At 45.2% G+C, this 1,153,433-nt stretch overlaps 3 protein-coding genes across 17 annotated transcripts in view; 1 reads left to right on the forward strand and 2 right to left on the reverse strand.

Moving 5' to 3' along the window:
• Positions 1-136,344, forward strand: part of CNOT7 (CCR4-NOT transcription complex subunit 7) — a 200,407-nt gene extending 64,063 nt beyond the window's left edge. Inside the window, exons 3-7 of one of the 2 annotated variants that reach the window (XM_086962589.1) lie at positions 18,506-18,699; positions 44,420-44,581; positions 111,971-112,115; positions 119,504-119,614; positions 134,555-136,344. In XM_086962589.1, the coding sequence (XP_086818715.1) occupies positions 18,506-18,699; positions 44,420-44,581; positions 111,971-112,115; positions 119,504-119,614; positions 134,555-134,686 (744 nt within the window). In that variant the 3' untranslated portion in view covers positions 134,687-136,344. The remainder of the gene's footprint in view (positions 1-18,505; positions 18,700-44,419; positions 44,582-111,970; positions 112,116-119,503; positions 119,615-134,554) is intronic. The other variant, XM_086962590.1, reaches the window with a different exon arrangement.
• A 102,769-nt stretch (positions 136,345-239,113) lies between these two features.
• Positions 239,114-818,337, reverse strand: ZDHHC2 (zDHHC palmitoyltransferase 2). Of its 9 annotated transcripts, none has more exons than XM_086962591.1 (15): positions 818,021-818,337; positions 698,002-698,028; positions 642,939-643,033; positions 548,831-548,951; positions 544,641-544,710; positions 532,366-532,398; positions 500,343-500,463; positions 468,510-468,642; positions 445,486-445,602; positions 398,296-398,422; positions 394,696-394,788; positions 350,728-350,826; positions 300,259-300,371; positions 280,596-280,675; positions 241,785-241,924 (listed from the first exon to the last, which is right to left on the reverse strand). In XM_086962591.1, exons 1-14 carry the CDS (start codon positions 818,148-818,150, stop codon positions 280,635-280,637), a joined length of 1,320 nt encoding a protein of 439 aa, XP_086818717.1. In that variant the 5' UTR covers positions 818,151-818,337; the 3' UTR covers positions 241,785-241,924; positions 280,596-280,634. The 9 variants fall into 9 exon arrangements, with proteins under 9 accessions (XP_086818722.1, XP_086818724.1, XP_086818723.1 ...); XM_086962592.1 differs by having other exon boundaries at positions 241,792-241,924; positions 280,600-280,675; XM_086962596.1 differs by lacking the exon at positions 445,486-445,602 and having other exon boundaries at positions 239,114-241,924; positions 280,600-280,675.
• A 170,417-nt stretch (positions 818,338-988,754) lies between these two features.
• The window catches only part of MICU3 (mitochondrial calcium uptake 3), a 482,285-nt gene continuing 317,606 nt past the window's right edge, over positions 988,755-1,153,433 (reverse strand). Inside the window, exons 8-15 of one of the 6 annotated variants that reach the window (XM_086962602.1) lie at positions 1,143,691-1,143,729; positions 1,141,556-1,141,651; positions 1,141,105-1,141,205; positions 1,115,627-1,115,798; positions 1,055,181-1,055,289; positions 1,041,964-1,042,121; positions 1,005,290-1,005,355; positions 988,755-991,637 (exon numbers count right to left, since the gene is read on the reverse strand). In XM_086962602.1, the coding sequence (XP_086818728.1) occupies positions 1,005,290-1,005,355; positions 1,041,964-1,042,121; positions 1,055,181-1,055,289; positions 1,115,627-1,115,798; positions 1,141,105-1,141,205; positions 1,141,556-1,141,651; positions 1,143,691-1,143,729 (741 nt within the window). In that variant the 3' untranslated portion in view covers positions 988,755-991,637. The remainder of the gene's footprint in view (positions 991,638-1,005,289; positions 1,005,356-1,041,963; positions 1,042,122-1,055,180; positions 1,055,290-1,115,626; positions 1,115,799-1,141,104; positions 1,141,206-1,141,555; positions 1,141,652-1,143,690; positions 1,143,730-1,153,433) is intronic. The other 5 variants (XM_086962600.1, XM_086962606.1, XM_086962604.1 and 2 more) reach the window with 5 other exon arrangements.

A 1,153,433-nucleotide genomic window follows, 5' to 3' on the forward strand; every position in this document is an offset into this window, starting at 1 on the left:
GCACTTCCAAAATATAGAAGAGCACACTTCCCAACTGGTTAAAAGAAAATCATCTTAAGGGGATTCTCATATCAAAATGGTAGAAACTGCAACAATAAGGGGCACTGCTTAACAGCAGTGCTGAGATGTATTGTCTGGGATGTACGTCATTACCACGCACACTTTTACAACGCGTTCCATTACAACTCGGTTGTAACAACGCAAGTCGTTACAACGACTTGCGTTGGGGGGGCGCAAATTAAAAAAATTTAATTTACTATTCCAACACCAGTCCCCGTGGATAGTAGGGAAGGTGTTGGGATAGTAAATTAAATGATTTACTATCCTTGAGCGCCCCCCAGCGCAATTCGTTGTAACAACTTTCATTGTTATGACCGCGTCGTAATGGAACGGCGTTGTAACGGTTGCGTTGTAAACGTCGCATACCATTGTCTGACCTACCCAAGAGAGAGCAAACTTAAAGGAGTGTACATATCCTTGTAAAGTATTCACTGATTGGGAGCCAAAGAGGGCTCACCTTACAAATCTTGTTATTTGAAGAAAGGAATATACTGAAGGCTCCAATACACTCTTGCACATCCTCAAGCTAAATTACAAACGTGAGGGAAACCATCCTTAGTAGAGGGTAGTGGAAATAGCGAGGCTTCTAGAAGATAGAAGTCAGGAGGCTTGGGGTCCCCTGGTTTGAATGTAACTAGTTAAGGATGTATCTAGCTAAACACAGAAGATGCACTTCTTGCCTCCACACCACATATTTTTACTTTCCCTCTGTTAGACCCTGTTCAGAGGGGCCATAGGCAAGCAGGGACTATTGACCCTCAAAAATAGGGGTTGACTCATTTGCCTCTGACTAGTGTCCATCATTCTATGACTCTAACTGAACCAAGTATAAACCTTTCTGAGTTTGATTGTGACTGCTCCCCATTGCTACCACTGACAGGTTTCTCAGGGAGGTAGTGTGGGGTGCTAAAGACTCAAAGATCCCAGTAGTGCACTAATTGATTGTCCAACCCAGTGATTTACTTTAAAGAAGAAAAGTATTTTTATGCATGCTAACTAAATGCTACACCCACAATAGTGAGAAGATGTAATTTAGTGGTCTGAGTGCTGGGTTTGGTTGTGCCTATGACTGCTACTTGCCGCCTCCCTACACCCTGCCCCCTCTTTCTGATCCAGGCAGTTCCCACCCCCAGAAATATAGCAATAATGTGATTCGGCTGAGGTGCAGATTACCCCTCTGTGGTCTAAATGTGCTCATACTCTCAAAGTTCCAGGTTGTTCTCACCAAGAGAGGCTTGACTATGGTCAGTTGCCCGATTTTTGCCTCTGTGTGGCTCCTCTTGTACAATCTGTTAAGGCGGCAACACTCCTCGTGGGCTCATAATCCTGCAGTCACGTCTTCGGAAAAGTTGTTGCTGGCAGGCAGTCACCTCACTTGCAGGACCATTGGTTTCTGTCAGACTCAATCTCATTCTCGGATCAAGTGGGAAAGTGTTGTTTGTTCATGGCTGCCGCACACAGGACAGTGACGATGTAATTACGCACTGGCCAACTTCAGGGATAGCAAGGCCATCCAAAAGCTCTGCTTCTCTTTGCAAGGCTGCTCAAGTAGGGCCACCTTTTATCTTGGCATAGGGATGCAGGCCAGGCTGCTTTTTTTTCATGATGGCCACAGTGGTGCAGGCCAAGTTGTGCTGCCACGGTTCCTGTCTGGAACTGTGAATTGGGAAGTCGGATACCTGCTGACACCTCGGGTACATTTATCAATAATCTGTCATCCTCCTCCTCTGGCAGACCTCACCAGCACTGGGGTCATACTGCACTTGGCTCTTTGTGGATAATCCCTTCTTGTGAAGAGTTTATAGACTTCTTTCCCCCTCTCAGAAAGCAGTCTGGCTTCTTGACACACTCTGGTCCGGTGAGCAGGGGTAGAGCAGTCCTCCTAGCACTCTGCAGAGCACTCCCTTCTTTGGTCATAGAGATTTTGGAGCGGGAGCACCGAATGGGTCAGTTTTCCCACGTTTATACAGCCAAATCACTCAGGAGATGTGGATCCATTGTCTGCATTTTTAGAATCCTTTGGGGTAATTATCTTTGTAAGTGTCTTCTCCATGTAACCCACCCGCAGTCATACTTACCCTGGAGTCTCAAATGGGATTCACTTGCACTTGCAGTGGTTCTCCTTCTACCTTTCTGACCGGCACCATTCGGGTCACACTACATTCCCATCTCTTGTTAGTCCTCTTCAGCATTTACAAGGATCTGTTTGGTGCTCTAGTCACAGCATTAGATGTTTCCAGTTTGCCGATGATACACAACTCTGCTTTAAAGTCTCCTCTGCTTAAGACATCACACACTTCAAACACTGCTCACACATCATCCAGACCGGAGTGTCCTCACCCATCTGAAGTTCAACCCAACCAACACCGAATTCTTATTAGCCAAGAGCAACACATAATATACAGCCCAAACCTGGCTCAATTACATTAACCTTGATTGCTTCAAACCCAGCTTTTGCCAAATGTCATTGACTTGGTTTCACGGTGGACCCCAACCTCACTGTCGGGAAACACATTACATAAAACAGACGACCTGAACAAGCTCTCTTTTTTAAAGAAAGTCAAACTGTTTCTTTCAGAAAGCGACTTCAGAATTGCTCTTTTAGCCCTCGTACGTTTGCTCAGAATTGTGGAAATGCTCTAATACGTGGCATCCCATACTACACGTTGGCACCCCTTCGGAGCATCGTACATGCCACATCACGTATAATCCACAGGCTGAAAAAATATGATCCTATTATCCCCCATCCTGATTGGAATCCATTGTCTCCCCTTGCAGATCCACACCATCATAAAAACCAGCTGCATCAGTTCCCACAACCTCTTAAAACCTTGGTGCGTAGTTCTTTCTAGTGCAAAATTAAAAGCATCATAAAATTGTTAGTTATTTGTTGCAGAAATTGGAAACCGTTCAATACTAGTCAGTTTAAAAAAGATAAATAAAATGCAGCTCTATCTCTGAATGTGTAGAAACGTGGAAAGATTCTAACTTTCTTCTATCTATGGCTTGCAAAAAAATAAACATGTTCTCTATGCTTGTCATTGTAAGATAAAATAAAAAGAGCAGAAGAGACTTCACATTCGATTTTCGTTGCTTTAAAACAACTGCTTCAGTTAGGCTCCGTGACCTGACCTGCCTTTCACCTGGGCTGCTGGCTCTAGCTGCAGTCATTGTGATGTCAGAACTCGACGGTAATACCTTATAATAGTTGAGTTATGACGTCTATTCATTTTTAATCAGCGACTAGGTGGGGTACAAGTCTCCAATTTATAAAGAAATTAGAAGCAGGTGTTTTTTTTTCAGGGATTACATAATCCCATGATTATATCCTTCCTTCCATCCTAAGGCTGTTTGACCACACTGCCCCCTAGAAGAGCACCTTGGGATTGCTAGAGCAAGCCCTTGCCCACTCATAAGGGAATTGCTGGACTCTTTGTACAGTATACCTCTTTTTGGTATTCTATATAAAGAGCCAGCTTCTTATATGCCCACCCCTACAAGGTCCCACCAATCTTGTCCCTGGTGTCACAGACACTGTAAGGCCATCTTTAGGGCCAAGGACGCCTCGAGTCTACTGCATTTAGTAAGTTTACAAGCAAAAGGTGTGACTGAATCATTCCCTTCATTGTGTGCTGCCTGCAGTGCTGCAAACAATACAAGATTGTTCTTTCTCTCAGGTTATGGCAGGTCCTATGGGAGATAAAAGCAGTTTACAATTTTGCCCGGCCCATCTGCAGCCACATTCCCATTTTGTCTTTATGGATTTAATGTATTTTTGGACTACCTCTTGATTTATAGGTAGGCTTAGTTTTTCTGTTATGCCTGCTTGTACTTTACCTAGGTTGAGCCTCCTTACCCCTGGTATGTCTCATTGACTTCTTCCTAGTTCACACCTCCATTTCCCATGGTGTTTTTTTATTGACCTTTTTAAATTATTTTCTTTGCCAGTTCATTATTCCCTATTACTCCAGTTTTGGAACTTTCATAGATTCACATGCTCGAATCATTCCCCTTCATTGAGATGGGAGTCCCCGGTATCTAAAAATAGCAATGCAAAGCTATCACAAACTAGAAACCAGATCTAGGACCATTCCAGTTTTGTAACATATCCACCTCTTTTTGTAAAAGAGACCAAATAAAATCAGCAAACAATCTGATCAGCCTCACCTCTTGGAACCATCCTGAGAGAACCTCAGACCTTCAAATTTTCTACCTCACATTGTGCTAGGGCGTCTCCACTGAGCTCAGCTCAGTTATTACTTATTTTATTACTTTTGAGTGAATTCTTCAGCTACTTTTTTCACAAATTACTCAACAATGTTGGTCTGTTCCCTTTTCATGATGACAAACCAGGAGAAGAAAAGCCTTGTTAGATCTTGTGCCACCTGCTCTAATGAGAGGCTTTATGTAGATGACCCACATAAAGATTGCATATATTGCCTGTATTCAGACCACAAGGCCAAGGATTGCAAGGTATGTTGTCCCGTTTCTACCAAAACCTTAAGGAATGTCTCCTTACCTGGCTTCAGAAGCTAAAATCCAGAAGGGATCCAGTCTTTAGTGATGCCATTAATGAGGCCTCATCTGCTGCGTCTTCTAGAAGGTCTGAAAAGAAGAGATGATCTTACCCTGGTATTTCTGAGGAGCGCCCTCAAAAAACTCTAAAAAGACCTCCCATGGGTCCGAAAGGCTCAGTCCAACTGAATCTCCCCACTGAGGTGTAAAGGAGAGGAAGAGACTTACAACAGGAGAACATGGTGTGAGGAAGTCTGTTAGACCTGTCTGGCTTTTTGGCGAAGTCCCTCCTAATTTTTATTTATTTTGTCCCCTTTTTGCCCCTCATACCCTTGTTAATTTTTGTGTCTACTGACTTTTTGTAGGTGTTGGTCAGGGGGATAGGTGTTTTCTTCCCCCCTCATAATCTTTTACCTTAGGCCCAGAGGCCTGTTCTGACAGGAAAGTTGGCACCACCTAAAATGGTGGCTACCAACTGCCCCAACTGTCACCAACAGAACCTGGCCATAGCCTAACATAGGGCATTCCAGAACCTTCTGGTCCATTCTGGACCACTGAAGGGCAGCCTATATAAGGCGGAATGCTGGACAGCCATTTTGTCTGTCAGTGAGGAGCAGCTAGAGTGAAGGCTGAGGTCTAGTGGGGGTAGGATTCTGAAGGGTGGTTCCCTCTACAAGAGTAGCCCTCTGTCAAGGTTTTCCCCCTCCTTGGTCCTGTTGTCCTAGCCAAGTTAGCTCATCCTGCTGATCCTGGGCAGATAGATTAAGGGGTTAACTTAGTAGTCCTGGGAGCTGAGCTGAGAGTTCCCCCGTGCCCCTAGTCTGCCCAGTAAGGAGGAATAGGGGGTTGGTGCTGAGAGAGTACAACCTGGCTTTATTCTGAAGGAGCCCCCCCCCCCCCCCTTTCCCCTCCTCTTCGTTTTGGTGAAGGAAGGGAATTCATTCATTAAACAACTGATAGCATCCCCTACCAGTGACTGGTCCTGTGGTGTGTGGCCATCCTCTCTGCCAGCTGAGAAGAAGGTGTGAGGTGAACTGTGACCGGGTTTTCATCGATCGCGCTATGGAATAGCGCCCCCCCCCCCGGGATCCACTGAGCCTGGGAAGACTGGCAAGGCTTCCCTTTTGCGAGCGGGACCCCAGGGGCGCCTTCCGCGCTTCGGTCGCGCTGTGGAGGAGTGTCCCGGTATCAGGGGAAAAGCCAGGGCGAGCCGCTACCCAAGGGCGCCTTCGCGCATGTGCAATCCGCGCTGTTCGATCTCCCAGGAGGGGCCTAGGACCGAGCAGGCCCAGTGCGGGGACACTATACCCTCGCGCATGCGCGGAAGCCTCGCGTGTGGAGAAAGACGAGGGCGTCATTGCTGAGGGGAAGTGTCTCCATTGTGCGTCGAGGGACAGATCCCTCTAGATGAGGAGCCGCCGCTCAAGTGACTGAGCCTTCACCGCAGCGACCCGGGTTGCACCTGGGAGGACCGCTACTCTGGTGAGAGAGGGGGCGGGGAGGCCAGCCATCGAGGAAGGAGCGTTTTCAGGGCCCGGCAGGAGAGCGGAGGACTTGCCTGCTGACTGTGCAACCAAGTAAGCTGGGGAGAGTGAGGGGTGGCGCAGGAGAACTGACTAGGCCTCCTGTTCGTCTGCTTTCTTCCCCCACAGGGCAGCAATAACTTCAAGGGCTCTTGACAGTGCAAGACAGTTTGCCCCTCCTTGAGTGGAATAGAAGCTCTGAGGAGCGAAAGAGAAGTACAACAGATATTTAACTGGCCTGAATAGGCCCAAAGGTTACCTGTCAGATATTGTTAGTGCTTACTTAGAGGTAATCAACTACCGGAGCTGGTGACAATTTGTAATACAGGTCAAAGGTGTTATTGCAAGTACAGAGTTTAGTTATAGAGTACAAGCCTTGTTGAAACCTGTTTAAAAACTATGCCTAGTTACATGATAGAACCTCTAGTGATGTAAAAGCTGGTGACTTAAGTAGCACCTTAGTGGGGACTACAGTAATTTTCCCAATTAATAGGTTTTCTTCTCCAACAGGGAATCTGCATAAAATGTCAATTTAGTACTGGTGAAAAACTAGCATATTTACAAGTCACATGTATTGAATTGTGATCCTTTTTCCACAGACAACCAGTGTTATAATTTCTCCTGAACTAAATGTACATTTTTCCTGTGTGAATATTAAGAGTCAAACCAAAGAGTATATTATTTTTATAAAACAGCTCATATTTTCCTAACATTTTTGGAGTAGCGTTTTCTTTTGAGTGCTATTGCGTGGAATTACTTTTGGGTGGTCTGCAACCTTTACACTGTGCCTCTGTTATGCTAGTCTTGCCCTAGGCCAGGCTACCTAATTCCAACAAAGTCGAGCTCTGTTCCTCCTCCATCCCCTCCGGAGGAAAGAAAGGTGTTCAAAAACCCCTCCTCTGTTCCTCTGGAAGAGCGAAAAGACAAAAAGTCACCGCTGTCGACGACATCGTCGACAACATTGTCGACGAAGAAACAGTCATCTACATCGTCGACACAGCGTGACAAGGACCAGTCTCTTAAACTTTCTTCAGCTCCGACGATGGGATCATCGCCGAGAGCTTTAGCGGTGTCTACAAAGGCAGTTCCAACTCCACCGACGGCAAAAACGACTACAGCATCAACGACTGCATTGTCAACGATGACTGTAACATAGACGGTATCAACGGCAGTGCTGTCCATGACCATATCTACTTTGTGGGCGACAGTCGACAACCTTGTCAACAGGAATACATTTTTTTACTGGAAGATAGAGAAAGCACCATGAGACTCCTGAAGTCCCTTCTCCCAGCAAAGGGACTCCTCTATTACCCTCTAACCTACTAGAAGAGGAGGACTCTGAGGACTGTCCTTTCGGATAGGCCCATAGCCCTTCGGAACTACACGTAAGGGATATGAAGAGGAACAGGATTATGATCCTCCCCAGGACTGCCATAGAGGATATCAAGAGGAGGTGGTCTATATGCCAACCTTGTTTATTTTGGACTTGCAGTTTATACTATCAGACTATAAACTGAGGTTTTCAACACTAGCTGCAGCTCCGAAACTAGGTTCAGTTCTCATCGAACTAACCTCTGTGCCTTCCACTCCCCGGGTGCAACCACCCCCGCTGCAAATAATAGACGATCCTCCACCTACAACTCCTATTATCCCTCAAGATACTTCGGCTGCTGAGCAAGGGGATGCGGTTCTTCCAGACCCGCACAGGGAGTGAGATAATTATATTATCCCTACACCTTCTCCTGATTCACCGGTTCCGGTGGATTCTCCTCAGGGGGATATTGGTGGTTTCCATAATTTGCTGGAAAGGGCGGCCAAGAGGTTTGACCTACCTATGCCTTTCGTGCAGACTGTTTCCTATATGATTTTAAGGAACCCTATAAAAAGACTGTAAGAACCATTCCTATTGTCAAGTCAAGTCAAAAGATTTATATAGCGCGCTACATACCCAGAGGGTCTCAAGGCGCTTGAAGAAGGGTGGGGAATTACTTATCGAATATCCAAGTTTTAAGTTGCTTTCTGAATGCTAGGTGGTTCTGAGTGAGGCGAAGGTGAGTGGGGAGTGAGTTCCAGGTTTTAGCAGCCAGGTAGGAGAAGGATCTACCCCCCATGGTGGTTTTGTTGATGCGAGGTACAGTAGCAAGGGCTTGGTTGGAGGATCGTAGCTGGCGGGAGGGGGTGTAGAAGGAAAGTCGTGTGTTGAGGCATTCGGGTCCAAGTTTGTAGAGTGCTTTGTGTGCGTGGGTTAGGAGGCGGAAAGTAATTCTCTTATTAACAGGGAGCCAGTGGAGGTTTTTCAAATGACCAGAGATGTGTTCTTTACGCGGGATGTCTAGTATGAGTCTGGCTGACGCGTTCTGGATGCGTTGGAGTTTTTTCTGGAGTTTAGCGGTGGTACCGGCGTAGAGGGTGTTTCCGTAGTCCAGGCGGCTCGTGACCAGTGCGTGGGTGACCGTTTTTCTAGTTTCGGTGGGGATCCAGCGAAATGTTTTTTTGAGCATGCGAAGAATATTGAAGCAGGATGATGAAACGGCGTTGACTTGTCTGTTCATAGAGAGTGAGGAGTCCAGGATGACGCCTAGGTTCCGTGCGTGGTCCTTCGGGATGGGTGCTTTTCCAAGGGCCTCTGGCCACCAAGAGTCATCCCAGGCGGAGGGGGAGGTACCTAGGATAAGGACTTCTGTTTTGTCAGAGTTCAGTTTTAGACAGCTGTGCTTCATCCACTCGGCTACTTCTTTCATTCCTTCATGTAGGTTGGTTTTGGCGGTGTTAGGGTCTTTGGTGAGTGATAGGATCAGTTGAGTGTCATCAGCGTAGGAGATGATGTTGAGGTTGTGTTGGCGTGCTATGGCCGCGAGGGGGCTCATGTATACGTTGAAGAGGGTGGGGCTGAGTGATGATCCTTGTGGCACGCCACAGATGACTTCAGTGGCTTCTGACTTGAATTGTGGGAGGCGGACTCTTTGGGTTCTTCCGGTGAGGAACGAGGTGATCCATTCCAGTGCCTTTCCTTGGATTCGGATGTTTCTGAGGCGCTGTAATAGGGTGCTATGACAGACTGTGTCGAAGGCTGCAGAGAGGTCGAGGAGGATGAGGGCGACTGTGTCTCCATTGTCCAGTAGGGTTCGAATGTCGTCTGTTGCTGCGATGAGGGCGGTTTCAGTGCTGTGTTTGGCTCGGAAGCCGGACTGTGAGGAGTCGAGGGATTTGTTGGTTTCGAGGAAGGCGGCGAGCTGGTTGTTGACAGCTTTCTCGATGACTTTGGCCGGGAATGGAAGGAGCGAGATGGGGCGGTAGTTTTTGAGTTCGGTGGGGTCAGCTGTGGGTTTTTTCAGAAGGGCGCTGAGTTCGGCGTGTTTCCAGCTTTCCGGGAAGGTGGCGGAGTTGAGGGAGCAGTTGATGACGTCTCGGAGGTGTGGTGCAATGATGGAGTCTGCTTTGTTGAAGATGTGGTGAGGGCAAGGGTCTGTGGGGGATCCTGAGTGGATGGAGTTCATTAAGCGGATGGTGTCTTCAGTGGAGATTGGGTTCCAGTCGTTAAGGATGTTCGAGGGGGGGTGAAGGTCCTGCAGAGGGTTGGGTGGGTTGGTCTTCGGGTCGGTTGTCGAAGCTGTTGTGGATGTCTGCGATTTTGTTGTGGAAGAATGAAGCTAGGGAGTCGCAAAGGGTTTGAGAGGGAGTGAAGTCGTTGGAGTTGGCAGTGGGGTTGGTAAACTCTTTGACGATGTTGAATAATTCCTTGCTGTTGTGGGCGTTGTTGTCTAGTCGATCTTTGAATGCCGCTTTCTTTGCAGTCCGGATCAGTTGGTGGTGTATGCGGGTGGCGTTTTTGAAGGCGTCCCTGGTGCTGGTGTTTGGGTCTTTTTTCCAGGCCTTCTCGAGGGAGCGACAGAGTTTCTTAGATTTCTTAAGATCATCGTTGAACCAGGAGGCGTTTTTGCTGCCTAGTTTAATTTGACGTTTTTTCAACGGTGCTAGTAGGTCGGCGCTGTTGGAAAGCCATTGGGTGAGGTTAATGGCTGCTTGGTCGGGGTTTGAGGAGTGGGCAGGGGGGTTTTGAAGAAGCGATGAGGAGATCTGGTCGATGGTGATTTTGTTCCAGTTTCTACGCAGAGTAGGTTGAGGATGGTTGTGGGTTGTGGTCTTATTGTAGATAAAGTGAACGCAGCTGTGGTCCGTCCAAAGGAGAGCTGTGGTGTGACTGAAGGAGACATGTTTGCTGGAGGTGAAGATAGGGTCGAGTGTGTGACCTGCAATGTGGGTGGGGGTAGTGACAAGTTGTTTGAGTCCAAGGTTGGCGAGATTGTCCAGAAGGGTGGTGGCGTTGTTGTCATGGTTCTTTTTCCAGGTGAAAGTTGAGGTCTCCCAAAAGAATGTATTCCTCGGAGGGGAGGGCGTGTGGGGTGATAAAGTCAGTGATGTCGTCACTGAATTGTGCACGGGGTCCTGGAGGCCGGTAGAGGAGGGTGCCTCTAAGTGTGGTCGTGGGGTCGGTGAGGATCTGGAAGTGAAGGTGCTCGGCGCTAGCGAGGTTGACGTCTGAGCTGGTTGAGATGCGGATGGAATTCTTATGGACGATAGCGATGCCTCCTCCTGTTTGGTCGATGCGGTCCTTACGGATGATCTTGTAACCTTCCGGGATGGCAATGGTGATGTCTGGGGCTGATGAGGCGTTCATCCGTGTTTCTGTTAGGAAGGCGACGTCCGGAGAGATGGTGTCTAGTAGATTCCAGAGGTCGATGGCGTGCCTGTGGACCGAGCGGGTGTTGAGCAGGATGCATTTTAGGTGGTTGGTGTCAGATAGCTGTTTTGTGTTCGTGGATGAGGAGTTGTTCTTGTTGCCGTCGAACTTGCAGGAGTTGCAAGAGAAGGGTCCATGGGTGTGTCCAGGAGCGGCTTGGACGCAGTTGGAGAGACGGCTGGTGTTTAGGGCTAAGAGGGTGGAGGCATCGTATGTAATGCGGGTGGGGTGGGTGGTGCGAGGGCCAGGGGGTCTGGCGCTGGGCGCGGTCCAGGCGCGGACGGGCGTAGACGGGGCTTACCTTTGGCGCACCTTCGGCGCAGCCGTAGCGCGTGGACGCTGCGCGTTTGTTCATCTGCTTTAAATGGAGAGTGGAGGGGGGCGGAGCGTGGGAGGGGCAGCTGGGAGGCGTGAGCGAGGTGGAGGGAGGGCTCTGGTCAACAAGGAAAATGGCCGCAACAACAACAAACAAGGAGCAATGGGGCGCTATGAGGGCAAATAAAGTTACAGGAACTGTCGCAGTGGGAGCGGGTTCAAGCGCGGAGACAAAGCGCTATGCTAATAGTGATACAATCTCGGGTAATGCACAGCCAAAACAATTACAGGTAATGCACAGCAAGTACACACAATCAAAGCGCTGTGGAAATGAACAAGCAAAGGTGCGCGCTAGCGGGATTGCAGAGGCAGAGATCAGCGCTACGATACCACAAGTTATGGGTGAAGGAGGGAGCGAGGACCCCAGCTACGGTGATCCCGGTGCTTCCTCAATTGGAGAAGATATATAAAGCACCAAAGGATAGCCCGGCCTGCCTAGTGAGTCAGCCGAAACCAGACTAGAGTCTTATCGCAGGCAGCGCAGCGGAAGTCTAAAAATCCGGCAGCTCCTCTGACTACACCTCCGGACAAGGAAGCTAGACGTCTGGACAATGCGGGCAAGAGATTCTCCTCTGTGTGGCCTCCTAGTCAAAGCAGCTAACGCTTTAGCGATTCTGGGCCGCTACGACCGCCAGATGTGGTGTTATCTTTCTCATTACTTGATCAACTACCTGAGGACCGTAAAACGGAAGCTAAAAAGATTCTCCTGGAAGGAGAGAGGGCCTCCTCTGAGGATATTGATTTTGCAGTGGATATTGCCACAACCGCTTTTCGTTTCTTGGCAGGAGCAGCGGTCCTACGTCACTAGGGTTGCCTTCGGGCTACCTTCTTTAGACCAGAGGTCCAGAACAAGATCTTATACCTTCCATTCGATGGAGAAGCGCTCTTCGGAAAACATGTGGCTGACTCTCCAAGACATAAAGGATACAGACACGGCAAAGTCGCTGTGGGCGCTTCAATATCGCCAGGTTCCTTTTCGCGGAGCGAGGGGTAGAGGGCTTACTTCATATAGAAGAGGGTACCAACCAGCAATATGGGTACTCATCTGCTTCATAGTCCTACCATTCGCAGTATAATCCGCCACAAGGTCAGTCAGCGACCTATTAAAAATCAACCCCTAGAGGCAGAGCAGTACGTCAGGGGAAGGATTCTTTGAGAAGTCCATAGCGGATTGCAGGCTCTGACTACTGTTCCTACCCCTCATCAAACACTTTTAGGGGGCAGGATTTCTCTTTACTTCCAAAATTGACAACAAATACCCTCAGATCATTGGGTGCTCAGCATTGTTCAATTTGGCCATACGTTTGAGTTTGTTCATCCTCCTTCAAACACCCCTCCTCGTGCCCACTTAACAAAACATCTTCATCTCCTGCGCCTAGAAGACCATCAGATGTTGCTAAAAGATACAATAGAACCAGTCCCTTCATCCCAAAGAAAAAATGGATTCTACTCTCTGTTCTTTCTGGTTCGAAAGACTGTCGAAAAATAGTGCCCGATTCTGGATCTCTGGGAGCTCAATACCCATCTCATAAAGTAACCTTTCCGAATGATCTCCTTATAGGACACTCTTCCAAATTCAGGAGATTTCATGGCCACGTTGGACCTAGAGGACTCATACTATCAAGTCCCCATTCATCCATCGCACAGGAAGTTCCTTTGCTTTACAGTAGCCAAGGTTCACTTTCAATTCAAGGTCCTCCCTTTCGGCCTCAGATCGGCCCCAAGAATCTTTACGAAAATTCTGGCTCTGATAGCGGCTTTCCTCAGACGACAAAAGCACCAGGTGTTCCCTTACCTGGATGACTGGCTGCTAAATAACCACTCCAAAGCCTAAGCCAGTCTTACCCTCAACAGGGAGAATTCAAACTTGTCTGTCCAAGAATATCAATTTCCTAGGAGCCATGTTGGACACATCCCTGAACAGGGCATTTCCGTCACTGGAAAGGCAAACCAAACTGGTCTCTATGGCCTGCTTACTCATAAAAAGGAAACTTTCAGTTCACCTCTATAAGTCCCTTCTGAGATCCATTTCGTCCTGCATTCCTCTAATACCCCACTGCAGGCTACGAATGTGTCCTCTCCAGGATCAACTGGACTTTAAGTGGCATCAGTCGCAAGGATCTTTTCGAGGACATAATCATGGTCACTACACCTCTGAAAGAAGCCGCTTCATGGTTGATTCGCAGGGAGAACATTTTCCAAGATCTATCCTTCTTGGTTACCCCAGCTCCTCGGATAATCACGACAGATGCATCCCTGGAGGGTTGGGGAGCGGTCTTACAGGACCTCCAGATAAGTGGTCGATGGCAACAGCATAGTCTTCTTCTCCACATCAGTCTGCTAGAACTCAGAGCCATTCGCCTAGCCCTGCAGGCATTTCTTGAGAGAATAAAAGCTTCATCGGTTCTGATAAGAACAGACAATACCACAGCCATGCATTATGTCAACAAACAGGGCGACACAAGATCCTGTCTGTGGAAGCTCAGGGTATATGGGAATGGGCGATCCTTCATGGCGTCTCTCTGAAAGTGGAGCAAATTCCAGGGAATCTCAACAAGACGGCAGATACGCTAAGCAGGCTGAAGTCAGTCTGCCACGAGTGAGAGCTGGAGCAGAGGACACTGAACGACGTCTTTCGACTGTGGGGCAAACCGTCCATGGATCTGTTTGCGACACCGGAAAACAAGATATGCTGGTACTTCGCAGGCTGGCATCACCATCCGGGACCATGGGGCAGTGCGTTTTCGATGGCATGGTCAGGCGCATTTGTATACTTTTTTATTTATTTCCACCGCCCCCCCTTCCCCCCCCCCCCCCCATTCCTCTTCTCCCGAAGCTTCTCTGGAAATTAGAGGCTGAACCCTGCAAAATGATTTTCATAGCGCCCTCCTGGCCTCGCCAGTTCTGGTAAACAAAGCTTCTTCTGTCAGTACAGCGTCCGATTCCTTTGGATCCTGTCCCGTTAATACTGACAATGTCCCAAGGCCAGATACTACATCCGGATCCCAAATCCCTGCAATTATCAGCATGGCTCCTGAGCACAGAGTTTCTCAACCTAACGCTGTTGGCAGAATGTAGAGAAATCCTTTCCCAAGCTCGCGCTCAGAGTACAAACAAGACTTACTGCATGAAGTGGGAAAGATTTTGTCACTGGTGCCGAGAATCGGGAGTTGATGCATTCTCTTCTTCTGCCCATGAAATCCTGCCTTACATCCTGTCTTTGGCTAAAGTAGGCCTGGCTCATGCTTCCATTAAGATTCACCTCTCGGCCATCTCGCGTTACAGGAGAACAACTTTGGGCCCTTCTCTTTGGTCAGCAAGAATAATTAAACAATTTATGAAGGGGTTTTTTCAAGTCTTCCCTCCGGTTAAGCCTCCTCCACCATTGTGGCAAATTAACGTGGTCTTGGCTCATCTCATGAAACATTCCTTCGAGACGATTCATAAGGCGGACTTGACATTCCTGTCATGGAAGATGGATCTTCTGCTGGCTCTTACATCGGCTAGAAGGGTTAGCGAATTGCAAGCACTCGCTATCCAGGAGCCTTTTCTGCTGTTCAAAAATGGCACGGTAGTGCTCTGCACTAACCCGAAGTTCATCCCCCAAGGTGCCTTTGGATTTTCACTCATACGAACCAGTGGTTCTTAAGACTTTTTCCCTAGACCTACAACCCCAGCGGAGAGGTCACTTAATTTATTAGACATTCAGTGTTGCTTAAAATTCTATCTCCAAAGGATTAAACACTTTAGGAAGTCACCTCAACTCTTTGTGGCTTACAGTGCTCCACGTAAGGGTTTTCCCCTTTCTAAACAAGGAATTGCACCTTGGATTGCCAGATCTATCCAGTATTGTCATCAATTCGCTGGGAAACACATTCAGGATAGCTCGTGCTCACTCCACGAGGATGCAGTCTCTTCTTCCACAGCCCTCTTTGCGGGGGTACCTATCCGGCACATCTGAAGAGCAGCTACCTAGAAGAGTATCCATACCTTTACCAGACATTACTGCTTGGATTCTTCATTGCATAGTGACACTGTAGTGGGAAAAGCAGTCCTGGAGAACCTGTTTCAGTAGCAGTGATCTTTCCCAATCGTCCCTCCTTCCCTTCTCTTTCCTAAGATTTTTGCACATTATTTGATACATGTGCTGTTTCTGTATATTTTCTGTGGGCTTGTAAACTGTGATGATGCCTCTTGTTGTTTCTCTACTTCTTAAAATTTTCCGTTGGGTTACACTTAATGTAGTCTTGATATCTTATGAAATTTGAATTGAGGAAATGTTTAATTTCTCTAATTTTCTGTACATGATTTATGGTTGCTCAAAATAATGACAAAAATGTGCTCATTACTGCTAGCTACTCTGATTCAAGCATGTGCATCTATGAAAGTTCCAATACTGGAGTAAGAAAACAAGTTATTTCCCTGTAACTTTAGTTCTCCAGTATTGGAAACGTTCATAGATTCACATGCGACCCACCCTCCTCCACTGGGAAAGCTCGACCTTCTGCAAGTATTTGGTTACCCTATGGCACTACGGCAACAAAAATCTGAAGGTTGAGATTCTCTCAGAAGGGTTCCAAGGGGTAAGGCTGATCTGATTGGTTGCTGATTTTATTTGGTCTCTTTTATAAAAAGAGGTGGATATGTTACAAAACTGGAATGGGCCTAGGCCTGGTTTCTAGCTTGTGATAGATTTGCATTGCTATTTTTAGATACCGGGGACTCCCATCTCGACGACCGGGAATGATTCAAGCATGTGAATCTATGAAACTTTCCAATACTGGAGAACTAAAGTTACAGGTAAGTAACTTGTTTTCCTTCTCATCAAAGTGTGCTTGATACATAAAGTGTCTTTATTGCCTACTGTGGGCACACTGTGTAGGAATAGTGTACTCTCCATTCGGATGAAAAGTCTGCCTTATCTCTCATTCCCACCTCTAACCTGGTTTTGAGTATTTTGGAAGCCTGCTGTGGTGGATTGCTCTCCTATTTAATGTTCTATACTTCTCAAGATTTTGTATCGAGTTAAAGCCTGTGGTTAATATAGTGTCCTCTTCTACTAATGTTTCTGCAGTATATGAAATATTCATCAAGAATACCTACCATGTCATGAGTGTTGGGTTTCATAAAGGTATATTTTGTATCTTTGTCGAGACAGTGCCCTTCAACTCTGACGTGGGTTTTTGTCGGTGACAGTGCAGGTTTTGCGTCCAGATAAATCCTGATAAATGTATGGAAAGGCCTTGTGTTGAAATGTCTCTTAATCTTTAAAGTTGGGTCTTCAGCAAGCATGTCACAGCAGTCCCTCCTCCAGTATCTGCTCCAGTACATGATTTCTTTTGACCATAGAATGTACCTCCTTCACACTGATGATCAGGATTGTAAGAGGAACGTCCTTTAGAAAGAAGCCGGACTCATGCTGTGTCTTTGCAGCACGATCAATAGAACGAACGCATTGTTACTGCACATTTGTTCATCAGACAAGTCGTTGCAGCGACTTGCGTGAGGGGGCGCATTGGTGAAATGGTGTTGGATGTTAAGTCCAACACCATCCCTACTGTTACACAGACTGGAGTTGGAATAGTAAATGTTACTATTCCAAAGTTCAGCGTGCTAAAGTCATGCGGGAGTCTGTCATACATTCGCATTGTAAACCTTATCAGTGTGGGTTCTTTTTTGTTCAACCACATGACTTTGTCGGCGGAATTTCTTTCATGATTGTACTTGGACTTTCAATAGGCACCTAATTGTGTCCTCTATATCCTCAGTATTTCTACTTTTATCCTTTACTATTAGATTTTTACGCCATGGTTTTTTCCAGCTTCACCCTGACTGGTACTTGCTAACACATTTATTTTGAGCCCGATTTCAATCTGAGTGATGTCCATAATTGTAGTTATTAGTACCTTCTGTTTTCATAGGATGGCACGTTATATATTTGCATCCCCCTAATAATCTGCTGCAAGGAAATGGTGTGAGTTAAGCTTGATATTTTTTCATCTCATTCATCCCTACTCACAATGAATTACCAACATTTATTTGTTTATTTAAATTTGTATTTTTACCAATTTTTCGGAGCATTACTCAAAGTAATCATTCCTACATTTTCTGGGCTATGCTTTACTGGAATACAATTGCCCACCTCACATTCATTACCTTAAATGAGTTGCTGATACATGAAAGTATTCGAAAGCCTTTACAGTTTTAGATCTTGAACTGTCCTCCTTCATGTACCCTTATTCATTTCTAAGAATAAACAAGTTGCAGAGAGGGCTCAAAATTTAGTGCAAGAGTATACCCAGAATATCTAAAATGAGGAACAACACAATCAAACAAATGTTCATCTCTAATGTCTTCTGATCCCTGTTACACTCACATTGTGCATAGGAAGGCCACGTTACAAACTGCACTAGCACCTCAGTCCCTTATAGACTGCATTCTTTTTATGAAATTAATGAAAATAGATGAGTGTCTGAGTTAATGGAAATTCAGACATAGATGATAACCCGCCAAAAAACACATTCCCTGCCCTTTAGGTTCAAGTAGGCCCTTGTAGAAATGTCTGATATTGGCCAGACTTTCTCAAGCTGGCATCCAATCCCACCTCACACTGCACTAGGGCTCAAGCCAGGCAGAAAGATATAAGTTTACATAGTCTGTAGTCAGTCAGTAAAACTGCTTTGAGGTGCCCAAAAAGGTTTTGTCTGTATGCCTTGTGACTTAACTTCCCAACGTCATGTCTTGCCCACAATCTCAATCAAATCCTATATTATCCATATCGTCCCAACACCTGCAAGTATCTCCATTCACCTTCGCTGAAGTAGCATAACACAAGAACATTTCCTCGTCCTCTGTTGCCAGGGGAACCAGTGGCAAAGCACATGCCCCAGCCATCATCTCCAGAACGTCCCATGTTCAAGGGGAAATTAATGCGCATAATGTGGACATTGTACTTTGTGGTAAATATTTATACTAGTGTAATCTATTCAAAAAGTATGATAGCTGCAGTTCCTGAATCTTCAGTTCAATGAGTGCCCTATACTGTTTCTCTTATTGTTCCATTGTAAAGGGATCTTTCAATTCTTAAGCATTGTTGCCTCATCAAAATGCATTCAGGGTGCAAGCGTCTGTCTTCTTAGCTTGCCATGTGTTGATAGGTTGATACAGGAGTGACTGTGCTTGCTATAATTCCGTTTTTCTACTGGGCATTTTTAAGAGTAGAAAATCTGAGCTACACGGTCTTTGTGAATCGTATAGCTAATTGAGAAAAAAAACTTTTTATATTTTCCAGGATACAGAGTTCCCAGGTGTTGTTGCCCGACCAATTGGAGAATTCCGAAGCAATGCCGATTATCAATATCAGCTTCTGCGCTGTAACGTGGACTTACTGAAAATAATACAGCTAGGGCTTACATTCATGAATGAGCAAGAGGAATATCCCCCAGGAACCTCAACGTGGCAGTTTAATTTTAAATTTAATTTAACGTAAGTGGCATTGTATAACTAAAGTGATTTATTTTTGAAGATCTAATTTGGGACATTCAGGTCCGCCATTGTGAATACATAAACTGTTAATTATGTTATTTTAAAAGGATGATCTATTTGGTTTCTTAGTTTTTTAAATCATGCAAGACTACAGGCATTTTCTGTTGAGTTTTGAGACGGGCTGAGAGAAAGGGGCAATAAAAAAGGGGCCACTGTACACTTGAGCATCATTTCACCTTTATTGCTGTATATTGACACACATGCGTTAATATTCTGTAAAGTGCTTTACAGAACACCCTGAATATGTGAACCATATCACTGGCATTACCGGATCACATCTACTATTAAATATTGATTTTCGTCTATGGGTCTGTGGTGTTCGGTTGGTTTTAAGGTTATTTAGGCCCTTTAAGTCCATATCTACTCTACTACCTTTTATCTGCTGTATAAACTTATTTTATGCTTCAAGATCTTTTTGAATAGAGTATACTTGTGTGTTGATGCGCTCCTATGTTAAAGACTCAGATTGTTCTGCAAGAAAGATGTAGTATAATATTCCAGACCAGGTTTGTTAGTTGTTCCGATGGAAATAAACTTGGGGTAATACAATTCACCTGTAGTACTGTGCACAGTAATATTTTGCAGGTATACCTCAAGGCTTGAAAAATCCACTCGCCAGCTCGCTATGGCGAGCCACATTTAATCAGGATGAACTATGTTTAGGGCCTACTAGCCCTTTCTGGCAGCTGAAAATCCTCTAACTTCAGTCACAATAAGAAAAGTAAATGTAGGAAGACAAACTGACTTTTGACCTCTGTCTCTGAAAGCGGAGCAAATGTGACAAGATAGCTAGATTTAATGGCATCTTTATTGCTCACAAATTGCATGAGTAATAAGGATGCCTTTAAATCTTGTTATCTTGTCACATTTGCTCGCTTTCAGATTGTTTTCCAACATTTACTTTTCTTTCTATGACTCAAGTTAGAAGATTTTGTAAAGTTAACTGTGTGAAAATTTCATTGATACCAGTTCACAGGTCAAGTACTTTACAGTTGGGTCAAGTAAGTTTTTCAAGTTACTAGACCTGCAGGTCTAGTAAAATTTTAATGATTTTTCGAGCCCTGTACCTTGACTAAATGGAGTACTAAGAATTGACAATATACCACCTAATTTTGTTTTTGCCTTGATGGGCTTCAGTTTGAGACATCTAAAAACATCTTCCAGGATCAACTGTTTTTAGGGCTCGCGCCCTGCTTCGCAGCGCATTTTGTAATCTAAAAACGGGGTTTGTAGGCTGCCCTAGGAATCACACATGCTTCTGCGTGTGCTTTTCCTTCTGTTGGCAGCTATTGGCCTTTGTGTGCGTCTTTTAATGAAAGACTGCACGCAGTAGGCCACAGGCGGGCGCATTGCTCCACCCATGGCCTATTGGTGTCTATTACGCGCTTGGTGTGCGTAATAGACACCAATAGGTTGTCGCGTGTGTCGCAGTGGCGTGCGCGCACCGTTCGCGGGCTTGTTTTTTTTTGTTTTTTTTACAATAGCGATGCTGAAAGCGATCTCCAGATTTAAGGTGCTAGCACAATCTGTGCAAAGAGGTAGCTACAATCTGTGCATGGGAGCAGCCAGCTTCACAATTGATCGGCAGGTTTAATTCGTGTGCTTGGGTTACACTTCCGTTTCCTAATCCACCTACCTCCTCAGCCTGCTTGAATGCAGGATTTACTTTTGCTACTGCATCTGCTTGCACACACTTCATACACACGGCGAGGGTTCTCGCATGACCGTCATCAGCGGCGCGTGCAGCCTGACCAAACGAGAGCTCGTTCCCTGCTCCGGGTGTGCCGTCTGAGGCAGGCGTGTGCAGCAACTGAGTGTACCCCCGGGTGCAGCAAGAGCAGTGGCACCGGGCCCGATTATTGCTCTATTTTACAATTCAACTACAGCAGCTGGGGGGAGGGGACATTCCCTTCCGTGCACTAGTGTTTATGACACACGGGTCACGCCACTGCCGGGTATAGCTCTGCCGTCTTAAAGCAACACCATATACAATCTATGTACGGGACAGTGCTGCTGCCTCGGGTGTCAGTGAGCGAAATCGGTGGTGTTGATGGGGGTGTAGGTGGGCTAGGGTCGCTCTGCTATCTAAGACACCCGCCTGCTCGATCAAGCACGTTTCACTTTAAGGGCATAGCTTATAGCTTTCTTGTTAAATATTTAAAAAGCGTGGACGCCATCTGGGTGAATTTTAGCGCTAACTTTCCTCCAGAAGGAGAAGGCGGGCAGAATCTATGTACGTGCGAGGGACTGCTTAGCTGTATGGGGCCATCTGTGGGAATTTTAAGGGCTCTCGGATGAACGGATCTTCAGCCTGCACCATCTATGTGCTGCCAGGGAACGCCCTCCTGCTATACGCTTCTGTGTTTTACCATTAGGCGCTCTCCACACACCGTCTGTGGCATGTGGACAGTGAGAGACAGCTCTGCTGTCCTGTGTATATGTAACCAATATCACCTGTATGGTGCAGCTGGTGGTCTTGAGAGGCTGTTTTAAACTCCCCAAAGTAGACGAGCAAAGCTCTTCACTATAGCACACTAAAGCGCGTAAGCGTGCAATCTTCCCGTAAGGCGCACTGATGCCCTGCTCTCGGTGATTCGATTTTTATTTGTATTATGCTTCTAAACTTTAAGACGGTTTTAAGATAAGCGAAGTCTTAAAAGCCTTGTCAGGGTATCGGAAGCGCTATATAAATACAATTGACAATTACAATAGTGATTATTTACACAACAACGAATTGAAAAAAAAAGTTACACCCAGGACATTTTAAAGAAGAAAGAAAAGCTTCAAAGGCGGATATACCAAAACAGAGACTCCACCTTATCATAGCATCTGTGTGCGTCAAGGACACTTCTTTGCCTCCCAGACAGTTCTTACATCCGCTGTCATATACTACGTCCATCAGGTAGATTTGTGATTCAGATGTCATAACCTGTCCTTACAGAGCCTGCTTTAAAGCGCCTCTTGCCGCTATGCCGATGCGGAACGTCACTTTATCTTCAATGTTTCCATTCGAGGCGTGACAAACTCCCCCGCTTCTAGGCGCTGCAGCAAAGAACGCAACACTCTATCCTAGCAATATTTCACTTGCCATCTTCTCAACACTAGTTTTTTTAACAATGAACCCTTAAATCACAACTTGCTGTAACTTCTGCTCCAGATTTTCAGAACATTGCCACTTTGCCACGTTAGAAATTTCATTCTCCCTCTGGCTGCCTCTTAGTATGCTCTGGTGTAAATGCTGTGTTTCTTACCTGCTCTGTGGTGCCCTGGGTGTCCTGATGCCGCTAGCAGCCTCGCTGTGTCCAGGGCGCAGCAGCAGCTGAGACACCGGGCTCAGACAGCACCACCTGGACTGGTGCGGAGTGCAGAACTGTGCTGCCAGCCTCAAGCGCCCGCACAAGCTGCACTGCACCGCTTCTCCCCTAGGGGGAGACGAAGGCCACTTAACGCGTGCACTGCCAGGCGCCTGCAGACGGAGATATTTCAGTGTTTGCCACCAAAGCCCCCGGGGCCACTATGCACCAATTTACAGAGGAAATGTTCACACCTTTGTGTGTCCCAGCGTTCGCAAAACATCTGCTGCCCTGAGGGTGCAACTAAGTCAAGAAACTCAAGGCAGTGATAAGGACCCGTGTTTTAACCCCGGCACTCGGGAACAAGACTACAGGATAAACTCTTGACCCTGCCCACAGGAGACTTGGCCTTTCATCCCGGCACTTGATCGACACATTGTGTGAACCTGGGCACACCACTTTTCCTCCTGCAAATGCAACTATAAACATGTGCAATTGTAAGCTTCTAAAAATAACTGTACAGTGACCAGTCCCAATCACCTCCTTACAACTCACCGCAAAATCCCGTTCCTGTAAGAGCAAAAGCCACAGACCACCCGAACTCCGAGTTACTTAGAAGAGTGCGCGAAGGGTGGTCGTGACCTATTGCGCCTTGCCAAGGCATGTGCCCCCTCGAAGCGCTGCTAACGGCAGACCTGAGGGGTTGCTGTACAGGGTCGGATTGGGATCACAATTCGGCCCGGGCACTGACGAAAAAAGTGGCCCATATTTAAGGGGCGTGGCCCACATTCAAGGGGCGTGCCCTTTCATGAAACACCATTTGCACAGACAAGGAATGAAAGTGGGAGGATACTGTTCTTGCACAGGACACAGGGCCAAGGTGACAATGGCCTACATGCTGAGCAACTAAAAAAAATAGCAAGGCCCCTTTTTGTCACAAAATTATTCCAGCCCTCCAGCACAGGAGCACCTGAAAAGCAGCAAAGCCCCTGCTATTACTAACCTACTTAGCCCTCCCCAGACCTTCAGCTCAGGAGCACTTGAACAGAGGTAAGGCCCCTGCAATTAGTACATTAATCAACCCTCCAGGCCTTGGGAAAATGTCCTGGCAGGGGAGCACAAAACACAGCTTTCTGGGTCATCCAAGGTAGCCAGGTAGCCAGGGGGGAGGCTGAGGTGAAGCTGGTGCATGGGAAGTGCCTTCCCAGTGTGTTCTGGCAGTTTGAGTATTTACCATTTACTGTAGTATTACCCTTGTACCTGTGTATGGTACCCTTTTGTAACTTGCACACGTCACTTTTCTCTTGTAACACACTGTTTGCTACCTCTCATTTTTGTTTGCTTTAGATACTTGCACAAGTGCCACCATTGCCTACATAACGTTTGTTCTTGTGCTGGAGTTTCTGCCATTAATTGCAGTATTATACCTCTACTTGTATTTTGTACGCTTTTGTAACCTGCACACATATCACTTTTTCCTCCTGTAATGTATCGTTTGCTCCTCTTGTATTTTGGTTGCTCACTATTGTCACTTTTGATTCATGTAACTTAACGTTTGCTTTTGTAATTTGTCCACTTATAATTTTCTCCTCATGTATTATTGCTGTTCCTAGTGTGAAGCGCTCTGACACCTTCGGGTAAAGTCCGCGCTATATAAAATCACATAAATAAATAAATAAAACAAAAAAATTCCAAACATCACCTGGCCCCCACAGCAAGACCCATTCTTCCTCGCCCACTATGCCCTGAATGTGAAGGGCTATGGGCGAGGTGCTAAGACTAACAACGTTTCTGGGCTGCATGGGCGCCAGGGGGCCGAGGTGCAAATGGCTCAAAGGTCTGAGAAACACCTGGCCCCCAGGGAGGCCGATTATTGCAAACAATCACCCCTGCCCAGCCTCAGCCTGATTGCTTGGCAGGGCAGGGGTGAAGGAGAGGCCACAGCTGACAATCGCTGTCTGGCCGCACAGCGAGGCTGCTTTCATTTTCTGTGTCTCTGTCTCCGTGCACTCTGTGGGCCGGTTTTTTTTCTCCCCTTTCCTAGTCCACTCTCTGTGGACTGGGACAGGGGAGAAAAAAAACGGCCCACAGAGGGCACTGAGGCACCGGCCCTTCGGCCCATTCCCGAATGCCCGCCTTGCCAATCCGCCCCTGTTGCTGTACTATCCAGTGTCTCATGTCCGTGACGCTTCTGCTACAATAGCATTGCAATCGTTGCTATACGGGACTCAAATAACCGATCTATTAAAACAGAGGCAGACTTGTCCAGAATAACTGTTTTCTCACTCATCTAGAATGTGTAATCGTATGATAAGCGCTGTTTACGGCTATGCTCACAAAAGGTGATGCTGTGGCCACACTACTGAGCCGCACCAAGTTGCAACAAGCATTTACAATGCAATAGGTCTCGCATTATTAACGTTTGAGCTATTGGCATTGCTAAAGAATGCAACACCAATAGCCCAAACTTAAATAATGCGAGACCTATTGCATTGTAAATGCTTGTTTTTTGAAGTATTTTGCTTCCTGTTGCACAAAACCATTATTTATCCCCAGCAGCTTTACAATGTTAACATGCAGTGCCATGATAAAGAGTGCTTGCACAAGACGGATAATAAGGTAGGTGTGGGACCTGTTGCTGTCTGCAGGGTTAACCCCAAACGTTTTGCCTTCACTCCTTCAGTTTTGCTGAATTGTTTTTTTGGGGGCTTTAGGGCTCTATGCACTTTCCCTCTGCTAGCCAGTGCTAAAGTGCTTGTGTTCTCTCCTTACACATGGTAAAATTGGCTTACTCCCAATTAGCACATTTATGTTGCTTGGAAGCCTCTAATAAAGTGGTACTGCATGTATCCAGGGCCTGAAAATGTAATGCTACTAGTGGGCCTGCAGCTCTTCTTGTTCCACCCCCTTAAGTAGCCTGTTTAAACATGTCTCATGTCTGCCATTGCAGCCTGTGTATGCAGTTTTAAACTGACACTTCGACCTGACAAAATAAATTCTTTGCCAGACCTAACCCCTTTTTAATACACGTCTTCCCTGTGGTAGGCCCTAAGCTTCCCATGGGGCAGGATGCAATGTATTTAAAAAGTTGGAGATGTACTTTTAAGTTTTACATGTCCTGGTAGTGAAAAACTCCTAAATTTGCTCTTCACTAATGTGTGGCTTACTTGTCCCCTAGGAGTACATGAGGGTTACCTATTACATTTAACGAGCGATAACCTTTGTTTGTGAGTAGGTAAGAATGTTGTCTGAGGAATTGTAGTTTAAAGACTTATGTAATGGTAAAGTTGGTATTCGGAAAAATCCACTTTTAGAAAATTGGTGGTTTTTTTTGTCCTAATGATTTGTTCCTGCAGGTTGTATCCTGAGGCACATGACTGGGTATAGTTGGCTTGTTTGTATTCTTTCCAGACAGAATTCCATTAGAGGGTCTGGGTGCTGGCAGAATGGGCCATCTTGACTTGAATGAAGGAAGGGGAGAGGGACGGAGCTATTACCTACCATACTTGCACTTCAAAGGCACTGGCCCAGGACACTCACAAAATCGTCACACTAACCTATTGTGCTTCCAGACAGACTGGGACCAGGATAGGGAGATGGGTAATTCCAGACACGTCTGAAAGGAGAAAACTCCAGAAGCTTCTCCCACTTCGAAGAGGGAACCAGGAATAAAAAAAGGGCCCTCAGACCCACTCTGGTGTACACTCCTGGCCCTGTACACACTACAGAAGAACTGCCCTGCTGACTGGGAAGGAAGATTGGACTTGTTCGCTCATTACAGGCTACCTGAGTGACTACAAGGGCTAGTTAGCTGATCTCTTGTTCTGAGCTACAGGACACAACAAGCTCCAGAGATCTCCGTGCAGATCTCGGTGTTCGCCCTACGTTTGCGGAATATGCCCAAACGTGGGTCCCTTCCTTACTTTGCCACTGGATTCAAGCTAGCCTGGGTGGTAAGGGGTGTTACCCCGAAACTGGTTCCAGGATGCTTGTTTCCGGTTCAGGGAAGACCTGTCTTCAGTTTGTCTGGACTAGTCCTATGAGGCACAGGGTCAAGACTGATATTTGCATATAGCTTGGCCTGAACTGAGGTGGGGCAGTGAGCTAAATGATATGGTGGATTCAACCCACATCCGTCCATCATCTCCTTGTGTTTGCTATCTACCTGCAACTACCCATCTGACCTGCTGCACTGGAACTGTCTAAGCCCTGCAGGCCTTTGCTGGAGTGAGTTTCTGATCCCCAACAGGTGCCGTACAGGTCTGGGATAAATGGAGAAATCTTGAAATTTTGGACTCTTTGCGACCGCGAATGGGCTAGTTCGCACCAAGGGCTTGCTGCCTGCGCCAACCGCTAATGCAAATCTCCGGCTAGCCAAACTCTTATGCACTCTGTTCTACAGCATTAACAGCCTGCGGGGACCGCCAATGCGACACTCCAGCCATGCTGTACGAGACACATGACGGGATCAATGCGCTACAGCCAGAGCAGCTCTTCATCTTACGGCTACAGCCATCCATGATGCTTTCCATGCTCCTCACGGCCTTCACAGTGAACAAAACTTTTCACAGAGGATTTTAGAAGGTAACCTTTTTAGCAAGACTAATTGGTCCCTGTATCTTTCCCGCGCTCCATTGCAGTTGACCTGAGTTTGTGACTTTTAACTGGTCTTGCACAACCAGTTAACAGAGAGTGGTGCTTTGAGGACGTAAGTGCTATGTTTAGCTTAAATCTATGGAACTGCATCTTTCCAGTTCTACTATTGAGATTTTTATAGTTTTGGTGTGAGATAATTTATTATGCTTTACTCTAATTTTCTAAATTACTGTGGGATTTTTCTTGTGTTGGGTCTTAACTTTATTACTATTTGAGTGCTACATAAATACTTGCATATTGTCTGACTGCTTTTGTGCCAAGCTACCAGAGGGTTAGTCGCAAGTTAATTTAGTGACTTTTGTAGTTCAACCTGATTGTGACTGCTAGAAATGGGGGTCTCTAGTTGACAAAGGTTTGCACCTTTGTCCACATATGGACCCTACCTTCTAGTCAGGGTAAGGGAGTTACACTCCTAAAATAACCCTTGCTCACCCCGTTGGTAGTTTGGCATGAGCAGTCAGGCTTATCTTAGAGGCAGTGTGTAAAGCATTAGCACATAACCAACAGTAACACAATGGGAGCACTTAAAAGGACCCCACACCAGTTTAGGCAAATATCCAATATTTCTATATACTCAAAACAAGACCAAAATGATTTTAAAAATCCACAATACAGTACTAAGGAATCTTCTGTAATCAAAATAGACTTGAAACATAGTTCCTTGAAGTAGATAGGTCAGTCTGGGGCTATCACGGCTTCGTAAACAACAAATCCAGACCGTTCTGGCTGACACTGGCTTTGTGAGCCAGTTACGGTGTCTGGAAGACCTGCAAAACAGTACCTTTAGAAATGCAGGGCTTTTGCACTGGCTTGGTATCATCCAGACACAAGGACACCTTTCCTGCCTCCCGAATCAGACTTTGTCCTACCGGACACCCTGACTTCGGTCCTGCCTTGGGTGTTCCCAGAGACACCACAGATATTCAGCCGGTCTCCACGACTAGCTGGGCCTGGATAAAACTAAAGTTGCATGCTAAGTTTCATCACTGTATTCCTCTGCCTTACTGCTCCCCAATTCCAGGTGGTTACCGATTGCGGGCGAGAAGCTAGTTCAAAAGACCTGTACTAAATTAACATTTTTAAGATAGGGGACCTTTACCCTGGTGGCCATATTTTCAACCCTGACGATGAGGATCGGTTCCCGGACATCACATTTATGGACAAATTTATTCTAATGAGACTGCGTTCCGCCAGGAGGGCCAGGTTCCCGGAGTATCCTTTAGAGCCTGCTTCCTTCCCCTGCTCACTGTTGTGATTGACAGCAGCAGGGGAGTCCATCTTATGTCGCAGCTTTACAGAGCATGCGTTGACATCCTACCAGTTTCAGGTGACAAGATACGCTAGGCATGGGAAGTAGATATAGGAAACCGGATATCAGATGAGCAATGGGCAGCCTGTTGTGCAGTTACCAAATCTGTCTCCCTTAACAGTCAACACTAACTGATCCTTTATAAATTGTTATGCAGAATGTACATTACCCCGGCCAAAATGCATACAATAGATTCTACCAGGCCGTATTCTTGCTAGAGATGCAATTCCTTGTATGCGGATTTTTCGCATCTCGCCTGGACATGCCCCAACATTCATAATTTCTGGACTGGTGTACACAGTACGCTTAGTGGGATGGTGGGGATACAGGTGGAACCACTGCCGGAGATTACCTTACTGAGCTATGTGGTGCAGTTTCCGCAGAAAATTCGCAGATTCATCGCGATCTGTTTTCTTTTTGCTAAAAGAGAAGTAGCTATTCGCTGGGGCAGTAGGCAGGCGCCTACAGAACAAAACTGGATCCAAAGCTTAGCTCCTGCTCCATGAAAAGCAAACTTTTTGCCAGTAGAATCCCCTCACCATCCAGACCCAACGATATATGGGACCCCTTCCGGGCCTACCTGACGGCGCAGCAGCAAGACCCTCCCACCCAGCAGGAGCAGGGCTTAGTACCCACGGGTGTAGAATAGAATGGCGGAACGAGGTTTCTCCCAAAATACACTCACATTATATGATGGTTTGCATCTAGATAATAACTATTGGCATGGTTTGAGAGAGGGTGGAAGATAAAGCAGGGTTGGGGATGGAAGACATGGGCAGATGCTTGATGAAGGCGGATAAGAAATGTTTATATTGTAAATCTCCTAGATGTGCCTGTTTGAACAATGTATGATGTGATGGATCTGATACACCTGAATACTTGTACTGTCTACCGTACATACTTAATGCAACACTGATGTTCATATGAAAATGCTAAATAAAGTTTAAAAAAAAGAAAGAAATGCAGGGCTCTTGGTGACCTCTCTGAGCCCCGAAAGGCCGGCGTCCGCAAGCACCGGTTCTGGAGGTTGGTGCATGAGTCGTCGGGCCCTTGAAGTCGCATGCCTTGCAGATTGAACTCCTCGTAGTTGAAGTTGGGAGTGCCAGCGTCAGCCGGTGTCTGTGCTGGGGTGCGAAGTGCAGCGGTGCCCCATGTGGTGTCATCAGGTCGTGGTGCAGGCAGCGGCTTGGTGATCATCATCCCGCGGCGCGAAGTGATGCAGTGCTCGTCATGGTGCTAGCAGGTCACGGTGCAAGCAGTGGCGTCATTGTGGCTGAAGCACTGTCATCGGCTGACAAACTGGAGTCAATAGTGCCCGCATCGGTAGGCCAAGGCTGCAGTGCTGGATGAGGATGCTGCGTCGTGTAACTTAAGAGCGTTGCCCTCGAACCACGGTGCAAGCGGCGTCGTTGGCGTGGAGTGGTTTCCAGGGCAACGGAGTGAAGTGAGGCAGTGCGGAGTGCAGAGCCCACAGTTTGCAGTGCGAGCAGCGGCTCGGTGGTGTAGTCTGTGAGACAAGGGTTGCGATGCAGCGGTGCCCTCTGCGGTGCCTTCAGGATACGGAGTTGGCAGCTGCATCGTAGACTGCGTCTGGTTGCTTTTTCTTCTCTTGCAGCACAAAATACACAGTCCCCAGTGCTGATGGCAGAAGAACTTGACATTTCTGCTGTTCCTGAGACTTCTTGAACAGGGGGCAAGCTCTATCTCAAGCCCTTGGAAAAACTCAATAAAGAAGCTGCAGAAAGATCATTCTAGTCCATTCACTGCGCAAGACAGAAGCAGCCACTGCAGGCCAACACCGCAAAGCACTCTGCAAAGTGGTAGTTCCTCCAACAGGAGGCAAGCTCTACTTGAAGCCCTTGGAGAAACTCAATAAAGAAGTTGCAAAAGGTACAATCCAGTTCTTTCCCTGCCCAAGACAGAAGCAGCAGCCCAACACGGCAGAGCACGCAGCAAAGTGGCAGTTCCTCCTGACAGCTTTTCCAGCCCTTCTTCCTGGCATATTCCTTAGTTCAGCAGTAATCTAAAATACTGGGCTCTGGGCCCCAATATTTATACACCAAAATCCTTTGTTCTCTAGAGGCAGAGGGTGTCTGTGCTCAGCCAAAACTAGTTCTGTCCTCTCTGGCCCACCTTCCCGGCAGGAGGTGCAGACAGCAGTGTCCAAGGCAGACAGGGCATATTCAGGTGCAAAGGAAATCTCCCACCACTTTAAAACAGACCGGGCCTATTCAGGTGCTAGTGAAAACTCCTCCCACTACTATGAATGCAGCCCAGGTCTATTCAGCCAAGCCCTGACTCAATCAGGAAAGGCAGGACACACAATAACCCACCCCTACCCACCCCTTCCCACCCCTCCCGGTGGCTGTCCTAGAGAATGCACCTCTCCAGCCCCTGTCACTTCAAAGCCAGACAGTCAATACACAAACCAGCAGAGGCACATAGAACGGCTAAACAAGAAAATAACTATGTTCTAAAAGTGGTATTTTCAAACACAGAATTTAAAAATCATCTTTACTAAAAGATGCATCTTTAGGTTCAGAGTACAGGCATATTAAACTTTACTTTCCTATCTCGTTCACTGGTAAGTTATATTTATAAGATGTTATAAATAAATCCCCACCCTATGAGACAGAGATAGACTTTCCATAGTGAAAAACGAAATTCACTGTAATTCACTACCAGGACATGTCACACACCAGTACATGTCCTCCCTTTTACATTCACAGCACTCTGCCCACAGGGGTACCTTGTGCCTACCTTATGGATAACTAATATGTAAGAAAAGGAAGATTAGGGAATGCAAAGTGGGTGAACTTGCCAGGTCAAAATGGCAGTTACAAACTGTGCGCAGGCTCTGCAGTGGCAGGTCTGAGTTACCTTTTCAGAGCTACTCATCTGGGTGGCACTATCGGTGCTCCTGGCCCACTAGTAGCATTTGATTTACAGGCTCTGGCACACTCAGTGCACTTTACAAGGGGCTTACCTGTAAATCAAATATGCCAATCATGAAAACACCAATCCATAATACAAATTTCACAGAGAGCATATTCACTTTAGCACTGAATATTTATTTATTCGCAGAGTTTTATATAGAGCTGTTCTAGACGCGGAGGTATCGGAGCGCTTCACATGAGGATCAGCGAGTTACAAGTTAACAAAATTACCAACAGTTACAGGAGCCAAGTATAACATAGGGAAAACAGTCAGTGTTACACAATAACATGAGTTATTAGTGCAAAGCATAACCAAGACACACGTCCTAAGGGGCAAAGAAGGAAGAGGGGGGGGGGGGTTAAAAGAGGTAGGGAAAGCAGATAGTCAGGCTGACCGGAAGGGGGGGGTAAGTATTTCAGGGGATGGATTCGGCGGGGAAGGAAATAGCAGTGCTAAAGTGCCCAGAGTCCTAAAACCAACAGAGGTTAGGAGAAAAGTAGGAGGAAGAAGCAAACCGTTTGGGGATAACCCTGCAAAAAGGGCCATTTTCAACAGTGACTGTTGTTTGAGAAGGGCTTCTGCAGAGGTCGTCCGATGTCTGACATCTACCTCAGTTATGATAACTATAGCCCAATGTTACGGCTCAATTTTGCTTCACCCTCAAAGCTGGAGATTGTGAGGCTCGGACCTGTCGTGTCTTGGCCAGGGTGAACTTGGTCTCCTAACTATTGAGGGGAAAACCTAGGGCTATGAGCAGTAACATTCGCCTGTTGTGGATACCTGACATCTGATTTCTTGACTTGTGGACTCTACAGAGGAAATACTGTTCTGCTGCCAGAGTGATGTAAGGACTAGTCCCTAAAGTCCAACTCATTCGTGTCAAGCCCTCAACTCTATCTTGGGCCACACTCATACAGAATTCTATCAACTCATTTTCATATTTGTTATAAACATTAATAACATGAATGTTGTCCACCGATATCATTCGTTGAACTGAGAGAGTTCAAGTTTCGATATTGCTCTAAATATAACACCTGATGAGACACCCAGTCTGGAACAAGTCTTACCTTATCAATATGTCAGAGCCATCAAGAAACATTCTTCGATAATTCATAAAATAGGTGCATTTCAAAGGTCTCCTATCCTCTTAAAAATCTGTCTAGGACCCTTTCTCTGGTACCTGTAATCTATGTACCACATTCCTGAAATTCTGTCAAAGGTTTAGTTCAATAGTATTTAGGGCCCGATTCTGTTGTGGTTTGGAAAGCTTCCCAACCAAATGGGTTTGGGAATGGTTTCCAACCGAATCGGGAGAGTCCAACTGACTGAGTACGATGCATCCGGATGCTTTCAGATACAATTTGGTTGGACTCCCATTGACTTCAATGGGAGCCTCTGTTCCGACAATGCATATTCTCCGATTGAAGAAAGTGGTGGCTGGGGAAAATCGGACACCCTGTGGCGGGCACCCCCTGGTGCCTGCCACATTGTGAATGATGGTAAGACCCATGGGTACCCCACGGGCCCGATTGGGTAAGCTAAAGGCGCTGGGGGCCCACAACGGGCCCCCAAAGTCTGATTCCAACTGCTGATTCTAGTCGGATGGCACAATTCGGAAAGGCTGTCCAAATCCAGCATTGTACTCCGTTGTTTGGAAACACAGCCATAGAGATGTACAATTCTGCTCCGTATGGCTTGGTCATTCCAAATGCCATCAGGTTTGGATTGGGAGATTTCTAACGCCTAACTTGCATCATACTCTGTCGGTTGGAAACCTTTCCAAGATGGTTGGAAAGATACGTTCTCGATCCGATGTGGACGTAGCAAATGCCATTAGGAGGCCTTTCTAACCGCATCTGAATCAGGCCCATAGTGATTTAAGGACCACCACGCAACCCCATAAGTGAAAAGGTCCTCCGCCCCAGATTATCCTGCAAGATACCATCCAAAATTATCTTGGTTGTTGCCGGCACTGATAAGAGAGCAGAGTGTTGGGCTCTGAGTTGAGAAATATAGTGGGCGGATGGGTGGAGGATGATAGAATGTTCAGGGGGCATTGTGATGTAAGCATGTAGTGTCGATGTTTGAAAGGAATTGGGCTGTTGCTGCTATTCTGCCAGTCCTGAACGAAGATACTCCTTTAAAGGAATCCTAAATTCCTTATCTGCGTGATATGTATCTTTTCACCAAGTACCAGAGGGAGGGCGCTACCACATCGCATTTGCCTTTGGCAGGGAACGCTTCCTCCACGGCTCTGTAATAACGACAACCTGAGCTCGCAACAAGGTATGCAGTGCGCTGCTTCCCCCAAAGTAACTCTACTATGTGCTCTTCTAGGTTAGCACATAGAAGTAGGTGTTTACGGTGTTAGACTTTTAGATTACTTTTTAACCATGTTAGAAATGTTAATTTTATTTTTGTTTCAAACATGCCCTCTTGCTGTCTTTAAAATATCCTGTGTGATCATTTTAGATGTACTAGGAAGCAGGTTCACCCTGTTGTAAAGAGTTTTAGTTAAGTATCTGTTCTTAGTTCTTTGTGTGTAATATTGTGAGGAGCAAAATAGGTTTACTGTTACCATTGTGCCCCTGACCTTTTTCCAGGGATTGTTAATAACCCAGAAGCAATGACTTCACTTCAGCTATGCTTTGAGTGGGGTCCTGCTGGTACTACAATAACCTGTCTTTCACATTCAGCACTAATGCATTGAACTAAGTTCACTTGTCTCCCATGGGTGGGAAAGCAAACCTTTTGGAACTATGCCAGAGTCTTAGTTTACACAATTAGGGGAACTGCCCTGCTTCCTGAGAAGGAAGACTGGACCTGTTTGGTGTGGCATCTGTTGAGCTCCTTTTTGAAGAAAAGAAGGAATCCTAAAGTTTTGGGCTATTTGTGACTGCAAATGGACCCGTCTGTTCCAAGATCTTGCCGACTGCCAACACGAAGCTCCGGTGAACAAGACTTCACAAGACCACAACCGCCAGCGACCACCGACATGTCAAGATCTGCACTTCGTCCTAACGCATCAACAGACCGTGGTGACTGCCATCATGAAACAATGACTTTCCTGTGTCCCCAGACAGAATCTTTATTCTACAGCGATGCCCGGCCTGCTCTTCGCGCTACAGCAACAACCATCCTCAAAACTCTTCCTTGCAGCATCCTAAACCATGAATAAAACTCTTTACGCTGGACTACAGAAGGTAACTTTTTAAGTGGGACTAACCTAGTCCCTTTATTCAGCCGCCACTACATTGTGCTCGGCCTGAACTTGTAAGTAAAAAACGGTCTTGCATAACCAGATGACCAATTGTGAGTGGCACCTTGAGCTTTTAGGCGCTATACTTACCTTATATCTTTGAAATGGCATATCTCTATTTCTAATGATTGGATTTTTGTTTGGTGTCAAATTGATTACATTTAACTCTATTTTCTAACTTAGAGTAGGATTTCTTTGTGTTGTGCTTTCACTTTTACTGTTTGTGTGCTGCATAAGTACTTTACACATTGCCTTAAGTTAAACCTGACTAATTTTGTGCCAAGTTACCAGAGGTTTAGACGCATGATAATTCTGTGACTTTTGTGGTTCATCCTGACCAGGATTGTGGCTGTTGCTTGAGAAGGGCTAACTTCCCCCTCACCCATTAACCCAATTTCTCACAGTAAGACATCAGTAAATCAATTGTATTTGGGGCTCCTGTGGGGATTTCCTTCACGTCCAAAGGACAATTTGTTTCCAAAATAGTGTATTTGCTATGATTTGACTGCTCAAAAGAGTAGCCCTAAAATTCATATTTTGTTCTAAGACTGTTCAAAAGTATTCATTTAGCCTACATGATATTTTTTGTCATTTTGTGTTTGACTTGTGCACACTCTAAATTGTAGTGATGTTTATGTTAAAAATGCATTGCATGAAAAAATCTAAAATAATAGGAATGCCCTTTTGAATCCTAGTCTCCATCATAACTCATGACTAAGCAAATGTGCTGTTTAGATCGAGCCAAGGCAGTGCGCATCTGCTGTCTTGGAGACATAGTGTATTCGTTCTATGGGCTTTGAACACGCCCAGTTCTACTGCATTTCTAAATTCCTTTGGTTATATTGGGGAATAGTTAACATTTTGTAGTGTATGGTTATTGTTTGAAATGACGCGCGTGAACGCACGTGCGTCATTCACAAACAATAAATACTGTGTAATGGTTTGAATGTGTGTATGTCGCGTGTCGTGTTCGCGTGCGGTGTGTATGTAGATTTGTGCCGCGTGTCTGTATGTTGTTCTTTGAATGTTGCGGCGTGCATGCAGGTTTGAGTCGCGTGTCTGTGTTGTGGTTTGAACGTAATGCTTTCCTTAAATAGTGTTGCCGTGCGGTTAAACGGCATTCAGTTTGTACGCTGATGTTTCTTGGCTGCACATTACAGGATCTCCTTACCGATTTAACTTGGATTCCTTTTTTCTTTGTTACCTGGAGAGTTTCCTCTACTTTTATTACACATTTGACCAGCCTTTTGGCTGTTTGGTTCCACCTTAGAGACTGCCAATGCTACAGCTAACTTTTTTCTATGGCTATATGTTTATTTTCAGTGCACTACTTTTTAATTTATTTAGCTTTGGTTGCAACTTTACTTTTCTTCCCACCACCAATGCTGTTTACTGTGAGCCTCTTGTCGCCCAGTTAGTGGTGTGAAGTGAATTGCTCCAGCGCCATTAATTGCTGTGGGACAGAAAACAGCAGAATGCTGTAAAAATAACACCTTGTACGCCTCTGTATGTTCAATCTAATTGTTTAAATGCTTAGAGAAGACAAACGGGTAACATATGCAAATGCACTTTCAAGTGCAGGGTGGCATAACTTTATCTGCAGGACAGGGAGTGTTTTTGTTTATTATTATAAAGATGGGCTTCAGACGCAGAAATGGTTTGTGTAGAGTATATTTTAATTCATATACCACAAAACCCACAGGAACAGCTAGACCAACATCCCAACTCCTCCAGATCCAACCGTCTTCTCCCCAGCAACCAAACCCCCACAATTCTAAGTTACATCAAACAATTCTAGGTATGACAAAAGCATGTTCTACAGATGATCTCACAATATACAGGTTGGCAAGACAGAAAATCATGGAAATAAAAGAAATAGATGTGGCCTACTACCACATGTATCTTTTTACAAACAAAAGAAAAACAAAATAAATTAAACATCCAAAACATAATCATCAAACTTCTTAGGAATTTTAGAAATCCTTTTATGAGAGGAGGAATCCAATAGAGAGGAGGACCCAGAGGACTCCTGCATGTTAGGGACAGGAACCGAGACAGGAACAGAAGAGGTTCCTGGACCCTCTCCTGAAACAACAATTTCAGGAGAAACAGCAACATCAGAGCAAGCATCATGGGCAGAACCATCAGTAGAAACATCTGCAGCACGAGACACCTTACTTTGCAAAAGATCATTCCACACACAACCACCATCCTCATCTACAGCAAAAAAACGTTCTTGCCCAGGTTTGAGAAGAATAACTGAACCCTTGCTCCACCAACCCTTCTCAGAAAGAAAAACAGCAGAATCAGTAACCTTCTCCACCTGAAACGGATTGGAAAATTTAGAAGAACCTTTACTAGATAAAGAAGGTTTCACCACACGAACCCAGTCACCAACCTTGATAATCTTATCTTTAGACTTGAGAGAGGTATCATGATAGATTTTGCCAGCCATACGCGACTCACAAATGTTCTGTTTGGCCTCACCAATGATGCTCCGCATGTTGACATCAGCCCTGACACCCTTGACAAAGTTAGGTCTTAAAACAGATTTAGCATGTCTACCTCTCATAAGTAAATAAGGGGAAAACCCCGTAGAAGAATTAGGAGTAACATGGTAACTCCACAGCTTCTCCTCAAAAATGGTAGAACATCCAAATTGCTCTCTAGAGCAGCCTGAATGCCCTCTTTAACAAACCTATTGGCCCTTTCAACTTGACCATTGGCCCTGGGACAATACAAAGGAGTGGTTTCAGATTTAACACCAAACTTTTCCAAGAAATCTTTCATTTTCTTGGAAACAAATTGCACCCCATTATCAGACAAGATGAGATTGGGAGCTCCTTCCGAACTGAAAATAAAACTCAAAAAGTCAATGACAGCATCAGTATTGGGATGTTCCACAAAAGTGAGATAAATCCACTTTGAAAAATTATCTACGACCACAATAGAAAACCTTTTCTCCCTACCTAAACATTCAAAGGGACCGGAAAAGTCAATGGAAATTTTATCCCAAGGACCAACAGCACCCTCTCTGAGGGATAATTGTTGAGTCGAAACTTTCCAATGTTTATCAGCTCTAACGCAAACAGAACAATCATCAATAACCTTCTCAATACCAGAATCCATGCCAGGCCACCAGTAAAAGTTCTTGAGGATCCTCTTGGTGCCAGAAATTCCGGGATGACCAGCATGAGCAAGCTTGATGAGCTTGTTTCTCAAACCTTCCGGAGGAATAAACAAATCTTGACGCAACAAAATATTACCCTCAATGCTTAGCTCATCGGCAATCTGAGCAAAACTCCTCAACTTATCCTCCAAATTCCTAATGGGTGGCCAACCCTCACCAACAAATTTCTTGACTTTACTAAGCAGCACATCCCTGTCCATAGCTTCAAGCCAATCCTTCTCAGAAACACTAGATTCAAAGGAACTCACAGCATCAACTAGAGCTACAACACATTCATGCTGATCTAAAATGTCATTATTGTCTTCTTCAAAAGGAGGAAGTCTAGACAGACAATCAGCAGTAAAATTTTTACCACCAGGAATATGTTGTGTCTCGAAGTTGTACTCCTGTAGTCTGGCAATCAGTCTGACGAGTCTGGATGACGCCTTACCACTCCTGACACCATCCATCATGAAAACAAGAGGTTTGTGATCGGTGACAAGGATGAAAGGCCTGCCCCACAAAAAACTCTTGAACTTTTCGACAGCCCAAACACAAGCTAAGACCTCCTTTTCAATAGTGCTATAGTGCTTCTCAGCACCACGAATAGCCCTTGAAATATAAGAAATCACTCTTTCTCTACCATCCACTACTTGAGTAAACACAGCACCAAGGCCAACTGTGCTAGCATCCACAGTGACGAAAGATTTGCCCTGGGGATCAAAAGTCTTAAGACCAGGTGCTTTGGAAATGAGTTTTTTGACACTGGCAAAAGCCTCATCATGAACTTTGCTCCAAGTAAATTGAACACCTTTTCTAAGTAGCTGTCTGAGGGGTTCTACCACTAGCGCATAACCTTTAACGAACCTAGAATAGTACTCTCCCAAACCTAAGAAAGAACGTAAGGAATCTTTGTCTTTGGGAGTACTAATTTTATCCAAGGTATTGACTAAATCTTCTTTGGGAAAAATGCCATCAGCCGTGATACGATGTCCTAAGTAAATTAGCTCTTCAACCAAAAATTTGCACTTCTCTTTGCTGACAGTCATACCTTTAGAGCCAAGAATTCCAAGAACCTTATTAAGAATAACATTGTGCTGATCACCTGTTTCTGCAAAAATCAAAATATCATCCTGGAATGATTGAACACCAGAAATGCCATGAAATAAATTCTCAATAAGCTTCTGGAACACGCTAGCGGCGGATGCCAAACCAAATGGCATCCTTAAAAATCTGTACAAACCAAAGGGTGTAGTAAAAGTAGTAAGATCCTTGGAAGAATCATCAAGGAGAACCTGATGATAGGCAGATTTGAGGTCTATAATAGAAAAAAATTTGGCACCATTCACAGCTGACAACATGTCCTGAATGCGGGGTAAAGGATGTGTGTCAACAACGATATTCTTATTGAGAGACCTCAAATCAACACACAGCCTCAAATCTTGGTTCTTTTTAAGTGCCAAAACAATAGCTGACACCCACTCAGAACTATCAGTTGACTCAATAATGCCTTCAGAACATAAGGTATCAAGGTGAACCTTCAATTTCTCACGCATGCCGAGCGGAACTATGCGAACTTTATGTTGAACAGGAACTGCATTTTTCTTTAACTTAATTTTATGCATGTAGCCTTTGACTTGGCCAACAACATTTTTAAAAACATTAGAATGTCTTTTGAGAATCATATCAAGACTATACTTGTCCATGTAGACATTGTTAACATCAAAATCTCTGAGTTGCAGAGGACGTTCAGAACCAGGACACAAAATTACACCTAGTCTGCCTAAATCAAACCACCCAACTATGTTCTTACCATCAATGGCAACGTAAATCTTAGTAAAAATTTTCCTGGATTCAAATTCTAGTGAACTTTCAAAGTAACCTAACATGGTAATATCAAAGTTGCCGAAAGCTTTGGGATTGATGTCAGACTTATGGAGGTTCACATTTTTCCAATTCTCCTTGAAAAACACATCAGACAAAATGGTAATCGGTGAACCCGAATCAGCCATAGCTTGAAACGAAATGTCACCAACTAACACAATGCCTAAAGGTGCCTTAAATGGTAGATTGAAGTTGTTCACAGAATACTCAAAGATATTGTCATAGATAGCTAATAACATGTTCTGCAAATCCTCTTCAACCACATCAACATTACTAACCACTGAATTAGAAGAATTTGAAAGTTTTTTTTGTGCATGGCAAACAGAAGAAAAATGGCCAACTTTACCACAAGTAACACATTTCTTTTTGATAGCAGGACAGTTGGCATTATTGGCTAAATGTGTTTTGGAACCACACCTATAGCGAGAAAGTTTATTATTAGAACTTTGTTTCAAACCCATCTTCCCTTTGTTGGAAAATTGCACAGTACAAACAGATGAAGCAGTTTTAGAAGTTTCAGCAGAAATAACTTTAGAGGATAAAATGGATCTCTCAACTCCCTTGGCTAAATCAATAGCTTCACTCAGTGTCGGATTGCGACACGCCAAGAGTCTTTCCTGAACTTTTTTAGATTCACATTAAAAAATTAACTGATCTCTTATACAGTAATCAACAGTAGCTCCATATGCGCAATTAGCAGCAAGAACTCTTAAGGCAGCGACATATTCTTCAATGGTTTCATCAGGAAATTGCTTCCTTTTGTGAAAAGCATGTCTTTCAATAAGGACATTAGGCTCATCTTGAAATTGTTTCTCCAGTCTGGCTACGGCTTCTTTATAAGGGTTCCATCCTTCACCACCGCCAGTAGGTGGTGGAATGGGAATTAAGTTTTTAAAAATTTCAATGGCAGCAGAACCCAAATAACTGAATAAGATGGCTTTAAGTCTCTCTGGAGAAAATTTTGAACCATCAATAGCTACAATGTAGTTCTCAAAGCTTTCAAACCACTTCTTCCATTCCAATTTAGGCTTACCTGGAATTTGTAGAAAAATTGTGGGTTGATTACAGATTTGCGCATTAGCCATATTCTGAATGAATGGAGAAAAGAAAGAAAGTCAGAGGAAATATTGACAAATTAAGAATATAACTTCAAATGCGCAAATTAAAAATTGCAAATTATTCAAGAGCAAGGTGAATGAATAGAAAAGCTCAAAATATCTGATGAGAAAATGCCTTTCCGAACAGAGGATTAGGTATGAGCTTTCAATGTGGAAAAAGAAAAGTACTTCATGAAGAAAAAAAAAGTCTTAGATGCAGCAAAAGTAAAGTGTGCGCACCACTGAAAATGCGCTAGAGCAGAAGTGCTTTCTAAAACGTGTATCACAGAACTGCAGTAGGATAATTGTCTTTGAAGAGACAATAAGGTATGCCTTCCACGAAATTGTTAGAGTATGCGCACCACAGAAAATGCACAAGCCGGGAATGTCATCAAAGAGATTATGAAAGTGTGCGCATCACTGACAATAAGTTTGCGCTAAACGGCTTTGAAGAAATAATGACACCAGCAAGTGTGCGCATCACTGATGTAGCGCTGTAGTTGTACACATATAAAAAAGAAAAGTGATCTCACCACAGTTCCAGTTAGCGAAGAGCAAGCACGCAGAAAGACAGTACCGCAATGGCAGCTGAAGCGTAGATGCGTGCGTGGTGAAATCACTGGAGCGCAGCGCTGACACGCATGAAAGTGATGGAGATAAGATGGCCGCCAAACGTGGGTGCGTGATGATGTCACTGGAGCGCAGAGTTGAAGCGCACGATGACGAAGAACAGGCTTGGCAGAGCGCGCTGGAACTCAGAGGCACGATTGAATTAACGGAATGATGAAGGGTGCCAGAAAACTTAAAACAGGTAAAAATATGGCAAAAATACCTTGAGTACAGTAGAAATTTCGTTCGAAGGCAATAAATAATGAAATAAAATCGAGGAAGAGTCTTTGGGCTTGATTTCTGGATCGTGAAGAAAACGAGGTCCAAAAAATTTCAATTAGCCGGCATGTTCGGTGGGTCTTGTTCAAGTTTCCCTCGTCGCCAATATAAAGATGGGCTTCAGACGCAGAAATGGTTTGTGTAGAGTATATTTTAATTCATATACCACAAAACCCACAGGAACAGCTAGACCAACATCCCAACTCCTCCAGATCCAACCGTCTTCTCCCCAGCAACCAAACCCCCATAATTCTAAGTTACATCAAACAATTCTAGGTCTGACAAAAGCATGTTCTACAGATGATCTCACAATATACAGGTTGGCAAGACAGAAAATCATGGAAATAAAAGAAATAGATGTGGCCTACTACCACAATTATGTATTTCATCCTTTCTCATGTCAGGTGATGCGTTGTGCGAAGCCAGTGTAGTGTGCCGGGGACAGGGCAGCAATCACAGCATCTTGATCCACTGTCAGAGGCTCGGCCGTTTTTCCGGTGTTAGTGAGTTCGAGTCCCGGCTTAGCCATTTAGCATACTGTGGGTTCATGGGCAAGTTATGAATTCCGATAAAGATGCTATCTTCATCTTAACACGTACACGCAGCATATTGCTGATACTACAGGTTCCTGGTTGCACCAGTCCCCTCCCACCTAGGCCAGTGTTTGTGAGTTTATTAAAGTCTGCCTGTCGGGGTTATAGCTGGGGCTCTGTGAAGCGCGAGGGCCTGGGAATGGCAGCGGCCCTCACAGGTCCAGGCAGCAAGTTGAGGCAGTGTTTAAATAAAGCACACTGCTATCACCTTCAGCAAACCTTTTGCTCACCCATGCCAACACCCGCTTGCCAGGACACCTCGTTCATGCGAAGTCCCTCGATGTATACCGAGGCTCCTCGCCATAGTTATGCCCTGCACCCTCTCCAAAACACTTGCATGCTCCCCCTCCAAAACACACACATGCACCCCCTCCAAAACACACACATGCACCCCCTCCAAAACACACACACGCACCCCCTTCAAAACACACATACAAGCCACCTCCAGGTTTTTCGTTTTTTTTTTTTTTTTAGAGCGAACTGGACCCGAGACATCGGGTATCAGAGCCCTTTACATGAGCACCAGATTTGTTACAGAAGAACACATTCATTTTTGTAAAGTACGTGAGATTAAGTTATTTTCCCAGAATCACAGGATGTTGAGCGTTGTTGCCCAGACTCTAATCCAGTTCCCCAGTTTCGAGGTTGACTTTAATCAAAGGTGAGATTATTTGCAAACGCCTTAGGAAATAGCACACATAACAGTATTTATTTACATACTCCAGGTGGGCACACAAGATTTTACTTCTTACATTGTAGAGCTGACCATTGTGCTCTTGATTTGGAAAAGTGTGATAGCTACTAAAACCGGGAAATGGCCTGCCTGCCAATTTTGAAAGCTGTGGTTATTGTGTTGCAGAACTGTTTTTGAACCATACTTTCCATACCTCCTAATTTCTTACTTCACTTGCGTGAATATACAGCGATTTGCACTACACTTGCATAAAGACAAAATAATGCAATCCTACCTGTAATACACATATCAGTAAGTGGATCTAAAGTTGCAGGATGGCAGGCAGATAACCTAGTTAGGTCAAAGTTGCTTAAGACATTTCGGGAACATTCAGAAAACTTCCCTGGGAATGCATTCTGCCTGTTGCTTACCATTAGCTTTGAGGTTTGTAAATAATATTTTCTGGTATTCTATTTACTGGCTTAATTTGTTTAGGCTGTCCAGGTTTAGTTTGTTCCTCCCAAGGAGTTAAGCTTTTTCATAGTACCTCTCCTTGTATTGTTCCGCGAGTGCTCCTGTCTGTAAATAGCCCTGTAAATCTTGTTCTTATCTTGTCACATTTGCTGTGCATTAAAAGGTCAAATGACAGGCCCTGTCTTCCAAGGGAGCTTGATGTTTACTTTTCTTTCTCTGACTTCAGAGTGAGAGGATTTATGTGGCAATTTTGCTGGATACTGGGGACAGGCTTGGTTTTTCTCAAGCACACAACAAAATTTAAATGAACTTACAACATTTAAATGAACTGTGGAAGTACGTCGGAATTAGCAAAGCACAAATAAAGTGCTTTTTTTGTTAATTTAGAAGTGTGCTGGAAGCAAATACTTTAATATGATCAAAACAGTCAAACAAGGTGATGCCATTTCCACACATTGTGCGCTGTATAGTTTTATTAGTAAAAGTGCACAACTCTTATGTGCACCACTGCACACTTTGACACTCTACTCTGCAACCCTGCATTCTATGCCTCTGAACTCTATGCCACTCTACTCTGTATACTGAATTATGTGCCACAGCACTCTACTCTGTATCACTCCACTCTGCACTACTGACCTTTGCAGCACTCGACTGCACCATACTCTACACTGCACCACTTGATGCAACTGCACTCTATACCACCCTATTCTGTACCTCTACTGTGCGCCACTCAACAACGCTGTTTTGTACGCCGCTGAATTCTATGCCGCTGTACTCTAAGCCACTATACTCTGCAACAATTTACACCATTCCACTCTAAACAACGCCACTCTACGCAACGCGAGTACACAATACTCTGTGCCATTCCACTTTTGTTGGTACACGACATGGCTAAAGCACATTGCCAAAGTGAATAGCTCTTGCATAGGGGAGACCTATTGGCTTTGCCAGTGCTATTTTTATGCTGTGACTCGTTCTCATCACTATCTGCCACTGGACAAATGGATCAGTGACAGGTATATTTCATCGAGAATGTGACTTCAGTGTATATAGACTTGTATTTGGCAAGACAATACATCCAATTGCCCGGACACAGATTCTTAATATTGATTAAAGAGTGAGTGTGTGAGTGTGTGTGGTGCTATATATCTACATATATGCCACTTTTATAGGACGTCAAATGGAAATGCTACTTTAAGCACTGGGCTTCACCTATTGTCTGAAGTTAATATTGCATATTTCTGAGATTAGTAAGGTGATGTATTTTCATTGTGTATAGTATTTTCAGTGTAACCTTTAGTATCTTCCACCATTAGTTGAATTTAAAAAACATTTTTTATGGGTTTATGCAGAATGGGAAAACGACAATGAATTGTTAAAAAAGGAAATCTGGATGATATGTAATATCTGTTTTTGTTTCTGCAATAGGGAGGACATGTATGCACAGGATTCTATAGAGTTGCTAACATCATCGGGAATACAATTTAAGAAACATGAAGATGAAGGAATTGAAGCTCTGCATTTTGCTGAGGTGCTAATGACATCAGGAGTGATATTATGTGAAGGGGTGAAGTGGCTTTCGTTTCATAGGTAAATACTTTTTAATTTTTTTTAAAAGATCTTTTTTTTAATTTGGACCACTGATTATGTTTTTTCCGTGTTCTAGTTTGCTTTCTGTCTTGGTGGTGTGCTATTTCCTTTTCAATTGCCCTCAAGTTATTTAACCCAGACGTGTTTCCAAAGAGTTGAAGTAGAGCTGAACTTGTCCCTTTGCTTTATGCGGAAAGCAAGTTGACCGCATATAATAGATCTCTTCAGCTAGTTTGAAATAACGTGAATAAGCATTTCCCTCACTAATGTTTTTCTTTGCATCTCTTGCATCCAGCCCCTGCTTTCCCAGTTTGGAATATTGCTATTGCAGCACAAACCATATTTAACATTGTTGTTTTGGGCATAATTTCTACATGATTGGGTTCGCATTGAGGAAGTTTTTTTCCCTAGTTTAAATTGGCAATATGTATGCCTTTAATGCTACACTGTAATGTTGAACCAAATTCCTCAATTTCCCACTCCTCAATGCAAAATTCAGACAGTTTTTTTTCTGTCCAGGTTAGAAGCATGCTTGTCCACCACAGAGTTTCTAATGGTTGTTTAGACTGGTGTTGTAGTGAATGCTTTTTTTCTAGGCTTGTTGTGAGTACTACTCACCCCAGTCTAGCTGCATCGTGGCAGTGTGCGGCATCTTCTGTATTGTAGAAAGGTATACAACCCTGAGTTCTCTGAGAAACCTGATCTCTTGAGGTCCCTCTGTCTGATGGAATCTTGCAGTTCTACCCTTTGTTTCCTCAAATGTTAAAACGGGTAACACAAAGTAACTTGTAAAACATATTGGTTATAATTATCTTAGGAAAGAATACCAGGTTGGTAGCAAAGCAGTTGGTTGTGGTCTAATCCTCTGAGATTGTTGATGCACAAGTCATTATTTCACTGGGCATAAACAATAATGGAATGTTGATCTGTTGTGGGATTAGCTGGCTTTCAAGACTACCCTTGGTTACACTTAAGCGAATGAAGATTGTGGTTTGTTAGTTGCTGAGTAACTGCAAATGCCTGCTCCCAACCTCCACTCTTACACACAAAACAAACTTGGTGAATGCAGATTTCATTATAAATGATATACTAGAATCTTTCTAGTTACTGGGCTCCCAACTGAACCGAGCGGAATGAAGCTTAGTCCCGTAATGATTAATGCGGTTATGGACAAGCGTCCCCAGGATAAGGATTATATTACTTTCTGGCTTGCCGAGAAATTTGACCAGCTGGAAGCAGTTTTTCCTAATTCGAGTCCTGTAGAAAAACTCAGGATTCTTACAATTAGTTTGCCCAAGGACTTGGTACCGGAAGCCGGTGACTGCGAGTCATGGGGTAGAATCTTTGCGGCAGTGCACACAAGGTGCTTCGGCACTCCGTCAATGGCTGTCCTTCCGACGGTCATTAAGTGTGTTCAAGATGAACACGGACTTGAGGCTGTGGTTGAATTGGGAATGAGACTCGTTTGCTCATTTGACGTAGTTTCCGATCTCGTCCTTTCTAATGTAAAGGGAGATGCAGTGAACTTCCAAGTGTCTAATGCTTTGCGCCAAGTCCCTGATGCCGATAAACCCCGACAGTTACCGAGAATTATCACGGCAGCTTATAAGACCATAGGCTGAAATAGTTTAGCTATCAAGCCCTTTTCTGCTAAAGATACAAAATAAACTCAGGGGTCGAAGTCTGAGAGACTATCAACCCAAAGCTCCAAAGCAAAATTGAAACAAAAACAATAAACAGGGAAAACAAAAACAGAAACAGGAGTCCCGTCCCTCGTCACCTGTACCTGCGTCTACTGAGCTCTCTTATGACTTGCGCGCCCGCGCCACGATTAAGTCATCTGATCGTTTTCAGGTTCCTGATCAACATTCTCCTCGTTCTTTACAGTACACATCGGCCTCATTGTCCGGTGGTGGAGGTGGCAAAGGACTGGGTGGCCAGCAGAGTCGCGACCAACCCCACCCGAAAGACGGAAAAGGCAAGCAGGACGATTCTTCACAGAAAAGACCCCAGTTTGAGTAAAAGAAGTTGCCGCTTTAACACCGAGATATCCCACAGATAGTGAGAACGCAGCTTCGGAATCAGACGTGGGCGCTGACGCTGTTGGACAGCGCGGCGGAGATTACCATAGTTCGAGAGGCCCTGCGTCCACTACTGAAGGAGACAGCGACTGACACATTTGTTGTTGTTGAGACAGCTGATACTAGAATAGATCCCCCTGATAGGCTTTTTGAAATTGACCTTTTAATTGAAGGTGACCTACAACGTACCATAAAAGGGGTATTTTGGGAAAATCTTGCAACTACGTATGACATTTTGTTAGCGGAGGCTGACTGGCCCCCACCTTTTGTTCTCGCTGCTCCGAGAGGGGAGGAGGTAATCCTCCCTAGTTTCCCGCACCGTGTGAAAGGAGCATGCGCTGAATTTTGCGGAAGAGTGGGCTAAGGCCCTTGCGCCTGCTTTGTACCGTACTCACTGTGGTTGGGATAATTTCTCCCCCTTTGCAGTCTATACCACAGCCTCAACCTTAATATCCCATGCGGCGTGAAGCGAAAGCTTCGGTCGCAGAAATCCTTCAACAATTGGAATATCAAGGTGTGATTGAAACTTGTGTGTCCCTGATGAATAACCCTCTTTTTACAGTGACCAAGCCTGATGGTTCTTACTGTTTGGTATTGGATTACCGGCATCTAAACTGGCATTGCGGTTCTTGTGCAGTACAGAATACCCATGGCTCTGCCCTGGTGGATGGTCTTGTGCATAAAAGGTTTAAAACCACACTTGAGATATCGAATGTTTTTTTTGCCCACAATCTTTCTGGTTTAAGTAGTCAATGGATCGCTTTTATCAGCAGTGGCACACAGCGACAATTTAAACGTTTAGCTATGAGCTATATGAATAGTCCAGGTGTGTATGCTGCCCGTATAGTTTCTCTTCTAGAGAGAATTGACCCAGATGCTTGTTCATATGTGGATGACCTTTATCTCACAGACTACGAGATATGGGCGCATCTGTGCCACGTTGACCGCATAATTAGTAATTTTGCGGACTTTGATTGCAAATTAAGTTTGCAAAGTCTCACATTGCAGAGTACACAGTGTTGTTCCGGGGCTATGAGCTCAATAATGAAGGTTGTGGATTCACTCCTCACTTCTTGGAGAAATGCACACAACTGCTCGCTCCTACAACACTGAAAAAATTCCAATCCTTGCACAGGTTTTTGAATTTCGGGCGTACTTACATTCCTGAATATGCCCAGCGTATCTAGCCATTATATGCTCTGATACAACTAACTTTCACCAAATCGTACTGGCTGCCTGAACATTCAGCCATTTTGCAATCCCTGTAGGCTGATCTTCTAGAATCTAAATTCGTACTGACTAGTGATAACCACACCAACCTGGGGATAAGAATCGTCCCTGGGGCGGTGGGTTTCACATACCTTACTTTTAACGAAGGTGACACAGTACCTATCGCTTACAAGTCACACTTGTACACTTCAGCTGAAATGCGTTTTTTCCACTGTGGAAAAAGTTTTTTGACAGGAGTGCAAATGCCGATTCTGAATGTTCATGCTGTTGGCAATAGTCTGGACGATGAGGCCGCGAAGACTGCAGTTTCGACATATTTGGTTGCAGCAGTTACACGTTCCAAAAGTAAGATCGATGATGACATCTTGGCAGCAATTGCCGCTACTGAGAAGGGAAGTAAATATCGTACTGGATTTCCTCCAAAGTATTCTTATCATTTAAGTCCTGATAAAGTTCCTTACGTGAAAATACCAGACGTTGTTGACAGATTGATTCCCAACGCAGACTGCAGGTCAGCGCTGATTACAGCTGCCCACGAGGGTGTTGCGTCTGTGCACGCAGGCGTTTCGGCTACTGTATCTCAGCTACAACATCGTTTTTGGTGGTGGGGACTGTATAAACAGACGCGTGATTATGTGACATTTGTCAGCATATAAAAGCCTTCGACTGCTATGCATCCGCCCGAGACAGTTGTACATTTCCAATAAACCACTTGGTTGTGTTTATTTGGATCACTGCGATTCTTTTTCTTCAGATACTGCGTATAAGTACATCTTAGTTGCAGTTGATTCTTGCACACGCTTTGTATGGGTGTGGCCCCACCGAAGTGCTGATTCACAAACTGTCATAAGGGATTTGCGTGTCTTTGTGGGAATTTTTGCGTGTGGCACCTTCCATTCGGACCAGGGTCCAGCGTTCGCCTTTAAGGCATACAAGGATGCCATGAGTTCATTGGGGGTCCAGGTCAAAATTTCGTCTCCATAACGGCCTGAGGGTAATAGTGTTGTGGAGCGGATGAACCGTGACTTAAAGCAATCCTTGCAGGCTAGAGTTATAGGTACCAGCCGGAACTGGCTAGCCCATCTCAATGGTGTACAGCGTGCACTTAATAATCTCTCTAGAAGGTCTCTGGTTGGAGCGGACCCCATACGAGATGCTCTTTGGTATCAAAATGTTTGTCCCGGACCTTGCAGGTCTAGACCAGGCGGCGGCAGCTTCCCCCTTTGACGTAGATGAACATTGTAATGTTTTACAGACTCTACAAGAGACGAGAGACAGTCTTGCAAAAGAACACAAGCCCTCCACATCTGATGCTGCGTTGCAGATCCCGGTAGTTGGCTGGCTACCCCGAGTCGGTGAACTGGTCTGAGAGAAGGTCGAGAACAAGAAAGAGTTTGTCCCCTCATATCTAGCTCCAGTTCCTGTACTTGGCGTGCAGGGCACAAGAACAGTTGTTTTACCTCCACTTCCAGGTCGTGAGGAAAAAAGGTATATCTTTAATGACCATGTCAAATTACACAGAGTGGCCGATTCTTCTTAGTATGACACCTGCGGTCTCTTGTCCATCGATACTGAGAAATTCTGTTTTGGCTCCGACTCCTAATAGCAGGCCTGACTTTGCCTTCGAGATGCCTGCTGTTTCAAGTCCTTTATTGAATACCCCACCTGATGCTCATCTTGATGATACTGAGTATACTTACCCCCACAGACTTCTCGATGCCCAATTTACAAACCTGTTTGGCAACTGAGTCCAAATTTTCATTTGACACTAACTTTACCACATCGAAGTCCCCTTTAAAGCTTTCTGTTTTTGCAACATGTTTTAAAAAAAACATTTTTTGATTCCTCCTTGGACCTACATTTGGTTGGTGCTTTTTTCAATTGTTTTGTTTGTCAATTGGCTTTGTGGTGTATTTTTTCCATCTTGTGAATGGACGCTACGTTGAAGGGAGAACTTCAATTCGACTAATTTATGGAACATTGGCATCCCATTCATCATCACACAGAATGAAGAGGGACCTGACTTTTGTAAACATTACTGCTTGGTCCGTCTTAGATGGGATTGTATGGGATGCTGGTAAATTTCAGATTCACGGTCCCAGAGAGGTTATAAATGTCCCGAACGTACTAAGAGTTTATGATTGGGATGTTCAAGCCGTAGAGGCTTTGTTTTCAGATTTGAAATATTATGCTGCTTTTGATGCTGAGGATTTATATTTGATTCAGCTAATTATGGTGATTTGTTCTGTTATCAACACTATGGCAACCACTACCTGCATAAAGCTAACACAAGGAGGAATATAGTTAATTATACGATATGGGAACGCTGCCCCGCTCCTGTTGAAGGGAGCTTAAGTTCTTTTTTCAAGAGATTCACTTATTTTACTGATTTTAAACAGTCAAATCCAAATGCATTTTATTTTAAGATGTCCGAAAAGTCCTCTTCCAAAGTTAGACTTACCCACTCAAAATTGTTATATGTTACGTCCTTTCTTGACCAATTGGCCATTGGGGGCTATAAACTGTGGAAAGATACTATTGATCTTAAATCTGTTTGGGGTTCTAAAAGTTTGCAAGTGCAAGGCACAAAGGCTTTGCGTCGTGCAAGTCTCATCCCGAACCATATGTTTTTGAATTTGACTATTTCACAAACCACCTGCTTTGGATTAGCTACTACTAAAAAAATAAATGTTGCTGCTTTTCCAGAATTGGACGGGTAGCCCGGTTGGGATAATAATACCAATATTTCTATCAGGGAATTACAGACGCTGTTGCTGAATTCTACTTTTAACATATCCAGTTTGGATCCTAAGGGTTGGTTGTTATGGCACAGAAGTGCAGATTCTTGCCAACATCATTTTCTGGGTTTAGCCACTGGCTACATACAGGTTAGGGTGGATCCCTGTTTTGAGAGTGACCATTCTGTAACTACCTATTCCGTAGGCAAGCTGTGTCAGAATTGGCTCAAACACTCCACTTTAGCGTCAGTTAAGCTTCATTTGGCTAAAGTGACTGACGATGTTGATCTGAATTAATTTGTCAAGGGCCCTGCTTCCGGCAGATCCAAAAGGTGGATATATGCTATTTACAAAGAAGTTTGGGAACTGTCCCAGATTGAGGCTGCTTACCGCATAAGAGCTGTAGATCAAGCGAATTTAGAAAAAGTGCTCGCAGTTGTAGATAACGGTATTAACACACTTTCTTCCCGCATTTACAAATTAGATAATATTGTTTCCTCTGTTGTTGATATTGTGCAGGAAGAAGTCTCTGTTTTGTACCTTGGCCAAAATCAATTGCGTTCAATTATGCAGTTTGCATGGACTTTACAAACGTTAAATGCAGGGAAGGTGCCTTGGGACTACATTAACACGTCCTCTTTGTTTGCACCTTTTAATTTGACTGACAAACAGCAATTTATGTCTATGAAAGATGCCACTTTTTCTATGTTACATATTGAAAAGTTAGAACCTCTGCCGTTTTCTATGGCCGAGACAAATTCTGCTTTGTGGCTGGTCCATGGGTTAATAGCATTACCTTTTCCTTTGTTCAAATTCGAAGTATGCATGAAGTATTATGCAATTGGCAGGTATGAACCTCTGGGCACCGCTTATCTCCATGAAGCTTGGTCACTACCATTTACGTATAGGTGCCTGAGGGAGGGTAAAGAGGTTTATTTAAATGGAGAGGATTGCACAACAAAACCTGATTACTCGATAGTGTGTAGGAATATCCAATTGCATGGCTCGTGTAATCAAAATGCACCTAATTTGGCCTGTGTCTTAAAAGGTACACCAATTTTAAGACACAGGCCACATTCACTTTACTAGCAAACTGTAGTTATTTACTTTTAAATAATGAAGATTGTTGTGGGATGCTGGCAGGAATTCCTTACATTGTTACGGTCTTCCAACGTGTAGTTTGTTGTAAAAACTTAATGTTTCCTCCTCCACATGGGAAGCTGGATGTTTCCATCTGGCCGTCGATTCCGACCTTGAAAGCAGAGTTCAACAAGATGAGTCGAATAAGAGCTCTTTTGTCCCAGAAAGAAGTCACCCTTACATCAGCCTGTGAAACATTTGTCCTTCACGTGGCAAACACCTACACAGAAGTGCATGCCTTATTAAATACGGATCTTTCCCTGCATTTTCGGGGAGTTAATTCACACTATCTTTAATGCTTCCTCGACCACAGGGCTGGCACACTTTTTAAAAGTTGTTAGTAGTGGCCTTGTGACTGCCTTCCAAACTACATTCGGTGTATTCCCGGCATTTATTTCATTCGATTATTTTTTTTCTTATTTTTTTCCACCCTCTTTGGTGAATTTCCCTTGAAAGCTCGCTCTGGTTGCCAGAGTGCTTCTACTAATTTGTTTATTTAAGAATGGATGCAAATCCTGTGCCACAAGACAATTTGTCCCTGCTGTTGCTGCTCCGCAACCGAATGCTTGATTACTTTGGAGCGCAGCCTCTGGCTACATTGAGTGCAGCTTATGGTTTATCGTTTCGATTTTCCTTTTTCACATGTGTCCAGCCTGTCTTTCAGTGCCTGAGCTGCGATTTCGAATGGGCTCTGGATTTGTGTCTCTGCAGTACGGTGTCTCCCAACGCAGATTATGATCAATGATGACCTCCTTAGTTGCTCATAAATTGCTTTGTTCTGGTGGCGGGATTATGGCCTTTGCAGCGAATCATGGAGTCCTCGGACATTGGAATATTTTTGCAGTGGTGCATGAATTCTTGGCACGCAGTCATATTGAAGTAAACTCGAGTTGTCCTCTGATGGTAATAGAGGCTCTGGTTATTGAGGAACATGTATGTTCATTCCTGTTGCTCAATTGTATGGCTGAAATTTTTTCAGACGAAAACAAATACTTCCTGTTAGAGGCTGTTGCAACATACTGTGCATATACACTGTTGGAGTGAGGTGCATTTCCTTCTCTCTCTCTCATTCACAACCGACGTCATATGCTGAACATCTGATTATTTTTTTGCTGGCCTATTTGCTTTACTGTGCCCAAATGTGATTACTAAATTGGAGTATTTTCAAAATTCGGAGTTTCCTCCCTTTTTTCCATTATGGCAAATTTGACCTTGATTCTATCTCTCGAACTTGAACTCTGTGTTCCAGCTATGCACCCATTACTTGTCCGTTGTCCGATCAAGGGAGGGTGTAGTGGGGCTTAGCCTTGCATTCATACAGTGTTAAGTTAGCATGAGATTATTAGAAGTTTAAACACCATTTTACCTTTTGCTTTCTTTTGCACACGACTCACACGTTAGCTACTGTTTAGAGTTAGGTTAGTGTTTTGCTTCACATGAGAATTACTTGTTTTTCTACATTGCTAGATTTGCTTCGTAAGCTTGCTTCGTAAGCTTAGCCTGAACAGTGAGTGCCGAGTCCTCCAAGGTTATATTAACACTGTAGCTGTTGTACGAACTGATCAGCGCACGTTCTAGCCATAACATATACAGCTGTGGCCAACTCAGATACTGGCGCTTTTAATAATGCAATGTGTAGGCATGATTGAACATACTTGGAGAACAATTGTATGCTGAGAGCTTGTGCAGAACTCGATGTGATTCACACCTGCTAATCTTTGTTGTTTGGGGTCGCCTATGCAAGCCTAAGAGATCTTCTTTAGTTATAAAATAACCTACTAGCAAGGGAGGGTGAAATATAGGTATATATTTAACCTGTTTCCATTTAGCATTATAACATGCTTTCTCCCTTTGTATTTTATGTTATAGTAACTATGCTGACCGTTTTATTTCTCATATGTCTGCTTGTATTAGCTTAGAAGCTGCACCTGAGATCACTGCGTTAAAATAAACATTTTAAACTTGCTCATGTCTCCCTTTACTCCCTGTTCTGGACTGGTACGAGGGTATAGCAAAAGAGTGCTCATGTTTCCCACCTTACCGGAGGTATCCTAAGTCACATGTTCTGGGTTGTCTAATCATTGGTTGCTTTGCTATAGTGAGACACTGATGCTAGTCTGGTAGGGGATTTTGGGTACTAAGGTGAGTTTTTGGCACACCCTAATTCACTGAGGTCCTGAGTCTCTGTGCACAGTTCTGTGTCTGAGCATAATCCCTGCAACATTAGGTTAACAAAACTTATCAATATAAAGACTAAGTCTACTCAAATCATCAGTAAATGTTGATTCAGCTAACTCACAGTACCTCATCTAAAGTCCTAAACCGCCAGAGTTCTAGAGGCTTTGGGTAACCTCGAACATGGTCACTCTTATTTCACAAGAAATTTGTAGAAACAGTTCTAACCCTTTTGTTTTGTCACTTTTGCATGCCCCACATTTTACAAAGTAAAGGGGCAATAATACATTTTCAAATGTTTATTGAAAGCTCCAATCTTTCTAAGTAAATCATGAACTGTGATTACTAGACAGATGAGACCCATCATTGTTATAAGCATTATTAGAATGATGAAAAACACAAACCATTCAACCATCCTAATTGTTCTAATGTTACACCTATCAATAATATTGCTACTCTCACGAAAGCATGATGGGAGTACTGTTCTCCCAATCCCTGTTGAAATGCCCGAGTGCCATTCCTGGTCTCAGTAAGCCGGCCTCAGTACATTAACGAATACACCTCATCTCAGTGTGCAAGCCTGCACAATCTCTGCTTTTGCTGCTATCTTCCTTCTTAGGATGAATGACTAGGCGCACAGGGCTGTTTGGCATTTGAAGTTATCTGCAGCATCCATGATAATTGTAGTGCGCAGTGCCTCTCACAGACATCAGCACGGGTACCATTTAAATAATAAAACATCAGTCTTACCACATTCGGCTAGAGACTCAGAATAACAACTTAAAATAGTGTAGAGGAAAAGAGTACTCTTGTCCGACCACATAATAAAGCAAGGACATTGTGTTCTAGTGTGTTTCCCTGGAACCAACAATTGTAGACTACAATGTTGGCCCAAACTAAATGTGTGCTTGGCATTTTCTTGTATTGGAGACTCAATTGAATCCCTATACCACCCTCCCTGTGGTCATGGAGATATGAGTATATATGAATAATGGATGTATGACGTTACAGCGCATACTTTTACTCCGCATACCATTACAACGCGGTATTTACAACGCATACCGTTACAACGCATAGCGCTTTGGGGTGCTGGATAGTGGTAAGTATAATTTACTATTCTAACTCCAGTCCCCGTGGACCCTAGGGAAGGTGTTGGATAGTAAATTAAACTTACCTCTTATCCTAGAGCGCCCCCCAGCGCAATGCGTTGTAATGGTATGCGTTGTAATGCCTGCGTTGTAGTGGTAGTGCGGAGTAAAAATTGCGTTGTAACAGGTGCATACCATGAATAATAGCAGTAGCACTCCGCTTGGGTAACCCTTTTAATGCGCCCGTAGGCCAACAGCCGTTCCGAGCACTACCTACGTAGTGCTGCGCACGTCAGTTGGCCGACGCACCCGCACCCACTCAATCAAACCACTGCAGCACAGCGGAATTACCGCAGCGGTTAAGCGGTTACAAAGCCTTGCGTTACATGAGTACACTTTCACAGTAGAAGCAGAGTCAAAGCCTATAAAAACTCCCAATTAAAAAAACATAAAATGGGACATTTCCAAAAAAGCAGTGCAAAATGTTGTGGCATCCGAAGAAGAGGATATTTCCAAAATGTCCACAACTTCCAATACCAGAGTGTCAGTAGGGTCCAGAAATTAACTCTCATCTGCCGACATAAAGTTGAAAGTGGCTTGAAAACCAAGATCCAAATTACTAATATAGTAATCACACGCACATTCAGCAGATTCAGAATGCAACAGAGCCAGCATCAAAAGAGTGCACAGAGGCCAAAAAACCTGAAGTTAAGGGCGCATCGGCCATTGGCAAAAGTAGCTCATAATAGACTTCTTGTAGCAAAGGAAACAGCATCACTTGACAGCGCAGTTGATGCTACCGCATGGGTGCACAAGCAAATATAAATCTGGAGATTGCAACAATTGTGTAGCAAGGCATGTCGAGCTCACACTCAAATGAGCACCATAGACCGCAAAGCACAGCCTGCACTTTGCAAAACCATATGGGCTGGAAGGACAAAGACCAGTTCTCGTTCAGTTCCAGTAACATTGATTTTCCAAAGTATTTAATAGTGTTCCTGACACAGAAGGATGTGTATTAGGTCCATGCAAGGGATGGCCTTATGGGACATCCCTGGCATAGCAACAAAAATATAACTAAAACAGTATCAATAATAACATCTGAATGCCTCCAAAACAAGGAATGTAAAGAGGATGGAATATTTCCAAGAACAGTCTGGAACAATTCAGACCCAAGCACTTTACTAAAAGGGTGCCACTCCAACTGTATTACAAACATTGAAAATACGGTGTATAAGGTCACCGAAAATGCTGTGGCAATTGAATGCGCAATAGAGATTGCACCTTGGAACATGCAACTTGGAGATCAGAAGTTTCGCAGGCAGATGTAAGAGTTTGAAATAGTAAGGCTTTGAGTCTGCTCAATTTATCAACGTTTATTTCAGTTACTGGAACCTTGGGCCACAAAGTAGCTTCTCCGACACTATATTTGTGAGGATACAGAGCGTGCATGCAGCAAGTGACCAATTTGGAAATAGTGACCACATACAGGACACCTGGTTGCATCCTGCAGCAATCTTGATCATTTAAAGTTGGATAGCTTTCATTAGAAAGCAACACAAATTAATTTATGATCAATTGTAAGGGGAATCCCCTTCAAATAACACGCTAAGTTAGACACAAGAAGCATTACATACTCCCTGAAATGTAATCTCCCTGCAGTCCAGCGAGTGACCTAAGGTAGTTCTACAATCGGTTAGACTAACAAATACGTCTTTGTTCTTGTGCATGCATCTGTATTGAAAAGGGAGGAACCAAGTTTCATGTAAAAAAAAAAAAGTGTATCCATCCTTTTACTTACTTGAACATGCCGAAGAAAATACGTGAAATTAAACTTGGAAATCGGAAGAGAAATTAAACTATGGATCAGCCAAATTGCAGAGGGAGTTTCAGCAGCCTAAAAGGGTCCTTTTTCCAACGGTTTGACATTAAGCATAGTGTAGGTGTTTTTCTGATCCATTTTTTGCATTCATGTCAAATGAAAAGGCAAAAATAACTTTGTTGCATTCAAATAATTACATGGCACTCTATTTGATTTCAAAATTAGCAGAGTTCAGCTCAATTGCAAAACCGATCTCCTCTGACTGGCCATGTTGAAGCATAGATCTGTATCTGTATTTTGTATAATCATGAATGCAGATTAAACCATATTATTCAATGAATAAATAAGAGTGGACCATGTCTTTTTTTAAACCGATTTTATTGTCATTTTACTTATACACCTTTTCATTATCACAGTGTCAGGATACAAATGCACACTCCTAGCTTACAGTTTTAGCTTTTCTTCTCTGTTGTAACAAGAAATCAACAACAGCCAAAGCTTTTTCCACATGAATTTGTCTCAAAAGCATTTAGCTGTTTCTTGCTGAGAAGTATAACTGGCATATATAAAACATTTAGAACAAGGAGACCTCTTACCAAATTAAAGATATTGTAAATCCCTATTATCTGTAAAGAGAGATGTGAGTTTTTACCGCTGATAATGTTGTGTTCTACCCATTCCTGGCATAGTTCACCCACACTGCATGCAGTTACAACCATTGCGTGAAATTACTGAATATACCGGGGGTCTGGCCTGCTTGTCTTAAAGCAAACACAAGGAGATGATGGACGGAGAGCTGAAACTTTTCAGACACGGATCTGGGTTGAATCCATTATCTTGCTTTAGCTCACTTCACCACCTCAGTTCCGTACTAACTATATGCAAATCAGTCTTGACCCTGTGCCTCATGAGAACAGCCAAGCTCAAACTGCTGAGTTAAAAAACAAGTATTTCCAATAGTCATAACCTTATAGGTGCCGTTCTGCAATAAAGGAGATGCAAATACATCTGCTTTGTTGTCATGAGCATGTTCTTTGTCAGTGGAGAAGGTCTAAGGCGATAATATCAAATTGGGTCTGTTGGATCATGACCAGAAAAATAAGGTAACTTCCTCAAATATGCATTCAAACTCCCTACAGGTGGTCTTAAGCAGTGTTCCCACTGCATATAATTAAAAAACGCACATGGTGTACTAGGTCTGTTTAAAAATGATGTGCATAATGATAACAAATACAAATCTTCATTTTCAAATACTGTGTATGATTCTAATTCAGATGGCATATTGGTAACGGTCAAAACATCCCATTTATCAGAAATGGAACCTGGGGTAACCAGGTAATCTGTAGCAACTTTAAATATTGAATTTGCAATGTTTCTGTGGAACCAAAAATCTTAAGGAACTTTATTCTATACAGCACCATCATGAATAGGGAATGCAGTAATGTTTTCAAACGAGATGTCACTTCGGCCCTTATGTGATGATTAATCGGGAATAAGGACCTTCACAACATGTTCTGAAGAAGTACTATCATTTAACGGTAAAAAGAAAACCATAACAAACCCAATCCAAAGGATAAGAAAAATAAGGAAAGAAAAATCACAACAATAGGACCAAGGATGACTCGGGTAAGGTGGTTTCAGCTAAAGGAATAGTGTGCCCGCACTATACAAGGAGGTATGTGAAGATTCGAAAGAAAAATTAACAATGTGTACAAAATAACCAGAGACGGTCTGAGAAAAAGCAGACACCTCAGCATGTGAAATAGATCTGGCAGACACCTCCTAAGTCTGTTGGTAATATATAACTTCATTGCAAAGAGCAGCTGTAGAAAACAACAAACTTGCATCAGAAATGCACCCCATATTTGCATCATCAGTCTGAAGAACCAAATGTTCAGCATCAGAAAAATCCATCTGGTGAGCACCAAGTTAGGAGCTACCTAGACATCCTCGTGACCTACTATGGAGGACTGGCCATATGATGTAGCTTGGTCAAATCAATTGAAACCGGTTGTTTGTTTACAGCCAGCAAGTGAGGCCAAATCACATTCCTAGTAACATGCACAGCAAAGTCCGCCAGCTGCGCATAATAGGACAGGCCAAACTGTTTTTAAAATTCTTTTTTTATTTTTTTTTAATCTGCAGTCTTCTCACACACTAGATTTCCCCCTCCCCCTCCACCCCCCGAACTTTAGGAATCCAGCCAGAAACCTCTGGTTGCACCTTCACTTCTTCACTGCAGATTGTTTATAACGTTAATTCTAGTGCTCATCTCAGGGGTCCTATAATTCCTATAGGACAGTGAAACGTTCATTGATGTCATAGGGAGCATCTTCTGCCACTGCGCCAGAGCCATCAAGATCTGGAACAATCAGTGGACCCCAAATAGTATTTCATATGGAGCCCAACTTTTGCCTAGGCAATTATTATAAGATTTCTGTACACTATAAGGAGTGATGGATCCACTACGACCTGAACCTAATACTCTAGCTGTAAAGTACTGCTTTGATTCATGGTTCTTCCATTCCACTGTCTAATTTCACTCTGGAGCGGAATAATGCACAGCAACACCCACAGAGTCCTGGTATGCCTTAGAGCGAAAGCTAGACCCTGGCTCAAGTGGAATGCTCCCACTGCATATGTACAAATAAAGACTTTTTAATAACAGTTTGAGCCTCAGCCAATTGCTGTGGCCACACCCATAGAAATCGAGAGCATGAATCAACTGCTACTAAGATATTTGAAGCATTGAGTGCTTCACAATGTTTTAAATACACATTGTAATGGCTTATTTGAACCTAAAAGTGGTGTCTGCGGTTGGTGAGCAATGGTGGGACCTTTGATGACAAATGTCAAATCAAATTGATTTTTTAAATCTTTTTATATAAAGTCTGCCACCGGAATTGTTTCTGTAATAAATAAAGAAACCTTAGCCACCACACCTGCATGGGCAGATGCCAAACCCTCATGAGCAGCTGTTATTAACTCTATACTACAGTCCTGGTTCCGTATCACTTGTTCACCTGCCCCAGGAATGCAGGCAAAGGGAACATTTTGAGGACACAAAATATAGGAGTTCTCAACTGAATAGCCTTTAAGTTAGGGTTCAACACTAGCTGAAGTAGTGACCGCAGCCATTATGTCGTCATCTATCCTCTTATGTGAATGACTAATCTTAGCTCCACATACAGTCTGAGCAGCCACCATCGCAGCTTCGTCAGTAAATTAATTCCCTGCAACGTTTGTACCAACGCGTTGATGGCTTAATGTATGAATCACATGAGCATGTGCCAAAACATCTTTTAGAGCTGCCACATTTCCCCCAAAGAAGCTTATGCTTTAAAGAATTTCCTTCAGAATCTCTGAATCTATTCCTGCGCCAATAAGGTAAATTACTATTCATGGCATGTGTGCTATAGATACACATGCTTTGCATACTCCTACCATCTAGTGTTGGGTCTGGATGTTTGCAAGTTGTTTTTCTTCAAAGAAGACTTTCCTAGTAACAAGCTAAGGTGACTCCTCCTTTCTGTTATCGTGCGAATGGTCATCAACTCCATTGTTAGATTGTTTTTTTCTGCCATGGGGTTCGGATGTGTATTGCTGCGCTCCATTTCAAAACTGTTATCTCAGGGTCCCCTCAACTCTCAATCCTCTCTACCTTAACGGTATTGTTTCTGTATACTTTCCCACTTTTCCTCATATTTTTTTTTCGACATCGGAAGGACCTTTGATAAGGAAGCTTTGTGGATGGCCTTCGAGGCCTACTCACGCTCGGTAGCTCTTTCCCGATAGATCGGACTCCGTTTAAATTCTGCACTCGGTGCCACATGAATTATCTGCACACCGACTCAAACGAAGTGTGCAACTTGTGCTTATCACCTGAGCACAAAGAAGAAAATTGTGACGCTTGCAGATCATTTTGATTAAAGAAGACTGTTAGCGATCGTCTGGCTTGATGTCAGTAGCTGCAGCGTCAAAGCATCAAAGACACGCGGACATCTTCAGTGAAGATCCGGCCAGGAAGTTATTGAGGCATCGTCAGCAGAGGAAGAAGAAGCCTTCTCCGAACAAGACTCTGGCTCGGAACTCCAGATCGACTTCGAAGCCGAGGAACCGCCGCAGGGTCAAGGTGACGTAAGTACCGAAGACCCCTTGCCCCCACAAACTATCTCCAAAAAACATAAGGCTTCGGCATGACCTCTGCTTTCTGGCCAAGTTTGGCCCCAAGACCACGTTTCAGATTCCCCGCCCTCAGGCCTGGCACTGAAACCACAGGTCAAGCCTTCAGGTTCGGTACCGAGTCGCCAAAAACCCTCCTCGGAGCCGAAAGCCTCCATTTCCAAGCACAAGTCCGGCTCAGAGCTGAACTCCACTGTGCCCAAGTTCAAGCAGCCTTCGGAACCAAAACCTTCCACGCCCAAAGGTCAGTCTTCTTTGACACCGAAAACACTGGCACCGACAACTTCTGCACCGAAACAGAACGATACCCCTTCGGATACAAAAATTAACATTATTCCATTAACACCCGATCCATAGCAAAAAAGACTGCATATCAACCCTGATACTTGTCATATCCACATAAAACCACCTCAGAAACGCAAGCTTCAAGAGGAGGAGGGCACTTCTTACAAGATCCCTTTGAAAAGAAAGACTGTGGCTACAAGTCCTTTTCATTTTCCATCACCCCACCTCCAGCACCCCTGTCACCTCCTGAGAATCCTTTACAGATTACAACTCCAGATTCTCCTCAATCTCATCATGACCATGATGATGCAGATGATGGTGCAATGCCTATGGCAATAGATCCATGGATAGATTACACACTAGATCCCTCAGTGACTCTGATCCAGACTTGTACCCAACCAAACCATCTCCCCCAGACTCGACAATGCATCCCATCATGAGCTCATTGCCAGAGCTGCACTTTACCATGGGGTAGAGCTCCATAAGGAATCATTGGAAGAGGATTTCTTATTTGAGACACTAGCATCCACTCATAGGTCATCCCAATCACTACCAATGCTTAAAGGCATGATGCAGTATGCTGAAGAAATATTTAAAGACTCATTCAGAGCCTGCATCCTAATTACTAGAGTGGACAGAAAATATAAAGCCTCTCCTACAGACCCTATCTTTATCAGAGAACCATTGCTCTTTGCATCCCTAAGAGGGCGAATTCTCAATCATCGTGCGATGCTCCTGCACGGATAAGGAGACTAAACTAATTGATGCCTCTGGCAAGCGCATAGTTGCTCAGACAGCGAATCATTGCAAATACCCAAGGCCTTTTAGCTAGGTATGACCGGGCACACAGGGACGAAATAGAGCAACTTCTCCAATACCTCCCAGATGAGCATAACACTAAAGCTCAAGACTTAGTAAATGAGGGTAAGCTCATTCCTAATTCCTCTATTTGTTATGCTGTAGATGCTGCATACACCTTAGCTTGAGAGATTAACACCAGCATCATACTAAGGCGGCACGCCTGGTCAAGGATCTCTGGTTTCAAACCGGAGGTCCAACAAACCTTACTTAACACACCATATGAAAAGGAACAATTATTTGACCCTAAAGTTAACCAGGCGTTAAAAAAGATGATAAAGGACACTGACGTCGCGAAACTATGGGAGCACTTCAGACTGCATCCAATAGAGGTTCTTTTTGTCGCTCATTCTACAGAGGGGCGTCAAGAACAACATGCCTAGATCAGAATACCTCCACTTACAAGGGTAATAACAAGTCCTCTCCCTCCAGCGGATTTATTCAAGGGGGTTATAGAGGAAACAACTTTAAGGGTAGAGGTAAGGGCAACACACCTAGGAACTCTCATTCCCCTAACAAACAGTGACTTGCCTACACTTCACCCCGATTATACCACACCTTTCGGGGAAAGACTTTACCAATTTCTCCCCGTTTGGCATTCTATAACATCAGACAAATGGGTTCTTGGAATTATCCAACATGGTAATTGCCTGGAGCTTAACACAAATCCCCCCAAACATTTAGCCATGATCTCACAAGTTCTCTCCGGAACATGTCCACTTGCTAAAACAAGAGGTCCAGTCTCTTTTACTAAAAGGAGCAATAGAGCCAGTTCAATATAGTACCACGGCACAGGGTTTTACTCTCTCTACTTTCTCATCGCCAAAAAGGACAGTTCCGTAAGACCTATTTTAGATATGAGACCGCTAAACCATTATATACTGTCAGAACATTTTCATATGGTGACACTTCAACAAGTACTCCCACTTTTACAAACCGCAGACTTTGTCTACTCTAGATTTAAAAGACACATATTCTCATGTTCCGATTTATCCAGCTCAGCTCATCGCACATACCTCAAATTTGTGATAGCAGGCAAGCACTACCAGTTGAAGGTGTTCCCCTTCTGAGTGACTACAGCGCCCAGAGTTTTTACCAAATGCCTGGCAGTAGTCACTGCTCCTCTCCGAAGACGACATATTCATGTCTTCCCCTACCTAGAAGACTGGCTCTTCAAAGCAAACACTCACCAAAACTGTCTGCATCACACACACATCACAATAGATCTACTCCATCGACTGGGCTTTACCATCAATGCACAAAGGTCCCACCTGCATCCCTGACAGATGCAGTTTTACCTAGGAGCCACTCTAGACACAATCAAAGCTCTAGCCTCTCCCAATGTAGCCAGAATATACAATATTCAAGCTACTATTCAACCGTTTCAGCCCAACTGAGCATTACCAGACAAAGTGTTCATGCAACTACTCTGAATGATGGCGTCTTGCATAGCAATTGTACCCCATGCAAGGCTTCACATGTGCTCCCTACAAGAGTGCTTAGCACATCAGTGGAATCAATCACAGGGTCTATTAATTTATTTATTTATTTAAAGAGTTTTATATAGCGCTGGCTAGACCCATGGGTATCAGAGCGCTTTACATTAGGAATCCCATTATTACACGGTTAAAAACTGTTGCAGTTTGCATTGGTTATACGAAATACATTTAAGGAGTATGGAGGAAGGATAAATAGGGTGGATAGGGGGAAGGATGTAGGGGGAAGGAGGGAGATAACGGCAGGATAGATGAAGGAAGGTCTGCCCAATGTCTGGCTGGGTAGGTGACGGCCAAGGAGGGTATCCACAGCCCATCTCCCCTATAGCTATCGGTGTAGCTCCACCGGGCATCGGTCAGGTAGCAAGGTCTCTGAGGTCGAAAGGAAAGTTCACAGGATCAATGTCCTTGTAATAAGAGGATTAGTAGCCGAGTAGTATTGATTGATGATGGTTTATTGATGGATTTCAGGTTAAATCATGTAATCATTCAAGTATCATCTAAGGATCATATAAGTATACTCAAGTCTCTCCTAAGCCCCACCAGGAGCAGCTCTCCTGCTACTCAGCCCTCTCTTCCAACTGCCATCCATCCACCAGGCACACCACACATTCCACATTACCTCACACACTCAACATTCCACCAGTCACCCAGATAGGCTGAGTAGCAAGACAGGTTAATGGGAAAGGCACATGGTATCCAAACCAGGATGCCGCAGCCCTGAAGGGTGTGTAGGATCCAGGTTGGATGAGGGATAAGATCAATGTCTGGTCGATGACCAGTTGTACGATTGTCTAGGAGTCGAAGTACATCGTGGTGAGGTCAACAGTGGCGGCCATCTTGTGGTCAGGCAAAGTTCTTCTCGCTTAATCCTCAGGCTGATCGGGTTCATCCCAGTAGTCTGAAACGGCTGTACACATCGCTCTCTGCAGTGGTCGTACCTACAAAACTTATCAGCAGGCTGGCCTTTCATTGACCCTGTTCCATAAATCGTACTCTCAGCACACCCCTCTCTAACAGTTTGGGGAGCTCATCTCAAAGATTACACAATACAAGGCTTGTGGAGCAACAAGCACAGGACTCTCCACATCAACTATCTGGAGCTTTTAGCTGTCTTCCTAGCACTAAAAGCTTTTCAGACTCATCTCGTAGCCAAAACTGCTGTCATGTTGTCTGTCCAGACAAGGACAATGTATTATGTGCAGAAGCAAGATTGGGGCACACTCTCTCCAACTGTCAACACTAGCTCAAGCTATTTGTAATTGGGTGATCCATCGCAACATTTATCTCCTGGCAGAACATCTCCTTCAAAGCAGAAGACGGCAACAAATTCACGGGTGGGAACTTCACCCCAAAGTTCTCCTTTCGTACTTCCAACAGTGGGGATTTCCACAAATAGACCTATTCACCACAGCCAAAAACGCAAAATGCCTAAACTTCGGTTCCAGGTTCTCCCACAATCAGAGGGCAATGCCCTATGGATGAACTAGTGAGAAATATTTGCCTACGCTTTTACACCTCTCCCACTCATTCCATAGGTGGTTCGGAAGCTCAGGCAAACATCCCTCACACTAATTTGAGTAGCTCCCACATGGGCTCGTCAACCATGGTACACCACTCAGTTGGAGTTGTCCCTAGTTCAACATCAAAAACTACGCCTGAACTCCAGTCTTTTTACACAGAACCATGGAGAAATCAGACGTCCAAATCCCAAATAACTGAATTTAGCGATCTGGCTCCTGAAGCCATAGGGTTTGGGTACTTAAATTTACCACCAGACTGTATGAATATTCTAAAATGGAAAAGATTTGCGGTGTATTGCAGCAACAAAATCAATCTTTTAGACGCTTCTATACAAAAAATGATCTGTTATTTCTTACATTTACAACTAACAGGACTGACCTGCACATCTATTCGTTTGCATCTTGCAGCTGTAGCTGCGTACTTACAAAATAGGCAACATCTGTCACTATTCAGACTTCCAGCAATCCAGGCCTTCTCGGAAGAGTTAAAAAGGGGAATACCACCTAGGATTTCTCCATCCCCAGTCTGGATCTCAACATTGTCCTGACAAGGCTCATGGGCCCACCTTTTGAACCATTACACAAATGCCCTTTACAGTTCCTCTCATGGAAAGTTGCTTTCCTCATTGCTATCACATCACTGAGGAGAGCTGGTGAGCTACAGGCATTAACGTTAGAAGAACCTTTCTTTCAGCTGCACAAGGACAGGATAGTTCTCCGAACCAATCCCAAATTCCTTCCCAAAGTAGATTCTGCTTTTCCTATAAATCAATCGGTTGAGTTAACCGTTTTCTTTCCTCAATCTCATTCTGTAGCAGAACGCGCTCTTCACGCACTTGACGTTAAAAGAGCTTTATTGTACTACATAGATAGAACAAAGGACTTTTGCAAAAAATCTTTTTTGTAGCATTTGCCCCACCTCATGAAGTCAATCCTACCTCTAAATCTGGTATTACGACATGGATTGTTAAATGCATTCGAACATGCTATGCTACAGCCAAAAGGACTTTAACTATACCCCCCCAGAGTGCTTTCCACTCGCAAAATACGGGCTTCTGTAGCCTTTTTAGGTAACATCCCTCTAGCTGGCATGTGTAAAGCAGCTTGCAAGGTTCAACACTCCATCCATCATCCCCTTTGGTTTTACTTTGTTCGCCCTAAGTTGGCAGGGTATACCCAGATGTGAGTCCCTTGCTCACTTTGCCACTGGATTCAAGCTATCCTGGATGATGACGGCTGATTAGCCAGAAACCGGTCCCAGGATGCTTGTTTCCGGTCCAGGGAAGACAGGGCTTGGCAGTTTGGGCTGGACTGTTCCCATGCAGCACAGGGTCAGATTGATTTGCATCTGGCCATGTCTGAACTGGGGTGGCGGAGTGAGCTAAAGAATGATCGATCAATCAGAGTACTTGTAGAGCGTGCTACTTACCCGTGAGGGTCTCCAGGCGCTGAGGGGAGGGGGTGCTGCTACTGCTCGAAGAGCCAGGTCTTGAGGAGTCTTCTGAAGGCGAGTAGGTCTTGGGTCTGCCGTATATGGGAAGGAAGGGTGTTCCAGGTCTTGGCGGCAAGGTAGGAGAAGGATCTGCAGCCGGAGGTCGTTCGTTGTATGCGGCGAGGGCGAGGCTGGCGGAGCGGAGCTGGCGGGTGGGGGTGTGGAAGCGGAGCCTGCTGTTAAGGTAGGGTGGTCCGGCATTGTGGAGTGCCGTGTGTGCGTGGGTGAGGAGTTTGAAGGAGATCCTCTTGTCTACGGGGAGCCAGTGTAGGTCTCAGTTGGGGGGTGATGTGGCTGTGGCGGGAAACGTTGATGATTAGTCGGACGGAGCCGTTTTGGATGCGTTGTAGTAGTCATAGGTGTTTGGCTGGGTTTCCTGCGTAGAGTGCGTTGCCGTAGTCCAGTCTGCTGCTAATGAGGGCCTGTGTCACTGTTCTTCTTGTTTAGGTCGGGGTCCACCTATAGATCCTGCGGAGCATGCGGAGGGTGTTGTAGCAGGAGGAGAAGACGGCGCTGACTAGCTTAGCCATAGAGAGGGAGGAGTCGAGGCTGAATCCTAGGTTGCGTGCATGGTCAGTGGGTGTTGGTGCTGTTCCCAGTGTGGTCTGCCACCAGGAGTCGTCCCAGGCTGTGTGGGTGGGTCCGAAGAGGAGTACCTCAGTCTTGTCCGAGTTCAGCTTCAGACGGCTGCTCCTCATCCAGTCGGTGACGGCCTTCATTCCCTCGTGGAGATTGGTTTTGGCGGTGTGAGGGTCCTTGGTTAGGGAGAGAATGAGCTGGGTGTCGTCGGCGTAGGAGATGATGTTCAGGTCGTGCTGGCGGGCCACTTGTGCGAGGGGGCCATGTAGATGTTGAACAGCATCGGTCCGAGGGATGAGCCCTGGGGGACGCCGCAGATGTCTGTGGCTTCGGTTCGGAAGGGTGGGAGGCGGACTCTCTGGGTTCTGCCAGTGAGGAAGGACATGGTCAAGTCAAGGGCCTTCTCTTGGATTCCTGCTTCTAGGAGGCGTGTCTTTAGAGTGCGATGGCAGACTGTGTCGAAGGCGGCCGACAGGTCCAGGAGAATGATCGCTGATGTTTTGCCGTTGTCTAGTTGGCACCTGATGTCGTTTGTGGCGGCGATGAGGGCTGTCTCTTTGCTGTCGTGCTGTGATGATGAATTAAAGCCAGATCAATTGACTGGGGGTGAGTGCTTGCAATGTTCAACACTCCGTCCATCATCCCCTTTGGATGTGTAAAGCAACTACATGGTCTAGACCGCACACATTTACCAAACACTTTTGTGTAGTTGTGTTAGCTCGACAACAAGCGAATGTAGACCAAACAGTACTTAAACCACTGTTCCAAAGAACTGCAACATCTATAGGTTAGCCACCGCTTTGGGATATTACTACTTTATAGTCTATGTAAAGCATGTGTATCTGCAGCACACATGCCTCGAAAGGATAATGTTACTTACCCGGCATGTAGAGCTGTAGATTCACATGCGCACACCCACCTCCCGAGGACCTGTAGTTGTTGCAGTTCTTCATTATACATTATATGCATGGACATCTCTATGCTACACTTACTTACTCCATTCTGACCTTCTTTCGGGAAAACAATCTAACAATGGAGTCAATGACCATACGCACTGTCATAGAAAGGAGGAGAGTCACCTTACCTTGTAACTAGGAAAGACTTCTTCGAAGAAAAACAACTTGCAAACATCTGGCCCCAACACTAGATGGCAGGAGAATGCAAAGCGTGTGAATCTACATATCTACAAGCCAAGAACAGATGCTTACTGGGTAAGTAACATTATCCTTTAAAGTCTTGAATGCAGTAATAGGAATCACACCCTATAAGTGTGGGAAAAATGCCAGAACCAAAGACTTTAATTCAGCCAGCTGAGCGGTACAGTCACCTAAAGATTCTGTATAGTTTTTATTGTGCCAGAAAAACTCCATCTTTCATGACACCGTTAATTGCAGCACATGCCGCTGAGTGCTCGCGCTTAATAAGAACAGCATACTGGGCTGAACCAGTAGTATAGATTATGAAAGCATACTGATCTAGAGGCAAAATTTCAGTAGAAATAGAGAATTCTTATTTATACTGGAGATGTTCCTGTGTCCTCAAATTAGGGTAAGAAAATGTAAAATACATCAGTAGCTGTCCAGGAAGAGGCCCAGTGTATCCATCTAGGATGCAAGGCGTTCACATTTGGGACACTGGCCTTGGTGAAGGCCTTGAAGGCCAGAACAGGAGATACCACAATTGAACATCTCCTTTGTGCCACTAGGTGTTCTTTCAGTACAGCCGTTTGAACTGCAGTCAAAAAATTTTGTCGATACAAAATGCATTGCCTGATTGAAATATAAATGTGATTAAAAAGCAATCAGCACAGTTTCTCCTTCAATAACTAAAACATAAATTTAAACACTGCAACCTGTAATTATGCAGATCTCTAACTTGGTAGTGTTAACATGAGTATTTAAAGTGTTTAGATTCAAGCATGTCTGCCTGTGAATTCTGAAGAATATCAGTATGTTCACAAGTCCAATGTTAATTGGAGAAATCTGGGTGAATTAAATCGTACAACGGTCTAACACATTGAGCATAATTTGGTATAAATGTACTACCAAAATGTAGAAATCCTTAAAGCGATTGAAGCTTTTTAAGCTATTTTGTGGTTGTAACTGAGCACATTTCTCTATGAAATTTGGTGCCAGACGTTTACCGTAACTTGATAATCCAGATCTTAAAAATAGGACACAGAGGCAATTGTAGACTTTAGAAAAGTACATATATAGCCATGGTCATCCCAGAGTAATACGATGCACTCTGGTCAAATGTACATTTAAATCATTGTCTGGGATGTAAATATCAGCGTAAGATGATGCTTCTGAGTCAATGTCTTGTAAAATTGGCATAATTCAGGCTCCAAACAGACCTGGACTGTTCTGCTGTTGCTGCTCTGGAGACACCTGTAAGCCTACGTAACCACTAACAATGGGGAGAGTCTCTAGAAAGAAGGGATTCGCTGTGTTGCAAGTGGAGGACACAGGACCGCACACAGATGAAGAGGACGAGGGGGCAGTGAGGAGTACGGATGCTGTCCCGCAGGGCCCGACTCTGGTAGACATCATGCAGGCCGTCACTTCTTCGAGAGAAGCTCTGGAGTCAAAGATGGATTATATAGGGGCGGACCTCAATCTGTTGAAGGATGACCATCGTAAGCTTAAGGAGCGTGTGTAGCTTAACAAGGCCCTGGAGGTCCCAGAGGCAGTTAGGCACTACAACATTAGCTGTAAATAGTGGAAGCCAAGGTCAAAGTGCTGGAAGTGAGAGCAGAGGACAGCGAAGGGAGCTCCTGCTGGAACAATCTGCGTATTGTGGGGATCCTGGAACGAGAAGAAGGGGATGATGCAGTGCATTTTATGGAGAACTGGATTAAAGCGGAAGTGGCCCCGTAGGGACCCTCCTCCTTCTATGCACTCCGAGCGAGCCCACCGGGTCCTAACTAGACCACCCAAACCTGGTGCCTCTCCTCGGCCGATGGTGGTGTGGCTGCTTCATTACCAGGATAGGGATTACATCTTACAGCAAGCCCGGGAGAAGTGAAATTTGCAGATTGAGAATGCCAGGGTGGTGATCTTTCTGGATTCCACCAGGGAGGTACAGAGACAAGGTACTTCCTTCCGCCAGACCCCCTGGCCCCGCAAACTGCACTCATCCCGCATATCGTACGACACTGCCACCCTCCTAGCCCTTAACCCCGGACGTACTTCACAATGCTACGAGGCTGCCCCAGGACGCACCCACGGCCCTTTCGCCTGCTACTCCTGCAAGTTCGCCTGCATCAAAACCCTCACCAATTCCTCTAACTCCAAACACAGCTCCGACCCTAACCACCTGAAGTGCATCCTGCTGAACACCCGCTCGATCCACAGACACGCCACAGAACTCTGGGACCTACTCGACTCTGCTTCACCGGACATCGCCTTCCTTACAGAAACCTGGATGAACGCCTCTTCAGCGCCCGACATCGCCATAGCCATCCCGGACGCTTTCAAGATCATCCGAAAAGACCGCACCAACCAAACAGGAGGAGGCATCACCATCGTCCATAAAAACACCATCAGAATCACAACCAGCTTTGACAATAACCTTACAACCGCCAAACACCTCCACTTTCAGATCCACACCGACCCCAGGACCACACTTAGAGGCACCCTCATCTACAGACCACCAGGAACCCGTAAACAATTCAGCGAAGACATCACTGACTTCATCAGCCCACATGCCCTCGCGTCCGAGAACTACATGCTACTGGGAGACCTCAACTTCCACCTGGAGAAGAAAAACGACAGCAACACCACCACCCTTCTGGAAAACCTGGCCAATCTGGGCCTCAAACAACTTGTTGACACCCCCACCCATATAGCCGGACATACGCTCGACCCAATCTTCACCTCCAGTAAGCACATCTCCTTCGATCACACCACAGCTCTCCACTGGACGGACCACAGCTGTGTTCACTTCAACTACAAAACCACCTCGACCCACAACCCCCCACAACCTATTCCACGAAGAAACTGGAACAAAATCACCACCGACCAACTCCTCACATCGCTCAATCAAAACCCTCCCGCCCTCCCAGCGGACCCAAACCAAGCGGCCACCAAATTCAAACAATGGATCACTCTCAGCGCTGATGAACTAGCACCCCTGAAAAACCACCAAACCAAACAGGGCAGCAAAAAAGCCCCCTGGTTCAACGAGGACCTCAAGAAATCCAAGAAACTATGCCGTTCTCTCGAGAAAACCTGGAGAAAAAACCCAACCGCTGAGAACTTGACCACCTTCAAGACAGCCACCCGCAAACACCACCAACTGATCCGATCCACCAAGAAGTCAGCATTCAAGGATCGACTCGACAACAACGCCCAAAACAGCAAGGAACTATTCAACATCGTCAAAGAATTTACAAACCCCACCACAGCCTCAAACGACATGACTCCCTCCCAAGATCTCTGCGACTCCTTATCCTCTTTCTTCTATAACAAAATAGCCGACATACATAACAGCTTTGAGAACAATTTCCATAGAACAGTCCACTTCACCCACCTCCAAACCTAAACCGCCCTCTAACATCCTTAACGCCTGGAACCCGATCACCACTGAAGACACCACCCGCCTAATGAACTCCATCCACTCAGGCTCGCCAACAGACCCCTGTCCCCACTACATCTTCAACAAAGCAGATTCCATCATCGCACCCCATCTCCGTGATGTCATCAACTGCTCCTTCAACTCCGCTACCTTCCCAGAAAACTGGAAACACGCCGAACTCAACGCCCTCTTGAAGAAACCCACAGCGGACCCCTCTGAACTCAAGAACTTCCGCCCCATCTCCCTCCTCCCATTCCCTGCCAAAGTCATTGAGAAAGCCGTCAATAGACAGCTCGCCGCCTTCCTTGAATCCAACAACTCCCTCGACCCCTCACAGTCCGGCTTTCGAGCCAAACACAGCACCGAAACCGCCCTTATTGCAGCGACAGACGACATCCGAACACTACTGGACAACGGAGAAACAGTTGCCCTCATCCTACTCGACCTCTCCGCCGCCTTCGACACGGTCTGTCATAGCACCCTCATACAACGCCTCAGTAACATCGGAATACAAGGAAAAGCCTTAGACTGGATCATCTCGTTCCTCGCCGGGAGAACCCAGAGGGTCCGACTCCCCCCATTCAAATCTGAGGCCACAAAAGTCATCTGCGGAGTACCACAAGGATCATCACTCAGTCCCACCCTCTTCAACGTGTACATGAGCCCCCTCGCATCCATCGCGCGACAACACAACCTCAACATCATCTCTTACGCTGACGACACCCAGCTGATCCTCTCCCTTACCAAAGACCCTAACACCGCCAAAACCAATCTTCGCGAAGGCATGAAAGAAGTACCCGAATGGATGAAAAGCAGCCGCCTAAAACTCAACTCCGACAAAACGGAAGTCCTCATCCTAGGATCATCCCCCTCTGCCTGGGACGACTCAGGGTGGCCATCGGCCCTGGGCACGGCACCCATACCCAAAGACCACGCACGTAACCTAGGCTTCATCTTAGACTCCTCCCTCTGGATGACCAGACAAGTCTACGCCGTCTCATCCTCTTGCTTTAGCGTACTTCGTATGCTCAAAAAAAATCTTTTGTTGGATCCCCACCGAAACAAGAAACTGTCACCCACGCTCTGGTCACTAGCCGACTGGACTATGGAAACACCCTCTACGCCAGAACCACTTCCAAACTACAGAAAAAACTCCAACGCATCCAAAACGCATCAGCCAGACTCATATTAGACATCCCGCGTCAAGCTCACATTACCGGTCATCTGAAAGACCTCCACTGGCTTCCTGTCAACAAGAGAATAACGTTCCGTCTCCTCACCCACGCACACAAGGCCGTCTACAAACTAGGACCCGAATGCCTCAACTCACGACTGTCCTTCTACACACCGACCCGCCAACTAAGATCCTCCAATCAAGCCCTCGCTGCAGTTCCACACATCCAAAGATCCACCATGGGAGGAAGATCCTTCTCCTACTTGGCTGCCAAGACCTAGAATTCTCTCCCCACTCAACTCCGCATTACCCAGAACCACATTACCTTTAGGAAGGAACTTAAAACCTGGCTATTCGATAAATAATGCACCCCCTTCCCCCCAAGCGCCTTGAGACCCTCTGGGTGAGTAGCGCACTATACAAATTCATGAACTTGAACTCTCAAGCGGAAGCTGCGCCAGTTGCAAATCCCCTATGCCATGTTATTCCTGGCAGGTTTCCGGGTGATCAACGGCACATACTCACTTCTTTACTGCCCCACAGGAAGCTTGGCACTGGCTGGAGACGCGACAGACGCATGTGGCAAGTGCTTCAGCACTGCGCGGTGCAAGGTGGGCATTGGTTACTCCCCCACGATCTCTGAGAGCTCCTATGCCAACTGGAGAGACACCGGGCCATGCCATGGGGAGGCTAGTTCAAACTCAAATACCAACGAACACGCCATGGACAGATCTGAAAGCTCCCGTCCCAGTAGCACAAACGGAGACTCAGAGATTGAACTGCCAGATGTCACACCACAAACAGCGGATTGCATAGTCTGAAGATTACACGCCTAGCTGCAGGGGGGATGGTCATCGTGACGATTGGAGCTGTCTGATGGAGAGGCTACCACTGGCACCAGAGCCACTGATGGGGCTACCACTTATTCTACGGGGTCAGTGGATTAGCCGGGGAGATACTGGTTCCTGCAGGGCCAGCCTACGCTACTCCCACTTTTTTTGTGACTTGTAGGACACCACACTGGTTTGGATGGGGACTTGTTGGTTCGTAACTGTCCTTGGGAAGGGGAGTGGGGGGTTTTGGTTGTGAGGGCGTTTTTGTTTGGGGCTAGACATGTCTCTTTGAGGAGGTTCAATGACGGACAAAAACGTTTCTAGCAATGGGATCCCCTGTAGGAATCAAATGCATCTCCTGGAATGTTAAGGGTATGCACACAATGTTAATTCGTCATAAAATACAAGCGTACCTAGTGAGGAGAGGGGTACAGATTGCCCTGTTACAGGAAACTCATTTGATGCAGCAGGAAGAGATCACTTTGTAGAAAAGATGAGGGGGCAGGTATTTTACACTACGTATTCGGCCTGTGCCAGAGGCGCATTGCTTTGGGTGCGGGCGGGAGTTCCTTTTCATCGTATCAGCCAGCTGGTGGACCGGATGGTAGATATGTGGTGGTATCAGGGTGGTTAGACGGCAGAGATATAGTGATAGGGAGCCTTTATGCCCCCAATGTGGACCAATCTACATTCTTTGCACATCTCTCGAGGACGCTGGTGACCATGCTGACACGGTTGGTACTGTTGGGGGAGGGGGGGCGGGGGGGGAAATTTAACAGTATTACTCAGACGTGACTGGCAGTGCCACTGGGGAATGACTGACTCCTGTAGGGCTCATCACCCGGACAAAAGGGATTATTGCACGAACTACATGTTCGGTTGGACTCGATCCTATGTTCCCCAGACGTGCAGGGTGGGGTCACACTCCGTGAATATTTGGCTAGAACGAGCTCTGATCATAACCTGTTAAACTGGCTGTGTTGCTCAGACCTACTATACCTAGTTGGCGCTTGCGCCCTGAGACACTGGAAGACTCAGTGTTTCAGGCCACAATAAGTTCAGTTATTGATGACTGTTTTTTAGATAATGCCCGAACTGCGATAAGTCCATTTACTGAATGGGACGTCTTTAAAACAGTCATTAGAGGACGCTGCGTTGGAGACGTGGTTGTGGAGTGCGGAGGGTGCTGCTAAGGGAAGTGCAAACTGCAGAGTGCAGGCTCCGGGAGCTGGAGCAGGAGAGACCGGAGCGAATAGATAGGCAGGCTAATCTTCTTGCAGCCCGAGAGGTCCTAGCTACGCAATTAGAAAAACTGTGCTTTACCCAGGCCCATAAGGAACAGGATAAATCTGGGGCACTGTTGGCTTGGCTGGCCAATCCAGTTGTAGAGGAAGGGGGATCTTAAAATTGAGGGGACAGGGGAACAAGGCATTCTACAGTCAACAAGATATCAATGCTCAGTTTTTGGAGTATTACGCTTCCTCTACCAGAGTAGACTTGACCCAGGGGCTGAAGACTAGACTGATTTTTTGGCTGGTGCGGAGCTTCCTAAGGGTAATGCTGAGGCGGCGGAGGATCTAGTCAGAGCGGTGGGGAGAAGTTCGTAGTGCCATCAAACATATGGCTAGGAATAAAACCCCGGGGAGGGATGGGCTCCCGGTGGAGTTTTACTCTGCATATATAGATGTGTTGGCCCGCGGCTAGTGGCACTGTATAACAAGGCAAAACAGGAAGGTTATCCTGCTTCAACCAGGGAAGCGGTAATTGTCCCACTCTTAAATCCCGGTAAACCACCTGAGGAATGAACGGCGTATCAACCCCTCGGCATGCTTAACTTAGACTATAAAATATTAAGCTGTATATTGGTAAGCCGGCTCTTGGCCCATATGCCGACGCTTATCCATGTGGATTAAGCATGTTTTATCCCATCCAGAAATACGGCGATAAATGTCTGCATAATGGGGGCAGACACCTATTGCAAGGAAGAAGCATGTATTTTTACGGTCGAAATCGAGAATGCTTTTGACAGCCTAGAGTGGCCGAATCTCTTTTCGGTTCTGAGAGCATTTGGGCTGAGGGACCGCTTTGTGAAATGGATGGTGCACTTGTACAAAAATTCCACTGCCAGAGTTCGGACGAGGGGTTGATTTCGGAGGCCTGTGTGGTGGACAGAGGTACGAGGCAGGTCTGTCCGTTGTCACCCTTATTGTTCATGCTGGCGATGGAACCCATGGCTGCGCACGCCAGGTCAGGCCGTTATTATCAGGGAATCGGAAGTAGAGGGACAGTTACAGCATATTGCCTTATATGCGGATGACGCCCTACTGTTTCTGGCCAACTCGGGGGAGGCTCTACGAGGAGCCAAGAAGCTGCTGGGTGTCCTGGGGAAAATTGCGGGGCTTAGGGTGAACTGGGCCAAGTAGTGTCTTTTTCCCACATGGTCGGGTAGGGACGGATTGACGGAAGCAGAGGGAGTACCTTGGAAACTAGATGTCTCCCTTACCTGGGCACTCTGATATATCATGACCCTCTAGATCTCCTCGAGGGTAACATAGGGCGCGCGGTTCGTAGCACAAAAGGCAACTTAGCGGGAGGGTCCTCCAGAACTCAATCTGTGGCGGGAAGGGTGGCAGTGGTGAAAATGGTTACGTTGCCCAGGCTTCTCTATCTCTTCGGGCGCTTCCAATCTGGATCCCACCTAAGTTCTTTGCTCAACTCAACACAATGCTCACAGGTTTCCTTTGGAGCACTGGGAGGCAGAGTGTGGCTTTCGCCACTATGATGAGGCCGAGGGTGGAGGGGGGGGGGGGGGGGGGGGGGGGGGGTTCGCGCGGCCGGATTTTGAGGCCTATTACAATGCAGCACAGCTACAGTGGTACACAAAATGGATGGCCGAATGCCTAAAAAGTACAGTAGACCTTGGTGGTCCGGACCCAAGCCTGAACCTCCTATCCCGGGTGCTGCTGTATCTGCCCTTGGGGATGGGGTGGTTCCCCCAGACTTTCAAAAGGAGCGCCAGTGTTGGAACCTACTAGCAAGGAGAGCACAGGTGCAAACCCCGTATATGCCTGAGATTCCGTTGGTTTTTTGTGAGGCTTTGCCCCATGGAGGGGACAGGTGCAGGTTGCGATCATGGAGTGAGGCCGGGATCTCCACTGTAGGGGATTTATTCGAAGACAATACCTTGCTCCCTTTTAATGATCTACTGGAGCTACATGAACTCCCCAGAGGTGATTTCCTTCTCCATGCTGCTCTGACGACAGCTATCCGGAAACACTGGCGGGAGGGGATGGTGGAACCCCGGACCTCATGGCCTGCCAATATGTGGTGATGGCGACTGGTACTATCAAGGCAGTCACTTGCCTCTACAGGCGTATCACACATGGAACGCGTCAGCCCCTAACGGCACTGCGCCTCAAATGGGAGGAGGAGCTAGGTGAGTCTATCGATGAGAAACCATGGGGGAAACTTGTGGAAAGGGCCTGGAAGAGCTCTAGAAACACACACGTCCAGTTGATTCACTTCTATGTCCTGCACAGGGCATACCTCACTCTGGCCAAGATTAATGAATACTTCGGGCCTGGGCTGTGTGCACAAGATGTAATTTAAAGGGTGTGGGGTTCCTCTATATATTCTGGGATTGTCCAGATCTGGGTGAGTTGTGGAGGGGGGTGACCACTGGACTGACGGCCGTAACGGAGAGAGACATAACATTAACACCAGGTTGTTGCTTGCTGCATTGGTTCCCCCACAATACTAGAAATAAAGTTACCAGTAAGGTTATAGACCTGGGGTTGGTGTTGGCTAAAAGGGAGCTCACTAGTCAATGGAAAACGAAAAACGGCCCAAGTGTGACACGCTGGTCTAGGGAGATGGTGAAGTGGGCCGACTGAGAGGGAACCTTTCGACTGCAGATGGCCAACCGCACTGGGAATGAAAAAACGCTGAGATGGCATGGGTGGCATTGGTGGACCTGCTGAAAAACCCGATTGACAACGCTGCCGACGATCCAGGGGGGTGGGCCATTTAGTGGGGGAATGATCCCGAGATTACCATGTTGTCCTGCAGACATCTCTGGGTTTGGCTGGCGTGGAGCCACTCACCAGAGGCGTGGGACGTAGCGCCCCTAATACATGGCTGCATTGATCACTGCCTGAGTACAGATGCTTTGAAGTATCAGCGACATGCCTGGGGGTGGGGGGGTGGGGGAGTGGGGGGGGTTGTTGGAGGGAGTTTTGAGGAAGTTGGGAGGAGGGGGGTATACAGGATGTTATTTGCATAGAAACACTAAGTGGAATTTAGGGTGCATAGAGTGCACTAACAAGCACTACAGGATCCCGAGCTGAGGGAGGGCATTGGCCTGAGACTTGCATTCCTATATTTTCTCTACACGTGGACTGGCACTTGACACTGAAGGATTCTCTTGCACTTTTGTTTCCCAACATGTTGAATATTGAGATGGTCATCATGCCTTCCGCAACGCCCTGCGGACTGTTTTCACTGTTTTATTGCAAATTAATAACATTTGTTTACAAATATTCTTCTCACTGCCTGGCCTTCATGATCAGTCCTCTCTTTGCCTCACAATCAATCAGTGTTTATAAAGTGCGCTACTCACCCGCTAGGGTCTCAAGGCACGGGGGGCAGCTCCATTGGTGTAATTTGAAGAGCCATGTCTTGAGGTCTTTCCTGAATTGGTCCAGTGTCTGGCTTTGCCGGAGGTGATAGGGAAGCGTGGGATGGTGGCTAGAGAGAGGTCGGCTGATCGTAGGTTTCTCTTCGTTGGTTTGGTTTGATTTGTTACTTGTAAAGCGCTCAAATGCCGTTGCGTCATGGCGCTGGTGGAAGGAGAGGCAGTTGTTGAGGTTTTGAGGTCCGATGTTATGGAGGGCCTTGTATGCTCGCATGAGCAACTTGAAAGTTCTCCATCTTTCGACAGGGAGCCAGTGGAGGTCGCGGAGGTGTTGGGTGATGTCCTTGTGCCTTGGGAAATCCAGGATTTGTCTGGGTGTGACGTCTGGACAGTCTTGAGTTTGTGGAGGAGTTTGTTGATTCTGGCGTTAAGGGAGTTGCCGTAGTCCAAGCTGCTAGTGATGAGGGTGTGAATAACCGTTTTCCTGGAGTCTGCCGGTATCTATTTGAATGTTTTCCGTAGTATGCAAAGGATTTTGAAGCATGCGGACAAGACTGCTTTGATCTGGCGATTCATTGTTAGCGAGGAGACTAGTATGAGAACAAGGTTGTGTGCATTGTCTGTCAGTGTGGTTGGGTTTCCGAGGGCGGGGGGCCACCAGGTGTCCTCCCATGCTGAGAGGGAGGGGCCAAGGATGAGGACTTCCGTTTTCTCTGAGTTGAGTGTCAGGCAGCTGTTCTACATCCAGGTTCCAACAGCTTTCATTCCTTCTTCAAAGTTGTACCTTGGTGAGAGAGAGAATGAGTTTGGTATCATCGGCGTAGGAGACTATATAGAGCCCATGGTTTCTGATGATGGTTGCGAGGGGGCCCATGTAGACTGTGGTATATGGTTATTGTTAGGAATGACGCGCGTGAACGCACGCGCGTCATTCACAACAATAAAACATCGTGTTGTGATTTGAATGTGGAATCGCTGTGTGTAGTGTTCGCGTGAGGTGTGTTAGTGGGTTGGTACCGCGTGTCTGTATGTTGTTCTTTGAATGTTGATGCGTGCATGCAGGTCTGAGTCGCGTGTGTGTGTCACGTGTGTGTGTTGTTACTCAAATCAGGATGTCTTCGTTAAATAGGTTTGCCGTACGGTTAAACGGCACTTTAGACTGTACGCTGCGACGGCAGGATGTTATTAAAGGCTTCCCTTACCGGATCTGTATAAATCTACTTTCTGGAGTGTTCATTCCTCTTCTCAACACTGGCGACGATCGGAAACACGTTCCCATACGTGCAACGAGTACATTTTCCAAGGATTTAGCTATTTTCTTCAACAAATCGTGCTGATTGGCTGTTACACAAGGAAGTTTTACACTAGTACTTTCTATTGGATGTTCTTCAACGTTTCTCATTGGATTATACCAAATGGACTAGTAAGAGAGCTCTTTTCATTGGTTATTTTCTTGGCTTCATATAAAAAAAAAAAAACTTTATTTATTCAGTTCACTTTGGATTTGGATTGCCAACTACTGAACATTTCTTGCCTTGAAGAGTATTTACCAAGAAGAAATTAACCGTAAGTGACATCTGTGATTCACACACACTGTTGTGAGTCATACATATTTATTTTCTTTGTTGAATAATTAATTTTCTTCACTGTTAAATCTTTCATTCTTATTAACTATGACTGGGATTCAACCCCCTCCTTCATTTTTAACTAGTAAAGGTGATCCTCCTATTGAGTGGGACATTTGGGAACCCATGTTTTTGGCATATGTTGAAGTCTTAGAGGAAGAAGAATGTGGAGCAGAAAGGAAACTAGCCTTATTAAAGCACTGTCTTGGTGGAATAGCACTTAAAGAGTTCAAGAGTCTTCCTCCGTTAAGTGACACGTCTAATTTAGATGTATATCAAATTGCCACTAGGCAATTAGCTATTAGATATGGAAAAAAAATCAACATGGTTATGGAAAGATTTACATTTTATTCGAGGAAACAACAAGCAGATGAGTCTATTGACAATTACGTATCCTCATTGAGAGCATTAGCAGTCACTTGTGATTTTGAGCACATTAACTATGACCAAGTTTTAAGGGATCAGATTCTTATGTGTACTAATAACAAGAAAATACAACAAAGACTATGGACAACTTCAGATATGACTTTAAATGCAGCCATTGAAATTGCAAAATCAATAGAACACTCAGAAAAATTTGTAGATGAAATACGTTCACAAAATAACAGTAAATCTGATATTTCAACTATAAATAAAGAAAATGAGAAATTTAAAGATCCAGGGAAATATGGGAAATATACTAATACAAGAAATGACAACCAGTATAAGAATGAAAACAGAAATAGATGGCAAAAACCTGATCAGAGAATAAATACATGGCAAAGACCTGATCAAAGGATGAATATGTGGCAAAAACCTGACTCTAGAACTTATAATATGTACTGTTTCAGATGTGGTAGTAGTTACCATTTGGGAAACTCAAGATTGTGTCCAGCTCTGGACAGTGTTTGCTCAAGATGTGAAAAAAGGGGCATTTTTCAAAAGTTTGCAGATCTGCACCAAGAAAAGTCAGTTTAATTCAAGATCAGGAACAAGGAAATTCAAGTGATTGTGAATTTGATGTGAATACTATAATGTGCATAACTAGAGAACCAAAAGTAAGAAAGTTTCCTTCATGTTTCATTACTATTAATGGAGTTTCTACCAAGGTATTTGTTGACTCTTGCTCATGGTACACAATTTTACCTGATGGTCTCTTTAAATCCAAGTGGCCGGATATTAAATTGACACTACCAGATATTACACCAAGTGGTTATACAGGGCATAAATTGCAACTTGTTGGATATTTCATTGCTGAACTTAAATGTAAAACCTACTCCACATATGGGAAAGTGTATATAACAGAATCTGGTGATTCATTATTGGGTTGGCCACATGCAGAACAATTAGGAATGAAACTTGATCCTAATGCTGATCCTCCTGTTTATTGTATTGATTCTGAATCTAGCAAATCTGCACAAAGTAAAACTGGAGAAGACTTAATTTCAAAGATTAAAGAAGAATTTCCTAAATTATTTTGTGATGTTCTAGGCAAATATAAAGGATTCGAACATCGAATAAAAGTACATGCAAATGCTTTACCTGTCCGCCATAAAGTGAGGAATGTTCCTCTTTCCTACAGAGAAAAATTAAAAGAAATTCTTGATGATATGTGCAAAAAGAATATTATTGAACCCATCGAATCATCTCCATGGGTTTCTCCCATCGTAATTTCGATCAAATCTGGGGGAGATCTTCGTGTATGCATAGATTTACGCAGTTTGAATAATGCAATTTGTGTGTATTCACATCCCTTGCCCAATCTACATGAAATGGTTTCCACATTGAACAATGCCAAGGTTTTCTCATGTTTAGACCTAGCAAGTGCGTATCATCAAGTTGTTTTGCATGAGGATTCAAAAGATTTGACTGCTTTTATTACACCTGAAGGGCTATATAGATTTTGCAGGATGCCTTTTGGATTAGCAAATGCAGCCGCCGTTTTTCAGAGGCTAATGAAAGAGACACTGGATGGATTAACCGGAGCAATTGCATTCCAGGATGATATTTTAGTATTTGGAAAAGACATAATTGAACATGACAAGCATTTATTTAAAGTATTGAATGCCTTATCGGAGAAGGGTTTAACTCTACGTGCGTCCAAGTGCAAATTCAGGAAGGAAGAGGTAGAATATCTTGGACATTGCATTAGTGCTAATGGCATTAGACCTAAAAACTCACATTTGGAAAACATCAGCAAAGCTCCTATTCCTCAAAACAAAGAACAGTTGATTGCTTTTTGGGCCTTGTGGAATTCTATGCAAAATTTATCCAAAACTATGCAAGTGTGATTGAACCTTTCAGGATGCTATTGAAGAAGAATGCAAAATTTGTATGGACAGAAACCATGACTAAAACTTTCGATGCTGTGAAGTCAATGATTACTAAGGCGCCCTGTCTTAAACCATTTGTAATTGGAAAAAAATGTATTGTAACAGTAGATGCAAGTAGTTGTGGTTTGGGTGCTGTATTGATTCAAGAGGAATGGGGTAAAGAATGGATTGTATCTTATGCCTCAAGAACATTGAGAGAGTCTGAACGTCATTATTCAGTGATTGAAAGAGAACTTCTGGCGTGTGTTTGGGGTGCTGAACATTTCCGACCCTTCTTATGGGGAACGAAATTCACCATCAAAACTGATCACAAACCCTTGGTACATATACTATCACCAGGGGGAGGACGTACTCTCTCTTCAAGATTGGCTAGATTATCTTCAAGATTACAGAATTTTCAGTATTCCTTGGAATATATCCCTGGGAAGTCGAATGTTCATGCAGATTGCATGTCAAGACTTCCATTAGCTTGTAGAGATTCAGATGTGGTTGACAAAGATGAATGTGAAGTAGCACATGTTTATAATGATGTTAATTTAGTGTTTGGGGAACACTCTGTAGTAGATGAGGAAACATGGAATGAAGAAATGAACAAAGACTTAGAACTCATGAAAGTTAAGGAATTTGTGTTGGAAGGTTGGCCTGAAGGAAAGAACTTCATTGGTGGTTTAATGAGTTATCACAAAATTAAGGATGAATTGGCCATAGAAAACGGGATATTACTAAGGAATGATAAATTTATTCCGCCTTTCGGTCTCAGGAAAAGGTTTTTGGATTTAGCTCATGTTGGGCATTTTGGAATATCAGTTACTAGAAGACGTTTAAAGAATAATTTCTGGTGGCCAGGTATTGATTATTTTGTTGAGCAACAGGTGAAATTGTGTGAATTATGTGCCAATAGTGACAAAACAGCTAAGGCTTTGCCCAGTGTACCACAACCTGTTGGTTTACCAGCATCACCATGGAATAAAATTGGGATTGATATCATTGGATCTTTCGGTGTTCTACCACAACAACATTCTTTCGGTATTGTGCTCATAGATTATTTCTCAAAATGGCCTGAGATAAAGACAGTCAAGGAAGTCACTAGTGATGCTATTATACAATTCATGGATGAAGTTTTCTGCAGGGAAGGTATTCCCCAAGAGGTAGTGACAGATAATGGACCGCAGTTTGTCAGTAAGCAAATGGAAAGGTATTTTAGCAGATGTGGTATTTTTCACAGAAGAATAGCAGTATTCCATCCTGAGGCCAATGGTCAAATAGAAAGATTCAATAGAGTTGTCAAGGAAGCTATCCAACTAGCTGTTAAAGGTGGATTGTGTTGGAACAAAGCTCTACAGTCCATGTTATTATCTTATAGAACTGCTCCCAATGCAATTACTTCACTATCTCCTTTTGAGATGTTAAGAGGGTGTAAACCTAGTACTAATTTAGTGCCTTGGTGGTTAAAGAATAAAGACAGTAATCGTGTTGACTTTGCAGAAGTGGATTTTGAAGAAATTCGCAGGAAAGTTGATATCTATAAAGAAAAGATGAAGAAAGATTTGTCAAGAGATAGAACAGGGAGTTGCGTGCCTGTTCATGTTGGTGATTTGGTGAGGTTGAAAAAAGGCAGCTATGTACATAAGGGATTGGCAAAGTGGTCTGACCCTGTTAAAGTGATTGAAGTGTTTAAGAATGCTGTAAGAGTGACTGATGGAAGTGTGTGGCATTTCAGCAGAGTTTCAAAATATAATACTGGCAAGGGAATCCCTGAAATTCCTTTATCAAATGCTGTTTTGAATGAAGATGACTCATCCAATGTATTTTTGGACGTTGACGCTAATGATTCCAAGTTATCTGTGCTACCCACTGTTTCCTTTGACAGTGAATCATCTTCTGCCCCCATTGATTGTGACTCACAAGAGTTGTTGAGGAGCTCGAGATGTCGCAAGATTCCTTCAAGGTTCAATGACTTTGTTCTTTCTTAAAAAAAAAAAAAGAGGGAGGTGTGTGGTATATGGTTATTGTTAGGAATGACGCGCGTGAACGCACGCGCGTCATTCACAACAATAAAACATCGTGTTGTGATTTGAATGTGGAATCGCTGTGTGTAGTGTTCGCCTGAGGTGTGTTAGTGGGTTGGTACCGCGTGTCTGTATGTTGTTCTTTGAATGTTGATGCGTGCATGCAGGTCTGAGTCGCGTGTGTGTGTCGCGTGTGTGTGTTGTTACTCAAATCAGGATGTCTTCGTTAAATAGGTTTGCCGTACGGTTAAACGGCACTTTAGACTGTACGCTGCGACGGCAGGATGTTATTAAAGGCTTCCCTTACCGGATCTGTATAAATCTACTTTCTGGAGTGTTCATTCCTCTTCTCAACATAGACGTTAAAAAGGGTGGGGCTGAGGGAAGATATACTTGGGGAACTCTGCATCTGGTCTTTGTTGGTTCATAGGGGAAGGACAGGGGTCTTATTCTCTGTGTTCTGCTAGTGAGAAACAAGCTTGTCCAGTCTAGGGCCTTTCCTTGGATGCCGGTGCTTTGAAGTCTGGTGGCTATTGTGCGGTGGGAGACCGTGTCAAAGGCTGCTGAAAGTAGGATGAGGGCTGCTGTTTGGCCTTGGTCAAGGAGATCTCGGATGTCGTCTGTGGCGGCGAGGAGGGCGATCTCTGAGCTGTGGTTGTTGCAGAATCCGGATTGGGAGGTGTCCAGGATGTTGTGCTCCCTGGGTGTTGGTCGCCTTTTCGATGACCTTGGCTGAGAAAGAAAGCAGCGAGATGGCCTGAAGTTCTTGAGGTCAGTTGGGTCTGCAGAGTTTCTTCAAGAGGAGGTTTATTTCGGCATGCTTCCAGTCATCTGGGAAAGTGGCGGTCACAAGGGAGTAGTTGATTGTCCGGCGTAGCTCCGGAGCAATGGCTGTGGCAGCCCATTTAAAGATGTGAGGCGGGCAGGGGTCTGAAGGTGCACCAGAGTGGATGCTCTACATGGTCTTTACCGTGTCTTCTGTCCTGAGTGGAGTACACGGAAGTAGGGTCTGTTGGGTGGCGTCGCTGGGGGTGGAGGTTGGGGTGGTGCAGAGATCTTGGTCGCCGAAGTTATCGTAGAGTGTCTTGATCTTGACGTGAAAGAAGGAGCCGTGTCTGTTGCAGTGGTCTTGAGAGGGAGGGACGGATGTCTGTTGTTACGCTGTTGGGTTTGGTAAATTCCTGTATGATGGAGAAGAGTTCCTTGGTCTTGTGGGTGTTGGATAGGATTTGGTCTTGGAGGAAATTATTCTTTGTGGCTTTGAGTTGGTGGTGTGCTGTGGTGGCGGTTTTGTAGGCGGTCCGTGATTCTAGAGTTTTCCTGTTTCTCCATGTCCTTTCCAACTGCCGACTGGAGCGCTTGGATTCATGGAGAGCTGTTGTGAACCAGTTTGCTTTCTTGTGTCATCTTGTTGTCTTCTGGAGGGGAACAAGTGTGTTGGTACAGTTGGCTATCCATCAGTGGAGGTTGCTTGCCGTGGTGTTGGCGTCTGTCGTAGTGGGGGTTGGGGTGCAGGTGAGGGCAGAAGTGAGGTCTTCCTCAAAGACTTCGTTCCATAGTCTGCGTAGGGGGCTGTGCACATACTTGTGAGCAGTGGGGTTTCTAAAAGAGAAATGGATGCCGTGGTGGTCTGTCCAAACTGTTCTGTGGTGTGGCAGAAGGAGATGCAGTTTCCTCCTGCGAAGACTGGGTTGAGTGTGTGTCCAGTTGTGTGAATGGGGGTGGAGACAAGTTGCTTCAATCCTATGTTGGTGAGGTTCTCTAGGAGGGCGGTGGTGTAGGGAGCGTAAGTTAAGTAAACATTTCGCTGGGTTGTGCGCTGGTGTCCGGTTGGCTAGGAGTTTCTGCAGGGGTCCGGAGGTGGGTGAAGGTGTGGCGGCAATGTCAGCAGGAGATCGGGCTTTGGGTGTTGCTCGGCGTCAAGAGCAGGAAGTTGTTGTTGCCCCCGGGGTTGAGAGCATGAAGAGTGCTGGGATAGTTGTGGTGGGGGCTCGGAGGACCAGGTTCCCTAGCGCTGGTTGCGGTCAGGTCTTGGATGGGCTCAGATGGGCTTGCTTTTGCCTTGCCTTCCACACGCCTGCTGCCTCGCAGCAGCCGCCATTAAGGAGGGGTTGGGGTTAGGTCGATCATCTGGGAGGTGGGAGAAACACGCTGGGGGGGAGAGACCATGGGGTCAGCAGCACCAGGGAGCGCAGGAAGAGGGAGCGTGGCTCGCAAGAGAGGAAAGGAGGTAAACTTAGAAAAGGGGGCAAAGAAAAAGGAGGCCAACAGGAAAAGTGGCAAGAGAGAAGAGTCAAAAATGGGGCAAAGAGAAAAGAGGCAAACGACGATTAAAAAGTGGGGAAAAGAAGAAAGGCAAAAACGAGAGGGAGAGAGGCAACCTAGAGAGAGGGGCAAACTAGAGAGAGATGGGCAAAGGGGGCACAGAAAGGAGCGGATTAGCAGACCACTAGACCACCAGGGGTAAGTTTTAGGCATATTTCTCATGCTGGCTCTTTTTGTAGGATTTGAAAACGGTTTGAGTAAGGACATCTTCCTATTTGGTCCAGAAGCCCATTTTCCAATTGAATTGGAGATCTCATGTTTACAGGGACGGAAAGGTAAATCCATATTTGCCGCCCCTTAACATTGCTGCTTTGATGTTCACCATCTAGTAGTCCTGGTCACCAACTTGGTAAAAGGTGAATTTGACATTTAGTTTAATCCTGACAGTGATGTATGCATTAAAATTCAGGATGAGCTCCACAGTAACGTTGATAAAGCTACTGTAAAAACGTTGTCATCTGGGTTGGTGATAGTAGTCAAGATGCTTTTGAACCTGTCATGTGGGCCACACTCAGGTCCAAGGTGAAGGCATTTCGCCATGACCCCTTTTCTCTATTACGAACAAAGGTTGGAGGGCTTATAGCCGTGTCAGAAAAGAGTTGCCTCTTCAGTCTCTGGGATGTCAGAAGAGAAGTCTTAAAATATGTTCATAATACCAAGACATTTTCCCTGACCAACAGGGATATTTTTATCAAAAAGATTTGGCAAAGGTACACAGCATAGGGGCACTGGTGAAATGTATATAAATAAATGAATCCACTTTACTGCATCCAAATAAAACGTGGGATAGCTAGTAAGCACAACATTATATCCTTCTGCAGTGGCTGGTGTTTCCAAGGTGCTGTAGGCAATTGGCAGAATGGTAGAACATAGCAAGCTATTTAACCTTCTGTACATCTGTCTGATGAAAAATGGTACATTTATGTGTGAGTTGAAATTCAAATTGGAGCAGAGGTTTGAATATACATACTTGCAGAAACTGCCTAAATGATCTAGTGGACCCATCTTAAGAGTCTTAAAGCAGTACATTTTAAAACTAAAGCACACGTTTGTAGCCTGTATATCTGTAGATCACATGCATTGTACACTCCTGCCATTTAAAACTGATTTTACCTTTGTTGAGTGTATTTTTGTGACATAATACAATCCTACCTCGATCCCCTGGGCCACGTGATACTCCTGGTGTAGACGCCCTCCCCTGGGACACGCAGGCCACGCCCACCACCTGTCAGGCCACACCCCTTCCTCCACCTCTACTTATCATGTGTTGCCACCGGAAGCGCAGCGGACGAGCCCAGCGGGAGCGCCGTTTGCGCGCCAAAGGCGCGCATAAGGCAACCCCGTCTGCGCCCGTCCGCGACCAGACCGCGGCCGGGGCCAGACATGCTGCCGGCAGTGAAACACAAGGTGGAAGGATAGCGTGGTCAGGTGAGGACTTAAAGGCTCTCGATCCCCCATCTAAATGCTGCTCTCACTCTACAGATCCCCTGACCTTCGACCCCCCTCAGATCTGCAGCAACTGCGGGATAGCTTTTGGCAGTGTAGATTCTGTGAAACCCCCTAATCCCAAATCCCCACCTCAAATATGCCTTAGAGCTGGCTTACTGAACTGCAGATCCCTAGCCAAACATTCAGATGATGTCTGGCTCTTACTAGAAGAGCAGGAATGGGATATCCTGTTTTTAACAGAAACTTGGATCAAGGAGGACAACCTGACCTCCATTGCACTTGCAGTCCCCCTGGGATTTAAAATATGCCTCGCCAACCGCCCTGGGACAAAAAGAGGCGGTGGTGTAGCCATTATTTTTAAAGAGCATTTAGTATTAACATCTTCAGCCCCCACTACTATTCAATTAATCGAAGGCCTCCACTTTTGCTTTCAAGTGAGCCCTCGGCTATCACTAGCATGATTAGTGATATATCGCCCCCCGGTCAGCGTAGACCCCAACCTAATCACCCTACTAGATACGATTGTCCAGAGCTCGCTCCTCCACCCCCATTTTATGGTGGTACGTGACTTCAACATCCACATGGATAAACCCGACTGTGCCATGGCAGAGCTGCTCAGAGCCACATTAAATACGGCCAATCTTAGACTGATCAATGAGGGCCCTACACACACAGGGGGCCATACTATTGATCTCATCTTCTCTAACATCAAGAATGTGCTGCCTGAGACACCTCTCCCGCTGACATGGTCAGACCACTCACTTGTCCCATTTACACTGTACATGGTGCATGACATCCCTGCTTCTAGCAAATGCTACTTCCTGAAGAGGCAATGGAAAAAACTGACCCCCGATACTATGTGCCCTGTCTTGGCGCAAACCACCCCATCCTTGACAAACAATGCCAATATAGACTAAACAACAGTGCTCTCGCAACTACATCAAGGTATAGCAAAGTTACAAAACATGTGACGCTCAACTCCTCAATGAGTGGGTCGGAAAGATGGTCTCCTCCATTGCTCCAGCCTCCCGGGCTCTATCAAAAAGAGACTCTCCCTCAGCTCCCTGGTTCTCACAGGAACTAAGGAATGAGAAAGCGGCCTGTAAAAAGCTGGAGAGACTCTGGAGAGCTAACTACGGCCTGGAAGAAAAAAACAGGTATAAGGAAGCTTCCAAAAAACTACGGAAAGCTATCAGAAAAAGTAAAAAACGTTTCTATGCGGATTCGATTCTACAGGCAGAACAGTCTAGCAAACAGATCTTCAAAGTGGTACAATCGTTTTTTAAACCAAAATGCATTGAACGAGAGGTTGTACCCACAGTTACACTATGCGAGCAAATTTCCGAGTTCTTTGACCAAAAAATCAAAAAGGTGTACGACTCGTTTGGTCCAGTAATAAAAACAGTAAAGCAAGACCTCGCGAGCAATGGCGAGCCAGGTGTGACCTGCACCCAGTTCATGGACATCCCCCTGAGTGAGGTAAGGCAAGAACTTATCCGATGCAAATCTGGTTCCCCTGACGACCCTTGCCCAGCTAAATTATGGAGCTCTATAGCGGACTCTGTAGCTCCCACACTTCAACATATCTGGAACTCTTCCATCGCTTCGGGCATATTCCCAGACGTCTGGAAGCATGCCACGCTCCTACCCCTAAAGAAAAAAACAAATGGGGATCCAGAAGACCTCACTAATCTCCGCCCAATATCTCTATTAGCTGCCCCGGAAAAAATGTTGGAAAAAGTCATACAGCGCCAACTGAGCAAATTTGTAGAAATAAACAATATCCTACATGAAACACAGTCTGGCTTCCGACCCGGCTTTAGCACAGAAACAGCGCTTATTGAGGTGGCCGAGTCAGTAAGGTGGTCAATGGATGCAGGTAACTCAGCAATGCTGGTACTCCTGGATCTGTCGGCCGCCTTCGATACGGTGGACCACGCCAGACTACTCAGCCGGCTGGCTGAGATAGGTATTCAGGATAGGGCGCTGGGTTGGATACAATCCTACCTATCCCAGAGAACTCAGAAGGTGGCACTCGGGACGATCTCCTCTACACCCAAGACCCTCAGCTGTGGAGTTCCACAAGGGTCGGCCCTCAGCCCCCTTTTGTTCAACATCTACCTGGCTCCTCTCTTTACGTTAATTGCCAACTGGGGTGTCAAGGCAATCTCGTATGCCGACGACACCCAGTTGGTATTTCCGTACTCTGAGATGACGCGGTAGTCCTTTTCAAATTTCAAAGGCTGTCTCCAAGATATAGCACACTGGATGAACACAAATAAATTAAAACTAAATGCCAATAAGACCGAAGTCATCTTCTTTGGCAAGGGTCCCTCCCCCGCCTCAGAACTCTGGTGGCCGACGGAGATGGGCCCAGCCCCCTCACCCAGTCACACGGCAAAAAATCTTGGAGTGAGATGGGATGATAGCATGTCCTTTACATCCCATATCCAACAAGTCGCCGGATGCTGCCTGAGCAAACTGAGAAATCTCCGAAAAATCCTCAGACTCCTTCCGGAGAGCTGCCGGAAAACGGTTATCCATGCGACTGTCACCTCACGGCTGGATTATGCCAACGGTCTCTACCTAGGCCTCCCAAAATACCTGACTCACAAGCTTCAGGTAGTTCAAAATGCGGCTGCAAGACTGTTACTGCGAATCCCTTTCAAGCTTTCAGTCTCTCCGCATCTTCGAGCCCTGCACTGGCTGCCAGTTGCCAGCAGAGTAAAATTTCAAGCTCTGACGCTCGCGTTCCGATCTCTGCATGGCTCCTGTCCACAATACCTGAAAAGCCGCCTCCCGAGATACTCCCAAACCCGCGCACTACGGTCCAACTGCCGTGTTCAATTGGCCGTCCCGCGCACGAAAAAGGCCCGACTAGGCGGTCGGACTTTTTCGGCAAACGTCTCCGCTCTGTGGAACTCCCTACAACAAGAAATCCAACAGGCCCCTTCTGAACCCTGCTTCAAGAAACTGCTAAAAACTTGGCTTTTCACCCAGCCACGCTAGTTTTTCCTATCTTTAGCCCCAGGTCATCTGTGTTCTACTAGGGCCGGGACACCTCCTAGCGAGGTAGCTGTTCACGCTGTATAAAATCCAGTATTATTATTATTATTTGACGTTAAGCACAGACATTGCTAGTTATTCGTATAAGTGATGGTTTCAAGGTGACTAGTGACTCTTCCCAGAAACCCACAATGCACCAGGACAAGACCTCCATCTAGGAATTGTTTTTGTCATTAGGTTAGAGCTGCTTTTGAAGCCATCCCTTTACAAAGAATAATCATTCGACTCCAGATACTGGAATCTCCTACAGTAACTATGGAAGAGCACCTTCAGCTGCAGACAACTCAAATGTAACCTGACTAAGGGGGTTTTCTCAGTGCGACATCATATTAAAATGATACGTGGGGTGTGGAAGAAGTGGTTATGAAGAACCTGCCCTTCCAGTTTTGCCAAAATGTAACCGTAAGTTCCTAAGGTTGTACAGTTGGTTTGCAATCTTTGCTTACCCAGAGACTAGGAGGGGAATGCAGCTCTTGGGCTTGCTAGGCCTTTATGTGGTTATTCAAGTGGCAGCTGATCATAACAAGTTGAAGCTTCATATCCTCGAATAAGATGACGTTTTGGTAGAGAGTCTGTTGAAAAAAGAGTGGTCTGGTCAATTCCAGTGCATGCCTAAGAGCATGGCGGAGTGTGTGGCTGAGAACTTTAAGTATCTGATCAAGGTCGGGCGTCACCCTCAGAATAGAAATGAAATACTAACACGCACCTCATGACTTCTTCTTCATCCGGGATCATTGTACTCCTTCGGTATCATGGTACTCCTTCGTCCCTAGTGGTGCACATTGCTAGGAAGAGAGCATTGCCCTGAAAATCAGTGATGCACCCTACTCCAGACCCGGATTGCCACAATGTCAGTGCAGCAGGAAAATTGGTTGCAATAGGGGGCAGAAATGCAGTTGCTCATAGCGAACTATGTAGGCCTCCCCTTAAGGTTTGACAAGTACCATTGGGTGGGGGTGAACCAGCTGGTCAAACACCTGCCCAAGTCATACCTCAAAGATCGTAGAGAGTTGTTGCAGGAGGATAAGGTTGAATCTAATGCAAACACCTGCTGCACATTAGATGCTGCAGACCCATGCTCTGAAGAAATCCATATTGAATGTAGAGGCCTTCACAGAGGCAGCGTTAGAGGCAATAGCAGAGGAAAGTGTTTGTGAGCAAGGAAATGGCACCTCTGCCTCAGAGCATTGACTTGGCTACTATCGTCCACGATCACACAACACCTTTCAGGGGATCGATCGTGTTATTTCCTTCCACAGTCAAAGAACATAACCTTGAACAAGTGGGTCCTGTCAATCATCCAACAAGGATACAGCCAGTAGTTTCAAATCTACCACCAACTATCCGTCCTCGCCATCACTCAATCAGTCAAGAACATCCAAGACTTCAGTAAGAAGTGCACGCACTACTCTGCAGCGGTTTGGTCCCTAGATTTCCTCATCCCAAAGAACAATGTTACACTGCAACGATTTGATATCCTCGGGCCCCTAAACTGTTGCATGCTGTTGGAGCATTTAGAATGTCTGCCCTAGTAAAAACTTCATTAAGCTGCTGTGTACAGGATATCATAAGGCATCCATTAATCTTCCATACATCCAGTGCATCATTGTTACCTTTGATTCATAGTAAATGGGCAGCACTGCCACTTCAATTGTTGCCCTTTAGTGTCACACAGCACCGTAGGTATTCACCAAATGTCTAGCGGTTGTCGCAGCATATCGATGCCACAATGCCATTCTTTTCTTTCTATAGCTGGCCTCTAGATGATGAAGAGTAATTGCCATCAGCAACGCCTGAAACACACTCGGACAGTTGTTTCTCTTGTTCACAGGTTAGGTCTTTGATCTTTCTTCTTCTTCTCACTCCCTATCTTTCTTTCACTCCACCATGGTCTTTATTTCTGGGTGGATGAGCGCCAATCACCTCAAGCTCAATCCAGATAAGACTGAGCTTGTTCTGACTGGCGGCTCATCCAGCCCTTGGTCCTCTGCCTTCTGGCCCCCTATTCTTGGCCCCCCTCCCACCCCAGTTCCCTCCGTTAAAACATTGGGCATTAAGGTCAGTCAGGACCTGTCCATGCACGGCCAGGTCAGTGCCGTGGTGTCCTCCTGCTTCCTCTCCCTTCGGATGATCCGAAAAATCTCCCGCTTCTTTTCTCTTGACTCCCTTAAAATCATCATTTCTGCCCTCATCACTTCCCGCCTTGATTATGGTAATAGCTTGTTCGCAGGCATTCCTGCCTACGAAACCCGCCGCTTTCAAGCAATCCAAAATCAGGCTGCTGTCTCATCTTTCATTTGCCCAAAACCCATCACATCACTCCTGTCCTCAAATCCCTCCACTGGTTACCCATCCTGCAGAGATCTTTGTTCAAACTAGGTTGCCTTGTTTATCGGGCCCTTGATCACTCTGCACCGGCTTTTATCAATTCTCTGATTTCCTTTCACACCCCTGCCCGCACTCTCCGTTCATCTTCCTCTGCCCTCCTCACTGTTCCCCGTTTCCACAAAACTCGCACTGGTGGAACTAGATTCTCTGTTCTTGAACCCCGGTTCTGGAACTCCCTTCCTCTCTCCATGCGCTCTATCCGCTCTATCCCTATCTTCTCACACTTCCGTAAAGCACTCAAAACTTTTCTGTTTGCCCTGGCCTACCCCCGCTAAACCTCCTGGCCCTGTCTGTTCTGTTCCTTAGAGCTCTCAGCGCCAGGAAGCCGTTTTGGCCATTGTGCGCTCTACAAATATTTTCATTCATTCATTCATTCATTCATTCATTCAGGTTTCTCAGTTGGTGCCAAAAAGTCGTATCTCTTCCTACAGGAGGTACAATCCTTTTTAGTGAGACAGGAGTTCAACTGAAACTCTGTGTTTAACACACTAATCACAATAACACTGTATGCAGCCAATGTGCCAGCCATTACTACACTGAAAAGCAAGGAGGTGTTTACTGGCCTCAGCTGTGGGCATTGCCACTGTCGATTTGACACTGGGCCATGCAACTCCAACCTTGCTGAGCACATGCTGTATGTGGACAGGGTCTTTGTGACCTGCTAAGCAGGGTGCATCAACAAGTACCCGACCAGGAAAGCAGTGCTTTTAGAGATGAGTAATGTTCACAGTCGAGGTGTTTGCTACCATAGAAAACTCAAAACACTTAGTCTTCACCTCCAAGCACTCAGAACCACAATCCATGGACTACAGATTAATTGGTCATGCATATTTTTCTGCTCTTTTCCTCCACTGTGCCTGATCACTTATGTAGTGGGGAAGTAGAGACATATGTCCAAGGCGCTCATTTTTCTTGCTCTGATATTGAATAGCACTTCCATGGTACTCCATGCTACTGAAAATGTCTGGCCACCTACACGAAGTTGGCCCTTAAATCAGGACTCCTACCACATTCCTAGTAACAAGCCCTTCCATGGTAGAGTTAGTGAATTGCAGGTCTTAGCAATGGTGGCACCTTTTATCCATGTTTATAAGCATCTGGTAATCCTGAGAACTAATCTGTTTTCCTGTTGATGGTTTTCTCCTCATTCCACATCAGTCAGACAATTGACCTTGCTATTTTCTTTCCACTCCCTCAAATAGTGGCAGAGCATTACACACAGTAGATGTAAAGAGTGCTGTAATGCAGAGCATACAAAATCAGTTCGTTAGACAAAGCAAATACTCACTTGGTAGCTTGTAGCACTGTAGATTCATATGTGCCCTCCTGTCTCCCCAGATGCTAGCTTATGCTTCAGATACTGTACATTACACACATGTTGATTTCTTCCAAACTAGATCTATACCGTTTCTATCCACTTTCCCTTACTTACCGTTCGGGGGAAACACAATCTGAGATGCATTCTTTGTCCTGACGCATAGTGGATTTCAGGGAGGCCTCAAAAGTCAAATCGAAACCAAAACCTATACTCCCAAAACCAAATAACTTACATTGTCCACACACAATACTTGATGGCTGGAGTGTGCCAAACATGTAAATCTACAGCCATTAAAGCTATAGTTACAGAGCAGGGAGCATTTTCTTTTATTGACTTGGGCTTTAGAGTCTCAAGAACGTGCTTTAGGCACCGATCTTGTATGTCTGAAACTAAATTTGTCCTCCCTTGCAAAACTCTCATTGAAAATAATTTAATTGTGCTATATCCTTCACTTCTGTGGAGAAGGATTTTTGAGTGGAACACATGAGTGGAGGATGTTGGCTCTTTATATACTATACGAAAAAGAGGTATGCTGGGTAAAGAGTCCAGGATCCCTTACGAGTGGACAGGGCCTTACTCCAACAATCCCAAGGTGCTGTATCTAGGGTAGTGTGGTCAAGCAGCCTTCGGCTTATCAGAGAGGAGAGTTAGAAATCTGTAATACACACAGAGTCAATAAATGATGCACAAAACTCAATGAGATCCACACCAATTTATAAACATAAAACTTATCTTTATATAACTAGCCACCAAGATCATCAAATCCAGGAAGTGCATTTCGAGTTATGAATTGTTATAGACTTTAAAAATGGACACTTGGTGCAATTTATGATACAGTGATGTTATACATACACTGCATACAGGTACTTCACATTAACTTGCAGGCAAACGCTCCCGCATCTCTCCTGACCTTATCTTCCCCCTCTCCCTTCCCCCAACCCTCTCTCTCCGCGCCTACTCTTTCCAGCTTCTGTCCTCTGCCCTCACCTGCCCCTGCCCTTTGTCCCCTCCCTGTTTTTCTGTGAACCTCTTCCCTCGACACTTGAGACCGAACTATTTTGTCTGATGCCCGATGGAGCTACCTGGTTTAGCGATAGGGGAGATGGGCTGTAGATTCACTCCTTGGTCGTCACCTACCCAGTCTGTCTTTAGACAGACTTCCTTTCGTCTCTACGGTTGTCTCTTCCCTTATCCTCCCTTTCTCATCTCCCCTACCCCCCACAACCTTTCTCTCTCCTTTCTCTCCTCTCCTAATGTATTGCTGATTGTTTAATGTAATGTGTAATTGTTGATCTTTTTCTGTTATATTATTATGATCACTCATATCACTAAAAAGCACAAGCCCATATATAAGAATGTATTTGTTCTTGTTAAATGCACTGGACAGGTAGGTGCCTATGCATCCATGGCGTAATATGAGATATGAAACAGATGTTTTTTTTGTTTGTTTTAAAAAAATATATTTTTGCTTTGCAAGACTAACAATTTTCTGTAATCCCACCAGGGTCCGTTTTGAAGAGGAATATTTTCAAATGAGCAGTAACAGCCAACATTTTTGAAACAATTAGATATGCATGAAGTTGTAAGAAGCAGTTAGGTAGTTTTTTTTCTCCAGAAGGAAGATCGAGCACTAACAAGCATTCTCAGGAAATACAGCAATTAACATGGTGAATTGCCTATAATCACCACTCCCTTAACCAAGTGTTACAAACCAATTTAGGTGTTACACACCTTATTGAAGTTGATGTAGAGCCAGTGGCTCAATTTGGTTTATCACTTACTCAATGACTAGTTTCTGAAAGAAAAAATCTATTACAGGCATAATTTATTTTAGGCAACCTTCAAAAACCTTCCGAATATCTGACTACATATATACAATAGTCAATATCCACCCTGCTGTAGAGGATATAGTAACCTGAAAGGTGCTGAACCTAACGATCGCAAAATCTATTCTTAAGGGCACATATTGAGAAATACCATTCAGATGTTCAACCTACTGCCAGGAAAATCATTTATTTACTAGCATTAATGACTTCCTTCATTTATGTTCCTCAAGTATGGCTACACATTAAGGGGAATGATTCAAAGATGGAACAACTGGGAATTAAAACTGACGCTAACCGACACTTCTCTCTGTTGTCTCCCTAATCTTAAAACACAACAGGGATGCTAAGGGTCTAAAGAGAAAGCTACAAAGAACCAGTACATTAATAAGTAGTTTGTATAAGGAGAGCAGGAAGAGTGTGAAATAATACCCATCAGCCCACCCAATGGCGGAGTCTCGTCATCTGGGTTTTGTTAAGAACTGGTATCTGCTAAGTACCTCCTTGATTGTATGTAGAGGAAAACTAGCGACAGATCCACCAGTGATAGAGATCCAGTAGAAAAGTATAGGTGGGTTGAAGATGGAGTATTGTTGCAGTGCTAAAAAGAAATTTTGTGGAGTGGTGAAAAGGTGTATGTGTGTTAAGATTGCCTAGTGTGATGGCAAGAAACGACTTTATTAAGGGGGTCATCATACTGGCAAGATTAAAAGCAGAGTGAAGATAGTGTGTTAAACAAATATCACTACCAGTTGTGAAAATAGAATGGTCAACATGTTTCAGCCATACAAGGCTTTCGTCAGGACCTGTTGGATTTACACTACTGCAACTGTAAAAAGTGAGAAAAGAAAAATAAATGACCTACCAGATATAAATTATTTATTTATGTGGTGGTCTCAACATCATGAACAAAGAACTCTCCTATAACAGAAACACATGTAACTACATTATTGTAGAAAACAGAAGCCGTGAAATGAGTGTGTGAATAGTCCACATTTCAGGTTCAAAGTTGAATAAACTCACCCATAAATTTATATGGAGATGGCCTCACCTCGCCTGGCACTCGCTCGGGTCCAAAAAGAGGCCCCGCTCTAAAGAGATGAGAGGGAGAAAACATATAATTCATTATATTTTTGAATTAGTAGGCTTCAGAGAGATGACTCGGAGTAGAAAAGGCAAACCAATGAGGAAGCGGCAAACCCCTCCGCCGATTGGTCCGTTTTTGTTCCCAATCACAATACAGAAGCGCATGCTTCCTTTCTGGTCCGCAGTGTGTCTTTAACTCCTAACACACCGGTATGCCTGCTACCTTCCCCTCGGCTCAGAAGGCAGCAGGAGGTACCGACGGACAGGTGGGTCTCTGTCGTTTGACACGTCTCTTGTGAGGGATTGGCCCTAGAGCGTTTCCTTAGAGGACGCTCCTTTGACAATTCGTTTTGGAGTACCAGCTCCAATCACTATTTAAGATCAACTTAGCATCACTCCAGAGTGTGGAGCAAAGCATTTTTTTGACAAACAAGTCCACCTTTTTACAACTACGATATGGGGAGTTTTTTCATTATATTCTTTCGAGCTTATTCTTCGTCATTTCCTGCTGGTCTTTGGAGGTTCCTCTTTGTGTTTGCCTTTTCTACTCAGTCATCTCTCTGAAGCTTACTAATTCAAAAATATAATGAATTATGTTTTCTCCCTCTCATCTCTTTAGAGCGGGCCTCTTTTTTGACCTGAGCGAGTGCCAGGCGAGGTGACTCCATCTCCATATAAATCCAACAGGTCCTTACGAAAGCCTTGTATGGCTGAAACATGTTGACCATTCTATTTTCACAACTGGTAGTGATATTTGTTTAACACACTATCTTCACTCTGCTTTTAATCTTGCCAGTATGATGACCCCCCTTAATAAAGTCGTTTTTTGGCATCATACTAGGCAATCTTAACACACATATACCTTTTCGCCACTCCACAAAATTTCTTTTTAGCACTGCAACAATACTCCATCTTCAACCCACCTATACTTTTCTACTGGCTCTCTATCACTGGTGGATCTGTCACTAGTATTCCTCTACATACAATCAAGGAGGTACTTAGCAGATACCAGTTTTTAACAAAACCCAGATGACGAGACTCCGCCATTAGGTGGGCTGATGGGTATTATTTCACACTCTTCCTGCTCTCCTTATACAAACTACTTATGAATGTACTGGTTCTTTGTAGCTTTCTCTTAAGACCCTTAGCATCCCTGTTGTGTTTTTTGTTAGCTAGATTGGGGGATAGGATGCAGGCTGGTCTTTAAATACTCCCCTTAGACCCCTCTCACGGTGTGTTTTTTGACTGTCTCCCTAATCTTCCCAAATTAAAGAAATGTTGGGCGTTATTTTCCAGCAATGGCATCTCCTTCATTGTAGGATGTGATCATTTCTTGGAAAGCTGTATTTTGGTGTCTGTGACATCGCTCAGCAGGAGGTAAAAAACATGTCTCCCTGCAGTGTATTCCATAATAAGGTTTCCCTCCGTCCTCATGCCATTTGAGATTTTAACCTAAACCGAACAATATTTAATTTACCTCTTCCACAAGCCTTGCTCGCGACTGGGAGTGGTTTCATACCCTAGATGCAAAAATTATATCTTTGGTTCTTTGACGGTGTAGATTAAGAATTTATAGAGTGAAAACTGTGCGTCGTGGCAAACACATGGCCAGAAAGAGATTTCAGAATGCTGACTATTAACTACATAGGAAGGATAAAGGTATAAGTTTTAGGCTGCCTATGAAACCTAAAGAAACTCGACTGAGAATGGAGGGGGGAATATGGCAAAGAGTATTTAGATTCCAAATAGGAAGAGGATCCACCACCAGGTTGTGCACAATAGATTTTAGGTTGTATAAATGGTTTGTGAGTAGATGAAAGCAGTTCAAACAATGAAGCTGGGTATTGGTTTTAAACTTGGCTTGGAAGAAAACCTGTTCCAAAAAACAGAAGTTGCCTGAAATATCAACTCGGCGGATTTCTATAAGAATTCTTTAGCAACGGGATGACAGTGAAATATAAGCTGATGTACGGAAATTCAGTACAACAGTTAACAGCTAAAACCTCACAGGGAGCAGGATTTTTAATGATCTAAAGAGGAGCTAAAAGAAAAAAACAAAGTGGCCATAATAAAGACTGGAATTACTGTTTGGTAGCAATCACAGTTTTTAAAGTGCTCAAAGTAGAGAAATGGGTAGATGCATCTTTGCTAACCGGGCCTGGGAGGAGCCAAATGATTATGCTTATGAGACTAAGAGGGTATGCTATCCAGACAACTTTTTGAGTTCTTCACACAGGCTAACCTCTGCTGTACAGTCCACAGTCAGGTGAATGATAATATGCATTAGTTAATGATATCAGAAAGCCAGTGGACTCCTCTAAGTAGTCTTACAGCCAATGTCACAGGAGCTATGGGAACCACTACTGGTATGCTTAGTAACATTATGGTCATTGAAATTTGCAAAGTGTTGACTTGAAGGTAAGTTCATATTTTGTTTGGCTTCGCTCTATAGCAGACAAATACATGGGCCAAGCCTCTGTGCATACCCTTTTTAGGTTGAGGACCGAAGGCTGCATTTGCGCAGTCTCCGGTGGGAGATTTAATGTTTTTAGGTATGGGGGCTTGAACCCGCCTCTCTCCTCCATTGGCTGGCTTCCAAAACGGAGGCCAGCCATTGGAGGAGAGGGGCGTCACTCCATTCAAGCTTCGTCTCTTTCGGATTCGGCGGCATGTTTTTTGCGTTCTTTGTACCTGTGACGTCATCCGTCACTCGCAACGCAAAAAACACGCCCCGATTCCGAAATTTTCGGAGTTACGGCCGCCATTTTGCTGCTCGGTAAAACCAGGAGAGCAGCGTCAGACATGAGGTTACTATCCCTTGTCTTATGTTACTTTGCTGCTGTATTCAGTAGATAAAAAAAGAGAAGTACGATCCGATGCCTCCGGTCAGGCTGTAGAATAATCGCCCAAACTACTGTGTGGGGTCGCTTGCTTACCCGTTCGCTCAGAGATATTCGTGACATGATCAAGTAGAGTTACAGGTGGGTACCCTTCTGGCAACTCCCTTACGTGAAAAGAGATCATGGAATCCATAAATGTTTGCAAAAAGCTGAGGTTAGCCATCTTTCGTTTACTTTTTTTATTTAAAAAAATATTGATGTCTATTATAATTTCATGGCAGCGGTCGTATGCCGTCCCTTTTCTACCTTCATTACTGAAATCTACCCTCCTTTACCCCTACGTCACATTTCGGAAACACGTCACCCCCTTTCTCAGCGGCAAACAGAACACAATGACAGACTAATAATGTATGTGGTCTAATATGAGATGTGAGGCGACAACGGCTAATGAAACTACTGAGACCTGGCCGATGAATGTTGTCCAAAAGATTTTCCATTTTAAGATGACATTATTTTATTACTTAAAACAGGTTTGTGGTATCCTTCAACATTAACAATTTTCTACTGTTGATATTAAACAACAATGAATATTTGTTCAACAAAAATATGAATGACAATATGAACTGTGAAGAATGTAAAAAGTAATCTGCTGTAATACAACAAATGTATAATATGCTACTGCTTCTCAGAAGTACAAGCCCGTTCCTACAAGGACATTCCAACATGGTAGCGAGGCAAGCCATAATCTGAAACAAGTCTTACGATCGTTTGCGCCGTACGAAACGGAAGCGGAAGTTGTTCTGTAAGCACCACAGTTGAGAAGACGTGAAGCTGTGGTGTGCTTGAGAACGGAGATTGCCAGTGAAAAGAGCAATCATGTAAGAACGGGAGAGGGATCTGGGAATGGGGGACGTGTGGTAAAGGGACGCATCGCACCTTTAATGTTCTGTTTCACCGAGGCATAGAAGTCGGAAGTTTTGGCGATGTCGGGACAAAGGAGCGGTGAGCAATGCTCTGCGCCTCACAGATCACCAAAAGGCACCGTGTGTTCGCAGCTTTGGAAAAATCTATTCGTTAACTCACGCTCCTGTCCGGGGACCTTTTCTGTCTTTCGCATCAATGTATGCCTCTGTGCCGTGAGAGAGGATAGGAAATATGTATATGAGCGCAACAGAGAGGGTATGCGTTTTGTTTCCCTGCCTATTAAACCCACATTTGAGTGCCAAGGTTCCAGGATAAGCCAGATGTTCATTGTAACATTGAATGGGTTATTAATGGCCGCCTCTACCAGAAATTGGATATTCCAGCAGCTTGTAGTATTTAGGGAAACATTTGGTAATTCTTTGAAAAACCTGACGTGTTGGACCTTCTTTACAAAACCCGAACGTTGTCTCCGTTTTGTTGCTAACTTTACCCTTCTATCAGTATAATAGTCATAGCATGTTATCAGATGGTATTTAGGTAAGCCTCAATTAGCAGCCGCTTTACAAACTAACAGTCAAGTGCTAATTGGTCCTCACATTCGAATATATGTTAGTCACCATACCATACGCCACTTGCTTATTCCTGTTCTATTCACCACATTAATGGTTCTTTAAATGCATTCAGCTAGTATCTTTGAAGGAATCGCCAAATAGTTTGCAACGGCTGAGTTCATTCTGCTGTTCTTTCCCCTGTGAATCACTACAATTGTTCGAAGTTATTTAAACAAATGATTGGTAAATGAGGACAACTAATTAATTTGGGGATACAGAATCTTGGTCTGTCTTGCATGGTATGCAGCATTTTTGTGCTAGGTAGTTGAAAACAACCAAGGTGAAAGTATCGTCAACCGTTCTCGAATGTAAAATCTGTTAAAAGCTTCTCTGACCGGGAACATTAGAGGTTCAACCATATACACTTGTGAAGTAAGTTCTGCATAACGCCTGTTAAGTTCGGCATTATTTTAGCATAAACATAGATTTATTATTATTCTTATTATTATTGAAACCACTGAAAATCAATGAATATTTCTCCAGTTGGGCTTTAAATACTATGGGAGAATAAGTTAAAATACAGTTTACTCAAAAAGTCTCCAGCTTTAATAGATGGTCTAATGCAGTTGTCTTAAATGGATTGAAAGGTCTTTTGATGACTTCAGCCCTGGGGTTTGCTCTTTGTAACCTGAATCAGTACTCTGCTGCTGTTTTGGCAGCTACCAAACTTCAGGATGTGTTCCCCAATTCTGATCTCAAGAATGTTTATGTTTATTGGTTTATATAGCGCTGAATCACCCAGGAGGGTATCTCGGCGGTTGGAACTTTGACAGCATAACAGGACCATGAGTTAGAAGAGATACGTTTTTAAAGTCTTTCTAAATTGGGTCAAACTGGAACAAGCCCGTAAATGTAACGGCAAGTGATTCCAAAACACCGGAGCCAAGTAGGAGAATGCTTTGCCTCCACTGCGCGCCTTTTTTATCCTAGGGATGATGATCAGAAGCTCCGAACTGGAGCTGAGTGAGCGCGTAGGGGAATAGGGGGTCAATTTACAAGTCGGATACATAGGCCCTTGCCCTCTGAGAGCTTTATGAATCATACAGCCTATTTTGAATTTTATTCTTTTTAGTATGGGGAGCCAGTGCAGTTGATTCAGTAGAGGTTCTGAGGGTGTTCTGGCAGGGGTGTCGACTGTGAGGTGGGCGGCAGTGTTCTGTACTACCTGTAGTCTCTCTATGGAGACACTGTTGGCTGAAAACATGAGGGCATTACAGTAGTCTAGTCTACTAAGAACTAAGGCCTGCATTAGCGTTTTCTTGGTGGAGATGGGAAGGAGGGGGAAGATCTTGCGCAGAAAGCCAAGTATGTAAAAGCAAGATCCCGCCGTGATGTTAGCATGCGTCCCAAGAGTCAATTTACGGTCGATTCTGGCACCAAGATTTTTGACAGCTTCTTTAGGGGTGGGGACAGTGCCTAGTTCGTCCGGCCAGCATGTGGGTGTCCAACAGATTTCAGCTCCTCCAAACAGCATGATTTCTGATTTGCCCGCGTTAAGTTGCAGGAAGTTGACCTGCATCCAGGTGGCAATAGATTTCATGCCTTCAGAGAATCTGAGTTTGTTGTCGGGATTGCTTGGGAATGATTGAGAGGTCCTTTTTACAATAGATTTAACACGTCTCAGTACATTTTACCCGTAATGTAATTCCTCGTCAGCTGTACCCGAGAATGCAGTCACTTCAAAAAGCAAGAAAAAGGACATACAACCCGAGTAGACATCCCTCTCCACCCCAGCCACTTTATTGATTCAGCATGTGCAGACCAGAGTAATTACACATTTTGTGTCACATAAAGAAATTACTTCTCCCTACAATGATTTATGGGTATTTGTATCCCCTAAGCTATAACAACTAAAAACTTGAAGGTCTAGAAGGCTGAGCAAGAGAAGTAACCAAAAAATGAGTCACACACTAGTCATAACTAACGGTGAAGGACCATCAGATGTAAATAAGTCCTATCAGCCCACCCATATGGCGGAACATCGTCATCTAGGACCTTTCGAACAGGTTCTGTTTGACCAAGCCCAAGGGTAGTGGCTTAGTACCAGTAGATCCTGATTCAAAGGAGAGATGTATCCTCACCGCAAGTGGTGCTGATAAAGTGCAGTGCTAAAAATAAATGTATGGTGGTGATTAAAATGACGGTCAAGGTAAAAAAATGTTTATTAGTATCTACCTTAACGTCAGGTTTAAAAACAGTGTGATGACAGTGTGAAAATATCACTGTACAGTAAGCTTTTGAAATTTAGGCCAACATGTTTCTGCCGTCTTGGTATCAGTTTACCGGCATTCTTCAGGGCCAGGCTGGAAATTTAGCTACTGCAAAATACACCATAATCAGTGTGAAAAAAATAAAGACAATGGTTTGATCAAAAAAGCATGATTATTACAGAAATAGAATGGTGTGGCCAAATGGACCACCCTACCGTGTCCTCGTAAATAACTGTATAACGAGGAGTCCTTTCCTGTAAACATCAGAAGAAATTATGTCAACAACGTATTAATAGCGTTGGTTTAATAACAGTGATGTGAACTCAAATCACGGCGTATACAATCACTCAGCAGGTCAGTCAACATTTATGACGGCCAAATTGTAACCTGTGCACTTTAAGTGGTCACATACAGCTAATCTGTTTAAATAAGGAAAATAAAACTGACATACACTTTCCCAGCTTTGTGTTGGGAGAAAGCCTCACCCCACCCGGCAACGGCTCGGACACAGAGGCCCCGCTCTATTGGACATATGAAGAGGGACAATTTCAGGAAATAATAACTATCACTCTCTCAGCATGTTCTATATTGTATAACACGAAAACTTGGTTGTTCAAGTAAGCCCATAAGGTCAAGAAACACGATGTGCAACATCAAGAAGGCTGCATCCAATTTAAAGAGTTTATTACATCGGAATTCTTATCTAAAGGATCAAAGGATTCAAATTACAGGAAAGCATAGGTGCCTGTAAGTTGGCGTCAATACCTATATTTTAAGTATGGTAAGTGGGATCAATATCAGGTTTGAGCCTTCCAAACGGGACAAACACGCAAGTCTATGAGCCGGCTAGTTTATAGAAATAAACCCTATCTGAAATGGCAAGCACAACCCTGGCGTAGCATAAAAGAAAGCCTCTGGGAGCCAGCGGATAACAATCACGAGCGGGTACTGGCGTCCTTACCTGTCCGTCGGTACCTCCAGGAGTGTTCCTGAGCCGAAGGGGAGGTGCCGATGGGCGGAAGGAGACGCATATTTATTCCGCCGTTGATTGGTGTCTTCATCATTGATTGTGAACACCTGTGGAGGACGCCCGTCATCTCTGCGAGACGTCCGGTCAATCCAGGTGAAAATCACTCGCATCTGAGCATGCGCACCTATCCATACCACTATCTTGCACAGAGGTCGGCTGTCTCTACATCGCGCATGCGCAACTAATGCGACGCTGATATGGAACGCTACTTCCGTGTGTAGTTTTAAATAAACAGTATTGGTGCGATCATTTGGTAGGTATAGTCACATATTGTGTATATTGCATATATCACAGAGGGGATCTGTACTCCAGGAAAGAGACCTAGTGACTCACAGTAACAGAAGATCAATCCAGTCGTTATAGGGCTGAAAAACTTCAAGACACGCTAATGTAACATTACCTCTTTGCGTGCCAGAAGTAAAAAAGTAGGGGAATTGTGTCGTGAAAGGTGTTAAACTGAACATAAATTGTATAGGTGCTTATCATACGTGGAACGCCAACACAATTGGGAGTGCCCTTAATGGTGCCTGTTAATCATGAGATAAGAGCCCCACACTGTTAGATGGTAGTTTAGGTTCTGATTAAATTCGACCCTTTGAATGAAGTATGATGAAACAAGTGTCCTACACTGGTAGATGCTAGTAGGTGTTAACTATAACTGACCCTCTTGGTAAGGTATAATTTCTCAGATCGACACCCATGGTATATTATCGTTCAGACCCCTAACATCCGTCTTGAGTTTGAATATCCACTGTTGTTCTCTGATGAACAAGAAACGTGACACATCAGTTACGTGAGGGGGAATGAATGGTTGTTCCAACACTACCCACTTCAATTCGTCTGCTGTATGTTTGAATTCCAAGAAGTGATTCGTTAGGCGAGTCGATTGCTTATTGCACCGGATGGTGCTTTTATGCTCGCTTATGCGGTACTTGATCTTTCTGGTAGTATGACCGATATATGTAAGCATACACGGGCACGTAATCATATAGATCAACCTCTCTGAGTTGCAGTTCGTGTGGGTATTCAGGCGCCATGGTCTATTGGTACCTATATCTATTGTCAAGGTTTTGCATGTCTGGGGACAGACGGCGCATCCTCCACATGGATAATAACCCCGTACCGGGTCTGTGTTCCATAGAGTGTTAGTGATTTCTCTTCCATGGTATCTGGGTCTGGTGTGTACAAGGTTATCTCTGATACTGGGGCCTCTTTTAAAGGCAAACAAGGGATGAGGAACATCTCCCGACACTGTGTTCAATATTTTCCAGTGTTTCAGGACTACTTTCTTGACCCCATTGGTGAGGGTGCTGAAAGTATGTACCATAGTCATACGATCTGCAGGTGTTTTTGTTCTCTTGTGTTCAATGAGCGCTTCTCGATTGTTATTCGACGCTCTTTTACATGCACGTCGCACAAGGTGGTTCGGATAATGTCGTTCGCTTAACTGCATTGATAATTCTTTTGCATGTTGTTGGAATAGAGTGTTAGAAGAACAGTTTCTTCTGACTCTTAAAAACTGTCCAACCGGTAAATTGTCCCGGAGTGCCTGGGGGTGGAAACTATGATAAGACAACAACGAATTACGCGACATTGGTTTCCGGTATAATTCACTTTGTAGGCCTCCTGCTCCTGGAAATATCAGGATATCTAGGAATGGAAGTTTCTCCTTGCTGGATTCCATGGTGAAATTTAGGTATTGATTTTGTGAGTTGAGCCATTTATGAAACGATTCAACATCATTAGTGGAACCTCTCCAGATCACTATCACGTCGTCAATATATCTCCTCCACAGCAACACCTGATGGAGAAAGGGGTTGCTGTGGTGGAGGGCGTGGTCTTGCTCAAATTGGTGCATGTATAAATTAGCAAGACTCAGGGCAAATGCGCTCCCCATCGAGGTACCAGAGATCTGTAAAAATAATTCATCCTCGTATTGAAAAAAGTTTTCCATCATGGCCAACCTGGCACATTCCATGATGAACCCTACCGGGGTGATGGTATTCAATTGTCTCGATTCCAGGAGACTTCTGATGCAGCCCAGTGTTTCTTGCTGTGGGATACATGTGTATAAAGACTCAACGTCAAAACTAACCAGAAGGTCAGTCATGACGTCGAACTCCACTTCCGCCAGCAATCTCAAGACATCACCTGTGTCTTGTAAGTATGTAGGTGTTTCTAACACAATTGATTTCAGGAAGAAATCCACAAACGTGGACAATGGCTCCAATAGTGAACCTATTCCCGAAATAATGGGACAGGACAGTCCTGGTGGTGGTCTTTTTTCTTTATGAACCTTGGGTAGGCAGTAAAAGTAAGGTGTTATAGGGTGGGCAGTAGTCAAATATCTCGCCTCTTGGGGCGTGATCCAGCCTTCTACTGATGCCTCCTCGATCAGAGTCTTAATTTCATTTTTTATCCTTATGGTAGGGTCCTCAGTGAGGCGGCGATAAGCTCTTGTATCATTCAACTGCCTCCTACACTCAGCTTGATAATGTCAGTATCCTGGAGCACTATGGCTCCACCCTTGTCAGCAGGTTTGATAGTCAAGGAAGTGTCTTTAGCCAGATCTGCAAGGGCAGCTTTTTCAGTTCTCGTGATGTTATGGTAAGGTCGTGACTTAATTTGACTCAGATTCATAATGTCGTGGGTCACTGCTTGTTCAAAGCGATGACCCGCGCTGGGACTTGATTGCTCAAAGGCATATAAGTGGATTTGGGTCTTAAGCCTGTGTTGCAATCATTCAGTTCCTCAATACCGGTCGTCTCTCTGTTTGTGTTAAAGAAGAAATGGAAACGTATCTTTTTCTGTAGAAGTTCTCAATCTCACGTCTCAGGTTAAACGGATCACATACATTAGTTGGAACGAAACCCAATCCTTTGTTCAGAACAGATTTCTCATCGGCTGTGAGTGTCCGAGTACTAAGATTCACAACTAAGTCGCTGTCCCTGTCCTTGACATGCTCGTCTGTTGTTGGCCTCCTCGGTTGTCTGTGTTTGAGGGAGTGGTTTCTGGTGCCCAATGCACCGTCTGCTGTCCCCTCCTTCTCCCCCGATTTCTGCCCGGGCCCTGCCATAAAAAAGACTGATCATAATAGAATTGTGGATGAGGTGGAAAATTTGGTGTCTGGTGGCCCATTGGGGGTGGCCCAATTGGCGGTTGTTGGTAGCCCCAAGGTGCTGGAGGCCACCATTGACCAGGGTTTGGATAGTAATTCACCATCCCTCGCCCTCTATTAGACCTTCTTTGGGAACCTCTCCCTCTACTTGAGACCCCTGTGTTGGAGTTACTTGAGTCACTAGAACCAGAGTCTGAACCGGAAGAGGAATAGTTAGACCCATATTTCTTCCCCTTAGAATTGGAATCTGGAGCTACATATGAGTCACTGGTTCCATCGAAAACCGAGCTAGGTCTTTTTTGAATTTGTCAATTTTGTTCATTAAGATGTTGTCTCTATAGTCTTTGTTTGTTTTATTAGTCTCATCCATGTTCTTTTTAAAAATCACGGGTCTAATCGCAGCGTTGATTTGACCCTCCAAAATTTGGATCTCAATGAGCACGGCGTCTGCTGCTTTCTTAGCTGTTTTGATTATTAAGATCAGCCAATCACGCGTACAACGCCATGCTATTAGAGCCCAATCACGTAAGAATTCTTTGTCTGTAAGAAAAAGCCTGGGTACATTAGACACAATCAAGCCAGACGGTGCACATTTACCATGCAGGTATTCATTCATTATTACTCCATGTAGAGAAATTCGAGAATGGTTCTTTTTTAGATTTAGCAGAGTTACCCAATCATCCTGAGTAGTAGTGGATGTTGTGGGTAAATCATCGAGAATGCTGGGATTATTACTGAGGATGTTATTAAGATCTTCATCATCGAATGCTAACCCACCAAAGTCAGCCATCGCGAAAAGACCTATAGGGCTAAGGAATCAACCAAGTGAGCGGCTAGTGAAGCTGACCTTTAACATAAGAAGCTTCAAAATTGGGACCCGCAGCCGAGGCTGCTCAGAACTGGAAAAACAACTGTCAAAATGAGGGTCTAGGGGACTATGTTTACCGACCTATCAAGCTCAAACCCCTTACGAACTATGCTATAACAACAAAAAACTTGAAGGTCTAGAAGGCTGAGCAAGAGAAGTAACCAAAAAATGAGTCACACACTACAGTCATAACTAACGGTGAAGGACCATCAGATGTAAATAAGTCCTATCAGCCCACCCATATGGCGGAACATCGTCCTCTAGGACCTTTCGAACAGGTTCTGTTTGACCAAGCCCTAGGGTAGTGGCTTAGTACCAGTAGATCCTGATTCAAAGGAGAGATGTATCCTCACCGCAAGTGGTGCTGATAAAGTGCGGTGCTCAAAAAAAAAATTTATGGTGGTGATTAAAATGACGGTCAAGGTAAAAAAGATATGTTTATTAGTATCTACCTTAACGTCAGGTTTAAAAACAGTGTGATGACAGTGTGAAAATATCACTGTACAGTAAGCTTTTGAAATTTAGGCCAACATGTTTCTGCCGTCTTGGTATCAGTTTACCGGCATTCTTCAGGGCCAGGCTGTAAATTTAGCTACTGTAAAATACACCATAATCGGTGTGAAAAAAATAAAGACAATGGTTTGATCAAAAAAGCATGATTATTACAGAAATAGAATGGTGTGGCCAAATGGACCACCCTACCGTGTCCTCTTAAATAACTGTATAACGAGGAGTCCTTTCCTGTAAACATCAGAAGAAATTATGTCAACAACGTATTAATAGCTTTGGTTTAATAACAGTGATGTGAACTCAAAACACGGCGTATACAATCACTCAGCAGGCCAGTCAACATTTATGACGGCCAAATTATAACCTGTGCACTTTAAATGGTCACATACAGCTAATCTGTTTAAATAAGGAAAATAAAACTGACATACACTTACCCAGCTTTGTGGGGTTGTATCCCCCCCCCTAAGTGTACCGTTTGTGGCTCTGTCTGTGTGTGTGTGTGGCTCTGTCTGTGTGTGTGTGGCTCTGTCTGTGTGTGTGTGTGGCTCTGTCTGTGTGTGGCTCTGTCTGTGTGTGGCTCTGTCTGTGTGTGTGTGTGTGTGTGTGTGTGTGTGTGTGTGTGTGTGTGGCTCTGTCTGTGTGTGTGGCTCTATCTGTGTGTGTGGCTCTATCTGTGTGTGTGGCTCTGTCTGTGTGTGTGGCTCTGTCTGTGTGTGTGGCTCTGTCTGTGTGTGTGGCTCTGTCTGTGTGTGTGGCTCTGTCTGTGTGTGTGGCTCTGTCTGTGTGTGTGGCTCTGTCTGTGTGTGTGGCTCTGTCTGTGTGTCTGGCTCTGTCTGTGTGTCTGGCTCTGTCTGTGTGTCTGGCTCTGTCTGTGTGTCTGGCTCTGTCTGTGTGTCTGGCTCTGTCTGTGTGGCTCTGTCTGTGTGTCTGGCTCTGTCTGTGTGTGTGGCTCTGTCTGTGTGCGTGGCTCTGTCTGTGTGCGTGGCTCTGTCTGTGTGCGTGGCTCTCTCTGTGTGCGTGGCTCTGTGTGTGTGTGTGTGTGGCTGGCTGTGTGTGTGTGGCTGGCTGTGTGTGTGTGTGTGTGTGTGTGTGTGTGTGTGTGTGTGTGTGGCTGGCTGTGTATGTATGTGTGTGTGTGTGTGTGGCTGGCTGTGTGTGTGGCTGGCTGTGTGTGGGTCTGTGTGTGTGTGTGTGTGTGTGTGTGTGTGGCTGGGTGTGTGTGTGTGTGTGTGTGTGTGTGGCTGGCTGTGTGTGTGTGTGTGTGTGTGGCTGGCTCTGTGTGTGTGTGTGTGTGTGTGTGGCTGGCTGTGTGTGTGTGTGGCTGGCTGTGTGTTTGTGTGGCTGGCTGTGTGTTTGTGGCTGTGTGCCTGTGACTGGCTTTGTGAGTGTGGCTGGCTGTGTGCGTGTGGCTGGCAATACCATTTATTTATGGTTTTTTTAAAAGAAAAAAAATGTCATGAGCACTGCCAATAGCTCTACCTTTAATAATGCCGAGACCATTGCAATGTAAATGCTTGTTCTTCTTTGTCAGTAATTTTCTCCATTGTAGTGGCTTTAGCAGAGGATATTACTGAAAATGAGCATGCTGTTCTTTTCAATTCTTTTGTACTCTAGAAAAAAATCCATAATGGAGAATTGAACGTTACCCGCATGGAATCAGAGTTCAACAATTCTGCTCAGTCACTTGTTTAAGCTGTTTTTAATTTGATTGGAGCTTCTTAAAAAACAAATATAGCAATTGCAGCCCTTACGTAGACAGTACTCAACAAAATGTTTTTAGACAGTGACATTTATATTTGGGGGAAGACCATGTGTTCTGGCTTACTTTGTTTTACAGGTTTAATGAAGTATCCATGACTAAGAACTAGAATTTGAAATAAAGTATTTTCCCATCTTCCTTCATAACTTTACTCAAAATGAAATCCTGTGATGAAAGCTAATACTTGATTTCCTTTTAATGATTTTTGCAGTGGGTATGATTTTGGCTACCTAATCAAAATCCTGACTAATTCCAATTTGCCAGAAGAAGAATTAGACTTCTTTGAAATCCTTCGACTGTTTTTCCCTATAATCTATGATGTGAAGTACCTCATGAAGAGCTGCAAAAACCTGAAGGTAGACATTTTGAAAAAATTACATTTTGAGTTTGTTGAAATGGGGATATTACCACTGGCATTAAACTAGTATGGATGTGTTCACTTAACTGTATACTACAGATCACTTGTAGTTGCTTGTGCTTTCTGACTACAATGGCCAACCCTCAGATTATTTTATTGGGTATTTAACACCAACTCAGTCTTGTTTAGTGCTTTTTCATTTTTTGCGTTAACTCTTTAATTTCACATCTCTCTTATACCAAAACATTTAGTTATAGTCATTAGAATGCCTTCATTAATATTTAGTAAAACAGATTGATTGAACTAATTTGTATTACTGATTAAGTGAGGTTTGTTACTAGGTAGCCATAAATTTTGCTCCAAAAATATCTTCTATACCTCCTATTTTGGGAATGCCATGCTTCCCAATTATTGTATATCAGTAAATCTTTGTTACTGGCTACTATTCTGCACCCGTCTAATGAATGTGACATAGTAGCTAATACAGTTGTAAGTAAATTACTTTTGATTTAAAAATAAATACATAAATTACTAGTCATTCAGGTGGCTAAAATGACTAAATAAAATTGCTTAACTTCAAGAGTCCACACTTTTCTTTATAGAGTTTTTATTTTGTAAATAAAATATGTTGACCCTCTTTCTATATAGCATAGGTGGACTGATTTTGCGGTCTTTGCTTCGATACAAAGTTTAACACTGCTCTAGAAGCTTAGTTCTAACATGACGCAATACAAAGAGAACAGAGTCCTTTTTTTTTTTTTTTTAGCTTTTACCTTAACGTCAAAGTATTACTTCTGGCAGAATGTTGCTTAGATTTATTCTGGCATAGTTTCCTCATAAAGCAATATTACATATTCAGATTTTTGCCCAAGTAGCAAAGCAAAAGTAAGTGTTGATTACCTAAGCACTAGCATGATAATGTTATGAACTGGAGTCTGTGTGCTGTAATAGATGTTGTTCAGCAGTATGGCTCACACTAGAATTTAGCCACTCCACCAATATCTGAATTTTAACAAGACCGACAATTTTGGCAGATTTCACTGTTATGTATGATTAATCTTTCCCATATATCTAAGTGCTTCATGAGCCTTTTGGGATTTTTCTCTTAACATTTTGAAGCGTTTTCAATGCCTTTTGCTTAGCAAATGTTTGAGTAGTAGAATATTTTCTTCAGTGAATTCCCATCACCTGTCTAGTCAGTCACCATACCCACTTCCTTTGCAGATGGGTCAAGTGGCAAACACCAGCATGCAATCATTTTTTTAATTATTGTTTCAGGGACCTGTGTGGCAGGTAATCAAAACGCCTGTCGGCATGGCTGCCCCTCCTGAATAATTATTCAGTAATTAACCTGAAGTAGGGACCACACCTAGCAAGAGAGCTAGGAGTATGTTTCTGCCTTTAAACTTGTTGGGACTCACTCTCTAGCGGTCCCTTAGAGCATGGTAATTGTTTCAGTCAATGTCGGAGGCATTATAGTAGACTTCTTAAACATACAAGTATTTTTTGCTGTTGAGCCACTGTTTAACATCATTCACCCAATTTCTCAGTCTATAGCCACAGGAAAAAATCAGGAGCTAAATATGTAATCCAACCTTGCATCAGAGTTCCTAGAGCTTCTACTAATAGAACTCCTGATCAAGATCCTTCCGTGTGCAAGGCCATGATACCCCAATCTGGTCCATATGTGACAATGTCATTGATCGGGCATAAAAAAACAAGCAGCTGAAAGTCCTGATCCTTCTATATACGGCATTTCCAGAGGAAGATAAAACTTGCGAAGGGGGAATCTGATTCCTCGAGAGGCATTACACTCGCCATAGCAGCTGGCAGATAATTGCCTCCAAGGAGAGCAGTTAGCACCCAACTGAAGTAGGCAGTATCCACAGACCATTCCTTTAAGGATCACGCTTATGTTGTTAGCTGAATTTGTGAAGCGCTGCTTATAACCCTATAAGATATCCAGTGCCTGATGTGCAGATGGAGGTTGTTCCATGTTTTTGGCATGATGAGAGAGAACGCTAGGCCTCCTATTCTGCTTTTGTGGGCACAAGAGAAAAGGTGATTGCAGGTGTCTGGTGGGTTGGTGGAAGTGAAGGCACCTGTTGAGGTATTCCGGCCCTATGTTGTGCAGTGTTAGGAGTTTGAACTGACAGTTTTTGTGAATCGGAAACCGGTGGAGTTCCCCGAGGTGTAGCGTGATGTGGGTACGATGTGGGAGGTCTAGTATGAGTCTTGCTGATGTGGGAGGTCTAGGATGAGTCTTGCTGCTGCATTCTGGACTTTCTGAAGTCTGTGGGGGAGGTGGGTAGAGATTCCAGCATAGAGAGCTTCGCCGTAATCTAGTCTGCTTGTGACAAGTGCTTGTGTGACTCTATACCTGGTGTTCCTGGGTATCCATTTGAAGATTTTTCTGAGGATGCGTAGTACTTGAAAGCAATAGAAGATGGCTGCATTTACCTGGGCTCATGTTAAGTTCTCCTCTAAGATGATTGCCATGTTTCTTGCGTTGGAAGAGGCAGTCGGTGTTGGACTGAGCTCTGACAGCCACCACGTGGAATGCCAAGGGGCGTATCTGTTTCCAAAGATCCATCTTGTTGGATTTGAGTTGGAGTTGGTTGTTGTCCTTTCTGCTGCGCCAATCATTCAATCAGTGAAGCTGGTCCTGGTGGTGGTGGACTTGTCGGACATTGATTGCATGAATTTGGTGTCATCAGCATAGGAGATGGTTGCTATGCCATGTGCTCTGATGATGATGAGAGGTGTCACGTAAATATTGAACAGGGTTAGGCTGTGAGATGAACCTTGGGGGACTCTGCAGATAAGGCCTTGTGCCTCTGATGTGTATGGTGGGAGTCTGACTCATTGCGTTCTTCTTATGATGAAAGAGCATATCCATTTGAGGGAGGGCTGGTCCTTTGATGCCTTTTTCGTGAAATCTCTTGATGAGGCTAGAGTCTGACCTGGTGTCGAACATAGCGGCGAGGCCCACAAGCATGAGGACAGCTGCATCACCTCGGTCTAGTAGGGTTTAGATCTGGTCTGTGGTGGCGATGAGTGCTATCTCGGTGTTGTGGTTGCTTCAAAAACCAGACTAGGAGTGGTCGAGAAGGTTGTTCAGTTTCAGGTGGTTGGTGAGTTGTTGGTTGATTGTCTTCTCTCACTTTGGCTGGGAATGGGAGCACAGAGATTGGGCAGAAGTTGGCCATTTCAGTAGGGCTGGCTAAAGGTTTCTAGAGTAGGGCCATGACTGCTGCATCTTTCCAGTCTTCGGGTAAGGTGGCGGATTCAATGGAGGAGTTGATGGTGTAGGTGAGGAATTTGCCAATCAGAGGACTTCCTAAGTGGTAGATATGATGTGGGCAGGGTTTTATTTTAGCCCCAGAGTAGACTGTTTTCATGACTGCAGTGGTGTCTTCCATGGTGGGTGTCTAGGTAGGCGGCAGGCAGGTTGGTAATTATGTCCTTGGGGTTAGGTTGCTTTCCAAAGTTGTAGATCCTTTCAATTTTGCTGTGAAAGACATTTGAGAAGTTGACTCAGAGTTCCTGGAATGGTGTGCTGGACTTGGCTGTGATGTTTGGGGTGCTGAACTCCTTGATGATGGAAAAGATCTCTTTGTGGTTTTAGGAGATAGAAAACCCCTCGCTGATCGGACTGAAGCTATCCGATAGTCAAATAGGACAGTTCAGAAGTTGGACAATGCCATCTTTTGTTCCTTCAATGTAAAGTTTAAGAATTGTCAAGATGCTTCACCTAAAAGCACTTACAGGCCTCTCTCTGGCTCTTGATTCCTCTGTGCTTACTTGTAGTTTCCTGTGTCTCAAACCCTAATATTTAATTTATGAAAAAAAATTTTAAAAAGTACTCCGTCTTGCGACTGGTTAACTTCTTTACATTCTGCCCTGAATTTCAATTTTTGTCAATTTTATTGATGCCGGTCATAGCAGAGTTTGAGGTATGTGTAGCTGTAGATACACATGCTTGCATAATCCTCCCATCTAGTGTTAGGCTCAGATGTGTGCAAGTTGTTTTTATTGGAACAAAGTCTTTTGAGTCACGAGGTACAGTGACTCCTCCTCTTGCTGGAAATGTGCATGGCAGGTTCTCTGAAAGCCAAGGTGGCGGCTGAGTAAAGACCTCAGGAGCCTACCTCCACATCACTCCAACCCTAAAACGAGTGCCAATGTCGGTGGTGACCGAGAATTCTCCCCGTTCCTGAAGGCTGGTCTCGCTGGCGTGAAGGAGAGCGGGTGACGACTGGTGATCGAGTCTATCGAAAAGCAGAGCGAAAGAACTGTTGTTCCCGCTGGGAAGGGCTAGCCTGGCTGTTGCTGACAACAGTCTCCAGCTGGGGGAGCTCAGACAAGAGCTGGCTGGAATTGCCTAGCAACCAAGACGCCGGATTTGCAGGAGTGAATTGCGAGAAGGCGATGGCTACGGCAGCACGAGGAGCTAGAAGCAAGGCGCGCGCAACATCACAGGCGAGTTCTACCTCAGTACGGCGTGAACCCGACCCAAAATCGGACATTGAAGTGAAGAAGTCCGACCAAGGCACGGGTAAGAAGAGCAAAATTAATAATGGGAAAAATGTTAAGTCCTTTGGCCCAAGCAGTTTAACTGCAGGAGACGTGAGGAAAAAACAGACTGTCATTACGAGTCTGTTTTCTAAAAAGGATTTGAACAGTAAGGAGGGGGGTAAGATGAAAAAACAGACAAATGGCTTGACTAACAGCGAGAATACTAATGAAAGTCAGACGATTCAGGAGAACCTGACTAATATCATGCGAATGTCCTGGTGGTCAAGCAGTGAGAACACTGTACTGAACATAGAGGATACTCCCGCAAATACTCAACAAGAGAGGGAGGAAAGCAAAGAACGCAACTTGTTACAGCCTACCCCTCCCAGCAATGACAAGACTGAGACGGATAAAAAGGAGAAAGAGCTAAGCGACCTCAGTGCAAGTCAGGAAGTAAGACAGTTGTCGCTCGTGGTCGAGTAATACACGAAGGTCTTTTAAATAACTCCGAGATGGGCTACCTGTCCCCCGATCTTATGGAAAACTTGTTCTCGCTGAATGAAGAATCCTGTGATGCGGATGTCATGGAATCGCATAGTGGTAGCAGCGATGATGGCCTTTGTCGTTTTGTACTATTTGGATGCTCTTGTATGGAGTAATTGTGCTATTCTCTTTTTTTTGCAGTGGGGTTATGTAGGTAAGCCGGGTAAGGGAAAACATTTAAGGGGAGGAATGTGTATATTTGAGGGAAAGGAGGGTGTGGAGAGCGGGTGAGGTTGATTTAGACGCTATCACACAGGCTCAGGATTGAGCCCGGCGGCTTAGATAATGGCGGGGTGGGAAGGAGGGAGGGCAACACTGTGGGGATTTTTAGACACAAGGTGTACTTGATAGGTGCAGGGTGAGGGGGTCAAAGCGAGAATTGAAATACCAAAGAAGAGCAAGTATGGTTTAAATTGAGGGACACAACTATAGTTAAGTTTGGATGGGGTGAACAAGCACTACCATGGCTGGGTTGAAAATTTTGACTGCCACTATATGTGGTCTTAATGACGCAAAGAAAAGACAGAAAGTAGCTGTTGGATTACAGATGACCGGGGCTAATATCATATGTCTACAAGAGACTCATATCGAGGGTCCGCAACAATACTTGCTTAATACACTAGGGTATCGGCTTATTACTGTCTCAACACAGGGGGTGCGAGCCAGGGGGGTGGCTATCTTGTCAAAAGGGGGTGGTCCACAATTTACACGATCACTAGCTGATAAATTTGGACGCTGGGCGATCACAGAATGTCACTATGACAATGGGGAAAGTAAAATGACATTATGTACTATCTATGGTAATGTTAGCGATGACCCCGATGTGCTGTCTAGCGTGGCTAATGAACTGGCTCACTGGCATCTCCCTGATTGGCCCTGCAATAGAGATGCAAGTAATACTGAATGCTCACACTCTTGCTGTATCCAACAGTCTTCTGCGACATCACTGTTTCTGTATTGGGCAAAGAGGAATATTATTACCAGACGCGTACAAGAAATCAGAGGTATTAAACACTCACTGTTAGATCATGGAGATCAGGATATGTGTTTGTTCGCTGGAAAACGTGCCAGTTAATGGTATTCCTCCTCAGAACCAATGACCAGCTGCCTCCCATGATTGTCATTCCACAACAGTGTGCTTGGATAGGACCATGAAGGGGTGTTACAAAAGGCGAAAACAATGTCAGATTTAGCCATCCAGCATGAGCAACTATAATCGGTCCATCTTAAACGTCTTACCTTGTTATTGTGCCATGTCTTTCCTGGAATGGAATCAAGCATCCTAGGACCGATTTCTGGCTATCAGCCGTCTTCAGCCAGGATAGCTTGACTCCAGTGGTGTGGAGAGCATGGGACTCGCGTCTGAGCATGCCCATCCCACTCGGGGTGACAAATGCAAAAACCACAGTTGATGGACAGAATGCAGAACAATGTCATACATTCACCCCAGTACAGAGATCTGGGCCTAAATCCATCGTTGTTTTGCACTCCACGCCACCCTAGTTCAGACATGGCCAAACAATGGATTTAGGCCCAGATCTCTGTAATGGGGTGAATGTATGACATTGTTCTGCATTCCGTCCATCAACTATTGTTTTTGCTCGAATCTTGTCTGATCAGCATAACGCTGAGTTCTGCATTCTGTCCATCAACTGTTGTTTTTGCATTTGTCACCCCGAGTGGAACGGTATGCTCAGACGTGAGTCCCGTGCTCTCCACGCCACTGGAGTCAAGCTATCCTGGCTGATGACGGCTGATAGCCAGAAACCGGTCCTAGGATGCTTGATTCCGATCCAGGGAAGACATGGCTTGGCAGTTCGGGCTGGACTGTTCCCATGAGGCACAGGGTCAAGGCTAATTTGCATATGGCCATGTCTGAACTGAGGTGGTGTGGTGAGCAAAAAAACGATGGATTTAGGCCCAGATCTCTGTACTGGGGTGAATATATGACATTGTTCTGCATTCCGTCCATCAACTATTGTTTTTGCTCGAATCTTGTCTGATCAGCATAACGCTGAGATACAACTCCGGGAGTGAGTCGTGTGCTATATCAAGTTTTAACAACCATTGTTGTGTGGTATGATGAATCTTAATTACAAATGATATAATTACATATCCTAAATATCATATAATTTCATATGATGATCCTTTCTTTAGTAGCAATATAATGGTTTGTCATTTATTAATTGTTTTCTGTATGTAATCGGAAGCAAACATGCAGATTCGAATTAGCAAAGTTCTTTGAGGTTGCACATTTGAGATGCACCCTAAATGACCAATCTTTTCTTGATTGCCTGATCTGTCTTTTTGGTTTAATTTCTCTAGGGTGGATTGCAAGAAGTTGCAGAGCAGCTGGAACTCGAACGGATAGGACCGCAACATCAAGCAGGATCAGATTCGCTACTGACTGGGATGGCTTTTTTCAAAATGAGAGAAGTATATGCATTTTATTTCCCTACTATATTTAAGAATGGATATACACCGTGTATATTAAACCATACTTGTAAATGTTTTTAAAAGTTTGTCCACAACAAGTTTGGGAATTTGCTTTGCTTTCTATCACGTAGGACTCAACTTGTGTTTTAAGGAAGCCTTTTCCCCAATCTGGAATCGATCACATCACATTCTAGGCATTTCAAATAATTCAATTATCATGGCACTTATGTAGGATTGGGCTGTGCAATAAATGTAACGCCTGAATTGTCTTACATACATGGCGGAGCTTTCATCCAGGTGTCAGGGACTACACATACTACTCTATCGCCCATAAGACATACGCGCGACTAGACTACCTGTTAGTTTCTACTTCACTTATGGCGCTGGCGTCACAGGTATAAATAGGAGCAGCGCGCTCTCACACCATGCACCGCTCTCTGTAGTGTTTTCCTCCCCCCCCCCCCCCCCCCCCCGCGCAGCGCGCTGTCTGAGATTGCGAGATACACTACTTCACAAGAAGGACGTGGTAGACAAAATCAAGGGGGCCATTACAGACTACCTTGCACATAACCGGCCTGCGGACGTATCCTTGGCGACACATTGGGCGGCTCTAAAGGCGGTATTGCGGGGTAAGTTTATAGCCCTTTTGGCGGTGGAAAACATAGAACGGGCGCGCAAGAGAGACGAGCTAACAGCCCAAACCCGCGAATTGGAACGGATACACCAGCGGACAGGGGAGCCCGGGTCTGGAGACAGCTGCGCCAGGCACGGCAGCAATTAGCGACTTTAGAACAAGACCGGGCTAAATATGCGGCACATGTATTATACGGGGGAGACAGGTGCGGGCGTCTGCTAGGGCGAGCGCTCAGAGAATTACAACAGCGGCACACGGTGCAGGAAATACTCACGAAAGAGAGGAGCAGAGTGACCGAGGATGGGGACATAGCGAAAGCTTTCAGCGATTTTTACTCCTCATTATGTGCCGGAGTACGGCTTGACCCCGCGGATAGTGAGATATTTTTAGAGTCAGTGGCACTGCCAACTGTGTCGCAAAGCCAGTCGGAGTCGCTGGACGGTGCGATCCGTCCTGAAGAAGTGATATCTGCGATCTTGCGCCTCAAATTGGCTAAAGCACTGGGCCCAGATGGTTTCACCTCCCTCTTCTACAAAACGTTTTGCCCACAGATAGCCCTGCTGTTGACCACGCTTTCTAACTCTTTTTCCGACCCCGGAGCCATCTCGAGAGATCTAATGGCCACCACGATCTCGGTCATCCCCAAACCTGGGAAGGACCGAACGCAATGCGGAGCTTACCGGCCTATATCCCTCCTTAACGTAGATCTCAAACTCTACACCAGTATCCTCGCGGCACGGCTGGCACCGCTTATGCAGGGACTGGTCGACCCGGACCAGGCAGGATTTATTCCTGAGCGGCAAACGGCCGACAATACTAAAAGGGCGCTACACCTGGTCGAGCGGGCCACGAGAGTGCCCGGGGAGTACATGATGCTGGCGATTGACACCGAGAAGGCGTTTGACCGGGTCCACTGGCCATACCTGGAACAAGTGTTGATAAAAGCGGGATTGGGAGTTAAATTTCACATGTGGGTTTTAAACTATTACACCTTCCCCACGGCCACGGTGCGTGTCAACGGCTGTATGTCACCCAGCTTTTCCATTGAGCGCGGGACCCGGCAGGAGTGCCCACTTTCCTCTCTGCTCTTCGCGCTGTATATGGAACCACTGGCGCAGGCTCTGCGGTCGACCCCGAGAGTGCAGGGGATCAAATTCGGGGAGTACATCCATACAATCAGCCTGTATGCGGACAACGTCCTCCTTTCCTTGGCGGATTCTCGACGCGTTCGCTAAGGCTTCGGGCTTTAAAGTTAACATGGCAAAATCATTGGCTCTTGATCCTTCCCTGGAGGTGAAGACTCGCGCCTACATGGAGGAGCGAGTTCCCTTCCGCTGGTCGGCTGAGGCGGTCCCATATCTGGGGATTCTGCTGGCGGCAACTTTGCAGGATACGGTGCGAATAAACGATGCCAAACTCCGTCAAACCCCAAGTACAGAACTGGGGCGCTGGCGTCCTCTCTCTCTTTCTTGGCTGGGACGGGTGGCTGCGGTGAAGATGACCGTTCTCCCCCAGATCCTGTATATCTTCCGGGCTATTCTGCTTCGTCCTCCTGAGGGCTGGATCCGCCAAACACAGTCGGAACTTGCGCAATTTATTTGGAATGGGAAGCGACCCATGATGAAGCTGCGGCTGGCAATGCTCCCTCCGGAGAAGGGTTGGCTGGGGTTGCCAGACTTGTTGCTTTACTATCAGGCGACTCAACTTAGGACCCTGGTGGAATGGAGCAAGTGGGAATCGGAACGCCACTGGCTTTTCCATGAATAGGCGGTGGAGGGCCGCCCGCTGCAGGAGGTCCCCTTCCTTCGTAAACAACACCGGCCCCCCAATTTATATGCTTTCTACATTACAAGAGTCCCGCTGGAGGTATGGGATCAGACTAGTGTCCTTCCCCACTCACGCCTCTGCTGGAAAATCCGGACTTTGGACCGGGTAAAGATGTCCAGGCTTTCGCACGTTGGCGTCCTGCGGGCTGCAGGGTTCTATTCCACCTTTACTCTGGCGAGGGGGTGACACCCTTCGAGGGTTTACGTCAGGACTATGGTTTGCAGGAAATGGAGCGACTCCGCTACTTACAAGTGCGTCACTGGGCACTCAATCCCCAGGTTCGGGAGGGGGCAGATCGAAAGCTCAGTCGGTACAAATACTGGCTCATTACACGGACAACGGACAGACGGCTCATATCGGACCTCTACCGAATGTTGCTAGGTCGATACACCCACCCCTATAATGCGGGAAGGTCGCGATGGGAGAGGGAGCTTGGACGGGGTCTGAGCAAAAAGGAGTGGGAAGACATTGCTATCGCGCCCGACACTGCCTATCACATGCGGTTGACAGACACCTTCACTAAGCTGGTGACGTACTGGTATTACACGCCTGAACGGTTGCATGAGATGGATCACACCAGGGACGCATCCTGCTGGCGGGGCTGCGGGGAGAGGGGAACGTTGACACATCTTCTGTGGGATTGCACACATGTTCAGGGTTACTGGAAGACTATACTCTACGAGATAGCTGTACATTTTGACACTGGCATTCCGAGATTCCCGGCCTATGTGCTTCTAGGGCTCCCCAATGCTATCACCTTTCCGTTGAGGACACGCAGGGGCAATAGCACTGGGCTCCGCCATTCAGAACATACTGGCTTTGTGGCTCACTGCACATGTCCATACTTTTCAGGGATGGTTGTGTCGTCTTTGGTCGGTCCTGGGCATGGAGAAACTGTCCTTGGTTAAAGCGGGGGACGGGGCTAAGTACGCGGAGTTGTGGTAGCCCTTCTTGTCCCTGTTGGCCACTGAATTCAGGGAGGTAACATGCCCCCGTTACTTGCGGTTGCTTTGCTTATCACACACAGATGCCTAATTTAGAATGGTGTGGCTGGATGTATGGATGGAGTGGGAATTGGGTGCTGGAACTGGGATGGGGGGTGGGTAGGCAAGAGGGTGCTTGGGGTAGGGGGGGTGGCGGTTGGGGTTGTTTCATGTTCTGGCTCTTTGGATAGTGGGCCTGGTCCAGCAGGTAAATCGAGTATGCCGGGAGCTTAATTGGCCAAGTGGCCAACCTGTATGGTTGAGTTCTGCTAACCCCATTACAGACTTTGGCGGCACTGTTTATGCTTGATACAATGGGATATCTCTGCTTTGTAAAAGAGCCAATTTTTCAATAAAAAGATTTAATAGTAAACAACCGTACAGAGTCCGAATTAGCAATTCCAAGCCAAGCTCTCGCTTTTGGTACCTCTTGGCTTTGTCAAAGCTTTTTGGTGATGCTGCACAGCTCTGACAAAATGCATGCTCCTAATACACTACATGAATGTAACTATGATGCAGGAAAAAGCTTTGCAACACCTTGTGAAGAAACCTGTCCCAAAGGTAATAGAGAAATGCTGGACAGAAGATGAAGTGGTAAGAAAATACTTTTTGGGCGAGGTATAGTGAGGTTTGGGAAACTTAGGAGATTATTGCAAGAATGATGATGACATTATTGAAAATAGAGAGTACTATTTACTAAAAGCTAGAAGTCCTGCCTCTGTCTTACAGATCAATTTTTATTTTTTTCAGGGCCTATTGTCATTGTGACTTTGCCAGTTATTTATTACTTGGCTGCAGCAAGTGTAGTAGGCACCATAACAATGTTCCTTCTAACTTTGCAGCACTGGCACGTAGTAACCCCTTGCTTTACCAATACCTCATGTTCAGCAGTGAAGCCATATCAGCCTTTACCTTTTAAATGGTCTACCAACCAGTTTCAACATTGAGTCTACATCTTCCCAGTGCCTGTGGTTTCTTTACCACCAAGCGCAGGAGGGTTTCTGTGTCCCCTCAGAAGCTCCCTAGCTCCCAGAAAGTGGTAAAGGTCCTTTACTGCCTTTCGGTACCATACTTCTGCACCTCCATGAGGCCTGAAGGGAGCGTCACAACCTGGATCATCTGCAGATTGGCAATTTTCAAACATACCCTTTTACCAGAGGAAGAATCACTTGCTTAGTTTAATATTTGTGTAGCATTGGAGCGTCCTCAGTATTTATGAACACTGTATAGCTAAGTACCTCTGTGCGTGGGCACCTCTTTTGGCAGAGATGAACAGCTTTAATTTTTAAAAGATATTTTGTGTGTAAATAGGTTATAGAGTGAGCATTAAATAAGCATTGGCCAAACCAGTAGATCTAGCCTTGGAAAGTGTGCTAATTTTTTTTAGACCTATTTTGTATGCAAAAATATATTCTTTTTAAAAGTAGCCCAGCATGCAGCCACAACAGCCACGGCACTGATGGGCACTACTTTTCTGATGGATACTTGGAACTACAGATTCCTCACCTTTAGAGTGATTTTCCAATAAAGCTCTAGTCACTAACAAAGTGGTCCCATGTGGCTCCACAGTCACTCCGTATTTGCCTCAAATTTTTCTGACCAAATAAGCGTCACCCCTGCATGCGGAGCAAGTTCCTTTCTTTCTTTGCCCTTCGATGCGGATCGTGAGCTCCACTCCCAACTTAGCTGAGAAAATTTGAAGTTTTCAGAAGATCGACTGGGTGCTAGAGACTTGATCTCCCCCCCCCCCAAAAACGGCAGAGTTCAAGCTGTGCTGCGACTGCAGGAAGCAGATGTCTTTTATGGACTCACACAACATTTTCTTTTGTGCTTGTGGTTTGGCTCTAGCTCTCTGGCCATAACTCAAACTTGTGTTCTAAGTATCCCCAAAAAGGCGATCTGAGAAGAGGAAGCAAAACTGTTGCAGAAAATTAAGAGGTTGTGGTCGAAACATAAGTCCCTCTCCTAGTCTTTGGCAAGCTTTAAGCCTGTTCATGGAACCAGTCACATGTGAAGTCCTGTTCCAGCTCGGAAGTCTTACAGTAAAGCGAAGAGGCACCATAAATGTGTCAACCAAAAGATAATTTCACACAAGCAGTTTCTGACTAGGACTTGGTCGTATGTCTGATCCCAGCACACCCTGAATTACCTGGGCTGCTGTTGTCGACCCTGCATCAAATAGTGGAATTCAAGAAAGCTTTTCTGCACCAACAGTCATCAGGGGCACCATTTGAGCGACATTTAAGGGAGGGACTGTCGGAGCCACGAACATCCATGACATGTCAACACATAGTGATGGCAGCGGAGACTTTTAGGACAGTTGCTTGTTTATACAGGCGCATGGTGGGTGAGGGAATGAAACCTATGAGGGAATTGCAAAAGAAATGGGAGGTGGATTAGGCAAGGAGATCCCAGCGAAAACTTGGGCCCAAATAGTTAGAGCCTGGAAGAGTGCCAGAAATGCTAGATTTCAGCTAGTTCACTTTTACATATTACATATGGCATATCTTACTCCTGCAAGGATTAAAACGTGTTTTAAAGTAGATACCGCTCAATGTCCCCGTTGCACATTGGAAGGGGCGGAATTCGGCCACGCGATGTGGAGATGTCCGCAACAGGGTACATATTGGGAGGAGGTGGTGGACCTGCTCTGTGAAGTCACGGAGCGGCGAATCGATGCTGATAGGGGGACTTGTCTGGTGCATTGGTTCCCGCGCACCCCAAACACGAAGGTAACAAGTGCGTTTTTGGATTTGGGGTTGTTGTTGGCCAAGCGGGATATTACGGCGCACTGGAAGTCAAGGGGGGGACCTAGTTTCAAAAGGTGGAAAGTAAAATTAATTAAATGGGTGGTGAGTGAGAGTACAGCTCGGCTTCAACATGCAAAGCGAACTGATAATGATAAAGCGTTGGAATCCGCAAGGGCATGGGAGGCATCGGTTATATCGCTGCAAGCTCCTGAGGCGAGAACAGACACGGAGTCAGACATGACTGAACAGATAGTATCGCCCTGAAATGTGAGTATGGAAGGCGTTCCCCTCGTGCAGCCATGTGGTTCAGTCAGGATACAGATTTGATTGGAGGTTCAGATGTCCAATACTAATGACACTATGATATGCTCTGTTGGAGGACTTAGTTGACTAGGCTGGATAGACGGTTAGTAGAGGGAACACACCGGTGGCAGAGGGTGGGAAGGGTGGGGAAAGGGCGGGGTGACAGCATGTTGGGTTATTGAGACAGTTAACATGGAACTGATACTCCTGATAGTGGATAAGAGAGAGACTAATGCTCCAAGTGGCTCTAGAACCTTGATGAGGAGTGTTCTATGTAATGTTAGATACAGGTTGTTGTTGTATGGCAAAAATTAATTAAAACATTTTTAAAGAAATCTGGGGCACTATTTGAACATCAGCTTGTAGTCCCCCTCTACCCCCCCCCCCTACCACCCTCCCAACCTTGGCACCAACTGACCCCACAGGACCTGTTCCTGGACCCTTTACGGTGCTTGTGTACATTTCCAAGCTGGCCTTTGAGTCCATGCTATTATCTTCCATGCCAACAACGACACCACTGGCCCGAACCAGATTCCCATGCCAGTCTCCTACCCCGAGCTGTTGTCATCCTGCGCCAAGCCTATGTCGCGCTATGAGATTACAAAAGTGCTGCTAGTCCTGTTGCAGCCAGACTCTAATCCTTTCCCTCTACTCTGACACCAGTGCAATCGGAGGCTAGAGACTTAGTTTGGATCCAAAGCTGACGTAGTTCAGGGAATGAACGATTTGATTTTTAGAGGGGGTGAAAGAGGCTGTTGGGGACTGGGGAAGGGAGCAGAAGTGCCCCTTCAGGCCGTTCTCTGCATTAAGCCTGCCCCTCCAAGGCATCACCCTCTACTCACACAACTAATTTTATTATTGAAGTTCCCAGGTCTAGCCCAGCCACCTTTCAGTCATCGCCAACACTCCCAACCTGTGCAGCAATGGTAGGCCCAGTCCTTTAGGAGCAGAGGCCATGGTGGCGTCCGAGGCAGACCGCTCGAGCATGGGCAGCTCTCCTCTAACACTTACTCGCCTGCACACCAGCTATCAAGCCACTTGAACTTGCCTTCACAAGCCCATTGTCAGTAGGAGGCGGGATACAACATTTCCTCCCTGGCTGGAGATCCATCACTTTAGACGGGTGTGTCTTGCAAATTATTCAAAGGGGCTACACCGTTGATTTAATTTCTTCACTGACCCATTTTTCCACCTGATTGACTCAGAAAACTGTTCTGCCTTCTTGTTGCAAGAAGTTCATCTTCTGCTGGTCAGGTGGCACTGAGTGGGTGCCAGCTTCAAAGAGGGAAGAGCGCTGCTATTTGGACTGCTTACTCCTATTGAATTTTGATGAATGCTTATATTGGAACTCTGCCCACTGAATGTCTTTCTGAGGAAAGATACATTCAGATTGCTCACCCTGTCTCAGATTCGTTGTGCTCCGGACACACGCCACTTCACGGTGTCCCTGGACTTGCAGGACACATTTTCTATCCTGCAGGCCCGAATGAATTATCTGCAGATTAGGTGTTCACGAAAGTGATGCCAGAGGTGGGTGCCCACCTTCAGAGGTGTGGTATAAGTGTATTCCTGCACCTCAATGGCTGGCTTCTCAAGCTAGACTGCCCTCTATCAGTCATAGACCACTTCTGAATGACATCTAAACTTCTGACACATTTGAGTTTTCCATCAGAGTTGAAGATCCCCCTTTATTGAAGCAGTCCTTCCACTGCCACTGCGATTTCAGGATTTTCAGGGTATGATCTCAATGTTTGGGCCCAATCCTGTCTCTGTGAGGATGATTGGACTCCAAGCCTTGTGCATCCTGCTCGTTCTGATTGCAAGATGCTATACACAAGTTCTACAATGGAACCTCAGCTTTCAATGGTCCCAGCATCTGGGCTTTCTCTCCACTTCCATCCTGGTTTCAGAGGAGACTACTCACAATTTGCTGTGGTATCAGATATGCTCCAACCTAAAGTTCAGCAGGATCCACTCTTCCTTCCCCACCCAGACTTTTCCCAGTTGTGACCGATGCTATACTAATGGGTTTGGGGCAGGGATCAGGGCCTTCTGGGCTCTTGCGAAAAGCCAGCTATTAACCTTTTGAAGCTTCAGACAATCACTCTGGCCCTCAAATTCTTGGTGTCCTTAATGAGGAGGCTAGTACTGGTCCTCACGAACAAAACCAACTGCCAGATGTTACTCCAACAAGTATGCAGAAGTGCAGTCCTAGATCCTGTTTCAGCAGACCCTACATCTCTTGAGGTGGCTGGACCAGCAGAACGTCTTTCTGCTAGCCAACCATCTATCTCTGAGTACCAGAGTTGATAAGCTTGGCAGATGTTGGCTGACTGATCACGAGTGGCGTCACCACATTGAGGTCGCAAGAGGCATCTTCGGTCAGTGAGGGATGCCCTTGTTAGGTCTTTTTGCAACGGTTAAGGTAGCAGTATCATAAATACTCACTGGTGTTTCCTCCAGAAAACTCAATAGGAGACCCAATCCAAAAGAGATGGGATATGGACCCCTAGTATGTGTTCCCGCAGCATTTCTTTTCCTGCCTAGAGGACTGAGAAAAGTCATGATAGACCGGGCCCAAGTTATCCAAATAGTACCAGATTAGGACAGGATAGTATAGTCCACACATGAGCTCCTGAGTATTATCATTTGTCCTCCGATCCAGCTACCCGTCTGAGAGAACATGGGTGCAGCCTTGTGGCACACGCAGTAATTGTGAGTTTGGTCTTTGATCGTTGTGCTTGATCTTGAGCGTTGTGGTTGGCGTTGTTCCAGGGCAGCTCTGTTCCGGTTTGGCCAGCATATGCTTTGTTGTGGTTGCTACTACTTTGGGGCTGGATGTCTGTGCCGGCGGCATGGTGTGAGAGGGGATGCCCACCCTATATGGCATATCACCGAAGCTACAGGAGACTTTCTGTGTTTAATTTTGGAATTTTTCTTTGGAATTCGAACTGGATGTTTTTGGGGAAGTGAGCTGACACTGACCTGTATCTGGGATACTTGTCTCAAACTATATGGTACGGTTGAAATTCGACCTGAGATATTACCAGATTTTAAAATCCATTCGGGTGAACGTAGTGACAAAGCGATATTGTACCAGACTATATGTAAAGATTTAGGTAGGCAGTTGATACGCCAGTGGGACGGGGTGTCTTTCGTATTGCATCGCCTGTGCAGGTGTCTGGCCCTGCTGGGGTTGTGGTTGTTGTGATGCCCGTGTTGGCTGAGTTGGAGCAAAGGCTGCTTTGGATTAAGGCTGTTTTGGAGTGGGGCAGATCGTGGTGCTCTGGATCGGATGCAGCGTTTGGGGAATGGATTCCTGGTAGTTGCGTATGCCATTGAGCTATGATCATATTTACCTAGAACCTTTTTTCTGTTTGTGGATGTAGGGTGGGCATCCCTCCTTGTATGTGCACCACATTACTTAGCTGCGTATATCAAATAGTGTGTTTACTTCTAGGTGAGTGCCAGGGAACCCAAAGGCACCCTCTCTAGTTAATACCAATTAGGGAGGGCCCTCTATCTCAACAACTAGGTAGCATTCTTTACACAAGTCAGTCATCTAGACCTCTATGCACGGATACTGAGCAGCAACAGTTAAATGCTTTGAAAAGTTCATCTACGCTGGGAAAAAATCTTGTCCTGCTGTAGGGAACCACATACTAACCCTCTGCAGGTCAAACCTTTGGATGTATTGGGTGTATTATTGTTCTGATAGAATAGCTAGGCCTTACAGTGGACACTGTTAAGGGTTATCTGTCTGCCTTTGGCATTTTTGTGTTTGCCTGATCAACCCCCTATATTTAACCACATCCGTGCGGTCCTAATTTGCCGCCGGTGCTGAGCCCTAATGAAAACGGGCGTGGTCATGACGGAATGGTTCCGTCATGAGCACAGCTCAACCGATGCTCATGACGGAACCATTCCGTCATGAGCATCGAAGGGGTTAAACCTCATGTTGTGATGCATTTTAAAGAAAATGTATCTTGCCTGTTCCTCTAAGCCTTTCGCTATGCCACAGTTGGATTTAAACCGATTGTTGACATTTTCTATGTGCACACCTTTAGAGATGATGCACAACTGCTCATTGCAACTACCTAGACAGCCTTCTAATCCTATGTATTTGTGCCAACTCACCTTTCAAGGGAAGAGGCTATTCTTTCTAAACACAGATTCCTCACTGCCCTCCTATATCTGCAATCTGTGGAATGAACTCCTGACTATTCTAAAAAGATGCCGAGATGGATTTTGGCCCACAGTCTCCTGCAATTTGTTTGAAGTTCTTTGCATCTGAAAGTGTGGAAGGGAATTATTGAGAAACAGATGCCTACTTGCTGGGGTTGTACTTGTATACAGCTCTGGTGTCTTTTCTGGGGCGTTAGTTATTGGGGAGCCACAATGCATCATCTGCTGACATGTAGGAACATAGCTGTGGAATTCTTTGGATCTAGTTTGGCGTCTGGGGGTATTCTTGAAGGTAAGGAATACACAGTAACATACAATACCCACCAGAAAGAGTATTACTGAAAGTAAGTTGCTTATTCTTCGGGCAGCTGTGAACATCCAATCAGTCAAAATTATGTTGTTTTCAATACTAGATAGCCACTAAGCTGACGTTGTGTGACCCAGTGCCCGTACTTGATGCTGTGGTGGGTGGAAGCAAAATGTGAATGCCACTAAAATAGAACCATGAATGAAGAGGTCTTAGTGAAAACCTCTTTATCTAAGGATATATGTATGTATTTTTTATAAAGAATTTCTTCCCTTCTAAAAGAGACAAATTAAACTGTTTTCATAGGACTACATAACCTTCCATAGTATAGTGAAAACCGTACATTGTCGGTACATGACCCCTTGGGAGATCCACAGCCCTAAAACGCAGCACCACCGCTTTTGGTCTATTTTTCTCTGCTATTAATATTCATCTGATAGAGACTTCTAGCTGCAAAGATCAAGCTCTTTTCATGGAGTTTCCAGTGCTATTCTTGGTGCAAAGATAGGTATCAGATTGGTAGATGGCAGGGCAAAAGTAGGGATGTTTAGATTAATTGTCCCAAATCCCAGGAGCTACCCCAAGGAGCTCCAGCTCGACAACCATCTTGTCCATATACGTATATATTTCATTTGTGATGTCCAGGAGTGTTTGATGTTTTTATGCATCATCTCCTTCTTGCATCATCTCGTACCTCTTTCAATATTCAGATCTCACAAACAAGCCTTTCTAAACCGTTCACTCTGACTCCCTACTTCAAAGTGCTCTTAAAAGAAAAGAATGTTCTAGACCGTTCCCTCGTCTATCCCTCCACTATCCTTTTCAATTGAACTAACAGACTGACGTCTCCATCGCCAAATTAATTTCATATTTCCCTATACTAATTCCCCACTAATCCTGTTTAATTTTCTTAAAAGCATGCTACCCGCTGAAAAGCACTTCGACACCTCACCAGGGGTAGCAAGCGCTATATAGATGCAAACTTTTCCCTCTTCTATCCCTTTTCAATCCAAATAACAAACTTGCATGTCCACTACTGAAATTAATTTAATATCTCCCTATACTTATTCACCACTAAACCTTTTTGGGTTCTGGAATAGCATACTACTTGCCGAAAAAGCTCTTCGATGCTTCATCGGGGATAGTAAGAGCTATATAAATACAAAGACAATTTTATGATGATGCAGTACAGCATTGGCCAGAAGAAAAAAGCCACAATGGTGCACCTGCATCTTGTGGCTGTGTCATCTCCTTGGGTGCATGCATGTGTGATGACACCTGTGTACTTGCATCACCACACTTCTGTATGCCTATGAAATGATGCAGCTCCATTTCTTATCCCCTTCGATGCTCATGACGGAACGGTTCCGTCATGAGACACAGTGGAGCTGTGCTGATGACGGAACCGTTCTGTCATGACCACACCCATTATAATTGATCCTCAGCACCGGATTGTCGAGTAGGTAATCAAGGAGTGGAAGGGGGAACAATAAAGTTGGGGATTAGAGGGAGATGAAGTGTATGAGGGAGAGAGCAACACAGGGGTGGGTGGAGAAGTATAGGAAGGAGAGAATAATGTGGAGCGCAGGGAGATCCATAGTAGGGCGAGAGCTGGAAAACACATGCATTCATGGAGGGGTTAACAAAAAAGAAAGAAATTGCTCCTTAAAAGTGAGCAGTGGAAGGATACAAGCCAGTCAATCAAAAGGATGATAGAGAGGTTGTGGTCCAGGGGAGGGACAAACACAAGAGGAGGAAGCCCAACCAAATGAATAAGAAGGCAAATAGCAAAAATAAAGCCAACTAATGGTAAGCACTGGAATGTTTGTAAGCCCATTTTAAACTTTTGTTAAGCTTACAATAGGTAGGCAAGACCTAAAAATCTCCAGTTCCTCAAGTGTATGACTGTAGTGGCAGCATGGATGTCAAACAGTACTCTGTAGCTGAACTAGGATAAAACCTATGTTCTGTGCGGATGAACAATCTTGTACTTGGTCCTCTATCCGTACCCCAAAAAGAACTCTGAGGACTTTGGTAGCCATGATGAGTTCTTTTTGATCAACTACTTACATTTGTTTCCCAGTCTAACATGATTGCAGCCATCTGCTCTCAGTTTTTCAAAACCATCAAACCACTCTGTTATTTCCCACTGAAGGCAAAAGTATGTTTGGCCGCTTTGCTATTTCAGCTCGCCTGGCCTATGGTAATGACATCCGTCTGGGCCTTCCAAAGTCTTCAGATACATGGCACAAAATGTATTTTCTTTGTGCAACTCCTTCCTGCCAACCTCTTGACAAGTAGGAAACATTAAAGACCCAAGACTGAACTTCTGGTTCACTCAGCAGTGCTAAGGAGTTTTATGTTTTTATGCACACTGGTGGTGGGGCACGACCTCTCCTTCCCCAAACTCTGCCCTGCCTTCGGCAGTCCAGATGAGTGTGGTTATAGGTCCTATTATCATTGGACATTTTCACTGACCCGAAACCTGGGATGTATATTTATCTATTTAATTGAGCAGGCCAAAAATACCTTGTGCTTAAAAATGCAGGCTCTACTTTAACACAATGTGGCTTTTTTTCCTTTCCTCTGTGCTAAAACATTCTACAACTTTCATTTCTTGCAAAACTATTATGGGTACAGTGTTTTTCATTGATTTTTGGGGTGTTAACCGGCTTTCATTTGTGAACAGATTAATGTTGATGATCAAGTGCGAGAGGAACTCTTTGAGAAATTCTTGCCAGTTGTATTAAGTGATGTGCGTGACAACATGAAAATTTCAACTAGTCAGAACAGTTTTTGTGTGTTTTTTGCATTGTTTCTGATGTTTGCAGACAGAACAGAAGTACATATGACCAGCTCATCCCAAACTGCCACGTTTTAACATGCAACTTTAAAATTGCTAAACGAAAATACAAATCAATGAAATGCATCCAGGTGAACCACACATTACATGGCTGTCAATGTTTTTTCGAGTAAATGTTATTGATATATATAAAAAAAAAAAAGTTAACAATTCCTTAGCCACCAAAAAGAATACAAATAAAAACTAGTTGTAACACCTAAAAATCAGGATGTGTTTCTGTACTTCATCTCTGCCCAACGGTCTCACCTTAATATCGACATCTAGGATGTCACACATCTCATGCCCCCCGGATCCCACAGCTCAAAGAGTGTACTCTGACACAGTATAATGTAGGAATGGAATCATTTAAGCACACTTTCCACTTCAGGGTAGTCTGCCCTTCCTGGAATTAATCACTTTAGTAAGCATTGCGACCCATCCTGCCAGATCCTCTGTCAAAGGATCGACCCTCCTCGGATTACGGTGCTCATTATCTGCCTCCTCGTATACAAGATGATCCTTATTCCAAGCCTCGTGCCTGGGGTCCGCTGACAGAGGCCCAATGAATCGCTGTCCTGTCCTTAACCGACACAGTGCCAAGGCCGCCATGCATATTCCCCTCTTTCAGGAGAACGTGGCAGGGAAGACACCGAACCAGCATAGTCTCATTAAGTGGACTCGCAAACCATTGGTCACAGATTGTAAACTTTATAGGCTCATGAGTCCCAGATGTGGCATGGTTGCCAGAATTGGCTTACTTTCTTTCTCTTGTCTTTCCAATTTTGTTTGTTAAAGTTGTCTTTTCGAATGTCATTGTTGAGTGGTGAAACACTTGTTTTGAGGGTCGACGCTTTGTAAAAGACATATAAATGGAGCAGAGGATGCATGGCAAACCAGAGGGACTCAGTAAAGTCAGTGGTGTTTCAGCAAGTGGGTGAATGGGTAGGTTATAGAGCCCACACAAAGTTTTAATATACTAAACCCCAATCACATTATCATGCTGAAACCTACCTCCCAAAATGTCTTTTGTTTAACTTTAACTTCGCCAAATGATATTTTTATTGCAGGTTTATTTTAAGTGACATCTTTTTCTCTTTCAATTTTTTTAGATGTTTTTTGAAGATCATATTGATGATGCCAAATATTGCGGCCATTTGTATGGTTTGGGCTCTGGATCTTCATATGTACAAAATGGCACAGGAAATGCATACGAAGAAGAAGCCAACAAGCAGCAGTCATGACATGAAAGGGAGAAGGGATTTTCCTGACTTACACTAGCTTGTACATATGTTTTATCTCTGGTTGAATCACTTGAACAATGATGCTTGTTTTGCTTTTTCAGCACATTTTATTTTCTGCCTTTCTGTGTTCTGTGGTACGAGCATTCCGAACCCAGATTTCCACATGGAGGCAGAAGACGTTCTGGGTAACATACAGCCTGAACCTCAGCCCATCTGTAAAGTAACAGCCGTGGGACTAGTGTGGCAGAAGAAAGGGGAGAGTTGAATTGTGAGTGCTCTGAGAAATGTACCCAGTAGGTCTCAGTCCTCATCCAAAGCTAACTTGAACCAACTGCCTTTCCAGTTTCCTTTATTTCTTTCAGTATGCAAGAGTTTTAGGTATTCAACATAATGGACCATCAATTTTTGCACTTTAGAGAGTGACTCAGATCCTCCTCTGTTTTATCTGAAGTTTTGGTTTTCGCAGCTAGGAAAAATGTCTGCCAGCTTAAGCAAAGTCAGACCATATTTGTGTTGTGGAACGAGTGGAGCATAATCCATCCCTTTATGAAAACATTTTGTGTTTATGAGAATCACTACTACACAATAAACAGTGCACCTGAAGTCACGTACCTGCCATCAACTAGTCTTCCACACACTCAGCAAGCGCAGGAGAGCTTCATCTGCTATGATGCTCTGTAACTGAAGCACTTAAGAGGATTTCATTTTTCATCTTATCCAAGATTTTGTTGCTGTACCATGCTGTTACGAGCTTCAAGGTCTTAGGACCATGTCACTTTACTGCTCGAACAGCTACTTTGGTTTCATCCTGTCATTAGCTTTTATTCCAGTAGTGCTAACCCTAATTATATTTTTTTTATTTGAAAACATCCTATTTATTATGTGCTTGATTTGGGGACTTCACAAGTCCATGATGTTATGATGAGAGCCCCAATAATGATTTATACTGTGTACTAAATAAATTTAGAAGATAAATTCCTGTTGCTACAAAGACTTGTTACAAAATTTGCTGTCAAACATAAGCAATATAATTTGTAGCCAATGAAAATGTCTAAGGATTGTAATGGCAGTTTTGTTTTTCTGACTGAGTTGCTGGCAAAAAGGCATTACACAAATGTATGGTATGTATGAGTGTGTATGTGTGCAAGTCTGTATATATTATACACACAATAATACACACACACACACACACCTATACATATTGATTTGCCAGATACTGTGGTAAAGTACATTTATTTGATCATGCACTGTATTCGCACAGAGCAATTTTGAAGAAATATATCTTTGTCCTGAATAGTTAGGTAATACTTGCCTACAAAGATGGATTCCACATTATAGGCCCTCCATTTGTTTGTCTCATTGTACCACCTAAACTGTCATGTTAGTTAGGGGTGTTGAATGCTTCATTGAGAAAGTACAAGTATAGCATGCTGTGTTGGTCCCCTGGGTCTTAGATACTGTTTTTTTGGCAAGTCTCCCTGGTTGTTTACCAAACTGATCAATGGCTTAGTACTTTATCTTCTTTTGTGTTTCATTAAGTTACAGCATTTGTAACTGAGTAACCCTTTTAAATACATAAAGAAAACCTTTTGCAGAATGGAGGATATTTGTTTTTAAAGCTTTTGTAAATAAAGGCTTAAAAATGTTTTCTTACATAACTACTGTCCAGTAAATTTATTTTAGGATGCCTATTTTATCCAATGTGTTTTATTCCATATTTTACTTTAAATATCGTTTTTGTTACATGGTGACAATGTTTTTTTTTGTATGTTTTCTTTTCCTTTTGTTACCAAGGAGCTGTGGACTAGGGTCTTGCCGTTATTCTCCCCATGGCATGAGGTTTGATAAATTAATTTTCGTAGCTCAGTGCTACATGCAAGGTGTGTGGAATTGTCCTTCACCTAAGGTCTATTGGGGGAACGGCCGGAGAACAAAATCCCTACTGCCAATTTGATGTTTTTGATGTCTTCGGATTGACCCTCGGAATCAGATCCTTAATAATAGGCCTGCGGTGCTCCTAGTTTTTGAATATTGTGCAAGATGAGGTATGTCATCATGGTTCATGAATCTTCCATAGAAACCAGGTGATATACCAACATTGTAAATGTAGCAGGCATGTTTTCTAGGAGCAATTTAGAGGGAACTGTGTAACATCCCATTATACCAGCCGATCTGAGTGATGAGTCCTATTATAAAATAGCAAAAGAGGTTCCTCTGATTGATGTACTGACAGCATTCACAGATTTTATGTTTTGCATGTGCAGAGGAATTATTTCTTTGAACAATAGTTTAAACCCATATTCATGTATTTCCACATTATCAACCAGTATCAAATAGAGTTGCAGAGAGGACTAGAGGATCCAACTACAGAAAAGTAAGGTAAGTGATGGGAAGGACAAAAAACCTAGTGGATATAGAGAAATGTATTCTAAATGTTCTATGTGAATATTATGGTTACTGGTAGGGGATATTGGAACTCAACGTGGAAGGCTTCCTCAGAATGAATAAAGGAAGTAACTGTATCTGCAACTGTCACTGGCCAATTTTGGGAGACCTTTGTCCAAAGTTCCTCGTTTTATTTACTAAATTGCCTTGGAAGAGTAAAGCCGATATATGTAGTAAAAGATTCATGGCTCTCTTCTTTCCCAGTGCTACATTTAAACGGCATTGCCAAGTCTAAGCACTGTGAGTAAATGCACAGAATGGCACTGCTGTGATCAAGTGAGAAGTAGCAATAGTAGATTTTATATAGGACATGACTGATGCAGAGTTGTCTCCTTGTTTATACCATATCTTTTTAGGTTTTTAAGGTGTTTGCTACTCAATCACATACTATGTTTCGGCCATTTCCGAAAGCTTTTGTTTGTGATTACATAATCTTTACAGAGTATTGAAAGAGTAGGTTTTAGAAAACCTAGGAAAAGGGTCAGGTCTTAATGTGATAACCGTTTATGTTGTTTTCTTAGCTATGTTCAATTTGGTTGCTTAAATAAAGTAGTAAGTTAAATACGCCCTTGATCTGATAGAAACTTCTAGCCTCAGATTCCTTACTCTAGAAATACCCCAGGCGTCCGACCAAATCAAATTAATTTTTTTCTGCGGAGCATTCCTACGGCAATTATTAAGGCGCCGCCTCGGCGCATTGACATTAGTTATTTTCTTTCCGTGCTAGCCGGCGCTGATGTGAGAGAATAGATACCCCTCATTTTTTCGCTGGATTTTTTCGACTTTTTCCAGAGTTTTTCCTTCTGGTGTGGTAAGATGTCATTCAAGAAGATAGGTTTGTTTTAAAAAAAATAAATAAATTCTTAAACAAGTCCATTCCAGCCAGATACACATCAAAACATCAGACAATCATATATTGTAAAAACTCCGTTGTGCGGGAAGTATTGGTGTATCCATATAATATGAGACCTATATCCCGAGCAATTGTATACATTACGCATGGTTTCCCTTGAGCTCCCAGAGCCATGTTGCCATGACACCTCCCCCTTCTTTAGGATCTAGGATCTGTATTTCTCCCAGGGGCTCTGTATATTTTCCCATTTCTTGGGCAGCGTCTTCTCTTATACACTACTTTCTCTGCTAGGTGACACCAATCCATATCTGTAATCCAGCTGGATAATTTTGGAGGATCCCGGGAAGTAGATAGGTTTTAAACCCTGTCACTGACAGATGTCTGTGAGTGACCTGCATCTCGTCTGCCTGTGGTACCTGAAGCGCAACCAGCCCGAACTACCAAGCCAGGTCTTCCCTGGACCGGAAAGAAGCATCCTGCGACCAATTTCAGGGTAACACCCCTCATCAGCCAGGCTAGCTTAAATCCAGTGGCAAAGTGAGCAAGGGACCCCTGTCTGGGCATACCCTGCCAACTTAGGGCGAACAATCGGAATTTGCCTAGCTTACGTAACGGTAAGTTTCAATTCTATCAAGGACACGGAGGCGAGGATTATGCTATATCTTCCTTCGCTTTATTAACATAAAGTCTCCACAGCAGCTTAGGAAAAGATATAAAAAGAACAAAAATGCTTTAAACATAAAGCATTGACGTAATGTTCGACAAATCAAACAACAACTCCCAAGAGTCTCTTTGCATAACAATAGTCCATGGTCCTTTCACACTGTCCATCATGACTATATAACCGGACTTCTCATCATCTTCCTCCTCTTTCTTCGCGCAGATCACGCTTGAGCCTCATTGGTCCTGTTTAGCACCGTCGTTGCCTGTCAAAAAAGGAACAGCATCAGCGAGGTGGCCCAGGAATGCGACAACAAGGCGAGGAGCAGTCAGTGATTAACACATTATTGACCATGTAAAGGAAAACGCTTTACTTACTGCCATACGGGTGGGTAGAGACACCACTGTGACCTGGGTGGGATAATCCTCGCCTCCGTGCCCTTAATAGAATTGAAACTTACCGTTACGTAAGCTAGGCAAATTTCGATTCTATGTCAGGACCGGAGGCTTCAGATTATGCTAGTTTAAAGCTTACTTACCACCAACTGAGCCAAATCCACCACCGGCTTAAAGTAAAACCTCTTGAAGGTGGAATCCGAGGACCAATCCGCTGCTCCCATTAGGTCCTCCAGACGAGCACCCACCGAGAATGCCTTAGAGGCCATGGCCCCCCTGGCGGAGTGCGCTCCAAAGAGAGAAGTATTGATGCCCGCTTCTTGCATGACCCATCGCACCCACCGAGCAATAGTGGGGGAGGAGACAGCTTTGTGTGGCTTCCGCAGGGCAATCAACAACTGACGCTCGCCCGGAGGGCGCAGATCCAAGGTCAGGTCCTCATATGCTTTGAGGCATTGCACGACACACAACTTAGGAGTGTCAATAAAGGCTGGATAAGAAATGGAACGCGACGACGTCTTAGTACGTCGGCCCACGGTAAAAGTAACCCCATCCGGGGAAAAAATGCGTGCAGAGACATCCAGCGCGCGCACGTCAGAGACGCGTCTACAAGAAACCAAACATAACAACATGGCTAACTTCGCCGACAGCTCTTTAAGAGACAGATAGGAATTGGCCGGCCACGACAGGAACAAATTCAGAACCAAATTGACGTCCCAAAGGGCGGAGTACCTGGGTTCTGGCGGCAGCGCGAGGCGAACAGCTCGCAGAAGCCGGCACACAAAAGGATGTTCCCCTACCGGATGGCCATCGATGTTATCATGGCCAGCAGAAATCGCCGATCGAATAGCATTGATCGTCCTATACGCTAGACCCTTGGCCAAATGCGCTAGGAAATTCAGCACGGGAACGAGGCCTGCGACCACGGGATCCAGATCCCTTCGTAAACACCAACGCATCCACTTAAGCCAAGCGGATCTGTAACGCTTCGTCGTACTATCGGCCCATGCTTTTGGAGAGCAAGTGCTCAGCCGACCCCGAAAGGCCCGGGAGCGCCCAGCGTCTCCTGAGAGCCTCCACGCCACGAGGCGGAGAGAGTTCTGCATGACGAGAGGGTGAGGTTCCCGATCCGGGTTCGTCAAGAGCAGAGGAAACAGGGGGAGTAGTATTGGAAAATCCCAAGAAAGTTCCAGAAGAACCGGAAACCATACTTGAGACCTCCACAGCGGTGTAACCAACACCAGTTCCGCACCCTGGCGGCGTATTTGAGCCGCCGCTCGCATGATCATGGAGAACGGGGGAAACGCAAACGGCTGTTCCCGACTCCAATCCTGCAAGAACGCGTCCGTGGCCTCCGCTAGAGGGTCCGGCCTCCAGCTGTAAAACCGCGGCAGCTGGTGGTCGAGACGGGACGCAAAGAGGTCCACCGAGAAGGGGCCCCAGAGGGAGTGTAGCCACCGGAAGACTTCCGGATCCAGTTTCCACTGGCTGGCGTCCCTGAGATGTCGGGAGTGCCAATCCGCTACCTGATTGCACTGGCCTGGCAGATACTCCGCTGTCACCGCAATGTGACGAGACAGGCAATAATCCCAGAAGTCCTTCGCCAAGTCCGCCAAGGCGCGGGAACGAGGACCTCCTAGATGGTTCACATATCGAACCGCCGAAATATTGTCCAACCGTAGCAGGACACAAGCCTTGACCGAATCTTTGGTCCAACAGCGAGCTGCGAAGGAGCCCGCAAGGAGCTCCAAACAGTTGATATGCAATTGTTGTTCTTCTGACGACCAGGCGCCGCCGGTGGAAAAATCCCCGCACCGGGCGCCCCAGCCCGACCTGCTGGCGTCGGACTCTATGATCAGGTCCGGAGCCGAACCGAAGATCGCTCGACCATTCCATGCCTCCATGTGAGACAGCCACCATGACATCTCCTCCTTCACCTCGTCCGTGAGGGGAACCCACTGATCGTAACTCATTCCACGGCGCAGATGTTGCGCCTTCAAGCGCTGAAGAGCCCTGTAGTGCAGCGGGCCCGGGAAAATCGCCTGGATGGAGGACGAGAGAAGGCCCACCACCTTGGCGACATGACGCAGTGACGTACGATCCTTTGCGATCATCTGCCGAAGCAGGTGTCGTATCTTCGCGACCTTCCGACCTGGCAGGCTCAAGACCGCCTGTACCGAGTCCACCACGAAGCCCAAAAAGGTGATCTGCTGAGTGGGAACCAAAACCGACTTGGAGTCGTTGATGACGAACCCTAGTCTCTGAAGCAGGCCGACAGCTTGACGCAGCTGGCCTGCCAGCACCTCCGGGCACTGCCCCATGAGGAGGACGTCGTCCAAGTATACTAGCATCCGGACCCCCTGACTTCTGAGAAACTCCACCACCGGGTGGAGGACCTTCGTGAAGCACCACGGGGCCGAAGAAAGGCCGAACGGCAGGGCGGTGAATTCGAACACCTTGCCGTCCCACAGGAATTGTAGGAAGCGACGATGAGGGGGGTGGATGGGAACGACCAAGTAGGCGTCCTTGAGATCCAGTCTCACCATCCAATCCCGAGGGAGGAGCACGTCTCGAAGGAGGTGGATCCCCTCCATCTTGAAGTGACGGTAGACCAACCACCCATTGAACTCTTTGAGATTGATCACAGGTCTCTTGCCCCCATCCGTCTTGTCTACTAAGAAGACGTTGCTGAGGAACCCATGTGGGTGGCGTGTTGTTAGACGGATGGCTCCCTTGCGCAGCAAGTCTGAGACCTCTCCGTCTATCAAGCGCGCGTCGGATTCTGAAAAAACCATCGGGCGCGGGGGCCTCGCCTGAGTTGGCTGGTCGTAAAACTCGATATGGAAACCTCTTACAGTTTGCAAAACCCAAGCATCAGCAGTGAGCAATTCCCACTCCCCGTAAAAGCTTGCCAGCCGCCCCCCAATCGGAACCTGATCCAAGCAAAGTACACTTACCGGGGGCATTTCCCTGTCCGGAGTTCTTCTTGAACCCTCTGCCACCGAAACGTTGTCCCCTGGTGGGGTAGAAGTTGGTGTAGTTGGCCGAGGTCTGGTATTGACCTCTTCCGGAGCCTTGTCCCTTGTTGTTGGTCTGCTGACCACGGCCGATCGCGCGGCCCCTACCGCGACCGGCCCCTCCAGAGAAACGCTGGTGGAACACCCTCTTGATGCTAGACTGGGCCTTGTCCAGCGACGTGAACGTATTCACAAACTTGCCCAGCTCGCGGATGAAGGGCTCGCCGAAGAGGCCACCCTGGGCCACAGCACCCGCCTCCGACGAGGCCAGGTCCCCCAGCTTCGGATCCAGCTTGATCAGGAGCGAACGCCGCCTCTCAGTGGACAGGGCACAGTTGGCGTTGCCCAGGAACACGATCACCCTCTGGGCCCAATTCGAGAGCACCTCCGGTGATATGGCGGTGCCATTCGCTCGAGCCTCCTCCGCCATGTCGAGGATCTTCGTGGCGGGCCCGACCGCATCCAACAATTAGTCCTGGCAGGCCCGCCAGGACCGGTCAATCCCCTTCCTGGGGTCCTTCATAAACTTCGCCAAGAAGGTGGCCATCTTGGGGTCCAATTCCGGCGTCATGGCCACTTTCCCTTCCAGAGTTGGCCGTGGGCACTCCCCACGTAGGCAACCCCTCGCCTCCTTTTCTAGGGGCTTGCGCAGCCTGCCCGCAACAAACTTCGCCAACGTCTCCCCCGGAGCCCAGGCCGCGGATCGGGGGTGGACGATCTCGTCCGGGTCCAGCATGCCCGACTCATCCCGGGGCATCTCCTTGGCCGAAGGCGCCGGGAGCCAAGAGCGGGTAGACTCCCCGTCGTCATCCGTGTCCGGAGAGTCGTAGATCGGGGAGGCGGGCGCCGTAGTCACGTCGCCCGAAGTACTAGGGTCCACCAAGGGTGCAGGGGGCACCGCCGTCGCTTTAGCCAGGAAGGCGTCACGAAGACGCTCGAAAGCGCCCCTGTCCACGCCTTGAGCCTCCGATGAGAGCCCCTCCTTACAAGGCCTCTTCGGGGCGGGCGGCAACCCGCCGGACGTCCCCGGGAGTTCGGGGGACGGAGGCACATGCGCCGCTGCCAGCTTCGCGCACTCTTCCACGATGCGGGCGGAAAGGCGGTCTTCCATGGGCCCTACCACCTCCGTCACGCAGCGATAGATGGAATTGTCCACCGCCTGATAAAACTCGTCATCCTGCAGATAGGGGCAGGGTTCTTCCTCGTATTCCCCTTCCATCTCGGAACCAAGGGCAAATGCGGGGCACCCAAGAGGGCGGCAACCGAGAAGGTTCTCGAATGTGGGCAGGCCAAGAGGCTGCGATCACGTTTTGGGCCAACTGACGTGGCAGGTGGGCTGCACCAACCCCCAAGCGTGCAGACCCTCCTCGCCGGGACCGGGTCCACGTACCCCTCAAGCGCGCTAGGCCACACTCGGGTAAAGGTGCACAAGGGCCACCCGAAGGTGATTCACGCGGTCAGAGCCGCCATACAGACCCCAGCGGGCGTCAAAGTGGGTAAAGTACAGACCCGGGTCACCAGGCGTCAGAGGGGTACGCGAGGGCTGGCCCCTGCGCAAGCAGACTCCACGGCGCGGCTCCTGGCACTGCGGAGGCGCGCCGAAGGGTCGGCGAGACGACAGGCCGCCCCCTTGCGGTCTATGTACACAACGCACACAAGTGGGAATAAAGTCGCGTAGGAACGAAGAACGTTCCCGCAACTGGGGACTCTGTAAGGGAATAAACCATGCAATGAGTCCCCCAAATGATCGTACACAAGACAATCAATCACAATGAAAAAGGGAAAAATATAGGAAAGCACTTATCTGGCTGCGGGAGCAGCGAAGAAAGAGGAGGAAGATGATGAGAAGTCCGGTTATATAGTGATGATGGACAGTGTGAAAGGACTATGGACTATTGTTATGCAAAGAGACTCTTGGGAGTTGTTGTTTGATTTGTCGAACATTACGTCAATGCTTTATGTTTAAAGCATTTTTGTTCTTTTTATATCTTTTCCTAAGCTGCTGTGGAGACTTTATGTTAATAAAGCGAAGGAAGATATAGCATAATCTGAAGCCTCCGGTCCTGACATAGAATTGAAACACAGGGAGATTACGGAGCACTGAAACTTTCAGGCACTCGCCCCCAGTCATAGATCTGGGTTGGATTTGCTCTGCATTCCGTCCATCATCTGTGTCTCTTTTGCTTTCTCATCCTAAGTGCGCCGGGTTTGACCAGACGTGGGTCCCTGGATCACTGTGCAACTGTATTGGTGGTGGTGCCCTAAAATCGGTCCCAAGATGCATGTTTCGGGTCCAGGGAGGACCTGGCTTGGCACTTCGGGCTGGACTGTTACCCTGAGGCACAATGTTGAGACTGATTTGCATATGGGTGAGTCTAAACTGGGTTGGCATGGTGAGCAAAAGAACAATGGATTTAACCCCTATCTCTTGCCTGTGGGTGATTGTTTGATGTGTCTGCACTCAGTCCATCATCTATCTTTTCCTTTTCTATTATAGCCATCTTGTTGGTGGCAGGATACACTATCAGTTACCTCAGTGATAGTCCATAACATCGGGCAGGTTAGTCTTGCAGATCTCCTGAAGGGGCTACTCTTTTCCTTTCTAAACAACCACTCCCTCATGCCACTATTTTACGACCGGCTGAAGGAGGATGTTATAAAGAGGGTTCCGGTGCCAGAAGTAGGCCATGGTTGCGGTTTCCACTACTTTCTGGTCCCCAAAAAAGAACAAGGACATTCGTCCTATTCTTGACCTATGGGCCCCCAACATCTTTCTCAAAAAGGAGTAATTCAGTATGCTCACTGTAGTTCAGGTCTTCTCTGCCCTGCACCCAGGAGCCTGGATGGTAGTGTTAGACTTGCAGGACAGCTATTTCCACATTACCATCCTGCCTGCCCACTGGCTTGATCTGCAGTTTACAGGAGGCCACATGCATTTTCAATTCACCATGCTACCCTTTGACCTTACCAGTGCCCCTCGGGTGTTGACCAAGGTGATGGTGGTGGTCGCAGCTAATCAGCTGAGAGCTGTGGTGCCAGTCTTCCTCTATCTCGATGACTGGATGTTGAAGGTGGGCGTATCCCAGATTGTAGTCTCTCACCTCCAGACTATGGGGAACCTCCTGCACTCGCTGGAGTTCACTTTCAACGTCACACCTGACTTCCTCTCAGCTACTCCCTTTCATCAGAGCTGTTCTGGACACCGTGTCGGGCAGTGTTGGGCTGTTCCTCCTGAGCTGGCAGTCCAGAATATTTAGGCTATGATACTGTTGGTTCAGCTTTTATCCTGGATTTCCGTGAATCAACCCGGAGGCTGTTGGGATTCATGCCCTTCTGCATCCTGTTTGTTTGTGACCCATGCCCAATGGCATATGTGGGCTCTGCAGTGGGATTTGAAGTTTCATTGGGCTAAGCATCAGTGGAGCCTCTCCGACAAGGTCCAGATCTCGGCCGGAGCTGTGAAGGACCTGCAGTGGTCGCTTACGAACCGCGATTGGGTCAGCGGCAGACCCCTCTTCCCCATCCAGAGCTGACAGTAATGACGCATGTGTCACTCCTGGGAAAGGTGGGAATGAGAGGGTTCTGGTCTCTGAAACAATCCGGACTCTGCATTAACCTGCTGGAACTTTTTGTGATTCGACTGGCATTGAAATGCCTTACTTCCCTCCATAAAGGGAAGGCTAGTGCAAGTGTTCATGGATAACACCACTGTCATTAGCTACTGCAATAAACAGGGTTGGGGTGGGGTCGTGGACCCTTAGTCAGGAGGCCCTGTGCATCAAGACATAGCTGGAATAGCAGGGCATGTCTCTGGTGGCTCACCACTTGGCGGGTTCCTTGAACGCCAGAGTTGGCAAACTCGGCTATCGATGTCTGATGGATCACAAATGGTGTTTCCACCTGTATGTGGCGCATGGTCTCTATCAACAGTGGGGAGAGCCATGGTTCGATCTTTTCGCCTCTGTCGAGAACATGCAATGTCAGCGGTTTTGCACGGATGAGTTTCCAAGGTGGCTCTTGCTCTGTGACACCTTTTGTCTCAAGTGGTGCTCTGGTCTCCTGTACTCCTTTCTACCTATACCACTCCTGCCCAGAGTTCCCAAAAAGTTCAGAAACAACTGGGCCCAAATCATCCTTGTTGCTCCAGACTAGGCTCAGAGAGTCTGGTATCATAAGCTTCTGAGCATGGCCATCCATCCTCCGATCAGGTTGCCACTTCGTGAGGATCTTCTGTCGCATCAGCAGTGGAGGGTCCTCAACCTGTCCACTCCGTCTGCTTGCGTGACGATTTAGCAGCTGCTGCTGTTAGCGTTCGACCTTCCTCCAGAAGTCTGTAATGTCTTTTTGGCAGCCAGGCGTTTTTCCACCAAGGTGGTATATGCCTGCCATTGGAGAAAAATGGTATCCTGGTGTGCAGAAAAATCTGTTGATTTCTCAGATTCCCCCAACCCCGTTCTGCTGCCCTTTCTAAAGTCTTGCTCTTTATTCTTTCCCTTGCCCAGCAGGGCTCTGCTCTGGGCATTCTTAAGGGATAGCTCTTTGCTTTGTCTGCCTTTTTGCGACTGCCTGTCCTACCCTCTTTTTGAAGGTTCTCGTCCACCTCTCTTCCCCCCTTTCTCCCTCTTTCCCTCACCATTAATTTTCTCTCAGTGGGACCTCAATTTAGCTCTCACTTTATGTGCTCCTTTCAAGCATCTCCACAAATGTCCCATCAGGCGTCTCACACTAAAAACAGGCTTTATTGGTCACAAATACATCTGTCCTTTGAGTGAGTGGGATGCAGGCTTGGTCATCTGAGCTACTTTTATCTGTCTATCCTAACAAAGTGGTGCTTTGCAAAAGGGTGTCCTTTGAGCCGAAGGTGGTCTCCCATTCCATGTAGGCCAATTGGTCTAGCTTCTACGCTCCTCCACATCCCTCTAAAGAAGGGGAGCGTCTTCCTCACCTGGACCCAAAAGGAGCGGCGGCGTTCTACCTTGACTGCACACAAGTGTTTCGGGTGAATGATCAACTCTTCGTGGGGTGCGAAGAAAGGTCAGGCAGTGCAGAAGCGAACCATCTCTCACTGGGTCGTGCTCTGCATCAAAATCTGCTGTGCACTGGCTAAGAAACCACCTCCTGTAGGCTTTCGAGCTCAAGCCGCCAGAGCTAAAGCTGCGACCAACGCGTTAACACAGAGTTTTGGTCCTGGGCATCTGTCATGCCAAAATGTGGGCTTCTCTGCTCATGTTCACTGAACACTACTGTCTGGACAGTCGGGTCCTTAAAGATAGGCACTTCACCCCTGCAGAACTTCCTAGTGTGAAGTTTGTCCTCAGACCCACCACTGCGATGGTATTGTCTAGGTATCTATTCTAAGGTAAGGAACCTGCAGTTAGAAGTCTATATCCATCCATATCATCGTGTTCGCAGCGGGGGGGTTGGCGGTTGGGTGGGGCGCTACACCGCCGGTCAGGCGCATTAATTGGCAATAAAAGCCGGTATGGGGATTTAAAAGTAATCGCTTTTCATTGAAATGAGCGTCGGAATGGCTGGTCCGTAGTTTGCAACGGACGGGAGACCAGTGGAACATCGCGGAAACGGCCAAAACGGCGACGTCAGGCTGGCGATGCGGCGGAGGTAAGGGTGTGCAAAATGGCGGCGCCTTAATTCACAGAGCCCAATGTGAGCGAGGTACGGCTGTACAGGGCATCGGGGAGGACACTTCATGGCTGCGCCCAGTCCACAGCAGCGGAGAGTAGCGGATTATACTCCTGATGCGCCTCAGTAATATCGGACCACTTCAGACACGCGGGCATGTTTTGAATTCGCAATCTCCCTCACAAGATGGCGGGCGGTCATGACTGCGGTCACGTAGCTGGAGCATATCGCTCCTCAACGGCACTGTCCGGTACTGTGTCAGCGCATCTGAGCGGTACATGTGGACTGTAATATTGATCGGATGACTGCCTCATTAAAAATCCGGACCTACTGCGAAATTGCTGTTTGGTGGTTTCCATGCTGTGAAGTGCGGAGACGCTGTGCAGTGCTTGTTTCTGGTGCCATGTGGGGACCCGCGGCCTGATTTCAGTGGGATTGCGAGCTGACACCACATTGGGATTGATAGGAGGGTCCAGAAGGTGGTAAAGAGCTGCGTGGATCTGATTATGCTGCTGCACTGAAGTGACCAAGATGGCAGCACAGCAGTGGAGGTAACCGACGGGGGATGCCTTGCGCAACTGAGCTCCTTCGGAGTGTTGACCGAGTGGGCTCCAGGGGTTCCCAGCGGCCGCTGAGAGCAAGAAGAGATGAGAGGCCTGCAGCGGTGATACCCTGCTGGGGAACGGCCCAAGTGGAGAGGTGCTGTGGAAAGGGGACAGAGACAGCTGAGAGCTCTGAAGCGGCGCAAGCAGCATACCAGCAAGGCTGCAAAGAGAGCAGCGCCTCATTGGATTAGCGGTACAGACGTTCTGCCTGAACAGGGTGGCAGGGACTGAGCTGCAGGCACCAGATGAAGAGCATATCAGGGAGGACCACCGGAGAGGAGCGACAGCAGAGCTGTGGGAGCTCTGGGCCTCCGGGGGTTGTGGCAGGGAGTGGCCTGCAAGAACCACGGTGGGGGAGCCCAGGAAACCTGATCACCGACGCTGAAATGAGAGGAGGCTCCTGGGGAACCAGTGAGGCAGACAAAAGGCAGCGGGTGATGGGCAGCAAGGCGGGGCAAAGACCTCTGAGTCCACTTCAGTGCCCCACAGCTATGATGCATGGGAGACCAGCAATATTAGATGTGGACACGGCTCGCCCATAAAGACACCACTTTTCATAATGGAGCGGAGGATGCAGCAGTCACAATAAGTGTGTGTACAACTAGCCTTCTTTCATTAGTCTGTCCAAACTTGCCATTGTTTGCCATCAATGCTGCGGCAGTCCTGGTGAAATGTGTCATGGAAGTCCTTTTGTGTGTGGTGTATGAGGGTGTGTGTGCGGACGCACCTGTGTGTGCGCGCCTGTGCATGTATGAAAGACTATGTTCACATTTGTGTGTGATTGTGCTGGTCTGTGCATGTGATGGTGTGGACATGTATTTGGGTTTTTTTGTATTAGAGCATGTGATTCTATGTGTGCTTGTGCGTGCAGATGTTTCTGAACCTGCAGAACTTACCTCAGACTGTGGAGACCTAGCGATTTGGCTGATGCCCGGTGGAGCTACCATATAGCTAAAAAGGAGGTGTGTTGTGTTGTGGTCTCCCCCCACCCCAATCCTTGCCATCACCTACCCAGCCGGACCTTGGGAAGATTTTTCCCCTGTCTCTATGTCCTATCTTCTTCCTACCCCTTTACCCATCCCCTTATCCTTCCTTGCTCCATTCACCTTGTCCCCTATGTTCTTCAAATGCTTTTATTGATATTTATGTATCTCCTCCTCCTGGCCGTAGCTTCACGCACTGCGCAGCTCCAACTGCTAGGCGCCTGTGCTCCCAGCCAGCTCCTGCCAGGGTTCGAATCCCCCTAGGCTCTGCCCATCGTTGGTCCTTCTTTTTGATTCTTTTTTGGTTTCTCTCCTCACTGTAATTGTTCGCTGTGTTTATTTGTGCCACTCTCTATCTGTAGTATTGTTTCTGTCCCCCTGTCCTCTGCTCTCCCTCGCCACCCCCTCATCCCTGGTTCCCGCCCCTGCGGCCCCGCCCCCTCATCCCTCATTGGCCACCCCGCTCCCGCCTCCAAGCTGCGCCTCTTCCCACCTCTCCATTTATGGCGGGCGAGCCGAAGTCGTGCCTAAGGCAAGCCCGTGTGCGACCGACCGTGCCCAGCCCCAGAACCTCTGGCCCCCGCAAACGCCACGACTCCCAACTCCGCTACGATGCCAGCACCCTCCACGCACTCGACCCCGGAAGAAAACACACCTGCTTCAGGGCCACCCCGAAGCGCACCCACTGACCCTTCTCCTGCCGGAACTGCAGCTTCACCAGCATACGGCCAGCCAAACCTCCAACAAAAGAACCCAACTACCTCAGATGCATCCTCCTCAACACCTGCTTCGCCCACAAACACGCCATCGAACTCTGGGACCTTCTCAACTCTCCCTCCCCAGACGTCGCCTTCCTGACGGAGACCTAGCTGAACCCCACCTCCGCCCCCGACATCGCCATAGCTATCCCGGAAGACTACAAGATCACCCGCAGGGACCGTACCAACAGCATCGGAGGAGGAATCGCCATAGTCCCACAGAAACACCCTCAGAGCCTCGATCAGCACTGTGGAACACATGCACTTCCAAATCCATACCGACCCCAATACCACCCTCAGAGGAACCCTCGTCTACAGACCCTCCAGACCCCGACCACAGTTCAGCGACTCCATCGCAGACTTCATCAGCATACACGCCCTCACCTCCACAGACAACCCTGGACTTAGACAGCTCGTGACAACACCAACCCACACCGCCTGCCACACGCTGGACCCCATCTTCACCGCAAGCCTCCCACGTCTCCTTCAGCCACACCACCGAACCCCACTGGACTGACCACCACTGCATCCACTTCGCCTTCAGGAAACCCACAACACCCAACAAATGCCCCGACGCTGCTGGAGCAAGATCACAGAAGATTAGCTAACCAACACCCTCGCCCAGAACCCACCTGCTGACTCTACCAACCCCAACACCGCCGCCTGTAACCTTAGACAGTGGATCAACGACTGCGCCAACACCCTTGCCCCGCTCAAGACACCCTCCAACAACCACACCATCAAGAAAGCCACCTGGTTCACCGAAAACCTCCAGGCCTCCAAATGAACCTGACAAAAACTGGAGAAGAACTGGCTCCGCGAACAAACACTGGACAACTACGCAGCCCACAAGGATGCCACCCGCAGACACCAACAACTCATCAGAACCGCCAAGAGGGCCTCCTTCAAAAACCGCCTGGATAAAAACGCACACAACAGCAAAGAGCTCTTCAACATCGTGAAGGAACTCTCCAACACCAACGACATTCCGCCTTCGCAAGACCTGTGCAATTCACTGGCCACCTTCTTCCACCGCAAGTTCTCCGACATCCACGACAGCTTCAACGCCACGATCACCCCACAACCACCGCCCCCATGACCACCACCTGCACCAACCGCCTGCTCTCCTGGACCAACGTCAATGACGAGGAAACCAGAGAGACCATGAACACCATCCACTCCGGATCATCACTGGACCGATGCCCCCACCACATCTTCAACAAAGCCAGCACAGCCATCGCACCCCATCTTCAGAAAACAACTCATAGCGTCCGCTTCCCCCCCTCCGCTCCACGGCCACCAAAATCATTTGCGGCGTACCCCAGGGCTCCGCCCTCAGCCCGACGCTGTTTAACATCTACATGGCACCCCTCGCCTACGTCTTCCGACAGCATGACCTCAACATCATCTCCTACGCTGACGACACCCAGCTGATCATATCCCTCACCAAAGACCCTCTAACCTCTAAGACCAACCTCCACGATGGAATGAAGGCTGTCGCCGCATGGATGAGGAACAGCAGACTGAAGCTGAACTTGGACAAGACGGAGGTCCTCATCCTCGGCTCTATCCCCTCAGCCTGGGATGACTCCTGGTGGCCTGCAACCCTAGGAACAGCCCCGACAACCACCGACCACACACACAACCTAGCGGTCATCCTCTACTTCACCCTCTCCATGACCAAACAGGTCAACGCTGTCTCATCCTCCTGCTTCAACACCCTCTGAATGCTCTGCAGGATCTTCAAGTGGATCCCCACCAAGACAAGAAGATCAGTCACCCAGGCCCTCTTCACCAGCAGGCTGGACTACGGAAACGCCCTCTACGCAGGAACGTTGGCCAAGCTTCTGAGGCGATAGCAAAGCATCCAGAACGCGTCAGCGCATCTGATCCTCGACATCCCCCGCCGCAGCCACATCACACCACAACTGAGAGACCTGCACTGGCTCCCCGTCAACAAGAGGATAACCTTCAAGCTCCTCATTCACGCACACAAAGCTCTCCACAAGGCTGGCCCAGCATACCTCCACTCTCAACTCTCGACTCAACTTCTACACCCCCACCCGCCCGCCCTTCTCCGCCAGCCTCGCCCTCGCCACAGTCCCCTACATCTGAAGAGCGACCACCGGCAGCAGATCCTTCGCCCACCTCGCCGCCACGACCTGGAACACCCTCCCCACCAACCTACGACAAACCAGGACCTATTGGCATTCAGGAGACTCCTTAAGACCTGGCTCTTCGATCACTAGCAGGACCCCCCACACCCCCAGCGCCTTGAGACCCTCACATGTGTGTAATGTGCTTTACAAGTGTTATGATTGATTGATGTAAATTGCAACTTTATTCAGGGGGGGCCTTTGGGTGGCCACCTGTCCTGACAGGTAACACAGGAGCTCACAAACTCCTTCACCTTTTGGTGCATCTGAGGCCAGTAGAAGTGACTGACTAGCCTTTCCCAAGTTTTGTTTTGCCCCAGATGTCCAGCTAGGGGGATGTCATGAGCCAAAGTTAGGAGGAACTCCCTGTACTTCTGTGGCACTACCACTCTCCTGGTGGCTCCAGGAGTGGGGTTTCTTGCCTTTGCATACAGTAATCCCTCTTCCCAATAAGCTCTGTGGGTACAACTGACATCTTCCTGTGCTTCTGAAACAGCTTGCTGCCTCAGGCTTTCAAGAGTGGGACAGTCTCGCTGACCCTGGCACAGCTCTTCCCTTGTGAGTCCCCCTGGGCCTATGAGTCCAGCCTGGTAAAGCTCAAGTTCCATGGGCTCAGTTCCCTCTAGGGTTTCCAAGTTCTCTCCCTGAGGAGAGGGGTCCTGAGAGGCTTGCTGTGTAGAAGCTGGTCCCCCAGTCTTCTTGCTTTCTCTTGGTTGGTTGGGCCATACTTTCAGGCTCCAAACCTACTTGTTCATACTTCCTTTTGCTGTGTGCTCTGGTTTGCACACACACCAGACGAGGAATACCCAGCATGGCTGCATGGGTTATTTAGTCAACTTCAGCGTTTCCAGGTCATTTCCAAGCAGTCAGCTTGTAACTGTGGGGAGGCCACCACTAGTTTCAGGGCAGTAACCTCCCCCAACCTAGTGTCACCATGGCCATAGGGCGGTTAGTGGTAACACTGTCCGCATTGGTGACTGGGTAAGTTTTCCCAATCCAGTATTGCTCTGGGGAAACAAGTATATCCTTCACCGTAGTGACACTGGCACCTGTATCCCTCAGGGCTTCTACTCTAGTTCCATTAATAGAGGGGTATTGCACATACGTCTTCAAGTTGGTTGGTAACCCAGCTACATTGGCAAACTCCATTTCCCCCAAGGAGACTAGACTAGATTGAGTGTATTCCTAGATTTGCTCTGGACACTCCTCTGATCCCATCTGTAGACTTGCTGTCCCTGGAGTAACTGTACTGGGTGCCTTGGGGCTTTGCTGTAGGGGCAGTTTTTGTCTACAGTTAGATGTCCCAACTTCTTACAGTTGTTACAATAGGCCTTGTTAGGATCAAAGTTCTTCCCCCTATAGGGCTGAGGCACGTAGGGAGTAGTTTGGGACCCACCCCCCTGTCTAGGTTTTTGGGGCCCTTTGGAAGACTCAGACTTTTTATCTTGAGGGTTCTCAACACCTTTCCCCTGGGGAGCTTTTGTAACCACCTTCTTTTGGTCACCCCCAGTGGCTGTCATTGTCACGTTAGTCTTGACCCAATGGTCTGCCTTTTTTCCCAGTTCTTGGGGAGAAATTAGACCTCGGTCTATCAAATGCTGATGCAACTTTTCATTTGTGCAATTACTCAAAATGTGTTCCTTCATAAACAAATTGTAAAGTCCAGAAAAATCATGCACATTATGTCCAGTTAACCAACCATCCAGTGGCTTTACTGAGTAGTCTACAAAATCTATCCAGGATTGGGTCTGGGATTTGTGAGCCCCCCTGAACCTGATTCTATACTCCTCAGTAGTGAGCCCAAATCCCTCAATCAGAGTTTTCTTCATGAGGTCATCGGACCTTGCATCTGGCCCAGACAGGGTCAGAATCCTGTCTCTGCAGTTACCTGAGAACAGTTCCCACAGGAGTGCACCCCAGAGAGGTTTCTTTAATCTTCTGATATCACAAGCCCTCTCAAAGGCTTTGAACCACTTGGTGATATCATCACCTTCCTCAAATTTAGGGACAATCCCTTTGGGGATTTTAGGATCCTAAGATTGCTCTCTATCCTTATTATTGGTATTGCTGCCACCAGAAATGGGGGCTAATCCCATCTCTTTCCTTTCTTTCTCCAGAGCCAGGAGTCTGGACTCTAGATCTAATCTCTTGGCCAACTTTGCTAAGAAGCTGTCCTCTTCATTGTGTTCTCTGGGGCCCAGCCCACCTGTATGGTTCTCAGGCTCCCAGAAGCTGACTTTTTGAGTTAAGGGTGTAGGGATCCTTACTTCCCTAGAGATGGGGGGGGGGGGATTATTATCCTCCTCCTCTTCCTCTGACTGGGTGTCACCCTGTTCAGAGAGGTGGCCATTTGCATACTCAGCCAGTAGCTCCCGGAGCCCTTGTTTGGTTGGATGCAGCTCCATGTCTATGTTCTTAATTTTGCATAAGGACCTCAATTCCTTGAAATTCAAGTGTAAGTAAGGTGTGAGGTCGAGCTCCTCAACCACCAGGTCCATGGTGTCATCTTCACTAATAGCAGGGTTCTTTTGAGACATTCTAACCTGACAGTTCTAACACCCTACCCTAGCTGTAGTGACTTTTATTTTTCTAACATTCTAATGGGACTTAAGCAAGGCCCTACCAGATTTTTAGTATTTTTGGAAAAAAACTTTCAGAATTCTAAAGGCAATTTATGAGTTCTGTCGTGTGATCAGATGGTAACCAAGTAGTCCAACAAATGCAAGTTTGTATCCCACCGCTGATCCACCAATATGAGAAAGTGGCTCTATATATACTGAAACAAAGTAAGGTACTTCTCAGTCTTCAGTGGGGCCGTCATGGTGCTGTGGAGTTTGTAATGTCGACCTCCCAGCACCATATACTCTTAATGGCAGCAATGTACTAACAGTGCCCAGGAATGGCACTGGGTACTGTATGGGCACAAGGCTCATGCACCTGTGCCCACACCACTGGTATAGGGCACCCAGCTAGAGGGGTGACTAAGGTATGCCAGGGCAATAGGTCTTGTGGGCATGGCACACAGGGATGTGTTCCATGTTGACTCTTTGTTTAAGTCTGTACTTAGACACTCAGCCTTCAAATGCAGTGTGTGGGTGTCCGGTACAGGGCCCCTAAGGGTGGCACAATAAGTGCTGCAGCCCTTGGGGGTCTGCTCTGGTCACCATGCCCTGGGTACCTAGGGTTCCATTTACCAGGGGCTGACAGGTGGCCAGAGATGCCAATTGGGTTTAGGTTCAGAAGTTTTTGGGAAGGAACACAGGCCCTGGGTACCTGGTTGGCAGGAGCCCAGGGCCCACTCAGTCAAAGCACATCAGCAGTTCAGCAAAAAGCTGGGGCATACCAATGCAAGAAAGATGGCGCTTTTTCACACATGGAAAAGTAAGAGTAGATAGATTGAACCTTCTCCTGGAAAAAGGTTGATGGATCTTTGCATAAGGCAGCCGAGGGCATAATAGTACTCATCGTAGCTTGAGGTTTCATAAAGCCTTGCACAATCTTTAAAACTTCCTTTGAGTAGTTGTCTGAAGCATTAATTTGGTTAGCTACATAGTTCCTGATAGCCAGGCGTTTGAGGACATGGAATTATTTTAGTGCTGTTTTATAAACGCACTTAGCCTCCAAGTTATAAGTTGTTTGCCAGACACGCTCAAGCTTTTGGTAGGCGCTTTTCTCTAAGCAAAGTTCTAAAGAGAACCAGGGAGCTGAAGGTTTCATCGTGGCGATTTTTGCAGTCTTGACAGGAGCAATAGTATCAAGAGATGTAATAACCCACTCATTAAAGGTGGTTTCATCAGTGCTTGGATCGCCTGTCAGCAAAGGTGGGGTATTCTGAAGAGAAGAACCCATAGACTCGGGAGAGACCTTCCTCCAGTTTCTCCTCTTGACATACGCTGGCCTAAGACCATGTTTCCAGAAACTTCTGGACAAACTGAACGGAACTAACCAGTGATCCAATCAAGTAAGTGGCAGGGGAACATCAACCTTGAGTGTGGAATCATTTGAGAAAAGTAGATCCAACATGTGACTTGCATGATGTGTGGGGGCCAAGACCAGTTGAGTCAGATTTAGCCCCCCAAGATATCAGCCACTTGAAGTGCCAGGGTGCAATCAACATTGTCCATGTGGATATTAAAATTGCCAAGAATCGTAAAATGTGCATGTCTCAAAGAGAGATCGACTGTAATGCCACCCAGCTTCGAAAAGGTGGGCAGATGCCGAGTCCGAGGGTCGATAGACCTGAATGCCTGCAAAGGTGAGCCCTGGGGAAATCAGATGAACAAGACACTTACCTTCGGTAACGCCTTATCTGGTAGAGACTATAACTAGCTGCAGGATCCTTACCGACCCGCTTATCCTCTCCGCACTGAGACCAAATTTCTAGGGGCAGGGCTAATCCGTTTCAGGGCGCTAGTTAATCCATTCCAGTGTCCGTGTTCTTCATGGCTCCTCGGTTCTGGTGTGGAAAGTCGTGAAAAGTAACTGACATCAGCAAGGTGACGTCTATGTATGTGCTGTGGACTTCACTTACGGTGCAAATGGTGCACGCAGAGGTGATTGACACCACTTACTGGTGCGCAAGGGTACTGCTCATGAAAAATCTTCCAGATTCATTCCGACACCTGGGGAAATTGAAAGTAAGGAATCTGCCGCTAGATATAGTCTCTACCAGTTAAGGTGTTATCGAAGACAAGTAACTTGTTCGTTTGTAGCTTTTGTGATATGTTCGCATACTCCTACCATCTAGTGCTGTGCTTAGATATGTAACAATACTTGGTGTGACTCCTCCATTAATCCACAATGCACTAGCGCTACAGCTCCATCTCCTGTTGTCTTCTCCCCTCTGGTTCGGACGTTCAAATGTAAGCTCAGAATTGGCCCATTCTCCGCTGGATTATTAGGGACCACCGTTCAAGCACACCGACTTTTAAAATATTTCTCATCCTGTGCTCAGTGAGAATTTTCCTCACAAATTGCCAAGCACCTTCTTTCGAGACACTATATAGTACAGTGATGACACCCTCCCCCACACAAGTTCCTACCATCATTGACTGGACTTCAACACTTTCAGGTTGAGTTGTAGAGAATGATGGTGTGGGAGTGCTGGAAATGACCATCTTTTGATTTGTATTGCCCTATATTTTTGCCTGCATTTGCCAAACCCATTTTTGTTGACATTAGGACTTTATCTGAAAGAAACAGGTTAGTATTAGATTCCTTACCTTAGAATATCCCCAGGCGTCAGACTGGATCCGGAAATTTTTGCGTAGCAATACCCCTGCGCGTCGTTAGGCGTCGTCTCTGGCTCCGCGTCCGCCGTCTGCGCCGGAATGACGTTGTCGGAGTACTTAGACGCCGCCAATGCGCGCTGAAGTCAGTTCTTCTTTTTTCCGCGTCAGCTAACGCAAATCCGGAGAAGCTCTACCCCTTAGTCACTTTTAGACTAAAACTTTTTTGATCATTTTTGATCTTCAAGTCGTTCTCAACTCTTCAGGTGCCGGTAGGGATGCCCGGGTTCAAACCCTGCTCGAAGTGTAGTCGACTGATGTCGAATACCGACCCCCATCGCCGGTGTCTGCAATGCCTAGGCCTCGACCACGACGACCGTTCCTGTTCCGACTGTCAAGCCCTGATGTCGAAGGCTTGGCGGGAGCGGTCCCTCAAGCGGCTCGAGCTCCGGCACTCGGCCCCGCGCCATTCGAGGTCCCGATCCCATGGGAGGTCGAGGAATCGGTCGCAGGGACGGAGCCCTCGCAGCTCCGGAAGTCGGCATCGGTCTTCTGGTTCTTCCTCAGGTAAGAGGCATGAGAGGTCGGAGCGGCGTCATCGCTCCTCCGACCGCCCCCAACGCTCGCCCGACGTGGCCGGGGTTTTGGGTGGCACCACCCATGCGGCTCCGTCGAAGTCGCTAGCGCCGCATCCTGCCCCACACCTTCGGGTCCCTGAGCAAGATGCAACGCGGGAGGAGATCGAGCAGTACCTCATGGCCATGAGGTCGCTCTCTTCTCCACCGGGCCCCACGGCGCCTTCGGGCCCAGTGGGTCCGGCTCCGGGGCCTAGCGGGTCGAGTGCTTCAGCACCGACGCCGGCTTCGGCCGCCGGCGACTTCGGTCCCGGCGCCGCAGGCCCCGACCGGATCCGAGTCGACGCCGGTCGACCTTACGACCTCGCCGGCGCCGTCCCCAAGGGTGTCACCACCGCGCCGACTTCGGTCGACGCCGGCCCCAGTCCTTCTATCAATCCCGTTCAGCCGTCAAAACGGCCCCGATGGGTACGAGACTGCTATGGGTACATTCTACTTTACCGAACGGGCCCCGATTGTTGATCCTGGCTACCAGGCATTGGGTGACGAAGAGGGCTGGGAGGGGTCTGAGGACCCTCTGACACGGGAGTGTCAGGACCAAGCGGACTAGACAGAGGAGCTTGGGGAGGCCAACGGCCTGGATCTCTCTCCAGACACTGGTTTTGTCTCCCCTCCTACCGTGGCTGAGGAGAGGGCAGCCTATAGCGTAGTACTGATGCGGGCGGCTAAGGCCTTAAACCTTACGCTCCCCTCAGTGGCCATGAGGACTAATCTCCTCACAGAGGTCCTCAGACCGCAGTCAAGCTCGGTCGAGCCTCTGCTGCCGTTCAATGAGGCCTTATCTGACGTTCTGTTGGGCACCTGGTCCAAACCCGCCTTAGGACAGCCTGTGGACAGGAACGTGGCCAGACGCTACCGCCCGGCTCCGGGTGACCCAAGCTTCCGTCGACCCATCCAACCCCCGAGAGCCTGGTTATCCAGGCCTCTAACTCCCAGACCGCGTTCCCGTCGGCCCCTCCCGACAGGGGATCCAAGAGGTTTGAACAATTTGGCAAGAAAGTGTTCTCGTCCCTTAGTCTGGGACTGCGGTCAGTCAACACCGCATGCCTCTTAGGCCGCTACACCCACACCCTGTGGGACACTGTTGCGGACGTGCTGCCACAATGCCCTGAGGAGGTCAGGACTAAACTCGCCCAAGCCCTAGTGGAGGGTCGAGATGCGGCATGGTACTCTATCCGGTGCGGACTGGATACCACCGATACACTAGGCAGAGCGATGGCCACGACAGTGGCGGTCCGACGCCACGCCTGGTTACGGTGCGCCAATTTTTCGGCCGATGTCCAGGCTACACTTCTGGACATGCCGTTTGATGGCCGTCGCCTGTTTGGCGACCAGGCAGACCACGCGCTTGAGCACTTTAAGGACTCCAGGGCTACGGCCAAGTCCTTGGGCCTCTCGGCCCCGTACCAGCAAATGGGTGCCTTTCGCTCCTTTCAAGGCCAAGGAAGGGGCGTCCCCACATGGACCACCAGCCACACGCCGCAACAGAATATTCAGCGCGGTGGCGGCTGTGGAAACCGCCGGGGAGGCGGTCGGGGTCAAAGGCGAGGCCAGTCCGCACCCGCTCCCGCAGCATCCGCTTCAAAACCTTCCTAGTCTGAGTTTTCAGGCCCATGTGACGCCAGTGGGGGGCAGGGTCCGCCATCACCTCTTCCACTGGCGCACAGTCACATCGGACAGGTGGGTGCTGCAAATCGTCCGAAGGGGCTACTCCCTCCCCTTCGAGGCGACCCCTCCAGCCATGCCACCGCAGTACCACCGCGTGTCGGGGGTCCACTTGCGACTTCTGCAGAAGGAAGTTACGGCCCTCTTGGCCAAGGGGGCCATCGAGCGCGTTCCTGGGCCAGAAGTATGTTGTGGTTGCTACTCCCACTACTTTCTGGTACCCAAGAAGGGCAAAGGGGGCCTACGCCCTATCTTGGACCTACTGAACGTCAACGGCTTCCTCCGGAAGGAGAAGTTCAAGATGTTAACTTTGGCTCAGTTCTTGGCTGCCCTAGACCCGCAAGACTGGATGGTGGCGTTGGACTTGCAGGATGCCTACTTTCACATCCCCGTCCTGCCGGCCCACCGGCGTTACCTGCGGTTCACGGTAGGCCTCGAGCACTTTCAGTTCACCGTGCTCCCCTTTGGCCTTACCAGCGCCCCACGGGTGTTCACGAAAGTGATGGCGGTGGTCGCAGCTCATCTGCGCAGGTTAAGGGTTTCAGTCTTCCCCTACCTCGACGACTGATTGTTAAAGGTGGGCTCGCCCCAAACAGTCGTCAATCACCTCCAGATTACGGCGGATCTCCTGCACCTGCTGGGCTTTTCCATCAACGTGCCGAAATCACACCTGTGCCCCTCCCAAAAGCTCCTCTTAATCTGAGCTGTTCTGGACTCTGCGCAGTTTCGGGTTTATCCTCCTGAGCAGCGAGTCCGGGATGTTCAGGCTCTGATTCCGATCTTTCAGCCTTTATCCCGGGTTTCGGTCAGGTTGACTCTGCGGCTCCTGGGGCTGATGGCTTCCTGCATCCTTCTGGTGCATCACGCCCGGTGGCGGATGCGGGCTCTGCAGTGGGACCTGAAGTTTCAGTGGGCCCAGCATCAGAGCAACCTGTCCGACCATGTCCTGATCTCGGAGGTCATTGCGAGACAGCTGCAGTGGTGGCTCACGGACCGCGATTGAGTCAGCGGCAGATCCCTCTCCCTTCTCCAACCGGAGCACGTGGTTGTGACGGACGCGTCCCTCCAGGGCTGGGGAGGCCACATGGGAGAGGCGGAGATCAGAGGCCTCTGGTCTCCGGCGGAGTCCCAGCTCCATATCAACCTTCTGGAGCTGCGGGCGATTCGTCTATTACTGAAGGCATTCTTCCCCTCTGTCCAGGGGAGAGTAGTGTAAGTGTTAACGGGCAACACCACCGCCATGTGGTACTGCAACAAACAGGGCGGGTTGGGGTTGTGCACCCTATGCCAGGAGGCTCTGCGCCTCTGGCAGTGGCTGGAACGTCAGGGCGTGACCCTGGTGGTTCAACACCTGGCAGGTTCTCTGAATGCCAGGTCCTACGAGCTCAGCCGAAGGTGCATGATGGATCACGAATGGCTGCTGAACTCGGACGTGGCGCAAGGCCTCTTTCTGCAGTGGGGAGAGCCTTGGTTAGATCTATTCGCCACCGAAGAGAACGCGCAATGTCATCAGTTCTGCACGTTGGAATTTCCAAAGCGGTACAAAAGGGGGTGGTAATGGACGGAGCATCTGATCCAATCAAACACTCACACCCAGTCAAAGGATCTGGGTTTAATCCATCACCGTTCTTTAGCCCACTCTGCCACCCCAGTTCAGACATGGCTATATGCAAATCAGTCTGAGCCTGTGCCTCATGGGAACAGTCCAGCCCGAACTGCCAAGCCATGCCTTCCCTGGACCGGAAACAAGCTTCCGAGGACCGGTTAATGGCATTCCAGCCGTCTTCAGCCCGGCTTGCTTGAATCCAGTGGCAAAGTGAGCAAGGGACTCACGTCTGAGCATACCCTGACACACTTATGGCGGCCAAAAGCGGTACAAAAGGGGGTGGTAATGGACGGAGCATCTGAACCAATCAAACACTCACACCCAGTCAAAAGATCTGGGTTTAATCCATCACCGTTCTTTAGCCCACTCTGCCACCCCAGGTCAGAAATGGCTATATGCAAATCAGTCTGACCCTGTGCCTCATGGGAACAGTCCAGCCCGAACTGCCAAGCCATGCCTTCCCTGGACGGGAAACAAGCTTCCGAGGACCGGTTTCTGGCATTCCAGCCTTCTTCAGCCTGGCTTGCTTTAATCCAGTGGAAAAGTGAGCAAGGGACTCACGTCTGAGCATACCCTGCCATACTTATGGCGACCAAAGGCGGTACAAAATGGGGTGGCAATGGACGGAGCATCTGAACCAATCAAACACTCGCACCCAGTCAAAAGATCTGGGTTTAATCCATCACCGTTCTTTAGCCCACTCTGCCACCCCAGTTCAGACATGGCTATATGCAAATCAGTCTGACCCTCTGCCTCATGGGAACAGTCCAGCCCGAACTGCCAAGCCATGCCAATCCCTGTACCGGAAACAAGCTTCCGAGGACCGGTTAGTGGCATTCCAGCCGTCTTCAGCCCGGCTTGCTTGAATCTAGTGGCAAAGTGAGCAAGGGACTCACGTCTGAGCATACCCTGCCACACTTATGGCGGCCAAAAGCGGTACAAAAGGGGGTGGTAATGGACGGAGCATCTGAACCAATCAAACACTCACACCCAGTCAAAAGATCTGGGTTTAATCCATCACCATTCTTTAGCCCACTCTGCCACCCCAGTTCAGACATGGCTATATGCAAATCAGTCTGACCCTGTGCCTCATGGGAACAGTCTAGCCTGAACTGCCAAGCCATGCCTTCCCTGGACCGGAAACAAGCTTCCGTGGACCGGTTTCTGGCATTCCAGCCGTCTTCAGCCCGGCTTGCTTGAATCCAGTGGCAAAGTAAGCAAAGGGACTCACGTCTGAGCATACCCTGCCATACTTATGGCGGGCAAAAGCGGTATAAAAGGGGGTGGTAATGGACGGAGCATCTGAACCAATCAAACACTCACACCCAGTCAAAAGATCTGGGTTTAATCCATCACCGTTCTTTAGCCCACTTTGCCACCCCAGTTCAGACATGGCTATATGCAAATCAGTCTGACCCTGTGCCTCACGGGAACAGTCCAGCCCGAACTGCCAAGCCATGCCTTCCCTGGACCGGAAACAAGCTTCCGAATAACCGGTTTCTGCAATTCCAGCCGTCTTCAGCCCGGCTTGCTTGAATCCAGTGGCAAAGTGAGCAAGGGAATCACGTCTGAGCATACCCTGCCACACTTATGGCGGCCCAAAAGCGGTACAAAAGGGCGTGGTAATGGACGGAGCATCTGAACCAATCAAACACTCACACCCAGTCAAAAGATCTTGGTTTAATCCATCGCCGTTCTTTAGCCCACTCTGCCACCCCAGTTCAGACATCGCTAGATGGAAATCAGTCTGACCTTGTGCCTCCATCACCACCCCCTTTTGTACCGGAATTTACAAAGCAGCACTCGCTCGGGGACTATTTTCATTGCGAGTGGAGTTGTGGTCTGTTGTACGCATTTCCGCCTATACCACTTCTGCCCAGAGTGATGAAGAAAATCAAGCGCGACCGGGCCCAAGTCATCCTTGTGGATTTGGACTGGGCGCGAAGGTACTGGTATCCCAAGATACTCAGTATGTCAGTAGATCCCCCGGTTTGTCTGCCTCTTCAGAAGGACCTTCTATCGCAGCAGCAGGGGACGGTCCTCCACCCGAACCTGTCCAGTCTCCACCTCCATGCTTGGAGTTTGAGCGGCGACAGTTGAGGCCATTTAAATTGCCTCCGGAAGTCTGTAATGTCATTCTGGCAGCCAGGCGTCCCTCCACAAAGTCGGTATACGCCTGCAGGTGGAACAGATTTGTGGCATGGTGCACAGCAAAGGCTGTGGATCCTCCCAATGCCCCTCTTTCTGAGGTTCTCCTCTTCGTTCTTTCTCTTGCCCAGCAGGGCTCTGCTCTGGGCACTATCAAGGGCTACCTTTCTGCCCTTTCAGCCTTCTTGAGGCTTCCTGATCAGCCTTCCTTATTCAAGTCCCCCATTGTAAACAGATTCTTAAAGGGCATCACTCATATGTTCCCTTCTGTTCCTTTCGTGATGCCCCAGTGAGACTTGAACCTTGTTCTAACTTACTTGATGTGCGCTCCCTTTGAGCCGCTTCATAACTATCCTCTACGTCTTCTTACACTTAAGACTGCTTTCCTGGTTGCCATCACCTCTGCCAGGAGAATGAGTGAGCTCCAGGCTCTTTCCTCTAAACCTCCCTTCCTTTCTGTCCATCTGGACAAGGTTGTGTTGCGTACAAAACCCTCTTTCCTGCCCAAGGTAGTCACAGCCTTCCACATCGGGCAGTCCATCACCTTGCCCACCTTCTTTCCGCCTCCGCATCCCTCGAAAGAGGAAGAGAGGCTCCACCGTCTGGACCCAAAACATGCGCTCTCTTACTATCTGGATCGCACACGCCAGTTCCAGGTGGATGACCAACTCTTTGTTGGCTACGTGGGCGCTAAGAAAGGACGGGCGGTGCACAAGCGGACCATCCAAGCGTGTTACTCCTTGGCTAAGAATTAACCTCCTGTTTGGCTGAGGGGCCACTCCACTCAGGTCACGGCGACTACTACTGCCCTGGGCCGGGGAGTCCCCTTGCAGAACATTTGTCGGGCAGCTACGTGGGCCTCGCTGCACACGTTCGCGAGACACTACTGCCTGGACAGCCAAGTCCGGAGGGATGGATTCTTTGGCCGTTCCGTCCTCCAGGACTTTCTGGTGTGATTATTGGTACGCAGACCCACCACCGGGGTTGGTATTTCTGGGGTATCTATTCTAAGGTAAAGAATCTATCACTAACGTGTCTCTTTCAGATGCACAAGTTACTACTTGTGTAACAATATATCTGTAAGAGACATTAGTTAGTGATGGATTCCTTACAGACCCACCCATCCTCCCTGTTCTGCGGACCGATATCTAGGGTTAAGGTCATCCCCTTTCAGGGCCCTAGTTTCATGGCACCAGTGTTGGTTCTATCATGGCTCTGCATATCTGGTGCGGAAAAGCAGTGTATCACCATGGAAGCAAGTGATAGTATTTCCTCTACAGAAAAAACCTTCAGCGGATCCAATGCTGCTAGAAAACTTACTTCTTTGCTACCATTTTCCACCAAAATGGCAGACTTTTGAATAACTAACTTGTAAATCATATCAATTTGAATGATCTATTTTATCCTTCGCAATCTGGTTTTAGAACTTCCCACTCCACAGAGTCAGTCCTACTTCTTGCAACTGAAACTCTAAGGAAATATGCTGACATAGGACAAACTGCTGCGCCGGTGCTATTGGAGCTTAGCGCAGCGTTTAACACCATATTGCACAACTTCTTCAAAGACTAAACCGCAGCGGGGTTAGGGGCTCAGCTCTACGCTGGTTGACCTCTTACCTTATATCACGTAGCTTCCAAGTTACTCAGCACCCACACATGTCTGAGAACATCCCCCTTATGCAACGGGTCCCACAGGGCTTTATATTGAGTCCCACCTTATTCCATCTTTATATTGATCCCCTTGCAAAAATAGTGGAAAAATATAAGACAATAATTGTGTTATAGCCTGATGATATGCCCCTTATTGTTACGCTATCTCAGGACTAGGCACGGGCTGAAGCCCAGTTCTCTTTATGTCAAGGGGAGCTTGCTTCATGGATGTCTAATCATTACCTAAAACTAAATGGCAATAAATGCAAACTAATGATGGTCTGGTAAGCACCCTCTACCTGGTCATCGGTCATCGGTCATCGGCGTGGTGGTAGTTTTTTCTATTAACTTTCCAGCGCAAAACTTGCTATTTGCTGGAAATTCACTTGAAAGTAGCGCATTACTTAGCACCAAGGAGACGTTTCATAAGTGGTACACAGGTACTCTCATGCAATCACCCAAGATTTTTGATGTAAAACACTATCTTCAAGAAAGAAAAAAATTAGAATGGGTTATGCATAAAAAAAACTACACTTTTGAAATAGGCTCTATCGGGCAAAAAAGCTTTTATTTCTCCTTTTTCTCCCACTGCATTTTTGCACTGCACAGCACACTACAAAGTATGAAATATTTTAAAGTTATTGTTATTATAGTATTTAGCACCTGAAGGATCCCCTTCCAGTGCAAAACCTATGTTAGACTTGAGCAGACAATCAAAAAATATACATGTGCCTGCTTCAAAAATATTCAAAATATGTTTTCACAACTTCAAACAATCTGTCAGGACTTGGTGATCTACTTAAGTAATCAAAACCTCCTGACAACCATGTCTTAACCCCTTCACTGCGGCGGCAATTCCGCCGCAGTACTAGGGGGTGGGGGGTGGGGCCGCACGGCTCACCTGCGCTTGTGACGGAACCGCTCCGTCACGCGCCTCGGGTGGGCTGTGCTAGTGACGGAACGGTTCCGTCACGAACGCGCCCGCTCAATAGAACGCGCCGTGCAGGGGCGAAATCAGCACCGCACGGGCCGTGACGGAACCGTTCCGTCACTAGCACAGCTCACCCGGGCGCGTGACTGAACGGTTCTGTCATGAGCGCCGAACGGGTTAAACCTCTGTTACGAACCAGGTTCTTATTGTTCCCAAGTGAATGAAGTTATTTTTTTCTAAAACATATGTGTACCACTGCTGGTCATTTAGTATTGAATTTGATTAATATCGCCTACAAGCCTTAAGCATTCTGTGAGAAGTTGGCCTGATATGCAGTGCTCACTATTCTAGTGATCACTATGTATCATACCAAACGACCCTTATTGATGATTGGTTGTAAGTCAACCTTATAGACCAGCTATCCTAGTAGCATGGACAAGAGCAGTCTTTAGGCTAAACTCTAGAGGGCGTGTTAAGCCAGCTGTTATACCATCACATATACCCCTTGAACACCAAGTGAAAGGACACCACACAAGTTGTTATGAAAATAAAAGGATATTTATTTATAACACAACAACCCTGGACTCTTTATGAGGACGGGGTGCTAAGCACAATACAAAACTCTTAAAGAAATACTGAAAGTCGCACAATTTACACAAATGCCCGAGGGGCACGAAAAACCATATACTACAAAAGTGGAATGCGAATTACTAGCAGGTAAGTAACTATTCTCAGAGGCTTTAGAACCGCTGGGCCTACAATGCTGAACCCTTAGATTAGAAGCAGGAGGCCTAGGGACGTCGTGTGCAGAGTGGAAACTCTCACGCGCAATGCGGGACAAAGTCTATGGAGGCTAGTAAATGCAAAGTTAGTGTTCTCGGGCGAACCCGACTAGGTAGGTCAAAAATGAAAGTGGATCTAGACACTTAGAGAGTGGATCTACGCTGGAGCACCGTGGTACTCGGTTTACCTAGCCCAGGGGCTGCGGCTGCATAGGGTTCAAGTGTCGTCGGGAATCCTCGTTGACTAACCAGGAGCCTGAAGTGGAAGTTGCTGGCAGGCGACCAGTGAAGATGTTCCGGGCTGATCCAGGGATCGATCAGTGAAGAAGGATACCTGTAAGCAGAGGGGACCGAGTTCTGAATCACTAGCCAGTGATTAGGTGGGCACCAGGATGGCACCGGACAAGGTCACTCAGGCAGGCAAAGAGGTGACACTGGATTCTGCTGCTGCACGGACCAGGGCGCTGATGTCAACCAGGCTGGAGGTCTGCGAGCTGTCCCACGTCGGATGTCTGCTGCTGGCGATACTGGATCCGGTGAAGGAGGCAACAAGCCTTGGCTAAGGCAAGCCCACGTGGCGAATTAAAATGGCGTCTGGAGTGGACCAGGAGGGTCCGAGGAAGGTCCCCTTCAGGAGGAGACTAGGGCTAGTCTAGAGGAGCTAGACCAGCGGTGAAACAAACGTAGGACGTCGTCTGGAGGGTCACTAGCCAACGGGCAAGTGACCGGACAACGTAGCAGCAACCCAGGAGCAAAAGGGCCCCACGCAGATCTGGTGGATGCTGGGGGGCTGGACCTCGGTGCTCGTGCTGCTTGGGGTTGGGGCTTCTCTTACCCCAGTGCACTCACTCGAGGGTCCCTCGGTGGTCGTGCTGGATCAGTGTTGTGCTGGTTCTGATGATAGCCGGTTCCTCTGGTCTCGTCGCACCCACGGTTCTCAGCTGTGCTGTAGAGGCAGGCTGAGGTCAGAGAGAGCAGGGAGTCCGGGTCTCGTCGTGCTGGTCGGTCTGGTTCCGGAGGAAGGATGTTTCAGCAAACCGCAAGATACTTAGTTGGTGCCTGATGCTGCAGGATGACTACTCCTTAGTCACAAGGGAGAAATCTTGAGAAGAACTCGAGAGTTCCTTTCGTAGAAAGTAGTTTCAGGATTCAAAGATGATCTAATTTGGAAGGGTCCCCACTCCTACCTTTATTCTAAAGAAAGGGGCTGGCACGCGACTAGGTCCTGCCCATGGGTGGGACCAGGAAGGGGGGTGGTTACACCCCTCTCCCCTGTCGGGACTTTCCCCAGCTCAGGGGCTGGTGTGCCCCTGGAACTGGTTCAAGCCGGCATATGCACAGTGAGCACCGGGGTGCCACTTGCAGTCACCTTTCTCTCAGCCCTGCCTACCTGGGATACACAAAACCCTGTCTGGGATGGTGCGAGCACCGCCCCGGACAGGAAACCCTTTGTCCAAGCTCTCCTCACTGGAAGGACTCCCAGCAGCAGGAGGTCACACTTGTGTCTGTGGTGGCAGCATCCATTTTGTGATGCTGAGGCTCGAGTTAACTTTAACCGGGGTTCACAGTTACATACATGTCGTGTCCCTCTAGAAGGGTGGAATGCTAACCCCGTCGCCAGAATTGGCGAGGGGTTAGTTTTCCAATTCGTATGACACCTTACTCGACATGTTTTGATAAAGCGATACCAAAGTTGGCAAATAACCGCGAGGATCATAATGCACTTAAGAGTATATGGTACGCGTTATCATGGAACAGCTATTAGGACTTGGTTCCGCAAGCTGCAGACGGGCTCAGCTCATGCCAGAGCACCATCTCACATAATTCCAAGCACTCTGCCTTCAGGATTGTCAAGGCCTGCCATAGGAGTGACTGATAGGAATATATGTGTCCATTTTAGGGTTAGATATAGGTATACTATATCTAAAGCAAAGGCTGATTACACCATCTTGCCCCAGCTGTCGTGCAGCCAGTTGTGTCAGATTTAGATGGCCAGCCAGGGGTGGAATAATACATGCTGCAGCCCCTGGTAGGCCCTGGGTACACCTATGCCCTGTGTACAGGGACTGATAAGGTGGCCCAGTACCAATTGGTAAATGCACCTAAGGTACACGTGTCAATTTAGTGAGAGAACAGCTAGGCTGTGGGTCTGATTAGCAGGCCCACAGCCAGGGAAGTCGTAAACCAGTGAAGCAAAAAGCAAAAATCTGGGGTGATCATAGGATTGCAGACCCTACTCTCCTACATGACCCCCCCCCAAAACTTTGGGACAATAAACTAACCTTGACCAGGTGAGTCTTCTTGCTCTAAGTGGAAATACCTGGAGAGCCCATCTGCATTGCCATAACCAGTGCCAGGTCTATGCTCCACTGTAAAATCCATCCCCTGTAGGGAAATGGACCACCTAAGCAGTTTGGGGTTTTCACCCTTCATCCGATTTAGCCACAAGAGGGGCTTATGGTCGGTCTGAATCTTGAAATGAGTGCCAAACAAGTATGGCCTCAGTTTCCTCAGGGCCCAAACCACAGCAAAGGCCTCCCTCTCAATAGCTGACCAATTTTTCTCTCTGGGGGTCAGCCTTCTGCTAATAAAAGCAACGGGCTGGTCATGACCATCAAAATTCAGCTGAGATAGAACAGCTCCCACACCCAACTCAGAAGCATCTGTTTGGACAATGAATGGTTTGGAGTAGTCTGGACTCTTTAGGATAGGTGCTGTGCACATGGCCTGCTTTAGGTCATCGAATGCTTTTTGACAGCCTGCTGTCCACTGAACTTTCTTTGGCATCTTTTTACTTGTCAGGTCATTAAGTGGAGTCACAATTGATCCATAATTTCTGACAAATTTCCTGTAATGACCAGTCAGGCCCAAGAAAGCTCGAACCTGAGTCTGGGTGGTTGGAGGAGCCCAGTCCTTGGTGGATTGTATCTTGCTCTCCAGTGGCTGAACCTGGCCTCCACCTACAAAGTGGCCCAGGTATACAACCTGTGTCCACCCTATCTGGCACTTTGTGGCCTTGATAGTGAGACCTGCTGCTTGCAGTGCCTCTAACACTTTCCTCAGGTGGACCAGGTGATCCTCCCAGGTGGAACTAAAGACAGCTAAGTCATCAAGATATGCTGCACAGAAGTCATCCAGCCCAGTGAGAACTTGATTCACCAGCCTTTGGAAGGTGGCAGGTGCATTTTTCAGACCAAAGGGCATTACCACAAATTGATAATGCCCACAAGGGGTAGAAAATGCTGTCTTGGGCTTGGCTTCCTCAGCTAACCTGATTTGCCAATACCCAGCTGTCAGGTCAAATGTGCTTAAGTAGTTGGCAGAAGCCAATCTATCTATAAGTTCATCTGCCCTTGGTATTGGGTGGGCATCAGTCTTCGTGACTGCATTGAGGCTTCTGTAGTCTACGCAAAACCTCATCTCTTTCTTACCACCCTGGGTGTGAGGCTTTGGCACTAGAACTACTGGACTAGCCCAAGGGCTATCTGAGGGCTCAATGACTCCCAGCTCCAACATTTTCTGCACTTCTGTTTTAATGCAGTCTCTGACATGATCAGCCTGTCTGTAGATTTTACTCTTAACTGGCAGACTGTCACCAGTGCCAACCTCATGGGTACACCAACTGGGTTGACTGGGTGTCAGAGAGAACATATGTCTAAAGGATTAAAGAACTTGTTTACAATCCTTTTGCTGATGTTCAGAGAGGCTGCCACAAAAGACAACACCATCTACTGACCCATCATCAGGGTTCTGAGTGAGCAGGTCTGGGAGAGGGTCACTCTCCTCCTCCTGTCCCTCATCTGTGGCCATGAGCAAGCTCATGTCCTTCCTGTTGACATATGCCTTGAGCCTATTCACATGGAGCACCCTGAGGGGGGCTCCTGGGAGTTCCAAGGTCCACCAGGTAGGTGACCTCTCCCTTTTGCTCAATGATTGTGTGGGGCCCAGACCATTTGTCTTTGAGTGCTGCTGGGGCCACTGGCTCCAACACCCACACCTTCTGTCCAGGCTTGTACACAGTCAGGACAGCCTTTTGGTCATGCCAAGCTTTTTGGAGTTCTTGGCTTGCCTCAAGGTTTTTAGATGCCTTTTCCATATAGTCAGCCATCCTGGAGCGGAGACCAAGTACATAGTCCACTATGTTGGTTGCAGGCTTTTTGAGAGGTCTCTCCCATCCTTCCTTCACCAAACACAGGGGTCCTCTCACAGGATGCCCATACAGAAGTTCAAAAGGGCTGTAGCCAACCCCCTTCTGTGGGACCTCTCTGTAAGCAAACAAAAGGCAGGGTATCAGGACATCCCATCTACGCCTGAGCTTTTCAGGTAGTCCATGAATCATCCCTTTTATGGTCCTGTTGAACCTTTCAACAAGCCCATTGCACTGTGGATGATAGGGTGTGGTGAACTTGTAGTTGACACCACATTCCTTCCACATTGCAGTCAGATATCCTGACATGAAGTTTGCACCTCTGTCAGAGACAACCTCCTTAGGGAAGCCCACTCTGGAGAACACTCCAACTAGGGCTCTTGCCACAACAGGTGCTGTAGTGGTCCTAAGGGGAATAGCTTCAGGATACCTGGTGGCATGGTCCACCAAAACCAGTATAAACTTGTGCCCTGATGCTGTCTGGGGTTCTATTGGACCAACAATGTCAATCCCCACTCTTTCAAAGGGTACCCCCACCACAGGTAGTGGTATAAGGGGGGCCTTTGTTGTGCCACCTGACTTACCACTGGCTTGGCAAGTGGCACAGGAGCGAAAAAACTCCCTGGTATCTTCATTCATGTGAGGCCAGTGAAAGTGTGAGACAAGTCTGTCCCAAGTCTTATTCTGGCCTAAACGTCCTGCAAGGGGAATCTCATGGGCCAAAGTAAGAAGGAAACCTCTCTGTGACAAGGGGATGACCAGCCTCCTGGTTGCACCAGGTTTGGGGTCTATTGCTTCAGAGTATAGGAGTCCATCATCCCAGTATACCAATCCAATCCAAAAATTCTTTATTTCGGCCTTATAGACCATAAAAGATACATTACAAAACGCAGTACCATACATTTTAAAATACATTTTAAAAATACAGTGTATAAAAAGTTCCCTTCTTGTCCAGCGAGGAAATGAAAAGAGTATCATAACAGAGTCCACAGTTTATGGGGCTTTTTCTTTCTGATTATCCATACTGCCATTAGAAATTTGGATATGGCGAACACAATGTAGCCCAGAGTGCTGGTTTTCATTACTCTATATGCCTGTGAGTAGTTTCTGAACCCCAAGTTTCTGCAGAGCGGCGCTATCCAGTATTTTCTAGGTCTGTGATAGGCAGGGCAAACAAACATAATGTGGAGGTCGTCTTCCTCGTGGGTGTTGCAACAAGGACACATTTTATCACCCCCCTTGGTCCATTTGTAGGTAATTTTTTTGATGGGGAGTGTACCAAACCTCCATTGTACGAACAATTTCCTCGCAAGGATGGGGAAAATAAAATCCATAAAGGGTTCAAATACATAAGAATTTTTGGAATCCAGAAATCGGACAGTAAGGGTGCCGCTATTTTGAGCATTCATCAGAAGTGAGAGACTCTTGTCTTTGTAGATTTGGGCCAGGCCTTTGCGCGAGACCCTTTGGCAACCTTGCACGGGATCCTCCCATAGCTCGGATAAGTTCAAAGTGAGCAGTTCATTTTTTACGAAAGCAAGCCAGGGGATTTTATTACTTCGGTTCAGTCTCATGACGTGGATAAGGTCCTGCCTATAGTGATGTAATTCGTCTGTGGACCAAAGCCTGAGCCAATACTTCACTGGCTTTGACACAAGCTCCTCAGCAATAGGGGGAAGACCCATGTCTAATCTCAGTGGCAGGAGTGGTGTGCCTCGTGGAAGAGCGAATAGGCATCTAAGAAAATTATTTTCCACTCTCGCCAAATCTTGGCCTGCTTTGTACCCCCATAACTCACTCCCATACATAGCCGCTGCTTTGGCTTGAGTTCGGTTTCGAGAGCCGGGCTTATAGGCCATACCTCCTAAGATGGCATTAAAAAGAATAAGAAGGTACGGGCCCAAAATTTCAGGGTGATGTCTAAAGAGGTCCCCCGGTAATTTATCCAACCCCGGAGCCTTCCCCAGCGCTAAGCGTTCCATTGCAATCACCACCTCCCCTAGAAAAAATTCCAGGCCCACTTCCGGGGTGACGGGGGGCTCAACCGCCACTCCATCGGGTAATAGGATAATATCTTGGTAAAGTGTCCCAAAATGGGTCTCCCAGACAGAGGAGGCGATGTTAGGCTCCACTGCGGATTTGGGTTCCCCGTCCCAGTATTTACCAGGGCCCAAAATTTCCTAGAGTCTTTAGCATTTAAGGCTTCAGACAAATCATGCCAATGGTTCCAATCCCACTCCGCCCTTGCGTTAGCCATTGCTACTCTATACTCCCTCCTGAGATCTGCGACCTTGGTCTTGTTAGAGCCCTCTTTAATGGCAGCAATTAACTCAGACTTAATTTTCCTACAGGAAGAGTTGTACCAGGTTGAGGTGCGAGTCTTTTTCCTACGTGACGGTGCCACCGGATAGAAAACCTCGGCAAGAGCCCTCACTAGTTCCTCATGAATATTAGCTAGTCTCTCATTGTAATCAGTGGGTCTCGGTTGGTTTATGGGATCATCCACTTCCTTGAGCCTGGGGAATGCTAAACCGTATAGCTTATTTAAAGCATTTTCTGTGTTGAGCAACTTTCCCCATTTAATGCGGCGCCTGTTTGTGGAGAGAAGCAAGTCCCCCTGGTCGTCGCCGCAAGGAGTAGTGGGCGACCCTTCTGGAGGTACAGGATGCTGAATCTCCAGTTGAAGGGCATTGTGGTCACTATCTATCCTTGGTAGCACCCTGAAGTCGTGAACTTTAGGCCACATGGTAATATCTAATAATATATAATCCAGCCTTGACTCGTGGTCCTTTCTATTGAAAGTGCACATTGAGGGGGTATCGGACGGAGTACGCCCATTACAAGCCCTCATTGCGAAGTTCAGGGTAAGGGCCATAAGCTGTACTGCCAGCGGGGACCAGGCTTTAGGGTGGGGTGAGGACGAGGGTAGGACTCCCCAATAGTCGTCCTCAGCAGTAAGAGCACCCTCCTTTAATCCTTCTAGGGGTTCGAAATGACAGTTGAAGTTCCCTCCCATCACTATCTTGTGGTCGCCTGGCAGTTGACCTAGGAAGGATGACAATTCATCTAGGGTGGGGGATTCATTGGGCGCAGCGACTGGGCGCGAGTAGAGGTTGACAATGGCCCATGGTGTTCTACCATGCCATCTAAGGAACACACACTGGATATCCTGCGAAAGTGTGTCCATCTTTTCCGCCTGGCACCCAATGTGACTCGCTACCCAAATCGCCAAGCCACCCGAGGGCCTCCCCTTCCCGTTCCATTTTGCTGGGATTTCAAAAATTTCGAACCCCCTTCTACTCTGGGGTTCCCTCGCCCATGTCTCCTGGAAAAGGAAGATATCACTGCCATTTATCAGGAGATCCCAGTCTGATGTGTCTACCTTATTTTTGATCCCCGCCACATTCCAGGAGAGAATTCTCAACCGTGGACCTTGTGGAGGTAGTCCTGCCCCGCCAGGGGGAGTTGGTGCAGTGGCAGAGGGAGGGTCAGGATCTCCCGGGACAGTTGTGGTAGCCAAAATGGAAGACGGTGCAGGCACATCAGCTGGTGTCGAATTGCTGACAATCGGGGTATTAAGTGGTAACTGTGCATGGCCCCTGATGCTTCTAGGGGAAGCCCTTCCCTCTTTGGCGAAATCCTGCGCCCTATTATTAGTCACATGAACATCTCTCACTTCCCCCCTGCCTGCCGCCCCGATAACACATCTTTCTGGGGGCTGTTGGATATCACCGCTAATTCCAACCATAGCTGCCAGTGTCCTTGTTTCTGGTGCCTTTTCCAGGGATACTTTTCCCACCGCATTACAAATGTGGAAACCCTCAAGTTGCTCAACTAAAGACCCTTCTGATCTAATCAAATCATCCTGGGAAGGCAACAGATCGTTTGGGTGAGTAACACTTTCAATTGACGTATAACTTTCCCCAATTGTTACTACAGCCATGGGTAGAGATCCTGTATTCACCATAGATTCAATTTCATTAGTGATACCATCCACTCTCAGTAAACTAAATTCTTTACCCAAAACCCGCCCCCCGCCCGAGTTAGCATTTTCGATTACGTTTCCCCCACTCCCCAAGGACATATGGCATCAATCAGTCATCTAGTCCACTAAATATATCGAATCTATTAGTGGTTTCTAGGGGTGTGAAAGGCTTTAGGTGGTCCATTCTTCTATTGTTGGATTTCAGTGGTCTATAAGGAACACAATTCCAACCAAGGGAATCAGGTACAGGCACGGGGTTTGGCGGGTAATAGAAGTCCCTAGGAGGTTGCAGTATATGTTGAGTATTACCAGCCCTCTGTATAAATGGTGGATAGCAACTGGACTGGGTTTGGGGTGCTATGTGCGGGGGTGGTTGATGTTGGGGAGGGAATACCACTGACCTAGGATAAAAATATGTCAGTGGTCTAGGGATTATGCAATTGCTGGCAGTACCTGGCGGCCAATTTAATATAAATTGTACAGCATTGGGGTCCCTAAAATTCACAACCACCACGTCGCCCTCAATGTTTTTGGGTCTACCCCCCAGCCATTGAAGACGACGAACATGCACAATTTCGCCATTTACATGGTTTGCTATTGGCCTGTGGAGACTTAACCAGTGCATGATCTTATTTTTTAATTGTGCAAAACCCTCCCGTTTATTGGTTTGTAACACAGGAACCCCTGTTAGAACTACCACAAAGGGCACTGCCTCTGGTGGTAGTTCTGGAGTGGGGGCCTGTTTGGGTCTCCCCCAGCTGGACTTCGGGCCCCCCACCTCTGCCCTAGTTCTTTCCTGGGGAGTGTTAGGCGTACCATTTGGCGGCTTCCTTGCTAAGGTAACCGGCATGGGATCAGGATTTTTTTGTGGGTTTTTAGATGGTGGAATTGACTGAACAGTAATTTTGTTCCCTTTGGACATAGAAGTGGAAGGATTTGCCAACGAAGTAGAATTAGCTATAGGAGCTGACGCAACTGGGATAGATACAGCTTGAGTAGCGGTCTTATGCATTGCTATATTGGGAGTTATGATGTCGTCAGCACCCTTTTTCCCCAGTGCCCGCTCAATTGTACTTAGTCTGAGTTCCACTTCAATCAGACTCTCTAGAATTGAGGCAGAGTAGGTTTTGATTAAACTTTCAAGAGTGTCTAAGGTAACAAGGTCACGATTTGCTTGGGGCGCTTTGTCCATCATGGAAGCTTCCATGTCGCCCTCTATATCTATGAGTATGTTGGGTGGTAACGGTGGTGTAGTAGTAACCCCTACTATAGCTACTAATGGGTTATCAGTGTTAGTAACAGAATTCTTCGCCTTTTTCCCAAAGTCAGCATGACTTAACTTAGGTTGTTGTACATTTCCCCCTTTGCGCCTCTTCTTACAAGGAGGGGGTCCAAGTATCCTTGGGGGTGGCATGGATTTCTTTCCCCTATTACGTGTTATTTTAGTTGGTATAAGGGCCGATGGCTTTGTAACATTAGGGGTGCTCATGTGGCTATTTGGAGGGGTGCCATGTATATCCAGTTCGGGGGAAGTATTTAGAGACGGTGTAGTACTAATTGCTTCTAGTGACTGACTGTCCGATATATGTACAATTATGTTAGCTAACTGGGAATTTCCATTAGTGCAGGAAGGGGCTAAAAATAATGGTGACAGTGGGCGGTTTTTCATGCTTTCCACAGAGCGACGGCGTTCAGCTCGGCGCTCTGATAAGGCAATTTCCAAAGGGATGTCTGGGGAAGCCTTAGTAAAGTAGTTGTCAAGTGTTTTGTTTAACAACCCTCCCTGCTTATCCGACATGATGACTGTCCAAATCTAGATGAACAAAACAAGAATTAGAGAAGGCCCACAGTTTTTAACCGATAATTATACTATGGAAATAAAATACCAGGGGGTAATGTCCAGTCCGGTCTCCTCGGTTCTCGGAGGGTCTCAGAGGGTCCGCCCTTAGTCCGGGCTTTGTCCCGGGATATGTCCCACTCACGCGTCCTGCTCACGCGCAGCAGCACCACTTGTTATGCAGGAAGTTAGCCAAAGGGGAGTGGTTACGGGAAGAGGCGGCAGGTGTGCCTGGTGATGCTCGCACAGCCTGGTGGGCCTCGCAGTCCCGTCCTCAGGCAGATCCCTTGGCGCAGCGTCTCCTCTGAGAGGGCGGCTTCCCAACAACACAGTCCGTAGGCAGGACTCCCAAGAGCAAAGGGAGCTTACAAGCGGCAAAGTCAGTTTTCTCCAAACTCCTCGGCGAGCGGCTCCCGCAAAGCGGGGGCCGCGAGGCGTTTTGAAGGTGGACGCAGAGGGGAGGGGTCATGGGAAGAGGCTGCAGGTGTGCCTGGTGATGCTCGCACAGCCTGGTGGGCCTCGCAGTCCCGTCCTCAGGCAGATCCCTTGGCGCAGCGTCTCCTCTGAGAGGGCGGCTTCCCAACAACACAGTCCGTAGGCAGGACTCCCAAGAGCAAAGGGAGCTTACAAGCGGCAAAGTCCGTTTTCTCCAAACTCCTCGGCGATCAATAGAAGCTCTTGCCTGGAGTGTACATTCCTTCCTTTGCTAGAACCATATATCTGAAGGTATCTAGAATTTACAAGCAAGTTACCTCACCTCACCTGGCAACAGCGCAGGAAAAAAGGAGGCACCACTGAATTCTGCACACTTGCACTCTGGTAAAACTCTTTGCTTCCGCATCACAGTAACTGTGCCTTCCCCAGGTCTTCTCTGGAGGGTCCCCCTGAACCCAGAAACTCAACCTGATCAGGTTTAAGTTCTTTAGACTCAGTTTGCCTCAGTTCTTTGAGGTCAGCCTCCTCTGAGACTTGATCCACAACCTGGGGCAAGGGGGAAGGCAATGCCTTTACCCTACTGCTCTTCTTCTTGGAAGGTGTCTGGTCCATTGTTCCAGGATCCAGCACCTGTTCAGTGGAGCATCTTCTGGCCTGTGACCTAGTCACAGCAAGCACATGTGCTGGCAAGCCTAACATTTCCATGTTAGTCCTCTGCTCCACTTCTGACCATAGTGATGTTTCCAAATCATTGCCCAACAAACATCTAACTGGGAGGTCTGAACTAACCACAACTTTCTTTTGGCCACTTACCCCTCCCCAGGAGAAATCAACAATTGCCATACTATGGTGGGTAGTGACATTGCTGCCATTGGTCACTAGGTAGTCTGTACCTAGTATGATCTGTCCAGGGTCCACAAAGTTAGGTGTCACCATTGTGACACTGGCACAAGTGTCCCTGTAGGCCTGAGCGATTTTTCCATTTATAAAAGGCGTCTGCCTGTATTTGCCCAAAGTATTGGGACTTGCATCAGGGGATATATCCACATCCCCTGTACAGACAAGGACAGCCTGAGTGAGTGTGCCAACTAGGTTGTTATACCCTTCAGATCCCAACGTTAACCCAACTAATCCCTTGGGAGGTGCACTACCACTACTGACTGTACTAGGGGGTGCAGGTGGCTTAGGGGCTGTAGTGGTAGGAGTTTGCCCTCCTTTCTTGGTGCACTCACTAAACCAGTGAGTTTTACTTTTACAGTATTGGCACCAACTTTTAGACTGGCCTTCTTGAGTCTTCTTTTTCTGCTGTGAAGCCTGACACCCACCCTCTTTGGTTTGTTGGGGACCTGTCGAAGACTTCTGGTCATTTTGTTCACTCTTATTACTACCCTTTTGGTCTGCTTTCTTCTGACCACCCTGGTTCTGAGCCTGGTTCTGCTTGACCCTTGTTCTGACCCATCTGTCTGCCTTCTTTCCCAATTCTTGGGGAGAGGTCAGATCCGAGTCATCCAGGTGCTGATGCAACAACTGGTTCTGACAGTTATTTAAAATCTGTTCCCTCATGATCAGATTATACAACCCTGTATAATCAGTAACCTTACTGCCCAGCAACCAGCCTTCCAAAGCCTTAGTGGCACAATCCACAAAGTCAGACCAATCCTGAGACTGAATTTTCTGGGTGTCCCTGAACAGCACCCTGTACTGCTCAGTTGTTAAGCCAAACCCATCAGTCAGTGTATTTTTCAGGACTTGGTAATTGTTAGCATCCTCAGCTCTAGTAGTGAGGAGCTTATCTCTACCTTTGCCTTCAAAGGAGAGCCACAAGATAGCTGCCCACTGACTCTTGGGGACGCACTGGACAGTGCAGGCCCTCTCCAAAGCAGTCATCCATTTGTGGATGTCATCCCCTTGTTTAAAGGGGGGCACTATCTTACTCAGGTGTCTAGTGTCTAAACTCCTGTCCTTTTCTCTAGGTAAAATGCTGCCACCAGTGGGGTCTGCCCCACTCAATTTCTGCTCTCTAGCAAAGGCAAGTCTCTCTTTGGCCAGGGCAAGTTCTTCCCTTTCAGTCCTCAGATTGACTTCCCTCATCTTGGCCTCATGCTCTCTCCTCTGAGGGGATGTCATCCCTCTGTGAGAAGAGGTCTAAGAGCCATTGGTTCGAATGGATCTGTTAGAGCCTCTGGATAGAGACCTAACTCGTCCACTCTCAATGTTAAGCCTGCCTGAGAGTGGGCCTGGAGGTCCCCCAAGTCCATTTTCTTGCCTGCTTAAGTTGGTCCTGGTGAGTCTACTGACTTCTACCTGACCCTTGTCTGCCTCATCCCCTGACAACTCCTGTTCCTCCTCCTCTCCTTCACTAACTGTTCCATTGAGGTGGAGGTCAGGGTCCCAAAGGGTTCCCTCTAAGGGAGGCATGCTCCCATCTGGATTAGAAGGGCCTGTATTAGAAGCCCTCATGGCATCATAAGTCTCTAAGAGACCAATCAGGAATGGGATGGTAGGGTTAGAACCCTGTTTTAGCTTCCTGGAGGTACACACTTGTCTCATCTCCTGGAAGCTAAGAGCTGCATATCTTGATATGACCTGTGGAGGGTCAACTGACACAAGAGGGGCCTCCGAGTTCCCTCCTTTGTCTGACATGCTTTTCTAGTGAGGTGTAAGTGGTGCACTTACCTATACTATTTGTTTGCCTACTGAGCCCTTGCTAAGAGTTGTAGTCAGGGTGTGCTAGGCCCTCTTAAACTACAACAGCTGGTTCAGTAGAACTCAGAGTATTCTAAGCTAAGTTATATGTACCTTGGTACTTATGTGATCTTTCAAATGATATTCTTAGGATACGTGTGGTAAAACAGCAAGCTCAAATCCCAACCGTTGCTCACCAATGTGAGAAGTTGGCCTGATATGCAGTGCTCACTATTCTAGTGATCACTATGTATCATACCAAACGACCCTTATTGATGATTGGTTGTAAGTCAACCTTCTAGACCAGCTATCCTAGTAGCATGGACAAGAGCAGTCTTTAGGCTAAACTCTAGAGGGCGTGTTAAGCCAGCTGTTATACCATCACATATACCCCTTGAACACCAAGTGAAAGGACACCACACAAGTTGTTATGAAAATAAAAGGATATTTATTTATAACACAACAACCCTGGACTCTTTATGAGGACAGGGTGCTAAGCACAATACAAAACTCTTAAAGAAATACTGAAAGTCGCACAATTTACACAAATACCCAAGGGGCACGAAAAACCATATACTACAAAAGTGGAATGCGAATTACTAGCAGGTAAGTAACTATTCTCAGAGGCTTTAGAACCGCTGGGCCTACAATGCTGAACCCTTAGATTAGAAGTAGGAGGCCTAGGGACGTCGTGTGCTGAGTGGAAACTCTCACGCGCAATGCGGGACAAAGTCTATGGAGGCTAGTAAATGCAAAGTTAGTGTTCTCGGGCGAACCCGACTAGGTAGGTCAAAAATGAAAGTGGATCTAGACACTTAGAGAGTGGATCTACGCTGGAGCACCGTGGTACTCAGTTTACCTAGCCCAGGGGCTGCGGCTGCATAGGGTTCAAGTGTCGTCGGGAATCCTCGTTGACTAACCAGGAGCCTGAAGTGGAAGTTGCTGGCAGGCGACCAGTGAAGATGTTCCGGGCTGATCCAGGGATCGATCAGTGAAGAAGGATACCTGTAAGCAGAGGGGACCGAGTTCTGAATCACTAGCCAGTGATTAGGTGGGCACCAGGATGGCACCGGACAAGGTCACTCAGCCAGGCGAAGAGGTCGACCAGGCTGGAGGTCTGCGAGCTGTCCCATGTCGGATGTCTGCTGCTGGCGATGCTGGATCCAGTGAAGGAGGCAACAAGCCTCGGCTAAGGCAAGCCAACGTGGCGACACAAAATGGCATCTGGAGAAGACCAGGAGGGTCCGAGGAAGGTCCCCTTCAGGAGGAGACTAGGGCTAGTCTAGAGGAGCTAGACCAGCGTGAAACAAGCGTAGGACATCGTCTGCAGGGTCACTAGCCAACGGGCAAGTGACCGGACAACGTAGCAGCAACCCAGGAGCAAAAGGGCCCCACGCAGATCTGGTGGATGCTGGGGGGCTGGACTTCGGTGCTCGTGCTGCTTGGGGTTGGGGCTTCTCTTACCCCAGTTCACCCACTCGAGGGTCCCTCTGTGGTCGTGCTGGATCAGTGTCGTGCTGGTTCTGATGATAGCCGGTTCCTCTGGTCTCATCGCACCCACGGTTCTCAGCTGTGCTGTAGAGGCAGGTTGAGGTCAGAGAGGGCAGGGAGTCCGGGTCTCGTCGTGCTGGTCGGTCTGGTTCCGGAGGAAGGACGTTTCAGCAAACCGCAAGATACTTCGTTGGTGCCTGCTGCTGCAGGGTGACTACTCCTTAGTCACAAGGGAGAAATCTTGAGAAGAAGTCGAGAGTTCCTTTCGTAGAAAGTAGTTTCAGGATTCAAAGATGATATAATTTGGAAGGGTCCCCGCTCCTACCTTTATTCTAAAGAAAGGGGCTGGCACGCGACTAGGTCCTGCCCATGGGTGGGACCAGGAAGGGGGGTGGTTACACCCCTCTCCCCTGTCCGGACTTTCCCCAGCTCAGGGGCTGGTGTGCCCCTGGAACTGGTTCAAGCTGGCATATGCACAGTGAGCACCGGTGTGCCACTTGCAGTCACCTTCCTCTCAGCCCTGCCTACCTGGGATACACAAAACCCTGTCTGGGATGGTGCTAGCACCGCCCTGGACAGAAAACCCTTTGTCCAAGCTCTCCTCGCTGGAAGGACTCCCAGCAGCAGGAGGTCAGACTTGTGTCTGTGGTGGCAGCATCCATTTTGTGATGCTGAGGCTCGAGTTAACTTTAACCGGGGTTCACAGTTACATACATGTCGTGTCCCTCTAGAAGGGTGGAATGCTAACCCCGTCACCAGAATTGGCGAGGGGTTAGTATTTCAATTCGTATGACACCTTACTCGACATGTTTTGATAAAGCGATACCAAAGTTGGCAAATAACCGCAAGGATTATAATGCACTTAAGAGTATATGGTACGCGTTATCATGGAACAGCTATTAGGACTTGGTTCCGCAAGCTGCAGACGGGCTCAGCTCATGCCAGAGCACCATCTCACATAATTCCAAGCACTCTGCCTTCAGGATTGTCAAGGCCTGCCATAGGAGTGACTGATAGGAATATATGTGTCCATTTTTGGGTTAGATATAGGTATACTATATCTAAAGCAAAGGCTGATTACACCATCTTGCCCCAGCTGTCGTGCAGCCAGTTGTGTCAGATTTAGATGGCCAGCCAGTGGTGGCATAATAGATGCTGCAGCCCCTGGTAGGCCCTGGGTACACCTATGCCCTGTGTACAGGGACTGATAAGGTGGCCCAGTACCAATTGGTAAATGCACCTAAGGTACACGTGTCAATTTAGTGAGAGAACAGCTAGGCTGTGGGTCTGATTAGCAGGCCCACAGCCAGGGAAGTCGTAAACCAGTGAAGCAAAAAGCAAAAATCTGGGGTGATCGTTGGATTGCAGACCCTACTCTCCTACACATAGCTTGCTAAATAAATGCCATTTTGATTCCTACCAAGTGACCCCCATCGGGTCCTTTTGTGTTGCCAAGTCTATAAGCTATACAACCTTTTTCCTCACACTACTTAGGATACTGTCTTTAGTCATTAAGTTAAGTAGATCAAGAAATGATTTCTCCCACAAAGCAGCCTCCCCTAATACATGACCTGGCAAACCTTCCCTTCTGCCAGGTTGAATGAAAGTGCAACGCAAACAAATGGACGGAATGCTGAATAAATCATATATTCACCCCTCAGTCAATAGATCTGGGTAAAATCCATCAGTCTTGACAGTGTGCCTCATGGGAACAGTCCAGACTGAACTGCCAAGCCAGGTCCTCCCTGGACCGAAAACAAGCATCCTGGGACCGGTTTCTGGGTATTACCCTTCATCAGCCAGGCTAGCTTGAATCCAGTGACACAGTGAGCAAGGGACCCACGTCTGAGCATACCCATACCACTTAGGGTGAAAAGTGCTACGCAAACAAACTTTGGATGGAATGCTGAATAAATCATGCATTCACCCGCCAATCAATAGATCTGGGTTAAATCCATCTTTTTTTTTGCTCACCAAGCCACCCCAGTTACAGATCTCTGTACTGGGGTGAATGTATGAAATTGTTCTGCATTCTGTCCATCAATTGTTCTTTTTTCATTTGTCAACCCGAGTGGACGGGTATGCCCAGATGTGAGTCACATGCTCTCCATTTCACAGGAATCAAGCTTTCCTGGCGGATGCGGGCTGAAAGCTCGAAACCGGTCCTAGGATGCCTGTTTCCAGTCCAAGGAAAACCAGCCTGGTAGGTCGGGCTGGACTGTTCCCATTGGGCACTGGGTCAAGACTGATTTGTATATGGCTGGGTCCAAACTGGAATGGCTTGGTGAGCAAATAAAAGATGGACTTAGGCCCAGATCTCTGTACTTGGGTGAATGTATGACATTGTTCTGCATTCTGGCCCACAATTGTTCCTTTTGCAGGTTGGATGTAAGTAGCTGACTGTTTTTCTAAAAAGATACATTTTCTCTACCTTCCATTTCTAAAGATTTTATTTACTAATGTTAGTCAATGCAATAATCTCATTAGAAAACCTAGCACTCTCAAAGTCTCTTTAAGACATTTTTTATTGTGACGGAAACATACGATGGAACAGAGAGATCAGCCTCTAAGCTGCTATTTTACTTCACTTTTTGTTCTTCCCCTAAATAAGAATAACGACCAGGGACATCAAGAAACAGTCGAAGTTGGTCTCAGCACATTGTCTAATGTGACACTAGGCCATGAAGTGTTTCTTCCCCCTAATGTGCCAAAACAAGACTGTTCCTTCATCTGCCACTTTGGTTACAGCTTCCATACTTCTTTGTAAGGTACCTTGAGTGCCCTCCATCTACCACCACTCCCATTTGTTTCGTACAGAGGCCCCTGGTTGGTACCACTTTTGGTGCTGTTTGTGTCAGTTTTATGCAATTCTGTGCCCAATGATGCATCCACACCAAGAGAGGAATACACGCCTTACGGGCCACTGTATTTGGCACTGAGTAGTCCTCACTTTGAGGGGCAGCACTGAAGGAGATTTAAAGAACTCAGTAGAACTGTGCAGTTGGCTTGCTATGGACATTGAGAGACACCCAAGGAAGCTGGCCCTTTCAGACCTCCAAGGATGTTTGGGGGAAGCTTACAAAGACAATGAGAAGTGGGGTCGGAGAGATTGGGTATGCCCAACCAACTGGTAATACTGGAGACCGCGGGCAGCTCGCCCATAGGGGCTTTGGGGTTTTGGTCTCTTTGTGTTTGCCCCCTTTTTAAAAATGATATCTCTAGTGATAATAGCCTATTACTTACTATTAGTATAATAGCAAAAATACAGACCCACGCTGTTGACTGAGGCACTAAATCTGTCTGATAGCTGGTGAAGGTGCCCACTTCAGCCATTGTCCAGGGCTGCCAAACTCCCAGCCCTGGCCTCAAGGACCTGTGATGCCTCAAGGCCTTCCCATTAGTGTTGCACTTCAGCATCACTGGTACAGGTACCTTGGGCGCTTTAGGCATACACCGTGTACTGGCTATGTCGGCCAGTCATTCAAGCTGTAACGTCACCCATCTCATCACAGGGTAGGTGGGGGAATGGAAGGTCAGGAATCTCAGTGACCCATACCACCCTGTGACAAGATTGTAGAGTGTGAGGAAAAAAAGCAAGAAATTACAAACTGAATCCTGTGCAACGTTCTGCAGCTTTCAGCTATGAGCTTCAGTGCTTGAGGGGGAAGAAGTTGTGTTCGTGCCTTTAGGGTCTACCCAGCAATGCTTGCTAAAGCAGACCAGTGCAGGCAGCTAAAGATATGTAAAGGAAAAAACTGTGTGTGTATCAGTGACTGTGTGTCTGTCAGTGACTGTGTGTGTGTCAGTGACCAGAGAAATCGGTGTCCAGGGAGTGAGGTTATAATAAGCTAATGTGAGTGAAAATAAATGGAACTAAGAATGAGAGTAAGAGTGAGTGACAGAGAATGGGTGAGGGAGTGTGAGTGAATGTGCAGGTGAAAATTTGTGAATGTAACAGATGAGTGAAATTAAGTGGCAGTTAATAAGAATGATTGCAAAACACTGTGAGTGATTCAATGTAAGAGCATAAATGAGTGAGAGTTTGTGAGTGTGTTATGCTTGTGAGTCTGTCACTAGACTTGGCACACTGGTGGTAATTCCCGGCTTACGGAGGCACCCATAGCCAATTGCTGGGATATTGTAGGGTATTCTTTGCATCAGGGGTACCCAGGCAAATACTGGCACAGATCTTTTTCTTAGTAAATGGGAAATCTCTGGAAAAATGTTGATGCTGCCATACTGCATTTAATTCTTGGCATAATTGGAGTCCATGGTAAAATGGTTGCACTGGCATATTGGACATAATTCTTGAGATATGGAGCACCTGTGGCAAAATACTGGTACTATCGTACTGGACATAATTATAAACCCATGCGTGAAGTCGCCGAATTATACATCACCCTGTTGTTCGTTGTATGGATAACTTTATTGGAAGTATCCAAATAATCACAAGTAGTGAGTATGGGGAGCCCTGAACGACCACTGCTACAACCGTCTTTGAGTTGTTTTTCACGCTGCACAATTTCTCAACACTGGAACTTCCATATGTCATTCACAGCGCGCTACACATACCAGACATCTGCCCCTTCACAAATAAAGGAGAAGGGAGAGTACAAAACCCAATAAAACGACTAGCATAAACCCCCCAAGATAAGCCCAAATCAAACAACACACACCCCAACAAAAAACACAACAATTAGTCACAAAATCTTCTGGGTATTTTCATAGCACGAGAACTCTTTCTGGGTGACACAACCAGATCCTCACTAGACTTGGCCACAGATTTGGTAAACTTTTGACCAATTGATTTCTCACCACCTACCTCCACACATTCCTAACAACCCTCATTACACGAGACAAGTTACACAATTGTCCATTTGCTACCAGTACAGAATTTCCACTAATCATTTTTACCTGGATGGGTTCTCTAAACTTCAACAAACCTTTCCTCAGAAGGTCTTTAACCTGAACCCAATCACCAACTTGTACCTCCACAGCATTTTTACATTAAGTCTTACTTTGCATTTCACTCACCCTGAACCTGCTAGCCCCATCACTATTCGCTTTGGCTTTCTGACCCAATATTTTTACCTTCACCTACTTGTTGATAATGCGAGAGGTCCACTCCAGGCAAAGACATGAGCTGACACACCTTCCTCACATCAGCTCAAAAAGTACCTGACCCGTGACTGAGTGCGGAGTAGTGTGATAAGCCCAAATGCTGTTTTTAATAGCATCAGCATAATCCACTCCAACATTCAGTGCACTCTGCACGCATTCAACTAATACTTTGTTGAATCTTTCACCTTTTCTATTGAATTGAGGATAATACAGGGGTGTGCGAAAATATTTAATGCCATTCTTGTCAAAATATTCTTGCATGGATGTAGAAGTAAATTGTACTCCATTGACCAATAAAATTTCAGCTGGCATACCTTCCCTATAAAATACCTCCTTGAAGAACTTGGGTACAATGTCAGTATAGGGCTCAGCCACACCTTTAATCTCCACCCATCTAGATAACTGGTTCATCAATGCATTGAAATACCTCATCTGCGCAGGAAGGACATGAAAAGGACTCAGAAAATCCACTGATACTTTCTTCCACACACTATCTGGGCTCCCTACAACCCTAGGCTCGGGAACTGAGGTCATCAAGTGTTTGTCGCTAATACAACATTGAACACACGCTCTGACCACTTCATCCACTTCTTTGCCCATGGATGGACACCAGTACTTTGTTCTAATGCGCCGTTTGGGAGTCGTCAACCCCAAATGACCAGCATGGGCTGTTTCAATTATTCTAATTCTGAAACTTCCAGGAGGAATCAATTTCTCTCCTCTAACCAGTATACCATTCTCAATAGATAACTCATCAGCAGCCTTCCAATACAGTGTAAAGTAGGCTTAATTTTTCTCTCTCTCAGACTTCCGTCCAACACATATGTCATGACAATCATAAGATCCACATCTTTAGTGACCATGTCACACTATTCTTGCAGACTACCACACGATCCTCAATCACTGCTATTATGCACTCTTTAATCTCTTCTTCATTGTATTCCACCGGGACAACAACAGGTATCTTAGATAAACAGTTAGGTTCCAAATGCTGCCCCCAGTAATATATGCCACTTCAAAATTATATTCTAGTAACTTCACTGATAATCTAGCAAGTCTGGCGATAGATTTCTTAATATTGGGCCCATTCAAAATGTCCACCAAAAGGCAATGATCCATTTGTAGACAAAATGGTCTTCCCCACAAATATGGCTTACATTTTTCAAAGCGCCATGTACAAGCCAGCATCTCTTTCTCGATTACAGAATATCTAGTTTCCACCTCAGATAATCTTCTTGATGCAAATTCAATGTTAGTCTGTTGTTCCATCTCTCTGTGAAAGCACTGCTTCAATTCCATACGCTCTTGCATTCACAGTAACAAAGGTTTTGCGGCCAGCTACACATGTTTGGAGCACTGGTGCAGGGATCATTTTTTCTTTAATTAGCTCAAAATGTCTCTGACATATACTTGACCAAATGAAATCTGTACTCTTTTTCAACAAATTTCAAACACTCAGTAAGATCAGAATAATTCCTTACAAACTTAGAATAGAACTCACACATCCCTAGGAAAGATCCAAGTTGATCTTTGTCCTGGGGATGTGGAGCCTTTAGAATTGCCTCCACCAAACCTGGTTTAGTTTTCACCCCTTCAGAATATTGAATATACCGTTAATACTCTATTGTTTAAAAATCTTTAATTTGGCCCACCTCATCTATAAACACTTTAAAATATTCAGAAATTTAATTAACAGTTTCCATTGAAAATACTCCCCTTCCCACCCCCCCCCCCCCCCTTCTTTCTCTAGAATGTTCAAGTACAACTGGTGGTTCCCTGTCTGGTCTTATGAAGATGCCAAAGTCAGCTTGATGCCACCACCCCAAAACATTTATACTTTTTGTTACGTTCACCTTTCCTTTGATTGTCTTATTGGAAAACATGACAGATGCCCAAAAAAACCCTTGTAGATGAATTCTACTTCCCTCAAAAGCATTGGAGACAAATTCTGGAGGTAATATCACCTGGTTAGACCATCTTAAATTAAACTTAGAGATATCAATAATGGTTATTCTGCCCCCTGAATCCACTAAAAGAGAAATTGGAGTTCCATTTATGGAAAGTAAAAGAAATTGGAGTTCCATTTATGGAAATTTAAACTAAGGGGTCACTATAGCTTTTCGTATGTTACTCCCATTTTGCTTCCAGTACATTTACAACTTAAACCAATTCTTATAATTTGTTCTCTATGACAAGAAGGTCATTGTCTGAGTCAGGATTCTGTACAGCCCGAATCTGCACACCCTTCATGTTGCCTTTGTTATTGGTGAAATGTCTTCCACCTCTATGTACTATACCCAAATGTCCTAGTTTGTTAAATTTTCAACAGTCTTGTGTTGCTGCCGGACAATTTTTAAAAGAGGAAACGTGGTTAAGTGAACCATCCCTGTAACACTGAGTTTCAAAACCTTGTGCTTTGGAAGAGGTTGCTCCTCCCATTTGTGCATTACTAAATTGCTGAATTTTATTGCTGAAACCTCTACTGGTATTGTGTTTAATACTGGCAACTTGCTGGATGTTAGTGTCAAGGCGTTTTGAATTCTCACAAGAAGTCTCAATGCTTTTGGCTAAGTCAACTGCCTCATCTAATGAGGGATTTTTACATGCTAGGAACCTCTCTTATTTCTTTTTAGAGTTTCACCTAGCCACTAGTTGGACTCTAATGAGTTGTGAAGTAAAGTTGGCAAAATCAAAATACAAAGCTAACATCTTTAAGGTAGAAATATATGTGTCAATTGATACAGAAGGAGCTTGTACCCCGTTGAAAAAAACTGGTGCCTACGTGCCACCAAATCCACTTAACCCCCAAACTGAATTTCTAACTGTTTCACAGCATACTGAAACTCATCTAACTCATCATTTTCTTCAGGTTTCAATTCTGGTAAATGATCAAATACATTTTGTCCTTCCACCCCCAGGTAATAGTACAGCAAATTCCTTTTCCTATCTGGACAAAATTACTGACCATCAATGGCTCCAAGATATGCATTAAACAACCTTAACCGTAACCACCATTTCAATGGTCGATCTCCAGGTTCTTGTAGGAAATGCACAGGTGGAGTAACTGCTTGCATCATGGTTGCACCAAGTATTCTCTTTTTTATTCAAAAGTAAATACCAAGGAAAATTCACCAATTTAGATCGGCATCAGAATTAGCATGGCAATCGTAAGAAAAAAAAATACAGAGGACCAGGAAATCTAAAAGAAAAAAAAATGTGGTGTTCCAGCTGTTGTAAACTTTATGAAAAATTGAAGATTAAATTAAGTTGAGAGTGCTAAACTCTGTTAGCCTTCAGTAAAATATAAGTAGGCTGTCCGGTTTTAGGTTTAAACCTATAATAACTGATAATACCCCACTGAAAGAGAAATAGCCCTCACCAGTGAAAACATATAAACACAAAAAACCCCTGCACAACCACAAACTAAATGGCACTCAAAGAAAGGAAAAGGAGAGTGAAAGAGAATTTTTTTTCTTCCTCAAGGGGCCAATACAATACAACTTTGTTATACAAGCTAGCAGGAAGAAAGACTGGGCTAACATTATTCTGCTTGAGTTTTGTTGTTTAGGGATGCCACTAAAATATTATTTCTTCTTCCTTTTGCTTTTTTAGTTTTGTGGTCTTTGGTCTAAAGATGCAGGGTTTAGAAGCATGTTTTAGGTCTTGTTTAATTATTTTATGAACTGTAGAGAATTAGGAAATATCAAAATCATATTTGATATTTTGGCTGCGTTTGATTATTTCACTGATAGGTAGAATGGCTGGTTTCATATGAATCTTACCTAATACGTGTCATCCCATTTACCTACTGAGAAAGGGTAAAACCCTTAATACATCAACCCCCAGTTTCTAGTGCATCAGTATTGATAGTAGGTGGGTTGCCAACACCTCAGGCTTTAAACATTCAATGCAAGGTATGGTGACAAGTATACGTGAAAAGAGATCCATCACCAAGCATCTTGGAAAGTGGTGAAAACATGACACCAGACTTTTGGAAAACATGTAACGCAGTGTCACTTGGAATGCTTTGCAAAAAAAAGTTCTTTCCAGTTTCAACAAAGATTGGAGTGATATTGTTCGTATTCGCAGTGATTCAACTGTAAGAGATCCTTGCCACTTGTTAGATGGTAAGCTGAAAGCATATTTACAATCTACATAGTTAATGAGGAATGTGATTGACTTTTTAGTCAATTTTGGTGCACTGTTTTCTTATGCAAAGGAACTAAAACGCAAATATTTATCAGTTTGTGCTTTGTGTGGAATAAAAGAAAGTGTCATCCCAACTGTGTCCCTTAGCTGATGGTTCTCAGTTCAAGGGGCTATGAATGCTATATTATCCATGTGGCAACCATTTACAGAATTTTTGCTGAGGCAAGAAATGTGAGGATCTTTGGTCGCAGATTGAGAGTGATGTGAAACACTCTACTGCATTCTTAGATTTTTACAGGAAAACATAACTTCTGTAGTGAACATAATAAAAAAAACTAGAATCTGAAAACACCCTTGTCTGCCAAGTGTTCAGCATAATTGGTGTAGATGTGAAACATCTCCTAGACAGCAGGTTGGGCGACATCTTTAGTGACTTTGGCACTGCAACATGTTCCATGTTAGAGTGCTTACACTTGGTAGGCAAAGCAATGTTGAAGAGCAATTCAGGAACTTTTATTTTACAATGTATGAGAAACAGCTTGCAATGATGCATAGAAATGTCCCTTCACCACCAATGGCATTTGAAGTCAATGAAACCTCACTGTGGTACTCTGTACAAGTTCTAGATCCCTTCCGTAAAGGGGAATTTTCTCCATAGTTTCAAAAGTGCGGCTTCATTTTTGACCGCTTCTATAACGCTGAAGGCATTTGCTCCCAGCTCAATGCAATTGTTGAAGAGCCTGCCCTGAGAATCGCAATCTTCAAGTGCACCAGTATTGACATGGAAAGCTATGTCAGTGGCCAGAGTTAAGAAATTGTGTACTGGCTGTTTTGTTGTAGCCCGTCTCAAGTGCCAATGTTGAGAGGGCCATGTCACAAAAGTTTACCTGGGAAGGAAAGAGCGAGTGCACATAACCAACGACTCAATAAAGAAGTATTGTATGGTGTACTACAATAAGTTTAATTTGCAAAAATCTATTTGGGCCTTATACACACTATACGTACACTGTCTCGATCAGTGCAGAAAGCAAGCAATAATAAAAGCAAAACGTTCCTTAAACACTGGAAAAAAACGGATTCTGTTGTTTTTAATGACGCGGAAATGTGTAACCACTGATAAACATTGTTTTTTTAAGGTATTGAAATCTCTTGAAAACACGGGGAAAAAAACACCAAAATAGAAACTGAAAACAAGAAAGCCTAAATATGAGGATTTGATGTATTTCAACATGCTAAACGCTGTTAGCACCTCCAACTACTAGGTGGCAGTCCGGTAGTGGTTACCGATGAGAAGATTGTCGAGTGTGCTGATCAATATCAGCACAGGAAGACGTGATTAAGGGGTACACCCTCTGCTCCCGAAATGAAGTGCAGAACATGCCGACATCAAGACGTGAGTGGAATTGAATACGTTCTGCTACTTCTGTGCGCATGTGAATATCAATAAATTGCACAAATACGGAGCGATCCTGCTCCAACAAATGAGTAGAGTGGAGCTGACCTCGTAAGTGCGAGAGAAGCGGTCTCGAGTTCTTGAATGCACGTGCTGAGGAACTCCCGAAGCGGCACGGCGAAGTCTCTAGATACGGGGGCTTATTTACAAGCCCCTTGCGCCGCCTGTGCGTCACTTTTTCCAATGTTAAAAGTGACGCAGTAGCAGCACAAGAGGCTTGTAAATAAGCCCCACGGTCTTCAGCTAAAAATGCTCGCACTGGCACAGTTAATGACGGCAAAATTAAGTTAGTAATAAAAGTGACAAAACAAAACATTTCCAGGAATGGAGCTTCTTAGAAAATTGCAATTGTAATGGTCAGCGCTTCTGTGTTTCAGGGGCTGAGCCGGAAATACACCGCTCGCTGGGGGGTAGGGGGGGTTCATTCCGACACCAACACCAAGTGTGTTGCCTTATCACTGCTTGGTGTGTGTGTCTCTATGCCCGAGACGGGCCTCTTATCTGCGGTGCGCCAAGCACGACAGCAATTAGTCTCTCGGGCTCGCTCGTAGTTGTAGTGTCCTAATTCTAGTGTCCCGCAGGAAGTTGTAATGCCAGCCACTCCCTCGAGGGCTGGGCACACTGCACCCCCACACCCATCCATCACGGGTGCCACGAGTGATGTGGCCCCGTCAATAAAAGGGCCCGAGTGCACGTGCTCGAGGCCAGTTACTACACTACGAACCCCTGGTGTCTGTGTCGCTCCTCCTTGTTCCTCGTGGGTGAGAAAATAGGCCCGGCAAGCGGCACCCACTGCGAGCAGTCTCCAGCCACCTGTGACTGCAGAGGAAACTGAGCCCCTCATGCCTTCTGGTCACCGCCTCCTAGGGCCGGGAGGATCAGTGTTGGCTGCACAGTGGTTTAATCATATTACGTGCCAGTACGAAGATCGAGGCCGTGCCGAAGGAAAATAAGGCCACCCAGCATCTGCACCGGCATCACAGGAGTAGCCCCGGCAGCGCCCACAAACGGCCGCTGCTGCAGCCGTGATGCCAACCCGACAGCGGAAGGTCAGTGGCCCAAGGGGCATGACAGAGACTTGCCACCACTAGCGCTGCGCTGGAACCGCCCGAAGCCCTGACCCTTGACATACCCCTCATGCCTTGAGGTGCCCATCGGAGGACGTGGAGAAGCTGTACTTCCCCGCTCTCAACTCCCGCATCCCAGCCGCCGGGGTCCTGCAACCAAAGGCACCAACCGGCACTCACCTTTACACCCTCCCCAGCAGCTGGTCAGAGACGACAGGGTGCCACAGTCTGGGGAGGTGAGATCGTGCCGACTCACAACCTCCCTGTAACTGCACAGAAGAGTGAGTGTGGCGCCCCGAGCGGACACCTGCAGCGTGGTAGCCTAAGGAAGAGAGGAGCCTGTGCCCAGCCGCACTGGCCGAGCGAGATCGTTGCCTCCACGCCATGCCCGTCAACTTCAGTAAAACGGCCAAAGTATGGGCAACGCCACCCGGCCGTCAGGGGTGACTGCGCATCTGCTCCTGAGGACTAACGAGCACCGGAAAGGAGCGGATTGACCCCCCACACGCACACACCCCAGAGACATACTGCTCCAGAAGCGCTGCTCCAATCAATGTTTCCCCATGTAGTGTAGTTCCTATATTCCCAATAGGCTCTGCGCATTGGAATAACATATACCATAGTTTAGACGTAGGAATGAGGTCGACTAGGTCTCTATCGAATATGTTAGACTTAATTGTGAGTGCCAGCTAGATCAGAGGTCACTAGAAACTTTCTCGAATTCACAAGAATGGATTAGTTTCTGACAACCGCATAAACATGACAACTTTGTTTCCCCAGGATAAGAAATGTATCTCTAGAGTTGCGGAAACAATAGACAACTATTTCACTCAGTCAATCGTGCATGCTTCGTTTCACCAGAGGTGCAGAGAAATAGAGAGACAAGCGTTTTCAATAAAAAGTATTTATTGAACAGTCTTTCTTCTCAGGCAGAGGATATGAACTGCTACAATCGTAATACTGGTTGCAAAGTACAATGCGTACAGTACGAAGAGTATGATAAAATACTGTAAAAGCATGGTATGGTTTCTAAGCCATATAAAATAACATAGAATTCATAAATTAATAAATAATGACTAAAAGTACTCAACTGGTGCTTCTAAAATACGCCTACCCCGGTGTACCTAACCCAGGTCTAGTACGAGGGAAGAAGTCACTGAGGTGTAGCTTAAGTTTAGTATTCTTTTGCCAAGAATCTATTTCAAGAATTCTCTAAGGGTCTAATCAACCCCGTACCTTGGTTCAGAATGACGGAGGTCTTTTATCTCTCTCTCAGGACTCGATTTCCCAGCAACCCGCAAGGGTAGCCTGGAAACACTGGAGCTGGATTTCTCTGCAGGAGAAAAGACAGCGTCTCTCTCAGTGCGTCAGCTGGAGGGTCGGCTTCCTTCGGCACTTGCTGTAGCAGGGCGTCGGGCAAGTAGATAGTCGAACTGCTGAAACCACTGTGTGTTTGCCTGGGCAAATGTGGGCATATTTATACCTTGAAGGTGCCGAGTTTGACGTAAGGTTGGACATAATAATGTCATCAAAGTCTCAATTCTTTGAAAACTCCTTGAGTTCTTGGATAAATCAATATTCAAGCAAGGGGAAGTCCGTGACTGCTGAAGGCGGGTTTTTCCAAGAAATCGTTGTGGATTCTCGGAACTAGTGGAAGTAGCCATGCCGTATTTGGGCTGCATAGGCTAAGTCTAAATATGGTTATGATTTTTATGCCTATATAAGGATAGGGTGATTTATACCTATATATGGGCATAAATCGGGAAAATTACACTAGGGTCCTAGATTCATATACAACACCCACTCCACTTTAATATGTTTAACATTACTAAATTATAAGCATCTAAACATAGCTAAAGCATGTGTTCACAATCCCAACCAAAATACATGAAAAGCATTTGAAATGGCTGTGCATGAAAAATTAGTATGTCTATAGTACGCATTTAAAGGAAATTATGTCATTCTAAGCATAAAGTATGATGTTGGTAATCCAAACTGAATGAATCATGAAATTACATTTATGAAAATGGCTCTTGAATACAGAAGAAAAAGTCAAGACCATTCCATAGTACCATATATAAAACTGTTTCGGTGTTCGAGGACAAGGCCAAATATTGTCTAGAAGTGTTTCAAAAAGAAATTCTTGTTCACTAAGAATAGTTCTACTTTAAGCAGATTACTTTGTGCCAAAAAAGTTCAATGTTTTGGCAAAAAGTTCAAATTAAATCGTAGAAAAATAGAGTTCCCAATTTAGAATTTTTTTTTTGAAAAAAAGAAGGTCTGATTTCAGAGTTCATGAAACGCTGTGTTCAAGATTCAAAAGTTATTCTCGGTGTCAGGAGAAAACATCAGATTGTCTAGGCTGGCAAGTAAACCGTCTGCCATAGCAGGTGAAAGTGGAACTACTACTTCAAGTAGATCAAATGTGCACAGACGAGAAGCATTGCCATCAGCGCCAGGTGCCACGTTAGCAATGTTCATATCAGATGGTACCTGTGTGCCTGTTGATCCTCGTATCTCACCCTCAGTTAGACTTACTGGTGAGACCTCAATGAATCATCAGGATTGATAGCCGTTGGGGGCAACACGATGCGTGAGTCGTTACCGGACCTAGCAAGACGTCAACATCCAATGGCAGTACTGATGGAAGTGTAAGACAGATATCCAACACGCATTCTTCTCCGCAAAGCAGGCATCTTAGAACAGGTAAGATGCAATCTTGCCAGATTGGTCTGAATGAAAGGAACCAAGTGGTATTCAGATCTCTTAAAGGAGCCAAGCCAAGAATCTGTGTAATCCTTTCAGGATACTGCATGGCTAGGAGGGCTTGATCCATGGTAGTCTGGGTATCTTGTTGGTGACTGGACTTCCCATATCGGAGCAGAAGAAACAAAAATAGAATTCCTGCTACGAGTCCCAAAATGAGAGGCAGGCCGCCGAACACAAAGTGCACGAAATTTGGAAAAATGCTGAGGACTGCTTCAAATGATGATAACAGTCCCAAAAAATAGTCTTAAATACATGTGCGATGCAGCTGGTATCAGACATGTTTAAGATTTGACTTAACATTTCTGCAAAATGTACTGGGCAGTTTGTGTATAATAATGCATGTATCTCTGCAGAAGTCCTTGCAACTTGTAGATCATACGTTTCTCTAGACGTGGTCAGTGGCGCAGTTTTTTGCAAAAGAATGGCTTTCATTCTGCTTAAAGTATCAATTTGTATAGTAGAGATATTCAGTGAAGGCCATAACACCGACTCCCTGTCTGTCTTGCTTTTTGGATACAATATTTGTATACAATAAGTGACCCTGGCTAACACACTAACTAGATATGCTTTCCTGGCAACATGCCACAACAGCTGTGATCATTGAGCATAACGTAGCTGCCATTGGATAGCTGCCTGAAAATTGGTTCTATCATTGCTGCTGGTGAACCGTGCAGGTGGCAAGAAAGGTTATTTGAAGAACCTTTTCAGGCTCTGTGTAAATTAATACCTTGACACAAACGTGTACTGCTTGGTGAGTTCTTACAATTTTTACCACTAAGTAATACCTCCTTTCACCCACTCCAACATTTGTGTGTGTATGGTAAATTCCAGGTAGACTTGATGTATTATTCACCCAACCTTTCATACAGGTCCGCTGGTATGTGTCTTAAGCAATACTGAAACTGGAAAATCGTCACTGGTATTGTGATGGTGCCATGTATTATCCATTCTACGACTGGTTTCTCAGACACAGTTAATGGTAATCTTTCCAGTTTTTCAATGCTCAGCACCGTATAGTCTGCTCCTCTTTGTGCCAAAGAGATTTGTAAGGTTAAATACAGACAACAATGACGTGGTGTTGATTAGACGCCATGGCACGTAGCCTGAAAAAAGGTTTTGTAGAGTCCAGCCTAACAGCATTATAGAACGTAATTGGGACTGGCCATGTTGTAAAATTAGCAAGTCTTGCTCTATTATGTCAATGGCAGATGATATACTGCTGTCCAAAGAATAAATTCTGGAGGACAGAGTCGTTAACCCATTGTCCACTACAGAGAGAGCTTACTCCAAATGAATACGATCGATTTCTCATATTTTTTCAGCAGTTTCCATTTGCGTGATTTTCCATGCTTCATTGTAAGCAGAGTATATACCGGCGTAAATGAAACGTTTTGACGCGGCTTACGAGGTCCAAGTAAGAAGTCTCGTAAATCAACGCCTTCTTTAAGTAAAATTAAGTGTTTAATTTCCGGAAGTATGGATTTCTGTAGCCACTCAAAGGCATAGCTTTCCTACACTATAAGTTGTTACTATCCCTGGATGTTGTCTCTGGGAATATCTTGGATCTGGCTTATTCACTGTGAACCCTTGTGTTTTGTTCAGAAATCTATCTTGACAGTTATTCGTGTCTGTGGGCCAAATTAACCATTTTCTCCACTCAGGATTATTTCTGTTGTGTTGTAAAATCTGTTTTACGTCTACCTCCTCGTCTGCAGTGCTATTACTGTCAGGCGTGGGCTCAGGTATGGACGGTTTGTTTAAATCCTTAATCTTAGCTAAGCCAATACAAGATGTTTGTTGAATTGTATCATTTAAAAACATTATTTGTTCTGGGAGAATGCAGGCTCTGAACAAGGCTTCTGAACTCTGTACCTGCCAGTCTTTTGTGCCCCAGATAGTTTTTGTCTCAATGTTGTTTTTCCAAAAGTGAAAACCTTATGTAGACAGCTGAGCATAAAAGTTCACAGAATAAATTTGTTTAGTATTCGTCAACATGTTTTTATTCCTGTCTTATTCACATTTTTGAAATAAAACGTTTCTGGATTTGTGATGTTAAACCCTGAGAAGTATGGAAACTTTTCATAAAATGTTTTTGAGCTACACTTTGGTGGCGTTGGACAATGGTCCCATAGATTATACGTAAATATATTTCTAGGGTTTGCAGATTTATGCAAATAATGGTGACCATAATGATTAAAACAATACATTTGTTAATAATCTGATGAACCTTGTAAGTATTCATGTTTTGTAAATTTAGCTGACATTTCTAAATCTGTCATCATAATATTACCAGTTTCAAAGTCCCAACCATCAGAAAATGTGCTGGATGAGACAAAGTCACTCAAAGAAACCTTAAACTGGTGTGGAATCTTCAACAACTCCACCGGGCCATAAATGTCATAATCAGTTGTGTCCCATGCTATACCACCAGGTATAGGAACCGCTGTGATGTTCACTGATAACAGGTCTATTTGCTCACGATGAGATGATTTGTGTGGTTTGAAGAGCAAGTTGATGTTCTTACTTGCTGTGTCTATTGTACTATATTTTCCATCTATCATTTTTCCCAAACTTAAAACAACAATGAGCCAAAGCAGGAGGAAAAGTACACCCAACACAATCCAAAATTCAACTCGTAGTGAAACCAGAAATGTTTTTTCAAGTTGATGAAAGAGTTCTGTTATTTTTTCTTTGAAAGTTTTATTTGCTGGCGTTGTTGCAGGTTCACTGGGATCCACCGAAAATGTATCAAAGTTGATGAAATAACCAGAGGCAGTTCTGTCAATTGTTGGAATTGTATCAGGATTGTTTGTAATCGTTGGAGCTGCTTCTTCCTTTGTCATATATGTATAGTCAGAGGGTATATCATTGTAGACAGGTGTTTCTTGACAAACTGGTATTTGGGTTTCAAGAGGTACGAGTTCCATGGTTTTGTTGCATAGTCCTTCTTTTCTCACTTCAGGCTTATCAAAGGTGATGAGTCGTTCAGTTTGAACCTCTTGGATTGTAGCAAGATTTGGTCGTCTGCTACATCTTGGGAGTCCACTGGGCCTACTACTTATTATCGGCCACATGATGTGGTTTGACCAGGTCGATGGACACAACTCGGTTCTCCTTTTTACCAGCAAGGGGCGGTAGTACCATTGATCTTATTCCGTGGATTGCTAAGACAGGTAATGATTTTATATAAGCAGGCCCAAATTCCTTCTTTACTGCGATCTTTTCCCTGACTAGATCCCCAATCTTTGGACTCCAGACAGGTCTTGCTGGGACAGGTGGTTTTTCTTCAGTGGTTGTTGACTTTTGCGTTGTGTTACTCAGACTTCTTCTTGTTTCATTTAAGTCCTGTAAAACAGCCAAACGATCTTTGATATCAAAGGGTTTTTGTTCTACCACTGAAGTTTGACAATCGAGGCCTTCAATAATCATTCTAGTACCAAACAGTAAATCATATGGAGTGATTCCACCCAGAGAATTTCTTGGCAGATTGTTAAGACTACGTTGGACACTTATTAGATGTTTGGCTCACCCATCACCCGACCCTAATACCCTTGCTGTTATAGATTGCTTTATGTCACGTTTTTTTCTTTCTACTACCGCATTTCTCTCAGGATGGAATGGACTTGAGTACCTCAATGCAACGCCCAAGCTGGCCATGGCCTCCTTGTAAGCTCGAGAGCTAAACGCAGGACCCTAATCAGAATGTAGTGTGCCGATTGCGTATGTGCCGATAAAGACTCGCAAATCTTTTCTAACAGTTTGAGCGTCAGCCTGGCTCTGGGGCCACATCCAAATGAATCTTGTGCAGGAATCCACAGCGACCATGATATATTTATAGTTGCCATCCCTTTGTAAGGGACCACAGTGGTCCAGGTAAACACACGCTAATGGTTTATCTGAAATCAGAAGGGGAATCTGTGCAGGTCTTTTCACTGTTGAAACTTTTATTTTTTTGGCAGATTTCACATTCTAGAACATAGTTTCTAGTTTGTTTCCTCGTGCGTGGCCACCAATATCTCTGTTTTAATAATGATGCTGTGGCGGAAACTCCTGCGTGTGCAGAGGCTAGCCTTGCATGTGCTGCTAAGATTAGTCCTAACCTTTGTTCCATGTTTGGAATTGCCCTATCCCCCACTCGAGGGATTCAAGCAAAAGGAACATTATTTGCATCAGTTATATATGAGTACTTTACTGGAAAGCCTTTTGGGAGTGTTTTACTACTGTCTTTTACTGAAGCGGTGACAGCCTGCATTATTTTGCTGTCTATTTTTGTTTTGGAACGAGTAGTTTCAGCTACCGAAGCCGTTTGCACAGCTGCCTTTGCGGCTTCACCAGCCAATGACTTCCCTTCAACGTGAACGTGTATGAATCACGTGAGTCTTTTGTAGTTCTTTTTGTAATAGAACTACTTGTTCCCAAATCATCTTTTGCTTATTTGTGCCGCCTTTTGCGTATTTGAAACCGTTTTGAACCCAGTTCTGCAGATATTCATTGAATTCCTGAAGCAGTTTGACAAATCGCACACTATGAGTGTGGGGAATTTGTGATCTGTATAGTCAAGCACCATCTTGAAAGCCTGTAGTTCAGCTCCCTGAGCTGTACAGTCTCCGAGTGATTGAGTTTTAGTGACCATAGGTCTGAATTTACCTCCGTGCCAGTGACCTTTAACATTGACGCACGCAGCACTATAGGCTTGTTTACCCCCAATTGGGGGCTGTGCTGATCCGTCTGTATAAATTATACAGCCGTAATGTTCTAGGGGCAGAATCTGGGTCGGCAGAGCACATTCGTGTTTATATTGCATAAATTCTTGTGTTTTCAAGTAGGGGTCAAAAATGTATTCAACGTCTGTTGCAGCAAGAGAATTAACCCATTGTTTCCATCTTGGATGTAAAACCTTAGGATTTGGAATGCTTGCTTTCGTTACTGCCTCTAAGGCAGGTACAGGTGTAACAATCATTATGCGCTTCCCCTGTGCCCGGGCTCTCTCTTTTGCTACTGCAGTTTGAACCGCTGTCAGAATCTTTTCTGTAGAAGTGAATTCCATTTCAGCTTGTGTGTACCAGTGTGATTTGTAAGCTATTGGTACCTTTTCATCTTCATTAAAGGTGAGGTATGTGAATCTGTATCTCCCTGGGATGAATCGGATCACAAGGTTGCGCATGTTGTCGCGTGTCTGTAATTGTGTTTTTGCTAACATGTCTGTTTGCACTGAACGCAAAACTTCTGTGTGATTTTTAGTCCAATTAGTTGGTTTGAAATCAGGCTTGATCAGTTCGTAGAGAGGTTTACCCCTTTTGTGCGTGGTTTAGAACAGAAGTTCCTCCAAAATTCAGGAAACCTAGAATTGACTACGTTTTTCAGCATTTTTGGAGGTTGCAGCAGTGCACATTTCTCTAGGAAAGCTTGCTGCCAGGCTTTTTCCTTCACTTGATAACTCGTATCCTAAGAATAGGACGTTAAGGTGGGCAATTCGTGATTTCTTAAAATTGAATTTGTACCCTTCAGAAGCGAACCCCAATATTATTGTGTTCACTCATTTCAAGTGCACGTCCAAGTCGTCGTCCGTAAGATAGATATCAGAAAGAAACAGGTTAGTATTAGATTCCTTACCTTAGAATATCCCCAGGCGTCAGACTGGATCCGGAAACTTTTGCGTAGCAATACCCCTGCGCGTCAGAAGCAAACCCAAGTATTATGGTGTATCGACATAAGATAATCCCTCACCATCGTATGTTTGTAGTAACTCTGTTACTCTTGCTGAAAATAACCCTGGATTATTATTGAATCCCTGGGGAGACGGCAAAATTGTCGCTGTGTCCCCATAATTGAGAAAGCGGTCAAGTACCTGCTTTCTGGTGCAATGTTTTGACAGAAAAACCATTTGAAATATCTAATGTGGTTTTATATTTTTTACACACTATGTTATTCATCAGTGCTGCACTGTGTACATTTTGTACTGCAAAAGTTTTGCAACAAGAGTTTAAGTGTCTGTAGTCCAAAACTAGACGATATGTATTGTCTGGTTTGGAGACCGGAAACAAAGGATTGTTCATGGACGAGGTGCATGTTTCAATCACCCCTTGGTATTCAAGTTGATTTAAAATCTCCCTGATCTGTTTTTTAGCTTCCTGTTCAACAGGATATTGCCTTTGTATTGTAGGTTGAGTTTTTAACTGGATTTTATGGTGAGGAGAGTCCTCATCCCATCCTACATGATTTTTGTATCATGCTGTAGCCTGGGCTACTGCCCATTTTTTGGCATATGTGTATTTTGTATGAATTGGAATGTGATTTGAGAAAGCTGGCATAATTATCTCTTTATTACACAGCTCCCTCCAGTTGGGGGAAGACTCTCCGGTGCTCTTTGCTTTATAATTATCTCTTCCCCATGTGGGCACTCCCTGACAAATTCAGGTGGCCAGTCTTGTTCAGCTAGAAGAATGTCATAACCCTTAGAAAGCTTCTCCCAAAAGAGTGCTTTTATTTTTCTAGGTATGTCCCCTTCCATCCGGAGTGTTACTTCATATAACTTATGGGGTACACTAACCCTGGTGTCTGCAGTTTCAACTTGAATGCATTCATTCAAGTCCACTGTCTCCAGATGATCCTTCAGGATCTTGCGAGCTATAGTGACTTCTGCTGCGCTGTCTAGCATTGTCTGGGCCCACTCCTCGTTCCTGAGTTGTGTCCTCAAGATCCTCGGCATGTCTGATCTTTATGCTTGCTACCTTCTTCTTGGTAAATTGAGTTTTCTTATTTTTTGGAACGTGATGTTCTTCTTTGAACTTCACGTGTTCTTTTTGTTCTGGTCATCCTCTTCTTTCGGATTTCTGCGAGGAAGTCTGAAAAGTACGAGAAGAATGACTATCAGTATCTTGATATCTATCAGGTTTTCTCATATTATCCCTTTTTCTGAGGCTATACCTTTTTTCAGAGGGCTCCTGTTGAGGAGACTTCCCTCTAGAGAATGCTTCTCTTTAGAAGTGTCTGTTTGGTATTTTCCCACTTCTTTTTATGAGTAGTGAGAGTATTTTTAATAAAAACTTTTTCAGGATTTTCAGTTAGTTGGGGTTTTACTGATTTCCCACCCAAACTATCTCTACCTAGTTCTTCATATGATTTTTCAATAATTCTAGCAAGTTCATATGGCTACTCTGTTATATCTGTTTCTTTTAGTTTTTGACGGATTGCCACCAATGCTGCTTCACCTTTAATGTTGGCTAATAGTATAGCCGAGACCTGTTTGAAATCTTTTAGTAACTTCAGAACAAGATTTAAGGCAGGTTCTGGTCCATATTCATTTTGAACCTGTCTTTGGACGCCATAGACGGAACACCATGTGTTTTTGTGTAGATTGAAGCAAAGACTGTACCCCAAGTGTCACAGTCCTCCAAATGTGGTGCTATCCCCATTGGTAAACAGATTGTCAGAATTCTGTGTTTCTTATGAGGTGTACTATCAGGAAATACTGCCTCTATTTTAGTAATTTTTTGGGCTAATCAAAACGGAATGTGTTCCCTTTTTGCGGGCAACTTACCGATTACTGACTGTATAGTCTGTGGTGTGATTTTATTTGTGTTCCCCTGATGAGGGGTGTGCTGTGGAATTCTTACAGCTGGTTGGATTGTTAAAGTCCGCATGACATATTGTACTAATTACCTGTTTTAGCTGACAGTTCTGGACCGGTCATGTTTTCTATGTCAGGATGTGGTGTATAGCTGGCTAGTACCGGCCATGTTGCTCCTGGTCTACCTAGTGGACCAAGCCTGGTAATGTGATTTTGATGTTTTAGGACGCCTTTAAACCAGAGCGCATGCTCTTGGTAAATTAGTGGAATTTCAAAGTCCTCGAAAGGAATGTATTCCGCTGGAGGTTCCTCTACTTTGTAGTAGTGGAACTCGTGTGTTACTGGATTTGCTTGTGGAAAAGTAATCCATGAATAGAATACCTCTGTCTGCCGATATTCATGTGCCTCTATCACAAATATAACTACCACCTCTGGGTGATAGGCCATTTTCTATAGGTTTTATAGTTATAGTTTTTCTTATATTTACCGGGATGATTATAGCATCCGGGTCATTTTATTGGAGATTTGTGTCGTCCAAAACTACCCGAGCTGCTGCTGCAGCTCTCTCCCTTTTGTCATCACTATCCGTCATTTTGTTGACCGAAAGTTTGCAGAGCTAGTTTCAAGGAAACAAAGATTAGGTGCCCAATATTTTAGGAACACTGTATCCTTCAACGTTGAACAAACCAAAAACTAATACATAGGATTTTTCGTCCTACTCAGTTTTGGTGGATTTTAAACTTTTACCCACTACAGATGTCTATTTGAGTTTTTAATGGGAAAAAGGGGTCTGTGTGAAAAGCACGACTGAGTTACTCTAGTATGTACTGTTAAATTATCGCCTTACCAAATGTTGGGCGCCATGTAGTGTAGTTCCTATATTCCCAATAAGCTCTGCTCATTGGAATAACATATACTATAGTTTAGACGTAGGACTGAGGTCGACTAGGTCTCTATCGAATATGTTATACTTAGTTGTCAGTGCCAGCTAGCTCAGAGGTCACTAGAAACTTTCTTGAATTCACAAGAAGGGATTAGTTTCTGACAACCGTATAAACATGACAACTTTGTTTACCCAGGATAAGAAACATATCTCTAGAGTCGCGGAAACAATAGACAACAATTTCACTCAGTCATTCGTGCATGCTTCGTTTCACCAGAGGTGCAGAGAAATAAAGAGACAGACGTTTTCAATAAAAAGTATTTATTGAACAGTCTTCTTTCTCAGGCAGAGGAAATGAACTGCTACAATCGTAATACTGGTTGCAAAGTACAATGCGTGCAGTACGAAGAGTATTATAAAATAATACTGTAAAAGCATGGTATGGTTTCTAAGCCATATGAAATAACATAGAATACATACATTAATAAATAATGACTAAAAGTACTCAACTGGTGCTTCTAAAATATGCCCACCCCGGTGTAATAATCTAGGTCTAGTACGAGGGAAGAAGTAAGTGAGGTGTAGCTTAAGTTTAGTATTCTTTTGCCAAGAATCTATTTCAAGAAACCTCTAGGGGTCCAATCAACTCCGTACCTTGCTTCAGAATGAAGGAGGTCTTGTATCTCTCTCAGGACGCAATTTCCCAGCAACCCACAAGGATAGCCTGGAAACACTGGAGCTGGATTTCTCGGCAGGAGAAAAGACAGTGTCTCTCTCAGTGCGTCAGCTGGAGGGTCGGCTTCCTTCGGCACTTGCTGTAGCAGGGCGTCGGGCAAGTAGATAGTCGAACTGCTCCAAACCACCGTGTGTTTGCCTGGGCAAATGTGGGCATATTTATACCTTGAAGGTGCCGAGTTTCACGTAAGGTTGGACATAATAACGTCATCAAAGACTCAATTCTTTGAAAACTCCTTGAGTTCTTGGATAAATCTATATTCAAGCAAGGGGAAGTCCCTGACTGCTGAAGGCGGGTTTTTTCCAAGAAATCGTTGTGGATTCTCAGAACTAGTGGAAGTAGCCATGCCGTATTTGGGCTGCATAGGCTAAGTCTAAATATGGTTATGATTTCTATGCCTATATAAGGATAGGGTGATTTATACCTATATATAGGCATGAATCGGGAAAATTACACTAGGGTCCTAGATTCATATACAACACCCCCGCAAGAGCCCACAATTCTAGGGGAGAAAATAACACTGTCCTAACTTCCCTGTGCTACTCACGCCGTAGACAAGCTCGCAGGCGCCTGCCGATAGCCCCGAGCCAGCATGGCCGGCAGCAAATGAAACGCCGTCAAGCTGAACACTGCAGTGCTACACTGCCACCCAGTGGCAGTACAGCCACATCGCCTCCACACCAGAAATCGGTGTATGGCAGCACAGTACAGGACTGGGTTTCAAAAGAGAAACCAGCAGCAACTAACCAAACAGAGAAGGACACACAGCCCCATCAAACAATAGTGCCTGAGGCAGCCATAAAGGTTCACAGCGCCAAATAGCACCTGCCCACTGCACAGCATGTCAGCCATGGCCCAGGAGATAAACAATTGCTTTGCCTCAAACGAGCCTAAGGAAATGCATCCACCACCCTATTAATCAAGGTACCTGCAGGATCAGCGACCTCCTCCCAGGCAACAAGCACTGAAAATGGCAGAGTGACCCGCCTGGTACTGGGACTACACTACTGAACCAGGATGGTAGCAGAGAATATCCTGAGCCCCCAATGGCCCCCGCTGCTACAGCAGCACCAAAGAAGTAGTAAGCACATCACACAAGCCAGCATTTCGCCAGAAGCCGTCGGTGTCAAGTAGGCTGTTGTGGCCTCTCGTAAATCACCCTACAACACCACCCAACGGTCACAGGGCCACACCGCCTCTTGAGAGACCAGGCGGAAACAGAAAAAAACGCAGGAAGGCCCATCCGAACTGACACCAGTAGCACACATGCGAAGGCCCGTGCGCCCACAATCCTGCTACACCATTGCTCCTCTGACGAGGCATCCACTTGCACAAGACCGCCGCAGCACGAATACATGGTTCACAAATAAACCTTCAGTACGTAGGAACTTTTTCGAGTCACTTGCTCACTGTCTTTTCAGCGCCGGGAAACCCATTGGGTAGCTGTTGCGCTCTATAAATTCCGTAATAAAATAAGGTGCCTCCATAGTCCTTACACTACAGCGGCCGTTCCAACTATGACTGGTAACCTGCACAGACAGAAAAGGAACTCTCAGGCACGGCCCTATCACACCACAGCACGTGTCTCCATGCCCAAAGAGTCACGCATGGCCTGTGTGACCCACCCAGGAACGAAGAATGCTCAGCAAGACAATGTACTCACATAGGAGCAGTCTCAGAACTTCTAGGCCTCAGGATCCTGGCAGTAGAAGAAGAGGCACTGCCTGCCACTCCTTTCAAAACACGGGGGGGGAGTGTGTGAAACTCCACAGAGAGCCCCCGGAAACCCAGACCGAATGCAAGCAGCACCAGGCAAGATAGCCACCACCAGCGAACGTGAAAGACCAGCAAGATGGCAACGTCACGAGGTAGCTATCCCCAACTAAAGCACTAGAAAGACTGGTGCAGAGCACGTGCCACACATGGCTGTCAAACGCCACCACCAGTGAAGAAGTCGCATCACCCGCTCCCCAAAGGTGAACGGGCACAACCGGCAACCACCCCACAGGCACCCCAAGTGCCAGATGAGAGCGTCCAGGAAGAAGAAAGCACGCAAGGTCAGAGGCGCGCAGAAGACCGCGCCAGTGAACCTGACTGTACAGACAGCAGCCAGGAGATATCTCCACAAAGAAGTACTGCTGAACGCAGCATAGAGAATGCCTGCATCTCTACTTCAACAGCAAAGCCCTGCAGTAGGCCCAAGACCACACACCTCCCTCACACTGCCTCAAGACGGAGTCAGCCGCGACCCAAGATCGGCAAGAGAGGAGTCGCACACCCACGTGGCAGGCCGCCACAGCACCATTCGCTCCAACAGACAGCGACACAAGACTGGACGTCACGTCGCCCAGCAGGCAAGGAGCACGTCACAAAGTGCCAAGTCCAGACAAGCACGCCGGAGCGAAGGCAGAAGCCAGCACCATGACAGCGCCACCTCGAGGTCCAAGCGCAATGCGCTCGAAGAAAAGAAGAAGAGTGACAGCCCTATTAGACCGAAGACCGGAGGAGCACAGGTGGGCTGAACAAACCAACAAAGGGAGAAGACAGAGGACTCACATCAAGCCAAGAGCACACCCTGACACACCAGACAGCCACCAAGGCGGACCGACGTCCCTGGATACAGCCTCATGGGTAAACCGAACGTAAGCCGCAGCAAGCGACAACCGCGTCGCATCCTAACGCTTCCCCAGGCGACTGTCCTTCACGAACGTCTGCAGTCTAAGTCAAGTCGCATCCCTGCTCCTGTCTGCAGATGCCGCGGGTGAAGATCAGCACAGAGTGTCCGTCCTCACACCGCCTCAAGATGGAGTCGGCAGTGGCCCCAAGCTGTGCCAAGCCGCAACAGACATTCCAGCTCAGAAAGGCGGAGGCACATGGCTGCCAAGTCCCTCCGGACATCCAACACTCCCAGCAAGTCACCACCATCTTCTTCCCATTGGCTGGAATGTAAAATTCCAGCCAATGGGAAGAGGAGAGAAAGAACATGAAAAAACACGCCCCCGAATCCCACATAGACAGGGCTTAAACGGACAGACGCCCCTCTCCTCCAATGGCTGGCCTCCGTTTAGGAAGCCAGCCAATGGAGAAGAGGGGAGGGTTCAAGCCCCACAATCTAAAACATAAGATCTCGCCGGCGAGACTGCGCAAGCGCAGCCTACGCAGTCCGAGACCTAAAAATCACAAGCCATCAGTGTCTCGAAATGGAGGTTATGAGATGTGTTTGCTGGCTTAACATCATATATTGCCCTCCTTAATTCATCCTAAAAATCCTCTGGCAAACTGTAGGCGTAGACAACTTGCCAACTCAAACCAGTAAATCTGGTGGATGTAACCTACAAACCTCCCACGCATTACTTGAGTATGATGTATATAGAGCAATGATCAGTCCTGTGAAACTGCAGGATTATTTGTATTAATAGGTAGATACAAACGTGTCCCCGTGGATAGAAAAACACAAGAAATCATTCAAATATATTTTAAAGGCTTTAATAAAAATGAATGCTCTAACCTACTGCAGAATATATGAATATATAAAAAGAAACCTAATAGTTGCAATTAAATAGGTTATGCAACAATATATTTTAATACAATTGCAACATATTTGATGGGGTTTAAATGCCATGAACATTAAATGATGAAACCCGTCATTGGTAACAAACTCCTCTCTTCTAGCTAATCCATCAAAGTACCCACCTGCATTTCTGATAATATAGTTGTTTCTAATCAGCCACTGTGCTTTGCTTTGAGAAGGTTGTACTTTGTCTCCATTGTGGTGTTTCTGAGATGATAAATGCAGGTTCTGAGAGCCCACGACTTTCACTGGAGATGTTTGAAGTACAGAGCTCGAACGAAGCTCCCATGGAAAGGTAAATGAACATTTCTCTCCCTGCATATGTGCCTGTACTAGACTTGTACACTCTTCTGATTATTATGAAAAGGCAAGATCTCATGATGAATGATACAATTAAAGAATTAGCACATTAATGCGGTTGCATATCCACTAACATCTTCTACGTAGCATAATTTGATACTAATATGTGAATAATTCCAACCAACATAGTTTGAAGAATATAAAAATCTTCGAGAGTCAACATTGTGGCTCCTCTGTATTCATGGGCTCAGTGAAGAATCATCTATTCAGACGGACTGCCTTGCACTGCTTGGATTCATGTCACAATCAACTACTAATTGTTTATGTGATATTTTGCAGCGCTCCCTGTGTTGGTTGGAATTTCTTTACAAATGGTCAGGGTTCATGAGCAGTAGGATTCTCTGAAGGGAAGAGCTACCCTTTCTAATTGTTCAACTACTACCGCCTGTGCGGTTCTGTGAGGCTGTTACTGCTCTTTCTGAACTTTTGTTATATGAACAATTAATGCGCTTATAAAAAGGCAACATGTTATAAGTGTACACGTGAAATTGATGCAAAATAAATTGTGTTTATAAATGCAAAATATGCACATCAATTAATGAAATGCAATAGGGGCATATAAGCAGGAAAGTCAGAGCATATTCCTTCATGGTTTGTTTTGGCAACAATTCTAGTAAATAATATGGGGCAGATTTATGTTGGACTTGCGCCACGTTTGCGTCACGCAACGGCGGTGTAAACGTGGCGCATCCCTGCGACCCATTTACAACGTGACCCATCTAGGCAGATGGGTTCACGTTGTAAAGCCCTGCGCCACATGTGGGCGTTCTGGGACAGGTGCGCCTCGCAAAAGTGGCTGAGTGAAATCTACAAGATTTCACTCAGTCACTTTTAGGCCAATGCTGCATCAAAACCCTGCGCCTGCTTGAAGCAGGCGTAAGGCTTGACGCAGCATTGGACAGATAGGGCACCCCCGAGCCTTGCTGGAGCTGCGTCGTGCTTGCGACGCAACGCGCCACCTTTACGGCACAGATGCGTCACGCATCTGTGCCGTTTTTGCCCCATGGTGCGCCGCATTGTAAATGCGGCGCACCATGGGTGGCGGAGCTGCGGCGCACAATAACTGGCGCATCCCTGGGGATGCGCCAGTTATTGTACATATGCCCCTGTGTGTATACAATCTATGTGCATTCATAAATTAAAAAGCTGCGCAACGCCTTTAAGCTTAATTTGACCATGCAGCATGGGACAGAAATCAAAAATGTTATTCAAAAGAATTAAGAAAGCAAAAACGCGTGTTTAAGGTAGGTATACAAACTAGAACAGCTGCAGGTCGTCACTCTCGATTTACTGAGCTCATTTAATTCTGAAACAGAAAGAAACTTTCAAATCTGCAGCTGTGAAGAGAGATTCTGTGGGTGGAGACGATAACGTGCTACAAACTGTTGAAAAGCTGAAGATGTTGGAACTAGTTGCAGTGATACTAGTATTCACAACATGTCGACGAATGTGTTTGAAGAACGAAGCTGTAAAAGCAGCAGCTGGAGACAAAGATGAAACAAGCTACAGGTATATCACTGAATGGTGAGATTGGCAGTCCTACATATCGGTGTGGCATGTGTGAGCATAAGTGAAAATTCAAAGCACACATCTTGGACAGTGGCGTGATGTTTTTGATCAGCTGGAATCAACAGGAAGCACACTTGCTGCTCCAATGAAATCATCAAGATGACAGTCTGAAAACAGTACAAGCATTGGAACATGAGTCTCACATGCATAGGTTGAAGTGTGCAAAAGCACAGGGCCAGTGTGCACTTAGATTAGAAAAAACATCACCTGCCGTACAGAAAGCAATAAATAGCTTTGCGGATAAGGTGGGTGACTGCTTGGGGGCGTGGCCTGCCAAGATGGTCGAGTAGACATGTCTACTGGTGCTCCCATTGATGGCCGTGCTATCCGGCCACATCCTTTACAATTCTGCATGCTCCGACCCCATGCTCTACAGTTAAAGTCTTGCTGCTCTCTCCCTACAGCGTGTGACAGCAGGAGCGACTGCCTGGAGGATATACCGAGCTCCAGAGAGGTGGCGGGTCCAGGGTGCCATCCAACATTGGTCTGAATGGGGAGGGCTCCAACTCAAGGAGTGAGATCCTGAGATTGTCCAACAAGGCGAGATTGATGGCGGGGCTGCACTCGGCTTCAGAGGCAAGCCGCAGAGGAGAGCAGAATACAGACAGCAGTGTGTCTCATGGTGGGATGCACTTCATTGAGTCTCCGTATAGGGGATCCTCTGCGGTGCCTGAACGGCTGAGCGGTGCTGTCGGGTCGGCGGCATCGTGGAGACCTGGGCGCCTGCGGGAGGTGACATGATGGCCTTGTGTATTTCGCCAGACAGAAGGTGGCTGGTGTCAGTGCCACAGTGAATCTGCTGCTTTTGGCCCCGCCAGCCATCCAACACTGCTTCTTGGACTCCAGCCATGTTGTGTCTAAAAATTGCCAATATCCTCTCTGCTTTGTAGGTTTGAAGGTTTATTAAATTAGCACAGTTAATTAAAACCATTGCTATAGAGTATCAACATTAGCGCAATTATCACGTTAAAAAGCAAAACTAAGAAACACATCAAGGTTTGAGTTCCTATAGATATAACTAAAAAGGCAATCATGTAATTACCATTGTAATCACATACAGAATTCAAAAGCCTAAAATAAAATGAATTAATACGGGAATACTAGACCAGGAGATGAAAAAAGTCTGTCATGAGTTTTTGGGTGGGAGGAACTGGAAGAGCAGGGGCCAAGGAGGGTAAATAAAGATTGTCCAGGAGTCTCACGTATTTTCCAGTCCTTACAAGCACTTGAGTGTCTAAGGAAGTAAAGCACAGGGCCGAGGCCTCCCAACATGACCTGATGCACCATTTTAAATATAAGGGTTTTAAAAGAAGTCTTCTGGGAGGGTCAAGGGCGGGACAGCAGCACAGAAGATGCAACCATGATTCGGATCTGTAGTTGCACAGTCTGCAGGCCCCATCCTCACTTGTTGGAGCCCATCGGTTGAAGGCAGTGGAGAGCATACCTAGGAGACGCATGAACATTATATTCTTCCTAGCCACTTCGTTCAGATTTTCCAGGAGGTAAGATTGAGGTACCCCAGGGAGGTATGAGTTATTCAGGAGGAGCAAGACAGTGGATGTTTTTAAAGCCTGGGAGTCCATCCAATGGGAAATTTGTCTAACCTGGGGGCGCTAGAGGGCGCACGAGCTGAATGGCCGCACCTCAGTGAGGCTCCAGCAGCCTGGCATTTTCATCCTGCTGTAATCCTTTCAAATCTGCGCCCACCCGCCTGAAAAGCCCCTTGGAGAAGCGAGAAGTGACGCTGCCCACTCTGTCCAAGTTTGGGGACCATATGACCTGCGGTTGCTGAGATAGAGCGAGCCGAAAAAGCAGCGGTGGTGCGACCTGATTGAGAACTCGCCGGCGGCGGCTACGGAATTCACGCGACGCCCCGGATCGCCACGTGGCGCACAGGCCGTTAAACGGTGGAAGCGCTGGAACTAGCAGCGGCGTCGGACTCTGGCTGTTATCGGAAGGACCACCAGTGCGGCACACAGTGCGGGCACGGGAGGGTAACCTGTGGCGACACTTGAGCTCCAACTGTACCAGAACCGGTGGCGATTCACTCGGCCTGCCGCTGCCCCCTGGAGAGGCTTGCAAGCCCGGGCCGACCCGTGCTGCTCATCTACACAGAACACTCCGCACATTACATTTATTTCGGTGGGAGTACCGTTGGACCGTGCCTCATCTCCGTGCCACCATGGGGAAACCAGATAACAAACAGCCCAAGCTACAATTTGAGCCTGCAGCACAGAAGAAAGTAACTAGGCAGACGGGAGATGTTGGTCAGCCTAGGAGCCCGGCAGCGGAGGTTTCCCACACGGCCCCGGACATTGCCACGATGCTGCAGGAGATGCGCCAGGGCTTTGCCACGGTGGTGGACAAGGTGGATAGGTTGTCCGCCAGAATGGATAGCATCGTCCAAAAAATGGACATTCATGAGGAGCGCCTGACAGAGATAGAGCGCCGAGTATCCGAAAATGATGATACCACGGCGGCTCATGCTACACGGCTTTCCCGTATGGACAATGTGCTGAGGGTGATTGCCACCAAAAACGAGGAGTTGGAAGCGAGGAGTAGACGGAACAACATACGGGTCACGGGCATTCCGGAATCGACCAATACAGGGAAGATGGAACTCTACATTGAAAAACTTCTCACAGCGACAGTGGGAGCGGAGGCCCTCTCGAAACAGTTTATTGTGGAGCGGGCCCATCGCTCCCTTGGGCCCCAGCCCCAGCCTGGCGCCCCACCGCGGCCCATCATTGCGCGCCTGCTCAACTATCGAGACCGAGATTCGGCGCTGCGAGCGGCCAGGGCGAACCAAAACCTCGCCTACGAGGGAGTGCCATTCTCTATCTACCCTGACTTTCCCCCGGTGGTTCAAGAGCAACTGCGGAAATTTCTGGCTGTGAAGAGGAAACTGCGAGACCTGAATATTGATTATGCGCTCTTGTACCCGGCCAAGCTGCGAGTGACTCATCAAGGCACGCAACATTTCTTTCTGAACCCACAACAAGTTGAAGACTATATTAAAACTTTGCCTAAACGTGGTCGGAGATCTGCGAATGCGGAAGGCCTGCATGACTCTGGTTCGGAATGAATGACACTTGCATTTGAGCTGCCCTGCATTCTCTCACTAAGGGACGACTGATGAAATGGTGTGCGGCGATTGCGACTGGCTCCGGTGGGGCCAAGGTCGGGTGCGGGTCTGCAGGTGGTAATGTATGCCGGGCCCCCACCCCCATACTCCCTCTCCCGTCTGGACGGAGACGTTAAGGGAGGACTTGCACGGAGTGGGAGGACTGGGGGTGGAAGGAAGTGCACCTCTGATGACCCCAATTGGGTGTACCCCAAAGACCTTGACTTTTGCTTTTTTGATGTTCTATTGTTGTGGTTTTTCTAAGGGTGGGGGGTGGGAGTGGGATGCTGGCAAGTTGGGGATGCTTCAGTGGGAGGTGGGCAGGGGGCGTGGGACCCTACGTGAAGGGACTGCATCTGATGTAGACTGGTTTACAGATGCAGCACTGAGTGGTGGGGAACTACGGAATGGGCTGTTAAAGGTGTTTGGAAATGTTGTCTACCTAGTCCTACTGCTGGGATGTGGTGGGGGGGGGGGAGGGAAGGGGTGCTTTCTGGATGCCCTGTCTATGCTTGGCTCATGTTGGGTGAGTTGAATACTGGAGAATCGTATCTATGCCTAAGCAGATGGGGAAGTTGGGCCCGCTCTGGGACACTAGTTTGGTTTTGGTTTTTAGCATGTGCACTAATACCTATGGGATCGCCTAATTGTTACACGGTGAGATGGCTCGCTGGCGATCGAGAGGGGGGTGGATCTGTTGGCCGATGTGAGCGGTTTGAGTGGTTGACACATAGTGTGACTGATGGGGGAAGTACAGATTGTCATTTTGGCTTGAGGGATGTCTTGCTTTTTGAACTATGTCATAGACTGCACTTATGGGAGACACATACCTGAACGTACTCACGTGGAACGTGAGAGGGTTGGGGGACCATAGAAAGAGTAGGCAGATCTTGGCGTATCTAGATCGACATAAAATACACATCGCCTTCCTACAGGAAACACACTTTGCATCCAATCGGCCACACGCATTTGGCAGCAGGTGGGCCTCATATACTGCATTCTCTTCATACTCCTCTTATGCACGAGGTACAGCTATTCTGGTCAAGAGGACTATGCCCTTTTACATGGCTGGCTCGAAGACTGATCCACAGGGGAGGTATTGCTTGATGTGGGGCAGGCTAGGGCGTATGACAGTGACCCTCGTCTGCTGTTATGGGCCTAACGTGGATGATCCGCACTACTTTATGGCTTTATGGGCCGCCATAGTGGATACGGGGTCGCAATACGTCATATGGGGGGGGATTTTAATGTGGCCATCAACCCGACTCTGGACCGATCACACCCGGCCCCGCATCACTACACTAATGGGCGGGAGATCCTGCGTGCAATTGTGGAAGACAACCACCTCATAGATGCATGGCGCTCGCATTGTGGGCCGAAGGGGGAGGGTACTCACTTCACTGCGCAGGCGAAATCTTGGGCTAGGCTTGACTATGTCTTTTTAACATCTCCCCTTTATACCTCCCTGACACATGCAGCGCACCTCCCCAGGACGTATTCTGATCATTCCCCGGTTCATGTTACATTGAAAGGGACTGAATTAGGCCCCCCTGTCACGGCGTGGCGTATGCAACCTTCGATGCTCCTAGATATGGAGTTTCAGGAGGAGCTCAGAGAAGAATGTTTGGATTCCTTTAAACGCAATAAGGACTCGGTGCGGGATGTTGAAACCATATGGGATGCATTTAAAGTCGCGCTTCGAGGCTTCTGCATAGCTAAGGGCTCCGGGGTCCTCAAGAGCTTCCTGAATAGGTTAAGGGCCCTTGAAACTAATCTGGGACGGGCAGAAGAGTCCCTCCGTGTACACCCGGATGGCAACAAGCTGGCTGAGATACGGGAAATGATATCGGAATATTCAGATGAGGCTGCCCGAGAGGTGAAGTTCAGGCACAAGTATTGGGTGGCACGAAGGTATGGGGAGGGCGAGAGACCTGGGAAGGCCCTGGCTACTACAGTAAAGCTTATGCGCACGCCCACTGTTATCCTAGAATTGGAAACTGCTGAAGGGCTGCTACTTAGAGACACCACGCAGATATTAAATGAATTTGTTCAACATTATAGTACACTTTACACCTCGGTCAGAGCAGAGAGACTTTCCCTAGATGATTACCTTGCTGATGTGTCGTTGGGGTGGTTGAGCGATTCCCAGAGGGAGTTCTTAAGCGCCCCGTTTGAGCTAGACGAGGTCAGAGAGGCCATTATGCACATGCAATCAGGTAAAGCCACGGGGTTGGATGGCATCCCCATTGAATTTTATAAAACATATATCGACTTCATGGCGCCAGTCCTGCGGGAGGTGTACGAAGATGCATTGGAGGTTGGTCACCTCCCCGCATCCATGAGGACCGCTCTCATTATCTCCCTGCTTAAGCCTGGGAAACCTGCTTCGCACTGCGATTCCTATAGGCCTTTATCGTTGTTGACATGTGATGTGAAGATCCTTGCTAAGCTCATCGCTACACGCATTAGTCTCCTGTTACCAAACCTTATCCTTCCTGACCAGGCTGGCTTTGTCCCAGGCAGGGCGACGTCACACAACCTTCGTACCTTCTTCTCAGTATATGACTCTGTTCACGAAGACTTGCCTATGGCAGCCATCTTCCTAGACGCCACCAAAGCGTTTGACTCTCTGGAGTGGGATTATGTCTTTAGTGTGCTAGGGCGCATGGGTTTTCCTGTTATTTTCATCTCATGGATCAGGCTGTTGTATACACGTCCTACGGCCAGGGTACTCATTAATGGGCAGCTTTCCCCAGAATTCCCTGTTTCCAGGGGGACTAGGCAGGGTTGCCCCCTTTCCCCCCTTCTATTTGCCATAGCCACAGAACCCCTCGCTGCTAAATTGCGTCAACACCATAGAGATAGTGCGTTGCGGTGCTTTCAAAGACAGATCCTCATTTCCATGTATGCAGATGACATCACGCTCTATGTTCGGCACCCGGGCGACAATCTACACCCCATTCTCAGGGAATTTATTAGGTTTGGGGCCCTCTCTGGAGTACAGATTAATTGGACTAAGTCTTGTATTTTTCCCCTCACTGCCTCTACGCGCAAATTCCCACTTGACTCTCCGCTTACATGGTGCGAAGGGGATTTCAAATACCTGGGTATACACATTGAGAAAGATAGGGAGGCGCTCCTGCGGGCCAATTATGGCACGGCAATGGATAAGATTAGTGGCAATGTCTCTCGGTGGATAACTCTTCCCCTCTCTATGGCAGGGAGAGCCTCACTTGTTAAGATGGTTGTGCTCCCTAAACTGCTGTATTTATTCCTCAATATACCCTTTCATCCAGGTGCATATTTTTTTAAGCTGCTTCGATCAGAAATGCTCAAACTGGTATGGGGGGGAAAGACGCCCAGGCTCAAGTGGGAGGTGCTAACCAGGCCTTATTCACAGGGTTGGTTTGGAGTGCCAGACTTCGAACTATATTACCGTGCAGCCCAGGCGCACTTTGCTTATTTCTGGGTGCGACAACCTAGGTATATGCCTCAGCTGGCGGCTGAACACTGGCTAGTGCACCCCACACCGATAGAAGGAGCGATTTACTCACTAGTGGAGGGCAGAGATAAAACCCCAAACACGGTATCCAGCACGGTCACGGCTTGGACACGGATTAGCGCGATGCTGGACCTGCGGCTGATATATGCCCCCCTCTTGCCCCTGACTTACCACCCACAATTGCCACTGTTGCAGGAAGCTGGCTTTCAGAAATTATTGACGAAAATCCATGTGTACACTTGGGGTGATCTATATAGAAATGGCACTTTCCGCACCAAAGATCACCTCTATGAGGGGATACATCCGACACCACTAGAGGTCTTTTACTATATGAGACTTCGACATGGGCTGCAGGCAATTACGCCGGATTTCCCACACGAGCCTCCTGTACTGCTCCCCTTACAGCACATACTCCAGTTTGAGAACCCCAACAAACTTGTGTCCACACTGTACAAGTCGGTCCGCGTCAATGTGGAATACACTGAGTTGCCTGCTAGGGAGAGGTGGAATCAGGAACTGACCGTGCCCCTTACTGATAAACAATGGACATTTTGCATGCAGCAGACTGAACGCATTTCCTCCAGCAGTAGGTACAGGGTCATTCATTACAAATTCATACATAGATTATATTATACACCGGCTCGTCTGCACAGATTCAAGCTGCGGGATAATGACACATGTGACAGATGTGGGGCTCCGGGGGCTGATTTTCTGCACCTTGCGTGGGGCTGTGCACGGGTATACCAATACTGGGAGCAGGTGTTTCAGGCGCTCTCCAAAATGATAAACATAACGGTGGAGCCATCCCCAATCTTGGCTCTGTTGGGTTATGTCGAACCGCTCCAGGTGGCCCACCGCAAATATGTGGCGATGGCTCTGTTGTTGGCCAAGCAAAGAGTGGCTTGCAGGTGGGGGAGGGGAAGGGCGCCCAAATTTAAGGAGTGGATGAGAGACATGGTATACTGCCAGGAACAACTGAATACATATTCCGAACTGTTGCCACCCTCCTCGAGGCCTACGGATATATGGGCCCGATTACAATGCTACTTGATAACAGACACTCCGCTGGTTGATGTTGAGTGAAATGGCGTTGCTGAAGTGTTAATTTGATGGAACCGTCCGGAGGGAGATGTGGAACTGTCACGAAGGCCTGAGATGATTCATGTGACCTGATTGTGCACTTTACTCCATATATCACATGAACTTATTGCTTCCCCCTTTCTGTCCCCGTCCTCATGTGAAATGCGAATGTCCGTCTGCCACTCAACTGCCGTATATGGTTCACCCCTTCTGTGACTGGGTTATTGCACATGCTTAGGTTTTTTCTTACAACAAAATGTCAAAAGTGAGACAAATTGATTTGCTTCTAATATCTATGTACTGTTAATGAATTGATGCGCCAGCTCTACAGAACTGCTTACATCGCCTCTTGATTGACTCTTTTATTTCTTTGCTGATTTGCACAATAGCGGCCGGCCTCCGGGTTGTGGCAGAGCGCTGTGTACCCTTGACAGTACTCAATAAACGTCTTGCACCAAAAAAAAAAAAAAAAAAAATGTCTAACCTGCTTATTGATAACCTTTTTCCAGACTGTGTATGGAATAGTGTCTGGGGTTAGTAATGAGTTATCAATGTCTAGCAATCTTATGGCCTTTGTGATTTGACGATTCCATGGATTTTCCAGGGCTGGCAAGAGTTTATTTTAGCCAGGCTTTCAGGGTGTTGTCTGCGGCTTTTATAAAGTATTTCAGGGTATCAGCCTCACAAGAAATAGATTCACTTTGAAGGCCCAGCTCCAGTCGTAGTCTTGCCCTGTGGATGAAGTTCGGAAGATGAAAGATTTTTTTATAAATGGAAACTTGGGCGTGGTCGAGACTGACAGAGCATGCGCCGGGGAAGGCCTGATGCCCATAATTTAAGGCGGGGAGAAGAGTGGCTTTAATCACCTTCAGAATAGGTTCGCAGAAGGACTACTCGGGGACTGGTTAAGTCGGATCAGAGAGTATGTTATTGCTCCTGCTCTCTTTTTCAAGGCAGCTAGATGAGCTGATGGTCTAGAGGACTCACTAAACCAGACCCCCAGGTAATTATATTATAATATGTTGTTTTAATCTTTGCTGGCCCCATGTTCCACCTTAAATTTTTCTTGTTCTTGCAACAGCCGAATATCAGAACCTTTGTCTTTTCCTGGTTGATTTTTAAAGTATTAGCAGTATTATAATTGTGGAGTGTGCTTAAAGCTCGTTGAAGGCCAGATTTTGCCTGGTCCATTATAACAATATCATCGGCATATTGCAAGATGTGCAGGTTTGTTTTTGCAAGGCCCAATTTTGGCGGAAGGAGATTGCTTTTCTCCAGGAAGGTTCCCAGGTCAGCGGTGTAAAGGTTGAACGAGAGGGGGGCGAGAACGCAACCTTGCTTTAGGCCGTCTGAGGTTGGAATTTTTGCAGAGACTGTGTTTGGGCCAGTTCTAACTCGCACCCATGTGTTCTTATGCAAGGAGGTAAGGGCTCCTAACAGACTCTGAGGGATCCTCCACTTGTCTAGTTTCCTCCATAAGGTGTTAAGAGACACTTTATCAAAGGCAGCGCTGTAGTCTATAAAGCAGCAGTAAAGAGGTAGACGATTTTTATGTGCTGCTTGTCGACTCAGGATAGATAGAGTGGCATAACCCCCGTGTAGGGAATAGAGGTGGTGGCATAGGTTTCATTTTCAGGGACACACTGGACCTTTCTCTGTTGGAGATTAAGGAAGTCCTGGGTTTTAAACTGATGGGCTTTTCCTTAAAAGGTCAAGGAGGAGTCTTGCACTCAGGGCTGTTGTGTTACAGACCTCCTGGCAACGCTTTGTCAGCCTTACCTGAGCTGGTTGATCTCATTTATGATCTCTCCAATACTCATGCCAGGCTACTAATTCTGGGGGACTTCAACTTGTGGCCTAATGGGCCCTCGGATTCAGCTTATAGAGACCTGTGCCAGGCCTGCTGTAATATACACCTACAGCAGCTGGTGCTCTCCCAGACTCATTTAAAGGGTCATGTTCTAGATTTAGTTTTTGCGGATGCTAATCAGGTTATGATTAGGGACATAATTCCCCAATGTTGGACGGACCATGCTCCTATTCTTTTCACCCTATTCCTCCCTGCTGACACTTTGAGGAGTGGCAACACGGGAGCTACTACCAAACTTAGTAGGCAATGGTCCAGGCTTTTGCAACATTCTAGCCTACCAATCCTGCTATCAGGGGGATTTACCTTGGGAGGAAATGTGGAAGAGAGTTATGCGAGCCTCTGCCAACAAATCACAGAATCTCTGGATAAAGTGGCCCCCTTGTGCACAGCAAGGGGCAGGCCCAAACCTGCCACGCCTTGGTATTCTAAAGACCTCCTCCAGTTGAAACTACGGTGTAAGCAGGCGGAAAGAGCCTCGAGGAAACAGTATCTCGAGCCTGACAAAGCCTTTTTCAAACAGGCACTTCTGGAATACAAAGCGCAAATCAAAGCCAAGTTTCTTGAGGAGACGTTGACGCAGGTAGTGAATAAGTCTCAGACCCTGTTTAAAATTGTTAAGGACTTCTCTCATCCTGCCTGTGCCACTAATAACATCCCGGTCTCTCAGTCCTTATGTGACTCCTTGGCAATGGCCTTTGAGGATAAGTTTGCCACTATTTTGAGCAGTCTTTGTGATCCAGTAACTCCTCGCTCTCAGCGTCTGTCTGACTTGGCACCTTTATCTATTTCTGGGGCCTACGAGGTAGCCGGGAGGCAGGTACGGCTGGATAGTTTTCCTCCCCATTCCTATGAGGATTTCTGCATCTTGGCTAAAGGCGTGTCCTCGGGATCTCTCATGGACCCGTTGCCTCATAGACTTTGGAAGGAGTTCCATGAGGAACTTTTTCCCCCTCTCTATGCTATCTGCTGCCAGTCCCTCAGTACCGCCACGGTTCCCGACTGCTGGAAATTGGCTGTGGTCTCTCCTCTTTTGAAGAAGGCAATGCTGGACCCTACATGTTCAGCAAATTATCGGCCAATTTCGCTGCTTCCCTTTCCCATTAAGATCCTGGAGAAATTGGTTACCAAACATCTGTCCAGCTTCCTGGAAACCAATATCTGTTTGGACGTGGCACAGTTTGGCTTCAGGCCAGCTCATGGCACTGAGTCCGCACTAGTGGTCGTCCTGGATGATCTTCGCTCGCGAGTCGACTCTGGTCGGGCAGCCTTCTTAGTGCTGCTCGATATGTCGGCCGCGTTTGATACGGTCAGTCACGCTATCCTTGTTAGTAGACTGGGGGAAATTGGGGTGGTCGGCCTGGATCGGGACTGGCTGGTTTCCTATCTTTATGATAGACACCAGGTAGTGGCCTTGCCGCCTTACAGATCCGGCATCAAAAAAGTGGGGCAAGGGGTGCCTCAGGGGTCGGCTATTAGCCCTATTTTATTTCATCTTTATCTCCGCCCTCTGGTCAGGCTGATCAAATCTTTTGGTATCTCGGTTATCAACTATGCTGACGACACGCAGCTCATTTTCTCCTTTAAAGGTAGTGATGCCGTGTCTCAGGAGACTTTCCATCGCTGCATGACAGCCACTGCGGACTGGATGCGTCGAAACTCTCTTCAGTTTAACCGAGGTGCTGCATTGTTCCATGGATCGTACCCCCGACACTCTGCCGGCGGACTTTTGGCCCACTTCCTCCAAGGGTACAGTTCCGGCGGCAGAGTCTGCCCGTAACCTGGGTGTTATGTTCGGACCAAATTTACAGCTGGACGCGTTCGTAAATTAAACAGTTGCCACATGCATGATGCTGCTTCGCACGCTGCGCAAGATCCTTCCCATGCTTCCGGTCCAAGCCAGACCAGAGGTAGTGCACAGTATCATTTTAAGCAGGCTTGATTACTGCAACGCACTACTTCTGGGCGCTCCTGGCACCTTGATTGCTAAGCTGCAGCGAATACAGAATATGGCAGCCAAGTTGGCCCTCTCTCGGTTATGCTCTGCTTCCTCCTCTTTAGCGCTAATAGATCTCCACTGGTTGCCTATCCACCAGCGCATCTGTTTTAAAGCTTCGTGCATAGTTTTCAGGGCCCTTCATGGTCAGGGGCCTGTTCCGCTGCAAGAGCTTTTTTCTTGGTACACGCCAGCTAGACCTTTGCGATCTTCGTTGGCATGTTTGGCGGCAGTCCCTAAAATTCAGAGGATTCGGATGGGAGGCCGTTCCTTTGGATTTACTGCGGCCAAACTTTGGAACTCCTTACCTTTGCTCTTAAGGAGCGCTGGGGAACTTATCTCCTTTAAAAAGGGATTGAAATCCCACCATTTTCCTAGGGCAGTGTAACATCGTGACAGTGTAACATCGTGTATGGTCTAGAAGAGTCAAAGCGCCAGGATACCCTTTGGGTGACAGTCAGCGCTATATAAATATGCGATACATACATACATACATACATACATACATCTATTGTAGAGGCCGAGGATCGGAACCCAGTTTGAAAATATGGTAGGATGTTGTTTTCTGCTACCCATTTTTCTAGCGACCTGAGAAGACACCGGGCGTATACCTCAGCCTCAAGATCTAATAGGGCAATGAGTCGATAATTAGCTGGAAGAGAGGGATCTCCTTTCTTAAATATTGGGCATAGGATCGAGCCTAACCATGAGTCTGGTAGCCGACAGGTAGTAAAAACGTTGTTGTATTAGGGGACCAAAAGCTTGGCCCACTCTTCCAGAGCACATTTGAATACCGCAGATGAAAGGCCTTTGGGCCCGGGAGCGCTATCATTTTTCATGGCTTTCAAGGTACTTAGAGACTTCGGCTGGAGTAGTCAGCTCATGGATTTCTATCTGCGTAGTATCGACACAGTCTCTAAGTTTGGTCTCCGCAGGTTCCACGGTGTCACAGCAGTATTGTTGAATCACATGCTGGGCCCAATCTTCTTCACGAACCGCGTTCCCTCTGTTCTTGTTGGAGGAACGAAGCTTGTTCATGTGGTTCCAGAACTGGGACAGGTTTTTTTCCCTTTAGCAAGGCAAATATTTTTAGCCACTCATTCTTTTTGTCTCTTGGCTTCCCATGATGATTTTTTAAAGGCTTTGCGCAGTGAGGCCATATTGTTAGCAGAGTGCACAGTGCCTTTCGATTTGTGCAAGCGCACAGCCCTCCTTAGAGCTCTTCTTTGGCTGGCTAACACCGGGTCAGAAGTCTGCTTTGGGCGAGGCCCGTGGGATCTGTGGTGAGCTTCAGGGCCAGTTAAGAGGTCTCGTAGTTTGACAATGGCGTTGTTCCACCAGTGATGAAAGTCTGTGGGGGCATTGTGCGTGGTGTTTGGAGTTTCTCCCATAAGCCAGGAGCCCACCTTATCAGAACCCGAGGCGTCCCATTTAATTCGTCTGACTAGGGTGTGGAGTTCGACCTGCGTTGAGTACCCCACTTCAGTTATTTCGGCAGCGGCAGGCACTTGCAGGCCCATTGTTACAGTTAAAGGGTTATGGTCGCTCTCGGTACGAGTGGGGATTTCCATCATGATTAATTTATTGGCCAGAGATGGTGATTTGCTTTGCAGAACGTAACTTGTAGTTGGTTAAAAAAGTAGTCATGGCTTCTTGCTCTTTAGTTTTGGTGAATGAAAGAGCGTTGGTAGCCAGGTCTCTGATGTTGAAATCCCCTAGTAACAGTACTTCTGCAGAGGCGAATTCCAATAAAAGTTCTTCTAGATGTTTGACCAATAAAGCTGTTGCCATTTATTTTGAAGTTTTGGCTATGTTGTGGTAACAGTTAATTAAGAGCAAGCCCATGCCTAAGGTTGAAAGACCGGTAATTAATACCGTCTGCCCTGCCGTTAAGTTCCGATGGGAGTGACTGCCATCTTGCACCTGTGGTTGATGAAAATGGAGAGGCCCCCAGAGGGTCTTCCATAGGAATTAGGCTATTTTGTAGCTCTTAGGTGAAATATTTACACCCAATTTGAATCTAAAATCAAAACCGTCAACTGCGGGGTCCCTCAGGGTTTCTTCTTTAGTCCGAAACAGTGCATATGTAACATCCTAGGCCGTTTGATCAGGGCCTGTGGCTTAGATTTCTATTCATGCAGACAACACCCTGGTTCATCTGCATGGCCTCCGGACCAATTCACCGGACACTGATCGGTTTTCGTGAGATCAGTCGTCGATTGGGTGGCAGACAATACCCTAAAACTCAATTCAGAAACAAAACAGGTTGTGATCCTTGGTGGAATAATTTCTATCTGAACATGGTCTTGGTGGCCTTCATTTTTAGGCCTCGCCTACGCAGCGCACATTCACTGCATTGGAGAGGACCTCATGTAATTGATCAGCTTTTCCCCCCAAAACGTGCACGTATTGCATTACTTTCTATTGCAACACATGCACGTCTGGCGATCTCCTGGCGGGAGCCAGCGCCACCATATGTTGCGCTCGCTCCCGCAAGGTAAACACTAGAGAGCTAGCAGGATGCGCAGGGCCATCTGTCTGGTGTCAGGTGTCCTTCAGCTGCCGAACAATCGCCGCCTCTGCTGAGCCATATCCATCTTGAGACGTGAGCAGCCTGGGCTCAAGGACTGCAGGACAGGAAGGGGTCAGTATCCGGGTATTTTAATGACCGTGGCCTCCTCTGAGCCAAAGCTGCTGCCATGCACTCCTCGTCTCAGAGAACATTCACAAGGCAATGGCACAAGAACACAAAGGCTCATTGTGTTTGAAAAAAAGGATCGCTGTCCACAGTGTTCAGTGACCACAGTGATGGGTTTTCTCATTTATTTATGTTTCTGTACGGCTTTTTCCAGTATTTATGAAGGACACTGGCTTGCATATTTTTATCTTATACATGCTGCACTTTGAACGTGAAGCTATGGGAGCATCCACTGGAGTGTAGTGAGTTCTTTCCATGTGGTGCAGCTTCCTCTGTCAGTATCAGGTAATCCCATCAGTGACGTGAGCTTTCTAATGCAGGAAGCAAGTGCGACACTCCACCCAATACCACTCAGTGCCACATAATTATATGCTGCATAATTACACTGCATGCAACGCAACATACACACCAAATACCACTCAGTGCCACATAATTATATGCTACATAATTACACTGCAAGCAACGCAACATACACTCCAAATACCACTCCGTGCCACATAATTGCATGCTACATAATTACACTGCACACAGCGCAACATACACTCCAAATACCACTCAGTGTCACATAATTACATGCTACATAATTACACTCCAAATACCACTCAGTGCCACATAATTACATGCTACATAATTACACTGCACGCAAAGCAACATACACTCCAAATACCACTCAGTGTCACATAATTACATGCTACATAATTACACTCCAAATACCACTCAGTGTCACATAATTACATGCTACAAAATTACATTGCACTCAGCGCAACATACATTCCAAATACCACTCAGTGCCACATAATTACACGCCACATAATTACACTGCACTCATCGCAACATACACTGCACTCATCGCAACATACACTAAAAATACCACTCAGTGCCACATAATTACACGCCACATAATTACACTGCACGCAACACAACATACACTCCAAATACCACTCAGTGCCATATAATTACACGCCACATCATTACACTGCACGCAGGGCAACATACACTCCAAATACCAGTCAGTGCCACATAATTACACGCCACATAATTTACTAAATGCAACGCAACATACACTCCAAATACCACTCAGTGCCACACAATTATACTGCATGCAATGCAACATACCATCTAAATACCACTCAGTGCCACATAATTACATGCCACATAATTACACTGCACGCAACGCAACAAACACTCCAAATACCACTCAGTGCCACATAATTACATGCCATATAATTACACTGCACGCAACGCAACATACAGTCCAAATACCACTCAGTGCAACATAATTACACACCACATAATTGCACTGCACGCAATGCAACATACACTCCAAATACCACTCAGTGCCATATAATTACATGCCACATAATTACACTGCACGCAACGCAACATACACTCCAACTACCACTCAGTGCTACATAATTACATGCCACATAATTACACTGCACACAACATACACTCCAAATACCACTGAGTGCCACATAATTACTCGCCACATAATTACACTGCACGCAATGCAACATACACTCCAACTACCACTCAGTGCCACTTAATTACACACCATCTAATTACACTGCACGCAACGCAACATACACTCCAAATACCACTCAGTGCCACATAATTACACGCCACCTAATTACACTGCACTCAACGCAACATACACTCCAAATACCACTCTGTGCCACATAATTACACGCCAGATAATTACAATACTGAATACAACATGCACTACTCATATTTCCACTCAGTGCCACATAATTACACGCCACATAATTACACTGCACTCAACCCAACATACACTCGAAATACCACTCATTGCCACATAATGATATAATACATAATTACACTGCACTCAACGCAACATACACTCCACACAATACCACTCAGTGCCACGTAATTATATGTTACGTAATTACACTGCACTCAATGCAAAATACACTCCAAATACCACTCAGTGCCACATAATTACACACCACATAATGTCACTCTACTGAAAGCAACATACACTCAACACAATACCACTCAGTGCCACATAATTATATGGTACATAATTACACTGCACTCAAAGCAACATACACTCCAAATACCACGTAGTGCCCCATAATTACACTCTACTGAATGAAACATACACTTCACAGAATACCACTCATTGCCACAGAATTATATACTGCATAATTACACTGCACTTAATGCAAAACACACTCCACACCATGACACAATTTTACTAAGCATAATTTCACAGAACACCACAGTTCCAGGTCACACAATTCAACTCCTCAGATTTCCAACACACACCGCATAATTACACACCAAACAACATATTTCAACTCCAAAACTCCACAATCCACAACATACCTCCAATCCACACCATATAGTGTTACCACCTAAGCACCAAATCATTCATCACCACCTTTTTGCCTCAGTGCACCACCTAAGCATCACGTCAGTCTGCCCTTGGAATCTGGCATCTGTTGCTTCTCCCCTAGTGTCTGTCCGCTGCTCGTGTTCTGATGAAATTACTGTTTTCAAACATCCACTCCCCCGTTTTCTATGTCCCGATCCCCCATAACAAAAAAATTATAACAAACAAGCATGAGAACAGGCAAGAAGAAGTTGCGTTAAAATCTTTTTTAAATCAGGTTTTTCAGTTGTATATAATGTTGCCTTTGTTTGTATAAAGGTAAGAAAAATGCTTAACACTTTTTATTATAAGTTTTCAAGATAATGCATAGCAGCCACAATGCTCTACAACATAGCCAAAAGTTCTGGCTAAACACATAAGGTCCCAAAGGCGAGACCTATTGGCTATGCCAATGCTTGTTCATCTTACACACACTCTGGGTAATGAAGAACCAAAGCCATACACTTTGATACATCATATTTACACCTCAAGTGAGGCTTTGGGCGCAGATGCACTCGGTTGAAAACAAAGGGGCATACCAACAAGTTGCAGCGATAATTATCGCTGGCTGCCCTTAGCGTGAGGAATTTTATCACCTGCTATCTCAGATAATTATCGCCATGCTAGCGCCGTATTACCAACACATAGTGCAATGGTGATAAATATTCCTGAGATAGCGATGTTTTCCATGGAACATCGCTGGTTTTCCAGCGATGTTCCATGGAAAATGGCGATATCCTTTTTGATAGGGCTGGGTGGTCTCAGCCCTATAATCCACTACCCATTGACTAAAATTGTTTAGTCAAAGGAAAAGCAGGCGTAAGGAAAGTAGTGATAACCAAGGTTAGCGCTACTTTTCTTATGGCTATGCTTGTTAGCGTGCCCATTGATAATTGAAGAAATGTCGGTTAGCGACATTTCTCCCGTTATTTTGAGGTAGAATGCCCACTTTGCATCTCATTAGAGATGCAAAGGTGGGCCTTACAGGAAAGGGCGCTAAAGAAGGATTCACACGTAGCGTGACCGTGCTAATATTGTAATAAAATTATCGCTGCTTTTCGGCCAAAAATGGCCACAAAAGCTGCGATAAGTTATTATCGCGCCTTGTTAATCTTAAAACTTGGCTCTTTTAGTAGCAAATGGTTCTTGACTGCTCCTTTTCTAGCAATTTGTGTGCTAGGCGCCGGGAAACCCTTTTTGGGTAGCTGCGCGCATTACAAAACGAATTTAATAATAATATTAATAATAATAATAATTGTTGATATGCCCCAAAGTTCTACCCTTGAGACTCTCTCCACTGCGGAGAGTTCTTGGATTGGGGTTAGAAGGTTGTTGACCCAGATAGCTAAACGTAGAATGAAGTACCTTGTGATCCAGAGGAGTGTTGCCCCGATACTTTGGTTAATAATAACTCTGGTGATTGTTTCAACAAATGGGAGGGTCTTGGTCTCCAGATGGCAAGGTGCATCAGGAGGGGGTCTTGTGCTGGTGTATCCGCTGCTGGGTAAACAGAGTTGCTAGCTGCTGCTAGGGGCCCACCGAATGCTTTAAATCTGAACACTTCAGAAAAGGGGGTGGTGATGGACAGAGTATCTGAATTAAGCAGAACACTCCTACCCAGTCCTAAGATCAGGGCTTGATCCATCACCGTTTTTTAGCTCACTGCACCATCCCAGCTCAGAACTTGGCTACATGCAAATTAGTCTGTCCCTGGCCCAGTCCATCATGGGAACAGGGTAGACCAAACTACCAAGCCAATTCTTATACTGGGAAGGAAACAAGCTTCCGGGGACCGGTTTCTGGCATTTCAGCCGTCTTCGGCCCGGCTTGCTTGAATCCTGATGGTGCAGTGAGCAAGGGACTCACATCTGAGTATACCCTTCCACGCTTATGGTGGACAAAACGATTCAGAAAAGGGGGTGGTGATGGACAGAGTATCTGAATTAAGCAGAACACTCCTACCCAGTCCAAAGATCAGGGCTTGATCCATCACCGTTTTTTAACTCACTGCACCATCCCAGCTCAGAACCTGGCTACATGCAAATTAGTCTGTCCCTGGCCCAGTCCATCATGGGAACAGGGTAGACCAAACTACCAAGCCAATTCTTATACTGGGAAGGAAACAAGCTTCCGGGGACCGGTTTCTGGCATTTCAGCCGTCTTCGGCCCGGCTTGCTTGAATCCTGATTGTGCAGTGAGCAAGGGACTCACATCTGAGTATACCCTTCCACGCTTATGGTGGAAAAAACGATTCAGAAAAGGGGGTGGTGATGGACAGAGTATCTGAATTAAGCAGAACACTCCTACCCAGTCCAAAGATCAGGGCTTGATCCATCACCGTTTTTTAGCTCACTGCACCATCTCAGCTCAGAACTTGGCTACATGCAAATTAGTCTGTCCCTGGCCCAGTCCATCATGGGAATAGGGTAGACCAAACTACCAAGCTCCCATCCCTGCAGGGCCTTTCCACCCTTTCCCAGGTTGAGGCCATAGATCAGTGGCTCTCCTCTGGCTGCGACTCTGTTGCCCCGCTCAAACGTATTACCTCCAAGCGTGATAAGGATGCCAACCGGTGGTTCAACGCAGAACTTAAGGCCACCAAACTAACTGTACGTCGCGCGGAGCGGGCTTGGAGGAGAAACTATTGCCCCATTCTAAGACTGGAGTACACCAACATCCTTAGCCAGTATAAAAAAGACATCTTGGTGGCCAAAACCACCTACTTCTCCTCCAAAATCCTTGCTGCAGAAAACCAGTCTAAGGAGATATTTACGATTGTCCACAACCTGGCGTTCTCGGACAGAACAACCCTTAAGCCCGCCCCGTCCGAAGAACTCTGCCACTCCCTCAATAACTACTTTATTCACAAAATTGCTACCATTAAAGCCAACATCCCTCCCCCTTCTCCCTCCTTTGTTGACCCCCAATGTCCCCCTCCCAAGGGAGAACTCACCACCCTCCCCCCTATTTCTAAGGAAGCTCTGACTGCCTTAGTACCCTTGGTCAAATCTGGCTCTCCACTTGACCCCTGTCCTGCTCACATTCTCCGCCATATTTTTGTCACCTGCCCAGACCTCCCCCCCCTTCATCTCCTCAACAGCTCTCTGGCTCAAGGTGTAGTACCGAACCCCTTGAAGGCCGCGGTTATTGTGCCGATTCTCAAAAAACCCGGGGCAGACCCTTCTGTCCCTGCCAATTTCCGCCCCATCTCTCTCGTGCCATTTCTGGCAAAGGTGCTCGAGCGCCATGTCACCTGCGCTCTGAGCTCCTTTGTGGAGACGCAAGGAGCTCTTGCTCCCCGCCAGGCCGGCTTTCGCCCCGCACACTCCACGGAGTCCGTTGTCATCTCGGTCTTGGACAACCTCAGGGAGGGTATGGATACCAACCAGCGCCAGGCCTTAGTGCTCCTCGATCTCTCAGCCGCCTTTGACACGGTGGATCATACCATCTTACTTTCCCGTGTCAGGGCGGCGGGGATCGGGGGGACTGCTCTGGTCTGGCTATCCTCCTTCCTGAGTGACCGCACCCAGGCCGTTCGCCTGGGTGACTTCACAGCGGACGTCCGGAAAGTCCAGTGCGGGGTTCCCCAAGGCTCCTCCCTTTCCCCCCTCCTGTTTAATCTCTATGTTGCCCCTCTTATCTTCTCTCTTCAACAAATGGAGGTCGCCGTATTCAATTATGCGGATGACCTCCAGCTTGTCTTCAACCTGTCCTCTTCCCCTTCTTCTGTTCTAAACTTCCAATCTGTCATGCTCCATATCCGGGACTGGATGAACCACAATCACTTGAAACTCAACCCCGATAAGACCCACCTGGTGTTGACGGGTGGTTCATCCAGCCCCTGGTCCTCTCTTTTCTGGCCCCCTTCTCTTGGCCCCTCTCCTGAACCCACTTCCTCTGTCAAAACCCTAGGCATAAAACTCAATTCTCAACTCACCCTTCACTCCCAGGTTAGCTCTGTGGTATCTTCTTCTTTCCTCTCACTGCGCACAATACGCAGGGTGTCCCGTTTTTTTACTTTCTCTGCCCTCAAACTCATCATCTTGGCCATGGTGGTGTCCCGCCTGGATTACGGCAACGCCCTATATGCAGGTATTCCTGCATATAGCCTACGGCGTTTGCAGCAGATACAAAACCAGGCGGTCTTCAATCTTCCGAAATTGGATCAAGCTCTGATCTGTTGACTGGGTACGAGTGTTCTGCTTAATTCAGATACTCTGTCCATCACCACCCCCTTTTCTGAATCATTTTGTCCACCATAAGCATGGAAGGGTATGCTCAGACATGAGTCCCTTGCTCACTGTACCATCAGGATTCAAGCAAGCCGGGCCGAAGACGGCTGTAATGCCAGAAACCGGTCTCCGGAAGCTGGATTCCTTTCCAGTAAAAGAATTGGCTTGGTAGTTTGGTCTGCCCTGTTCCCATGATGCACTGAACCAGGGACAGACTAATTTGCATGTAGCCAGGTTCTGAGCTGGGATGGTGCAGTGAGCTAAAAACGGTGATGGATCAAGCTCTGATCTGTTGACTGGGTACGAGTGTTCTGCTTAATTCAGATACTCTGTCCATCACCACCCCCTTTTCTGAATCATTAAATCTGAACACAGCAGGAATAGATTGCTGCAGCCTTACTTTTATCCCAGAAAGCAACACAACTAATGGAGACACCACTGTTAGCCCCCTCACGATAGCGCCCTGTAACATGGGAGGCATAGAGAGTAAAAGAAATTACCCTGATTGGTTGCCATTTCTCAGTTCAGTCGCTATAGTATGCCTACAGGAGACGTGGGAGTTAGAAGGTTCCTTTTTTCTGGAGGGTCATTAATCATATTTTAATCCTGTTGTACCTTCAACAAGGGGACACCCAAATGGGGGTTTGTTGACCTTGGTCTCTCTTTTCCTAAACTGTAGGATCAAGCCCATGGCATTTAGCTCAGACAGTTTGCAAGTAATCTTGTTAACCGCCCTTGTGGTTGTTTATTTTGTTTTGTTAAACTTTCAGATTGTAACCACTGGTTCTAACTTTTGTGACACACTCTCCACTCTCAAGGGTCAATTGGTGAACATTGATTTAAGAAGAAATGTAAAAGCGGGATTTATTTTACTGGAAGACTTTAATACTCAACCCTGCCTGCACTTCTTCGCCACATATAACAAAGTGCATAGTGAAGAATTGTTGTACCTGGAACACAGTAAGGCGGGTGTCTGTTTGAATAAATTACTTTCTGAATTTAATCTAGAATGCATTATGACCAAAATTTTCCAAAGCGCAGATGGTAATTGCCTTACTTTTAGTGGGTGTGGTTTGTATTCCATATTAGATTTTATTTTGGCTTCTGTATCTTTGTTAGATTCCTTAGATCATTTTGCTATCATAGTCTCTGGTTTAAGTGCTCATTATTGTATCTCTGTTAGTGTCACTAATTTGTTTGTTCGAGCCCCGGATCAGGGTGTATCTAACCATTTGGAGGGCGTAGCGACTGATCAGGGAAGAAGACTGGGGTGGTCGAATATTATTCCAGAGGATTTCTTTAAATGCCTTTTGAATGCTAAGCATAGATAATTTGATCAACCCCGGGAGACTTGGAGACTGCCAACAGGCCTCGCCAAACACAACCCACGGCCAGTTCTTCTGCCTCCACTGCTGCCAGACCTTCAGCGCCACCCCGGCTTCCAACACCCCCGATGACAGCACCAACGACACCCTAAGATGCATCCTCCTCAATGCACGCTCCGTACACAAACACGCCATGGAGATCTGGAACCTACTCGACTCCCTCTCGCCCGACATCGCCTTCTTCGCGGAGACCTGGAGCAAAGCCTCCTCCACCCCCGACATCAACACCGCCATCCCGAGGAATACAAGAACCAGAGGAAGGACCGCCCCAACCAACCGGGATGGGGCCTCGCCATCGCCCATAAGAGCAGCCTCTGTCTCACCACCACCACCAGCGAAACCTTCCCCTCTGCCGAACACCTGCAGTTACAGATCCAGACCAGGCCTAACGCCACACTCCGAGGGACCCTTGTCTACAGACCCCCCCCGGCCGCCAGACCCCCTCCGCCCTTCACCCTCACTGACTTCATCGCACCCCACACCATTGCCTCAATGAACTACATATTTGTTGGAGACCTGAACTTCCACCTCCACAACGCCAGCGACCCCAACTCCATTATCCTTCATGACAACCTTGCCGACATCGGACTTAAACAACTCGTCACCACACTAACCCTCAGGGCAGGGCACACTCTCGATCCCATCTTTGCATCAGGAAACAGCATCTATTTCAGCCAGACAATGCAACCGCCATGGACCGACCACCACTGCTTACATTGCGCCGTCGACAAACCCAAGGCACCCAAACCAGCCCCATGTCCATCACGAAGGAACTGGAGCAAGGTTATTGACGAGCAATTTAACTCCACCCTCACCCGAGACAACCACACCTGGACATCCGATGCAAACACCACAGCCAAAGGACTCCACATTTGGATCTCCAACTGCACAGGCGAGCTTGCCCCGCTACGCAACCCTGACAAACGGCGCCCCAGGAATGCTGCCTCTTTCAACACCAATCTCCAAGAAGCCAAGCACACCTGCAGAAGCCTGGAGAAGAACTGGGGAAACACCAAGACAACCGAAAACTACTCCACCTACAAGGACGCCATGACAGACTACCACAACCAAATCAGAACCACCAAGAGAAACTCCATCCATAACAAAATTCTCACCAACTCCAAGGAACTCTTCAGTGTCAATTAGGAATTCACCAACCCATGCAGCTAAGTCACAGACATCAGCCCGTCCAGAGACCTCTGCGACAAGCTTGGAACATACTTCCATTTCAAGAACAAAAACCTCTACGACAACTTCATAGATAACCCACCAGACGCCACAGCCAGCTCCCCGCCCCCATATACAACAGCCAGCCCATTATCTACAACTGGACACCGATCATGATCAAGACACTGCCCCAACCATGTAAGGCATCTACTCGGGGGCCCCCATGAACCATGCCCCCCTCACATCTACCACAGAGCTGCGGCCACCATCGCACCCGTACTACAAGGCACCATCAACACCACCTTCAAAACAGGCACTTCCCAGACGACTGGAAGCACGTAGAAGTCAGGCCCCTACTCAAGAAGCCCACAGCTGAATCCACAGACCTCAAGAACTACCGGCCCATCTCGCTCCTCCCCTTTGCAGCCAAAGCTGCAGAGAAAATAGTCAACAGGGACTGACACAATTCATCGAAGAGAACGCCGTCCTCGACCCATCCCAATCCATATTCCGAAGCAACCACAGCACAGAGACCGCCCTACTCGCTGCCACAGATGACATCCGCACCCTCCTGGACCAAGGCCACTCCTCAGCTTTCATCCTACTCAACCTATCAGTGGCCTTCGACACCGTGTCCCACCGCACGCTAGTCACCAGACTACACAACACCGGCATACAAGGAACAGCCCTTGACTGGACTGGATCCAATCATTCCTCACTGGAAGAAGCCAAAGGATCAGACTGCCATCCTTCCTCTCCGATCCCATGAAAAGCACCTGCGGAGTCCCACAGGGGTCATCACTGAGCCGGACTCCGTTCAACAGGGCCCACCTTGCTGCCATCGTCCGAAAACATGGCCTTAACATTGTATCCTATGCTGACGACACCCAGCTATTCCTCTCCCTCACCAAAGAACTCACCAATGCCAAACTAAACTTTCAGAAAGGAATGCAAGACGTCCTAGTCTGGATGACCAGCAGCTGCCTGAAGCTCCACGCTGAGAAAACAGAAGTCCTCGTCCTTGGAACCACCCATTCAGCATGGGACAACACCTGGTGGCCGACCGCCCTCGGAAGCCCGACCACCCCCTTGGACCACGCCATAAACCTCGGCATCGTACTCGACTCATCACTCACCATGAACGGACAGGTCAACGCTATCACCTCCAGCTGCTTCAACACCCTCAGCATCCTCCGCAAGATCCCCCCTGAGTCAAGGAAGACAGTCACCCATGCACTCATCACCAGCAGACTAGATTATAGAAACGCACTCTAACCCGACATCAAGTCCCTGCTCTGCAAACTACAGACAATACAGAACACTGCTGCCAGACTCGTCCTCGGCATTCTTTGGCACGAACACATCAGCCAACACCTACGAAATCTCCACTGGCTCCCCGTGGAGAAAAGAGTCACCTTCAAAATCCTCACTCACGCCTACAAATGCCTACACAACAATGGATCCAAATACCTCAACAATAGAATCAACTTCCACGTACCCAAAAGAAACCTCCCATCTACCAACCTCGCACTGGGCCCAAACCCCATGCATTCACAGAGCCAGAGCAGGCGGAAGATCCTTCTCTCACATCGCAGCCAAGACCTGAAACAAACTACTGGCAGTAATCAGATGTGCCTCCTCCCTGAACACCTTCAAGAAGACCCTCAAGACCTGGCTCTTTTGGCTGAACAGATCTACAGACTCCCACCCCCCTCAGTGCCTTGAGACCCTCACGGGTGAGTAGCGCACTTACAATTCCCCTGATTGATTGATCTGTGTCTGGGGGACTTATGTGAAGATAGTGCCTTACTTACTCAGTGATTGGGGCAGAAGTTAAAACCACTGTATCACTTCCCTATAAACCGGTAGTAAATAGTAATCCCCGCTGGTTTGACAAAGATTGCTCGAAAGTTTATAAATTATTAATTTCTGCACTTAAAGCTCAGCTCAAAGACGGGTGTAAATTAGCTAGTAGACACATTGCCTACAAGAGGGTACTGGACTCATGGAAGAGACAATTGAAGAGGAAGCCTGGGCCTATTTCATGGCGGCCTCTCTTAAGGCTGATAGCAGTAAATTCTGGAAAGCTGTTAAAAGCCTTCTTAATAACTGGATTGAGAAATTTGAGGGTATCTATGACTCTCTGGATAGTTTTGTTCATCATGAGCCATCCTTGTTAACTAGCCATCAATGTAATCTAACATTTAATGTTGATGAGGTCATAAGAGCCACAGGATGCATGATTGTTCAGATGCCTCCCGTCCGGACGGGATCTCTCTCAACTTTTTTAAGATGTCACCTGAACTCTGGGCCCCGATCCTAACCTGTATGTTCAACTTTGCAGTATGTACAGGTCTCCCATACTCTTGCTCCCAGTCCGTTATTATCCTAGTATACAAATGGGTTCCAGGGCCACCTATCTGATAGATTTGGTAGTCAAGGTGATAGGCAGGGTTATTTTCTAGAGGGTGCTGTCATGAGCAGAAGGACTGTTCCAGTCTTACAGATCTACAGTTTGGGTTTAGCCCGGGTTTAGGGACATGCGACCAATACCTACATTTTTTCTATTAATTAACAAATATACTGTGGCGAAACCGGGATCACTGTTTATTGTATTTATGGATCTGTCCTCTGCCTTTGACAGAGTGAACAGATCCAAGTTGTGGCCCATTTTTCCATTTTGCTGGATTGGTGAATGGACATAGACATTGTTTATTTTCTCAGTGAGCTACACAGTGATATGATAGTATTTCCTTCCCTTTAAAGAGTGGGGTAAGACAAGAATGTATATTGGCCCCTTTTTTGTTCATACTGTATGTGAATGACTTTGGGGGCCTGTTGTTCGACTATCCTCGAGCAGGTTCTCAACAGTCCCCTCTCCTTCATTATTATATGCGGACGACACTGTTTTGCTGACGAGAACTGCCCTGGGTCTTCAGACACTGCTTGATGGTTTTGTCACGTACATGAATAGCCTCGACCTCAACCAACTATGGTAAATCTCAGGTGATGGTTGTGGGCACTAGGGCAACCAAGTCAAGATCCTTTTATGTTCAGGGCCACAAGCTGACCAGTGTTCAGACGTGCTCATACTTAGGTATGGTTTTTGATGATTGATACGCCTAGGTCCTGCTGATAAGATCTAAAAGATTACCCCTGTCCTGCTCTACAGGGGTGTTTTTTTCCTTCCCCTCCAAAATGTGTAGCATGCCTCTGGGTGCTTTGATTAAAATCTACCAGGCCAAATCAGTCTCAGTGGACACAACTGGTAGTGATGTCTGGGGAATATAGTTCAAATGGAGCTCCAAGTGGAGGAGAATGGATTCTTCAGCCATCTTTTGGCAGTGCCGGTATCATACCCACTTTTATGGTACATGAGGAGCTAAGGCTGCCCTACTTGTTGGACCTTATTGCTCTGCACTCTCTGATTAGGTGGCTCACCAAATGGGTCAACCTGTGAATCACTTTAACAGGGAGATATTCATGGATTGTATGCAGCTTCAAGGGTGGAGGTCAATTAAATGGCTGGCATACATACGGGGCACCTTTGTTGAGCTAGGCAGAGCAGTCCTGTTTGATTTGCCATATAATTTTCTGAAGTTGCGCATCCTCTGGACACAAAATAGTTTCCTGTCATGGAGAGTTGCTGAGAGAGAGGGTGTAGAACTGGAGAAGCCCTCGGTGCGAGGACACACAAAGATCCTAACTCAACCAGCTGTTGAACCCCATTTGCTTAACATGTCTAATGGTCACCATGGTCACCATCGGTTTCTTCTTACTAGATACCGGTTTAATAAATTTCATTTGTTGCTGGCTTTCCCTAATTTTGATACCTTACACATGTGATCGCTTTCCTGTCCACCTTTTGCACTTTGTTTTTCTGTGGTTTTTATGATGTCCCTCGCAGAACAATTGTATTACCCCTGCTGAAATCTTAACATTTTGTCCTGATCAGGCCCTCTCTTATGTACCTTCAGTTACTACTGGATGTTTATACAACTTATGTTGCATGCTTTCCGGTCACATCATTGAGGTTGCAGAAGACCCTTGATATGGGTCTAGGGACAGCCTGATGTAATATGCAGTATGCTCTTTATTTGTTGAGTGATATTTTTTATGTGCCTCTCATGCCTGTCAGGCCAGTTGGCTCTGGATGTAGTGCACTTTATAGTGAGTTGTAGTGTAGAGTGGTGAAAGAAAGATGCATAAGGCACTTCTAAGACAAAGGCAAGCAGGAACCCTTATACAGGAGAGGCCCGTGCAGGAAAGAGCGGTGGGGGGGACTCGATAATAAAATATATTTAATTTTCCGTTGTTGTCTGTGGACCCCCGCCTGACCGCTCTTACCTGCACCAGGCATTCCTGTCCTTATATTGGCAGCTCTGCTGGCGTGCTTCTAAGATAAAAATTGTAGGCTCCTGAACTGTTTTATTCTATAAATTAGGCATAGTATATCTGCTAAAGTGCCCATGAGGTTTACCATTCGGGGGAGAGGCAGAAATATAATTGAGCCATGCATAGGTGAGCATAAGAGTAATATCTGCATCAAGGACTAAACATCTCCGGTGGTGGTGTTTTTAGAAAAAAGTAAGACACAACCAAAATCAATATACCACCATTTTTAAAGAGGAGGATATCGAAAAAATGTTCTGTTGAAAGAAAAATGAGAAGAGCAATGGTCTCTATCCTGAGACCTTAATGATTGAGCTGCCTTGCTTTATCTAATCAGTTCAAACTGCAGTACACAGGTTACACCACTACTTATGTAAAACAGCAAACAGGTTTATGAGGTTTTATTTGTTATTTTTGAAGTTCCCATCCGACTCAGAGTAAGAATAACTTTTGAATGGGAAGCCTTTTGTTAAGCTAAGGTGAAACAAACCACAGTGGTGAGAGCAAAAGGCACTGCACAAGAAGTTTTGCATATTCATAATACATTGGGATATGCAACCACCCTATTTGACAGCTTGATAGGAATCAATACCACGACTACATGAGCATTTTATTTTTTTAATAGTTATTAATTATGTTGCATCAATATTCATTCTAGCGTTTGTTCCATATCTTCAGATTTTCACAACATGATATCAACAAAAATAATGATCTAGAGATTCTAATGATTTTGGGTACTTAAATGAGAACGTGGCGCTTTAGTTGCCCACTGTTGAATGGGGAAATATCATAATCACTGGACTGCGTTTTTTCTGAAAACAGCTGTTGTACACCACCTTCACTCCGACATGATGCTCTCTGAATCCTTCTATGCCAGACACTACATTTGTTTAGGTTCGTATTTGAACCTAGGAATAATTTTCAGGATAACAATGATTTTGATTTAAACATATATACTTTACTACTGATAAAAGAGCCACTACAACATTGTGGGCTGGACCAAGTCAACAAGAAAGCTACATCTACTCATAGAAAAAAATGTTTGTGAATCTGGTTCAACATTGTGTGCGTGAGGAGGGCTGACCATTTCTGTAAATAGAGTTGTGAAAATGAATAAAGGCTCTGTTATGATTTTGAATTTCTTTTCTCAGGAGCAAACCAAAATACAGACTGGAAGGTTTGTAAAAATATAATGTTGATGCCCTCAGCTTATGTTGAAATTAGTCAGTTTGTGTACCTTTTTAGGCTCGCAAGCTATGAAAGCCAGTGTAAACTACATCCAGGACTACTGGGACAATGTGACACTGCGACCAAGGCGTTTTCAATGCACTTATGGATTTGCCGCACCTGCTACGTGGCCATCGCCTGCTGTATAATTGTAAATTTCAGCAAAAAGAGTGTTAATTGCTCAAATGCATCAAAAGTTACAAAAGAATAGGCAGTACACATGGTGTGGTGTGACAATCTTTTCAAAAATAGAATGATCTCTCTTGTGTTGTTGACTTCTGTCTTAAGGTATTAAACTGGCATTGAGGTAAAGCTTTTGCCCAGACAATTTCAACGCCCCCAGTTGATAGATTTTAAAGGGGCTTAGTTTATCACATGAAAAAACCCTTACCTTGTTAAATGTAATTGAGAGTGGAACAATGTTTTGTATCATTAATCGTACAAATTCCTATTACACCACATATGCTGTTCTGAGCACAACAGTTAAATCAAGAAGACATTGAGATTACAGAAGAATCTAAAACAGTTTACTTATTTTTATATGGTGTGATCTTTTGCATTATACAGTGCATCCTAGACAGATACACTTGACATGTCGTTGCATTTGTGCATATCTTTGGGATCCGTTTTTGAAGTTGTACTTGTTAAAATTAACACAAACTAGAGACATAATGTTGCCGCACAATGTGCCACATAATGCTTCATAGTATATGTTTCCTTGTTATATCATTCGGGGCTTCATTGCTGCATAACTCCAATGACCCTGCATAAATGCAAGGCCACTTCTTGCATGGTAAAGCGTGCTTTATCTCTGGAATTTTACAGTGTCAGCAGAAAGCGATCCGAAGCGTTCAAGTGGAAATGCACTGGTTTGACACAACAGCCTCCTGGTGTAGACCGGACAAAGATGAGCAGAAAGCCATAACTGACGAATAACTGTTTGCATGTCACATGCTGTAGGGGAAAGCATGATTAATCCAAAAGAATCACGTGACATGGCACTAAAAATGCCAAGCCAACAGATAGAATCCACTATTTGTTTTACAAAAGCTACTATTGAGTTCTGAAACTAAACCCCGTTAGTTCTTTATACAAATGAACAGCCACAGGGGGAAGCGAGGAACGAGCACCCTGCACTTTCTGGTGCTTAGCAAGACAGGAAAGGCACAAGCAAAACACTTTCACCAAGCACCCTGTCGCACCGTTTGGCCACATCACTGACGCTGCTCTCCATTGAAAGAATGCCTTTTCTCAGAGTTTTTTCCCTCTGGTTCCCAATCTTGGAATATACCCTTTGGTAAACACTGCTTGGTGTGTTGTGTAGGTGTGTGTTGGGTCTGTTAGTTGTCACCATCTAAAACATCTAACATGTTTGCGACAAAACGTCTTGTAAGCGTTCCTTGGAGGCGTTGGCACATATTGCCTTTCCTGGTCAAGTTCATTGAAACCCACTCTTCAGGAGGCTTCTGGGCGCTTCAACCACACTTTTAATGCAGGCCCCTCCAAACAACCCTCGGTCACCGAGGCTTAGCGACTCCGGCCCTCTGCATCCCGGATTCAGAGAAAACAATTAGAGGAAGGCTGTTTGTCATCAGTTCAGCCTACCCCAATTTTTGTACACATGCCACCTTTAGATAAAAACAAGCTGTTTTCAGTCGCCCTTAGCCATAAATGCAATTCTCATTTTATGACCAGAAAATTCTACAACCAATGTCAGCAAATTAGTGTCTTTGACTTTTTTTTTGCCAAACATACATTTGTAGAAATGAAAGTCAATGCTATCTCAAATCTGGGAACATGGCTGCGCAAGGAGGCATCAGATGTATTTAAAATGCACATTTATGATTGTTTGTGCTATCAATATACTTATGTACTGTAAACTATTACCCACAATTCATACAAGACTGTCTAAAACTGCATCCCAATAATCGTTTCTTGCCTCTGTCTACCTTTTCTCATGCTACTAGCACTCAAGATAGTTTATTTCAAGTTGTCATGGCATTGTTGGCTGGAATCCTCTTTTAACAATACCAAAACGTAAGCACGCCTTTCAAGCAGTGGTAGGTATGGTGAGTCGATCAGGTGCGGAAATATATTTTTCTGAGCACATCCACACAGGGACACATGGGTAGCTGGCTGATGAGGGCTGGTATCTGCGACAGGAATTCCCACCCAACAGCTTTCTGGGCTAAAAAGTAAGAAACATATTACATGTGTGCAATGCAAAAGCAAAGTTCCGATTCACAACATATTATACTAACATATCGCTCAAAGAAATATAACGTTTTCATATTGACATAAAGTTATGTTTTTGTTTTGTGCCTGGTGTTGACGTGTACTGAAGTCTGCTTTGATATCACACTTTACATGTGTTGTGCATGATGTGTTTAAATGCATATATTCTTCTTTGACAAAAAAATGCATATATTCTTTATAAAGCTCTGTTGGTTCTTACTCGCGCTTCTGTTCACAGGATAATATCACGTTCGCATTGCAGATGTGGAACGTTTAATGGCTAAAATGGTTAAAAATTCAGTGTCAAAAATACATTATCAATGTCAAAGTATGTCAGCGAGCTCTTTGGCACGTATATAAAGACATTTTGTAACCCCTTCAGTTTCAGCCTAGAGTCTTTTTAGGTCTCGTGACCTATTAATGCGCGCAAGCGCATTGAGCGGAGCGAGAATTCATGTCGGCAAAATACAAGTCAAACCAAGGGCTTTCAGCCCCGCGGTTTTCTTGCAGTTCACGTGAATCACGTGAACAAACAAGCACGCGCATCAGGCACTCCTCCCACACCTCACGGACATCTGTTCATTTCTCCTCCCCCTCCCCAGCCAGCTTCCCCCAGGCCGTAGCAGCACTCCTCCCACACCAGCACCTCCCCTCTCTCTCCCCGCAAACACAGCCTTGCCGTAGCAGCACTCCTCCCACACCAGCACCTCCCCCCTCCCACACCAGCACCTCCCCTCTCTCCCCGCAAACACAGCCTTGCCCTAGCAGCACTCCTCACACACCAGCACCTCCCCCCTCCCACACCAGCACCTCCCCTCTCTCTCCCCGCAAACACAGCCTTGCCCTAGCAGCACTCCTCCCACACCAGCACCTCCCCCCTCCCACACCAGCACCTCCCCTCTCTCTCCCCGCAAACACAGCCTTGCCGTTTTTTTTTTGTTTGCCACACATGCATAAAATAGGATTTGATGCACGGGTGATTCATTTGCGTGGCAGGAAGCAGTATTCCGCACGGTCTCACACAGAGACGCATATTCCATTTTATCAAGGGTATCACCGCTTCTACGAAGATAGGATAATGAAGGGGAAATCCCTTGAAATTCGCACGCAGAACTCCCAAGCTACCTTCTGAAGAGGCATCTGAGCTGACTGGCAGGCGGTCGTGAATGAGCTTAATAATGCTTGCTTTTTCGGACACTTGACGGAAATGAGCTTGGTTAGAAAGCATGACAGTGACAGCCACGGAGAAGCTAAAAAATATCCGCATCTGCCTCTCTAGAGTGTTTCTATTTCCCGCTGGTTTACTTCCATTTTCTTTGCTGTTGTTCTCTAGAGCTCTGTAGATACTCACACCCCATATGCCTGCTCCCCCTCCCCCCACGCCTCGCACCATACTCCCCCGCCGCTCGAGATTGTTTCTATTTCGTGCTGGTTTACTTCCATTTTCTTTGCTGTTGTTCTCTAGAGCTCTGTAGATACTCACACCCCATATGCCTGCTCCCCCTCCCCCCACGCCTCGCACCATACTCCCCCGCCGCTCGAGATTGTTTCTATTTCGTGCTGGTTTACTTCCATTTTCTTTGCTGTTTTTGTCTAGAGCTCTGTAGATACTCACACCCCATATGCCTGCTTCCCCTCCCCCCACGCCTCGCACCATACTCCCCCGCCGCTCGCCCCCATATGCTCGTTTCCTCCCACTGGTTTTATCTTGTTTTAATAGCAATATACCAATGACTGTCACTTGCGAATTACTGTAGAAACCTAAGCACCTATGAAAAAATATCTGACCTTTCATTGGCTAAAAGAATGTTTTTGTGAAGAGACACCCTACAACAACAGTAGGGCACGAACAGAGCACAACCGATATGTCGCGATATGGTCAGTGTCTGTGGACGCCATGTAATGATTTTATAATGACATTCGGGCCAACATGAGAATCTATCTTACTTTATAATGATATTTCTGAGACCTGAAAGGGATACTGGGGTGATACAGAGGTTAAAGCGTCTAAACTCCGTTCCCAATATCCACTAAGCTGCAAAAAATTATTTTCTTTTACATAATTGTCTCGTTTGCTATTGTGGCGCAGATAGCCGTTTGCCGTTGACAGTTACGTTCCCAAGTGGATTTAAGAAGTAATTCGTGGCCCCAGGCTTACATTTGTTTTCCCCACACAACATTTCTGCAGGCACGCCATTTTTTTTTCTTCCTTGCCTACTGCGTTTACTGTTCTTCCGAGCTCTCTGGCACATTAAAATGAAATAGCCGAGAATTTCTTTTGATCTTTTTCTTTTGAATTCAATGGGCTTTCTTTTCAGTAATGATGTCTGCAGCCCGCGCTTATCTAGCAGCGTTTCCCGGGCTCCACTTGCGTTCTTGTATGTCCCAGAACACGAGGCGCGTGCGCACAGCTACCTAGAACCGGAAAAGAAAACTCTTTGCGGTTTCTGAGACACTGAATGACTCCTGCGCAGAAGAAACACGCCACTCACCCACGCAACAACACTCACACATGCAACGCCACTCATCCACGCAACCCCACTCATCCATGCAACGCCACTCACACATGCAACGCCAACGCCACTCACACATGCAATGCCACTCACACATGCAATGCCACTCACACATGCAACGCCACTCACACATGCAACGCCACTCACCCACGCAACCCCACTCATCCATACAACCCCACTCATCCATGCAACGCCACTCACACATGCAACGCCACTCACACATGCAACACCACTCACACATGCAACACCACTCACACATGCAACGCCACTCACACATGCAACGCCACTCACACATGCAACGCCACTCACACACGCAACGCTACTCACTCAAAGCCACTCACACCCACGCAGTGCCACTTTCACCCACACTGTGCAGTGCACAATAGGTCTCGCAGTAGGAAAGTTGGAGCTATTGGTTTTGTAAATCACAAAGCCCTTTATGTTTTTAAAATGAAAACAAAAATAAAAGGCATTGTTATTTGCAATTGTAATAGCTCCAACTTTCCTACTGCGAGACCTATTGGCAACTCCAGTGCTTGTTTGACATTTGTGACGGTTATCGTATAAGCCTTTTTAACATTTCTTTACATATGTATCCAAGACAAATGCGTGTTTCTTTTCCCCACATTTTAGTGATTTTGATTATATCCAGAGTTTGTGATTTCTTGTGAAGAGAGTCTGAGAAAATGCACAAAATATGGTACAGTTAAAAATGGTATCAAAAGGTTTACAGTGTCTAAATCGCGCTTTCCCGAACTCTCTCTCAAACAAAAAAAACAGACAGAGAGAGAGAAATGCAATTTTACTATTATTTAGGCACTTTGCATATGGCCGGGATGCCTCTCACCCCCTCCCAACACAATCCCCAAGGATGGGAAGACGGATGCAGTTCTGAACTTTTGGAAGGCGGGAGGGAGTTACCCTCCCGGCCGTATTTATTAAAATATGAAACAAAATTAAAACATTAAAATAACAGTTTCATATCATGTACAATTTTTCATTTATACATTACGATGCAGACACGTTTATTGGCTAACTTTAACAAATCTCTAATACAAAGGTTCTCCTAGCCGAGTCTAAACATCCTGCAAATGCATACTTTCTAAATAAAATTGTACATCCTAACATTACGGGCCAACGGCAAGGTCGTAACCGGTGTCAGATCCCTACTACCAGAACTCCCCCCTCACGTGTGAGGGGCGGGCGCACAGAGGACTGTACCTCTGTGCCAACTTCCAATTTCCCTTGTCTTAGCGGGGGCCCCTTATTTAACTCAACGCCATCTTAATGGTCGTCCGAGGACTCGTGTGAGGTGTCTAGAAGGTAGCGTGGACCCCCCTCCCACCCCACACTGTTCATCACATCCGCCGTCGCGGATATCCTGGCCCCGGGAAATTCCTAGGAGGGGCATCGAGCCGCCTCCTCCCCTGGGAGGGGCCTATGACCGCCTTCCCTTCAGCGACCCCACACTTAGTGGGTGCCGCCTCCCCGTGTGAGGGGCCAATGGCCGCCTCCCCGTGTGAGGGGCCAATGGCCGCCTCCCCCCGGGCGCTCCCATCCATAATGGGTGGCGCCCTCCTCTAGGGATCTTGAAATTACTGCTCACCGATCATGACCTTACCGCCCGACCAAAATAAATACGACGTTTTTGAACCTAATGAAGAGAGCGGAAAAGCGGTTAAACTAAACATTGAAATATTCATCCTTTTATCTACACATGCAACACATTTTCCAATTAGACTGTGATACTCCGCTCAACTGAGTGAGGAAACATGTTATGACGCAAATCACTTTATTGCAGTTCAAACATTGACATCTTTATTATACACGAAAAAACCCTGGAGAAAAAAGATATTATCAAAGGAAATCGACTTAATTGCACTCCTAATCATTGCCATAAGGGGTTGGTGGGTGGGTCAAAATTGCTCCTTGTTCCGTCGAGGGCTCACGTGCAACGAGAGGGTGCAGCTTCCAAGCACAGGAACAAGAGGATGCTTCTTTGGATTGTTGCTCCTTTTATTCCTCTTCGGGAGGGCGTGTACCCTCCTCTGGTACGCCTACGGGTCGTGGCCAACGGTGTAGGTGTCTAGGACAACCCTTCTTGGGCGGGAAAAGGCGCGCCCCGGCTACGCCGCTTCGGGCATACCAGCCGAGACCCGCCCCCGCCCAAAATGGTTTCCCGGGGGGATCCGGGCCCCCTACCATACGTTCGGGGGGACCGAGTGGTCGCCCCTATCCATATGGCCGGGATGCCTCTCACCCCCTCCCAACACAATCCCCAAGGATGGGAAGACGGATGCAGTTGTGCACTTTTGGAAGGCGGGAGGGAGTTACCCTCCCGGCCGTATTTATTAAAATATGAAACAAAATTAAAACATTAAAATAACAGTTTCATATCATGTACAAATTTTCATTTATACATTACGATGCAGATACGTTAATTGGCTAACCTTAACAAATCTCTAATACAAAGGTTCTCCTAGCCGAGTCTAAACATCCTGCAAATGCATACTTTCTAAATAAAATTGTACATCCTAACATTACGGGCCAACGGCAAGGTCGTAACCGGTGTCAGATCCCTACTACCAGAACTCCCCCCTCACGTGTGAGGGGCGGGCGCACAGAGGACTGTACCTCTGTGCCAACTTCCAATTTCCCTTGTCTTAGCGGGGGCCCCTTATTTAACTCGACGCCATCTTAATGGTCGTCCGAGGACTCATGTGAGGTGTCTAGAAGGTAGCGTGGACCCCCCTCCCACCCCACACTGTTCATCACATCCGCCGTCGCGGATATCCTGGCCCCGGAAAATTCCTAGGAGGGGCATCGAGCCGCCTCCTCCCCTGGGAGGGGCCTATGACCGCCTTCCCTTTGGCGACCCCACACTTAGTGGGTGCCGCCTCCCCGTGTGAGGGGCCAATGGCCGCCTCCCCCCGGGCGCTCCCATCCATAATGGGTGGCGCCCCTCCTCTAGGGATCTTGAAATTACTGCTCACCGATCATGACCTTACCGCCACAGGCCGGATAGTTGACCGGCTATCCGGACCTCCCACACTCCTACTAAAGGTCATGAGTACACAAACCCCTTAACCAAGCTATGAAGTCTCCTATGAGTAAGACATTCCCCTCCCGGGACAAATGAACCCCGTCTTCGAGATACATGTTATCACCCCGAATACATCCATGCGGAATACAATGCAACTGTCCTGAGCGAAACAATCTACCCAGCTTGTTATTGACTTTCTTTACGGAATGATTCAAAGCTGACACAGAGAGGGCCCCCCGCCACACCTTCCTTGGAATCATGTGTGACCATGCTATCGTGCACCCCGGAATCCTCTTTGCCAACCAGCTAACAGTGGATAAAACCAGCTCGAGGAGTACTCGCCGACCGAGCGCCACCAAATTATTGCCTCCCAGATGCACTATGATTATAGACGGCGGTGACCTTGTCCGCCCTAACAGTCCCTCGACAAAACACTGAAACTGGTCAATACAGAGCCCGCCCCTTCCGTGGAAGGTCACCCTATACCCGTATTCCCCAGCTGCGTGAATCATGTCACCTGCTTTGAATACGTCCGCGGCACGCCTCACGTATGAGTGGCCCACGACCCACACCACTCTTTCCTCAGCCGGTGGTCTTTGACCGCTGGTCCCCTGGTGTCGGGTCGACTGCACAGTCCGCCCTGCCTCGCAAGCTCGCGAAACTGTAAACCAAACAAAAGACAAGAAGCGTGAGTGCATGACATTAGCTTCACAACATGTGCAACCGCACATACCTTTTATAACAGTTCGAGGACCATCGCCCCAATTGTTTCACCATTTCCACACTCTGACCCCTGGCTGTAGCTTCTGTAGCAGCCCCTATCCTGAAGGAATGGGTCCCAAAATCGCTCGGGTCCAAGCCCGCTGCCGCGATTGCCAAAGTTAACACCCGCTGAAACTGAAACCTTGTCAGTGGGGTGGCGTCAGTGTGTCTCAGCAAGCTTCCCCCCCATGCTACCGCTCTTTGCGCCAGATATTCCTCAACGCACTGCACCGGGCACATGGGGGACCCTCGCATGCGCTGGACCACAATACTGTCCCCCATCGCACCCTGGTCGGTTTTAGACCTGGCAATTGTGATTACCATTGAATCACCCTTGATCTGGAGGTGCTCACGACACAGGCCTCCCCCACATCCTTCTTATTTCTTGCCACCAGCTTGCTCACCCGCATAGCCCCATGGAATGCTAATGCGAAAGCGGCCCAGAATAGCACAGCTTTGGACTGGGAGGAACATGTCGCGGGGAGCACCGCCATCAACAGGGACAATCTTTCTAACCCAATCGGGCGCCTCTCGTCTACTCTATGACCCTCGAGGCGTTGCCACCCTCGCAGTGCCTTCTTTACCAAAAAGGACGTGTAGGGTCCCTGATGCCATACGCCTGCGCCATGAATGCAATGGCGGCCCGGTGCCTATTGGCCGTTGCTGCTGATCGGCCTGCCTTGTGGAGTGCTACTAAAAACTTCAGTACATACTCCTCCTGCCCCCACTTATCCCCTCCTGCTGGACCCAAAAATGCACAATAGGAACGAAACGCTCCTTCGTACGCCTTCCATGTCCTGGGGGCTAAGCTGGCTCCCACGAGGTCCTGTAATCCGGGGCACCGAGTGACCAGAGAGCTTCGGGAAATGGTGCCGCCACTAGAACCGCGGAAGGTAGATAACCCCTGAAGGCCTGCATGTGGGAACGAGAGAGTGCATCAGCCGCCTGATTCAGTACACCCGGCACGTGCTTTGCCCTAAACTGAACGTTCAGTCTCATGCACTGTAGTACAATTTCCTTTAGTAATCTCAAAATCCACTTGCAGCGTGCTGCCTGGCTATTTATGCATTCAACCACGGTCATGTTATCGGACCAAAACACCACTGAGCGATCACGGAACTTGTCCGGCCATGTCTTCAGGGCCACCAAAATGGGGAACAACTCAAGAAACCCAATGTTACCTGTTAACCCACTGGTGTGCCACCACGTCGGCCATGTTTGCGCCGACCATCGATTACCAAAGATGGCGCCAAAATCCACGCTCCCTGCCGAGTCGGTCCACAAACCCAGCTCATCCGAGGATGCTGGTGGTTTGTTCCATACCACTCGACCGTTGAAATCCGCCAGAAATGCCAACCATATGCGCATATCCTGGCGAACCTCTGCAGACAGTCTCGTGCGGTGGTGTCCTTCTTTGAGACCGACCATGGCTTGTGCAATAGAGCGGGAAAAGGGGCGGGCCATTGGTAACACTCTGAGGGCAAAGTTAAGCTGGCCCACCGCTTGCTGCAACTGATGGAGAGTCACCTTTTCCTTGCTAATGCACAATTCTAGCGAGGCCCTAAATTTCATTACTTTGTCCCTGGGCAAACGGAAGCATCCCTCCACTGAATCGAGCTCAATTCCAAGAAACTCGAGTGAAGTAGATGGCCCCACCATTTTCCCCGGTGCCAATGGCACGCCAAATTGTTTCATGAGATTGCAAAATTCCAGTAAAGCCAGCGCACATCCCGTGTCACCGGCTGGCCCCAAGGACAAAAAATCATCTAGGTAGTGCATCACCAGTGTATAGCCTGTAGCCCTGGTGAACGCCCATTGCAGAAAACAGCTAAATTTCTCAAAATAAGCACAAGAGATGGAGCAACCCATTGGCATACATCTATCCATGTAATAGCGTCCTTGAAACACAAAACCTAACAGACGCTGATCCTGCGGGTGTACCGGGAGCAACCGGAATGCTGATTCAATATCTGATTTAGCCATCAGCGCTCCGGGCCCCAGGCGATTCAACATGGCGACAGCCTCATCAAAAGATGCGTACCGCACCAAACAGACTCCTAGATCAATCGCATCGTTTACCGAAAGGCCCCTAGGAGCCGACAAGTTATGAATTAACCTAAACTCACCTGGGTCCTTCTTGGGGACTACTCCCAACGGTGAACAAATGAAATTAGGCACTGGCGGGTGCCCGTATGGGCCGGCTACCCAGCCCCGGGCCACTTCCTTCGCAATCTTGCTTTCTACCACCACCGGGTGCTGCTGAACGGACAGTTGATTTTTACACAGTGAGTCCCCCCGAAAATCCCCCGCCGGGATGTGGAAACCATACGAGAAGCCGTCCCGTAACACCCCAGCGGAGACATGATCAGGGTATACGTTTAGCCAGGGGATCATTGCCATGATATCTACAGGAGTAGATAGTGGTACCCCTTGGCCGATATTAGACCTGTTTGGCACCTCCTCTACCCCCGGTATCCCCATTCTTGGCCCTGCACGAACTCTCAGGGTGTGAAGGGTGTCCGCATCCTGCACACTCATGCCTGAACTTACATGTCCCCTGTGGCCTCGTGCACCTGCCTCTGTTAAAATTCCAGCAAACCCCTTTTCTACCCCCATTCCCACCACTCCTAGGTTGGTGATCACCAGCGGGGCTTGCTTGAAAGGGCGCCGCCGATTGATGGCGGGAAGGCGCCAACCCATACTCGCCGAGCGAGGACGACTTCGTCGTGCCCGGCAAGAGCTGCTTCTGCCAAGAGACGGAGTCGAGACAGTCCCACGTCAGAGACGAATCGTGCTCCTTGGCCTTACGAAACTTACTATCATAACCCCTCCATTGATCGCCCTCATATGTCTCATAGAAATCCATTATGCGTGTCTGATAACAGGCCAATTCACTCAAAATTCGGGCTTACGTTCACCCATAATAGCAGTAAACATCCCAAAGGCCTTGGCTCAATTAGAGATCGTCTCATCTACCCTGAAGCCCGCCATTTTTGCGCGCCACGCACTTGGATGCAATAAATCCTTCTGAGCCTTAACATACTCAAACTCGTGATGGTCAGTCAGGAGCGAAATAAGCATGGGCGGAAAATCCGTTTCGCTCGCGGATTTTGCAGATTTTCGGTAAATTCGCAATCCGCGAGATTCGCGAATCTCCCGCAAAATCCGCAAATCCGCGAGCAGCGGATTTTATGGCTTGCTCGCACTGTTCGCGTGAGTTCGCGGCTTCCCAGTACAACTTCGCGCCCCGCGAATAAGCGCTAAATTGCAGAAATACGATCTTAGCAAAACTGAAACTACTTACCAGGTTCAAAAGTTCAGGCTCATCATTAGTAGCCATTTCCTGTAGTGCTTCCTGAGGGGCCCCTCCAGAGTTCAGTTGCCTACTTGCAACTATTATGTGACCCTACTCTGAACCTCAGAATAGTTACACATATGCCACAAAGGTCCTGAATTACAGCTAAGGGAGACAAGCAGGAGCCAGGCTGGAAGTTCAAATCCATTAATCAGCCCCTAATTCATTATTGTCAGTTGGGGCAGGGCAGGTGTTGTAACTAATTTTGCAACAATGAAAGCACTTAGCAAGTGCAAAAGATCACTAATCAGGAAGCACTAAGGAAGCAGGTGCCAGCTAAAAAAATATTCTGTGACACATTAATCAGCCCCAAATTAATTCAGGTCACTTGAGGCAGGGAAGGTGTGCTTTGCTTTGCCACAATAATGTACACTGACTGGACAACCAGAGGGTGCTGTGATGAAACAGAGAGTGGCATGGGTGGGCCAGAGGGTGGCATGAGTAGTCAGAGAGTGGCAGTGGTGACAGAGAGTGGCAGTGATGAAGAAGAGTGTCCCAAACAGGCTGGACACGTAGAAACAACAAGTTCGCAAAACTTGCGACCCGACAGGTAAGTTCGCGTTTGCGAAATTGTACAAAACCCTCGCGAACTGGCAGAAACCCGCGCAAACCCAAAAAAAAACCCCGCAAATTCGTGAGAATTCGCGGATTTTGCGAATTGCGAGTTCGCAAATCCGCAAAATTTGCGAACGCGAGATTCGCAAAATTCGCCCATGCTTAGAGCGAAAACATATTTACATATTTATCAGCCCAAATCATTTCCTTCGTGGCCAGTGGAATATGCTGAACTACCTTTTCCCTCCTTGAGGGCAAAGACCCCCCATTTGCCATTGGCAATGGCTGCTTACCAGACTCCATAGCTGGTCCCGCTGATTTTCCACCGCCAGCCGCTGGTTCCTCCGAGGGAATCTGTGAGGGGACAAGAGGGAGATTCGCCTTTGCAGCATCTCGCGATTGCCGCAACTGCTTCATTAGCAACCTGGCCTCTTTGGCCGTGTCTCCGGGTGCCGCTGCACCCTCGGTATTCTTACCAAGCCATGCGGCCAACTGGGCGGCCAACTCCGGAGGCATTTCCTCCTCGCTGGTGGGCATAACTACAACCGGAATTGGTTGGCCTGCATCCGGGATCGGCACCGGGGCCTCAACTGGACTAACCGGGCTTGCCGGGGGTGACTCGGGAACTGGGGCCTCCCCCCCCGCCGCCCTATTCCTGGCCCTTTTACCTCTCCCTGCGGGGACTACTCCCGGCAATGCGGGTCCGATGACCTTCTTCGGTCTGCCCGTATTGTTCATTGCCGCCATTTGCCTTTTCATGCTTGCCATCTCTTTCATCAGCATGCGGAGCATCTGCTCCGTTCCTGCCTTCTTTCCGGCCTTCTTTCCAGGCATCGCTGTCGGATACTCGACCTTTGCTGCTTAGCTGCTCGACGAGGTCCTGGATCCAGAGGTCCGAAGTGAGAGAAGGCTCCTGGAAGAGAAACACAAGAAATTACAAGTTCTCAAAATTGCTCCTTGTTCCGTCGAGGGCTCACGTGCAACGAGAGGGTGCAGCTTCCAAGCACAGGAACAAGAGGATGCTTCTTTGGATTGTTGCTCCTTTTATTCCTCTTCGGGAGGGCGTGTACCCTCCTCTGGTACGCCTACGGGGCGTGGCCAACGGTGTAGGTGTCTAGGACAACCCTTCTTGGGCGGGAAAAGGCGCTCCCCGGCTACGCCGCTTCGGGCATACCAGCCGAGACACGCCCCCCGCCCAAAATGGTTTCCCGGGGGGATCCGAGCCCCCTACCATACGTTCGGGGGGACCGAGTGGTCGCCCCTTTCCAAAAGTGTTCTACAAAGATCATCTCTTGCACATGCTAAGTTGATCTTCGTCATTTTCATTGGTGTTCTGATATTTGTTGCTGGTGCTGCAGGTAACAAGAACTCCATATGCTTGCAGCAGTGATGTTTTGGCATGTATTAATGTAATCCCCTAGTGCAAATTAGATTTGGCATGTCGTGCATGGGTGCAGTAAAAGCAAACCCTGAGGTAATTAGCCACTACACAATACGTCTGCAAGACACTTGAGCATTCTGTAGTGTCCCATTACCTCCTTGTCCATCACAGTCATCATGAGTGAAGGCTCCTCGTACCAGAATAGTCGCTAAGACTGTACATTGCCTGCATCCCATCTCGCCAACTTGGCCCCACCGTCCTTACTGTCACATGATATAAACAAGCATTTGCAATGCAATGGGTTTCGCATTTGCGAGAGTTTAAGCTATTGGAATTGTAAATGACAATGGGCGAGATGCATCAAGCATCCATTTTGCGATTCCTTATTAGCGAAAAATAAGGAATCGCTAATAAGGAATAGCAAAATGGAATGCATCAAGCAATCACTATAAAAATAGCGATTCCTTAGAATTCCTTAATTGCGACTCACAAATTGCGAGTCGCAATTAATGAATACCTCCCCATTAATTCCTATGGGCCTAGAGGCCCATAGGAATGAATGGGAAGACAATCTCAATTTGCGAATCGCAATTAGCGATTCGCAAATTGAGATTGCGAGTTCAAGGGTGCAGGGGTGTCCAAAGGACACCCTGTTACACCCCTGAATGTGATCTGTGCACATATGTGTACGCAACATGAAACTTTGAAAAATGCACAAAAGTGCATTTTTCAAAGTTTTTGCAAATTACCATGAAGTTTTACTTCGTGGTAATTTGCGTGCCCTATTAGCGAATTCGCTATTTTTGATACTTTCATGCATTGCATTTAAGGAATCTCAATTTGAGATTCCTTAAATGCAAACAATCACAATTTAGCGAATTCTCTATTTGCGATTTTTGCATTTGGGATGATGCATCCCAAATGCAAAAATTGCACTCGCAAAGGGCCAGATTCTGAGAATCTGGCCCTTTTGCGAGCGCATTTCGCTTGATGCATCTGGCCCAATGCCTTTTATTTATCTGTTTTGATAATTAACACATAAATAAAAGCCATTGTCATTTACAATTCCAATAGCTCAAACTCTTGTAAATGCGAGACCTATTGTATTTCAAAGAAGCGTTTGCCATTGTCCCGGGCTGCTTGGAAAGTGAAAGAGTGCATGGCACGCTGAATGTTGCAGGAAAGCATGTCGGGCCCGCAGTAGGTGAAACTCATTAAAGAAAATAGGGGCATATTATCAACAACTAGTGATATTTATCGCTAAAGAAGCTTAGCAACATTTTTTTTATTGCCAAGCATCGCTGGATTTTATCGCAGAGATAACGTGCTATTAGCAACGTTTATCTCCAATGCGATAAAATAACAGGCGATAGCGGCGAAATGCGTGAATATTGCTGGAAAACCAGCGATATTCACGCATCATCTCCAATAGGGTCTTAGCCAGAATATCCACTTCCCATTGGATACAATGGCCAAGAACTGGTCTGAGCAGGCGTTAGATTTTAGCGACATTCGTGCTTAGTGCAAATTTTTTTACCGCTACGCCTGCCTTGCTAATAGGCGATAGCGACGTTAGCGACTGCTCTCAGCCGCTAACTGGTTGGGTACACCCACTTTGCATGTCATTAGCGATAAAAATCGCTGACATGTAAAGCAGCTCGCTATCACCTAAAAGCTGTCGCTAACTGATGTTAGCGACAGCTTGCTAATAGGGCGATGAAATTATCGCCGCTTTGTGGCCAAAAACAGACGCAAAAGCGGCATTAACTTCATTTCGCCTGCCTTGATAATATGCCCCACAGTGCTTACAGTCAAAATAAGACATACCATGTAACACCTGAAGTAAAAGGGCCAGCCCTCATGGGAGGCTACAAATGAAGATAAGGCGGTACTAAGCAGGGACTAACAAGCATGTGAACGAATCAGAAGCTAGCATTTAGGAAGGACAATGACCCAAGCCAATGGCACATATGGGTGGAGAGTGGGCAGAGCTTCAAGTCGATATTCAACTACAGCCGCCTGCCTCTCCGAGCAGCCCATGCGTTGCCCAGGCTCAACCTAAACAGGACCATCCTACTCCCACCTGAGCCTGGTCACATAACATTTGGTCAACTGCAACAAGGACTATTGGCATCTTCCTTAAATAAAATTCACTGGACTTTTACAAAAGTGCATGTGTATTGATCACTAAAGAGAGCTTCCTGATTATATCTGACTTTAAAAAAAGTAGCAGTAATGTAAAAAATATTATGTGCATGCTTTATGTCAGGTATGCAACATAGCACCATTTTTTGGGGACAACTGAGGCAGGTGCATTAAAATGTATCACAAAATAACATGTTTTGCAGCAAGTATTTCTGGAATTCGGAGAACAAAAGGCACCTAGGGATGCAGTATAGACAAAGGGCATATCTAGGAGGAGAGAAGCAAATATGACTATATTTGTCTTCTAAATCCTGAACATCTTCATCTAATTCAAGGGAGGGATTCAAAGAGATATCCAACCCCTTTTAAGCTCACTAACAACGCTTAGTGTTACGTTTGTGGTGATCATTTCTTGCCTGTGCAATCCCTAATTAAATCAATACACAATCTTTCGGAGTTCATTCCATATACTGCATGTATTCTGATCTAACCTAACATCAGTGCATAGACAGCCAGTGTCCTCACTCAGATTCTGTTTTCATCTCACATCAGGAAAACGCTATTGTCTATCTAAATTTTAGCACTGCTTTAGAGTGCCTCTCTGCCCCCAATGAATCACCATGGTGTTTGTGGCACTAATGTCCCTGTATCAAAACTTCGAATAGGCTGCCCAGTGCACAAAATCATCTTGACTTCTCATAGGCAGGAAACAAAATACACATACTAGCCTTAACTTGAAACCACTCTGCTCGCTCCTTAACCTGCTTCAAAGCACTGCCAATACTACTGACAGTGACACTCTAAGCTACATAACCAATCTGTTACACCATTATTTGTGCAGCCGTCCCTCCTGTCATCGCTGAGCAGCAAGTGCAACCTCCCCAAACTCCTAGGAAGTTCTGAAAGCTATGGTTGTAGATATTAAAAGGTGTGCAGAACTTGCACATTAGGCCACCCAGTGCTGAAATAGAGTGGGATCCAGATAATGAAGGTTTCCAGATAATGACCAAATGCATTATCCTGTTTTTTCCGATCAAGTACACTAACATGCGAGACACAGCAGCAGCACCACCAAACATTCAGTGTTGTTGTCTCTCTACCTTGTTTGGTTGAGGTGGACCATCAATGTCTTTTGTACAATGTGCTTCCCGGCTGGGAGACGTCGGAGCTCAAACCGAGGACAAGTGGAGTTTTAACACTGTTATGGTGAATTAGGATATGCGCGCTTGTCTGGAGCACGGAAAACAATGGAAGTTACAATGGAAGTTACAATGGAGGATCTCCACAGCAGAAACAAGCAGCATTGAGAGCACTTGAGGGTGTTTTTGTACATCACTTACAATTAATTGCTCTGAAGAGGCAAACTACTCGGTAAACCAAGTGAAATGGTTAGTTTAATTGATGAACTAAGTGGGTTAATCTTGTGAGAAAACAAGTGTGTAAAAGTGCAGTTGCTCTTTACATAGAAACCTGTGTTTGTTGCAAACGGGAAGCAGTGATTCCCCTCCCACTACAGCAAAACACTCAGGCAAACAGCCATAATCTTTGGAGGGGTCAAGGTTTCTCTTTGGAAAAGGTGCAAGGGGACACTCTGCACCACACAATTTAACACACAATCCCCCTTAAAACAAAGCCCAAATCAATCCAATATCCTACTAAAAATAATCTGCTGTTAAACATCGAAAAGTGCTAAAAAGCTAAAAAACATGCACAAAGGAATGGGAGGCACAGCCCAGGGCAAGCACTAACGCAACTGTGGTACTAAGAGAAGGTGAGAGGGACGAATGCTATAGTAAAATCTAAACAGCTATGCACCCATGCTGAACACAGGCAGGCAGTAACAGAAAACCAAGAATAAAATAATCCCCCAAAGAACAGATAAAGAACCATAGTGTAATGAGACAGAGCGGCAGACCCTGATGCAGATGTCTGGCCTGAGACCAGGGTTCAATTCCCGCCTCGGCGGGTCTTGGGCTCAATTTCCTTGGACCTGATAATTCTCGCCTCGTGCCTATTCTAATCATGGGTCCCACTCTGCAACTATGGGCAATAGCTTGCTTAATCTCCACAACGGCCTCAACAGCGCTGGGATGCCTGGCTTCACCTTGGGGGTGCCCAGGAGTGGACATCTCACAGGGAAAAGCCAGGAAGGGTTCCACAGCGGTATGCGTACAGCGCCAGGAAACCCCGGTTGGGGTATAAGTGCGCTTTACAAGTACAAATTAATTTCATTTCATTACTTAGTCCCTGCAGCATTGGAGTAACTGAAAAGAAAAACGAGGGACAATGATTCAGGACTGACCACTAGCAAGCAAGAATTTTTAAAGGGCAGTTAAACAAACATTAAAAGCAGGGGGATGGTTTTAATCCCACAAGAGAAGTTACAACAAGTCTCGAATGCTCGACTTAAAAAGGGAGTACACTAACTTCACATCCTGCTTTTGTTTGCTTCTGTTTCTGGTATTGTCACCAGGCTCATGTATGTTGCGATTTTATTTATTTATTGATTTATTTTAAAAGAGGGCTCTGCTGTAGATGCCTTGTAGAATATTGTGCTATGAAGTAAGAGGTCCATCTATAGTAGACCCATTCACATGATTATTGGGGCACCCATGTAAGCTTCAGCAAAGACTGGGCACCTCCAGCCACCATTTGTGTTCATGATTCCAGTTTGGTCTCCGGCCCAGTTTAAAACCCTCTTTGAGTGCAAACACTTCCAGGTTTTCAATAGCTGCATCTCACAGTTCTGATTTGGACATTGCTAAGCAACACAAATGTACAGGAAGGGCTGACTTTAGCGGATCCAGAGGTGAGGTGGATCTTCTGTAATCCCAACTTTGACCGATATTCAGTGCATGGTTGAGATGGCACTGGTAGCTGTCATTAAAGCAAGAGAGACTCTTCCTTCCTTCAAGAAAGCTTACGCATGCCTGGTGATCAGGAAACATAGACGTTTTAAGGCATGGGCAAAGGTTGCTCTGGCCCAGGGCCCGTGGCGTCTCCTCCACTAAGGCGGAAGAGCGTCAGTCGCCTCACTGCTCAGGGAGCAGTGTAATAGAAAAAATGTAATGATAATTGAAGTTATTATCATTTTATTTTTAGTATCGTCACAGGTGGGCGTGGCTTGGCTCCCCTGACAACAGTGAGGAGGTGTGGTTGCTACACTCTAAAGTGCAATTGGAGCTTTGGTCAGCTGTCTCGGGCTGGCCAAACTGTCATGCACACATTGCTTGTTCTCCACCCAGGCTGCATTACAACCTGGGTGGGGAGCATGCCCAGGCCCCCAGCCCCTTGTTGAGCTCTGAATCATGGTGCTCAGACCTTCACAATGCTGCATTGTAGTATTGTGATATCTCAGGGAAGTCTGTGGACTTACCAATAACAATGCTGCACAGCGTTGTGATTGGCTTTGTGGAACTTGGGTGCTTCTTGGAGGAGACACGATGTGGGAGAGACAGAGGAGATACACGGTGGGATCAGGTAAGTGAATTCTATTTATTTTTTCAACTCCCTTTAATACACTCTAACTCCCCCTTCCACCCCGCCAGCCCCATACCATACCAGTCGGAACTGCCCAAGGCCCCATCCTTTCAAGGGGCCCACTGATAAATCCAACTCTGTTCTGCACAGAGTACTGTCCTGATGATGTTCAATAATTCTTTTGTTTTTCTTTGACTTATGTTTAATGTGGGTGCCGTGTAAAAGTCTATTACAGACATTTTGCAGATAAATGTTATGTTTATAATTCATGCAGCATCCATAAAATACGTTTCTTTCAGATCAAAACTGGACCTTACATATACGAAATGGGAGGGTGACACAGAGATTATTTGCAGTAATATTAGTGAACTGTATTGAATCATGCCCCACTCTTCCCGAATATCAGATGTAAACACATTTTGAATTTGGAGTAGGGTGTATGTGCATTGTCAGTGACCTTGCCAAAGAGGGCATGAAAGAGCTGAAATTGCATCCTAAGTTCAAAGATGTTCTGAACACCCCCACCTCTCAACCCCCACCACCAAATACGTTTTTCCCAGGGCCCCCAAAATCCTTTACATGTCACTGTCAGTACATGGAAGAAGAGTAGAGTCAAGGGAGATTTATCATGGGGACCGAGCTTAAATAGGTCATGCAATATATTAAAAATGATATGTCCTTCTCAGAAGCCCTGATATTGGTTGAATCAGAGAATTTCTTTTGTCATTATCAAAGAAAAGAAACTGAAAATGTGTCCCCACATAGCGCCATCAAGAAGGTTGGGGATTCAGAGTGGAAAGAGGTGAATAAGCATACTTTTCCTTAGTTCTCTCCAAAAGATATCCTTGGCAAGACTTTGGAGATGACTTGCCTGCTATTGGCAATGTTGACTCGCTTACGTCTGGCTTAACACAGAGCACAATAATTGCAGAAGACTATACACCACCTGACCTTGTGAATAAAAGTGTGGCTTTAGCAGTCACTGCTGGAAATAAGGTTACTGGATGAGGGGCGTGAAACTGGAGATATGCAATTTTAAAGATTTAATTGACACTTAGCATCAAAAAGCACAAAGCGCTCACTGTGGTTAAATGGTCGTGCTGGACCAAGGCAAAGTCACAAGGTCAGGCTGACCGCGATGCAGCGCTGTTCGGATGCAGGGACCAACTTAGGCCTGCTGAACAAAAGTACCTTAAATCCTGGTTGCACAGCATGGTGAGATCTTGTGTTGAGAATATGTCGCACAGCTGAGGCAATGTGATGTCCTGGTGTGGAGATGCATTGCGCGGCATTGGTTCTGGAAAGGGGCGAGGCTGCAATGTGAGGTCCTGCATTGTCGTCGAGGATGCCATTGAGTAGGGGCCTGTGATGAGGAGTCCTGCATTGAAGATGCGTTGTGCATGGACTGATTCCGAAGAATTTGTAAGACTTGTGATGTGAAGACCTGCATTGAGGATGCATTGCGCAACAACTGTTCTGAGAAGGCTATGGGGTGCGATGCCAAGTCCTGCCTGAGGGATGAATTGCACAGTGGTTTAGATGCAGAGTTTTAGGAGGTGAAGGGCCGTGCTGTGTTGATTCTGCTGGGACCACAGCTGGGCTGGAAGAGCACTTTCAGGCCCACTTCCAAGCTGGCAGAGTCCTGGTGCTGGATACAAGGTTGTTGGAGCCTGTTCTGTTCCTGAGGCTCTGATCAGGAGGCCAGCCAACTAGCTCTAGGAGTCACTCCACTCTGGTGGTCCTGGGCTCAAGATGCAGGACCAGTCCTTCTCATTCCCAGTGCTAAAGTGCATGTGCATGTGCTGCATGTGCTGTCTCCTCTCTATACCCAGGGCCTGTTAATTAAATGGCTTTAGTGGGCCTACAGCACTGATTGTGCAAGTCCTACAAGTAGTCCTTAAAACGTGTCCCAGGCTTACCAAAGCACAGCCTGCATGTGCAATTTAACGGCCATTTTGACTTGGCATTTAAAATCCTTTGCCAAGCCGTAAACCTCCCTTTTACTACACATAAGTCGACCCCAATGTAGGCCCGAACCTGCCCATAGGGCAGGGTGATGGGTTAGTAAATGGTAGGGATTTTACTTTAAAGTTTTGCATGTCTTCGTAGTGGCAAACAGCGAAATTAATTTTTCATTACTGTGAGGCCTACTCTTTTCATAGGGTAATATTGGGAATTCCTTAATACACATTTAAGTTGTATTTCTTGATTAGAAAGGATTTGTTGAGTCATCTTTTATATCTTTGGAATGGTAATGATAAATCCTTTTCCTGGACAGAAATGGAGGGAGGGGCTGACACTTACACCTAAATAGGCAGTGCAGTGTTCTACTGATAGTCTGGAGCCAGGGCTGGGAATAAAGGGCTTCTGTGCACTTCAAAGACCCTTCTTTGAAGTCACCCCCACTTCCAAGGCACAACAGGATGTAAGTACTGGGGCTCTGATCCCAACAAATCAGACACTTCTAGACCTGTAAATGAACTCTGTCAGAATAACTGCTGTGGTTCATCAAGGGCTGACACTCTGCTGTACTGCTGATCTGGGAAATCTGCTTTTCTGCAGTGCTGCCTTGCTGCCTGCTGCTCTCGGACCCTGCTGAGGGAGATCTGGTTTCTGCCTTGCAACTGAAGTGATCTCCAAGGGTTTGTTGGCTTGCCTCCTGATGCTTGAGACTTAGGGCTATCAAAGCCTCTACCCCTGCTCCTGTGCCTGGTCCATTGGAAGTGGACCCAGGTGCTTCAGATCCAGTCTGGTACTTGGGCATCAAGGTGCACACTGATTCGGAGGTGGTTTTTAAAGAAAATTATGGAACAGCGATCTCCAAATTGGAAGATGACGTGGACAGGTGTATTCAGTTACCCCTATCCTTTGTGGGTAGAATTTCTATTATCAAAAAATGGTGGTGCTACCACGCTTTGTATTCCTATTCACTAACATCTCTATTGTCCTTCCGGTTTCCTTCTTTCGGGTGCTAACATCTCTGATGGTTTATTTAGCTTGGGTTGGGAAGCACGCTAGAGTCTGGTGGGAAATACTCACACTCCCATACAGCATGGGTGGACTGGGAGCGCCGGATCTAGAGTTATACTATAGGGCTGCGCAGGGTTCTCATGCTCATTACTGGATACACGGTCCTACGGATGTCCAGCATTTCCAGATAGAAAAGGTGGTTGCGGCCCGAATCCGTTGCCGGCTCTTCTATTCAAGCCTCAGGATCGTAGAACAGGGATTCTAGACTCGATTAATATAATCTGGGTATAATCTTCTGAAGTTACAAGCTGGCGCCATACTCTATTCCCCTAAGACACCCCTAGACTAGTGTTACTGGTTGCCCCGTGTAGGGAAACAGGGGTGGTTCGGGCTATGAAAGCGTTAAATATCCACATGATAGGGGAGATGTGTGTCGAAGACAAAGCAAAATTGTGGGAAGGCGCAATCCCGAGTGTAGTATGACAACTGCACTAATCCAATTTCAATTCCACAGGGTGAGGCATGCACTAAGAGACATATTGGGTCTGGAGCAGGAGGAACCGCCGGAGGTGGCACTGCTCACCTATGTGATCAAAGCTGCTTCGTCAATATGCATAGTCTCAAGAAAATATAACGTAGTGCAGGGCTATAGGGCTAGCCACTACACAAAGGCTCATCTATGCCAGAGAGACTACACAGTTATGGGTTGCGGGACTCCGCGGCATTGCAGATTTCTGGCATTGCAGATTTCTATCACCTGGACTGGTTATGTCCTAGGATAGCATCTTTCTGGGTTTTGATTTTTAAGACACTTGGGGAAACCATTGACCCGAACCCAACGCTTGCTCTGTTAGGCTATTCAAAACATTTACCTAAGGAATTCGGGTGTCTGATAGATATATGGCTTCCTAGGGCAAGGCGTGGAGTTGCGATTTGCTGGTCCCGCGGCTCGACCCCCACCCTATTGGGTTCGACTCACGATATGACTTACGGCAGCACGCAAACTGAGCACTATAGCGAGGTATTACCTCCCTGTAATCGACCTAAAAACTTCTGTGGGCTTTACCAAGCTTATTTGAACACTAAGACAAACAGGACACATCAAACCGACTCTCCCGAAGCATAATATGGGCGTAGACGCTGCAGGATATGTGGCTCGAAGCTGCCTGGAGGGTGAAACCCAGCTTAAGGGACCTTTACTTATGCCGCAGATTCACTATTAAGCCTTAAGTGGGTACACCATTGAATTGAAATTTAATGACTATTGCTTTGATTTGATGAGAGATTATGTTGATATGCGGCACCTGGGTTTGCTGGACCTGTGTTATAATGCTGATTTCTGTCTACTATGTCTGCAAAAATAAGAAAGCTATGTCTCTGCCTTGATTTTTGTTCTCAATACAAACTTTAAAAAAAATAAAAAGTGGATCCACGTGCCACAGAAATCAACGCATTCCAGTCTGTGTGTAGCAGAACCTGTGCATCAACCCTGTTGCAGGAGTAGGTTTGGCAAATTGCTCTCAGAACTAACACATTGCCTTGAGAGCCTGATGCCTCAGAACCACGCATCGCCGCCGCTGCAGTGTGGAGAGATTGACGCATCCCCTCGACTGCGTGGAGAAACATGGCGCATCACACTTAGGAACCAATGCATCTCAGCGCTTCGTCTTCGGAACCTATGAATTGCAATTACTGCTTAGAAAAGATCGACGCATCACCTCAACTGCGGGCTCGACTTTGACGCATCGCTGGTCTGAACCCCACATCTTGCTGCTTATGAACAGGGTCAAGGTACTCTGTTAATCAGGCCTGCTTGGCTTCGGTCCCTGGCCTGCACTCCGTCGCAGTCGGCCTGAACTTTGTCCATGTCTGGCATGACCAGATAACCGCCATAGGCACATAGTGCTTCTAAGTGCTATAACTCTTTTTATTCTTTAAAAATCCATAACTCATCTTCTACTTATTGGAGTTTTGTTGTTTTGGTCTTGATTTATTAACACAATTATTGTCTATTTTTCTAAGCCAGCGTGGAGTCTTTTTGTAGTGTTTTCATTGTGTTACTGTGTGTTGTGTTGCACAAAATACTTTACACATTGCCTCTTTAGATAAGCCTGACTGCTCTAAGCCAAGCTACCAGGGGTGAGCACAGGTTATCTTTTAGTGTGTATCTAGTGTACGCGGACTAGTGTGGTGGTCCCGACTTGGACAGGGTACATACCTCTGCCAACTAGAGATCCCATTTCTAACAGAGCACAAGCACTTTTGCACTTTGTTAGCAGTGGTACAGTGGACAAAGTCTTAATGCCAACAAAAACAAGATCGTCCAAAATAGGCGGGGTGAAGGCAAAACGTTTGGACGAAGACCACCACAAGGCTGACAGGTCTAAAAGCCATTCTAGCCTATGTTGCTTCAATTTGTTTTATAGGGGCAGCAGCATATTATAGTTATGCTTTTCATCGAACATGAACATTCATCAAGCATTAGTGACAGATGCATGCAAAGGTGAACATGCATTTAGCAATATTTGGTTATGTGAGGTGAAAACCTGAACATATACGAAGAATACTGAGTGGTTGGGTAAATATGAATAAGCATTTAGAAGTAATGAGTAATGGTGCAAATGTCAGCACAGTCTAAAATGACTGAATTATGAGGAAAGCCTGAAAAAGCACTAAGGATTACTGAGTTATGGCATGAATGTGAACATGCATTAAGGATTAATAAATCACACTGCATGCAGTTTTTTTTGTAATTTTTTTTTTTAAGTAAGTAAATGCTTTATTGTACAGTTAATAAAAACCATTACAAATAGCTATTAGTAATAAAAGAAAATGATCAGTTAAAGGAAAACAGTTAAAAAGGTCGGTCTAATACCATTAAAAGTGGGACAATGATCATCCAGCAATAAATAAAGGTAAATTTCTGTTTTAGATAAAAAATTGTGTGTATGTCCGAGCGCATGCTTTCGACAAGTGGGTTTTTCTATATCCTCCGCTCCCCTTCTGACCGGCTTCTCCCAGAGTGTTTGTGCTTCATGGGGAAGGTACTTTAATGTTCTTGGTCAATATGGGTCTCTTACCCGGTCTGAGGACTGGAGGCGGATGATGTTATATAGGTGATGTCAATGTCCGCTTGTGCTCTCGTCATTGTAAGCCTGGTGTCTGCCAATCGTAGGTATTTTACCAGTCGGCAGGCCATTTGCACGTTGTCTCCTCTAAAACAGCTCAAGACTGCTTCTCTGCAAGACCTGATTCCTTTGTTTACAAACAAGGGTCTCAATAGGTTCTTCCGGTCTTGCTGCAGCTCTTTGCAGATGGTTATGAGATGTGTGATATTTTCCTCATGCATTCCGCACAGGCGGCATTTTGCTGGTTTTGATGGTCGCAGCCATGGGGCCATGTGGCCCGCTGCTGGTAACACTCCTAGTCGTAGTTTTAAAAAGGATTCTTTTGTTGTTTTGGGGAAACTGTTCACTAGGTACGCCTGAGGAGTAAGTTTGTTGTATGTTTGCACAGTCAGCCAGCCATGTGCTCTCTTGGCTAATGAGGCTGCATGCAGTTGACATTTCTAAGTTATTGCTACTCTAGTAGGGCATTAAAAGTTTCTAAGGTATGGTGCAAACATAAGCGCAGCATTAAGTAATGATTGATGCTGCACATTTGGTTATGTGCTGACTACTAGTGAGTGTTGGCGCAAGTGAACATACATTTAGGATTAACAAGTGATTGTGCAAATCTGAACAAGCACTAAGGACTACTAGGTGATGGGACATATTTGAATATACAGCGTTTAAAAAAGGTGAGGACAAACCAAACAAACGCTAAGGTTTACTCCGTGGTGGTGCCAACCTGAAAATTCACTAAGGATTACTTAATGACGGGGCACAACATCTGAACACTGACTAAGCATTCATGACTAATGCCACAAAGGATAACATGCATTTAGGATTACTAAATGATGGTGCAAACTTTAGATTTGCACTAAGGATTTCTGAGTGTTGCTGCAAATCTGAACATACATTTAGGATCAATGGATGACAAAACTTCAGTCCAGTTACAATGCAAATCTGAACAAGGATCCTTTTGAGCATGCATGTAGGATTATTGAAAAATTGAGCAATTCTCAAATCTATTAATGGAGGGCTTCTGAAAGAGTGAATCATGCACTCACTCTCATATAATATTGGTCTCAAGCCCTCTTTCTCAAGTCTTATTTCCTACGTTTTCAGCTTTCACTTACAAGTGGAATGTTTTTATTCAATCAATGTATCTGAATGAGTCATTTATAACTTTCAATGACCCATGCAAAATATTATTTTGGTTGGGTACTGAAAATTCTTGCAACACCATTTCGCCTGCGGGAGTACTCACCTGACACCAAAATGGGTAATTACAGCCCTTTTGTAGTATGTTACACACCACCTATACATAGCGTCCTGCCTTAATGCACTTTATAGAATCTCAGGACATATCCATGGGGCATATTATCAAGGGATTTATCTCAGCTTTTTTGGCTTTAAAAGCCAAGAAAGCGGAGATAAAATTATCTCCCTATCAGCAACAGGGTGCTAACACGCAAATTCACATGTTAGCATCCTTTTTCTCTACGCTTCCCCTTGCATCTCTAATGAGATGCAAAGGGGGCGTTCCAGAGAAAAATAATAGGAGAAATGTTCTTAAGCGACATTTCTCCTATTATCAAGGATTTGGAAATATTCGCGCTAAGCGCGAATATCTCCAAAAGCTAACACCTGCCCTGAGCTGTTCTTAGCCATGTTATCCAATGGTAGGTGGATAACATGGCTAAGAGCATTAGCTGGGTAATGCATGAATATCACTGATTTTTCAGCGATATTCATGCATTGCGGCCGATTTTTATCGCTTTTGCGATAAACCTTGATAATAGCAAGGTTTATCTGCGATAATTTCAGGCGATGCTTAGCGTTAAAAAATTTGTTGCTAAGCATTGTTAGCGACAAATATCGCTTAGCGTTGGTAATATGCCCCCATATTATTTCCCATACCAAACAGACTTAATTCATAGGATCCATTTTGGACAGTAATCTTCATAGTAGAAGGAACATCTTAAATATATTCCCACTGGTGACTGGGAGGAGAGGTAGACAAATGCCGTGAGACTGTGTGTTATACAACGGCTTGTCAAGTACGTAAACACCACATATTCATAATTAGGGGAACTGGATGTGATTTGTACCCTATCACATGCTTTTAAGTCAATTGCAAAAGGCAGACGTTGAACTCTGGTTAAAGCCATAAACTTGAGCAACTACACACACCTCCCTCTTCTTTCCTCAACAGGTGAAATTGATATTTTGTTGAGATTTTCAACATTGGACTAGTTTAAAACAATTTTTATGCTATTTGCCACTTTCATGTGCATGAAGGTCAGAATAACTTAATAGAAAAAGAATTGTTTTATACTATTGAAGTAACTTGTGCTAGGTAAAAAATCGAAACATGTCAACGTAAAAATTGTATAGAGAGTTATAGAGATTTACTTACCTTCAATATCATCTACATTAACACAATTTCTGCTTTGTTCTTACGCCCCAAAAAACGTTTGTACCCAACAATCCTGGAAATACTTCAGTGATGTTTTAGAGCTTCATGAACAACTTAAATAAGTATATTATTTTGTAGAATAACTGAGTCTGCAATGGTGGAGTATCCAACAAATTTTCCGATAGTTAAATAGGAACTCCAAAGTAAAATGTTGCACAGCACATACCAATCAGATTGTGCAAGTTAAGCTAATCAAGATTTTTTTTTCCTGTGGATCATACTTACCTCCAAGTTCACCACCTTCACACAGAGGCTCATGTATTTACTTACCATCTCTACTTTCTTACTCCCCACCACCAGCCTGACTTCACTACCCTCTAAGACTTCTTTTTAACTTCACCCATTTAACTCCATTGCATTCTTAAATTAACACATTCATAACCATTACAACTCTTCAGTTATCAAATTATTACAAATGTACCTTTCCCCTCCATTATACATCTCTGTCGTACCTGCGTATTCTAACACTCTCTTTTTTTAAACATATCTTTGTTAATTTTGATGCTATACAATACCTTTCAGCAACAAGAGTATTTAAGTACACATAAAATAGAAAATGAGGAACAAAATCAAACAAGAATAGACAAAAACAAATGTGCAGGTGAGGGGAGTCGGACAGTGGTCTAGTCTTTAACTAGGGGGATAGTGTACAGCTTCACCTGGGAAACCCTGGGTCGGACAAGAGATATAATAAAATGATTAAGTTTAGTGCCACAGATGGCCCATACGAGATGCAGAGGGGAGTATGTCCAACCACTCTGTATCCTCAAACAGAGACCAAAGGTCAACAATTAGACTCCCATTCTTTACTGAATATTGTTTAGATAGAAGTTGCTTGTTGGTGGGCCTGGGCTAGCTAAAACCGATTAGGTTAACCAATCTTCTGAGGACATTGCTCCTGATGAGTCAAAAGTCCTATGTAACCCATCTTTCTAGATTAGAACAGTCACATGTTGAGCCAACCTCCACCCTCCAGCTAATACTTCTCATACATTTAAAGGTTTCAATATTTTCTTAAATCATTGCCTCTTGTATGCTAGGGTGGCCAATAATGTTTCCATAATGTATACATGCCAGATGTTTGACTACTACAGTTCCAGATGTGGGGTTCACAAATCCAAATATGGGTCAGTGTTATTCTTCCTACCAGTAAATGGGCTGATATTAACATGCCATCAGCGATGTATCCAGGGTATACTCTTTCCTCTCTGGGATGGCCCCGGGGTATGACTGTGATGTCTAGTGGTAGCACTACACCCACCATGGAATTTATTAGTGTGACAAATTCTGCCCAATAAGGTTTTATATTCTGCAGCATGCATATAAAGAGGAACATGCCTCTCAAGATTGTTTTTATGTAGGAAGGTGTTCCTTCCAACACAAAAACAAATTCTGCCTACAATGCAGGCACCCTTGCAACATGACACAAGGGTGCCTGCGTTGGTGCTAGGCTGCCAGAAGTGCACCAGCACTAGGAAAGGGCAGGAATATGCCATATAACGGGAAAAACTGTGAATTCCTCCCTCTTCACGCAGCGCAGCAAGGTGGCTTGCTATGTTGCGTGACAGAATGATAAATCTTCTCCCTGGCCTTCAACCTACCACCTTCTCAGCTTCTTCCAGCTCCACTTCAGTGGCCTCCATTCAACAGAAGCAGCACTCTACCATGTTGCCAACTTTGTTTCTCCTTTCTGACACAATCACTTCTGGATCTGCAGCTTTTGACACTTCCCTTCAGCCTACATCACTCTTTATCTTCTAGTCCATTGGCATTTAAAACGTAGCTATTAAGTCATTTTCTTATACCTTTCTGAATGCTGCTGCTCAGCAGCAAGACATACTAGGTGAGCAGCAACTCTTATTGTTGATGTTCCTCAAGGGATCTCCTCCTGGAGACATATCCTCTTTAGTTTTCACTTACCTTCTCTATGCATATACTCTGCAAATACTTTCTCTTTTCAAGCTTTCCTTCCTTACCTCCATTCCCACAGCTTTGACTGCCTCACTGCAATTTGAATGAGGATGGGTCTCAGTTCACTCGTGTAGCACTCTTCTTTTCCTCATCATTTACCTTCACCCCCCACATAATTCTAGCCACATCTCTCCTAATAATCTAACCTGATCCTGTTCAGGTACGCATCTATGGATACTTTTCAATCCTTAAAAGCGAATGGGAGCATTCATTACTACCACAACCACAGCCCCTCGATAACAACTAATGAAATTAGAACAATACATACATAACTACATGCTATAACCTTCTTATATTTTCTCCTGTAGGTATCTCTGTTCTTGAATTATAGGTGTATACTTTAAATATGAAAGCACATTTGCTCATTTCGTTATTCCCTGCAACATGATAACTCAGCATGCTTGAATATATTCAAGCTTTTCTCTTTTCCAGTGGTTGTTTTTAAATAACTAAAAAGGCTTCAAAGAACTTGATTATTTCCATTTCTGAATTATCGTTTTTAAACAATGAGCAATGTTTCACAAAATGCAAGTAGGTGAAAAGCTGCAAGGGATTTGCTACTAGTTGTTTATTCTGAAAATGTTGAACAGTTTTCAGAAACAATACATAAACTAGAACAGTGTGTAATAAGGTAGGGAGAACATTTGTACCTGGGACTTGAGACTGAGGGTCAAACGGAGCTGTAATCACCTTCTCTTGCTGAAGGCTATGCTGAAAGCACACCCTGACTTCACATGGATGGCTTATCTGTCTGCATGCAGATGCAGATGAAAACAGCAGATGTTGTTTCTTTGCTGAACATTGGTTCAATTGTTCTGAAGAGCTATGCAAGTGTGAACCATCCCTGAAATTCAAAATGGCCTCTTTTGGTACTGTGCGTAGTTTAGTTAGCCAAGAGGAAGGTGGGGTTGGAGAAACTGAGGTAAAGAAGCTCTATGATCTTATCACAATGCTACAATATTTTTGTAATCACTCACCCACCTGTTAAGTATCATTGCCACTTTTATATTTGTTTTTTAAATAATAGATACTATTCATATTGCAAGGACTAGGATTGGATTTTGATTTGAAATATATCTTGAAAATATATTCCTAGTTTTCTTGTGTACCTAAGGGCCTTTCCAAATGAAAAAGGGTTTGACTTCCACTAGCTATCCTTATGAAATCTCACAGAACTGATCATTACCTAGAATTGCATCTCACTCAAGTAATGCTGAGTGGGTTGTGGGGTAGTTGTAGTCCATTAGGTTTTCTGTCTCGGGTGGTACATTGACTGAAGACCTGATTTAGAGTCCAGTTTCTCAGGCAGAGCAACAGAGTATTTTACTCCGTCACCCTGATGGAGTCACTGCACTCCAACTTTGGAGATGCTGGCTGCCCCAACTGGCATCTCTTAAAATGCATCAACATGACAGGGCCACACAACAACCTTCTGCTCATTTATTTTTCAAAAAGAAAATCCAAAATGTCATTTTCTTTTTCAAAACAAAAAAAAGTAATTATCCCACCCCCTTGCCATGTGCGCCGGGACGCTCCTTCGCTGAAGCAGCCGTGCGCAATACAAATAGCACTAACATAACATAACATAACCATGGGAGTTTTATCTCATGCTGTGGAGGACACGGAAAAGTTTGTACTAATATTTGGCTTGCTGCCATGTTTTGGATTGCGGTAAGCTAAGTAAAAGCTTGCCATTTGTTCACCCATTCTGGAAAGGGTGGGCTCTTAATATACTCTCGGGCCACTGGAGGTATATGTCAGTGGCAGAGGCGGGGTAGTCTCAGCTGCTGATGTGCTGAAGCTCCGACTGAATGTAAATGAAGTGGGCAGACGTTCAGTACAGCAGAAAGGATACATTGTTGCCTTTGCAAAAGAGTACTCTTTCAGCTGCACTCTAAACCAGGCCCTATGTCCTTAGTGAAAGCTGGCCTAGAAAACCAATTTCCGGGCAATGTTCTGTACAGATATCTACAAAACCTATCTTACCAGACTGTTGCTGCTGTCGCCGTTAGGCTTTCCAGACTTTCTACCCTCGCCTTTTGCTGACACCCGGCCTCCCTGTGTCCCAGGAGGGATTGACCGCCCTCCCGCAACGCTACAACTTGCAGCACCCGCTTCGCGGGCGCTGCTGCGCGGTGAGTGGCGTGGGGTCGAGGCTGGGAGAGCACTCGCGCTGTTGGGTCTGTCCCAGGAGGAGGAGCACCGAGATAACATCGAGGGAGCGCGCCGCAGGGACTCAAAAGACCAGGAGTCCCTGCGCTGCACAGGTGTGCACGGGCGCGCCCCCAGGAAGACACGCCCCCTGCTTGTCCAGCCTATTTAAGCGGGAAACTGTGTAGCCTCCAGCGGGATTCTCTGTTCTTACCAGACTGTTGCTGCTGTCGCCGTTAGGCTTTCCAGACTTTCTACCCTCGCCTTTTGCTGACACCCGGCCTCCCTGTGTCCCAGGAGGGATTGACCGCCCTCCCGCAACGCTACAACTTGCAGCACCCGCTTCGCGGGCGCTGCTGCGCGGTGAGTGGCGTGGGGTCGAGGCTGGGAGAGCACTCGCGCTGTTGGGTCTGTCCCAGGAGGAGGAGCACCGAGATAACATCGAGGGAGCGCACCGCAGGGACTCAAAAGACCAGGAGTCCCTGCGCTGCACAGGTGTGCACGGGCGCGCCCCCAGGAAGACACGCCCCCTGCCCGCAAAACCTCCTTATAATCAGCAGTTTACCGCTTAGCGGGACGCGAGCGGGACGCCGAGCGAAGCCCGGGCAAAGGGCGGGCCCTCTGTGGCCCTCAGAGGCCAGAAGAGGCTGGGCTGGGCCACCCCCCTGAAAAATCGTTCTTTACAACTCTTGAACCAGGCTTCTAGTCGGTTATATCTGCTCTAGTAAAATCTACCATCTGTACATAGCACTACAGATTATGAGGAAGACCACCAAGAAGCCCAAGATGCCCACTTTAAGATCGAGCGCAAAAAATAAAACGGATCCTCCACCGCCATTACCAACACTGACTGCGATTGACAAAATGCTCAAACAAACAATAGGGGCAGTGTCAAATGCCATCGCAGATACTGAAAGAAGAATGTCACTACCACCCGTGACAATTATTCAGGAAACCCAGGAATCCCTCATCAACCTGACCGAGGCTTCTCGAGATTTGGTAGAGGAATTCAACACCAGCTTGCCCCTTTCTCCCTCTTCTTTCGCTGACCTACCTTGTGCGCAGGTCTCTGCAGATATTCGCAGCGAGAGATCTGTTGTACAAACACACAACCATATTAACGCTCCCTGCAGCATTGAGAAAAATCTGCACAAGGAAGGCCCTAAACGTGGGGGGAAAAAGGGATCCTCAAAAGGATCCTCTAAAACTAGAAATCACAACCTGGTTACACCAATAAACCCACCTGCCTCGGGAATACCGTGTTGGATCACCAACATGGTGGCTGACCTTAAAACGGACCTCGAACACTCCATTACTGTGCTGCTAAAACCCCTCATAGCAAAAATAGACAGACTAACCTCAATTGTAAACAACAGAGGGAATGGCACAAAAACCCAACCAGGGCAAGAAGGCGGTTTAAGAAAACAGACCGACATTACATCCCATAGCCAAACTAAGGACAAGGTCCCTACGATCCCTGATGCGCCCACAAAAACCCCAAACAGAGCCAGTCAAAAAAGTATTAAAGATAACCAAAAGGTTTCCTCCACACCAGACAGAGGGAAAAGCAGTAAAAAAACAACTACTGAAAACAACAAATCAAACCCAGGACCTCCCCAAACGTTGGAAGTAAACAACGTCCAAACCCCCAACGTGAACCCAAAGCCTCCGCCCACTGCACCAACTAAAGAAAACAAAACATCTACTCGCTTTAGGTCAATTAACCTCCCGCCTGAAGCACTGCCCTATGTAGTGGTGTTAACAGGAGTTCCACCTCTAAGGTAAGGCCAACGGGAAACCCAAATAGAACTGAAAAATAAATGCGCACAGTGGCTACAAATACACAGACCCTTGCCCCCCAATGTTTTTGGGGAAATCTTGTCTGTAAGAAGAGGGGAGTGGATCGGCAAAGGCACCAAGACCATAGCAGGGGATATAATTACGATAAACTTTAGAGATATGGACGCAGTTAATTTTATCTGTAGTGCCCCACCTAGCTATAGCCGATCACAGATCCACCCGGTACACTTGTCTTATTTCTATCCCTTTGCACCCTAAAGAATCAGGCAGAACAACAGAACCTTCCCTAAAAACTTACCATATCCTGGTACCCACTATGGTCCACCACAATGGCAAAGACCAAACTTTGCCGTGCCAAACTACGACTCCTCCCTAATGCAATATGCACACTGGAACAGATTCGGTGCGCTGGAAGAGGTCGATTGACAGGGATGGGACAATCAGTCCCCCAAGACTGAGAGGTTGAAGGTGGAAAATCTACCACTAACAGGAATGGAAAAGGGGATGGACAATGAAATAGCTGACGTGCCCGACAGAGGAGGATACACCAAGATTCCGAATACCAGCCTTGGAAGAGAAAAAGGGACAAACCCACCAAATATTCTTAGCGACACTCATTCCAACAATGCCACCCTAACAGAAACAAGCAAACAGGTTATGCCCCTACCAGATGAACCAAAAAGAACCACTAAAGAAATGACGCCAGCAAATCTACTAATAGCATCCTGGAACATTGCAGGACTAGCGGCCAAGTTCGAATCACAGGAATGGCTGAGCTACATCAAAAAATTCCAAATCATTTGCCTGCAGGAAACTTGGGCTCTTGAATTAAATGACTACAGCCTGGAAGGATACAAAAGCTTTTGTCTCCCAGCCAAAAAAGTAACTTCTGGGAGAGCAAGTGGGGGTCTGGCCATATATGTCAACCTAGACATTAAGGGCACCTGGAGTAACATCAAATGGGCATCACACAACCTACAAGTTCTAAGGTTCACCTCAGCAAGAATAACCCTCTTCCTAGTTAATTGGTACAACTCCCCAGCACTGATGGAGAGGGGAAAAGCCATTTTTGAATTAGAGGAATGCTTAAGAAACTTAAACCTTTTACACAAGACACCAAATGAACTGAGCGTAATACTAACGGGAGATTTTAACTGTCATTTATGCGACAAACTAAAACCTTTTAATAAAGACTGGTCAAGATGCACTTTAATGAAAGGCCCGCATTTTGCACATACAAAAGAGGGATGGGATTTGGAGAGATTAACGAAAAGGAACAACTTAACCCAAACGCTAGACCTTGTGGCATTGGGCGAACTAGGAGAACTGACACCAACGTACAAAGGAAGAGGGTGCCACTCCTACATTGATTTTATTCTAGTCTCGCCCATCCTAAAAAGACTAAAATAGAGGCCAGCAGTTTTAGTGATCATAACCCGGTCTTTATTGCAATCGAAGGTTTTGATTTTAACACATGCCCAAAGAAACCTGACACCGTGGAAAAAGCTGTGGATCAGGGAAGAAGAATTAAATGGGCAAAAATTGATAGGGTCAGTTTTTATAAAAAATTACTAATAGATGCTAAAGATGCAATTGACAAATGCTTAGACCCAAGTGTATGCGGAGACCGGGTGGTCAAGGCTTTCGAAGAAATCGCACAACACGTAAATAATTCACTAACGACCACGGGATCTAATAAAATGAACTCAAATCCCCGCTGGTTCGATGCGAACTGCACCAAGGCGCTTAAAAAACTGAAGGATAGCCTCCACTGTAAACCAAGGGATAAGATCAGGGTGACAAAGAGCAGAGCGGAGTATAAAAAGGCCCTGAAAATCCGCAAGCAAAACCTACAAAACCAGGCCTGGGAGGACTTAAGGGACGCCGCCGAAAGAAAAGACATTGTTAGCTTCTGGAAAGTGATTAATTCCCCTTGCTTCCAGGACCAAGGGGCTCCAAAAATCACAAACATCATCTTACCGGAGCAATGGCAGACCCACTTCCAGAGCCTATATAACCACTCAAATCACCTAGCTCTGGAGGACACATCGAGGAAACACCAGCCGGCAAAGCTAGACTTCTCTTTGAAAGAAGTCAAAAGGGGAATAATTGGACTAAGTAAAAATAAGGCCCCGGGCCCGGACGGAATTCCACCAGACCTGTACCTGAGTCAACCTGACTTGTGGGCACCGTTACTCACCAGGGTTTTAAATGAGGCGGTGGTGGCAGGTCTACCCCAGTCCTGGTCAACGGCGACCATAGTCCCAATTTATAAGAAAGGGAACCGCGATGACCCCCAATGCTACCGACCCATATCGCTTATAGACGTGACCGCAAAAGTGCTAGGGCGAGTCATCCTACAGCGATTGCAAGATTGGGCCGAGGAACATCAAATCCTTTCAGAAATGCAATACGGCTTCAGGAAAGGCAGATCCACCACTGACCAATGTTTAAATCTTTACCTTCTGATAGCCAAATATACCATCGCTGGAAAGGGGTCCATTCACATGGGGTTTATGGACCTTTCAGCGGCTTTCGACCGTGTAAATAGGAGAAAGCTCTGGAGCATGTTAGTAGAACTAGGAGTGGACCAACCGCTAGTGGACACCTTGCAAAATCTCCACCGGAACACCACTGCAAGTGTAAGGTACAGCCAAGAGGGTAAGAAGACCGACCCCTTCACTTGCACAAGTGGAGTAAGGCAAGGTTGTATCCTTGCGCCCTTTTTGTTCTCCATTTACATTAATTCGCTGGAAAAAGACCTGCTTAATCTCAAGGTGGACTCACCCCAAATTGGTCATTGTGCGGTACCTGTGTTATTATACGCCGATGACGCGGTTCTGCTTGCTAGAACCCCCCTAGGCCTGCAAAAACTGATTGATGGGTTTGTCAGATTTATGGACAAACTAGACCTGGCAACTAATCTGGAAAAATCCTACATCATGTCCGTCGGAAAACCTACAAAAGGATCTTTTTCCTTTCACATTGGGTCGCACAAAATCGACAAAGTCCAGACCTTTTCGTATTTGGGGGTACTATTTGATCATCACCTCACTTTTAAACCCTTGGTCGAAAAACATTCTACGAAACTTGCAGCTTCAGTAGGAGCTATCATGGGATACGGGCAAAGACTGGGAAAATGGTCCCCGGAACAAATCTTGAACCTTTACAGGGCAATTTGTTGCGCGAAAGTCTCCTATGGCGCAGAAGTGTGGGGCTTCTTGGACAGTAAAGCCCAGCAGATACAGACTGAAGAAAACAAATTCATGAGGAGAATTTTGAAGGTCCCTCAGAGTGTACCGGCCCACATAATCCATGAAGAACTAGGAGAACTCTTCATAGAAGATAAAATCAAAATTAAACCCCTCCTGGCATGGGTCAAAATATGGACTAACCCAGAGGCCGCCCTCACAAGACAAATCATCGAGGACTGCCTCAAAAAAGATAAAGGTGACATCATCCCTTGGCTGAACTATGTAAAGAAATCCCTAGCCGAAATCGATTGCATAAACTTTTTCACATCCCCAGACTCCATAACACCTGAGAGTAAATCATTGGTAAAGAACCTCTTCTTGGCACAGCTCAAGCTATTAAGAGCAGAAAAAGAAAATTGTAAACCCACAAATTCCACCTATAACGAACTCACAGTAAAGCATGGAATGGAACCGTATTTAAGAGTCATGTTTAACGCCCAGGACCGCTTTGTCATGACACGGTTCAGACTAACCATGCTACATCATATTCTTGCGGTCCCGGCAGGGTTTACTCACACACTGGCGGAGAAGGGTACCTGCGGCTGCGACCACAGGTCTCCGCAGGATACCCTTCATTTCGTCCTATTGTGCCCATTTTATACTATGCCTAGACGTAAGTTCCTGGTGGGGATTTTGAAAGACATAAAACCTAAACATGCAAGAACGGCTCTGAGATTCCTACAGGAAGCAGAGGACGCATATACCCTCTTTTGCACTATAATTTTTATTCGTGTAGCGATAAGACTAAGAAATACTAGAGAAAATTGACCATTGACATTTGCCTGTTCCCATGATGAGTCAAATTGCACGAACATTTTAATCAAGGACTCCCGTATTTAGTGATTTATTTATGTGTTACACTAAAAGCTTTTTATGTGTGTATTTTATGTGTGTATTTTGTATCTGTGCTTTTATGGTGTCTTTTTAAGAACCGAATAAAGATTATAAATTGAATTGAATTGAATATCATCCCATTTCACACAGCAGAGGCACTAAATAAAATCTCAAGCAAATCATATTATTTCAAACAGCTGAGTATCGCTTACCATTCTTTTTCCCCATTGGCCAATGTGTCAAAGTTTGTTGTCTTGACCTTGCCCTGCCATACTCCCACCACTAATTATTTCAACAAAGCTGGGCAGCTCACAGATAAAAACGGGCCCACTACTCGCTATTGGCAGTAGTTTTCAAATTGGTCAATGGCATTCTCTCCAACATTCTCACCTACTGGTCACACCTAAGCCACCCAGTCATCCTTTCAGATTGCGGCTGTTCATTTCCTAGGTCCCAATTGCTGGAACACATTATCTACTAAAAGTCCCATACTCAATAGGCTATATTCACGAAAACTTGAATGACGGTGAGAAATCTTGGCTTGATGCTGAATTTGAAGCAGATTTTAAATAAGCCACACCCACTCACAGCAAAATATTTGTGAATCAGGCCCAACAAGTACGAAAAAATCCTAAGGTGTGATCTCATGAAAATGGAGAGATGTAATAAGTATTGACCCATATCAGGCCTTAATTCTAAATGTCTATTGCAAAACCACTGAAAATGAGCTTGCTACCATGCTAATGTACTGTCATACATGCCTTTCACTCATGTATCAGACAAACAATTAAGGGCCAGATGTAGGTCGCCAATTACCGGTCGGTAACGGCCGAATTCGGCCGTTACCGACCGGTAATTGGATTTCGAGATGTAGGGCCCTTAATTTTACAGAATCAGTAAATTTACTGATTCTGTAAATTTACCGATTCTGTAAAATACCGAATCAGTAATTTTACTGATTCGGTAAAACCCAGATGTAGGTAGCACTGTTCACAGTGCTACAGGCCTTCAGGATTCGGTATTTTACCACCCAATCCAATTGGGTGGTAAAATACCGAATTCAGGTGTACATGCACATCTGTGCATGTACACCTGTGCCATGTGACACACAGACATGCCCTTAGGACATGTATGTGTGCCACATGGCACACAAGCCCGGAATTGGGGTGCTAGAGGGTGTCAAAGTGACACCCCCTGCACCCTTGCAGGATTCGGTATTTACCGATTCGGTAAATACCGAAACGGTATTGCCCATTGATTCCTATGGGCTTCATGGCCCATAGGAACCAATGGGCAATACCGATTCGGTATTTACCGAATCGGTAAATACCGAATCCTACCGATTCGGTAATTCTAAAATTAGTATTACCTACATCTCCCCCCTTCCTATTTACCGACTCTTAAATACCGAATCGGTAAAATTCGGTATTTAAGAGTCGGTAATTAGGAATTATCTACATCTGGCCCTAAGTTCCTTCGGGAGGGAATCCACAATTCAAATATTTTCCCAAAGGTTGGATATCCTGGATGTAGTTTTAAAATTGACTCACAAATTCACCTTGTTACAAAATGAAACCAGCTCCACTGTAATCAGGCATCGTAGCACACCTAAGATACATTCGGCATTTTAGATGGGAACCCAATAATAAATCATGTCACTAACTAGGTTGGTGGGCGAGGGTTCTTTAAAAAAACCTAATGGTTTGTCTGAGACATGAGTAAAAGACATGCATGACAGTACTTTGGAATCATGGCACGCTTGTCCTCATTAGTTTGATATATTGATAAGAGGAATAAGGACAAGCTCTTCTCTTCTCACTGTCTTCCATGCTTATAGTACTGCAAACCACACCATAAATTTAATCCTTTTGTATGTGTTTTCTCACTCAGTCATCACTCAACTGCATCAATGTGCAGTGCCTCAAATTAATCATTTTAATTTATGTTTCTTACTTCAGCAGCATCTGATGCTATGTACCACCTTTGTATGACTCCAGGTTCAATGTCTTACTGTTTGAGTCACATAAAATAATTGGGCACATTATATTATCCCTTGATGGTCTGCATGTATTCTTCAAGTCTGAAAACATTACCAGCCATCATAATTAAGTGGCAAAAGACACACAATTGATGGACGCAATGCAGAACAAATCAAAATATTCACCCCCAATAAAGATATCTGGGTCCTCCCTGGACCGAAAACAAGCATCCTAGGACCAGTTTCGGGGTTTCACCCCTCATCAGCCAGGATAGCTTGAATCCAGTGGCACAGTGAGCCCAGGACCTACGTCTGGGTATACCCGGCACACATAGGGCGAGGAAGCAAAAGACAAACAATTGATAAATGGAATGCAGAACAAATCAAAACATTCACCCCCAGTCAAGAGATCTGGGTTAAATCCATCATTCTTTTGCTCATTATGCCACCCCAGTTTAGACCTGGCCATAAGCAATTCAGTCTTGACCCTGTGCCTCATGGAGCAGTCCAGCACAAATTGCCAAGCCAGTTCGGGCTGACCTGTTCCCATGAGGCACATGGTCAAGACTGATTTGCATATAGCTGGGTCTGAACTGAGGTGGCGAAGTGAGCTAAAGAATGCTGATGGATTCAACCCAGATCTGTGATTGGGGGTGAGTGTCTGAAAAGTTTCAGCGATCCGTCCATCATCTCCTTGTGTTTGCTATGAGAATTAAATGGCCACTTCAACAGAAACAAATAGGTCAAGCATCATAGCAGTCAGGCAACTTCTGCTCTATAAAATGGGTCAGTAATTCCGATAGATCACTAAAACGACTGCTTATTAAATGTACTCCTAGATGCACTGACCTACTTTTCTCATCATTTACAAACTTCATTGAAGAATCACTAGGTTTCATTTTCCATTGTTAATGCTGGGTTGCTCATACCTAGAAGAGAGAAGAACACAAACCATTAATATTCATACTTCTCAAAACATCACAATTTGCTTTTTTCATTTACTATTACAAATAGAATAGGCACCAGTTTGAGTAGTTGTCGGAGCAGAGGTACCCTGTTAAAGATGAACTGAGATTGTGTAGATTAGTTGTGGCCTGAGTTATGCTTCCTACAGACAGGGTTGTGTTCAGGGTATGTATTAAACCCCTACCAGAATACTTCTTACTCACAAAAGAAGTGGTTGGTGTCATCTTCTATACCTTCATAGGTATTGCCAAACCCTAGCCTATTTTTATCTCCTGATTACTCACATTAGGAATGTCATACAACCAAAACATGGATAATATTAATCTGAAATGCTCTTTGCCTAGCAATAAACTTGATTGATTTATGGAGTGAGATTCGAGAGTAGAAACATAGGGGCAGATGTACGACTCTGTTTTTGCAGTCAGAAACGGGAATTCGGCCCGTTTGCGACCGCAAAAAAAGTCAGCCCCATATACAAACCATATTTTGTGACTCGCTAACCTATTAGGGACTCGCAAAATATGGTTTGCGACTCGCTATCAGGGAGGGGCGTGCCAAGGGTGTCCCTTCCTAATAGTGAGTCTGACTGCAATTTAAGATTGTTTAGCAACAGCATTTGCGGTTGCAAAACACTCGCAGTTTACCACCCTTTTCAAAAGGGTGGTAAGCCATTCACAAAGAGGAAGGAGTCACTAGGGACACCTTCCACTTTGTGAAAGGGTCCACTGCCTGCCCGTAAAAAATTTAACTGAAAAGTTTGATTTTTCTTTTTTTAAATGCATCCTGTTTTCCTTTAAGGAAAACAGGATGCATTTAAAAACAAAACTGCTTTATAAAAAAAGCAGTTACAGACATGGTGGTTTGCTGACCTCAGCAGGTCATCATCCCTGTGAGTGCGAGCCATTCCCAATGGGATCTCAAATTGCGATAGCCTTATGAATATTAATTAGGCATGCAATTTGCGACCCCATTGGGAATCGCAAACAGTGTCTGAGACACTGTTGTACATTCATTTTTGCGAAGTGGTCATACATCTGGCTCAAAGACACATAAAAGGTACTCCGGAAGGATAAAAAATAGTTCAGCAGATATTACTGCATTAATTCTTGGCATACTAGACAAAATGTAATAAACAGGTATATTTGTTCATATTACATTAAGTTTTGCACCAGTGTACAAATAAACAAGCTTTGGTAAAGCCAACAGTTTATGGAAATATAGGCCAAATTGTCTTCTTTGGCAGTGCTTCTCTAGTGTACAATGTGAACTTCAGACCTGTTCTGCAGAAAGACATCAGCAGCACCATTTTAAAGAAATGCAGATGTGTTGACTAATGTTGTAAAGCATAAAATAGACATATGTGTGGTTCTCTAGGAAAGTAGCATGCACACATCCTACCTGTGGAGTAGTATGAAACAGCAATATCTATGGTGAGAACGTATTTTTGTTACATTTTCAAGTGAAGGGAATTAGGACCTTGCCAAGTGCCTTTTATGCTAAGTTGGTAACATGATTTGAATGGGTTATCTTTACATGCAGCCTGTGCCTCCTAAGGATGCTGAACTGATCCATGGTACCATGTCATGCAGCCCTCCTCAGTCCTTCCATAGCAGCACAAGAAAAAAGCCCAGCATAGTGATTCACATCTCAGTAGCTGCTGAACAGCTGGATCACAGTCATTGGAGAGGGTAAGCCTGCAGCTTTCACTTTAAAGCAACTTCCCCCTTTGGACATTGCAATTACGTGTAGCAACAGCAAATAGCCTTCAGCATCTAGTGCATCCGCTCAGTTTGGGGCAGCTGGGAGATGTAGGCAATCCTGCCACAGCTGCACACAGTGCTGAGGTACGACTCATGAACGCTGAACACCTTCCTGCAGTGGTTGCCCGGTCTTTTCATGCATTTTGTTTTATATTAAAAATCGGTGGTCATCTGTAAATGGGTTTATTAAAATAACCCCATTTGGAGACTCAAAAAAATGTTTAAAAAATAGATAATGAAGAGGGAAGCACAGGGGGGCAATGGAGGAGCATTAAACAAAAGGAGGGATAGGTAGGGATCGCATTTTGCGATGCAGGGCGCGCTACGAAATTCATTTTATTAATTACATTTTTTACTTACCTTCAATTATCCATATTCCAGTTTTTAGCACCCCCCACCCAGCCCCTCCCCCGCCCGCCTCTCTTTGTCCGACCGAAACTCCCTCCACGGGCCGTGGCTGGGAGCAGGGAGATGGGCTGGTAGTTCTTCGGTTATATTGGGCCAGTGGATGGTTTCTTCAGGATGGGCCTCGTTTCAGTGTGTATCCAGTCTTCAGGGAAGGAGGCCATGGTGATGGAGGCTTTCAGGACTTTCTTGAGCTCGTCGCCAATTGTTGAGGATGAATATTGTGGCTTGAGTAGTGAGAGCATCCCAACATGTGACCAGGCTTTTGAGGTTTGTGTTTGTGAATGTGGGTTGGCTGAAGCTGACGGTGGCGGGGGTTGGGGTTTGAAGTTCCCACAGATGGCTGAGATCTTGTCATGGAAGAAGTCGGCCAGGGTGTCAAACAGTTCTTGGAAGGGGGTGGTGTCAGTCCCGGTGGCTGTGGGGTTGGAGAATTCCTTTACAATGGCACAGAGCTACTTGCTGTGGTTTGTGGTGGCTTATATGTGTTCTGCTACAGCGTTCTTCTTTGTTTCTTTCAGGAGGCGGTGGTATTGGTTGAATGCTGTATTAATGGTGGTGTGGTCTTCTGTCTTTTTGCTAGTACTCCACTTCCTTTCTAGTTGTCGGCAGTTGCGGTTGGTAGTGTTCAGCTCCGCTGTGAACTGGCAGGTACTTTGGGTTTGGCTGGCTTGGCGGGGGCTATTCTGTCAGCTCATTTTGCGATCCATTCAGAGAAGTTGTTCACAGCCTGCTCTGGGTCAGATGTTGTATATGTGAGTTGAGAGAGCTGTTCCACTGGTTTTCTGATATGTTCTCCCAGTTTCTGCACCTGGAGCTGGGGGAGGCATAGTGTCAGTGTTGGGGAAATGAATGCTGTAGTGGTGTGTCCAGGTTAGCTGCGGTGTACTGGACTCTGTTGCTGGATGTAAAAAAGGGGTCGGCGGTGTCCTGTGATATGGGTGGGGTTGGTGATGAGTTGTTTGAGACCAATGCTCATGCTTTCCAGGAGGTCGGTTGTGTTGTTGTCACTGGGGTTATCGAGGTGGAAGTTAACATCCCCTAGGGAGATGTAGTAATCGGAGTCGATGGCGATCTCAGCAATGAGGTCAGGGATAGTGTTGCAGAAGCTGGGGCGTGGTCTGTATGTGAGGGGGCTTCTGATGGTGCTTTTTCTATCTGTGTGAAGTTGGAAATTGAGATGCTCCTTTATCAGAGGCGAGTAATCTGAGGAGGTTGTGCAGCTTATGGTGTCCTTGTGGTTGATGGGGGTTCCACCTCTGTGTTTGTTGATTCGGTCCAGGTGTATTATCTTTGTGATTTGTTTTACCCCATCAAGTACTTGAAATAAATGAAAAAAATAGTTCTCTGGGTGCAAGCAATTTTGGCAGTGTGAGAGAAAAAAGTTCCTGGACAGAGAAAATCATGAATAACTTTCATTTATATATCTTTATTTCGGTTCACATAAAATCATAAAAGATGCATCATAACATGTTTATACAATTGTTTGAGTGTAAATATACAAATGTAGCAGCTTTGCCTATATTTAATAGTGCATCATTAAGGTTAGGGCTATCGTTAAAAAAAATAGGTTACATTTCCCAGCCGCAAAAGTAACAGATAAAATATATAAATAAATAGAACTAGACATAAAAAAATTAAAATTCATTTATATAGTCAGTTAGAGATCAGTGTCCATTACTCCATATGGCTCATAATCCATTATATTTGTGGCTCTGAATGATATTCTCATTTAATTAACACAGGATGCAGATACTTTGTAGCAGTCAATGGATACACAAGTTGTCTTATAACAACATTAAACCTAAAGTGTGTATGCATAATTTACTGAAGTCATTGCCTTAAGAATACATATTCTTAGTTTGTTAGGCCTTACAATTTTAACCCTGCTTTTGCCCTTATAAGACTCACATTAAACAAAAATCTGCTCACATTAAAAACAATTTTTTGTGATGTGTCAGTTTTCAGTATTCGTCCTGCCTCTAGGCAATGTCTAGTATTCATGTTATGACAAATGGGTTTAATCAATTTGCTCCTCGGTTTGGCATATGCAGGGCAGGAGAATAGTATGTGTAAGTACAGGACATATTTTGACATAGTTCGCAATATTCATTACTATTTCTATATTTGTCTGTAGCCCAGTTTAACGTATTTGTGTTAGTTCGTAACACTCCATATCTAAACTTCATGTATTAGGATTTAGCCAATTGTGGATGAACTTCATCTAAAAAAGATCAAAACAGGCTACCTCCTTAAACAGAAGGAACTTGATTGCTAATTAACCATTGTCCGAGGCATGAAACACATTGTTTTGGATATAAGCCCAAAATGTTGTTTTTAGCAGTGCCCTAGATAATGGTGTCAGCTGCATCAGCTACTCCCAGAAATGGTACAGACCCAGTTTCTCAAACCAAGAAGAGACATGTTTAAGCCACAAGATATTCTTGCTGTTGTCGATGCTTAGGAACTCCTCTAGACCTTCCTTGTAGTGTGTCAATTCTGAAGTTGACCAGAGCTGCACCCAATATAATAAAGGTCTTAGTGTTGCATGATGGTCTGTTCGTTTGATATTTAGATTCATATCAATAGGAATTAGGGGTGTTCGGACTGGTAGGCTTAACAATCTTCTAAAAAATGTAATCTCTTCTGGTTCAAAACTCCTTTTACAATTAGGCCCCCATATTTCTGCCCCATTAAGAGAAGCTGATTGGACTCTATGTTTGAAGACCTCAAAGGCGGGATACACCGCCTTGGAGATGCTATTCCCATGTTTCTTTATTATGGGCAACGTATTCTGAAGCAGGGTAATCTTATTTTTTTCTAATTGTGGCTTCCAAGACAACTTTGTGTCCAAGGTTATACACAGATAGTTAAAAGATTGGACATATTCTAGTTTTTGATTGTTGATTACTAAATTCTTTCTAAAGGACTTGTGTGGGTTTATTGCCATGTATTTAGTTTTGCTGGCATTTATTTTGAGGCTCTTAGTCTTACACTATGTATTAAAAGAATCCAATAGCGTTGTAGACCTTTGGGGGTTTGTGAAATTAATATTGTGTTTTCAGCAAATAAAAGTGTTGGCACCGAGTCCTGCCTCAATGTGGGCGAATTATGGATACACCGAGCAAGTATTTTGGAATATCGTTAACATACAATGAAAATAGGGTGGGCGCCAGTACACACCCCTGGCACACGCCCCTTTTGACCGGTATTGCCTTACTGAGTTCGCCCCTCGGACCCCATTTTACTTTGGCGTAATTGTCCTCGTGTAATCTTATTATTTGTATGAGTAATTCATCTGGCAATCCTTGAGATTTCAATGATTCCCAAAGAAAGTTCCGTGGAATGAGGTCGAAAGCGGCCCTGAGGTCTACAAAAGCAATATACAAATGGCCCTTTTTTAAGATTGTATATTTCCAGCATAATCAAATAAATGTGATTGTGCTAATTTTGGATCTGAATCCCGCCTGGAATTTGGAAGCACACTGCTCTCTATGAGCCAGTTGTTTAATCCCATTAAAATATGCCTAGCAAAGATTTTTTGTAAAATATCAATTAAACTTATGGGTCGATAGTTTGCGGGGTCATAACTATTGCCCTTCTTAAAACTTGTAATAATCTCTGCCCTTTTCCATGATTCGGGTATGGGGGAGCCAGTTGCAATTGCAGTGCATAAGCAATTTATACATGGCCCTCAAACACTAATGTCATGCTTTAGCATATCCCCCGGGATTTTATCGGGGTCATGCGCTTTCCCGAACTTGACTGCATTAATTGCCATTAATGTTTCTTCCAAACTAAAATGAAGATCATTGATATTATGATTAGCTGCAGAAGCTGCCCTTACAGGAATTTCTTCATTTTGAGCAGCTGCATAAAGGCTGGAAAAGTGGTCCTCCCAGGTTTTACCTGTCTTATTAACCTTTGTGATTAGGCGCCAAAAGCCTACTTGGTCCTTAGACTTAGCTGCATAAATTAGATCCGTCCAGATATTGTCGTCCCATCTTTTTTTCGCGTGAGCAAGAGTATATTTATAATAAGACCTTTTCACCCTTATGCCCACTATATCGTTTGTTTTAAGTGCCAATATAAGATTGGCTTTTGCTACCCGACACTCTTTGTTGTACCATGGGTTATCTCTTATCTTTGAGTCTCTCCCACTACGATCTTTGGTTATTGTACTCACAATCGGAGCTAAAGCTTCTATCAATGCATAATGTGCGACCAGTATCGGGAACTCAACTGCAGGTGAGTCCATGTGCAGAGAGACGACATATGCAAAGGTGTCATATATTTGCGTCATAGCTTGGATGTCTCCTAGGATATATGGCCATTTTACAGCTCAACAATTGTTACTGACAAGAACTTCATCAGTTGAGATATTAGTATCTTCATTAATCTCAACTGAGTCGATAAAGGGATCAATTGCTAATGTCAAATGTAAGGGACAGTGATCACTATCGGTTCTGCAATCTATTATCAGATCAAGTAAGTTTAGCCAAAACTTGATTGATACCAATAAATAATCTATATAGCTCCTGTAATTGCCTGAGCTAAAAGTAAAAATGTTTGGTCTGTCAGAGGGTAAACAACTATTGCAAGTTCTGATTCCCTGACCTGTTGTCAATTTCATAATTTGTGCGACAGCTAATATGCAAGGCACTGTCGAGCTACTTTCAAGAGCAGGGATGTTATTTGCTAAGTCTTCCTCTTTGAAGAGGTCCTCAAAACCCACCACTGGTTCAAAGTTGCAGTTTAGGTCACCCCCTACAATGACCAATGCCCCGGGCTCTAATAGATTTAAAAAGGAGTCAAGTTGTTTGATTACCAGGGATTCTTTTGTGGCTGGGCTTGGCCTAATATAGATGTTAATCAAGTATATTGTTTTTTTTTTCCTATGTTTTAATTTTCACACCAATTAAGTCCTCGGATGGTATATCCAACTGGGTTAGCTCGATTTTAAGAGTGATTCCTATCCATATAACTAGATCCCCTGAAGGCCTGCCTCTAGCTGCTTGGGTAGAATTAATGCTAAATGCAGAATAACCCCCGCCAAGCCAGCCAAACCCAACCTTATGAGGATTGTCTAGTGCCCAGGTCTCTTGCAGTAGGCAGATGCCACGTTCTTCAATATATTCCAGTCATTCAGTGTCCCTTAGATTTCTATTTAGTCCTGCAATATTCCAGGAGGTTAGACGTAATTTTGGTACATTCTTTACTCCTGTCTTTATATTATTAGGTCTAAGCTGCTTGGATATTTCCTCTAGCGGGGGTGGGAAAAAACTAGACGGTGGCACCCATGTCTCTTCCACCCATAGTTGTCCATTTGGCTCAGCTATAATAATGCGACCATTCTCCTCACCCTGTTTCTTCTTTAGACACTGTGTAGATAGGAAGCATATCTGCTCCATGTTACAGCTTATCTGGTTATTAACAAAAGGGTAACTGTCATTTACTACATAGGTTGGTTGTCAGTCTAAGGCGTGTCTAGGTCAGATAGCGCCTGGAATCTATTTGAAAAGGATGTTGGGGTGGTGTTATGTACAAATTTCCTAGGGTGTGGTTTGTAAAAGTATCCTAAATGGAGCACACAGATACAGGATTTTTGAGGGGATACCTCCTCTTGCATATTTAACAATCTTTGAACCATATGAGGTCGTCAAAAGTTTATTATTATACAGTCGCCATCGATCTTCTTCAAGGAATCACCAATCCACTCTACTCTGCGAACCATCAGAATGTTGTTTGCGTTTCGTGAGTTAAAGTTTTTATATTTAGACAACCAGTTGACGGTCTTATTTCGCATGTTGATCCATGATTCACTCTGTTCCTTTCTTAGAGCATGAACCCCAGCTAGAATTAGTACTTAGGGACATGAAGCAGATGGTAAACCTATAACAACAGTATTTGGGTTTGGGTTTGGGGTTGGACTTTGCAGGTCTTTTCCCTAATTTATTATCTGAATTCTGGGCCTTGCCCCCTGTACTTTTCTCCCTATTTCCTCTTTGTAAAATGGGAGTTCACACATATGTACCGTTAGCTCTGTTATTCATTTCAACTAAGTTGAGGGTTGGGGTACGCTCCAAATTCTTTGGTTCACATGCCCCTTCTATAACGTCTGGCTGACTATTGTCGTTACTACCGCCCACAAGTATATAAATGATCCATCTTTTTTATCTAATAGACCAAACTTCATATTCATTAATTCGGCGATTTGTGATAGCATAGACCCCAGTGCTGATTCTAGTGTTGTTGCAATTGTACCATCGTTAATCCTTAATCTTTCTTCCATTGCTAAGGTGGGAGGATTAAAACCTACATCTGTCTGTATACTAACAGTATTTGTTAACATTACAACTTGGTCATCTGCGTGGATAGGTGTTTGGGGCATGGGCCTAGATCCCACTGAGCTCTTGGATTTCGTTTTCTGGTAACCCATAGCTCGCTTCTGCTTTGCTCAGTGGATTATCCCTTTGGGTTCTTCTAATACTTTTGGAGCTCGTGATCTTGTTTCTATACCCTGTCTGCAATTATCATTTGAGACTGGGCTTATAACAGGTGGTGACATGTTTGGCAAAGCAGATGTCATTGTTTTATTTTGAACAATTATCTTTGGACTTAGTGGGAGTGAATTAACGATAGCTGATTGCATATATGTTGGGAGTTGAGTAGGATCAAGTGACAGCCCTATATCAGTCATTTGGATTTCATGTGTCAATAGGAGTTCTGCTCTAGTTAAAAAGGCATCTAAAGTGCCTGCTGTGCCTTTGTGCATACTCATTATCAGGGAAATATTATTAACCACAATCGAAAGTTACTTATTTAAAAAGACCAATCAATAGGTACCGCAGGTTTCTGGAGCAATGCGCACAATCTTAAGTCTTACCAACAGTTCAATATGTAAGGGCAGTTTTCAGAGGGGTGGCCCAGCCCAGTCTCCTCTGGTCACTGACGGGCGTGGACTGGCCCGCCCTTGGCCCGGGCGAGCCTGTGTGCATCCCGTGGGAGCCCAGGAGCACTTTTAAAGCGCCTCCAGGCGCATGATAATTGCGTAGGTGGTGACGGACACGCAGGAGGCTGGGGTGGTGGTCCTGTCTCCCCTCCTCTCCTCTACTGGCGAGGCAGCAGCAATCAAAGAAGAACAAGAGGACTTTTCCCTCAACCCAGCTCCTCTGCCGCTCTTCTCATCGGGTACCAACAGCTGACGCGGCACGGCTTAACAGCTGCACGGCCCGGACTGCTGCACGGCCCGGGATAACAGGACTACACCCAGGAGCACCATGCGGTCCAACTCGCCAGTCTACGCGGCCTCCCTCAGACGCACGCGGCCTCTTTATTGCCTCAGGAGCCACACCGAAAAGTTCTGTCTGGAGGTGACACGTGACCCACCGCACCAGTCTCCGCGGCCTCAGATGCACGTGGCCTCCACACCACCGCAGGAGCCACGCAGAAGAGTTCTGTCTGGATGGGCCACGTGACCCACTGCACCAGTCTCCACCATCATGCAATCATGAATAAAGAGGAACGCCATTGAATCAAGAGTAGACAACTGAGAGTGGGAACAAAGAACTCCAATCATATGCAAGGGCCTTACCAAAGCCCACTGTTTTGTATACTGAAAACAGTAGGAATGGCCAAACGATACCTAAAGTTATATGTAGTGGAGACCTAAAAATGGTGCACCTCCATTTTTGCCACTTGTATCATGAGGAATAATATAGCAGAGAATACATTTAAAAGAAAGTTAATTATTAGTTGGGTAAGTAATAAAATCACTAACTTGTTACGTCCAGGCAAAGGTAATAGTAATTTAAACATGAGCTAAATGCCTGGCAGTTATGGTACACAGCAGATAGGCTTAACTCAGAGAAAACGTGCAGAGTATTTAGAAGTACCAAAACAATTAACAAGTCAAAAACACTAAACAATAAAAATCTTTCTCCAGTTTATACAAATAGAGACAAAATGTAATAAACAAAATGATACCAAAACAAGAAAAATCAAAGAAAGGTAACCTAAGATATGATTTTTTTGTTTTGTTGAAAAAACTGCCTTGAAAAGGCAAGGACAAATTAATAGTCACTATTCATGAGTTACCTGGATCTAGGTACTATTTCAGGCTGACCTTGATGGCATGCGGACCGGATCCACCAAGCGGGTTTGATTTGATCAAAGATTTTGCCTCCTGACTTAACCTCTAAAATGGTTGTTGAAATCCTCCAGCGAGGCAAGGCTTTATCCGTTGAGCTGGATAGACTCTGGGCAAGGTCACACTGAATGTGTTGGTTTTGGCAGAAAAGCTCTGACGGGGAAAAATTCTAAGTTTGTGATTGACAGAGTCTTTCCGTCAGATGGATACTTTTCATGTCTTCACCCAGTTAAAATTTCTACCTTCAGACTTAGGGTCCGATAACAAGTTTGGCGGTCTTATCATGATACCGCTTTGGTGGCGGTCCCAAGAAGAGCATGTTACGATGCCACCGCTGGCCCAGCTGTGTTTCCGATGGTGGGGAATAATTCTCCATATGTGTCGATGCAGGTGTGTATATTTTGACAGCACAAGTGTTAAATGTACACATACGCATGACTCATGTGAATAAATACCTACTACCAGTATTTTCCCATTGCTGGAGTCCGGGCCATATGTGCCCGCTCTAGTTAATGGGTAAATATTGCAATACATAGTTACCTGGATTTCGGCACCAACTGTGTTGTTTACTTCTGGGTCAAAATGCCCTGGAGAAAAGGATCCACATGATGGACTGAAAGGAAGAAAAGCAAATAGGTGAGTATGCACCACAAATCCTTCAATTCTGCCAGCTCGAAGAAGGCTCTCTTCCCACCAGGGTCAGCTCAATCGAAAGCCAACTCCTAATCCGGACGGCGGTGAACTTGTCGGCACCACCTTTTGACAGCTGATTTCCCTCTACTGTCAGCGAATAGCTGGCGGTGGCACTCGAACGGTCTTTTGTTCTGCAAACCTCCAACATTGAAATATGGTATCAGGACTGCCCAACCAGGTGGCGGGGTTTCTGAACGGTGTTTTGATGGCAGTTCCCCTACCACCAAACTTGTAATCAGATACTTAGTCCTTTATAAGGAGCTCAACATCCTCCAGCCATGCCAGACTAAAGATGTATCCAACAAAGTTGCATTGAAGTTGGATACCTCTGCCACAAAGTCGTCTGCCACTCCAAAGGTCTTGGAAGTCCTACATTTTCAGAGTTTGTTTGAGAAGTCCAGCTGGATACAGCTAAAGGTCTTACGACCACAGAGACAGCGCTTAGGGCGCAGGACTTACTCTTGTCGAGGCCTCCAGCATGGTCCAGTTTAACCCCTGTTGCAATAGGCCAACTGATAGTTGCAGAAAAAGGCCTCTTACAGCTTGTGATATCACATGAAGTCAGCCAGCTGAACCCTCAATTCTGGCATTCTCTAACCAATGAGGAAAAATTCCCAAGGGCAAGCCTTTCCACTGTTGTAGCACATCCAGTTTGCCTTACTGCAAACTGTCCCACTTTGCACCATTTTTAGAGCAATCCAAGATGGAACAGACTGTATGCCCCTGAGGGGAGCCTGTGGGCCAGCCAGGGGGGAGTTTAGGGAAATGAGCAGTCCTCTCCTCCTCATCTACACCAAACTGGTTCTGGGTCCAGCTCCCGCTGGATTTGTGCCTAAAGAACAAATGCTCTCTATTTCGTAGGTTTCCGCTTAGCTGTGAATGGGAGACTTCACACTTGCCCCTTTGAAGTAAAGTAAATGTTCTGAGCACTCCATGCTGCTCTTTCTTGGAAAGCAGGGGTCACATACATCACCTCAAGCCAATCCTACCCAACAGGCCTAAGTCTTTGTCCGGCTCTGGAAGGTAGCTAAAAGTTATGCTTGCCATGTCTTTGAAATACCATGTTATGTACTGTAGTATAGGAGCCACCTCATCCTAAATATTTGCACTAATATACTAAAGACAGAGGTTCAATGCCAGCTTTCAAGACAGGATCGTCAATCTGACATTACACCTCTAAACCCTTTCACAAAAGAACGTCCTTGGGGGACGATGTCTTGGTTGATAAAAGTGCCTTCAGACAGGATGCAGAGGTACTAGATGACCTGCAAGTCATGGGGTACAAACAGCTTTCAACAATACTGCACACAAAGATGATCATCCCCTTTATAGGATCTCACATGCTTTATATCACCTACCACCCTAAAGTTGCACACCTAAATATTGCCTGATCAATACATACTGCTCCCTAGACCTGCTTCAGTAACAAAAAGGAGAACCCAAAACCCACCTCTTTCATGGCTAGTCTGAAAGAATTCCTTGATGTTTTCTACAACACCTTCAATGTGGTCTGGAATCGATGACAACCTATTAAACTAAACATTCCTATAATATTAGACCACAGAAACACCATACAAAACGGGAAACACTGGTCATCCAAAGACAAATTAAAGCTACCAACTAATAATTATTTCTCTGGGAAAGAAAATGTGTCAAAGGTTTCTGGGTTTCTCTTGATTGAAATCATAACATTTGGCTTATATTCAACAGGGAGAGCAAAAAAAGTGGGATATAAAGTATTTGGGCGACAGTCAGATGAGAGCAGTAGCGGTTCCTCCATAGGAGCGGAGGATGCCTCGTACTTATGCAGAAAGACTGAAAAATAAAATGGTAATACATTATTTTATTACCATTTCTTTTTTACTCTCTGTCAAATTGAGTGTGGGGCTTAGGCCAGTGCATCATTGCTGCTGATTGGCAGCAATGAGGAGTGGCCCCATCATTTATAGTGTGCATTTAGGTTTGGCCGACTATCTACCTACGGCCTGGCTGACATGCACAATTCAAACCTCCCCAACCCTGCTATCTTAGACACCTGGGTTGGGGAGCAGGCAAAGGCCTGCAGTGCCCTTTGGAGCGCTGAGGCAGCCTGCTCCATCCAATCCAGATGCTTCAATCATGCTGCTTCACAGCATGAGAGCAGCGTCTGGATTGGGTACGGTAGATGCATGTGTGATGTCACCTCGTGCTCGGAGAAGTTTGGAGCAATGGACTGAAATGCATCGAGGATGTGCTGCAGGATAAGGTAAGTAACATATTTTTTTCTTTCATAGATGTTTATTTTAACGTGTTTTATTGTGATTGTTTTAATGTAGGTGTGCTTTAATGTATGTAGCGCCCTGCCCCACTGTATTTTTATTTATTTATTTATTTTGTGTTTTCTATAGCGCGAACATGACCCAGTGTAGGGTATTAGAGCGCTTTACAGTAGCGTTTCATCAGTCATTAATGTTTCACACTACCGTTTAGCATATGGACATATATACATTCAGTAATACAATCGCCAAGGCGCAGTTAAAGAACAGGATCATCTTTGGACATGACCCAGTGTGGGGTAGCAGAGCTCTTTAAAATAGCGGTTCAGCCATCATAATGTTTTACACTTCAGTTTAGCATATAGACATATATTCATTCAGTAATGAAATTTGGCAGTTTATAGACAGCAGACCTCCAATATAGACTTTAAGTAAGAAATGTGCTCATAAAGTACGATTTTGCTTCCTTTTTGAAGGTTGCGATGGATGTAATTCTTCTGATGTTTGGTGGGAGTGCATTCCAAATTCTTGGTGCTGCTTCTGAGAATGCTCGGTCATATGTCTTTTTCTTGCAGAAGCGAGCCGGTTTCAGAAGAAAGTCTGATTTGCTCCCAGAAGGTCGGTTATCTCCGGATAGCGTAAGTTTCTGGGCCAGGTAGCCTGGAGTTTTGTGGTGTATTGCATTATGTGTGATGCATGCCAATTTGAATTGAATTCTTGCTTCGAAAGGCAGCCAGTTTAGCAATTTCAAGTGAGGGGAGATATGGTCGAATTTTTTGGATCCCGCTATCAGCCTTTCAATGGGGCAGTTGAGAACTTAGGGAGTCCAGTCAGGGTAGTGCACCCGTATTCGATCCTTGATATGACCAGCGCTTGAACTGCAGTTTTAAGATCTGTTTTGTTCGGGAAAGGTTTAGTTTTCGCAAATAGCTCAAGAGGAACCTGGCGTTTTTTGCCATTGTATTAATATGTGCTAACGTGTTCATGTTTTTATTTAGGGTAATTCCCAGTGATTTGGTGGAATCTACAATTTTTTTAGTGCAGTTTAGAGCAGTGATAAGGTTGGTCCATTCTGTTGAGTTTAGTTTGCTTTTATGTGGTGTAATCAGTAGGAATTCGGTTTTCTGAGGGTTTAGTTTCAGGTGATTCTTAGTTAGCAATTTGAGGGTTCTTGATAGAGCATGGTTCATGGTCTTAATCTCTTCTGTTGATGCGACCTTGATGTACAACTGAGTGTCATCCGCATACATGTGGAAAGCTATGTTTGCTTTTTGTAGTATTTCTGTGAGTGGTTCAACGTATAGATTGAATAGCGCCGGTGAGAGCGTTGAGCCCTGTGGAACTCCGATTGTATTATTGGTTGGGCCAGATAGGGTTTGGTTGACCATGAATTTTTGTGATCTGTTCTCAAGAAAGGAGCTGAACCAATTAAGGACTGTACCCTCTAGGCCCATTCTGTTTTTCATCCGATCTATAATTTCTTCATGGTTTACCGTGTCGAACGTGGATGACAGGTCCAGCAAGATTAAGAGGCAGGTTTCATTGTGGTCAAGAGCCAGCAGTGTGTCATCTACGATGTGCAAAATTGCAATTTCTGTGCTATGGTTTGGACGGAAGCCCGATTGACAAACATTTAGCAGGTTGAACTAGGAAATGTGTAGACTCAATTGTTGTTGGACACATTTTTCCAGAACTTTGGCTAACATGGGGATGTTAGCAACAGGTCTGAAATTGTTTGGAACAGAGGATTTCTTTGTAGGTTTTTTTAGCAAAGGAATGACTTGTCCTGTTTTAAGGCAGGCTGGCATTTGTACTTGTGATAGTGAGGCATTTATGATCTTTGTCGAAAATGGGATTAACAGGTGGTTTAAGGAGGACCATCATTTTGCTGGTAGGGGATCATTATAGTGGTTGTTGGGTTTAATGATCTTTGAGATGTCTAATTCACTGACCACTTTAAAATCTGACCATCTGGCATTGTTTTTTAGTTTCTTTACTTCTTGTTGAACTAGTTCTTCGTCGTCCGTATCCATCCTACTTTCAATGTCTTCGGCTGCTTTTTTTTATTCCCTCTCCAAAGATTCAGCTTTGTCTGTAAAAAATGTTGAGAAATCTTCACTATTTAGGCTATTAATGTTGATGGCTGGTGCTACTTTAGCAGATTTATTAGATTGTTCTTTAAGAAGATCAAAAAGTTTCCTGGGTCTATTTACTGCATTGTCCAGTTCTTTCCTGAAAAAGTATTTTTTAGATTTAATAATGCTTTTATTGTAAGCCTTCCTCGATTGTCTTAGTAGGGTTAAGTGGGGTGAGGAAGGATGTTGTCGCCATTTGCGTTCTGATAGTCTCATTGATCTTCTTTCTTCATTAAGGGCATCGTTGAACCATGGGTTTTTGATTTTGTCAGTGACCCTTTTCAGTTTTAGAGGGGCTATGTCCTCGATAATCCTTGACATTGTCTTGTTATAAAGCAAAGTGAGGTCATTGACGTCAACCATGCTTTTGGGTACTTGTAGATCTGATGAACAGCGTGCAGCTATTTTTTCCATATTAGTTCCTCGAGTGTCCCTGATCCACTTTTTTGGTTTAGCAAGCTTGTGAGGACGATTTGGTTTTCTTGCAGGGAATTTCAAATGTGATTTTATGGTGATCGGACCAGTCACATGGTGTGATTACAATGTTCTCTATCGCTTTCTCTTTAGCTATGATCCAATCTAGGGTGGATCCTTTAGAGTGGGTGGGGAGATGACATCCTTGGACTAATGATTGCTCTGGCTACATTTGTGAAGAACCAAATAAAGATTGAACTTCTAAAAACATCCCAGATTCTGCTACTGAATGTTTTTCTATTGTGATTTATGAACTCTGATCATCACTGTATAAGTTTACAAATAATAGTTTGTGTGCTGAATCAGTATTGTCAAAAATTTAGTATGATGTCTGCTATGTCAGCCGCGTGTTTAATTGCTGAATGACAGTTCAGTAGTATACACTGCATGTGTTGATGATCATTTATCCTAGCCGAGACAGATTCTTCAGGCATTAGTGTCACATTCTTAAGGTTGTTGGTGTTAAGCCCTCTATCTTTTGATTGAGAAGTTCTGTCTCCATTCGTTATGATTGTTTCTATTGTTTGGGTGTGATTTTCCCCTGTCTTATTGAGAGCAGTGGGAGTGGGTTCATATGACGAGAGAATGGATAATAGTTCACTATTTGTCAGGTAGTTGAGTCGAGAACGAGGACGGTCAATTCTGTTAGATGTTGCCATGGGGGTGGACCTGTGCTTAGCTAGTGCTTCCCTCGAGGTAACTTGAAGGACCTCCATTTTAGCGAGCCATTTTTCTGATAGGTACAGCAGGTTTTTCATATCTTTAATAGCGGATAGCATAGCTTTGTAAGTCTTGCTAGTTTGCGAACTGAGGTTTATAACATCCCCATTTTTGTGTACGGGTCTAGTATTTCCCACTTTTGATGTCATTAATTGCCACTGGACAAGAGCAGTAGTGTACCAGTGGTTTTCTTCTGTTCATAATGGAGGTTGACTCACAAATATTGCTCCATGCTAACAACATTAAGTTGCGAGTGTTGTGTTTGTGACCATGGAGATTTGGATTGTTTTCCATGCAACCCACATGTTGGTCATCTTGAAAATTGTCACAATTTCTCAATGGAATTAGGGTGCCACCGATGAAGAGGAACTCCTGATGTGGTGTAAAGCACACAAGAGGGAGTTTCCATGGCATGATCAAATAATATTTTGTGCCACCAGAACTGAGTCTTGAAACCATTCAACATATTAGGAAAAAGAGAAGAACTTGGCATCCCAAACAATTTCTCAAACAAATCTTATCAACACTGAGAATCTGCAACCTTTTGGACTCCAGCAATTTGAAGTTCTGCAGGACTGCACACAGTTACCAAAGACCCTATCATGAAGCTGCATAGGCATTTTCTGCACCGGTACACAAATGTAGAATGGATCGGTGCACCATATAAACAGTAAAATTGCTCTGTATGCATTGCATGTGCTCACTCATGAGTTCTGAAAATGATCAGCTGCCCTGCAGGTAGCTTAAGCATGGGGGCATGGAATAGTGTTTCACCAGCCACTCAAATTCTTTTTGGTAGGCGAACCACAGCGCCATATTTCTCTTCATGTGCTGCCTGCAGCACATGCACTCGCTCGAACACTTTGTGGATGTACCTATGCACTGTAGTCAGTGTAATTTCACTCTTAATGCTATCATTAGGAGTGCTCTAGATTCTGATCGAAACCTTTCACTTTGTAATCATCGATAATGCGGTAAGCAGTAGTGGCTGCTGTTCTTAATGGGTGCTGGGGAAGTGTGGGGGAAGGGCTTAAATAGCAAAAAACAAAAAGAAAAAAGCTATTTCCTGATGTCTCGCAGTTCTTCTGCTCCAGTCGGACTCAGATTCCCCAGGGGCTGGTACACACCTCCAGGTTCCTAAACGCCAATCACAGTGCTGCTCTCATACTGGTAATACAGCATGACAGTGCAGCACCGTGGTTTGCCTGAGCGGTCTTATTTAATGCTCGCTGAGGTCCTAGGAGCCTGTGTCTCTACTCCAATCGGCTGTGCAAAACAGCTCGATGGTGAGAGATCAAAGTGCGAATGACGGTGTGGCCGGCCTTAAACAGCCGGCCAAACCATCATGCACACTTACAGTGCGCATTACGCCTCCCACTGCTCTCGTCATGGCCCGCCCCACTCAGACTTGGCTTGCTAGCTCAAGCGCAGAAAGAAAAATAAAAGAATAATAAAATAGTTTTATTATCATTTAATTTTCCCTTCCTTAGCTGGCTCTTAACATGGGGGGCCAAGCTTCTTCGCCACAGCGGAGGAGGCGCTGCTGGTGCTGGTAAGGTAGTTACCACTTGCAGGATTCTTATATCATTCTTCATTTTACAGCTTGGAACTCAGAGTAACTAGTGCATAATTTGTGTGGTAAAAAATAAATAAATCACAGGCCCAAATTATTTCTTAGGTGCCCACTGCGAGCACTGCTGAACACTAAAGTTGCTGAATACTAAGGCAGCTCAGTCTTGATTCTACCTTCATCCTTATTTCTTCCACCACCCTACAATTTCTCCCTCTTTTTCACTTTGTGTGTTCCTATTTATCCATACTTTCTCCAATGATCACTGTTTTACTATCTTTCTCCTCCTTCTTGCCCCATTTACTACCTTACTCTCACACTCTCACTTGGAGTGTTTCTGATCACATCTTTCATCAACTGCTTATATTTTTCACCAGGCTTTCTTTCCCTGATGACCAAAGTGTAAGGACAATCACGGGGGCCCTATCCACCACTTGTATTTTTGATTCTGCAGAAAACTCCAGTTCTCCCCAAAATAGTGATTACAATAAGAGTCATAATGAACACCTCTCAACCCCATTCTGCACCTCCAGGACTTTGAAACTTAATGACACAGCCGAAGGAGGCCTCCCTTGCCCCCAAATCAGTGCTTAATTTGATCTGGTGATTTCCAGTCCTCGGCACCGGCACTTAATTGTCAATAATAGTGCTTATGACAATCTGCAATATGGTGGTGCTGTCTGTCTAATTTAGAGATGAGCACAACAACAGCTGCAAATGAATTCACTATACTTTAACAATAGAAAATACCCGTAGCCCAATCCATTCTTATAGTTTTGGGGACCTGAAACAGTCTGAATTGTCACACTTGTAGGGTGTGATGGTTAGTAGTTGTGTTGGTAGTGTAGGTGGCAGCACCTTAAGGGGTATAGGATTGTGCAAGCTGAAGTGGCCTCCTGACGAGGGACCTGGCACTTATGTTTTTTTTACTAATTAAGCACTGCCCCAAATACAACTCCAATTTCCACTCCTACTTCTCATCCTTTCATAAGCTGAACCTGACCTTATTTATGGTTGCAGTGAGTAAAGCCTAAATTGCCATTTTAAAAGATGTCCCAAAGCTAAGCCCCCTGCTTAAAATAGTTCTTCATTGCACAACCCATAACATCAGAGACCTTTTGCATACTCTTTCCCTTTAGACCACTGGGGTTAAGCCCATTCCATGTAAAAGCCTTAAGTAAAATGAAATTAATAAAAGAGTATAGAGAATGATCAAGAAGTATTGCCCTAACCAACTGAGACAATCCTAGCATGTCAGCAGCCATCTCATCACAGCAGTAGGAAAACAAGTGGCCAATACGTACTGTTTCAATCTTTTGGTTTTTTTGTAAACACAATAGGTCCTCGTAGGAGCCCAAAATATTGTGCAGTGATTGCCACCTTACCAAGTTTACTCTTTTCATTGTTTCCAACGCTCTCTGTCCAGGACTGCGCATCAGTAAGAAGGTGGCTTTGTGACCCTCGTAAAGGCTTTGCAGGAAAGGGGTGACCTTCAACCCTGTGGATTAAAACAAATAAAAGCACAGTAACATCTTCTGACTGACCCCAATACTCTATGTAACAACTTTGTTTAGGTAGCAACTTTGTGCATTTCATAAAATCATCAGACCAGGGTACCCGCAGAAAGAAGCCTTAAATATGGCTGAAGTGGATGGCGTGCAGCGGGGGGGCTTGAACATATGTTTCCAAGGGTCGTCTGACCCCTCCACGGTCAATAAGTACCTCGGGATGCCCACTCTTTTAGATAACAGTGCCTAAATAGTGTACGGGTTTGCAGACACAACCCGGGGTTGTCATGTTTTGCAAAATACCCATATTTAAGGTTCGTTGTCACATTTATGTTATTGCCTCGTCAGGGGTAGTAAGAGCTATATAAATGCAATTACAATTTCGTTTTTTCCTAATTTTCTGGTCACATGATAGGTTTTTAGTCGTCTGGAGTCATAGCATATTACATTTTAGAAACAGTGCAACGTGCAATTGAAGATTTGTGTATTCAGAAAGTACAAAGCTTTGCCCGTTAGGTGCATGTTAGGTGAATGCATGTGCACTGGCGGATTTTGTGTTGTTGCTTTAAGAACAAGCATCTGCAATGCAATAGGTCTTGCATTATACTATTGGCATTGTAAATGACAATGCTTTTTATTTATGTTTTGGTTTTTAAAACATAAAAAACAAAATTGTCATTTACAATGCCAATAGCTTTAACTCTTGCAAATGCGAAACCTATTGCATTTCAAATGCTTAAAGGCATCGATCAGTTGCCCCTTCTGTCTCACATAGCCTCTGAAGACCTCCTTATTTGCTGTGAGTTAAATAAACAAGCCGGTGGTCACAACGGCGCATAAAAGATCCTCCTGCAGTAAGAGTAACTCATTAAAGAAAATAGTGCTTACGGACTAAAGAATACGTACCGTGTAACAACTGAAGTAAAAGGTCCAGTCATCATGGGAGGGTACAAATGAAGACAAGGCAGTACTAAGTAGGGACTAAAAAGCCTAATAACGAATCAGAAGCCAGCATTTACAAAGGACAACGTCACAAGCCAACGACAAATATGGATGGAGAGTGGGCAGGGCTTCAAGTAAATAATTCAATACAGCACGGCTCGCAGAACAACACATGCGCTGCCCAGGGTCGACCTAAAAATTTTGCAATTGTTCCAATTATTAGGTGTCTTAATGCTTGCCAAAACCCAGCATTGAATACTTTCAATTACAGGGAAAAGCTGAGGCAATACAGCACCTTTGTTTTATTTACACATATTAATATGATGGCTCTTGAACTTAAATAATGTCAAACTACTGATGTTTCATAACTGCTCAACACATTTGGAAACAAGAATTTGCAATACAATAGGTCTCACATTTGCGAGAGTTTGAGCTATTGGCATTGTAAATGAAAATGCCTTTTATTTATGTGTTTTGAAAACCTGCAAGTGTTGCATAAATACGCACAGTGTACTTATTGTCCTTGCTTACGAGAAGCAAGGCTGGCAGTAAAAGAGGCGCAGTTACTACCAAGTACAAAGTGAGTGTGTACGTGCCACTTTCAGGGAGAGTTTGAGAGTAAATATGAACACAGGATGGCTCAGATCATAAAGACATGGAGTACATGTTTTAGAAAATGAGGCTAAACAAATGTACCTACGATCCTTAGTGGAGAGAAGCTGATTTCCAAAGTAATTAATTATGATTTAAACTTGTGCCTTGCAAAAATTAACATCTGGATGATTTGTGTTGTTATAATTTATTTTTATTAGGTTTGTGCGCAAGGGTTCTTCTTTTTCCTGCAATCTCTTTGTTTTTATAAGGATTTGCCGATGACCATCCCGCGAGATATTGGCGTAATTTAAGTACTCTGCTGTCGATAACATTACGCCCCTGGTATGAGCAAGACCCAACATTTTTGCTTAGTACACCCCAAAATACACCCCAAAAAAGTTGTAAAATATGGGGTTAGGTGGAAAGTGGTCGACTTATTTATTGTAGTGCAGATTTACTGTAATGTTTTTAGTTTTATGTAACTTTGCCCATGCACGCCGTGGTATACACTGGCTTTAATTATGTTCCCGGCAGGGGTTAACACTATGCCCCTCTGTTGACTGAGGCCCAACAGCCTTGTGTACTGAAGATGTAAACACTGTAAAATAAGTTGCAATACATGGGGTCATGGGAGAGAGGAGCGAGAGGCAGAGGTTAGAGGAGGATGGTAGAGAAAGCGTTTTACGATATGTGGGGAGATAGGTGCATATTGGCAGGAGGCAGTTGAGGATCAAAGGAAGGAAGAGAAGTTTACAGCAGAGCTGTTTTTCTTTGGGATGTGGGGGAGGTGTGCTCTCTGCCTGCTATCAATCCAGCAAACAGTTGTGAACACAACATTGAAATTTATATTTGTGGTAGCGCCCGTGCCTTGTGAAAATAAACATCCTGGATGATCAGTGTTGTTATAAAAAAAAATTACGTTTTTGCGCTAAGGTTCTTCCTTTCTCTGCAGTTTTCTGGTTTTTGCAAGGATTTGCCGATCACCGTTCTACCAGAATCCGGCGTAATAGAGAAATTCTTTTTTAACGAAAGGGAGAGGCTGAGGGTAAATAGGAAGAACCAGGGCTTTAAGTGGGCCGGGTCTCAAGGGGTCTGAGCACCGGCAGTTTTTTAAAGGTGGCCTCGAAACGGTCTCTATTGGGCTCTGTTTTGAGCCCTGGCACAGGCTTTCCGTTTTTTTTACCGGACTGCCGTGACAGCAGTTTGCTGTCTCTGCAGTCAGAACAAAAGTGCCGGGGCGCAAAACAGCCAGATAGAGACCCGTTTCAAGCCAGCTAGCACATCGATGTGCGGTGCCCACACTGCTCACTTCTCTCTAGTGGAGAAGTTACGGCATGACGTCATGCCAGGTGAGCGTTGGGGGGGGGAGAGAAATCCTTTAATGAGTCATTTTCATTCTGGATTTCCCTTCTCTTTCTGAAAAGGCAAGAGCAGCAACATTGTGGTAGGGTCACCAGGGCTTCAATTGAAAGCTTTTTCAATATTATATGTAACGAGTCATAGTTGCAGCTTATTTATCTTATGCAACTAATAACCATTGACAAAGCCAATAGTCCTTACTTTTTGTAGGTATGATGTTAATTGTTTCACATATCTGGATGCAATGACAGAAACACCAAAATACAAGTCGGCGGCACACTATGCTAAACACAGATTTTTAGCAAGTGTTTTAAAGCCACGCCCCTAATTGCACTGGCCACACCCCTTTGAGAGACCCCCCCAGTTTTTTCATCCCACTCAAAGCCCTGGGAAGAACGGAGGGTGTATCATAGTAAAAAGATAGGGAGTGCATGTTCCCAAACCAACAAAATGTAAATGTGGCCAAACAAATGTGCTTACAAAGTTCAGGGGAGAGAAGTTCATCAGCAAGGTTTTTTGTAAACTTGTGCCTTGTGAAAAACAACATCCCGGATGCGTAGAGTTACATAAAAATATTTTTATTTTAGTTTTTGCGCTAAGTATCAAACTTTATTTAAACTTTTATTGGTTTTAATTGAAGTAGCCAATAAGCGTACTGAGGACATTGGCAAAATGTAAACCCCCTGCAGGCGTTTACATTACAGCCCTGATTAAGGCGGTCGTCCGTTTCACCCGAGCAAGTACTGTAGGGGTCAGACTATGACAGGTGACAGAGTTCAATATATTTGACCCACCCTTTTCAATGGCCAGGCACTGCCCTTCTTTAATTTGAACCTCTATGGATGTTTCGATTATTGATAACTGTATAAACTGTAACCCCATCATTCACAAAAATATAAATTAATTTTTTTGCAGGGTCTTGCGTCAATATTGATATATAATGACTTTTCGTTGTGTGATTTTTCTGGAATGTTCTCTGTGTAATGTGTTCCCATTACAAACCAAAGATTAATTAGTCTATGAAACCAGGCATACAAAAGTCACAATTGAAACGATAATGCAGTAATAACTTTAAATGCGAGGAAAGTTTTTCAGCATTATGTCATTATCCTTTTGAAGAAATGTGACCTTTTATGTAGCAAATTGTTTCTCTAGCATACCTCAACAATACCAGGTAACCCTGTTTTGACTCCTACAGAGGCTCTGTCTGAGACGTCTGAATATGAAAGGGTGGTGGTACAAAACATGCCACATCCCACATGAGCGGAAAATCAGGAAGGCTACAGTTACTTACTGGTTAACTAAATGACTCCTAGCCCGCCTCTCTCTTTTGATTAATCACATTATGAGGCTGTCTCCTAACGTAATTAAGCAGAGCGCGAGGGGCGAGGTGGTAAGAGACAATTCAGTTGTTCCGTCGGGATCTTTGCCTCCCTCGCCTGGCTGCAGTCTACACTGTGCCTTACTAGCTCGTTGCTGCTTACTGGTGTAGCGTCGTGCTACGAATCACAACAGACTCTATATGTATTTCTCACAGAGCCTTTATTCCATGCTGCTATTCACGACCCCGTCCTTATCCTAACTGCCCCTTTCCTGTCCCCTCTCCTACTCTTCCAGGAGCACATCTCCATTGCCAGATCCAGCTTCCGTCTGACTCTCAGGTATCTGTGCTGCAGAGACAGTTTCGGGCCTCTCTGTAGTCAGCCATTCAGTCACTTTGTTGTGTGGTTCTTCCGTTGCCTCGACAAGACCATCCTTGACTGCAGAAGCGCACCTTTGAAAATGCGAGATATCGCATGTAATCTTCTTGTTCTCAGATTCATTGTGGTTTCCAACAAGCTTCTGCTTTCTCCATTCACTTTCAGATTCTGAGGCGATCGTAATTGTCTCTCGTGTTGTGACTGTTAATGAAGCAGCTCGATTGCGACAGTCTGTCTTCCTTTGTGACTCGTGTTCGATTGACGCTCAATCTCCTCCATGAGTGGAAGTTGTTCTGGTTCTCTTCCGATCACCCATGTATAGTTCCACTTCCTTTTGTCTTGTCCGGTCGAGGGCAACACTGTCCTTCTGCTCAAGATCATGCGTCCCAGATGGTAAGGCACTATCTGAAATGGATGTCCTGATTTGGTTCTGGGACTCATTTGCTGACTCTGTTTGTCTCGCCCACTCCCACTCGCGTATGGGACTAGTGAACCCTACGACCATCCAGACATGTGGATGTTTCTCTCACATCCGACGGCGATCCGTCTCTGTCACCACGTTTTTCCTTTCTTGCTGGGTGACAGGATAGTCCTTTCCCACTCGGTGGGTAATGCCCCATATATTTGTTTTCCTTCTGTAAGCCTTTTGAGTCAGCCTCGCTGACCCCATCAGGCGTGACTGTACATTGTTCACCTCTTAGTGTAACTGTGGCTGACATGACATGTTGTCTGGTGGGGTGATCGAATATTCTGAGTCATTGGCATGAGGTATGTTGCTCTGGACGGAGAGGACGTCCTTTGATTCCATTGTGCATTCGGATGATTGTCGGGACCATGATTCCATTGACCCGAGTGATCGGGCAGACATGCTTTCTGAATCAGCGGAGTCTTCTGTTGGTTTCCTTTGAGAATGTTCCTTTGGGAGTGTCTCCACTGATAAACTTCTTGAGCTGGTAGTCTGTGATGACCTGCTTCAGGAGTCGGAGCTATCGGTGGGACATTTCTCTGGGTACATCTCTTGACGTGTTTTCTGTGTTTTTGCTGTGAAGAGGTTGTTTGCCACCAACGCGTTTACTTCTTTAGTTTGACCCTGGAGCATTTGGTCCCTGCCCCTCTCATGTGGCATTAATCGTCTCTTCTCAGTTGTTTCTCCAGAATGGTTTGTTGAGTGACCTCTCCAGGTTATGTTAGTCAGGCTGTTGCAATTCGGGATTGTCCCAGTCTTTCGTTCGCCATCATCCACTGCCCTTTGTATTGTTGACTAGTGGAATTTCATGTCACTTTGCCTCTCAAGGTGTCTTGTCTTGAGAAGTGTGGCTCAATGGTTAGAGCGGCAGACCCTGATGCAGAGGTCTAGCCCGGGACCAGGGTTCAATTCCCCGCCTCAGCGGGTCTTGGGCTCAATATTCCACGGACCTGATCATTCCCGCCTTGGTGCCTATTCCAATCATGGAGTCCCACTCTGCAACTCTGGGCAATAGCTTGATTAATCTCCACAACGGCCCCCACAACTCTAAGGATGCCTGGCCTCCACCTTGGGGGTGCCCAGGAGTGGACGCCTCACAGGGAATGCCAGGAGGAGTTCCACAGCGGTATTCGTACAAGCGCCTTGAGACCCTTGTGGGTGAGTAGTGCGCTATACAAATATCAAATTTACAATTTGTCTCTGGTCTGCCTTTGCCCCCCTTCTTTCTGGCGTTTTTGATTTCTTGGGCTTTATTCACTAGTACAAGAGATGTCTCCTTTCTCTTGTCTTCCTTTCTTGTCTTAAGGATGATGTCAGGATCATCACTCACCCGATACAGAATTTCAACCAGCCGAAGACGCTCAGCAGTGGGTAAGTTGAGCAGACAGTCTTCTTCCGGTCCTTCAATGACATGTATGTAGGCCGGCACAGATGTGGTTTTGTGCTTGAGCGTAGTGCAAATTTTCCCAAGCATGGGAGAGGTTTCTTCGACATCCACGTGTACACTCTGACGTGTGCCGGGCTCAGGTTGGGTGGCGGCTGCATTTTGTTGTACTTTGTTACGGGAATATAGCTCAGTGATGCCTCACTGTCCAGTACAAACTTGGTTGCATGTGTTCCCACACATATGTCCAATCTGGGGTATTTCTTCAATTGATCTGGATCAGCTACCATATAGACATATTCGTCAGTGTGCAGCGATGCTGAAGATGCTGACCTGGATTCTCTGGATGGAGATCTTCTCATCCATTGTGACTTGCGAGACTCTCGGCTAGAGTGTGAGGAGGCAGAGGATGACTCTGGCCGATCTTGAACTGCCTTTGCATGATGTCGCTTTGTGACGGGGCGAGAGGATCTCGTTGTCTCTTTCGTTCTGTCTTTACGATACTCCCCACAGACAATCTCAAAGTGATTTTCTCTTCCACACTTTTGACACTGCTGTCTGGACAAGCATCTGTGTGTGGAAAGTCATATCCGCACATGTAACACCTCATGGGGTGGTCTTGTTTCTTGTCTCCACGGCCAGACTCATGGCGTCTGCACCCTGCATCGTGGTGGCGGGAAGAAGGTCTGGATGTCCGCCTTTGATCTCGAGAGTATCTGCGAGTGGTACTGGCTTGTAAGCGGTACGCTTGTTCCCGCCTCTCAACACGTCCCGCCTCCACTTTTCTGGCATGGTCCTCTGCTTGTTCATGGACTCGAGTCATTTCTTCGATTTCGTCTAAAGTATGACTCTTCCGTAAGAGCCGCCTTCGGAGAGTCTCTGACTGGCATCCTTCAATGATTCGCAGTCTAATTGCATCCTCCGTGGAAAAAGTATCAAATTCACAATAACGGGACAGTCGTCGAAGCTTTGTTATAAACGTACTCATTAGTTCTTCCTTTTCTTGACAGGCTAGGTTAAACGTGTACCTTTCATAATCTAGATTTCTCTTATGTAAAAACTTTTTATTCAAAGCAACTCGCACCTTGGCATATGATCCTGTTTCCACAGTCGGTAGTTCCTTGATTAGCTTGCCAACTTCTTTCCCAAACAGATTTCATCTTCATCCGTGACTTTTGATCCTTTCATAAAATGTTCAAAGTCCTCGAACCACTCTTGCCACCTGAGGCCCATGCCACCTCCAGCTATCAGGGCCAGGGGTTCTGGGGCACACAAATATGAGACGCCTGCTGTATTTGGCGTGGTCGCCGCTGTACCCGCGACATTTTGGTGCGGTGACGTCGTCATTTTGATTTATTTCTTTATCCCTCTGTCTTTGCTCGTGTTTCTTTGTCTTGCTTTTATCACTGTCTTTGCCTTTGCTTGTGCTTGTTTTCTATTTCACCTCTTGCATTTGCTTGTACTTGTTTATTTGATTCACCTCTTGTATTGGCTCGTGCTTGCTTGTGTCGACTCTTGTGTTTGCTTGTGCTTGTTTTCTCATTTCACCTCTTGCATTTGCATGTGCTTGTTTGTCTTTACTGTTGACTTTGTCTATCTCTTGCCTTTGCTTGTGCTTGCTTTCTTATTTCACCTCTTGCATTTACTCGTGCTTGTTTCATTTACTGTTGTCTTTGCTTGTGCTTGCTGCTCAATGTCTGGTTGCCAGACTTCAAAATGGCCGCCCTATGCTTTCAATAGGGATTGGAGCTCACCGCCTGACTTCAAAATGGCCGCCGTTATGGAAATCTCGTTTCCTACAAGATTTGGGCTCATTCAATCTTCAGGCTCACGTTTCATCAACCGGCACTCACCGGCAGCCAGTCCTTGCAGCAAGCAGCACCTCCACACGCGTCCTGGGCACCAGAGCAGCAGGTAGGATCGGGGTGGGCTCCCGATCTTCGTTTATTCCACCGCACACTCGACCTCACGCATCCGGGGTGGGAACCCGATTCCAGCGCTCGACAGCGCGTTCCCAACTGGGCAATTCCAGCGCTGGACAGCGCTTTCCCGACTGGGCTCCACACGACCAGCTGGTCATGGAGCGGCGGGCATCTACCACTGGCCACTTCACTTTCGGCGGCGGTTTCTTCCGGGCACACGTGTCGCAACAGCGACTTTTCTTTTTAGCGTGCCTCACGGGACGGGTCACTCGTCGTCAGGGGTTCAGGTGGTGGCAGGCTGCGCCATCCCACCCTCGTCGCCAGCTGTAGCAACGTGCTACGAATCACGACAGTCTCTATATGTATTTCTCACAGAGCCTTTATTCCATGCTGCTATTCACGACCCCGTCCTTATCCTAACTGCCCCTTTCCTGTCCCCGCTCCTCCTCTTCCTGTAGCCCCCTTATCTCCACCCACCAAAGACTAGACTGCATACACCTTATTACAACTGGGCTCCACCAAGTGGTGGTTAAAAATATGGTGCTGGCTTTAAAAGTCTTAAGGCTTGTAAACTGACACAAAAGAAGGACATCCTGGAATATTTTAGATGGTATTTTAACCGTTTTATAGCTTACACTTACATCAGAGCTTCGTGTTTTCCAGTCAAATGCGTCTTAAGTCCCTCTCCTTAGACAGCAAGGTGTGGCGACTGCCGGTAATGCCCCTGTAGTCTGAGCCTCGCATCGGCTGGTGGCTGGCGGCTGGCGGCTGGCTCGCTACCTCGCTTCACAGTTTTTTTCACTTAGTTTGTCGCAAAGCCTAAATATGATATCAGTGACCAGTAGGGGCCTAACACTGGGTGTGTGGGAGTGGGCAACCCTAGAGTGGGCCCCCAAGCAGGCCCAGGTTGATAGATATCTGTGAGATACAGTAGACTGGAGGGGTCCTCGTCACATGCTGCATGGGGGGTCGTCATTTTACGTTATGCCGCTGATGGCAATGCCGTGTTTAAGAGCTGAGAGCAGTCAAAGGCCTGCACCATTAATCAAAGAAGAGAACATTTTCTGAGGGGAATTCAAAGGGAGACGTGTAGGTGCGGCTTGGCGTGCCTCCTGTAAGCCATATAGTCGTAAAATAAATACCCGCCAGACCATGCACCATGCGGCTGTAAAGGTCAGCTTCACTGGCAGCTGCGAGGATGAATAAAAACACACAGATTGTGAGAGCCAGGCCGAGGTATCGGGTGACCAACCCTGAGATGACAGCCAACATTTACACGCTGTTAGAGCCATGTTGGCGCTTGACAAATATTGCACCGAATCAACCCTGCTAGTGGTCACAGATAACATCAGATTGACCCTAGACAAGGGCCACTCTATGATTCTGGTGCTATTGGACCTATCGCCGCATTCGACACAGTTTCCCATCAAATGTTGCTCAGAAAGCTGAAGGAAATGAGACTGAGAGACTCCGCCTTTCAGTGGATGTCAGGTTTTCTATCTGGTCGATCTCAGACGGTTAATCTAGGCCTGTATCGCTCGGCACCCATGGAACTCAACCAACAGCGGACCCCACCGAACTCAAGAATTACCGCCCCATCTCGCTCCTCCCGTTCCCAGCCAAAGTCATCGAGAAGACCGTCAACAAGCAGCTGGCCGCCTTCCTCGAGACTAATGGATCCCTCGACCCCTCACAGTCTGGCTTCCGAGCCAACCACAGCACCGAGACCGCCATCATCGCTGCCACCGATGACATCCGAGCCCTGCTGGACAGCGGAGAAACAGCGGCCCTCATCCTCCTAGACCTCTCCGCGGCATTCGACACTGTCTGCCACCGCACCCTAGTGCAACGCCTCAGGAACGTCGGAATACAGGAGAAGGCACTGGAATGGATCATCTCCTTCCTCGCTGGAAGGACACAGAGAGTCCGCCTACCACCGTTCAGATCTGCAGCCACGGAAGTCATCTGCGGCGTTCCTCAGGGCTCCTCGCTCAGCCCCACCCTCTTCAACATCTACATGACCCCCTTGCGGCCATCGCACGCCAACACAACCTCAACATCATCTCCTACGCCGACGACACCCAGCTGATCCTCTCCCTGACCAACGACCCCGCCGCCGCCAGAACCAACCTCCACGAAGGGATGAAAGACGTAGCCGAGTGGATGATGACCAGCCGCCTGAAACTGAACTCAGACAAGACGGAAGTCCTCATCCTGGGCTCCTCGCCCTCCGCCTGGGACGACTCCTGGTGGCCCCCCGCCCTGGGCACCGCACCCAAACCGACAGACCACGCACGTAACCTGGGCTTCATCCTGGACTCCTCCCTCTCCATGACCAGACAAGTCAACGCCGTCTCCTCGTCGTGCTTCAACATCCTGCGCATGCTATGGAAGATCTTCCGGTGGATCCCCACCGAGACCAGGAAGACGGTCACCCAGGCCCTCGTCACCAGCCGACTGGACTACGGCAACGCCCTCTACGCCGGAACCACCGCCAAGCTCCAGAAGAGACTCCAGCGGATCCAGAACGCCTCAGCCAGACTCATCCTCGACATCCCCCGGAGCAGCCACATCTCCGGACATTTGAGAGACCTGCACTGGCTCCCCGTCAACAAGAGAATCACCTTCCGTCTCCTCACCCACGCACACAAAGCCCTACACGACCAAGGCCCGAGCTACCTCAACAACCGCCTCAACTTCTACGCTCCCAAACGCCACCTCCGATCGACCAACCTCGCCCTCGCCGCCGTCCCCCGCATCCGAAGAAAGACAACAGGAGGAAGGTCCTTCTCCTACCTGGCCGCCAAGACCTGGAACACCCTCCCGACCGACCTTCGCCTGACCCAAGACCACCTCTCCTTCAGGAAGAAACTCAAGACCTGGATGTTCGAGCAGTAGCGGCAACCCCCCCCACCCCCCCCCAAGCGCCTTGAGACCCTCCGGGTAAGTAGTGCACTCTATAAATGCCTTGATTGATTGATTGATTGAACTCTCCAAGGGAGTCCCACAGGGCTCCTGTCTGAGCCCTACTTTATTTAATATCTACGTGGCTCCCTTGGCTAATGTTCTAAGAAAATATGGGTTCATTCCAATATCATATGCCGACGATACACAGTTGCTCTTTCCTTTCGATGAACTCACTCCTACCATCCAGGAGACCTTCTCTCTGGGCATGAATGACATTTCACAATGGATGAGGAATAATTTCCTTCAATGTAATGTTGAGAAAAATGAGCTTCTACTTTTTGGGGAGGCTCCCACATTATGGTCACCTAATTGGTGGCCTATCAATCTTGGGAATCCTCCTGTCCCAAAAACTTCTGTTAAGAACTTGGGTGTTTGTCTAGACCATGCCCTCACTTTCAAGGAGCATATTGGCCAGACAGTTGAAACTTGTTTCCATACTTTGGGCCTACTTCGAAGAGTCTTTCCTTTACTCCCAGACTCTGTTCGAACAACTTTGACTCAGGCACTCATACTGAGTCGCCTAGATTATTGCAATGGTCTGTTGCTTTCTGCCAATGAAACTTCGATCAGCAAACTACAAGTAGTACAGTACACAGCGGCACGACTGGTTTGGAACATTCCTGCTAGATCAGCTTCCAGCCCTCTTCTTTTAAAACTTCATTGGCTACCCATACGCCAACGAATAAAAGTTAAGATATGTTGCACTATCCAATTTTGGCCCCAGCTGTCTGTCAGAAAAGTTTATCCCCTATCATCCCTCGAGATCCTTGCCTTCCAGTACTAAACAATTGTTGATGGTTCCCAGAATTAGGAGAGCGAGATTAGATGGCAAATCTCTGTCATATCTCGGCCCGCAAAACTCCCCCTTCATTTAAGAGAATGTTCGAATCACCTTCTTTTTAAGAAATTACTTAAAAACCACCTTGTTATGCTTTTAAAATTCATAATTTCCGCATGTGCAATTGATTTGCATCCAAAAGCGCAGAGATACTCCACGGAGTCGATTCTGGCGCTATACAAACCTCTAAATAAATAAATAAAATTCATGGGTTTTATGCGCAGGGCTGGCCGATGAAAGAACAAGTCATGAACATGCCAGCTGCGTGGTGCGCCCACGCTCATGTGATATCTGATAGATAACAGATGGCACACTGCACGCCCCGGCTCGTTACCACAAGCTGTAGGCCTGGGCGAATACATTTCTTGGGAAAGGCAGGACATACACCTGCCTTTGATTTAAGAAAAATGCAAACAAAAAAAACACACACACAAGCGTGTGAAAAGTACTGATTAAAGCTTGAAGCACTTACAAAAAGTCTTACAGAGCAGCGCATGCGCGCTGGCTCAGTCAAGTCCTAAAAACAACCTTTATACAAAGTTGTGCATTAGGCTCAAATAAGAAGTAATAATTCTGAGCAAAACAATTGCAACTCAAGTAGTCGAACGTGGGATTTTAAGAAATATCTGGGCTGAACTTCACCGCATACGCATCTTACTAATGCATTCAGAATGTATGCACTTACATTCTTGCGCACAGGAAAGGATAGAAATGTTAAAATTTAGGAACTTAACCATTTTAAATTGTGTAAATAAAAATGCATTATTTAAAAGTGCACATTGCTAAAGAGCTGCTTCGCTGAGGTGTGCTGCAAATGCTACTATGCCTCGAGCAAGTCACAAGCAATTAAAATTGCTGGAAGCGGCGCCTAGAGCAGACAAGCATTTAGATAGGAGTTAGAGTTATTGGGATTATTAATGACAACTTTTTTTTACCTAAGTGTTTTTGATTGGAGTGGATGTATGTGGTGTGTAGTGGAATTATGTGGATTGGAATTATTAGTTGGGAAATTGTATGTGGTGGAATTGTGTTGTATGGAGGTGATTTCTGTAGTGGAATTATGTGGCATGGTGAGCAGTGGAAATATGTGAATAGTAATTATCTGGTATTGAGTGTAGTGAAATTATGTAGAGAGTGATAGTTTGTTATGGAGTGTACTTATGTGGAATTGTATTTTGTGTTATGGAGTGATATGTAGTGGAGTTTGATTAAGTGGTGTGGTGTAGATTGGATGTATGTGGTGTGTTGAGTAGTTGTGTTGCAGAGTTGAATTACGTGGCTTTGTCTTGAATTATGTGATGTGGATTGTCAATGTGTGGAGTTGAATACTGTGGTTAGGAACTGTGTAGATAATGAATAATACGTTGTCAAAAGCAGCACACTATAAAAGCAACCACGTTAAAACATCACTCCATATGACCAATGCCAAACAGCAAGTATTGAAGTAAAGCACACGAAAGCACGCATACATCAGATAGAACTCTTCTACTATAACCCTGGCACACTGATCCTCAATTTATTGGTGTGTGCATACCAGAACTATACAGCAACCGTTAGTCCAGGCAGCACAGAGTACTGCTGCAAAACATATTGCAGACAGCTTAGAGCCATGTGGTGCACACAGCTTAAAAACCAAAAGAAGGAAATGAGCAGTATCAACATAATCCAATGTATTTCATTCTGAAGACGAAACATGTTGCTGTTTCCAGAACTTGATTTGGAAATATAGAAGTGTAGTCGTGCACTATTCAGAATACCTGTTTGTTCCTGAGAAGTGCAAGTAAGGTCCTATTAAATGTATTGCAGCAGTACTAAGAAGTGGTACTATACATGGCAGAATTGGACAAGGGGTGGTGAGAGTTTTTTGTGTGTCAGGTGGGAAGCTGGGAGAGGAGGGACATTTGTTAATAAGGGAGAGGGTGCGGAGCAGTGCCTTTACCTACTTGCGCTAAGAAAGCTGTGGGTATTACGTAGCGCCACGTGTGCTGAGCTCCCAAGGCAAGTGAATATTACAGCGCAGGTCACACTCTCCATGATTGTCATTGGGACTGTGAAAGCATGCCAGGTACATTTAAGTGTAAGCTGTTCACTTAGTGCTAGGCAAATAAGAGTGGCACTACTCAAGATTGTAAATATGAGCACTGATAAGGGCTGGACTTGTCTATTTTTCTAGAGAAATCCAGGGCTGTCCTAATAATCCTGCCTGCTGGCTGTAATGGAAGATGGTGCGTGGCAGCAGGGGTCCGTGTAGCATAGTACTGCACTTTTATCCATTAAATACTGCCAGTTTCATGTGCAGATACAATTTGCAGAGTGTGGCAGACTTCAGCCCACCCAGATATTAACACAAATGATGGCATGTTTTTGGACACTTGTGACTAAAGAGGCTGACACAAAAATGATTTTTTAAAATATTTTTTACATGGTCTTACGGAACAGACTAACCCACAATATAGCTTACACTTGTATGATGCTCCTGTAAAAATGTTTCCTGACATTACTGTTTTGTTGACTATGAACAATGAACATCCTTTTGCTAGAAAAACAGATTAAACACATCTTAGCTGAAAAAAATTACTTGGAGCCTAAGAAAATGGCCGAACAACGCCCTCTTTCCAGGTATATTAAGCTCTTTGGAAGAGTGAATGGGAACCTGGATGGTACTTTTAAGAACTATGATGTACCGGCATAGAACTCACAAAAGTGGTTGTCTCAGGGTCCACCAGAACAGTGCTCGAAACAGGAAGAGACAGAGTTTCATTTTGATTTGCTAGTTAGATCTTCTTTTGTGTCCCAATAACAGGCCGCCAGGCAATCATGTGAAAGCTGGAATGAGCTACAGGCAGGCAGAAGACCATCAAGCCGAATGTCCACGGAGACCAAGTAGACGCATATTGTGAAACAGATGTTTGTTTCAGTGATGTAGTGGGTCATCAGTAGGGACAAAAAGAGCGATTCTAGCCTTTAGTATAAGGCTGATCCTGTAACCTAATGCTTTTGAGTTAAACACTGAACTAGATGACAGATACAATATCCTGGTGAAAGGGTGTCTAGAACTGGCAGTGGTTTGTGAAATGGAAAACTGCATTGTTTTTCAGCTATCTAGGTAGCAACGTTTTAGGACCTCGTAGAGGTGATGTGCATTGGCAAACCAGCCAGTGCTTTCGAAATGGCACCTGGAATGGCATGATGGAAGGGCTCTGCGTAGCAGTGTGATTGTGGAAAGATCTTGTAGAAGAGTGAGCTAAGTGTTTCCCCTTGTGAACTTTTTTACAAACTCTGGAAAACTCACAAAGGTTGTGATGTATATATAATGGGGAACATTTTGGCACTGTGGGTGTAATGCAAAATTTGACTTTCAGTGGGGCATGCCTTTCAAAAAATAGTTTTGGAAAGAAAACTGTTCTGCAATAAATGTTTTCAGAGAATTATTAAACTGTGCAACCCTCATGGAATGCAACGTGTATAAACTCCACTGGAAAAATGTTTTTGTTGACCTTTGGTCTTGTATTGGAAATGTGCAATCACTACCAGAATTTTTAAATATGTGTTTCCCATTTATACAGTGCTCAGTAGCACATTTTTCTGGAGTGATTCTAAAACAAGAAACAGGGTAAACGTTCTAAATGTGACTTGGGTCTAATTTTCACAAAACGAGCACAAGAGTGGATGAATCATACCTTTATTTTTTTAGCTACGATTTCACTTTTTCATTACAATAGTTTTGAAAGTGTAACTTGAATTATACCAAAGGATGTACTACTGGGTTTTACAGCACTTGTTATATAATGCCAGCCCTGGCTTTCTGCCTTTCTTTATGGTTTAAACAAAACCAGTACTATAACTAAAGTTGTGTAAATCAGCGCTTTTTAGCTCCAATTTTGATTGGCTTCAAAAACGCCCAACTATTCACATCACCAGGAAAAATTATGGACTGCCAAAGCAGTACAAGAACATACAAATGGCATAATGTGTGCTATTCAAATGGTGTTGACTATGAAGTGGAATGTTACTTAAATACACTGTATGAATACTTCTCTCTTGTGTCTATTTATGTTGCCCCATACTGTAGCACTGTGTATGCATAGTTGAGATTAACGGTAATGTTTTGGAAACCTGTAGTGCCTACTGCAAATAAAATGTTCCACGGCAATGCCGCAGATGCCAGCCCTCCGTTGGAAAAGCTAAGATTGCCACCTGACCGGTTTACTACCGTCAACACAGGTAGTAATAGGCATCACCAAAATAAGCAGAATGATCTAAATCCTGTTTTTTCCAACCTTTTTTTTTTTTTTTCAGATGAATAAGTTTTTTTTTTAAAATTTATTTATCAAACAATAGCACATTACATTGCGTACAGGGCCCTTCACCTACATCCCTTCTCGGGCCGGCGGTAGGCCAGGTCTTCTTACCAATGAGACAGTAGTGTTTACAACAAGGGTACCAAGAAGAAGCTCCCAGCTTGGAATTGTCCAGTGTACAGGCCGGTCGGTGAAGGTCCCAGGATGGTATGCCAGTAGTATTGCATCGTGCGCTGTGCATAGTCAGACATATCTGTAAAATTTTATATTTTCTCCCAACTAACAACCCAACCCCCAACCCCGCCCTCTCGTAACCGGTCCCTAGTCTGCATGTTCCCTGTGGTGTAAGGTGCAATCTGTTGGAGAGGTGTGTGGTGTGGTGGTGTGCATTTCATGCTGAGTGCCCAGGTGTATGTATGATCCCGTAAGGCTGGGAATGGCTGAACGTCTACCTAACTTGGTAGCGCTGTCTAGCAAGCGGTACTGCCGCTGGAATCAGGGGGGATCTATGTTCGCTGCGCCCTCCTGGCCCTCATCCCCTCCCGAGGCCAAGTCGTCGTCGTCCATCCTGGAGTAGAGATAGGTGCGATAGAGCTCCCAGAAGTTTTTGGGGCGGCTACGGGGAGGGAGCAATTCGCTATATGTCTCCGCCTGCGTGTTACAGTACAGCATGTCGTTAGCCCACCGCTTGAGAGTCGGGAGCGGACCCTTCATCCAACAGGAGGCCACGACCCGTTTGGCAAGTAGTATGCCCATGCTGACCAGTTTACGCACCGGCGCCGGCACATTCCTCGTATAGCCCAGCAGAGCGAGTGCTGAGTCAGCGTCCAGTTCCTGTCCCGTTATTTTGCTTATTTCCGTAAAAATAGTCGTCCAGAACTTACTGATTCCCGGACATAGCCAGGCCACGTGCATGAAGTCCGCTACTGGGGCGCGGCATCTCTCGCAACGAGGAGAGTCGCGAAGCCCATAGCGATGCAATCTTTCAGGTGTATAATATACCCGTTGCAGGAATTTAAAGTGAAGAAGGCGGTGTCTCCCATTCAGCGAGATCCGCCTGGTGGCCGCGCAGCAGTACGTCCACATTCCATCGTCAATGTGCATGTCTAAATCGGTCTGCCAGGCCAGTCGCGCCCTTGTGTACTGCAGTGCCGTGTGGGCGTGTCCCATATTGTAAAGCTTAGAAGTAAGCTTCTTCGGGGACTCTGTGTGAATGACATACTCTAGCTCTGGTATCGCAGGGGGTTCCTCCATATCGGGGCCTAGAAAGTCCAGCAGGGCGCTGCGCACCCTGTGATACTGGAAGCGAGGGAGCAGGGAGGGGCGGTCAAGCCCCCGTACCAGCTGGTCCCACGTCTTAACTTTGCCATGTTGGAAAAGGTCCCCCAGCGTGTGCGCCCCTAGATCAGCTAGGGCTTTGTGTACACCAGGTTCCGCCAAAGTAGGAAGCCAAAGGGCCCAATGTATCGGCATATTAGGAGCGTACAGTAGTATCTTATCTTGCCTCTGTATTATGGAGTTCCAAGCGTGGTTAGTGGAACGGATGGAATCCAGTGTGCCCACTCTGCGGTCGCCAGGGCTACAGATAGTCGCCGGGAGTGGAGTAGGGGCCGCGAAAAGGCGCTCCAGAATCACATGCGGGATATCCGGGTCGCCGTGTATCCAGGTATGGAGGTGGGAGGCCTGCGCTATCCTATAGTAACGTTCCAGATCTGGGGCAGCCAGCCCCCCTTGCTCGTATGGGAGCTGAAGCACCTTCCATTGGATTCTAGGTTGTTTCCCGGCCCAGGCGAGCCTGATAAGGAGTTTGTTTAAGGTCGTGAAGAAAGCCCTGGAGAGGACAATCGGGAGGTTATTAAAGAGGAACAAAAATCTCGGGAGGACCACCATCTTCATCAAGGCAATGCGGCCCGTTAAAGATAGCGGAAGCTTAATCCAGAGCTCTACATCGTCAACTAGTTTACTATAGGCAACACCGTAGTTTTCGCGTAACACTATGTCTGGGTCCGTGTGTATCTTTATACCCAGGTATCTGACCGGGTCCGTGGACCATTGTAGCGGGTAGTCCATCTCGAAGGGTTCGGTAACAGGGGTCAGAGGGAAAGCCACTGACTTTGGCCAGTTCACCTTCAGTCCCGAAAGGGCCCCAAACCGCACCACCTCCCGCAGGACCGATGAGAGGTTGTTCACCGGGTCCCTGACGTACAACAACGTGTCGTCCGCATATGTGGAGATACCGATCTTGTAGGTAGGGTAGCTGATGGCTTCGTAGTAGTGGTATTCCCGCATCGCGCAAGCCAGCGGTTCCGCGACCAGCGCGTACAGTAGCGGCGAGAGGGGGCAGCCCTGTCTCGTGCCTCGGCTCACAGTGAACGCCTCCGAAACGGCGTCACCCAGCCGAACTCTCGCAGTGGGTTGGTGATAAAGTGCGCCGAGGAGTTGGAGGAAAAGGTCCCCCAGTCCCAGTTTCCTGAGGACTTTGCGCATGAACGTCCACTCCACGGAGTCGAACGCCTTCTCCATATCTAAGAAGACAGCGACTGCCTTGGTGTCATGTTTGGTGTGTTGGATGGCTCCCATAACCGTTCTGATGTTGTACGTGAGGTTTCTGGCCGGGATGAAACCCGCCTGTTCTGGGGCTACTAATTCTGGGGCGACGAGCGCTAGTCTGTTTGCCAGCACCTTAGCGTACAGCTTCGCATCGACGTTGATAAGGGACAAGGGGCGGTAGGACCCCGGGAGGTCAGGCGGCTTGCCAGGTTTCAAAATCGTCACTATGAGTGCTTCTCTCATAGAAGGGGGCATCGCACCATACTCGCAGATCTCATCAAAGAGGGTGGAGAGATAGGGGAGCAGCTTGTCCTTGTACGTCTTATAAAAGGCGACGGTCAATCCATCGATTCCGGGCGCACTGCCTGACCTCATGCTGTCTAGGGCGTCCGCAATCTCCTCTCGGAGTATAGGGGACATCAGGAATTCCCTCTGCCAGTTCTCTAAGAACGGCATTTTGATGTAGTCTAAGTAATTGTCTATGTGGCTCTCCACACCCGAGATCTTGCTGGTGTACAGGTCTTGGTAGAATCCTTTAAATTCCGCCAGAATATCTCCCTGCGATGTCAGTGTCTCCCCGTCCGCGGAGCGCAATTCAGTGACACCCTGGCGTCGCCTGGCGCCCTTCATAATCCTGGCTAGCAGAGAACCCGGCCGGTCGCCCTCACCGTATGCGCGGGCCGTTGCGTATTTCCCTAGGTGCCTGACCTCTCTGTTCGCCTCCTCGTGGAACTCTGTCAGGAGCCCCCGCAACGTCTCATCCCCCTCCGGGGACGGGTCCGTCAGTCGTTGGCGTTCGCAATCCGCAATTCGCCCCTCGAGCAGTGACAGTCTACTCCTGATAGCCCTGAGGACACTGGAATGCTTGGCCATGACGACACCCCTAACATAGACTTTAAAGGTTTCCCAAACCGTTCCGAAGCTATCCACCGTGCCTACGTTATTGGAAAAGAACGTGTCTATGTCCTCCCCTAGTTCTGCCCGGAATGCCTCATCTAACAGAGAGTACGGTGGGAAGCGCCACGTGAACGGGGGGATTCTAGGTTGTGGTGTGCTCAGAACCAGTAGTATGGGGGAGTGGTCAGACAGCGTCCGCGGGAGGACTCTGCAGTCCCTCACCATCGTCAGTAGAGTAATAGGGGAGAGCCAGTAGTCAATCCTAGTGTGGAGGTTGTGGTACGCTGAGTAGTGTGTGTAACCCCCCCTCGCGCTATGCCGCTCCCTCCAGACATCCGCCAGCCCCAGTCTCACCATTTCGGCTTGCATTTGTTTCGCAGCTGCTGCCGGACGCCTGGGGGGCCCCCCCGATCTATCAAGTTCAGGGCTAAAGGTGAAATTAAAGTCCCCCCCCCAAAGCAGTTTATCTGTGGGCCATTCAGCACAGTGCCCTGCCAGCGCCGCATAAAAGTCTGGGGAGTCATAATTCGGGCCATACACATTCATGATCAGGAGATTATGTCCCTTACCCGTGCATTTGCTTAACACAAATCGGCCCTCCGGGTCCGCTCTGAGTAGCGTGAGTGAAAGTTTAGATTTAGGATTTACCCACGTGAGAACTCCCCTAGCGTGTGAGGTGAAGCCCGCATAAGTGGAGTTACCCTGAAGACCTCTATGTGTGAGCATTCTACTGGTGTTGGGTAGGTGCGTCTCCTGTAACAGAGCCAGGTCCACATGGTGTCTTTGGAGGTAGTGCAGCACCTTGCGGAGTTTCCGGTAGTCGATCAAACCCCTTACATTCCAAGTCAACGCAGTTAGGGTTTCAGTGTTAAGCAGTGGGTCCCCTAGTATCGATTCAGCCATTAGAAAAGTGGCAACATATAATGAGCACCAGCAGTAAACAACCCTCCCTCCCACGTGCGCCCCCACCACCGGTCCCCTCCAGGGCATGGAACATTGCAGAACACAGTTGTGACCCCCCCCGAACATTCCGAACTCCAGAACAAGAACCCCCACCCACCTCCCACAGTCAACCGACCCCAACCTGGTATGACCGAATCCCCTGTGTCCCCCCCCCCCACCCTCTAGCAATCCCATTCAATAACACCTCAAACTGGCTCAATCTGAGCCGTCACTGCTGGCAGCGCTGGGGCAGAGGTAGCCTACTCGTTCTGTCCGTCGTCCACTGTCCCACCTGGACCTCCGTACAATTTTCATACATAGCCCTCACGCCAGCGCCTTAGAGGCAAAGCTCAGCAAGCAAGGAGTGCATAACAAGGTCCGGCTCTCTGTCCGAGCCCCCCCCTCCCGTCCCTCCAGCCGCCTCTGACCTGTATCGTGTCCGGTTCCAGGGCAGTTGAGCCCATCCAGGGTTGCAGTGTGCCGCAAGTGCGAGGGCTCAGGGGCACCCAGCCGAATCACTCAGGTCTCCCCCGCTCTAGGGCGCTCAGGGAGTCCAGATATTCCACAGTTCAGACTGAGCGGGGAGAGCGTATCGTGTCAAAGTGGAGTGGCGCCATGTGTGCCCCTGAAGCTGCGGCCTGCCGGTGTGTCCATAAGAGCGCTCTCGCTCCTCAGTCCTGTTCCTCCAGGTCCTCCGCTCCTGATTGTTCCGCTGCACGCGTGTCTGAGCTCCCTCTGTTCTCCCTCATCCACACCTTCAAGGATTTTTGTAGTTCTTTGGGATCCGTGAAGAAGTGAGAATGCCCCTGACGGTTAATGCGCAGCCGCGCCGGGTATAACATGGCGTAGTCCAGGCCAAGGTCCCTCAATTGTTGCTTGTACGGGACAAATCGCCGTCGTTCTTCCTGCACTTTGGTGGTGAAATCAGGGTATAAAGATATGTTCATCCCCTCGTGTTGCAGTGACCCCTTCTCGCGGGCCGCACGGAGCGCCGCGTCCCTGTCTCTGTAGTTCAATAATTTCGCAATTATCGGCCTGGGGTTTGCGCCCGGGGGTGGCCTAGGTCCAAGGGTGCGATGGGCGCGCTCAACAATGAACATTGGGGAAAAGGTGTCGTCTCCCAAGAGTGTCTTAAGTAGTTTTTCGACAAAAAGTTCCATCTTACCCGTTTGGTTCGTCTCGGCCACACCCGTTATTCGTATGTTGGATCGCCTTGAGCGCGCCTCCAAGTCCTCCGACTTTTCCTGTATCACCTGAAGCAGGCGGCCAAACTGCTTTCGGTCAGCGTCCCACTCCGTTTGCGCCTCTTCAGCCTCAGTCAGTCTGCGTTCGGCCATGTCGAGTCGTTCCGCATGTTTATCCACCCTCTCCGTCATGCGGTCCATGCGATACGCCAGGGCGTCGATCTTGTTACCAATGGCCGACATACCTTCCTGCAGGCCCTTCTCCATGGTCGTGAGCATGCCTTTTATTTCCGCGCAGAGCGAGGAGCCCGGGTCGTTGGTCGCTCCTGGCGACTGGGAGGCCGGAGGGCCTGGTTCCTTCTGGCGGCGCTGGTCGAACGACAGTTTCGACTGGGTCCTGTCCCCCTTCACCATTGTCGCGTTTCCCAGACAGCTGAAAGTCCGCACCACGGTGGGGGGTGCAGCGGGTGAGCAGTACGTAGCCCTCGTTGAGTGCGGTTCGTTGCGGCAATGGGCGTGGGTATGCCGCTGGGTCGGGGAAGCGTGGCGGGCACCGCCCGGGTGCCGGCTGAGTTGGTACCTAGCCGCTCTCCTGTCCAGGGCTTGTGGGGTTCGTTTGTCGACTGGGCCTGGGTGATGGCGCCTGGTCAGGCCCCGACCTGCGCCACGTGGCTCGCCGCCTCCTCCGCAGTTAGCCCAGGGGTTTTTTCGGGGTCTCACGGCTCCGGGAACCCCCGCCAGCTGGTGACTCTGTGTGTCGATGAGGTGGCGTGGAGTCTGGGGGTCCGCCTTCGCCGGGACCCGGAGGGGTCTAGGTCAGCTTGTCCGCGCGGCCGCACGTCGGGTCACGTAACTCGGTCTCGGCTCTCAAGCGAGGTCGGGGATCGCGGCCTGGTCTCTCGCCACCTCGCAGCCGCTGAAAAATGGTGTGTCCGAGCGCGGATCGGCCCCAAACTTCGGGTGGAGTTGCGGAAGGAGTAGGGTCGACAATTCCTGCCGTTTTCGCTGGGATTTCTTTGCTGAGCAAGGATCTTTGTCGGATAATAGTTGGCGCCGACGCGGAGCTCTGCTCTTACGCGTCCGCCATAGACGCCGGCTAGCTCCGCCCCCCGTTTTTTCCCTCCTTATTTGAACAAATCTTAAGCAGCAAATATAAATAGAAAGTCCTTCTAAATGTGTTCTAGACATGCACTAATGGCCCCTGATTAATAATTAAAAGAAACCAAAGCACAAAACTCAAGTTATAAATTAATACATACAATTTTGATTAAAGCCCTATGTAGTATGCCCGGGGCCCTTCCGACAACAACCGGACAGCATTTTTTCTTTTCGAAAGAAAGGAACCATGGGAACAGCAATGAGGCAGTCTTTCTAAAACAGATGGGCTTTAAATCCTCCCAATTGCCCATTAGTGAATGATTTTGAAGGAGGAATAGTAGCAAGAAATTCTATAACTGTGCTTCGGAGACAGAAAAACATCTTTCTTCTCTGGCACATGCAAAATTAAATGATCAGCAGAAACACCCGAGTAGGCGTTTAGTGCCAGATATTCCTAAAACAGGCTGCGACTAATTCACAGAGGCATTTTAATGTCAGATACAACTGATCGATCTAAGGAAGGCGTGAACAAGTATGCATTTCTTACACCAGAAATCAGACGCCCAGTAGTATGCTTTTCAACATACAAACCTCCAAATTCCTCTCTGAGAGCAAAGCTTCGTAGAATTTCAAATCCACTGACCCAGTAAAGTCGTGGCTTATTAAAACTGCATTTTTTTTTTACCAGTATTGAGTTAAGGCCAATGATGTTTATTTAAATCATATATACGTCTACTTACCCCTGATACCACTGTCCACTTTTTTTTGTTTAAATACGTCATATCGATAGACAATGACCTTGGTAATATGACGCGAACGGCAAATGACACTCCCATTAATACAATACTGACTGTGATATTTCATAACGATTCAGAAAAGGGGGTGGTGATGATATTTCATAGCCGGTAATCCACGGGCGGCTCGACTGTCAGCACCTTGCACACTCAGTAAAGCTGCTCGTGGCGACTTCCTTCTTAATTCATGCATTCTGAATGGCAGATTCCTGGGCGTAGTCGAGTTTCCCGCTGTCATGGCAACTCACGCAGAAGCATTTTCATTAACCATTTAGAGCACATGAAGTCTCGGCCAGTCTGATTGCGGCATATAGAATCACCTCCTAGCGCCGCTTGGGACTCCGCTGAGTTGAATTAAACAAGCATTTGCAATGCAATAGGACTCACAATTACGCAAGACCTATTGCATTGGAAACGGGAGTGTGGACGTGGGAGAAGCACAACGGGAGTGCAGTTGGGTGGTGGGGGGTCCGAGAAGTTACAGACTGCGGGAGGGGGGAGCACAAGAAGAAAATAGTGTTTGAAGTAAAGGGGCCAGTAGGCATGGAAGGATACTAATGAAGACATGGCCGTCATAAGGAGGGACTAACAGGCCTAAAACCAATTGGAAGGCAGAATTTAGGCACTAAGCCAATGAAAAAGATGGGTGGAGAGTGGGCAGAGCTTCCACAAAGCTTCCACGCCATACTGAATACTGAATGCCTCGCAAAGTGAGCAGCGCATGCGCGCTGCTGCTATAATCTCAGCCTAATACTGAATCATATAGCACCCAACGCGGCACCAATCATGCCCACTGGCTCAAAACAGTCTTGTAGCACCTAGAGTACCCGGTGTCTTAAAACAGTAAGAAAGTCTGCACCAAGAGCAGCCATTGCATGAATCAGCAGCCAATATAATGCAAAGACCAACCACCATTTTAAAATACCACACAATTCGGTGCCAGTAGAAGCCCCTGGCTTAACACAGTATCACAAATATAGTATCAAGAAGAGTAACCACTAGTTTAAAAGGGCATCAAATACGTAGAGCCATTGTAGATTCATTAGTTGAAAAGCGTACAATACTGCGCCAGGAGCAATCGTATTTAACAGAGACCAAAAGCAGCCGTGTATTGAAACACCGATAGCAACTAGTGGCAGAAAAACACCTCTAAGGCAGCCAGTGCCCAAAACTGGGCTGGGTTCAGTGCCAGGTACAGTGCTATTTAAAATGAGCCAAAGAATGCAACTGCAAAAAAAAAGCCTATTTAACAAGTGTTCAGAAAGAAAACAAAAACACAATTTGGCCCACGTTTTATTTTTTTTAGCAGTTTTATATAGAGCGAACTTGATATGAAGGTATTGGAGCGCTTTATATAAGCACTAGTTATGTTAAAGAAGGACACATTCATAACATTTATTACAGCTCCTCAGCCCTTCAAGGTTACTAGCAGCAGGGTTAGTGGACAGGCCTACACCCTCTACTCCTCCAAAATATTGCCCCATGACAAAAAAGAGCAGAAGGGAAATAAGCAAGGGACACTTGCCACTAATGTCACCTCATTCCCCTAAATAGTTGTCCGCCTTTCTGGGAGAATGCAGTGTCAGGGCGAGGGTCGGTGTCCCTAGGGCGTAAGGGAGGATTCCTAGCTTTGTTGGGGAGCGGGGAGCCCGCATAGGCCGGGAAAAGCAGATAGAAACATCATTAAATCGGTGGGCAGGTTTCAGGGTTGTGACCCGGTCACTTACAGAAACCTGATCCAAGACGGTAGTGTCTGGTTTACTGCTCACAGACAGGGTCAGAACTGCTTCCAAGGCAGAGGGACTTCCATTTCCACTCATTTGTGAACTAAGTTATGTATGACCTAGCCTCCCATTCCATCCACACACCTCACTGGAAGGCCGATTTTGCAAGATAGCACTCTGCCTACAACAACTTAAGGCAGAGGTTCGTAGTCTATTACATATCACAGAGGCTCTGTCTGCTAACTCCAGACTAAGTTGCTCCACCATGAACAATCACCATCTCCGCTCGTTCCCAGATAGTGGGTGTACCTGGCTTTCTTCCACCCTATGCTCGGTGGTCCACCTTCTCACGTCACCCACACACCCCATTTGTGGGCCTCTGCTCCGCTCCCTAACGACCCTACTCCCCCCTTCCAGATGTAGAGCTTCCCTGTCTGATATGGATATTCATTCTCTCCTACTTTCATATGTTCCAGCACATCCCCCCACCACATCAAACCTGCAACAAATTGAATCCATCCCCACTGATCCCTTTAGGGAACCTAGGCCAAACACCAGAACTTTAAATGAGAACAACCTCACAAGAATCACCATCACTCTACCAGCACCAGCGGACACCAACATAAGTTTCAAATGCATGTTCCTAAACTGTAGATCGGCTGCTAAACATGCTGCGGTCATTGCTGACCTCATCCTTGCCCAGGATCTTGACCTTGTAATGTTGATGGAAACCTGACTAAATGACTTAGCTGTCCCCATACTGGGCTTTTTAATGCCTACGAACTATGATATCATTAGGTTGGACAGATCCAGTGGTCAAGGTGGAAGCATTGCATGTTTACAACCCAGCAATCTAACAGTGAAAGTACTGCAGGCCGACCTCCTGCCGTCCTGTGTATACCTATGCATTGAACTGACTGGTGGCAACAATCACTTATGCAAACTGCATACATTTTACCACCCCCCTCACAACATCCTTCCCTTCACAGAGCAGATCATGGACATTATCTCGGCCAATGTAGATTACCATGGCACTCAGATCTTCCTGGGAGATTATAACCTCCACTGGAACGATGTAAACAATGTGGTGGACAATAGCCTTAAATCCTTCCTACTTGACCTCAACCTAATCCAAATCCATGACACCCCTACTTATATCAAAGGAGCTACCTTAGATCTCGTCATTGGTAAGCCCAACTCCATCCTCCTCGATTCGATCCTCCCATGTGATTTGACAGACCACTATTCATCCTAGAATGGGTAAGAGCAAGTAAAGCACAGCCTAAGAACTACGGAACATCAATTCGCAAGATCTGACTACGCTCTGCGATAACATCCTGGCCCCCCCACCAAACATGTTGGATGTCCACGACCTTACGGCCCACTACAACTACTCAATGCTCAATGTACTAGACTTGATTGCACCTCTACAACTTAAAAGAATGTCCTCTAAACTCTCTAAACCATGGTTTACTGATTCTGAAAGAAGAAATGTAGGACTTGCAGAAAGGCTGTGGCGTTCCTATCCCTCCCTTGAGCATCTCTACCACTTGAGATCCCTGAGATGCATATATAATAAACGCATCAGATGCTAGAAGGCCACCTTTTTCAGAACTCAACAAGACCAAGCGAAAAACCATCCAAAAAAACTGTTCAAACTCATCAAGTCCTAGGCTAATGGTCATTCTAACGCCTCGTCACTGGGTTCAGGGACATTGCTGAGTTGTGAAAAAGTAGCAGATTTCTTCACAGTTAAGACTATTACAATTGAAACTTAATTATGCTCTGCCTGTGACCACCTGTCAATCAGTCCACTGATCTCCCTCCGTCCACCAGGCTTGGATATCACTGACCCTGCACAGTCCTACCTCCCCAAAAACAATGCATCCTGGAGGCTGGTCTAAACCGTGGATGAATGCACCATTCGCAAAATGCTGTCAACTTTAAAACCTTCCAATCTCTACAACGACCCTCTGCCATCGAACCTTTTCCTGGAAGTTAGATCCTCCTTACTAACATTGTGGACTACAATCGTCAATGCTTCACTTCAGCAAGGTGCTATTCGGGGTTACCTAAAATCGGGTCAAGTTACCCTGATTCTGAAGAAACCAACTGCTGATCCCATGGACATTCATAACTTTCACCCAATCTCCAACATCCCCACCTTGGCAAAGCTCATGGAGAAATGTATGCTTGGCCAACTCTGTAACCAAATCAACCATTTCCAACTCCTGGACCAATGCCAATCTGGTTTCTGCCCAGGCCATAGCACAGAGTCGGCGCTAATGCACAATTCTGATGATGTGCTTAGAATGTTGGACCATAATGAGGCGTGCCTACTGATCCTTCCTGACCTTTCGTCAGCATTTGATACTTTCAAACACGATAACCTAATTGACCTCCTGGAACACAGGATGGGGCTGTCTGGGCCAGTACTTAACTGGTTCTCTGTGTTCCTCCTGAACAGATCCCAAAGCCTCAAGGTGAACCAATCCCTGTCCCATCTGGCACCGGTTATGCTAGGGGTTCCCCAAGGTTCATCACTATCTCCCACGCTCTTCAACTTGTTCATGAAGCCTCTAACAGAAATTCTGAAATCATCAACATTCATTATCACATGTTTTTGGACGATACTCAACTATACTTGAAAATCGCCTCCACCGAGGACATTCATTCCCTCAACTCAGTCCTGCTGGAAACAAAAAGCTGACTAACACGTAACCACCTGAAATTAAATGCTCTAAAAACTGAATTCCTCTTAATGTCACCACACAAACATTCTCTGGTCATGGAGCAATGGCTGAATCGGCTTACGTGCTTAACTGCAAACCTCACCTCGTGGACTCGGCATCCTAGCTGGGTATTATACTAGACAAAAGTCTGAACATGCAAAAACACATCAGTTCCCTCACCAAAGGAGCAAACTTCCAACTCAGTATCCTAAGGAAGCTTAAACCCTTTCTCCCTGACCTAAAGGTGGCAGTGCAAGCATTAGTGATCGCAAAGCTGGACTATGGCAGCGCAACGCTGTGCGGCTTGCCCAGAGCAAAAACGGCTCCTGTTAGGGTGGCCCTCATTTCTGCTTCTAGGCTCGTAACTGGCACAAAAACATACAACCACAAATCTCCGGACTTGCTGGCCCTGAATTGGCTTCCAAATGAAGCTCGGATAAAGTTAAAAATTGCATGCATGCATGGCACACAAATCCATCCATTTCAAGACCCCGCTGTACCTTGCTCAGAAACTGGAGTGCACATGTGGTTCAAGAGCCTCCGGAAGCGCCAGCACCCTATTACTCAAACCCCCAAAACTATAGAAATAAAAGACCCATAACTGAGCCGTATGGCTCCGAAGATCTGGAACTCCTTTCCCCTCGAAGTCAGGCTGAACCCTTCCTCTGTCCTCTTCAAAACCAAAGTCTAAGGGCTCTTGATGAAGACATTTCTGCCTCAGTCTGGCTTCCTCATTTGATTCTGGGGCCATAGCTGTTGAGTTGTGGCACAGTTGCTTGGACTGTGTACTTTTTGCTGTGTTGATTCTGTTTGTTTGCCTGTACCCATCTTGCTGCATACACTGTAAAGCGCTCTGATACCCTCGGTGGTCATGTTTGCGCTATATAAAACTTTATAGATAAATAAATATGCAAGTATAACGTAAAAATAGCTAATGCGTAATGTACACATTCAATTCCTCCGCTGCAACAGAATGTGCCCTGCTCATACTTAGAGCGGCCCGTTTGCAAATGTGCTTGAGTGCAAATGTTAAATATACAGGGGCTTGTAACAAGCCCCTTTCACCACCTTAGGTCACTTTTCCAATGTTAAAAATGACACAAAAGTGTCGCAAGAAGCTTGTAAATAAGCCCCACAAAGCGCATTGAAGGTTAAGTGAGCAAGACTGAGGCATGAATCACTTGTGCAGCATTCTTAACCAACCTCACTGCATAACACTGGCCGCTGGTGCATCAGGCTGGTGGAGCACAGCCCCTCTCCACAGCACAGTAAATAGCACAGTAAGTAGCCTCCACAGTGCATCACACAGTTCGCATTTCTGCACGAGTGTCAGTTGCCGTCAGTGCCTCCACTATCTCACAGTGCGAGTGTGTAAAGGGAAGGGGTAAGACGAGCGACCTTTGAGCTGATGGGTGTTTGTCAGTCCTCAAGGCACTGAGGGGCTTATTTGCAAGACCCGTGCGCCTCCGTTACGTCCCTTTTTCCCATGTTAAAAGTGACGCACTGGCAGCTCAAGGGGCTGTATATAAATAAGCCCCTGAGTCTGAAACCATCGCTGGGGAACTAGATTGAGTCTCGGTGTCAGCTCAACATTGATTCTTTGCTGCGCTGATTGTGTAATCTCTCTTTACCTGCAAAAATGAATACGTCCTTGAGTAACATAACTGGTGCTCATGTAAAGCATTCCAATACCTTCCGGTCGAGTTCATGCTATATAAAAACTGCAACAAAACAAGGCAGAAGTTGATAAAAAACCAATAATCCAACTTTCTCATCAGGTCATTAAGTGGAGGGAGGGCGTACGGAGGAGGAGGCAGCTGCTGCCTATGAGAGGGAGAGAAGAGCAGCTGTGAAGAGCGGGAGGTGTTGTTCTGGGAAGGGCAGGGGAGAATAAGTGAACTGGGAGCAGCAGCAAGGAAAGAGCAAAAGACAAAGTAGTGCACTGAAGGAAAACATACGGCCTATAGTGAAAGGATCTCTGTAGCAGGGTAAGTTTCCAGAGCGCAACAAAAGGAGGGACTACTAAGTGTATTTACATATAAAAAGGAACCAATGAAAAAGTGGGCGTATTTTTTTGAAAGCTCTTATCCTAGATACTGCATGTCTTTTCGAGACAGTGCATGCACTGCATTCGTTGCCTAGGCAAGACCAAAAAAGGAAAAAAATCATTAACAAAAAGGAAAATAATTACGAACGCATATCCAGCTTTCAATCATAAATCGCATTACGATACAATGCACTCCCAAAAGATGAAGGAGACTCATTCTTAGACAAAACATAATTAATTGACTGTCTCTAACAGCTACGCAAGCTTTTTCTCTGCCACACTCAAACCTATTACAAGTCCTCACAATGACTTTCTCTCCACATCTTTCACACTCTCTACCCTTCAACCAAAGGATACTCAACCAATCTGTGTAAACGATTCCAGGCATTATGTTTAATTTTGCCATATGGCGTATTTTATGCATTATTTCAGTACGAGTATGTTTTTGCAGCATTCTGGCGTCAAAGGGGCTGTGTTATGTCAGCCACCTTGAACTACTTTTTGCTTTTTTGCCATGAGCACATTGCATTTATGGACTAATACATGTTTCATATTACTGAATTTAAAATCATACAGACTGATAGGCGAGGAATGGTGTAAGGTTTTACAAATGATATTTGTCAGCTATGCACAAGAAGTGTAAACCGGGTTGTAATTCATCCGAAAAATGAAAATATTGTGGTTGGAATGGACTTGCAATATGTCTATCTTTAAAAGCAAAAGGTTTCAATTTTATATTTTCTTAGCATCTTTATTTCCATAGAGGTAATTAAAGATTGATTAGTCACGAAGGTGGTGGGCAGAAGTTGTCTTCTAACAAACTGAGGTTCAGAATAACTAATCCTCTGCACTGGTGGTAGAGCAAGGCAAAGTGGCGCAAACTGTTGCCTGCCTATGTACTATCCAGTGCAAAAAGTGCTTTGCACTGGAAAGGTGAGCTATACACAGTGCTCATATCTATTGTGCAGCTTTGCGTCAAGTTGACTTAACTAGGGCAGAATAACACAAACACCCTTGCGTTTTGATGCAAAGGCCAGGCTCCTGAGACAGGCAAACTAAGCTTTGTGTCAAAAACTAAGCAGGAAAAATGTGTCCTTGAGCCACAATGCAAAGCACATCTCCAATGCGTAGCTACCTTTTTAGTTTGTTTAATCATAGAAATCTTTCTGGAAGGGTATGCTTCCAGAGCAAATCCTTTGCTAGAGAGCAAAAACACACCTCTGTATCGTGTTGGAAGGCTGTAATTGGTACACAGTGTTCATAAAAAAAAAAAAATCTGGGCTAAAGTCTTCACAGCTCAATTTTAATAGATTAGACATTAACAATCTAAATAACTCTTGGCTTTGAACGCCAAGCCAAACCACGATTCCCAATGCAACCAGAAGTGTAGACTAAAACACAAGTAAAGACTGAACATGTAAAATTACAAGCAGAAAACAAGGGCAGATTGTGGAGGAAAGTGTACTCTGTTGCCAACTGTAGCATTTTGGAAGCTGGTGCTGCAGGTCAAGCTCCCTCTGTCCATCAGCAGCGCTTGCGGCTACCAGAGCTATGCAAGGGCACGTTACAAAAGGGTAACAAAACTTGAGCCCCCGCCCCTGCAAGGTACATGAAGGGACCCATGCTCCGGATTTAATCAGGAGCTTTCAGGCCAGAGTACTGTGCTGAGGGGACCCCCTGAGCTGTTCAATCTCTCCACAAGAATTAAGACAGCGACTGGCTGCATCTATGTCACCTTCACCTTCGTAACACTGGCCCTACCCATATAGGTGGCCACACCTTGGATTTAATCTTTACTTCCCTCCCTAACGTTTATTGTCATCCCCCTAAATACATCTACTGGTCTGATCACAAAATGCTACACTTTTCTTTTCTGCATCTACCCGAACCTACTAATCACCTTATTACGCAGCCCATCAAACGTAGACCATGACATAAAGTCACTCCTGCCAGGTTCGCACAAGTCTGGAAGCAGCCAGTACTTCTAAACTCGGATGACGTTGAGACATCCCTCTCTAAATTTAACTCCACACTGATGACAGCCATTAACACACTGGCTCCTCAGAAAACTGTTAAACAGCCAACTATAGCTAAGAGGGAAACATGGTACACTGAGGCCCTCAAAACAGAAAAGCAGGGGTGTAGGAAATTGGAGAAGCATTGGAGACGGACACGTAAGGGGGTAGACAAGAATCGATACTTGGTAGCTATGACCACTTATTATAAAAACATTAAAAAAGCGAGGAAAATCAGTCTCACCTCCCAAATAACAGAGGCAGGCAATTCAACTCGAGAGCTATTTAAAATTATACAGGCCTTCACTAACCCAGTAATGTGTGAGAGCCCGGATATTTTTACCCAAGATCTTTGTAATAAAATCTCCCAGTTTTTCGAAGACAAAATTGAGGGGATATATTAGAAAATCATGAAAGTCTCAGGTCCTTTAGAGACTGAGACCTCTGTAATTTCCCCAACGGTGACCCTTGGGAATACCCTTCATGTACTCCCAGAAATAACTCTACAAGATCTGACTACACTCATTAGCAAAATGAAGACCGACTCCCCCACAGATTTGATTCCTGCTAAAATGATTTCCCCCTGACGGAATCTCTAGGCCCCACTATTCAAAAACTATTGAATCTCTCCTTTGCCGAAGGACAACTCCCACAACCCTGGAAAGAAGCGGTAGTGAACCCTATACGCAAAAATACCACCCTACCTTGGTCAGAACTCTCCAACCTCCGCCCTATTTCCCTCCTCCCTTTTATTAGCAAACTGGCTGAGAAACACGTCAACACCATCATTTCCAGCTTTATCGAGGCGACAGGGGGCCTGGACCAATCACAATCTGGGTTCAGGCCCAACCACAGCACTGAATCGGCCCTCCTCTCGGTGACTGATAAGATCAAAATGTCACAGGATAGAGGGGGATCCATGATTCTAGTGCTGTTGGACCTGTCTGCGGCCTTTGATACCGTGTCTCATAACATCCTTCTCAGCCGTTTGCAGGGAGTGGGGATCGGAGGCTTAGCACTATCCTGGCTGGAGAGCTTCCTTTCCGGGAGGTCGCAATCTATCAGCCTGGGCCCCTACCGTTCCACCTCGAGGGAGCTCACGAAGGGGGTGCCACAGGGCTCATGCCTTAGCCCTACATTGTTTAATGTATATGTGGCCCCCCTTGCTGAGATTGTGCGGAAGTATGGGTTCACACCGGTTTCCTACGCTGATGACACCCAGCTCCTCTACCCTTTCAGCTCCCTTGGCCCTAAAGTCAAGGAAAACTTTGCTGAGGATATGAGGGCAGTGTCACATTGGATGGCCGCAAATTGCCTCCAATGTAACGTTGCAAAAACAGAGGTTATGCTCTTCGGCAAAGCAAGTCTCTTGTGGTCTCCAGATTGGTGGCCGCTGGATTTGGGTCCAGTTCCAACATCAAAGCCACACGTTAAAAACCTAGGGGTAAAAATTGATAAAAAATTGACCCTTAAGGAACATACCAACCATATCGCAGGACTGTGCTTCCACACCATTGGCCTTTTAAGACGAGTCTTCCCGTATCTCCCTGACACCTACAGGAAGACACTCGTACAGGCTCTGGTTACTAGCCGCCTGGACTACTGCAACAGCCTGCTGACATTAGCAAATGCAGATGCAGTAGGCCGTTTGCAGGTAGTTCAGAATACTGTGGCCAGATTGGTCATGAGTGCACCGGCTAGGACTCCCTCTAAGCCCTTGTTGGATGAGCTGCATTGGCTCCCTATACGGCAGCGCATCAGTTTTAAGATATGCTGTACGGTCCACAAATGCTTATATGGGGATAGTCCTAAATACCTTTCTCAATCACTGGAGCTGTATCAACCCAGCCGGTCACTCCGCTCAAGTAACCAAGCTCTTCTGAAACCCCCTGCAACAAAAAAATCTAGACAGGGAGACCGAGCATTCTCCTCAGTCGGCCCTGCCTTATGGAATAAACTTCCAACAGACCTGAGAATGACCACCAACCACCTGTCCTTTAGAAAGGCCTTAAAACTCTCCTCTTTCAGGAAGCATCTCAGACCCATTAATCAATCCTATTGACTCTGTTAATGATCTGGCCGGCAAAGCGCGGAGATACCCTTACGGGATTGAGTCCAGCGCGATATAAGAAACTAAAATAAAAAAAATAAAAAAAAGGGGGGGCCAAAAGTATAAAAAAAAACAAAAGAAACCGTACCTAACATGACTTTCTCACTCTGGACCCCTTCTTCATCCCTTCTTGGAGAAGTGTGGCTCAATGTTAGAGCGGCAGACCCTGATGCAGAGGTCTAGCCTGGGACCAGGGTTCAATTCCCCGCCTCGGTGGGTCTTGGGCTCAAAAAAAAGAAAAAATAAATCCACGGACCTGATAATTCTCGCCTCGGTGCCTATTCCAATCATGGAGTCCCACTCTGCAACTCTGGGCAATAGCTTGCTTAATCTCCACAACGGCCCCCACAACGCTAAGGATGCCTGGCCTCCACCTTGGGGGTGCCCAGGAGTGGACGCCTCACAAGGAAAGCCAGGATGGGTTCCACAGCGGTATTCGTACAAGCGCCTTGAGACCCTTGCGGGTGAGTAGCTCGCTATACAAGTATCAACTTTTATTTACAATTTTTCTTCATCCAGGAACTGGAACCAGATGCTGGAACCCCCCTTGCCCAGTCCTGGCGTAGCTCACATGCAGCAAGTGAGCAGCACCCTGATTGGAGGAAGCGGCCTCGCTCAGCGCTCCACAGCACAAAGGAGGACTGAACTTACTCTCAACCCAGCTGTCTTAAGACAGCTGGATTGGGAGTTTTAAAGTGCATATGCATAGCTGGCCTTCCTCAAGACGGCCAGCCAAAAAGACATGTGCACTTTAAACAATGCAATACCAGATGCTGCTGTCAGACAGCAGCTGCCGTGTCCCCATTCTGATGCTGGGCTCGGGGGATGAAAAATAAAATATTAATGAACTACCATTTTAGTTTTCATCTCTGTGGGCTTTGGGGGAATTTTAAGTGGGGCAACGCTCTTCGCTCCAAAGGAGTTTTCGTTCTATCAGTGGATCATGCTGATCTGTTGAAAAACAATCACAAAATCTCCTTAACAAGAGGGCAATTGTAGGATCAGACTCGGCATTAGATAATCTTATGTTAGAATTGTCTTTCAACACTCCAACAAATTGGACGGTACTTATACATTATCAATCTTTTGTCCAGAAGCTGTTTTGGTTTTTCACCAAACAATGTATAAAAAGTGCATGCATTACAAAATTGGCCTGATAATAAAAAAATGCTGAATTGTTCAGTCTACACACTTTTCCTAACAAAGCTTTGCATGAGAACCAATCTGAAGTTAACCGCTAAAGGGTCAACTGAATCCTTACCAAATTTTAAATGCAACAACACTGAGATTTCATGGTTTAATTGATTTACAGCATTACATGATCAGGATATGACAGACATCAGAGTATTCACAATCAGTTTGTGATAGTAAAGAAAGTTCACCCCCTCCAATTTCATTCAAGATTCTTTGGTGCAGAAGGTGAAGGCCTGCATCAACCCCCAGAAATCTGAAAAAAAGTGGGGTCCAAACTTGTGACATGGACCCTGTGACTCACAGTATATTCCATCTTTCCAATCACACACATTCCAAAATAGTGGAAGAGTGCTATGATTTTTCAAAAAAAGTTAGAATTAAATCAGACAATTATGACAATATTTTCTGATAGGCTGCTTAGAAAATTATTCAATAGATTATCTGGGAGGATTCAATGCTGGCCTAATGAGAGACAAATGATCCTGTATTGCTAGCCCAGGTTTAATAACTGAACTGGAACTGAGGATTAGCACCAGAGATGTAAAGTTTTATTATAAAAACAGGTAACTCTGCAAACAATTTTTTTATTTTATTTTTTTATTTCGGATTTCTAAAGCGCATAGCTACCCGTTGGCGTCCCAGAGCTGTTGCTCAACATGCTAGATCCAGGGAGGGAGGGATGTTCAGGGGAAGAGCCAGGCTTTTAGTAACTTGCGGAAGGCCAATAGGTTGGTTTCCCTTCGGAAATTGGGGGAAAGGGCATTCCATAGCTTTGGGGGGTTGTATGAGAAGAGGCGTCCCCCTGAGCGTGCTCTTCTTATTCTAGGAACGCTGGCCAGGGAGAGGGTACTTGGTCTCAGCTGTCTATTGGCTTTGTGAGGTTTGATGAGCGGTCTCAGAATGGGGGGGGGCCTTTGCCGTGAAGGATTTTGTGCGAGATACAGAGGGTTTTGAAGATAATTCTTTCTTGGATTGGGAGCCAATGTAGTCATGTTAGAGCAGGTTTAGCGGAGCATCTGGGCTTTGCTCCAGTGAGGAGCCTGGCTGCTGCATTCTGGATGTGTTGCAGTTTGTTGATGACCAATTTTGGGGCCCCTAGGTACAGGGCATTTCCGTAGTCCAGTCTTGAGATGATTAGGCCCTGAATAAAGAGTTTTCTGGACTGGAGGGGGATTAGAGGGAGGATTTTCTGTGCTGTCTGCATGAGGACAAAGCATGTTTCAGCAGTTTTCCTCGCTTGGGCTTTAAAGTTGAGATCTTGGTCAATCCAGATGCCAAGGCTCTTGATTTCTTTTTTAGGGGTGGGGAATGTTCCCATGCAGGACGGCCATGAGAGTGTGGTAGGGAGTTTGCATGAGTCGCCAAGTAGGAAGATCTCTGTTTTCTCCCCATTAAGTTTAAGGCGAGAGTCGCTCATCCAATTTGAGATGTTCTGAAGGCAGGTGGCAAGGTTGTCCAAGCATTGGGTCAACTGATTTAGAGAGATGACAAGTTGGATGTCGTCGGCATACATGACTACCTTTATACCAAAAGGTGTCACAATATCTTCCAGAGGAGACATATACACATTAAAAAGCGTGGGGCTCAGGGAGGAGCTCTTAGGAACCCCACACTGAAAGGGTAGTGCTCTGGAATGAGCATGCCCGTCAGCCACCTCGAAGGTTCTATGCTCCAAAAAAGATTTGAGCTAGGCCAGGGCAGTGCCAGTGACTCCCTCTCTATTAAGCCAGTGGATGAGGATGGCGTGGTCCACCGTGTCGAATGCAGTGCTTAAGTCCAGGAGGATCACTGCCACTGTTCCCCCTGCATCCAAGATGGTTCTTGCTTCTTCGATCACAGCTATGAGGGCGGTATCTGTGCCTTGCTTGGTCTAAACCCTGTCTGGGAGAGACGCAGGAGGTCATTGGACTCCAGAAAGGTAGAAAGTTATTGGTTAACAATCTTTTCAGCCACCTTGCTGATACCGGGGAGAAGTGAGATCGGTTTAAAATTGGCCAGATCTAAGGGGTCAAGGTGGGATTTTTTCAGCAGCGCTCTGATTATGGCCCTTTTCCAATTAGGGGGGACAATGCCTTGGTTGAGGGAGGAATTGATTAGGTTAGTGAAGAGGGGAGTCACCGTGGGGGCTACCAGTTTTAGTTTATTCGTAGGGGCAGGGTCTGTCGGTGCTCCGCTCTTAACTGAGTTTAGGGTGGCTAGGAACACCTCCGTAGTTACCTGGGAGAAAGAGTCAAGGCAGGGGCCATCGGATGTCATAGGGGAGGTTGGCAGGTCTGGGAGGGTATTGAGGGTGGGGAGGGTTTTTAAGATGTTGTTAATTTTAGAGGAGAATAACTCAGCTAACTGATTACATCTGGAGCCTTAGGGATCAGCAATAGGCTGTGGTTCAGGAACTTTCATCAATAAACGGATGATACGGTAGGTTTCTTTAGAGGAGTAGGCAGCTTGGGCGTTTTTTATGCTGGATTTGTAGCGCTTTATGGCTACTTTATATTCTCCTTTATTTTTTGCCGCCCAGTCCTTTCTCCATAAGCGTTCACGCTTTTTACAGTTTTTTCTTAATTCGCGCAGCTCGGGTGCAAACAAGGGAGATTTAAATGTTCCTTTCTTACTGGGAAGAGGCTTATTAGGCAGAACTGAATCAAGGGATTTTTTGATCCAGGTGCGGAGTTGTTGATCCGCTAACGCCGGGTCTGAATCGAGGATTGGGGCAGTGGCTGCAAGTTTGCAAGTCCAGGCTACTGTGTCTAGTTTAGGCCATGGGCGGGATGGAGCCTGGGGAGGGGTCTGTCTGGGGTTTCGATGGAAATTTGATACTTGAAGGGAATTATGTAGTGGTCCGACCAGGGGATGGGAAGGGACTCTTCTGCAATCAATTCGGGAACATTCGAAAAAATAGGATCCAAAAGGTGACCCTTAATGTGAGTAGGCTGATGATTTTTCAAATGGAGGTTATAGGAGGATAGGTCTGCCTTAAGGTCTTCCGCTGCTTTGTCTGACAGATCATCAAAGTGGATATTTAAGTCTCCTAGGATGGTGAAGTTGGGGGCTAGACAGACGTAGGAGTTGGTAGCATCCACTAGTGAATTGCGGAACTGTCCTTGTGGTCCTGGCGGACGATAAACAAGGATACCTTAGAATGTTTTTATTGGGGAAAGCTGAATAGAAAAATTTATATTTTCGCAATCGGACTGTCTATAAAACGACAGGACAGATGATTTTTGTAGATGATTGCGACTCCGCCTCCTATCCCGGAGAGTCTATTGTGGCGTTTGATTAAATATCCTGGTGGCAGTGTTTTGACTATGTCAGGGTCGGATGCTGGGGTGAGCCACTTTTCTGTGAGAAACAACACCTCTAGTTCTGACTCCTGCAGGAGCAGATTGATTTCTGTGCTATGTTTGGGTAGGGACCAGCAGTTGAGTAAGGCCATCTTTACCCAGTGCTTCTTTGGTGAGGTGGAAGCCTTTAAGCTATATGAACATTGACGGCATCTCGTTTGTTGTTCTTCTAGGGAGCTCGTGTGAGGACAGCGTGCTGAGATGGTATTCCTAAGCTGAAGGAGAGTTTCTTGTATGTAGCTAATGGGGGACGAGATTGATGGTATATGGGGCATAGGCCCATGGCCCGGTCTGGCCAGGTCTGGCGCGGACTGGCGCAGATGGGCTTGCCTTTGGCGCGCCTTCGGCGCGCCGCCTGCGCGCCCGCTGCTCTTCCTAGTAAGCGTGGGCACTTATACAGGGGATTGGTGGGAGGGGCGAGCACTAGTCTGCCGACCCACTCCTCGTCCAAGATGGCGACCCCCCACCTGACTGTAGCCCCAACTCAGCTGTGGCAGTGAGAGGGAAGCGTGAGGGCAAGTGCGGCACAATCGCAGCAACAAGTAGATGTAAAAGGTTCCTTCAGTGCAAAACAGAGGTAAATAGTGCAAGTATTGTTTTAAAATAGTTTTAAAAACAAAGAGAGCTTCCCTGGCTTCCGCCTCAGGGATCCTTTGCATGTAAGTTACACGGGTTAGTGGCAGCGCGTCTTTTATACAGGGGATTGGCGGGAGGGGCGAGCACTAGTCTGCCGACCCACTCCTCGTCCAAGATGGCGACCCCCCACCTGACTGTAGCCCCAACTCGGCTGCGGTTGTGCAGCACAATCGCAGCAACAAGTAAATTTAAAAGGTTCCTTCAGTGCAAAACAGAGGTAAATAGTGCAAGTAGGAAATGTCCCTTCTTTATTATCTCCCATTAGAAAAGCTTTGGAAAGTACTTGCAGTAAAATGTGACCCATTCATATCAATGACTTAGTCATTTCCATTGGCCAGTGAAGTTCGAAAAGGATGTGTGCTTGGGCCTTCCATTCTCAACATTTCTGTTGAACATCTTTCTAAGTAACATAAATTTGATTCTAAAAGCCACCCAGACTTATGGTTCAAAAACACATAATCTTGAAACTCCAGTTCTCCTCTAAATAAATTAAGAAATATGTATAGAGCGCAACTCCTGCTTCAGAAGAAATGTCCTAGCGTTCGCATGATATCAGGTAGGATCGGAAGGTTGCAGCTCACCAAATAGCACTGTTTTTAACTATGCCTTGAACAGGCTTTCACTAGAAATGGTATGTAGGGAGGGTGGGAAAGCGTTCCAGAGACTGGGGGCAGAACCGAGAAAGACTTGCTGCCAGATCTGGCTTTGCGGAATCTGGGGATGCACAATAGGGTTTGGTTACAAGAACGAAGAGCCCTTCTTGGAGTGTAGCGTTTAAACTTGTCTTGGATAAATCTAGGACCCTTCTGGTGGAGTGCTCTATGAGTGATCATAAGCATCGTAAATTTGATCCTAGATTTGATCGGAAGCCAGTGAAGTACTTTGAGCCCTAGTCTGATGGAAGGATGCTTGGGGATATTCAGAATGAGCCTGGCTGCGGCATTCTGTACATGGTGCAGATAAGACAGCAGATTCTGGGGGGCACCAAGATAGAATACGTTGGCATTGTCCAACCTGGAGGTGATAAGTGCATGTACAATACCCTCACAAGCGTTTTGGGCAGGTATTTTAGGAGCTTTCTCAAGGATTTTAACAGACCAAAGCAGGTAGCTGAAGTAGCCTTGACATGGAGTTTGAAGGGAAGAGCAGTGTCTGTCATAATCCCCAGGTTCCTGACATCTGTAGAACTGGTGGGGGCAGGCCCTAAGTCAGAGGTCCAGAGACACAGTATGTCAAGTGGAGGGGACGATTTAAACATCAGAATCTCAATTTTGTCAGAATTGAGTTGTAAACAGCTGTTATGCATCAATCGAGCAATGGGCGCAACACAGCCCCAAAAGTCCTGAATTACAGTGTGATTGAGCTGGTGGAAGGATGGCATTAGTTGAGTATCGTCCGCATAAGAGACAATGTTCATACCCCAACTTGGCGCAACTAAAGATAATGGGGCCAGATAAAAGGTGTGGGGCTTAGTGATGAACCTTGAGAAATGCAATAGCTTATGGTCCTGGACTGGGAGGTAAAGGGGAGAGGACGGCCACCTATTGTATGTCTGCTAAATAGGAGCGTAGACATTTCAGAGAGCGGCCAGTGAAGCCCACATGCTCCAGCATTTGTAAAAGGATCTTGTGGAACACAGTGTCGAAGGCTGCATAGAGATCTAATAAGATGATCACCGCCTTCTTCCCTGCATCGGGGTTACCTCTGAAATATTTGGTTACTCCAAGAAGGGCTAGTTCCGTGCTGAAACCAGCACGGAAGCCCGACTGGCTAGGATGTATAATCTTGTTCTATTCCACATAGCTGGTGATCTGATGATTAACCACATTTTGTAACATCTTGTTGAGATGAGGAAGGGAGAGTGGGCCTGTAGTTACTCAGGGGGCATGGGTCAGCATTTGCTTTTTGTAACAGAGGAATCAAAAGTGCCTTTTCCTAACTAAGAGGCACATCACCATTTTCCAAAGTCTGGTTAAAAATGGCAATCATTTGTGAAATAATGGCAGGTGTCGCTTTTTTTTTTAACATGTTTTATTGACATTCTCATATTTTTCATATGCTACGTACGCTTATAATTTTTGCATCACGTTTGTTACATACATATTATACATTTCTACATCAGCTGTTTACGTGTGCAGTAATTCGGTTAGGGCATCTTATGCCTAATGCAGGGAATGTGTCTGCATGCACTGCTGTTCAAGTTGCAGTATGTTTTGTTGTGACTTGCGATGCGAGTCCTTCCTGTGTGTTCCAGTCTGAAAAATTACCGGTATGCTTTCATAACAGTTAACTTTAGGTCTAACTTGGATTAACTGTAGAGGGTTATATGGGTTATGTTCAGGCGGGGGTATTTGACTTGCCGATTATTATGATGTTAGCTATATGTGTCTAGGTTTGTGAGGGATCTGTAGCAGCTTCTACGGGTCTTTCCTGTATAATCAGTGTCTGTGTGCGTCACAATGCCGAGTTCCTAATTTGGGGCTGACTGGTCTCTCTGTGTGCTTCTTCAGATGTATTCTGGGTCATTTGGGCTATCTCGGTCTGGGATGCTGAAGGTGATTCGTCATCTGTTGTCTGAATTGGTGTAGGAATTGAGCCCATTCCATGGATGTATGATGTTTACTTATCCCTCTCACTATTTTACTTCTAATTGATTCCTCCTCTGCTTCGCCCAATTTTTTCACTGCCCCCACCCAGGACGCCATAGGGAGCCCCGCCGGAGTCCTCCAGGACATGGCTATTCCTCTTTTTGCCAACAGTAATTACAGAGTTAGGAAGCGTTCTGTACCTTGTGTGTCTTGTGTCTTCCGCCACCGGAAAACTGTCTGTGCGCAGGGTTCCAATGTGTTAATGCCTGGTAGGCCTGTGGTTTCCTGCAATGCTTGCACTTCACCTTCAAGAAACCCACCACGCACCACCGCACCCAACAGATACTCACTACTGCTGGAGCAAAGTCACAGAAGACCAGCTAACCACCACCCTCGCCCAGAGCCCACCCGCCGACCATACCGACCCCGACACCGCCGCCCGCAACCTCAGACAGTGGATCAACGACTGCGCCAACACCCTCGTCCCGATCAAGAAACCCTCCAAAATCATACCAACAAGAAAGCCAGCTGGTTCACTGAAGACCTCCGGGCCTCCAAAGAAACCTGCCGAAAGCTGGAGAAGATCTGGCTCCGTGAACGAACACCGGACAGCCATGTCGCCCACAAGAATGCCACCCACAGACACCATCAACTCATCAGATCCGCCAAAAGGGCCTCCTTCAAAGACTGCCTAGACAACAACGCGCACAACAGCAAAGAGCTCTTCAACATAGTGAAGGAACTCTCCAACCCCAGCTCCAACACCAACGACGTCCCACCCTCGCAAGACCTGTGCGACTCGCTGGCCACCTTCTTCCACCGCAAGATCACAAACATCCACAACAGTTTCAATGCCACAACCGCCCCGACAACCAATGAGACCTCCGCCCCCGCGACCACCATCCGCACCAACCGCCTGCTCTACTGGACCAACATCAACGATGATGACACCATCAAAATCATGAACACCATCCACTCCGGATCTCTGTCAGATCCATGCCCACACCACATCTTCAACAAAGCCAGCACATCCATCGCACCCCATCTCCGGAAAGTCATCAACACCTCTTTCGAGACTGCATCCTTCTGGAGAGCTGGAAGCACGCCGAGATCAACGCCTTACTCAAGAAACCCAAGGTGGACCCCAAGGACCTCAAGAACTTCCGGCCCATCTCCCTGCTCCCGTTCCCGGCAAAGGTCATCAAGAAGACCGTCAACTAAGAACTGACCCGCTAACTCGAGGAGAACAACATCCTGGACCCTTCCCAGTCCGGGTTCCGCAGCAACCACAGCACCGAGACTACCCACATCGCCGCCACCGATGACTTCAAGTCCCTGCTGGACAACGGAGAAATGGCGGCCCTAATTCTCCTGGACCTGTCAGCCGCCTTCAACACGGTCTGTCACCACACACTACGAACACGCCTCCACAACGCTGGGATCCAAGAGAAGGCCCTGGACTGGACCACCTCTTTCCTCTCCACCAGAACACATGGATTTTCCCTAGTTTAGTTTAAGCCCCAACGCTTCTGCAAATTCCGCTAGTGTTGTCCAGATTAGAGACAGGTGTGCGGTGATGTCGCGGACGTACAGTAATAGATCGTCTGTGCACAACGATACACTGTGGTCCGTACCCCCTATTGGACTATCCCAGTTTCTCCCTCCTGACGCAGACAAATCACTAGGGGTTCCCTTGCAAGAGCAAAGAGTATTGGGGAGAGGGGACACCTCCGCTGTGTACCCCTCTCTACTCGAAATGTGGCTGAAATCTATCATCCCAGTCGAACTCTCGCAGGAAAGTTTGTGCATAATAGTCTTGTGTACATTAGTAGAGTAGGGCCCAGGCCCACTCTTTGGAGAGCTGCGAACATGCACGGCCATGTGAGTGTATCAAAGGCCTTTTCCAGGTCCAAAACCAGGCACGTGGGCCTTGGTTATTTGGCGCTTGCTCCACCCTGGACATGGAACAGCCTACGTATGTTCTGTGATGTATTTCTTCCCAACAAATCCACATTGATCAGGGTGGATCAGTTGTGGAAGAATTTAAGTATATCGGTCTGCTAGTATCTTCCCCAGAATTTTACAGTCCGCTGTCAGTAAAGTAATGGGTCTGTCTGAGGCCAGGAGTTTTGGGTCCCAATTCAGTTTCGGAAATGTCACCAGGTTGAATTCTCTAAGTGAGCCCGGGAGTTCGCCTCGCTCTAATGCATCATCGTACATCTCCGCTAGGCGGGGTACCAGGAGGGTTGAGAAGGAACTATAGTATTCTAGTGGAAAGCTGACCATTCCAGGGGCCTTGTTATGTGCCAAGACCTGGATTGTATGGGTTATGTCTGCAGACATTATCTTTGTGTCCAGGGATGCCTTGTCTGCTGCTAAGATGCCTGGTATGTTTGAAGGGACCTAGGAAATGTTTTATTGCCCTCTGGCTGCGCTGTGCCAGGTTCTATATAGCTGTGGAACAGTTGTAGTATTTCTGCCTGCGAATGGATTAAGTTGGACCTATTATTTCTGTAATATGTTTTATTTCTGAGTCTTGCCTGGCCAACCATGCTAGGAGGGTCCAAGTTCTGTTGCCCTCCCTGTGTGCTCTTGTCGCAAACGCTTTGACATTATATCTATGCAGATCCAATAATGTCACCGCATATGCCGTTTTGGCTGCTGCCACCTTAGCCGGGTTTCCCTGTTTACATCTGCCTCTTTGGTTGGGGTTGCCAATGTGGTTTCTGTCCTTATTAGCACCTGTTCTAGTGTTTTCCTAACTCCCACTGTTTGCTGTACGCACTCTCCCCTGGCAACCACCTTAAATGCTTCCCTTTCTAATGGTCCAGACGCTGTTGTAGCCGCATTTGTTGTGAAATATTCTCGTATGCTATTCCCTTGCTCGTGTCGGAACACTTGATCAGTCAGGCATTCACGTAGCAGTTTCCAGGTAGGTACCGGAGGATGGGGGGCTTCCATCTGAGTGTTACGATATGTGCATCGTGATCCGAGAGAACCCTACTCAAGTAGTCTGAGTGTTGAATTTTGGGGACTATTGTTGTGGTTCAGAGGAATACCCGCAAGTTGTGAGTAGTGAAATGAGTATAGCTTGGTGTTTGGATGTCGGACTCGCCATGCATCCGTAAGTGCCCAATGCGCAACACATGCTCAGTGGCGTTCTGTCTGTTTGTGAGTTGGAGAGTGTTTGGGTGGGAGATGTGAGACATGGAATGGAAGTGTATTGGGCTAAAACTCCTGTAAGATGATCCCAGAATTTGTCTTGCTCTATATTGGGGGCATACATACTGCCTCTTGAGTATTGGTTGCTCCTCTAGGAGTCCCTCCAGGAGTGTATATCTGCCTTCTTTATCCATTGCTCTCCTGATTTCCTGAAAGGGAGTACCCGGTCTGAGCCAGATCAGCGTCCCTCTTGCAAAATTCTAGCAGGTTATGGCACACAGGGTCCCTCGCCATTTCCTACGCAAGAGTTCCGTCTCTTCTGCTGTTAAATGCGTTTCTTGTAGCAGAGCTATCTGCACTCTTTGTCTCTTGATGAATGAGTATATGGTGTACTTTTTGCTCACTGTACGCATGCCCCTGACATTTATTGTAAAGAAACTGATGCCTGTGTTTGTGGTCTTATTGGCCTTGTTTTGCTGTGTTTGTGATTTGGTGTGCTACATCCCAGGTGTATCTTAGTACCTGGTTTCTCCCCGTTTTTAGATAGTTTATTATTCTGTGATGGTGCTCTCCACCTGTAGGGTGTGTTCAGTAGTGAGAAAGGGATTCGGCTGGGGGAAGGGGTGTAACTTTGCATGGAGAATTGATCCCAACTGAGCGGACCTATCGCTCGAGGCGATACGTTCAAAATTTTGCTTCTACTCTAGTGCGTTGTTGGGGTGTCGTGGCTTCCTTCTTTTGCTATATGTTGCCTGTGAGGCCCGTTATAGCTTGTATGTGTGGATGTGGTGTCGGTGGAGCTTTCGCGTGTCCCCCTATTGTGTTTGCTAGATAGGTGTGTGCTTGCCTAATTTGTTTATATCAATGTCCACTGTCCTGTCATTGTCTGTCTGCAAGGTCTGGGGGAACGCACCAGTTATGTTGGGTACATTCATACTATTGCTTGCAAAAGTCCAATAAATGTGTCCGCCATCTGCGGGTTTACCACTGGTGGGGTTATTGAGCCTTCTCTGGAGGTATTGTCCTCTTCTGATGTGAAGAGATGGGGACCTCTATCTCTCTCCGAGCTTCAGCCGTCTGACCCAGTTCTGCCGCCGCCTGCAGGGCCTTTCTATGTTCTGCTATTATTTTTTCAAGATGCGGGAGGTTCCTTGATGCTGTCTCTGTGACTGTTGCACGGTTTTCTTCTTCTGGTGTAGTCATTTGCTCAAGGATTCACGATTTCTTTGTCCGGTTTCTCGTGGCCCCTTGCCGTGCAGTTTTTGTTCTGCCCAGTCATATTCTTCTTTCGGGTCAGTAAAGAAGTTTGTATGACCTTGCTGTATGATTTTTACTTGAGCCGGGAACAGGGGGGTGTATTGGATATCTCTTTGTCGCAGCATGTGCTTAATCTCTAGGAATGATGCATGTTGTAGTTGTAGGAATAGTCAGGGAACAACTTTACTTCGTCGTCTTCCACTCAAATCGGTCCGTGTTGTCTGGCTGCCCAGAGCACTGCGTCCCTATCACGATAATGTAGGAGGTTTATTAACAATGGGTGAGGCGGGGACCCAGAGGCGGTCTGCGTGCCTTGAACTGATGCGCCCGTTCTACTGAGGAGTAGGGAATTAGCTCAGATTCCTAAATGAATGATTTGAACCAAGTCTCTACGTACCCTATGGGGTCTAGTACTTCTATTCCTTCAGGTAAGTTCAGAACTCTAATTTCACTTCGCCTTGAGCGCCCCTCTAGGTCTTCTGTTTTTTCCTCCAGTGTCTTGACTTTCGTTTGAAGATCTCTCAATAGGCCCTGCTGCGATTTAATCTGGGGTTTTATTGTTTGGATGGTTCTCTCACTTGCTTTAATTATGTCGGCTAATTTGCAGAGATCATATCTGAGCAGATTGAGATCAGTAGCCAGTGCTCAGAATTTGTCTTCCATGGTGACTCTGGAATGTTCTATGGCTGCTAGCACTCTGTCTATTTTTTCTGACACAGTTGCTGTATTTGTGGATTCCCCCTCCGTCTGGATATTTTTTGCCTCTGGGTAGGACTGTCTCGTGTGGGCCGGTGTTTGCGAGACCCCGATGTTGCGTTGACGTCCCACATTTGGACTAGTTGGTGGGGAACTTGCAGTCTGTTGGTTGGCTTCTTTGCTTCTGAACTGAGGATCGCAGATTTCCTTGGTTGTTCCCTCTTTTTCTTCCTTATTTTCATTTTATTAGCCACCCGACCTGTTTTCTATTTGAAAGGCGCTGTCCCCAGTATTGGATGAACTATGTAATGTTTCCTTTTGTTGTGGTTTAGGCCCTGAATATATTGCCTCTCACTGCATCAGCCTGCAAGCCTTTTGAGGGGCCAAAATGGTGGTATGCCGTAATCTCCTCTGTCTCTGGGGTGTTTTCTGTGATTCCTGGGGCTTGTATTGCTAGTTTGCAGCTTTCTGCTCTTCCTGTGGCTGGGTGTTGGCACTTTCTCCACTTCCCTCTCACTTCTGACCCTCCATTGCATAGTTTTCTATATTAGTTGCCGGTCCCTCGTCCTCCGCGGCCAAGGCCCGGCGCCGCGCCCACTGGTATTTGATTGATGCGGTGGCCTTTGGTAATCTACTGCAGTCTGTTTGCTGCTAGTGGGTTTCTCCCTTTTATTTGACTCGGGCGTGGTTTACACTTTCTCCTTTTCCCTTTCACTTATGGCCCCCCTCTGCGTTGGTTCCTATGTTACTTGCCAGTCCCTCAACCCTCGCACCTGAGGCCTGGTGCTGAGCCCCCGGCACTTGAGTGATGTGGGGGATGGGAGGGGGCGGGGTGAGCCAGGTTCCTTGATGCCCTCTGGTGATCTATTGCTGTCTGTTCATTGTCAGATGGGTTCACCGTTTTATTTGGCTTCTTTTACCCCGTCCTGATACGGGCTCCGCTGGCATGGCATGTTGTGGGTAGTCCCCGTCCCGCCTGGTCCCCAGCGATGGTCTGTTCGGGGGGTCAGGCGAGGTTTCCCTACACCCTTCAAGTTGTCTGGTGGTGCAAAGATTAGTGCCTCCCTCTGCACATTGGCTCTCTACCTCCGTCGGGCCAGCAGGTGCCGCCATGGTGAGCAAAAAGGAAAGGGCAGGGATCAAGAGGCGAGACAAATTTGATTTTAAGAATTATTTTCTTAGAGCCCACTAATGAGATTGAGCCGAATGACTCAAGCCCTGCTCCTATCTTGTCAAGCTAACCTCCACCATCTTGGTGGAGGTTAGCTTGGGGATGGGGGGATCGGGCCGTATGTTGAACTTGGAAAACATTTGTTCCACTTTAGTGTGGAAAAATTGGGAAAGGTCTTCTGCCAGCGACTGAGAAACAGGGACACTTAGTTTTCAGGCTTCTGGCTGCAAAGTTTTGATGATTTTAAAACCGTACTGGGGATGTTGTCAGTGGCAGCAATTTGAGAAAAAAATAAAGCAATTGTTGCTTTTTTGATATTTCTCCAGAAGTGTTAGAGAGAAGTGCTATAAGCCCACTTGTCCTTAATGTCATAGTTCCTACGCCACTTCCTCTCCAATTGCCTGCACTGATTTTTACAACCTGATGGTTAGGTGTGAAAACTTTTGAAGAAGGTGCGATGTTCTTACCTGGAAAACGATGTAGCTGATTGCTACATCCATTCCTTCAGAGATGATGACTTCAATCTGAGACCTAGTTTGTGAAAGACTGGACTCAGGGATATTCCGCCAGGGTCGGGAGATGTTCATGGATTTGTTAGAACCCGATCTGGCTGAAGGAAGAGATACGTATAAAGGCACTAGAAGGTGTTCTGTGCAGACTAGTGGGAGAGAGGAACAAACAGAATGGGAAGGGTAGTTGTAGAATATCAAATCCAGGGTATGCCCACCACTATGAGTGGCACCCATTACCAGTTGGGGAAGGTTAAGGTCACACATTGCCTCTCTAAATTGTTTTGCTGATCTGCAGTTTGGATCATCAATGTGGGCATTAACATCTCCAAAGACTACAAAGTTGGAATATTGTAGATAGAAAGGGCTAAGTTCAATAATAAGATTGCCAAGAGCTGAGGGACAGGCATTAGAGGCAGTAAACTAAGGTTCCTGAGAGCGAGAAATGTGAGGATATCTCAAAAGGAGAAGACCAGAACCTCGATGAGGTCTACGCCCTCAAGTCTCATAAAAATCCAGTTGAAATGGCAATCCCACCACCCACCCTGGTGGCCCATTTAATGTGAGTGATCGAGTAGCCTTCTGCGAGGACAATATCTGGGGCTGAGTGGGTATTAAGCCAAGTTTCCGTTAAGAAGAGGGTATCCCAGTCATTGCCAGTTAGCAAGTCCCAGATGCAACTTTGGTGTTTGTGGAGGGATCTTTTACTTTGATTAGACTGATATGTATATTGCTTTGGTTGAGGGAGGAGGAACTCTTGCAGTTCTGATTACGGTATGGCTCATTGGAGCTACGGCTACACTGGTAGAGGACAGGCAAAACTTACATGTGGAGCAATATGAGGAGAGGCTTTCCTGTTGGGTGCATAATAGCAAGGTGCAATACGATTGAGGACAGAGTGCTAACAAGGCACTCTTACCATACTTTAGTTTTTGAGGCTGGGCTGGGGAGAAAAAGCAGCATGTCTGGCATTGTACATGGCCCCTATATAGACAGCCGCAGATGGACTTGCCTTCTTCAAGTACAATGCCATTCAGATGGTGTGTATGGCACATAACCATAGCTCTTTGCCTGCAGCCTTTGTACAATTTCGTACATTTAAAGGTTTATTAAATATTGCTACTGAAATGAAGATAAGAGACCATAGTTGTGGGACTACAAAGGTTTTCAACCTAAATATTGTATTAAAAAACGTTGTGGTAAAACATGTTCCACATTTCAGTTACCTGGATGTCCTTTCTGCTCGTACTGGTAGCTGGCAGACGCAGGCGCAGAAGAGAAAAATGATCTTGGTGCAGCAAGCATCAGCTATTTCAAGTTCTTGGCTAAGATTGGATGAAACAAAGCAATGACAGCAATTGAGAAATACACGGCACGAGCTACAGCAATGTAAGGGGCAGATTTATTTATACTTACTAATATAGAATCCAGTTTTCTGGCTAAAATTGGTTTCTTTAAAATTGGCAAAAAAATGTAATTTAAATTAAAAATTGGCTAAAATTGGTTCCTTTAAAATTGGTTTCTTTACAGCATCAAAGGCGCCTCTTGAACAGTGTTTGTCAGGCTGAACAAAGGTCAGCCTGACAGACACTGTTCATTTTCAGGTCAGGCAGCCAGAAGCCAGACATGCACTAAATGCGCATGCTCCTGGCTGCCTGAGCTGAACTTTGCTGGGCTGAGGAAGTCACAGCTACGTTGGGTGTGACATCCTCAGCTCAGCAAATGTCCCTGAGCCCCTCCACTCAGTGACAAGGGGTAGCATCACTGATTGCCTCGCACAGGGATGCTTCAGTTTTAAGCCCTGAAGCACCAGGGTTGAGTATCAATCAGTGACACTTCATCACAGAGTGGGGTTAGCAGTCTCACTGACCCCATTCCACTCTGTGATGATGTTGGGACTGCTACCTTCCCTCATTGGCTGACCTTAGTTATTATATATTATATATAGAATACAAAAGATTTAAACAGCAGACAAGTGCATCCAGAGATGCTTAAAGAACACATAATATTAGTGTTTCATCAGAAATATTCAAACAAGTGTGATGACACCTCTAAAGCTTTCCTATCTCGAACTTCAGCTTTGAGAAGGGAGGAGACCCTAAAGAAAATGGCTGGTGTATTCAATAGTTAAGGTGGTGCAAGGCCACTCTACATCTGCGGTGTCCCAATTATTTTAGCAGAGGTTTGAGCAAAATTCTGCAGGGATAATCAAAAATATTGTAGAACAACATGCAATGTAATAGCGACTGCACAGAGGTCCTATCAGAAGAGCAGAATAAAACTGATCCCTCCGAAGTGTCAGTTGGATTACCTGTACTCATAACCAGCCAAACCGTACCAACTCTAAAGCGGAAAAGGAGGGACCTCTCCCATTGTGTTAGATATAGTTAGAAAAAAAACAAGTTCCCTGCTGATAAGGTACCTATAAAAAACCAGCACAGTATTTTCCGTTAACTTAGCCAGAGAATAGCATGCCCCTTGTCCAGGCTAAGACAGTCCAAGAGGATTTCCCTACAAAGCTGCACTTGCGGATTGACCCACACACTAACCCAAAGTAATAATGGGGCTAAATTAACCCTGTCCTCGATGTGTCACTGGTTTAGCTTCATATGCATGATGTAACTGGAGGCAGTCAGTGGGAAATATAGAAGCCTCCGGCATATGCAGTTTTCCTCTAGCTGGAGGGAAAAGCTTTTAGGATAATACCAAACACCGACCCCATATGTGGTAGCCAGAACGTATTGCACATTATATTCCTTTAGGAGAGATGAAATGGTCCATCTCCACTTTGTTCTGGGGAGATAAAAAAATTGCTCCAGCTGACCTAGTGAGCTTTAGACATGAACTGGACAGCTGGGGCTGCCAGGAGCCCAAGACATTAAACATGACTCCCAAATAACTAAAGTCTTTTACGCCACACAGGGGTTTACCCTTGATGACCAGCCTACTAATATCAATTCTATCTGGCCTACAAGCTATGATCTGGGATTTAACATAATTGGTAACCAGGTTGGGGTTATCCATATAGTGGACAAAGAGGTAGACCAGCACCCGCAAAGCATTGGGAGTCTGGGCAAACAGGACAGCATCATCCGCATAGAGCAATGCTGGTACTTGAGTACCAGTGATTCTGTGTGTATCAGCCGGGATTGAGGTCAGATGGGGGCAAAAACCATTGATATAAAGAATAAAAAAGTAAGGGGAGCCAAGATACATTTTTGGCACACTCCACGCCTAAGACAGAATTCTGGGGATGTTTCTCCATTTAAGCTCACTGGCACCTTAGCTACCGCAACACCCATATCCAACAACCTCAGCCACAACTTGGTCCTATTAACAGAATCGAATGCTGTTGAGAGGTCCACAAAGGCCAGGTACAGAGGGCAGTGCCTAACTAATGTACATTTGTTAACTATTAGTCTCAGATTTAGGCACTGCTCTACCGTACCCAGCCTCGGAGAAAACCCAAATTAGAAGGGAGAGAGGATTTCTCGCTCTTGTGCCCACTGAGCAAGAAGCTCGTAGATCACTCAACCAATAATTTTCAATTGTGCTATCTAATAAAGAATATTGGCCTATAGCACTTCGGACACATACAGTACTCTGTTTTAAAAATAGGCACAATAGTCGAACGTTTCCGTGAACGTGGGATGTACGTATTTAGGGAACTGGTAAAGAAGTTGGTGACCTGAGTGCCCCAAAGAGGAATACTGCACCTAATAAGATCAATTGGGATCCCATCAAGGCAGTGCACCTTACCTCCTGTACTTTGGTGAATAGGCAACTCTACTTCTAATAAGGATACTGTGACTGACAGTGTATTAAATAGCCTAAGCTGTAAGGAATGAATCACTGCAGCGTTTCCTTTAGATAATAAATAGCAGAGAGCTATCAGGGGTATTTCTGGATCTAACTGTGCGAATACTATCCCAGAAAAGTTTACTATTGTTGCTCATCACAGCAAGTTCCAAAGTTTTCCAGTCTATCTTATGCAGGGCCTCCTTCCTGGTTTTGAAGGCAAGCCTATATGCTTCGCGAGCAGACCGGATCTCAGCGTGACTCTCGGGGAGACAGCCAATGTTAACCTTAGTCTCCGGTTTGCCACTGAGCAGGGTTCATCGACCCAACATGGGTCCCCCTTGTCTTCCCTCACTTGCTTAAGAAGATGCTGTTTAATGGCCAGAGATAGGGCATTATAGTGAACTGACATGACATTTGCACAAGCTTCTAGTAAGCAATTAAGAAAAAAATCTGGTGTTGATTCAAGAGTTCTTTGAGGCGCCAGAAAAGTCTGAGGCCATCAGTAGAGTGTTGGGTGTGGATGATACTAGTGGTAGGTTGGAGCCTGCTTATGGGCAGCTGTCCTAAACAGACAGGGCATTGTGCCCCCCACTCTGTATGCACAATCTCCCCTTTAATACAAGATTTATGAGTATAATAGTTACACAAATGTAATCTATAGTTGATGGGTGCCCATAATTTCTAAAGATTGAAAGGGGGAACTCATCCTCACTCATGCACAGGTAAATGACCAGCCAGCTAATTTTCCCTTACTTCACTAAGGCCCCCATACGGTTCCACCTTGTAATTCTCACTCTTCCAAACTATAATAAAACTTAGATATCAGAGTAATAGTTCAGATGTCAAGCTTTTCTGTAGGAGCCCTTCAGACCTTCTGGAACCAAAGTGTGAAAATTGACTTTAAAATGACTGAGTTTCACATTCACAAAATATATGAACCAAACACTTCCTGAGGCCAATAGCAGATCAGTAATGAGCAGGTTTTACTAGACTAAGGACCTCACATTTATAGTTTGAGTGACAGGTCACCAAGTAGTTGGGGCTGCAGAGGCTCTGCGTCTGGTACCCCAGTAGCAACCTGCTCACCAGATCTAGAGCATGGCAACAAATTTATGACGAAAGTACTTTAGCCAACATAGTTGCAAACTTTTAATAAAATCTGGCAATGTTAGCTGACCACATGACATAATGATGTGGCAGGACGGACCAATCAGCATTTATTTCATCTTTCAAAATCAGCACCTTGCACCTAAAGTAACACAACAGCAAACAAAACATGCAAACATATAGTACAAAAATGACTGAATCAGCTTATTACCGCACCCACCTAATCCGTAAAATAAAGAAATCATACATATAAGGTAAGTGAAACCCCAATATATGGTGGTCTCCAAAGAATTGACTGAATGTTCTGATATTAAATACAATGAGATGCTGACTGAGTGGAAGAAAAAAATTGCAGTGTTGTATCTACTTCCGAAACTCCTTAAAGAGGCCCTTAAGCCACCTGGGAGACCTATTGCCTCCAGCATAGGGTCCTTGCTGGAACATACTTTCAAGTAAGTAGATTATATTTTACGTCCATATGTGCAAACATTACCTTTGCAGATACAAGACAGCAAAGATTTCTTTACATAAAATCAGGAATGTAGAATGGGAAGACGGCGTCTTACTCATGACTCTCGATGTGTGTAGTCTTTCCGCCTCTATCAAACAAAACAGATTGGAGGCCTGTAGACATTTCCTGAAGTCCCATTCCATCTCCTATTTTCCAACATATGGAGATGTTAATTTCCATGATTAAGTTTTGTCTCGAAAATATTTGTTATGTTTGAGGAGCAATTCTTCAGCCAAATACAAGGCACTGCGATGGGCACCTGTTTTGCTCCCAATTATGCCAACCTGATGATGGGTTGCTGGGAGAAACAGGTGCCCAACCTTTATTCACAGTATGAAGACTATGTGAGAATGTAGGTGTGCTGTATAGATGACCTCTTTATCATCTGGAGGGGCAGTGAGTTGCAAGCTAAAGAATTAATTGCTGACTTAAACACCAATGACTGTAATCTCAGATTCGAAAGGAAAATAAATGACAGCAAAATTGAGTTCCTCAACATACTAATTAAAGTCCGGAACAACAAATGAACATTGTATTGTATTGTATGACCATTTCTAAAGTGCGCTGTAACCCTACGGCCATCCTGGCGCTGTGACACCTAAGTTACTGACTAGGGCTGCTGTACATCATACTGAGAAGATTATACTCCGGGGAAGAGCCAGGTCTTGATTTCTTTACAAAACAGCATCAGATCCTGTAACTGTCTCCATTCAAGGGATAGGCTATTCCAGAGGTGGGCATCTGCCACTCCAAATGCTCTACCCCCCATGGTTACCCTCTTAGTTTTGGGTATGATCACAAAATTAGCTGATGAGGAGCGGAGTTTACGAATAGGGGCATACCATCCGAACATCTTCTGTATAGGTTTGGGTCCAAGTCCATGTAGAGCCTTGAACACTCAACAGAGGGACTTGAACTGTACCCTTTGAGCCAACGGGAGCCAGTGCAGCTCTGCCATAGCCTGAGATGAGGATGACCGGCGTGGTCTCATAAGGGCAAGTTTTGCTGCTGCCACCTGGATTCTCTGGAGTCTCTCCAACAGATATTATAGGGACTCCAGTAGCAAGGCATTACAGTAGTCCAGGCAGCTCATGATGAAACTCCTGACCACTGAGGCTCTGGTCTAAGTGGGTAGTATTGGTAGCACCTGCCGCAACTCTCTAATAAGATTATAGCAGTTTCCCACCAGCTTGTTGACATGGGATTCTAGGTTCAGCTTATCGTTAAAGCTGACCCCCAGGTTTCATACAGTCCCCACGGTACCAGAGGCACCTCCGTGGGAATAGGCCAAAAGTTGGTAGGAAGTGTTGGTGGCACTCTACCCACTCCACAGTGCAGAATCTCAGTTTAAAAATTATTAAATTGCAGGGAGTTGTCTCTCAGCCAGTTTACCATTTCCCGCATACACCATCATGGTCCCCTTCCAAAAACAAGATCAGCTGGGTGCCATCAGCGTAGTTCACCAACCTCGTGTTAAATTACTTGATGATGCCTATCAGCGGCCACATGTAAGCAATGAATAGAATAGGGCTGATTGAGGACCCCTGAAGTACTCCGTAATTGATGTCAATGAAGTCCGATTGAAAGGGAGGGACGGCCACTGCCTGCTGTCTGTTGGCCAGATATGACTGAACCCATCTCAAGGCCACCCCAACCACCCCCATTTCTTCCAGCCTAGCAAGGAGGATCACATGATTCACTGTATCGAAAGCGGCGGACAGGTCAAGCAAAATCAGAATGGCCAATTGTCCCTTGTCCGCACTCATTCAGAGATCGTCCAGGGCGGTTATCAGAGCAGCTTCCGTCCCATGACCTGGGCGGTCCAGATTGTTCCGGAAGGAAGCAGCTCTCCTGCATGCAGACAGTCATCATCCAAAGAACTTAATAAAGAGTATTCCTTATGGTGAATTCCTACGGACTCGTCGGAATTGTATGTCTTACACAGATTTCACAGAAGAATGTGATTGTATAGCATTCAGATTCATTGAGCATGGCTATAGAAGAGCTGACATACAAAGTGCACTTAAGAAAATATCTAAATTGAGTCAGGAGATGGCTCTTACACCTAAGAAACCTGATGTTAAGAGTAAGGACACCAACATTAGATTTATCACCACATATAATGCTGGGTCAGAAGACATCAAGAAAAGCCTTACAAAGTATTGGGATATGTTACAGACAGAATCGCGTTTGACTTAAGATTTAGGGCACTATCCAAATGTGACATACAGAAAATATAAATCTCTAAGCAATAGGCTATGTCATAATGAAGAATCAGATAATAAGTGACAAAATGATCACTAGGCCCTTCCTGCACTACTTGTGCTAACCTGTAGGTTGGCTCTTTTTTGTGATTCTCTTATGTGGCAATCTTCACAAATTTGTGAAGATTGCCACATAAGAGAATCACAAAAAAAAGCCAACCTACAGGTTAGCACCAGCAGTGCAGGAAGGGCCTAGTGATCATTTTGTTACTTATTATCTGATTCTTTACTATACCGGAGAATTGCTCCCACCTCCCAACCTTGCACGCCCCGTCTTAAACTAGTTTACATTCTAAATGTTACAGATTAACAAAATACAAGCATTTGCAATGCAATAGGTCTCGCATTATGAAAGTTTGAGCTATTGGTCTTGTAAATGACTATTTTTTTATTTGTGTGTTGGTTTTGAAAATAGCTAATTAGCTTTGTCATTTACAATGCTAATAGTTATAACTTTCACAAATATGACACCTATAGCATTTGTAATGCAACATGTTTTGTATTTACGTGACTTAGATGTATTGATATTACAAATAACAATGGCTTTTAATTTTTTTAAAATAATTAATACTTAAATAAAAGTGATTGTAATTTATAATGGTAATATCTTAAACTTTTGTAAATAACTTTTGTGAAGATTATGTTCAGTGTATTTTATTGTGATGAAAATCCAAGAACAGAAGTAAAACATCTTTTTGTGACATTTGTAATAAAGCTTGAAACATTGAGAGAACATATTTGAACCAGTTGTTGTTGAATGGTTGCACAGATTGACGCTGTTATGGCGCTGAGTGATGTTGTGGTGGCGCTGAGTGATGTTGTGGTGGCGCTGAGTGATGTTGTGGTGGCGCTGAGTGATGTTGTGGTGGCGCTGAGTGGTGCTGTGGTGGTGCCGAGTGGTGGTGCTGAGTGGTGCTGTGGTGGTGCTGAGTGATGCTGTGGTGGTGCTGAGTGATGCTGTGGTGGTGCTGAGTGATGCTGTGGTGGTGCTGAGTGATGCTGTGGTGGTGCTGAGTGATGCGGTGGCGGTGCCGAGTGAAGCTTGCCGAGTGATGCTGTGGTGGTGCCGAGTGATGCTGTGGTGGTGCTGAGTGGTGCTGTGATGGTGCCGAGTGGTGCTGTGATGGTGCCGAGTGGTGCTGTGATGGTGCCGAGTGGTGCTGTGATGGTGCCGAGTGGTGCTGTGATGGTGCCGTGATGGTCCCGAGTGGTGCTGTGATGGTGCTGAGTGATGCTGAGTGGTGCTGTGGTGGTGCTGAGTGATGCTGTGGTGGTGCTGTGGTGATGCTGTGGGGGTGCTGATTGATGCTGTAGTGATGCGATAGATTGATAGAGTGAGTGCGATAGATCGATAGAGGGAGGGCGTTAGATCGATAGAGGGAGGGCGATAGAGGGAGGGCGATAGATCGATAGAGGGAGGGCGATAGATAGATAGAGGGAGGGCGATAAATAGATATACATATAGATAGATAGATAGATAGATAGATAGAGTGAGGGGCGACAGAGTGAGGGCGATAGATTGATAGAGTGAGGGTGATAGATAGATAGATAGATAGAGTGAGGGGCGATAGATAGATAGATAGATAGATAGATAGATAGATAGATAGATAGATAGATAGATAGAGTGAGGGGCGATAGATAGAGTGAGGGCGATAGATAGAGTGAGGGCGATAGATAGAGTGAAGGCGATAGATAGAGTAAGGGCGATAGATAGAGTGAGGGCGATAGATAGATAGAGGGAGGGCGATAGATAGAGGGAGGGCAATAGATAGAGGAGGGCGATAGATAGATATACATTAGATAGATAGATAGACAGATAGATATATAGAGTGAGGGAGATAGATAGATAGATAGGTAGATAGATAGATAGATAGATAGATAGATAGATAGATAGATAGATAGATAGATAGATAGATAGATAGATAGATAGATAGATAGATAGATAGATAGATAGATAGATAGATAGATAGATAGATAGATAACCTGTATTGGTATTGTCACTGGCAGCACTGGCGGGGGCATTGGGGCCTCAAGGTACAGTGGCCCCCTGAGAACTTACTTACCTGGCACTTCCTATTTAACAAATTAAGCTAGTCTCCTGGAAATTCGGGTATCAGGCTGGTGCAGGGCCCTATTTAATCTTTGCCTGTCGTGTGTGCGATCAAGTGCCCTCTGCTACGTCCACTGATGGAGGGCCGACGGCTTCCAGCCATCACAGGCTGGTAACCCTCACAGAGCACAGGAGTACATATGAGGAGTTCAAGAGGATTTTAAACCGCGCTGTGGAATATCCCTTTCCAGTACCCGCAATCCACACATAGCACCTGCACCTACAAATGTATACACGAATAACACATGTACACACTTGTGCTAGTTTTTTACATCACACAAAGACAACTCAAACAGCACTGTGAGCATTGATACTGAACGCTCCCGGAAAGTTACACCAACACACACATATGAAAAGTGACACAGAGATACACACACCCGTTCACTGGAGGTGTGCACAAACACATTCTCACAAAATACATACACACTGGTCCTCCCAATGGCACACAGACACCACAGACCAACGCAGACACCACAGCTTCCTATCTGAGCAAAACATCTGTGGCAAACATCTAGACCAATACACAGAGCAGGCGCACGGCTGTATGCGGTAGAGGGCGTGGTGCAGAACGGAAAGGGTGCATTTTACCATTGCCTGTACTGCACATTGCCAGACAACGCCACAAAAAAACAGTGTCTCCCTTCTTCAGCAGACTTAAATAACATAAACAGAAAACCTCCAGCTGCCAGCAGGATAGTTAAATACAGTGTAAACCTGCACACACAGGGGGTGCCACTCCGCACCACCTTATGCGGAAACAGGTTGTTCTGCGAATGAGAGCAGTGAATCAAAGCACAAGGTTAATTGAATTGCACTGTTATATCTTGGACCTTAAACATTGAATTTACAGTCTTATTGTTAAGCACAAACACATACTTGTGCAGCTATATAGCCATTTATTTGTGCATAGCAAGCATGCCCTGGGTATTGATACATGTGTGAACACTCCCCATCCCTGGGGGAACACGCACGGACGCCCTCCCTGCTGAAGCCATCTGGGTGGGGTCGCTGCACAGTGCTGCCTTCAGTGCGCACAGCCCTGCAGGTGCCTGACAGATACGGCACTGCAACAGACTGTGGAACGAAGGATTCTCACACGAAACAGCAGAAAGAACACTGTCACCACTCAAACTGACTGAAGCACATTAGATGGCTAAAGACCAATAACGGTTACTTATCCAAGAGAGATAAACAAGTGTTCTCCAAAGTGGGAGCCCGGGCATGTTCATCTTCTGATACGGTAGAGCCAGGGAATATTTTACTGCAGTATCTCAGCCCAGGTACCGCCGCGAGGGACCCAGAGTGAGGAGGGAGTCAGGCGGGATCAAACTAAAGCAGACTGTGGTGGTAAAGCTGAATGGCTGCACACTGTTCTATGTGTGCACCAGGGAGCTATATAGCGCCAACCTAGCAGAAGCCGCAGTCTGGAGCTCCATCAGGGGCCAGGCTGCGGCTCCGTGGATGTTAATTTTGAGCCTGCACTGGGCCGCGCTGCCCCGGGTTTTGGAGTGTCATTCGTAATAGCCAACGTTGCCATCTGCAGGATGACACCGTGGCAGGAAGGTGGCTCTGTTGTGACTGGCTCATGGAATTCAACGACTTTCATTCTAATGAAGAGGTGATGGTGGCTCTAATGTGCAGAGCGGGAGACAGCGCGGGATTAGGTACATTCATCGGACTTTCGTATTAACATTACATAGATGGCTACAATGCCTTTATTCGGGAAATGTGTTTGCAGCTATTTCAGATGAGGCGGTTTACTGCATCTCTGTGACCGCTAAGGACAACAAGAAAGTGAACGAGTGGTGTGCGCTTGCTGGGGAAAACAAGCGCGGCAGCGAAGCTGCCATTTGTAACCTGACCTAAAACAGATGGCCGGCTGCGCGCTCTGCTGAAGCTGCTGACTTTGGAGCTGGAGACCAGGGTTCGAGCCTCGGCATGGGCACCGTTATTTAATTATTAAACAAGTAAACGGCAATCTCGGAGTGGGGGTGGGGAGAAACAAATTAAAAAAAATAATACACACTGAGGGGGAGACAGATACAATAAAAAAGAAACACGGCTGAGATGAAAAAATGTAACATCTGAAACCAAGTACAACAAACGGTGCGAGGAGGTGGCTCAACAAATAACACTGTTGACTTTGGAGTAGGAAAACAGGGTTAGAACCTCGGCGTGGGCTGCATCATTTAAGCGTGATTTAATTATGAATAAATTAAACGTAAATAAATAAACGGGGTCGGGTAAGTTAAGGAAGCTGCCAGATGTTGAAATGCAAGCAGCAAAGAAAACAAGCATTAGCAAAGCAACCAATCAAGCGGAAAACGAAAGCCGTGGAAAACTAGATGTGTCGGCCGGCCAGCAGTGAATAATTAGGGGAGAGAGAGGGGAGGTGCTGGGGAACAGATGGCCGTGAAGCAGGGGGCGGGGCAGCGGAACCGTTTGAAGTCACGGCCTGCGGCCGTGAATAAGTGACGGCGGGGGAAGCCTTTGATGTGGCAAATGCTGCTGGCAGGGGGAAGCCTGTGTGGAAATGCAAGCTCATGCACGAAGGAGCTTGTGGTCACGTGATTTCACGTGAACTTTCGAAAATCCGCATCGTAAAAAGTCAGCTTTTGGGTTGACAACAATAGGTTCGAGTAAACTCGACCTAAAAAACCGAGTGCGCAGTACACCCCTCTATGTCATAATGAAGTCACACTTATCAAGCACAGGATTGACACAATACAAGGTTTTCTACATGTATGTTATGCAAAGCTTGTAAATATAGTTCTAACATCAAGAAAGTTTTCTTTCCTGTTACAAAAACTACAAGAATGATTGACAAACATCTTACTTGTCTCAAGGAGTACTGTGTATATGTACTAACTTGTCCATTCCAGAACTCCTATGTGGGAAGTACTATGTTTCCAGCTAAAAGGCGTATTTTGGAGCATTTGTGTGCCATTAAAAACAAGGACAAACAATATCCGGTGGCACAGAATTTTGAAGACCAACATAGGTTTAACGGGAATTTGCCTCTCTTTTATGTGATTGATTGTATTCCCCAAACAGTGAGAGGGGGGGGACAGGATACGTAAACTTAGGCAGTTGGAATGTAGATACATACTTGATCTCAACACAAAATTACCAAATGAGCTGAACTCGGATGAAGAGTTAGCTTGCTTTTTGGGAGAATGAGTAATTGTGAAGAGTTGTCAAGAATCAAGCTATAGGTAGAAAACATGAATTTTAGATGTGTTGTTTCTGGCATAGATTTTTAAGTTATTCTTTAATCACTTTTTCACTCAAATTTTAAATGTCTTTTCTCTCTATGCTTTCTGTATCTAAGCAGGTGCAATTAAAACACACTCTTTTTGACAAGAATATTTTGGAATTACCTCAGAATTTAAGAGTTAAAGGTCAACCCAGACAGGGGCAACAGATGTCCTAAGCGTACACTGACAGTAGGAGGATATATTTATATAATATTAACTTCCTGACAAAATATTTTTTGGACAAATTACTTGAGAAAATCTTCTGTATTTATGGTTGAGTTGGCTACGCATTGTATATAGTTTATTTGGATGGATCTTAACTCGAGGCAGCGGGCAAGATGGCCGCCGAGACACCGTAGGGGAAGGTCGCACCCTACCCTGCTCCTGAAGACGGATTGATGGAATGAATGCTCACCATGTCATTTATTGTCAAAAGCAAAAGCAAAAAGCATTGGGCGGCGTGCCACTTAATATTCAGCAATATACTCAGCAATATATCTCCTGTTGTTTGTGGATGCGATGCTTAGAATTCTGACGGACTGGCCTTCTTTACTAAAGGTTCCCCCGCTGGTTAGGGAGCAAAATAAGGGAAAAACTTTATTGGAATCCCTCACTGCTTTAATTGCAAGGTCATTTCAGGCGGGACGCTCTTACTACTTCAGAGCGATGGCACCTAAAATATACCGTGTGAGTAAACAAAGTCATGATCCAGCCCCCTCTGAGGAAGAGGAAATGTCGACAGATGGACTTGGAGCCTCAGCCAGCAACTTGAGAGCAAAATCAAGGACCAAAGCACAAATGAGGCGCGAGGCAGCAAAAGAAGCGAAAGAAGCCAAAGCACGGAAGCTGCGGGAAAGGGTTACAACCAGAGCGGGAAAAACGGAAAGTGCACGAACCCGCAAAGGATATTCTGACTCGAAGTCGGCTGGAAGTGAAATACTGGGAAAAGAAGCGGTTTTCCGACAAACCACTATAGTGGAGTCTTTCCTACCTGCGGGAGCCGTGGCGGGTGTGCAGGCAGTGGAGGAGCATGCTGTTGTCCCCACGTTGGCGGCTCTATGCGAAAAGAGGCTGGGTCGCGTAGATGCGGAAAGTGCAGGAGCCGTCACTGTGGGTCCCGCCGCTGGAGCCTTGGAGGATACTATGGAGGATGCGGGGAGCGCCGGGATCTCAGCCAGCTACCTAGTGCCTCTCATTGGGCAAAGTGATGTTACAGATCCCGCGGGAGCGGATGCCCTTTCAGCGGTAGTAGCAGGGGGCGGGGCCATAGATTTAAAGGGCCAGGAGCTCCGTGTGGATTTAACAGAAGGGGGGAATAGTCTCAAAGCTTTGCCTACAGACGTAACTGCAATTGGGCAGTGCGATCCTGATGCTGTGAATAATGGTGTGAACAATCTTGTGACCAATCCTCTCTCTGGAGATAACGGAGGGACGCAGGGTTTGGAAATGGAGATGGCGAATATAACAGGGCGGCAGACACAGGTACAGGAGACGCTGGAAGTAAACAACCACAGCCTGGTGGGCACAAGCACCTGCAATATAAAATCTATGCAAAGTGTTCCTGAACTAATGTTGGCATCACCTGGTGAAGAGATCTTCTTCACTGGGAATGATGAGGCAGACGATGAAGAAGATGAAGAGGATAAGCTTGATGGAAGCGAAGTTAGTGGTTCGGACCCCTCGGTGACGGATTCGGAATCAGGTACCTCAGACTCGGTGGTATATTCAGGCTCAGAAACTAACATATCTAGATCTGACAATGTTTCAAGTAGTTCGGATAGTGATACAGAATCAGCGGAGCATGAGACTGTACAAAAAGTGTTAAGATCAAAAGTGAAAAAAGACTTAAGAGAGGCGTCGAAGACCACAAAAGCCAATAATTCAAAATATAAGGGTAAGGCGAAAAATGAGAACCAAAGACGTTTGAATCAATCTAAAGAGCCTCGTAGAAGGCAGGCGAAACCAGTCGTAAAAAGGTTAATCTGGGATAGTTCAGCTGAGTGCGGTACAACTCAGACTGGAGCACCTATAACTACAGAAACAGGTGTTCAGGAACTTACCTCTCAGGGAGCTGAGGGGGGCTTCGATAGAGGTGCCTCAAACTTTGAAGTTCTTTTCTCGACTTTAAAGCAGATCCAAACTGAGGCGCGTGCTGAGAGTCAGAGAGCAAGCAGGAGGGCCAGACATGCAAATAAAAAGATACAATCTTCACTTCATAAAGTTAACAAATTGTATGAGGAAATGGTTGGGAGAGTATCCGAGATTGAGGCCAGAACAAGTAAACTGGAAGATGACTTTGTTAAAATGAAAGACGCTGGTGATGATAAGGATAAGACAACTGCTGACATGCTCTGGAAGCTAGAGGACTTTGAAAACAGGCAACGACGGAACAATGTTAGACTTATTGGAATTCAAGAGGGAAAAGAGGGTGGGGATGTGCGAGCCTTCGTAATTGAATTATTGAAAGGTGCATTCCCCGACTTGGCTTCATGGGACTGGGAACACGAGATACAAAGAGCGCACCTATTTCCGTTGGTACGAAAGGAAAAACAGGGCAAGCCTCGCGCAATATTGCTGTATGTTGGTAATTTTCTTTTGCGTGAGGAAATTATTAATAAGGCAAAACCTCATTCTAAACGTTCCCATAAGGAAATTGAGTTTTTTGCTCGCCCTGATTTCTGCCACGCCACCGTAGAAAGAAGGTGGCGGATGAGGCAGCTCATTACCCCATTCCAAAATATAGGATATGAGGCTTTCCTTTTGTTCCCTGCACGTCTGAAAGTTGGCCTAGAGGGTAACTTTAGAGTCTTTTATTCAGAAATAATGGCGCAAGAATACCTTAGTTTTTTGAGAGAGAATAGAGGTCGTCAAAAATCCCAACGCAATGTCTTGGAGGTTGAAGACACACAAACTGGGTCTGTCAGAATCATACCCCATAAAAAGTAAAGGAGAAAAAGGAAAGAAAAGGGGGAAAAAAAGGAAAAAAGGGGAAAAAACGGAGAGGACAGGGTAAGATTGGTACGGAAAATGAAAGTAGGGTAGCAGTATAGTTAGTAATAGTTAGATCTTTACTTTTTGAAATGTTAAATGAAGATTATCTATACATGCTAATTGCTTTATTTACCCTATCCTTTACCGTTTAATTTATATTTTTTCAAGCTGTATATCTATTTTTCGAGATTCTATTTTGGTATTCTTTAATCCTTTAATATGAATCTTCTAATACTGCTAAATCTGTGGACATGTGGGTATGTTGTAATGCTGGTCTAAGCGCAATATTATCGCTTAAATGGGTAGTAGCTGTAGATAAAATCTTGAGAGATAGCATATATGATTAGTTTTCTTTCTCTTGTTGGTGAGCATTCCGAATGATGTATATAATTAAGGAAAGTCAGGGAGGGGGGTGGGTGAGACAACCCGGTGGCATGCGCCGGTCAGACATGGGTCTTATGGACCTATTTGCCCGTAGGGGGGGAGGGTTTCTGAGGGAGGGTCCTCTGGGGGGTGGGAGGGAGAATACAAGGACAGGGCACAACGGTATGGCAATCTGTAGGGGATATGTTGGGCACATGATGGAAAAAGTGATAAAGCAGCATAGTTGTAAGGAAGGGAGTACTGAAACCAATACTCTCACATTGTATATATCAGACCTATTGAAGATGAATTTTGTTAAATTAATGAATACAAGTGAACAGGCAGTTGATGGTCCCGGGAAAATCAGAGATGACACTTAGGTTAGTAACCTGGAATGTGTGCGGCTTAAATGATGTCCAAAAAAGGTGTAAGATAGGAATTCGACTACGCCAGATGAATGTAGATTTTATTTTTCTGCAAAAGACACACATAATGAGTACGCAGGAGTACTGTCTGAATCAGCTGGGTTTTCATCTAATAGTCAGCTCTAAACAAGGTGCGAAAAATAGAGGAGTCGCTATTTTGTCAAGGAGTAAGAATTTGATAATAGGGAGAAAACTGGAGGACAAATGGGGAAGATGGGCCATGGTAGAGATAGAGATAGATGGTGTTTGGACAACAATGGTGTCAGTTTACGGATCTACGCAGGATGATCCGGAGGTATTACAGTTCCTAGATTCTGAGTTGGCTGCCTGGCCCCCGCAGGTTATTATAGGAGGAGACTTGAATATTAATGGGGCAGATGGCTTAGGAACTGGACAAAATAGTTATAAAGGCCGTAAGAAAAGAGTATATAAGGCCCTCGTAGATCTCATGTTTAATAATAACCTGAACGATGTTTGGGGGACACTTAGATCAGAACAGAAAGGATACACTTACTACTCCGCGCCACATCAAGTCTGTGTCAGGCTCGATTACTTTATGATTTCCTATAACTTGATATCAAGAGTCAATATTGATAGGCTGCCAAGAATCTTAAGTGATCACAACCCAGTAATTCTGGCAATGAAGTTAGAAGGAGGAATAAGACCTAATCGGGTATGGACTTTTGAAAGAAGACTTCTTCTAGAAGAGGACTATGTTTCATACATGTCAAAATGGATCACCGAGTTTTTTGTACACAATAAAGGAAGCACATCGGTGGGGGTTATTTGGGACGCTTTTAAGGCGGGTGTCCGGGGAGAAACATGTAGCTATAGTATTCACAAACGTAAAATGGAAGGGCTCCGACAAAGGGAGTTAGAGAGAGCGGTCTTAGAAGTAGAAGAACAACTTAATAACGGTGTTATTAGAGGGGAACCAGTTGAACAGCATATATTAGATTTAATAAAAGTCAAAAGCGAAGCTGAAGATGAATTGGCAAAAAAAGCGGCAGTAATTTATACAATTCGAAGGGAGAAGTGCTATGAATACAATGAAAAAGTTGGGCATGTACTCGCTATGCGTACCAGGCAGATAGCGGCAGCAGGGACTTTTAGGGAGATTAGAGATGGAAATGGTAATTTGCAAAAAGACCCGGAAGAGATTAGGGAAGTATTTAGGAAATTCTACCAGAACCTTTATGATTATCAATGCCCCTGCAGTAAGGAAGAGATTAGGGATTATTTGGAGAATATACCAACCGAGAGGGTCTCGGATGAGGAAGCAGATAGATTAGAAACTCAGTTAGATGCGGAAGAGATCAAGGAAGCTATGGGTAAACTTCCTTCAGGAAAGGCTGCTGGTCCCGATCAGATACCTCTAGAATTTTATAAAACCTTCTGGGGAGTGCTGTCTCATGAATTAACAAGAGTGATTCAATCTGCCCAGGCCGGTCAGTCTATACCAAAGTCGTGGGGGGGGGCCGACATTGTTTTAATTGTGAAAAAAGGCAAGCCGCACGATGAGCCTGGGTCATACCGCCCCATTACATTAATGAATAATGACACTAAAATATACTCAAAAGCGCTGGCAATGAGATTCGCAGAGGTGATAAGTGCCTTAGTTTGCCCTATTCAACATGGCTTTATTCCCGGTAGAGGTACGACCCACCATACTAGGAAAGTAATTACATTGCTGGATGCCGCCGAGGTCACAGGAGACCCGATGGCAGTAATGCTCTTGGACGCAGAGAAAGCGTTTGACCGGGTCTCCTGGGACTATCTGTGGTATACTTTAGCAAGAGCTGGACTCAGGGGCGGGTATATAAAAGCATTACAAACTTTATACAAAGAACCGGTTGCGGCTTTAAGAGTCAACGGGGGCACTACGGGGCAATTTTTAATTAAAAGGGGTACACGGCAGGGGTGCCCATGCTCCCCACTATTGTTTGCTATGTATATGGACCCCCTGATTCGTAAGTTAGATCTTTGTCCAGAGATAGCTCCGATGCCAACATTGCTGGGACCTTGTAAAATATTGGCTTATGCTGATGACGTGGCGGTGATAACGCCAAACCCCACGGAGGCAACTGTCTTTATAGAAGAAGAGGCTCTTAGATTTGGACGGATATCGGGGTACGCCCTAAATGCATCCAAGACCCAGATTATTAAAAATTCAGTGACTATATGTGACGATAACCGTGTGGTTCAGGCAGGGACTTATCTCGGAATAAATATAACAGCCGATATAAATAATTTGGTAGAAAATAATATCGCTCCAATAATACGTAAAACGAAGAAGGATTTGGATCGTTATGAAAACTTACACTTATCATTAGTAGGGCGGGTCAATATTATTAAAATGATGATACTGCCAAAATTTTTGTATATATTTAGGGCAATCCCACTCTTATTTGAAAATAAATGGTTCAAGATATCTGAACAAATGATCAATCGCTTTATATGGGCTAAAGGAAAGACACGTAGGGCACTGAGATATATGTCTCTTCCGCGGGAGCGCGGGGGTTGGTCTTTGCCAGATTTAAAAGTATATTACTGGGCTGCTGCATTCCAAAACATGTTGGGATTGGTTGGGGGGGCTGAGGTTGATGGATGGGATACTGTTGGTTCACTTGTTATTTATGGTTTGGTTTTGGGTAAAAACGTGGAAAATATTTTTTTGAGATTTAATGAGGAAAGTTACTACAAGAGAACAAGGTTTAAGACTATAATGGCTGCCTATAACGTTTGGAAGGGATTTTCGAAAAAGATAGGAATTGGAAAATATAACTTCTACACTAGGCTCAAAAATAACCCTTCCCTATCTAGCGTGGTCTTTTCGGGAGCTGTATTTCAAGATTGGGAGAGGCGGGGGATAAGAAAGATTGGAGACATTCAGGGCCCCCAAGGTATCTTACAATTTGTAGAACTACAGGGTCGATACGCCTTAGACACAAAACATTTCTTTAAATATCTTCAAATTAGGAGTTGTTTAATAAATAAGAGAGGAGGGCCTTCGGGGTTCGACAGAAATGTATTGATGGATATTATAGAAGCAGGTTCCGACTGTACTATAAAGAGACTCTATTCTGAGATGACAATATTAAAGAAAGACGATATGGAGAAATGGGTCAATAGGTGGTCTGCAGACTTGGATATAAATAGCGATATCTTTTCAGAGTCATTAGAGATGGGAAGAAAATTGTTGTGTGCATCATCTTTACAGGCTCAACATTATAAGACCTTATTTCATTTGTATTATACGCCTGGAAAAATTGCTCAATGGGGGGGTCTCTCGGGAACCACCTGCTTCAGATGTGGTAGCCCGGGGGCGGACCTAATACATATCTTTTCACTCTGTCCACACTTAGATAGTATAAAAAGGGATATTGAGAAATTTTTGCAGAATGCATTGTCAATCACAATAGAATTAAACCCAGCGGTGATGCTATTAGGAGTCGATCCTGAGGCCCACGTGAATAATGAAAACTTTGTATTTGTAGCAATGGCCATTCTTAGATTGCTAGTGGCCTCGGGGTGGCTAGAGCTTAACCCTCCTACATATCATCAATGGCTGGGCAAGGTATTATCTATACAAAAGTTAGAATCAGCAATTTATGCGAGGAAGGGGAGAAAAGGCAAGAAACTTGGTCTGCAAATATGGGAGCCCCTCATTCGATGGAAACAAGGTCCTGATTATTGATTATTGATTTTTACTTTTTCTTTTTGGGGGGGGGGGGGGGTAATCGAGAACGTAGTGTATAGAAGTGTACGTTTCTATTGTATATATGATTCATTTTTGGCAAATCTATGTATGACTTGATATTATATATATATATATTTTTTTCCCTTCCATTTTTCTTTGTTCAAACTCCTAGTGTATATATGTATATATGAATCTGTGCTGTACTATATTGAATGCTATTGTGCCCTGCTCATGTCTTTGGGGGGAAAAGGGGAAAAAATTTTCAATAAAAATATTTAAAACTGTATATAGTTTATTTGGGATACTTAAACAGATAGTACGGGAGGATACAGGCTGACTTGGGTTGAATTGCACTCCATGACTAATATTATTTGGACTTGTATCCGAACAAGACTATCATGGTAACCTACCCTTTTGGGTTATGTATATATTTGATGTGACTGGGGGTGAGTGTCTGAAAAGTTTCAGCGCTCCATCCATCATCTCCTTATGTTTGCTTTGTTCGCCCCAAGTTGGCAGGGTATGCCCAGACGTGGGTCCCTTTCTCACTTTGCCACTGGGTTCAAGCTAGCCTGGCTGATGAAGGGTGTTACCCAGAAACTGGTCCCAGGATGCTTGTTTCCGGTTCAGGGAAGACCTGGCTTGGCAGTTTGGGCTGGACTGTTCCCATGAGACACAGGGTCAAGACTGATTTGCATATAGCTGGGTCTGACGTGAGGTGGCAAAGCGAGCTAAAGAACGATGATGGATTCAACCCAGATCTGTGACTGGGGGTGAGTGTCTGAAAAGTTTCAGCGCTTCATCCATCATATTCCTGTGTTCTTGTGTTTGCTTTGTTCACCCCAAGTTGGCAGGGTATGTCCATCATCTCAGTGCGTTTACAAATTGAGTGTTTGCATGAGATGTTTACACATGACCAGAAGTAACTAGAATAGATTGTATTTTGTGTCTTGTTTTATGGATTTGCAGCCATTTTTTAACCGAGAAAAAGCCAATAAGAAATTATGCACATACTAATGTATATTGTGAAATGGCCAAGGCATTGTTACACATTAAGTATACACATATCATTTTGTAATGGTCCGATTTTGATAATTCCTTATGCAAAACATTGCACATTAAAAGATGGCGATTTTGTACAAATCACACAAAATAAAAGATACACTAAACTATGTGCACTTCTGAATGAGGTTAATCTGGTCCTCACAAATCATAACTTTTGGTATGTTATTTTTGTATGTGGAATATGTAAAAACTGCTACAATTGTGTTGATATGAGGAACTTTGCATTATATTAAGTATACTTTAAGATGGCTGCCACACCTGTGTTGTAGTTAAAGCAAGGGAGTTCTTTCTTTATGTTCACATTTCACCAGCACTTTAAATCTCACTGTTTATTTCTATTGTTTACCAGTGATCAAGGTGTGTAAACGCCGAAATGCGTTGGGCTAGTCATGCAACAAAGAATTATGATGGTACCTTTATGAAGTTTGCCTAATTTGTTGAGTAGTGCGTGCAGCTCAGTGGAGTTTTGCGTTCTGGAGTTTCTCGTTTGGAAATGTTTCTCCTCTATCCTGGCATTCACCGGGCTGCTGGTCGCCGGTGTTAATTGAGGGTGGAGAAAATTATATATATACATATATCAGTGAGGCAAGGACACAGCGTCTGAACGCGTCTGAAGGCTTGCACCACTTCACCAGCATGGAAAAATAAAAGCAATTAAATAAGAAGTCTGACTCCGGCGATATTTTGAAGTTTGCGTACCTGTCTGCGCTGCGAAGCACATTTGGGACAAGTTGGATTCTTATATATATATATATATATACATATATATATATATATATATATATATATATATATATATATATGACCTAGTCCTCCTTTCCTCTCGAAAAAGAGCAGAGACCACATCGGGGAACAGTGGAGAAGCAGCTTTAATGGCATTTGGTATGGCGAATGCATTTCGGCTTTGAATGCCTTCCTCAGCGCCCATAAAATGTTCACAGCAGCTTCCCAGGTTGCATCATGGTTAATCCTGCCGCCCTCTTTGTTGCAGAAAGTCGGCTCCGCCCCCTATGTAGATGGTTCACCACCTGATTGAAGCCCGGCGTGTAGCGCCAAACTCCAACACCCAGAATGCTTTGCCAGGATCCCAGGTAGGTGGCGATAGGAATTAAGACCCGATGGGGTGGGCGGTGATGGGATTTGCGGTTTGTGGAAGTGCAAAGGTGAGTCTTTGAAGTGCCATCGAAGTGTCTCGCCAAGTCCCCTTTTACCGCTTCAGCTATTATGCTGCAGTCTCAATGTCCGCGGGGGAAAACGTGTCCATGCACATCACCCATAGCCAGGTAAGATACCTCGCAACCGCTCAATTTTTCCCACAGCAGCAAGGCGGGTTCCAGAGCTGTACCAATCCCTTGGTGAAAGAAAATGCCGAGGCAAAACCAGAAGGCTCCGGACCACTTGTGAAACTGGGATCTCTGAACTGCGTCTCTGGAAAAACGCAGATAATATGACCTAGTCCTCCTTTCCTCTCGAAAAAGAGCAGAGACCACATCGGGGAACAGTGAAGAAGCAGCTTTAATGGCATTTGGTATGGCAAATGCATTTCGGCTTTGAATGCCTCCCTCAGCGCCCAAAAAATGTTCACAGCAGCTTCCCAGGTTGCATCATGGTTAATCCTGCCACCCTCTTTGTTGCAGAAAGTCGGCTCCGCCCCCTATGTAGATGGTTCACCACCTGATTAAAGCCCGCCGTGTAGCGCCAAACTCCAACACCCAGAATGCTTTGCCAGGATCCCAGGTAGGTGGTGATAGGAATTAAGACCCGATGGGGTGGGCGGTGATGGGATTTGCGGTTTGTGGAAGTGCAAAGGTGAGTCTTTGAAGTGCCATCGAAGTGTCTCGCCAAGTCCCCTTTTACCGCTTCAGCCATTATGCTGCAGTCTCAATGTCCGCGGGGGAAAACGTGTCCATGCACATCACCCATAGCCAGGTAAGATACCTCGCAACCGCTCAATTTTTCCCACAGCAGCAAGGCGGGTTCCGGAGCTGTACCAATCCCTTGGTGAAAGAAAATGCCGAGGCAAAACCAGAAGGCTCCGTACCACTTGTGAAACGGGGATCTCTGAACTGCGTCTCTGGAAAAACGCAGATAATATGACCTAGTCCTCCTTTCCTCTCGAAAAAGAGCAGAGACCACATCGGGGAACAGTGGAGAAGCAGCTTTAATGGCATTTGGTATGGCAAATGCATTTCGGCTTTGAATGCCTTCCTCAGCGCCCAAAAAATGTTCACAGCAGCTTCTCAGGTTGCATCATGGTTAATCCTGCCGCCCTCTTTGTTGCAGAAAGTCGGCTCCGCCCCTATGTAGGTGGTTCACCACCTGATTAAAGCCCGCCGTGTAGCGCCAAACTCCAACACCCAGAATGCTTTGCCAGGATCCCAGGTAGGTGGTGATAGGAATTAAGACCCGATGGGGTGGGCGGTGATGGGATTTGCGGTTTGTGGAAGTGCAAAGGTGAGTCTTTGAAGTGCCATTGAAGTGTCTCGCCAAGTCCCCTTTTACCGCTTCAGCCATTATGCTGCAGTCTCAATGTCCGCGGGGGAAAACGTGTCCATGCACATCACCCATAGCCAGGTAAGATACCTCGCAACCGCTCAATTTTTCCCACAGTAGCAAGGCGGGTCCCGGAGCTATATATATACAGTCTGCTATTCCATTGGAAGAGTTTTTTTGGTTTGCTAATAACTTTGGCTCTGTTTGACGAATCTTCACACAACAATTGAAATAAAAAGTTTATCCACCTCAGCTCCTTCCTGGAAAGTTTCTGTTTGATTAAAGCAGGGGCCAAAAAATAAGTGGGTCCCAAAACAAAAAATCCCCATGCATTTTTTATAGAAGATTCTGTAGAAATTTAGGGTCAAAAATAATTATACATTTTGGCAGTGGAGTCTGTAAGAGTCTCAGAGACTCTATTGGAAGTGGCAATTTAAAAATAGAGCATTCAGTGGCCCATGGAGCTTTATTTCCCTTGGACCATCTCCCTGCTGCGGGAGTCAGAATCTCGCAAGAGTGAGCGCTCTGATTGGCTGCCAACAACATAAGTAAAATGTTTCTGACAGCCATGTCCTGAAGTTCTAAAAATATAAAGATATATGATGCAGGGTAGGGATACCCTTAGTCCTTAGGCCCCATGGGGGGTGGACCCAGAGGGAATTTCCCATGGAGCCCCCCCCCAAAAAAGGTAAAAAAAATGCTGCAATCTCACAAGACTCTTGCGGGATTGGGAAAGGAAAAAAATGGTAGCTCACCATCATTTAAATTATTTATGCGCTGGGGAGCCAACCAGACTGACTTCATAAAGAGTAGGGGGCCTCCAGGAAGTCCACCAATGGGCGAAAAATAATCTGCATGGGGAGGGTGAACATGCGGCCCGTCACCCCGAGAGCCTTGCGTGGCAACCAGGCAACCCACCTTTTGAAAAAAAATCTTTTTATTTCTAAAACAACATCGGAGATACTTTCACCACAAATACAACATATTAGTATTAAGCTTGGACAAATGTACAACCTACTTAGCGTTCTGTATAACATCACTTGCGAGGCATCACTTCCATCATCCCTTCCTCAGTCAATTTCCTCCTGAGTTTCCTCCCATCTCCTCTGTGGTCTCAGGGGTGTACAGAGTTTGCCTCCAAAGTAATTCCATTTACTCCATACCCTCCCCCATTTACCGGAGCATCCACTATTAATATAGACCGCCTTCTCCGCCACCATACACCAGTCCTTATCTCTCTTCCAACCCATCAAGGAGGGAGTTGTATCAGAGCCCCATGCTCTTGCTATGCTTCTCTTGGCAATCATCAGTGCAAGGGTCACCCCTATTTGGTCTCCTCTCCCCAAATTTGTCGCCTCCCACACATTAAAGAGACACCATTTTGCAGAACTGAGCAATTCACTCATGTACACATTGGTAAAACACTGAAATACTGCGGCCCAATACTCTTGGATTTTGGGGCAAGCCCATAATATATGAAAAAAGTTGCCCTCCAGTCTACAGCCCCTACGACAGAAAGCTTCAGTTTGTTTCCCAATCTTTACCAATGTGGTGCATCAGATGTAGGCCGCAAGTGCCTCCAACCATTCCTCCTCTTGTGTGTCTGGGATGTCATTCTCCCATTTCTGGGCACCTACCTTTAACTGGGCAGGAACTCAAGGGGATGGGGTCCCCAGGGCCGGAATCGTCCAGGAAGGGGGGTTGTGTGCCATTGTAAGTATCACCAAGCCCCGGGAAGTAGAGTCCGTGGGGCTGAAATGACCCAGGGAAGGGGGTTCTATGTAATATGCTGTTTTGTAATATGCTGTTTTGTAGCGCGCTCAATTACTACCGGAGTATCCTGGCGCGGAAGACCGCTGGGGAACCCGTCCTGGCTTTACCTGTGAGATGGTCCCTTGCTGGGTATCTCCAAGGTGAAACCAGGCATCCCCGGCGTCTGTGGGGGGCCGTTGTAGAGATGAGGCAAGCTTAATGCCCAGAGTTACCGAGTGTGATCCCTGCCCAGAGTAGGCACCGAGGCGAGAATTATCAGTCCGCTGACCCTGGTCCACGACCCTGCCGCGTCGGGAATTGAACCCTGGTCCCGGGCCGTTCTCTGCCTCCGGGTCTGCCGCCTCTAACCAGTGAGCCACACCTCTCTATGCCCTCCTCCCTCTGCTAAATGTCACTAGGCTCTGGGGGATGGGGTTCCTGTTGGGTACAGGGTCCATATGCCTCCCTCCCTTGCAAATACAGCAGCCCCTGTCCCCTTACACTTCTGGGGGTTGAGGCATAAGAGCCTAACAAGGCCCCCTCCCCTTTTAGTTTTTGAAATTGCTCTGAGTGATGGCTTGGGGAGAGGGCCCACAGGGCTCCTCTTCAATCAAAAAAACTAATGGCCCTGGTGGAAGAGGTCCCTGGGGCCAGGCCCTTTGGCAAAACCCCACTATGAACGGCCTAAGTAAATCAGAACCAAAAAAATTACATGGAATCTAGCCCATTGGATCTAGCCACTTTTCTATCTAGTAAAATTGTGAATTACACAAAACATTAGTATGCAAACAAGACACCAAGTGATGATTGCAAAAGTGCAGTAAATATGGTTACAGTGAAAATAACATACTAAACGATAGAGGAGAATATAATGCAATACTTTATTAATAGAAAACAACAGTACATGTTTTGAAGAAGGATATTTGAAAACACTGCTGAGCTTTTTATTTGTGTCATCAACATATGTGCCTGTCATAGGCATATATGGAATTTTACAATATAAGTTATTTTTTTATAATAATGGAACTGCATAATAGGTTGTGTTTGGTTAATGGACTGTTACATATTGGGATTAAATTTCAGGACACAGATTCAGAAAATGAGGTAAGGATAATAATGAAAAGAATACAGGAATTAAAGGTATTTTCATATTTTCAGCAGCTGTACTGTGTTAAAGGTAAGGGATGTAATCTGATTACAGGGTGTTTCTTAGGACTGGCATGGAAGTTAAGATAGTAAATGAGGAAACTGTGGATTTAAAGTGGTGAAACAGTTGTTAGAGCATCTAAGGTCTGTTTCATATATATGGGCACAGAATAATATAACATAATTATTTAAACACTTTACACAGTAAAAATGAAATGAGTACAATCTTTTGAAAAAAGAATGTTCACCCTAAACTGTGGGCTAGCAATCTTTTCAAAGAGCTCATTTAAATTTGTGGAGACAATATTTTTGTAGTACATCTTAAATAAGTATTAGTGAAAACTATATTTAGAAAGTGGATAAACCGTTAACAGACTCTATGTTGATGTAAGACTGAAGAAATCTCTTAACACCGATGGGTATTTTGCGCATGTACCTGTGAATGAAACAAGAGTAGGAATAGATTTAAGAGATGTCACTATTTGAATGGCAATGCTGATTGCATAGATGATACTGCCTTGACAGAGATAACATTTATTTGTTTTTAGAAATTGGAGAACAGGGGTTTAATGATCATTAATTTGTTAAAGTAGTCTCCCAACAATTGTTTATGATGAAGTACTTTGGATAGAATCATTAGCAATGCCATTATGAGAAATGTAAAGCAAATGGTGGTTACATGGCTATAGGCTTCAGAACTATCTGGGGTTTTGTCTGGGGAAAGCTGGTAAATTCAACAATGTAGATAGGGTATGCAAAGCATTTTGCAGTTAAACAGACAATATTGAAGGTCTAATGTAAGTTGTTGATCTCTTGTGGTTTCACCCCAAAAAAAGGCCATAAACTATATTTTTTGTTTAAACTGATAAAGGTTTGTGGAATTCCTGTATTGAAATATTACAAAGATATACAGGCATAATCTAGGGTAGAGTAGGATTACCAGTTAACTATTAGAGTACAACAGACTACCACTTTTAAAGGTTGTTGAACAAAAAATGTTAGTGAAATGACTATATGAAAACAGCTAGTAGCACGATCATGTAAGAATAGACAATAGTCAATCCTTCTCTAGAACTGTCAGACATCAGAGAATTAATATTAGAAAGAGGAATGTATGAGGAAAGTAATAGGAATTATATTACAGGATGACTTAAGTGCCTTACCTAAATATTGGACTTGAAGTGTCAATGAAATCCACAAAAGCTAAAGAGGTATAATATGAAAGTAAGTCAGGTTCACTTTAATTCAAATCAAGAACATTGTGAAGATTACAAATAAAAATTTGACTGTGGAGGAATCCTAAATGTCTAAAACCAGCAAATCTAGGGAAAGATTAATTACATTAACACACAAATTCTCGCAAATCAATCACTCACTTGAGCTGCTGCCTGGAAAGTGTTGGGTGATTCGTCAAGCAGGGGTAAAAAAAGGGGGTTCCCAAAATGTGTTTTCCCTATGCAATATCCCATAGGGATTTTAGGCATGACTACACCCCGGACCACTGAACAGAATTACACCAAATTTGACAGAAAACTAGATCTTGGTCCAGAAAGAATGCTTTTTTGTAATTTGGAGTAGATATTTCAGTAGTTTTAGAGTTATTAAAGAAAAAAGATTTACACATAGCTAAATGATGTGGAACCACGACGTCCCCCCCACAGAGGATCCGGGAATCTACGCATCAAAAGCAATGCCATGATTGGCTGGCCTTAGCCCGAGAGAAAAGTTGCGGCTGCAATTTTGTCAGTTAGGGCACAGTTCCGGGGAGGGAGGTAATAAAGAGTAAATAGGATCTCAGAGTCAGGATAGAGGATTTGCGCACATGAGGATCGGCAGAACTCAGGGCAACCCCTGTGGGAATCTGCGTTGGATCTGTGGATCCAGACCTCAATTAAAAAAATATACACACTCACTTACACACCCACACAACCACTCACACAGCCAATTGAGACATCCATACAGCCACTCACATAACCACTCACACACCCATACAGCCACTCACACACCCACTTAGAGACCCAGAGAAGCACTCACACACCCACTCATAGACCCGCACAGGCACTCACACACCCATGTTCACATCCATGCAACCACTCACACACCTGTATAGAAACTCGCAACCATTCAGAGACCCACAAAACCATTCACACAAGCACTCCCAGACCCACAGAGACAGTCACACTTGTGTTCACACACCCACTCAGACACTCACACAAACACGCACACACCCATACAGGCACTGACACACACCACTCAGAGACCAAGAGAATCACTCTCAACCCCACTCGATTTTTTTAAAATTTTAAAATTGATTGTGTTAATTGATCTGTGTTAACTCATAATTGTACCCCACGCTCCCCCTTTGCTCGCATTGCCCACAAAGTAACAAAGACCCCACAGGACTCACCAATCAGGTGAATCTAGAGCCGCCTCACTCCCGACCACCATTTTGGGTGTGGGCTTAGAAACGCTCTAGGGGCTAGCGCTCTAGTGTTTGCGAGTACCCTTCCTCAAACACTATTTAGGGGACCAGTCGGCTTCGCGCGGACAACGAATATGTTTGTCACGCTGCTGCTGCTATTTTAGAACTTCTGTTGATTAAAAAATATTATTAGAAGTACTTGCTCGATTTTTAATTTTTTTTTTAATTGATTGTGTTAATTGATCTGTGTTAACTCATAATTGTACCCCACGCTCCCCCTTTGCTCGCATTGCCCACAAAGTAACAAAGACCCCACAGGACTCACCAATCGGGTGAATCTAGCGCCACCTCACTCCCGACCGCCATTTGGGTGTGGGCTTAGAAACGCTCTAGGGGTTAGCGCTCTAGTGTTTGCGAGTGCCCTTTGCCACACCTTATTTAAAGATCAGTATGCAGGCGCGCAGCGCATGTGCGCAGCGTTGCGCCGGAGGAGCGCCAGAGGAAAGCCCGTCTGTGCCCGTCCGTGCTCCGGACGGGCTTAGGGCCAAGACCGCTGCCTATTGTAGGTATTCCAAGGACGAGCTATTGGCCATAGGTAAGAGTGTAGAGGGAATATCCCAAAATACTCTACCACAGTCCGCTGTAATGCTGGATTGTGGGCTGATCAATAGTAGATCCCTAGTAAAACATCACCTGGAAGTGTCAGAGTTGCTAAATGACATGGACCTAGATGCCCTATTCATCACGGAGACGTGGACTACTGTGGACACCTCTGTTGAGCTGGGCTCGTCATGCCCTGAGGGGTACAAGCTATTTCATAAACCTAGGCCACTGGGAAGAGGAGGAGGGCTTGGAGTGATCTATAAAGATAAGTGGGACTTCTCCCCTCTACAGATCGATGGGGTGGCGGGGGTAGAGCTACTGGGGTTCTCCCTGCAAGAACCAAAAGGTAGGATCCTGACTGGATTGATATGTTACAGACCACCTGGTGCGCATACACAATACCAGGCGCTGTTCAACACCATTGCTGCCCTTGCCTTGTCCCACTACAGAATGTTGATCCTGGGAGATTTTAATCTATGGGACAATGGGTCCCTGGGGAGCCACCTGAGGGATCTGAAGGACAACTGTGGAAACTGGGGTCTTGATCAGCTGGTACAGAAACCAACCCATTCAGGGGAACATATCCTAGATATGGTCTTCGCCAACCAGACTGAGACTAGGATGGTTGATATCCTACCTCAGCACTGGACCGACCACTCCTTAATCCACTTCCAGATCTCCATACCCACTGAGGGGAATGGAAGTGAGCGCCCGGTGACTTATAGGAAGGGAAGGAATTGGTCTAAATTACCAAAGGCTAAAACAAAGCCTATTTTTATGAGCAATGTTTCCTATGATCCAGAGGAATCGGTAGACCTAAACTATCAAAAGTATTGTAATCACATCATAAAGACCCTGGATAGACTTGCCCCTTTGAAAAATATCAAGAATAAGAGGAAACCATCTGCTCCCTGGTTTAATGAGGAGCTGAAATCCCTACGCAATGCACGCCGACAGGCAGAAAAGAAATGGCGTAGATGCTATTCAGAGCTGGATAAAAAAATTGTTGAAAGTGGAACAGGCAAAATATAAAGGAGCTATTGCCAAAGCTAAGGCACTCTTCTATGCCACTACTATTCATCAGTCCCCTAACAGCACTAAAACCCTTTTTAATATCATAAGGGATCTCTCACATCCCACCTGTACGAGTAATAAGGTGGTTGCTACTCAAGAACTATGTGATGAGATTGAGATCTATATTGAGGAAAAGATTGCTAAAATTGTGGGGGAGCTGAAGGAGGAAAGGGACAGCTGCAAAGATGCAGTGGCACAGAGAGAAGAAGAGGAACCTCTACCAATATTTTCATCACTGGAAACCTTCACCCCTCTTACAGACGAGCTCTTTTTCAGTCTGGCCCAGAATGTGTCATCTGGGTCACCTCTAGACCCCCTTCCGCACAGGATCTGGAAGGAATATGGGCTAGAGCTGTTCCCCTGGATGCATCAGATTTGTCGCCAATCTCTTGAGGAAGGCGTAGTGCCGGAAGCATGGAAGCAGGCAGTGGTTACCCCCCTGCTTAAAAAGCCTTTGCTGGACCCTACTATTCCGGCGCATTTTAGGCCCATATCCCTCCTGCCCTACCCGATAAAAATTGTGGAAAAGGTGACCAGTAGGTCCCTGTCAGGATATCTGGAAGACAACTGCCTATTGGACAAGGACCAATTTGGCTTCCGCCCAGGCCACGGAACAGAAACTGCATTGGCAACCATGTTGGACACCCTTCGAATGCGAGCCGACAATGGCAACTCCTCAGTCCTGGTGCTGTTGGACATGTCGGCCGCATTCGACAGGTTAGCCATGCAGTTCTGCTAAGTAGGCTGGAAAAACTGGGTATAAAGGGCAAGGCCCTGAGGTGGATACAATCCTACCTGACAGGTAGACAACAGGTGGTGACCCTAGCACCCTTTTCATCTCCCAAGTCCCTGGTCAGTCACGGAGTACCTCAGGGCTCCTCGATTAGCCCTATTCTTTTTAATCTTTATCTGCAGCCCCTGATTCCCATGATTAAATCCTTCGGTATAGATGTGATAAACTACGCCGATGATACACAACTGGTGTTCTCCTTAGAAGGAAGACAGGCGGTGACCATGGAGACCTTTCAGATATGCATGAGCAGGGTCTCCAGGTGGCTGACAATAAACTCCCTTCAATTTAATGAGGGGAAGGCAGAGGTTGTCTACTGCTCGTCAGCTAAACTGAGTCAACAACCTTCCCATGAGATCAGGCTTGCGCCGGGAGCTGAACCTTGTATCCCAGTTAAGACCAAGCGCAATCTAGGGGTACTGTTTGATGTGGATCTCCAAATGACCTCTCAGACCAATAAAACCATTGGTGTCTGTTTTGGACTGTTGAAAGCGCTCAGACAGATTTTGCCCCTTCTGCCTGATGAGTCTAGACCGCTAGTAGTTAGGAGTGTGATCCTGGCCAGACTGGACTACTGTAACTCCCTATATCTAGGGCCCCCCTTATACATCCTACAGGGGCTCCAGAGGGTCCAGTCTATAGCGGCCAAGCTGGCACTTAAAAGACCTCGCAGTTCCTCCACTACATTGGCGCTAAGAGATCTACATTGGCTGCCAATCGGGAGTAGAGTTGCTTTTAAGTCCCTATGTATTGTGTACAGAGCCCTGCACAACACGGGACCTATCCCTCTACAGGAAAGGCTCTCCTGGTATAGGCCTTCCAGGTCCCTGCACTCCTCTAGCCAGGGTCTGGCAGCTACTACCAGGATCAGGAGATCGAGGATGGGAGGCAGAGCTTTCTGCATCTCTGCTTCCAGGCTGTGGAACGAGCTTCCCCAGAACCTCAGACAAATTGGCACCCTACTGGGTTTCAGAAAGAGCCTGAAAACATGGCTGTTCGCGAAAGTCTAATCCCCGTGACTCTATTTAATAGCTCCGGCGGCTGTTCTATATGTCATGACAGCTAGTGTATTGTTGTACCATCTGACAACTTCCTGTTTGGGCGCCAAGATACCCGTAGGGTGACAGTTGCACGTTACAAATAATAAGTACAATACAATACAATACAGACCCACACAGGCACTCATACCCACTCACACTCCCATCCAACCACTTACACACCTGTACAGCCACTCGCACTGACTCAGAGACCCACAAAACCATTCACACAAGCTCTCCCAGACCCAAATAGCCAGTCACACAAACATTAACACACCCATAAAGGCACTCACACCCGCACTCAGAGACCCACACAGCCAGTCATACTTACACTGACACACCCACCGAACATGACATACCCACTCACACACCCAGGTTACAAGGATGTTTATTGTTACAAAATAGCATTAAGAAAGTAGATATTCCCTGAAATAACAAAGGTTACAGAGCCATTATAGTTATAGTGTTCACTTAAAATCCAAAGGGTACAGGGATGTTATAGTTAAGTTCAGATTTTACATACACAAAACCATTGAAAATTAGCAGTTATGGTTATAGTTATCTCAAGTAGCTATAACTTGTGCCTTAAGGTAACACTAACTCACCCTATCACCTTGCATTGCTAATCATCCCACATATTACAATACTCATGATATCTTCAATGAAATATTGATAATATCAATGCAACGTTTGCATTGAAATTATTGATTAGAAAATTGTGCATGGCGGAGACGTGAGTTATAGTTGCCTTAGGGCACGAGTTATAGTTACTTGAGGTATCTATAACTTTAAATGCTGAATTTCTTTAGTTTTTGTCTGTACAAAACCTGAACCGAACTATAACAACCCTGTATCCTTTGCTTTTTTAGTGAATGTGATATATATATTGACAGTCAAACACTGTTCTTCATGACTAAGCCCCACGTGACTCCACCCCCTTTCTGCTGTCACTGCATGAACCCCAATTTATTGGTTCCACAAGTGAAAATGTTTCATTTCCATTGATGTAAAACGTGATAAACACACAGCTGAACACTAACATTGATAAAGATGCAGTACGATTTTATCTGAATGCACAGGCAGTTCAAGGGAAATTAAACATGCTGGCCTTGCAAAATGAAAGCTGCGGTTGATGAGTAATGGCACACATCAGCACAAAAGAGTCCGGTTCTAGAAAGATAAATGCTGGTGATGCTTACCAGGATTTTTGGGGCCTTGGGCAAGAAATATATTGGGATCCCCTGTTCATTATCCACATTTGAGCTCATTGTAGCCCACATGAAGCCAAACAAAGTTTAAGAAACTGTTTTCACACAAAACTGTTGAAATATGTCCTTTCAATGATCTCAAAAACCCTTAAGATGATGCTGGGCAAACCGAAACAGATGTAGAGATAGGCAAAGAGAAGAAAGCCCAGATATCGAAACAGACAGAAGTGAACTTGAGTGAGATAAAGTTTACTTTCTCACAGAGCCCTTGGAAGGTGAGGACCCTCAGCCATTGTCCTGCAATTGTTCCATTTGCAATTGCCCACTCACCCATGCCTGAAAAAACACTGCACACATTAAGTACACATTGTAACACAAGCAGTAGACTGACAAAAAACAATTGGTGGCATTTAAATACAGATTCAATCACCCTCTCAATCAAGCCTATTATGTTGGGAATTTACTTATTGATCAGTACAGACATATTTTCCCCTGAAAGTGGGTTCAGAATGATATGGAAAAAACCTAACAGATAACCCAACCAAGTCCTATTGCAGAACCTACCATCAAGATACAGAAATTACTGCTGCATCCAAAACTGAACCACTCAACACTATGATAGAGTTTGAGAGTATGGAGGAAAACTATTACACACACAAAAAAAAGCCCACGATCCAGTATAGGATGCAATAGGTTTGGGCATACTTGTAAGATGTACACAGAGAACCGAAGGCAGCACCTTTCAGCCCTTTAGAAGATCAATTGTGCCCAGTACATTTCCTTAAATTAGTATAGGAACATAAAGGTTGTTCTTTCATCCGCTTTAAACACCACAGGGAGCCAGTGTGGGTTCTGGCATGGCACTAATTTCAGGTTCAAGCTTCGTAAAGAGACCCAAGGAAAGCTCTTTACTTATTGTTTAATAGACTCTGAACCTTTTAAAGATGGCTAGCAGACCTCTGTGGAAAACAAACAACATGCATGATGTGGCTTAATAAGGTCACACAACTCTTAGATAATATTCCTTTCTTTTTCCATTTATATGGTGGAGATACCGAAACCTTAAAATACGCAATATTTCATGCATTTTCCCCAAGGTTGAGTGGACAACATGGCAGAGTACTGTACTGCTTATGAATTCTTCATCCATTTACCCAGTGCTGGAGTAAAATGAGTGCTACTCTACAGGTCATTGTGTTGCAAAGGAGCCCAGCTCATAAGCATTACAAAAATGAGACCTTGACTAAATTCTTGAGTTTCACCAAGACAGTAAGCTACTAATGGCGGCCTGATGGGAATAGTTTTCTTCTGTGCGTGGCTCATGAGGTGATGTCCTCACATTTTGTTCTTAGTACAAGCTGACCATTATCAGAGTCAATAATTATCCCAAGCAATAAAAACGTTTGGCTGTCTCCAGGAATGAGTTGTTCCACAAGAAAAAGAATGCGGATGACTCAGCCAATGTGAAGTTTATCACTACCTTTTCTCATCAGGCACATAACTTACACATGATTCTGAAGAAACCTTGGCATGTGCTGACGACTGATGAGGTATGAATGTGTATCTTCACCCCAATCCTCAAATTACCTTTGGAAAGAGCAGATCACTGAAGGATGAGATTAGCCACAATATTATCATGAGCCATGACAAGCTGTCTAATGAGCAGGGTAGAGTTGGATTCTTTTGTTGTAAGAAATTCAAAGCATGCAGTAATAGCTCTGACTGTTCTTGATTTCCAATACCCAATTCAACTAGAGAGTTTGTGATCAAGAAAACTTTGACTTGCAATACCACATATTGTGTGAATGACCTATTATGTCCTTGTAATAGGATGTATATTGGGAGTACCATGCATAAGGGCTAAGAAACAACTCCTTGAAATATTAGGGCAATGAGGCATAATGATAAGCACTATCCAATGGCCCAACATTTTTTTGATGCCCACTTCCAGAATGAGAAATTGTTACGCATGATTGTGATTGATGCAGTAGAAATTGATGTAAGGGTTGGTAATCGTGAATTTAAACTGTGTAAACTGGAATCTAGATAGGCTATAGACTTTGAAACCCTGGTCCCGCAGGGCCTGATTCCAGTGTAGAACTGGCAGTCCATCTGGATTAACAGGATGAGGAAGGGGATTGATTGAATTTTGCAGTTTCTGATATTTTAAATTGTTTTTTATTGAATTTTCTATTTTCTACTTTTCCATGCAGGTAAATGCACTTTATGAGACAGAGAATAGCTGGGGAACTCCTGTCTTCCAATACTCCAGTAATAGAGCATTTTTCTAATTGTGACGTAACTATGTTCATGCTGAGCCTAATCATGTAATAACATTGGGCATAAATGTATTTTTAGGAACTATGCCTCTCATGTGTTACCGTGTTGCATGCACTGACCACGTGGACAAAATTGTATTAACATTGGCAATAGTTTACTAAGAGCATTTGCCACTGCACGAGTCTTCAGTGTTGATTTGCATGCAATTACCACTTGGGCAAAATTGGATGATCCGTACCATGATTGTTATTGCAGGAACTTTGGCATTGCATGCATTGCTAATGTGAAATTTTTTGCATGATGTGCCCTTATGGGAATAATTATCTATTGCAAACACAAGGAGATGATGGATGGAGCCCTGCAACTTTTCAGACACTCACTCCCAGTCACAGTCTGGGTTGAATCTGTCATCGTTCTTTTATAATCTATTGCCTAATAATCGTGCATGCTCATTGTTAAAATTGAACAACTAATATTGAACGAGAGTTCTGCGAGGGTTTTTTTAGTATTCAGAAATGGTTGACGCTCATCAGGTAGCGGTGAGAGTGGAGAAGAATACAAATATGGAACGGTGCTGCTAGGTCAGGTGGATCCCAAAACCCCTGAGAAAGAGTGGGGTTAGACCCCCTCCACAAAGTTTTACAAACAGGCACGGCTATTCAATATTAGTTTTACAAACAGGGTCCAGAGCACACGAAAATTTGTTACAGGGGCACTTCAGGGCATACACTACGCATTCTGAGTTACAGGTAAGATGTTTGGAAATCCTGTGGGGAGGTTGTCTGTCAGAAATTTCGAGTGTTTTACAACTTTCACCATATTTGCAAGCATTGCACTGGTTGCACGTATAGAAACCCTGATTCTCATTTTTATTTTTAGTTTGATTAACTAAACAAGTGCTCAAAGCTTGCAAATATGGTGAAAGTTGTAAAACACTCAAAATTTCTGACAGGCAACCTCCCCACAGGATTTCCAAACATGTGGACACCAGGAACACGGCGACCCGGGAGTACGCGGTTCTACAACCACTGTTCGTTTCGGAAAATAGACCGAGAGTTATCGGCTTTATAATTAATTGCCATCGCTGCTCCTGGGATTACTACTTCAATCACTACAAGTCAGGGGAATCGCTAGGAACACACACGTAATCCTTGCTATTGACTCATATAATCCCTGAGACTCCATACTGAGAACGCCTACTCCTCGACATAGGGTGCTGATGCCACATCCTTGCCAATCATCGTAGAGGTCACGGGCCCGGCCGGGTCGGAAATATCACCGGCTGAGCGAATTCCATGCTAGACACAGCCAAGTATAGCCCTGAGGATTCGCATTAGCGATGAAACACGTGCCGGCTGGCTGTTTTACAAAATATAAGAATTTCATCGGACTGTCCCCTTACAGGAGAACCCAGAATTTTCTGTTGCTCGGTTGCTTTTTGCATTGTATATTAACTCATATACGACTTAATGGTTTCTGGCTGATGTCTGAGCTGTGCTCGAGCCCAGCACTTCCTGCTCGAGAGGATTCATTGGACCAGCGCAGGGAGGCTGTGCATGCGCACTTTGTTCTCTGTGCTCTTGTGATGCATTTATCCCTCGAGTCTGCGTGTGTGTGTTGGTCACTTAGCAACCACATCAGCGTGCTTGCATGATTGGCAGCCAAATTTTGGGAAATATTTCACTGAACGTTTCACTATGTGCAAAGCTTTTTCTCATATGTCTGTAGAGTCATTTACTCAACTCCAGCACCAGGCCGGTGGTCTTGAAGGTTTGATTTGGTTGCATTTCTTTAACTTGTTTTCCATAAATATTTTTCATTTTTCTTCTATTATTTTACTCTGTGTCATTTACTCTTCTTATCATGGTCAATACCAATTGTGGGAACCCTCCACCTGCATTTTTCAAGGGTCCTATCCAACCTAGCCAGAAGTGGGACAAATGGCTTTGTCGTGTTAATAATTGCCTTTTGTCAATTAATGGTTCAACGTTTCCTTCTGAAAGGAAAAGAGCTTTGCTTTTAAACCTGATGGGTAATGATATGGACAACATTTTCGAACATTTACCTTCTTTGACACCCGCACATGAAGTTGAAGCGGGTGAATAAAATAGCTTTTCAGAGGCTTTGGATAGATTGAAGAAAAGATTCAAGGAAGAACCACATATTGTTTTGGAAAGATTTAATTTTATAGCCGCCACCAATTGATTAATGAAACTGTGGATGCTTACGTTTTTTTCTTTAGGGTTCTTGCTTCTCACTGTGCATTTGGTGTTGAACTAGATACTTACATCAGAGATCAGTTGATATTCAATGTTCCAACAAAAAGATCCAAGAACAGCTTTTTTGCCAACATAATCTAACTCGACAAGAAATAATTGACATTGCTAAAAGTGTGGAGAGTTCTATTAGTTCTTTTAAAACTATTAATGTTGACGGCACTGTTGTAGGAGTAGCAGTGTTATCAGTTAAAGATAATAGCAAATTGCGTCCTTCCAAAGCAAACTTTTCAAAACCTGTTACTCCTTTTGGTAATTTTATGTCTAAATTAGTTTGCAACATTGTGGTTCTAAATCACATTCTGCTCGGTATAAGCAACCAGTGAGGGGAAAAGAATGTTTTAAATGTGGTAATTTTGGCAGTGCTTGTTTAAGAAAGGGTAAAAGAGATTCCACTGTTCAGTAGTATGGTAATGAGGAGCAGTTTGAACAAGATGTGCATCAGAGAAGGTTTGATCAGAACCACCTGATCAGAAAAATTATGATTGTGTGACTACTTCTCAAGTAGTTGACATAGTACCTGGTATCTGTGAACCTAAGCAATGTCATTTGATTTCTGGTGTTTCACTCAGTGATGTGAATGGGGAACCTTATGTTCCGCCTATGTGTGAGGTTATAATTGATAGATCATTAGAAGTTATGGCAGACTCTGGTTCTCTATTCACCATTATCTCTTATGTGTTTTTAGTGAGAATTGGCAAGATAAGGATCTGAAGCCTTCTGATATCAAAGTATTTAAGTATGGAGGAAAATAAATCTCCATAAAAGGCTATTTCATTTCTAAAATCAAGTTCAGACATAAATATATTTTTGAGAAAGTATATGTTGCTGTAGATGGAGTGCAGATATTAGGTTGGAGTCATCAAGGGAAGTTCAACATCACTCTTCATCCTAATGCTAAAGTAAAAGTTTGCTTTGCTGAAGACATTGATTTTGTACAAAGTGTTCTGGATAAAGATAACAGACTATAATGTATTCTAGGGAAACATAAGAATCACTTCCAAAAGGAACTTGGTGAAGTGAAAGGTTTTTTGCACCATATTCAATTAAAAAAAGGTGCTGTCCCTGTAAAACATAAATTGAGACATGTTTCTTTGTCGGTTCGAGCGGAATTGTCTCAAATGCTGAAGAATATGTGCAAAGAAGAAATAATAGAACCTGTTGATGCATTAGAGTGGGTTTCCCTGATTGTTTTGGTAAAATAAAAAATGGGGAACTAAGGCTCTGTTCGAAATTAAGGTCTGTTAACAAGCAAGTTCTAGTGGATTGTCAACCTTTGCCTAGAATACACAAATTATTAGCGAAATTGGACAGGGTGAATGTTTTTTCGACTATAGACCTCAAGTCAGCCTATCTTCAGGCGGTGTTGTCTCCTCGATCAAGATATTTAGTTATTTTTATTACACCTGATAGGGCATTCAGGTATGTCAAGATGCCTTTTTGTATAGCGGCTGCTGCATCAGTATTTAAAAAATGCATGTTATGTCTGTTTGGAGATATCAATGGGGTGGTCGCATTCCAAAACGATATTCTGGTGTATTCAAAAACTGATGATGAGCACTCTACTTTACTTAATGGAGTGCCAACCATTTTGGAGGAGAACGTAATGACTGTTCGTCTCGATAATTGCAAATTCTTCATTAATGAAGTAAAGTACCTAGGCCACACAATTTCCAATTCTGGAATTTTTCCTAAGAAAATTTTGTTAAATGCCATCCATGATATGCAGAGTCCCACATGTAAGGATCAACTCAAATACTTTTTGGGGTTATGTGAGTATTACTCAAGGTTTGTACAAACGTTTGCTGACATTGTTTTTCCATTAAGGTCATTACTTAAAAAGGGCATCAAATTTGAGTGGTTGGATGTTCATACCTCTGCGTTCATCGGTCTTAAAAAAGCGATTATAAATTCTAAACCATTGTTTGCCTTTTCCCATGATGCTTCCAAAGTTGTCACGGTGGAGGCCAGTGCGACTGGATTTGGAGCTGTTCTCAGTCACATCAAAGATGGCGTTCAACACACTATTTCATTTGCCTCCAGACCTCTGACTACAGCAGAGTCTAGGTATTCCAATATTGAGCTTGAGGCTTTGGGGTGCACATGGTCTTTGGAGCATTTCAAAATGTATTTGTGGGGCAAAAATTGCCATCCTAAAACTGATCATAAGCCTTTGGTTTCCTTTCAAAACATTGCATAGAAAAGGCTTCATCTAGATTGATTAGAATTTTATCAAAGCTCTATGAATATCATTTATCTGTGAGGCACATTCCTGGGACACAGAATGTGAGAGCTGATTGCTTGTCCCATTTGTCAGGGGATGTTGTGTCAGGTCCTAATTTGTCAACTCATTAAGAATGTGTTGTAGCATCTTTAGATGATGTGGTACTTTCTGTGGGAGAAGTTATATCTACGGAAGAGAATGTCTGACATAATATCGACAGACAGAATATCTAAATACAAAAATATCGGAGCAAAAATATCGACATCAAAAATATCGGAATCCTATCTTCATAAAGGTAAGTACAAAAATATCGAAAAAATAATATCGTAGTACAAAAATATCGGAATCAAAAATATCGTTTTTTTAAATGTAATAATAATGTAAAAATAATTTTAAAATACATATAATTTTACAAATATTAAATAAAAATATTAAAACAAAATTAAAACTAATACATTTACATTTAAAATAAATAAAACACTTAATAATTTAATGTAATTTTTTTAATGTTATTTATTTGATTTAATGTAATATTTTTTTGTTTTTACCCTGTACGCCTGTACCCCAAAAACCCAAAACTGACCCTGAACCCTAAAAATATCCCTGTACCCCAAAAACCCAAAACTGACCCTGAACCCTAAAAATACCCCTTTACCCAAAAACTGAAAACTGACCCTGAACCCTAAAAATACCCCTTTACCCAAAAACTGAAAACTGACCCTGAACCCTAAAAATACCCCTTTACCCATGAACTGAAAACTGACCCTTATCCCTAAAAATACCCCTTTACCCAAAAACTGAAAACTGACCCTGAACCCTAAAAATACCCCTTTACCCAAAAACTGACCCTGAACCCTAAAAATACCCCTTTACCCAAAAACTGAAAACTGACCCTGAACCCTAAAAATACCCCTTTACCCATGAACTGAAAACTGACCCTGAACCCTAAAAATACCCCTTTACCCAAAAACTGAAAACTGACCCTGAACCCTAAAAATACCCCTTTACCCAAAAACTGAAAACTGACCCTGAACCCTAAAAATACTCCTTTACCCAAAATTAATTAATATTATTTAATTACCAATTAATTATTAATTAACAATAACAATAAAGTAAATATATTAGCACATTAGCTGTAATTTAATTTAATAATTAATATTATGTTTCCCAATTAATTAATTAAGAATAACAAAAAATTATATATAAAAAAAATTACTATAATTAATGTAATTAAATAATTATTATTAATTACCAACTAATTAATAATTATAAATATGTACAAACACATATTAATTAATTAACTAATTAATATAAATTAATTACCAATTAATTAAAATATGTACAAACACATATTAATTAATTATTATTAAATTACTTCCCACCCTATTCCCGTATAAACCCATAACCCGCTACAGAACATATTTATCAATTAATCAATTAATTAAAATTAATTACAAATTATTTCTCAATTAATTAATTAATAATTCCTACTAATTAATAATTAATTTAACATAATTAAATTACTTCCCACCCTATTCCCCTATAAACCCACAACCCGCTACAGAAGTAAAAGACAATATTTAATTAAATTACATTAAAAATAAATAATAAAACATAATAAATACAATATAATATACACTAAATTTATTTAAAAATTGATATTAGTAACATCGAAGTTATTTATTTCGATATTATTGACATCGATATTTAAAACTTCGATATTACTGATATCATACTAATATCGATATTAAGACTGTCGATATTACTTACCTTCGATATTTTGTCCCATCGATATTTAAACTTCGATATTTTTGTATATCGATATTTAAAAATCGATATTTTGTCTGTGTACCACGGAAGAATGGTTGTTAGCCATGCCTGAAGATTACATTTTTGAAACAATTAAAAGTGATATTTTAGAAGGTTGGACCATTTATCTAAGGAATTGGAAGGTCCGAGATGACCTATTTCTTGAGAAAGAAGTTACTGTAGAAAGGAGGGTGTTTAGTTCCACCTTGCGGGATCAAAAACAAATTGATTTCAATTGCTCATTTAGGTCATATGGGTCCATCTACTACCGTTAAGAAGGTCTGGATTTTTTTGGGTGGCCATACATGGACAACGATGTTGTCAAGTTTGTTGAAAATTGTCCTTTATGTATTAAGTCTGATAAGATTTTGAAGACTCAACATGTTGATCATATTCAAACCACCTTGCCTGATAAATCTTGGATTAAATTGGCCTTGGATTTATTAGCACCTTATAATGGAATTGGCTCTAGAAAATCTTGTATTTTGGTTCTCATTGTTTATTTTTCAGAATGGGTGGAGTTAAAATGGATCTTGTTACTGTAATTGATTTTCTGCAGGAGGTGTTTAGGAAAGAAGGTTTTTCTGATATTAATATAACTGACAATGGTACCCAGTTTACTTCGGTTGCCATGGAAGACTATTTTAAGGGTGTTGGTATTCGCCATCTTACCACCACAATATATGTACCAAACATGAACGGTTTGGTGGAGAGATTTAACAGGACTCTGGTGGAAGATATCCACTTGGCTCTTAAGTCCAGAATTGATGTGAAACAACATCATGCTGACTTGTGGTCTTATCATTGTACGCCCCATTGTACCACTAATTTTTTCCGTTCGTGTTGCTCAAAGGGAAGGCTCCTAGACAAAGATTTAATCCTGGGTGGTTGTTGCCCAAAATAAATACTTGTAATCTCTAACAAATTTATGATGTTGTCAAACATAATTTAAAAACTAAAGGAATTAAAAGCTTGGAGCAAGAGGTAAAAAAAATAAAAATAGGTTTTGTGTTAATGATGAAGTCAAGATTAAACTACCTGTGTATGTACAGAAACGTTGTTCCAAGTTTTCTGATGTTAGGAACATTGTCAAATTAGCAAAAACTTCTGTCTGCGTTATTGGACAATAGGACTTGGTGGAGTAGGTCTCGATTAGCGAAAACATTTTCTCCTTTGCAAACTCACATCAATATCACTGATGATCCTGACTTTGGAAGTGAGTATATTGCAAGGAAGGTTTCAGTAGGAAAGACTCAAGTGAAGTTGTGCCTGTAATCTTGGGAAAACGTAGGAGGAACATTAAGTTACCTTTGAAATACAATGAATATGTTATGTATAAATTTAAGTTCAGTTCTTTTTTTGGTTCTTCCTCTATTTTCCTCTCTTGATCGTATTTTGTCTCTGGTATACGAAAGGTAGGTATGTGGTAGTTAGTACTTTAAGCACTTAGATTTCTATATGGTATGTATTCTTAATTCTGTGCCCAATAACCAAATGTTCTTTCCAAAGTGCTTAGCACTTGATGTATGTTTATATTTGTTTTTATTGGTTCCCTTGTGGGGCATTGTGGGCATTCCAGACTTCTTATAAGGAATTTGTTTGAGTTGGAATTGTACTGGCTGGTATGTGGATGTTTCTAATAAAGTCTCTACTCACGCTTGGATTGAGAGTGGTACTTACCTCAGTACGTCTTTTACTGTACCTGTCAGTAGCCATGTGTGGTGCTGGTCTTACTTCTGGAGTATATTTACTACTTCTTTTGAGTCCTTTTTGTCTGTAGTTAATTTAGTAGTGCAGTTTATGAGTAGCAAAGGGTTACTCTTTTCTAGAAGAGTGTTTTGCTTTTGCATGTCCCATCCTAAGCCCCTATACCGCTCCCCAAAACCCTTCGCATTGTTAGACAATCCGTATATCCCTCCTACATTTACGACTAAAACACATACCTAGGTGCGAAAGATCTCCACATAAAAAATAGACAGGCGAAGGTGTCCACAAGTAGGTTTCCATACTTAAGTTTGTGAATTGCATTTAGTAGTGCGTGAGTAGTACTATCACAGTACTACTAAAAGCTGTACAAAAGCAGTGTGTGAATAGCCCACTTCAGCTTGTTTTCAAACTGCATACTAGTTTGTAATAGATAAGAGCATTATTCACAATTTTTTTTATATCAGTCTTGCGGCACCTCATGTGTTACCTCATGCATTGTTTGAGGCGATAGATGTATTGATTATCAAAGTCCTATTTGACTCAACACTTGTGATTCGGGATAAAAAAAAGTCCGGGATAAAGAACATTTTAAACAAATGAGTGCATTAATAAGCCATAAATTAGTGTTCCTACTATCATTTAAAAGCAATTTACGACAACCAGATACAAAACCGACGAGTCAACTGAACACAGACCTAATGTATTTGCACAGAACCACAAGATTATGCTTTCATCACCCTCAGAGCTATATGATTAATCGGAAAAGACAGAGTAATTACATTTTGGCTGCTGGGTTATTTCCCCCCGGCGTGGATGGCTGTTCAGGGTCTTGGTTTACAAGACAAGTTGGAAAGGAGCACCCGTCCCCTAGACTGAAAACAAAATGAGAAACAATATAATTAGAACACACTGGGCACTTTGACCTTACACCACTCGAATAAACTAATTTTCTTTTCTCCTCTAAAATGTTCTACCCCTTTGGGCCCTCTAGCTCTTTGATATGTGATGTGATTACAATCTGGCACTTGTCCCTCGCTTTCAGAGATGTAGACTGGGTGGCAGATCATTCACGGTCATGGCCTCTAAATTATGGAATGCACTTCCAGCCCACATTCGCGCCCTGGATGATCTTTTCATTTTTAGAAAAGCTGTTAAAACCCATTTCTTTCCTCTGCCTTATTAATTAACTATTTCATTTCTTTCGTGTTTGTTATGTTACCTTCACCAACCATAGCGCCGGGACGCCCCTTAGCTGGGGCAGCTGCGCGCTTAAAAATTTTAATAACATAACATAACATAACATTACTTATTGGTAATCAGTCCATAGACCACCAAAGAATGATTCTTTAACCATTTGCTCTACTAGGCTGAGGAACCTGCTCGCACATCCCATTTTCACTGGAAAATAACCTTTCCCTCAAAAGTAAACAGGCCGGTTCACAAACTATTTACACTCCTAAATGAAAAAGAGCCAGAAAACGGCTTGTTAGGGGAAATACACTAGCATGGTGTGTTGTCCTTATTACTAAGACCCGGATTGCCAGTGGCTGAATTTAACCAGCAGTGATAACTGAGTGGACTTCAACCAGCTGCCATTCAAAGCCAGTGCTTAATTTGAGCTGGTGGTTTCCGGTGCTTGGCACCGGCACTTGATCATCAACAGCGACGCTTATAGTGCAAATTCAACTTAAAGGTTGATGCATTGGAGCGCTTTTCATGGGCACCAGTTAAGCACACATTCATTTTTTGTAGGCACGGGGAGATTAGGTGATTTGCCAAGAATCACAGGATGTTGAGCCTATGCCGAGACTCAAATCTGGTTCCCTATATCCAAAATCTACAGCTCTGCCCGTTACGCCACATCCTCTCCCCATTTGTAGGGATCATGGTTAGTAGTTTGTTTTGTTATAGGCGGCTCTAATAGGAGGAGCAATGGGCTGGTGCAAGCTGCCTCCTGACAAGAGCCCAACACTTTTTTCACAAATTAACCACTGTTCAAAGTCTTTCTTGGCCAGGACCTACAGGGTCTGCAAACTACATACCAGATTATGCCAGGCCTGGAGACACCAGACCCTGTAAGAAGCTTCAGGGCAGGGGTTGTCGGCAGTATCACGGCTCACCTGCCAACCGACCCCTATAGCATTAAGGGGTAAGGAAACAAAGCTCCATTGGAGAGGCACAATTCTGCATTGACCCCTCCCCCACTACGCCCTCAACACCCACAAGTCCACCTTCACACATTTTGCCCTCCCTAGAGCAGTTGAAATATGTCTTCAGTTTCTACCTGGAATCAGGAAGAACTACACGCAAAAGAATCCCATATCCTTGGGCCCTGTGCTCATTTCCCTCTCTTGGTAAAAACATTGTAATCACTAGATTTTGATATGGAGATGATTGATGATTGATGAGATTGATAATTCTTACCATCTGGTATCTCAGTGCCAGGCCCTCAGTCTGGGGCACAAGTGGTTCAATGGGGCAGTAGGGTTTGGCTATGCACAATGAGCTCAATGGAATTTATAGATCTACGTCTTCAGTGGAAGCTGTGGCCCGTGGAGGGAGTTATGGTGGGGCAGGAAGGCGGGGCGGGGAGGGGCAGGATGGGGGTGCTAAAAATTGGAATATGGATAATTGAAGGTAAGTAAACAATTTATTATATAAAACGAACTTCGTAGCGCGATGCAGTATGCGCTACGAAATTCGTTTTATTAATACAATTGTTTACTTACCTCCAATTATCCATATTCCGCTTTTTAGTACCCCCACCTTTCCCCTCCCCCGCCTCGCCTGTCTGCCCCACCGAAACTCCCTCCACGGGCCGTGGCTGTTCAGTGGTGCCCTTTACAGTGCTTTATTTGTAAAATTGCCGGCCACAAAGTTTTACTTGGAAGCCCATGCTCAGCGCTATTGAATGAGGGGGTGCTGAACCAAGGCTGTGTAGTCTTGATTACAGGTTATGCCTCTTGAATCCACCATCAGATACTCCTTGCCCCTTCATATCACTCTTTAAAGATCTTGTCCTCCCTGCTTCTTTTCTTTGTCACTGTTCTTCCATCCTTAACTTTCTCCTCCTTTCCCCTTTTGTGTTATTTCTCTCTCTTGCTCTGGGTATAAGTCGGATGTGGGAAGATAATTTCTGGGGGGACCCTCCTGAAAACACCAGCTCAAGTTAAGAACGGCTATTACAGCAAGAACATCAGTTCCAAGACTGAGATGCTAAATTTCAACCTTGTTCTACAATAGTTGAGGAATTTTAATATCTATGCAAAATGTTCCAGGACTGGAATTAGAATAGTAAATAAGCCAACTGAACCATTTTAGGGAATCTAGGACATTCTATGGTTGAACTATTAAATTAGTTGGTCATTGCCCGCAGAACTTCTGCTCCAGGGGGTGCAAATCAAGATAAGAAATTCAAGTCAGCTTCTTCCGCACACATACTCTTTCCATTTTCTGTGCATTCACAAACTGTTAGCATGTCGATTGCTGCCCTGGAAAAGCATGAAACACCAAAGCTGGTAAAGGCAGGAGTACATGCTTTTCTAGGATGGGAAGAGCGCCAAGTTTCAAGGGGTGGGGTTTCTTCAGAGTCTAGACAATGGTTAATTTGTAAAAAAAAAAACATAAGTGCCAGGGCTCTCGCCAGGAGGCTGCCTAAAACAGAACCAACTACTAACCATGAAAGTGGGGAGAGAGTGTGGCATAATGGCCAGAGCTGCTGACTTTGGAGCTGGGGAACCAGGTTTGAGTCTCCGCGTGGGTTCAACTTCTTGTGATTCTGGTCAAATCACTTCATTCTCTGTATATGAAAAGCACTGGTTTTGATGATTAAGTGCCGGTGCTTAGCCCCGGAAACCACCTGCTCAAATTAAGTACTGAATCTAGATAATATTCCTGTTGAGAAAAAAGTGAAGCAAATGTGGGCACTTGCAGATTGACCGCCCCTGGTCTACACTAGGAGTAAACACCAAAATGTCAAAACATCCATGCGAATCCCAATAAAGTCCTTATATATGAGTGAGCTGTTAATTCCATTGAGATTGGCAAAAATGAGTTACTGCCCACTGGAATTATGAGTTGTGGTTCCAGCAGCTGAAATATCTTTATGAAGCACTAGGGGGAGTATATGCAGGAAACAACGCGGAGAGACACCTTTCATATCATGTTATTCACACAAAAAGCTCATAATTCCAAATATTTGCAGTCCTCCAAATTACCAGAACACCCGATAACGGTAACTCCGGGGCAGGAAATTAGCAGTGTGATGTGGGCACTCGTCTACGAAGTCAAAGTCGTCAATCTCCGAAAATCATAGAAGACAATCTACTTTCAGTTTCTATTTGCAAAGCCCTTAGATGTGTTTTTTACTTCATATTTACCTTGTGAAAACCGGCAGCAGCCAGTATTTCCTCTCATCGCCGAACACTTGTCGAAGATTTTTTCTGACGCCCAAACTGAAGCCGTTCTTGTCAACACCATGCCGAAATATGGGTGTCCTGAAAGCCTCTAAGAGCAAAAAAACATGACAGTTGTCTCCTATTATTTTTAGTCCAGCAGATTTCAAGCTAGTTCCTAAGGTACATTTAGAGCTTAAATACAGATTTCAGTCGGCAGTGTCACCATGCAGCATTCTTTTCTTCCCGGCTAATGCAGAGAGAAAGCGGTTCTCCAACTGTGCAAAGTATAGCCTGCAAGAACCCGGATGTTTTGCACATTACACAGCTGTTACACTCTGTGGGAAATGCGGAAGATGGCGTCTTCATTTTTGAGAGCAGGAAATTCTTAAGTAGGAAATGGTCTTTGAATGAGTGACTCACAATTTTAAACTCCCACACAATTACACATTTTTTACTCACGCTTTGCTCTTATGGGTTCCACATCATCTTAGCGCCGAATAAGCATTAGAAAGAATAATTTATGCTACAGATAAAGCAGTTGCATGTATGCCAATGCTCAGTGAAGAACACCTACCTGCTTTTTAATGTCCATTATTAGAGGCAAGGCATAGAATAAGGCTATAATGTGATCTAAAGCTATCATAAAATATGGCCATCAGTTGCGGCTCTCGATGTAAGTTTTAAAGGGAAGTGGTGCTGGGGGCACACAAGGCGCTACAAATAAAACGAGCGATCATGAACATTGAGCGCATGTGTGTAAATATATATAAAGCATATAGATATATGCATTTATAATATATATGTAAATATATATGCAAAGTAATTAATCATTTTAAGTAATCTATGAATTATACATTGCAGTGGTCTGTGGAAGGAGCTGTGCACTTTAACGCGTGTCAGTCACTCCTGTTCTCCTCTTCACTCTACTCTCTTCTGCAGCCTGTGTTAGATAACTGCATTCTTTTTCTCCTCATTTCTTTCTGAAACACTCAACTTGCTTATAACACCTCATCGCTTTCCTTTTCAGCGCATGCCTTTCACTCTCTTCTGCACATGCTTCCTTGCTTCTCCTTCACTTCACCATCCCCACACACAATGAACCCACTAACCTCTAAGAAATGCATTTTCTTTAACTTTTGCTACAGATCTTTACCTCCTTTGCACACTTTTGCTTATAATCACAATTATATTTGGCATACCTGACAATTGCTCTGTGCACTGAGGCCAAGGATTGGGTGAGCATGTAAACCCAACACCTTTATTATCCACTGTAAGAAATTGGGCTGTTCTTTTACTGAGGTGTGAGCCCTGGTCAAGCAGCAACCACAATCCTGGTTAGGGTGAGGCAAAAGCCAACCCTAAATTAACGGACACTCAACCCTCTGATAACTTTGCATATTTGTTGCGTCGGTGGACGTCCTTGATTCTGTTCCTGGGACAAAAAAGCCACACTCCCACTTGTCGTTGCTTGCTCGCTGCCTTCTGTGATCATCACTGATCCCTCTTGTGTTACTCGTACCGGTCCTCGTCGAATCTTTGTCTGTCACCAGACTTTCTTCGGACGAATGGGTGGTTGGTGTTGTTTTTTTAGGGACAAATTGACGCCGGGCATAGATATCAGCCCACGTATAAACTTCATTAAGTTTGTAGTCAATTGTATCGCGTTTGTATTTGCGTAATTTCCCCTCTTGTAACTCCTTCTCATATTTATCAAGTTTTAAATTGATACCTTCTAAACTGATCTTCCAAGTATCAACTTCCATTCTTGTTTCAAGTTCTGTATTTAAATTGTAAATCTCCTCCTCCAATTCATGTATTGTCTTGGCTAATTCTTCAATTATAAGCAGAATGAGGCCCAGAGAGCATTTATTCAGTATGCTGTATCATTTGTCCATAAATTTGGCGTTGAGGTTAAAGCGGAACAACATTGGCTTGATTGACAACCGTAGACCCCTTGGGATCCGCTTGGCTCTGTGATATTGTATGGGCGTTGAAGCATGCATCCTTTGATTTAATTGATGCCGGGTCAGGTACTTCAATTGTTTAAGCTGTTGGCTTACTGAGCCCCCATGGGGATCCATATTCTTTATTTCCTTGATCATTGAATAAATTTGGTCCGCTTGTTCAGTTGTGTAAGCCATAGTGTTGGCTCTGTTATCTGTGATTGCCGTGATGGCTTCAAACTGCATTTTTAGTTCTTTGGGTGTCTCCCCACTGTTGCGACTGTGTTCAATTATTATAGTTATTGGGTGTGTGAGGAGCACTCCGTTGTATTCGTATTAAACTATGTTAATTAACTGGTGCTGTGATTAATAAGGATAGTCACTCCTTTGCATTAAATAGTCAGTTATGATGGGTGTGCTGGCCCATCTAATCACGCACTATACACATGGTGCTCGGCACCTTAATCACTCTTATTAACTTATACAATCTATTCAACATATTTTACTGTTGATATTGATTATTTTTAATCCAACATATCATTTTTCATAATGCTTTTAGTATTCAAACAATATACATTTACATCAATTACATTTGTGATAAAGTATTATTTCTCAGTTACTCTTTGCAGCATTACATAATAATATGACCATAGAACTTTTTTGCTGAGCCCAATGCATTTCGGTACCTTACAGGTACCTTCATCAGGGAACAATCTGTAAAAAAATAAAATTTCAAAGTGTAAGTGTTTGTATATTATTGCCCATGGGTGCAGTGGCGGCTGGTGACATTTGAAAGTGGTGGGGCAGAAACTCGGCAGCATACTGCACCGAGAAAATTTTGAAAAAATAGTGAAAAAATGGTGCCACCTTAATACCACTGGTACAGCACCTTTTGCAAATCCACACTTGTAGTTCAGTCCCTTCTGCAGAAACATGCTGCTACGAGCCAACTAACCCCACTTGTATGACTGTCGCCTAATGTGGCCATTTTCAAAACTTGCCAGCGACTGTGAAATCTCCCCACTTGACCAAATTCTGGGATCCTATCCAAAGCATTTTAATACACTGAGCATTATTTTGATTGATTGTTAGATTAAAGTGCACCTTGGATAAATTCAGTTTGGGATGTGCTCTAAATAGAAAAAACACTCTTGCGTATCAATTACTAAACAACAAGGTTGCTCCACTTAGCACAACATTGGCTTGTGTATACTGTACATGAAGAGCTGACATATCTAGGCTCACTCAAAGCATAATGTCAGGGCATGGGGGCCCATGTTTAAAAGCTTAATTTTAATATTTGTTAATGCCGGGAGGACAAACGAATGTAAAACAGAAGCATTCAAAAATAAAAAAAACAATTTGAAATAGTATATTTTTACATGATATTTGCTGTCATTTACATGCTAAAACCTTTGATGGCGAGACTCGTTGTTTTAGCTCTTAGAAGTCAGGCCACACTAATGGCTAGGCTCGACCCCATGAATTGCTGGCTAGCCCAGTTCTAATAGCCCCCAACACACTAATATTGGACTGTTCCAATTTGCCAACATGGGGCTAAATCCCCAAACATTTCATGTTACAGGATACACAGGTGTGTACATCCACCTTTGGCATCTAATAGTTCTGGAGATAGACAGGATCATTCAGACAGTCTTCTGGTTGAGAAGGACTCCTCTAGTAGCTGTGCAAATGGCATCAGACCCGTACTATACACATGAATGCTCGATGGGCCCATCCCAGAATACTAGTATTAGTCTTTAATCCATGAATACCCCTCACCCACTGATGTGCGGCCCACCTCTCCCTTCCATCTCAGCCTCATGTACTGTTTGTACGTTTATATGCATGCCTAGTTATGCGTTTGCCCTCTGTTAAAAAGTAACTGATCACATGTCTTCTGCTGCAGCAACTTTGTTTTTGGAACCCCCAAATGCACATTACAATGAAATCCAACTGATCACAGCTTCAAAAAAACAAGCCTTTATTGCTATCAAAATTATTTCATGTACAATGCTCAAATTATCAAATTATCAAATTGCGGCTGGCAAAATTCTAGTGCTAATATGCGGCATTATACAGATGACTTTCCGAAAGAAAAAAGCAGCCGGTAGTTTGCACGCACGTTGCCTTCAACCTTTACTTAACACTGTCGGCAGAAGACAGGCACATTCATTCTGAGAATCTGACACCTTCGGGTAAAGTTCGCGCTATATAAAATCGAATAAATAAATAAATAAATGTAGGCCTCGCTTTGCTTTGGTGCACTGAGAATGTGTATGTAGCCCGCAGTGTGTTCCACTGACAATGTTCTTCACAGCCCTCAGAGAGCACGACATTCAGTGCACTGATCCTTCGTGCGGCCATCAGACAGTGCACGGCGCAAACGTTTTGAGAGCACGGTGGCCGGGGCCTATTTTCTAGTGTTTTTTTTAATAGTGCTTTGGATACCCACACACATGCTATGCCTGAGGCCTGCTGCACTAAATGGGCCTGCACTGCAGGGCGACAGGTCGGACAGGAGAGAGGTTTCTTTTATGCATCCCCCCTTTTGTTACATTGCACAGCCCAGCAAAGCCCACGCAGCCTCCCTGAAACCCTGAGCGCGTGACAGCAAGTAGTTTATCTGTGTACATTTTGACCATTTGGTATTAAATTGGTCCGCTCTGTTTTACCCGGGCACTCCTCGCCAGTGCTTAGATAGTAATTACGCAGAAAAAGTAATTGAAAAGTTGGGTATTAGCACACACAAAACGGGCGCGCAAACATGTGTGCCTATGACGCCCCCACCCCCTTATTTCCGGCAGCCTGTACATTGGATTCCAAAGACACCCTCAGTGACGGAGGCTGCCATCTGCGCCAAGGTGCTCTGTGCCCGAATGTACACCTAGAGAATGAATCCATGTAAGGATGTCTGAAGGGTAGAGGCCTGGCTGGGTGGTCCTTGACAGGATGTGCAGGTCACAGCTGATGTCAGCAGCGAACACTTAGCCTGCCGCCGTCGTGCAGGACATATAGAACATTGTTTTTTTCACAAATTAGTCCCAGGACTACAAACGTGGGAGAAAAGTGCGAAAAGGGGGGAGACATTGAGACAAGTGCAACTAGAGTGTAAAATGTGAATTCTGGGGTGGTTGTACAGTGTACATACAAGTAGTACTGTAATAAGATAATAATGTTGCACTTACATTAATTTGCCATACGATACGACGAGTGAGTCAGGACAGGAGTCAGTCACCGTCACGCACTTGGATCAACTGGTCTGTCTCAGTGGTCACCTAGTCTGGAGTTCAACGTCGTCTTCTAGAACCTTCCTTCGACTTTCAGTTGCTCACGCGCGGTCACGTCACTGTAGCTTATGGCCAATCACCTCAACTTGGCTTGATATAGCCATATGTGATTGGCCATTACTGAACTAGCAGCAAACACCCAGGCGCGGCACCCCATGATCCTGACCCCTGCTCTACTCAGCCAATCCTGGCGCAGGCTTAACAGCGCCACTGCGCCAGGATTGGACTACGAGCAGGAGAAAAACTGCCCATATTGAAACCGGGGCCCCGGGTCCCTGCCATGTCTCTCAGTGCTACAGGGGGGGGGGGGCGAGGTTTATTCGGTACTACGCATGCGCAGGCCAGTCTCAATTATGAGCACTCCTGGCTGTTACATGCGTAGCTAGTCACCCTGACCCCGCTGCAGGTGCTTACGCTCTGGCTGCCTGCCTGTGTGCGCTGTCAATCACAATCACTCTCTGCCGCAGCCCCGCCCCCCACGGCCCACTTCCATACGCAATGCCCGATTCTGCTCGTCCCGGCCCTGTAGCGCTGTGCGCTCTGATTTATTGTAAACACAAAAGGAACTTTAAATAAAAATACTCATACTGTAAATATGTTGCTGGCACCAGCGGCGGGCGTCCATGGCTAGTGGGGCAACGCCCCAACGCCCCCAATGGACGCACCGCCACTGCGGTGCTGTGCTGATGTATTTAATGGTTAAATCATACCTGAATGAAACAACCTCTCCAAATGTTCTAACTGCGTCAATGTCAGAGTAACCGTTATTTTTCTGTCAAAAGAAAATAATTGGGACTCTTTTGTAACTATTATATGCTTAAATGAACAATCGCTTCTCACAATAACTGCTTACTGCCAATTGCGCTTGAATAACACATACCTGTGTATATTTCCTGAGATTAAACCACTGTGAAAACAAATAAATTGCAAAGGCTAAGTTATCATCACCTTCATTGCAGTAATGCCGCCCGAACACAACCAGATTATGTACATACCTCGTGTCCTTGCACTGAATCTCATCTGAAAGTACACCAGAGAGATCGATATCAGTATCTAAGTCTCCCACGAAACATTTTTATCTCTAATATATCGAAAAAAACGACGCTTTCTGTACCTGTATTAACCGAAGTTAAACGTTGAAAAGGAAACCGCTACTTAGTATAAACGGCTGCCAATCTCCGCCATGCGCCGATCTCAATACGCGTGTTGTTAAACCCGACGGGGTAGTGTGAAATCAACATAGGACTATGGCCATTAGTCCTTTTCCTGTCTAGCTTCAAAACTTCGGGCTCCATTTTAGTGTGGTTAATAGTATGTGAAAACGTGTTTACGATCCCATGTTACCTCCTGCTCCATCACAGGGTACATCAAAGCAATATTAGTAAACCAGTCCTTATGAAGACTAAGCCATGCCTAACTCATCAATTATTATAAAACGTGCCATTTTATGCCGCTTGGAAAACATAATGGATATTCACGGCCAGCGTTTCCGGGTACCAAACTACTCATGCTATTGTCCACCAGCGCCAATGCATGGCTATACTGTTAAGATATCAAAATGCATGTGCCACTATGTGTCAGGTCCTCTGTGCTATGTGGTGTACATGGGTGAAATGTTCACAATATTAGGTAAATAAACCATACAATTTATACACATATATTTACATCTGAGCATCATATAATATAAATAGCTGTTTAAATATAAATCCTTATATTAACTGCTGTGTGGATTCTGAGATGTTTAATCCTGCCTAATACCGGCATATAAATTTCTCCCCAACAAATGCTAAGTTGATACTGCTAGTGACCATGATATTGTAAACTGGCTACTGCTCTGATTGTCCCTTCTTCCTCCTGAGTATTACAAGTAACATGATAGATCATCTTTGTCATTAAGCCCCATGGAGACATCGTATTGAGGTGCTTAATCCAATATAGTTCCCGTTGCAGCAATTTTTGGTGGTTGTCAATGCCTGGCCTGATTGGTACTTGTTCTATTATAAGAAAACGTAGTTGAGAAATAGTATGTTTCGCTTCTCTCCAATGAAAGGCTAATGGTGATGTTAAGGTCACATTACGGATCCTACTCTTCTGCTCCGTTATTCTTGTTATCACTTTGCGCTCAGTTTTTCCGACATACATTCTGCCGCATGGGCATTTGATGCCATATACAACGTTCTGTGTATTACAGTCACTGGTATGCATCAAGTTTATTAGTTTTCCTGTAGTTGGGTGTGTACATGTGTTTCCGACTATGACGTTATTGCAATTGGTGCAATTGTCCCTGGTCAAGCAGCAACCACAATCCTGGTTAGGGTGAGGCAAAAGCCAACCCTAAATTAACGGACACTCAACCCTCTGATAACTTTGCATATAGAGGCAATGGGAAAAGTATTTGTGCACACTTCAAACAGTAATAAAGTAAATAAACACCACATAAAAACGATCCTGCACCAAAAGTAAGCAATAGAGTACTTTTTAATAAATAAAACAAGACCAAAAAGAAAAATTCCAATCAGTAGAACTGGAGATATGCAATTTTAAATTTTTGTGTGAAAATAGTGCCAAAAAGCACCATGCACCAACTGTGGATATTTGGTAGCGCTGGACCGGGACAAATGCACAAGTTCAGGATGACAGCAATGGAGCACGGGCCGGCAACAGTGATATTGTTACGCCTGCTGAACAGGTAGCTTTAAATCCTAGTTTGCGGAGTATTGCGGGAAGCGATGTGTGGGTTTGGAGGTAAGGCATGGCTTAAGTATGAGGTACTGCATCATCATTGAAGATCCATCAACAATGGCATGTGATGCAAAGTCTAGCGTGAGGATGCATCTCGCATTTGGGGAGTTGTGCTGGTTCCAAAGAGCTGCGAAGCTGCAATGTAGAGTCTGATGTTGTTTTTGAGGCTCCTGTAGATGCAAGGCCCTGCACCAAGGGTGCGTCACACAACATCAGTTCTGAAGGAGGTGACAGACTGCGATGCTGGTCTTTGTGACGGGTTCAATCCACACGGCAGCAGCGATGCATCAGTTCTGCTCTGTGTTGTGCCTCGCAGGAAAGGAGATGTGTTGGCAAAGCACCTTATATCCTCTTTCAAGGGTCCACAAATGTGATGGCATCACTTGGGAGGTGAGACTCAGAAATAGCAGAACCTAGGTGCAGAAGCAAGGTTGTTGGAAGCCTTCTGTGTCCCTGAGGCTTCAGATGAGGAGCCCTTGCAGCTGCTCTGGCCTCTGTGTTTAGGAAAGATGCAGGTCCAGTCCTTCACACCCAGACAAGAGGGAAGCAGACAGCAAGTCAGCACAGCAGGGCAGCAGTCCTTCAAAGCAGTAGTCCAGAAAAGTGGCAGTCCTTTCAGCAGCATAGCAGTCCTTCTTCCTGGCAGAGTATCCACAGATCCAGAAATGTACCGAAGATGTGGTGTCTGAGGCTCAATATGTATACCCAGTAGTACCTTTGAAGAGAGGTGAAGCTTCTAGAAGAATGCAGTTAAGTGAACAGGTGCCTTGCCTTCATGTCCTTGTCTCTAGACTAACAACAGGGGATACGCAGCCCTTTGTATGGAGACAGGACACAGCCTATTCAAGTGTAAGTGGGGCTGGTTCCACATACTCCCTCCCATCTTGCTTGTAATGGCTCATCAAGTCACACCTAAGCACCCCATTGTGTGTGGCTGTCGAGGAGGAATACGCAAAGCCCAACTGTTTGCTACAAACAGTCATGTGACCCAGAGACATACTGCTGGCACCAAATGACTAAGGCAAGAAAATTCCAACATTCTAAAAGCTGCATTTTCAGAATTGTAATTTAAATTCCGACTTCCCCGTAAGTTAGGATTTTCATTACAATTCCAGAGACACCAAACATGAACTAGTCAGCTGTTCCCATTTGAAAATGACACGTATAAATATACTAAGGTAACTTCAATATTATCCTACAGGAGACGTAGGCCTTGCAGAAGTGAAAAACAAATTTAGGAGTGTTTCACTGCCTGGACAAGTAAAACTGAAAAGTACCCTTTAAATACATTGCACTCTGCCCTTGGGGCCGTCGACTTATATGTATTAAAATAATGTTTTGGACCTGTCAAAAGGTTTTCTTTGCCTGCTGAAATTGCAGTTCAAAACTGCACAAACACAGGCTACAATGGCAGGCCTGAGACATGTTTAATGTGCTACTTGAGTGGGTGTCTGTAGGAAAGTGCCTCTTTTGGACATGTTTAGCGCCCACTTTTGCCTAGAAAATGATGTAATTTTGACTGGAAGAGCACAATGTTCCCGCCGACCAAGCACCCTGTGCCAGATCTTCTTCCCTAAACTGTCACTTTTGTTTCCACAATTGCACCCCTTAAGCTCACATATAAGTCCCTAGTACGAGTACCACTGGTATCAAGGGCCATGTGATTAAAGAGAGTCCCTAAGGGCTTCTGCACAAATTGTAACACCCTAAGGGACCCCTCACCAAGCACAGGCACAGTGCACTGCAGCCTGTGTGTCTTGGTGCAGACAAAATTAAAGAGGCAAAATGGCACACATCACTGTGTGCTATGCCCAGAGACGCTGCACAAGATATAGGTAAGACATCCCTCTGGTAGGCCTAATGCCTAAGGCAGGGTGAACTATACCTCTTGTGAGGGCATATCTGCTCGTATAGATTCCTTGTCCATTCCTGGATATTGTAAGTGACCAGTGAAGCAATAGTAAGTACATGGACAGAACACTTGTACTTACGAGTTATCCAGCTCCATGATGGCTTCACTGAAATATGGGATGTTGGTTGAGGATGTAGCCTTACGGCTAGAGCGGTCGACTTTGAAGCTGGGGAACTGGGTTCGGGTCTCGGCAACGACGCTCAACATCCTGTGATTCTGGGAAATGTAACAAAACTGATGCTCATGTAAAGCGCTCCGATACCCGATTTCTCGGGTCTAGTTTGCGCTACATAAAACTCTAAAAATAAATAAAAATAAATGTTTGTTACAAACATCTCAGTATAATAAACCTGCACTGATCCTTTTGTCAGATTTATTAAAAAGTGCACACAGAGGACGCCTTAGAGGGTTCCCCTGAAGCCCACCAATCCTCAGTGTGGTCACCATTTGGCCTGAGCCAGCCTGCTTCTACCTGGCACTATTCACACCTAAATATAGTATTTAGGTGACCCCCCTGATCCCTGAAATTCAGTTCCTGATGACCTAAGATGAGCCGGACATTACAGAGTCACACCAGCAGAGAAGACTACAGAGACCAACTGACTTGACCTCAGCCCTACTTGCCTGTCTGAGGCCCTCGATGATCCTGCACCAAAAGACGGCTCGTCCTGCAGCTCAGCAACCTCCAGAACCTCAGGAGAACTGACTGCCTTCAACAAAGATAAAGACTCCCGAGAACAGAGGACCTGTTCACCAAGCAACCCTCTTCAAAGTAAAGACTCTGTGACCTGAAGAACCGTGAAGCCTGCACCCAGTTTCACCTCTGTGTCCAACCCGGACCGAGTCTAAGTGGACCACCGGTTCCAGCAAGGTAGACCTGCGACCCAAAGCCCGAGTCCACCATGAGCTGAGCTCTCCTTGAGTCCTCGATGTCGCCTGTAGCCTCTGCCAGAGACCCCCCCAACCACGTCCTGCTCCGGTAAGCAGTTTCTAACACCAAAAGGTACCACTGCACTTGTCCGCCCTGGGGCTTGGTGACGAAGACCAAAGGAGTCCCTACATCCCTGAACATCACAACTTACCTGCCCAGTTGTTGATTTCCTTCGACCAGCCTCCTGGCCTGCAGCCCTTGTTTGATTTGGCCATTCTCCATTACCTTGCCTTGGGCACCCAATGCTGTGTTGGCACACTGCACCCAGCCCCCCCTGCCATTGGTGGTGTAGTGCTGGTGCTGCTTTGGGTCCTGTCCAGTGCTTGCTTTAACTCCTGGAGACTGGCCCCCAAGCCACTGCTACTTACCTGTAAGCAGCCTCTGTCTGATTGCCCCCAATCCCCATTGATTTGTATTGTGTGCCCAGCCCCGAATTTACACCCTGCACCTGGCCGCCCCTGTACTGCTGGGGGTGCACTGTTGGTACTGAACTGAACCCTGCCCAATGCTGACCTTAACTTCGGAGGACTGGTCTTGTACACCCTATGTATGGTGAATGTTTTCTTCCTTCCATAGGTAACTTCAATGTTCATTTCGATTTAGCTGATAATCTACTAACTAAACAACTCACCACAGACATGGAAATCCTACAACTATCTCAGAAAATAGCTCGCCCCACTCATAGAGCGGGGCACACGTTAGATCTCCTATTTACAAACATATCAAGGACCAACATTATGGATATAACCCCTTTGCCATGGACAGACCACTACAGGATAGATTTTACCATAAACCTACCTTTAAAAACAAATAGATCGCTAGCCCACTCGGCCAACCCCACTAAATGTTGGAGTAAATTCTCTTTGGAAAAATTTAAGGAAGATTTCTCCTTTTTTTCTAGCTCTGAAAAGACTTGCGAAGAAGAAATTTGTCTCTTACGAGAAAACATAGAGAGAGCACTTGACCACTGTTCACGAACCCGCGTAACAAATCGATTAAAATCAAAAACTTCCGAGAAATGGTATGGCCCAGACCTAAAAATCGAAAAAAGAAAATGCACCTCACTGGAGCACAAATGGCGAATAAGTAAAAACACCGATGATAGAGCCATATATAAAACTCAGCTGAAAATTTATCACACGGCCATACGCAAAGCAAAGAAAGACTATCTCTCTCAAAAAATTCTACAGAACAAAAATTCGTCTAAGGAGCTCTTTAAAATTGTAAAAGAACTGTGTAATCCTCCCTGTCTTACCTCCAACCTGACACCATCACAAGAGAATTGCACAAAAATCAGTGATTTTTTTGTGATAAAATTGATAAAATATATACCTCTTTCATAAACAACGGACAGGCTCCTGTGGAATACCGGATTGACCCTACTCTGCAAACCAACTGCTCTACCTTTGGCCCATTTTCTGAAGACGAGGTCACTAAAGCCATGTCTGAAATTAAATCTGGCTCGCCATGGGATGTTTGCCCACACTTTATTTTTTCCCAACTGACTCCCATAATTGGCCCCGCAGTCACAAAAGTGCTTAACCAGTCTCTGGAGCAAGCTGTCTTCCCAGAAATTTGGAAAAAATCGGCAGTAATTCCTTTACTAAAAAAGGCGGGTGCGGATATAAACGACCCAGCAAACTACCGCCCCATCTCACAGCTCCCCTTTTTATCGAAGGTTTTAGAAAGACTGGTAACTAAACAACTGTCGAGTTATCTAGAGATCAACAAACTTCTCGATGTTTCCCAAACAGGTTTTAGATCTAACAATAGCACAGAAACAACGCTACTAGCTGTAATGGACGACATTCGCATGCAGGTCGATAAAGGCAAAACGGTCGCCCTGATACTTCTCGATTTATCAGTGGCATTTGATACCGTGTCCCATAAACTGCTTATCCACATACTTGCCGCAAAAGGAATACAAGGTAAAGCCCTAAACTGGCTGGAGTCCTTTTTATCCAATAGATCCCAGTCTATTTGTTTAGGCAACTTTACCTCCTCCCCTCGTAAGATTAAATATGGAGTTCCCCAAGGAGCTACATTGAGTCCAACATTGTTCAATGTATATGTCTCCTCTTTGGCATTGATTGGCAAGAAATGGGGCATTAATATCTGCTCCTACGCTGACGATACTCAGCTGATGGTTACCCTAAATGGAGATAACAACGCCAAAAGTAGATTACATAACTGTTTGTCAGAACTATCCAACTGGATGCACGGCCATTATTTAAAACTGAACGCTGACAAATCAGAAATCCTACTCTTTGGCGGGGCCAAACAGCTCTGGGACAACACCTGGTGGCCAACTTCTTTAGGTTCTCCACCAATCCCCACATCGTCTGCTAGAAATCTAGGAATTCAGATGGACACCACTCTATCAATGAAAAGCCATGTCTCCTCAATATGTGTAAAAGGATTTGCCATATTAAAAAGATTGAAAAGGGTCTTCCCCTGGATCCCACTTGAATGTCGACAGATCCTAGTTCAGTCGTTACTAGTTAGCAGGCTGGACTATGGCAACTCACTATTTGTAGGTATGTCGGACTACTTATTTAGGAAATTACAACTGGTCCAAAATGCCGCAGCAAAAGCTGTTTGCAACAAAAAAAAGTACGATTCTGCCACAAGTTGTCTGAGAGCTTTACACTGGCTGCCCATGAGACAAAGAGCTACGTTCAAGATGCTATGTATTGCCTATAAAACGCTTCACAATACAGGCCCTTACATTCTTCGAAATAAAATTAAGTTCTATGCCCCAGCGCGGAACTTACGCTCACAAGCCTCTGCCAGAGCTGCCACTACTCGGATTAAGCTTTCCAGAATGGGCGGAAATGCCTTTTCACATATTGCTGCGAAAAGCTGGAATGAACTTCCGATTAACCTCAGACTCACGGACTCCTACCCCACCTTCAAGAAGAAACTAAAAACTGCACTATTCCCCACTTCAGAATAATTACATTGCTCCCAGGTTTCTGCCTTGGTTTTACTGTTATTTTTTGCAGCGCCGTGATATCCTTACTGGATGAATGTTGCGCTATACAAATACAAATAACAATAACAATAACAATAACAATAAACATTGAAAAGCCTGAAAATTGCACTGTGTCCATTTTTGAAACTGGAAAGTACTTTTTTATTGAAAAACGTATTTACCTGTGACAAACATCGGTGGTTCTGCAAAATAAATATAACCAAATATTATTTTTATAAATTGGTCTGGTATTTATTTATTGAGTGTGGGCCTCATTGCCACTATGTGTACAACAAATGTTTAACACTGCCTGTGATAAGCCTTCCAGGGACCTTGCACCCAGCCCTCCTTCACCAGACTGAGAGGTCCTCTTACAGTGTGGCCGTACAGAAGTTCATAGGAGCTCAAGATTACCCTTTCTCAGGTACCTCTCTGAAAAAACAAAAGGCATGGCAGGAAGACCTTCCACTTTTGACTCAAGGGCTCTGATGGGCCCATGATCATACCTTTTAGCGTCTAGTTGAGCCTTTCTATATTCCAGCTAGTTTGGGGTGGTAAGGAGTTGAGAACTTGTAGGTTACCCCACACTCCTTCCTTATGGACTTCATGCACACCAACATGAAGTTGATACCACGGTCAGATACCACCTCCATGGGAACCCCACAAGGGTATAAAACACCATCAGTGTCCTGGCCACCATGGACACAGTCACCTTCGTCACAGGTATAGCCTCTGGGTAGTAGTAGTAGACATACGTTTATTGTATGATTAATTAAACCCGTAACAATATAGAGCATTGAACAAGCATTAAAAAAAAAAATTGTTCAGGGGGACAAGGAATTTAAAACAATTATGGTTAACTTTTTATCAATGCAATCATTTAAAATCAATTGCCATTAGGTCAAAGTGAACAGTGCATTAAAGTTAATAGATCTATGTGTGCCATATGTCCATCACAAACTCGAAGTGTTAAAAAAATAAAATACGTGTTTTGAAGTCATTACATATAGAATCATATTTTTGGGATCTGTTGGAAAATAAACCGGGAGCCATGTGCATTTTATTGTTCAGCATCCCTGCCCTTAAGTGGGTTGTTTGAGTTGGTACTGCTCCACCTTGAAGTATTTGCTGGCTCGAGCCAGTTCGGAGGGGGCCATAGTTGTAAATATCCAGATTGTGATGCTGCTACAGGTCCTTAAGCCATAGATTAGAAAGAGTGGCTTTAATAACGTCGCCTGGAGTGGAGTAATGACGGCCAACAGCAGAGTACATGTGGGAAGGATTCAAGTTTGTAGTCACACAGCCTGCACTACACAATATTGGGGAGGAGCAACCAATTTGGAATAAAGTGTTTAATTTGTAATGTCATCATCCTCACAGTCAAAATTTGAGTGACGCAAGCTTTCCGATCGAGCAACTACAGTATGGCTGTGGCTTTAGGCCGACCTGGTATTCATTGTCGTATAAGGCTACCAAGGCTTGTGATGTATAGCCTCTGGGTATTGAGACACATGGTCCACCAAGACCAGGATGTACCTCTTGCCAAGGGTTGTCTTGGGGTCCAGAGGTCAATGTTGATACCTACCCGTTCAAAAGGAGTGCCAATGACAGGGAAAGACTGCAGGAGAGCCTTGTGCTTCCCTTCTGACTTGGCACTGGCCTGGCAGGTAGGGCATGACCTGCAGTATGCATCTGAGGCCATCTTCATTTGGGGCCACTAAAAGTGGATGACAAGCCTTAGATGGCCGGCCAGGGGTAAGTCATGAGCCAGCTCCAGCAGGAAGGCCTGTTTGCATTGGGGGATTCCCAACAAATGGTGTTCATCAGGCTCAGGAACCGAATGCTTGCTATACAGGAGACTATTCTTCCAGTAAATTAGGTAATCACCACAGCTGCCTAGGCACCGGCCTGCCACAGTAGGCCCTCAAGGGTAGGGAACTCCATCTGCGCCTTGCAATACTCTTCCCTGGTGAGACGCCCCTTCCTGCTGCCAGCTGGTCAAATCAGGTAGGTTTCAAAAAAGAAGGAAAAGTCCTCCCATGTAGGCTTGGGGGTAATCCTCAATCTCCTTTCAGGCTGTGGAAGTTTCAGCAGCATATTTCCTGTGCCCGCTGCCCTTCTTATTTTTAGCAGGTACCTAGGACATTCTTCCAGACTCCAGACCATTCTCACTACCCTCTCAAGCGGCTATGGCCCGCATGGGCAGGCACACCCACCCAGGAACCCTACCTTCTCCAAATGAGACCAGAGCTCTACCTCCTTCCAAATGGCATGATCTAAGTTATTGCCAAGCAAACAATGCACAGGCATGGAGAGACTCACAGCTACCCTTAAGGAACCTGAGAATCTCCCTATCGCAAAGGGAACCAGAGCCACTTAGTAATGTTAATGTTAATGTTAATGGGCATTTGTAGAGCGCACTTAAACCGGGTGGCTTCATGGCGCTGACAGGCTTAGTATGCTACCAGGATAATCTATTTGTACACTTGCAGAAACAACCAGGTCTTGAGGAGCTTTCTAAATTGCAGAATGTCAGTGCTGAACCGGATTTCCAAAGGGAAGGAGTTCCAGAGTTTAGTAGCGAGGTCTGTGTAGTGACATTTATGATTATCAGTTGCAACAGCTTGGTGGGATGCATTAGGGAATACATGCTCTGAGGTCTCCAGATGACATCTCATAGTTGTCATGCTGGCTTCAGTGTTTCTCAGAGCCTCCACCCTCTGCTCATTAATGGTTACCCACGCCTGTATTTCCTAGTATTACTAGGCAGGTGAGTTCTCTGCTCCATCTCTCCATCACCCATGGACACTAGGGCAACCTCTATGCTATCCCCCACACCATCTTGGGCACTCTGCTCCCCAAGCACTACACTAACCAACCTCTGAGTCTGCCTATCTGTGGGGGGACTGTGCCTGTTTCGGATACCTGACATCCCTCTTGAAGTGCCCAACCAGTTAAAATCATAGCAATCATGATGACTTACTATCATGGGACCAATTCGTCTTCTGCTCAGGTAGGGAAAGGGAGTACTGACCTTTAGGACTAGCTTGGGGACCTTTAGAGGTCTCCTTGTTTTTGTATTTGTCTCCCCCTCCTTCTTCTGGTGGGGTGCCTGCTCACCCATGTGGTGATCCCCCAACAGATACCTTCTTGTGGACCTTGGTGCGGATTTAACGGTCTGCCTTCTTAGTAAGCTCCCTCAGGTCAGTAAGCTTACTATCAATCAAGTGTTGGCAAGATCTGAAAAACAATTACAGAACATATGCTCTCTTGCAAACAGATCAAATAGCCCGTTGTAATCATTCACCTCAGTGCCCTTCACCAATCCATCAAGTGCCTTGCAATAGGAATATAAGAAATCTACCCAGGTTTGCTAAGGCAGCTTCTGACTATCCCTAAACGCCTACCTGTAGTTCTCTTGGTTAAGGTCATACTTTCTGAATAGGGGTCCCTTTCTGAGGGGATACCTCATAAGGACCCCCTTATCAAGGGTCAATAACACATCCTTCCCCTCACTAGGCATGTAGTACCAGAGGCCAGCTCCCCAATACTCCTCAGGGATCCTATGCATCTACAAAGCCACCTCACACACTTTAAACCATTTTTAAATGCCATTCTCCACAACAAAGTCAGACACCAAATCTTTGGGGATATGAACCTTCTCGTCTCTAGAAGGCACTGTAAAAATGCTGCCACCATCACTGCTTGACCCTGCCTGTCTGGTCTTGATGGCCCGCTCCTTCGGATTCAGTTCATGAACCAACAAAATGTTCTTCTCCTCTAAGGCTCTCTCAGACTTCTTTGCTTCCATGGCCAGTTTTCTTTCCTCCATTCTTAATGGAGTCATCTGCCGCTTGAACTCTCTCTCTTCCCTCTTTTCCACCATCTCCTCTGGGGACATGCAGAAGGAAGACACCCTGCTCTCTCCTGACAGGGAGCTCTACTTCAGGGGTCAAGTCACCCCCCTCAACGTGAGGTGGCGCCACAGGAAGGTCTTCTCTAGGACCTTCCTTCTCATCATCTACCTCTGTAGCTCCAACCAACGACTGGTGGGCTTCCGCTCAGGACCTCAGCACCTTTTGTAGCTTCATCTTCCTGGTGGTACACTTGGCTGTAAGTCCCCTCTCCTTGCAGAATCCCTTGAGCTGGGCCACAGTGTAAATATCTATGTTGGCCAGCTCCAATTTCACAGCCGCAAAGTGTGGATTCAGGCACAGCAGTAGGAAGGAGTATTTAGGAAAAACAAAAAGAAGCCAATTAAGGAGAATTTAAACTCAAATTGGTTTTAGATGTGAGATGGTAGTGTACGTGAATTCACTGTATGGCACTGCACAAACACAAGTCCTCATCCTTAGTCCCCTGGCCCTAATAAGGCTTGGGGAGTGGGGGCCCAGACGACCCCACCTCATCTTTAAAACAAGCATTGGCATAGCCAATATGTCTCGTCTTTGGGACCTCATAAGTGTTTAACCATGCAACAGTTAATGTTGTTGCACCAAGGATATTGTGCTTCATAACTAAATACTTATAAGGTCCCAAAAGCGAGACCTATTGGCTATGCCAATGCTTGTTTAGTTGGGAAATGTGAGATTCACACACTTCCAATCCCACTGACCAGGCTATGTCCCTAGGACTCTCCCTGCCTGGCTTCAACTTGCTGTGATGAATATAGGTAGGTAGGCAAGCCAACAAATGTAGAAAAGAGAGGGTCAAAATATTTAGTAGATACCATGGTTAAAGCTTGACTCCAAAGGCAACACATAATCCAAGCCATTGACATTCAGTTTAACAGATTCCATTATATGACTGGAGTGAGTGGAATTTATAATAGTTTCTAAATACAACCGCATTAGGAAAGAGAGGAACAGTGCCTCACTGTTTTGGTTTGCAAGAGCCAGAGGTCTGGCTCGATAATTGCTTGGCATGTCCACCTCTCATAAAGAAGCCACCGAAGTTCTGTATTCTCGGTGCCAGAACCTCTTTTTGCGAGCTCTTTCTGCAAAACGACAGGTTACGACTTTAAGATTCTCGGAACCAGCGCAGGGGTGCAAAGTTTAGCTACAAACAAAACATGTACAATAAACGAAATAAAAAACAATAAAGTATTTACTCAGAGACGAGACAAAGAACACTGTAGCCCCTGCGGCGCACCCGCCCCCAACCCTATAAGGAGATCTCACTGAGCCCAAGACCTATGAATATCTGTGAAATATGGGATTTGGGAGAGGGGGGCTTCATCACATTCTGCACAGTGGGAGCCATCAATTTGCGTTATGACACTTGCGCAGACCTCATTGCGAATTTTATTATTTATTTTTATTTATTCAGAGCTTGTAAAAAGTACTTATGCCTATAATGACACCTGGCATGTACAGTGTTTTCACGCTTCAAACCTGTGGCACTAAGAGCTGTGAAAATACTGTCACCTGCTATCCTCGGAGGCAAGCTAGCTGTAGGAAAACTTAATTGGACAGAAATGCTGGCATCTGCTGCAGCTCAGATGTTACCGTACCTCATGTAGCGATTGGCTGGCACTGTCCTGCGATCTGCTTCAGACGACGATGAGAGATATGTATAATACACTCGAATATCCCCAAATGCCTGAATTTTACACACTTCCAAGCCAGAGCAAGCTACGGAGAACGCACTAAAGGCTGGTCACTCGTAGGGCTGGTGGAGCTGGAGAGAGTCATTCATATGATGGCTCCCTCTGCTGTACCACTGACTCTGGACTCAGTACTAATCCTAAACCGACATCCAATCAGTACCTACAAGAAAGGTCTTCGTGGTAAATGCCATATTTTCTATGAGGCGTCCGTAAATGCATGCCACCTTTGTGGGGATGCACTCCCCGGCTGCCATGTCCTCTATGAGACATCCATAAATGCATGCCGCCTTTGTGTGGAAGCAGTCACCGGCTGCCATGTCCTCTATGAGACATCTGAAAGTAAAGAAGTTGCACGAGGACAGGATGGTTAACCCGCTAAATGCAGACAACAGAACATATCTGTTGTCACTTCATTTTACAAATTCAGAATTCAAGTGCCGAGATGATTCTTTTCAAAGTAGCGCTTTTAGTATTGTGAATACATCACAGTATGTTCACTAAAGATGCCATTAAAACCATGAAACTGCCTATCAGGAGAACATGTATGAAGAGAGGGGCACCCGGGCTCAACAGGCAACATTAAGAAACACAAAGATTGGGACCGACAAAACATTCACTCCTTGCCGACAGTATAAAAGCAACGGGTGCATGGGAGGCAATGCATTCTGCTGATAGGCACTACTTTTATGAGCATACGAAAATGTAAACTTCAAAGCAGTATTACAATTATTTTTGCAAAACTGCATGTGTTTCAGCCCCATGGTTCATGCTGCTCTTATGAATGAAAACAAGGAATGCAGTAGGATACAAAATGCACATAGTAGTAGCAGCGTGTGGTCTGAAAGGCTGCACTGCACACAATATTTCCTCTCAATGACACGTCTTCGGGATGCGTCCCCAGTACGGTGTGCGTGTTGGATCAAAGCACGAAAATGCCGAAAGGGATAGGGGATGGCCGAGGAGAGTTATGTCCTCTCTGCTGGGCTGCAGCTTCTCGTCTCCCACCTGGATCACTAGCAGGGACATGGGTGACCCCGGCACAGCTGCTGAAAGTTTGGCGGCAGTCTGCCTGGTCAGACTACAAGGAACAGAAAGTAACAAGGCAGGCTAGGCGGGCAGTGAATGTCTCATCGGCTCCCCGCCGTACAAGCCACAGAGAGAAGCCGAGGGTGGGAGGAGAGGGGGACTGCACTGAACAGCCAATAGGGACAGTTATCGGGGAAATGCTCGGAAAACAAGAACAAGCATTGGCGACCGCAAGTGCTATCTTGCCGGCGATGAGCTTGCTATAACGCGCATGCGCGCGCACTCTTATGCGCGTTCTAGCAAGCTCATCGCCGGCAAAATAGCATTTCCCAGAGCTCTACTAAAGTCTCGGTCGAGACCAGCGCATGAGCTGGATCAGGCCGAGACCTAAAAAGGACCCTGGAGGATGGGGTCCCCAGGCCCTAATGAGGCTCGGTGAGGGGAGCCCCATGGCTCTTAAGAACCTGGGAAATGGGGTCCCCAGGGCCTAATTAGGCTTGGGGAGTGGGGGGGTACATGGCTGTCCTCCCCTTTAAAATACGTAAGGCGATGGGGGATGGGCTTACAAGGGCCTAATGAAGCCTGGGAAGGGTGGCCACATAGCTCGAGGATGGGGTGAATATCGACACCCTCCCCTTTAAAATACTTAACGCCTTTGGGATGGGTTCCCTATGCTATGGAGGCTAGGGGAGGAAAGCAACACAACTCCTCCCCTTAAAAAATGTATGGCCCTGGTGGATGGGGTCCCCATGGTCCCCATGGTCCGAGGCTCAGGGAGTGGGCTATGTTGTTTTGTATTGCATTTGGCCCCAGGGATGCAATCCCCGGGGCCCAAAGGCAAATCCTATGCTGCTCACAGCAAAGGCTATTCGCAGCGTGGGGTTGGTTGCCTGTGTAGAGTTGGATGCAGAGCCTGGCTGCAACACAGGATCTAGGCTAACCCAATGCATAATCAAAAGCCGTGAGTGGTGTTGGGTTGTCTGCATCCTCGTTGCTGCCTGCAGCAAGGAGTTGGGTGCAGGGACTGTGGTCGATTCCAGGCCACGCATGACAAAAGGTTGCGCACAGCATGAGGTTGGCTGCCTGCAAGAGGTTCACTGCTGCCTACGGGTGGGTTGGGCACATGTATATGTAGATATATATTCACTGAAAAAACACAAAGGTTAAAGTAACATTATAGTTAGGTAAATTTGTCCATGTGAACATTAATGTTTTTCACAAATAAATCACAGAAACTCACCAGTTATAGTTAGCAGTGCTAACTATAACTTTCACCCCCACCATGCACTGCTTATGACCTTACATATGACATCACTGATGTCCAACGATTCCATATTTTTACACGTTGCCAAAAACTCATAAAAACATATTACCACCCCCAGGTCGGCCGATTGTGTCTGGAATCGGTTCAGTATTGGAGCCACTATCTTCTTTTTGTGACCACTATCTCAAACCAATAGTGCAGAACTCGAGTACCTACCTTAAAGACACAAAAAGTCTACTCAGGCTACTCAACGACATCTCATTTGCACAAGACTCTGTAATTCTGGTCACCATGGACATAGAGAGTCTTTACACCAGCATCCCCCAGGAAGAAACATTACGGGTACTGGCTGAAGCAGTAGACACTGTCAACTGGGAGTACACCACCCCGAAAGGATTTATCTTACAATGTGCAAGGATGGCACTCAAAGAAAATTACTTTGAATTTAAAGGACAATTATACCTACAGAGCACAGGGACCTCAATGGGTAGTACCTTCGCTCCTAGCGTAGCGGGTTTGTATGTATATGATTTCGAAACCAAACATATCCTGCCCACAACAAACCCCTTCGCCTCCTCCATAGGCTTATGGAGGAGGTATATTGATGATATTCTCCTCCTATGGACAGGGAATGAAGACAGCCTCACTCAGTTTCTGAGCTGGATCAATACTCTTGACCCTTACTTGAGATTCACTTATAATCACAGCAAGGAATCTATTGTCTTTCTCGACGTAGAGATCAAAATAGAGGGCACATGTCTTACAACCGTGACCCACCACAAGCCCACTGCAAAAAATAACCTCTTGGAGTTTAACAGCTTTCACCCGAGACCTCTGCGAGAGAATCTGCCCTATGGACAATTTCTTCGCCTGAGAAGGAATTGTAGTAACATCTCAGACTATAAAATCCAGGCAAATGATTTGACAGAAAAATTAAAACAAAGAGGATATCCACAAAGAATTCTCAATAAAGGCCAGACTCGGGCACGCAACCAACCCCGCGATGCCCTTCTTGAAGAGACTGAAAAAACTAATATAGAGATGCCTCTTACGTGTGTAACCACATACAGCACCTTGTCAGATAAGATAAAGAAATCCATCAACAAAAATTGGAGAATAATCACAAGTAACAAGAACGATTGGGAAAACCCCCTGTTCTCCTTTAAAAAGGGTAGGAGCCTGAAAGACGCCTTCGTACATACCAGACCATTACCAGGCATTTCATCCATACTCACCAGATCTGTTACAGAACCATGGCACTTACCACCCATTACTGGGCATTTTCCCTGTACTGACTGCAGTGTGTGCCATCTGACCACCCATACTAAAAAACTCAACTTGGAACCTGGCAAAGTATGGATTCAAAAATCTCACACTAATTGTAACTCTGCCAATGTTGTTTACTTGATAACATGCCCCTGTGCAAAACCATATGTTGGCATGACAACACGAAAAGTGAAAACACGCATTGGCGAACACCGTAGCAACATTCGTTGCAAAAAAGTTACAACGAAACTCAGTGAACATTTTTTGCAGGCAAATCACACTCCCAATGATATGACCTGGACAATTATTGAGCAAGTCAGTAGCCCCAGAAACAGAGACAGCATCCTGTTTGAGAAAGCACAGCGCTGGGTCTATAGACTCAGCACCCACATTCATGGGCTTAATGACCAAATACCTTGGACTAATGTCTTAAAACATTAGCCTTGCCCAGGTCTAGTATTTATCATCCTCAATTATTATGCACTCTGCCTTACTGGCCGCCTTTTGCCCCCGTGTACTCACTGTCAGTCGAGCTTGACCCCTTGTACCATTGGGCATATGACTGGTCTCTGTGTTCCATTCCAGTATTACTATTAATGGTTAATTCACACTGCACGCAGAATATTCTGCCGCCCCCAGCACCTGGACAAGATATGGATAATTTACTGAATATCTTTTATCCTTATTCTTTTTGTCTTGTACCCTGATTAAGCGGGTGTCGGACGTTACCCTCTGTAACACCTCAGGCTGGCTCTTGTTTTACTCGTGAGTATGTCAACAATTCAACCGCTTGAACAAAACGCCCTCAGCTTGCGTTTCAAGCCTCACAACTCCCAAGCCTCCATATGATATTCTTACTACGTAGTCCCACGCTGACACCATCTCTCGCGGGACTACGCGACTTTAGTTCCAAGCCTCACTATGAACTAACAGCTCCCATAGGCCCGCGCTCAGGCACCTCCCTCATAATACCGGGCTCGCCCTTCGCTCAGGATCCACGAGATCCAGCGAGGGAACAGCTAGGTACCGAGAGGGTGCTGAGCGTTGCGGGCGTAAGAATTCTTCGTTTTTGATACTCCTGATCAGATAAGTCTATTCCTTGCAAACTCTGCCAGATTTCTGAAAACCCTTTGTGTGTGTCTGTTGTTTCCTTCCCTAATTAGGGTGTGCCATTGTCGCTCCCACCCCCCTCCTGAGTTCTATGGGGCGTGGTTCACTTTTTATACAAGTGAGAAGTGTTTACTTTTTTCGCTCACATTTGCGTGCCTGATTAGAACTATAAGTCACGGCCAGCAGAGCATTTGCTATTCACATTGCAGCTCTGCTTTTCCGCTGTACACTTCGGGGATAACTTCCCCGACGCCCTATTATAGGTAGCGATTTATTACGGGTAGCCATTTCCTGGCTTCTCTCACGGTCAGACTTAACACTTTAAGTCTCCACTTGACAATCTGTTGCTTCACCACACGTACAACAGATCGCGCTGGACTCGATTTTTTAGCGCTAGTTGAGGCCCACCACTCCGGCTTGCGGCACAACTATTTCTCTACTTCCCAAGCATCTCGGCCACGGCCTTTGATAAGTATGCCAGCACGTATCACGCCACTGAAAAGCATCAATAATAATGCTAAATGACCAATACTCATTGATTTCATGTTATTTGTTTGTCTACTTGTCTGTTTGTCTTACTTCTTGGTCCACAGACTTCTAGGTTCCTCACAAGAGAGGTAAATCCCCAACTTATTAGTTTGTTCTTTTTATTTGCACCTTTTTACACATAGTGCTATTTTTAACTTTCACTGCATTTAGCATGGTGAGCCTTAGCGCGCCCACACCTGTTAAGGTAACACTCGCTTACTGGTCCTGAAGAAAGCCCTGTAAAGTCACACATACCATGGGCAGAAACATGTTGACCTCTCTGTAATAGGGAGACACCAGTATAATTTATTTGGCTAGTTCTCCCTTCACATAGTTAGTTTTTATTATGTCAAGTTGACAAGCCAATAAATTATTTTTTGGTACAACTCTTGGCATTTTTAAACCTCACTTTTTTCACATCTCTCCTTCACAAAACCTGCTCCGCAGTCTCCTGGCGTCGCAGCACACCGGGGAGGTATTCGATCTCTCCCGGTGGACCCGATGATGAAGCATGTCACCACTAGGGTGAGTGAGGGTTTCCTGAAAAAAACTTGTATTTTTTCATGAAATTGGTCCACCTTTTGGACCACTTCCACCTGGCCTCTTATCCTACGTGCTTTAACGCTTCTCTGAGGGACACTCTTCTTTTGTTTATTTGAAGGGCCTAATGAAGCCTGGGAAGGGTGGCCACATAGCTCGAGGATGGGGTGAATATCGACACCCTCCCCTCTAAAATACTTAACGCCTTTGGGATGGGTTCCCTATGCTATGGAGGCTAGGGGAGGAAAGCAACACAACTCCTCCCCTTAAAAAATGTATGGCCCTGGTGGATGGGGTCCCCATGGTCCCCATGGTCTGAGGCTCAGGGAGTGGGCTATGTTGTTTTGTATTGCATTTGGCCCCAGGGATGCAATCCCCGGGGCCCAAAGGCAAATCCTATGCTGCTCACAGCAAAGGCTATTCGCAGCGTGGGGTTGGTTGCCTGTGTAGAGTTGGATGCAGAGCCTGGCTGCAACACAGGATCTAGGCTAACCCAATGCATAATCAAAAGCTGTGAGTGGTGTTGGGTTGTCTGCATCCTCGTTGCTGCCTGCAGTGCAGGGACTGTGGTCGATTCCAGGCCACGCATGACAAAAGGTTGCGCACAGCATGAGGTTGGCTGCCTGCAAGAGGTTCACTGCTGCCTACGGGTGGGTTGGGCACATGTATATGTAGATATATATTCACTGAAAAAACACAAAGGTTAAAGTAACATTATAGTTAAGTAAATTTGTCCATGTGAACATTAATGTTTTTCACAAATAAATCACAGAAACTCACCAGTTATAGTTAGCAGTGCTAACTATAACTTTCACCCCCACCATGCACTGCTTATGACCTTACATATGACATCACTGATGACATGTTCTACGACATAATTTTTGACATCTCAAATGACATCATTGATGACATCATCCAATGAGTGGGCTTGTTTGTTTATAGTTTAGATTGTGGCGAATAACTACCATATTACTTTTGCACTTACTTTTATCTAGCTCATGGGTGTGAGCATTTATAAAACACATGTTCTCCTAATGCACCATAGCTGTGTAGAGGTATTAAATACATTATAAATCTTTGTAACTCTGTGTACAGGTGACAGTAGACGTGTGCTCACTACGTTCCACATAAGTATTTTGATACTGCAGCAAAGGTTTCCAGCAGGACAATGATTCTATGCACTATATACTAAGTATTGTAAGCAGCCTTGAGCTATTGAAGAGAATTGTCTCAGCATGACAATTTCTATTCCACATAGAAGACTGTGTGCACCAGGTATTATCCTATGGACTTGTGCTTGTTTTGCTTCAGAAGATGGACTACCTTTAAAGTTGACACCACAAAATGAACAGTGCAGGAAGTAGAATGTTTAACACCTTCAGATAGAACCTGGTTATCTTTAGCAAATAGTGTCTTCTTTAGCAGTGGTTGCATAGAGTGTGCACTGTTCTTAGTAGATATTTTTTAATAGTCTTTTGAGTTATGAGAGTTTCAGTGTTTCCAAAGAGTGTGGTATAAAGTAAACTCTCTCTATAGAGTAAGCACTGCTTACAGTGCTCAATTCGCAGTTCTCTACTGATTTCAACTTTATTTCTTAATGTAGATTTGGTGTGTGTCAGAGGTTGGATGCTTAAAAAAGCTGTCCGTAGTAGGGCATTTGTTTTGGAATTGGTATTCATTACTTTGGCATTCTCCGAATAGTGGTATACAGTTTTAACACCATACTCAATGAGGGTTTCCCATATATCTGTGGTTGACTGTTAATGTGAACTATGCTGCTTGTAATGCTGTAGCGATTTATATAGCAATATGCAGAATAACTAAGCTTGGATGTTGTCATCAGTGATGTAATCAATGACGTCATTTGAGATGTCATCAATAATGTCATAAATGATGTAATCGAATGTCATGAGCTATGTTCCCTCTAGTGTGCATGCGCGGGCTCCCTGCTTTCTCACATCTCCTAGTCTTTGGTAGAACATGCAGGCCCATCCAGAAGCATTAAAGGGCAATTGCTATCTGAAACTTTAAATGGATGTTTTTTAAAAAGGCGCATGTGTGAAAGACAGTATGCCGGTTGCTGGATGGCACACCAAGGAAAATAAAGGAACTCAGCTGGGAAGGGGGCCAGTAGTCCTGCATTATGAAGGGAGAAAGCTGTGCGATTGACAATCATGCAGGGGTTCGAGATGGGGAGGTCTTCTGAGAGAACTGAAAGGTCGCTCTGCCATTTGTTTTACAATTAGAGGTGCAACAGCCAATACATTAAGAAATAGAGCCAAGAAGAGTTTATGGTCTCACTTGGTTGCCTAGAAAATGTTAGAGATGATTGTTAATCATTCAATAAATACCACGTAGAAATATGATAAAACCTATCAAAATTCAAGAAAGTGCATTTTGTAATGTTTCACCGTACTGCATCAGGTTACATCACTGAAAGACATTTATTAAAAGTGATAGTTTTTTTAATGAACTTAGCAACATTCATGCCTCTCTCACTGACAACATATCAAGAGGTAAGTCAGTTGTCTTGTGCACCCATTATGTAGCCTAGAAACCACATGGAGCAACACCAGAGTCTCTTAATCAACACATGAGAGGATTGTGTGCCCCTCACATACAGAACTCATGTATTTGAGGTGCTTTCATATATGATCATGCAAAAAAGACACTCCATGCAATGACGTATTTGCATAGAATTCAGTGCTGGAATTGGAAAAAAGTTACTATAGGAAATCATAAATGAATGGTCAAGGTGTGGCAAAGGAAAGGGGATAGCGTCACGAGGGATACAGCTTTAAAAATAGAGTCTGACAGTCAACTTGACTTATACATTTCTTTAAAAGAACATATCCTGCAAAGAAATTTGCAACAAGGACACATTTGACAGTAAAACTGTTCTAGCTTACTTCATTGGTCACAGAGAGGCTGCATTTTAAAATATCTTACAGGGTTAAGACACCTTCTGCAGAGATCATTGTGTGCCCAGCAATTCAGAAGAAATTGTAATAACGATAAGATACATCGAGTGGTTAACACAGTTTTGGGAGAGTTCTGTGTTTTGTCCCGTCACAGTTTTGACTCATAAAGTAGCAGAGTAGGTTAATGTGCTTGCACATCATGTAACATGCAGATCACAGATTGGTATTTTATATAGAGAAGTAAGGGCCAGATGTATCGAACAATTTTACTCATTCTGTTCCTATGGAAAAATGTGTTTATACATCTGGCCCAAAGTGTGTTACTGCTTTTGATGCTAAGGTCATTTTGTTACATCCAGTTCATAGGTTGCAAACCTTATTATATAGCACAGTGATCTATTCACAAGCACCAAGGAGCTGCATGCAAACTGTTAGTCATGGGTCCAACAACGCCGACATGCACCAGGGGGGACCTTATCAAACGTAACCCCAGTGGGGGAAACACTAGGTGTCCTTGTATTCCTCTTGAAGGAATGTCCAAATGCTATAAAAATATATGCCTCTCCGGCAACATCCCTCTGCCATACAATCTACACCTTCCTGTCTCAGGTTCCAACGACAGAACTGGTAAGAGGGACAAAATGGCGGGCCTCCCTCCCCTTAGATGCATGTTGTTGAATGCCAGATCATTAATCAAACACAGCACAGAATGTGCATGGCTTATCGAAGAACAAAACATTAAACTGGTTCTCATAACTGAGTCCTGGTCCGATTAGGCCTCTGGGCCCGATTTAGCTAATGCTGCCCCACCGGAATTCCACTGCCATACCTTGGACAGACCTCACGGAAGAGGGGGAGGGGGGGACTAGCAGTTATTTACCACAATTCACTGAAACCCATATTTCACAATGATTCAAATGCCTCATGTGAGGCTCTTTCATTTAGCCTACGGACCTCACCCCACAGTACCCTCAAGGGGATACTCGTTTATTTCCCTCCGGGGTCTGGGGTGGTTTCCTAGAGCAGCTGGGGTCACTGCACGAAGAAGGGCTATGCGCAGATTCCTTTTCTGTGCTAGGGGATTTTAACTTCCATGTGGAGGATCTATCCAATTCAGACACTGTCGCTCTAGGGCATGTGATGGAAGCAGGTGAACTTAAACAGTTGATTGGAGGGCCAACACACAGCAAGGGGCATAGGCTGGATGGCATATACTCCAAGAATCCTACACTGACAGTCACCTTGGTACTCCCTTTGGTGTGATCTGATCACAGCGCCATCTTTTTTGAAGTTACAGAGCCCATAGGTCACAAACTCGAACTAGATCCTACAGGGATTATTGGGAAAAGAGTTTGGAAAAACTTAGACTGTAAAGAGTTAGGGGAAGCATTAAAAAACCTTAAGCGCCCTCTCCCCTCAAAAGTGGAAGATGCTGCCTCTGCATATACGGAATGGCTAGAGGAAGCTTGTAACAAACTCGTCCCAGTCAAAACTGGACCCCCAAAAGAGCACAACCGTCTGCCGCTTGGTTTTTAGAGGAACTAAAAAAACTAAAGCAGACCTGCAAATGTCTAGAAAGGGTGTCTAGGAAAGGCTATACAAGCGAGGATAAGGAAAGCTACAAGCAGAGTCTGAAACAGTACAAAGATAAACTGTTGAAAACCAAAAAGAGGTTCTTTACAGAACAAATTTCTCAGGCCAAATCTGATCCAAAGGTACTTTACAAGACTATTTCCAAACTTGCGGCTCCCAAGAGCCAAAGTAGGCCAGAACTCTGCTAAACATTAGCCAAATTCTTCCAATAAAAAGTAGAAACGATATTCTCCACATTTAGCCTAGTAGAAAAGGGGATAAAAACGCCACTAGGCTTGGTACCAAACACACCTGTGTTAGCCAATTTCTCTATGATAGAAACACCTATTGTTATTAAACTTCTAAACTCCATGTGCTCTGGTTTCCCGAAGGACCCTTGCCCGGCATCGGTATTGAGGCAAATTCCAGAAATAATAGGATCAACCCTCACACCACTGTTCAATAACATAATTACATCTGGCATATTCCCTAGCCAGTGGAAGAAGGCCTCTATCCTTCCCTCATTAAAAAAAAACAACCTTGGACCCCAGCGATCCAAACAACTACAGACCAATTTCAAGACTCCTGCTTCCGGCCAAGATCATTGAAAAGGCGATAAACACACAACACAGCTCATATCTTTTAAACAGCAATCTGCTCGACCCCTTGCAATATGGTTTTAGAGCAGATCATAGCACTGAGCTGGATCTACCTACATCCAGAGGAGGTGAGGGAGGTGTTGGACAGAGGAGGAAAGGTTATTCTCATTTTATTAGATCTGTCAGCAGACTTAGACACGGTCCATCATGAGGCTCTGATGGGCCGGCTGTCTGAAATGGGGGTACAAGGAGCTGCAGGGAACCTTCTGCAAGCGTTCCTTTCGGAACAATTGCAAACAGTGGATCTGGACAACCATATGTCAAAGCCATTCACTCTTCCTTGTGGGGTACCACAGGGATCTTTATTAAGCCCAACACTCTTTAATATATATGTGATCTCCTTGACAGTCCTGATCAAGTCCTATGGCTTTCAAATTACCTCATATGCAGACGATACTCAAATAGTGTTATCAATCACAAAACGATTGGAGAAGGAAACTGGGGCTCGCTTTCATAATTGCATGAAGGCATCTCAGGATGGATGTCGCCAACTGCTTAAAATTAAACTCTGGCAAAACAGAGGTCTTTATATTTGGAAATAACCCCAATATCTGGACGCCAGAGTGGTGGCCAGATGAGCTGGGCGTGTGCCCCTCACCCACCAAGAAAGCAAAAACCTGGAGGTGATCATGGACAATAAACTCTCTTATGGCGACCACGTTAGCATGGTAGTCTCGGCCTGCCTCCTAATCCCTAGGATAATAAGGAAAATAAAGATCTTTCTCCCTGAGAGCAGTCTCAGGACAGTGAACACAGCCCTCATGCAGAGCCGCATGAAATGCATCGATAATATCTCAAATGAGGCTTTGGCCCGAGCAGTTATTGTTAATTTTCAATTTGAAGTCTGTGCCTTTCATTGTATTTTGCATGAGCTGCTAACATGGCAAATTGAAACTAATCAATCACACACCTTTACTTAGTTAGAAGTTTTAAAACTGCTGAGCTAAAGAGTATAGAACTGGGATAAAACAGTACAACAATGCTAACCAGTGCTTAATATGAGCCGGTGCTTTCAGGTGCTCAGCACCGGCCCTTAATTGGTTTCCGTTGCTCGGCAACTGCACTTAATTATCAACACCATACTTAGAACAGTCTACCACATGGTGGCGCTGCTCATCTAATTTAGAGATGAACAGAAAAACGGTTCTTTAGGAATACAATATACATTACAATAGTGCTAATACCTGCCTCCCCAGCCATTCCTTTAGCTTTGGGGACCTGGAATAATCTGAGCTGTCACATTTACATGAGAGAGAGATGGTTAGCAGTTGTTCTGACAGTGATAACAAGGGCGATGGGTGGTGCAAGCTGCAGTGGCCTCCAGGTCAGAGCCCTGGCACTTAATATTTTACAAATTAAGCACTAGCTAACGTGGAGGTACATGGTTAATTGACTTTAATTACATATCGCTACACTGTCACAAGTTTGAAATCTGTGGGGATGAATTGCGGGCAAGCCATATAACTGTGTCAATTGAGACCAACAGGGTTAATAGAGGCTAATTAATAACACACTGTCAAGCTGTTATAAATCATAATTCCGCACAGGTTGAAAAGTAATGAACTCCGGCGAAGCCGTACAATTGTCTCAACTCACGGATAAATTAATCACAACGGAAGCAGCAGTTTGTCTAATGCCCTTTCTTCATTAATCTAAGTGAGTCATACCGCATATTACTATACTGCTTTACATTTTTGAGGTTCATAGGATGGAAACCAACAATCCTAGCTAACTCGTTCGATTACATCAATCCAAAAACACCCTAATTAGAGTCAAAGCTGGAACCACGTGTGATATTGCATTTACTCTTGTGTGAATAGCCTGTTAAAGGGGAAATCACCGCGGAACACATCTATCTGCTAAACACGAGTTGGAGTCAAAGAGGTAGCCGGGTGTGAAAGCGCATTTACTCCTTTGTCAATAGTCTGCAAGAAAGGTACTCCACAAACAAAGCTCAAAGTAATTAACTCCAGCTAGAATACCCAGTTATACCAACATCAAGTTTAGTCAATAACACATGAAATAAACAAGTATGGCTGGTTCGCTTGGAACAAAAACTTCGAAGCCTTTCGGAGCCCCAAATACTCCCTGAAAGATTTAAACGAGGCAAAACCGCTAAAACAGATTCACATCGAACTCGGACATAATTACAGTGTGTGACCGGAGTGGCAGCGATATCGCTCAATTGGATTATTTTTGGTTGATACCCATCTGAGGGATAGTGTCAAATTGACTGATGTCTGTGCCGCTCCTGAAGGTGTGCATGTAGATCCCTGTGCACAGCCTGAGCAGGTACTTGCTCCCCAGTCTACCACTGCCCAATCATATTCCACGCTTTGCTTTAAATTCAAATTAGGATCTACCATTGCATAAAAAAACAACTATTTAAGAATTTGATTGCACGTCTACCTCCAGGCATATTGTCACAACTGATATCATTTTAAGAGAAGGAATGTCATCGGTGGTTCCGTACAGTGGAATTTAGTATGGAAAGGAGTGTATTAAAAGTGAATAGGGTATACACACATGCACACTTGTTTTGTATATTTTAGAGATTTGTATTATTATGTTTGTTTTTTTACAGTGAATGCACGTATATATTCACTTAAAAAGAACAAAGGTAACAGTATGTTATAGTTAGGAAATGGAATTAGGAAAACCTTAGAAACCCACAAAAAAACAAAGGTAACAGGGAAGTTATATTTAGGCTCAGAATTAAGAAGTTGAGCAAACTATAACTTACATGAGCAAAATACACAGTTTTGGACCTCACATATTACATCACTCATGACATGGTCAGTGTCATCACTGATGACATCTCAAATAACATCACTGATTACATCATCCTGTGATTGTAACTGTTTCATAAACGTTTCTGAGAATTAAAGATATATACTAAGTTGCTGCACAAGTTCAAATACTATTCTTTCTGTACTACTAATGAGTTATTCTGTTTCTAACATATGTCATCTGAATGGCTGTGTCACTGTCTGTATCAGTGTGTGAGTAGATGTGTGGGTGGCTGTATGAATATGTGAGTGGGTGTGAGTGTCTGTATAGATTTGTCACTGGATGTGGAGTGGCTGTGTAGGTCCATCAGTGGGTATGTGAGTAGCTATATGGATCTGTGAATGGGTTTGTAAGTGGTTTTCTGGGTGTGTGAGTGGCTGTGTGAGTGATTGTATGGATGTATGAGTGGTTGTATGGGTGTGCAAGTGGGTGTGTGAGTGCGTTTATGGGTATGCGAGTAGGTGTCTGAGTAGCTGTGTGAATGGTTGTATGGTATGTAAGTAGATGTGTGTAGTTGTATGGCTGTGTGAGTGGGTGTATGAGTAGTTGTGCGTGTGTGTGAGAGGTTGTGTGGGTAGGAGTGTGTGAGTGGTTGTATGGGTCTGTGAGTGGTGTTGTGGGGATGTGAGTATGTGAGTGGGAGTGGGAGTGGGTGTGTGAGTGAGTAGTTGTAGGGGTGTGTGGGTATATGAGTGGTTCTGTGAATAATGTCCTCAGTGATGTCATTTGAGATGTTATCAGTGGTGTCACTGACCATGTCATAAGTAATGTAATATGTGAGGTCATAAGCAGCACGTTGCAGGGGTGTAAGTTATAGTATGCTCAAGTAAATTTAACTGCTGAATTTCTAAGGATTCCTGTGGGCGAATCCAAGTCTTTTCTAGCTATAACGTCCCTGTAATTTTAGTTTTTTGGGTGAATTTTGAAAGTTTTTAAAATATTTTTTTTCCTAACTGTAACCTGTAACCTTTGAGAGTGCATGTGTGCGGCTGTATAGGTTGATGAGTTGATGTGTGAGTGGCTGTATGGGTCTCTGACTGGTTTTGCGGGTGCGTTAGTGTCAGTTTGGGTTGGTGAGTATGTTTGTGAGTGGGCTTATGGGTCTTTGAGTAGGTGTGTGATGGCTATATTGGTCTGTGAGTAGGTGTATGAATATCTATATGGTTCAGCAAATGGGTGTGTGAGTGACTGTATAGATCTGTGAGTGGGTGTGTGAGTGGCTGAATGAGTGTGTGTGAGTAGTTTTGAGGGTGTGAGAGTGGATTTGTGAGTCAGTGATAAGGTGCTTGGGTGGCTGTATGGGTCTGTGAATGGCCCCTCTAGGCACTGATGGCTACAACTACATTTCGTAAATCCATTTGAACTCTTTGGCGGGAGCAGGGCTTTGTTCCGTCACTCTCTCCTTTGTCCATTCTATGTCGGTCGCACACTGCTCCAGTGATGGTGATGAGTTAAACTGGATTTATGAAATATGGCTGTAGCCGCCATTGCATAGACGGGCTAGAGAGCCTATGCATATGGACTGGTCCTGTTTAATTACATTTGGTGACTGGAGAAGTGCAGATGGTTGTGTGAAAGTATACACCAAACTGATTTATGAACCTAAGTGTTTATCAGTTCTGAGTCCTGAAGAGAACCCATAAATAAAGCCACAGGTTTAAAATGCGCCGACAACCAGCGCAACCTACAAGCGAATAAATAAGGCATTGCAATTAGGGCTATAACAGCAAATTTGATAAATTGACCCCCTGGTTATAAGAGCAGTGCATTGTGAGGTTGCTTGTCCCATTTGTTCAGGAGTAGACATGTAATTAAAATCGTTGTTAGCTGATGTGTCCTCCTGTTTGGGCAAATATATTCCAGAACTGTGATTGTCTATGTATATTGTCATAACTGATTTGTATGTTTATTTGTGTTCATTACTTTGTGTAAAAGTGTCTATTAATGTATGGGGGTAGGTTTCATGTACTGTTTATATATGATTTATTTGTAATAAGCTTCTGTATATGATGAATTTGTAAAGTGACATGACTAATATTTAAAACAACCAATCAATCAAAGAAGCTTTATTTGACCATACATCACGAAAACATTGAACATAAAATACTATTAAGACAAAAAAATAGGGAACTAAAATATTATAAAAATATGTGAGCATAATCAGTTAAGTTTATCATTTCATGGCTAAAACATTAAAACCATTACTAAATACCACAGGCCAATGTTAAAAGAGTTATTTCACAACCACAAATAGCACAATTCCAAGTTCAATTGTTTGCCGTTGATAATTGAGATCTTATAGATCACATCCATTTTAAAAACGTTACTACTGGGATAGCATAGCGGAGTGATGAATCAGTGTGCAGAATTCTCAAGGCAACAGTACATGATCATGTGCACATGTTCCTGCATGTCTGCGCCAATCATAGTTTTCGGGGCCTGGAAAAGGTGGGGCAGACAAACAATATATGTGCATAGGTTTCTCCTAGATCAGTGCAAATAGGGCAATTGTTGTCACCTGATGTTATCCAGTTAGCAGTGAAAGATTTTAGTGGTAAACAGCCCACTCTAAATTAATTTGGAAACACAATTTACGATCCAAGAGGCTTTGAGATTGCATCCCAATAATACTCAAAATTCGCCATGATTGTGTTTGTTAAAAAGTCCCCATCACTGATGTACAATCATTATTTCTAATCTCATTGTGTTCAATCAATTTCCAGTATCTTTCCTTGATTGAGTCCCTTGATGGAAACTGGGCGCTCAATGGGGTTTCCCACAGATGCGACAGACCCATTCTGGCCAGGAGATTTCTGATATCAATCAGCCAACTAATTTTATGGAAATGATTAACATCAGTAATATCTGTAAGACCCTCTGCAAAAGTAGCTAATTCCAGCGTGCTCCTGATTTTATGTCAGTATAGAATAGGGTGAAACCTAGCGATCTACCAGAGCCTTTTTTGCCTAGGTCATTCCACAAAGGTAGCTTGGGGGTTCTTTGTGGTAAGCTTGTAATCACTCAGAGAAACCTATTCTCTCATATAGCTAGCTGTGTACTTTTCTCGAAGCCCCATCGATCAGCAATGTATAAGGCTGAGCTGACCACCTTTGCGTTATAAATCTGCAACACCGGACTAAGAGGCTTGGTCAAGTATGTTTTAAATTAGTTTCTTAGGATGCTAGCTAATGCTTAAGTTAGTGCTTAAGTGCCATGGTGTCAATATGTGGCCTCCATCTCAATTCATTCTGCAGTGTGATACCTAAGTAGATAAATGTGTCTACCTGTTCAAGGGGTGACCTGTCTATTACCATACAATCCTTGGACGATCTATGCTGGTTAAAATGCATACATTTAGTTTTTATTGCGTTCATTTTTAAGCCTCGTAGAAAGCAGAAATCTTCAAAACGTGGCAGTGCACGCTGTAACCCAATAGGAGTTTTAGAAATAATAAGCTTATCATCTGCGAACACTAACATCTGAATCTTTTTACCTGCTAAACCTGGTGCATCAGTAGGAATGGAAAATAAAAAATTGTCAGCACCATTAATAAAAAGTGAATATAAAGTAGGTGCCATTATACACCCTTACGTACTCACTTCTCTCTATAGGGAAGGCGTTGGTCTTATTCCCCTTTGCTCCCCTATTTGCAAAATTGTTCTTTTGAAGGCGGATGATAAGGGAAAGTAAATCAGTGGGCATCCTCAGCTTCTGTAGTCCCATCCTTAACTTGTTACGTGAGACCAGGTCAAAGGCTGTTTGAGATCGACAAAGGCAGCATACATGCTGCCCTTGCCAAGAACTACGGTTAGCCAATATATTAAGACGAATCGAAAAACCTGGTCTATGGTATTTATGTGAGCCTGGAAACCTGCCTGGAATGGACTAAGGATGTCTTTATCGTCTATACATTTTTGGGTTTTTGCCAGGACAAGTTGGACACCACTTTTGGGATTGAATCTATTTGGCTTATTGGCCTATAATTCACTGGCAAGACTTGTCCACTTTTTTATATACTTGAATGATCCGCCCCCGCCATGTTTCCGGGATGGGGCACCATGGGCGATGGCGTTTGCTATTAGCAATAAATAATGACCCCATTTACCCTTGTCCTGCAAAAAAATGTCTGGGGGATCCCCCACCTGCCATCATAGGTGGGGGATGCCTGGTGCTCTCCCACCTGTGATGGCACTAAGGGCTGCACTTACGTCTACCGGATCAAATACTTTATCATTTAAAAAAAAATGAATCCGAAAAGGGTCACAGTCCTCTGCGTCATCAATGGCATTTTGTAGAGCGAAGTGATTAACCTGATTTTGAGGGGGAGGTGCTACCCCACCCCTGCCCCATTTTACCAGATGCCAATAGTGTTGATTATTATTCCTATGACATGCCTGTTTAAATCCTGCCATCTATTCTCATTACAGGATTTTTTTAGCAGTTACTGATGCCGTTTTATAGAATTTCCTAGCATTTTGTACTCTGGCCAAGTCACCTAATCTAATTGCCTCCCCCAAGGATCTACGGGCTTGTTTACACTCTTTACTATACCAGTGATGCTATGACTGGGCACCTTTCACCTTAGCCCTGCAAGGTCTTTGGAAGTATGAGCGCATTTTAATAAATAAATGTGCTATGCAGCAGTGTTATTTCTTTAAGAGGTTGGGAGGTGAGGAGAGAGATCTCCATCTCTGCTTAGATGTTTTCAACATCGCTGGTAATAGTGGAAAATATTTCTGGTCGCTCTAAAATCATAGGCCATTTTACTTGCTGCATGTCGTTGGTAGATTGCAAATCACGAGTGATACATGAATAATGGGTTTGTATATGTATTTATAATTCCTTAAATACAAACGTGGAGCAAAAAGGGTTAGATCTCTCTCCACACAAGTCAACATAGACATATCCTCAAGGGTAAGCCATAATTTCAAACTGATGAAAAGATGCTCAATATGGCTTGAGTGGTAGCCATTGTTAAACGTATTGGCCTCTTGCCTATCAGAGATGGTTATTCCGTTGGCTGCCCTTATGCCGTATTCTAAACATAGGGCTTTCAGTTGAATGGGTACCTCTGTCCATCTTTTAATTGGAGGTATTTTCAAGTGTGGGATTCCCCACTGTTCGTCCTCCATCCCCACCAAGTCATTGTCCTCGCTATCAAGGAGCTCAAAAGTCGTGTTTAAGTCTCCCACTATGACAACAGACGAGGGCCAAGAAAAATTATCTAAGGGCTCGCTTAAGGCAAGAATTGTTTTGGACCTTCGCCCTCCGCTGTGGCCTCTCACATATACATTGTAGATGTCGATGTTCCCATAGGGGCCACACACCTATTGGATAGCAAGAATATTGTTACTCTCTATCGGACGTGCCAGTTTCTTAAGGCCAATATTCTGGTGATCCTTACCACCTTGAGTAGCTGGAATGCAGTAATATAATTACCCCGGGTGATCTAGTGCTTCTACAGACCAGGTTTTTTGAAAAGCAAATAAATTAAACTTTTCAATAAAGGTATTCCAGTCTGGGGAGGCACCCTTGGACCTTAATCCAGCAATTTTCCAGGATAAACACGATGTACTACATCAAAGGCTACCAGATTTTCAACAAAATCTCGATGTGACAAAGCAAGTGCAATGGCATCAGGGGTAGCCCCCGAATAAGAGTGTCTTTTAGCCCCAATAATGTCACCCCTTATTTCTGAACGGCACCCCATCACTCGCCGGATCCAGTGAATGCACTTATTTATCAGGGCGCCCTCATCCTCTTTATATAAACTAGGGGGGAGCTTTGGTACATTGACCAGTTATACTGTTAGTCTCAGGTCAAGAGTCCTATCAGCGAAATGAGAAACAGGGGTTATGTTTGCCTGATGGTATGCAGGACTGGGTAGGGGACTTCGGGCCTTGTTCAGGTTAATAGGTTGCCGAAAACCAGTCCTATTTTGACCTACCCCACTCGGATGTCTAGAATCTGGATGATCATCCTTAGTGCTAGGGATTGTATTTCCTCTGCCTGTTCTTCCTATAATATTTCTTGGAAGGGTCCCCTGGTAGATGACTAACACTGTCTGTCCCCCCTTAAACGTTTACTGAGTGGATTGATTGGGATCCCAGTTGTTTCTTAACAAGTTGAACATCTGTAAGTACCTTGCTTAGTGACTTGGAAAGGCTGCCAACAGTTGCTTTTAGCGCTCTAATTTCCTTCAATAGATCAATTATTTGCAGTGCTAATGATCTTTGCATGGGTGCATTGTTTAATATAGGGTTTGTGTAACTTAATAGACAGTCTCCGCTGTTACTATCAAGACTATTTAGATACAAGACTGGGCTTACAACTGGTTGAACGTCCTTGTTTGGACATATATGAGCCTCTGTACACTCTCTTTGCACCCCACTGCCCAGGCTAATAATAGTGTCTTGTAAATCCACGTGTTCTAAGAGTGGGGAAAAACTATTGCTGTAGGAGAAAGCTGATAGGTCAACTGCGGTCTCTTGCACTTCATTGCCCCCAATAACAGACCTGCTAGGTTGTGAGTTTAAAATGACAGGTGCTTGATTCCTACTGGCTGCTCTATTAAATATAGCTGGTATGTGGCCAATAAGACCGGTATGTGTAGGACTTCTAGGTACCTATGTGTTGGAATACTTAGGTGAAGTGTTGGTTGGGTTTGTATGAGGAAGACCCTCACATTCGGATAACATGAAATCAATGTGATCTAGCACCCCTACCCCTGTAACTCGACTCACAGCCAGAGTTCTCTTTTTCACCTTCTTTTTGCAGACGTCCTTCGATCCTCCCTCGGTGATTTTGTGCTTTTCCATTGCAGCTCAGTCTCACAGCGCGCAGGGCAAGAGCACAAGAAAACATCCCAATCCACAAGAGGCTCACAAGGGAGAGGTTAAGAGTTATTCAGAGGGGCGCTATCCTAATATAGTACAGTACAGTACCTTTTCTTTGTTGTAAGTATCTGGTCTCGATCCGCTGGGGCAAAATTGATAGGGGGGTGGCCCAGCACAGCCCAGCCTCTGACATGTGCAGACGGGCCCACCCTTGGCCCGGGCAAGGCCTGGGCATGCCTGCGCGCATCCTGCGTTGCTGCGGGGCCCAAGCCCAGATAAGCACCTCCTGGTGTGAAGATGGCGTGTCCTTGTCGGCACTTAGGCCACATTGCTTGCTGGGGGCTGGCATCTCCTCTCTGCAGGTACAGTCTCCCACGCTGTGGGAGGCCAAAACCCCAGACAAGCGCCTCCTAACACGAAGGTGGCATGGCGGCGCTCGGGCCGCATTGCTTGCTAGGGGCTGAAGCCCCCTCTCTGCAGTTACGGTGTCCACCACTGCAGGAAGCTCAAGCCCCAGATAAGCGCCTCCTGGCGCGAAGATGGTGTGGCGTGGCGTTGGTGGTAGTCAGGCTGCGTTACTTGCTGGGGGCTGGAGTCCCCTCTCAGCAAATATTTGAAGACCACTATTATTAAATAGAATGTTCATAAAAATTGAGTGTATGTAAATAGTTAATCAGTAATGGTAATTGATGTTGTTGATTTTTCGGTAGCCCTGCCTTGCTGATTCCATAGGGCACAACCCCGGTAGTTGGTGTAACTTTTAGAAAGTTGGCATTTTCTTGTCCTAACCATTTGCTGTTTGTAGTCTGTTTTCTGGGTAACATGACTAGGTGTATTTGGCCCTTAGCCTTTGTTTATTCTTCCCAGATAGCCTTACATTTGGGGGACTGGATGTTGTCAGGATGGGCCATCCTGACTTAGTGGCTCATTACGATGGCGGGCGAACATCAGTCCGCCCCCCATCTCTGCGGAGCTGGGACAGGCCGCCAGGAAGGGGGTGGTCCCGCTCAGTGTATTAGGATGTGCCCACCACTATGGCAGGCACATCCAGGCCCCAGATCATTGTGGACGCAATGTACAAATGGCACGTAATGCATTTCCATGCACAACGTGGCAGGCACCATGCAGTGCCTGCTACCTTGTGCATGGAAATATAGGGGGGAGGCCACGGGTACCCCCAGTGCATATTAACCCTCCCCCACACAGAGTGGGCCTGCAACGGTCCCCCAAAGCCAGTCTCTGCCTGTCTTTTTGCAGCGAGATATCCGCTGTAAAAATACAGGCGGAAAGGGATATCCTAATCCCCACGGCGGTGCCTGCACGGCACCGCCGCAAAGTTGGCCTGGTTCAGGGTTCTGCAAGGCAGGAGGAAAAGGACCACTTGTGGAACCATGGTGTACCACCACCATCCTAATTTGGCTGTAGGAATTTTCAGTATGATGGCGGAAGGACCGCCACTACCGGCCCGGGGATGGCGGTCCTTCCACCATCATAATGAACCCCTTAGTGTGAGCGGCGGGGCTGTCACCAACCACACTTACACTTCAAAGGTGCTGCATTAGTCCATGCACAAAGAACTTCACACATAACCTTTTATGACCTAGCCAAGGCACGGAGACAGGAAATTCCAGATAACTCTGTGGGTAAGTTTCTTCCACTTCAAAGCAGACCCCAAGGATAAATTCTAAGACTCTCAGACCTATACTTCAATACATTCCTCAACCTGTGGACATTACAGAAAAAGGACATGGCCTGCTGCCAGAAGCGAGCCTTGCTGCGTGAGGCCTGCCCTGCTGTCTCAGAAGGAAGGCTGAACATGTTCCCTTCATTCCGGGATACCTGCGTGACTCCAAAAGTGAATAGGCTGGCCTCCTGTTCTGAGATGCAGGGACACAACAAACTCCGGAGGCCTCCGTGCAACTGGAGAGCTGCACTGCTGCACGGAACCTACCTGGACCTGCAACTAGACCTCTCTGAGCCCTGCTGGCCTCTACTGGAGTAAGTTCCTGATCCCCAAGAAGTGCCTTTCAAGTTCTGGACCCATGGTGTGACATCAGTTGAGCTCCTCCCGGAAGAAAAGGAAAAATCCTGAAGTTGTGGGCTCTTCACATCTGCAAATGAGCCAATATCTGGCTACTCGCTTCGACCACAAATGCAAAGCTCTGGTGAACACTCATCTTCCTGCTACAATAGTCTTGTTTCTATATTGTTGAAGTTACAGCTTGACAAAGCCAATAGTATGATTGTTTTAAAAGGGCGCCCCTTATATTGATATGTTATATATAGTGTATGTTGGGGGATAATGATTATGGGATTATTAACCACTTTTAGTCAAATGTGATTAAAAAATGTCAATGGATATCATAAGTATTACTATTTAGTAGTGTGTGTGTGCAAAATAAACGTACTTTTGCTTTTTCATAGAAAAAGCACTGACTGGGCAATCATTTATTGAGTGCCAACTAATGGGGATTACTAGCCCACACCACCTTCCCTGAGTATGCCTTAGACTGCGCTGCTTCGCTACTCTGAGAGAGTCACGTGTTACGATGTGGTACTTGGTTGCTAGTAAGGAGAAAATTGTGGATGTATTACATGTGCAGGCCTCACATCCTGCATAAAGAATAACCCAATTTCTTACAATAAGGAAAAGAGTTCTAGAATGTAGGAAGGCCGCTCCCCTTATAATCTAGCAACAAATTGAGTGTATTGACCATCAAATAAACATAATCTCTGTGCGGCATGCACTGTAAATATACAAATAAGCACATATGATCTAGAACATAAAAAGGTCTGTAACATGCTCATTAAAAAAACAAAAAAAACAACTCCTGACACATGCAAAGCACTGGAGCTAAATGGTGTTTGCCATGTGTCTGATAGCAACATGTGCACCAGAGCATTCTATAGTGTTTTAAGTTTCTTTAGTAAATATTTTGGTATGTTTAAATCGATGCAGTTAGTAGTGCGTGTTGGAGTCCTAGTCACCTTTTGGGACAAGGCCACTATTTGAGTATCTCATTCATATGCTCTGCAGGCATATTTCCAACACAGCACACATATCGATATACGCCGTGTAATTTCACTAACCGTGTGCGCTCTTCACCAACATTACTCATTAAATCGATGCAGTTGGCATAGTCTAATATAGATGTATATACACAAAATGTGGTAAACTCAGGCATTTGAAAACCTTTTTGGTCACTCATGAGGTGGTGAAATTTGCAGTGACAAAATGAAAAATTGGATGTTTCATATTTAGTCAGCTGTTTGATCGATGGAGTTTTTATTTTCCAAACAGACATATGGGAGATCTTTACATCTGGTGACAACTGTCAATCATTAAAGTGATGGATGGAATGATTTAATTAATCTCAGCCGCTATAAATTACGCTAGGGTGCATACTAGTCAATTGTTCATTTGCACACCACACCACCTCACTATGGACCCAGCCACTGAGGCACTCAGGGCACTCTCCGGTCCACCGCAATTGCATTAGGCGATTGTTTGATTGGAGAGAGGCCATTAAGTCTTTCTACACTGTGAACTAACCAGGCGGCTGGTGGTCTAGTCAACAACAACAACACACTGCTGCCATAAATTCCAGCTCCCGGGCGGGCCGAGGACAAAGGCATTCGGGCAGTGCTGAAAGCCCGATTGTATTTTAATGGGTATTATTTGGGAATACTGTTGCGAAACGGGACATTAAAATTCGATTGCTGTGCTTTAATTTCACTGAGGCACTCAGGGCACTCTCCGGTCCACCACAATCGCATTAGGCCATTGTTTCAGTAGAGAGAGGCCATTAAGTCTTTCTACACTGTGAACTAACCAGGCGGTTGGCGGTCTAGTCGACAACATTTCGCTGCCATAAATTCCGGGCTCCCGGGCAGGGACATTAAAATTCGATTGCTGTGTTTTAATTTCACTGGGGCACTCAGGGCACTCTCCGGTCCACCGCAATCGCATTAGGCAATTGCTGGAGTGGAGAGAGGCCATTAATTCTTTCTACACTGTGAACTAACCAGGCGGTTGGCTGTCTAGTCGATAACACGCCGCCATCATAAATCCCAGCTCCTGAGCGCGTGCGCGCAGCGGGTGATCCAAAGTCAAGCTGTCTGCACCCATCCGTGCCAGAAAGCGCCAGCTGCCAGGGGATGCTGCTAGTTTTACAGCAGGGTTCCTCTGGGAGACGAATCGCCTACACACAAGAGGCACTCCTGGCCCATAGGCATTCACTATCATGTACTGGGGATAAAGAGCTTTGAGCAAATGATGGTAAGAGGGCCACAAGGAATTACAGGTGCGCCAACTGCGGGTGGGCCCTGATTAAACGACTACCCTCCCTTCCCGATCCTCATCCTTGTATACATAGTAAACAACCACGACAGGGGATGCACAATGACAGCCGTGGGGGGACTAGTGGGACCGGGCAGGATAGACAGAGATCTGGCATGCAAGGATTATATCTGAACACCAGATCTACTCCTAAGCATGCAACTGAGACATGGGACTCATTAGAGGACCGTAAGCCTGACATATACCTATTAACCAAAAGGTGGCTCAACAATGAGGCCAAACCAGCCCTAGCAGTGGCCTTTCCGGACGATCATGCAGTCAGCAGGCTGGACTGACCCTGTAAACGTGGGGGGGATTAGCCATCGCCACCCGACTCCCTTATTATACCAGGATGTTGGATAGGGTGTCTTCGGTCAATATGGATCTCCTAATATTCAGAGTAGAGCGTGACCAGGTCATAGAATGGACAGGTGCCACACGTTAGATGCCATTTTTTCCAACATATCGGATTTGGCAGTTGAGCCTCCTCAAGCACTTGGCTGGACTGACCAAATGGCATTAAGTTTTTGGGTACTGCCTGTACATCCAGTAGTGCGGGCACAAGGTCAGAAGAATTTTTGAAGACCCTGGGCGAGAGTAACCCCTTCCGCCTTTAGCCAGGCTTATAGTGACCCCTTGTTCAATCTGGACGCGGACCCCAATTCTGCCTTGGAAAGACTGGAGGGAAAAGGGTCGCTATTCAGGAGAGGGCAGCTCCTGCCCCTGGTACTCGGACACCCTTAGAAAGGAGAAGTCCAGTTGCAGCGTCCTGTAGAGGAGATGGAGGAAATCAAAGGGGGAATTAGACGAATTACTATATCGAAAATCACATAGAGGCTACCTAAATAGCTGTAATACAGCAAGAAGGACACATTTGGGTGTACGCCTTACAGAGGCCAAAAATTCTTCTAGGGAACTATACGGATCCTGAAGGAATTTAAAAATCCCAAGGCGATTAATGCGGCACCCCCTCCCACTCAGGAACTATGTGAAGATCTAGCCAGGTATTTTACCAATAAGATTGATCTGATTTATCAGTCCTTTGATCCGGCGATAGAAGAACCGGTGGAGGGATACCTACCCAGAGACCCCCCACAGGAAGCGGTTTCTTCCTGTGGGCTTGATTTTACAAATCCCAAGGCTGATAATGTGGCACCCCCTCAGACTCAGGAACTATGTGATGATCTAGCCAGGTATTTTGCCAATAAGATTGATCTGATGTACCAGTCCTCTGACCCGGCAATAGAAGAAACGGTGGAGGGATGCCTACCTAAAGACCCGTCACAGAAGGCGGCCTCTTCTTGTGGGCTGGATTTTTTCACTGACGTAACGAGAGAGCAAGTAGCCTCTCTACTAAGCCGGGTAAAATCAGGCTCCCCATTAGATGCTGCACTACCGGCGGTCATGTCAATACTTAGTCCGGTCTTAGCAGATGCGCTTTCTAAAATATACAACATGTCATTTGAGACGCTATATTTCCGAATAAGTGGAAAACGCGCGGGTAAAGCCACTCCTAAAGAAGGCATTAGCAGACCCGACTGAGTTGCAGAACTACAGGCCAATCTCGCTTCTCCCCTGTTGCTCGAAGGTTCTGGAAACCTTGGTGAACCAACAGCTATCCCTCTATCTGGAACAAAACAGCCTTTTGGATCCCTCGCAGTCCAGATTCCGGGCATCCCATACCACGGAGGCTGCACTGTTAGAGGTGACTGATACCATAAGGATGACACTGGATAGAGAGACCCCAGTGATCCTAGTCCTCCTTGATCTGTCAGCAGCATTTGACACAATCTTGCACAGGATGCTGCTAGACAGACTGAGGGGGATTGGGGTGAAGGTCAGGGCTCTTAAGTGGATTCAAAGCTTTCTTTCTGTCCGTACCCATAGCATCCAGTTGGATGCATTCGTATCGCAGACCACAGGGGTGGGCAGGGATCTGTGCTGAGTCCCACCCTGTTTAATGCATACGTGACTCCCTTGGCTGATATCATCAGAGGCCATGGCTTTGAGACCATTTCCTATGCGGACGACATGCAGCTGATTGTCTCCATTGGGGAGGACATTATGTCAACCCAACTGAAATTCAGAAGATGCATGTCTAGCATCGCTATCTGAATGAGGAGGAATTTCCTACAACTTAATTCCTCAAAAACGGAAATTCTGCTGTTCGGGAAGGCCAAAGCAATCTGGTCTCCGGAGTGGTGGCCTACCAAGCTGGGTGAAGCCCCCCTACCTACTAGCTGGGCTAAGAACTTGGGCATCAGGATAGATGATAAACTATCCATGGAGGAGCAGGTCAAAACAGTGTCAAGCATGTGTTTTGGCACAATGAGGATGCTTAAGAAGATCTTTCCCTGGATCCCTTTGTCAGCGAGAAAAACCCTTGTCCAGTCACTCGTGGTGAGTCGGCTGGATTATGGTTACTTGCTGCTGGTGGGAGCAAGGGAAGATCTCCTAGATGTGCATGCCCAATAATTTACCTTCTCCTATAGCGCCAAGAGATCCTCTTGGGGATGATTCGCTTGTGCTCTATAAATCCACAAAGTAAAGTAAAGTAAAGTGGGTGTGTGAGTAGTTATATTACATTTAAAAAGGTTTAAACATATACTTTTAAGTTTTACATGTCCTGGTACATTGGGTTTCCTTATTACATTTAATAAGTGATATTTTTTGTTTGGGAGCAGGTGGAAATCTCATATTTGGTGTCTAAAGAATTGTAATTCAAAATCCTCTACAATGGTAACGTCAGATTATAAGTCACAATTCTGCAAATGCCACTTTTAAAAAGTTGCCATTTTCTTGTCCTGACCGTTTGGTGCTTGCATTGTATTTAGCTGGCCTCCTGTTCTGTGATACAGGGACACAACAAGCTCCATAGGTCTCCCTGCAACTGGCTAGCTGCACTGCTGAACTCAACCTACCTGGGCCTGCAGCTGGACCTGTCTGAGCCCTGGTGGCTTCTATTGGAGTGAGTTCCTGGTCCCCAAGAAGTGCCTCCCAGGTCCTGGACCCTTGGCCTGGCATCAGTTGAGCTCCTCCTGGAAGAAAAGGAAACATCCTGAAGTTTTGGGCTCTTCATGACCGCAAATGAGCCCATTCGCAACAATATCTTGCTACCGGCTTCGACTACAAATGCGAAGCTCCAGTGAATGCGAATCTTCACGCTATACTAGTCTTTCTTTCTATATTTTTGAAGTTGCCTCTTGACCAAGCCAATAGGTATGATTTTTTTTTTTTAAAGACACCCTTTATATTGTGATGGTATATCTATTATAGGTGGGGGGATAGTGATTATGGGGATTAATAACCAGTAGTGGTCAAATGTCATTAAATTATTTTACTTAATATCATATGTATAGTTTTGCATACCATTAAATTGTGCAGGACACATGGAAAGGAGAAACCACCTCCATTGATTATTTTTGTGCAGGTGTTCCTTCCTGTATAAAGACAATTGTTCCTACAATGCAGACACTCTAGCACTATGGTCGGAGGGGTGCCTCCGTTGGTACAGGGCAGCCAAAACAGCAGTAATGCAGTAGGAAAGGACAGGAATGCCCTGTATACTTTAAATACAATGTATTCCTGCTCTTTCCTTTCGACGCAGGGCAGCGCGGCAAAGCGACTTACTGTGTGGTCCTGCCTCCATTACTTGAAAATGAGACCATTGGGGCATGCAACTTGTTTCTGGCTCAGATGACTGGATGTTGGTGACAGATGGGCTTTGGGCATTCCTCCTTGACAGCCAAACATAATTGGGAGCTTAGCTGTGGCTGGATTGGCCATCACTGGAAGGATGGGAGGGAGGAGCTGGGCCCAGCCCCACCTATACTTGAATAGGCCCTTTCTCCACACAGAGGGCTGCATAGCCCGTGTAATTAGTCTAGAGCCAGGGCCAGGAAGGCAGGGCACCAGTTCACTTCAAAGGCATACCCCTGGAAGCTTCTCCCCACTCCAAAGGCACAATTGCGTATAAATTCTGGACTTCAGATACCACCAGGTCAGTACACTTCTGCACCTGTGGACACCCTGCTGGGAGGAGGGACTAATGTACTGCTACAACGACTCCCACTCTGCTGGACTGCTGCTCTGAAGGAACTGTTGCCCTGCTGTGCTGACCTGCTGCCCTCTAGCCTTAGTGAGAACAACTGGACCTGCATCACTTTAACCCCAAACCCAGAGTGACTCCAAGGGCTAATTTACTTGTGTGATATCCGACTCTTGCCTATGTCATTGGGGGTTCTATGTTCTAGAGTCTATGACCAAGTAACAACTGAAGGATCTGGAGAGAAGAGACAGTTAGTTGGAGGCTGAAGTCCTTACATGAAAATAAAGCTCTTTTCTTTTTACCATAACTTCTCCAGACGTATTTTTTGAAGATTACCACAAATTGGCACAAACTGGTGAACCTCACACTTTGGGGACATCAACTCATACATTACTGGATTCATAAGACAGTTTGCTTTGTGTTTTTGAGAAAAGGTACTTTACCTCTAAATTAGCTTTACTTCAATTATGCTCCTTCTACTTTGAAAGGCCAGCTTTCTTGAGGATAAAACACTTTGCAGGAATACATGGATATGTCTTCTCAAAAGGATCTACTGTTCTATTGTGCTTCATGAGGGATTACATTTGATTATTCCCTGTTTTAATTTTATTCTACTACTGCTTATATTATTGCTAAGTTAATTTCCGAAATGTATCTGGTGTGTACTTAGATTTACACCGGTTTCTGGAAGCCGTGAGCCCTTACTAGTTTCAACCGTTACTTCCTTGTGTGCGCACCGGCGGAAATCAACTGTGCCCGCGAGCAGTGGCCCTTGTCCCTACTCACGTAAGCGTTATGGCACTCTACCTTACGTAAGCATTACAGCTTTTTCGGTGTGCCATACCATGTGCCATACGTCTGTAAAAACAACAATTGATGGACAGAATGCAGAACAATGTCATACATTTACCCCAGTACAGAGATCTGGGCCTAAATCCATCGTTTTTTGCTCACCCCACCACCCCAGTTCAGATATGGCCATATTCAAATCAGCCTTGACCCTGTGCCTCTTGGGAACAGTCCAGCACGAACTGCCAAGCAATGTCTTCCCTGGACCAGAATCAAGCATCCTAGGACCGGTTTCTGGCTATCAGCCGTCTTCAGCCAGTACTTCTATGTCACAGCACTGTTCAGATTTCATTGTGTCCTCATCTTCTAATCGTAAGCCGTGCTGTGCCGCTTCACTGCACACAAGTCCCAGGAATCAGAGGTTCTACAGCTTACATATATATGTGCAAGCTCTAACGCTGACAGTTATTTGGCAATCGTGGGCACTGTAATGAAACTGTATGTATTAACCCCTCTTTTGTGAATTCTCCCATCGCATTGAGGACCATGTTTGACTGTCATATCTAGCACCTTGGAAGCTTTACTTTGTTACTTCCCCCCTGTAAATTTGTAATTGATATCCCATGGTTTGACTATCAGCTACTGGCCAAATTCTATTCTACAGCAACTCCCTTTGAGATTTGTTATTGTTTTCTTCATATCAGCTATTGTTCTACAAGGAGACCCTTGGAAGACTCCAGTATCGTGTGGGAAACTGGTGTTTGGACTTTTCCTGTGTGTTTATTATTTGCTGTATTTTGGGCAACAACATTTATATTGTGTGATTATTAACTGTTGTTTTATAATGCAGAATAGACCTCCTCCTCCGTTTTTCTAACCAATGCCCGGTGAACCTAAAATGGTCTAAATGGAAAATGTTTAATAATTATTTCAAAGTATTTGGTACAAACATTTCTGCAGAAGAAAGCTTCCTTACTTCTGCATTGTCTTGGATCTGAAGAGCAGGGGATTTTTGAACATCTCACTGACTTGTCTGATGAAGAAAGGAGTGATGCAGCACCCAGTATAAACAGATATGAAATATGTGTGAAAAAGTTGGACAGGCATTATCTGCCTAAATGTCTATAATAGTAAAAAAGGTATCATTTTGGTATGCATGCACATTGGCCCGATGAATCAGTAGAGGACTATGGGACTACTTTGAGGCAGTTGCCATGCACATGCAATTCTAGAAGTAATACAAATGAATGGATAGGAGATCAGTTCATGATGCTGTGTATGAATGACAAAGTGAGGGAAGATTTGTGGTTAAAGGTATATTCTAAACTCAGTGAGGTGTTACTCATAGCAAAACAAATTGAACATTCACAGGCATGTGTTGCAGAATTATATCAGAACTCTTCTAAGAAGTCTGATTTGCAGATGGTAAATGCTGTTAATTCCAATCTTCACATCTAAAAACAGATACGTGCAAAAGTGTAAAGGGCCATGCTTTAGATGTGGTAATTTGAGTCATGGGGGCAATAGTAAGGGCTGTCCTGCTATCAATTGTGGATGCAATGGATGTGGAAAATAGGGGCATTATGCTAAGTGTTGTAAGAGTGGTACAAACCCATGAACTATAGATAAAGACAAATAGAAGATCAATGAAGTAAGTGCGGTTAGTGAACCCTTTCTGCCGCAAATTTGGGGTACTATCAATGGAGTGAGCGATGATGTTGGGCATCCTACTGACATAGTTTGGGTGAATGGCATTGCTGAAAACATGATGATGGATTCTGGTGCACATTTGACTTTAATATTGGATGTCATGGTCTATAGATACTTTATGGGCAAAGCTGAGTTGCTAAATCCCGATGTCTAGCCCTTTTCTAATGGTGGTAAGCTTATAGAGTTGATTGGTTATTTTGAGGGACATTTCAGTTCTAAAGGGAATGAATCTGAAGGTAAAACATATGTTCCCATTGATGGGGATACCACACTAAATTGGCCTCATCATAAGTTGTTTGTCATAACACTAAATCCCAATGGCAATCCCCAGGTCCAAGTCCAAATGAACTGTTTCAACAAATTTCCTAAGGATCTCGTGACAGAGTTTCCCTCTGTCTTTTCATCTAACATAGGGTGTTTGAAGAATTATTTGCATGGCATGAAGCTCAAAGCGGATTTTGTTCCCTTTTCATGTAAGGCAAGGAATATTCCTATAGTGTGAGGTAAGCTGTCCAACAGGAATTGGGTGGGCTGTGTGGTGAAGGAATAATTGAACAGAATGGTTGGCTTCCATTGTGGTAACTTGCAAGCCCAATAAGGAGATTAGGCTATGTATTGACTTGAGAGAACATAATAAGAGGGTGGTTGAATTAAAGTTTCCTCTTCCCAACATAACAGAACTAGTGGGAACTCTTTCTGTTCCAAGGTGGTTCACCTCTGTAGATCATAAATTGGCGGGCCATCAGGTCAGACTATCGGATCGGTCTAAAGATTTTACTTAATCTATCAAGTCTTTTTGTATGTTCAGATTCAATCGCATGTCTTTTGGCTTGTGTTCTGCTGCCTCAGTATTCCAGAGGCTGATGATGAGAATGTCCAGTAAACTGGAGGGTGTTCTGTTTTTTCAGGATAATATTTTGATGATAAGATAAAGAGCAACATTTGGGTAGAGTCAAGAAAGTACTAGAGATCTTAAGTGAGAATGGTGTCACACTCAAGGCTAAGAAGTGTAAGTTCGCCCAGGAGGAAATTGAGTATTTGGGACATGTAATTTTGGTTAAGCCTAAGGATGATCTTGTGAATGCAATATTGAACTTATCGAGGCCGGAATGGAAGGAGGATGTACATACATTTTTGGGGATGGCAGAATTTTATTCTCGTTTTGTGTCAAATTTTGCAAGTAGGATTGTGCTTTGAGTGGATTGTTGAGAAATGGTGTGGATTTTGATTGGAGTGAACAATGTGAGGAGGAATTTAAGGATGTTAAAGTAAGTTTGAAGGGAGCTCAGAATATGAGCAGTTTTGTTCCAGGTATGTTGTCCTCGGTCCCTACAGAGGCCAGTGATAAGGGTGTTGGGGCATTAATAAAGCAGGCTCAGGGGGTTTGTGAAGTCATCAGGGCACTGAGATAATCTGAGCTAATATACTCCACTATTAAAAAGGAGGCTCTTGCATTATATTGGTCTATAAGAAAATTTAGGAAGTTTTCACAGGGGCACAGGTTTAATGTGTAAACCAATCACAAACAGTTAAATGCATTTTTTTTAAAGAAAATGATGAGGTTCTGTATCCAGTTGCATTTGTAAGTGGGATGTGTTTTTGCAGGATTTCCAGGTTAATGTGGAGTATGTACCTGGAGTTTCAACTAAAGCAGTAGAATGTCTTTTGAGATTGGCGATGACAGATGGTTGTAAGGACAAGGTTGACTGAGCTGGGCAAGGACAGTGTGCTCTGTAGTGTGTGAGATAGGATTCTCAAGGGAGGGGCTTGGGATGTTTCCAATGAGGGTGAGAAATGGTTTTGCAAGGTACGGGATAATTTATTTGTTAACAATTGGTTTGTCATGAGAAATCTAAGACTCTGGAAGTTTGGAGAAAACAATTAACAGATAGTGCATGTGGGACAGCTTGGCATAAGTAAAACAAAAGAAAGATTGATGAGTGATTAATAACACCAGGGATGGGTGTACAAATTAAGCAAATTGTAAGGAAATGTGTTGAATGTTCTTTAAGTGACAAACTCAAGAAGGTAAGTATGCCTCTTCTAAGGGATGTGCAGATGTACTATTGGTACCGTGGGAGGAGATTGCCCTAGACATTTTGGGTCCTATCAGGGGGGGGGGGGGGGTTGTTGGTCTGTTTATCTACTCGTACTAATGTTTATGTTCTCTAGATGGTCTACAGTCAAAGTTGTGTCAGAAATTTCTTGGGCTTCAGTGATGAGATTTTTGGGGAACATTTTAGCAGAGAAAGCAACCCAGGAGCTATCATCAATGACAATGGAATTCAATTCACATCACATGCTATGGAAAAGTTATTTTATGAAAGGGATATTTTGCACAAGAAATGTTCACTTTATAATTCCCAAATTAATGGCTTGATGGAAACACTTAATAGAACTTTGAAATAAAGTTTGTAACTGGAAAAAGTGTGTGGGAAAGATTGGAGGGAAGAGTTGCGGAGAAAGGTTAACGCTTACAGGTTCTCTCCGCATACAACTGGTCAAACTCCTTTTGAGTTGTTTCACAGGAGACTGCCAAGTGATATGATCTATCCCTTTTGGATGAAAAAGAGGAATGCTGGTCAGGATGAAATTGAGTGGCAAGAGCACAACTGCAAGATTGTGGCTGGTGGGTATTGAGGGAAAAAGACAAAGTTTGCCGGACAATTCTAGACTGTGATCTTTTTTCCCCCTCTGTTGTTTATGATATGTTTTCCTGTGCCTCCACTAGATTGTTGGACAATTTTGACTTTGTATTTGTCGTTTAGGTTATTCTGTTTTGTATGCTTTTTACCTGGTGCTGCATAATCTGTAGAGCGTTCTGATACCTTCGGTGGTCAAGTTTGCGCTTTATAAAACTTTCAAAATAAATAAATAAACAACTTCAAAGGAAATTAATATATGACTCACTAAAAGGGGTTTTGAATATCAAGGTAGAAATTGGGTATTTGGTTGTAATAAAGCGTCTAATTAATTGTGGTAAAATATTCTAAGCCTCTTTAAGTTCTGAACTTGTTTAAAAATGCTGTTAAATTGGAAAATGGACACATTTGGAATCTCAAATGTATTGCTGTATTGTATTGTATCGTATTGTAATTGCATTTATATAGAGCTTACTAACCCTGACGAGGCGTTGAAGCGCTTTTTTGTCGGGTAGCACGCTACATCCGGGACCCATAGAGGATTAGTGTTGAATTAGTATAGTGAAACATGCAAGTACATTTTAAGTGGTGGGTAGGTTAGTCAGTTATTTGGATTTAGAATGATAGCAGAAGGACAGAGGAGGAAAAAAAGGTTTGTATTTACATAGCGCTTGTTACCCCTGATGGATGTTGAAGCGCTTTTCTGGCGAGTAGCAAGCAACTCCAGAACTCATAAAGGATTAGTGTTGAAAATTAGTATAGTAAAATATGTAGTAGTTTTACTAGTGGATATGTTATTCAGTTATTTGGGTAGGGAAGGGTAGGTGGCGGGATAGTGAAGGGAAGAGGTTTGTATTTATATAGCGCTTGCTGCCCCTGGGGGGGTTTTGAAGCGCAAGTAGCACGCTACTCTGAAACCCATCAGGATTAGTGTTGAATTAGTATGGTGAAACATGAAAGTAATTTTAGTGGTGGATATGTTAGTCAGTTATTTGGATTGAGAAGGGTTGGGGAGGGGTAGAAAAGAGGGAAGAGTTTAGAAAGGTTTGTTTTGGGGGATCATTATAGTAAAAGAGGGGTAAGATGATGCAAGGAGGGGTAGAGTAGGAGAGAGTCTAGAAAGGGTTATTTTGGGGATCATAGTAGAGGTATGGGGTTAAATGATAGAGTGGATGTAGAGGATATATTGAGCGAAGTATAGGCTGAGAAATAGGGAAGTGCATTGGAAATGCCAAATTAGAAGAAAGTGATAAATATATAGATCCATAAGAACATTAAAAGTATATAGATACACAAAGGAGGTAAGTATATTGGGCAGCATTTCTGTCCCTGGTCCCGACCAGTCTCAAACAGGCTCTAACAGGCAACTGCCCTTGTCCTCTCCGCCTTTAACAGGCTCAAACAGGCAACTGTCCTGGTCCTCGCCACTCTTAGCCTCGACGCCCGGACTGAGATGCCCTAAGCCTGGCCTTTTATAGCCCTAGTAATCAGGTGACCCTGTCAGCCAATGGGAACCCTAGCCCTAACACTATCCAATCACAACACTAGCCCTAAAAATGTAGAACCAATGGGAGACCAGGAACTTACAGCCAATTTTAGCCCTAGTCCAAGCACCAAATCTAATCTCTACGTACAATAGAGGCTCTGGCCCTACCAGTAGTCCCACCCCAAGTCCAAGCAACCAATGGCAAAGGAAGCCCTTGTCCCTACTTCCAATAGAAAGCCTACCCTACTCTCAGTCCCACAACCAGTCCAGCACCCAATCACACCAGAAGCCCTAATTGCTACTTCCAATTAAAAGTCTAACCATAGCCCTAGTCCCACCCTAGTCCCAACTACCAATAACACAGGAAACCCTAGTCCCTACTTCCAATAGAAATCCTAACCCTAGCCCTAGTCTCAACCCTACATTGATTGAATCACAGACCCAGAAACCAATCAGAACACTCAAATACCCAACCAATGAGGACACTAAACCTAATCCAATAGAAGCATCAGCTACAACCACCAATCCGTGTACACTTGTACCAAACAATATCAGACCATATAAGGTCCCAGCGACCTCAGTCAAGGTTTGCTGGCCAGGGAGTTGGAAGCTGCTTTTCCTGTTCAGAATCTCCTAGGAGACAGACAGGCTCAATCCACACTTTAGACTTCTGCAGGTAAAGGCCTCACTAACTTGAAATCTAGCAATACTGTTTGAATAAAACTTTACTCCCTCTACTGGCCAAAAAACGAAGAGCACAGTCCCTAGTAAACACGGTTTAAACAGCTCACTGAAGCACCCTCTGATGTAGAATATCCCTGTTGCTGAGGGGGAGGCAGGAGGGCTGGTTTCACTGGCTTGTGAACACAAAATGGTGGCTGGGGGTGCACTGTTTTAACATACAGATCTTAGCACAGGGCAAAGGAGAAATTTGGAGGCAAAACTGAAAGTCATCAGCATTGAGAGGGAAAAACTAAAGAGTTTGGAATGCAAATCTCCCAATTCAACACATTAAATGGAAGCAATCCTGGTCAGGAAAAAACACAAGTTTAAAACACAAAACAGGTGATAAAATATCCAATCACAGGCAGGTGAAAACTACAATTTTTAAACTGTAACAACCACAGGTAAAGACAGAAATCACAGAAAGGGAAAATCGTTTAAAAAAAACTTTTGTCTTGGGGAAGAGACAGCACTAGTCTGCCTCCTTACCCCTTCCTGGACTCTACTCACTGCAATCTGGGGCACAGGAAGGCTGCAACTCACAAGATGGAGGTGAATGGTGAGTAGTGAGGGATTGCGGTGAGTAGGCGGCTGCCTGACCTCACACGTGATCTTGTTTTTAAATCTGTGTAAAAACAGGAAATCCTGCGCACGTAATTGTGCTAGTTTTAAAATTGAAGTTGAATTTGCACTTGTGAATTACTACATGCTGCCTTAGCTTTTTAAAAAGATCGGAATCACTTTTAAAGCTTACCTTGCCTGCTGGTTTGTTCTCTCCGCTGTTACCCACCTCAGTCCCCGCAGCTGCGGCTGTTTGAGTGGAGGGCGTGGTTGTCGGAGAGCAGACTACTCACCGAGCATCACCTGGGTAGAGGGGGCGGAGTAGGGCAAGGATCCAGAGCACACTATACGTATTTAATTGATATTCTCATGTTTCAAGCATTCATTCCTTCGTGATAGATCAAACCAAACGTAAATTTTCTTTTTCCAAAAGTATTTATTCATCAACAGTGTTCACCTCTTGGGAATCACTGTGCTTGTCACTTAAGCCTACACGTGTTTCATCACAGCATGTGGCTGTGACTCTTCAGGGCTGATCCTAATGATCGAGGCGCGTGGTCGGGGAACCGGTGATAATTCCAACCCGGTCCTTATCGGGTGGTTTAGTCTTTAAAGGTCGCGGCACCAGTCGGTATGTCCGGTTGCCGTCAGCAAATTGTTTAACTGCGGAGTTTGAATCGGATAGTTTTCATTTAGCGGTATTCAGGCCGTGTTCAGCCCGTGATGAAGCCTGGTGCAGCTTCAGTCTCCAAATGCGGGAGGGGGCGGAGTAGCTTGCCGCTAGGCATCCTACGTAGCTAGACGCTCGCATTGTGATAACAGGGATTGCGGTGAGTAGGCGGCTGCCAGACCTCAAACGCGATCGTGTTTTTAAATCTGTGTAAAAACTGTGTAAAAACTGAAAATCCTGCCCTCGTAATTGTGCTAGTTTTAAAATTGAAGTTGAAATTGCACTTGTGAATTACTACATGCTGCCGTAGCTTTTTAAAAACATCGAAATCACTTTTAAAGCTTCACTTGCCTGCTGGTTTGTTTTCTCCGCTGTTACCCGCCTCGGTCCCCCCCAGCTGCGGCTGTTTGAGTGGAGGGCGTAGTTGTCGGAGAGCAGACCACTCACCGAGCATCACCTGGGTAGAGGGGGCGCCCTACTAGGTGACTATGATTTCCTATGGCACAACCGTAGTGGCAACACAAGCGGGGGGGGGAGGGGAGTTGCTATTTCTTTCAAAAAACAGCTTACGGTCACTAAAATACTAGCAGAGAATAGTAACAACGCTGACCTCCTCGGTGTAAAAATCTCTTTCACCAACCACTGCCTTGCACTCGTGGTGTTTTATCGTCCCCCAAGATCAACCCCAACGACTTCTTTCACGAAATATTCTCTGATCTCTGCACACATTAGAAAAAACATACTGGTAGTTGGGGACTTTAACTACCACTGGGAAGTATCACCCAAAGATTCAGTGGCACACCAACTGGAGCTATCCATGAATACACTAGGTCTCCTTCAAATGGTCAAAGGCCCCACGCACAATAAAGGACACACCCTAGACCTGGTCTGGACATCTAAACCCCGGTCCAAGCTTATAGATATCAGCCCTTGTTTGTCCGACCACTTTCTTATCAGCTGTTGGATACCAACAGATACCTACCTGCCCAAACCCCCGCCCAAATGAAAAACGGTACGGAAATGGAACCTAATTGAACCCACACTGTTAGTAGAAACCCTTCTCAGCCCCCCCCCACGCTATAAAGGGCAACCTTGATCAGGAATGCAAAACCCTCACCGATAGTTTACGAGCAGCAATAGATCATGTCACACCCGAGAAAGGGAAAGGATCAAAGATAAGGAAAAAGGGGCACCCTTGTTTAATAACTCATTAAGGGAAGCAAAGACAAAGCTCCGCCACACAGAGAGGCGATGGCGCAAAACTAACAATCTAGCTGAGCGAGAAATCTACAAAACGCAGCTCAATCATTACAAAAAACTCATCACTGCCACCAAAGTAGAATACTACGAGACCAGAATCACTTCAGCAGCGAACAAACAGAAAGAGACCTTCAGAATATTGAAGGAGCTCAGCCAAAAGACGGAACAGAAACCAGAGGACGACAGCATTGACTGTAACACATTCCAAGCCTTCTTCCTGCAGAAAGTGAAAGACATCCTCTCTGATATTGACAACATCCAGACTAATTACAGCCCGTTCACCTACCCCAGGAACCCCCCTCAGATCTTATGCTCACTAGCTTCCCCACACTGGACCCTGTTTCCCTCCGCCAAATCATGACTCGTATCAAAACAGGTTCCCCTTCAAACCCCTGCCCCCCCAAATTCTTCACAATGGCACTTCCTGCCTTGGAAAGCCATATCATCTCCATGCTGAACCACTCCCTGGAGACCGGGTATATGCCATCTAACCTAAACGAAGCTAGAGTTATACCCCTTTTAAAGAAATCTGGGGCGGACGTGGCCAATCTTAAAACCTATAGGCTCATATCCCAGCTACCTTTACTTGCAAAAGTCCTGGAGCAACATGTCCTTAAATCTCTCTCCTCTTTCCTGGAGGACAACCAACTCCTCCACGCTCGCCAAGCAGGCTTCAGAGCACACCACAGCACTGAGCTGGTCATGCTGACGGTGCTTGACGAGCTTAGATCCATTGGTGACAGTAAAAAGCCCAGTGCCCTGATCCTATTGGACCTATCAGTTTGATACTGTCAGTCATGAGATACTACTGACCAGACTTTCTACCTTGGGCATCAATGGTCAAGCGCACCAATGGCTCAAGTCCTTTCTATCATGCCGGTCCCAAAGAATTCAGCAGGGTGAGCAGACATCAGATAAAGTGCTGCTTAGTTGCGGCGTCCCTCAAGGCTCCGCTCTGTCTCCACTACTTTTTAATATTTATTTACAACCACTGATAGTAGCTTTAGCCAACATGGACTGTAAAATATTCAACTACGCTGATGACACTCAACTTCTCCTCAGTATACATAACACCCCCTCGCCCAAGCACACGTTCAACATGTGCTCAGATTTACAGTGAGCTGGATTCCAGCAAACTCGCTGAAAATTAATCCAGACAAGACAGAGATTTTAGTCATCCTTTCTATCAACTTCCCCTGGAATGACCACTTTTGGCCCCAGGTGCTATGCCCCACTCCCACCCCTGTGCCAGTCGTGAAGAGCCTTGGTCTGAAAATCGATTCAGAGCTCTCAATGGCCAATCAAGTCACCTCGGTGGTTAGTACATGCACTAGCCTGATCAGACAGATGCAGAAACTCGCCCCTCTTTTGACCACCACCTCAATACATATGATAGTTTCTGCCACCATCGTTTCAAGGTTGGATTACGGCAATGCCTTATACATGGGCCTCCCTCAGAAACTAACCAACAGACTCCAGGTGGTCCTTAACGATGGAGCAATATTGGTCTTCAGGCTTCCTAGAAAATCCCATGCCACCCCGCTGCTACACAAACTATATTGGCTCCCCATTAGGCAGAAAGCAAAATTCAAGGGCCTCTGCATTACCCATAAATCAATCTATGGCCATGCCCCAACTTACATAAAAGAACGCCTGGAGGCCTATGTACCTGGCCACACGCTACGGTCCTCCAAGGCTGGTCGTCTATCCTGCCCGATACAACAGAGCCTTCTCTGTCGTGGCCCCCCAGCTCTGGAACGAGCTTCCTGAACACCTCCATAAGGAACCCTCCCTGCTTCGTTTCAGGAAACAACTCAAAACTATCTTGTTCAGAGAATCATTTAGCACTGCTTAAATTGACGCATCAACCCGGTGCCGTCTAGCTGCCCACCTTCTCCCTCCCCAGCGCTGAGAGACCTGTTGGTGATTCAGCGCTATATAAATGTCAATTAACAATAACAATAACAATGATTTGGGGTGCACCCAGCAAGGCCTTAAGGGGCCTGGGCTAGTGTGAGAGGCGGCTCAGAGTTGCCTGGTAGTTGAATAGCCAATCCCCATTCCTGGGTCTGCTGGCTTGGGGGTGAGGGGGGCTGGGGAGCTGCTTTCCTGTTCAGAATCTCCTAGGATACAGACAGGCTCAATCCACACTTTGGACTTCTGCAGGTAAAGGCCTCACTAACTTGAAATCTAACAATACTGTTTGAATACAACTTTACTCCCTCTACTGGACAAAAAACGACGTGTCCCTAGTAGACAAAGTTTAACAGCTCACAGAAGCACCCTCTGATGTAGAATATCCTTGTTGCTGTGGGGGTGCTGATTTCACTGGCTTGTGAACACAAAATGGTGGTTGAGGGTGCACTGTTTTAACATCCAGGTCTTAGCACAGAGCAAAGGAGAAATTTGGAGGGAAAACTGAAAGTCATCAGCAATGAGAGGGAAAAACTACAGAGTTTGGACTGAAAATCCCACAATTCAACATGTTAAATGGAAGCAATAATGGGCAGGAAAAACACAAGTTTAAAACACAAAACAGGTGATAAAATATCTAATCACAGGCTGTAACAACCACAGGCAAAGACAGAAATCACAGAAAGGGAAAATCGTTTTTTTTAAAACTTTTGTTTTGGGGAAGAGACAGCACTAGTCTGCCTCCTTACCACTTCCTGGAATCTCAAATGTATTGCTGAAAGTTAACTGTTTAGATTATGTTTTGAATAACATATTGTTCGTATCTATTGTGTCCTTTGTATTGTTTTTTTTGCACAATGTATTTGCTATTTGCACAATGGTTTATTTAAGCCAATGAAACATAATGGTTAGATGCAAACATTTAAAAACGGTATTTTTTTTGTTTTTGTTTAAATTTGTTTATTGAGGTTTTTCATAAGAAAGTTCATAACTCATTGCACTTTTGTTATACATCTTATTACAGTTGTTGTAAGGCATGCATCCGGCGCAGGTCAACAGTTCATCATGTCATCAACATTCAACTAGTATAGTGCCTTTGCGGTGGGGCGTAACATGCGGGGGGTGGGTAGACCCTTTGTTTTGCTGTTCATGCTTGTTGCAATTGCAGTTGTGGGTGCGCTTGCTGTCGGACTTGTGTGACCCCACTATTTATGTATACCTGCTTATGCCGTGGACAATGTGTCAGTGCTTGAGTGTGTTCATGTCCCCAATAAATTAACGGTAACATCATAACTTCAGGTGCATAACTGTAAAGCAATAACTGTTTGGGCACAGATTGGATGGGATTGGCAGGGGGCCTTTATAGATCAGCGGAATGTAATCTGCAGTGTGGGTGATGGCGTTGTTTCCGTCTGATGTGGTCATCTCATGACCTATAATCTGGTACGCAAGGAGGGGGTCCGGGCGTGGAGGAGGTCTGAGTGAGCAGTTTCGCTTGTAAGAGGGACAAGCCGGTACATCGTATGCGCTGATGTGGACCTTGGCACATTCCTGCACCCCTGAAGTGTTCGCGGCGGGCCCTATAGGGGATGCATGTGATTTCTGGGGTTGGGGGTTTGCCGGTTCGGTCTCGGGGGTGATTTCGTGTGTGAAGGTATGTAGTAATTGTGCCCACTCGAGAGAGATGGGATGTTTGCGGGTACCCTTTGCTTGTTCATCTCGCAAATCCTCTTCCTCCGCCCTCCCCCATTTTTTCAATGCTCCTATCCAGGCCGCCACCGGGTGGCCTGTCTGGGCTTGCCAGTACATGGCTATCCCCTTTTCGCTAAGAGGATGGCAAGGGATAGGAAGCGATACTGTGTTTTGTGAGTCTTCCGTCTACGGAGTACTCCAAGGGCACATGCCTCCCAGGTGAAGAAGGTTGTGATGTTAGCTGTGGTTCTGAGTGTCTGGTGGACCTGGTCCCAGTATACCTGAAGTGTGTGGCAATCCCAGAACATGTGTATGAAATCTGCGCTCGGTAGTTGACAACGGGGGCAGGTAAAATCTGTGTCTGGATAGAACTTGTGAAGCCGGTGGGGTGTAAGGTAGGCCCGATGGAGGATGTTAAATTGTATATTGCGGAAGCGAGCATTCCTGGATAATTTTTTAGGAAACTCGAGGGCCATTTCTTACTCTTTATCATGCAGTGGCCTTCCTATTTCCGCTTTCCACTTCTGACGTAGTGGTTGCAGGGAGGGGCGAATGGGTGTCCGTATAGATTTGTAAAGCCACGTAACTAGGTGGCGCCCTATCCCCATATGTAAAATAGTGTGAATCACTGGGTGTACTGGCGGATCCCCTGCTGTCGGGTCCCAATACCTACGGCCTACTGTCGATCAGCTGCCTGTGTAGTAAGAATTGTCCAGGAGGAAGCCCGTACTGTTCCGATAAGTGGGCGTATGTTTTAATTTGACCATTCTCAAATAGGGCTTCCATCTCCGAGCCAGGTCAGTCCAGACTTGGAGGGCGCTGGCAGTGTAGTACACGTACAAACCTACCAGCGGGAGCAAAAGTGAGTATGGGGGCCTGTCTCGGGACATGCGATGGATGCGCAGCATACAAGTACGGGCTATGGACAACTGCAGAGGCTGCGTACGTATGGGCCTTGTGCCCGGAAGTTGCATCCGGCGAATAACTGGCAGTGGCGTGCGGCCTACCGTGGTGACAGTCTCCCCCGTAGGCCGCTCCGCCGTCCAATATGACAACCATTGCAGCTGAGCTGTGAGGAAGTATGCCTCAAAAGAGGGTGCTCCCAGACCCCCTTCCGTCGTGGGGATGTATAGTGTAGTCTGGGCCACCCTGTGTCGTCCCCATCCCATTTCAGTTCAGCAAGCAGGGAGTCTAACTCCTTAAAGAATGCCCGTGGTGGTATAACTGGGATGTTAACAAAGTGATATAACATGCGTGGGACCATAATAATTTTGGCCAGTGCCTCTCGGCCCATGGGGGCTAGGGGTAGCGATTTCCAGAACCGCACCACAGACCGAAGGCCTGCCAAGGCTCTGCGGTGATTCCCGTCGTACATGTCCGTCGGAGAGTGGTACAGGCGCACTCCCAGAAATCTGAGTGCCTCAGCATTCCACGTGAGCGATTGCAAGCCTATCTGTATCTCGAATGGGGCTATGTGTGGGCTGAGTGGATACAGGGTGGATTTTCCCCAATTAACCCCAGGCCCGAAGCCTCCGCGAAGTCATGCAGCGCTTGCCATATGGGTGTCAGGTCTTGGGTAGCGTTGCGGACATATATCAAAAGGTCATCCGCGTAAAGAGACACACAGTGTGTCATGCCTGCCAATGGAATGCCCCACTCCTCACCCTCCTGACACAAATGTATTGTCAGGGGTTCCACCGCAAGGGCGAACAGAAGAGGGGATAATGGGCTCCCTGCCTTTTTCCCCTCTCCACAGCAAACGGTGAGGAGATATATTTGCCCATCCTGACTCTCAACGTGAGATTAGTATAAAGGAGTTTTGTATAGGCTACTAATGTGGGGCCTATATTTACCCTGTCGAGGACCGCAAACAAGTAGGGCCATAATAATGTGTCAAAGGCCTTTTCAAGGTCCATTATGAGGCAGGCAGCTCATGGTAATTGTATCTGTGTTTCGTCCTGTATATGGATTAGCCTTCGCAGGTTTTGTGAGGTTGTGCGCCTTGGGATGAATCCGCATTGATCTGGGTGGACTAATGGTGCCAGAATTTGAGTGTATCGTTTCGCTAAGATTTTCCCTAGTATCTTGCAATCCGTGTTGAGGAGAGTTATTGGGCGATATGAAGAGGGAGGGTGGGATCCCTGTGCGGTTTGAGGAAGGTGACTCTATGACTGATTCTCTGAGGGAGCCGGGGAGTACCCCTCTGTCTAGTGCATCATTATACATTATTGCCATACGGGAGGCGAATTGGTTTGCGTACGGGCTGTAGTATTCTACTGGGAAGCCGTCCATTCCTGGGGCTTTATTGCGCGCTAGCGCTCTGATTGCTTGGGTCACGTCAGTCGGCTTAATCCGTGCCTCTTGGGGGATTGGTAATGGGTCCAAGAAATTGGCACTTGCTCTGCAACTGTCCCATGCTAGGGCCCTGTAAATGCCGGAGTAGTAGCCATGGAAGACATTTAGGATGTCCAATTGTGAGTGGCGGAGAACACCTGTGATATCCATCACCGCTGTGATCGGCTTGATCTCCGTATCTTGCTTGGCTAACCAAGTCAGGAGCGCGCCCCCCCTATTACCCTCCCGGTGGACCTTTGCTGCATACAGTTGGAAGTTACATTTATGGAGGTCGGTAAGTGTTTCTGCGTAAAGCCTTTTTGCCTCTTCCATTTGTTCTGGCGTGGTCTCGCCTCGATCTGCCTGCTTGGAAAGGTTCGCCAGGGTGTGTTCAGCTTTTCGCAGCGCGCCCTCTAGAGTTTTATGGATTCCTACTATTTGTTGAATACAGTGCCCCCTCGCCACTACTTTATATGTGTCCCGCTCTATCAGGCGTGACATCGCTGTGCCGGCGTTCAGTGTGAAGTATTCTTGAATGTGTTCCCCGTGATCATGTTTAAACACTTGATCTATGAGACAGTCTCTCTGTAGCTTCCATGTGGGGATGGGGGGGTGTGGCGGTCTCCATCAAAGTGTCAGTGTGTACGCGTCGTGGTCTGAGAGCACCCTCCGCAGGTAGTCCGTATGCTGCACTCTTGATAGTATGGTGGCAGAGCAGAGGAATCTGTCCAGGCGCAACCGCAAGTCGTGCGGAATGGAATGGAAGGAGTATATTCTGGTGCTTGGGTTGCGCATTCGCCATATGTCTGCCAATGCCCAGTGTGTTAACCATGCATTAAATGCCTCCATTTGTTTAAGTGCTGGTTAATGGGCGGGGGAGATGAGATCTATCTAGGGATATGTCTAGGGCACAGTTGTAATCGCCACCGAGGATCCACGGGGTTTGCATGTGGTTTGTTAGCATTCCGGTGAGGCGAGTACAGAAGGGGGGTTGTTCCACATTCTGGAATATACTCCCCAGCAGTGTAGGCTGGCCCTCTAAGAGGCCTTCTACCACAGCCTGCCGCCCCTCTTTGTCTATCTCTCTCTTTGGTTCTTTGAATGGTGTACCTGGACGTATCCAGATTAGGACCCCCTGGCAAAGGCTGAGTACGCTGTAGCGCATATGATACCTCGCCATTCTTACAAAATCACTCTACCTCTTGTGCCGTCAGGTGTGTTTCCTGCAAAAGGGCTATCTGAGCTTGCTGCCTCTTTATGTAAGCATACACTGCATATCTCTTCGCCGTATGCATCCCCCGTACATTTAGTGTGAGCATTGTGATGTCTGTGTTAGGGACGCGCATGGTCATGCTCTATATTTGTAAAGTGGGGATGGGCTGCACGTCATCCTGCCAACTAATCGGAGCCCCCTCCCATCTGCACGATCACCCATTACTGAGACAACTCCCTGCCATCCGTGTGTTCCTGTAGGGGTATTAAAGGGCTGGCCAGGGGGTACTGAGAACTGTAACCAGAACTGTGGGAAACGTTCCCAACTAGGGGGACTTATCCCTCTGGGCAATATGTCCAAACTGCACATTGCGTGCTAACTGTGATTCATTAGGTTAGGGGGGTGTTGCGTATGTGCTTTGGATGATCCCACCTTAGCCGCCCGCTGCTACATGGTGGGTACAAAAAGCCCAGGGATGGCATTGCAGTGTATGTTACTCACGGCCCACCAGTCCATGACGCCATAATCGTAGGGGGGACCAGGATAGCACCCTGTGTGCCTCTACCGCAGAAGCGGGCCCAGGCCGGGCAGCAGGATCTCAAAGGGGGAATGGTGAGGATGGAGTTGGTAGGACTTTTCCGACATCCTCTCCTCGAGATCGCAGTCATATTAGTGTGTCTGCTGTCTGGGGTGTCACTAGCGGCGGTGTCACTGATCCATCGCGAGATGTCATGGCGTCACTGCGTTCCTCGTCTGATGTGAACAGGTGTGGGACTCTTTCTCCGTCGGAACTGTTGCCCGTCAGTCCTGTCACCAGCGCTGCTTCTCGTAGAGCTCTCCTGCATTCCGCCATTATTTGTTCTAGGTCCGTTTTTTTTTTACCTTGAGTTTCTGCTCGTTTGGGCTGTTGCATTAGGGTAATTCGCCTTCGCTGCTGCCATCGACTGTTTGATGGCTGTCGACCCTGTGAACCACCATAATCACCTAGGTCCCTCAGATGTTGTTCCACCCAGTTGTTATAGAAATTCGTGGTGTTATTATCATGGATGATCTTGAGAAGGGCGGGAAATAGGAGTGCATAATGTATGTTGTGCTGGTGCAAGACACGTTTCACCGCCAAGAAGGAGGCTCGTTGGCGCTGCACGGCCTGCGAGTAATCTGGGAACAGCATGGACTGCTTGTCCTCTACTTGGAGTGGGCCACCTGCCTAGCCGCCCGAAGCACTGTGTCTCTGTCCTAATAATGAAGCAGCTTCAATAGGAACGGCTGTGGTGGCGATCCCGGGGGCAGTTTTCTGGCTGGGACCCTATGAGCTCTCTCCACAGAGAAGTATGGGGTTAAGTCCTGTTCCCTTGTGAAGGTTTTAATCCATGCCTCTGTGTAGCGGACAGGGTGCTCTCCTTCTGCTCCTTCCGGCAGGTTGAGGACGCGAATATTGCTCCTACGCGACCTCCCTTCTAAGTCATCTGTTTTGCTCTCCAAGGCTTTCACTCTCAGTTATAGCTCTTTTAGGGACTTGTGGTGCACCTTCAGTTGGGGTTCCATTATTTGAAGTGTCTTCTCTCCTTGGTTAACTTTATCTGTTAATTTTCTGTGGTCATCCCGCATTAAATTGAGGTCCGTAGCTAGTTCACCGAATTTATTCTCCATGGTTGCACGTGAGTGTTCGTTTGCTGCAAGGACTTGGTCTAATTTGGCTGATGTGCCATCCGTGCCCGGAGGTTCTTTTGTTGATTGTGAAGGCATCAGGTCTGAAGATAGTTTGTGGGTCGCCATCGGGGTAGTCGTCACAACTGTCACTCGCTGTCGTCCCATGACTTTCCACGATCCCTGAGGATTACGTATGTGTCTCAGCTGCTCCTGTCTGTTGTGGGCGCTGCCTCAGTAGTCCCTCGACGCGGCTTGTGATCTGGCTCAGCACGCAGGATATATTGGCATCTTTACCCTATCGGTTTCGTCCAGATATGTGAGAACTGCTTGGAATATCAGCACCTCCAGGCCCGGTCAGCGACTCTAGGGGATCCGCTCCTCCATCGTCCAGGCACCCCGGATGTCGCTGATGTATGGTGGAGTTTGGGCACCTCTATTTCGCTTCAGGCTGCTTTTGCTGGCAGGACCGTGTTCCGGGAGACTTCCAGTGGTAGGGCACCCGTCTCATGCGAGGCGCATGTGTCCCGCTGCTCCATGCAGCATCCTCCTTGGCCTTCAGTCCCCTGGGGCTCCTCGGCAGGGCCGAGGAGGGGGAGGTCTCCTCTCTTCCCCCTTAGGTGATAGTGTGTTCTCCCGGGGGTGGGGGCCGGATGGTCTCTTATGTTACGGTGTGTCTCAGCGGGGCCTCTCCTCGATCTGGGCCCCCGTAGGGGGAGAGTCGCTTCAGTCTCCAGGCAGGCGGGACCTTCCGGGCAGGCTATCCCCCCACGGTTTGGTGGTCCCCCCGCATCTCGATGATGGACGCCGACCGGGGGGGTTCAGGTGTGGGATACTGCCCCCTCTCCTCACTGGGGCACGACAGCAATCACTTCAGGGCGGGGCCACTGCGGGGGCCAGGCACCGTTGGTAACGGTGGGGCAGGGCCCCCGTCAGTCCTTGTGCACTAGGCCCGAGCCCCACACCGCTCTCAAGCCGGGAGGCGGCGGGCTCCTCCAGTCGCGCCCCTCGCCATTGGCCCCGCACACCTGTGCGCCGTACGTGCGGCCTCCAATCAGTGGGCTCCCCTCTCCCGATGGCAGTGAAGGGGGATGAGAGCTTACCGGCACGGGGGCACGTTGTTGGCTGCTCCCCGAGGGCCGTCTGTCGCCAATGGAAGGGGTGCCCCCCCGGCGCACCACTGGGTGGGTTGTCCTGCCTGGGCCGCGCAGGCCAGCGGTTCTACAACGTTGGTGCCTCAGGTCTCGGGGGCCGGGCTAAGATCTCGCGTCTCCTTGCCCCCGCCGGGTCCGGCTGTCAGTATGTAGCGGGTGCCGCCATTTTTCCTGTGAGGCTCAAAGGCATTTGGCCGCGCTCACATCCCGCGAAGGTGTCCGTGTGATGGGCCCACTCTCCCGATGGAATCGGAGGGGGCCGGGAGCACACCGGCGTGGGAGTTGCGTAGGAGGCCGCTCTCCGGGGGGGCCGTCCGCCGACAGCAGGATGGGCGCCCCCCGGCACTCACCACATGGGTCGTCCTGCCGGGGCCACACAGGTCAGTGTCTCTGTAACGTTGGTGCCTCTGGTCTCGGGGGGCCGTGCGCAGGTCCCGGGCCTCTTCACTCCCGCTGGGTCCGACCGCTAGCGTGTAGTGGGTGTCGGCATTTTCACTGTAAGGCTCGGAGACGCCCGGCCGCGCCGCTTCCCGTGCAGGTGTCCGTGAAGTGGGCCTCCCTCTCCCGATGGCAGCGGAGGGGGTCGGGAGCTCACCTTCGCAGGAGGCGCATTGCAGGTTGCTCTCCGGGGGGTCGTCAGCTGACAATGGGATGGGCACCCGCTTGGCGTCCCTCGCCGGGGGCTGCGCAGGTCAGCGGCTCTTCACTGTGTGCGCCTCAGGTCTCGGGGGCCCTGCGCAGAACCCGGGCCTCTCCGCACCCGCCGGGTCCAGCCGTTATTGTGCAGCGGGCACCGCCAGTTTGGTTGCAAGACTCAGAGGCGCCTGGCCGTATCGACGTCCCGCAAAGGCGTCTGTAGAGCCGCTCTTCGGCCCCACATGGGTCAGCTGATGATGTTCTGCGGTTCCGGTGCTCCATTTTCAGTGGACCCTGGGCATTATACCGCGTTTATAGGCATTTAGCGCGGGCGGCATGCGGATCTCTAGGGGAGTGCGTCCGCCATCTTGGCCAGCTTAGCCACGCCCGTACTGTTTTTGTATGTTATGTTTGGGGGGGGGGGGATGTGTGGTATCTGGCTCTTGGCTATGTAATTGGGGGTTCTATGTTCTAGATTCCATGACCTAGTGAGAGCCAAAGGAGCTGGAGAGAAGAAACAATTGTTGGGAGGCTGCAGTCCTTATATGGAAATGAAGCTCTTTTACTTTTTACCATAACTTCTCCGTATGAATCTTTTGGAGATTACCACAGCTGGCCTCCTGATCCCAACCCTCAGGTATATAACAGGCTTCCAACAACCTTGCAACTGCACCTGAATTCTGCTATCTGTGAGTCTACCCTGCAAAGTGGTGCCACGCTTGTCCTGGACCCTTGGAAGTGCGGTTAAGGAGCTCTGCCAGCCTCTGTAGATCCAGCAGAACCAACATATCTCTTCTGATGCACATTGCATCCCCGACTGCACAACACATTGATGGTGCAGGCCCTCACATCCCTTATAGACAGCAGCCACGACAATGACGATGGATTCTGCATCGCAGCCTATCCGCTCTTTGGAAGCGATGCATTGCCCTGACTGCGCGCAGCATCCAGAACAACGGACTTCGCATTCCAAGCCCCTTCCATGGGATCCTTGATAAAGATGCAGGCCCTCTCATCGCAGCCTTACAGCTTTTCGGAACCGATGGATTGCTTTGACTGTGCTATGCTCTGCAAGGCAGGAATTAAGGTACTAAGAGTGTAATAGTCTTCTGAGTGAAGGCAAAGCACACTCTATTTATATTTTAAAGAATTTGTAACAATATGTCTCAAAGACATCTGTGTTGTCAATCCAGACCTAAGACTGTATTAGGGCGCTAGAGGAGTAAAAGAATGGTACATAAAAGTATAGGGGCCTAGTCCAAATTACTACAGACCCTTGTTTCTGCCTTGACACCTAAAGTGAAATAAAGAAATGGAAATACAAACTTCTGAAATCAAAAATCAGAAAATGTAAGACATCTGAGGAACGTGCTGGAAATCACAAAAAAATCTATATAAATAATTGTTCAATGTCAAACTGAATATGTGCCTGCATGTTTCAAAACAAAATAGATGATTCCACTTACCTAGAGTAGATCTGTTCTTGCAGACTAACCAGCAATGATAACCGAACAGAGAAGAAAGACTGACTGAGAACATGGCGGCAGCAAAGAACAAAAACATGATGTGGAACTTGGCTTGGGTATCGGGGAGGCCATTCTATTAGAAAGCAACAAGAAAGAAGACAAGGCAAATGAATACACTAAATGAACAGACTGGAGGTCGAAATGTTTCCCAAATGTAATAATGATTACAAACAGATATTAAAGGCAGACTTGAGGATTAATTTTCACTAAAAATGTCAATGTCCGAATGCGAAAAAAGCAGTCGAAATTCCTGTGATTCATTTGAAAGGTTGACATGACTTCACTATTTTATAAATTATGATGACAGTCCTAAAGCAGAATGATTATTTAGGGTAGTCGCGTGGCAGGCAAAGGTCTCAATTTCTGTAAGCCACACCACGTCTTTATTGAAGTTATCTATTGTTGTTGGTCGCATCGATTCACCGAAATGCCGGGGATAGCAGAAGTGACATCACACATCCTTTGTCCACCTGAAATCATAGGAAGGGATATCGCTTGACTATTTTTCATAACACTCTTATTTTACGTAGTATGGTGTCTAGCTATGCTAAAGGTATAGATATCACCTGTTCATTACAGCCTTCATATACCAGATGTGGTCACACGATATTACAGTTTAAAATGCCGAGGCACAAATATTAAACGCTTGGTCATTCATTATCATTGCTCTTCTGGTCATCATCATGCTGGGGTGGGTTACAGATGCCATATGGTGACAGATTTACAAAATGTATTTGCTAGAGAAAGTGTCTGCTCTCTCTGCTGTTGTCTCTTAGTTTATATCTCTCCTCAGATTACTACCCCTCTTCTTCAATATATGTGTTGCATATTACTCTACACTGCTCTGCCTTCAATTCTCTCTGGTCCTGTTCTGTGATTCTCATCACCCTTGCTGCATCTCTGATATCTCCTCTTTCTACCGCACACTCTTCCTCTGTGCTGCCACTTTGCTCTCCTCTCATCTCTCTCCTTCTTCTCTCCCTTACCTATGTCACTGTTGTCTGTTTCATCGCCTGTCTCCCCTTCTCTTTCTCGAATGTCTTTCCCACCAGCTGCGGCCTCCTTATCTCTGACCTGTCTTTACCACCCCCTTTCTCAGATGTCTCTATGCAACGTCTGCTCCTCTTTATCTTCTTCTGTCTTTTCTCTTTCTATCTCTCTCTGGTGTTTTCTGCTGACTCTCACTTCTATCTCTTTAAGGCCTTTCTTTCAACTGCCTCCACTTTTTCCCAGCAGCCTCTTAATAATCTGCCTCTGATTGCCACATTTCTATCCTCCCAACTCTCTCAGTTGTTGCTTTTCTAGTCAGCAGTATTTCATTGGTTTCTTTCTTTCTGCTGTCTCCCCTCTCACTTGGAGCTGTCTCTTGCCAGTCTGCTTCTTAGACTGCTCTCCCTCACTGGTCTCCTGCCCGCTTGCCAGTCTCTCATCTATCTGGCTACATCACCTCTTACCTGTCTCCCCTCTCATCTGTTTTCTCCTTTCTGTCTTTCAGATGTTTCAGATGTTGTAGAGGGTTCACCTCTTGATGGAATTCGTTCAGCTCAAATTGCAGAGCTAATTGGTTTAATTTGAGCTTGTGAAAAAGCAGCTGGTAAAAAAGTAACCATAGTGACTGATAGTCGGTATGGATATGGCGTAGTTCATGACTATGGACAGCTCTGGTCTCAAAGGGGTTATTTGACCTCTGCGGGTACGCCAATCAGAAATGCAAAATTGATCAAAAGATTTATCAATGGCATTCAGTTACCAGAACAAATTGCTGTCGTGAAGTGCGCAGCTTATAAAAAAGGTGAGGATTACATCACTAAAGGTAACGCTTACGCAGATGAGATTGCAAGGTACTGCGCAAAGAACAATTATTCAATCAATCGGGAAAAAGACAAAAGTCACATGTTAAATTCTCTCATGCTAATTTCTGTAGTTGAAACATGGAAAGGAGTAAAATAATTACAAGATGAGGCAGATGATGAAGAGAAAAACACATGGTTAAAAGCAGACTGCAGACAAAGAGAAGAAGATGGAGTTTGGGTCTACAGAGATGGCAGACCAGTAATGCCGAACTGTATGATAGCTGACATGGCACAGATGTACCATGGTCCAGGGCATTTAGGGAGAGATTCAATGATCAGACTATTCAGAGAAACATGGTTCAGTCCAAAATTCAGAATCATAGCAGAGTCACTTTGCCAAAGATCTTTGACCGGTCAACAAATGAATCCGAATAGGAAAACTGTTGTAAGTTTGGGAACCATAGGACGGGAGGGTGGTCCGTTTACCAGATTACAGATGGATTTCATTGACATGCCGAAGCACAACAAGCTCAAATACGTGCTTGTGTTTGTTTGTCTGTTTTCAAGATGGGTGGAAGCTTTCCCAACTCGTCATAATGACTCAGTCAAGTTCAAGAAATACTTTATTCGGTTCAATTTACAAAACCATAAAAGTACAAAACACATGAAAATGGTCCATAAGTCACCAGGCAGCATAACAATGATAAAATACAGCGTAAAAAGGGAGGGAGTACCCATAAAAACATGCAGCACATGGTGGCAAAAGTTTAAAAACGACAATATGTACGTCATTCTATAATTAAAAAAGGCAACATAAGGAATTGCAAGTTAAGAAACTTGATTCAAATTACAATGATCAATATTTATGGTAAATCATCTAGGACCAGTTGATCTTTTTACTGAGTCTCACCGCTATGGTTAGAAACTTAGCCACATTGTAAATTTCCCATATTTCTGCTAATAGTTGAAGATACAGTAAAGCTGGCTTGACTTGCCTAAACCCTTTCCCCTTTAACAAGGGTATAATAAACTTTTTCCTGATGTCTTTAAAGTAATCACAAAAAAACAAGAAGTGGACAGTATCCATAATCGAACAACCGTCACATTTGCACAGATCTAGGTCCAGTCTCTTGGTCCAGCCAGGGCGGCCTGAAATTAATAAATGAATTTTGTTCAGTCGGAATTTTGTTAAAAGATACCTATGATTTGCGTTGTTAACAACCTTTAGGTAGAGTTCCAAATCATGGCCAGGAGAAACAATCAATTGATGAGTCCTGACAGAGGACTTTAACAACTCCCTGCCTTCTCTGTCCATTCCTCTGTGCAGCAAGAAAGTGTTTTTAGCCCACTTCAAATCGGCTTTCACCAGATTAGATGGTTTGTTGAACAATTCAGGCCGTCCCAACATTGCACACGTTTGTTGTACATTTTTCAGCCAGGGGATCTTGTTCAAGTGATCTAACATTAGGCAGTCCTTCAAAATTTCATGGTTAACTTCAACTCTAGATTAAGCCAGACTGATATCCATTTTAAGAGGGGGGCCATGGCGATTCGATCCTCCAAATAGTCCACGCCGCATTCCTGGTGGACTATGAAGCTGGCCGTGGATCTTGGCAGGGAAAGAATAGTTTTTAGAAAGTTATCTTCCGTTACCTGGAGCGGTTTAGCTGGCCTAAAACCCCACAGGTCTGCGCCGTGCATAGCGATGGCAATACATTTAGCAGCATATACTTTTAAAACTGCCTCAATGGGCTTCACCCCTAATTTACGTGAAAAGCCCAACACCGCAGAAATAGAGCGCGCCAGGACTTTTTTTTTCTCTAACATTTGAGGGTGCCACGTGGAACAATCATCAAAAACAACCCCCAAATAGGGAAATCTAGAGACTCTTGTCAGCTTGTGACCATTACAGTGCAGCGTCATCACATTTTTTTTGGCCTTCGCTTTATGGCCCACCACCATGATATGAGATTTACCAAAGTTAATACTTAAATCAAGATTTGTCATAAAAACATAAAAAGAATTCAACAGGCTTTGAAGACCCACTGCAGTTCTGGCTAGGAGAGCAGCGTCATCCGCGTATAATAAAGCGGGCAATAGGTATTTCCCTGCCCTCGGGATGTACTTACATGCTACACCCAAAATTCCACCCAAGTCATTTATATATAGTGTAAAGAGCAGGGGGCAAGAATGCATCCCTGCCTTACACCATTAGTAATGCTGATTTTTCCCGTGCAGTTCCCTTTTCTATCATAACGTGCCGTGGCTGTGAGGTCCCTATGGAGGTCTGCTAAGAAGTACACAATATTTGGGTCTATACCAATGCTAAGAAGCTGGCCCCACAACTTGGATTTGTTTACTCGGTCGAATGCCGAGGACAGATCCATGAAGGCAATGTACAAAGATCCTTGCTTCACTAATGTGTACTTCCCTATGAGCAATTGTAGATTTAAGCTTTGGTCAATGGTACTGCGCCCCTTTCTGAAACCATACTGTAGAGGGGAAAGGGTGTTAGTCTCCTCTAGCCATTCAGTAAGTTTACATAGGACCACTCTCCCTAGGACCTTAACTGCAGAATCGATAAGGGATATAGGGCGGTAATTGCCAGGGTCACCCCTATCCCCTTTTTTGTAGATGGGGACAATCACTGACTGGGTCCATGACTCTGGGATTCCTGTTTTAGAAATTCTGTTAAAAACATTTGCTAAGACTTTGGACCAAAATAAGATGTCAACCTTAAAAAGGTCGGAGGGAACGCCATCCGGCCCGGGTGCCTTGTTACTAGTCATTTTGCCAATGGCCACGGCCACCTCTTCCTTGTCCACAGTTAGGGTATAAGGCAGTTGGGAAAAGGTGGTCGTACCCTCTGCCCCCAAGGTCTCCTGTTCATAAACGGACTTAAAGTGCGAGTACCATTTATCTTCTTGGATTCCACAATCCAGTTCATTGTTACTAGGATCAGAAAAATAGGGTTGATTGACCACAGCCCAGAACTTGGCGTTGCTTTTCAATACATCAATTGAGGTCAAGTCAGCCCAGGCATCCTCTCTAATCTCGCGCCGCCTTTTTTCAATGGATGTCTTGTATTATTTCCTGAGAGTAGCCACGAGCATTCTGTCTTCTGGTTTGGATTTGAGTGCTACTTTAAGTTTATGGTTGGCAGCGGAGCATTTCTTATCAAACCAGCCTACCTTCCCTTGTGTTTTACCTTTACCCTGTCGCGTCAGGTTGGAGAAAATGTCAAGGCAAACCTTTTTATATGCCTCCACTACTTCAATGTCCCCCGCCTGATCGTCCATACAGAGCTTTAAGTCCTCCCGGCTACTGTTGCAGAGATTACAAAAAAACTCCTCTGGAATTATCTTGCACCACTTGATTCTACGTGCTTGGTCGGTCAACCGCATCTTACATTTGTCTTCCAGATTCATGCTACTTTCCTTTGTAACAATTACATTCTTAATTTTTAATACAACTGGGTTGTGGTCGCTAAAATGGGACTGCACAACTGAATAACTAGTAATTTGGCTTCCGCAACTACTACTTAAAAAAATGTAATCAATTACAGACCCGCTGCCATGTCCTGTAAAGGTGGGAATATTCTCATCACACCCATTTGGTAATATTAACCCATTTTCGGCCAGTAAGGATTCCAGGAAAATGCCCTGTTCTGAGTGCTCAAAATGAATACTTTCCTCATCCGGAGGACCAAATAGAGCATTAGGGGGACATTTATCCTGACAGCCATGAACATTAAAATCTCCCATTAAAATTATGGTACATTCAGACTCTATAGACTCTTTATAGTCAGACAAAATAGAATTTAACTTCATTAGGTTGCTAACTGGCTGGTCCCGGTCAAAAGAATTATAGAAGTTCACTACCAGTACGGTATGGAAACCCCTGTGGGTAATTAGAACCGCAAGACAATGAGGACAATCAGTTGCTATTTCCATATATATGCCCGGGATTTTAGCGGATATCAGGGTAACCAGGCCCCCTCTGGCCCGCCCCTGCGTTGAGCTGACAGCTGGTAGGAAAAAAGTGGTGAAACCATCAACTGTGAGCGTGTTTTGGGTATCCCAGGTCTCCTGTATAGCTATTATGTCCATGGTGCCTATGAAATCCCTCCTGAAGGGGTCATCCACCTTACTCTTGAGACCCGCAATGTTCCATGTTGCCAAAATGATCTCCCGCCTTCCCAATGCATTATCCGTTTTTCTGCACTGTGAGGCCCCGCCTTCAGCACCCTGATCTATAGTTAAGATTGGATCAGTATTTGACTCCTGCACAACCTGAATACTTTATTCGTTTTGCGAAGGGATAGGAAGAATATTTTGCGTCTGTCTGAGTGGTGAGCCCTGTTTTTGTCAATCGACCCAGTCCATGATTGGCAGACACTCATAGCGGTTAACAGTTGGAATATTAAAGTGGTTTTCATACCCATTCGCAATCTGATGGTGGTAATATGGGTTACCGTTCTGTGGCCCTATGGCGGACCCTCCTTGAAAAGGTCTACCTCTTCTTCTCCTGACCAGGTTCCATCCATCATCACTGCCCTCATCCCACCCATAGGGTTGCACCTCCCATGGGGGATTAGACCTCTGTCTGGCTTTTTGTTCATGTGGACCCCTTAACCAGCTCCATCTTTTGTCCACTTGATTCCCAGGTAAGTAGAAATAAGAGAGAGGCCTGGCAGTGACAGTGCTTGCGTGATAACGTGAAGTTCCTCTACAGATGTGTTCTACCACCTGTGGTTCTCGAAAGTGACCACGATGTAGTCCCCATGTAAGTTTTTTCTGTTCCCACCCACCCATGGGGTTCTCTCCACCATTAAAATGTTGCTGGGGATATTCGGCGGTAGAGGGTGGTTTTTGGACAGCCAGTGGCATACTTTATTTTTCAATGTCTGGTAGGATTCTGCTTCATGTGGTGAAATTTCCGTAACCCCAGTCAGAATCACTACATATGGACATGCATCAGGAGGGAGATGGATATTTCTTCGGGCCTCTGTCTTATCTCTTGGGGCCGAGTCCAGATTTGGAGTCAAGGGTGTGGGGTCTTTAAAATTGTCTTGGGGAGTTATCTTGGGCTTGGCTGAGTTCAGTGTTTGTTTGGGGTCAGGGGTCTTTGTTTAGGCACCTCCTGGGTTTGGGGTATTACTAGGGTTTTTTGGCACGTTATTCTTAGCCACAGTGACACTTTTATCAGCCAAGGATGGCTTGTTCACTGTGGTCTTCACATGGGGTGCCTTGTTATTCAAGTTAAAACTAGGGGCACTTATATCCTTGTGAATATTTTTCAATATTGTTTCTAAACAACGTAGCCTAACCTCTATGGGTTCAAGGAGGACTTTTAACATTTCAAAGATATTATTATTTGCCATGCTTAACCCACTTCCATCTGCGCTACTTTTGGCTAGATTATTTACTTCGCCACTTAGTTCCAAGATTTCCTCCAGACTACTGTCTACAATAGTATCATCCGGGAGGCTTAATGGTAGGCCAACATTCGCCGGGTGCGCCCCCCCAGTGTCATTAGCACAAGCTACCAGGTTGCTGTTCACAATCACCGGATCTGAGATAATTGTGTCCCGGTTATAGGTAATGTGTGCTTTCTTCCCTTTATGAGTAGTGGATTTATTGGCCTTTTGTTTAGGAATTGCCCCCTCTTTCAAACCCCTTTGATTTGTGACACTAACCATGGGTGGGTTATCTAACTCATTGCTAACTGAACCACCATCTATCAGCAGATTGAGGTTAGGGGTGGCCTCCAGACCCTGTTGGGAACTTATAACATCGTAGTCCCCAGCATTGTGTACCATGGCAAGAGTATTGGGGCAGGTCACAGTATTGGGCATACATGCCTGAGCAATAAGGCCTAAGGAGGATCTCTTAGCCATAGCTAAGTCTTGAGACACCCTTCTCCATTAAAACAATCCCCTCATCAATTAAAGCATGTGTGCGAACAATGAAATCATCAAGGGTGCCAGTCAACTTTTTTGCTCCTGCAGCGGCCATGCTTCTAGTCTCTCGACAATTCATAACAGACCTTGCTACTAGCAGTAGGAAATATCAACAATATATTAACAAGCCCTGGTGATTAGAAGGTATGAACAGCTATAACAGAGGCAATCAGAGTACAACCCTATTAATTAGAGTAGAAATGCATATAGGGTCAACAGGCTTACAGTTTAGGTGTCCAATAGTCATTGGGCTGGTGATGGTCGAGCAGGGTGTGTGGCCCAGGCCAGGCTCCTCAGGCCTCTGAGGGCCACAGAGGGCCCGCCCTTTGCCCGGGCTTAGACCCGCGCTTGGTCCCGCACTCGTCCCGCTACGCGGAGCGGTTGATAGTGTTTTATGCGCCTCCGGGCGCCTTTTCCGTCGTCACTGGGAGCGCCCCCGCAAAGGCTCTTGGGGGTTGTAGTCCTCCGCTCGGCGGCCGCACTGATGTAAAGAGGCGGCGGCGGGGGGGACTCAGCTCCAAACTCCGGCGACTCCCGGTCCTTGTTCCCGGTCCCTGGCAGCACAGACACGGCGGCAAACTCCTCTTACAGGTCGGCAAAGTTCCGTTTTGGGCTCCCGCAGCGCTCCGGGGCCGCTGCTGTTTTATGCGCCTCCGGGCGCCTTTTCCGTCGTCACTGGGAGCGCCCCCGCAAAGGCTCTTGGGGGTTGTAGTCCCCCGCTCGGCGGCCGCACTGATGTAAAGAGGCGGCGGCGGGGGGGACTCAGCTCCAAACTCCGGCGACTCCCGGTCCTTGTTCCCGGTCCCTGGCAGCACAGACACGGCGGCAAACTCCTCTTACAGGTCAGAAAAGTTCAGTTTTGGGCTCCCACAGCGCTCCGGGGCCGCTGCTGTTTTATGCGCCTCCGGGCGCCTTTTCCGTCGTCACTGGGAGCGCCCCCGCAAAGGCTCTTGGGGGTTGTAGTCCCCCCGCTCGGCGGCCGCACTGATGTAAAGAGGCGGCGGCAGGGTGGGCTCAGCTCCAAACTCCGGCGACTCCCGGTCCTTGTTCCCGGTCCCTGGCAGCACAGACACGGCGGCAAACTCCTCTTACAGGTCGGCAAAGTTCCGTTTTGGGCTCAGTCACTGTGGCAAAATTGCTTTTGAGGGAGATCATACCTAGGTACGGATTTCCAGTAACTATTGAAAGTGATCGCGGAACACATTTTGAAAACAGATTGCTAAAACTGATTTGTGAGGCTTTAAACATTGAGCAGAAACTACACTGTGCATACAGACCAGAGGCATCAGGTGTTGTTGAGCAGATAAATGGAACTATCAAAAACAGGATCTCAAAAATGTGTCTAGCCACAGGAGTGAAGTGGACAGATGCTCTTCCACTTGTTCTAATGTCTTTGAGAAGTACTCCAGAGAAAAAGACAGGCCTTAGTCCTCATGATATCTTAATGGGTAGAGTAATGAGGCAAGCATTTGTTCCAGTTGGAAAGTTATTGAGTATTAATGATAGTACAATCATTGAATACTGTCAGAACCTTTCTGATGTAGTTAATTCTGTATTTCATCAGGTGGGAACAGATATAATTACAATGGAGAAAGAACAAGCTCATGATTTGTTGCCTGGAGATTGGGTGAGGACCAAAGTTCATCGAAGAAGAAACTGTTTAGTACCAAGATGGCAAAAAGCAAGACAAGTCATTCTTGTCACAACAAATGCTATTAAATGTAGAGGTTTGAAAAGGTGGGTGCATGCGAGCCATACTAATCGTGAACCACCTCCTGAAAATTCTGATGAAGAAAGTGAGACAACAACTGATTAAGATTCAGAAGGAGATCCTGAAGATGCAGAATCTGATGATCAGCAAGAAAATCAACATCTGGAGAATCTAGATGTGAATCAGAACTTAAATGAATGAATGCAAATATCATTATGGAAAACTTCCACATGATGGAAATATCATTTTGTATTTATTGACTTTTTTCATAGCACATCGCAGCATTATTTGTGGCAGGGATTGGCATGTGAACATTTTCAACAGTAAGGGAAATTTCAACGGAAGAGAACTATCCCAAAGTCAAAATGCACACCAACATTCTAGAAGCACTAGTTTCCTTGGTAGAGTGGGCAAAAACACATGGAGCAGTCATACACCCCCCCCCAAAGTTGCAGATGTCAATCAGCAGGTGTTGTTTCAATACACAAGAATACAAAAGCACATGAAGAATAACGCTAGCACATTTGTCTATTCAGATTCCTCATTGCAATGAGAGATTTATGTAATATGATTTAAAATAGCACATGAAGTGACAACAGCCTCTAGGGAAAACAGCAACAAACTGAACATGCCTATTTTAATTATCAGTCCCCAAATCCTTGCACGATGGGTCTAATAGACCATGCAGTGACTGCAAATTGTCAGGGACACATTTGTGCCTCATTCCTCCAGAGTTGCCATGTTCTCAAAAAAGTGTCACAGACAGTATATGGAAGGGGAAGTGAACATAGCGATTATATGTGTAATACAATGTACATATCTCTGTGTCCTACAGCATGTCTCAACTGTCATTATTTGTTTTAATTTTGAAATAAGTAGCTTTTGATCTTGCCATGAAACACTATACTGTTATACATGTCAGTGTGGCACTTTGAGTTGAGCTTGTTGGTGATTTCGCACAACTGAATCAAAGTGTCATGGATGGTGATAGTATAAAAAAAATTCAATTACTGGGCAAAATATGTTTTGTATTGGTATTTGTTCTAAGAAGTTTATCAGAAAATGATCTTGTATTCTTTTGTTATTTAACAGACCAAGGAAAGCACAATATCTCTGAAGGAAGAAGAAGGGGGTCAACATGCTACCTAAGAAGGTACATAGATTTACAAGAGGTGGCACTTATAATCCTTAAGCCTCCAGAATTGGTACATGCTGATGAGAGTGCTTGGATCTCATAGCCTCCATCATTTCCTCTCCCCCACAACACCAAGAAGACCAGGAGGCCTCTCCCTAGCTGGAGCATTTCAATGGAGAACTGTAAGGGTTGTTTAACTTTGTTGGCTATTATCAGCATAGCATTTTCTTAATTGCATCGATTTGTGGAGAGTGCATTCCAATATAAAGAATGATAGAACCATATCTTCTATGTATCGTCATATCATGTGTGCCACCTTCAGCACGCCTTTCTTTATATCAACCACATGATGCGCTCTGGGATTTGTACAAATGTAAGGATGGAGGATTGTGATGGACAGTAGAACTCCATCCCTGCATTCCCAGTTGCCAATCCGAGAATGACACTGGGACATCATGTACTGTCTTGTCTGCTTCACCAGATGCCAGCACCCACCAACACTAACATGGTAGAAGCTGCCCCACAGGAGCATCGTCCATTTTCCAAATGACAAACACCCATGTAGGTTTTCTGTATCAGATCAATGTTTTTGATAGCATTGATACTTCTCATTGACAGTCACGATGAACAAGGGACACCACTTTCATGTGCCCCTTTCAGATAAGCAACACACCCCCAAAAGGCACTTTTCATGTCAGAAAGGCTTTCTCAACTCACTTGTACATTGTAACTTTTGTGGTTGCAAAACCCTTGATTTTGTGAATTGAAGACTATGCAGCTGCAAAAGTAGTTAGTACATTGAGCCTAAGGTAATGCAAAAATATCACAAAGTCACAAAAGTAAGCTGCACAATTTCGTCTACTGTGCCACCAAAAAAATCCTAACTCATGCTGCAATATCCTGGGAGTCTGCAAATTAGAATGACACTGAAGGTAGGTAGATGATGAAGGTTTATACATAAGTACATAGATTGTGAAAAAATGTAGGTGAGTGGTTCATTAACCTTCAGAAAACTGCAACTTCCATGCCAGATACTTGGGTTGCCTGACAATAGGTTTTTGGATAACACAGTGGGTTTTGAAAACAAAAGCAAAGATGCAGAGAAATCCAAATCACGTTTGTTAGGATGCATTATCCAGCACAGTTAGCATCACACCCGGTGAAGTCTGCACACTCCACATATCACAGCACAACGAATATCCCTTCCACTGCATTAGGTACTATCACGTAATCCTTGAAACAAAGTACAGATAAAACAGCCAGTATGTAACACGGTTCAGCTGAACCAAGGGCCATATTATCAAGAAAGGGCGATACATTATTATTGCCGCTTTTATCGGCAGGAAACTGCCGCTAAAGCGGCGATAATGGGCTTGATAATATGGTTCTGGTGTTAACCTGGGCTTCTATGGGAATTCACAAGGGCATATTATCAAGCCCATTATCGACGCTTTAGCAGCAGTTTTCTGCCAATAAAAGCGGCAATAGTGTATCTCCCTTTCTTGATAATATGGCCCCAAGTTTTATTCAAACAAATAATAAACTTTCACACAATTTTACTGTACTTTTTCCGAACGTGTTTATTACGAAATCATTATCTTTCTGGTTGAGTGCGCACAGTAATATCTGTGATATTCATAATTGTTTTCTGTATGAGTTCCATGTGAATGCCTGTTTCAAGGATTACTTGATTCCCCTGTTTGCATGGACATAAGGGTTGCCCTTGTATACACAGCCCAATGATCAACCTACCTCGTGAAGCATGCCTTCTTCATGAAGAGTAACAAAAGCAAGAATACCTCAACTTACAAAAACAGTATTGGGCTTCCTGCGAGATAGAGAAAGCACTCTCCATGCACGCACTGCAAACGGCACACCCTACCCAATGAAGTCTACATTCTCCATGCAATACTGGAACAAGAGCCTCACCTGGTGAAGTCTACATCCTCTATGCATTTCATAACACAACACTGTAGTACCTCAGCCACTCCTGTGCGCGATCAATACACAGCAAAAAAAATAAAGGCAGGATACCACAACAGCACACCACTTGCCACCGAACCTCAGAGGTTAGAGAAGGTGGGAGGCATCTGCACTATTTATGGACTTATATGCACAAGGAATGACCTATACTTTTCAAATACATAAAATTCACAACAAAAGTAATGTTCAACCTCATGCAAACAAGGACATGTTGGGAAAATACCTCACCATCATAGATCCTCTTAAGCCTGTTCCATACAACCTCAGCTGACACTTTACATCTGGGTTAGGACATACCCCATGTAGGGGACATCAAGTACTTTACTCCTAGTAAGCACTACGAAGTGGCGCTATCTATTTTGAGACAAAAGGCAAATACCACAGCAGGGCAAATCCAGTTCATATGTTTCATAGAAGACAAGTCTGAAATTATACTACATTTTCTTAGGACAGCAACTGCTCCTCACACTGTCTCAATGTCTACAGCAGGGACCATTTCAAGTGCCGCTTTTCACACCGTCTCCCATGCGATACTATTAAGACGCCTGCAGGAAATAGGAATCAGGGACGGGGCTCTGGAGTGGCTCCGGTCTTTTCTGGAGGGGAGGTCCTTCCAAGTTCATGTCCCTCCTTTCCATTCCCAAGAGCTTGCCTTGCGCCAGGGTGTACCGCAGGGTTCAGTGTTAAGCCCCCTACTGTTCAACATCTACGTCCAGCCTTTGGCTGTGGTGGCAAAGGGAAGAGGCTTCTCACTGGTATCGTATGCTGACGATACCCAGTTAGTGATCGCATTTTCCAAAAAATGGTGCACTAATCTGATCAAGTTTAAAGAGGACCTCTCTGCGATTGCGGACTGGATGGCGGCTAACTGTCTACAGCTTAATGCCAGCAAGTCCGAGATCCTGTTGTTTGGGAAGGACCAGGGGTTGTGGTATGAAAGGAGATAGTGAAAAACCCAGGCATCTGGTTTGATAGTGGCCTGACATTTGACGCCCAATCCAAGGCAGTGGCCGGGGCTTGTTTTGGACTTCTGTGGGGCCTGAAGCCACTGTTGGGTTTTTTTCCCTCCAAAACTTCGCCAAATCATTCTTCAGTCTACAATTTTGTCTAGACTGGATTACGGTAACTGCCTATATTTGGGCGCGAATAAGGCTAGTGTCAAGCGTCTTCCAAGGGCACAGAATGCAGCCGCCGGCATGCTGGTGGCCCTACCGAACTCTCGCTCTGTTTCCCACGTACTTCAGAAACTCCACTGGTTGCCGGTGGAGAAGCGCATTCAATTCAAGGCGCTTTGGGCTCCATTAGGATGTCGGGAGGATCACCACCGCCATGGTAGTGGCGGTGATCTGCCCGACAGAAATGACCGCCCGCCACCCTTTTCCCCCCGCCACATTACAATGGCGGGGGGACCGCAACGGAGAGAAACACCGGCCGCCACTTTTCCACCCCGGTCGCATTGCGGCCGGGGCGGAAAATTAGTAATATGGTGGCGGTGTCTATGAGACACCGCCAGCCATATTACAATGGCAAGTGTGCAATGCCTTTCCGCGGCGGCAATGCCGCCACGGAAAGGCAGGCGGTGTTCACTCTGGGGGCCCCCTGTGGGCCCCGGAGTGAAGGCCAAAGAGGGGTGGCACACGGGGGGTACCTGTGGTAACCCCCTGCATTAGCATAATCAAAGCGGCAGGCACCGCGCGGTGCCTGCCGCTTTGATTACGTAAATGCTGCAAAGCATTTTTAGCATTGTATCGGGCGGAGCATAGAGCTCCGCCCGCCACAATACTATAAATACAGGATGTGCCTGCCACTGTGGCGGGCACATCCTAATGGTGAGTGCGGGACCCCCGCCCTTAGGGCGGGCGGTCCCGATTTCCGATAGGATGGCGGGCGGGCAAAGCCAGCCCGCCATCCTAATGGGGCCCTAAGTTTGGCGCATAAGATCTTATCACCTCAGGCACCTTTAAGATCCGCTGCCTCAGCTTTGGTTTGCACCCTGCGTGTTTGGAAAGCCAGAGCGGGTGGCCGTTTCTTTTGCAGCCTGGCCGCGCAACTTTGGAACTCACTTCCTGTGCCTATCAGAGTGATCCAGACTCCTCTTGCATTCCGGAAGGCCATAAAGACCTGGCTTTTTCCGGCTTAAGCCTTTCAGATCTCTTGTTCTTGTTCTGGAGTCTGCGGTCTGCACTGGGACGCCCCGTCGCTGGGGCAGCTATGCGCGTTATAAATCCGATAAATAAATAAATAAATACATTTCTTAACCACATCAATTTCGGGCCAGCAAGTGTGGGGAGTAGGTGCATGCAGCCTAGGCTGACAAAGTCCTGTTTAGAAAGTTTCTTTTCCATCATATCCATACTCAGCTTCACTGGCACAGCACCCTTGACAATCCTTTAGGAAGTAGATCAGAAGTTTAGGCTGCTCGAGAGTTCAAGAGGACTTGTGGGGCCTTGTCAGGACACATCCAATCACTTCAGTCACCCCCATTAATAAACAAATGAATTACCTTTCACCTTCCACCACTTTAAGCAGTCACATGAGGCACACCCCAGGCTTATGGCTCAAGTATGCATGAATATAAGTAAGTGACCTTCCACATGTACATCCGGGACAAGCAAGGCATATATTTGGTTGCAAGTAGGATTCTTCGAGAGTGCAGAGGTACTGATGATCCACCACTAGAAGTAGTAGTTCACCAGCTCAGTCTCTGCCTTCAACGACAACTGCATCGCTCTGAGCACACAGAGCACTCATACTTTGAAGCTTTCCACTGCGAATCGAAATACACAGCAATAAACAGTGAATGATGCAACAAGTACGAGATATAACGCAAGTGATTACACATGCAGCTAAATATGTAGATATTAACTTGCAGAACTTACAAAACCTATGAGCCAACTGCATCCTGGTCTAAGGGACATTGGATACCACCCACACGTCAAGAGAATAAAAGAACTTGGGTGTGAGTATTTAATTTAATTTCTTGTATCGCGCTGGACTCAATCCCATGAGGGTATCTCCGCGCTTTGCCGGCCAAAGAGTTGTTGTAATCTTTTAAGTGCATTAGGGGGACTGAAATGCTTCCTGGAAGAGGAGTGTCTTCAGGGCCTTTCTGAAGGATAGGCGGTTGGTGTTCATCCTCATTTCCATGGGAAGTTTATTCCAAAGAGCAGGACCAACTGATGAAAATGCGCGGTCTCCCTGTCTAGCTCTTTTTGTTGCAGGGGGTTTCAAAAGTGCTTGGTTGCTTGAACGGAGTGACCGGCAGGGTCGGTACGGTTCAAGGGATTGGGAGAGGTATTTAGGACTGTCTCCATATAAACATTTGTGGACCGTACAGCATATTTTGAAACTGATACGCTGCCGTATAGGGAGCCAGTGAAGCTCTACCAACAGAGGCTTGGAGGGAGTCCTGGCCGGCACACCCATGACTAGCCTAGCTGCCGTATTCCGGACTACCTGCAAGCGACGTACTGCATCAGCGTTTGCTAGCGTCAGCAGGCCGTTGCAGTAGTCTAGGCGGCTAGTAACCAGAGCCTGCACGAGTGTCTCGAAACTTGCACCTGAAAGTCAGGTCGACGTTGTGACTAAAAAGCGCCTTCAGCACTAAGAGAACCTTACTTGGGTTGCTGTCTACTTGATCTACCCTCAGAAGGTAGAGGCCACACGGCCCTAGAGATGACACCCCTACTCTATGGAAATGAAAAATACCGGGGGCATATTTACAAGCCCCTTGCGCTTCTTTTACGCCGCTGTTGCATCACATTTGTGCCCCAGCGGTGGCGCAAAGCCAGCGCCATGCTGCGGGGTATTTACAACATGATGCATCTGGGTGATGCGTCACGTAGTAAAGCCCTGCGCCACATGTAGGCGTCCGGCGCAGAGGGGAGGGGGGGGTGTTCCGGTGCAGGAACGTCTCCTAAAAGTGGCTGAGTGAAATATACAAGATTTCACTCAGTAACTTTTAAAGCCATGCTGCATCAAAACCCTGCGCCTGCTTGGCGTAAGGATTGATGCAGCATTTTCAGGATAGGGCAACCCAAGCCTTGCTGGAGCTGCGTCGCGCTTGCAACGCAACTCCAGCAATGTGGCGCCTTTACGGCAGCAGATGCGTCACGCATCTGTCCATTTTCGCCCCATGGTGAGCCACATTGTAAATGCGGCGCATCCATGGTGGCTCAGCCGTGACGCACAATAACTGGCGCATCCCCGCTGATATGCAGGGATGCGCCAGTTATTGTAAATCTGCCCCCTAGTGTTTACAGAGTGGGTGCTAGCTACTTTCATTAACCAACATTACCACAACAACACTGCAACATTTATGTAACAATCAATACACAAATATCGTATGTATCTGCATGCGCGGCTACATCTGTCCTTACACCCTCCCCCAAGACCCTGCTTCCACTCTGCACCACTTCTACCTCTCCCCCAAGCCTTACCCACTGCAACCAGCCGTTCCCACATAGGCCATACTAGGACCCAGAACACAATCTGAGAGCCCTGTGACCTCATCAGGGTTACAAAGCACTATACAAAAGACACAGACGGTGTAGCTACTCATTCAATAATCAAACGCGGGACTAATGCCACACGATGGGTATGGAAAGCTTTATGAAACTGCCAGAACAAAATAATTTAATACAGTAATAATATAACGTACTTAGGGCAGCAACATAGTCAATGCTCCGGGGGGGACTTTGAAGGGAAAGCAACCTCGGTTTGACTCCCAGCTGCGGTGGTACTGGCGATCACCACTCCTCATGAGGGGCGGATGACGCGGCCGCGCAGCACAAGATCCACCTAATTCTGCATTAGCGGCTCGATTAGGTACAGAGGCTGCTACCTTTGTCTTTCTCTGTTCTCTGTTTTTATCATAACGCTTTCAGGCTGTGTAAATAATTATTTTATTGCTGTTACCTGCACTCTATTTTGGCGCTGTGCACAAGTCTTGCAATTTGTACTCGGGGGCAAGGAGCTGCGTTCAATGCTCCGGGGGGTCTTTGAAGGGAAAGCAACCTCGGTTCGCCTCCCAGCTGCGGCCTACCGGCGATCACCACTCCTCATAGGGGGCGTGCGTGGACGCGCTGCTGGCGCGCCGAAGGAGCAAGCCCGTCTGCGTACCGGTGATCACCACTCCTCATAAGCGGCGTGCGCGTACGCGCATAGCGGGTGCGCCGCTGGCGCGCCGAAGGAGCGCCTAAGGCAAGCCTGTCTGCGCCCGTCCGCGCCCGAACGGGCCCAGGGGCCAGGACCCCTGGTTCTCTGGTCACATGTCAGCGCTTGTACTCTCATTCTCAACTACTGCAGCTCAGTAGGAGTGTTGCTGGGACCTGCCGCCATTCTATGGCACCTGACACTGGGATGCCTAAATGTTTGCACTGTCATTTTAGACTTCAACCCTCTACTGATCCTGCTGCTATTATTGGCCCCTCTGACAATAGGACTTTCAAGATGTCTATGTTGAATTGTCGCTCCCTACCCAACCATTCTATTGAATTAAGGCTACTTCTGGAAGAACACAAATTTGATGCATTGTTCCTAACGGAAACTTGGCTCACTAGTACCGCAGACTCTGTTGTAGTTTCTACGTTCCCCCCAGGTTATCTTATCCAAAGGCAAGACTGAGTAGAAAAACGAGGTGGGGGGTTAGCCATTATATATAGGGATAGCTATCACTGTCAAATTACCAATAGTTTGATCACTGAATGGGAGAGCTGTTTTTTTGTGATTGGCTTCTCCCCCACATTTTCCTTCTCGGTACGCTCATTTATCGACCCCCTGGCCCCTATGTCAGTTTCAAAAAGGAACTTCCAGACATCATAGCCAAATCAGTTAGCTCTACCTCCAACTTTTCAGTTCTGGGTGACCTTAATATCCATTTTGATCAGGCCCACGATCCGGAATCGGAGGCGCTAACCGATATCCTGGATGCACTAGCTTTGAAACAAAAAGTGCCTGGGTCTATCCATCAGAAGGGTCATCTTCTGGACCCTCTCTTTTCTAATATTAATGACCTTAAAGTGGATAAACCTATTCCTATACCCTGGTCTGATCATTATTTGGTCCTTTTCGCCTGATCTCAACAGGAGTGTCGACAGTTAAGGGAACGGAATAAAACCTTGAACCGGAACTGGGCTAAACTTTCCATTGATGCCTGGGCGCTTTCGCTCGACAGTGGGAGGCCTGTGGTCAGCAATGATCCTGAGTCAGATAACATTAAAATTAATCAATGGCTAGAGACAACGCTTGACAGCCATATTCCTAAAAAGTGGTCTTTTAGTAGAAAATCGACGTTTCGATCCTCATTGTTTGGGATCATCTTCAGGACCTAGTTTGGCTTTTCGTGATTCGGTCACTCTACTCCCGGATGCGAGTAGTTACAGCCGTCCTTCGCTGCTTCACTCAGCGCTCGGTATCTTCAAACTAGGCATCGCCCTTGAACCTGTCAGGCCTTTATCCATGTAAATCGATTACCGGCAACCCTCCGTGCGGATACTCCTTCCGGGCCAGGCTCCTCTGGGCGCGACATTGGCCGCCCAGCTATTTCACGCCTTCCGAACCTCTCTTAAACCGCTCCAGCACCTTCTTCCAAGCACAACCCGGTCCCGAAAGTGATCTAAAACAATGAGGATCAAAACGTCATCGACCGCTCAGCGCAATAAATGGCGCAGCCCCTAGTGTGGCTTATCCAAACTAATTCTGCAAAACTTTGTATAGTCTCGCTTTGTAAATTATCTGGAGCCACATTGTTCTTGTTATTCACTGTATATATTCGAGCACCAGTCACTAAGCGTCGTACACGCTGATCACAATCGCCACCTTTGTGTCACCTACACATGCTGAGCACCAAGGCCAATTAGGGTTTTTTGTTATTTATTTACTTACAGTGCTGGTACAACTGTATTTCTCTAGTACTCTCTAATTATACGATGCCATGAGCACGTTTGAAAAAAGTTATTCAGTCTCCTTGTCTCTGTTCACTTGATGCTTAATGCATACATGCTTAATTGCCTTTTCATTAATACCAGTTGGGATATTGTTTGTTTATTCTAATTACCTACCCCAATCCCAACGTGGTTGACGGGCCCTACTCCTGTAGTATTTCACAACACTGCAATGATCTGGCGCTCTTTTTCCATAAGAAAATTCAGGATATCTACCTGGCCTTTCCTACCCTCCTTGTCCCAGGAGACGTGATTAACCCTTCTTTGATTAGAGATCTTTCCCCTTTTCCACACCCTGTCATTGACTCCATCCCATGCATGGATTTGGAAACCCTAAAATCACAATTGGAGCGTCTAAAATATGGCTCCCCTAGTGATGCAGCACCTCCCCGCATTCTCCATCAGGTGTTTGATTCAGTCGCCCCTGTCTTTTTAGATCTTGTCAACAGCTCTTTCTCCTGTGGGATCGTCCCCTCCCATTGGAAACAGGCTAGGGTTAAAGCCCTATTGAAGAAGCCCTCTCTGGACCCCAGAGTCCTTTCTAACTATCGACCAATATCGCTACTTCCTGGGATTGCCATAATTTGCGAAAGGCATGTCATTTCTGTGCTTTTGGATTTTCTGGAAGAAAATCACTGCCTTCATCCCTCTCAAACGTGCTTTAGACCCCAACAGGGTACCGAAACCGCCCTGTTATCAGTTGTTGAGGAGGCTAAGAAAATCCTTGACTCCGGAGGCTCTGCTGCAATCATTTTGCTTGATCTCAGCGCAGCCTTCGATACGGTCAATCACCAGCTTCTGCTGGTAAGACTTAGAGAGATTGGAGTGACGGGCTTCTTATATAAATAACTGGAGTCTTTCCTTGCTGATCGCTCATTCCTTGTTTTTGAGAACAACGCCACTTCTGACTGGATGCCACTACAGTGTGGGGTTCCTCAGGGCTCCTCACTGAGCCCCACACTTTTAAATGTCTATATGCACCCCTTAGGTGAGATTGTTGAGCCGTTCGAGGTTAAGATTGTCACATACGCTGACTGCACTCAGCTTATTGTGTCCCTCAATCTGATGAATAACAATAAGTCCATCCTGGCTAATTGCCTGGACAAAGTCTCGGCTTGGATGGACTCTTCTTTCCTTAAACTGAATTCGGCTAAAACTGAGTTGATGTTTCTGGGAAAGACTACTGGTTTGGTGAATGACTCTTTGTGGCCAAAATGTATAGGCGATATGTCTGCTCCCAAAGACCAAGTAAAAAGCTTGGGAGTTTGGCTTCATCATAATTTGAGCTTTAAGACTCAGGCATCCAGGGTTGCTGGCTCATGCTATGGCATGCTTAAGAGGATTGGGAGGATCCTGCCCCTCTTGCCTTTTATCACCAGGAAACTCCTGGTTCAAGCCTTGATTTTATCAAGGCCTGATTATGCCATCATGCTGTACCTGGGCTCCTCCTGTCCTATCATAAAAAAACTTCAAACTGTCCAAAATGGTGCGGCACGATTTTTGATGCATGCTCACAACTGAGAATCTCCTAAGCCACACATTAGGGCACTGCACTGACTGCCAGTGGACAAAAGAGTTCAATTTAAGACCTTATGCATTGTCCACAAATCACGGCTAACTTGCCACCGATTCTCCAATCTATTGTTTCTCTTTATGTCCCTAGAAGAACCCTCCGTTCCGAGTCGAAACATCTTGCCATTGTCCGGAGATTTAATCGAGCCCGGACTGGGGGTCGTCTTTTTTCTGTTATCTCTGATCAAAGGTGGAATCAACTTCCAGATTTTATCCGTCTCGAGACTAACCATCTTCGCTTCCGAAAATTCCTTAAAACTTTTCTGTTTGCTTGATCATGTATCTCTGGTTTAGGTGTGTCTTGTAGCACTGGGAGGCCTTTGGTAGCCATGCGCTTTATAAAAGCTCCTTTCATTTAATTTAATTTAATTTCCTGCTAGCTTTCGTACAATAACGTCATTAAAACACTATTTTTCTTGAGTGTACCATGGATAGTATTCACAACTTCTTACAGAAATCTAATATCCGGACAGAAATCTCTCCTCACCAAGTGATGAAGTGATAATCATATCATGCTGAAAAAGAAGTTAATGTATTGCAAGGGAATAGATGCTCTGATAAAATGCCTCTATTCATAGAAAACACGCCAGTTATTTCTCTGGAATTGTGAACTCGTCCTTGACAAGAAATTGTTGTTCTAGAAATGTTACCAGCCATGGCTTCAGCTATAAATAGACATTGGCAGTCTTGACAAGGAATGCCTTTATACGAAATGTTTAGATGAAATAGACAAAACTGAGCAGCAGTTCTCTCCTTTTAGATTTTGTTTAAGTTTGAGGCAGATTTAAAAACAATCCTAGTGACAAATCAAATGAGTTGGTCTTTATGTTTAATTAAAAAAATAATGGTATTCGTCGTTTGAATTTGTACTTTTCTATGGATGGTTGCATTGGGTGTGTGGCTGGAAAGATGGGCTGGTGGTTGTATTCATTTAGGCATTAGTTTAGCAATAAGAAGTACTTTTTCTTTTCCAAACTGCAGTTACTGGACAGAGAAACTAGCGATAAAATGCATATTTAACACACACTGTTCTCAACATATACCACTCGACTGCACCCAGCCCATCATCTTTCTAGAGAGAAGCATTCCAGTGGTACTATAGGACCAGAATTACAGTCTTGCTGCTGCCATCTGCATTTATGGGATTTTCACCTTACAGAACTGAGACAAATAATGCTCAAATGTCTTAAGGCAAGATGCAGGATTGACTTCCGATTGCCAACTTTCCTCCAGTTCATTAAATTTGGTTAAAGCATCTGGGGGCAGATGTATCAAACTATTTTTTTGTCGCAAATGCTGCGATTCGGTAAAAAGCAGCTTTTGCGACCAAAAAAATCAGAAAATGATATGTATCATCTAAAACGCATTGCAATATTAAGGAATCGCAAATTTTGCGATTCCTTAATATTGCGTAAGCATTTAAGGAATCGCAAATTGCGATTCCTTAAATGCTATGTAAGAAGCAATCAAGTTTTGCGAATTTACACTAAGAAATCGCAAATTATCACCAAACTGTAGTTGGTGGTAATTTGCGAATTCTTTTACAAATGCACTTTTTGGCATTTGTGAAGGTGCCATGTGGCGCTCATACATGCCCTTAGGGCATGTATGTGCGCCATATGCGCACACATGTAAATTTCAGGGGTGCAGCAGGGTGTCCTTAAGACACCCTTGCACCCTTGAAATTATCCTCAATTTGCGATTAGCAATTGCAAATTGCAAATTGAGAATAACTTCCCATTCCTTCCTATGGGCATCCTGGCCCTTAGAAATGAATGGGAAATTATTCCTTAATTGCGATTAGCAATTTGATAATCGCAATTAAGGATTTTTAAGAAATCGCAAAAAAATAGCGAATTTTTATATACATACCATTTTGCAATTCTCAAATAGAGATTCTCAAAAAATCGCTTTTCGAGAATCGCAAATAGGTATTTTGATACATCTGCCTCCTAGTCTTCAACTTCTGGGGTAGCATTCTTAGCCTACCTTTGGAATCACTTTCATCACCCCTGACATAAATACCTATAGGACCCGTGGACTTGAAGCCGCCATAATAATGTCACCTATTTCAAAAGGTCTGTATTCTGGGACACGACCAAGCAAAGTCAGTGACATCCGTTTCCACTGCCCCACATTTGCACTTTGAGGTGCCCAGGAACATTCTATGCAGATGGTGAGGGATCCAGTATATTTACGGGGGTGCCAGAAGTGGAATAATCAGTGCCTGTAATTTAAAGGGTTTGCGCATGGTTTGATCTGTTAAATAATAACAGAAGCCGAATTTAATAGTAACCAGTGCCCCAGGGAAATGGTTTCTGCTTAAGAGAGGAGAGACTAAAAATTTCAGGCCGCGCCTAGTCACCAGGCCAAACCTTTGATCTTTCCTTTTTGAGCGCTGGTCTTTATTAACAATGCACAGCGTGTGCCTGCTATCTTTGCATGTGTATACGATTAAATAGTAAACATATTGGGCCTGTCCAATCCAAATATTACATTTTATATTCTGGCACAAAAAATCCACCCATCTCATACGGTCTAACCAGGATGTCCAATCCAACCCTGTGCTATCCCTCCTCCAATGTGAGGTATCAGTACACTAAGAAACACCAGCAAGGCAACACAGCATGTATGAAAGGGTTAATGAGTGGGTTATACTTACCACATTGTGTTAGGGAGGTCTGAATGGTGCACTGCATTACAGGAGGTTGTGTATTTGCAAAAGAAACTACCAAGAGGTCTGGGAGCATACTTATAATATTCACATAGAACTTACAAGGCACATCTGGTAGAGCAGTAGAAAGCACTATGTGACATGCACTTCAGCATATGTGTGCCTTGTTCAGATTGTGCTTGCTGCTGCTTTAGCCAACACTCATTTCTGTACTTCTCACTTTTTTGTTTTTTTTTCCTTTTCGGTTTGACTCTTTGCTTGTGGTCTCCTCTCTGTTGATTGTGTTATTTCCTGGTTGGTGTGTGTATCTTCTACAATTGCTTTCAGTACTCAATCTTCTATTGTGTTGTCACTGGCATTCATGGCCATGTTCTTAGTACGGGCCAAGGGTTCTGGACAGCTATCAAGAAGGTGGAAGAAGTTAAGCTATTTACATTTGTTTGAGTTCTAGTTTTTGTCTCTGTTTTCCCAGTGAATCACTTACTGATATTACTTGTGATTTCCTTCCTCCAAAGCCTGTCATGTTGAAATTAAGCCTAGTTGATTTAAGACTTTGCCAAGATGTGTGAGACACCACAAAAAAGGAATATAGTCCAGTGTTTCTCTATTTCCTTCCATATTCCCCTTCAAGGCCTGCATCCTCAGCAGGGAGTTTTGCAAAGCAGATACGGAAAATGTTGAATTAACCGAAAGCCTTTGGGGGAACTCTGTGGGTTTTTATGGACCGTTGTGATGAAGTCATATCAACATTTTGTGTGTGTGTCTATCATGGGTAACAAATACCTACAGCAAAACACACAAGATGATGGACGGAATGTTGCACAATGGCAAAACATTCACCCCCAGTCACAGATCTGGGTTTAATCCATCGTTATTTTGCTCACCAAGCCACCCCAGTTAAGACATGGCCATATGTACATCAGTCTTGGCCCTGTGCCTCATGGGAACAGTCCAGACCGAACTGCCAAGCCATGTCTTCCCTGGACTGGAATCAAGCTTCCTGGGACCGGTCTGAACTGGGGTGGCTTGGTGTTCAAAATAATGATGGATTAAACCCAGATCTGTGACTTGGGGTGAATGTTTTGCCATTGTGCAACATTCCGTCCATCATCTTGTTTGTTTTGCTATTCACCCTATGTGGGAAGGGTATGCCCAGACGTGGGTCCCGTGCTCACTGTGCCACTGGAGTCAAGCTATCCTGGCTGAAGACGGCTGATAGCCAGAAACCGGTCCTAAGATGCTTGATTCCGGTCCAGGGAAGACATGGCTTGGCAGTTCGGGCTGGACAGTTCCGGTGAGGCACAGGGTCAAGACTGATTTGCATATGTCCATGTCTTGACTGGGGTGGCTTGGTGAGCAAAATATCGATGGATTAAATCCAGATCTGTGACTGGGGTGAATGTTTTGCCATTGTACAACATTCCGTCCATCATCTTGTTTGTTTTGCTAACAAATACGTACACCACACTTGTAAAAGTTTTTAAGGTTTTTCTTTGCCAACAACAAACTCTCATATGTGGAGCTTGTGGTCATAAAAGAAAAAATATAATGTCCCCCAACATTAACAGCTTTCTTCCATGGTGTGGGGGTCATTATAATTATTTTTACTGTCTAAAGTGACAGATTGCTAAAGAAAGAGCCATCCAATTGCCCACTCTAAAGAGGGAAGATGGTAGGATGGTTTACCTGTAATAGTCTGCACTACCATTGCGCCAGAGGAAGGTTTACGCCAAAGGCGCACATTTTACTCTACCAGCATAAACCTGGAGGTACACCTGGCTCAAAATTGGACAGGCGGACCTAGAGTTAGGCAGACAGGGTACTTTATTGCCAATTCGGCTAGTACTCTGCCTGCAAGACTCTAAATCGGGCCCCAAGATTGAATCACCATTTTCAGCATGATAAAGATCAGAAGGGTAATCAATTTCTTTCTTAGTGTGTCAAAAACCCCATGGCCATGTTGAAAACATAGATAGTTCCTTCTACTTTTGATTGACTCGGTGTGCCTTGTGCCTTGGGTAATAATATTGGACACTTGCCCTGTATAATGCTCCAATGCCGTCGGTCACACAAATCCAAACAGCGCTCGCTCACAAACAATGAATGTGGTGCCCCTACTATGATTAATTCATAGATACCTAAAATTATGAATTTTCCATTGGAGATTATCTAAGCCTGCTGAGCAATAAAGGCCAACTCGACCACATCCAGCAGCACTGAGAGTTTACCAAACTATTCTACTTTCTCCATGAATATGTGCAGCAGACGCAGTGCATAGCAGGTTAGTAACTTAAGGACAGTCTCACCTACCTCATCATCTCCGCGAGGAATGCCATTCCATATGCTCATTTTAGAAAAGGGGGTGGTGATGAACAGAGTGTCTGAGTTAAACAGACCACTCTTACCCAGTCCAAAGATCAGGGCTTGATCCATCACCGTTATTTATCTCACTGCCCCATCCCAGCTCAGAACCTGGCTATATGCAAATCAGTCTGTCCCTGGCCCAGTGCATCATGGGAACAGGGCAGACTAAACTACCAAGCCAATTCTTCACCAGAAAGGAGACAAGCTACCGGGGACCGGTTTCTGGCATTTCAGCCTTCTTCGGCCCGGCTTGCTTGAATCCTGATGGAGCAGTGAGAAAGGGACTCATGTCTGAGTATACCCTGCCACACCTATAGTGGCCAAAAACGATTTAGAAAAGGGGGTGGTGATGAACAGAGTGTCTGAGTTAAACAGACCACTCTTACCCAGTCCTGAGCTAAAAAACGGTGTTGGATCTAGCCCTGATCTTTTGACTGGGTGAGAGCTTTCTGCTTAATTCAGAGACTCTGTCCCTCACCACCCCTTGTTGTAAATATTTTTGTCCACCCTAAGCGTGGAAGGGTATTCTCAGATGTGAGACCCTTGCTCATTGCACCATCAGGATTCAAGCAAACCGGGCCGAAGACGGCTGTAATGCCAGAAACCGGTCCCCGGGAGCTTGTTTCCTTCCCAGTGTAAGAATTGGCTTTTGTAGTTTGGTTTGCCCTGTTCCCATCATGCACTGGGACAGGAACAGACTAATTTGCATACAGCCAGGTTCTGAAACTGGGATGGTGCAGTGAGCTAAAAAACGGTGTTGGATCTAGCCCTGATCTTTTGACTGGGTGAGAGCTTTCTGCTTAATTCAGAGACTCTGTCCCTCACCACCCCTTGTTGTAAATATTTTTGTCCACCCTAAGCGTGGAAGGGTATTCTCAGATGTGAGACCCTTGCTCATTGCACCATCAGGATTCAAGCAAACCGGGCCGAAGACGGCTGTAATGCCAGAAACCGGTCCCCGGGAGCTTGTTTCCTTCCCAGTGTAAGAATTGGCTTTTGTAGTTTGGTTTGCCCTGTTCCCATCATGCACTGGGACAGGAACAGACTAATTTGCATACAGCCAGGTTCTGAAACTGGGATGGTGCAGTGAGCTAAAAAACGGTGTTGGATCTAGCCCTGATCTTTTGACTGGGTGAGAGCTTTCTGCTTAATTCAGAGACTCTGTCCCTCACCACCCCTTGTTGTAAATATTTTTGTCCACCCTAAGCGTGGAAGGGTATTCTCAGATGTGAGACCCTTGCTCATTGCACCATCAGGATTCAAGCAAACCGGGCCGAAGACGGCTGTAATGCCAGAAACCGGTCCCCGGGAGCTTGTTTCCTTCCCAGTGTAAGAATTGGCTTTTGTAGTTTGGTTTGCCCTGTTCCCATCATGCACTGGGACAGGAACAGACTAATTTGCATACAGCCAGGTTCTGAAACTGGGATGGTGCAGTGAGCTAAAAAACGGTGTTGGATCTAGCCCTGATCTTTTGACTGGGTGAGAGCTTTCTGCTTAATTCAGAGACTCTGTCCCTCACCACCCCTTGTTGTAAATATTTTTGTCCACCCTAAGCGTGGAAGGGTATTCTCAGATGTGAGACCCTTGCTCATTGCACCATCAGGATTCAAGCAAACCGGGCCGAAGACGGCTGTAATGCCAGAAACCGGTCCCCGGGAGCTTGTTTCCTTCCCAGTGTAAGAATTGGCTTTTGTAGTTTGGTTTGCCCTGTTCCCATCATGCACTGGGACAGGAACAGACTAATTTGCATACAGCCAGGTTCTGAAACTGGGATGGTGCAGTGAGCTAAAAAACGGTGTTGGATCTAGCCCTGATCTTTTGACTGGGTGAGAGCTTTCTGCTTAATTCAGAGACTCTGTCCCTCACCACCCCTTGTTGTAAATATTTTTGTCCACCCTAAGCGTGGAAGGGTATTCTCAGATGTGAGACCCTTGCTCATTGCACCATCAGGATTCAAGCAAACCGGGCCGAAGACGGCTGTAATGCCAGAAACCGGTCCCCGGGAGCTTGTTTCCTTCCCAGTGTAAGAATTGGCTTTTGTAGTTTGGTTTGCCCTGTTCCCATCATGCACTGGGACAGGAACAGACTAATTTGCATACAGCCAGGTTCTGAAACTGGGATGGTGCAGTGAGCTAAAAAACGGTGTTGGATCTAGCCCTGATCTTTTGACTGGGTGAGAGCTTTCTGCTTAATTCAGAGACTCTGTCCCTCACCACCCCTTGTTGTAAATATTTTTGTCCACCCTAAGCGTGGAAGGGTATTCTCAGATGTGAGACCCTTGCTCATTGCACCATCAGGATTCAAGCAAACCGGGCCGAAGACGGCTGTAATGCCAGAAACCGGTCCCCGGGAGCTTGTTTCCTTCCCAGTGTAAGAATTGGCTTTTGTAGTTTGGTTTGCCCTGTTCCCATCATGCACTGGGACAGGAACAGACTAATTTGCATACAGCCAGGTTCTGAAACTGGGATGGTGCAGTGAGCTAAAAAACGGTGTTGGATCTAGCCCTGATCTTTTGACTGGGTGAGAGCTTTCTGCTTAATTCAGAGACTCTGTCCCTCACCACCCCTTGTTGTAAATATTTTTGTCCACCCTAAGCGTGGAAGGGTATTCTCAGATGTGAGACCCTTGCTCATTGCACCATCAGGATTCAAGCAAACCGGGCCGAAGACGGCTGTAATGCCAGAAACCGGTCCCCGGGAGCTTGTTTCCTTCCCAGTGTAAGAATTGGCTTTTGTAGTTTGGTTTGCCCTGTTCCCATCATGCACTGGGACAGGAACAGACTAATTTGCATACAGCCAGGTTCTGAAACTGGGATGGTGCAGTGAGCTAAAAAACGGTGTTGGATCTAGCCCTGATCTTTTGACTGGGTGAGAGCTTTCTGCTTAATTCAGAGACTCTGTCCCTCACCACCCCTTGTTGTAAATATTTTTGTCCACCCTAAGCGTGGAAGGGTATTCTCAGATGTGAGACCCTTGCTCATTGCACCATCAGGATTCAAGCAAACCGGGCCGAAGACGGCTGTAATGCCAGAAACCGGTCCCCGGGAGCTTGTTTCCTTCCCAGTGTAAGAATTGGCTGTTGTAGTTTGGTTTGCCCTGTTCCCATCATGCACTGGGACAGGAACAGACTAATTTGCATACAGCCAGGTTCTGAAACTGGGATGGTGCAGTGAGCTAAAAAACGGTGTTGGATCTAGCCCTGATCTTTTGACTGGGTGAGAGCTTTCTGCTTAATTCAGAGACTCTGTCCCTCACCACCCCTTGTTGTAAATATTTTTGTCCACCCCAAGCGTGGAAGGGTATTCTCAGATGTGAGACCCTTGCTCATTGCACCATCAGGATTCAAGCAAACCGGGCCGAAGACGGCTGTAATGCCAGAAACCGGTCCCCGGGAGCTTGTTTCCTTCCCAGTGTAAGAATTGGCTTTTGTAGTTTGGTTTGCCCTGTTCCCATCATGCACTGGGACAGGAACAGACTAATTTGCATACAGCCAGGTTCTGAAACTGGGATGGTGCCGTGAGCTAAAAAACGGTGTTGGATCTAGCCCTGATCTTTTGACTGGGTGAGAGCTTTCTGCTTAATTCAGAGACTCTGTCCCTCACCACCCCTTGTTGTAAATATTTTTGTCCACCCTAAGCGTGGAAGGGTATTCTCAGATGTGAGACCCTTGCTCATTGCACCATCAGGATTCAAGCAAACCGGGCCGAAGACGGCTGTAATGCCAGAAACCGGTCCCCGGGAGCTTGTTTCCTTCCCAGTGTAAGAATTGGCTTTTGTAGTTTGGTTTGCCCTGTTCCCATCATGCACTGGGACAGGAACAGACTAATTTGCATACAGCCAGGTTCTGAAACTGGGATGGTGCAGTGAGCTAAAAAACGGTGTTGGATCTAGCCCTGATCTTTTGACTGGGTGAGAGCTTTCTGCTTAATTCAGAGACTCTGTCCCTCACCACCCCTTGTTGTAAATATTTTTGTCCACCCTAAGCGTGGAAGGGTATTCTCAGATGTGAGACCCTTGCTCATTGCACCATCAGGATTCAAGCAAACCGGGCCGAAGACGGCTGTAATGCCAGAAACCGGTCCCCGGGAGCTTGTTTCCTTCCCAGTGTAAGAATTGGCTTTTGTAGTTTGGTTTGCCCTGTTCCCATCATGCACTGGGACAGGAACAGACTAATTTGCATACAGCCAGGTTCTGAAACTGGGATGGTGCAGTGAGCTAAAAAACGGTGTTGGATCTAGCCCTGATCTTTTGACTGGGTGAGAGCTTTCTGCTTAATTCAGAGACTCTGTCCCTCACCACCCCTTGTTGTAAATATTTTTGTCCACCCTAAGCGTGGAAGGGTATTCTCAGATGTGAGACCCTTGCTCATTGCACCATCAGGATTCAAGCAAACCGGGCCGAAGATGGCTGTAATGCCAGAAACCGGTCCCCGGGAGCTTGTTTCCTTCCCAGTGTAAGAATTGGCTTTTGTAGTTTGGTTTGCCCTGTTCCCATCATGCACTGGGACAGGAACAGACTAATTTGCATACAGCCAGGTTCTGAAACTGGGATGGTGCAGTGAGCTAAAAAACGGTGTTGGATCTAGCCCTGATCTTTTGACTGGGTGAGAGCTTTCTGCTTAATTCAGAGACTCTGTCCCTCTCCACCCCTTGTTGTAAATATTCCATATGCGCAGCCATTCTCTGTTAGGGAAGAGGATTCAAAGACCCCTTTATGTCCAGTTTGAGTCTTCTTCCACAGGATTTTTCCAGAACGTTCATTTTAACTGTTGCTTTTTAATGCACACTATGTTCAATACGTTGACCTGTAATGCACTAACCCTCAGTGCATTATAATGAAAGACTAAAAACGTCCTTCTTGCTTTTTACAAAATGGTGCTACTTTTAGATGACAAAACAAAGGAGGCAGAATCTATGATCGAACAAAACGAGAAAAGGAAGACAAGGGGATGGATAATCAGAGAATATAGTTTTGGAAAAGGGATTCCAAATATTCGTGGGGGAATCTCACTACACCTTTCAGCCATTTACTAATATAGGATGACATAATTGCTCAACATCACACCTTCACTGGAATTTCGAAACAGATGTGTTTTTCCCAGACCATTTCGACCTGAAAAGCGGCACGTATTAACCAGGTGGTAGGTAAGATCAGTAGCTGCCGAATGGTCACATAGATCAGTCCTGGAGGAGTTGGTGAGGGATGGATGAGTACAATGCAGCACATTACATTCAATATACTTTACTCATAATCACTTATTTTCTTCAACATTAGAAATATTTAATATTTCAGCCTTAACTCTATGGATAAAATTACTAATCATCAACATCTCTGTATTAGAAGGTAGTCTCATCGGTGGGGCATGAAAGCATTATACGGTATAAAATAAAATACATTAATTTAGGTCTATCTGCATAATGTAATGGGCACATGGTGTCCTAATAATAGATGTAGAATTGTAGACTTAAATTGCACATGACAGCACTACTTGTGAGGCCTCCAGCTGGGCATACTTGCAAATATTGTGTGCCACTGATAGACATTGGTTCATGGCGAATAGGCATTTTTCAAACACAAGCTACTATTTAGTAATCAATCGACTCTCTCCCCAAAACAGTGTTGTATTTAAGACCTACCGTCCAAAATTTGATAAAATATCGCAAATCCGTGGCAGCAATAAATAGGCAGTACAGCAGGGAATATGCCAAGAAGAGAAGGAAAAACTTGTAATTTGAAAATCCCACGCAGTTGTTCACCCTGTCAACAAAACACAAGTTACATGTCTTGAGAGTTATGTAATAGGAAGAATGTATTTTTAGAGTTAATTATCTCTTCACCAAAAGCGAATGCCTTCAGGTTTTGTTGCATTCCTAGTTTTCTCATGACTCACATTCCTTGTGGGGCAGTGTGGTTGTTCAGATTAGAGTAAAGAATGAAAAAATGATATGCATTATATAATGTTAGCTACTGCAAGTGTATTGGAATTCTGTTGTTCCATACCTCAGTTTCATTTTTTTTCACGGAGATAGCCTGAGTAGGGTGACCAACCATCCGTAAATTTCACGGACCGTCCGTGATTTGGATTCCTTTTACTAACGCCTTTTTTTCTGGAATTTTGGGGATTGCAGGGAACAGTACTGTTCCCTGCATGAAATCTCAGCACCCTAATTGGGCCTCCTCCCACTTTTCCTGGGAGAGCAGCCCCACCCCACCCATTGTCATTCTGTCTGCGGCTGACTGCCACATACAGAATGGCAATGGGCCAGTATGGAGTGTTACTGCATGCGCTGGCCTCTCCTGCCACGGTCTAGGACAGGGCATTCTGTCAGATGGAAGGAATGTGCAAAAACGCCAATGCTGCTACGTGAGAATCCAGTTCAAGAAAAGAAGCTGGTGAAACAAGTTGAAAAGAAGAGGCTAGTGTTCTTTCAGTCTCATCATTTTAGCAAAGCGCATTTTCAATATTATATTTAAGGAAGCCATGATTGCTGCTTTTTTATTTTATGCACCTAACAACCATTGACAAAGCCAATAGTTCTGGCTTGTTGTAGGTGTAAAGTTACTTGTTGAGTTATATAGCTGGATGCAATGACTGAAGAGGCAAAATACCAAACCGGAGGCACACTGTGCTAAGCACAGATTTTTAGCTTAGGTGTTTTAAGCCACACTCTTAATTACATCAAACACATACTTTGGAGAGACACCCCCCTTTTTTTCATCTAAGCCTGGGAAAAAACACCATGTCACAGTCACTTCATGGCATGGCACTGTGCATCATGCATGACTCATGACTTCCACTTTTTCAGACTGCCTATGTGCAGGGGTATAGTGAACCCTACCCCCACCCCTGGCTTTAGGAACTATAGCAAGGATGAAATTCTTGATGGGCCTCTTCTGTATGCAACTCTGCAACAGGTATGTTTAGAGGTGGGCGTGGTAACATACCATGCCAGAGAACATAGGCTGCGCCTCACCGGTGAGCAGTGGCTGCTCAGCAACAGGAGATGACCTATCAGCTGCTTTGAGCCTCCACAAAGGCCCTGCATTGAGAGCATTCAAAGCTACCCAGATGTTTGTCTGAACCAGCGCTACCTGAAAACATAAACGTATCAGACCTGCCTGTGTGCATCTCAGCCCTGAGGCCTTAGACAGTTGGTACAACAATAGGACGGAGGGCCCTGTGGGATTAGCCGTGGACTATGCCATTCATAGACGTAAATTGGAGTACGGAATGTGCTGATTGAGAGATTCTCCGCTCTATGCCCTGTTGGATGGAGGTCCCAGTCCCATCTAAAAGCAAATGGGACTTTCCTAGTTGCACAGTTGAGTAGTGTCGGGTTGGGTTCTAATCCAATGAATCCATGCAATGCGGCTACTGATGGTTGCCTGAGTTTCCACACCAGTCGTCTTAGACTACACCTTCCTTAGAGTGGACACCAAGCCAGGATGAGTGAGAGCTTATTTACACCCACACAGATAAGCATGGCTAATAACTGTAAGCACGTGCACCACACCATCAGACCTGGGCCACATAGAGCAACGTGTCACTCTATTGTGATTTCTGTGGGTATAGGGGAAATAGCCTACTGCATGATGCACGTTGACGTGATGGCTGTTTCTGCAGTTTTGCCCCAACAGTCCAAAGCATAACACCTGAAATTCAGTATTTATCCATAAGTTTCCCCCTGCAGTCACTATTACTGTGACGACATAAACAAAAACAAGACTAGGCTGGTAAACACCACAAGACTGGGCTGTAAACACCAGGAGCACCATTCCCTCAAAACATGAAACATTACAGTTATTTAACTAGAAATATTACCTAAACATTGGTTAACTGGTTATGTGAATTATGGATTGCTCATTCACTCTGGAGGCAGTTAAGATTGTTAATGTGATTTAAGATGTCCTGTTCATTGATATCGAAATAGCATATTGTGCAATTTCTCCCCAGAATTAAGGCATACGCCAAATGTGAATGTTTTACACGAAATAACAATATTTATCTTCGCAAATTACAAGCAAAGGTTTTGCACACCATCAGACTCTAAAGGCAGTGACCCGTACAATTACTTTGTTAGAGAACATTTGCTGTACTTGGCTCATCAATAAGATCAGCATTTGACCATGTATGCTCATCAGTGTAATGCATGTGACATGCTTTGGGGTAATTTCTTTTCACTGGTAACCAATATTAAACACCCAAAGGCATTTTGAGTAATCTTAAACCTACATTGTATTGTATTGTACACACATACATGCAATTCTTTGTGACATTTTTCTTGTAACTGAGCCCTTCTTCTTGTTATTAATCAAACTCAGAATCAAGACATCGGCATGCACTTTGTTAATGCAAATTTTAGGCTTAAAGTACAAATGCCCACCTAAAATGAAGGAGGCTTAACAACTCCCATTCTAAATGGGGTCACATCTCTTAGTGATGTTCCACACACTACTTCTACTGCCCACATTCAATTCACAGGTGGTGAAAACCCAAGTTCAGAGAGTCATATATTGTTTTTACCAGTTCTGTGGTTGTCTGGAATACCCTAGGTGAACCTGCAGTATCTAGTTTGCATATGTCTAAGGAATCATTTTGGTGCTGCGGTAGAGAATATTAAGTAAGTGGATAGAAGTTGGATCTACCGAACCGTGCAAGTCAGGTAAATTAATGCAGGGTGGTAACCAGGACATTGAAAGGGTGGATGTAAGTCAACCTTTCTGTCCCAGCAGTAAACATTGCTCATCGTACCATTACACCTCCTGAAATGAATCTAAAGCCACCTGGGCTTTCTAGTTACATGTAAACTGGAGAGCATGTCAGCATACAGCTGTATATTCACCCCTGAGTAAAGTTGATGACACACAAAATTGACTCTTACATTTTTTTTATTTTAAAGACATTAACAATGAATTATAAATAAAAAACAAATTGGCAAACATGTCAGCAAGGAAGGACAGTGCTCTTTCTTTTACAGCTTACTCGTTGTAATAGAGTTATGAGGGTTTCGCACAGGCAGCTCCCGAGACAGAGAAAATAAATGCTCTCATTGAGAAGCAAAAGGACAAGATTCTGATTTCTCCAAAATAAATTACCAAAAGGGTAGTCTTTTATCTATAGATGCCACCTCTGTTGACTGTACAGCATTACCAATCCAATTCCAGGTTGGTATTGCAACACAGGTATATAAAGAATAGGATCAGCACACGAAAGAGGGGATTTTGTATGCTTTCCACCACCCGTAACCACAGTAGAACATCAACCTCGAGTGAAATTGAATCCATCTGAGATTATGTACCAAACTGATAAAACTCATACCCTTGGCAAAGTATTCAATATCAATATGTGCTAACTCTATCAATTCCTCGCTCTCAACACTATTAATTCCATGAAAGGAATCTTTGAGCTTCTGTATCACAAAGTTATAAAATTGAAGCGGAACATTCTTCCTCAATTTGGCATTTAAAAAGACACACATACATTAATGGTTGTGGCCATAACTTATTCTTCTAAAGCTCTTAATGTCATATTAACCTTGTCTGCAGAACAAAATCAGGTCCTCCATTATCAAACTCCATTTGTCTAGGCCTCACTCTCGGGTGCTGCCATTCTTAAATCACATTTACAGCTTGGTCACCTCCCGCACTCCTGCAGAATTATTGTTCTCTCCCTTTTCCTTTGCAAAAATAACTTTTATTGAGAACAAGTGACATTGCTAATAAAGACTTATCATAGGGATAGATGATTGGAAAAATATCTTCACCAATAACATCAGCTAACGAATCAGTAGCCACTACAGAGCAGTAGAAATGACAGCAGCATTTAGAATGCATCTTACAGTGTAATGTCTCAAGTAACCTCTTCATGTACCACTGTGTTAGGTAAAATCGTTGCACACGACAGTGACATAACCATTCTTGGCTCCATAACTATTACCGTTCTAGTAGTAGCATGTGTATGTTGAATGAATGTCTTTACAATGCTAGTAATGTCTTACAGTTTGTTAAGTACACATCAGGACAGATGGCTTTTGTTGGAAATGCACAAGACACAAAGGAGGGACAGGGCAGGGAGTATTTAAAGACCAGCGAGTATATACGCCTAATAACAATGAAACCACAAAAATACCCGTGTCTGTACACTGCCATGACATTCGGTGAATGGTGGTTCTGCCTCTAACATTGCTGAAGGTAAAGACATTTCTGAAAGTAAAAGGGTTTTCGAATGAAAGTCCTCACCCTCCCTTGGGTGGCATGCTTCATCATAACGTCCTTCCTCACAACACAACAACAATTTGCTGTGGTGTGAGTTGCAAATCCTGAGCACAGGAGGACCTCTTCTAGATGAAAATAATCCTCATGAAAGTGTCAGGTGTGAGTAACGGTGCATAGGGCAGTTGGGATAACTATCTCTTGGTAGAATGCACTTTTTTATTCTGACCCCAAGAATAGGAATAAGAATAACAAAACAGGATGGAGAGGAGATTCAACCCCAGAGTGGAGATCCTGTCAACATGTCACTGCACTAGTAGTACCATAATGAGGTGTAGGGGCATTCATCAGGGCCAACACGAAGTCTTTCTACAAATGTAAATTGTGTAATAATAATAAGTTAAAGTTTACAATCAGTGGTCATGGAAAAAATGTTGAAGATCAACCGTTGTAGAGTACCTATGAAAATATATATTTTTTAAAGACAAACCATTATAACAAAGGTACATTATATTTCACATGGTACTTGATGTCCATGTGGTCATATGCACTAAGATTATCATGAATTGGATGGCCATTCGCTCAGTGACAGGTGAAATATGATCCAACCCAGAGGATATAGGCAAATGAATGCTCCCTTCAGCCATCAGGTAACAAGTCTCAAATCGAGGCTACCTGGCAAGAGGACCAGTACTCAGGCTGTAGACACATACTTAACAACAGTTGTATGACAGCGATTATGCCACACCTAAAAAACAATAAACTATAATCAGGAACTTATGTATCCTACTTATTCTTGTGTAGGTTTATGCTTAAAAGAAAGGAAAATCAGTTTTCATATGAAAACAATATTAATGGTTTAAAGCAGGGTTCTTCAAAGTGGGTCCTGCAGGGCTGGATTCATGCCAGATTTTTAGCATATACACATTTAGATAATCTTAAAAATCTGATATGGATCTGGCTCTCCAGGACTGACTTTGGAGAACCCAGGTTTAAAGTCTCACAACCGCTAAAGCTCTGCGCTACAAAAGAAACTGATCCTTTCAAGATTGAGAGGCACAGCGGACCTCAAAAATACAAATGTTTGGCCCTCCTTTGGTAGAAGAGTTTGCATTTTAAAATACAGTTGGGGAAAGTCTAGAACCAGCACTAGCATCAACAATGTTAGACACAGGAACATTTCTGTTGGACATGACCATCATTTGGTTGGCTGCAGAACTCTACGCTAAGCAGAGGTAAGGTGCCTATGCTCCCTCTTTCAACATGAATAAATTGACATATCTGAAATTGAAATATGTAACTTACCCATAAGTCCCTAGGATATGGTGCTTAAAGTGTACCTGAGGCTTGTAAGTTAAATGTCACAGTGGTCTGCAGCGCATATTGTGCTCCCCACTGCATTGACAGGGAAAACATGAGTGCAAGCCTGCCATGTGTAGCACAGTGGTGCAGGTTTTAACCCCTTCCAGGCTGATGACGAGCTGGGCTCGTCATGGCGTAGCCTCCTCGCACGCTGATGACGAGCCCAGCTTGTCACGTAAAGTGCGTTTTCGCAAATCTCAGCGTGCGAGCGGAATAACGCTAGCGCGCATGAGGTTAACCCCTTTTGAATGCCCTAAAAGCCCCTCCTTTTAACTATCAATAGGCCACCCCTAAGTAAGCCTTAATGCAGAGAAAGACAGGGTAAATGGTATATAAAAGCAGGTCATTGAAAAGTTTTATGTTCAACATGCCTTTACAGTACAAAATCCCAATAGGCTATTTTCACAGCAATAGTGTTAGCTGTTCTAGAGGAAAGCACAGGGATACAATATTAAATGTAATATTGCTATCTCCACTTAGGAAACAGTTAGAGAGTTCATACTAGGGCTTTTAAAAATATGTATTACAAACCCAATTCATCGGTAAAGTGAGATTTGTAATAAATATTTTAGAACAGATACTTTTAGAAAGTTACCTATTAATCTGCCTGAAGCTTCTACGGCCTTGAGTGTCTTTCAGCTGTCATGTGGCAGCTGATCGACCCACTGTAGTGAGGTGTGAACTGCTCCCAGGACAACGACAAAGGGCCCTCGGTTTGAGGAGGTGCTGCCCTTCCCTTGACAGGATGACCTTGGGGCTATGCCAATCCCCTGATTAACTTCATGAAAGCTTCCCCTATCACAGACAGATGTAGCTAATACATGGACCTGCCCCCTTCTTTTATCCCTCTAGCCAGTCAGGTACTAGGCACAGTGGAAGAGGAAACAGACACCATAATTGGTTTAGAGGGGCCAAAGGTGAGGGGTTGTTTAGTTCCCTGACACACCTCTGTGGCGAGTTCAGGAGCTCTGTTCAGGTGAAGAAAGGTTTTGCCAAGTTGGGTTTGGGCAGAGAGGGGCACTGTGGGAATGTCTGCAGTAAAATACACAAGAAGTATTGCAAAATTGTATAAAGTCACCCCTGGGAACATTCCCCTTATTGGTTAGGGAGTAGCTTGGACTGTCTCCCATCCACAGGCAGGGGCAGGGCATACATGTAATATCCCCAGTACCCTCCAGAGAACACTTTCTGGATCTGTGGATAAACAGAGGTGGACTGAGTTTGCTGTATGTGACATGAGTAGAGCCAAGAAGACCTACTCTGCTCTCCCTTTTGTACCTACCTCAGGCTTACTATACACCAATAAAGCTGGTGATCAATAGAGGTGTCCCCATTTGCCTGGGCCTCAGCCTGTTGCTGTAGATTCTTAAGAGATGAGCACTCCGTCTGTGCTCTACAGAAATCTGCCTGGGATGTTCCTCCTGGTGCTTGCCATCCAGCTACACCAGGCAGGTCTCCCATTGTAGCAATGTCTTCTCCTGTATGTTCCAGGGTTTTACCTTAAGCTGCAGCCTCCTCCCAGAGTGTGGGACCTTCTTGTGTGGTTTTTCCCAGGTCCCTTGCTCCTGCTCATCCTAGCAGGCACCTGGGCACCTGTTTTAGGCTAAAAGTCCTTCTGACTCTCCTTATAGGCTGCAGCTATCAATAGAGTTGTACAGAGTTCCCCAAGGGGAGCCAAAGAATTTTAGCTCAGCCTTTCTTCTCTCTCACTCACTACAAAAGTGGGGGTTAAGTGCATGGTGTAGACCCTTGTCAGAATGTAAGGATACCTCACACAGGCTATCGGCAGGACCACAACTGTTGCCCCAGCCGATGACCGTCCAGCGTCATCATCGGTATCCTGCTCCTACGGCAGGCTGGCGGTGCAATGCCCGTCGGGCAGCTAGAAAAGCTGCACTTTGGCGGAGATCTTCTATTCCGTGCCAACGGGTGTGTGGGTGTGAGGGGCCTGTAAAAAGGTGCAATAGTGAGCGTGGTGGTGTGTTTTTAAAAAAAGTCATTAGAGTCCTAAAATAGAGAGGATTTTATTGGTCAGGCTCACTGCTTTATTAAAAAGTGAAGGGGTATTAAGGAGTGGTGAACAATGGGACCAAACCTTTATTCAACCCTTGTTGTGGAAACGGTCAACATGTTTCTCGCCCTAAGGGCGATTCATCAGGACCTTGTGCTCATATAATTGCTAGCATCCCCCGGGATTTGGGAGGACACTGGTATACGACCTGTATGGTGTCGCTCGCGGATGTTTCCTTATAACAGAACTCCCGGAGGAATTCCTGTATAAGGCCTCACAAGCTGTCCAGGTGGGGCCAGCAGCGATTGAGGAATTCCTCGGACGTCGCTGGTGGCAGGCTGCTCTACACCTACCCCTCCCACAGGAACTCCGGTGACTGGATAGGCTGTCATGGAACCTCTCAGGCAACCCCAACATCTGAATAAGAGACCGTACCTCCACTTCCTGCCATGAAGTGTGCTGTAGGTCATTCCCAGCAGACAATCAATAGGCATTGTGGACTCATAGCTACTTTCAGCTACTGCACCAAAACTAATAAGACATTTCACTTAGTTTGGGGCCATATAATTAGGTTTTAAGATGGGGGACACTATAACAGTTCCTGGTTGTGTTGCAATGGATGCAGATGTATTTATTCAAAGACTGCTGTAGAACCAATGTCTTTAGATTTTTGTATTAAGGACATCATTTTCTAGTATCGCTCTTTCAGGGTGTGTATTAAACAACTGGCATCTCGAACAGGAGAAGGCGAAAGAAATCATACAGACACTCCTCTGAACACTCGTAGGCGCTCCTCTGAATACTCTTTTTGGGGGGAAGAATACTCGTTTTGGGGGGAGAATCACCCCTACCTGCTCACTGCTGCCCACAGGACATTTTGAAATCCTTGGTGTTTCCCCCCCGCCGCCGCTGAACTACAGGATAGCGGCCGCCGTGGGGTGGGGAAACTACATCCCCCAGACTCCTCTGCTGCTACTTCCGCGCCCGGAGGGGATAGAAAAAGGAGGACAGCCCTGGTGGAGTGGGCGCTCCTCTGAACACTTGTTTTGGGGGGAAGAATACTCGTTTTGGGGGGAGAATCACCCCTACCGGCTCACTGCTGCCCACAGGACGTTTTGGGATCCTTGGTGTTTCCCCCCCGCCGCCGCTGAACTACAGGATAGCGGCCGCCATGGGTTGGGGAAACTACATACCCCAGACTCCTCTGCTGCTACTTCCGCGCCCGGAGGGGATAGAAAAAGGAGGACAGCCCTCGCGCCGCAGGCTCGCGCGCGGGCTAAGCCCGGGCAAAGGGCGGGCCCTCTGTGGCCCTCAGAGGCCTGAGGAGGACGGGACGGGCCATGCCCATTGGCTTTTCAAGAGGAGGTAAAGCTACCGATTGACTTTTTGTACTGGACAGTAGTACTTGCTTAATAAACTTCAATCATTTTATTACATCCAAGCCATACTATGACGCGCAATGGGGTGGTGACTAAAATAGCCCTTTGGTCGGATTCTTGCCCCAGGATGCAAGACAAGTGGTCCCCAGCATAAACAAAATAATTTTAGCAAAATAATATATAGACCACAATGGGCTGCTATATAGTACAGAAAATCCCTTGTCCAGCCGGGCAGGGAATATTTATTCAGGTAATAATTTGTCTAAATGTACTAATAAGACAAGTAACCAAAGACATCAAGGTTACTGTAAGGCACAGTCCTGTGCCATACATGAAGGAGGAAGAGAAAGAGGACAGTGAGTACAAACAATACAAACAATATCAGGCAAACAAAGTGAGCTAGCAGGCCACTGACACAAATTGCAATCAACAGTGTGTCCTGGAGTGAATCAACCATACACTAATACAATACATTTTAAATATGGGACACTCTTAAAGCAGTCGACGGACGTTTCGATCCCAAGCTCAGTTATAAAGGGATCATCTTCAGGACTTTCGTAATCAAAAACTTTTGCCTGAATATAACCTTTTTAACATAAAACCGCCAGAATTGTATCTGTTACTGGTGTTTTTTGTCCTGTCAGATGTCTTCAATAGTTAGGGCGATAGCACGACATCCATGTTTAGAAGTAGAATTCCGAGCTGGACTTCAAATAAACGCAGCAAGGATGAGGTTCTGGTTGTGGCGCCAATTTTTGGGTCTGGTTGGACTTGGAATCTAGTCCCTAGGGATTTGTAATAATTGTCCCGGGGTTTTTTGCGCTTTTAAAAAGATTTTCTGCGCAAAAATAACTTCTGTAAGAGAGTCTGTGTTGATGTCTGGTAGGTATTATCTAGAGCCCTCATTCGATATATTCTGATCTCCCTTTTCAATTACGGAGTTCCGATCTAAATTTAGCTGCAGTGGAGGTAGTTCCTACTGCGATCCGATAATCAGCGCTGGTATCCTTCGTTAGGGCCAGAAAATTAAAGGTCCGCTTGAGGTACCGGTAATTTTTCGTGCGCCGATGGCGCGTTGTGTGTTCCTAGGAAGAACTGTTAACACGAATCCTGTAAAGTATGTTATTACCAAGAAAGTTATATTCACAGGGTGATCAAATGTTTTTAACTTTTAATCCGCAGATAATTTGTGCCTTCATATGTATGTTTTTTTAATCATAATTGTATTTTTAACTGTACGCTTTTATGATTTTAAACAAAAATCGAATAAAGCAATCTGAACTGAACATACATACACCATATATTTATTGTGTGCGTAAGAACAACAGAAGAAGGGGATTCTACCACAGCAGAATGTCGTACTTTTATACATATCTCAGCCATTAATAGTACAATAACCAAGTGCTGTTGCGTACAAAGCCAATGGAGATATTACGCAACAATGTGACTGGATTTTCCTAATAGCTCGTCAATGAAAGTAAGATTAGGAGATAAATAGCATAACTGAAATACCAAGAGATCGATGCTTTATTCCAGAAACCAGGAAAGAACCTCGATATGCCACAAATTTGGCAACTAATGTATGTGCTGGGAATATAAGATGGACAAAAGACAGAGGGGCATATGTATAAGTGCCTTGTGTCACGTTTCCACCACGCAAAGTGGTACATGTGTGACTCATGTCTCTGAGTCAGATTAATGAAGCCAGGCAAAGCCACATTGTGTGGCTTTGAGTGGCCTCATAAATCTTGAGCAAGGCAACGCAGCGCAAATCGCTGCATCGTCATGCTCTGCGCAAGGGAGGCATTCTATGGGTGTTGTGATGGGGGTTCCCATGCAACTTCCATGGGTTTTGATGCATTCTCAGATTTACAAGGACTTGTGAACCTGGGAATGCATCAAAATCTTAGGCCTTCGCGGGCAAATGTAACGAGGAGAAATATATTTATTTCTCCTTGTTTTTTCCTTTTTGTATGTTACTGCCTTTTGCAGCACACATAGAAAGAAGAAAATGCCTCTCCGAATTGTCTTTGTGCAGGAAGGTACCCCCTCCTGCACTTAAAACAAAACAATCCTGACAACAGGCGCAGGCACCGTTGCACCATGGTGCAAGTGTTCCTGCCTTGACGTTAGGCAGCCGAAACAGCACCAATGCTGGGGGGCAGGACACAAATGCACAGTGTTGGAGAAAAAAGGTGCATTGCTGCTATTTCACTTTGGTGTAGGACAGCACAGCAAGGTGACTTGCTGCACTGCTTTACGCTAAATCCCCACAGATGAGGGCCCGATTTAGGAACCTGGCAGCAGGAAGGACCCTTCAATGTAAAACATTGGCTATCTTAGTGTAAGGTTCTACCATAGTACAGATGGTGGTGTATCCCTTTTGCAAAGAAAGTTTAGTGATAAAATCCATTGAACACGTATGCAATAGTTGTGGTTATATTTCTAGAAAATGAAGCAACCTTGAGGTCTTTGGAATGCATTGTGGACAGGTCACAACAGAACATAACTGCTCACATAGTCTCTAACGTCTCTTATTAATGTATTCCGCCAGGTGTACTGACTGAGTAACTCACAGGTCTTTTATATACTAAAACATCCAGTGTTGAATCTCTTATGGCAGCATTTAAGGAGGTGCTGTGTTTTTACCATAGGAAACTATGAAAGTAGATTCCATTATGGAGGTTATGGGAAATGTCACTTTTCACAAAATCTTGTCCACCAATAGTCTTGTAGGCTTGCTGAAATACCTTTTCAAAACCTGAACTGGGTCTGAATATTGGCTACGATCATCTTAGATGAAATTAATTAAATCCATTTGGTTTCATCTTCTTTTCCTTATATAATCAACCTTGGCAAGGCATCAGATTTGGTGTTTAGTAAACCTAATCTGATGGTAACCAGCTTGTTAAAGCAAGATAAAGAAGACTGTTTTCAAGAATCAAAAGTTCTTATGGTCAGTAGGAACAGCCGGGATATTGTACACCCTCCAGATGATGCTTATATAATTCCTCCTTTGTAGCTGCACTTAATGTAGCCACACTACATTAACTATAATTCATGCTTTATCGTCCACTGCTCATACCATTTCATATTACATCACTTATACCAACTGAAATCATACCATACATAACAACACCTATAGCATCTCAAATCACATAATTTTTGAGAAAACAGTGCATGGTAGATTGGTGAGCCGTAATTTTCATGTATTCTGTTGGCAGAATACATGAAAATTACAGGTAGAACCCTGAGGGTCCTCTGAGAATTTAGCAATTGAAGAGGACAGTGGTGATTTTCTGGATGATTCTCTTGGCAATTCTTCATTTCTCCTCCAAACCTTTACTCTGAGGTTTCTGTAGCTTCCAGCAGGCAGGGTTGTCAAGTAAAAGGTACCAGGCCTACAGATTTATCGCTGACCTTGTATTCCTGACCCTATGAAAATTTCAAAGTCCATGTTAAATCCACAGGCCTGGTGAGTTGTGCCTGGGAACTTTGGATCCAAATACCAGCAGAAACCTGGGTGTAATTCTAGAAGAATAGGACCTGGAAGTACTGATTATTTTGGTAATTCTACATCAGAACTACATATGAATTTGTATTCAGTCACTGAGTAGGGCCGGACTAGCCTATAGGGCAATCACGCAGTGCCCAAAGGGCTGCTCCGACAGGTCAGTACGTGGGCTGTTTTGTCTGACTGTTTGTGGGCCTGTTTTATGGTGCGGTGGGCCAGATTCTACCGGTGGTTCCCCTGGCATTGCACCAATATTGTTTAACAGAGGCATTCAAAATAACATCAGTAGTGCATGTGGATATGCTACTTATTCCCAATGTCCAGTAGGCGATATTATATGCCCATTAATTTTATTTCAATAAATCTTTATTTGCTTTTTTAAAAAAGATCATAAAATTACAGGGTAAATTAGTACATTAACATTCATACATAGCTTGTAAACACAAATACCAAACTCGTGCAATACAAATATTAATAGCTTTAAAATCACAACAATTAATCAGATGCTAATAACAGAGATGGCACCACAAACAGCTAAAACAACTAATAGATGCCCTAATGCCTCCACTCCGTTGAGTTTCTGCTGAGGATGGCCATCTTCAAAAAACAATAAACGCTACAGCAAATTTCTAGGCTATTTAACATTTGAAGAAAAGTTAATGTCACCCTACATTTCGGAAAAGCTAATTTTCTCAATAGGGGTTTAGGCATAACTGAAAGAAACTGTGATAAAAGCTACAGAAAGATAATCAATGCAACAAAGATGGTTGCTCCCTGCCATTGCAAGGCCACAGGGGAAGCTGTTTAATCCACTCACCTTCCGGTTCATAGAAACAAACCAGACACCATCCTGACCCTGGTCTAAATCTCAGTAGGGGTGATCTCTCCCAACGGATTAGCTCTAACATGAGGTACAGGGTGTTATCACCCATAGAAAACATGGTGTAATAGTAGCAGACAGTACGCTTGTTCGCAATCTCCTGGAACCGCAGGGAAGAAAAATGGTCAATGAATCTCTGTTTCACTACATTTTCACTAGCTTTATTGAACAAACGGTGGTGCTGAACAATTCTAAAAGCCCAATATCATTCAATGAATTTTCCACATATCGCAACCAGGGTATGGCTAGTCCCCCGTCCCAACGGAGGCAGCCGTTGATATGCTCTATTAAAACTGGATCCCTATTATTCCATATATTGACCGAGATCAGCAGGGGGGCTAATTTAACATTATCTAGTATGTAATCTAGGTTTAATTCAGAAAGTAAAATAAAAGTTGCGCCAGAGGAAGGGAGATTCAGCAGTCTTCTACAAATTCTGTTTTCTTCCACCTGGACTGAGGCCATGAATAGGATCAGATCGACTGCATAAAGTGAATTCAGGTGTTTGCATAGAAGTTGATAAACTTGAAATTACACCCTCCCTCCCCGTATTGGTACATGTAATTAATTAAAGGCTCTAAATTTTGGCGCTTTGGTGATTATTGGGACTAAGTTTCACACCCTCATGTTTTGAGTGGAATTGCGATCTTTCCATTACCTGAATAAAAATTGAAGTATTTTCATGTTTACAAAGAGTTTCATACCACACATCTGCCCTTTGTAAGTGCTGTAAAGAACAAGGGCTGTACCGTGATGCTGTTTTTTTGGCTGCATAAGCACAAAAACGAATTTTGTACTTCTTTTGGCGGTTTGAGCGCATACTTACATTTTAAATATCTACATGTTTAGCTGATAGCAGAGCCTGGAAACCCAGACCAATAAAATATGCATTAGCTCAAAGTGTCATTTTGATCTTTTATTAATTCTGATTTCATTAGATCAGTGTAAAAATGCTTTGTCCACTTTCAGTCCATTATAAATATTTCACTATTCAAATCATAAAGGCTTAAACACAGCTTTTTTAAATTGATCAAATGGCAGAACAAGTAAATGATTTTGGAAAGGAACTTGATGACTTTGTGGGAGGAGTACTTTGAAGAAATAGCTTGTTTTTGTGCAGTACATATTTTCTTGTTGCTTAATTTTGTTTTCCCATTATTTCCCAGTATTGGATTTTTTCTATTCTGACATATACTGCCATCGTCCAACTTCAAAGTGCCATGTGCACAAATGTACCCCTTTATGTTCTTCCCCTTTTTATCTATGGAGTACAGTCCCATTACCCCATCAAGTGCTGTCAAAAAGCATAGTAACCCTTAGATGAAGGATTGTCTTATGCAGTGTCAGACAGTTGATTATATGTGTGAGCTCTTTTGTGATGTCCTAAATAGTCTACTTGTGTATGGTCTAGGGAGTTACTGACTGTTATTTATGTATGTGTTGTGTGTGTATTTGTATATATATATATATATATATATATATATTTATATTGACATTTTAAATGTCTCGACATGCATAGAATGGTTTCTGGGAGTGTGTAATTTCATTTGTTACTGTGTGACACTGTCAAATCTAGTCAGGTGCAAATGCTATTTCAAAGCATTTTTACATTAAAGGCTGATAGTTGGCTTTCAACAATGCACAGTATAAGTATCACTTGGCCTTATGACAGTTTCTGGCTCATGAATGGCAGCAAACAGCTGTGTTAAGAGATATATTGTTTGCCTTAAGAGATATACTATGTGCAACTACTGATTATGCAGCCTTCCTTATGCCACCATGCCACATTCTACTACACAAATCCACTCCACACAATTCCACCCCACACAATGCCACAACTAATAATTCCAATACAACCCACATCATTCCACTTCACACCACATACATCCACTCTACTCCAAACGAAAACACATGGGTAAAAGGCAGCGTCATTTACAACGCCAATAGCTATAACTCTCGCAAATGGTAGACCTATTGCATTGCAAATGCTTGTTCTGTTTTGTTTCGTCACACAGAGCACCACCCAAGTACTGGTGTATCTTTACGCTATGGTGTCTATGTGTTTGGTTTGTTGGACTACTTTTTTCTTTGTTTCCTTCTCGTGTTACACAGTTACATACATCTTATTGCATTTTCCATAGTTCACTTAATCTCCCGAGTACCATTCCCCCACCACCACCTCTCGCCCATTGCTGCTTGCCATGCTAAACTCATATTACTGTATACAGAGCCTCTCCTCTCACCGATTACCCCCCCCCCCAACCCTCCTATTCCCATTTCTGCTGCTTGACCCTGTGCAAATCGCTTCATCTCACTGTGCCTACAAATTTGTATGTGTTCTTGTGTAAAGTAACTTGGCTCATGTAAAGCACTCCCATACCTTCCGGTCAAGTTCGTGCTATAGCCTCTCAGGATGGACGGGCTTCAAGGTGGGAGGTCAACCAGAGGCGAGGAAGGGCACATCGAGGGGGCCACTAGCCAGAAGGCCACAGAGGGGTGCCGGTGCTGGCAGAACCTCGAAGGATGAGCACCGTACATCAGGATTTCAGTAGTCATATGCACATGGCTACTACATCACCCTGTTGTAGAGACAGCAACTTCGTGTGACATCCCGAGGCCAATGGCTACCAGGTTTTGAGTGAACGATATCAGCCTAAAATATCAAGGACCCTCTTTCTCGCGCAGGTAAAAGTGTAGGCGGGGCCTCTCCTTCTCTGAAAGGACTCCTAAAGCTGTGTATTGTAAGCCTGTGTCCGTGTGCAGTGCAACTGGTGCTTTAGTAAAGCGCTCCAATACCTTCGTGTCGAGTTTACGCTATTTAAAACTGCGAAAAGAAGCTGACTAAATGGGTCATTAGTGAGGTTAAAGGCTGTATGTGAGTGTGTGTAAGCAGGATCGATAATCAATCTCACTCGTTTCTGATTATTAACGATAAAGGAATGTCTCTTTAAAAAACGTAGGGCCTTATTTATGAAGGCCTTGCGCCACCGGTGCGTCACTTTTTCCCATGTTAAAAGTGACGCACCGGCGGCGCAAGGCCTTCATAAATAAGGCCCGTAGTCTCTGCAGCACGTCATTAAACAGCACATGGTGTGCTTTCAAATATATTCGGGGTCATTTTTAAGTTCAGGTGCATGAGATTTACAACAGTTACAACAAATCGAAGTATTGTTTTCCCCTCTCTTTGTTTGATAATATTTTATATATTGTGTTGCGATTGTATGGCGCTCACGAAATCAGTACATTTCTTTAGAGTGCTAATAAAATCGTTATTCCAGTCCTCGTGTACCTTGTCACACACAACTGTCTTTGACATGATTTGTTATGCCTGGCAAGTGAAGCAGTTTCACGAAGAAATGACAACAGCACGTCAGAGCACAGTTCCGCGAGTCAGTGGTGGCCTTCAATAAGCTTTGTTTTATTGCAGGCAGGTGTCAGTAGGGCAGTAAGGGTGCCAAGTGCCCTGGTGCAAAGAGACCAAATGGGCACCCGCTCTGCTGGTGGGTTTTAACAATAAAACCATAACTGGAGTGTGAATGCTGCCTAAGACTTCTGCCACTGCACATGATTCACTAAATATAGCTCGCCCTTACATACGCACACGTGTTCATTACTTCATGATCTGTAACTGACTGAATGCTTTTAAATGCCTATATATATATTTTTTGCATTTATATTGAGCAAGATTGTGAGTAAATTTCTTAGGCGTCTTTCTAAAGCAAATGGCCTTTAGGCTCTGGTCATCTGAGTAGAGATGCTGTCCTGCTGTCCAGTGTGTGTCCCAATGCTGTACACCCCCGCCAAAAGCAATTGCCAAAGTCAATCGCTCCCAAAGGCGAGACCAAATACATGTACGGTGGAGGTTGGCCGCCCATGGTGAGTTGGGTGTCGGTCTAGCCAGAGGCTCTCTGCATGTGTTCAGTTTTTCTCTATATTGATGGCATTATTACCTCACATAACATTCATGTATTATCCATTACTGCACCTTTTCCCATGATCATTGTTTAGTAACCTTAAAATGAATCCTAAAGCCCAGCCATTGCCTTCAATACACATAAAGGAAAGGGCATGGACTGGCTTTAATATATTCCAAACGTTATCACTGTACCTACAAGTCATTCAAACATTTGACAGTGAAATGCAAAACAGGTCAGATTACATGCACAGCTTGATTTGATTATCTCATAACCCATAACAAGGTACTTCTTTCAAATTTACAAAGTTTCTGTGAAAAACATCAAGAGCTCAGTAGCAGAAAAAGGCAAAATCCACATCTAGGTCGATTTTAATAGTGAAAATTCATTAGCCACTGATGTTGTGGCATTATGCGACAGCCTTGGTTTCAAGTTCTCCATTATTAGTTACCCATTCTCTAATACCAAGCAAATCAAGCTGCCTCAGACCACTATACTAAAAGAGATTTCATACAAATGACACCTACCACCATACTAAGTACTGACACCATCACTAACAACATCTTCAATAAAAGTAATAGGATACCATAACAGTATTACTACTAAAAACTAGGAAGATATATTCCCCTGCAAAGGATTAACCATCAAAACTGGTCTAACCTGCAGCTTCTGAGCTTACACAAAAAAGGAGGCAACTGGAACATCTTTGGGCCAAGTTTCCAGATCGTAATCACACATTAAGATGTAAAACATTACACTCGCAACAATACAGTAAAGCTTTTCAAAATAAAAGGCGGATTATTACAAGGCATGAATTTCATCTGACAAAAACTCCTCCAATTATTTATTCAACATCTTCCCTGAAGTAACTCTCGCTAACAATGAGCACCATTTAAGGTGAATTCCCTCACTGCCTCTCTGTGAATCCTTGGCACTCTATTTTCCATGAAAAATCATATTAATGCAAACTAGAATCAAGAGTAACAATGATAACTAGCCGAGGTCCTTACCTTGGTCTGCACATCACTGTAGTTAAAAGATGACATGTGCTTTGCATGTATTTCAGCAAAAGGTGGATCCATCGGTGAGGCATCTCCTGCTCTATTAGAGACCAAGTGCATTCAAGCTCTGCTGAATGCATCATATGCATTATCAGTGCATGCCAATAAAGAGGGAAATAACCAAAAGCTCTTAAACAAGTAGTAGTACTCCCACTATTAGAAAAAAGACTAAGCTTTGTGCCTCTAGGTCCTGTCAACTATAGGCCAATATTCTTGAAGCAGAGGCAGTCTATCAATTACAGCACTACACAGAGCAAGGCAGCTTTCTGGCAGACATTCTGTCTATTATCTACCTTATACAAGGCACTGAAATAAATTGCCAAGCTGGATATTATGGAATAGGTCCACTAGCTTAAGGACCAGTGGATCATTGCATGCTTGGTGAAACTGCCCCTCTGATCACTATTGCTAACCTCAAGCTACTGGTGGAAACAGCTGTGATATCTCGACTGGAGCTTTGCACGGCTGCATACTTGGTCTTTCAAAATAAAACAGAGAAACAAACTGCAACTACTAAAAAAACAGCCATCCATACTATTGACAGTTTACAGAAAAAGTTTAATTTATCTGGCAAAAGGTCCAAACTGACCTACTAAAGCGAAGTCACATTCCGACGTCGCTGTTAGGAAGGCAGCGAACAGCAAAGTGGCAAATTATCGGGCAGACATTTTTTTCAAAGGACCAGTCAGCGAATCTCAGTTAATTTAATCACACCCAAATTGTACCTCACTAAATTTGGAGGTAGATGTTTTAATGGTTTCAGGCATAAAACTTTGGGAAAAGCGTACCAAGGGCCACTTTAGGATGATGGGCGGATCGTCCCCGCCGGGCCGGCGGTAGCTACCACCAGGCCGGCAGGGGCGATCCGCCCGCCATCCCTGCAGAAATGACCCCCCACCATATTAGAATGGCTGTGGGGTCCGCGGCAGACGGAAAGACCGTCCGCCGCTTTTCCGCATCAGTCGCCTTGCGTCCGGGGCGGAAAAGGCTGCATTATGGTGGTGGTGTCTGTGTGACACCGTCAGCCATATTACAATGTGCTGTATTGGATGCCTTTCCATGGCGACAATGAAGGCATGCACAGTCTGCTTTGGGGGCCCGTTGCGGGCCCCCATGGACTCCAGGGGGGGTGGGGGTGCATATGGGGGTACCTATGGTACCCCCCTGCCTTTCGAAGAACAACGTGGCAGGCACCACGGGGTGTTTGTCATGTTGTGCTTTGAAATGCACAAGATTTATTCTCAGCATTGTGGCGGGCGGTGCTTTCAGCATCACCCGCCACAATGTTAAGAATACGGGATGCGCCCGCCACTGTAGCAGGCGCATCCTAATAGACCCCAAGGGACCCCTGCCCTTATGGCGGGCGGTCCCTTGTACAGTGAGGATGGCGGGCGGGCAAAGTCCACCCGCCATCCTAATGGGGGCCTAAATCTCAGTTTGAGTTACAGCCAGACAACATTTAAAAACACTTAAACAGCATCTACTTCAATCCTGGCAACCAAACTGATTCCTTGCACCGGCATGGATAGTAACCTTCAAAGAGCAGGGACCTCACATCCTGCTGTGCTTGACAGGCTGTGTCTTTGGTGGTTTCTCCACTTCTTGCTTGTTCTTAACTTGCTAATTATGTGTTATATTCAGGATGGGTTTTATTGTAACTTATTTACAGTCTGTGCCTGTTTTATTGTTATTTTTTGCTCTTTCTTGAAGCTAGGCTAATAACATTGTTGCACATTACAAATAAAAAACGTTTAAAGTTTGATGTAAATCTGTTCAGACGTTTGTTAAATATTTGCATTACGAAAAGGTGACGGGTGGAGTTTGAAGGGGGAATCACTCAGGAAATGTTATATATTATAACAGTTTATTCTTGGATTATTCACAGATTCTGGTTCTAGGATCCTTAGAAGGCTATACATTTGAAAAATAAATAAATCCAATTGAAGAGGGATTTTGTTTTTCAGTCAAAACCTGATACAAAGACACTAGGAGTATTTGAGGTTCCAGTCAAATTGACTGCCTAGAAACATCTAAAAACTGGTCATTTGAAAGATGCCAGACAACGGAACATGGTCCTGAAAGCAGTCATACTGGCGTTATGCGCAGAGTCAATATTGGACCTGTGCCCACTGCCCACTGTACATTGCCAAAGGCCATACGTTTCTTGTTCAGTAGCTCACCGTCTGGAACAAGGACTGGCACTACACCAATCCGAAAGTCATGAGTTGCTGGTTAAGTGCCGAGAGGCTGGCACAGGGCCTTGGCACAGCGAGGCTGTGCAGCCAGAGCACGCTGTATGCTGCTGAGGCGGTGCTCTGCTCGTTCAGGGGGAACATCCTTTTCAACGCAACTTTTACGATGCATGCCTTTACATCGCAAGTTTTACCACCCATGTCATTACAACGCATTGCGCTGGGGGCGCTCTAGGATAGGGAATAGATTTAATTTACTATCCAACACCTTCCCTACTATCCACGGGGACTGGAGTTGGAATAGTAAATTAAACGATCCACTATCCAGCACCGCTCAACACTATGCGTTGTAACAGCATGCGTTGTAAAACTTGCGATGTAAAGGCATGCGTAGTAAAAACATGCGTTGTAATGTCATACAACCCTCGTTCAGTGTCACAGGAGTTTCAGCGGGGCCTGCACACAGAGAATGCGACCCACGGCTAAAAGCATACATGACCATGTAACACAACCAGAGCATGCTGCAAATAGCTAAAGGCCATACACAGCTTGTTTGGTGGAGTAGGGGTTGGCTGCAAGCCAAGCTCTGTGTTAAGTGGCACTGCACGCCAATAAAGGCCAGGCACGGCTCGCACAAAGGCCTGAGGAGGGGGCGGCTGAATCTTAGAGAGGACTCTGCTTTCTCGAGAGGGAGTCACACTGATGCTGGCTATGTTCACAGAGCTGTCCATTGCTCTCTAATGAAATGACTGGCGGCTAGAAATAAAAGACAGAAGTGCGTAGAGGCTCCCAAATAATGCTCTCTACTGCTTCTCTATAACAGAATGTGTATATCAACCTCCCCACCACTGGCTAATGTTTTATTTTATAAAGCTGGAAATGCAATAATGATGTATCTAGACAGTTGGGTGAATGTCACCCCTTGCTACATAGACTATTCTGCAAAGTAAACTGTAATTAACTGCATTTATAACCGTTTGACAAGATTTGGGTCAAATATTTGGAATTGTATTACAAATCTATCTGCCACTTCCTTATATCGATGTACATTATTTTCAACTTCCTTATAACTTTCCAAACTCTCTATTTGGTTATTCTTTTTGGAACCTCTATTAGCTTTTTAAGTCTTTCCAACTTTTCTTTTCAGCTCTTCGCCTCCTCCAGTCTCCCCGAATCACAAAGTTTGCATTGTCTGCTTATTTTGACTCTACTCTTGGTCTTTGTTTAACAGTATCTATATGTGTGTATTTATTTTAACGCTACAACATCAGTAACGTGTTTTTCCAATTAAGGAATCCTCTCACATTGCTCACTAGTCAAGCATGAATGTCACATAGATCAAGTCACATTAAATGAAATTTCAAACAGCTTGTAGGCAGGGAATATAAACAATTCTGCACTCTACACAAAGGTTTTCAGGCGTTTAATCATTCTACTCCCTACTCATACATAAAGGGCATCTTTAAACCGGAGAGCGACACCAATTAAGAGAAAAGCAGTGAGTCCACAGAGGAAGATGCTGTTGATATTCGTTTTTTGGTGACAGAGAAGTGATGCTTCTAAAACTGGCGTGGCACATTGTGGCAGGTGAGATGGACGGGGAGGTAGCCGCATCAATAGTCCAACAAACATTGAAGCATAAAGGCAGCAAAGGGACGACTCTGGTGACTGATGTTACTGCTGGAGAATTTTGAGAAGTTTAAGATGAGGTATTGGAAGATTTATAACACACAACCTGACGGCATTTAGGGCCAGGTTTGTAGAATGCCCTGTGAACTAAGCACATGGGTTTGAAAAGATTATGAGCAGGGACTGGAAAGCAGTGGAATATAAAAATATAAAAGAGGGCATAACCTGGCTAGTTCCTTAATAGAGAGGCGACCCAGATCGCTCAATAGTGGTTTGATAGGAGTACCCCTCGGAAGCGATACCAATTCCCTAAAAAACGTATTCTCTGAAGTGACCAGGGTATCAACACACTCAAAGCCCCACAGCTCTGCGCCATAAAGGGCGCAGCCTACTGCTTTTGCAGCGTAAATATCCAGAGCAGGAGCAGTGGGCTTAGAGATGGATGTACGATGTTCTCGCCCTAATGCTCCGACTACCCTTTTATGGTTTAGTGCCATTTTATCAATGTGAGGCTGCCACTTTAAGTTATGCGAGATTCTAATTCCCAAGTAGTCGAATTCTTTACGCATTCCAGTGACACCCCATCAAGGGAAACGGTGGATCTGGATGACTTACTTGGGTTAAGATAAAGGAGCTTAGTTTGAGGTATTTATGACAAGGCCCCTAAGCTTACAAAACAGACAAAAGCGGTCCAGCAACTTCTGCAAACCTGCGGGAGTTTTTGATACCAACAAATTATCGTCCGCAAAGAGGAGAGCGGGGACTTTGTCACCCGCCAGGACCGGGGCATCAGCGTTTATTTCGAGCAAAAAAGAGAATACACCATTCACAAATAACGTGAAGAGTGTCGGGGCTAACACGCAGCCCTGGCGTACCCCTCGATTCACAGGGATTCTATCAGTTTTTTGCTCTTGTGATCCCCATCTAATACGGGCGTAGGTACCATCATGCATACGTGCCAGAAGATTCAAAATTGGTAAAGGAATCCCCATCTCCTCCAAGATCAGCCAGGGGCGGTCTCGGGGGACCAGGTCAAAGGCGGTCTTTAAGTCAATAAATGCCAAATAAAGACCGCCTTTGCCGATGGTAACCACCTTCCAGTATAAGAGTACCAGCCTAAATGCTTGGTCTACCATGCCTGTGCAAGCCCCAAAACCTGCCTGAAAGGGTGAGATGATGTTATTCTCCTCAGCCCAAGAAAGAATCCTCTCCAAGAGTACCCTGCCAACCAATTTCTGCCCCACGTCTATAAGACTAATTGGACGATAGTTGGCAGGGTCCTCCCTGGGGCCCTTCTTATAGATAGGGATCACCTCGGCCGCCTACCATGAATTCGGAACAGGTGAACCTTCCAGCAGTGCATTTGTCAGGTTTACAAAGTAAATGGCCCAACTATCGGGATTGGCTTTAAAAAGGTCGCCCGGCACACCGTCCTGCACTGGGGCTTTAGCAGGTACAATTTTAGCTATTGCAGTCAGGACCTCTTTTTTATCAACTCTAATGAGAAGAGCCTGTCCAGAACCAACGTCCAGGGCACCGCTCAAATGCCCTGGGGCTCCGGGCAGTACATTACCACCATAGAGTTTACTAAAGTGCTCAAACCATTCACTGTCTGTGATATGGTTGGGGATTTGATCCGGATCACAACCATTCGATCTTCTGACTAAGGCCCAAAATAGGTCACCATTCTTAGTTTTGCTTGCATCTCTAAGGCTTTCCCAATGGGATTCTTCCCACTCCCTTTTAGCTGTTATTATAGCTTGTCTATAATGCAGTCTGGCCAGCCGAACAAATACTGGATTGCATGATTTAATAGCAATAATTAAGTTATTTTTCATCATTCTCCAGTTACTATCAAACCATTTCTGCACTGGTTTGATAGTTGTCAAACTCTTTTTACCTGGAACCATGAACAGCTTGCCAATCTGATCCATAGTAACAGTATAAATGGCTTCTACCTCTGCAGGCCCAGCCGCGCCATTATATACTGCAGAAAGCCTTAAGGACTGCTCGCTAAGGATTCCATCCAGCGCACTCAATCTGGTTTTGTCCATACTAAACTTAGGCCACTTAAGGAATCTATTGCAATTGGATAGTATAATTCGCTTAGTTATTAACCTCTCACTATTTGATAAGGTATGTTCCCTTCTCTGCCACGGATCCACCAGTGTGAGGGACAGGGGGTTAAGGTCACTCTCCACTGATGGTATCATGACCATATCCACCACTGACTTCCAAGCTCTCCTGTCTACCATTATATAGTCAATTCTACTCTCACACGATACTCTGTTGTATGTGTTTGCCCCCTGAGCATCGGAGATGGTGCGACCATTCACAGCTCTTAGACCTGTTTCAATCATTAAAGCATTCAGTTGAACGACTACTGGAGACCATCTCCTCACAGGCGTGAGGGAAAGGGGCGGAACGCCCCATTGGGCATCGTCTTCATGCACTCCAAGAATATCATCTACTGCCAAAGGTTCAAACGAGCAGTTAAGGTCCCCAGCAACCAAGATTAGAGAGTCAGGAGAACACAGTTTAAGCAGATCAGTTAAAATGTCAATAGTAAAGGATTTGGCCCCCCCTTGGGTACCTCTAGCGTATACATTAAAGAATTCCCAAGTGGGGACACCATTCGTACCCCCAATAGAGAGTCTCATAACATCCAGAGAAGAGCAAGTGTGGTGAGTAATCTTGAGGTTAAGATCAACCCTTACCCATACCATAAGCCCTCCAGAAGGACGACCACGCCCGACCATAGTAGCAGGTACATAAAAACAAGAAAATCCCTGTTTATATAACGGTTCAAGGCTCCATGTCTCCTGAAACATACATATGTCATACCCATCAATAAAATTATTCCAATCCGGTAGTGAAAGCTTGTTTCGCAGACCTGCCACATTCCACGAAACAAGTTTGAGATTGTTAATATGAACCTTATTGGAAATTGGGACACATGAAGTTTCACCTAAGACCTGGCTGGTGACAGTATTAGAGATACTCAGAATGTCCAGGGCTAAATTTGAGGGCTCGGGCCCCACGGACTGTCGTAATGTAGGTGAGTCTGGAGAGCAGCCACCCGAGGGGGAAGGGGGATTATTCAGTTCTCTTGCTCCAACATCGGGTCAATCAACAGCCTCCAGACAGTCAAAGCGGTTGTGGTTGAAAAAAGTGTCCATGTGAAGGGAGGGCATAAGCCATCCTCCCTGAGGTGGTCCCCTCCCGCTCCGCTGTACCAATGTCCAACCATCTAACTGTGGGGTAAAATAACCTGGGGGATAAAAGTAGGTCAATGGGAGAGAATGAATAGTCGTACCTGCACTAGGGTATCTCCAGTTGCGAATATAATCAACGATTCTAGGGTTGTTAAAATTGATCAGAATACAATTGCCCCTTATATTTTTAGCCAAATGACCAACCCATGGTACCCTCCGAATCATAAGTATTTTGCCAACAAGATGCGGGGGCAGGGGTCTGTTCATATTTAGCCAATGTACAACCCTATTCCAAGGTTTTGTGGGCTTTCCACCTCATCTTTGCCCAGCTTTGGTACCCCAGCTAGGACTATCACAAGTGGACAAACCTCCGGGGGTAAGTTTAAGATTTTTTTCCCCATATTAGGTTGAGTAGTAGGAACCTCCCCACCTGTCATGTCTTGTGGTGGATTATGTTTTTGCTGACATTAACTATTTATATTGGCAGGTACTGTGTCCTTAATAAGGGGGTAGCTGCAGGTGCAGGTGAAAGCAGATGGACTATGTTTGAAACTGCTATTTCTTTATGGGTGGCTGGAGCAGCAGCCTTTTCCTTGCAGGTTTTAACCAATGGTTTAGTAACTGTAGAGGGATTATCCCTTATGGTAGGTTCTACAATTCCCTTGAGGTCATGCTCAATCCTTTTTAAATGGACCTCGATCTTGCTCAGTCTTTCCTCTAATGGAACTAGAAGGAGCCTGAGAGTCTCATAGATGGCGTTTGACTCAACCTCCGGCACCCCCTCCCGTTCTCCTTGACTGGGCAAACCGCCTGTAACCTGGCTCACCCTGCACGGCAGGGAAGAATCAGCTAATCCTGGGACAGGGTTTGCAGCAGGTTGCTCCAGGGTAAGTGGATTTTCTTTCATGGCTTTTCGACCTTTCCTTTTCCTCCCACCAATGTTATTTACTAGTCCTTGCTTATTTTTTGGAATTGCCCCCTGGTCTCTCCCACACTGTTGCCTAGTATTGTGCACCTTAACTATGCTAGGCACAGAAGGAAACCTTTGGGGGGATAACAACAATGATTCTGAGGCCGTGGACTGACTACTAAGTGAAGCCTGTGACAAATCGCAAGTGGGGAGCTGTGGGGTGGGGAGTTCTAAAATTGGGGAAGCACTTATACCACTATTAGCATTTAAGTAATCAGGAGTCCGCACAATCGCAATGTGTCCCATAGAAGACCTTCTTGCAATAGCCAGCTCCTGAGAGACACGTCGCTCCATTATAGTAATCCCCTCATCAACAACACTGTTCATCCTCGTTATGAACTGGTCCATGGCTCCCGTGAAATTGGCAGCATCCGTTCTCCCCTTAGCCTCCTTGGGAGGCATAGCAAAATTCCCAGTAAACTACAACAATGTACATAGCCAAGGTACTCACAGGGGTAAGCTGTGCGGTAGATAAAAGGGGGATGGCCCGACCCGGCCTTCTCCGGTCTTGAACAGGCTTAAACGGGCCCGCCCTTGGCCCGGGCTTTGCCCGGGCGCTCCCCGCGCGACTCGCGGGGCGAGAGGCGTTCCTCTCTTTTAACGCGCCTCCGGGCTCTCTGCTGGCGTCACTCGTGCCACAAACACCGGGGCACCTGGGAAATGGAGTCCCTACGGCGGCGATGTCACTGGTGCAGCGCGAGTGGTAGCAGCCCCAAAAGTAGCCTGTTGAGCCGTTCCCCTCACGGCAGAGGGTAAGTTCACTCCGTCCTCTGACACTTCGTAAAACGCTCCCAAGGAGAGCTCGGCGCTCCTCTCTTTTAACGCGCCTCCGGGTGCTCTGCTGGAGTCACTCGCGCCACAACCGCCAGGGCAACTGGGAAATGGAGTCCCTGCGGCGGCGATGTCACTGGTGCAGCACGAGTGGTAGCAGCCCCAAAAGTAGCCTGTTGGGCCGTTCCCCTCACGGCAGCGGGTAAGTTCACTCCGTCCTCTGACACTTCGTAAAACGCTCCCAATGAGCGCTCAGCGCTCCTCTCTTTTAACGCGCCTCCGGGCGCTCTGCTGGCGTCACTCGCGCCACAACCGCCGGGGAACCTGAGAAATGGAGTGCCTGCGGCAGCGATGTCACTGGTGCAGCGCGAGTGGTAGCAGCCCCAAAAGTAGCCTGTTGGGCCGTTCCCCTCACAGCAACGGGTAAGTTCACTCCGTCCTCTGACACTTCGTAAAACGCTCCCAATGAGCGCTCGGCGCTCTTCTCTTTTAAAGGCGCCTCCGGGCGCTCTGCTGGCGTCACTCGCGCCACAACCGCGGGGGCACCTGGGAAATGGAGTCCCTGCGGCGGCGATGTCACTGGTGCAGCACGAGTGGTAGCAGCCCCAAAAGTAGCCTGTTGGGCCGTTCACCTCACGGCAGCGGGTAAGTTCACTCCGTCCTCCGACACTTCGTGAAACGCTCCCAATGAGCGCTCGGCGCTCCTCTCTTTTAACGCGCCTCCGGGCGCTCTGCTGGCGTCACTCGCGCCACAACCGCCGGGGCACCTGGGAAATGGAGTCCCTGCGGCGGCGATGCCACTGGTGCAGCGCGAGTGGTAGCAGCCCCAAAAGTAGCCTGTTGGGCCGTTCCCCTCACGGCAGCGGGTAAGTTCACTCCGTCCTCTGACACTTCGTAAAACGCTCCCAATGAGCACTCGGCGCTCCTCTCTTTTAATGCGGCTCCAGGCGCTCTGCTGGCGTCACTCGCGCCACAACCGCCGGGGAACCTGGGAAATGGAGTCCCTGCGGCAGCGATGTCACTGGAGCAGCGCGAGTGGTAGCAGCCCCAAAAGTAGCCTGTTGGGCCGTTCCCCTTACGGCAGCGGGTAAGTTCACTCCGTCCTCTGACACTTCATAAAACGCTCGTAAAACGCTTACGTTATATAGAATGTATGTTCTGTTACATAGAATCTAATAAGTGGGACTAACTTCCCAACAAGATATGTTGGATGAGGATTGGCCAGTATTCCAGGTAAAAGAGGAAGAGTTTTTTATGAGTAGAAGGAAAAATGTGTTTAAGTGCTTTCCTACAACACAGATGATTTTCCCACAATCTGTGAGACAGGAGGATGAGAATTCCAACAAATGTATTGTAAGAATTTTGAGAAGTTTAAGATGAGGTGTTGGAAGATTTATAACGCACAACCTGAAGGCATTTAGGACCAGGTTTGTAGAATGCCCTGTGAACTAAGCACATGGGTTTGTAAAGATTATGAGCAGGGACCGGAAACCAGATGAAAGTTTTGATTTGGTGGGAGATGTCGGCAGATTTAAGAATATTGAAAACTTACCTGGTTAAAGTGAGTTACAAAAATCCAATTATTAAAGAAATACCGCTTTGAATATCAGCTGTCAGGATATTATGGAAAGGAAGGATTTTTCAAAGCAGTTTAAGATAATAGAAGCAATGAGAGATAATTTATTGCTTTGACTTGATAGGCTGTGAGATAAGTCAACCCGGAAACCGAGGTAAGGTACCTCACTTCCCGAAATGGGTGGAACATCTAGTTCTGAGGACCACCAATCGAACCCCTGGTCAGCAAAATTATTACCCACTGTCAACATGTCTGTTTTCTCTATGTTGACCTATATAAATAAATGCTAAGAAGCAGTTGCGGAGCACTTTAATTGAGGCTGATGACAATTGATCAATTCAAGTTGGGTATCATTAGCATATGTCATAAATGTGACACCATTTGATTTGATAAGTCTAGCTAATGGGGCAACATAAATATCAAATATATTTAGGCTCCGCGAGGAGGTCTGTGGTAGTCTTGATGCACCAGCATGTAAAGAGCAGCAAAATGAAGACAGTGCAAACTCTTGTGCCTGGTCTTGTAAGTAATCTCTAATTCAAGCATGAGCCATTCCCTGGACCTACGACTGATACAATCTATCCAAATGTGTATCGTGTGAAATCGCATCAGATGATGCTGACAGATCGATTCTGGCAGAACCAGGGCAGCAGAGCGGCCCTGGTCTGTCAGCAGCCATAGGTCATCAAGAAAGGAGAGCAAGGTGGATTTAGTACAGTGGTAGGAGCTGAATCCTGATTGACAAGAGTCCAGTAAGTTTTCGGCTTCCTGGAATCAGGATAGTTACGAATTAACTTCTTTTTGTGGGATAATGATGGGAGGTATGGCTGAGAGATTGGTCTATAGTTAGGTAATATTGAGGTGTCCAGTGTATATTTCTTTTAGAAGTGGTTTTCCTATAGCTGTTTTTATTCAGTGAGTACATATCCCAGTGGGAGCAATTGATTGGTTATTGGGTGAAAATAATTTGATCTCCTAGTTGCATTACACAAGCTTGGCATAGACCGAGCGGGACCTGATTTGATATTGAGAAGGAGTTTATGTATTGTTTCTTCAGTTAGTGGATTGAAAACAGACGGCGTAGGTGAAGGGGGCACTGGCCTGGTGGGGGGATTGGTTACTGCCAGTGATTTTATTGCGGAAGAACTTAGCAAGAGAGTCCTGTGTAGGAGTGATACCATTGTTTAAGCAAATGGAGTTGCCTAGGGAATTTCCTATCTTAAAAATCTCTTTAGTGGGATTGGAAGAGTGGATAATTTTTCCTGCTCTGAAATCGGTTCAGGTTTTTCTTATTCGGCTATTATAAGATAATAGGGCAGCTTGTTATTGGGTTTACTCAGGAGTAGTTCACTCTCCCATTTTTTCTAGGCCTATTTTTCACTTTTGTTTCACCTCCCTCAATTTTTGATTATACCTGGGCTTGTGAAGGCAAAGCTTGTGTGATTTAAGGTCAAGAAGTCATTTAACTATATTATTGACTGATTATTCATTGATTACATTGAATGATTCATTCAGATATCAAGTCACTAAAGTTGTGTTTGGATTTCTGCAAGGTGTTAGAAAATGTATGCTGTGTGAGATTGTTTAGCCTGCATCTAGTCTGAATAGAAGAAAGCTAGCACTCTGGAAGACACATATCTGTATTAATCTGGATATAAAAAGTAATTGCACTATGATATGTCCATACAAGAGAGATTGCATCATGTACAATTGTATCTTTGTTATTAGGCAATACTAGGTTAAGGGTATAATGTGCTTTATGGAGTCAGTAGCTGCCAATCAGATGGCCGGTTGGTGACTGGCCAACTAGATGACTTTGTGGGGGCTTGGTAGTCCAGGAAAATGACTTTCCAGACAGCCCAAGGGGAGACGGTGGTTGGCTGGGACTTAATATTCCTTTGTTGCCCAGGCTTGGGCACAGAAAGGTGGAAGGCACCAAAGAGGGGCACCCTTAGACTACAGTCCGTGGTGACGGTACCTACCCAGGACATGTTTGCTCCAGACTAAGAAGGACTATTGTGTCTCTGTGGGGTGTAAAGCGAGGACCCCCATGAAAGCCCAGACATGGGAAAATCCCGGACACGGTGGTGTTGTATGGATGAGGAATCTGGGGCTCCTGTGGGTTGAACAGCTCTGGGAATCCCCCATGAGAGGCAAGTGAAGTCATGGTTTTCACCTGGGAGGTCCGAACACCGCGGGTCGCTGGTGCCAGCTAGAATGGCCTGCCCAGGGCAGGATGGCGCCCAACCCGAAAGGATTTGCCATATTTCAAGATGTCAACTTTTTTTCTGATAAGAATGTCACCAATAACATTTAATTCCAGCTGATGTCTAAGTATGGGTGTTTTAACTCAGTAAACCACGTCACCAGCTAATTTGAATCATGTGCAGGCCGAATAGAAGCCAGTAATGTCCTCTACAGTTTAGTTATTTTTGGGCTGGATTAAGAGAGATGTAGTCTACCTCTTAGCATTGGAGAGATATGACTTGCAATAAAATCACTGTCTGCTCATAATACATTTATGGTCGATTTGGAAAAGTCACCATCAATTAAGAGGAAATTATAGAAGCCATATACATGGGTCAGTTCTCTTTCACACTCTCATCCCTGTGGACTAATTACAGTTATGAGAAATAACTGTGCAGCATGAATATTTAATGTTCCAGGCTAGCTGGAGTCAATGTGGTATTTATATGCTAGTCTTTGATTCTCAATGCTTCACAAATTCACAGGATACAAATAATCAGAAAAAACTGTTGAGGAAAAGAAGATCACAATTCATTTTCTGATATAAATAGAGTGCAGAAACATGTTAAACATTGTTATTTCAAAGACCGCAATATTTAATTTTATTTTTGCTGTCTAGTTTACTGTCACATGCAGCAGAGACCGCCTCTGTGATGGAGGATGCAAATCTAATAAAACATATTAAAAATAATTAAATTTATAAACTTATGGCCACAGAATACCTACCAAGGGCAGTGGTGATCCATTTTCAAAATACATCTAAAGAGAAAAGAAAAAGATCAAATGAATGTACATTCAAAGCATTGCAAAAGACCACAATGGTGAGAAGTATTTTTCAGTGAATCTTCAGTTTTTGCTTTTTTTACATTTACATATATAATATGAAAAAAATTAACATGTAAACAGTGTGCTAGGTAGAACAGTGCAATTTTGGACCACAAGATATTCACGTGATCTATTGAACAAACAGGTTTCTGCGGGTGACAATAGCATTCCTCATGCATCTGATTGGCTACATGTCGGAAAAGGGCATTTATGATCTGAGAATCCTGTGTCATCGTGAATATTCTCTACCTGCAAACACGTTACATGCACACGCTCTGCGATTACTAAAATATGCAAAACAATATACGAAATTAGCAAGTTCAGAGAAATCGGAATAATTCGTTTATATTGTTGTGGTCATCTGTTGTTAGATCACTTCCAACAATTGCGCTTCCTGCGCATTGAATGGCAAAATGAGGGGCAAGGTGGGTGTGGTTTGACCTTGTCTGACTTTAAAGGTCAAATGATGTCATTCTTGGGATAGGCCTTAGGGGAGGGTTATAGGTTATGTCACTGCTGGGATAGGACTTCATGGAAATGTTGTACAGTGCAATTGCGTTATTTACGTTGTTTATGTATTTACATTTTTCATATAGCACATACCAGGTCCAACGTGTAGCATGCAGCTCTATATAGGTACAAGTTACAAGAGGATACAGAAATATACAACGTACAAAGTGATAATGAAACATAGAATGGTATAATAGAGCTCACATCAAACAAGTTAAAAAAGACCTATAGACTATATAACATGCAAAACATTTTCTGAAAATGTATATTGTTTAATGGTAAAGTAATTGGACGGTCATCTAGTAACAAGTCACAGTTGAAAACAACTTTGAAGCAGCAGGCATGTCAGTTCTTTTTTTAATGTTCTATAGAAGAGATTAGCCCCGATAGAATGATAAATGGGGATTATGATTTTAATCTGCTCTATGAGAATGCATTTGTTTTCTGAAGACTGGCCTTTCTGATAGAATGGTACCAAAACCCACACATTTATATATCCCTTGCACTAACCTTCCAATTATTGCAATCTCTTTATAGTTTCAAGATTTAGGTTGCTTGGGGTCTTGATCTGCATACAGCTGGAGAAAATGTAAAGGCACCCCAAGAGCCTACGCCATGCAATGCAGGTTATCACGTGATGGGAGTTGGAAGTGCAACAGCGGATTTCTCAATAGAGAAGAGGAGGTTGCAACATATTTTGTATCATCCACATGATGATGTAGAAGGTATTGTGGGACTGTTTTTCAATAACACACATTCAGATCTATCTATCTTTCTATCTATCTATCTATCTATCTATCTATCTATCTATCTATCTATCTATCTATCTATCTATCTATCTATCTATCTATCTATCTATCTATCTATCTATATATCTATCTATCTATCTATCTATCTATTTATCTAGCTCTAACATGCAGTAAAGATGTCTCTAATGACATGCCTCTTCATGAATACAATGTCAGTGCTACCAAGCAACTTTGTAAAGCTGTCCTGTGTAGGCAGGTGAGTTAGAAACTCATTATGAGAAAGTGGTTTATTAGTTGAAGTACTCTTCAAGTACTATTTGCACTATTCCTTATTTAGTCCAGTTAGATCTCAACAATTGTAACCTGAGCTTAACCATAGGTAACCGCATCCTTTAGCTTTCAGATTCTATACACCAGCAATAAAATCTAGCACAAAATGTGGGGGTGGAGGGGTTTACCATGCAAAAAGGTAATTTTCTTATACTCAACCTCAGTCTCTAACTAGGGTATAAAGACCCACAACCTCATGCTGTGGTGAATCCCGTAACTGCTATTCCCAGGCCTCTGTGCACTGCACCATATTTTGGAAGTTCGTGAGGGGAGGTATTTGACTCTCTCAGATCCCTTAATGCAGATACATGACACTGTGTATTCAGTATCAAACATGTGGGGGAGGTAGTGGGACAGAGAGGCTCACCCTCCTACCGAAAGGCAACCAAAATATAGGGAGCCACGTAGTTTGCTGGGAAATAACCGTCCACAAGGTGAAGAAAACACCCTTATTTTCTTATATGACCCTCACCCACCAGGCTTGCCCCTTGATGTCATGCTTAATCATTGGGTCCATCCAGTTCTGTTGTGTAACGGGCAGGCTTTGACCTACCAATCTAGTAGGAGCAGATATAGATGGATTAATATTGTGTAGAATGATGATAATAGGAGTGGAGGGGGTATTTAATGTGAAAACCTTAAAAATACCTGGGTAGGAGGTAAACTATTATTTATTTTGGCCTCTAGTTGGTATGATTAATAACAGGGAGAGGGAAGGGAGAACAATATGTACCTGTCTTCCTAAGGACTGACATGTTTCAAGCCATCCCCTTGGCTTCTCATAAGGATCAAAGATCTACCTCCTTGATACCACTCTTGTAGTGCTGTTGGCGCTAATCACGCTCAAATACTTTTCATGTTATATATAAGAAGGTGATTATACCTATTTGGTATTCACTGTTTGGTAATCTGCAATATATAACCGTGAGAGGGTTAGTCTGCCAAAGGTTTCACAGAAAACAGTTCTCAAAATACCTGCTCTTTATATAGATTCTGATCACCACCTATTAATGTCATAACTAACTAATACAATTAATGTACCTTCTGATACACAACATTTCGCACATAAAACATAGATATGAACATGAGAGACAACATGCATACCTAGGAGAGGAGGCTGGCCGGATGGCATTTCTTACTGGGGTTTGGAAAAGGATGCCGCTGTTGACCTATCAGGGCCTTGGTTTTGTAGTGCTTTGTAGGTGCGTGGGAGGAGTTTGAACAGTACACATTTAAGGAAAGCTGGCCAGTTGAGGTCCTTGAGGTGTTTGGCTATGCGTGAACAGTGTGAGAGATTGATAGTGAGTCTTTCAGCTGCATTATGTACAACTTGGAGTCTTTTGATGAGATGGGCATTGATATCTATGTCAAAGGTATTCCTGTAACCAAGCCTGCTATCGGTGAGGATGTGGTGACAGTTCTGTGAGTGTCCCAAAAATATTTTTCTGAGCAGTTTGAGAGTGTGGAAGCAGGTTGAGATACGCAAGTTTACTTGATATGCCACAGAGATGCTGCTGTTGATAACGATATCCGGGTTCTGGTCATACTACATGGGTAGGGTGTCGGTCCTAGCTTCTTGAGCCATCATCTGCCTAGATGCTGAAAAGTGTTGAGCTCAGACAGGAGCCTTGTGGGTCGATTATGTTGGACGGATCGGATGAGTAGAGAGCCAGGCTGATTATTCGGGTGTGTGCTGTAAGGAAGGAGCTGACCCATCCTAGTGCTGAGTTTCGAATACTGCATATGGGGAAGCATCGGATGAGTATGGTGTGCAAGCTAGTGTCAAACACTGCTGAGAGGTCTAGTAGCATAATTGCTGCTGTGTTTTCTTTGTCCATGATGAGGCGGATGTGATTAGTGGCGACAATGGGAGCTGTCTCTGTTCTATAGTTGAGTCTCAATTTACACCGGAAGGGTCCAGGAGGTGTTTTGTGTTGCGGTAGTTGATCAGCTGGGCATTGATTAGATAAGTACTTTGGCTCAGTATGGGAGGAGGGAGATGGGACTACAGTTGGCCAGGATCAAGGGGTTGGCTGATGATTTCTTGAGGAGCTGTAGGTTTGTGCATGTTTCCAGGTAGAGGGGGAGATGGAAGAGTTGAGGATGTGTGTGAGGGTTGTGATGATAGTCTGGAGTCCTTTGGCAAAGATTAAGGGCAGGCACTAATCCGATGTGGCTCCTGAGTGGATAGTGCAAATAGTGTTGGCAGTTTCTGGTGTGCAGACAGTTGGCCAGCCGGTAGGATGGATTCTGGAGCAGCTCTGGCATCAGAGTAGAGGGCTTTGAAAGAGGAGATATCCGGATGGGGTGCTAAATTGTTGTAGAGAGTGTTACATTTTTAATGAAGTAATGGGGTATTATGTGCAGAGTTCTTGGGCTGGGATTATGGGTGTGGTGCTGGTGGGTGGGACACTAAATTCCGACATGGTGGTGAAGATTACTTTGGAGGAGTTGTCACTGTTCTGGGTCCTTCCAGTAAGGGCTTTGGTCTTGGTAGTTTTGAGGTGCTGGTGGTAGAGTGGGAGGGCAGATTTTTAGGTTCCTCAGTTGGCATCGTCATGGGATAATTGCCATCTTCTATCTAGCTGTTTGCAGTGGCACTTTGCGAGCCGGAGGACCTTGGAGTTGCAGCTTGCATGCGATTTGGCTGAGGTAGTAGGGATGGTCCTCAGAGGAGTCAATGAGTGCACGCCGGAGGTGCTCTATATGTTAAAGTTTGTTCATTGAGCATGCTAGCTCATCATGGGGGGAAGGGTTATTGGGACTGGAGCTTGGAGATCCAGGTGTCCTCTGGGATTTTGTTCCATGTTCCTTTGGCATCAGTTGGTCTGGGTGTTCATAGTTCTGAGCTGATTAGGCAGGTGTACAAGGAGGTGGGCCATCCATGTAAGCAACCGGGGATGCTCTACTGTGACGGGAGAAACGTTGGGGAAGATAGGGTCGAGGATTTGGACTGCGACGTGGGTGGGGGCGGTCCCTCATTGGATTAATTCTAGGATGCTGATGTCATCCACAAGTATGGTGGAGTTGGTGGTATTCTGGTTCTCTAGGTGGAAATTGAGGTCACTGAGAATAATGAAGGAGTTAGATTTGAGGGCCAAAGAGGTGATGTGATCCATGAGAGAGGAGCTGAAATTGGATCTGGGTCTCTGAGGGTGGTAGAGTAGTGCTTCCCATAGTTTAGTAGTGAACAAGGTGTTGATATTGAACTTCATCAGCTCTAGTCAGTGCGGGTATGAGCTGAAGCAGTGGAGCAGATGAGTTCCTCTCTGTACATGATAGCAAGCCCATCTTGGAATGTGTTGGGTCTGTCTAGTGTTGAGATTTCAGAGACAGCCATCCCCTTTTTGGACCTGAGAATCTGTCTAAACTAAGAGGAGCTGAGCACTACTCTATACCGAAATAACACCGACATGAATAGCCTATTGCTATATGAGAATTACCATCCCAGAGCCCTGAGGGACAACCTCCCCTTTGGGCAGTTCCTTCGGGTCTGCAGGAACTGTACCACCAAGGCAGATTTCAAACAGGAGGCTAGTCTCCTCCAACACAAATTACAGGACAGGGGCTACCCCACAAGGCTTATCCATAATTCCTGTAAACGAGCCTTGAATAACCCTAGGGAAGCATTGCTAGAAACACACCCTAAAGAATCCGAAGAACTGATCACCTGTGTGACCTGCTTTACCAAAAACTCGACCTTTATCAAGAAAACAATAAATAAACATTGGAACATCATTAATTCAGGCGGCTTAGATATTCCACGCCCCAGGTATAATCTGAAAAACGCCCTGATCCACACAAGGCCCAATAAACAGAACACCAGTACCCAGAGTACACTGTGGGGCCTCCCACCAATAGTGGGCCATTTTCCATGTGGGGGATGCTCTGTATGCCCACAAACAAATCAATGCAAATAAATCAGGCTCACAGAGATATTTACCTGGCACCTTCAAAGACACACTAACTGTAATAGCGCCCGATGCATCTACATGCTCACCTGCCCCTGTGATAAACACTACATTGGGATGACGATGAGACAAGTAAAACTGAGAATTACAGAACATAAAAGCAATATCAGAGACTTAAGAAGACACACCAGACTATACGAACATTACACACAACAGGGCCACCCAGCAGACAGTGTTCGTTTGCTGGTACTGGAAGCCCACCCGGCCATTACCTCCCAGGCGCTGTTCAGAAATGAACAAAGATGGGTCAATCAATCAATCAATCATGACATTTGTATAGCGCACTTCTCACTCGGAAGGGTCTCAAGGCGCTGGGGGAGGGGGAGCCGTCACTGCTCGAAGAGCCAGGTCTTGAGTTGCTTCCTGAAGGAAAGATGGTCCTGGGTTAGCCGGAGGTGGATGGGGAGGGAGTTCCATGTCTTGGCTGCCAGGTAGGAGAAGGATCTTCCACCGGCGGTGGCTCGGCGGATGCGTGGAACGGCGGCGAGGGTGTGGTTGGTCGACCCTAACTGGTGGGTGGGCGTGTAGAAGGTCAGGCGGTCGTTGAGGTACTTGGGGCCCAGGTCGTGGAGGGCCTTGTGTGCGTGAGTGAGGAGTCTGAACGTGATCCTCTTGCTGACGGGGAGCCATGCAGGTCTCGCAGGTGGCCGGAGATGTGGCTGTGTCGGCGGATGTCCAGGATGAGTCGGGTGGAGGCGTTCTGGATGCGTTGGAGTCTTTTCTGTAGTTTGGCTGTGGTGCCGGCATAGAGGGTGTTCCCGTAGTCCAGTCGGCTGGTGACGAGTGCCTTGGTGACCGTCTTCCTGGTTTCAGTGGGGATCCATCGGAAGATCTTTCGGAGCATGCGCAGGGTGTTGAACCATGATGACGATACAGTGTTAACTTGTCTGGTCATCGAGAGGTAGGAGTCCAGGATAGAGCCCAGGTTACGTGCGTGGTCCGTTGGCTTGGGAGTAGAGCCCAGGACAGGGGGCCACCAGGAGTCGTCCCAGGCGGAGGGAGATGGTCCCAGGATGAGGACTTCCGTCTTATCTGAGTTCAGTTTCAGGCGGCTGTTCTTCATCCACTCGGCGACGTCTTTCATCCCTTCGTGTAGGCTGGTTCTGGCGGAGGCTCGGTCATTGGTGAGGGAGAGGATGAGCTGGGTGTCGTCGGCGTAGGAGATGATGTTGAGGTTGTGTTGGCGTGCGATGGCTGCGAGGGGGCTCATGTATACGTTGAAGAGGGTAGGGTTGAGGGAGAATCCTTGTGGTACGCCGCAGATGACTTCGGTGGCCTCGGATCCGAACGGGGGGCGGTGGACTCTCTGGGTTCTTCCGGCGAGGAACGAGATGATCCACTCCAGAGCCTTCTCTTGGATACCGGTGTTGCTGAGGCGCTGCACTAGGGTGCGGTGGCAGATGGTGTCGAACGCAGCGGAGAGGTCCAGGAGGATGAGGGCCGCTGTTTCTCAGTTGTCGAGCAGGGATCTGATGTCGTCAGTGGCTGCGATGAGGGCGGTCTCGGTGCTGTGGTTGGCTCGGAAGCCGGACTGCGACTGGTCGAGGGATCCGTTCATCTGGAGGAAGGCGGCAAGCTGTCTGTTGACGGTCTTCTCGATGACTTTGGCAGGAAAGGGGAGGAGCGAGATGGGGCGGAAGTTCTTGAGGTCGTTGGGGTCCGCTGTCGGTGTCTTCAGGAGGGCGCTGAGCTGGGCGTGCTTCCAGCTTTCCGGGAACGTGGCGGTTTTGAAGGAGGCGTTGATGATGTCTCTGAGTTGGGGTGCGATGATGGAGTCGGCCTTGTTGAAGACGTGGTGGGGCAGGGGTCGGTTGGCTGCCTGGGGATCCAATGGGATACAGAAGTACTCCTAGAGTGTATCTCCACCTTCACATAGATTGTACATATCAATCGTGAAGCCGTCCGACGAGCGCCTTGCCGGAATCACTTTAGGAGTACTTCTGTATCCCATTGGATCCCCAGGCAGCTGGTATGAGCATTCAGGCTGCTTATGGTTAACACAGTACAAGTGTCCAATAGTGGAGTGGCAGCATATTGTGCAGCCCTAATGAATCTGCCAAAATTGCTGTGGCAGTGAAACATGTCGGCACTAGATAATGGTATGCATGAATAGCTCCCAGCCTTTTTACTTCAACAGCAGACATTCATTTCTCTATGAATAAAGTTATTTAGGAGGATTGGATGCTGTGTTTTATGCACTTTCTTATGCAATTCTTTTGTCACTAGCAGACTTCTTCTGCTTCAACTGTTTGTTGCACTGTTTGGTTTGTTGCATTGGACGCTCTTTCTTCTTCTTTTTCTTTGAGAATCGGATGACAACCGATGATGAGACAGGGGACTGTCTGGAGATTACATACCAGTTCCCCCGTTGGTGGTGTTTCCGTGAGGTGTCATTCGTTTCTCACACATTTTTTCTAAGCAGAACTTGGTCTAACACTGATGTTGTGGATGTCTGGTATTGACTAGAGGTGGCAGACATTTTTATATGGTGTTCTGTGTAACTGTCAAGGAGGTCTGGCCTTTTGGTTTTTATTCTAAATTGCAAGACAACTTTGGACGGAGTGCAGTGAAACGTCCCCTTATTAGAACAAAAGTATATAGGGGAGGATAATAGTTATCAGTACATTTAGGCTGTCCTATTATATAAGTAACTGACACAAGCAGCGTCCTCTGGACAGGGTATTTTGTTGTTGGTTAAAGCCAAAGAAGAGAGGCCTTGATGGCGCTGGTCTTGAAAGGGCCAAAGGTTCTGGTCAATGGACCGAGACAGGAGTTGAGGGCGAAGGGGCCAGCGTACCACCCAAATAGGATGAACAGGCCACCAGGGAAGGGCCAAACAACAAGGTCCTGTACAGGTTGCTCCAGTGGCCATTGAGTGGCTATTGATTAGATGAGTGCCCACTAAGTGACTCTGATTACACTGATTGGAAGATATCCCACGTTAGAGGGTCAACACATTGTTGACGCTTACATTTTTTAGAGGTAGATGATTTTTTATTATTGAGAGGTTCCTGCGGAGCCTATTTGCTTTCGAGATATATAGAAATACCTGAAAACCCCCAGATGGAAAACGAAAAAGTGAGTATTGTGAAAGGTATAATGAAAGCACACAGTTCCGAACAGGAAAACAGAGCATACAAAAATAGTATTTAAATTAAATAGAAATACTGTATAGGCCAACGAGGTGGGCATAACAGTGCATTTCCTTTGCCATTCTTTTTCTGGCTAGACAACAATCATGAAATATTAATATATAAAACACCCAATAGACCTGTCTTTAATTTGCACATTTCAAACTTGTGCAATAGTGCATATGTCTGTAACAATCTAAAAGAAATTATTATCTAGTTTAAATATAGTGGAATTAATAGAGATAAGCCCCCTTAATTGCCAAAAGAAACTGGATTAATCCTTTCATCTAAATCAGTCTGTGTGAACACTACCCTAAATATATGTTTACATTAATTTGTCTCATTTTGCATTCTTGGTTTGGTTAGGCTATTGTAACATTGGTACGTCTTTCAATTTCAGAAAAACACATTACTAACTTATATGAATTGTAAAAGGCACAACGTTTTTCAGTCACTCTGTGACAGAAATTTAAAAAACACCAGGAAGCTCCGCACGGAGAGCTACAACACGATACAAGACACAAATGAGGCAAGATGTAGTGCATACTATTCCATTTCAGTGTATGATTTGTTAGATCAGAACCGCGACACCACTTTTTCACAGCTTGTCCCCACATATTCTTTGAAAAGATAAAAATATAATCTAAGCGCATAATAAGAAATATATAATGAAGATATCACCCACAAAATGCTAGAATGCTGTTCTATATTGCTGTGTGCTGTAAACAGCCAACTTGGGAATAATTGATTTTTCCACCAATATTCTGCTTAATATCCCCACTAAATGTATCTAATTTGGGGAATACTAGCTTCTTTAGATGAGCCATTAGTTGAGAAATTAACAATAAGTCATATATTTATATCGCTCACAATGATTTAGTTTCATCTTTGTTAAATCAGTAAATGGATGAAGAAAGGCTGCCTTCTTTTTTAGAGAAAATGTGCCCTTGTTGGTGAGTTAGAAAGCCAATGAACTCAATAGATGTGTTCCAGACTTCTATTGCTTTATTTGCCTTGTGGGATATTTTCTGCATGTATTTAAAGAATATCTCAGCAGTGCGTACCATTTGGCAGAAAGACTTTTGCTATAGTACGAATTAACCGAATAGATGAGATCATTTTGGAATCTATAACTCAATAGCCTATACATGCTGGTTTGATACTGCTATTTTTCTAGCTTCTTTCTTAATATATTCCATGATGTTTATTGCTGTATATTCGAACCTTTACAGGCAACACCTAACCTTTAGTTTTTCTCTGGTAATGGGCTCAAGCACACTTACTAACCGGATGCAGACTACACTCCTTTCTTGATTACATGACGGCTTTACTTTCAATCTGTGCTCCGATCAGAAAATTATTTATCCATTTGCACCACAAGGTCAAATATTCGAGACAATCTTTAAATCCACTGTTTAATCTCTGAATACAAGTATTCACCACACTTTCGACATGTGTGCCCCACATATAATACCATCACAAGTAAGAGGTTTGATTGTTACTAACCCAATCCTCTTTAATTATACTGCTTTACTGCATCCACCAATTGAGATTATCCCTTTTTTTCCCTTTCATTATCTTCCTGTACAATTTACGAATGCATATTCCATATTTCTATTCGGTAGCTCCCAAATTAAGATGTACAACAGCAATCCCTTATCAACAATATATAACATAATTACAAACCAGCAATCATTGTATTTGAAATAAATTCAAGTAGCCTAGAAATGCTCGAAGTGAAGTAGGCAAGCAGAGTTATAGTGTGGGAGCAAATGATGAACAGGCGTCTCTCAGGGAGCATCAGAATTCTGCAAGACACACATTTCTCGCACTTCAATGCAAGACAAATATAAACCACTTGAGACTTTTGGATAAAGTAACTCACCACCAGACCCTATTTCGGATGGCTTCGATGGTACTTCCACAGTCTCTCAAAAGACTCAGTCTCGGCTCTCTCAGAGTACCATGCTAGAGATCACTCCCAAGACTGTATCAGAGCGGCAACTAACACAAATACATTTATCATACAATATCAAGGGCACATCAAAAGCATCACTGCCTTCACAGTCATGAATTCATTTCTATGATTTCCATCTACTTTACTACTGGACATACAGCTAGTGCATGCCTGCCTGATACATACATTTATGACCCTTGTTGCAGATGGCAATAATCCCTTTTTGTGTGTGGACTATAAAATTCTAATTCTCTTGAAGATTACTTTCTAGAAATGCTGGCAATGGAGAGGCAATTCTAGTCAGGAGGGTGTCTTCTTGTTCATGTATTATCGCACCCATTCATTTTACTTATGAAGGAGGTCTCTGTTAGAGGTCTTGTTCTGGGACAAGAGTGAGTGAGTGATGACTCACATACTCCAATGGGCTCTAACTTCCCAGATGCTCAACAATATCTTGTAAGAAGCAATGCTGTACACAAACATGCTTGGCCTGGTTAGTGGTGGTTCAGGCTGTATTGCAACCTCTTTCTCTTCCTTGTCTTCATTAATAGAACATAATTCAACAGGGCTTTCAAATGCTCCTCTTCCTCATTCTCAAATTAATTAGCTACGATCCAGGACAGAACTACATGTCAGTTTCTAACTCACTCAAAAAGAATGACATCAGCCATCATGCATCTATCTTCTGCACCCCTAGCCAGCAGAAGAGGTATTCACTACATCAGTGCTTGGACAGGCCATATCTTTTTGGGACCTGCTGTCACCCCAGATGAGTAATCATCAATATTTCTGCTTGCTAGAAGTACTCACTAAGTAACCTCCAAAGACTCCACCAGAAAGATCTTCCCCCAGAGACAAGAGTTCAGCTACCACAAGGCTCACATGGTCAACTGGCTCTGCTGATGTGGGTCAAGGACAGAGCAGCCATGGTAGATTGTTGAAATGTGCATCAACGTTACCCTCATCTAATCATTCAGTATTTAGAAGATCTGGCCTGCCCATACAAGCCTTGGTTACAAGCAAGCTTCTGCCAAGGAACAACCATACCCTAGATGCACACCCTATTTATGCTGTCACAATTCTCACCCAACGTATAGAAGATCCTTTCAATTCACAAAAGCTCCATAACAATACTACCTAGCTTGAAATGCTAATGGAATATCATGTCATCTTCCACCATCACCAACCTTCACCACGTACCATTTCCCAGTACTTAAACCGAATGCATGGATATCGACTACAACCAACTGAGCAATGCACATAATGATGGAGAACGTCTTGCAAAGAGGAAGACTCATTAAGATGTATTTATCACACAGCTCAGTTTTTGAAGTTAGCAGCCCCTGACCTTTGACAAAAACCTGTGCCTCTCCTGAAGGGTGGCATTATAGAGCAATCCGATTTTCAAAGTAAGCTCAGATCCTTCAGGCACAATGATGTAAACTCCTTTCATCATTTTTAAATAAAATCAAACGGTTAATATGCACAACATCTAAGTCAATAACATTAGAAAATTAAGTTTTCTTACTTATCACAGACAGAACAATGATGACACCGGTCTGGCTTCACGAGCTGGCATCTGTCACAGAATCTGATTGCTGAGGACACAGAAAATATATTATACATTGGGTTAGTTGCTGGTCTTCTTTAGCTCCTTCGCTTCACACAAAGGCTGTGCCAGGTCCAAACACACATTTTCCACACACAAATGTATACATGTATAGATCCTATCTTAATCCCATTGGAAACACAAAATACCATCACGTTATTCCCCGAAAATGAACAAGCACCGTTATAATGTTGCTAATATTTGACTAACTTTATAATGAAAGAGAATTGTTCTGCTTTTTAGCTCACAGCTTTCTGCCCAAAAATAAATAAAAAAATGAAATGTAACACACCAAAGAAAAATTTAAGAAAGAACTGTATTGTAAAACGGCACAGAGCTGTTGATGAGAGAGTGAGGCATCTTCAAGAGGAAGGGGTGCAACCCGGAAGCAGATTTCCAGCAGCAGTATTCAATTAGGTTTAGAGTCATCATCCCAATTATTTTGTAACATTTTGGTCCGTCCCTCTGTAAATGTTAAAAAGCTGAACCGATTTTCACATTCCAGGAACTTTATCCTCATCTGATGTCTTCTTTTGTGCTCCTACATCTCATGTTGATTCAACTTTCAGGATGGGGGAGCTTTCTCTTCATCATTTGCTTTTTCAGAGGACAACACATAACAAAACAATGAATGCCAAGATAACACGTATTGCCTCCGCCATGGGTGAGGAGCTTGCGCCCTAGTGGGTATGCCAAAATGTGCAACTATTGCAGCGACATTTGCATATTGAGAGACACCAGATAATTTAAATCCTCTAACTAAGAGAAGCCATTTTACGCAAAATGATTAACTTATTTGTCTACTAAACGCACAGCAGCGATGCACTGGAGGCAGGTCCTTGTGTGCTCTTTATAGGCTCCATCCACTAGCAACTGACATATGCTAACTCAGGGTATACCCAGAGAGATTTTCTGTATCATCTACTAGTGATGTTGGATGACGTCCGAGATCTATGTTTCAGCATTATAATTATGGTCACATGGCTTTTGGAAAGGTTTGTGGAGCAACCAGAGACTTTTCGAGAGTAAGCATTTCCTCAAGCCATCCTCTTGGCGTCAAAACCATTGTCCCGGGGTTTTGCTCGACAGTTCTACGGCTCTGCATTACACCAGCAGGACTTTCTCTGTCGTTTACATTGCATTTTTGTTTTACAGAATGTCCACTATTACATTTTCAACTGCTTCAGATTTATGTAGGCCTTTTTAGAGAACTGAAGATGAGTATCTTTGAGGAATGTTGTCACAGACTAACCATAACTTTTTTACACAAAAGGTATGCATACTAAACGTGAGTCCTTTTTTCCCCCCATATAGTGGAGATCCGAAAGGTACCCAGTACTTGTGGATTCCCCTGAAGGGAACTGAGAAAATTGGCAAACTATATGAAAAGTTTTTTTTCAAAAAAATAAAAACAAATGTGCAGTGGAAGAATGTTTTTCTTAAAATGGCTTCAATAACACGTTTCCTGTATCAAAAGCACCATTTCTCCAACTTTCAGTCACAAGCAGAGTGGTAAAATAAAATGTTTACCCCAATTTTTGCATTTTTTTTAAGTTAGTCAATTTCCCACATGCTTGCAGTTTGAGGTATGAAAGCAACTGAAGAACCCAGCAAACTATACATTTTTGAAAATTAGATAATGCTTCATGTCATACTCCAAATTCATCCAGGGGTAATTTGCTCATGCTTTTCCCACATAAACTAATTATAGAAATAACAGAGTAATGAAAATAAGTAGGACATTAAATAAAAATAAATTATAATATCGTCCTCTGTAATTGTCTGCCCTGATTGGATTATTCTGGTTGTAGAGATTTATAGAGTTTTTTGGTTGCCCAAAACACGCCAACACCTGAATGGCACCTTATAAATATATTTCATTGTTTACCATCCATGCAGCAATTAATATGGTAAAATCTAATCAATGAAAAAAGGGATGTAGGAAACCTTCGTATTTCAGAAATGTGACTAAGATACTAAGGGGGTCATTAGGATGGTGGGCGGACTTAGTCCGCCCGCCATCCTATCGGTCTTAGGTACCGCCCGCCATAAGGGCGGGGGTGCCGGGGGGGGATTAGGATGCGCCCGCCACAGTGGCGGGTGCATCATGCATGTTTAGCATTGTGGCGGTGGGTGGTCTCAGCACCGCCCGCCACAATGCTAAAAATGCATCAATGCGTTTGCATTAACAAAGCGACAGGCACCGTGCAGTGCCTGCCGCTTTGTTAATGCAAATGCTGGTGGGTACCCACCTGTCCTTCCCCCGCTTTGTTAATGCAAATGCTGGGGGGTACCCACCTGTCCACCACCCACCTGTCCTTCAATTCGGGGGCCCGCAGGGGGCCCCCAAAGTGAAGACCGCATGCCTTTCCATGGCGGCATCGCCGCCACGTAAAGGCATCTGTTTTTGGCCATCCTAATATGGCTGGCGGTGTCTAATAGACACCGCCACCATGTTAGGCCTCTTCCGCCCCGGTCACAAGGCGACCAGGGCGGAAAAGCGGCGGACTGTCTTCCCATCCACCGCGGCCCCCCTGCCATCCTAATCTGGCGGGGGGACTTTAGGGCAAGGATGGCGGGTGGATTACCCCGTCAGGCCGGCGGTCGCTACCGCCAGCCTGGCAGGGGCTATCCGCCCGCCATCCTAATGACCCCCTAAGTTTAGGAATGAAGGTTATTTGTACAACTCTGAATTCCCAGTAATCAATACTATCATGTGATTCGCATGACATTTTGCTCAATGTGGTCTTACTAGCTTGCAATTATATGTAAAAATTGCACAGCAATTAATTGATAATAGCATTCTCTACTATTCTGTATTCCCACACTTTTTCTGATGAAAACGTTACCCCACTTGTGTGTCTGGGCCTTTAGCCCATGACACAATGAGCCCAAAAAAGCAATGCAGAAACATCAATTTTCACCATGAAAATTGACCCTTTTTGGTGTTGTGGCTGCTGAGGTATTTGAGCCCGGAATGGGCTGTCACTCTTGGAAACCTATTAAAGCTAAACATTTCGCAAAACTAGACACCCAGGGTGGTGTGACTTGCATCGCTATGGCATAAACAGAATTCCAACTTGGTGAGGGTGTATTGTTTTCCATTGCTGTGATTTACACTCTGTGATTCTTTACCCAACCATAGCTACCTACTTTGCTAAACACACACACAAACACTCTAGGAATATAAGCAGTTATGACAGGGGTTAGGTCACAAGTGGTGAAGGTAGTCGACAACGAATAGATGTAGTGCAGGACGCTTTCTAGAAGCAAGATGTGATTGATCATTTTCAATTTTCGAAGTATTTTTTCTAATAAACATGTCAGTGGGTTTAGCAATTTCAAATCCACTACATATGTCGATTTAGAAACAAAGCCTATCAGACGTTAAGACCGGATTGTATTTTCAACACCTTGTGATTCATGTTAACAATGAAATCTCGGTGCCTTGCACTGATTTCGACTTCTCTGTATTCTACTGCCTCGTAGTACTGGAAATAAAGGTAATAGAAAATGCTTAGCAGAATGTTGCATCCTGGGACACAGTGTCACTAGCATGGGTTACAAATTGATGTTCAGTGGTTGTCAATTAACAAGGCATGCATTCCTTTCCAATGACATTTCATGGTTAACTGTTGGCAATCTTAGAGGATTGTAGGCTATCCTGCAGATGGAGTCTTTTCTCTACTTAAATGGAGAGCTGGTGTATTAAATGTTAAATAAATCACAATTCTATTGGAATGGTTGTGGCAATAATGCTATACAATATTAATGACCACACTTTTTTAGGGGCTTTTTCGTTGCATCCAAGTATGAAGAGAAAAATAATTTCTTGCTATTAACAGGTGGGTGTTAGGAATGAGGGCAATGCTTCTGTTCAGCATGACAGAATAATGTATTATTAATATGGCACCTTGACACCCTATATTTCACAAGAGGGTATTCAAACTCAAAACCATCACAGGGAACAAACAATATTGGATTATGGTAATTGCAAAAGGCGTTATCATCATCATGTCCTCAAGTAGCATTATACAAGGAAATAATACACCTTGACATTTAACTGACCATAATGCAGTGTGTGTAAAATTTCAAATTTCACTGTTTACCTCCTGACATTGTCCTTGTGTAGACCGGAAGATCTTTGGCAACTCGCCTCAGAACCTCTTGTTGGGATTCGCCCCGTGGCTCTCGCTCCAGCTGCTCTTTGTCTGAATATGACAGGTGGAACTAGAAAAAAACAGAGAAAGTCATTAGCAGAATACCAGCTAATTACATTTCTACAAACTCCCTGTGCTCGAGATCCAAGGAATGGTTGTCGGTTGCCATTAGTAGATAAATGAGCAGATGAATGTGAACACTCGCCAACACAATACTCTGGCCAGAGACCATCAGTTTGGCTTTCACTTCTTCAAGAGAAGAAACAATTGTCCAGTTTGTTCCCTAATCTCTACAGACTGCAAAGCGTGGCATTAACAACAAACATTCAAAGGTAGAAGAGAAGGACATTAAAGCCATGCACTGACAGCTCTACACACGCACAACATACAATGTTCCTGATCTCAACCTAGATTGGAAAAATCAGTACTATTCTAGGTTTGTTTGAGCCATTTCATATTGATATATACATATATATATATATATTCTTTCAAAACGACTTTGCCACCAAAGAAGTTACTACCACTATATGGCAGCCATATTTAAATGTGTGGTGAGCACAGGCAAAATATACATCATATATATATGTGAACCTTGGATCGAAACAAAGTCACACATTTGCAAGTTGTAGCCCCAGTGGGCAAATGTACCAGTACATTGATACATTCTCATCCACAGGACAATACACTTGAAAAATTGTGATAAACCTTGTGAGTTTGAGGACACAACAATGAGATTAGAATGAGACACTCATGCCCACTGGGGCTCAATTCAGCATACTGAAACATTACGCCCACTGGGGCAGAATTGTCACGATATATGTATCAATGTACTGGTACATTTGCCCACTGGGGCTACAACTTGCAAATGTGTGACTTTGTTTCGATCCAATTTGTTTTTGGGAACCCACATGTAACTTATTCATTTAAATGTTACAATACTTTTTTGAAATCTCTTAAAAAATGTTCCCAACAAGGTTCACATATATATATGATGTATATTTTGCCTGTGCTCACCACACATTTAAATATGGCTGCCATATAGTGGTATGACAAACACTGGTGTGAGGACGAGTAGTCCTACGTTTATGTTTATATATTATTTTTCACTTTAAAACTGAGACATGAGTAAACACCGTTACCCGTGATCAAGGTGCGGCTGCACCGAAACGCGTCGGGTGTTGTTTGACACTCTGTGTATTAAATAAATTGCACGCTGAAAGGACCTGGGCTCGAGTAACTTCTTTGGTGGCAAAGTCGTTTTGAAAGAATTTGCGAGGGTCGCTTCCTCACTCGAGCCCGCCGCCGTGTGAGGCTGGGAGATTGGCGAACATTTGCTGACGTATATATATATATGTGTGTGTAAAAAGGGGCGTGGCCTCTATACACATCTCTGCAAGGCAGCCCCCTGGCACATACTGGAGGTTCCTGGTGGGCTTCTTGGCTCCCAGGGCCCCCAGTATTCAAGGGGAATTATTTCCCCCTCTGCAAACGTGCCAGAGGGCGCATTTGCGGAGTGTTGCAGGGAGGGGGCGGGGCTTGAGGTGACGGATTGCACCTCCTAGTGCGTTGGAAAGAGGGGGAACTAATTCCCCTTGAATACTGGGAGTTCCCGGGGGCAACCTAGCTCACCAGAAACCTCCAGTATGCCCCAGGGTGCTGCGTTGCAGAGAAGTGTAAAAAGGGGCATGGCCTCTTTACACCCTCTGCAAGGCAGCCCCCTGGGGCGTTTACAGAGGGGGAACTAATTCCCCTTGCATACTGGGGGTTCCTGGGGGCCAACTAGCCCACCAGGAACCTCCAGTATGCACCAGGGGGCTGCTTTGCAGAGAGGTGTAACGAGGCCATGCCCCTTTTTACAACACTCTGCAACGCAGCTTTGTGGCGCTTACTGGAGGTACCTGGTGGGCTAGTTGGCCCCCAGGGACCCCCAGTATTTAAGGGGAATTACTTCCCCCTCTGCAAACGTGCCAAGTGCGCGTTTGCAGAGTGGTGCAGGGAGGGGGCGGAGCTTGAGGTGACAGATTGCACCACTCTGCAAACTTGCCCCCTGGCGTGTTTGCAGAGGGGGAACTAATTCGCCTTGAATACTGGGGGTCCCCCGGGGGCCAACTAGCCCACCAGGAACCTCCAGTATGTGCCAGAGGTCTGCATTCCAGAGAGGTGTAAAAAGGGGCATGGCCTCTTTACACATCTCGTCAAGGCAGCCCCTTGGCGCATTTGCAGAGGGGGAACTAATTCCCCTTGAATACTGGGGGCCCTGGGGGCCAACTAGCCAACCAGGAACCTCCAGTATGCGCCAGGGGGCTGCGTTGAAGAGAGGTGTAAAAAGGGGCGTGGCCTCTTTTCACGTCTCTGCAAGGCAGCCCCCTGGTGCATACTGGAGGTTCCTGGTGGGCTACCTGGCCCCCAGGGACCCCCAGTATTCAAGGGGAATTATTTCCCCCTCTGCAAATGTGCCAGGGGGCGCGTTTGCAGAGTGGTGCCTTAATTTTTGGGGGGGAATCGGCAGGGTGCACGTACCCTACGCGTATCCCAGGATTATTGAAAAAAAAATTGGGGGGGTCTTGGGGTCCTTGTGGGACTCCTTGAGCAGGCCTAGGGGGTCTGGAACCTCCAGTATGCGCCAGGGTACAGCCTTGCAGAGAGGCGTAAAAAGGGGAATGGCCTCTTTACACGTCTCTGCAAGGTAGCCCCGTGCCACATACTGGAGGTTCCTGGTGGGCTACTTGGCCCCAGGGACCCCCAGTATTCAAGGCGAATTATGGGCGCGTTTGCAGAGTGGTGCCTTTATTTTTTGGGGGGTTCGGCAGGATACGCGTACCATACGCGTATCCCGGGATTTAAAAAAAAAATTGGGGGGGGCCTTGGGGGTTCTTGTGGGACCCCCTAAGCAGGCCTAGGGGTGTTTCCACCCTGCCCCCTTTTTGCGTTATTGGCGTTTCTTTTTTCTTGTGCTTCGGTAGAACCGATTCAGAAAATGGGGTGGTGATGAACAGAGTGTCTGAATTAAGCAGACCACTCTTACCCAGTCCAAAGATCAGGGCTTGATCCATCACCGTTATTTATCTCACTGCACCATCCCAGCTCAGAACCTGGCTATATGCAAATCAGTCTGTCCCTGGCCCAGTGCATCATGGGAACAGGGCAGACTAAACTACCAAGCCAATTCTTCACCAGAAAGGAAACAAGCTACCGGGGACCGGTTTCTGGCATTTCAGCCTTCTTCGGCCCGGCTTGCTTGAATCCTGATGGTGCAGTGAGAAAGGGACTCATGTCTGAGTATACCCTGCCACACCTATAGTGGCCAAAAACGATTCAGAAAATGGGGTGGTGATGAACAGAGTGTCTGAATTAAGCAGACCACTCTTACCCAGTCCAAAGATCAGGGCTTGATCCATCACCGTTATTTATCTCACTGCACCATCCCAGCTCAGAACCTGGCTATATGCAAATCAGTCTGTCCCTGGCCCAGTGCATCATGGGAACAGGGCAGACTAAACTACCAAGCCAATTCTTCACCAGAAAGGAAACAAGCTACCGGGGACCGGTTTCTGGCATTTCAGCCTTCTTCGGCCCGGCTTGCTTGAATCCTGATGGTGCAGTGAGAAAGGGACTCATGTCTGAGTATACCCTGCCACACCTATAGTGGCCAAAAACGATTCAGAAAATGGGGTGGTGATGAACAGAGTGTCTGAATTAAGCAGACCACTCTTACCCAGTCCAAAGATCAGGGCTTGATCCATCACCGTTATTTATCTCACTGCACCATCCCAGCTCAGAACCTGGCTATATGCAAATCAGTCTGTCCCTGGCCCAGTGCATCATGGGAACAGGGCAGACTAAACTACCAAGCCAATTCTTCACCAGAAAGGAAACAAGCTACCGGGGACCGGTTTCTGGCATTTCAGCCTTCTTCGGCCCGGCTTGCTTGAATCCTGATGGTGCAGTGAGAAAGGGACTCATGTCTGAGTATACCCTGCCACACCTATAGTGGCCAAAAACGATTCAGAAAATGGGGTGGTGATGAACAGAGTGTCTGAATTAAGCAGACCACTCTTACCCAGTCCAAAGATCAGGGCTTGATCCATCACCGTTATTTATCTCACTGCACCATCCCAGCTCAGAACCTGGCTATATGCAGATCAGTCTGTCCCTGGCCCAGTGCATCATGGGAACAGGGCAGACTAAACTACCAAGCCAATTCTTCACCAGAAAGGAAACAAGCTACCGGGGACCGGTTTCTGGCATTTCAGCCTTCTTCGGCCCGGCTTGCTTGAATCCTGATGGTGCAGTGAGAAAGGGACTCATGTCTGAGTATACCCTGCCACACCTATAGTGGCCAAAAACGATTCAGAAAATGGGGTGGTGATGAACAGAGTGTCTGAATTAAGCAGACCACTCTTACCCAGTCCAAAGATCAGGGCTTGATCCATCACCGTTATTTATCTCACTGCACCATCCCAGCTCAGAACCTGGCTATATGCAAATCAGTCTGTCCCTGGCCCAGTGCATCATGGGAACAGGGCAGACTAAACTACCAAGCCAATTCTTCACCAGAAAGGAAACAAGCTACCGGGGACCGGTTTCTGGCATTTCAGCCTTCTTCGGCCCGGCTTGCTTGAATCCTGATGGTGCAGTGAGAAAGGGACTCATGTCTGAGTATACCCTGCCACACCTATAGTGGCCAAAAACGATTCAGAAAATGGGGTGGTGATGAACAGAGTGTCTGAATTAAGCAGACCACTCTTACCCAGTCCTAAGCGTGGAAGGGTATTCTCAGATGTGAGACCCTTGCTCATTGCACCATCAGGATTCAAGCAAACCGGGCCGAAGACGGCTGTAATGCCAGAAACCGGTCCCCGGGAGCTTGTTTCCTTCCCAGTGTAAGAATTGGCTTTTGTAGTTTGGTTTGCCCTGTTCCCATCATGCACTGGGACAGGAACAGACTAATTTGCATACAGCCAGGTTCTGAAACTGGGATGGTGCAGTGAGCTAAAAAACGGTGTTGGATCTAGCCCTGATCTCTTGACTGGGTGAGAGCTTTCTGCTTAATTCAGAGACTCTGTCCCTCACCACCCCTTGTTGTAAATATTTTTGTCCACCCTAAGCGTGGAAGGGTATTCTCAGATGTGAGACCCTTGCTCATTGCACCATCAGGATTCAAGCAAACCGGGCCGAAGACGGCTGTAATGCCAGAAACCGGTCCCCGGGAGCTTGTTTCCTTCCCAGTGTAAGAATTGGCTTTTGTAGTTTGGTTTGCCCTGTTCCCATCATGCACTGGGACAGGAACAGACTAATTTGCATACAGCCAGGTTCTGAAACTGGGATGGTGCAGTGAGCTAAAAAACGGTGTTGGATCTAGCCCTGATCTCTTGACTGGGTGAGAGCTTTCTGCTTAATTCAGAGACTCTGTCCCTCACCACCCCTTGTTGTAAATATTTTTGTCCACCCTAAGCGTGGAAGGGTATTCTCAGATGTGAGACCCTTGCTCATTGCACCATCAGGATTCAAGCAAACCGGGCCGAAGACGGCTGTAATGCCAGAAACCGGTCCCCGGGAGCTTGTTTCCTTCCCAGTGTAAGAATTGGCTTTTGTAGTTTGGTTTGCCCTGTTCCCATCATGCACTGGGACAGGAACAGACTAATTTGCATACAGCCAGGTTCTGAAACTGGGATGGTGCAGTGAGCTAAAAAACGGTGTTGGATCTAGCCCTGATCTCTTGACTGGGTGAGAGCTTTCTGCTTAATTCAGAGACTCTGTCCCTCACCACCCCTTGTTGTAAACATTTTTGTCCACCCTAAGCGTGGAAGGGTATTCTCAGATGTGAGACCCTTGCTCATTGCACCATCAGGATTCAAGCAAACCGGGCCGAAGACGGCTGTAATGCCAGAAACCGGTCCCCGGGAGCTTGTTTCCTTCCCAGTGTAAGAATTGGCTTTTGTAGTTTGGTTTGCCCTGTTCCCATCATGCACTGGGACAGGAACAGACTAATTTGCATACAGCCAGGTTCTGAAACTGGGATGGTGCAGTGAGCTAAAAAACGGTGTTGGATCTAGCCCTGATCTCTTGACTGGGTGAGAGCTTTCTGCTTAATTCAGAGACTCTGTCCCTCACCACCCCTTGTTGTAAATATTTTTGTCCACCCTAAGCGTGGAAGGGTATTCTCAGATGTGAGACCCTTGCTCATTGCACCATCAGGATTCAAGCAAACCGGGCCGAAGACGGCTGTAATGCCAGAAACCGGTCCCCGGGAGCTTGTTTCCTTCCCAGTGTAAGAATTGGCTTTTGTAGTTTGGTTTGCCCTGTTCCCATCATGCACTGGGACAGGAACAGACTAATTTGCATACAGCCAGGTTCTGAAACTGGGATGGTGCAGTGAGCTAAAAAACGGTGTTGGATCTAGCCCTGATCTCTTGACTGGGTGAGAGCTTTCTGCTTAATTCAGAGACTCTGTCCCTCACCACCCCTTGTTGTAAATATTTTTGTCCACCCTAAGCGTGGAAGGGTATTCTCAGATGTGAGACCCTTGCTCATTGCACCATCAGGATTCAAGCAAACCGGGCCGAAGACGGCTGTAATGCCAGAAACCGGTCCCCGGGAGCTTGTTTCCTTCCCAGTGTAAGAATTGGCTTTTGTAGTTTGGTTTGCCCTGTTCCCATCATGCACTGGGACAGGAACAGACTAATTTGCATACAGCCAGGTTCTGAAACTGGGATGGTGCAGTGAGCTAAAAAACGGTGTTGGATCTAGCCCTGATCTCTTGACTGGGTGAGAGCTTTCTGCTTAATTCAGAGACTCTGTCCCTCACCACCCCTTGTTGTAAATATTTTTGTCCACCCTAAGCGTGGAAGGGTATTCTCAGATGTGAGACCCTTGCTCATTGCACCATCAGGATTCAAGCAAACCGGGCCGAAGACGGCTGTAATGCCAGAAACCGGTCCCCGGGAGCTTGTTTCCTTCCCAGTGTAAGAATTGGCTTTTGTAGTTTGGTTTGCCCTGTTCCCATCATGCACTGGGACAGGAACAGACTAATTTGCATACAGCCAGGTTCTGAAACTGGGATGGTGCAGTGAGCTAAAAAACGGTGTTGGATCTAGCCCTGATCTCTTGACTGGGTGAGAGCTTTCTGCTTAATTCAGAGACTCTGTCCCTCACCACCCCTTGTTGTAAATATTTTTGTCCACCCTAAGCGTGGAAGGGTATTCTCAGATGTGAGACCCTTGCTCATTGCACCATCAGGATTCAAGCAAACCGGGCCGAAGACGGCTGTAATGCCAGAAACCGGTCCCCGGGAGCTTGTTTCCTTCCCAGTGTAAGAATTGGCTTTTGTAGTTTGGTTTGCCCTGTTCCCATCATGCACTGGGACAGGAACAGACTAATTTGCATACAGCCAGGTTCTGAAACTGGGATGGTGCAGTGAGCTAAAAAACGGTGTTGGATCTAGCCCTGATCTCTTGACTGGGTGAGAGCTTTCTGCTTAATTCAGAGACTCTGTCCCTCACCACCCCTTGTTGTAAATATTTTTGTCCACCCTAAGCGTGGAAGGGTATTCTCAGATGTGAGACCCTTGCTCATTGCACCATCAGGATTCAAGCAAACCGGGCCGAAGACGGCTGTAATGCCAGAAACCGGTCCCCGGGAGCTTGTTTCCTTCCCAGTGTAAGAATTGGCTTTTGTAGTTTGGTTTGCCCTGTTCCCATCATGCACTGGGACAGGAACAGACTAATTTGCATACAGCCAGGTTCTGAAACTGGGATGGTGCAGTGAGCTAAAAAACGGTGTTGGATCTAGCCCTGATCTCTTGACTGGGTGAGAGCTTTCTGCTTAATTCAGAGACTCTGTCCCTCACCACCCCTTGTTGTAAATATTTTTGTCCACCCTAAGCGTGGAAGGGTATTCTCAGATGTGAGACCCTTGCTCATTGCACCATCAGGATTCAAGCAAACCGGGCCGAAGACGGCTGTAATGCCAGAAACCGGTCCCCGGGAGCTTGTTTCCTTCCCAGTGTAAGAATTGGCTTTTGTAGTTTGGTTTGCCCTGTTCCCATCATGCACTGGGACAGGAACAGACTAATTTGCATACAGCCAGGTTCTGAAACTGGGATGGTGCAGTGAGCTAAAAAACGGTGTTGGATCTAGCCCTGATCTCTTGACTGGGTGAGAGCTTTCTGCTTAATTCAGAGACTCTGTCCCTCACCACCCCTTGTTGTAAATATTTTTGTCCACCCTAAGCGTGGAAGGGTATTCTCAGATGTGAGACCCTTGCTCATTGCACCATCAGGATTCAAGCAAACCGGGCCGAAGACGGCTGTAATGCCAGAAACCGGTCCCCGGGAGCTTGTTTCCTTCCCAGTGTAAGAATTGGCTTTTGTAGTTTGGTTTGCCCTGTTCCCATCATGCACTGGGACAGGAACAGACTAATTTGCATACAGCCAGGTTCTGAAACTGGGATGGTGCAGTGAGCTAAAAAACGGTGTTGGATCTAGCCCTGATCTCTTGACTGGGTGAGAGCTTTCTGCTTAATTCAGAGACTCTGTCCCTCACCACCCCTTGTTGTAAATATTTTTGTCCACCCTAAGCGTGGAAGGGTATTCTCAGATGTGAGACCCTTGCTCATTGCACCATCAGGATTCAAGCAAACCGGGCCGAAGACGGCTGTAATGCCAGAAACCGGTCCCCGGGAGCTTGTTTCCTTCCCAGTGTAAGAATTGGCTTTTGTAGTTTGGTTTGCCCTGTTCCCATCATGCACTGGGACAGGAACAGACTAATTTGCATACAGCCAGGTTCTGAAACTGGGATGGTGCAGTGAGCTAAAAAACGGTGTTGGATCTAGCCCTGATCTCTTGACTGGGTGAGAGCTTTCTGCTTAATTCAGAGACTCTGTCCCTCACCACCCCTTGTTGTAAATATTTTTGTCCACCCTAAGCGTGGAAGGGTATTCTCAGATGTGAGACCCTTGCTCATTGCACCATCAGGATTCAAGCAAACCGGGCCGAAGACGGCTGTAATGCCAGAAACCGGTCCCCGGGAGCTTGTTTCCTTCCCAGTGTAAGAATTGGCTTTTGTAGTTTGGTTTGCCCTGTTCCCATCATGCACTGGGACAGGAACAGACTAATTTGCATACAGCCAGGTTCTGAAACTGGGATGGTGCAGTGAGCTAAAAAACGGTGTTGGATCTAGCCCTGATCTCTTGACTGGGTGAGAGCTTTCTGCTTAATTCAGAGACTCTGTCCCTCACCACCCCTTGTTGTAAATATTTTTGTCCACCCTAAGCGTGGAAGGGTATTCTCAGATGTGAGACCCTTGCTCATTGCACCATCAGGATTCAAGCAAACCGGGCCGAAGACGGCTGTAATGCCAGAAACCGGTCCCCGGGAGCTTGTTTCCTTCCCAGTGTAAGAATTGGCTTTTGTAGTTTGGTTTGCCCTGTTCCCATCATGCACTGGGACAGGAACAGACTAATTTGCATACAGCCAGGTTCTGAAACTGGGATGGTGCAGTGAGCTAAAAAACGGTGTTGGATCTAGCCCTGATCTCTTGACTGGGTGAGAGCTTTCTGCTTAATTCAGAGACTCTGTCCCTCACCACCCCTTGTTGTAAATATTTTTGTCCACCCTAAGCGTGGAAGGGTATTCTCAGATGTGAGACCCTTGCTCATTGCACCATCAGGATTCAAGCAAACCGGGCCGAAGACGGCTGTAATGCCAGAAACCGGTCCCCGGGAGCTTGTTTCCTTCCCAGTGTAAGAATTGGCTTTTGTAGTTTGGTTTGCCCTGTTCCCATCATGCACTGGGACAGGAACAGACTAATTTGCATACAGCCAGGTTCTGAAACTGGGATGGTGCAGTGAGCTAAAAAACGGTGTTGGATCTAGCCCTGATCTCTTGACTGGGTGAGAGCTTTCTGCTTAATTCAGAGACTCTGTCCCTCACCACCCCTTGTTGTAAATATTTTTGTCCACCCTAAGCGTGGAAGGGTATTCTCAGATGTGAGACCCTTGCTCATTGCACCATCAGGATTCAAGCAAACCGGGCCGAAGACGGCTGTAATGCCAGAAACCGGTCCCCGGGAGCTTGTTTCCTTCCCAGTGTAAGAATTGGCTTTTGTAGTTTGGTTTGCCCTGTTCCCATCATGCACTGGGACAGGAACAGACTAATTTGCATACAGCCAGGTTCTGAAACTGGGATGGTGCAGTGAGCTAAAAAACGGTGTTGGATCTAGCCCTGATCTCTTGACTGGGTGAGAGCTTTCTGCTTAATTCAGAGACTCTGTCCCTCACCACCCCTTGTTGTAAATATTTTTGTCCACCCTAAGCGTGGAAGGGTATTCTCAGATGTGAGACCCTTGCTCATTGCACCATCAGGATTCAAGCAAACCGGGCCGAAGACGGCTGTAATGCCAGAAACCGGTCCCCGGGAGCTTGTTTCCTTCCCAGTGTAAGAATTGGCTTTTGTAGTTTGGTTTGCCCTGTTCCCATCATGCACTGGGACAGGAACAGACTAATTTGCATACAGCCAGGTTCTGAAACTGGGATGGTGCAGTGAGCTAAAAAACGGTGTTGGATCTAGCCCTGATCTCTTGACTGGGTGAGAGCTTTCTGCTTAATTCAGAGACTCTGTCCCTCACCACCCCTTGTTGTAAATATTTTTGTCCACCCTAAGCGTGGAAGGGTATTCTCAGATGTGAGACCCTTGCTCATTGCACCATCAGGATTCAAGCAAACCGGGCCGAAGACGGCTGTAATGCCAGAAACCGGTCCCCGGGAGCTTGTTTCCTTCCCAGTGTAAGAATTGGCTTTTGTAGTTTGGTTTGCCCTGTTCCCATCATGCACTGGGACAGGAACAGACTAATTTGCATACAGCCAGGTTCTGAAACTGGGATGGTGCAGTGAGCTAAAAAACGGTGTTGGATCTAGCCCTGATCTCTTGACTGGGTGAGAGCTTTCTGCTTAATTCAGAGACTCTGTCCCTCACCACCCCTTGTTGTAAATATCGGTAGAACCGAGGCACAAGATGGCTGCCAACACTTCCTGGTTTGGAGTGTTGACAGACAGTTGGCAGCCAATCAGCATGCAGCTCGTGCTCGTAATTGTACATTTTACGGTACGCTCACCGTACGCGTACGGTCCTTTGTCTATAGATATATCTATGATTTTACTTTTAATTTTCTTAGGAACTTTCTAACGGATTTACACTATTTAACAAAAAGGGTAATCTGCGAATCAAACTCTACCTTTTTGCCAAATTTGGTGTAATTCCGTTCAGCCGTTCGGGCTGTAGCCCTGGCTAAAGGTCCTATGGAAAATTGCATGGGGAAAATACGTTTTTGGACCCCCTTCTTTCTCAGTCCACGCTTCACGAATCACCCCCAAACTTTCAGGGAAGGAGCAGAGTGGAGCAGGCCATCTTCTTGGAGAATTTCGCGAAGATTCGTCAACCGGCGCAAAAGTTAGTCCAAATAGAATGTTACAGATTTCCTATGGAAACTAGGTCCTAACTATAACTACCTACTGGCGACGGCCAGCAGGTAATATATATATATATAATATATATATATGATTTTTACCAAACAGGGAAAAGGGTACATCGAAATAGACGGGTGATATACAGGACTATACTGTTTGATTGTAGTAATACTAAAAATATTTCATTATGTAGTTGGGAATACAGTGTTTCAGATTCATAAACTTTGCTTTGGTAAAAAAATGCACTGTGGCTGTAGAAATCGAAAATGTAGAAGCTACAGTTTATATGGAAAGACCATTGATTAAACAATATGCAGTGATCAAAGTTTTTTAAGCTACTCCTGCCATGTTTAGCTAGCAGTATGCTCTTGGTGCACTTTCAGATAATAATTAGAGTTCATAAATTGACTACTAATTAAACAATGAGTAGTGGCTAAGCTCAGAGATGCTTAAATCCTCTCCTGCAATGGTCAGCTAACCATTGGCCCTAGATGCGATTTGAAGATTCAGCATACAGGCAACATTTCCTTTGGAAGTTAAAATGGGAACAACCATCATCTTTGACTCACTTTTGCATTCAAATATGTAACTGCACGGGGGGCGTGGCCGACTGCCGAGCATGGCGGCAGCTTGAATCGGGAGCTCCTCAAGGCTAACCGGCCCGCGCAAACATCCGTAAGTTTATCCGCACCTTAGCCCGCCCGAAGGAGTGACATCGGCTTGGGGAAGCAAGCGGCACACATTGATCCGCTCCCGGCGAGAATCCGACAACTGGAAGTGTTCCAATCGGCGACGGCGTAGTGGGGCCTCCGCCTGCCCAGCAGCACCGGCCTGGCGTGACTAGCGGACCCGACCGGAAGTCCACCCTGCTCGGCTGGAGGGCATTGACTCTGACCGGCGCCTGCAACCCTCCGAAAGAAGAAAGGCACCGGCGCTTCTTGTACCCAGCGCGGCAGCCAGCAGACACGGAAACGGCTGCCGCGCCAGGGACTGGATGACCATTTCTCCCACACACGGAGTGAGCGCCCTCACGGGCAGAGACGTCCCTGTCCCTTGGCGGCACCATTTTTAGACTGCACAGACGGCCGGGTGTCCCGCACACACGGCAAGGTAAGGCGAAATGCGCCAAAGACCACACAGCCCACCCGCAGTTCTGTAAATCGGACTTTCGCCCGAGACTGCGTTTAAGGCGTCCATAGCGGCACAGAGAGAGACGGTGCATGCGTGGGAAAGTTTGGCCTGGCGGCTCTGTCACACAAACAATAAAACCAATTGGAGGAGAAAAACCAAAACCGAACGCTACCTGCGAGGTGCTCCCGGCCCAGGCACCGCCGACGGCGCATCACAGCGCCGCAGCAAGGCATATTACAACGGCCACGGAGGGACAGACTACACACGTGGTGGGCCGCTGAGACTGGCCCCTTGGCAGTAAAAGTCCCAGACCGAGAATCGCGGGGCTACAGTGAACTGCAGTTCGAGCTCCTGCTATCTACTAGAACAGCGCCTGCCCGGAGAACCGTGAGGCCAGTGGGAAGCTGATCCTATAACCACTGCGAAGACCGGGCAATACAGTGCCGAACACAGCGCTATGGCAGGCAAAGGCACGAGGAGTGCGACGACGCAAGCGAGGCTTGATAAATTTGCGTATACTCAACATGGCCACTCACAGGGGACTGGACGCCACTCCACTGGTGCAACTACAGACGCGAACGGGGCAGGGAAAGTTACCCTGGAAGACATTATGAAAACCCTCACTGAGGTCCAAGCGACAGTGGGCACCATTTCCTCTGAAGTCAACCTGCTGAGAGCGGACTTTAAGAAGATGTCAGAAAGGGTGTCCCAAGTGGAGGTGGTCACGAAATCGCTCATCGAGGACACCTCAGATCTACAGGTAGCGATGGAACGAATGGAAAAGGTCACTAAGCAACTACAGGAAAAGCTGGATGATCAGGAGGGGCCGCTCCCGAAGAAACAACGTCCGCATCCTAGGCCTTCCGAAATCAGAAGGGAGGGGCGCCATGGACCTGTACATCGAGGATCTTATCAAAACCAAACTGCAGCCTAAAGGCCTGTCAAACTTCTTCTCTGTTGAGAGGGCGCACCGGGTCCCTGGAGGTGCGGCCAAACCGGGAGCCACGCCGCGGCCGGTGCTGGCTAGACTATTCAACTTTAGGGACAGGGACGCCATTCTGCAAGCGGCAGGGGTCGCGCCACCTGTAAAAGTCCAGAACTCGACTCTGGCCTTCTTCCCAGACTATACGGCTGAGGTAGCCAGACGCCGGAAGTCCTTCACTGAAGTAAAAAAGACGCTACGTGACAGGGGCCTGCCTTATTCGATGCTTTTCCCCGCCAAATTGCGGATTGTGGCTGAGGGAAAGACGTGGTTTTTCGACACGCCTGAGGTGGCATGAGAGTGGCTGGATGGATGGAGGCAGGTGGGCAAACCCCAACGCCCACACAGGGACCGCCAGGACCACCGCAACGAGAGGACGACGGAACATCAGTCAGCCAGCCCGGCAACTGAACAGGGCGCCGCCGCGGGACTAGACTCAGATCTTGAAAGGGACCCATTTGATTCCGGTCAACCTATCAGGGGTTGACCGACTGAGCTGTATAAGAGATGACACGAATACAGCCCTTGGGACTTCGAGCCGATGAAACTGAGTAGGGCGGGCACTGGCCGGTGCCTGTAGGGGACTCACCAACCCCACGAGCAAGTAAGAATGGATAGGGAGGGAACTAAGCACTCTGCCAAGTTGGGGATGCGGGCGGGACTTCGTCCGTGGAGTAGGGGAGCAGGGAGGGGGTGGTGGGGGAGAGCTGTACTGTTACGGTTATGGTTACGGGTCATCACTATGTTCGTACAAGGCACAGCTGCATTGCTGGCCGTCAGCGCCCGATACCCCGGCGCACAGCTCAACATAATGGTTACACCACATTACTGCACATTGGCGTCATGGGTCACAAATCCAAATGGCACAACAAGAGCAAGTAGCACCCACTGAGGGCGCCCCTGTGATGACAATGGTTCCCCCACTGAAGCTGCTTACATGGAACGTCAGAGGGCTGGGGGATAAAATTAAGCGAGGTTTGGTACTGCAAACCATCAAACGCCATAGGCCTGAACTGGTACTACTTCAAGAAACACATCTGGCGGGGACTACATGCAAAGCGTTAGATAGACGTGGTTACACCATGGCAGTACACGCTGAATTCACTACAGGCTCCAGGGGCACTGGGATATTCCTTAAGAAAAACTCATCCTTTTTGGTTAATAGCCGCAAGACGGACGACCAGGGACGTTTTGCGGCACTCTCTGGCCAGTGGGAGGGGAGGACCCTCAATGTGGTATCCGTGTACATCCCCCCGGCGCTGCACTCTACAGCACTGCCAGCACTTGGGCAGTTTCTCATTGATCTCCCGGAGGGTGATATGATCATTGGGGGGGATTTCAATGCTATAACAGACCCCTTGCTAGACACCTTTCCCATACGAGACCGCCTGAGAGGGGCTGCCTCGCTTCCTGGTTTCCTGAACGCCCTGGGCCTCACGGATGTGTGGCGTCAACTGAACCCCACGGCGACGCAATACACGCACTACTCCGCCACCCACAACAGCCTTTCACGTATTGACTTCTTCTTCTTTCTAGGGGTGGGACTGGGTTCCATAGACAAGCTGGAAATTCTACCGAGAGGCATTTCTGACCACTCCCCAATGTCCCTTCACCTTACTACCAAAGAACAGAAATGCGCCAGAGTGTACCCGATATATCCCAATTATCTGCAGATCCCTGGAGTCAGAAAAAAACTTAAACTGACTACAACACACTACTTTAACGAAAATGTGGGCACGGTCACCTCACCCTCGGTGCTCTGGGAGGCGTACAAAACGGTCCTACGCGGCGCATCCATATCGGCAATCACTGGGCATAAAAGAGAATCCAGAGTTGAACTTGCAAATTTGGAATTGGCACTCCACACAGCGAACACTGCCCACATGTCGGACCCCACCCCTGACACCGCACATGCGTTACACCTCCAACAGCAGCAGCACCAAGCGCACCTCACCACGGTCACTAAAGGACACCTAGCGAACACCGCACACCGAATATATGATGTGGGAGATAAGGCAGGGAAGATGCTGGCGTGGTTAGACAAACGGGGCGGAAGTAACAAGGGGATACAACGCCTATATGATACTGAGGGCCAACTGCAGACTCACCCGGAACAAATAGTACGCACCCTAGCACGCCACTTTCAGGGGATATACACGCCGACACGATCCGTCACGGAACAGGAGGCCCTGGCGTCTCTCTGGAACATTACTATCCCCGTGCTTTCTCCTGATGCACGCCAGGAACTAGACACGGACCTGACAGAGGGCGAGATCCAATTAGCGATACAAGCATTGCAATCCGGCAAGGCACTGGGACCCAACGGGATACCTGTAGAATGGTATAAGGCAACAGCCTCGGTGCTGGCCAAACCTCTCTTGGACATGTACAATGAAAGTGTAGAGAAGGCGCTGCTCCCGCTCGACCAGCGCACAGCCACAATCGTGGCCATTCCCAAACCAGCCAAACCACCGACTGACTGCGCCTCGTACCGGCCCATTTCTTTGCTCAACACCGAAGCAAAGATCTTGGCGAAACTCCTGGCCAGTCGTCTGACTCAGCACCTGCGCACCCTGATACACCCCGATCAATCGGGCTTCATGCCTCACAGGAGCACAGCGCTGAACCTACGGAGGGTGCATGGGGTGCTGGCCCGGGCACATCTTCTTTCGGACCAAGCTGTGATACTATCCCTAGACGCCAAAATGGCGTTCGACCTAGTGGAATGGGAGTACTTGTTTGCTGTCCTGACCCGAATGGGATTCGGCCCAAAGTATCTTGCGTGGGTGCGGCTGCTCTACACATCGCCGGTTGCGCAGGTGGTTGCGAATGGCCACATTTCGCCAACTTTCCCACTGGGACGAGGAACTAGACAAGGATGCCCGCTATCGCCCCTTCTATTTGCATTAGTGCTGGAACCGTTGGCAATCCTGCTCAGAGCAACGCCACTGTTCCGAGGCATCACTTGGGAGGAAGGGTGGGAGGACAAAGTCTCCTTATATGCAGATGACATGCTGATCTATATGATCAATCCCGATGAGGGGGTCCCTGCCCTGTTGGCTCTATGCGATGAACACGGCAAGGCATCGGGTTACACCCTGAACTGGTCCAAATCCATACTTTATGTACTCAAGGGCCCGGGCCCAGTGCTGCAAGCCGAATGTCCCCTAAAGATAACAACCACCTCCTTTAAGTACCTGGGTATCTTTATTACTGCCGATGCTGCGGAGTTTTATACCGAGAACTTGCTGCTGCCTCTGGCACGCTTGCGTGCGGACGTCAGATACTGGGCTACACTACCGCTGACCCTCCTAGGGCGAGCGGCGCTCTATAAAATGATGGCTCTCCCAAGGTTTCTATATGTGCTTGAAAACTCCCCCTATGTGGTGAACCCGCGATACTTCAGACAGGTAGCTGCATTAATATCCAGTTTGCTGTGGAGCAATGGCCCAGCGCGAATAGCGCATGGTAAATTGGTGAAGGGCTAGTACGGGGGAGGGATTGCACTGCCCAATCTCCAATTATATTATTGGGCGTCCCAACTTAAGATAATTAATCACTGGATCCACGTCCCACGGGAGGACCCCGCGTACAAGGCGGACTGGTCACAACTGGGGACTGACGGCATGCTTTCAGTGCTATACAATTACTCGCAAGTAAAGACCCTACTGGGCCCAACGCTTCATACGGCGGCGCTATGGCATACAGCACAATCACGTCTGGGGTGGAAGGGGAAAATCACCAGGTTAACACCGTTGTGGGACACTAAAACACTGGGAAACTTGCGGACATGTAAGGGATTCGCACAATGGGATACCATAGGGATCTCAGTGGTGGGAGACCTTTGGGACAAGGGCACAGTTCTTCCTTTCCCGCAGCTCCAACAGCTATACGGTTTGGGCCCCACTGAAACATTCCGATATGTGCAAATCCGACACGCCCTGCTGCAGGCGATCCCACCTGACACCACACTCCCGGACTCGTCACCACTGGAGGACAGGCTACTGACCGAATTTATGGAGCAGAAGGCAACCTCTCTCACGTATAAAAAACTGATTAACAACCTGCCAGACCCCACACAGAAACTTAAAGAGAAATGGGTGGGGGAACTAGGTGAGATGGATGAAACAGAATGGAACGAGGCGCTTGCCTCACCGCGAGATGTAGGCATTTCGGCCAGATTCCGCTTAGTGCAGCTCAAGATTTTACATCGAACCTACTACACCCGTACACTACTTCACAGAATACAAAGGGCACCACACCCATACTGCCTCAGGGGATGCGGGGAAGAGGGAACTCTGCTCCACACGCTATGGGACTGCCCTCAGATCCGGGAAGTCTGGAGGCAGATTATGCGCACAGTCTCCCAGGCCGTCAAGGTGTCTGTCCTGCCTGAACCCCGTAAGTGCCTGTTGAACATTTGGGACCATACAGACCTGGACAGGTACGGACAACTATGGGTCACGCTGGCGGTGACGGTGGCCAAACGAGACATTGCGCAGAGGTGGGGTGCTCCGGAGTTGCCAACGGTAGCGGGGTGGATTAGGAATATGGACCTCCTAATGGTAAAAGAAAGGGCAGTTTATGTGCTACGGGCATGCCCCGCAAGTGGAATAAGGTATGGACGCCATGGAACAAATATAGGGGAGAATCATGTGAGCCCCTGCCGGAGGGCGGGGACTCGGACTCAGAGGAAGATGAGGACTAGCCGAAAAGGGTTTACTAGCAGAATGACGGGGGGGGCGGGAGGGTGCGGGAAAGCAACACTGCCTCGGGCGCAATGCTGAACAAGTGTAAAGGCTGAAGAATGTCTGTGGATGAACACACTCAATTGCTAAGTGATGACCATAGTTGGGTTTTATTGTTTTTACTTTTTCTAAAAGTTAACATTGTTAGACTCGGATAAATGTACCAGGAATGTACTGTCAAGGAATGACATATGGACATGAAGCGAAATATGCCACGATCTGAGTATGCTGGTCACTCCTAACTGCTCCGTGCAATGAACGTGGTAGAAATGGATAATTAAGGAAACCCGATATGTTTTGTTCATTTCTCCTGCTTACACATGCTAATGATATGTGAATGCGACCTACACGTGTTATTATGAATATTTCTTTTGAATTCCTGACAATAAAGAATTAAAAAAAAATAAATAAATATGTAACTGCACAAACGTTGTCATACGAGACCATAGCTGCATGTGGTAAGTGGGTGTCAAATGTGGTACAGATCAGTCCATGGTGTGTATATATTGCAAGAAATGGAATGGGGTTAATGGTTGAGGGGAGTGAACCCTTAATCAAGAAGGAACTACACACCTTGTCAGGGGAAGGTAGAAGCAAACCCCAAATTAACCTGTGCTCAACCTTCTGTTAGCTTGGCACAGAGCAGTCAAGCTTAACTTAGAGGCAATGTGTAAACCAGGTTTCTCCAATGAGTAGCTTGTTCCTCTCCTGTAGGCAGTCCAGCCTTTTGCTTGGTTGAATCATTATATAAATACCAAACTTAAAAAGCATTTTCTTGAAACGAAAATGTGTGTAATTCAGAACTCATAAACTGATGTTTGGAGAAAAATTATTGACTTTTTAAAATGTATTTAAATATATTTGAGTTGGAGAGATTTATTACTCATATTATAACCTTGGTGCCAGGGGGATGACAACTATCGCTTTTACATATTACCCATATAGGGGTATTCCAAATCAACAATGTTTTTTTTACTTTATTGCTCGCGACCCTACCTAATAAACCAATGTGATCACTGCTGATAATCTAGGATGGGGTGATCACTATTACATCACTAATATCAGTAGCTCGGAATGATTTTTACTGAACCTAAGTAGCACTTATTATGGAAAAGGTTAAAGACCTCGGGTGCAAAGCATTTATGTAGTACATTAAACAGAAATAAAGCAGTAAAGTGAAAACACATACAAATAAATCCCATATCAATTTAGAAAAATGGAGAACAATTTATTTAATAAATCAAGATCAAAGCAACAACATTCCAATCAGTAGAACCAGAGATATGCAATTTTAAAGTTCTCAAGGGATATAGTGTCAAAGTGCACACTGGGAATATCTGGTCGTGCTAGACTGGGACAAAGTCTCAAATTCAGACCGACTATAATGGAGCTTGGGGCCGACTAAAAGGACCTAGCAAGGTGTGCTGAGCAAGAGTATCGTAAATCCCGGTCACGTTACGAAGCATTGTGTAGTACTGCGCCGTGTATGCATTGCACAGCCAAGGTAATGTGTTGGTTCTGATTAGCTGCAAAGCTCAGGTATAAAACCGCTGAGGGTCCCGTCGATGAAGCCTTATGATGCAAAGTCCAGTGTAGAGGATGTATTGTGCAGCCAAGATGACACATCGTTTCAAAGGAGCTGCAAAGGTGTGAGTTAGGTCCTTTGCCGGGAATGCATCGCGTAAAGGCAAAGGCAATTTCACCTGGGCTTGGTCTGTGATGTAAAGTCAGTGCGTTGGGAAGGTCCAGGCAATGCATTGGTTCTGCACGGGGTTGTGCCGAGCAGTAGAGTAGATGAGGTGCTTCTTCTTGATCCACAGATCGGCTGGCATAGCACCTTCAGCCCAATTCCATGGGTCCAGGACAAGGGTAGCACAGCTTGGCAGGGTAGGACTCAAAGATGGCAAAGTCCAGGTGCTGAGTTCAAGGTTGATGGAGCCTTTTTTTTGGCCCAGTCCTTCTCATCCAGGCAACAGGGCAGCAGGTCAGCACAGTAGGGCAGTAGTCCTTCAGCAGCAGTCCCTCAGAGTGGCATTCTTGCAGCAGCACAGCCATCTGTCTTCTGGGCAGGGCCCACAGGTCCAGAAGTGTACTGTAGAGTTGGTTTCTGAGGTCCAATATATATATACCTGGTGCTGTTATGATGATATGTCTATCAACATCAAATGGTTTTGGCCCTTAATCAGTAAGGCCGGACCAATATATCAATACCTAACAAACAACTGTCAATACTGATGCTCTTTCATTCATCCCAATTGTACTAACAATCAAACGACCTAAACACTTTGGTTTGGAAAAATTTATTTTTATTTTTCTTTCTCAAATATTTTTTTCTTTCTTATTTGTTATCTTTGTTTTGAAAAATGATACTTTCTATGCACAAGGTTTTTTGCCAATACAAATGAAATACATTTACGCACATACACTGAAGACACAACAACACTTAACACAACAAAACACATGAATTACAATTACAAATCTCCATGTAATTCATCAATGTTATATACAGCTTTTGTTCTATACAAGTTACGACATTCAAGATCAAGATAACCAATGCCTCTGATACTTTTTGATTACACATTTAGCATCTTTGTTCTGTAATTCATTGGAATTTAGCCTTTTTTAATGTTTCATAGGAAGAGATAATTCTGATGTTTGCTGTGCTTCATGAGAAGGATTGCTTCCATGTTCTTGAGTTCTTTAAAGTGGGGGTATGAATTAGAAGAGTTGTTAGAGCTTCTCATTTAGCATTGCCCTCCAGAGATCCACAGTTTCTGCCTGAGGAAAACTGGCTGAGGGTTGTTCCCTTGAACAACCTTATGAGTGAGGACGATAAGTTAAAAAACATTCCCTGCTTCAGTGGGAAGTCATTTCTGGGAGATGAGAACGGATGAGGTGAGGTGGAATTTTCTAGGTCCTACAACCAATCTAGTTGCTGAATGCAGTGATGCTGTGAGAGTTGTGTGGTGAATTTAATTAATTTATTTATTTATAAAGTTTTATATAGCGCGAACATGATCCCGATTTGAGGAAAAGGAAGGTAACAGTTGCGGTACAGGCATCAAAAGGAATACCAATCCAAACAAATCAAATATGCAGACCAAACAGTTTGTACGATATAAATGAAGGGCACACTTTGGAAAGTCAAGAAATCTGGTAGATCTACAACTTTTGAACAATACTTAAAACGTTTTACTTAAATGAATTCCTATTAGCAATTAGTTGCCATTGGACTGGGGCCAGCACATCTAGTTTGAATTCATGAACTGGAATGTATCGCTTGACCACATGTAACAGTTTTAAAATCCACAGTAAACTACGGTTTCCCCGCATCCTGGCCCCGCTCTACCATCATCCAAGTTTTTAAAAAAGGGCAACGAGGGGACCCAAGATGTTATAGACCCATCTCACTTATTGACTCCTCTGTAAAAATCTTAGGAAAAGTTCTACTCTCCAAATTAAATGATAGGGTCAAGGAAAAGGGGTTATTAGCAGAAACACAGTATGGATTCAGAGCAGGGAGAAGTACTGTGGATCAGTGCCTAAACCTGTACCTTTTAGTCAATAAGTACACAGCAGTTAGGAAGGGTTCTATGCATCTTGCTTTTATGGATTTGTCCACAGCTTTTGATCTAGTCAATAGGTCAAGGCTGTGGACAATCCTATTGGACATGGGGATCGACTCCGGCTTGGTGCTTTACATGGCGGATTTACATCGGGATCTTTATGCCAACGTAAGAATGACGCAAGAGGGTTCTTGCACTAGACTTTTTAAATCTGGGAGAGGGGTGAGGCAAGGGTGCACCCTCGCCCCTCTCCTTTTTACATTGTACATTAATGCCCTTGAAACAACACGGTAACCGGCCACATTAGACGTCCCGCGTATAGGTAGCACCACTATTCCGGTGCTCCTATACGGAGATGATGCGGTCCAGGTAGCCCGTACCCCCAATGGCTTGCAGCACTTATTGAATTCTCTTGGTGACTTTATGTCGTCCTTGGATCTGGTCGTTAATTCTTTCAAATCCCAGGTTATGACTATGGGGACCACAGTTAAGAAGCATAGAACTTACTTTTGTAAAGGGACTAAACTACAAAGAGTAGCGGCATTCTCATATCTGGGGGTCCTATTCGATAAAAACTGCTCCTGGGCCCCTCAAAAAAATGATAAAAAGAATGCTTTGACTCGTGTTGGCTCTGCCCTGCTTAACTTGACCCAGCGTCTAGGAGGAAAACCTTATGAGGCAATTTTAAAAATATATAAAGCAAAATGCATAGTAATACCTACCTATGGCGCTGCTATTTGGGGTTATACCCCAATGACAGAGATACAAAGGCTGAAAACAAGATATTTTGGTGTCTTCTCTCGGTGCCTCAATCTGCTGCTACTTTTGCAGTACACCAAGAACTAGGCATGGGGTTCGTTGATGACCTGATAAATATGGCCCCCCTTATCCAATGGATAAAAATATGGCTTAACTCAGATTTAATTTTAAATCAGCAAATCTTGAGGGATTGTCTGTCCCTTGAAAATGTTAAAAACATCAAATGGCTCTCATATTGTAAGTCTGAATTCACTAAGTTAGGAAGACCTGACATTTATGAAAGACCCGTCTCCATTGTGAACGGAGATATAAACTGGGTCAAAACACACTTCATGTCCTTAAGAACTCAGGAGCGGTAGACGGTGGAATTGTTGAAACCTACAGTAAGAGCCTATTCCTTGATTGCTACTCCAGATTCTTTGGAATTTTATTTAAAGGTAGTTAATAGACCCTTTCACAGATGGCTATTAACCCCTTTACTGCTAAGGCATTATTATTCCTCTCATATAATTTCCATTGAAATCAATGGAAAGTCCATGACGAGTTACCCTTGTCATTAGCACCCAAGAGGTTAACAAGGTTTAGGTTTAACCTAATTCCTTTTTTGTTAGGAACAAACCTGGTCTGGAGCCCTGCTTTACCCTGGGATTGTGATAATTGCTCTATCCAGGACACCACTCATTTCATGTTTTTATGTAAACACTATTCAGTCATAAGGAAATATATATTATCCCATTACTTAAGGGTACGGGGCTACGCCAAGTTAAACTTGCTTTAATGTTTCTGCAATTGTTGCAAAATGTCTGGGTCATTTTTAATATTGGGAGCTACTTGGTGGCAGCTGTGAGACTGAAAAAGTTAAGACCCATAAATCACGTGGAGTTATGATGTCCTATCTTTTACTAGAGAATATTGTATTCTGGCTATGTATCTTTGCACCTTTTCCTGCTAACTAAATCATGCGTGGCATTTGGCTTTTAAATTTTATGAACATCACCGATTTTATACAGTATTCACTCATCGATTGTATGTATTTTTAATGTATTTTTATACTGTGTCCTTTTATGATTTTAATCTAATCGAATAAAGTGTATTGAATTGAATTGAATCGCTTGACCACATGTAACAGTTTGAGTTGAAATTGGGATACCTTGACCAAGTTATCGATTTGATCTCGAAAGCTATAGTGTATGTCTAGGATGAAACATGGGTATATAGTAATATTCTATCTACAATATTCGTTCCACAATATTTGGGTTGCAGTGAGCTTTCCTCGAACCACTCTTGAGCAGGTATGTGACTATTGGAAAGGGAGATCAATAGAAATTCTATTTTTAGTGGATTGAGCTTAAAGATTGAATCTCCATGAGGATTTGTGAAGCTATGGTGACGGCTTCTAGTGATTATGTTATCATACAGAGCTGAGGTTTGTCAAATGTATTGCTAACTACAAGGGAGTGAATGTCTACCATTTTTCCTAGCAGTTTTATGAATAGGGCCTATGGTACCATAATCAATTCCACACATTGACTTTAGTTTCCCCTCCCACCTAAATTGGTTTGAATCATTTGGCAGAAATAAATCCATAACCAGAGTAAACATGAGTGGGATGGTAGACATAATGCTTTTTGAAATATTTTTTATTTTTATATATTCAATTTTAAACAACATTGGCATTGGGAAATAGTATTTTGAACATTGGTATTAGTACAATTAGGCATGCGTAATACAAGTTGCAGTAGTAATCCATGTGCATCTAGTGTTAAAGTAAGTTATATATGCGGCATCAATATGGCCAGGCAACAACATAGGTTCTAGTTTTTTGCAGTGTGCTATATCCAACTAGACAAGCACATCACTGATCTATTATTCCTGCCAGCTAGATATGTCCATAATGGGCTCTAGATCAGAGTTCTCCAAACTGTGGGTTGTGATCGAGAGCTGATTTTTGGTGAATTGTAAAAGTGAGAGGATTAAATAAAGATGCCTTTAAATTCTGAATTTAACTTGACACATTTGCTAGTGATTCATAGACAGAGGTCAAATTTTAGGCTGCTTTAATCTTTTAACATGGGGATTGGTGGTTCCTTTTGTTTCTCTGACTGCGAAGTCAGAGGAGGTTTTATAGTTAGGTAAGTGACAATGTAGGATGTTATTTTTTGCAATACACAACAAAATATAAATGGACAGTATGCATCCAGCAGTTAAGAAAACTAAAGCGAAGCACTTTGTTTTGTAATTCTGAATTATGCTGGAAATAGAGATTTTAATAGGATCAAAACAAATCACGAGATTTATTTGATGATGCACAAATAATACATATTCACAGAAACTGGATTTCCATACATTATGCTTTGAGTGCTAAATAGTTTTAGCAGTAAAACGGTATGTCCGTGCAAATTTAGTGGCCCTTTCAATAGAAAATGTGCTGTCTATAAATGACAGTGGGCTACCACCCAATGCTTTAGTTACATTCAAAAATTGCCTGCTTCATGTCCATTAAAGGTAGGTGGGTCGAGAACATTTGTTCTTCTAAAAAGTGGGTCATGGTTCTAAAACATTTGAGAGCTATTGATCTCGATGTCTCTTGGTCAAGATGTTCTCAGAAACATTGAAGCATACACTTCTGATTGTTTACTACAGATGGACATGTTTTTTACCCATTCCTCAAACTATGGGAGTCTCACTCTCCTAAGACATGGCAACGTGTTGAGTTTGGAAAGATAGTCAAACGAGGTAAATTATATTATGTATTTATTCAGCATAAATACAATAAACCATTTCATAACAGAGCCAGGGCCAACTGACACCAGATAGAATGTGAGACATGTAGAACCCTGACCCATGGTTCTGTAAGACACCATTGGCCAGGATGCCACACAGCACTATGCTTACCAATAAGCAGGGAATTGCCACAAGTTGTCTAGATGGTTTAGGAATGTCTTAGGCATATCCAAGAAGAGCCATGAATGGACCAAGAACCAGACAGACTTTAATCATTCTTCCTTGCCTCAATTACGTTCAGCTAACAAGCATAGACACCCTGACAATTCCATGCCAGGTGCAGAAAAATCTGCATTGGGTGCAGCACTTACCATAATAGTCAGTGTATAATATGCTCACAAATGTGTGTGCAGTTCCAAGATAGTGGTCAAAGCTATCTGTTGTGATAGCTTAACTGAAAAAGGTAATTGGAGGCAACGTAGTTGTGTAGCACAAGCCCTCACTCACAAGCTAGTGGCATGCTTCATCATCCGGCTGTGCTCCTTCTTGGGCTGGCACTGCACTTGGGCTGGCACTGCAATGCCTGATGGGCCCGGAAAGATAAGTGTATTTCTAATTCTATTAGTCTATGCTTTCCATTGATGGATATTTCTTTCATCTGTTGGCAACAGTGCATTCATTTGGGCATCTGTGTGCTTGTGTTCCAGCTCCTGAGAACACTTGTCATTTGATTGTGATTTGCCCAGCCCCCGCTTCGCTGTTGTACTTTGTAGTGATAAACCAGACAAGTTGGGGATTTGAAATAAGAAAAAGCGAGCAGTTTCCACTTGTCTGGCTCAGCAGACAAAGCATGAATATCTCCTCCATCATCCGCTGTATTCTCTGATAAGCCAGCACATATAAGGACATACACTGTGCTCCATCTATGTCATTACTTTAAAGTGTGAAAGTTTAACCTTCTTGATTTCTACCTTGAACACCAAGACCAATAAAGTTGTCAGCTGTAGCCACTATAGCTTATGCGAGTGCATATATGTGGGGAGGTCTAATGCTAGGACAATGGGTGAGTGATCAGACAGGGTCTTGGGGATGTGTGTGATGGATGAAGTGCATCCTACCATATCCCTGGTACCCAGCCAGTAGCTACTCGAGATGGGGATCCATGCACTGCAGAGTAAAATATATACTCTTTAGCTGTAAAGTATCTGATGCTCAATAATTCTGCAAATTGGTATTGGCACATTATATTATGTGGTGTTTCAAGCATCAAGCTACGCTCTGCTAGCTCCACTCCCTGTGGTGGCCCTCTCAGCATGCAGGAAGGGGCTGAAATCCACTTCTTGTAGAATAGTGTGACGTGGATTGTCTGCACAGCTCGTCATTGGATCACTGATTTAATATGGAACACAAAAACACCAACATGCAAAAATATTGGTACAAAAATATCAAATACAAATTATTCTGCAAATTGGTATTGGCACATTATATTAAGTGGTGTTTCAAGCATCAAGCTACGCTCTGCTAGCTCCACTCCCTGTGGTGGCCCTCTCAGCATGCAGGAAGGGGCTGAAATCCACTTCTTGTAGAATAGTGTGACGTGGATGGTCTGCACAGCTCGTCATTGGATCACTGATTTAATATGGAACACAAAAACACCAACATGCAAAAATATCGGTGCAAAAATATCAAATACAAAAATATCGCCAAAATATTGTTAATAGAAATATCGAGTACAATATTATCGACAACAAAATTATCAAAAAGGGGTGATTTAAAATGAAATACTACAATAATATCGATGACACTATTATCGACTTACAAATATAATTATAAAGAATACAAAAAATATCGATAATACTATTCAACATTTAATAAACACTCCTTACAACTATTAAGTAATTTATTATATTCTAAAAAATATTATAAACTAATACCAACATATAAAATAATAATATATTTAAATAAAATATAAAACAATTATTAAAAAAACGAATTAATATAAGTAATTACCAACAAAATATATAAACATAATACATTTCATATATAACATAAAATAGAATTAATTACCTTATAAAATACAATTATTAACAAATATTTTTAAATAAAAACATATAAAGTATTATAAAGAACAAACAAACGACACATATATTTACCTAATCACAAATTAAGTGCTACAACATTCAAAAAAAGTATCTCAACCAATGATTTCAAACTAAAAGAATACACACCAATTGAAAGTGAGAAGTAATTAGGTAAACACTATAAAAAACAAGATTTAATTTAAGTAAAATTACCGTTTATCAGCCAAACACGGAGGGAGAACATTACTTTGCTGGACAGAGAGAAAGAAGGAATACCTACAATACCTACTATAACAAACTATACTACAACACAGGTAAGAAAAAACAATTTTGTATTATAAATGCCTCTACCTCCTTAACTTAACTACCTAAAGTAATAAAATGTCCTCTTCTTTTGAAAACCAAACTGAAGATGCTAACATCTCCAGCAAAAATAATAAAATGAAAATGTTACTAAATAACATCTCTAATTCTACATTAAAGAAAGCATTGTCTTAAAAATATAACTTTACATATAAATACATTTTTTCTAACTTGAATACATGCTTTTAAACTGAAAACAAAACTAAGAAATATATTTTTCTTCACAGCTTTCAAAAACTGCATTTACCAAAGAACAACCAAATAAAATACATCTACTACAAAAAGTAACTATTTTGCCTGTGTAAACAAATTTCTGAGACAAAAAACAAACAAAAATGTATAATACCCTGGCTAAGATACCTTAAAACCTCATTTGCCACATTGGGGAGACCGGAGATCTATTCAGCCCCATCAAATATTAGAATAAAGGATATTGGGTGGATTAAGCATCATTTCCTTGAAAGGGCACGGTTAGAGAGAGAAGAGAGGGAAATAATGAAACCGTCAGTAAGAGCATATCTGATCTTAAGTACAACTCCCTCTCTGGAACCTTACTTAAAAATTGTCACTAATCCCCTCCATAGAGTTTTGCTTATTAAATTTAGGATGAACTTGATCCCCTACACACTTGGTTGTTTTTCTACTTGGGCAAAACCTGAGGACGCTCCACCTTGCAAATGCGATAACTTTTCTACCCAAGATACTCTACATTTCATGTTCTTTTGTGGACTTTATGCCACTGCTAGGGAGAAATATTTAATACCTATTCTGAAGGATGCAGGCTTTCTCCAGGCCAGGCCAGCATTAATTTTCCTTCAAATGTTGGGCAACACGCACATCATTTTTCGTGTTGCATCTTACCTAACGGCTGCATTTAGATTAAGAAACAAACAAGCCCCAGGGAACGTCTCATTTTAAATGTTGGTCCTGTGTGTTTAATTAAATTTTAATCTAAATTATAATTAATGTTTTTTTAACTGCAAATTAGGCCAGGATGACTATGAATTGAATTCTGTATGTAAATTGCAATGTGATTTTTATATGTGCTGTATGTACTGCCTTTTATGATTTTAACAAAAATCGAATAAAGCGTATTTTGACTGACTGAAAAATGTATAATATAACTAACATAAACAATTTTCTAACCATCCACAGAAAATACAATTGTGAAAAGAAAAAAGCCATCGACAATACAGAAAAATCAACAATGTAAGTATTTGCTTAAACTCCTTAAAAAAACAAGCTTTTTTTGTAATTGCAAAAAGCATATTTTCTCAACACATATGTATATGTTTTCACAGAAATACCATAGAAATGGCTGAAGGAGCAAGCTTTATTACATTGCAAAAACGAAAATTTATTCTATGTTATATGGGTTATACCTATACGCAAGAAAAGGTGAAAAATAATAAGACACATTGGAAATGTAGCAAATGTTATTTAACTGCATGTTATGGTCGAGCTACAACTATAGACAATAACGTAGTGAATGGGATTGAGCACAACCATCCACCCAATATAACCAAAGATAACTGAATTAGAAGTAAGGGATGCCCTAGAAACAATTCTAGAAGAAAGCACATGTTCTCAACAAACAAGCACTGAAATATTGAAAAATATATTGACAAAAGTGCCTGAACATGTCACAGGACAATTGCCCTCTATTCCCAACCTGAAAATATTAATTGCTACAACAAAAAGAGCTTCTGACCCAAATCCACCCACCCCCAAAACCTTTGAAGAAATAGATATATTGCCTGAGTATACTATTACCCACAAAGATGTCAGATTCCTAATATATGACAACAAAAGTAAAGATAAAAGAATTCTTATTTTTGCAACAAATAATAACTTGCAAAAATTAAAATTGTGTGAAACATGGATAATGGACGCAACTTTTAAAGTGTATCCTAAACCATTTTATCAACTTTACACCATTCATGGTGAATTTCAGGAAACAAATATACCATTAATTTATGCTTTACTTCCAAATAAAAACAATGCCACCTATATAGAACTTTTAACAACAGTGAAAGATATAACTGATAATTATTATCCATAAAGGATAATAATAGATTTTGAATTAGCTATGATCCAAGCAATTCTAAAAATATACCCACATACTGCACTTCAACGGTGTTACTACCACTTTAATCAAAGTATGTGGAGACACCTACAAAAATCCACCTTAAGTATAGACTACTCTACTAATAGTAACTTTGCATACCAAATTAAAAAATTGATTTCACTAGCATTCGTACCAACAACAGAAGTAGCAAATTATTATAACTTATTAATAGATAGTCTTTTCTACCGCACTACTGAAACAAAATTAAGTCCCTTGTTAGATTACTTTGAGGACACCTGGGTGGGGAGATTGCATCGTTCAGGTCACCGAAGACAACCAAAAATTTCAAATTCCATGGTGGAATGTCTACAGCAGCACTATCGCACAAAAAGCAAAAACTAACAATGAGGTAGAAGGATGGCATAATGCCTTCCAGGCCACAATAGGGAGAGGACAACCAACACTCTACAAACTCATACAAGCAATTAAAAAAGAACAAAGTTAACAAGAGCTCAGAGTGGAACAATCTCTGAGCAAAATAGACCAAAACTAAGTAAAAAACAGGTATATGTACGAATACCTCTGACAAAAAAAAGAATGAATCCTAACATCCAGGGTCTGGAATACATAGATATGATAGCAAAATGTATTCTATATTATAATACAAACATCAAAGTTTAAAAACATATCAAATACACAAAGGACCCCATTAGGATGGTGGGCGGATCGCCCCCGCCAGGCCAGCGGTAGCCACCGCCGGCCTGGCGAGGACGATCTGCCCGCCATCTGTGCAGGAATGACTCCCTGCCATATTATAATGGCCGGGGGGTCCGTGGCAGATGAAAAGACCGTCCGCTGTCGACCGGGCGGAAAAGGCTTCTATATGGTGGCGGTGTCTTTCAGACACCGCCAGCCATATTAGCATGTGCTATTGTGAATGCCTTTCCGTCGCGGCATTGCCGCCACGGAAAGGCATGCAGAATCTACTTTGGGGGCCCCCTGCGGGCCCCCATGGACTTGGGTGGTGGGGGATGCACATGGGGGGTTGCCTTTCAAAGAACAACGTGGCAGGCACCGCATGGTGCCTGTCAAGTTCTGCTTTGAAATGCACAACATGTATTTTAGCATTGCTGCGGGCAGTGCTTTCAGCACCGCCCGCCACAATGTTAAAAATACGGGATGCGCTCGCCACTGTGGCGGGCGCATCCTAATTGCCCCCACAGGACCCCACCCTTATGACGGGAGTTTCCTTTCACGTGAGGATGGCGGGCAGACAAAGTCCACCCGCCATCCTAATGGGGGCCGAAGTATTTTATTTTCTATTAGTTAAATAATGTCATAAACTTTACTATAAAACTCCGAATCATAGGACATAATATAACTAATAAAAAATAAAAATGAAAAATATACATTCCCACCCTCAATAATATACAAATTTACTTAAAGTTGTGTAGCTGTAGAATACCTTCAAAATAGATGGGAAAAACAAATCCAAACAAAATGTGATTCATGTAGTCCAAAAATACCCCACTGTATGTAAAAAACTCCAATCATCCCCATAAAAAATTATCTCGTAATTATTTAGTTAAAAAAACCCTCAGAAAAACCTGTTCAAAAAGGAATTGTACAACAACTTGCTTTAAAACAAGAGACAACAATTTCCTTTATTTAAAAAAAAAAATGCGTGGACAAATCCATATGTTCACCGAACTCCGAACCTGTAAATGGAATTAAACATCACCCACCCATAACAAATATAGAAACCCACAAATCGAAATAACAACATATAATAATATAACAACACATATGCAAAGTATTATTTAAACAACAGAGCATTCTAATAACATTCGATAGAAAATAACATACGAAATAACGAACCTACGGAAATAACATGTAACTATCCTAAAAATCTATAAATAATACTTGCACAAATAAACTAACATGACTACTAACTTCAAAATACCTTTAAACAAACTTAAAAGTAAATAAAAGTAAACTTACAGGAAGGCAGACGAAGCAGCTCCCAACCGCGAGGTTCCGTCTTCGTAAATGACCCAAACAATGAAGAAGATTGGTTAAAAAGTGAGTAAAGGAAAAAAAAATGGCTGCCTAATTAAAACTAAAATAGGACTAAATCCCCATAAGAATGAATGGAAAATGTAAAAGAAATATTGTCTAAAATTGTTTATATAAATATAAATATGTATATGCATATTTGCTTTGAAAATGTTTAATGTAAACATAAAAAATGTTAAACATACAATAATTATTATATTATAAAAAACTATAATATAAAAATTAATGTATATTAAAAAAAAGTGTTTTTTACATACACTTGGAATTTGAAAATATTACACAAATGTTCTAAAAAATATATGTACTTTTCTAAATATTATTGAAAATGTTTGTAAATTATTTAACATATTAAAATGTATTTGATACAATTACATTTTAATATGCTAAATAAAAAAACACAATTTAATAAAAATGTATATGTATATTTTGTGAAATTAATGGTCAATATAAACATATTACAAATTGTAAAATATACAATAATATGTATATAAAACACAATTGTCATGTAATTATTAATGCTTATTAAAATCTACTTTTATTATGGGGGTCGTGGCTAAGCCGCCTTAGATGGCGGATCAGTCTTCCTGAGGCTCCGGCTGCCGGCCCGCTTCAACCGCCACAAATGTGACCAACTGCCAAGCGGCGCAAGCCTAAAGATCGGACATCGCCGGCGGAACCTCCGGAGAGGGTCCAGTGAGGCTCGCAGCCCTTGAGGGGGGACCCCTGAGTGAGTTGATGGCGCCCCGCTGCTGTTCCCCGTGCGCGGCCTGATTAAATGGCGGCGGCCGGGTAGAGTGGCGGCGATCAGGGAACCCGTGGACGGAGCGGCTCGGACCCCAGAGGAGGCGCTCATGGACTGCCAGGAAATGCGGAGGTGAGGCGACAGGGGCGCAGAGACTGACACTGCAGCCAGATGATTCCCACGCCGGAGGGGTGGCTTGCGACACCCTCGGAGATCCCTGATACTGGGGCGGCACATCCCACACAGGGTGAGCCCCGAGGTCCTGAACCCGTGGACAGAGCGGCTGGGACCCCAGACGAGGTGCTCGCTGACTGCCAGGCGATGCGAAGGTGAGGCGCCAGGGGCGCCGGGACAGGCAGTACAGCCAGCCAATTCCCGCACCAGAGGGGGCAGCCTGCGACACCCTCAGCGGCCTGTGGTCTCGGGGGTAACCCGTCCCCTGCGGGGTGTGCCCCAGAATCCTGCGACCCTGTGCTGCTCCGGACCCACAAGACGGACTGCCTGCCCCACCAGTGCTCCAAGTGACCCCCGAATGAGTGGCAGAGGCGACGGGGACAACACAGTTCATCCGAGCCTCACGCGGCAATCCGAAAAAGAGACAACACGGACCTGGGATGCTCAGCGGCAGCTCCCCTAGCGTGGCCAAGCAAGATGGCGGCTACCGGGTAGAGCTGCTGCCCCACTCGAGCGCCGCACATCCCCTTGAAGAAGCGGCTGGAGGATCACGGAGGAGTGCCTGCTGTCACACACCAGGTGAGGAGGCAGAACGGCTGGGGCGATTAGCACATTCCATTGGAGGGGCCTGCAGAGCCTGACTGAATAGCGTGACTGGGAGTAACCCATCCCCCCACGGAGCGGTCCCGTCGCACCCTTGTGGCACCAGTTACCGTGGACACTACCGAGGCGGGCTGCGTGTCACCCCGGAGATACCGGAGGCCCGGATCGCTACCCTAAGGTGACAGCAACCGCGACCTTCTCCCCGCGAGACCCCGGCACCGCCCCCATCAAGGACTTTACCCCCGATGAGGTGCCAGCCGACGTGCCGGACCATCACTGAAGAGAGCCAGAAAATAGACTCCTCAATTCAAGGTGGCTGGAGGGCCGAAGAGCATAGCTCACCCCGACGGCGACTCGGAAGCAGGCCCAGCAAGGCAGCCACTGGCCTACCCGCCGCCACGCCGGGACGACATCAACGCGCCGGAACACGGGACACGGAGCGCCTTTGACACCGGGGGTGCCCCCCAGCCAGTTCATTGCAGTATCAGAGTCAGTGGCAAAAACGAGAGAGGAGGCGAACCCCTGCGCGCCAAGCAAGACCCCAGGGTCCGGCAGTTCGAGATGCGTGGCCCGCCGCCACCCCTGCAACATCTGATGGCGACCTCATAGCCACCCACGATGGGCCGCAGAACAGCGGGAACTGCGTCGGGCACAGACCCACAGAACTGCAATGTTCCGCCTCCGTCCACTCAAAGGGACAAGCAGGACAAATCGGACACATGTCCAGAAAATTAGACCAAGTGCTCGCAGCAATAGAACACTCCAGAGTGGCGATAGAACACAAGTTTGACTCCTTAGCTACAGACCTCAATCTTCTCCGTGACGACCACAGAAAATTGTTGGATAAAGTCTCCCAAGGAGCACAAGAGCTACACTCAACCCACAGGTCCAACAACACCATTGCGACATCGCTGACCTCCAATCCAGACTCAAAGCCGTGGAATACAAAACAGACAATTTAGAAGGGCGCTCCTGGAGGTGTAATATCCGCGTCATGGATCTACCGGAGGGAGCGGAAGGGGCTGACCCCATCCAATACATCACGGACTGGATTAAAACCTTCACGCCAGACGCGGACCTGATCCCCTACTTCTCAGTGGAAAGAGCGCACCGAGTCCCTGCGCGCAAGCCCAAGCCGGGCCTACCCCCACAACCGTTCCTACTGAAATTCCTCTACTTCAAAGTAAGGGACGCAATTCTCCGGGGAGACAGAACACATGGGTGGATTCAAGTGGAAGACAAATAAGTCATGCTCTTCCCCGACTACTCCCGGGCTGTACAACAACAGCGAGCTACCTTCCAAGCCATAAAGCGGACACTTCGGCAAAAGAATATCCAATATGCCCTCTTGTTCCCGGCCAAGCTCAAGATCATACATGGAGGCACCACTCACTTCTTTACCGATCCGAAAGACGCGGACACCTGGGTGGAGCGATACATCCCGCGCCGCCTGGTGCCGGCAGGCTCGCAGAACGATCCGACGGAGCGAAAGCAGCGGCGACAGCACCGTAAGGTGACCCTGACACAACTCCGCTCCCGATCCACACCGACAGGGAGCGGCTCCCCAAATCTCACTCAAATTATCGCGGAACAAAGACGAGCGCCGGCGGCAGTGATGGCGCACGGCCCCACAGAGGAAGGATCAGACATGGACAAAGGTCTGCATCTGTTTAGCTCTGAGGAAGAAACCAGCGATGCCCGGGCCTCCGGAAAAGGGTCCCAGACACCCCCAGAGGTGACACAACCCAAACCTCACACTTGCTAATGTGAAGTGGATGGACACACGGAGGTCACCCCACTATTACTCAACCTACATTGTGCAGCCCCATCAGCACCGGACGGCTCAGACCGCTGTCAGAAGGGTCGGATCAATCAACGGAAGCCTGGCTGCAGCTGGGGAGTTGACGTGTCACCCTGCACATGACAGACAGCTCTAGACAGGCTGGCAGAATCACTTCCACAGTCAATCTCTCTTGATAGCGGAGCCGGCGGCGCCTCGGAGAAGACCCGGCCGCTACCCCACAACAACGAACTAACGAACTCTCAGGTTCCATTGTTTGGACATGTTGCCCAGTGCAATAGATCTCCCTAGTTGGGAATGTTTCCTGGAGTTCAGTTTAATCCCCCTGGTACGATATAATTTTCCTGGACAATGTGAAAGCGTGTGGACATGGAGGGGCGGGGCTGGGGTGTGGGTCGCTGTGGGGGCGGGGGGCTGGGGGTGGGCTGGGGGCGGGAGCGGGGACGGGTGGCTTACGGGACCCTCACGCAACACATCTGACTCATGGGATCCACTACACCACACTCAGATCTTAAATTGATGACATTAAACGTCAGAGGGATGCACACAGCCACAAAACGTTACTCAATCTACGCCTACATTAAATGACAACAGGCGCATGTGGCCCTCCTCCAGGAGACCCACTTAACAGATCAAGAGGTAGGCCGACTTCACCGGAAATGGCGGGGGAGGGGACCAAATGCGCCACGAAATACTCTTCGGTCGCGCGGGCGCCCTGATATGGATACGGCAAGGTGTGCCCTTTAGAGAACAAAGCAGACTGGTGGACAGTAGTGGGAGGCACGCCCTTATCAGCGGTCTCATAGAGGACCAGCCAATACTATTCGGTAGCATCTATGCACCGAACACAGAGCAGGTCAAATTCTGGAAGGAACCTTCGATTCCATATCTTTTGGGAGGGGACTACAGCTGCACACTTGACCTACTCTTAGACAGATCGCACCCCCCCGCAGCGCTCCCCGGCGCACAAACAAAACGAATGCTTCCGCAATTGGGCGGAACGCTGGGCACTGACAGATGTCTGGAGAGCGCGGAACCCCACGGCCCGACTATACTCCTTCCATTCCACCCCACAGGACCTAAGAGTGCACCTGGATAGATTCTTATGCTCCACAACACTCCTGCAGAAAATACAACACACTGAGTATCTTGGCCGCATAGTATCAGATCATGACGCGCACATAGTGACCTTGCGCTGGCGACCACCCCACCCCTCGGTCCCCACGTGGCGGCTCCCTCAGGAGTGCCTCACCGATCAGGCCTTTTGCCACTCACATAGAGATTTCATCAGTGCACACTTTCAGCGCAACGCGGGCTCTGCCTCCTCTAGAGGCTTAGAATGGGACGCATACAAGGTTACTGCGCGCGGACATTGTATCCAACAGGTGGTGGGGATGCAGAGGACTCTGGAGCGGGCATTGGGTGAGGCGGAGCGGACGTTGGCGGAGCTATCCCGGGATTCGGACCGGGGAGGAGCCACCCTGGAGCAACTTGAGGAGGCAAAACTGACACATGCGGAGACATTCCGGGACCTACGGAAATATAATTTCCGACTGTACGCGACCCGGGTATACAGGGAAGGTAATCGGGTGGGTGCCTTCCTAGCATGGATGGCCAAACAGGACACGACCGCACAACCGATCATGGAGTTGCTGGATGAAACAGGCATGCTTCGCTACTCGCAAATCGACATCCTCAACATATTCCGCGTCTACTACACTCAGATATACCGGAACCCCGACCCAACGCCACATGCCACACTCAAACTATTTTTGGGCGTACACCGACTCCCCACCATATCCCCAGAAGATAAACGAGATTTAGATAGCAAAATCAAAGTTTCAGAGATCAAACATGCCATCGGGTCCCTAGCGCGCAAGAAATCACCGGGGATGGATGGGTTCCCACTGGAATACTATAGCACATTCAAGGCCCGGATAGTACCCCATCTCGGGCTCATATACAAGGATGCCCTGTCCACAGGGATTCTACCCGCATCGTTTTGGGAATCTGTCATGGTGACGTTTCTAAAGCCCCACAGGGACCCTGTGCACCCCTCTTCGTACAGACCCATTACGCTCCTTAATGCGGATTGTGAGAAGATAAATTGGGAGATGTCCACTGTATACCCACTTGCTCACCATCTGGCGCCACACACAGTGATGCTAGGCACCCAGTCGCTACTTTGGAGCACGGCGGTCCCCCAATACCTGGGGGTGCGCCTGTACCAATCTCCGGATGACTTGTACGAAGGCAATCACCGCAAGGCCTTAGCTGGTCTACGGTCAGCGGTGGCCTTCTGGAAAACTCTGCCTTTGGCACCCATTGGCCGAGTAGCCCTAGCAAAAAGGATAATGGTACCTCTATCACTTTACCAATCTCCCGGTGATCCCGCCCAGGTCCTTTTTCCGGGAGCTAGATACCCTGCTCACCACTCTTATATGGGGAAACGGTCGGCACAGAGTGGCGCTTAGTAAATTACAGTTACCCACTACGGAGGGAGGCCTCGGAGCCCCATCATTTGAGTCATACTTCCTGGCAGCACAACTCAAATGGCTGTCCCGTTGGACAGCGGAGCGCCATATAGTGGAAACTACAACAGAGACGGGTGGGACACTTCTCCCGGTCATAAGACTCCTCCCCATAAGGCTCCTCCCCGGCACCAAGCCGTCCCGATCCTACCCGCTCCATGTCTCCACAGCACGCAAGTGTATGATGAGAATTCACCGACTGTCCAGGGTCAAGCCACTCTACTCCCCGCTGTTGCCGTTGGTGGGTCTCCCACGGGGGATCGCCTCTACACCACCAGAAGATTACAAATCTGGACCGACCACGATGTGACAGAGGTGGAGGCGTTGTTCCAGGATGGAAAACTGCGCACCTACGAGCAGTTGGTCGAGTGGTATGACCTCCCACGCGGCCAATTCCTTATGCACAGACAGCCCCTGGAGCATGCATGTACGACCGTTCTGAGACCTCAGAGAAGGGGAACCGCCCACACACCAGGTGCTCCACACAATACTTCACATGGGATCCGGTAGACACCTAATAACGTGGCACTACAAGGCCATCAGGGAACTGACTAACGTCTCCTTGGATGCCCTACGTCACTCTTGGGAAGACGATATAGGCAGAGTGTTCCACGACGCGGAATGTAAACGCGCCCTGGAATACACCAAAAAGTGTCCAGGAATGCGCGATTTAAGAACATATAATTTACTATTCTCCACCGAGCCTACCTTACGCCAGACAAACTCCAACGTTATTATCCGGACACACGCTTTTGTTGCCCGCGTTGCAGCCTACCGGCTGCAACCTTCAAGCATATGTTCTGGGACTGCCCCTCCCTACCCCAATACTGGGCCACAATCCACCGAATCCTCCTGGATTTGGTTAACCTGCCGTTGATAGACTCCTGGGAAGCTTGCGCACTGGGGACATACAATAGAAAGAAATCGGATAAACTACAATGGAAGTTCGCTTCCTTTGCCCTACTGTTGGCGAAAAGAGCCATCGCCATGCATTGGAGGGCACCCGCAGGTCCCCGGAAGGCAGCCTGGACGGGAGCTGTAAACAAAAGGGAAGCAGCAAAGGAGGAACTTCTACGGGACGAGGAAGTGAAGGGAATGCGTAAGAACCCCATAACCCTAGAATGGGAGCAGTTACTCATACGCTTTAAGAAGGAAACAGCCCCGGCGGACACTCTGGACCCGTCCCACCCCCGCGCCCGGGCCTCTCCGCGCCGTCCCGCCCGGCCATCTGATACACAGGCCCCCTGTGCGCGGAGCGAACCAGACTGATGGGTGGCCTCTCTGGGACTTGGCGCTAGGCATGGGCGGAAAATCCGTTCCGCTCGCGGATTTTGCGGATTTTCGGGAAATCCGCAATCCGCGAGATTTGCGAATTTCCTGCAAAATCCGCAAATCCGCGAGCAGCGGATTTTGCTCGCACTGCTCGCACTGTTCGCGTGAGTTCGCGCCCCGCGAATAAGTGCGAAATTGCAGAAATACGATTTAAGCAAAACTGAAAGTAACTACTTACCAGGTTCAAAAGTTCAGGCACATCATTAGTAGCCATTTCCTGTAGTGCTTCCTGAGGGGCCCCTCCAGAGTTCAGTTGCCAGTTGAAACTATTATGTGACCCTGCTCTGAACCTCAGAATAGTTACACATATGCCACAAAGGTCATGAATTACAGCTAAGGGAGACAAGCAGGAGCCAGGCTGGAAGTTAAAATCCATTAATCAGCCCCTAATTCATTATTGTCAGTTGGGGCAGGGCAGGTGTTGTAACTAATTTTGCAACAATGAAAGCACTTAGCAAGTGCAAAAGATCACTAATCAGGGCGCACTAAGGAAGCAGGTGCCAGCTAAAAAAATATTCTGTGACACATTAATCAGCCCCAAATTAATTCAGGTCACTTGAGGCAGGGAAGGTGTGCTTTGCTTTGCCGAAAATAATGTACACTGGACAACCAGAGGGTGTGGTGATGAAACAGAGGGTGGCATGGGTGGGCCAGAGGGTGGCATGAGTAGTCAGAGAGTGGCAGTGGTGACAGAGAGTGGCAGTGATGAAGAAGAGTGTCCCAAACAGGTTGGACACGTAGAAACAACAAGTTCGCAAAACTTGCGACCCGACAGGTAAGTTCGCAAATTGCGAAATTGTAAAAACCCTCGCGAACTGGCAGAAACACGGGCGAACACAAAAAAAAAAAAAAATCCGCAAATTCGCGGGAATTCGCGGATTTTGCGGATTGCGAGTTCGCAAATCCGCAAATTCGCGGATTGCCAATCCGCAAAATCCGCTCATGCTTACTTGGCGCCCACTGCCCTTGACAGGTCGCCCCTCCCCCTCCGCCCCCGGCCCCCCTGGCGGGCCCTCTCCCCCTTTTTTTTTTTAGCCCACTGGCCACGACGCCCTCCGCAATAATGCGCCGTGATCCTGTCCAACCCGCCACACACACTTCGAACCACTTGCCACCAGGAAAAATTTCCCTTACGGTTTCCAGTTTTTAGTTACTAGCCGGAAGTTCCGAACCGGCACACATTCCCTTATTGGTAGCTATCACGAGGTTACAAGTATACACTAACTCACATGGAGACGACATTTACAGGCTCTGCAATCGTGCATCCCCCCCTGGTTTCCACGTCAGCGGGCCATTGGATAGCAGGCAGTTGACTGAGGTCCTGTCTGAATGACACTGAGGAACACTGTTTGTACTTCCTTTTGATTGCTATGCAATCCTATACTGTGCGGAAAATTGGTATTCATGTATTGTATCACCCCTTCTGGGGGCTTGTTTTTGCAAACCCTCAATAAAAAAATATAATAATAAAAAATCTACTTTTATTACATTCACTTGTAATTACCATATAATGTACAAATGTACCAAAATACATATGTACTTGTGTCAATATAAATGTACAACATTTGTAAATTCTCTAACATATTACATTGTATTTAATAAAAATAAAATATAATATGCTAAATAATAAAAGCATTATGTAAAAAAATTGACAATGTTTAACTTGATACAACTGTCTCAACTTTTCTAAATTCTAATTTGAAAATGTGAAAAAAAGTTCATAAAAAAATGGGCTGTGTAAATTAAAGTAATAAACAACAATACAAAAGAAACAGTATTAATGTAAAAATTATATTATTTTAATTTACCATTATTCTTTTTTTTCCCAAAAATGTAAAGTGTTGTATAAGTATCAAACACATGAATACATCAATGTAAAAAATATAATTTGCAGAACATATATAAAACAAAATATCACAATATTTTAATAAAATGTTAATAAACAAAACAAGGTGTCCTTTTTTACAACATTATAATAATTTGTAAATGTAAAAAAAATATCATAATGAACTATCCTAACTCCAAATCAAAATAAAGTCAGTTCAAATGCTGGATACTAAACCATAATAATTTACTATTCTAACTCCAAATCCAATAATACTCTGCGAAAATGCTGGATAGTCAACCATAATAATTGACTATTCTAACTCCAAATCCAAATAAAGTCTGAGTAAATGCTGGATAGTAAACCATAATAATTTACTATTCTAACTCCAAATCCAATAAACTCTGACAAAGTGCTGGATTGCAAAGTATAATATTTTACTTCATTAACTCCAGAATTATAGAAACTGTAAACAATAAATATATAACATCCCCCCTTTCATTTACTGCACAGATAAATAAATATCCTTAAAATTATAATTATAATTTAAAAATGACTTCTATTTAGCTTTTTATATTTATAAATTAAATTATAAAAAAGTTTCCAAAACATTTTACTATTCTTTATATACAATTTAATATAATGTAATTATTGTTAAAAACGACTAAATATATTTTCCATATTTTAAATTTGTTATAAATTTTGAAATTTACATTAACATTTCGGTCAAATTCTAATTCAAATTACATTTAATGAATTTATAATACAAAACAAATATTTTTTTAAATATCATTCATATTTATTACATTAAAATCTTAAAATTTACATTAAATATTTTACATTAATTTTTTTTTCTCAAAAGTTATATTATTATTTAGGTTTCAAAATATGCTCATAACAAAATATCATTTCACTTTTGAATTTTTGTAACTTTTTTAATTTCCAATTTAAAAATCACATTTCTAATTTAAATTTTTTTCCCGCATATAATATTAATTTTAAAATTTAAATTATAAAACAACATTTTTAAATTACTCCCCACCCTTATCCCGTATAAACCCAACATCCCGCTCCTAAAATTATAAAAACAAATTAAAGAAAAAAAATTCTCATTCCATACAAAAATAATGAATTCCAAAATAAAACTTCTAAAACACTAAGGCCCCCATTAGGATGGCGGGCGGACTAGTGGAGAAGCGTGGCTCAATAGTTAGAACGGCAGACCCTGATGCAGAGGTCTGGCCCGGGAGCAGGGTTCAATTCCCGCCTCTTGGACTCAATTTACCCGGACCTGATCATTCTCGCCTCGGTGCCTAGTCTAATCATGGGTCCCGCTCTGTGACTCTGGGCAATAGTTTGCTTAATCTCCACAACGGCCCCAGCAGCGCTTGGATGCCTGGCTTCACCTTAGGGGTGCCCAGGAGTGGGCATCTCACAGGAAAGCCAGGAAGGGTTCCACAGTGGTATGAATACAGCGCTACGGGACCTCAGGGTAGAAGTGCGCTATATAAATACAAACACATTTACATTTACGTTTACACTTAGCCCGCCCGCCATCCCCATGCAAAACGGGACCGCCCACCATCTATTTTTACCATTGTGGCGGGCGGTGCTGAAAGCACGGTGCCTGCCATGTTGCACTTTGAAATGCGGGGGGGTACCATAGGTACCCCCATGTGCACCCCCCACACCACTGGAGTCCCTGGGGGCCCGGAACTGGCCCCCGCAGGGATTCTCCACATGCCTTTCTTTGGCAGCATTGTCGAAAAGTCAGTGAAATTTGCCCATCATAATATGGCTGGCGGTGTCTGATAGACACCGCCAACATATTATACCATACCTTTTCCGCCCGATCGCCTTGCGACCGGGGTGGAAAAGCGGCGAACAGTCTTATCGTCCGCCGCGCCCCCCCCACCATCCTAATATGGCGGGGGTCTTTAGAGCTAGGATGGCAGGCGGATCGCCCCCGCCAGGCCGGCGGTGGCTACCGCTAGTCTGGCAGGGCGATCCGCCCGCCATCCTAATGGGCCCCTAATTTTCAATTTCCATCTTAATCATTAAATCAATGGTATTTACAAAGATATTACTTACAACAATATTTTCTATATCAATATTTAACACTGTCGATATTCTTGTATTTCTAAGAAAACTATATTTTTTACATCAATATAAATTACATCGATATTTAAAGGAAACAATATTCTTACCTCAATATTTCTGTTTGTCGATATTTTCCCATCGATATTCTTGTTCTGCACCTCGTCATTACAGAGAATAACTCAAAACTGTAAAATTTCAGGCCACATGTTACATGTGAGACACCTAGGATCCCTTAAGTACCAGCCCTCATTGTCTGCCATTGTGCTGCAGGGCTTATACGGTGAGCTAGCCACCCTAGAGAATGTGGAAAAGGAAGAGAAATGCATATCAGAGCGCCCTCAACTAGCCGTTCTACAGGAGCGATTTTTGGCTGGTGAGTTTCCTGTATAATCACAATGTCTATTTTGTTTATTGAGGTAGGCTATGACCTGCCTAGCCTTACCATGCCTATCCTAGCCTTACCATGATTGTTCAGGACTCTCACTTTCCATACCATCACCCTCAGCTTACTGACTTCTTGTTATGAGCCATATACCAACTTCCATCTTAACCATGTTGTCATTAATTTCTCTCCCCCACACCAACATTAAGCCCCCACTCTTTGAATAATTCACCCTTAGCAGACCCCTTTCTGTAGTGCATGCAGGAACCAGGCGGTCCCTGTCTCTTTATGTGGACTTCCACTTGGCTAATTGCTAAAGATTGCCAGATCAGTATTTAACCGAAATTGAAACTTACTCAATCAATATTGATATTCTAAATTTGAGGAGCCCCAGGGAACCCCTGAGTATATCAGATTGGAAGCATAACTAGTCCTATTTCATTATTAAACTGGGTAGTTATAATGGTGTGAACTGTGTTTAACTGGAAGACAACATATAGGGGCAGCCACCAGTGAGCCAGCACACATCACAAGTTGGTACAGCCAGTCCAGGATGAATACTCCCCCATCTCCCATGGGAATGTGAAGATCAGTCAGGCTTTGCTACTCATCTGCCACTCCACATCATTAAGATGTTGATCTGTGGGGATCTGGTGCCCTCCTTTCTGTTATGGTGCAATGACTTAGCTCTGTTCAGAAAGGTGGAAGCCTCCTTTGAACCAGCAATATTATGTACCTTTGCAAGTATTGTAAATTGTGATCTAGATGGATGCAATAAAGCACACTTTATCACCACGTAACAAAGCCTTTTCGTCTTTTGGGTGAATTTTCTTGTGGCGTTGAATGATGAATTCCATTTCTGTCTCTTGCCATTTTCAGGAATGTGTCCCTAGCTCGATAATTCAATAGTTTGGTGATGATGGGCTGGGGTCATGCACCTGGGATCACTATAGGGGCAAGGTCAGAGTGAACCTGCTCCACCACGATTTTTATGTTTAGTTGTCGCGTTCTAATCTAGGACCCTGATCGATACTGTGACCTTATGCCCCTATTTGGCTATAAATCCATTTATTCCCTATATTGGCATAACCGTTCAAGTGCAATATTCAGAAACTCGTCTCTGGCCTCACACGAACAGAGCCACATTTCAGAATCGCTTTTTCTGCCACTTCCTTTGCAACCAATTAGTGCAATGACATAGCAGAAGTTACTATCTAAGATTCCTAGATTAACACTCCGAGTTCTTCAACAAGATAAAACTCAGCAACCTGGGAAAACCCCACTTGCTATGTTTTGATTAGTAATAGAACTCTAATGAGCACTGATAGACGATCACTTCCTAGTGACATCTTTATTGACGTCTTATGTCTAAAAACTTACGTCAAACAAGGCACCTTTCAGGTATAAATATTACCAACGTTGCCTTAAGCAAACGCTGTCTCGTTGCTGTTTCGCTGAAGCTGATGCTGCTAGCTATCTCGCTGCTGCTGAAGAAGCGGTTATGCTGATGACACCATAGCTACTATCGCTGCAAACTAGCAAACAATGGTGTGGTGAACTTAGGAGCTGAACAGCCGTCCCCTGCAAGAGCCCAGCAGATGCAAGCTGCCCGCGGACGCTGCCCTCCTCCTCCTCCTCGACGCACTGAGAGAGACGCTGTCTTCTCTCCTGCAGAGAAATCCAGCTCCGGCGTTTCTAGTCTACCCTTGCAGGTGACTGGGATATCGACCCCCTGAAGGAGATACCAGACCTCCATCATTCTATTCCAGAGGTATGGTGTTGACTAAACCCTTAGAGAGAATTCTTGAAGCAAACCTTGGCAAAACCAACTTAACTTAAAGCTACTTACTTACTCCCCTCCCAAGTATAAGACTTAGGTCAGGTACACTGGGGTAGGCGTAGTTAGAAGCACCAGTTGAGTATTTTAGCCTAATGTATATATGAATGTATATATGTTTTATTCATTTTAAACCATTGTATGGCTAAGAAACCATATCAATGCTTTTACAGTATTATTTCGCAATACTCATCTTACTGTACGTACTTTTTATAATAACAAGTCTTGCAATTGTGGCAATTCATTTCTCTTGTACGAGAAGAAAGACTGTTCAATAAATGTTACCCTTTATTGACAACGCCCGTCTCTCTATTCTCTACATATTGTGAAAGTAAACTGCACAACCACTGACTGAGTAAAATAACTGTCTATTGTTCACACGACCCTAGAGATTGACTCTTGATCTGAGGAGCAAAGTTGTCATGTTGCACGGTTGTTGGAAAACTGAATCCCTTCTTGTCTGTACCAGGGAAGCTGATCACTTCCTATTCAGAGAAGAACGTTTCCAGTGACCTCTGAGCTAGTTAGTAACAAACCCAATTAAGTTTAGCATAGTCAGTGGAGGCCTGGAAGATCCGAACTTCTACGTCGATACTACTGTTTATGTTATTCCAATGCGCAGGGCCTATTGGGAAAATAGGAACTACACTACATGGCACCCAACGTTTGGTAAGGCGATAAACTAACGCAAGACGTTAGAGTAACTCAGTTGTGCATATTTCACACAGACCCCTTTCTCCCGTAAATACTCCAATAGACGTCTGGAGTGGGTGCAAGGTTAAAATCCGCCCGAACTCAGTAGGAAGAGATTCCTATGTAAAGCTCTGGTTTATTCAACGTTGAAGGATACAGTGTTCCAAAATATTGTGCACCTAATCTTTGTCTCCTTGGAGACCTGCTCTGCAAACCTTGCATTTATACAATGCCAGGAGAAAACGGAAACACTGGGGCCGCAGCAGATGCGACTCAGCAGGGTCCCGACACTACGACTGAACCGGGTGCAATAATCATCCCGGCACATTTAAGAAAATCTATAACTTTAAAACTTATAGAAAACGGACTGACACCACAAGGTGGTACAGTAATTTTCGTGATAGAGGCACACGTATATCGGCAGACAGAGGTATTCTATTCATGGATAAAATTTCCAGCGGCAAACGCCGCAAAACACGAGTTCCACTTCTATACAGTAGAGGATCCACCGGATGAGTACGCTCCTTTCGAGGAGACTGAAATCCCACTAAAATTCCAAGAGCACCTGCTCTGGTTTAATGGCGCCCTAAAACATAATGATCACATAACCAGGCTCGGTTCACTAGGTAGACCAGGAGCAACGTGGCCGGTTCTAGCCAGCTACACACCACATCCGGACATTGCAAAAATGTCTAAAGAAGAGCTGTTAATACAGCTAAAAACATTAATTAAAATACATAGGCAATTAGTCCAATATGTAATGCGGACTGCAACAGTCCAACCAGCTGTTAATGTACCACAGCTGACCCCTCATCAGGGGAACACTAATAAAATTACACCGCAGAACATACAGTCATGTCTTGGTAAAACACTTATAAAACGGGAACAAATTCCTTTCTGGTTAGCACAGAAAATCACTCAAATAGAGGCAGTATTTCCGGATACTACCCCTATCGAGAAACACAGAATCTTGACAATCTGCCTTCCTATGGGAATCGCACCACACGTGGAGGACTGTGACACTTGGGGTACAGTCTTTGCTTCCATTTACACAAAAACACATTGTGTTCCGTCTATGGCGGTAATACCAGATGTACTCAGACAGATTCAAAACGAATACGGTCCAGAACCTGCTTTAACTCTTGGTATGAAATTACTGAAAGACTTCAAGCAGGTCTCGGCTATATTATTAGCCAATATAAAGGGAGAAGCAGCATCTGTGGCGATCCGCCAGAAGTTGAAGGAAACAGATATAACAGATCAGCCAGTTGAGCTTGCCAGAATCATAGAAAAATGCTATGAAGAATTAGGTAGAGACAGCTTGGGTGGGAAACCAGTAAAGCCCCAACTGCTCGAAAATCCTGAAAAATTATTTATTAAAAATAATTCAAACACTCCTAAAAAGAGCTGGGATGGAAATAAACAATCCACTCCCAAGGAAAAAGTTTTCCAGTCCAGAGGAAGGTCTCCTCGACGGAGGGAAAGAACTCCGACTCGAGAACACCAGTCTCCCCAGATATAACCTAAGAAATAGGGATAATTTGAAAAAACCTGATAGATATCAAAGTATTGATACACGTCCCTCTCGATCTTTTTCGCAGAAATTGGAAAGAAGAGGACGGTCAGACCCAGGAGAGCACACCAAGTCCAAAGACAAGGAACCTGCTCAGAGTAAAAAATCTCAATTTCCAAAAAAGAAGGTAGCCAGTATTAGAGTAATCAACCATGCCGAGAATACTGAGGACACAGTTGAAAAACGGGGAGTGGGCACAGACAATGCTGGACAGTGCAGCAGAAATCAGTATAGCCCGCAAGATCTTGATGAGTCATCTGGAGACAGTGGACACGAATGAATACATTCAGGTTGAAACTGCCGACACCAGACTTAGCGAGCCCCATAAGATATACAAAATAACATTGCGTATAGAGGGTGATAAGACTAGGAAAATAAAGGGTCTATTTTGGGATAAACTCTCAAAAGGCTATGATATTCTGTTAGCTGAAAAAGATTGGCCCCCAGAGTTTGTCAGGGAGTGCCCTCGTGGCGAAGAAATGATTATGCCTGCCTTCTCGAATCACATTCCGATTCACAAAAAATATACTTATGCAAGGAAATGGGCAGTAGCCCAGGCACCGGCATTATATAAAAATCATGTAGGATGGGATGAGGACTCACCTCCTCACAAAATCCAGTTAAAAAGTGAACCAACTGCCCAAAGGCAGTATCCCATTAAGCAAGAAGCTAAAAAACAAGTCAGGGAGATCTTAGATCAACTTGAATACCAGGGGGTGATTGAAACATGCACCTCTCAAATGAACAATCCTTTGTTTCCTGTCTCCAAACCAGACAATTCATATCGTCTAGTTTTGGACTACAGACACCTTAATGCCTGTTGCAAAACTTTTGCAGTACAAAACTTGCATAGTGCAGCCCTAATGAATAACATAGTTAGGAAAAAATATAAAACAACATTAGACATATCTAATGGTTTCTTTTGTCAAAACATTGCACCAGAAAGCAGGTATTTGACCGCTTTCTCCGTAATGGGGTCTCAGAAAAATGTCTGTAGGCTCCCACAGGGGTTCAAGAACAGCCCAGGACTATTCTCAGCTAGAGTAACAGAGTTACTACAAATATATGATGATGAGGCATTATCTTACGTAGATGATATCTATCTCACAGACGACGACTTGGAGACTCACTTGCAAAGAGTGAACACCATTATACTTGGGTTTGCAGCAGAGGGTTACAAATTCAACTTTAAAAAGTCTCGAATTGCCCATCTGACAGGACTATTCTTGGGATACGAATTATCAAGTGAAGGAAAAAGCCTAGCGGACAACTTCTTAGAGAAGTGCGCTGTACTCCAAGCTCCAAAAACGCTGAAGAATTTACAATCCATTCTAGGCTTTCTGATTTTTCGGAAGAGCATACATTCTAAATTACGCAGAGAGAGTTAAACCTCTCTACGAAGTAATTAAACCTGATTTTAAACAAATCAATTGGACTCAAAAACACACAGAAATTTTGAGATCATTGCAAACAGACAAGTTAGCAAAAACAAAATTAGATACACGTGACAACACACGCGATCTTGTAATCCGAGTCATTCCAGGAAGATGCGGATTCACGTACCTAACTTCTAATGAGGGAGAAAAGGTACCAATAGCTTACAAATCTCACTTGAACACACAAGCAGAAAAAACATTCAGTCACACAGAAAGAACTATGAAAGCAGTGCAAATCGCATTAGCAAATGAACGAGAATTAGCACATGGTAAAAGGATTAATATCCTCACAGCGGAATCCGCCTTCGAGGTGCTATTCAGCCCAGTAAACCTGCCTACAGTGTCACTGGATCCGAAATGGATACAGTGTATAGATTCTCTTGGAGCGGAAGATGTGAAATACTATTTCGCCCCGCAATTCGTAGAACTGAATGATTTAGAATATGAAGAAGAATATCCTCTGCCAATCGAACTTCTGCCTCTCCCACAATACGCCTGTATAATCTATACAGATAGATTTGTACAGCATTTCAACGTAGAAAGCAAATCCTACGATGCAGCCTATGCGATTGTTAAAGGTCGTTGGCTGTGGGGTAAATTCAGACCGGAAGTAACAAAAACTGAATCAGTAAGAAACTGTTCAGCTCATAGAGCTGAAATCTGATCTTTAAAGATGGCGCTCGAAAATGCAGAACGTGAATTCCCGACACTTATCGTGTGCGATTCTCATTTTTGCATCAACTCTTACAATAATGAATTGCAGAGATGGATTGAAAATGATTACAAAGATGACACAGGTGCCACAATAAAGCATAAATTGCTCTGGAAACAGGTAGCTCTTTTACAGAAAGAACTACAAAAGACTCACGTGATACACGCACAGAGTCTTCAACGTGATGGTGTTCACGTTGCAGGGAATTCATTGGCTAATACAGCCATATCGGAAGCAACTAAACCGGCTTCCGTAGCCACAAAAAAGCGTACAGAAAAATACATAGACGGGGAAGCCATGCTGGCAGTAAAAACGACCGTAAAAGGCGACTGTGCAGCACTACCCGTGAACTATCCACTCAATTATGCATACGTAATCGATGCAAACTCCGTTCCTTTTGCTCGAATCCCTGGAGTGGGGGATAGGGTAATTCCAAACATGAACAGGAGAATATTTTTAATAGCAGACGCACACATGGGTTTGGGTCCTAGGCACAGAATGATCAAGGAATCCCTGACTGAATTACAATCGGTATACTGGTGGCCAGGAATGAGTGTGCAACACCAAATATATGCAAACAACTGTGAAAACTGCAACAGGGATCGCAGTAGTGAACTATGCTACTGGCTACCAATCAGAAACAGCGTAACGCTGTCTACATCCCATCCTGCGTCCTATTAATGGTTAAGGCTAAACACACTTAAAAAATGTGGCCCGCAGCGCTCGGCTGACGCCAGAACGGTTATAAAAGATCTGCGAGTCTTTATCGGCACATACGCAATTGCCACGTTCCATTCTGACCAGGGTCCTGCTTTCAGCTCTCGAGCTTATAAGGAGGCCATGGCCAGCATGGGAATTGGGTTGCGGTATTCTTGTCCGTCACACCCCGAAGGGAATAGTGTGGTAGAAAGAAAAAAACGAGACATAAAGCGATCTATAACAGCGAAGGTATTAGGTTCAGGCGCTGGGTGGGTCAAACATCTAATAAGTGTCCAGACCAGTCTTAATAATTTGCCAAGAAATTCTCTAAAAGGTTTCAGCCCATACGAACTATTGTTCGGAATTAGAATGAGAGTTCAGGACCTCGATAGTCATATATCAGTGGTACAAGAAAAAACAACAGACTTTGATATAAAAGATCGTTTGGCTGTTTTACAGGACTTGAATGAAACAAGAAAATCCTTAAGCAACATAAAGTTAAAGCAACAGCCAGATACCACTGACGAGGCACCACAAGCAACAGCCCCAGCAAGGCCTGTCTGGATTCCAAAGATTGGGGATCTAGTCAGAGAAAAAATAGCGGTGAAGAAGGAATTTGGGCCTTCTTACAGAAAAGCAGTACCTGTCTTGAAAGTCACCGGAACAAGATCAGTTGTACTACCGCCCCTTGCTGGTAAAAAGAAGAACAGAGTTGTATCTATCGACCTGGTAAAACCACAAGCATGTGGCCTATAATCAACAGTAGGCCCAGTGGACTCCCGAGAAACAACAGAATACCCAAACTTGCAACAATCCAAGAGGTTCAAACTGAAAGACTAATCACATTCGATCAGCCTGCAGTGCACAGAGAAGGACTATGCAATAATGCCATGGAACTTGCGCCTCTTGAGACACAGATTGAAACAGTTCGTCAGGAAACACCAGTCTACAATAATGTGGCATCAGAAAGTGCTACCGAAAGACAGATTGAAAGAACAATCCCAACAATTGACAGAACTGCCTCTGGTTATTTCATCAACTTCGACAACTTTTCCGAGGATCAAAGTAACCCCGAAGTGATGCCAGAAACAAAAATGACTTTTAAAGAAAAAGCAACGGAACTCTTTCATCAACTGAAGGAAATCTACCTTATTTCCCCTTGGTTAGAATTCTGGTTCGGTCTATGTGTATTTTTCCTCCTGCTTTGGCTCATCATGGTACTTTGTTTGGGAAAATTCATTGAGGGAAAATATAGTTCAATGGACACAGCAAGTCAGAACATCAACCTAGTCCTCAAACCACACAGATCATCCCACGTGAAGAAAAGAGAACTGTCAACAGTAAATGTCACAGCCATTCCAATACCTGGTGGGGTAGTATGGGAGAAAACTGACTATGAGATCTATGGTCCGGTCGAGATCCTGAAGTATCCTCATCAACTGAAGGTTTCCTTAAGTGACTTTGTAAAACCTAGTACATTCTCTGATGATTGGGACTTTAATAGTATTAATGACATGATGACATTATGGCGATCATTATTTGCATAAATCTGCACAGCCTAGAAATGTTTTTAAGTATAATCAATGGGAATATTGTGCTACACCACCTAAAAGCAGTTCTAAAACATTCTTTGAGAAATTCAAGTACTTCTCAGGGTTTAACACCAGTGATGCAGAAACGTTTTATTACAAACTGTTAGATAGAACAGGAATGAAAACAATGCTGACAAACACTAAATTGATATATTCAGAAGCATTCTATGAAAAAATGATGACATTTGGTTTTGATTATTGGAAAAATAACATTGAAACAAAAACCATTTGGGGTACGAAAGAGTGGCAGGTACAAGGCCTAGAAGCACTATTCAGAACCTGCATGATACCAGAACAAATGATGTTTTTAAATGACACAATTCACCAAACATCCTGTCTTGGCCTAGCTAAGATCAAAGACCTAAACAAACCGTCTATTCTGAAGCCAATACATGATAATGCAACAACAGATATTGAGATAGACGTAACTAAAATTTTACATTTTAACAGAACACATCCTGATTGGAAAAAGTGGTTAATCTGACCTACAGACACAAACAACTGTCAAGATAGATTCCTGAATAAAACACAGGGGTTAAAAATGACCAGACAAGACCTTAGATACTCACAGAACAACATCCAGGGATAGTAACAACATACAGTGTAGGGAAACTCTGCCTCGAATGGCTAGGATCGTCCACACTGGCTGAAATTAAGCAACACTTATCTTTACTTAAAGATGGTGCTGATTTGCGCGATTTCATTCTTGGACCACGCAAACAGTGTCAAAAGCGTTTCATAGCGACCAGTATCTATGCTGCGTACAACGAGGCTTGGAAAGTCACACAAATTGAAACAGCAGAAAAAATACGAGAAATTGATCGTATTAATTTGGAAAAATCACTTTCTGTAGTGGACAATGGGTTAATGACTCTGTCCTGCAGAATATATTCGTTGGACAATATTGTATCCTCTGCCTTTGATATAATAGACAGAGACTTGCTAATGTTACAGCATGGCCAGTCACAATTACGTTCTATTGTACAATTAGGCTGGACGCTGCAAAATCTTCGTTCAGGCTATGTGCCTTGGCGTTTAATCAACACAACGTCATTGTTTTCCATTTTTAACCTTACTAATAAACAAATCAGCTTGGCACAGAAAGGAGCAGACAATACAATCCTGAGCATCGAAAAACTTGAGAGATTACCATTGACAATGTCAGAAAGTCCTGTCATTGAATGGATAATACACGGAATTATCACTATTCCGATAACAACTTTCCGATTTAAAAAATGCCTTGAATACATACCTACTGGCCAGTATGAACGATTGGGTAAAGGATATGTTAAATCAGCATGGAAATTACCATACACACATTCATGCTACAGTGACAGCGACAAAAATGTATTTCTTAGTGGTGAAAACTGTAAGCGTTCACTAAGCGGTATACTTTTGTGCCAGGGTATTAATTTACACGGAGCCTGTGAAGGTAATTCTAACAACCTTTCATGCCACCAGCTTGTCACACCTGCAACGCAGATAGAGCCCTTCTTTATGCAACTCGCGAATGGGAGTTACATTCTAAGAACGGATCACAGATGTTGTGGCCTTTTACCAGGGAAAAGTTATCTCGTAAGCGTAACTTCCATGGTCAAATGCTGTATGCAAGCATTTTTCCCGAGCGGGCCCGGAGACATGGAGGCTCCCATATGGCCTCGTCTGCATTTCTCTTCTATACGAATTGATACTTTAAGCAAAATGAAGTCTGTGCTTTTGCAGACAACAGTGCCCATCACGTCATCAAAAGAGACGTATGATCTCCTAGTTGCAAGGACAGCTACGGAGGTTCATGACCTTTTATCAACAAATTGCCCCGTGCATTTCGTAGAAATGTTGAGCCAACTCCTTAACATGTCTAGTGCCACAGGCATCCCCGGCATATTTAAGAAGATTTTTACGGGACCGCTTACACCATTTCAAGCAATTCTGGGAATCGTTCCAAATTTTGTCCACTCTGTTTTTGGCGGCATACCCCTATTTTTGGGACTTGTAGCAGGGATTTTATTTTTGACCCTCCTGCTTCGTTATGGCAAGCCACAGCTCAGACATGACTCCTATGGGAATGGAAAAAACAATCCTAGCAATTCGCTACCGGAACAGAATAACTAGAGTCCTTGGATTGGCCAGGCTGAGAGATCTAAACATGACCTGGTTCCTTTCATTCAGACCGATATGGCAAAATTGCATCTTACCTGTACTTCGATGTATGCTATGCGGAGATGAGTGCGTGTTGGACACCTGTCTTTAACTTCCATCCGCAGTACCAATGGATATCGATACTTTGCTAAGTCCGATAACGGCTCACGCATTGTGTTGTCCCCAGCGGCTACCAATCCTGATGACGGCATTCGTTGAGACTCCTGTGCTATGATGGAGTGAGAATTCGCACGTAAAGCGACTTGCTCCTTCTCATGAACCTCGTTAACTTGTAATAAGTACTAAACAATCCTGTTTGTCATTAATATTACACTTTTACAGTACACGCGGGTGTCCTGGAGATGCTTGCATATGTGTTCACTAATCTTAACTCCGCTTGCATACTACAGAATGCCCGCTTCGCAGGAAATCAGTCTGCGCATGCGTCGGTCATACCCATGTGATGTGACGCACTCGCAGATTTGGAGGGAGAGTTCGCTCATGCGCATTGTAGCTGACATGGCCGCTTATTTTTAACCACGCGTCCTGCTTGCCTACGCTGCTTTGCATTTCTATCTATTTCCGCTTAATCATTAATCGCTATAGTTATTATAAAGTAAGGGGTGCAGTGCAGATAATCATGGTGTACAGTGTGTTCTATTTTTCTGTGTTATTAATTTGTTTTCGCTTACTTTTCATGTACCACGCTTCCATGGGCCTGGGAGAGGGGGAACTCCATATTTGAATCCTGTTCCGACCCTGTCACGTGATGAGGGAAAACCCACACAGCGCAGAAGCAGAATCAAGCCAGCTGGCTTCTGAAGCAAGATGCGCCTGGGAACACACCTCTGTGCTGGGAGAAGATGCTGGATTTCGCCTAAAATTGTTACATTTGTTTCTTTCCACTGTGTACACCATTGTCTTCTTCTACACGTATGCCTGGGAACAGGAATGTAAGGGGCGGGTATGAAAATTTAATATTCATCATGGGAACGTAGAATGTTAGGAGGTAATAATGACCTAATCGCCTCTCCTGACCAATCATAAGTTGGGATTCTGTCACTTGCAACATTTGTGGGTGGTCTGGGGACCCAAAACGGGTATATCTAGCCTAGTTAGTTAGGGAAAATTTGTCCGACTTGTCCGAATAGCTGACCTGTCACCGACCCCACGACTCTATAGGTGATTGATACAGAGAGCTGCGGAGCCCTCTGTCCGAAATTTCCACAAACTCCAAGGGGTGGAAATAGTCCTAAGTGCTGGCGAAGCACTTTACTGGGAGATTCGAGAACCCAATCGGGGTCACTGGCGGATTCCGTGCAGTGAGGGGGTAGCGCAGGCGTTGCATCCGAAGCTGCAGGTGTTGGTCGTGCCCTTTGGTGAGCCCAGTCCTGACCCAAATCCTGAGGGTATCCTGTCCTGATTTTCCATGAGCTGTACCTGCTCACCTTCTGGCATCCTAAATCCTTGAGGGTCCTTGTCCTCGTCTTTCCCCGAAGCTGACCCGTGGCCAGGGTTAGTCCTCATTCCTGTCCTAGGTAATTATACCTGTGGGTGTCCGTCTACTATCCTTTCCTTCCTGCTCTTTAATAAAGCCTCTATGCCCATGATATTTCTCTCTCTGCTCTCTCTACTGATGCATTTGCAAATTGTTTATTAGCATGTTTCAGTTTTCCCCTTTCCTGTAGGGCATGTTGAAACTGTTTTTGCTTAAATAAAGTGTGATGAATATTTAGGACCTAAGGTAGATAGACTGAGATTAGAGCTTTGAATCACTTATAGGCTATAGAAATTCACCAACTAATGTGTTTTGAATTTACCGTCCCTAGTTTAAGCCTAACTGAATAGCATGTTCCCTGTTACCCTTACCCTATAGAAGCTCAACTGCCCCAATGATATTTTCCCTCATTTATAGTTACATAATCTTTGTGATTCTGCTTATTGATGTTTTTATCAGCATTTGCCTCATACTTTTGTCACTTTAAATTTTACAGACTTATATAAAGACTTTAAAACGCCTCAGGTGTCTGTGGTCATTCAGAAAACTACAAACGTGATGTTATATGAATAGACTAAGTGTTTAGAGTTATTATATCACCTGTTCTCACCTGCTCCTGATCCATCAGGAAGAGAAAGTACCTGTGGTAAGTCAGGTGCTATGGTAATAGTGTTACAGGAAACACACATAGAATACTGATAGTGGCGTGTAAAATCACCCGACTTACAAAATTGTATCTGTAATCACGTCATGGGCCCAAGTGCGTGAAAATCTGGTAAACTCTGAGCCGGGTGACCTGCGCGCTCTATCAGTATTTTCTGGTAGCAGAGCTATGGTTAGGACTAGTTAGGATAGGTAGATAAGATAGTTACTGTTGAACCATGAAAAATAAAATGTGCTGCTGATTTTTATATATATATATGCTGCTATGATAAGGATTGTTGTTTCATTTAAATGTCATAGAATAAGTATTATATTTCATGAAATATTGAGTATATTACTAACCAATTGTGAGTAATTGTTTTATGTTGTGGGGATCCCTGGGGAAAAGAAATTGCAAGTGGTGAGTAGAATCCACTTGGCTGTAAGGTCACTGGCTAAAGAGGGAGATTAGTGCATGGTTAGGCAGAACTGGAAGCGCTAATCAGGATTTCCTTTTTCAAAATTCGTTGAAGTGTAAATGTTAGCTACCAAAACCGGGGTGAAACTCTCGTTGTGATATCACCTAGTAAGGGTCACAGACGACAGGAGTAATAGGTTCTTGGAGCTTGAGTGGCAGCAAGGGAGGACATTGGTGAAAATTGACTTAGTATATATCCCGGAAAGAAGTGGATTAGTCAAAAGAGTAGCAGGTTCTCTATTGCTTGTGTGAAAAGGATAGGCGGAAGGGATCTATCCGTAGTGAATGAGAAGTAGACAAAAGTGGTTTACTTGCAGTAAAAGAAAAACTCTCTTTCTTTCTAAAACCCTCAAGCACAGTGGCAAACGTTTTACGTTGTTAACTAAAATCTGCACTCGCACTTTAAGGAAAATTCAAAGTTTCCGTTACCTTGTGAAGGAGGGAGTCGGTCGCAAGGCTGCGCTGACGTCACTCCGTGCCGCGCTGGTATTGGTAGAGCCAGTGGGTGTGTAGCGAAGCCAGAATTGTAAAGGAGGGGTGAGTGCCGCAGAGTGAGACCACGTCTCACGAAGGGGCCGTGCACCCATTGGTTGACAGATTTTGCGACCTCAGTGCTGATTGGTTGCTGAGAGTTGAAAGACGCATTAGCATTGGAAGCCGATACGTAAACAAAATTGAGCGAACCGAGCTTATAAACTGTTACGAGGGGTGTATGTGGTATCCTGAATTTTTACCAGATCCAAGGAATCTAGGTTGTCATAAGGAGTTGATGAGCAGGGGTAGACCTCACAATATGAACGGAGTTAAGAGAAAAATGTCTTTTGCCGAAAAGATAAAGAATTATTTCAAGAAAGACAAGCCCATTCGAACAAGAGAGGGAGTGATCATTCCCCCTCCTAATACTCCCGCCTCATTTATGATGTTTGATAAAGGGTACCATACTTGTGTGTGGTTAGAAAATTGGGTAAAATACACTGAAGATGAGGGAGTCCTAGTTTTTCCTCTCGATGGTACTTTTAATGGTAGAATCTTGTTTAACTTGAGAACCCGAATGAATGAATTACACCCCGACCCAGATTAACGCAGTATGAAGCTTTAGAGGAATGGGAGATTGAGGCTCTAGAGCGAGACAGACCCCGAATGGATAAGGGAGTGAGCAAATGGTATTCAAAATTACATCGAGAAACAAAGAAGCAGAAGATGAAGCAGTGGAGACAGAATATGATAGTTGAGGGACTGTTTCCGATGTTCGAGGTAACCGAACTAGCAGGTGGGAAAAAGACAGAGAAAAGTCAACAGTTAATGGCCATGGGGGATTCGGAGGATGAATATCTGGAGGATTTATTAATGAAAAATCCACCTCCTTATGCTGAGGCTTCAGGATCTCTAAGTTTGAAAAATCCTTTTCTCCACCATTCCAGAAGCAGAAGGGCTAGCGAGACAGATGTAGCTGGCATTGGCAGCAAACCCAGTAATAGTGATGACTTTTGCAGACCTAGTACAGCAGTTCCAAACTACCGACCTTTTGGTGAGGATAGACAAGGGTCAGCCATTCCCACTGCCCCAAATATATACCCTCCTTTGGTACCCCAAATTATGCATGATAACTCGTCTGAAAGAGCTTTACACGAGCGAGAAAGGGATGCCCTGATTAAGCAACGAAATGATCTGATCCAGACTATAGCTCAGATACACCCCAGTCCTGATGCCCTGACAATCCCTGTAACTATCGGTCCTGCTATACCCCTTTATGGGGATAGACAGGCTAGTCCTAAAACTCCAGTCATTACTCCCATTCCAGCTCCCCCCAGAAAAGAGCCACTCATCGTTGATGACCAGGCAAGCGAATGTGAGTCTGTAATCTCACTGATGGATCTGCCCATAAGAGAACCCAGTACCAGTGAATCTCGGTCAGGGAGTCAGGCTAAAGCCAGGGAGGTCCTAATCGAAACAACATCAGGGATCAGGAGTGCTACAGTGGTGACTCCCGAGGAACTAGATAGATGGACTAAAGAAATGGATCGAGAAACTTCCCCGCCCAAACCTTTGGATATTTACAAGCTAAGGATAGAAATGGAGGAATTAATGGCCGGAAATGTGGGATTAGACAGATTAAATACTCTTAGCGAAGATGAGTTGTTGTTTATCAGCAAAAACCTTACCTGGAACACTAGAGTACTTCATGAAAAACTAATGGATGCTGCTGCGGACATGGGGATTGATGTAAGTCGATCCAAAGTCCTGCAGAAACCGTATAGGGCAGAATTCTCAGACAAGGATTTGGAAAACTTGAATGTGTCAAGAAAGAAAACTCAGATAAAGGAATTGTTAAACATACTGCAGAAGTGGGGAGATCTGAATAAACGCAAAGCCAGGTGGGCAAAGAAAAAGGAAGACAGTAGGGTAAAACCAAAAGCTTCTGAATTCGTGTTAAAAGAAGTAGGCCAAGCAGAAAAACTGTATCCTATGAGGGAAGTGCCAGGTGGGAAATATGTGCATGTCCCGTGGTCCCGGCATGACATTGTGTCGTTTACCAACGACTTCCCAAGATTGAGGGAGAAGCCAGTGGAGTGGTATAGACAGGTGGAGCGGTTTGTAAAAGTCCAAAAATGTCTCCTGAAGGACCTGGATGGGTTCTTTGACATTGTGGTTCCTGTAGATTTATGGACTGATTGCAAGATAGCCATTAATTGGCCCAGTGAAGAATTACCAAGAGACTCCCAAACTGGAGCTCCTTCCCCAGATGTAATGAGAAGATATGACCAAGTCATACAATATCTAAAAGACAAGGTGCCAGCAAAGGAAACAGATTGGACTCGAATAGATAGAACTACCCAGGACCATAATGAAACAGTTCACTCATATTATGAGAGGCTATTTAAGGTATTCAAGACCTACAGTGGCATCGATAATATTGAAATGAAGGACATGACTCATTTCATTTATCGATTCGTGTTAGGGTTGAGGCCAGAAATATCCCAGTGGATTAGAGATAATAAAATCTGTTGGCAGGGAAAGCCCAGTACTGTGAGGATGAAATGGAGAACAAAAAGAAGGCCCTGAAGGAGAAAGTAATGTGGGCATAGGTAAAATTGGCTGAGCAACAAGAGAAACAGTTAAATAAAATGAATAGCAATGCTCCGAACCCTAACTCTGGGGGGGGAGGGAAACCTCGAGTAAAAATGAGTAAAGAAGAGGCTAAGAAGAAATTTCCCTGTCACAGGTGCGGGCAGATAGGGCATTGGAGAGACGAGTGTCCACATTTGCAGGCTGGTAATGCCCCCATAAATGGTTTAAATCCACAGGTGCAGAAAGAGGGGCCACGAAAGAATCAGCAACAGGTAAATCCACCTCCATTGCCTAGAGCTCCTAGACCTAATTATAAGAATCAGGCTCAACAGAATGAGAGGGTTGAAGTGTGGGAAGGACAGAATGAGAGACATCAGAAAACCTCACAGTTCCTGTTAAATGATACATTCCTCTGTGATGAACAATACTGACGGGGCCTGAGGGGGGAGGAAGGGGAGTGCGTGCTTGGCGCATCCCTACCGGTAGACCAGACAGGGCCATACATTGAAGGAAAGGTTGAGGGAAATGATGTCACCTTTCTGTTGGACACTGGTGCTACCCGTTCGACTGTGAGAACAGCGGACGTTCCTAACCTACCCCTCTCGGGAGAAGCAATCCAAGTAGTGGGTGTATCAAACCAGATAATTAGCACTCCTGTAACTGAACCCATGGAGATAACTATAGGGAATTTCAAAGAAATGCACAGATTTGTGGTCTGCGATTCCAGCCCAGTAAATCTACTGGGACGTGATTTGTTGTGCAAAATGAACTGTACCATCTTTTGCACACCACAAGGTGTTGAAATTCAGACCCCCGATGAAGATGACCTGTACAAACTAATGTTGCTAAGGCCTGATACAGCAGTCAAAACTCTAACCCTTCATGACTTACCTGAAGAACTCCAGCAAAAGGTGATACCAGAGGTGTGGGATTTCACCGGGAGAGATGTAGGATTAATGGCAAATGTGGACCCAGCTAGAATAGCCATTAAACCCAATGCAACCTACCCGAAAACTAGACAATATAAGATGAGTGCAGAGGTGAAAGCTGGAGTCGCACTCGAAATAAACAGATTATTGGAGGCAAACATAATAGAGGAAGTAATGAGCAGTCCCTGTAATTCGCCTATCATTGGAATTAAAAAGCCTAGCGGAAAGTACAGGGTAGTGCAGGACCTGCGAAAGGTAAACCAGATTGTTGTACCTTGTTGTCCCATTGATCCAAACCCTGCTGTGATCCTGTATCAGATCCCTTGGAATGCAGAATGGTTCACTGTCATAGATCTGTGCCACGCATTCTTTTCCATCCCATTGCATCCAGACAGCACATTTCTTTTCTCATTTGAATTTGACAGCCATGTCTATGTCTGGAATCGTGTCCCTCAGGGGTACACAGAAAGCCCCTCAATCTTTAATCAGATCCTAAAAAGATGCCTTGAATCCTTAGTCCTACCGAAGGAGTCTGTCCTGGTTCAGTACATAGACGACCTTCTAGTGGCGTCTAAAAGTCAAAGCGACTGTGTTACTGATACCATTGCCCTGCTGAATCATTTGGGCAAGGGGGGACATAAAGTATCACCTGACATTACAGTTTTGTAAGAATTCAGTAAAGTATCTGGGACACCAAATAGAGAAAGGAATCAGAAGAGTTACTTCAGAAAGAATCAGAATAATCAGAGATATGGAATTGCCCAGAACCCAGAAGGAAGTCAGAATGTTCCTAGGAGTGGTGGGATACTGCAGACAGTGGATTGTGGGATTTGCTGTTCTGGCAAACCTCTGATAAAAATGACCAAGAAAGGGGCAGATGATCCAGTTAGTTGGGATGATGAGAGCATGACAGCCTGGATAAAATTGCTAAACTGTCTGTGCTCTGCTCCTGCACTAGGTATGCCTGATTACTCCAAGAACTTTGAGTTATTCTGTGATACACGAGACAATTGTGCACTCTCAGTCCTAACCCAAGAACACGGTCTGACTAGACGTCCAGTGGCCTACTTTTCAGCCACTCTGGACCCAGTGGCTGCTGGGCTTCCCGGGTGTCTGAAGGCAGTAGCTGCCACATGCACGAGTCTGGAACAGAGTGAAAACATTGTCATGGGACATCCTGTAACGGGTTATGTTCCACATTCAGTTGTGATTCTGTTAACCCGAACTAAGACCCAGTATCTCACTCCTAGTCGGCTGACTAAGTATGAGAGAATTCTTATTGGTGCAGAGAATGTAATAATTTCCCGATGCAATATTTTAAACCCTGCAACACTGTTGCCTCTCACCCAAAATGCAGAAGTGGAAGGTGAGATTGAGCATAATTGCATTGACCTAACTGAGTTTAGTACAAAACCTCGTCCTGATATAAAAGAAACAGCCCTTCCCATTGAAGACCTAGTGATGTTTGTGGATGGCTCCTGTTTGAGACATGAGGATGGCGGGTTGAGTGCTGCCTATGCAGTAGTCACACTGGAAACGACCCTAGAGGCATCATATCTAAGTGAAATTAAATCTGCCCATGTGGCCGAGCTAATCGCATTGGCCAGAGCTTGCAAACAAGGGAAAAATAAACGAGTAACCGTATACACTGACAGTCAATACGGTTACGGGGTTGTTCATGACTTCGGCCAGCTATGGTTGCAAAGAGAATTCATGACTTCCTCAGGTACCCCTATCAGAAAAGGAAGAGTGGTGCAAACCCTACTGGAGGCAATCCAGTTGCCCAAAGAATTGGCAGTAGTCAAATGTGCTGCTCACAAATCTGGTAATGACGATGTGACAGCCGGAAACAGATACGCTGACCAAATTGCCAAGTACTGCGCCCGATACAAAATGTCCCTGAAAATAAAATTATGGGGGGGCGGAAACAGCTGCCAACTTATGGTGTTTGAGAATGTATCTACCTGGAGGGAACTGAGAGAGTTGCAGCAAGCAGCAGAGGAGGATGAAAAACACAGATGGGAGACTGAGGAATGTCAGCTCAGGGAAAGGGATGGTATCATGGTTGATAAGACCGGTGTGCCTGTGTTGCCAGATAGTATGGCTGCCCCAATGGTCCAGATGATTCATGGAGATACCCATATTGGAAGGGATGCAATGTGTCGTGTGTTTGACAAAGTGTTCTACAATTCAAAATTCAGAAACATCGCGGAGATGCACTGCCAGAGGTTCTGGTGTGTCAGCAGTTCAACGCAGGAAAGAGGACTGTGGTAGAGCAAAGTACAATTGGAAAGGCAGACGGTCCCTTTGTCAGACTACAGGCAGATTTCATACAATTGCCCATGTGTAGAGGATACAGATATGTCTTGGTAATAGTTTGCCTGTTCTCAAGGTGGGTGGAAGCATACCCAGCAAAGAAAAACGATGCCATTTCTGTGGCCAAGTTGTTACTCAGAGAACTAATACCTAGGTTCCGTTTTCCAGAGACAATTGAAACAGACAGGGGTGGGCACTTTGCCAACGAAATCTTAAATGAGCTCTATACAGCGTTCAAGATTGAGCCTAAGCTACACTGTGCATATCGTCCAGAGGCTTCTGGAATAGTCGAACAACTGAATGGCACTATAAAGTCAAGATTGGCCAAAATGTGTAATTCCACAAAATTAAACTGGATAGAAGCTTTGCCCCTTGTCTTGATGGGATTAAGGAGCATCCCACCGAACCAGCCACATCTCCGGACATCTGAGAGACCTGCACTGGCTCCCCGTCAACAAAAGAATCACCTTCCGCCTCCTCACCCACGCACACAAAGCCCTACACGACCAAGGCCCGAGCTACCTCAACAGCCGAATCAACTTCTACGCTCCCAAACGCCACCTCCGATCAGCCAACCACGCCCTCGCCGCCGTCCCCCGCATCCGAAGAGCGACTACAGGAGGAAGGTCCTTCTCCTACCTGGCCGCCAAGACCTGGAACTCCCTCCCTCCCGACCTGCGCCTGACCCAAGACCACCTCTCCTTCAGGAAGAAGCTGAAGACCTGGCTGTTCGAGCAGTAGCGCCCCCCCCCCCAGCGCCTTGAGACCCTACGGGTATGTAGTGCGCTCTATAAATGTCATTGATTGATTGATTGATCCCAAACCGAAAGACAGGCCGGAGCCCCCATGAAGTATTAATGGGAAGAGTGATGCGACAGGCATGGGTACCTGGACACAAACTGCTGAGTATTTCTGATGATTGGGTGCTAGAATACTGCAGGCAGCTGGGTGACCAAGTGCGTTCTATCTCTCACCAGATTGGGGAGACTGCTGCTGAATGGCCAACCACTCCAGCCCATAAACTGAGACCTGGAGATTGGGTGGTGTTAAAGAAACACACCCGGAAGAGTTGCCTTGGACCAAAGTGGGGAAAGCCGAGGCAAGTGATCCTGGTAACTACCACTGCGGTAAAGTGTGCTGGTGTACCGAAGTGGATTCATGCCAGCCATACCAAGAAGGTAACCGAAGAAGAGGCGGCTGAGGCTGAAGGTGGTACAGCTGAAGAGACTCCAGACGAGGGTCCGGATCTAGCTGACGTAATACTACCGAGCACCAGTCAAGACGAGTGGTTTCCAGCCGATGACCTGATTCTTGATCCAATAAGAACCAGAAAATATTCCTACCTATATAGAGAGTGGGATAGTGAGGGCGAGACAGGACTAGAAGAGGATGGTCAGGTTAACGAGAATCACATCAGACCTGATCAGGAAATAGGCCAAGTAGGGACAGACCAAGTCATCAACACTCCTCCAGAGACTCCTGAAACTTGACAGATAGTGATTAGAGCTGAAGTTCATGCGGAAGAAAATCAAGGGGTTAAAGTGCATGAACAGGAACAGATAGAAGTAGACAAACGTGTTCAGGAAGCAGAGTCCAAATTGGTTGAAAATCAAGATCAAATACAAGGTATACCTGAACAAGGCCAGCTTAGAAACCAGGCAGAAGAAACTAATGAAAGACCTGGAACTAGTCAGACAGGAAGGGAAAAGGACACTGCCAAAACAATAGTGCCACAACGGAGTGAAAACAAAAGAGTTCACGAGAAAGGCCAAGTTTCCTCGACCACCAAAAGGCTCAAGAAGAAAGATAAACCAAAATATATAAAGAGGCTGAAACTAAGACTGAAAACTGTAGAAGAGAAACTAGAAGACCGAAAAAGAGCTGCTAGTGAAAGACAAAGAGACGGAGCTCAGCAAAATAGACGTAGTACCAGAGTGAAGAAACTAAATAAAAACTATCGGAGTCCTGAATGGACCTTTTTGGTGTTGGAAGAGATTGATGACCCTGAAGAAAGTGACAGAAGTGATCAAGATTCGATCGAGGATCAGAGCTCTGAGGTAGAAGACCCACCCTGAAAGGTGAAACTGCGTGAGCCTCTTGTAAGAAGAAAAACAAAGAGGGGTTGGAAAGCCACCTGTAAACAAAAATGTCTGATTCAAATGTAAATGGAAGACCTAGAGGGAATTGTTGTAAAACTTGCTGTAAAATATGCTTATGCAGTGTAGCAATAGTTATAGTAGTATGGATAGGACTAACAGTCTTTACACCTTTTATGATAAGTAAGGATACTAACCTGTACCCTACTAAACCGATGGCCCCAGATTCAGAAGTTGTACATACTGAAGAAACACCACAAAGTGTAGAAAGACGTGACAATTCAGTCAGCCTGAGACAAACACGACCTGACTTAGAAGCACCAGATGAGGAAGGACTACATTTTCACCACATGAGAAACCGATCACATTTAAATGTCTTTGCAAATCTTTTAGTGCATTACGTAGAAGCTACGGAAATAGAAGATTGTTACGTGTGCATGAAGCTACCTACTTCTGTAGCTGAAGGCGTGACCTACCATCATTTACCCCTGACCTATGGAATTTCCTGTAGTATATTAGCAAGCTTGTTTTATAGAAGCACTTTACAGTACTACTATTCAAACACTGACGTGATTTTTTCTAAACTGCCTATTCGGGGGCTCCTGAATATTGTGCATGTCGGAAGCGAAGTGACTCGTTACATGGGAGAATACTTTCTGACTATAGGTGACATAGATTTAAATGAAGCTCGAAGGGATAATTTGACTTGCTCATTACATGAGCAAGAGAACATGTTTTTGAAAATGGCCGAAAAGAGAAGGGAGAGTTTCCAGAGAAAGGCCAATGATAAGAAACTGAAAACTCCTAAATGGGCTGAAAACATGGAGGGCACCTCAAATGGCGAAGCAAATCCTGCACTGTTGTTGGATTTTGAACGAAAAGGGAAACTCTGTCTTCATAGAGAAAAGACTAGTTACTATAACAATGTATTCATCGGTTCCAGTGAATGCGAACATAATTACAAGGTAATTGGAGGTTGGGGTTTCAAAAATGGGTCAGAACCTGTGTTTCCCGGAATTTATTGTATATGTGGAAACAAGGCTTATTTCAAATTACCGGATCACTGGTAGGGAAGCTGCTATTTTGGCATTGTCTTCCCGAAAATATACCATGTGAATAACGCCGCTGGAAGCAATGAAAACACTAATGGCTTAGTGCGTAGTAGACGTGAAAGTGTAGGAGAAATTATAGGTGATATATTTAGTGCACTGATACCTGGAATGGGGGTAGTTCTGAATACTCACCGTATCTGCAAATTGTCTACAGTAGTGGATCGGTTGTCAACTGACACTGCTGCTGGATTCCTGTTGGTCAATACTGAAATGGTTGCGATCAGATCAATGGTTTTACAGAATCGCCTTGCTCTTGATACCTTATTGGCAAAAGAGGGCGGAGTCTGCAGAATGCTGAAGGCGCAACATTGTTGCACTTTCATTCCTGATAAAAGTGTAGAAATTAAGAAATATGTGCAAAACATAACTAATTTGGAAAAAGAACTTAAACCATTGGAGGTTGATAGTGCCTGGAAAAGACTGACTGACGGTCTCTCCTCTGTAGGTAGTTGGTTTACTAACATAGGCCGCAGTCTTGTGGGAAAAATACTGATGCCAATAGCTGGAATAAGTCTGATTGTGTTCATTATAATAATTTGCTGCAAATGTCAAAAGTGTAGGAAGAAGTACACGGTGAATAAAAGAGGAGTCAAAAGAAATATTGATGAACTCGAATTAGAGGAATTAAGAAACCAGATCTATAAGAAGGCCAAAGGTTCCCATCCCAATAAGGATGCTGAAAAACGGCTTAACAACAAATTTGTTGAGATAGAAATGAGTGAGATGTGAGAAGTTGAAGTTGGCATCTGTTTCCATTAATAGTGATGATAGTAAATATCATCAAAGAGGGGATTGATGGAGTGAGAATTCGCACGTAAAGCGACTTGCTCCTTCTCATGAACCTCGTTAACTTGTAATAAGTACTAAACAATCCTTTTTTCATTAATATTACACTTTTACAGTACACGCGGGTGTCCTAGAGATGCTTGCATATGTGTTCACTAATCTTAACTCCGCTTGCATACTACAGAATGGCCGCTTCGCAGAAAATCAGTCTGTGCATGCGTCGGTCATACCCATGAGATGTGACACACTCGCAGATTTGGAGGGTGAGTTCGCTCATGCGCATTGTAGCTGACATGGCCGCTTATTTTTAACCACGCGTCCTGCTTGCCTACGCTGCTTTGCATTTCTATCTATTTCCGCTTAATCATTAATCGCTATAGTTATTATAAAGTAAGGGGTGCAGTGCAGATTATCATGGTGTACAGTGTGTTCTATTTTTCTGTGTTATTAATTTGTTTTCGCTTACTTTTCATGTACCACGCTTCCATGGGCCTGGGAGAGGGGGTAACTCAATATTTGAATCCTGTTCCGACCCTGTCACGTGATGAGGGAAAACCCACACAGCGCAGAAGCAGAATCAAGCCATCTGGCTTCTGAAGCAAGATGCGCCTGGGAACACACCTCTGTGCTGGGAGAAGATGCTAGATTTCGCCTAAAATTGTTACATTTGTTTCTTTCCACTGTGTACACCATTGTCTTCTTCTACACGTATGCCTGGGAACAGGAATGTAAGGGGCGGGTATGAAAATTTAATATTCATCATGGGAACGTAGAATTTTAGGAGGTAATAATGACCTAATCGCCTCTTCTGACCAATCATAAGTTGGGACCCTGTCACTTGCAACATTTGCGGGTGGTCTGGGGACCCAAAACGGGTATATCTAGCCTAGTTAGTTAGGGAAAATTTGTCAGACTTGTCCGAATAGCTGACCTGTCACCGACCCCACGACTCTATAGGTGATTGATACAGAGAGCTGCGGAGCTCTCTGTTCGAAATTTCCACAAACTCCAAGGGGTGGAAATAGTCCTAAGTGGTGGCGAAGCACTTTACTGGGAGATTCGAGAACCCAATCGGGGTTACTGGCGGATTCCGTGCAGTGAGGGGGTAGCGCAGGCGTTGCATCCGAAGCTGCAGGTGTTGGTCGTGCCCTTTGGTGAGCCCAGTCCTGACCCAAATCCTGAGGGGTATCCTGTCCTGATTTTCCGTGAGCTGTACCTGCTCACCTTCTGGCATCCTAAATCCTTGGGGGTCCTTGTTCTCGTCTTTCCCCGAAGCTGACCCGTGGCCAGGGTTAGTCCTCATTCCTGTCCTAGGTAAATATACCTGTGGGTGTCAGTCTACTATCCTTTCCTTCCTGCTCTTTAATAAAGCCTCTATGCCCATGATATTTCTCTCTCTGCTCTCTCTACTGATGCATTTGCAAATTGTTTATTAGCATGTTCCAGTTTTCCCCTTTCCTGTAGGGCATGTTAAAACTGTTTTTGCTTAAATAAAGTGTGATGAATATTTAGGACCTAAGTTAGATAGACTGAGATTAGGGCTTTGAATCACTTATAGGCTATAGAAATTCACCAACTAATGTGTTTTGAATTTAGCGTCCCTAGTTTAAGCCTAACTGAATAGCATGTTCCCTGTTACCCTTACCCTATAGAAGCTCAACTGCCCCAATGATATTTTCCCTCATTTATAGTTACATAATCTTTGTGATTCTGCTTATTGATGTTTTTATCAGTATTTGCCTCATACTTTTGTCACTTTAAATTTTACATACTTATATAAAGACTTTAAAACGCCTCAGGTGTCTGTGGTCATTCAGAAAACTACAAACGTGATGTTATATGAATAGACTAAGTGTTTAGAGTTATTATATCACCTGTTCTCAACAGCTCCTGATCCATCAGGAAGAGAAAGTACCTGTGGTAAGTCAGGTGCTATGGTAATAGTGTTACAGGAAACACACATAGAATACTGATAGTGGCGTGTAAAATCACCCGACTTACAAAATTGTATCTGTAATCACGTCATGGGCCCAAGTGCGTGAAAATCTGGTAAACTCTGAGCCGGGTGACCTGCGCGCTCTATCAGTATGACTAGGTGGTAACAGTGGAGCGAGTGACAAAAGCAACATCACCCAGGTACGACCTTCTGTGAGCATTGCTAATCCAGCCTTTGATGACAGCAATCATTCTCACACCTGCCAAGTTACAGCACTATCGAATTTGTTCGAACTGTCACCTGATTTTGTAGACCAATTCTTTGAGAGCCTGTCTGATATGATGTTCTCACCCGAACAGAAACAATAACTTTAGAGAAGCATTCCGACACACAGCGTTCCCATGAACTCTGGATTCGGCCTTCAGTTTTGAACAACAAAAACTGCTAAAAGCGTTGGAACTCTAATTTCCCCGTTCAAGCAATAATTCTTTTGAATTGAACACTTTTTAATATTCACCCTTTTTTGGCACGGAGAAATTCTTTGCTTAAAGTAAAACTATTCATAGAGAACAGAAGCTTCTACTTCTATTTTTAAATACATCTAGAGACATATTAACTTTAAACCAGCCTCTAGCACATTTTACTGCGATGCATTTATATGTGATGAAATTATCTTGCCCTTCTTCTGTATTCAGAGATATTTCATGTGTAATTCTTTTTGCATAATCGTTCATTAATTGCATATGCTATAATTTGAATGATTTCTATGCTTCAAAAACGTACAGTACCTAAATTTTCACGTATTACAAATACGCCTATTTCAAATGCATATATGTATTTTGGGGTGGGCAATGTTAAACATGCATCTTATTGCTCTAGTTTTAGTAATTTGATGGACATAAATTCGTGGAGTGTGTGTCGCGTTCTAATCTAGGACCCTGATCGATACTGTGACCTTATGCCCCTATTCGGCTATAGATCCATTTATTCCCTATATTGGCATAACCGTTCAAGTGCAATATTCAGAAACTCGTCTTTGGCCTCACACGAACAGAGCCATATTTCAGAATCGCTTTCTCTGCCACTTCCTTTGCAACCAATTAGTGCAATGACATAGCAGAAGTTACTATCTAAGATTCCTAGATTAACACTCCGAGTTCTTCAACAAGATAAAACTCAGCAACCTGGGAAAACCCCGCTTGCTATGTTTTGATTAGTAATAGAACTCTAATGAGCACTGATAGACGATCACTTCCTAGTGACATCTTTATTGACGTCTTATGTCCAAAAACTTACGTCAAACAAGGCACCTTTCAGGTATAAATATTACCAACGTTGCCTTAAGCAAACGCTGTCTCGTTGCTGTTTCTCTGAAGCTGATGCTGCTAGCTATCTCGCTGCTGCTGAAGAAGCGGTTATGCTGATGACACCATAGCTACTATTGCTACTGCTATCGCTGCAAACTAGCGAACGATGGTGTGGTGAACTTAGGAGCTGAACAGCCGTCCCCTGCAAGAGCCCAGCAGATGCAAGCTGCCCGCGGACGCTGCCCCTCCTCCTCCTCCTCGACGCGCTGAGAGAGACGTTGTCTTCTCTCCTGCAGAGAAATCCAGCTCCGGCGTTTCTAGTCTACCCTTGCGGGTGACTGGGATATCGACCCCCTGAAGGAGATACCAGACCTCCATCATTCTATTCCAGAGGTATGGTGTTGACTAAACCCTTAGAGAGAATTCTTGAAGCAAACCTTGGCAAAACCAACTTAACTTAAAGCTACTTACTTACTCCCCTCCCAAGTATAAGACTTAGGTCAGGTACACTGGGGTAGGCGTAGTTAGAAGCACCAGTTGAGTATTTTAGCCTAATGTATATATGAATGTATATATGTTTTATTCATTTTAAACCATTGTATGGCTAAGAAACCATATCAATGCTTTTACAGTATTATTTCGCAATACTCATCTTACTGTACGTACTTTTTATAATAACAAGTCTTGCAATTGTGGCAATTCATTTCTGTTGTACGAGAATAAAGACTGTTCAATAAATGTTACCCTTTATTGACAACGCCCGTCTCTCTATTCTCTACATATTGTGAAAGTAAACTGCACAACCACTGACTGAGTAAAATAACTGTCTATTGTTCACACAACCCTAGAGATTGACTCTTGATCTGAGGAGCAAAGTTGTCATGTTGCACGGTTGTTGGAAAACTGAATCCCTTCTTGTCTGTACCAGGGAAGCTGATCACTTCCTATTCAGAGAAGAAAGTTTCCAGTGACCTCTGAGCTAGTTGGTAACAAACCCAATTAAGTTTAGCATAGTCAGTGGAGGCCTGGAAGATCCGCACTTCTACGTCGATACTACTGTTTATGTTATTCCAATGCGCAGGGCCTATTGGGAAAATAGGAACTACACTACATAGTTATTGCGACCAAATATGTTAATAAGCAAGCATTGTATGTAGAACTGTTTGTGACCCATGGCTGTAGTCTTTAGAAATCCAATTATATATAAATTGCATATCAGAGAATATGCCTCTGAGTCTTCATTTTTACCTGGACCTTTTCCATTTCTGTCAGTAACTACTTTTGTGGCTGGGAGTGGGTTGTGGTGTTATTTTCTATATCTGAGATCTGATGTTCCGCCATATCTATCCACTTGTGGTGCCTGTCAAGCCGCTTCATCATGTTGTCCAGCTGCAGAGTAAGGAAGTCTATTTTGTGTTAATGGAGGCCAGGCTGATTTCTCTTTACCTGTCTCTTTACCGCCCCTGGATTTTAATGGTCCTTCCACTGAGTTTGGGCTGACGTGGGATCAGGGTCTGGCATTTTCTCTTGCAAACAGTCACTTTTCTTTCCCTTGAATGCTAGCCTGAATTAGTTGGTGTCTGACTTCCTCTTGGTGTGACAGTATAAAATGAATGTGTGAGCATACTTTGTTCTCCAGGATATTCATCGCATTGTTGGGAAGATGATGTGGCCTAAGGGCTACGGCGGTCGACCTCAAATCTGGGGAATCGGGCTCAAGTCTTGGCAAGGACGCACAACATCCTGTGATTCAGGGCAAATCACTTAATCTCGCCATGCCTTACACAAATGAATGTGTCCTCGTGTAACCCAACAGGTGCTCTTGTGAAGCGCTCTGATACCTGATACCTTCGGGTCAGGTTCACGCTATATAAAACTCTGTAAAAAACAAACAAAAAAAACCTTTTCTGTGAGTTCTCAAGAGATGTAACTGATTGGTCATGCAGCAGCTCAAGTTATTCTCTGCAACTGCCCACTCTTAGTGAGTCATTATGATGGCAGGTGGACTTTGTCCGCCTGCCACCATATCAGGAAACGGACCGCCCGCCATAAGGGTGGGGGTCGCGTTCGGGCAATTAGGATGCACCCGCCACAGTGGCGGGTGCATCCTGCATTCCTGTCATTGTAGCGGGCGGTGCACTCAGCACCACCCACCACAATGCCAGGAAGGCATTTTGTGCACTTCCATGCACAACATGGCAGGCACCACGCGGTGCCTGCCATGTTGTGCATGGAACTGCTGGGGGGTACCATAGGTACCCCCCATGTGCACCCCACAAACCCCAGAGCCCCTGAGGGCCCGCAACAGGCTCCCAATGTCAAACACTGCATGCCTTTCGGTGGCGGCGTTGCCGCCACGAAAAGGCATGACCATGCCAGCATAGTAATATGGATAGCGGTGTCTGACAGACACTGCCACCATATTAAACCCTTTCCCGCCCAGTCAACTCGTTGACCGGGCGGAGAAGCAGCGGACGGTCTTTCCGTCCGCCGCAGTCCCCCCGCCATAGTAATATGGCAGAGGGGAATTGGGTGGCGGGTGAGGTCGGATCACGAGCGGATCGCCAACATCATCCGGTTGGTGGTGATCCGTCCGTGATCCTAATGGGCCCCTTAATGTCAAGCAAGGGTATTTCAGGTTGGTACCCCAACCAAAGGCCTCTTCTAGACACTATGGAACTAGAGGCTCCCAACGACTCTCTGATGACAAGTGAGGAAACTACCTGAGGTGCAGAGCAAGTATCTCCCCTGGCCCTCAGGAAGCTGCAGTGTGGAGCTGATCTTTAAATTGCTCTTTCTGTAAACTGGACATGGTTCCTTTGCCGTTCCACCATCATTCACAGCCCAAACGCTATATCTTATAGGCCTTTCCTGTGTTTGTACCCATCAGCATTGCAGTGTTTGTCATTTTGGGAGGTTGGCCCAACTGTAAAAGGCTGCGGTCGCAGATTGAGGGCTGGGTCACACTCCCTTCTCTGCCCAGACCTGTTGCTTGTCATGCGGCCTACTCCACCAAATAGGCATGTTACAACCTAAACATTTACAAAGCATGCCTTTACAATGCGGTTTTTACATTGCAACATCCATTACAACACATTATTTTACAACGCATGCCAACACAACGCATTTCTAGAAACTACATTTACAACGCATTCCATTACAATGCATACCATTACAACGCATACCAGTACAACACGTAATACTTTTAGGGCAACAGTAGGGTAAGTGTTGGCTAGTGTAGGGGTAAAAATTACTATTCCCACTCCAGTGAGTGCAATAGTAGGGTAAGTGTTGGATAGTGTAGGGGTAGAAATTACTATTCCCACTCCAGTGAGTGCAACAGTAGGGTAAGTTTTGGATAGTGTAGGGGTAAAAATTACTATTCCCCATTACTTAACTTATAATGCGTTGTAATGGCATGCGTTGTAGTGACATGCATTGTAATGGCCTGCGTTGTAGTGACATGCGTTGTAATGGCATGCGTTGTGGTGGGATGCATGTAATGGCTGCATTGTAATGGCATACAATGTAAAGGCAGTTACGTTGTAATTACTGCGTTGTAAATGTAGTGCGTTATAATGACTGTGTTGTAATGGTTGTTTCCCACTCCACCACCTTACTCTCCTCAGGCAGCATCCGCTCTAGGGAAGAGGGGAAATCTTAGGTGCTGGCTGACACTGCCCCAGCTGTCATACTCCGAGCTGGTATGCACCATTGGCGGCCCTTCCATACTGGCTGAGGGGCCACACCTTCCATCTTTTCCAGGCAAGAAGACTGTCTGTCTGGCTGAACAAAGGTCAAGCCAGGAGCCTGCGCATTTAGCACATGTCTAGCTCCTGTCTGCCTGAGTGGAACTTTGTCAGCCTGAGAATTTCACAATCCAGTGGGAGTGACCTCCTCAGCCTGGCAAAAGTGCCTCAAGGCCCCCCCTCCCCCATTACAAGTGGGAGCATCACTGATTGCCTTGGACCTGGGCGATTAATTTTAAGCCCTGAAGTGCTAAACATTCCTTAATTGTGACTCGCAAATTGCGACTCGCAATAAAGGAAAACCTCCCCATTCATTCCTCTGGGCCTCTAGGAATGAATGGGAAGACATACTCAATTTGCGATTCTCAATTAGAGAATCGCAAATTGAGAATGCTAGTTCAAGGGTGCCGGGGTGTCAAAAGGACACCCTGTTGCACCCCTTAAATTGATCTGTGCACTTATGTTGTTTTTTTTAATCTGGACTGCTTTTTCCCCCTGTTTTTAAAGACCCACTGTCTAGAATACAAAATACGAAAAGTAGGCTTTTGGTCATTGCTTTCCTCGTAATTGGAAGGATTTCTCATTTGTCTCAATTCCCTGTCAATTACTTTCCTCCCTACTCTTGCTTTTGCCCGCCCTGTAGCATATAGCTGCTTTACCCTGTTTCTGACAGTGACAGGTTGATTTGTATCCTTCCCCTGTTCATGTGAAGAGGCTATTTTTTTAAAATTATTATTTAGCTTTCAGTAATTCATGGGAGTAGTTTAGTCCTTACTCTTTTACACATCTCCCCTAATCTTTGCTTTTTTGTTGCTTTCTTTTTTTCTACGATGGCCGAGAGCTGCACACAGCTACTACGCTGCTCGCTGTTGGGCATTTGCTCCTGCTTGTCCCTGTCAACTTCATCCACTTCCCAGCATTTTTTTTCCTTCTTAGGTCAAGCCTGGGCAGCGCATGCGCTGCTCTGCGAGCCATGCTGTATTGGAGTGTGGAATAGAATCCCTGCCCACTCTCTGCCCATATTTGTCATTGGCTTTTGTCATTGTCCTTCGTAAATGCTGGTTTCTGATTAGTTAACAGGCTTGTTAGTTCCACCTTAGTACCGCCTTGTCTTCATTTGTAACCTCTCATGAGGACTGGCCCTTTTACTTCGGTTGTTACACGGTGAGTCTTTTTTGGTCTATAAGCAATATTTTCTTTAATGTGTTTCTCCTACTGCAGGCATGACATACCTTCCTGCAAATTTCAGCTCGTCGTGTGCGCTTTCACTTTCTAAGCAGGTCGGGATAATGGCGGCCACTTTTGGTATTTGGAGTGCCCTTTCACTTTTATCACTCGTGGGACGCCAACTCGGCAATGGTGGCAGTTTATGGTATTTGGGGGTGCCCTTTCACTTTTTTCACTCACAAGATGCCAACTCGGCAATGACGGCCCCTTTTGGTATTCAGGGCGCCCTTTCACTTTTTTCACTCGCGGAATGCCAACTTGGCAATGGCGGCCGCCATTACACCACTAAGGTTCCCCAATATCCTGATTTATGTTCTAAAACTCACTACTGGCACTGTTGAGGTGGCGATGTAAATGGAATAAAAGAAAGAATGAGAGTTGAGGCTGATACAAAGTGTTGAAGTAAAAGTAATATTTGCAGATGGAGATGAGGTTCAGTAAATTCATCATTTGGCTTCCTTGAGTTAACTTCAGACACGAGAAGTACAGAGGAGTCTTCAAGGCACCAGGAGATGTTCTGTAGCTGCACTGAACGCATTCTCATAATGTTACTCATAAATGTAAATGTACATGTATTTATATAGCGCAAATCGCCCACATCGCAGGCATCTATGCGCTTGCTTAGGGAACCCATCCTGGTATTCCCCTGTGAGATACCCCGGGAGGGTATCCACAAGGTGAAAGCCAGGCATCCCGCCGCGAGGGACCGTTGTGGAGATTAAGCAAGCGATTGCCCAGAGTCGCAGAGTGTGAACCCGTGAGTCGAGTAGGCACCGGAGTGAGAATTATCGAGTCCGTGGAATTTTTGAGCCCAACCCCCGTCGGGGCAGGGAATTGAACCCTGGTCCAGGGCCAATCTCAGCTTCCGGGTCTGCCGCCTCTAACCCCTGAGCCACACTTCTCCACAACACTTAAACATGTGTTCATAAAAATCACTCAAACTCCCTGAAAGAAATCACTGGTAGTGGGAGGTGATGGATAACATTTTCAGGGGAAACAAATGCTAGAATTTACTGCATGAGGTTCAGCTCTTTATCCATAGCGCTCTGCAGTGCAGTAATGCCACACATCACCGGTGACATCCTATATCGCATCATTGATTACATCACTATGAATCCATCCGTCTTTAATCTGTCCGTGTGATAGGACATACAGAAGTTGTGGTGTTTGCATTTACCCATTGTTGCCACGAATCACTTCACCAGTACCCCAGGTGGGCCCAGGGACCGGAACAGGATGTCAAGCCTGCATCACTTCCTCCATTTCAGGCTGAAAGGAAGAGTTGACATGTCAACTCCATTCCATATAGTGGTGGCAGCTTCTAGGCTCATGGCATCTCATGTTACTGCAGAGCCCTGGAGATTTAAGGACCGCACCCACCCATACTGTGGTTTGTAGTCCCCATGTTCTGATACCACTTGGTGACTTTACCGGATGTGTGTCCTCAATGGTGTCAAAGGTGAGGTCATATATGATGTCCCCGGTTATGTCATCAATGCAATTTGTGAAGTGTGATATTGCATTGGGGCAAAGTTATGATTCTAAAATAACCATAACTGATACATTTAAGTGATTTTTCAACTGAAAAAAATATCACTGTATTCACTGAAAGTGTGTTTTTATAAAGTATATATGGGTTGTGATGTGTAATCTACAACTTATCATAGTGTGGAGTGGAGCCACGACTCACCAGAAGCAAAGTCTTGACTGGCGATGCACCCCCCACGATAGTAATAAACAGTTTATTAAACTCTGAGCATTTGCATGTATGACACACGGTTCTTTCACTTGCACTAGTTACAAACATGCACCTTGAAGCCGAAGCAGAGGAAATTCTTGCTATTTCAGGTCTGGTCCCGGTGTGAAGCCGAGCAGGTCATGGAGTGTTTATTTGATAATACAGTGCTAACACAGGTGCTTTGCACTGTAGTAATATGTGTCTGAATCTATGTGCATTACAAGGCTAGCCCCATACACTGGTTGCATTGGGACTGAAGTGTACTTGTAAATTGCATAACTATAGATATATGTAAGCATGGATTTAATTGTATGTATATAAAGTGTGAGTTTATATAACCAGGGACACAACTAACTACCCTTCTTACTTAGGGCAAAAAAGTAGTCCCTTCTTAGTACCACCTTTTCTCATTTTGGAACCTTCTTGAGGACATCCCCTGTTACATGTGCTGGCGCTCAGTAGGCTTTAAATACAGCACCAGGGCACTATTTTCTCAAAGAGCTTTGTCCTACCTGCACTTGCCGGCAGGAAAAGGCAGGACACACTTCTCCTACAATGCAATAGGTCACGCATTTGCGAAAGTTCACGCTATTGGCATTGGCATTGTAAATGACAATGCCCTTTATTTATCTCTTTTTAAAAAAACACATAAATAAAAGGCATTTTCATTTACTATTTCAATAGCTCAAACTCCCATAAATGCGAGACCTATTGCATTGCAAATGCTTGTTAATATATATTTAGATTATTTTTACAGGTGCCCGCTGTACTTTAATTTAAAATGAACGACAACACTGAGTGCATTGATTGTATAGATGAAGAATTGAGCATATACCATGAAGTAGACCTGTTGTGTTGATTTCCTTGGCAAGAAACTAAAATCAATGGATACTCAAGTATCTGGCCATTATAAAGCACTGCATCTTAATAAGTGCTGTGGTTCATCTCGTTGAAACTAGGTCTCATGCCAAGCCAGTTGATGTGCTCTATACAGACATCCTCCTGTACTGCACATTCAGGCGTCCTGTCTAGTACATGATGGCTCCTGCCCTGCTGCTTGACGCTGAGGCACCTACCCAACCAGTTTAGGCCTACCTGTACAGCTTAGGGTTTGTTTCCAGCTTGCAGTGTTTACTGATCTTTTCAAATAACTAAAGCTTTCTGTCTAGCGAGCGGTACTGAGTTCTCCTTGCAGTGCAAACGACGTATGACTTGGGATCATGCATGATATTTGAATTTCTGTGCCCTGATTTCACCTAGAATAGATTTATTCTTTTGTGACTCATGCACTCAGTGGAATTAAGTAATGTCTGTGCCCTGATTTCACCTAGAATAGAGTTATGCTTCTGTGATTCATACACTCAGTGTAATTAATCTGCTTGTGAGATGTATCTCATGAATACACAAAAATCGTTTTTAAAGTGGCATGCAAATCGAGTGCATAAAAAGGTCATGCATATGGTATTGCATCACCATAGTTAATCTAATCATTTGCACATTTTTTTTCTCACCCAAGGGCACTTACTTATTACACATAGGGCAGCAGACGACTGTGTGGCCCCTTCTGTAATACCGATCACATGGGTGAACACATCCCATGTGTGTGATCTCACTTAGGTACTCCCGGATTTGCATAGGAGTGCTACTTCATGGTGATGAGTTTACACTTTTACTCTGTACCTGTGCAGAATTACTAATTACAGAAGCAAACAGGCCTTTGGAAAGTGCACTAAAAGTGCATACAAAGGGCGTAACGAATGCCCGTGAGGCGCAGGGTGCTCCCAAACATTCAGGGCGGCCACAATCACTTGGATGGACCCCATTCTGCCCCACGATCAATGAATATCTGTGAGATATTTGATAATACAGTGCTAACACAGGTGCTTTGCACTGTAGTAATACGTGTCTGAATCTATGTGCATTACAAGGCTAGCCCCATACACTGGTTGCATTGGGACTGAAGTGTACTTGTAAATTGCATAACTATAGATATATGTAAGCATGGATTTAATTGTATGTATATAAAGTGTGAGTTTATATAACCAGGGACACAACTAACTACCCTTCTTACTTAGGGCAAAAAAGTAGTCCCTTCTTAGTACCACCTTTTCTCATTTTGGAACCTTCTTGAGGACATCCCCTGTTACATGTGTTGGCGCTCAGTAGGCTTTAAATACAGCACCAGGGCACTATTTTCTCAAAGAGCTTTGTCCTACCTGCACTTGCCGGCAGGAAAAGGCAGGACACACTTTCTCCTACAATGCAATAGGTCACGCATTTGCGAAAGTTCACGCTATTGGTATTGGCATTGTAAATGACAATGCCCTTTATTTATCTCTTTTTAAAAAAACACATAAATAAAAGGCATTTTCATTTACTATTTCAATAGCTCAAACTCCCATAAATGCGAGACCTATTGCATTGCAAATGCTTGTTAATATATATTTTAGATTATTTTTACAGGTGCCCGCTGTACTTTAATTTAAAATGAACGACAACACTGAGTGCATTGATTGTATAGATGAAGAATTGAGCATATACCATGAAGTAGACCTGTTGTGTTGATTTCCTTGGCAAGAAACTAAAATCAATGGATACTCAAGTATCTGGCCATTATAAAGCACTGCATCTTAATAAGTGCTTTGGTTCATCTCGTTGAAACTAGGTCTCATGCCAAGCCAGTTGATGTGCTCTATACAGACATCCTCCTGTACTGCACATTCAGGCGTCATGTCTAGTACATGATGGCTCCTGCCCTGCTGCTTGACGCTGAGGCACCTACCCAACCAGTTTAGGCCTACCTGTACAGCTTAGGGTTTGTTTCCAGCTTGCAGTGTTTACTGATCTTTTCAAATAACTAAAGCTTTCTGTCTAGCGAGCGGTACTGAGTTCTCCTTGCAGTGCAAACGACGTATGACTTGGGATCATGCATGATATTTGAATTTCTGTGCCCTGATTTCACCTAGAATAGATTTATTCTTTTGTGACTCATGCACTCAGTGGAATTAAGTAATGTCTGTGTCCTGATTTCACCTAGAATAGAGTTATGCTTCTGTGATTCATACACTCAGTGTAATTAATCTGCTTGTGAGATGTATCTCATGAATACACAAAAATCGTTTTTAAAGTGGCATGCAAATTGAGTGCATAAAAAGGTCATGCATATGGTTTTGCATCACCATAGTTAATCTAATCATTTGCACATTTTTTTTCTCACCCAAGGGCACTTACTTATTACACATAGGGCAGCAGACGACTGTGTGGCCCCTTCTGTAATACCGATCACATGGGTGAACACATCCCATGTGTGTGATCTCACTTAGGTACTCCCGGATTTGCATAGGAGTGCTACTTCATGGTGATGAGTTTACACTTTTACTCTGTACCTGTGCAGAATTACTAATTACAGAAGCAAACAGGCCTTTGGAAAGTGCACTAAAAGTGCATACAAAGGGCGTAACGAATGCCCGTGAGGCGCAGGGTGCTCCCAAACATTCAGGGCGGCCACAATCACTTGGATGGACCCCATTCTGCCCCACGATCAATGAATATCTGTGAGATATGGGAGACCCATCATTTTACGTTACCCATTGGTGCACACATGAAGAAATAGTGCATAGCGAGTGTGCCCCAGTGGCATCTATTGTTTTGGCACACAGTTATTCCTAGGACACCACACAAACACTCACAGCCAGCTGTATTTACTTACAACACCCACCTACCGGGGAGTTCCTGGTTCTCTCTTTAACCCCTTCTGCGCTGATGACGGAACTGCTCCGTCATCAGCTACGGTGGCGCTGTGCTGATGACGGAGCGGTTCCGTCATGGCCCGCCCGACGCTCCTGCGCGGCGCGAATTCCGCGCCTGCGCTGAGCGTTCTATTGAGCGGGCGTGGCCCGCTCAATAGCACAGCGCAACCGACGCTGGTGATGGAGCGGTTCCGTCACCAGCATGCGCCCGCCGCATTTCCGCCCCGCCCCCTTAGCACTGCGGTGGAATAGCCGCCACAGTGAAGGGGTTAAACTCATCAGTCTGCTTCTCACAGTGACAGAGCAGCAGTTGGAAATCACTGTTTGATCTGTCACTGCTGCGCTATCCCTCAGTAGAGGCATGTTTGCGCCTTTGTGGAGGACAGCACATTTTTCCCTAATCAGGTGTCTCTGATAGATGGTCTCTGATAGGCGCATCCAATAAGTATGTACTGCAGCGCACACCAGGACAATGCAACTGATATGAAATGTGGATCCCAGGTCACTTTGTGCATCAGCTTTCCATTTCTATTCTAAGTAGCTGATTTTACTTGGAATTCTATTTCACTATGTCTGTTATCTAAAAGTACACTGCTCTACCCCTTGTACTACTTTGAAATTTGTGTTTTACCATATTTATGTTCCAGGTTAGAGATGGTGGAGGACTATTATAGTGATGATCTTTTTGATTAAATAATTGTTAAGGATAATAATATAATGCTGAATAATACTTACACTACTCCAGAGGATAACAAAGCTAGCTGATCCTCCTTCCTTCCCATTACAACAGAGGAAGCCCTAGAACACCTACTTGCAAATTGAATTTTCAGGACAACATATGCCCAGTCAATATTCTTAAAAAATATATATTTTTATTTTTTTCGTGTTCAAACCATAACATGAAATGGAGAGAAGCATGCATTCTTTGCATATTACAGGTGCGTGGCACACTGTACTCCCATGGGGTTCACAGGAGCTGGTAGCACTTTTTTGTTTATGGAGTTACATCACATTTACAGCTCAGTCGTATGTTTAGTACACTTTTCACTGCAAAAGGGAAGAAGGTAGTCACAAGCAAGTAGGAGTGCTGCAAATAACTATGATATCTCTTTCATGTGCCCAAATTTCTTCAAATTGTGGGGACAGCCCCACCCCTCAGACAAAACCGCTCAGCGCCCATACACCAGTCCTTGTTGTTACCCCACAGTTCGAAACAAGGTGGTGGGTTTGATCCCCACAATCTAGCTATGGGATGTCAGGCTGCCACCATACCCACATTACAAAAGGTAATTCGTATCTAGAGGCAGTCTTCCCATATTCCTACAAAGCCTATGCAGTGTCATGTGAATTAGCAATGACGAAACCCTTGCGTCTCCTGATGGACTCGGTAGAACTGTGATGTAAGCGTTAGAGCGTAGCGAATTGAATGCAGGTTAGAATGTTAAGTTTGTGGTTTCACACAGCTGAATGAAGACATGTTGTACTAAGCTCCATTTGTGGTGTAGTCATTGGCCTGTACCCAGGCTGGGGAGGACGCTACAGCACATATTCTTGTTTGGGATTAATTTCAGGGAAGTAACTCCTACCATACACCTCATTGCCTTCTACCAATAATTTCGGGCCAGTTCCATATGGTATGTAAGAATATGGCTACTTGACCGCAACCTCAGAGGCATTCATTGCTTTCTGCTTGCCCAGTTTTCATCACTAACTCTTTAGTGAAATACACTCTGTGAAGTATATTTAGTTCTATCAGCTGAAAACAGGCCCTAATTGTGACCTGTATTTCCCTTGAAGTGTTTCACTTCATTCCTGATCTGATACAACTGCCAAATCCGGCTCATAGTTCCCTTAAAACCTCTCCAATACACCAAAGGTTGGTTAAAATTGTATCTTCTTGTGAGTTACTTTCCTCCACCTGTATGTGTTTTGGGACATCAACCTGAAGGGCATGCCTAAGCTGCAAATAACAGAAGAACTCAGCAAATATTCTTAAGGCTTTTACACTAGCTATCTTGTCTAGGCTCACATGTATTCTCATTCTCTATGTTATGACCAGAGCTGTTCTGGGTAAAATGTAAGAAAAAAAGAAACTTTGGACTATTCCACTTTGGCCAACTGATTTCCATTTACAAGTAGCACCTAATCCTAAATGTAACAAATATTGGTAGCCAGATAATTATTATAATTCTTAGAGTCAAACATTCCCTACCTGTGGCAGTTAGGTTTTTGACCTGGAAATGGAACCAACTCACAACTGTCATGGATTCAGAATATATGGCAGAGTGGATCTTCTTGGATCTTTCCAACACATTTGATGCAATGAATTATGCCATCCAGAAATCAAGGCTTGGTGAGGTTGTAAAACCCCAGAGCCAGCTCTAGGGCGGTGCGATCGGTGCCACAGCACAGGGGGTTGACTTGGGGTCGGGGCACCCTGTTTGCAAATATATTATGACCACCTGCTCTGGTGTTACTTGCCTCCAGCAATTTTCAGACATCAATAAAAATGTGAAGATAACTCTGGTAATTAATGTTCCTTCTAGAGAAGAGAGATGGAGTGTTGTCTAGTGGAACTTTGACTCTTCCTAAGTTAGCTCAGAGGGTTAATATGCCTGCTGCTAAGAACGTGTGCCATGTAGATCACAAAGTGCATCTAATGATAATAGCTAAATGGGTAACTGCTTTTGTCAGAGAGATATTTTTGAAATTTGCAGTTCATAAGTTAAAATCCTAATATAAAAAAATGAGCTATTAACTGTCATCAAAGAGGTGCATGTAAACTGCAAGGTGTATATTAGACCTACATGTTTTTTGCCCGGTCTTTCCTTGACCCAACCTTGCGAAAAGGGTTCATTTGTGTAGAAATGAATTATTGTTATTAAAGAGAACCCCTAACAACTAGTGTTATGTTTTAAATTCTGAATTTGTGCTTTTCCAGACCAAAGACTCTTAAACGATTCTGCCTACCAGAATGGATTATATAACGAGTGGTCCCAGACCTATTGGGATTAATTTAGGTTCAGTAAAATTCTTAAACCAAATTACTTATGAAACACTATTGTTTATTCAGATAGTGTAAATACGTTTTCCACTGTATTTTTTCATTTTTGGGGTGTATATACATATAAATAATTAATACACATCTTAGCAGTGCCCACTGTACAGGGAAAGGGGGAGGCGGTGGTGCAGTGTTGGGAAGGTGTGGGTAGGTTCAAGTGACAATCCAATTGTAAATTGCTTTCAACAATTGAAAATGGCTTCCCAGGGGAGCCTAGCCGGAATTAATCAAAAATCATGTATAACATTAGTATGGCATCATAAATGACAGGTGTACAAAGTCACACTCCGATCAAGTGCTGCGGCTGGTAGTCGACGTTTCGACCCTCATTGTAGGGATACTACCCCTTACATGGCGGGTCTTCTTCAGGACAGTGAGAGGGGGGTGTTGGGGTGGGCGGTTCCTAAAGGAGAAAGGTATTTACAAGGGATTACTTAGTGATCACTAAATGATGACTATTTACACAGCGGTACATTAAATTACAACATACATTGGTAAATCCAATGATTGGTCCAAGAGGACCATAGGATGGAGTGGCAGGCTAATTTCTGTCCGTACGGGATCACTGATAAACGATATCCACATAGGGCTAGTGCGAATAGTGTCACGACTGGGATTATTCAAAATTGCGGCATGTGACTGGGAATAGTCACAGGTGACATAGCTTATAATTGAATAGAGTTGAAACGGTCACAGCATTATAGTAGGAGACGTAGGGTGTTCAAATCAAAACATCAAGCTGTTGATACATGAACAAAATTTATAGAATTACATTGTGTTCAGATCATTTTATGGTCTGTCATTAGACGAAATACTTGATTGACAAAGTCATTCCTACAGAAGTGGATAGACAATTACAATAGCTTGAGATGGATATTTTTGCGGATAATTCCGCTAGAAGGGCTAAAGGCACCTTATTGGTACGATTACCTGATAGAGAGGCAGAGTGTCTACAGTTGATAGATTCTTTTTTTTTGTGCGAATTGGTTTAAGCACTCTGGGATTTATTCTATGTCCGAGGCTCCGTATGGGTAGACAATCTAGAAAGGGGTAGGATATAATGTGCCTCATAAGATAAATGACTTGGATGTTCACAATTTACAGGGACAGAAAATTTAAATTAAAAGCCCCAGTTGTAACCTGTATATTAGCGTACCGATCAAGACACGGGTCCTAGTCCATTCCTGACTCCGTCACTGTAAACGAAAAGGAGGAGCTTGTCAGACCGCGTCGGGTACAAAATATAATAGTGGGCTCGATGGAATAGGTTAAAATTGCAAGGGGGCATCTCTTACCTAAAGGAGCGGGTCAGGCTACTTTGTTCCCGGCATCCTGCAACTCCTGTAACATTTGGAAAAGTGGCGTTCGAGTTAGCCGGGGATTGCGATGAAGGCGCTTCCGCACCACGTGACCGCGAGGGCAATAGAAGAAAGCCTTCGCTGGTTGTCGTGGTTACCGGGACGCGTTTGTACGGCGTTCTAGTTTCATGGAAACTTGCCTTTGTAAAGCATTAATTGCACCATTTTAAATTTAAAATTAAATTGCGTTGCCAGTAAATAATGGGGTAGCTCGAATTATGTAGTAATTACAATTCTCACTGAGAAAGTGTGAGGTGGTAGATAATTCTGGTATTCTTGTTGGTTAGGGATGACTTGAACAGCTGGACTAATACAGTTATATTATGTTGAAGGGAACATCAGGTCTACTGACCAGGTAATTATTATCACAGGGTGGAATACAGCATTTCCAATATCCTGTGTTGTGTCGATGGAGGTATTTTAGAAACACAATATATCATTTCAGCATTGGAATTAGATTAGATTAAGGCCACGTAATTACCATCACAGGTTATTAAAGTGGTCAAGATTAGAATAGACATCATTTCCCATATTTCATATAAACAAAAACATTTTGAACAGTGTATCCAATTCACCTCATGGTCTGGAGTGCAGTCATTATAGAATATTAGTTTGTCTCTGGAACCACGTAACTACCTCACGTAGTGGACTCTTACATGGAGAGCTAGGATCTCACTCGGAATTACAGAGACTTTTGTGGAATGTACCCCTAATCCTAGATAGTGGCCATCTGTATGAAACTGCTATCCAACTCATTCAGTCCTTCATTGATAGAATTGAAATGGGTTATCCATTTCATTTCTCGTACATTCAGTAAGGAGCAAATGTTACCACCTCTTGGTCCGAGATTTACTTTCTCTAGGACAGTCCATTTGAGGTCTTCAGGCGTATGTCTTAACGTTTTGAAATGGTCCACCAGGGGGGGCACCAACTGTTTCGCATCTGATACGGCTGCAATGTTGTAGAATTCTGGATTTAACTTTCTGTTGTGTCTGCCCTATATATATCAACTGACAGGGGCAAACAATGCAGTAGATGACATTCATGGTATTACAGTTAGTGTAATATTTAAGAGCAATTTTCTCATCTTTGTGCACAAACTCCTTGATTTGTAGGGTGTAATCACAAGCTTTGCAGTTACCACATCGGTGGTGCCCTACAATAGGTTGTAAATTCCACATAGATGTAAGTGATGGTGGTGTAGGTGTCTCTAGGAAGGAGCAAACCACATGCTCTCGGACATTTTTAGCTTTTTTAAATGAATGCATGGGTGGGTTTTTCATTTCCAAATTTTCACTGATCAAATTCCAATATTTGTTCACATCCTTTTTTTATCTCATTGCTCTTTGTAGAGAAAGTTGTTACGCAAATTAGGCGGTCTAGTTCAGATGTATCTCTTGTGTTCCCTTGTAAGAGAGATTCACGTGGGCAAAACCATGCTCATTTTCTCGCACGTTTTACCATCCGTTTTGGATATCCACGGTCTGTCAAGCGTTGGATTAGTTCTTCCGATTCAGCCATATAGTTCTCCTTCAATGTGCAATTATGCCATATGCGCAAAAATTGCCCAAAAGGCAAATTGTCCCGTAACGCCCTGGGGTGGTGACTTGAGTACTGCAAAAGGGAATTTCTCTCGGCTGGTTTCCTGAAGAGCGTAGTGCATAGCTTATCTTCTTGTACGTAGATGGTTAAATCCAGGAAATTTATAGTGGAAGGACTAGATTCCAAGGTACATTGGATGTCTAGAGACCTAGCATTCAGCCATGTGTGGAATCCGGAAAGTTCAGACTGGTCACCTTCCCAAATCATGATGATGTCGTCTATGTAACGCATCCATTTTTTTATCATAGATCTGAAGGGGTTCGTGGTATTCAATACAAAATGTTGCTCATATGTAGCCATAAAGATAATCGCTAAATTTGGGGAAAATGCTGCCCCCATAGCGACTCCTTTTGTCTGGATGTAAAAGTCATTTTGAAAAACAATAAATTTGCGCATCATAGCGATCTTTAACAGTAGGATGATGAATTGGGTGGGTACATAAACGGGCGATATTCTTTGATTAAATACCATGGTGATCACTTCAATAGCTTCTTCTTGGGGAATGTTCGTATAAAGTGAAACAATATCACTGGTTACCAATAGTTGACTAGTTGAGTCAAAGGGCAAACCATCTACGATGGTAATGGTATGTGTGGTGTCTCGTAAGTATGTCTCAGTGTTTTCCGTGATGGGTTTCAAAAAGAAATCAATATAACGGCAAAGTGGCTCTAATATAGACCCACACCCAGAGACTATGGGGCGACCTGGGGGGTTGTTCATGTCTTTGTGAATCTTTGGTAATGTGTAAATGGTGGGAGTCCGGTTTTTTTTTTTATTGAGATATTGAAACTCTTGTTCTGATAGGAAACCTTGGTCCAATCCTTCTCTGGTCACAAACAGTATTTCAGATGCCATCTCTTTAGTGGGATCACCCGGAGGTTTTTTATAACTTACACCGTCATTTAGTTGTCTCATCACCTCGGCTTTATATTTAACGACGTCTTGGACCACAATGGCACCGCCTTTATCGGCCGGTTTAATGACGACATTTTTGTTGTTTCTCAGGCTCTGTAGAGCAAGTTTTTCATTGTGACTGATGTTGAATTTGGTGTATTTCTTCTTTGTAAGTAGATTTTCTACATCTCTCATTACTACGGATTCATATGTTAGGATTCTTTTGGTCATCATGTGGGCTGGCAGAACGTAGCTCGAAGGAATCCTTAATCCTGTGTGTGATTTGGAACTCGAATATGGAGACATTCGAAAATGATATCTTAATCTTACTTTACGGAAGAATTTAGACAATTCAGTTTTGATATTAAATGTATTAGGAACTGACGTGGGAACATATGATAAGCCTCTATTGAGCACTGTTATTTAATTTTCAGTCAATGTGTAGTTGGATAGATTGACCACAGGCCTTTCCTTCACCACTTGTAGTTTTTCCGGCAGGTCGACCTCTCTCCGTGTTCCTCCTGGTTGAATCGGACTTGTTTCTGGCCACGGCCTCGATTGGCGTCCCAGTCGCCACCGTTGTTCTGTTGTCCCCTGTTGGTACCTCTCGGGAAGGGGCGACCACGTCCTCGTGGTGGTCTCCATGAACCTTGGTCTAAAAAAGACTGGGGTGGTTGGTAGTGATAGTCTTGGTACGTATAATTACCACTGGGTCCTGCCTGTTCTGAATCGCCTTCTGAACTGTATGAAGAATCCGAGAAGGTAGTGTAATTCCGTCTGCCTCTGTATCCCCCACGTCCTCTGTTCATAAAGCGGCCTTGGTTGTCTTGTCTGTAGAAGTCCTCTTGTAGGTAAGGATATGTCTTTTTCTTATCATAGAGTCGAATGTCCCTAGCTAATTTGTTCAATTTCCTAGTTTGTGTCGTAATATCAAAGTCTTTGAGTGAAGCATCCAATGTTTTCAAAGCCTCCTTTGCGTTTGTCAAGGTGGGATCACTTTCGATTTCGTCCTTCAAAGTCGTAATCTCTTCTTGGAGGATTTTAATCTGCTCCGCAGCTGTCTCTACTCCCAACACCATCCAGTGTCGGGAGCAGTTGTTCGCTACGAAACTAAATCCTTCACGAAACTTGGGGACATCCACAAATATCACAGGTTCGATTTTGATTTGTAATCCAGTGGGGATAATGCTAGCTGAAGGTATTGGGTTAATAGGTGTCCATGTAGTCTAGTCCTTACTAGTTTCTTTTCAAGACGCTCCAAACGTGCAATTTTGTCATTCAGACTGAAATCGATAGGTTCAAGTGACAATCCAATTGTAAATTGCTTTCAACAATTGAAACGTCGACTACCAGACGCAGCACTTGATCGGAGTGTGACTTTGTACACCTGTCATTTATGATGCCATACTAATGTTATATATGATTTTTGATTAATTCCGGCTAGGCTCCCCTGGGAAGCCATTTTCAATTGTTGAAAGCAATTTACAATTGGATTGTCACTTGAACCTACCCACACCTTCCAACACTGCACCACCCCCTTCCCCTTTCCCTGTACAGTGGGCACTGCTAAGATGTGTTTTAATTATTTATATGTATATACACCCCAAAAATGAAAAAATACAGTGAAAAACGTATTTACACTATCTGAATAAACAATAGTGTTTCATAAGTAATTTGGTTTAAGAATTTTACTGAATCTAAATTAATCCCAATAGGTCTGGGACCACTCTTTCTATAACACATAACTACCCAGGTCCCTTGACTACCGGGTTGACCCTCTTACTGTAATCCTACCAGAATGGATGACATGTGACTCCTACATCTTGTAATCCTCTGTCATATGTAACATTACCTATACACTGTTACACATGTGATTGTCTCTGTTAAATGTGTGTATGATGTAAAGTGACACATCACACTGGTATGAGCGGAGCTATAAGACTAAATGAATCTGAGAGACTGATTATGGAGACTTCATGGGCACTGATAAATGATGGTAGTGAGGGAATTTGTGGCAGTGGTGGTTATTGGGGGGCACCAACAAACATTGTCAAACAGTGCTAAAGCCGGCCCTGAATAACCGCAACTATGGTGGAATTATTTTCTTCCTTTTTGGAGACACACTCAGTTTTTCTCACCAACCCCTTTTCATTCAGCCTGCTCTAATAGGCAAGAAGAAGTCCCAAAGGATCTTTGCTTTCACCCACAATGGTTTAGTATTAAAGCTAAGTAATTAGTAGAACTTATTAGATCATATGGTTGCCTCTGATATAAGAGAATAATGCTCAGTTGATTGTGCTCCTCGGCCAAGATGTCATCCATTGAAGTGAGGGTTTATGTGGCGCACACAATTAGATGAGTACCAATTTTCTGCTAATTCTACTAAACTGCTCTTGGTCAGGAGAAACACTCACATTGAATGTTGATAAATGGACAACTCTCCTTCAATTCACAGATCAATGCAGTGGATTTGCTTTTTCTAGGCATTATAAACTTTAGGCACTGTTCCCCCACCTCCCAATGTCCAGCAAAAGTCAATCAATCAAATCAATCTTTATTCGGTTGCAATCACATACATAAAAGATAAAATTTCAGAACAAATACATTAAATACAATATCATTAAAAAATATCCAATAGAAATGGAATAAAATACATTTAAGACAATGCAGAGTAAAAGTGTATCCACATAATATCAGTCAGGTCTCGATTGTCTTGACCGCAAAGCTGCCCGAAGAAAAGAAATTACTGAAAAAAGGGTGTATTCATTTGGCAGAAGCTGCAAGTGCATGTGCGGCACATGGGCTTGCGTAAAATTCAGGGCTTTCAGGCGAGGCTGCAGAAACTGTTTCCTAGGCCGGCTAAAATATTTACAAAGAATCACAAAATGCAGGGTACCAGCGGAGACCTTCGGCCGCAGCCACAGGGACGTAGCATACATGATTGAAACCAGCCAGATGGAGAGGCCTGAAGATGGTGTAGCTTGTTAAACCTAAAAGAGTTATCAGAAACCTGTCCCTTTTGCTACTGAGAAGAGAAAGGTGAGCCTCCATTCCCCGCGCAGATTTCAACAATAAATACCCTGCACTGCAGTCTTCACTAGCTCTATGCATTCACGGTGAGAAAGGGCGTGCTTATAAAAAAAGTCCCTTACATGCATAAGCTTTCGAGAACACTGGTAATCATAATTGTAAATATATCTGCCTAAACTGGTGAAAGACGCCTTTACTTAAGAGATCCAGGAAATGTTGTGCACATTGTCCAGTGACAAATAGTCAGACAAGATCAAACGATTTTACTGGGCGCCCTCCACCATATCTTAACCTAGCACAACATAGGCTTTACGGCCACCAAGTCAGCAATATAATTGACACCAAGCTCTTCATGTGCACAAAAAGATGAGGTGCTTTGGGGAACCCTCAGGATCCGCCGTGTTTAGTGCATGTTGAATTTTATGGACCGAGGTGTACCCCCACACTTCGCTGCCATATAAGACCTTGGAGAGGCATGTGGAGTGATAGGGCTTTATTAGAACATTTGGAGACCAAGAACCCAGTCTATGGGCATAGCTAGCTAAAACTCCTATTGACTTGTTCATATCACACAACTTTCCCTCTACCAAAGGTATCCAACTCAAGTTAGCGTCAAAAAACATTCCTGGATAAGAGAAAACCAGGACCTTAGCAAGGGTATGGCTCTCCGCCGTAAACATTTTGGACCTAGTAGACCGAGGGCCAACTACCAAAACATATGTTTTTGTGAAGTTGACCGTCACATCCAAACTGTCCATAAAGGAGACAAGCCTGTCTATTAAGCTCTGCAAACCCAACGCTGTGAGGTCCATAAGCACCGCAAGACCTGCCTACAGTGAAACTGGTAGTGATTTCGCACCTACTTTAGTGCAGCCTGCCTGTACTGTCAGAGGAGCATGTTTTAAGCCGTTAATGTACAAGGTGAACAGGAAGGGCACAAGTAAGCACCCTTGACAAACACCCTTTACACATTTAAACTGTTCGGAAAGGCCCAATCCCTTTGGGTATCTAACCTCTGCGGTGGTGTGAGCATGGTGGTTCTTTAGTGGGGTTACAATATTGCGGTCAGCACCCAATGAAAGGAGCAAGTCCCATAACTTCTTTCGATTTACCCTATCAAAAGCGAACGTAATGCTAAAAACAAGGAGCCAGGCTGGACCACAGTATATTTATCAACTATTGGGTAGATGTTCAGACACTTATCAATTGTTGATTCACCAAGCAGGAAACCATACTGAGCCTCTGTTAATATCTCATTAGTGTCTACCCATAGCGACAGTCTATCTAAGAGGACCCTACCTAGGACTTTAACAACTGCATCAATGAGAGAAATGGCACAATAACACTGTGGGTTATCCTTGCCACCTTTCTTGAAAAACAGAACTATGATGGCAGAAGACCAAGATAACGGAACTGCCTCCCTTACTGCTGCATTTAAAACAAAGATCAAAACTGGGTGCCAAACTTCAACATTGTCTTGAAAAAGATCAGTTGGAATACCATAAGATCCTGGAGCCTTATTGCAGGACAGAGCCTGGATTCCCTGACACACTTCCTCAAGGGTAAAAGTAACCTTAGTTCTCCACAAGACCAGGTCTGCCACCACCTTCGTCCCTTCAGTGAGGCAAAAATTATATACACCCTTAAAATGGTCTACCCATTGTTGCAGTCCTCCCATTCATCCTGAAGACTATGCATATCAGCAGGTTTCTTATCTTGCTCAGACTATTGTACTATGTGGGCTTCCTTAAAACAGCCTTATGGAAGTTGCTAAAAATTCTGAATTTTACAGCTATGAAGGGAAAAAGCCTAGTGAAGTTTGAAACATGACAAAAGCAAGACAATCTTTCCAGTGGTGTCTTTAAGATCCTGTATCCTTTGCGCAAAGTTTTCCTTTGAATTGCCACTATTTCCATGGCAGCAGAATTTTAATATATGTTACTGGTCACATGATGTGTGGTAGTTCATTACTATTGCTAAAGAGTCCAAGGTACAAACCTCCTAATTCTGGAGGTCGCTCATTGTGGGTATTCATTCTCAAACTGTGGAAATATTCATCTTTACAATTACAGCATTGTTACTTTCACGGGGGGACTGCGACCTGGTATTTCCAATCCCTCTGGCAATTCATCATTTCTTACTAGATACTCAGGGTCCAACTCATAAAGGGCTGGATTTGTACGAGTTCATGAGTTACCAGTATATATGGTATCAGTAACTCTGGGGGTGAGAAGAATCCATCCCATTTCCTGGGCTACTTATAACGAGGGCTTTAGTGTAAGGGCTAGACAGGATATTAGTGGTCCCCATTAAAGATAGCTATGTCTGATTTTCTTGCTGGTGCCTCCTTGATTAGTGAAGCATACATCTTTTTAATCATAGCAGCAAACTAGTTGGAATGGGAAATGCACATTTAAATATAGAATTCCCTCTCTTAACAGACAAGCAGGCACCGTTTTGTTGGTGGACTCCTGAAATTGAGACATGAAATTGAAGAAAATAATTTACAGAGTAATAAATTACAGAGAACAGAATCACTCCAGACTTCAAGAAGTGGGGGTCTAAAGCCTACCTGGTCCTTAGCACATAAGGGGTTCACAACTAGATTAACTTTGAATACCATCACAAGGAGAAGGGTATTTCAAAACTGCAATAAGCATTAGCCAATCATTGCTGCTTTCTCAACATATGGCAAGAATCCAAAATAGGTATTCCTCCCTGATTGAAAGGGATCATCCTGTGAACTTGAAAATCAGATTCAAAGGCAAAGAGAAAATATTAAAAGCAGATAATGAGGCCTTGGAAAATGACAATGCAATTAACGTCTGCCTTAACATAGGTTACAGACTCTTCCGAAATGGCAACCTCAAACCAGAGAACAGCTGATTTCCCAAACGGAATAATACTTTATTCGATTTTTCATATTTAAAAACCATAAAAGCAAGGTTACAGCATAAAACATTTTATAAAAACTAAATATCTTGAACTTAACCCCAGAAAATATATATACAATTCATTTCATTTTCAAGGGATAAAAGTGGACAGTAAAATACATCTAAGAGAGACTAACATCCATTGAAAGGAGACCACCAGCAGAAGGGGGTGAACTATTTATTTATAAAGTTTTATATAGCGCGAACATGATCCCGAAGGATAGTAAGGGGAACCTCCAACAAGACGAAAAGCATCAAAAGAAACACATGTCTGTCATAAAACTGTACCATTATTTGATGGAAACGATATTACTCTATTACTGTAGAAAGCTTTGCACATGGTAGAGAAAGATGAGAAGGGAATAGTGATAGAGAAAAAAATATGTCATCATATACAATGAATGCGTTAACATACCTCCTTTGCAGGGTTCATAGGCTTTGTGAAAATGGTTTGCCAGTAGGACCACAGGAACAGTATGACAAAGAAATGATATGCAATCAGGCAAACAGCTAAAAAACACAAAACACAGAACACAGGAATTCAGTTACAAACATACAATGCATAGGATATCTCCATACAGTTTATAGAGAACACACAAGATATCAAAGAAAGAAAGAAAAGTGTTCAAGAAAAATCTGCCAAATACAGAAACTGATAGTATTTTTTACCAAACAAACAATGCCCATTATCCTACCCAATCATACCAATCTTTAGTCAAAGAATAGTCGTTGTTTGACTGATAATGCACGTTTTTTCTACTATTATTTCATTAGCTTTTGAAGCAAAGATGCAGAATCATAAATAGACACTGAAAAAGCATTTAACCACATAAATTCGCAATTCATTTTTAGGTCTTGCCTAGCGTTGCAGCTCTTGCGCTGCTCTCTCGGCGACCTTTATTGTGAACAAGGACATTGAGAAAAGGGCGTGAAGCCCCGCCCCTTATTTCCATTGGCTGGTGTCACCATTTATGGTAAACGGTGGCCTGCCATTGGAAATGAGCTGTTTGGGTTGCCTCCCTTTCGCCTTTTGGGCTGGCCCACCCAGACTGGTTCGCCTGCTTTCCGTGTGTCGCAAATGAATTTACGAGGCGTCACGTGTTCTGCACGCTCGCGTTTCCTGCAACCACGCTGCCTTCATGCCTGAGGCACGCGTCAGTCGGCTCTCTCATTGGTCTCCGCACGCTTTCGCCTCCTCTCTGCACCTTAGCCTCGGGTTTCTTGGTACATAGAGGACATCCAGCCAAAGGTTGGTAATAAATGCATGCGCCAGTCGGCTCTCTCATTAGTCTCCGCACACTTTCTACTCCTCACCATGCCTTAGCCTCGCCTCCTCGGGTTTCTTGGTACAGGGAGAATGTACAGCCAGAGGTTGGTATTAAATGCTTTAACAGACTATGGTTCTCCAGTATTTGTCACAGGTCTGTCCATAATGGATGGCGTGTTTTGGTAAATTATCTTTGGCTTTTTACGTGCATTAACATAGCCTGGTGCACGCTTCAAAGTTAATATCTGAGAAGTACGTGCCCCTCTGAAGCACGCTTCATTGGAGAAAATTCCAAATTGTTTTGCCCGACTCTTTCAGTGGCTCCTACTCCTCCCAAGTCCGTCTTTGGGTTGCCCATGCTTTGGCACTTTTTGGACCATGCATGTTGATGACGTAGTCGGAGTTGCGCCAAGGAATCACCCATGGAAGGCTTTGCGGGGAACACTCAAGGGGCAATCTTAGATTGGCAGGGCAGGTCCCGAGGTCCGTGGTTGAGGGACCCGAGGGCCCGCGAACGCTCGAATAGGGAGACCTGGAGAGGGGGTACAGAGATGGGAATCCGGGCCATGCAGCGTCCCTGTCTAAATAGGAGCAGCGCGGGCCATTGTGAGTACGGTTCGGGGGTGGGGTGCATCCCTCGGTGATAGGGTCAGGGGCTAGAGCGGGGCAGGGGCATTAGAGGTGCGTCCCAGAGCCATATCTGCAGTTAGACATTGGATGTGCACATCATGCTAGTCAGCAGCCTTCCTGTCCCTGCGCCTTTCCCATCAGCGCGTCCTGTTTCTTGTGGGACTCAACTCCCCAATTCGCTTGTGGACACCCCGACTCTGCACCCCCACCCCAGTTCCTACACTCAGCCCACTCGGGACAGAGGTGGGGGTTGTCACAAACAACGGCCGCCTTATTGGGAAGAGCCTTTTAAACTTCAGATTTGTTTTGTGCCTATACTGTTACCTCGTATTTGAGTTATTGTTGGCTCTGACACATGAGAATTCTTGTGGCTGCACCGAACATCATTGGTGCATCAAGTACCAAAAAATTGTTTGGCTTTCAATAATGTGAATGCCCCTCGTCCCTCACATAGGGATTGGTGTATTTTGCAACCACAAGCATTTTTGTGGCTGTCTTACAGCCGCCTCCATTTCAGTGATTGTTGCCTCTTTAGCCAAGAAGTGTTTTGCACCCATAGGGTATCTGATGCCTGTATTGTAACTCATCACTCTCGGCTGGGCGTTTGGTGTCCAATGTACATCAGTTCTGTTCCCAAGAAAACCGCACCATTATTTTTGTATCCCTACCTTGATGTGCTAATACTCTGATACAACACATCTCTATCTTTCCACCCAATGTATTACTCTAAATATATGTGATATGTACAGTTTCTAATAAATACATATATCTAGTATATGCATTGTCTTACTCTCGTCTTCGTCCCCAAACTTCAAACAAGCTCTCTTCACGACGGTCCAGGTTCTCAAGGCTATGTCAGCTCTTATATGTAGCTTAGGTGAGCCTCCACAAGTCTAAATGACGTTCCTGATTCACAGAAACGGAAATAGTGGGTTTACCAGTCGCACATGTATTAATGAATGCTTAAAATTCCAATGTAATGGTGGATTTTCCTATGTGAGTAAATCTACTAACTTGGGTACGTTGTGAATATACCAGAGGGAGCGCATATGCAAAAGATGGTAAACACCCCTAATAGTATGGGTTGGTGGATTAACAAATATTTTGTAGCCATTTTCCCACTCCAAAAACAATCACAGATTCACTCCTACCACGGGCCAGAGTAAATCGCATTTCAGGATATTAAAGGGGAGTGAACAACCCCAGAAACTGTGGGGAAGTAGTGAAAAGCTTTTCATTGTGTTCCTGAATGGAGAGACCGAATAAAAGGTGTAAAAATGCAAACGCACGTTGGTGTTACAGTTTTAATACTGAAAATATAGTCTTCTTGTAGTTTAATGCTTCTGGAAATCCTTGTGAATGACACAAACAATCAGCAATCGATGCAACAAGTAGACAAAAGCCTTTATATCAAGATTGTGGACATTCTGGTTAGGACCTTTGTGAATTAGGTCATGTGTAGCCACATAAGATGTATGTCATTATCACATGCTATGTACAGCGTTTGTGTTGAAAAAGAAGACATTCTGTTGGAATAAATATAAATAAATGAAGGGGAGCTACGTGACCTAAAGTACCAACGTTTGTCAAGTGAAGTTCTAGAGAAAGTGTCATACAAAAAAGCAGGTCTGAAAATATATCTGTGGGTGTGCTCACTAGAAAAGCAAGGATGCATCGCAAAGTCCACAGGAAACCCTCAAGGGATCTATAGCAGTTTAGTTAGCTACATGAACTAATGCGTAGTGTTGGGATCTCACTGTAAAATCATAAGAATGCCTGGAATTGATAACAAATGAACATAGTGGCATAGGCCTATACGACTTGTTTACATTCGTACTGTTTGTCACACCCTCAAGGGTACAGCACAAGGCAGGCAGTGAGGATAAAGTGAAGTAAAATGCTAGTTTATGGCCATTTTTTATCTGTAATTGGAATGACGAGAAAGGCAATTGCAGCTCCATATTGTGTGCTTGACCACAAGCAACCCACAGCATGACAACACCCACCAGGGTGGAGGCTGGGCCCAAATGTTTGGCGTTACACAAGTGTGCCTTCCTGCTTACCACAGGATCTTTATGCAGCTTTATACTGTGATTGAACGCCCATTACATGTTGTGGCACTCACTGTAATGAAGCACATAGAATAGGTCCCCATATCAGTGAGGCAAGCATCTTCATAACGTTGTGTATTAAATGACAACAGACACCGAACACCCACCACTACATGATCCCCTTGACATGTACACAAACGAGAAACACTCTTTTTTTAAGCAGAACTTTAAAAAGAAGGCACTTTAAAACAAGAATTAAAAATACAAAAAGTTCCGCCTTTCAATATATTAAAGCCATTTGCTTTGCTATACAATACCATTAGCAAAACAAATGGCTTTAACCTAATCAAAGGTGAGACCTATTGCATTCCCAATGCTTGTTATAACTGTGCAGTGGTTTGGTTTTGGTCTTGTTTCTGGTTATGCTCAGTGTATGAGGTATTTGCTTGATGTATGTTACCTAATGTGGATTCCATCGAAAAATTTAATATTTGGGTATTTGGTTTTCCCCTAATCTCAGAATAACTATTCAATGTAACATGTCTTCCCTTAAAACCAGAGTTCAGGATTTATAATCTATCTGGTTCCCCTTTCATTTTCATGTATTGGACACCATCAAAATGATTGTCATTCCTCACATCCTTTTTACACTTTCAATGTAAACCTTCAAAATGCCCAGTTTTATGTTTAAAGAACTCAATAATATAGGTTTAAGAATTTTATAAAATAACAAGATCCCATAGATTGCTTAAATAAAACGTAAGACGCCTAAAATTGAAGATCGAGTGAGATTCCCTGATTTTAACCTGCATTATTCCTCTTTGATTATCAGGCACGTTAATTGTACAATATGATGCTTCTCCTGCACCTTTATGGGTTATTCTTGAATGCACAATCTTTACTGATTTCCCTTTTATGGAAATCAATATAATTTATATTGCCCCAGTATCCTTTATAAAATATATATATTTTCTTGTTGCCTTTAAATACCTTGTCCATGAACCCTTTGTCATGCATCTTTCAATATACAATTTGGAGCAACAAGTTAAAAAAAATCATGCTGGAAGTACTGGAAAAAGGGTTCTTAATGGATAAATCAAATATCGGACGACACCTCTATTATATCATTTGAAAAATCACAGGTCATTTATTCATCACTCAATACCTTTATGAGAGTGTTTTTGCTGGTACATGCCTCCCTCTCTTTTTACAGGCTCTAAAATGTACTTCCATTTGCTGATAATCCATCAAGCTTCCACAATCTGATCTGAAATAATAACACACCTAGGACTGCTGTCATTTACAAATTACTTCCCCAGCCGAATGCAATTACAACCAAGTCTTCAATTGCACTATTGCGGGAAGATGATATGCAGACTGAATTTAATATTCAAACCTGGGACACGATACAGAGTAAACTTTTCTAAACATCAAAATATTCGAAAATCACATCTCCAGTTCTTTTTTTAATCTATAATAGGTTACTTTTTACTTCAATTTATACTTCTAATTTTGATAACTCCGTTTTAAATGTATGCTTGTCAGAATAACATTCTCCAATTTAAATATAGTGCCTTACATATTGTTTACAAAAAATATAATCTCATTGATTTTTTGTTTTCCATTATTACTGTCAATTGGGCAATATATTTGTACATGATATTTAGGATGCCATATCCATGTCAGATGCTATTCTGACAACACTATTTTAAGTACAATAGTAAATAGATGAAAATTCCATCATCTATTTAAATCCTACTTTTTGATTAATAAATGTACCACAGATATAATCCTTGAGGTTCAGACATTCTTACACTGCAAGTACCTTTGTCATCCTTTAACTATTCTTAATATTGCAGGTTGGGTTATGTTTTTGTCAATACATGTTGTCTAGCAGTTTGTTTTTAAGTGGAGACGGGCCTGAAATCCCAATGGCAATGTCACACTATGTCTAGGTTTTAGCAGATTTCTTAGCAGATGTGGAATTGTACTGATCTACTAATCAGCTATATTTTAAAACATATTGAAAATGTTATTTAAGTTTGACATGTTTTTATAAAAGTTGCCAAAATGTTTACATTTGTTATCTTATTTTTCACAGGTATTCCATACATTTCAAGCTATTAAACAGTTTTGTGAAAAAATATAACTTTTCTATAAACATTCACAGAAATGTAGTAATGCTAAATTATCTTTACACTTTTCAAAAACCTGTTACTAAAGTAAGTCTGTTCAGTTCTCCTGAATATCTTGTGGGATCAATATTGGACAAGTAATACGCTTTAGAGAACTTTTAAAACAGTCAAAAATATTCACAAACTATTAAAGATTGTATTGTATTGTATTGTAATTGCATTTATATAGTGCCTACTACCCCTGAAGAGGCAGTGAAGTGCTTTTTCGGCAAGTAGCGTGCTACTCCGGAACCCATAAAGGGTTAGTGATCAATTAATATAGTGAAATATGAATGTAATTTGAGTGGTGGTGTTAGTCAGTTATTTGGATTGAGAAGGATGGTCGAGGGATAGAAGAGGAAAAAAGGTTTGCATTTATATAGAGCTAGCTATCCCTGATGGGGTGTTGAAATGTTTTTTCGCCGAGTAGCACGCTACTCCGGAATCCATAAAGGATTAGTGGTGAATTAGTAAAGTGAAGTAATTTGAGTGGTGGAAATGTTATTCAGTTATTTGGATTGAGAAGGATAGTGGAGGGATAGAAGAGGGAAGGATGTGGAAATCTTAGTTTATTATTTTTTTTTGGGAGCTTATAGCAGTAGGAGGAGGTTTGGGATGAGTCAAAGGGAGGGGGAAGAGTCAGAGGGAAGGGTTTAGAATGGCTTGTTTTTGGGGATCGGAATAGTAAAAGTGGAATGAGATGATGCAAGGTGGGGGAGAGTAGGAAAGAATCTAGAAAGGGTAATTTTGGGGAAAGAGTATGGAAAATTCTACAGGTTACTTTTGGAGCATTAACCTTTTTTTGCCCTTGTGGAAAAGTAAAAAAGTAAAAAAATGCCAAATTAGAGCTTCTTTCCTCTTCTTTGGAGGTTTCTTTAGAAACAAAATATTCTTCTGAAGAATGGCTGGAAGATGAGTCCATTGCTCTTATTATGGTAAACTCCGTTCTATTTGACAAGATTCTCAGAAGAGATGCTTCTTTTTAGAAAGTCAAAGTAGAATTATTAAAATGGGACGGAAGTTTCAACAGTTGTAATAGGAAGTGTTATGAACCAATCAAATTTCTTCTTTTAAAGTCACATGGCTTTGCGTACGGTTACACTGTTATTACGGTGTTCTTAGGATGCGAGTACGCATGATGTTTCACTGTGATTGGTGTAATTGCTTTTAAAAGTAATGTAGGATTATTGGAACTTAAAAAAAAATAATTTCATAATTATACTAGATAATGTGTTCTGTTAATATGTTCAATAAATACATAAATATATGTTTTTAAAAAATTAAAAACATTTGCGTCTTTGCGTACGGGGCGCCGTACATGACGTCACGCGGAAGCTTTCATGCGACGTGTAACGTGAAAGCGTATTCATAGCGTATGCTGAGAATGATTAGCAGTACAAACTATGGTGCGATCACTCTCTCATGCCAAATTAAAGTACAGGGCGCGCTATGAGAATGGATACAAGTGGTCACTCATTGGAAATCCGATTCAGCTGTGTGGCTTATCCACGGTATCATAACGTTACTTTTTAGCCTGTTTAAGTTTGAGGTTTGCATGTAATACTATCCTATAGGCAGATATGGATGTTTAGGCAGTGCTTATCTCCATGAAGCTTGGCTATTATCCCGTACATATAGGTGTCTGAGGGAGGGAAAAGAAGTCTATGTGAATGGCGAGGATTGCACAATAGCACCACATCACTCCTTAATTTGTAGACGCACACAATTGCATGGCTCTTGTAATCGAGATGCGCCTAATTTTGGTGTGAGTTTTGAAAGGCACTGCGACACCTGTTATCATACCAACGCTCAGTTTACTGGAAACATGAGTTATTTAATTTGAAATATTGCAGATTGTTGTGGAATGTTAGCAGGCATCGGTTACATGATTACGGTAACTGAGCGTGTGGTTTGCTATAAAAAAGTTGTGTTTACTCCTCTACATGGGAAGTTGGATGTCTCCATCTGGCCGTCGATTCCGACCTTGAAAGAAGAGTCAACTAAGTGAGTCGTATAAGAGCGCTATTGTCTCAAAAAGAGGTTGCTCTTACATCTGCTAGAGAAACATGTGTCCTTTATGTAGCAAACACCCACACAGAAGTGTATGATTTATTACATACAGACGTGCCTCTGTATTTTGGAGAGTTAATTCAGAGTATCATTATTGCGTCCTTGACTACGGGGTTACCTTACTTTTTTGAAGTTAGAAGCAGTGGCCTTGTGACTTCTTTTCAAACTATATTTGGTGTCTTCTCTGCATTTTTTCATTCGATGTTTTCCTTTGGTGGATTTCCCTTAATACTCACATTAGTTGCCGGTGTGCCTCTATTAATTTGTTTACTTAAATATGGATGCACATCCTGCAGCACACAACAATATTTCTCTGCTGTTGCTGCTCTGTAACCGAATGCTTAGTTATTACAGAGCGCTGCCTCTGGCTACATTGAGTGCAGCTTATGGATTATCGTTTCGATTTTCCTTTTTCACATGCGTTCAACCTGTCTTCCATTGCCTGAGATACGATTTCGACTGGGCCCTGGATTTGTGTCTCTGCAGTACGGTCTCTCCCAAAGCGAATTATGACCAGCTGATGAGCCCCTTAGTGGTTCATGACTTCCTCTGTTCTGGCGGCAGGATTATGGCCTTAGCAGCGATACATGGAATAATGGGACGTTGGAATGTTTTTGCAACGGCGCTTGACTTCTTGGCACGCAGTTACATTGAAGATGACCCGAGTTTTCCTGCGATGGTGATAGAGGCTCCGGTCATTGAGGAACATGTATGTTCATTCCTACTATTGAATTGGATGGCTGAAATGTTTTCAGATGAGAACAATGAATTCCTCTTGGAGGCTGTTGCTACATACTGTGCTTATACGCTGTTGGATTAAGACTCTGATTTTTCTACCTATTCTTTATTATTCAGTTACTGTATTCTATCAAACAGCAAAATTTTGTATGCAAATTTGAACTTGACTCTGCTATTCAGGCTTTGACTCTGCGTTCCTAGTTCGCCCACATTTATATCAAGCGGTTCTATCGAGGGAGGGTGTCGTGGGCTGAGCCTTGCACTCACACTGTGTTAAGTTAGCATGGGTTTATTAGAAGCTTAAACACCATTTTTGCTTTCCTGCTCTGCTTTGCACACAACATGCAATTTTGATATTGTTTAGAGAAGGCTGAGTATTTTGTTTCACATGAGAATAATTTGTTATGCTACATTTCTAGACTGCCTCGCTAGTTTAGTGTGTATAGTGAGAGCATGGAAGATCAAGGTTATCTTGGATACTGTGTCTGTTATTCGGAAGATCCTCGCACGTTCAACCTATAACACATATGCAGCTGTGGCCACGTTTGATACTGGCGCGTTTAATGATGTATTGTGCAGGCATAATTAGACACAGTTGGAGAACATTGGTATCCTGACAGTTTGTGCAGAACTCAATGTGATCCACTACTGCTGAGTACCAGAGGAATGGGCCCGTCCATGTAATCCTATGAGACCTTCTGTAGTTATAAACTAACCTGGTAGGTAGGGAGGGTGAAATGTAGGTATATTTTAAACCTGTTTTCCGTTAGCAATATAAGATGCTTTTTCCCTTTGTATTTTATGGAATAGTAACAATGCTGACAACCTTGTTTCTGATAATATGTTTGGTTCTATTATCTAAGGTACTGCGCATGAGATTACGGTGTTAGAAATAAACATTTCAAACTTGCACGTGTCTTTATTTACTCCTTGCTTTGGACTGGTCTAAGACTATAACGAAAGAGTGCTCTTTTTATCTACCTTACTTGAGGTAATCTAAGTCGCATGTTCTGGGTTGACTAGTCATTGGCGTTTTTGCTATAGGACGAAGAACCAATGAGTCACTCATTGCTAGCCTGGTAGGGGGTTTGGGTACTAAGGTGGGTTTTGGTACACCGTAATTCATTGAGGTCCTAAGACTTTATGCACAGTTCTGTGTAGGAGCAGAATTCCTGCAACAGTAGTTACAATAAAAAGGCTCGATAAAGGGCCTTGAGTTTGAATCAGATTATAAAATTGAAGAATAATTGATAACCCCAGCCAAGAAAGGGAGCAAGTGTGCAAATTTATAATGTCTTCGGCTGGGGTACTTGTTACAATAAAAATGTTTGATAAAGGCCTGCACTTTGAATAGGAATGTGAAATAGAAGAATAGTTGATAATCACAGCTAAGGTATGCAGCAAGTAGTTGTGTGTATGTGTGGATGATGTGTTGATTGAGTGCAAGATGAAAAAGGTGAAAAATAAGAAAGGTTGGAGACACACAAACTACTCACTGCCTTGTCAGTGAAGAGAATATTTAGATTTCTCATTACACAGGTAGGGTGTTGGATTCCACAGTGGGAGCAAGAGAAACGAGTAGCATATCTAAGGAAGCCAGCTAGTGCATAAAGTACACGTAGTGTGCGGTATTAAGGACGCAAGAAAGGACGGAAGTGTGGAAATTACCCACTGCTATTGATGGGTAGTAGTTACGAAGAAGGCTGAATAAAGGGCCTGCACTTTGAATTTGAAGAATAATTGATAAGCCCAGCCAAGAAAGGCAGAAAGTAGTTGTGTATATTTGTGGATGATGTGTTGATTGAGTGGAAAATGAATAAGGTGAAAAATAAGAGAGGCTGCAGAGATGCAAACTTTCCATTTCTTTGTAAGGGAAGTGGGTGTTTAGTTTTCCAATGCATAATTAGTCCGACTTCTGTGGATTACTTGGAACTGAGAGTACAAGTTGTTGGGGGCAAGATCGAAACGTCATTATATCGGAAGGCCACTGCTGGCAATTCAATGTTATATGCAACCAGCAGCCACCCCCCCAAACTAGTTCAAAGTATCCCCTATGGGGAATTGCTTAGACTCAGGAGGAATTGCACACGCAATAGTGACTTTGAGACGGAAGCCACCGAAAGCATAGGCAGATTCATTGTAAGAGGTTATAACCCAACTACTCTGAACAAAACGCTTTGCAAAGTGAGAGCCATGACCAGGGATAGTTTACTTGAACAAAGTAGAGGCAAAAAAACTGATGGGGGGAAATTTCGATTAATTACCCCATATTCAGCAGAAGCGAATCACCTTAAACAAATGCTGAAGAAAAACTGGCATATTTTAAAGGCAGATAATGTCATAGGTGAGGATGTCCCTGTTCATCCACTGGTCACATTCAAAAAGGCTAGATCCATCCGGGACCAATTGATACAGAGCCACTTAGAAAAGATACCGTCAAAAAGCAATACCCTGAGAAGCATGAAAGGTTTTTTCCCCTGCCATAAGTGTAAAGCGTGCTGTAACAGCAAAAGGGCGCTTACATATACCATTCAAGATACTGGCATAGTCAGGAAAATCAGCAAGTTTATTACTTGCAGCACACCATATATGGTGTACTGTTTTGTCTGCCCATGCATATATAGGCAGCACAGTGCACCCATTTCAAATCCGAATTTTAGAGCACATGAGGGCGATTGACAAGGTGGATCAAGCCTATCCGGTCGCTAGACACTTTGCAGAAAAACACCAAATTGACCGGAATCAGTTATTGTGCTACGGATTAGATTTAGTTCCTGACCATATTAGAGGAGGGAATAGACTGAAGAAACTTCGCAGACTCGAATCGAGGTACATTATAGACCTTCATACCAAAACACCCTGGGGTATGAATAGTGGTGAAGACCTGATGGTTCATATTGGTACATAAACGAATGTTAACAACAGTTGATGGAACTGCAAAGATACAATTTTGATACCTCTCAATATGTATATATGTATATAATTGTATATATGTACATAGGAATGAAAGCTCAGAGTTATTTTGGATGAATTACCTCTTCTATTGGTTTTTGGGTTTTGTTTGATTTATGACCCCTTGAAAGATGAAATTGGATTTGGTTTTGGAGTTATGAAAAATACCTTGGTGTTTCCGCTAATCAAAACATGTTTTTGTTCAATGAAATGAAAAAATGAAACATTGAAAAGATGAAATAATGCAGTTTGACATAGATACATGATAAAAGAGTATATGAATGTACAAATGTTTATAAATTAAGGAACTGTTATTGGTTGATTTACTTTGATAAGCAGACTTGATTAACATCTAAGGGAGGATAATAGCCGATCCACGGCTCAATTTTGTTTGAAAAACAAGTAATAGAATTGATCTAGTATACGAAAATTGTATATGTGAGGGGGTGATAAATTGTGTCCATCTCACGTTCGAATTTACTTGTACTTATTGAGTGGTTTACATGGTTATCAACATCATAACATGTATAGAAGGTGACTACATCATTAGTAATAACACACCACTCCAAGATGGCGCTGTTTAATGTCAGCTGGCCAGTAGTCCTTCCTTGATTGTGAGGAAATTGTTAAGAACATGCTGATGTCTGGTGGCTACCGACATCGAGAAAGGCTGTGTGCCGAAACGCGAGGGCGTCTGTCTTGTCTGAAAATAAAGCAACATTGGAAATCGAAAACCCCGTGAGTGTGGGTAATTCTTTACAAACGCGAAGGATTTGATCATTTTATATATATATATATATATATATATATATATATATATATATATATCTATATATATATATATATATATATATATATATATATATATATATATATATATATATATATATATATATATATTCACTGAAAAAAACTTAGGTTTTAGGCATCTTATAGTTAGGAATTAGTATTTAAAAACCTTGCAAATTTACTGAAAAAACCATAGGTTTAGCCTTGTTATAGTTAGGAATTAGCATTTAAAAAACTCTAGAAATTCACTGAAAAAACCATAGGTTTCACACATGTTATAGTTAGCCGGACATTTCACTCATACAAAACCATTGAAATTCCCCGTTATAGTTAGTTCAGCTAACTATAACTTGCGCGCCCGTAATGCATATGCATATATATATATATATATATATATATATATATATATATATATATATAGATATGATAGATACATATTTTTGTAATTCAATAGTGAAGAAGCAATTGTAGATGAATAGTTACAATAAAAGATTTATTTATTTATGTAGTCACTTATATACATGTTAAAAACATAAAATAATGTAACTCAGTGATATGTACATTTGTTAAGCAGAACTAATAAATGTCTATATATTATTTTTAAACGATTATTCTACACATTTATATAAAGCAATACACTTGTATAGGTACATATCTATAGTCCAAATACATACTTATATACAGAGGGATATGCTGTATATTTCTGTTTGCGTTTGGTGGTTATGTGAGGAAGAGCCAATTCTTGAGTAGTTTTCTGAACATATGGTGGGTATCCGTGGACCTTATGTTGGGGGTAAAGAGTTACATAGTTTGGCTGCTTGAACAGAGAAGGATGTGCCACCCATAGTTTTTTCTTGTATCTTGGGATTTTGTCAAGGTGCCACTCTAGAGCAGAGGTTCCTTTGTTGAATGTGTTTGGTGATTTTATTCCTGATGAAAAGTTTTCCCGTTCCATGTACCGCTTTGTGGGTGATACAAGGCTGCGAGGCCTCCGGGTAGTTACGCGCTATATAAGTGCAATTTTTCATTTCATTTCATACAAAGCAGCTTGAAAGTGGAACTTCTGGCAACTGGTAACCAATGCAGGGCTTTCAAGGCAGAAGAGATGTGGTTAGCAGTTGTATATGTAAGAGTATTATGGCAGCCAAATTCTGAATAGCTGTAGTCTTTTCATGGTCGTTAAAGGTAATCCGTGGTAGAGGCTATGGGCGTAATCGAGTTTGGACAGAACAAGGGATATGGTAGCCTAGACCAGCTGTGGAAATCCCAAACGGGGGTAGATTTGTCGCTGAGTTTTGTAAGTAACAAAGGTTGATCTTGCTAGTTTGTCCATGTGGGCATTTATTGATAGCTTAAAGTCCATGGTCATTCTGAGGTTTCATAATTTGTTTGATACTTTAGGCGGTGTTCCCAGATCATCAGGCCATGCAGCGAGTGGGTCATAATGTTTCCAATTGCCACATGTGAGAATTTCCATTTTGGAAGCATTCAATTTGAGATGGCTCAATGCCATCCATTGATCCACGGCTCTGAGACAACTGGTGGGTTTCTAATGTCTTTGGGGCATCCCAGTTGAAGGAGTATTTGCGTGTCATCTGCATAGTTATAGCACGTGAGTTGAAATTGATCGATCAATGCCGGTGAGGACATCATATAGATGTTGAAAAGCATGGGCGAGATGATAGAGCCTTGAGGGATGCCTGCTTTCATGAAGTACGGATTAGATGCGAAAGATGGGGTATGGATGATATTAGTTCTTTTGCGAAGGTAGGATGTAGTCCAGTCTAGAGCAGTCTCTTCTATGCCAACTTCGTAGAGTCTTTGAATCATGATCAACGGTGTCAAAGGCAGCCGAGAGGTCCAATAGAAGTAGTGCATCAACTCTGCTGTGGTCAACTATCTTCTTCAGGTCAGCCCAGATGACAAAGAGGGCAGATTCTGTGCCTCTTCCTGGACGGAATCCCGTTCAGAAGTCTGAAAGTATGGCATTATCTTCAATGAATTGTGACATCTGGGTGAATGCTGCTCTTTCTATCAGTTTGCACAGGAACTGTCCATTTGTAATTGGTTTGTAGTTGACAGGGTTCACCTGGTCTAAGTTTGTTTTCTTAAGTAATGGGCATATGTGTAACTTTTTGACTTCTTCTGAAAATATGCCTGTAGTTAAGTAGTTGATAATGATTCTTCTTACTGGAGTGGAAGCAGAGGTTGTTAGAAGAATTGTCTTGTAGGTTTGTGGTGGACAAGGGTGAAAAGGCTGCCGGCAGGCCTGCTTGCTTTAACCAGGTTCATAAATTAGTTGTGTGAAGGGTGTTGGAAGGAATGGAGAGGCTGGGTTAGAGTATTCTTGAATTCTTGTTTTGAGAAAAGTCAGAGCTGGTGTTTTGCCTTTGTTTAAGTATGAGTCCAACATGTCTGATTTGGCCATGTAAAGATTTGCCAGTTAGGCTGTGAAATCTTGTGTAACAGGGTGAGCTCCTTCTATGCAATTTGGTTTATGAAATTCACTGAGAATTTTATAGAATTCTTTATTTGCGCATTCAGCATTTTGAATTCTGTCTGAATAGTATTTTTTCTTCACTTTTTTGATAGCTGACTTGTATAATCTGTAAATATTTTGTGGGTAAAGTTTTTCTTGATTAGTGTTTGTTTTGAGCCAGGCACATTGCAGCTACCTCATTTGCTGTTTTCTCTCTTTTATCTCTGTATTTCTCCACAGTGCTTGTTTTCTTTTGTTCTGTTGTGGGTTATTTAGTGGTATCGAGATATCAAAAGCTTCCTGTAGCCACTCATAAAGTTTTTGAACAGAATTTATTATTTCTAGATCTGTACTGGATGTAAGTTGTGTTTCTAAGTGTTCCAAATAAAATTTGTTCCACAGTCGATAGGTGGATGCATGAAAGTGTGTTTTAGGTGAGTCGCTTAGTGTTGTTTTATGTTGGAAAGCAAATGGTTGTCTGACCATGTGACTGGAGTTATTGTTTGAAAGGTAACTAGTTCTGAATTAGCAAAAATGACATCTAGGATGTGTCCAGCGAATTGTCAGGATGTGTGGATGATCTGATGCAGTTTCAGTGCGTCTGGGCCAGCGATGATTGTTTTTGGATGAGGCATATTGAGTTTGTCAAACCAAATGTTGAGGTCACCCAGAACACATAAGTTGGAGTGTAGTGTTATCAGGTTTGTTACCGTGCCTAGAAGTGTGTCTGGGAATGTTGCATTGCTAGGTGGAGGTCTGTAAAGGAGCAGGAAGTTACAGGAGGAAGACGGTATAGGATAGCATCTGGTGAAAAGGGCCTCACAATCTTTTATGGTGACATTGTCAACTTTAGTAATATGTAATGTTTGACTGAACACAGCAGCTAGGCCACCTCCTTTTTGCCTATACAATTTTAGGTGATCCTTTGATAGCCTAGAGGAACGTTTTCATGCAGGACTGGAGCCATATCATCTTCCAACCATGATTCAGTTATAAATAGTATGTCTGGGTTTGTGCCAGTGAGAAGGTCGTAGACATGATTTTTTTTTTAGAGAGCGATCGGGCATTTATTAGTAGACAGTTTAGAGAACATGCTTTGGCGATAATGTGACTTTGTTTTGCAGAAGAGTGAGCAGTATGTTGTGGGTTTGTAGCAGGTGTGTCCTTAGTGTTGGTACTTGGTATATGAGAATAGCAATCATGTTCCTCGTCCAGTAGGCTAAGACAGCATTTTGATGGGTCTGCATGTGTAGGTGGTGTGGAGACAGTGTTTGAGAGTGAGTTGGTGCCCTGTGTTGTTTTGTGGTGCAACCTTGTTGTGTAGTAGACATGAAGAAGAAAAGTTGTAAGGTGTGGCACATTGCTTATTTTGTTTGTGTGTGTTTAGGGCGGAAGGTGTATGAGTTAGGGGTAGTGGTGGTGCAGCATGTGGGTCATGTAGTTAGGTTCTGAATTGTCCAATGGATGAGAGGCGGTTAAAAGAGAGTCGCTGTGTTGCTGTATATGTGTTAGGTGTGGTGGCACAGAGAAAGCTTGGCATTGGAATTTGTTCAATTGTGAACTTTGAAAGGTGAGTGTATGTTTGTTATTTGTGATGGTAAATATTATGAGGTGTTGCGCTTGAGAGATTTTGTTGTGCTGGTGTGTGTGATATGTTTTTGTTTTTGAGGAGTAGTGAAATGAGGTGCTGATGTATTTGTTTTATGAGATGGATTTTTTGTATAGTATTGTTTGTGAGTGGAAGTTGTAAGGTAAAGGGAGTGGTGATGTGTTTGTGAGTAGTGTGTATATTGTGTGTAAGAAGGAATGAAGTAGAGTTAAGAGTGTCTTAGACTTGTTTGCTGCAAGAGGTAATATGTGCAGTGCAGTGGAGTGTAAGTGTTGTTTGGTTGTGATATTGTGGTAGAAAGAAGAGGTGGGTGTTGGTTGGAGGAATGATGGAAGGCTGAGTATAGGTTTGTTTGTGACAAAAAGGGGTCTGTTAGTAATAATTAGAGCAGGGAGTGTGTGTTTGGATGGGATATAGTTAAATATCTTGTGGATTTGGCTTGTGTTCGTGATGGGTGGATTGGTTAGTTGTATAGGATAAAGTTGTGTACTGTTTGTAGATGATGGTGGAAATGTGTGGTAGCTGGGATAGAAGGGTGTAAAGGTTTGGTTTCTGGAGTTTTGTAGTGGGGCAGAGACATTAAACTTTGTATAAGGTTAGTTTGTAGTAAATAAGTAGCGTATTTGTGCTGTGAGTGTGTCACTCTGGTTGTGGATGGGGTAGGGTGTGTTCTGGTGTATATGAAATTGGGCAGCATTTCTGGCCTTAGTCCCGACCAGTATTGAACCATCTCAAACAGGCAACTGCCCTTATCCTCTCTGCCCTTAGCCTCGATGCCCAGGCTGAGATGCCCTGAACCCTGACCTTAAATAGCCCTAGTAATCAGGTGACCCCTTCGGCCAATGCAAACTCTAGCCCTAACCCTAACCAATCACAACACTAGCCCCAAGCCCTTGGAACAATAGGAGACAAGCCTCTTAAAGCCAATCACAGCCCTATTCCGGCTGCCAATCATATAAGAAACCTTATACCCTAAGTCCAATAGAAATCCCAGCCCCAGGAACCAATCCGAAACACTAAACCTATCCACCAATCAGATCACTAACCCAAAAGCCCTACATCAATAGAATCACTGATCCGGCAACCAATCAGTTCCCTCAAATACCCAACCAATGAGAACACTAACCCTAATCCAATAGAAACACCAGATGCAACGACCAATCAGTGCACACATATAGCATCCAAAAGCAGCCTATATAAGGTCCATGCAATCATAGGCAATGATTGCTACCCAGAGAGTTGGAAGCTGCTCCTCAATTCAGAATCGCCTTAAGAGACAGACAGGCTCAATCCACGGTTCTGAAGGTAAAGGCCTAACAAACTTTGCCCTCTAACAATACTGTTTCTACAAAACTTTACGCGCTCTCCTAGCCAGAAAATTTGTGTATATTCACTAAAAACACAGCCCAAACAGCTAACAGCAGATTACTGCTGTCTCACAGCACCCTCTATTCACTCTATGCTGTATACAATCTCTATTGCTGGGGGGGGGGGGGGGGGGGGTAAATCTGGTTTCACTCACTTGCTAACACAAAATGGAAGCTGGAGGTGGATTGCTTGACACACAGGGCTCCGCACAGAGCAAGGGAGAAATTAGGAAGGAAAAACATGTAGTCACGGGCAATGTGAAAAAACAACTGATTTTGGACTGCAAATCCCACAGTTCAACAGGCAAAATAAAAAAGTTACAGTCAAGTAAAAACACAAATTTCTAAACAAAACAAAATGATGCAATCACGGGTAGGTAAAAAAATTCAATTTTTATACTGTAACAGCCACAAACAAAGCAGGTGTAATCAGGGGTAAAGGAAAATTGCTTTTTACATTTCAGGAAAGAGACAGCACTAGTCTACCTTCTTACCACCTCTTGGTCCTTGGTTCACTGCAATCTTGGGCACAGGGAAACTGTAGCTCACAAACTGGAAGAGAATGTTTTGGGGTTCACCCACCAAACCCCTGAGGGACATGGACAGTTGTGAGAGGTGGGCTCAGGGTTGCTTGGCAGCCAATCAGCAAGCTTAGGCTGCTGCCCAGGGGGGGGGGGGGGGGGGGGGGAGCTGCTCTTCAATTAAGAATTTCATATGAGACAGACAGACACGCTCAATCCAAACTTTGGTGCTCTGCAGGTAAGGGCCTAACACACTTTCCCCTCTAACAATACTGTTGGTACATAACTTTACTCACTTTCCTAACCAAAAACGAGTGTACAATCCCTAAAAAACGCAAGCTAAACAGCTAACAGCAGATTACTGCTGTCTTAGATCACCCTCTGTTCACTCTCTGCTGTATAAAATATCTGTTTAAATGGGGCAAAGAGTAATCTGGTTTGACTCACTTGCTAACACAAAATGGGAGCTGGTGTTGGATTGCTTAACGCACAGGTCTGAGCACAGAATAAGGGAGAAATTAGGAGGGAAAAACAGGTAGCCATGGGCAATGTGAAAAAAATAACAGATTTTGGACTGCAAATCCGACAATTCAACAGGTAAAATGAAACAGGAATATAAACGTGGTCTGTGACCAATTAGTCCTAAAGTAAACCAATTACATTCAGCAGTCTGTATTGTGTGAATTACTACAATACTGATAATCCATATCTATACATATTAGCCCAAAACATGCACTCCAAACATAATTCAAGAACGCACGTATTTGAGTGACCAGATAAGTAGATGCGCCAAACGAACCATGGTTATTCACAAGACATTTCTTATTTGTGTAATAAATTGTTTGAAAACAGGTTGCGCGCAGGAGAAAGAAAATGGGGAGGGGAGTGGTGGTGGTGGTGGTGGGTGGTAAGAGTGTGAGTCAAAGAAATTAGAAAAGATAACAATTTTTGTTTTACAGAAACACTGGTAGTCCAATCCAGTAGATAAGACCTGTCCGATGTACAATATTCATTTACATATCATCTGTAAATTTACACCGTGCACATAATGCATTTTCCAGCGGTACGGGGTGGGGAAGAAAAGGTACAGGTCTTCGTACAGTGGAAGGACGCCTTCCAGTATGAAGACCTGTACCTTTTCTTCCCCACCCCGTACCGCTAGAAATGATCTTCATCTGAATTACAATATTACTTGATTTAAAAAAGCTTTACTCAACTTACTTAATTTAACTTTTTTCATGCAACAGTAGTGTCTGTGAAAAATGTATCTTCCTGTGCCAAGATACATTAGCAATGAGGGGTCTATAAGTTTATTCTATAGACAATATTGGACCCTGAAAGGTCTGCTTTACACATTTGTCTGTGCTGAGAAACTATTATCAGAAGACTAGACTATACAATCCATCAATTGTCCTATCACAAGATGTAGCAAAGTCATTATATCTAAAAACATTTTACCATGCATTCATCTTGAACTCACACACAATAGTGTATCTTTAAGCAGTTTCATACCAGCTCCTTGTTGCCACCTCTGAGGCCACACCCTCCACCTCATACACATAATGCACTCAGCAGCATAAACTTTGTGTAGAAGCTCACAGAATGTATTCTACCTATACAACATATTATTTGGGAACTCTAATCTGTTCTGCATTAACACACCACTAAAGACATGGAGTTTTTCATTGAGACCTTGAGTTCTTACCCAATATCAGGCATCACAATGAAAGTTTTTACAACGTGGTATTTTACTATGTGTTCATTATAATGCATACCTATATATTTTATTATAGGCAGAACTCCCTGAAACATCTACCCACACTTGAACTCTAAAAACACTTCTCACTTTACTTCTATCTACTTCATAAACTCTAAAAAAGCTTCTCTCCTTTTACCTCTACCCACGCCTGAACCCTCAATCATCTTCAATCATCATAACAACTTTGGCCAAATAAAAAAGGAACCTACCTGGTTTCAGAACATTAAATTGTGGATCTTAGCAATTTCACTGCATGGAATTTGATCAACCTCTTTCATACAAATTCTGATGAAGATGTCAATATCTCAACTGTCAACCTTAAAGATTGTATATCTGAGGTTCTTAATGATCTAACCCCTTTTAAAGGCAAAAAGAAAGAGCTCAAATCTTCTGTTCCATAGTTCCCTACAGATCCCTTTGAAGAAAGGAAATCTTTCTCTATCCTATAAATTTGAAAATCTAATTTTGCCATTGAACCTTCACTTGCTGAGCTCCAGACTCAACAAAGGTCATGAACCTCACTTATAAAGCCATGAAGAAAGACCTACCATATTTTTCCCTACTTGACTAAATCAGTGTTACCAGATTGCATCAAAATTGTCCGTCTCTATTGTACATCATTGCTCAGTTGTGAGAAAGTTCATAAGAAAGTTCTTGAGAGTTTGTTGTAATGCAACTGGCACAATGCAGCTAAAGATTTTTTAACTGAATATAAGTTGGAACTCAGGCAGGGCTGCAGCACTGAAACCACCTTGCTCCAGGTAGCAAATGAAACACATTGTATTCTTGAGTTAGCCATCTGCTGTCTCCTTGTACTTCTATATCTTTCTGAAACTGTTGGACCCGGGCCTTTATGGCTGGTTCACCCCTGAACTTTTTGCTTTTGATGGCGACCTGGCGTTCATGATTTCTGGCTTGGCGCACTTTTTCCCTGGGCCCCAGAGTAAAGTGCGTGCAGGTAGTTAGGCTGGCCTGCCCTCCCATAGGAATGCATGGGGAATGTCTGTGTCCCTAGTAGTTCCTGATGCGTGGGGAGTGCATGCTCGAATTTGGTATGTGCGAGTTTGTGAGAATGAATGCTTCGCAACGATGTATGTGGCATGTGTGTGTCATGTGTAGAAATGCCATTTCTAGGACTTGGCATATTAATGTAAAATATGCCTGCCGTGTGGCTGGAGCTGGCTGGTGAGCCTGGCTCCAGGAAGGCTGGATGGGTCTGCCCGGTGGTGAGTGTGAGATTAGCATGTTGATGGCTGGGGAGGGCTGCACCTGGTCCCTGATGGGCCTGGACTTTCCCCACACAATGCTGGTTCCGCCCCCTGTGGTGCGACTGATGACCCAAGCCCTGCCAGTGAATAGAGAGGGTGATTGAGGTAAACAGAGTACTCAAGAACCAGCTGCAACTGGTTTCTCCCCCACCCTGCACCTACAGACAAAGGATTTCAGTGTATAAAAATGGGGCTGTGTCCCCACTGAAACTGTTCTCTGCCAGGATCCTGAGGGGGCTGTTGCTGCTGCTGGGGCCAGGAGGCACCGCCACTAGGACTGCCTCCCTGCCTGGAGGGCCAGTGAGCTGGCCCCTGGCCCAGCCTTGCCCCCTGCCTACCTAAGGACTTTGCTGGATTTTGCCAAGCACCTGAAAGTGCTTACTTTCTCCCCTAGCGCCTGGGAGCGCTTCGCTTGGCCCCTAGTGCTTAAGAGCGCCTTATTCTGTCCATCTGCGCGTTGAAGCGCTGTTGTCTTCAGCCGGTGCCCAACCGGCGTGTGGCCGCCTGATCTGCCGATTTGCGGCGCATAGCGAGTGCCCACCTCGCTTTATTGACTTAATTGAAAGGCCGGTGCCTACCCGGCATTGCCCCGTGGTATTTTGTGATTTACGAGCCGGTGCCCACCCGGCATTACCCCGTGATCACCGCCGCAGCCCAGGAGCCTTGAAAACCGTTGCCGGGCCGCTGCCTAGTGCGACCCGGAAGTCCCGCCTCCTGACCCCCAGGGCCGCGCTGCCATTGGCGGCCCCAGAGGAAGTCAGGCGGATTGCAGCGGGACGGCGCCAGGCCAAGGAAGCAGGAAGCAGCGGGAGCCGACCCCGTGTTCCTGCGTGTGACCGTCAGCCTGGGAAGGAGAGCCCGGGAGGAGAGGAGCCCCGCCCGCGGCACCAGCGCGACCGAGGCCAGCCCCCACCACACTTGAGGAAGAGCAGCGGAGTCCCCAGAGCAGCCCGGTGAGTGTGAAGGGCTGGGGGAGCTCCATGAGTGCGGGAGGGCTGGAGGCACAGAATCCAGGTCAGAGCGGCCCCGGATGGCAGCGGGCCGCTCCAACGGTGTGTAGAGCCTGAGAAGGCTCCCGGGGGCAGTTGTACTTACAAGCCTGCGAGGCTCAAGAAGGTGCCACATTTGTTTAGAGCCCCAGAGAGGCTCAGGGGCATTGCGTGTTTTGAGCCCAGCGAGGCTCCAACGACGGCCATTCTTGTGTAGAGCCCTGAGAGGGCTCAGGGGGCATTTCTTCAGTGTGAGTGGTGGTATCAAACAGGGGGAATAGGGGTGGACGATTTTTAATGGGGTCCAAAGTAGCCGCGAAGGCTCCCAGAGGGGACAACCAGCTGTCCAGAGCGTGCGAGGCTCCCCCATCGCCGTTTGGCCCCATTATTGTCTGCACCAGTTGCCCAGCACTTTGTGGGCAACTGCCACGTTTAGGCCCCTGACTTTAGGACACAGGGCGTCCTAGCCCTAGAGAGGCCAGTTGGCCTAGGGACTGCCACAGGTTGTGGCTCATGTGAGTTTTGCGCAATTGCTTGTGCTTGCATCTCTGAATGTGTTCTGAAGCATCATGTGTTTTTCCTTGCATACACCGCTGAATGTAGGTTCTGCATCATGTGTTTTCTTGTGCTTGCACCTCTGAATGTGTTTTGATCCATCATGTGTTTTCTTTCCCTACACCGCTGAATGTTAATGCATCATGTGTAATGTTCCTATGCTTATACCCCTAAATGTTGGTGATTCTTAGGTGGTTGTTTTTCTCCTAGTACAGGTGTTGCTAGTGAGGTCTTGGTTCCCTGCGCAATATTTTCCTGAGGTGGTTAGGGTTGCGTAGGAGGTACTTATGCTTTACCAGTAATTACTGGTTGTGTGCTAATTGGTGCTACATGTTCTATTTGGTTCTAAAAGTATTCTGTGTGCTAATTACTATTCCTAAAAAGTGATGATTCCTGACAGTGGTCCAGGTGGCCCTGTCTTGTAAATATCCCCCCTGTAAATTCTGCCCATGCCTGTTGGCACATTGTAAAGTGTGTGTTTATCTAATGTGTTTTTGCTATAATACAAAGGCTATTTTTATATAACCTGGTGTGGAGTTTCCTTTGTGGTGGGCCTTGGGTGTTGTTGCTGGGTGCGCGCGCAAACACTTAACCTACATAGCCTCCAAGTTTAGCCTTGCTGCTCGCGCCACGTTACCTAGAGGGTGAGCAGGGGTTATCTTGGTGTGTGACTCCCTTGCCCTGACGTGGAAGTGGTGGTCTCTGACTGACGTTTGCGCAAGCCTTGGCCAGCCAGAGATCCCGTTTCTAACATTGGTGGCAGGCGGTGAGGATCCGGATTTGTGTTTGCGTTGTACTGCAGTGGCAACAGGCCACACTACAAAGCTCTGCATTTTAGATAATTACATGTTGGGGATTATTGTCCTTTGAAGTTCTAGTATTTCTTTTTCCAAAGAGTGTCCAGTACATTTGTCCCCTGCCCTGCTCCCAGAGTTTGGTACCTGTGTCACGTGTGGTCAGGTTGAGAAATCAGGGGTGGTAAAAACTGCCTTACCGGTCCGAGGGGGGGGTGTGCGTGGATGAATGGTGTGTTGCCTGGACAGATTAGTGTGAGTTCCCTTTAGTAGGGAGCTTGCTGAAATACTTTGAACCGTGTGCTCTTGCTTCAGCTCTGACAGTTAAGTCCCCTGTGTTGCACGTGTCTGTGAGCATCCTGTCAAGATGGAATCTCCTTTTAACCTCTGTGGTCTGTTTAAGTACAGTGTGCATGAGTTGGTGCATTTTTGTGAGGAGAGAGACATCCCAGTGAATGAGTCAGACACCCAGTCCAAGCTTAGGGATAACCTGATCCTATGGCAGAAGAATGACTGGGAACGTGAGCACAGTGAGAGAGATAGGGCCCGGGCCGCACGCCATGAGGGTGGTGGGTCTGAGGGGAGCCCTGAAGAGTCTGAAGAGGAGGATGAGGATGACAGTGAATGGACATCAGCAGATGGTGAGGACCCCCTAGATAGGGAGTCCCTTGCTGGGTCCAGTGTCAGATGCAGCACCCCATCCCTTTCCCTGTCCCCAGATGAGTGGTTGGATAGGAGGGAAGAGAGGGAGCACCAGCTGGCTATAGAGAAGCTCAGGTTAGAGCATGCCAGAGAGATAGCGCAGCTGGGTGTGCAGGAGAGGATTCAATCAATCAATCAATGACACTTATAAAGCGCGCTACATACCCGTAGGGTCTCAAGGCGCTGGGGGGGGGGGGGGGGGTGCCGCTACTGCTCGAACAGCCAGGTCTTCAGCTTCTTCCTGAAGGAGAGGTGGTCTTGGGTCAGGCGCAGGTCGGGAGGGAGGGAGTTCCAGGTCTTGGCGGCCAGGTAGGAGAAGGACCTTCCTCCTGTAGTCGCTCGTCGGATGCGGGGGACGGCGGCGAGGGCGTGGTTGGCTGATCGGAGGTGGCGTTTGGGAGCGTAGAAGTTGAGTCGGCTGTTGAGGTAGCTCGGGGCTTGGTCGTGTAGGGCTTTGTGTGCGTGGGTGAGGAGGCGGAAGGTGATTCTTTTGTTGACGGGGAGCCAGTGAAGGTCTCTCAGATGTCCGGAGATGTGGCTGGTTCGTGGGATGTCGAGGATGAGTCTGGCTGAGGCGTTCTGGATCCGCTGGAGTCTCTTCTGGAGCTTGGCGGTGGTGCCGGCGTAGAGGGCGTTGCCGTAGTCCAGTCGGCTGGTGACGAGGGCCTGGGTGACGGTCTTCCTGGTCTCGGTGGGGATCCACCAGAAGATCTTCCGTAGCATGCGTAGGATGTTGAAGCACGCCGAGGAGACGTTGTTGACTTGCCTGGTCATGGAGAGGGAGGAGTCCAGGATGAAGTCCAGGTTGCGTGCGTGGTCTGTCGGTTTGGGTGCGGTGCCCAGGGCGGGAGGCCACCAGGAGTCGTCCCAGGCGGAGGGCGAGGAGCCCAGGATGAGGACCTCCGTCTTGTCCGAGTTCAGTTTCATTTGCAGAGGCTGAGAGGGCCTTGGCCAGGGAGAAGATAGCCCTAGAGGGTAGGTTATCCCCTGACCACAGTCATAGTTTTCTGGATTCCCCAGGGAGGGTTGGATCCAGTGGTGGCAGCAAGAGAGAGTTTGGTGCGGGAAGTGCCATGCCCCGTTTCCAAAGAGTGGTACCTTGTTCCCGAGAGGACACATACAGGTTGAAGTTCAGGGGCAGTAGGAGACTGCCTCACCAGGATTGGGCGGATTATGTGGATGATTGCCATGATGCACTGATTGATTGGTTAGAGGTTCATGGGGAACCTGATTTTGATGGACTGCTCAACCTGGTTATCAGAGAGCAGTTGCTCAATTGTTTTGTGCCAGAGTTGCGCAAACACCTGTCAAGAGGTGACTACGTGTGTCCGTGGGACATTGCAAAGGAAGCAGACCGCTGGGAAGGTGCCAGTGGTTCCGACACGTCATGGGTGAGTGAACCCGAGAGTAGTGGGTCAGGTATCTTCCAGACCAGTGTGGTGGAGGAGGCTCAGAGTAGCCCAGCTAGGTCCCAGTGTAGCGAGAGGGGTGTAGGGGCTCACGTCTTGTCTCAGTGGAGTAAGAGTGAGTGGGGGACTGAGTGTTCCCAGGTGCCCGAAACCCAGTCTCAGAACCTGGATGGTTTCTTGAGGGAACACCAGGTTAGGGACCTAGGCTGTCCTGTTAGACCCCTTGAGGGGGATCTCCTAGTGTCTAGAGAACCTGGAGTATCTTTAAATAGTGTTCCAGTGGTTCTAGTGTCCGGCAGTGCCACTCCAGTTGGGGGGGCACAGAAGTCCAAAGTGAGGAGTGAATGGGGGATGTGTTCCCCAGTGGGAGAACCAGTGGGTCAGGGACTACCCAGTTGGGCAAAGTTCCCGGTTAGTGACCATGGTGACACCACTTCTGTTCTGGGGGATCTTCCCGCACTGTCAGGTGGACAGGAGACGGGAGATCTGCGCCAGACAGACAGTCACACAGCACATGAGTCATGTGTTAGCCTCAGGGGGATGGTGAGTGAGTCCCCAGAAGTCCTGGAGTGCCAGGCAATTATCCCACCTAGGGGTTTAGACCGAAGGTTGGGAGGCCAGGTTCAGGATCGGCCTGACCTGAAGGGTGGGACGCCTGTAACCAGAGTCCTAACCAGTGCTTCTTCCAGGGGTACCTCTCCAGTTGGGAGGGTGCAGAACTCTGGAAGGGGGTACAGAGGGTGGGAGAGCCCGCCTCTGACCCCGGCGCAACCTGAGGGGTTAAACCCTGGGTTGGAATGGCGTTCTAGGTGTACCCCTCGCAGGAGGTGGAGGAACCCTAGACGAAGAGGTAGGGGGAGGAGAGCCTTCCCTGAGACTCCTGGTCCGCCTGAGGTTGTAGACCCTAGGCTGGGGAACCAGTGGCAGTCTGGCCCTGTCTTGCAGACAGGAGGAGTGGAGAGTGGCTACTATGTGCCAGGGGTTACTACCCCCCACTTTGTGAGTAGGCAGGAACCAGTGGCACCTGGGTGGCCTAGGGCCTGGTCCTGGCCGCGGACAGCTAGAGAGTACCAGTGGGGTAGCCCAGTTGTTCCAGATGGTGGTTTTAGAAGGAATCCCAGGGGTTCACAGTGGCGTGGAACAGGACGGTGTCCCGGCAGTGGCGGGCCCGTGTCCGTGTTCTTTCGCCCAAAGCAGGGAAGCCCATCACGGTGGTGATCGGTCTACCCTGTGTTTTGGCTGGAAGGGGGTTGTGTTGGACCCGGGCCTTTATGGCTGGTTCACCCCTGAACTTTTTGCTTTTGATGGCGACCTGGCGTTCATGATTTCTGGCTTGGCGCACTTTTTCCCTGGGTCCCAGAGTAAAGTGCGTGCATGTAGTTAGGCTGGCCTGCCCTCCCATAGGAATGCATGGGGAATGTCTGTGTCCCTAGTAGTTCCTGATGCGTGGGGAGTGCATGCTCGAATTTGGTATGTGCGAGTTCGTGAGAATGAATGCTTCGCAACGATGTATGTGGCATGTGTGTGTCATGTGTAGAAATGCCATTTCTAGGACTTGGCATATTAATGTAAAATATGCCTGCCGTGTGATTGGCTGGAGCTGGCTGGTGAGCCTGGCTCCAGGAAGGCTGGATGGGTCTGCCCGGTGGTGAGTGTGAGATTAGCATGTTGATGGCTGGGGAGGGCTGCACCTGGTCCCTGATGGGCCTGGACTTTCCCCACACAATGCTGTCTCCGCCCCCTGTGGTGCGACTGATGACCCAAGCCCTGCCAGTGAATAGAGAGGGTGGTTGAGGTAAACAGAGTACTCAAGAACCAGCTGTAACTGGTTTCTCCCCCACCCTGCACCTACAGACAAAGGATTTCAGTGTATAAAAATGGGGCTGTGTCCCCACTGAAACTGTTCTCTGCCAGGATCCTGAGGGGGCTGTTGCTGCTGCTGGGGCCAGGAGGAACCGCCACTAGGACTGCCTCCCTGCCTGGAGGGCCAGTGAGCTGGCCCCTGGCCCAGCCTTGCCCCCTGCCTACCTAAGGACTTGGCTGGATTTTGCCAAGCACCTGAAATTGCTTACTTTCTCCCCTAGCGCCTGGGAGCGCTTCGCTTGGCCCCTAGCGCTTAAGAGCGCCTTATTCTGTCCATCTGCGCGTTGAAGCGCTGTTGTCTTCAGCCGGTGCCCAACCGGCGTGTGGCCGCCTGATCTGCCGATTCGCGGCGCATAGCGAGTGCCTACCTCGCTTTATTGTCTTAATTGAAAGGCCGGTGCCTACCCGGCATTGCCCCGTGGTATTTTGTGATTTACGAGCCGGTGCCCACCCGGCATTACCCCGTGATCACCGCTGCAGCCCAGGAACCTTGAAAACCGTTGCCGGGCCGCTGCCTAGTGCGACCCGGAAGTCCCGCCTCCTGACCCCCAGGGCCGCGCTGCTATTGGCGGCCCCAGAGGAAGTCATATTTACAACAAGGGGTGGTGAGGGACAGAGTCTCTGAATTAAGCAGAAAGCTCTCACCCCGTCAAGAGATCAGGGCTAGATCCAACACCGTTTTTTAGCTCACTGCACCATCCCAGTTTCAGAACCTGGCTGTATGCAAATTAGTCTGTTCCTGTCCCAGTGCATGATGGGAACAGGGCAAACCAAACTACAAAAGCCAATTCTTACACTGGGAAGGAAACAAGCTCCCGGGGACCGGTTTCTGGCATTACAGCTGTCTTCGGCCCGGTTTGCTTGAATCCTGATGGTGCAATGAGCAAGGGTCTCACATCTGAGAATACCCTTCCACGCTTAGGGTGGACAAAAATATTTACAACAAGGGGTGGTGAGGGACAGAGTCTCTGAATTAAGCAGAAAGCTCTCACCCCGTCAAGAGATCAGGGCTAGATCCAACACCGTTTTTTAGCTCACTGCACCATCCCAGTTTCAGAACCTGGCTGTATGCAAATTAGTCTGTTCCTGTCCCAGTGCATGATGGGAACAGGGCAAACCAAACTACAAAAGCCAATTCTTACACTGGGAAGGAAACAAGCTCCCGGGGACCGGTTTCTAGCATTACAGCCGTCTTCGGCCCGGTTTGCTTGAATCCTGATGGTGCAATGAGCAAGGGTCTCACATCTGAGAATACCCTTCCACGCTTAGGGTGGACAAAAATATTTACAACAAGGGGTGGTGAGGGACAGAGTCTCTGAATTAAGCAGAAAGCTCTCACCCCGTCAAGAGATCAGGGCTAGATCCAACACCGTTTTTTAGCTCACTGCACCATCCCAGTTTCAGAACCTGGCTGTATGCAAATTAGTCTGTTCCTGTCCCAGTGCATGATGGGAACAGGGCAAACCAAACTACAAAAGCCAATTCTTACACTGGGAAGGAAACAAGCTCCCGGGGACCGGTTTCTGGCATTACAGCCGTCTTCGGCCCGGTTTGCTTGAATCCTGATGGTGCAATGAGCAAGGGTCTCACATCTGAGAATACCCTTCCACGCTTAGGGTGGACAAAAATATTTACAACAAGGGGTGGTGAGGGACAGAGTCTCTGAATTAAGCAGAAAGCTCTCACCCCGTCAAGAGATCAGGGCTAGATCCAACACCGTTTTTTAGCTCACTGCACCATCCCAGTTTCAGAACCTGGCTGTATGCAAATTAGTCTGTTCCTGTCCCAGTGCATGGTGGGAACAGGGCAAACCAAACTACAAAAGCCAATTCTTACACTGGGAAGGAAACACGCTCCCGGGGACCGGTTTCTGGCATTACAGCCGTCTTCGGCCCGGTTTGCTTGAATCCTGATGGTGCAATGAGCAAGGGTATCACATCTGAGAATACCCTTCCACGCTTAGGGTGGACAAAAATATTTACAACAAGGGGTGGTGAGGGACAGAGTCTCTGAATTAAGCAGAAAGCTCTCACCCCGTCAAGAGATCAGGGCTAGATCCAACACCGTTTTTTAGCTCACTGCACCATCCCAGTTTCAGAACCTGGCTGTATGCAAATTAGTCTGTTCCTGTCCCAGTGCATGATGGGAACAGGGCAAACCAAACTACAAAAGCCAATTCTTACACTGGGAAGGAAACAAGCTCCCGGGGACCGGTTTCTGGCATTACAGTCGTCTTCGGCCCGGTTTGCTTGAATCCTGATGGTGCAATGAGCAAGGGTCTCACATCTGAGAATACCCTTCCACGCTTAGGGTGGACATAAATATTTACAACAAGGGGTGGTGAGGGACAGAGTCTCTGAATTAAGCAGAAAGCTCTCACCCCGTCAAGAGATCAGGGCTAGATCCAACACCGTTTTTTAGCTCACTGCACCATCCCAGTTTCAGAACCTGGCTGTATGCAAATTAGTCTGTTCCTGTCCCAGTGCATGATGGGAACAGGGCAAACCATTCTACAAAAGCCAATTCTTACACTGGGAAGGAAACAAGCTCCCGGGGACCGGTTTTTGGCATTACAGCCGTCTTCGGCCCGGTTTGCTTGAATCCTGATGGTGCAATGAGCAAGGGTCTCACATCTGAGAATACCCTTCCACGCTTAGGGTGGACAAAAATATTTACAACAAGGGGTGGTGAGGGACAGAGTCTCTGAATTAAGCAGAAAGCTCTCACCCCGTCAAGAGATCAGGGCTAGATCCAACACCGTTTTTTAGCTCACTGCACCATCCCAGTTTCAGAACCTGGCTGTATGCAAATTAGTCTGTTCCTGTCCCAGTGCATGATGGGAACAGGGCAAACCAAACTACAAAAGCCAATTCTTACACTGGGAAGGAAACAAGCTCCCGGGGACCGGTTTCTGGCATTACAGCCGTCTTCGGCCCGGTTTGCTTGAATCCTGATGGTGCAATGAGCAAGGGTCTCACATCTGAGAATACCCTTCCACGCTTAGGGTGGACAAAAATATTTACAACAAGGGGTGGTGAGGGACAGAGTCTCTGAATTAAGCAGAAAGCTCTCACCCCGTCAAGAGATCAGGGCTAGATCCAACACCGTTTTTTAGCTCACTGCACCATCCCAGTTTCAGAACCTGGCTGTATGCAAATTAGTCTGTTCCTGTCCCAGTGCATGATGGGAACAGGGCAAACCAAACTACAAAAGCCAATTCTTACACTGGGAAGGAAACAAGTTCCCGGGGACCGGTTTCTGGCATTACAGCCGTCTTCGGCCCGGTTTGCTTGAATCCTGATGGTGCAATGAGCAAGGGTCTCACATCTGAGAATACCCTTCCACGCTTAGGGTGGACAAAAATATTTACAACAAGGGGTGGTGAGGGACAGAGTCTCTGAATTAAGCAGAAAGCTCTCACCCCGTCAAGAGATCAGGGCTAGATCCAACACCGTTTTTTAGCTCACTGCACCATCCCAGCTTCAGAACCTGGCTGTATGCAAATTAGTCTGTTCCTGTCCCAGTGCATGATGGGAACAGGGCAAACCAAACTACAAAAGCCAATTCTTACACTGGGAAGGAAACAAGCTCCCGGGGACCGGTTTCTGGCATTACAGCCGTCTTCGGCCCGGTTTGCTTGAATCCTGATGGTGCAATGAGCAAGGGTCTCACATCTGAGAATACCCTTCCACGCTTAGGGTGGACAAAAATATTTACAACAAGGGGTGGTGAGGGACAGAGTCTCTGAATTAAGCAGAAAGCTCTCACCCCGTCAAGAGATCAGGGCTAGATCCAACACCGTTTTTTAGCTCACTGCACCATCCCAGTTTCAGAACCTGGCTGTATGCAAATTAGTCTGTTCCTGTCCCAGTGCATGATGGGAACAGGGCAAACCAAACTACAAAAGCCAATTCTTACACTGGGAAGGAAACAAGCTCCCGGGGACCGGTTTCTGGCATTACAGCCGTCTTCGGCCCGGTTTGCTTGAATCCTGATGGTGCAATGAGCAAGGGTCTCACATCTGAGAATACCCTTCCACGCTTAGGGTGGACAAAAATATTTACAACAAGGGGTGGTGAGGGACAGAGTCTCTGAATTAAGCAGAAAGCTCTCACCCCGTCAAGAGATCAGGGCTAGATCCAACACCGTTTTTTAGCTCACTGCACCATCCCAGCTTCAGAACCTGGCTGTATGCAAATTAGTCTGTTCCTGTCCCAGTGCATGATGGGAACAGGGCAAACCAAACTACAAAAGCCAATTCTTACACTGGGAAGGAAACAAGCTCCCGGGGACCGGTTTCTGGCATTACAGCCGTCTTCGGCCCGGTTTGCTTGAATCCTGATGGTGCAATGAGCAAGGGTCTCACATCTGAGAATACCCTTCCACGCTTAGGGTGGACAAAAATATTTACAACAAGGGGTGGTGAGGGACAGAGTCTCTGAATTAAGCAGAAAGCTCTCACCCCGTCAAGAGATCAGGTCTAGATCCAACACCGTTTTTTAGCTCACTGCACCATCCCAGTTTCAGAACCTGGCTGTATGCAAATTAGTCTGTTCCTGTCCCAGTGCATGATGGGAACAGGGCAAACCAAACTACAAAAGCCAATTCTTACACTGGGAAGGAAACAAGCTCCCGGGGACCGGTTTCTGGCATTACAGCCGTCTTCGGCCCGGTTTGCTTGAATCCTGAGGGTTCTGAGCTTGGATGGGGCAGTGAGATAAATAACGGTGATGGATCAAGCCCTGATCTTTGGACTGGGTAAGAGTGGTCTGCTTAATTCAGACACTCTGTTCATTCCCACCCCCTTTTCTGTATCGGTTTTGGCCACTATAGGTGTGGCAGGGTATACTCAGACATGAGTCCCTTTCTCACTGCTCCATCAGGATTCAAGCAAGCCGGGCCGAAGAGGCTGAAATGCCAGAAACCGGTCCCCGGTAGCTTGTCTCCTTTCTGGTGAAGAATTGGCTTGGTAGTTTGGTCTGCCCTGTTCCCATGATGCACTGGGCCAGGGACAGACTAATTTGCATATAGCCAGGTTCTGAGCTGGGATGGGGCAGTGAGATAAATAACGGTGATGGATCAAGCCCTGATCTTTGGACTGGGTAAGAGTGGTCTGCTTAATTCAGACACTCTGTTCATCACCACCCCCTTTTCTGTATCGGTTTTGGCCACTATAGGTGTGGCAGGGTATACTCAGACATGAGTCCCTTTCTCACTGCTCCATCAGGATTCAAGCAAGCCGGGCCGAAGAGGCTGAAATGCCAGAAACCGGTCCCCGGTAGCTTGTCTCCTTTCTGGTGAAGAATTGGCTTGGTAGTTTGGTCTGCCCTGTTCCCATGATGCACTGGGCCAGGGATAGACTAATTTGCATATAGCCAGGTTCTGAGCTGGGATGGGGCAGTGAGATAAATAACGGTGATGGATCAAGCCCTGATCTTTGGACTGGGTAAGAGTGGTCTGCTTAATTCAGACACTCTGTTCATCACCACCCCCTTTTCTGTATCGGTTTTGGCCACTATAGGTGTGGCAGGGTATACTCAGACATGAGTCCCTTTCTCACTGCTCCATCAGGATTCAAGCAAGCCGGGCCGAAGAGGTTGAAATGCCAGAAACCGGTCCCCGGTAGCTTGTCTCCTTTCTGGTGAAGAATTGGCTTGGTAGTTTGGTCTGCCCTGTTCCCATGATGCACTGGGCCAGGGACAGACTAATTTGCATATAGCCAGGTTCTGAGCTGGGATGGGGCAGTGAGATAAATAACGGTGATGGATCAAGCCCTGATCTTTGGACTGGGTAAGAGTGGTCTGCTTAATTCAGACACTCTGTTCATCACCACCCCCTTTTCTGTATCGGTTTTGGCCACTATAGGTGTGGCAGGGTATATTCAGACATGAGTCCCTTTCTCACTGCTCCATCAGGATTCAAGCAAGCCGGGCCGAAGAGGCTGAAATGCCAGAAACCGGTCCCCGGTAGCTTGTCTCCTTTCTGGTGAAGAATTGGCTTGGTAGTTTGGTCTGCCCTGTTCCCATGATGCACTGGGCCAGGGACAGACTAATTTGCATATAGCCAGGTTCTGAGCTGGGATGGGGCAGTGAGATAAATAACGGTGATGGATCAAGCCCTGATCTTTGGACTGGGTAAGAGTGGTCTGCTTAATTCAGACACTCTGTTCATCACCACCCCCTTTTCTGCCCCAGAGGAAGTCAGGCGGATTGCAGCGGGACGGCGCCAGGCCAAGGAAGCAGGAAGCAGCGGGAGCCGACCCCGTGCTCCTGCGTGTGACCGTCAGCCTGGGAAGGAGAGCCCGGGAGGAGAGGAGCCCCGCCCGCGGCACCAGCGCGACCGAGGCCAGCCCCCACCACACTCGAGGAAGAGCAGCGGAGTCCCTAGAGCAGCCGGTGAGTGTGAAGGGCTGGGGGAGCTCCATGAGTGCGGGAGGGCTGGAGGCACAGAATCCAGGTCAGAGCGGCCCCGGATGGCAGCGGGCCGCTCCAAAGGTGTGTAGAGCCTGAGAAGGCTCCCGGGGGCAGTTGTACTTACAAGCCTGCGAGGCTCAAGAAGGTGCCACATTTGTTTAGAGCCCCAGAGAGGCTCAGGGGCATTGCGTGTTTTGAGCCCAGCGAGGCTCCAACGACGGCTATTCTTGTGTAGATCCCTGAGAGGGCTCAGGGGGCATTTCTTCAGTGTGAGAGCCGCGAAGGCTCCCAGAGGGGACAACCAGCTGTCCAGAGCCTGCGAGGCTCCCCCATCGCCGTTTGGCCCCATTATTGTCTGCACCAGTTGCCCAGCACTTTGTGGGCAACTGCCACGTTTAGGCCCCTGACTTTAGGACACAGGGCGTCCTAGCCCTAGCGAGGCCAGTTGGCCTAGGGACTGCCACAGGTTGTGGCTCATGTGAGTTTTGCGCAATTGCTTGTGCTTGCACCTCTGAATGTTTTCTGAAGCATCATGTGTTTTTCCTTGCATACACCGCTGAATGTAGGTTCTGCATCATGTGTTTTCTTGTGCTTGCACCTCTGAATGTGTTTTGATCCATCATGTGTTTTCTTTCCCTACACCGCTGAATGTTAATGCATCATGTGTAATGTTCCTATGCTTATACCCCTAAATGTTGGTGATTCTTAGGTGGTTGTTTTTCTCCTAGTACAGGTGTTGCTAGTGAGGTCTTGGTTCCCTGCGCAATATTTTCCTAAGGTGGTTAGGGTTGCGTAGGAGGTACTTATGCTTTACCGGTAATTACTGGTTGTGTGCTAATTGGTGCTACATGTTCTATTTGGTTCTAATAGTATTCTATGTGCTAATTACTATTCCTAAAAAGTGATGATTCCTGACAGTGGTCCAGGTGGCCCTGTCTTGTAAATATCCCCCCTGTAAATTCTGCCCGTGCCTGTTGGCACATTGTAAAGTGGGTGTTTATCTAATGTGTTTTTGCTATAATACAAAGGCTATTTTTATATAACCTGGTGTGGAGTTTCCTTTGTGGTGGGCCTTGGGTGTTGTTGCTGGGTGCGCGCGCAAACACTTAACCTACATAGTCTCCAAGTTTAGCCTTGCTGCTCGCGCCACATTACCTAGAGGGTGAGCAGGGGTTATCTTGGTGTGTGACTCCCTTGCCCTGACGTGGAAGTGGTGGTCTCTGACTGACGTTGGCGCAAGCCTTGGCCAGCCAGAGATCCCGTTTCTAACAGAAACCATAAACTACTCCTTGCTCACTAGGTTCTTAAAGAAGTCATTGTCACTTAAGGTATTATCTTCAAATGGATCATTTCTAACTTGGCCAATCTAGACACATCCGATTTAAACTAACAATTCTGCCTCCAGTTTGGTTGCTTTGGTATAGTGGGGCCAGCAAGGCTCCAAACTGACTCCCACTCCTTTCAATTTGTAAATAGAACCTTTTGTCGCCCAAAACTCCGGGATACTCGATCAACAGTATGTGGATGACACATGTTTGAGTAAGATTTCTTCTTGCCATGAGGTCTTACACTTTGCCAAAACTCTGCAAATGGTGCAAGATTAAATTACTATGAAAGTAAGTCCACCCAATGCTATTTGTATAATTTCAGTTTCAATCCTGTTACGTTCTGGATTCTAAATGTGCAGTCAATGACAGTGCTAAATATATGTTTCATCCTCCATAAAATGCTAAATCTGCTACCACAAAACAATATGATGGCTAAAGGTATCCACTTTCAACTACGACCTCTTTATAGAATTTTTCAGTATATTCCAGAACAAAATCTCAAGACTTTTAAGCAATCACTTGTGCAGTCTAGGATTGACTTTAGAAGGTCAAATCTGACTTTGTCTTCTCAAAGTATACCTCACCCCACCTGAAGACAGTATTTTATGAAGTAGCATGTAATTATATTTCTCTTGTGCCTTTACCCTTACAATTACTTTTCTCGGAAGCCTGAGTACTCTACAAGAACGCTTGTATTACTTGCAAGGTCTTTCACACATGCACTCCTTGGTATTTAGCCTCAAAACATGAAGATATATGATTGCACAGTCTTGAAAATGTTCTTCCTTCAACCCTTACGATCACATCCTTATTACCTACTTTGAAAACATGAGCTGAATATTTTTCTCTTCCAGGCGCCTCCTGGCAGATTTTTGATAAACCCATTTTTCAGATTTTTTCTTTCTAGTTACACCTTCTTCCATCTAACCCTCCTCCTATTGATTCCTCGCCTTATTCTTCTCACAACTACAATGTTCCTGACATTTCTTTAGAATTCCTTGTCTGTTAGCTATTACCCCTTTTTTTCCCCTCCTGAACCATAATGAAACAGTCTGCATAATGATGCTCAGATATTTCAAATGTTCTTAATGTGCTCTGATTCTATTACAATAATTAAAGTTTGTTGTGCATATGGTGTTTTAATTGTGTTTTTATCATTATCATTGTAATTATCTTATGTCACCTTGTAGTTTCTGTCCTCTTCATTAAAAAGCACTCTCTTGGTACTTGTTCCGGGTGACCTGCTGCTAGATCATTTTTAAACTGGAAGCACGCTATCTTTTTAATTGTTTTTACTGTGTGTCAACTGTTTCATTCTGAAGCTGCTGGTTTATTAATTGCCATTTCGCACTGTTTGCACTTGAATTTAATGTGCTGGAGGGAGGGGGAGATCGAATCCGACATAGGCAAGCTCTCTGGCAGTCTCGGAGTACCGCCATCTTTGCAGGTGAGCACTCCAGCTGCTCGGCCCTGGGGAACAAAAGGTGAGGTGCTGCGCGAACGCAGTTGGACCCACTCTACCTCACTGACTGTTTTACCCTTGGTACTCGTTCCGGGTGACCTGCTGCTAGATCATTTTAACACTGGAAGCAAGCTATATTTTTAATTGTTTTTACTCTGTCAACGGTTTTATTCTGAAGCTGCTGGTTTATTAATTGCCATTTCGCACTATTTGCACTTGAATTTGAGGTGTTGGAGGGAGGGGGAAATCGAACCAGACATAGGCAGGCTCTCTGGCAGTCTCGGAGTGCCACCATCTTTTCAGGCGAGCGCTTCAGCTGCTTGGCCCTGGTGAAAAAAAGGCGGGGTGCTGCGCGAATGCCCAGCAAAAGCGCGCCTAAGGCAAGCCCGTCTGCGCCCATCAGCTTCGCGGACGTGGCCGGCGCCGGAAACGCTGTTGGCTATGCACCCCAACTAGGTAAGCACAAAGCCTACAGCAAAGACATTCTTCTGAAACTAGGCAATTACTCACGCTGAAAAAAGCCGACCGCTCTGAATGCCGACGGATCCATTTCCGAATGCTAACACTGCAACTGGGCTGCCGTTAAAAACAACGTGGAGAGTAATCCAAGGGGGGTATTACTGGGGTATTACTGGGGACCAAGTTTGGAAACATCAGAGCCTTCCTGGTTAATACATGCTCCCTAAACAAGAATGATGTACACATTTTCAACCTTCTACAAGAGTCCAAGCCAGACATCTTGTTTCTGACTGAAACCTGGCTCAGAGAAACCTCCAATCCCACTATTGCAACTGCCATCCTTCCAGGGTACCAGATCTTGAGAAGGGATCGCATTGGGGGAAGGGGGGGAGCGGAGTAACGATCATTAATAACAAGGCCTTCCTCAGCACCTTAGTCCCTATGAAAGATATTGAAGGGGCAGAATGTTTAGGGTATCAGTGAATACTCTCACCTCATCAATCCCTGGCCAGTGTTCTAATTTATAGATCCCTGGTCAAGCATTTTCCGGTACTGGGGGACTTCAACATTCATATAGACAACCTGGTCGTGCAGGAGACCACCTTTCTGTTGGAGTCACTTGATATCATGAATCTATCCCCATATGTTTTCCAACCCACTCACGACACGGGCCACACTCTTGATCAAATCTTCTCCAATGTTTGAATTCAAATGGATGAGCCTATCCCCTTAGCATGGACGGATCACCATTTGGTCGGTTTCAGGGTATGCAAACTGAGAAGATGTCCGCAAGCCCTGGAGAAGCATCATCCTTATACATCCAGACCCTTTCACGGAATTACCCCAGAAGCCCTGAGCGCTGAACTTTCCCTGCACCCTCTTCCACTTAGTGGCAATGTAGAGAGGGATGCCTGCTGCTTAGAGAACTGGTTCCAGAAAGGCATCATGGCACTCACTCCTCAGATCTCGCAACCTTTTAAACCTGTGAGACGTTCCTCATGGTATAACGAAGCACTTAGGCAATGCAAAAGCGTTTGTAAATGCCTGGAAAGAGCATGGAGAAAAAATGTCTACGCAGAGGACAAAGAAATTTATAAAACAGTCTTAAAAGCCTATTACAACAGAATTTACGAGGAAAAGAAGAACTTCTTCTCATCCAAAATTGTGAAATCTGGAAACAAAAGCAAGGACATTTTTAAAATTGTTAAAAACCTTTCCTCTCCTAGTGCAGTTGCCAGTCATTTCATCCCAACTCACAACCTGGAGAGGAAAGGGTCATTGTTCTGTCACCCTTTAGCGCTCTGGAAATGTGTCCCTCCCTATCTCAGTTCCCTCCCTCCTCACTAGAGACATCTCTGAAGATAATAAAGGACTAAAGTCAGGCTCTCCTTCTGACCCATGTCCAGCTAAAATATTGGCATCTGTGGCCGAGATCATTAATCCTACTTTTAACATCGTCTGAATTCATCATTAAGCAATGGCCAGGTTCCTCAGAATTGGAAGAGTACAAACATCCTTCCACTGCTGAAAAAGCCTTCTGCCGATCCCTTAGTAGCATCTAACTACAGACCAGTCTCCCTCCTTCCGTTTTTTGAGAAAACTAGAGAGAAATATGTAAATGCAGTGATCACCGACTATGAGAGACACTAAGAGGTCTCCCCCCCCACCCCCATTTGCAATGCATATCTCCCCTCTGAAAGTAGGTGTTCCGCAAGGCTCCATCCTGAGCCAGACACTGTTTAATCATCATATGGCCCCCCTCACCCCCCTGGTTGAAGCTTCTGACGCAACTATAATTTCCTATGCTGACGATATTCAGCTGCTGTTCAAATGCGAGAAGGGTGAGGACTTTGCTGGAGAGAAGATAAAGAAGTGCCTGAGAGAAGTCTTTACTTGCCTTAGCCTCAACCAATTAAAATGTAACCCAGAGAAATCCGAAATTATTTTCTTCCAGTCTCCCTCTCAGGACAAGTGGAAACAATGGTGGCCTGCAGACATGTCACCCCCACAGTCTTCGATAAATGCAGTTAAAAATCTTGGGGTGAAATTGGATGACTCCTTATCCATGAAAATCCAAATACAGACAGTTGCACGATCCTGTTTTGGCCTCCTGAGTGTGCTCAGGAAATTCCTCCCCTTCCTATCTCTCTCGGACAGAAAAACAGTAGTCCAAGCCCTCATTACTTCCAGGCTGGACTATGTAAATGTTCTGTACTTGGGCCTCCCAGAGTTCCTATTAAACAAATTTCAGGTTGTCAAAAGTGCAGCTGCTAGGGCGATTCTCATACTTGGACTCAGAACCCTGATCTCGCCGCATCTGAAGGCCTTGGACTGGCTGCTTGTCCAAAACAGAATCCATTTTAAAGCCCTAGTCTTGGCCTTCAAGGCGCTACTTGGTGAGGGGTCCCACTATATCAGGAAAAAAGTTCTTCACTATGCCCCTGGCAGAAACCTAAGATCATCCCACCAACACCTGATGGTTATTCCCAAATTCTCCTGTACCCGAATCGGTGGCTGCTCTTTATAAGTGCAGGTTGCCCGTGCCTGGAACCTGTTACTGACTTAATGACTTTCAGAAGGCAACTCAAAACCTGGATGTTTCAACAACAACTTTAGGTTTCTCTCCCTTTTTTATCATGGTGGTAACTAAGCTAGCCAAGCACTCTTTATTTATTTACTTACTTTACTCGTGGACGTCGTATGTCCGTCTTCACTACCCCCAACCCTGCCCCTCCACTGCCCCACCGCCCGGCAGCACTCCCACCGCGAGCCACCACTGCCCACTTACTTCAAACTATGGGTGCCACCTCCCTGTCAGTGGTCAATGACAATACCTGATTCAAATTTTCGAAAATAGAAAACCAACATACCTTTGCTCACTGGACTAAATTTGGGGTCCCGTCATGATACAAGCTGGGAGCAATAGTTAAAGAATTAAATATGTCCTAGCTTTCGGAAAGTTTCAATTCTATTAAGGACTGGGAGGCGAGGATTATGCTTTCTTTCTTACGTTTATTTTTACAGAAGCCTTTTTTTAAAACATCAAGATAAACTACCATTCCCATCAAACCTAGGGGGAGTAATTATAACCCAACAACCAATAGGAATACTGGCAATCCATACAGTAGTCCTTCTTCCTTCATCCTGCCTTCTCTTTCTTTGCGCTACCAAGATCTAGTTTCTTTAGCGTGCTATATCTATTAAGCAGATGTAAAAAAACGACTCTTTTTGCATGGATAGCCCCCACTTTTTGCCTGATGCCTGATGTGATTTCAAGCTGTAAGTGCACTGGGTCCCTGCTAACCAGGTTCCCAGTGCCAGATCTCTTTTCCCAAAACGTTACCATGATTGTCACAACTTCAGCCACCCCTATAAGTCCCTCATAAATGGTCCCTCTGGTGACTAGGGTATGTCTACTGAAGATGGACCTCTGGGGCTGCAGCACTAAGTGTGGCACCCCAGGGCCCTTTCACCAAGGCTATGCAGTCTGCTACTGCATGCTGCTTGTCTTGGTGCACTAAAATCCAAAGAGTCAAGAAGGCACACCTCCCTGTGTGCCATGCCTCTCATGCACTGCATAAGGTATAGGTAAGCCACCCCTACTGTAGTCCTTCAGCCCTAATGCCGGGTGATCTATATCCTATGTGCGGGCCTATCTACATGCACAGATAGGCCCCTACAATATCCAGCCTATTCTGTGATGTTGTAAGTGAACAGGGAAGCCATAAAGAATACATGGACTGGATACTCATAATCACATGTTTCCTAGCTCCATGATGTCTTCATTGATATCTAAGGAGTTTGATATCAGAAATCTTGTCTTAATAAATCCTCACTGATGCCAATGTTGGAACTATTAATAAGCTCCCACAGGAGAACTTTTTAGAAGGTCCCCTGAAACCTAACCAAACAGTAGTGGAGTCTGTGGCCGGCTTTTACCAACCTGCCACCACCAGAAATGGTTCTGACCTCTCAGGGTGAGAGCTAGCACTCATAGAGGACAGAAACAATACCTGCTCTGGGCATGGGTGTTTCACACCTCCTTCAGGGCAGGATGGTTTTAGCAGGCGGGAAGCTTCAAAGGCGATGCCGCCTTTGTAATCCAACCCAGGAACCCTCAGATAGTGGGGGAGGCCAAGTCCCCTTTCCTGCTCCATGTTTGGTGGGAGGAAAGGTAGGAACATTATTTAGATGAGGATAAGTGCCCCCCTCTAATGTACCCTACCCCTAGGGTGGAGCGTGAGGTAAACCCCTCTCCTGAAAATTCCACCATCTTGAGATGGTGAGAAAACCTCCAATCCGGGTTAGAGTAGTGCGTCTTCCTTCAAGAAGTAGTCACTAGAGGGTGTAGGCACTGAAAAAGTGAGTATCACATTGGGTACTACCTGTCTCCCCTTGTAACACCCTTAAATTCAGTATTCAGGTGGCTCCCCGAGACCTTGACTGCAGATTCCAGGGATATAAAAAAGACAAAGAAAGAAGATGTGCTGCCGATCCAGGAGTTGAGCCCTGCTGCAGAAGAAAGCGGTGTGAAGGCAGCAACTTGGGCACGCCAGCCCTGACTGCAACAGAATGCCATTACTGTACCTGTAAATGAACGCCGCCGGGATACAACCAATTCTGCATCAAAAGACCTCCAGCACGTCCGATCCAGGTAACCCAGAACTACCTACTGTGCCCGCTCACTGGGACTTCCAAAACTCTGACTCCCCTGGAGTAGAACTTCCCCTGATCTCTGGGCAACTGTCGTCCAAGCAAAACACCACGCAAGAGTGTTGTTTCCATCGACCATGAGGGTAAATGTATTTGCAGTACTCCGCTATCTAACCTTATGCTTTTCTTCCCTTTCACCACAACAGTCTCTGCCTGACGGTATTGACTGCTGTTGCTTAAAACCTGTAAGCATTTGTTTTCTTTTAATATATTTTTATTGAGAGTTCATATAAACACATAATAAACATTACATGACACATTAGCAGCAGAATTAATACAGTACAGAGTAAAGTGCGTGTGCATAAACACAGAGAAAGACATTGCATGGCGCATTAACAGCAGAGTTAATATAAAAAAAAAAGAAAAATCAGAAACCAAACCCAACTTACACTAACTTCATTTTTATACAGAAACGTGTTCAGATTTCAACAGTTAAAACTTACTCATAAAGTGCAGTGTGCATAGTGCTAATGTAATAGCGATCCAGCAGACTAATACTAGAAGAAGTGGTTAAAAATTGATATCCAAGAGAGTCAGACTAGGATTCAAACACAATCCAGTATTTATCGTATTTCCTAAGGGCCCCTGATCTCAGTGAGTATTTTCTTTCCCTTCCCAGAATCCGTAATAGTTTTGCCTTCCATGCTTGTAGGGTTGGTACTATCTCTGATTTCCAGGACTGCAACATAAGCGATTTAGCTATTAGAGATGCTATAAATAAGGACTCGTCGTATGGAGTGTGGCTCGGGGAGCAACCTAGGACTGAAGTTAACTCATCAAATGAAATGATGGCTTTGGTCGTGGTGCAGAGATATTTTTCTATTTCCTTCCAGAAGTCCTGTATTTTGGGGCACTCCCAGACGATATGCTTCTAGGTGCCCTTTTCTTCACAGCGGAAGCACTTATCGACAACTTGGGGATAAATACTGTGGAGGAATGAGGGAGTTCTATAAATTAACCATTTATTATAAAATTGCATACGTTTAAAATTAGCATCGCGGAAGATGGTTTTATAAAATGTATTAATCTTATCCCATGTCAGTTTGCTAATTTCAATGTCTTCCCTCTTTTTCCACCTTTCTCTGACCTTATTGAAGGATTCGATTACGTTGTCTTCTTTTAATATTTTAATCCAAATGCTGATCATCTTTTGTGTTGGATTATTTAATGCTATAGATAAGTCTTTTTTATAAAATAGATTACCTATATCTAGCTCTCTGAGCTCCGCATGGAGCATAAAAAAAGACCATTTCAATATTGTACAGGAGTCGTGGATCTGTCTAGAGATTTCCTCCCAGGATTTCCATCTATTCCCTAAGAGGAAGTCCTCGATTTTCTCAAAGCCATTCTCCTTCCAAAGTCTTGCTATATTATTGTCCAGACAAACCCCCTCTCCGAAGCTAAAATTGATTAAATCCGTTGTACTGCTTATTTTAAAAATACCATAAAATTTCAAGAGCTGGGTTTTCTGTTTAAATAACCACTGTAAGGACTTATAGCAGACCTTCTTTGGATCCTTCATAATTCTGGCAGGATCAGTAATTTTAGATTCCAGCAACATCTTCTTCATAAAAAAATTGCCTGCCTCATGATCGTCTAAAAAAACAAACCTGAAACTGTGATGTGCAAAAGAAGCAAAGTAATATTCTCTGATATTTGGGAGGGACAGCCCTCCTTGTGCAGATGGGAGGTACAAGGTGCTAAGTGCAAGTCTAGAATTTTTTTTTTGCCCAGAGGAAGGAGGAAATCAAAGCATCCACTTTTTTTAAAAAAGGAAACCTGGATTGCACAAGGGGCCGCACTAAAAAGGAAGTTAAAAAGAGGTAAAATAGACATACGTATTAAAGCTGCCCGTCCCATTATAGACAATGGCAATGGATTCCAGCGATCTAATTGAGACCCAACCTTTTTTAACAGGGGTATATAATTTAACGAATACAGGTCTTCCAAGTTATCCAGGATAAATATTCCCAGATATCGCTTTGGGCGTGTGTTGTAAATCTGCCTAAATTCCGGCAATAAAGTGTCTACAGTGCAGTTAGCTAAGATTATTTCCGTCTTGTTGACATTTATCTTATAGCCCCCTAACTTTTGAAAGTTAGAAAAGATTTTAAAGATTTTTACTTGACTTGAGGGTTTTGAATCTAAAGAAAGGGCAATGTCATCGGCATATAATTTTATATTTGTCATTCCGGCTACTGGTACTGTGTTGGTCATTATGTCCCTGATTGCGATCGCCAACGGTTCGATAAATAGAGCAAATAAAATTGGCGACAGAGGGCATACTTGACGTGTGCCTCTGTTAACCTGACAAGTCCCAATATTAATATTGTTGATGATAATCTGTGCCCTGGAGTTCATATGAAGTTGTTTTAAGAGGGAAATAAAATCAATTGGAAAATCAAAGCTGTGCAAAATAGCAAAAAGACAGTCCCATGACACCAAGTCGAAAGCTTTCTCAGCATCTAAAAGCCAAATTTGTGCTTTCACCTAATTAATCTTAAAATAATCCAGTGCCTCCAATAAACATTTTGTATTCGTGTGGAAATGCCTACCTGCTATGAAACCACACTGATCGGGGCCTATAAGAGACCCTACTATTTTGTTCAGCCGGTTCGCTAAAAGTTTCGTAAAAATGTTATAATCTGTGTTTAAAAGAATTATGGGCCTGTACGAGTTTGTGTTTTCCTTATCCTTTCCTTTTTTTAAAATGCTAACCACCACTGCCAAATGGAAAGAGTCCAGGGGAGGTCCTCCTTGTAATAAATAATTAGCTAAAAGTAGGAATTCTTTACGCAGAGTGCCTTCAAATTTTTTAAAGAATTCGACAGGAAGACCATCGTCACCATTAGCCTTACCATTGGGAAGAGAGCAAATAACCTCATCTAATTCTGACTTTGTAAAGTCCTCAATCAACAATTTCTTATCCCCGTGATCTAATTTGGGTATTTCGAGTGACTCTAAAAATTCCCCGATGGTTTCGGATGTAGCTCCTTCAGTAGCTTGGTAAACTCCCTTGTAATGTTTTAAAAACATCTCACGAATGGAAGCAGTAGTCTTAACATGAACTTTGGTGGCGGGGTCAGTTAGTTGCTCTATCCTATTTCGGGCCAAGAGTTTTCCTGTATATTCGCTCTCCTCATATATCTTTTGGGCATAAAGGTTACTGTTAGTATCGCTTAAGTCGTAATAGAAATCCTTCCTTTTGCACTTTGCTTCAGTTATCCTTTGCCCTGAGAGTGCGGATCTCACTCTATGGTGTTCTTGGGTTGCCTGCGTAAGATTTGTTTGCAATTTAATTTTCACCTCCCTTCTTGCCTTCTGCTGTGGTATTTCTTTGGAGGTAATTATTCCCCGCAAAGTGGCCTTAAATGCATCCCAGGACGTATTTAGTGGAGCTGTGCCTCTATTCTGTGCAAAGAACTGCTCGATCTCTTCCTCAATATCTGCACACCATTGTAAGTCCAAGAGGTTCAATTTATTAAAGTATCATCTTCTTGGTGGCTCTGATTCTTGTCTCCCTAATTTTAGCTCCATATAAAGTGCTGCATGGTCTGAAAACGCGTTTGGTAGGTGGGCATATTTATGCACCTCCAGTCCGTAAGATGTTAAAAAGAAGTCTAACCTAGATGCTGAATTGTATTTTGCGGAATGACAAGAATATTCACGTTTAAGACTATTACAGAATCGACAGCGATCGGTGACATCGAGATCTAGTTTGCAGCTTTGTATGGCAATAGCAACTTGGGGTTTGTTCTGGCGCCGATCTTTTTTGGAGGAATCCACTAAAGGATTTAAAAAAAAATTAAAATCCCCCCCCCCATATTATTTGCCCGGGTAAGCCCGTTAAAGCTTGTTTTAATTGTAGGATTGGGAGAGGGTCGTCTATGACTGGTGCATAGATTGTGGCAAAGATTATATTTGCATGATTTAATTTACCATGTGCAAGTGTCCATCTACCACTGGGGTCTGTAAGTGCGCCTTCCAGGGAAAAGCGTACATGTCTTCCTATTAGTATACATACTCCTCTCTGTGCCAACCCGGCTACTGAAGAGATTTTATGACCAACCCAGCCCTTGAAAATTTTGTCCGATTCAGCCTGGGTTCTGTAGTGTGTTTCTTGTAAATAAATAACATCCGGGCTGAGGCTTTTTAACCAACACTAAGTAGCATTTTTTTTGCGGACGTTGTTCAAACCGTTTGCATTAAAGAAGACAAACTTCGACATATTATTTTGTTGCTCAATGATTAAGAGGCTTGGAAGAAGAGTAAATATGAAATATATTCGGGAAAGATTTAAGCCTCTCCTTGTGCAAATAAGCAAATAAGCAAAGCAATACTACGATAGCAGCAAACAGATTGAAAAGAGCAACATATAAAGTGCAAAATACAAGGATGTAATTTAAAAGACACAACGCCCTTGTGTGCAAAGTACGCAATCGAGATGAGAGGGCAAAGCAAACAAAAAGTATGGAAACTTGTGCAAATACGCAAAGCAGTACTTCAATGGCGGCAGACAATTAGGAAGGAGCAGCAATTAAAGTGCACAGTGCAAAGTACAAGGCTGTAATTCAGAGGATACAACGCCCTTATGTGCAAAATGCGCAATTGAGATGAGAAATCAGAGCAGACAAAAATTAAAGCGCCCTTTTGTGCAAAATACGCAATTCTCATATTCCAAGTCCAAAAAACAGGTATTGAACTTCAATACTTAAAGTGCACGTACCGGTTATACAAACCCTAAAATAGAGGATCAGAACGAGCAAAAGTATGGAAATAATGCCAATAGAGAGAGAGAATTTATAACCTCGTGTATCTGATCATTGTGCAAAATAAGCAATTAAAGTGCAATTGACAAAGAACTCAACCCTTACAGCCTTTTCTCCTTTGAGACAAGCTACCATGATTTGAACATTGTTACGATCAAGACTAATGAGAATAAGATACCTCCACTAAAATCCTCTCGTGCTGAAAAGAAGAAATAAATTGGCATATAACAAACTCATACTGCAAGGCTATTCTTAAAGTTTTCCATGCCATGGCTGTGTCAGTATTTGACCAGACAATTTCTTAGTGTATGAACTCTCTTTTTTCCTCCTGCAACACCCCCCTTCACCCCCCCTCCCCATCCCCCCCTAGAGTGGACACTGACCCCCGTGTCCCACTTCCGTCCTTCTCTGTGTCTTTTTCTTCTTTTTGGATGCCATTTTGTTGCATCCTTGTGTGCTTCCTGTCCCCCCCCCATAGACCCGCCCTTCCTTGCTCAAACAGAAATTATTTAGAGATCCGGTGTATTGCTGTGATTATGCGCCAAGTCCTTCAAGAAATGACTGGGCTTCTTGTAGATCTGTAAAGATAAAAAATCTCCCTTTTACTAGCACCTTCAATTTAGACTGTTGTAGAATCATGGCTTGAGCCCCCTTAGCCTTGAAGGAATCAATCATCTTGACAAAGTCCCTGCGTCTGTGGGCAGATGCCGCTGACAGGTCTGAGAAAATCCGGATGTTGTTCACTCCATCCACGTTAAATGTTCTCTTCGAAAAAGCAGTATTGAGGTTTCTCTCTTTTACCCTATGATCCAAAAAAATTAAGCAATATTGTGCGAGGATATTTCTGATTATTGGGTTTGCGTGCAAGGACTCTGTGTGCCCTTGTAATCGTTAAGTCACCTTGCAAGTCAGGTATGGCTTTCTTTAGGAGGGACTCTGACCATTTTACCACATTCTTATCTTCCAGGCCCTCGGGGATGCCCACTAGACGTAAATTGGACCGCCTGTAGTAATTTTCCAAGTCCTGCATTTTTTCCGCCAGTTGAGATTTCTCTCTATTTGATGCTTGAAGATCTTTCTGCATTGTTATTAGGGTATCCTCTAGGCTCGAGATACGAGTTTCAGCCTCCGAGACCCTCGTGGGGAGATTTCCAAAACACTCCTCCATTTTCGTGAGCCTAATATGCAGCTGTGATATTTCATGAGCTTGGGAGATTTTGAAATCCCTTAGTTCACGGAGTATAGTGGCAAGCATGACCTCAACGGAATTCACTTTTGGGACGTTGGAGGGTATGGAAAATTCGTCTTCTTGAGTCTCGTGTGGACATTTACCTTGCCCTGGGACCGCCAAGGCTGAAGGAGATGGTGAAAAATCGATATTCAAAGGCGGTGCTTTTATTGTAGAATTGGTCGTCTTTTCGGTTGTGGCAGGGCTATGGTGCGGTTGGGATTGCAGATTGGAACCTGGAAGGGTCTGAGGTGAGGTCTGCGACAAATTTGGGCAGGGGGCTGGAGAAGCCTGATTTTGGATAGATTGTGAAACGATTATAGGGGGAGCAAGCTGGCACTTGGTGCTGCCGCTGGCGTTCCTTCTGAGTCTGGCTCTGACCCCGTCAAAAGTGATGATGGATTCGATGTATTCCTTTTTTCATTAGAGACCACTTGCTCCGCAGTGCTATTTGCGCCCCTTTGACTTCTCTCTTCCCACATAGGTGTACTTGTAAACTGACCCTGCTGAACCAGCAGTTTAGAGAAGAGAGGATACTGCTTTGGGCTTGATTGTCAAAACTTCAGCCAAAAGGGTTGACAGTCAATGTTAATAGCGTTGGCTCTACTGTCCATCTTATCTGCCTTTTCCACCTTATCCACTTTGTCTCCCCTGTTACGCTTGCCCTTTTCTCCAATCGCCAGCAGACTCAACTCGGCTGAAAGCTCTGATATTGTTTCTTCGTCTTTATCCCCCTCCTCTTCCTCAAGGTCCTCTTCCTCAAGGTCGTCTTCCTCTGCCTGCTTGTTTAAGATGCTGAATTTATTTTGTCTATATTTCTCTGCTGCTTCCAGGGCCTTGAGCTTCTAAGCACTCCTTTGTTGTGTCTTTCTTCTGCCTTTTTTCTCCCGGCCTTTGGCTGCGGGTAGAGGTATGGTCACTGGTGGTGATTTTAACAAATCCCTTGCTAGGTCCATTTTACCCTGCTTACCCCTAGCTCTGGCCGCCATAGTTGCAAAACGAAGGTTAAAGGCTGCTGCGTGCGTAATACTGTTGATAGCAGAATTGAGAGTGGGAGAATAGTTCCTGAAAAGCCAAAGCCAAAGCCCACATCAGTGATATGCTCCGATATAGCCAGCTGATAGCCTCTCCTGTAGTGCCTGTATTGCCCAAATATGACACAGGAGACATAGATGACGTTTAGGCGTTTTTGGTGGCGTTTTAGGTGGCGTTAGGTGCGGTATAATAAAGGTAGGAGGTAGGGCAAAAACTGAGGAGGGATAAGTTGTGGGAATAATCTCTCGCTTCAGAGTGCTCACCTCAGTTCAACTCGCCTCTCAGCCCGCCTCTCAGCTCAGCCTGACTCCGCCACGCCGCGCTGCCTGACAGAACGTGCTCCTGGTGCTCCTGGTGCAACGATGGCCCCAGCGGGCACATCACTTAGCGCTGCAACCCTCCAGTCGCTCAAGTCCCTCCAGTCCGCACAGCAAATGGGGGAAACAAACGCTTTCCAGGCGAGCACACTGAGTGGTGCGTCTTCAGCGGTGGCAGCCGGGCGTTTAGGGCAGTGGACGGCGCCGTACGCAGCAGTGCACCGCTAGTGTCTGAAGCTCGAAGTCCCTTCCTCCGTCGTGTCACCCGTCCTCCGTATCTTCCGTGACGAGACGAGTGTAGTGGGGGCTTAGCGCCGGAGGTGGTAGTCTAAGCAGAGAACCAGGCAGCGAGGAGCTCCACATAGGCACCAACGCCGGACATCATCGTGGGTGGGGTCAGAGTGAGGCAGAAAGCACAACGGCGACGTGCATGGGGTCACGTCAGCCAACCTGTAAGCATTTGTGTCTTGAACTTAATTTGGTTCAAAAACGACATACAAAGCATTTATTAACTGTCGAACGAAGTTCTTGGTTTCTGAAAATATATATAAAGATACAATATTATTTTTCCTTATTGGCCTCGGATTTATTCTTAAGTGTGTGTGTCATTTATTGCCTCTGCCAACAAATGTATAGCACTACCCTCTGATAAGCCTAACTGTTTGCTCACACTAGCAAAAAAAAGAGCATTGAAATTATCTGCTTTTACGTCTGCATATCTATTGGGGATCCACTAGACTTCCTGCACAGTGTACTTCATTTTAGTGCACCATATAGAAAGCCAGCATCCTACACCACCGTGTTTCCTTTATAGAACAAATAATCTAAATGAAACAGAGTTCGTAGAAGATGCATAAAACCTTATAACACTTTACGATTACTGACTGAAGCATACCAAGTAACAATATCAGGTAACAATTGCTTTATCTTCAAAATGCAAGAAATGTAAAAGTTTTACGTACTACCCAGACGTTGATGCAAGAGGCACATCTGACCCACAAATTGGGAATTGAAACTTTCCATTACAAAAGTAAGGACAAGTTTCATTCTATGTCAGGACCGCAGGCGAGGATTATGCTTGTTGAACGCTTGTTGATGACTAAAGATGCCATGTGTACCACAGGTTTGTAGGTAGAGTCTGAGTTCCAGTCTGCAGTGTTCAGAATGTCCTGCAGATGAGCCTCTAAAGTGAAAGCTTTCAAGGCCATGGTAGCCCCAGCAATATATGCACCAAACTTGGAGGTGTCAATTCCTGCTTCCTGCACCACCCATCTAACCCATCTTTCAATGGTCGGAGATGAGACTGCATGAAATAGTCTGCTTAGTGCAATGAAGAATTGGCATTCTCCTCGGGGTCTGAACTCACCAGTCATAGCTTCATATGCTTTAATGCATCTCACCATACATAGTGTGGGATGGTCATCAAATGCTGGGTAACAAATCAACCGTCAATTACACTTTGTATGTCTAGACAGACTGAAAGTAAACCCTTCTGGGGTAAATACTATCTATACCTGTAATGCCCACTGCATTGACATCGGATATCCTTCTGCATGAGGTGAGGGATAACAACATGGTAAACTTACCGGAAAGTTCTTTCAGAGAATTGCTTTACCATGACAGGAAAAGGTTAAGAATGCCATTCACATCCCAGAGCCCTGAATTCCTTTGTTCTGGGGGAAGGGAAAAGCGAATACCTTTAATCAATTTCTGTAATAACGGATGCTCACCAACCGGATAACCTTCAAACGGAGGGTAGACTGCCAAATTAGCCTAGTGAAAAGTGTTCACCGATCTGTAAACCAAGTTCTTTGACGTTAAAGCTGATAAGAAATTCACGATTGGAACATCATTGGTTCCCAAGGCATCTAGGTCCCTCTGGAAGCACCAATCCAGCCCCTTCGACGCCGCAGACCAATATCCCTTCATTGTGCTGCCTGCCCTTGCCTTTGATAAGAGGCATTGAGCTTCTTGAAAAAGCCTGTGGACCTTCCATAATTCCCTGTAATCCGCCATGCCATGAAAGACAGTTGCCATCTTTAGGTGCTATGGATTTCATTGGGGGTCCAGGAAAAGATCTAGACCTAGGGGAGGAGGATTTGAGAATCCTAAAATGTTCCAATAGAACTGGATACCAGTCTTGCGCACTCAAATTTGAAGTTATCACCACTAAGTCTGTGGCATGTCTCCGTACCTGGTCTGATAGCCTTGTGATAATTGGGAATGGAGGAAATGTGTAACCCTTCTCCCGACTCCAATCTTCAAGAAGAGCATGAGTCACCACCACTAGCAGGTTCCAGTCTCTAGGTAAAGAATTGCTCCAGTTCGTGATCCAGTCGCGACACAAACAAGACCGCTGAGAAGGGGCCCCATCATCCTTCTATGGCTTTGAAGATTACCAAATGCAGTTTCCATGGACTCAAATAATAGAGATGGTTGGAGATCCAGTCTGCCCCTTAAGTGTCCTGCCGGGAAGATGCTCTGCTGTGACAGAGATGTTGTTGTCCAGACAAAAGTGACAGAAGTTCTTCACCAACTCGGCTAGTGCTTTTGATGATGTCCCTCCGAGATGATTGATACACCTTACTGTTGAGGCATTGTCCATCTTCCGTAACAAGCAGCATTGTGCTCTCTCTTTGGTCCAGCAATATACTGCAAATGAACCTGTTAGAAGTTCAAGACAGTTGATGTGCAATTGTCCTTTTCAAGTGGACCATTTCCCTCCTGTGTTTAACTCTCTGCAACAAGCTCCTCAGCCTTCTCTGCTGCTGTCCGATTCTATAACCATGTCTGGATTGGAACCAAACATTGCTCTCCAGTTCCACACCTCCATATCTGTGAGCCACCATCAATTCTTTTCCTTTACCTTCTCCGAATATGCCGAAGGATATCTCGCAGGAGATTAACTCCTTCCAACTTGAAGTGGTGGCAGACCAGCCATTCATTGAACTCTTCCAGCTCTGTTGACCTCCATCCCTTTTCTCAACCAGAAAAAGGTTGCTTATGAAACTCTGTGGGTGAAGGGTGGTAAGGGATTTAGCCCTTTTGTTCAGAAAATCTTCCAGTTCCTGAGATTTCAGTAGAGAATCCCATTCAAAAAAGGCAAGTGGTCGAGAAGGGTTGCCTTCGCATCAGAGTCCTATATAAATTCTATCTGGAAACACTTTACTGCCTGGAGGACCCAGGCCTCTGATGTGAGCAGTTTGTAACAGTATGTAAACTGAGCCGAATGCCCTCCCACTTTTAGTTGTGAGGAATGGAGGACACTTACCAGAGCCATTTCTGTGTAAATTTCCTCACGGTCCCCCTCTGCCTCCTCGTGATGAGGTCCCCTTGAAGGATACAAACCTCTGACCTGCATTGTATTGTAAATGTATTGCGATTTATATAGCGCACGTATCACCCGCAGGCATCAAGGCGCTTGCCTTGGGAACCCGTCCTGGTAAGCCAGGCATCCCGCCGCGAGGGGCCGTAGTGGAGATTAAGCAAGCTATTGCCCAGAGTCGCAGAGTGTGAACCCGTGAGTCGAGTAGGCACCGGAACGAGAATTATCAAGTCCCTGGAATTTTTGAGCCCAAGACCCGCCGAGGCGGGGAATTGAACCCTGGTCCAGGACCGATCTCAGCTTTTGGGTCTGCCGCCTCTAACCCCTGAGCCACACTTCTCCACAGAGCCTTGGGAGCCTTGGGAGCCTTGGCTGCTGAATGGGACTGTTGTTATTGTGTGGTTGGCTGAGCCCCTCTACCACTCATGACCCCTGTGAAAACCTTCAGGGTAAAGATGCATTACATTGATGCCTGTGCTTTTTTCAGTGAAGTAAAGGTGGAGACAAACTTGCCCAATTTGTTCACGAAAGGGTCACCGAACAAACCCCCTTGGGCCACGGGACCTGCTTCTGAAGTCGCATAGTCTCCCAACTTGGGATTCACCTTGATCACAAAAAATCTCCTGCGCTCAGTAGACAGGGCAAAGTTGGTGTTCCCTAAGAAGGGGATCGCAAATTGTGCCCAACCAGATTAAAATAACTAGGAAGATGAGGGTACCAGATTGCTTGGCTTCTTCAGCCATATCAATGATTTTTGTGTGGAGCCCTGTAATGTCTAATAGCGTATCCTGGCAAGAGCACCATCAGCGGTCAATGCCTTTTTTAGGATCACATATGTATTTCCCTAGTAAAGTAGCCATTCTGCATCTATTTTTGGGGCCAGGGCCACCTTGCCTTTGAGCGAGGGGTGGGACATTCTGCCCTAAGGCGAGGGAATGTTTCCTTTTCAAGGGGTTTCCTCAGTATTCCTGCAATGTACTTTGCTACCTTGTATGAGGAAGATCATTCTTAAGTGTGGGCATGTATTAGTTTATCCAGATCCAGCATATTGGAGGTATCTGAGAATTGATATTTATGGGGGGGATTAGCCCCTGTGCCTGGAGTCGGACGCCACGGACTCGAAGGGCCTGGGTCTCCGTCCAAATCCCAGTAAGATTCGTCTGCATTGGAATCATCTGCCTTCAGGGGGGAAGCTTGTATCGTGGTGAACTGCGTGGAAGCTTCTCCCATTGTACTATCCAATGTGAAAAGGGATTGGGACTCTGGGTTATTGGAAGCCAGCGATTGAGATGAAAACGCCCGCTTGAGGCAATCAAAAGCATCTATATCCAAACCTTGAACGTGTTTATGTTTGGCCCCTACCTTCGAGAGGATCTTGTCAGGGAACCCTGTCTGTTTTGAGGGGTTATGAAGAGTTAATGGAGTATCCATCAAGATAATGGGTTCAGGATAACAATAGGCTAGCTAAAGGAATTTACGATCTAAAGATAATGTGGTCGAAGCGACCGCTTGATGTGTTGAAGCATCCAAAGAGTCATAAAACTCATCATCAAAGGGGAAGGAAGGAGGGTTCCCTTCTTCCTCCATATAGGCTACATCTGCCTGTTGCATTCTTTGGCCTTCGAAGGTTCGTGCTTAATTGTAGTGGCAGCCGGAGCCTGCATAGTGGTCTGCACCCTAGGACAACTAGGCCCTCTTATTCATTCAGGTTATGCACCTAGGTTGTCCCTGTGGTGTATGCTAACCCATTGGGAATCTCTAAATATGTCTGAGAAACACTAGTACATTCCGTTTATCGAGACGCATATTGAGAGTCACAAAAATAAACAATGTGCAACCCACAAAATGGAATGGTCGAACATCTGGCCCTAGAAGCACAGAAATCGCAATTTGTTAACTTACCTTTCCCTTTGAGCCTCAACAGTGTTCAGCTGCATTTCGGCCAGGTTTGTGCTATACAAATTGTGCATGCATACAGACATACCTTTGAGAATAGATTAGAAACCACACAAACATTTGAACACACATATAATGAACAATAACCGGAAAACACACTTGATCCAGAAGCATGTCTACTGAGAAAGGGGAGATGGAGAAAAGGGAAATATAAACGCTGAAGTTTAAAACACATCTTATTTGCATATCATTTCTGTCAAACCAATGGCCTATTGATAGAATGATGCACAGCACGCTGCGAAGACTCTTTATTGTTTTCCATGAATCATGTTATATTTTGGCTAAGAGACTTTTAACATCACCAGGTGTTCACCTTTCATAATTATCTTTTTTTCTACACAATTGATAGCTGCACTGACAGTTGACATTTACCAGCTACAAACAAAGCCACTTCGTTTTTTGGAAGAATTCAGCTATTAACATCTTGAAACAAAATGATTATGCTGCTCTTTCTAAATACAATTCAATTTAATATGTCGTAACTTACCCTTTTCTCCAATTTGGTCCATGGAAACTGGAAAAAAAGAGAAAACGAAAATGATTACTGATTACGTAAGAAGACAGTGTAATATCTCTTGTGTTAACTTTTCATAAAATCTTTCTGGGCGCATAAAAAAATGTTGTATTGATATTTTTGGACTCATGTGGCTCTGGCGCCTGAATATAGTAGTGTCATCCGTATATGTCCCTATGAAGAACCAACAACCCTCAGTGATACACTAGGTTTGCTCCTTTCAACTAAATGTCCCTTAAGTGTTCACTGGCAAGCCAAAGTGTTTGAAATTGACAAATTTACTATACTCAATAAAATATTTTCACCATTCTGAAATATTTTGTAATTGTTATCTATGCTGATCTCCAGCCATAGAATATTAGATGAGAAACAAGGCAGTGTTCCAAATGAGAGGACGTTTTGGTGAAACTTCCCTTGGCCTGGAGGCCTACCTGGAACTGGAGACTAATAACGTGGGAGAGGATGCTCTTGAAAAGATTTAGACTGAGGTCCATTAGGTGCCTCCCTTAGCAAAGCATATGACACCAATTCCATTGTCAACTACCCATGTGATAAACCTTCCCCACAGAGTGTGTCCCTTTTTGAACATTTTGCTGATAATTTGCAAGCTGATTTTTATTTCCCACCTTTAAATGCTCAGAAGATGTAAACCCACCCTGGCCTACTTTGAGATGCTTAATCCACCTCAAGTGTGCTGTAGTGTTTGTGTCTGTCTTAAAAATAAATTGCAACACATTTGTTTTATCTCTACATTTTTTATGGATCTGTTGTGCTTTTTATGATTTAATGATCAAATAAATATGATTTGTAAGTTGAAAGGTGAGAAATAATACCACCTAGGAACGAGGGTCTAACGTGTGTCATTACATCAAGATCTGAAGGGGTTTTCTAGCTGTTGAAAAGGGATGTGAGATACTGGGTAAACCCAAAGAAGTGAGACTCATACAAGTCTACTAATGATTGTTGTCAAGCAGGGAAGGACAGAGACCTGTAGCATCCCAGCAACGTAGTGTATATTTCGTTCCAATGCTACAAAACCTATTGCACACTTGTGACATTGAAAAAACCCCAATTTTTCCTTAATTGTTTTAGTGTCCATGAAATAGGGCAAATACAAGGCCAACCACTTGATTGTTGGAAAGAAGTTCAGCAGGAGTCAGACGTCCTTTAGTGCTCCAAGGATTCTTTGTCTTTCAGGAGAATTCAGAAGTTGGAAGTCTTCTTTCATCCAGCAGGCAATTCTTCTACAAGTGGAATCTTCCTAGGAACAGGAATGTTCTGAGTAGGTGGTAGTTGAAATGCCAAATTTATCCTGTGCATTAGCCAGTGACTGCAGAACTTCTGCAGTCTAATCCTAACTATGGGGCCCATTAGGATCGCGGACGGACTTGCGTCCGTCCGCGACCCCAGAGTAGGAGGCAACCTCCGCATTGCCTGTGGAGTTCCCTCCTGTGAAATTAGGATATGACCGCCACCCTGGCGGTCACAACCTGTATTTTTACCATTGCGGCGGGAGCGGCTTCAAGCTGCACCCGCCGCAATGGTAAAAATGCATACATTGCATTTGTATGCAGAAAGCGTCAGGCACCATGCGGTGCCTCCCGATTTCTGCATACAAATGCAGGGGGGTACCATAGGTACCCACCATGTGCACCCCCCACCCCCCCTTCACCCAGGGTGCCCGCCACGGGCCCCTGCAGTGAAGTTCCACATGCTTTTCCACGGCGGAAAACCCGCTGCGGAAAAGCATTTTTTAAAACCCATCCTAATATGGCTGGCGGTGTCTGAGAGACACAGCCACCATATTAGAGCTTTTCCGCCGTGGTTGTAAGCCAACCACGGCGGAAAAGCAGTGGACTGAAACCAGGACCCACCAGCCATCCTAATGTGGTGGTGGGTCTTTGGTGGGTCCGCAGCAGATTTTCCGCATCCTCCGGGCCGGCGTTGGCTTCCGCTATCCTAATGAGCCCCTTAATTCTCACAGCCTCTTTCATCCTTTTGCAGGACTTCCTATTTGCCTTACTGTAAAATTACAGAGGATCCCCTGTTCCAATATGTTGTAAAGCTTCAATAAACCAGGCAGGCTGACCTTAACCTCCTTGACTACTCCCCTAGTTTGATAAGCTTTCTTTCCACCTGACAGCATCCAACCTATTTCACCCTCTACTGTGACTGTCGCTTGCGTGTCCATTGGGGTCCTTGGAATTAATAGGAGAAGCCCTCCCTGACAATTCCAAGTCAAAAGAGGTATTGCCAAGGCTGCCTTTGTTCGGCCAGCTGTTCCTGTTGACTCCCAGATAGCTATTGCCTGATATGTGTTCAGTAGTTAACACCTCCCTATCTATCCTGGGCAAAGGGGGTGGCAATTGTCTTCTGATCCAAGGTTGCTTACTTTCCCAGCTATGGATGTGTATTCTAGCTGCAAATGTGTGATAAGTGTTAGTAGTGGTTTTAAGCCAGTTATGGCTCAGGTATCCTACAGTACATTTTTACAAAGTTGTTTTTATCAAAAATCAGATTTTACCACTTAAACAGATTTTGAAAATTAAGTAAGCAATAACTTTAAACAACGTCATTAACATTTTCCCAGGTGGAGATATGAAATTAAATATTGTAATTACACCAGGGCTTGGCCTATGGGAAAGGTAGTTGGTGCTACACAATGAAATAGATTTAGATTTCAGTCACTGTGAGGGCATACTTTTTAAGTATTTTGTATGCCACTTCTTTATATATTATACACCCTATTATATGGGCTTATAGAGTACACTTTAAGGCAAACCTTATATCTAAAAAAGGTTTCCTTGTGTGGGAAAGTTACTTTATCTGGCCATATCTCAGAGCAGTGCCTTTAAATTACATCCTACATATATTGTTGTCATATATGTGGGTGGTGTAAATACACACTGCAACCCGCCTACAATATTTAACCTTCCATGCCATGGGTGCATTTAGGCACCATCTACAGTGGAATTAGAATAAATTAAGTATAAGAAAAATGAGAGTTTCAAATGCACAGCATCTTTTAGGGGGGAAGCACGGGCACTTTAGTACTGCTGACCAGTGGTAAAGCTCACAGAGCTCTAATATCACAACAACTAGACAGACAAAATATGAGAAGCACAACAAAATGCCCAGTCCTCACATGGACTCGTACAGAAAAAAGCAGTGATGACTAACCATCACTTTGGAAGTTTTCATTTCTAACATTAAAGAACCTGGAAAGGTTACCATCATTGCTATTGTAAGCCCCAGCTCCGTATTCCACAGAAAAGTCCATACCCTCTAGTGAGATGGACCTCCTCACCGGTTTTCGGCTCTACCCTTGCATCCATATCAATTATCTAAGCAGTCTGTGGTCTGTTTGAACTTAGATATGAGACCCATATGCATCAGTTTCTTCTAGGACCTGACCACTGCAAATGCCTCTTTCTCAATAGAATTCCTCTGCTGTTCCCTGAGCAGAAGCCGTCTAGTTATGAATTCAAAGGTTGATCTTATTCTTCATCATTTAGCAGAGGTGAAAATACTGCCCCTATAACATGATCTGAAGCATCGATCTGCATGTCAAACTCCTTGCTGAAGTTGGGTGCCTGGAGGACTGGTGCAGTACACAGTGTTTCCTTTAGTGTGTGGCAGGTCTTCTGACACCACTCAGTCCAGGATATATTTTTGGCTCTTTCTTCGAGGTCAGCTCTGTGAGAGGTGCAGTAATGCTCTTGTTCACCCTAACAAAGATGTGTTCATTTTCAGGAAGGTCAATTAAGGGTATCACCTGAGTCTGGATCTTGGTAGGCTCCCAGGCCATGATGGTTTGTATCTTGGTTTAGAGAAGCTGCACATGTCCTTGCCAACTTGGTGGCATAGGTACACCATCAACCCTGGCCATATCTGGTACTTCCTGGCTTACTTTCCAGCCCTGCCTGTTGCAGGGCTGAATCACACCCTTCAAGCGGGCCTCCCAACTGGAGCTGGACTCTCCAGTGTCATCCAAGTAGGCAACACTGAGGTTCTAGCCAAGATAGGGCTAGATTGACCAACCCTTGGAAAGTGGCAGTGGCAGCCTTCTAAACAAAAGGGAATCACTTTGAGCTAAACGTGTCCTTCTATAGTAGAGAATGCTCCTTGGAACCCGTTAGGTCAAATTAAGGTATTTAAAAACTTGGCAGCCCCTACCTGTTGATAAGCTAATTAGTTGAAGGTATCAGGTGTGTGCAAGTCTTGATGATTACAAGGGTGCCGGACTTAAACAGCTGGTATAGCCCAGCTACGAAGCGCTATAAGGCTATTAGAACATTCTGCCACTGGAGGGCAGAATGTTCCAACAAATAAAACAAAGGCTTCAGGGAGCCCGATGGTATTGAAACCCCCTCAGACTCCCTGAAGCCTTTATTCACAGCCACAGCTGTGAACAAAGACAATCATTGGAATGTTGGAGCTCTGGGCTTACATCAGCAATTATAAGCCCGGAGCTACTCCATTGTATTCAATTGAACTCCAAACATTCGAATGTTCTAATATAGCCTTATAGCCCGTCGTAGAGGGCTATACCGGCTATTAAAGGCCCTCTCCAGCGTTAAAGGCCCCGAGCCGAAGGCGAGGGCCTTTAACAAGAGAGAGGGACTTTAATAGTGGTATAGCCCATCTACGGAGGGCTAAAAGGCTATTAGAACATTCTGTCACTAGAGGACAGAATGTTCTAACAAAAAAATACAAAGACTTTTGGAAGCGTGAGGGGATTGGAATCCCCTCACGCTCCCTGAAGCCTTTGTTCACAGCCAGAGCAGTGAACAAAGAAACATTGGAATGCTGGAGCTCCAGGCTTATACCAGCCATTATAAACCCAGAGCACTCCTTTGTTTTCAATGGAGCTCCCAACATTCCAATGTTCTAATTGCCGGTATAGCCCTCCTACGAAGGGCTATAAGGCTATTAGAACATTCTGCCACTAGAGGGCAGAATGTTCTAACAAATTAAACAAAGGGTTCTCGAAGCTCGAGGGGATATAAATCCCCTCGAGCTTCGAGAAGCCTTTGTAGAACATTGGAATGTTGCTCGGCTGGCCTTTACCGGCCCTTAGAAGCAGGGAGCACTCCATTGTCTGCAATGGAGCTCCCAACATTCCAATGTTCTAATGCTTATTAAAATCCATTTCATTGGTGAAGTGATATTTTTACTGAATATTTAGAAAGAATAGTTTTTGAAAGTTATATTTTCCCTGTTTAAAACTCCTGGGGCTAGTTTACATTAGCCCTTCAGCAGTTGTCCAGCAAGTGCTTCACTGTAATGAGGTGTGAAAACGGCACCCAGAAGAGGGACAATGGCCAAGCTGGGGGGAGGTATTTTCTTCCTGTGGCAGGAAGACCAATTAAGATGAGCTCAGGAGCCAAATTAAAGTAATAAAAATGGCCTGCACTGTCACAAGTAAATGTCATTTGACTCCGGGAGAGAACCAGCCTTCCCCGCTCCCCCCCCCTCCCCTGGTTAGACTTGCACCAAATCCAATTGGAGGAGACCTAGCCCCAGAACTTGTTCGGGAGACCATGGAGTAGTGAACTGCTTAGTACCACAGCCACCTCTGTGGGTAGGCTCACAGACTCTGTACAAGTGGAGAAGGGTTTCTCCATCTTGTATTTTGGGAGTAAGATGCACTGTGAGATTGTTTGCAGAAGGGCAAACAGGAACAGCTGCAGAAGTCAATAGGGTTACCCCTGGGAACTTTTACCTCATTGGTCAGGGAGTAGCCAGGGATCACCCCAGCCAGTAGATCATGCCATGCATAAATTTGGCACCTTCCTCAGAACACCATCTTAACTTGTAAAGGAACAAAGGAAGGACAGCAACTCCTGCTTGAGAACTGTGGGAAGGGCTGAACATGATCCTACTTTTACCCAGGACAAAGAAGTGGACTTCATAGTTCAGTTGGAATAGCTCAGGTGTGGCTACTGTGACTCAACAAGTTGCAAGAGGCTTTTCCTTGAAGTGCCCAGCTGACCAGGGGTGACAGAACTTAAAAGGTTAGTGAGTTTATTACTTCTGGTGGGCTTTCATCCACCACAATAAAAAATGTACTTTCTTACATTGATTCTCCGGTTCCTGTGGAGTCCTCATGAAGTGAGATGTTGTAAGCACTGATACAGTTTGTGAAAATATTAGCCAAGAGAATGAAAATACGTTTAGGTGTAAGGTGTAATTGATATACATTTATTGGATTGGTATAGATTCCCCACTTTGCTAACATTTTCATGTCAACAGCTCGCCTGTAGGCCTTCTCAGTTTCCTCCCTTTTTCACACAAAGTGGCAGAGTGATAAGAAAAATATGTTTTCACCTTCCATGATGATACTTCTTGAAAAATGTATGCATTATATTGGGTAATATCAGTGGTGAGTGACAGAGCTGGGTCTAATGCTAAGTCCGAGATTTCATTCTTGGAGACATTTATGAAGAGAAGACTTTCAATTACACCCCGCCATCAAGCAAAAGTCAGATTTGACTGTGTTATTTTGAAAAATTAGGATGAATTATGTTTTCTTGGATTAAGAATCGGGACGTTGTCAGACATCAAGGTTTGCTGCGATGCAAAGTAGCCATAAAATGTACATATGTCCTAGAGTGAATACATTTAGAAGGAGACGCTGCGTCCTGCACCAGAGGAGAAACTTACCGGCACCAGCGCTGACGGGGCAGGACTCGGAGCCCCAGCACCCAGCGCGGCTGTGCCAGCACCGACGTCCCCTCCCTTTCCACCACCGGGGGCCTCAATTGCTGCTTGCGCCTCCCGCTCCGCGGGAGATGCTGCGTCCTGCACCAGGGGAGAAACTTACCGGCACCAGCGCTGAATGGGGAAGGACTCAGTGCCCCAGCATCCAGCGCGGCTGTGCGAGCACCGGCGGGCCCTCCCCTTCCACCATCGGGGGCCTCATTTGCTGCTTGCGCCTCCCGCTCCACGGGAGACGCTGCGCCCTGCACCAGGGGAGAAACTTACCGGCACCAGCGCTGAAGGGGGAAGGACTCAGCGCCCCAGCACCCAGCGCGGATGTGCGAGCACCGGCGGCCCCTCCCCTTCCAACATCGGGGACTATTTAACATCCAACTGACTCCCACGGGACGCGCGCGAGCGGGCGCCAGGCGAAGCCCGGGCAAAGGGCGGGCCGTCGGGGGCCGTCGGGGGCCGTCGGAGGGCCGGAGGAGGCCGGGCTGGGCTACCCCTCTTTCATCTGCCTTTCCAAGCCCTAAAGGTACTGTAATTGCATGGCCGTCAGCAGAGGGGCAGTTTGATTAACTCCTGTTCTCAGAACAAAACCGTAGCAGAGGGGAGGGTCTGCTTGTTCTCCTCACAAGGAGGCTCTGTTTACTGTACTCCCCCCTTTTTATTTATGTTTAGCCACTTGTTACCATGGGGAAGAGGAAGACTATGGAAGGAGGGGGGATACCCGTAAACAAAAAAGGGAATAAAGCCAAAAAAGTGCCCCACGCAGCAATGAACTGTGTGCTGACAAGAATTGAGGAAATTGTTAATGACTGTGAAGAAGTCTTAAGCCACAGTAGCACCAAAACTGCGAATAGCGCAATGCCGGAGGCCATCGAGACCCCTCTCTTGGTCCACGGAAAATCAATCCCCTCCATGTTTCCCAAACGAAATGCCCGCAAGCGTGGTGTGAGTGCTGGGAACACTATTCTTGCCCCGACAGAGGAAGGACTTGACCCATCCCCCACTACTTACACAACTCCAGCTGCGGAATCTCCCGGGGGGGGGGGTGGAAAGGGGTCAAGTTCTGGCCTCCTTGGTACCTTGTTCAAATAGGTTTGCACCTCTGGATTTAGAGCCTGATGATGTCGCTACATTCTCCTTGGGGGGTCATGTTTATGTTAAAAAGCTTTTGTAGAGAATCCGTCTATTTGTAACCTGTGCAGGCTCTCCAGGATCGAACTATTGGCGAGAAATATTGAGCTGGAAAAGTTGGTAGCATCCCTGGGTGACAAGGTGGAGGGTTTACTGGCTGGGCGGGTGACCATACAAACTGCTCCAGTTCAATCTCTTCTTCGAGGGTCAAGCAATATAGCTAAAAAGGCCAGCACAGCCCAACTCAGGGGTGTTCCCTCCAATCTCCCTCCCCACCTGGCCCTTACACACAGGGCCCTGTAGGGTCAAATACTATACCCCCATACTGTGAGGTCATACGCTGATTAAGCGAGACCAAGGGCACCCAAAGGGTGTTCCCAGGGGCAGGCCCCATCCTTGGCTGCGAACTGTTCTTTGCCCCCCCCCAATAGAGTTCTGAGTAGGCTACCCACAGGCACAGGCCTTCAAGGCGGTCTATCTCATCGCCATAATATCAGGGCAACTATATACATGACACAGGTCCCAAGATTGACCATAGTACGGGGCTATGAAATTAGCGAGTCCATCCATAACAAGGCGATACATTTGCTGAGGCACACAAGGGTCTGTAGATTCATCATACGGGAGGACATGGCCAAAGTGAGGCGGGTCACAATGGCGAACTCTGAAACCGACTTCATTGAGATCCAGTTCTTTGATTCCTCGCTAGCAGAGAATCTATTAGCTCTTGAGTTTAGAACATCTCCCCCTGAGCATTCATCCATCCAGATTCGTCAGTTCCCGCTTTGGTCAGTGGCCCGGGAGGTGGGTGGCTCCGGACTGTGCCAAGTTGATTGACTAGAGGTGGAGCGCCTAGCAGATTGTCCTTCTGCTTCCGTGAGCCGCCCTCTAGGAGGTGAAGGTGTGTGCATGGGCCCACTAGCGCTGGGTGGTGTAACACGCAAGGACACTAGGGAGTCTATAACTGTCAATTTTGGCTTAACTGGGTCGGGAGAGGCGAGACATGTAGATCACAGTACTGCCACTGCGAGGGTAATCCAGCTGCTCTCCTGGAACATAGCGGGGCTACAAAAAAAACTAGCTCTTCCTGAATGGAATGACTTTATTGGCAAATATGACATCTGCTTGTTCCAGGAGACATGGAGCTTGGTCCCCTTGCATATGCCGGGGTTTACTACATATCACATCCCTGCGACTAGCTCGGGCAGAGGACGGCCTTCGGGGGGCTCCTGATCTGGGTTAGTATTGGACTGAACTGGTCGATATCAAACTGCAACACTCCTTCCCAGGACATTCTGCACTTGTCCATTGGAGTGGCTAAAGACGCTGCCCACCTGGAGATCTTCAATATGTTAGAGGGTATATAGGTGTCGAAGCGACATCCACCCTATCGGTCCTCGATTCAGAGCTGTCAGCTATCTTTAAAAAGGCAGGGATCATTGTTGCAGGAGACTTTAACTGCACCTTCGAACCCCTGACTGAAGAAGACATCTTGGGCACCAGGGACGAGGATTCTAAATGGGCTATTCCAACACTTAATTTAGCCCCAATAAAGAAATGGTTCCAAAGAGCTACACAAATTAATGCTCTGGCCCTAGAGCATAACTTAAGAGCAGCCAATGGCAGGACTCGCTCTGACCCTGTGGGGCTCACACCTTCAACAGGATTAGCTCCCCTTCCAGTATCAACTATATTTTGTTAGATGTGGGTCTATGGGTCGAACTTATTGATATGGAGGTCATCCCGAGTCTAGACAGTGATCACAAACCCCTGTCCATGCAACTCATCAGAGCAATAGACACCACATCCACTGCCATGGGCATAACTCTGCTGCTGTCGACTAGGGAGGTACAACCATCTAATTGTAATCGCCGCCAGAGGTGGCTCATGGTCGCTAAGCAGGGCCAGACCCTGGAAAGCATTAGGTATTTACTGGACCTGATGATTCTCGAGCTTGATTCATTATCTAGCCCTACTCCAATGGCCCCACTGGATTCCAAATTCATTGAGATATACCAGTAGACCACGGGAAAGATAGTGGAGTTTTTCCATATAAAGGATAATGGGGGTCGTAAACCACACTCCACACAAGCAACAAATCTGTGGTATACTGCCTTATGTCGGGAAAGGAGACAGGACCTATTGCTAGCCCTTAGAGCAAAAGATCAGACAAAAATAGCCCTAGCGAGAAAGATCTACTATAGGACCATAGATAAAGCTAAGGGGGCGTGGGAAGAAACGCACTGGCAGGAGCTCAAATCTGCTGCCCAGTTGAAGGACTCTACCTCATTCTGGGAGCTTATCAACATCAGCACAAGGAAGGGAGATGCCCCAATCCCAAACCATATCACAGATCGCCAATGGTTTGAGCACTTCCATGGCTTGTATTCGGGAGGGGGGGGGGACTTACCACCAGAACAGGGGCCACGGCTGGTCACCTTTGGGATTCCTGATTTGGGGGATGTATTTGGGCTCGAGGAGGTACAATCTGTTATTGCAAGCATCGCGCCGGATAAGGCGGCGGGCCCAGATGGCCTTCCTCGCGACCTAATACGCCATGATGGAGAGCTTTGGGCCCTCTTCATCCTCTGGGTTCTGAATCGCACTGAGGGCGGCCATCCTGTTCCAGATTCCTGGAAGGGTGCGGAGGTGGTGACGATTTACAAGAAGGGGGACAGGGAAGATCCTGCCAACTACAGACCGATTAGCTTAATCGACGTAGTGCAGAAAGTGGTTGGCAGGGTCCTCTTTACGAGATTGAGGTCTTGGATAGACGAGGATGAGGTTCTATCTCATTTTCAGGCAGGATTCAGGCAGGGGGTGGGCACGATGGACCAGGTCTTCAGATTTTTCATGATTTACTAGAAATCTGTAACAATCGAGAAAGGCAGCCTTTATTTGGCATTTATTGACTTAAGAACAGCCTTCAACCTGGTCCCTCGTGCCAGGCTCTGGCAGGTTCTGTCTGACTTGGGCATCCCCCCCTGATCTTGGATCTGATTGTATGCCTGCATGAGGGGAACTATGCCAGAGTGAGGTGGGGCTGACAGGGACACCTGACCAAGAGAGTAGCAGTAGAGAGAGGGGTACGCCAGGGTTGTGTTCTGGCTCCGACTTTGTTCTCCCTCTTTGTCAATGGGGTGATGGAGCACCTGAGGGAGGACCCTGCCGATGCGCCAACCCTGGCAGGGGAAAAATCGCCCACGCTGCTCTTTGCAAACAAAACCCTTCTGATCTCTAAAAGCCCAATGGGTCTCCAAAAACTGTTGGATCGGTTTAGCCAGTTTTGCGAGTCCAGGGGCTTGTGCATAAATACAACTAAAACCAAGCTAATGGCTATGGCCCCATCCAAGCGTTTTAGAAACACCTTCAAGTTGGATGACTCCCCTTTAAAATTATTCGAAGCTTTCGACTATTTGGGTGTATGGGTCAACTTGAAATGGAACTCCCATCTGCCAAAGATGCTACTAAACCACAAACGTGTGTCGGGGGCTATTGCAAGACACTAGCGCCTCTCCCACAGCCGATCTGTCACCCCCGCCATTAAGGTCTCTGAGGGGAAAGCCTTGCCCTCGTCCCTGTACGGGGCAAAACTGTGGGGTTTTGAGAACATCATAGAGCTAGTGAGATCGGAGAACAAGTTTTACAGGGACCTGGTCTTGCTTCCTTCATCGACCCCTCTGTCCCTCTCCGCATGACCTTGGGATACATTAAAAAAGGGACATAGCAAGGTTGCGCCCTCTTCTATTCTGGGTACGCCTTAGAAGGACCCCAGAACTGTGCAACTATGCCTCCGGCCTGACCGAATTGGTCCGCCTTGATACAGGCCATAAGATATCCTGGGTATCCAAATTGAAACAGTTGGTGGGGCCATCGGTCTAGCAGATGCCTGGGAAAGCCAGACCCCGCCACCAAAGCAATTAGTAAAGAAGGCCTATTGGAAGTGGGTGTCTAATGAAGTCACACGAAATTTGAAACATGGCTCTCTGACGGTGAAGTTTCTAGACTTCAAGCCTACCACCAAATTGGAACCCTTCCTAGATCTTATTGAATCCCCGAGAGACAGGGTGCTGTATCTGAAGTTGAGGTCTGACACACAGTCAAACGCATACGATTGACTAGCGAGACCAACCCACTTCTACAGAGGCTCGCAGGTAAAAACTTTATTTGCAAACTTGAAGACAAAACTACAAAATCCCCTAACGTACGCAATAACGTTCAATGGAACTTCCCTTGTTTTAATTCCGCAGGGTAACTATTTGACGTGAAAATAGAAGACCCACCGGTGAGCACTATATATCACCAAGATATGCTTTTTCTTATGACCCTGATTATTTTGGGTACCCCTTTTTGAAGTGACCGCAAGACAAAATATATTTTTTCTTACAGATATGCATTAAGCAAGCAAGAATCAGGTAAAATAATTTAACTAGTGAAATAAGTACTAATAACTCTGCACACAGTTTAATAAATTAGCAAGTGACCTACATAATCTCCTCCTTTTAGATTCACTATAGCTACGCCATAAACCGCATTGCACAACACCTATTGAGCTACCTCGCACACGAGGTAAGAAATGCACGGAATCAGTCCATACCACAAGCTGTAAACGCTATTGCAACACTGAATCCTTAAAGCACCAAAAGTAACTATGTTTCCTTTTCCTTTTTAAACAGACCCCTGACGAAGGGGCTGATGCCCCGAAATGCATTGGGTTTTATTGTATTTTGAAACTATTGTTTGAATGTACATTTATGTAACGCAAATGTAATTGACTATATTGTAAGTAACTTCAATGCATGTACTAACAATGGGAGAAATGTGATGATTTGATTTGATATCATGATAAAACTGAATTGAAATGTATAAAAGGAGTACTCAATTTGTAGTAGTGCGTGTTAGAGTCCTGGCGGCCTTTTTGGAGCCAGGCAACATACAACTAGTTACGTAAGTGAGCAGGCACTAATCTAACACAGCACACATATTGCACGAACGTACAAACAAGGTTAATAGAGTGCAGTACCCGCACACATTCATTGTTTCATTCCTACTGCAAATAACGGGAACTAGCACCATAGCAAAAATGTCTTTTGATTCAATTGCCGGAATCACAGATAATAGAGCGAATACTAAAGGATACACTGCAGAAGAAGCAACTCAAATTTACAAACTAATTAAGGAAACAAAAACTTTTGATGCCCAAGGTGGATCTGTTGTGCAACAACACATGCAGTAATTTATTCACCAGTGGCCTACTTATCCCGAAGATACATCGGACTTTCTAAGGAGCCTCTCAACTATCAAAACAGAAGGGAGCACGGACTGGACTTTATGCACAATAGACGTGTCGTCTTTATATACGTCAATCCCTCACAAACAAGGATTGGAAGCCATGGAATGGGCTCTGCTTAGAGATGACAAACCAGAAGAACTGAAATACATAATCATGCAACTTCTGGAATTTTGCCTAGAGAATAGTTATTTCTCAGGTCTAGATGAATACTATATCCAACTCACTGGAACAGCTATGGGGTTTCCTGGAGCATGCATATATGCTAATATCTTTATGGCCAAGTTTGAATTGGACTATATCGTGGAAGTCCGCACTTGGCAAGAAGGAATCGTGTACTACAAACGGTACATAGATTACATTTTTATGATTTGGAAGCGATCAACACCAGAACTAATTCAAAACATCAAAAGTTTGAATTTAGCAAACCCAAGAATCCAGTTTACGTACAACATCAGCGCACCAGCCCTACCATTCCTGGATGTCATGGTTGAAATAACAGAGGCTTCAATTCACACAACACTTTAAAAAAAACAACAGATAAGAACACGGCATTGTTATGCGGGAGTTTTCATCCAGCTAATCTAATTAACAACCTTCCAGTATCACAATTTATGAGGATAAAGAGGATATCCTCTGACAGTGAAAAGTGTGAGAAAAGTCTTGAAGAACAAAAACAAAGATACCTTGATAGGGGATACCCTAGAAAACTGTTAGATGCACAGATTGAGAAAAATCAAGACCATTCCAAGAGCAGAACTTTTACAGAAAAAAACAAAAACTACTAATAAGAGAATGGTGTTTTGAACTGTCTGAACTGGGGTGGCAGAGTGGGCTAAAGAACGGTGATGGATCAAACCCAGATCTTTTGACTGGGTGTGAGTGTTTGATTGATTCAGATGCTCCGTCCATCACCACCCCCTTTTGTACCGCTTTTGGCCGCCATAAGTGTGGCAGGGTATGCTCAGACGTGAGTCCCTTGCTCACTTTGCCACTGGATTCAAGCAAGCCGGGCTGAAGACGGCTGGAATGGCAGCAACCGGTCCTCGGAAGCTTGTTTCAGGTCCAGGGAAGACATGGCTTGGCAGTTCGGGCTGGACTGTTCCCATGAGGCACAGGGTCAGACTGATTTGCATATAGCCATGTCTGAACTGGGGTGGCAGAGTGGGCTAATGAACGGTGATGGATCAAACCCAGATCTTTTGACTGGGTGTGATTGTTTGATTGATTCAGATGCTCCGTCCATCACCACCCCCTTTTGTACCGCTTTTGGCCGCCATAAGTGTGGCAGGGTATGCTCAGACGTGAGTCCCTTGCTCATTTTGTCACTGGATTCAAGCAAGCCGGGCTGAAGACGGCTGGAATGGCAGAAAGCGGTCCTCGGAAGCTTGTTTCTGGTCTAGGGAAGACATGGCTTGACAGTTCGGGCTGGACTGTTCCCATGAGGCACAGGGTCAGACTGATTTGCGCATAGCCATGTCTGAACTGGGGTGGCAGAGTGGGCAAAAGAACGGTGATGGATCAAACCCAGATCTTTTGACTGGGTGTGAGTGTTTGATTGATTCAGATGCTCTGTCCATCACCACCCCCTTTTGTACCGCTTTTGGCCGCCATAAGTGTGGCAGGGTATGCTCAGACGTGAGTCCCTTGCTCACTTTGCCACTGGATTCAAGCAAGCCGGGCTGAAGACTGCTAGAATGGCAGAAACCGGTCCTCAGAATGTTGTTTCCGGTCCAGGGAAGACATGGCTTGGCAGTTCGGGCTGGACTGTTCCCATGAGGCACAGGGTCAGACTGATTTGCATATAGCCATGTCTGAACTGGGGTGGCATAGTGGGCTAAAGAACGGTGATGGATCAAACCCAGATCTTTTGACTGGGTGTGAGTGTTTGATTGATTCAGATGCTCCGTCCATCACCACCCCCTTTTGTACGGCATGTTCCATAGATAAGAATAAAAACAACAACGATAATTATAATAAAAATATTAACTACAATTAGTATTATGATTATCATTATTGTTATCATTATAAGTATAATGAGTATAAAAATAAACAATGGCTACAGGAGACACTGATTTATAAGGAGCTTGAAGCCGAATACAAAAGCTACACATGACAGAACAGATAATTCCAATAAATATACAGATTAAATGATCTGTTTATATGAATGTGCACATCTGATATTAAGCAACTGAAAGAGGTGAGCTGAGTTGAGTGAACAGCGTGTACAGGGACAGATTTACAGCACCGAATCTAACAAAACAGACAGTCCTTCTGAGTAAATACCGGAAAAATGCACATGCACCTAAACAGTACCCGTTTAAATATGGAAAGACAGTTAGATCCGCTCATCGATTGCTTACCAGACCTGTTATTTTTAGACCCAAATAAACATGGCTGCTGGGGGTTGAATAAGCTCCAGTTTTAGTTAAGCAGCTTGAAAGACATGGATGCAGGAAATTGCCACAATCCAGATGTGAAGGTCATAGCCTGGACACTGGGTTTTAGCAGTTAACCAGGACAAGAGGTAGAATTGTTTTTATGTTTTTAAGAAAGAGGAAGCTAATAGATGACATTGTCTGTATGTGCTTTGAGAGTTTAACTGAGATCCAATATGAAACTAATTCTAACATTTTGCACTGGGTTTGTATCATAAAAGTGACACAAACCAGCACAAAATGCTTTTTTATTATTTACTTTCCAGCGCAAAACTTGTTTTGGAAATTGATGAAAAGTAAAGGAAAGTAGCGCAAATCGCTGCTAGCGTTACTTAGCGTCAAGGGCCACTACTTGGGCATTTACATGCAATCACCCAGCTTTTTGCGCAAAACCCTATTTACCAAAAATGTGGGACAGGATTTTGCATAAAAAAATAACACCTTTTGAAACCAAGTGGTAAAAGGAGACTTTGGTTAATTTCTCCTTTTTTTCCGACTTTGCATGTGTGCTGCACTGTACAGCATACCTAAAAAGTTGGATGAGTTTTAGAAGTTGTCCAGGCATAAAACCCTTCCAGTACAAAACCTTTGCTAGACTCGAGCATATACCCTCACACTATGGCGCAAAGTTGTGTGTGTGAAATCAGATGTAATCAGCGCCGGCACTAGGGAGAGGGGAGGAGAGAGCCATATCTCTGTAGATATGGCGCTTTCCTGCTCCCTCCCTGTCAGGTAACGCAGCACAGCATTTTTGGCTTCTGCGTTGGATGACAGTTTAGTAAATCTGCCCCTTAGTTCCTTACTGACTCAGCAGGAATATGAGTCAAGTCCTAAGACGTGAATCACCAAGCATCAGATCCCCTAAATTGTTTTCTGGAAACCAACAGGATATCTGGTCAATCGATCGATGACCAGATTCACTTAGTTGCTGCCCTTGTCCGGTATCCCAGGGTTAAAACCTAGGGGTCATTGTGGACAACTCACTTTCTTTAAGTTTGCAGATTACAAAACTGTGTCCACCTGCTTTTGGATATTCAGGATCCTCAGAAAAATCTCCAACTTCCTTTCCTTTGCCTCTCGCAAACAGGCAGTGATTGCATTAGTGATGTCCAAGTTGGACTATTGTCATGCCCTTTATCTGCGCATTAACAAGGGCCTTATCCGTAGTTTGCAGCTGGTGCAGAATGCAGAAGCCAATCCTGCCTACTAAAACTGGGCTTTTAGATAAATAATACATTCACCCAACAATGAATTGTAAATGACTTTGTTTTATGGATAGATTCTTACAACTTACAGACACAAGAGACATTTGTATCTGCTCCTTGCTTCACTAAACCTCTCATACACAATTATAGTTTGGGCTACAAAGTATTAGTAAAGGTAACATTAGTTAGTATATTACTTCACCATTTATATCCAGCGGAGATACAAATAATTAAAATCTTATACCTTCACTAGTACCAGATTAGAATCACCAATAAATTTACAAAGAACTCTACAGAGGCGTTGATCACACCAAAAAATTGGGGATTTGAAAGCTTTGGGAATAATGCATTGAATAAAAACTAAAAGGCCATTCAGAAAATGTTACTGTTTCTAAATGTACAATCCTACTTTAAAAGTAAAAACTAACTGCAAAGAAATTGGCAAACAGACCTAGATGATGTAAAAAAGGAGAATTATTGAGATTACTAAATATAACAGTTCCATAGGAAGAATGAATGCATGATGTAATCATGCAATGTTGGCCATGCTTAATGTCCTGCATAAATATTACAATGAACTACAACATTTCAGAAAGCTTTAGAATACACAATCAGTCTTTTGTCCAAAATGTTAACATTAGATTTTCAACCTGACCGACTGTGTGCTTTCTTCTGATGGATGTAGACGAGCCTCTCACTCAGTGGAGGAACGTTGCCCCACTGAGCAAAAAGGAAACACAAAATGACAATAACGGATCGTTATTGTCATGTTATTTTTCCTATTGCATGCAGTCAACTGTCTGTGTGGGGCAGGGCTGTCCAAAGAAGGGTAGGAGAGGTTTGCACTCCCAAAGTGTGCATGAACTGTTTGGCCAGCACTTTTGGGCCGATCACACAGTTAGTTTGCACTTTGCATGTTCTTACCAAGCTGCATTACACAACCTGGAGAGGAACATGCACAGGCTCCTTGTTTGAGTCTGAGCAGATCCACGGCGCTCGGACCAATCACAACGCTGCATTGCAGCATTGTGATTGGCTCAGGGGAGCCTGTGTGCTGGACGCTTCCTGCTGCCAGCCGTACTGCGGAAAGGAAGAGGATGTAGGGGAGGCAGCATTCAGCCGTTCCGAGGTAAGTGTTTTTTTTATTAACACCCCCGCCTCACCACCCTATCAGGTAGCAGCCGCTACTGCTCTCACTTTGGATACTCTTGCCCACTGTACTGGAGAATGGTGTAAGGCTCATTTGCTAATACTGGGAGGGAGCTGTGAGTGGAGTCAGAAGCTGCTGTGCTTATGCCGGAAAGGACCAGGCGAGCCAGTGAGAAATGTCCAGCGAAGGCTATGGAAACAGACGTGAAGAGGCTGTTCTACTAATGCAGGTGGATTGCAAGGTTCTTTATAAACCTGAAATTGGCCATATCTGGGTCTCATCTTGTGTTTTTGTGTTAATAATGGTGCTTACGCAGCTTTCCTTAAACTCTGAAAAACTGTTTCAGTATTTAAGGGAGTGTTAATAATGTTCAATAAATATATTATTCAACTATAGTATGGAACCTGTTTCGTATAAACTTAAAGCTGCTTTTAGACACACATCGATAGCAAAGCTCAAGATTTTGGTTCTGGTTACAAGAGTGGTGCGGGCAAATCCACAACTGCATAAAAAACAATTACAAGCATTGGCATAGCCAATAGGTCTCACTTTAGGGACCTTCTAATTATTTAGCTATGCAGCACAATATCCTTGGTGCAACAACATCAACTGTTGCGTGGCTAAACACTTATAAGGTCCCAAAGGCGAGACCTATTGGCTAAGTCAATGCTTGTTATTTTTTGTTCTTGGGGGAAACCGGGCTAGTGCCAGTAGGGTCAAGGGTGAGAGGCAGGGAGGTGAGGAGTGAATGCCAGGAGTGACAAGGGTGACTGTCAGGCCATGAGGGATAAGGGTAAGTGCCAGAGAGGTGAGGAGTGAGTGCCAGGGAGATGAGATGTAGGAGTCAGGAGAATAAAGGGTGAGTGCCATGGAGGGGAAGGGTGATTGCAGAGAAGGGGAAGCATGAATGCCAGGGGTGAGGGGTAGCTGCCAGGCCAGGGGGGTGAAGGGCTAGTGCCACAGAGGTGAAGGTTGAGTGCCAGGTCAGGGGGATGAAGGGTGAGTGCCAGGGAGATGAAGGTTGAGTGCCATGAAGGTGAGATGTAAGAGTCAGGAGGGTCAAAGGTGAGTGCCAGGGAGGGGAAGGGTGAGTGCAAGGGGTGAAGGTTATCTGCCAGGCCAGGGGGATGAAGGGCTAGTGCCATGGAGGTGAAGGGTGAGTGCCACAGGGGCGAGTAGTGAATGCCAGGAGGGATATGGGTGAGTGTCAGAGAGGTGAAGGATATGTGACAGGGAGGGGAAGTATGAGTGACAGGAGGGTTGAGGATGAGTGTCAGGGAGGTGACAGTTAAGTGTCATGGAGAGTCAATGCTGAGTACCAGAGAGGGAGAAGGGTGAGTGCCAGGTGCAAGGAGTGACTGCCAGGCCTGAGGGGTGAAGGGTGAGTGCCAGGGAGATGAGGGGTGCTTGACAGACTGCAAACAGTAGTGAGCTGGGGTCTAGAAGGAGGTGCGGAGATCATCACCCGGTGTGTGCCTGGCTGGGACGCACCAGTGCCAGGCCAGACTTGGGTGGATACAAGAACCTCTGAAAGGCGGGTGCCAAGTCACTTGGACCTTAGTACAGGATTGAGGTGCGCAGGAGAGTGTAACATCTTCAAACAAGAAACTATTCAAAGTCCTGAAAGCTCCACTTTATGGCCTTGCAACCTTATGTGGAAAAAATTTTGCAAATGAATGGGCTTCCGTAGCGGACTTGCAGCTTGTTACAGCAACTTGAATTAGTAATTTGAATTAGTAACGGTAAGATTCGCTATGAACTAGCAACAAGTTGAAAAAGCACCCCAGAATTGAACAGAGGGTACAGAATAATAACAATGGGGGCAATATTAGTCTTCTTTTCACAGCTGACAGACAAAAAAACTGATCGCAATCGCGCTACCTGGCTGAGAGGAGGCTGTCAGGCAGTGAGTGGCCGGAGGCAGGGTGTGTGTGGTTGTGGTTGTGTGGTTGGGTGTGGTTGAGTGTTTGGTTGTGGTTTTGTGTGTGGTTGTGTGGTTGTGTGTGGTTGTGGTTGTGTGTGTGGTTGTGTGTGGTTGTGGTTGTGTGTGTGGTTGTAGTTGTGTGTGTGGTTTTGTGGTTGGTTGGTTGTGGTTGTGTGTGGTTGTGTGTGTGGTTGTGTGTTTGGTTGTAGTTGTGTGTGTGGTTTTGTGGTTGGTCGTGGTAGTATGTGGTTGTGGTTGTGTTTTTGGTTGTGGTTCTGTGTGTTGTGTGTGTGTGGCTGTGCGTGTGTTTGTGTGTGTTATTGTGTGTGTCTGTGTGTGCTTGTGTGTGTGTGTGGTTGTATTTGGTGGTGTGTGTGTGTGTTGTTGAGTGGTTGTGTGTGTGTGTGTGTTTGTGTGGTTGTATGTGTGGTTGTGTGTTTGTGTGTGGTTTGTGTGGCTCTGATTATGTGTGTGTGGTTGTGTTTGTGGTTGTGTGTGGTTGTGAGTGTGGTTGTGGGTGTGGTTGTGTGTGGGTGTGGTTGTGGGTGTGGTTTTATGTGTGTATGTGGGTGTGTGGTTGTATGGTTATGTGTAGTTGTGTGGGTGGTTGTGGTTGTGCGTATGGTTGTGTGTGTGTGTGTGTGTGTGTGGGGTTGTGTGGTTGGGTGTGGTTGTGGTTGTGTGTGGTTGTGGTTGTGTGTGTGTGTTGTGTGTGTGGTTGTGTGTGTGTGTGGTTGTGTGTGTGTGTGTGTGCAGTTGTGTGTGTGTGTGATTGTATGTGTGGTTGTGTGTGTGGGGGTGTTTGTGTGGTTGTGTGTGTGGTTGTGTGTGTGGTTGTGCATGTGGTTGTGTGTGTGGCTGTGTGTGTGTGATTGCGTGTTTGTGGTTGTGTGTTTGGGGGGTGTTTGTGTGGTTGTGTGTGTGGTTGTGTGTGTGTTTGGTTGTGTGTGAGATTATGTTAGATGTGTGTGATTGTGTGGTTGTGTGTGGTTGTGTGGTTGTGTGTGGTTGTGTGTGTGGTTGTGTGTGCGCATAGTTGTGTGTGTGGTTGTGTGTGTGGTTGTGGCTGTGTGTGTGTGGTTGTGTGTGGTTGTGTGTGTGATTGTGTGTGTGTGGTTGTGGGTGGTTGTGTGTGTGGTTGTGTATGGTGGTTGGTTGTGGTTGTGTGTGGTTGTGATTGTGTGTGGGGGTGTGGTTGTGTGTGTGGCTTTGTGTGTGGTGTGTGTGGTTGACTGTGGTTGTGTGTGTGGTTGTGTGTGTGTGGTTGTGTGTGGCTGTGGTTGTATATGTGTGGTTGTGTGTGTGTGTACAGTTGTGTGTGTGTGGTTGTGTGGTTGTGTGTGTGGTTGTGTGTGTGTGGTTGTGTGTGTGGTTGTGTGTGTGGTTGTGTGTGGCTGTGGTTGTGTGTGGTTATGGTTGTGTGTGTGGTTGTGGTTATGTGTGTGTGGTTGTGTGTGGTTGTGGTTGTGGTTGTGTGTGTGTGTGTGTGTGTGGGCAGTTATGTGTGGGTTGTATGTGGGTTGTATGTGTGGTTGTGTGTGTGGTTGTGTGTGTGGTTGTATGTGTGTGGTTGTGTGTGGCTGTGCTTGTGGTTGTGTGTGGTTGTGCTTGTGGTTGTGTGTGTGTGGTTGTGTGTGTGTGGTTGTGTGGGTATGTGTGATTGTGTGGTTGTGTGTGTGTGGTTGTGTGTGTGTGGTTGTGTGTGTGGTTGTGTGTGAGGTTGTGGCTGTGTGTGTGTGGTTGTGTGAGTGGTTGTGTGTGGTTGTGTGTGTGTGATTGTGTGTGTGTTTGGTTGTGTGTGTGGTTGTGTATGTGTGGTTGTGTGGTTGGTTGTGTGTGTGTGTGTGGTTGTTTGTGTGGTTGTGTGTGTGGTTGTGCATGTGGTTGTGTGTGTGTGGCTGTGTGTGTGTGGTTGTGGTTGTGTTTGTGATTATGCGGTTGTGTGTGATTGTGTGGTTGTGTGTGGCTGTGTGGTTGTGTGTGTTTGTGGTGTGTGGTTGTGTGTGTGTGTGGTTGTGTGTGTATGGTTGTGTGTGTGGTTGTGGTTGTGTGTGCGTGGTGTGTGGGTGTGGTTGTGTGTGTGATTGGTTGTGATTGTGTATGGTTGTGTGTGGTTGTGTGTGTGTGGTTGAGTGTGTGTGTGGTTGTGTGTGTAGTTGTGGTTGTGTGTGTGTGTGTGTGGTTGTGTGTGTGTGTGTGGTTGTGTGTGGTTGCGGTTGTGTGTGGTTGTGTGTGTGTTTGTGGCTGTGTGTGTATGTGGTTGTGTGAGTGGTTGTGTGTGGTTGTGTGTGTGGTTGTGTATGTGTGGTTGTGTGTATGTGTGCAGTTGGGTGGGTGTGTGGTTGTATGTGTGGTTGTGTGTGTGGTTGTGTGTGTGGTTGTGTGTGTGTGTTTGTGTGTGTGTGTGTGTGTGTGGTTGTGTGTGTGTCTGTGTGTGTGGTTGTGTGTGTGTGGTTGTGTGTGTGTGGTTGTGTGGTTGTGTGTGTGGTTGCGTGGTTGTGTGTGATTGTGTGTGTGGTTGTGGTTGTGTGTGTGGTTGTGTGTGGTTGTATGTGTGTGTGGTTGTGGTTATGTGTGTGGTTGTGGTTGTGTATGTGTGGTTGTGTGGGTGTTTGTGTGTGTGTGTGTGTGTGATTGTTTGTGTGGTTGTGTGTGTGGTTGGGTGTGTGGTTGTGCATGTGGTTGTGTGTGTGTGGTTGTGGTTGTGTGTGTGGTGTCCAGTTTCACGGTAACATTTCCTCAATCACAAAACAGTAACAACCATTGGCCGCGCGGCTCACAGAAAACATCAAAGGGGTGCAGCGAAAGTGAAAGTGATCGGAGGCGCCTCTGCTCCTAAACGCGCACCCACGCACATGCACTGAAGCTCTAGGCTGGCCATGGTAGCATTTTCTGAGCCATCACTAAAAGTCTCGCCAGACCAGCCCATGCGCATGCGCTTGGTCAGGTGAGACCTAAAAAACAGGGCCTGGAATCTTACTTGATAAGAGTTAGAGCAGCATTGAGGAAGGTAGAACTGTATGATGTGTTCTGCCTCGTGAACATAAGGTGGGAGGAGAGAGAATATTTTTCTTTGTTCATAAGCATAGAGGACTAAGGCATTTAATCCAGTGTTAAACCAGTTGTATGGTTTGCACAACGTACTGACTCTGAGACTAGTAGATCACCAAGGTTGGTAATGAACCTGTTTGGATCATGGGAACTTGGGCATCATTCCAAATATTAACGAGCCCGTCCGTGCACCAGAGAGGTTCTAGTGCTCTACAGCGAATGATGCCATCAAGTCATTGAAGGTTTGGGGGACTGTAGCCCAAGATAATGTATTCACTACGCTTTTCATTTTCAAACATTTGCACCAATGGGGAATAAAGGTATACATTAGCTACATATGGTGATAAGAGTTTCACATCCAGATATCATGCCGATAGTGTTTGCACATACATATAAATGTGAGAATATGAAAACTCCTCTTTCCTGGCCCCTGCTCGTGATATCAAACGCAGAGCTGTCACAGAAGAGTACTAGAAACGCTCGAAGACCAGCGATGTCACATTACAATGCTGCCCTTCCACGACCCTTCTCGACTGCGCTCTTGCACTGATATGCTGCATTATGCATTGGTAAGGAAAACCATCCTTCATCACCACTCGTCATCTCCTTGGAGACAACAGAGATTGCTGCACGGGTATGTAGGTCAGGCACGCAGAACGCTGAGTCATTCGTTACTGTGAGCTGAAAGTGAAAGAGAAAGGACCAGCCCTCTGTCAACGTAATCTGCTAAAAGCAGGAGATTAAGTACTTCTGTGCAATTACAAAATATAGAGGCGCATCATGCCGGTTAGATAAAAGAAATATAGAAAGTGGAAATCATTACGGATAGAAAATACTGCCATTTGCAATATTTGTGTTTTATATGGTCTGATATATAACCTCGCCACGTTTTTTAGCAGCATGGGTCCAGCTGTATGGACACCTATTTCTGATGCACCGCTGTTCAAGTTAAACTCCTGTGCTATGCCGAGACTGTGAGTGTCTCTACTAACAGCAGGGCATGGCCCTGTCTGAGTTTCCCTTCCGGATGCGGGTGACAAGCATGTCACTGCCACTTGATAACATGCAAGTTTCCATGCATAGAAAATGCTGGGTGAGTCTCAGGGTGAGGGAGACTTGTCAGGTGACCTGGATCACTTTTTCCAGAAGACTCACCAACACAGCTGGCAGATCCCGCCAGGGATCGGCAGAAGCTGTGATTCAATGTCGAATCCTACCAGAGGAACTGCAAAGAAGTCTGAGATCCATTTGGTTTCACAGCTCATGTCATGGAAGATGAACTCATCATCCTCCCTTTACCGCTCATACTTGAAGTAAAATCCCCAAATCTTTCAAGAGACAGTAAGGGTGATAACTGAAATATATATTTCATCCATACAATCAAACCTCTCATTCCAAAAGAGTACTTTAGACCTATGATCTAAGCCCTGGCTCCCTTCACACATTGATCGCAGGAATGACATCCATCTGGGCTTACCTATTTCAAAGCTAGCTCCTTTTAAATTAGTCATTCATTTGTTATGCTGGGCTATGCTATGCTATGCTGGGGATTTGTAAAGGGCATGGCGACCAGAGGGCATCCCAGGTCTCACGGACAGTAGTTCATGAAAAGTCATGGCCATAAAACCTGACCATATTACCAGCATTCATTCCAACCTCTAGTGGCTTCCTATTGAAGTGTGCATCACTTTTAAGATCTGTTGTATTACCCACAAAGTGATAAACTTGGAAAAATTATGGATCTGCAAACACAAGGAGCAAAGCACATGACTGGAGACAACCCACAACCTAACAAAGGAAAAACAAAATAAACCTCCCATGCTTTGCACTCAAAATATGGAATATCCTATGGAATACACTCCCTAAGAACATTCTACAAATACCGTAATTGGAGACATTTCGCAATGCCCAAATGCCCATAAAATAATGCACTTACCTTCCACTTTGACTCATAATTAATTGACATGACTTCTATGATCTAACTTCCCATCCATGTACCTGAATCTTTGCAACCTTCTGCCCTCTGATCTGATGTACTTGCTCCCACACAGCTAGGTTTTGTCTTTCTCAAAGTGAGTGTCTGTGTGTGGAGAGTGGTCGGCTTGAGTCTGTAACGCTGTGTCCGGTGATTCCTGGGCCCTACACTTCCAACCTCGCAGTCCCTCTGTTGGTAAGGCTTGGAGACGCTGTTGAAGTAACTCCATCTCTCCGTGTGTGTCACGGACTGTCAGCTGGCAGCATACCATCTGCCTACATCAGGTTGCGGGGTGGTCCGGGTTAAGCTACTGAACCCTAAACACTCCTGGAAGGACACTTCTGGAAGGGCCCCCTCTGCGTGTCACTGGCTACACGCTAACATGTCCGCAGCTACCCTTCTCAGTTGAAAAAGATGAGGGGACACGGCAGGGTTTCCAGGGAATCTTTAATAATTATTGGCATGACGCGTTTCGGCAGTGGCCTCATCAGATGCCTCCGTTGTTGCAGTCTCACAGTGTCCTTATATTCGTTATGCCCCTCCCTCTGAAGTAGCGCGGGGCTCACCTGCACCACATCTCGTTACAGAGCACTCGGCCTGTTCATGGTAAGGACTGCAGATCCCATCATGCAGTTTGTTCTCGGCATGGATGACTGCTCCCACACAGCTAGGTTATGTCTTTCTCAAAGTGAGTGTCTGTGTGTGGAGAGTGGTCGGCTTGAGTCTGTAACGCTGTGCCCGGTATATATATATATATCACCAAAGTCAAACTCCTACTACTTCCAAACATCGGCGGTGAAGAAGGAGACTCAGACCCCACAGCACTTCAGGAGAGATGATTCTATTTTTCACCACAACCCACGCACAACGCGTTTTGGGCCACAGTAGCCCTTGTTCACAGGAGCCCTTGGAGTTTTATTCAGCAAATAACACGGGAAAACAAACACGTTTTCGAATACTTATGAAGGATTTTTCCGGAACGCATTTGTTTTACCGTGCTGTTTGCTGAATAAAACAACATTCATGGCTCCCCCCGAGAGCTCTTTTTTCTGTTAAAAGTGTAGGAAGGTACCTCCTGACTATGGTTGCCCCCAACTTTTTGCCCTGTGTTTTAGCTGGTTTTTGACATAGTCGACCTGGGGCCCTGCCAATCAGGACCCCAGGCCTACTGCTCTCTCTGTAAAATGGATTCCATGTACCCTAGGTACATTTCCAATTGTTACTGGGCCACCTTATCAGACCCTGTAACTCAGGGCATAGGTGTACCCAGGGCTGCCAGGGACTGAAGCATGTATTATGCCACCCCTGGCTGGCCTCCTAAATTTGACACAACTGGCTGCATGACAGCTGGGGCAAAGTCGTGTAATCACCCTTTGCTGTAGGTGTAGTATACCTATACCTAACCCTAAAATGGACACACAGATTCCTATCAGTCACTCCTATGGCAGGCCTTGACAATCCTGAAGGCAGAGTGCTTGGAATCGTGTGAGATGGTGCTCTGGCATGAGCTGAGCCTGTCTGCAGCTTGCGGAACCAAGTCCTAATAGCTGTTCCATGATATCGCATACCATATACTCTTAAGTGCATTATAATCCTCGCGGTTAAATGCTAACTTTGGTATTGCTTTATCAAAACATGTCGAGTAAGGTGTCATACGAATTGGAATACTAACCCCTCGCCAATTCTGGCAACGGGGTTAGCATTCCACCCTTCTAGAGGGACACAACATGTATGTAACTGTGAACCCCGGTTAAAGTTAACTGAAGCCTCAGCTCCACAAAATGGATGCTGCCACCACAGACACGAGTCTGACCTCCTGCTGCTGGGAGTCCTTCCAGCGAGGGAGGCTTGGACAAAGGGTTTCCTGTCCGGGGCGGTGCTAGCACCGTCCCAGACATGGTTTTGTGTATCCTGGGTAGGCAGGGCTTTTCAGGAAGGTGACTGCTGAGTGGCACCCCGGTGCTCACTACGCATAGGCCGGTCAGAACCAGTTCCAGGGGCACACCAGCCCCTGGGCTGGGGAAAGTCCGGCATGGCAGAGGGGTGTAACCACCCCCCTCCTAGTCCCACCCATAGGCAGGACCTAGTCACCGGGTCAGCCCCCTTTTTTAGTATAAAGATGGGAGCGGGCCCCCTGTTCAAATTAGATCATCTTTGGAATCAAGACACGACTTTCTTCGAAAGGACATCAAGATTTCTTCTTCAAGGTTCTCCCTTGTGGCTAAGGAGTAGTCACCCTGCATCAAGCGGGCACCATCCTAAGAACACTGCGGTCTGCTGCAAGTCCTTCATCACGAATCCGACGACCCAGCTCGACGAGACCCGGCTTCCCTGGCACCTCGGACCTCTACTCACCTCTACAGCAAAGCTGAGAACCGTGAGTGCGACAAGACCTCGAGGGACCGACGATCGCCAAGACTGCACGACTTCTTTGTAACAAGCCCACCGAGTCTTCCACTGGTGAGTGCTTTGGGGTCCGAGAAGCCCCAACCCTGAGCAGCTCCAGCACCGAAGATCAGCCCTCCAGCATCTCCACGATCTGCGTGGGGCCCTTATGCTTTTGCGTGCTCACCGCGCTGTGTGGCTACTAGCCGGCTGGCTTGTGGCCTTCTTCACGACGCCACTGCTGCTGGTCTGGTTGCTCCAGACTGGCCCTTGCTTCCTTCTTCAAGAGAGGCACCCCGGACCCTCCTGGTCCACTCCAGACGCCATTTTAGGTCCACCGCGTGGGCTTGATTTTGCCAAGGCTTTGTTGCCCAATCCTGGGTCCAGCGACGCCGACAGCTTCATCCATCGTGGGACAGATCGCTCCTCCATCCTGGTCGCCGACAACGCCTCCTGGTCCGTGAGATCTGCGGTCACAGCGTCACCCACTCACCTTGTCGAGGTGGCTACCATCCGGTGCCCTCCTGGTGCCCACTGACTACTGGCTAGTAGTCTCGAACTTGGTCCCCTCTGCTTTCAGGTGTCATCTTCCATCGATCCAGGCTTGGATCCACCGAACTTTCTTCACTGGTCGCCTGCCAGCAACTTCTTTCTTCCAGGCTCCTGGTCCGTCAACGAGGATTCCCGACGTCTTTTGAGTCCTATGCAGCTGCAGCCCCTGGGCTAGGTAACTTCGGCATTTCGGTGCCCCAGCATAGCCTCACTATCCAAGGGTCAGAATCCACTTTCGTTTTCCTCCTACCAGGTCGGGTTCGCCCGAGAACACTAACTTTGCAATTACTAGCTACCATAGACTTTGTCCCGCATCACGCGTGAGAGTGCACACTCTGCACCCGAGTCCCCTGGGTCTCCTAGAAGTAATCTAACGATTCTATAGTCAAGTCCTAGCGATTCCAAAGCCTATTAGTACTGTACTTACCTGCTAGTAATTTCGCATTCTACTTTTCAAGTATATGGTTTTCCGTGCCCCTCGGGCATTTGTATATACTGTGCTAACTTAAGTATTTTTGTAAGAGTTTTGGTTTGTGCTAAGTACCCTGTCCTCATAAAGAGTACAGGGCTGTTGTGATTCTTAATAAATAACTGTTTATTTTCATAACACTTGTGTGGTGTCCTTTCACTTGGTATTCAAGGGGTATATGTGTGGTAAACAGCTGGCTTAACACGCCCTCTCGAGTCTTTAGCCTTAGACTGCTCGTATCCACGCTACTAGGATAGCTGGTCTATAAGGTTGACTTACAACCAATCATCAATAAGGGTTGCTGGACTGATACATAGTGTTCACTAGAATAGTGAGCACGGCATATCAGGCCACCCTCTCACATTGGTGAGCAGCGGTTGGGATTTGAGCTTGCTGTTGTTTTACCACACGTATCCTAAGAATATCTTGTTGAAAGATCACATAAGTACTGTTAGTACATATAACTAAGCTTAGAATACTCTGAGTTCTACTGAACCAGCTGTTGCAGCTCCTCAAGGCTTAGCACACCTTGGCTGCAACTCTTAGCAAGGGATCAGTAGGTAAACACATAGTGTAGGTAGGTGCATCACTTACACCACACTAGAATCAGCATGTCAGACAAAGGAGGAAACTCTGAGTATCCCCTTGTGTCAGTGGACCCTCCACAGGTCCTTACTTCAAAATATGCTGCTCTTAGCTTCCATGAGATGAGACAAGTGTGTACCCTCAGGAAGCTAAAACAGGGGTCCAACCCCACCACCTCCTTTCTGATTGGTCTCTTAGAGGCTTATGATGCCAGTAGGGCTGGTAACCCAGACCCTTCTAATCCAGAGGGGAGTTTGCCCTCCTTACAGGGACCCTTTGATAGCCAGGACCATCCCCTCCAGGAAGCAGATGATGCTGAGGATGAGGATGAGGACCAGTTGTCAGGGGATGAGGCAGATAAGGGACAGGTAGAAGTCAATAGACTAACCAGGTCCAACTTAAGCAGACATGAGCTTGGTACTAGGGGACTCCTGGGCCCACTCTCAGGTCAGCTTAACATTGGGAATGGACGAGTTAGGTCTCTATCAAGAGGCTCTAACAGATCCCTTCGAACCAATGGCTCTCTCAACTCTTCTCACAGAGGGATGTCTTCCCCTAAGAGGAGAGTGTATGAAGCTGAAGAAAGGGCAATCAAACTGAGGATTGAAAGGGAAGAACTTGCCCTGGCCAAAGAGAGACTTGCCCTTGCTAGAGAGCAAGAATTATGTGGGCTACAGCCCACTGGTGGCAGCAATAAACCTAGCAATAGGGAAAGGAGTTTTGATACAAAGCACCTGAATAAGATAGTGCCCCCCTTTAAAGAAGGGGATGACATCCACAAATGGATTACTGCTTTGGAGAGAGCCTGCACTGTGCAGGGTGTTCCCCAAAGTCAGTGGGCAGCTATCTTGTGGCTCTCCTTTGATGGTAAAGGTAGAGATAAGCTCCTCACCACAAGGGTGGAGGATGCTAACAATTACCAAATCTTGAAGAATACACTGGTTGATGGGTTTGGTTTAACCACTGAACAATACAGGATGCTGTTTAGAGACACCCAGAAAACTCAGTCTCAAGATTGGACTGACTTTGTTGATTGTGCCACTAAGGCTTTTGAAGGCTGGCTACTGGGTAGTAAGGTTACTGATTTTAAAGGATTGTATAATCTAATTATGAGGGAGCAAATCTTAAATAATTGTCAGAACCAGTTATTACACCAGCACCTGGTAGACTCTGATCTGACCTCTCCACAGGAATTGGGTAAGAGGGCAGACAAATGGGTCAGAACCAGGGTTAGGCCTAAAAACCAGGGTGGTGACCAGAAAAAGGAATCAACCAAGCCTCAAGAGAAGAGTGGGGATAAATCCACAGAGAAGACTTCCCAAGGGCCCCAAAACTCCAACAAGGGTGGTGGGTCCCAGAACACTCCTTCAGAACAGAAGAAACCTTATTGCCATACCTGTAAACAGGCGGGCCATTACAAAAGTGATGCCAAGTGCCCTAAAAATAGCAATAAGGAAAACATACCCCCAAGTAACACTCCCAGACCTCCTGTTACCACTAGTGGTAATCCCCCAGGTGGTGGGAGTGCCCCCAAGAATGTGGTGGGCATTACTTTGGGCAATCAGGTGGACTATGGCCTAGCCAGGTCCCCTGACCACACTCTTGTCTGTGAGACTGGCATGGGGTTTGCCAACTTCACTACTGGACCCCACCTTTTGGGGAAGTATAGACAAGAGGTTTTAGTGAATGGTCAGAAAATTGAGGCATTCAGAGACACAGGGGCCAGCATCACCATGGTGATTGACCATCTGGTCCCCTCTGCTCAACTGACCCCTGGTTTTACTTATCAGGTGACAGACATTCATGGAGTGAAGAGAAGGCATCCCATGGCAGTAGTCAAGCTCAGCTGGGGTAATGTCACAGGGCCCATGAGGGTGGCAGTGACAGATAACCTACCTGCAGATTGCTTACTGGGGAATGGCCTGGAACTCTCAGCATGGGCTGAGGTGGAACAAGAAACTCACTCCAGGATGATAGGCCTATCCAGACAGGTTAGTGGGGCAGTAATAGCTACAGCCCCAGTCCAAGCATCATTCCTCCCTGAAAAGGTGGGAAGGGCAGTGGTAGCCACTGCCCAGGCTCAGACAGACTTTCCAGAACAGGATAGGAGGGCTGTGACAGTCACAGCCCAAACACAAACTGAGTGCCCTCCTGAAAAGGTTGGCAAGGTTGAAATGGTCTCAGCCTCTACTCAAACAGATAGTGAGGTTGTGAAGCCTGAAACAATGGATCACTCCACTCAAACAGAGAGCATTGAGGAGGAAGAAGAGTCTTCCCCCTCCCAGACACTAGGTGAGAGCCAGCCTCCTCAGGGAACTGACTCTACCCCTGTTGAAGGAACTGCCCCAGAGGTAGTCAGGCCTAGCCTGGCAGAGCCCCTGATGGCAGTGGACCCTTCCCAGGTGGGACCCAGTCTGGAGCAGGTAACCTGCACCTCTCTACCCTGCCTCAGTCAGCCCAGGGCTGAAGAGATCAGGGAGGCCAGTGGTGGACCCAAAAGGGCCCCCTGTCCAAAAGAGCTCCTTAATCAGCAGATTAGGATCACTGAAGCTGGTAAACCTAGCCAAGTGAAAATAGAACAGACTCCTGAGGGATCCCCCTTAAAAGTAGTTAGGGACCTCCCACAGCTGGACACTGTTGGGCACAGCCAAACATGGGGCCTAAAAACCCCAGACCTGACCTGTCCCTCCAGTAAGCCAAACAGAGGGACTCAGCCTCCAGCTTTAGGTAGCCAGAGGCTGACCCTGAGAGCTCAGTGCATCTCAGCTAAAGAAAGAAAGGCACACATGATGAATGGTGATTGGAGGAAGTTGAGCCCAAAGGTAGAGGAGCCTCACTTCAGTACTCCATCCCAGCATCAGCCTTCTTCTTTCCCAAGACACACCAAAGGCAGAGATTCCCTATGGTGGAGACCCTCAGATACCCTTAGGGTGAGGGGTTGCCTAGTGGACCATGACACAGGGGGAAACCAAGCCAGAGCTGGTCCTTCCTTATATGGCCACTTAGGTAATAGAGGCTTACCTGGACAAGGATAGCCTTATCTCCTTTCGTTTGGGGGGGGGGGGGGGGGTTGTGTAGGAAGGTACCTCCTGACTATGGTTGCCCCCAACTTTTTGCCCTGTGTTTTAGCTGGTTTTTGACATAGTCGACCTGGGGCCCTGCCAATCAGGACCCCCGGCCTACTGCTCTCTCTGTAAAATGGATTCCATGTACCCTAGGTACATTTCCAATTGGTACTGGGCCACCTTATCAGACCCTGTAACTCAGGGCATAGGTGTACCCAGGGCTGCCAGGGACTGAAGCATGTATTATGCCACCCCTGGCTGGCCTCCTAAATTTGACACAACTGGCTGCATGACAGCTGGGGCAAAGTCGTGTAATCACCCTTTGCTGTAGGTGTAGTATACCTATACCTAACCCTAAAATGGACACACAGATTCCTATCAGTCACTCCTATGGCAGGCCTTGACAATCCTGAAGGCAGAGTGCTTGGAATCGTGTGAGATGGTGCTCTGGCATGAGCTGAGCCTGTCTGCAGCTTGCAGAACCAAGTCCTAATAGCTGTTCCATGATATCGCATACCATATACTCTTAAGTGCATTATAATCCTCGCGGTTAAATGCTAACTTTAGTATTGCTTTATCAAAACATGTCGAGTAAGGTGTCATACGAATTGGAATACTAACCCCTCGCCAATTCTGGCAACGGGGTTAGCATTCCACCCTTCTAGAGGGACACGACATGTATGTAACTGTGAACCCCGGTTAAAGTTAACTGAAGCCTCAGCTCCACAAAATGGATGCTGCCACCACAGACACGAGTCTGACCTCCTGCTGCTGGGAGTCCTTCCAGCGAGGGAGGCTTGGACAAAGGGTTTCCTGTCCGGGGCGGTGCTAGCACCGTCCCAGACATGGTTTTGTGTATCCTGGGTAGGCAGGGCTTTTCAGGAAGGTGACTGCTGAGTGGCACCCCGGTGCTCACTACGCATAGGCCGGTCAGAACCAGTTCCAGGGGCACACCAGCCCCTGGCCTGGGGAAAGTCCGGCATGGCAGAGGGGTGTAACCACCCCCTCCTAGTCCCACCCATAGGCAGGACCTAGTCACCGGGTCAGCCCCCTTTTTTAGTATAAAGATGGGAGCGGGCCCCCTGTTCAAATTAGATCATCTTTGGAATCAAGACACGACTTTCTTCGAAAGGACATCAAGATTTCTTCTTCAAGATTCTCCCTTGTGGCTAATTAGTAGTCACCCTGCATCAAGCGGGCACCATCCTAAGAACACTGCGGTCTGCTGCAAGTCCTTCATCACGAATCCGACGACCCAGCTCGACGAGACCCGGCTTCCCTGGCACCTCTGACCTCTACTCACCTCTACAGCAAAGCTGAGAACCGTGAGTGCGACGAGACCTCGAGGGACCGACGATCGCCAAGACTGCACGACTTCTTTGTAACAAGCCCACCGAGTCTTCCACTGGTGAGTGCTTTGGGGTCCGAGAAGCCCCAACCCTGAGCAGCTCCAGCACCGAAGATCAGCCCTCCAGCATCTCCACGATCTGCGTGGGGCCCTTCTGCTTTTGCGTGCTCACCGCGCTGTGTGGCTACTAGCCGGCTGGCTTGTGGCCTTCTTCACGACGCCCGACGACATCACTGCTGCTGGTCTGGTTGCTCCAGACTGGCCCTTGCTTCCTTCTTCAAGAGAGGCACCCCGGACCCTCCTGGTCCACTCCAGACGCCATTTTAGGTCCACCGCGTGGGCTTGATTTTGCCAAGGCTTTGTTGCCCAATCCTGGGTCCAGCGACGCCGACAGCTTCATCCATCGTGGGACAGATCGCTCCTCCATCCTGGTCACCGACAACGCCTCCTGGTCCGTGAGATCTGCGGTCACAGCGTCACCCACTCACCTTGTCGAGGTGGCTACCATCCGGTGCCCTCCTGGTGCCCACTGACTACTGGCTAGTAGTCTCGAACTTGGTCCCCTCTGCTTTCAGGTGTCATCTTCCATCGATCCAGGCTTGGATCCACCGAACTTTCTTCACTGGTCGCCTGCCAGCAACTTCTTTCTTCCAGGCTCCTGGTCCGTCAACGAGGATTCCCGACGTCTTTTGAGTCCTATGCAGCTGCAGCCCCTGGGCTAGGTAACTTCGGCATTTCGGTGCCCCAGCATAGCCTCACTATCCAAGGGTCAGAATCCACTTTCGTTTTCCTCCTACCAGGTCGGGTTCGCCCGAGAACACTAACTTTGCAATTACTAGCTACCATAGACTTTGTCCCGCATCACGCGTGAGAGTGCACACTCTGCACTTGAGTCCCCTGGGTCTCCTAGAAGTAATCTAACGATTCTATAGTCAAGTCCTAGCGATTCCAAAGCCTATTAGTACTGTACTTACCTGCTAGTAATTTCGCATTCCACTTTTCAAGTATATGGTTTTCCGTGCCCCTCGGGCATTTGTATATACTGTGCTAACTTAAGTATTTTTGTAAGAGTTTTGGTTTGTGCTAAGTACCCTGTCCTCATAAAGAGTACAGGGCTGTTGTGATTCTTAATAAATAACTGTTTATTTTCATAACACTTGTGTGGTGTCCTTTCACTTGGTATTCAAGGGGTATATGTGTGGTAAACAGCTGGCTTAACACGCCCTCTCAAGTCTTTAGCCTTAGACTGCTCGTATCCACGCTACTAGGATAGCTGGTCTATAAGGTTGACTTACAACCAATCCTCAATAAGGGTTGCTGGACTGATACATAGTGTTCACTAGAATAGTGAGCACTGCATATCAGGCCACCCTCTCACAAAAAGGACAACAAAATTTTGCAGGGTGGATAGTATCGTGGTGCACCATCACGGTAGAGCACCCGCCTGATAGTGCCCCGGTAGCCTGGGGCAATTGGTAGCGTGATATATATATATAACGCGTCAGGCTTTGAGAAAGAAACGTGACACTCTGCTTTATCCTGTTGCAGCTCCCTGAAATAAACGGAAAGCAAACCTACCTGAATGGCGGCTCGTCCTTTGGGGCAACTCTGGTTTGAATGATTTTTACGGCTGGCTCGGCCGTGGACCCAGCCCGCCGCATGAAAGCGGTCCTTTGTTGATCCCGCATGGTAGTCACGAGTGGAACAAGGAGGTCGTTTGGGGAGTCACAAGAAGCAACAGCGTACAACAGTGTTCATCACGTGCACCCACTGTGGCTTTAAAACTTTTCAAAAGAGATGCAGCACGGAGCACCTTACTTAAGGAACATTTATAGGCACTACAGGTACCAGAGGGCTTTGCCAGCAGTCACTGGGCGGGTACCCAGGGACTATAAACTGTGCCCGGATTGCTTGAGCGCTGACATTTGAAATTGCCTTTGATGAAGTGCATCTCTGCACAAAACGCGTCAGGCTTTGAGAAAGAAACGTGACACTCTGCTTTAACCTGTTGCAGCTCCCTGAAATAAACGGAAAGCAAACCTACCTGAATGGCGGCTCGTCCTTTGAGGGCACTTCTGGTTTGAATTATATATATATATATATATATATATATATATATATATATATATATATATGCTTCCTTCTCACGGCTCTTTTGCGGTGGAACCTCCCACAGTCCGGTGGCGCGTTCACGGCTGGCAGAGCCCCGCCAGTCAATTATTTCCCATAAGATTCCAAGTTAGACGCGCACTCAGAGGTAAAGTGGTACACAGTGTCGCTTTATTTGCTGTTACGCGTTTCGGAAGCCAAAACTCCCTTGCTCACACAGCAAGCCATTTGCTTTCCACCAGTTACATACACACAGCGTTATAGCCATAGAAACAGGACTGTACACATTTCATTTTGGCTGACATCTTTGAGTGTACTTTCTGTAAAATTCTTATACACACAGTGTCTCTTATTTACACAACCACTTATTTATGAAAGTGATTAAGTACATTTCATCATTACTTTTTTTTTTTTTTTTTTTTTTTTTTTTATTATTACTTTTTTTCATTACTTTTTATCTCACATTTCATTCGCCACAGTGGCTAATTGTGCAGTGACTGTTTCTAAACCCCTCTTCTTTCGCCTAGTGGCTTAATAAGGGTTCAATGTCTCTGGTTAAAGCTTTATCTTTAAAAACAAAGAAAAAAGTGCAAAAAACGTGAACTATAGGTGAAGAAATTTCTACTTAGTGAAGAAGTCTTCTACTCTATTTTCGTGAATCTTCTGGGTGACAGGCTCATTTTTCGTGAAGTGCACGTGATCCCTAATATCTCATCTTGATTCCGCCTGTTAGAGTAAAACAAAAATTAAAATTACCATCTTATTCTCATTAAAACATATTTCCAGCTTAGATATTTAAACCAACATTCCTTCATTGTGACAACTTTATATACATTTCATAGGTGCAGGATTCTTATTTGATTTCTTCATGAATCATATAGATGAACTACCAATTCCTCATGGTCATTGTGCCCATTCGGTTGTCTTGTCTCTAGTTCTAAAATCCATTTAGACTCTTTTTTCCTCAACTGCATCTCTCTGTTACCCCCTCTGTGATTATGTCTCACCTGTTCGATTGCAAAGTATGTTAGCAGATTGCAATTCGATCTATGATATTGCGCAAAATGTCTCGCGACTGGGTATTGAGGGTCCTGATTAGTGATTGCCCTAAGGTGTTGCATCACCCTATTCTTAGCCATTACTGTGGTGCTGCCCACATATCTTTTTTTACACGGACATTCGAGCACGTATATCACATGTGTAGTGCTGCACGTGAGGAATTGAGTTATCTTTCTTTTATTCTTGCCATGAGGGAGATCAATGTCTTTTCTCATAGGGCTATGCTTACAGGCTTTACAGTGCCCACACGGAAAGAAACCTGCCAGATTATGTTGGTTCCTATCCCTGTAGTCTGTGATGTCTCCCTTCGTGAGTATGTCCCTCAGGCTATGACTTTTTCTATAGGTAATGGCTGGTCTAACGCTTAAATCAGGGCCAATGATAGGGTCGCTTTTAAGGATGTTCCAATTTTTTGCAATTATTTTTCTTACTTTGTGAGACCCTCTATTGAATGTTAGGATTACCCTGGTGGTGTCGTTTTCTTGCGCTTCCTTCTCTTTGGTTATTAAGGTGCTTTCCCTTGTCACATTTTCCATCTTTGTCAGGGCTCTATCTAGAACCCATTTGGGGTAACCCCTCTCTTTGAATCTCTGAATCGTTATTCCGCTTTCTTGTTTGTACTCCTCTGTGCTAGAACAATTTCTCCTTGCTCTCAGCAGTTCCCCATAGGGAATGCTCCATTTTAAGGTGTCAGGGTGGCTGCTCAGAGCATGGAGGACACTATTGCCTGCAGTCTCTTTCCTGAACAACTTAGTTCTTAACCGGTCACCTTCTGCTCTTACTTCTACGTCTAAGTATTCAACCTTATATTTATTCTTTTGATGAGTAAGTTTTATGTTGTACTCATTGGTATTCAAAAGTTTTACAAATTCATCAGCCTCTGCATCATTCCCACTCCACACTACAAAGAGGTCATCTATGTACCTAAGCCATACTATGACTCTTTCGAATGCCTGTCTGTACTGGGGGTCATTTTTTATCTCCTCTTCCCATTTGCCCAAGAACAAATTCGCAAAGCTCGGCGCAAAGCTCGTACCCATGCAAGAGGGGTTTAGAAACAGTCACTGCACAATTAGCCACTGTGGCGAATGAAATGTGAGATAAAAAGTAATGAAAAAAAGTAATGATGAAATGTACTTAATCACTTTCATAAATAAGTGGTTGTGTAAATAAGAGACACTGTGTGTATAAGAATTTTACAGAAAGTACACTCAAAGATGTCAGCCAAAATGAAATGTGTACAGTCCTGTTTCTATGGTTATAACGCTGTGTGTATGTAACTGGTGGAAAGCAAATGGCTTGCTGTGTGAGCAAGGGAGTTTTGGCTTCCGAAACGCGTAACAGCAAATAAAGCGACACTGTGTACCACTTTACCTCTGAGTGCGCGTCTAACTTGGAATCTTATGGGAAATAATTGACTGGCGGGGCTCTGCCAGCCGTGAACGCGCCACCGGACTGTGGGAGGTTCCACCGCAAAAGAGCCGTGAGAAGGAAGCAGCTGATCTTGGTGGAACTGCCGGCCCGTATTGAGAGAATCGAGTCGCCGGGAAAGAAGCGTGAGCGACGCCTGTGTGAGACAGCAAGCGGAGAAGCCCTTAAAAGCCTGAGTAAACATCCCGAAGGTAAGCCCAGATTTCGAAGCCGGAACTTCAAGGACTGAGCGTGGAGACGCGAAGCCCTTTGAAGGGAAAGCCGAGAAGACGGGGGAGCCGACGGGTGTTTAGAGGCACGGGAGAAGCGAAAGGGTACCGGAGGGCTAATAACGGCACAAGGACAAGAAAACGCCTGCACGCTTGCAAAGCGCAGTTAAAAAAGTATTAATTGCGAAAGTTTCAACAGAACTTCCAAAAGGGGCATCCGGAACTCCGGATTACGGAGGGAGGCTAAGTGGCACAGATACGCTTTAAAGATAAGATCTATAAAGACTGTAAAACGTGAGCACACGATCACGAAGCTAGGTGATAACAACCCTAGCGTCGGATCACGTTATTTTCCAGCCCAATGAACCAAAGTTGTGACAAACTTTAAAAACACTCGTGATAGAACAAAGAATGGACGAAGACGCGCAACGCAGACGCGTGGCCCAGACACTATTGGCTAGAGCACCAGGTAAAGGGCAGCAAGTGGGTGCCCAGAAGCAAGTGGAAACCTCATTAATAGGTAAACTAAGAAAATATGAAAAACTTAAGAAAAACGAAACGTCCAAATGGTGGGAGGCAGTGTCTCTACAAGATTATGTAGACAAAAACATGATTCCAAGAGGATTAAGAATATACATAACACCTTCTCATGAGTCTCCCAACCCACGCATGCTGGAAGAGTGGTTTGAAAACTCAACAAGCAGTTCCAAAACAATGTTGTGCATACTGGTGAAATACGCCTGGGAGGATCGAGATCGAATTCTCAAAGAAATACTGGAGCTAGAGGAAGAACTTAGTAATGAAAGTGACCAGACAAGTATAAAGAAATACAAGGAGGAAATGAAAGCCAGACTAGTCCAGTATGAAGAAGACATAAAACTAAGAAAACAAAGAAAACTGCATAGAGATTGCAATGACTATGACTCCGGGCGTATCCTAACATACAGCAAAAAGTATGACCACATGTATGACATGCAACAACCTACATCGTCCAACAAATCTCCCCAAAGCCAAGGAGCGGGACCAGACATAGGCACCGCAGATGGATCAGATACGGAGGGCTCTATGCACAGCACAAGTACCATCGCTGAGATGGACATAATCACATCAAAACCGACGTATTTAGACGAATTCCGAGCGCTGAAGAGGGGGCGGCAGTCGGGAGTATTCTCACCCCCTCCAGTGCAAAGAGGAAGAGGCACGAGAGGGAGACCCCGGGGGAAAGCAAGAGGAGCCGGAAGAGGGTCGGACGAAGTAAACAACGCAGGAAAAGAAGAAAACAAAGGAAGAGGAAAAGAAGTGGAACGCGAGCCAATGGGAACCAGGCGTGGGGGCTACAAGAAACGCAACCAATAATGGAGAACAACGCAATGGTAAACAAAACTATAGTAAATTTATCGAGTAGAGAATTAACGGATGTTGAAAAGAAAACCTTGAGTTTGGGTCTCTCATTCTGTCCGACAGAAATATTCAACTATAGTGAGACCAGAATTGACATGTTCCGGTTCATAAGAAAATTAAAACTTAGAAAATGGCATGCTCTCAAGAACAACATTAGTAATTGGAACACACAGGAAATCATACCCCCAAGCCAGCCCTTATTAGAGGTAGGAGACGCTAATGCCATCCAAATAGCGCAGGACCTACTACATGAAGGAGACAATACAGGAACATACACCCGGGAGGCTGGCGCAGAATCATTAAATTTAACTACAGACAGAGCCGCCATGACTAGTTTTAAACCAAAGTCTGTGTTTTTCCCCAATCTTCCACACGATAATGTAGACACTTTTCATGATGTAACTACCAAGGCGCTCATAGAATACAAGCACTGCCCTAGAGGAAAGAGAGGAGGTTTCAATTTAAATGCAAAACAAAAGAAAGCCATTGAATCCCTAGCTAACGATTCCTCCATAATAATACGCCCAGCAGATAAAGGGGGTAATGTGGTGATACAAGATCGGGAGGCATACATAGCTGAGGCAGCAAGACAACTAAATAATGATAGCTATTACTGTAAAAGTAACGGTAGCATATACAAAAATAACATCCTAACCATGTGGTCTAACCTGAGCAAGTGGCAGGAGGAAGGTCTCCTGTCTTGGGAGGAGTTTACTTTCTTGAAGAAAGATTATCCCAAATTACCAATAATCTATTTTCTTCCCAAAATACATAAGAACCCACTTATACCACCAGGGAGACCCATAGTGTCATCTATAGGTAGCGTGTATGAAAATGTGTCTAAATATGTAGAATTCTTCCTCCAGGAACACGTGAAAGAGCTACCTTCCTATGTGAAGGATACCCAAGACTTTCTGAAAAAGATTGACACCATAAATTGGAAAGCTGAGTACATGTTAATAACTATGGATGTAAATTCATTATACACAATCATTGAACATGAACATGGTATAGAGGCATGCATGCATTATCTGAAAAAACGGAACATAATGTACCTAGAGCACACAAGGATGCTAAAGGAAATGATAAGAATATGTTTGGAAAATAATGTATTTATGTTTAATGGTGAACTGTACAAGCAAACAACTGGAACTTGCATGGGTACGAGCTTTGCGCCGAGCTTTGCGAATTTGTTCTTGGGCAAATGGGAAGAGGAGATAAAAAATGACCCCCGGTACAGACAGGCATTCGAAAGAGTCATAGTATGGCTTAGGTACATAGATGACCTCTTTGTAGTGTGGAGTGGGAATGATGCAGAGGCTGATGAATTTGTAAAACTTTTGAATACCAATGAGTACAACATAAAACTTACTCATCAAAAGAATAAATATAAGGTTGAATACTTAGACGTAGAAGTAAGAGCAGAAGGTGACCGGTTAAGAACTAAGTTGTTCAGGAAAGAGACTGCAGGCAATAGTGTCCTCCATGCTCTGAGCAGCCACCCTGACACCTTAAAATGGAGCATTCCATATGGGGAACTGCTGAGAGCAAGGAGAAATTGTTCTAGCACAGAGGAGTACAAACAAGAAAGCGGAATAATGATTCAGAGATTCAAAGAGAGGGGTTACCCCAAATGGGTTCTAGATAGAGCCCTGACAAAGATGGAAAATGTGACAAGGGAAAGCACCTTAATAACCAAAGAGAAGGAAGCGCAAGAAAACGACACCACCAGGGTAATCCTAACATTCAATAGAGGGTCTCACAAAGTAAGAAAAATAATTGCAAAAAATTGGAACATCCTTAAAAGCGACCCTATCATTGGCCCTGATTTAAGCGTTAGACCAGCCATTACCTATAGAAAAAGTCATAGCCTGAGGGACATACTCACGAAGGGAGACATCACAGACTACAGGGATAGGAACCAACATAATCTGGCAGGTTTCTTTCCGTGTGGGCACTGTAAAGCCTGTAAGCATAGCCCTATGAGAAAAGACATTGATCTCCCTCATGGCAAGACTAAAAGAAAGATAACTCAATTCCTCACGTGCAGCACTACACATGTGATATACGTGCTCGAATGTCCGTGTAAAAAAAGATATGTGGGCAGCACCACAGTAATGGCTAAGAATAGGGTGATGCAACACCTTAGGGCAATCACTAATCAGGACCCTCAATACCCAGTCGCGAGACATTTTGCGCAATATCATAGATCGAATTGCAATCTGCTAACATACTTTGCAATCGAACAGGTGAGACATAATCACAGAGGGGGTAACAGAGAGATGCAGTTGAGGAAAAAAGAGTCTAAATGGATTTTAGAACTAGAGACGACAACCGAATGGGCACAATGACCATGAGGAATTGGTAGTTCATCTATATGATTCATGAAGAAATCAAATAAGAATCCTGCACCTATGAAATGTATATAAAGTTGTCACAATGAAGGAATGTTGGTTTAAATATCTAAGCTGGAAATATGTTTTAATGAGAATAAGATGGTAATTTTAATTTTTGTTTTACTCTAACAGGCGGAATCAAGATGAGATATTAGGGATCACGTGCACTTCACGAAAAATGAGCCTGTCACCCAGAAGATTCACGAAAATAGAGTAGAAGACTTCTTCACTAAGTAGAAATTTCTTCACCTATAGTTCACGTTTTTTGCACTTTTTTCTTTGTTTTTAAAGATAAAGCTTTAACCAGAGACATTGAACCCTTATTAAGCCACTAGGCGAAAGAAGAGGGGTTTAGAAACAAAGAGCTTTCCAACCCCAGCGCAGGAAACAACGACATCACCCCATCGCAAGACCTCTGCAACTCCCTGGCTTCATACTTCCACAACAAGATCGCGGACATACACAACAGCTTCAACAACCAACCAACGCACACCATGACCGAACAACCACCCCCCACCACCACCCTCCGCGCCTGGACCCCGATCAGCACCGAAGACACCATCCGCACGATGAACTCCATCCACTCCGGATCACCGACCGACCCCTGCCCTCACCACGTCTTCAACAAAGCCGACGCTGTCATCGCACCCCACCTGCGAGACATCATCAACACATCCCTCGACACCACCATCTTCCCCGAGAGCTGGAAACACGCCGAACTCAGCGCCCTACTCAAGAAACCAACAGCGGACCCCACCGACCTCAAGAATTACCGCCCCATCTCGCTCCTCCCGTTTCCAGCCAAAGTCATCGAGAAGACCGTCAACAAGCAGATGGCCGCTTTCCTCGAGACGAACGGATCCCTCGACCCCTCACAGTCCGGCTTCCGAGCCAACCACAGCACCGAGACCGCCCTCATCGCCGCCACCGACGACATCCGAGCCCTGATGGACAATGGAGAAACAGCGGCCCTCATCCTCCTAGACCTCTCCGCGGCATTCGACACGGTCTGCCACCGCACCCTAGTACGGCGCCTCAGCAACGTCGGAATCCAGGACAAGGCGCTGGAGTGGATCACCTCCTTCCTCGACGGGAGAACACAGAGAGTCCGCCTACCACCGTACAAGTCAGAGGCCACCGAAGTCATCTGCGGCGTCCCCCAAGGATCATCTCTGAGCCCCACCCTCTTCAACGTCTACATGAGCCCCCTCGCGGCCATCGTACGCAAACACAACCTCAGCATAATCTCCTACGCCGACGACACCCAGCTGATCCTCTCCCTGACCAACGACCCCGCCGCCGCCAGAGCCAACCTGCACGAAGGGATGAAAGAGGTAGCCGAGTGGATGACGACCAGCCGCCTGAAACTGAACTCGGACAAGACGGAGGTCCTCATCCTGGGCTCCTCTCCCTCCGCCTGGGACGACTCCTGGTGGCCTCCCGCCCTGGGCACCGCACCCAAACCGACAGACCATGCACGCAACCTGGGCTTCATCCTGGACTCCTCCCTCTCCATGACCAGGCAAGTCAACAACGTCTCCTCGGCATGCTTCAACATCCTACGCATGCTACGGAAGATCTTCTGGTGGATCCCCACCGAGACCAGGAAGACCGTCACCCAGGCCCTCGTCACCAGCCGACTGGACTACGGCAACGCCCTCTACGCCGGGACCACCGCCAAGCTCCAGAAGAGACTCCAGCGGATCCAGAACGCCTCAGCCAGACTCATCCTCAACATCCCACGAACCAGCCACATCTCCGGACATCTGCGAGACCTTCACTGGCTCCCCGTCAACAAAAGAATCACCTTCCGCCTCCTCACCCACGCACACAAAGCCCTACACGACCAAGGCCCGAGCTACCTCAACAGCCGAGTCAACTTCTACGCTCCCAAACGCCACCTCCGATCAGCCAACCACGCCCTCGCCGCCGTCCCCCGCATCCGAAGAGCGACTACAGGAGGAAGGTCCTTCTCCCACCTGGCCGCCAAGACCTGGAACTCCCTCCCGACCGACCTGCGCCTGACCCAAGACCACCTCTCCTTCAGGAAGAAGCTGAAGACCTGGCTGTTCGAGCAGTAGCGGCTCCCCCCACCCCCCAGCGCCTTGAGACCCCACGGGTATGTAGCGCGCTTTATAAGTGTCACTGATTGATTGATTGACTGCACAATTAGCCACTGTGGCGAATGAAATGTGAGATAAAAAGTAATGAAAAAAAGTAATGATGAAATGTACTTAATCACTTTCATAAATAAGTGGTTGTGTAAATAAGAGACACTGTGTGTATAAGAATTTTACAGAAAGTACACTCAAAGATGTCAGCCAAAATGAAATGTGTACAGTCCTGTTTCTATGGCTATAACGCTGTGTGTATGTAACTGGTGGAAAGCAAATGGCTTGCTGTGTGAGCAAGGGAGTTTTGGCTTCCGAAACGCGTAACAGCAAATAAAGCGACACTGTGTACCACTTTACCTCTGAGTGCGCGTCTAACTTGGAATCTTATGGGATATATATATATATATATATATATATATATATATATATATATATATATATATATATATATATATATATATATATATATATATATATATATATATATATATATATATACATATATATACATATATGTATATATATATATATATATATATATATACATATATATACATATATGTATATATATATATATATATATATATATATATATATATATATATATATTCACTGAAAAAAACATAGGTTTCACACCAGTTATAGTTAGCTGGAATACTGACATAAAACCATTGAAATTCCCACGTTATAGTTAGTTGGACTCACTATAACTTGCGCGTGCAATGCACTGACATCACTCATGACATGGTCAGTGACATCACTCATGACATCACTGATGACACCATGCAGTGAATGTGTGTCTTTCTGAAAAATAAATATTAGTGAGTAATGTTTAAATTTTTAAATATATGTATTAGTGTTTCACTTTGTGTATAAGTGGCTACATGGGTTGGTGAGTAGCTACATGTGTATGTACATGGGATATTAGATGTTTTTCTTAGTATCAGTATGAGTGTCTATATGGATTGGTGGGGGTATTACTTAGCACATAGATGCATGATTGACTGACTCTCTGTTTGTATGTGTTTTGAAGACAGCATATGTGCAGGACTGTATGAGTGAATGAGTGTGTATCTGTGTGTGTTACTGAGTGAATGACTGTCTCACTAGTGTCTTTATCAGTAACTACACATGTTTTAATCTAGTATATGTGAATATTGATGTATATAAGTGAGTATATGTGAGAGTAAGAGATTGTAAGAGTTCCTGTTTAAATAAGTATGTGTTTCTATAAGGGATTGTTTAAGAGAATAAATATGTTTAAATTTCAATAGAAGTAAGTTGGTAGTGTGTGTATAGCTCTATATGCAAATAAACGGATGTTCAATTGTTTATTTGCATGTGTGAGTATGTGTGTGAGTAACTTTTGGCTGACTGTCAGTGTGTAACAGGATGTATAGGTGTATCACTACATATGATGAGTGAGTATATGTATGAGTGAGTATATTGAACTGTTTGTGAATGAGTAGATGTGTATATAGATGGTGGAATTACTGAATTGGTTGTTGAAACTGATATGGTTATCTCCATTTTTTTATAAATTTTAGTTTCTATTTTTGAATATGTGTTTCAAGGGTTACATTACAGTGAAAGGAGGTCTGTCACTTTGTCACAAGGATGGTGTCATCAGTGATGTCACTGACCATGTCATGAGTGATGTAATATGTGACGTCATCAGCAGTGCATTGCACGCTCAAGTTATAGTGAGTCCAACTAACTATAACGTGGGAATTTCAATGGTTTTATGTCAGTAAAATTTCCAGCTAACTATAACTGGTGTGAAACCTATGTTTTTTTCAGTGAATTTAATAGGTTTTTTAAATGCTAATTCCTAACTATAACTGGTGTGAAACCTATGGTTTTTTCAGTGAATTTCAAAGGTTTTTTACACGCTAATTCCTAACTATAAGTCTCAGTTTATAAGTAAGACTGTTAGCGCTCTAGTTGTTCTTCAGAACACTCTGTGACATTCTGTCATTGGGCTACATCTGGCTGATATTTGGGCTACATTTGTTTTTTTTTGTCTCTGGTGGCCATCTTTGGGCTACATTGAGCTACATTTGGGCTCTAACATATATATAGCCCAATGTAGCCCAATATATATTTTTTCAAAGTTAATTTTCGTAAAAACCACTTGAGCATATATCTTGAGACATAGCAAAGGCACATCGGGCTACCAGTCCCTACAATTTTGCCATTTTTTTTTTATATTGTTTTAAAAAAAAAAAATGTTTTGCCTTGGAGCATGTAGTTTTATGAAGCGCCCCGGGGCGTGCACCGGTCAGCGTCCCGTAAGCGCCAATATCGCGAACGAAAACATGATCGTGACGTATCGCGTAGCCGCGACCGCGTGATACGCACGGCGTAAACGCACCCGGAAGCACTCGAGCGAATACGATCGAGCAACGTAGGCATCCGACGCGCTTACGCGACGCGCCCCGGGGCGCGTAGCGTAAGCCCGTCGGGTCATGTGACCTGAAAATAACACTTTTCATTGGTTCATAACAGTTTTGGTTTCATAATGATGAAGCCCCTGGTCATGTGACCTGAAAATAACACTTTTCATTGGTTCAATACATTTTTTTTTTCAAAAGGATGAAAGACCCCACCTTTTTTCCCTATTCTGACTTTGTCCTTTGACTTAGTAAGACCTGTTTGTACCTCTCTGTACCTTTTTGATCTTTATAATGGCTTCAGTAGCAGCAGCAGCAGCTGGTGCATCTGCACCACCACCACCGCCACAACCACCAAGAGGACCACCACAAGATATCATTGGTGGTCAACAAGAGGAGGAAGAGGAGGAGGAGGAGGAAGAAGGGAGGAGAAGATGGCTTGAAGAACAAAATACCCCATACCAGCCAAGACCACACATTATATGGGAGTTTTTTCCATCCCACAGGGGAAGAAAAAAGTAAATGCAGCCAAGGAAACTTGCAAAATCTGTGGCGTGGAACTTTCCAGGGGAAACCCGAACAAGAAATATTCATTTGGAAACAACACGATGATACGCCACATGTAGCGCAATCATCCGATAAATTATTCTGCTGCAGAGATGAGGGAACTGGCCAGTAACCCTCCCAAATCCACAAGCACCACCTCAAAAAGGTAGCAACCCACTCCGTCGGCACCAGAGGAAAGTGAGACGATGCCTTGCATTCAGCCACGATTTGCAGATTTCCGAATTATCTGTAAATATTGTGGGAAGACCATCTCCTACGGAGAACAGAACGTAAAGCTCATCGTCCTTGCTGGGGACAACCACAAATGCCCCAATAAACCCTAATTATTTCTTTTCTTTTTTTTTTGCTCTAGTTGAGCCATTATCAGTTCCCTGTTTTTTCGTTTCTCCCTATGAAAAATAGAAAAAAAATATAAAACTGTTCAGAAAACCCCAAAAAAGTACAAAATGTTCAAAAAAACAATAAAAAAATATAAAACAACAAAAAGAAGAAAAAAAACAGTTCTTTTTAGAACTACCTCCAATTTATAAAAAAAGGCTACATTTTTAAAAAACTCTATTATTCATTTTTCCCCATGGGACGCTCCCCGGTCCGCTCCCCGGTGCGCGTACCGGGCGCTCCCCCCGCGGAAATAAAAAAAAACAAAAAAACTTTTTTTTTTGCCCAGCTGGGCCTTTTTATGGCCCCCACATCAAACCTAGGTGGTCAGGGGGGGTCTATCCCTGCCCCCTTATGGTCATTTCCACCTTTGATTTTTCCACCTCTTATGTCTCGATTTTACCGAGACACAAGATGGCGGCCGCTCCGGACTGTTTCGAATGTTTACAGACACCCGAGAGCCAATCAGCTTTCTGTGCGCAAGTCGCGTGGCGCGCCCGGAGTGATCCCCGGAGCGCGTACCAGGGCGCTGCCATAGATATATATATTTGTTTGAACCTAAATTACTCAAAATCCACTGGAGCACATATCTTGAGACATAGCAAAGGCACATCGGGCTACCAGTCCCTACAATTTTGCCAAGTTTGGTGTAAATCCATTCAGCCGTTCGGGCTAAAAGTGCAACCGACCACCCTATGGAAATTAACATGGGGAAAACACGTTTTGGGACCCCCCTTTTATCTCGGCCCCCACTTGACGAATCCCCCCCAAACTTTCAGGGAAGGAGCGGAGCGGGCCATTTTCTTGGAGAAATCCGCGAAGATTCGTCCACCGGCGCCAAAGTTATTCCCAATAGAATGTTGCGGATTTCCTATGAAAAGTAGATCCTAACTATAACTACCTACTGGCGACCGCCAGTAGGTAATATATATATCCAAATAAAACAAACAAAACAATGTTTACCCTTCTCAAGGTTAAACATGATAACGTTTTCCCTTGCATGCAGAAGTAATGGATAGCTGATTGAAAGTGGGTGGTAAGGCCCAGTCAACTCCCCGTAGCCACTTATGCAGTCATTAACTAAGGTGACGGCCTACACTTAGCTAACTACTGTCTTTGACCTATGCAATGTAGCATATGGAGGTTTGACTGAGTTATCCCCTTTCATCCACATGCTTTGGTCATGATAAAAAACAAGCGTTAGAAAAGCCAGCAGCTCTAAACTTTTTTTAAGGGTAGTGCTTAGAAACAACTTGTTAACTTCATGTAGCCCTCAGCTGTCCTAGAGAGAAAATCCCATAATGAAGCAACACCTTGGACTGCACCAATATAGCAGCTGGAAGTAGGGCACCTTTTGTTAATAGACTGCATTAACAGAGGTAATGTTACACTAACAGTACTTCAGCTGTGGTCAGAGGCGCCATTTCACCTGGGCAGACCATTGGCTCTCCTTTACAGCCACCATCTACAGAGGTCCCTCGCACATCGCTGCCTGCAAGGAAAAAGACTGTTTTGTTTCAATCTAAAACGAGTGAATGTAAATATTGGAACCCAGAGTTAAACGTGGGCATGTGATTTAAAAAGAATTCGGGTCTTGGTTCACTTCATGGCTTGACATCAGCTGCTGCCAATGAATGTAAGTAACTGCAGGACATGTTGAATGGTCACTGTCATGTGCCTGGCACCTTTTACACCTAAAGGGATATTCCTGATAATAATAATAACATAATGTCATGTACGTGGATAGAAAAAGACTGTTAAGCCACACTTCCACTTATTGCCACATAACCAGAGTCGGACCGGCCTTTCTGGCAGTGTCAAAAGGGCTGGTCTGACACATCAGTGCATGGGCTGGGTGTTTGGCTGTTTGTGAGGCTGAGTAATGGTCTGGTGGGCAGGTTTTACTGGCGATTTCTCTGATATTACCTCAAACAATACCTGCAGCAAGCACAAATGCTCGCATTCTCCTTGAAAAACAACTTCTACAGTTTGTCTTTACAAGTTTTAAACTACACCGATTTGCAGGTTGTGAGCCACTTAACCGCTGCTCTGCGAGGCATGCTGTATTGAGGTATGGAATAGAAGCTCTGCCCATTTCATGCCCATCTTTTCCAATTGGCTCCTGTTACTGTCCTTTCAAAAGCGTTGCTTTTGATTGATAAATAGGCCTAGTAGTCCCTCTTTAGGACCGCCTTTTCTGGATTTGTAATCTCCCATCAGGACTGGACTTTTTAACTGTATAGTTACATGGTCTGCTTTATGTAGTCTGTGAGCACTAGTTTCCTTAATAAGCTTCCACTATTCCACCCACAACGTGCTTTCCTATAAGACAGCATGCTGCCCGCTTTTATATTTTTAATAGTAATGGCTGCGGTCCGCTTTAACAATAGCGGAACAAGCTTAGTTATTTATTTCATTTGCAGCACGGTCCGCTTTTACTATAGCGGCCACACTTCCAGGCCGCCCCAAAGTGGACTCACGGACCTTTCTCCTGGCACACCTGCAGCTTCACCTGTGACAGCTCCACCAAACCACCAAGGACTGGACCCAACCACCTCTGCTGCATACTCCTCAACACCCGCTCCGCACACAAACACGCCGTTGAGCTCTGGGATCTGCTCGACACCTCCGCCCCAGACGTGGCCTTCCTGACCGAGACCTGGTGGAACGACTCCTCGGCGCCCGACATCGCCATAGCCATCCCGGACGGCTACAAGATCACCAGCAGGGATCGCGCCAATGGAATCAGAGGAGGAATAGCCATCGTCCACAATTCTACCCTCGAGGCCGCCACCTACGCAGATGACACCCTCAACACCGCCTGAACACCTGCACTTCCGAATCCACACCGACCCCAACACCACCCTCAGAGGAACACTCATCTACAGACCCCCTGGACCCCGAGCTCATTCATCGACTCAATCGCCAATCTTCCCAGCACCCACCCACTCGCCTCCATGGACTACATCCTCCTCGGGTACCTGAACTTCCACCTCGAGAACATCAATGACGCCAACTCAGCCACCCTGATCCACAACCTTGCCAACCTGGGCCTCAGACAACTCATCACCACACCCACTCACGCCGCCGGCCACATGCTGGACCCCGTCTTCTCCACAGGCACCCAGGTCGCCTTCAACTACACCACCAAACTCCACTGGACCGACCACCACTGCGTCCATTTCACCTTCAAGAAACCAACCCAGGGGCGGCTGGTCCATAGGGGCGTCGGGGCAGCGCCCCACTAGGCAGATTCAACAAGCAAAACTGCCCACGGACAGCAGGAAATGTAAACAGACGGCAGACGAAATTCGTCTGTTTACATTTCCTGCCTGTGCTGGCAGCTGCTTCACAGATTCAACTGCGCATGAGCACAGTCAGTGGTCATTCCACTACAAACGTGCACCAGGCGAGAGCAGCAGGAGTCCAGCAGACTCCGACTGCGCATCTGCAAGGGGCGCTCTTAATTTCAGCCCCCCCCCCTCCATTGACATTACATTAGGCATGCTGCGCATGCCTAATGTAGTACAGGAGCCTGAAGATAGGATCCGGCACGGGCGGTGACGTATGGCCGCCCCATGCCCTGTCAACAGGCAGGATACAGTTGAGTAGCTGCCCTTGAGTCACATCCAGTCTCATGATTTGCCACTTGCCATGAGAGGACTCGGAGACGGGATGCGCGGCGGGACCGGCAGAGGAGATTTCTCACCCTGGTAAGTTTATTTGTTTGTAAAAATGTAATTAAATACACCCCCCCCCCCCTCGCGCGTACCACCCGGATTCATGCCGGCCGTGACTCTCTACACATTTGTGGTGACTGAAAGGAACACGGCAGAAACATTTTGAAGTTATCTACTCTGCCACCAGATCCATTATTTTAATCCTGCCGTAATGTTTTCAAAAATAACTACTGCAGAAGTAATGTGTGCTGTGTTTACACTTCGTGAAGTTCTTGTATTGGAATCGCCGGAGGGTCTTCCTTATCGTGACAGAATCTCAGTGTGATGGATTCAGCGTCCTAGAGTGTGTTCAGTTGAACAAACGTCTAGATGTTTTTACAATCTTTACAGGAATGTTATTTACGTGCCTGAAAACTAAATCAAGTCCCCCTAAGTCAGTTGTTTTGGGGGACTTGTTGGATGGATGGATGGATGGATGGATGGATGGATGGATGGATGCCTGAATGATGTATGGATGGATGCTTGCATGATGGGTGGATGCATGATGGATGGATGGATGGATGCATTAATGAATGATGTATGGATGCAGGATGGGTGGGTGGATGGATGGGTGGATGCATGAATGATGTATGGATGGATGCATGCATGATGGGTGGATGCATGATGGATGGGTGGATGCATGATGGATGGGTGGGTGCATGAATTAATGATGTATGGATGCAGGATGGTTGGGTGGATGGATGGGTGGATGCATGAATGATGTATGGATGCATGCATACATGATGGGCGGATGCATAATGGATGGATGGGTGGATGCATGAATAAATGATGTATGCAGGGTGGGTGGGTGGGTGGATGCATGGATGCATGCATGATGGGTGGATGCATGATGGATGGATGGGTGGGTGCATGAATGATGTATGGATGCAGGATGGGTGGGTGGATGTATGGGTGGATGTATGAATGATGTATGGATGCATGCATGCATGATGGGTGGATGCATGATGGATGGATGGGTGGATGCATGAATGAATGATGTATGCAGGGTGGGTGGGTGGATGGGTGGATGCATGGATGCATGCATGATGGGTGGATGCATGATGGATGGATGGGTGGGTGCAGGAATGATGTATGGATGCAGGATGGGTGCGTGGATGTATGAATGATGTATGGATGCATGCATGCATGATGGGTGGATACATGATGGATGGATGGATGGATGCATGAATGAATGATGTATGGATGCAGGATGGGTGGGTGGATGGATGGGTGGATGCATGAATGATGTATGGATGGATGCATGCATGATGGGTGGATGCATGATGGATGGATGGATGGATGCATGAATGAATGATGTATGGATGCAGGATGGGTGGGTGGATGGATGGGTGGATGCATGAATGATGTATGGATGGATGCATGCATGCATGATGGGTGGATGCATGATGGATGGGTGGATGCATGATGGATGGGTGGATGCATGAATGATGTATGGATGGTGGGTGGGTGGATAGATGAGTGGATGCATGAATGATGTATGGATGGATGCAAGGTGGTTTGGGCTCGCTCGCTGCGCTCAATCGCTGCGGTGCAATATGCAAACTAGTTTACGCCCCACCACTTTCAAATGTCACCAGCCGCCCCTGAACCAACCACGCACCACCGCACCCAACAGCAGCTGATCACCACCCTCGCCCAGAACCCACCCACCGACCCCACTAACTCAGAAACCGCAACCCACAACCTCAGACAGTGGATTGACGACTGCGCCAACACCCTCGCCCCGCTAAAGAAACCCTCCAACAACCACGCCAGCAAGAGAGCCACGTGGTTCACCGACGAGCTCCAGACCTCCAGACGCGCATGCCGGAAACTGGAGCAGATATGGCTCCACGAACGCACACCGGACAACCACGCAGCCCACATGGATGCCACCCGCAGACATCACCGCCTCATCAGACTAGCCAAGAGATCCTCCTTCAAAGACCGCCTGGATAATGCACATGACAGCAAAGAGCTCTTCAGCATCGCAAAGGAACTCTCCAACCCCAGCGCCAATGCCAACGACATACCGCCCTCACAAGAACTTTGCGACTCACTAGCTATCTTCTCCCACCACAAGATCGCTGACATCCATGACAGCTTCAACACCACGACTGCCCCGACTACGCCAGCCCCCCCCTCCTCCCCGGTGAACACCACCAGCGCCAACCGCCTGACCTCCTGGTCCAAAGTCAACGACAAGAGACACGCAAGGTCATGAACTCCATCCTCTCAGGATCTCCGTCAGACCCGTGCCCACACCACGTATTCAACAAAGCAAACACAGCCATCTTGATAAGGAACAGCCGTCTGAAGCTAAACTCGGACAAGATGGAAGTACTCATCCTCCGACCCACCCCCTCAGCCTGGGACGACTCCTGGTGGCCGACCACCCTGGGAACAGCACCAACACCCAACGACCATGCACGCAACCTAGGATTCATGCTCGACTCCTCCCTCTCCATGTCTAAACAGGTCAATTCCGTCTCCTCCTCCTGCTACAACACCCTCCGCATGCTTCGCAGGATCTACAAGGGGATCCTGACCGAAACAAGAAGAACGGTGACAAAGGCCCTTGTCAGCAGCAGACTGGACTACGACAACGCACTCTATGCAGGATCCCCAGCCAAACACCTACGACGACTACAACGCATCCAAAACGCCTCTGCCCGACTGATCATCAACGTCCCCCGCCGCAGCCACATCACCCCCCACCTGAGAGCCCTACACTGGCTCCCCGTCGACAAGAGGATCACCTTCAAGCTCCTCACCCACGCACACAAAGCACTCCACAACGCCAGACCAGCCTACCTGAACAGCAGACTCAGCTTCCACACCCCCACCTGCCAGCTCCGCTCCGCCAGCCTTGCCCTCCCCGCTGTCCCCCGCATCCAACGAATGACCTCTGGTGGCAGATCCTTCTACTACCTCACCGCCAAGACCTGGAACACCCTCCCTACCCACCTACGGAAGACCCAAGAACTACTCACCTACAGAAAACTCCTCAAGACCTGGCTCTTCGAGCAGTAGCGGCAACCCCCTCCCCTTAGCACCTTGAGACCCTCACGGGTAAGTAGCGCGCTTTACAAGTACTCTGATTGATTGATTGATTGGTTGATTGATTGATTAATTGATTGATAAAGATGTGTAAGTGTTATAAAAGACACAGACACAAAGTGTGAAGTGAGAGTTACATATGACCCGAGCTACAAACACTAACACAAAAGCGATTCAATGCCTTTCGCTCTGTGATTACACTGTTACACCTCAGGAGAAAGAGCGGGAGGGGGTATTTCCTGCCCTCTCCGTGATTTGAGTGTGCAATGTGGCATTGCACAATGTCATTGCTATCTTTACCCTAATAAAAAACACTCCAGCTGTAGTAGGGCCCTGGCTTCACCTCTTGGTGCAGGGCGGGCTGAGCTTTTTTTGGAAAGGGAAAAATGCACACCGGGTTACGTGTATTGGTAATCTGAGAGTAATTTAGACATGTATTTTATAATAAATCATTCTTCACCCACAAAATTATAGTTGATGTTATTTATTTTTTGTTTTTAGAATATTATGAGTTTCCGGTTTTTTGCCTTTTTTTTTATCTTATTTTACTTTTGCTCATATATATACTTTTTTTGTTACCAAAGACATTGTCATATACAAAACATAAAGAAATTATCACATAAATAATCGCTTTTTAAAATAACCACATAATCACTGTATGAAACTTAATGTAAACGCAGAATTAATTCCTTCAACGCGTTTCGGCCGTTCGCCTTCCTCAGGAAATCTGCCTTCTTCTTTACTATAGTTAACGTGGCTAAAAAATGATGAAAAAATAATGCTTTAGTATCTCTCTTATGTACAAATGTATATATTACACATGTCTAATTGCTTACTTCATTCTATTTTATCCTTACACATTGTTGTATGGTTGTCTGTTACAATTCCGCAAACTCCTAAGTGCGCTCTGGGCCATCTAAAGCTAGGTGCTGTCATATTTACACTTATCTACATACATGTATACGTTCTATACATTTATTTCATTCATTTCCTATACACTATATACATTTGTCTCTAATTCATACTTTCTGGCTCATTAGATCTTATAATGTGACACAGTATGGATTATTGCTTGCAGATGGGAGCTACTCAACTGAACTTCAAGATTCACATGGCTTCTATGGACCAAAGGGTGGGACTTTCAAATTGTGGGACCTTCAAGTTAGGGTGTAGAAATTTCCCATGGAGATTTAAGTTGCTATTGGTTTGAGGAGCATGTTGTTACCTTAATTGTAGGAGCAACACGGCTTCTAGTAGATATATTTTGTTTACTTCTGTGCGGGAGCCGCGGGGACCCAGATCTGTATATCTGAACGAAAGGGGAATGTCTTTTAATTTATCATTCTGATTTATAGATTGTATTAATTTTTATCACGTTAAATAGATTACCTTGTTTAGTGCTTATTTGTTGTTGAATTTATCTGTCTATCAGTCTCGTGTGCAGCGTGGCATGGAATGCTTCCTGTATTCTTACTAGGTTCTGCGGGGGTGGTTGATATGCCCTACTGTACAAGACACAAATTTATGGCATTTAATTTAAGTCTTACTGATATTATCGCAATATGTATCCCGTGTGCAGGATGTATGTGAATTACCTTCAGAGTGTCTGTCGACTCCGCCGAAAATGCTGCCTCATTCTATTTCATTGGTCTGTGCTCCAGCTAAAGGTAATTTTAGACCTGTACTGAGAGACGAGGGGACACTTGCAATGTCTGTTTCTATTGTTGTTAGGCGTATGACCTACTACATGATTAAGCGTAACCCTTACCTAGTACTGGTCTTAGTCCTCTTCTGTGAGTTACCGTATGGTCTGCTCTAATAATTGGCTGCTTGGATGCTCCGGTCGTGGATGCTGTGCGCTGGGTCATCTACTTTGGAAAGGGGGGGGGGGGGGGGGGGAATTTTACATTTAGTGGACTATTAGTCTAATGGAGGTTGCTTTAGAAACTACTGAGCGCGCCTCTGTCTAAATCGATGAGCGTAACATACCTGATGCGTGAGAGTGCCGTCCTCGATGTATCCCGAATGTCGATCTAGCGGCTATCGTTCTAATGGGGCGTTTAAATAACAAGCTATCTGGCGCCATGGGTCCGTGGGTAGCGCGTACTATCGCGAGATTACGGGTTAGTGTGAGATTGCACTTCCTGTTTGGCTATTAAGTGTTTACCGGTAGCTTCGCCATCTTATCCTAGTTCCTGTGGTCCGAAGACTGTATGTAAACTTAATTATAGTTATGACCCGAAGTGAGATAATGTTCTTTTAGTCTTTTAAAGGCATGGAGGCATGTGTTTATAGGGAATAGGTTGTCTTTTAATGGCGGTTACCTTTGGAATCTAATCTCGTTCACATTGTTGTATAAGAAACAAGGGTAAACAATGTGTTGCTCTCTAAGGTCAACTGCTGCCATCTGCAGGCAATATTTAACATGTACAATGTCATATATATTAACCGATAGACAATATCTACTATTACAGATCTGGATATAATTAAGGCACAGATTATATACAATTGCTATTGGCTCCCCATCTACTTACTACAACTTATTATTGCCTTTAATGCATTTCGCATTTCACAACTATCATAGGATAGCTTGATCCCATGGGATTTCAGCATTGAGTCCACTGTTGGCTGTCCCCAAGACATATATCCAGTATACTTCTCTCATTTTACGTATTTTCTCTTGATCATACCCTACTCTTGGTTGTATTCGGACCACAGGAACTAGGATAAGATGGCGGAGCTACTGGTAAACACTTAATAGCCAAACAGGAAGTGCAATCTCACACTAACCCGTAATCTCGCGATAGTACGCGCTACCCACGGACCCATGGCGCCAGATAGCTTGTTATTTAAACGCCCCATTAGAACGATAGCCGCTAGATCGACATTCGGGATACATCGAGGACGGCACTCTCACGCATCAGGTATGTTACGCTCATCGATTTAGACAGAGGCGCGCTCAGTAGTTTCTAAAGCAACCTCCATTAGACTAATAGTCCACTAAATGTAAAATTCCCCCCCCCCCTTTCCAAAGTAGATGACCCAGCGCACAGCATCCACGACCGGAGCATCCAAGCAGCCAATTATTAGAGCAGACCATACGGTAACTCACAGAAGAGGACTAAGACCAGTACTAGGTAAGGGTTACGCTTAATCATGTAGTAGCTCATACGCCTAACAACAATAGAAACAGACATTGCAAGTGTCCCCTCGTCTCTCAGTACAGGTCTAAAATTACCTTTAGCTGGAGCACAGACCAATGAAATAGAATGAGGCAGCATTTTCGGCGGAGTCGACAGACACTCTGAAGGTAATTCACATACATCCTGCACACGGGATACATATTGCGATAATATCAGTAAGACTTAAATTAAATGCCATAAATTTGTGTCTTGTACAGTAGGGCATATCAACCACCCCCGCAGAACCTAGTAAGAATACAGGAAGCATTCCATGCCACGCTGCACACGAGACTGATAGACAGATAAATTCAACAACAAATAAGCACTAAACAAGGTAATCTATTTAACGTGATAAAAATTAATACAATCTATAAATCAGAATGATAAATTAAAAGACATTCCCCTTTCGTTCAGATATACAGATCTGGGTCCCCGCGGCTCCCGCACAGAAGTAAACAAAATATATCTACTAGAAGCCGTGTTGCTCCTACAATTAAGGTAACAACATGCTCCTCAAACCAATAGCAACTTAAATCTCCATGGGAAATTTCTACACCCTAACTTGAAGGTCCCACAGTTTGAAAGTCCCACCCTTTGGTCCATAGAAGCCATGTGAATCTTGAAGTTCAGTTGAGTAGCTCCCATCTGCAAGCAATAATCCATACTGTGTCACATTATAAGATCTAATGAGCCAGAAAGTATGAATTAGAGACAAATGTATATAGTGTTTAGGAAATGAATGAAATAAATGTATAGAACGTATACATGTATGTAGATAAGTGTAAATATGACAGCATCTAGCTTTAGATGGCCCACAGCGCACTTAGGAGTTTGCGGAATTGTAACAGACAACCATACAACAATGTGTAAGGATAAAATAGAATGAAGTAAGCAATTAGACATGTGTAATATATACATTTGTACATAAGAGAGATACTAAAACATTATTTTTTCATCATTTTTTAGCCACGTTAACTATAGTAAAGAACAAGGCAGATTTCCTGAGGAAGGCGAACGGCCGAAACGCGTTGAAGGAATTAATTCTGAGTTTACATTAAGTTTCATACAGTGATTATGTGGTTATTTTAAAAAGCGATTATTTATGTGATAATTTCTTAATGTTTTGTATATGACAATGTCTTTGGTAACAAAAAAAGTATATATATGAGCAAAAGTAAAATAAGATAAAAAAAGGCAAAAAAACGGAAACTCATAATATTCTAAAAACAAAAAATAAATAACATCAACTATAATTTTGTGGGTGAAGAATGATTTATTATAAAATACATGTCTAAATTACTCTCGCAGATTACCAATACGCGTAACCCGGTGTGCATTTTTCCCTTTCCAAAAAACATTTTACCTTGCCAGGGTTCATCCTATTAGGCAGGGGCCCCATTTTTTCCAAAAAACGGGCTGAGCTTTTTGGCAGGCATGGAGGGAGGGAGAGATGGTATCGGCTACAGCTCCAGCCTCGTACAGTGTCCCTGCTATTACTAATGAGCGAGATGCACTGAGGTGGTGGTATTGGTGGTATTGATGGTGGTGATATTATTGGTGGTATTGGTGTTGGTGCAGGTGGTATTGGTGGTTGTGGTGGTGTTATTGGTGGTGGTGTTATTGGTGGTGGTGGAATTGGTGTTGGTGCAGGTGGTATTGGTGGTTGTGGTGGTGTTATTGGTGGTGGTGTTATTGGTGGTGGTGGTATTGGTGGTGGTGGTGGTATTGATGGTGGTGGTATTGGTATTGGTGGTGGTGCTATTGGTGGTGGTGGTATTGGTATTGGTGGTATTGGTGGTGGTGGTGGTGGTGGTGTTGGTGGTGGTAGTGGTATTGGTGGCGGTATTGGTATTGGTAGTTGTGGTATTGGTGGTGGTATTGGTAGTGGTGGTACTGGGATTCGGGGTGGTGGTGGTATTGGTAGGGGTGGTTTTGTTGGTGGTATTGGTATTGGTGATGGCGGCATTTGTATTGGTGGTGGTGGTATTGGTGGTGGGGGTGGTGGTATTGGAGGTTGGGGTATTGGTGGTGGGGTATTGGTAGTGGTATTGGCATTGGTGATAGTATTAGTTGTAGTATTGGTGGTGGTGGTATTGGTGGTGGTGGTGTTGGTGGTGGTGGTATTGGTGGTGGTGGTGGTATTGGTGGTGGTGGTGGTATTGGTGGTGGTAATATTGGTGATGGTATTGGTGGTATTGGTGTTGGTGGAGGTGGTATTGGTGGTTGTGGTGGTGTTATTGGTGGTGGTGTTATTGGTGGTGGTGGTATTGGTGGTGGTATTGGTGGTGGTGATATTGGTGGTGGTATTTGTGGTATTGGTGGTGGTGGTATTAATAATAATAATAATAAGGAGTTTTATACAGCGCCTGCTTACGCCAGAACGGCGTGTCCCCGCGCTAGAGTAAGTGGAGGAGGCAGAGCCAGAAAGCCTAGGCCTAAATCAATACAATGTTATTAATATGAGAACAGACAGGTTTTGAGATCCTTCCTAAACTTCATCTCGGATGCTTCCATCCGGAGGCTAAGCTGACGTTTATTTCAGCTCGTGGCAGCCAAGAGTCGGAAAGACCTACCACCCATCCTGGCCATCTTAACCTTAGGGACTAAAAGCAGGCCAGTCCCACTCAATCTAAGAAGCTGTGCGGGCATATAGCAGGTAAGGAGGCTCCTCAGATACAAAGGGCCCGTGCCCTGGATGATGCGATGGCATATGCAGAGGGCCTTAAACATCACTCTCTTCCTAACTGGAAGCCAGTGTATTGGTGGTGGTGGAATTAGTGGTGGTATTGGTGATGGTGATATTGGTGGTGGTGTTATTGGTGGTGGTGTTATTGGTGGTGGTGGTATTGGTGGTGGTGGTATTGGTGGTGGTGGTAGTGGTGGTATTGGTGGTGGTATTGGTGGTGGTAGTGGTGGTGGTGGTATTTGTGGTATTGGTGGTGGTGATATTGGTGGTGGTGGTATTGGTGGTGGTGGAACTAGTGGTGGTATTGGTGGTGGTGGTGGTATTGGTGGTGGTGGTGGTATAGGTGGTGGTGATATTGGTGAAGGTGGTATTGGTAGTATTGGTGGTGGTATAGGTGGTGGTGGTGTTATTGGTGGTGGTGGAATTAGTGGTGGTATTGGTGATGGTGATATTGGTGGTGGTGGTATTGTTATTGGTGGTGGTGGTATTGGTGGTGGTATTGGTGGTGGTAGTGGTGGTGGTGGTATTTGTGGTATTGGTGGTGGTGGTATTGGTGGTGGTGGAATTAGTGGTGGTATTGGTGGTGGTATTGGTGATGGTGGTAGTATTGGTGGTGGTATTGGTGGTGATGATATTGGTGAAGGTGGAATTGGTAGTATTGGTGGTGGTTGTATTGGTGGTGGTATTGGTGGTGGTGGTGGCATTGGTGGTGGTGGTTGTAGTGGTGGTATTGGTGGTGGTGGCATTGGTGGCAGTGGCATTGATGGTGGTGGTATTGGTGGTGGTGGTAGTATTGCTGTTGGAATTGGTATTGGTGGTGGTATTGATAGTGGTGGTGTTGGTGGTGGTGGTATTGGTGGTGGTGGTGGTGGTGGTATTGGTGGTGGTGGTATTGTTAGTGGTGGTGGCGGTATTGGTGGTGGTATCGGAGGTGTTGGTGGTGGTGGTGTTGGTGGTATTGGTGGTGGTATTGGTGGTTGTGGAGGTGGTGGTATTGATTGTGGTGGTGGTGGCATTGGCGGTGTTGCTATTGTGGTTTTATTGGTGGTAATGGTGCTATTGGTGGTAGTGGTGGTGGTATTAGTGGTGGTGGCATTGGTGGTATCATTGGTGGTGGTATTGGCGATGGTGGTGATAATGGTGGTGGTGGTATTGATGATGTGGTGGTATTGCTGGTGGTGGTATTGGTGTTGTTAATAAAACAGGCTTTTGAAAACAACCTGTCAAGTCGCTTTAGTACAGATGGAATGTAACACCGATGAGCTGTTGTCAGCTTCAGCCCATTAGCACAGGTTTATGTGCTACCTGGAATTCACATGCCTTAATTCACTAATCATTTCTAAATCCATTTTACTTGGGGTGGGGGGGTTGAAACAGACAAGATAATGCTGGGTTAAAGTGATTGAAAGCAGGCGCCCGTGTTACGGGGGCGGCCATGCTGCTTAAAAAAGCACAAGCAGTTTCAGCTGAAGCAGTGCATGTACAGCCTGCAGTAAGAGAAACTCAATAAAGTAAATAGTGCTTACAGACTAAATACGGGGGCATTTGGGCCACACAAGAAATGTAAGTGAGCTGTCAAAATAATTTGCTAATGTAATGGAAATTTCTGCAGGAGGTTAAGGTATATACAGCGCACTCTTTTTTTTTAAAGCAAACGTAATTGACAAAAATTATAACTTTCTCCAAAAAAAGTAGGAACTGTCCATCGAATGTCAAAACAGGTGGTAGCAATCTGAGCAAAGTGCCCTGCAAGAAAAAGCATCACTAGTTGTTAGTCTAAGCACACTACGACAACCCAACACACTCCTATCGTATCTCATAGATCGTAGTTTATTTATTTATGTATGTTCACATAAAAACTATTACGCCCATTTATTTATTAAATAGAAATGATTACATCTCTGTTGATGTTTTCCTCTATATTCGCAATAGAAATAACATTGACGACCTTTCTGTAAAACAGATTTCAGCACCTCAATGAAGCCGATCAACAACAAAAATGTTGTCAACTTCTGTGGACCCCCAAGGTGCTATAAGTCACTTCTGTCAGAAAATGAAAATGTCTGTATTCTGAGTGTGTGGGTGGGGTGAAAGTATGTGGTATGGGTTGGGGGTGGGGTGTCACAGGTAAATTTTAATTTGACAAACCAAAGGACGATGCTCTGTTCTTTCCACACACCCTTCCTACCCTTGACATGATGTAGCGCCCCACAAATGACACCATGTTGCCATGTTGTGGCTTCTCCGGCACTCTGAGGAGCAGAGAGAAGTAACACCTCATTCGGAGCCTCCTGCCTTCCCATTCCATTCTTTTCTGCACTAAAGACGTTTTAACAAATAAATATTTGCAATGCCAATGATCTCGCATTTAAATGCGAGACCTACGTCATTGCAAACAAACGGCCGACATTGTCCCTGCTTTGAAAGTGAAAGTGTCTAGGAAAAAACAAGCAAGTACCAACCACACTTTTTTCACTCCTTGTACTGAAGGAAAAAACAAACCAATATTACTCTTAGGTCTGTTGGGCGCTTTTTACCCTTTTAATTTTCTATTTTTACTTTTCAAGCAAAGATTTTTTATGTGTAAAAAGAAAACAAAACATTTAGAACATTTATACAAAAATACAAGACATTCATCACATATATATAAAAAAGTATACAAACTGTACAATATTTACTTATTTACAATTAATGTACTCAGATCCTTGTCTAGATTTGACAAAGTGACGCTCGGTATCAAATGACAATATATTCAAATAATATAAACAATATTTCAATTCATTGGTCTATAGATCAATTGATGTCGTATTTTCTATGCCTGTGAAAGTGAAAGTGGGCATGGTGCGCTGATTGCAGGCGAAGCACGTCGTGGTGCCGAATGTAGGATAAGCTCAATAAAGAAAAAAAGTTCACGTACCATGTAACAACCAAGTAAAGGGGCTAGTAGCCATGGAAGGATACAAATGACGACATGGCCGTACTAAGAAGGGACTAACAAGCATATTAAGGAATCAAACGGCAGCATTTACAAAGGACAAAGACACAAGTCATTGAAAAATATGGGTGGCGCTTCTCTTTCGTACTCTACCTACAACAGATCGCCAGAGCAGCGCTTGCGCACCGGCTTAGGCTCGACCTAAAAATGAGTTGAACTGATCTTCTGAACTGTTTTTTATTTGCAAGGTTCTCTGTACCTAGATCATTCACCATTTTAGGTTTACTACATTGTGACTGGATCCCGCTCGTCAGCTTCTCATCAAAACCATAGAGGATGCTAGCTTGTCTTTTGTCCAACCCACCTGGCTGAAAGATCCTTTAGGAATGGGGCTCAAGTGGCCTTTCCTACTAGCTGCAACCAATGTGAAAATCTACCATCTATCTAAACTCTTTTGTTTGTTACCAACTACATCTACCGGAACACTTACGTTTACAGGTTTAAAGTTAGTATTCCAATAAGCCAGATTGTTTTGGCTTGGAGTGCAATATGGGGTAGATCTGCTTCAGGGACACTTTAGCTTAGATCCACAGTGAATGTTAGTGTAGTTGTTGTCTGATATGTAACAAGTAAAGGAAATTATTGCTTCTTTGGCTCGGTCGGTTATGGTGGCCAGAGTTGCCCAGTATCCTAGCAAATCTAAGCCAGGACTCTGTCTTTTATTATTCATTCAACAGATGTGGTGCCTAGTACACCAAAGTCAGATCAGACAAGGGAAGAAACAGCTGTGGCATCCTGGCTGGTGCACGGGAATGTAGAGTGTATGGCTGCATGCCCCCCAGAATATCCTGAGAGTGCCAACTACTCATTAAGTGGATCTGAAATAGGTTATATCTAAAATGCAATACATTTTCCTAATACTGCCACTCAACCTGGTAGGAGAATATACAACCCATCTCAAAGGATGGAATGAGGAAGATTAAAGTCCAGAGGAAAATACTTTCTCCTGTTTTGCAAGGACAAACCCATGGTTTAGACATTTTGTAAATGTGACAGTGAAATGAAATGCTGTTTTCTCATAGCATAGACAACTGACAGGTAGAGAATTTAGTAAAATGAGAAATATGTTATATGAAACTGACCGAAGAATTACAAACAAAAAACAATAACTGAGGGTAACAATTTAGAAATGGCATCCAACAACAAAAGTTAGACAAGAAAGAAACCATCACTTATACACGTGCACGCTATCGTCCTATCTTATTTGGAAGGAGCAACTCTCAAGGAGCAAAGCCAATTGGTATGGGTATCAAAGAGATAAAAAAATACAACTAGTTGATTAACTCAACTATAAATCAATATTAGAGGCTTCGCTCTGATTTTTAAGAATATCTGGATGGCTGACGGTTCATCTGAAATTCAGGGACAGTGGTCGATCAACTGAAAATAATGTTCAGGAGTGCCTGGGGGGATGCAACCAATGGATTTAGGAAGCACTATTAAGTATTCACTAAATAAGATTCACCGACAAAGTCTAAATTCCACTTTCTGAACAGAGGCGATAACTGATGTGAATTAATCAGGGTGAACGAATTTCCTGTATGAACCTGCTCAGGGCCGAGAAGGCGTCCGCAGAAATTTTTCCAGGGGGGGGCAAAATGTTAACCTCATCACCATCCTCCGACATGATGTGTGCCAGGTGGGGCACACGAAACGCTGGGGCGCAGAACTAGGATAGACTTAATTAAATGCCAGGAATCCAGGACATGTGACTGACCCTGCCATGGGCCAACAAACACCACCTGTAGGGAAAACGCTAAACTTTCTGACAAGGTGCTTTATCTCTGTCTGCTAGGTGTGTAGACTATTGGGTCCTCGATCCAACACCAATCAAGGCTATCTTCAGCACGGTTCGATTTTTATCAGAATACTTTAAAACAGCCTATGATTAAAGCACCAGATTAAATATACTGTATGCACAGTGTGTGTTAGGGATTATTTGTAGCACACGTATATACCAATATTGGCTTCTTGGTGCTAGAATTCATAATAACTTTTATCCAAAGTTAAAGCACAACGTCAAAGTTAGTAATAAATAATGCAGCAATCACACAAGCTAGTGATTTGACAGTGGGTGCTCCCTTTACTAGAATTCCCCAGGCATTGCTAAATTTTACACACATTCAATTAATTTATACAAAATAAAATGTATAGTCCAAATGTTAGCTATATTTGTTAAAAGAAACTTAGAGTCCCTATACGTGTAGTCAATGTCAAAGTGACATCTTGCGCACATTAGGGATACAATAATGGCCAGCTCCCTTATGCGGAAGTCCGGCACCGTAAATGTGTGGCACATGCGGCGCCTGCAGCTGCGCCTCATCACAGGTTCAGGGATGCTGAGTCTTACACAGTGGTCGAAGTGGGGGAAAAAAAGTTGGGGAACAGTGGGCCGAGAATCAGAGTTGGGGAATAACCCAAGGATTGGATCTGTGGGTGGAGCCAGAGGTGTGGCTAGAATGCGCAGACATCCCAATTTTTAGTATTTGTTTGGCATTTCACTGCCCAGTTTAATCAATCAATGGATACACATGATTATTTAAGGTTATAATGAGTTATTGACATTAAAATATATTCACAAAGTGGGGTATGCTTCTAATCACAGAATGTACTAAGTATGATAAAATGTGGAAACACAAGCACTTTGTCTCCGAGCCATGGAGTTTCTGTCATCAGCACTTCACCCTTTTTCAACAACAGCAGTTCAAACATGAATGGCAAAATATCCTAGTTTGCAAATGTTTTCTCTAAAATTATGGCTCTGACATATTTGCCTCATAATGCAAGATCTGCTGCATGATCTGACCATTTAAACTAATAAATTGTTTGTAGTTCAAACATATCAAAAGTTAATATAAAATGTTACTTGTGTTCCTGCGGAGTGGATGGCCTATTGTAAAGGTTGACTGGTCACCTTTCGCACTGCTGCATTTGTATGTTACACTGGTACTAATAAGGCAAAATCTTTAGCATTGCGCTGCAGCCTTTTTTTAATGCATAATTTAGTCAATACTTCGGCATAATGTTGTCATCCTTTGCTGCATAATTAATTCCAGTGGCCCCACAGCAGGCAGCACATGTTAAAAGTGCTTGTAAATGAAGCAGGGAGACTCTGAAGTTTGCGAACTTAGTTTGGTGTGTGAAAATCCTGCATTGCCAATCCCTGGTGAATTGCAGCTACTGCTGCTGAAACAAGGCCAATGGAGGTACCTTTGGGTGAGGCAGACTGGCCTCAAGGGCAGGGCCAGCCATAGCACTGGTGGTGTCCTGTGCATTAATGTTTGTTAGTGCCTCCCAATGACCACCTCTGCCCATGAATTCCCTCACTACCACCCTTTAACTGTGCCCCCCAAGTCTCCATAACCACTCTCTCTCAGATGCATTTAATTTGATTTACAGTGCCACTCATCCCATTGTAGGGTGTCAGAGCACTTTACATCACACACATTACAAAGAGACAATATGTGTGTAAATCACTGTATAGAAAATGTTACATAAGACTAAGGACTATAAGGTGTAGGAGTCACATGACAACCATACTAGTAGCCCGTATAGTTTTATAGTGATTGGTCTGGAGAAACACAATACCCAGAATTGAAAGCGTAATACCATGGTTGGGGGTTCTCCTTAATAATAAGAATTGATTTCTGTCCAAAAGAACACTTTTTGGGACATTAGGATAATCAAAGACTGGGGAATGGGGGGGGAACATAACGCTCAAATTTATACCTTGCAGTTTGTATGCAGCTCTTAGATGACAGTTAATAGCTCACTGTTCTAAGTTAGGATTTTAACTTATAAACTGCAAGTAACAAAAGGATCTCTGACAAAAGCAGTAGCCCACTGACCTATTTACATTATGTGCACTTTGTGATCTGCATGGCGCATGTTCTTTGCAGCGGGTACATTAACCATCTGAGCTACCATTCCATGAGTCAAAACTTCCACTAGACAAAATTCTGATCTCTCTCTAGGAAGAAAATTAATCACCAGAGACATCATGACATTTTTTTTGTTGCTGAAAATTGCTGGAAGCCAGGAAAGAGGCAGCAAGCATTTTTAAAACCATAATATACTTACAAACATGATGCCTTCACTAAAAGCCAGCACCTGGTGTGGTCACACTGGTTGCACCGCCCTAGAGCTGGCCCTTCTCAAGGGTCCTGTGACCTCAGTGACTGTTGTTCTAGGGTGTGCTGCTTCATAGGCCTGCCCGCAAGACTGGAGGTGAACTTCAGTATGGATAGTGGTGGACAAGCCTTGAAGGTTAACCTACACTTGTCCTGCTAGGGTCCACCTGCTGGTATGAAGACACCAGGACTTCTAAGGTGTTGCGAAGCCTTCTAAGGTCTAGCATGTGATTACGCTCTCACAGGAGAGTGGTCTGGTGGGCTGGTTATTAAGGCTGAACCTGGCTACCAGTTCCAAATTCAGCAGCTCTGACCATAGTGACACATCCTCTCCCCCACTGAACACCGTACTGCCCCACTGAGAAAAACTCCAACTGTTTTCAACTACAACCCAATAGTTGTCAACTATAAACACCTGGATGCGCAATTTAAATTACGCACTAGACAAGATCAATATGCGGCCTACAAAAAAAAAGGAATAACATCCTGGAAGAAGCAAACATTTATAGGCAATGCAAAATTTAGCAAACCATGGGAAATGTAAGCAGGAACAACATGGTTACCTTAATGCTTTTACACTTACTATTCAGAAAAACAGTGAGTGCTTTTGCCTGAAAAGTTAAGGACACAACTACAGGGCCCTAAATGGACCCATTTTAATGGCCATTGCTTATATCCTTACAAGACGTAAGCAGTATGGTAAAAAGACCACATCCCTGGACGCAAAGCCGCAGCACACATTTTATTTTCCAATCCACACATTTTGGTACCTCCAGGATTGGTGCACTAGTTCCAAGTCCAGGGAAAACAAAGACAAGAAAACAAAAATAGCGCTTCACTAGCAAACTCTGTAAAAGTGGCGCTAATGTGTTTCGGTGTGAATAAAATCAGTTTGGCCAGTTTGCTACCACTCTGTCTTACTTTATTTAGTTATTTATCTATTTTTCATATTTTTAGCCTTTTATTCCCAATGCTGCATTTTGGATTTAAAATGTCAGAAAAATACTACATTTCCAGCAAAAGCGTCTTTCTTTTTTGGATCCATTTCACAGGGAAGCAAATAAAAGAAAGGAGAGGAAAGAGAGTGAGAACCCTGTCTTGAAGTCACGGTTTTCATGGGCGTCCGCAGAGGGGGCAAGGAGGGTCGCTCCAGGGGGGGGGGGGCAAGCGCCCCTCCTTGCCCCCCCCTGCGGACGCCCATGCTTGAGTACGTTTGCTGAGACCCGAACAACTTTCTCTGGGTGAGGGAAAGTAGTCTCTGTTCACCTTTATTTCTTGGAATCCGGATCCCTGATTATGAGTTGAGTAGTGCAAAATTCCATTGTAGAGTTCCACTTTGATCAAATAGATGCCATTCGTGTCTTCTTCATGAAATCCATCACATTGTTCAGATTTCATAAAACAGCACTGTACACATTCCAGCCGATTAACATGTAATAATGTTGACCTCTCCAAAGATGCTAACTCTTTCCTCCAGGATGTGGTGCTCTGCCCTACTCTAACCTCAGCGCATCATCTTCAAATAACTAATCTGTCTCTGTGAAGGCAATAACAAGGTCCAGAGATATAATGTAAACATCTCCAGTTAACAAAATCCAAAGCAAATGACAGTCTGCTCAGAGCTTTTCTCTCTCCCGTCCATCCTCAGACTCTCACGGCACTCTGAATGTCAATTCTTTGTGACATCTCAGCCAGCCATTTCTATTAGATCCTTCTATAATCCTTTGAGGCGTGGCACATTGTTTCTGTCTTTGCAGAGAGTGGGCTTTGGTGATGTGGTGGGATTGCTGGTTGAGAAAACAGTGAGTTTGACTTTTCCTATTTTCTGTCTCATTTCCTTCATTGTTTTTAATTTTACGTTTATTTTTTTTTTGTGTATGTACTTCAGATTTGCCCCATTGAAGGCAAAGCGTTTATATGGAACATAATGTGGAGGATATTGGATGGGTGAATACGTGTGATCCGCACAAGTGAGATTTCCCAGAGAGCTAGAGTTTGTACCCGCTGTAGCATCACGGTTTTTTCTATTCATGTATTTACAAGTATCTGTTACTTATAGATCTCTTTGGAAGTAAAAGCGCACTTCAATAGAACAATATATAATTTATGCAGTCCTGCTGAGATGCGTATTACAGCAGAGACCATATAAAGATTAGAGGCAGGATACAGTCTGAATGAGTGACTGAAAGTCACCTCTCTCCTGCACCATCTCAACATTGTAAGATGAGGGTTTCATGCAGAGAGAGGAAGCTACTTGAAAGCGAGGGGGATTAAAGCTACTATGAGCAGCAGTACTTCAGATTCCAGATCCAGAAGCATGAGCTATTACAGAATTCCTCCTCATGGCAATATCTTGAGTCATACAATGACACTCCACTGGAGAGTGCATAAAAGTGGAATTAATCGGCAACTGAACCCACACCGGGGTCAGTACAGTTGAATCGGCAGACTTACTTCTACCTCGGACACTGTACAGCAGAAACTGACATTTTACAATGATATGAGAGAAGACTGACCATGGATTCCTAGACACAATGTCCTTCCATTCCAACACGGCTGCTCACAAACCTTTTTATACACATATTTTGATTTCCTCCTGCTTTAGAAAAGTCAGTCAAGACTTCGTAAAGCGCGGCTACTCACCCGTGATGGTCTCAAGGCACTGAGGGGGGAGGGGCTACTGATTCATCTGGGGGTGAAGCACCAGGCATAAGAAATTGGATTACGGGTTGAGGGGCGTGAAATGATACTCAAGCAGAAACCACAATCTTTGTTAGGGTGAAGTCACAAGCAAATGCGAAATTAACCTTTGCTCAACCATCTGGTAGCTAGGCACAGAATAGTCAATCTTAACTTAGCGACATTGGGGAGAGGATGTGGCCTAACGGCTAGGGCTATCGATCTCAAATCTGGGCAACCAGGTTCAAGTCCCAGCAATGACGCTCAACATCCTGTGACTCAAATCAATTAATCTCCCTATGTCTAACAAAAATTAATGTATTCTTGTGTAACACAACTTAGTCTCATGTAAAGCACTCTGATACCTGATACCTTCAGGTCAAGTCACACTATATATATAACTCAGAAAAAAGGAGACAATGTGTAAAGTATTTATGCAGCACTTCAAACAGTAAAAAAGTGAAAACACAACACAGAAATATCCCACACCAATTTAGAACAATAGATTAAATTGAGGAGGAGGAGCTACGACGGCAAACAAGATGGCTGCTTAGGTTCCCGGCTCCGCCGACCTCCGTATTCCGCCACAAGATCCTGTACGATATCCTGATCTTACCCCAGCCTCTGCTTGGATGAAGTGTTCCTCATTCCGATGGTGAAATCCCCGAATTTTTATCGGTTGATTTCACAAACTTACACCGAGTTAAAGATCGTGGCCTGTTCCAGCGGTGGAGCCGGGACCTCGAGTAACTGCACGGCCAGGTCGCAGTGCAACAACATCGGCTGAGAGACCCTGGCAGGGTCCGGTCAATCGTAGTGGAGACTTTGTCTACGCCCGAATTTGGTGGTGATTGTTTTCCTTGCCCAGCGTTGAGAGAGAGGTGACCTGCTGCTGCGGATTGTGGGAGGGGATCCCCGTCCCGCGGACCCGGTATAGACTCCTGCCGGGGTTCGGCGGGTCGGGACCCCGGACTGCGGTGCTGCACCGGGTTCTCCCGGCTGTGGATAACGACGGGTCGCCGTCCACGCTTGCCCTCTCATTATCCTGTTCGTCCCCCCCGACAATGCCAGAATCACCCGGGGAGTCGACTGTGACTGCTACCGAACTTGATACCATGGATCGAACGGCGTCTGGGCTAACGCTGAGTTCAATATTGGCAGAACTTTGGGCGTTTCACTCGCAAGTGGATGTGTTAATGACTAAAATGGATCCAAGTCTGACTGGGATTCTGTTCAAAGTACCGGACCCTGCCCCACGGTTGAACCAGCAAACAACAGCCACTCAAACCGTGGCCATTTTGACTTCGTGCGAGGACCCCGTGAGGGAACGAGTATGGATGCTAATATCGAAAGCAACGGATGGCGCCCTGGAAGATGGTGTCCCCAAGACCATGAGTGTATCACCGTACCTATCATCACCATTGACTTTGGAGGTATCGAATGGTGTTCCCCCCCTGGAAACCTGTGTTGTAAACTCTTCTCTCATCTTGTGGTTTTATCCCCCTTTTCTGGATATTTTACGATTCCGGGGCAAGAAACATCGGGACAGTCCAGCTAGGAGATGGAAACTTTCCGCGCTTGAAGTTCTCGGGGAGTTACTAGCTACATGGGGAAATGGATTGACTTTCGATGCTTTCCCCCTCATCTATGACTTGTTTGTGTGCTCATGGGTTTCGCTAGGGAGGGTTCGTGTGCTGGTTCGAAAGGGTCAAGGTTGAGTCAATTGAATTGGGATGGTATGGAACAATTGTTCTGGATGCTTGAACTGTAACTGTTTAATTATAGAGGCTGGGCGGTGTATCACGGTGCCCCCTATTGTTTTTTGAAAGAGCAGCTTTACATCAGTTTTTTACGGCAGGGGGTGTCTGTTTTTGGCGGGGTAGCCAAGGGGCCGGGAACATCGTATGACTATGCCCTCCTCCATTCTTCTTCTTCTTCCTTCCTTTACGGTTTAGGTTAATGGGGCGACAGGCACGCTGCTAGTGGGGTTAGGCTATAGCCATCGGCAGGGGTGCAGGGTGGGGGGTTGGAGGGGGGGTTTATTTTGCCTTTTTTATTTTCTATGGCCTTTTTCTCCCTTCCCTATATTCCTTTAGGATCAGTATGGTCTGTTCTTTATTTTGATTTCATTGTGATCTGAAATTAGTGCCCATGCTTCTTACGTTAGTCAAACTTCTGAGTGGGCGGGCCCTGAGAACTGACGTTCATGAAAATGTATATTGTCTTGTTGTTTACTCTGATTTATAAGCATTAACGCCAGAGTTCCACGAATGGCTGTTTCTATATGCATATCCTGTTTTCTTGGTCTGTCCCCCGTATCCTATTGTTAGATTGTATGGCACCTGATCCGCTCATTTAAATAATATAAAAAAGAAGACCTTTATTATATCCTGTGATCTATCAATGCTTTCCAATACAAGACCCATCCTGAATCGCTGCCGGACCTCAGGGTTGTCGGCTGAAGAGCTGTGTTATATCATGATAAATCGAGTTTTACTTCTGTTTAGCGGCCGGCCCCTGCGGTTGTAGGCCCATACTCGTACTTTATGAATGCTGCAATAAAGGTTTAAAAAAAAATAAAACAAAATAGAGTAAATTGAAATAAATAAAACAAGACCAAAATGACCAAATTCCAATCAGTAGAACTGGAGATAAGCAATTTTAAAGATTTCAGTAAAAATAGCACAAAAAAGCACTAACTGCCAACTATGAATATCTAATCGTGCCAGACCAGGACAAAATTGTACGTTCAGGCCAACCGCATTGGAGTGAAGGCCAACTACAGGGACCCAGTTAGGCCTCCTTAACAAGTATACCTTAAATCCTGGTTGCAGAGCGTTGCAACATCCCATGTCGAGGATGCGTTGCTCAGCCAACCCAATGCAAGGTCCTGGTTCTGGAGGCGTTACACAGCATCAGTTCTGGCGAGCTATGAGGCCAAAATGCAAGGTCATACATCGTCGTTGAGTGGCCCATCGACGAGTGGCTTGCGATGTGAATTTCTGTGTTAAGGATGCGTGGTGCACCGGCTTGTTCCGGAGAAGTTGAAGTCGTGCGATGCAGAGTCCTGCACTGTTGGCAAGGCAGTCCTTGACTTGGTGCATGTGATGCGAGGGCCTGCATCAAGGAAGTGTTGTGCAGCAGTGGTTCCAATGTGGCTGGGGCTGTAAGGATGATGCAATGCCCTTCTGCTGGGAAAGCTCACGCAGAAGAGACGATGTGTTTGTTCTGCCCGGGTTGCGCCGCACAGCAAAGGAGATGAGTAGGTTCTGTTGGATCCACAGATGGGCTAGCAGAAGTGTCCATGTCTGGGATGACACTACTGGCTAGGCAGGACTCACAGATAGCAGAGTCCAGGTACTGGTTTCAAGGTTGTTGGAAGCCTATCATGTCCCAGGGAATCCTGGGTTTAGAGATGCAGGTCCAGTCCTTCTCTCATCCAGGCAAGAGGGCAGCAGGGTAGTAGTCCTTCAGAGCAGCAGTCCAGCAGAGTGGCAGTCCTTTCAGAAGCACAACAGTCCTTCTTCCTGGAAGAGTCAACGGGGTCGGAAGGGTACTGAAGAGTTGGGGTCTGAGGTCCAATATTTATAACTGGTGCCAACTTTGAAGTGGAGGAAGCTGCTAGAGGTTTCCATCCGTAAGTTGTCAGGCATCCCCTGTCTCCCTGCTCTGGCCCCAGCTTTTCTGAGGTCACAAAAGACTAGTGACAACCCTCTGTGAGAGGGTGCAGGCAGAGACTTTGTGATGCGCAAGTGTGGTAGGTGACAGCTCCTCTCCTTTGTTAAGTCAGAGTGACCCATCCTGCAAACACCTTATCTACCTTTGGCGCACTGTCTGGGAGCAATACTCAAAGACCAACTCCCAGCTACACCTAGTTATTTTTTGGTTTTGTAATTCTTTATTGAAAGCATTTAAGATGTATACATAATATAAATGCAGTAAAACATTATGGGCTCACAAAAGTCTGTTGTCAATATGGATATCACTGTACTACAAAGGAAAAAAGAGATTACATAAAATAAATAAAAGGAGGGATAAAGAAGAGTTCATATAAGAGACAGAAAACAGGTAATGGGAGAGAAAGATATGGTATATGTAAGTTTGGACAGTCATAACCCTCATAACATATAGTCATAGAAGGAATTAGACAGAATGAAACATGAATATGAGTACGAATAGGGGAAGCAGAGTTGACTCTGTGAAGCATTGAACATGTAAGATGGGATGAACATTGAATATGATAGGGAATCATAAAAAGGGATCATAAATAAATAATTGTGGAATAAATAGAAAAATAGATACATAAATAAATTAATTAATAAGTGAATAAATGAATGAGGCTGAATGAATGAAGACTCCTTACCCGGATAAGAAAAGAGCGAAAAGAACAGGGGAAATGGGAAGGAGAAAAGGAGGAAGGAAGAAAGAAGGAGGGGAAAATAAAGGAGAAAGATGCATATTCAACACAAGAAAAGAAAGAAGGAAAGGTGGGCCAGGGAAAGAAGAAAATAAGGAAGGAGAAAGAGAAAGGAGGGGAGAGAGAAGCAGAAGAGGAGGAGGAGAAAAGATGTATAGGAAAGAAAAAGGGAATATTTAGGAGTCTCTGAGAAAAGGAGCTCATACTTGTTGGAAAATTATCTCTTGATCTTGTAGCTGTTATAATACACATTCATGGGATGCCATCTGAATCATTACTACCATCCAGTCTTCATGCGAAGGGTGATTAGGCAATCACCACTGTCTTAAGATACAATTTTTGGCAGTGGAGTTAACTGTGTAAAAGGCGACATTGAGGACATGTAATGTCAGGTGAATTCTCAAGATCATGCAATTAAATTATGGGAGGGGAAAGGGGGAGTTGGAGGGGAATTGTTTCCTTCAGAACATCCCCTAAATAAGCCCAAAAACACTGTATAGAAGGACATTCACAAGTATATGAGGGAGATAACAATTCACTCCAGAGCACCTCCAACACTTAGAATGTGGTAATAATCCTTCTCTTTGTAGTTTCAAAGGTGTCCTGTACCAATCATGTAAAGTTTTAAACAGGCAACATTTCAAACGTTGCTCCCGAGTACCCTTGTCAAGGGCTTCCAATATGTCCGACCAATGGTAATGAGCAAGCGCTGCTGCCATTTCTCACAAAGAGCTTTTAAAAGTGGATGTCAGTATAGGTGATGAGTAAGAACACCATATAGACATGACATAGCAAGTATCCTGGTACCAGTTTCAGGGCATCACCCTTCATCAACTAGGCTAGCTTGAATCCAGTGGTGTAGTGAGCACAGGACCCACATCTGGGCATACCCTTTCCACGCAGGGAGACATATGCAAAAGAAACAATTGATGGATGGAATGCTGGAGAATGCAAACATTCACCCCCACTCACAAAGATCTGGGTTTAATCCATCATTCTTTTGCTCAACTCACCACCCACTCCAGGTTGGACCCTGCCATATGCAAATCAGTCTTGACCCTGTTCCTTATGGGAACAGTCCAGCCCGAACTCCCAAGCCAGGTCCTCCTGGACCAGAAGTAAGCATCCTTGGAACGATTTCAGGGCATCACCCTTCATCAGCCAGGCTAGCTTGAATCCAGTGGTGCAGAGAGCACATGACCCACGTCTGAGCATACGCTTCCCACATAGGGCGATATATGCAAAATAAACAATTGATGGACGGAATGCTGGACAATGCAAACATTCACCCCTTTACTCACAAGGATCTGGGTTTAATCCATCATACTTTTGCTCACCACACACCCAGTTTGAGCCCTGCCATATGCAAATCAGTCTTGACCCTGTTCCTTATGGGAACAGTCCAGCCCGAACTGCCAAGCCAGATCCTCCCTGGACCGGAAGCCAGCATCCTGGGACCGGTTTCGGGCATCACCCTTTATGAGCTAGGCTAGCTTGAATCCAGTGGTGTAATCAGCACAGGACCCACGTCTGGGCATACCCTTCCCACATAGGGTAACATATACAAAAGAAACAATTGATGGACGGAATGCTGGACAGTTCAGGGTGGACCATTCTCATTAGGCGCAGGGTCAAGACTAATTTGCATATGGCTTGGTCCAAACTGGTATGGCATGGTGAGCAAAAAAACGATGGATTTGGGCCCAGATCTCTATACTGGGGTGAATGTATGACATTGTTCGGCATTCTGTCCATCAATTGTTCTTTTTGCACTTGTCACCCCGAGTGGGACGGTTATGCCCAGATGTGGGTCCCGACCTCTCCATGCCACTGGAGACAAGCTATCCGGGTAGACGAGAGCTGAAAGGCCGACTCGGTCCTATGATGCTTGTTTCCAGTCCAGGGAGGACCTGGCCTGGCAGTTTTGGCTGGAGTGTTCCCATTGGGCGCAGGGTCAAGACTGATTTGAATATGGCTGAGTCCAAACTGGAATGGCATGGTGAGCAAAAAAACTATGGATTTAGGCCCAGATCTCTGTACTGGGATGAATGTACGGCATTGTTCTGCATTCTCTCCATCAATTGTTATTTTAGGATTTTTACATCACCATTTATAAGCAAGATAGAAGAGTAACTACCACAAGCAAGCGGATCCTTGCCTAGCTTGGGGATAACTGCAATCAGAGCTTTATTAGAAATAGGACAAAGTGAGTCTGTCTGAACAGCCTCTTGAAAGGCTGACTATAGAGTATCAATAATTTTTTCACCAGGCCATTTATAAAACTCCGCAGAAAAAACAACTCCTGGGAATTTGTGATAAGGTAGTTTGGCAATGGCTGCAACAATTTTTTCTTTGGTAATGTCACTGCTGAGTAAATCCCTGCCTTCATCTGTGAGGTAAGGGAGGTCAATATCCGCAAGATAGGCAGTTAATTGATCTTGTGTTACTGAAGTTTCAGGAGTGTAAAGTGTTTTATAAAACGATGCAAATGTATTTACTTTTTCTTGTGGCTTAGTAAGAATCATACCTGTTTCTGTTCGTATTGCAGGAAGAGCCACGGCTGCCTCACACTGGTTCAGCTATGCCGCAAGTTATCGGCCTGCTTTCGACCCTTGTTCATAATGTCTACATTTTAAGTGTTGAAAGCGTTGAAGAGTGTACTCAGCTTTGGAAGTATATAGGTTGTTAAGCGCCATTTTGACTAGTTCTACATTATGTCGTTGGGTACTGTGGGACGAGCTGAATATATAGACGTGTGAGAGAGATAATGTGAGCCTCTAATTCAGTACGATGAAGGGATGCCGACTTATTGGTTTCTGCTGCAACTGTCATCAATTGTCCACGAATAGTTGCTTTTGCAGCCATCCAAACGGTTCTACTAGAGGTAATTGATATTTTATTAATTGTTAAGTAATTAGTTAGATAAGAATGTAGTAGGGTTTTACCCTGTGGTGAACGGTATCTCTGAATATTCATACCCCAAGGTGTCAGCCAGGGGAGGTTAAACCTGTTTCTAGAGCAAGAAGAACTGGAGAATGATTTGAGAGAGCAGCTTCCAAAATACGGGATTCAGTAGTGATTGTAACTATCGAATGGGATATAAGAAAATAATCTATCGTGGATTGGGTGCCGTGAGCAGAGGTCTGAGGGATGACGGAGGCACCAATGATCCACCAGTCCATGGTCCGATGTTATGTCTCCTAGTAGAGCTGTGACTCTCTCATTACATCTAGCCAAGGGACCTGATCTATCTATTACTGGATTGCCAGCAAGATTCCAGTCCCCACCAATAACATAACTGGATGCCCCAATTTCAACTAGCAAGCGATGCAAACTGAGAAGATAAGAGCGTTTAGCTCCCTATGGAGCATATATTGAGCCAACACAAAGGATCCTATCTCCTTTTTTAAACTTTGCAAAAGCATATCCACTGTCTGGATCAATCCAAGTCTTGATAATTGAAATTGTAAAGGATTTGTGTAAGAGAATAGCTACTCCGCATTTCCGTGGGTGACCCTCATTAGAGAGATTGTGTTGTCAATCCACAATGGATGACTTTTCCCAACTAATCTCGCCAACACTTTGAAGATTATAAAGCATCCAAATGAGTCTCATGCAAAAGAGCAATATCAGTTATTTTCGTTTTTAAATATGAGAGTACTTTATTACGTTTAAAAAATGCACAAGACTGTTAACATTCCATGAAATAATGTGTAATGGGTGAGATGTAGAATAAATGTTTACTGTCATGTGTATGTGAAGAACGGAAGAGATTCGTTTTTAAGGAAAAGTCAATGGAAGGAATGAAGGTGTTAGATTGTGAGCGAGAGGGGAGAGTAAATAGAGAAAAAGGGAGTACAGAGATAAAAAGTTTTACAAGTAAGAAAGGGGTATAGAGGACAAACTAAAGTTCTCTTTGAGTGAAGGTAGCAGAAGTGTCTCTAATATGCATATTGCATAAGAACTCAGGGACATTGAATCGTGCATACCTGCAAAATTGCAAGTCATGTTTCCACTTAAACTATCCAGAGTTCTCCCCTCCATGTAATGATGCAAAACTACAGTTGTACAAGCACAAACTCATAAGCAAGACTGCGCATGTACCTCTGGACTGAGTTAGAACAAGAGTCGACAAAGCCGGTAGGTTAGGGTTTAATCTATTAATGCACGTCCATGCGTTGCAAGCATATTCAAGCCAGACAAAGAACCAAAAGGCTCCCTTCACTTAGCTGCAGTCTTGTTTTTGTTTCTATGTCAAATAAAGTTAGAATACAAGGGAACCTTCACTATAGCCCTTGTTTAGTTTCTGCAGCATAGATGAAAGGAAGGAAGGTGGTGTGGCAAATGAAGAGCGAGACACACAGGAAAGAGGGAGAGGTTGGGGTGGAGCCAGCAGTAGCCCCAGGTGAAAGAGAACAACACTTCTGAGCCAAGATGTGACTGATAACGTCTCAAGCCAATACCTGACAGAGGCTGCTCAATAACTGGCAGCGGTTGAAGGGGACGGACCAAATGCCCATTCTAGGAGATTATAGGAAAAATGTCAGCATGACAGCTGTGCTATCAACTCAGATCTATAATGCGTGCAAACCTTAAAAAAAACACACGGGCAATTGTGCGCGCACGCCAACACACACTCCTTCAAAAAGCACTGGCAGATGTGCCCACACACACTCCTTTGAAAAGCACTGGCAATTGTGCCCACACACACACACACTTCTTCAAAAAGCACTGGCAGTTGTGCAGACACACTGGCAGTTGTGCACACACACTCCTTCACAAACACACAGGCAATTGTGCGCGCGCACACACCTTCCTTCAAAAACAAAAACGAGCAATTAGACACACGATACTGCCAAGCTTTCCAAATGCGATCACCCACTTCCCTATCAGCTCTCGCCTCGCCTCAGCGCTGCTCACTTGTGACAGCAGCTGCTCCAGTAAAGTGGATATTTGCTGTTTTAATAACACACACACTCATTTTATCGTTCTTTTAAAAAAACAGTATTACAAAACCTGCTGGCAGGCTTATTCAAGTAAACAGGAGATATAACTGCAGGGATGTATGACGTTACAACGCATGCTTTTACCACGCATGCTGTTACAACGCAGGTTTTACTACGCATACCATTACAACGCATAGCGCTTTGGGGTGCTGGATAGTGAATAGTTTAGAATACTATTCCAACCCCAGTCCCCGTGGACACTAGGGAAGGTGTTGGATAGTAAATTAAATCTATTCCCTATCCTAGAGCGCCCCCCAGCGCAATGCGTTGTAATGGTTTTCATTGTAAAACCTGCGCTGTAATAGCACTGCGTGGTAAAAGTTGCGTTGAAAAGGATGTTTCCCAACTGCAGATGCCACTGGAGCAACTCTAGCCACTCCACATCATACCATTTCGAGCTGGCATCAATCTGAAATAAACCGCCATAGAATGAAATAAGAATGCAAATCTGTGGCGCTCCCGAGGAAATCAACAAGACTGGCATTGTCTCTTGAACCGGTACCTAGAAAACGCCTCTAGCTAGAGGGTGTGAAGTTTTCTTGGGGCTGTGTTGCATTCCTTTCAGTGCATGTGCAGTACATAGGGGAGAGCAGACGCTTTTGAAGAGTTTTTTGCTCAGAAAAGGCGAGGTGTCAGCACAGGCTTTAAAGATCTCGTTCGCCGGTTAGCAAGAAACGCAACAGTGTTTGGAGGAAAAGAGAAAGCGGCTGGGGGGATTAGCAGGAAGCCGGAAATGGTTAATGGAAGATGATTTCAGGAAGCGGTTCAGGTAGAAGTCGCTGAAGGAAAAAACGGCACGCGGGGGAAACTAGTTGGTCTCTCCTGCCCAATGAGGCTTTGCCACGAGGAAAGGCCCTGGTGCCTGCAAGTCCCTGAGACGGAAGCGCTTTGATTCGTCTGGCAGGATGGGCAGAGGTGACAAGACTCAGAGCAAACTGTCCTTTGCTCAAAGGTGCTCGAAGTCGCAGGAGGCCCCAAGCGAGGACAGAGAGAACTCATACACGGTGGAAGACCCGGCTGCGGGTCTGGAAATAAAAACCATGCTGCTGGCCATGGCGAAAGGTCTCCAAAACAGTATGACGTCCCTGGGATCGAGATAGACGCCCTCACCTACAGGATGGACCGGATGGCGGAGCGTATCGACAAGCACGCTGAGAGGCTCGACATGTCCGAGAGGACACTTACAGAGGTGGAGGAGGCTCAAATGGAGCTAGATACTGACCACAAAAAGATCGAGAAACTGATGCTGGAACTGCAGGAGAAGACGGAGGACTTGGAGGCCCGCTTGCGTCACTGCAATCTGCGGATCACGGGCCTGCCAGAAACGACGCAGACGGGCAATATGGAAAAGTTTGTTGAAAAGCTTCTGATCACTCTCCCTGGTGAGGGGTTCTTCTCCCCAATGTTTGTTCTGGAGCGTGCGCACCGCTCGCTGGGCCCTCAACCGCGGGCTGGAGCGCCGCCGCGCCTCATCATAGCCAAGCTACTTAACTATAGAGACAGGGATGCAGCGCTAAGGCTGGCTAGAGAAAAACAAACACTGCAATTCGAGGGCTCCGAGATCTCGCTCTATCCTGATTTCACTGACAAGGTGCAGGAAGCCCGCAAGCACTTTGCCCCTTCAAACGTCAGCTCTGGGATCTAGGTCTGGATTACGCAAAGCTGTACCCTGCAAAACTGAGGGTCAACCGGCAGGGGCATTCCCTGAGACTGGGATGTCCTTAAGGCAGACACGACGATGGCTGTAATGATGTTTCTGTCGGAGGGGCATGAGGTTCCGTGACGATTTGAACCCGTGTTTTCAACATTGTCTTAAATACATAATTTTGGTATCAGTGAACCGCAAATGATCCATTTAGCATATCCTGGTGTTTTCGCTATGCTACGAGCAAGAGCACCCCTGTTACAAACACATTTCTGATCTACCCATGGCATCCATTTTAGATTATGGCAGCCATTTTGTATTTCTTGCCCTCACATAGTCAATGGACACATAGTGACCTCTGATCACTTCATTTCAATTAAGGACACGTAGGCTTTGGCCGGCGATTCACCTCTCTAGTGACACGTGCACCTTAAGACAGAAAACGCTATGGCTGCATGACTCAACAGAAACTGCCTCCTCTGCCTGAGGCTAGTCCTGCTATACTGGTTCTCGTGTTCGTTGGCCTGATCATGATTAGGCGGCCGAAGCTGGTAACCTTGCCCATTTACGACCCACAAACATCTCTTATCCTGCTTTTCTATCTTCAGCACCTGGCTCTGCTCCTTTCCTTCTGGGCCTTTATTAGGGGGAGGTAACGAAATTTACGATGAGGCGGTCCGGCTCTTGAATGAAAAGTTGACGTGGGATTATGATGGAATAGTGGGAACCCCTCGTTCGTAATGTTTTGACATCAGATATTGTTGACGATTCCTGTGCAACGCCAAATATTTATTGTTTAGGACACAAAGGTTTAGAAATGTACTAACATGTAAAGAATTTGCCCCAAGCCTAAAATTTAGTATATAAGGAGCAACCCACTTTGTACAAATCGAACAGGCTCCTAGATGCTGCCCGTGTGTAGTTTCTGTGACTTCTGTGTCCCTGCAGTAATAAACCTTTGGTCTTTGACGCCACCATCGAGAAGCACGTGTTTCTGTTTATTTGTGCACCGAGACAGGTAGAACTCCGGGGTCTTCGGGTGTTATCCCTGACACCTCTGGACGGAACCAAAAAGTCCAGAACTCCAATTGGCGCCCAACGTGGGGCGACGTCATTCGGTACCGGTCCAAAAGCCTGAAGAGTTCGAGAAGCTTCGTGTGAAGATTCCTGAGGGAGGCGCCCCACTTCATCGATCCCGGCATATCGCAAAAGTGGCCCGACGTTCTCTTCCACGAGGGTTCCCGTTCGGACGGCTGCAGTGGTCCGTTGCCTTGACCGTCGCCCTGTCTTGGACCCGAGGTGCAGTCCTTAGTACGGCGAGACGTGACGGGTTTCTCCTTGGTGACGTCTTCAGTGCCTCAGTTAAGTATTAAGTGGTTGCTAGTTGGTTATTTCGTAAGGGATTGTTCCTGTTTGGATATTCCTTTTAGTTCTTGGTTTGGTTTGGTTTCGTAAGATTATCACTGGTTGTTCTGGTTACGATAATCATTTGGTTTAGTTTGGGTATCGATACATTTGTTTACTTTGGTAGGCCTAAGTTCTTGGTTCGAGCGCGCACATCTTTGTTTGTGTTTTGTCTGTTCTGTGTTCCGGATTATAAAATGGTAAGTCGGAAAAACTGTATGTTGTCGTGTTTTGGTTGCAACAGTGACTCCCGGTTGGAGGACTCATGTCTGGTTCCTCCAATTGGGACTCCTCTATATGATCTGTATTGTAAGTTTGGAGTGGGTCCTATATCTTATAATGAGGTATGGATCCGATATACAGAGAAAGACGGTGTCCTTAGTTGGCCACTGCATGGTAGTTTTGAACCCGAAGTCCTTGATAATTTGGAAATGAAATTGTTTAGGAAGAAAGCCCGGCTGGCAATGTTTGATTCTTTCCGTTATTGGTGAAAAGAATCTAAACAGAGAGAAATTAAGAAGTTAAAGAAAGAACAGAAAGAACAAGAGTTGACTTTAGAACAGTCTGCTAAGCAGCTGCAACTCAACGAGTCTGAGAAAGCAATGGAGGTGGCCAATAGAGAGCGTAATTTAGCGATAGACAAGTTCTATCCTGCCTTGCCATCGAGTACGGCTAAGATAGTAGAGGACCCCGAAAATGATCCTCTGTTGTCTTACTTGTTGAGGTCACCCCCACCGTATGCACAGGGTTCTACGGCTCCACCTTTACCGAATGTTCAATTACCAGTTGCTGGACAGCCTGGTATTCCTGCTCCTGCTCCCCTGAATCAAGCTCCTGTACCTCCTGTGGTCAATGTTAATGTTCCTCCGGCACCCCCTCTTCCTGCTCCTTTGCCTATACCTGCTACACTTACGCCTGTTGTTTCGCAAGTTACTTTGCCTGCTACTCCTACTGTTCCTGTTCTATCTGTTCCGACTGCTACTCTATTTTCGGCTTCTTCTAGCATTATGACTCCGCTTTCTGTTCGTCGGAGAATCACAGACTCTGTCACTAATATTCTATCTCCCTTCTATAAAACTTTAATTAAGACTCCTCCCTCTGACTCTGTGCAGAGACGTAGTCAGCTTCCCAGTACCGAAGAACGGGGAATACTAGATTCCACAGCTCTTAGATGGATTTCGAAAAGTGTAAGATATAGTACTAGAGATGTATTAGATACATTTATGCAATGGAATGAACCGACACAACGATATGTGTTCGATGAAATGTGCTCCCTTTTGCGTGAGGAACTGGAAGAAGATGACTCTAAATCAAATCTAGACGAATTAATTCATGTCCAAAAAGAATTTGCTGCAGGTATGATAGTTGGTCAGAATATAAAGGAAGCGATGGAACTGATTTTAAGTTATAGGAAAGATCCATCCCTTCGTTCACCTAGGGAGTTAGAGAAACATAGTACGAAGCAGAATCGCCAATATCCTATGAGGGAGGTTCCTCCAATTTGGCGCGATGCTGTGCAAGCTGATGCAGTGAATGGTATTGCAGCCGCTCCGGCCCAATTCCAGAGAGTGTGGATACACATTCCGTGGAAGCGAGCCGAAGTGTTAGCAGTGAAACAGGCCTTGCCAGATCCGCGGAAGAATCCTGCCGGATACTATAAAGAGTTAGCACAGACAGTTGAAGCTTGCGTGATGAATTTAGCGGACATTGATATGTTATTTGGTAATGTAGTTCCGCAACCAATTTGGGCTAAAATTCGTAAAGAGAATCATCCAGTTGCCCTAGGTGGTGATTGGGCAGCTATAATTGCAGCGGATGGTCAACAAGTAGGTGGTTCCAAACCCGAACCTCTAATTGCTGATTTACCTGGTAGAATAATAGATTTAATGAAGACTCTGATGCCAGCATTACGTGTTAACTGGGACAAGTTGTCCGCATGCAGGCAGAAGAAGGACGAAAGTGTCTCCGACTTTTTCACAAGGTTTGAAGAAACTTTCGTGGATCACAGTGGTCAGGATATGAGCACGGAGGGAGGACAGAGACTATTTGTCGATAAATTTGTACACAATCTGTTACCAGAACTCAGTAATAAATTGAAAGATTTTGAGAGTGCGTGGGCTGTCTCTACAACTGCGCAAATACTTGCAACGGCCCAGTATTATGAAAATAGGGATAAAGAGGAGAAGGAAAAGTCAGATAAGAAAACAAAAGACTTAAAAACTAAGGTTCTTTTGCAGCAAGCATATCCGCCTCGCACGAATCAGACTAATACACAGCAAGGGTCATATCAGAGGACAGATTATAATTCTCAGAGACCGCAATATCAATGGAATCAGTGTGCTTATTGCAAGAAAGAAGGTCATTATAAGAATGACTGTCCAGTCTTAGCGCAGAATAATGCTGCAGCAGCTCAGAGAGGTCGTGGTGGTTCTATGCAAAATTCTACAGGTCGAGGACGAGGTGCTATGCCTCCACAAACGAATGATCGTCCTTCTAATCATTTTGATCAGCGAAATGGACAGTCTGCCCAACAAAATAGATCTCAACAGTATCATGTTGAAGACTACTGTGAAGTTAATGAGGAATTTCAGCAAAATGAGTACTAGGACAGCCATGGACAAAGAGAGGGAGTAGTATCAGTTCCAGTAGATCAGAGTGGGCCTTATGTCGCAGTAGCAACATCAGGTGTAGTCGAACCGTTTCTGTTGGATACTGGTGCCGCAAAAAGTTCTATCATTCATGCGAAACTCCCTGGCGCACCTTTGTCTGGCTTAACAAATATTTCTGTAGGTTTTTCAGGCGCCCCTGTTTACAACCCCGTATCCGGTCCTTTGTCTATTTCTGTTGGGCCCCGTCAATTGAAAGCACCCTTGATTTTGACGACCGGATGTAATGAAAATCTGCTTGGTTTAGACTTGTTAAAATGCCTGTATGCGACATTGTACTGTTCTCCTTCAGGAGTACAGCTTACATTGGGTAAAAGAATCACCTCTCCGATGTACTTGTCGATGGATGCGCTCCCACCAGAGCTACGTTCTCTCCCTGATACTCTTTGGGCGACTGGTCCTAATGATGTAGGTCTCTTGGAAATTCCACCATATGTAGTCACTTTGAAAGCAAATGTCAAATTTCCACGAATTCCACAATACAAGATCTCTAGTGAAGGTGAACGTGCGCTTTTACTAATTGTGCAAGATTTGATTAAGAAAGGCGTAGAAACTAGAGGAAATGTCTGTAACAGTCCTGTATTGCCAATTCTGAAACGTACTGATCCTTCAAAGCCTCCAGTCTATAGGTTTGTAATCGATCTTAGAGAGGTTAATAAAATTGTGATTCCACAGTTTCCTGTGGTTCCAGACATTACTGCATTGTTAACGTTGATTCCTGCTACAGCCACATGGTTTTCAGTTATCGACTTGAAGAATGCCTTTTTCAGCATTCCGATAGCCGAAGAAAGCAGAGATATTTTCGGCTTCTCTTTAGGAGGTCGAAGCTTCAGGTTTAAACGTGCTCCACAAGGCTATTGTGAGAGTCCCTCAATTTACAGCCAGGCATTAAAAAGTCAGTTAGATTCCTTTGTACTTCCTCCTGGTTCTGCTTTAGTGCAATATGTCGATGATCTTCTAGTGGCTGCTGATGACAAGGAAACTTGCAAAGCAGCTACAATTTCCTTATTGCATCATTTGTCTAGTTTAAATCACAAGGTGTCACCTTCGAAAATGCAATACTGTTGCCAAGAAGTGACCTACCTAGGTCATCTCTTGTCAAAGGAGGGAAGGAAGTTGACCCCAGAGAGAATAAAAGCAATTACGCAGATGAATGTTCCTAGCACACAGAGAGAAGTACGTGCCTTTTTAGGTATTACTTCATACTGTAGGCAATGGATCCCAAAATGTTCTCTTTTGGCAAAACCATTGGTAGCTTTGACTGGGAAAAATGTTCCGAGTCCGGTGCCATGGTCTGCCGAATGTCAGCAGAGTTTCTCTGAGTTACGAAATGCATTATGTTCAGCTCCTGTATTGGGTATACCTGATTACAGTAAGCCATTCACGCTCTATATTCACGAGAGAGAAGGTTGCGCGTTGAGTGTTCTGACGCAACGATTTGGTGATAAACAACGCCCTTGTGCGTATTTTTCATCAACATTAGATCCGGTAGCTAGAGCGTTGCCTAGTTGTTTGAGAGCTACAGCGGCAGCTGCAGCTTCCATTCGACAATCTGCTGGTTTGGTGATGAACAACATGCTAGTGGTCATGGTTCCACATGCCGTGGATACACTCATGAATCGAACCAAGACGCAACACCTTACCAGTGCTAGATTATCAGGCTATGAGCTGACACTGCTAGCGAGTCATATTCAGATCAGAAGATGCAATGTATTGAATCCAGCAACATTGTTGCCGACTAATCAGGAGTCGAGTGATTCGGAACCGCATGACTGCTGTTTCAGAACCGAGGAAGAGACAAAAAGGACGAATTGATTTAAAAGACACTCCGTTGTCAGATCCAGATGGCACGTTGTATGTTGATGGGTCTTGCTTTAAAATGGAGAATGGTGATGTGACTGCTGCTTACGCAGTAACGACTTTGAGTACGATTGTGGAGACTGCGAGAGTGAGTCAGAATTCTGCCCAAGCTGCAGAATTGATCGCACTAACGAGAGCGTGTGTTTTAGCTAAGGGAAAGAGAGTGAATGTGTTCACAGATAGTCAGTACGCGTTCGGCGTGGCCCATAGTTTTGGCCGTTTGTGGAAAGAGAGAGGTTTCATTACGCCCCATGGGACTAAGATTCAACATGGTCAGCTAGTTAACGACTTGTTGGAATCTCTAACCTTGCCGACTGAAGTTGCGATTGTGAAGTGTAGTGCTCATAAAGCAATCACGGATGATATTGGTCGTGGGAATGCTTTTGCTGATGAGACCGCTAAACAGACAGCTAGGAATATGATGAGTAGAATGTATGTTGCAATGTCTGCAAGATGGATTTCTGAGTCTGGAATGTGTGAGGATACAGTGGAAAGTGTGAAAGAAATTCAGAAAGACGCGACAGAGGAGGAAAAGCTTGCATGGAAAGAGAGTACGGGTAAATTGGACTCGAGTGGGTGTTGGATTGATTTGTCAGAACAGCAGCGTTGGATGTTGCCTGATGCGTATGTGCTTGCAGTAGTAACGATGGCGCATGGAGCAGCGCACATCAGTTCTAAAGGGATTTGTAAGATGTTGGCTCCAGTCTGGAAGAATGATGGGATTAGTAAGTGTGCAGAGAGAGTGGTGAGAAATTGCATGGTATGCCTGATGCATAATCCTGGCAAGGGAATCCCCACACCCGCTGGTCACTTCGCTCCTCCTTCTTGCCCCTTCGAAGCGATTCAGTTAGACTTCATCCACATGGATCGTTGCAATAATCTAAAATACGTCCTAGTGGTAGTCTGTGCTTTTTCCAGATGGATCGAAGCATATCCACTGAAGGACAATACTGCCTTGTCCACTGCCAAAATCCTTCTCAAAGAGTACTTCCCCAGATTCGGAATGCCACGGATTGTATGGTCAGATAATGGAAGTGAGTTCGTAGGGAAAGTTATGCAGAGTGTGTGTGCCGGTTTAGGGATAAAACAGAAGTTCCACAGTGCGAATCATCCCCAGTCTGCTGGTTTAGTTGAGGGTTACAATGGCACCCTCAAACTAAAAATTGCTAAGATACAAGCATCCACGGGTTTGTCCTGGCCAGATGCACTACCTTTGGCTCTGTTATCCACAAGAGCGACCGTGCATTCTAGAGTAGGGCTTAGTCCGTATGAAATTGTTTTCGGTCGGCCTGCAAATGTTTGGGGGGTACCTAGACCGAAGGAATTTAAGCAGCTGGAATATCCAATGTTAATTGATTACCTTTTCGACTTGACTGCTAAATTGAGTCTTATTCACCAACAGGTTTTCGATGCATTGCCAAAGCCACCAGAGAGTCCAGGTCATCAGCTGAAACCAGGTGACCAAGTGGTCATACGAAATTTTGGACGAACGAGAAATCTCCAACCAAGATTCGTCGGACCATTTCAAGTGTTATTGGCGACCAGAACTGCTATTCGTGTGGCTGGCCGAAAGAACTGGATCCATGCAACGCACGCTAAGCGTGTGCCTCTGCCACTTCCTTATGATAACTGGGTGAAGAAAGGAATCGGTGCCTCTGAAACTGAACAAGTCCCCAGGTTCATCCCTTTCAGCGATGCAGAACTGATCACTGATTCACCAAACTCTGACTCCCCTTCTGAAACTGCTCCTTTGAACTCCGAACATTTGCCCTCTGCATCAAAAGAACATTTGCCATCTGCGAACTTGAACATTGTAACCTCTGCTGAAAATACACTGTTTCCAGATCAAACAGCTCCTGCAAAATTGAGATAAAATTTACGATCTCGCAATATGGACAAATAAAGCAGGAAACTGCCTATTTTACACATTTACATTTTGATACATTGCCTCCAGCCAGGAAGTTTGCTAATACTTTGTATTTTTTTGTTGTTTTAAAATTGCCTTGCCGTCTGGGTAGCCGTAGGGTCGTGGCTGTGTGCCTAGTTGAATCTGCGGGGGTCAGACACAAGGTTGATCTTTCTGTTAGTTCTGGGAACTCCCAGGGCTGATAGAGGCATTTTCATCTACGTACACATCATCAGTGGTCGCGAGCGGATTGTAGAAGATGGAGCTTCCTGAGCTGCAACGAGAGAATGTAATTTATGTTCGCAGAAATAGACTTTACAAGATTCTTCATAGCAAATGCTTTCTAATACAATGTGCAGTTACGTTTTTAATTGTTTTAATAACGTTGGTGGGTGGAATCGTCTTTGGTGTGCATTTATTTTTACACCGGTAACAACTACAGTACCTCCCCTTGATCCTATTTCTTCTACTGTTGCTTCTATGCATTCTTTTCACTCGTTTCCTGAACACGAACAAGCTCGGCGCTCAGAATTCATTAATAACACATTTGTACAGCTCTTGCACCAACACCAACTGGTAATTAACACTACAAACTGCTGGGTGTGTGGCCTGATACCCCACACTATGGATAAAGGCATTCCCTATCTAGTCTTGCCTTTTAGCTATAATGGATCATTTCAGGCCTTTCAGACCATCTTTGCCTATGCCCTTGAGACCTATCCTCCGCGTCCACCACGTTCCACTAAATACACCTCTGCCAATAAAGCTTTAGTTCAGGGAATCATTGACATGATTAAAGACGTCAATAATACCCCATCTTACCCTAGAGATGAATTGCGGGTATATTTGAGTTGGAATTCTACAGAGTATCGCCTTAGTTTGGGAGAAAGCAACCGTAAGAGCTCCACTCCAGTCTGGGTCGTACCTCACCGAGGTCAAGTCTGTTTGCAGGGAAATGGGAGAAATCCGAGAGCTCAGCTAGGGAAGAGTGAGTGCGTTGAGACTTACGTGTTTCCGTCTAACTCTTCCCCTGCCTTTCTTACTGCTAGGGGTACCTACTTCATCTGTCAAGACAGAGCGTATACATGGTTGCCTGCTGACTTTTCAGGTTCATGTTATATTGCTCGACTGTTGCCTCCAACGTACACCGCTTCTTCAGATTATCACAGGACCAGAGTAGCAAGAGGTGTTTTCAGCAAAGAAGATACCGCTGGTCAGGAAGCTGGAGACTTCTTCAAAGGTTTCCTTCCGTTCTGGGGGCCTATGGCCAATAGTAGAAATCTACGTCAGCTAACACGGGTAGTTGAATCTACTATTACAGAAACTGCTGGTGCCCTTAGTAACTTAACAGCTGAGCTTCAGGCGGATCGTCTCATGACGTTGCAGAACCGTATGGTTCTAGACGTAATACTTGCAGATCGAGGTGGGGTATGCAGAATGATCCAATCGAGCTGCTGTGTTTTTATTCCCAATAATGCTCCGACTGTCTATGAGGCGATCTCTAAGCTACACAAGATTTCCGAGTCTATTCACGTAGACAAGGGAAACTGGTCCTTAATGGAATGGCTTTGGACTCTGTTATCAGCGTGGGGATGGAAGGTTCTGATGGTCATTGGTATCATCCTAGTATTCCTGTTCTCGTGCTGCCTTATTATCCAATGTGGTCCCGCTTTGTGTAGTCTCTGTGCTGCAACCTGTTTCAGAAAACCACCTGCGTTTGGAGAAAAGGTGCGAGAAAGGATGATGATACAACAACATGTCACTGACCTGATGAGCATAGAGTTAGACTCTGACATAGACTGAGTAATTGCCTATGTAAGGGCAAAAGGAGGGTCTGAGGTTCCGTGACGATTTGAACCCGTGTTTTCAACATTGTCGTAAATACATAATTTTGGTATCAGTGAACCGCAAATGATCCATTTAGCATATCCTGGTGTTTTCGCTATGCTACGAGCAAGAGCACCCCTGTTACAAACACATTTCTGATCTACCCATGGCATCCATTTTAGATTACGGCAGCCATTTTGTATTTCTTGCCCTCACATAGTCAATGGACACATAGTGACCTCTGATCACTTCATTTCAATTAAGGACACGTAGGCTTTGGCCGGCGATTCACCTCTCTAGTGACACGTGCACCTTAAGACAGAAAACGCTATGGCTGCATGACTCAACAGAAACTGCCTCCTCTGCCTGAGGCCAGTCCTGCTATACTGGTTCTCGTGTTCGTTGGCCTGATCATGATTAGGCGGCCGAAGCTGGTAACCTTGCCCATTTACGACCCACAAACATCTCTTATCCTGCTTTTCTATCTTCAGCACCTGGCTCTGCTCCTTTCCTTCTGGGCCTTTATTAGGGGGAGGTAACGAAATTTACGATGAGGCGGTCCGGCTCTTGAATGAAAAGTTGACATGGGATTATGATGGAATAGTGGGAACCCCTCGTTCGTAATGTTTTGACATCAGATATTGTTGACGATTCCTGTGCAACGCCAAATATTTATTGTTTAGGACACAAAGGTTTAGAAATGTACTAACATGTAAAGAATTTGCCCCAAGCCTAAAATTTAGTATATAAGGAGCAACCCACTTTGTACAAATTGAACAGGCTCCTAGATGCTGCCCGTGTGTAGTTTCTGTGACTTCTGTGTCCCTGCAGTAATAAACCTTTGGTCTTTGACGCCACCATCGAGAAGCCCGTGTTTCTGTTTATTTGTGCACCGAGACAGGTAGAACTCCGGGGTCTTCGGGTGTTATCCATGACACCTCTGGACGGAACCAAAAAGTCCAGAACTCCAGGCACGAGTGGTAGGACTGCGGGTGGCTGCTCTTGGCCGTGGACTGGGGGGGGGGGTATATGCAAGTTGAGGGGATGTCAAAAACGATACAATATCCTCATACTGGCCTGTAAGGTATGTCTATGGCTGATGCATGCTATGTGTTACAACGGGGGGCTAATAATGATACTCCTGTTTTCGGTGCACTAGCACTGTGCACGGGTTGTATGGTAACCTTGGCCCCCACGTGCAATGCACCCTTATGACCTCCAGGAGGTTTTGATGTTTGGTTCCGGGCTAGGTGGGGGGTGGGTGGTGGGGTGTTCGGCAAGGCCAAGTTGGGGGCGGTCTGCTGTTGGTGGGGGGTGGAGGAGGTTCTCGGGTGGGAATGGATGGGGGGAGAGTTCTGTTTTTTGCACACACAGGTCAATGCACTCACACACATGGTCCAACAGCACAGGGAGTTCAGGATTGAGCACCATGACAAGTATGGCTGACCCAGGCCAGGCTCGAACCTCTGCCATGATCAGGGCGCTCACGTGGAACGTCCGGGGGCTCAATGACCATCGAAAGGTGAGGAAGGTATTGAGTTATCTACAGCGTCAGCACGTTGACATTGCTCTCCTCCAGGAGACCCACCTCCCTGCAACGATCAGAATGCTGCTTAGTAAGGGTCTGGAGAGAAACAGTACAGTATCAGGATATACCTCACAAGCCAGAGGACTGCTAACCTGGGTAAACCCTAAATCGAAACTCACACAGACGCTTCTGGGGGCAGACACAGCTGGCCGTTTTGTTGTCTCGAGGTGTGTGGGCCTGGGGCTGGACCTTGTAATAGTTAATGTTTATGGTCCAAACTACGATTCCCCAGACTTCTCAAAGACACTTGCGGAGATAGTTGGTGAACAGAACGCTTCATATTATTTGTGGGGTGGGGATTTTAACTTAGTGCTTGACCCGGCCCTGGACAGATCCTCTGGTCCTCCCCGCAAGCCATCCGCAGCTGCGCTCACTCTGCACAGCGCAATTGCAAGCTTAGACTTAAAGGATGTATGGAGGTCGAGGCACGCAGGGACAGGGGGGTATACACATTATTCTGCTTATTACGACATTCACACCAGAATAGATTACTGCCTGGCGTCCTCCTCCATGTTGGGTCGGATACGGGATTGCAGGGTCCTTCCGCGCACTTTGTCAGACCATGCGCCAGTGCTCCTGGTTCTAGATGCCCCTAAGAGAAGCATACCTCTGTTTACTTTGTGGTTCCCGCCATATTCCCTTCTAGACCCCTAGACCCCAAGTTCCGCGGCGAGATGGCGGAAGCTATAGATGTTTTCTTTGAAGCCAACATGGGCTCTGTGGACGACTTCCAGGTGGTGTGGGAGGCCTTCAAGGTCTAAATAAGGGGCATATCAATGACTAAACACTCGGGGGTTCTCCGATCCATCAGGCAGTGGCTGACATACTTGGAACAGCGGCTGGAACTGCTGGAGAAGCGTCAACAAAGCCAGGCTGACACGGCCGTAGATAATGAGATAAAGTTACTTCTGACAGAATTCCACGAGGAAGCCGATAGAGAAGTCAAATATATGGGAAAATATGCGACAGCGAGGGTGTACGGAGAGAGAGAGAGACCGGGCTCTGTCCTGGCAAGAGTGTTGAAAGGGAAAAGGGGGAGACATCAGGTGACGGAGATGAGAACTAAGGAGGGTGTGGTCCTCACGGACGAGCTGGAAATCGCCCGCCTGTTCGGTGCCTTTTACACAGACTTGTACTCCTCTAAGAGTGGTGACATAGACGAGGAAATCCTCGGCTATTTGGAACATATTAGAACTACCCATGCTTACCAACACACACAGAGAGTTCCTCATGCTCCCAATCGAGAAGGATGAAATTATTGAGGCTCTTGCTGGTATATTCTCGGGCAGTGCCCCTGGGGCTGAGGGCCTTACAGTGGGCTTCTACAAAGCGTTTCAGGACAAGCTACTCCCGCATCTTTCAACGTTGTTTGATGATATTTGTGTGGAGGGCAAAATGCCGCACTCCATGAGAGAGGCTCTCTTGGTGACTATTCTGAAGTTGGGGAAGGCTAGCGACGACTGCAGCTCGTACAGGCCCCTTTCCCTTTTAAACGTCAACACCAAAATATTCGCCAAAATATTGGCCAATCGCCTATCGCTTCTGGCGCCACTGCTGGTTGCGCCAGAACAGGCGGGCTTCATTCCAAGCAGGAACCTGAATACTTGGCACCATGCAACACGTGCAGCAAGATCGCAAGGCAATTGCTGTTTTCCTCGACATGGAAAAGGCCTTCGACTCTGTGGAGTGGCCTTTTATGCGTCTGGTGCTGCGGCGCATGGGACTGGGCAAACCGTTCCTTCAGATTATAGGCTCACTATATTTTCGTCCCCGGGCCAGACTTCGGCTTGGAGATCTAGTCACAGACTCCTTTCCCATCCGCAGGGGGACTCGACAAGTGTGTCCGCTGTCTCCCCTGCTGTACGCATTAGTTGCAGAGCCGTTAGCGTGCGCACTAAGAGAGTATCACGGAAAAGAGGGTATATGCTTCCCCACATATAGGATTGTAGTCTCAATGTACGCGGACGACACTTTGCTAAACGTCCGCGATCCGGAAAGTAACTTATCATCAATGCTCAGAGAGGTGGTGCGCTTTGGGGCCCTCTCTGGCCTAAAAATGAATTGGGCAAAGTCGCTGGCTTTCCCCCTCACCCCGGAGACCCGGGAATTTGACATGGAATACCCGCAGCTGTGGACCACGGACTCAATTAGGTACCTGGGAGTCCGGCTTCACACCAATTCTGAGATCCTGCTTCGTAAAAACTATGGGCTAGCCTTCAGTAAACTTGGGGACGACGTGGAGGCTTGCTGCAGACTCCCGCTTTCGCTCCTCAGCCACATATCTATCATGAAAGTGGTAGTATTGCCTAGATTCTTGTTCCTGTTCGCCACTATCCTGATAGTACTATCTAAGGTCTTCTTTCAGAGATTGACGCAACTTATGATCAAACTGGCATGGGCGGGCAAACAGCCCTGTGCGAAGTGGACTATCCTCACACTGCCGTACGCCATGGGTGGCCTTGGCGCCCCAGACTTGGAGCTTTACTACAGGGCAGCACAAGCGGCGCACTTGCACACTTGGGTTCACGGTGACAGACGCATCCCCCATGTTCGCATGGAAAGTGTATTTGCCAGCCCACGTTCGCTCCTGGCAACTGTCTTTGGTCCAATGGACCGTAGGACTGGGATCTTGGACTCCATCACAGCCACAAACCATGCGTGGCATAGTCTTCTGCGCCTCCGGGGTGGGGCGCTGCTCTACTCGCCTAGTATGCAGGTGGAATGGGCTCAATGGTTAGCCCCCGTAAAAGAGAGAGGTGTGGTGCAGGCCCTGCACCAACTCCACATCAAGCTAGCGGGGGTCCTATTCCAGGACGAGAAGGTAAAAACCTGGGACCAGGTTGCGGTAAGTGGCGCAGACGCCTCCTTACTTCTGCGATTCCAGTTTCATAGAGTCCGGAGTGCCCTTTTGGGACTGCTGGGCAACGACCTGGCAGAACCACCGGAAGTCCCCGAACTAACATATATTATTAAGACTGAGACACCCCGCAAATTACTGACCAACTTATATAAAATCGCGATATCACACAGGGAGCAACAGTTTACTCCTGCTCATCCGGCCTGGCAAAGAGACCTGCAGGGCCCCATAGACGATGACATGTGACGCTATTGCTGCGTTAACACTAAGCATATCTCTTTAAATGGGAAACACAGGCTGATTTACTTCAAATTTCTCAACAGAGTATATTACACCCCAGAGCGGCTGCATATGTATGGTCTTCGTGACTCGGTAGAGTGTGACAGGTGCTGTGCGTCACAGGCGGATTTCCTCCATTTGGCGTGGCTGTGCCCGGAGTGCAGGCCTACTGGGCTTCCATTTTTGCTGAGATTAGTAGGATAGTGGAGGTTGATCTGGCCCCTGAACCAGCGCTGCCGCTGTTAGGACACTCTAGGAAACTGCCAGTTGCTGTCCGCAGACTGGTGGACATGGGATGCTTATGGCCAGGCCGGTGGTCGCACTCTGCTGGATGAGGGGCCTGGTACCCACAACCAAGCGCTGGGCCCACGACATGCTGTACTCCTGCACGCAGTCGGAGAACTACAGTGAGCTGATCCCCGCTCTAGCCGCCCGAAAAACTTTTGGGGTTTTTACCAAACATATCTGGGCAGCGGGCCGGCATTAACACCCTTGTGGAGGAATTGACTGGATCTCCTGTTCTTTCAGGGGGCTCCGCGCTGCCGAGCGGAGGGTCGTCGACAGCGCCTAGCGTTGAGGGTGACTCTGCTCCCTCTCTCTCCCTGTGAGCAGCTTTGGGGGGCAATGTTATGGGCAGATTGTTTTTTTCCTTTGCTGTACGGACGACCTTTCGATATGGAATTGCCCGCCACCTGCCCTGAACTGGGTTGTTGGCCTCAAGGCTGTGTCTAGAACGGTGTAGAATTTTGATCTTTGTGGATTTGATTTGGTGCGCTTGTGTGTTCGTCTGGGTGGGATTAACTGATTGTCATGCTTTTTGGTTGTGAAAATTCAATAAACAAATAAAAAAAATGTTATGGTCTTGTCCTGGCTTTCGGACACTGTCTTCTTCTCTTCTGTGACTGGACCGGTCGTTTCGATCGTTCTTGCTTCCTGTTACTTCTGGTTCTTGTAGGTGTTGCGTCCGTCTCTTCGGGTCCTCTTCCGGACACTCTCTTGGGCATTTGGTTCACAGACGTCTTCTGTCTTCGGAGTAGACCTCCTGCCAGGTCTCTCTGCGCTGGCGACCATCTGACTGGTTGTTCCACTTTTCTTTCTGGGCGATTCTCTGGCTTCGTCTTCCTTGTGACCAGGCTGGGTGGTCACCCTTTTTCCTTGCGACTTCGTCTTCGTTGGCGACCAGACAGGGGTCGGCTTTATCTCCTTCTTTGCGACTTCGTCCTCCTTGCGACGAGACTGGGTGGTCTGTTTTACCTTCCTTGCGACCAGACTGAATGGTCGGCTTTCCTTTCCTTGCGACCAGACTGGGTGGTCGGTGTTCTTCTTTGTGAGTCTTCATGCTGTCCGTGATCCTTGAGATCCCCATTTGCTTCTGATGCAGTGCTTTTGCGTTGGCGCACTTTTGTTTGCGCTCTTCGTATTCTTTGGGCGTTAACCGTGCCTGGTTGCTTCACCTTCTCTGGTTGCGTAGTGATCTTGCGGCACTCTTTCATTGCACGTCCTTGTGCCTGGAATCCTTTCACCCCTGGTGCATACCTGCGCAGTGCTGCACTGTCCTGACGTGCGTGTGTAGTTCTTGCACTTTGCTGCTTGCAGTGCTTTTGCTTTGGCGCGCTGTTGGCCGAGCTCTTCGGGTGCTTCACTGTGTCCGGAGGGTTGCGCCACCGCTCCTGTGACTTTCGCTGGCTTTCCTGTGTGGGGTACCGGCTTTGGTGTCGGTGTAGTGCTTCAGGAGGGATGCGTCACCGCTCCGTTGACCTGTGTGTCTGGTCTTTCTTTTCGTGCGCTGATGGCTGTGCTTCTTGCTTTCTTGGGCGCACTTGCTGCACGTCCTCTTATGTGTTCTGGGTGGAGTTGCTTCACTCCTGGCGCGTTCTTGCGTCGCCCCTTTTCCTTAAAGGCAGTGTAGCGATGTTGCGCCCCTCGGGCGTGGCAATGTTCTCGCGCACTCTTCCTGCGCTCGCTGTCTCAGGTGGGTTATGTCCCCACTCCTTGGACCTTCTTCGTGTTCAGGTCGCTCCCCGTTACCCCACGGGGTGTGCTTGCTTTCTTTCTGGGACCCTGGAGCCTTGTCGGCGGTTTTTGCGCTTCCTCACTGTGTCGCACTTGCCTGGTGGGGAGTCTCGGGACCACTGTATCTTCACGTGGTGGTGCTCCTTTCTCTTCCTGTGGTGCAATGACAACCTGTGGCCATCAGGTGCCGCTCCACCTTCGTTGTTAGGTCTCCGTTTGGCTCAGTGCGTCTGGTGGTCTGTGCTACTGCTCCGTCATCTTTCTCCTGGTGCAGGGAGTTTCTTCACTCCTTGCGCCGTCCTGCACAGTGCTGTGCTGTCCTGCGTCTTTGGTCAGGCTTCCTTGTCGCTGTGTGGCGTTCCTGCTCCAGTCTGGCGTTACTGTGTGTGTCCTGTGGTGCTGGTGTGGTGCTGCGCAGTGTCACTCTCTGTGCCCTGAAGTCCTGTGGTGGTGCGGCACCACTGGCGCGTCTGGTAGCACTGGCTTGCACATTGCTTTGTTCTTTGAGCGCTTTCCAGCTTGCCCTCCTCTGCTGGGAGTCTGCTTTCTTTTGGTGTGCTTGGGGCTATACTGCAGGGCTGCAGTGGCCAGTTTATCTTCTCAGCTGTAGCCCGGAACTGTACATGAGCACTCTCCGCGCTTGTCAGTCACTCTGTCCCTGTTCTGCCGTATATTCTTTGGGCATTGGTGTGTTATTGCACGATGGCCACTAGGTGGCGGGGCAGCCCCCAGGCTAAAGTCCTCGGCAGTCCTCCAGGAGCTGCAGGCCTCTGCTGCTTGAGATGCCGGTGCTGGGACGTGTGATTCTGTGGCGCGAGGTCCGACCCAGTGAGTAGGTGGCACTGCAGATACCCTGATTTCTTTGGGGCCCCAGAGTCCAAGCAGGCACGGCGCGGGGAAGGCGCCGAGGATGCAGATCGAGGTGGACACACTCAGCCACTGAGGTAGGATGGCTCCTGTCGTGTTGTGTTGATCTATGTGCCCGGGCTGCATTGTGGTGAGCGTCTCTTATTTAGTATTGTGTGGACCCCCGGAGTTGGTCTATGCAGGCTATACCTCAGGTTGCAGTGAATGCCCTGGACCACGTAGTGGCAATACCGCTAATTGTGATCGGCAGTCTTTTAGAGCCTGCAAACGGTGCTGCGGGTGGGCTCCGCTTGGTGCATACACGCCCGGCAGTTTGGCACACTCTGCGGGGCTTGTAATTGGGTGCTGTTTGTGCCCTCTCGCTGCTCTCCCTGCCCACAGCAGTCTCTCAGTCTACACGCTGTGCTGGGCGGGGGATAGTCGGCGCTGGTGCTGGAGGCCTGCCTTTCCCGTCTCGTGGAGTCAATTCCTTCTCCGGCCAGGCGAGATGACGGCCAAGGATTCAGTTCTGATCTCCCCGCCCCTCGCAGCAGGCCTTCACTTTCCACGGCCGCGCAGGAGGGGTGGTCGATCTCCCGCAAATGGCACGCTGTTTTTCCTTCATAACCCCGGCAGCTTCACTCGGTCCCTGGCCGTTGCGGGTGGGCTCCGCTGGCCTCGTGGAACTTGGGGCTGCTGCTTTCGCACTTGGGCTCACCTTCGGCCGACAGGCCTTCACCTTCCACGCGGGTGGGCTCCGCGGAGGTCGCCTCAGAGTTGGGGCCGTCACGGCCCACGCGGGTGGGCTCCGGTCGGTCCGCTTACACATGGGCTCAGTTGCGGCCAGTACAGGTGGGCTCTGGCTGGTCCGCTCTCTCTGGTGGGGTCGCGGGGTTGCGGCCACCGCGGGTGGGCTCCTCGTAATCAGAACTTTCTCTCCTCCACCGCACTCCTCGCATGGGGCAGGCCGTTGCGGCGCATGAGATGCGGGGTAGGCTCCCGGTCACCTCGACATCTGCGCATCGGCCCGTGGCATGGCACACGCCCTGCGGGCCTCTCGGCGGCTGGCGACGATCGTCGTACGGGGTGCCCTCAGGCGGGCAGCATTCTCTTCCCCTCTTCCCTTAATTTTCTTTTAGTTGCGGCACGCGTGCCTAGCATCCGCCCTCGTCGCCATTGTAATGTTGGGCGCTAGGCCCACATTATGTATTAGTAATCAGACACGGACACCAGGATAGTTGGCTAGTTAATTGGCCCAGAGCACGAGCGCTCCGCCCTCTTTATTGACTGGGTCACGTGACTCGTGACACCAGTGGTGGGTGGGAGTAAAGTGTGGGGTTACATAGTGAACAACTGGAACGTGTCCAGGAGGACACTACAAAACGTATGCTTCTTGTCTCGTTCAACACACCATCTTCTTTAGTTGGGTACACACAGGAAGATTGTGAGGAATCTCACAATGAAATGAAAATAACATGTGCAAAGCACTCTACTACCCTAAGGTGTCTAGGCACTAACCACCGGAAGGGAGCATAAAGAGAAGAGAAGGTGGACTATTCTCGCTGAAAATTAAAAGCCACGTTTTACATGGTTTCCTAAAAGAAGATAGGTCATTTTTTTTCTTTAATGGAGGGGCATGGAGTTCCAAAGTTTGGTGGTGCATAAGACAATACTTCCGTCGCCCCAAGACATTTTAATTTAGGTATTACCAGATGGAAAACGGAGGATGACCACAGCAATCTAGACGAATATGGCTGAAAGCGCTGCCTAAGATAGACCAGGCCAGAGTTTTGCAATGCTTTGAACAATGATGTAGACTGGGCTTTACAGTCAATATGCTGTTTGCCTGGCCGCCAGTAAATCTGCACCAGAGCCTGCGATGCGGACTTGTGTTTGGAGAAGCCCAACAGCAAACGGGCAAACAGTGCGAGACTCCTTTATCTGCCGACTGAAATTGAGGGGACACCCCAGTAATGGTATTCCAGTGAGCGAATTTTAGTGGATTATAACAGGGTACTCGTAATGAGGGCCTCAGAGGGTAGTTTGTAAAGCCAACTTGTGAAAACGATTATGTAACTTGAGGTTACATTTGTTTCATGTATAGGAGAGAATGATAGGCACTGTAAACATGTTACACTTATTCTACTTAGCAGACACCTAATATTAAAGATTTTGAGACATTAAACGTTTTAACCCAGGAGTTCACTGCACTCTGAATAGCTATCCAGGGTGCTATCTTTTAAACTACTATTTTATTCTGTACAAACTCAACAGGACAGGGTTGCTAAGTGACTATGTAACAATGCATTATATAGTAGCTGGATTCAAAATGTCATCTTTGATCTCGGGGCTTTGAAGCCTGTGCGTGTATCATAGGCACAGGCAGTAATTGATGCGTTTAAGGTCATTCGCTTACTGACAATGTCTCACTGTTTTTGTCCAGCTCCATCTTATTTGCAAACCAAGAAGTAATAAGATAATGTATTTAGGTAGTTGTTTTTGTACAGCTGTGGCTTGTGGCGAGTGGCCATTTGAGCCTTTGTTGGTGTGAATGCCCCCTTTATTCAAAGATAATGTCATTGTGAAATGTTGGATACTGTAGTGTATGCCGAAGAGGTCGCTTAACGCGATGATAGAACACACAAGAACCAAGGGCCGTTTGCATCAACACTTTTTCCCATAGACACAGAATGGGCAAAACTCTTTGATGCATCTGACCCCAAGTGTCATCACTCACTCTAGGTCCACACACTGCAGTCTCCAGTGCACATGGACAGCTGACAGGGCACATGTACGCATGTGGCACCACTAATTAAAATCTGCTGTATGTGGCATGAGCCCTTAAATATTTTGCTGCAGGATCCTAGAGTGGTTAGCTATAATAGACCAACAGGCATGCATGAGTTCAGAAAGATCATTACATATAGTGGTGGATCCGACAGAAAGGAAGGATAACTAACCCAAAATATTCCCCAGACAGTCATTGATGCTGGAGCAATGCCACAATATGTACTTTTGAATAAAAAATTCAGAATTTAGACAACAGCGACTCCTGGCCGAGAAGCATTGCCCCACTGACTCAGAGCCAGCTGCTGAAAAATAAAACAATGTTTTACTGTAGTTTTATTTTTCAGCTGCAGGCTCTGAGCCAGCACGTGCAGGGAGGGACAGGGCCAGGCCATGGGAGGGGGAGGAGTACTATTGTGCATTTCTAAGTGTGTATGTCTGTTTGGCTTGCCGTCCTAGGATAGCAGGAGTTTCCATAGTCCAGGTGAGAAAGAATCAAAGCTTGAACCATAAGTCTCCCTGCCATAATGGGAAGAAGAGGTAAGACTTTACGAAGCATCCTGAGGTCGCTGCTAGTTTCACTGCTTGGTGGTCGAATTTAAAGGACTTATCCAGCCACATACATAGACTTTTAATCTTTGTCTTAGGCACAGGGGCAGAGCCAAGACAATTTGGGCATGTCAATCCATGTTCTGAGATGGAGGGGTTGACTGGGTACATCAGCTCCGTTTTGTCTCCATTGAGCTTAAGACAGGAGTGCCCAATCCATTTTGTCACTTTCTCTAGGCAAGGTTCAAGGCAAGATGGGAAGTATTCAAGTTGGAAGAAGAGCTCTATCTAGCCATAACTGAAACATGTATTTAAAGGCAAACACCATTTGGTGAGGCTGGACCACAAAATGTCAGTATTTATAAAGCTGTCAAAACAAACTTTGATTGAATCCCAGATATCCACAAAGCAAAAAGGAAGAAAGTAATATGGGCCTCGACTTGTGTAGAGATTTTTTAAGTTATTTACAAATAAATGATACCATCAACCATAATCTCTGCATCACCCAAATAACCTTATTAAAGTATTCTTCTAATCAGAAACTAAGGTAGGGAGCATATATCTTGCTGTTCCCATCTCAAAATTCCACGGTTTCCCATATGTTTCAAATTAGTCTTGCAATCTGGCCATTGTATAAGTGTTCCAATGAGGACACAATTTGTTAGGCTCAAACAAATGTATTGTGTTCTTCTGAATATCAAACCACATCAAAAACTGACTGACTGACTGACAATGTGCGTTACCTCCTTTTTGTGTGCGTCGACATGTTTCGGTGCCAGAAGCACCTTCTTCAGGACGGGGTGCATAATTCCCCACCTTACTCACGTTTCTCTAACTAATACCAGGATTTTCTAATAAAAGTGAGGAAAAATTACAGTGCAGGTAAAAGTAATGTACCTAGCAAAAAAAGACGTTGTCTATTGATCAACTGTTTTGGAGTTGAAGATAAACCTCATGAGCCAAAACGTCAGGATCTGGTGTGCTAACTAGCACGATTTCTATGAGGAAATACCTCCCGATCGATCCCTACGTGGCCTACGTATGCACGCCTTACATACTGCACCCCCGGATTCCCCTCCCCCTCCAGACACTAGACGTCCTCCCTAGACAAAAACAAAACCCATTGCATCCTCCCACACCCTTGCAACAGAACCACCCCCTATTCTTCTAACACAGACGCTTACCAACATCCAGCGCAATCTCTCAATTGTGGCTGCTGAACTTTCACAGCTCAGAATGGACTACAACACCCTCAAATCCCTAATCCTCCCTAATTACAAGGACTATCCCTGTGCATGTGCCCGAAGCATGCACCTTCCCAACAAGTGAAGTACTACACCCTTCCGTGACCGAGCGCGTATGGCCTCTATGCACTGTGAGCGACTTATCCTCTAATGACCTCTGGGACTGCTGTAATTCCTACCTTCCTAATCTGTCGGATCCCGACCCCGCCCACATGCCAACATTCCTGTGATTATGGGTGTTAGAGATGGCGATCTGTGGTTGGCTAAGACTTGCACCAAAGCCAGGCAGAGACCACCACCCTAGTCAGGGAAAGGGAGCTACACGCCAAAGATAACCCCTGCTCACCCCCTTGGTAGCTTGGCACGAGCAGTTAGGCTTATTTCGGTGGCGATGTTTAAAGCATTTGCACAACACACACAGTAACAACACACTAGGCACACCACAAAAGGAACTCCACACAAGGTTATATAAAAATAGCCTTTGTAGTATAATAAAAACACATCAGATAGTAATCACACAATATACACTGTGCCAACTGGCACCAGCAATATTTACAGGGGATTATTTACACAGGAGAGGGCCACGTGGGCCACTGTCAGATTTAGCACTTGGTAAAGAATAGTAAAAGTAAGAATATATATGAATTTAGAACACAGCCAGTAATCACTGGCAGACACTATACTCAGCGTCAACCTGTAATATAAATCATAACAGGCAAAGTATCACATAAGGCGAGAACTCTATTCTGCGCCAACCTCATAAGCAAAAATAGGATGAACCATAATCTCCTAAACATCAGGAAATATACTTAATAACATAACCTGCAGTAGGGAATAAATCAAACCTAGACCACAGGAGAGAATCAAAAAAAAGCATAGGACAGTATGTAAAACCTAACAAGCATAAAAGCACATAACCTGTAGTAGGGAATAAATCAAACCTAGACCACAATAGAGAATTAAAACATAAGGTACAACATAACAATCACAAAAGCACATCTATGAGCATAAATCAAGGTGCATAAATCATTCTACAAACATTACATTTCCTAGCACCTATATAAATGACATTAGGGCCTTGCGCCCTATAATCCTAAGAGTCCCCAGGGCCAACTGGCCATCTATAAGGGGTTCAAATGCCCTCTGTCCATAAAGTCAGGGCCTGCTGCCAATGCAGCGACAGTCAAGGGGGCGCACTTGGCGCAAACCTAAATGTGGCAGCTGCCCACTACTTGCTGGGCAGCTGGGAAGTTCAATGAAGGCCTAAACGTTGCAGCTGGCACTAAGTGCTGCGCAGCTGTGCAGGCCAAGGTAGGGATGAAGGAGTGCGTCTCACTCATAGGTGCAAAGCACATGTCCCCCTTAAAGGTAAGATGAACCTAAATGGTGCAGCTGCCCACTACTTGCTAGGCAGCTGGAAAAGAAAATGTAGCATGGGCTCTCAGGGGCCCTCTAAACAAATGCGCAAGGTGGTGGGGCCACACGGGGCACACTAAATAAATAATGTACCCCTTGGGAGCCATCTGGCTCTGCAAACAACTGGGGCTTCGTTGAAGCCCTCAGGCTCTGAGAAGAATGCGGCAAGAATGTGGGAAAGAATATGGGCCCTTTAAAGGTTGGAGCCATCTATTCTCAGACAACAATATGTGCACACATAGAGAGCACTAGCGCTTTAAAAAGGAAATATGCCCCCAAAGTAAATATGTCCTAAGCCCCTCAGGGGGACTTTTAAAACAAATGTGAGCCTCGTTGGACCATCTGGGCTCTGGAAAATACGTCCCCTGGTGAAGCCCCCCGAGGGCTCTAAAATGCTGTAGGCAACGTTGGGGCGGCCCGCTGCCATCCGGGCCCGCCCTACACTGGGAAATGGCACGGCAATGTCCCCCGGGATCGGAGCGGCCCTCTGCCGTCAGGGCCACTCTGGGGAAATCCACAATAGAGGTAGGCACCAGTCGCGTGCCTCGCTATGGGCCCCCCCTCCCCACGGCAACACTCACCGGACTGACCTGGGCAGCTCTGTCCTTCTCGGTGCCACGGCATGCGGGGCTCTCCCTACTCATGGGAGCCCCGATTCACCAGGTCCTTGGTTCACCCGGTCCCCATCCCGGGACCGGGACTTAGAGTGGAGCCAGCGAGGCTCTAGGCTGCTGTCTCCTCTTCCGGACAGAAGCAGACCCGCCCCTAACCTTGCAGACAGCTTCCAGATCGCACTAGGCAGCATCCCAGCAGCAACCCTTTGCTTGGGCTGCGGCAGTGAATTTATTTGGGCACAAAACGAGGGGTAGGCTCCCTCAAGAGTAGAAATAAGCTGGCATGTAGGGTGGGCACCCGCTAAGGAATGCAAATCCACGGGGTGGGCACCCGCATTAGTTAATGAATAATACAAAGACGCAGGGTGGGTACCTGCTAAATTACATATAAAAACAAGCGGACATAAGGCAGGGTAGGCACCTGCTTCGGGTAATCCAAATTAGCGGCCATAATGTACACAGCGCTCCCAGGGCGCTAAATGTAACCAAGGGTCCTGGAATAAAGAGGAATGCACTCCCTGGATGCTAGAAAGATGCAGCAAGGTCCTGGGGCAAGGAAATGGAGCAGCCAGCTCCTCAGCAAAGAAAAGTCCTCCAGGCATCTAGGGGCTGGGCAGAGCTCAGGAAGTCAAGCCTTCCCCTGAGCTCCAGCAGCAGCACGCCCCTGGTAGTTTCAAGTCCGCAAACAAGAACATTTACTTGGGGTCACAGCCCCTCTTTTATACACCGAAATCCTTTGATGTAGCAGTGTAGGCAAGGGGAGAACCAGATGCAACTGGTTCTTGAACATTTGTTTTGCTCAGCCCCTCTCCCTATTCACAAGACAGGCCAGGGACATCAGACTCACCACAGGGGGTGGAGCCAGCACTGTGGAGGGAAGGCCCAGCCCTATTCAGGTTCCAGGTGAACTCCTCCCTGCCATCAAGCATGCAGATCTCTCCATTCACCACCGGGGCAGACCCATCCTGACTCCTGGAGCCAGGCACACCAGCCAGCTCCAGCAAATCACAAGCCAGACAGCCAATTCACATTTACTGCACAGACAGGCCAACTTCTAGAAGTGGCACTTCCATACCAGATACAATAAATCCACACACATCATTGCGCAGCATTTGATCTCACGAGTTCGCACATACCAAACTCGACCCTGCACTCCCCACGCATCAGGAACTACCATGGACATGCATATTCCCCATGCATTCCTATGGGAGGGAAGGCCAACTCAGTAAACATACTCAGAGTGTGCACGCACTTTACACTGGGCCACAGTGCTAAAGTGTGCAGAGGCCTAAAATCACTACCACCATGCCAGAGGCTAAAGGCAAAAGGTTTAGGGGTGAACCTGCCAAAAAGGCCCAAGTCCAACAATGGGTATCAACAGAATCCTCTCTGCACACCCTTACCCCGTCCCCCTGTTCAACTCACAACCATCCAATGCAATCCTACATTAGACAGCCCGAATACCTTCTCCTGCATGATTGTGAACTGTAGTCAGACATGCAACTGAATTATCCAAAACTATACTCAGCAAAGACTTTGACATCGCCTTCCTGACAGAAACCTGGTTCAAGGAACACTCGACTGCTTTTCTGGACCTAATCATCCACCCAGTTTCTCTATCCTCAGGAAAGATAGGCCCATTAGGAAAGGTGGTGGTCTAGCTATAATATACAAAGACGTCCTTAATCTCTCCCCTCTAATTGACTCCGACCACCAAACCTTTGAATACCTTGGTGCTGAACTCTTAAGACAGGGTGCGCCCCAAATCCGACTACACAACATCTTTCACCCTCCTCTCTTTGCCGATGAACTGTCTGACTTCATCTCACTATCCTCTCTTTCCAACTCCAAAAATCTCTTCCAAGGAGATTTTAACATCCATTGGAACAATGCCAAGGATCCCATAGTCATGCGTCTCATGAACTTCCTAGAGATTAACGATCTCAAACAACTATGCCAATATCCAACTCACATCAAAGGAGCAACCCTTGATGCTATCATTTCTAGCAATGACCTTGTGTCCCTTTCCAGCATCACCCCCACTGACTGGTTGGACCATCACCTCATTCTTTTTAAGACTGTAACTAATTCCGCTCCCCCCACAAAAAATCTCCAAACTCTTAAAGTGGACCAGAAACTTTAGTAAAATCCCCTCTGACGTACTTGAATCTGATCTCCAAACCAGACACCTTCTCACCCCTTTCACCTACAACGCCAACAAGCTCACTGAGCATTTTAACAACAGTCAGTCATAGAGGTGCTGGATCACTTAGCTCCTCCCAAACTAAAAAAACAAAGAAACATCCCATCCAAATCTTGGTTCAACTCTGATCTGAATAATGAAAGACGTTCTCTTAGACGGACTGAAAGAACATGGAGACTACATCCCTCTCCCTCCCATCTAGCAAGATCAAAATACAATAAACAGATCTTCAACGAAAAGGACAGTTTTTTTCCGAGCACAACTTGATCATGCCAAAAATCGGCCTAGAGAACTTTTCAATATTGTTAGAAAACAAGCATCATCCACCCCCCTCGAGCTGAAGGCCTCTTCTGAGAGATGTGCAGAAATTGCTAACTTCTTCTGTGAGAAAATTACCAAAATCGAGCTATCTTTCCTCACTACCCAGGCTTCGCCTTCCCTTCAACCCGCTGGCGATATCTTTTCAGACCTGCCGCCCACGTCGACCCCGCCCCTTCATCTCAACACTCCAACACACTGTCCTGTTTCTACCTCTCTTGATTCCATCCCCTCCATCTTACATCTGAAAAATAATGCCTCTTGGCTAAGTTTTCATCCGGTTTCTGAACATGAAGTCCTCAACATCATCTCCAAACTTAAGCCCACTTCGCACTCCAAAGATCCTCTCCCTTACAGCCTCGTCCATGACCTCAAACATATCATTGCCCCTTACTGGACTTCAATCATTAACTCCTCTTTTGCCACAGGGTATGTCCCTGACTCTCTCTAGCTTGGTCAAATCACACCCATCCTCAAAAACCCATCGGCTGACCCGTATGACCTCCAATCACCTCAAACTTAACCCCAAAAAAACCAAAATCATTCTCTTCTCACCCAAAAACAAGCTCCCCATCCAAGGCTGGCTCCCAGACCTCAATGCCCTTAACTGTTGCTCTCCTTATCTAACTCAGCAAAATCACTTGGCTTCAACATCGACAACAAACTCACTCTTAACAACCACATCAAACAAGCATTTGCAATGCAATAGGTCTCGCATTAGGAAAGTTTGAGCTATTGGCATTGTAAATGACACATTTTTTATTTAGGTGTTGTTTTTGAAAATAGATACATTAATAGCATTGTCATTTACAATGCCAATAGCTTAAACTTTCTCAAATGTGACACCTATTGTATTTGTAATGCAATATGTGTTGAGAGTGAGTGAGTGAGTGAGTCAGTGAGTGAATCAGAATGAGTGGGAATCAGTCAGTGAGTGTGAGAGTCAGTGAGTGTGAGAGTCAGTTAGTGAGTGTGAGAGAGTGGGTGAGTCGGTCAGTGAGTGGGTGAGTCGATCAGTGAGTGGGTGAGTCGGTCAGCTTCATGCTGCAACACCAGCGAGACCTAAAAATGACATACATATATCCAATAATTCAATCAAGATCTGTCCTTTCACAATTCTCTATCACGTTTCTCCTCAAACACCCTAACAACTAAGTTTTTGGCTTTGGGATGAGGGATCTGGTGGACATGGTCTAAAGTAGTGTATACATTTCGATCTTCTGACTGGACTGTCCAAAACGTAACTTTCTCCCTCGAAAGCTGTGCTCCATGCTGCAGGGTGCTTCGATTCTGCTGTTAAAAAGCATCACCACAGTACTTCAAATTCTCAAATGGCTTCCCATTGCAGCTATAGCGATATATGAAACACCTTCAGCACTCATAAAGTCCTACACATCTCTGCTCCACAACACCTAGCATCGAAGGTAAGATATTTGGCATGCTCAGGTTCACACACAAACCAGCACACTGCTTCTTGAACCACTGACTTTCAGAGAGGAACATATTTTTAAACAGCCCTATTTTTGTCTCTGGTCTAGACGCCGCACATTTGTTGTCTTAAAGAGAGACATGTTGTATCTGCTTCTGGGCATACAGCCCGCCTATAGGCTTCCCATTTGCTGAAAGCCTTGTTGCTCTTTTTTTCCTTCTCCCCAGTTATCAAGGGCATGCATAAGCCATGTCTCTTCTGTGTTTTGCCCTCCCCAAGCCACCCGCCCAATTACTCCTCGACCAACGCAGAGGCCAATTTAGGACATTATGTCTGCACTACTTTTTTGATTGTTTGTTAACAGCGCTTTTCATGAGGCTCCCAGTGCTTTTTGAGACCAATCTGCTTTGCCACTTGAGGTGCTTTTCCAAAGTCCACATTATATTTTGTTATTCTTGTGCGCTGAGCTAGAATGAATAATTTCTAGGATTACGATCTAGAGAGAGTTTTCAAATATATGTGCGTTCTGTATTAGCAGGACTTAAACCGGGGGGGGTTCTCCCACTATCAGCCACCTAATTCTCATCGTTATACCTCACTCCAGTTTTCGATTCTCACTGTTCTCAGCTCCCTCTAGTCGTGGCTTGTTATCTGGCCCTTCGTTTGCCTCCCCTGTTTTGACCAGTGCTTTACGTCAGCATGTACTATCCCGTATTTAGTACCTGCACAGGTACTCTAAATAGTAAGTACCACCAAGTCCATATTTCCATTTATATCACTTACATTGACTTGGTGCACAGCGCCCCCTGTGTGCACGACTGGGGCCATTTTTTTTCTTCAGTTACCCCTGGTCTACTCCAACACCATCCGCAATTTCCCTCTCATTATTAGCCCATAATGTTGGCTCATGGAGGAATCGCCAGCTTAGACAAACTTTGTGTCCACTGTCAGGAGTCACTGTTTATGCCCCAATCCGTCAATATAAACCAATGGTGAAACTACATTCCCTCACTTTTCAAAGGGATTCTCCCACCTTGAAAATGTTGCCATGTATGTACAGTCACTTAAGGTGAATGCGAGTGGCAGCCCCAGGTATTGAATTCACACTGAACTGAAGCACCATCTTCTACTCTCACTTTTTCACAAAATGTCCATGTAATAATACTAATTGGATTCACGGTGCTGCGCTTGTCTTTCTCCTCTTACATTAAATAAAACCTGTGTAAATGTGTTTGTTCTTTGCTACTCTATATAAAATGTGTGTAAAAATTCATTTCCGTATGTAACGTTCCTATGTTTATGTAAAGCAGCCTTCGGGTATTACCTTTGCTCCAGAAATAAATAAATAAATACTCACGCCTTTTCTATCACTCTTTTCTCCCACGCCCAATGGACTTTTTCGCCCATGATCTCCACTTACACTCCCCACGCCCTGTCAGAAGTCCTCTCCGGCAGGCTCATACTTAGTTCTCCATTATCACTTATCAATCGTGGTCATCTTCCTCTCCATATTGCCTGAGCCCTCTGCCGTGGCCAGGTTCCTGCCTCTAATCCTCTACCCCGCATCCTACAGTAGTGATAGTCTCCCTTGCACCAGGCCGGGTTTATCTCCGCCTTTCCCGGGCCACCTTCTCCCCGTGCCGCAAGGCCTGTCTCTATCTACCCTTAGGCCGGTAGCTCCTCACCTCTCCGTGAACTGCGACGCTCGCCCCCTGGGCTTCGCTGTCGTTGCCCGGGTGCTGATTCGCTCATCGGGGCAACTTTTATTTTGGTGCCCGAGCCTTTTTTCAGTCCCAGTTCGACCTTGCCTTATGTCCAAAGGGCAGCGGCTCACAGGTGTCTCCCATGCTTAGGGTGGCTGTGGCTTGGCAACCGTTTTTTACCTTTTACCACCATGAGGTGTTTGCACCGTCTTCCACCACTTCTTCCGAATTCTTTACATATCGGTCAAAAGTGCTGGGAACCCCACAGGCGCCTGATGAGTTCATTTAAAAGAAATACCAGCAATGCACAGCCCAGCGTGAGTCAGGCGCTGATCCGGCCTTCCGAAAACACAGCGCACCTCGAGCCAGGGCGGCAGTGACCGACTCTTACAGATAAGAGCGTTGCACAATGGCCGGGGGATACACCGGAACGGGCGCAGAGCCGGTGTGTGGGTGTAATCCTCGGCACCTGCCGGCTTCTGTCTTCACCGAATGAAAACACACGACACATGTGTGAACAGCGCACTCTTTTATAAACCATACATACAACACTGCGAAAATATGCGTGGGTGCGGGTTTAAGTGAACCTCTGTCTATGCGTCCCTAAAACGCCCCGAAAAAGTCCCATAGAGCTGCCCTGTGCACGTCCCTGTATGTGAGAGCGTTCAGGGCTTTAAGTGGCCCGAGTCCATCCAGGTCTCAGAACTGGCAGTAAGTAAGAAAGGAAACGGGTCCCTTTCGGGCCATATCCTAATATCCTAAACTGTACCGGCAAAGAACACAGACCAAGTAAACAATCACTGTAAAAACAAGTACAGCAAATCCACACATCAGGTGACTGCATACGTGCGTTCTGCGTAGTAAGCACTCCTTTCTGTTCACAGCAGCAGGCTTTAAAAAATATTTCTGTCAGAACTTGCACTTTGTCTGCGGGCGCGCTCCATATACACTTATAAACAAGTACTGGCAAATCCAAGAGGTCCGGCTTTTATATGGTAACACAGGTAGACAGAGGTTCATTTTGCATACGTTTGCACATTACATCCAGAGAGATATAGGTCAGCCTTTCAGCGCCGCCGCGCTGCCCGCGGCGACCCGGAAGCTCTTGGCCGGCCGGCCAATCCGCTCGCGGCTGACCGGAAGTCCCGCCTCCCGAGGTCCGCGAGCTGGCGGCGCATGGAGCGCCCTGCCGTCCGGGGTAGCCCGGGTCCCCAGGAGGGGGCCGGGGAGAAGGAGGAGTGTGGCGCCTGTTGCGGGGCTCCTCTGACCTGAGGGAGCCCCGATTTAGATGACGAGACGCGCCGCGCCGTAAGTAGCCCCGCCGGAAGAGCGCAGTCGGTGAGTGGGGCCCAGGGCTTATGTGAAGTGCGTGCGTGCCTGTGTGTATGCCTAGGGGGGGGGGGAGTGTGTGCGCACGTGTGTGTGCGTGTGTGCGCGAGGGAATGTGTGTGCGCATGCGTGACTGTGTGTGATTGAGAGAGAATGCGAGGTAGGGGATAGTGTGCCTGTATGTGTGCCTGTATGTGTGCCGTATGCCTGCGTGTGCATGTGCGCGCCTGTGTGTGTGTGCGTGCGTGCATGCAGAGGGGTGGGGGCTGCCAGTGTCTGTGTGTGAGCAAGGGCTTTGCACCGCGCATGCGCAGCTATCAGACGCTCGCTCCCGAGGTGAAATCTGACCTCGTCAAAGCGCGCGTCTGGTAGCTGTCCACATTCCTAAATACGGGCCACAATAGGTCTGAAGCAGACACCTTCAATGCTCACGCATTGAGGGTAGGTCTGCTCGACCTAAAACGTGGCAAAAGGAGCACTATGCACACTCCGACATCTTAAAAAACTCAAACCCTTCATTCCTGCTGATGACTTTAAATGGGTTGTCCAATCCCTAGTCCTCTCCAAAATGGATTATGGTAATGCTATCCTCACTGGAATCCCCAAAACACACCTTCCCCCCCTCAGATATGTGCTCAACTCAGCTTCCAGGCTAATTACCGACTGCAAACGCTTAAACCACATCTCCCCAGCCCTCAAGGCACTAAACTGGCTACCCGTTGAGGGAAGATCTGCATACAAGACTGCCTGGATTACACACAAAGCCCTCCACCCACAAACCCCTATGTATCTCTCCAACAAACTCAAAAAAGCTGGCTGCTCCCGACAGATTAGAAGCTCAGATGCCCTACTTCTCGTCCCTCCCTATCAAATAGGAGCACCACACAATTCTACTTCTTCTCGGGAAATGCCCCGATCATCTGGAATGCCCTCCCCAGAGACCTGCACTGCAACCCCTTGTACTACAGCTTTAAAAAATACCTCAAATCCCACCTTCTCTCCAAATACTGGGGTCCTTAATTGCTGCATCCAACCCTTTATTAATTCCCCCTTATTCAGCCCACCCTTGACATTTTTTCTGTCCGATTCTTCTCTCCTCCCCCCTCTCCTAGACTTTTTTCTCTACTCTAATACTACCCACCTCCCCCTTAACCTTTACCTTTAGCTCCTCCTCAACTCCCTCAAACTCGTTACTTCCTTCCTTTCCTCTTTTTTGCTCCCTCCCACACTATTTTCGCTCGATTTTTTTTCTTCTCTTCCTCACTGAATAGCCCCCATTTCGCCCTCTCCCCCACCCCCAATTTAAGCTGAGATGCACGTTTCTGACAATGTATATAGGATCAGCCCCATCCCATTTAACTGCATAAACGAAAGCCCTGTCCCGAGTAAATGACCCTTCTTTAGCTCCCTGGCCTTTTCTATTGTTTCTGTGTTAACTGTCTGTCGCAACATTTTTGTTCTCCTCATGGCCATAACTATTAGCCTATTTGTTCATTTAAGAAGTGTTTTCTAATACGCAATGTCTGTATATTTTTTGATCCTGCTGAATCTACTGTGCGGACTGGAATGTTAATGCTCATGTAAAGCGCTCTGCTACCCCTGGGTCTTGCAGCACTATATAAAACTTTTCAAATAAATAAATAAATAAATTAGGTGACTTATATTTCAGTGCTCAGTTAACTAGTGTGAAAGTGTTTTGTTTTTTATTGCAAGCTTATAGTAATGATGTTCAAGTGCAAAGCGTATTATTTTCATTATTATTATTGTTCAACATATTAATAATAATATTAATAATAATGTAGATTGATGGGAGGTTCTTGATAATGAGGGCATTTGCAATGGGGTCATAAGGGTTGCTGCACTCTGAGTATACGATGGCGTCCCATTTTACTCTACGTGTGAGTTGATGTATGATGAATAATAAGTGCATGACAGAGGTAAATGGTGCATGACCTCTGACACTGAAGTGCATTTATTTTGTTGGTGGATGTTGACATGTGACAAAATGCAATGATTCCCAGTGAGTACAGCAAGTGACTGAAGTGGTTGACCTACTGACCAATCCCGTATGCTGTGGTGGGTGGAACCAAAACGTGAATGACTGTTTAACAGTCCAATTGCTGCAGCCCACAGAGTCAAAACCCCTCTTTGTATGGTTATATATTTGTTTTTGTAATGAATTTTGGGTAAACCCGGAGTCTGACAAAAACGATAAAGTGTCTTCAGGCAAGAGCTAAACAAACTATGGCAAAGCCAACAGAGCTATCTCTTTGACAGATATACAAATATACACTCTGACAATTTCCACCAAAGGCAAAATAAGTATGCCATTGGGACGATCAGTGTTGTTGGGGGGCGAGGCAGCCATGTGCTGAAACCTGTGCCTGCTTGTAGTGTTCCTGGAATGGATGCTGCTACTTGGTGCAAGTCTTGTATATTGTGAGTGATGGTTCTCTTGGAGCAAGGGGATGGGACACCTAGAATCCACTGGGACGCAGCAGGATATACCTCTGTCTAACACAACAATGGCAGATGCCAAACCTACAAACTACAATTAAGCAATTGTTGTGTGGCATTGGGGGGAGCTGCATGCGTAATGCCTTTGCCATGACAAACTTTGCGCCTGTCTGCAGCCTCATTCGAATGGAGCATGTTTCAATGAGCCACGTCTCGTATAATGAAAGCCACAGGCCTCTTACAGCAAGCAGACCGGGCAACAGGGGCTTGATGTCAATACAAATAACAGGGGCAGGTCTCTGCCTATCCTTGCCTGACGTTGGCCCTGCAATTGAGTCACTGTGGTGTTGGTGAAAGGAAGAGCTGCATGCATAATCTCTTACCCTTGACACCATGTGTGCCAGCTTTTAGCATCCCAGAACTTGAGCACTATCTATTTCACACTGTGAGCCTCATTCTGTGAAAGTGCCAGGCCTCTTAGAGCATGTTAGTGATAAATTAGGGCCTTGGGGCAATGAGAAGCAAGGACTACTGCTCTGGAGCTGCGCTACATTGCCTATGGCTAGTCTCTGTCATAAAAATGGATTCATTAGTTTGTTTAATTTCTCGTAGTGACGGAAAGTGAAGCATGAAAAACAAAGCGATAAAGTATGGTTTGACCAGATAATTAAAAATTGGAACTGAACAAAACAAAAACACTGAACACAATGTCTGGCACGTTCCTCACTATTGGTGGGTTGATGCCTATGCCCTCTTCTGGCTGCTGACAGGCCTCTCTGGCGTCAGTCTGTACCAGGTTTCAATTCCCCAATGGTGAAAAGAGAACAAGGGATGCCCTAGCGATCAGCAACATCCTGTCCCATGAAGGGCTCGACTGGGAACCGAAACCAGTCCTGGCAAACTGACAGTCCGGCCCCCCATCGGGTGGGGGAGGGGGTATTCGGCCGAGCTGTTTGCTAAGGCCAGTTTCGGGTGATTTTGTTACAGGTGGCCGATATTGCTGGCCTCCGTTAACAAAATTAGCCCCGAAGGGGACAAAAACCGGCCCCACCCTGATGACCCACCAGGGTAACACCCAGTGCTCGCTACGGCCAGTCCGGCCCTGGTCCCAGGATTCTAGATACTAAGATTTGAGAAGTTACAAAGCCTTAAAGAGTGCCTTTTGCTGTCAACCAGAAAAAGACAGCCTGTAGGATGTCAAACATAAATTAGATCAATAATGATTTTTTAAATTAATAAGGAATATTTTAAAGATCATTACTGGAATGTAGTCCTTGGCTCAAAAAATGTGTATGTACCCTCCGGCAGCCAGTACCTGTCTTTTAAATACGGTTCCTATTTCGAAGATTTTATGGACTATGCAAATAGGCGATTTATATTAAATTTAGATTTGGGATTCTACCAACTGCTTCTTTTACCTCTTCTTAGAGGAGCAATATAAACCCCTCCAATCTTTTCCTCAGGGGATGTCAGTCAGTGGGGAACAATGAGCACTTACTGTTCTTCTGTGGCGCATAAACTAAAAGCGTGCCCACTGGATCATCCCTCTGTGCAGCCTTCTCAGGCTTGACAATAGGTATTATGCCCTGAAATTATGTAGAGCAGATACTAGGAGATGTGTTGTTTACACGGTAGCCAGCTACCTAAATTCTAAATGGGATCTCAGAAAAAGAGATATCAATTACCTTAATGCACGATGCACTTTGAGTTTAATTGGTCATATGGCAGTTGATGATTTTAGGTGACTTTCATGCTTTTGTACATGAGCAACAGCTAAATAATTGGGTTTTTTGCCTTAAGGCCCGCCAAGCTTCTTGTTAGTTGGAAATTGAATTCTCGTTTAATGCTGCTTGAAATGTTTTTATTGTGTCATGCTTTTTAAACTTATGTTGCTATGTATTCTTTTATGGTCTCTACATCCCAAATAAAGTTAAAGGATGGAGATGATGAATAAACCTGGTTGCCTCTGCAGACAGTAGGAAGAAAAGCATAAGCAGAAAGTAAATTACAAGAAATGTACAACTTTTAGGTGGGTCTGCATTTCATGACAATACTCCTTCAACTTAAGACAAAAGCGTCGGTCAGCGGATATATCCCATCATTCAGACAAATGTAAATAAACACCATGGTTTAACCAGATACCAACAAGGAGAAACGAAAAACAGTACTTTATTTTTCTGAAATCCTTTAATTGACGGAACCATAGCAGCACAGAATGTTCAGGCCCAATGCCAGACAGCGATTCCCGCTTTAGGTGGAATCTGAAGTGGTACGGTCTGTACATTTATTGAACATGCATGGTCACCTTTCACCAAGAATAATGTAATAGTGCATGTAACTGACTATACACAACCCCTCTTTATAAGCTGTATTTATTTCCTTCACATCAAAAGTATGTGGTATGAATCGAAATATGTATTGAAAAAAGTATGCTTATTATCAAATGTTCACTAAAAACATATCTTCATGTTGACTATTTTTAATTCTTAATGATCTAATATATGGGATAAGGTACCCCATGTCATACATAAGGATATTGCTAACCATTTCTTATCATACATGTTTACCCCATCACCTTTCCCACAGCCCACTTAAAATCCTTGGTGTGTAGCTCTTTCATATACAAAAAAGAGAGCATGTTTGCAAACATTAAGAATAAAAATAGAATCTCTAGTTAAAATTAAACACTTCAAAAAAGCTTTTAGATTTTTGTTTAAAAAAGATATTAGAATCAGTTTAATACAAGTCAATTTGTCAATTTACCCATCTCTATGGCACTGTGCAACACTCTGTTCTATCACGCCCTACTGTGCCACACTATACTCCACTCTATGCAACTTGACTCTACAAGACTTGACTATCCTGTGTGGCACTGTACAACACGGTCCTCCACTCTATGCATTTGAATTAAACTAGTACAACACTCTACTCCACTCTAAAACACTTTCCAACACATTATGACACACCACGCTACCGTATTGTACAAGATGCCACTCCAATTTATAATACATAACTTGACTCTATACTATGCCTGTCCACTCTAGTGCACTCCATGCCACTGTAATATACAACATGCCACTACATTTTATAACAATTTACTCCACCATACACTACGCCACTCTGCTCTACTTCACTCCACTCTACAACACTCCACTTTACCCCACTCCCTTCTACGCCACTCCACTGTATGCTGGGCCACTGAGCGCTTTTCCAGTCTACCACACTCCACTTTACTTCCCTCTACGACAGTACACTCCACAACGCTACACTATATAACTCTCTCCTCGACTCTACTGTATCACACCCCACTTAATGACATTCCATTCCATGACAGTAAATTCTAGGATATGGAACACATTTTTATTAAAATTTAAAAAACATTGAAATGCAAAGAAAAAATCCGAAGGTTAAACCTTTGTTATAGTTAGGAAAACGTATGTTATTCTTTCTATGCAAACCAAACTTAACCCCTTCACTGCGGCGGCTGTTCCGCCGCAGTGCTAAGGGGGCGGGGCGGCCGCGCGGCGGCCTCATGCTGGTGACGGAACCGCTCCGTCACCAGCGTCGGTTGCGCTGTGCTTATGACGGAGCGGTTCCGTCATGGCCCGCCCCGCTCAATGGAACGCTCAGCGCAGGCGCGGAATTCGCGCCGCGCAGGCGCTCCGAGCGGGCCATGACGGAACCGCTCCGTCATCAGCACAGCGCCACCGCAGCTGATGACGGAGCGGTTCCGTCATCAGCAGGCAAGGGGTTAAAATACATAAACATGATAAAGCTATAGTTATACCTTTCATTTATGCAATTCCTCACCACCTTTAACTTAGTATAACTTTATGTATTCTTCAACTAAAAACCAAACTTAAACTACACAACATTTTTGAATTGTACACTTATACTTACATCTTTAATTTATACGTTTTTATAATTATTACTTTCAATTAGCAGTCAAGCTCTAGTTATATCCCGACGAGTTTACAGGAGTGCTATTCCTGCAGGCTTTCCGAAGGTATGGCTGCCTCTACTAAGGGCCACATTGAACTCAGCTGTCAGGCTCATCAATGGATCCAGAAAATCCGACCACATTACTCCAGTTCTAAACCACCCAAAATGGCTCTTGTTTGAAACAAGAATCCATTTGAGGGTTGCTTGCATGACAGACAAGGCCCTTCATGAAAACACCCCTGTTTACTTGAACCATAAACTTAAACTATCTGTTGACATGCGGTCCTTGAGAAGCTTTAACTTGTTGTTGCTGAAACCACAGAAGTTTAACAAAAAGAAAACTTACAACTGCTCTTTCTCCGGTCTAGCCCCAAGAATTTGGAACGCTTTGTCACCTGAAATCAGGGAAACCCCTCTATTGCTTCTGATAGTCTCCATCTGGAGCATCCCTAAAGTCACTCAGCTTGTCTATGTGCATGTTGATCTATCCCTGTTCCCCCAATCTACCAGGACGATTGGTATATTGTATTTATATCTGTATTTCTTTTGCTTCTTACATATGTCTACTTGCTTTTTCTCATGTATGATCTGTTCACTATATGTTCAGCCCTCTGATACCCTGATGGGCCACGTTCTCACTATATAAAACTTTGAAAATAAATAACATTATTCTAAGTCGTGCACCTCTCTAAACAGTGTATTCAACTCGGTAGCCACACTACATTAACTTTAACCCGCCAATCTACCATGCACTGTATTCTCACAAAAGATGTGATTTGTGATATCATAACTATTATTGTAAATATTGTTATTTTAAATGGTATGTTATATAATTTGCACTGCACAGAAAAAGATCGAGTTATAGTTAATGTAGCGCGGCTACCGAGCTGAATACACTGTGTATGGAAATGCGCAAGTCATAATAATTTAACGTGTAAGGTGATGCATAAATTATAAATTAAATGAATGCAACGAGGCAGGAAAGGAAAATAAAAGCACCCAAGGAATTGCTGACACCCTGTAGGCTGACGCTGAGACATGACACACCACAATGATACTGTATGCATCGAAGAGGCGAGGAAAGGAAAGCACGTTCTAGGCGCCCTCAAAGTTTCCATCTCTGACAGCATCCGATAGCATTGCACGCCCTTACCACAGCTGAGAGGAGGTAACGTTCACTTAACCATCAGCACGTGCCCGGTATTGGGCCGCAATGAAACTGTTTTTTTTTCACACGGACAGAAAAAATAAATGTTGATCCTGCAGCTCAAATTCCCAGCATCAGAGCAGTTATAAATGGAGCTGTCAAGTCGATTACACAAGGCAGCGCACAGTGAAAACAGCTCTGGTCCACTGCAGAGCTCGCAGCCAGGACCTCTTTGATGGAAGTTCCCTGGTAACACACGCCACACTCGTCCATCAGATAAAAAGGCTTCATTTATTAAAACTTTCCAACCCCAATAAACCAACAATACCACAGAGGGGTATTTTATATTGCAGAAAGAGTAGCGTTCATTTTATGTCAGGGTTAACCAATACAAGTGGATATTCAAAAAGTTGCAAAAAATATATATCAACATTTTAAAATAAAACTGAAGAGGCAACCTGGCTGTTAAATAGCAAATATCCCCTGCGCTAATGCAGAGTTAACTCTCCCTCCGGAGACGTCTCGAGCTGGCAGCTGTGCTCCCCCGGTACCCACGCGCGCAGCTGCCCCTGTGACTGCGCACTCTGCGCCGCTGCTGATCACCGAGGGTTTCCCGGCTGGGCTCGGCTCCCGGAGCCGCTAATAGTCCTGCAGCAGCAGCAGCGGCAGCAGAGGTAAACAAACGCCCCCGCGCTGCCTGCTGTTGCTCCGGAGACTGCAGCAGGCGGGGGGCGGCGGCGGCGCACTCACCTATGCAGAGCTGGACTACATAGGCGTAGTAAGACCAGCAGACGATGATGGAGATGAAGAGCACGGGCACCCAGTAGAGCACTTTCTGGCATCGCCGCCTCAGTGTACTCGGGCCCACCGAAGGCGCCATCTCTGGAGGCAGCGCGGGCGTCAGCCACAGCTGGAAGAGTGCGCGGGCAGCGCAGGGAGGAGTGAGGGCAGCCTGCCCCCCCTCCCCCCGAGATCTCTCGCTGTGAGTGTGCCAGACACAGCCAGCTGAGAGGGTGGGCGGAGGGAGGACCTTGCCAGCCACACTGCTGCAGGCAGCTGACACCGCCACGGGCGGGGGAGACGCTGGATGTTGACAGTTGTAATGAGGGGGATGTGTGAGATGGTTAAATGGTCAGTGGTCAGTCAAATGGCAAACCGTACATGTATTTGTGGTTAGAGGTTTAGAGGCATATCAAGTTTACTGGGCACGTTTTACATTAGTTGATTTCCGTTATTTCTTTATTGATTTGGCGTCGTTTGTTGAGGCGGATCCCGTGGGTGGAGATTCACACATTGAAGTGTGCTCATTTTGTACTGCACACAATGTTACGCCGTGTCACTCGCTGACTCAGCACCCCTGCCACCAGAGTAGCACTTTAGTAAAACAACGTTGAAATGCGTCACACCCTTGGCGGTCCCAGCACTACCTTTAGGATTATTCCAGTCGTGTATTACCATGGACCTGGTTTTCACAATACTATAAGAGGTACGCATGAGAGTTAGTCACATAGCTGAGATGTCCAAGGAAATATGCTGAACCAGAAACTCAATTACCACAGTAACCAGCTAACGTGATCAAGAGCCACAGAGCAAGTAAAAACATAAAAGCAGAATTGAACAAAGCTGAATGCACCCAAGAACTGGAACGACACCCCCACATCCATCAGGACTCCAATTTAGGAAAGAGCTGAAGACACATCCCTATAAAGACCACTGAATTATGATTAACGGCTCACCTTTGTTTTTTAAAAACAGCTAGCTCCACCCAATTACAGGCTTTTTTTCCTTGGGCCTCTTGCAACATTCTGAGGCTTTTTGGCTAGGTTTGCGCTAAAAAAAATGCACATGCATAAGATTACTGTAGGATTGTTGAGAAGAAAGTATGTGCGGGATCAAGGGAATATATAAATTGTATTAAGTGTAGACTTTCTCTACTTTATTCTATATTATACAAGCCAGCAAACAGTATAGGTCTACAAAAATGTAGTATTTTAATTTCTATTTACCAGGCAATTCTTTAACTGTTGTGTATAGTTTTTGATACTCTGTGGCTGCCCGCAGCGCTGCCTTCTGTCACACTCCCCATCATGCTAGACTTTGGGAACCCTGGGGGGGTCCCTCACTTCCAGCACTCACTACGCGCCATGTCCAACACCTGGCGGGCTGGGGCCAGGGACTTATACCTGCCCCACACAGTTGCTGCCCTCTTTGCTCCCCGCTGGATACGCTGTCGGTCATGTGGCGTCTTGTCGATCTGGAGGCTACATTTTGTGAGTCGGTTTGGCTACGGTGAGGGTTTTTTTTGGGGCCAAATAAATTGCTTCCTGCCTCAGCCTTTTTGGAATGGGTTGTCTATGGTCTGCACAATTGCTCAGAGCAGGAAGATCAGGTGAACAAAGTACAAACCTCAGTCGCAGCATCCTGTGGGTGAGGCTACTGGGTCCCAGGGTCAAATTTTTTTTTGTTGGTTGCATTTGTGCCACCAGTAGATTGAAGAACTCCCCTTGGAACAATACGTCACGCAATACGTTCAATCATCCACGCCACTCCACCAATCATCCCCACATACGCTATGGGGACTATTGAATTCACCAAGTACCACCAAGGTAAAGAATTTCATCAAGTTTTTAAAAAAATCACACGTAAAAGTTCCACAATTGTATCATCTCCCCTTGGATCATCTTCAAATATCTTAGTCAGTTAAAAATAATAACCTATGACATCAATTAAAAACACAGTTTACTTTTTAGACTCCCCCATCAATATCGGGGCAACAAATCATGCAATAACAAATAAAATAAAATATCAACAATTGTGAGAAGCTGACCTGGTATATGATGTCCAAAAAATACAAAATAGGAGTTTATTGTTATTAGTGAATAAAAACCGTCACAATATACATATAAAAACAATCCGTTTGTTAAAATAATCGCTTATCTTAGAAACATGAATTAATATTGGAACAGCTCGGGAAAATGTTGTTGTCTCGTTAAAAAAACATTATCATTATAAAATGTTTTCAGACATTTTCACTGTTGCTGTAAATTGACATATGCCTCAATAAAATATTCCACAACTCTAAATGTAAATATCTTAAAACTGTTTTAGTGTTGTATAAATGTTGTTTACTCATTGTACGAGGCAAATTCATGCTATGGTATGCAGCTTACAATTCTGCTTAACTGCTTTATCGTGAATTTGTAGAAATTTCAGAAGTTTGCAGTTTAGCCTAGGATCTTTAGGGGCCAGACTTCTCAGGATGGCTGTTCTGCACATATGTATCCCTCTCTCATTAAATAAGTGTTTTAAGAGGGTGCGGTGTACATTATTCAGTTTGGTACATATGATCTCCACTTATGTCAGTGGACACCTTGCACCCGTCCAGACAATCCTCAAGGTGATTTAAGAGGTCTCAGACAACCTTAGAAAGCAATCCAAGTGGTAGTTGTGGATAGCAATTACACCAACAAAAAGTAGCAATGGGTCAGAAAAAAGGGCAAACAAGTAACTATGTATCTGTGCAAGAGAAGTGATCTCAACTAATAATATGAACTAGTGAAATCACGCCTAGGGTATTCCTTCTATGTGAAAAAATTCCCATCAGTCATCGACCAAATCCACCCTTCATCATCTGGGACCCTTCACACCATGAAGGTAAGATTAAATACCCACAGCAGATTGGCAGATGTATAAACCTAATCTGGCCTGTGAGGCCCAGTGATTGCTATGGTGTATGAGGGTGTAATGTGACAACTGTAAAGCAGTGCAAAGAACGTGGAGAAAACAATAAGTGAAAAAGTGTGTATTCAACAGATAAAATTGGATAGTGAAGGGGTAAAAGGCTTTAATGTGCACCTCTTCACTCCAAAACCAAAAAAAGAGTGCGAAGATAGTAATGTAAACAAATAACTACTATTGAGTGTGTTAGGTCAACATGTTTCTGCAGACTAGACGGAGCCAAAGGGTATCCTGCTGCTTCATCAGGACCATTAACGCTACTGCTCAGTAACAAATATAGAAGGTTTTTTATCACCTGAGAGTTATTTTCATCATCCTTCTCCTGACTTCATGGTCCAGGTGCACCAAATTGACCAAGGAACACACGAACAGATATATAGAAAGAAAAACACACAACAATTAGTCATGGTTGGATTACCGGATTCAAGAACTTAAGAACCAGCAATCTAGCTTAAAGTAGATCATATGTGTACCTTGTGTCAATAAAGACACATATACTGATCATGTACAAAGTGTACTGTCTCACTCGCCTACGTGGCAGGAGAGAAAAACCCAAATTCACACAACCGCTCATGGTACCAAATAGTGCGGGGACTAATATCCATAGATCTTTTTGTTGGTACCAAGTTTACGTCAATGCTCATATCTAGAAATCCTCCTGACCCTTGGCATTTAGAGGGTGATCTTAATCAATATAAGCATATAAATAATGCCTCAGGTGCCTGTTTAGTTCGGCACGTGTTTTGTCGACTGAAAAGCTACATCCATATATTCTTGTCCATTCTCTTGAGTGTATAGTTTAGACTGAACCTGCCCCCGTTAGTACATGTTTGGTAAGTTCTGTTTTTAATGGACGCTGACATTACCGTCAGGCAGCCGGACCCCAGATCATGTTTCTGTGCACACTATAGCCGTAGGCACCAACACACTGCCAAAAAGTTCAGAACATATGTCATTCTCTTAGACTCAAGTGCCCCTTACATATACTCACTGCCCGCTCTTCTGGAGTGTAGATATCCCAGCAAGCATACCATAATTCGAGAGGGTTTAAGTTTGGCTGCTGCTGCCGGCTCGTCCATCCAGCAGCACAGCGCTGCTGCCTCCGATTTACCCGGCACTCAGAGCTCCCAGCGGACCCACAACATGCCTCGACTTGTACTCACCTTCCCGTCGGTACTCCAGATGTTCTTGTGGGCTGTATTTGGGGAGGTACCGATGCGGTGCAATATCGGGCATTTTAAGCTCCTTTGCTGCATGAACGTCAGGACCGGGTCATGTAGTCCCCTACGTCATTAGCCCAGTGTAAACACCACTTCTTGGTCGTGTGTACTGCAATGTTCTTGTGTATGAAGCCTTATATATTTAACATGATTACTTTGGCTTCCTTCTGCTACCAGAGAAAAAACAAGGGGGATTTATCTATTGTTGCGCTATTAGTGCAAAAACCGCAAACTTCGCCTGCTTCTACTCTTTGGATTGATCAACTTTATTCGGCAACGTAAGTATACAGCAGCAAGAATTGTGTATTAAGCGGGAGAATGAACGGTATACTCTCCTTTTATCTGAAATTATAAACTAAGTCCACACCAACCTCAATCAGCATCCTCACCCATATGCCACAGGATTTCTTTGTGGATTGAGTAACATGCGTGCGTGCTACATACATTGATGCACAGGGCCACTTGTTCATGACACATCATTATACTATTCCTTAACTGTTTGTGCCAAAAAAATAATGAATAAGAGGGCAGAGGTATGTAATACGATATTCAACTTCTGAGACTCTTATATATTCATGCTCAATTAATGACCTTAGAAAAGTCTTTCCGGGCATATGTAGAGCAGAGGATCAAAATCAGAAAAAGGGTGAAATACCCTAGAATGTCAAAGTAGAAGCTTATATGCTTATCTGTACGTCATTTCACAATGACATCCATGGAATATCCCCGTTCAGCCCGTTTTTGTCTGAATTTAGCCTATAGACCCATTTCTGCTCTATTTTAAAGAGAAAGCTGCTGACGTCAGTTACGTGGGTAGGGATCAGTGGTTGTCCGATTACTGTCCATCTCAGATCTGTGGGCAGATGTCCTACCTCTATGAAATGGTTAGTCAGTCTGGTAGCTTGCTTGCAGCATCTAATTGAACTTTTATGCTCAGAAATGCGCACTTTTACTTTGCGCGTGGTCATCCCCACTTATTTCTTGTTGCAGGGGCAGGTGATTAAATAAACAAGGTTCTGACTATTATAATTAGTGAACCGTCGTTGTTCCCACGGGCGATTAGTGCCAATGTCGATGCTGGATGTTTTAGATATTTGGGGCCAGGCTGCACAGCTGCCACAGGGATGATGACCTGTGACGGCTGGCATATCCCAGAGTGTACCTACTGCTCGGGGATGTTTCCCTTGGGTCTTGTATGGACCAATTGGTCCTTCAAGTTTTGCCCTCGTTTAAAAGCGAACAATGGCGGTGGCAGTGTGTTCGTTCCAGTATTGAGAATCGCCCAGTGTTTCTTGATGATTTTTTGAATCTGGTTCGACTGAGTACACAACGTGTTTACACACGTAATCCTATCCTGTTTCGGCTTTGGAGGTAGTAGTTCAAGCAGGCTCTACCTGTTGTTATTAGAGGCTCTTTTCTTAGAACTACGGATCAGCCGTTTAGGATACCTTTTCTCAGCCAAGTTTACTTCAAGAGTCTTAGCATGGTTCTCATAGGCAGATTTCGTTGAACAATTCCCCTGAATACGCAAGAATTGCCCAAAGGGCAAGTTATCCTGCAGTGCTTTCGGGTGGCTGCTATCATAGATCAGTAAGAAATTTATGGCCATAGGTTTACGGTATAACTCTGATTGTAAGCCAGTAGATGTGATCAGCAAGTCCAGAAACGCTAACTGCTGTTTATTATATTCGATGGTAAATTTCAAAAACTGGTTTCTCCCATTCAGCCATGCATGGAAGTTCTTTAAATCCTCAACTGTCCCTCGCCATACCACTAGCACGTCATCTATATAACGTTTCCAGAGGCGCAGGCACCCAAGGTAGGGATTGACGTCAGTGAGGATATGGTCTTGTTCAAACCTGTATAAGTACAGATCAGCCAGTCTAGGGGCAAAAACGCTGCCCATGCTAGTCCCCCTAATCTGCAAGTAGATAGAGTCCTCAAACTGGAAAAAGTTTTCCGTCATAGCCAGCGTTGCCAGCGTCATCATTAATCTGACTGGTGTGATTGAATCAAGATCCCTGGCCAAAAGGAGACCTTCCACTACTTCCAATGTTTCGGTCTGGGGTATGGACGTGTATAGACTCTCTACGTCGAAAGATACAAGTAGATCTAGGTCTCCGTCATACTCAATGTCTGGTAGGATCCTGAGCACATCTTTCGTGTCTTTCAAAAAAGTCGGCATCTCCCTCACCATTGGTTTGAGGAAGAAATCGACAAAAGTTGACAGAGGTTCTAACAATGAACCTATGCCCGATATGATGGGGCGTCCTGGGGGTGGCCGTTGTGTTTTATGTACTTTAGGCAGTACGTAGAAATATGGCATTACTGGGTTCACTGCGCACAGGTATTGGGCCTCCTTCGCGGTAAGCCATCCCTCAGCCAGAGCCTCCTCCACAATATGCCCAATCACAGTTGAAAGCCTCTCTGTGGGATCAGTTGTCAATTTTCGATAGGACTTCATGTCATTGAGTTGTCGTAGACATTCCTCGCAGTAGGTACCAGAGTCCAAAAGGACTATAGCTCCGCCTTTATCTGCGGGTTGACAACCACTGATTCATTATTAGCCAGGCCTCTCAGAGCCTCCTGTTCTCTTTTGCACAGATTAACAAAGGGCTTATAATGTTGTTGAAATAGTTCTTTCAAGTCATAGTCTACTGCTTCCTCAAAGGCCAAAACCTTCACTGGAAGTCCTACAGTGGTGGGGTTGAAAGTAGACGGTGTCTTAAGACCTGTGTTGTCATCAGTAGTCAGAGTATCTGCGATTTCTCCATTCTTGTTGGAGAACAAAAAGTGCAGCCGAATCTTACGGAAAAACTTACCCATCTCTATCTGTGTGAGAAATGGGTCCCCGGTGTTGGTAGTAACAGACCCTAGTCATTTGTTTAGGACCTGTTCCTCAGTGTCAGTCAGCACATGGGAGCTCAAGTTGATTACGAGGCTGACCCTGCTGATGTCCCTGCTTGCTCTGGGGGATCTTCTTCCCATTCCTCAGGTCCATCGTTTGTGGAGGGAGATTCCACTGGACCTGGCCCTGGTGCTGTGTCCGCCGCCGTCCCCTCGTCCTCCCTCGGCCAAACCCTAAAAAAGGCTGTTGGTTAGTCTGGGTAGAACTGCTGTGGACCATAGGGCCCTGCTGATGGAGGGTAGGCTGGGACTCCAGGTCCCCAGGGGGCCGGTTGCCTCCAAGGTGGAAAAGAGGGTTGGCCAAAGCTCTGGAGTCCCAACCTACCCTCCATCAGCAGGGCCCTATGGTCCACAGCAGTTCTACCCGACTTTTTTGAATGACACAAAAGATGTGCTCAGGATCCTACCAGACATTGAGTATGACGGAGACCTAGATCTACTTGTATCTTTCGACGTACCTCCCCAAAGACAGCCCAGAAGGACGTCTGGAGTACCGACAGGAAGGTGAGTACAGGCCGAGGTATGTTGTGGGTCCGCTGGGAGCTCTGAGTGCCGGGTAAATCGGAGGCAGCAGCACTGTGCTCCTGGATGGACGAGCCGGCAGCAGCAGACAAACTTAAACGTGCTCTAATGACGGTATGCTTGCTGGGATATCTACACTCCAGAAGAGCGGGCAGCGAGTATATGTAAGGGGCACTTGAGTCTAAGTAAATGACATATGTTCGGAACTTTTTGGCAGTGTGTTGCTGCCTACGGCCATAGTGTGCACAGAAACATGGTCTGGGGTCCGGCTGCCTGACGGTAATATCAGCGTCCATTAAAAACAGAACTTACCAAACATGTACTAACGGGGTAGGTTCATTCTAAACAATACACTCAAGAGAATGGAAAAGAAATATATGGATGTAGCTTTTCATTCGACAAAACACGTGCCAAACTAAACAGGCACCTTAGGCATTATTTATATGCTTATATTGATTAAGATCACCCTCTGACTGCCAAGGGTCAGGAGGATTTCTAGATATGAGCATTGACGTAAACTTGGTACCAACAAAAAGATCTATGGATATTAGTCCCCGCACTATTTGGTACCATGAGCGGTTGTGTGAATTTGGCAACTTTGACGTCCCATACTAAAACCCCTTCTTCTTTTTATTTGTCCACCAGAGCGGTGCTCCCATTACCTAAGCTGGGGCCAGGTGAGGTGGAGTTTTTTTTCTCCTGCCACATAGGTGAGTGAGACAGTACACTTTGTACATGATGAGTATATGTGTCTTTATTGACACAAGGTAGACATATGATCTACTTTAAGCTAGATTGCTGGTTCTTAAGTTCTTGATTCCAGTAATCCAACCATGACTAATTGTTGTGTGTTTTCCTTTCTATGTATCTGTTCGCGTGTTCCTTGGTCAATTTGGTGCACCGTGGACCATGAAGTCAGGAGAAGGATGATGAAAATAACACTCAGGTGATAAAAAACCTTCTATATTTGTTACTGAGCAGTAGTGTTAATGGTCCTGATGAAGCAGCAGGATACCCTTTGGCTCCGTCTAGTCTGCAGAAACATGTCGACCTAACACACTCAATAGTAGTTATTTGTTTACACTACTATTTTCGCACTCTTTTATCGGTTTGGGAGTGAAGAGGTGCACATTAAAGCCTTTTACCCCTTCACTATCCAATTTTATCTGTTGAATACACACTCTTTCACTTATTGTTTTCTCCACGTTCTGTGCACTGCTTGACAGTTGTCACCTTACACCCTCATATACCATAGCAATCACTGGGCCTCACAGGCCAGATTAGGCTTATACATCTGCCAATCTGCTGTGGGTATTCAATCTTACCTTCATGGTGTGAAGGGTCCCAGATGATGAAGGGCGGTTTCGGTCGATGACTGATGGGAATTTTTTCCACATAGAAGGAATACCCTAGGCGTGATTTCACTAGTTCATATTATTAGTTGAGATCACTTCTCTTGCACAGATACATAGTTAGTTGTTTGCCTTCTTTTCTGACCCATTGCTACTTTTTGTTGGTGTAATTTTTAAGTTAGGGGCGGTAGCAATGTTTGGTCATTAAACTTCCCCTAGGACCCTCATCTTCCCTGTTGTGTTCAAGTTGTGGAGAGCAGCCTTCAGGCTTAGTCTTGAGGGAGTGTAAAGCAGGTTGTTATACCAGAATGCAATCTTATAGTATAGATTACATGAAAAGAGAACCACACAGTAGTTATAAAAATATGTATTTCTTATATGACACTATCCAGTACGTTACAGTATCTTCCACACAGAGATAGACACAAAGCACACAATACTTTAGCAAAGAATTCACAGTAAATAGCACCAGTACACAGTGGGCCCCAGGAGGGGACCAAACCGTATATTAAGAACGTGGTATAAGAACCACGACTCGAGGCAGGACAATGTCAAGAGGATGAAGAATTGCTGGGACCCCAAGGAACCACCCAAGATGAGTAGATAAGGACCCCCGCCGGAGTGTGTGTAAAGTGTGTGAACACGACCGCGTGCTCCATACAAGGCTATGTGCAAGTTGCGGTTGGAATTTTAAAGTTTAGGGACCTTTCCCAGTGAAGGAGATCAGGGAGAGGGTCCCTCTCTTCCTCCTGTCCCTCATCAGTTGCCATTAGAAATCCCTTGTTAGCCCTGTCCACAAAAGGTTTGAGCCTGATCACATGGAGCACCTTGTGGGGGCACCTGGGAGTGCTGTAGTACACCAGATAGGTGACATCACCTTTTTGCTCAATGATAGTGTGGGGTCTACTCCATTTGTCTTGGAGAGCTGCTTGGGCCACAGGCTCCAACACCCACACCTTCTGGCCTAGCTGGTAAACAGTCAAGACAGCCTTTTGGTCATGCCAAGATTTTTGCAATTCTTGACTGGCCTCCAAGCTTTTGCTTGCCTTCTTCATGTACTCGGCCATCCTGGAGCGGAGACCAAGTACATAGTCCACTATGTCTTGTTTGGGAGGTTTGAGAGGTAACTCCCATCCCTCCTTCAACAAACACAAGTGAACCCTTACTGGATGCCCAAACAGAATTTCAAAAGGGCTGTAGCCAACCCTCTTCTGAAGGACCTCTCTGTGGGTAAAGAGAAGGCAGGGCAGAAGAACATCCCATTTTTGCCGTAGCTTTTCTGGGAGGCCCATGCTCATGTCCCTGAGGGTTTGTTTGAACCTTTCAACTAACCCATTGCATTGTGGTTGATAGGGTGTGGTGAATTTGTAGTTCACTCCACAATCCTTCCACATTGCAGTGATGTAACTTGACATGAAGTTTGAACCTCTGTCAATTAAAACCTCCTTAGGGAAACCCTTCCTGGAAAAAATTCTCAGGAGGACCCTGGCCACCACAGGGGCTCTGGTGGTTCTAAGTGGTAATGTCTTCTGGGTACCTAGTGGCATGGTCCACCATCACTTGAATGCAACTGTGCCCAGATGCTTTAGGAGGGTTCATGGGACCAATTAGATCCCAACCCTCTCAAAGGGAACCCCCACCACTGGAAGTGGTATCAGGGGGGGCTTTGTGGTGCCACCTAACTTACCATTAGCTTGGCAAGTTGCACAGAACAACAAAACTCTGTGGTGTCTTCAGACATGTGATGCCAGTGAAAGTGAGGGGCAAGCCTGTCATTAGTCTTACTTTGGCCTAGGTGTCTTGCCAGGGGAATGTTATATGCATGGGTGAGTAGGAAGCCCCTAAACCTCAGAGGGATAACCAACCTTTTGGTAGCACAAGGCTTGGGGTCTGAATAAAGGAGCCCCTCATCCCAGTAGATCCCGTGGGACCCACTGACATTCTCATCAGCCTCAGCAGCAGCTTGCTGTCTGAGGGGTTCAAGAGAGGGGCAGGTGTGCTGCTCCTAACTCAAGTCTGCCCTGGAAGGGCCCCCTGTCCCCATGAACTCAACCTGATCAGGCTCAAGCTCATCTGGGGCAGTTCTGTCATAGGAACTGAGATCATATCCATCAAGAGACTGATCCTCATTCTGAGTCTGGGGGGAAGAATCAGCCTTACTCCACCTGCTCCTTCTCTTGGAAGACACCTGGTCCATTGTTCGAGGATGCAGGGCCTGTTCAGTGGATGTCAGTTTGGCTTATAGCCTACTCACAGCAAACACATCTGCAGAGATGCCCAACATTCCTGCATGCGCCCTAAATTCCACATCAGCCCAAGCTGAAGTCTCCAAATCATTGCCCAACAATCTACTGGTAGGTCTGAACTTACCATAACCTTTTTGGGCCAGTTACCCCTCCCCAGTTGAAATGAACAACTGCCAAGGAATGGTCAGTCCTCACATTGTTTGCATTGGTCACTTAGTACATCTCACCAAGTATGATTTGTCCAGGAGACACACGTTTCTCTTTCACCATTGTTACACTGGCCCCTGTGTCCCTTTAGGCCATTGACTCTGTTCCATTGATCAAAGGCTGTTGTCTGTACTTGCCCAGGTTACTGGGGCTGACAAGTAAGGTGGCAATATCCATGCCACCATCACAGACTAGTAAAGCCTGAGCTGGAGTTCTGACTATGCCAGAACCTACCTCAGATTCCAAGGTTAACCCCACTAATTCATTGTTTCCTGTACTGCCCTTGTACTTGTGCTAGGGGAAGCAGTTGCCTTAGGGGATGTGGTGGTAGTAGTAGTTTCCTTGGCTTTTGGACAATCAGCATCTTTTGTCCAATGGATTTTTACCGTACACAAGTAACACCAGCATTTCTTTTTGCCCTTTCCTTTGTTGGATTGTGACTCTCCTGCAGATGCAGGTTTTTGGGACCCTGATGAAGACTCATTGTCTTTACCCTTGTCTCCACCCTTATCCTGGGCTTTTGAAGAATCCTGCTTCTTATGGTCACCACCATGGTTCTGATTGTTCTGCTTCATCCTGGTTCTGACCCATTTATCTGCCTTCTTGCCAATTCTTGGGGAGAAGTCAGATCTGAATCCACCAGGTACTGAGACAATAGCTGATTCTGGCAATTATTACGGATCTGCTCCCTTATAATCAAATTGTACAATCCATCAGAATCATGCACCTTGATGCCAAGCAACCAACCAACCTTCCAGAGCCTTGATACCACTATCCACAAAGTCTACACAGTCCTGATACTGTGTCATCTGGGTGTGTTTGAACTTAAACCTGTACTGGTCAGTGATTAAGGCAAACCCATCAATTAGAGCACTCTTCAGAACTGAGTAATTGTCAGCATCCTCTTCTCTAACAGTGAGGAGCGTATCTCTACCTTTGTCAGCAAAGGAGAGCCACAAGATAGCTGCCCACTGCTCTTGAGGGACCCTCTGGACTTTCAAGGCCCTCTCTAAAGCAGTTATCCATTTATGGATTTCATCCCCAACATGGTAGGGAGGGACAATCTTGCTCATGTTCCTATTATCAAAGGAATGTTCCTTATCTCTGTTGCTGCCACCATGGCATACTGAGGGAAACCACCTCTCATTAAACAAAGTCCTTGCTCAGGATAGGGATTCGCTCTTGCCTATTCCACAGTTCACAATTCTAAGTACACCACCTCTGACAATAGAATCTGTCAACAATATACTGATTCTTCCAGATTTCAAATGGAACTCACATTGTCTGAAGAGATACTTTAATATTCTTCCCTCATGTTTAAATCAGGGTCCCATCGCTTCTGCTAATGTTCAAAGGCTGCTACAGAGTGATCTTGTGTTCTTGGGTCTGGCAGGCACTGTGACAAAATGTGCCGTTGAGATGTCGCTTGGGAGTCAATCTTTAGCAGTGTTGTCTATTCATTGTGACTTTGTTTTGTTGGAGAGGAATTGTACATAGCCACAACTGATCATTTTAAAGGTTACTTTGGTAATCTTCTGATGTTTGAACACCATTCTAGTAATATTATGTTCAAACTGCCATGTCAGTGAATGCCTAGTCCTTGGGGTAAGTAGCATTGCAGTTGTTGCTTTCCCTTCATAAAGTTTGTTATGCTTTATTAGAACAGCAGTTAAATGCTTGACTATGCACACAACTGTTTGCAGTGTGCATTGTTTGACTTTCTGGTGGTCTTTCAGTGTCAATGTGAACATCATATGGATTCATGGATTTTTGAAGTTCTTGCTGGTTGAACTTCTACCATTTTACTGATGCACCAAGCAGCCAATGTTAGACCTGCAGGACCAGTGCACCAGCAGGCCCGATTCATTATTCCATTGTGCCTGACTGTATAGGGCCTCAATGGCACGGACTGCATGAGGCTAAAAACTGTGATGGCGGCGTAAGTCGGATAAAGTGCTCGAGCACTGTAAATAGCTCCATAAGTTATTTAAGCCACCGGGTGTTTCTTCTCCACAGTTTTAATGCTAATAAGTTGAAGCGACTACGGAATAGCAACGCATGACAAGTCCTAAATAGAACTCAGCACACAAACGGGTTTGTGACTGCAGTGGGAGTCCAAAATATATGTCCCAAAGCGAAAGTGAAAGAATGCCACCATTTAATTGTTTCAATTAACGTTGTCGGTTTCTCAACTGTTTCACTGATATTATGCCAGATGTGAACAAAAAAGACTGATGCCATTCATTTGTTCTAATGTCTGTTGCTATTGCTATCCTGTTTTACTGTTATGATGCCCAAGGCAAACGTAAAAGAAAGATGCCAGATAATTATATTAATAGCCGGTGGGTTGGAGACAACGATGTACCTGAAAATGCCCCCAATTTCAGGTATATTGGGCAGCGAGATTAAGTTAAGATATAGCGTTTCATACAGAATCGACAGTGATGTCATTAATAGAGTCACTGACCATGTCACGAGTGATGTAATATGTGAGGTCATAAGCAGTGCATTGGAGGGGTGTAAGTTATAGTTACCTCAGGTAACTATAACTACTGAATTTCTATGGTTTTATATGAATAAAATCTGAGTCTAACTTTCTAAGGTTTTTTAAATTGCATTTGTAAAATATTATGTCATTCTACTGTTTACTTTTTAGTTAATTTGTATGGTTTATTTTGAATACTAAGTGTATTACAAATTATTATTTGTTAAAAAAATGTATTCCATTTTTATTAATACTGTAGATATTATTTTTTTTACAGATAAACTTTTTATACGTTAAAAATATAAAAATCACATATGTACTTAATGTAAAGTAACACAGGTTTATTTAATGCATATATATATATATATATATATATATATATATATATATATATATATATATATATATATATATATATATATATATAGATCCAAGCAAATGATCTCGAACCTCCAACCAGTGGCGAAAAAAGACCAGCGAATCCCAAGGTAAGGCAAGATGTTCTATTGCACCAGTTTCAAAAAGCACGCAGCGGACTGACGCGTTTCGGGCAGCTACTTAATGTACTTAATGTAAAGTAACACAGTATATATATATACATATCCAAAAAAGATTGCTCGCACAATTAGAGACACCTCACCCGGCGTATGGCATCATCCTTTTATTCTGTAAGCAGCAGCACGCAAGGTAAGGCCTTTGCAGTGAGTCTAATGCCATGTGTTGCCAAACATGTTTCAGAAGAGTTCCTTTTTTACTGGCGTGGCATATATGGGGAACAACAGCGGTGATTTTTGTCACGTTTTGAAGTCTTGAAAGTCCCGCCCACATGGGCGTGGCTGACTCGAGCACTGTGGTAGTTGTAGTGCAGGTAAGTATTCGTAGCCTGATGGTGCCGCTGTAATTATTTCACCTCCTCTTTACAATCCATCGGGCTACTGTGTTAGGCATATCAAGTCTGCTGCTTTTCTTTCGCTCAGCTGAACTGGCACGCCGTTCCATCTTGTGCCTCTAACTCGAGGCACGGACCCGCAACATTGCCGGGGGTAGTCTCCGTGGCCAGAGCGGGCCACCGTATGTCCAAAAAAGATTACTCGCTCAATTAGAGACACCTCACCGGACGTATGGCTTTATCCTTTTATTCAGTAAGCAGCAGCACACAAGGTAATGCCTTTTCAGTGAGTCTAATGCCATCTGTTGCCAAACATGTTTCGAAAGAATTCCTTTTTCACTGGCGTGGCATATATGGGGAACAACAACAGCGGAGATTTTCGTCACGTATTGAAGTCTTGAAAGTCCCGCCCACATGGGCGTGGCTGACTCGAACACTGTGGTAGTTGTAGTGCAGGTAAGTATTCGTAGCCTGACGGCGCCGCTGTAATTATTTCACCTCCTCTTTACAATCCATTGTGCCACTGTGTCAGGCATATTGAGTCTGCTGCTTTTCTTTCGCTCAGCTGAACTGGCACGTCGTTCCATCTTGTGCCTCTTACTCGAGGTACGGACCCGCAACATTGCAGGGGAGTCGTCTCCGTGGCCAGAGCGGGCCACCGTATGTCCAAAAAATAATGCGCGCACAATTAGAGACACCTCACCCGACGTATGGCTTCATCCTTTTATTCAGTAAGCAGCAGCACACAAGGTAATGCCTTTGCAGTGAGTCTAATGCCATCTGTTGCCAAACATGTTTCGGAAGAGTTCCTTTTTCACTGGCGTGGCATATATGGGGAACAACAACAGCGGTGATTTTCGTCACGCTCAGTGAATTTCTAAGCTTTTTAAAATTGCATTTGTAAAATATGTCGTTCTACTGTTTACTTTTTAGTTAATTTGTATGGTTTATTTTGAATACTAAGTGTATTACAAATTATTATTTCTTAAAAAATGTATTCCATTTTTATTAATACTGTAGATATTCTTTTTTTACAGAAAAACCATTTTATACGTTAAAAAATATAAAAATCACATATGTACTTAATGTACTTAATGTAAAGTAACACAGGTTTATTTAATGTATATATATATATATATTTGTATATATATATATATATATATATATATATATATATATATATATATATATATATATATATATATATATATATCTTACCTACTGGCGGTCGTCAGTAGGTAGTTATAGTTAGGATTATTTTCAATACAAAATCTCAACATTCTATTGTGAATAACTTTGGCGCCAGTTGAGGAATTTGCCTGAAAATTTCCTCAAAATTGCCCCGCGGCACCCCGGTCCTTTCCTGAAAGTTTGGGGGAGATTTGTCAAGTGGGGGCCGAGATAAAAGGGGGGTCCCAAAACGTGTTTTCCCAATGTTAATTTCCATAGGGTGGTCGACCTCACTTGTAGCCCGAACGGCTGAATGGATTTCCACCAAACTTGGCAAAATTATAGGGACTGGTAGTCCAATGTGCCTTTGCTATGTCTCAAGATATGTGCTCCAGTGGATTTGGAGTAATTTAGGTTCAAAAAAATATATATATCTATGGCCGCGCTCCGGTACGCGCACCGGGGAGCACTCGGGGCGCGCTACGCGACTTGCGCGCGGAAAGCTGATTGGCTCTCGGTTGTCTGTAAACATTCCAAACAGTCCGGAGCGGCCGCCATCTTGTGTCTCGGTAGGATCGAGACACAAGAGGTGGCAAAAACAATGGGGGAAATGACCAGAAGGGGGCAGGGTAGACCCCCCTGACCCCCTAGGTTTGATGTGGGGGCCATAAAAGAGCCCCGTGGGGCAAAAAAATAAATATATTTTTTTCGATTTTCGCGGGGGGAGCGCCAGGTACGCGCACCGGGGAGCGTACCGGGGAGCGTACCATGGGGACAAAAGAATTACAGTTTTTAGAAAAAGTAGCTGTTTTAAAAAAAAATTCATTTTGTTGTTTTTATTTTTTATTTAAGTACCTACATGTAGGTACCAATGCAGAGACTTAAATTTAATGTACACCATCTCCTCTGTAGATATCTTGCATGTTGTTATAGACGTTATTGTGGTATAAGGAATCCATACCATAGTCTGTCAGGAAAGCAGAAAAAGATCCTTTAAGCACTCCCTGAGAAGTCCTAGGGGATCATGGGTAGTCTATCCTGCTTAAGTGAGTTAGGCGCTAATAGAGCTATATAAGTCTCTATATTTGAATGTGTGGCAGGACAAACCTGTCGAAGGACCTACTGAGATTGTTGGTAAGACCCGTACAGAGATGTGTTGGATTCCCATCAAATAGGTATGTAGATCAAGTGTTCTCAATGGTCATCCAAGAATGGGGTGGTATGTCTCTTGATCAATGAGACCCATCCATCATAGCTTCAAATCTATGATTGAAATACCTGCTTACATTAACTGGATCCAAAGAAGACAATTCTCCAGGTGTCTTGTATTCTATATATTCTATGTTTGCATTTGCCTCTCGAAGAAATTGAAGTAAATCTTCCCAAGCATACTCAGCACAGATTAGAGTAAGGAACCATGTAGGAACCATGAGTGATGTCACTGACCATGTCATGAGTGATGTCATCAGCAGTGCATTGCAGGCGCGCAAGTTATAGTGAGTCCAACTAACTATAACGTGGGAATTTCAATAGTTTTATGTCAGTAAAATTTCCAGCTAACTATAACTGGTGTGAAACCTATGGTTTTTTCAGTGAATTTAATAGGTTTTTTAAATACTAATTCCTAACTATAACTGGTGTGAAACCTATGGTTTTTTCAGTAAATTTCAAAAGGTTTTTTAAAAGCTAATTCCTTTCTATATCGAGTTTCTAACCTACGATTTTTTTTAATAAATTTGCTGTTTTGTGTAAGTATTATTTATTATTTTTTATATTTTATAATAATATTGTAATTTATTTTTTTTAATCATTTTTTCCTGGGGCGCTCTGGGTGCGCGCACCGGTAAGCTCTCCTCAAAGCACACCCAGAGCGCTACTTGCGTTCGTGAAAAAAAATATGAATGAAAAGTAAATAATAACGCAAGACATTTAGTACCATACATATAAAAGCAGTTTTTTTGAATAAGGAAATGAAAATGATTTTGCATTTCCGTGAAACTATCAAAACGTCACTTAGGCGCGCCGCGTAAGCGCCCCCGGAAGCGCCTTCGTTTGCGCCGCGTATGCGCCCCCGGAAGCGCCTACGTTCGCGCCGCGTTAGCGCCCCTGGAAGAGCTACGGTGCGCGCAGCGTGAGCGCATCAAGTCATGTGACCTTAAAAGAACACTTTTCATTGGTTGCTCACAGTTTTTTTTACAAAGAATGAAATCCCCACCCATTTCCTTCACTTCTTCTTTCACTTTTGTGACTGAAAGACCTGCCTTTTTGCTCTCGGTTATTTGTTGGATATCTTGGATTATCATGGCTGCCAGACCATCCAGCAGTGAAGATGACTCCAATGAATTCCTTGATGAAGAGCCTCCTCAGCTGAAGGTGAAAGAACATTTCATCTGGAAGTTTTTTTCCATACCTGATGACCAGAAGAAAGTAAATGCTCAAAAAGGGGAGCGCAGGATCTGTCACACAGTCCTGCCAAGGGGTGACCCCACTAAAAAATATTCTTTTGGGAACTCCACAATGATTCGCCATGTGGAGAGGAGGCACCCCCAGAATTTTGCCCGGGAAAGTGTCAGGGCTCTGGCACAAGAGGTTCCAAGTGATGGGGCCTCTACATCAACCGGAGGACCAACACCATCGGTGAGGGGGAGATCACAAGAGCTGGTTCCGAACATTCAGCCTGCATTTAACAAAGGCGTCCTTAAATGCAGATACTGTGATCAGCTACTTTGCTTTGGGGAGCAAAGTGTTCTGCTCATGGTTCGATCATTGGAGAACCATTGCTGCCGTTCCCAGGCCTAATTTTTTTTTTTTTTTTTTGCTCCTGTTGAGCAGTTTCCATTCCCTGTTTTTTGTTTTTGTTGTAAAAAAAGAAAAAAGAAGAGAAAAAAAAGTTATTTTCAGAACTACCTCCAATTCTCATCAAAGAGCTATATTCTTAAAAAAATGAAAAAGAGTAAGTGAAGTGGAGTGCATTGATAAAGGAAAGGAAAATGAGTAAGAAAGAACAGAAAGGTATGAGAGGAGAAAGGAAGTGAAGTAGGGGGACTGAAAGAAGGTGAGTGTTGGGAAGGAAAGTAAGGAGAAGGAGAGTGAACATGGGGAATGTAGATATTCAAAGAAAATGTAGAAAAGGAACAGGGGTGTGGAAGGGTAAGAAAAGATGCATTGCTGGAGTTGCATCATTTTTGTGACGCACTCCAGCAATGCATCAGTTTTGCGCTTATAGATACATCTGAAATACTGACGTATCTGTAAGTACTTGCGACATAATACGCCATATATTTAATATGACGCATGAGTAGAAGACTGAAGGCCTCATTTATGAGGCCATGCGTCACTTTTACGCCACCGGTACGTCACTTTTTGTGACGCACCAGTACTGTAAAAAATGCACCTTATTGAATCATATTTACAAAGTGACGCATCTAGGTAGATGCGTCACTTTGTAAACCCATGTGCCACATTATACCTACGTCAGGTGTAATGTATGCAAAAGGGACGTATTGACGCAAGAAAGGGTCGTAGAGGTGAGGCAGTGAAATCTATGAGATATCACTGCGTCACTTTTATGACGCTGTTGCGTCCAAATCTTGCGCCTGTTTCACATCAGGCGTAAGACTGATGCAGGCCCTTTCACATCTAGGTAGATGCGTCACTTTGTACTTTTACGCCACCGATACGTCACTTTTTGTGACGCACCAGTGCTGTTAAAAATGCACCTTATTGAGTTATATTTACAAAGTGATGCATCTAGGTAGATGCGTCACTTTGTAAACCCCTGCGCCACATTATACCTACGTCAGGTGTAATATATGCATAAGGGGCGTATTGATGCAAGAAAGGGTCGTAGAGGTGACGCAGTGAAGAAACTGGGTTTTCTCCATGCTACGCTCCCCGGTGCGCTCCCCGGTGCGCGTACCGGGCGCTCCCCCCCTGAAATTCCCAAAAAATAAAAAAAAAATTGCCCCGCGGGACCCTTTTATGGCCCCCACATCAAACCTAGAGGGTCAGGGGGGGTCTACTCTGCCCCCTTATGGTCAATTCCCCCTTTGTTTTTGCCACCTCTTGTGTCTCGATCCTACCGAGACACAAGATGGAGGCTGCTCCGGACTGTTAGGAATGTTTACAGACACCCGAGAGCCAATCAGCTTTCCGCACGCAAGTCGCGTAGAGCGCCCGGTGCGCTCCCCGGTGCGCGTACCGGGGCGCGGCCATAGATATATATATTTTATTGAACCTAAATTACTCAAAAAACACTGGAGCACATATCTTGAGATATAGCAAAGGCACATCGGGCTACCAGTCCCTACAATTTTGCCAAGTTTGGTGGAAATCCATTTAGCCGTTCGGGCTAAAAGTGAGGTCGACCGCCCTATGGAAATTAACATTGGGAAAACACGTTTTGGGACCCCCCTTTTATCTCGGCCCCCGCTTCACGAATCCCCCCCCCAAACTTTCAGGGAAGGAGCGGAGCTCCGCGAGGCAAATTTGAGGAAATCTTCAGGCAGATTCGTCAACCGGTGCCAAAGTTATTCATAATATAATTTTTAGATTTTGCATTGAAAAAAACTTCTAACTATAACTACCTACTGGCGACAGCCAGTATGATATATATATATATATATATATATATATATTCACTGAAAAAACCATAGGTTTTAGGCCTTATATAGTTAGGAATTAGCATTTAAAAAACCATGAAAATTCAGTGAAAAAAACCATAGGTTTCAGGCCTTATATAGTTAGGAATTAACATATAAAAAACCAATGAAATTTCTCCTATATAGTTAGTTGGACTAACTATATATGGCGCACCCGCAATCCACTGCTGATGATGTCACATATTATATCATTCATGACATGGTCAGTGACATCACTGATGACATCACTGATGACATCTCAAATGACATCACTGATGACATCACTGATGACATCTCATTTGACACCACTGATGACATCATCCAGTGACTGTGTTTTTCTGTAAAGTTTAAATATGTTTTACCTATTGAAGAATGAGTGGATGTATAAGTGTCTGGATGAAGGATTTAGTAGGTGCTTGACTGACTGTATGAGTGAGTGATTAAATGTGTCTTACTGAATGCATAGGTTAGTGATTAAACTGTGTGAATGTGTGCATCAGTATGTCTGTTGTGTAAGCTGCTGCATGCGTTGATCAGTAGCTATATGAGTGGCTATATGGGTTATTGATTGGTTGCCCAAGTATTTGTATGGGAGACTGAGTGTGTGTGTGGCTGGCTGGGAGGTGTGTGACTCTGTGCAGATCAATGTGTAATTGTTTTAGTGATTGTATAAGAGAGTAAGTATGTGTTAGTATATGTTTGAATAAGTAAGGTGTTGTGTGTATAACTATATAGATGAGGAAATGGAAGTGTGATTGATTCTTTCATGACTGACTAGGTGTGTGAGTAACTCCATGGATAAGTGGCAGTGTGTGAGTGTCTGCATAGGTGTATGAGTGCATATGATAGTGTTGCATTGATGAGTGACTGTATGTATGAGTGATTGTATGGGTGAATGAGTGGATGTGTGAGTAGACCTAGGAATCAGTGAGTGCCTATGTAGTAACTGGTATTGGTGTGTCAATAGTTTCAAGAATGGTAGTCTGTATTTAACACTGGGTGTATCAAAGGTTATATTAGAGTGTGAGGAGGTGCATCATATTATCACATGAATGATGTAATCAGTGATGTCATCAGTGATGTCAAATGAGATGTCATCAGTGATGTCATCAGTGATGTCATTTGAGATGTCATCAGTGATGTCACTGACCATGTCATGAATGATGTAATATGTGACATCATCAGCAGTGGATTGCGGGTGCGCCATATATAGTTAGTCCAACTAACTATATAGGAGAATTTTCATTGGTTTTTTATATTTATTTATTTATTTTATTTATTTATGTATTTACGTAATTTTTATAGCGCAACAAATACCCTGGGGTGTCTCGGCGCTGTGGAGCTACTGGAGTCAGTCATCCTTTTACTGGTTAAATAACCACGTTTTTAGGAGCCTGCGGAAGCTCATCAGGTTCGGGGCAGATTTGATGGAGTGTGGCAGAAGATTCCAGAGTTTTGGGGTGGCCACCAAGAAACGTCTATCTCCCCAGGTGGCCGTTCTTGTGCGTGGCACAGTGAGGAGGTTGGTATTGGCCGATCTTAATTGCCGTCTAGGAGTATATGGCTGAAAGGCTTCCGTCAGGAACCTGGGTCCTATGCCGTGTACTGCCTTATATGCAATGCAGAGGGCCTTGAATTTAATGCGGCTCTCAACTCTCAGCCAGTGGAGTTGACGAATGCCAAGAGTGGTGGAGTTACGGCGAGGAATGCTCAGGAGAATCCTGGCTGCCGCATTGTGGATGGATTGCAGCTTTGTTATGACACGCTTCTGGGTATGGAGAAAGAGAGCGTTTCCATAATCCATTTTAGAGAAGACTAAGGTAGAAACCAAAGTTTTCCCAGCTGAGGGAGGGAGATAAGGCAGCAGCTTCTTAATCTTTTTTAGAATAAAGAATGAAGACGACACAACCTTGTTTGTATGAAGGTCAAAGACCAACTTGCTGTCAAAAATGACTCCCAAGTTTCTGGCTTTATCCACTGGGACAGGTGGATGGCCGAGCTTTTCCGGCCACCAGTTAGAAGACCATTCTGGAGAGAGTTTTCCAAAGGTCATAACCTCGGTCTTGTCCGAGTTGAGTCTAAGACAATTAGAGGCCATCCAGGTACTGACCTCAAGCATAGCTCTTTGGAAGTTGGTTGCCACAGTGCAGCCGTCCTTGTGGATGCCCAGGACCAGCTGGTATTCCATGTGCCTTTATTACCCTCGCTAAGTCCGCTACATAAATGTTAAATAGCATGGGACTTAGCGAGGAACCTTGTGGAACTCCACAAGGGAGTGCAGAAGTGGGTGAGTAGAAATCTCCCAGCCTTACAGTCTGGGTACGGTCTGCCAGGAAAGATGAAATGAGATCCTTGGCCAGACCGCTTATGCCCAGAGCTGTGACACGGTCGACTAGGGTGGCATGGTCGACCGTGTCAAAGGCCGCTGACAAATCCAGAAGGATGAGGACAGCCGCCCCCCCCTGATCCATGATCGCCCTGATCTCGTCAGAGGCCTTAATCAGGGCGGTCCCATGCCCTTTCCTGAAGCCAAACTGCGTTTCATTGAGAAGTTGGTGGGTCTCAACGAACTCTGAAAGCTGTCTGTTCATCATGGATTCGCATACTTTGGCGGCGAAGGGTAGACACGCAATGGGTCTATAGCTGACGACGGCTGTGGGGTCTAGGGAGGGTTTCTTCAGAAGGGGTTTTATAACAGCCTTCTTCCATATACTAGGAAATTGGCCTGTCTGAAATGCAGTGTTGCAGATCTCCATAAGGGGGCGTGAGATCACCTCTGTGAGTTTTTGCATCACAGAAGGAGGGCAAGGGTTATATGTTAATTCCTAACTATATAAGGCCTGAAACCTATGGTTTTTTCAGTGAATTTTCATGTTTTTTTAAATGCTAATTCCTAACTATATAAGGCCTAAAACCTATGGTTTTTTCAGTGAATTTCAAAGGTTTTTTAAATGCTAATTCCTAACTATATAAGGCCTAAAACCTATGGTTTTTTCAGTGAATATATATATATATATATATATATATATATATATATATATATATATATATATATATATATATATATATATATATATATATATATATATATATATCCAAGGCACTCTGTATGGTACACCAGGCAATCATGTTTCAAGATCATTGTATCTTGTAAATTTCGTACACCCATTTTATTTTTATTGAGACCTGAATACATAAAAAGAATTACAGGAGAGTGGATGGCTATTTTGTCAATTTTGTACACGTTACTTCAAATATACGGTCAGCAGTAGATGATTTATTAAAAAATATGCCATTGTTAGACAATAGCACAACAATATCTGATTATAAACCAAAAAAAAAAAAAAAGCACCAATATTGCCACACTACTTAAACTTGGATCAATGATGATCGCTCGAATCACTGAACTAAACAGTAACTCTCGGGAAATGTTTTATCCGGAATAAATCCAATGGGTTTTATTAGTTTTGCGTCAAAAATATCATATAAATGAACAATTTTTCTTGTTTAAATACAAACAACACTTATTTGACTCCACGTCACATATGAAAAGGCATTTTTTACAAACAAAGAGACAGTTTTATGCAAACTACCAACTTTTATTCAAACACTCATACACAACAGCACATTGATATATACACACACATAATAATTATACAACAATATTTTCAATTTCGTGACTTAGAAAACATAGCATTGGAATGGGCAAATGAAAAGTTTTGAAATGCTTGATAATCAATAGGATATTCCTAATGCTGGGTAGAGGAGGTCTACGCGTTTCGATAACCCCTTGTTGTGGGGAAATCTCATCAGGACCATGTGCCTGTAAATGGAGAACAAGAATGAATCAACCGGGGGGGAAAAAAACCCATGCCTCTTGACACTACAGTGGGGGGTGGGAAAACTAATCCTACCTCTCGGGTGCTCGGTTCTCTCTTGCTTGATGAAACTGTAACAAAAATAGAGCCTCTTTAGCCTCTGATTCAAAAAGGCACTTACACTCTCTTCATTAACACACTCATACGTGAATACTCACATATTTTTACGCATGCCGCGATTTAACGAATTCCATGTTTTCACAAATTTGGTGGAAGTGGAGATCTAAAAGAATAGAAGGGCTTGTCAGAGTGCGGTGGCGTTTTTGCTGACTCCTGCAGCTGCTATGGATGGGACGGGGACGACTTACTTGTTTTCAGCGTGTATGTCAGTCGGGTGGTTGTTCCCGGGTATGACGGCGAATCTTCTCGTTTTAATTTTCTGAAAGAAGGGGGAGACTTGTGTCAGGTCTCTGTTTGTTCGATCATTTGCCTCGCGGTTTTGGTCTATCACGGCGTTTTCAGTTACCTGAATGATTCTTTTGCACTGAGTTCATCAGGGGGTCCACCCTCTTCGGTCTCTGTCAGCAAATACAGCGGCCGGCACCATCCAGTCGGTGTGACTGATCTCGCGTCTCCTAGTTTTACTCACTTCCTGGTTCCAAGAATTGTGGGGATTGTAGTTTCATTGTCGGTCGTCATGGAGACGATGTATGTTTCGATCCGGTGGTCAAGTTGAATCGGACCTTGTGCAGCCGACCTCGCAGTCCACAGCGGGGGCAGCAGACCGATTAAGAATGTTTTCATGTTCATTACAGGATCGACAGTATTGCGTCTGGGGTATTTACAAGCGGTAAATCTCGGAGAGTTCATTCAGACCACTTGTCGCCGTGTTAAACTTAACAATTAGCATGGCTTCATTGCGTGATAGCTTTTCCTCAATATCACCACCTCTGGAGTCTTTTTCAATTTTTGCGATCACTGTCCATTTTAAATCCTCTAGTGTGTGCTCATAATTCTTCCAATGATTAACTAGTGGAGCAGTTGTCACATTCTTTTTTATTCGCGATTTATGTTGGGTAATACGGCATCTCACCTCCTGGCTTGTTTTGCCGATGTACAACTTATCGCAAGGGCATCTTATGCCATATATGACGTACCTTGACTTACAATTCGTAAATTTTTCATGTTTCCAGAAATTTTGCTTATGTTGAAACAGGCACCCTTCTTCCGTACTTGCACAACAAATGCAAGACCCGCATTTGTGATGTCCTTGGATTGGTGGCAATCCTAGCATCGTGCCAATTGTTGGTGTATTCTTCTTTATTGCTGCGCGAACTAAATGGTTAGCGACACTTTGGTCTTTTTTAAAGGCAAACAGTGGCTTCTCTTTCAGTGTCTCATCTACATTTTCCACCAGATGCCAATTTTGTAAGATGGTTTTCTTAAACAGGTTGGAGTTAGGACAAAATGTAGAAACACATACTATCCTGTTAAGAGTTGGTTTTGCCTTTTTAACTAGAAGTGTGTCTCGAGGAATCCACCACACTCTCTTCATTGTTCTTCTTAGTAATTTTCTGGGGTAGCCTCTTAAAGCTAAATTGTCTGTCAGGTTCGTAGCGTGGAACATATATTCGTCCTTGAAATGGCAGTTTCTTTTAATCCGCAGATACTGTCCAAATGGGAGGTTTTCTTTCAAATTCCGCGGGTGATTGCTTTTAAAATGTAGAGCCTTGTTTCTGTCTGTCAGTTTCTTATACAGTGTGGTCACCAAGCCTCCATCTGTTGGATATACCTCGACGTCGAGGAATGACATTTTCACTTTAGAAAAGCTCATGCTGAATTTAATTTCCTCTGTTCTTGAGTTGAGCCACACATGAAATTTCTTTAGATCTTCTTCGGTCCCTTTCCAAGTCAAGAAGACGTCGTCGACATATCGACTCCAGCTGGTGATTTGTTCCACAAATGGGTTTGACTGGTAAACAAATCTCTCTTCGTATAATGCCATAAAGAGTACAGCCAATTCTGGGGCGAAAGGACACCCCATGGCTACTCCGCTTGTCTGATAGAAAAATTCTCCATTAAAGTTAAAATAGTTCTTCTTTAAAGCCAATGACGCTAGCTGCATGATAAAGTCAGTAGGTACTCTGGTGGGTCTGGGTCTTTGGTCCAAGAAAAACTGAATTGCATCCAGACCGTCACTCTGGGGGATCTGGGTGTACAATGAACAAACATCCATTGTTACTAAGAAATCTTCATTTTGTTCAAACGGAATGGTGGGGAGTTTATTGATAAAATCAGTTGTATCACGGAGGAATGATTTTACTTCGGACATAAAAGGTTTCAAAAAGAAGTCCACAAACTTGGACACTGGTTCAAAAAGTGACTCACAACCGGAGACAATTGGTCTTCCGGGAGGGGCGTTTATGTCCTTATGGATTTTTGGTAAGACGTAAAACAAGGGTATTCGTGGATTATTGCATTTGAGATATTCAAACTCTTTCTTCCCGATAATTCCCTCGATCAAGCCTTTCTCCAAAATTGGGTTCAGTTGTTGTTGCAATTCTGTAGTGGGGTCCTTCGCTATTTTCCTATAGCACCTAGGGTTGTTGAGTTGACTCATCACTTCTACTATATATTTCTCAGTGTCCCATATAACAATCAATCCTCCTTTGTCCGCCTGTTTTATTATAACTGACGTGTCTTTTTTGAGATTCTCTAATGCACTTTTTTCCGCTTGTGAGATGTTACATTTTGTCCAATTACGTTTTCCTTCCATTTTGGTTATGGCCGATAGGATGGTTTTTTCAAAAGTAATAATTTCTTTTGCAACTTTATTTCCTGGTGGGCAAAATGTTGACTTTTTTCTCAGTCCTGTGACCTCCAATGGTGGGTTCACCGTTGTTTGTGCAAAGAAAGATTTTAATTTGATTTTTCGACAAAATTCAAGTGCCTCCATTTTGAGTTTCACAAAATTGGTATGTCGCATGGGGACAAAGGAGAGACCTTTTTCCAAAATGCTAGTTTCTGATGGAGTGAGGACTTTATTTGACAAATTAAAGAGACTACCAGTTCTTGTAGTTCTGCCTCCGAGTCGACATTTCCCATGGCTGATTGTAACGTGGGCGTGCTCGATTTTGTGGTTGGCCTCTTCCTAAAAAAGGAACCGAGGATGGTCCTGGTTGTTGTTGGAATGCTCCTCTTTTATTAGCGCCTCTCCTTTGATTGTTACTCTCACCCTCACTACTGCTTGATGCAGACGAAGTATCTGAAAAGGAAATAAACTTGTTTGTTGATCGTCCTTGGTATTCTCCCAAATATCTCCTTGAGTCAGGTCTAGAATAAAAATCCGTTTGCAAATACGGATATGTCTTTTCAAGATTGAAGTTCTTCTTGTCCTTTTGGAACTGATTTTCTTTTTGGTTTATTGTGTAATCCTTAAATTCTAAGATGTCTTTTTCAACTTTTTCAAGTAATGTTTTTGCGTCCGTGATAAGTTGATTTTGTTGTATCTCACTTTCCAAGGTTTTTATCTCTTCCAGTTGTTGTAATGAGATTCTTTGTGCTGTCTCAACCGTTAAGACCATGAGGTCTCGGCTACACTTGGTCTCGATAAAACTGTATCCCTTTTTATAAATCGGGTCGTCTGTGAATATCACGGGGATATTTTTAATCTGCAGTCCTCCTGGTATTGTACCAGCTCACCAAATTTGTGAAAACATAGAATTCGTTAAATCGCGGCATGCGTAAAAATATGTGAGTATTCACGTATGAGTGTGTTAATGAAGAGAGTGTAAGTGCCTTTTTGAATCAGAGGCTAAAGAGGCTCTATTTTTGTTACAGTTTCATCAAGCAAGAGAGAACCGAGCACCCGAGAGGTAGGATTAGTTTTCCCACCCCCCACTGTAGTGTCAAGAGGCATGGGTTTTTTTTCCCCCCGGTTGATTCATTCTTGTTCTCCATTTACAGGCACATGGTCCTGATGAGATTTCCCCACAACAAGGGGTTATCGAAACGCGTAGACCTCCTCTACCCAGCATTAGGAATATCCTATTGATTATCAAGCATTTCAAAACTTTTCATTTGCCCATTCCAATGCTATGTTTTCTAAGTCACGAAATTGAAAATATTGTTGTATAATTATTATGTGTGTGTATATATCAATGTGCTGTTGTGTATGAGTGTTTGAATGAAAGTTGGTAGTTTGCATAAAACTGTCTCTTTGTTTGTAAAAAATGCCTTTTCATATGTGACGTGGAGTCAAATAAGTGTTGTTTGTATTTAAACAAGAAAAATTGTTCATTTATATGATATTTTTGACGCGAAACTAATAAAACCCATTGGATTTATTCCGGATAAAACATTTCCCGAGAGTTACTGTTTAGTTCAGTGATTCGAGCGATCATCATTGATCCAAGTTTAAGTAGTGTGGCAATATTGGTGCTTTTTTTTTTTTTGGTTTATAGTTATTTGATTGTGAGGCTTGTCCTTATTGCCAGTGAGCCCAGACCCTGTCTTGGTAATGGTACAACAATATCTGATGGCATGAATAAACATACTAGTTAATTAAGTGATTGCCTATAGTGGGGCAATCATTTGTACAGATTTGCCTCATTTACCGGAATATAAGAACTGACAGTGTAGTTTAAGATTGCAGTTTGTGAAAAAAGTCGAGTCATTAACGACTATCCTTGCAGCTTTAGTCTTGCTTTTTTTTTTTACTTCGGACAATTGATTTTTTTGCCACTTCCAATTATAACTTATTACAGTAAATCAATCGGGTATTTGAGTTCCCCGCTTATTGTTGCTCTTTCATTTTCTTCTGAATATGGTTTATGCAGTTTTTGTAATCTTTATGAGACCTGATTGGTTTGTGATTCCATGCTGAGTGTCTGATCAAAAACATTTTCAGGGTAGTTGCTTTTGATTGTAATCTTTCTGATTGTAGGTGCGGCGCCATAAGCGCTTGTGTGGAAACCAGCTTCATTGTACCTGGAGACTGCAAATACAACTGGAGGGGCTGTGTAGGATCCAAGAATTCTTGAAGCTATTCTATAGACTCTGGTCCTTTGTGGGGGCATATTAGCAAGGACCTAGTTAAAATTATCGCCGTTTTAGCGGCAGGAAACTGCCTCTAAAACAGCGATAATAGGCTTGATAATATGCGTTATAGAATTCCAATAGAAGCCCCGGTTAGATTTCCTGCCATCTAACTTGGGCTTCTCTTGGAATTCTATAACGCATATTAGGAAGCCCAATATCGCTCTTTTAGCAGCAGTTTCCTGCCGCTAAAACAGCGATAATTTTAACAAGGTTCTTGCTAATATGCCCCTATGTTACTACACAGTTGCAGTATCCATTTCCTCCTGTACATACAACTTAAATATAACTTGGTCAATGCATTGCTTTACCTCAGGGCAGAAGGGGCAGGTCATGTCAGAATCATTGGAGAATCATTGCCATTTGGCAGTTACAGTACGAAACAGCAGAATTCCAATATTAAATTTGATGTGCAAAGTTTTTGCACGTGGGGGTTGAATGGCATGCATGTACTCTTGCAGAGAACAAACATCTTTAAACTTCAGGAAGGCTAAAGTCAGAGGGCACACCCTCCTATTTCTGTACAGTCCTCCATCTACATGCCTCCAATAGATCGCCTCAAATTGGTCCACAAAATTGAACCAGTCAGAGCAAGTAAGTTTATTCATAATGCCTGCAAGTTTCAAATGAGAAAACCTTGCTATTTCCAGCAACAGTAATGGAAGAGCTGCTTCTGACAATCTACTAAACTCGTCAGTCACCGTTAGTAGGGAGCCATCGGCTGTGGGAAAATGTGACATGTTACCAATGAGAGGAGAATTGTGGACATCAAGGGTATCAGAGGCTAGTCTGCAAAGACCATCAGATGTATAGGAAGTATCCGGGCATGCTCCTGCACCCGTAACCTCTCCTGCGCCCAAAGGCACATCCTGGATCGGAGTAGATATAACACATTTGTTTACAATAACAGGAAGTCCTCCTAGTGCAGTATATACAAGGAGCTGGTTAGTTATACGAATTGTCAATAAATTAACACGTAGATATTGTTTGCCAAAGTGTGATGAATCTCAATATTTTACTAACTTAATACATACTTTTGTGATTATGCCTTTTCTAAAACATAAACTGCAGTTAATGGCAAGGCACATTTATTCTGCAATGCTTCTGGAATAGCAGGTCCAGTTAGTAAGGGATGCTCTAAGAACTAGAGTGATGTGGCACCTTCCTCACCAACTTCTGAACTTTCCCTCGTGCCCTTTTAACACTAGGGCACGTCTAGGGCGCATAGGATGGATCTAGAGCCTGTAAAGTAACAGGACGCTTATGAGATGTCGGGAAAGTAGGCGGTACCACTGATATCTGCACTCCCTTCAATCTAACTCCTTATTTCCGTGCACTTTTTCTTTCAAATATGGATAAAGGCCGAGATAGCACAGAGTAAGACCAGTGATTCTTTAGCTGATCCTCTGGGGTTAGTTTTCAATTTAAAATAGCCTAGCCTAGAGGGCAAAATTTAAACATTTGGGGGCCCTAAGCACTGAAAAGATTACGGTTGCCCCCACATTTGAAATTCAAAGTAAACCATAAAACAACATTTTATGTTTCTAAATAATTGAAATATCTTCTTTCTACATTTTCAGATTGAAAAATTCGGCATACATTCACCTAAGCATGTATAAATCCTTACACGATTCAGAAAAGGGGGTGGTGATGGACAGAGTATCTGAATTAAGCAGAACACTCCTACCCAGTCAACATATCAGGGCTTGATCCATCACCGTTTTTTAGCTCACTGCACCATCCCAGCTCAGAACCTGGCTACATGCAAATTAGTCTGTTCCTGGTCCAGTGCATCATGGGAACAGGGCAGACCAAACTACCAAGCCAATTCTTTTACTGGAAAGGAAACAAGCTCCCGGGGACCGGTTTCTGGCATTGCAGCCGTCTTCGGCCCGGCTTGCTTGAATCCTGATGGTGCAGTGAGCAAGGGACTCATGCCTGAGCATAACCTTCCACGCTTATGGTGGACAAAACGATTCAGAAAAGGGGGTGGTGATGGACAGAGTATCTGAATTAAGCAGAACACTCCTACCCAGTCAACAGATCAGGGCTTGATCCATCACCGTTTTTTAGCTCACTGCACCATCCCAGCTCAGAACCTGGCTACATGCAAATTAGTCTGTCCCTGGCCCAGTGCATCATGGGAACAGGGCAGACCAAACTACCAAGCCAATTCTTTTACTGGAAAGGAAACAAGCTTCCGGGGACCGGTTTCTGGCATTACAGCCGTCTTCGGCCCGGCTTGCTTGAATCCTGATGGTGCAGTGTGCAAGGGACTCATGTCTGAGCATACCCTTCCACGCTTATGGTGGACAAAACGATTCAGAAAAGGGGGTGGTGATGGACAGAGTATCTGAATTAAGCAGGACCCTCCTACCCAGTCAACAGATCAGGGCTTGATCCATCACCGTTTTTTAGCTCACTGCACCATCCCAGCTCAGAACCTGGCTACATGCAAATTAGTCTGTCCCTGGCCCAGTGCATCATGGGAACAGGGCAGGCCAAACTACCAAGCCAATTCTTTTACTGGAAAGGAAACAAGCTTCCGGGGACCGGTTTCTGGCATTACAGCCGTCTTCGGCCCGGCTTGCTTGAATCCTGATAGTGCAGTGAGCAAGGGACTCATGTCTGAGCATACCCTTCCACGCTTATGGTGGACAAAACGATTCAGAAAAGGGGGTGGTGATGGACAGAGTATCCGAATTAAGCAGAACACTCCTACCCAGTCAACAGATCAGGGCTTGATCCATCACCGTTTTTTAGCTCACTGCACCATCCCAGCTCAGAACCTGGCTACAGGCAAATTAGTCTGTCCCTGGCCCAGTGCATCATGGGAACAGGGCAGACCAAACTACCAAGTCAATTCTTTTACTGGAAAGGAAACAAGCTTCCGGGGACCGGTTTCTGGCATTACAGCCGTCTTCGGCCCGGCTTGCTTGAATCCTGATGGTGCAGTGAGCAAGGGACTCATGTCTGAGCATACCCTTCCACGCTTATGGTGGACAAAACGATTCAGAAAAGGGGGTGGTGATGGACAGAGTATCTGAATTAAGCAGAACACTCCTACCCAGTCAACAGATCAGGGCTTGATCCATCACAGTTTCTTAGCTCACTGCACCATCCCAGCTCAGAACCTGGCTACATGCAAATTAGTCTGTCCCTGGCCCAGTGCATCATGGGAACAGGTCAGACCAAACTACCAAGCCAATTCTTTTACTGGAAAGGAAACAAGCTTCCGGGGACCGGTTTCTGGCATTGCAGCCGTCTTCGGCCCGGCTTGCTTAAATCCTGATGGATTCTTATCATTTTCAGCTGACAAAATGAAAGCATTCTGCGTGACAGTTACCGATCAGAAAGGTTAGACATTACGCATTTGCTATTTCTGTATTAGGAAATACACCGTGTATTCTTCTTTCACTATAGTGATATGCAGATCAGTGTGGATAAACTCAATTTTCTATTTCCATTAAAAAATGCAACTGCATAGTTTACACCAAGATGTATGTTCAAACCCATAGGGTATCCAGTTGACAACAGGGTGCTGAAACTTTCTGAAAATCATTCTCCTACACCCCAACAGCAAAACTTATATGAACCTAAATAAACTAGGTAAAAGGTAGCGAAGAGTAATAGCATATATCTTTTCTGAAGACAAGTGATCACATGAAAACACGTCTTATCACCACCTGAAGCCTGAAAATGAGTTTTACTTCTTAAATTGCACCTCTCTGAATTGTCTAATGCTCTGCCTTAATGGAGCCCCGCACCAGCCGGCAGCATCAAATTAGAAAGTCGGAACACCCCATTGACCAACTACCATATCCCTTCTCCTACCTGCTTTTCCCGTGGCTCCCTCAGCACACAGGAGCCCCGCACCAGCCGGCAGCATCACCCGGTCTCCCCCTCGGCACGGGAGACCGGATAATTTATGGGACCACATCACCTGCCTTTACCGGGGCTCCCTCAGCACACGGGAGCCCCGCACCAGCCGGCAGCATCACCCGGTCTCCCCCTCGGCACAGGAGACCGGATAATTTATGGGACCACATCACCTGCTTTTCCCGGGGCCCCCTCAGCACACGGGAGCCCCGCACTAGCCGGCAGCATCACCCGGTCTCCCCCTCGGCACGGGAGACCAGGCGGGCACATCAAAGGCTTCCCCCAGGCAGGGGGGAGCGGAAACCACGTCCTCCCGGCCCCACCCACAACCAGGCGGCGGCCATCTTAAGGCGGCTCGGGCCGCGGCGGTGATCTCGGGGGTAAAACGAGGGGTGGGCACCCTCGAGAATAAAATAAACTCATTAAAATAAAAGAGATAAGCCCCCCCCAAATTATTTTTTCGGAAAAATTGCGGGGTGCGCGCACGGTGCGCGCTTACAGATATATATTTTTTTTCGCTTTTAATTTTCTCAGGAACTACTGGAGGGATTTACACTATTTAACCAAAAGCGTGATCTGCGTACCAGACACTACCATTTTGACAAGTTTGGTGTAATTCTCTTCAGCGGTTCAAGCTGTAGCCGTGTCTAAAGGTCCTATGGAAATTAACATGGGGAAAACACGTTTTGGGACCCCCCTTTTTTCTCAGCCCCCACTTGACTAATCGCCCCCAAACTTTCAGGGAAGGAGAGGAGTGGAGCGAGCCATCTTCTTTGAGAAATTTGCGAAGATTCATCAACCAGCGCCAAACTTATTCCCAATAGAATGTTGGGGATTTCCTATGGAAACTAGGTCCTAACTATATATACCTACTGGCTACCGCCAGTAGGTTATATATTTATTTGTATGTATATATATATATATATATATATATATATATATATATATGAAGCAATCCCCGCTAACTCTCGCCCGGAGCCCAATCCTGGATACCGCAGCGCAGGAAGAAGAGAGGAGACCTCAGGTGCAGGTGAGCAGTGTATTTTTATTTCGTCGGGGAGACGGCACACCTCAGCATGACGTTTCGGCCTTCACAGAGGCCTTGATCACATGACGCATGCTAGGGAGGAGGCAATTTTTAAAGTGCTAGTGCTCGGTTGAGTGCAACATCATTGGTGGAACAAGGTCACATGTAGAATGATTAATATCATAGACATAGACAACAGTTATATGCACAACTCATCGCGGGATAATCCCTGAATTCAGCCTATTTCGCCAAGTACACATAGTAATACTTAAAGTGCAAATGCTATATAACCATTGTGAGCAATACACAAAAAGAATCCCTGGGAAATCCAGTTAATTTGCAGTGCAAAAATAGGCAAAAGTGCAATATATTTGATAAAGTGCAAATAGTGTCATGTAAACAGTTTGTCATCGCTATAAATAAACGCAATATACTTGATGTACAATATCATGTTTAAAATCAGGTGTAGAAAAATAGATCATGAGTTATAAATATATAAATATAGGTATAAAAACATGAATGTACAAGCATCTTGCCAATAAATATATATACACCCGACATACACTATTTACACAGGATGAGACCTCAGGTGGACAATTAGAACATAACTGCATGAATGCATATGAGGCCTTACCACCGAGATCGCAGCATCCTATTTGTATAATACGCACAAATTACTCATGTGTCTATGTAAGGCTGGAGGGTTAGGAGGAGAGGAGATGTTAACCCACTGCTAGGTTAGGAGAACATCGCAGCCTCTCTTATAACTCCCCGCAAAAACAAGTGACCTATGATTGAGCCTCACCATACCATTGATATACCTAAGTGAGTAGTGAAAAGGACGTTACCATGTGCATTTTTTGTGAAAGTTTTTTTATAAATACATAAAGTTTTTTATCTATGAGTCCTCTCGTTTTTTATTTGGTCATGGTGTTAAGCTCTTGATACATCCTTGTGCAGCCTAAGCCTAGGCTGCACTGCACACTGAGACCATCCGCAGAACTAGACATGTGCTGGTTGGTGAAGAAATAATCTTAACTCATTAACAGTCAGATGAATTAACAGAACGGCTAGGAGGATGGTATCCTGTTGGGTAGGGAAGGCCCACAGGTTTAGCCTTATGTTGGCATTTCAGAGACACGTGTAAAAATCTTCTGTAGAATTCAATCCCCCCGGGGCTCGACTATCCATTTCCAGTATGTACCTGGTCTCCAATTTTCTTAGAGCTCCATCCCTATCTCCTCCTCTTTTAAGAGGGCCCACACTATCTACAGCATAGTAACGTAACAGGGAACTGTCATTGTTGTGGTGCTCTTTGAAGTGGCGGGCCACCGGATAAGCCGGGTCATTCGTGTTGATGGCCCTTATGTGCTGGAGTATCCTCTTGTGCACCTGCAGCTTGGTACTACCCACATACCGCAGGGCACACGGACACTCCAGCACATACACCACATATTCACTCTTACAAGTCAGTTGTTTTTTGATCTTGCGCGCGCTAGGGGTGAAAGGAACTACATATTCTGTTTTGTTCAGCCCATGCTGACATGCCTTACAGGAAGAACACTTCCTGAAGCCCTTACTCTTCTCTAACCAATTCTTTCGCGTAGGAACTTCTGGGCTGGATTTGACTAAGGCATTTTGCATAGAATATGCTCTCCTATATGTGATAGAAGGAGTGGTTGGAATTTTGTCACCTATGACAGGATCACATTTAACCAAACCCCAGTGCTTAGAGATAATTTTACCAAGTGCCCCATGCTGTCTATTGTAGGCCCAGATCAATCTTACTTTTTGATCCTGGGAGGTGGTAGGCGTATTTATAACTTTGCGTTGCAAGGCTTGATTACGAGACAGGGCATTTGCTTTAGTTATAGCCCTATCAACCACTGCAGCCTTATACCCCCTTGCCAAAAATCTAGACCTACTGGCTTGCTGAGCTAGATTGCATTGAGCTTCAGTACTGCTCAGACGTCTAATGCGTCTCGCCATACGGGATGCTGCGTATAAGGTGAGCAGGGTGATGGCTGCTGGCATGGAGTATTGTGTTTCCAGCCGTTGCCTTGCGGTACAACCTGGTTTCGAGTTTGTCTCCTCCTGGTGTGACTGTCATGTCTAGAAAATGCACCTGATCTCTGCTAATGATCGAGGTAAACTTCAAGTTGAAATCATTACAGTTTAGCATATCAACAAATTGCTCAGCTTCTAGACGAGTGCCCTTCCAGACCAGGAACACATCGTCTATATAACGATACCATCTTGTTATAGACCGCCTGGCAATGTCGGAGTGTTCGCCAAAGAGGACCTGTCTCTCCCAGTAGCCCATATGGAGACAGGCAGAACTGGGAGAGAAACAGGCCCCCATGGCTACACCCCTGACTTGCTGATAATATCTGTTGTTAAACATAAAGAAATTATGGTGTAAACAGAATGAAATCATAGAAAGTAACATACGATTATGGTCAGCCATGATGATTGGTCTCAAACCTAAGTAGAATTCAATGGCTCGCAGTCCGTCTTGGTGGTTGATACTTGTATATAAAGACGTGACGTCTAATGTAATGAGCCATGAGTCCGAATCCCATTTGATGTCCTCTATCTTCCTCACAAAATCATTGGAGTCTTGGACAAAGGATGGTAAACTCTGCACAAACTCCTGCAAGAAAGAGTCCACGTAAACAGTTGTCTTTTCTAGTAGCCCCCCACACGCTGCTATTATTGGTCTTCCCGGGGGTTTATGTGGGTTCTTGTGGATCTTCGGGATTAGGTATAGGACTGGCATGACCGGATTGTTGTTCTTGAGGTATTTGAGTTCATCCATACTCAGCGGGCACATCAAAGGCTTCCCCCAGGTAGGGGGGAGCGGAAACCACGTCCTCCCGGCCCCACCCACAACCAGGCGGCGGACATCTTAAGGCGGCTCGGGCCGCGGCGGTGATCTCGGGGGTAAAACGAGGGGTGGGCACCCTCGAGATTAAAATAAACTCATTAAAATAAAAGAGAGAAGCCCCCCCCAAATTATTTTTTCGGAAAAATTGCGGGGTGCGCGCACGGTGCGCGCTTACAGATATATATTTTTTTTCGCTTTTAATTTTCTCAGGAACTACTGGAGGGATTTACACTATTTAACCAAAAGCGTGATCTGCGTACCAGACACTACCATTTTGACAAGTTTGGTGTAATTCTCTTCAGCGGTTCAAGCAGTAGCAGTGTCTAAAGGTCCTATGGAAATTAACATGGGGAAAACACGTTTTGGGACCCCCCTTTTTTCTCAGCCCCCACTTGACTAATCGCCCCCAAACTTTCAGGGAAGGAGAGGAGTGGAGCGAGCCATCTTCTTTGAGAAATTTGCGAAGATTCATCAACCAGCGCCAAAGTTATTCCCAATAGAATGTTGGGGATTTCCTATGGAAACTAGGTCCTAACTATATATACCTACTGGCTACCGCCAGTAGGTTATATATTTATATATATATATATTCACTGAAAAAACCATAGGTTTCACACCAGTTATAGTTAGGAATTAGCATTTAAAAAACCTATTAAATTCACTGAAAAAACCATAGGTTTCACACCAGTTATAGTTAGCTGCAATGCACTGCTGATGACATCACATATTACATCACTCATGACATGGTCAGTGACATCACTCATGACATCACTGATGACACCATCCAGTGAATGTGTGTCTTTCTGAAAAATAAATATATTTTATATATGTATATGTAAAAGTTGATGGAAGAATAAATGTTTAAATAAGTGTCTAAATGGATGGTTTTTAAAAATTGATTGGTTAACTGGCTTAATAAGACATCATCAGCAGTGCATTGCACGCGCAAGTTATAGTGAGTCCATCTAACTATAACGTGGGAATTTCAATGGTTTTATATCAGTAAAATTTCCAGCTAACTATAACTGGTGTGAAACCTATGGTTTTTTCAGTGAATTTAATAGGTTTTTTAAATGCTAATTCCTAACTATAACTGGTGTGAAACCTATGGTTTTTTCAGTGAATTTCATAGGTTTTTTAAATGCTAATTCCTAACTATAACTGGTGTGAAACCTATGGTTTTTTCAGTGAATTTCATAGGTTTTTTAAATGCTAATTCCTTTGTATATCGAGTTTCTAACCTTTTTTTTTTTTTACAATTTGCTGTTTTTTTTTAAGTATTCATTTTTTTTATATAATTTTTTTCTTTTGCGCTCTGGGTGCGCGCTCCGGGAAGCTTTCAGCTAAGCTCTCCGGTAAGCTTTTCCGAGAGCTCATCTGAAAGCGCACCCAGAGCGCAACTGTCGTTCGTGAAAAAAAATATGAATGAAAAGTTAATAATAATGCAAAACATTTCGTACCATACAAATAAAATTAGTTTTTTTTAATAAGGAAAATGATTATGCATTTCTATAAAAGATTGATGACGTCACTTCGGCGCGCAACGTAAGTGCCCTCGGAAGCGCCTACGTTCGCGGCGCATAAACGCACGCAAAAGCGCCTACGATCGCGCCACGTTTGCGCCCCGGAAGCGCCTACGATCGCGCTGCGTAAACGCACCGGAAGTGCTCCGGAGCGCGCAGCGTAAACGCGTCGGGTCATGTGACCCTAAAATAACACTTTTCATTGGTTGCTAACAGTTTTTTTTTACAATGAATGAAATCCCCACCCATTTCCTTCACTTCTTCTTTCACTTTTGTGACTGAAAGACCTGCCTTTTTTGCTGTTCCATATTCCTTGATTAATCATGGCTGCCAGACCATCCAGCAGTGAAGATGACTCCAATGATTTCATTGATGAAGAGCCTCCTCAGCCGAAGGTCAAAGAACATTTCATCTGGAAATTTTTTAAGTTTCCAGCAGACCAGAAGAAGGTGAATGCACCAAAAGTAGAGTGCAGGATCTGCAAACAGGTCCTGTCACGGGGTAACCCCCCAAAAAAATACTCTTTTGGCAACTTCACCATGATTCGCCATGTGGAGAGGAGGCACCCCCAGAATTTTGCCCGGGAAAGTGTCAGGGCTCTGGCACAAGAGGTTCCCAGAGATGGGGCCTCTACATCAACAGGAGGAGCAACTTCTTCTGGAAGAGAACAATCACAGGAGCAGGTAGCAAACATACAACCTGCATTTAACCATGGGGTCGTCAAATGCAGATACTGCAATCAACTCCTCACCTATGGGGAGCAAAGTGTCCTGCTCATGGTTCGAGCATTGGAGAACCATCGCTGCCCTTCCCACCCCTAATTTTTTTCTTTTCTTTTTGCTCCTGTTGAGCAGTTTCCATTCCCTGTTTTTGTTCCTGTTCAGTTAAAAGAAGAAAACCAAAAGTTCTTTTCAGAACTACCTCCAATTCTCATCAAAGAGCTATATTCTTAAAAAATGAAGAGTAAGTGAAATATAGTGCATTGATAATTGAAAGGAGAATGAGTAAGAAAGAACAGAAAGGTATGAGAGGTGAAAGGAAGTGAAGTAGGAGGAATGAAAGAAGGTGAGTGTTACAAAAGAAAGTTATGACACAGTGAATAAACTGGAGGCCTCATTTCTGAAAAGTGACGCATCGCTACGTGAAAACAGCGATGCGTCACTTTTCTGGACGCACTCCTTATGACATTCCAGATATGTCATATTTAATATATGACTAATCAATTCGCAAGGAGTTACAGATATGTCAGTATTTCTGACATATCTGTAAACACAAAAGTAACGCATTGCAGGAGTGCGTCACAAAAGTGACGCAACTCCAGTAATGTGTCCTTTCACATGGAAAAAGCACCATGTGAAAGGTTTGCTGTGAAGCAGGCGCAAGATTTTGGCGCAACAGCATCCTAAAAGTGACGCACTGCGTCATTATTACCAAGCTTTTTGCAAGGAACACCCCCTCTGCATGCATTATACCTGACACTATTTTTTAAAAAGTGACGCATCTAGGTACATGGGTCACTTTTTAAAACTCTGCGCCATATTGTATCTGCATCAGGTATAATGTATGCAGAGGGGGCAATCCCTCGCAAAAAGCTTGGTAATAACGACGTACTGAAATCTATGAGATTTCTCTGCGTCACTTTTAGGATGCTGTTGCGTCAAAATCTTGCGCCTGCCTCGCGTCACTTTCATGTTTACAGATATGTGAGAAATACTGACGTATCTGTAACTCCTTGCAACATGATTCGTCATACATTAAATATGACACATCTGGAATGTCATAAGGACTGTGGACAGAAAAGTGACGCATCACACCAGCAGTGTAATAAAATGTGCCTCGTTGCACTATATTTAAAGGATGCAACAGCATCCTAAAAGTGACGCAGTGAAATCTCAAACATTTCACTGCGTCGCTATTACAAAGCTTTTTGTGGGGGAACACCCCCTCTGCATGCATTATACCTCACGCAGATATAATGTGGCGCTTGATTTTAAAAAGTGACCCATCTACCTAGATACGTCACTTTTTAAATATAACGCAACGAGGCACATTTTTTTACACCACTGGTGCGATGCGTCACTTTTCTGTGCGCACTCCTTATGACATTCCAAGTAACGCATTGCTGGAGTGCGTCACAAAAGTGACGCAACTCCAGTAATGTGTCCTTTCAAATGGGGAAAGCAGCATGTGAAAGGTCTTGCCTCAGTCTAACACCTGCTGTAAAGCAGGCACAAGATTTTGACGCAACAGCATCCTAAAACTGACGCAGTGAAATCTCAAAGATTTCACTGCGTCGCTATTACAAAGCTTTTTGCGGGAGAACACCCCCTCTGCATGCATTATACCTGACGCTATTTTTAAAAAGTGACGCATCTAGGTACATGGGTCACTTTTTAAAACTCTGCGCCACATTATATCTGCGTCAGGTATAATGTATGCAAAGGGGGCATTCCCCCGCAAAAAGCTTGGTAATAACGACGTACTGAAATCTATAAGATTTCTCTGCGTCACTTTTAGGATGCTGTTGCGTCAAAATCTTGCACCTGCCTCGCATCACTTTTATGTTTACAGATATGTCAGAAATACTGACGTATCTGTAACTCCTTGCAACATGATTCGTCATACATTAAATATGACACATCTGGAATGTCATAAGGAGTGCGCACAGAAAAGTGACGCATAACACCAGCAGTGTAATAAAATGTGCCTCGTTGCACTATATTTAAAAAGTGACGCATCTAGATAGATGCGTCACTTTTTAAATATTGCATAACAATGCGCATTTTTTTACACCGCTGGTGCGTCACAAAAATTGACGCACAGGAGGCGCAAAACTAACAGCGCAAGGCCTTCATAAATATGGTCCTGGATTTTCCCCGTGCTTCGCCGGTGCGCGTACCATGCGCTTCCCCCGCGCAAAACGAAATTTTTTTTTTAATGCCCTGCAGGACCCTATTTTAGTCCCTACATCAAACCTAGGGGGTCAGAGGGGGTCTACTCTTCCCCCTTATGGTCATTTGCCCCTTTTTTTTTCAAACCCCTTGTGTCTCGATTTTACCGAGACACAAGATGGCGGCCGCTCCAGACTGTTTAGAATGTTTACAGACACCCAAGAGCCAATCAGCTTTCTGCGCGCAAGTCGCGTGTCGCGCCAGGAGCGCACTCAAGTGCGCGCACCGGAGAGCGCCTATAGATATATATATTTTTTTGGACCTAAATTACTCAAAATCCACTGGAGCACATATCTTGAGACATAGCAAAGGCACATCGGGCTACCAGTCCCTACAATTTTGCCAAGTTTGGTGTAAATCCATTCAGCCGTTCGGGCTAAAAGTGAAATTGACCGCCCTATGGAAATTAACATGGGGAAAATGCGTTTTGGGACCCCCCTTTTATCTCGGCCCCCGCATGACGTATCCCCCCCAAACTTTCAGGGAAGGACCGGAGCTTGACGAGGCCATTTTCAGGAAATTTTCAGGCAGATTCGTCAACCGGTGCCAAAGTTATTCCAAATAGAATTTTGAGATTTAACATTGAAAAAAATCCTAACTATAACTACCTACTGGCGACCGCCAGTAGGTAATGTGTGTATATATATATATATATATATATATATATATATATATATATACTCTGAAAAAAACAAAGGTTACAGAGACATTATAGTTAGGCTGAGATTACACTCATACAATCCACTCCTAGTGAAATGTGTGCACGTATAATATTGTTCATTGCATTTAGTTATGTCCAGCGGGTCCCTGATTTCAGATTACACTTATGGAAACATTGCATAACCTTTATCTATAGTGGAAAAGTGGAATTGGCGTTTTTCAATTTGCAGGATATTCAAGAACCACAAAGGTTGCAGTTCTATACAACTGCCTCCTGGAATTCATATATAATGCATGAGAGGTATTACTGCAGTGTGTGGCATGTGAGGAAATATATATTTATTTTGTACACTGTACTATGTGTAGGCCATTGCCAACATGATATCGCTGCTCTCTACAACGTATGAAGTTCACTGCTTTCATCTTCTTGAGCCGCACATTTGGCTAACTTGTTTTCAGGAGTATTACAATTCGTTTTTCGTGAGGCACTTTTCACTTATAAGTTTTATAGGTACTGGATATCCAAATACACTGGTATACAATAAACTTCTGGATTTAACGTTCATTGACTGTATTCATTTCATTTTTTGCAATTGTAAAACAATTTCACGGCTTTTAAATTAACACAATCTTAAATTGTATGCTTGTGTCAGTGTACACTTAGGCACATAACATATCGTAACGATGCTTAATTAAACAGTGATTGGGATGTGAAATAGTGCCTTTTGATTGACAGCACGCATGCAATGACAGCTCTTTGTGACATTTATTTATATATTAATGGAGCGCGTGAGCCCGTAAAACAACAGGTATTGTATTGTATGTACCTTGTTGTGCAGTTCAAAATTCCGCTATAGGTGTAGAAGGACACATTTTTTAAATCTGAGCCTGAATGAGTTAAAAATACACTTTTACCATGGCTGGATTTCGCCACGAATCACGAACATTCAGTATTATGATGGTTTTATTCTCCTGTATACAGTGGATTTCGAGTTATTTCACAGTCTCTTTAGTGTCACAAAGACGGTTTACCAGCCAGCAGTGGAGTACCATAACAAAGAAGGTTTGCGTAAAGAATCTCTTCAGTTTGCCGTGAACAGCAGCAGCGCGCAGCTGATCTGATGAAAAATCAACAATTTTCAATGTTCCTCTGTTTCCTCTGTAGGAGACATTAATCAATCAATCACGGGTGGGGGAGGGGGAAATGAGATGTGACAAAATGCACCCAGATATCAGATGCAGCAGCTCGCGGAGTCATTTATTATAGACCCTGGAAGGGATGCAATCTCAGCCCTTGCACCCAACGTAGATAAAGCCATACGCTCGTGAAGCAATAAATATGTAACGTGCCTGCTGCTTCACATGGCATTCTGTCGTTGTTTATTTTCAACTATATAGCAAGTTTGATGTTCACTAGGAAATCTTGCCAGGTCTTACCTAACAACAGATGTCACGTTTGGGAGGCCATTTATCTAGGAAGTGTAAAACTTTTTGAGAGGTCAAGTATTTTATGTCAATGTTTTTCGCACAAGTCTTTCACTCTTTTCCTATACCATCTCTTTTCCTATGCCAACGTTATTCTCTGCCCTTTATTCCTACTATGTCGGGGTACATTGAAAAATACAAAAGCGCACATTGAAAGGAAAGCATAACCTAGAACTACCTTTTCTAGACATAATGGTTTGCCAATACTAGTGTCTGCAGGTCCTTCTCGGCCGGCACGGCGAAACTTTGGAATACCCTGCCCCCTGCCATCCAATCCGCCACGTCAGAAGCCAGCTTTAGGAAACTCCTAAAAACCTGGCTTTTTATGCAATAATCCCGCTGCTCGCGATCAGCAGGCTCTCCCTCCTGACTACTCACTCTTGTTGTAGGACTCGCTAGCGCCGGGACACCTCCCCGGAGGTAGCTGTTCGCGCTCAACAAGTTTCTGTATTATTATTATTATTACAGCAATAGTCCTTTTTCAAACGCCCTCGATCTTAGAAGCTTAGCTAACATCGGTACATCAGGTACAGTGGCACCGGGGCCCAAGTGTGTGTAGAACTTTCGGCACAACAATTAACGCTGACCACAACCACATCACCTGCTTTTCCCGGGGCTCCCTCAGCACACGGGAGCCCCGCACCAGCCGGCAGCATCACCCGGTCTCCCCCTCGGCACGGGAGACCGGGCGGGCACATCAAAGGCTTCCCCCAGGCAGGGGGAAGCGGAAACCACGTCCTCCCGGCCCCGCCCACAACCAGGCGGCGTCCATCTTGAGGCGGCTTGGGCCACGGCGGTGATCTCGGGGGTAAAACGAGGGGTGGGCACCCTCGAAATAAAAATAAAAACATTAAACTTAAAAGACAGAAGCCCCCCAAGCTCCCCCCCCCCAATTTTTTTTCGAAAAATCGCGCGGTGCGCGCACGGTGCACGCACAGTGCGCGCTTACAGATATATAATTTATTTCTCTTTTAATTTTCTCAGGAACTACTGGAGGGATTTACACTATTTAACCAAAAGCGTGATCTGCGTACCAGACACTACCATTTTGACAAGTTTGGTGTAATTCCCTTCAGCGGTTCAAGCTGTAGCCGTGTCTAAAGGTTCTATGGAAATTAACATGGGGAAAACACGTTTTGGGACCCCCCTTTTTTCTCAGCCCCCACTTGACTAATCCCCCCCAAACTTTCAGGGAAGGAGAGGGGTGGAGCGAGCCATCTTCTTTGAGAAATTTGCGAAGATTCATCAACCAGCGCCAAAGTTATTCCGAATAGAATGTTGGGGATATATATATATATATATATATTTTAAATATCAAAGGCCCGAAAGCATTAAGAGGGCACTCAACGGGTTACCACCAACTGGTTTCTCACTATAATCCACCCCAGTTTGCCGATGTAGTTTTCTTTCGCCGACGCGTTTCGAAGTATTACACCTCTTCTTCTTGGGCTGCTCATTACGAAATCGCACGGATCGCTTGCATTTTAAACATTTTTTCTTGTTTTATTTCAGTTCATTGATTGGCTCTTTACGTTTAGTACATGATTTCAGTTCGTTGATTAGCTCTCTACGTTTAGTACGTGGGCCTCATTGCCTTTTGGGACAGGTAGCCCAATGTGAGTATAATTAAAACCTTTAGTAGGTTTCATGCGCACTTTGTATAACATTAAAAGCATATTGTTTTCCTTAGTAGGATGACAGAACCCCAGGGCGGTTTTCATTTCACTCAGCTTCCCGTGCTGACGTGATACGGACAAGTTCCTCTTCACCAGCCTCTTTGGAATTGCAGATGGAGCTCCTCTCCACGGCAGGGCAGCCATGCGAATAATTTTGAATATCAAAGGCCAGAAAGCAATTAACTTTCGCGCCCCCAATGCACTGCTGATGACGCCACATATTACATCACTCATGACATGGTCAGTGACATCACTCATGACATCACTGATGACATCTCAAATGACATCACTGATGACATCATCCTTGTGAAAGAGTGGCAGACCTCCTCTCACCCTAATATAACCTTTGATACACACATTCAAAAATAGAAACTAACATTTTCAAAAAAATGGAGATACCAGTACCAGTTACAACAACCTGTTCAGTAATTCCAACATCTACATACACTTCCACTCATTCACCAACAGTTCGATATAGTCACTCATACATGTACTCACTCATCATATGTACTCATACACGTACACATCCTGTTACACACCGATACTCACTCATAGAGTTATTCACACACATACTCAGACAGGCAAACATCCATTTACTTGCATATAGAGCTAAACACACACCACTACACTTACTTCTACAGAAACATACACATATTTACTCTCTTAAACAATCACTTGTAGAAACACACACTTATTTATACAGGAACTCTTCCAATAGCTCACTCTCACATATACATCAATACTCACATATACCAGTTGAAAACATATGTAGTTACTCATAAAGATACTATTGAGACTGTCATTCACTCACTAACACACCCATACACACACGTATCCACCCATACAGTCCTGCACACATGCTGTCTTCAAAACACATACAAACAGTGAGTCAGTCATTCATGCATCTGTGTGCTAAGTAATACCCTCCACCAAACCATACAGGCACTCATTCTGTTACTCAAAAATCCAAATATTAACCCATATAGACACTCATGTAGCTACTCACCAACCCATACAGCCACTTATACACAAAGTGAGACACTTATACAGATATTTACATATTTAAACATTACTCGCTAATACAGGTATTCACTAAGATACACCTAATAAGTCAGTTATACAATCAATTTTACAAAATAAACATCCATTTAGACACTTATTTACCCATTTATTCTTCCATCGAACTTTAGATATACAAATATCAAAAATATGTATTTTTCAGAAAGACACACATTCACTGGATGATGTCATCAGTGATGTCATTTGAGATGTCATCAGTGATGTCATGAGTGATGTCACTGACCATGTCATGAGTGATGTAATATGTGCATCAGCAGTGTATTGTGGGTGCGAGAGTTATAGTTAGCTGAACTAACTATAACGGGGGAATTTCAATGCTTTTTTATGAGTGAAATGTCCAGCTAACTATAACATGTGAGAAACCTATGGTTTTTTCAGTGAATTTCTAAGGTTTTTCAAATGCTAATTCCTAACTATAACGTGGCCGAAACCTATGGTTTTTCAGTGGAAAAAAAAATATATATATATATACCAGATATGGAGAAATAAAAGCACTAATCACTTTAAGCGCTGGAGTGGTTTGTACCTGTTTTGTCGTGCTGCTTGGAGTTGCTCCACCTCAGGATTTTGGATTCTAATATATATATCATCAATAAACTGCACTGAAAACTTCAAACCTTTCGTGGTGGTCCGTTCCTGGTGAATGAGTTTGCTTTTTTCAACTCAGGATTGTGGCAAACTGGTGTTTGGGTTCACAATAAATATAATAGAATTGGGTCTCGCATCATCCTTTGGCAGCACATGCTGAGCTGAGTCAAGCTGAGGCCGACACATACCATATATATATATATATATATATATATATATATATATATATATATATGTATATATCATTCAAACTTTGCCTTGCAAATGAGCCCGCACTCCATGCAGGTAAGTTGGACACCAACATTTATTTCCAAGGAAAGCAGGCATTTTAGTCCATAAATGTCCCCATGCAATGCCTGACGCGTCTCCGAGAACATTTCTCCTTTTTCAAAGGCGCATGAAAAGACTACATTTAAAACCCTCAGTTGCCGCCTCCTGCTATGATGGTTTAATTGGCTTCTGGTGTGCCTCAGCCTTCGATGTGCTTCTTTCAACATAGCACTGTGGGGCTTGTAGTTTTTTTTAGTTGTTTACCCTAAAGTGGTTTTACATTATTTGGCAGTTTTTAAAAGGGATACACAGACTGAAAGTCCCGCTTTCCTTTGCTTTCAGATACCTGCTTTGTAGTTTCTTTTCCTGGCATAATTCCAAGTCACAAACCCTTTCTTTATCTAGGGAGGTACGTTGACTCCACGGCTGGACCTGCCGTGCCATAAATCATTCAAACTTTGCCCTGCAAATGAGCCTGCACTCCACGCAGGTAAGTTGGACACCAACATTTATTTCCAAGGAAAGCAAGCATTTTAGTCCATGAATTTCCCCATACAATGCCTGACGTGTTTCCGAGAACATTTCTCCTTTTTCAAAGGCGCATGTGAAGACTGCATTTAAAACCCTCAGTTGCCGCCTCCTGCTACTATGGTTTAATTGGCCTCTGGTGTGCCTCAGCCTTCGATGTGCTTCTTTCAACATAGCACTTGCGCCGCGGCTAGAGCGACTGATGCTAGAATCTGGGGATCACGGCTCGTTCCCCGGCTCCAGTGGCAGGCTAGCCCATCACCATGTGACTTTGGGCAATAGCTTGCTTAATCTTCCCGACGGCCCCAGCGCCTAGAGACCCTTACGGGTGATTGTTCGCACTTTACAAATGTGGATTATTATTATTATACTGTGGGGCTTGTAGTTTTTTTAGTTGTTTACCCTCGAGTGGTTTTACATTATTTGGCAGTTTTTAAAAGGGATACATAGACTGAAAGTCCTGTTTTCCTTTGCTTTCGGATATCTGCTTTGTCGTTTCTTTTCCTGGCATAATTCCAAGTCACAAACCCTTTGTTTATCTAGGGCGGTGCGTCGACTCCACGGCTGGACTTGCCGTGCCATAAATCATTCAAACTTTGCCCTGCAAATGAGCCCGCACTCCACGCAGGTAAGTTGGACACCAACATTTATTTCCAAGGAAAGCAAGCATTTTAGTCCATGAATTTCCCCATGCAATGCTTGACGCGTTTCCGAAAACATTTCTCCTGTTTCAAAGGCGCATGAAAAGACTACATCAAAAAACCCTCAATTGCCGCTTCCTGCTACAATAGTTTAATTGGCCTCTGGTGTGCCTCAGCCTTCGATGTGCTTCTTTCAACATAGCACTGTGGGGCAACTGGGGGTTTTAAATGCAGTCTTTTAATAAACCATCGTAGCAGGAGGCGGCAACTGACGTTCCCTGATGATTGGAAACAGGCCGAGGTCAACCCCCTCCTGAAGACCCCACTGACCTCAAAAACTACAGGCCCATCTCCCTGTTCCCATTCCCAGTGAAAGTAATTGAGAAAGCCATCAACTGCCAACTTGCCACATTCATCGAAGAGCACAACATCCTCGACTCTTCCCAATTGTGCTTCAGAAAAACCACAGCACGGAAACCGCCCTCCTCACCGCAACAGTCGACATCCGTACCCTACTGGACAAAGGAGAAACAGCAGCCCTCATCTACCTAGACCTCTCAGCGGCGTTGGCACAGTCTCTCACCACACCCTAATAAGCAGACTCCATGATGCAGGGATCCAAGACAAGGCCCTCAACTGGATCCGCTCCTTCCTCTCTGGCAGAACGCAGTGGGTCAGACTCCACCCTGTCCTCTCCGACCTTACACCTACCACCTGTGGAGTCCTTCAGGGGTCCTCCCTCAGCCCTACAATCTTCAACGTCTACATGGCTCCGCTCACCACCATCGTCAGAACCTACGGACTCAACATTGTGTCATACGTAGATGACACCCAACTCATCCTCTCCCTGTCCAACAAAGCCAATATCGCCAGACACAATTTTTGAGAAGGAATGGAAGCTGTCGCCAAATGAATAAATAATAGCTGCCTACAACTAAACACCAATAAAACAGAAGTACTCATTATGGGCCCAAACCCCGACGCATGAAACAACGCTTGGTGGCCCGCTGCCCTCGGAAGCCGGCCCACCCCCAAGGACCACGCACACAACCTGGGAATCATCCTGGACTCAGAGCTCAAAATGGACCACCAGATAAACGCCGTCTCATCCTCCTGCTTCCACACCCTCCGCCTCCTACGTAATACCTTCAAATGGATCCCCCTTGAACAAAGAAAGACCGTCACTCATGCCCTAGTCATCAGCAGACTCGACTACGGCAACACACTCTACGCCGGAATAAACAAAAACCTCAATCGCAAGCTACGGAACATCCAGAACGCCGCCGCAAGACTGGTCCTCGACCTGCCAAGACACTGCCACATCTCCCAGCACCTGTGCACACTCCACAGGCTCCCCATCGAAGCTAGAGACACCTTCAAGATTCCCACCTATGCCCACAAGGCCCTCTAAGACACTGGACCAGCATACCTGAACAGCCAACTCAAACTGCACATACCCCAGAGGACCCTATGATCAGCCCAGCTCTCCTATGCTGTGGTCCCCCGCACCAGAAAGACCAGATCGGGAGACCGCTCCTTCTCCTTCCTAGCGGCCCGAGCCTGGAATGCCCTTCCGCTCCACCTCAGACAGATAATATCGCCCCCATCTTTGCAAGAAACCTCAAAACCTGGCTCTTCGACAGACCCCCTCCTTGATGGACTGGAGCATGCTAACCCACCCAACACCCCACCCCCCCAGCGCATTGCGGCCCTTATGGGTGAGTAATTGCGCTTAACAAATACCGGATTGATTGATTGATTGATTGACAAAACAGCATTATAGAAAGTGATGTTTGGAACCACTTTATTATACCTTCTGGGGAAAAGAAGGTAACAGGTAAATATGTGCAGTGCAATATATGATACATACAGTTACCCAGAAGCATTGCAAAGAAGTATTCAAATGGGAGAAGTTCCAATTGGAGGCACTTAAAAGCAATTCATGGAAGGGTGTACAACTGAATAATGCACTAGAAACAAAGTGCAGCAGAATATTCCATCACTCATAAGTAATTTTATTTGAGTTGTCATCAGTGATGTCATCAGTGATGTCACTGAGGTCATAAGCAGTACATTGCGGGGGCACGTGTTATAGTAAGCTTAGCTAACTATATCTACTGAATTTCACTGGTTTTGTACGAGTGAAATGTCAGCCTAACTATAATGTCCCTGTAATCTTTGTTTTTTCAGTGAATTTCTGTGTTTTTTTTAAATGCTAAATCCTAACTATAACACCCTGTAACCTCTGTTTTTTAGTGAATTTCTATGGTTTTGTAACTAGAAGTCCTGTTTACAGAGTGGTGGAGAAATGGGCAGGGTCTCTGACCAGCTCTCAGGAATTCTGTTGTGTGGGATTTACAGGAGGTACCAGGAGGGCTTCTTGACCCCCAAGGTCCCTCAGGAGTAAAGTGGACATTCTCCAACCAGTAGTGTGCCAGGAGCTGCATTTGCAAAGTGGTGGAGAAAAGGGGTGTGGCCTCCGAAGACCTCTTAGCAATCCCACTGTGTGAGACTACCTGGAGGTAACAGGAGGGGAAGTTGGCCCCCAAGGATGTTCTTGGGAGCCAACTACTCCTTCTGTTACCTCCAGCAAGTCCCACACAGTAGGATTGCTAAGACCTGGTAGGAGGCCATGCCTACTAGTAAGGGGAAGAAGTCCTCTAGGCTATTGAGGGTCCTTGGGGGCCACCTAGCCCACCTGTTACCTCCAGTAAGACCCAACCATCTGGATTACTGGGGGGTCTTAAGAGGCCCCCTTTCTCCACCTATCTGCAAAACGTGCCTCCTGGTGCACTGCTGCTTGGGAGATGAAGTCTACATTTAGCAAGGGATCTCATCCCCCCACCAGCAGTGAGCTAATAGGCCGTTTGTACATTGGTGGAGAAAGGAGGTGTGGCATCTGATGACATCTCAGAAATCCCACTGTGTGGGCTTACTGGAGGTAACATGAGGTCTTGTTGTTCCCTAAGAACCCTCAGCAGCAAATGGGACTTCATCTCCCAACCAGCAACGTGCCAGGAGGCGCATTTGCAAAGTGGTGGAGAAAGGAGGCAGGCCTCCAGTGAGTTGACAGCTTTCTTTTCTTTTTGTTCCTGTGTTTTTTAAGGAAGGGGGGCTGCTTGTCCCCCTTCGTTTGACCATCTTGGGACCCAGGGACCCCATTCCCTGGAACCTGCCCCTTTTAAAAATGCTTTTTTGTTTAAAAAAAGGGAGGAGGGGCTGCGCGGCCCCCCTCCCCAGGTCAATTTTGGCCCTGGGGACCCAATCCCCAGGGCCTGGGGACCAGGCCTTTATATCTTTCTTTAAACAGGAGGAAGGGGGGTCTCGTGCCAGCCTTCATTAGGTCAATTTGGCCTGTCCCTTTTTTAAGATAATTTTTTACCAACAGTGCCCAGGGTAGTTGGTGGTCTCTGGGACAGCGAGGGAGGTGCACTGCTCCCCCCCATATATGAATGTTACTGCCCCTGGGAGGTGGTGGTCCCAGGGCTTTGATAAGCCCTAGGAGGGAGCCCTGTGTGCCCCTTCCTATATTTATTATATGTCCCCGGGACCTGGCCCACCAGGAGTTATTTACAAGCAAGCACATGCTTGCTTTTTAAAAAAAAAATGTTTTCTGTGAATATCACAATTTCGTGGCAAATTATTTTTTAATGCTTTTATGCCCTGGCGGGCCCCATGGGGACCCCTAGACCATGACTCGGGAGTCAGGGTATTCCTACCCTGCCCACTTTTCTTTATTTTTAGGGGGAATCAGTAAAGCCAGGTCCCAAGATGGCTGCCGACACCTTCTGGTTGAAGTATTAGCAGCCAATCAGAGTGGTGCATTTCCCTGCATGAGCTCGTCTTTTTTTGTGAAGGCTTTGCAACCAAAGATATATCTCTCGTTTTCTTCTTACATTTCTCAAAAACTACTGAATGGATTAGCACCAAATAACAAAAAGCACAATCTGCATTACAACATTAACCTTTCTGCCAAATGTGGTGTAATTCCATCCAGCAGTTCGGGCTGTAAGTTTGACAATGCATCCCTATGGGAAATAACATTACAAACACATTCTTATTTTGTGCCTCTATTTCTCAGTCCTCGCTGCACAATTCACCCCCAAACTTTCCATGACGCACAGAACCTACTTTGACACTTTTTGGGGAAAATTTCATGAAGATCGGTCAAACGACTAATCCTGAGGGGTGAACTCTGCTCCGCTCGCGGAGTTTGGAGCGTTTTCCACACTTCGAGTTACGTGGAGTTCGTGGAATTCTGAAAAACTCCACTCCAAATTGTGGAGCGGTGTTCCTTTTCTCGCTCGCAATTGTCAACATTAAGGTGGCGGGCGAGGAAAATCCACCTCCCGACTAGATTTTTCCTCATCTGTGCTCGTCAACATCAAGTTGGTGAGTGCGAGTGAAGGAAATCAACCTCCTGGCGAGATTTTTCAATGCAGGCAGACAGATTTCTCAATGCGAATGGCCGCATATGTTTGCGACCGCTCGCGTTTAGAAACCTCTGTTTGCATTGTGTAAGCTGCCGCTCGAGTAGAAAATCTACTCGAGCGGCAGTAAGGAAGCAGTACCTGCTTGCGCTGTGCATGGTGCCCTTCACAATAATTTCACAACGCGGATAAACATCCGGCGCTGCAAATTTACCCCAAACTGTATTTCTCTAATGCACTCCACTGCTTGCGGAGCTCTGCGTTGCAAGGTGGAGTTTTCTTGCACTTCGTGGAACTCCACGAACTTCCCCCATGTTTACAAACAGCACCAAAGTTATAGGCAAGTCAAAAAATGCATTTTCATTTGTGTCTGATGCTTCATCTATGCAAAAATAATGAACTGAATGGAATGAATACACCATTTGGAGTGGCGTTTCCTTTTTTGATCTGGAATAAGGATTAATCTAGAATATATATACATATTTTACCCAGTGGCAGTCACAACTGGGTAGTTACATTTAGGTCACCATTCCCAAAGCATTTTTTTTTATTTGTGTTGCTAATAACTTTGGCACCATTTGACGAATCTCCACAAAGCTTTCCAAAAAAGTGCTGTATTTTGCCTAGTTTTTCCATGCAACATTTTGGGGTGGTCCGTGAAGTGGGGGCCAGAAAAAAGGGAATCTCAAAATGTAAAATCCTTACGTGTTTTCCATTTTCCATAAACTTATTTAGGCAGGGCTACAGCTTACACGGCTACAAGGAATTACACTAAATTTGCCAGGAAGCTATACCTTGGTCCGCAGATTGTGCCTTTTGTGATCTGATATAAATCTGTTCGTTTTTGAGAAATTAATCTTAAAAAATATTTGTATATATGGACAGTTGGCTTTTGAGAGACTTTTGCAAGAAACTCAATCCTTAAAAATAAAGCATTCTCATTGGGCTGGGGAGGTTTTTCCCCATGGTCCATCTCGCTTCTGCAGACTCATGCAGGAGCGAGCACTCTAATTGGCTGCCAGCAATAGAAGAAAAATTTTGCTGGCAGCCATTACCGGACTTGGGTACTTAGTTTCCAGTCCTGAACTTTAAAAAGAAAATCATATAAGGGGGAGGGTAGGGATACATTGCCCCCCTAGACTCCACGAGGGTGGGACCCGAGGGCCCCCCGGGCCCAAATTGTAAATAAAAAGCAACCATTTTTGTTGTGATCTAGCAGGGTCTCCTGCAAAAGAAATAACAAAATGGGAGCACAGACGCCTTTTTTTAATTGAGGAGAGGAGGTGACACGGCTCCCCTCCCTAAGCTGTTTTGGGCCCCTGGGACCACATCCTTTGGGGCCTGATTCAATAAAAATGGAGAGAGGAGTGCACCCCCCTTCCTGAACCATATATGGCCCAGGGACGACATCCCCTTGGGGCCTATTTAATAAATATGGGGAGGGGTGTGGCACTCCTCCACAAACTGTATTGGGCCTTGAGGACTAGATCCCTTAGGGCCTGATTTAATAATTATGGGGAGGGGATGCCCTGCCCCCTCCCTGAGCTCTATTCAGCCCGAGGAATACAATCCCCCAGGGCCCACAGTATTTTTCATGGGGAGGGTTGGCCGTGCAGCCCCCTTCCCTGAGCTTTTAATGGCCCCGGGGAGCACATCTCATGGAAAGGGTAACATACTGTGTCCCTAGAAGCCCACCCAGTGCGGGCAGGGAAACTTGTGCTTGCTCCTGTCTGATGGGAGCATTTTCTAATCTCCCAACAAATGGGAGAAAACGCAAACCTGCTCCCAGCAGGGGGAGGGGGCTTTAAAACTGCTCTCTCCAGCTGGGAGTAGACTTGTATTCTGTTTCCCTGCCTGCGCTGATGCGGGTTGGGAAACAGAACAAGATATTGCTCCTACCAGGAGGAAGTAGCATAAATAGTTGCTCCCTCTGGGCAGGAGCAATGCTGGCTCCTGCAGCATGCGGGGAGCTGGCTGGGTCCGTGGGGGTCCTGGGACTCTCCTCCTGGACCCCAACATGTGCATGGTGGTTGCCCTGCATAGGCACCAGGGAACCCACCTTTAAATAATATGGACCTGGGGGATGGGGTCCGCAGGTCATAATAAGGCTTGTGGAGGGGGCACACAGCCGTCTACCCTTTTTATCTAAATTTCAGCCCCAGGGCCTACTTAGGAGCAGGCAGGGGGCTGCCTACCCCACCCTTTTTTCATAAGTATTTGTTCCGCTGGATTGGGTCCCCGGGGCCTGATAAGGTTTGGGGTATAGGGCCACACAGCCCACCTCCCCTTTATAAAGCAATGCAGCCCCGGGGATGGGGACCCCAGGGCCTAATAGGTCTCAGTAAGGGAGGCCATGTAGCCCTACTCCCTTTGTTCATACATTTGTCACCAGGGGATGGAGTTCCGGGACCTATTAGGGCTCAGGGAGGGGGCCACGAAGCCCTCCTCTATTTTATTGTATTTTGCCTAGGAGGACGGAGTGCCCAAGGCCTATTAGGACTCAGGGAAGGGGGCTGCACACCTCCATTCCCTTATATGTTGGCTCTGGGGTCCCCGGGGCATAAGAAGACTCAGGGAGGGATGCCCTCCTACCATTTTTATTGTATTTGGCCCTGGGGGATCGGGACCCCAGGGTCTTTTAAAGCTTGCGGAGGGAGGCCACATGGCCCCCTTCACTGTTTATTGGAACTGGCCCCAGGGATGAAGTCCTCAGTGCCAATTAAAGGTCGGGAAGGGGTTGCATGACACCTTGCCTCTGGATTTATATGTCTTGACCCAGGGGATGCGGTTCCTGGGACCCAAGGCCAACACTACACTGAGCACACCAAAGGTTGTGCGTGGCGTGAGATTAGCAGCCTGCTTGGGGTTTGACCACAGGGCCTGGTGGCAGGTCAAGCTCTGTAGCCAACCACCCAATGTGCATGACCAAAGTCTGAGCGCAGAGTGAGGTTTGCTGCCTGCAAATCAGGCACTATGGCTAACCCCACGCGACACACGACCTAATGTCTGAAAGAATAAGTCTCAGTCTCTCCAGACATCCAACGCCTCAAACACAGCTTGCACCTCATTTAGGTCTGGATGTCCAGCACCTAACTGAAGCTCAACACATCAAGAACAAAATTCTGTTACCTGCTAAAAACAATAAGCAGTAAATAGTATAAATATGGCATAATTTAATAAACATTGAGTGCTTCATACCCAAACTTTCAGCCAATGCCAAGTCATTTGGATTCACTCTGAACACTAACTTCACCCTGAAAGAACAAATGGCCAAGAAATCAATAACACCTTCACTCTCCTAAAGAAAATTACATCTTTCCTCCCAAAAACTGACTTCAGGATCGCTGTTCAAGATTTTGTGCTGCTGCACCTGAAAGGTGGGAGCACGCTGCTCAAAGGCCTAACACACTCCACATTGCTCCCCCGTCCCACACAAGGGTATCCTACATGCAATATCACATCTTATCAAGGGTCTGAAGAAATATGATCACTTGACCCCCATTCTGAAGGAATTGCAGTGGCTAAACTAAATGAGAGAGGATGGAGGCGCACTCAAATTCTGTGGAGTGTTATGAATGAATCAAATCTTACTAAGGTAATCAAAGGGTGCTACACTACAGATTTTGTTGGCTACACAATGGTGAAAGCTATACTCAGATGTAGACAGAGGCCAACAGGCAGTGTGCACTGTTCCTAGCGGAATTATTTCCTAACTTGAAGTTCATAAACTTAAAAATAAATAAACAAACTAGTCTCTGTGAATTTAAATGCTTTTTAGTGTTTAAAGTAGTTATCACTTTTCATAATATCATCATAATGTTTTTCACAATGACATTGCTATTTACAATTACATCATAAATGTATCTCTATACATTCCTTTTCATGATGAGATACTGTTTCCAATGAACCTATTAATATCTCTTCCCAGAAACAGAACGAATAACATATAACTTATTTTGTTTTAATGTGATCATCAGTTCAATTCTGGTGAAGCGCCGCCCAATGCATTTCGGAAACCAAACTTCCCTTCGTAAGGGGCAAATTACTAAAAAGTACAGAAACATTCATAAACATCTGACACGTAAATATTCCATTAACATTCGATGCACACGATGGGGATACTATCCTAGTGATTGGCCTTATGTGTTAATTAAGTAGTTAGTCTTGCAAAAAAACACTCTGGTGCATAAAGAATTAGAAGTAACTGGATGAAACCTGTCTGTACAGAAAGGTGCTGCGTTAAATGGCGGTGAAATGATATGTCTATTGTCATCATGCACACAAACCACTGTGCCTTACCTAGGCCGGGTCACCCCCACGCTCCTCCTGCTGCTTGCTGCCACAGATACTGCCGCCTACTTCCTGTTGGTGTTTTTTCCCGCCGCTGCAGGCGACCCAGCCGCCGCTGAGCCGCCCGCACTCGTCTTTCCCGCTTTCCCGCCGCTGCCTCCCTGCGGCCCCGCGCCCACCAGCCGTTTGGTCACCCCGCTCCCGCCACCCAGCGGACCCTCCCTCCCGGCTCCCTTCTTAAGGGGACTTCTCCCGACCACAGTGCCTTACCTAGGCCGGGTCGCCCCCATGCTCCTCCTGCTGCTTGCTGCCACAGATACTGCCGCCTACTTCCTGTTGGTATTTTTTGCCGCCGCTGCAGGCGACCTAGCCGCCGCTGAGCCACCCACACTTGTCTTTCGCGCTTTCCCGCCGCTGCCTCCCTGCGGCCCCGCCCCCCGCCAGCCGATTGGTCACCCCGCTCATGCCTCCCAGCTGACCCTCCCTCCCGGCTCCCTTCTTATGACGCCTCCACGCACGCGCAGCGGGCGCGCCGATTGTGCGCCAAAGGCACGCCAAAGGCAAGCCCATCTGTGCCCGTCTGCGCCTGGCCCGCGCCCAGCGCCAGAACCCCTGGCCCCCGCAGAGGCCAACCCATCCGCCGGACCTACGACCCCGCAACACTCAACGCACTCAACACCGGCCGAACCCCTGGATGCTATCGAGCCACCCCGAGACACACCCACGGACCTTTCTGCTGCCGATCCTGCAACTTCTCCTGCATCCGGACCTGCACCGCACCTGCCAAGACGATCACCAGCAGTAACCACCTGAAGTGCATCCTGCTCAACACCCGCTCCGTCCACAGACACACCGTGGAACTCTGGAACCTCCTCAACACCACATCTCCAGACGTCGCCTTCCTGACAGAAACCTGGTTGAACGCCTCCTCAGCGCCCGACATCGCCATCGCCATTCCGGACAGATACAAGATCACCCGGAAGGACCGCGTCAACCAGACTGGAGGAGGCATCGCCATCGTCCACAAGAACACCATCCGCATCACGACCAACTCCGACGACACCCTCACGGCGGCCGAACACTTGCACTTCCAGATCCACACTGACCCCAAGACCACCCTCAGAGGCACCCTCATCTACAGACCCCCAGGACCCCGCACACAATTCAGCGAAGACATCGCCGACTTCATCAGCCCACACGCCCTCCCCTCCGCCGACTACATCCTCCTCGGTGACCTCAATTTCCACCTGGAATACAACAACGACCGCAACACCACCACCCTGCTGGACAACCTCGCCAACCTCGGACTCAAGCAACTGGTCAACACCCCCACCCACTACGCCGGCCACACGCTTGATCCAGTCTTCTCATCCAGCAAGCACATCACCTTCAGCCACTCCACAGGACTTCACTGGACCGACCACAGCTGCGTCCACTTCAGCTTCAGAAGAACAACGACCCACCACCACCCGCAACAGGTTCCCCACAGGTGCTGGAGCAAGATCACCGCCGAACAGCTCACCACCTCCCTCAGTCAGAATCCACCCGCCAGCACAACGGACCCCACCGAAGCAGCACGCAACCTCACGAAGTGGCTGTCCGACTGCGCTGACGACCTCGCGCCACTAAAGAACCCTACCAGCAGACCCAGAAGCAAGAAATCCTCCTGGTTCACTGACGAACTCAAGGACTCCAAGACAAACTGCTGCACCCTCGAGAAAGCCTGGCTCCTCGACCAGACCACAGACAACATGACCGCCCTCAAACACGCCACCCGCAAGCACCACCAGCTTATCCACACTACCAAGAAGAAATCACTGAAGGAACGACTGGACAACACCCACGACAGCAAGGAACTCTTCAGCATCGTCAAGGAGTTCTCCAACCCCAGCACCGGCAACAACGACATCACTCCTTCACAAGACCTCTGCGACTTTCTCGCCTCGTTCTTCCACCGCAAGATCGGCGACATCCACAACAGCTTCGGCGCACCATCAACGCACCCAATCGTAGAGCCAACGCCCTCCACCACCACCCTCCGCACCTGGACCACGGTGACCACCGAAGACACAGCCCGCACGATGAACACCATCCACTCCGGATCTCCGACCGACCCCTGCCCCCACCACATCTTCAACAAGGCCGACTCCATCATCGCACCCCAACTGCGGGAAATCATCAACGCCTCCTTCAACACCGCCACCTTCCCGGAGAGCTGAAAGCACGCCGAGCTCAGCGCACTACTGAAGAAACCTACAGCGGACCCCACCGACCTCAAGAACTTTCGCCCCATCTCGCTTCTCCCTTTCCCTGCCAAAGTCATCGAGAAGACCGTCAACAGACAGCTTGCAGCCTTCCTCGAGACGAACGGATCCCTCGACCCCTCGCAGTCTGGTTTTCGAGCCAACCACAGCACCGAGACCGCCCTCATCGCAGCCACCGACGACATCAGAACCCTGCTCAACAACAGGGAAACAGCGGCCCTCATCCTCCTGGACCTCTCTGCAGCGTTCGACACCGTCTGCCACTGCACCCTAGTTCAATGCCTCAGCAACATCGGTATCCAAGAGAAGGCACTGGAGAGGATCATCTCATTCCTCACCGGAAGAACACAGAGAGTCCGCCTCCCCCCGTTTCGATCCGAGGCCACCGAAGTCATCTGCGGCGTACCACAAGGATCATCACTCAGCACCACCCTCTTCAACATCTACATGAGACCTCTTGCAGCCATCGCACGCCAGCACAACCTCAACATCATCTCCTACGCCGACGACACCCAACTGATCCTCTCCCTCACCAGAGACCCCGCCACAGCCCGAACGAGCCTACACGAAGGGATGAAAGACGTCGCCGAATGGATGAAGAACAGCCGCCTGAAACTGAACTCACACAAGACGGAAGTCCTCGTCCTGGGACCATCGCCTTCCGCCGGGGACGACTCCTGGTGGCCCCCGCCCTGGGCGCCACCCCCAAGCCAACAGACCACACACGCAACCTGGGCTTCATCCGGGACTCCTCCCTCTCGATGACCAGCCAAGTCAACGCCGTCTCCTCATACCCTACGCATGCTCCGCAAGATCTTCCGATGGATCCTGACTGAAACCAGGAAGACGGTCACCCAGGCCCTCGTCACTAGCCGACTGGACTACGGAAACACCCTCTACGCCGGAACCACAGCCAAGCTACAGAAAAGACTCCAACGCATCCAGAACGCCTCTGCCCGACTCATCCTTAACATCCCCCGACGCAGCCACATCTCCAGCCACCTGAAGGACCTGCGACCGCCTGACCTTCAACACGCCCACCCGCCAGCTACGTTCGACAAGCCTCGCCCTCGCCGCCGTACCACGCATCCAAAGAGCCACCGCTGGTGGCAGATCCTTCTCCTACCTGGCGGCCAAGACATGGAACTCCCTCCCCATCCATCTTCGGCTGACCCAGGACCATCTCGCCTTCAGGAGACAACTCAAGACCTGGCTGTTCGAGCAATAGCGGACCCTTCCCCCAAGCGCCTTGAGACCCTGCTGGGTGAGTAGCGCGCTAAACAAGTGTTATGATTGATTGATTGATTGAAAATACATTCTGCTGGTCCTGACCCTATAGGATAATACCTGATCACTATTAAATGCATAGATGCTCTGCCATAAGTACCTGAACGTAAGAACTTGAAATGTTGTCTTCAGGTTATCGAATTATACTTGACTGCCAAACTACTGACGATCCTACACTTAACAAATGGATTGAAAAAACAGCCAATTACTCCTAGCTGCATAACACCTAGGCTTATCCTTTATACAACCATGTGCAAATTACACTCCCCTATTATAGCAAAGAGACTCGCACTGTTTTATCTCATACTTGGTCATAATGACTGCAAGTGCGTGCATTATTGGTACGGAAATTCTAAAAAAACTAGCAAAAAGAAAAGGTTACTAACTGTCACTAACCTGTTTCCGAAATGCATTGGGCGGCGCTTCACCAGAATTGAACTGATGATCACATTAAAACTAAATAAGTTATATGTTATTCGTTCTGTTGCTGGGAAGAGATAATACTAGGTTCATTGGAAACAGTATCTCATCATGAAAAGGAATGTATAGAGATACATGTATGATGTAATTGTAAATAGCAATGTCATTGTGAAAAACATTATGATGATATTATGAAAAGAGATAACTACTTAAAACTCTAAAAAGCATTTAAATTCACAGAGACTAGTTTGTTTATTTATTTTTAAGTTTGTGAACTTCAAGATAGGAAATAATGCCGCTAGGAACAGTGCACACTGCCTGCAGGCCTCTGTCTACATCTGGGAATTGCAATGGCTACAAATGCTAGCCTCCACCACCTTCAAAACCACGGTGTCATTTGGAACTGCACCCCTGCCTATTTGGCTGACAAACTCACTGTCGCTGGTGGCCCTCGGGATATCCGAAGCCATGAACACCATGGGGCTGGAAACAAGAGGTTAAAAAAATTAGTAACAAGACAATAAGACTTTTCCATCTATTCACACCGAATATGGAACATCATCCTTGTATCCATCAGGTGTGCCCCAGTCCGGCTCCAATTCATGAAAGAGTTGAAGAACACTAGAGCATGATGTATTACTCGGCACCTCTCAAATCACTTGGCGAGTATATCCTTGCCTTTGACCACGTATTGCACTCTGCTGCCTTTGGCTGGGTTTGTGCTATAAAAGTACCACGTGCATACAATTAGACCCCAATTCCGAAATCTTTTGTACAAATAAGTGCGGAAAATAGGAAATCATAATTCGTGGATTTTGCTGACAGTTTCTTTTTATTAAAACTCGAGGAAAGGCAGTGGCATGATTGATTATAACTTAGGGGCTTTAGTAACGTAATAGTAACTTAGGGACTTTATTTTAAAAATTAAAATAGGGAAATAGTTCAGGTGCATGGTAAATGCTCACCAACAATCTCAAAGCATTACCATTGCTAATATGAAAAAATACATGAAGTTATTTCTACAAAAGAGTGTGGTCTCTGATACAAAAATATATTGGCGTGGGGAAAGAGCTCCCAAGAAAATATATGACTTAATAATGTTACAGCAGGGTGGCCAGGTATCCCAGATGTTTGGGGGCAGTCCTTTCTTTTCACCATCTGTCCCAGTGTATTTGGTACGTGTCGGTTTTCAGAGAGCGAAGCGTTTCTTGTGTTTTCCAATGTATAACTAAATAGCAACTCGAAACAGGCTCTAAGTAATCCTTATTTTTTCCCTCAAGCTTTGACTAAATCTGTTTTCACCCATGATTTTACCCATTTTAAAAGCAGTTTTTAATGTTGATGCAGTGGGTGGATTGTGATTTATAGCTGTCGTGAATTGGGAAGGAGGGTGGGTGCCCGCACGGCAACTACTTTTTCTTCATTGACCGGGGCAAGCAGCCATTTCCCCTCTTCATCAACAAGTGTAGGTGTCAATTTTTTGGTAGTGCGTGATCTGGGGTCTAAGGAAATGCAGCCCCAGATGTTTAAAGATGGGACCTGGGCGCGGATATACCACTGGGGTGCCATGGCAAGCCCGCCTGCACCCATCAGCGGCCAGCTCCAGCCACTCTGCCAAGTTCCAAAACTCACATCTGCTACTCAGCAGCCGAGCTTCTTAAGTGAGGTACTATTAGTCAATGGTTCATCCACATTAGCCCACAATGTTCAGAACCTCTCCTCTTGCCCCACCTGCAGCTTCCATGTGAATCTAACTCCCAGCTTCGAAGCTGTTACTCTGTCCTCAAGGATGTATGATGTTACAACGCAATCATTTTGATCGCGGCACGTTACATCGCTGTTTTTACAACACAAGTCGTTGCAACGACTTGCGCTGTAAGGCGCTGGACTTAGGAATAGTATGATTTACTATTCCAACTCCAGCCTACGTACAGTAGGAAAGGTGTAGGAATTAGTCTAGATCACCCTCCAGTGTAAGTCGATGTAATGACTTGCGTTTTAAAAGCAACAACGTAAATGTATTGCGGTGTTTTGACCTCGTTGTTAAGGTTGTTTCCCGTCCTCACGGGTCATGCCACTGACCGAGGCATATTCAGCCTTCCTGATTAACGTACATGCTCTATGCAGAAGCACTCGGTCCTCATCTATGATTTCCTACACGATCAGCAACTGAATGTTCTTATTACTGAAACCTGACTTCCTTGCTCAGCCAGGCCATTACTTGAAATGGCTATCCTGTGGGAATATGAAACCTATAATGTAGACTGCCCTAATGGGAGTGGAGGTGGAACCGCCATAGTATATAAACAAGATTATAGCTGCTCAGTGTTTCGGACTGGTCACCTGATAGGAGCAGATGCACTGAGGTTCTGCCTCGCACTTACCCCTCAACAATCTCTTTCATGGGTCCTAATTTACAGATCACCTGGTCTCGCTAGCTCCTTCCTGAATTCCCTGGACAATATCCTGTGCCATCTGGCCCTGAGGTTTTCCCTCTTTATTGTACTAGGAGATTTTAACATCCATTGGGACTGCACACCTGAAAAAGAGGTGATCACTCTGCTGAACACATCTTTTGACTTATTCAATATGACTCTAAGGCCACTGACAAGGTAGGCCATATTATTGACCTGGTGTTTTCTAATGTAAAGGTGCAAATCTTTGATCCTCTACCTAGCACCGATCACTTTTTAATTAAGTGTAGGTGGCCCACTACACCTCGGGCAAGCGAACAGCCTGGTCAAGTTGCCTTTTCATTTAGACCCTATAACAAGGTCAAACAGGTTGAGCTCCTTGGCTCGCTGAAGGAGAGTGCTCCCCCACTCTCCAGATCTGTTGAGTCAGATGCCATTGTGGTTGATAGTTGGATCCGAAATGTGGTTGAAAAGCTTGTGCCTATTTCTGTTCGCAAACCTTGTAGAAGTAAACGTTTTGGGCCCTGGTTTACGGAAAGCCTATGGGGGTAGAAAAGCCCCAGTTAAAATGTTGAGAGATGCTGGTGCAAACACTATAAATGAGAGGATAAAGCCATCTACAGGGTAGGTCTAAGGAATTATTATACCTCATTAATAATGAAGAAGATACTCTATTATGAAGGAAAAATTGATGCAGCAGACAATAGACCCTGAGTTTTCAAGGTGGTGAAACACTTCATTTCACCTATGGCATGTGTCAGACGCCTGCAACATTCTGCTGAATGGTGCGAATAACTTGCTTCCTTCTTTCATAACAACATTCTTAACATTCAATCTAGTATGAACATAATCCCTCTGTGTGATGCAAGCCTAACCGTCTCTGAGGAGGTTACTGAAGTTGTGAAATCCTCCCCATTTCTTTGGAGGACACCATGACGGCTATTCGGGGCCTTAAGTCAGGTTTGCCATCTGATCCTGCTCCCCCAATCGTTTAACTATGGGGGCACAGGCGATCAACCCAATAGTCAAAAAGTTGCTCAATGACTCTCGTACCACGCCGGTAGTTCTGTCAGCCTGGAAGCAGGCTGAAATCCTCCCGCTGCTGAAAAAACTGTCAGCAGACCACGATGTGCCAGCTAATTACAGGCTTATTTTTCTACTCCCCACTATGTCTAGGCTGCTGGAGAGATTTGTAAACTAGCCACTTCCACGCTACCTGGGGTCTAACGATCTCCTGCACTGAGTCAATTTTTTTCAGACCTAATTTTAGTACTGAAACTGCCCTGCTTGAGGTAAAGCATATTAGAGATACTCTAGGTCAGCGGTCTTTAATCTGTGGGGCGCGACCCCCAGGGGGGTCGTGGAGTCCTGAGAAGGGGGTCGCAGATTCTGCAGAGTGCAGTTCCTGGCATTGGGCTGAGGGTGCTCACGGCGGAGGCCTAATTCACACCGAGGTGTGAAAAACATCAACGCCTCATTAACAAGTAAAAGGTCTTTTAAAGACCTGTCAAGTACTTGGGTGTGACTGTGTGTGTGTCCCTGAAGCTGTTACAGCCGGGCTCACATACACGAGCTGAGGGGAGCTGGGTGGGCTGGGGGAGTGGCTGTATTGTAGCCCTTTGATTTCAATGGATGTTGCGCACCTGGAGCTGTGGGTCCCGTGACACGTCCCCCGCCCCAAGCAGGGAGGCACAGAGATGCCCTCCCATGAGTGGGAAAGAAGAAGGAAGACGATGCAGAGAGATACTGATCCCCCCCCACCCATGAGAGAGGCACAGAAAAGGTGGGTGGATGAATGGTGGGTGGATGGATGGATGAAAGGCTGAAGGATGGATAGATGTGTGAAAAGGTGGGTGGATGAATGATGAGTGGATGGATGAATGAAAGGGTGGATGGATGAATGATGATGTATGGATGGAAGGATGAAAGGGTGGACAATTGAAGGATAGATTGGTGAAGGATAGATGTATGGATGGAAGAATGAAAGGGTGGACGGAAGGATGGATGGATGAAAGGGTGGATAGATGAATGATGGATGGATGTGTAAAAAGATGGGTGGATGAATGAAGGGTGAATGGATGGATGAAAGGGTGGATGGATGAATGATGGATGTATGGATGGAAGGATGAAAGGGTGGATGGAGGAAGGATGGATGCATGGATGGGAGGATAAAAGGGTGGATGGATGAAGGATGGATGTATGTATGGATGGGAGGATGAAAGGGTGGATGGATGAAGGATGGATAAAAGGCTGCATGGATGAATGATTCATGGATGGATGTGTGAAAAGGTGGGGGAATGAATGATGGGTGGATGGATGAAAGGGTGGGTGGATGGATGTATGGATGAAATGGTGGATGGATGTATGGATGGGAGGATGAAAGGGTGGATGGATGAAGGATGGATGTATGGATGGGAGGATGAAAGGGTGGATGGATGAAGGATGGATGTATGGATGGAAAGATGAAAGGGTGGATGGATGTATGAATGGATAAAAAGTTGCATGGATGAATGATGGATGGATTTGTGAAAAGGTGGGTGGATGAATGATGGGTGGATGGAAGGAAGGGTGGATGGATAAAGGATGGGTGAATGGATGGATGATGGATGTATGGATGGATGGATATGTGAAAAGGTGGGTGGATGAATGATGAGTGGATGGATGAATGATGGATGTATGGATGGATGGATGAAAGGGTGGATGGATGAATGATGGATGGATGTGTAAAAAGATCAGTGGATGAATGAAGGGTGAATGGATGGATGAAAGGGTGGATGGATGAATGATGGATGTATGGATGGAAGGATGAAAGGGTGGATGGATGAAGGATGGATGTATGGATGGAAAGATGAAAGGGTGGATGGATGTATGAATGGATAAAAAGTTGCATGGATGAATGATGGATGGATTTGTGAAAAGGTGGGTGGATGAATGATGGGTGGATGGAAGGAAGGGTGGATGGATAAAGGATGGGTGAATGGATGGATGATGGATGTATGGATGGATGGATATGTGAAAAGGTGGGTGGATGAATGATGAGTGGATGGATGAATGATGGATGTATGGATGGATGGATGAAAGGGTGGATGGATGAATGATGGATGGATGTGTAAAAAGATCAGTGGATGAATGAAGGGTGAATGGATGGATGAAAGGGTGGATGGATGAATGATGGATGTATGGATGGAAGGATGAAAGGGTGGATGGATGAAGGATAGATTGGTGAAGAATAGATGTATGGATGGTAGAATGGAAGGATGGACAGATCAAGGATGGATGGATGAAAGGGTGGATGGATGAATGATGGATGGATGTGTGAAAAGGTGGGGGGATGAATGATGGGTAGATGGATGGATGAAAGGGTGGGTGGATGGATGGGTGAATAGGTGAAGGATGGATGTATGGATGGGAGGATGAAAGGGTGGGTGGATGAAGGATGGGAAGATGAAAGGGTGGATGGATGTATGAATGGATAAAAGGTTGCATGGATGAATGAAGGATGGATGGATGTGTGAAAAGGTGGGTGGATGAATGATGGGTGGATGGAAGGAAGGGTGGATGGGTAAAGGATGGATGTATGGATGGAAGGATGAAAGGGTGGATGGATGGAAGGATGAAAGGGTGAATGGATGGATGTGTTAAAGTGTGGGTGGATGAATGATGGAGGGATGTGATGAGGTCTAACAGGCGCATTTATGGTTGTCAAAAGTTGATGATGAGGAGTACCAGTTTCTAGAAACTTTTGTTGGAAGGGGGTCCTTACGCCGAAAAAGGTTTTTCAAGGGGGTCTCGGCATTAAAAAGTTTGAAGCTCTAGGTGGTAAGGCAATCTGCTATTGTAAGACCTATAAACAGCCTTTTATATGGTACCACACTCTAGGCTCTTGTCTTGCCTTCAGGCTATCGAACTTGAGGGTCTAGCATTGAAATGGCTGGGGTCTTTCTTAGGAAATAGAGGACAGGAGGTCTGGACCCCCATTCTCTTCGAGTACCAAAGCCTTAACAGTTGAGGTTCCCCAGGGCTCAGCCCTAACCCCCACACCGTTTAACATCAATCTCACTCCACTGGCATACCTGGTGGAATCCTTGCTCCTATGCGGATGATACACCGCTCCTCTTCTCCTTTAATAAAGGATAAGATATTGCACCAGACCTAATCAAACCTTGCTTAGCTGCTGTCTTTCATTAGATGCGCCTTAACCAACTCAAGTGAAATGCAGATAAGACCAGATTTTTCAACTTCGGCCACAACTCACCTTCAGTTTGGCAGGCTTTGTGGCCGGAGGGCACTCCCGCTTTAGGCCCGTAATCCGAAGTGGTCAAAAACATTGAGGTCGGGGGGCGTGGCTTACGCGCCGGCGAGTGATGGCGCTGCCTCCTTGAGCTCGAGGCGACGTGGGACTCTTCAAAGTTTTCCCAATACTTTCCCCGGATCCGGAGACCAGCTACACGCATCCCGCACGGCGGAACATGGTCCCCGTGTGTTGCGAGATGCAGCGGCTATTTTAATTGCCGCTTTTGTCAGTTTTTGCCGCTTTCTCCTCCTCAGCTGTTACGGGACGCGGGCGGCCGCCATTTTGTGCTGCCGAGCTCGCGTCCCGTTTTTCTCACGTCTCTGCCTCCTCAGCAGCCCGTACTCCTCCTGCTTCATCGTGTGGGCACATTTTTACAAGGTATGTTGTAGGGTAAACACAGCATGCTACTCTGCTCTACCTTCATGACTTTTTGCGCCACAACTCCCTTCCTAGCTTGTGACTACATCATTACTTCATAACGGCAGCCATTTTGTGGTGTTTTTCCTGCGCAATGCTCAACATCTTCCCTCACCTGCCTACAACTCTCTGTGGCATTTCAATTGACCCCCCTGCGTCTCATATATTATGGACGCTTTGCTGTTTCTCTACTGCCCTATTACTGGATGTTTTTTTTGCCTGCGTATTGAACTGATTTTCACTCAATTTCGACGCCTGCCCTGTGGGTTTGAGGTATTGCTTCTCCATTGCTCCTTTTTACCTCACATGTGACCTCTTCCTTCTATTGCCTCTCCTAGCTCTACATACAGGGTCTCAGCTTTTTGGTTCTTGTGGTGTGGCTTCCATCCCTGCGTTCCTCCTAGTGTGCCCCTCTTCTGGCACAATGTCTCTGGACGTGGGCCACGCGAAATCCTCCGTCACTGGTACCAAACAAAAACACCTCAAGAATGACCCTCCGTCTCCAATTCGTTCCTCCTCGAACCCTGTGTTGGATTCCATCCTAGAAGAGGTTTGTGGTCTACAACCATTTATGTCTGCAACCAATGAGAAGCTCAAGCAGATAGGAGGTGGGTTGTCATGGAGGGCAAGGTCTTGGACCTAGAGCAACGCATCAGTGACATCCAGGATTTGTCTACCAAAATTCCCCTTCTTGAAAAGGAAATTCAGCAGTTGAAACTACACACAGAGGACCTTGAAAATCGCAACAGGAGGAATAACCTATGTATTTATGGCATTCCGGAGTCCCTTGAGGGGGCTGACATGGTGTCCTTCATTCGCAAATTCCTTTATGATCTTTTGGAACTCCAACCAGAATCCAATCCTCTAAACATCCAATGTGCTCACCGTCTGGGTCGTCTCACCTCCAACCCGACCCAACCTAGGAGCATTATCCTGCTATTTCTTGAGATCACTGAATTGATGACTGTTCTTAAAGCTGCAAGACTAAAACGTCGCCTCACATGGTCGGGTTATAACATCTTTATTGCCCAAGACTTATCAAACGCTATGAATGCACGTCGCAAGGAGTTTCTGAATCTTCGCCCTCATATGAGGGACTTGAACATTCAATATGGAATTCTGCACCCATGTCTCTGCAAAATAACTCTCAACGGTCGTTCCCGTACATTTGATGATCCTCTGAAACTTCGAGTGTATCTTCAAAGTGTCTCTGCTTCCACTATGGACACCAATGACTGAAAATGATTCTTCTTTACTCCCTGCGTTTACTTAACTTATGTCTAGACGACTGTTGTGGCCTTGTCCTGGTCTCTCTTATGTAATTCTTTCCTAAGATTTTTCTTTTCTTTTTTCTCCTATTTCTGCTTTTCCCGTGTTTCCCTCGCTCTGTGGGGTTGGCGCCTTGGCCGGCGTTTCCATGCTCCTAATGTCTTGGTATTCTCTTTTCTTTCAGATCTGGCTTCCTTGCCCTGATCTGTTTGTTTCTTCTCTTCTTCTCTATCTTTCTTTTCTTGTCCTTCATTTCACAGGCCATGCGTGTTCTTCTCCTATTCCTCTGTTTTTCCTCCTCTTTCTTGTTTGCCCCTCATCCTTGCTTATTGTTGCTCATCGTATTTTTCCCTGCTCCCCTTTTCTTCTCTTTATGCTCGATATGTTCACCCGTTCACTGTTTCTCTCTGTTTACCTGATTTTCCCTGCTTTTGTTTGTATATTGTACCCGGTTTTCATTTGTAATGTATTTGTTTGCATTGTCTTTCCTCGTAGTTGTTTCCCTGCAGTGTGTTGGACCCAGATGTTACCCCCTTCTCCTGCCTTCCGTCATGTGTAATTTTGTAACCTGGAATGTTCGTGGTCTCGGAAACCCTGTCAAACGTCAAAAGGTACTGTCCCATTTATCCAAGTTGAATTCTCAGATTGTTTTTCTTCAAGAGACTCATTGTACAGATGTTTAATCGTTGAAACTTAAGAGGGCCTGGGTGGGTCAAGTTGTATTTTCTCCTGCTGTTGATAAAAAGGGTGGTGTTGCTATATTGTTTCGTAAAGGTTTGAATGTTCAAATTCTTTCTTCTCAAGCTGATGATGTGGGTCGCTGGGTTATGTCTAAGGTTATCATACAAAACAAAACTATGGTGCTCCTGAATATATACGGCCCTGTCCGTCCTGACCCCAAATTTTGGTCTGCCATCAAAATCCTCATCTCCTCCATTGATTGCCCCAACATTGTCATAGCTGGTGACCTCAACCAATGGTTAGATCCCTTTTCTGACAGGTTATCATCCAGCAAATTCCAACCTGATAAGACGCACAAATGCTTTCAGTCAGCCATTGCCTCCCGTCCCCTTTTCGATGTTTGGAAAACATGCAATCCGGACTCCCTGGAATATACCTTCTACTCGAATGTTCACCACACCCGGTCCAGAATCGATTATATTCTAGTCAGCAAGTCCCTTCCTCCTGCGATTCAGAAGTCCGAAATTGGTTCTATTTTTCTTTTGGATCATGCCCCTGTCTATGCCACTTTTGACCTCGCCCAAACTTCCTCATGTTTTAGCCGATGGAAATTTAACACTTTCCTCCTCTCAGACTCTGTTTTTATGTCTGAAGTCAAGGATTTTATCTCTGAATACTTCTCCCTTAACTTACCTCATGACACATCGATTTCGAACAATTGGGAAGCCTTTAAAGCTACCCTACGCGGCTTCACAATTTCCTATGTATCTAAAAAGAAGAAACTCAATCGCTCTAAATACACTGCCCAACTCACCAATATCAAGACACTGGACCACTCTTACTTTTCTTCCAAAAATCCTGACGCTCTCCTCCAGCTTATCAAAGCCAAATCTGAACTCAATCAAATTGCCACAGTTGAAGCCTGTAACACCCTGTTGAAGATTAAATCTAAATTTCACGGGGGTCAGAATAAAGCTGGCAAAATGTTGGCAAATTACCTCAAAATTAAGTGTGAACGAAAATCAATTGGGCCCATTCTCAATGACGCATCCAACACACTAGTTACTTCAGATGAGGATATTGCAGAAGTCTTTCATAACTACTACAAACTCCTCTATACTGATGACACTCATCCTCATGACGACGACCTCTCCCATTTTTTCAAAGATCTCCCTCCTCCCCCATCTCTCCCTACCGAGTTCCACCAATTAGAAACTGATATTACACCTCAGGAAATCCTCAAGGCAATTACTTCTCTAAAAAAATCGAAAGCCCCTGGCCCAGATGGTCTCCCTATTGAATTTTACTCTGCCTTGCATTCTATTTTTATCCCCCACCTTTTACAACTTTTCAACTCCTTTATTGTGAACGCTAAGGCTTCTGGCTCCTTTTTGGACGCCCTGATAATCATAATCCCCAAGCCTGACAAAGATCATTCTCTATGTAAAAACGCTCGCCCCATTTCCCTGATTAATTACGATTCTAGCTGCCCGTCTCGCATCCCTTATCCCTCTTCTAGTCAGCACGGATCAAGTCAGTTTTGTGAAGGGTAGACCTGCTGCTGATAATGCCCGTGTTTTTGCCAATGTTATTTCACACAGTAAACACTTTAAGGCCCCCCTAGCCGCCCTCTCCTTGGATGCTGAGAAAGCTTTCGATCGCATTAATTGGAATTTTATGTTTAAATCATTACAATGGTTTGGTTTTGGCCCCTCTTTTATTTCTTTAGTTAAACTCCTGTACTCAGCTCCACGTGCCAGCATTTTTGTCAATAATCAATTCTCAAAATGTTTCCCCTAATCTAGAGGAACGAGACAAGGATGCCCTCTTTCCCCTTTATTATTTATTCTCTGCCTTGAACCCTTCCTGATTAGAATCCGCTCAAATCCCCTAATTAATGGGTTCCAATTGTCGTCGATTGAGATGAAAATTTCGGCCTACGCTGATGACATGCTGGTTTACATGGCCAATCCTGTCTCTTCTCTCCCTCCCTTTTTGGAAGAAGTCCGCTTGTACTCCTCTGTCTCTGGCTATAAGCTTAATCTCTCCAAAACTGAGGTTTTACCCCTAAATTCAACTTGTTACCAATATATGTTTGCATCAACTGATTTTGCCTGGTGTCCTTCCAAGATCAAATACTTGGGTATTTGGTTTTCCTCCTCGTTGGGTGAAACCCTTAAATTTACCTTTGCCTCCCTTACCCAAAAAATTCAATCCCTCCTTCAATCCTGGTCCCCCCTTTTCCTCTCCTGGTGGGGTCGATTAGATACCATTAAAATGATGATTTCCCCTCATATTTTGTACACTGTTTCGATGCTCCCCCTGAAGATCCCTAATTTATATTTTAACCGGCTGAACTCCATTTGCTCCAAATTTTTGTGGAATAATAAAAGACCCCGTATTGCTTTACATAAGCTTATACGCCCTAAATCTGAAGGTGGAGTTCGCTTTCCTGATTTTAAATCATACCACTCTGCCTTTCTAATAAAGCAATCTTTTTCTTTGGCTTTTAATTTCAATGATACCCCTCTGCCCAAATGGATCGCCATTGAACGGTCCTTGTTAAAAGATTTTACTTACCAACAATCTCTTTTTATGTCAAATTGTTCATTTCTGACTAAGCACCCTGTACTGAAATATTCACATACTCTGCTGCACACTGTATTCTCGAAAGATGTATCCCCCTTGCAATGTTTTCTCTCATCAAGTGTGTGGTACAACAAATATCTTAAGTATAAGGGTAAATCTTTTTATTTCAAGTATTGGAAAGAAAAGGACATTGTATTTGTATACCAATTTTTTTCCGATTCATCCATTATTTCATTTCCTGTAATGCAAACCATGTTTGACCTACCTGTTCATTTTAGCAAAGAATTTGACATTATCACTTCCGCTATTATATCTCATTTGTCTACCCTTCCTACTTTTGATTCCCTCCCTTCCCTTACTCCTTCCACTCTTCTATACCCTTTGTTTTCCCAACAAATCCCCAAAGCTGCTCTAGTTTATAAGCTTTTGTTAGCTAATATTGCGCTTAGACCTAAAACTGTTACTGAAATTGCCTGGGAAACTGATCTTTCTATCTCATTATCCGTTGATGTTTGGGATCACTTATGGAGCAAATTGTTTAAGACATCGATTTCAGCTCGCCTTACTCAGTCACTTTTTTTTATTTACCATAGAGCTCTTATCACCCCTGTTAGTATAACAAAATTCTCCTCCTCGTCCTCCCCCTATCTGTTGGTCCTGCTCCTCTCAACCCGGCACGCTCAAACACCTACTGTTTGATTGCTCCTCTGTTCTTGCTTTTTGGAACTCAGTTTGGGATTTTTGCATGCGTATTTTTCATTTCTCTGTCCCATTCTCATTGCTACACGTTTTTTTAGGCTCCCAATCTGATATTTTAGACTTACATTCATATAATGCTAAACTATTTGATCTTTTCATTGCAACTGCTTTCAAAGTAATTTTGTCATGTTGGAAGGATAATACTAAACTGTCTGTTCATACATGGTGGAATTTCATATGTGATGAGCATAGAATTGCAATTGCTTCTTCTTCCTCTGTCTCCTTAAAAATTAAATCCGATCTTACCTGGCTTCCTTTCTCTAACTTCTTATCTTCCCCCTCCCCTTCCTAACCTTTCCTTCTTTTTCTTTCTTTCTCTCTCTCTTTCTTTTTCTTTTCTTTTCTCCTCCTACTTTCTTCTTCCCCTCTCTTCCTTTTCTCACATTCTCCGAACCAACTCTCCTTTTCATCTCCATCTCCTTGTCTTTTCACATTGGTTCTGGTTTTTTGTATACTGTTATATTATGCTGTACTCTTTCTTAAACAAAATAAAACTTTCTTAAACTGAAGAAAAAAAAACATTGAGGTCAAGTTCTGTCCTTCCAGCACCAAGTTAAGCCATGGTAGGTTTCTGCTTTGGGCTTCTCCGCATATTGAAAACGTTCCTTCATTTTCTTTCTCTACAAGCCAGGAAAACAATTGTTCAAGCACTCATCACATCCAGGCTGGATTACGAAAATGCACTTTACCTTGGCCTCCCCAACTACTTAATCAACCGATTTCAGGTGGTGCAAAACGCAGCAGCTCGCTTGCTCCTCAATCTTTCGTTAAGAACTCAGGTTTCCCCTCATTTTCACTGGCTTCTGGTGAGGAAACACATCTTGTTCGAAGCTCTTGTTAAGTTGCATCCAGAGTTCTGGTCTGTCTCCCTGCTAGGAATCCGCATTCCTCTAACGGGGCATTAGCCAAGGTACTCAGAACACACAGTTCCAAAGCAAGGGGCCGCTCTTTCTCATATTTGGGTCCCTCTGCTCTGCCTGGAATAAACTCCCCCTGGACATCCGCCTAGCCGAACCTGAACCAATCTTCAAAAACATGACTATCCTCAAAGCTGAATGCCTTTACCGGTGAGTCTTAGCGCCGGGACACTATATGGAGTACCTGTGCGCTTTATAAATTCCGGTTCATTCAAGCGAAAATTAACGCAGAACACAGATGATGGTTTTTTTTTGTTTAAAACTTGCACTTAATTTCCTCACTGTCGGTGTGTTCTTTGTTTGTTAGCGCTGTCAATTAAGCCATTTTGAGCCCCTTGTTCAGAGCAAAATAGCTGTTCTGTTTTTATGAATACCTTGGGTTTTCGAGATCTAGTCATCCCATGTTACAGAAGAATCTGTAATTTTACTTTATCTGTGATTCTGTAAATCATGGTCTGTAGGGTCTCCCTGATCACCAACGTCAGTGTTAGGGTGCCACCTAGAGGCCAGACTGTAAACTGTCTATTTATTCGTTTTATTGTGAATGTATGTTTTTTATGAAACCGAGACGATAAAGATTTTACTTAGTAACTGCTTTCACATGTTAATAAAAAGCTGGTGAGCCCAGGAGCGTAACACAGGCCCCTACAGACCCTGTGGCGCAGCAGCTAATCAATGCTCGTGAGATATAAAAGTGCTTACCGTCCATATGCAGTGCGAGCTAAAAGCGCGAACCTATTTTAGGGACGTCGGGGGGACAGGAACTTAAAAACGGTGTCAAGTCATTAACATAACATAATTAAAGAAAAGGGGCCTTGTCAACACTAGTCCATGTAGCATAGGCACCAGACAGAACAATTGAGTGCTGAATTTTGAACCTTGCAATGCTCCTTCCTACACGGTCTAAAGCCTTACAAATTAAAAAAAAAAGTCACCCCCTTACGCCCCACACCAAATTCAGGGACCACATATAGTTTAGTAATTCACACCCTAGAACAGAGAACACCCAGGATTCCAGGCTATACACACAATTTGGTCTTACCAACGTCAAATATACCAATGAACATGTTTTGGAAACACAACAACTGTTAACAGAGAACAACTTTGATGGACTTGAACTCACTAAGATATGATTTGGTTACCACTTGATAACCATTTTTGATTCATTCATGCGTCCAGGATATAGAATCACTTACAATTATAGAGGGGATAGTACTCTTACTTACTCAGACACTTTGCCCAGCACAAACAGTCTTGAAAAAATATTCTCCGTTTTTGAGTGTTTTGTAATAGTTTAAAAAATGTCATTCTTAACTACAGTCTTATATTTACCTCCTTCCTACAATCCATATTTCCAGAGCAGCTGCTTGACTTGGTCTTGCACGTTCAATTAATTGTCCAGAAATTACCAAATTAATTGGGGGCTGACCCCTCTATAATACATTCCTTCTACCTAACTTTTTGGACCAACTCACCTATTTTTATTTGCAGCACTATGAGCTTAAGTCGTCATAACTTTTTCTTTTATCACAAATGGTATCCGGAACAATTGTGCCTCAACAATAGCATTTTTCTTGCAAACCAGGGGCTGGCACCAAAAGATTGGTGGAATGGGGATTGTAACATAATCAATCTTAGAGAAAGCCTTCTGGTTGCTGAGAAATGCACAAAATTGTTCAGAGGCAATGGGAGATCAGGTACCATTACAGGGCGAATATTAGATTGGACAAACCCTCAGAAAGAATAACAATTGTGCGCATACATTCACCATTTCCACCTCAAGGTAACATTAACCCCACAGACAGACCACATTGTGAAAAAATAAGAACCCAAGTTATGCCTCATTGGAGAGATGTTCCCAGACACACCTGTCAGGACTCACCTCTCTAAGGATACATGTAAAATATTTTGCATCCTTGAACTGTAATCAGATGTAACTAATTGTTCCGGCTCTTCACAGCATATAATGCAAGGACAGTAGCCATCCTTTATTAAGGGTGGTGGCAGACTTTGGTGAAACTGATAGAGCGCGCAGGTCACCCGACTCTTATTTACCAAATATACCCTCCTGGGCCCATAACGTTTGTTTACCACAATATTTTATTGGTCCGGTAACCTACACACGGCTATCAGTAATTCTTGTTCACTTTCTATTTATTTTAGTGTACCTGACTTACCACTCCTTATCACAGGTACTTATGATCACGGCAGATCAGGAGCTAGCAGGGGTAGGAAGATAACACTAAACAAAATATGTACATTTGTAAAATGTTTATACCATGTAATAACCATAAACACAAGAAGTTTTCAAAGCTTAATCTAGTCATCATTTTCTTCATATGCCATGAGAATGAAATTTACACAGATCAACACATCAATAACTAAGATCAGAAATATAGTGTAACTATGAATTAGAGTAAGAGTCATTTATAAATTGAAGAATAAAGGAAAGGGAAAATAAGGAACACGCTAATTTTGTCTAACAGACTTTCACGACGTTGCTAAAGGTGGGTAAGGACAAGGGAACGTACTAATAAATGCCGATTTGAATGTACTAATCGATTTAGAAGTAACGATACTTTTCAAGATGTACTTATTTTCTATAGGGAGGGTAAGAGTGGAACATACTAAATGTGCAAAACAATACAGTGTTTGACTAAAGGTAGGGAAAGATATGGAACATGCTAGAAAAATATTTATGTGAGAGTCAAATGACAGAGAGATATGACATAGGCAAGATTGCTTTATTTAAGACGAGAGAGAGAGAAAAGATTTTGATAGACAACCACCCACACAGGATATATTTACCTAGAATAGGACGGTGACTAACCCTGGCCACGGGTCAGCTGGGAAAGGCGGGAAAGGACCCTCAAGGACTTAGGATGCCAGTAGGCGAGCAGGTACAGATCATGGACAGTCAGACAGGATAACCCCAGGATTTGGATCAGGACTGGGCTCACCAAAGGGTACGACCAACACCTGCAGCTTCGGATGCAACGCCTGCGCTACGCCCTTTCTGCAAGGAATCGTCCAATAACCCCGATTGGGTTCTCGAATCTCCCAGCAAAGTGCTTCGCCAGCACTTAAGGTTTCTCCACCCCAGACTAAGTTTGTGGAAATTACGGACAGCGTGCTCCGCAGCTCTCTGTATCAATCACCTATAGAGTTCGTAGGGTCAGTGACAGGTCAGCTATTCGGACAAGTCGGACAATTTCTCCAGCTAAACCTAGGCCAGTTATACTGTTTTCGGGTCAGTGTACCACCCACCAATGTTGCAAGTGAAAGGATCCCCAACTTCGGATTGGACCAGAGAGGTGGTTAGGTCATGACACCACCTATAATTTTAACTTTCCCATACTAAATATTCAAGTTTTGAACCCACCCCTTACATTCCAGTTCCCATGGCATAGAAATTCAGAAAACAATAGCACACACATTACAACACTACAATGTAGCAAATACAGGTATGAGTTTTGAGTCTTCTCGCTGGGGCACAGTTCAGGTTCCCATGAGCATCTTAGCTTCGGCAGCCAGCTGGCGGACTTCCACGGCTGCATGACTCTCTTTTCCCTCATCACGTGATTAGTACCACACGGGCTTCAAAGATGGAAGGGCGCACCTCTCCCAGGCCCACAAAGATCGATACATGAAAAGTAAGCGAAAACAATTTAGAAACACAGAAAAAATCAATACACTGTATACCATGATTGGCTATGCTACATCCCTTACTTTATATTAACTATGGTTTTAGGAGTTAAGCAGAACAAAACGGCTTTGCAAAAGCAGCAGTGCAAGCGAAGAGCATGTGAGAAACAAAGCAGCCATCTTTAGCTGTACTGCGCATGAGCGAAAAGTTCCCTCCAGAACTGCGAGTGCATCACATCACATGGGTATGACCGACGCATGCGCAGACCAAAATCCCGCATAGCAGCGACCATTTTATGTGCAAGCGGAGTTAGGATTAGTAAACACATAGGCAAGCGTCACTGGGACACCCCCGTGTAGTGTAAAAGTGCAATATTAATAGGACAAACGTGTTGGTTATGACGTTAACGTTATTCGAGGTTCAGGAGTACAAGCAAGTCGCGTAACATGCGAATCCTTGCTCCATCAATCCCCTCTTTGATGATATTTACTATCATCACTATTAATGGAACCAGATGCCAACTTTCTCTTTCACATTTCACCCATTTGAATTTCTACAAACTTTTTGTTGAGCCTTTTTTCTGCATCCTTATTAGGATGGTAATTCTTCATCTTTTTATAGATCTGATTATTCAGTTCTTCCAATTCAAGCTCATCAACATTCCGTTTCACTCCTCTCTTATTCACAGCATACTTCTTTTTGCATTTTTGACATTTACAGCAAATTATTATTATTAGAACAATTAAACTTATTCCTGCTATTGGCATCAGTATTTTACTCACAAGGCTTTTACCTATGTTAGAAAACCAACTACCTACTGAGGAGAGACCATCAGTCAGTCTCTTCCAGGCACTGTCAACCTCCAGTGGTTTGAGCTCCTTTTCCAAATTAGTTATGTTTCTTACATATTTCTTAATTTCAACACTCTTATCAGGAATGTAAGTGCAACAATGTTGCGCTTTCAACATTCTACAGACTCCGCCCTCTTTTGCCAATAAGGTATCAAGCGCAAGTCTATTTTGTAAAACCATTAAACTGATCGCAACCATTTCAGTATTGACCAGTAGGAAACCAGCAGCAGTGTCAGTTGATAACCGATCCACCACTGTAGACAATTTGCAAATTCGGTGTGTATTCAGAACCACTCCCACTCCAAGTATCAATGCACTAAATATATCACCTAAAATTTCTCCTACACTTTCTCTTCTACTACGCACTAAACCATTAGTATTTTCATTGCTTCCAGCGGCGTCATTCACATGGTATATTTTCGGGAAGACAATTCCAAAATAGCAGCTTCCATACCAGTGATCCGGCAATTTGAAATAAGCCTTGTTTCCACATATATAATAAATTCCGGGAAACACGGGTTCTGACCCATTTTTGAAACCCCAACCTCCAATTACCTTGTAATTGTGTTCGCATTCACTGGAACCAATGAATATATTATTATAATAACTGGTCTTTTCTCTATGAAGACAAAGTTTCCCTTTTCTTTCGAAATCCAGTAACAGTGCAGGGTTTGCCTCACCATTTGAGGTGTTTTCCATGTTTTCTGCCCATTTAGGAGTTTTCTGTCTTTTATCATTGGCCTTTCTTTGGAAACTTTCCCTTCTTTTCTCTGGCATATTTAGAAACATTTTCTCTTGTTCATGTAATGAACAGGTCAAGTTATCTCTATGTGCTTCACCTAAATCTATAGTACCTATTTTCAGAAAGTATTCTCCCATATAACGTGTCACATCACTCTTGGTATGTACAATATTCAGATTTCCACGTATAGGAAGTTCAGAAAATATTACGCCAGAGTTAAAATAATACTACTATAAAGTTCCTCTATAAAATAAGCTAGCTAAAATACTACAGGAAATTCCATAGGTTAGGGGTAAATAGTGATAGGTCACACCTTCAGCTACAGAAGTGGGTAGCTTCATACAGACATAGCAGTCTTCTATTTCCGTGGCTTCTACATAGTGTACCAAAAGATTTGCAAATACATTTAAATGTGTTCTGTTTTTGATTCTGTGATAATGTAGTCCTCCCTCATCTGATGCATCTACGTCCATTTTTGTCTGTCTAAGACTAAATGTTTTCTCACGTCTTTCTACACTTCGTGGTGTCTCTTCTGTCGGCAGAACTTCTGAATCTTTTGTTACTAGTTTAGTAGGATACAGGTTAGAGTCTTTACTTATCATGAACGGTATTGTAATTGTTAGTCCTATCCATAATATCAGTACTATTGCTACACTACACAAACATATTTTACAGCATGTTTTACAACAATTTCGTCTAGGTCTTCCATTCACATTTGAATCAGACATTGTGGCTCAAAAGAAGTTTTTCCAACCCCTCTTTGTAACTTTTTACACAGGTGGCTTACGCAGGTAACTTTCAGGTTGGGTCTTCTTCTTCGGAAACTAGGTCAGTAATCAGTTCTTCATCACTCTCGTCACTTATCTCGAGGTCTTCAAATTCCTCTAGCACTAAGTAAGTCCATTCGGGACTCCGATATTTTTCGTTTTGCCTTTTTAGTCTGATACTTCTTCTTTTAGGCTTGGCTCCAGCTTTCTATTTTTCACTGGAGGCCCTTTTTCTGTCTTCTAGCTTTTCTTCTACAGTTTTCAATCTTAGTCTCAGTCTTTTTATGAATCTTGGTTCACTCTTCTTCTTTTTGAGTCTTTTAACTGGCACTGTGGTTTTGCTTTCCTCTAATGGTCATTTATTTTCATTTAGTTGTGGCACATTTATTTCAACACTGTCTTCTTCCCGTCCTGTCTGACAAGTTCCAGGTCTTATTTCAGTCTCTTCTGCCTGGTTACTAAGCTGGCCTTGTTCAGGTGTAAGCTGATTGTGACTTTTGTTTGTTTCAAATTCTGTTTCCTGAACACATTCATCTATTTCTATCTGATCCTGTTCATGCACTTTGAACCCTTGATTTTCTTCCGCATGAACTTCAGCCCTTATTTATAATTGTCCCTTTTCAGTCTCTGGAGTTCTTGGAGGGGTGTCGATAACCTGTCCTGTCCCTATCTGACCTTCCTCCTCATCAGATTTGACATGTATTTCGATTATCTGATTATCTCCTTCTATTCCTGCCTCGTCCTCACTATCCCACTCTCTATCTAAGTAGGTGTATCTTCTGGTTCTTATTGGATCAAGAATCAGATCGTCTGCTGGGATCCACTCATCTTGACTGGTGCTCGGTTGTTCGTCATCAGCTACTTCAGGACTAACGTCTGGAGACCCTTCAGCTGCACAACCTTCAGCCTCAGTTGCTTCTTCTTCTGTCACCCTCTTGGTATGACTGGCATGGATCCACTTTGGCACACCCGCACACTTCACCACAGTTGTGGTGACAAGAATCACTTGTCTCGGTTTCCCCCACTTCGGTGCTAGGCAACTCGACCAGGTGTGTTTCTTTAGAACAACCCAATCACCTGGGTTCAGATTATGGACTGGAGTTGTTGGCCTGGCGACGGCGTCTTCCCTGTAGGAGAGTAGGGTCTGCAATCCTATGATCACTCCAGATTTTAGCTTTTTGCTTCACTGGTTTACGACTTCTCTGGCTGTGGGCCTGCTAATCAGACCCACAGCCTTGCTGTTCTCTCACTAAATTGACACGTGCACCGTAGGTGCATTTACCAATTGGTACTGGGCCATCTTATCAGACCCTGTAACTCAGGGCATAGGTGTACCCAGGGCCTACCAGGGGCTGCAGCATGTATTATGCCACCCCTGGCTGGCCATCTAAATCTGACACCACTGGCTGCACGACAGCTGGGGCAAGGTGGTGTAATCACCCTTTGCTTTAGATATAGTATACCTATATCTAACCCTAAAATGGACACCCGTATTCCTATCAGTCACTCCTATGGCAGGCCTTAACAATCCTGAAGGCAGAGTGCTTGGAATCGTGTGAGATGGTGCTCTGGCATGAGCTGAGCCCGTTTGCAGCTTGCGGAACCAAGTCCTAATAGCTGTTCCATGATAACGCATACCATATACTCTTAAGTGCATTATAATCCTCGCGGTTATATGCCAACTCTGGTATCGCTTTATCAAAACATGTCGAGTAAGGTGTCATACGAATTGGAATACAAACCCCTCGCCAATCCTGGCGACGGGGTTAGCATTCCACCCTTCTAGAGGGACACGACATGTATGTAACTGTGAACCCCGGTTAAAGTTAACTCAAGCCTCAGCATCACAAAATGGATGCTGCCACCACAGACACAAGTCTGACCTCCTGCTGCTGGGAGTACTTCCAGCAAGGGAGGCTTGGGCAAAGGGTTTCCTGTCAGGGGCGGTGCTAGCACCATCCCAGACAGGGTTTTGTGTATCCTGGGTAGGCAGGGCTTTAGAGGAAGGTGACTGCAAGTGGCACCCCAGTGCCCCCTATAAATCTGCCGGCTAGAACCAGTTCCAGGGGCACACCAGCCCCTGAGCTGGGGAAAGTCCGGCATGGGAGAGGGGTGTAACCACCCCCCTTCCTGGTCCCACCCATGGGCAGGACCTAGTCGCGTGCCAGCCCCTTTTCCTAGTATAAAGATAGGAGCGGGCCCCCTTCCAAATTAGATCATCTTTGTATCATGAAACTACTTTCTACGAAAGGAACTCAAGGCTTCTTCCTAAGATTTCTCCCTTGTGACTAAGGAGTAGGTACCCTGCATCCGCAGGCACCATCCAAGCATCGCGGTCTGCTGTAAGTCTCTCCTCCAGATCAAGACTGCCCAGCTCCATGAGAACCGGCTTCCCTGGCACCTCTGACCTCAACCTGCATCATCAGCCCAGCTGAGATCCGTGGGTGTGACGAGACCTTGAGGGACCGCCCATCTTCAGAACTGCACGACGCTTGCCCAGCACGACCGCCGAGGGATCCTCGAGTGAGTGCTCTGGGGTTTGAGAAGCCCAAACCCTGAGCAGCTCCACCACCGAAGTTCAGCCTCCCAGCATCCACAAGATCTGCGTGGGGCCCTTCTGCTCTTTGCTGCTCACTGCGTTGTCTGGCTACTAGCCTGCTGGCTTGTGGCCTTCCCGACAACGAACGACGACATCAACACCGCTGGTCTGGTTGCTCCAGACTGGCCCTTGCTCCCCTCCAACAGAGGAGCACCCCGGATCCTCATGGTCCACTCCAGATGCCATTTTGAGTCCACCGCGTGGGCTTGCATTTGCCAAGACTTGTTGCCCCAATCCTGTGTCCAGCAACGTCGACAGCAGATACCTTCGTGGGACAGCTCGCACCTCCATCCTGGTTGCCGACAACGCCTCCTGGTCCGAGAGACTGCAGAGCCCAGCGTCGCACACTCACCTGGTCGAGGTGACTCCATCCGGTGCCATCCTGGTGCCCATCTAATCACTGGCTAGTGATTCAGAACTTGGTCCCCTCTGCTTACAGGTGTCTTCCATCTTCGATCCAGGCTTGGATCACATCGAACTTCATCACGGGTCGCCTGCCAGCAACTTCTTCTTTCAGGCTCCATAGACTGCAACGAGGATTCCCGACGTCTTTCCAGACCTATGCAGCCGCAGCTCCTGGGCTAGGTAACCTCAGCATTTCGGTGCTCCAGCATAACCTCACTATCCAAGGGCCCAGATCCTTTTTCGTTTCAGCTCTACCTAGTCGGATTCGTCCGATAACACTAACTTTGTAATTTCTAGCAACCATAGACTTTGTCCCGCATCCCGCGTGAGAGTGCACACTCTGCACCCGATCCCCCTAGGCCTCCTGCTAGTAATCTGAAGGCTCAGTAGTCAAGTCCTAGCAATCCTAAAGTCTATTAGAGTAGTACTTACCTGCTAGTAATTTCGCATTCCACTTTTAGAGTATATGTTTTTTCGTGCCCCTCGGGCATTTGTGTAAATTGTGCGATTTGAGTATTTTCCTAAGAGCTTTGTATTGTGCTTAGCACCCTGTCCTCATAAAGAGTCCAGGGTTGTTGTGTTCTAAATAAATATCCTTTTATTTTCATAACAACTTGTTTGGTGTCCTTTCACTTGGTGTTCAAGGGGTATATGTGATGGTATAACAGCTGGCTAGCTGGCCCTCTAGAGTTTAGCCTAAAGACTGCTCTTGTCCATGCTACTAGGATAGCCTGTCTACGGTTGACTTACAACCAATCATCAATAAGGGTTGTTTGGACTGATACATAGTGATCACTAGAATAGTGAGCACTGCATATCAGGCCAACTTCTCACATTGGTGAGCAGCGGTTGGGATTTGAGCTTGCTGTTGTTTTACCACACGTATCCTAAGAATATCATTGTGAAAGATCACATAAGTACCCAGGTACATATAACTTAGCTTAGAATACTCTGAGTTCTACTGAACCAGCTGTTTTAGTTCAACAGGGCCTAGCACACCCTGACTACAACTCTTAGCAAGTGATCAGTAGGCAAACAAACAGTGTAGGTAGGTGCATCACTTACACCACACTAGAAGCATGTCGGACAAAGGAGGGAACTCAGAAGCCCCCCTTGTTAATGGACCCTCCACAGGTCACTTCACGATATGCTGCCCTTAGCTTCCAGGAGATGAGACAAATCTGTACATCCAGGAAGCTAAAACAGGGTTCTAACCCTACCATTCCTTTTCTGATTGGTCTCTTAGAGACTTATGATGCCAGGAGGACTGCCAACACAGATCCTTCTCATCCAGATGGGAATATGCCCCCCTTAGAGGGAACCCTTGGGGACCCTGACCTCCAAAACAATGGAACAGTGAGTGAAGGTGAGGAGGAGAATCAGGAGTTGTCAGAGAATGAGGCAGACAAGGGTCAGGGAGAAGTCAGCAGACTAACCAGGACCAACTTAAGTAGGCATGAGAATGGATTTGGGGGACCCCCAGGGCCACTCCCAGGCAGACTTAACCTTGGGAATGGACGAGTTAGGTCTCTATCCAGAGGCTCTAACAGATCCATTCGAACCAATGGCTCTCAGACCTCTTCTCATAGAGGGATGTCATCCCCTAAGAGAAGAGAGCATGAAGGAAAGATGAGGGAAGCCAATCTGAGGATTGAAAGAGAAGAACTTGCCCTGGCCAAAGAAAGGCTTGCCTTTGCTAGAGAGCAAAAGTTAAGTGGGCTAGATCCCACTGGTGGCAGCATTTTACCTAGAGAAAAGGACAGGAGTTTAGACACTAGACACCTGAGTAAGATAGTGCCCCCCTTTAAACAAGGGGATGATATCCACAAATGGATAACTGCTTTGGAGAGGGCCTGCACTGTCCAGTGCGTCCCCCAGAGTCAGTGGGCAGCTGTCTTGTGGCTCTCCTTTGAAGGCAAAGGTGGAGATAAGCTCCTCACTACTAGAGCTGAGGATGCTAACAATTACCAAGTCCAGAAAAGTACACTGATAGATGGGTTTGGCCTAACCATTGAGCAGTACAGGTTGCTGTTCAGGGATACCCAGACAACTCAGTCTCAGGATTGGTCTGATTTTGTGGGTTGTGCCACTAAGGCTTTGGAGGGCTGGTTGCTGGGCAGTAAGGTTACTGATTATACAGGATTGTACAATCTGCTCATGAGGGAACAGATTTTAAACAATTGTCAGAACCAGTTGTTGCATCAGCACCTTGTTGACTCAGATCTGACCTCTCTCCAAGAATTGGGAAAGAAGGCAGACAGATGGGTCAGAACAAGGGTTAAGCAGAACCAGGGCCAGAACCAGGGTGGTCAGAAGAAAGCAGACCAGAAGGGTAATAATACCAAAGGTGAACAAAATGACCAGAAGTCTTCGACAGGTCCCCAACAAACCAAAGAGGGTGGGGGTCAGGCTTCCCAGAAGAAGAAGACTCAAGAAGGCCAGTCTAAAAGGTGGTGCCAGTACTGTAAAAGTAAAACTCACTGGTTTAGTGAGTGCACCTGGAAAGGAGGGCAAACTCCTGCCACTGCAGCCCCTAAGGCACCTGCACCCCCTAGTACAGTCAGCAGTGGTAGTGCACCTCCCAAGGGATTAGTTGGGTTAACCTTGGGTTCTGAGGGGTATGACAACTTAGTTGGCACATTCACTCAGGCTGTCCTTGTCTGTACAGGGGATGTGGATATATCCCCTGATGCCAGTCCCAATACTTTGGGCAAATACAGACAGACACCTTTTATCAATGGCAAGATGGCTCAGGCCTACAGGGACACTTGTGCCAGTGTCACAATGGTGACACCTAACTTTGTGGACCCTGGACAGATCATGCTAGGACCTGAGTACCTAGTGACCAATGCCAGCAATGTCACTACCCACCATAGTATGGCAATTGTTGATTTCTCCTGGGGAGGGGTAAGTGGCCAAAAGAAGGTTGTTATTAGTTCAGACCTCCCAGTTGAATGTTTGTTGGGCAATGATTTGGAGTCATCCCTATGGTCAGAAATGGAGCAGAGGACTCACATGGAAATGTTAGGCTTGCCAGCACATGTGCTTGCTGTGACTAGGTCACAGGCCAGAAGATGCCCCACTGAACAGGTGCTGGATCCTGGAACAATGGACCAGACACCTTCCAAGAAGAAGAGCAGGAGGGTTAAGGCATTGCCTTCCCCCTTGTCCCAGGTTGTGGATCAAGTTTCAGAGGAGGCTGACCTCAAAGAGCTGAGGGAAACTGAGCCTAAAGAACTTGAACCTGATCAGGTTGAGTTTCTGGGTTCAGGGGGACCCTCCAGAGAAGACCTGGGGAAGGAACAGTTAGCCTGCCCTTCTCTTGAACCCCTCAGACAGCAGGCTGCTGCTGAGGCTGCAGGGAACGCCACAGGTGCCCACAAGGTATACTGGGAAGATGGACTCCTGTACTCTGAATCAAGAGACCCCAAACCTGGTGCAACCAGGAGGCTGCAAACAAAACAGGTGATGGACCGAATGTGGATCAATGTCACACATTCACCCCAGTCCAAAGATCTGGACCCAAATCCATCGTTTTTTTGCACTCCACACCACCCTGGGTTAGACAATGGCGATATGCAAATCAGCTCTGACCCAGTGCCCCATGGGAACAGTCCAGTCCGAACTACAAAAGCCATGTCCTCCCCAGAACGGAATCAAGCATCCGAGGACCGGACCGGTTTCGAGGTAACACCTCTCATCAGCCCGGCTAGCTTGACTCCAGTGGTGTGGAGTGCCTGGGACCCACATCTGAGCATCCCCAGCGCACTTATGGCGGAATTTGCAAACAAAACAGGTGATGGACCGAATGTGGATCAATGTCACACATTCACCCCAGTCCAAAGATCTGGGCCCAAATCCATCGTTTTTTTGCACTCCACACCACCCTGGGTTAGACAATGGCGAAATGCAAATCAGCTCTGACCCAGTGCCCCATGGGAACAGTCCAGTCCGAACTACAAAAGCCATGTCCTCCCCAGAACGGAATCAAGCATCCGAGGACCGGACCGGTTTCGAGGTAACACCTCTCATCAGCCCGGCTAGCTTGACTCCAGTGGTGTGGAGTGCCTGGGACCCACGTCTGAGCATCCCCAGCGCACTTATGGCGGAATTTGCAAACAAAACAGGTGATGGACCGAATGTGGATCAATGTCACACATTCACCCCAGTCCAAAGATCTGGGCCCAAATCCATCGTTTTTTTGCACTCCACACCACCCTGGGTTAGACAATGGCGATATGCAAATCAGCTCTGACCCAGTGCCCCATGGGAACAGTCCAGTCCGAACTACAAAAGCCATGTCCTCCCCAGAACGGAATCAAGCATCCGAGGACCGGACCGGTTTCGAGGTAACACCTCTCATCAGCCCGGCTAGCTTGACTCCAGTGGTGTGGAGTGCCTGGGACCCACGTCTGAGCATCCCCAGCGCACTTATGGCGGAATCTGCAAACAAAACAGGTGATGGACCTAATGTGGATCAATGTCACACATTCACCCCAGTCCAAAGATCTGGGCCCAAATCCATCGTTTTTTTGCACTCCACATCACCCTGGGTTAGACAATGACGATATGCAAATCAGCTCTGACCCAGTGCCCCATGGGAACAGTCCAGTCCGAACTACAAAAGCCATGTCCTCCCCAGAACGGAATCAAGCATCCGATGACCGGACCGGTTACGAGGTAACACCTCTCATCAGCCCGGCTAGCTTGACTCCAGTGGTGTGGAGTGCCTGGGACCCACGTCTGAGCATCCCCAAGCGCACTTATGGCGGAATTTGCAAACAAAACAGGCGATGGACCGAATGTGGATCAATGTCACACATTCACCCCAGTCCAAAGATCTGGGCCCAAATCCATCGTTTTTTTGCACTCCACACCACCCTGGGTTAGACAATGGCGATATGCAAATCAGCTCTGACCCAGTGCCCCATGGGAACAGTCCAGTCCGAACTACAAAAGCCATGTCCTCCCCAGAACGGAATCAAGCATCCGAGGACCGGACCGTCTCTGGTCATCCCCTTGTCTCTGAGAGGTTTCCTTCTCACCTTGGCCCATGAGATTCCCCTTGCAGGACACTTAGGCCAGAATAAGACTTGGGACAGGATTGTCTCACACGTTCACTGGCCTCACATGAATGAAGATACCAAGGAGTTTTGTCGCTCCTGTGTCACTTGCCAAGCCAGTGGTAAGTCAGGTGGCACAACAAAGGCCCCCCTTATACCAATGCCTATTGACAATGTCAATCCCCACCCTTTGAAAGAGTGGGGATTGACATTGTTGGTCCAATGGAACCCAAGACAGCATCAGGGCACAAGTTTATACTGGTGGTGGTGGACCATACCACCAGGTATCCTGAAGCTATTCCCCTTAGGACCACTACAGCACCGGTTGTGGCAAGAGCCCTAGTTGGAGTGTTCCCCAGAGTGGGCTTCCCTAAGGAGGTTGTCTCTGACAGAGGTGCAAACTTCATGTCAGGATATTTGACTGCTATGTGGAAGGAATGTGGTGTCAACTACAAGTTCACTACACCCTATCATCCACAATGCAATGGGCTTGTTGAAAGGTTCAACAGGACCCTAAAAGGGATGATTCATGGACTACCTGAAAAGCTCAGGCGTAGATGGGATGTCCTGATACCCTGCCTTTTGTTTGCTTACAGAGAGGTCCCACAGAAGGGGGTTGGCTTCAGCCCTTTTGAACTTCTGTATGGGCATCCTGTGAGAGGACCCCTATGTTTGGCGTAGGAAGGATGGGAGAGACCTCTCAAAAAGCCTGCAACCAACATAGTGGACTATGTACTTGGTCTCCGCTCCAGGATGGCTGAGTATATGGAAAAGGCTTCTAAAAACCTTGAGGCAAGCCAAAAACTCCAAAAAGCTTGGCATGACCAAAAGGCTGTCCTGACTGTGTACAAGCCTGGACAGAAGGTGTGGGTGTTGGAGCCAGTGGCCCCAGCAGCACTCAAAGACAAATGGTCTGGGCCCCACACAATCCTTGAGCAAAAGGGAGAGGTCACCTACCTGGTGGACCTTGGAACTCCCAGGAGCCCCCGCAGGGTGCTCCATGTGAACAGGCTCAAAGCATATGTTGACAGGAAGGACATGAGCTTGCTCATGGCCACAGATGAGGGACAGGAGGAAGAGAGTGACCCTCTCCCAGACCTGCTCACTCAGAATCCTGATGATGGATCAGTAGATGGTGTTGTCTTTTGTGGCAGCCTCTCTGACCATCAACAGAAGGATTGTAAACAAGTTCTTCAATCCTTCAGACATATGTTCTCTCTGACACCCAGTCAAACCAATTGGTGTACCCATGAGGTTGACACTGGTGACAGCCTGCCAGTCAAGAGTAAAATCTACAGGCAGCCTGATCATGTTAGAGACTGCATTAAGACAGAAGTGCAGAAAATGTTGGAGCTGGGAGTCATTGAGCCCTCAGATAGCCCTTGGGCTAGTCCAGTAGTTCTAGTGCCAAAGCCTCACACCCAGGGTGGTAAGAAAGAGATGAGGTTTTGCGTAGACTACAGAGGCCTCAATGCAGTCACTAAGACTGATGCCCACCCAATACCCAGGGCAGATGAGCTTATAGATAGATAGATAGATTGGCTTCTTCCAACTACCTAAGTACATTTGACCTGACTGCTGGGTATTGGCAAATCAGGTTAGCTGAGGATGCCAAGCCCAAGACAGCATTTTCAACCCCTGGTGGACATTATCAATTTGTGGTAATGCCCTCTGGTCTGAAAAATGCACCTGCCACCTTCCAAAGGCTGGTGAATCAAGTTCTCACTGGGCGGGATGACTTCTGTGCAGCATATCTTGATGATATAGCTGTCTTTAGTTCCACCTGGGAGGATCACCTGGTCCACCTGAGGAAAGTGTTAGAGGCACTGCAAGCTGCAGGTCTCACTATCAAGGCCACAAAGTGCCAGATAGGGCAGACACAGGTTGTATACTTGGGCCACCTTGTAGGTGGAGGCCAAGTTCAGCCACTGGAGAGCAAGATACAGTCCATCAGGGACTGGGCTCCTCCAACCACCCAGACTCTGGTTCGAGCTTTCTTGGGCCTGACTGGTTATTACAGGAAAATTGTCAGAAATTATGGATCAATTGTGACTCCACTTAATGAACTGACAAGTAAAAAGATGCCAAAGAAAGTTCAGTGGACAGCAGGCTGTCAAAAAGCATTCAATGACCTAAAGCAGGCCATATGCACAGCACCTATCCTAAAGAGTCCAGACTACTCCAAACCATTCATTGTCCAAACAGATGCTTCTGAGTTGGGTGTGGGAGCTGTTCTATCTCAGCTGAATTTTGATGGTCATGACCAGCCCATTGCTTTTATAAGCAGAAGGCTGACCCCCAGAGAGAAAAATTGGTCAGCTATTGAGAGGGAGGCCTTTGCTGTGGTTTGGGCCCTGAAGAAACCGAGGCCATACTTTTTTGGCACTCATTTCAAGATTCAGACCGACCATAAGCCCCTCTTGTTGCTAAATCAGATGAAGGGTGAAAACCCCAAACTGCTTAGGTGGTCCATTTCCCTACAGGGGATGGATTTTACAGTGGAGCATAGACCTGGCACTGATCATGGCAATGCAGATGGGCTCTCCAGGTATTTCCACTTAGAGCAAGAAGACTCACCTGGTCAAGGTTAGTTTATTGTCCCAAAGTTTGGGGGGGGGGGGTCATGTAGGAGAGTAGGGTCTGCAATCCTATGATCACCCCAGATTTTTGCTTTTTGCTTCACTGGTTTACGACTTCTCTGGCTGTGGGCCTGCTAATCAGACCCACAGCCTTGCTGTTCTCTCACTAAATTGACACGTGTACCGTAGGTGCATTTACCAATTGGTACTGGGCCATCTTATCAGACCCTGTAACTCAGGGCATAGGTGTACCCAGGGCCTACCAGGGGCTGCAGCATGTATTATGCCACCCCTGGCTGGCCATCTAAATCTGACACCACTGGCTGCACGACAGCTGGGGCAAGGTGGTGTAATCACCCTTTGCTTTAGATATAGTATACCTATATCTAACCCTAAAATGGACACCCGTATTCCTATCAGTCACTCCTATGGCAGGCCTTAACAATCCTGAAGGCAGAGTGCTTGGAATCGTGTGAGATGGTGCTCTGGCATGAGCTGAGCCCGTTTGCAGCTTGCTGAACCAAGTCCTAATAGCTGTTCCATGATAACGCATACCATATACTCTTAAGTGTATTATAATCCTCGCTGTTATATGCCAACTCTGGTATCGCTTTATCAAAACATGTCGAGAAAGGTGTCATACGAATTGGAATACTAACCCCTCGCCAATTCTGGCGACGGGGTTAGCATTCCACCCTTCTAGAGGGACACAACATGTATGTAACTGTGAACCCCGGTTAAAGTTAACTCAAGCCTCAGCATCACAAAATGGATGCTGCCACCACAGACACAAGTCTGACCTCCTGCTGCTGGGAGTCCTTCCAGCGAGGGAGGCTTGGACAAAGGGTTTCCTGTCAGGGGCGGTGCTAGCACCATCCCAGACAGGGTTTTGTGTATCCTGGGCTGGCAGGGCTTTAGAGGAAGGTGACTGCAAGTGACACCCCGGTGCTCACTATGCATCTGCCGGCTAGAACCAGTTCCAGGGGCACACCAGCCCCTGAGCTGGGGAAAGACCGGCATGGGAGAGGGGTGTAACCACCCCCCTTCCTGGTCCCACCCATGGGCAGGACCTAGTCGCGTGCCAGTCCCTTTTCCTAGTATAAAGATAGGAGTGGGCCCCCTTCCAAATTAGATAATCTTTGAATCCTAAAACTACTTTCTACGAAAGGAACTCAAGACTTCTTCCTAAGATTTCTCCCTTGTGACTAAGGAGTAGTCACCCTGCATCCGCAGGCACCATCCAAGCATCGCGGTCTGCTGTAAGTCTCTCCTCCGGATCAAGACTGCCCAGCTCGACAAGAACCAGCTTCCCTGGCACCTCTGACCTCAACCTGCATCATCAGCCCAGCTGAGATTCGTGGGTGTGACGAGACCTCGAGGGACCGGCCATCTTCAGAACTGCAAGACGCTTGCCCAGCATGACCGCCGAGGGATCCTCGAGTGAGTGCTCTGGGGTTTGAGAAGCCCCAACCCTGAGCAGCTCCAGCACCGAAGTTCAGCCTCCCAGCATCCACGAGATCTGCGTGGGGCCCTTCTGCTCTTTGCTGCTCACCGCGTTGTCTGGCTACTAGCCTGCTGGCTTGTGGCTTTCCCGACGACGAACGACGACATCAACACCACTGGTCTGGTTGCTCCAGACTGGCCCTTGCTCCCCTCCAACAGAGGAGCACCCCGGACCCTCCTGGTCCACTCCAGACGACATTTTGAGTCCACCGCGTGGGCTTGCAGTTGCCAAGACTTGTTGCCCCAATCCTGGGTCCAGCAACGTCGACAGCAGATACCTTTGTGGGACAGCTCGCACCTCCATCCTGGTCACCGACAACGCCTCCTGGTCCGAGAGACTGCAGAGCCCAGCGTCGCCCACTCACCTGGTCGAGGTGACTCCATCCGGTGCCATCCTGGTGCCCATCTAATCACTGGCTAGTGATTCAGAACTTGGTCCCCTCTGCTTACAGGTGTCTTCCATCTTCGATCCAGGCTTGGATCACATCGAACTTCATCATGGGTCGCCTGCCAGCAACTTCTTCTTTCAGGCTCCATAGACTGCAACGAAGATTCCCGACGTCTTTCCAGACCTATGCAGCCCCTGGGCTAGGTAACTAACCTCAGCATTTCGGTGCTCCAGCATAGCCTCACTATCCAAGGGTCCAGATCCTTTTTCGTTTCAGCTCTACCTAGTCGGATTCGTCCGATAACACTAACTTTGTAATTTCTAGCAACCATAGACTTTGTCCCGCATCCCGCGTGAGAGTGCACACTCTGCACCCGATCCCCCTAGGCCTCCTGCTAGTAATCTGAAGGTTCAGTAGTCAAGTCCTAGCGATCCTAAAGTCTATTAGAGTAGTACTTACCTGCTAGTAATTTCACATTCCACTTTTAGAGTATATGGTTTTTCGTGCCCCTTGGGCATTTGTGTAAATTGTGCGATTTGAGTATTTTCCTAAGAGCTTTGTATTGTGCTTAGCACCCTGTCCTCATAAAGAGTCCAGGGTTGTTGTGTTCTAAATAAATATCCTTTTATTTTCATAACAACTTGTGTGGTGTCCTTTCACTTGGTGTTCAAGGGGTATATGTGATGGTATAACAGCTGGCTTAACACGCCCTCTAGAGTTTAGCCTAAAGACTGCTCTTGTCCATGCTACTAGGATAGCTGGTCTACGGTTGACTTACAACCAATCATCAATAAGGGTTGTTTGGACTGATACATAGTGATCACTAGAATAGTGAGCACTGCATATCAGGCCAACTTCTCACATTCTCCAATCTGGTGAGAGATAGAACACACTTGGTCACCCAGTTGCTTGCAGTACTCTAGTACCAAATCATCAGAAATACTTAGTAGTTTGTGTCCTGGTACCCATGCCTGCCGCATCACTCTTCCCATTAATATCTCATGGGGACTCAGGTCTGTTTTTCGGTCTGGAATGCTTCTCAGTCCCATTAGGACAAGGGGTAAAGCGCCTATCCAATTCAATCCAGTAGAGTTACACATTTTTCCCAGCCTTGACTTTATAGTGCCATTCAGCTGTTCTACTACTCCAGAAGCTTCTGGATGATATGCACAGTGCAGTTTTTGTGTAATTTTGAATGCTTCACAGAGCTGAGTTATTACGTCATTGGCAAAATGCCCACCTCTGTCTGATTCAATTGTGACCGGAAAACCGAACCTAGGTATCAGTTCCCTTAGTAACAACTTGGCTACATTAATGGCATCATTTTTCTTAGCTGGGTAAGCTTCCACCCATCTTGGAATAGGCAGACTATGACAAGGACATACTTCATTCCTTTACAACGGGGCAACTGTATAAAGTCAACTTGCAGTCTGATAAAAGGACCCTCTGCCTTTCCAATTGTACTTGGTAACACTACTGCTTTCTTCCCAGGATTAAACTGCTGACAAGTTAAGCACCTCTGGCAAAGTGCCTCTGCAATGTTCCTGAACTTCGAATTGTACCATCTCTGTTTGAAAATACGGACCATCGCATCTCTCCCTATGTGTGTGTCTCCATGTATCAGTCTGGCCATGGGAGCAATCATGCTGTCTGGTAACACAGGCATACCATCACTACAGACAATGACACCTTCTTCTCTCCTTGGTCGACAACCAGATTTTTCCCATCTTTCCTTTTCTTCTGGTTCTGCTGCCCTTTGCAACCCTTTCAGTTCCTCCCAAGTTGATACATCCTCAAACACCATAAGTTGGCAGCTGTTTCCGACTCCCCCCAAATTGATATTCAATGACATTTTATATCGGGCACAATGTTGGGCTATTTGGTCAGCATATCTGTTTCCGGCTGTCACATCGTCATTGCCAGATTTGTGAGGAGCACACTTGACCACTGCCAATTCTTTTGGTAACTGGATTGCTTCCAATAGGTTCTGTACCACTTTTCCATTTCTGATAGGGGTACCCGAGGAAGTCATGAATTCTCTTTGCAGCCACAATTGGCCGAAGTCATGCACAACCCCGTAACCATACTGGCTATCAGTGTATATGGTTACTCTTTTGTTTTTCCCATTTTTACAGGCTCTTGCCAATGCAACCAATTCGGCTACTTGTGCAGACTTTACTCCAAATAGGTAGGATGCTTCTATTGTCTTTTCTAGTGTGACCACAGTGTAAGCAGCACTTAGACCTCCATCCTCATGTCTTAAACATGAGCCATCTACAAACAATTCAATGTCTTCTATCGGCAAGACCGTTTCCTTGATATCTGGGCGTGGTTTTGTGCTATATTCAGTTAGATCAATGCAATTATGCTCGACCTCTTCTTTGACTTCTGCAACCAGTGTATCTGGTAATAAAGTTGCTGGATTTAGTATATTACATCTAGTGATGGTTACATTTGCTGCACCCACCAGAATTCTTTCATACTTAGTCAGCCGACTAGGTGTGAGGTACTGAGTCTTGGTTCGGGTCAATAAAATTACAACTGCATGTGGGACATATACAGTTACAGGATGTCCCATGACAATGGATTCATTTTTGTTCAAGACTCATGCAAGTTGCAGCTACTGCTTTCAGACATCCAGGCAATCCAGCAGCCACTGGATCTAAGGTAGCAGAAAAATATGCCCCTGGACGTCTAGTCAGACCATGAATTTGAGTCAGGACTGAGAGTGCACAATTGTCTCGTGTATCACAGAACAGGGCAAAGTCTTTTGAATAGTCAGGCATTCCCAATGCAGGAGCTGTGCATAGACAGTTTCGCAATTTCACAAAGGATGTCATGCTTTCATCATCCCATTCCACTGGATCTTTTGCTCCTTTCTTTGTCATTTTTATTAATGGCTTTGCTAGGACTGCAAATCCCACAATCCACTGTCTACAGTATCCTACTACTCCTAGGAACATTCTGATTTCCTTTTGAGTATTTGGTAATTCCATGTCAGGTAGGGAGTAGGTGTGTTAGGTGCACTTTAAGTGTGCAAATCTGTTTGGCTGGATGCCTTAGGCTTGCCAAACAGACATGCGCGCTAAGCATTTACCCACCTGGCTATATTGCACAGCTGGGTGGAGACCCAGCACAGGCTCCCAGGCCCTAACTGAGCGGCATTTAAGCCTGCCCAGGCCAATCACAACACTGCTTTCATGTTAGAGCAGCGTCATGATTGGGTGGGGACGCGAACAGAGAAGGACGGGGTGTGGGAGCAGAGGAGCACAGAGGAGGCATCTGGCACAAGCAGCAGCAGGTAAGTTCTTTTATGTTTTTTTTATTATTACGGCCCCCCACCCACCAAGTGTTAATGGCAGTAGCCGCTACTTGTGACCAGGTCAACTAGCAAACTGAAGAGCTGTGGGGCCAGCAGACATATATGCACTATTGCTGTACCCGTTGGACGGATAGCTGGGGCCGGACCGCTGGCGCCTCCAGACTAGTTGTTCACGTCTGCCAACTTTTATACACAGCCCACTTGTACTCACCCCCTGCCCTGTCTGGGAAAAGATGCAGGTTGTGTCATTGGGCATGGCTGTTACTGGCTGTATGAATGGAAGGAGTATAGCCCGCTGCGTGTTCAAGCAACAAACCTGGGTCCGTGTCCCTCATTTGTGATGTGTTGCACACAGCTGATTGGTGGTACACCAGAACTGGACGTTTTTATTGCAAAGTGGCGGGTGGACTGGGATGAACAAAAACAGTAACAAAATAACAAAATGACTTACGTCTCCGACGCTGCAATGCTGGCTCCGTCATCGTGCACTGCAGGCACAGGCTCCCAGAATCCTGTGGGCCAATGCTGATGTTGCATGAAAGCAGCTTCAGGATTGGCCTGAGAGCTGATTATTTGAGCTCCCAGGGAGACTGGGAGCATGTGCCTGCTGGTCTCTCCAACCCAGTAAGGCAGCTGGGTTGGAGAGGGATTCAGTGTGCATGAGGGTTTGGCCGCCCTGAGACAGCCGGCCAAACCTTCATGTGCACTGAAAACCAGTGCACCTACAACTCCCCCTCTGCCTGTCATCTCTGTGGCCCCACCCCCTAGACGATGCTACAGAGTAAAATAAAATGAAAATAAACACAGGTTTATCATCATTTTATTTTTAATGTTTTGACTGATGGCAGAGGGGGCAAAGCTCATCCGCCATAGCGGAGGAGTCGCTGCTGCACACCAGTGCTTCTTCTCACTGGGCTCTCATGTTCTAGGCCCCAGGACCCTGCTGCATGGGTTCAGGCCTTTTGTGCCCAGACAATCAAAAGGGAATTGGTTCCTTTCTGTGGTTCCTGAATTAAAGCGCCAAACGCTTTGAGGAGTAAGACACCAAAAACATTTCTGATCTCAATAATGTATATCTTGACATGTTCCACAATTATCTCCAAAAAACATAATTTTCATTAAAATCAAATTTATTAAAAACTTAGTCAAAAAACAGCATCATATATGATCAACAGTTTTGCATGTAAAAACAGTCACAATACATTGACATTGCACACATATATATTCACAATAGTTAAAATAGCCAAGTTGTCGACACGTTTCGGTGTTTAAGATTGATGATACACCTTCCTCAGGACTACAATCAAATTTCTTCAATTCAATTTGCAGTATTTAATTTGCGTTGTCAGTCTCAATCCTGGGGATAGATAAATCTTATCCACTCTTATATTTCTGCTTTGTTCCTTTAAAAGACTTTGTATTTTATAGTAGGAGCCTTGGGGTTTTATTTTCTTGTGTTGATATCAACCAAATGGAAATTTTTTCTTTGTCCACTGTTAATAATCAAGATGGTTCTTTAAAGTAACTATATAGCTGGTAGTAGGAGCGTTTGATTTCATTCGTTATATGGAAGACTCAGGGTACACCTCGGATTGGCGTCTATTCCACTTCTAGCTCTTGCTTTAATATGAAGGGGATGACGTTCTTCTTCTTTTTAAAAATTGAAGAGGGTTCCTTTTATCTCCGTGGTTTAAGCTCCTCGCCGCCTGCCTGGTAACCCGGTCTCCAGCGTCAGTTAGTGCGCTTGGAAAACCGGCTCCCAGACACAGGCTGCAGTTATAGGCAGAGGGTGCTAGGTGACGCAGGCACACCTCTCAACAGCTCTAGCCGTTTCCGCTCGACCCAGCGCATGGTAATGTGAGTCTGTCTCAAAAGGGCACTGGATTGCAGATGCAGGCCGTACCAGCAGCAGAAACTGTAGAGGGACAGCTGTGCTGAGAGCCATCAAGAGGGCTTCTTGCAGCATCAGGCTGGCATAGGGCCTGTTGCAGCTGCGCTGAGTGCACGGGCCTCAGTGGGAGTTGGCCAGCTAAGGTGGAGGAGCATTGCCCCCACTGCGCAAAAAGGAAACATAAAATGGCAATGAAGTATCTTGATTGTCATTTTCTTTTTCCTATTGAGTCAGTGACCTGTGTGCAGTGTGGGGCGGACGGGGCTGGGCAGCGCAAGGGGAGGAGTGGTTTGCACTCCCAAAGTGTGCATCTTGGGCTGACAAAACAGTGTATGCACACATTGCATGTTTCTTCCAGGCTGCCTTACACAGCCTGGACAGGAACATGCACAGGTTCCATATTTGAGTCTGAGCGCTGATCCGTGGCGTGCAGATTGTAGTGTCTTAGCGTGGACACGTTCTAGTGTTCTAGTGTGATGTAACATACTCTACACCCACCCACCACAGACGTCATGGTGTCACATGACGCTGCCAATAAAAGAGGCCGAGCGCACATGCTCGCGACCTTTCCTACTACTCAATCCTGGTGTCTGTGTCCATCATTGCTGCGCCTAACATGCGGGCCTAGGGCCCTCCACATTCAATATTACAATGGCGACGAGGTCGGTAGTGCAACCCATGCGTGCCACTACCCTACACTGAGGAAAAGGGGGAGAGAGCTGCCCGCCTGAAGGGCATCCCCTACAGCAAGGCGCAGCGAGCCGAGAAGCCGGTGAGCACGTCGGAGCCCAGCAGCCACCAAGAGGCCGACAGCAAGCCGACCGAAGCCACCCGCGTCGGCCGCCACCAACATGTGCCACCAGGATTGAGCGGACCGCCCAGAGTCCACCTGAGACGGCCGCGAAGCAGTGACCCCCCGGAAAGGTGTACCGGCCGGGCGGAGGCCCCGACAGAGCATCAGGCCCGTCGGCCGAAGGTGAGCCCCAGGGGCGAAGGACTGTATATAAACTGTGCCCAATCATAAGCAGGACCAGCGGAGCCTACCCGCGGCCTGCCTGAGTCATCCCCTGCCCACGCCGCGTGTGTGACTGTAAGCGGCGGGGCCCAGAGACAAGCGACTGCGTGAGGGAGAGTGCGGCCGGACCCGCAATTAACATAATCAACGAGGGGGAGGGAGCGGAGTAGCTAACCGCCTCCCGATCCCCCTCGCAACGTGGTCCGGGCCAGCGGAGTTCACCCGCGACCTGCCGACGGCACCCCCAGCGAGGATAGACTCAGCAGCGCCAGCGGAGCCCACCCGCGACCTGCCGGCGGCACCCCCAGCGAGGATAGACACTGCAGAGCCTCCGGAGCCCAACCGCGGCCTGCGAGAAGCATGGCAGGTCTCCGCCGCGCAGCGAGTGCTGGTTGAAGCTGCTGCGGCGGGAGACCGGCGAAAGTGGAGCCTGCCGGGCCAGAGAACCAAGAACATTCAAGTAGGCAGAGCTGGCGGAGCCCAACCGCGGCCTGCCTCGAGCGCCCCGCCCAGGGAGGAGTGACCGGAGCAACGCGCTCCCCCGCCGGAGTGAAGCACCAACACCCCCCGCCGCGTGAGTACTGCCGAGGCTGCCGCGGGCTGGGAGGGGAAGCAGGGGGGAAGCAGGGGAGAAGCAAGCATCTGCACGCGGCCAGCGCCGCCAAGATCGAAAGTGCCCCCTCCTCGTGTGCTCCGGGTGAGGAGCAGAGTGCCTGAAAGCGGCCAGGAAGAAGTAGGCATCTGCACGCGGCCACAGCCGCCAAGATCAAAGGTGCCCCCGCCTCGTGTGCTCCGTGTGAGGGGCAGAGTGCCTGAAAGCGGCCAGCGCCACCAGAATAAACTTAAAGTGTGCCTTTGGACGTCAAAGTGTGCGAGACACGGAGCCTGCACACCACAGAACTGCCTCGCCCCCATGCCTGCACCCTCCTGCCCACAAAAGAACTCAATAGCAGGGAAGGGACTCACCAGGAAGGCAGTGTGGTGCCAGGTTCCCAGCGGCTGCTCCAGCACCAGCCCCCGGTGCACAGAGAGAGAGACAAACAGTAGAGTACACAACACGAGGAAGACAAGAGCCACCGGGCAGGCACATGCCAAATCGGAGTCTACCGCCATCTGGTGGCCAAAGAGGGAAAAGTGCACTGCGTCTATAAGAAATAAACAAGCATCGCACAACACCAGGCAATGCAGCAGCAACAAGGGTAACGGACTGAGTAAAGCCCACAAGGAGAATCGAATCTCATGCAGCAAGTAAGTGTGCAAACAAGCACGGGAAAAACCACAAGCACCAGCAAGGAGTCGGCAGACGCCACTTCCAGAGTGACGTGGGAAGAGGCACCAATGCCTCACCAAGCATCCAAGCAAGGACAAAACGTCTGGAGAAAACGACTGCCAAGCACTGGAGGAACGATCAAGGAAAAGACTGCCGCGATCAGGAGACGGAGAGAGCAGTGACTCCTAGTGGCCACAGGTGTTCACCGCAGCATCAACTACTCCCGCCAACGGTCCGAAGCAGCAAGTACCTGAAGCCAGCCAAAGCAGCAAGTACCCAACGGTCCAAAGCAGCAAAGTACTGGACGTCAGCCAAAGCAGCAATAAATCGACGTCAGCCAAAGCTGCAAGTACCCAACGACACGCAACAAGTGTCCGAGAGCCCGGAAAAGTACGGGCGCAGATAACGCGCCACGTGGCTACGCACAGCCACCACAAGATGAAAGAAGGGCACAGGTAACGCCACAGTGCAGAACAGTTACCGGGGACGACCACTAAGCGTGGCGCCTCCCAGAAGCCGATCCACAGAATGATCGCGTACCAAGCCTGGCCCGCGACGGGTCCCCAAACACAAGAAAGTGCTAATTGCACCAAGTCCGACAGGACGACCGAAGATACCTGCCAGACAGCGGCAGAAGTGGACCACCTTACGGTCCAGGACGTTCAACCTAGACAAGGTCTAGGAACACCATCCCACGAACGTCACCAACAAGAATCTAGAGAAGAGGGTTCGCGACACCAACCTTGGCAGCTGAGGAAGAAGGAGGAAGTGTCCCTGTCGGGGACAAAACCAGGAGTACACATGCAGCGGGCGCGCCCTGCATGGAGGAGCCAGGTCAGGAGAGGAGATGCAAGATCGGACCAAGTGATGTCGCGAAACAGGAAGGAAGAAGAGGAGAGATCCGAGTGGCACATCTGCCACCGCGAAACAGCAAGGAAGAAAAGGAGAGATCCGAGTGGCACGTATGCCACTGTGAAAAGAAAGGAAGAAGAGGAGAGATCTGTGTGGCACCTCTGCCACCGTGAAACAGCAAGGAAGAAAAGAAGAGATCCGAGTGGCACATCTGCCACCGCGAAACAGCAAGGAAGAAAAGGAGAGATCCGAGTGGCACGTATGCCACCGTGAAAAGAAAGGAAGAAAAGGAGAGATCTGAGTGGTACCTCTGCCACTGTGAAAAGGAAGGAAGAAAAGGAGAGATGCGTGGCACCTCTGCCACTGCTAGAGCAGAAGGAAGTATATCCACGTGGCCGTTGCCACAGTGAAAGAGCGGAAGGAAGTATATCCATGTGGCCGTTGCCACAGTTAAGAATGGAAGGAAGTATATCCACGTGGCCGTTGCCACAGTTAAGAATGGAAGGAAGTAAATCCACGTGGCCGTTGCCACAGTTAAGAGTGAAGGAGAAGTCAGTGTGAAGTAGGTCCCCACAGTGGATCCAAGGCTGAGCCCGGTACGTAACCATCATTCCACGGCGAACAACAGGAACTCCAACCGCGCCCGTTGCCACGGAAGTCAACAACAGAAAGACTGCGAGGACAAAGGGGCTGTCCAGTCGTCTACAGACTGTTTCCATCGAGCACCACCAACCGGTGCCTATGCGGACTAAGGTTCGCCGAAACAGATTGAACTCCATCTGCCAATTCCAACCAGCGGCGGATAGAAAGGCATGGCGGAAGCTGAACACTTCACTGCATCCTGAGACGTGTTATTTTCCCCAAATGTGAATTCTGAAGTCGGGTCTTTGCAATGGTTAAAAAGGGGAGTGATGTAGTGACTTAGCGTGGACACGTTCTAGTAATGCTGAAGTTGGGTCTTTGCAATGGTTAAAAAGGGGAGTGATGTAGTGTCTTAGCGTGGACACGTTCTAGTGTTCTAGTGTGATGTAACATACTCTACACCCACCCACCACAGACGTCATGGTGTCACATGACGCTGCCAATAAAAGAGGCCAAGCGCACGTGCTCGCGACCTTTCCTACTACTCAATCCTGGTGTCTGTGTCCATCATTGCTGCGCCTAACATGCGGGCCTAGGGCCCTCCACATGCAACATTACACAGATCAAACACAATTGCAGCGTTGTGATTGGCTCAGGGGAGCCTGTGTGCCGGGTGCTTCCTGCTCCCGGCTGGACTGCAGAGGGAGATGGAAGAGGAGGGATGGGATGCAGCTATCTACCGGCAGTTATCCGTTTTTTTAAATGAATTAATCCGCTGCTCCATCTCTCCCGTCCGGTAGCAGCCGCTACTGGGGCCAGCGTGCACCTGGGAGCTTCTCCACCTCCTCATTGCCACTATAAACTGGGGCTCAGGCTTGGCCATCATCCGCCGCAGTGAGGGAAGGTAACACATGCTCAGTCATGTACCGGGGGACTGATCTCGAGCGGTCATGATCCATTTATACCTTCTGGCCACATGCGGCTGCGAGGTTTGGAGAGACGGGTAGCACACTACAACAGAGTCGTCTTCCCTTAAACTACTATCGCCTTTGAATTGAAAGACAGCTATTTTTGTCCGTCCAAAATTGCAGAGATAAGATAAATATGCTTTCTGAAACGGGGCTGTGCAAATTGAGTACCTGACCTTAAGTAATGAAGCCCTGAAGCACGTTCATTGTGAGTAATGTATTAAATTACTTTTCTTTCCAATCCTTTTTCATAATCAAAACAGATCGGAAAGTACTATTCTAAGAAAAATACATTATTTATTCATTACCATATTCACAACATGGCTTATGTTTTGCTCCGTTTTTGAGCAAATAGAACAAATGTGCTTGATATATTTCGGTCATTGCAGTTTCATGTCAAATGTGAACTGTTAGAATGTAGATAAATATATATGGCACAATAAAAGAAAATTTTTTTTTACTCTGAGCTGAGAAACGAAAGCAATGTATTCAAAGCTGACTATATAACAGCAGATCCAATCTCTATAACTGTGTACCTAATTTGAAATTCATTTGAATATTCTGCTCACATTCTAAATCATGTTGCATTTTTGGGACCTGGACTTCTTTCTCATTATTTCGTTCCTCATCCCATTCCTAAGGTCTATGAATATTAGGCTCCTACCCCGGCATTTTTCTGTTAAGTTTCCCTTTACCTGGATCCAGCCCCCATCTCCTCAAAAGGATCCCAATAATACAATGTCCTATTTTCTTTTGTATTCACTTTCTGTTTCGATGTCTGAGCAAAGCTGTTGTGGAAGCGTAGCTTACTAAGGATTCAACGTATACACTACATAATGTATAGTATCTTGCTTATGTTATGGGATATTGGGCCCAAATCCGAGGACGGTGGTTTGACCTATGTATAATTAAGTGGTGCTTCGACTCGCATTTAATTTTCGATAGATGGGTAAAAGTTGGAGGAGGCAAGATGGCGATCGTGAGTGCGGTCGTGTGAGCTGCAACTCTCGGAGCTCTCCTCCCTGTCCGACTTACCGCGGGCCGATGGTGCCAACGACGGTGGCTCTTTGGCAGAGTTGGTCATCTGGAGAGGCTGAGAAGGTATTTCAGATTCCGGTTGCTGGCTTTGTGCGCAACGCCGGCAATGCTGTGGAGTCTTTGCGGGGCTCCTCGGGTGAATATTTGGGGGCTGCTGGTTCTCGCTGGGCGGTTTTCCGTGTATGCGCGCAGCGACATGTGTGGAACGCTGATGAGATCGAAAGGTGCTTGGAGAGCTAGACCGCTCAACGCTGTAATGTCCCCGAAGGTAGGACGGGGAAAGGCAAGGAGCATTGTAGAAACAGCCGAAAGCAGGCCAGCACAAGAGTTTGAGAAGAACAAACCGGATCCAAATACTGAGAAAACTCGCATGGAGAGCGGTAAGAAATCCGTTCCCGCACGGTTTCTTTCTGGGAAGCTAAAGAAAGTAATACCCCCTATACTCAAAATGAGCAGGAAAACACAGAACGTCGAAATTGAAACATTGGGGGAGAAGCTCTCCGAGGACTTAACATTGGACTTAACATTGAATAAGCGCAATATAGCGGAGGACAAGCACAGAGAGATAGAGAGATGGGGAAAAGGTGGAAAAGGAGCCAAAGCACTTGAGGAAAACGCAGGGCTAGGCGCCAGTGGAAGTAAGATTGGCAACCAGGACAATGCAAAGGAAAGTGGCTCAGGGGATTATCCTTTTTTTTCAATGTCCGACCCATCTCATACTTCGGGGGACAAGACAGACTTGAGCACTCAGTCCAAACAGAGGGAGGACCTACATAATACAGTGTGCAAGAAGGTCGACTCAGGGGGGAGTGCTGGCCCTCTGATGGTGGAAAGTACAGATTCCTTTCAGTGGGACTATTTGTTTATGGGTGAGGCTGGGGTTAATGGAGCAGCTTCTGGGATACAATCTAATTTGAATATGAGAGAGAACCCTGAAGACATTTCCCTGGCTCTCATTTACCAGAGCATCATGGCCCATAGGGAGGAGACCCGCACTGAGAGTTTGCAAACCCAGGGAGCGTGCCGCAAGCTCCAGAATTCAGTGCGGAGGCTGGGAAAATCTTGCTCCGAGTTCGTTGAGAGGTTCAATGAGGCAGAGGCACGTATTTCAAACCTAGAGGATGAGCTTGCTGCACAGAAAGCAACAACTGAAGCCCTGCGCAATGCAAAGGATGATACACTTTGGAAGATTACGGACTTGGAGAATCGCCTACGGCATAATAATCTTCGTATATTGGACATTCCAGAGGAGGTGGAGGGTCAGGACGTGCAAAGGTTTGTCAACAAACTTTTCTGAGGCCTTTCCTGGGTTGACCTAATGGAATTGGGGTCATGAAATTCTTCAAGCACATAGGTTCCCCTTCACAGTGCGCAACAGAGAGGGTCCGAATGAAAGTAGACCAAGGGCTATCTTAATATCAGTCAACAACTTTCTGGCGAGAGAGGCAGTATATGACCTGGCGTGACCGAATCAGAAAAAAGGGGGGAAGGAAATAGAATTTTTTGTGCGCCCTGATTACTGTCCCCTTACCATAGAGAAAAGATGGCAATTGGGTCTGCTTATTACTCCATTTAGTGATAAAAAAAGGCGCAAGCCTTTTTATTTAACCCCGCCAACCTTAAGGTTATTTATAATGAGCAAGCGTGCTTTTTTACCACAGAAGCAGCAGTTAAAGAGTATCTTCATTCATTGGAGAACTGATAATGGGAGGAACCTAGGCAACGTGATATGGGTCATTAGATCAGTCACTTTATTTAATAAGCTGAGATATGGATAGATAAGATTAAGAAGATAGACTTAAAGAGTTCTTTTTTTGTTTTGAATTTTTTCTCAGTTTTGGTGTAGTGACGCTAAAGGAAAAAATAAAAAAATCATGGCTTTGCAAGTAGTGGGACAGGGAGGTCCCGGGGGATTAAAGCTTGTTCCATTGTGGAGGCCTTGGGTCTCCTAGCCTTTTTTTGGGGGGAGGGTACGGCTTCGAAGCCGTACGGGGAAAGGGAGGGTGGGGATAGGGAACGGGGGAAAAGAATCCATGATGCTGGAATGAGTTCAATTATGAAACTTAATGGTTTTAGACATAGGGTCCTAATGTTTAAGATTGTGATAAACATAAATGGGGGAAAGCCGTAAAAGTGTTGGCATTCGGCTTGGCTCCCTGAATGTTTGTGGATTGAATAATTACAAGAGACAACGGGTCTTGGCAGAGTTGAGGTTGCTTCAATTAGATCTGGTATGCATTCAAGAAACTCACATCCCATGGAGTAAACGAAAATTATTGGCAAAATTGGGGTTTAATGTGTTGGTATGCACAGAGCAATCCACTACCATATGGGTGGGTAGCTATTTTGGTTAGAAATGATATACAGGGGACTAGAAGAGTGTTAGCGGATAAAGCTGGGAGATGGGCCATTGCGGAAGGCATGATTGGTAATCAAAAATGCCTGTCTGTTCAATATATGGGTTGAATTTTGATGAGACCACAGTATTAGAAGGGCTTAATGTGGAACTTGCATTATGGCCCACCCCACTGATTTTATGCAGAGATTTAAATATACATTTGGAGGCAGGGCTGCTACATGATAATAGTAGGTCTTATAGGGGGAGAAAACCGAAAGTTTTTAGGCACTGCAGTCTTTAGTGGTAGATCATGGCCCGGCTGGTGCATGGGCAACACTCAGTGGGTTAGAGCCCGGGCATACCTTCTTTTCACATCCACACCAGAAATTAGATTATTTTTTCTTATCTGGGCTGTTACTGTAGGGCGCTAACATTAAGGTTCACCCGTGGATCTCTTCGGACCATGGCCCTCTTGTGCTGAATCTTAACATGTTCAAGATGGGAACTAGACCTCAAATATTTTCATTTGATAAGAAGCTGCTTCTAGATAGCAAATATGTGGTACATATGAAAGTGTGGGTCGAGCAATTCTTGGCTATAAATCGAAACACAGCTCAGATTGGGTCAGTGTGGGATGCTCTAAAAGTAGGCTTCAGGGGTGAAACCCTGAGCTTTGTGCTACATAAACAGAAGCAGTCACAGGCAGTTGTGCACTAAAGGGGGCTCGGAAGAGAAAATTTGGTAGAGACATCTGGGGGCCGGTGGTCTCCTATATGGATGAATGATGTGCTATGAAATAAAGCACTTACACTTTATGGAACTATGATATGAAGTTTATATTGCACTTTGTACTTTCTTTCTCCTGATTAAAAGTAACATTCGATACATTTTGTACGCTACACCTTGCGCTTTAGTATTGTGGTAAAATGGGGTAAATGTGAGAGCTAATCATATTAACTATTGTATCTGCTTTTACTTAATGTCTGTTTTATGCTAGCACTGCTGGATCTTCTTTTGTTTTTTAAGGACCATGTGGATGGGGTTTTGATGCAATTGATTATATAATTGAAATGTACGAACTGTTTTTTTGATGTGACTACATGGATTAATAAAAAATAAATCGCTGGGGTGCGTTGTCCTAAATACATGTTTGCAGTGAACCTTTAAGGTTTAAGTGTAGTGCCTACCCATGCACAAAATTTATGTAGAGCTGCATTGCCAGTCGGACTTGCAAGTGGCACAGATGCCCATGAATGTCCATGAAACAACATTAACAGTGCATTTGCCTGAATTTTTCTTCTCAGACAGATCTATTCATGTTCTGTTTAGCAGTGTTTTAGCGGCTGATATTTATATTACTTTATTATTTATTGTGGCTTCAGGGCATGGTTGTAAGTGTTAAAAAAATACATTGGGTTATTAGTTGAGTGGATCTGAGACTCAATACAGATCAACACAACCGTTGTCAGGGTGAACCATAAAAGTCACTAAATAAACAATGTGCTTAGCCCTCTGATAGCTTGGCACAATGGAGACAAGTTTAACCTAGAGACAATGTGTAACGTATTCATGCAGCACTCAAACAGCAATAAAGTGAACACATACGAAACAGGACTTAAGGAAAATAGTATGGATTTTAAAACATAAAATGATACCAAAATGCCAAAAATTCAATAAGTAGAACAGGAGTTATATTTTTAAAGTTTCAGGTGAAAATAATGCCAAAAAGCACAAAGCGCCACTCATGGTTTTCTTGTCTCGTTGGACTGGAACAAAGTCATGGGAGTCTGGCCGACCGCAATGGAGCACGGAATGGATACAGGGAGCAGGTTTGTCCCTGTGCAGTATTTACCTTCTCACACAGTCAAATTCAAAGCAAGGAGCCTCAGCCGGAGCAGTGCATTGGTGGGAGCTGTATCAAGATCTTTATCGGTACGGAGCAGGTCTCCGCTGGAGCTTGGAGCTTTGCGTCGGTGTGAACAGCGGGTGGCCATTGATCATGTGAAGAACAGGTCACCATTGGATGTTCGCGCTGGCGAAAGATGCAGCAGTCATTCACAGTAAAGAGAAATCCCAAACCTCTGGAAGTTTACATGGTGTTCTTGCCAAAGGTCACTGCTTCTGTCTTGGCAGTGTTGAGCTTGAGAGTACTGAATTTCATCCAGTTACTGACCTTGGTCATGCAGGCAGTGAACTTGTTTCATGTGTTGGGGTCTTTAGTTGGGCAGAATTTCAAAAGCAAAACTTATCACCTGTGGGGGTCTCCAGGCGCTGGGGAGGGGAGTGGGGTTCCTCGCTGCTCCAAGCTATTTGTTGAAGTTCTTGTTACGGTCTTGTCCAAGAGAAGGAGTAGGAGTTGTGTGTTGTTAGATCTGGGGGTCTCTAGTTGGCAGAGGTAGGTTCCAATGTCCAAATAGGGAGGGACCCTTGCTTTTAGTCAGGATAAGGGGGATACACTCTTTAGATAACCCTGCTCACCCCCTTGGTAGCTTGGCACGAGCAGACAGACTTATCAAAGGCAATGTGTAAAGTATTTGTACCAACACTCACAGTAACAGTGAAAACACCACAAATGGACTCCACACCAGTTTTGAAAAATAAATTATCTTTATCTAAACTACACAAGACCAAATCAACAAAAATCCAACATACACAGTTCAAGAGTTCTAGGGTTTGCGTCAAAATAATCCACCGTTGCGTCACTGTTAGCCCAAAGTACCTGTAGATGCAACAAAAGTTCCTACCGGCAACTGCAGCGTCGAAAAACAAGCGATGCGTCACTCCTGAGACCCTGGGGAGGCGATTCAACAACCCAGCTGTACACAGCGGGCGTGTTGTGAGGAATTCGATCTGTATGGGGAGCGATGCGATACCTTGTGTGGATTCCAGGGTGCAGGTTCCCCGGTAGAAGCGTCTCGCACAGGCATGATGCGACGATCTTCTGGATGGCGACCATCTTTGGTGCAGCGGCGATGCGCGGCACAGCGTTGATCCTCTTCTGCCGCGGCCCCTCAATGCATTGGCGCTGGACGCTGCGACGATATTCGCAGTACGGGATGCGGTCCGCAAGCAAGCGATGCAACAGTTTTACAGCAACGACAGGCTTTGCGACGATATTCACAGAGACAGGAATCTTCCCGCACCGGGGCGATGCGCTCCGCAAGCGAAAAATGCGTCGGGTCTTGCAGCGGCAATAGGCGCTGCAACGATCTTTGCGGCAACTGGAATTCTCTCGCACTGTCGTCGATGCGCTCCGCAAGCGAGCGATGCGTGCACATTGTAGATCTTCTACTTTTCCAGCTCCCCAAACAGCAGGAAACAACCTCCAGAGGCCGCACAAATAGATCAAGCACTCTAGGCAGGTCAGAACTCATACAGCAGAGTTCAGGAGGGAAGCTGGGGTGAAGTCCTTTTGTTCCTGGGACTTCTTAACAGGAGGCCTGCTCTTCTCAGGCCCTTGGAGATCTCTTTAAGCAGGGGACACAGCAACAGCAAAGTCCTTCCCCTCTCCTTGGCAGAATAGCAACTGCAGGTCAGCCTACAACATACAGCAGGTCAGTCCTTACGCTTCAGTCTTCCAGCTTTTCTCCTTGGCAAAGGTTCCTTTTTGATACCAGGATGATCAAATTTTCTGGGGTCTGGGTATCCCTTTTTATACCAATATTCTCTTTATTCTCTGAGGGCAGAGCGGCCTTGGCCTAGTCCAAACCAGATCTGGTCAGTCCTGGAGCACCATTTTTTTCCGGACTCCTTCTTTCCTGAGAGAGAGAGAGAGAGGGGCAGGGTCGTCAGCCGCCCAGCAGCCCTATTCAAGCCCAGGTGCTATCCCCTCCCAACACTCAAGATGCAGATATAGCTATTCAGCCTAGGGCTGACTCACTGAGCTCCTTGGAGCCAACCCAGCCCCTGTCATTCACAAACCAGACAGTCAATTCACAAACAGGCCAAGGCACACAGAAAGGTCAGACAAGAAAACAGCAACTTTCTAAAAGTGCGGTTTTCAAACACAGGATTTAAAAACCATCCTTCCTAAAAGATGTGTTATTAAATTCTGAGTTCAGGGATACCAGACTTTAATTCTCTATCTTGCTCCTATGGGAAGATATGCAGGTAAATATTATACACAGCATTCCCCATTGTAGCCTATGGGCAAGATAGCCTTTCAATAGTGAAAAACGAAATTGGCAGTATTTCACTATCAGAGCATGTCACCTACATTAGTACATGCTCTACCTTTCATTTACACTGCACCCTGCCCAGTGGGGTACCTTGGGCCTTCCATAGGGGTGTCCAATGTGCACAGAAAGGGAAGGGTTAGGCCTGGCCAGTGGGGACACTGGTCAGGTCAGCATGGCAGTTAGCAACTGCACACAGGCACTGCGGTCACAGGCCTGAGACACCATTTTAGGGCTACTCATGTGGGTGGCACAATCAGTGCGGCAGGCCCACTAGTAGTATTTGAATCACCAACCCGGCACACTCAGTGCACTTTACTAGGGACTTACTGGTCAAACACATATGGATAACCAATCACAATAACAATTTACCCAGGGAACACTTGCACTTTGACACTGATCAGCAGTGGCAAAGCTCCCAGAGCATCTAAACCAGCAAAAAGGAAATCCAGCGCAGCGTCAAAAAATACAGGGGAAGAGGCAAAAAGTCAGGGGAAACCACGGCAAGGATGCAAGTCTAACATTTTTCATTGGCATAGGAGAGGATTTTTATGTCATTTGCGTGGGTGACATTTGACAGAGGGCTCATGTACGAGTTAAAGAGGGTGGGACTTAGCGATAAACCTTGAGGCACTCTGCAAATTAGTTTAAGGCTTTGGAGGAGTAAGGTACCAGGCTGAGAACATTTGTTCTACCTGTTAGGAAGAACCAGATCCAGTGGAGTGCAGGCCCTTAGATACCAATCTCATGCAGGAGCCTGATGAGAATGGAGTGTGCGACCATGTCAAATGCTGCAGATAGGTTAAGGAGAATGAGGGCTGCTGTGTCTCCTATGTCAAAGATCATGCAGATGTAGCCTGTAGCAGTGAGGAGGGCCTTAATTCAGTCGGTGTGGCATCAAGGAGCTGGTGGTTGCAGAGGTGGTTGGTGAGGCATCAGATTAGTTACTCTAAGGCCATGGCAGGGTATGCTAGGAGGGAAATGGGCCTGTCATCGGAGAGTGAGGTGGGTTAGTTAACGGTTTCTGGACTGGACGGGCCTTGACGATGGGGGGGGGGGGGTGTTTCAAGGTGTCTGTGAATGCAGCTGTGTTGATGGAGGCATTGAAAATGGGTCCCATTATTTCACTGATTGGTAGAAGTCCTTTCGTGAAGACATGGTGGAAACAATGGTCAGATGGGTCTCCTCCTTGGATGGGCTTCATGGTAGCAGCAGTTTCGATGCTAATGACAGCAGGCCACAAAGTTAGGCATTCACTTTTCAGTCATGATCGTCCTCAACAGGGTCAGATTTGGGCCAAAGTTGTTTAGGTAAAGGTAATTTAATTAAATTACATTCATAGACCGTATTGCAAAGGTCTTATAAGGGTGTGATCTTGCTGGAGGCATCAGGAAGTGCAATGAAATAGTTGATGACAAGGATTTCTTTGCTGTTTGTATGGACGTCAATGGGGTCTGTAAGAACTGTGGCTTGGGTGTTCCAAATCTGCTGCTGGTCTCCTTGTAGGGTGGATTTTAAGATGTCTGTATGCAGGGTGTCTTGACTTGTTCTCCCTTGGCGCTCCATTTGCTTTCAGTGGTGTTTCATCTGCCCTAAGCTCCTCTATATACCAGCTGGCCCTTGTTGGGGCTCTTGCCATTGGGTTGCACTTGAGGGAAGTCAGGGTGTTGGCACATGCAGTGATCCATCTGTTAAGGTTATTGATGGTTTTTGACAAGTTTCTAGTGTGCTCAGGCCAGTACATAGAGAGGGCAGAAGCCCAGTCCTCTTCTGTGATTCTTTTCTAGCTGTAGTAGGCAGGTAGGTCTGTGGTGGTGCGAGATGGGTATGCTGCAACTGACGAGGGTGTGACCTGTCCAGGTCATAATTGTGGATTTATCGACTGTGATGTTGCTGATTGAGGAGATAATCAGGTCCAATAGCTGTCTAGTATTGTGGGTGGGTCTGGTAACATGTGGAGTAAGGCAGAGGGTACTTGGAAGAGCCGTAGAGTTTGGTTTGGTGCAGCTTTCTAGGTGAAATTTAAGGTCTCAGAGGAGGATGGCAGTGCAGGCATTGATGATGAGGGGTGCTAAATCCATGATGCCACTGGCAAAATTGGTGCGGGGTCCTCGTGGCCTGTATGGGAAACTTCCACCAAGGGAGAAGTTAGCGGTCATACAGGTCTTGAATTTGAGGTGTTCCATGTATCTCGTGAGGGTGTCTGTATAGGTAGTACAGCTGATGGTGTCTTTAAATATGATGGTGTCCCAACTTCCAAGATGAAATGGATGGTCTTGCCTTGCGATCCTGTAGCTGGAGGGGATGCTGTAGCGATGTCCAGTGCAGATGTTGTGTTAATGCCATGTTTCCATGAGGAAGAGAAGGTTCAGAGTGTGATTGTGAATTTTGTCCCATATCTCTGTGGTGCATTTGGTGAGCAACAGGTGTTGAGGAGCACGTATGCAAGGGTGGCCTGTTCCGTGGGTAGTGAGTGGTCTGTGTGAGTGTAAGCGGGTGGCTGGGTTGTATAAATGTTGAGTGAGTGGAACGGTGGGCATAGGGAGTGGGAGAGTGCATGAGAACTTCCAAGAGGCTTATGTGACTGCTCCCTCCGTGTTGTGTAGTGCGACACCAGTGCAGTGAGCGACAGCCAAGATAAAGAGCATAGAGAACAGCAGGGTAGCAGTGGGTTGTGGGTGTACTAGTGTTCCCAGTGCTGGGTGCTGTCCAGGCAGTGACAGGTTGCGGTGCAGGTGCACCAACTGCACACTTTCACCATTAAGTAGGTCATTGGGACGGGGTTCTGGATTTCTGAAAGCCCAGAAAAAAAGGACAGATATATGTTTATGTTTTATAGAGAGAGATGTAACTTTAGGGTATAGATGTTTCTTGGCTAATTAGTGTAATTTCTTCATTTAAAATAAGATTTGTGAAGTTGAAGGTGGTGCAAATTTCCATTGGTAGTTACATTTCCGCAAAGGTTATTGTGGTCTAATATTCTGAGGTGTATGATGGTTTATAAGAAACCGAATCGGAGTGTGGTGATCACATTTCTTCTTGTTAGATTAGAGATCCAAAATATGAAGGTAGAAGACGCGCACTATGGAAAGAAAAATTCCTCTAGTATTGTTGCAAAGCCGGATTGATGTATTGTGAAAACAAGAGCTGGTCCTTGGAATTCGTTGTAGAGCTTATCCTTCTGGCCCTCCAGGGTAGTCGAGAGATTCTCATCTGTCAGTGTCTACTCCATTGTGTGTAAGTTCTTCATGGGTTTCATCTGAATATGATGATGATGAAAGCTTTATGACAGCGAAATATATCAAAAAGGAGGAATAGCAGACTGTGGTAGCCTGTCATCCACCTTGCAGTAACCACAAGACAAGTATCAACCTGGAAAAAGTAGGGAGTGAATAATGCTATTCAAAGTTTGTTGAACAGAGAATGAAAGGACTCAGATGCAGAGTCACTTCCAGGAAACATGGGCCAACTTAATCCAATTACAGAAGACAAAATGACTTGGCACTGAGTGTTATAGCGGATAGTTACTGCTAATCTGACTGTCCAAAAAGCGGCAATCATTAAAGATGCTGTGGTATTTGATTTGGTAGACAAAGCAGAAGCCACACTTGAGAGCCTATGCAGGTTTGAGTCACACTATAAAGGCAGAAATAGATAGATATATATAGTACATGTTTCCTAATAGTAAAATATTTCCAGTCATTTCTTTTGCAAAACGGGAAGGTGACGACTTTTCTTAAATTTTAGCAGGAATGAAGGTTGTGGCAAAATGTCTTCTAGACATACTATTTGGTAATTTGAAAGCCATAGCAATTGCATCAAGTGGCAAGGTGCCATCGTCTTGGAGAAAATCCAATCCAAAATGCTTTTTTATTAAGAATGTGTTTTCAGCTGCAAAATTGCTTGGTGAGGAGCTTGAATTAACGCTTCACAGAACATACCCAGCCCTTCAAACAGCAGTCCTAATTCTTTGAAAGAAACACAATTATGAGCAATCTCAACATAGAAGACACTGTCAAGTAGTGAATCCTTCTCATTTCCAGCTAAGAAAAATCAATCAATTTACTGATTCTGGCAAAAACCAGTGGGGGTGAATGTTGATTCCTGCTGACCCAGTCCTGGTCTTCCGATTGTCCGGTTCCCGTTCCCGCTTGCAGTGCAGCGCGACAGCAAGGAAGCCTGCTGGGATGCTTCCTTCTGCTTATTTCAGCTTCCAGCTTCTTCCAGCCCACAGTAGCCCCCCTGCTTGGCTCCATCTCTCCGCAGGGAGGCCTGCTGGGAGGGTGGTGGGTCGCGAGTGCTGTGAGGCTGCGGGTGGCTTCAAACAGCCCGAAGCAGCCTCGGCTACAGTGTGGCGTGACAGTGAGGAAGCCTGCCGTGAGCGCCGCAGGTGGCTTCAATCGTACTGCAGCAGCCCCCGCTTGGCTGCTTCAGCTTGCAGTGTGGCACACTAAGGAATCCGCGAGCCGCAGAGAAGTGGAGCTTAGAGGACTTGCTGTTCTCCCAGCTGCGGTGTGCGTTGACCTGTGGTCTCCCTCCTCTCCAGCCCATGTACTCATCGTGGACGCTGGACTTCTTGCCTAAGAGCCACATGAGGCGTTGTGAGAGCTGTGCGGGAAGAGAGGAGGGAGGTCCCAAGGCTTGAGGAAGGAGCATCAGGGCTCCCTGGGGTCTGGCAGAGTTGAGCTGTGGAGCAGTGCAAGTGGGTGGGGAGAGGTGAAGAGAGAGCGTGACCACAGCAGTTTTCAGTGGTGACAGCGGAGTGAAGTGTCAGGCGAGCCCATGACCGGGTTGGGTGTGGCCTATGGAGACCCAGCGTGCCCTGCTCTTATGCCTCTCTCTCCACTCTGTCCCCTTCACTCCGCGCCTGCCCTCCCTATCTCATCAAGGCCTGGTAACTGTGGTCACACCCACCAGTGCAGCCTTCACCAGCCTGCACCATCGCTAATCGCCACCTGTATCCCATCTGTATTCCAACTGTATCCTACCACACGCCGCCTGGTGCTGTCGTAACATACTTGGACAACGGTGCTAATACAGTCATAAGGTAGGGCCGAATAAGGAAGACTCCCTTAAGGCCAAAATCCAAACCAAAAAAAGAAAAATTAAGCACAGAGGCTTCAGGTGCCACTGGATTAGGGCAAACATAGAAAGCAACACAGACCAGGGCGACACCAGCACTTGCTTCAGCATAATCTCTCCAACCAATGGCGAAGGTGCCAGTAAAATGTGAAGAACAGGGAAAATAACTTCTCATCAAATAGCTGATTTAACAAAGTTACCAGGAACCCGAATGGACAAAGATCTTATAAGTATTGACGGTGGACCCCAAAGGAAAAACTCCTGTACTTTCCAACCATAAATCTACACAAAACTTTTTCTTGAAAGATCCTGGAACAAAAGTGAGAACATAAAAGGGCAGCAAACGCCTTTACAGCAAGAGAAGTTCGGATCAACTCATCAGCCATTTACCGTGACCCGGAACCCCTATCGCACCACTATGTTAAAAACCATCAAAGCAATGTGCTTATGATGGGTGACCAGGTTCCATTAAAAAACACCATTGACAACCAGGCAGGTGGAGATTCCGAAAATACAATGGATGTAAGAGTCAACAGGAACGACAGTGTGCCAACCCAGGCGATAGCTGCCAATAAGTTAGGCAGTCTTAAAAAATATCTAAGGCCTGGGAACCTCCAACAAGTCGATACAAAAGGTCAAAAAATACAAGCATTCCAGAGGCTTTGGAGAAACCGGAAATTGAAAGTGATTTACGAGGGGACATGAGGGACTCTGATGTCTACTCCTTGGGCCCAAGCCAGTCGGCAGAACACTGGGGAACGGTCCCCAATTTGCAGACAAAAAACAGCTTCCCACCACAGCTGCAAGAATTACGAGCAGGTGCTCTAGCAGATCCGGCAGCTTTCAATAGCCCACTGGACAGCAAACCATCTGAGCACTGTATGATGTCTCCCTATGAAGATTCTCACGCAAAAGTCTGGACATGTATTTCCTGGCCTCACAGGAATGGGAGGAGCTTGTTGCTTCTTATAATTTAAAACGGGTTTTAAATCATACACCCCCTGAAATAACTAACACACCGTTGTTGGAAAGATGCAACTTTAGCGATGCCATGCACACAGAATCTTATTGGGTGGCAATCTTAAATACAATGCAATATTCAACTACAGCCCTACAATATCAATTGCATAAAATGGATTTACAGCTCAAGGTCCTTCAGACCTTGGCAGACTTTTCGTCAGGGATTGACAAAAAGTTATCAGAGCTCAATAACTTAATTAAGCGGGGACAAGAAGTGGTACATGGAAGCCATACCACCCATCTTAATGCACCTGCGCTTCAATAATTGATAAGCTAATAAAATTACCATCTATGTTATGAAATTAAAGGCAGTGCTTCAACATTCACCAATTCCATAGATGGACGGTCAAAGCCAGGGACAGCTTCATCCGAACCCCAAAAATGGATCCAACATCAACCAACTTATCTAATACTCTTATAGGCAGTGATGCAACTGCAACAACAGCCCCAATACAAATGTGTCCTGCCAAAAAAAAAAAAAACACACCTCGGAAAGCCCGTCACAAACAAAAAAGGAAGGGACGAAATAAGAAGCCACTAGCCCTCGCTTTTAGTGCTTCGAGCAAATCATATGCCACTGTGGCTGCACCAGACTCTGATGTTGAAGAAATTGGACTCGTCCCCTTCTCCACCCTGCCAGGCAGGTTGGATCACTCCATCGCAGGGGCTACCACAACCACAGCTGCCACTTTGGGGCCACCCTTGAGATCACTAAAAATGGATGACAGACAGGAGTCAAGCCTATTAGTAAAAGAGTCAGTTGCTCCAAAGCAAGAGCTACTTTATAACATTAAGGAAGAACAAACTTTAAGGTCGTCCTCCAATGAAGTTCATCTGTCTGAAAATGAAGACCGAGCACAACAGTTGGCGGGGGCGCCGCAAAACAAAGTTTCTCACCTAGCAAAGCCAAGTCTCTAACTGTCCGCTTGCCAATCTCCTGAACTTATGCCAACCAAGGAGAGGGACAGAACAACCTTTCGCAATCAAGGCCTCATCCTCAGGACGAAATTTCTACTCATGGAATGAAGTAGAGTACTACTGAAGAACCGGTCAGCATCATTTTCATCCCTGAATATGAATCCTGAGGAAAAGTTGACATATTAAACAGAGGGAATGTACTACGACTTTTAAATTCCAAATCGAGCCTTGGAAACATAAGCTCATCAGACCTACTGTCCATAAAATTCCTTCCAAGTAATAGTGGTCTGTGGTCTGTGGCCTGAGGTGACCAGGACAAGATGGAGTTCCAGTGGAATTGTAAATAAGACCAAGGAAGAAGAAAGCAAGCTAAAGCTCAGGGGTATAATATGGAACTAGAATTGAAATCTCCCTATCCAACTCCTTTCCTAAATACTCGGATCAACGCCCCAGATAAAACTCCCATCTCAGTGTTAAGAGGGGCAAGAAGCAGAATTCCAGGTGAACTAACCACCTGCATAATAGTTTCTAATCCAAGTACAAGCTGTGGGCCATCAATTCCAACCTTGACACCAGGAACACAGACTCTGATGCAAATAACACGCACAATAATAACAGAGCGTCCGAATTGACAAGATCCAGATACCCCATGCAGAGCAAGGGAAAATTAAACTGTGTATTTTGAACATTAATGGCCAGGCAGGCAAAACTGACGACCACAAGGTAGTTAACTACTTAAAGTCATTTGACATGATACTCGTCCAGGAAACCTAGGAAGATAAGGCCTTGGAGCTCCAAGGGTACGCCTATTTCATTCAGGCCATAAAGGGCTCTAATTTTGGCCACCGTTCGGGGGTTAATGATGTTGGTTTCAAGAATTACAATAGGCAAAACACAGTCCCTAGAGGCGATAATCACACCACCAAGCAGTAATGATTACGCTCAAGTTCAACAATATGCTCCAAGAAGTTATAATAATTAACACCTACGTGCATCCCAAACAAAAAAAAAAGCTGTAAAGGAGCTGACAAAAGAAATAAAAAGGATTATGGACGAGCAAGATACTGACCATATAATCCTTGCCGGCGATTTTAGTTTACAACTTTTGGGGTCAGGCCAAGATGACGGCCCTGCACACGAACTCACAGCAATATGGGGGATACCGAATCAGGGCAGAGCAAAAATTAATAAACCAACGAGGTCTAAACATCTGCCACAGAAACTAGAACACTTAAATTTAAGAGAAGTGAACGGCCGCTTCTTGGAGGATAATCCAGCAGCCCCCACATTCCACTCTTCAAAAACGTCCTCTTATTTAGATGTTACGTTTACAACATTAGCTATGTTCAACAAAATAGCAACTTTTAAAATAGGTGACAATGCACAAAGTGATCATCTACCGCAGGAAGTGCTGTTGAATGCGAAAGCGGCTGTTATACTAGATGCTTGGAATCCAATTGTAACTGAAGAGATCTTTAACCCAAAGTGTATAAGGTGTAATCTTAACAATATTGAAGCACTATCAGCCTCCGCCAAAATCCTACATGAGAGAGAAAAATAATCCGCCATCCCAACAGTAAAAGCATGAGAATATTTTAATATGACCTTCAGTGGGAAATTTACGATTAGGATAGGGACCAAACCAAGACAATCTAAAGATCATCTAACAAAAGTGAAATGCAGCCCAGAATCAAAGAGTCTAAAACACACCATGAATCAAACACTGAGACAACTTTGAAAAGCACCAGGGAACTTGGGCTTACAGTCGACCCTTCGGCTTGTAAAGGCATTACTGAAGTGGAGGAAAAGAAGATTAAAGAATGATGAACTGTGGGCCAAGTTACTGCACGATGCCAAGCAAAAAAAAAGCGCTAAGTTTTGGCAAATGATCCACAAGATAGACCGACTGAACCATCCAGGAATAAGCTCCAATATAACAGAGGCCGCTTGGGTAGACTATCTCTCCGTCTGCTTCAACAATAGGCAAAAGGAAGTGAACAAGGAAATGGGTATTACGACAACGGGTAGTAAATCTCCCAACAGGGTAGAAGTGACAGAAAATCGCACTATCAAAGACCAATCGGCCGATAGTTCTAATACCCATAAACAACATGGGATCCTCCTGGCCGCCGATCTAGATTCATTAGCCTCCACTAAAGAAGAATGGTATGCACCCATGGAAAAATAGATAAAATGTCTGATAGACCGGGGTAGAGCTATGGGTGCCCCAATGGCACCCTTCCGATGTTGTTCAAACAAGACGACAACTTCTGGAGCAAGGCTTTATTACCAGTCTTTAAGGGCATAAACTCTACAGCCACCATCCCGGAATCTTGGAAAGGATCAATTATCAGTCCTATTTTTAAACAGGGCAACAGAAACGATCCAAACTACTATCGATTAACTGCTCTTATCGACGTAGATGCAAAATAATACGCAGGAACAATCTTGGATGAGTTAACTTCTTGGGCCTCAGAAAACTCTATCATTCCTACCAATCAAACTGGGTTTTGCAGTGGTCAAGGAACAACAACTAACATCTTGGCCCTAACACTGTTAATGGATGCAGCTAAGGATTCAAAAAACCCTCTCATCCTTTGTTTTATTGACTATACAGCTGCCTTCGGTCATGTTGACCGAGCCAAACTCTGGGGAAAACTGGAAAGCTGGGGTTTACCAAATTTACTCTTGGATCGGCTCAAACAGTTACACACAGATACCTGGATCAGGATTAAATTAGGCGCAGGGACACATATCTCAAAACAAATTATGACTTCGAAAGGCCTCAAGCAGTGTCCTTGTGCCGCTCATTTTAACCTCTTTTTAGCTGATCTCCAAGGGGAGCTGGATAGCTGCATATCCCACGCTCCAAAACTGGGAAACAAGTTGTTGTCAAACCTGCTATATGCCGACAACCTGGTTTTGATGAGTCAGACTGCCATTGGTCTTCAGCATCTTTTAAATACAACAAGTAGTTTCTCACATCAGAACGCTCTCCAAATAAATCTTAAGAAAACAAAATTATGACAGTTAACTATCATAAAAAGAAGAATAACAGCTGGTTCTTAGATGGCCAGCGTTTGGATCAAGTAACAAGTTCTAAATATCTGGGAATACTAATGGAGCAAAAAGCTACTTTAAACCTCAGCTAGAGTCCATGCGGAGAAAGGGAACTACAACATATTTAGCATTGAAGTCATTGAAGAGACGGCTTCCCGACCTCACGCTTGATCCTTTCCTACAGGTTCTGCAGGCCAAAGTGGTGCCAACACTAACATAAGGGAGTGAGGCTCTTAAAGGCAAAGACGCAGCAGCCCTGGACGTAGTAATAGCCAATTCTTATAGAGCAATTTTCCATCTTCCAAAATATGTCTCCCCTTCTCAAATTCGGCTGGAATTTGGGGTCCAAAGAAAAACAGTGGAAAGAAGAAGTGCTTATGTAAAAAGTTGGCATAAAATCTGAAGTGCAGAGGCAGGATCCCTAAATTCCCACTTCTGGAACGCCTTACTTAGTCGAGGAAAATGCTCAGGCAGGGTTTATCTGTTTGACTCCATTGAGCTACTGGGTCTGTCTGAACTCTGAGCCGTACCAACAGATCATCTTTCCTTCAAAAAAGCAGTTAAAAAGACAACGTCCATGTTATCAGTTTTAGAAGACAAAGCAATTCTTACTAAAAAGGCACACGGCTGGATAGTGCTCAGTGATTATGCAAGGCTCAAACCCCAACCATACTTGAGTGCAGGAGTCAAAATAAGAACTAAAAGCTACGATTGGGGGTAATTGCAATTAATTCCCACCGTCCACCATGGGAAAGGAGAGGAGGTACACCGACTTGCCGTCTATGCGGAAGCGGGAAAGAGGACATTATTCATGTAATCTGTAACTTTTCCAACCCAAAGGATATAAGATGCACCTTGTTACGTCCCTTTTTCAGGTATTCTAGCATCCGGTCCTGCAGGCAGGCAGTGAAGCTTTGCTTCAACCCTGTTGACGTTCAGCTTAACTGTCGGCTATCAAAATTCTTTGAGACAGTAACCAAGAGACTCAAAAACGTGTCGTTATCTGAAGTATGTAAAAAATAAGAGTACAAAGGCATCAGAAGGGAGTCGTCAAAAATCAAAAACGAAAAATATCACTTTACAGTTGTACCAGCACTTTTATTTATTGCCTAAAAGTTAAGGAAACACTTTTAAATGTTAAATGAACTTAATACTTTTCTACAGTTGCACCAGCATTTTAAATTAATAATGCCCAATAGTTTAGAACAACGAACTTGCCAGCTCAGCCCTTCTGAAGTATAAGAATTTACGTGTATTGTCTTACAGAACAGCCAATTGCACAAACTGGGAATATTTTATTGATGACCCTTTTAATGTTGTTTTTGAGCTTAATAATTTGTGTACAAGGGAATCTTCCTGTTATGTATTTGCAATGATTTTAATTAATCACACAAAAATAAATATTACCTTACCTTATCAGTGGGTCAACAGCAACCTCACTATACTAAGATTCCTTGGGAAGTTGAGCCGGTAAGGTGGGGGGGGGGAGCAGATTACTTCTTTTTTAGGAGGTTTGAAGCAGTTAAAAATGAACAGCTAGGTGCTGGAAGTGGTGTCAATAGGGAATACATGAGATTTCACTTCAATTGCAATAGTAATAGTAACTAAAATATTGTTGGATTTGGAGAAGGAATGTATATTTGGTGGTTCAAAATAAAGCTATAGTTTCAATGATTTCATAAGTAAATTGAAAAGGATGATGTTTAGGTGTGGTCCTAGTAAAAAATAAAATGTCAAAAAAGTTCAGACTGGTAATAGACTTAAAGGATGTTAGCAGTGATTTCAAAATATTACACTACAAGATGAACACTCTACACTACAATCCTATCTCTGGGTTCTCAGTGGGAATTTCTTCACATCAATAATTCTTCTGAATGCATATCTCTATATGTGATTAGACAACATTATCAAAGATTACAGAGGTATGGGGATCCAGCATTGGTAATTTAAGATTTCACCATGAGGGTACAACCAAAACAGTAACAAATAGCCGATGGGTGACTAGAAGGGTTTGATTCAAGCAATTCTGATTACAAAGTACATAAGCAAAGTATTTAACTGTTGCGGTTTCTCCACATGGCATACTGTACTTTTCACAGTCCTTATTGCACTTTAAAAGTCCCCAACAGGAAATCTGATTCTTTTATAAACAAACAGAAGGAGGGTAACCGGAAACCCAGTTGAGACCTTGATAGATAATATGTTTAGCAAACAACACTTTCTCAACAGGTATTATTGGAGGGCAATTTCACTTTCAATAAAGCATGCACAGCAAAGTTGCAAAGGCAGGGAGAGAGACAAAAACACTTATAGCAATTTAATGCAAGAATTAGTCTGTATTGAGCATAAATAGCGTAAATAAGGAAGGATAAAATGGCAGCACTCAGTTACATTAAATGGACATGTAACCTGTACAGACTTGTGCCCATTAGTGCTCCTGAAAAATAAAGTGAACAGCACAAGTGAAGAAAACTATATACAATGATAAAACGGTGCAAGGAGAATACATAAACATGATTGTCAATATATACAGAGTGCTCCTGGTGGTTCTCATACATTAGTACATATTTCAGGAGTACAGGTAGTTTAATAGAACCACAAGGATAGTGCCAAGAGTTACGCTGAAGGGCTGACAGCGTTTCGATCTGTATATAATTCAGGTCATCTTCAGGACCAGGTTAAGCATTTGGAGGAGTGTGTTGTATCAACCAGGGACACAAATCCGGCCAGAACAAGGTAACAAGGTCACAAAGAACGGGGGAGTACAATTATCGCCCTCCCGGTCAGTCGCCGGGCTTCCTCCATCATTTTGGAAGCGTGGTGGCTGAACTGGTAATAAATCACGCTAGTATCCTCATAATAGGAGACTTTAATTACTGGCCTAACGCCCAGCACGAAAGTGCCCCCTCTAGAGAGTTCACCGACCTACTAACAGGACTTAATTTTCTTCCGCACATCCACGTTCCTACTCACGCTAAGGGCCATACCCTTGACCAGCTGTGGTCCTTAAATCAGGACGTTTTAAGCGTACAGATCTCCCCATGCGCCTGGTCGGATCATTTTTTTATCTCCTTTATTTTGCCCACAATCCCAGCTGCTAAAGCTTGCCCTTATAATTCCCCACTGGTTCGCAATTGGGGTCGGGTAGATCTTCCCTTGCTCTGTCTCTCGTTAACCACAACGATCCCCTCCCCTTTTGCGGTGGCAGGCCTCCCTTTGTCTGTCCATGCTAAGGCCGACAATATTCATACCTGGCTGGCAGAAGCTCGTGACTCTTTCACCCCATTAAAGAAACTTAGGATTAAGCGCCCCCATGATGCCCAACGCTGGTTTTCTAAGGACTTATCTGATATGAAGCTTGCCCTTCGGCAAGCTGAGCACAAGTGGAGGGTTGATTACTGTCCTCTTAAGAAGACAGTCTTCTTGACTGCCCTGAGAAAATATAAATCAGCAATCCTTGCGGCCAAAACTAAGTATTTCTCACAAAAGATTCTCAACTCCTCCAACAAATCGAGGGAGAATTTTACTATAGTTGACGAACTTGTCAAACCTGATATGGTTACGATGACTTCCCCCTCCTCTCAGCCTCTTTCTGATTCTCTCAACAATTACTTTGTTCAGAAGATAGCTCTAATCGAATCAAGCGTTCCCGAACCTGATTTGGGAGTTGACACTGGTAGCTCTCCTATAAATTCCCTCTCATTCCTGAATTTCCCCCTGAACACAAAAGAGACGTTCCCCTCACCCCTCTGTAGAGTTCGCTCAGGTTCTCCCTCAGACAGTTGCCCTGCCCACATCGCTCGCAAGATCTTTCGTAGTCTTCCTGATGTGCCCCTTTCACTGCTTAATAACTCCCTCAGACTGGGTGTGGTCCCCAGCTCTTTTAAATCGGCCATTGTAACACCCATCCTTAAGAAACCTGGGGCAGACCCGGCGACCCTGAGCAATTTGACCAATTTCCCTGCTCCCCTTCCTAGGTAAACCTCTAGAGGCCCATGTCTCCAGCTGCCTTGGTTCCTTCATTGAAAGCTCTCGGTTCCTGGACCGGCACCAGGCGGGATTCAGACCCCAGCACTCCACTGAGTCCGTTATGGTGGCAGTCCATGACGAAATCAGAAAGGGGGTGGACCAAAACATCTCCCAGGCCCTGGTGCTCCTTGATTTGTTGACGGTGTTCGACACCGTTGATCATTCCATTCTTATTCAGCGGGTCGAGAACGCCGGCATCAGGGGCACCCCGCTCAGGTGGCTTGCATCATTTTTGCAAGACCGAAAGCAAGCGGTTCGGCGTGGCCCCTTTATGTCGGAAGAGAAGGACCTCACTTGTGGGGTCCCACAAGGCTCCGCCCTCTCCCCCTTATTATTTAATCTCTACATCCTTCCTTTGATTTCTATGCTAAGGGAGAAGCCAGTGGTCATCTTCAATTACGCGGATGACCGCCAGCTTATTTTTAATATCGACTCCTCCCCCGCCTCCATTGAGAACTTTCAGTCGACAATATCGCCCATCAGCTGCTGGATGAATGCCAACCAGCTTAAGCTGAACCCAGATAAGACCGAGCTGGTGCTCACTGGACCCACGGCCAATCCATGGAACCCTAGCTTTTGGCCGCATACTCTGGGCTGTGCCCCCCGTCCAGTGAGCTCAGTCAAGAGCCTGAGAGTTACCATTAGCAAGGACCTGTCCATGAAACATCAAATTAAATCTGTGATGTCGGTCGCTTTTTACCATCTACGCCGCATCCGAAAGATCAGCAGATTCCTTACCCATGATGCCTTGGTCCATGCTACGCTGGGTCTAGTGGTTTCCCGTTTTGATTATGCGAATTCACTATATGTAGGTAGCCCTCTCTATCAGTCCCATCAACTCCAACTTGTTCAAAATCAAGCAGCCAGACTGGTCTTTCGGCAGCCAAAGACCAGCTCTGTCAAACCCCTTTTGAGGGGCTTGCACTGGCTCCCTGTAGTCCAGCGCAGTCTCTTTAAGGTGGGCTGCATTACTTACCTGGCCCTCACCAACCAAGGCCCATCCTTTATTGCTTTCCTTCTCTCCCGATAAATTCCCTCCCGAGTTCTTCGCTCGGCCGGCCTTAACTTGCTATTCTCATATCATTTCAGGCGGAAAAGGCTTGGGAGATTAAGATTTGCCTTTCAGGCCCTGCATCTTTGGAACTCCCTTCCACCTGATCTTCGTCTCATTCCCTCTTACCATTTATTTAGGCGAGCCCTGAAGACGTGGCTGTTTTCGCAAGCTTTTGAATAAATTGTCCCCCCCCCCCGCAGTCTGCTTCCTTCCTGTCCTAAAGCGCCAAGAAGCCGCTGGTGAACGTGCGCTGTACAAATGTTTTTCTCATATCATATCATACTGAATAAGCACAAAGGGCACGAAACCCTTAAAGAAATCTCCAGCTTCTTGTGCGACAGTATCTTTCGCATCGATGACACCTCTACCATATCTTGTCTTATGGTAGTTGAAAACAGCAGTGTATGTAGGGGGAAGCAAAAATGCCACATAACATGTACCTGAAAAATCAGGTGGCAACCATGTATATGCTCTGTCGTGACAAATAAAATAGGTGCCTTTAGCTGGTGAGAACGGTGGAGAATTCTGGGATGTATACACATAGGTGTGAACACACACACTCTTACCAAGCTGAGCTCTCCGATTCTGACCATTACCTTGCAGACAAAGATGACCTCGGTGGGGTACAATCCAAATAGGGGGAGACCTTTTTCGTCTCTCCTTTTCTGTCAAACTTATGCTATATCTAGTCTTGTTCCAACCAACATATGCTCGTACCTCATCCTTAGGGATAGCATTGTACGCATCGATATCTCTGATCATATCTACTATTCTCTGTATCAAGGCATTGTTACTCGCATTATCTTTAACAGAACGTACAGGAGATGCTTCATTCGCATAAAGAAACATTGCTTGGAGTGCCCACACTGAACCATTAGGCGAAAAAGGCAAAACCAAATATGGCATTCCCTTATCTGTCGTATGTGGCTTAAGACCACATACCCAGCAATTCGTAGTATTTACTACTAGCTGATGCTGATGCAACAATTGTATAAATGAATTGTTAACAAATTCTGATCTTCGTGTCTGCTCATGTGCAGGTAACGTATGAAACTCATGCGGAGAAACAGTAGAAAAAGAAAGAGTAGGTTGGGACGTAGATGCAAACGTCTGTTGTGTAATAGACAATCCAACCCACACAAACCAATATAATATTCAAAAGCATCAGGAAACACAATATTAAAAAACATTTGCTACGGACCAATGTACACATTTTCATTTTAACATCAATTCTCTCAACACCTTTTTCAGTTCCAAAAGACTCCATCCTCTAACGTGCTGCTCCAGGCTATTACATTCTTCACGTAAGTGTGCGTCGAGATCGTACTAACGACCAAGAACCACAGACCTTTCGTCAATTCGCGGCTCACCCCTTAAGGCTATACCGCGACCCTGCAGCTGAGTCCGGATGGTGACTCAAAAAAGGAAAAAAAAAAGAAAAATAGTCTTTTGTCTGAAAGGGTGTAACTCACAACAAAAATTCAAAATTTTATTTGTCCATTTATTGGTCCTTTCTCAAACTTAATTTGTCCTTTCTCGGTCTTAGGTTGTAGCGCTCTTTGCTAGGCACAGTTTGCTCCAGGAAGAGTGTTTATGGACCCGTTGTGTCCAATCCTAAATGCGGTGGCACAGCAGCTTGCAAAATTTCATCGTCTTCGCGCTCTGACTGAGTCCATTCCAAATGTGCGTCACTAAAAGGTATGAACCTAGGAATTCTTTCACATTCAGAATCAGCTATACCTCCCCGCACCCACTTGTCATACGGTAAGGGCAACGGAACCTTTTTACAATGGGTACCATGTACCCAATTCTTTTTACCGGCTACTCTAACTGCCATTCAAGTTGCTAGTAATACTAAACGCGGCCCAGTCCATCTTGTCTCCAAGTTCTTAGTTCGTTGAAAATTCTTGGTAAGCACATAGTCACCGGGTTGAATTGTGTGGCCTGGATCCGCAGTCACTGTCGGTAAACTGTCATAGACCTGTTGGTGGAGAACACATAATTTAGCAGTCAAGTCATGTAAGTAATCCACCAACATAGGGTACTCGATGTCACTGTACTTCTTAGGCCTTGGTACACCCCAAACATTGGCCCGACGACTAAAAACAATTTCATATGGGCTAAGTCCCATACGAGAATGTACTGTCGTCCTCGTTGACAAAAGAGCCAATGGCAAGGCATCTGGCCAGGTAAGACCAGAGCTTGCCTGTATTTTCGCTAACTTCAATTTTAGAGTGCCATTATAGCATTCAACAAGTCCAGCGGACTGGGGGTAATTCGCAGCATGAAATTTCTGATTAATACCCAAACCTGCGCACACTTTCTTCATGATCTGGCCCATGAATTCACTCCCATTGTCACTCCATACCATTCTCGGTAAACCATACCTAGGGAAATACATTTTGAGCAAAACCTTGGCTGTAGACAAGGCAGTATTATCCTTTAGGGGGTAGGCCTCTATCCATCTGGAAAAGGCACAAACAACCACAAGAACATACTTCAAATTGTTGCATCTCTCCATATGAATGTAATCTAGCTGTATCACTTCAAACGGATACATTGGAGGAGCAAAATGACCAGCTGGAGTTGGAGTGCCCTTTCCAGGATTATACATCAGACAAATCATACAATGCTTCACCACATTCTTAGCACATTTAGGAATTCCAGCATTCTGCCATACTGGAGCCAACAACTTGCATATCCCTTTCGAACTAATGTGAGCCATAGTAACCACTGGGAGCACATACGCATCTGGCAACAACCATCGCCTGTGCTCCGACAACTCAACCCAACAACCTGTCGAGTCCAACATACCCGTAGTTTATTTCCACACACTCACTTCTTTTTCCGTAGCTTCAGACTGAATCAACTTCACACTTTCTATTGTGTCTTCACACATTCCACCAGCCATAATCCAATTAGCAGGGCCCGCAACATACATTCGATTTGTCATATCTTTCGCCGTTTCTTTCGCAACTTCATCCGCAAACGCATTTCCTCGACCCACATCATCCACACCTTTCTATGCACACTACACTTCACAATCTCAATCTGTTTTGGCAAAGTAAGTGATTCAAGAAGTTCATTCACTAATTGCCCATGCTGAATTTTCGTACCATGGGAAGTAAGAAATCCTCTCTCTCTCCACAAGCGGCCAAAGCTATGAGCCACACCAAACGCATACTGACTGTCTGTATAAACATTCACTCGCTTTCCTTCTGACAACACACATGCTATCAATTCTGCTGCTTGCGCTGAATTCTGTGCTATACGTGCTGTTTCAACAACTGTATGTAAAGTTGTGACAGCATATGCTGCAGTCGACTCTCCATTCGAAAGCTTAAAACACGAACCATCTACCCATAGCGTACCATCAACATTCGGAAGAAGAGTATCCTTTAAAATCAACTCTAGCTTTCGTTTCCTCCTCTGTTCGGAGAAAACAATCATGCTGTTCCTGAACATCTGTCTCTACAGAGATAGGCAACAATGTAGCTGGATTCAATACATTGCACCTTTTGATGTGTACATGGCTAGCCAAGAGCGTCAACTCATAACCTGACAAACGAGCACTAGTAAGATGCTGAGTCTTTGTCCTATTCAATAAGGTATCCACTGCATGGGGGACCATCACAATCAACGTATTTTCCAATACCAAACCAGCAGACTGTCGGATAGAAACAGCCGCTGCAGCTCTCAAACAACTCGGCAACGCCCTAGCTACTGGATCTGATGTAGCTGAAAAATACGCATATGGGCGTTGCTTGTCTCCAAATTGTTGGGTCAACACTGACAATGCACAACCTTCTCTCTCGTGTACATAAAGTGTAAAAGGTTTACTGTAGTCCGGGGTACCCAACACCGGAGCAGAACACAATGCATCACGTAACTCAGAAAAACTTTTCTGACATTCGTCAGACCAAGGGAGAGGATACGGAGTATCTTTTAGAGTCAGTGCCAACAGAGGTTTTGCTAATAAAGGAAAATTCGGAATCCACTGTCTACAATACGAGGTGATACCTAAGAAGGCACGCACCTCTCTCTGTGTGCATGGTACAGTCATTTGGGCGATCGCTTGAATTCGTTCTGGGGTCAAGTGCCTTCCCTCCTTCGACAAGAGATGACCTAAGTAGGTCACTTCTTGGCGGCAATACTGTAACTTTGAGGGTGACACTTTATGATGAAGGTCAGACAAATGTCGTGACAAAGAAAGAGTAGCTTCTTTACAAATCTCTTCGTCATCAGCAGCGACCAACAAATCACCAACATACTGGATAAGAGTAGCACCAGAAGGTAACACAAAATTGTCAAGCTGAGTTTTCAACGCCTGACTATAGATGGAGGGGCTTTCACAATAACCTTGAGGAGCACGTTTAAACCGGAAGCTACGACCTCCTAGAGAGAAGCCAAAAATATCTCTACTTTCCTCAGCGATCGGAATACTGAAGAAAGCGTTCTTCAAATCGATAACCGAAAACCAAGCAGCCGAAGCAGGAACCAGAGTCAACAGAGCAGTGATGTCCGGGACAACAGGAAACTGTGACACAACAATCTTATTGACCTCTCGAAGATCGATCACAAACCGATACACAGGTGGCTGAGAAGCATTAGTACGCTTAAGAACAGGCAGAACAGGACGTTACACACATTCATTCTTGTTTCTTCAATTACACCTTTCTCAACCAAATCATAGATAATCGCTAAAAGAGCTCTCTCGCCATCACTCGATACCTTATGTTGAGGGATACGAGGTAGCCTAGCATTTGACTTAAGGGTGACAACATAGGGTGGAATCTGCAAAAGACCACATCATTGGGACCTGTAGCCCAAAGTGTATCAGGAAGAGAACACATTTCCAGTGGAAGACAGTCTTTAGACAAATACATCGGGGAAATCACTCCCTTACCCATCGTAAGATGTATTCCCGAAGGAGAGCAATGTGATGTCGCATGCAATCTTTTCAGCAAGTCCAAACCCAACAGATTCTCACCACAACCAGTCGTTAGAATAAGGGGGGCTTCCAATTCACAGGGACCAATAGAAAGGGGCAAAGGACTAGAAACTGGATTACGAACTGGGGCGCCAGAAAATCCTACTGAAACATTGGTCAAGCCAGACAAAGGTGCGCCAGGGAATTTAGAGTGCATAATAGAACTCTTTGTCGCAGCAGTATCCAAAAGAAAAGGTTCTGCCACACCTAATGTAACCACCTCAACATAAGGTCCACTCTGGTCTACTAGAACTGACAATACTCCCTCTCTTTGCCCATGGCTGTCCTAACTATCAATATAACCAGCATTCTCACTCTCGACACAATAGTCATCAGTGTAGTACTGGGCAGACTGAACAGTTGGAATATTCTGTCTATCGAAACAATTCATAGAATTCTGAGGGGGGAAGGAACGCTCGTTCCGGGGAAACACACCACGTCCCCTACCCCTAGGAGCTTGTTGGAAACCACCACGACCTCTATGACCAGATACACCATTCGCACGCTGAAGCAAAATCGGACAACTACTCTTGAAGTGACCTTCTTCTCTGCAATAAGCGCACTGGTTAGGGCCTGGCGGAAATCGCTGAGCGAAAAACCCGGGCCTCTGTATCAATCTCTGAAACTGTGGGGGTTGCTGAAACTGAGGCTGATTCGGGCGAGGCGGATAAGCTTGCTGCAAAAGAACTTTCGTCTTTAGGTCTTTAGTCTTCTTTTCTAATTTAACCTTCTCATCCATATCCCTATTCTCATAATATTGTGCGGTAGCCAATATCTGGGCCGATGAAGAAACAGCCCATGAACTCTCAGAATCCTTCAACTTATTACAAAGTTGGGGAAGTAAATTAAAAACAAATTTGTCCACGAACAACCTTTGACACCACCTTCTGTACTCATGTCCTGACCACTATGATCAATGAATGTTTCCTCAAACCTAGTGAAGAAATCAGACACTCTCGTCTTTCTTTTATTTGCATGCTGCTAACTTATCCCAATTCACTCGTAGAGGAGGCATCATAGTTTTCATTAAATCAATATTCCTACCAGGTAATTCTGCAACTAAGGGCTCAGGTTTGGCGCCTCCTACCTGCCGACCATCTGCAGCAGTAATATTAACCCAAGTATCTCCTAATTCTGGCGCACGATACTCATGACTGATCTTCGCCCACAAAGGTTGAGGAACTACAATACCCATCAACATATCTATGTCCGCTAAATTCATAACACACGCATCAACTGTCTGAGACAACTCTTTATAATAACCAGCAGGATTTATACGGGGGTCAGGTAAGGTCTGCTTAAGAGCCAGGACCTCTGCTCTTTTCCAAGGGACATGTACCCATACTCGCTGAAAATGAGCGGGTACACCCTGAATACCCTGATTAACATTAGCAACAACTTCCTCTCTCCATACAGGGGGAACTTCTCTCATAGGATACTGCTTCACTTTCCTCCTAACGGAGGAATCAGGCTCGTATAGTGTCTGAGGCGGAAGCCTAGACCTGAAAATAAGTATCGTCTCTACAGCATCTTCAACATCAGACTCCACTATCGTCCCTTTAGCAAATTCGGACTGAACATCAAGCACTTCCTGCAGAATCAGACCCAACTCATTATTTTCCCATTCCTGACGGAGAAAAATGTACACATTACATCGAAAACATACCTTTGCTTAGGCGGATCCCACTGTAAGAAAACATCCATAACCGCTTGTAAATTATACCTAGAAACATTTAAAACCCATCGACGAGCCAAAAGATCCAACACTGCCCGCTCTTCGGGACCAGGAAGCTGGCTATGACTCTGCTTACGTTCCAAAACCGGGGTCATATTCAGTGACCCAAAGAGTGGAGACAAAAGACTAGCAACAGTCTCAGTCATTCGTTTTCGAGCAGAAGGAGAAGTTGTTGACATAAGGACAGGAGAAAGAGTGGTTTGAGGTGACTGAGGCATAGGGACAGAAGTAGCAGGAGTCAGAGATACAGGAATGTAAGGTACAAGAGCTTGAGGCAAAACTGGTAGCAAAGCTGGCGGCCCTGGAGGAGGCTGCACCGTAGGAGGGAGAACCATCTGTGAAGCAACGGGTGGCTGAACAACAGCAGGGGGCTGAACAACAAAGGGTGCCACAACCGGGGGTAATGGAAGTGCAGTAGCACCCTGCACATAAGGGGGTGGTAATCTAAGTAAATGATACATCAAAGGATCTTTTTCAGGGTCTTCAATCACTTTTGAAAGGGAAGACGGCAAGGCCGGATAACATTTATCAATGGCCATACAACGTTGTCTGTCTGACACTTCCTTCGCACGATCTTCCTCATCTTCCTTGAACTGCCTAGCAGCTTGTAATACTGACATATTCTTATCTTTCCTATCTCTCTTTGCTTGTTTGATTTCTCGCTGTTTGGCTTCCTTACGCCAAAGGTGGAAAGAGTCAAACATCGCCGGCCGGGCTTTCTTCCTAAATAGCGCAACTTCCAGATTATCTAAAATATTTAATTCGAAACTACCATTTTGGGGCCATTGTAAAACACCATCTTTTTTCATATAGCGAATCCATACTTCATAATAGGTGATAGGACCCACTCCATGTTTTGAATAGATCTCGTAAGTCGGAGTTCCAACCGGAGGTATCGGACACGGATCCTCCAATCGGGAATCCCTGTTGCAACTACAACTAAACCATTTCCTAATTTTGCTAAGACCAGGCATGTTATAGCTCACTAATCTAGCTTCAAACTTCGAGGGGTTATCAACTATCAATATTTATATATTTTTATTTATTTATTTGATTTGTATAGCGCGTTATAACCCAGGGGTCTAAGCGCTTTGCCAGGATCCACACAGACGAATACAGAAAAAACAGCTGGTCAAATATTACAGGCAACCCCACGCTTTCTGAAAGAGCACTGTTTTTAATCTCTTTCGGAAGGACAACAACTTGGTTTCCTTCCGCAGTTCCATTGGCAGTTTGTTCCAAAAAGCAGGGAGAGTATAGGAAAAGGTGCGACCGCCCACGGTAGCCAGTCTGCAACGTGGTTGAGTGAGGAAGGTAGCTTCTGCAGATCTTAGCGCCCTACCCGGCCTGTAGGGGGTCAGGCGGGATTTCATGTAACTTGGCGCCCTACCATAAAGGGCTTTGTGCACAATGCACAACCCTTTAAACTTTATCCTCTGCTTAACTGGCAGCCAATGCAGTTCTCGCAGGAGGGGGGATGCATGCGAGTTCCTCGGCTTTTTAAAAATAAGTCCATCAGCGTCATTCATGACAACCTGCATCTTATTCAGAAGTTTTTGCGGCAGCCCTATGTACAACGAGTTACCGTAGTCCAACCTGGCTAGGATCGTGGCAGAGACCGCACGCCTCAAGGTGGAGAAGGACAGCAACGAGGAAACTTTCCTAAGTTGTCGAAGAAGGCCGACACAAGTTCCCACCACAGCCATAACTTGTTTTTTGCATGGACAGCTTACCATCCACATGGATGCCCAAGCTTTTGACAACGGCTGCCGGTTCCAGGGGTGTCCCTAGCTCCCTTGGCCGGAATTGATCATTCCATGGGTTGCCAGCGATGGTAATTGGCAACACCTCGGTCTTATCCGGATTGATCTTTAAAGAGTTCATGGACATCCAGTTGGCTGTGCACATCAAGATGTTTTGCAATCTTGCGAAAGCATCCTGGCCATCATCCAATTGGATGATGATCTGGGTGTCGTCCGCGTAATTATACACCTGGCAGTCCATCAGGTTGAGCAACAGAATCAAAGGCTGTAAATAAATGTTGAAAAGGAAGGGTGACAGGGCAGACCCTTGCGGCACTCCGCAGGTGATCGATGTTGTGGTGGAAAGCAGGTCACCAAGTTGCACTTTCTGTGTCCTCCCTTGAAGGAAAGAGGAGAACCATGCGTGTGCTGTGCCCTGAATGCCGAATTCCCTCATCCGCGACAATAGTTGTTTATGACAAACGGTGTCAAATGCCGCGGAGAGGTCCAACAGCACCAGGGCACCCGGAGTTTTCTTATCTGCTCTGTTCCTCAGTTCATCCACAATCAACAGCATGACGAGCTCCGTGCTGTGATTCGCACGGAACCCAGCCTGATTCGGCTCAAGCAGGACTTTACTTTCCAGGTGTCCCGACAAAGTGGTAAGTACATGTTGCTCCACCACCTTCGCCAGGAACGGTAGCTGAGAAATTGGCCTGAAATTTTTCAGACATTTCACGTCCGCCCCCGTATTTTTCAGCAGAGGAATCAGCCGGGCCTCCTTGAAGGAAGACGGAACTTGTCCTGTCTGTAGGGATGAATTCAGGAGGCTCAGCACGTCTTCCTCTATACCAGGAAGTGCCAATTTGAACACTTCTGGTGGGCACGGATCCGCCTGTGAGCCCGACTTGACCCGCCCCATAAGAAAAGACAACCTCTCCTTCGTAATTAAGGGTAAGGCAGTTAATGGAGTAGTCACTGGCATTCTAACAGGCATGGCCTGCGCCGGGCAATCAATCTTGGGGGTCGCAACAATTTCAGAAACAAGATCCGTAATCTTGTTAGTAAAGAAGTCTTGACATTTTTGGCAGTGCTCCTGCATGAACTCCGTAGTCTGTTCCTTGTTTTTTCTAAGCTCCGTAAGGACTCTGAAGATTTCTTCCTGGGGGTTCGTGGCAGTAACAATCCTCTACTCAAAGAACTCGGCTTTCCTGGCTATGATCGCCTGCTTATAGCTAGCGAGTGCCTGTATATATGGACTCCGGGAGTTAGAGTTGTAATCCTTCCGCCAGGCTCTTTCCAGTTTCCGTAACCCCCGTTTCTTCTCCCTAAGTGATTCATTATACCATGGGGCCCCAGGTCCTCTATCCACTAAGTTCATCCTACGAATTGGTGCCACCCAATCCGTAGCCTTCCGGAGTTTGTCCATTAATTCCTTGCAAAGGACATCTGGACTATCTCTCCGGTTATTAGGTAGTGGATAAGTACGGAGATAGATTGGTAGACTATCTCCATCGATGTTTTTCCACTTTCTAACCGCCTTCCACCCTCCCCTGGACGTCATTTTTTGTTCGTCCAACAGGATCTCACCCCTCACCAAATGGTGATCAGACCATACGCACGGCTGGACAACTACCGAACCTTGCGCTGGAACTGTCATCCAGACCAGGTCAAGGGTATGACCCTTGACATGTGTCGGGCCCCTAACTTGTTGGACAAAATCCAATGATGTCAATGCCTCATCAATCTGAAAGGCTTGTCCTTCTTTCGGGACTTTTTCCCAATGATAGTTAAAGTCGCCCATAATGACCACTTTCTCATACCTTGAGTGTGTATCCTGGACCAGTCTCAGGAACAATTCTGGGAAATCCGGTGATGTCCACAGGGGGCGATAGACTAGAAGAATGATCACACAGTCTGTTCCCAGCTTCAGCTTAACACCCAACACCTCAGCACCTCCCATACTTTCGGCCAGAAGTCTTTCGCCCCGCTGTATACACGAGCCCCTCGGCTTCGACTATTGCAATAACCGAATCAACAACCAAGAAACAAAACAAAGTTGTGGGAGCGACCCACTTATACTTAACCAAAAATATCTGTCACGCCACCAGAAGACCGTCTATCGTCTCGCTCTACAAATCATCAATCGAGGGTCCAAGAGAGGGCGACAGTCAGGGCAGCAGTCCCGCTTCGTAGCCGTCGGAAAGCGGGAAGCCTCGCAGAAAAAACCTTCGGTCCACAGACGACATACAGGGGTCAATAACGTGGATGGCCTTCCTCCAGATTTTCCTCGCGTGGCTCCTCACGATCCTCGGGCTTGGACCGGTACCGCTGATGTCGCCCCACGTCTGGGCGCCAACTGAAGAACCGGGTTTTTAGAACCCAGCGGCGCCAGGGGCACGCCGAAAGTCTTCGGGTTCTCCTGTCTTGGTAAACAGAGACATGGAATACTTCTGGATGGCGTCAAAGATCACATTTATTAGCTGCAGCTAGTAACAGTAATCCCAGCAATACAACACGGTGTACAACTCCGGTAACTGTTCAACTTTTGTAGAGCAAGACCACTTTTTATCCACATTTTGCTCATTATAAATGCACACCCACTGCGACAAACACTGACAAATGAAATACATTTTCCCACGCATTATCACATCATAAAAGCTTGATTTACATTGTACCAACCCATGAGTTAATTATTAGGAATGTCCCAAATTCGATTTCCACAAGCCGGACAAAACCCATAATTGAAAGCACTACCCAAGTAATGGAAAGTCATAAGGAAAGAAACAATATCAGATGCTGAATAGGATAAGATATGTGCAAGAGAACTAAGGTTAACAATATCCTAAACATTGATTGGTAATTTCAGACAACGTTCAGCTAGAGAAATTGGCTTCGCAAAAGGGTCAGTTTCAGGTGACTGGGTCAGCGTCCTACAGTTCACTCACGAGTCAGAAAAGGCCTAGTTAATACGTGCATGAACAACGAGGCCCATACAACTTTGTTTGTTCTGTTACCTCCACGGGCCTATGTGAGGGCAACACAAAATGGCGCCACGAACAACTCAAACAAAATGGAGTCCGGTCCGAGAATCACAGAACCTCAATGGATGAGGCTTCAAGTAAAGGCATTGTAAGCATGGTAAGCAATTCCGACATTTGTACGCTCTGAAAGCGCCGGTTGATGAGAAGCGGAGGTCTGGTAAATTGCATCTCAGGGTTCTAGGCAGGCTCCATGAGAAGGGAGTCGCCAAAAATCAAAAATATCACTTTACAGTTGTACCAGCACTTTTATTTATTGCCTAAAGGTTAAGGAAACACTTTTTATATGTTAAAGGAACTTAATACTTTTCTACAGTTGCACCAGCATTTTAAATTAATAATGCCCAATAGTTTAGAACAACGGACTTGCCAGCTCAGCCCTTCTGAAGTATAAGAATTTACGTGTATTGTCTTACAGAACAGCCAATTGCACAAACTGGTAATCTTTTATTGATGACCCTTTTAATGTTGTTTTCAAGCTTAATAATTTGTGTACAAGGGAATCTTCCTGTTCTGTATTTGCAAAGATTTTAATTAATCACACAAAAATAAATATTACCTTACTATGAACAAAAACAGTAGTTCGCAGACGGGTGGCCACAGCTGGCCACAGCAGCAGGCAGTCCACTGAATATCCTTCCGCAAGTCCAGAAAGTGTACTGAAGAGTGGGTCTGAGGGTCCTCTTTTATACATGGTGCATTCTTTGAAGTAGGAGAAGATTTTTAGAGCATTTAATTTGTCGTCCTTAAAGTTGCCTGACATCCCTGCCCTGGCTCCAAGCTGGCTGCATGAACAATGCAGGGGTGACAAGTCCTTTGTGTGAATGCAGAGCACAGCCTATTCAGTTAGAAGTCGGCTGTGCCCAGTTCTGCCCCCATCCTGCCAGGTGATGGTCCATTCAGACACACCTATGGCTGTCTAAGAGCAATAAACAAAGTCCAACTGCACTCAGTTATGTGACCCAGGGGAGGCTGCAGTCCCCAAATAGTTTAGGGCAGGGAAAGGGCAACTTTCTAAAAGTGGCATTTTCAAAATTGTAACTTATAATTCGACTTTACTATTAAGGAGGATTTTGAATGACGATGTCTCAGACACCAAACATGAAAGGTTTACCTGTTACCAATCAAACGTTAGCATTTATTAAATGTAATAAGGCAACCCAATGTTATTCTATGGGAGAGGTAGGCCTCACAGTGGTAAAAAAATTAATTTAAGAGTTTTTCACTACAAGGACATTTAAGGCTTAAAAGTATATGTCCAATCTTAATTCCAATGCACCTTACCCTATGGGCTGCCTAGGGCCTAACTTGGGGGTGATTTATATGCAATAAAGGGGGAGTTTAAGGCTTGGCAAGTGGGTTATATTAACAAGTGGAATTGGAAGTTTAAAACTACATTCTGGTGATAATGGCAGGCCTGAGATATGTTCTCAGGGGCAACTTAAGTAGGTGTCACGAGTGCTGCAGGCTCACTAGTAACACTTAATTTACCGGCCCTGGGTATAGGGTATACCACTCTGCAATGGACTTCGAAGTAAATTAAATACACCAATCAAGTGTAAGCCAATGCTACCTTGTTTAAAGAAGAGGGCACACACACTTTAGCACTGATTAGTAGTGGTAAAGTGCACACAGTCTTAGTCAAACAAAAATAACGAAAACAATTCAAAAATAGGAGGTTGAAAGGAAAATGTTTGGGGGTGACGGTGCAGAGAGGGCCAGTCCATCAACTGTGTGTCATCTGTCATTTGCTTTACTGACAAGATCAGTATTGACCAATTCTCACTATGAAAATCCTGAGACTATGGACGATTGATGAATCATTGATGATACAACCAATGTTTGTTGACTACATACATAACAACATTAAGACCCTGTTGTTTGCCTTCCGATTGTCAGAATAGGAAATCTCTGTTTACATTACTATTTCTGCATGTAGAGAATGAATTCAACCAAGATGGATATCAACTTCCTTCAACAATGGAACATATAGGATTAGAATCTTATTTTATTAGAGTGGGTAAATATCTGGATACTGCTCAGTCATGTTGATCTGAGGAAATTGGGTTTTGTTAGAGTATATTCTTGCTCATGTTATGAATATTGTGTCTTTTTTGCTCACGCCATTCCCGATTGAGTTACATGTTCCTGTCAAAAATACTGAACATGTCATTTATATGACATACTTTTAGTTTATATTAGAATGATCTGCAATGTGATAATCAAGCTAACATGAACATATTTGCAGTTTTGATCTAAGCACAGACTGCTTCATTTTACATTTGCTTGTTACTGCTTATAAACAGATTCTAGTAGATTGATAACTATGTGTTTTGTTTATTTGTGTTTATTGTTATTTCAAAGACCACAATATCATAGAAGGGAAATAATTGAAAGGGCATCAGGGCACCTTTTCTTACCTATTTTTGCTAAATGTTTCCAACAATGAAATAATGTCATAAAAGTTGAGCACAGAGAGTGAAGAATATAGGGGATCTTCACACCAGGCAACACTGGGACAGGCTGTACAGAACCACATCTGCTGTCCCAGTTCAAGGTTACAGAGACTGGAGGCAATACGACTTTGTTTGCTGATTTATCAGTGCAGCTGGCCCCATAAGAGGAGAGTAGCAGACTTTGCTATTTCGTTGAACACAGAACTATCTATTGAAACAGTTATGTGGGTGTCCACTCTATGCAACTCGAAATAGACTTTATTTTCTGCTGTTCTATAATGAGATTTGCACTGAGACGTCGCAGAATGATGGTAGGATTGCTACAGATTCTTAGCAGCAATCATGTTACAGTGATTCCTCCAGTTTAGGCTTTTCGAAAACGTTGCTGTTGTCATTTTCTTTGTATTCACGGAGGTTATAAATGGGTGTACTAGACTAGGATTTTGATGTAAATATAAATCTTTAAAATATCCCCTTTGTAGTCTAGTGTTCTTGAGCATGCTATTCCTTATTGAAAGAAGGTTTGGGGGATCCACTAATTATCCCTGTAATGCAGGTTTGATCATTACCCGAAAAACAGATCACTCGAACAGAGTTCTTAGTGTCCGTGGCTCTAGAAAACCGACCTCTGTGTCTATAGAAAAGCTAGGGAATGTATAACTCATACAGAGCCTCATCAATTATTCTCCCTGTCTCAGCCCTTTTGCTCAGTACTAGGCTAAAGAAACAAGAGTCTTAAAAGAGAGATCTACAAGAAACAATGCAAATATATTGAATGCATTAAACACAGTGGTAAGGGGTTTTTACACGGGCTTTTATAGCGGTGCATGGACGCAAATCTTGGAGTGAGAAGAATCTGGAGTATCTCTAAGACATTTGTTAGCCATACTAAGAATGGACTAAGTCCCTCAATTTTTTATTACCATCCTACTTAGTATTCATCTGGAGTGCATTAAATCTAATGTTAAAGAAAATATAGGGAAGAACAGGCAGCCCTATACACCTGGTGGCTCCTCCATCGGGCATTTGCAAGGGTGTTCCATTAGTACTGGTAGGATGCGGGTTAGGACATTGACAGATGTCTGCTGCACTCCTAAAGCCAAGACTGACAGTAGAAGTTCATCAGAACAGTGTTGAGAAACACACTGGGTGGGCCAGGTTAGCCTCCTTCAATTCTACTGAGTTTCACCTGCACAGAGGGTGTTTGTTAATTAGAAATGATGCACACAAGTATTTCCAAAAGCATTAGGTTTTACAGCCAGTCAGTTGAGCACTGCTTCCCCTTCTCTAGTTCTCATGGTCTGATCCTTCAGAGGATCAGACAGTTTGAGGGGCAGGATGATCCTAAAGTGCAGAGCACATCTATGAACTGGTAGAATGCAAACCACAATGGAATGGGAACCTAATACAATTCTAAGTAGTTCCTTGCTGGACTGCTGCCTCCCTACCCCATCTGAATGGGCACCGGCCTTTCTGCTGGGCCTGTAACATGCCCCATCAGAGCTTTACCCTTCACTGTTGGTGCGGAGGTCACCAGGGCCCAGTAGATAGAGAATAGAAGCAAGCAGCTTTAAGTCTCCTGAGCTCTGGAGAGCCTGATGTGTTTCATGAGATTTTTGGGGACTAACGTTATAGATTTCATTAGCCCTAAAAGGAACTTGCAACGTTTTCGGAGAAAATGAAACCTGGAAGGGGTCTCTTACCCCTCCATGTGGGTAAGGCTGAGGAGTCAGGACAACCAGTCAGCGAGCTCACATCTGCAGATTGATTTGTGGGGCTGCTCTTAAATCCTGAATTCAGTACACATTTGTTTTGGTATTTTACATGAAACGAGTATTTCTTATGTGCTACAAATAATGTGAGTAATATTTATTACCGAACAATTTAGTGAACAAAATGGATTCTAGGGTGAATACTAAATAGATCCCAATGATATTTTATCACACATCCCGAACTGATTAGTTTAAATTCTACCAAGGTTACTCTTAGCAGATTTATCATCTGGTTGTTATAGTTTATTTAAAGCTAAGTCCTGTAAAGTTTTTACTCATACCTTTATGCCATTAGGTCTGAAGAAGACAGCGACCTGTTTTTCAACATCCCCCAAATAGGTCCATCTGGATTGCTCCATCACAATCACGGGCAACTTTTATACATTTGTCATGCATGGTGGTATTTTGCACAATGAGGGGTTTGTGTGTGCTCGCTTGTAATGTTTACATAGGGTAGTAAACAAGGCCTCCGTTGAGATTTTGGGAATCATGTGGAAGCTGCCACTTATGTATTTCTCACAGTTCCTCCAATACGTAACCTGGCAAAACAGATCTCCAGCTACCATGAAACGTAAAATGCTACTAAGAGAGGGAAAATCCCATCTATGGTTGATTAATGTGAGCAAAATACAGATATGTGCGATACAGCACAGGCCTGTCTTCTAGGCCTAAACTCTCTGGGTCTTGCTGGCAACAGCGCCTCGGGCTTACGAGTGCTACAAATTCCAAATCAAATCAATTCTGTCATTATTCTCACTGCAACTAAGGCACAAACAATGAACATGTTAATACAGCAAGGTCTGTGCTGAATGCAACATTATCTAAAAGCATAGTAAAAGCGGTTATATAAATGGCAAGGCCTAGCACACAGACAGTAGGTGGTAGGGCTCGCAACTCGTATTGCTAGCCAGAAGGATCCTTCCTCGAGCTGTGAAGCAAGGATTACTATTGCCTTCCACCCAAAAAGTTGTGGGAGGGCTAGAGGGCGATAGTCAATTGCCTGTGAATTAGCATGTCTGTGCATGTATGAAAGTATGTGCATGTGAATGAGTGTCAGTGCATTGATGTATGTATTAGTCAGTGATAGAGGGGTTCGTGGACATATTCTTGGGTGGCTATGTGTGGCCTAATTATTGTCCATTATGTATATTTTGTTGGCAAACATTCTGACATGCTAGGCTTCTTTATAAAAATAGAAGCCCATCATTAACATTGTTTGTAACATGCTGGCTATCAATTATATAATAGTGGCCCATCTGTGGCATACTATAGGCATTCTTATATTTTTTTTTTATAAACGAATTTAATTGTTTTATTTAGTGCATTGTCAAACGCATACAAGACCATAGTCCACCAAGCTGTGCCACAGAAATTCACAAAGCATATAAGAAACACTGGCACTCCCTATGTCCAGCCCGTGATTTGAATTTGAATCAGATTTATAGAGCGCGTAGCTACCCGGAGGCGTCCCAGCGCTGTGGCTCAACCTGCAAGGTCCCGTGATGAGTCTTGCCGCGGCATTCTGGACGTGTTGCAGTTTGTTGATGACTGATACTGGGGCGCCTAGGTACAGGGCGTTTCCGTAGTCCAGTCTTGAGATGACAAGGCCCTGGATTAGGATTTTCCTGGACTGGGGGGAGATCAGGGGAAGGATTTCCCTGGCTGTTCGCATGAGGCCGAAGCAAGTGCCGGCGGTTTTTCTTGCTTCGACTCTGAAGCTGAGGTCTTGGTCTAACCAGATGCCCAGGCTCTTAATTTCCTTTTTTGGTGTGGGGGGGTGCCCATGCTGGGCGGCCAGGATAGAGAGGTGGGAAGTTTGCGTGGGTCGCCCAGTAGCATGATCTCCGACTTCTCTCCATTGAGTTTGAGGCGGGAGTCACACATCCATTTTGATATGTTCTGAAGGCAGGAGACCAGGTTCTCCATGCACTGGGTTCATTGGTTAATGGTGACGACTAGTTGGGTGTCGTCGGCGTACATGACCACCTTTATACCAAAAGGTGAAACAATGTCTTCTAGTGGGGCCATATAAACGTTAAAACGTGTGGGGCTCAGAGAAGACCCCTGGGGGACTCAACACTGAAGGGGAGAGCTTTAGAGTGGTTGTGACTGTTGGCCACCTCGAAGGTCCTGTGTACCAAAAATGATTTGAGCCAGGCCAGGGCGGTACCAGTGACTCCTGCCTTGTTGAGACGTGGATGAGGATGGTGTGGTCCCGTATCGAAGGCGGCGCTCAGGTCCAGGAGGATCACTGCCACTGATCCCCCTGCATCTAAGATGGATCTCGCTTCTTCGATTACGGCCAGAAGGGTGGTGTCGGTGCCCTGCCCTGGTCTGAACCCTGTCTGTGAGTGGCGGAGATTGTTGGACTCCGGAAAAGTGGAGAGTTGTTGATTCACGATCTTTTCAGCCAATTTGCTGATGCCTGGGAGGAGAGAGGTCGGTCTGAAATTGGATGGGTCCCAGGGTTCGAGATGGGATTTCTTTAGGAGTGCGTGTACTATCGCTCTTTTCCAGTTAGTGGGGACAATACCTTGAGTGAGGGAAGCGTTAATAAGACTAGTAAGTAGGGGGGACACTGTGGGGGTGACCAATTTGACTTTGTTCATGGGGGCGGGGTTAGTGGGTGAGCCACTCTTCACTAGTTTAAGGGTGGCAACAAAGATCTCCGTGGATACTGGGGAGAAGGCGTCGAGGTGGGGTGTGTCTGGGGGTATGGGCGGGTGTGGTAGGTTTAGCAGAGGGTTCTGGGTGGGGAAGGTTTCTAGGATCTTGTGGATTTTGGAGGAAAAGAACTCAGCTAGTTGGGTACATCTGGTGCCTGAAGGATCGGCGATAGGCTGGGGTTCGGGGAGTTTCATTAGTGACCGAACGATACGGTAGGTTTCTTTGGAAGAGTTTGCTGCGGCTAGTATTTTTCCTTCAAAGAAGGCGGCTTGGGTATCTTTTATACATGTTTTGTAGCGTTTCATAGCCGATTTGTAATTGTCTCTGCTCTTTGAGGCCCAGTCTTTCCTCCAGAGACGTTCTAGCTTTTTACAGTATTTTCTTAGTACTCACAGTTCAGGAGTGAACCATGGTGATTTAAATAATCCCCTCTTGCTGAGGGGTTTATTGGGGAGGACTGAATCTAGAGACTCTTCAATCCAGGAACGAATTTGATTGTCCACTAAGGATGGGTCTGGATCGAGAGTGGGAGTAGAAGCTGCCAGTCTGCTGATCAAGGCAATCTATATCTAATTTTTGCCACTGGCAGGAAGGGGCTTGGGGTGGCGGTCTGATAGTGGCTTTGGTCGAGATGGGATGAGATGATAGTCCCACCATTTACCCCAAATCTTCTCACGATTCCGTTGGCAGTCCTGAGAAATATAGATGGGCCGTTCCGGCAGAGCACACCAGTTTACCCCATTCCCTCACACAGGGGGGCGGGGTGGGGGTACGGCATGCGATATCAAGCTTGGCAACCAGAATTGTAACCCCAATAAAGACATGCTCCAGTCTCTGCCCTCCTTCCTCCCCCAACAATATTAGCAGTGCAAAACTGGGAATAAGGTCCAGCAGCCGATCCAAGAGTGAGGAGAGCTCCTCCCCTATTTTCTGCCAATAAGGAACCAGCCTTACGCAGGACCAGGCAACATGAGCGAAATCTGTATCTGGTGAGAACATCGAATGCAGTTGGCTGGGGAATCCTAACAGCTGGGTGCAGCCGCAGGTGGGTCATGTAGGCAATATGTAAGTAGTTAAGATTGATCAGTCTGGGTCATGTGGAAATAGCTAATCCTGGGAAGCCATCCTGGCTTCACACCACTCAGCATCGTCAAGCTCCTCATCCCAAGCCTCTCATTTCCTTCTCAAATCGGGGAATTGATCCTGGGTGTTAATGACTAAGGGCTGGTAAATTTAGCCTTGAGGGAGCTGAAATCCAGGACCAGCATGTCAGAGCGAATATTAGCCGAGAGAGCATGCCTAAATTGCAGGTATTTATTAAACCGGGTACAGGGCATTTGATACTGCTCCTGCAGGTCTTGAAACCTCTGTATATGAGAACCCACATAAACGCCCCAGGGGTGAGCGATGCCTATCGTGTCCCACTTTGCAAAACCCTCCATCCATGCGGTGTGGGCTTAGTTTTGGCAGAGGCAAAGGGCAGTGGATTGTGTTGTCCCATGTTCTCCAGTACACCACAGGATGTATTACATAGTAGCCACTCTTCATTACCTGCGGCACACTTACCACCAGCACGAATAGCCAGGGCTGACTTTGCCCTTGTGGAGGTTGCGGGTGAACCCAAACCCCGGAAGGCCAGATGGCAGATGCAAAGTGAGCCACAGCACGAGAGGCCCCAGCCTGTGCCAGCCAGCGGACCCCCCTCCCAGGTGCTGCTTACCACAGGGGATCCACTATCTTGCAGGCCAGGAACCCAAAACAACAGTCAATCTGGACAACCGTGGCAGGAGGTCTGTCCAATTGATCACAAGCCTGGGGACTGCAGCCTCACTGTCTAACCACATTACAGGCGCCCATCCCTCTCAAATGAGCGAACCCATACCATCCAGGGAGCTTGTGAAGTACACAGGGTGACAAGTACTCAAGAAGCAAAGCCAAGGACCACAGTCATTCCACTGAACCTGCAGGCCAGGATCCTGGATGCAGCTGCACCCAAGTGGTCATTCCCAAGGCTCATCCGTCCCTAAGGACTGCAGCTTGTAAGCAATGGCAGCCTGGTGAGCCTCTCAGCAGGGACAAGTCCAGAAGCACGCTGCTGCATCAGGCGTGCAGCACCTACGACCAATGGACTACAGCGCAGGCCGCACATGCACCAAGGTGGTTTAGCAGGCCCCAATCATCTCTCACTGGTCTTGTCCTTTGAACAGTCCAGAGTGGCCCCCATGGGCACCAGGCACTAACTTCACACTGCTGCGTGGCCCCCAACACTGCGACCAGGCCGGGCATCAAGTCCAGGCGCAGCCCACTTATCCAGGCCAGCCAGGCCCTCCACTCCGCATGCCACGGTGTGCCAACAGCTGGACCCCACTCTTCTGGCCGATCCGGGCAACCAGCACAAGCCTTACTGTCACTCCGGCCCCAGAGCCGCCACACCGCTCTGAAGGCCCGGCTCCACGCACTCAACCATGGGAGAGGTCCACCATCTTGAACAGAGACGATCGGCAGGCCAATATGTCTTCTGAGTCCTGCCACAGTTTGGATTAATACTCGACCCGACAAGAGTTGTCATGGCCAGCGACTCCCAGCAACAGCAGAAATAGGGCAGGGGGGCAACACACTTGTCAGGCTGCGGATGTTGCCATATGTTCAGGCTGCCATCATGGCTATCGTGCCCACAACCTCTATTGTTAGCATTGTTGAAAAAAGTTTGCCCCCCCCTTCTAGCATACCATGAAAATGCCCGATGACAAGTACGGCATTCCAGGCCTGATGGTGAAATGTCTGTATTTCCAGAAAATACTAAGGTGATGTTTCAGACAAAATTATTGTGTTTCTGAAACTTGTTTAAAGCAGATATTTGATCTATGTATCACGCTGAGTCTGGGACACCTACTGCTGATTTGGATTCTTTGTACCAGAAAATGCTCAGTACTTAAAATACCTTTATGTCTGCAATTCAAATTAGAGGCTTATGTTGAGTTTTTCCAGTTACCAATCGGAATCTGTCAAGCACACCAGTGTTCCTTAAATATAAACAATAAAATAATTTCACTAAATGCTCCTTATACAGACCAAATTACTCTTTAATTATTGATGGTAAGATTTATGCTACATTTTACACTAACCATCTATCTCTGCTCCTTTGTACTTTGGTTTCTATGAACAAAACAGAAACACTATTGGTTACTGGTACTGATGTTAAAGGAAGAGTTGGCTGGACAATGTAAACAACCACGGCCATCACCCTTTTCTCTTGTCATGTAGAAGAAACTTCAGTAGACTCAGACGGATAGTTTTTGGTCAGAGATGCATAGAAGAATCTTCCTTTCAGTATTCATTCGAGTTAATGTGGTGCCAGTACAATCCGGTTACAGCAACTCATAACAATATGTTCACAGAAACGTCTGTGATCAAAAAAGCTCTCTTCAATGATACCTCTTTCCCTAGTGATAATCCCTCTACATTTATGATCAGTAGTTCTTTTCTCAATTGAAGCAGCACCATGTCTGCATCTAATCCTGCAGATACAATGCTAGTTGTCAAGAAATTTTAACAGAATTCCTAAAAAATAGTTTTTGTAAGGCAAAAATCATAGAAGTGCCAGTAAATGACCCCAACAGCCACCAAATCTAAGACAAGTGCAGTCTACATGAAGATATTATTTGAATATGTACTATTTATAGATATAATTTTAAGCCAATATTCACTCCACATTTGATTGTTGTTTATACTTAATTATCCATTGTATTACTAAAATAAGACTGATCAATGTTCCTGTGTGTCTGTTGTATGGTAGGATACATACTAGGTTTCTTTTTCACACCCTAATCCAAGACAATAAATCCATTTCCAAAAAAAACAATCCTGGGTGTGAATTTACAAATCAAAGCATGACCGTGACTTCAACGGTTTGTTCATCTTTTAAAAAACATACTCTTTGTATTCCTTTCGGCACCGTTTAGAATGATGTCTTCCATTTTGACACTATTTGGACCGATGCAGTTCTTGTTTATGCCAGAAAAAAGCATATAGTCCTGATAGCATGTGATGCTATCCTAGATCTGGGATACACTTTCCCAAAAGAGTTGGATCCTGGCCAAGTGTTTCAAAATCCACAAATGTGTGAATCAACATCATTGAAAAGGATTAGATGTTGAAAAATAATTTGAGTACCTATTTTTTTAACACGCAGTGAATCAACCTGTTTGATGTCCGCATAATTCACCAGTATGTTAAATTACTTTTTTTTTCCTAATGCAGAACAATGAAAATTATATTAAATTTCCGTTGCATTCAAATGAAATAAAGTCCGCAACTACAAATCAACACCAACAACACTACTATAGTCTTAAATGGTTTACTGCACCCTACAAAGGTTCTTCAATGACAAGGTAAAAGACATTATGAATGCTCAAAACCCTGTCATCTGTGGTACTTATGCTCTATGCTTCACCAATTTCAGGATGATAATGGCAAAACAGCATGGTAGAAAGATGGCAGCTGAAAAGATCACATTCAAAAATATACTTGGTCATGCTGATCTTACTGATGTTAAGTACGCTCCATTCAGGTTTACATCAGGTGCTGTGACAAAATGTGTGCTTGTTAAAATATTATACCCAAGGTTGCAAGAGTTAATCATTTGTTATAGTTTGAAAGTATTACATATCAGGTGCTGAAGGTACTAATGCTCCAAACATTGTCAGTCCATCAATCAAAAATCCAGTTTATTAGAACCATGGTTCATTAAACTATAGTGCATTGCTAAATAAATATCTAAAACCATAAACACCTAAAAAATAGCTTAACTATACCACTTTGCACATATATACAATGCATTGTTAAATTTAATAATTCATTTAATTGTGATACTCAAACATAATAACCATTATTTTACATTATTTGGTTCTGCTAAGAGTTCAATTAATTGGATCTCTTCCAATTTCACTCTCTGTAAGAAATTCCTTAGAAAACTTATTACATAGAGAAACTGCATATTGAATAAACATCTCAGGGCTCGTTTGAGTGATCTTATATTACACTTTATTAAAATAAGTTTTAAAATTCAGTGCCTATTACTTAAAATATACAATCCAATACATTTTAAAACTGTATACCTCATTTCTTTATTAGGTAATGTTGAGACATACACAAATACCATATCATTTCACCAATAGTCAATCAGGGGAGAGAAAGAAACATTGTAAGATCGTAAACTTAAGGCTTCATCTCAATTTTGCCATGCAGTTCTGATTTAGATTTTTTACATTGATTCCAAGTGTTGGAGAGCCTAAAATAAGTACACCAATTATTTCTTCCATTTGCATCCTTGGACCTGCAGTCCACCTCAGATCACTAGTGAATAATGTGTTCCTATAATAAAAAGGAGTTTTATCTTCTCCACATAACAATTTGTTCCTTAACCTCAACATTAATTTCATCAACATAAAATATAAGCAAACCAATCTGATCTCTAACCTAATTGCCTGTATCATAGAAGATTTGGGAAAATTCAACAATGATTTTAGACATTCCATCCTTGTAAACAGAAACTTGGAGAACACCTTTGAACCAACATCTGTAAGACCTATGACCTTATAGTTTCTTCGAATCTTGTGAATTAGCTTTCTTGTGTATAAGCTTTATTTTAGACCATTTCCAACTATCTGGGAGTACCCCCATTACTGCAACTTATCTGAAAATTAAGGAAAACAACTGTGCCCACCAACCACTATTTGCCTTCATAATTACGACCAGGAGATTATCTGGACCAGCACTTGAGTCTCAGGACCATAAATTCCCCCTTTACTGTGAAACAATTTAGTTCTTCATCACACTCATAATTCGGACAGGGTTGTACATTGTACCTTTTACCATAGGGCTCTTCCAGATGATTCCCTTTTATTAACCAACACATTTAATTTGCTGTGATTTAAACCTTTATCATCTTCCCCACTTTAGTTTGACATTATAGTCTAGGGTGAGAGACTTTCTGGTTCCTATTTTACCATACATATATGCCTCACCTTATATTAGTTTTATAGAATACAACATCCAGCCATTTGTTTTTTCTGAGATGGCTTTGTATTAAATGTAAACAGATTTTTTACCTGCCTCCCATATATTTTTAATATCATTCACACCAGTAGTTCTTAACCTTTTGACTTCTGCGGACCTCCACTTAATCATTACTGAGACCCAGGGATCCTCACTAAATAATTATTGGGATTCAGGGACCCCACTGAGTTATTACTGGAAGACTGGGACCCAAGCCTCAGCATTTTCAATGTTTGGAACCACAAAACAAAACATAGAAAATACAGGAACAAGCATTTATCAAACACATACACAGATGATCAAATGTTTTATTTAATTCACAAGTATATATATGTGTGTGTGTGTGTGTGTGTGTATATATCAATCTAAGGATACCAACTTCATTTTTAGTCTCTAATTTCAACTCCTTCACATTAGCAAAACATTTTAAAATTTTCAATAGTTATATTTTGTTAGATCGCTTTGTGTGGCGCAACTTATCACCCATGAGGGTATCCAGGCACTGTACTTTGCTTCTTTATTTAAATACACATTATTATTCTTTTTTCATGCCTGAAACTAACGAGCACACGCGCTGCAGGTTACCGAGCCAACTCGTGGTAATGCCTACCGTATAAAGGTATTCTCAACATAGACATTATGACAATTTGTTGGAAGACACTACGCTTTTGAATAGATTTCTTTGTTACTTAAAAAAGCCCTGAAGAAGCCTCGTTGAGAGACGAAACGCGTCAGCTATGGGCCTTTGATTTTTAATAAACAAATTCAATAAAGAACAATCCCTTTTAAGAAACCAACATCTGGAATCTGGACATCTTTTTGTGTGCTCACTATTTGGACATTGTTTGCTGCAACTGTTGAAAGTGCTGGACAAGGTTTCACTTCGATTGGCTGAACCAATACTGGCATACCTCCATTTATCTGCCTCATTTCTTCAGCACTAAATGTTACAATAGTTTGAGAGTTTATTTCTTCATTGTTTAAACAAAAATGGCGAATATACCACACAATGTTTTGTGCATTAGTAACAAAATGTCTTGCATCAAGGAAGATGGTGTGGCTGACTGAAACATTCAGGGTAGAAGCAAAATCATGACCTTCCCCAATTAACTTTCATGTTTCTTTCCCAAAATATCTTTATCCAGCATTTTGTTTTTCTCCAACGAGCCAATATGAAAGTTCAGCTCCTCTTTCACACCACTCACATTTGGAGTGAAGAAGACCGTCACAGTTCCAGTAGATCAAAATCAGGTTCAATTAGAAGATCAGACAAAACCATTCTAAGACTGAACAATGTTTCCTTGTCTGGTTGGAAATTTATACCTACACAAATCTTCTCATTGTAAGAGCTTATTGAAGTCTCCTCTTCATTGGAGGCTTAAATTACCTATCTATAAACATTTTTTATAAATGTGGTTAAAAAAATAGGATGATGAGGAGTCTGTGGCATCTGGTCAATGTATTTCAAGAGCCTCCCTTGCACCTATCGTTCTTAATAAACAAATCATCAGCTCCTTCATCTTCCAAGGTATTCTTTTCAATTGAACTAATGTTCTCCCTTCTTAGGTGTGGGAGATTCTTAATTTCTTTTAGCACCAGACATCTTAATTGTGTTGGGCTTATTTCTACCGTAAATGCAAAACCACTTGCCTTAGGATCAAGCAACAATCCGTGAATATAGTAAGTGTAATGAAAGATTTAAACTTGATAATCATATTTGGTGTAAGATTACAATACAAGGCTCATTCACTAGAAAAGTCCCACTGCTGTCACATACCTGGTAAAACAATGCCAGCTGAAATAAGATCTCCTCCAGTTGAACTTGTGCTCAGGGTTTAAGCATTTGCTGCCTAATGTGCATACACATGCCGACATCCACGACCCAGTCAGGTTAGATTACCAAAATGACACCATCCCGCTCTGACCGCAGCACCCTGCGCCCCTTCACCTCCAACCAGTACAGCACCTGGCACTCTGAACCCAGCTATGGCAAGCAATGTAGCTATCACCTACATCTTGGCTCCCATGAAGACAGAAACTTTACCTGCCGGCAATATCCGCTCTTCCTCACAAAATAGACGGTCCCACCAAAAACGGGAGGAAGCGCACATAACACACACTCAGCTCAATGTACATCACAGGCACGAGAACTAATCAGGGTGTCAGTCATTGGTGGAAGCCATAGACATTGGCCAACGCTCTCGTCACTAGGCATTGTAATGGCTCCGCTGGATTCATATACAGGCAGTTGGCACATGGTCATCTTCATAGCTGACCATACAGCCTCATATAATTTCATGAATTAAGGACAACCAAAAGGTTTGCAAGTTACATTGATAGCTAATTTCTCTCTAGTATTTCTGTACACACAAAACGGAATTGGTGTGTGCTTACACCAATGATTTGCCTTCTTTTGTTTCATGACTGCATGTGGTGCCCTATATATGCATTCAATTTTCCTATTTTCTACCTTAGATGTACATATGTAATCTCGTATCACAAATGTTTTGTCAGTAGTATTAATCTTTTTTTTATATCATGGTGACTGTTCATGTTTATAAGTCACTGTTAAATATAACATCAACAAAAGTTTACATTTATGCTTTGTACAATAACCTCAAAACCAACTCTAGAAAATCAATCAAACGGCCTATCTGACAAGTGAATTAACTTGTACAGTGATGTATTGAGTGCCCTTGAGTGCAAAAGAATAGATGATGGTTTACCAGGACATTCGACCCTGCACATTTATTTATTTTATTTTATTTAACTTGTAACGCGCAACAGCTACCCGCAGTGGGTTTCCGGGCGCACATGAAGATCTACATCTATTATCAGCACAACAGGACTCCTAACTCGCCCAATGTTCAAGGGGTGCAGGGCTAGTCTAGATTTGAGTCTCTTTTGAACTTATGTCTGGTAGATATACAGGAGTTAACATGTTTAGAAATGTGTCAACTGAATGCGATTTCTAACAGTCTCCAGAAGCACAGTAGTTAAGGTTGGTGTTAAGGTACAAAGCAAGGTGAGTTTCATCAAGTTTCAAGTTGACAGCCATATTTTTGACATAGCTTCAGATTCAGAACATCTCAGTCCTATCTTTATTTATTGCTGGTGTATTGAGACGCTGTTTTAATGGCGGCCAGCGGCAGTTTAAGTCTTCTGTGCATTATCTCTTCGTGATTCGTTAGCAGAAGTACAGCAAGATAGAAAGAAGATTAGGCGAGGTAAGAACTCTTCGTTCATCGGCTGGCAGAATATTACATATTAGACTCTTACACAGATTTAATAAGACATTTGAACTTTCTCTACCTACAGCGTCTGTCACTACTGTTTTTCCTCTTGAACTAGACACACAGCAATACAACAGTTTGCCCACAAGAAACTAAAACGCAGGTAAGAACAATTGGGCGTTATAGTTAGAATTGAGCAGCGTAACTACTTGTCTGCACCACGGTTGATGTTCGGTTCTCATTCTTAGATTATGCACATGAGACACGAGTACACAGAGTTGTAGAAGGAATGTGCTTTGACCATAGTCCTTCTATATTATGTAATCTGGTATTCAGTAACCAAAATCTTTCATGGGGTTACACATTAGGTATTCGTCGAGTTTGAGCATGTCATATCACAATACACATCTATTTTTTTGTGAGCTTTTTTCTTTTAATTCTTTCTTTTAATTATTACCGATACTCAGTCATACGTTTTCTAGATTTGTGATGTTTACTGTAACTCTTTCTCTGAAGCACGTTTTTCATTTGGATTAGGTACCACAATCTTTCTCAGCTTGCATGTGCAACAAGGCCTGTAATCTCTTTTATTGAGATATGTGCATCAGTTTATTTAACATAAATGAATGCGTTGTTTGTGAGCTCGCCTCCCTTCTCATTGTTGTTTAACTTTCATAGTGGCCCCTGTAGAAGGGATAGGAATCCTGAAATGCATTGGGCACTCAAGGGCACGCAATACATTTAGGAGTGAATTAAATTGTCAAATAGTCCGTTAGATTGATTTTCTAGAGTTAGTTTTGATGTTTTTTAGTACAAAGCATAAATGTAAACTTTTGTTAATGATATATTTAACAGTGACTTATAAACATGAACTATCACCATGATACATAAAACGATGAATAGTACTGACAAAACGTTTGTAATATGTGAATATTTTGTGCAAAGATCTGCAATACATTCGCGAAGAACGATGGATGGGGATGAGTCCTGAGCAATTGCCAGTGGCTGAGATTAATTCAAGCATTCCATCCATCACCTCATTGTTGTTGCAGAGACTCAAACTAAGCAGCTCCATTCTTTTCATCAAAACAATGACCTAACACTACACTATAATTTTCCAGCCTCGAACAAAGGCACTACCGTTCAAGCAATGATTCCTAAACGTGGCTACAGCAGTAGTCGTAAGACCACTAACAGCACTTCATGTTGAGTGGTCAGACTACTTCCTCATCCGCTTCCACATTATGGATTTGGCATTGCCCTGCCATGCGAAGAATGAGAAGAAACTAACAGTGAGATGTAAATACCATTAATCATAACATTCATCCACTCTCTCACATTGGATAGACTTCCTTATATTGATGAAACAGAACTAAACAAGGAATACAACTATAACATATTCAGCATGTGTTACAATCTTGCTCCTGCCAAAAGAAAGCACAGATATAAAAGAAAAGTAAGCGTGTAGCTTCAACAATGTGATTAGTAGTTAGAGAAATATACTATGTGCCCTTAACAAAAGATGTAGAAAATACACCAACTGCCTCTAAACTCATGTACCCAAGTAAGAGAAGAAAAAGTTGCACAAAGTTCCTTTTCCATAGAAATTCGTCATTAAACCTGAAACTTCAGAATGCTCAAAAAAAGCACAGCCAGCTTTTCAAACCATACATGTCCAGACACACGAAGCTAACAGTCCGCCACCTAAAGCTCCTAAATCTAATGACCCAACCAACCACTTTACTCCATAAATTCAGAAGAAGATCAGATAGGATACCAATTGCCTCACACTCCAACCAGAATAGGAACTAATCCCCCTTACCAGAAAAGCCCAGTTAGCCTATGCTCCACCTTTAGACTCGTTTCAGAACTTGATTTGAAAAAAGTAATTGCAAGCTCTAATCCTTCACCCTAATCTATTGACCCACTACCACCTTCCCTTGCCAAAGAACATGCTCATGCCATCCTGCTCATATGGCTAGAAATCATAAAATCCACTGATAATCCCTTTTTAAAATTGGATCAAAGACTGAACTGACTGTACAGATGTGGCATCTAACGACCTCGTCATTGTAGTTTCTCAAATGCCCACATGACTCCAAGCATGGTAGACAGGACCAGAAATATTGCTGATATAGCACTGAGCAAAGACTTGGAAACATTGCTGTAAATACCTTTCCGTCGATTTTACACTTGGCTTGAAATGAAGCCCACAAGCCCTTTGCAAGACAATAGATCTTGTTTACTGAAATAATAAAACCTCTCCATTAGCACATATCAGACTGAAGTACAAGTTTTAGTAAAGCAGAGAAAATAAGATCCATTGCTAAATCAAATGCATTTTATTCATGCAAGTAAGAGTACAGCATGCTGTTTTAAAGAAAAACATTTTGCTGCAGGAAAAAAAACACTTGCATTATAACAATCTTCTCTTAATATAGAAAATAAGCAGCAATGTTTGTGTCTCTTTTTGATTGTATTCTGGTACTAACTTGACCCTGGGAGTAAAAGGAGCACAGTACTCAAATGTGTTTGATAATATGCAACTAGTGATTGCTGTGATGGAAGAAAAGTGAAGGTAAGAAGACACAGACAGTTGCAAAACACCTATAGAAAGTGTCAGAAGTGTCAGTCTGCAACATAACTTTAGTGGTTTTCCATCAATCAAGACTTTACTACTAGTGAGAGGTTATTTAAATACTCACAACCAGTAGAACCATTACAACATTTTTCTTTATGCATGTAGAACAGACAGCTTAGTCTTTATTAGAATTTCACTGGTTTGGAATGCTTTCAGAAATATTACAATGGAGTTCTGCAACCAACTAGAATCCTGTACTTTCCAAAAGGCTCTAGAGAACCTCAATTTTTGTTTAAAACAATTGATGCATGCTTCATCGGAGAGTCACACTGTTCATATATTGATTAGCGGTCAGGGTAGTCCTAAAATGTATCATCGTTCATGAAATTAAACATGGAGTACTAGACAGACTCTAATGTACATGCTCAATTAACCTGTGCCTAACTCGACTGGGCATCGATTTGTATAGATCGAAAACCCATTAAATGGTACTGTGGACACACCAGCAATCAGTGTAAATATCTAATGTGCACATTTACAAACTCTAACCTTAGCATACACAAGATAGAGGGACCTACGTGGGCAAGTGCAGATCCATGATACATCTACAAATAAGGGCCACTGGAATTATGCGATTGTGTCGGGCGCTGCGATTTTTGCATAATCATAGATTTGCTGCATTTGCCGCATAATCCATCATCCGCTGCATAATCTGTAGATTTTAACAAACAAAAGAACAAGTTACTTACCTTCGGTAATGCTTTTTCTGGTAGATACAATATCTGCCTGTGGATTCCTCACCTTGTGAATATCCCCCTTGCGCCAGCAACGTTCGGAAAATTCTTCGTAGCACGCCGGCGTGGACGACGTCATAGGAGCACGGCATCGCGCGCGACTCCGTCAGACGTCACCGACTCCATATAAGGCCCACGTCGGCGTGATGACGTCAGTTCCGCCCTTTTTCCGTGCCTTCGAGGCACCCGGACGGACCAACAAGTACATATATATATACAATGTACACAGTACATGCAAACCAAAAACAATTAAAGTGCAAAACTATACAAATTCAGATATACAAAATCATAAATACATTTGCACATAAACCCAGGTATAGCAGAGTGGACAACGGGGAGGCGGGTGGGTCAGTGAGGAATCCACAGGCAGATATTGTATCTACCAGAAAAAGCGTTACCGAAGGTAAGTAACTTGTTCTTCTGATAGATACATCTGCCGTGTGGATTCCTCACCTTGTGAATAGAGTCCCACAGCAGTCCCCACTCCCGGAGGAGGGTGACCACTCTGCTATACCAGGAAATCCTGGAGAACAGAGCGCGCGAAGTGGCCGTCCCTCCTCACCTCAGCATTCAAGCAGTAGTGCTTTGCAAAAGTGTGAAGGGAGGCCCATGTCGCGGCCCTGCAAATGTCCTCAACAGGAACACCTCTAGACAATGCAGATGTTGCAGACTTCGCTCTAGTTGAATGAGCTCTAATACCCTCAGGAGGGTCCTTACCCGCCAGAGAGTAGCAAATCTTGATGCACAGGATAATCCACCTGGAAAGTGTGCGCTTGTGCACCGCTCTGCCCTTCTTGCAGCCAGCAAAACGCATGAAGAGCTGATCGTCAATACGATCGTCTTTAGTCCTATCAAGATAGAAACTAACCGCTCTCTTCGGGTCCAAGCGATGAAGCCTCTCCTCCTCCTTGGAAGGGTGTGGGGGAGGATAAAAGGTAGGAAGGGTAATGGATTGTCCTAGGTGGAAGGGAGTTACCACCTTAGGCAGAAAAGCAGCCCTGGTCCTGAGAACCATTCTTTCAGCATGGATGGACAAGAACGGGGGCTTGGAACTAAGAGCCTGAAGCTCACTTACCCTCCTTGCCGAGGTAATTGCAACCAAGAAAACCGCCTTAAAAGAAAGAAGCCTCATAGGACACTTGTGCAAGGGTTCAAACGGAGAACCCATCAGATAGGTCAACACAAGATTCAAGTCCCAATGAGGAACAAAAAAGGGAGAAGGAGGGAACTTATTAATAAGTCCCTTCAAAAATCTCAATACCACAGGATATTTAAAAAGAGAGGGCTGATCCGGCAAACAGAGGAATGCCGATAAGGCCGAAAGATAACCCTTGACAGTGGCAACAGCAAACCCTTGCCGTGCCAGAGAAAGAGCAAACAACAAAATGTCAGACAAATGTGCCTTTAACGGGTCAACATCCCTCTCCCTACACCAAGAGACAAACTTAGACCACCTATACGAATAGATGGACTTGGTAGAGTCACGCCGGGCAGAAAGAATGACATCCACCACATCGTGAGGGAGAGAGAAAGAATTCAGATTGCCCCGTTCAATCTCCAGGCATGAAGGTGTAATGTCTGGAGGTGGGGGTGTAGAACCTGCCCCTCCATCTGAGAGAGGAGGTCTGCCCTGAGAGGGAGACGGAGCGGCGGGTGAGAGGAGAGGTGGAGAAGGTCTGAGTACCACACCCTTCTTGGCCAATCCGGGGCGACCAATATGACTAGGGCCCGGTCTTGGCGAATCTTCCTCAGAACCCGAGGAATCAAGGGTATGGGAGGAAACGCGTAAAGGAGCTGACCTCCCCAGCTCAACTGAAACGCATCCCCCAATGCTCCTTGCATCGGATACTGGAGACTGCAAAACGACGGGCAGTGAGAATTCTTGCAAGTGGCAAACAGATCCACCCGAGGAGTCCCCCACATCTGAAAGATGTCGTGAACAACCTCCGGGTGAAGCCTCCACTCGTGGTCGGCAGAGAACTGCCGACTGAGAACGTCCGCGCGTACGTTCAGGACTCCAGCCAGACGATTTGCCATCAGACAAATCTGATGGTCCTGAACCCAGGACCAGAGACGCAGAGCCTCTTTGCAGAGACACCACAACCCTACTCCTCCCTGCTTGTTGATGTACCACATCGCGGTCGTGTTGTCCGTCAGGACTTGGACCGACCGACCGCGAAGGGAAGGGAGGAAGGCCTTGAGCGCCAGACGTATGGCCCGCAACTCCAAAAGGTTGATGTGAAGCAACCTTTCCTCTGAAGACCAAAGACCCTTGACCTCCAGGTCCCCCAGATGAGCACCCCACCCTAGAGTGGATGCATCCGTTATCACCGTGGCCACCGATGGAGGAAGCTGAAAAGGCTTTCCTTGTGACAGATTGCCTTCCACGCTCCACCAAGACAGATCCGCTGCAGTTTCTCTGGAGATCTTCACTGACTCCCCAAGATCCCCGTTGTGTTGATACCACTGCCTGCGGAGGCACCACTGGAGTGCCCTCATGTGCCAGCGTGCATGGTTGACCAGGAGAATGCAAGAAGCCATCAGACCGAGCAGGCAAAGGACCTTCAGGACCGGAACAACCGCTCCATTGTGAAATAAAGGAATCATCTCCTGAATGTCGCGAATCCTTTGTGAAGGAGGGAATGCACGACATACAGTAGTGTCCAGTACCGCACCTATGAACAGGTTGCGCTGGGAGGGCACAAGGTGAGATTTGGGCACGTTTATCGAAAAACCCAACCTGAACAACAGCTGCGATGTCTCTTGCAGGTGATGAAGCACCTTCTCGGGCGACTCCGCTTTGATCAGCCAGTCGTCCAGATACGGGAATACCGGTATCCCCGACCTCCTGAGATGTGCCGCCACCACTGCCATCACCTTGGTGAAAACTCGAGGCGCAGTAGTAAGTCCAAACGGAAGGACCGCAAACTGGTAGTGTTGCGAACCCACTGTAAAACGGAGATACTTCCTGTGCGACTTCAGGATAGGGATGTGGAAATACGCATCCTGCAAGTCGATCGACACCATCCAGTCTTCTTCCAACAGCGCTTGAAGAACCTGCGCAAGAGTGAGCATTTTGAATTTCTCCTGCTTGAGATAGAGATTCAAAATCCTGAGGTCCAGGATTGGACGTAATCTGCATCCTTCTTGGGGATCAGGAAATACCGGGAATAGCACCCCTGACCCCTCTCCTGCTCCAGGACCACCTCTATCGCACCTTTTTTGAACAGAGCCAGGACTTCTTCCTGCAGGCGAATAAGGTGGTCCTCCGAACAAAAACCCTGGCAAGGAGGGTAATTGGGAGGGAACTCCTGGAAAGGAAGAGCATACCCATTTTCTACGAGATTGAGAACCCAAAGATCTGATGTAACCGATTCCCAATCCCGTAGAAAATGAGTAAGCCGACCCCCCACCGGAGCCACATGATCCAGAATGGCGGATCTAGGGCTGCTTTGCTGCAGAGGGAGGGGGTTGATTATTAGAGGAAGAGGAGGAGGAGGAGGCCTGGCGTCCATGACCACGGCCCCTTTGCTTTCCTCTGTAGGTTTTATACAGAGGATTCTGTCGCTGCTGCTGCTGCTGCTGACCTTGATTGAAGGAACGAAAAGTGGATCTGCCAAATCCCCTAAACTTCCTAGCCGCAGAGCCCCTTGTCTGAAGGCCCAAAGACTTCGCCGTAGCCCGGCTGTCCTTGAACCTCTCCAGGGCTACGTCAGCCTTCTTACCAAAGAGGCCTGTCCCATCAAATGGCAAGTCCAACAAGGTAGACTGAACATCAGATGACAAATCGGAGGACTTAAACCATGCGGCCCTTCTTGTTGCAACGGTAGAGCCCATGATCCTGGCAACAGAGTCCACCGTGTCCATACCACTCTGTATAACCATTCGAGCTGCAGCCTGAGTATCAGAGACCACTTTGTTAAAGTTCTTCCTATCGTCCTCTGGAAGCTTAGATGAAAGTTGTTTCACAGAGTCCATCAACGCATGAACATATCTCCCCAATAGGCAAGTGGCATTGGTGGATTTCAAGGCCATGCTTCCCGAGGAGAACATCTTTTTAGCAGACTGGTCCAATTTTTTAGAGTCCTTGTCTGCCGGCACCTGAGGGAAAGAGCCCTCAGCCCTGCTGGAACAGGCGGCCTGCACTACCAGACTCTCCGGAGCAGGATGTGAGGAAAGAAATTCAGGGTCATCAGGAGCCACCCTGTAACGCCTGGCCACCGATCTGGAAACCGCAGGAGCAGTCAAAGGTCTCTTCCAAACCTCCTTTATTGGCTCAGTCAATGCTTCAGTAAAAGGAAGTGTTGGCTCCACAATTGAAGAAGGCGAATGCAAAACTTCCGTGAGGATGTTGGGCTTGTATTCAACAGTGGGCAAAGTCAAGCCAAGCAAATCCGCAGCCTTCCTAATAACAACGTGATAGGGTGCTAAGTCCTTAGATGGAGTATCTGAAACGGACGGCAAACCCCACTCAGGAGAAAGTTCCAGGCCACTTGCACTTTGGAGGTCCTCAAAACAATCACCCTGATCTTGCAACTCTCCTTCCTCAACCTCGGAGTCCATATACACCTTCTCCTCCAAGAGGCGTTGCGCTCTGCGCCTCGACCATTCCATGCGGACCGAAGTCGACGGATCCGGCAACGACTCCTACGGCGCCGGAGCCGACGTCGAGCGAGGAGCTTGAGGACGGGAAGCACCACGATCCGAATCACCACGAAGCCGATCCGGAGTCGGCGAAGCGGCATGCGAAGTCGACGACCTCGGCGGCGCCGTACTGAGCCAAGGAGCACAAGGCGTCGGCATAAACGGCATAAAGGGGGCCGGGGCATAAGCCTGGGGCACCCCTAAATTAAAAGACAAAGGACCCATGGGACCAACAGGCGCACCAGTGGGGTACATAGCCCTCGAATAAACACCAAACATGGCATTTAAAAACTGCGAGGGATCCTGACCTGGACCTGGAAAGGGAGGGTACGAACCCAACGGCCGCTCCGAAGGAGGCTGATCCGGCAAAGGAGCACCCTGGCCCTCTTGTTCTTCAGGCTCCCCAACCGGAGTCGGAGCTCTAGGAACCTCTTCTTCATGCACCGAAGAGTGGTGCGACTCCAGATCCTGTTCCTGCTCCTGAACTGGAGAACCCACATGAGATTGAGCTGGAGAAGGAGACACGAAGTCCTTGTGATGTTTACGTGACTTCTTCCTCGAATCCGAAGACTCCTTGCCAGAGTGATGTCTGGAGTGATGTTTACTCCTCTTATGCTTCCTTCTCGAGGAGCTCGAAGCATGGCCTGAGGCCGACTTGGATCCGGACCTCGACCTCTCTCCGGACCTCGACCTCTCTCTGGACCTCGACCTCGCCTTGGTCCTCGAAGCCGACCTCGACTTCGACAACTGCCTCGACTTCGAGCGTCTGGACACCGACCTCGAAGACCTTCCGGCTTGTCTTTCCTTCACCTTCGCGAGTAGAAGCTTCGCCTCCCGCTCTCGCAAAGCCTTTGGGTTCATCTTGAAACAGGAACGACAGTTCTTAACATCGTGATCCGATCCAAGACACCACAAACAGTCGGAATGTGGATCGGTGATTGACATCATTCGGGTACAGGAACCACATTGTTTGAAACCCGTCTTCCTCGACAACATCTTCGACGAAGAAGTAAATCTCAACAGAGAAATTGTTAACAGCAAAACAGTAACAAGATACAAAAGTATCGCAGAAGATCCCAGAAACCGTTAGCGTCGACGACGCGGAAAAAAGGGAACTGACGTCATCACGCCGACGTGGGCCTTATATGGAGTCGGTGACGTCAGACGGAGTCGCGCGCGATGCCGTGCTCCTATGACGTCGTCCACGCCGGCGTGCTACGAAGAATTTTCCGAACGTTGCTGGCGCAAGGGGGATATTCACAAGGTGAGGAATCCACACGGCAGATGTATCTATCAGAACTATTTGTTTCTAACCAAAATGCATCAATACGTATTGACTCGCTCTGGAAGGCCTGTCGCATAGTTGACTAGTCACTTTTCTGTTGCTCATTGCTATAGTTGGGTGGTTAACGGGTACTTAATGAGGCACAACCAATGCCCTGACAGAGTTAACTAGTTTAAAAATGAGAAAATAATGAAGTAATACCATCACAAAATGTTCTGCATTATGCTGCATAATTTGGCTTTTCTTACCACATAATTTATTCAACCCTGCCACATAATATGTCCCTCCTCTGCTGCATAATTCCAGTGGCCCTGCTAATAGGTTACAAGTTACAAATTATAATTTGGCATCAATACCTTTCCCTTAAATTGCTTAAGATAAATGTCAAGCATGAATTAAAGTACCACAAAGTCTCTGGTTCTAATCACTTTCTAATCCTCTTGCAAATGTGTGGAACTGGTTCTCGTCACTTGAATCACCCGTATCATGGTAGGTGAGACAGTGGGAAAAAGAATTTTAGAATCATCTAGATAGATGAACAATACTTACTTACCTGTAATCTGTGGTTCTCCAGTATTGGGGTATTTCATAGATTCACATGCCTGAATCATTCCCCATCATTGGAGTGGGAGTCCCACGGTATTTAAAAAAGCAATAAATATGCCTATAACAACCAAAAACCTTGGTAACAAGAAACCAGGAAGTAAAGTAGCCCAAGCTACCAAGAAAAAAGTTCCACATGCATGACTATCATAGTCATTATAAATATCCCAAACTGCAGCCAATCAGGCGACAGCACCCACCAGAAAGTTCTCCTCAGAGGCTCAGGCTCTCAGATTTTCTCGCACAAGAGTGTAATAAGGAGATAAGAGCATAAGGTAGCCTCTGAGGGGAGGTGGGCGGGTTGCATGTGAATCTATGAAAGACACCAATACTGGAGAACCACAGATTACAGGTAAGTAACTATTGTTCTTCTCCAGTGTTGGGGTGTCTTTCATAGATTCACATGCCTGAATCAGAGTAGATAGCAGTACCCCAATACTGCTTGGAAGACGCTATTTGCAATATTATCTGATTATAGCAAGCATTTGCAATCACATAATAGAAATGCTAAATGCATAAACATATATGAAAATTTGCAATTACCTGAAAATGTACTGAACCTAGGCAAAATAATAAGCGTCTGAAAAGCAGTAAAGAGGAGGAGGGAAAACAGAGGCTCACCTTATCTGAAAAGATTGCGGAGAACCGCTTGCCCCACTGAAGAATCAGCATTGCTGGCCACTTCCAAACAGTAATGCTTGGTGAAAGTATGTCTGCTAGACTAAGTTGCTGCTCTACAGATCTGCTGAATAGGGACACCAGCGAAGAGAGCAGTCGATGAGGAAACCACCCTCGTAGAGAGTGCTCTTGGAGAAGTCTGAAAAGGTCTTCCAGCTTGCAGATGGCAAAAGTCAATGGCGGCAGAAATCCATCTAGCTATGGTCTGTTCAGACTCTGCTTGTCCTTGCCGTATCTTCCCGTAGGCAAAAAACAGTTGATCGGATTTGCGAATGGTAGAGGTCCTTTGTAAATAGAATTTTAGACATCTTCTGATGTCAAGGGTATGCAATGCCCTCTCCTCAGGGGATTGCGGATTATGAAAAAATTTCTTTAAGATGACTGGTTCGTTCAGGTGATAATCCAAAGGCACTTTCGGCATAAATTTTGGGTTTGAACGTAGTACCACAGAATTAGACGTGAATTGCAAGAAAGGTGAATTGACGGTGAAAGCTTGAACATCGCTGACTCTTCTAGATGAAGTCAATGCTAGCCACAGATAAACCTTCCAGGTTAGAAATTTAAAATCCACCTTGTGAATTGGTTCAAATGGGTGGCGCATGAGCTGCGCTTATACCACATTAAGATGCCATGATGGAGGCGGACGACGTACAGGAGGAAACATTCGGAATAGTCCTTTAAAAAAACTGTTGTATTATTCTTGATGAATAAAGAGAGTTTGATCCTTCCTGTCGGTACCTTGAAATGGCTGCCAAAAAGACCTTTAACGTTGCATGAGATAGGCCCGATCTCACTAAGTGCAAGAAGAAAGGTAATATCTGTTCCGGCGTTGCGTGAAACGGGTGAACCCCAGCAGATTGACACAACATGCAGAATCTTTTCCATTGAAGTCTGTATGTCTTTATTGTAGCAGGTGCTCGCGCGTTAGCCAGTACCTCCTTACAATCCACAGAAATATTTAGATGAGCGAATGCAAGGTGCTCAGGGGCCAAGCTGCTAATTTTAGAGAGGCAGGATCCGGATGGCAAATTTGACCCTTCTAAATGGAGAGGAGATTCGGTATTGGTCGAAACTGAATTGGATCGCACTTTGATAGGAGAAGAAGTTCGGTGAACCAGAATTGGCAAGGCCATCTGGGAGCTATGAGAATTAAGCGACAAGGTTCTTTCTTCATCTTCTGGAGAACTCTGGCAACCAACGGTATTGGAGGAAAGGTGTAAGCATATATTTGAGACCAGTTGATCAAAAACGCATTCCCCTGAGAGTCCTTGTGGGGAAGCCAGCTTGCAAAGAATAGGCATTTGCTGTTCTTCTTGGTCACAAAGAGGTCCGGATCGGGATGACCGCACTACTGGAAGATTCAATCCACCATTGGCTGATGCAATTCCCATTCGTGGGTGGACACCATTGACCTGCTGAGGGTGTCTGCCAGGACATTTGAAACTCCCAGCACGTGAACTGCCAAGAGATTGATCATGTGTCGTATTGCCCAAGCCCAGATTTCTTGGGCTTCCTGAGATAGAAGAACCAACCTTGTTCCTCCCCGTTTGTTTAAGTAATGCATACTTGTAGTATTGTCCGTGCGAACCAATACTGTGGCCCCTAGAATGATTGTACGAAAGTACTTGTGGGCTAAAAGATGGCTCAGATTGATGTACCATGTCTTTTGTTGAGGGCTCCATTTTCTGCTGACCTTCAGCCCTTGAAGATGAGCTCCCCAACCCTCGAGGGATGAGTCTGTGGTGATAGTGTAATTCGGCGTCTCTTGAAGGAACACACACCCTTTCTTTAGATTTCTTTCTTGGACCCACCAGAGAAAACCCTCCCACATCAGAGGAGTGATTTGAATGAGATCTTCGAATGAACCAGAGACTTGTAACCATTGTAGGTTGAGTTCCTTTCGAAGGAGTCTCATACTGAGGTGGCAATTTGGTATCAACGGGATGCAAGAAGAGGCCATTCCTAGAAAGGATTTGAACTGTCGGACTGAAACTGACCTTCTTGATAGTAACATGTGAGCCATGTTTTGGATTCTCTTTTGCCTTTCGTCCAATACGAAAACTTGAACCAGTTGTGTGTCTGAGGTTACTCCTAAGAACGTCTGCCTTTGTGAAGGAGCAAGATGTGACTTGCCGAGATTGATAGAAAGACCCAGCGATTGGAAGAGAGACAGACATCTTTGGACATGGATGTTTGTGCCTGAGAAAGAATTTGCCTTGATAAGGCAATCGTCCAGGTAAGGAAATATTTGAATCCCCTCTATCCGGAGGTGCACGGCTATTTGAGCTAGGACCTTCGTAAACACTCTGGGTGCCGATCGCAGCCCAAAGGTAAGGACTTTGAAATGAAAATCCCTGCCAGCCACTCTGAAACACCGGAACCGTCTGTGACGGGGTAAAAGGGGAAAGTGGAAGTACGCATCTTGAAGGTCCAGGGTGGCCATGTGATCCCCTGCCGACAGGAGATGTATTTCCTGAAGGCATAATATTCAAAGTGACAGTTTCTTTAGATACTTGTTGAGGGAACGAAAGTCTAGAATTGGACGCCATTCTCCAGATTTCTTCTTTATTAGAAAGAACCCTGAATAGAATCCTGTTCCTCTCTGCCCTTGAGGGACTTTTTTGATCGCTCCTTTGTGCAACATCAAATTTATCTGGGAAAACAACTCCTTGAGATGAGCTGGAGGAGGGCCTTTTGGAGGGAAATTTGGAGGAAACTTTTTGAATTCTAGAGCATGGCCCCTGGCTACGATATCTAGGACCCATCTGTCCGATATTATTGAGGACCAGTTTGAATAAAATGTTGAGATTCTTCCTCCAACCTTTACATGGGACTGCGGCAGTAGCGGTGGCAGGTGAGGATACTCATTGCCTTTTATTGGAATCCTTTCCGCGGTAGTAAGGGTTTCTTCTTATTCTGGGAATAGGATGTGTTGAGCTGGCCATAAGATTGGTAACATTGTTATTGGTAGCGCTGATTCCCTTGATAAGATCTGTAGGAAGATTGCCGACTATAACTTCCTCGATTAGAGGACGATCCATGTCCTCTCGCACCCCGGAAAGGCAGCTTCCAAAACTGCAAAGTGCCAAGAGATCTGGCTGTGTCTGTGTCCTTTTTAATGGTTTGCAAGGCTTCTTCTACACGTGGGCCAAACAAATCCTCCCCTTTGAAGGGCATGTCCAGGATCTTAGCTTGCACCTCCTGGCAAAACGAAGTAGCCTTTAATTGAACAAAGAGAACAGGTGAGTAAGACTTAGTTGCGCTGGGAAGAAAGACTAGTAATGTAACACAATATCTGTTTAGCTCCAAGGATAAGGTCCTGGTCACCCACCCAGAACCAGACAATGTGACATAAAAACAAGCCACAAATGTAAAGTTGAAAAAACAAATAATATATCCTGAGCTAGAAATTCATCAATATCGAAGTCCAATTATTAAATCCAAACAATCAGAGTATCTTCATTTCTTCTTCATTTATTTCCCATTCTTAAGTAAATCCAGTCTTCACCGAGAGAACATACAATAGCCGCTGCCAACACGTGTTTCGTCTTGGTCTGGTGACCAAATGACTTCCTCAGGGCATATGGCTAGAATAGTTTGTAATGGAATTCTAAAAGGTGTGCCTTAATCCGTTCTCAGCATCCACTCTTTTGTTATTCAAAAGTTGTTCCACGTTTCCAAAGTATTCTCCAGGTTGTCAGTAGTTAACGTAATTCATTAGCCCAATCCTTGGGGTTAGAAAAAGAGTATAAAACCCAACACTTGTCGTGTAAGTCGATTCAACAACGACCCAATAAAGTATTTGGAGTTCACTCGTGTCCTCTGAGTACAGAGCGATATCAGTAAACTTCCGATGCAGGCGGCGTGCGTCGTTGTTGAATCGAAAATAAATGAAGATGAAATGAAGATACTCTGATTTTTTGAATTTAATAATTGGACTTTGATATTGATGAATTTCTAGCTCAGAAGTAGCCTTTAACCAGCCTTTAACCAGCCTTGTCGGCGTAGGACAGCCGCCCCCGCCAGCTGCCTGAAACCAGTGGAAGCCACATCCACTGCAGAGTCGATAATCTCTGCCAAGATCAGTTCTCCCGCTTGCAATATCTTCAGAGCTTCAGATTTCGAAGGCTCCAGAAGCATGCCGATGTACGGTGAGATATCCGACCACATCTGTTGGTCGAATCGACCCAGAATGGCTAGAGAATTGGCCGCACAGACCGTTGTCGATGCCATCGTAGAGACTCGCTTCCCAATCGAGTCCAGTCGCCTGCCGTCTTTGTCAGGTGGGACTGTGATCGGGGATGATGGATTTCTAGCCAGACTTTGGGCAGCTTGCACGATCACCAAATCTGCCTTTATATTTTTTGTCTAGACGTGGCAAGACTGGAGGAATAGATGCAAGATTCAACATCACCTTTAGTCCCTCTTTCCATATAAATTCTATAATTAGAAACGTCTGCACCTGTTTCCTTGGCTGGTCTTTAAAGTCATAGAGGAAGCATTCCTCTTTCCTAGTTTCCATAGGAATAAGGAAACGTTGGGTTGCTCTCTCCATAAGAAGGTGAAAACCTCCAATGTCCACTGGAGGTGAATCTGCAGGAACCGGAGGCGGAGGTGAAGGTGTCTGGATTTGATAATCATCCCACTCCGACAACAAAGACCTCTCATCTACTTCACCTGCCTCTCTCTCTTCGTTCTCTGATGAGTGTGCTTCTGCAGAATAATGAGAAATCACTGGCGAAGGAGGTCTAGGAGACCTGAATTCTGATGTGGAAGCCTGCGCCACTGGTGTAGGAGGCACGGAGTCCACAATTCAGATGGCAAAAAACAACGGTAATAATCGTTCAGCATATGCCGAAGATTGGTTAACAAGGCTATAGGCATTTGAGCTGTCGGGATACTAGCAGCAGGTGAAGCCAAATGTGCAGGGGAAGGTTGATCATCCTGATTATCCTCTTGGCACTTAATGAGCAGTTCTGAAGGACTTGTAGCTGTTCCAAACCTATCATCCACATCAGAATCTTCCTCACTGTCTTCGGAGTCCAGTAATTTGTCAGGAACCTGTAGAGGTACCTTATGTGGAGAAAGACGCAATGGAGATAAGGGTTCTATTACAGAACCAAGTCTTTGTAGAAAAGAAAGCTTCGTCGTAGACAGTGTAGAAGTTAAAGCCGTAGATGGTGACCAAACTTGCATTTCTGTACATGTTGACAATTTTTGCGTCGACGGAAGAGTCGTCGACGGGCCCGTCGATGAAGGAATAAGTCCTGAAGATGATAACACCAACGAAGGCGTGGTCGTCGATAAAATTGCCTTCGACGACGAGGAAGACTTAGTCGACGATGTAGTCTTCGTTGACGATGTAGTTCTCGTCGACGATGAGGTCGTCGACTACGATGGAGTGGCCTTCGACGAGGCCGTCGACAAAGCCGTCGTCGACGAGATCTTCTTGGTCTTGGTCGTCGACGGTGCGCAGACGATAGAAGTAGATGTAGTTTCTTTCGTCGATATTGGTTTTACTGAGACGTAGACCAGCGTCGACGGGGATGACGTCGACGACATGATCATTTCAGGTTTAGGTGATGAAAAAGTTACCGTTGATGTGGAAGTACGGCGTCGTCGACAGGGTCTTCTTCTGAGGAAGTATCTTCTCAGAAGTTGGTTTAGGAGGCAAAATCTTGACCGATCTCGGGGCGTGGAAGGCAAAGGTTTGCTCTTGACAGGAGGAGTAGCCTTAGAAGTGGAAGGCCTCTCTGACCCCTTAGAAGGTTGCTGTTTCTTCACAACCTTGGCCCCAGGAGAAGATAAAACCTCCTCAGCAGCTCTCTTCCTAGAGGCCACAGATGACCCAAAGGCTATACTGCCTACCTCAGAAACTGGATTGTCCTGGTCCTTAAGCTTCTGTAGCCACAGAAGTAAGCAGCCCTCTCTGACCCTGAGGGTCTTTTGAGGGAAGGTCATGCATATCTTGCAGTCCTACACTTGATGATCCGGATACAGGCAGTAGATGCATTTCTTGTGGGATCTTCTGAGAAAAGCCGGAGCTTACCACAAGATTAAAAAGGCCTGAATAATGATTTCTTAGAGGAAGACATCCTAAAATCAAGAAATCCTGAAGAAACTTGAGAAGAACTGAGCAGGGCTCAGGTCGACTCCCTTCACACGACGTGCAGTAGAAAATCTGAGAGCCTGAGCCTCTGAGGAGAACTTTCTGGTGGGTGCTGTCGCCTGATTGGCTGTAGTTTGGGCTATGACTATGATAGTCATGCATGTGGAACTTTTTTCTTGGTAGCTTGGGCTACTTTACTTTCTGGTTTCTTGTTACCAAGGTTTTTGGTTGTTATAGGCATATTTATTGCTTTTTTTTAGACCGTGGGACTACCACTCTGACGACTGGGAATGATTCAGGCATGTGAATCTATGAAAGACACCCCAATACTGGAGAAATAGCACTGCTATCATTAACAACTAGTTACATCTTAATAATTGACTGTATGGATGGACAGAAACATGATTATTTTAGTTAAAAGATTAACAGGGACAAAGTCTTTCTTTTATTAAGCATTCAAAGGGGATAAGATACATACTCAGGAAATCACATTAGAAGTTAACAGAGATTTTCTGTGCACCACCATAGCACTAAATGCTACACATGTCGGACTGGTCCCGAATAGTTACCTTCATCTTAAGTCTACCTCTATGACAAATGAGGATCCAATAATACTAAAATATACATTCCAAACAGTGTAAACAGATACATTTTATTATAGATTAAATAAATAACCCGGGAAAAGGTACTGTAATTGCTTATATGTTAACAACTCTCCAACTTAAAGCATCAACACTTTCAAATCAATTATTTATAGCTTTTCTTTTGTAAGAAGTTAAGAGCATTTAACAACTGCTACTTAAGAAGCAGCAATTAGTCATTTCTAAGACTCTTCTCTAAAACGATATTATTTATAACAAACATATTTGTAACTTAAATAGAAGGTTGTAATGCAAGCATCCAAACTTGGTACCATCTGCAGAAATACTCATTTTTTCCACTATGCTAGACAAGCTGCCTTGCTTATTTTTCTTCACACAGGAATACAGTAACAGCTATGTTAACTATGCTTTGGTAAATTAAATCGACAGGATTCAGTCTTAAGACTCTTGGTTAACTTGACAAGGCTAACATTTATATTCACATTTTCCTGCACCTGAGTAGGTACCATAATTATTACAAATAACTAAACAACTAAGTGGATTTTTAAGTTGTTTATGTTCTGTTCTGTTCTGCAATGCCGCCATTGTGTCCACTGACTCCTTTGGGAAACAGCCTTTACAACGACGTTTTTACCTCGTTTTGCTGGTACCACGCATTTTTTAGCATACACATTTTTACCGCGAATATGCATTTAAAACGCATGCCAATACCACGCATTTAAGGTAAGTTGAGAGGGGAGTTTCATCCCACAAACACATTCTAAATCTAAAAACAATGCATGGTAGAGGCAAGAGTTGTAAATGCATATTCGTGGTAAACACATGCACACTAAAAAATGTGTGGGAAAGGCATGTAAATTAATTACCTGCGTTGTACCATTGGACAACCACTCCTTCTGATCTTTTTTAAGACATTGTATGCATTTGAATGAAAATGGGGATGGGAGGTTGTGTAATGGAAGATACACATATGTATAAACGCCTAATATGAATGTTTTAATTGTTCAATAGTGATTTTTAAATATAATAATCACTTACAAAAAAGGTATGGACGCTACTGTAAAGAATAATTTGGAAAATCCTACTTTACAGATGTGAAGCTTTTGACAAATGCAATTGCAAAATGTCTCTCTATCTTATGGAACTTTTGAATGAATTATTAGGTTTTAAAACATATCAACTACCCATCCTATGGCGTCCCAGTGCTGAAAAGACTGTCAAGTAAACTGAAAGTTGGATGCTAGCTGGAGAAAAGCCATGTTTTGAGTTTCTTATGTAAAATAATGACAGAAGAAGCATGAATAAGTTCAACACCTTATCATTTTAATTTTTAAAAAGTGAATAAGACATAAAGGTGAGCTTCATATGGATTATGAAGCTATGACTATCATTCCAATGTTCTAAGTTAGAGTGAGATTGAAAAAAACTCTGAAGTGCTTTGATATGCAGAGAATGTCCTTATTGGCAGTTCTTCAGTTGGATGCTAGATGCTCTTAAAATGGACATTAACCTGCCACCTTTGTAATGAGTGACAGAGGAATCGGGTAGCAAATTGATCCCACTGTGTTTAAAGCATAACTATCCAATCCATGAGGCATCCCTGCAACCATCTTTGACTCATTTACAAGGCTTTTTAAACCTCAGAAAGCCTTGGAAAATACAACAAAAGTGTTAAGATAGGGACTTTTCATATTTATAAAAAACTGGTTATGAAGGTTGAGGCTAGAGGCCTATGTGGCAGAAGCTGACAGTTCACAATAAAATATATATGCTAAAGGGGGAAGAGGGGCTATTATCCAATGCTATACTGATTAATGGATTGCCTCTTCCGTTTACATTTAGCTGGTAAGCTGGAATCTAGTTGGCAGAATCCACGCATTACGTAGTTAGAGTGACATGACCTATTGCAAATGATTGTGACCACCTCTGCATTTATTAATAGAATAGAGCACTATGGACAGCAATAATCTCTCTAAGCATCTACATGCAGAGTTTGCATTGAGAGACTAATGGATCTTTCTAGGAATAATTTGTCTTGTGAAAGAAACACCTTCATGCCAAAAAAAAACAATCTTAAAATGTCCCAAACTATACCCGTAAGCCAGTCTTCCTTATAAAATGCTGGTTTAGTACACTTCACCCTCATACTTTGTAAACCTTCCGCCTGATCTCATCTGCGCTGCATTGACACAGAATACCTGGATAATATAGTATTTCCTTCAACAATATAGTATTTCCTTCAACAATATAGTATTTCCTTCAACAAAACTGTATAATCCCCCCCCCCCCCTCCAGACCACTTGCCTTGCAAAGTTGACTTGACAATATTGTTTAAAGACAGGTTTCTTTTAAAAACTAAATAATAAATAAGGAATCACAAATATAGAAAACATTCTACCAATGAAAGAATTATTCGTACATGCCAAGGTTCGGGTGCCTTACATTGTAATTGGTGAATTTGATCAAACAAAAGTATTTCACCAGTAGTGCGCAAAAGTGTTCATCCTAAAAAATAAGATCGAGTGAAAGTGTTCAAGAGGATCGTCATCTGTGGTGTACCTTGGCAAAACTTCTGACAAGCAAAAAAAGTTTCTATCTTAGCATATCCCGGCTTCGAAAACTCCTGAAGAGCTCTCTGAAATGTTTGCTTGTAACAGACATCACACACTGGTAGTAACCATTCATGCCACGATTTGGAGGATCCTGTTAAAGAAAAGAAACATAACTATTAGCAAAAAAAAACTAAACACGTTAACACTGGCTCACAGTTCCACACTGTAGTGCATGCGGCATTGACTTTTTTTTTTTAAATATATTTTTATTGCAGAGTTATAAACCACAGGATACAATTAATCAGCCAGTACACTTGTGAGATCCCCCCGTCCAATAAGAATTCCCAGTCGTACACAGCCATTCAGCCCGCATCCCGGAGGCCGGGCGGCATATTAGATCGCTCAAGATGAACATATCACAGTGTATGTCCCATAGGGACCCTGGTTGAAAGATCGTTTTGCGTATCCGCTTTTACCCCCCCACCCACAACAACATTCCCGTCAGCCATCCCAGTGATAGTCAGTAATGTCGCCCTTGTCGGGACCTGCCCTAGGCGCCATGGGTCGGCACACCAGGCCGCTCTGCCCAGCCATTCTACCCTCCACATAGTGACCACCGTCCCAGTAGATCCAAGGCCCTAACACGCGACCATCTAATGGCTTCCGGCCCTCCCCGAACCCCCAACAACCAACCCCTCCAAAGCCCCCCCTCCCCCGGCAACTGCTAAGGTGTGTGCCTCGTCCTGTCGAATTGGATGGGTCCACTACAGTGCGTGGTGCTATACTTCTGTGTTCGCCCCGCGGTGTCCAGCGGCTCAGTCCTCACCATCCTCATCCTCTACCAAAGAATCACGCATAGCCTGTACCACTAACTCCCATGCACGCGCCGCATCCAGTGCCTTCTCATTCCCCAACTTTACAGCTTGCTTCATCCGGAGCACACTCTCGCAGTCAGACCACCGCAGCAGCTCATTCTTCCATCTACGCAGTGAGGGTCCCCCCCTGGACTTCCAATGCCACGATATTTCCCTCTGTGCCAATATCAGGCCCAGGTCTATGAATTTGCTTGTCACCCTGGTGTGCTTAGTATGCGGGAACCAGAGCAATAGGCACGCCGCCATGTCGAAGTCCACCTCTCTGTCAGTCACTTCATTCAGAAGTTCCCCTACCTCCGCCCAATAGGTCCCCAGTTGTGGGCACCCCCAAAACAAGTGGTCCATGTCCGCTCCCTGGGACGAGCACCGCGGGCAACAGGCATCCGGCACCTGAAAGTACCGCTGTAGTTTCTCAGGAGTTAAGTAGGCCCTGTGGAGCACATAGAAATGCACCTGCTGAAAACGCGCGTTTCTAGTGCCCTTCCATGTGCGTCGCAGGATATGACCCCATGCCGTATCCGGTATGGGCCGGCCGACGCTCACCTCCCATTTAGCCTTGAGCCCCTGGAGAGGTTCCAACTCCTCGTTCAGCATCCTATTATGGAGGCACGTCACAGCTTTGAACGTACCAGCCGCCATCACCACATATTGGCACGCCATAGTCGTCGTGGGTTCCAGGAGCCCCTCTCTCCAGTGCTTTTGTATGACCGCAGTTCTCTAAACACCCCCTGGGGAATCCAGACAGGCAGCGTTCGAAAATAATAGAGGAAGCGGGGGAGCGCTACCATTTTCAACAGTGCTATCCTGCCCAGGACCGACAGCGGGAGGGTCGACCAGAAAGACAAGCTGCCCCGCAGCGCCCGGACGCAGTGGCCAATGTTGCCCTCCAATAGGTCCGCAGCCGCGTGGTAAATGCGGACACCCAAATAGGTGATGCAAGAGGGTTCCCATACTACACCCAAATCGCTGCTAGGGGCTGGCGATCCCGCTCGTAGCGGAAACACACAGGTCTTTGCCCAATTGACCTTAAGGCCGAACTCAGACAGCAGATCCATCGCTCCAACCAATGCCTCCGAGGTGTCAGCTAGGTACAGGAGCAGGTCATCCGCGTATAGCGATATAAAATGCCACTGCCCGCCACTAGCTATCCCCGCGTATCGGTCACCTGATCTCGCATGGACCGCCAAGGGTTCCATCGCCAGGGCAAACAATAGGGGGGAGAGAGAACATCCCTGTCGTGTTCCCCTGCCCACTGGGTACGCCGCAGACACCAGGCCGCCCAATCGTACTCTCGCCGTCGCCGAGGTATATAAGACCCTCGTCCACCTCCGGAACCACTCGCCCATGCCAAACCTCTCTAGCACTCCATCCAGGAAAGGCCATTCCAAGCTATCAAAGGCCTTCTCGATGTCCACGGACAGAACCGCCTGTGCTCCCTCCCTGTCCAAGATGGCGTCCATTATTCCCACCAGGCGGCGGATGTTTAGCGCCGTGCTCCTCGTGGGTATAAACCCGGCCTGATCCCTGTGTACCAGACCCGTCATGTGCGGGGCCAGCCTGGTGGCCAGGATTCGGCTCAGGATCTTATAATCCACCGTCAGCATGGACAGCGGGCGATAAGACCTCACATCCGCTGCATCCCGGCCAGGCTTAAGGAGCGGTACAATCAAGGCCTCCCGCATGGACCCAGGCAATGCCCCCGTCTCGAAGGCTTCCGTATACACCACCAGCAGCCTGGGCGCCAAGCTATCCACATATTGTTGATAGAATTCAATTAGCAGTCCGTCCACCCCGGGCGTCTTGTTGCGGGCCATATGTTTGATGGCCACCCGTATTTCCGTGAGCGTGATCGGGCTACCCAGCTCCCTCACGTCGTCCTCGTCCAGGACCGGGAGCTGCCTCTCCCCCAGGTATTCCGCGATGTCCTGAACCCCCACTCCCAGCTGACTCCGGTATAGTTCCTCATAATACCCCCTAAATCGTTCCAATACCGCTGCCTGGGAGTACACCATCTCTCCCTGCGCATTATTAATGCCGAGAATCGGGCAGCCCCTAAGTTCCGGGTTAGCTAATCTGGCCAAGAGGGTACCCACCTTGTCCCTTTCTGCGTGTGCCCTGATGATGTTCTGCCTATAATCATAGCACCTCAAACGTTCCATCTCGGTGGCAACCACTTCCTTCGCCTCCAACAACTGGGCCTGTAGACCTGGCCTAGCCGGCCTGCGGCGCTCCAAGTCCCTCAAAGTTTCTTCCGCTTTCATTAGGTCATTCAGCACAGTCGCACGAGCATTCGAGAACCTGCCCAAACACACCCCTCTCACCACCACTTTCATTGCATCCCATTCAATAGACCTACTCGCAGCCGTGCCCTCATTCACTCCGAAATAACTATCAATGCCTTGCCGAACCGCATCGCCGAACACAGAGTCCTCTAGCGTCTCCGGCCGAAGCCGCCATGTTGGTATCACTGAGCGCTCTCTCTGCCACTGAACGTGCACTAATAAGGGGTTATGATCGGATATAGTCCTAGCCAGGTACTCCGCATGGGTAATCAATGGGGCCAGGGATCCCCCGCAAAGCACCGAATCGATCCTGACATGTAGATCATGGAGAGCGGAATAAAAGGAATAATCCCTGGTTCCCCTGTGCCGCTCCCTCCAGACATCCAGCAACCCCCATCGTTCCTGCCAGTCCTTCCTGTGCGCGGCCAGCCTGCGCACTGGAGAGTCTACTAGGGGGGGATGGGACCTGTCCAGAGCAACATCCGTAATCGAGTTGAAGTCCCCCCCTAACACTATCGGGCCCGCCAGGAAAGAGGCCAAGGACCCCGAGAGACTATCAAAGTATCGGCCTTGGTCAGTGTTCGGTGCATAGACACAGCAGAAAACCACATCCCGTCCATATAACCTCCCCTCCACCGCCACAAACCTGCCATCCGGATCTACTACTTGATTCAGCACTTGAAAGGGTATCCCCGCCCTCACCCAGATCAACACCCCCCTGGCATACGCTGAGTAAGTGGTGCCAAACACCTGGCCCCGCCATCTTTTCTGCAAGGCAGCGCACTCTTTTTTGGTGAGATGAGTCTCCTGGAGCATAGCAATCTGAACCCCCCTGCGTACCAGATATGCATGTACTTTGTGACGTTTCACAATGGTCCGCAGCCCCCGGACATTCCACGTTAGGCATTTCAGGTTAGGTAATGTCCCCATTCCAACTTCGTACAGTCCGAATCAAATAACAAAGGTCCATGGCCCCCCCATTGCAGTTGCCCCCCCCCGAACATTCCCAAAACTGAAACACTTCCCAAACCCCACTCCCCAGGACAGAGCACACGAACCCAATGGCCGCCCCCATCCAAACCTTGAACCAACTTCTCACACTCTTACCCTGTGGTCTCCACCACAGTCGACCTTAAGGGCCCAAGGGGGGTGAGTCGCCGCCGACCCCAGCTAGCTGAGCCCGCACCCCGCACCTTCATCCCCTCCAAAGCACACAGCTCCCCCTCCCGGCAACCCGCCCTCCATCAACAGGATATCACCCTACCATGAAGTCCCGATCTAGTCCCAGTTCTATCTCAGCCGCAGAAAATACCATCCGATGTCTGTGGGGTCACTATCGGCCCCTTCGAGCTTTCCGCCCCTGAAAGTTCCTCTCCTGTTCTGCTGCCTTCTCCTCCCGAGTCCGTTCCTGCCCGTTCACTGTCCTGTTGCGACCCTGTAATGGCCGCCGTCGCTGCGAGCGCATCCCTCTTCTCTGCCGCCATTTGAGCCTCCCGTTTCTCCCGCTGGCGCCTGTTGCGGGATCTGATGCGTTGTGACTGCCTCACCCGGGGCTGCTTGGGTTGATCTCGCCTACTTTGGTGCGATCTGTCCGTCCCCGCTCGATACGACTCGAGCCATTGCCAAACTTCGTCCGGAGTCTGGAAGAAGTGCGTAGTGCCGTCCAGAATGATCCGCAGCTTGGCCGGGTAGAGCAAGGAGTACTGGATGCCTTCCTCCCTGAGCTCTTTCTTCACAGCGAGGAACGATGCCCTGTTCTTTTGGACCGCTTGAGTGTAATCCGGGAAGATCGTTACCCTACTGTTCTCCACCTCATACGGGCCCGAGTCCCTGGCCCGCTGGATGAGAAGATCCCGGTCTTTGTAGTGGAGGAGCCGCACCACCATCGGTCGGGGGGGGCGGCCAAGCCCCGGCGGGCGAGCAGGCACCCGGTGAGCTCGCTCCAGAGTGAAAAAAGGAGTAAGCCTCTCCGGTGCCACCACAGTGCGGAACCAGTTCTCCATGTAGGCCACCGCATCCTCCCCCTCAATCCGTTCCGGCAGGCCTACGACCCGCACGTTGTTCCGTCTATTGCGGCCTTCGGCATCCTCCGCCCTCCGTTCCAGTGAGTCCAGTCGGGCCAAAATGTCCGCGATCCTGTGCTCCGCGGTCACCACCGATGGCTTCAGGTCCAGCAACAGCTGGTCATGGTCCTTTACCCTGTCCGCCAGCTTCGCGTGATCCGCGCGTAGCAGCCCCAGGCCTGTGGCCACTTGGGCAATGTCATTGTGCAATGCTTCCTTAGTGGAGGTGATCGCATCAAGGATGGCATCCAAACGCCGGTTCAGCCGCTGTTCCTGATCAAGCTCCGGGGAGGGACTCTCACTCAGCCGAGTTGATGACGCCGGGTCCTCCTCGCGACTCCCGGGCATCGGCCCTCCGATCGCCGCCATGCCAGGGTGCTGCGTCACAAGTCCTGTCGCCCGTTTTGCGATTGCGCCCGTGGTCCCGTGCCGGTCTCCGGGCACCAGGCAGCGCAATGTCCCCGCCGACGCTCTCAGGAACAATGGCCAGGTGGACGGGCTCCGTTCCGTCACCCCGCTCCAGCCTGAAGGGGGGAGGATAAGTCTCAGGGCGGTGGCCAACGAGGGTCCCCGAGCTCCTGGGTGAATCAGGTCAGCGTCCCCTGGTCTCAGTACACAGCACCGCCAATCCTAGTGCCTCGGGCAGCCAAGTGCAGGATCTTTTGTCACTCGGCGACAACTTGGTTCAGGGCCGAAGTTCGGGACCGTCCGACCTCCTCGCCGCCATCTTCTTCTCACCCTCGGCAACACCTCGGTAGCCTCTTCTCTCGATCTTCTCGGGGCCAGCAGTCCCCCAGCGACTCACCGATTGCGCCCAGCTGTCCCCTTACACTTCAGAGGGCAGGAACGTCGTCTTCGGGTCGCCTAGGGTCCCGAAAACAGGAGAATTAGCGGGATTCCGCGCGGAGCCGCGAGCTCACGCCGCCATCCCGATCGGCGTCCAAGCCACGCCCCCATGCGGCATTGACTTGAGCATAGTTTTATGTGTCTGCATTAATTGCATCCCTATTGGGCAACACACATTTCGAAGAGCAAAGTCACAGCACTGTTAATACTGTAAGATAGACACTTTAAAATCTTGAGCTTGTAACAGGCAAAGTTGTCCGACTCATCCCTGTAAAGCGAACACCTCAAAGAACACCTTCACATCATTGCAAAATTGTATATTAAAAAAGCACACTTTGGTCATTCTATAGACTTCTTCAGCGAAAGGTTCGCAATCTCTTTTCCTAATTTGGCAAGTTAAGTTTACGAAAAGAAAATGTTCCTAAACTACTACAGGTATAGGTTTATAGTACGGATATTTTGGGGTACTTGTTAGTTGGCATATTCTCTCCGTTCCTGCTTATTACCTGCAGTTGAAATGCTTACAGTACCACAGTATAAAACACAGACATTTTGGCCAGAAGGAAAAAGGCGCTGAGTTGAGGGGCTCTGGCGCTCCTGATGGGGTTTTATTACAATCTAACCTTTAATAAGTAACATAATAACGAAAAATGCATTTTATACTATCGGTGATTAATTACTAGACACGTTAGTACTGAGCAGTCTTGCAAATTGATTGTACACTTAGCAGCGGTGTCTAAGAGGAGTCGACATGCAACGTTGGAACTCTGAGAAGAAAAACACGCCCTACCAGTGACCCTACAACAGTTGGCCTCAGGAAATCAACAGATGAGAACTAAAGGATGCACGAGGGTCTGCACTATCTGAACAGCATCACCCCCACCAGTTTCTCCTTGCAGCTGGACTCTGAACACTGCCGTATTCGCTTCATAAAGAACTTTTCTAAATATACATTTTTGAAGAATATAATCTCCCTTTTATTGGCTGCCTCACTCTACAGATGCTGCCTGAATTACAAGCGATATTTCTGTTGTGAATACAGCAGCGTAACTAACCTAAAACAAATGACCACCACACTGGCACTATACTCCTTTCAGTTACATACTCACGACCAAAGATTATTGCAGGTCTGAAGGTGACTATTACAGATTGGGCACTTGTTTTTCCACAAGATGATGACGATGCATTTAGGTGCAGCATTTCCTCCTTGTAAGTGCTTACCATGGTTTTCCTATTCATTTGTATTGCATACTGGATAGTGATATGGCGTCATAGCAGGACACAACCGACAACGAGGTTCATGTGTCCACACTGAACTTCCTATTCGGCACAGGTAACTTGGCATTTCACGCACTGCAGGGATACAAAGATCAATAAAGACTAAGGTGTGAATGGTCGGTTCAGGTCCAGTTTCTATAGTTGAGTCAATTAATGACAAATTTAAGAAACTTAAGGAAGGTCTTTTGTGGAGTGATGCAGTTCTATTGCAGATCCACCTCACAGATGGAGAAAAAATGGTGGTCAATGACGAAAGACTTATGAAGGTCCAGAGAGTGTTCAGCAGAATCCAAAGAGGACTTACATTCTACATCTAAGAAAATGTTGACTACATTGAAAAATTATGAAGGGTCAGTAGATAATACTTTCACTTTTCCATTTGTTTTAAAATACAAAGGAATGTCGAGCAGAGCTTGCCCAGTAGCACGATGACCAACTTCCGAAGGAGTGCCGGTGCCAAGCCACCTACATTAGTTAATTACATTTAGCTATCATTTTCTATGGAGACTCCTGTGGTGACCTGACATTTTCGCTGATGCCCAGTGGGGGAGAGAGCAAGCTTTAGCACAATCAATAACAATGCTCTCATTTTCGACCTCCTAGAGCAGGATACTGAACCAACCATATCGCAGTGTCTCATGATTATACTCCCTCAAATAGTAGGCCTCAATTTTCAGCCACCCCTTTTATTTCAAAGGGTACACACTCAAACCCCAACATGCTTCTAACAAAGACCCTATTATCACCTGCCTATTGTGACACCAACAAACCACAAGCGAGGCAGTTGGTCGCTGCCTCCAAACGACATGGCCGGTTCTCCTACAAAGGACAGACCATATTTATTGCCAGAGATTAGTCTTATGAAACCAATCGGATCAGGAAGAAATTAGTGGCACTATGGCTTAGACTGAAGGTGCTAAAGATCGGCCTTTGGACTCCTGGATCCGTCAGTTATGATACAGATGACGGATGGCAAAACTAGGACATTTTTGGATGCGGAAGAGTTGGAGCACTTCTTGGCGGACATGGGAGAGCAAGCAATGGACAAGCGAGAGAGGACATGGGCTCCACCAGAGACTTCTTCCTCTCATAAACCAGATGCAGCCATGCATAGATAAGAACTGCATCATGAACCCACCACTACAAGCAGGAAAAGCTCTGCGGGATAAGCCATTGAATATTGGCAGTGACCCACCCCGGGATAAATCAAGATCCCTACTGTAACAGGACTAGGTACTTCAAAAGACACCCACATATGTTCTGTGTTGAATTTTTTTCTAATATTGACCCTGTTACCATTAACTGGAGAGACAGGCTCTCCACAACATTTTCTTCAAGCGGCAGGGGCCACTGAGAAGTATAGCACTCCATTTCAAAGCTTTCAAAGCAGTTTTAGTTACTTATAACTCACTGAGAGATCTGCTATAACATATCTTTTTGAAGTACTCTACATTAGGACCGACACACAATCTGTGCACACTGTCCCAGTTGGGAAGGACTATCTGGATTTACACAATATCTGATCTACAGTGCAATCTCCGGAGAGCCTTCCTGTCTCAAAGTGTACCGCATACCCTGAGCACATGGCAACTTGTACTAGACTGTTGTCAAATTAGTATTTCAATGTCAATGGCCTCTCTTCATAAGTTAAATGGAAAACGATGTTGACATATCTTGACTCGCATAAACCTGATGTTGTCCTGCTGCAGGAGACCCACCTATCTTTCCTGGAATCTGACAAGCTGAGAAGGGATGGGTGTGGAAAGTCTTTTGTTCAGCATACGACTGCCCAATGTACCTCCCTCTTGTGATTTTGCTATTGACCATCGTAAACACCTGAAGGCCAGAACGCAGGATTCCAGGTCAGACAACGAAGGAAGGTACATTTTTGCAAAACACTCTTTTCAGTCTGGGGATTTAGTTGTTGGTTCAGTCAATGCTCCTAATATGATAACATGTACTTTTTCTCTCCAGGCTCAGTAGATTTTGCACAGACATGGGCCGTGCACAAGTCCTGATGAGTGAAGGCTGGAATACAACCATCAACTCTGTACTGGACAGATGAGGTAGACCAGATTTTAGCAACAATCGGGACAGATACATGCTCAAAGATCTAATGTCTGATTGTGGGCTTCTCGTCTACAACACCCCACGGCCAGAGAATAAACATTTTCTTGTCCACACAAAATGGAAACACAAATTACCTTTTTTCTTATGACTCATGCTCCGCTATCGAAAACATCAGACTGCAGCATCAAGGCAGCCGGATTGTCTAATCATGCCCGGTGACACTGCTCTTAGACCTCCAGATTCCCACCTCTAAAACTTGCCCTTGGAGGACGAATACCTATTCATATCAACCACCACATGCAACAAAAAAGCTTTGCTCCCAAGCTAGGACTACCTGGTCTTGAATACGGATTCTGTTACTTCTTTGCAGTGCTTAAGGGCTGAGGAAAAAGCTTCCCCTTAGGGGCCTAATGATAAATGATTTGAGACCTACATACGGCAGGCACAGCTCAAGAGTGAAACTTTTGGAAAGAGAAATTCTAGATCAAGAATGGTTCTATAGAGGTACCCACTGACAAACTGTGCGACCTCCGTAAGACAAAATGTGAACTGAATACAATGCTTACCTCACTGGAAGAGAAAGCGATGTTTAGACGTTAAAGTATTCATTATGAACATGGGAAAAGGCTGTTCAACTGCTAGCCTTCGGACTGCAACAGAGAGATGGCTATAACCAGCTCTACTGAATGGATGCTGATTAATCCTTCTGAGATAACTAGAAAATTTGCGGAACACTAGCCCAACTATACACTTCAAACGAGATAACAAGCGTCTCCAAGCTGGAAGCTTTTAGGAATTGCCATCAGATTCCATGACAGATAACCATTATGAGACAGTCCCTGGAGCATGAGATTGCGTAAGAAGAAATCTTGGAAGCCATCGTGGAAGGCACCTGGAGAGGATGGCTTCCCCATAGACTTTTACAAACTTACTGCGGAAATTAATATCCCATTATTGATGAAGGTATTTGGGGCGCCACTGCTGCCGGAACACTACATCCTGAGTTCAATACAGCACATATTGCACTCATCCCTAAAACGAGAAATACCGCCTACAGTCTACTAACTACAGACCAATCTCGTTTTTGAACACTGATGTAAAAATATTGGCGAAAGTGCTCGCCACAAGTTTGAAAAAACGTGTCAAGTGGGGTTTGACGCAGGAAGAACATTGAGGAACCATCTTAGAATACTGCTTCATCTCTTATGACAGATACAAAATGATAATGCTGATGAAGTGATCCTGTCTCTAGATGCAGGGAAAGTCTTTGAATGAGTGGAATGAGACTACTTGTTGCAAGCGATGATTCAAACAGGCTTCAGACCCACATTCATAAGGGTGGTGAGGAGCCTACACTCCAACCCCACAGCACAGGTTTCTTTCAGACACAATAACCATTGGAAGAGGGACCAGCCATGGGTGCCTATTGTCTCTCACTCTTATTCCCGATTTCCCTGGAGCTCCTGGTAGTAGCGATCTGGAAAGAAGATGCTTAGGTTTTCGGAAGCTGGCTGGAAACCTTAAAATAGACCAGAACCCCATAATGCAGAACTCTTTCCAGATATGAAAACCCCGAGATAAGATCTCTGCATATAATGGATTCTTCCATTTGGGAACGCCGATATGGCATAATGCTTAACTGCGGATCGATGGATACCAAGTATTTGTGGGAGGACTGGGCCTCGAGGGGGATTCAAGTACTGCATCAACTTTTTGAAGAGCACAGCATGAAGGACTTCCTGATGCTATGTGAAGAATATGACCGCCCAGGAAATGAAATTTAGAAACATCACCAATTGAGGCATTTTATTATGAAAATAATGGGCGGTGCTAAGCAACTTCCCCGGCCTCCATTATGCATGCCTACCTGGTAAACAAGGGTGAATATAAAATGCTTATTTCTGGTTAACATACTCTAATTATGAAGGAGTTACTCTCAAACCCAACCACGACCTATCTACAAAATGTTTGGTCCTGAAGATATCAAATTGATTTTGAAGAGGAAGAGTGGTCTAACCTACTCAGGTTTCAAGAGCCTCTGAGAAGATTGTCTGTAAATTCAGTTCTTGTAAACTTCTCTATGATTGGCATTGGTCCACTTACAAACTCCATAAAGCCAAATTGGCCCCTATGTCGAACTGCTGGCTCTGTGATCAACCAGGAGGCAATATCCCCCACATTTTGTGGTCTTGCCCCTTGATTGGAGATTTTTGGAAAGAGGTTTGGAGTTTAGTGAGAAAAGTCCAGGCCTACCCTGTGCAGCCATCGATGGACTTACTTTTGCTACATAATATGGAAGGGCTCAACTATATCACAGCTCACGTTAGACTTTGGCTGTATTCCTCCATGACGATGGCCAAATTAAACATCCTCAAGAAGTGAAAATCAAGCACTCCAACACAACTCATTGACTGGTCCAAAGTTATGATCACATTGACACAGTTTGAGAAAACAATATACAAATTGAACAACCAATTGCATGAGTACAAACGTATATGGGAACACTTTCTCAACATCTTGACTGAGTGACTTCCAGTCTACAGTGGTAGATGGTCATTTCTTCTAAACTCGCCTTTTCTCTTTTAACACCTGTTTTCAGGCAGATGACGACTCACTGCGAGTACTGCGAGTACTTCGCGTGATTTATTTGATCCTTATATGTCAACTGTCAGCTTGTTAAATGATAGTTGCATAATGATGATCGATTACCTTAATATCCATTTTCCCTTACATTTCTTTCTATTCCTTCCTTTACGTTATTTGTGTGAAAGTCTATGTGCCTACACAATTTGAAAATCCTAATGAAAATATATCACATTGAAATTCAAACGAATGATTAATGGTGGTGTGTATTTTGATATTGACAAATGATGTTTCCAATGACAGGATAATTGCTTTGAAACATGCTGAAGTACACATATCGGTTTTGATTGGAGGAACAAAATGGTGCCCTATTTATATGCTTGCAATTGAAAGTCTATTTTGAATTGGCTCAAGAAAATAAGTTGAAAATGATTACCCGTCCTTTACAGTAGGGAATTAGGGTAAAAATGTAGTTTCTTCAAAGGCTGCCCAGCAATGGGGCTGAAAATGCTTGACTGCCTGTACCTAAGTATCGATACTTGTACTGCAAGTCACATCCTCCAGTTAAATGAATCAGTAAAAAAATAAGTCTGGGCCTTGAAGTAGGTACGGTAACAAGAAAGCTTAAAGAAAAAGCACACAAAATCGAGGGAAATATGGAGACCTGAATGGTATTAACAGCTTTGTCCACTTTCTCCCAGTTCCACTGAAATCCGCGAAAAAGTGCGACGTTCTTCTTAACTGAAATCTTTAAGATTCAAAATCTTCTTGAAGGGAAAAACACTGAAGAGAGTAGTGTATGACTGAAAGAAAATATAACAAACTATCGTCAATAGCAGGCTAAACAAAACTCAGTTGAGTCCTGTCATGAGCAAAAGAAGTGTCCATTCAAAATAATTACCCCAAACTTTCGGTATCTCAGAATTCGAGAACTGGCAAACCAAAAAGAGGAGTACTGGCTGGCAAGGAGCACTCAAAAATCTCATTGCATGCAATGCTGATGTTGGACAGAACATTACTAGCAATTCAAAGTTAGTAGGGGGACTCTACAAACTGACAAATGCGGTATTGCAGGAATTGCTACCAGTAGCTCTAGCAGGGTGAAGATACAACTCAGCCGAGTTAATAAAACAGGTGAACCATTTGTTGTCCCTTGAAGAGCATTTGCTTAATCTCCTACAGTTACGTTTAAATAGTGGCAACTAGGGAGTAACACTGTAAGCCTCTAACTTCTCTTTACATCTTCTCTGGCCGAGATCTCTGCACAACCTCAAGTTCTATCTGTCCTTAGGGATCACTCGCTGATTGGGTGCATGCATCTCTGGCATATGATATATTCTCCATAACAGTAATCAGCCAGAAAATGACCCGGTTACCACTCCTTGCAGAAAGAACGGAAACACTATACGCAGATGGGATGTTACCTATCCCAGTGAAGAGGAAAGGAAACCTGAGGCATAGGTTCTCCGGTAGGGAAACAGCCAAAAACGTGACTATGGAACAGGCATCAGTCCTCACTATTCAACGGAAAGATGGAAATGAGGAGAAAACAGACATTACAACTCCAATTCATGTCTTGCTCTATTGTAATAGCATATTCAGGAGTACATTTGACTCCCTATATATCCAAATGCAGCAACGTAATTAACAATTAATATAAATAAGTGACCCTTAAAGACCAAACATATACACATTGCATTTTTAAGACAATCCTAATTAACTCTATTTTGAAATCGTAAACTGATGAATAGAAGATTTAAACATTACACAAGCATGCAATACTGCGAGACGGTGAAAAGCACATACCTATCTGTGAATTTGCTTCTTTAGGCAGGATTTAAAAGTTGTGTATCGCTGCACAGTTTTGTAGCCCTGTGGAGTGAAGCAAAAGATAAAGTGGTGTGCAGAAGCAGAAAGTGTCAAGGCAGGCAACATAACATAGCTTCAAACATGCAAGAAAATAGAGATGTGTGAAGCAGCCAAAAAGCTAGAGTATTCGTTAAAGCTGTTGTGGTTTGTAAACAGTTTCAATGTACACACACTAACAGTTGCTGAAATTCAAAAAAGGAACACATCACTTGAGGACCAGTCTTGGTCTTTGATGCACTTAGGATGACAAGTTAAGCTTTGACATTGTCAACGACAGGAGATGGTTAAAGAATAACAAAGGTAGAGACATACATAATTTGCACTTTTTTTTACTAAATGACTTGAAAACATAGTAAGCTAGGCATGAAGCCACAATACTGCGAAATTAATTTGATATTAATTTGATAATATTTTGAGGTAAATTCGTGTTAGGAAAGTGTACCCTTACAGTCTCAGATTGTATACATTTTTGCAATTTGCAACCCATTTCACATGCGCCTTCCATATCTGCTGACTCATCTACAAAAACACATTTTATAAAAACGAACTTTTTTTCTTACAGGTCAGTTTCAAGGGTTCACTAGTTAAAGAGTTCCAATGTTGTTTGTCTCGTTGAGGCCTGAATGCTAAACCAGAGTAACAGTGCGAGCCTAGTGAAACTGCGCTCCGCACTAATATTTTCTAGTAAGATGAAGCAAAGATGAGGGAGTGGATGAGTGAATAGATCAGTGGATGCGTTTGTATGACCCTGCATTGTGTGTAGTGGGTTACTACCTAAAGGGTTGACAATACGGATTTAGTAGCAGTAAGTACTTCGCCCTCTGTCCAATGGTGTGACTTCATAGATGGTGTAACAAAATCAACATGGCTGAGATAGAGGATTCCAGCAGAGAAGCCTCTGTGGTATGTTTGCTTTGTGTTACTGACTGTCTGGTTGACTATACTCCTAGGGTATATAGACAAATAGTATCATGTCAAGGTTTCCATGGATTCAGGGCACCCAAAGGTATCACCATCACTAGTGTCAGGTCACTTATATCAGTTCTGCGCGTTAATGGGTTTAGACTGGAGCCGGGCCATATTTCTTAATGCAGAACCTTGATAAACAGAGCAGAGTCTGTGAGAACCACATTTTTGCCTGATGATATGGTTAGGGTGCACTGCTATTATCTAGGGATTAGGGGGGAAATGAGATTGACGCTGCTTCAATACTAAAAGAAGAAAAGTGTAGGGGATGAAGATATTTAAGAAGTGAGAGGGCTTTGTCTTTACCAACCCACAAATGCCTCAGTTTGTAAGTGTTAAATGGCAAACATATCTTAGGCTAGGAATCGTAATAAGAACATTTTCCCCGCCAGTCCGTTAAAGTACTATGGTGGGTAATTTGTTACAATGGTATGCTGATCTGTTTCTCATTATGTCAGCCCAGGCACAAAACCTTTTTACGTAATACAAATTGCTGGAAACTCGGTAAGCTAATTCCCTATTAAGCATTAACAATTATGCAAAATACATTGTACCTTTTTGCACAACTACAAATTTGCATACGGTGGCCCCATGTTTATCTATGAATAAGTTATACAGGTTGTTAGAACTGGAGGTCTCTAGTTGGCTGAGGTAGGCACTGTGAGAAGTTGGCCCGATATGCAACGTTCGCTATTCTAGCGACCGCTATGTATCGTTCCAACGACCCTTATGGTGTTTGGTTGTAAGTCAACCTATAGACCAGCTATCCTAGTAGCGTGGATACGAGCAGTCTAAGGCTAAAGACTCGAGAGGGCGCGTTAAGCCAGCTGTTTACCACACATGTACCCCTTGAACACCCAGTGAAAGGACACCACACAAGCGTTATGAAAATAAACAGTATATTTATTAAGAATCACAACAGCCCTGTACTCTTTATGAGGACAGGGTACTTAGCACAAACCAAATCTCTTTAGCAAATACTTTAAGTGCACAATTACAACAAGTGTCCGAGGACACGGAAAGGTTAAGGCAAGTCGGAAGCGAGGGACTCGGGACCCTAGAGTAAGGAGGCTATGCAGGCACTGAAATGCCGAGTTACCTAGCCACGAGGGCTGCGGCTGCACAAGTCTTACAGGCGTCGGGGTCTTCGCTGGCGAGCCAGGAGCCGGAAGAAAAGGAGTTGCTGGCCGGCGACCAGTGATGAATAGTTCGTAGAGATCCAAGCCTGGATCGGAGATTGATGAAACCTGAAAGCAGAGGGGACCAAGTTCGTACTACTAGCCAGTAGTCAGAGGGTACCAGGAAGGCACCAGTTGGCCGTCACCTCGACCAGGTGAGTGGGCGACGCTAGGCTCTGCAGTCTCACGGACCAGGAGGCGTTGTCGGCGACCACGGTGGAGGTGCGAGCTGTCCCACGACGGATGACGCTGTCGGAGTCTTGAGTGGACCAGGAGGGTCCGGGGTGCTTCTCGAAAAGATGGAAGCAAGGGCCAGTCTGGAGCAACCAGACCGGCAGTGATGATTCTCGGATGTCGTCACAGAAGGATACAAGCCAGCGGCTAGTGACCAGACAACGTGCTGAGCAGCGAGCAGAAGGGCCCCACGCAGATCGTGGAGATGCTGGGGGACTGCACTTCGGAGCTGGAGCGGCTCAGGGTCGGGGCTTCTCGGACCCCAGGGCACTCACCAGAGAGTTACCTCGATGGTCGTGCTGGTTTTTAAGAGCGTGCAGGTTCTGATGATGGCCGGTCCCTCGAGGTCTCGTCGCACCCACAGATCACAGCTGAGCTGATGACGGGGGTAGAGGTCAGAGGTGCCAGGGAAGCCGGTTCTCGTCGAGCTGGGCCGTCGGATTCCTTGAGGAAGGACTTACAGCAAACCGCAGAGTTCTTAGATGGTGCCCGCTGATGCAGGGTGACTACTCCTTAGCCACAAGGGAGAAATCTTGAGAAGAGTCTTGAAGTCCTTTCGTAGAAAGTATTCTTGATTCAAAGATGATCTAATTTGGAAGGGTCCCCGCTCCGGCCTTTATCCTAAAGAAAGGGGTGGGTACATGACTAGGTCCTGCCCTAAGGGTGGGACCAGGAAGGGGGGTAGTTACACCCCTCTCCCCTGCCGGACTTTCCCCAGGCCAGGGCTGTCGCCCCTGGAACTGGTTCTAACCGGCAGATGCGTAGTGAGCACCGGGGTGCCACTCCGCAGTCACCTTCTCGCAAAAGCCCTACCTACCCAGAATACACAAACCCTGTCTGGGACGGTGCGAACACCGCCCTCGACAGGAAACCCTTTGTCCAAGCGCTCCTCGCTGGAAGGACTCCCAGCAGCAGGAGGTCAGACTCGTGTCTGTGGTGGCAGCATCCATTTTGTGGAGCTGAGGCTTTCGTTAACTTTAACCGGGGTTCACAGTTACGTACATGTCGTGTCCCTCTAGAAGGGCGGAATGCTAACCTCGTCGCCAGAGTTGGTGAGAGGGCAGCATCCCGATTCGTATGACACCTTACTCGACATGTCTTGATAACGCGACACCGAAGTTACCGATGCGGCACGCGTTATCATGGAACAGCCATTGGGTCTTTTCTCCGCAAGCTGCAACCGGCTCGGCTCGGGCCAGAACACAGTTCACGCGAGCCCATGCACTCTGCCTTCAGGATTGTCAAGGCCTGCCATAGGAGTGACTGATAGGGACTCGGGTGTCCATTGTATGGTTAGATATAGAGCTACTATATCTAAAGCAAAGGGTGATTACACGACTTCGCCCCAGCTGTCATGCAGCCAGTTGTGTCAAATTTAGGAGGCCAGTCAGGGGTGGCATAATACATGCTGCAGCCCCTGGCGGCCCTGGGTACACCTATGCCCTGAGTTACAGGGTCTGATAAGGTGGCCCAGTACCAATTGGTAAATGCACCTAGGGTACATATCGTAATTTAGAAAGAGAACAGCCAGGCTGTGGGTCTGATTGGCAGGCCCACAGCCAGAGAAAGTCGTAAACCAGTGAAACAAAAGCAAAAAATCTGGGTGATCATAGGATTGCAGACCCTACTCTCCTACAGGCACCTTAGACCAAATAGGGACCCTTGCTTTTAAGTCAGGGAAAGGAAGGACACCTTCTGAGATAGCCCTTGCTCACCCTCTCGGTACGAGCAGCCAGGCTTATCTCCAAGGCAAATGTGTAAAGTATTTGCAACCCTGCTCTCAGAAACCCAATGATGACACCACAAATGGACAACACACGAGTTTCAAAAAAAAAAAAAAAACAAGTATATCTATATTCTACTATTATAAAGAGAGAGCTGAAACCTTTGAGGAGGGTAAACTCAAGAAGTACAGCACCAACCACAACACCCAATACAGCATCATAAAGGGTAGTTGCAGCAGATAGACATAGGCTATACAGCTGGCCACCATATACATTAGAAAGGTCAAAGAACCTTAGGGGTAAAGTAGTCCCGTGAGGGCGTGGGCGTGGTAGTGTCAAACTACTCTTCACATTATTACTTTGCAGGAGTGCACCATTCTCACAGGGGCGTGGCAGAACAGCGTTGTCAGAGGGGCGTGCCACAAATAAAAAAAAATGGCTGCATACTTCAGTAGCACACCTTTCAGAAGCAATGTGCAAGCCCATTCACGCTCCACCTTCAAACCAAGCTGCGCCGCATCAGGCGCTATTAATCATATATAGTGCGAACCAACCTTTGTGGGCATAAGCGTTAGCGTTGTCACACGGGGATAAACCAAAATTATATTGCGCCAGCAATGTGCGCGCACATTCACGCTCCACCTTGCAGTTCTCATGATGCGACATTACTGATATACAGTGCACCGCTAACTTTGTGGGCGTCAGCGTTGTCACAGGGGGTTGCACTACGATTAAGTTAAAAAAGGGGCGCGGCTTTCGCTACCAATATGCGCAAACATTCACGCTCCGCTTTGCCGTTCTGATCACTTCTCACACGTACCTCTCCAAACAACATGCTGCACCGCATTCACAGATCCTTCACATGCTGCCTACAATGTACACTAACAAAATAAACCTTCACTCATTTTGTTACGTTACATTTCTCACAAGTGGCGGCAGGAAGAAAAATATTAAAGGGCCGCACAAGCGCCACATTCACTGACCGCGACATTCATGCTCCAACGGCTCCAGTGGACACTGAAGGCAGGCAGCGTACAATACGATCAAAGACAATTTACTTGGACTCCGGGGCTCAGACGGGGCCTCAAACCAGCCCTCGCAAGCACAGATTCACGCCGGCCACTGCTTAGCTGAGGACGCACACAATGAAGGAGCTGCAAATACGGGCCAGCTAACAAGCCACATATAAAGAAAGCTCTTACTAACACTGCATGCAGAACCAGACAAACACCTTCCAAAAACATTACAAAGTGAAGGGGCACGGTCACATTCACATCAAAGACAACGCGCTTGCACACACAAAAGCTTAAAAACGTAAAGATGAGGACGCACACAAAACTAAGGAGATGTAACTACGGGACAGCTAAGGAGGCACATATAAAAAATGCTGTTACTAACACTGCATGGTGCTAAATCAATTTATTCTACGGCCACATTCAAATGAAACCAAAAATGTTGTATACCGTGAAATTACAATAAATTACAATTTAGCATTACAAACATTACACACATAACATTTCATCCCCGGACAACGTCGAGACGGGCTGCTAGTATTTATATAGAAAGATATACGATGAGACCACACGATAAAAATCCAACATATGCATATTTGTAATATTTCATCTGGCCGGTTATTCGGCCAGCCAGCCCTTGTAGGTTCTTGCAGTATTAATGAGCAATTCTAGAGGATCCAATGCAGTCCCAATGCAATGTTATGCGTAATGCAAGAATCCGGCACTTCGCAATGTTAACCTCATGCAGTTCGTTATGCAACAATCAGGCAGTTCGTAATACCAAAATAAATGCAATTCGTAGTGCAACCATCTGATAGGTCATTATGTAAAATAATGCAATGCGTAATGCAGCAATCAGGCAGTTTGTTATGCAGAAACAATGCAATGCGTGATGCACAAATCAGGCAGTTCGTAATACCAAATGATGTAATGCGTAATGCAACACTCAGGCAGTTCGTAATACCAAAATAATGTACTCCGGCACCCATCACAGTGCTCAGGACGGTCTCCAGGCCACTCCTGCTGCGGTCAGCTACTGACAAAATATGCCACCAACACGGGTATGGTGTAACAAAGTTTAGCTCCATACTCCGGCCCCGGTACTGCCACTCCTGGGCAAGTACGGGCCATGAGATGAGTTTGAGCGGAGGCGAGAATGGGAAAGGCAGAGAGCGTTTGACTCCGAGCCCTCACCCCGCACCAGGCGGCGACACATGCACGCTCACTGAGCGTTATCCGGGGGGAGCAACCTTGCTCTCCTCTCAACTTGGGCCTCCGATGTGACTTCGTTTATTTGAGCAGTTCAACTCGGGCCCCCCCACCCCGACGACGGAGATGGTTCAAAGTCCCTCCTTGGCAAAAGGAAGGCTCGGGCGGCACAGTTCCTCTGGGGATGCCGGTCCGGGCCGATGGCAATGACGAAGATCTCAGACTTCAACCGGGCACACGCACACAGCGTTGCTGGGACTCACTTGAGCTCTGGGGGTGCCCGGTCACAGGGCAATCCTCACAAAAGTCTGAGGCTGCATGAAGCACACGCACACAGCGTTGCTGAGACTTCCTTAAGTACCTTGTGCACACTATCACAGGGCAATCCTCATGAAGGTCTCAGGCTGCACCAAGCACACGTACACAGCGTCGCTGAGACTCACTTGGATTTCGGGTGCATACGATCACAGGGCAAATCTTATGAGGGTCTCAGGCTGCAAAAACCACATGCACACAGCGTCGCTGAGACACACTTGGATTCCGGGTGCACACGATCACAGGACGATCCTCACAAAGGTCTCAGGCTGCACAAAGCACACGCACACAGGGCGCTGAGACTCACATAGACTCCTAGTGCTCACGATCACAGGGCAATTCTTACGAGGGTCTCAGGCTACAAAAAGCAAATGCACACAGTGTCGCTGAGACACACCTGGAAAATTGTGTGTTCCTGAGTTTCTTCAACAGGGTGCCAGCTCTCCTCGGGCCCTTGGGGATAAGTTACTTCAGGACACAGCAAAGTCCTTTCAAGCAAGGGGATGCAGCACATATCAAAGTCCCTTCAGCCTCTCCTTGGTTAAAGCAGCAAACTCCAGGCCAGCCCCAGGCCACACTGCAAGAGTCAGTCCTTTACTTCGGTCTCTGCAGCTGTTTCTTCCTTGGCACAGGTTCTTCTTGACCACACAGTAGTTTCAATCCTTTTCAGTCTTGATCAGTTCCATTCCATTCCAATGTTCAGGGGCTTCAGATCTCATAGTTATACCTCTAAATGTCTTTAAAGTCTTTGTGTTTCTGGGGGCACTGAACCCTGTCCAACCCAATTCTGGGTGTCTCCCTGCCAGTGACACCTTCTTCCTTTGATTAGTGGGGGTCTGGATCCTCAATCACTCAGCAGGAGATGGAGCCATTGTTTTATGGCGGCAGCCCAGGCCTCTTCACCTTCAGGGGCTACTCCTCCCCCTATACTCCAGATGCAGGTCAGCCTGTTGCTGTTTCAACTCCTTCTCCTGGGTCAAGACATTCCCCAGATCCTATCACTTTCAAATCCAGACAGTCAATCCACAACCAGGCAGAGACACACAGAAATGTTAGAACACAAAACAACAGCCACTTCTAAAAGTGTGGTATCTAAATACACAATACAAAAACCTTCACAAAAAGATGTGTTATTAAATTGTGAGTTCAGGCATACTATACTTCACCTCTCTATCTGAAGCCTATGGGAAGATAGGCTGGAAAAATATTACACAGCCTCCCGGTTCTGTCCTATGGGCAAGATGGCCTTTCAACAGTGAAACACTAAATGAGAGTATTTCACTGTCAGGACATGGTACACTCCTCAATACATGTCCTACCTTTCACATGCACTGCATCCTGCCCGGGGGGTACCCTGGACCTTCCATAGGGGTGTCTAATGTGCATAAAAAGGGAAGGGTAAGGCCTCGCAAGTAGGTGCACTTGTCAGGGCAACATGGCAGTTTAACAAACTGCGTGCAGGACCTGCAGTGGCAGGCTCTTTAAGGCTACTGGCATGGGTGGCACAATTAATGCTGCAGGCCCACGAGTAGCATTTGCATTACCAGCCCTGGCACACATAGTGCACTTTACTAGTAAGACAAATATACCAATTATGGACAAACAATTACCAATACATTTTAGACAGGGAGCACTTGAATTTTGACACTAATCAGCAGTGGCAAAGTGCCCAAAGCATCTAAGTTGGCAACACCATGTCAGAAAAAAGGTGTAGGGTGAAGGCAAAAAGTTTAAGGAACTTTAGCCAAAAAGTCCAACACAGCTCATTGCAATAGACAACACAAACTCAACTCCAGCAAAAGAGATAAGAAAAACACAGCAAAACACCGACACCTCAAACTTAGCAAGAAGCAGAAATATGACGGAGAACGATCAAAAGAAAGTAAATACAATGTGAAATTAATATAGTCGCACCCACTTTTCCTGTAAAGGTTTTAGATGACCGTAAGACAAAAATCTCTACAGATCTTGTTTCTAGCTTTCAGAGAACCAGTTCTATATTGACACCCATGATTTGCACCCGGCTTATTTAGGCTGCTGGAACCTCTGATGGGAAGCACGTTTCTAGCATTGTCGTTCATTTATTCCTCAGCATGAAAGAGTGCAGTGACTCATAAGTTCCAGTGGGGTTGACCACAGTGCCTATTCAAGCCAGAATAGGGCAGATGTTTAATGCCCCTCTGGAAATGGAATGGGAAAGTGTTAGAAATGGGGTTTCTGGTTGGTCAGGGTAGGCCCCTAAGCCAGGCAGAACCCACCACTCTAGTTAGGGCATGTAAGTTACACATCAAAGATAACCTCACACCAGGAACACAATAAATGCTCCACAAAAGAGACTCCGCACAGAATTATAAAAATATACATAATATTGTGCATATAACACAGACCAATATGATATGAATCAATAATTAATTTGCCAACTGGCAAATTGTCAATCACCACAATGGGTGCAATAAGAGAAAGACATATGTTTCAGACATCATGGAACAATATTATTGTGAACACTACACCAGTACTGAATAAGCATTCGCTATCCTAATAATGCAAGTATTGAAAAAAGATATATACCGTACATTTGGGCATGAAATGCCACAGGAAAAGCACATCAGCAACATTCAAACACATAGCTCCAGGAATATCTGCACTCCTTTTAGCAGGGTCATGGTAACTGTATGGCTTTAACTGAACTGCCTTTCATGAAATAATAGGGTGCTGGGGCACTTGTGCGCCTACTCAACATACTATTTATAGAGGAACAAAAGGTCCCTTCCAGAGAAATATTTATAACCATACATATAGAAAACAAATAATTTCTATAGCAGACTAGAATAGGTTCATATACTCAGTCATTTTAATAAATATTCTGAAAAAAAGCACAAAGCCATAACTGCTTGAAAGAAAGACCGGAAAACTGAACAAATTATATAAATAAAAACTAGACATTTACAGCGTGGTTCCACAAGTGTTGAATTAGCACCACATATTTTCATAAGGTAGCCATGCTATTTATACCTCAAAAAACACATGTGAAATAGTCATGGTACTTTTGATTGACGATGTTTAAATCCCTCATTGAAATATGGAGACCATCAGCTGGACTTAAAATATATGCCTGAGAGAAGAAATGCCTGTGCAAGGGGAAACCAAAATAGCAATTGCTTGCAGTGTACTGCCACACGTGTGTCAAGGGTCAAAATTGAACGCAGCCTGATAAAACAGTGATACAGCACCAACCAGTGATTGTGCCGAGTGAATCCCGCAGCGTAAGTCGCTGCAAACCAAGTGCGTGTCAATTTCGTCAAGGTCACAAAGTCGGTAAATCATGGGTCGGGAACAGCAGTGGTGTGCTGCTCTTGGCAGCGAAGTGAGGGCTTGGGGCTCAGGAGCAGCAGCTGTATGTGGCTCTTGGAAGGAAGAGGTTAACAACCTCTTCCTACCAAGAACCGCATATGTATAATTATAAATATTTCTCTGGAAGAGACCTTTTGTACCTCTATAAATAACCTTACCCATGGCTCCGGTCTATGATAACATACTCAACATACTATGGCATTCTCCTGATCTTCCAGAGTGGGGAAAACTTTGTGGTGCCTGACAGACAAACAGATGCCCTCAAGGACCGCGTTACCTGGTAAAAGGAGGGGAAAGGCACATTCTGCAGGTTTCAGCGGAGAAACCTCGCTCGGTCCCAGGCCCGTTCTAGTTGGTGGGCCGGGTGGGCCAGGCCCACCCAAACATGAGCCTGGCCCACCCAAACAGTAGCCTTGGCCCTCGCAGTGAGGGCTTGAAGGCAAGCGTGCAACGCACAGGTCGTGTGTGTCAGCCTGGGGAGACAGCTTCCCGGGCGCACACACACACACAGACAGTTTTAAGATTATCGCAGCCGCACCAAAGTACTTAACAGGTCTTTAAAAGACCATTTACATGTTAAGGAGGCTTTGTTTAGTTTTTTACCCCTTTATCTCTGCATGGTGAAAGGGGACAAATCCTTTCTTGGACTACGGTAACCTTTGGTAACCTTTGCCTACTGTCCTGCTGCGTTGATATTTCTGTTTTCTATGCAGCGCAGGGGAAAAGAGGGCTGTTTATTCCTAGTCACCCCCTGACCCCTGCAGCTGCTTATCATATAAGGCTCTGACACAAAGTTTGACTAATGGAGTAGGTAAGAAAATGTGTTACAAAAAATTTCTTTTTAAAATCTGCACAGACCCAGCAGGACACATACTTCGTGTGTGCTTCATTCAAACAGTTTTTATCATTTCATCATAGCCGATGCCGGTCAACAATAAAACAATACAAAATGCCCAGATAAAGCTGGTGATTAATGATCCTGCTGGAGAGCAATCATTTGCCTGTTAGTATTTTTTAAATGCAGATGAACTGTATTTTATGTGGATAGCTCAGTGGGTTACTGCCTTTGTACAGAGATCCTTGTGTTACTTCAGACGTTACAATCCTAACAAAGGACAGTGACCAATGAACTGCCACCAAAGAGCTGCAAACAAACATGAATGGTATAGTTAGAACTTCGCTTTTTTTGTTTTGTGATATAGTTACAACTTCCCAAGTCTTTCATTATTCTAATGTTGCTAAAATGAGTATGTTTGGGCAGATATACAATGTTATCAGTAAAGCTGACCCCCATGGAATACTCTTTAAATCCTAAGGTTGTGTTTCCCCAGACCAAAGCCTCTTAAAATATCCCACCCACCAGTATGGATGACATATGATTCCTACACCTTGTAATCCTCATTGGCTTATGTGACATTCCCTGTAGACTGATTTACATACTTGTATGATTCATTGTCTCTGTAAGTGTGTGCGTGGTGTAAAGTACTGACACACACTACATTGATATGAGCAGCGCTATACAATAAATTAAATGCATATGAGAAAGGGGCTACGTAAAGATGAGGGGTGCTGGTGGAGGGTGGTGTGAGGGAATCCAAGGAGGAGGTAGTGGGAGGGGCTATGGAGCGATGAGGGGCACTGTTGGAGGGTGGCAGTGAGGGAATCCGAGGAAGAGGTCATGGGGTGGAGGGAGGAGCTAGGGAGAGATGAGGGGCACTGATGGAGGGTTGCAGTGAGGGTATCCAAGGAAGAGGTCATGGGGTGGAGGGAGGAGCTAGGAAGAGATGAGGGGCACTGGTGGAGTGTGGCAGTGAGGGAGTCTGAGGAGGAGGTCATGAGGGGGAAGGGCTACAGAAAGATGAGGGGCACTGGGGGAGGGTGGCAGTGAGGGAATCCGAGGAGGAGGTCATGAGGGGGAGGGGCTATGGGGAGATGAGGGGCACTTGTGGCGTGTGGCAGTGAGGGAATCCGAGGAAGAGGTCAATAGGGGGGCCATGGATGGATGAGGGGCACTGTTGGGAGGTGGTAGTAAAGGTATTTACGGAGAAAGAGGTTTTTGGTGCAGCGTCAAAAAAGACTTTTGCATCAGCGCTGAAGCCTGCCCTGTCATGGCCTTTCTGTTTTTGTTTATTTAATTAGCAGTCAGGCCATAAGGGGACACTGTGGAACATACTTTAAAGTGCGTGCTAATTATATTTACTGCTCTATTCAATGTTTTAAGTATGAAGGTGATTTTACTAATGTTTTTACAGGGAGATGGTGCCTGATATGGGGCTGGGGCCCAAGGTCATCTGTGAGATAAGGTGCACTGGAGAGGAATAGTGGCTAATCAAGCTTGTAAGGGAGTGCGTTGAAGAGTCTGTGGTCAGGTGGAGGTAGTAATGAAGAGAGATTCTCCCTGAAGGCTCGCACAGAGGGAGCCCAAGAAGTGTCACTTGCCTGATACTCCCACCTCAGAAACCTCCTCTTCCCATCAAAGGAACATTACATGGAAAAAACACTTTTGTGAGTGATAGCATTAAAAAGAGATTTGGAAAAGAGTGAGTTTTACTGGGCCTTGTAAGACAAAGAAGAGATAAAGGAGGGCCCTGAAGCAGGCCTGCCTAGACATATATGCGACAAATCGAGCCCGCAGTGGCCCACCCAAATGCATCCTTGGCCCACCCAAATAAAAATTCCTGGATCCGGGCCTGCTGGGTCCCCTGCATGGAAAATGACCTAAGAGCAGCTGCCCTCGAACACGTGCTGCAACTGCAAGCTTCCAATACCTACTGGTCCCCGGCACCTGCCACCCGATTGCGGCCTTTAGGAGGTGCATTGCTGAGTGGTCTCTCCCCAAATGAAGGAAGGTGCAGATTTTCTTCTGGTGAGGCCTCGGGAGCGGGGCCTGGTGTTTCCAAAGAGATTAGTGAGCCCTGTTTTTTCACTCCATGACTCGTAGGTTTGGCCTGCCCCCTGGCTGCCGGACCACGTGGTTCTACTAGGGCTGCTAGGTGATAGAGGCTCCAGCCCAAAGCGGCAATCCATCACCATCCAAGGAAGCACAGGGCAATGAAACAGTACGTACCATGTGCTGCTGCCCAAACGCTGGAATCACCAGAATGGATCCCTGCTTGGCCCTGGGGGCACTGGGGAGTGCCCATGTCACCGGAGCATTGATTTCACTGAGGAAAGAGGGAATTTGAGTGCTCTCAGGCACCACACTCAATTCCTAGCAGCAATAGATATCACTCCGGACACAACTGAGTGCTGGCAAGGCAAACACACTAGTGCTCAACACGCGCTGATGCAGGAAAAGCCTTTCAAAAAGACACTATATCAACGAATATTTTTTTTTGTGTACATACTATGTTCAGTGTTTAACATAAAACATACATTAAATACAAAAAACAAACCAAATTAAATCATAACAAAACAAATTAAATCATAATGAACCAGTCAAGATAATTTGTACTGCAACAGCCAATTGAGAAACAACCAATATCCAATTCCAATATCCAATATCCAGTTCCCGGCGCCGTTTGCCAATGACGGACCGTCATTGGCAAACGGCGCCGGGAACTTCAAGAGGGAGCACAACACGAATAAGGTGTACCCGCCTACGCTAAACCTGAGCACTACTACATTATCGACTCCTCCCGGCTGTAGCTCCTACTGCTTACTATCAAGATTCAACTATTACAGCGTTTTCGAAAATCTTTGAAAATCCAAAAATATATACATTTGAAGCACCGCCCCAAACGGGTCCCTAACCAACACTAATTTGCCCGTGTCCACGTGAGGCCCTGAAGATTCGCAGTGTGTTCCCTGCGATGAAACACATGTTGGCCTATGTAAAGGAACAATAAACTGACACCACACCAAGAACGGAACGTCTTTTTGAACTTTTATATGTCTATTTGAAGGCTTGCCATTCTCGAAATATTACTCTGAAAGTGTTGATGTACACAACCAATCAATTCTAATGACACCAGCATTACCAAGAATGGATTAATACTGTATAGTGCAGGGGCTGTGTTGTTTTATAGTGTTGTACACTGCCTAGGAGGAATGATTGAGTCAACCAATTTGTATCTCGTCCGCTTTTCAAAACAGGTCGCTTCTTATCGTCTTGTGCACCCCATTGATCTTCCAAATTCTATCACACCCTCCAGAGGGCAATCACCAGGAAACCTTTTCAAAGTCATTGTTCATCATGCCTGCCGTGTTCCTGCAGTTGAACAATCTGCTTACCACTGCTACTGCTTCCTTCCATCAATTTCTCTGGCTGTCACCTCACTTATTTCTCTCCACCTACATTAATTTTCCAATTCTGGCCCTTTTCTCTTTCATTCACCTGTCTCTGGCTATTCCTCTTGTCAATCTCATTTGTGCAGTTCAGCCACAGCCTGCCTGCCCCAAATTTGATCTCCCAATCTGCGCCAGTCTCCACCTATCCCAGGCTCACTTTTTGCCAGATCCCCTATGAATGCTTCTCATTTCTTGTTGGTGTTGGGGCAGATAAGTGGTGATTATCAGGAGGCACCATCCTCATCTCTCAAACCACAGCTATCTGATCCCACTCACTGATTCTGGGCTTTCCCTCTACTAACTCTCACTGCTTCCTCAAAGTGCCACTTCAGTCACCCAATCAGTCTTTTCCTCTGACACCCATCCCACAATCCTCCCTTCTCCCAGTCTTTTCATTTACCTTTCCTCCCCTTTATTTATACATTCAGCAAGTCTTCACCTCTCTTCCTAGTAGCTGTTTACCTGCCTCCCACATTGCTGGATTGCAAGTGTAGGATGACCTCTGTCCCAGTATTCTCACTTTCCGAACATGATCCAATGAATCTTCCCCTCCTCTGGCTCCTCGTATCGAATATTCTCCTGCCTGCTTATGCCTGTGATGTCTAGACATTGAGAAAGAGGAAGACCAAGGGATAGGCATGCTGTACTGCCTCGCCAACCAGCTTTCTTTCCCTGACTGGCACACCATCTTTCCTTTCTGTGACCTTGGCAGATTGTTTAATACTGTCCTTCTGCAAGGAAGGGTGTGAAGAAGAGACTAGCATGCATCTGTGGGTTAGGTGACAGAGTTGATGGGCAAGTAGCAGCTGAGAGGAAATAGGTTGGGGTGCTTGGTCACTCCACCCATAAGGGCAGGCCGCTGCGCAGTACGACAATACCTCAGACTGCGCCATTTCCTCATTCTGGAGAAGTGTGGCTCAATGGGAGTGTGGCTCACTGTGGAGAAGTGTGGCTCAATGATTAGAGCGGCAGACCTTGATGCAGAGGTCTAGCCCGGGACCAGGGTTCAATTCCCCGCCTCGGCGGGTCCACGGGCCTGATAATTCTCGCCTCGGTGCCTATTCCAATCATGGAGTCCCACTCTGCAACTCTGGGCAATAGCTTGCTTAATCTCCACAACGGCCCCCACAACGTTAAGGATGCCTGGCCTCCACCTTGGGGGTGCCCAGGAGTGGACGTCTCACAGGGAAAGCCAGGATGGGTTCCACAGCGGTATTCATACAAGCGCCTTGAGACCCTTGCGGGTGAGTAGTGCGCTATACAAGTATCAATTTACAATTCTACAACTGAATGCCCCACCATCAATGACCCACACCCAATAAAATACCATGAGCTCTGAAACCTACTCCTATTATATAACAAGCATTGACATAGCCAATAGGTCTCGCCTTTGGGACCTTATAAGTGTTTAGCCATGCAACAGTTGATGTTGTTGCACTAAGGATATTGTGCTGGATAACTAAACACTTATAAGGTCCCAAAAGCGAGACCTATTGGCTATGCCAATGCTTGTTTAGTCTAACATGCATGTGTTGCTGTGTTATGAGCCTATTGTTCCCAATTCTTTAAAATTTACACTGTGAGCCTTGACTCCTCTCCTCCCAAAGGAGTGTGTCCCTCTAACCTGACGCTATTGGATGCTTGGTGTATCATTCCACTTCCCGCAAAGCGCTTGCTTTGTAATGTAAGAGGGGCGGTGCTACATCCCAAGTACGCTGCATCATCACTCATTACGTTGTTTATCTCCTAGATGCAGCCTTTTCAGCAGTCATTTGTTGCATGTTTCAGTGCAGCTGGCTGTTTTAATGTTTTGATTAGGACTCGGAATGCAAGCCAGACCTACTGACTCTGTCAGCGATTGTTACCTCAAGGATTCAACACCTCTGGTTCCTGAGGTGGCCCTAAAAAGTGCAGTACATAAATGCACAGGTGCCTGAGGTTGCTGCTGTTGTAAGGTTTTTGAGGGGTCAAAGGGGAGCAAGGAAGGTCAGCTTTTGTGAACCTTCATCGCCACATTTTCAGTGCAGTAGCCAGACCTGATTTCATCTTAACTTGAGGAAGCATTCGGGTTGCAACACTGGTTGGGATGGACCATAATCATTGTACAGTCCCCACAATTGGATTCTGGCCTGTGTGCTGGCCTCTTCACGGCCTCCAGAAGGACGCAGCAGTAGACCACTGGGACGTTGACCCCTATGGTATGTGTTTACTGGATGGGATTTTTGGCCCTTTCAGTAGCCTCTGCAGAGTAGTTTTAAAGGGAACCATTCTTATCAGTGGCCTGGCCATGAACAAAGGTAATTGTTTTGCTAACTCACCTAACGCTCAGCAAGACCTAATAGCAGGTCGTGCGGGTAGAAGATTCATTTAACACCTCCAAAGCCCTGACTTAAAGTATCTGTTCCTCAGAATGCAAGGTAAGTTAGGCAGGGGTAGAGCAAGGGATTTTGATTGCAAAGTCGGTTTTCTACTAGCACCCTGTGTGATCTTCCAAAAATAATTCCACTGCCTGCCCCGGAGTTGCCGGAATGTTCACTCTCTCCAAGGTCGCTGCTGAGTGCCTCGAGCTAAGAGTAGGGGATGGGCTACAGGTTGTTTAGGTACCATGGTGCATTCAATGCGAGGCAGCCGTCAAACCACCTCCGGCCATACTTTGCTTGGTATGGGTGCCATGGTATTATTGCGCAGATTGGCACAAGTAGTTATTGTAACGGTGAATAACAGGGAAGTTTTGCACTGCTGGGTTTCTGAATGTCATCAAAGAGACAAGTAGAGCGAAACTCGAGATGTCTGTGAAGCCACTGAGAACCCCAAGGTGACTGCTCAAATCAACATATTAAATAAAAATACCAGGCCTACTACCACCTTCCAGACCACCCTTCTCCACACCACACCTCATGCCAGCCCTTCCCTGCCTCTGCTGGAGTCGGAAGCGCGCTCACAGCAGCAGTGAGAGGGAGCAGCCTGTCTGCACGGATGGTTTTGTCCTTGCAGCACAGTTCTACAGAGTTGATGTGCGTAAAAAAGTATGGGAACTATGATCTGTGAGCCAGGCAACAAGTATGGGGCTGCTTCAGTTCAGGGAGTAGGTGACTGAAGGAGCAGGTACATCACACTGCTTGTGTTTCTCCTGCCCTTCGGCTCGTTGCAGAGGCATCTGCCTGCCATTCCCCCGCCATCCCCGGGTCTCTATAGAGCCGGGTGACCCGAATAAACAAAGGAGGAGCGAGCGCTTCCCTTTGTGACGTCACAGCAGCGGATAACCGATTTGGTTTCACGCTGTTGTGACGTCACTCAAGCAAATTCACAAGATCCAATCTGGGTATTCACAATAGAGGCTTATGTGAAGCTATATAACATAATGACGTTTATCCATGTTATGCAAAACATGTAGTACAGGTAGATGGGTTGGACAGTGGAGAAACAGAATTGTCTGGGGAGGGGGCGGGTGTGTGTGTGTGTGGGGGGGTGCTGAAGCTTTGTGATTGAAATGCAGACCTGTTCTTGAGAAGAGGACTCCCGCCTTTCTCGCGATGCCCAGGGCATTGTTATCTGTACTGAGTTAATGAGCACAGAGACCTTCGACTGGTGCCAGTGGATCAGGGGGAGTCTTATGTTATGCGCAGCTGTCGAGTCCACGAGACAGTCCTTCATGGAGGAGGAAACTGCAGCAAGTCCCTTCTCCTGCTCCCCGCCAGAACCCCTCCATGCAGTATTTCTTAAATGCGAGTCGTGACACGAGTTGTGCGCACGCGTGACAGGAAAAAGAGCTGTGCACGTTGCGCACGCTTGTGTGCATAATAGCAAGCTGGTGGCAAGCCTGGGTAGCACTTTTAAACCACCTACTAAATTTCTAACACGAGCAGCGCATGCGCTGACACTAGCGAGATCTAAAAATTGCCCCCACTGTGCAGGCTCCCAACCACTTTGAACAAACTTACAGTGGCAGACGTGAGAAACAAGTGCACAAATCCCCATGAAAAATTTGTGAAATTAATCTGAAGAAAACTGTTGTGGCAGTAGTGCTGCGGGTGATGCTCTGACAAATTATAACAATTCATTAAAAAAGTGTTGGAAAAGGGTATGATGAAACCATTGATCTATATTAAATCAGTCAATATATGCTGGAGCACACTACAAACAACAATGCCAAACCATAATAAACAGACCAGTGTTTATAGTAGTTCAACAAGTAAATTTGAATTCGTTGTGAAGTGAAATGGATTTCCATACAAATCCAACTTTACTTGTTGTAGAGGCAGCAGGAGTAACGTCCTAAGCCTACCAATATTAGCCTTGTTCATTACCAGTGTAAATGAATCCCATGCTGGCTGTTGTATTATCACCAGACTGAGTACTGCCATCATTGATTCCTTTGGCACACACTGTTTTGATGAAATAAAATACAAATCCTGAGTAGTATTCATCTACAACTACTATAGCACTGGTCTGTTCATTATGGGTTGACAGCATTCTTTGTAGTACAAACACTCACTGAGAGGAAATGTTCTGTTTACAGAGTGCAGCTCTTGGACTGCTTCAGTAAACAGGGAAGGGCTGGGAGCTGCATGTATGTCAAATGTTTGAGTAGACCTACCAGCACCACTTATTCTGCGACTAACCCAATGCATATGCAGAACACATACAAGAGCATTCCTTCAGGTACATGATGAATGTGCACTCATGTGGTAAATACATTGTTGTATGTTTTTTCTGTGCACTCTATACATGCGTTCATTATTGTGATTTGATTTGGCACACGCACTAAGCGAATGGTCAGTGAGGATTCCAGGCAGCAGTCAGTGAGCTGTTAGGATCCATACTGGCAGGCTGTGTCACGTCATGGGCCTTTGATACCAGGAATAACGCATACTCAAACGTCTGAGTTGTTGGGATTCATACTGGCAAGACATGTTGTGTGGTGGGTCTTTGCTTCGCTTTATGGACCTTCATTACTCATCACAACTCATCAGCAGCAGCCAAACTTTGCGACTAATGGGTTCAGCTTGGACAGGTGAATTTCACAATGTACATAATGTTTGCTTCTTTTCTTCACATACCAGCACTCCTTAGCAAAACTGGCAAGTAGTGTGTTTGTGACACTATCATTTTTCTAGTCTCATTTCACTGCCTGTGTGTAATACATTCAGTGACAGGTTAGTGTGAGAGGAGCATAGTGATTATGTCTCAGTAACAACAGAAAGCCCAGAAAGCCACAGGGTCAGGCGGGGGGGGGGGGGGGGGGGGGGGTCAAATAAAGCTGCAGGTAGGTCAGCTCAAAGGAAGGCAAAAGGATTCAGGAAGGCTGCAGAATGGTCCTAGAAGGCTGCAGAAGGAGAAGTGAGTGGGGACAACAGCAGACGGTGAAGTGGATAGGGAAAGGGAAGGGGAGAAGGTCAATGCTTCAGGAGGTGAGTATATAGCAAAAAGGGAAGGCTAGAGGAGCACCGGCAGGAGTGAGAAGGGACAAATGCATTCGACGAATTTAGAGAAAAAGTGAAGACGACAAAGTAAAGACAGAGGAATTGGAAAAGCTACAGAAGGACATGTGACGTAGTGAAGGGAGAACTGCAGGTGGAGAGGAATTTAGGAAAGCTGAAGGATGGGAGGTCAGAGAAGTATTGGGTTGTCGTAGAAGAAACAGAGAAATTAGAGCTGCAGGAGGAGATGCAACAGGAGGATGGGAGAAGAGTATAGGTGAGAGGACTAAGAAGAGAGTTGCAGGAGACGACAGCTCTGAAATCCAGACAGGAGGAGGTGAAGAGCAAAGACACACTAGAGAAAGACTTGCACGGCAGAAAGGAGTCGCGGAGAACGTCAGACAGGGGCTTGATTACAATATGCCACATGTTGGAAACGCCAAACAAGCACTCCAGCCATTACAATCATAATGATTGTAATGTGTGCTGTGAGCTGGCATTTGAAGTGCGTAGTGAGACTCAGGTCTGCAGAGGGGGGCAGACCTGGCATGTAAATGCAGATATTTCCATGTATCCAGTCTCTAAAGCAGTTTATCTTAAGAATTTCAAGAGAAGCTTGTCTGTCCGGTATCCTGTTGGCTATGGAATGTAGCCAGAGTCTGAACCACGCCCCATAGAGATTCAGGCATTTCCTCAATCATTTCTTTCATGATGTCCAAGTGAGCTGCCCTTGGTGATATGGTATTGCCTGGTCACTAGTGTGGGATCTGCAGTCGAACATTTGTTCTGCTGTTGCACGGGTGGGGACAGGTTTCTTTTAAACAGATGACATGTTTTATCTGTTCTAGGTGCAGGTCTAGCCCGCTCCTGTTGAGGTCGGGTTTTGATCTGTTCTGCTAAGGTGACAGTGTAAAGAGAAAGCTGTTCTCGGCTCTGCGCCTTGAGGTGGCATTTAGGAAGTCTGACTCACATCTGTGTTCTGCGCTGTTTACATGAAGGGGCATTGCCCTTTATTCCTGTGCCCATGCCACAGGTTCTGACCCTATTTCTGAGGTGACAGTGGTAGTTTGGCCCTTCTCCTTAGGTAGTCGGATGGTGTACGTGAGTGTTCACTTGGCGTGGTGGTGAATGTTATGACCCATCCTAGTTTCAGTAACTGTGAGGGTTTTGAAATGTTCCCCTGGGGGTGACTGTAGGGATCTGTTCTCTTGACATTTGCAATTAATTCATTAGGGAAACTGGAATGAGTAGGTTTCCCTATGCTCTGTCAAATTTAAACATTGAGATGCTCCATTTGTATTTAACAATATGTCACTATAATAGGCAAGCCTTGGAAAAGCCAATAGATCTGGCTTTACTGTGATTGTGCATGCTGGGGCTGCATGCACTGATACATGCACACAGTGAGGCCACTGTCACCAGTTACAAGTCCCTTTGAAACAAGCAATATGTAGAGCCTTTGATGCCTTTCTCTAAGCCCACTCATGCCCTTCACCATGCCTACTTATGAATGCACTCAGTGGAGACACTGATGCCCTTTATGAGGCCTACTGAACCATGCAAACCCTGCAACCTCTGACCCCAGTTACTATGACCTTTGGTGCAAGTTTTGTATGTGCCTACTGGAACCCCTTACTAGGACTTCAGATGATTGCACTGTGCGGGACCAAGCACTCCTTGTTAGGTGGGTAGATGCATGTACTGTGTTGGGCCACTGAAGCCCTTTACAAGAAGTGTAGAAGTGTGGCTCAATGATTAGAGCGGCAGACCCTGATGCAGAGGTCTAGCCCGGAACCAGGGTTCAATTCCCCGCCTCGGCGGGTCTTGGGCTCAAAAATTCCACGGACCTGATAATTTTCGCCTCGGTGCCTATTCCAATCATGGAGTCCCACTCTGCAACTCTGGGCAATAGCTTGCTTAATCTCCACAACGGCCCCCACAACACTAAGGATGCCTGGTCTCCACCTTGGGGGTGCCCAGGAGTGGACGCCTCACAGGGAAAGCCAGGATGGGTTCCACAGCGGTATTCGTACAAGCGCCTTGAGACCCTTGCGGGTGAGTAGTGCGCTATACAAGTATCAATTGGCTAATATTTCTTTTTGTGGGTCTTTTGATGCATGCACTTTGTAGGGCCTCTGATGCCTTTTACTAGGCCCATTTATGTATGCACTGTGTGTAGCCACACATGCCCATACTACTGCCACTGATGCATGCAATGTGTAGGGCCACAGACATCCATTACTAGGTCCACTGATTTGTGCACTGTATGGGCCACTGATGCCCCGTACTAGACACGTTTATTACAAGGACAGTGTTGGCCACTTAGGTCCATTATTGAGCACGTTGATGTGTGCATTGTTCGGGGACCCCGATGCCAATTACAAGGCCTATTGATTCATTCAGCCCTGCATTATGCTGGATAATTGCAGCATCTATTATTGCAGAGCTTACACCACCCAGATACATCTAAGATAAGCCAGACCTATTGGTTTGTCAACGCTTGTAGTGAGGGCATGCTTTACGGCGGTGCGACCGGAGCAGCTGCACCTGGTGCTGAGTTCGGGGGCCAGAGTTGAGGGGGCGCTGTGATACGAAGTCCTTGTGTGCCCAGCAGGACAAAAATGTCAGTATAATGCTGGCAGGGCCGGACTAGCTGTAGCGGGCACCAGGCGTTTCCCCGGTGGGCGGCTAGGGGCGGGGCCGTTTATGTTACAGGGCCGTTTTTGCAGCATAGCTGCAAAATGGGCCCCTGTAACAAAATGGGCCGAAACAGGCCCTGGCAAACAGCTCGGCCGCTCCCAGGGTGGCTAGCTGAGCTCTTTGCCAGGGCCAGTTTTGGTTCCCAGTCCAGCCCTGAATGCTGGTGTTTAATGTTCCTGCTGGAGACAGATCTTTTGTCTAGTGGCAGTTTTGACTCATCATAAAGTCGGGCAGAGTGTTAATATGCTTGCTGCAAAGAACGCACACCATGCAGATCACAGAACTGCATTTTTGTGAATAGCTCAGTGGGTTATTGCTTTTGTCACAGGGATCCTTTTGTTACTTGCAGTTCATAAGTTACAATCCTAATATAGCACATAGCATGGTACAGCTTAGAACGTTATGTTTTGTTCCCAATCTTTCAGTACTCTAATGTTGTTAAAGAAAACAATGGGTGGGTTTGGATAGAAATATATTCTTATTATACCCATTTAGGCTTCTCCTGCAACTATCTGATGAGGAGGTTTGCTTTCATGTGGCTGCTTCTTAAAACATGCTGTACATGCTCGAAGTACTTACTATGCGGCTGTAATTGTGTTGAGTTGTGCTCTATTCTTCTTTCAAACGGTGTATGATATTTGTAAATGTTTTCTTTTAACTGATGCATTTATTTAGATTTCTTTAATGGGTGAAATTCTGCCCGAATAAAGTTTATTTGAATACATTCTTATTAAGTAAAGTCAACCTCAACCACTGCGGTACATTTTAAATCCCACGTTTGTACTTCTTGAGACCAAACACAGTTAAAATATACTGCCTATTAGTATGGATTAAGTCATTCCTATACAATGTAATCCTCACTATGTTTTGTAACATTTCCTATAGACTGATTAACACATGTAGTATTCATTGTGTTTGTATAGTTTATTTGTGATGTAAAGTGCTCTGACACACTACACTGGTATGAATAGCACTTTAAAATAAATAAAATGCATTTACGAGAGGAGCTATTGAGTGGTCAGGGGCATTGTTAGATAGTGGTAGTGAGGGAATCTGTGGAGAAGCAGGTCATTGGGGGCAACACATATTGTCACACAGGACGCCACCAATGCTAAAGCCGGCCCTGCTTGTAATATGTGTTTATATTCTTCAATAGAAGGGACTGATTTTGGCTAATTTAGTAAGGCAGGTCAAATTGCAGGAAGCTGGAAATTATACTATTTAGGACAAGAATTCCATGTGTATACGTCAGAAAGCAATGCGTACCTTGCTGGACTGCACCTTCTTGCCTTTCACAAAGATTTAAACTTTGGGATATTGACAAAAGACAATCTTTAGATCCCTGTGCCAGGTACCCTGGATGTAAATCATCCAAAGGTAGAAACAGTAGCTCACACAACACTACCAGGTGGTCTATAGCGTTAAAGCACTGAATGGAGCCAGGCACAAAAGAAATGTCTGGAACCGGATACCACATCCCATCAATACACAGGGAAACTGTGAAAAAAGAAATTTAGGAAAGCCTGACATAAAAGCAGGGTTAATGTTTCCGCGACTGGCAGCACAAAAAGTCATTCTTCAGGAAAATGATCATGGGAGCGAGGATTTACATGAAAGTAAGAGTGGATGAAAGAAATGCTCCGGACAAATGTGGCTTCTTACAACACAGCATATAGTATTCCTCAACGAGGTTAAAGCAGTGATTCCGCAATGTATACATTACTCTATTACACTTTTATCAATTTATCATGTAAGAGTTTTCAATAACACACCTGTGAGTTACGCTAGTGGACTAATGCGTTCGTTGCAAACAAAGAGCCTCACCTGCAAAGCCTAAAATACCAGAGAAAGGAAGTTTAGGTAGATCAGCAGGAACACTGTTTGGTTTTGATGACTGACAAACGTTCTAAATGCCCACTTAGACAACAGTGACCAAACACTTGACTTTTCCATGAATTATCTTTTTCACTATTAGATAACCTTGATCTAAATGTTAAGGTGAATAAGAGTACAAAAACACACAAACATCACAGCGGTGTCAAGGGCATATTACTTGCAATGCTGGTCAAGAACAGTACCTGTAAATAAACAGTTATTTTAAAAAATGCGCTGTGCTTCCATAAACAGGAGTGTGGTGTTTTCTGAAGCATGCCAGACATTTTAGCTGATCACGGTCCAATAAACGTAGGCAGTGTAGATTATGTTGGCAGATTTTAACACCTACAGTCGCAATTAGAGACATTATTTTAAGCTTTGTATTTAGTACAATTTAACTGACATACAACAACCTCCTCTCACAAATCGTACAGAAATCCATAAACCACAAGGGGCAATAGTTCTAAATAATCTTGAGAAAAGTGTGCCATAATTACAAAGGGCCAACCCAGCCCGATTCACACAACTTAGCAAAAGGAAAGTCGGACATTTCAATTGCAGTCTTACATAAAGCAATGTACAATGTTGACTTCATAGGAACTCTGAAAGAATTCCAGCAGTACTCATGGGAACCTGCGACTTCTCAGAAGTACTCACATACATGAACTTGTATGCATATAGAAATATAGCTAGTATACGTTTCTACATGTGTAAATGTAACACATCAATGTATTTTCAGTGTGTAACAACTTTTTGTTTTATCCATGGGGCAATGTTTTTCCCTGGTAGAAACCCCATGACCCCTACAACCTGTTTACCATTGTACCAATCCTGAAGCAAAAAACAACAATTGGCTTCGGTGACAAAATTTGCTGGTGCAAAGTTCTGCAGTACAGGATTGTATCCAATTACCATTGCTCCCCTCACTCTCAATGCCAGAAAGCACTTCAATAATTTTTTTAAAAATGAAAGTACAGTAAAAGAACACATTTTGGCATTGGAACTTAATTGCCCTACTGGTTGCAGATGCAAAATTATGAACAATTCTAACTGTGTTGGCAAAAGTGAGTATCAAGTAGCGAGGGTTAGGAATTCCATTCACCTTTAGACCATTCCATCTCCAGAACATTAGCAACAAACTTCGAAATCCAACTGCCCTAGGTCTCAAGGGATAGCCACAAGCGACTGCTGCAGTAATTCTATCCTTGTACAAGACAGGGGGTTAACAATCAAGGTTTAACCCACTGGTCTAATTATCCGGTTGGTTGCTGATCCTCTGCAAAGCAAGGAACGTTGAGGGACCCAAAAAGTGTGGTTTGGGACACTCAGAAAATACCAAGTCCTGAGTGATCTACCTGTATTCGGTGCTATGCTGAGTACATGGTGTGTGGCTGCAGAGTGGGAGGCAGGGCTTAGCCTTCAAACAGCAGGGGATCATAATGTCCAGGCATAGTCCCTACTCTTTCTCGCCTAGGCTAGGGTCTCAGTTCCTGGGTTCAGAAGGTTTTCTCTATGAGATAGTTCCAGATAAAGTGGTGAGAAGATTCTTCACTGGTAAAATTCCAGGTGCAACCCTGACCTCAGGCAAACATTCTTGGCAGAAGCTTCAATGGATCAATTAGGCTTTTTTTGAAGCTGGCAACTCACTGATCCAATCACCAAAAATTGGTAGAACACGAGAGAGTAATAATTTAAAGTGTCAAAGCAATACCCTTTCAGGACTCTAAGCCTGAAACAGTATTGGTTTGAGTTATATCGGGTGCTCTCTTGTAACTGGGCAAAGCTAGGTCTCTCTGAGAAGCTCTAATGAGAGCTAAACACATGCATCAGAGACTGCTTTTATGCATTCCAGGTTGGTTTGGATAGAATTTCAGCAGTCCAAAGCAGTAATATGCTGCCTGGAGTGGTAAAAGGCTTTTGTCATTTTTCAGATGGGTACGAAGGGCACTATGCTAATCCTATGTTACAAAACTCTTCCAGAAAAACAGATGTTTGAGGTAAGCAATTTTAGAGTGTAGAGTGCTCCTTATAAAGCAGTTGATCACCACCTAAAACCTGGGACCTACCAAGAGTTCTCTACTTCATTTCTAATTTAAAGTGATCTGTATATGTTCAGTGTCTGGGGAAAGATGGACAAAGGCATAGCTATAGAGTAAATTCCAATAGGAGAACTGATTTGCAGGCTCTTCTCCAGAGCAAAGCTGGGGATTATTGCTGGACCAGGAGTAAGATATATTTTTGAGCTTTCAGGCCAGACATGAGAGCAACTCCATCTTAAAGCGAGGGCTCTTCCTTATTCACTTCCACTGGCAGGGCATATTCGCAGGCTTCGACCTGTTCATTTGGAGTATACTTGCTGGCTAAGCAATTTTTTTTTATTCCATTGCCAAGGTAGGTTGTAGAGGCAAGGGGAATAAGGGATGCATACATCTATCTTGAAAGGCACACAGCCCATTCAAAAGCAAACAGTTCTACATATGTCTATAAGAGCACGCTTAATGTGCAGGATTCACGAAATGCATTATTTGGTACTACAAGAATTTCGTAAGGTATTTTGTTAGGCACTGGCAATAGTTTACAACAAGAACAATGTACAACCAACACCCAAAACGCTTTGATGTTGCAAGGTTAAGGGGCACCAAGCCACCAAACAAGCAAAATTTGTGGAGGAAATATTTGTTATTTAATAAATGAGTGAGACTGTTGCAATGAACGTTTGCAGGCCCCTTCCATTGAAACGTCTATGATCTACAAACAGCAATATTATTTTGTGAGTGTTGCTAAATACTAGGATAGCTCACCTTCAGTTTCAAAGAGTCATCTACATACTGAAGAGGGCACTTCATCGATGTTTACAGTAAGTTTATATTTAACCCTTCCCCTGCTGATGACGGAACCGGTCCGTCATCAGCCGCGGTGGCGCTGTGCTGATGAAGGAGCGGTTCCGTCATGACCCACCCGACGCTCCTGCGCGGCGCGAATTCCGCGCCTGCGCTGAGCGTTCTATTGAGCGGGCGGGGCCATGACGGAACCGCTCCGTCATAAGCACAGTGCAACCGACGCTGGTGACGGAGCGGTTCCGTCACCAGCATGCGCCCGCCGCATTTCCGCCCCGCCCCCTTAGCACTGCGGCGGAATAGCTGCCGCAGTGAAGGGTTTAATATGAAAGTATGAATTGTATTGATGTCACTAGCAATGCTTGAGTAGTTTAATAATCGAAAATAAACTACATTTTAAATATTGGTTTACTGCACATCTCAGTCGTTTTATTTAGGACAAAGTATGCTGCTTTCACGTCACTCCATAGCCCTGATTACGGAATAGACAGGGTTGCTCAGGTGGGGCTGTTCAACGAGCCCTCTAGATTATATTGATGTAACCAGATTCAAGCTCTTATTTTCGACTATAATTATTTTTCCAGTAAGCTATGGCTATGCACCACTGACAAGACAGACTCTACTCAGGGAACGAGGAGAGTCTTCATATGCCTTTATTACGGATGCATTCCATAATTGCATCATTTAAAGAAATGTCTGAAAGTATTTTTAAATTATATCTTAAGAGCAGTGTGTGTCTTTGATCTGAAAGATAGACTAAAAATGGTCTGGGGTCTTTACTTCAACAGGTCTGCCTCCATGTCCTTACTGCTTGAACTCTGGCAGATAGTTTTTAAATCCGTTATCCTTCTGGGAAGACGAGCGCAAATTAAGTTACCGTATCCAAACTGTGAGAAGCTCAGGATTTTGGTGAATTTCATTTGGACAAATAGGTGTTTGGAGCATGGCAAGGTGTTTTGAACATGGCTTGATTTACACTACATTTATGTATTCGAAAAGAAATAACTGAGCTGAAAGGTTTTTTACATAATTTGGTGCGGTGGAGGCTGTTTGCAAGGTTCTTCAGTATGTGAATGCTGTCACTGTCCAGTCTGCAGCCTGCTACTGAGTGAATGATATGATCCAAGATCTGGCCTGATCTCCAGTTAAATTTCCACACTGAAATGAAGCAATGCTGAACGTCACTAGTATACAAATGAGATTGCACATGTAGAGCAAATACAGTTGATACATTTGGTTGACAGGGAGGATGCTTGAGGAACGCATGGCAGAATGATGGCATTACCAGCAATTTTAGGGACATCTACTGGAAACAATTCAGATCTGACGATTGTGATATTTTAGGGATTATTACATCTTCTCTGGAGAAAAACATTGAACTCTCTTTGACATGAAGACATTTGAACAGCATGTCAGAATCTTCAGTGTTTAAGGTGCAGCTACATTTAGGAAAATGTCTGGTGCTCATGGAGAAACCGGAGTTACTGGCCATAAACCATGGGGGTTGGGGCCTTTTACCATTGATATGTTGTGGTTTGACCTATCATGGCTCTGGAAACTGGGTTCTAGGCACACGCTTTCCACATTTGAGTCTTAGGATAGTGAGGAGAAACAGTCAAAGGCATCTCCGAGAGGTAGTGTAGAGATTCACAACTCCATCAGTTATACAAAAGATACAGAAAATTCTGTCCAGCCCAATGCTTTTCTTTGCAGACAAAGATTTAATTTTACTACTCACCCAAACATAATACTATACAAAGGAGCATCAATAAGGCATACGCTTTCTACACAGATGCCACAAGATTATAATCACACAGGTGAGAGCTGATGGCGGCGTGTGTGTGCAGCCTTCCTCATTCTGTAAAAGGTTCTTCACATGGTTTCTATGCATACAGAACAAAATACCCACTCAGTTTGATGGTGGAGGACCCAATTAATGTTCGAGTTAGGTCCATGGTTTACCTGAAGCATCAGGCACTAGAGAATCTTGATTGTGCAGTTGACAGCAGCACTAATGGGCTTCTTTATGATTTGCAGCAGCGGAGTGGCCAGGTGACCTCGCCTCCTTTCCTGGTATAGGTGGATGTTACGTGTGATTTATGTGGCATACACCGCGTGAGGCTTCACGCGGCGTATGGCCTTCCTGTTTTACGGGGATCGGCTCGTGAGAATCACGAGCCGCAGCCCGTGGGTAAACATGCTATTCTTTGAATGTATTGTATATGGGACACATTTCGTGTCAGACAAAATGTGTAAATTTTTGAAGGAATTGGATATCAAGCAACTGAAGGTGGCGTTATATTCCCCATCTTCGAATGGTCTTGTGGAGAGGGGCAATAAGGTAATTAAAGAAGGTATCCAAACTGCGGTGTCTTGTGGTTACAAGGTAGGGGAGTTTGTTAAACAAAAGGTCTGGAACTATAATACGTCTCCTCACTGTATTACTGGAGTATCCCCTTTTTCTCTTTTGAGAGGGAGAGAGAATCGTTCTGTGCTGTTTCCTTCATGTTTACACCAGGGGACGGTAAGGAAAGCTACTGATTTGCATTCAGTTAGGAAGACAGTGGAAGAGAAACAAAGGCATATGAAGTTACTTTTTGATGGTGGTCTGGACGGTAAACTTGTGGATGTTCTGGTTGGTGACTGGGTCTTGATCAAGAATCCTTGAAGAAGAGTAGTTAAAGGTCGTTAGAAATTCTTTGCACCTGTTCAAGTTGTGAAAGTTAGCAAGGGATCTGCTTTCCTTGGTAAAAAGGGTTGGTGGAATAAGCACCAATTAGTTAAAGTGTCAGACCATCAAGCTGAAATTATCAAAGGTAAAATGTGTAGGGGTAGTTCTGATAATCTGGATTGGAGTTTTTGGCTGAATGTCCCTAATATGCAAAATGATCCTCTTGTTTCTAACAGAAACTGTGATCAGCTTCCTGTCAGGGATTTAGTAAGTCCACATAATTCCGTCTTTGACCAACGTCCACAGAATTCTGTCATTAACCAAACATTTCTTCTTTTGGCAGGCGTATCAGAACACCAGAAAGGTATAATGAATTTGTTAGATTCTGAATGTTTCTTGATTTTATTTATTGTTCGCTGTTGTAAGGGGGAAGGTGGTGTAACGTGTGATTTATGTGGCATACACTGCGTAAGGCTTCACACGGCGTATGGCCTTCCTGTTTTACGGGGATCGGCTCGTGAGAATCACAAGCCGCAGCCCGTGGGTAAACATGTTATTCTTTGAATGTATTGTGTCCCGTGTATGGACGCCTGATCTTCGGTTGGCCACTGTAACCGCTGGCTTGCGCTGATCGGACGCTCCGTACATGGGTGGAGTTTCTTACCTTGGATTTAACTTTCTACTTCAACTCATCGAAGTCTCCTGTTATTTCCATCACAGTGGAGAAATGCAGTGGCTCTTGCCAAGCAGCTACTAATGCGCAGTTGGTCCCTTAGCCCACACAACAAGGCGTACCCCTGTGTTGGTGGCAACAAGTCCTTTGACTATGGTGTTACCTTCTGGCAGAGTAAGTTAGTCAACACCTACCACTGGTTTGCAACATCGCTGTCTGACCAATGGCCACTCTCACAGGCTGCGGGCTTTTGTGAGTGCCAGTTACAGCTTTCTTGATTCTGTCGGCTCTGCTGGGCTATACTATGTGTAGTAACTTAGTCCACACTGATTGTGATATTTCAAGAGGATTTATTCAGATAAGTTACAGCATTGAAGTATAGATGTAATCAGCCCCACCAGGAGCAGCCAGCAAGGCTGTCAGCCCTTCTCCAACTGTCTGCTTCTTGCACCAATATTCTAAATGACATCAACGTTATAGTGTTCTACAGATGGAGGAGTGTAGAGCATGTAAAACATTTAACAAAGATATTACATATACTCTTCTCTTCCAAATGAAAACAAAGATATTACATATCCTCTTCTCTTCCAAATGAAAACAAAGATATTACATATCCTCTTCTCTTCCAAATGAAAACAAAAGAGATGACAAAATGCATTCAGGAGTATTTGCTAGAAGGGAGAAGAGTGCTATAAATTAACAAAGCAAAAGAAGAGACAAAGAAAGCAACAAAGGATAACAGAAAGAAACAGATAGACATATCCTCTTTTCTGATAATTATGAGAAAGAAACAAAGCGAAGAAAAAGAAGTAAGAAAGAAACCATCAATGATTACTCTCTGCACACCAACTGGCCAGGTGCAAGTGAGCAATCCACATCAGGAGAAAAGAAGGTGACAGAGAAAGAGAAATATAATGTAAAACTCCTTCTCCATACATTTTTAAACATAATGAATAAAGATAAAAAGTACTGGGCTACAGTGTACTGAAAGTTAGTGAAAAAGAGAAACGCCCAGTCTTAGATGGACCACTGCAAAAAAAAAAAAAAAAAAAAAAAACCCACAGTATGATTGTGCAGAGGTATCAACAAGAGAGAATAAAACTATTGTGCACAGTCAAAATAAAACATACGACCCAACTAGATACCTTAAGAAAGGTTAAAATGTGCACTGTAGTGAAAGGAAAAGTCATGTTCGTGTGAGAACGTACCTCGACCAGAGGAACCATGAAATGCATGGGACTTACACCCACTACAGAAACATGGGACTAGAACCCATAAGAACGATGTAGATGGGACTGACACCCACTATAGAAACATGGGACTAGAACCCATAAGAACGATGTAGATGGGACTGACACCCACTACAGGAACATGGGACTCAAACCCATAATAACAAAGAGAGAAGGTAAAAATAATTGTGCACAGTATGAAATTAACCAATGTAGAGCAAAACATTCCTACCCAATGACCAATCTCTCATGACAGAAAAGCATAGACAAAATGCAAGGGAACATGAACCTATGCATAAATACAGAAAAAGAAAAAAAAAACACTGTTGCCAACAAAGATGTGACAAAATGCCCCAGAGATGGTGCACTAAGCATATTAAAAGCACAGGTGAAACACACTATCCCATCCTCGTCGCCATAAAATATGTAGTAACTTAGTCCACGCTGATTGTGATATTTCAAGAGGATTTATTCAGATAAGTTACAGCATTGAAGTATAGATGTAATCAGCCCCACCAGGAGCAGCCAGCAAGGCTGTCAGCCCTTCTCCAACTGTCTGCTTCATGCACCAACATTCTAAATGACATCAACGTTATAGTGTTCTACAGATGGAGGAGTGTAGAGCATGTAAAACATTTAACAAAGATATTACATAATGCTTATACACAATGGCTGGGCTTCTCTTCCTCAGGTAGTCATCTTCTTCAAGAGTGAATTACTCCTTCCCCACTTTCAGCAGCCGGAAGAGCAGCCAGGCACCAGGGAGACGCACAGCTCCTCCACCAAGATCGCACAGACTAAAGGTGATGTACCCGCACCTTTGGAAGACTAGCTGTCAAAAGCACTGTTAGATTTGGGGGTCTCTAGTTGGCATAGGTAGGTACCTGTGACAAATAGGGACCCTTGCCTCTAGTCAGGGTAAGGGGGTACACTCCTAAAATAACCCCTGCTCACCCCCTTGGCAGCTTGGCACGAGCAGACAGGCTGTTCTCAGAGGCAGTGTGCAAAGCATTTGTGAACACATACACTAATAAAGTGACAACACTACAGATGGACACCACACAAGTTGTATATTAAAAATAAACATTCTTTATATAGATTTAACACAAAACCACAAACGACAAAAACCCACAATATTGTACTTAAAATAGTAAAATTAGCTTAGTTCTCTTTAGATTTTAAAATGCGACACTTTGAGTCAATGTACCTTGAGATGCGTAAGGCTTCTTCAACGAAAGTGTTGGAAGGATAGTGCTGCAGTAGTTCCTTACACGCAAAGATGGTGATGCGTTGAAGATCCGGTGCAAAGAAACATAGATGGCGTGTTCTTCTTGATGCGGCACGCTCATCCGATGTAGCAAGATGTCTCGACTCGATGCGACAGCTGCAGTGGCGACACCCTTGTTCAGTGATGCGACGACAGCGGCTTTGGTGGCGACACTCTTCTCCGACGATGCGAGACGCTTTCGCTCGATGCGACAGCTGCAGCGGCGACACCCTTCTTTAGTGATGCGACGACAGTGGCTCCGACAGCGGCACGCTTCTCCGTGGATGGGAGACGCTGCTGCGATGCAACGCGACAGCTACAGCGGCGACACCCTTGCTCAAGTGATGCGACGGCAGCGGCTGCGATGGTGACACGCTTCTTTGATGTTTCGAGCAGTTTCTTGTGATGCGGTACAATGCGACAGTTACAGCGGCGACATCCCCGTGATGCGACGGCTGCGACAGCGACATGCTTCTTCTTCGTGAGTCGTTCTTCCTGCTCCTTGCGACACACAGCCCCCCAGAAGGCCCAGAACAGCTGCAGGCACTTCCAAAGAACTCTTGGGGAGCTGGTGGTTGAAGTCTGTTGTCCCTAAGACGTCAGAAGGAGGCAAGCTCTTCTCTAAAGCCCTTGGAGATCCTTCACAAGTTGAATAAAGCACACAAAGTTCCTTTCTCCTTCCTTTGGCAGTCAGGCAACCACTGCAGGCCAATCCCCCAAGCAGCACTTCAGCTTAGGGACAGTCTCTTCTCAGTCTCTCTGGTTCCACTCCTCAGCAAAGGTTTCTTCTTGTTTCCCAAAGTGATCTAAAGTTCCTGGGTTTGGATCCAAATATTTATACTACTTTTCTCTTTGTTCTCTGAAGGCAGAGAGGCATTTGTCTAGTCCAAATCAGTTCTGATCAGTCCTGGAGCACTCTGTTGACATGACTCCTTCTTTCCTTTCACAGTGCAGGGCAGAGACATCAGACGCACCACGGGAGGTGGAGCAAGCATTGTGGAGGGAAGGCACAGTCCTATTCAGGTCCCAGGTGCAACTCCTCCCTCCCATCTAGATGAATATCTCTCTATACAGCACTGTGCTGACTCACCCTATCTCCTGGAATCACCCAGCCCCGGTCACTCAAACTCCAGACAAGGAGTACACAACCTAGCAGAGGCAGGCTTGGATAGTTAGACAAGAAAATACCTACTTTCTCAAAGTGGTATTTTCAAACACAGAATGATAAAACCAACTTCACTAAAAGATCTATTTTATCATTCTGAGTTCAGGCATACTAAACTCTAACTTCTACCTAGTTCCATGAGTCAGTTAGGTTTATAAGATGTAATAATCTAACTGCCCATTCTGGCCTATGGGGAATAGGTAACCTTGCAATAGTGAAAAACGAAAATAGCTGTAAATCACTATTAGGACATGCCACACACATCAGTGCTTGTCTTACCTTATATTTACATTGCACCCTGCCCTTGGGCCTACCATAGGGATGTCTGAAAGGGAAGGTTTGTGGACTGACAAGTGGGTGCATGTTCCCAGTCAACATGGCAGTACCAGACTGCACACAGGCTCTGCAATGGCAGACATGAGACACATCTTTACAGGCTACTTCTGTGGGTGGCACCACCAGTGCTGCAAGCCCACTAGCAGCATTTGGTTTTACAAGCCCTGGGTACACTCTGTGCACTGTACTATGGTCTGAGAAGTAAACCAAATCAGCCAATCATGGAATCACTAATCCATAAATCAATTTACAATAGGGAGAGCATGTGTACTTTAGCACTGATAAGCAGTGGTAAAGTGCCCAGAGTCATAAAACAGCCAACAACAGGTCAGAAAAAATAGAGTAGGAAGGCAAAACATTCAGGAATGACCCTGCAAAAAGGGCCACGTCCAACAAGTACCATCTCTGGACCTCAGCCGTTCTTTAAGTACTATGCGGTCATGAAGAACTTGAATCAAGTGGAATAGGTTAGGTCCCTCTTAGTAGTTGTTTTCCAGATTTGGGATGTTAATCCCATTTACAGTTATCTGCAACCTGTCTAAAGTGGTTACCTTTCAAAAGTTTAATCAAAAAGTGAAAAAGGACACTAGTTACACCTTCTAACCATCGGTTTAAAGGATGAAGAGTACCCTCAAAAACTCAATGCATTCCGAGGTGCGGTATATATGGTTCATCCGCCCCGCATTGTAGTTATGGCAGTTTTTGAGGGTACTCTTCATCCTTTAAACCGATGGTTAGAAGGTGTAACTAGTGTCCTTTTTCACTTTTTGATTAAACTTGTCTCAAATCCAGGGGAAAGAAACGGACACTATTTTTTCCTCATCCCTCCTTTCTTGATGAATATATACCTTTCAAAAGTGCCTTCTCCTTCAGAAGTGAAGACTGTGTTTGTTGAAGGTGATGGCTCTTACACCAGGTAGTAAAATGCGGTCTCCAAACTGGAACACCCAAAACATAAGCACAATGAACGTTGACTACTCTGCACTTGGCTGTCATCAGCTTTTTGGAGCAGCTATACGAGGAGAGACAAATGGGCAGGCCATGTCCGAAGATTTCTTCTTCCCAACAAAAGAGCCTGTCTACTTGCTTATCCACAGTGCTCAGTAAGGTATGAACAATAGGCCCTTGTTAACAAAGGCCACTGCTACATTTCTGAAGCAGCACTGCCTCTCTTCTTCCACTCTTCGGTGTATGAGGCTACATACACCCTTCTATTCTGGAATGCAAACAATTCACTATCTGGGTAGGCTGTACCACAAGCCCCATCTTGTTCTACGTTTTACCAGGGCATCCAAAATGGGGCCAACCATACTCTATGAATGATACACTCACACTAAGCATGGAGTCCGAATACCAGTAACAATACATACAGCAGGCACAACACACATGGCGATGTAAGTGCAGGGTGTGGGCATAATATTCAGCTTGACTAGGGGGGCCTGTATTCACACCACTTATACCTAAAGGGGAATATGATCAGTTTGTTTTATCAATCAGAGCAATGGTACTCTGTCACTGCACTTAAAGCATATGTCTCAGGACACGGACGATAGTCCCATGGTGACTAGAGTATGTGTTTGCTGCACCCGTATCACCAAAATTGTCTGGTTGCTTCCCATAGGAGTGTTTTGTTCTGACAGTAAAGATTGGAAATGGGAGCACAGGTCATTGGCACCTTGTGACTAGTTTAAGTTTTCTTTAAGGTACGGGTAATGATTGGATGTTGCATAGGGCAGAGACCCATACCCCGGAAGAGACATGTTTAAAAGCTTTGTAACGTCAGAAGCGAAGTAAACATTCGCTTCAGAAATACAGCTCCAATTACCCTTCACTCCAGGTAGCCATTAACGGGTTTCATACATATCACGTGCCCTGTCAACGTACATAGCTGTTTCAGTCCTGAGTATGAGACGTGCATTAAATTCTTACCCACAAATGACAAATGTAGTACTCTGCACAGTACTCCTCCCAAGGCAGTTCTTTAAAATCGATTAACGGTTCTTTCAACACCTAAATAACCAAAGTGCTAGCTCTACAAAGATCCTGTAGCCCTACATACCATGTATTTCAGCCTCCCCATTTCTTACTACACAAGATTGTATATTTTGTCAGATACTAACCAATACATGTACCCAGAGGTTTGGTTTGCATCTCTTACCCGGAATCCTCTGTGTAGTCGATCCTTCATGATACCGATAAATTCCTTATAACTCAACTGATCATCTCTGTCAACATCAAATATCTTGAAAACTGTGTTTACCAAATGAGGCGAAAGCTTTAGACCCGTTGCTACGTAGACAGCACGTTTGAACTCATCTAGGTAAAAATCAAATACATAATAATGTTATATAATGATTACATGACTGCAGATATTGTAGTTCTGCAAATACTCTGAAATGCACAGAAACCTCTCTTGTAGGTTTTATTTATTTGTCTATTCCAGTTTGAAATATCTGGCAAACACTTAAAACATGAAATCAAAGAAAAAAACATTCTCAACCAGACAAAGATCAAAAAAGATAAGGCAAAATAAAGCTCATGTCAATCCGATAAGCACATCACAGTGTCTTACAATTGCTGCAATAGTTAAAATTAGGAAAACAGAATATAAATAAACAAACTCTAAGCAGATACCAGACTTACTGAATATAGGAATATGGTAGTGAACATTCTCCTCCACTTTTTAACTTTTTTAAAGGAGGAGAATTGTGCAAGTTACACCTATGTCATCATATACTGCTTCCCCCACCCCCATCATTCCTATTTTTATTGTACCCTCTTATACTTTCTCTTAATCCCTCGTCTGTAACAATGACATCTCTATGACATACACATACATTCCTTAACCCCTTATCCTTTTGATCCTTCTTATCGCTCTGCCCCAATTTTTTCTTCTGTCTTCTACCTTCCTCTCCTAGCACTCACCTTGTTCCACTCACTTTCTTCCTTCAGTTCCTACCCTGTGCAATCCTCTGTGTCTCTTCCCTCTCATCCTTGCCCTTCCTTCTTCCTTACTCCACAGTTTTCTCATTACCATTCCTTCTTTTCTTACCACTTAATAACCCTTTACAAACTTTTCTCCTCTTTCTTCCTTCTTTGTATTCCGGTCTCCTTTCTCACTTGTTCTTTTCTTCGTCTTCACTGTTACGGGTAAAACCACATAATGACAGTGGCCCTGTCATTTGTACTTCAGTGAGCAAGGATGACATTGGAGCACATGTTTGGTCAGTGAGTTACAAACAGGCTGGAAATTGGGATATTGGATGGCCTTACGATAAAGTGGAGGACCTTTCTGAAAAAGTGTTGGAAATTTCACCATTTCTGAAAGGCTGCCGCTCACTCAATCTTATTTGCCTTAACATTCCTCACTAGTCCAGGACAGGATGGTGAAGGATATGTTTTGGAAGAGTCGAGACTATGCAACTATGTTATGAATTGGGCGCCTGCGATGGGGATTCAGAAGTTTCACGTGCTATACGACAGGAAAGGAAGATTACATTAATTGAGAGCAGGGAAAATAACTTCCTGATTGAATTTGGGAGGCACATATGTCAATGCACACTAGCAGGTACTCATAATTTGATGGCAGAGGTCTTAAAGTCAGTTTTTTATCTCGAATTAATGCATAAAAATAAACAGCCATACCGTGAATGAAATAAAGCAGGCAGTCAATTAATGAGGAAGTGAATTGAGGGATATGAAGCAAAAACATTTCATCTAGATTTTTGCATACAGATGTCTCTCCACAAACTATCTGAGGGGTTGATGGATGGTGTTGGTAGGGCATGAGTTATGGATAGGGTTGTCACCTTCCCTGGTAAAAAGTTCCCGGCTACACTGACAACTCCACCACCACACCTCTATTCTGCCCTGTAGAACCAATATTATACAATAAAAAAAGATATGTGCGTGGATAGCACAATCCTTACAGGCAGCACAAACACCCTTCTATTGGACTAAACCTACCCACATAGACAGATACCAACGAACCACAATCGGTCATGTGCACTTTAGGTGCAGCAATAGCCACTCCTACTCCCTCTGGGTCAAGGTGCCCGGCCCGAACCTGGCGGCAACTAGAATGAATACTCCATAATTATGATTTTATTTTTTACATTGCACTGCTTCCAAGCAGTGCGGCGGCACGCCTCTGCTTTAGAGGAGCCGCCACTGTGATTGAGGTGCATTCGGGTTCCAGTTAACAAGAGAGAGAAGACCCCACTAGTTCCAGGGAACAGGGTACTACAGACAATCAAAGTCAACGGGAATTTCCCTGGACTAACTTTACGGAGAAAGAATTTTCTAGATCACAGATATCATTTAGCTGTGACACAAACACATTATTTGAAAATAATTTTTCGCCAACAACTAAAATGTAACGTATATACGTTTTCTTTATTATTAAAAAAAAATGTATCCTCACTTGATAGGGTATTCTCCTTAACATAAGGAACCCATAAACAAATTAACATTTCAGAAAAACAATTTTTTTCTGAAATCCTATAACTTTTTCACAATCCTATAACTTCAATGATGTAACATTGATGGCAGCAACCCCACTTTGGAAATAATTCCTGCACCACGGATTGTGTTTTTAAGTACACCATTAACAAAGCCACCCGACATAGATCTAGAAGGTGAGAACGATGAGGCTGCAGAAAGAACAGGCGGTCTCTGGGGGCAACAAAGACTTGACAGGACATGTATTTCCAGGAAATAATTATTACTGGCTCCAGCTTCAGTTGTGCTAGTAAGATACTGTTCAGGTGGTAACCCTAGCTTGGGGCATGGGCCATCTGTGTAGACTGTGCTGACTGGAAAATTAAGAACATACCTGCAAGTCCTGGCTTTTTAATCTTTAGGCTGTTTTTTACTGTTTTCTTTTCTGTTTCTGTTTCTATTCTTGCTGTGTTGTGTTATTTTTACTCTGAGTTGTAGGTGGAAAGCGCCGGGACACTCTATCCGAGTGCTATACAAAAGCACCATAACATAACATAACACGTAGAGGTGCAGTTAACTAGGGATGTTATGCATGCGGGCATCTGAAGACGTTTTACTTCCCCAAGTTAAGGCCAATTCATTTTCACCTCATAAGCACAAGTGCACGTACCCCCTCATCCCCAGCAAATGCATGGTGAAGATTTTTTGTTATTTCCTCAAGTTTCCATATGGTGTGATGGTCCCTCTTGGCCTGTTATTCCTTCCCCGACTATCACCATCAGACGCCACATGAATAGCTACTCACGCTCTAGAATCAAGTCGCGTTTACATGCAGTGTGCTTGTAGCGAAGGGGATGCCACACGTATAGTGCGTCTGACAGTACAGGGGTCCTCATCTGGCCCTGCACTGTCAACGGTGATGTCAGTCTTGCCATGACAGAGTGCAGATAGAATGAGAAGACCCTTGCGGGGCTGGGAGAGACTGACGTTAGTGACTGCAGGCAGACACAACCCAGCCTTTAGGCGCTCTGGCGCAGTTGTCAGTAGCCTGGTGCAATCCATGGCCAGTCTGGCAGTGAATCTCTTTCATAATGCTGAAAATGCACACACTTCTTGGTACACACGAATGGCCTTGGAGAAGAAGAAGCAGTGCATCCCCAAAGTATGTCTGGATTGGTACCAGGGAGGTGAATTATATAACGATAAACATACTTATAGATCTATAACGTGATAAGCTGTTCTGAAAGACCTAAGGGGATACTAGAGACTGTGGGAAACTCTAAAAAACAGAACATTCAGCACTGGGCACTCGTGCTAAACCAATAATCATATTTCATTTCAAGCCTAAACCATGCACATTTTCTAAATGATTGAATCTAAGGTCCAATGGCCCAGGTTATCTAAATGCTGCAGCTCATCAGTCTTGAGTTCTGGGCAGCAAAAAGTGTAGGGAAATATCCTGTGCAGCTAAGTTCAGCCCATAGAGTAAATTCTACCAGACCGGAAATTGCATTCATTTCTGATTTTAAGTTGCTCAGTTAGTATGTTGCCTGATTGGTAAGCATGAAAATAATTAATGAGATTTAGGTACAAGCCTAAAAATTAAAAATGTCTTCTTGTAAGGTAAAGCAATACAGGCTCTTAGCCCCTGGAGAATGTGCTTACATGCCTGGCAGAAAGCCATCGCTGGCTTGCAGAGTTATTCCTGTCCTTGTCCTCCAAGTGAAGGTGCAGACACAGGAATAAGACCGCATTGGATAAATACATTTCAACAAGGTTGGATTAAAATCTTTGAGTCATCATCCTACAAGGACACTTCTCATAGGTTGATCCAAAAACCTTGGATCAGTCTCAATGGCGCAAACATGTGATTAAATGCCCATCTGAAGATAAGAAAATACTGAACTAAGTTTTAGTCAATGTATTTTTGTAGGATGTAAACACCTTTTCAATTTGTTTTCTCAAATCCGTGGGATTTGTGGGAGGGTTACGGTTTTCCCCATTTCTCATTGTTTTTTTTTAGTCATGGCAGGAGAAATAGATCTTCAAAGTTTCCCACTCCTGGACTTTTTTCTCACCTGTTAGTGTCTGGCTCGACAAATTTGGCTATCTGGCAAAATCTACTGCCATTACTAACCATCCTACATAGCACATTCTTTAAGAAAGGAGCTTTAGGAAAACCGTTTCCAGCCATTGGCTTGGTCTGGACTGTCCATAACATTATGGATCAGCCTACAACATTTAGAAGATGTTGAGTGTGACGAATCCGGTTGTGACCCATTTTAACCCCTTAAATGTTTTGTTTTTGGACCACCAGGTTTTTGAATCTCTGCTATTATTTGCCTTATTGAATTTCACTCACTGTAAGCTCTGGTAAAATCGATGTGATTGCTAACTGCCAATGACTGCCTTTTAACATAAGGTCTGCTTCTGCACAGTAAGAGGCTCTGGGTTGTGTGTACTTAATCATGCATGCAAACGTGAGCAGGCTGAACAAATGGAACTAATGCTCAACTCAGCCTGATATATGTGCACATTTTAACCATTCCTTATTGTCTATGCAATCCCGATATCCTAATTGGACAATCAAAGATATCCGAATTTCTTTATGTTTATAGTTTGAGTCTGTAGTACTTCCCGGTAAGTCTGTAGTGCTTTATTGCATTTGCAAAAGCTGCCCCAAATTAACAATTTTGTATGGGTCCGGCCTAGAGAAACGTCTGTGTGCTTCCCACAGTTAAAGGTCCTGAGTGTAAATATTATGTTAATTTGGCCTCAGCTTCACTTCTTCATGTACCTTAACGTTTTTTTAAATTTCTCAGTCAGCCCTTAATTTTTAGTGTTGGGCTTTGGACTACCCTTCCAGGCCAAGTTCATTTCTCTGCCTCCCAGCACGTAGGTCAGAATGCCCCCCTCCCCCAATAGGCACATTGGAGTGGATTTAGCCTTTTCCTGGGAGAGGAAGACTGTATGGGAAGAACCTGCCTATGTACGTGCAAACTGTCTAATATGACTGGGCATGCCACTCCCAGAGACACAATTAAGGAGTAGCGCAATGTTGGTTTCTACTTTTTCTAGCAGGTCCCTTTAAGAAACTGGCCACCGGTTGAGGGGGTGGGAGTAGGTACCCACCTTATGTAATAACCACAATCCATGTTATGGTGAATCACTAAAGTCACTAAATTAACCTAAGCTCAACCTCTGGATGCTATAGCAGAGACCAGTTAAGCTTAACATAGAGGAAATGTGTTTACTTCCTTTTTGGTACTGCAAAAAAACTTATGTCAAAACACAACACAAGAAAAATCTTAAACCAACTGAGAAAAATAGAGAATAAAATTACACCAATACAAAAATCAGAAAACGGAAACTAAAGTCATGAAGTTTAAAAGTTTAAATATATAAATAGTGGCAAAAAGCATTGAGCGCCATCCAAAGTCATCTGATGTGCTTGGAGGTACCTAGGTCAAGTTAAGGCCGACCAGGATGGAGAGTGGGTCGGATAGAGAAACAAGGATCCACCCGATCAGAAGTTTTAGCTTTGGACTTTAGGCCTCATTTAGATCTTGGTGGACGGGAACTGGATACCCGTCACTGATGGAGTAACCAGTGTGACGAGATCTAAATTAGGCTCCAAGTCTCGAAAATGGAAGTGAAAAATCTTCAGTGGGAGAAAGCAGCAGGTAGTGGCCAAAGTGGGTACAGTGATGTAGGATAGCAGCTAGATGAGGTCTTGGTAAAGGTATTGACTTTTAGCAGGAAAGCTTTCAGTGGGACAAATTAGAATTTTGCACCCTAGGAAGGTCCCTCATTGGCTGGATACTTCTGGCACATTTGGCTGGTGAAGATTTCTACCTTCGGACTTAGCCCCTTTATTTGAAGCTCATCTTCTTCCAGTGGGACAAGGCTTCAGGCTGTATCCAAAGAGGCATCCACAAGGCCAGATACCTTTTCCATAAGGTTCAACTGAATTGAATTTGCTGTTGCGGTAAAGCTAGAAGCTGAAACAACCGGAACCTTAGGCCAAGCAGCAATGCACCTTCGTCTGATCATATTTGCAATTTGGTCTCAGACTTCTGGACATTCTGGTTGCCAAAACGTTTCCAAGTCTCAGGTTTCAGAAGATGGGAGTAGGAGCATATTTTAACACCAGCCAAGCGTCAGGACATTGAGGACATCACTGGGGTGTCAAGCTTCACTCCAGTAGAAGCCAGCAGAAGGGCCCAGGGGAGATCTAGTTGGAACTGGTCAGCTTGTCAGTTTCTTACAGCTTGTTGTGTCCCTGCAGCTTGGACAGGAGGTCAGCCTGATGACTGGTGGATCACTTCTTTGTCCACGGTAAAGAGAGAGAACATGTCCAGCCTTCTAGCTTCCTCTAATGTTACCAGAAGCAAGTCCAGCCCTCTTACGTTTTTCCACAATTCCAGAAAATGTTCTGACTAAGGTACGGGGGATTATTCCTGGCAGCAGCCTTTAGATGGGGTAAACTCCTGACCACTGTCTAATCAATGGGTAACAATTTCCAAGGGAAACCCTACCCACTTTTGCAGCATTTCCTGCGCGTCTTACTATAAGCAATCTCACTGTTTCCCTTGCTACCTAAAACTAAGATGGCAGAACCTTTTTAGCCCTATGCCCTTGCTCCTGTGCCTATCACAGAGGTGCGGTTCTAAGTGACATGGCAAACCGATAGGCGTCTGAGACATTGGACAAAAGTTATATCGTGAAACAATGGCCTCTAGATATATAGAGTCAACATTAATTTCAACTAAATACTAAGTTACTTATAACAACCACAACATGTTTATTTTTAAACAATTATGGACAGGAGCGCAGTGGTTGTTGGGGAAAAATGCGCTTGGCGCTCTCATTGGTGATACACACGTGACAATAGGGATCAAAGTGCGTATCCAAAAACAAGACTACACCCAGCCCATTGAAAATTACAAACCAAGTTAATTGGGTCTGCACTTAAAGTCGAAGTTTTGATCCCTTAAGTGATGATTGGATCATCCTCAGGACTCTTGAAATCCCCAAGCCAGAGAGTAAGAGATAAGTATGAGAATTTAAAGAAACTTTAGTAACCTTTATGCATGATATTGGAGCATATTATAATAGGAGCCGGTCGTGTTGCCTGGATAAGGAAGTCCCAGGCTATGAAGTTGTCTTCAGGTCTCAAGGGCCAGTAGAAAAGAATGGGCCCCTCTGCAATGAAGTATCCAATAAGATTGAGGATCTGGGCGAGGCATGGTGTAGTCTGTGTCCCAGCAGGCCGAATGTTAAGCAAAGTGAGCAGTATCACTGCAAGCAGCGTGTGTGGGATCCAGCAGAGGGAAGCAATCTGAGAGGAACTCTGATAGACCGGAATGAGGAGCTGGGCAAGGCATGGTGGAGAATGAGTCCCAGCAGGGCTATTGCTCAGTAAGGTGACCAGTGTCACTGCAAGCAGCATGTGCGGGATTCGGAAATGGAAAATGCATGTGGAATCCATGCCAGCTCAAAGGCCTAGGCCTAGGTTACAATGTACCCTGCTCAGGGACTTCACGCTAGCTCAATGGCAGGGACACAGACCGAGGTCTATGTAATTTGCCGTTGAGCCAGCATGGATTCCCTAAGCAGGTCACATTATAATATCTTGCACATGCCACTTACGGTGACACTGATCACCTTGATTATAGATAGTCCTGCTGGGAGGAAGTCGCCACTGTTCCTCTCTCAGCTCCTTAGTCCAGTCTACTGGAGTCCCTCTCCGATTATTTCCCTCTGCAGGGTATCTCAGATGCTACTTGCAGTGTCACTGCTCACCGCGCCTAATGTTATCCTTGCTGGGACTCAGTGTCCCCCTAGCCCGAGATAACAGTAATACTGTATTGCAATGTTTTCCTATGGAACAGCCTGTCTTGCTACAGTGAACATAGCTTTTGCAGTATTGTCACTCTACGGACAGGTTTACTATTAAAGTTTTACAACGCCTAATTTTAAATATCATCCACCCTGGCTTATGGACAATAAGGCCTATTTAGAGGTGATATTAATATTTAGGAGGAATGTTTTTGACCTGTCAAAAGGGGTTATTTTGATAGGTCGAATTTGCAGTTTGTAACTGCATAGAAAGGCTTCAAAGGGTAGGCCTGCAGTCATGTTTGCAAGGTTGTTGGCAGTGGGTGGCACAACAGTGCTGTATTCCACTAGTGACCTCTAACTTACAGACCCAAGATAAATATGTAAGTTAGAGGTATGCTAATTTCATCATATTAAAAGGGGACATTATGACCGGTTAGCGGGATAACATGCACCGAGATGCTGAGTTCTACTGCCAGCAAAAAAATTTGTGGCAACATTGTGGGGGTACACCACATACAAGATGCATACTTTCAACACTCCATTTGATCTTTTGGTGCAAAGGAATCTGTTTAGCAATGGCACTTTGGGGCAGTGTTAAAACACTCAGCAAGCTGTGACCATTGACCAATTGACATCACCAGTTTGAAAGGTCCCAAGAAACTGTGTAAGAGGGATGGGAGATGGGTGGAATAATATTGTGTCCTCATTTACTTTGAAAAATCCCAAGATGCTGTGTAATATTCTGTTCTCTTTGGATTTGGAGGTGCCCAGTCTCATTAAACATCCACCACCACTTAAACACCCATGCACAAGGGACAGACTTTTGAAGAGTACTGCAATATGTAGAAGACAAGGGCAAATGGAACCCTTGCAGATTAAACCATCTGGAGAGATGGAACTTTCTGGACTTGTACTGACTTGCACTGATGTGTATTCGTGTCTCCATTGCCTGCACAGGCTTTCTCATTCCCTCTCGGGGACTGTAGAGGATGGGCTTACTGTGGACCTTGAAGGGGGTGGTTATCCTGGAACTCCTGTGGAGTAGTGAGCCCTGAAGAGAACTTCCTGACAAACACCCTTAAAATGACCACAAAGCCATGGGATCTGAGAAGTGCAGGTGGGCCAGCTAATGTGAATCGCCTTGGAGAAGTGGTGGGAAGACCTGTGCTAATGTGAAGTACCAGGAGCCCAGACAGAGGAGCATGTCCAGGGTGCTGCCAAGAAGCCTTGATCTGCAGGCTGTGAGGAGCTAAAAGGAGAGGAAGGCAGGCCAAAGATCTCCCTCGTTGGAGGGAGAGCAGTACAAAATCAGCTTCTGAAGACAACACAAAATTGAAGGCATAAGAGGAACGCATTGGGTGGGTAGAGCTCACCACCAGGAGCAAGCAAGCCACATTCCATCTAAATCAGCCCATAGATGCCTGAAAAATTAGCAATTGTATGGAGCCTTTATCTAGGTACTGCCCAGTGAGCTCTCAGTGCTGCCAAGTGAAGGAATCTGCTACCATATTCAGTCTTTTATCAGTCAACACCCTGGACCAGAGCCCTGGTAAGCTGTTCAAAAGAAAAAGAGCGTATCACATAGCCCGCATGTTGGCCAACACCCCAAAGTAGTGTGGAGTACTGCTGCACTTCAGTTTAAGAAGCTCGCAGGGATGGCTACAGCACAAAAAACATTTTTGTTAGGATCTCGGGAGCCCTGGGTCCAAGGAAGAAGTGGCTCCTGAGGTTGGGGTTTCCACCCAGGCTCCCACACTGGGGTTGCACAAAAGAGGAAAGCCCAGGTTTCCCCTGCACATGCTGCCAAGTGCATGAGTGGGAGACTAGGGACTGCAACCAGCTCTTCCACCGGAACAGGAGAGAGGTTTTGGGTGGTGGAAACTTGTTGGGATGTGGGTGCTACCCTGTGGTCCCAACAAAGGCAGACATGGGTGCCTACTTGCAGATGGGCACCCAAATTTATAAAAATTAAAAATGAATATTCCCAAGGGTGCATTAGAAAAAAAGGAAAATGATGTGGCTGCATAAAAGGTAGTGCCACAGGCCAGTCTCTGTGTTTTGTTGGTGCCCCAGGAAGGCAGGCCACCACCAGAAACATGTTGGCTATGGGGGCTGCCAAGAGAGTGGCAGAACCCCAGAGTATCGGTTTGACCAATTTGGAATGTCACTAAGTTTTCTGGGTAGAGGAATACATGACCTGAGGAGTTTTAAGCACTTCTGAACTGGGACTTTTAGTCTGAAAATGTTGGGGTGCTGGGACTTGTTTTTTTTTAGCAAATGTAAAGGTATAAGCAAGACTCATACACTGCCCTATGTTGGTTAACGGTCAATAACTGCACATATTGTTAAATTGTGGGACCTTTGTTTAGTGGGTTCTCCCTTTTGTTTGTGAGGCCCCATGGAGTGTGTCCCCATAAGTATTTGTACATAGTGTTCAGTATTGTCTGTTATTAAGTACTTTTTACTGTTGGAAAAAACCCACTTACTGGACAGTGATTATTGTGTTGCGGAGTCTCTAGCTCTCAGCACTTTCCCGGAGTAAGCATTGGACCACTGCCCTGCCCTGAATGCCTGAGAGTCAAGTGCTAAAACGGTGTACTCAGATCCGAGTTAAGGGATTCAAAGTACAGGGCCCCTGGACACCAGTTGAGGAACACTCCTGTTGTTACAATTGGGGCCAGGGACCCGTCTGCCCAGGAACCATATGAGTCACATTCCAGACACTGGCATAATGTTATACTAGGATAGGTGAGGAAGTCAGAATTTAGTTCCATGTAGTCACATATCGTCTTGTGAGGCTGCCATGCAGTTCTCTTCTGCTCCTGCCAGGTTGCTCCTCAATAGGTCGGAGCACCTGGCAGGCCCTCTCATGCTGTCCCCCATCAATGGCTGAGTGCGCACACTTTCACCTTTCAAGTGTCTCCAATGGATTAGGTCATTTGATGGCATTGAGTAGGCCCAACTGACATGTATCAGGTGTAGCATTTGATATGGTCAGCCGTACAGTTAAAAAGTCCTTGCAGGTACCTGTCTCACATTTTCCTCTATATATCATGCTTATGGGTTACGGCCCTAGGTCAAGCTTTTCCAAAGAGTAGCTTGTCAGCAACTGGTAGCTCTCCAGGTACCAGTAGGTAAGTTGTCTTCTGTGCAGCCCAGTCTACTAAATTAGAAGCGTTTGCTTGGTAATATTACCAAAGCTATTTCAAAATTGAAAAGCATGTATTAATGACAAAAATGTGAGTATTTTCAGAACTCATAAATTGATGTTTGCAGAAAACTGGCTGAGTTTCCATAATATATTGAAAGCTGATATTTGTGTGATTAATCATGCAACTGTGGGGAGACATCACTAATATCACCGTGGTGCCAGGTATATTGCTGCTATGGATGTTGTATATTAGCCAAGTGGATGTAAATTGATAAAAACCTTTGTTATATTACTGCTGGCAACCTTGCCTGATGCACCAAGGTGATCGTTGCTGATTATTTGGCATATGGTGGCCACTAATGTAATATTTCTTGATGCAGTCACTATTACAACACTAATAATATTATTAGCCCAGGATGACTTTCAATGAACATGCGTAGATCTTATTACAGAAAATGTTGGAGACTCCTGTATTAAGAGCACTGTGCTTCCACTGCACTGTTTAAATCTCATTTATCCTAACCATCATGTGCCACATAGGTCATACTACAAAAAAGACACTCATTCAACTATGCACCCTGACGATGCCTATTTCCTCGATAAAATCAAAGGTTTCCCGACATCGCCACAGGTGTAACATGCTATATAAATGATGCAATAAGACTCCATAGAAATCGGTCCTACGTTGCTCGAGTTCCCGTTCAGGGAGGTCCTTGATCTGGCAGTTCTAAGTGAACAAAGTGAAGATTGATTTACATGTGGCAGGGTCCACCTGAGGTGACATGGTTTTCAGAAGAACTATGGACTGGGATGTGGCCAGTGATTGAGATTCATTTAAGGACTCCATCCACCACTTTTTTTTATACTTTAACTACAAAAAAGGCACAAATGTTTCCACCCTAAATTATGGTTTTGACTTTCATTTAAACACACTTCTATGTTACAACTTTTAATGCCAAGACAAAGCTCTGGTCTAATAAATTAAGCATTTGTATTACGTTACATAACAATTACTCCGAAGAAGGTAAAACCGTTCATTCCTCCACCTGACTTCAAGATAGCAATATAATCTCTGGTCATCTCCAGGCTTGAATATGGCTGTGCAACATTAACAGGACTGCCTAAGTCAAGAACAACACCATTCAAGGCAACACTTAATGCAGCAATGAGACTTGTACCAAGCATGATACATTTTGACCACCTGCTCTAAAGTATCTCAACTGGCTCCAATTAGCTAGAAAAGAGCTAAAATAGCTTCCCAATCACATAAAGCCCTGTACTACGAGGAACCTAGGTACAGAACTAAAAAGACCAAAAATGTGAACTGTGTGATGGCTCGTTATTGAGGCGCGTATGTTTTGAGAATATTTGTAATATAACAGACTACCTTCATGTTTATGGTTTTTGCTTATGTACAACTCTCTAATACCCTAGTGCCATGTTTGCGCCTTAGTAACTCTTTAAATAAATATGGTCGCTTGGGAGCTACTAGTAACTTGCGCGCTGCTCGTGGGAGAAGCCTATTTTATTAAGGCTTTGTGTAGCTCGGCATGGCTTCCCAACACATGCTATGTGCTCTTATTATTTTATCTTTTTTAACTATTAGTGCCAGTTAGAAGGATTCCGATCAGCCGGATTAACCCACCACTAAAATGGTGGCTTCACATTCAAAATATTTTTCATTTACCAACAAGTTAGGTCGTCAATATATACACTGTTCCTATTGGCATCTTCTCAACAAAAACAAAGTAGCAATATGATCTCATCTGAACATTTAAAAATAATTTTTGATCAAAATAGCTGAATACACACAAAAGGTGCCTGAATCTAGGATTAGCCTATTATAACAAAAAAGTTAGTTTCTATACAAGGGCCCTAGCGGCAAGCATACATACGTTCGGTTTCAGGATAAACGCTGCAATCGCATTTCTTCCACTCACCTTGACCAATGGAGCGACTTGCAAAGTTGTACATCTGCATTGCGATGGCAAAGTCTTCCAGGTTGTTCAGAAACTGGAAAAAGGATCTAAATTCATCAAATGTAATTCCCTGTGGGTAAAAAGCAACACAAATGTATCTTTTGAGTCATTTATTTTAAAAAAACAATTACAACACAAAAACAGTTGATACAGTAAATGATTCCCTACTTATTATTTTTTTAAAGTTCTCAAATGTTTAGCAATTTGTGATATAAAGGGAAAATTGCTGTCTTTTTTTCCACAGGTATGTCTATCAACTAATACTATTTCAATTTCTATATGTTTCTCAGGAGCAAAGCCGGTTGAAGACATTTTATATTCTTGGCAAAGTATGGTGAATACATTTTATTTTCTTGGCATGTGTACCTTAATTGAGATTTTCACAACATCTTGCTTTTAGAAAAGTTAAATATTGGGGAATATAATGTTAATTAAACCATGAATATAAGCTATCTTGGCACCAAGGCTCTGGAACTCACTTCCACTCTCAGTCAGGAACTGCTACAACGTACTGGGCTTCAGAAAGGCCTTGAAGACATGGCTTTTCGTGCAACCTTATTAACTTGGTCTCCCGTATCTACATTCATCTGATTAGCGCCATGAAACCTTCGGTGACCGTGCGCTTTATAATTTTTTCCTACCATAACATAACATCTTTCATCACACTATGTTAAATTTGTTGATCCTTCAGTGTACAGACTAAGAAGTCATAAGAAGCAGAAGAAGCCCAATGTTTGTGCAGTGTTAAAATGACCACAAAAACGCAGATATTTTAAGTAAATTATGTATATTATATTAGTATATTAGGTAAACCAACTATCAGAGAGAATCGAAATGGCTGGACCCAATTGCATAAAGGTCAGAATAAGAGCATGGCAGTTTTACCAACTTTCATTTTTCAAAACTTACATTTGCAAAAAAACAGAAGGGTTGGCTCCTATAGAAGCAGTGGCAATTTAGTTGCGGAAAGCTTGCACACTGTTAAAAAAATACTATTTTTACAGGCCTAGCTAGAAAGCTGCTAAAAACTTAATTTCCATGACACTGTAGAAAGTAGGGAAATGAGAAACGTGGGACTTGGCCTTTTTGGCTAACATTCCCTAACCTTTTTTCTTTCCCCTAGACCTTTATTCTGACATGTGTTGCCAACTTAGATGCTCTGGACACTTTGCCACCGCTAAACAGTGTCAAAGTGCAAGTGTTCCCTGTGTAAAGTGTAATGGTGATTGATTGTTCATTACTGGTAGGTTTGCTTAACTAGTAAAGTGCCTAGTGAAGTGCACTGTGTGTGGCTGGCCTAGTAATGCAAATGCTACTGGTGGGCTTGCAGCACTTATTGTGCCACCCACTCAAGTAGCCTTGGAAAGGGAACTCAGGCCTGCCTGTGCACAGTTTCCTAAACTGCCATGTTGTTCTGTTAAGTGCACACACTTACCAGACCCTGCCCTTCCCTTTACATACACATCAGGCACCCCTATGGTAGGTCTAGGGTCCCCCCTGGACAGGGTGCAGTGCATGTGAAATGTGGGACATGTACCACAGTGTGTGCCATGTCCTGGCAGTGAAATAATCTCCATTTCGTTTTCACTGCTGAAAGGCCATCTTGCCCATTAGAATAGAATAGGAAGGCTGTGCAATATGTTTTCCAGCCTATCGCCCCAACGGCTTAAGATGGAAAGGTGAAGTTTAGTATGCCTGAAATCAGCCTGCAATAACACATCCTTTTATGAAGAGGTTTTTTGCATTGTGTGTTTGTAAGTCACTCTTTTAGAAGTGGCTGTGTTGTTGTGCTTTAAACATTTCTGTGTGTCTCTGCCTGGTTGTGGATAGACTGGCTGGATTTGAAAGCGATACGATCTGGGGAATGTCTTGACCCAGGGGAGGAGGTGAGACAGCACAGGCTGACCTGCATCTGGTGTGTAGGAGGAGTAGGCCTAGAGGTGAAGAGGCCTGTGCTGGTGCTATAAAACAATTGTCCCGTTTCATGCTGAGCGTTTGAGAATCCAGACCCTCACTAATCAAAGGGAGAATGTGTCACTGGTAGGGAGGCACACAGAACTGGTTTGAGCAGGGGTCAGTGCCCCCTGCTACATAAAGACTTTAAAGCCATTGAAGGTTATAACTATGCGAGCTGAAGCCAGTGAACTTTGGAAAATGGCTTAATCAAGTGTGAACAAGACTGGAGCTTCTTCGTGGATCAAGAGGAACCTTTGCCAAGGAAGAAACAACTGAATAGACTAATGGATAGGACTGCTCCTGCTGTGTGATCTGGGGATGGCCGATAGTTTGCTATTTTAACCAAGAAAATGCTGTTGGGACTTTGCAGTGTCCTGTGTCCCCCTGCTTGAAGGACTTTGCTGTGTGCTTTGTCCTAAAGTAACTATCCCCAAGGGCCTGAGGAGAGCTAGCTCCCTGTTTGGAAACACAGGAACACAAATGTTTCCAGAGAAGACTCACATATACGGCGTGGGTGCGTGTGTGCTGTCTAGCCTGAGACCGTTGCAAGATGTGCCCTGTGATCTTGGGCACCAGGAGTTCCAAACGAGACTCAGAGACGCTGTGTACTTGTGCTCTGTCTAGCCTGGGTCCTTCGAGAGGATCGTCTTGTGAACGTGTGTGCAAAGGAGCCAAGTAAGTCTCAGCAATGCTGTGTGCTTGTGCTTGGGGGCAGCGTGAGACTTTCATGTGGATTGGCCCGTGGTCATGCACACCAGAAGAGCGAGTGTGTCTTTGCGACGCTGTGTGCGTGTGCTGTTCACAGCCTGAGACCCTCGCTGGAGGTGTTCTGTGATTGGGGGTACCGGGAGATAAAGTGTGTCTCAGGGATGCGGAGTGCCTGTGCCTTCTACTACCTGAAGTGAATAAATCAACAATTTGCTATCTTAAAAAAGAGCATTGCATCAACATATAACATGTAAACATATAAACAAAGACACAAGGTGTATACGAAAAAATATATTTTTATCAAGTAGTTCATTCAAAGAAATCAGCTTCATATACAGATCAATAAACAAATAAAAATTAGGACTGTGGGTACACACATAAGTAAATTACCAGGTGACACAACAGAACCTAAAAAAGCACCTATCCCAAATCACATAGAGTAAAACAAAGAAAGGGATAAGGTGTATAGTCGACGTTTCGGTTTCTTAGGCGTTAATTTGCTGAAACCATCCTCAGGACTGTTATTAATTGTGGTCTGTATAGAGATATTGTTATCTGAAAATCAAAGGATATTTTACAATTACAATATTAAACTAAATATTTACGTTACACCCTGGTGACAAAACAACAAGATTTAGACAATTAGCGACAAAAAAGACACAATATGTACAACATAAGCATTATACAAATATAAGGTATATTTACATAAAGTCACTATGGATCTAAAGTACATTTGCTTAGAGACAAGAGACTTCACAGTAGTTCCTACATGTTAATCTAAAACAAACAGAATTATTCACAATATTTTCTATTTGGTATATCCAAATATATTGGAGACCTTATTTTTTGGGGTCAGCACAGATATGGAGTTGTTAGATATTCAAGACAAAAGGCTTCTACATCATAGAGATCTATTATTTCATATCAGATAGCCCAATTGATTCTAGTTCGATTATTATAGCAAAAATGCTTGAATCAGTCATATAGTTACATGGCATAAACCGTTAGTAATGGTTCACCCCCCGAGAAGGTGACGTCTTGTCCATTAATTGGCATACTGTTCTATAACGGATGTTATATGAAACCACATAGGACAAATCTGCTTATTCGTATTTAAAGCTATTTTTATCACAAAGGTCTGAGTACCTGTTCATAAAGTATCGTTACTGCATCCCATGGATGATTGTGGATCGGAATGTCTTTAAAATCTGACTGAAACATAAAGGTCCAGTATTTAGGGTCTGCGTTTATAAGATTGGCATGGGTAAGACTGTTTATTAGGTGAACACATACCTATTAGTTGTAAGGCAATGGGCTTCACGTGATATTTCAAGCTGTAGGTGAGAACAGATATTCCTCATAGAGCTCAGATATTATGGAAAGACACGGAGCATCTGCAAAATGTAATAATCAAGGTTTACTAGATTTTATCTATATCCTGGTGTGGTAGCCATATAGTATTCAAAAATAAGTCTTACCCAGTGCGTGTGAAATGGGATCTTGTCAATCACCGGTATCAAAATAAAACAAATCAATACGAATTGGAGTCGGTAATATGTCGAGCAGTTATTAATCCTGCACCGCCTATCCAAGGTGAAAAAGAAATGCATATGTATCAAGAACGCGAGTCTCTTATAGACTGATGGCATAGCGTTAGTTAGTACAATATGTCCCAAGAGTTGGGGCACATATATTCGAATTTCCGAGTGCTACAAAACATACTGACGTGTGGATTTTTTCAAACCGATTGTTTTAACCAAGGCGCCGCTTTAAATGTTATATGCGACAGGGACGGGGTTGTTCTAAGCATATTGTTAAAATGCAAAAATATGTACCGGCAGTTTAGGTGCTTGTATCAGTCGTTTGGCGCTTTTAAAGACGCTACAAAGATTCTAAACAATATATGCTGAGGTAGTAAAGTTAGGAGCAAAGAAGTAAACTTGGCGCTTTTAAAGACGCTACAAAGATTCTAAACAATATATGCTGAGGTAGTAAAGTTAGGAGCAAAGAAGTAAACTTCTTTGCTCCTAACTTTACTACCTCAGCATATATTGTTTAGAATCTTTGTAGCGTCTTTAAAAGCGCCAAACGACTGATACAAGCACCTAAACTGCCGGTACATATTTTTGCATTTTAACAATATGCTTAGAACAACCCCGTCCCTGTCGCATATAACATTTAAAGCGGCGCCTTGGTTAAAACAATCGGTTTGAAAAAATCCACACGTCAGTATGTTTTGTAGCACTCGGAAATTCGAATATATGTGCCCCAACTCTTGGGACATATTGTACTAACTAACGCTATGCCATCAGTCTATAAGAGACTCGCGTTCTTGATACATATGCATTTCTTTTTCACCTTGGATAGGCGGTGCAGGATTAATAACTGCTCGACATATTACCGACTCCAATTCGTATTGATTTGTTTTATTTTGATACCGGTGATTGACAAGATCCCATTTCACACGCACTGGGTAAGACTTATTTTTGAATACTATATGGCTACCACACCAGGATATAGATAAAATCTAGTAAACATTGATTATTACATTTTGCAGATGCTCCGTGTCTTTCCATAATATCTGAGCTCTATGAGGAATATCTGTTCTCACCTACAGCTTGAAATATCACGTGAAGCCCATTGCCTTACAACTAATAGGTATGTGTTCACCTAATAAACAGTCTTACCCATGCCAATCTTATAAACGCAGACCCTAAATACTGGACCTTTATGTTTCAGTCAGATTTTAAAGACATTCCGATCCACAATCATCCATGGGATGCAGTAACGATACTTTATGAACAGGTACTCAGACCTTTGTGATAAAAATAGCTTTAAATACGAATAAGCAGATTTGTCCTATGTGGTTTCATATAACATCCGTTATAGAACAGTATGCCAATTAATGGACAAGACGTCACCTTCTCGGGGGGTGAACCATTACTAACGGTTTATGCCATGTAACTATATGACTGATTCAATCATTTTTGCTATAATAATCGAACTAGAATCAATTGGGCTATCTGATATGAAATAATAGATCTCTATGATGTAGAAGCCTTTTGTCTTGAATATCTAACAACTCCATATCTGTGCTGACCCCAAAAAATAAGGTCTCCAATATATTTGGATATACCAAATAGAAAATATTGTGAATAATTCTGTTTGTTTTAGATTAACATGTAGGAACTACTGTGAAGTCTCTTGTCTCTAAGCAAATGTACTTTAGATCCATAGTGACTTTATGTAAATATACCTTATATTTGTATAATGCTTATGTTGTACATATTGTGTCTTTTTTGTCGCTAATTGTCTAAATCTTGTTGTTTTGTCACCAGGGTGTAACGTAAATATTTAGTTTAATATTGTAATTGTAAAATATCCTTTGATTTTCAGATAACAATATCTCTATACAGACCACAATTAATAACAGTCCTGAGGATGGTTTCAGCAAATTAACGCCTGAGAAACCGAAACGTCGACTATACACCTTATCCCTTTCTTTGTTTTACTCTATGTGATTTGGGATAGGTGCTTTTTTAGGTTCTGTTGTGTCACCTGGTAATTTACTCATGTGTGTACCCACAGTCCTAATTTTTATTTGTTTATTGATCTGTATATGAAGCTGATTTCTTTGAATGAACTACTTGATAAAAATATATTTTTTCGTATACACCTTGTGTCTTTGTTTATATGTTTACATGTTATATGTTGATGCAATGCTCTTTTTTAAGATAGCAAATTGTTGATTTATTCACTTCAAGGACAATTGACTGGTCCTTTTTAGAACAATCTCAACTAAACAAAATACAGATTGAATAAAGTTCCTTGAAGGCAAATTTACCTTTTCAACTTCATTACCCAAGCCCTCAAGGGTATTTCGGGTCGCTCACTTCTTCCAAAATTCATCTTGCACAGACGATTGTCTGGTGTGAGCCGCTTTAATCAGTGGTTTTCTTTTCTTCTTTTTTCTTTTAAATAATTTGAACAATAAATGTCTGAGGCTGAAACCTTAGCCTATACCGATGAGTATATGTTAAAAATTGCATCTGGCCCTTCTCTTCTAGGGAACAAAGGTCCAGTTATCAGTTCACCATATGAGTCAGACCTTAACCAGTTAGAAAGACTAAAAAAGAAACTGGTACGTACTGAATTGCACTCAAAATTTCTAACAGGTTGCCTTAATGCCAATATCATACCGGCAGGCTTACAAATTCGCAACGTCCCGATAATTTTCATTGATGACGAAGAATTCAAGACTGGTTTCAGCTTCTCTGCCAACCGATGCTCACGCACCTGGATGGTGTTAAGTATAGAAACTGCTCTTCGTCAAATCACAAAACTAACTAAAGAAATAGAAGCCTTAGAAAAAAAGATCTCTGGTGATAGTACCATCACCAACAGTAAACTCCTATTAGATAAAGTGCAACAGACCATTAAAGAGTTTGAGGAATTTAATTCCCACAAAAAAACAGAAAAACTCCAGAACTACATAAAAACATACAACAAAGAAAACACCTATCCTTATCTAAGAAAGGACTTCTTTACATCACAAGGTCCCAATAATCAATCCTCCAAAAGAGTGACATTCTCTGAAAGTGGATCTGAATCTGGGGGCGATAGATCATTCAACTCTAACTATCGTCATAACGACCAAGAACCATCAACATCTCATCAATCCCCTTTTTTAGGGCAGGGCCAGCGAGGCTCCAGACCCCCAGGGAGACACCAACCACCGAAGCGGGGATGGTACCGGAAACAATATACCCCGGGCTTTCGCCAAACCCGGAACCGGTATTACGAGTGGTAAACCAAGATCTATCCATACCCATTTTCAATTTGTCAACTTATAAATTATCTGAACAAGAGATGGCAGTCCTTTCGAATGGTCTCAGTTTTGTACCAACTCACAAAAATGACCTTTTCCAAACAAAATTAGAACTGTATCGCTTTTTTCGAACAGTCAGATTAAAGAATTTTTTTGCAAACAACATATCTGACCCTAAGCCTGGTTACACAGGATTGAGAAATCCTTCCACCTTTTATCCACCTAATGCTATGGTGAATAAAGACATCATCACCTTCGAAAATGCCACATTACTTAAAATAGAGAATCTTTTTAAGACACCACGTAGATTCAACTCCATCCTACCAAGAGAACAACAGGCAGCCTTACGAAACCTCCAGAATCTACCGGATGCATTACTCAAGCCGGCTGATAAGGGTGGAGGTATAGTTTTATGGCAGAAATCCAAATATGATGATGAAATGCTCAAACAACTTTCCATTACAGCTCATTACAAAAAATTAACCTGCAACCCGACGAAAAGACTAACAACAGAAATCTTTAACTTAAGCCAAGAAGGATTGAAGGGAGGCTGGCTTAATGAAAAAGAGGCATCTTTCCTGGTTAATAAAACACCGTCTATACCAGTGATTTATATGCTCCCTAAGGTGCACAAAGACCTAAACAACCCCCCTGGCCGCCCAATAGTTTCGGGATGTAATTCAGTGCTCAAACCATTGGCACAATATGCAGATTTCTTTGTGAGACCATTTGCTATTGAACGCTCCACATACATTAGGGACACTACAGCTGTAATAAATGAAGTCGAAGGATTTCATTTTGACTCGACAACAAGTATACTAGCCTCTATGGACATAGAGAGTTTGTATACAAACATTCCTCAGAGCGAAGTTCTAGATTTACTTCACAAACTTTTGGAAACTAGACCGAGACCCCATTCTGTCCCCACTGACTTCATTATAGAATGCACAAGACTACCTCTTTGTGAAAACTTTTTTCTATATCAAAACACGTTTTACCAACAACAAAAAGGTGTAGCCATGGGCGCTGTTTTTGCCCCAGATATTGCCAACATTTATGTTGCTCAATTTGAGGATGAACACATCTGGCATTCCTCTAATCCATTTTCATCAAGAATTTTAAAATGGCTACGTTATATTGATGACGTGTTTTTAATATGGGAGGGTACGGCTGACCAATTGAAAGAATTTCATATATGGCTGAATTACAGAAATACTAATCTTCAGTTTACCCTTGAGTATAATGACACCGAAATGCCATTCTTGGACATTAACTTCAAGGTGGATATGAATAAACAACTTTTCACCACCTTATTCACCAAGAAAATTGCAAGAAATACATTGCTGAAGTATACCAGCCATCATCCACAGGCGCTGAAAGATGGTCTACCTTTTGGACAGTTTCTTCGCCTTCGGCGAAACTGTACATATAAAGAGGACTACTTTCTAGAAGCCAAAAAACTGAAAGACAAATTGTTTTCTCGTGGTTACCCGGGTAAACTACTGAGGAAATCAATGAAAAGAGCTTGGTACCAAGACCGGGATGCTTTGCTAACAGTAAAAGAACGCCCAAATGAGACTAATATAGTCTGTATAACCACCTTTGGCACGCATTCAAATGCGATTAAAAAAATCATATCAAAACAGTGGAATTTACTCCACTCCTTTCCTGAACTAAAGCAGAAACCGCTGTTTGCCTTCAAGAGAGGCACGAATCTGCAAGATAGACTGCTTCATGCATATGAGAATCCGCCTACAGAGAACATTGTAAACAACATGAGGCAACTGAGTCCTGTGGTAGGCCACTTTAAATGCAATAACTGTGCTGCCTGTGCCACCACCAGAACAGTAAAAGCATGCACAATTAACAACATTCAGTTTACGAATAAAAGCTTTTCAAATTGCAATACCACCAATGTGGTCTATTGCATTCAGTGTCCCTGCCTTCTACATTTCTTGGGTAAAACAATCCAACCCATAAAGAAGCGCATTTTGCAACATCAGTCGCGCATTCGTTGCAAAAAGGAAACAACCCCTTTAGTAGAACACTTCCTACGTTTAGGCCATAAGGAGACTGAAATGACATGGTGGGTTTTGGAAGTAATAAAACCCAACAAAAGGCAAAATAACATTGACAAGATACTAACTATGCGTGAAGGCAAACTGATATGCCTTACTGATACTGTTAAGCGAGGTTTGAATTCAGCAACAGAATGGCATGCCTTGGCATGCCTGACTTGAATTTGTTAAATCCATCTGCCCAAAAAGATCCATATTGTACAAGCAAGCAGTTCGATTGCTATGACTTTTAAATAATGAAATAACAACTCTATAGATCGACTTGCGATTGCTTAATATACATCTCAAACCTATGAAATGTCAGAATGATTATACACTGTGTTTGATTTTTTGTTATTCCTTTATATCTTTTGAAATGTCAATCACAAAAACGGATGTTCTGTGAATAAATCCATGAAACTCCCTGTCCCATTCTAACGTCATTTATTGACAAGTCCAATATGGCCGCTGAGTATAGTCCTATTTCTACTTCCAAACATTTCGTTTATAAACACGAGAGCGGTCAGTAACCACTCGTGGCTCCGTACAGACGAGACGCTCTTCAACTCTACTCTGTCCGAATACTAGGTAAGAATCCTGGAATTGAATTTATATTTCACTGCGCTCAGGACTTTGTTATCCTGAAACCCATCCCTGGGTAATTCTGAGGCCTCAACAATCCCGAAAGCGCGTAACTAACTTTAAATGCATGTGTTGCTACCGGTATATAGTTTAGAAATTACTTCTTTGCTCCTAACTTTACTACCTCAGCATATATTGTTTAGAATCTTTGTAGCGTCTTTAAAAGCGCCAAACGACTGATACAAGCACCTAAACTGCCGGTACATATTTTTGCATTTTAACAATATGCTTAGAACAACCCCGTCCCTGTCGCATATAACATTTAAAGCGGCGCCTTGGTTAAAACAATCGGTTTGAAAAAATCCACACGTCAGTATGTTTTGTAGCACTCGGAAATTCGAATATATGTGCCCCAACTCTTGGGACATATTGTACTAACTAACACTATGCCATCAGTCTATAAGAGACTCGCGTTCTTGATACATATGCATTTCTTTTTCACCTTGGATAGGCGGTGCAGGATTAATAACTGCTCGACATATTACCGACTCCAATTCGTATTGATTTGTTTTATTTTGATACCGGTGATTGACAAGATCCCATTTCACACGCACTGGGTAAGACTTATTTTTGAATACTATATGGCTACCACACCAGGATATAGATAAAATCTAGTAAACATTGATTATTACATTTTGCAGATGCTCCGTGTCTTTCCATAATATCTGAGCTCTATGAGGAATATCTGTTCTCACCTACAGCTTGAAATATCACGTGAAGCCCATTGCCTTACAACTAATAGGTATGTGTTCACCTAATAAACAGTCTTACCCATGCCAATCTTATAAACGCAGACCCTAAATACTGGACCTTTATGTTTCAGTCAGATTTTAAAGACATTCCGATCCACAATCATCCATGGGATGCAGTAACGATACTTTATGAACAGGTACTCAGACCTTTGTGATAAAAATAGCTTTAAATACGAATAAGCAGATTTGTCCTATGTGGTTTCATATAACATCCGTTATAGAACAGTATGCCAATTAATGGACAAGACGTCACCTTCTCGGGGGGTGAACCATTACTAACGGTTTATGCCATGTAACTATATGACTGATTCAATCATTTTTGCTATAATAATCGAACTAGAATCAATTGGGCTATCTGATATGAAATAATAGATCTCTATGATGTAGAAGCCTTTTGTCTTGAATATCTAACAACTCCATATCTGTGCTGACCCCAAAAAATAAGGTCTCCAATATATTTGGATATACCAAATAGAAAATATTGTGAATAATTCTGTTTGTTTTAGATTAACATGTAGGAACTACTGTGAAGTCTCTTGTCTCTAAGCAAATGTACTTTAGATCCATAGTGACTTTATGTAAATATACCTTATATTTGTATAATGCTTATGTTGTACATATTGTCTTTTTTGTCGCTAATTGTCTAAATCTTGTTGTTTTGTCACCAGGGTGTAACGTAAATATTTAGTTTAATATTGTAATTGTAAAATATCCTTTGATTTTCAGATAACAATATCTCTATACAGACCACAATTAATAACAGTCCTGAGGATGGTTTCAGCAAATTAACGCCTGAGAAACCGAAACGTCGACTATACACCTTATCCCTTTCTTTGTTTTACTCTATGTGATTTGGGATAGGTGCTTTTTTAGGTTCTGTTGTGTCACCTGGTAATTTACTTATGTGTGTACCCACAGTCCTAATTTTTATTTGTTTATTGATCTGTATATGAAGCTGATTTCTTTGAATGAACTACTTGATAAAAATATATTTTTTCGTATACACCTTGTGTCTTTGTTTATATGTTTACATGTTATATGTTGATGCAATGCTCTTTTTTAAGATAGCAAATTGTTGATTTATTCACTTCAAGGACAATTGACTGGTCCTTTTTAGAACAATCTCAACTAAACAAAATACAGATTGAATAAAGTCCCTTGAAGGCAAATTTACCTTTTCAACTTCATTACCCAAGCCCTCAAGGGTATTTCGGGTCGCTCACTTCTTCCAAAATTCTACTACCTGAGACATGCACAAGTTATACCTTGTGATCGTGGGCACAAGAAGATCAAGTGTGGATCAACAATGCTGCGTGCGTGTGTCATGCGTAGCCGGAGACCCTAATGCGGAGTTGTCAGGTTAACTTGCACCCAGAGTTCCTGTGAGTCTTAGTGACTCTGAGTGCGGGTGTAGTGTGAAACCTGGGATCTTACCATTGCCCGGAAAATCAGAGATTGCATCGGAGGCCCAAGTCTCTGGACGAAGAAAGGAGAGTGGGTTTGCGCCCCCAAGGTAATATGTGTCGACTCCTGGGGCGGGGCGCGAGCTCGGAGGGAGATGCTCTCGGCCTCTCTCTCTGTTCTGCAGTGCGAGCCTTTACTTCGCTCGGATTGAGGCCCGAGTGCCAAGGCAGAGGGGCAGTACCAGGACCTGAGGGCGTAGCTGCAGTTACTGTGTTCTATCTTACCCATGTGGGGGCAACTGTGGCTGGAAACTAATCGCAAGCCAGCACGAATGGCTGTGAGACCGCCGGAGGCACCGTGAACAGTGCTGTGGTAACTTACGTATTGCATAACTTCTGTGTAGCGGAGTATCTGATGATTGTATAACCCATTGCTTTATTTCTGCACAACGAACTGCCTGTTTTATCGTTTGCCCATTGTATTAGTTTGCATAACGAACTGCCTGATAGATGTGTTACGCCTTGTCTGAATCCTGCACCACTATTTGCTGGTATGTTGTATTACATATTGCATTAGTGCAGCACACCGAACTGCCAGATATATGTATTCCACATTGCATTCGTTTCGCATAACGAATTGCCTGATAACAGTATTACACGTTGCATTGCTTTTTCCCACCAGAGTACCTGAAGGGGGACCATACGCATTGCATTACGGGGGCATAACAGTTTATCACGTTGTTGCTTTACGCATTGCATTAAAGTGACAGTACAAATCGCCAGATAACCGTATTACGATCTGCAATATTCTTATGTTGTGAAGTACCTGACTGTTGCATATTGAACTGCATATTACAACATTAGGATTACGTAGGATTGTTTAGTTTAGCTCAATAATAATAGGCCAGGGGGAACCTTACCCCGATGCATATGTTGGTTTAGTATTGTGTGGTCGCATCGTATATCGTTTTATAAACATATACTTGTTTTCTATGAAACTCGTGTGGAGTCTATTTGTGGTATCATCATTGGATTGCTAGGAGCGTAATTTCAAATACTTTGCACATTAAGCCTTGAAGAGAAGCCTGGCTGGTCATACCAAGCTACCAAGGGGGTGGAGCGGGGGCTATCTCTGGTGGCGACCTGTCTTTTCCCCAATGTTGGGGCTCACGGGTCCCTGCTTGGCCTGCGTTTCCTACCTCAGCCAACCAGGGATCTTGGGGATTCTAACAAGAAACATTTGTCAAATTCACTTCTGCAGTACAAACGTCACCAGTGAAAACCTGTCTGTCCAGTGTGATTAATGCTGGGTCTACCTACGAAGAATTTTAATTGATTTCTGCGATGCAAACTTCCTGCATAATTTGTATCTCACTCATCCAAAAATGTTTTCTGACTCACAGCCTCCCAATATAAACCTTCTACAAGGCAGGACTTGGGGAAAGTACCCAAAAAGGAAATACAAGTTCCCTTTGCACTCAATTTAGCAGATACTTGGTAAAGCAAGGGTGGTAGGTTGAGAGGTCAGGCACACCAACAAACAGTTGAGAACGGAGAACCTCTGCATTGCTCCTCTTTGAGTAGGAGGGCCACCTGAGTTATTTTGAGACCTCACTCCAAGGGGAGGGCCTACATGGGCGACTAGGTCATGGGATTCTCTTTGATCGGGAGAAAACAACCCTTAATTTGCATGGGGTAACTTGAGACTGGGCAGAGAGCTCAGTGAATGGATAATGGTACACCGTCCCCATAGCAGTCTTGGAAAACTAAAGAATAGCGTTCCCTGGGATAGTTTCTGCTATATGATGTAGGATGTACGAGAAGAAGTGCTGCATAGGATAGATGTGTCTAGTCCACAAAATGAGGTAATTTTACAATTAGGAACTTCAGTGACAGGTGCTTTGATCAAGAAGTGGGTGAAGTAGGAAAGCATATGGCGTTTTCATATGAATTACAGGTGTAAAAAATGTATTTCCTAGTACCCTTTTGAACTTTTTAAATAATCTAAAATATAGAATTATACATAGGAATAAACCGCACTGCTGCATAGAGGTGGAAAGTGATGGAACAAATAATTTTAGTACGATTCAAAAGCGAGCATGGTAAATAATGTTTTCGTTGTGTGCTGGGGAATTCTTGGAAGGAACATGAACTAACAAGAACACCATTCAATTCATTTTTACCAACTTTTAGTAAAGGGGTCTCCTCAGGATGTTGAAAAAAGAACTAAGTACATTTGTATGGCATACAACAATAAACAAACTTTGGCAAAGCCAGCAGATCTGGGCTTTGCTAGCTGGTGCAAGGGTGATGTTTTTGAAATTTTAAAGCAAACATTTGACACACAAAAATAAGAAAGAACTAAAAGAAATATGCTGTCTTCTAAACGTAGTGGCCATTTATTTGCAATGAAATAAATGTTAAAAAACAAATCATACACTTTTGAGATATCAGTGCAGACGCTTCGTAGCAGAAAGGTGTATTATAAACAGGTATAGCCACCCTAACCCCATCTGGTTAGAGGGGGTTCTCTTAATGCATTACAGCAGCATGTTTAGTAGCAAAGAATTGTGAGACCCCCTAGGATTTAAGCAGAATGATGAGAATGGCCAACGCCCCCACAAACACCTCTAGAACCACTGAATGGATGGGCCTGCACCATGAAAGCACGTTACATTTTGCGAAAATATTGAACTAGCACACAGACAACAGAAGACCAATTGAAGATTACAGACCGTAATAAGGATGAAAGCATTACAATTCAATCGGATTCATTTCTTTTTAGTTTGACTTTTCTTAATTTTTCCTTCATGTTTTGTTTATAATATACCTTTCTGCTACGAAGCGTCTGCACTGATATCTATGTATGGCATACAACAATAAACAAACTTTGGCAAAGCCAGCAGATCTGGGCTTTGCTACAAAACAAAATGAGGAGCTTAGTCTTAGTTTATACAATAAACGACCACTGTGTCTTAAAGAGAATAATATACTTCGTTTCTTTTTGTTTTAGAATGCAGGACGGAATTGTAATAGTTTGTATTATTGTAGGATCCAGGAGATTGCGACTTTTACCCATAGTTTATGGCTCTCTCTGGAATTAGAATGGGCAGAAAGAATGATCTTGTGGTATGAGAGGGTTACAGAAGTTATTAAACGAGGGGTACAAATCCCTTTGGGCGGTACTGTTACTCGTCCTGGTAAATAACTCAGTGCTTAAAGTAAACACCTTTTACGGCTGTGCCATTAATATGAACGTGCGGAGGTGGTAACATGTGATAAGCATGTGCATGTTTAAGTAGAAGGGTTGCAGCGGATATACAGCAACAACAATACAACACCACAGAACATTAATACATCAGCAACACACACAGCTACAATAAAAAGACTTACAAAAACACTAATACAACAAAAACAAAATATAAGACCAACTCCTCAACACAATAACAGTTTACTGACTTAACACAATACACCAACTAAAACTACAACACATCACCTTAAAACATCACAATAGCATACCCACACAAAACAAAAGCCACACAGCAAGAGCATACCAACACAATACAATAATATGCCAAAGCAAAAAAGTAGAAGATGCTGCAATTGTGGTAGGCTGTATTTTCTGTGCATTGCTGTTCTGTTGTGTATTACTTAACTGTGATTTTGTATTATGTTATATTGTTAGTTTAATCTCTTGTGTTACTGCTTTATTATGTGTTGTTCTTGAATTACTTCCAGCCTCATCAGTATCTCCCACTCCAGCAATCATTCCTGTGATGTGCCTCAAGCACGTACCTTGTCAATATTGCTACGCAGCCCTTATCTGACCTTCCTAGCAGACATCCTAGAATCCTAGAATACTGGATATCCTAGTTCCATCTCAGGCTTTAGGGAGAGATAGTCAAAGTCCTCAACTTGTCTCACTGCCTTTCACAGGTTCATCTGTAGATGAAGGATAATTGGTTCTGCATAAAACTATTCAATCACATTCCTTAGCCCTGGCAATCCAGCATCCTTCCCTCTACCAGGACTGAGGAACTGAGCATTCCACAAATCCCATAACTTAGGGGTGCTCTTTGATAGTGATTTATCATTTACCCCGAGATAAATACAATCTGGTACAACTGCCTTAGGCGCTGCTCCACTGCTCTTAGAAAATTGCTCTAATCCAGCCTGCAGTAGTGTTCTGCTTGGATCACTGCAGCAGCTTTAACAGTCTTCCCAGTGCACGGCTCTCAAAACTCCAGAGTCACATTCAGCTCACCTAATGTTAGTGTCACAAGACACAATCAAATTACACCCGCCCTCAGATTCCTCCATTCAATTCCAATACTTGAAAGAACGTCATTTGAAACTCTTTTCTCGAAAGCAAAGCACTTCTTGGCTACTCAATAAACTATATTGCTACTGTGTGAACCGAGCAAGCGCCTCTCGTTCACTAGCTAGCGCCTAATGCCGACCTGACAGTTTAGTTGCAAGAAATATGGTGACTGCTCTCTCCATGTCTTCGCAACACTCTACGTCTGTAGTAGATCACTAAACAAATGACTAGGAAAAATCCAGACTAATCCTGAAGACCTGCCTCTTTACCCTGTCATTGAAATAAACATCCAAGGGTTCATGACCACTGCTCTACTTCAAGGCATTACCATTCTGCAGTGGGTTTCTTTTGCCGCGGTCCACCCCTGCCAGATGACCAGGTTTCCGCCACTGCATTCTTGCAAAGTTATTATCGCAACTCACCACCCTCTCCTGCATGTAGTCTACACAAAGGACTCTGGAGCCTCGATAAGCGGTTACAATTTATACAAATCTCAAGTAACAAGAAAAAAATCTAACAGGCATTTTTGGTGGTGTCCTTGTTCTCCTACAGTCTACGTTTGAAACAAAAAAACAGCCACGGATGATTTGATTTTTCATACCTCAGGACAGGGAAACATCACACATATGGTAACTTTATATACACATTTCGCAAAAAAATACTTAAGAAACAATCGCCCAGTAAATCATTTCAAAACTTCGCCAATTACCTTTTTTACTCATTTTCCTATAGCTCAGGCTGACACGCCAGGAACCAAAATATTCCTCACAACTATCAAACCAGAACATCGTATTACACATCAAATAAAGCAGCAAATTTTATTATGAGTAACATTTGAATTTCAAAGAAGAAACCCCATCCCACCTTCAAATCTCTTCAGTTCAATCTTCACAAAATAATGTGACACCACTTGCAACAAGAAAAGAACCAGCAATTTCATTGATATGTTTGTCAATTATGCGGCATGCAGAAGAAAATACAGATATAATATCCAATCACAAAATACTGGCTCCAGCCACGAACAGCTAGCCTGTAATCAACATGTGAGCAAACACAACTCAAAGATAGTGCTGGTTCTAATTCTAGCTTGGACAAAGCAATCAGAGCTCAAAATAGAACTCTTGTACTATTATCTGGTAGGACTTAGAGTATTCAATGGAGTTGCACTAATTTCTATATCCAAGGTCAATGTGATGTAAAAATAGAGATTTCAATGCCATTTGGGGTCGAATTCAGGACCAAAACTGCGACTGAACCATTTCAACCACATACGGTTTTACCTGTACCCAGTGGAGGAGGTCGACTGTGATATTTTAAGCAAAGTGGAAGTCCACTTTTGTAGATATAACCCTAAGATTGGAGTACTGTTTCAGACAGAAGACCGGGAGTACTCCCAGAAAGCCTACAGACTCAGTTTCTCAGGTGGAGTTGTAGATATTCTGAATTCCAAGTTACTAAAACGAGAAAGCAATTTTGCATTTGTAAATGTAACAGGTGCATATTCACTCATGCATACATGTGATCCCACTTGCTAACTATGCTGCCTTGTGTGGAAGGCAGCCGAGAAGGAACCAGTATTTTCCCCACCCCCCTGCCTGGCTGTTTCTATGGAGGCCCTGGGGGGCAGTGGTGAAGTGTGTAAAGGGCTGTGGTGGTCCCTAGGCCCTCATGCTGCAAGCACACATGTACTGACGCAGGACACACTGAAGGTATGTTGCAACTGGCCCAGAGCACGTGCGCTCGGCCTCTTTTATTGATGCTGTGTCACATGACCAGTGACATCAGTGGTGGGTGGGTGTTCAGTGTCAATACAGAGTTAGCACTAGAATGCTAACTGATTCTAGGGCATTACATCCCTCCCCAAATTGGTTAAAAATTAACCCAAACAGATAAAGTCCAAAGACCTGTGGGGGAAAGAAAACACAGAAAATAACATTGGACTTGCGCTTTCAAAACGAGTCTCTTTGGCTGCTTGCAAGCCGCAGGCAGTATAGTTCTTGCGTTTTGGATTACCAGTTCTTGGTGGCACGATTCGCAGTTGTTCGGCGGGTTCATTCTTTGTCTGTGCTGTCTGTCCACTGTTTTCAGCCCTGCATTTCGCTTTGCTCTCTTGGTGACAAATAGTTAAAGAGAGATGGATGACATAGTTGTTGTTTGTCTTCCGGCTTCTTTTCTCCATGCTGGTTGCGTAATGTTTCTAGGCAGGCTTCAGTGTGTTTCTTGGCAGGTGAATAGAGTAGGTGCGATCATCCCTCTCACTAGGATGCCCCTCTCACCGGTTTTCTTCTGCCACAAGATGTCCGGGAGGACCTCTTAGCCAGGCTTCCACTGGACTGGTGTTTTTGGTCGCGTTGCTCTACCATAGCCTTCGGGCCGTGAGCAGGGCGCTCCACGAGCCTCACCGTCGTGTCCTAGTTCCACCTGAAGGTTGAGTTGTCGACTCTCTTCATTGCTCTTGAGGCTTTCATCCTCTTGGGTCCTGCAGACGTGCTTCTGTAGATCTGTCTCCCGTGCGGGACTTGCTGCCACCGGAGTCCCTTGAGGCTTCTGATACTGGTCTGCCACGGGCTGGTGTGAGGTAGGTCAGGTCCTCCACTTCCGGAGTCCTGAGTAGTCTCGTCATCCAATCTTCCGCTCAAACCCCAGAAGTAGGTGTCGCCAAAAGTCTATCTTGCTCTCATCTGCGTTCGCCATGTGGATGGATGGCTCGTAGGTGGTGGTCTTTGGTCTGCGCTGCCGGTGTTCTTGCCAGGCTTGTCTTCCATTGCACTCAGGTGTTCCAGTGCCTGTCCCTTTCTTTCTTTCCGCAGGGGTGGCTTCCTTCTTCTTTTCTTAGCGGCGGCGGCCACTCTGTTCTTTCTTCCTTCTTCTTACCCTGACAGTCGTGCCACTCTGATTACTTCTTCCTTCTTTTCTTCTTAGTGGCGGTGGCCACTCTGTCCCTTCTCCTTTCTTCTTCTCTTCCTTTCTTCGGTGGCGGCATGCCATTCCGATCTTTCTTCTTCTCTTCTCCTCGCGACGTACTCTGGTCCAATCTTCTTCATCTTCTCTGGCCAGGCTTCCCCATGCAGTGCGCGCACTCTGCACGTGTCTTCCTGGTCTTGTCCTAGTCCTAGGACACTGTCTCCTTGTCACTCACTTCCAGGGTTAGCGTCGCGACCTTCACATCTTCTTTCTGACGATTTCGTTAATTTGTGTGGTTCAAGTTCGTGGGTCCAGGTCCTCGGACCGCGCCTTGTCTGAACTTCTTGGACCTCGTGCTGGTCCCTTCTGCCGAGGTCTGGCAGGTAAGATTCGTGGTGCTGAGCTTCTTGGTGCTTGGTGACCATGCTGAGTGGTCATGTTGCTGTTGTGCAGATTCTTCAATGCTACGGGTTGACTGCGCAACCATTTTCTTTTCATCGCAGTTAAGTTGCTTTGGTGCGCATCTGGGTGCGCTCTTCGTGTCTTCTTTGTGACTTGCTGCTTTGGGCTAGTGCTATCCGCACTGCTGCGCATTTGCGCCATGCGCCTTCACACTTCCTGGTGCTGGGTTCTAGAACCATTGTTGGTTCGTGTGGGGGGGTGTTCCTGCTTTCGCCATTCTGTTGCAGCGATGGCCTGTGGCCACTAGGCATCGCTGTCTTCTCTTCTGGTTCTGCTTCTTGGGTTTTTGCTTCTGGAGGGTTACGTCACCACTCCATGGATCTTCTCCTGGTCGTGCTTCTCCTGTTGGTGCTAGTTGCGATTCTTGTGATCTTCTTCTTGTGGGCGCACTGGTCGCGCGTTCTCTTGAATATCTTGTGAGGAGTCGCTGCAGTCCTGGCGCGCTTTTGGGATTTCTGGCGCTTTCCTGGGGTTGTCTTTGCGCTCTTTTGGGCTTCTGGCGCGCTGCTGCGCATTTACTTTTCTCTTCCTCAGTGTTGCGATGGCTTGTTTATTTCTTTGGACGTGACGGCGGGCAGGTTGCTGCGCTTCGTAGTCTTTTATTGCAAACCTTCTGCGTACTTTGTGGCGCGTTCCTCTCTTCTTGCGAGTAACCACCTGCCAGCAGGTGGTTCTCTATCAGTCTCTAGGCAACGCCTGTGTGGGGGTCATGCAGTCTTGGCGGCGTGTCTGCTTGTCTTGTCGTAGGCTTGTTTCTTTTCGTGGAATTTAGGTTCGTTGCCAGTGTCTTTTACTTTAAGATGTTGATCTTTCAGCTCTCTGTGCCTCACTTACGCAGTCCTGGGATCTGTTGTTCAATGTCTTCTATCCCTGAGGCATTATTTGGAATCGGCCAGTAGATGGCAGTCTCACTTTTCCAGCTCGAGTCAGTGTGTGCTCCTAACGCTGTGGACCTTGTGCTTGCTGGGACCCGTGGGGGTGCTTGTGCTGCTGTGGCTGCGGGTGGGCTCCGCTTTCTGCAACTATATATGGGCACTTTGCTAACAATACTAGCGTTTCCTTTTGTTGATGCCTCTCTCTCAACCCCGGCAGCTTCACTTGGTCACATGCTGCGTGGGGTCTTGCCGATGCCTCCTCATCTCGCTGGGCCCTCGCTCACTCCGGCCGCTACCATCGGCCACACGTTACCTCCTTGCTCCCCTCCCATCCTGCAGCAGGCCTTCACTTTCCATGGCCGCGCAAGGGGCGGGGGGCTTGCCTTGACGCTGTTGTCGGCTGCGGGCAGCACCTGGCTCTTGTCTCCGGGCGCCTGGCAGCTCCTCACGCTGCGGGCGCTTTTATTTATATTCTTCGCCCCGCCGCCGCATTTTCCATCCGCCGCGCGGCGGGGAGGATGCTGGACACTGCTCCGGGGGCGATGTTGGCAATCCCAGCGGGTAGGCTCCGCTTAATTACTTTCACTTCCCCTCTCCTTGCGATCGCGGGTGAGCTCCGCTTTCAGTTCTTGCGACGTTGGGGCAGTCGCATTGATGCAGGTGGGCACTCGCTTCAACCCTTCGGCGCCCGGCAGCTCTCCTCACGCTGCGGGCGCTCTAGGCTAAGGTTTTTCACCCCGCCGCCGCAGTTTACACGCGCGGCGGGGACGCTGCAGGCAGGCCGCGGGTGGGCTCCGCGAGCCTTGCTTCTAACGGGGCTATAGCGGCTGATACCGCGTCGCTGCAGATAAGCCGCGGGTGGGCTCCGTGAGCTTTATCTTAATTAACGGGGGCATTTGCGGCCGACACCGCGTCGCAACAGGCAGGCCGCGGGTGGGCTCCGCGAGCCTTGCTTAGTGAAAACGATGGCTGGCGCCGCTCTCAATTCAGGGGGCATAGTCTGTGTTCGTGGCTCATAGCGGGTGGGCTCCGCTTTTGGTGCTGTACATTCTGGGCTCACCTTCGGCCGACGGGCCTGTTCTTCCGCGGGTGGGCACCGCGATGGCTTCTCTGTATCCTCAGCGCACCGCTACGGCAGGGCGGGTCACGGCAGGCTGGAGAGGTGCGGGGTGGGCTCTCGGTCAACTCCTCCTTCTTCTCTAGGCCCGGGGCTCGACACATGCCCCACGGGCCTCTCGGCGGCCGGATCGATTCTTCGCAGGGGGTGCTCTCAGGCGAGCAGCATTCTCTTCCCCTTTTCCTTTTTGTTTTTCATTTAGCTGGCACGCATGGGCACAGCTAAACCCTCGTCGCCATTGTAAAGGGCTGTGGTGGGCCCTAGGCCCTCATGCTGCAAGCACACATGTACTGACGCAGGACACACTGAAGGTATGGTGCAACTGGCCCAGAGCACGTGCGCTCGGCCTCTTTTATTGATGCTGTGTCACATGACCAGTGACATCAGTGGTGGGTGGGTGTTCAGTGTCAATACAGAGTTAGCACTAGAATGCTAACTGATTCTAGGGCATTACAAAGTGCACCTTCCATCGGTATGACATCACACCAGAGCACAACCACAGGTTGTGCACTGGCAATGTAAAACCATCGACAGGCTCTTGTTGTGTATAATCACTTCCAATGAAAGGGACGGAACACAGACTTCCGTATTCTTACATCACACAGGTACCTACCAAGTTCCACCAATATGAAACTGTGGCACCAGTCTCAGAGAACGGCCTCTGTTGGTAGCAGCCCAAACCGGCGCACTCGAGGGTCCAGCAGGAGGCATTTGCCACTTACATGAGGTTTTGTCCTTATTTACGTTTTCTCATGAAATTAACTAAAGAATAATACACCGGAGTAAACATACTTAACGCTTTCCAGAGGGCGGGGGTTGTTATATGTGTCTGGTATCCTTGCCTCCTTGCGCGAAACACGTAAGCAAAAATGCTAGCATGCCATGGTTATGGCTGAAAAACACTGTTATGTGATGGAAACCAACTCGAAACAAATCTTTCGAGGGGAGATGGACGCCCCAGGACCTGGCGCGTATGTGTGGGATAACGGACAAAAGCATACGTCATGCCTTGGAGTTCGCAGGTCCAACTGTCAACGCTGCCAACGTGCAGCCGTGTCAGACAAAGCCAAACTGTTTCCCTAAAACAGATTAGCCGGGTGCCTGGCGGAATACAAACACAACGAAAACATGAAAACATCCCATGCTTGAAGGGGCGCTGGAACAGCGGCCTCGTTGGTTTGCACCGAAGCGTTCAGCTACCACTAGAGCGACGTGGAGCTTAAAGCATTCTGGAAACGCGCATTATTGCACAAAATGAACCAATCAGAAGCATAAGAGCATTTTCTATTGTACTGCCAGGGCTCTCGGAAAACACCGTTTGAACACCGATTTAAGGTATTCACGCGCTGACTGCATGAGCACAAATGAACAACTGCTACAATTGTAAAGTCGGTTCAAGTGGCACGAGACATGTCAAGAGGGGAGGTTTTGCTGTGGTTAAGAATACTACTATACTGATACTTTCTTCCAAAATACACAATTCAGAAATGCACAAGTCTCGCAGTTAATCGTGGTCCTTTTCCTTTAATGTCCCACATAGAGTTTATTCACCAAACGAAATTATAGAATATACAATAACATAAAACATAGAACATTGACTTCATAAATTCAAGCTACTAGTGAGTTGATGAAGCTTTTCAGTATTCAAAAAATCTGTGGACCAATAGAAGAGTCTGGAAATGTGGTCTCCTAATGTTACGCCCATGTTCAGTCTAACTATATGATTTTATAGGCTTCATAAGCAATTCAAGTAAGTCCTCTGCATAGCCATGAATGTCACAGACACCAAGGAGTAATGAAATGCATAACGGTTGGCATTGGCTTTTTATGCCTAGAAGTAGTGTAAAGTGCAAAAGGAAACTCTTTTGGTTTCTTTATGATACATTTTATTTTCCAGATAAATAAATATCTTCCCCTTAACATCCACTGAATATTGGGTTGCTAATTTCCTGAAAATGCATTTGATCCCATGTTTGATAGCTTTAAACGTACAAATATTGGCAAAATCTTTGTGAATGGTAACAAGTCTGCAAATTTGAGGGTGTTCACTTACCAGGGATGTCCAAACATCAGTCCCTGGGAGCAGATTTGCTCGAATGGAACTTCACCACCCTAGCAGAGTGTCAGTGTGCGAGTAAATCAAAAGTACCGTGGCAACATCCCACTTTTCCTGATTCAGACCCTGTAAACTGAGTTAATCTGTACACCCAGCTTGGCCTTAGGTGTATTAATAGCTTTTTCGATAAGGCCCTTCATGTGTCTGGTGTTTGCACAAAAGCAAGTATAAACTTTTTCATTGCACAAAAGGTAATTCATTCTTCTACAAACGAAGGTGATCTTCACCTTTAAAAAAAAAATTGTTACAGCGCTGCTTTAGTATCACAAATTGAAAACGAATGCATTTTGAAAAAGTAGGGTTTAAGGCGAGTAGTTAGCATCCTACCTGCAAAGAGTGCTTCCACTGCAGTGCCTCCTGCTGCGATGCACATCGCTGTTAAGTTTGGAATACTGACCCAATTTCATGCAAAGGGATGCTTCCGTGTTACCGTATCATATTGGAAGAGGGGCAGTTGGATTTTAGTTGCCCATAACTCCAGCAGAACATCTCATTTAGAAGCAGACGATTATTTCAAACGTGAGAAATAGAACAATCTGAACAAGACATTGGCCCATTAAATTATTCAGCAGCAAACTTGACTTGAGCCTGAAAGTTTGGTTGGCATGGCCTTTAACCACGCCCATTAGTCCCCGGGTGCGTATGTGGATTCTGTTTACTGCACACACAGGCTAGATTATTTCCCCAAAAAGTAACTTTTCCTTAACTATGCCCAGCAAGTTTTTGGTACACAAATTAACTTTGGCCATAACATTCATGGCTACCTATTCATTCCACGGAGGTTCTTTTGGCAAGCGCAGAGGCACAGCAGCATTCCCTCCACTAATCCTGCCCATACCTCGCCGCACCCGCTCCGCGGGTGCCGCATCGTCCTGGGCTGCATTTCCGACGGAGTGACGACCAAGGCGGCACCGGGTGAGAGGCATCAGCGGGGCTGCGAGCGTGCGGGGACTCCAACTTCCAGGAGTACCTGCAAGACCGACGGCCAGCTTCCGGTCCGCTCTCCCTGCTGGCCCGCCCCCCCGCCCAACGGAGGACTTTTAAAGCGTTCCTCACCTTTTGTTTGTGGGCTACCTGTTCGTTCCACGGAGGTTCTTTTGGCAAGCGCAGAGGCACAGCAGCATTCCCTCCACTAATCCCGCCCATACGTCGCCGCACCCGCTCCGCGGGTGCCGCATCGTCCTGTGGGTCTCAGGGCTGCATTTCCGACGGAGTGACACCAAGGCGGCACCGGGTGAGAGGCATCAGCGGGGCTGCGAGCGTGCGGGGACTCCAACTTCCAGGAGTCCCTGCAAGACCGACGGCCAGCTTCCGGTCCGCTCTCCCTGCTGGCCCGCCCCCTGCCCTTCACGCCCCCTATATCATAGCCACATTCTCCCGCAGCGCGGGACGCAGCCCGGGGTGAAGACCGGGCAAAGAGCTGGCCGTTTGAGGCCGTTAGAGGGTGGTAGAGACTGGACTGGGCCATATCTTTTGGTCCTACCGCTCTCCTACATTGGCACCACTTTGCTGATTATCCTGACTAAGCACCATGTCAACCCGTGAGTTCAGAGACAGAGCGGCTAAGGCCAAACTGAAAAACGGCACTTTAGATGACTTCATTACCAGGACCCACACAGCTATTGACACAGAGATCGCCAAAATGCAGCATAGAGTTTCTATTGAACTAGACGCAGCAAGAAGACTGTCACATGAGTTAGCTGCAGCCAAAAAATCCTCCCTAGGGCCCATTGCTTGGGCTAAAACACCTGACCGCCCATTAGGACATGCCCCTACCCTGATTGTTACACATGTAGATATCCATCAGCCACAAACAGCTATTACACCTACATCCCTAGGGGGGGGGGTCTCCATTAATACCCTTCAATTCCTCAAAATCCTCACTGGGTGATACTGTTGGGCAGGAGAAGGAGGCCGAGGAGGGTCCATTGGCAACGGCGCAAATCCGTAAATCTATGCCATCAAGGGGAGGGAATCTTTCTACTCCACAAAAAGGACTACATAATAAAAGGAAGCGCAAAAATACTTCGGCATACACAAGGAAAAAAGCCAAGATAGCGAAGGCCCAGTTATTTACCAAGGCACCATTCCAGGCACCCCCAGATCCCCTCCCAGCGACTACTACACACTCCCCTGAAATGAGACCGGAAGCCACCCCCCTACAACCGGTAGTTACACACGAAAACGATAACCTTATAATAGAAAGTGAAACTACTGGGGTCCCACTTTGTACCATAAAAGGTAAGGACGTTGAGTTTTTAACAATTGTGTGGGAAACACTTAAAAAACTGCTTACCCCCCCTTGAAGTGAGACTTTCACATATTGAAACCCAGCTCCTGGAAACAGAAAAAAGCATCCTGAATTTAGCAACTATTAGTATGCAGAACAAAAAACCAACTTGTCCGCAGGGAACTTCTACCACTACAGCATTACCTGATGCTATAATTCCAGTTGCTGCTATCCCGTTGGCTGCCCCGAAGGTCAAGCCCTCGGGAACTACTAATATCATCTCACTCCCTGTTGCTATTACACCCGCAGCTGTTACCACCACTGCTACCCCAAAGGCCAAACCGATCCCAAAACCTCGGCATAAGGCCAACACACACGTCTCTACTAATAGGGCAATGATGGCCACCAACCAATCGGTGGCTGATAACTCACCACCAACTCCATCAGCCACGGCAGGCCAACTTGCACCACCCATGATAGATCAGTCCAACCCGAGGCACACTGGTTATAACTATAACTACCCTATAATCCAGAGAGTTAATACCAACAATACTCGCCATAGGGGCTATGTTGACCTTCCACCTGAGGTAAGACCCTATGTAGTAGTGCTGACAGGGGTCACAGAATTGACTTACAACCAGCAGGAAGACTTTGGCTCATTAAAGAACAAAGTAATCCACTGGCTCAATGTCAATAGGCCAATACCCAACCACCGAAGGAGTAAAATCCTTATGGTGCGCAGGGTTCCATGGGTAGGCACCACACACAAGTCCATCAGTGGCGACTGTGTGATCGTCTCCTTTGAGGACCCTAATACTGCACACGCCATATACTCCTGGAACAACAACAGCATAAATTCATCAATAGCATCCAGACCCCTCACTTATTTTTATCCACCCCATTCTTATTCGAACTTGGGAGGGAACTGGAGACGGATCCCGGAGAGGAAGGGCGGCTGGGGAGGGTTACCCAACCATTGGTCGGACACACATGGTGGTTGGAACGGGGTACCGACTTCCAACAGATATGGGTGCCTTGAAGAAGTGGACTGACGCCCACATATGCCCACTACCGCAGCCCCAGCACCCGCCTCAACAAGTCACCCGATCCACCCCATGGGACGGCCAGCTCCCACCACACTAAAACTACATTTGGGCTGACTGGTCTCTCCCCCACCACAAAATCAGTTGCAGGATTATAACCGTACCGAAGGGGTAGGTAGGCACAACGTCATAACACCTAAGTCAACTAAAACTAAAACCTACAAATTAGAGTTGAGTGACAAGGATAGCCCGTCTATTCTGGCCTGCCCAAAACTAAAGTTGGTATCATCAGACAATCTCCCCCCACCCAACAAGGCGTATCTACCCCATGTGAATGTTCTCTGCCACTAGCTACCATCGATACATCGGAGGCTCCAGGAGTAATTTCCATACTCTCCTGGAATGTCGCCGGGTTAGCTAATAAAGCAGATTCACTCGAATGGGGGGAACTCATTGAAGGGTACGATATATGCCTATATCAAGAGAGGTGGGCCAGGGAAAAACACCCCCGTCCGGGTTACGCCACCTTTGAGACTCAGGCAAAATGGGGTGGAAAGGGCCGACCATCAGGGGGCCTTCTGATCTGGGTTGGTTCCCACTTGGGCTGCAGGGCTACACACTTGGAAACCAATTCATTGAATTTCCAGTATGTATCTCTGGAATGGCCATGTGGAGAAAAAGTAACACTGATCAACATATACTCAAGACCGGTGGGGGTAGCAGCCACCTCGGAACAGTCGAGGATCTAACTCTGTTCCTTGACTCGATCACTCTCTGTTCCCCAATAATTGTAGGTGGTGACTTTAACCATCAGTATGAACCTCTCCCGGACCACCTGGCAGGCATATCCAGTGAAGAGGACGAACTCTGGAACATCCCCACCTTGACCGACCCACCGGTAAAGGCCTGGACCCCACTCGCCACTCAAATATCGTCCTTCACGCTCAGTCATGCGTTGAGGGCCTGCAATGGCCGAACAAAAGGGGATATCCCGCCAAAATATACTTTTAACAGACCTGGTCACGAGTCACGCATCGACTATATCATGGTCTCAGTCAGGGATTGGGACAAAGTGAAGAATTTCGGAGTAATTTCCAGATCCGACAGTGATCACAATCCACTCTCATTAAGATTCGAGGCACAGGGGTCACACGCAGCCATGGTAGATGAAAATCCTGCACATCAGGTGGATCTAGCACTATCCAGCAATAGACGCAGAATTAAATGGGCAAAATTGCTGGAAAATCCGACTAACATCGAAAGACTGTATGCGCTAGTTGTCCCCGCCCTAGAAAAGGTTGAGCGTTGTACGCATCAACCAGTCAATGATTTAGAATCCCCTACCCCAGGAAACTCCGAGGTAACTAATTCCTCCTTTTGTAAGTCTGCACAACTGAATGAGCTCGGTACCATTCACTCTGAGCTATGCACCAACCTCGCAGAAGAGCTGAACCCGGTGGCCAGGCTAAGGAAGCCCAAGCAGAAAAGAGTCACCTGGTTCAACGCTTCCTGTAGGATAGCGAAAGCCGCATTACTGGAATCACTTAAAGCACGAGATACCCCAAGCGAAATCAAGGAAAAACGATTAGCTTATAAATCAGTCCTCCGTGCTGCCAAAGTAGATTGGGATGAGGGAAACTGGACCAAAATGACAGCTGCTCTTGCATCTCGAGATGCCCGGACTTTCTGGAAAATCGTTAAGCATGGCTCAGCTGAACCACTCGTAGCAGTAGAGGCCAACATAGCACCCTTCGTCTGGGAGGAACATTTTAAAAATCTATACAAAACACATAGTAGTGACCCTTCGATGACCTCATCCGAAGATGCATTGCACTTACCCACTGAAAGCGTAGCCCCCATGGAAGGTTTCATTGCGGCGGAGGTCACCATGGCTATCACGGCCCTGGCTGCTGGAAAGGCGCCGGGCCTTGATAGGCTGCCAGGCGACCTCTACAAACATGAACCCAAGATCTGGGCTCCTTATCTCAGGGTGTTGTTCAACTCAATCCTGAATGGCATGCCAATCCCCCCGACAGGGCCGGGGGCAGAGATAGTCCCAATCTTTAAGAAGGGATCACCTCTGCTACCGGCTAACTACAGGCCAATAAGCCTGATTGACGTGTCACAAAAACTTTTTGCCAAGCTGTTGCTAAACCGCCTGCTGGAGTGGACAAGGGATTGTAATATCCTGAGTCCCTTCCAAGCAGGATTCAGGGAGAAGGTCTCAACCATAGACCAGGTCTTTCAGCTTGTCCTCATTTATTGGAAAACGGTGCAGCTGGAGGGTGGCAGCCTCTATACTGTATTCGTGGACCTGAGGGCGGCGTTTGACCTGGTCCCCCGGAACAAGCTGTGGGAGGTGCTGGCCAAATTGGGCGTTCCTGGGGGTCTGTTGAAAATGATAGTTCGCCTTCACAGTGCCAATTTTGCACAGGTGAGATGTGGCAGGATGTTGGCACTGTCCAAGAGGTTCCCCGTTGGCCGGGGGGGGTAAGACAGGGTTGTGTGCTTGCACCGACTCTGTTTTGCCTCTATGTCAACGGGGTTATCTCTCATCTGGAGTGGGTCACCAACTCTGACGCTCCAAAATTGGCTGCTGAAAGGGTGCCGGCCATTATGTTTGCCGATGACACCCTGCTGCTATCAAAGTCCGCAATGGGTATCCAGCGTATCCTAATGGCTTTGCGGACTTTTGTGAGGGCCATGGTTTAGAAATTAACACTCTAAAGACTAAATTCATGGTCTTCAATCCCCCACCGAAATTCCATTCTAGCCCCAGAATTGGACAAAACAGGCTTGAGAGGGTGAAAACCTTTGAATATTTGGGTGTTATGTTAAACGACAAACTATCCTGGAACACGCACCAGGAGAAAGCTCTCCTCAAACTGATCCAATATTCGGGGGGCATCATGAACCTTCTGGCGAACAACAAATCTTCAATTAGGCCCATTGGTCCCCCGATGCAGATTTACAAAACACAGGCAAGGGGGGCGGCCATGTATGGGTCTGAACTTTGGGGTCACGTAGGTACATCAGACCTCCTGAAAGAGGAGAATAAATTCATCTGAAGGCTTGTAGGACTCCCTCCTAGTATGCCCCTAGTCCCCCTCAGGTTGGACCTGGGGCTGCGCCCGCTAGACGACGAATTGGCTTTCCGCCCGCTGGCTTACTGGCGTAGACTGTGGGCAACCCCAGAACTGGCTAGCAATAGACAGGGACTACAGGAGGTGCTTGCTATGCCGGATGCTGGAAAAATCAAATGGCTCAAATTTATTAAACTAGAACTGGAGGGTTTGGGACTTTCTAAGATGTGGTCTGATCCCTTGGCTACCTGCCAACTCATTCCCAAAAAGGAATTAGCCAAGGCATACCACAACAGCAAATTACTGGCACTTCTTAACCAACTAAAACCTGGTTCACTGACAGATTCCTTTACATCCTTCAAGGACACTTATAACTTTGAACCAACCTTAGACAAAGTCCATCCTTCCTTGCTCAGGAAATTATACCTGCAGTGGAGACATGGGTCCCTCCCTATTCGATCACTCACAAGTAAATGGAGCAAAGACGCAACCAGTACCTGTCCAGCATGTAGAACCTCCGACGAATCTGAACTCCACATTCTCTTTTTTAGTCCTGTTTACTGAGAGATTTGCAAACAATGGATAGTCCCTCTATGCAGAAATCTGGGATTCGTGAAGTGTTTGGCTGCCCTCAGAGTCCTGAAAACCAATCTGACTGATTACATTGTGTTTGCGGTGGCCAAATACTTGGGTGCTATCTGGAGTCTCAGAAGGAAATGCCTTAGGGCGGCAACTGACCCTATCGAATCTAAGACACGGCAGTGTAACATGGGACTGTGCTAGTGTCTGATTTTATATTGTATAACTTTTTACATAACAACAGTTTTAAAATGTATGTTTTACCGTCTTTTATGGTAAAAATTTTACCGAAATAAAGATCTTTTGAATTGAATTGATAATGACTGGAAGAATGGATGATGCCCCTCTAAATCATTTATCTTGATAAGGTGGGCTTTTAAGCCAAACTCAATACAGAGGATAAAACGTTTTCTGGTAAATCACAGATTTTCTTACGAACTCAAATCTTTTTTAAGATCACCTCTGGGGATGCAAAATGTGCTTCTGATAAGATCCCACATTTCCAGCACTGGAGTGCATTAGGGAAGCTGGCTGTACCACATCCATACAACCATAAAATATTTATATATAGACAACTTTACCCCGGTTAGACAATAATATTAATTAATTGATTAATAAAGAGCCTACCGAAAATTTACGGACTGCAGTGGGAACAGACCAGGCAGCATCTTGGCACCAGACAGACTTGTTCTGCCTATATAGTTAATGATATTAATCTGGTTACCCATCTGTTGTCTCTCTATGCTGACATACCCAGACGTGGTGGAGACAGCATCTCCCCTCCATTATTTGCAGATGATCAGGCCATAGTCTCTAAAACCCCCATGAATGTGTTCGGGTCTGTCCAAGTAGAGTTTGGTACCCCTGTTGAAGCAGTCTGAGACAAGATTTTATAAATTAGCTTTGACGTTCTGCAAAATGGTATCTTAATCTAGGGCTTTGTGTTTTTGCAGGGACACAGTTTCTTGCAGATGCCGCAAGAGTGCATAGCCATTATATGAATTGAACAGCATTGTAGTGCATTAATACGCATAATTGACATATAGTCTGTTACTATTCAATCCAGTCCTGAAGACTTTACACTACATCTGCACCCACATTCTCACCTGTGAAATTGAGTTTTTGAGGACCATAGTGCACTTAGTAATTTATGCTCATATCTTTTTAACAAGCATTGTAGCAGATTGTTTTTCGATTGCGTGTGATACTTTCTGCCACTTTTATGGGATTGTTCCTAAACTAAATATGCTGCTTGTCTATTAAATGTGACCATTAGTTTCTTGTATCCTAATACTTTCATGATATCACATTTCTGCTCTTCATTGGCTTGCAGAGGGCGAGATAGCATGATCCCTGGTGAGTAACTAAGCATCCCACATATTACAGCTTAATCTTCTCTAATTGTTTTCATAACTGTACACACAGTTGTCTTACTTTCTGGGCTATAATTAGATGATAATATTCACTAATTAATGCACAACAGACAACAAAAATTATACTATTACATTTTGAGTATTAACTCACCTGTTCTAGCACATTTTAAACATGGGTAAAGGAGTAAGGTTCGGGGGTTACTCCTCCGAATAAAAAAAAAAGCATTTACAATGCAATGGTTTCGCCTTTGGATAAGTTTGAGCTATTGGCATTGAAAATGTTAAAATTTGTATTTATGATTTAGTTTTGAATACAGATAAATACATGTTATTGTTATTTACATTGTCATTAGCCTAATATATCGCAACTGTGATACCTATTGAACCTTATGGACGAGCTCAGCAGACAGCAATGAGTACCACACACAGACACCCAGAGCCACACACACACACACCCAGAGCGCCACATACACATACACACCCCGAGCCACACTCACAGACAGCCAGAGCCACAGCCATACAAAGACACTTAGAGCCATAGGCACACACACACACACCTAGAGCACACCTAGAGCCCCATACACACACACACCTAGAGCTACAGACACACACACCCAGAGCCACACACACACACCCAGAGCCACACACACACACCCAGAGCCACACACACACCCAGAGCCCCACACCTTTACACACCCAGAGACACACACACACCCAGAGCCACACACACACACACACACACACACACACACACACCCAGAGCCACACACCCACCCAGAGCCACACACACACCCACACCCAGAGCCACACACACACCCACCCAGAGCCACACACACACCCACCCAGAGCCACACCCACACCCACCCAGAGCCACACACACATGCCCACCCAGGGCCACACACATGCCCACCCAGGGCCACACACACACCCACCCAGAGCCACATACACATCCACCCAGAGCCACACACACACACACCCAGAGCCACACGCACCCGCCCAGAGCCACACACACACTCAGGGGGCAGGGAAGCAAGCACAGCGGGGGGGAGGGAAGCAAGCACAGCGAGGGGGCAGGGAAGCAAGCACAGCGAGGGGGCAGGGAAGCAAGCACAGCGAGGGGGCAGGGAAGCAAGCACAGCGAGGGGGCAGGGAAGCAAGCACAGCGAGGGGGCAGGGAAGCAAGCACAGCGAGGGGGCAGGGAAGCAAGCACAGCGAGGGGGCAGGGAAGCAAGCACAGCGAGGGGGCAGGGAAGCAAGCCCTGCGAGGGGGCTGGGAAGCAAGCACAGCGAGGAGGCAGGGAAGCAAGCACAGCAAGGGGCAGGGAAGCAAGCACAGCAAAGGGGCAGGGAAGCAAGCACAGCGAGGGGGCAGGGAAGCAAGCACAGCGAGGGGGCAGATAAGCAAGCACAGCCAATGTCACCGTTGTGCGAGCTAATCCCTTTGTCAGAGTTTTAGCCATGGCACAGTATGGCTGCTGTGCACAACAGCTGAATGTTTTCCCCTTTAATTAATATTATTATTATTTTGAATTTGTAAAGCGCGGCTATCACCCAACGGGCATCTTGGCGCTGGTAGATTATCAAAGAGAAGAGGAGTAAATCATCTATTAGGAATGCGTTGACTTTTCTTGCATTTAACTCTTTCTTGGGGTAGGGGACACATTTTAAAGTCCTTCTTGAAACTCAGCAGATTTGTGTTGGTTCTAAGGGAGAGAGAAAGTTTATTCCAGAGACGTGCACTTTGTACCTGGAAGGTTCTACCTCCTGCTCTTGTTTTCTTAAAGGAGGGGGTACACAGGAGGGCAGCCTGGGAAGATCTTAGTGGTTAAAGAGCTATGACACACCTAGAGCTATTTTATTTAAATTACGGATGTGGGGGGGGAGGATCTCGAAGGGAGGAATGGTGTGCAACACAAGAGTGTAGCTACTTCCTGCCCTTTCATCCTTTAAACAAGGAAAGGCACAGACAGTGGGAGGGAGGGCAGGAAAGGCACGGACAGCGGGAGGGGAGGCGGGAAAGGCACGGACAGCGGGAGGGGAGGCGGGAAAGGCACGGACAGCGGGAGGGGGGCGGGAAAGGCACGGACAGCGGGAGGGGGGGGCGGGAAAGGCACGGACAGCAGGAGGGGGTGCAGGAACGGGCCACTCCGGGCAAAGGCACTTTCAAAATGATTACCCCAAGACCCCATCGACCTTTATTTCGCACTTACACTCCCAGGTTCAGCGTCTTGCCGGCGGGTGGAGGCGCATCCTGAAAGCCCAAAGCTTGAAGCTGCAGCCACAGGTACCGGCTCTGCCATGACTGGGCTCCGCTCCAACTCATCCTGAGTTCTGGGGTCAAAGCCCAGGCGGAGCTGCGGGTCCAGTGCAGCGCAGGCCCATCGCGGGGAAAGCAACAAGGGAGGCAGAGGGAAGGTTAGTGTTAGGAACGGGCACTACTTCCAGCTGGGAATCAAAGTCCTGCCTTGCGGATCATGCAAGCTCAGTGATAGTAGAGCGACACTGTCTTTGTTTCGCCGGATTCCTGCTGTCACTCCACGGCAACGACTACAAGCTGCAGCCGCCCCTCCTCTCACTTTTCCTAAACTTCCGAAAGGGCCGCCATTGGCATTCAAACCGCCCAAATATCGCGGCCTACAGCAGCGCTCCAAATCCAGTGACGTCAAAATAAAGCGCACGCAAAAAGGCTTCTCCCCACCAATCTGAAGGTGTCCTCAAAAGGTGGCAGGACCAATCCTCGACTTCTAGACCTGTCGCCGTAGACGGCCAATAGTAGCAGCATAGAGGAGCTAGAATGCTAATTTGCAACAGTGAGAGGAGGATAAATTAGTCGGCCATGAAGGCTGTATTAGTCCCCGATAGGACTGGGAGCTTTGGAATTTTATGATAAAACCGTAGGTTTCTGTTATTCGTGTTTCAGGTTTAGTTTTTATAAAGGACCAATAACAAAGTCAAATTACCTTTGGCAAAGCCAAATGTCACCGTTGTGCGAGCTAATCCCTTTGTCAGAGTTTTAGCCATGTTGCACAGTATGGCGAATGGTGTGCAACAGAAGAGTGTAGCTACTTCCTGCCCTTTCATCCATTAAACAAGGAAAGGCACGGGCAGCGGGAGGGGGGGCCGGAAAGGCACGGACAGCAGGAGGGGGGCGGGAAAGGCTCGAACAGCGGGAGGGGGGGCGGGAAAGGCACAGACAGCGGGAGGGGGGGCGGGAAAGGCACGGACAGCGGGAGGGGGCGGAAACGGCAAGAAAGGCACTCACCTGGACTTCCTCCGGCGGCGGTCGGCCGCGGAATGACAAAAAGAAACGTTGCCGACCCAAAAAATAAACCCCGCCCACCGCCGCACTGACCTCCTAAAAGGGGCCGGATGAGAAAAATTCTCAGGAACGCCCACAAGTCGCCTCGCAGAATGACTGACGCCTCTGTTTTCCAATGGCTAGCCTCCATTTATGGAGCTAGCCAATGGGAAACAGAGGCGGGACAAACAGTCATACTGCAAAACAAAAGATTTCGCCTGCGCGAAACGCTGCTTGCGCAGCTTTCGACAGGCGGAACCTAAAGAGTGGAGGAGACAGCATAAGAGGCAGGGTGGAGGGAGGGTGAGGCAAATTAAAAAGAAAAAAGTGGAAAGGGGGAATAAGGTTTCAGAGGTAATCTCCCAGCCCCATATATTGTGGAGAAGTGTGGCTCACTGGTTAGAGCAGGCAGACCCTGAAGCAGAGGTCAGACCCGGGACCAGGGACCAGGGTTCAATTCCCGACGCGGCAGGGTCTTGAGCTCTAATGTCCATGGACTCGATAATTCTCGCTTCGGTGCCTGACCTAATCATGGGTTCACACTCTGCAACTCTGGGCATTAAGCTTGCTTAATCTCCACAACGGCCCCCCAGCGGCGGGATGCCTGGCTTTCACCTTGGGGATGCCCTGTAGGGGCTATCTCACAGGGAAAAAGCCAGGACGGGTTCCCAAGGCAAGCGCGGAGATACCCCTTCAGGGGTCGATTCAGGCGCTATATAAGAAACATAATAATAATAATATCACATTTAAAAAAGCAAACCTTGCATAGAAAATAATTTCAATATTAAGGATATTCATACCTTAAAAAGGTATGCAAAGTGACTCAAATAAAACACTTCTATGAATTTTGTGCTAGTAAACAGTAAATATCGTTCATCTTGAAATTAACCATTTTAGTGAAAATGGTTTTTCAGAATTGGGGTTCTGTGTTTTTTTTCAATAAAAGCAAACCCATTTTTTTATACCCACCAGTTAACATTTTCTACCCACTAAGTGATATGTATCTCAAGTTTGCCATAAGATATCAGTAGGACCTCGATATTTTGCAAGAACATTGTAGAGGGCACAGATATAGGCGGGATTCACTTAATACATGTTGCAGCACGGCTCTTAACATCTGTGTGCCTTACAAGTCAATAAAATACATTTGAAACGGAACCAAATTATAAACTCTACTGCCAAGACTGGATCTCATACGTCCATCTCCTTCCTGACAAAGGTCCTTACATAGCAGTCTAACAATACTCACTTATTGTTGTTATCTGAGGTTTATTGACAATGTGGAAGTGGGTCAAGGGGATTAGAGTCTTGTAACCCTCCCTCAAGTGTGATGCACTTTCGTGTTGAGCTCTAGTTGATCTATTCCTCAGTGATAATCTTGAGTGATTTAAAAGGGCAGTGATTAACAGATAGAGAAGACTAATTCTTCAATAAAAGCAGCCAGCTTCATATTTTTCCACAACTCCATATAACACATTTGTTCCTATACTATTATTTCTTTGGCATGTAATTTATGTTGTTTCTTTTGACTTCTGTTGCCATTGCGCCAGAGAGGGCTCTAGGCACACTTCCATATTGATTCCTTCATCAAGTATAAACACTGTGGAACATTATGTCACAGCACAGATTGCTAAAAGCCTAGCACCGAGATCCTCTTGCTTGCATTTGAAGGTATTGCTCTGTGAATTACTGTTACTAAAGCAGCCATACTAAAATGCTGATTTACTTTAGAGAATAGCTGTCAAGTTCAAAACTCACTGATAGGCAATCTAGTTGGTGTCCATAATTTGCATAAACCACAACATTTATTCTAAATACTTGTTTGACTGATTTATTTGAATCCTTAAATTGCACAAATGTTAGAAGACTCTGGATTGCACTGTGGTGAAGGAAACTCAACATAACACTAAACGCTAACCGTAATTATCACATATTTGAAGTAGATCGTAAATACAGTCTTGAATGATAACTAGTTCATATTCAAGGCTGGAGTTTGATTCATAAAAAAAACCCATCAAATTCTAGATAAATTATAAAAACACAGATTTTCTTGTCTAAAGCTACTTGAAGTTAAGGATTTCAAGGAGTAAAAATTTTCATTCACATAGGGGCAAACCCTGTCCATATCTGGCATCTTACAAAAGCTGAAACAGTTTGTGCAAGTTACACAAATTGATGCCCCTACGGTATTTGAAAAGGATGCATTGATAGTGTTACAAATTGGGTCTCTAGTTGGCAGAGATATACACCCTCTCCAAGTAGGGACCACATTCCCAGTCAGGGAAAGTCAGACACACACCATAAATTAACCTGTGCTTGCCCTCTGGTAGCTTGGCACAGAAAATGCAAGCTTAACTTAGGAGGCAATGTGTAAAGTATTTGTGCAACACTGAAAACGGTATAATAGTGTAAATACCATACAAAAATATCCTACCAGGTTAGAAAGATAGACCATAATTTAATTAACAAATCAATACCAAGACGACAAATATCCAAAAATAGGAACCAGAGTAATTAATTTTTAAAGAATATCTGCAAATATAGTCCTTAAAAGCATAAAGCGACAACCGTGGACATCTGGTCATTCTTGACTGGGGTAATTCCAAAAGTTCAGGCCGACTGCGATGGAGAGCGGGATGGATATAGGGACGAACCTTGTTCCACTGAAAAAGCACCTTTGGATGGAGAATGCATCGTTGTCAAAGACCTGATGCGAGGAGCAATGGAGGCGATGTGTCGCTGGTAATCTGGCTGGATGTAGGCGATGTGTCAATTCTGATCCGCTCAGTCGGAGATGCGTTAACGGCGAACCCTTTATGATAAAGATGATGAGTCATCGCTGAGCCGCGCATCCGGCGATGAGATGTCTTTGCCCTCAGTGGCAGCGGTGTGGAGGGGAGATGCGCCACTTCCGAATGGCGCAATGATGGCGACGCTTGGTTTTGGCAGCAGTCAGAAAACCCACATCTAAGGGCCCAGGACAGGATTGGCACCTCTTGGAAGGGCAGGGCTCAAAGTTGGTACAGTCCAGAGGCTTTAGCAGGGTTGTTGGAAGTCTTTGATGTCCCTGAGACTTCAGAACAGGCGTCGCTTTGGTTTTAGGGATGTAGATATGCTGGTACAGTCCTTCTCACTCCCAGGCAATGAGATCCGCATGGCAGGCACAGCAAAACAGTCCAGCAAAGACCAGCAGAGGGATAGTACTTTCAGATAAAAGAACAGATGATGGACTGAATGCTGAACAAATCAAACATTCACCCCTAGCCAGTCACAGATCTGGGTTAAATCCACTGCTGTTTGCTCACCGTGCCATTCCAGTTTGGACCCCCCCAGATGCAAATCAGTCTTTACCCTGCTCCCCAAGGGAACAGTCGAGTGCGAACTGCTAGACCAGGTCCTCCCTGGACCGGAAACAAGCATCTAGACCCATTTAGGGGTATCACCCCTCATCAGCCAGGCAAGCTTGAAACCGGTGGCATAGCGAGCATGGGACCCACGTCTGGGCATAGCCTTCCCACTTAGGGCGACAAATGCAAGCAGAACAGATGATGGACAGAATGCAGAATTTCAGTAGCACAGCAGTCCTCCTTCCTGACCAAATGTTCTCTGGACAAGGAGTGTACTGAGTTGGTAATGTCAGGGGTCCAGTACTTATACCCGGCTGTGCCTTTGAATTGGGGGAGACTTCAGAGCGAGCCCTAGCTTCAGACTCACTACAGAGGAGGGGTATGCAGCTCCTTAGTGTGGGGCAAAACCATATGTCAGCTTCGCCCTCCCATTCTGCCAGGGTAGCCCATCAGCCTGGGGATGACCCATCAGGATATTAATGGCCCATCAGACACACCTAAGCTCTTTTTGCTGCGGGCTGTCAGGAGGGAATGCACAAAGCCCCACTGTCACCCACCCCAGACTTGTATTCAGAGACATGTAAAAGGCTGAGAATGCTTTAAGTAAGAAATTGGCAACTTTCAAAGAATGTAATTTCCAGGCTGCAACATGTAATCACAATTTTTCATAAGTTATTTTAAATTGAGAGTCCAGAGACACCAAACTCAAAATATCTATATTTTCCCAATTGGAACTTAAACTTATAAAATGTAATTAGGTAATCCCAATGTTCGTCTATGGGAGAGATAGGCCTTTCAGTAGTAAAAAATGAATTTAAGAGTTTTTCACTACCTGGACATGTAAAACCTAAAAGTACAAGTCCAACATTTTAAATACACTGCACCCTGTACTTGGGGTGAACCAGGACCAACCATAGACATGTCCAATATGATTTAAAAAGGAAGGGTTGGGCCTGGCAAGAGGGTTAACTTGCTAGGACAACATGGCCGTTTAAAACTACGCACACAGGCTCTGCAGTGAATGACATGAGACCGGTTTAAAGGGCAACTTGAGTGGGTGGCACACCCATTGCTGCAGACATAATAGTGGCATTTAATTTAAAGGCCTTGGGCATACATAGTGCACTTCACTAGGGAATTATAAGTAAATTAAATATGCCAATTGTGGTTAAGTCAATTATACTACATTTTAGGGAGAGAGTACCTGTACTTTAGCACTTGCTAGCAGTGGCACAGTACCCAGAGTCCTTAAGTCAAGAAAAAGGAGGTCCGACAGCTCAAACATAACCCCAATCCAGCCTAAATCCAGGGTAGACTAACCAATAGCTTGATGGACTTCCCTGGTTAGGCGATAGAACGTGGACAATGACCCACTACTGCAGGGGTACATGCCAGTTTTACGTCTCATTGTACTTTGGGGCCCATTACCATGGCGGGCGGATCACCACCGCCCTACCGGCGGTGGACATCTGCCCGCCAAAACACAGCGCCAGACCGCCTTTTATGTTCGGAAACATTAGCATGGCGGGGGTACAGCGGCGGACGTAAAGACCATCTGCCGCTTTAACGCTGGTGGGCAATCATCACTATTGCCTACCAGTTGGAAAAGGCCGGCAATATGGTGGCGGTGCCTTACAGGCACAGCCATCCATATTATGATGTTGGCGGTTTAATCCTTTCCATGTTGGAGCCTCTACCATGGAAAGGCATTCAGTGTTCACTTTGGGGGGAGGGGTGGGGGATGAACTTGGGGGGGGGGGTACCCATGGCCCCCCCCTTCCCCGCAACATTGGCATACAGAAGGTGGCAGGCACCGCGCAGTACTTGTCACGTTGTGCATGCTAATGCAAAACATCCATATATTGCATTCCGGCAGGTGTTGCTTACAGCACCGCCCACAGCAATGCAATATATACGGGATGCCACCGTGGCGGTGGCATCCTAATTGCCATGGTGGGACCACCGCACCGCTGATGGTCGGTCCCGTGTACCATTACGGTGGCGGGCGGACTTTCGTAATGATCCTCTTAGTTGGATCCCTCAGTCGATACTCTCCTGAGCCACTAAACTGACCCATGGGAAACTCTTCTCCTCACCGGTGGACCCCATCTGTGCAGCACCTAACCGTACTTTGTTCACAGATTTATCCCTGAAGGCAGACGGTACCACCATGGCCAACAAATTGATTTGGCCCATTCCATCCCTTGGCCTAGACTTCTGTCCCCAAACCAGGGAAAACTCTGTCAAAAAGGACAACATCCAATAGAGGCCACTGACAGCTGTCAGTGTACAGAGTGAAGCCCTAGGCCATCCAGGGGTGTTGGACTTGGCCCTTTTTGCAGGGTTAGCTCCAAACATTTTGCTTCATCCTCCTATTTTTTCCTGACATGTTATTGTTGGCTATAGGACTCTGGGCACTTTACCACTGCTAATCTGTGCCTAAGGACATATGCTCTGTGTGTAAATTGTGAACATGATTGGCATATCTGATTTACTGGTGAGTCCCCAGTAAAGTGCACTGAGTGTGCCAGGGCCTGTGAAATGCTACTAGTGGGCCTGCAGCACTCATTGTGCCACCCACATGAGTAGCCCTGAAAAGGTATATCAGACCTGCCACTGCAGTGTCTGTGCGCAGTTATAAACTACATGTCGTTCTGGCAAGTGCACCCACTTGCAGGCCCTAACCTTCTCTTTTTCTACATGTAAGGCACCCCTCAGGTAGGCCCAAGGTATCACCGAGGGCAGAGTGCTGCGTAGTTAAATGGTAGGACATGTGCTGGTGTGTTTTACATGCCCTGATAGTGAAATACTGCCAATTTCGAATTTCACCACCGAAATGCTATCTGTCCCATAAGCTAACATGGGAGTTACTTTGCAACATCTTATTAATATAACTTTCCATTGGGAAACAATAGCGAAATTGGGTTTAGGCCTTCTGAACTCAGAATTTAATGGTGAAGAGACAGAATAGCGATGGAGAAATATCGAGTTGCATGAATATAGAGTCAAGAATATCGATGCTGTAAAATATCGAGGTAAGGTATTTCATTGTTAAAAATATTGTATTTTGTGTATTTTTGAAATATAGATTTTGAAAATATTGATGTCAAAAATATTGTTGTAAATAATATCAACTATTTCTACTTTTTTGTTTTAAGTTTGAATCCTGTTTATTAATATTTTAGTAGTAGTTATTTTATATGTTCATATAAATTTTTTTAATGTCAAAATGTATGTTTCTATTGTATTTTCACCTATTTTTAGGAGCAGGATGTTGGGTTTATAGGGAATACGTTTTTTAATTAAAAATTGTAACATTAAATGTTTGAAAAACAATTTTAAGGTTTTTTTGAGGTGTAAATATTTTAATGTAAATTATATAAAAATTAAAAATGTTTTACATTTTAAAAATATTTCAATAAATGTTAGTAAAATTATGTTTATGTTTATGAATAGATTACTTTTTATTGTATTTGTTTTACAAATGTTTAAAATATTTGTAATTTGTTTTAATTTTGAAAAATTAAAAAATTTAGAAATTTACTATTTAGAAAGTAAAATTTACATTTATTTAATTTTTATAAAAAGACAAATTAAAATGTTATTGAAAATCACATTTTTGTTTTGAATACTGTAATTTATATGTATTTTTTTCAAAATGTTTTAAACATTTTTTAAGAAAGGTTTGTGTTAAATGTTTAAAAAAATTGTATATTTTTTTATAAATTTATGTTTTTTTCATAGTTTTGAAATATTAAATGTATTATATGTTCAAAATGTTTACATTTTTAGAACTTTCCCTTAGTTTATTTGCTTTGGTGTTTAAATAGTAATTTATTTAGTTTATTATCCAGCACTTTCTCTGACTTTAGTTAGTTTTGGAGTTGGACTATTAATTTTATATGGTTTATTATCCAGCCCTTCCTGTGAGTTTATGAGGTTTTTTAGTTAGGAATAGTACATTTTTATGGTTCATTATCCAGCATTTCCCCAGCGTTTGGTTGGTTTGGAGTTCGAATAGTAATTTTTTATGGTTTATTATCCAGCACTTTCCGTGAGATTAGCTGGTTTGGAGCTGAAATAGTAATGTTTATGGTTTATTATCCAATACTTTCCCTGAGTTTTATTTTTTTTTTCCCAAAAACTTTATTCATGATTGTACATTCAGTGCAATAATCCAATCCAATCCAATCCAAAAATTCTTTATTTCGGTCTTTTAGACCATAAAAGATACAATAAAAACATTCAACATTAAAAAACATTCCCTTATGTAAAAAACATTGCATAAAAATTAAATTCCTTGGAAGTCTATTCATGAGAGGGAGTACATTACAGTTCATATCAATGTTCAGTCTTTTAGACGTTTATTCCTTATCTGCCACATGGCCATTATGTATTTGGCAACTGCAAAGACTATGTGGGGCTGAGTGCTAGTTTTCAGTATTCTGTAAGAGTTCAGATGGCTCCTTGTGCCCAAGTTCCTACATAATGGCACAAGCCAATATTTCCTTGGTCTATTGTAGGCTGGGCAGAAGAACAGAACATGAATTTCCTCTGCATCGTGATTACTGCACCCCGGACAGATTTTATCATCACTCTTTGTCCATTTGCAAGTAAAAGTTTTAACAGGCAGGGTGCCCAACCTCCATTGGATGAACAGTTTTCGTGCTAGAATGGGGAAAATAATGTCCATAAAACCGTCAAATTGATAAGAATTTTTGTAATCCAAAAATCGGTCTGTTGAAGTGCCATTATTGGGTGCAGATACCTGAGTAGATAAACTTTTTTCCTTGTGTATTTCCACCAGTCTTTTCCGGGAGATCCTTTGGCAGCCTTGTTCGGGAACCTCCCATAACTCCTGGAGTCTCAGGTGATACAGTTCTTTCTTAATTAAGACCAACCAAGGAATTTTGTCACGCTTGTTCAAGTTCATTACATGAATGAGGTCTTGCCTATAATGAGCAAGCCTGCTTGTGGTCCAAAGCCTGTGCCAGAATCTTAGAAGCTTTAATTCCAGATCCTCAGCTATAGGGGGGAGACCCACATCTAGTCTCAAGGGGAGCAGGGGTGTGCCACGGGGGAGGGTTAGGAGACATCTGAGGAAATTATTTTCTACACTGAAGTTCTTTCCCTGCTTTGTGCCCCCATAGCTCACTACCATAAGAAGCGTCCGCTTTGGCTTGAGTTTTATACATTTCTATTGCCGGGCTAATGGGTTTAAAAGTAGAAGTGTTTGCAACCTTCAAAATTGCACCAGACAATTGACAAAGCTTTAGCCGGGATCTTACTATTTGGGGGTCCCAAGATAGGTTCTCATGTAGGGTTACACCCAAATACTGGAAGGTTTTTACCCTTTCCAGTCTTGCTGAGCCCAAGGATGGGTTAGGTCTGGTTTTATGGGAGGGGTTGAATATCATGAACTTGGTATTTTCTGTATTGATCTCAAGACCATGTTGTCTGCAGAAAAGACCAAATCCATCTAGGATCCGTTGGATCCCCATCGGTGATTTGGAAAGCAGGAAGGTATCATCGGCGAACATGATAGCCGGTACCCTCCTGCCTGCCAAAAAAGGAGCGTTGTTGTCCCTAACATTGTCGAGATGGGATAGGACACTGTTAACGTAGAGGCAAAACAGGGTTGGCGCCAAAACGCAACCCTGTCTTACCCCTCTAAGGACTGGGAACCTGGATGACAACGCTCCATCCCTCCCACACCTAACCTGTGCAAAATTACTGGTGTGGACCCTAACTATAGCGTGTAGTAGATGGGTAGGAACACCCAGCTCCTTCAGGACCTCCCACAATTTCTTGCGGGGGACCAGGTCAAAGGCTGACCTCAGGTCTACGAACACCATGTACAGCCTCCCCCCCTCGATCCTCACAGTTTTCCAGTAGAGGAGAACGAGGCGGAAAATCTGATCCATGGTGGACGTGTTTTTCCTGAAGCCAGCCTGGAGGGAACTCAGGATTTCATTTTCCTCCATCCAATCCAGAAGGTGGTCCAAGAGAAGGCGGGAAAATAGTTTTTGGGGGACATCTATGAGGCTGATCGGCCTGTAGCTGGCTGGGAGAAGAGGAGAGCCCTTTTTAAAAATAGGCACTATCTCCGCCCCCAGCCAAGTACAGGGGAACTCCATACCTCCAGCGATGGAATTGAACAAAATGAGGAGGTACGGGCCCCATATCTCTGGATGGTGTCTAAAGAGGTCACCAGGCAATCTGTCTAGTCCCGGGGCCTTCCCCTTCGCCAATCTCTCTATTGCACTGACCACCTCACCGAGGGTAAATTCTAATCCAGCTACAGGATTGGATATAACATCTGGGTCCACATCATTGGCAAATTCAGAGGTATCTTGGTACAATTTGCCAAAGTGGTCTTCCCAGACGGAAGATGCAATGTTCGACTCCACTGCAGCTTTTGGTTCTCCTGTGCCTGTGTTTACCAAAGACCAAAATTTTCTGGAATCCCTCGCTTCTAGCGCAAGGGAGAGATCCTGCCATCTGTTCCAATCCCATTCCGACCTTGCCACTGCCATGGCTTCCCTATATTTCCGCCTAAGCTCAGCGACCTTACCTTTATCAGAACCTACTTTTATTGTGGCTATTAACTCTGTCTTGATCTTTCTACAGGAAGAATTATACCAGGTTGAAGTTCGGGTCTTTTTCTTCCGTGGGACTACCACTGGATAAAAAACCTCACCAAGAGCTCCCACTAGGTCTACATGGATTTGGGCTACTTTCTCATTGTAATTTGGTGGTCTGGGCTGATTAATTAGTACATCTAGTTCATTTAGCTTAGATTTTAGTTATGCTCTCTTCTGAATTAATCAGTTTCCCCATTTTACCCTACGTCTATTGGAGCTAAGAACCAAATTCCCTGGATCTTCACTGGGATTGTCGGGTAATGACCCAATCGCAGGTGCAGGATGCACCATATCTAATAAAAGTGCGTTGTGGTCGCTGTCTGTTCTTACGATTACCCTACAATCCTGTACCTTGGACCACAGACCAATGTCCACAAAAATATAGTCCAGCCTCGATTCATGGTCCTTCCTATTAAAGGTACACGATGAAGGGATGTCAGAAGGAGTGCGTCCATTACAGGCCCTTAGCGCAAAATGTAATGTTAGGGACATAATTTGCACTGCGAGAGGGGACCAGGATTTAGGGTGGGGGGATTGACATGACGGTACACCCCAAAAGTCATCTTCAGCAGTGAGGGCACCCTCCCTTAAACCTTCCAGTGGTTCAAAGTGGCAGTTGAAATCTCCGCCCATCACTATCTTACAATCAGTGGGGAGTTGGCCAAAGAATGACGAGAGATCTTCTAGTGTGGGTGACTCCGTGGACACACTGACTGGGCGAGAGTAAACATTAATGATTGCCAGATTTAACACATTAGGCCGCTTGAGTAGAACACACTGTATGTCTTGTGAGAACGTCTGTACATTCTCCTCATTACACCCAATGTGACAAGCTACCCAAACCGCCAAACCACCTGAGGGCCTCTCTTTACCATTCCACCTGGCTTTAATTTCAAAAACTGCATACCCTACTCTACACAGGGGTTCCCTGGCCCATGTCTCTTGGAAAAGACAGATATCACTACTGCCTACTAGGGAATTCCAGTCATTTGTGTGTAGTTTATTAACAATACCCGCCACATTCCAGGAGAGGACCTTTAGGGTTTCGGCTGGAGGTTTTAAACCCAGCCCCCCAGTTTTCTCTGGTTCGATTTCCGGTGGTGGAACTGCGGACCCTTGCAGTGATGTTTCCAAGAGGGATAAGGCAGTGGGTGTTAGGTTAGGACCAGGCGGAACTACGGGTGTTGGGCTGTGACCAAGTGGATTACAGGGCAAGTTACTTACTCGGCCCGGGGAGCAAGAACGAGTTAAGCCTTCCTGGGGGGATAGATCAATTTCTCGAGTGATGACATCAGTATCGCCTACAGATTCACTGGCGATACTTTAGGTACATCGTGAGGATGCACCCTTTCGGAGAACATCGACCTGATCAAGGCAGCTGAATCTGTGGGGGTGTACATAGGTGCCATAAGCAGGAATTACATTACGGGTGGGCCTGTATCTTGACCCATCAACAGCAAAGCCAGCCCTTGTTCAACCATCGTCCCTCCTCATAGTCGAGTCACGTACATTGGGGTAGAAGTATGACAGGGGGATCAATTCTATGGAGGTATTTCATGAACCCCCAAGCCAATTACAGATGTAGGTAGCAACCTGGGGACTCTTGAAGCTTACAATTATGCAGTCCCCCACACTTTTCCTGGCAGTGTACCCAACCCATGGGACCCTTCTAACCATAAGAACCTCTCCTCTAAGATTAGGTGGTAAGGGCCTTTGAATATTTAACCAGCTAATGACCTTATTGCGTAGGGAATCATAAGATTCTACCGCGTCTCTGGAAAGCTCTGGTACCCCCATCAAAATCACAGTATAGGCTGCCGCCTCACGAGGCAGGTTAACTGCTTTTCGCCGGTTATTAGAACTAGCTAACCGGTTTGGGCAGTTAGCTGTTTCATTCGATGGTCTCACCTGGCCAAGTGAGCTGGCCGAAGCGGGTAGCTTCGACCTCCTTACATTTGGTACCGGAGGCAGTTGCCTAGGGAGGGGTACAGGGGCAGGCAGTAGCACCGGGGCTGTACTCATATTTTCCCCGGAGGGAGCTATTGGTGGAGTAGGGGCCATAGTAGTTGTAACAATAGGGAAATGAGAAGTCCCAGCATTATCCCCATGTGCTCCATGTATGCCCACTCTTGGCCCTAGCTGATCGCCACCACTACCACTTAGTCTTTCTATAGCTAGAAGTCTAGCCTCTATAGAGTCTAATTTGAGGGAGAGAGGATCCAGAATGCTTTTGAAGATGCCAGTGAGTGAGCAAATAATGTGCTCTGAGGTGTTAGGAGCTACCCCGCCAAAAATGAAAGGGCCAGTGTAAGTGGGAGTGGGAGGTGGAGTGCTTGCCGTTTCCAAATCGTTCCCCATTACAGATGTTCCAGGGGCAACCAGGCTATCCTCGGTGGTGTTCACTATGGGATCAACTTTAGCCCTTTTGGCGCCTTTGGACTTCCTAGATATTTTCCTTTTCGGGGCAGCATCTTCTCTGTGGCCCATGTATTCAATTGATGTAGGACCGTCCCCCTGAGCCCTAGATGGTACTATCTCAACAGTGGGGGAGGGTTCCACCTCATCAGTGTTACGTAGTGAGTCTCTATCCCTATGGGAGTTGGATGGTGTCCTTAGCTGTTGTAGGACAGACTCTATGGTTTGGTCAATGCTGTCCATAAGTGATAAATGCGTCGCATCAAGAAGTAGTGATGTCCTAGCATTAGATGATAACTCCGGTGAAGCCAGATGCAAATTTTCTATACCCTCCGTGATTTGCTTTTCCAGCACAGTGAGACCCTTATTAACCACTATGTTTGCCCTAGCTAAAAAGTTATCCAAAGTACCTGAGGCCATTAAAGTTGCCTTACTTCTTGTTTCTCTAGTGGCCATTTTGTTAACTCCAAGCTTCTGTGCAGACAGGCAGGACAGTAAAAGGACGGAAAAAGTACCTGAGAGAGGGGCGTTAGGGGGGTACTCCGGTCCGGTCACTACCGTTCTCTAACGGCCTCAAACGGCCCGCCCTTCCCCCGGGCTTAGCCCCGGGCTTTGTCCCGCAATGCGCGTTGGGATTCCAATTAAGTGCCAGCGGAGGGTGGAGGCGGAGCACGCCCGGGAAGAGGCACCAGCTGTGGATGTCAGAGAGAATGCTGGTCCTCGCAGTCCCGGGCGTCCGCACTGGCTCCTTGCAATCAGGAACTTCCCCCGTGTGATCCCGGCCTCAGCTTCTCAAATATCAGGTAACTCGGCAGGAGTTTTAATTTCCACCAGGCAGGCAGGAAGACAGAATCACAGAGTCCAGGAACTGCTACGAGCGGCACCCGAACTGCTACGAGCGGCACCAATTATTGGAGCAGAAACGGTGTTCATGCGCATGAACACCGTGTCTGCTCAAATAATCTAATTTGTTTTTGTAGACCTATCGATTCTGTGCAATAATCATCTGAACATGGTTAATTATAAAATCCATGTATAATGCGAAAGGTTTTCTATGTCCTACCACACAATATCTTTTGAAATGACTGGTAGTTTATGTTGCCAAAAAATAATTGACAAAAAAAAAAATGATGCATTAAAAATTTGATCTTTTTGATAAACTGTTGTTGTCATTAAGCTCCTGTGATTGTTACAAATTAAGTGTTCATGGATATGACGCTAACAAACATCTAAACTCTTATATGAATGATTCCTTTAGGGACATTTTTGCTATTGTTATTGACGATACCCAGTCTCTGGGGATTATTGGGTTGCTCTATTAAGTTTTTGAAGTCATTCGCTTTGGGGCAGCGGTAGGTCTAATATTTCTAACTCCATTAGCATAACCTAGCATGTCCATTGCCATGGGAATTTTCCGGCTCCCGCCCTCCTCCTCTTTTCTAAGGGCAATGCATTCTGCTATTCCCCACCTCACCACTTCCGTCCGCCATGTCTCTACCCTCGGCGCTCTTTGGGATTTCCATCTCATCGTAATCGTCCTGATTGCCAAAAGGAGGGCAAGATCCACAAATCTGAGTTCGGTTTTTAGCGGCTTGGGACATGGGCGAGCTCCCACTAATTAATATAATGCGCTCTCCTTCACCCGTATCTGCGAAACCTCTCTTATTGTCTGGCATATCTCCCTCCAATAGCTGCCCAGCTGTGGGCATGTCCAAAGCATATGTAAGAGGCCTGTCTCATCCACCCTGCATCGCGGGAATGAAGGGGGGCGTCTGGAAACATCTGGTGTATTCTCTCCGGGGTGAGATATGCTCTATGAAGAACCATAGTTTGGATACATTTAAATTTCATGTTTCGTGAGACCCTTTTTGGGTGTTCCAGGATCACCCGCAATGTAGCTTCTGTAATTTCCTCCTCCGTGTCCTGCGACCAGATCTCTCGTAATGCGGTAAGGCATAGCGCTGCATGTGTTCTAATCCCTGTATACAGCCAGCGCACTAAGTGAGCCCCTGCCCCCATGTAGTGTATCAGGTGTACTAGCTCATGTTGCTGTGGTTTGAAGCGTTGCGGCGCCCATGTCGTCCTAATATAGTGGGATACATAGGCATGTAATAAATAATGTCTGTCCGAGGTCCCAGTTACCTGAACGAAGGTGCGATTGTCTAGCAGCGAGTCATCTCCAAAGAAACTGCCTATCCCCTGCACTCCTCTCTCCATCCAGTGTCGTAGTGTATGTTTCCTAATTTTCCCTGCGGTGTTGGGATGCCCAGTAAGGGCATATTACCTGCATATAGCATTGCCGATGACGTGTAAGCTAGTGCCTTTCTCCAGCAGAGAAGGGCAGTGCGAAGCAGTGGGTGGCACATCCCTGGTATCTTACTTTTGGGTAGCAATAGGTTATGTAGTTCGCCCCGTTCTAATTGTTCCGTCGTCCAACCGATCTCGTGAAGGTTCCTTCCAGCCAGCCAGTAAGACAACCATTGGAGTTGACTGGCAAAATCAGGCACACCTAGACCCCCTAGTTTGGTACCAAGTTGTAGTTTGCGCAGACTAATCCGTCGTCTCCCCGACCCCCATATAAGAGTGGTCAGTAACGTATTTATTGTAGTGAAAATTCGGTGCGGGAGACATATGGGCAGATTCACGAAGTGGTACAATAAGCGAGGTAGCATCACCATCTTGGCTATTGCAATGCGGCCCATGACTGACAAAGGCAGTGAGGTCCAAAAACCGATACTGCCACGGAGGCCAGCAATGGCCCTGGAGATATTGCCATCTAACTGGTCCTCCGTTTTTCTGTATATACGGATCCCCAGGTATTTAAAATTAGACTGGGCTACCGGGATCACGTAGACGCCAAAAGGTATAGAGGGCGGGTGAGGTGTGTCCCAGAAGTAGAATCCCACCGACTTTTCTGGGTTTATAGCCAAGCCCAACACCATTTCAAACTTACGGAAGGTGTTGTATAATTGCGTATGGTCTGCCTCCAGGTCCCGGAGATATAATAACATATCGTCCACATATATGGAGAGTATATGGGAGGACCCCGCTATTGGAATACCTGATCCGGTCGCACACTTACGAAGAGCAATGGCCAATGGTTCGAGCGCCAGGACAAACAGCATCGGGGACGGGGGGCATCCCTGTCTGGTGCCTCAGTGAACCGGGTATTCTGCCAACACATAGTGCCCCGTTCTCGTCCGAGCTGTGGGGTCGGTGTACAACAACATGATCCATTGCAGTAAAGGGGCCGGGAAGCCAAAGCGTCGCAAGGCCTCAAACATAAAGGGCCAAGAAAGTGAATCAAACACTTGTTTGAGATCCTGCTTATTTCAGTTCTTTCGATGTTGCCGCCATTAGTGAATGTAGGCGTCTCGTGTTTAGGGAGGTACTACGCCCGGCAAGGAACCACACTGGTCTCGGTGTATAAGTGCAGTCAAATGGGGCTGAATACGCAGAGCAATAGCCTTGCTCAGTATTTTATACTCAGTTGACAACATGGATAGGGGCCTATAGTTTGCCAATTCCAAGACATCCCTACCCTGTTTAGGTATTAAGGTCACCAATGCCTGCATAGTTGATCATGGCACGGGCACAAAGTCATCACCCCCAGCTCCCCTGAACTTTATTGCTAGTAGTTCTGACCTGCCAGGAGGTGCCTATTCCAGTTTTAGGCCTCTGGAGGTTGTTCCTTCTGTTTAGAGCTAGAAGCAACTTGAAAGAAGCAAGAAAACCTGCCTCCAACACAGTCAGTGATGCTGCTGTGACGCCGTGACCTGCACCGGGACCAGCGACACCGCTCCAGAACTGAACGATGCACTGCTCAGCCTGCACAGCAGCTCCAAAGCCCTTCAATGCCTGCTGACCCCTGCAGTTATCAGTCTTCCAGATGCAAGCGCACTGACTCTGTCATAGCTGCGCAGATCGCCGTGGGCGACTCCGCAAACTCTCTGACTTTGCATCGCCTCATTGGAACCGACACCTCACCACTGACGCAACCAACTTTCCCTGTCCTGGATTCGACATGTTGCCTCCTCGCAGACACAATGCCTCACCTCCCCTGTGGCAGCCAGTAAGCTGGCCTAGACCCCGGCACCGAAGCCTCACCTCCACCACACCGTGCACTATCAAAGACTTTGTTATCCAGAGATACTGTTTGTTTGGAGGTCCGTGTGACTGTGTGCTAGATGCAGTCTACCTCGTGGTTGGCGCCATATATTGGATTTATTGCTGTCACGACGTTGCAATAGCCCTAGGTGGAGCTATTTGTTTTCTACCAGCTTTATTCTTGAAATTTTTACTTTGAAGTCCTGTAGGTTGGTTTTTTGTTATTTTGGTCTTGTTGAGTTTAGATAGACACTTTATTTTTCTAAACTGTTATGGTGTCCATTTGTGGTGTTAACATTGTAATACTGTGTGTTTTGATTGCAAATACTCTACACATTGCCTTTGGGATAAGCCTGTCTGCTCATGCCAAGCTATCAAGGGAGTGAGGAGGGATTACGTAAAGTGTGTATTGCGCTTACCCAGACTCGAAGCAAGAGTCCGTACTTGGACAAAGATACCTACCTCCGCAAACTAGAGACCCCCATTTCGAACAAGGGGTTTCCAACCTCTGTGATTTGTTAAAGTGGGGGGCAGTATCCCCAGGTGCCCTTGCCCCCTTTTCCACTCCACCTCCCACCAGTTCAGGGGTAGTATCTTGAAACTGGCCATTTAGCTCAGGGTCTGGACCCTGAGGCTGAACAGGGAAAAGGGATGATACTCATTCATCCTGCCCCCTCTATCTGGGGTCCTGTGCTCTCTGCTTGGGAGGGGTACCCCAGGAGAACTGAACTGTTAGGGCACCGGACGCGGCCACCCTACCCAGTTCCCCTGACACCGGGCCAACTTTTTCCCTAGAAAGTAGGATGCAGTCTATAGTCTGTGGACATCTGGGGGCTAACTATGACCCTCCTCTGGCTAATCTCACCATCCCACTCTAAGCATACCAGGGCCATAGGGTGGAAGAAGTCCTGCTCCTGGCCGGTGTACAGTTCTGGGGAAACAAGCCTTTCCACTACCATGCTCAGGCTAGCCCCGGTGTCCCTCGGAGCAGTGACTGGTACCCCATTCACTTCTATCTGGTGGAAGTGATGACTCCCACTCTCAGAGATTATAAGCTCACCCTCTGTGCCCACCTTCCAGCTAAGGGAGATCATGGCATGGTCTATGAACTGCCCCTGAAGACTACCTATCCCTAAGGCCACATTGGCCACCCCCGCAGAGTACCACCAGTGGGTGGTTTCTTGGACAGACAGAATCCCCCTGCTTGTGTCCTAGCTGGGAACAATCAAAGCAACAGGGTTTGAAATTACTCGCCCTGGGACACCGCCCAGCAGAACTGTCTCTTTGTTTCTCAGAAAGGGAAAGAGATCCCTTTCCTCTCCCCTTGCCCTGATACCCATCTGCACCTCTCTTGACCTCCCCCTCACTCTGCTGGGTGGAGCCTTAACCACCCTTCCTGGGGTCACTCCCAGATCCTTCTATTGGACCCTGGTGCTGACCCAGAGGCCTGCCTCCTTAGCAAGCTCCCTGGGAACAGTAAGCCTATTATCAACCAGTTGTTGGCATATATCTGAAAAACAAAGACTTACCAAGAGCTCTTTTGCAATCAAATTATAGAGCCCCTGGCCCTCCTTTACTCCACAGCCCATCATCGACACAATCCACCCAGGTCTGTTGGGATAGCTTCTAACTGTCCCTGAACTTCTGTCTGTACTTCTCTGGGGTCAGATCAAACTTCCCCACTAGAGACTCCTTCATGAAGAGATACCTCATCCAGTCACCCCCCCTCTGGGGCCAGTAGGGTGTACCTCCCCTCACTAGAGTGCCTCCACAGACTAGCGCCTCAATCCTCCTCAGAGAACTTGTGCATCTTTAAAGCATTCTCATAGGCCTCAAACCATCTGTCTATGTCGTCTCCCACCATAAAGTCAGACCCCAAACGCTTGGGTATGTGGCCATCCTCTCAGAGGACACTGAGGAAAAGCGATCACTGCTGGCCTCTACCTGCCTGGCCTTGAGGTCCAGCTCCTTAAGGCTCCTCTCATGAGCCAAATGCTCTAAAGAAATTATCTCCTCCATTATCAACTTTCTCTGTATTCAGAGTCAGTTTCCTTTGCTCTGGTTCTATTTTTAACCTGCCAAGCTCCAACTTTAGATTCCTCCCCTCCCTCCGGTCCTCCAGCTCCTCTGTGGACAGGCCTCTGGATGACACACGGCTTCCTGCCTAGGGTAAAATCTCCAATCCTGGAAGGATGCTGTCCCCCTTCCTCCACACCCAGCAGTCAAAGATCCTCCTCTGGGTTCTGGCCCAAATCCTCCTCCTCATCTAGCTCCTCCCCCAGATCCTGATCTTCCTCTAGGGTCACATTCAATGCACCATGGGCTTCTGACCAGGCTCTCTGTGCCCTTTGCAGCTCCACCTTCCTGGTAGTGGTCTTTACTGGAAACCCAAACTCCTTGCAGAAAACCTTGAGCTGGGCCACTCAATTTTGGCCAGCTCAATATTCATTTTTGGAGGTGCAGATGTCGAACTGCCAGACAGGACTTTGTAAAATTCAAAAATGCCATTCAGGGAGAATAGATACATTTAAAAAAAATGCCAATCATAGAGGGCAAAAACATTGAAGGCAGAAACAAAAATGCCAATCCAGTCAAGAGGAACTGATTTGAATTGGTCTTAAATGTGGATGGTAGTGTCCACCAAATTACTGTGAGGCACTGCACAAACACAAGACCTATCCTCACTGCACTGCTGATCGCCAATGTTTGAAATGTGGTCTCTATTTGGTAGAGGTATACACCATGTCCAAGTAGGGACCACAAATCTAGTCAGGGTATGTCAGATACCCACCATAAATTAACTTGTGCTCACCCTCTGATAGCTTAGCACAGAGCATGCAGGTTTAACTTAGGAGGCAATGTGTAAAGTATTTGTGTAACACTTAAAACATTAAAATAGTGGAAACACCACACAAAAATAATCCACATCAAGTTAGAAAAATAGAACGTAATTTAATGTACAAAACAAGACCAGAACAACAGAAATTCAATAAGTAGAACTAGTTATGATTTTTAAAAGAATATCTGCAAATATTGTGCTTAAAACCATAAAGCACAAACCCAGGACATCTGGTCGCGCTGGAACGGGGTAAATCCAAAAGTTCAGGCCGACCATGATAGAGTGTGGGTCGGATACAGGAACCAACTTTGTCCCGCTGAAAAAGTACCTCTGAATGGAGGATGCAGCATTATTGAAGGCCCGATGTGAAGAGCAGAGGAGATGATGAATCGTCGTTCCAGTTGGATGCAGGTGATGCATTGGTTCGGATCCGCGCATACAGAGATGTATCATTGGCGAACCTTTTACGATGAAGCAGTGCATCGTCATTGAGCCGTGCAGCCAGCGATACAATGTCTTTGTCCTCAGAGGCGATGTGTTAGCATCGAGAGGTGATGCCTCTGTTCCAACTGGAGCGGAGACCTGATGCGTGGTTTTTGCAGCAAATAGACAGAAAACCCACTTCCAAGGACCCAGGTCTGCACTGGCCACTTTAGGAAGGGCAAGACTCACAGTTGGCAGAGTTCAGAGGTTGTAGCAGGGTTGTTGGACGTCTTTCATGTCCTTAAGACTTTAGAACAGGAGGCAAGCCTTTGGAGTCACTTTGGTTCTGAGGATGTGGAGAAGCAGGTCCAGTCCTGTGGAGGGCAGCAGGCAGGCACAGAAAAGCAGGAGTCCAGCATAGTGTCGGTCTTTTCAACAGTGTTAGCTTCTCCCTCCTAGTTTCCCAGGATGGCCCAGCAGTGGGGTGATGGCCCATCAGGATGTGAATGGCCAATCAGGGATACCTGAGCTCTCTTATGTGTGTCTGTCTGGAGGAAATACACAAAGCCCAGCTGACACCCATCCCAGATGTGTTTTAAAAAAGACAGGCAGAAGGCACAGAATTGTTGAAAAGGAAGAAACTGCCAACTGTCTAAAAGTGCATTTGTAAACTTGCCGCTCTGACCCTTCCTCCACAGGCTCAAGGGAGCCCCAGGGACCACCAAATCCCAGAGGGGTTATTACTAAAATGGAGGGGAGCCACAGGAACCCACCACCAAGGGCTCTTCAGTGCCCTGAGGACCACCACCTTTGTGGGGCTTTACACCAATAATTAGCGTGGGGCCATTCAGACCCCTTGCACTCCGGTTAACTCCACCTCCCCAGGCCAGCATTTAAAATATATGTGGGAGGGGGGTCTCGCCATATACGGCCCAGGGACCACCCCCTCCCAGGGCTGGCCCGTGAGTTGCAAAGAAGGGGGGGCAGCGCAGCCCCCCTTTCTGAAGCCAATAATGGCCCTTGGGATCGCCACCCTCCAGTGGCTGCTATGTCCTGAGGTCCCCACCCCGGGACATAGGCGTTTGCTTATGCTTAGCGGGAGCGGACAGCGTCCGCCAAGCAAAAGTAAACACTGCGGTTCCAGTGGGCGGGAGCTGTCAAAGTGTTCCAGCTTACTAGAAACTGAGGTTTCATCTCTTTCCCTGCCGTAGACATGCGGGCAGGGAAACAGATTAAACTATTGCTCCTGTATGCTGCAGCAATTCCGGATCCCAAAGAAGGCGGGGAGCCGGCTGTGACCACGGGGGCCTTGAGACTCCCCCGTGGTCCTCAACAGTGGTCACTGTGTGCCCTAGGTGGGCTCCAGGGCACACAGGGAGAATAGTGGGTAGGGCAAGGGGGGATGGGGTTGGCCCAGGGAGGGGGCCGTATGGTCCCCCTTCCCCATTAAAAATAAATATTTATTAAGCCCTGGGGGATGGGGTCCCGGGGGATGAATTTGGCATGGAGAGGGGAGTCGTTCAGCCCCTCTTCCCCATTAAGTTGTGGGCAGGCCAACGGGGATGGGGTCCCCAGGGTCGTTCTGGCCCTGATGCACATTTCACAAAAATTAAACCTTAACAGTAGGCGCTTACATGTATAAAGATAGCAGGTGCCCCAGTTGAAGCTTCACTTCTGTAAAGAACATATGATCCTAACTCCTGGGCTTGGCGAAGGCAAAGCAAGTGCGGTTTCTCAGCAAATCTATATTGAAAAATGACCTGAAAGGCTTCGTGGAGGGGAATGCCTTGTTGATCTATTTGCAAGCAATCTGCATGACTGTGATGAGTAGGTTCCTTCTTGTCCTGTCCGGGTGCGAGCACAGTCCATGGTTTTCTCTTTAAATGACTAAGAGTATGGAAATATGCGAATCACTAGGAAACATTGCCTGTTTGGCCCTGCCCACCTTAGTAGGATACAAAGATCTTCCTGCCTTTAGCCAGGATGATGGACAGTTTCACAAAACGTTTCCCATCGCATTTCTCGCCGATTTCGGTGAGGAGTTCTTGATGCTGAGGAAAAGGAGGACATTACCACCAAACAAAGAAGCACTCACTTTATTTAGTTAAGAGGAAGGACCCTTGTTTGGTGGAGATTTACCTAGCTGTACTCGTCATCTTCTCTATAGGAAGATTCAGGTTATAACAAATGTCTGGATAAAGATATACGAGGAACAAGCACATTGCCAAAATATACACAAGTTCAATGTGGACATTTCCACGTGTTCCATTATGCAGCTGTAATGCTGAATATGAGTGGACATTTACCCAAGGAGTTAGCACTTAGTAATTAACCAGTAGAAAGTACTACACTTGGGTAAATATCTGTGGACTCTTTTTAGATAAAGGGGCAGGTGCGTTGTGCCCCAGTCACTGGCACAGATACTGACACACACATAGACACTTAGACACCCATTCACACACTCAGTCACTCACACACCCAATGACAGATCCACTCAGACACTGATACACCCACTCTCTGATCCACTCAGACACTCACACACCCATGTACAGACCCACTCACAGACCCATGCAGACATCTACACCCACTCTTATACCCACTCAGAGATTCGCTCACCCACTCACAGACCCACTCAGACACACATGCACACACTCACACACCCAGTGAGATACATATGCAGTCACTCCCAAGCCCACTCACACACCCACCGAGACACTCATGTACTCACACACTCACTCTCAAAAGGTTACAGATAGGAAATAACATTAAGAAACCATAGAAATTCATTGAAAAAACAAAGGTTACAAGGACTTTATAGTTAGGAAATAGAATTAAAAAAACTTAGAAATTCATTGAAAAAAATAAAGGGTACAGGGACTCAGATATCACTCATACAAAACCACTCAAATACACCCACTAACACCCCCACAAAACCTCTCAAACTCCCACTCCCACATAACCACCTCACATATCCATTCACAGACCCATACCAGTACCCACACAACCAATCACTCACCCATAGAGCGCCTAACACTTACACTTACTCATACAGCCACTAACACACCCACTAACTCAATAATACAGCCACTCATACACCAAGTCATTCACCAATAAGCCACCCACCTATCCATTCATAGACATACAGACACATACCCACTCATGCACCCTTACAGCCTATTGCATAGCCACTCAATCACTCATACAGAAACTCACACAGCCACTCACTCACCCTTACAGGTACTCATACAAGCAACCCACACAGCCATTCACACTGCCTTTCACTCATCCATACAACCACTCACACACCCACAGAACCACTTACATACGCATTGGCACATCCATACAACCACTCAGATACCCACTCACTCAATCACATTCACTCTGCAATATGGCCCCTCACACCGACTCACCTATACATATACTTAAGCAACTACTCATCCACCTATATAGCCACTCACACAACTACTAAGTCACCCATGTAGCCACTCACACACCTATGCAGCCACTCCCACAGCCACTAACGCCCATACAGCCACTCACACACCTGCTCACTCTCTAATACAGCCACTCACACAGTCACTTACTCACCCATACAGCTATGCACATACCCACTAACAACTTCATAGAGCTACTCACACATCCATCCAGCCACTCAGACATCCACTCACACATGGATACAATCACACAGCCACACAGATGAGATATGTTAGAAATGGTATGACTAGTAACTGGTACAGAAAGAATAGTAATTTAACTTACGCTGTAGCTTAGTATATACCTTAAAGTCTGAGAAACATTTAGTAAACGCACTCACGGGATGATGTCAACAGTGAAGTCCTTTGAGATGTCATTAGTGATGTTGCTGACCATGTCATGAATGATGTAATATGCGAGGTCATAAGAGTGCATTGCAGTGTAGTGCATTGAGCATTTTACTACTGCAGGTCACGGGCAAGAACCCATTATTATGAGGAAGGAACACATAAGCAGGTAGATTTGATGAGGAACTATGCAATGTCAAGTGAAGGTTTGTATAAATACAATACATTAATAAAACAACTTACGAAGTGTAAGTGTAGGAGCGAGCAAGGGGAGGGAGAAGGGTTGTTGAAAAGTTGGGAGGAAAACGTTCATTGTTGCTTTTAATAAATTCATGGTTAATATGGAACTGAAACAAATTTGCCTGTAGGAGGCCAATGCAAATTCACAAATGACCTAGTGAGTGATTCTTTCCAACAAGTGATTTTCCTTTCACTCAGACCAAGTATTCTCTGTCCCCACATATTATATAATTCATTGACCCCAGAACCCAGATAGTTTTGTCCTCATGAATCTGGGTATGAATAATGGTACAGTTTGCCCACCGATGGTTCTGTACAGGTGTGCCACATTTATGTAACAGAAAAGCAGCGAATACGCATTTCTACCACGCTGCCGAATAATAAACAATATCTTCTTAGTGGTGCATGCTAGAGTTGCAGAATTTTCAAGGAACAATGGAATGTATGCAATGCAAATCTGTACAATGCAGCTATCCATTGTTTTGGAATATATTTAATAAACTTCAAAGCAGCATGAACAACTATTGGAAGCAAGGTTTTATTATACATTTATGTCACTGTTTTTATTTTAATGCAAAATATAGTACTGTAGCCCGCTGTGAAAGCTATCCCAGGTGTTAAAGGCCCTCTAACTGAGAAATGGAACCAAGAGGCATTAAGGACCCAGTGTGTGAGAGAGGGTCTTTAACAGGAAGACAAGAATTGGAATGTTGGAACAAAGATGAAGATCAGCCATTATTAGCCCTGTGCCACTCACTGACTTAAATGAAGTTGTCACCACTCTAATTGCAAGATTAACAAAACAAAACAGATTTAGTTGTACCTTTTCTTCCGGAATTCGTTGACGAACATTTTCCAGGTAGCTAGATGTATTTTCTACATTTGTGTATCGCAGCAGAATGTGAGCAAAGTCTTCCTCGCTAATGGCGTTCATTCCTTTAGAGTAAGTCAGGAACTCAATCTCTAGAATCTCTGTCTGCAGGTTATCCATGAATCTACAGACAAGGCAGGAGGAATTCAGAAAAGAGCATAAAACACCAAATACGAAAGATTCAAGAATTGATCTTCTGAACAATGAGTACATGTATTATTGCCTACAGGCAAATAGTCGTATGCAGCCACTATTCATGATTCTTTCAAACAGTTCTTAGACATCACGATATTTTACACATGAAATGGCCTAGAGTAATTCACCCCTCGGCATCACAAAGTCAATTGTACATATCTACTCACGTATCTGAAACTTACAGTTTAAATATTCCCATTACTTCTGAGAAATGAGCAACAATACTGTTTGGTTTTGTTATTCTAAAATGTTTGTGCTGCAATTGTAATGTGGATTTACTTGAATTTGTTTCAAATTTTATTTAACTGCGAGGCAATGTCTGATAATTGTATTAGTATAAGTAAGGGTCCAATTATATTGCCTATTGTTATGGTTACCAACTCCAAATACCTCTCCTTGTTATGCTATATATAAGACTACTGAATATGTTTTAAACGATTACTGGGTGGTATGCTGAGAAATTTAAAATGAGCGAGCAAGATGGCCGCTTGAGTCTTGACTCCGCCGGCCGCCACATCCTGACCAGCCATCCAGCATATTATCCTGAACCCCGTCCCTACCATCGGGTGGGGGACTAGCACCTGAGTCACTTGGTGAAATTCTGGTTCATTTGGGCACTTTGGCGACAGACTATCGTCGTCCGAAACTTTGAGGCCTACGGACGTGGAAGCCGGGACCCAGAGTTTGGAGGGGTCCGTAGTGGAGTGCGACAACATCGGCCTCTGGGACCGGAAGTGATCAGTCGGATCTCGGTTCATCGTGAGAGAGTTGCTGCCAGGGTGTCCTGAGTCCACCTATCTTGGTCTAAGGTCGTATTGCTGAGGAAGCTGCCAGGACCCGATTGGTGGTGGCAATGGCATCGAGAGAAGACCCTGAGAAGTCCCAGTCGAAGTCGGCGAAGAATACTCGTCAGATTCAGACCAACAAAATAGACAATTATGCCCTCTCCAAGGAGTCCCCGGTTGATGTGAAACGTACCCCGACTAGTAGTCAGGATGGTGATTCGGTCGTTGAGGACCCTACAATGAAAGATTTAATGGCAGCGATCACCGGGGTCCAATCATCCTTGGGAAAGATGGACACTAAATTGGACTCGGTGTCGATCGAAGTGGGCCTCATAAGAGCAGACCTGACTAAAACGGCGGAGAAAGTCAAGGGCTTGGAAATTAAGACGACGAGTCTCATCGAGGAGGTCTCGGAGCTGCAGAAAGAGGCGCAAGACCTTAAGGCGGCCCGGACTCAATTCGATCGAAAGCTCGATGAATATGAAGGACGGGCGCACTGCAATAACGTCCGTATCCTGGGAGTGCCGGAGAGGTCGGAGGGGTTGACTCCGGACCTCTTTGTCGAGGAATTCATCCTGCAACATCTCAAGCCTAAGGGCCTCAGTAAATTTTTTACGGTGGAGAGGGCCCATAGAGTTCCCGGTGGTCGCCCAAAGACAGGGGCACCACCTCGCCCCATAATAGCCCGGGTCCTGAACTTTTGGGACCGAGACGCTATCCTGCAAACTGCAAGATCCACGGGTCCGCTGGCCTATTAGAACGCTTCACTATTGTTTTTCCCGGACTTCACTTAGATAGTGCAGAGGCAGCGGCAGAACTTTATGGCCATCAAGCGACGTTTGAGGGACCGAGAGATGAAGTACTCAATGATGTTTCCGGCCCGTCTTCGGATTGAACATGACGGGAAAACTTGTTTTTTGACAATCCTGAGGTTGCCGCGGACTGGCTGGATCGGATTGAGGGCTCGGACTCCGGGAGCAAGGCCCGGACCGATGGTGAAGAACAGTGACTTGTCGCTGTGACTGTACCGCATTAACATTACTGGTGGAGTAGAGGAACTGGTTGGGGTTGTTCTTTATCTCCCCCCCCCTGGACTTTCCGTGATTTGGGCCGGGTGTTTCTGACTTTGCCCATCGGGACAATGGTACGGGGACTTCAATGCTGTTTTTGATGAACTAGACAGGTACCCCTGCCGTGTGCTTTTACCTTCCCGTAGATGGTTGGCGGATTTTACCGCCGTGTCGGGTTTGGTGGATGGATGGCGCCTCCAGCACCCTAGTGACGTGTGCTATACACACGCCTCTGCGGCGCACCACTCACTTTCTAGGATAGACTATGTTTTGTTACCAGTGTCTCAGGCGGCCTTTATTCAGGAAGTGACTCATTTGGCGCGGGGAGTGTCTGATCATTCACCGATATGGCTTCGATTACGGATGGGACAGGGTGATGTGGGTAGGGTGACACCGATTAATGCGTGGCGCCTGAAAGACCCTGCTGTCAGGAAAGAACCTGCATGTGTCACGGATCGTTATTTCCAGGAAAATGATGGGTCGGTTACATCGAGGTGTTCCCTGTGGGAAGCATACAAAACTGTTGCAAGGGGGGAGGTTCTCTCCCTAGTATCTGGGCAGAAGAAGAGCAGGGCCGAAATAGATAGGGTGGAGGCGGAGCTATTGGTCTTGGAAACTGCTGTCTCCTTGGGGAATGACCCTGGGGCAGGGCACCGCCTCGGGATACTTCGGGACGAGTACAGGACCCTGACACGTGACAGAGCAAAGACGCAACATGCTACCACGCAGAGTAGAATATATGAGCATGGCGATAAGGCCGAGAAGTTAATAGCATGGCTGGAAAAGGGTGATTGCGGATATCGGTTGGTGCCGGAACTGCGCATCACAGGTGCGGCGGTTTAGTCGGACCCTCAGCTAATTGTAGACGAATTTGCCCGTTGTTTTGAGGAGGTTCATACCTCGGCAGGGGATTTCACAGAGGGAGAAAATGCTGATATGATTCGGGATATTCCGATGCCGGCTCTGTCTGCCGAACACAGGGAATTTCTGGACTCCGCCCTCACGAACGATGAGGTGGCGATGGCCATCAGGGGGGTTCATTCCGGCATGGATTCGGCCCCAACAGTCTTCCCATTGAACTGTTTAAGCTTCACGCCAACCGTTTGGCCCCACATCTGAAAGATATGTATCTTGAGAGTAGAGACCGTGGCGAGTTGCCTTATGACCAACGCATCGCTAATATTGTGCTCATCTATAAGGATGGTAAGCCGAGTCTGGAGTGTTCATCGTACCGCCCGATCTCCCTGTTAAATGTAGAGCCCAAAGTGTTAGCCAAACTGCTCGCCGCCGGTCTAGTGAAGGTCATCACGACACTGGTGCTTCCGGATCAGTCTGGTTTTATGCCGCGTCGGAACACCGCCTTAATCTCAGACGGCTCCACGGGGTGATGGCGGGTGCATCTCGCATCCATGAACCGGCGGTGTTGTTGACTCTGGATGCCACAATGGCCTTTGATCAAGTGGAATGGCCATAACTCTTTGCGGTCCTGTAGAAGTTGGGGTTTGGCCCCGAACTTATTGGCTGGATTCGCCTTCTCTACTCAGCCCCTTTGTCTCATGTGGTCGTTAACAATCATAGATCCCACGACTGTTCACTCGGAGGGGCACTCGCCAGGGTTGCCCTCTCTCACCGCTTTTGTTCGCCCTCACACTGGAGCCACTTGCGGCCTGGGTGCGATGGTACCGCTCGATTAGAGGACTGCGTTGGACATCGGAGTGGGAGGATAAGATCTCCCTCTATGCTGACGATATCCTGTTGTATCTGACCTCCCCTCACAATTCCCTAGTAGTTTTTATGGATATCCTCGCTATTTTCGGGAGGCATTCCGGCTTCGCTATTAACTGGGCGAAGTCGGTCCTCTTTGTGTTAAGTGGTGAACCACCCAGAGTGCCAGTAAACTGCCCGGTGAAGCTGGAATTAGTCAGTTTTCGTTGTCTGGGGATCCAAATATCGAAGGACCCCAAGGTACGTTTTAGCCTGAATCTATTACCCCCCTTGGCCAGACTGCATGGTGATGTCGCTAGGTGGAAAGTATTACCGATCTCCTTGTTGAGCCGTACAGTCCTCTTCAAGATGTTGGCCCTCCTGCGCTTTTTGTATGCTCTACAGAATTCCTTTGATCCGGTGCCTCCGTCGTATTTTAACGAGATTGAATCTTTGCAACGCGGCCTGCTGTGGGAGGGAAGGCCACGTATCGCATTGTCAAAATTAATGTTGCGCTGGTATGACGGGGGTATTGGTCTGCCTAATATCAGGAAATACTACTGGGCGTCCCAGTTGGCTACTATAAACCATGCCATTTATGGCTCGCGGGTAGACCCGGGCTTTGCGATGGACCGTGGCCAAGTGCCCGGGGGAGAGTATACCAGAGTGCTGTATGCGAGGTGCGATCGTTTCCCTTTGGTGGGTCCTCCATCGACGGCGATGAGGGTGTGGCATGAGGCCAACAGGGCCCTCAAATGGTCTGGGCAAATTACACTAGCTATGCCTTTGTAGAGCTCTGAGATGTTGGGCACTCTTTGTAAAACGAAAGGGTTTGATCGTTGGGATTTGATTGGTATTACTCAGGTGCGTGATGTGTGGGGTAAAGATAGGGTCTTGACGTTTGAGGAGTTGCAGGCCAAGTACCAGCTGCATGATACGGAACTGTTCAGATATCTTCAGGTCAGTCATGCTCTACATGCTGTAATCCCCAGTGGAGAGACACCTCCAGTAGCCCTCCCGCTGGAAGACGGACTATTGGATGGTTATCTGCCCACCAAAGCAATATCGTTGACCTATAGAAAACTTATTAATCATACTGAGGATCCCCTGGTGCAGCTCAGGGACCAATGGGTGGCGGATGGCTTAGTCCTGAATGAGGAAGATTGGAGGGAGGCGGTGTCCTCCCCTAGAGTAGTGGCAGTCCCAATGAGACTTTGTTTGGTCCACCTAAGGATCCTGCACCGTTCCTACACCACAGGTCCTGGATTGTTGAGAATGGGGTTGGTTGTATCTGGGGATTGTCGGTGAGGGTGCGGAATGCCGGGAACGTTCCTTCATATTCTGTGGGAGTGTGAAAAGGTCCGTGATTTCTGGACTAGGATACATCTGACGATGAGTGAAGTGTGGGGGGTGCGGATCGAGCTGTAGGGAGGCGCGTCAATGTTTATTAAATGTTTGGGAGCCCTCTGACTTTTCGAGTCATGGCAAGCTCTGGGTCACTCTAGCTTGTGCGATAGCCAAACGCAATATTGCACAACTCTGGGGTGCTGTTCGGGTGCCTCAGGTGGGGAAGTGGATGAAGGAACTCGACTGGTTCATGTTTCGAGAGAGGTCTGTGTATGTATCTTGGGGGCGACCCCGCAAGTGGGGCAAGATCTGGGGAGTTTGGAACGCTTACCGTGGTGACATCTGTACACCACCTGATTTAGATCCCGCCAGTGTGGAACCGGAGGACGCCTAAGCCCGTTTTTTATATTCTATTCATTTGTCTCTGATGGAGGTCTATGTTCTCACTGTATATATTTGCAGTCACTCAATGCGCTCTGGTCAGTTCTGAGTTGTGTAATGTCTTTCCTTTTTGTTCAATAAAAAGATGTTTAAAAGAAAAATGAGCAGAGGCGATGCAAATAGGTCTGGTCTTGGCAAAACGGTGCAATCATTTTTTAAATACTTTTCTAGGTTTGGCCTTAAAGACATCTTTAACTCTCTTGCTGGACTACAGTTTTCCCCAAAAAATCATACGTGTGTTATGCAGAATTTTGGAGGGCATTATCACCGGTAGGGTATCCTGGCTCTGAGCAGGTGTGAGTGTAGGCAACACCTATGGACTCGAGGGACTACTAAAAAAAAGCCAGGTCTTCATCTTCTTGCAGAATTCACTTACAGAATTCAAGAACTGAAGAGGCTCTTATGTGTAGTGGCAGGTTGTTTCATGCTTTAGGAGCGATGTAGGAGAAGGCTCCATTGCCAGATCAGGTTTTCCTTGTGCATGCAATTTAAGCAAATAAGGAGTCTGGAAAAGCGGAGGTGTTTGGAAGGTTTGTGAAAGCAGATGCGATCGGTGGGGTATGTTGAGCCAGTGCTATGTAGTGCCTTGAAAGTGTGGGTGAGTTCATTATATAAATACATAGAGAGACGTTTTGTCAGCATGGTTCATAGGTTGTTCTGCTGAACTGTCATTCACATTTTGCTTCTCCCAAGCATGGCATACTCTACTGGCCAAAGGGTCAGCCTTCTCTCCTGACGGCACCCTTCACTTTGAGTGACTGCAGAAATCTTGCTCATATCAGCTAAAAATAGTTTATTTTTCATACGTGACAAAGCTCTTTCGAAGCATGCTTTTTGCAGTTGTATTTTTATGAAACAGCTATTTGCTTTGCCTGCACTGTCCATTTTAAGGTTGCCATGATACAATATTGAATTGTTATGTCACAGTAGCGGCCTGCAATTTGAGAGCTTGGCTGTGTGATGATTTTTCCTTGTCACCTTCACTAAAATAATATTCAAAATTATGACACAGAGTTACAAATAAAAACACGCAGGACTTGTAACACTTTCACTTCAATTGAATGTTCTTTACATTTTGTTTTCCTTTTTTACTGAAAGTATATGACAGCCACATTTAAGGGGCTTCATGTTTTTTCATCTTAGTTTTTTAGAAAAAAAAACTAAAAACAAAAGCGGCACTAGCATGTCAATGACAGACTTTTTGGCTTTGCAAATGCTTGATTCTATTGCAACCATATGCTACTAAAAGTAGAGACCAAAAAAAAAAAAAAGAAAACTGGCCATCACTTAAACGTGGTACAAAAGGGGGTGGTGATGGACGGAGCATCTGAATCAATCAAACACTCACACCCAGTCAAAAGATCAGGGTTTAATCCATCACCGTTCTTTAGCCCACTCTGCCACCCCAGTTCAGACATGGCTATATGCAAATCAATCTAACCCTGTGCCTCATGGGTAAGCATGGGCGGAAAATCCGTTCCGCTCGCGGATTTTCGGTAAATTCGTAATCCGCAAACGCTCGCGAATTTACCGAAAATCCGCAAATTCGCACGCAGCGGATTTTTTTTTTCTTGGTGATACAATTTTGCGGCGTTCACTTACCGCCATTCAGCTTTGCCGGGTTGTTTTTCTCGATATTTTGCAAGTGCTGCGCCATTTTGGATCTTGCTGCGGGATCCCGCGGGAATTTGGCAACGCATCGCGAGAGTTCGCAATTGCGAACATGTCGGTGCGGCGGGCAGCAACAATCTCGCACTCGCGAAATTACAAAATTTGCAATTCTGCACAAGAAATCCACTAGCAAGCAGCATAGACCTTCTGAAAATGATGATTGTTATCAGAATAACTCCTCAGGTTGACATTTGCCTGCACTTTTTTGGATTTGAGGCCTTTTGACTTTCTTTGGATCACTTTTGGATTAGAAATCAACTTTCACAAGTAAGTTTGTTTGGGGCATTACAGTTGCTGTTCTGCAGAAAAACGAGTTTTGCAAAACTGAAAGCACTCAGCAGGTGCAAAAGTTCACTCATCATTAGTAACCATTCCCTGTAGTACTTCCTGAGGGGCCCCTCCAGAGTTCAGTTGCCTATGTTTGTTTGGGGCATTACAGTTGCTGTTCTGCAGAAAAACGAGTTTTGCAAAACTGAAAGCACTCAGCAGGTGCAAAAGTTCAAACTCATCATTAGTAATAGTAACCATTTCCAGTAGTGCTTCCTGACTGGGGCCCCTCCAGAGTTCAGTTGCTAGTTGCAACAATTCTATGACCCTGCTCTGACCCTCACTGCAGGCTCATAGAATAGCTACAAGTAGGCCACAAAGGTCCTGGAAAAAAAAATTGCACTGCAACAGAAAGCAAATTACAGATAAGGAAGCAGGTGCCAGACTGGAATTTTAAAACAGTGACACAATAATAAAACAACCCCAAATTAATTCATGTCAGTTGAAGCAGGGCAGGTGTGCTTGCTTTTCCCCCCCATAATCTACAGTGATGATGAACCAGAGGGTGGCATTGATGTACCAGAGGGTGGCATGGGTGAAACGGAGGGTGGCAGTGGCTAAACAGAGGGTGCTGGGAACCTGTGATGATGAACCAGACGTAGAAAAAACATAGTTGCGACCGTTGCGAGCCGAAAAGTAAGTTCGCAATTGCGAACTGGTACAAAACCCTCGCGAACTGGCAGAAACCCTTGCGAACACAAAAAAAAATCCACAAATTCGCGAGAATTTGCGGATTTTGCGGATTGCGAGTTCGCAAATACGCAAATTCGCGAACGCCAGATTCGCAAAATTCGCCCATGCTTACTCATGGGAACAGTCCAGCCCGAACTGCCAAGCCATGTCTTTCCCAGACCGGAAACAAGCTTCCGAGGACTGGTTTCTGGCATTCCAGCCGTCTTCAGCTCGGCTTGCTTGAATCTAGTAGCAAAAACAACAATTGATGGACAGAATGCAGAACAATGTCATACATTCACCCCAGTACAGAGATTTGGGCCTAAATCCATCGTTTATTTGCACTCCACACCACCCCAGTTCAGACATGGCCATATGCAAATCAGCCCTGACCCTGTGCCTCATGGGAACAGTTCAGTCCGAACTGCCAAGCCATGTCTTTCCTGGATCGGAATCAAGCATCCTAGGACCGGTTTCTGGCTATCAGCCGTCTTCATCCAGGATAGCTTGACTCCAGTTGTGTGGATAGCATGGGACTCACGTCTGAGCATGTCCATCCCACTCGGGGTGACAAAAGCAAAAACAACAATTGATGGACTGAATGCAGAACAATGTCATACATTCAACCCACTATATGACATTGTTCTACATTCTGTCCATCAACTGTGTTTTTTGCAATTTTCACCCTGAGTGTGCTGGGTATACTCAGACGTGAGTCCCAGGCTCTCCACACCACTGGAGTCAAGCTATCCAGGCTGAAGAAGGCTGATAGCCAGAAACCGGTCCTTGGATGCTTGATTCCGGTCTGGGAAAGATATGGCTTGGTAGTTCGGACTGGATTGTTCCCATGAGGCACAGGGTCAGAGCTGATTTGCATATAGCCAGTGTCTAACCCAGGGTGGTGTGGAGTGCAAAAAAACGATGGATTTAGGCCCAGATCCTTGTACTGGGTTGAATGTATGACATTGTTCTACATTCTGTCCATCAACTGTGTTTTTTGCAATTTTCACCTCGAGTGTGCTGGGTATACTCAGACGTGAGTCCCAGGCCCTCCACACCACTGGAGTCAAGCTATCCAGGCTGAAGAAGGCTGATAGCCAGAAACCGGTCCTTGGATGCTTGATTCCTGTCTGGGAAAGACATGGCTTGGTAGTTCGGACTGGACTGTTCCCATGAGGTACAGGGTCAGACCTGATTTGCCTATAGCCAGTGTCTAACCCAGGGTGGTGCGGAGTGCAAAACAACGATGGATTTAGGCCCAGATCTTTGTACTGGGGTGAATGTAAGACATTGTTCTGCATTCTGTCCATCAACTATGTTTTTTGCAATTTTCGCCCCGAGTGGCCTGGGTATGCTCAGACGTGAGTCCCAGGCTCTCCACATCACTGGAGTCAAGCTATCCAGGCTGAAGAAGGCTGATAGCCAGAAAAAGGTCCTTGGATGCTTGATTCCGGGCTATGAAAGACATGGCTTGGTAGTTCCGGCTGGACTGTTCCCATGAGGTACAGGGTCAAGGCTGATTTGCATATAGCCAGTGTCTGACCTAGGGTGGTGTGGAGTGCAAAAAAACAATGGATTTAGGCCCAGATCTTTGTACTGGGGTGAATGTAAGACATTGTTCTGCATTCTGTCCATCAACTGTGTTTTTTGCAATCATCACTTAAACGTGGCAGGCATATGTTTTCAAAAAGTCTTAACCCCTTCCATGCGTCGGACGGCCAGGGGCCGTCACAGTTGGCGTGTGCGGAGGACGGCCGGGGTCCGTCCGAACCCCGCCCACTCATTATTTCGCCAGCACCACGGAGAAATTCACTACACAGTCAACACGTAAATAACTTTGAACACATGTACAGCAATCAACTTGAATTTAAATGCAAATCACGGGAAAATAATTTTTCAGAGAAACTGTACTATTGACTTTCAATTATTGTAACCTAAAGACACTGTTTAAATATAAAAGAATGGCTAATAACATTAAAAAAAATAACAAATCAGAAAAAAAGCACTGTCAAACTCAAGAATTGGCTCATCAACACAGCATTGAAGGACATTTTTGAGGCAGATGTGTACATGGGATCAGAAAAAATGCCATCAATCACAGTGCAAGAGCGTCAATGCCTGAAGGGGCAGCACATTGCTCCATGCAGAAGCAAAATATGAACAACAGCTAAACAGACAATGAATCAAGAGAGCTCATACGAAGTCTAACTATATGTATGTATTTTCAATATATTTTTTTATCACTTGAGGCTGGGGTAATAGATAACGTTTTTTTAGGCCATACCAAAAAAACTAATTATTATTTTCTTTCCATGTGTGCCTTATCCAATTAACATTTTGAATCTCTCCTCAACCTCAAAAGGTTATAATAGGTTTATAAGATACACTATGCTGAAGTGCGGACAGAGACAAGTAAATGGTGATATAAATTTTGTGTTTGCTGGTTCTCATTGTTTTAGTCCCCTTCGTAGGTATGGGTTTTGACAAAATGATTGCTTGGAATGCATAGTAAGTGAGCATTGGCTCTGCTCCTTTCAACCATTGGCTTCCTTCGACCAGCCTTTTTTCAGCCAATGGTTGAAGACTTTGTCAATCACTTTTTGTCTTGGCCTAGTGGAGCATTTATCTCTCACCTTATGCGTTTGCCTATTTGACTGTACACTTTTCGCTCTGCATACTTTCATTGCACTCCAGGCGGTACTGCCTTACAACCATAAGATTATCTGTCTGCTTCTGCTGCCTTTCTGTTGCATGTGCTAGCATATAACACCAGCGACCCCTTGGTTTTACAAATGCTTGTTTATTTTATGCAGTAATGTGCTGAGTTCAGTTATTGTGCCAGAAATAGATGACTACAATAAAGCTTTCAATGTGCAAAAAACCATCAAATATATTATCACCAGGGAGAGAACGATAAGCATAAGGCATACAATGAAATAGAAATACAATGTATTTTATTAGTTAGGTATATATACATATGTTAAAAACATAAAAATTCTGGCACGTAATAAAAAGTAAAAAGCAACATATAACCAATTTTAAACAGTCAATGTAATACAATGAAAGACACCATCAATTTAAAAAAAAAGAAAAACAGTGGCGGACAATATTAGTCCTCTTCGACGCGCGTTTTGGCGTTTTCACAAGAACGCCTTCTTCAGGAGCCACACACACAATCAAGTATTTAAATAATCTGGATATTTCCAATATATAAATGGAACGTGCAGGAGTGATCTGTCCTCAGTATGGATGGCTGAGAAGGCTCGAATTATTATAGTTGAGTGCGACCGTCAAATCAGATTACTACTGTTTTGTACGGAGTTGCATCTGGCTTATTGTTTGTAGGAGCCGTCACTCGTTTTCCAGTGTACTAAGGTGGTTAGCAAGGCGGTTGTTGATACAGAACCGATTCCGCTGCTTTAAGATCTAGTGTTCGATACTCTTGAGAATTAATAACGTAATGATTAGCGTTCTTTTGAATCGAAATATTCAAGTTGATGTATATGATTCCCTTCGCATGTTTGTGATAAAAATAAAGTTCTCTAAAATCAGCTTCGATGGAATCAATCAAGTTTAAGCGGCAAAGGGGCCAAAAACGATGTGTGCGCTCCCTTGACTCAGCCTCTGTAGCGTTATAGAAAGAGGCATCCGCATAAACAGCAACCTGCGGGCGTCACGACCGATGTGTCTAATGGCGTCCCGCAGCCGTTGAAAAACATCATGCAGTAATGTGCTGAGTTCAGTTATTGTGCCAGAAATGGATGACTACAATAAAGCTTTCCTCATTCTTGATAACATATATTGGAACAAGTAACCACAGAAGAGGACATGGCGGAGGTATGAGAGCACATTATCTACAGTGGACACAGCCATATGCAGAACTAATAGTGGCATCATGGTGCACCTTGTTAAACAGTCACAGCCCTCTCTAGAATCTTGGAGTCTGTTCTTGGCGGTAAAACAAGCGAGAGAGTGGGGGGGTCGAACCTTAAAACACTCTTTCACCCCAACAGGCAGGCAAACACTGAAGAATTAATCATCCGAACACAGTGTAGAGGACCACTAAAGAGAGACTGATGGGAGGGCTAGTCAGTCACACACATACACACACAGCTGGGTGACATGGCCACACATATGGCAGGTATGGTGGCCTGCTGACATGTCTCCCCCGGGGCGGTCGTCTCAGTCAGCTAAGAATCTGGGGGTTAAAATTGACAACGGTCTGACTTTAGGATCTCAGATCCTCACCCTCACTGGCACTTGCTTTGGTCTTCTCCGCATGCTTCAGAAGTTTTTTCCGTTGCTTTCCGAGGACCACAGGAGGATTACGGTACAGGCCTTGATCGGGTCAAGACTGGACTACTCCAACGTCCTATATCTTGGCCTGCCCGAATATCTCCTGCAAAGGATGCAGGTGGTCCAGAATGCGGCAGCACGTGCCATTTTTGGCCTGCATAGGCGAGTCAAAGTACCTGGCCTGTTGCAGTCGCTTCATTGGCTGCCTATCCGACAGCGGATAGTTTTTAAAGCTTTAACCCTTGCTCACAAGGCCTTCCACGCCACGGGGGCAAAATACCTTCAGAAGAGGCTAGTTTCCTATCGTCCTGCCCGATCTTTGAGGTCAGAGTCGAAGTTCCTTGCCATTGTCCCGCGCGTGAGGAGGGCCCGTATTGGAGGTCGCTCATTTATGCTCCGGGCCCCTCAGCTTTGGAACTCTCTGCCCCTGACGTTACGCAGCACCCCAAATCTGTTGGCCTTTAGGAAGGGCCTGAAAACCTGGCTTTTTGCTTCCTAGTATTTTTCCGTGTTCTGTTGACCCTGCTTTCTTTTAATCTGTTGTGTTGTGTTTGTCTTCCTAGGTTGTCAATAAAGCGCCAGGACACTCTTTTGAGTAGCCGAGCGCTATAAAAGACACAAAATAACATAACATAACATATGCATTGCTGATTTCGCTGTAAGATCTACCACTAGACCAGAAGTATTAGCGGAAATGCCAATAAACAACTGGCAGTCAGCAGCTCATCTAAGTTTTCATACACAATGTGCATAAAAGGCACTATTTTTGGTTTAAGCAACCACTCTAGTCTAAACAGCCACCTTGCACCTCTATCTGCGAAACTATACACTATTCTACATAGAAAATTAGTTTATTACACATTTGCTTAGAGCGCTACAATGAATTACCTACATTTTATGAGGGCAACACATACTGTGCACCTGTTCTAGATGAGTTTCTATGACTGGACTTGGTATTTATGTAGACACGGGCCTCAACTTTCACACCATCCAAAAGAGGCAGAGGGAATATTTTTTGCACCCTTTTGCAGGGTGGCACAAATTATCGGCCAATTGTGATTTTGAAATTTGAGTTCTTATAGATGGAAAACTACTTGCTATGCCTGCGGCTTGGTAGGTGGTAATTATAGCAACTGTTTGTGATAATGTGTACATTGAGGGTTTTGGCTCTTAACTCTAGACATTCTCCTGTGTCCCATATTGGTACTGGATATCTTTATCATGGGGGGCTCTTTTGTTAAATAGATGTAGCATTTTGTTTGACGATACACATCAAGCAAGGAGCTGTTTTGGAATTTTTTTCTCGAGGTCTCTGGATAAGAATAATTGTTGAGGAAATGGGGTCGTAGATCTGAGTGACATCAGATTTCTAAGATTAGTAATAGAGGTAACATTCAGGCAGACAGATCAGCTGGACCTCTTGCTTGGTTCACATGAGTATATCATGTTTTACTGTTTAGAAGTGGAGGAACGAAATGATGCTGCATATACATCAAGCACATGGAATGAGACAGGCAGATTTACATAATATACAATGATGGTCACAAAAGCTTTAACAAATGTCTTTAGGCTCACAACAGGCATCTAGATTAAAATGTTACAACACAATTGAACAAATACAAGGTGAAATTAGCCATTCTTCAGGACAAAGCATCTGCTAGATGATGCCTACAGTAAATATTCACAAATGTAGAGGTCATAAACATTCCATGCTTTATGTACTATGGAGTCTAGATAAATATTTCTGTTCATCCATGATTCACAAGACTTCACGCACACATGCATGCGCACACACTGTAGTACTAGTAGAAGAATAAGGAAGCAATGCACTTGTAAAGGTAGACACAATGAGTTAATAAGAATTATTTACATGCCACATAAAGTCAGATTGATTTCTCAAGCAAAATGTTTGATGTCTCTGATGTGTGGTAGAACACACGGTGCTTATTGCGATGTCACCGTAAAACTTTAAATTTGAATAGAAACAGGACATCATTTTTTCATATTTACTAATGAAGTGACTATCGTTAGCAAACATATGGTATTTTTGGGATGCAGATGTTTGGCGCTTGATGCATGTGTGGCAAAGAGATTACAGATTACACTCATCTCTACATTATTTATTGTTGTGTGTAGACTATATCCTAGCCTCTCCTGAGGTATGACACATGACCATGGTCTGTGACAGCTTACAACTGCACTGTCAGATACGTTTCTGTTAGATTTGGGGGTCTCTAGTTGGCAGAAGTAGGTACCTTTGACCAAATAGGGACCGTTGCGTCTAGTCAGGGTAAGGGGGTACACTCCTAAAATAACCCCTGCTCAACACCTTGGTAGCTTAGCACGAGCAGACAGGCTTATCCCAGAGGCAAAGTGTAAAGCATTTGTGAACACATACAGTAACCCAGTGACAACACTACAGATGGACACCACACAAATTGTAGTATAAAAATAAGTATTTTTATATAGACTTAACACAAGACCACAAACGACAAAAATCCACAATACTGTACTTCAAAAATGGTAGAAATAGCTTAGTTTTCTTTAGATGTAAAATGCGACACTAAGTTCAATGTACCTTTGGATGTGTAACGCTATACAATGAAAGTGTTGCAGGGAAGGTGATTCTTCGGTTCCTTACACGCAAGAACGGTGATGCGTCGGGTCCCTATTGATGCTTAGGTGATGCATCGGTTCTTCTCGGCGTGGGGAGGTGATGTGTCGGTTTCTTACTGCGCTTCTGTGGCAATGCGGCCCGCAATGCCCTGATGCGATGAAGATCAGATGCAATGAAACAAAAAATGGCGCCTTCTCCTTGATGCGACAGGATTAGTACACACCAGACGGCCGTGCGGCGACTCAATGATTCTTCTGAGCCGCTACAGGCCCTGCAACACGCTTCCCGGTGATGCGGCGGGGTCTGATGCAACGTCGATCCTCTTCTCTGGCGATGCAAGACGCTTCGGAAACGATGCGACAGCTGCAGTGGGGACATGCTTTCCCAGCGTTGCGACGGCGGCGGCTGCTGCAATGACACACTTCTCCCATGATGCGGCGGCGTCTGGTGAGACATCGATCCTCTTCTCTGGCGAGGAGCTATCGCGTTGTGAAGCTAAAGTGGCAGAGACACGCTTCTACTTCGTGAGCCGCGCTTTCAGCTCCTTGCGACACGCAGTCCCTCAGAAAGCCCAACATAACTGAAGGCACTTCCAAAGAACTCTTGGGTGAAGTCTGTTTTCCCTGAGACTTCAGCAGGAGACAAGCTCTATCTCAAGTCCTTGGAGATACTTCACAAGTTGAATGAAAGTAGCACAAAGTCCTTACTCCTCTTTTTGGCAGTCAGGCAACCACTGCAGGCCAATCCCTCATGCTTAGGGATAGTATCTCCTCGGTCTCTCTGGTTCCTCTCCTCAGCAAAGGTTTCTTCTTGTTTCTCAAAAGTGATCTAAAGTTTTGGGGTCTGGGTTCCCTCTTTTATACTGATTTTCCCTTTGTTCTCTGAAGGCAGAGAGGCATTTGGAGAGGCCTTTGCCTAGTCCAAACCAGTTCTGGTCAGTCCTGGAGCACTTTGTTGACAAGACTCCTTCTTTCCTTTCACAGTGCAGGCCAGGGACATCAGAAGCACCATAGGTGGTCGAGCCAGCATTGTGGAGGGAAGGCACAGCCCTATTCAGGTCCTAGGTGCAACTCCTCCCTCCCATCTGCATGCAGATCTCTCTATTCAGCCCTATGCTGACTCACCCTGTCTCCTGGAATCCCCCAGCCCCTGTCACTCAAACTCCAAACAAGGAATACACAACATAGCAGAGGCAGGCTTGGATGGTTAGACAAAAAAATACCTACTTTCTAAAAGTGGTATTTTCAAACACAGAATGTTAAAACCAACTTCACTATAATTTTATCATTCTGAGTTCAGGCATACTAAACTCAAAAGTTCCCAGAGTCAGTTAGGGTTATATGATGTAATATTCAAACTGCCCATTCCGGCCTATGGGGAACAGGTAGCCTTGCAATAGTGAAAAACGAAAATGGCTGTAATTCGCTATTAGGACATGCCACACACATCAGGGCATGTCCTACCTTTTTTCCTACAATACACCCTGACCCTGGGTCTACCATATGGCTGACTAGTATGTAGAAAACGGAAGGTTTAGGGACTGTGGGTTCACTTGCCCGGTCAACATGGCAGTACCAGACTGCACACAGGCACTGCAATGGCAGACCTGAGACACACTTTTAAAATCTCTGACTTCTCAGAGTTAAACTTTAGTTCATTGTGTCTCAGCCAGGAGAAGACTTCAGCGAGGCAAATGTTAATTAGGTTGCCGTTGAATTAACACCCTTCTCGCACATAAACAGCAGCTGGGTGTCATCAGTATATGACACTATTTTGACTCCATATTTCTCTGCGAGAAAGACGAGGGGTCCAAATACAAATTAAACAAAGTTGGGCTTAATATTGAGCCATGTGGGACCCCAACACTCTTAGGTGGATTCACAGCGGCGAAAGGAGGAGACCAGATAGGTTGTGAGCGGTTGACGAGAAAAGACGCAAACCATTTCAATACCGTGCCACCAATACCACTCTCCATAAGTCTTTGCAGTAGTCTACTGTGGGGCACAGTATCGAAGGCTGCCGAAAGGTCCAGTAATACCAAGAGCGCATTACCTCCTCTATCCAGCGTAGCTTTAATTGTCTCTGCAACTTCTAGCAGGGCAGTTTCAGTGCTGAAGTTAGCTCTGAAATCCGATTGGCCAGAGTGCAACAAGTGATTGGTCTCCACATAATTCGTTGTGACTTCATTGACATATTTCTCCAAAACCTTGGAGAAGAAAGGCAGAAGTGATATGGGCCTGTAGTTACTGGCGGCCTCGGGTCTGTTGTAGGTTTCTTAAGCAGAGGAAGAATTTTCTTATGTTTACATGGTTGTGGCATGAGCCATTCCCACAAGGCGGTGTTCAAAATCGGGTTCACTACAGGGTTAATCACTTCTGCTATTAAGGACAGTACTTTAGCTGGACAAGGGTCGGATGGCAAGCTAGATTTGAAAGCTTTCATAAGCACTAGCGATTGCTCCAAGGAGATCATGGGAAACTCCCTAAAGGAGGCATCAGTGCAGGGACACATCAGAGGGAGGTCCACCTGCTGCCTCCAGGCCTGTCTATTGAGCAGAAAAGGAGTCCTGAATGTTTTTAATTTTTTCGTAGAAAAAGCAAGCCATGCAGCTGGTCCAATCGCTTGTGGGAGCGAATGCCAACATAAAAAATGGAAAGGAGACCCATGCCAAGGTGCCAGGTCCAACAGTTTCCAATACCACTACATACATTTTTTTTAGGGCAAAATGTCGAAATGCCATAAACTAGAAGTCTGAAGCCTTATCTCGAGGACATTTGTGACTTCTAAAAAATTATTCAGTTTTTCAATTGGACAAAACACCATCAGTACCAAAGGAGGCAGTAGGAGAGATCTTTATGGACTACATCCATGGTATTTGCATATCAAGTAGGGTAAAACTCCATAAGTACCAAAGGAGGTAGTAGAAGATACCGTTATGGACTACTTCCATGATATTTGTATAGCATTCAAGGGCACAACACTATAAGTACTAAGGGGAGCAGTAGGAAATGCATGTACGGAATACAGCCATGATATTTGTATAGCATTCAAGGACAAAATATTTTAGACACAGTGGTGTGAAATGATTATCCTGAATATAACCAATTCCTTCAGGATAAAATTGGTCTGTTATGCAGTCAGTTTTAATTACGTTGTTACTCCATATATTGCTTGTTAGAGGGAGAAACAAGTGTGTCCTCTCAACGTTGCTAATTGTTATCTCCATGGAACCACTCTTTCAGATCTGGGAAGACCTGCAGAGATGTGAGGCTATAGTTTTGCTTTAAATAAATGACATTCTATTGTAATTCAGCTGGGCCCCACACACATTGAAATATTTAAATAACTGTGAGAAAGTGAGTTATTAGTTGGCGTGGATGGTATTTGACCCCAAGCAATAACATCATTAACCTATTTCGTCCGGCCACAAAAAGGTTTCAGTAACTAAAATCTGAAAAATGTGTAAAGCATTTAGAAGTACAAAAACTGTTAAAATTCAAAAACACAATTAAAAAACGCACTACAATTTATAAAAAAACTGGCAAAATGTAATAAGCAAAATAACACCAAAATAAATAAATTCATTATGGGGAACGGAGTTCTAATTTTTCAGAAAAGTGAAAATAGCTCCAAAAAGTGTAAAGTGTCAATACTATACCACTTGGATCCGAAACACTGTCGATCAAACAGTCCCACTTAAGAAACAATCCTCCAACAGAATCATCAAGTCCTCCCCCTGGTTCAATGATACTCTTAGACTTGAAAGACAACACTGTAGGCGCCAAGAACGCAAATGGAGACGTGACTACGACCCAGAGCAAAAAGTTCTCTATAAAACCATGCTGCTTAATTACAAACAATTAATCATCAAGGAGAAAAGTAAGTTCTATAGCAGTCAAATTAATCTTGCTCAAGACTCGACCAAACAACTCTTCCAGGTAGTGACGCGTCTCTCTGGACAAACAGCATCCACCCCTATTACATATACCCAAGAATTATGTAACTCTTTGGCAAATCATTTCCAAAAAAAAGTCACGGACATCTTCTCCCAATTTAAAGCTCATGCTAAAGGCACTGGACACCCTCACTCCGTCTCTAATGACCAAACTCCGTCGGACATGAACTTTACCAACCCCCCTCGAACAAACCCTCCCAGTTCCTTCCAGGAATTTTCTCAGATCTCCTCTGAACTGGTGTCTCATCTCTTATGCACCACGAATTCCAGATCTCGGGAAGACCCATGTCCCCCCGCCATTCTCAAAAACTTCCCCGAAATTATAAGCCCTAAACTCACCGATATTTTTAATGCTATGTTCTTGTCCACTACTTTTCCTTCCATCTGGAAAAAAGCCATCGTCAAACCACTTATCAAAAAAAGCTCACTTGATCCGACGATAGTTGCCAATTATCGTCCAATCGCCTGCCTCCCACTCCCTGCCAAAATTGTGGAAAAAATAATGAACACACAAATCTCAGATTTCATAGATCAAAACAACTGCCTGGACGAAACACAATTTGGCTTCCGGAAGGGACACGGGACGGAAACTGCGCTTATTAAAGCAACAGAGGAAATCAGGAAGTCTCTAGATAATGGAGGATCAGCAGTGCTCATTCTACTGGACCTGTCTGCGGCCTTCGACACGGTCGATCACTCCACCTTGATCGACTGTGTCGAAACGGCAGGCATCACGTGTGCAGCGAAGGAACTCATTGCCTCATTCCTCGCCGATCGAGTTCAATCCGTTGCCTTCGGCAACTACAACTCACTTCCCTTCACTCTTCCTTGTGGTGTTCCCCAGGGGTCCTCGCTAAGTCCCACATTATTCAACATCTATGTGTTAGACTTAGCGAGGACCATAAAAATCCATCACCTGGCGGTTACATCCTATGCCGACGACACCCAGATTGTCCTAGCCATAAACAAAAATGGAGATGAAGTGGCCGCCAACTTTAATCTGGGAATGCTGGCAATAAGTAATTGGATGGCAAGAAACTGCCTGAAATTAAACTCTGATAAAACGGAGGTGATGCTGTTTGGCAATCTCTCCCCTGCCTGGTCTCCCACATGGTGGCCTGATGCCCTGGGACCATCCCCTTCCCCTGTGACCAAGGCAAGAAATCTTGGAGTTATACTGGACACCAAACTTACCTTCATGCACCACGTCAACGCGGTAGTATCCTCCTCATTCTATACCTTGAGAATGATAAAAAAACTTCTACCTTATCTTCCCATGAATATGACAAAAACGCTTATCAGCGCACTCATCATGGCCCGCATTGACTATTGTAATGGTCTGCTAGTCAACGCTCAAGAAGGTGTCTTAAAGAAATTACAACTGGTGCAAAATGTGGCGGCCAGATTGATTACTGGATGTCCTAAGTATGCCTCCATTTCTGGGACACTCCGAGAGCTTCACTGGCTGCCTGTAAAGAAGAGAACTAAGTTCAAGGCTCTCTGTATTGCCTATAAAGCAATTCATGGGCAAGGTCCAGCATATTTAAAAGACTCCTTCTGTCCTTACAAACCTGCCAGATCCCTAAGATCCTCAACCGCTGGACTTATGCAGGTTCCCAGGAACAAGAAAGTCTCCTGGGGAGACAGATCCTTCATAGTTACCACTACTAAACTATGGAACAGTCTTCCACATCACATTAAAGCCTCCACTTCTCTTCTCTCTTTCCGCAGGCCGATAAAATCCTGGCTGTTCACGCAATAACTCCTCATGGACCAGTTCTCTCACTCAGCGCAGAGACACCCACGGGTAATTGAGCGCTTAACAAATCGCCTAAATAAATAAATGGTCGTCATTAGCTATGGTAGACCAGGACCTAAGTGCAGTCTTAGGCTAACTATGATGGAGCACAAGTTGGATATATTATGCAGATTGCCCCCACTAGTATCTGCAAGAAGGGAAGTTCCAAAACGTTTTTAATGCTCAGTCCGAAAAGGGACTTTGTCATTTTTCCTGAGGAAAAACTCTTTGCCATGTGGGACAAACTTGAAATTTAATCTGACAATGTGGAACTGCTTAACGGATAGTGTTTGTGCAAAAAGAACAATTGATGGACAGAATGCAGAACATTGTCATACATTCACCCTAGTGCAGAGATCCGGGCCCAAATCCATTGCTTTTTTGCTCATCATGCCATTCCAGTTTGGACCCAGCCTTATGCAAATCATTCTTGACCCTGCACCAGATGGGAACAGACCAGCCCGAACTGCCACGCCAGGTCCTCTCTGGACTGGAAACAAGAATCCTAGGACTGGTTTCGGGCATTCAGCCCCCATCAGCAAGGATAGCTTGACTACAGTGGCATGGAGAGCATGGGTCCCATGTCTGGGCATACCCGCCCCACTCTGGGTGACAAATGCAAAAAAAACAATTGATGGACAGAATGCATAACAATGTCAAACATTCACCCCAGTACAGAGATCTGGCCCTAAATCCATCGTTTTTTTGCTCACCATGCCATTCCAGTATGGACCCAGCCATATGCAAATCAGTCTTGACCCTGCGTCCAATGGGAACAGTCCAGCCCAAACTGCCAGGCAAGGTCCTCCCTGGACTGGAAACAAGCATCCTAGAATCGGTTTTGGGCTTTCAGCCCTCATCAGCCAGGATAGCTTGACTCCAGTGGCACGGAGAGAGCACGGGAAACATGTCTGGGCATACCTCCATTCCAGTTTGGACCCAGCCATATGCAAATCAGTCTTGACCCTGAACCCGATGGTTCCATTCAGTTTGAACCCAGCCATATGCAAATCAGTCTTGACCTTGCGCCCTGATCCTTGTGTTTGCTTTGTTCGCCCTAAGTTGGCAGGGTATGCCCAAACGTGGGTCCCTTCCTCACTTTGCCACTGGATTCAAGCTAGCCTGGCTGATAAAGGGTGTTACACAGAAACCGGCCCCAGGGTGCTTGTTTCCAGTTTAGGGAAGGCCTAGCTTGGCAGTTTGGGCTGGAATGTTCCCATGAGGCACCGGGTCAAGACTGATTTGCATACAGCTGGGTCTGAACTGAGGTGGTGAAGTGAGCTAAAGAATGATGATGGATTCAACCCAGATCTGTAACTGGGGGTGAGTGTCTGAAAAGTTTCAGCGCTCCGTCCATCATCTCTTTGTGTTTGTTTGTTTGGAAAGTGATTGTGGTCAGTACCCTTGAAGTTCTGGAGCAAAAGTTTAAAGAAATTCCCAAACTTCATTTAGTGCCCAAACAACTGTAGGAGTACACTTCCAAGACCCCAAGGCGCACTTCCAAGGCCCCCGTGATTTTTGAGGGAGATCATAGAGACTCTCAGGATGTCAGGCATAGAGCAACAACTAAGACCAGTCAAGGTCCAGTTGCCACTGGTCAGCCTAGATTCTTCGAGAAATGTCCTCTTCAGCTTTTGTAATGTTCCTGAAGCCACCGTGGGGATCAGTCTTCTAATTCTTGGAGATCTTTCTGATGATGGATTTCTAGTGGAAGGGGCAACCTCCTCAGGATGTTCTCTTAGGTCACAAGAGCCAAGTGCAGTAAGTTCAGTCCACTTGGTATCCTTTCGCAGCAGTGTTCTGAGAAAGGCTGGGTGCCAGCCTAAGACACTCCTAGTTCCTCTCTGACTAATACAAATTGTCAGGGCAAATCCAAGATGGCCAAGACCTTTGGCCAAACTTTATTTGAAATAGACTTTTCATTAAGTATTTGCTCAGAATGCATTAATGATTACAAAATTTGAAGTGCACATAGCGAGTCAGTGAGAATCCAATCTAATCCATTTCAGAAAAGAATGAAATCATCTAGAATCAGAATTATATGAGGATGCAGCCACAAGCGAACATGCAGAACAATGCAAATGGAAGTCACCCTCCCCTCCCCCCACACAACCCCCGACACATCCTCAGGCCTCTATGTTTTGGCTCCATTTGCCCCAAATCTTCTTATACTTTCGACAACTGCCCAACTCCATATTGTGAGATACTGGGGCCAAGTCTCTTCCCCTGTTATGCACAGCACTAGCCACCTAGCATCAAGGGAACCACAAAGCCTGTGACGATGGCCATGACCTGCATGACCCCTCTCCAATACTGTTGGCTCACTGGACAGTCCCATAGGATATGGAAAAACAAGCCCACCAAGCCACAACCCCTGGTGCAAAGGGCTGAGTTACAGCAACCCAGGCGGTGTAGCAAGGATCTAGAATAATAAGATCTATGCAATATGTGTAGCTGTATGAGACAAAACAAGCCCGTACAGCTATTTCTCTCGGTCTCTGGAGGGCCTCTACCCAATCATAAACTTTCTAGAAGGCCTAAGTCTACCTTCCAGGCTTCCCTCAGTGAATGGAGCAGGTTGGGGAGAGTTGTTCAGTATTTTCTGGCATATTAATGAGACCGCCTTGACCGGCATTGGGTCCAGTAACAAGAAACAATGGGGGAGACTCCGGCAGCTGTTCCCCCCCCACGGGGATATGACACTGCACACCGCAGTGCATGTCTCAATTGCAGGTATTGGAATTGCTCCCCAGCCCCAATGTCGTATTCAGCCTGGAGGTTAGCGAAGGACATTTTCTCATCTCCAAACATCCCCAAGCCGATTGATTGCTATCAGTCCCTTTCGGAGGAGGCCCTGCAATTTACCTTTGACCAATCATAACCAGGGTTCTGAGGCTAGGTGTGCAAGTGGGGAGTGTACTAAGGTAATCATAGTGTCCTCAAATCTAACACTAAAGTATAGTTTGAAGCAAGCACTGTACCCACAACAAGCCCAGAGACAGACATATGGTAGGAAAATAGCAGGGTTCTTCAGCAACCAGACAGGGAGTACACACACATTATCTTGGCATCCTCTTTGCTGCTTTGAAAGGGTGCTAAACTTTTACATGTGCTTCAGGCAGACATGTCATGTAGGAGTTGACGCTGGGGTGTTAACAGGAGGGACACTGCTCCCACCATGCATATTCTACTGAGCTCAGCTGAGTCATCTCTTTCCACTCAGGTCAGCCTATTGTGTTCTCCTGGAAAGAAATTTACACCTCATTCAAGGCTGAAGACGTAATGCAAATTATCCTATAGACACTCAGGTGGGTAAAGGGTATTTTTCTAAAAGTTATTTTTGCTTAATAGCCATTAAAAATCAAACCTAACCACTGAATTGGATTCTTAATAACTATTAACAAGTGATTTAACTACTTTTCTAGCTGGTTCTTTTCCCGAGCTAGTAACATTAGTATTTTAATCTACACTCTAGTTTTCTGCATGGGACAGCTAGGCCTGCCACAGTCATGAAGCGTAATGCAGCACATTTTGCAATAACATTACTTAAATATTTTTTCATTGGTATGCAGGTAACACTACATAGACAAAGTACAGGTTTGACACACAAATACAGTAATAAACAACTAAAAGATGAGATGTCTCCCTTTGCAAAGATCCTTTCACTGTGTGGGAACATGTGTTGCCACATTATTAGGAACTTTTCATCCGTTTGAGCTAGAAACTATTTTTATTGGGATATAATGTGCAGATTTTGCAGTTGATCGTGTATTATGTGGCAAATGTGGCAAATCCATAATTATGCAGAAAATGTAGCAGCTGCAGAATCCCATAATTTGGTGGCCCTGATTATAAGGAATAAAGTACCCTGCCATACATTATTGCAAGCCACATCAGAGTACCATGATCTTATAAAGATACTCTTGACCTAATTTCTCTTTGTGGTCACGGAACTCCTCTGTAACTTTCACTTTTCGTATGATGTATGCAGAGAGTACTTTATTTCATATATACATTGTTGTTTTTTTTAACACTCACTGTACTGCATTTTAAATTAGAATCTAAACAAGCAGGTCCTGTGTGGGCTGGTGCAGACAGCAGCGACGCACAGGTGCAGGTGGGCTGGAGTGCATACTGTGGATCGTCAGGAACTCATGCAGGTGCACCTCCCAGCTCAGCGGTCTTGTACGAAGAAAAGTGACAAGCGTAGCCGACCCTTGTTGCCAGTATTACATGGTGCAGTTCCCTGGCCGCCTGCCACCTAAGGGGAAGGGGTTATGGGTGCACTACAGAGGTGATGTAATCTGATTTCTTAACGCCCATAAACAGTGCAGCTGGTGCATGCACAATATCTTTGGGGGTTCAGAGTGACATCATATTCTGTAAGAGTTTCACTGTAATAATCAATTATGTTATCCGGAAGCCTCAGGGAACATCTTCCAATTTTTGAGTGGTCTTATGATCTAATATCCCTTGCTTTTCTGAAATCAGTGCTTTAAATCTAGATGTACAAAACTACTTGTTCAAGGGAAAATTACTTTGCCAGACTTACCGATAAAAGTCTTCAAAGTTAAGCTCTGCCTTCCCCTTCTTCCCGAAGAAATGGACAAGTAGAGTAGTGTCCACAAGTAAGCCTGATAATTCCTCAGCACGCTTAAACACATAAAAAATGTATATATTTTAAATTAACTTCACACCTTGACGATTACATCTTTGTAATAAACATAGAAAAGAAAATTACATACATTGTAGTGACACTAAAAATTAAAAAGGTAAAATTATGTAAAACAAACCGTCAATATGAAGCAAGGTAATGGGTGTGAATGAACACAGATTAAATTCAAATGAGCATTTTTGCACGGAACTAACAGTAAAAATGCAGGTAGCAAAAAAAAATTGACAGCCACAGAAGCTAGATACGAAAAAAAGCAAGAATAAAATAAACTTGCCGGGAGGGCAACAATGCACCACATATGTACTGGACCAGAGAGGTTTCAGTATACCTCTGCAAGGTCCGAAAAGAGTGCTTGACTTGTGCTACGTCTCAGAGTATCCCAAAGACTCCTGGGGCCATGATCTTGCAGATCTGTCCTAATTATCTGAAAAAGTTTTATGAAGCAAAACTGCTTGAGAACCAGAGTATATGATTAACAGACAATGCATATCCACATTTCCAACAGTTCCAAAATCCACATGAATTAGTATTAGTTTAAAAGAATTTATTTCATAACATGTATGATCAGAATTAATGGAAATGTACAGCACAGTGCATGCACACATTACAAATACACAACATGAATTGTAACAGTGCATTGTTCTTATATCAATGCGACATCTAAACAGATTAAAATGAAACAAACTTTTTGTAGAATCTTCTAAAAGGAGAAGTCTATTTTTAAGAATATTTTTTTTTCATTCCTCCTCAAACCATGTTCCTGTCTTTTCAACATTTTTACTGTGTAAAACAGATAGTTTACGGCTTCTGGGTTCGCTTTGTCACCTTTAAGTAAGGGTCTGCTCATCTGTCCTTCACATGGCGAAATGTTACTCTTAATGTGATTTGTGAACCATTTGAGCAAGTTCTACAACTTTGAAATAGGCTGCTAGAGGAAAAATCATGAGCTTTTCCTCAGCCAAACAGATTGCAAAAAGTATTGAACCAACTTGTTCAGTTCTCAAATATTTTAATGGCAGATGGGACAATGTTTTCCACAGCCTATTGGATTCCCTTTTTCATAAAAACAGAATTTTTGAACAGGCTTTAAAACGAATGTGTCAAAATAGTCATATTTATTGTAGCTGTAATACTTTAAAACCCTGCTGGATGGATTTACACCAAATAAGCAATGGCACTTCCTTGGTATAAGCATCATCATGATGCCCAGTTACCATAATCCTGTTCAATCATTTTTGATGTAGGAGGAATAAAAGTTCCTATGAGATTTTCAACAGAAAACAAAATGTCATGTAACTTTGAAATTAAGTTGGCTAATTTTCAGTACATAAATAACAAACATTTGGTGGTATTTAGGGCATTTTCCACCTTTTTAGGCTGATCCTTGATGGTTTCTGTTGTGTTCATATATCTTATGTGCCCAACACCGTTTGAGGTTTTGCAAGAGAGCCATAATCCTCTTTGAAAACTCTACTTTTTTTTTTTGGTTTAAGATACCGTTAATTTCTAAACAGCCAATCTGCTTCTAGAATGTCAAGATTTATGAATATTAGTAGACCTCTGATGCTTCCTGTCCACATTGAGACCCATTTTATTTGTAAAATTGGGCAAAATTATTGTTAAGAATCCAAAAATGGTATAGCAAACATAAGAGACTGGCTTTTTTATCAAATAACATTTCACTACATTCTATTCATCCATTGTTCTGTTAAAAATCTATGTAACCTAGGGATTGCAATAAGTGTGAAATGCTACGGTCAAACACACATTGATGGTTAGGAGAAATATGAATATCATGGCAGGTCATGTCGAACACATTACATTATGGCTGTTACAAACTTAACCCGAACATTACTACTGAATGGGAATGTCCTTGAGAAAGCAGAATTTTCTCAGAAACAGTTGTTGGATGCTTGCTTATTTATGAATTAATGGAAACCATAAAACATTAAAACTCATTGCCTTCAGCCTCGTCGTTTGATTCACAAGTGAATCTTTCCAGTGGAAAGGTAGGTCACATTTCTAAAATGGTGTCCTTAAACTCTGTCAAAGTAAACATACAATCTGATGATTGTAATAAATAGACTACATGTTTATAAGAAATTTAGTAGGGCTTTAGTGTAATTTAACCTGTACATAAATATCACAATTTCATTTTTAGGGACATTGCTTTCTAGAAAAGTAATCTGTTTTTTTAGTTCACCGTACTAATGAAAGAGCAATTGTTGTTGAATTAGTAATTTTGAAAGGTACTTTATTCTAAGTCAGTAGTGAAATAGGTTTTTAACAAGAACCATGCAGAACATAAGGAAAGAAAATAGGGTACATTTTAGAAAAACAGTTATATGTGAATTCAGACAACAGAAGTTATATTAAGTGTTAGGGAAAACAAAATAATACCCAAGACAAATAAGTAAGATTTCATACAAAACAGGAAAGAAATACACAGTTAGAATTACATACACCATTAGTAGTTGCAAGGTATCCGTACAGTTGAAGACGCTTACATACAGCAAAAAGAGCCGATGAAGCGTCGCATGCCAGAACGAAGTCGCGGACAGCAGAAAAAAAAGAAAGACAAGAAAAGAGGTTAGGCAACAAACATTTTCACAATTTACCAACTCTTAAATATACTAAACCATTCCAAACTATTTCCTTCAAATGAACAGCTCCAAAACAGTTCATTGTCTTAAAGAATTTGAGAATAAAGGGCATGGGTCCTGATATACACAAAAATATTATTAACAAAATGTTGGAAAGATAAGTGTCTTGGATCTACTACTATAACTTACTTTACTTTTGAGAATTAAAAAATGTATGAAAATCTAACACAATTGTAGATTTCCACGCATAACTCTCCTCCAAGCTGCTTACTCCTGCTGATGTAAGCTGAGTGTACAGAATGCATGTGTACGTGTGGGGATCTGTTTATTTTTTTTAATGCTTTTTTCTCCACAATATTTTCAAGTGTTGTTAACTAACTCCCTCCCTTTAAACGCCCTGGAATATGACAGTGTTCCCTTTTCGTACCCTGGAAAAGAAATAACTCATACCTTTTGCGGAAACAGTTTTGGTGGAAGACTACATGTACAATGTTCCATTTATCAACAAAGTTACAGGTTTGTGGGTGTTCATTGCACTTTGCATTGTCCAAACATACTCTCTTTCAAGCTCCAATTCATATATTCCTATTTCGCCCTGCAGAAAAGCTACAGTACTAGTATATTGCTTGGCATGATAAGTTCTATGCACAGGTTTGAACATCCATGTATCTTTAAATCAGCATCACAGTATGTATGCACCCAAATCACATTTTTCCCCAAAAAAGATAGTGAATTTTACCTTTGGGCCTAGGAAATGTCTTGAATGACCCATCATTTAATGCAGCCATTCCATACTATTATTTCTCATTTTTCAAATCAGACAATTTAGGTACATTTTTCACAAACATCTCAACAATGATGCTGTTAAGAAAAGGCTAAAGAAAAACAATTATGTTCATAACTAAACAAGATTCCAGTATTTAAAAAAAAAATACAAGCACATGTTTATTCATTCGTGAAGGTGAAAAATAGACAGCTCTAATATGCAGTTCTATTAAAAAACATGTAAATGTGCAAATTATGTTCCAAATTATTCTCCGTAGAATTCCCTTGGCAGTGTGCATCAGTACCAGTGAGACAAATTCACATTACACTTAGTTGTAAGCTTCAAACTAAAATGAAACAGGGATACTTTACCTAATAAAGGGGCATCTACAGCAGACCATCAATTGTTTAAGATTATCCAACACAAGTAGAAGAGAAAAATAAGAGAACTTTGTAAAATGACTAGATAGCCCGATTTTAGGGTGAGACATCTTACAATGGAATGTGGGTGAAGGAGTCAGGATTGGCCAACATGGCCCAACTTTATAAGCAAGGCAGTTTAGAGAACCTATTAAAAACCACGGAAAAATGACAACCCACAAATTCCTAAAACAAATTTTTTCATAACACTGGACAAGTGATTTGGTAAGAAAGCTCAGGAAATAGACATTGTGCCTGTTTGCTATGTATCCAGAGTGTGGGTGGACTTAGAAGGGTCATGGGTAGCAAAGGGTTAAGCAAGCAAGTTTCACAATATCTGGACAGGCTCCCACATGGACTAAATCGAGTATAACAACTGTTGGAACCTTTCCAAATAATCTCATCTCTGTTTCTAATGCCCTTGAAGAAGAGTGAAAACAGATTTGCAGGGAGGTGAGGATGTAAACCCTAAAAACGTTCTCCTCTTTGGTTGAGTGCATCTAGGAAGCTTTTAAGAATAAAATAGCAGCATAAGAGTGAACAAAATCATATTTGAATGCAGCAGGCGACTTCTAGTAAGTAAAAAAGCACATATTAATTGTAGTCACCAAGCTACTTCCAATCCATAGCCACCTAGCTCAAAAGACATGGGATATTTTCAGGTGTAGGAGTGGACCATTGAATTGTGTATGACAGCAAGACTCCACTCTGGTACTCTCCATTTCTAAGAAAGGACAACAAATTAGAGATGCAGACGAACATATGGTTGATGGACATCTGGTTTAAGGGAAACTATGAAGTAGAAGCTCTATTTGTTTTTATTTATTGTTTACAGCTGCATTGACTCAATAGGACATGCAGCATATGGTGACAAAGCCATGTAACAGGACTAATCGTAGGGTCATTACCAGTACCAAATGGAAAGAGACCGAGACACGAGTGGTTATTGGGTGGAACATACAGGTTCATACATAACATTATTGTGTTAATGGTTGTCAGGTCCTTGTAGACCAAAAGGCTTATGTATTGGGACTTTCTCTTGAAGTACTTTTTTTAACAGCTCAGAATTGACAGTGCTCTAAAGGTCAGGGAGATGTCATTCTAATGTAGCACTTAAGGTCAGTGAATGCATGGAACTATAAGGCTGAGACTGGCTTGGGAATTTAGGAATGGTAATGTGATACTGAATTACTCTGCATAGTGAGCGGGATAGAGCTTGAAGGCCGGCATTGTTCACACTAAGTAGAAGAATATGGAGGAGATAAACGTGATATGTTCTTTGCAGTGGTAAGATGTGATGGAGGACCAGGACTGATGGAAATTCAAGTGTGTGGGAAAGCTAATAGCTTTTCCAGGATCCAGGAGGCCAGCAAGGAGGCCAGTGAGTAGGCCATGACAATCAAGTTGGCCAGGTACTTGACAGAGTTAGACATGCATGCAATTAGATCCCACATATGTTTTGAAGTTGAAAGACTGTCTGTTGCAGTGGAGGTGACCAAGCTGGTTCAACTTCAATGGGGTCACAAGAAACACAAAGTATATAGCAGCCTAACTTAGAATAGTGATAGAACTTTAATATCATAATAGTGAAATGTTTGATAAACATATAAAAAGATGGTTTCATCAGTGTGACTTTCAAATGCATGGTTGGTTGCCTTCAACATCCCACAAATATAGTGGTTATATTTGTGTTAGATTTTTCTGCTCTCCATTCTCTACAGGGCAACAAGAAAGTGGGTTTGATATTGATATTTTCCATCTATCACTGAAGCTTTTCCTCTGCCCGCTCACATTTTATGCTTGATATTCCAGAACATTTCTATAGTGGAAAGCACTGGGTACAGATTGTGTTTTATATGTAGGTAGGGAAGACCACAAACTAGATTAATAATCTTTGGAGAGAGATACCCAGATAACACTCCTGTTTTTTATCTCTCTACTACAAAATGGTGACTAGGAGGCAGTAAGTGGGATGGAGATCCAGTCTGTAAACACACTCATTCCAGGACTTTCACCTAGATACAAAGGTACAAAAGGTTTCTTTTCTAGATTTTACAGAACAGGCATGCTGCTCTTGAATCTTCACTCTCAGAAAAATGTATATTGGCTAGGGACAATACCTTAGAAACCCCCTAGAACTCCTATAAACAGGCCAGAAATTAAATTAGCAATTTTCCCTAACAAATCAACTGCCAGATTAATATATAAGGAGTTCTCCGCAGATTATATTTGGTAATAACTGTGCTGGATAAATAAAGATGCATGAATGTGTGGTGACAGAGGAACATTTTTCACATTTGGTGGTTACTTCCTAAGACACCATTATTAAGAAATAAGTGCAGGATGTAATGTATGAAATAACCTCAACCATGTATACTCCAAACCACATTGTGGCCCTTTATGTTTTGTTTAATGTGCCACAACAAACAAAAACCAATATTATGCAAATCAACTTTGGCCTCACCAGAAGGGTAACATTCGCTACTGTACTGCTGGTCCATGTCTCCTAAGTAAGGAATTATAAGCAATTTCAGACATCCATGAGGTTTTTGGAGCCACAGCTGAAATCCTATAGTTACAGGACCAGATCAATAGATTGGATTAAATCTAAAATGCAGATATGGCACACTATAAAAGTTGTCTGAACCTGTTGATCTTCATCCTGAGAGGATAGTGATCACATTGACTCAGAAACTTCAAAGTTGTCCCAAAAATCATTCTCCGATAAACATGAAAGGAAAATGTACGTACTGCGTGTTGGATGTTGTTGGCTCTCCAAAGATCAAAAAGATTGTAGAAACTGAACTATTACTGTCACATGCTTAGGAGTCAGTATCTCATTTTGTCGTCATAATTCTGAGATCAGGCAACTGCATGCTTTTTCATACAGGAGGATGTAACAGAGTATTTTTACAGAGGAAATGTAATATGTCAAACTACATTAATCGATGCCCATATTTACAATGCAGAAAATAGCAGTTTGTATTCTATCTTCTTACAAACTGAAATAAAATATGTTGGATTACATAATATTCTTCAACTATAAGTTATATTGTTAACCAATACAGATATGTATATTATGCTGCTGTAACCCCACTGTAAAGTCATCAAAACCCCTTATATAGCTTTGAGATGTTGGCCTTAACCTACCAGCGTTAAGATGCTAGACAAAGTGGAGGCAAAGAAAACATCTCTGTCCTACATGGGGACCATCACTTTGAATTACAGGATTTTGTTGCGCTGATGAACTACACCCCTCTCACCTGACACACCATTCCAAGGTAAAATACAACGGAATGTGCCATTTGACATTTCCATGTAAAATGAAATGGACTCTCTGTTGTTTCCCATGAGCCCAAAAGTCTCAGTAACTGAATCATTTTGGCCATTACTGTTTGCCAAGGATCAATACTCCTCTTACCCAGCTATTCCACTTTGTGAATCACCTTTAGAACAAGTGGTCATGAAGTGACTGAAGGACCTATGTAATGTTCACATACACCAGGAAAGCATTTCACTCTATAGGTAGCAAAAATGTAAAGAAAGCAAATTAGATGTACATACAATGACAGTGCAGCCTCTTTGCTTGAGACCATGCAGACCATGTATACTGTACTCTAAGAGTCTACTCAGCTACTCGCCCATCTACAGACCAATCACAGACAATGTAAACAGGATGGTCTAATACTAGAAAGAAAGCCTAGCAGCACAATGCTGCTCTTGTTAGGGGTCAACACTATAGGTTTTTGTCTTACTGTCTCTACCACTAAATTTAGAAAGAAGCAAGAGCTCATCTCCTGTCCCATCTCTCTAGATATAGCTGTGAATTCTGAACATTTGTGTGGCATTCTTAACAATGTGGGTTCAATCTGTTTTGAATGATGGGGACATGTATTCACTAAATGGATCCCAAGATGTGTGCAAGTAAGCAGCACTAATTAAACAAGATCCCTTCAGGCAGAGAAAAACCTTCAAAGCTAAACCAAAAGGGATGATGGACGGAGTGTTGAACATTGCAAGCACCTACCCCCAGACAACTGATCTGGGTTTAATCCATCATCATTCTTTAGCTCACTCCGCCACCCCAGTTCAGACATGGTCATATGCAAATCAGTCTGACCCTTTGTCTCATGGGAACAGTCCAGCCCGAACTGCCAAGCCATGTCTTCACTGGACCGGAAACAAGCATCCTGGGACCGGTTTATGGCTATTCAGCCATCATCAGCCAGGCTAGCTTGAATCCAGTGGCAAAGTGAGCAAGGGATCCACGTCTGGGAATACCCGGCCAAATTAGGGCAAACAAAGCAAAATCAAAGAGGATGGTGAATGGAGTGTTGAACATTGCAAGCACTCACTCCCAGTAAACTGATCTGGGTTTAATCCATCCTCATTCTTTAGCTCACTCCGCCACGCCAGTTCAGACATTGCCATATTCAAATCAGTCTGACCTGTGCCTCATGGGAACAGTCCAGCCCGAACTGCCAAGCCATGTCTTCACTGGGACGGAAACAAGCATCCTAGGACCGGTTTCTGGCTAATCAGCTGTCATCAGCAGGCTAGCTTGAATCCAGTGGCAAAGTGAGCAAGACCTTCCACATTTCCATATTTCATACAGTTTCTCTGGAAAAGCTAAATTAGCCAAATGGCAGATAATTACTCGGACAAAATAGAACAAAACTGAAACAGGAATAGAGGAGTTCTGTTTGCTAGGATAATTTACCATTGCACTTTACATTCTGACTATCCTAGCCATATAGGTAGCCAAATATTTCTAACATATTCTGTGGTTACACAGAAATCAATGCCTAGGAAAAAATAAATGGAGAAGGAACGTCTTCCCTTCTTAGTTGGCGAATGTTTATAATGATTTATGACCCCGGTATATCATTGCTACTAGCACAAAACACCTGATATTTAAAAGAAAAACCTTTTCAGATGCATGTCACCCTTCCCCACGCTCCATGTATTGCATGTTTCACAGGAATAGGAAAATTCCTGATGGCTGGGAAAAGGAGAGGTCGGTTACCCAGACACAGGCCAATATGAGCAAATACTCCAGTTAGAAAGTGGATTTTTCATGTGCCTTGAAATGACTGACCTGCAGGATCTATTGAATCAAACACAACAGCATCCCCTCTCATTCAGAAAACAACTCAAAACTTGGCTATTCGATAAGTAACGAACCCCCCCCACTCAAGCGCCTTGAGACCCTCCAGGTGAGTAGTGCACTATACACATTTTGACTTGACTTGAGTGCGGCGTTTGATATCGTGTCACACGCTAAGCTTCTGGCCCGCCTGAGCGAGGCTGGGGTAGCAGGGTCAGCCCATGATTGGATGTGCTCTTTTTTGGCGGACAGGAAATTCCAAGTACACTGCCCCCCTTTTAAATCCACGTGTAGGTCTCTTAGACAAGGGGTCGCCCAGGGCTCTATATTGAGCCATACATTGTTTAACCTGTATATGGAAACCCTTGCTAGGATGGTGGAATCTTATGGGGTGGATATTGTGTCATATGCCGATGACACCCAACTGGTGGTCACTCTATCTCACAACCCAGTTGAGACAGCAGATAATTTCTCCGCTTGTCTGGTGGCACTTGCCGGCTGGATGAAGACCAATTGCCTTCGCCTCAATGGTAATAAGACTGAACTTCTGGTGATTGGTTCTTTTCCGTCGATCTGGACGTCAGCCTGGTGGCCCTCTGACCTGGGTCCCACACCTGCCCCCTCTGATACGGTGAAGAACCTGGGTGTTCTCTTGGACACTAACATCTCATATTCCCAACATATTGGGAATCTGGCGGGCAAATGTTATGGTACACTAAAGGTTCTACGCAAAATCCTTGATCTTCTATCTATTAATGCTAGGAAAACATTAGTGCCCGCCATGGTCACTTCTTATCTTGACTATGGGAATTCTCTGTTCTGTGGCTTCAATAAAAAAAAAAGGACTGAACCAACTTTAATGTGTCCAAAACGCAACCGCTAGGCTCGTTCTGAACCTGCCTAGGAAGTCGTCTGGGAAACGTGCTCTTCACACCCTGCATTGGCTACCCATTCAGGAACGTATTCGGATAAAAGCCATGTGCATGACTCATCGTATTGCACACGGCAAAGGCCCAGTCTATCTCCAAAAGATGCTGACTATATACCGTCCCAAAAGCCTTTTGCGATCTATGGGTAGCATGCAATGTCTGGCACCCAGTATCTATAAAGCGCAGATGGGTGGTCGTTCCTTCAGGTATCTAGCTAGCAAGCAATGGAATGAACTCCCCATTGAACTTAGGATGGAACCCTCAGAAAAGCTGTTCCGGCTTAAACTTAAGACATACTTTTTCCCCAAAGACAATAACTGAGGCTGCTTTCGCCCGTCCCGTCCCCTCCCCTCCCCTCACTTTAGGAGTCCTGTTGGATTGCATCCACAGCGTGGGGACGCACTGTTCCCTAGTGCAACCATGCACTTTATAAATGTTTTTATTATTATTATTATTAAACTACTAAAAAGGGGTTGCCCCAAACGACTGATCAGAGCTTCCCTTAAAAGAGCCTGGTACTGCCTAAGAGAGTCTCTATTGGTAACCAAATCTAAAGAAAAAACTAAGAGAATGATAAGAGTAATATTTTCTTCAGTCTTTAATATTGTTATGAAAATTTACAAAAAGCACCGGCATATCCTAAGAACAGGAAATCGTGCTTTGGAGACACAGATGTTTGCCTTTAGAGAAGGCAATAACTTGTAAGACCATTTGGTCTGGGATGCATTACCAGGAAATTATACCCCATATTCCATTGCTGGCCCTAGGGGACTCCTTCCATTGTTGGGACGCTATAAATAGGACCAATGTCCCATTACCATTGAGATGAAGAAGTTAAATACCCCTAGTGATCCAGTGGAAATAGGCAGGGGTGCACAATCTCCACCAGCAAGGAGGAGTAGATACCTCCTACAACCCCCGAAAAGAAGAGAGCAGTTGGAAGGGGGAACCCAGCGAGCGTCTCTCAGCCTGTAACTCCTGTTAAGAAGCCCCCCTAAGGAGATAAAGTAAAAAAGTGTGGAGTAAGAGAAATAAAGTCCCTTTCTAAGACTCTCCCCTCCCTCAGGTCCTACTTCAAAATTATGGAACAAGTGGCAGTTTCAGCAGGGGCTGAGAGGGATATCCGGAGCACAGAAGATGTGACGGAAGATATATGGGCACAGGAGAGGCAGACTGAACCAATGAGTCTTGAAAATCGTTTTCCTCCCTCATAGAGGATGTGACAGAGTCTAGAAGACACTTTATTTAGTTCCCCGGTTTCCTCGAGCATTCCTTTGCTACCCCCCTACTCATGAGGCACAGGGTCAAGGCTGATTTACATATAGCCATTGTCTGACCTAGGGTGGTGTGGAGTGCAAAAAAACGATGGATTTAGGCCCAGATCTTTGTATTGGGGAGAATGTAAGACATTGTTCTGCATTCGGTCTATCAACTGTGTTTTTTGTAATTTTCACCCCGAATGGGCTGGGTATGCTCAGACATGAGCCCCAGGCTCTCCACATCACTGGAGTCAAGCTATCCAGGCTGAAGAAGGCTGATAGCCAGAAACCGGTCCTTGGATGCTTGATTCCGGTCTAGGAAAGACATGGCTTGGTAGTTCGGGCTGGACTGTTCCCATGAGGCACAGGGTCAGGGCTGATTTGCATATAGCCATTGTCTGACCTAGGGTGGAGTGGAGTGCAAAAAACTATGGTTTTAGGCCCAGATCTTGTACTGGGGTGAATGTAAGACATTGTTCTGCATTCTGTCCATCAACTGTGTTTTTTGCAATTTTACCCCCCCTACTTATGGCACAATCTATTCAAGAAGGAGAGGTGTCTGTTAATAAAATCGTCAATGCAGGACCCCGGGGGAATGATGAGATTCCTAGAGTAGAGTACAGTCTACAGGAGGGGGCCTCCTTAGGGGCCCAGGTGATCGATCTACTATTTACTTGAGGCAAGTTATGCTGGTTAAGCTTGAGACTTTTGAACATAACCAGAAGCATATTCAAAGAAAATGTGCTATTCTCGAAAAAAAGATCGATGGAATTGCCCAGCATACAGTAGTCCTGGAAGAGGAGGTGAAGATGTTGGGTGAGGCTACAGCAGTAAATTCGAAGGAGATAGAGGGACTTAAAAAAGTAAAAAAGACTCTACAAGAAGACCTGGAAAGGCTTGAGTTACATGCCAGGCGAAATAATGTCTGCATTTTGGGGATTTCGGAAAACGCAGAAGGTCTTGACATTAAAGGATTTGCGTGCAATTTACTGGGAGATTTGTTCCACGATAAAGCGGATATAGACTGGGAAAGAGAACCTCAAAGGGTACGTAGGGACCCCTATAGGATCCACCCAGGGAGGAAGGCCCCAAGGAAGATCTTAATGAACTTTCTTACTTTTTC

This window comes from Lissotriton vulgaris, chromosome 3_1 (assembly GCF_964263255.1).
Source record: "Lissotriton vulgaris chromosome 3_1, aLisVul1.2, whole genome shotgun sequence".
Taxonomy (NCBI): domain Eukaryota; kingdom Metazoa; phylum Chordata; class Amphibia; order Caudata; family Salamandridae; genus Lissotriton; species Lissotriton vulgaris.

Excerpts from the sequence above, each read along its gene's own strand:
- ZDHHC2 (XM_086962591.1), bottom strand. The coding sequence starts at position 818,150 with ATGGCGCCTTCGGTGGGCCCGAGTACACTGAGGCGGCGATGCCAGAAA. Across the intron at positions 398,423-445,485 it reads AGGTCCAGCTGCAGGCCCAG|AGGCTTTCAGGACACCCATA; the intron begins GTAGGTTGAGTT and ends TTTTGCTCTTAG. Across the intron at positions 350,827-394,695 it reads AATAACCCAGCAGCCAAAAT|CCAAGAACTTGAAATAGCTG; the intron begins GTAATTACTCTG and ends ATCCAATCTTAG.